Below are 1,153,433 nucleotides of genomic sequence, written 5' to 3' on the forward strand. Positions count from 1 at the left end.
ACTGTCCTCCTCACAGTTTACAATTCTCTGAAGTTTTGTGTCATTTGCAAACTTTGAAATTGTCCCCTGCACACCAAAATCTAGAATATATCAGGAAAAGCAAGGGTCCCAATACCTGACCCTTGGGGAACTCCACTACAAACCTCCTTCCAGCCTGAAAAATACCCATTAACCATTACTCTCTGTTTCCTATCCCTCAGCCAATTTTGTACCCATGTTGCTACTGTCCCTTTTATTCCATGACCTATAGCTTTCCTCACAGGTCTGTTATGTGGCATTGTATCGAACGTCTTTTGGAAGTCCGTATACACCACATCAACGGCCTTACCCTCATCAACCATCTCTTCAAAAACTCCAGCAAGTTAGTTAGACATGATTTTCCTTTAACAAATCCATGCTGACTTTTCCGAATCAATCCACATTTTTCCATGTGACTATTAATTCTATCCTGAATAATTGTTTCTAAAAGTTTCCCCACCACCGAAGTTAAACTGACTGGTCTGTAATTGCAGGGCAGATCTTTACAACCTTTTGCAATTCTCTAGTCCTCTGGTACCTCCCCCGAATCTAGCGAACATTGAAAGATTATGGCCAGTGTTTCTGCAATTTCCACTCTCACTTCCTTCAATATTCTTGGATGCATCTCATCTAGTCCCGGTGCCTTATTAACTTATTACCGACAGCTTATCCAATACCTCAGGCTGGATTTTGCCGTCGGTGAGCTGGGGGCGGGGCCTGCTCGCCAATGTGCAAAATGATGCGGGATGATGTTGGGGGGAACCTCCGACATCATCCCGCCCCATTTTAATTTTCAGGAAGGCGGGGGCACAGCGAGATCAGCTGTCCGCCTGCCGACCTGTCAATGGCCAATTGAGGCCATTGACAGGATAATTAAAACAATTAAAGGACCTGCCCGTCCAACCTTAAGGTTGGTGGGCAGGCCAGGAGCCCAGGCGGGCTTCAGAAAAAACATGAAATCTTATCCACCGGCGGGATGAGGTTTCATGTAGGGTTTAAAAAACTTTAATAAAGTTTTAGTGAAATTTATTAATATGTCCCATCTCATGTGACATTGTCACATGAGGGGGACACGTTAAGGATTTTTTTATTTTTCTGTTTTTAATGTTTGAACAAGTGCAGGCGATCTCCCTGAGACAGCACTTAGCCTCAGGGAGATGTGCGCTCTATTATGTGTATGCGTGAAAGAGCGCACTCTCGCATTTGGGGAATCCCCTCCCCCCCCTGCCCGCACGGAGAGCGCATAACGCTTCCCGCCAGACGTCACGCTTAAAATGGCGGCGGGGCCCGCTTCTCCGGCGAGGATCGGCTCCCTACCTGCCGGAGATTGGGTCGGGCCCGCCCGACAGGCAGAAAATTCTGCCCCTCCTCCTTATCAATTTTAAACCCTTATGTTAGCTGCCAGTCTTTTTTCATATCCCTCTTTGTTTCTCGTATTTGCTTTCTCACATCCCTTCTGAGCCTTCCGTATTCAGCTTGGTTCTCAATTGTATTTGCTACCTGACACCTGTCGTAAGCGCACTTTTTCTTCTTTAACTTAATTTCTACCTCCTTTGTCATCCAGGGAGCTCTGGATTTGTTTGTCCTACTTTTCCCTTTTGAGGGAACATACCTTAACTGCGCCCAAACCATCTCCTCTTTGAAGGTAGCCCATTCTTCAGCTATTGTTTTTCCCAACCTTTGGTTCCAGTCTATCCGGCCCAGCTCCGTCCTTGCCCCATTGAAGTTCGCTCTCCACAGTTGATTATTCTTACTCTGGGTTGACCAGTGTCATTTTCCACTATCATCCTAAACCTTATGATACAACGATCATTGTCCCCTAAATGTTCCCCCCATTGTCACTTGATCTACTTGGCCCACCTCATTCCCAAGAGCCAGGTCTAGCAGTGCCTCCTTTCTTGTTGGACTGGGCACATACTGCTGTAGGAAATTCTCCTGAACACAATCTAGGAACGCTTGTCCCTCACTGCCCCTTACACGACCACTATCCCGGTCTATACATGGGTAATTAAAATCCCCCATAATAACTAATCTACAATGTTTACGCCTCTCTGTAATTTCCTTGCAGATTTGTTCCTCTATATCCTTCCCACTAGCTGATGGGTCTATGCATTATACTGAGCAATATAATTGCACCCTTCTTATTCCTTAGCTCTAGCCAAATCGATTCTGTCCTTGAATCCCCTGACACATCCTCTTTCTCCAGTACTGCAATACTCTCCTTAACACTTTCCCTTTCTTATCTTTTCTGAACACCTTGTAACCAGGAATATTCAACACCCAGATCCGTCCTTCCTTCAGACAGCTCTCCACTATTGTCACAACATCATAATCCATAACTCCCTGCAGATGGCGCTGTGTGTGTGTGTGTGTGTGTGTGTAGGGGAGGCTCCCGGTGAGATACCGCTGGCGCCCTGCTGGTGGCGCTGTTTGGGGAAGACTTCGGATGTGGTGGTGGTGGGGGGGGGGGTGAGGTACCGCTCCTGTCCTGCTGGTGGCGCTGTTTGGGGAAGACTTCGGATGTGGTGGTGGTGTTGGGGGGTGAGGTACCGCTCATGGCCTGCTGGTGGCGCTGCCGGGGGAAGGTTTTCCCCCCAGGTATGAAGTACTGTTCCTGTCGTGCAGGTGGCGCTGTCGAGAGAGACACCCACCCCCCCTCCCAGCCCCTCCCCTCTCTCTCTCTCCCCTGGGTGAAGTGCCGCTCTTGGCTCTGCTCTGCGCCTCCTCGCTGCCGGTTGGTGGGGGGAATTCACGGAGCTCGGGAGGGTGGGAACCGGTGCCGCTGCCCTGGTCGGTCGGTCGGAGCCATGTTTTCCTATGAGTATGTCACAGAGGAGCAGCTGGCCGGGTTCGACAAGTACAAGGTAACCAAGGCGAGGGTCAGCCACGTTTCTGCCGGCTCAAGCCTCTTGACCAGGAGGGAGGGAGTGGCTGGAGCCGCTTCAGCCCCTCACCGCCCGCGCGCGCCGAGTCACAGCGGCACAGCTGCACCCCAGTGGTGTGGCCTGGGGGGGGGGCCGGTCCCGGTCCCGGTCCCGGTCCCGGTCCCGGGGTCGGGTGGCTTGTTTCTGCCTCGGTGCTCAGACCGGCCAAGTGATGCCCCGAGGGTCGGTCCCCTCAGTGTGGGCGAGACCTGAGCCTGAGCCCGTTCTTCAGTGAAACCAGGGTTAATAGTTTTGCCGCTGGTACTTACAGGAGGAAACCGTCACATTGTCAAGTCTTTACCTCATTGAAACGGGCCATTCGGCCAGTGCCCAATGTTCATGCTCCACCCTGCTTCACCTCAGCCCATCAGCATCTCTCCTTCCCTCCCTCAAGTTAGTGACCTGACCCAGCATCTCCTTAAGTGCATCTTATGTTATTCGCCTGAACTGTCCTGTCCTGTCCTGGTACCAAACAGTTCCACATCCTCACTGCCCTGAGCCAAGAAGCTCCTCCTGAATTCCCTGGTGGATTTATTAGTGACCACCTTGTAGAGTGGTGGCTCCTGAGTTTTGGATTTCTCCCACCAAGGGAAACACCCACCCCATTGAACTGCCTCAATTTTTAAATTTAATATCGCTATCAGGTCACGCCTTTATCTTTATGGTCTGGAGAAGATGTTGGCTTATGCGGTTGTCATTGTTAGTTGGCCCCCTCTCAGTTCTGAGATCGTTGCTGTAATTCTTTTTGGTCCTTTCGCCAGTGCTTCTAGTCATTTTTTAAATGTAATACGGAAGCCAAAACTGACTCGGTACTCCCAAAGTCTGATACAAGTTTAATACAACTTCTCTGCTTTTGAATTCTATTCAACTCCTGAGACGAACTCCAGTGCTTTTCCCACTTTTTATGATTTTGATAACCAGCGTAACTTTTAACGAGCTGTGAATCTGTACCCAGAGATCTCTGTGCCACGACCCAATTTCGACAATTTTCCAAGCACATGCCCTCCTTAGTCGTCTTAACAGCATGCACCATCTCGCAGTTATCTGTATTGAAATTCCTTTGCTGTTTAATGACCGTTCTTAACATTTAATTTAATTTTCCTTTCATCTTTAGTTTTCCGTGTGTTTAATGAAAGGCCCATTTCCTCACTTGTTTCAGGGAAGTCGACAGTGACCTCAGTTTGAGTGAGTACGTGCACAAACGTCATCTGCATACTGAAACTCTATGACTGAGGCTGGAGTCGTTTAGGTTGAACAGTTTCCCATCTGTTCTATAAACATACTAAATAGGAGAAGAGTAGGCCATTTGGCCCTTCGAGCTTGCTCTGCTATTTGATAAAATCACGGCTGAACTCTACTTTCTTGTCTACCTCCTATGACCTTTGATTCCCTTGTCAATCAGCCTTAAAAATATTCAGTGATCCAGCCTCCACTTCTCTCTGGGGAAGAGAATTCCACAGACTAATGACCCTTTGAGAGGAAAAATGTCTTCTCATCACCATTTTAAATGGGAGACCCTTATTTTTAAACTGTGCCCCCTAGTTCTAGACTCTCCCACAAGGGAAACACCCTCTCAGCATCCACCCTGTCAAGTCCCCTCAGGATCTTATGTTTCAATAAGATCAACCCTCAATCTTCTAAACTCCAATGGATACAGGCCCAACCTGTCCAGCCTTCCTCGTAAGATAACCCCCCCTCATCCCAGAAATCAGTCAAGTGAATCTTGTCTGAACTGCTAATGCATTTATACCCTTTCTTAAGTAGGGAGACCAAAACTGTACACAGTAATCCAGATGTGGTCTCACCAAAGCCTTGTGTAACTGAAGCAAAACTTTCCTACTTTTATATTCCATTCCCCTTGTAATAACGATAATATTCCATTTGCCTTCCTAATCACTTGCTTAACCTGCATACTAACTTTGTGATTCATGTACCAGGGCACCCAGATCCCTCTGAAATCTCTCTCCATTTAAATAGTATACAGCTTTTCTATTTTTCCTGCTAAAGTAGACAATTTCACATTTTCCTACATTATACTCTATATGCCAAATTTTTGTTCATTCACAACCTATCTATATCTCACTGCAGACTCCTTATGTCCTCTGCAACTTACTCTCCTAACTATTTTTGTGTCATCAGCAAATTTAGATTCTGCAGATTTCTCCATGCCTGTGGGTAATTTGCTGGAGATGAGATTCTGTATTGCAGCAAGGAAAATGGGGAAGAGAGTTGGTTCAATGACACAGAACACTAAGGTCCTCTTCCAACCAGCTCCCACAGCAAAACACCTTCCCCCGTTGATTAAGCTCAGTGGTGAGACCCTGGAACATGTGGACCACTTTCTGTATCTTGGGAGCCTCCTTGTGCCGAAAGCTGACATAGGGCATCCAATTCTTCTTCACCTTCAGTATACCAGCTCAGCCTTTGGCCGACTGAGGAAATGAATATTTGAGGACCAGGATCTCAACCCTGAGAGTAAGGTCATGGTTTACCAGGCAGCAGTGATCCTCGTGCTCCTATAAGTTTCCGAGACTTGGACAACCTACAGCAGGCACCTCGAAAGTATTGGAGAAGTACCACCAATGGTATCTTTGCATGACCCTCCAAACTCGGTGGTAGGAAAGGCTGTCCAACAACTGCGTTCTCATCCAAGCCAACTTGCCCAGCATCGAGGTGCTGATCACTCAAAAAAAAAAGCTCCACTGAGCAGGACATGTTGTGCGCGAGCCTGACACCAGATCCTCAAAGCAGCTGCTTCACTCACAACTCAGTCGCGGCAGGAGACTCCCAGAGGAGAGCTGAAATGCTTTAGGTTATTCTCAAAGGATTCCTGAAGAGATTAGACGTCCCCACTGACCCATTGGAGACCCTGGCTTGTGACTGACTAAAATGGAGAAGGCTCATCCAGGAAGGCACTGAACACATCGAGAGAATGTCAGGAATGTACAGAGATGAAGTTGGGGCATCAGAAGGAGCCATCCCAACAACCCATCTGCCTAACCCTTCAAACACCACCTGCCCTGCATGTGGCAGAATTTGCAGATCATGCATTGGACTTATCATCCATCTAAGAACCCCTTGAACGCAAGTGGAAGGAAGTCATCCTCTGGCCTGAGGGACTTCATAAGAGTAATGTCTTCAATATTAGCTATAGCCCCCAAGTTGTCTGCAAATTATCCTCCTTTGACACCTGGATGGAGTCAGAGGACTAGAAAGCACCACAAGTTACACCTTTGTTCAAAAAAGGTGCATGGATAAGCTCAGTAACTTACAGGCCAGTCAGTTTAACCTTATTGGTGGGGAAACTTTTAGAAACAATCTGAGACAAAATTTGCAGCCTCTTTGGACAAATGTGGATTAATTAAGAAAAGCACTAGTATTTCACTGGTTATTGCTGGGATCAAATGGACTTTTCAATAGCAGGCCAATTATGTAACTTACAGTAAACCTTGATTTTATTCCATTTTACCTCATGTCTTTTTGATTGTAGCCATAGCATCTCCAGCACTTCCTTCTCTTTTTGTCCCTTGGTGACATCCTCCCAGCCTCTGTGATATCAGACTGCTTGTCCAGCATCCAATCTTGGATAAGGCGCGCTTTCTCAACATTGGTAATACCAGAGTGTCATCTTGAACCTCCAGCACAAACTTCACTCCATCGCTACCGATTTTATCCCCCCTTCCTGACCACTGCCCCGGATTGGTTGCAACTTCAATGTCCTATTGAACCTTGAGTTGAGTTTCCCACCCCATTTCCTCTACATCTCAAAGATACCCTCCTTCCTTCTGTTTAACATCATCCGTTTCCATTTGCTGCTGAAACCCTCATCTGTGATCTCGTCACCTTCAGAGACGACTAACCCAGTGATCTGCTGGCCAATCTCCTGTCGTCCTCCCCCTGTAAACTCAGTTTATTCAAAATTCTCCTCTGCATATCCAGTCCCACATCAAGCACTGTTTATCTATCTATATCTCCTTGCTGACCTGCAGTGGTTCTCAGCCCACCAGTGGCTGCAATTTAAAACTCTCGATGCTAAGCCCCTTCATGCCACTGCACAGGCTTATATCCATAACCTCTGCAGTTCTACAGCACCCCACCCTAAACTCTTTGTTCTGCTGACTGTTTGCAGCCCAGAGCCTCATATTTGACAGATGAGATTTCAACAACATATCGGCGTAACTAAGAACCACCTATTTCATAACATCACCAGACTCCACCCCTGCCTCAGCTCGTCGACTGCAGAAATCCGCATTCATGCCTTTGTCTTCAGATGACTCTTCTGATGTATCCCAGATGGCCCCTCACATTCTACCATTCGTAAACTTGAGGCCATGCAAAGCACTGCTACCTCTCACCAAGATAAAAGCAAAAAAAACCGCGGATGCTGGAAATCCAAAATAAAAATACCTGGAAAAACTCAGCGGGTCTGGCAGCATCACCAAGTCCCGTTCAACCACCATGACTATGTCTGCTGCCCTACACTGGCTCCTGTTTAAGCACACCTTGGTTTTAAAATTCTCGCTCTCGTTTTCAAATCCCCCCTTAGCCTGCCACCCCCACCCCTCCCCACAACCTCTGTAATCTTCCCCAGTCTTATAAGCCTCCCAACATATCTGTGGTTCTCTAATTCTGGCCTCTTGCACATTCCTGAATTTAATTGTTCCACCAGTTGCCTAAGCCCTAAGCCCTAAGCTCTGGAATTCGTTTCCTAAATCTCTGCACACCTCTACCTTGTTCCTTTAAGACACACCTTAAAACTCTTTGACCAAATATAAGTTGTTTACAACTGCTTAGACCACACATACATAAGCAGGGAATCCCAAAGTAAGCCCTTCACCTCTATGCCTTTTAAAGCCTTCTGTAAAATTCAAGCTTTTAGTTGCACCTCCCTAATAGCTCCTCCTATGGCTTATTTATCTGTGAAGTAGCTTGGAACTACATAAATATTGTTCTTGTAATTTGCAGTGGATTTTTTGTCTTCAGTTTGTTAGTTTGCCAGTTTGAGTGTATTGACTTGGAGATGTAACACAGTACGAGAAGACTTTGGTTTCCTCAGCGTGACCTGGCTCTGGCATTTAAGGACATAATTAAACAAGGGATGGTGTAATTTTTATCAAGGTTTTATGTGTCCTGATAGTGAAGCTGTTTATGCGAATTGGCAGACTTCCATAATTATGACCAAATGGCTTAAGAATACCAGGCCGATGGTTTCTATTGTTTTCTTCACAATTATAGATTTGAAAACTTGTGCATCCCTGAAAACTTTATGTACAGTAGCTGAATATTTTGTTACACGTATGGAAAACAAACTTTTCGGAACTATCTGAACTATTACTGTGACTTCACTGTTAAATTTTACTCGATTTTCTACTCGACTGTAGTCCTGCAGTGATTTATTTGCATAAAGCTTTATTGCTTAGAAGAATTGAAGTCGGTGCAGAAGAATGTACATTTCTTCCTTGGTACAATACATATATTTAAATCATTAATATATGACATGTCCTGCATCATTGTGGAATATTTTCAGCGCCTATTCAAAAAAAAACTTGCATTTATTTGGCCGCTTGTAATTTTATTTGTAGAGCAGTGGCAGTGAAGTCCTGGAATAAAACAACATGGTTTACTCCGGGCTTTGCTGATTCACCAAAGGAAGTTACTTCAAAGTAATTTTAGCATTGTTGCAACCTCGGCTACCTAGTGTGATTTGGATGTGAATCCACCTGATTTGTTTTTAGGCATTTGAACTGGGACCATGTGGGCAAGGTAATCACACTCCACCTTAGCAATCGTGCAGCATAATGTTGTTCTCAGGATGTGGGTTTCGCTGGCAAGGCTGGCCTTTATTACATGGCCGGGGTTGCCCTGAGGAGATGGTAGCCGAGTGGTTTGTCAGGCTGTTTCAGGTATCAGTTAAAAGTCAACCACCTTGGTGTGGGATTTGAGTCACATGGGGGCCAGACTGGATAAGGACGATGGGTTTTCTTCCCTGAAGGACATGAGTGAGGCAGTTTGGTTTTTACATCATTCTGGAAGCTTTATGCAACTTTTAGTGGAATCAAATTTTTATTTCTTTTAAAAAAAAATGCCCACTTTGCGCACTCAAACTGCTGCAGTGGATTGTCAATTCAAGCCTCTCTTATTAGCGTCACAGTATCATTAACAGAAAACTGCCATGACAGTAAGCTAACAAAGACTCGAATTCAACCACCTTTGGGGTGCTGCTGAGCAGCGCTCTGTGCAGGCATGTAAGTAAGTGCGCACATGGCAGCAGTTAATTTTACTGAGCTGGAAGCAACATGGAGCAAACAGTGTAGCTCTGGTTTCTTGGCTCTCGACAGTTACTTATCTCGAACCAGTTCTTTGAAGAAGTAACATGCTCTAGATAAAGGGGAGCCTGTGGATGTACTGTACTTGGGTTTCCAGAAGGTGTTTGACAAGGTGCCACATCAAAGGTTATTGTGGAAAATAAAAGCTCGTGGTGTAGTAGGTAACATATTAGCATGGATAGAAGATTGCCTGGCTGGCAGAAAACAGAGAGTATGTATAAATGGGTCTTTTTCTAATTAGGACTGACGAGTGGAGCCCCATCGGGATGTGTCGGGGCCTCAACTTTTTCCAATTTATATCAATGACTTAGATGAGGGGAGTGAAGACATGGCAGCTAAATTTGCAGATGACAGAAAGATAGGTAGGAAAGTATGTTAAGAGGACATAAGGAAGGTACAGACATATAGATAGGTTGAATGAGTGGGCAAAAATCTGGCAGGTGGAGTATACTGTGGGAAGATGTGAGGTTGTTCACTTTATCAGGAAGATTAAAAAAGCAGAGTATTACTTAATCGGAGAATGACTGCAGAATTCCGAGGTGCAGAGGGATTTAGGTGTTTTCGTGCATGAGTCACAGGAAGTTAGTATACAGGTATAGCAAGTAATTAAGGCTAAATGGAATGCTATCCTTTACTACGAGAGGAATTGAGCATAAAAGTAAGGATGTTATGCTTCAGTTATACAGGGCATTGGTGGGACCACACCTCAAATACTGTGTGCAGCTTTGGTCTCCTGGAATGAATGGGTTGTCTTATGAGGAAAGATTAGACAGACTGGACTCATTTCCGCTGGAGTTTGGAAGAGTGAATGGTGACTTGATTGAAGTATATAATATTCTGAATGGTATTGACAAAGGTGGATGTGGAAAGAATGTTTCCTCTTGTGGGTGAGTCCAGAACTAGGGAACACAGTTTTAAAATTAGGGGTCACCATTTTAGGACGGAGATGAGGAGAATTGTTTTTTTTTGAGGGTCGTGCGACTTTGGAACTCTCTGCCCCAGAAGGTGGTGGAGGCAGAGTCATTGAATATTTTTAAGACAGAGGTCAATTCTTGTTAGCCAAGGGAATCAAAGGTTGTCGGAGATGGATGGGAATGTGGAATTCAAATCACAAACAGGTCAGCTATGATCTTATTGAATGGCAGAGCAGGCTCGAGGGGTTGAATGGCCTACTTCTCCTATTTCGTATGTTTGTAACTAATATTTCCACTGTAAAAACTCCTGTGATATATTTAAATAGATTTGAAGGCATAACTGTAAATAACAATTATATGATGCAGTTTTAGTTAGATGTTTAAAATATAGCACAGTTACATTCGTTTCTAGTCAGGGCAATAATAAATGTTGTCATTTTGTGTAGTGATAGAAGTACTTCAGTGGTGTTCGTATACTTCTGAAAAGAAAGACTTGACTTTATAGTGTGTGTTCTGAAAAGGCTATAGCCAAAATCATTGATTTGGGGATTGGGCAAAAAATGTGTAGAATTACATAATTATGTTCCCAAAATGCTTGTTGAAAAGCCAAGGCCCTCATAATAAAAAAGAATTAGCCGTTCAATCTTTGTAATTTGGTGGCCCATACTCTAGCTGACTGGGTGAAATTCAGTGTCTTAGTAAATGTTTAAAGTAATGTTTACCTTAGCCAGATAAAATGATTGAAATGTTTTCTAATTTTGCAGAAGTTTAATTTTGGTCAAAATATCCTTTTTTTTTAACCAGGATAAAACATTTGCTACATTTCAGCCGCTGATGAATAAATAGACAGAGATGGGAAAATAATTGTTGCAACAGAAGCTCCTTGAAGCACTTGCTTCTGATAGCTCCAACAGCAAGTACAATGCCTGGGTAGCTGCCAGTTTGAGTAAATTTGCCAACTCCACTATTGGTATTATAAGTGGAAATTTGATATTATGTATTCTTACAAAAAGTGAAGATTCTTAAAGGAGTAACACAAAAATCACCTAATGTTATCAGTATGTTATCACCTAATGTTATCAGTAGTAAAAGTTGAGAGTCCAGATTTCCCTAGCTAAATTCATCCAAGTTGTTGCCATTAAGTCTGCACCCCCATGTGCCGCCGTGCACCCCCCCCCCCCCCCCCGGCCCAACTTGCTTTCTTTGTCCGTTGTTGCCAGTTGGTGACATTATCTACTATAGAGTCTACTTTTGTATGGAACACAATGATACCACTACTCTGCCCCTCAATTACATTAATGGTGTTATTTTTTTTTGTATACCATAAATACTTCATTTTTGAACAGAGTCAATTTTTCCAGTGAAAGTGAGCAATTGGTCAGGAATACCCTTGGTACATCTTTAGAAATGATCCCCTCCATATACCACCACTCATTTGTTGTTGACAATTCATGTTCCTCATTGACAATTCATGTTCATGGTTGCCTCATGTATAAATAAGATTCGACGCCACAAATGGAGGAACAATCCGGAACACTTGAACCTTAAGTCGCCTCCATGTATTGGGAATGCCTTTTGAGAAATAATTTGCAAAAGCCAAAGGGAGAGATGGTGTAGGTGACGATGTGCCGTAATTTGATCAAGTTTCTGAAGTGGCGACCCGTTTTGCTGCCACGAAATCCAAAGTTCTTGCCATCCCCTTGGCTCCGACTCTAATGGTGGCGACTCCTTGAGTCCTTAATTTAATGTTTTCCCAGTAATTGGGGCGGAAGTTGTTTCTGTTTAAACAAGTACAGAACCTCTCCATCTGCCTCCGGTTTGTTGGTTGCTGAGACTTTACCCACACACCTCTTTTGGATAAATGCTGTGAGTAGTCAAATTAAGGTTTTTATTTCCAACCTCAAAGGAAAAAAAAAAACAGAATGATTGCCCATTTGGGTACAGAACATAAGGCACAGTAATCTGGTTACAAATGTATTTATGGGGATTTCTTCAGTTATATCTACCCATTGTGGGTGCATATCAACTTGCAAACCACAGTTCTATTAGGCGGACAAGTTAAGGCAAGTTAGGCATATTAAGACAACTTTAATATTCACATCTTTTATAGATTTAGATGTGTGAAAAAATAGCTCAGAACCTATATTGACTACTTATAGCATGTTTAAAGATATCCCGATGCATAACAATTTTGTGTGCATGTTAAGATCTTCCATTTTCAACATACTTATTGATCTCTTTGCTACAGTCTTTCTCAGCTGTCTTTCTAATGAGCGCTGATCTCAATTCCCCACTCCATTTTCTTCCCCTGGTGTTAGGCTCAAATTCACACATTCTAAGAGCAGTTTGCTTATTATGAGCTGTCATTGGGGTTTATTTAATGCTACTGTTAATTTTATTGCTCATCAATAAATTTTGAGTGTGGGTTTGTGCACTGTGTAGTATTATGCACAAAATAAATAACTAGCCCTTTTCAAAGGCAGTTACAATGCTCTTTTATTTTAGTATTTTAGACGTTATGCATTTCCTTCATTTAAAAGGGTATTATTTATATTTGAAATCTCACTTAATAAAAGTGAAGGAGGATGTGTCTGTAGTTTGCTCAAACAATGTTATCATGAAGTTTTGATGCAATTAAGCCATTTTTCCATTCTATTTACACCAAAAGTCTCTGGCAGACTTATTAATGTACTCCAGAAAGCAAAAACAAGTGTAAACAAGAAGAAATCGGTGTAAACAAGCAGGGCCTGAAGAAAGTGTGGAACTCATACTATACATTTAACTATGAAATTTAAGTTTCAAGACATGTAGTTATTATTCATGCCTGTTAAGCGCAGCATGTGATGTTGATGCATAGCATGTTGTGTGGAACTGGATGCCAGGACCTGCAATTGTAGAACTTCCATACTTATTCGACAGAACTGAGTGAGGACACTTGCTGGGCAGAATAACACTATTAGCTCAGCATTATCCGAATTTATTCGACCAACTTTTGTTCCTTGGGGGAATACCTTGTACATGCATAAGAAATAGGAGTAGGATTCGGCCATATGGCCCTGCGTACCTGCTTTGCCATTCAGTAAGATCATGGCTGCACTTCTACATCAACACACGTTTCCATCCCATCCCTATAGTGCCCAAAAATCTACCAATCTCAGTCTTGGATCTACTCAAACACTGAGCATCCGCAGTCCTCTGGGGCAGAGAATTCCAAAGATTCAAAATCCAATGATTGAAGAAATATCGTCTCATCTCAGTACTATATTGTCAACTCCTTACCCTGATGCCTAGTTTTAGACTCTCCAGCATCTACACAGTCAAGCCCTCGAAGAATTTTATACGTTTCAGTGAGATCACCTGTCATTCTTCTAAACTCTGGAGAATTTAGAAACAAAATACTGCAGATGGTGGAAATCTGAAATAAAAACACATTCTGGAAACGCTCAGCAGGCCTGGTAGCACTGTGGAGAGAGGAACAGTTTTAAGGCCTCAGGTTGATAACCTGTCTAGTTCTCTTAATCCCTTGAGAAAGTTGTGGTTGGTCATCTCCTTGAACTGCTCCAGTCCTTGTGCTGCAGATACGGTGTTGTTCATTAGGGAGTTCCAGGTTTTTGACTTGGTGAAGTGAAGGAACAGTATTGTCAGGTCAGGGTGGTGTGTCAGTTTGAGGGGAGCTTGCAGCAGGTGATGTTCCCATGTGCTAATTGCCCGTATTCTCCTAGGCAGTAGAGTTTGCCAGTTTGGAAGATTCTGTCGCAGAAGCCTTGGCAAGTTGCTGCAGTGCATCTTGTAGATGGTACACATGGGCAGCCATGGTGTGCCGGTGGTAGAGAGCGTGAATGTTGAAGATGGTGGATGGGGTGCAAATCAAGTGGGTTGCTTTGCATTGGATGGCATCGAACCTCTTGAGTGATGTTGGAGCTACACTCTTCCATGCAAGTGGAGAGTATCCCATCACACTCCTGACTTGTGCCTTGTAGATGGTGGAAAGGCTGTGGGGAGTCAGGAGGTGATTTACTCACCACAGAATTCACAGCCTTTGACCTGCCCTTGTAGCCACAGCATTTATGTAACCAGCCCAGTTGAGTTTCTGGTCAATGTTTACCTCCAGGATGTTGATGATGGGGGTGATTCAGCGATGGTCAATACTGTTGAATGTCAAGGGGAGATAGTCATTTCACAGCACTTGTGTGGTGTGAATGTTACTTGTCACTTATCAGCCTACTACTTATGAGGAGTTGGGAAAGTAACTGAACACTGCAATATTCAGCGAACATCCCCACTTCTGACTTATGCAGGGAAGGTCATTGATGCAGCTGAAGATGTTTGAGGCCAGGGTACTGCTCTGAGGAACTCCAGTGATATACTCAGGGTTTATTTTCCCACATAGCTTTGCATCATCACAAACTTGGATATACTACACTCGGTCACCTCATTAACGTAAGTTGTAAGTAGCTGAGGCCCAAACACTGACCCTTGTAGCGCTCCACTAGATCCACCTTGTCACTCTGATAATGATCAGTTTATTCCTACTTTGTTTTCTGTCCATTAGCCAATCCTCACTCCAGTGCTATATATTACCCCCAATCCCATGCGACCACATCCTATGTAACATCCGCTTTTGTGGTACCTAATTGAACGTCATCTAAAAATTCAAATATACTGCATCCATTTTTATCTTCATCCTTATCTACCCTTCTCGTTACACCCTCAAAAAAAATAGATTTGTTGAACACAATCATAAAACTATGACTTGATCAGTAAGGCCCATTCAATGCACTTGACGCACTGATATATGGATGCTTACCCATTCAGTATGTTTGAAGTGGTCATACTGGACCTTAACATATATTCTTTGCAGTTTGTGGGAATAGCTAGCAGGTGAGATATAAAGGGATTGCAAGACACCTGTGCAGCAATATTAACAGATATATACCTTAGAAATGTGTCAGTTGTCCCAATGGGTTAAGGAAGATCAAAGAAGCAAAATGGGCTGATCTTTCCTCGTATAATGAGCACTCATCTTTGCGTGTACTTCCAATAGAAACAAATTGATACTGTAGGCCCAATGAATTGGTCTTACTAATGGGTACAGTGCTTCTAAAAGCAGATAAATTGTGAAAATTGCTTCAAGCCTATTTATTGTTTAATATGAAAGTAGATATGGAGGACACTGCAGTTGGTGGATTCATTATGGCAGAATGCATACATTTTAACAATGTAGGGCTTTAATTTTGTTTGCCTATTAACTAAACCAGCAAAAAGAGATTCCTTGAGAGGTTGATGTGTGCATTTTGTTCTTGGAATTGGTGCTTTGCTTTACGTGGTGTTGAGTTGATTAAAAGGTGCAGAGTGAATTCTGTATTTATTATGTGTGTGACCCATAGGATGCTCCATCCTTTCAGTGATTCGAAGTAAAACAAAGGGTTTTCATTGATTCTAAGTTATTTTGGGAAAGTGCAATTATGTTACATTTTGCTGTACTTAACATACAGCACATTGACAACGTATATCTCAAAATAGAAAATGTTCAAGTATGCAACCGATTAGTTAACATCTGAAAATGCTTAGGATTAGTTCCTTAACATTCATACAAAAAAATCCCACCTGAAGTATTAACTTGTGCTTCTGCTCTTAAGTGACCAACAAAATTGCCTACATCAAATTGAGATCCTCAAGATTCTTAAGAATGAGAAAAACAGTCTGGAACACAACACCCCACCGTTTAACTAAAACTGTCAGTATTGTAATATTTGTTTTGTTGAGTAGAATCCTAACTCAGCACCTGGGTCATCTTCACTTTCTTCAAGTGAGCTTCCAAATATTAACAATGCATCCTTTCAAGGAACTCTAATGATACAGCAAAAGCTGCTAAATGGAAGGGCGCTTGAGAATGTACTAGGTCACAGTTCATTGTAGAAAAGGCAATATATCTCACTGTTTGTAGCAATATTCTTACGGGAGCCTCTCTCAAGGTATGGGATTTACTTTAAACCTGTTTAAATGTGCTGACACATCAGGTCGACACTGGAACAATGGACACAGGCGTAATTATACTTTGACCTGTGCTACTTCTATTTAAGTGCACTAAAATATCACTATTTGATGCTTAGGATAGGTCTGAACAGATGGTGTTAATTTTATTGCTGGAGATACCATTTTGGAGTTGAAACGTGAGCCAAGTTATTCCAATTAATTGTTTGAAGTACCACAGTAGATTGTATTTTTAATACTTTGTATATTAAGTTGTGTGTGGGTATACATGTCATTGATTAACTTAAATAGCTATGCTATCATTTATTCCAGTAGGTGACACTAATAAATATACTCGCAGACACTTCCTCCTACCTCTCCCTGGACCATGACCCCACCGCTGAACATCAAGCCATTGTTTCCAGCACTGTTACTGACCTCATCTCCTCTGGAGATCTTCCTTCCACAGCTTTCAACCTGATAGTCTCCCAACCTCGGATGGCCCACTTCTACCTCCTACCCAAAATCCACAAACAGGACTGTCCCGGCAGACCGATCATGTCAGCCTGTTCCTGCCCCCACGGAACTCATTTCTTGCTATCTTGACTCCATTCTCTCTCCCCTTGTCCAGTCCCTTCCCACCTACATCTGTGATTCCTCTGACACCCTACATCATATCAACAATTTCCAGTTCCCTGGCCCCAATCGCCTCCTCTTCACCATGGACGTCCAATCCCTCTACACCTCCATCCCCCACCGGGATGGTCTGATGGCTCTCCGCTTCTTCCTCGAACAGAGGCCCAAACAATCCCCATCCACCACTACTCTCCTCCGTCTGGCTGAACTTGTTCTCACACTGAATAATTTCTCCTTAAAGTCCTCTCACTTCCTCCAAATAAAAGGTGTGGCTATGGGTACCCGCATAGGCCCCAGCTATGCCTGTCTCTTTATGGGGTATGTGGAACATTCCTTGTTTCAGTCTTACTCCGGCCCCCTCCCACAACCCTTTCTCCGGTACATCGATGATTACTTCGGTGCTGCTTCATGCTCTCGTCTGGACCTGGAAAAATTTATTAATTTTGCTACCGATTTCCACCCCTCCATCATTTTCACATGGTCCATCTCTGACACTTCCCTTCCCTTCCTTGACCTCTCTGTCTCAATTTCTGGTGATAGACTGTCCACCAATATCCATTACAAGCCTACCGACTCCCACAGCTACCTCGACTACAGCTCCTCACACCCCGCTTCCTGTAAGGACTCCATCCCATTCTCTCAGTTCTTTCGCCTCCGTCGCATCTGTTCTGATGATGCTACCTTCAAAAACAGTTCCTCTGACATGTCCTCCTTCTTCCTTAACCGAGGTTTTCCACCCACGGTGGTTGACAGGGCCCTCAACCGTGTCCGGCCCATCTCCCACGCATCTGCCCTCACACCTTCTTCTCCCTCCCAGAAACATGATAGGGTCCCCCTTGTTCTCACTTATTACCTCACCAGCCTCCGCATTCAAAGGATTATCCTCCGCCATTTCCGCCAACTCCAGCATGATGCCACCACCAAACACATCTTCCCTTCACCCCCCTGGCGGCATTCCACAGGGATCGTTCCCTCCGAGACACCCTGGTCCACTCCTCCATCACTCCCTACGCCTCAACCCCTCCCACGGCACCTTCCCATGCAACCACAGAAGGTGCAACACCTGCCTCTTCACTTCCCCTCTCCTCACTGTCCAAGAGCCCAAACACTCCTTTCAAGTGAAGCAGCATTTCACTTGCACTTCCCTCAACTTAGTCTATTACATTCGTTGCTCCCAATGTGGTTTCCTCACATTGGAGAGACCAAATGCAGACTGGGTGACCGCTTTGCAGAACACCTTCGGTCTGTCTGCAAGCATTACCCAGACCTCCCTGTCGCTTGCCATTTCAACACTCCACCCTGCTCTCATGCCCACATGTCCGTCCTTGGCTTGCTGCATTGTTCCAGTGAAGCTCAACGCAAACTGGAGGAACAGCACCTCATCTTCCGACTAGGCACTTTACAGCCTTCCGTACTGAATATTGAGTTCAACAATTTTAGATCATGAACTCTCCCCTCCATCCCCACCCCCTTTCCGATTTCCCCCCTCCTTTTTGTTTTTTCCAATAATTTATATAGATTTTTCTTTTCCCACCTACTTCCATTATTTTTAAGTGTATTTCCATCCATTGTTTTATCTCTACCTTTTAGCCTATTTCGATCCCTTCCCCCCCACCCCCACTAGGGCTATCTGTACCTTGCTCGTCTTGCTTTCTACCCTTAATTAACACATTCCTTTAGATAATATCACCACCTTCAACACCTCTTTGTCCTTTTGTATGTGACATCTTTTGGTTATCTCCACCTATCACTGGCCCTCTATCCAGCTCTTGTTGTCCCAACCCCCCCGCCCCCCAACCAACTTATATTTCACCTCTTTTCTATTTTTACTTAGTTCTGTCGAAGGGTCATTCGGACTCGAAATGTTAACTGTGTTCCTCTCTGCAGATGTTGCCAGACCTGCTGAGTTTTTCCAGGTATTTTTGTTTTTGTTTCTAATAAATATACTGCTTGTGTTGATGGTGTTGCGCTGTGAGACACAACAGTTGCCATTATGGATTTCAGGTATATGCCACAATTTGATGAAACAACCTGATTTCATGAATTGAAATGTATAACGTCCAAAGTATTTCGCAAGATGATTAAATTTATCACCTGCAGAGAAAATACTTGGATTTGAAACCCTCAAAACTAGAATGGAGATTATTGCCGGTTGCTTGCCTTCTCTTTGATTTCATCATTTGTTTTAAGAGAAGCAAAATATTACCTGTATGTTGCCAGCTGTTGGAATTAACATTTTAAACTTTGATTAAAGTACACCCAGAAATTCTGGCCATGAACTAATCTGATTTGCACAGTTAAGTGTTGCTGTAATTTTATGTTAAATATCCAAGTAAAGCTTGTTATATGCCAAGCCAGTAGAAATACATTGAAGTCTATTTTCCTTGTAAGAATCTATTGCCGTGATTGCTGTAGAACATGTATAGTCCTCAACACTCAACTAACATCTGAATTTTGTGTTCTGTGCCATTTTGCTCAAATGTCTGCTCTTAGATTGGAAAAATTTCCGTTCCCACCTGTGAGTGTTTTCTAGTTAGTCCACATATTAAACATAATGATGTAATTGCACTGTAATTTCTGTTGATTCTGTTTCACTTCTTGAACTATTTATCAATTGATCTCTTATGATGGTTTTCTGTTGAAAAATGTGAGCTAAGGTTTTGCTTCTGATGATGCTTATGCTTGATTGTGAGAGTACTGGCATTTTGGGTGCTGTCAGGCCATATTCTTAACATCGTTGCAAAGTGGTTCCTACTTTCAACCATGTTTAACATGGTGTGCAAATGTCAGCTGGTAAATTGAATTATTTCTAGACCTGACTTTCTGTCCTGAGGACCTGTTGGGTTTGGAGCAGAACTGCAGATTTCAGGCTGAAGAGTAAATGTGGTCTGCTACAGTTCAAACCTCGAAGGGAATTTTATTTGGGCAACAGAAAATAAAGCTATTTTGCCAAAGAAAGAGTCCCCAAATTGTTTGTCATTCCTGGGGGTAAATTAATGAGTCTAAAGCAAATGAAATGTTTAGTGTCAGTACATTGTGACAATACCACTTCCAACACTAATTCCTGTGAGCTGCGATTGGATTTTGGTGACCTTGTAGTATGCTTCAGAGCAATTCACTGCACTTCATTGATGGGAGCATGAATCCATTCTTAATAGAGCAGAATGTGAATTTGTCTCCCACAAGTAAAACTTATTTTCTGAATATGTGGCCTCATCTCTTCAACTTTTTACACTGTTCACCCATTTTCAATGAAATTGTACAATACATTGGGATCCATACATATTTTGTTTGGGAACTGAGTTTTGTACTTGTCCCAGAGTTATAGAAGAATTAATCTTTATGGTGCATGTTACTCTTAGTTCGAAATCTTCGTACTTGTTGAGGCAAGAAATGTCCGTACTGGGAATAAAATGTTTTCCTCCTCTTTTGGATTTTACAGTCTGTTCTAGACATGATCAGCTATAGTCCATACTAGATCGAGTGTCCAGGCCTTTTTTTCTTTTTGGACTGTATAGTGTATTAAGTTCTATATATCTCAAGCTGCAGCTACTAAGTAATCTTGGTGTTCTTATTTAGGAGTTATTCAACATTGACGCAACAGTGCTCAAAGCCCTTTTCAAACCTCCAAGCCCATTTAATTTAAATGGGGAAAGTAGCAAATTTAAGTGAGTTGTCTGAATTTCAGATGATTTATTTTCAGTGCTAGGGAGATGCAGGGTCAAATGTGGCACAAGGCCTTACAGTATAGTTTTTTTATTCACATGGGGATGCTTCCTGGGCCCATCTCTAATTGCCCTTGAGAACTGAGTGGCTTTCTAGGCCATTTCGGAGGGCATTTAAGAGTCAACCACATTGCTGTGGATCTGGAGTCACACGTAGGCCAGACCAGGTAAGGACGGCAGATTTCCTTCCCATTAGGGATGCATTGGTGAACCAAGTGGGTTTTTACAACAATCGACAATGGTTTCATGGTCATCATTAGACTTTTAATTCCATATTTTTTATTGAATTCAAATTTCACCATCTGCCGGTCCCCAGTGCATTACCCTGGGTATCTGGTGAACTAGTCCAGTGACAATACCACTACGCCACTGCCACCCCATAGTCACAATTATGCTAAGTAAATACACAATTAGAATCTAGCTACCAAAATTAAAAAAAATACTATATATCCACTGGTCCCATCCATCTCCATTTACAGATATTTAATATCCATAACTGCAACAACAATTTGCATTTAAGAAAGAACTTGCATTTATATAGCACCTTTCACAACTTCAGGAGATTCCCCAAGTGCTTTGAATTGTAGTTACTATTGTACCTTAGGAAAGGCAAAAGCCAATTTCCCCGCAGCAAGGCCCCAAGAACAGTAATATAGTGATCAAATAATCTATTTTAGTAATGTTGGTTGAGACAGAAGTATTGGCCTTGCTGTTTTTCAAATCGTGCCGAGGGATCTTTGGCGCCCGGCTGAGCGGCCTCACCCAAATAATGGCATCTATGATAGTGCAACTCTCCCTCAGTACTGAACAGCAGTGTCAGCCTAGATTATGGCCCAGATCTTCTGGTCAGCATTGGAGAGGGAACATCCAACATTGACTCCGATTTAAACTGCCTACTTACCATTTTACTATGGGGTGGCAGTGGCGTAGTGGTATTGTCACTGGACTAGTTCGCCAGATACCCAGGGTAATGCACCAGGGTTCAAATCTCACCACTGCAGATGGTGAAATTTGAATTCAATAAAAAATATGGAATTAAAAGTCTAATGGTGACCATGAAACCATTGTTGATTGTCGTAAAAACCCACCTGGTTCACTAATGTGTCCCTAAAGGGAAGGAAATCTGCCGTCCTTACCTGGTCTGGCCTATATGTGACTCCAGATTCACAGCAATGTGGTTGACTCTTAAATGCCCTCTGAAATGGCCTTCTGAAGCCAGCTGCAGCAGGGATGCAGGGGCGAACACAGTTGGGAGGCAAGATGTCAGATGTCGTTCCAATGCAGCCACTCCCCCTTTTCTCATCATGAACTGAAGACACGCCTCTTAAGGTCTGTAACAAAAACAGAAAGTGCTTCAAAAACTCAGTTCTGGCAGCATCTGTGGAGCGAGAAACAGTCAACGTTTCGAGTCCAATATGACTTCTTCTGAGCTCTGTCTTCAGTTCATTGACATACATTGTTTTAAAAGGAGCTGTCAACCTCTGAAATTGTGTAGCTTCATCCCACTGAATGCTAACCCCTATCACTCCCCCTGACAATGTTTAACCCCCTCTCCCACTCCCGAACAAGTGTTCACCCCTTAGCAATGTTGCTGGGTTGTGGGTGGGGGGAGGGGGGGTGCTGTGAACATTGCTGTGGGCTATAGAGTGCTCTGACACTCCAGCTGAGAGTTCTGCTGGTTTTATACCTGCTATGAATAGCTCTAAGTAAATCCATGCAAAATCCAGGGTAAGTATAGTGCAAACAGCCAAGTCTCCATGGTTTGTGCCATCTGATTCCACTGTCATTGGAATCACAGAGCAGTTCAGGCAGGGTAAAACCAGCAATCAGAACTTTAAACTTCCTATGTAAACACCTTGGATGTGCGCATGCCTGGATTTCCTCAGGCCTGAGGTGCATTAGTGATCTATGTTAAGTTGGAGGCCTCTCCCCACATTGGAAGATTTGGGCCGATCTGTTCTAAACTCTCGAATGGAACTTGAAACCACAATCTTCTGACACAGAGGTGAAAGTGCTACCAACTGAGCCACGGCTTAACCTTTGATGTAGAAAAACATCCTAAAGAGCTTTAGAGGCATAATCCAAAGCATTCTGAGCCAAAGGAAGAGAAAATAAGATGATCCTGAACAGGGCTAGGCTTTAGTAAGGGCCTAGCAGAAGAGTTGAGTGATGGAATTCCAAAGCAGTGGATGTGTTGGGGTGGAGATGAGGTGGCTAAAGTCACGATGGAATGGAAGTAGTGATTTTCAGGAGTGTTGGAGGAGGGAGGACTGTAGGACTAGTGGAAGTTAAGGGACAGGAATGAGTGAAACCACAAAGGGATTTAAACATGCATGATTTTTCACTTGCCAGCCAGGGTCAGATGAAAACCAAAACAAAAATAAAAATACCTGGAAAAACTCAGCAGGTCTGGCAGCATCTGCGGACAGGAACACAGTTAACGTTTCGAGTCCGTATGACTCTTCAACAGATGAAAACCAGTTGCAATACCTCTACTGCTAATCCTGCACCCTGTGGGCAATCTGTATGAGTCACTGCATATTTCCGTTAAGAGCTGAACAGTTTTTAAGTTAAACACATTGTTTATACGGCTGGTCATTCCTCCAAAAGCCACTTCAATTGCCGTACTAGCTGGATACAGTTGGTTGGAGCTGACTTTTTTTTTGAACACTAATGCATTGTGTTTTACTGGAAATCACTGTCAAAGTTAATTATGCTGTATTTTAATTTTGGAGTGATATTGAAGTGGGAGCCAAATATTGAGATCGTCAAGCTCCTGATTATTCAGCCTTTATTGCACAGATGGTATAAGTGTATCCCAACGTCCATTTAAAATAATTTTCTACACCAGCATAAATTGCGCACACCGCTCCTCATAGTTGCAGCCCTTGTAGTAAATTATAGCAATAATGATGTCTAACATCATTTAGGAACTAGCTTAAGAATGAAAGAATTTGTACGATGTTTACTGCCACCAGAGATATTTCTTCTTCGGCTGATCTGAATTCAGGTTCTTGAAGTGAAGGAACTGGTTTCTCATGTACGATGACAGCTGGTTCTCTGTTATTTATGCTTCCTCATTTTTCAAGCCCTTTTTAAAATAGATAATTTAGCTACGTATAATGTACAGTAAGTTATTTGGTCTTCAGTTTCAATTAATGTGCAGTTTTATGTGGTTATACAAGTGGATTTGATATAGCTGATGGATTTCTATGTGCATGGTTTTATCCCTGCCCTACTGAAAAGAAATCGGATTCCTGAGAGCTGGACAACAACTGGAAGCCAGGCTTGGATTTGTGAAGATGTGGTGGGGTAGGGTAACTCTGGGCAGGGAGAGATGAACTGGGCCTTTTGTTCTGATGCTAGGAGATCAGAGGGGGAGTAGGGCAATGAATGGGGTTGTTATCCAGAGCCACGCTCAGAGGGAGTGGACGACTGATCTTGCCAAATTAAACTGAAGTTAAAATCTTTTGTGCAACATTTGAAAGCTGGCAGCCCTCAGTTCCATTAATTCAATTGAGCCGTGAGGTCTTTGGTCACATTTAAGCGATGGCCTGCCTTTTGCAGCATGTTAGTGGGTGGCCAGTGAAAATCTGAAACATTTTGTGCACTTTGAGTAAATCCTCACAAACCCAGCTAACTTGACATCATGACAATCAGCATTAATGTTCAGTAATGGAGATTCACTTTGTGGGCAATTAGAGGTTGGGAGCAAAAAAGCCCTAGTGATGTTTTTGGTAACACATAGCAAGAACAAAAATGTTGGAGAAACACAACTGAACATTTAGTGCTAAGATAAAAGCAAAATACTGCGGATGCTGGAAATCTGAAACAAAAACAAAAGTAGCTGGAAAAGCTCAGCAGGCCTGACAGCATCTGCAGAGAGGACATTTAGTGGCTGTGGACAGTAGGGACGTGATAATGTTTTGGGCTACAGCCCATCATTGGAAGTAGAAAAATTAACAAGCTTTTAATTAACATCAGAACAACGGGGAGGGAAGGGAAATGAATCATCAGGATGCCAAGAGCAGCTTGTATTTATATAGCATCTTTAATCTAAGAAAATGTCTAAAGGCACTTAACAGGAGAAAAATTTGACATGAGATTTTAGAACAGAACAAAACTTGGTCAAAGAGGCAGGTTTTAAAAAAAATGGCTTAAAGGACAAAAGAGAACTGGAGAGATTTAGAGAGTGAATTCCAGAGCCTAGGACCTTGGCATCTGTAGGCACAGCCACCAATGGTGGACTGATTTAAAACCAGGGATGCTCAAGAGGTCTAAATTGGAGGAGTGCTGATATCCTGGAGGGCTCTGGGGCTGGGAGAGGTCAGAGATATGGTGGCCATGTAAGATACAGGCTCCTCTGTGGGGATACATGGCAAAGGAGACTTGTACTTGGGTATGCAGAACCCATTTTAAAATTGTACACTCTGTCCTTATTTTTATATTGTCATTATAAATTCCAGTGACCACATTACTTAGGTACTTGCCTTTATAAAACTCGTTGTGCTATAATTACACTATTCTGCCAGAAATTCATCTGTAGTGAATAATCTTCGATTGTTTTATAAAAACTAAGATCTCACTCTAAATGGGTAGATGTATTTTCGATACTGAGGGAAGAGGTTGCTTGATTAGTCAGGTTTTATTTATTTTTGTGCATGACACTGATTGTTGTCTTCCTTTCGCCCCTGGCTTGCCTCCCTTCACTGGAATTGAGAATTTTGTGTTTGTAACGAATTTGCATTTATGTAGCATCTTATGCCCTTGGCTCTTTACATTATATGTTTTTTTTTTATTTTGTTGAATACAGCAGCCAATTTAAGCAAACAAGATTAATAACCAGTTAATCAGTTGTTGGTGGTGCTGTGGCACATTCCCCTATCTACGTGCAGAGCTTGGTTCCTGACCACTACCTTTAAATATCATGAGAGCTCCAGCGGGCGAGTCCACATCTTGAATCTATTTAAAGAGCTTTGCATCCAAGCTCACAGGGAACCCCTGAGAATCTTATTAACCTTGATGGATAGTGTTGCAGCTTTATACTTGATACACTGTTAAAGCTAAATCATGTGGCAACACATCTGGGGCTTCGCCTTTCTGATGTCAGATTAAGGGGCATGTAACAAAAGCATTCTAGCCACCTATTCGTTTTGCTGGCATACTGTTTCTGTGTGTTACACAAGCAAAATACTGCTAATGCTGGAAATCTGAAATAAAAACTGGAAATGCTTAGTTAGGCAGCACATATGAGGAGCGAAACAGCATTAATACTTTAGGTCAATGACCTTTCATGCATTTTTTTTTCAGAAAACTAACCGGAAGACTCCTTGCCTTTTTAATGTATATATTTCAATTATTTTATCTTTGCTATTTTCAGTATATGTTAAATGTGTAATATATGCTGTCAACTCTCAAGGATCCACTTGGAAAAAATGCCTGTTGAAATTAACATGTTATTCTGTGTGGTTACAGACCTACGCAATGAGCCAACTACCTACTTACGCAATTATATCTGGGGATTTCAAAGATATTCAAATTTTTTATGCAATCATGGGATGTGGGCATAACATTTATTACCCATCCCTAACTGAGTAGCTCGATAGGGCAGTTAAGAGTTGAGCATGTTGCTGTGGGTCAGGGGTCCCATGTGAGGGCAGGAGATTTCTTTCCTTAAAGGACATTTGTGAGCCAGATGAGTTTTTACGTCATGCTGTTAGTTACATAGTCACCATTACTGATAAAGCTTTGTATTCCAGATTTATTTATAGCTGAATTTAAATTCAACAGTTGGTATGGTGGGATTTGAACTCTGGGCTTCAGATCACTGGCCCATGTCTTTGGATACCAGTCCAGTGACATAACCACTGCGCTACCATCCCACAAAACTGAATGTTGTTTCAATGGTGATAACTTGTGTTTCTATAGCATCTTTAATGTAATCGCATCTCAAGGTGCTTCATAGCCTTATTATAAAACAAAATAATGCACTGAACCACATACAGTAATACCAACGCACTACCAATCCAAACACAATTACATAAGGGTTACAGGAAATTAGTGTGAGCAAACATTTAGATCAATTTAAAGAGGTATCCATTGAGCAAACCAAAAAGTATTGACGCAGCTTGGATGACTCACTTGGTAAATATTCTGCTGTTTTGCCTAAAAAAAAGTATTAGTCCCTAATAGCCGTTCCAAACTAACAAGAACGTTAAGGCCCCAGATGACTTAATGGCCTCAGGATGGAGGGATGGTTAAAGGGCAACAGTTGTCCACAGAACCCAGAGGTTATGTAGCTTTCTGTTCCTCATTACTAGTCAGTGACACCTATTGGAAGTGCAAATGTCTGAGTGTTGACCAAGGACAGGATTAGACCTGGCTGATCAGTTCCTCTCACTGCAACTCCTTTAACGTAGAAAATGTTCCAAGCCGTTTCACAGAGGAGGAATGAATAGTGAGGATAAGCAGGACATATAACGTAGACAAATGTAGCTGGTACAACACTCAAACTGCCTTGTTTTCGTTAAGCAGCAAGACCTAGGGCTGGTGAGAGTTGGTGTTGCAAAATTGGGATGGGATAAGAAAGCAACCATTGTTTTGGAAAAGTTTCCATTTAAAAATTGCAGCTCAGGAGAAACAAATCTGCTGTGTTCCCTCAAGATGATAGGATTGTGTTGATATGGGAGTGCTCTGGATCCTTTGGTCAGTCCATACCAGTCCATTCTAGTGACCCTCATAAAATCATCACCCATTTTAACTTTTTTAAAAAAAAAGACATCTCTGTTTCTCTTGTCCTTTTTTTTGTAATATGAAACCCATTCTAAGTGACTTCAGTAGAATTTGAGAAAACAGGGTGCAGCCCACCTTACACCCAAATGCCACAGGCTGCTGAAGTTTAAGCAGAATCCAACCAAGGGGGTTGCGTTCGCTGTGTGTGTCACAGCAAGGCGTTGACATTTTATATTATTTTCAGTATAACTAGCCAAGGAGGGGCATTTGATCGGAAATGGGCGTCTTTTCTAAGAGTAAAGATAAAAACTAAACCGTCATTTGGTACATTGTCTATCATTGCCAGATTTTCAGGCTGATTGTGACCCATTGGCCCTCACAGATCAGCCACAAAGAAGCCCTACATTTTTCATTTGAACCAACCCAAAAGTATCTTCTGACAAACTTATGGTGCCCCATTTCCTCTTCCTTGATGTTCCACAGACAGTAGGTTCATATTGACAGGGCTCAGTTAGTGAGTGCCATATGGCCTCATTGCTGCTCCCAATTCATTTGTGCTGTCGTCGTTTTGTGATGTCAATAAAGTATTGCAGAAACATTACGCTTTTATATACCAGCCACTTCCAAAGTGCAAGTCAACCTCTCTGCTGAACAGTTCAGCTTGCTGACTTGTTTTATTTTGCTGATCATGGCCTTTCTGTTTGGCTCTCATGTACTGTGCTCGCTGCATGGGTTTGTGATGCTGACAGTGCCTGTGCCTGTGCTTGTAGCTGAGACTGTGCTGAATGCAGACCAAAGGGGTGGAATTTTCTGTGGGATAGATTTGGGAAATGACACCGGGAATTAAACTAATTTGTGCACCCATTTTGTTATCGATTTGCACCCAGATTTCCTGCCAATATTGTTAATATACATGGGAAAGTAAAATTGGAGGTAAATAAACAGAAATCAGAATAAAATTTGGAGCCATAGGAATGTGCCAAGTATTCAACATATACCGTGTCTTTAAGCATAAGGATTGGGGTTGCAAGCCACCCATCATTCATACACATTTGGGGTATGTTTAAGAACATGGAATTGTGCATGCTTTTCAGTTTTTAATGTGACTTATACTTGTGCTATAAAAATGTATTCTGAGAAGCAAAGCATACAGTGCAATCTCAATGAGGTTATATTGCAAAAAAAGCTCAAAGCACCAAGAAAATGACTATTTCCTGCCAAACCTAAAATTCTGGGCTTAATTTTGCATCTGTTTTGAACTAGTGAAATTGGAGGAAGTGCACATCTTGCCTTGCCCGAAGCAGAGCCTATGTAATGAGCTGAGATGCCTTCAGGCACTTGGATCATTTGATGCATAAAATAGAGTGGAAATTTGGGTGTCATGTAACTAATGTGCGTAACACACACATCCTGCTTATTGCGTTCTAAGTATAGGTGAACAGGAGCTTAACACAAAATGATCCACAGCAACTGGAGTGCAAAAACAGCGGAAAAGTTGGCAGGGAGGAACTGGACACCTGTGGGTAATGTCCTGCAATGGCTTCTGTAGAGAATTGATGATTTCTGGGGCCCTGCATATAACAAACTCCCTCTGCTAGGTTGCCATTTATTCGTTTCAAAGTTGACACTATCTTAACCTGGTTAGATAACAAATATTGCAAGGAAAATGGCACTTGTTCGGTGGAGGCACAATTCATTAACTGCATGAACTTTTTTCTTGTGGCTTTTGACACTATCTCAACTCTTTTGAGTTCCAACATACCCAAGACTCGTGTGTTTTAGTGGAGCAACAGGTTTGTTAAGTAAACTATATGCACAGTAGTGCAAGAGATGGTGTATTTAAATGCACTGTTAATATTGTAACATAAATATCTGTTTTAAAAGAAACTTAAGTGGTATTTAGGCTGGTTTGAAATACTTTTAAAGATTTGTTACAAAATAGTTTCCTGATATTTCAGCTAAAATCAATCTCTGCGTATTGCCTATAGCAAAGATCAGTGTCCGTGCTTCAGATATTTTTAATGTGATATTAAATTCTGTTGGAATTATCCAGACTTTCTTGTTCAACTTGAGATTTTTTTTTTTGCAAATTATTAGGTTTATTCTCTTAAGTCATCTTAGGCAGTCCCTTGGGATCGAAATACCCTGGTTCGATGGGTTTTGAGATGACTGATAAGTCCAATGTGCGATTTGTGGAAGACTCTGCCAGGTGGTGCTTGGAGGGTTAGGTAGATGAGTTGTTGGGAGATCTGTATGCTCTCCCTGACTTCACCTCTGCATTTTCCCAACGAAGTTTGCCTATCAGTTTGGTGTCTTCCCGAATGGACATGCCCCATTTTGGTCGATCACAAACCAGGGGCTCCCATGAGTTTGCAGGTGTGTTTGACCTCTCCCGGGATGCCTTGAGTTCATTTCTAGAATATTTCCACTGTTCTGGGAGCCTCCTGTTAAGACCAAGTTCCAAGTAGAGCAGTTTCATCGGGAGTTTGGTGTTGGGCATACAAATGACATGTACTGCCCAGCAGGTCTGGCTTCAGGTGATTAGTACCTTGATGCTGGGCATGTTGGCTGTACGGAGGAGTCTCCCTGATGCCTGCCACAGGGAAGATTATTGTAAGGATCCCTCTCAATTGCCTGCTCCCAGTGATTGAAGAATTCCTTCCAGAGTCTTCCAGCAGTGCAGTTTTCGCCCATCGAGAGGCACCACAGACATGATCTTCACTGTGCAGCAACTCCAAACAAAAATACAATGAACAGCACCAACTTTTGTACATGGCCTTTCTCGACCTCTCAAAAACCTTGGACTCTGTTAGCCATGAAGGCTTATGGGGTATCCTCCTCAAAATTGACTGCCCTCAGAAATTTATCACCATCCTCCACCTAATTCGTGATGACTTACAAGGCGTAATCCTCACCAATAGAACCACCACCTAGTCTCAATAAAGACTGAGATCAAGCAAGGTTGTGTCATCACACCAACCCTTACATCTTCTCGCTCCAATACTGCATCACCTCCAGCAAATTACCCACAGGCTTGTAGATAATTTACAAAATGGGAAACTGTTCAATCTATGTTACCTTCAATCCAAAACCAAAATTACTCCAACTTAAGTCATTGAGCTCCAATATGCAGAAGACGCTTGTGTTTGCGCTAACTCAGAAACTGAGCTCAAGGTCACTGTCGACGACTCCTCTGAAGCATTTGGAAAAATGGGCCTTTCACTAAACATCTGGAAAGTCCTGGTCCTCTCCCAACCAGCTCCCACAGCACAACCCCTCCTCTCATCGATCAAAATCAATGACAAGTTCCTGGAAAAAGTATACCACTTTCCATATCTTGAGTGGCTCCTCTTGATGAAGGAAGACATAGACAACCAAATTCATCATGCCCTTCAATGTGCCAGCCCAGCTTTTGGCAGATGGAGAAAAAGAGTATTTTGGGGACCAGGATCTCAAACACCAGACTAAGGTCATGGTTTACCAAGCAACAGTGATCCCTGTGCTCCTAATGCTTCGGAGACTTGGGCAACGTACAGCAGGCACCTCAAAGAATTGGAGAAATACCACCAGCGGTGCCTTCACAAGATTCCATTAGCCAATCCTTCAGGAGCATCTTTCTAACCTTGTTTTTTTTTACAACTGCTGTTAGGAATTCTCACATATACTGGTAATCAGTAACCATTCTCTTATGGTTTTGTGACCATTTAAAGACAATAAATTGTGCAAATTTCGAAAATTTAGAAAATTCTAGAAATACACAGTAGGTTAGACAATAATAATAAAGATTTTAACCCTTTGTCAAAAGCAGAAACTGAAAGATAAAGAAGCTCATTTTTGTGGGACTAGAAGTGAATAGGGGTGTGAAGAATAACAAGTTCCATCATTAATGGTTTTGAAATTGAGGTTAGCTTGAGCTTTAATGCGTAATTACTTTTGTTCTTTCCCTGCCCCAACACCCCATTTTCTGGTTTAGTATTTATTACACTAAGGAATTTTCAATCATCTGCAAACAGCATGCATACAAACTCCAGCCCAAATAATTCCTGTTCTGCCAGCTTTTTGGGGTGTGCTGTATTTCATGAGAGTTAGTGCAAGAATCACTTTCAGTTTGGTTTGAAGCTTATTTTCAGGATATTTCCATTGGCCTGTCATCTGTTCAACAGCTGATGACCGATCCTTTAGGCAGTTTACAAGCTGTTCGTTCCATCACCAGCACTTCCCAATTCTGATGACAGATCTCTAAGTATACTTTAAAAGAAAAATACTGTGGATGCAGTAAATTTGAAATGAAGCCAAATAATGCTGTAAACTCTCGACAGCCTGAATCTGTTCCTCTCTTTCCACAGATGCTGCCTGACCAGCTTAGTGTTTCCAGCATTTTGTGGTCTTATTTTTAAGTGCAGTTGTTGGCAATCTTGGACCAGGACTTTTCGCAATTAAAAGTAGTAACCAGGTTCACTTGATTCAATTGCTGAGGAACCAGTAGTTGACACTGACTATAAATCTGTTAGCTGTTTAGCATGATCCTTTTGACTACGTGACCAGAGGTACAAGCTCTGGGAGTTACCTATCCTTGATCCCACCTGCTGCAGATGGGGTAAATTTCAGCAGGCTTGTCTGGGTGCAACATTATTTGATTTGCTATTGGTGAAGGAAAAGTAGATACGATATTTAACTCCCTCCCCCATAAGAGTACAGTAGTCATTGGCTGGGCACTTCACTGCCATTTGCAGTGTTCACAGTAGCCAGTGTATCCCTTCACTCTCATCTGAAGCACTGATATTTAGTTAAATATGCAATAGGAGAAAAATCCAGCAACACAGTTTAGTTATGAAAAGGCCTTATTTTGCGCACAATGCAATAGTTACATTTTTTTGTCATTTTAAAAAGCTTAAATTTGCAAATGCTAAGAGTCAGATTTTAAATAAATGTATACATGAGTTTTGTCATCTTATTTCCTTTGCAGTATAGTGCAGTGGACACCAATCCGTTGTCTGTATATGTTATGCACCCATTTTGGAACTCTGTAGTTAAGGTAAGAGCATATTACTACAAACTTTCTGTGTTACTGGATCCTTGTGTGGTTTCTTTATTTTCAAGCACAGCATTAGATATTTGAAATAAATTTGGCAGAAATATTTTTACCAGAATAAGAAAGAAATTGTACCAGATTTCCTTGTAAAATATTACTTTCTTTGAAGAGAAGTCATGGGCTTTCTGCCACATCAGAGATAATCTCCTGACTTTGAACGATATTCTAAAATAAGACTACAGGTATAGCAAAGTGCCAGCAGCTTTATGATCCATGGGATAGGGTGAAAGGGCATATTAGGAACAGTGAAATTGGGTATTACTGATATTGAGATATTTGCTGAAGACCCAGATGGTGAGAATGACCAGCAACAATCTTGGGTCTTCATTCATTGCTAAAAAATGATCCACTGTAAGGATATGCTACTTTAAAATAAAGAAAAGTAGTGGACAGCCGACCTGGCCTGGCATATTCAGTATTAGGTTTTTAATTTTTTAAATTAAGTATAAAGAATAGTTAACCTACAGTGGAGAATTTCTGGTCCCCCTACTTATCAACCTTTCTTTTTGCTTTTATAGATTTTACCTACATGGTTGGCACCAAATCTGTTGACGTTCTCTGGTTTCATGCTACTTGTGCTTAATTTTTTTATGTTGGCCTATTTTGACTATGATTTTTATGCTTCAGGTAAGAGCTTGGTTTCTATGTGTGTTTAAAAAATATAGTGGAAGCTACTTAAAGGTAACACATTCTGTAGCCCCGCCTCATTTACTTCACAGGGTTCCCGCTGACAACAAGGTAAGCCTATAGTGTAACTCAACCAGCTCACTTGCCACCTATTTTCAGTGGATGGCAGACAGTTTTTCTGGCACTGGCAATTACATTGCATTTATTATGATAATCGTAACTGCAGATCCCCATACAAAAGCACGTTGCTGGCTTGCTGCTGCTGGCCTGTATGAGTTATATGCATAATTAATTGAATCACGCATTCATAACAGTGAGCACATTGCATTGGCACCTGCCCAAGGAGCACACTACTTCTGCACCTGGTGCCTCCTACTCCTTACATTAAACACATTGCCGTGCATTATGTTGTGGGGTATCCGTGAGCAATTTGGAGGGCCCAGAATTGTTGTGAAGCCCCCTCTAACTGCACTGTCATGCAGCCTTACCTCAATAGATGCTCCTGGGCTCTATCATATACAAAGGGCAGCCTTACCTAATGAATGGCTCCCCTGCCCTCAACCTGGCAGCTTACGACAAAGCCTTTCTTGCCTCTCCCTTGCACAGACAAGATTAATACGTTTCAAGATTTTTGACTCTTTTCTTCCCCTCATGGAAAAGGTTTTGGGATCGATGAATGTTTATTGTGTTTTAAAGCAACGTGAGTTTGCCCCTTTGTTTATTTAAAAACAAACTGACCACAAGCATTGAAGATATACAGTAAAACCAGGTTGGTCATTTTATAGAATGATGCAGCTGATTATTGAGTATCAGTTGTCTTCTCCAAGACACATTAGTCTCCGTTCATTTTGGTTGTAATGGATGTTTTCCATACAATTACCCCCTTCAAAAAAGGAGAGGTTGTTGATTGGCCGCCTTCCAAATTACTAATAGGGGGCAGGACAACATCTCAACCTTCCCCATGGCAGGGAGAATGGAATGAATAGACATGGATAGTCAGGTTTTAAACAAGAGATTGTGAGATGTATGTCTGACGCTTGGAGTTGGAATCATAAGTGCAGGAAGTGAGGTTAGTGGTAGTCTGAAAGAACATTGCTCTTCACATGTTGGTAGCTATGAAAGAGCAGCCAATATCTCATGGCCCCTTTGTGTGGGTGTGGGTGGTGTACACCATTTACAATGAGTAAAAATAAGGAGTTAACCACCTACATCAGTTTTCACCACAGATGGCCATCACCTACCTCACAAAGTGTCTCTGTTTGCATCCCAGAATATTTTATGAGACGAGCAGTGATTTGTCATGTGATCTACCTCTCCATTTTTGACTTTATTGTTTCTCGATCTGTGCTTGATAACTCCCACTGGCCTTGACCAGGCAGGTTGAGCAGCTAGGTCGTTGAGTGGTTTATCTGTGGGACAGCTTGAGGCACCTGCTCTCCCACCTGTGCATTGGCTGACCTTTGCTTGTGGGATCATAAGATGATTAGTGCATGTTCATAGCTATGACACTTTTACTTATTCTCCTGTTGAAGAAAAATCAGATTCTTAAAGCTTCGGCAACTTTAGTCAGAAATCAGTCCCTTAGCATTAAATGAGTAAGACCTTCATATCCATACTGCCATTGTTTTCCAATTACATTTGCCATAATAACCATTTCTTTGTAAATACTGAACATCTCTCCTTAGCTTCTTGCATTTTGCCCGTATGCTGCAGGTGTTCAACTATAAGCATCAAGGCAAGCACATCTTACAATATTATCATCAATGCCACTGACTGATATGTGAAAACACCATGATCACCTTTCCATTTAATGAAGTATCAGTAGTAATTGTTGAATGAATTTAGCTGACTTGATAGAAGTGGCCATTTTCTGTTACCTCACTTTCTGGACTCCTTGCTGATGCATGTTTCTCTGGTACATGAGCTACTTTCGATGGCCTCGTATAGTCACTTCTGCTTAAGCTGATGTAATTTTTCCTTCCTAATAGCCTCGAAGTTGAATTACTCTCTCATTGGGCAACTTGCTTCTGCCTATATCCCTCATGTTCTTGTTCAAGCTGAAGCAATTCTCTGAAACCTGAATTTCTTTCTCTCCTTTCCACTTTGCACTTGGTCTTGTCTCTCCCTCCCCAGCCCCCACCTCCCCTGCCCTCCAGCTCCCTCTTGTGTCCCCCAACCACCCCCCAGCTCTCGGGCTTTTTCTCTCGCACTCCCCCTCCCCCTCCCCTGCCCTTGGGCTCTCTTGCCTGCCTTACCCCTTTCCCTGCCCCTGGGCTCTCTCGCCCGCCCCCCTCCCCTGCCCCCGGGCTCTCTCGCCCGCCCCCCTCCCCTGCCCTCGGGCTCTCTCGCCCGCCCCCTTCCCCTGCCCTTGGGCTCTCTTGCCTGCCTTACCCCTTCCCCTGCCCTTGGGCTCTCTTGCCTGCCTTACCCCTTCCCCTGCCCCCGGGCTCTCTCGCCCGCCCCCCTCTTCCCTGCCCCTGGGCTCTCTCGCCCTCCCCTGCCCCCGGGCTCTCTCGCCCGCCCCCCTCCCCTGCCCCCGGGCTCTCTCGCCCGCCCCTCTTCCCTGCCCTCGGGCTCTCTCGCCCACCTCCTTCACGACCGCCCCATCCCTCTCGGTCCCTTCGCCCTTTTCCATGCTGCCCTGCTTATTTCAGCTCTATTTCTAACTCTTATATATTATTGCATCATCAGTAAATTAAAACATTGTTACCTCTGTGCCCTATTTGAATCATTAATTTTCTGAAGAACAACGCCCCCATTGCAGATCCCTCCACGGCACTAGTCTCCATATGGAGCTCCTTCCATTAATTACCACCCTCTGGCTATGGTATTTCAATCAATTTGATATCCAGCGACCGATCTGTTCACTAGTCGCACATGCCAAGTACCTTAACAGCCTCCTAAGCATTAAAGGCTCCCGGAAAATTGAGATACTTTGCCTGGCTACGTGGCTACGATTATCCATCAACTTTGTTTCTTTGTTAGATGTAACAATCTCTTATCTCTTAAGGATGATGTAAGTTTTTAGTACTGATTATTTTATTTCCTTTGGACTTGGGCTTGACAAATCTCTTGGATTTTAATTGCAATGTTGTTGCTCACGATTAAAGCTTTCATATGTTTATAAAGTTATGGGATAAGAATGATGTTCCTGAAATACTTTCAACAGTTAGTTACTTCGTATCAAGTTTTCAAGAGCAACATACTCTGTTGCTTTTACACTTTGCTAATATTTCAGTTAGCTTTCCAGTTCTTGAGAATTAAGTGCTTGCATAAATCTTTTACTGTTTCTGCTTCATGACTGGAATTGTATTTTTATCATCTTGAAATAGAAATTAAATATTATAAATAGTTGAATACTCTTTAGACCATGCATTAAAAAAAAATGATCAGATAGTTGTAAATTGGTGCAAGCCTCTGAATCTTTTCTGAGCGTTACTTGGAATCTGGAAATCTGAAATTAAAGCTGAGAATGCTGGAAAAACTCAGCAGGCCTGGCAGCATCTATGGCGAGGGAAGCAGAGTTAACGTTTTAAGTCCGTATGGCGACTCTTGAGAGCGAAGGAGAAGTAGAAATGTGATGGATATTATGCTGTTTATGAGGGGGGGTGGAGCAAAAATGGAAGCTCAGGGATAGGTGGGAGCTAAGGAGAGGTTGACGAAGATGTCATGGACACGTGACAAAAGGAGTATTAATGGTGGTGGTAAAGACCAAAAAAGGTGCTGATAGTGGCATGAAGGTGAGATAGTAGAATGTGTTAGTAGCAGAACAAGGGTCAGCGCTCTGTGAAAGCACAACATAGAAACAAGTGACAGATGGCCCTGTGGGGGCGGTGGTTGGGGAAAAAGATTTTAGAAAATGAATAAATAAATTTTTAAAAAAAAATAATTTTTTAAAAATGGATTAAAAAACTGGTAAAGATGGAGGAGAGAGTTCATGGTCTGAAGTTGTTGAACTTGATGTTAAGTCCGGAAGGCTGTAAAGTGCCTAATCGCAAGATGAGGTGCTGTTCCTCCAGTTTGCATCGGGCTTCACTGGAACATTGCAGCAGGCCAAGGATGGACATGTGGTCATGAGAGCAGGATGGTGTGTTGAAATGGCTAGCGACAGGAAGGTCTGGGTCATGCTTGTGGACAGACCAGAGGTGTTCCGCAAAGCGATCACCCAGTCTGTGTTTGATCTCCACAGTGTAGAGGAGACCACATTGGGAGCAGTGAATACAGTAGACCAAACTGAAGGAGGTGCAAGTGAAGCAGCTTCACTGAAGGCAATGTTAGGGGCCATGGATGGTGAGAAGGTAAAGGGGCAGGTGTTGCACCTTCTGTGATTGCATGGGAAGGTGCTGTGGGAAGGGGATGAGGATTTGGGGGTGATGGAGGAGGGGACCAGGGTATCACAGAATCTCACAGTGCAGAAGAGGCACTTAGGCCCATCGAGTCTGCACCAACACGTGAGAAATGCCTGACCTACCTACTTAATCCCATTTACCAGCACTTGGCCCATAGCCTTGAATGTTATGACGTGCCAAGTGCTCATCCAGGTACTTTTTAAAGGATGTGAGGCAACCAGCCTCCACCACCCTCCCAGGTAGCGCATTCCAGACCGTCACGACCCTCTGGGTAAAAAAAAGTTTTTCCTCTCATCCCCCCTAAATCTCTTGCCCCTCACCTTGAACTTGTGTCCCCTTGTGACTGACCCTTCAACTAAGGGGAACAGCTGCTCCCTATCTACCCTGTCCATGCCCCTCATAATCTTGTACACCTCGATCAGGTCGCCCCTGAGTCTTCTCTGCTCCAACGAAAACAACCCAAGTCTATCCAACATCTCTTCATAACTTAAATGTTTCATCCCAGGCAACATCCTGGTGAATCTCCTCTGCACCCCCTCCAATGCAGTCACATCCTTCCTATAATGTGGCGACCAGAACTGCACACAGTACTCCAGCTGTGGCCTCACCAAGTTTCTATACAACTCCAACATGACCTCCCTACTTTTGTAATCTATGCCTCGATTGATAAAGGCAAGTGTCCCATATGCCTTTTTCACCACCCCACTAATATGCCCCTCTGCCTTCAGAGATCTATGGACACACACGCCAAGGTCCCTTTGTTCCTCAGAACTTCCTAGTGTCATGCCGTTCATTGAATACTTGTCAAATTACTCCTTCCAAAATGTATCACCTCACACTTTTCAGGGTTAAATTCCATCTGCCACTTATCTGCCCATTTGACCACCCCGTCTATATCTTCCTGTAGCCCAAGACTCTCAACCTCACTGTTAACCACCCGGCCAATCTTTGTGTCATCCGCAAACTTACTAATCCTACCCCCCATATAGTCATCTATGTCGTTTATATAAATGACGAATAATAGGGGACCCAGCATAGATCTCTGTGGTACGCCACAGGACACTGGCTTCCAGTCACTGAAGCATCCTCCTGTCATCATCCTCTGTCTCCTACAACTAAGCTAATTTTGAATCCACCTTATCAAATTACCCTGTATCCCATTTGCATTTGCCGCCTTTATAAATCTCTCATGTGGGACCTTGTCAAAGGCTTTGCTGAAATCCATATAAACTACATCAACTGCACTACCCTCATCTACACACCTGGTCACCACCTCAAAAAATTCAATCAAATTTGTTAGGCATGACCTCCCTCTGACAAAACCATGCTGACTATCCCTGATTAAACCTTGCCTCTCTAAGTGGAGATAAATTTTCTCCAATAGATTCCCTATCACTGACGTGAGACTCATTGGCCTGTAGTTCCCTGGCTTATCTCTACAGCCCTTCTTAAATAGCGGAACCACATTAGCTGTTCTCCAGTCCTCTGGCACCTCCCCCGTGGCCAGAGAGGAATTAAAAATTTGGGTCAGAGCCCCTGTGATCTCCTCCCTTGCCTCCCTCAGCAGTCTGGGACACAAATCATCCGGACCTGCAGATTTGTCCAATTTTAAGCCTGCCAACACCTCTAATACCCTGTCAATCCCTATATCAATTTGTTCAAGAACCTCGCAGTCTCTTTCCCCGAGTTCCATACCTTCATCCTCATTCTCTTGGGTGAAGACAGGTGTGAAGTATTTGTTCAACACTCTACTGATGTCCTCTGGCTCCACCCATTGAGTGCCCCCTTGGTCCCTAATGGGCCCTACTCTTTCCCTGGTTATCCTCTTCCCATTGATATACTTATAGAAAATCTTGGGATTTTCCCTACTTTTACCAGCCAGAGCTTTCTCATATCCCCTCTTTGCTCTCCGAATTGCTTTCTTAAGCTCCACCCTGCACTTTCTGTACTCCATTAATGCCTCCGCTGATTTGCTCCCCTTGTACCTGCTAAAAGACTCTCTTTTCCTTCTCATTGTATCTTGAATATCTCTGGTCATCCATGGTTCTCTGGGCTTGTTACTCCTTCCTATCAACCTAGAGGGAACATGTTGAGCCTGTACCCTCCCCATTTCCTTTTTGAACACCCCCCACTGCTCTTCTGTAGATTTCCCCACAAGTAGCTGTTCCCAGTCTACCTTGGCCAGATCCTGCCTTATTTTACTAAAATCCGCTCTCCCCCAATCCAAAACATTTTTTGCAACTTGTCTATTTCTTTGTCCATAACAAGCTTAAATTGTACCATGTTGTGGTCGCTATCACTAAAATGCTCCCCCACCACCACCTCAGCCACCTGTCTGGCTTCATTCCCCAGAATTAGGTCCAGCACTGCACTGTCCCTTGTTGGACCCTCTACATATTGACCTAAAAAGTTCTCCTGTACACATTTCAAGAAATCCACTCCATCCAAGCCCTTAACACTATGTCTATCCCAATTAATGTTGGGAAGTTGAAATCACCTAATATAATTACCCTATTATTGTTTTTACACACCTCCGCAAATTGTGCACATATTTGCTGCTCAATTTCCCGCTGACTATCTGGGGGTCTATAATAACACCTAACAATGTGGCTGCCCCTTTTTTATACCTAAACTCCACCCACAAAGCTTCATTCGATGCCCCCTCCAAGATATCACCTCTCCTTACTGCAGTAACTGACTCCTTAACTAATAGTGCAATGCCTCCTCCTCTTTTACCCCCTCCCTTGTCTTGCCTGAAGATTCTATATCCCAGAATGTTGAGCTGCCAATCCTGCTCCTCCCTCAACCACATCTCTGTGATGGCTATTGTATCACAATTTCACGTGTCAATCCTCACCCTTAACTCATCCGTTTTACCTGTAATACTCCTGGCATTAAAGTAGAGGCCATCCAGCCTTGTCTTTCTCCCTTGAAACTTAATGCAGCTGTACTCCCTCTGACTTGATTGTTTTACTGTCTTATGATGTGTCCCTATTCTGCTAACATTCTGTGTCCCCTCCCCCTGCCGAATTAGTTTAAATTCCTCACAACAGCATTAGCAAACCCACCCGCAAGGATGTTAGTCCCTCTCTGGTTCATATGTAGACCGTCCCACTTGTACAGGTCCCAGTGGTCCAGGAATCTAAAACGCTCCCTCCTGCACCAACTCTTAAGCCACGTATTCATCTGTGCTATTCTCCTATTTCTAGGCTCGCTAGCACGTGGCACTTGGAGTAATCCAGAGATTACAACCCGAGAGGTCCTGGTTTTTAGTCTACTGCTTAACTCCCTGAATTCTTGATGCAAGACCTCATCCCTCTTTCTACCTATGTCACTGGTACCAACATGTACCATGACCTCTGCCTTATCACCTTCCCCCTTCAGGATGCCCTGCAGCCGTTCAGTAACATCCCGGACCCTGGCAAAAGGAAGGCAACACACCATCCTGGAGTCACGTTGACGGCCACAGTTGCATCTATCTGTTCCCCTGACCATAGAATCCCCTATTACTATGGCTCTTCCTCTCTTCCTCCCCTCCTGTACAGACAGGCTGCTTGTGGCGCCGGAAGCTTGGCTCTGGCTGCACTCCTTGGAGGAACCAGCGCCCTCATCAGCCTCCAAAATGGAATACCGATTTGTGAGCAGGACCCCAGGGGACTCCTGAACGACCTGCCTGTGTCGCCGAGGGAACGGTCCCTACGGAATGCTGATGGGGGTGAGGGAAAATTTATATGGTAGTGGCATCATACTGGAGTTAGTGGAAATGGCGGAGGACGATTCTTTGAATGCGGAGGCTGGTGTGGTGAAAAGTGAGGGCGTGGGGGGGACCCTTATCATGGTCCTAGGAGGGTGGGGAAGGTGTGAGGGCAGAGGCGCGGGGGATGGGTCAGACATGGTTGAGGGCCCTGTCAGCCACAGTGTGGGGGGGGAAGACCTCAGTTAAGGAAAAAGGAGACCTGTCAGAAACGCCATTTTGGTAGGTAGCATCATCGGAACAGATGCACCGGAGGCGGAGGGACTGAAAGAATGGGATGGAGTACAGGAAGCAGTGTTTGAGGAGCTGTAGTCGAGGCAGTTGTAGGATTGGTGGGCTTTAATGAATATTGGTGGACAGTCTATCACCAGAAATGGAGACAGAGAGGCCAAGGAAGGGAAGGGAAGTGTTGGAAATGGACCATGTGAAGGTGATAGAGGGGTGGAAATTGGAAGCAAAATTGATAAATCTTTCCAGGTCCAGACAAAGACATGAAGCAGCACCGATTAAGTCATCGATGTACAGAAAAAAGGATCTGTGGGAGTTGGCCTGAGTAGGACTGGAACAAGGAATGTCCACATACCCCCAAAAAAGATAGGCATAACTGGGGCCCATGCGAGAACCCATAACCACACTTTTGATTTGGAGGAAGTGAGATGAGTTAAAGGAGATATTGTTCAGTGAGAGAACAAGTTCAGCCAGGGGAGGAGAGTGGTGGTGGATGGGGACTGTTCGAGTCTCTGTTCAAGGAAGAAGCGGAGAGCCCTCAGACTGTCCTGGTGGGGGATGGAGGTGTAGAGGGTCTGGGCACCCATAGTAAAGAGGAGGCGGTTAGGGCCAGGAAACTGGAGATTGTTGATATGACATAGGGCATCAGACGAATTGTGAATGTAGGTGGGAAGAGACTAGATAAGGGGAGAGAGAATGGAGTCAAGATGGAAAGAAATGAGTTCTGTGAAACAGCAACAGACTGACATGATGGGTCTATCAGGGCAATCCGATTTGTCGATTTTGGGAAGGAGGTAGAAGTGGACTGTGTGGAGTTGGGAGACTGAAGTTGGAAAATGTGGAGGGAAGATTTCTAGAGGTGATAAGGTCAGTGACAGTCCTGGAAACAATGGCTTGATGCTCAGTGGTAGGGTTATGGTTCAGGGGGAGGTAAGAAGAAGTAGCCATCACATTTCTACATCTCTTTAGCTGTGAAGAAGAGTCATACGGACTCAAAACATTAACTCTGTTTCTCGCTCCACAGATGCTGCCAGCATTTTCTGTTTTAACTTTGAATCCATAGTTGCTTTAGTGCCCAGTGCAACCTGTCAACTGAGTAATTTCCGTTTGTATTATGATTGTAATTGTGGCGACTGAGATCACATAAAATGTCTTCCCAACTCCCTATTAAATTTGACAAAAAAGGAGGCAGTTGAATTCTTCTATTTCAAATAAAATGCAGGTATTGATTTCTGGTAACTTAAAAAGGAAAACTTTGTTCTGTGACACGTTTTGTTGAGCAAATGCTTAGAGAATCTTGATCTCTTATTGGAGAGTGAGCACATTTTTCCCCCTCTTTCTGTTACAGGTGCAGGTTATGTGCATGTTCCCAGTTGGGTATGGATTGCTGCTGGTTTCCTAAACTTCACAGCATATACGCTAGGTCAGTGGTTCTCAAATCTTTTGTTGAAGGACCCCTTTTCGAATGGATTAATTATCATGGAACCCTCATCTAAATTATAATACTGTATAACACTCATAATGTGAAAGTGTCCCATGTAAATAGTCTTTTAATAATGTTTTTTAAGAAAACAAATATTTACCGACCAATATCAGTGAGATGGGGTATGTCTGCTTACTGCAGAGTCTGTATATCATTGGCAGGAGACCAGAGAGAAGCAAAAGTCTGCAGAGAACAGAGCACCGAGAAAGCACTAGGGGAGCAGAGGGAGTTTAGAAATGCTGAGGAAGCAAAGCACAGAGAAGGAAGGAGCCCAGGGTGGGACAGCACTAGCAGAGCACAGGAAGCACAGGAGCATTGTGGGAGCAGAGCACATCTCTGGCTGCAACTCACTTACTTACTCTTGACCACGGCGCCCTGGGCTATTGTCCATGTTGCCCATCTGTAAGGCCCCCTGAAGGTGTCTGGGTTCCACGGTCCCAATTTGAGAACCTTTGTGTCAGGTGATACTGCATTCTATTTAGATTGCTAACTTATTTAATACCATGATGGTATTATGAACATATACTTGGAATTGTAATTGAGTTGTGATTGTGGTCATCCTGGATTGTGAAGATAACATGCTTCTTTTCTTCACTGCCAACCACATCTTAAAACTCCTCCCCCCTCGACTCCTTCCATTCTCACCTCCAACAAGTGTGAGGAGCTCAAGGACTTCGATGTCACTTAAGATAGAGACCATGGGGTTAGCTGCCCATGCAGCATCCCTCTTCCACTTGCCAACCAAGCCAAACAGTCTCCTTCCCTAGCCCAAAGCTCACTTTTTTTTTTCCAGTTTCTCTTCCATGTACCGCCATACACTCTCCGAGCTTATCTTATCTCTGAGATGGTGGTTTCTCTGGACCTTAGTCCTGCCAAGCTGCTGATCACTCACCTTCCCTTCCTGGCCTCCATCATGTTTTTGACCATTATAGACCATATTATTCTAGTTTCACACCAATCTTGAATCTTAACTGCCATATGAAGTCCATTCGGTAGTTTTGAACTACTGCAAATTAATTCAAGAAGGCCTTTCAGTATTTCAAGAGCAATAAATGCCAGCGATGCACGCTTTCCAATTGTTGAGAGATAGAGAAGAGAATGGAGGAGGAAAATGTAAGACCCTGGATAGTCTAGTAGTCCCTTGAACTTGTAGTTTAAGAAGTGATCTAGTGTGGCATCAAGGAGCCCTAGCAAAACAGAAGTCAGTGGTAATCAGGGGGAAATGTTTGAACTGGTTGCAGTCATACCTAGCACAAAGGAAAATGATTGTAGTTATTGGAGGTCAATCATTTCAGTCCCAGGGCATCGCTGCAGGAGTTCCTCAGGATAGTGCCCTAGATCCAACCATCTGCAACTGTTTCATCAATGACCTTCCCTCCATCATAAGGTCAGATATGGGGATGTCCACTCTGCAATGTTCAGTACCATTTGTGACGCCTCAGATACTGAAGTAGTCCATGCTTGCATGTAGCAAGACCTGCCTCTTCAAGCTTGAGCTGATAAGTGGCAAGTGACATTTGAGCCACACAATGATCATCTCCAACAAGAGAGAGACTAAAGATAGGTAGGATTGAGCAGAGTCAAAAGGATTAAAGGGAAATCATGTTTGACAAAAGTGTTAGAGTTTTTTGAGTATGTAACTCGCAGAAAAGATAAGGGTGAATCATTGGATGTGGTGTATTTGGATTTTCAGAAGGTTGTTGATAAGGTCTCAAGCAAGAGGTTAAGTAAGCAAAATTAGAGCACATGGGAGTAGGGGTAATATACTATACTGGCATGGATTGAGAATTGGTTAACGGACAGAAAACAGAGTAGGAATAAGCCGGTCATTCTCAGATTGGCAGGCTGTGATTAGTAGGCTGCCACAAGAATTAGTTATTAGTCTCCAGGCATCCACAATCTATTAATGCTTTGGATGTGGGGATCAATTGTAATATTTCCAAGTTTGCTGATGGCACAAAACTAAGTGGGAAGGTGAGTTATGAGGAGGATGCAAAAAGGCATAGAGTAGATTTGGACAGCCTTATCGAGTGGGCAAGAACATGGCAGATGGATTATAAGGTGGAAAAATGTGAAATTAACCACTTTGGTAGGAAAAGCAGAAATGTAAGTATTTCTTAAATGGTGAGAGATTGGGAAATGTTGAAGTCCAAAGGGACCTGGGAGGCATTGTTCATCAGTCACTGAAAGCTAATATGTACAGCAAGTAATTAGGAATGTAAATGTTATGTTGGCCTTTATTGCAAGAGGATGTAAGTGTAGGAGTAAAGAGGTCTTGCTGCAATTGTATAGAACCTTGGTGAGACCATACCTGGAGTATTGTATACAGTTTTGGTCCTTTTTTTATTCATTCATGCGATGTGGGCTTCGCTGGCTGGGTCATCATTTATTGCCCATCCCTAGTTGCCCTTGAGAAGGTGGTGGTGAGTTGCCTTCTTGAACCGCTGCAGTCCATGTGGTGTGGGTACACCCACAGTACTATTAGGAAGGGAGTTCCAGGATTCTGACCCAGCGACAGTGAAGGGACAGCGATATATTTCCAAGTCGGGATGGTGAGTGACTTGGAGGGGAACTGCTAGGTGGTGGTGTCCCCATCTATCTGCTGCCCTTGTCCTCCTAGATGGTAGTGGTCGTAGGTTTGGAAGTTGCTGTTGAACGAGCTTTGGTGAATTCCTGCAGTGCATCTTGTAGGTGGGTCACACTGCTGCTACTGTGCATTGGTGGTGGAGGCAGTGAATGTTTGTGGATGTGGTGCCAATCAAGCGGGCTGCTTTGTCCTTGATGGTGTCAAGCTTCTTGGGTGTTGTAGGAGCTGCACTTATCCAGGTAAATGGGGAGTATTCCATAACACTCCTGACTTGTGCCTTGTAGATGGTGGACAGGCTTTGGGGAGTCAGGAGGTGAGTTACTCGTCACACTATTCCTAGCCCCTGACCTGCTTTTGTAGCCACAGTGTTTATATGGCTAGTCCAGTTCAGTTTCTGGTCAATGGTAGCCCCCAGGATGTTGATAGTGGGGGATTCAGTGATGGTAATGCCATTGAACATCAAGGGGCGATGGTTAGATTCTCTCTTGTTGGAGATGGTCATTGCCTGACACTTATGTGGTGTGAATGTTACTTGCCACTTGTCACCCCAAGCCTGGATGTTGTCCAGGCCTTGCTGCATTTAGACATAGACTGCTTCAGTATCTGAGGAGTCACGCTGAGAATGGTGCTGGACATTTTGCAATTATCAGCGAACATCCACACTTCTGACCTTATGATGGAAGGAAGGTCACTGATGAAGCAGCTGAAGATGATTTGGCCGAGGACACTACCCTGAGGAACTTCTGCAGTGATGTCCTGGAGCTGAGATGACTGAGCTCCAACAACCACAACCATCTTCCTTTGTGCTAGGTATGACTCCAACCAGTGGAGAGTTTTCCCCCTAAGGAAGGATATACTTGCCATAGAGAGAGTGCAGTGAAGGTTCACCAGACTGATTCCTGGGATTGGCAGCATTGTCCTATGAGGAGAGATTGGGCCCGCATTGTCCAGCTTGGAAGAATGATGGGAGCTGACCTCATTCGAGCATACAAAATTCTTGCAGTGCTCAATTGGATAGATACAGGAAGGATGTTTCCCTGGCTGGGGAGTCCAGAATCAGGGGACATTGTCTCAGAATAAGGGCCTTTAGGAATGAGATGAGGAGGAATTCCTTCACTTGGAGGGTGATGAATCTTTGCAATCCTCTATCCAGAGGGCTGTGGAGGCTTAGTCATTGGGTATGTTCAAGACAGGGGTCAACAGATTTTTAAATATTAAAGGTAATGAGGGATATGAGGATAGTGCGGGAAAATGGCATTGAAGTAGATCAGCCATGATCTCGTTGAATGGCAGAGCAGGCACGAGGGACTGAATAACCTACTTCTATTTCCTACACAAAAACAAAATGCTGGAAAAACTCAGCAGGTCTGACAGCATCTGTGGAGAGAAAGACAGAGTTAACGTTTTGAGTCCATATGACTTTTCAAAGCTAAAGGGAAGTAGAAAAGTAGAAACATTTCTACTTCCCTTTAGCTCTGAAGAAGAGTCATACGGACTCGAAACGTTAACTCTGTCTTTCTCTCCACAGATGCTGTCAGACCTCCTGAGTTTTTCCAGCATTTTGTTTTTGTTTCAGATTTCCAGCATCTGCAGTATTTTGCCTTTATTTTCTATTTCCTATGTTCCTAACTAGTCCCCCTCAACATTCAATGGCATTACTGTAGCTGAATCCCCCACCATCAACCTCATGGGGACTACCATTGACCAGAAGCTGAACTGGACCAGCCATATAAATACTGTGGCTACAAGAGCAGGAGAGAGGCTGGGGATTCTGCGGTCAGTAATTCACTTTCTGACTCACCCAAAGCCTGTCTACTATCTACAAGTCACAAGTCAGGAGTGTGTTGGAATTCTCTCCATTTGCCTGGATGAGTGCAACTCCAACAACGCTCAAGAAGCTTGACACCATTCAGGACAAAGAAGCTCGCTTGATTGGCACCCCATCCACCACCTAAAACATTCACTCTCTCCACCATCGATGCATAGTGGTTGCAGCGTGTGCCATTTACAAAATGTACTGCAGAAATTTGGCAAACCTCCTTCAACTACGCCTTCCAAACCTGTGACCTCTACCACCTAGAAAGAAAAGGGTAGCAGATGGATGGGAACACCACCACTTGCAAGTTTCTCTCCAAGCCACTCTCCAAGCCACTCACCATCCTGACTTGGAACTAGATCGTTCCTTCATTGTTGGTGGGTCAAAATCCTGGAACTCCCTCCCTCCTGTACCTATGCCACATGGACTGCAGCAGTCCTAGGAGGAAGTTCACCACCATCACCTCAAGGGCAATTGGGGATGGGCAACAAATGCTAGCTTAGCCAACGACACCTATATCCCATGAAAGAAATTTTTAAAAAAAAAGTTGAGATGCTTAAGATGATCAGAGAAATTAATATGGAAGGTAGAGAGGAATAACTTTCTCTCGTGAGGCAAGTCCAGAACTTGGCGGTATAACCTTAAAGTTAGAGCTAAGCTATTGTGGGGTGATATCAGAAAGCACTCCTTCATAAAAAAAATTGTGGAAATCTGAAACATACTCCTCCAAAAAAATTCTTGAGGTTAGGTCAGTTGAAAACTTCAAAACTGAGATTGATATATTTTTGTTTGGCAAGGGTTTTAAGGATTTCAGTGGTGGGTTGATGGAGTCGATACAGATCAGCTATTATCTAATTAAATGGTGAGACTGATTTGAGGGGCTGAATGGCTTGCTCCTGTTCCAACGCATTTAAGATGAATACAATAGGAACTTTATTTTTCTTGCTAATCAACATTGGCTTCCAGTTAAGTTACACTTCGATTTTAAAATTCTCATCCTTGTTTTCACACCCCTCCATGGTCTCGCCACTGTAAGCTGTTCCAACCTTCAAAGTTATCTGCGCTGCTCCAACTCAGGCCTCTTTGAGTATCCCCAGTTTTAATCGCTGTACTGTTGGTAGCCTTGCCTTCAGCTGCCAGCTCTGGAATTCCTACCCCCCCCCCACCCCCCACCCCCAAAATCTCTCTGCCCTCTCTTTCCTCCTTTAAGAGATGCCTTAAAACCTACCCCATTGACCAAGCATTTGGTCATCTGCTCTAATAACTTCTTAGATGACTTGGTGTCAAATTTTGTTTTATCATCCTCCTGTGCAACACCTTAGGTGTTTTACTATGTTAAAGATGCTGTATAAATACAAATTGTTGTTCAGAGATGTACAGTCAATGTGTCATGATTTCCTTTTCCTAACCAGATATTTGCATAACCCAATGAAGAAAAAAGAGGAAGATGTAACAATGTTTTTATACCTGGATATGTGGAATATACATACTTGGTTATAAAACCAAGATTGTTTCTTTTGGGAAACACTGTGGTGACTCTAACACTGAGTTTATCTCTTTATCAATTTCTGACAGATGGGGTTGATGGGAAGCAAGCTCGGCGGACCAGCTCCAGCACTCCACTTGGAGAACTGTTTGACCATGGCTTGGACAGCTGGGCGTGTATATTTTTTGTAGTCACTGTCTATTCCATCTTTGGACGTGGGGATGCAGGTGTCAGTGTTCTTACCCTTTTCTTCATTCTGTGGGTGGTGCTGTTTTCCTTCATACTTTCCCACTGGGAGAAGTACAATACAGGAGTCCTTTTCCTTCCTTGGGGATATGACATTAGTCAAGTGGTAAGTGACTTCAAAAATAAAAATATTTTGATTTAAGTAGCAGTTTGTGAAATGTCACAAAGTGCTTCACATAGTTTTGATGTGCAGTGATCGTGTAAGACAAAACATAGCCCTACCTACTGTGTACATGTGTTTAGTTGTCAATTGAAGTCCATTGATTTTTGACACTTTTTTTTTGAAACTGGCACAAAATCTATTGAATGAAAGAAAAATAGCATCCATTAGCACAAGTGATGAATAGAACATCGAGTGTAGGGCTTAGAAACTGGCCATTTGGCCCAACTAGTCTAAGCTGCATTTATGTTCTATACAAGTCTCCTCCCACTTTACTTCATCTAACCCTATAAGTGTGTCCTTCTAATCCATTCTCTTCATGTATTTATCTAGCCAGCCTTTAAATGCACCTGTACTATTTTCCTCAACTACTCCTTGTTACACATTACACATTCTTGCCATACTTTGATTAGAGAGGTTTCTCCTGAATTCATTATTGGATTTATTAGAGTACCTTATATTTTTACGACTTCTGGTTTTAAGACTCCCCTGCAAGTGGAAATTTTTTTTTGTTTTAAAGATCTCCATCAGAACTGGTTCAGCTTTCCTGATAAGCATACGCTCTTGGTTCTGGCACTATCCTTGTGATCATTTTTGCACCTTCTGCAATACTTGTGTATCCTTTTCATAATATGGAGGCCAGAACTGTGCATGGTACTCCCAAGTGTGGTCGAACCAAGGTTCTACACAAGTTTAACTTATCTGCTCTTCAAGCCGATCCCTTTAGAAATGAACTCCAGTGCTTGACTTGCTTTTTGTTTATGGCATTATGAACCTGCAAGGCTACTTTTAGTGATTTGTGTATCCGTACTCCTAAATTCTTTTGCTCTTCTAACCTATTCAGACACTTATTTTTCAAGAAGCACTTGGCCTCCTATTCTTTCTAACCAAATGCACCACCTCACGCTTGGCTATATTGAAATATATTTTCTAAATACTTTTCCATTCTGCAAGCTTTTTAATGTCTTGTATTTTGTCACATTCTTTGTGTTAACTGCATCTCCCAATTTGGTGTCTTCTGCAAATTTTGAAATTCTGCTTCTGATTTCGGAGTCCAAATTATTGATGTTAAATGTGAGCAACTGTGGTTCCAGCACCGATCCCCATTTGCTGATCTGACCATCTACTCTTAACCCCTACTCTCGGTTTAAAACGGCCCGGAATTTGGAAGGCTTTTGAGACAAACTCTCAGCATTTGCTGCCTTATTCCCTCTGACTCTGACCACCACTTCAGGATTTAGTGCAAGTTGACATGGAAATCTGAAGTTGCAGTCTGTCACTTACTGCACTGCCACAGGCTACACTCTGGATCCCCACCCCATCCCGACAATCAGTAAAATCAATTGATTTGGTTAGAATTTCCCCTTTTCTGCTCTCCTATTACTGTTAGAAGCCCCGTAAAAAGTTAAACCCAGCTACACCACAAGGCTTATCATGGTGACCTGAGTAATGTATGACTAAAAAACTGATCTGGCCCTAAAAAGAAAATTTTATATTTGTGGAATGTTAAATGTCTTCATTATGATGAATTACTATTTTTTAAAGTTTGCTCATATTTTGGCTTCAGCTTATACCCCGTGTGTAAGTCCCAAACTTTAATTTGTTCCGAATAAAAATTTTTTAGAAGTGACTTGATTCATGCTTTCCACTTCCTGGTTGACTGTCTGTTAATGACTGACTGACTGTCAATGCGACTGGCTGCCTGGACAGCTTGATGACATCAATGCAGCTCAACCCTGGAATCCTCATTAAACTACGCTGCAACCAATTGCACGTTGAAAGGTGACGTTCTTGCCATAGAGGTGGTTATATCTCTGAGCGAAAGCTTTCTTTGAGGTCAGCAGTGAGTGCCCTCACTTCAATGTTGACTGCAAAATCCAGGCCACGAGAACCATTTTGTGTTGATCCTTGTTTACCTCAACTTCTTCCCTTCAGTTCCAAAAAGGGTGATCTTTAGGCTTGATACTTTGCTCAAAATAGATGAATGCTCATAATGAGATGTTGACTTTGAAGGGCACTGTGTATGGATTCAACCATATTCTTCTGAAACAGTTCAGTAAATATTAGTCTGTTCTTTTAAAATTAAAATATTTTAATGCCGACCAAACTGCAGCATCTCGAGGATATTAGTTTATTTTTATTCTATAAAATGACAATTTTTAAAAAAAAATGTGCGAAGATCCGCTTAAATCCTGTCTGCTGTAATCCTAATGTCTGCAGTGTGGAAAGTGTAAGAATTTTATATACTCAAGATGCAACTTGAATATGTCAGTTAATGGTATTTATTGTTATGATTACCTTGTTAAATGGAAGATTCCAGATGGTGAACATTTCTATACAATTAATTAATTGGCTTAGACTTGCCACCTTCTCACTACAGTGTTTAAGATAATTATTTACAACACTTCTTCTTCATAGAGATGGTTAAGCATGTTAAACTAAATATGAAATGATTTAGATGTTGTAAATCTGTTGCAGATAGCCACTAACAAATGCAGAGCACTGCAGTAAGGCAGGCCGCAAAGAGAAGCCTCAAAAAGCTTAGACCTCTTAATTCTCTTCCAGACTATTTCAATTGTATACATCATAACTGCTATAGTTGGCGTTGAAGCTTGGTATGGACCCATCTTCCTTAATTTCCAGTACAGAGACCTCTTCAGTGTCATGATTCTGGGTATGTAGCTTTAGTTAAATATGGCAAGAGTTATCAGTGTGAAAAACAGTATTAAAAATTCATTAAGCATGGTGAAAATATAGACTCCGAAGTTGTGCCTCTGTGCTTCACATAGGATGTAGGTTCCCATCTGCGGGGGGTGAGCTTTTGATCTCAGCCCCACTGTCAAAGGACAGTCATTTGTATCCCTTCAGTCCGAGTGGGAGAATGTTACTATCTTGTCCTTCTGACTCGGGAGTGTTGCATAGACCTGTAAAAGGAGTACATTTAAACAAAATCATGAAATTAGATTCTGAATCAAAGATTAATTTTATTGTAAATAAAAACACAAAATGCTGAAAATGCTCAGGTCAGGCAGCATCTGTGGAGAGAGAACCAGTGTCATGACAGTGGATTACAGTCCCAAATTACTTACGGGCATATTGCATTTTTTAAGGAAGACGTCTTTTTTTTTTTAAAAGACATACAAGCAAAGACACCGATCAAAAGATGGCTGAGAATGTAAAGTAACCACTTTCTGGAAAATTCCTCTGTGGGTTATAGTTGACCGACTGGTCCAGAGAGAACATGGGATGTCGCACCTAAAAAGTTTTCAAGGCCAACTTCAGACAGAGACACTTGAAAGGAAGAAATAAAATGCAAAAGACTGAACTTTAATCTCCTGTGGTTGCAGAGACGATGGAGACTGCCACATCTCAGTAGACATCCAAAACCTATCTCCTGTTGAGTTATATTTCAGAGTGTAGAAATGGTCTGAGTTGAAAGAAAACGGACTATGGGCAAAAGACATGTTTGATTTTTTTCCCTTCCAGGAAATAGGTTAAAAAGCTAGCTGCAGAGCTGATCTGCATGTGCTAGTGTTCTAGTGTGCTGTGATAGTCACAGCAGAAGATCATCAGCTAGGCATCCTTGCAGCTTGCAGGCAAAAGTCAGTCTCTCTCTCGCTCTTTCTTTTCTCTCTCTCTCTCTCTTTATTTTCTCTCCCTCTCTCTCTCTCTCTCTCTTTCCTTTCTCTCTCTCTCTCTCTCTCTTTTCTCTCTCTCTCTCTCTCTCTCTCTCTCTTTTCTCTCTCACTTTTCTCTCTCTCTCTCTCTCTTTCTTTTCTCTCTCTCTCTCTCTGTCTTTCTTTTCTCTCTCTCACTCAAAAAGGAAATAGGACAGCTTCTTTGGCCAACCTGCAGAACCAAGTGTCTCCAAACCAAATGCTAAACTGCCAAAGTCAGCTCCCCCGGAATCACCCAACTTAACGCAGCAATGTTCCGCCATCTATGCCTCACGGACAAGCCAAAGACTGATTTGTATAACTTTTAAAATTTTTATTTGGACTCGACTTCCCATTCCTGATCTGTGTATATGTGTTTTGCGTTTTTATTATTTTTTTTCTCAGGTTTTCAGTAACTGATAAACTTACTCTTTCTTTGACTCAACAAAGCCTGGTTAAATTGTCTCCTTAAACATAAATACATTTGGACTGGGAAAAGGTATCCACGGGAGGAAGGGATCCCTTTTAAATTAACCTTGTCCAGACCTCTTCCATCCATGTATCTATCTAATTTATTCTTAAAACTTAAGAGTGAGCCCGCATTTACCACGTCAGATGGTAGCTCGTTCCACACTCTCACCATTTTCTGAGTGAAGAAGTTCCCCCTAAACCTTTCCCCTTTCACCCTAAAGCATTTTGGCTTTGTATTACTCATTTTGCCATATTGTTTTTTTTACTGGCAACTTATGCTTAAGAGAAGTTCTGAGCACAAGTGTGACATACAGTTAGGAGAAAAAGAATTGCATTTTTTGTGGGGCGCGCAGGAAGGTTCCAAATTAATGTTTCCTTAAATCTCTACACAGATTTGAATATCCCATTTTTCTGTTTAGCTTGTAGGTCATGTGTGAGGTAGTGTTTTTAAAACTCACTTTAGACTGCTTTCACATTTCAAGTGTTAGCCCAAACATCATGTCCAAGTTTGGCCTGGTTGTGTTGTTGAAGCAATCAGGTCAAATTCTGCATTCTTATTTTTGGGACAAGTCTTCAGGCAATTATAGACTGAATTTTGCTTAAACGGGTCCAGGTTGCACATTAACACCATGAAGAGTTTGGAACTCAAAAATAGAGTCGGTGTTATTGGAATTTAAATATAAAACCAGGATAAAATACATGTTAAAAGATGCCATGTAGGTAAAATAAAAGTTGAGATGTAAATGTAGGTGATAGACAATGCCAAAAATACAAGCAGGCAGAAATAAAACTGTGGCTGGATTTTACCACCAATGGCGAAGCAACTGTGCTCCCTGCTGACTTTGAAGAATGTTGCCCACAAAGATCTAGCGATCTCTATGGCATTGCTTTTTGCTTTCTCAGTGGCAGTTTTTATCTGGCGCCAAGTTAAGTGGATTTCTTGCAGTGCAACAGCAGTGTTGTCAGCAAGCAAAGTAGGCAGTTAATCACATTGAAGTATTCTCACAAACAATAAACCAGAAAGTTCATGCCCTCCACTTTTTTAACTTAATTCCAGTTACAACAAGATGTAACTTTGGGGAGTTACATTGAGGCCAACAGCATAAGATTTCATTAATTCAGTAGATTTTCTGTTGATTGTAGTCCGGGGTGCGTCAACAGGAACAGCGTAGAATTGCCTAAAGCAACTTTCGGATTTCCATGTTATTCCATGCATGTGTGGACTCCAGAGGTTGCTGTCAGTTTCTGAAGAGTAAGGATAGTGAATGCTGACAATTTTGCTGTCATCACTACCACAAAGTCCAGACCTTTAAACTCTCTAAATTAGGATTGACCAAACTGTTTGACTCTGTGAGCCATGTAAATGCATGCCATGGAGCCCCATGGACTATTTATGATGTTTAAGACAATATTCTCATTAATTTTCCTATATGTAAAGCTAGTGATGCTAACCTATTTTGGTGTTCTGATTTAGGAATTATTACTAATGAGGCATAAGAAATTCAAACAGGATAAAGCAGATGTGAGACATCTAATATGAATAAGACTATGACCTGAGCTTCCTGGGCTAGATTACCAGGACATGAATGTCAGAACTAGTCCATGGGCCATAGTTTGGGTCCTATGGTCACTATGCTTCAATGATCTAACTGTTACAGCACCAGAAATTTTTGACATCTCCTGACTGTAATACTTGGTTTTTCAACATCACATTAGTGAATTGAAATCTAACCAGGTGGGAAGACATTGGGCATTAATTAACTTTATTTGTCTTAAAACTTCTAAAATGTGGGGCAATGGTATTACATTTATGACTGAGCACCAGAAATATTGAAGCATTGTTCCCATCTTGAACATACCATTTTCCTTAATTGGGTGGTTTGGATGTGGAGATTTTCTCAGCCTGCCATTGCAAATTTATTGAAAATGTTGGTCACCTAGTCTGATGGACATATACTGTTGCTTATGAATTGACAATTAATTCATTTGTTTTCTAGGTTGTGCCTTTATCGTCACATTTCCTGTGAGTTTGTATAATGTTTTCAAGTAAGTACCTGCTTTAGATAAATTCAAATTGCTTCCATGTTTGTGAAGTTTTGTCAAGTGTTAATGTTATCATTTGAAAATTTTCTTTTAAAAATGTATTTTAAAAGCTAATGATTGCTATTTTGAATAACCTTATTGAATGCTTGGTGTTCTTAACCTCAATCACAAATTTAGTCTATATAGCAGCCTCATTTACTCTTTATTCCAATATTCTTTGAAATGAATTTGGAGACATAATATCCTTCATGTTTACCTGTTCATTGGGCCTGGGATTCTAAATGCTTTTGAGATTAGCTATGAAGATATAATATATATTGTGCTTGGATGATGTATAGCATCTGTGAACTTTAGGGCAAATTATTAAGTACATTCAAGGAAAGAAATGCCTTGGAAACCCAAGTTTTGCAAAGTAATGTACAATAGTATAGAGAGTAAAACCTTGCAGCGGGGGTGGTATCATTTTGGGGGGTCTATTTTAAGCTCAAAGTTTGAATTTTTGAGGAGTTATTTGCGCTGTACTGCATGGTAAAGCATTTTATTATAAACATAGCATTATAAATATTTTGGCCTAGGAAATTTGCATAACTGAGGTAGAGTTTGACTATTTTGACTAACTGTGCTCTCAATTCCCAGAGCATATAGGTCTAACACCCTGAAGCACCATTCCTTTTATGAAGCCATGCTGCCGTTCATCTCACCAGTATTGCTTTTTGGTCTTTGCACGTTCTGGGTCTGTACATCACCATACGATGTTATAGGGAAACATCCAAGAATAGTATACTTTTTGGTTGGCACAGCATTTTCTAATATCACGGTAAGATCCACTCATACAAATTATTTGTAGGATTTCGCACGATTAAGAGGAAAATAGCCTGCTTGTTGCTCTTAAGTTGGTTGCTAAGTGATGCATGAACTGTGGCACTGCTGGGTTAGCAGTTAATAGACGTAGACCATTCAGTGGCACTGTATATTTTACAACATCACTGGGCATTTTGAAGGGGCAATAAACCTTCTGAAACCCTGAATGTGTTGTTGTCATGTATTTCCCTAATGGTACATCAAAGGAAAATGTTACATTTCTATTTCAGTATTACTTCTGATGATGTACTTACAGCATGTTTGTCTATGGCAGCAGCCCATCTATCGATGCATCATTTACAGACCTATTCCTATTTGGATCAGTGGTTGATCAGTTTTTTTAAACGTTTCTCATCAATTAATCATATTTAGAGCCAAAGCAGGTTTGTGTTCTTAACTGTCAATTGGATAGATCTTTGGGAATAGTCTCACAACCATGCTTATTCATTTTCTGCTTTAAGCTGTGCTGTCTCTCTTTGAGATTGAAAAATAACTCAAAAGCATTGTCTGAAAGCTGTGGGACTGATGGCAACCATCTTTTTGATGCCCAGTGAAAATTTCTCTGAACTTCCTTGGTGCCTCAATCAGTTTCCAGTTGAGAATAATTTGAGTAGCCCATGCTAACATGGTGGACACCAGAACCCGGCAGTGAAGTACAATCTTGACGACTGATTTTTGCATTGGTTAACATTTTTTTGGGAGGCTGCGAACTCACTTGCATGATTTGTTGAAATGTGGCATATTCATGCAGCGGTGTGCAACTTAAAGCAGTATATCTAATGGACTTTCAGAATGCTGTTCCATAACCAACAGGTGTGGCTCTCTTTTAGAGTCGTTCCTTTGTGTTAACGGGGAGAGATTTGTTTACTATTATCTTACAATCTTTGCTGATTGACAATTGTTAAATATTGATTACTCGGTACTTTTGGATACTTCATTCACTTGTTTTAGAACTGTTTGACAATAGGAAGAATTATCAAAGCTCACGAGATGGGTAGTCTGGAATGCTTGTACTACTTAATTGTTGGATGCTCTTTTAATGAACAGCAAATTCACAAATGTTCTTAGTTTCTGTAGTAAAAATGGTGATAGTTTCAAGAAAACCTTCCACCAATAAGGTCCTTGATGGAAAAAGTCAAGATTTTTGAATTTTATTAGCCTTTATGAACCTTCAGTTTGAAAACATGCAAGCTCCTGAGTGAGTAACCCTTTCTCGCCAAATCATGAAAGAAGTCAGGCAGCAAATTATACATTGTCATCTATTGCTTACCCTCAAATGCAATTAGCAGTACTTAAATATCGAGGAAGGAAACAATTTGTAGGTGAGAGTTTATTGGCAAAATAAATGAGGTTATTAAGGTTATAAAGGCAGTTCACATATTTCACAGTAATTCAATCATTACCATAAGACATAGGAGCAGAAGTAGGCCATTCGGCCCCGTGACTCTGCTCTGCCATTCAATTAGATCATGGCTGATCTGAATCCTCAATTCCACTTTCCTACCTTTTCCCAATTACCCTTGATTCCCTTATAGATTAAAAATCTGTCCATCTCCGCCTTGAATATACTTAACGACCCAGTTTCTACAGCCCTCTGCGGTAAAGAATTCCACAGATTAACTACCCCCTGAGAGAATAAATTCCTCCTCATCTCTGTTTTAAATGGGTGACCCCTTACTCTGAGATTATGCCCTCTGGTCCTAGACTCTCCCACAAGGGGAAACAACCTCTCAGCATCTACCCTATCAAGCCCCCTAAGAATCTTTTCTGTTTCAATAAGGTCACCTCTCATTCTCCTAAACGCCAATGAGTACAGGCCCAACCTACTCAATCTTTCCTTATAAGAAAATCCCTCCATACCCGGAATCAACCTAGTGAACGTTCTCTGGACTGCCTCCAATGCCAGTATTTCTTTCCTTAGATAAGGGGACCAATAATGTTCACAGTATTCTAGGTGTGGTCTAACTGGTCCCTTGTATAGTTTTAGCAAGACTTCCCTATTTTTATACTCCATTCCCTTTGAAATAAAGGCCAACATTCCACTTGCCTTCTCTATTACCTGTTGAACTTGTATGTTGACTTTTTGGGATTCATGCACAAGGACTCCCAAATCCCTCTGTGCTTCAGCCTTCTGCAGTCTTTCTCCATTTAAATAATATTCAGCTCCTCTATTCTTCCTGCCAAAGTGCATAACCTCACATTTTCCCAAATGATATTCCATTTGCCACTTTTTTGCCCACTCAATTAACCTGTCTATATCTCTCTGTAGACTCCTTGTGTCATCCTCACCACTTGCCTTCCCACCTATTTTTGTGTCATCTGCAAACATTCATTTCCCTCATCCAAGTCATTAATATATACTGTAAATAATTGAGGCCTCAGCACTGATCCGTGTGGCACTCCACTAATTACAGGTTGCCATCCTGAAAATGCCCCCCTTATCCCAACTCTCTGTCTTCTATTAGTTAGCCAATCCTCTGTCCATGCTAATATACTACCCCCAACACCATGGGCTCTTATTGAGTAGCCTTACGTGCAGTACCTTATTGAATGCCTTTTGGAAATCCAAGTATATTACATCTACTGGTTCCACTTTATCTATCCTGCTTGTTACCTCCTCAAAGAATTCTAATAAATTTGTCAAAAGAATTCTAATAAATTTGTCAGGCATGATTTCCCCTTCATGAAGCCATGCTGACCTAACTATTAAGATCAGTGTTTGAGATTGATATAAATTGCGAATAAATGCTGGCAAATTAATATTGGACAGCTAGTTGATTAAATGGGTGTAATACATTTGATGTCATTAGAACAATAATAATCTTTCCCAATCATTTTCAACTTGAACTAATTCATGTGACCCTTTGCTGCTGCTGTCACTCAACATGACATTTGAAACAAGCCATGAACCTAACAACAAATATATGGAATATACTTGGGGCTTCTTGTTTAAGCATGGCAGCGCACAGGGATTCATGTGCTATCTTTTATTGAAGTTACTGCACTTTTCAAAATTTGTAATGTTTTTTACTTAAATGTTGTAGAAATTATAATCTTAGTATATAACTATAGCAGGAAATTGCTTTGAGTGGTCGGGTTGCCAACTGTGATTAAATGTATTTCTGGAGGTTTCATCACATGACTTGCCCCTATGCTCCAGCCATTAGTCAGCCAACATGTGCATCCTTGTGACGTACTGCCTTCCTATGCTAATTGGAAAGCAAAAAGAATCATTATCCAATTGGCCGATGCTTGGCTGTGAGCCAACCAGGCGTTTTTCACCATTTTCAATATTTTTATATCTGGTAAAGAGAGATGTTCAAAGAAAATCACAAAAAAACCCAATCTTTTTTCATGTTCCAGTGATTCCAGGATTTGACACAGCAATGTCCTGGAGATTGATCTTCAATTCCTGGAGACTCCAAGAGTAGCCTAATCATCACACAACAGAGATTGCATACATTTCAGTTATTGTCTTTACTGTGTCCAAGAAGTAAACACAATATTCTAAAAACTATAAGAAAATTGCATTTATACAGTGCCTTAACATTTTTGAAGCGCAGTCATGACTGTGGGAATTTGTGCCAAATTGTCTGCTGGATTTGTATACACAAAGTGCAAAGCCCCAAAACAGTAACTGGAATGAACTGGATAAACTATAGAACTTGGCTAGTTCATCAGGAGCATTCCCTGTCCACTTTTTGGAAATGTTGATTTTTTTTGGATTATCAAGAAACATGCTTGTCCTTTTATTTGTATAACTGTGAGTAACTGCTTGTTTTCTTCTACTCTGCAGTGTAAACTCATAGTTTGCCAGATGAGTAACACTCGCTGTCAACCCCTCAGTTGGCTTCTTCTGCCGTTGGCTGCAGGTGTGATCTTTGTGATCTCTGGTATCCTACAAGACAAAGAATATCATCTTCTCATTGTTCTGACAACAGTAATAACCCTCGCACATATTCACTATGGAGTGTGTGTGGTGAGTAGATTGCGTATTTTGCCACTTTTTGTATTTCTAGTTATGCGGTAGTTAAATAATCGCTGTTAATTGCATTACATAGGACACAATAGCTTTAAAAGACAATACCGTTGAAGAGTAAAGACCAAAAACCTCTTTACCAATAATGATTGTATGCTGTGTTTTCAGCATTTCCATTTTAATTTTAGAATAGATGCTGGATGGCTCAGTGAATTAACATACACTTCTGGAGCTTAGAAAGTGGTCCAGGCTGATGAGATAAAAACGTTCTCTGTTTGCTGCTGTTTGGTGTTGTTTCTGACTAACATCTCCCTTATTGAGAAGTTGTTACAATTTTTATTTTGATTTATGTCAGTTTTATCAGATGTTTTCATTGCATTGTGTTGCATCAAGTATTTGGAGCTGCTTTGTCTTTGAGTTAGCCAAAATTTTAAAGAAAATGATTTAAGAGTATTGAAGTGATTTTCATAGCTGAGCTTTTGTTCTTGTGACTGTCTGAGTTTTGTCTCTATATCATTGGTTCTTGTGATGGCTGTGGCCATGTACATAGTGAACTAGAAAAAAACATGTACTTATCCCTAGGATAAAATACTTTTCAAATGGGTGAACTGACAAACAGGTGCAACAAGATTGCGATGAAGGGACACCGATAAGGGAAACATTCCAGGCGTGAGTGACCAAGAATTGAATGAATATAAATTGCATAATAAGGGTGAATGTGTAAAGAGCTCCAGGCAGTTTCAGAACAGTTCATAAGAAAAGAAAAATACCATAAATAACCCGATCCCCCTTTCAATTGAAAATGGATACAGGAATTAGGTAAGTGTCATTTTCTAGGAACTGAAAAATAACCTTTTTTTTAAAGCATAGTTAACGTTTCGAGTCCGAATGACCCTTCAACAGAACTAAGTAAAAATAGAAGAGAGGTGAAATATAAGCTAGTTCAAGGTGGGGTGGGACAAGTAGAGCTGGATAGAGGGCCAGTGATAGGTGGAGATAACCAAAAGATGTCACAGACAAAAGGACAAAGAGGTGTTGAAGGTGGTGATATTATCTGAGGAATGTGCTAATTAAGGGTAGAAAGCAGGGCAAGCAAGGTACAGATAGCCCTAGTGGGGGCGGGGTGGGGTGAAGGAATCAAAAAAAAGCTAAAAGGTAGAGATAAAACAATGGATGGAAATACATTTAAAAATGATGGAAGTAGGTGGGAAAAGAAAAATCTATATAAATTATTGGGAAAAAAAAGGGGGGGAATCGGAAAGGGGGTGGGGATGGAGGAGAGAGTTCATGATCTAAAATTGTTGAACTCAATATTCAGTCCGGAAGGTTGTAAAGTGCCTAGTCGGAAGATGAGGTGCTGTTCCTCCAGTTTGCGTTGAGCTTCACTGGAACAATGCAGCAAGCCAAGGCCGGACATGTGGGCATGAGAGCAGGGTGGAGTGTTGAAATGGCAAGCGACAGGGAGGTCTGGGTAATGCTTGCGGACAGACCGAAGGTGTTCTGCAAAGCGGTCACCCAGTCTGCGTTTGGTCTCTCCAATGTAGAGGAAACCGCATTGGGAGCAACGAATGCAGTAGACTAAATTGAGGGAAGTGCAAGTGAAATGCTGCTTCACTTGAAAGGAGTGTTTGGGCCCTTGGACGGTGAGGAGAGGGGAAGTAAAGGGACAGGTGTTGCACCTTCTGCGGTTGCATAGGAAGGTGCCGTGGGAGGGGGTTGCCCATCACCCCCTACACCTCAACCCCCTCCCACGGCACCTTCCCATGCAACCGCAGAAGGTGCAACACCTGCCCCTTTACTTGCCCCCTCCTCACCGTCCAAGGGCCCAAACACTCCTTTCAAGTGAAGCAGCATTTCCCTCAATTTAGTCTACTGCATTCGTTGCTCCCAATGCGGTTTCCTCTACATCGGAGAGACCAAACGCAGACTGGGTGACCGCTTTGCAGAACACCTTCGGTCTGTCCGCAAGCATTACCCAGACCTCCCAGTCGCTTGCCATTTCAACACTCCACCCTGCTCTCATGCCCACATGTCCGTCCTTGGCTTGCTGCATTGTTCCAGTGAAGCTCAACGCAAACTGGAGGAACAGCACCTCATCTTCTGACTAGGCACTCTACAGCCTTCCGGACTGAATATTGAGTTCAACAATTTTAGATCATGAACTCTGTCCTCCATCCCCACCCCCTTTCCGATTCTCCCCCTCCCTACCCCTTTTTTTTCCCAATAATTTATATAGATTTATTTTTCCCACCTACTTCCATCATTTTTTAAAGTATTTCCATCCATTGTTTTATCTCTACCTTTTAGCCTTTTTTTGATTCCTTCACCCCACCCCACCCCCCACTAGAGCTATCTGTACCTTGCTTGCCCTGCTTTCTACCCTTAATTAGCACATTCCTCAGATAATATCACCACCTTCAACACCTCTTTGTCCTTTTGACTGTGATATATTTTGGTTATCTCCACCTATCACTGGCCCTCTATCCAGCTCTACCTGTCCCCCCCCCCCCAAACCAGCTTATATTTCACCTCTCTTCTATTTTTACTTAGTTCTGTTGAAGGGTCATTCGGACTCGAAACGTTAACTGTGCTCCTCTCTGCAGATGCTGCCAGACCTGCTGGGTTTCTCCAGGTATTTTTGTTTTTGTTTTGGATTTCCAGCATCCGCCGTGTTTTTTGTTTTTAACCTTTTTTTAAACTTTGGGGTACAGTATTTTTATTCTATCTTACACAGGTGAATCAGCTGAGCAAACATTTTAACATTTACGTCTTCTCACTGAAGAAACCGAATACGGAATGACTAGAGGAGGAACAGAAAATTGGCTTGCAGGCTCCTGAAGTATTGTAAAGAATGACCGCCCCAGTAGCCTGTGAATGCTTCAACCATCACTGCAAACTGTGCCCACCACCGCCATCACCAACAGTAGAAAACAGAAGGTTCAGATGGTCCTCTATAAGTATTAAAATATTGTTTTGTAAGAAATTGACTGATAATAAAGGTTTAATAACTTAATTAAGTATGTAAATATACATTAACTGTGCACAAGCAAAGTTTGTGTGCAATTAGCTGGCACTGGATTTTTTTCTTTGATGTGATGCTCCTTTCAGTAAAGTTCTATTATACCATTGGGGTCTTCAGTAAAGTAGATGGTAACTTGTATCCAAGAAAACAGGCAAGAAATATTTCAGCAGACTTTCATTTTACAGATTCATAACCTAGTCCGTGGGCAACGTGATTATGCTTTTGTAAGTTGCACATTGGGAGCTCTGTCCACATCTTTATTTCAACATTTGTGTTCTAAAGGACAATTCCACCAAACTTATAATACTGGAAACTGAATGTTCACTTGCCTTTATAGCCCAATTGAGCAATACTGCTGATTTTGGAAATTGCAGGTTTTTAAAAAAAACTGGAATAGTAATAGAGCTTAGTATTGTAGGAGTTTGCCACAATCCTTATTAAAAGCATGTGTTTAAAAGCTTTTTTGAATGAGTAAGTTATAACGTTTATGAAGAGAATTGAATGAAAATGTAAAGTAATTTTGAAACTGTTGATTATCAGAAACAAATCAAAACCTTGAATTGCTGTTTTCACTTTTATTTCAAGTATTCAGTTTTGTGGTGGTGATTGCATGCCGATTTTCTACTCTTAATGATAGTTTTCTTCAATGGAGAGAATTGTGCTTGAATGAAGAGTATACTAAAAGTCTCAGAGCAAGGTATACTTGGAAGGAACAAGCATGACTAGCATTAATTGTGTTTAGTTTACAAAACACAATTTACAAAACCAGAGGTTTTGTACCTAAACTCTGTTTAGGAAAGGCAATGAATATATTGTGTGTATTTTCATATTTTGTCAATTACTGTCAGTCGGGGAGGTGGGTGGGTGGGGAAGGGTGGGGAAATGTTCAGACAGTCGTGCTTCATGGTGTAAGAATTCATACTTTTGTTAATCCAATTTGATGGATCCTTGTGTTAAGTACAATTTCATCAATGGACTCTTTTCCATAGAGGTACTGTATATCTTACTGGTGAAGCTTGTCATAATAAAACATTGCAATATTCATTTTCATATTACATCAGTGTAATTTCTGTTCAAAATATAGTTTGGCCCAGTAGAATAGCATCAGCTCTAATATTTTATTTACTATTTCATGCTATTTTGAACTGGCTTCAGTTTGTTTAAAGCAATTCAACTGGCCCAAATTAATTTATTGTAAAGATAGAAATTTAATTTAGTTATATTACACCTTGCATGCAATACTTAGAAAACTAAATAGTGCATCAATTTCATTTACAATTCAAAGCTGTATTATAGCTGCACACCACAATTGTATCAATAGTTTGTCTCCAAACATGGAACTACTGATTAAACTCTTGTACTAACATTATGACAAAACATCAAATCCTTTTGTTTAATATTTCACCTGTGGTTTGCATATGTTTATTTCTAATATTTTATATATATGTCAGTATTCTTAGGGGTGAGTACTTAAGTTTCAGCTTTGATGTAATTCAGTCAATTTGAAGCTGAAGTTCAGATTATAAGAAAATAAAAGTGCTCAATTCGACCATCCAATTTTCAATCAAAACACATATTTCAAATCCCACTTATGGTTTGTATTCAGTGTTCGAAGGAGACCACGACAAATAGTTTGACAATAGACTAGGCTATTTTATATCTCTGAAGGGTTCAACTCTTCATTCAAATATTTTTCTTAATCTTCAGCTTTGGTTTTCTGTGCACCTAACTTATCCCTTTTTGAACTTGTAGAAGAGATTATTAGACCCTCAGTGCATTAATTCAAATCAGAATGGAGACATTGATCTGGCTGATCTAGCAATAGTTTGGAAACCATCTCTTGCCTGTATACTGTAGATGTAGGATAACTGGGCTGCGAGACCTTTGTAAGAAGCTTTCAGTATCTAATTTGAAAAGGAACTATTAGAAATGCAAGCAGTTGTATAATGCAAGCAGTTGTATAAGCATATCCTATGCCATTTCCAGTAAGGTTTCAAACATCAACTGAGTAATTCATACAGAAAGTAGCAATTATAAATTGCTGCTTACATAATTACATAATTAGAGACATCACTATCTGTTTGCTACGATAAGGTCACTTGTCATATAGCTGTTTACAATTCGTTTTACTTTCCTCTCCATCTTCCATCTTCATTGCAGAAGTGCGATTGTGTCCAGTGGAACATTGGTTAATAATTGTTTAGTGTGAAGCATTGATGTGTGAACCATCTCACTATGGCTTTCGGTCATTATGGGTGCATGTTCTATGAATCATTCCCTACCAGCCATCATTTCATACAAAAATATGCAGGACACAGTTTCCATTCTTGCTGTTAACTAAAAATGGAACTGTTGTCCTACTGATATGAATGAATCTGTGGTTAAGGAGGCTATTTTAAATTACGCCGAGTCCATGATATTAGAAGTACAACTACAAATTCTGACTCACAAAATACAAAATTACTGGAGAATGTGCATATTCTGGTGGTGTAAATGGTTTTTTCCGTTGCACACTGTACTCAAATTTTCAGGCATTGAGTAAGGGGGTGAGGTGTCCGCAGAGCTTGTGTGCCTCTAGGTATCACAGGATTTTGCTATATTTTTATATTAAAGTCACAGTAGTAACCTGCAAAAAGTACAATTTTCCCCTAAATTATAAGCTTGAAATAAAAGTTTGATTAACCAGATGCCGTCTGGATAAAATGGTGAATGTTCTTGCATTCTCACGAGTAACTTGTGGAACTGACTTCTGTTTATGAAAGAAAAATTTAATATTGGACATTTCCCAAGCACAAAAGTCTTTTTTTTCTCTAGAATAGATAATTCAGTGGGTGCAGTTTTTATCTTGGGCTTTGATATTTCTTGCAGGACTGCAGTATTCTTCTAAGCCTTTTTGTTTTGTTTTAAACTATGAAATACATAGCAGAAAAAAAACAGAAAAGCTTATCAACCTTGCCTCCATTTTTTTTTACAGTGGCAGTCTAAATTTTCTAGAAAACTTCAAATGTTGGCTATGAAGGGCTGATTTTTGACTTTGTTTACATCCCTATTTATTAGCACAATTAGCTCAACTGTTATTTAGCACTGAGGTCTATAAACATTTTTATATGTAATTATGAAATGGATGCAGTAACTTTTGCCTTTGGTGGTTTTGGGTGCAAAGGTACATGGTTGTTTCCATATATCCTAAGTACCAGAGGTCCTGTACAGTCAGAATATTAAATTATTTCCACATGCTACGCTTTAGTCTTTCTATAATATTGACCCTTGAAGGATGTATACTGGATTCTGATGTGCTTTTCAAGCATGACATTCCAGTACATAGTGGAACAGTTCAATTTCCACACTGATTTTGAAATGTTTGCAAGCTAGTGAATTAGGATTCAACTATATCGAGATCTGTCTTCTATCTTTTGAAAGCAGATTTTATTCATATAGCTAATAAAACATTTTGCTGCTCACTTAAAATACTGACTTTTTAAATCTGTGTATAATTGTTTAACTGGTTTTATACTTTATGTGCATGCTCTATAATTTAAGAAGCCCAATTACAGTTGAACATTCACTGAAGTTATTCAATTATTGTTGATACTCAACCTTTTATCCATATAATTAACTTAAAACTGTACATTGATATTCAGATTATCTTGTTTAGATGTGTTCAGTAATATCTTACTGCCCTGATCTTTTGCTGAGATTATGAATGTTTGGGACTGCTCATTTTCTGTGTCTTCTCACTCCCACGTTTTCACAAGTTCCTAATGGTTTACTCGGGAACAAGGGAGCATGAAAAGTCAAGATGCACATGCTCAAATATAAAACTTTAAAAAAACTTATAAAACTTTAACTTATAAAAAAGTATAAAAACACATTAAGAAGTTCAGGATCTGTCTGGATTTATAAAATCATTTATCTGATGAATTTTTCCCTTTGTATCACTAACATAATGTATGATTAATGTGGATAAGATTTAATATGTTTTCACCTTGAGAAAGGAGTAATATTTTTTAAAAAAATATCCAGGCACTCAATAAAGTTATGAATTTTCTTTCCTGAAAATCTAAAATGATACAATATTGAGGTCTGCAGTCGCTATTTTTTCTTGGACAGAAATTGTTTTATGAGGGGGCTTCACAAAATGGCACATAATTTAAACACTTGTGAACACCTTACATTTTGACAACCCCTTCTGTTAAATGGAAAGATTAAGCAACAACGGTGAAATGAATTTGTTAACTGGTTGCAAATTAATTTTAATGCAGCTTTCCAGTCACCTTGTAAACAATGTTGAATATACGTTTTGTCAGAATTAATTCAAATTCTTTCTAAAGCCCTTTATGACTTTTGTACTCTTTTAACTCAAAGGCTTTCAATTAGGTGACAATTTAAAAGTCGCAAAGCAATGTTTTGCAAACCTTTTGTGTTTTAAGTTTCAAGTGTTTTAATTAACACTTGAACATTTATTTTGATAAATGTGCGAATCATTGGAAGGAATTTCATTTAAAGTTTCTTGTCATGCTTGGCTTTAGCATTCCTAATTGGCATACACACGCTCTGCATTGTCACAAAGTTATTTTGTATTTTCTTTGGCACTTTGATTCTTAATCTCTGATTATTAACTGATTTAATTATTTGCACACAAATCAGAGATTTCAGAGAAACCTGATTATTGCAGGTAGCCTTCTTGAGTAAAGAATGTTTAAAAATAGTTAATTAGCATGACATTTTACCTGATATTGAATGCTAACTCTAAAGCAAGAACATGCTTAGACTTTGAGAAAAAATGGGATGCGTACAGAAAAAATTGCCAGAAAAGTCTTAGTTATGAAACATCAGTAAAACAAACTGTCTTAATGTTTTTTAAGTTTAAGAGAAATATTTTCCCCCATACATTGGCATTTTGTTGTAACTCAGTCCATGTTTTACCCAAGTGCAGAGGTTTCATTGATTAGGTAACTATGATAAGAGGAAAAGCACTATTTGCAAATAGGATAGAGCAAGCATCATTTTACTGAATGAGATAAAAGGCACAAGAAGAAAAGATAGATAACTGCTGCACCTGCTAATTAGGGGCTCCTGAAGAAAGGTCTGCCTTTATTATGATGGATGTCTGCTTTTTTAAAACCAGTAACAGTTTATTCTTGAGAGCAAGAAGCTTTTTGACAATGCAAAATTTGCTCTTATAGCCTTAAATCATATTTTCAATGAGTTCAGTTCATCTTCTTGCAATATTTAATCTTGAAACTGATTTTTTAATTGACTTATCATAGTGCATACATTTGTAAGAGTTATCTGTCAGCCTTGGGAGAGAATTTTGAAAGAACCAAGATTGCACTTCAAAATGATGTGGTCATGTTCTTGGTGGTAAATTTGCAGTGGATTACCTTGAGTGACTGGTGTTAATTATCTTATTGTAATGGGACCATGTCAAATTGAGATGCAATTGAAGAATTAAATAATCATTCTGTTCAATTAAGATTGTCTGTTATGAATGTGTGCTATTCATTTGATTACACTATCAATTGCCAACTTGAGATTATTCTTATGTATAAAATACATCACACTAAAACCAACTACTTAATTTATTATTATTTCACGAGGATTGAATGTCTGACCTGCCTTTGTTTCTGACTCCATCTTAATGTTTATGAACAGTTATTTTGAAGAGCAAGTTATTAAGGAAACCCTTGCTGCCTTTGCTTGAAATACCCATTCTACCTCGTTAGCATTTATTAGCAATAGAATAACTGACTGATATCAGTCTAAGTGGTATTGCTACCCTAACTGGTACTAATATCTTCTTTAGAGATCATTATTATTACAATGCTCTCTCTCCTGCAAATCATTACTTTATTTCTATACAAAAATAACATCTAAACCAGAAAGCATACAGTATAAGCTGCATGCACTTATTTATAAACTCTGTGTATGCAGATGCTGAGGAACCTGTACAAATTTGAAACTGTAAACTAAGTATATGCTGATTCAGACTTGCATTGCATGAAGAGACACCTTGGTGGTACACATTCTATTGCTCATTGAATTTGCTGTCAAGCAGTGTCAAAAAATATAAGGCAGTATCTTGTCACATTGTCAGGGTTTTGTATTCCACAATTAGTGCATTCATGCTCAAATTCTGATGTACTTATAGTTCAAAACCAGAGCAAAATATGATCCATTGTCTTTGTATGGTACAGCAATTCCTTGATAATTGTTCTTTTGGTCTATGTTTTCAAGTCATTAAAAGAAACACATTTTAGGTGATTGCTTTCTCCACTTGAAGTAATGATCTACATTGTAATAAATAAGGAATTCACAGTAATGTTGCATACGGCCAAACCTATCATGCTCTCAAAGTACATATTGCATAGGTATGGCTTGTTTGAAAATGTATCTGAGGTCATTCAACTTTTATGTCATGTAGATAGATATATTACAACTTTCTTCCTGAATATTTTCCATATGCCACCTCTTCAAAATTCACGTGTTCAGTTAGTCGCATTACTTCCACACTGCTAACCTGCCTTTCATTTTTAACTGAACTTGGCTGGGAACTTCACATTGCATACAGAATGTGTCACATTCAGTGGTCATTGTGCACTGCTTCAGCAGAAGTAAAGTACATCACTGTTGTGGAACCCCACTCTCCTGTGACCATCAGAAAAAAATGTATGTCTGCTGTTGAATAAGGTCTATGGTAGCTTTATTTTAGTTTGTAAAATGCTACTACGTTATTTATTTATTGTAAAGACTAACATTGTGAAAGTTTAATAAAGCTGGAAAACAATAGCATTTTGATTTGTCTTCTCTCATAAGATACTTTAATATGATAATTACCTGAATATAGCTAAGTAATGCCAATTAGATATCACACTTTACTAAAAATGCCCTTCATACAAATCTTGTGCCCATGTTCCTTAACTGCAAAGTATGTTAAAGGGATATTGACTTCATAGAAAAACATCCTGAAAGCTTATGCTTAAATTCTGACAAAATGATGCACAACTTACGCATTCCAAAACAATAGCAAACTTTGCCAACACATTTTCATGAATTGTAATTGTTTCTATAACTTGAGCTTGGATTTTTTGATGTACCAGATCATAGCCGAACTTTCCTTTTCCTATTCGTGCAACTGGCCATGCTGATTAAACGCAAAGGTTTTTGGACTTTAAAATTGTTCTATTTTCTTCAGTACCACGTCCCTCATGGAAGACCAGAAAATATCTTCATGCTGAAATAATTTGGTGACGGTCTGGTCAAGGCAAAGGTCAATCTATGTTCCTATAACACAAATAGACTATTTAGCCCCTTGAGCATTTTTTTGTTGCCTTTCAATGAGATCATGGCTCATCTATGACTAAATCCCATATCTCTTAGGTAACTTTGGATGACAAAAATCTATCAATCCCAGCATTAATTGCCATTTGTGGAAGAGAGTTTCAAACTTCTAAAATCTAGAAATGCTAGAATCTATTATAAAGGATTTGATAACTGGGCACTTAGAAAATAATGGTAGGATTGGACAGAGCCAACATGGATTTACGAAAGGAAAATCTTGTTTGACAAACCTGTTGGAACTTTTTGAGGATGTGACCAGCAGGAAAGATAAGGGGAGCCAGTGGAAGTGATATATTTGGAATCTCAGAAGGCTTTTGATAAGGCCCCACACAAAAGTTAGTAAGCAAAATTAGAGCACATGGGATTGGGGTAATATATTGGCATGGATTGAGGATTGGTCCATGGACAGAAAGCAGAGTAGTGATAAACTGGTCATTTTCAGGTTGGCAGGCTGTTACTAGTGGGGTACCGCAAGGATCAGTGCTTGGGCCCCCAGCTATTCCCAATTTTATCAATGATTTGTGTGTAGGAACCAAATGGGATACTTCTATGTTTGCTGATGGCAGAACTTGGTGCGAATCTGAGTTGTGAGAAGGATGCAAAGAGGCTTCAAGGGGATTTAGATAGGCTGAGAGTGGACAAGAATATGGCAGATGGAAATGTGTCAAAATGTTATCCACTTTGATAGGAAAAACAAATGCAGAGTATTTCTTAAATGGAAAGAGATTGGGAAGTGTTGATGTCCAAAGGGATTTGGATGTTTTTGTACATAAATCACTGAAAGTTAACATGCAGGTGCAACAAGCAATTAGGAAAGCAAATGGGATGTTAGCCTTTATTGCAAGGGGATTTGAGTACAGGAGTAAGGAAGTCTTGCTGCTGCACAGACCCTTCGTGAGACCACACCTGGAGCATTTTGTGCAGTTTTAGTCTCCTTACCTAAGGAAGGTTATACTGGCCATTGAGGGAGTGCAACAAAGGGTAATCCCTGGGATGGTGGGATTGTCCTTTGAGGAGAGATTGAGGAGACTGGGCCTGTAATCTCTAGAGTTTAGAAGAATGAGAGGTTATCTCATTCAAACGTACAAAATTCTTACAGGGCTTGACAGGGGAGATGCAGGGAAGGTTGTTTCCCCTGATTGGGGATGTCTCAAACCAGGGGACACGGTCTCAGAATATGAGGTAGGTCATTTAGAACTGAGATTAGGAGGAATCTCTTCAGAGGGTGGTGAATCTTTGGAATTCTCTACCCCAGAGGGCTGTGGAGACTCAGTCGTTTAAGTATGTTCAAAGCATAGGTTGATAGATTTCTAGATATCAATGACGTCAAGGGATGCAGGGATAGTGTGGGAAGATGGTGTTGAAGTAGAAGATCACCCATGGTCTTGTTAAATGGCAGAGCAGGCTAGAGGGGCTGAATGGCCTCCTCCTGTTCCTATGTTCGACCATTCTGTGTGTAGACGTGTTTTCTAATTTTACTTCTGAAAGATCTGGCTCTAATTTTCAGACCACACCCTATAGTCCAAGACTCCCCAAACAGTGAGAATAGTTTCTATCTACCCCATCTATTCCCCTTAATATCTTGAAAACTTTGATCAAATTGCCCCTTAACCTTCTAAATTATGGGAGTGCAATCTTGGTTGTTTAATCCCTCTCAGGAATTTAACCCTTTGGTATTATTCTGGTAAATCTATGTTGCACTCCTTCCAAGGCTAATATGTCATTCCTAAGGTGTGATGCCCACAGACATGCTCACAGTACTCCAGATGTGGTATAACCAGGCCATTGATTAACTGAAGCATGTCTTCTACTCCCTTGTGTTCTAGCCTCATAGACGTTTACAGCACAGGAGGAGGCCATTCAGCCCATCATGTCACACTGGTCAACAAAGATCTGACTACTCTAATCCCATTTTCTAGCGCTTGGCCCACAGCCCTGGAGGCTATGGCAACACAAGTGAATATCTAAATGCTTCTTAAATGTTGAGAGTTTCTGACTCAACCACCCTTTCAGGCAGTGAGCTCCAGGCTCCCACCACCCTCTGGGTGAAAGAATTTCTCCTCAACTCCCCGCTTAGCCTTCTATCTCTTACTTTAAATCTATGCCACCTGGTTGGCTATTGATCCCTCTACTAATAGAAAAAGTGCCTTCCTATCTGCCCTATCTATGCCTCTCATAATCTATACACTCTATCAGGTCCCCTCTCAACCTTCACTGATCCAAGGGAAACAACCCCAGCCTATCCAATCTTTCCTCATAGCTCAGATCCTCCAGCCCAGGCACCATCCTGGTAAATCTCCACTGCACCCTCTCTAGTGCAATCACATCCTTCCTATAATGCGGATTCCAGAACTGCATGCAGTACTCCAGTTGTGGCCTAATCAGCATTTTATATAGTTCCAGCATAACCTCCCTGCTCTTGTATCCTATGCCTTGGCTAATAAAGGCAAGTATGCCATATGCCTTAACCATCTTGTCTACATGCCCTGCTACCCTCAGAGATCTGGATATGCACACCAAGGTCCCTCTGATCTTCAGTATTTTCCAGGGTCCTACCATTCATCATGTAATCCCCTGCCTTGGTAGCCCTCCCCAGGTGCCTTACCTCTCACTTTTCTGGATTGAATTCAATTTGCCACTGCTCTGCCTACCTGACCAGTCCATAGATATCCTCCTACAGTTTACGGCTATCCTTCTCACTATTTACCACTCTACCAATTTTTGTGTCATCTGCGAACATTTTGATCATACCCCCTACATTTTAGTCCAAATCATTTATGTACACCACAAACAGCAAGAGCCCCAGCACCGAGCCCTGTGGAACGCCACTGGAAACAGATTTCCAGTCACAGAAACATCCCTCTATCATCACCCTCTGTTTCCTGCTGCTCAGCCAATTTTGGATCCAGCATGTCACTTTGCCTTGGATCCCATGGGCTCTTACTTTCTTGCCCAGTCTGCCATGATGGACCTTCTCAAAAGCCTTGCTAAATTCCATGTAGACCACATCAAATGCATTATCCTCATCAACACTCCTGGTTACCTCCTCAAAAAATTCAATCAAATTTGTCAAACACGACCTTCCTTTAACAAATCCATTCTGACTACCCTTGATTAATCTGTCTCTCTCCAAGTGCAGATATATTCAGTCTGTCAGAATTCTTTCTCGTAACTTCCCCACCACAGAGATTAGACTGACTGGCCTATAATTTCCTGGTTTATTCCTTCCTCCCTTTTTTAATAATGGGACAATGTTAGCAGTCCTCTGGCACCGCACCTGTGGCCAGAGAAGATTTGATATTTACTGCCAGAGCCGCTGATACCTCTTCCCTTGCGTCCCTCAACAGCCTGGCATACATCTCATTTGGGCCTACGGATCTACCCACTTTTAAAGCCGCTAAAACCTCCTCTCCCTGTTAATTTCCTCTAATATTTCCCAGCCCTCTACCCTGATGTCTATACCTGCGTCGTCCTTTTCCATTGTGAAGACTAATGCAAAGTATTCATTGAGGACTGTACCCATGTCTCCTGGGTCCAAACACAGGTTATCTCTATGGTCCCTAATTGGCCATACTCTTTCCCTAGTTATTTTCTTGCTCTTTATATATTTTTAAAAAAGCCCTTTGGGTTTTCCTTTATTCTACCCACCAATGCTTTCTCATGCATTCTCATAGCTTTATTAATTTCCTTTTTAAGTTTTCCCCCCCTGCACTTTTTGCACTCCTCTAGGGACTCTGCCATATTGAGCCCTCAGTATTTGCCATAAGCTCTTTTTAAAAAAAATTCTAACCTTTATGTCCCTTGACATCCAGTGTTCTCCAGACTTGGACCCCCCACCTTGTCTTTACGGTAACATATTTGCCCTGTACTCTTGCTATTTCTTCCTTGAATGCCTCCCTCTGCTCTGACACAGTTTTATCTCCAAGTAGCTGCTCCCGGTTCACTTGGGCCAAATCCTATTCTCACTTTGGTAAAATTAGCCTTTCCCCAGTTTAGAACTTTTATTCCAGGCCCAACCTTCTCCTTTTTCATAACTATGCTAAATCTAACTGACTTATGGTCACTATCTCCAAAATGCTCCCATGCTGATACGCCGTCCACCTGCCCGGGCTCATTTCCAAATATTAGGTCCAGAACAGTCCCCTCCCTTGTTGGGCTTTCTACGTACTGGCTAAAAAATTTATCCTGGATGCAACTTAAGAATTTGGCTCCCTCCCTACCTTGCACACTAAAACTATCCCAGTTAATATTTGGGTAGTTAAAATCCCCTACGAATACTGCCTTACAATCCTCTGAAATTTGAATACATATTTGATCCTCTATCTCTCTCTCTGACTGTTTGGGAGCCTATAGTACACACCCAACAGCGTGTTTGCCTCTTTAGTGTTTTTTACTTCTACTCACATGGCCTCATTTGATGATCCTTCCAAGATGTCATCCCTCTTCACTGCTATAATTGATTCCTTGATCAATATTGAGACCCCCCCCCTCTTCTATCCCCCTCTCTATCTCGCCTGAGTACCCCATAACCAGGAATGTTGAGCTGCCAATCCTGTCCTTTTAGCCAAGTCTTGATTGTAGCTATGATATCATACTCCCACGTGCCTTTCTGTGCCCTCAGCTCATCTGTCTTATTCCTCAGGCTCCTTGCATTAAAATATATTCCATTTAGTCTTGCTAAATTCATTTCTTTCTTATCTAGCCTATGTTTCCTCTGCCTTCTAGACTCGCTTATTAGTATTTTAACTTCTAACTCCATCTCAGCTTCTCTCCCCTCTGAACTACTTTTCAGGATCCCATCCCCCTGCCAATTTAGTTTGAATTCGCCCCAACAGCTTTGGCAAACCTCCTCGTGAGGAGGTTGGTCTTTTTACTGTTCAGATGTAACCCATCCAACTTGTACAGGTCCCATCTCACCCAGAAATGGTCCCAATGCCCCAGGAATCTAAAGCCCTCCCTCCTGCACCATCTCTCCAGCCACACATTCATTTATTCTATCCTTCTGTTCCTATACTCACTACTGCGTGGCACCGTAGTTTATGTCTAGTCCTCTAGATGTAAAGTCCTCTAGCTGTTTTGATTATTTTCTGTACCTATTCATGACATTTTAATAACCTATTAAATCGATAGATCTCTGGAGACTAATGACATCCAGGGAAATGGAGATAGTGTGGGAAAGTGGTGTTGAGGTAGATGATCAGCCATAACCGAATTGAATGGTGGAGCAGGCTTGATGGACTGAATGGCTGACTCTTGTTCCTTTGTTCCTATGTACCTGGACCCCAAGTCTCTTTGGACTTCCAAAGAGTTTTGAGCTTTTCACCATTCTTTTTAGGTTTAAAGTGAATGACCTCTTTACCTACATTGAAAATGTGCGTGGAATGAATTGATAAGTGTGCCATAAGATTGCAATTATCTTTTTTGGGCATGGGATGCCCACCTTACTCTTCTTGTTGCTCCAATAGATGGGAAAGCACCATGCCTTTCATGATACACTAGAAATTTAATGCAAGAGGTAAATTTATACACAAGTAAAGTAAACCTTAAAGTAAAGTAGCTACAGAGAAGTTAAAATTCATCATAGCTGTCTGGATTGTGGCTCAGTTAATAGCACTCTTGCCTCAAAAGGTTGTGGGGTCGATTTAGCACCGGACTTGAGCACAGCAGTGATCGATGGATATTTTTGCGAACGGAAAGCAGTTTCCAGTTGTGTTCCACAGGGCTCAGTGTTGAGTCCCTTGCTGTTTGTTGTATATATTAATGATTTGAACTTAAATGTGGGAGGCATGGTTGGGAAATTTGCAGATGACACAAAAGTTGGCCATGTAGTTGATTGTGAAAGGGATAGCTGTTGACTCTAGAATTATATCAATGGTTCGGTTGAGTAGGTGGAAAAGTGGCAAATAGAATTCAATCCAGAGAAGTGTGAGGTAATGCATCTGGGGAGGGCAAACAAAGCTCAGAAATACACAATAAATGGGAAGATATTGAGAGAGGTAGAGGAAGTGAGAGACCTTAGAGTGCATGCCCACAGGCCCTGAAGGTGGCAAGACAGATGGATAAGGCGGTAAAGAAAGCATATGGAATGCTATCCTTTATTGGGGAAGGTACAGAATACAAAAACAGGGATGTAATGCTGGAACCGTATAAAATGCTGGTTAGGCCACAGCTGGAATTTTGTGTACAGTTCTGGTCATCACATTACAGGAAGGACATAATTGCTCTGGAGGGAGTACAGAAGAGATTTACAAGAATGTTGCCAGGGCTTGAAAATTGCAGCTATGAGGAGAGATTGGATAGGCTAGAGTTGTTTTCCTTAGAACAGAGGAGGCTGAGGGGTGACCTAATTGAGGCATGCAAAGTTTTGAGGGGCCAAGATAGAGTAGGCAGGAAAGACTTGTTCCCCTGAGTGGAGGGGTCAGTTACTGGGGGCACAGATCTAAGGTGATTGGTAGGAGGATTAGAGTGGACATGAGGAAAAACCTTTGCACTCAGCGGGTGATGGGTGCCTGGAATTTGCTGTCTGGTTTGGTCATGGAGGCAGAAACCTTAAGTCTTTTAAAAGGTAACTGGATCTGCACCTGAAGTGCTTTAACCTGCAAGGCTATGGACCAATGCTGGAACATGGGATTAGAATGGACGGCTAGTTTTTTATTTTTTCGGCTGGCGCAGACATGATAGGCTGAATGGCTTCTTTGGTTCTAACAATTGAGGCTGAGACTTGTCACAACTCACTGGGGATAGTGCACTGCAATATCAAGCCCCACTGTTCCTCGAACCGTGACTAATGTGAAAAAGTTTGATCGAACCACCAGATTGCCCCAATTCTATCTAACTGTTTAATTTAGGTTAACAGGATGCGAGCACCAGGTTTGTAAGTAAATAATTGTTTATTGAACAAACTGTCATTAACCAGTGGCAAAAGAAAGAAATATGAACTGTTAATTTCTAACTCTATAACTTAAACTCTCCCCCTTCTTAAAATCCCATACAGGACACATAAGACTCTCAAAAATGTGGAATTTAAGGGTGGGGTAATACAGTTCAATAGCTCCAATCCTGGAGTACTGGATTCAATGGATTGCTTTTGATCAATGTCTTCCAAATTCCTTTCAGTTCTTGATGACACGAGGTGGTCTTCCAGTACTTAGTTCACTGGTTGAGCACTTGCCTTTCACTGTCTCTAACGGTGATTTTTCCCTTTGCCTCTTGACAGGGATTTTCAGAGAGGGCAAGTTATAGAGATATGAGGAATAAAAACAGCTTGCTATTTTTGTGGAATTACTGGAATCTTCCACACACAGTAGAAGAGGTTTTAGTTTTTGTCCTTTCAGGCTAGGAGCTATTCTGCTGCTCTGCTCGTCACACAAAACTTTGGTCATCTGGTCAGGAGCCAATTAAAATGCTGTTGTCAGGCAGTTCCCTTGGCCCAGGGCTCCTTTCCGGCATCATCCTATCTTTCATGGCACACTCTGTTCCAGGACTGCGATATTGTATATATCTCTCATCCTGTTCCAGTGGGCATGTCTTTCAACCTACAGCCATTGTAATTCTAATCTACAGATACAACAGAAATAAAAAGATATGTTCCTTACAGACTCCGCTGTAATACTGAGGAATTGCTGCACTGCCAGAGGTGCTGTCTTTTTCATGAGATATTAAAGTGAGGCTGTCCAGTGGACATTAAAGATCACATGGCACTACTTAAAGAAGAGAGAGGGAATCATCCCCAGTATTCTGGCTAATATTTATCCCTCAATAAACATTACAAAAGCAAAATATCTGCTCAATAGTTTGCTGTCTGTATCTTGGATTCATGCAGTGTGTGTCCTTCAGCTCCGTGGAGTTCCACTTTGCTGGCATGGTGTAAATGGTTTGACTAAATGAACAATATTATGCAAAGTCAAAATATCTGGTCTTGGCTGCTTTTTAAAAATTGATTTATGGGATGTGGGCATCACTGGCTAGGCCAGCATTTATTGCCCATCCCTAACTGCCCTTCAGAAGGTTGTGGCAAGCTGCCTTTTTATACTGCTGCAGTCTATATGGTGTAGGTACATCCATGGCACTGTTTGGCAGGGAGTTCCAGGATTTTGTCCCAGTGACAATAAAGGAACGACAATATATTTCCAAGTCAGGATGGTGAGTGGCTTGGAGGGGTGCTCCCATGTGCCTGCTGCCCTTGTCCTTCTAGATGGTAGTGGTTGTGGGTTTGGAAGGTGCTGTCTAAGGAAGTTTGGTGATTCCTGCAGTGCATCTTGTAGATGGAACACACTGCTGCTACTGTGCATCGGTGGTGGAGGGAGTGAATGTTTGTGAATGGGGTGCCTTGTAGATGGTGGACAAGCTTTAGGGAGTCAGGAGGTGAGTTACTCACCACAGGATTCCTAGCCTCCTGTTCTTGTAGCCACAGTATTTATATGGCTCATCCAATTCAGTTTCTGGTCAATGGTAACCCCCAGGATGTTGATAGTTAGGGATTCGCAATGGTAATGCTATTGAATGTCAAGGGGTGATGGTTGGATTCCCTCTTGTTGGAGATAGTCATTGCCTGGCACTTGTGTGGTGTGAATGTTACTTGCCGCTTGTCAGCCCAAACCTGGATATTTCCCAGGCCTTACTGCATTGGGACATGGACTACTTTAGTATCTGAGGAGTTGCAAATGGTACTGAACATTTTGCAATCATCAGCAACCATCCCCCTTCTGACTTTATGATGGAAGGAAGGTCATTGATGAAGCAGCTGAAGATGGTTGGGCCTAGGACACTACCCTGAGGAATTCATACAATTAAAATATTTATTATCAAAATAAAAGATTTCAAGCATATGCATAAGACTACAATTACTACTTTAATAACTTCTAACATTCCTAATAAACCTGACCCCAGTTACACCCCCTTTAAGGCAACTGTCCAAAATAGATTTTCGATTTAAAACAAACTTAGCAAGTTAACATAATACCCTGGACAGCGGCCTTCCAAATGGCTTTTCTTCAACTTCAACTTTGTTAGATAGCAGAATTGTGCACAAATGCTGGAGGTTTCATTAAGGCTATTTCACACACTCCTGTTAGATCTTACATGGCCTTCTGAGACATAGCCTTTCATTCTTCTTTAAATATGTTTCTCTCTTTTTAATATGTAAATTCTATTCCTATGTCTTTGAAACTGTATCTTTCATGTTGTCACTATATATTGACAGTAACTTTGGGAAATAAGCACATTCCTTAGCCTTGCTTATCTGGCAAGTTGTAAATAGACTGAGACCCTTTTGAAATCCAACTATCCCTTCATTTATCTAAAAATGCAAATTCCCTTCACACCTTACATGCTAAGCCAACATCCATGTTACACATTAGCACGTCAAGCACCTAGCTTCTTTTGAAGATTTAAACTTGCAGTCTACTTGACTCCAAATGTAATTAAATTGCACACAGACAGACCCAACTATACGTATCCCTATAACCTACTTCACAATAAACCAGAAAAATATTATGACAATTATTATACTTTCATGACAATCATTTTTTGTGATACACACATTAACAAGCCATCAAATGTCACCAGACCAATTTCTGTTCTACTAACTCCAGTTTGAATTGCAAATATGTTTTATCTGGAGAGTGTTAAATTTTTCTTCGTCCTTTTAATGAAGTCATGGTTTCTGCTTTTAAAAGCTTAAGGCCATGGCTACCTACAAATTGGATGAAAGCATGTACTGCGCAAATGTTAACATAATGCAGGACAGAGCATGTGTTGGACACAGGTGGATTCACTGAAGTTTGCCTATGATGACATTCTTTGTTTTTGAGGTATATCAAAAATTACCTCTCCAAGTGGTGTCAAATGTGCAAGTTTCAGGATCGCTTACAGTTTCATTCTGATGAAGGGTACATGCCCAAAATGGAACAGCATCTCATTTAAATATACTGAGTGACCTGCTGTGTATTTATATTAATATTTTGTTAACATTAAAATATGCATTTTTCATCATCTCGTCTACCAGAAGATCAAGATTTTAGCTGGTTCACTACAGTCATTGTTTTAATGTAGTTGCTTCTGTTTCAAAGTCTACTGAGAATATTTTATGTTTCCCTTTGCCTTCATAGGACTTGTGTATCTACAATAGGTAGTACAATAAACTTGGACCAAATATCAACATTTTAACCATTTCAACCAGGAATAAGAGAAATGAATTATCCAGCACTTATTATCTTTAATTATTTTGGCATGGAACCATAATTCCTTTACTCATTGCTGATTCAAGAATGATTCAATTATCTTTACAATGTTGCTCAACAGAAATATTCAAAAGAAGCAAGTCATTTCAATCGATATTTTCGATTGAACCATTCCCCAAATACCAAATATTCACCGGAAAGGACCATAAGCAATTCCAATGTCCCAGGTGCACTTCCACAATGCCTAATCAGTCTTGACTGGATCTGAGGAGATGTTCTTGAGCCCCCAACATATTCAGATACATCTTCCAAAATGAAAGTTCTTCCTTTATAGAATCATACTACCATGGAAGGGTTACATTCGGCCTGCCCTGTACATGCTGGCTTTCTGCAAGAGCAACCCTTGCCCTTTTCCTGTAGCCATAGAACCGTAGAAAGGTTACAGCGTGGAAAGAGGCCATTCAGCCCATCATGCCTGTGCCGGCCAGAGAAAAAGAAACTAGCTACTATTCATAATCCCACTTTCCAGCACCTTTTAAATCCCACTTTCCAGGGAGCTTTTAAATGAGTTGAGCATTTCAACCTCAACCACCAATTTAGACAGTGAATTCCAGACACCCACCACCCTTTGGTGCGTAAGTGTTTCCTCATGTTCCCTCTAATCCGTCTACCAATCACCTTAAACCTATCCCTCTTGGTAATTGACCCCTCAGGTAGGGGAAATGTGTGTGTCCTGCCAACCCTATTTAGACCCCTCATAATTTTGTACACCTCAATTATGTCATGCCTTAGCCTCCTCTGTTCTAGGGAAAACAACCCTAGCCTATCCAGTCTTTCCTCATAGCTGCAGCCAGGAACCAGCCCTGGCAACATGCTTGTAAATCTCTGCAGCATCTCCAGAACAATTATGTCTTTCCTGTAATGTGATGACTAGAACTGTGCACAAAATTCCAGTTGTGGCTTAACCAGCATTTTGTACAGTTCCAGCATTAAACCCCTGCTTTTGTAGTCAATACCTCATCCAATAAAGGAAAGCATAAGGCGGTAGCCTTATCCACCTCAGACTTAAGAAAAAAACATACAACTCCGCAAAGATGAGTGGTAGGACAGATGATTGGGCAGAATATAAAGAATGGCAGAGAATGACAGAAGGTTAATCGGGAGAAAGAAATTAGATTATGATAGGAAGCTAGCTAGAAACGTAAAAATGGACAGCAAGAGTTTTTACAGGTATTTAAAAAGGTAAAGAGTAAGTAAAGTGAGGTTTGGTCTTCTGAGTGACAGTGGGGAGTTAATAGTAGATAATAAGGAAATTGCGGAAGAAATTAACAAATATTTTGTTTCTGTGTTCACCATAGAGGATACAAAAAACATTCCAGTAATAGCTACAAATCAGGAGGCAAACAGGAGAAAGGAACTTGGTGAAAGTGAAATCACTAGGGAAACAGTACTGAGCAAATTGATGGAGCTGAGGGCTGGCAAGTCTCCTGGTCCCGATGGACTATATCCTTGGGCCTTAGAAAAGATGGCTAATGAGGTAGTCGATGCGCTGGTGTTAATTTTCCAAAATTCACTAGGTTCCATCAAATTGGAAAGTAGCAAATATGACCCCCCTATTCCAGAAGGGAAGGAGGCAGAAAACAGGAAACTATAGGCCAGTTAGCTTGACGTCTGTCGTGGAGAAGTTATTAGAATCGATCATTAAGGAGCTGGGCACTTAGAAGAGCTCAAGGCAATTGGGAAGAGTCAGCATGGTTTTGTGAAAGGAAAATTTATTGGAGTTTTTTGAAGGAGTAGCATGTGTAGTGGATAAAGGAGAGCCTGTAGACGTACTGTACTTGGATTGCCAGAAGGCATTTGATAAGGTGCCACATCAAAGTTTAATAAAGAAAATAAAAGTGCATGGTGGAGGAGGTAACGTATTAGCATGGATAGAAGATTGGCTGGCTGGCAAAAAGCAGAGAGTACACATAAATGGGTCTTATTCAGATAGGCAGGATATGACGAGTGGAATCCCACAGGGGTCTGTACTGGGGCCTCAACTTTTACATCATTGACTTATATGAGGGGAGAGGAGACATGGTAGCTAAATTTGCAGATGACGCAAAGATAGGTAGGAATGTTTGTTGTGAAGAGGACATGAGGAGGTTGCAGATGGATATAGATAGGTTGAGTGAGTGGACAAAGATTTGGCAAGAACAAAAAGCAGACTATGACTTAAATGGATAACAGCTGCATAATTCTGAGGTGCAGAGGGATCTAGCTGTTCTAGTACACGAGTCACAAAACGTTAGTGTGCAGGTACAGCAAATAATTGAGAAGGCTAATAGAATCCTATCTTTTATTACGAGAGGGATTGAACATAAAAGTAAGGATGTTGTGCTTCAGTTATACAGGGCATTGGTGAGACCGCACCTCGAATACTGTATGCAGTTTTGGTCTCCTTTATTTAAGAAAGGATGTAAATGCATTGGAGGTGGTTCAAAGGAGGTTTACTAGATTGATACCCGGAATGAATGGGTTTTCTTATGAGAAAAGGTTGGACTGACTGGGCTTGTTTCCACTGTAGTTTAGAAGAGTGAAGGATGATTTGATTGAAGTATACAAGATCCTGAACGGCCTTGACAAGGTGGATGTCAAAGGATGTTTCCTCTTGCGGGTGAGTCCAGAACTAGGGGGCACTGTTTAAAAATTATGGGCCGCATTTTTAGGACAGAGATGAGGAGAAATTTTTTCTCTCAGAGGGTTGTGGAACTTTAGAATTCTCTGCCTCAGAAGGTGGCGGAGGCGGGGTCATTGAATATTTTTAAGGCAGAGGTAGATTGATTCTTGTTAGGCCAAGGAATCAAAGGTTATCAGGGTTAGCTGGGAATGTGGAAATCGAAACACGAGAAGATCAGCCATAATCTTATTGAATGGCGGAGCAGGCTCAAAGGGCCGAATGGTCTTCTCTTGTTCCTATTTCTTGTGTTCTTAAGTTCACCTGTCCTGCCATCTTTAGGGACCTGTGGACATGCATTCTAAGGTCTCTCACTTCCTCAACTCCTCACTATCCTCCCATTTATTGAGTATTCCCTTGCTTTATTTGCCCTCCCCAAATGCATCACCTCGTACTTTTCCGGATTGAATTCCATTTGCCACTTCTCTTACTACTCAACTAAACCATTGATGTCATTCTGGAGACAACAGGTATCCTCTACATGATCAACTACATGGCCAATTTTTGTGTCATCTGCAAATTTCCAAATCATGCCTCTCACACTGAATTCCAAATCATGCATATATTCAACAAACAGCAATGGCCCATTAAGCCCTGTGGAACGCCACTGAAAACTGCTTTCCATTCGCAAAAACACCCATCGACCATTATACTTTGGATCCAAAATTGACTCAGTGACAGGAAACAATGCGCCACCTCCCCCCGTATCCCATAAAATCTCACATTTCTGACCAGTCTGTCACGTGGCACCTTGTTAAGTGCCTTACTAAAATCCATGTAGATAACATTCACTGCACTACCCTCATCAATCCTCCTTGTTACTTCCTCAAAAAATTTGATTAAGTTAGTAAGACACGATTTTCCCCTAACAAAACCATGTTGACTATCCCTGATTAATCCGTGGCTTTTCTAAGTGACAGTTTTCCTTTCTCAGAATTGATTCCAATAATTTGCCCCACCACCTAAGTCAGACTGATGGGCCTATAATTTTCTGGGCTATCCCTCACACTCTTTTTAAATATTGGTACAATGTTCGCAGACCTTCAAGCCTCGTCTGAATCTAGTGAATATTGGAAAATGATCTTCAGAGCATCTGTTATTTCCTCCCTGGCTCCCTTTAACAACCTGGGATACAATCCATCCGGCCCTGGTGATTTGTCCACCTTCAAGGATGCCAGTCCCTCCAGTACTTCCTATCTCATTCCGCTTATTGTATCTAACATTTCACACTCCTCCTCCTTAACTAGAATGTCTGCATGAACCCTCTTCTTAGTGAAGATGGAGACATTAAAGCTCTGAAATTTTTTTTGTTCTTTGGGTGCTGATCCAATTTGCTTTTGAATGCCCTGATTAATGCATTCTAGATCCTAATCACTCACTGTGTGAAAAGGCTTTTCATGTCACCCTTGGTTCTGCCAACCACCTTAAATCGGTGTCCTCTGGTTCTCAGCTTTTCCACCAATGGGAAAAGTTTCTCTCTATCTACTCTGTCTGGATTTGAAACACTTCCATTAATCTCCTCACACCCTTCCCTTCTCTAAGGAGAACAACCCCAGCTTCTTCAATCTATCCACATAACTGAAGTCCCTCATCCCTGAAACCATTCTCATATATCTTTTCTGCACCCTCTCTGAAACCTTCACCTCATTTAGTGGATGGTGACTGACAATTAACTGCCAAGCATTGTGGTGTATGAATATCAGTGCCAGTGTGGTGCTAGGTATGTAGACTGTACATCCCAAAGACTGGCTGATCATATCAAATGGCATGTCCCTTCCATTGTTTGCAAAGGGCAAGCTACAGACTGTACCCAACCAGCCTGGGCTTGGAAAACTCAAAACACAGTGTCCAACATTAAATATGATTCCATAATTGGACAACATTTACCAAATAATCCTCAGTGTGCTAAGAATTACCCTGACAACCAATGTGAGATTGTCAGTTGGGCTCGCAGTGTGGCACATTTGTGTGTACTGGAAGCTATGTATATTAATACACAGGGCCCTGTTCTTTGCAGGCAGAAAGAACATTACACAAATTGTGCCTGTTTCAGCTAAACAAAATACATGACAGCCATTCGCTGGTTCATTCTCCAGGGCAATGCCTTGACCAGAGTCAAGCTGCCTGGTTTAAATCTCAAACAGTGCTTGGAAATTAACTGGCAGTCACCATCCACTGGTGCATTCTCCATGGCAATCAATCAGAATCCACTTGCCAACCAATCAGCACTCTCTTCTCATACAGTATAAATATGCTGTTCCCCCTCTACATTGGTATTTTCTTGCAATTTGTCCTGATGAGTGCATGGCGAAAAGCTTTGACAAAAAAGTCTATTTTTTTCAGCAATACTCAAGTTCTGTACTACCAAAGGGCTATCTGTAATCCGTGTTTGTACAAGTGATTATTATTACTGTCCCAGATTAATATTTCTCAAAGCTTTCCCACTGCTGATGTTAAACTGATTGGCCTATAGTTGCTGTGTTTATCCTTACACCCTTATTTGAACAAGAGTATAATGTGTAATTCTCCAGTCATTTGGCACCCCTGAAACAGAGGAAGATTGGAACATGCCAGTGCAATTTCCACTCTCATTTCTATCAGCATCCTTGGATGCATCCCATTAGTCCTGGTGACTTATGAACTAAGAACAGCCAGCCTTTCTAATATCTCCTCTTTATCAATTTTTAGCCCACCCAGTATCTCATCTACCTCATTTTACACTATGATTTGCCAGCATCATTTTCCTTAGTAAAGACAGGTGCAAAGTACTCATTTAGTACCTCTGCCTCCGTGTTTCAATTCTCAGATCTCCTCACTTTTAAAAGAATATTTATATGCTTACAGATGACTTTTGGGTTCCCTTAGCTGCCAGTCTCATCTCATACTTTCTCTGCCTTTCTGATTTTCTTTTTCATATTCCCCTTTGAACTTTCCATATTCAGTTTGGTTCTCACTTTTATTATCAACCTGATATCAGTCATGTGTGCCCTTTATCTGCACTATTTTGCTCTTTATCTCTCGTGTTATCTAGGGACTTCTGATTGTACCCAAACCAGCTCCTCTTTATAGGCAGCCCATTCTTCACTTACAGTTTTGCCTGAATATCGTTCATTTCGATTTACCTGGGACAAACCTGTTCTCATTGTGCTGAAACTGGCCGTCCCCCAAGAAGTAGTTTTGCTCGAGATTGCTGCTTGTCCTTTTCCACGATTAACCTTATGTTACTATGATCACTGTTCCCTAAAAGTTCCCAACCAAACCTTGAGGGTGTTGGAAGCAGAAATGATTAATGATTTCAAAAGGAAATCGGATGGGCACCAAGGGGAATGGGACTGACTGGATTGCTCTACAGAGAGCCAGCATAGAATCAGGCCGAATGGCCACATTCTCTGTCATAATGACTCCGAGGGGGACTTGAATCTAAAACCTTCTGGCTTAGAGCTAAGAGTGTGACCTCTGAGCCAATGCCTCATTACATGACAAGAAAGACACAGACCCTATTTGCATAATTATGTTTTAGTAGACCATAATATGTAGGAGCAGAAGTAGGCCATTCGGCCCATCAAGCCTGCTCCGCCATTCAATGAGATCATGGCTGATCTAATAATCCTCAACTCCACTTTCCTGCCTTTTCCCCAAAACCTTTGATTCTCTTACTGATAAAAACTCTGTCTATCTCAGCTTTGAATATACTTAACGACCCAGCCTCTACAGTCCTCTGTGGTAAAGAATTTCACAGGTTGACTATCATCTGAGAGAAGAAATTCCTCCTCATCTCTGTTTTAAATGGGCACCTATTTACTCTGAGATCATGCCATCTGGCCCTAGACTCTCCCACAAGGGGAAACAGCCTCTCAGCATCTACCCTGTCAAGCCCCCTAAGAATCTTATATGTTTCAATAAGGTTGCCTCTCATTCTTCTAAACGCCAATGAGTACAGGCCCAACCTACTCAACCTCTCCTCATAAGAAAATCCCTTCATCCCCGGGATCAACCTAGTGAACCTTCTCTGGACTGCATCCAATGCCAATATATCTTTCCTTAGATAAAGGGACCAAAACTGTTCACAGTATTCTAGGTATGGTCTAACTTGTGCCTTGTATAGTTTTAGCAAGACTTTCGTATTTTCATACTCCATTCCCTTTGAAATAAAGGCTAACATTCCATTTGCCTTCCTTATTACCTGCTGAACTTGTATGCTAGCTTTTTGGGATCCAAGGAGAGGTGATGGCTTAGTGGTATTATTGCTGGCCTATTAATCCAGAGACCTAGGGTAATGCTCTGGAGACCCATGATTGAATCCCGCCATGACAGATGTGGAATTTAATTCAATAAAAATCTGGAATTAAAAGTCTAATAATGACGAGGAAACCAATGTCGATTGTTGTGAAAACCACATCTGGTTTATTAATGTCCTTTAGAGAACGAAATCTGCTGTCCTTATCTGGTCTGGCCCATATGTAACTCCAGACCCACGGACCACATCAATATGGTTGACTCTTAAATGCCCTCTGAACAAGGCCAATAAATGCTGGCATAGTCAGTGACACCCACATCACATGAATATATTTTAAAAATGCACGAGGACCTCCAAATCCCTCTGTGATGCAGCTTTCTTCAGTCTTTCTCCATATAAATAATATTCAGCTCCTCTATTCTTCCTGCCAAAGTGCATGGCCTCACATTTTCCCACATTATATTCCATCTACCACTATTTTTCCCACTCACTTAACCTGTCTATATCCCTCTGAAGACTCTTTGTGTCATCCTCACCACTTGCCTTCCCACCTATTTTTGTGTCATCTGCAAACTTGGCGATAGTACATTAATTTCCCTTGTCTCAGTCATTAATATATATTGTAAATAATTGTGGCCCTGGCACTGATCTCTGTGGCACTCCACTAGTTACAGGTTGCCATCCTGAAAATGCCCCCCATATCCCGACTCTCTATCTTCCATTAGTTAGCCAGTCCTCTATCCACGCTAACATACTAGCTCCAACACCTTATTAAGTAGCCTTATCGAAGGCCTTTTGGAAATCCAAATATATTGCATCTACTGGTTCCCCTTTATCTATCTTGCTTGTTACCTCCTCAAAGAATTCTAATAAATTTGTCAGGCATGATTTCCCCTTCATTAAGCCATGCTGACTGTGTTTGATTAGATTATGTATTTCTAAATGCTCTGCTATTACATCCTTTATAATAGACTCCAATATTTTCCCAGTGGCAGGTGTTAAGCTAACTGGTCTATAGTTACCTGTTTTTGGTCTCCCTCCCTTTTTGAATAAGGATGTTACATAAGCAGTTTTTCCAATCCTCTGGGACTTTTCCAGAATCTAAGGACTCTTGGAAGATTACTACCGGTGCATCCACCATCTCTGCAACTATATCCTTTATTATCCCAGGATGCAACCCGTCAGGTCCAGGTGACTTATTGGCCTTTAGCCCCATTAGCTTCCCTAGTACTTTTTCTCTAGTGATAGTTATTGTATTTATTTCCTCCCTCCCTTTTGCCCCATGATTATTTAGTAATTTTGGAATGCTATTAGTGTCTTCTATCGTGAAGACTGATGCAAAGTATTTATTCAACTCCTCTGCCATTTCCTAGTTCCCCATTATTATTTCCCCAGCCTCATTCTCTAAGGGGCCTATATTGACTTTGGCCTCTCTCTTCCTTTTTATATATTTAAAGAAGCTCTTATTATTTTTATATTACTTGCAAATTTACCCTCAAAGTTTATTTTGCCCCTCATTATATATTTTGTGGTCATAAGACCATAAGACATAGGAGCAGAAATTAGGCCATTCGGCCTATCGAGTCTGCTCCGCCATTCAATCATGGCTGATAAGTTTCTCAACCCCATTCTCCCACCTTCTCCTTGTAACCTTTGATTCCCTTACCAATCAAGAACCTATCTATCTCGGTCTTAAATACACTCAAAGACCTGGCCTCCACAGCCCTCTGTGGCAATGAATTCCATAGATTCACCACTCTCTGGCTAAAGAAGTTTCTCCTCATCTCTGTTCTAAAAGGTCTTCCCTTTACTCTGAAGCTGTGCCCTCGGGTCCTAGTCTCTCCTACTAATGGAAACATCTTACCCACGTCCACTCTATCCAGGCCTTTCAGTATTCTGTAAATTTCAATCAGATCCCCCCTCATCCTTCTAAACTCCATCGAGTATAGACCCAGAGTCCTCAAACGTTTCTCATATGTTAAACCTTTCATTCCTGGGATCGTTCTTGTGAACCTCCTCTGGACCCTCTCCAGGGCCAGCACATCCTTCCTGAGATACGGGGCCCAAAATTGCTCACAATATTCTAAATGTGGTCTGACCAGAGCCTTATAAAGCCTCAGCAGCACATCCCTGCTTTTATATTCTAGTCCTCTCGAAATAAATGCCAACATTGCATTTGCCTTCCTAACTACCGACTCAACCTGCAAGTTAACCTTAAGAGAATCCTGGACTAGGACTCCCAAGTCCCTTTGCACTCCAGATTTCTGAACTTTCTCCCCATTTAGAAAATAGTCTATGCCTCTATTCTTCCTACCAAAGTGCATGACTTCATCTTCTGTTGGTGTTTAAAACTTTCCCAATCCTCTGACTTACCACTAATCTTTGCCACATTGTATGTTTTTTCTTTCATTTTCATACTATCCTTAACTTCCTTGGTTAATCATGGCTGGTTTATCCCCTTCCTTGAATCCTTCTTCCTCACTGGCATATATCTTTGTTATGAGTCATGAACTATTTTCTTAAACCTCTGCCATTGTTCATCAACTGTCTTTTCTGCTAAACTCCTTTCCCAGTCCACTCTAGCCAACTTTGCCCTCATTCCTTTGTAACTACCCTTATTTAAGTTTAGCACAGATGTTTCCGACCTAAGGTTCTCACCCTCAAGCTGAATGCTAAATTCCACCATATTATGGTCACTATTTCCTAGGGGATTATTTACTCTGAGATCATTTATTTAACCTGCCTCATTACACATTACCAGATCCAAAATAGCCTGATCCCTGGTTGGATCCACAACATATTGTTCTGAGAAATTCTCCTGAATACACTCTATGAATTCTTGCTCGTGGCTACCTCTGCCAATTTGATTTTCCTAATCTACATGGAGATTAGTCACCCATGATTAATATACTGCCTTTTTTACATGCTCTCATTATTTCCTGATTTGTTCTCTGTCCGACAGCATAGCTACTTTTAGGTGGCCTATAGGCTATTCCCACCAGTGTCTTCTTCCCCTTGTTATTTCTTACCTTCACCCATATGGATTCCACATCTTCTGATTCAAGATCATTTCTTGCTATTGTACTTATCCCATCTTGTATTAACAAAGCTACCCCACCACCCTTTCCTTCCTGCCTGTCCTTTCGAAAATTCACATACCCCTGAATATTTAGTTCCCAGCTTTGATCTGCTTGTAACCATGTCTCTGTAATGGCTATAAGATCATACCCATTAATCTCTATTGGTGCCATTAATTCATTTTTGTTCCGAATACTACATGCATTTAAGTAAAGAGTCATTAATTTTGTCTTTTTACCATCTTTTCCCCCTTTAACCCTATTTGTTGCTTTTTTTAATGTTTGTACACTCTGTCCCTTCCTGTTACACTCTGGGTATCATTACCTAAGTAGCTGCCCTGCAATGCCGCCATATCCTTTTGCTTTGTAAGCCTACTTATCCCCTCTCCAGAACCCAACCCCCCCATCTATTTAGTTTAAAGCCCTCTCTAGAGTCCTAGTTATTCGATTCACTAGGACACTAGTCCCAGCATGGTTCAAGTGAGTTTTGTCAGTTGTGGAACTTGAAGGAATTTGTGTAATAGCATAGTTATAATGTTATACCATTTCCAAAAGCTTCTGATATCAGAATTTACATTATGGACAGTTTCCATCAGTAAGCACTGCACACCATAGCTATCTATAAAAAATAATGCTTTTACTTAGACACTTGTGTGTGTGGGGAAAAATGATTTTGATTTTTTTGAAGTCAAACTTGGGGCACCCTATTTCCATTATATAAGTTTAGGAACCTGTGACCTAAGAAACAGTGATAACCAGGGTCCTTCATTCTGTTTAAGGTAGACTGATAAACATTTTAGACTGATTTTTTTTTTTTGGAAAATATACTTTATTCATAAAATACCTGAAAGAATATTACAAAACATTTCAAAATGGCCATCACAAAAAGTGCAATCATATTCAAGTTTTCCACATAGATCATGAGGTGCTTCACTGTGATCAATGAACATTACAGACATTTCAACATGGTCATTACAGACAGTCAGTGCAATGGTATTCAAGTTATATACATAGATCATGTTGTACTCTGAGGTGCTTCAATACAATTGTGACACATGTAGTTTTCACTGCATACATTCAATATGAGTCATACAGCCAGAGGGGTCTATACAATTCCCAGCCCCTCGGTGCACTATGGCAGAAAGGTGTTAGATAGCGACCTTTCCCCATTGCGCCTTTGTGGTGGCTGTTCCAAGCTTTAGTGCGTCCCTCAGCACGTAGTTCTGGACCTTGGAATGTGCCAGTCTGCAACACTCGGTCGGGGACAACTCTTTGCACTGGAAGACCAACAAGTTTCTGCCAGACCCAAGAGCGTCTTTCACTGAGTTGAAGATCCTCCAGCTGCGGTTGATGTTTGTCTCGGTGTGTGTCCCTGGGAACAGCCCGTAGAGCACAGAGTCCTGTTTGACAGAACTGGGATGAACCTCGACAAAAACCACTGCATCTCTTCCCAGACCTTCTTTGCAAAGGCACATTCCGCAAGGAGGTGAACAATGGTCTCGTCCCCACCACAGCCACCAATGTGCAGAGGGGGTGGGACTCCTGGCGTGTCGGAAGGATCTGACGGGGAGGGCCTTTCTCACCACTAGCTAAGCTGCATCTTGGTACTTGTTGGAAAGTTCTGGCTATGAGGCGTTTTGCTAAATGGCTTTGGCAGTCTGCTTGGGGAACCATCCGACAGTATCCACCATCTCCTTTTCCTACAGGGCCTCTAGGATGTTACATGCCGACCACTGCCTGCTGGACTTGTGTTTAAAAGTGTTTTTCTGCATAAATTGTTCCACGAGGGACAGGTGGTAAGACACGGTCCAACTACTGAGAGCGTTCCGCAGCAGCGTGGCCAGACCCATCCTTCGCAACACCAGGGACAGGTAGAACCTCAGCACTTAGTGACACTTGGTGTTTGTGTACTGAGGGTCTACGCACAGCTTGATGCAGCCACACGCAAAAGTGGCCATCAGGATGAGGGCAATGTTGAGCATGTTTTTTCCCCCCTTATCTAGAAGCTTGTACATCGTGTCCCTGCGAACACGATTCATTTTTGACCTCCAGATAAAGCGAAAGACGTGAAAAGGGTGATCGCCACCTTGCACAAGTGAGGAATAGGCCAGACCTGTACCACGTACAACAACAAAGAGTGCCTCGCACCTGATGACCAGGTTCTTACCAGCAATGGAGAGGGAGCATTGCTCCCACATGCCCAGTTTTCTCTCTACCATAGCCACTCGCTCCTTCCAGTGTCTAATGCATGCCCTGGTCCCTCTGAACCATATCCCCAGCACCTTCAGACAGTCTGAACTGACGGCGAAGGGGACAAAGGATCGGTCAGCCCAGTTCCCAAAGAACATGGTCGTGCTCTTGCCACGATTTACCGTGGCTCCTGAGGCTAGTTCGAACTGGTTGCAGATGTTGTTCAGTCTGCGCACCAACAGCAGATCCGAGCAGAAGAAGGTGACATTGTCCATGTACAGACAGGCTTTGACCTGAGTGCCTCCACTGCCTGGGATCGTCACTCCTCTTATGCCCGGATCCTTCCTGATGGACTCAGCAAAGGGTTCTATGCAACACACAAACAGGACAGGGGAGAGAGGGCAGCCCTGTCTGACTCCAGATTTAATTGGAAAACTTTCTGATTCCTGCCCATTGATTGAAACTGCGCTACAGATGTTGGTGTAGAGCAGTTGGATCCAGTTGCGGATTCTCTCCCCAAACCCCATGGGTTGGAGAGCAATACTCTGTCAAAGGTCTTCTCCTGGTCCAGGCTGATGAGGCAGGTGTCCGCACCCCTGTCCCTTAGTAGCGCAAGGCTGTCAGAAATCTTCCTGCTGGGCACAGCGCAGGTCTGGTCAGGGTGGTTCACCAACTCCAGAGCAGACTTGACCCAATTGGCGATGACCTTGGACAGAATCTTGTATTCCACTTTCAACAGTGAAATAGGTTGCCAATTTCTAATTTCCTCCCTTTCCCCCTTCTGCTTGTAGATGAGGGTGATGATGCCTTTCCTCGTGGATTCTGACATGCTGCTGTCCAGAAGCATACTCTTGTACACTTCTAGTAGGTCTGGGCCGATCCAGTCCCACAGAGCCAAATACAACTCAGCCGGTAAGCCGTCACTTCCGGAGTCTTACTCTTCTCGAAGGACTCAAGGGCCTTAGTCAGTTCATCAGGAGTTAGCGGTTTGTCCAGGCTCTCCTGTGTACCGTCATCTAAGACCTCCGTGATAGAGGACAGGAAGGACTGGGAGGCTGTGCTGTCTGTGGGCTTCACGTCATACAATCTGGCATAAAAAGATTTGCTGATAATCAAAATGTCGCAGCGCGACGACTTCACCGAGCCGTCTCCTTCCTTCAGGCTGCTGATCGCAGATAAAAAGAGATAAAAACAAAAAACTGCGGATGCTGGAAATCCAAACCAAAACCGGAAACAGAAATACCTGGAAAAACTGAGCAGGTCTGGCAGCATCGGCGGAGAAGAGTACAGTTGATGTTTCGAGTCCTCAGGACCCTTCAACAGAACTAAGTGAAAATAGGACAAGGTTGAAATATAAGCTGGTTTCTTCCTCCAAATAAAAGGTGTGGCTATGGGTACCCGCATGGGCCCCAGCTATACCTGTTTCTGTATGGGGTATGTGGAACATTCCTTGTTCCAGTCCTACTCCGGCCCCCTCCCACAACTCTTTCTCCGGTACATCGATGATTACTTCGGTGCTGCTTCATGCTCTCGTCGGGACCTGGAAAAATTTATTAATTTTGCTACCAATCTCCACCCCTCCATCATTTTCACATGGTCCATCTCTGACACTTCCCTTCCCTTCCTTGACCTCTCTGTCTCAATTTCTGGTGATAGACTGTCCACCAATATCCATTACAAGCCTACCGACTCCCACAGCTACCTCGACTACAGCTCCTCACACCCCGCTTCCTGTAAGGACTCCATCCCATTCTCTCAGTTCCTTTGCCTCCGTCATATCTGTTCTGATGATGCTACCTTCAAAAACAGTTCCTCTGACATGTCCTCCTTCTTCCTTAACCGAGGTTTTCCAACCACAGTAGTTGACAGGGCCCTCAACCGTGTCCGGCCCATCTCCCATGCATCTGCCCTCACGCCTTCTCCTCCCTCCCAGAAACATGATAGGGTCCCCCTTGTCCTCACTTATCACCCCACCAGCCTCCGCATTCAAAGGATCATCCTCCGCCATTTCCGCCAACTCCAGCATGATGCCACCACCAAACACATCTTCCCTTCACCCCCCCTGGCGGCATTCCGTAGGGATCGTTCCCTCCGTGACACCCTGGTCCACTCCTCCATCACCCCCTACTCCTCAACCCTCTCCTATGGCACCTCCCCATGCGAACGCAAGATATGCAACACCTGCCCCTTCACTTCCTCTCTCCTCACCTTCCAAGGGCCCAAACACTCCTTTCAAGTGAAGCAGCACTTCACTTACACTTCCCTCAACTTCGTCTACTGCATTTGTTGCTCCCAATACGGTTTCCTCACATTGGAGAGACCAAACGCAGACTGGGTGACCGCTTTGCAGAACACCTTCGGTCTGTCCGCAAGCATCACCCAGACCTCCCTGTCGCTTGCCATTTTAACACTCCACCCTGCTCTCTTGCCCACATGTCTATCCTTGGCTTGCTGCATTGTTCCAGTGAAGCTCAACGCAAACTGGAGGAACAGCACCTCATCTTCCGACTAGGCACTTTACAGCCTTCCGGACTGAATATTGAGTTCAACAACTTTAGATCTTGAACTCCCTCCTCCGTCCCCACCCCCCTTTCCGTTTCTTCCCCCTCCTTTTTGTTTTTTCCAATAATTTATATAGATTTTTCTTTTCCCACCTATTTCCATTATTTTTATAAGGTATTCCATCCATCATTTATCTATACCTTTTATGCCCTTTTGGTCTTATTTCACCCCACCCCCACTAGAGCTATCTGTACCTTGCTTGTCCTGCTATCCATTCTTAATTAGCACATTCTTTTAGATAATATCACCACCTTCAACACCTCTTTGTCCTTTTGTCTGTGACATCTTTTGGCAATCTCCACCTATCACTGCTTGCTTGTCCCTACAACTACCCTTCCACCACCCCCCCCGCCCCCTTAAACCAGCTTATATTTCACCCCTTTCCTATTTTTACTGAGTTCTGTTGAAGGGTCATGAGGACTCGAAACGTCAACTGTGTTCCTCTCCGCCGATGCTGCCAGACCTGCTGAGTTTTTGCAGGTATTTCTGTTTCTGTTTTTGCTGATCGCGGAGCTCTCTCCGTGTACCTTTTGGAAGGCGCCATGTGGACATGTCTCACCCTGCTCCATGGAGAGTGGACTCTGGAACAGGAGATGATCTTGGAGGGCTCCAAGGCCAAGGGCGAGTCTTGCTGGCTCTTCACCTCTTGGGAGTTCCTCCTTGACCTTGACATCCCCCCACCACCCACCCACCCAGGTCCCTCTGCTCCTTTCTAGGCTTCTGGGCCTCTTTGAGGATGAAGCGCTCCTTGATGTTCTCCTGGCTCGCTTCCCAGCCAGCGTGCCGGGGTCTCGGACGTGTCCACTTGGGTGTTGGCCTCTGTCGCAGCTGCTTTTGTGATCGGATGGACCGAGGAGGGAACTGGAAACCCCCTTTAACGTTCAGCTCCCCGCCCTGAGGCCCCGCCCCCTCAAAGCTCCCGGGCCAATCAGCGGGCTCCAGCCAAGGAGATGACCGCGCGTCCTAGCAACCGCGGTCCCCTAGCAACGGGAGCAACCGACTCCGGTCCGGCTCCTGGTTGAAGGATAAAGGTCCTGGTGAGGCCCAGCCCGAGCCCCAGGCCCAGGCCCAGCCCCAGCCCGAGTCCCAGCCCGAGGCCCAGCCCCAGCCCCAGGCCCAGCCCAAGCCTCAGCCCAGGCCGCCCGCCCAAGCCCAGCCATCATGTCTGAGATATTTGTACCGCAGGCTGAGGTGGAGCAGGCCCTCAGCGTGAACTCGGATGTCCCCGAGGAGAGGATCGCCGCCCGCCGGAAACGAATCGCCGAGCGGCTGGAGGAGAAGAAACGGTGAGAGCGGCAGGTGGATCCCGTCCGGCCACCGGGGAGGGAGGAGGATGGGGAGGTGGGGGGGGGGGGGGGGAAGATGGAGGGAGAGCGAGGGGGAGGGAGGAGGGAGGATGGATGGATGGAGGGTGGGAGGATGGAGGGAGGGAGGATGGATGGAGGGAGGAGGGAGGATGGAGGGAGGGTGGAGGGAGGGAGGAAGGATGGAGGGATGGAAGGGGAGGGAGGATGGAGGGGAGGGAGGATGGAGGGGAGGGAGGGAGGATGGAGGGGAGGGAGGGGGAGGGGAGGGAGGGAGGATGGAGGGAGGTGGGAGGGAGGAGGGAGGGAGGGGAGGGAGGGGGGAGGATGGAGAGAGAGGGAGGGGGAGGATGGAGGGTGGGGGAGAGGAGAGGTTTTTCATCCTCAAAGGCACCCAGAAAGCTAGAAAGGAAATGTCCCGACTCCAGAAAAACATGCCTTCTCAGCCCTTTCGTGCTGTCAGCCTCTCAGTTTTTCAGTTGGATTGGTTAAGAAGTTGTGCAGGTGCTTGTCCTGTTTCCACACCTGCATCTTTATCAGTTCGCCCTTTCAGCAACTCGCCCTGAGACAAATTAAACCCCACCCCCACTAGGGCTACCTGTACCTTGCTCGTCCTGCTTTCTACCCTTAATGTCACCTATTAGCACATTCCTTAGATAATATCACCACCGTCAACACCTCTTTGTCCTTTTGTCTGTGACATCTTTTGGTTATCTCCACCCATCACTGGCCCTCTATCCAGCTCTACTTGTCCCACACCCCCGCCCCCCCCCCCTTAAATCAGCTTATATTTCACCTCTCTTCTATTTTTCCTTAGTTCTGTTGAAGAGTCATACGGACTCGAAACGTTAACTGTGTTCCTCTCCGCAGATGCTGTCAGACCTGCTGAGTTTTTGCAGGTATTTTTATTTTTGTTTTTGTTTTGGATTTCCAGCATCCACAGTTTTTTGCTTTCATTTTAAATTAAAAATCTAAACGTGCAAAGGTAAAGCCCAACTGAGGACCAACTGCTGTTGGTTTCACTGATGGAGCAAATTTGTGGCCCATTTCAGAGGATTAGCAAATGAAAGGCACGCCAGTTTTAACAAATTCTAAATTCTAAAATAGGAATAAAATCCAGTTCAGGTAATTTTAAAGCAGAAATCCTTAAAACACGAGCAGGGATTGGTAATAAAGTATTGTGAAGAAACTCAAATAACTAAAACAAAAACAGAAACAGAAATACCTGGAAAAACTCAGCAGGTCTGGCAGCATCGGCGGAGAAGAGCACACTTGACGTTTTGAGTCCTTATGACCCTTCAACAGAACTAAGTAAAAATAGGAAAGGGGTGAAATATATGCTGATTTAAGGGAGGGTGTTGGGGGGGGGGGGGTGGTTGTTGGGACAAGAAGCCAGTAATAGGTGGAGATAACCAAAAGATGTCACAGACAAAAGGACAAAGAGGTGTTGAAGGTGGTGATATTATCTAAAGGAATGTGCTAATTAAGAGTAGAAAGCAGGACAAACAAGGTACAGATAGACCTAGTGGGGGTGGGGTGGGGGGAAGGAATACTAAAAAGGCTAAAAGGTAGAGATAAACGAATGCAGTAGACTAAGTTGAGGGAAGTGCAAGTGAAATTTGAAAGGAGTGTTTGGGCCCTTGGACGGTGAGGAGAGAGGAAGTGAAGGGGCAGGTGTTGCATCTTCTGCGGTTGCATGGGAAGGTGCCGTGGGAGGGGCTAGAGGAGTAGGGGGTGATGGAGGAGTGGACCAGGGTGTCACGGAGGGAACGATCCCTATGGAATGCCGCCGGGGGGGTGAAGGGAAGATGTGTTTGGTGGTGGCATCATGCTGGAGTTGGCAGAAATGGCGGAGGATGATCCTTTGAATGTGGAGGCTGGTGGGATGATAAATGAGGACAAGGGGGACCTTATCATGTTTCTGGGAGGGAGAGAAGGCGTGAGGGCGGATGCGCGGGAGATGGGCCGGACACGGTTGAGGGCCCTGTCAACCACCGTGGGTGGAAAACCTCGGTTAAGGAAGAAGGGGGACATGTCAGAGGAACTGTTTTTGAAAGTGGTATCATCAGAACAGATGTGACGGAGGCGAAGGAACTGAGAGAATGGGATGGAGTCCTTATAGGAAGCGGGGTGTGAGGAGCTGTAGTCGAGGTAGCTGTGGGAGTCAGTAGGCTTGTAATGGATATTGGTGGACGGTCTATCACCAAAAATTGAGACAGAAAGGTCAAGGAAGGGAAGGGAAGTGTCAGAGATGGACCATGTGAAAATGATGGAGGGGTGGAGATTGGTAGCAAAATTAATAAATTTTTCCAAGTCCCGACGAGAGCATGAAGCAGCACCGAAGTAATCATCGATGTACCGGATAAAGAGTTGTGGGAGGGGGCCGGGTAGGAATGTTCCACATACCCCATAAAGAGACAGGCATAGCTGGGGCCCATGTGGGTACCCATAGCCACACCTTTTATTTGGAGGGAATGAGAGGAGTTTAAGGAGAAATTGTTCAGTGTGAGAACAAGTTCAGCCAGACGGAGGAGAGTAGTGGTGGATGGGGATTGTTCGGGCCTCTGTTCGAGGAAGAAGCAGAGAGCCACCAGACCATCCCCGTGGGGGATGGAGGTATTGAGGGATTGGATGTCCATGGTGAAGAGGAGGCGATTGGGGCCAGGGAACTGGAAATTGTTGATGTGACCTAAGGTGTCAAAGGAATCACAGATGTAGGTGGGAAGGGACTGGACAAGGGGAGAGACTTTTAATTGCAGATTTTTAGTGGATTCAAATTCCACCATCTGCCGTGGTGGGATTCAAACGTGGGTCCCTGGAGCATTACACTGGGTCTCTGGGTTACTAGTCCGGCAACAATACCACTACGCCATTGCCTCTCTGTAATTCTCTTGACTTTCAGAAGGGATTTCAAAATATTCTATATGCTAAACATTAAATATATTCTATATAAAATATGTACACAATAAAGGACGATACATGAGCGTTGATGTAAAATATTTTAAAATTATTTATCATTGAAAATTTCCAGATAGCATGCTACTATTATCAACACAATTAAACACTAAAATGCACCTTCAATGTATTTGACTGTAAGGCAAAACAAATTATTCTAACCATGTGTAGATCAGTGGCAACTCCTGTGTGTATCTCTGACCACTTAAGAGCATTAACTCCTAGAAACAGGTTAGTTCCAAGCACTTTTATATTTAGATGGTTCACAGTGAGTGATCAGCATGTGTTGCATTTACAAGATGGCAGTGCCGATGAGTAGTAATATCCTGTTTGTTTTAAATGCTTGTATGTGTTGTAATTGGATTACTTTTCATTTTATTTTTCAACATCATTTTCTAGTATGTGTGAGTGTAGTTGTTGCTTGATTATGCTTTCGAGGCGCTAACTGATACCGGTTTAAATTTTCTGGGGTAGAATTTCTGCTTTGGGCACAACCAGGAAATTGCAGGAAAAACACGCTCAAAATTATGTTGGTTTGGCTGCAGTTCAAGTTTCTGCTAAAATATATTTGCATAACAAACATAAAATTTTTCATAAAGCATTGCAATCAGGCTTTGTAATAGAATATAGCTGCTTAATGCCTTTCCATTAAAAAGTATTCCTTGGTGCATTTAGGAGTGGGTAACCTATTGCTGTTCAGTTCAGCTGAAAATAGGTTTATCACCAAAAATAAGCATTTGTAATAAGGGTATCTAGTCCTGCATCCATGAGTAACATGATTGATTGGTGTATAGTAAACTAAATGACCCATATTTTGCAATCTGAAGGGTTCTCAAAATTCCTACATTTTTCATATCATCAACAAGGATATGACTTTTAGACCTTTATGGCAGAGGACACAACTGCTGAGTTAAGTGTAGAACCCTGCAGACAGGAGGCAGCCCATGAAGGCCTGGGACAGGACATGCCTGGGCTTGTTGAGTGCAGTGTGGATTGTTGCCTGTAACCAGACAACGAGAGGAGACAGAATACGCTTTCTTCCCTTTGAAACAATCAACCCAGAGAAAGACTTCATCTTACACGAAACTAAAGCCCATCAAAATCTTGCCTAAATAATTGCTACTAGGCAGGAAGGAACAATCAATGCAATTATGCTAACCCATCAATACTCCACATATACAATGGCTTTCAGTTCAAAACTAGTTATGGGGCAGGAAGACAATGATAAACATCATCCGAGCCCATTAAAAACAACGAGACAACAATCACCTGAAGAAGCCCAAATCAGACAAAGAACTAACCTTGATTTGGTTTCAGATAAGAAATTTGAAAAAAACAGTATATCTGGGCCACCAGTTACAAAGGGAAGGCTGACACAGGAGGGGGAAGTTTTTGGGCAGTGAGCAGTTTGGAGTGATTGTAGCTGAGCCAAGCGGAGGGAGGAGATCTGGAGGTTTGCAGGCCTGCAGGCAACATCACGGCGAGGGGTACGGGGTGGCAGGCTCAACCGCAGCCCTCCACGAAGATCGACCACCCACAACCGTGCCCTCCACCCAACTGAAGAACCTTCGCAGATTCCACAGACCAGGACCACGTGGGGATGGCAGGCCCCGGAGGACACAAAGAGCGTACCCCAAAAACTGCAACCGGCTCACCTGGCTGGATTTCGAGCTGTCAAGGAACCCTGGTTGGTGAGCATGATCCCTGACCTCTCCTAGTTCAATTTAGTTAGGTTTTGGGGGTGGGACAAGGGTAAGGGGATTAGTAGCGTGATTTTCCCTCGTTATGCCATGTGTTCCCCATTCTTAACTAAGTGTACTTTGTAGGTCTGTAGGATTACACTGAGATTATAATGTTATAAATTCATTTGTGACTTCAATAAACCCAGTTTTTTCTTGCACCAAAACCAGTTGTCTGCTGCACTTTGTCACAACCTCCAAATAAGTCCAAGGTCTAGAACCCAGGGACCCAGGGAGTGGGAGCAATTCGGACCGCTCAGAAGTCAGAGGTGAAGCTGACACGCACCACCACCCCCTACAAATCAGTGGTGAAACAGTTGTGCCCATTGCTGACCTTGAAGAAAGCTGTCCACAATGACCTAGTGATTTTTGTGGCACAGACTTTCCCTTCCTTGATGTCAGTTTAATTCTGGCACTAACTCATTGGGATCTCTGGGCGTGCTGACAATGATGTCAGCAAGCAGGGTAAGCAGCCAGTCACATTAAAATATTCTCACAGACAACAAACCAGGAAGTCAAAAGGACTGAATCTTTTTAAATTCAAAAATAGGTGGTGAGGAAAATGATTATGATTAGATTAAGATAGAAACTAAAATAAATGTAAATGTGGAATTTTCTTATCATTGTGGAGAAATTTTGACAAATATATCAGTTTTTCAAGAGCAGTGAGGATGTTTAACAGCAATTATAAAGTTAGGGTGCTGTTAAAAACCCAGGTACACCTCAATGTTTTCAAGGGTTCTTACATTGAGACTAACAGCGTAAAAGTAGAAGTTCTTGACAGTTCATCCCACTGATTGCAGTCTGGGGCTGCCTCAACAGTGCCACAATCTCTGGAGAAGAGTAGAATCATTGACAGCAGTTTAAGGATTTCTGTGATCACCTGCACATGTGCTGACTCCTGAGATGGCTGTCAGTTTCAGTGGAGTAATGGTGTGGAACGCCGAAAGTTTCAACATCGTTGCCACTGCAAAATCTGGGTCAGTATATCTTGACATGAAGAAACTTTTAAGATGTGCATGTGTGCCTAAGTAAATGTGCACAATTTCAAGAGTCTTCACAAACAAATATACAATTGATAAAATCTTGCAATTTTGACCTGGGGCAATGGCCAGTTTGTACAATTGGGTGAATTAAATCTTGAACTGGCGTGTAAGTTTGCGGAAAACACAAATACAAGCAGCTTTTGATGTAGCTCATTTAAAATTCCCAATCTTCTCTGCTGGTTTGACTGTGCTGATAATACTAGCATAAACAAAGTGAATGTCTACCCCTACATAGTTTTGATTTTTTTGATGAAATTTTGCACTCATCAAGTTGGGAATATCTGTACTGGTAAACAGGTTACTTGTCTATTTTTGATACTTATTGTCACCATCAAACACTCTCAAATCAGATATAACATTGGAGAAAAAAAGACAGAGTAATGGGTGTCTCTACTTCCCATTGTATTCCCATGTTTTAGGAATGTTCTCTTCCCACAGCGTGAGAGCATTCTTTCCATTTCCTACATAAACCATTCGTATGGAATGAGATTAACAAGATTAGTGCATTTTAACATTGAGCTGAACCCACTACAAAGTGAAATAAAACAGCCCATGATTATTCCAACTAGGACCAGTAAAGCCTTTAATCTCAGCAGTCTGGCTAGAATTTTTTTTTTGGAAAAATATACTTTATTCATAAAATATCCGAAAGAACATTACAAAACATTTCTAAAGGCCATCACAAAAAGTGCAATCATATCAACTTTTCCACATAGATCATGAGGTGCTTCAATACAATCAATGAACATTACAGACATTTCAACATGGTCATTACAGGCAGTCAGACAGTGCAATGGTATTTAAGTTATCGACATAGATCATGTTGCGCTCTTAGCTGCTTCAATACAATTATGATACATTTAATTTTCACTACATACATTCCTTGTGAGTCATACAGCCCGAGGGGTCCATACAATTCCCAGTCCCTCGGTGCACAAGAATATAATCCAAGTACCTGAGATGATGGTTTGTGAATGCTTTGGTTTTAACATTTAATGTTTCTTTCTGGGGGGAGTTGGAAATCTCATTTTTAGGTGAGACTGCCCACCTGTGCACCTGCTGCAGTTTGACTTTTGTATGACAGTTCATGTACAATAATTTTGCCCTCTCAAGCTTAATGATGTGATATATATATTTGATAATGTAATCTGCAATAGAAGTAAATGCTAATATCACCTTTGGTCAATGTATAGATCTGCATATTGGAATTTTCAGTTTTCAGCTTCAATAATAATCAGCTGAGATTGAATGAATCAAAAGTACCTTCAGTTTTCAATCAAAATTTGGAAGCAGAAAGTGCTGATAATTTCACTTACTTTTATTGTAGTAATCTATTCTCTGAACAGTAGCATAGATTTAATTTGTAGGGAGAATTCCTGTGCCCCCTGCCCACTGCCTCAACCAGGTTACATGTCCCTGACATGTGACTAAATCCCCTGGATTACACATCCCTGACATGTAGCTGTATCCCCTGGGTTACATGTTCCTGACGTGTGGCTGTATCCCCTGGGTTACATGTCCCTGACGTGTGGCTGTATCCCCTGAGTTACATGTCCCTGACGTGTGGCTGTATCCCCTGGGTTACATGTCCCTGACGTGTGGCTGTATCCCCTGGGTTACATGTCCCTGATGTGCAGCTCTTCAATTCCCCCTTTTTAGTTCTTAAACACTAGAATTACAAGATGAGATGCCAACACCATAATTTGATTGTAAACCTGTTCTCAATGCTCTTTACTGGGTAAAACTACAACAGACAAAATTAACTTGGTGTTCAGTTATACTCACTAGCACCCACCCGGTTGGTCTTCCGTCGGTGAAGAGGGTTTTGTGGAGCCGGTGACCAGCCAAACTCCTCATCCTATGTTTGTTTGCAGATCAGCTGTCTTATTTCCTCTTCCTTTCTTCTCCTGTTTTTCTCCTTCTCTGGCTTAAAGCTGATGGGTTTTTACACTCTCCTTTGCTGCAGGGTTCTTTTCTTAATGTAAGCAGGATTTCGAGTGACCACAGTGATCTAGTCAGTTTATGAGAATGGTTTCATGGATGAGACACTTCAGAAAGATTGGAGAAGTTGGGACTGTTTTCTTGGGAGAAGGCTAAGAGGAGACTTCATAGAAGTTTTCAAAATCATGAATCGTGAATGTAGGAGGGTTGATCAGTAAGTTCGCGGATGACATGAAAATTGGTGGGGCGGTAAATAGTGAGGAGGATAGCCTTAGATTACAGGAGGATATAGACGGTCTGGTTAGTTGGGCTGATCAGTGGCAAATGGAATTTAATCCAGATAAGTATGAGGTGATGCACTTGGGCAGGACAAACAAGGCACGGGAATATGCAATGAATGGTAGGACCCTAGGAAGTACCGAGGATCAGAGGGACCTTGGTGTGCATGTCCACCGGTCCCTTAAGGTAGCGGGACAGGTAGATAAGGTGGTTAAGAAGGCATATGAGATACTTGCCTTTATTAGCTGAGGCTAATATAAGAGCAGGGAGGTTATGCTGGAACTGTATAAAATGCTAGTTAGGCCACAGCTAGAGTATTGCTTGCAGTTCTGGAATCCGCATTATAGGAAGGATGTGTTTGCACTAGAGAGAGTGCAGAGGAGATTTACTAGGGTGTTGCCTGGGCTGGAGAGTTTTAGTTATGAGGAGAGATTGGATAGACTGGGGTTATTTTCCCTGGAGCAGAGGAGATTGAAGGGACATGATTGAGGTGTATAAAGTTATGAGGGACATAGATAGGGTAGACATGAAGGAACATTTCCCCTTGGTGGAGGGATCAATAATCACGATTTAAGGTAAGGGACAGGAGGTTTAGAGGGGATGTGAGGAAGAATTTTTTCACCCAGAGGGTGGTGGGAATCTGGAACTCACTGCCTGAAAGAGTGGTGGAGGCAGAAACCCTCATAACATTTAAGAAGTATTTGGATGTGCACTTGTGATGCCATGGCATACAAGGCTATGGGCCTAGTGCTGGAAAATGGGATTAGAATAGTTAGGTACTTGTTTGACTGGCGCAGACTCAATGGGCCGAAGGGCCTTTTTCTGTGCTATAGACCTCTAAGACTCTATGAAGGGCCTGGAAAGAGTAGATAAGGAAGAACTGTTCCTGCTCGTAAGCGGATTGAGAACCAGAGGGCACAGTTTTAAAGTGTTTTGCAAAAGAAGCAAATGTGAGATGAGAAAGAACTTTTTCACACAGCGAGTAGTCAGGGTTTGGAATGTCCTACCTAGAAGTGTGGTGGAGGCAGGTTCGATTGAGGCATTCAAGAGGACATTGGATGATTATTTAAACAGAAACAATGTGCAGGGTTACGGGGAAAAGGCAGGAGATTGGCACTAAGTCAAAATGCTCAGAGAGCCGGTGCAGACACGATGGGCCGAACGGCCTCCTTCTGCACCGTAACAATTCCGTGATTCTGTGGTGGGTGACCTCGTCCATTGTGGCCACAAATCACTGTGATCTAATTAGTTCAATACTTCAGCAACTTATGCCCTGGCCATTGTATTTAGATAGAATTGATTATTAATTATAATAGGGCACAGTAATGGCTGAAATGTTACAAATGTCAATGTTTGATAATGCTAAATGGTTTAGCAATGCTCTTTTTTCAGGGTTAAAGTACCTTCTGAAGTTTGCTGAGGCCAGCTAAATTGTCCCCAGATTTAAATTGTTCATAAATGTAGGTATAAGCCCGTTGAAAATACAATGGCCTCTTACAAATTTCACATTTGGAACCAAACGTCCAATGAACTGAAATGAAATGGAAAATGTACAGTTGAATATGGTTTATGTTATGTTGTTTGTTCTTGTACGTAAAAGCATAATAATTCCCATAATATTATTGTGACTTATTGTTAAGGTAGGTTAATAGTGGGGTTTGGATCATTTGTAATGTGTGTGTGTGTGTATGCCTGTATGTGTGTTTTAATTGAACTGGAGACAGCTGGTCTGGAGGCTTTGACTCATCAAAAGCAGCTAGGTTTGAAATGCTAAATGTGTAAACATGGCTGAAGTCTTAGAATGTGAGGTGAGGAGAATTTGCATTTTTAGATAAATCAGGGTAGTTTGAACTTTAAAGAAATGGTAGGATGTTGCACCTAGCCAGAGAAGCTAGGCCAAGCAGTGTGCTTACTTTTCCCAAAAGTTACTGATAATATTAGCACCTTGAAAAGATTTATATTATGAGCAAGGTAAAGTTCCAAAGACATATGGGAACAATGGGATTTACATTAAAAGGGAGAAACATGTATAAAGGAGAATGAGTGATGTATTAGGGAAGACATTGTAAGTTCTAACACAAGCATGAGAAGCCTCCAGTATTTGTGTATTACACAATTGCTGTCTACAGAAACTGAAGCTGGGAAAAGTCATTTTGAATTCTACTCTCCAGGGTATTGTGGTAACTTGCTGGCATCTGTTTAAAATCTATTTTTTTTACCGTTGCCTTAGCTGGGTGTAACTGGAAGCCAGATTAATTAGGGGTTTTAGGAGTTATTATGGTAGTAATTTGTAGACCTATGTATGTGTTTGAAATCTTTTCTTTTGTTAATAAATGTTTAATTTAGTTTTCGAAAAATCTCAAGTCTTGGTATACTTATTAATTCTGAATGCTGCCGCTCACTCACCTGAATTCCCCCAAAGTGAAGGCTGCCAAGTGCATGTCACCTGCGTGCTGTTGCGAAACACGTCAACGTGCTTTCCCACCAGCTTGGATGGACGATCGGCAGGGTTCCAAGAGCCTGGCAGGATGACCTTTTAATTATATGTTAATGTATTAGCTCCCCGCCGACTGATGGAAGGAAACGCGGCTCGCCATCGGCAGGCTGAGCGGAAGATTGTAACCTGCCTTCACACTATCGTGAAATGGGTCCCACCATATTTTCCACGCACACCACCTATCATGCCCACCGCCAGTGAGCTCAGAAAATTCCGCCCATCGACTTTTGTGATGCCAGATGGACTATATCAGTTTAAAGTCATGCCATTTGGTATGAAAAATGCACCTGTAACATTTCAAAGACTGGCAAACAAAGTAATTGCAGGACCGAGCAATTGTGCTGCTTATATTGACGACTTAATAGTTTTCAGTCAAACATGGGAGGAGCATTTACAACATCTGGAAGAATTATTTAGTTGACTACAAGGAGCTAATTTGGTGATGAACTTGGCTAAAGTGTGTGTGTGTGTGTGCATGCGTGCGCGCGAATACGTGCGGGTGGGGGGCGGGGGAGAGCGTGGCTGAAGCCTATGTGAGTACATACAGTAATAACATTTCTACAAACTACTGTAAAACATAGAGTGTCTTATTGATATGATTTCTCATTACGGACAAATGTTGGCCTATAATATGCAAACTTTCATAATAACATACGAATGTTACTATGCTGTTTTATTATCGCTGGTGCTTGGGATCATGGTAGGTTTCAAGAGTCATTTTTTTCCTATATATTCATTCATGGAATGTGGGCATCACTGGCAAGGCCAGACTTTGTTGCCCAAACCTAATTGCCCTTGAGAAGGTGATGGTGAGTTAAAGTGCGGTCACATTGGAAAATACTTCTTGAAGTACTGCTGCGGCCCTTTTCATCTCTTCTCATTGCATGTGCTAACTGCATTGCATGCTGAAATGCTGAGTTCACTTTGGTGATTTTATACAAATGCATTTCTCCACAATCTTGATAGTAAAAGATAGTAAACAAATCACTCATTTGATGTGGCCTAGAAGTATTTGCATTTCAATACAGATCATAAAAAGGGCTGTAATTACATGATTCCCTGTCAAAATATTTTCAGACTATTTTGTCTTCGGCCTCTCTCACCACTGAAGAAGTAATAGCAGGATGGGGAGAGGGATGTGGGTGAAGAGTGATACAAGCAAGTGACAAGAAATGGCCTTATCAATGTTTTTGTCTGTCATATTTGAAAGAGCTACATAATAAATGAAGGGTGCTTCAAATCATTTTCCAGGGAAGCGATGGAGAGAATTTATGGCATTGAAGAGGAGGTTAAGGAGGATCTAGGTAAAGGCTGCAAGCAAGTTGTAGACTCACATCAGGTCAGTCATTTAATGTTAACATACATCTGTCCATGTTCACCCTCCAGCCCTTACTTATCTTTAGCTTGATATTGCACATCCATCACTCACAGCAAAATCAATGTGATATGACTGATATGGTATAGGAAAAGTAAAAGAATGTGTATTCTGTTTCGTGATGGATTGCAATTTTCTCCCCATTGCCTTTGAATCTGTGGCACCGTATTGTCTCTAAAGATACATTGCTTTCTTAAATAATTTTGCTTTAGTAGTGAAGTGGGCATTAGCTCCTCGCTCAGTCCATTCTAAACATGCGTAATGTTGGGGAAATTCCATTAAACTTGACAGACATGAGCAGTGCAGTTGCAGTAAGAATTTATAATGTTACTGCACGGCTTCTGAAACCTTCATCCATGCCTTTGTTACAGTAATAGTGTAATAGCACCCTCTTGTGGCCATTTGTATGTACATATAGTCAAACCAGAATAAACTAGTTTCAGTTGGTACTTGACTTGAGTAAGCAGAAGGCCCTAACGACAGGTTAGTAGTAGCAGAGATACTGAACAGTCCTATTACCAGTGCTTAGACAAACATTGGGCACAGAATTGTCCATTTGTGAAGTCCGAGTACTAGAGCTGCAAGAAGAAGGGTCATCTTGTTACGGCATGTCAAAAGAATGTAAACAGTGAAAATGTTGGCTGAAGGAGATGGCAGTCACTGCATACAGTCGCCGAACAGCACCAGGTCAATGATCGGTCGGATGAGACTCATACAATCCGCAGTACATGGATGACCAGTGGAAATTTGCAGGGCATTGTAGCTCAAGTAACGTTGGATAGAGTTCCAGTAAATATGGGGGTTGACATGGGGGCATCAGTTAGTGTGGATCCTAAATCGCTACACTGTCAAAAGTTAAGTCAAAACCAGCTGGAGAAATCACGCATTGAATAATGAAGTTATGAAGGTGAGAAAATTCCCATAATGGGAATTGTGTTGGTTCCCATCATATTCAAGAAGCAATGTACAAAATTTTCCATCATTGTAGTGAAGGGTGAAAAACTAGCCTTGTTAGGAAGGAACTGATTAACAGCACGTAAGATCAATTGGGATGAGCTTTTACACGTAGATACGCAATTCACAAGATGACATGATCACCAAGTTCCTTCGTGTGCAAACCGATTCAAATTTATACACCCAAAGTACGATTTGAGAGAAACACAAGACCAGTTTTTTGCAGGCCTCATCCAGTGCCCTGTGCTCTAAAAGAGTAAGTAAATCAAGAACTGAAAAGACTGAGACTTTTTTTGGGTTTAGTGAATTACTACGGTAAACTCATACCAAATTTGGCAACTTTATTGCATCCATTGAATGTACTCTTGAGGAAGGGTGTTTCGTGGAATTGGACAAGGGAGTGTGACAAAGCATTCCAGTTGTGTAAAAATAAATTGGTAGATGGTACAATGCTTGTACATTATGATGTGTCCAAAAAGGATAAGCTAACATGTGATGCCTCTCCATACGGAGTAAGTGCTGTGATCTCTCATGTGTTGTGAGAAGAGACCATTTGCATTTGCCTCATACACTCAGTGCCAGTGAGCAGAATTATGCCCAGATAGAACATAAAGGATTGTCTTTGATTTTTTTCGGGGTAAGAAAATTTCATAAATACTTGGATGGTAATATTTTCACGATCAAAACTGATCATAAGCTACTGATGGCTATTTTGCTTCCAAATTCTGCAATACCCACTTTAGCTGCAGCCTGAATGCAGAGATGGGCTTTGATTCTGTCTGTTTGTCAGTGCAGATGATTGGAAGATCATTGCAATGCTGATGTGGTTTTTAGATTACCGTCCCTCTCAGAAGGAGAGCCCAACAGGGAGAATGAATTTTTCTTTTCACATGTAGATGAGTTGCCAGTCACAGCAGATGACATCGGTAGAAGAATCGTAGGGACCGTGTATTGGCAAGGGTAGACAACTACATCACAAATCAATGGCCAACACAGATGCTGGATTTGGAAGTCAGGCTATTTTTTTATGCGTAAGAATGAGTTGTCCTTTGATAAAGGTTGTGTTATGTGGGGAGCCTCTGTTGTAATTCCTGAAAGGTACAGATGACAGTTGCTGTGTGTTCTTCATGAGCTTGATGAAGAGCCTAGCACAAAGCTTTCTTTAGTGGCCAGGGTTAGATAAGGACATAGAAGACACAGTGAAACGGTGTAGAACATGTTAAGCAGTGGAAAAGAAGCTGTCAATGGTACTTTACATCCATGGAAATGGCCAGCCAGGACAGCAACAGCTAATCATTGTGATAGATAGCCATTCAAGTGGGTTGAGGGGTTTCTGATGAATCGAACAACAACTAGCAAAACTCTAGATACTTTACGTAGTTTGTTTGTTGCTTATGGGTTCCCAGAGGAAATTGTGCCCAACAAGGGACCTCAGTTTTGTTCAGAAGAGTTTGTAAAATTTATGAGAATGAAAGTGGTAAAACATACTAGAGTTCTACCATATCACCCTGCTTCAAATGGAGCTGCAGAGTGCACAGTACAAATTATGGAGCATGCTGTTGCTTAGACAAATGTTAGATACACATGGGAAGAAATGTCAGTTGTCAAGGAATCATAAGCTGGTGAATTTTTTGTTTATTTATCTTAGCACACCTCAGACTACTACCAGCAGAACGCCAGCTGAATTGTTTCTCAGAAGATAGCCTGGAGCAAGTTTTTCATTGCTGAAGCCACATTTAGCATAGTCAGTAGAAGAGAAACAAAGCAGGCAGAAAGAGAGTAATGGTAGTGGTAAGTGAGAGAAAGAAGTCTGAAGTTGAACCAGAAGATGAATGAACATCATCATAAGTGGTTGAAGTGGTTACCAGGAAGGGTTGTGAAAATATGTGGTCCTCGCACATATTTGGTCAAGATGTTTGATAATGGAAAAGTTAGGTTTGTACATATAGACCGCGTTTTACCTTCAGAAGTTCATGAAGAAGAAGGGAGCTGGGAAGAATGAGTCTGATGAATTGGATAGCTGGGATACGAGCAGAGTACCATTAGTTACTCCAACACAAGTTGTGCCTGAACCTAGTTCAGATCAAGTCAGAGTCAGACAAACACGCCTGATGAAGTGGAAATTTCAACTGAAGGTCAAGGACAAAATCAATCTTTTTTGAAGAAAACTTCTCCTCAGACTCAGGCAGAGTTGGGTCCAGGCCCTTCTCCAAGTTCTGGAAGTTTGGGTCAAGAAAGGAGGTATTCTCTTATGAATAGGAATCCACTGGTTAAGTTGATTTTGTAAAAGAAAAACAAAAAATGTATAGAAGTTGTGTAGAATTTGAACATTGTGTAACTTTCTCTTTAAAGAGGGAGGGGTGTAATATTGTAATAGTACCCTCTTGTGGCCATTTGTATATGTATATATAGTCAAGCTGGAATAAACTAATTTCAGTCGGTAACATGTGGCACACTGTTGCTTTTCTGTCCTGCAAAGATATCACAGTTACCTCTTGACTATTCCAACACACTCTCAGTTGACCTTCCAACATCTACTGTCCATAAATTTGGGCTCATTTGTACTTGAACTTGCACCTAGCCCCCTACACCTATCATCCCTATGCTCGCTGACCTACAATGAGGCTAACTGGCTTCTGGTCCAACGGTTTTAAAACTTTCATCCTTGCATCCCTGTTTTCAAATTGCTCTATCGCCTTGTCCCTCTGTTATCTCCCTCTAGCACTGCAACTCTCTGAGATCACTGCACTCCCCTGAGGTTGGCCTTTTGCACATTCCAGTGTTGCTCAATCCACCATTAGCAGCCATGCTTTCAGCTGCCTGGGCCATAAGCTCTGGAATTCCCTCTTATATCTCTCTTTCTCTCCTTCTTTAAGACACTCCTTAAAACCCACCTCTTTGATGAAGGAGCTGGTCATACATCTTAATATTTCCTTATGTGGCTTGGTGTTAAATTTTATTTGATAAAACGCCTGTGAAATGCTTTGCAATGTTTCACTACCATAAGTTTCCGGGATTTTGAGGTATAAAGGCCTTTTACTTAAAATACCTAAGTCCTGAATTCTTAATTTGTAACAATGGGGACTCTGTTGTGTCTGACCTAAGAAAATACAAATAACTAGTATTTATGAATCAAGTAAAATTTATTAAGCAAGATTACATATTACAGTACTTCAACACTAAGATAAAAGCAAAATACTACAGATGCTGGAAATCTGAAATAAAAACAGAAAATGCTGGAAAAACTCAGCAGGTCTAACAGCATCTGTGGAAAGAGAAACAGAGTTAACCTTTCGAGTCCGTTTCGGGTCTGTATGACCCTTCTTCAGAGCTCTGAAGAAGGGTCATACTGACTCAAAACGTTAACTTTGTTTCTCTCTCCACAGATGCTGCTAGACCTGCTGAGTTTTCCCAACATATTCTGTTTTTGTTACAGTATTTCAACTGTGGTCTCATTAATGTCTTGTATAGTTTCATTATTATGTCTCAGCTTTTCTCTTATCTCTTCTTGTGATAAAATCCAGAATTCCATTTGCATTTTACGGCTTATCAACTTTATGTCATATAACTTGTACCTTGACATCCCTTTACTTTCAGCACCAAGCCTCCTTTCATTCAGACTATAATTACTGCTGTTTTTTTGCCAAATTCACCACAGACTTTACTGACACTGAATTCTGACTGTTACTTTTTATCCCAATCCCCCATCTCATTAATATCTTATTGCAGCTTTTGGCCTTCTATACAAAATAACTTTATTAAATAGCTTTTAATTTTGATGTAATTTGCCAATTTTGATACCACACTTTCTAGGATCAGATTGAAGTCTCTGCTTTATTCAGTAAACAGAAGTGCTCCAGAACTGAATCTTGTAGGACATCACTATCTACTTCCAATCACTCTGAAATACTGGTCTTTACCCATTATCCATTTTCTCCCCTCTCATCAATTTTCATTTTAGTTTGCTATCCTCCTCCTAATCCCAGTTTGTGGGTATCTGCACAGCCTTCTATCCTACAATATTTTTTGAAAAGAGAAAGCAAAATATTTGTAACATAAAAATACACAGAAACATTCATACTGTGGTCTGGGTAATATTTTATCAACGGCTTTCTTAAATGGCATATACTCGGTGTAGAAACACGCTCTGGGAGGCTTAGTCAAACAAAACAAACTTTATTTACACAAGAGCTTTTGCGGCTGCTTGTATCTAGCCAGCCGCTCTAACAACCATTTCCTAGGAAACTCCTCCCCTAGAATTTATTCCCCCGCGCTAGCTACACATTGGTTGAACAAATCACATGATCCCTACTCAGTCAGACTGATCTCAAAATGACAGTCATCACACCTGGCATCCACTGTTTTCCCAGAACTACCGTGACTGTTACCTCCTCAAAGAATTCTGAGTTTTTCAAGCATGGCTGTGAAATCCAACCTGGTTACTTCTAATTATTTTTGCTTTTCTTCACAATTTCATTGTCATCATTTGCGTTCATTTAGCTTACTCTTTCTGGGAGGCAAATCTCTCTCTAAAATGGTGTTTACAATACCACAAAACCATATTTTGGCATGCTTATGTTTTCTATTATTTTAAACTGCTCATTCTAATTTCATCCTTCATTAGGTGCCCAAAACTTGTATATATCACAGATATTAAACTAACTGGAGCATAATTACCTGGATTAGTTCTGTCTCCCTTTATAAAGATCAATACTATAACGGCTAGTCTCCTGTCCTCCGGCACACATCTTATTCAGTAAATAAATGTAAATTTTAGGGCCTCAGTAATGGCCAGAATTTTATGTCCCACGGGGGGGCGTGCGCCCGACCTGAATGGGTGTAAAATTGCACGAGGTGTCATCGGGCAAGCAACCCGACGTCATAGCACACTTGCACGATATTTCATTCAGTGGGTTCGCACCAAAGTCGGAAGAGCGCCCATCGACAATTAAGCAGGCAATTAAGCTCACTAATGGCCCAATTGTAAGCAACTTTCCGTGGCCCGTCCCACCTTACGGCTGGTGGACGGGCCAATCAGCCAGGCGGGCTTGACATTTTTTATGAAACCTCATCCAAGGGCCGGATGAAATCTCCGTTCGGACATAAAATAAAAAGAAATATCTGGGGACAGCATTTTTATGAGGTATGCTTTCAGGTGCTTGATTGTGCTGCAAGGACATTTTTTGCAGCGTTTTTCTGCTTTCTTTTATTATTTGGAGGTCTGCGGCTCCCTGAGGCATCTGTCTGCCTTCAGGGAGCTCAGTGGAAGCTCTCACCAGAACCAGCAGTGATGTCGGCGTCCATTCTCTTCCCGCCCCACTGGCAGTGCTGAACCTTTCTTCAGGACGTGTTTCACGCTGGCTGGCCGTTAATTGCCCAGCCAGCATGGAATCGCGGTCGGGGCACTGTTTCCCGTCTGCTCCTGGTCCCACTAATCACGCACGCATGACGAGCTCAAAATTCAGGCCAATATTTTTATCTTAATCTGTTTCAGCTTTACCTCTGTGGAGCTTCTTCCTCTACTCCGCCATTTTGCTACTTCCCTCCCTTTAAAAGATGCATCAAAACTAGCTCTTAACCATGCATTGTCATATCTCTTAACTCTTCACTACTGTTTTGTATCTGCATCTCCTTTGTAAAGCTTCTTGGGATGTTTGCTACCTTAAAGGTGCTTATAAATGAAAGTTGTTCTCATGATAGTTGTGGGAGATGGTGTTAGGCACTTTAGTTTGGAACCATAAGTGATTGATAGTTTGTTTTCGTTTTTCAAGCGACTGATTAAGCTGCAAAGAGATGGGACATCATTGGTCACAAACGTGCAAGTTGCTGAAGACTCGAGGGAGATGCAGCGAAGAAACACAGAAAATGAAGTTCAAAAGCATAGGTGAGTCAGTTAGACTGTCTTTATACTTTGCCATTTGTGCCAGCACTAAACTGATGTTTTGGAATTGTTCGTGGGGAAAAAAAATTTCCTTCTGACTTCTACCCTTTGGTGACATTTGGGATATAATTCCACAAGAAAAAGTGGGCTTGAAATTTGTTGGCGTAGTGGCACATTGAGCTCATCTGTTCCAGCTCTGGTTCCTTGATAGCATCTAATAATAGCTGGCTGGTTATTTTCTCCTTCTAGCCCTGGATGCTAAGACAAGCCTACAACTACTCCCTAGTTTTTTGATATTGATTGGCACAACAGATTAGTGATTGAATCCCTTATTGTCCAGGAGGCACAATGCAGTGCTTTGAACCCTTTGGGTTTTTTCTGGTAGTAGCAATGACCCGAACCTTTTTGAAGATTCCTACTCCTCTCTCAGCTTTTACAGTTCTGTTGGTCACTTGCTTCATATTATGTCAAGCTAAGGAACTGGATGCTTTTTAACAAAGAGGATGTTTAACTGGGTTGGGTTGGATGGGCAAATCGCCATCTCTTTTCAACAAAGGGTTTTACTTGGTTTGCTTTATGATGAAGATAAGAGACCATTTCACAACCCATTATCCAGTACACTCGGTGTATAGTTGTGATTCTATTGTTGCTCATCTTTTAGGTGAAGAGTTGATTACTCTACAGAGACTTCAGACCATGTAGCAAATGCAAAAGCATCACTTTTACTGACATCACTAATGAAGCGAGAAAGTGGTGTATACCAAGTACACATCTCTGGAAATCCAGATTGGCAATGAGGAAGGGAGACAGATACCCAGTATACATATCATACTTGATGTTTATGTCTTCTGAATAAATCTTTTCCCGATGCAGCAAATCAAGGAGCAATGCACACGGGAAAATTTGTGAATGAACATGGTCTGCTATGTGTGTTGAATATTCTAAAGATGTTATGGGATTTTGCTCTAGCTTCATACTGAGCATCAAGGTTTGCTATAATTACAGAATTAACTTAAAGTTTCAGAAGATTAGAAACTACAATAGTTCAATTTCCTTCCACCTTCCTCCCTGCACAGTGTAGTATGTGGAGCTGATGCCTGGAAAAAGCAGTTAATGCTAAATTGATTTTTTACTTTAAGAAAACAACATTTTTTTTCCTTTTAAACTTCCTTTTTTTTAACATATTTGCAATAATCCAGTTCACTGAGGGTTCATGTACAGAAATTGTAGCCAATCATCTAACCCTAGCAGGAAATTCAGGAGTGGTAGTGATCCAGATTCTTGGAAGAAAGCTAGAAAATTCACCTGTATGACTAAGTAACATCTAACTGGGACTTGAATCTTTCTTGCACTCCTCAGAGCTTTCTGAAACTTCCTCAATATGTTGTTCTTTAGCCGTGACCTGGCATCAAAAGCTGAGGCTGGTTCCACTTATCCTGACTACAATGGTGCCTGATATGTTCATGATTTCTGCTGACAGTATCTGCAAGGTAAAAGCTTGTGGGTATCTGCACAGCCTTCTATTCCACAATATTTTTGAAAAGAGAAAGCAAAATATTTGTAATGTAAAAATACACAGAAACATTCACACTGTGGTCTGGTAGTGGTTTGAATGTCAGATTGCTGTCAAGCTATTCATGAATTCACTTGACAAGATTTTTGTACTTAAATGTAATTGTCTTGGTTAGGTATGAAAAAAAATCGCATATATAACAGAGAAAACAATAAGGAAACCTCCAAGGTTTATGTTGACATTGTCATAATAATGAAATAAAAAAAACTATATTTACATTGGTTGAAGCTATTTCCAGTTTACAAAATGCTGGATTTTTAAAATTTATTTTGGTGTTTGAAGGACTGCGAAGCTGGAGAATGAAGCAACATTGAGTGAGGAAAAATTTGAAGTCATCACAAAGAAATGGCTGACAGCAAAGGCCCGTAAGATTCCACAGGATCTGCGTGACATTCTTATCAAACAGCAACAGTTCTGTGCTGATTTAATTGAAGGGAAAAACAAGCTGATTAACACTTTGCAGAAGGTAAATTGTCACACACTAGGAAGTATGATGTTGAATAGCTTAACTTTAAAATACGCATTTTTTTGTTGCAGTTTGGGAACACAGTAGTTATAATGCTGCTTCAAACCAGATTATACATTGTGATTACTGTTAGGAATATAGGAACATAGGACTTAGGAGTAGGAGTTGGCCATTTGGCCCTTCGAACCTGCTTGCCATTCAGTAGAATCATGGCTGATCTGGTTGTGGTCTTAACTCTGCTTTCTTGTCTGCCCTTCATAACCCTTGACTCCCTTGTCTATCAAAATCTGTCTAACTCTGCCTTGAATAAATTCAATGCCCCAGCCTCCATTGCTTTCTGGAGAAGAGAATTCCACAGATTAATGACCCCCTGAGAGAAAAAATTTCTCCTTATTTCTGTCCTAAATGAGAGACCTCATATTCTTAAACTGTGCCCTCTAGTTCTAGTCTCCCCCATAAGAGGAAACATCCTCTTGGTATCCACTCTTTCAAGTCCCCTCCGGTTCTTATATGTTTCAAAATGATCACCTCTCATTCTTCTAAACTCCAATGGGTGTAGGCCCAACCTGTTCAACCTTTCTTCATAAGATAGCCCTTCATCCCAGGAATGAATCGGGTGAACTTTCTCTGAATTACTTCCAATGCGGTTTTATCTTTTTTAAGATAAGGAAACCAAAGCTGTGCACAGTGCTCCAGGTGTGGTCTCACCAAGGTCCTGTACGGCTACAATAAAACTTATCTAATTTTTATTCCATTCCCCTTTAAAAGATACCAGCATTCCATTTGCCTTCTTAATCTCTTGCTGTATCTGCATACTAACTTTTTTTGTGGTTTGTGTACTAGGACACCTGGATCCCTCTACGCCACTGAGTTTTGCAATTTCTCTCCATTTAAATAGTTTGCTGCTTTTCTGTTTTTGCTGCCAAAGTGATAATTCTTTGATGATAAGAAAGTTCCTTAATTCTGAACTTTCCTGGGTGACCCAGTAGTCTAAATTTTACCATGGATGTTGGGACTTTCATGTAGGGGCGAAAAGTGGGTCCCAAAACCACACTTGATGACAGCAGGATCGCCTCAGCAATTTTACAAAAATCAGCCTCCTAATTGGTCACCAGTGGACCTGTTGCCCAATTAAGGATGGCTGGCAGGCTCTTTGTGTTACAAGCCCAATCAGAGGGCTGCCAACTTTGAAGCCTCAGCGGCACCATTGGGAGAGGTGGTCGCTCTGAGATATGCAAGAGACCTCGGGAGCTCAGACAGGTCATGGCTGGGATTTTCCGTGCCCACTGGCGTCAGGTGTGTTCGGTGGCAGGAGCAGACAATGTGGCGAGAAAGTCAAAAATTCGTGAAACCAGTTTGCGATCGTCTACTCCACCCGCTGATGGCGGGCCGCGTTCCCTGCCATTGGACATCAGGAACCTCATTGTAATATATCAGCACATCATTGTTAGCCCAGCCTGCCAGACTCATTCCCCCTCTGCCCGCACTGGATCGTCTGCCCACGTCGGCAGGAAAACACCCGGGTGCAGAATACGTCTTGACACCTGTGACATGCAGAAGTCGGGACTTACCGCCAGGGCCTTGCTCACATCGCGGACATCCGAGGAGCAAAGGATGTTGGAGCCTGACAGCAACAGGATCCTGGAGGAATGTCCATCACATGCTGTGTGGATTCTCATGGACATGGCTCTGCTGCAAAGCAGCTCACGGAAGGTGGAAAGTCACCGTTAATGCTCACAACAGATGACAGTCGAGGGGGTCGGGGAGGAAGAGGTGTCGGGGGGGTGAGGCTGGTGGGGAGAGTGAAGGTGTCGGGGGGGGGGAATGAATGTGTTGGGGGGCTGAGGTTGGGATGGGAGGAATTAAGGTGTCATGGGGGTGAGGTTGGGAGGGGACAGAGTACAGCGGGAGGAGGGTGTAAGAGGGGAGAAGCTGGCAACTGGGGAGACGGGCGTAAGGGGGGGGTGGGCGGTGTAAGGGAAGGAATTCAGAGGGGGGAAGGAGTGCAGAGAGGGGAGGGAGTTCAGAGGGAGGAAGGAATGCGGAGAGGGGAGGGAGTAAAGGTTGAGGAAGAAGTAAGGGTGGAGGAAGGAGTCGGGAAGGGGGAAGGAGTGAAGTAGAGGAAGAAGTAAGGGAGTCTGAGTGAGTCAGGAAGGAGGAGGGAGTCCGGGGACGGGGGATGGTGGGAGAGCTAGAGTGGGGGGAAGGGGTTCTGTAGGGAAGGGGTCCGGAGGGGGAAAAAGGTTCTGGGGAGGAAGGGGCCTGGAGGGGGGAATGTATTCGGAGTTGGGGGGGTGGAGGGTGGTAGGGGATGGGGTCCGGAGTGGGGAAGCGGTTCCGGGGGGAAGGTGTCCGGAGGGGGGAAGGGTTCCTCGACTGCCTCCAGGGGAACGGACTGAGGGTGGGCATGATATGAGGGAATGGTGAGACTGACTGAGGGCAGAGTGAGGCGGGAGGGTGAGGGTTCAATGGTATTGGTGGGGTGATAAGGATGGTTGGTGGGTACTCAGAGGTGGACACAGACCCTGGGGGTGGGAAGGAGGAGGTCGAGGAGGTGAATGTGGATGGGGGTGGGATTTTCCGGAAGGAAGGGAACGTGCACGTTCACCTGGACATCCCTGAAGGATAAGGGTTGTGGCTGGTAGGGGAGATGGAAGGTGATGCCATGGGGGCCAACTGTGATGGCGGAAATGAAATGGGTGACTAGGGGAGGGGAAAAAGATGGGGGAGCGAAAGTAAAACCGAATTAGCACCATGCTGTCCAAATTGAAAGTGAAACGAGAGTTGTGGTGGGTGAGATCAGGTGCTGCATGGGACTGTGATCATTGGGTGGGTGGAGATGCAGGTCAGCTCAGATGGACAACTGAAAGCGAACCCCAGCAGGCAGCATTGAAAATGCTCGGGACATTGAGGTGAGTATGATACGTGAAAGATCTGCTTGCATGGGAGAGTACTTGCATGAGGCTCCGAAACCCTTCAGAATCACTTGTTGGCCAGCTGCTCCCTCTATGGTGACAGAGAGGAGGTTTAAGGAGCTCACAGGCAAAGGGTATTCAGAGAGAGAGAGGACGGCCTCTCAGATTCCTGAGTGGATGACCCAGGGGTGGCCAGCTGCCACTCTTCCTCCCTTCGGGTGTCCTGGAGACCCAGTCTGACTCCTTGCGGGGAAGGAGCACCTGGATGGATATCGAGGTGCCCCGTTTCTCTCTCATGTCGCCACTGCAGGAACTCATCCATGGATCCTGCAATGGAGTGCAGGTCTGCACACATCTCAGCGTTCTGCTGGACCAGGGTCTCCATTGCAGCCGCCATCCTCCTCATGGAGACCTCCATACATGCACATGTGGGCACCGCTTCATCAGAGAGCATGTGGACGCACTCCTCTGACTCGCATGCCACTCTGTTAAGGGTTTCCAACAGCTCTACGTGATTTTCCCACGCCTTCTGCTGACTCTCCAGGATGAGTTGGAAGGCCAAATCTAGAGGCTCGTCATCTGACTCGGGCCTCACAGATGCCTGTTCCCCAGCAATCCTCCGAGAGCTGGGGGTTCGCATGAACCTGCCTCCTGCTGCTGTGGACATGTGTCCATCGTGGTGACCACCAGATTATGAACCCGAGCCTGCTCTAGATCTAGGTCCCATTGAGGTGTGTGTATCTGCGTTGGTGGAGAGTGTGGATAAGTGCTGTGACAGGTCTTCCAGGCTGCTTATTTCCAGTTCTTCAATGGAGGAGGTGTCCTCTTGGCTGGAGATGAGGATGTGGATGGAGCTGAGGGACTGGCTGGCTGAGGGTGTTGATCGCTTGGCAGAGCTCCCTGTGAACCAAAGTAGAGATAAGTAGTGCATGGCAGCAGATTCAAAAGCAGGAGAGAGAGCACTCACAGTTACATTGAGAGAGGGATGATGTGGTGCAGGATCCTCATGTGGGTGTTCGCCGCTGACCTCACTGTCACCACATGCACAGCCCACATCCTCACCAGTCAGTGCAATGGCACAGTCCTCAAAGTGAGTGATGGGCCTAATGTGGACCACTCCACCACTCCACCACCCCCCCCGCCCCGGTCTGGGACCTCTCCCTGCTGATGTGATCGGGCTTCTCCTGCATGAAAACAGATAGAGATAGCGTGAGCAGGACACATGGCACTGTGTGGAATGTTTGTGTGGTGAACGGAGCCATGGACAGGATGAGGATGTGAGCTCAAGAGGGTATGAGTTTGAGAGTGTGTTTGACAGTTAATGGTGTTGCCCTTGAGGTGTGAGATCCCTGTGGATGTGTGATGGGTTTGTGAGTGGTGTGAGTTGAGAGTGATGAGAAGAGTGAATTACCTTGGTGGAACGGATGAGACCATTCACCCTGTAGCGGCACTGGGTCGTCCTCTTCTGCAGGGCATTGGCACTGGCCACTGCTGCCACCGCCTCTCAAGCTGGATTAATGAGGTTGCTGCTCATCCTGCGGCCAGAGCAGGGGTAGAGGACATCACGGCGAGCCTCCACTGTGTCCAAAAGGCGCCTGATGGACACATCATTGAACCTGGGGGCTGCAGTCCTTTTGTCTTTCAAGGTCGTGTATTCTTTGCAACGGTCGTGAGCTGGAAGCACTGAGAGGTGTGTGTGCAGCTGGACTTTAAGTATGGCGCCCGGCGCGATGAAGCGGCGAGGTGATGGCATGACGGGTGAATGAGAGCCCGCTTGCCATGAAACGGCATGTTTCCCAGGAATGCATAATTAATGTGGTGGGCTTGGGATGATACAGCGTGAAAAGCCGCCATTGCGGCTGGTGAGTAAAACGATGTTTTACCCACCTGCTACTGCACTTAGTGCAAATCTTGGACGATTCTGCCCAAGGTTCAAAAAAATTCAAAAATTCAGGGGGTTGAGAATCAGAGGGGAATCTCCTCCAGGGAGATGATAGGGTCCATGGGGACTGCCTTCCTGCTCACAGCTTCCTCATTGGATCCTGTAAGACTAACTCTTCTGTCATTCAATCTCTCTTGTCTTCCACCTTGCCACACACCTTCCCTTTGTCCTTGTCCTACTGACCCCTTGCTCAAAATCTATTGTATCTCTAACTTTTCACAGCTCTGATGAAAGGCCATTTACCTGAAATATTAGCTCTGTTTCTCTCTCTACAGGTGTCGCCCGACTCGCTGAGTATTTCCAGCATTTTCTGTTTTTATTTTAGATTTCCAGCATCTGCAGTATACTGCTTTTTAATTATGCTAACCAGTTGCCTGCCCCTTTAGAGTGCTCAGCTGCTCCACATCCGGCCCCGCTGCTGGTAGATGTTCCGGCTGTGGGACTCCATCAACGAACCATCCCAAAGCGGCCTCCTGCAATTTTATTGGCCCCTTCGTTGCAGCCTGCTATCCAGGGGCCTGTAAAATTCTGCCCAATGGATTAAAATACTGAAATAAAGACAGGAAGTGCCAGAAATACTCAGCAGGTCCGGCACCATCTATGGAGAGAGAGAAAGTTATATTTCAGGTCGATGACCTTTTAACCGTAGTGGTTTAACACTGTTGTTTTGCTTCTGGCAAATTAATCCAAACTAATGCAATGTAAGTATATTGTCCAACTGTAAGGTTCCATGGGGAAATGCGTTTGGACAATAGTGGAGGCAGAACTCTCTCTTGTTTCAAACTATAAAATTTTTCTATTGCATATGAATTCATACATAGGTCTATATAATGCAAATTTAAAATGGGTTTCATTAGCTGTGTTCTCAAGTGTTCCTTTGTACGTGTGAGGGAAGTAACATAGCACACAAATTGTTCTAGAGATAGTTGTTAATTTCAGTGGAGGTGGCCAGCCAAAGTCTAGTACTGAAGTACACAGATTCATAGAAACTCTCAGCACAGAAGGAGGCCACTTGGACTGTTGAAAAGGCAGCTGTGCTTTTTGCTCATAACCCAGTATGTTCCCCATCCTCAAATACCTGTCCAAGTCTTCTAAAATTATTTACGGAATCAGTTTTTACCACCTTTTCAGGTGGAGCATTCCAGACCCTGACATCTCTCTAAGCGAAAAAGATTCTCCTAATCTCCCCTCTAGATCGTCAGTCAATGATTTTAAATGTATGAGCTCTAGTTATTGACACTCAGAAATATTTTTTTTCTCCTCTAATGAAACCTTTCATCATCTTGAAAACTTCTATTAGGTCACCTCTGAACCTCCTCTGTTTTAAGGAGAACAGTTCTGACGTATCCAACTCTCCTCATAACTGAAGTCCTTTGTTACTGGTAACATCCTGGTAAATTTCCATACCCTTTCTAAGGTTGTTGAACTTTCTTGCAGTGTCAGGCACTTGCATTCACTCACAAATTAATTGTACCAGCAATTCTCTTCTGTCTTTCAAATATTAAATGAATGTTAAACTTTCAGGGACCTATTTACAATTTTCGGGTCACTCTTGATAAGCAAATCAGATAACAAAGCAATCAACTCAACAAGAATGCCCAGAATCTGAGATCTACTTTTACCGTAAAGTTGATCAATAATAAGTTTCTTTACCTAATCAGTAAGAACTGGTTTAATTTAAGGTATCGTAACCTGTTTGGTTTTCCCAATTCCCCAATTCCCTGTTTTACTTGCCTGTATCAATCACATCAATCACGTATGGAGTGACTCCCTGGACTGGAACTATCCACACTTTATTCAACAAAGGCTCAAGGTTTCTGAAGAAGGCAGTAAAACCTTTGACATTATTTTCGGCACACTTTAAAGCATATGTGTTGATTTGCTGAATGATTTTGTTTCTCCATAACTATAATCCTTGTGATTATATTTGTTCATTAGTTTTAGCCTGAATATTAGTGTCTTCTGTGGTGACTTCTATTTGGACAGGAGCTCATGGGTAGACAATTCAAGCGAGTCCCAGTGCTAACATGACAGAAAATGGTTATTGCTATCCTTGCAGCCTGCTGTCCTGTACACAATGTTCATCATGCTGAAAATTTCATATAATGGCAGAAGAAGGTCTGTTTATAGGAATTATCTTTTTGCCGTGGACTCAAGTAAACAGTTTAAGTATAAAACTTAAACTTGAATACAAACTCAATTTGTCCCCTGCTGAGCATAAAACCAATGTCACAGCAAGAAATTACATATAATTTGACACTGAATTTGGAGCCTGAATGAGAGACCACAAAGATGTTTGGTATGAAAAATAAAAACATCGCAGTTGTATAACAGGGGATATTGTTCGAAAGTTGAGGTTACTGGCTGTGACAAATTGAAGGCAACTTTTTTTATTCATGGGATGTAGGTGCCATGGCAAAGCCAGCATTTATTGCCAATCACTAATTGCTGTTGAGAAGGTGGTGCTGAACTGCCTTCTTGTTTCTTAGAGCAATATGTTGCAGAACCTACCCAGAAACAGGCTATTTTGGATCTAGTAATGTGTAATGGCAGGATTAATAAGAGATATCATAATTAAGGATTCTGTAGGTAGTAGCGATCACAACATGGTAGAATTTCAAATTCAGTTTGAGGGCGAGCAACTCAGGTCTCAAACCAGTGTCCTCAACTTAAATAAGGACAATTACAGAGGTATGAAGAAAGAGTTGTCTAAGCGGGCTGGGAAAATGGACTAAGGGGACATTCGTTTAAAATTGAGATGCAAAAGAATTTCTTCTCAGAGGGTACTGAATGTCTGGAATTCTCTACCCCAGAAAGTTGTGGAGGCTAGATCACTGAAAGTATTTAAAGAGGAGGTAGATAGACTTTTGAAATATCAGGGAGTTGAGGGCTATGAGGCACTGGCATGAAAGAACAGTTGAGGCCTAGGGCAGATCAGCCATAATCTTATCGAATGGCGGGGCAGGCTTGAGGGGCCAAACGGCCTACTCCTCCTATTTCTTATGCTTTTGAGCTGCTGCAGTCTGTGTGGTGTAGGTAAAGCCAGGAGGTTCCAAGAATTTGTCCCAGCACCAGTGAAAGAGGGGCGATATATTTCTAAGACAGGATGGTTGTGACATGGAGGGGAACTTGCAGGTGACGGTGTTTCCATGCACTTGCTCCTATTGTTCATCTAGGTGGCAGAGGCCACAGGTTTGAAAGGTGCAGATTTCTGACATTGGCGTTTTGGAAATTTGCCATTTTAGATATATGTTCCGATCTTCGGGACTGGCATGGGGCTTAAAAAATTGCAGCTCTGCAGTCAGTGAGAGCGAGAACTGACTGTAGACATGTGATTGGTGGGGCAGCGAGCACATGAGAGACATAATCTGTGAGGAGCTGCTGCTCTCATCACAGATTCTGTCTCTCCCATGCTTGTTGCCCCAGTTCCTCCCTCCCACTATTGCTGCTTCTCCATAGATAGAGTCTATGCTTGGAGGAGCAGCCAAGGCAGAAGGGAGGGAACCTGTGATTGGAGGAGTTGTAGCAGTTATTCTGGCCGGTCCCGCTGCCGCCATGCAGGAGACTTTCGGCTGTGCCGTCACTTTTGTTCGGCATCTTCTGGGAGGCCAAGGAGAAGAATGCAAAAGCATAAGAAGCAGAGGGAGCGTGCGAGGCCGGAGCGGGAGTTGTTTGTTCTGAACTCTGCTCCGAACCTACTACCAAAATCCCAAACCTGGCTGACTTCCCACGTCAGACTGAATATAGCACTGGCTTGGCCTTTATTGCTGTTTTGTTTTTGCTGGCATCTGGGGTCACCGTAAATTTTCAAGAGTTATTTTTTATATGTATTTGTTCACGGGATGAGGGCATCGCTGGCAAGGCCAGCCTTTATTGCCCATCCCTAATTGCCCTTGAGAATGTGGTGGTGATTTAAAATGGGGTCACACTGGAAATAGTTTGCGAAGCACTGCTGCAGTCCTTTGCTTCTCTTCTCATCTACATAATCCAGTAACGTCATGTTCTGTTGTTAGTATGGACTTCATCCTGTACTACATGCACTAACTGCACTGAATGCTGAAATGCTGAGGTCACTTTGGTGATTTTATACAAATGCATTGGTCCACAGTCTTGATGGTAATACACAGTAAACAAAGGGAAAACTAATGTTTCTACCCACTTACGTGTAAAATTTCCACATATTTGAAGTGACCTAGAAGTATTTGCATTTCACTACGGATCATAAAAAGTGCTACAATCACATGATTCCTTGTCAGAAAAAAATTTCAGACCTTTTTGCTTTCAGCCACTAATTTTCAGACCTTTTTGCCTTCGGCCAGTCTCACCCCCGAGTAAAGGCTTTTATTGGCACTCCACAATGATAGTCCTGTCAAGTTGTTTGTACATTACTTTTTATGGGTTGTGTATCTTTAAAGCAAGATATAATTTTGCAGCTGTTAATATGGCAATTGTTTTATCATTCTTGCAGGCAAGCTTAGAAAAAATCAGTTAAATAACCCACAAATCCTATATGTATTACTCAATGCGTTTGAATTATATTTGCAGGAGCTAAAGTTGAGTGACGACCAGTATGTGAAAGACCTGAAGAAAGCAGCTGCAGACATTGACCTGTTGTTGGAACGGATGGAAGAACAAATAAAAACCTTAACTAGATCCTATAGAGAGGAAATCATGCAGATAGAGGTGAAGCCAGTTTTTATTTTCTCCCACAAAACCTGGTTTAGCTGGAAGAGCTCTGCAACACGTGGGAATTTGTGGAATGTATTGCAGTTTCAGACAACATATAGCTCAGTTGCTGAGCTGGAGTATGAGTTGCAGACATTGTGGTCATCAGAAAGGAGGAGAGTTACGCGGACATGCGTAACTGAAGGAGGCAGTCACATATCTTAGATTAAGTAGAACTTTAGAGTTGATCAATGGTTAGGGATAGGAGGGTGTGACTGTGAGTCAGCCAGGTATGTATGCAGCATATAGTGATGGAAGAGCCTCAGCCCTTGATTTTGACCAACAGGCCTGAGGTACTTGCTATGTGGATGAGAACAAGGGCTGCAAGGGTTGAGTAAACTGACCATGGCACCATGGTGCAGGAAGCTATTCAAGTAGGGGAAACAAAAAGGAATGTGGTGGTGATAGGGGACAGTATAGTCATGGGGATAAATACAGTAACATCTTTATTATCCATCATGCATGGGGAATGAGCGATGCTGGTTAATCAAAAATGCCAGTTAATGGAGAGCTCCATTTGGCAATAGAATGTTAAATCCAATAATTATATATTGAGGAAAGAATGAGTCTGAAGCCAGCCTATCCCTTAAGACAGGTTTGTTTCCAAGCCTGTAGAGTAAAGACATTGGCCAGAATTTTTCCATTGGCGAGTTGGGGCGGGGCCCGCTTGCCGACGCGAAAATGACGTGGGATGACATCCCGCCCCATTTAAATATTCAGGAAGGCGGGCAGACAGCGAAATCAGCTGTCCGCCCGCTGACCTGTCAATGGACAATTGAGGCCATTGACAGGGTAGTTAACCCAATTAAAGGCCCTGTCTGTCCAACCTTAAAGTTGGTGGGCAGGCCAGGAGCCCCAGCGGGCTTCTGAAAAAACATGAAACCTCATCCATTGGCAGGATGAGGTTTCATGACTGTTTTTAAAAAATTTAATAAAGTTTTTGTGCTTTTTATTAACATGCCCCATCTCATGTGACATTATCACATGAAGGGGACATGTTAATAATTTTTTAATTTTTCTATTTTTGATGTTTATAAAGCTTTCACCGATCTCCCTGAGACAGCACTTTGACAGTTGGGGAATCCATCTCCATTTCATAAGCCAAGCCTGGCCAACCAGAGCTGAGTTGTCTGTTAGGACAAAGGATCCTGCAACCTGCCTTTCAAATTTTTAATGGTTGCAACATTAACGATCTCAGGAACCCAGACAAAGGAATATACACCCTTTGTCAAAGCCAAAGTGGAGAGGTGGGAGTCATGTGACATGACTGCCTCTAGCTGGGAGAACCAGTTATACTGTCTTGCTGCACTGCAAATCAGCCTGCCATCTTCTATCTAAAAACAGCTGCTCAGAAAAGGGGCTCGGTCCATGTTTGAATGCCTACCCCCATCTACTTCTATACCATTGCCTACAATACTAATTCATTTCTGCATGCCTATCTCATTGTGGAAGTAATCTCTACTGGAAAAGTGAATTACTCAACGTCAATTTTCAATCTGCTACCCTCTGAAGGAATATACCATTGGACTTTGATTCTTGAACGTGGACTCATGTGAAACAATAATTCTTTATTCTGTGATCTTTGCCCTGTAAATCTTTCTTTCCCTACCTTTCGTTATTGTATGAATGCACAGGGGCTACATAATGACAACCCCTCCTCTGTTTTGAGTGTGTGTGAATAAACTAACCCTCTGAGTTCACCCTACCTTAAGTTTGCTGTGGGGTTATTAATAGAAATTGGATCACACCAAAACTGAGGGGTTGGGAAATACGCTACCACTTATGAAGGGGGAAATCAAAATCAAAACACCTTTCTGTTTACAGACGGTGGGAGGAGAAATCAGGGCTATTTAAATTAAATCCTCTCCTGTTCGTAACAACTAATACTCAGGTAAGTACTCAGGAAGTAAAGAACAGTATTCATTTTCCTCCTAATCTTCAATAGCACATTAAAACATAAATTAAAGTATCAAATAGTACAGTATATAGGCAGAGGTTCTGGATAACTATGTAATTGCTTCTGATTAGTGAAGTGAGGATTCTGATTAGAGGATCATCAGAAATTTTGGTTAATAGAGAATCCCAGTTGGTAGAGTGCTGGGTAACACAAATTTTTCTGTACTGTTCTCTGCAGCTATGACCAGATGTTCCAAAGGTTGTGTTACCTAACTGGTGCCAGAGTTAAGGATATTTCTTTGCAGCTAGAGATGAACTTGGAGTGAGAGGGGTAGGATCCAGTTGTGGTGTTCCATTTAGGAATCAATGACAAAGGTACAAGTAGGAATAATGTCATGTTGAGATAATTAGGGTCCAAATTAAAATATAGGCCCTCAAAGCTAATTACCTCTTACTGTTACCTTCATGCCAATTAGCATAGGGTCAAGAAGATTAGAGAATTAAACATGCAGCTCAAAGACTGGTGAGGGAAGAAGGGGTTTTGATTCATGAGACACTGGCACCATTACCCTGGAAAGAGGGAGCAGATCTGTTGGGATGGGTTCCACTTGAACCAGGCCGGGATCAGTGCCCTGGTGAATTGTATAACTAGAGCTGTGGATAGGCTTTGAAGCAACAAGGAGTGGGGAGGGTTCTGGTGAAGGGAGATTTAGAAATCTAAAGAAAAAAGTCGAGACAAAATAACAGTGTAGCGATTTGGGTAAAGGCAAGCAGACTGGGACAGAGTGTTTAATGATAATAGTCCATCAGCGAAAAAGGTCCATGCAAAGAATCATATTTAAAAAAATGACAAGGTTCTTTATCTGAATGTGCGAAGCATTCGCAATAAGATAGATGAACCAGTGGCACAAACAGAGATAAATGGTTTTGTTCTAATCATCACTATAGAGGCATGGTTACAATGTGACCAAAGTTGGAAAATAAATATCCAGGGTACGCAACCTTTTGAAAGGACAGTCAAAATGGAAAAGGAGAAGCAGTATCCTGATAGTAAAGGATGACATAAGGACAGTCATAAGAAAGGATTCAAAATTCCCTAGGTTCTGGAACAGTAACAGCGGATTGGAAGTGAGCAAATGTAACTTCACGATTCAAGCAAGAAGGGAGAGAGAAAGCAGGGAAATTATAGGCTAGTTAGCCTGACATTGATCGTCAGGAAAGTGCTGGATTCTATGATTAAGGAACTCTTAACAATGCACTTAGAAAATCATAGTATGATCGGATAAATTAAACATGGTTTTACGAAAGGGAAATTGTGTTTGCCAAATTTACTGAATGCTTTGAGGATGTAACTAGTAAGGTAGATAAAGGGGATCCAATAATCTAGCATATCTGGATTTCCAGAATGTGCTTGATAAAATGCAACACAAAAGATCAATCGGCAAGATTAGGGTTCGTGGAGTCGGGTGCAATATATTAGCATGGATAGAGGAATAGTTAACTGGCAGGAAGCAAAGAATATGGATAAATGGGGTATTTTCAAGTTGGCAGGCTGTGACTATTGGAGTGCCGCAAGAATCAATGCTGGGACCTCAGCTATTTACAATCGACATGAATGACTTAGATGAAGAAGTAGAGAGTAATATATCTAAGTTTACTGATGATACAAAGCTAGGTGGGGATGGATGCAAGCTATGAGGAGGACACATAGCGGCTGCAAAGCAATATAGGCAGGTTAAGTGAGTGGACAACAAGATGGCTGATGGAGTATATTGTGGGGAAGTGTGAGGTTATTCACTTTAGTGGTAAGAATAGAAAAGCAGAATGTTATTTAAATGGAGAGAGACCACAGAATGCTGTAGGACAGAGGGATCTGAGTGTCCTTGTATATGAATCACAGAAAGTTAGCATGCAGGAAGGCAAATGCCATGTTGGCCTTTATTGCAAGGGTACTGGAGTACAAGAATAAATAAGTTTTGCTACATTCGCACAGGGTTTTAGTGAGGCAACACCTAGTACTGTGTGCAATTTTGGTTTCTATTCCTAAGGAAAAATATACTCACCTTAGAATCAATAAAGCGAAGGTTCACTAGATTGGATCCTGGGATGAGAGGGTTGTCCTATGATGACAAGTTGAGTAAATTGGGCCTATACTGTTAGGAGTTTAGAAGAATGAGAGGTGATCTAATTGAAACATGAAAGATTCTGAAAGGGCTTGACAGGGTGGACACTGGGTAGTTGTTTCCCCTAGATGGGGAATCTAGAACATGGGGGCACAGTCTAAGCATAAGGGGCCGATCATTTAGGACTGAGATGAGGGGAAATTTCTTCATTCAAAGGATTGTGAATTTTTGGAATTTTGCACTCCAGATGGTTGTGGATGCTCCAGCATTGAATATATTTGAACTGAGATAGACAGATTTTTGGAAATCAAGGGATATGAGGAGAGGGCAGGAAAGTGGAGCTAAGGCCGAAGATCAGCCATGATAGCATTGAATGGCGGAGAAGGCTCAACAGGCTATATGGTCTAGTCCTGCTCTTATTTTTTTTGTTCTTATGTTGTTTGAACATTACTCCATGATTGCTGCAAAATCCATTTCAATAAGCTGTCAAGGTCTGTTTATGGTGGTGAGAAAGATTGTTTTTCTATCAACCTAAACCCAAGCAGTATTTAATAACAAGATGCCTCATCAAATGATAGATCATTGACTTAAGATATCTAATTCTACTATGGCAGGTAAGGCTGAAATGCAATATGGGAATCTGTAAGCATCTGGTGGATCAGTTAGCTGATCTCAACTGGGATAGCAATAGAAACACCACAATTTCTTTCAGCACCATTGTACTAGGAAGAATTTTAAAAATGCAGTGGGATTCTCACTCCAAATCATAAGTGAGTGACCCTCTACTTAAAAGGTATACATTTGGACATTATCTAAGCTTCATTATCTAAGTGTTGGTTATGATGGCTTCCACATTCTAAAAGCTCACTAAAACTCACTCAATGAAAAACAGACATTTGCATAAGTTCTGAGCGCCACACTATAGGAAGGATGTGAATGCATTGAACAGAGTGCAGAAGAGGTTTAAGAGAATGGTTCCAGGTATGAGACACTTCAGTTATGAGGAATGATTTGAGAAGTTGGGACTGTTTTCCTTGGAGAGGAGAAGGCTAAGAAGTTTTCAAAATCATGAGGGGTCTGGATAGAGAAGTTAGGGAGAAAATGTTCCCACTCGTAAACGGATTGAGAACCAGAGGGCACACTTTTAAAGTATTTTCCAAAAGAAACAAATGTGAGGTGAGAAAAAGCTTTTTCACACAGCGAGTAGTTTGGGTTTGGAATGCACTGCCTGGAGGTGGGTTCAATTGAGGCATTCAAGGGAGCATTGGATAATTATTTAAATAGAAATAATGTACAAGGTTACGGGGAAAAGGCAGGAGATTGGCAGTAAGTTAAAATGCTCAGAGAGCCAGTGCAGACGCGATGGGCCGATTGGCCTCCTTCTACACCATAACAATTCTGTGATTCTACTGAAGGACCCTTGATGTCTGGTCGACGTCAGCATCGACAGATTTTCCATTCTTTTTCTGTTCACGATTTAAAAAAATTTCCATGATATTCCCCCTGCAGTCCTCACCACTGAGAAAAGAATATTTCTTTAGCCATTTTTGATAATTTGTTGAAGAGATTCAATTGATTCGTTGAATGATTTAAAGCACTATGGTGATGGATCATACAAATTTAAATTCACATTTAAAATCTGTTTGACACTGGGTTATTTATCTATTTTTATTTTGCTGTGTTTACCAGAAAGCTTTTCAGCTGGAACGACATGAGCTAATGAAAAGTAACCTTTCGATTTGGGAAAAAAAAATGCAGATGCGAAGAGACAAAGAGGTAAATAAATGTCACTTCTGGAAGGGTTGCATGTTTTAAAGTGTGCTGAACAAAACAAGCTATCAAAAATATCTTAACCTCTTGGAAAATATGAACATAAACAATGCTCTGTTTTCAAACTTGATGTAGGTGATTTGTTTGACCTGGTTAAGCTCTGTGCACTGCCTGAGCTAAATACTCAAAGCAGTTTCAACAGTAATTACCCTTATTCATCTGATGTGGATTTAAAAACTTATGTATGCACCTTGTTCCCTGTGCGACAGTTTGTTATGACATTTCCAGTTCAAACTCCAAGCTTAATTCTCCCGATTGGCCTTTAAAGAGAAAGCTTTTGGAACATGGTTTTTAATTAATCAGAGATTGATTTAAGATTAGTAGACTAAAACCAGACCAAAAATGAGAGCATAGAGGAGATCGGGGAAACCAACAGGAGACCTGTTTAAACTTAAAACATGTAAGTAAAAACTACAATTGCCTGAAAGTTGTCAAGGTGACTTACTGATGGCGGAAGCAGCTAAGTTCCATTGCAGTGTTGTGGTAATGCTCCAACTGGTTACTACTTTTGCTCATTTTTCTCATGTGCATGAAGCTTTAAACATTTGATTTATAATCAAATGTGAAGCAAAGAATACTCTAAGACAATTAGTAACTGATTAACACAAACTAATTCCAAAAAAGGAAGATAATTTTGATTTCTGGAAATCTATCTGAATTTATTTTGATTTTTATCAGATACCTACATTTTACTTCCATATAGCTAAACAGTGCAATTTCACTTTTTTTGTACGCAGTAAATGGAAAAATATAGAAACTTGCATTTATATACTTCTCCTTAATATCACATCACAACAAATCAATAACTTTTGAAATCTAGTTATTGTTACATAGACATGCATGATAGCCCCAGTGCTCCTCAAAAATATATTTTTAAAATTTCTGCTTGCTTGACTGATTCAGATCTTTTCGTATTGACAAATTGCTTTAAAAACTTATGAAATCCCTGAATTTTTTTATTGTAGAATTGGCACCATTCAAGTATGATATTTAAACACCCTTTTAATCATAGTTCCACGGAGCCCGAGTTTTCCTTTTCGAGTATACATTTGTTCTTCATCATTTGTCATTGTAGACTTAAGATGCTACATTTCAATGATAGTTGATTCCCATCATGAGGACCAATCTCTTGTCTTATGCTAAAGAAAACCACAGTTTGTAGGAAGAATCTCTGATTCTACTTGCCAGTCCTCTAAATAAGAAGAAGATAGCCAAAGAATATGCTTATTTTCACAACTTTGTGTTCACAGAAAGCACTAAATGTTATAATGAGTTTATTTTTTTCAGATTGAATATCTGATAGTCCGAATGGAGAAAGTGGAGCATTATGAGAATCAGCTTCAGCAGTTGAGAGTTCAAGATGCAGAGGAATACAATATGATCAAAATTAAGTTGGAGACTGATGTAGAGGTATTCTTAAAGAATTGTGTCATTCTGTTCACAGAAGTCAACCCCCATTGTGCTGTTTCAATTTTCTGATTCTGGTGATTATGAACCTAAGAGGGCATGGAATGAGAAAAGGCTCACCAAACCTGCTCCTTCCACAAACCATTAACTAATTTTTTAGGTTCCATCAGGAGCAGAATGTAGACGGGCAAGGCCATGAAAATACCAGCACTGGCTGAAAAGCTGGTTCCCTGTTACCATTCCCGCTGCCAGCGAGTTTCATCGGGGTGGGTGGAGAACAGTCCTGGGAACATGCCCAAATCATTAATTATTGCAATTGAGGTCATTAAGGAGCTCATTAAGAGCATATTGAGGGCTATACTGAGATTTTGGTGGTGATTCATGGGCTGCACTCTCCAGCTATCAAAGTCACTGTGACCATGAACTTCTTTGCTTTTGGCTCCTTCCAAGGATAAGCAGACCTTGCTGGTTTCTTGCAAGTGGCTTCACACCACTCCATCTTGCAGGTCATTGGTGCCCTTTTTGTGAGAGCTCGACTGTATTAAATTCCAGATAGGTGGGCCTTGCAGAAGCAAAGGACAATGAGCTTTGCCTCCTGGTGCAGGACATCATCGACTGCACCCACGTGGCCATCAAGGCACAGTAACATTCATCAACAGGAAGGGCTTCCAGTCCCTCAGCATTCAGCTAGTGTGTGACCACAACAAGAGCTTCCACAATGCGCTCACTTTTCTGGCAGCTGCCATGACTCCTTCATCCTCCAGCAGTCCAGCCTACCATAGCTCTTCATTCCATCCCCAAAACCATGAAGATGAATTCTAAGGGACGAGGGATATCCCTTGAAAAGATGGCTACTCACTCCTCTACGAAAAGCTGAGACGGAGGCATATAGGTGCTCCAATCAAAGTTATTTGCTCACTAGGACCACCATCGAGCAGGCCAACTGTCTTCCGACTATGCAGTTCCAGTGCCTGGATCAGTCGGTTAGGGCCTTGCAGCAGCCTCAAACAAGTGTCTCATGCATTGTGGTGGTCTGCTGTACTCTCCATAACATGGAGAGGTGTGGACCGTGAAAGTAATGTACTAGATGGACACAACTCATTGGAGGAAGTGGAGAAGCAGGAGATGGAAGATGAGAAGGAAGAGGAGAAAAATGCACAGCACAGGGCTCCCTGGCTGCACAGGGAGGTGGCTTGAGGGTTTCATCAGGATGTCATCAAAGTCAGGGATCATCTGATCCAGACATGTTTCAGCTGAGCCCTTCTAGCCTAGGATGAATAGCATGGTATGGAACTCACCTTAAGGTGCCCACAAGAACAATTGCATTGAAGACCCGCCCTGGAATAGCTCAACTCTTACTACCAGTGAAGGACACGCATCTGTCCAGAGGTTTCACTGTCAACATTCAGGGACCCTTACTCCACTTCATCACATAACCCCTCTTTTCCTGTGCCACCTTTAATTAAAAAGAGGATCACACATCTGGCTTTATATGTTATTATTTACATGGTGCTTAAAAAGTGCACATTAGAGGTCATATACACCCTGATGACCTATTTGGCCTCCAATTTGAGGCTACTTCTATACAGTGCTCCCCTTGTGGTATTGGATGAGGCAGAGGTAGCCTGCTCACTTTTCTCAGCTTGCATATGTGACGGTCATCCTCCTTATGGAGCTGCTGGTGGAAGGCTGCTGCACCTGTATCATTGCAGGGGCAGCCTCCATCACTGGGCCTTGCTGCACAGATATTCCCTCAGTCAGAGACACCAAAGAAGCCACTGATTGTGATGATGATGATGCCCTGTGATGGGTGGCACCCTCATCCTCCTTGGTGACTGCCTCAGCTCTTAGCTGCTGCTCCACATGACTGGAGAGGAGCGTCAGCTGGGGTGCAACTGGAATCCCTTCCACACATCTCTGTGCCATCAGTACCACTGAATGGTCAAGGTTACATATTGTGGTCTGCATCCTGTGAAAGACAATGTGCAGTTCCTGTATGCACTCAGAATACTGTTGCATGTGGCTGTCCATGAGGTTGGCTACTCGCTGAATGAAAGAGTTCATGTATTCAAAGCCTGAGTCATGATGAGCTATCTGGACTCCATTCTCTGCCTATGATCTTGCACTGCCTCAGGGAATTCTGACATGTGGGAGTACATTTGTTGCTGCTGGTCTAAGTAGAACCCCCTTTCCTGTGATGACTGAGGCCCTGCATTAGTGTTCAGCAGAGAAAGGGGACTGCTGACAGCTGCCTCTGACTCAATCTGTTACCTCTTCTGCACACTTGCGATGTGCTTATCACTCAGCCCTATCTAATTGGCATACAAGGACCCTTTGAAGTGACTGTATCTTGTGCTATTGGAGGGTGCGCTTATAAGGTGTGATGGTCTTGCTCTGAGGTCTGTTCTGGCAGTGCTCGCCTGGCGATGGTACAGGAATTGGACTCTTGCGCCTTGGCATTTTCAATTTTGGGAGACACAAGAAGAAATCATGAGGACTAACCTTGGAGAGTAGAAGCCTCTGCCATGCTGAGGCTTCCCCATGCAGCTCAGTTTTCAGCACACTGTTGAATGGGCTGGAGCGTAATGCACCTCCTTAATGTACACATACCTGTTTCTATTCACCCTCTCCAACAGGGATGGCCATCTCGCCTTCCCCAACTTTCTTGAGGTCAGTGACCCTGGTGATCTCCATGGTTCCCTCTTCCCTTGTGGTGATGATGTGTGGGAAGGGAACCCCACCTCCTATGGGGCCCCTTGGAGGGCATCATGTGCCTGTTTCTCATGAAAGGACAGAAAAGAGAGATAAGACACTCCTGGCCTTGATGGCCAATGCCATTGAGGTATATCCATAAGAGGCTGCATGTATCATCACTGGCAGATCCTCAGGAACACCCTCAGAAATTAAGCCTTTCTGAGCGGTCAGTGAGAACCTCTTCCTGCACCAGACCCAGTTCCTGGGGGCCACACTAGGTTTGCTCACTGTCTCGTTGTCCTTTACCCAGGCCTGCTTGGTCTGGAAAGTTTGGCCTTCTCCTGCCATCCTCTGGAAAGAGGACTCACCCCCCTCCCCCCTCTCTTCCTCACTGAATTGAGGTGGACCTCCAGTTCAGCATTGACAAAGTGAGGAGCAGTCCTGCCCTAGGCCATAATCCTCTGCCTCTCCTGCTCCATCGCTAACAGTACCACAGCAGATGATTCAGTGAAACAGCATCCATAGTAATGGCAGCAGTTGGTGGGTTAAATTGGGCCCACTGTCTTTCTGTCCTGCTTCCATTCCCACTCTTTTGGCCAATAATTGGCTGCCCAATCTGCCCTCTAGCCAATTAACAGTCCAGCCCGCTCCCCCACCCCCTCCTCCCTATCGTGAAACTCAAGGGCTGCGACTGCTTCCTCACAGAGGCGGGATTAGGACTGGGAAACAGTCTTGACATCTGTTTTCTGCCCTGGAAGGAAAATCCTGCTTCATACAGAGTCTATTTTATTGCTTACTCTATAATAATTTAATGCTTCAGAGGATGGTTCTGCAAAAGGTTTCCCTGATCCCCAAAGTTATTCCTGTAGGACTCCAGAATGTGTGCAGTTATTGACTTCCATATCAATACTAAAGAAGAGCAAAACAGCATAGGAAATATCGTGAACAAACATGAAATACTGTAGATGTTGGAAATATGAAACAAAAGTGGGAATGACTGAAAACACTCAGCAGTCTGGTAACGTTTTTGGGGAATACAGGCAAGTTAAAGCTAGAGAGTCTTTATCAGAATGGGACGATATTACAGATGAATGGTATTCTAAAAGGAGCGAAACACGAAGAAGAAGAAAGAAATGCAGGTATATGCATAAGAAAGTAAACAGAATGACCTCTAAAGAGCTCAAGTGGGAATCAGGAGATTGCGAATTGACCTAAGTGCTATTAGAATGAGACAATAGGATGAGAATGAGAAAAACCAAAGAAGTAGCGATGGCGCTGTCAAATTTCCTGTTGGTCAAGAAGAAATACCTCGGGTCTTTCTCATAACTACATGATAGGGAAAGAAGTTCAAACGTGCAAGAAGAGGAAGATAGAAGATGAAACATACAGGAAGAGAGAGTGTTGAAACTCAAAAAGAAATTGGACACACTAAGAGGAAGGGAATTGTTCAGACACAAGGAAATACAAAGAGAAACTCTGACATGAATACAGAGATAGAGAGAAGCACAGAGGCATACACAGGGAGGAGAAATGGCTAATAGAGATATAGAATGAGTTTCGGCCAGGGCACTAGCAGAATCCATGAGGGAGAACAGCAGGTTTGTACTCCATGGAGCAACTGCCATTACCCTAGGGTGATGCCTGAACAATCTTAGTAACCTATTGCAGGACAGATTTCTGGGCAGCTGTGACACGCTGCAATCCCATTTGCACACTGTAACCTACAGCCAGAATGGCAGCAGTCTGAGCTTCCAATATAGCACTCAGCAGTAGCTGCTGCTTGTACCATCAAATGCTGCATCATATTAGGGTTCACAAGTATGCGAATCGAACTGGGAATGATTTGCATACTGGAAATGATTGGCTTCAAGCTCTGGGCAAAGCCCTGTGTCAGATTCCTCTATGTTCCTTGTCATTGACTGTATGCTTTCTGACAGGCTTGCCAATGCTCCAAGCTTTTGAGTGTGCATACCCATCAGCGTTCATCTGTAGGCTGCCCATCAAAGTTTGCATCTGAGTCCTCATGCAGCAAACTCTTGTGCTGGTGGCTGCATGTGTGAACCCAAGTGCCTGTACTTTATCTTCTTTAGTGTGTTCCTCCATCATCTGGCCAGGTTGCACGTCTTGAGTGTCTGAAAGGACAAAGGCACAAGGGTAAAGTGGTGCAGGGAGGGAGGAAAGTAAGAGGTGCATAGTTACGCCATCTTCAGCTCGCAAATCAGAAGACAATGTTAGATGAGGAGAAAGTGGGATGTAAGAAAGAGGATTAGATATGAAGAAATTGTCATCTCCAACAGTTTCAGCCATTGGCCTCAGTTTCTGTTAGGGACATCCCAATCATGGCAAGCGCTGTCTCCTCCATGGAGGTTAGGACATCCATGCACTCCTATTGCCTTCTGGTTAGCTGCTGCTATCTCCAGTTGTGCATCACCTTATCCTGCAAGAGAGATTGAAATGTGTGAGTGAGTGTTGTGCAATTTGTTGGCTGATGTTGCTGTTATGGTTGAATAGCAGACAGTGTGTGCATGCTGTGAGATGTAGGTGGCGGGCTTGCAGCAGTGCTAAGTGGGTGAAAGTGACATGAAGCATATGAATTTTAGGTATAAATTCTGAATGACAGGGATTATTAGTGGGAGGGGGGTTGAGCGGTTTCTCAGGCCAGTGGTGCAATTCATAGGACATGGTACTTGGAGGTACATTCACTGACACTGACTGTGTGAGGTCGTTGAACTTTTTTTGGCACTGTATCTATGCCCTTGGGGCCAGATTCCTGGCATTGACTTCTGTGGCTATCTGCTCCCACTGTCTTTTGAATGTATGCCTGGGGGGCCTCCTGGTTCCCTGTGGATGAAGGACATCTCTCCTCCTCTACCTCCTCCATCAAAGTCTCTAGTGTGGCATCCGAAAACCTTGAAGTCCATTTTCTCCCATGTAGTGCCGTTCTTCCTAGAACAGATTCACTTCCTGCAGAATTGCTAGCATCTGCTCCAGCCACACGGCAGCTACCCTTCAAGAGGTATAGGCTAGCTTTAAGCAATGGAAGCTAGCTTTAGGTGATGTTAGGAAGTTGCGATTGTGGGACCATTGCTGATATATGCAGAATGTGAACAGGGCCATATGTGATGGCTGTATGATAAATTCTGGGAACCGTGCTTTAGGAAAGGTGTCAAGATCTCTGACAGAGTGCGGAGGAGATTTACTAGAATGCTCCCAGATTAGTGGGACTTCAGTTACCTAGCAAGATTACAGAAACCTGGGGTTGTTCTCCTTACAGCAGAGAAGGTTAAGGGAAGATTTGATAAAGGTGTTCAAAATCATGAAGGGTTTTGATGAATAAATAAGGAGAAATTGATTCCTAAGGCAGAAAGGTTAGTAACCATAGGGCACATCTTTCAGGTAAAAGAACCAGAGGCAATTCATAGGATATGGTATTTGAAGAGGCATTCACTGAAGTTGCCCATTTGTGTGAGATCATTGAACTTTTTCTGCTACTGTATCTAGGCCACTGGGGCCAGACCCATGGCATTGAACTCTGTGGCTATCTGCTCCCGCTTCTTTTGAACATATGATTGAAGGGCCTCCTGGCCCCCTGTAGATACAGGACATCTCTCATATTTTCCACCTCCTCTACCAAGGCCTCTAGCATGACATGTGAAAATTTTGGAGCCCACTTTCTCTCAGAGTACAAAAAGTACTCAGTGAGTTGTTATGATTTGGAATGCACTGCCTGAAAGGGTGGCATAACCAGATCCAATAAATTTCAAAAGGGAATTGAATAAATACTTCAGTGGAAAGATTTGCAAGGCTATGGGGGAAGACCAAGAGCGTGGGATTAATTGGATAGCTCTTTCAAAGAATTGCCAAAGGCTTGATGAGCCGAATGGCCTCCTTCTGTGCTGCAACATTCTATGACTCCATGACCTTTTTGTTGTTTCATTTTGTTTGGCATTATTTTTGGGTATCACCTTTTCTCTGGTTATTGTCCTATTGATAAAATACTGGAAGAATTTGTTACTGTTACGTTTTGCATTATCAGGCATGTCTTCTTTCCAGGTCTCCCTCTCTCTCTATGATCACACTTTTAATATGTTTCTGCATGTTCTTGCATTATTGGCAGTGAGTCTTTCTCCTTGTAGGATTTGTGGAGGGTTTTTTTTACTTTATTTCACTTGATGAATTTGTTAATTCATTTAGGATTGTGTTTTTTCAGTCTTGTGTGTGCATTTATCCTGCATGCTCACCCATGCTTTTAAATGTATTCTACTTGTTGAAGTTTTGTTGAATGACACTTCTCTCATCCTAGTCAATTTGCTTAGACATTTCCCTGAAGTTGGCTCTTTTAAAATTACATATTTGGCTCATGTTATATCTGAGTTTCAGATCATTTGCATCTTGATAATGACATGGTTGCTATTGCACAGTACCATTTCCTCTGTGCAACCTGGATCAGTAACAACTTGCAATTATATAGTGCCTTTAACATAGCAAAATGCCCCAGACTCTTTATAGGGTACAAATGGACAAAAATTGAGTCAAAAAGGAGACTTTAGCACAGGTGACCAAAAATGCGGACAAACTAATGGTTTGTAAAGGGGATCTTAAAAGAGTAGAGAGAAGTAGAATGGTGACATCGGTTAGGATGGGTAGTAGAGAGCTTAGGGCCAAGGTGGCTACAAGCATGGCTGCCAGTGGTTGAGGAAAGGAAGTGGGGAATGTTCAAAAGATTGGAGGAATACAGGGGTCTTGGAGGTTATAGGGCTGGAGATAGTAATAGTTGTAGGGCTGAAGGTGGTGATAGATATTGGACTGGGCAAAATAAGTCATAAGTTGGGAAGAACCACACAGGTGGTTGTACCTTACACAAAACAACTAAGTTAGTTTATACATATTTTCAAGGAGAGGAAAGACACAATCCATTAAATGATTACAGCAAATACAATTATTGTTCTAAAAACTCTGAAATGTGCAGTTATGGATTCCCCTCTTCTAATCTTGGCTTGTTCCTGGAGTGAAGTGTGCATGGTTTTCTCTCATAAGGTACTGATACTAAATATGTCAGTGACAACATTATGAGCAATGAATGACATGAAACCCACATGGGAGAAGTTGTGTTTTTTATATTAAATAAACACATAAAGTGGCGCCATTTAAGACCTTTATTATTTATTCAGATTCTAGAGCAACAGCTGGAGCAGATGAAAGCTATATACCAACTAAACCAAGAAAAGCTTGAATACAACTTCCAGGTGTTGAAGAAACGTGATGAAGAGAACACAGTCACAAAATCACAACAAAAAAGGAAGATTACCAGGTTACATAAATTACATAGAATTTTACAGCACAGAAACATGCCATTTGGCCCAGCAGGTGTTTACTCTCCACATGAGGCTTACTTCATCTCACCCTATCAATATGTTCTATTCCTTTCTCCTTCGTGTCCTTATCTAGCTTTCCCTTAAATGTGTCGATGCTATTCGCTTCAACCAATTCAATATGGTAGCAGATTCCACATTCTCACCATTCTCTGAGTAAAGATGTTTCTCTTGAATTCTACTGGATTTGCTGCCTTATGTTTATAGGAACATAGGAAAAATGCCTACAAGAAAGAGAGAATAGCAAATATTAAAGCAAAGCAAATTTTAAGTAAAATGATTATTCTAGATCAGTTTGCAGTAAACAATTGTCTCCTTAATTCGGGAATTTGGTGCCTTAGAATAAAAGGATACATTATGAATATAAGATGTTGCTTCCTTCTTTCTTTAAGTAGAATAATTTAAAATGCCCAAACTTGTGAAAGGTCTCACTAAGATCTTCTAGAAAAGTTAAATATTTCATTAAAATAGTGATATAGCTGACATTTTCTATCAGTCCTAAGCAACATACATGATTGATGTCAGCTGCTTATTATTTAAGTGCAGTAAGGACATTGCATTCAAAGTACTGTTTTAATAAAAAATTGTATAACTTTCCCTGAAGTGAGTGAAATAATTACTCATTAGAATCCATGAAGTGAGAGCATTGCCACTGAGACAAGGTGGCACTGAAGTTAGTTAAATGATAAAAAAGGGGCTGCAAATAATTGCTGGTCTGATCTGCTGGGTTTCAGGGATGCCAAGGACCCTGAGGTAGAAAGAGTTATTGGTGTGCGTAAGATGACCCAACAAACTTGCACTAATGTACTCTTAAGATGACTGCTCTAATTAAAATGTGTCTCATGTGAATTGTTTCACAGGCAACATGATATTCTGAACAAACTGATCAAAAGATTGGCTAAACAAGAGAAAATGTATCAAGAAGAGAATCAGAACTTAACTGAACAATACAAGAGGACTGTGGATCTATACAAGGACCTGCAGAAGAAAATTAGGTTTTGAATCCTATTTGAAAACATATCTGTTGTACATATCATCAATAAGGCTATCTCTCAGTACTGCCTCATATTCTTCATCAGCCAAATTCACTTTCTTCAACATTCTTCAATATCACTTCCTCCCGCATATGTCTCTGTAGAAGAGAAAAGCAGATCTCCAAGACTTTTACAAATATATTCTTGACCTCTGTACTGTCTGGCCTTTGGCCTTCTATTCACTACGGTTCCTCTGTAGGAGTTGATATGTCCAACCACTCTCTTGTCATCACCTTTGATGCCCTGTCTCCCAGCAAAGTACTGCATTTATTTTTTCTCTCTCTGGGATGGCCCCTGTCTTTGCTTTTTCAGGTCCAAGATGTGGATGTGCCTAGCACACAAGTGCCTTGGCTATGCAAAGTCAGATCTGGCTTAATCATGTCAAGCTTAACCAGGCCTCTCCTCTATTGGCAAAATGGTCCACTACTCTGGATTCACCTTGAAGGGCAAAGGTTGCCCCAATTCCTTTTCTATCAATCACTTCCTTAAACTCTTCTCCCCAGCCTCATCTCTAATAATAAGTAAGGAGATAATTGAATTTTTCATCTGCTATGAAGGAGGTCATCTATTTAGCTACCTTTGTTACTTTCCCATTTTCTTTTGCCCAAAAAGTTCCATTCCCAGCGGAGCCCTAAATCATTGGGCTGAATTTTGCCCTTGACGGGTGGGCAGGCCTGACCGACTCGGCGGTGGGCGGGTAGCCAATTACCGCCACCGAAACGGGCCTTGCCGCCATTTTACATGGGCGGGCCAATTAAGGCCCGCCCAGTGTGATGCCCGATGGGAAGTGCTATGCGCTCCCTGTGTGGGTGGAGGGGGGATTCTCCAAAAGAGCGCACAACTCCCTGAGGCTAAGTGCTGCCTCAGGGAGATCGCTGAAATGTTGTCAAAGTTTCAAAATAGAAAAATAAAAAAATCATTAACATGTCCCCTCATGTGACAATGTCACACGAGATGGGACATGTCACTAAAGTGCGCAAAAACTTTATTAAACTTTTTAAAAACCGACATGAAACCTCATCCCACCGGTGGATGAGGTTTCATGTTTTTCCTATTCCCCGCTGGGGCTCCTGGCCTGCCTGCCAACCTTAAGGTTGGACGGGCAGGGCCTTTAATTGCTTTAACTATCCTGTCAATGGCCTCAATTGGCCATTGACAGGCCGGCGGGCGGACAGCTGATTGTGCTGTCCCTCCGCCTTCCTGAATATTTAAATGGGGCGGGATGATGTCGGAGGTTCCGCCCGACGTCTTCCCGCGTCATTTTCGCCTTGGTGAGCGGGCCCCGCCCCCTGCTCGCCGACGGAAAAATTCAGCCCATTGTCTGTCTCTTTCTCTCTTTTCTCCCCCATCTCCCCCTTGCCCTCTCCAAACATATCTCATCCATGGGGCTCAGCTTCTGCTCCCAACCGCATTTTCACTGAACTTTTGGTTACCTAATGCCATTCCTAGTCTTCATTTTAGCTGGTATTGTAAATATTTTCCTCTCCTTAGGTGTTGTCCTTCATTTGAAAAATGCTATCATATCTCCTTTTTTGAATACCCACCCACTGTTCTCACTAAAGATTTGTATTTATTTTGCATTTTTCATGACCTCGGAATGTCCCAAAGCACTTTACAGCCAATGATGCACTTTTGAAGTGTAGCTGCTGTTGTAATTAAGGAAATACAGCATCTTAAAGTGTCACCCAAAAGACGGCATCCCCGACAGCGCCGCAATCTCTTAGTAGTGCACTGGAGTGTAAGCCTAGAGATTGTACACAAGTTTCTGGAGTGAAAACTATTGCCCCATTTCCAACCTGTAATTTTATGTTTGAATCAAGTTTCCATCCCTTCCACAGCTCCAAACCAGTAAAATCATTGTAAACATTCATTACGTCTATAGTGCCTTATCCAGTATTCAGTACTACTGCTCCAAAGGTGTACCTTCTCCCCTGCAGCCTGCAGCATGGAATCACCAACTTTCAGCTGCCTTCTTCAATCACCGGAGCTTCTCCTGAGCTCCTCTTTGATCACCAGGGCTTCTCCCGAGCCCTCTTTGATCACTAGGGCTTCTCCTGAGCCCTCGCTACTTAAATTCTGCCAACTGCAGTCCTTTTACCCCTGGGAGTCTCTTTCTATGTTCCTCTCTGTCTTCTTAGCTGGAACCTCTCACTGTCTGGGACTCTTATTTTGAAAATGGTGCCCTGCTTCTGGGTCACATGATCCTATTTTTGCACCATTTCCTTTTTGCGCAGGCGTACTGGGCTTGTCCTCACCCTGAAGAATTACAGAAATGCCAGATTGCTTCATGTGCCACCCTCTCCCGGCCCGCACATGCGCAAAACTCCTGAGGCCTGTTGGGATCTGGAGTTCCCGGTCCCAGCTCCACGAGAAGATAAGTTGGATCTCGTAACAATGTGCTGTCTGAGTTTCCATTTGTATATTGATAACACTCTTCAGCTCTTCCTCTTGACCACTTTTCTGAACTGTTCCACTGCTCGTGTGCCATTACACTGTTTGCCCTGTTATTCAATCTTGTAAGAGCCATTACTTCTGCACTACGAAAAACCAAAGCTATTGTGTTTGGCCGCCGATACTGCCTTTGTATCCGTGCCACAGACTCTATTCCCCCCTCTCTATCTACAGTTTAGGCTGAATTAGACAATCACATCCTGTCAACTCTGAGATGAACTACCTTTCTCATGTTCTCTCTATCACAAAGACTGCCTATGTAACTTTCTTAACTTCACCCACTTTCATTTCTGACTTTATCCATCTGTTGTTAAAACTATCATTTATGATGTTATCATTTGCAAAAAATTACCAACCCCCCACCCCCCGGAGGCGGGGCCTGCTCGCCGATGTGTAAAATGACGCGTGGTGATGTCGGGGGGGATCTTCCGACGTTGCTGCGCCCCATTTAAATTTTCAGGAAGGCGGGGGCGAAATCAGCTGTGTGCCCGCTGACCTGTCAATGGTCAATTGAGGCAATTAAGTAATTAAAGGACCTGCCCATCCAACCTTAAGGTTGGTGCGCAGGCCAGGAGCCCCAGTGCGAATTAGAAAAAGCATGAAACCTCATTGGGATGAGGTTTCATGTAGGTTTTTAAAACTTTCAATAAAGTTTTTGTGAAAATTATGGACATGTCCCAACTCATGTGACACGGAGGGACATGTTAGGGAAATTTTATTTTTCTATTTTTAGGTTTTTTACATTTACAGCCGATCTGCCTGAGGCTACACTTAGTCTCAGGGAGATGAGTGCGCTCTTTCGTGCGAATGCTTCCATGCGGATGTCATGCTGGGCAGGCCTTAATTGGCCCGCCCATGTAAAATGGCACTGCGCCCCCAATTGGGGGTGTTGATCAAAAACGCGCCTGTGTGCGCCCGCCATTCAACTTTGCCCCCGACGGGGGGAATAATTCAACCCATAATCTTCAACTCAACCAATACGATTTTGCTGTATCTGTCCCACATCATGTCTTGCTTGCACATCACACCTGTCTGTGTTGATCTACATCGGCCCTAGTCCAATAAATGTCTCAAATTTAATATTCTCATTTGTGTGTCTCAATCTCTTCATAGTCCTGCATCTTTTTCTCTCTGTAACCTCTTATAGCCCTACATACCTTTCTGTACTCTTCATTCCTCTGAGTCTGGCCTCTAGTCTTTGTAACTACAAGTCTTTCATTCTTTGCTCCCTCCCTTCACCTCACCATGGGTGTCTATATCTCCAGCCACCTTGTCCCATTCTTTGGAACTTCTTGCTTATATCCCTCTGTTTCAATACCACCACCTCATAAAATCCTTCTCTGTTTGGCCAAGATTTTTAGTTAACCCTCCAATCTCCTACTTTTTCACAGCATCTGTTTCCCTTATGTGTCTTTGAGGCACTTTGAGATACCTTTCTATTTTAGAAGTGGTATATAAATTCCAGTTAGAATTATATTATTTCATTGGTTGATACCAACGCTACACTGACACTGAAATTGAAGTATATTCATATTACTTGCAGCATACATTATATTATATACATGGACTATCGATACTTAATGGTAAATTAGGTAGGTTAGCATTCCATTCAATAAATATGTTTTGACTTTTACATTCCAGCATTGCCAAGTGATTCACAAGATAAGGTAGTCTTTTTTCTGTTTCCTTTGGTATTACTTCACCGAAGACAACTCTTTTATCCTGCAAGTGTTATAACCATTCAGACTGGAGGCTGTAGTTATAGCTAGATGAAGGTTTGCAACTTATGTTAATGGAACAATCCATGCTTCCTAAAATATTTACCACCGTGTATACTCATCATAAATTCTGCTACTGTACCAATCATTTGGAGTGCATAGTACTCACATTCTGCTGAACTGATTTTAGCATGAGGACTCCCAATTCCAGAATTACGAGCCCAATATGTCCTTATAATTTTTAAAACTGTAGATGGTGGAATGGGATTAGGAGGAGGTGGAATTGTCACATGATGAACATACCATACGAAGAAACCATTTCTTCTTAACATGTAGATCTTGATTGTGATCATCAGCCATTTTTCTGAATGCATCCAGTTATTGTCAAGTTCTTATTAGCAAAACTAATCATGTGAGGGGAGCACATCTTAAGGGCATTTGATTATAATACTTAGGTCAATAGCTGAACCATTTTTGAAGTAATATGTGTAATCCTAGGTATCCAAATTTCATGAGGCATCCAAGGGTCATTAATCTATCAGAGAAGCTTGAGGGAAGAGTGACATGGATGATTTTATGACTTTGACATCTAGGTTATGAAGAGTGGCTTACAGACCTGATTTGGTATTATTGGGGTAAAGAACATTGAGAGCAGGGAATGATCCGTGTCTATAAAATGCAAACAAGCATAGATATGTGAAACAAATAGGTCCTGTAATTTTTCATATGAACACAATTATGCAAGTTTAAAATTAACAGATCTCAAATAAGACTAGAGATTGGAAGGATTATTTTCTTTGCAAGTCTCCTAGACTATGAAGCAGTCCACGCTGTTGTAACTCATTTCTAAAAAAAAACTTGATAAATGTTTGATTAGAATGTTGTAAAAATCAGTACTTTATCTTTTCGTTTATCAGACGTTTTGCTGCAATTGATGCAAAGAAATTTGAAGGCATTTGGTTAATGAATGAGAAAGAGGCAAAGGATCTAGTCAGAAAGGCCCTCGATGTTGACCAAATAATTCATGAGCAACAGCTGGGTTTGAGTTGGACAAGTCCAGATCTGTGTTTTATGAATAATGTTGGACCTATAGTATGCAATACCAAGAAGAAAAAAACAGCTGCTCAGCTGGCAGAAGAAGTTATTCTAGGAGGTAAGGATTCTTTAATGTGTGTAAGTGTTGTATAGGAAATTAAAAGTGGGCATGGGATTAGTAGTAACCTTTAAATGGTAACTGGTCAGTTGTAAATAACCAAGATAATTTTCAAGTATATTGATCAGTTGATAACTTAAAATGAAATAACTTAATTGGGTGCTTTATGTATCACATATGTCGTATTATGATTTTTTTCCATTTGATTTGGTGTGTTCTACTATGTGAAAACTGATGACAGTGATAAATAAGTTTTTTATTCATTCTTGGAAGGTGAGCATCGCTGGCAATCATTTATTGCCCATCCCTAATTGCCTCTGAGTGGCTTGCTAGGCCATTTCAGAAGGCAGTTAAGAGTCAACCACATTGCTGTGGGTCTGGAGTCATGTATAGGCCAGACCAGGTAAGGACAGCATGTTTCCTCCCCAGAAGAGCATTAAGGCTTTTTCTGACAATCTGGTGGTTTTATGATCATTATTAATGGACTAATGTTTATTCCCGATTTATTAATTAATTGAATTGGGTCGGGATTTTCCAGCTCTGTCATGGCGGCACCCTTCTTGGGAAATTCGGCGGCCTAGCCAAAAGCCCATTGAAAGTCCCGCCCTTGGGATTTGAACTAATTTCTCCAGAAAATATGTTTGCATTTCTGGGTTACTAGTCCAGTAACATTACCACTATGCTACCGTTTGTAATGAAAAATAATGAAAAAAGTAATGAAAATAGTAATGAAAAAAGAAAATCCTCCAGCTTATCAGTCCCACTCTAGACTGGCGGCTGTCCTAAGATGTTTGGGTATGAGAAGCTATGAAGAAATCAAGCCCATTTTCAGCCCATCTCAGTGAAGGATCATAATTGGGCCTAGTCAGCAATGGCTGAGATTTTATTTTCATGTTAAGATTATGTTTTCTGACATTTCTTGGGTTGTCCTTTTCTATGGGGAGGATTTTCCCCTCGTCGGGCAGGCGTGGTGAGCTGGCCCGGGAGCTGCTGCGCAACGGACTGCCGCCCGTGATCGGGCCCCGACTGCGATTTCACGCTGGCTGGCCAATTAACAGCCAGCCAGTGTGAATCACACACAGAAACGCTTAGCGCTGCCTGGGTCGGGGGGTGGGGGGGGGAGGGCGAGCACGGAAATCAGCGCGTGGGCGCGCTCACAGGAAAAGTCCCTGAAGACACTGAGCTGCCTCAGGGGGCTGCAGATTTTTAACCTTACAAATAAAAATGGTGAAATTAAGGAAAACATGTCCCCTCATGTGACTTCACATGAGCAGGGACACGTTAGAAATGAGATTTAAATATTTTTATTTTATTCTTAATTAACATTGGAAACCTCATCCTGCCAGTGAATGACATTTCCTCAAAAATCCAAAGGCCACTTGGCCTTTTCGCCCACCCGCCAACCATAATGTTGGATGGGCAGGGCAAAATTCCATTTAATTAATGAATTAATGGGCTTAACAGCCCTCTTAATTGTTGGCGGATGCGCTGCCAACCGAAATATCGCACAGATGCGCGATGACGCTGGGACGCTCGCCTGACGTCATCGCGCCCTATTTCACACTCGTGCATGTTGGGTGCGTGCCCGCACTGTGAGCTGAAAATTCAGCTCTATGTGCATCTTGAAAATCAGAGAGTGGAATGGCCAGCCTGCTCCAAAATTTCTGCATCATTATTGCTCTGCCTGGTTTTCTACCCTCTTCTTTCCAGGAGGCCACGGTTCAGCAGTCATATCCCTGCAATATTATTCCTGACATCAGGAAATCGGAATAATGGGCGTATCAAACCTGGATCTCACCATTTTATAGTTTTGTAACTTGGTGCTCCAATGTACTTCATCATTGCACCAAATGAATAGGTTTTGAAATTAGTAAAATGTGGACTTCAACAAAGTTCAAACTTGTTTTGACAGAAAGAAGGGAAAGGGATTTGGAGGAAGGAACAGAAAAAAGCCAGAAACCACCGCTGTGGAATGCCATTTTCCAAAACATTTGTTATTCAGCTAGTGAGGAGAAGGCATTGCAATTATGTGGTGGGGAACCTGGAAATATCTCATTGTCAACAGTCAAGACATTGCTAGAAGTCTTGTGCGATGAGTCTGTGAGTATTTTTGTTGATCCTTGAATGCAGAATTTCATTTGATAAGACGTAATTGTTTCATGTAGTGGGTAAAAATGGCTCCTGCTTCAATCCTTTAATCACAAAGGAATGACATTAGAGGTCACATGACTCAGATCATATGACAATGGCAAGCCACAGTACACAGCAAGCAACTGTGCCAAAAGGAATTTCTCCAAACATCCCCCACTTTTCATATAAAGAAAAAAAAATACATTGCATGCACTATCATTTGTAGTAGCAAGTTACCCACATACATGGTCCATAAAGAAAGTCATCACGTGTGAACAGGAAACAGTTCATTCTAGCCTGCCTCACTTCCATCTCTCTCTACATACCATTGCACACATAGGGCAGAATTTTGCCCTTGGCGGGGGTGCCCGGTGGGAGCGGGCGGCGGCGGGCTGCCCGTGATTGACACCGCACCCTGATTTTACGCGGGTGGGCTAATTAAGGTCCCCCAGCGTGGAACGTGAGTGGCAGTGCTCAGCGCTGCCGGTGTGGGCGGGGATAGGAGGGTGAATGGGCCTCCCGGAGCTGCCTCAGGGAGATGAAGCGCTGTTTAAAAAAACTAATGAAGAAAATAAAAATGTCATACGAGTCACATGAGGGGACATGTTTTTAATTCCAATGTAAAACTTTTGCTTTATTTTTATTTGCTTTAGGAAACCTTATCCCGCCCGTGGATGAGATTTCCTAAAAAGTGCAAAGGCCGCTTGGCATTTTCGCCTGCCCGCCAACTGTAAGGCAGTGTAAATTTGAATTAAATGACCTTTTTAATGGCCTTAATAGGCCTTTTAATTGTTGGCGGGCATGCTGCTGACTCCGGCGCTTGCCTGCTGAGCGAAATATCGCGAGACTACGCGATGATGTTGTGCGAGCGTCCTGACGTCATTGTAATTCATTTTACCCCCGGCCGGGTCAGGTGCGTGCCCGTCCGCCGAGCTCAATATTCTGCCCATACTCTTTAAAGCATTCAGGTCTTCTTATGATCTGCACGTGGGTTGTTATTGATTGTTACTCTAGTGTCTGCTGGTTTCTGGGGTGACTTTACCTCTCCAGGGAATGTCGTTGCTGTGGCAAGTGTTGCGTTTGTTGGGGAACAATTGACCTTTGGGACTGATGGTTGTTCTGTTCTTTGTTCAGTTGGTGAAATCAACTCTTCCACACCAGCTGTCTGCTGTGAAGGAACAGCTTCTCTGGTTGCATGTATGTGTTTGCGTTTGCAACAATATATCTGGTTGTTCATTTTCACTGTGTACAATCGAGGTGACAACTGATTTACACAGGTTCCAAGTTGCCAAGTAGGCTAACTTTTGGTGAGACCGTTGAATGTTTGCTCTTGGACCGGCTCTCCAACTCTCAGCTTTCTCAAAGTGAAATTTGGCTTTCTGTTGTTTCACTTTGATTTTGTCACTCACTCCCTCTTATTGCTCCTGGCTTCAGTAGTTTTTTTTTAGCTATTGGAAGAATAGTTTGGCTGCATTGTGACATTAGTCACTGGACTGGGCTACTTCCCATACCTTCAGTAGGTGTGTTTCTCCACTCTAAAATTGCCTTGTACACATCTGTGCTGGATCTACTTGATTTTTTGATGATCCCTTTGGCAATTTTCACCACTGCCTCAAGACTTTCCATTTGACCGAGGATAGAGTAAGATGTGTAGTGTTGAATTTCCCAATCTTTCGTGAAATGCCAGATTCTTCACTTGTAACCTGAGAGCCATCGTCCATCAACACAATTTTAGGAATGCCATGACGACTGAAGTGTGAGTTCAGGCATTCTACGATCTCACTGGTAGTCGTTGGCATCAGCTTGCCTAACTCCCAGTAGTCTGAATAGTAGTCGATGGTGACGAAATAGTTCCAAAGAGAGTGAAGAGGTCAACTCCAGGCTTCATCTCTTCATCAATGGTCTTCCTGGGATGTCATGAGTTATAAGCAACTCTTTAGCTTGCTTAGCTTGATGTTCATTACAAGCACTGCACTGGCTGATATGGTCCTTGATCTCATTGCTCATGTTTGGCCAGTACTTAGAGCACTTCTCTTGCCTCCCTCAGATTAGAGTCAATTCTTGATGGCTTGCTGGGATGTTCTTCAGCATCTTTTTCCTCATCTCTTTAGGGATGATGACTCTAGTTTATTTGTACAAGTTGCCATCTTGGGCAATCACTTCATCCCTGTATGCCCAACATTCTCTTATAGCAATAGGTGTTAAGTGTGTCCTTTATGGTTTCAGGCCATCCTTTCATCTCTACTTCCTGCAGCACTAGGAGAGTTGCATCTCATTGTATAGCTTGCTTGATCTGAGCAAGACGTTTGTCTGTTAGATTCAATGTCTCTTCTGGGTTGATGACTTCCAGGCCTTTGCTTCTCATTGAATCTGGAAAATTTCACACACTGTCCTAGTATCATCAACTTCCTTCAAAGCGATTGCAGCTCTTGGGAGCATGTCAAATATGTACATCTGCTTCTCTTGCTTGTACTTAATTTCCAAATGATTTCTCTGCAAACAAAGGAACATCCTTTGCAGACAGTTTGGAGCAAATAGAAGTGGTTTGAGAAAGGTGCTTTGAAGTGGCTTGTGGTCAGACTCCACCATTACTTTGTCTCTCCCAGTCAGGTACTGATTAAAATGCTCACAAGCAAACACAATAGCCAGGCACTGTTTCTCAATCCGTGTGTAGCATTGTTCAGTTTGTGGTAATGCTCTGGATGCAAACACAACTGTCCTTGCTGCATGAGGGTTGCTCCAAGTTCTGTTTCGCTGGCATCACAGTACCTCAGCACTGATGTCATCACAAATTGTTTGATGCAAGTGAAGGCTGCATCTTATTCTGTAACCCAATACTACTGAACATCTTTTGCAATAAGCTTGCGTAGAAATGACAAATTGGGCAAGAACTTTGCTAGATAGTTCACAAATCCAACAAATTATTGCACCGCCTTCACATCAGTTACTTGCTGCATTTCTGCTTCAGCTCCCACCTTATCAGGATCAGAGCAAAATTCCTTTTGCTGTTAGTACATGACCTATGTACTTGACTTCCGTCATCTTCATTTGCAGTTTTTCTTGTTCCGCTTCAGGTTCACCAGGCAAGCTCTCTCTTGCAGTCTCACTAGATTTGGATCATGATCTGCGATGGCTTCTTCCATCCTATCTCCACATCCATTGACTATCAGATCATCCACGATCGCTTCCACTCCTGGAAGATAATTATTTACTGTCTCACACTGTCGGCATTGGTGCTCTAGAAATGCCAAACGGCATGTGCAACAACTGTACCTCCCAAATAGCGTCCAGAACATAGCCAAAAAACTGCTGCTTTCATCCAGCTTCACTTTCCAGTATCCACCCTTCACATCCAGGGTGGTAAAGACCTTTGCCTTGGAAGTTGTGGCAAAATTTCTTCAATAGTTGGCATGGGGTAGTGAGATCTGTTCAAAGCTTTATTGAGGTCTCATGGATCTAGGTACACTCTCTTTTCCAGTTTTTTTTTATGGCTATCATGCTGCTAATCCAGTCTGTCGGAGTTGTCACTTTCTTGATTACTCCCATCTTTTCAAGCTCCTCTCTCTTGTCTTTCAGGCTGGACTTGAGGGCAGCTGGAACTCAATTTGGAAGATGCTGAGTTGGTCTCACGCTCTTATCTATTTCATGATGATATTCACCAGGAAGACGTCCAAGACCTGTGAAAACATCTTTTGTACGTAGAGGGTTACCAGTCCAAGCTTTTGACTTGTTTTAGCTGAGATGAGGGGGCTTTGCTTAGTGTCTACTCTTTGGAATTGCAGATCTTCTTTCTTCCCCATTTCATTGGGCTCTCAGCTTAGTTTTTCCTTTTGGGGTGAGCATTGTTCCACCATCTAACCTCAACTTTACCTTCAATTACTTTCATTTTCAAGTCACCATCTTGAGAAACTTCACACAGGTCTGTGAAGCTCATGATGTTGCACACAGCACTAATGTCTATCTGACATTCATATTAGCCTGATGCTCTCCTTCTGCAGTTGTCATTCCAATAGTCAAAAACAGTTTCTTACCCTGATGGTGCCAGCCTGTTCTAGGGCGTAGAGTGATTTGTCAGAATCATTGTCCGACATCTCTCCAGCACCCAACTTTATGGACTTGCTTTTCTTCTTGCCAGCAAAACACTTGCTTGCAAAGTGATTCAGCTTCTTTCAACACCTTTCCCCTTGCCTAATGGCCTACTCCTGCTCCTATTTCTTATGACCTTATGATCTTATCTTTTTTTTTGTGTGGTGCCCTGCACAATATTTACATCCAGTACCCTGGCCTTGATCTTTCTGCCGGCCCTTTTGTAAATAATTCTTCCTTTTCTCCATTGTCTTGTGCTTGTAAGGCCTGAACTGTCTTTTTCAGCACAGTGCAAAACTTCATCAGTTCTTCCATCAATATTCTTCAGCTGATGACTGACCACTTCAGAACTTCTGTACATGTCGATAGCTTTCTTGAGATTAAATTTCTTTTCTCTCAGCTACTTTGCTCTCACGGCAGGATATTTCATTTTTAATCTCTGATCAGATCATCCTTCAGTTGCTCGAACTCACAAGATTCAGCTGGATGTCTCAATGCAGTCACATACTGATCAATATTCTCTCCCACTTTCTGAGCTCTGGTGTTGAACACATAGATTCATAATTAACATTAGTAGAGACTTCAAAGTGGGTCTCTAAGGCCTCCAAAATTTCACAAGACTGATTTTTCTGCTCCTCAGTGAGGTCTAGGGTACGGTACAGCTTGTAACACACTTTCCCCAGCACTAATAACAGAGTTGCTATTCTTATTTGTTCAGGTTTCTTATTTAACTCTGTGGCAATTTCATGGTTCTGCCATTGAAACTGGAAGAATTTCCAATTCATTTTCAAATCTCCCTTCATCTCCATAGGAGATGGTATCAATGCCATACTGACTCACCCAGCAGTCAATGTCCTGTATACAATTGAAGACTGGAGTTTTAATTATCCTCTACTATTTCTTTCAGCAGCTGGCTCTCTTACAGCTATCAAAATTCACTCAAATTCAACTGCATACTCCTGAGACCATGCTTCATGTAATGGGTAAAAATGGCTTCTGTCTCAATCCTTTGCTCACAAAGGAATGTCATCAGAGCTCACATGACTCTGAGGTCACACGACTATGACAAGGCACAGTACACAACAGGCAACCATGCACAAAGGCATTTCTCCAAACAATAATTGCGCCGTACAATCTCTTTGCTCAGGTTATAAAATTTCCTTGACTCTACTCAGTAGAATGTGCTCCCAATATCCTGTATTGGATAATTAATAAAGCTCTTGTATGAATTGAACTGTTTCCACAAGGTAACCCATGCATGTGATATGTATACAACATAATGGGGTGGAGTTTCAGCCAGGGTGTGTTGATGTTCCCAGTGCAGCTCACCCAAAATCAGCCAAACCACTGGGAAAAATTGAGGAATTTTGAGTGCAAGTTATGTTCGGCACAAATCGTGTTTCCACTATCTTTGGTGCTAGCTTAAAAGACATCATACTGAAACCTGACCATGCCCACGAAACTGGTCACACTCAAGGTCAAATTAATCACCATGCCTTGTTTCTGCTAATTATGTCTATTAGTGGGCCTCGAGGAATTTGTTAAAATTGAGCTTTTTAGGCACAAAAGCACCAATAGACACTTTTGAAAAGATTTTAAACTTAATAAAAAAAAATTACTGTACACCAATGAAACTAGTAAATGATTCTGTATGGTTTTTTAAAATGTATTTTCAATTATTTAAAATTCAGATTCTCAGGCGATTAACTATTTACTCTTACATATATTGAGGAATATTTTTTAATGCAAAAAAAGTTACATCTGTAACACTGCCTGATTTTGCTGTTTCATGGACAATTTAATGTTTGTTATTATACAAATAGCTTTGAGCAGAAATTTGAACCATAAAACCAATTTAGACCGATGTTTTCCCCAATTGCTGACTGCACCCAAAATGAATTTTTTTTTTTTTTACAGTGCAATACACTGAATCAAATTCAAAAAAAAAAATCAGTAAGTCCCATTTAGGCAGGTGAGATGTCAATCATTCACGTAATTGAATGTTTGCCACTTTCCTATAGAAAAGGCTCATGATGGCAAAGATTAAATCTTGTGAAAGGCGATGAGGTGTGGTCAAAAGGGAAGGGTCAAAGAAATTTAATTCTCAGTTGAATATGAAGTACATGTGACAAGTCAATGGTAGGTCATAAAGAACTTTGATGAAGAGTAGGATAAAGTTTGGAATTTTCAATCATTAGCATCATTCTGTGGGTACAATACTTCAGTAAGAAAATAAAGAAATGAGATGCAGATCCACACCAGTTACAAGGCAATGTGTAAAGAATTCATTTCCAAAGAATTCTCCTCTGTATTGCTATATTTAGAACATAAAGAAACATTTTCTTCTTTTGACAGGGTTTCCTGATTGAAAGCAAGCTGCTTAAAATCCTTGCTCCCCTCAAGAAAGATGAACGATATCTAATAAAACTGGATGCCATATTTGCAGTAAGAGCTACAGATTTTCATGAGGACATTTCCATGCAGCCTTTAGATTTTCTATCTGATTTTGATAAACACCTTTTTTAGTCTTTTACTTTACTAAGATGGCCTAGTGCTTCATGAAATTGATAGTGTAAATTCAATGGGTACCTTAAAGTAGTAGCCTTGTTTAATTAGAGTGGTATTACTGTACAAAATGTGTACTTAGAAAAGAAAGATAATTGCATGGCCAGGTACTATTGCTGACAGGTACAATATTCATACAATTCTTCAATGCTGTTAATATTCTTCACTTAATATTTCAATTGAGTTATTTGTGAGCCCTCACCTGACTATTAACTAATACCCCAACCATCCACTGCACATGCTTGGATGTTGTTATAATTTGATGAATTAATTTTGGTAGGAAAAATGAGGAGAGGCAATATTAATTAAATGGTGTAATTTTAAAGGGGGTGCAGAAACAGAGGGACCTGGTGTGTATGTACACAAATCTTTGAAGCGGCAGGATAAATTGAGAAAGCTGTTACAAAGTACAGGATCCTTTGCTTTATAAATAGAAGCATAGAATAATAAAGGAAGTAGTAACCTGGTTAGGTTCCAGCTGGAGTATTGTGGCCAATTCTGGGTATTATACTTTAGAAAGCATGTCAAGGTCTTGGAAAGGGTATAGAGGATATTTACTAGAATGGCACCAGAATGATTGACCAATTACTTTGAGAGACTGAAGAAACTGTGGTCATTTTTCTTCGAGCAGAAAGGTTAAAGGGAAATGTGTGCAAAATCACAAAGGGTTTTAATAAAGTAAATAAGGATAAATTGTTTCCAGTTACAAAGGGTTGTGCAACCGAGGACACAGATTTAAGGTAATTGGCAAAAGAAGCAGAGGTGACAAGAGAAAACATTTTTTTAATTCAGCAAGTTGTCATGACCTGGAATGCATTGCCTGTAAGGTTGGTGGAGGCCAATTAAATAATAAGTTTCAAAAAAGAATTTGATAAATAATTGGAAAGAAACATTTAGCAGGACTATGGAGAAAGAGCAAGGGAATGGCTCTAATTGTATAGTCTTTCAAAGAATCAACAAAGGCCTGATGGGTCGGTTGACCTTCTTCTGTGCTGTATAATTCTCTGAATACTAAAATAGAAAAAGTAAATTTTCCTCCTCATGTCTTGTCAAACACCTTGCCAGAAAATTGGCACAACTTGCTGCATTTGCTGTGACAGTATTGATTAGTGCGATTCTAGCAATGTAAAGCAAGTATCTTAAGGGTTTAATTACTGGACTGTTAAAGCTCTACAACGTGTAGCAACTCTCAGGCAGCCTTGCTAAGGGCATAATCTATCATTTTAAGAATACTGATAGGAGGTTTCTAATGTTGTACTTTTTTGGGCCTTTATCTGCGTAAATTATAAAACACTTATTTCTAAATTATAGGCTACAGCAGTTGGTCAGATCACTGTGAACATTGAGACTTGGAAATGAATAGCACAAACATTACAATATCCTAATACCATCAAGGCAGATCGGATCTTCAATTGTGGGAAGATAATAACGCTGAGGTAGATTGAAAACACGTTTAAATTAAAACAGAGGCTGGGATTTTCCGGCCCCGTCATGGGCGGGACCTGCAGCAGGCGAGGCGCCCCAGCCAGAAGCCCATCGACTTGCGGGCGGACTAGAAGATGCCGGCGGCGGGCGGGTGCGGAAAATCCCACCCAGCATTTTTTTTTTTTACACACTGAATCAAATTCCAAAAAGAAAGGAAAAGACGAGCAAATTCCAATTTGGTAGTTGAGATGTCACTTATTCACGTAATGGAATGTTAGCCACTTTCCGATAGAAAAGGCTCCTGACGGCAAAGATTAAATCTCATGAAAGGCCATGAGGTGTGGTCAAAAGGGAAGGATCAAAGAAATTTAATTTATAAATTGGTAATTTTGAGAATTATCAACTCAAAAAACTCCCTTTCTATTCGCAAGTATATTGTTCACAAATGTCTGACCATAATTCTATAATTTACTCAGCAAGAGGTTCCCAGACATATGTACTTTGGAGTTATTACCCTCTAAATTATACTTATTGTGATTGCTGCACAGAATCAATTACATCTGATATAAAAAGCAACTATTGGCAAGTCCATGAACAATAGAAATATGAAAAGCATATATTACCATCACAGGCCAAAAACAAAAGGAAAATTCAAATTTATAAACGCAGTTTATTTTTCTTAATACATTTTCTGTGCTTTTAATTATAATTTGGTTGCCTGCTTCCAACTGAGATGTGATCTTCAACATTTGAATATTCCCCGAATATCACAAGCGCATTTAGCATCCTGGAAATGCTTAGCCAAGGAATGAGGTCCTAATTTTAATCTGAAAACAGGTATGGATTTCTCCAAGCCTATGAAGCCATATGACAGATTTTTAAAAATCATATGTGAAGATATGGGACCATACCTTTTTGTCATTTTCTACCCATTCCAAAAAGCTTTTTTTCAAATATTGAAGCTCTGTTAGATCAAAGGGTGGTACAAAAGTAGGGTACAGTGGTACCTTTGTCATGTTAGATTTGAAATATCAATGGGGAGGACAGCAACATACTGTTGGAAGCTTGGCAGAAATAGTTCCACTAACAATACTTAGTTCCCCAACTCTATATAATTCAAAATTTTGGGAAGGCAAACAGACATTTTTCTTCTCTTGTCTCATCAAGTTGTCTGGTTGAAAAGTGGCACAATTTAAATTCATGGATCTCTAGCAAGCCCAAATAAAGGGAAAGGGAATGAATCAGTTAATAGAACACCATGGCTTTGGTCTTCATCGGCGTCATCACATGTAAATAAAGTGATTTGGGGTACAGGAGGAAGTGAAAGCCTGACAGACTTAGTCCTTACTAAATTTAAATAGTGCTTTCTTAAGACTATCTGACCGTCATCATAAGGGAACTACTTTACCTGAGAGAAAGAAATTTGGTGCATTTATTATGGGATACATCTAATTGAAAGATTAAAAAGGAAATTCTGATTAATTTCTCATTTAATGCAGGCTTTAGGAATAGAGAATGAAGATGATATAATCAAACTGACAGAGTTCTTCATAAAGCATTGTAAGATGTCTAAACCTGAATCGGATAAGGTAAGAAAGCAGTAACTTCAGAAACAAATCCGAGTGCACTTTCGATTTATGTTCGTAATTGTTCTTTGAAAGGAGTGCATTGGAATTCCATTTGCTGGGGATTTTCTTTTAGAAATTTTTGAATAAACCATTTATTTTTAATTTATGCTTGTATGTTAATGTGCAGAGTTCCCTGTTGCAGAAAATTTAAATTTATGTAGAAAAGTGTGAAACTTTGTGATTGATTGGATGGATGGTGTGATCAACTGCAGATTTGTTAACTTGATATATAAACAGATATACTATATGCATAGATTCAAGATAGATTACGAATAGGAGGCTGACATGGCGCCTCTTCAAAGTAAGTATAATTTCAACTTAAATTGGATAATTGGCTGGCAAAATTTGTCAGTTATCCACTTAAATTTGAATGACTATTGGCCAAGATTTTCTGCCCGCCCAGCACCAGTGGGGCAGAGTGTCCCTTGGCTCTGCCTGTATTTCACACTCTGGGATCATTTGAAAATGTGAGGTAGGCACCCTTGGCTCAGTAATAACACTCCCGTCCCCGAATCAGACGGCCATGGATTCGAGACCCACTCTTGAGACTTAGTCTTGAGAAATTGCTATACTGCCAGAGATCCCATCTTTCAAATGAGATGTTAAATCAAGATGTCTGCCCTCTCAAATGGACCTAAGATTGCATGTTAAAATTCAAAGAAGAGCAGGGGAGTTCCCTCAATGTCAAGGCCTGGCCAATATTTACCCCTCAACTGACACCAAAAAACAGATTACCTGGTCTTCAACTCATTGCTGTTTGTAAGACCTTGGACAAAATTTAATGGGTGGTGGGGTTTCCCCGACCCACCACTGAAGGGGAATGCATCCCAGGTGATACCAGCTGCCCCTCAGTCAATTAATGCTCTGTGGAGTGTTAATTGGCTGGATGCAAGACTTCTGCCCCTCACGCAGGCAAGCCCTGCCTCAGAGCAGCTTTGATGGGATTACAATTAGTCTCCAGATTCTACATCCTGGAGTCCAGGACCAGGCAAATGTGAGGAGTCTCATGGCTAGGAGGGGAGGTGTGGCCCGGAGGGGATGGGGAGAGGAGTCTAGATGGAGAGGCCGGGGCTGGAGTGGGGGTCGAGGAGAGCCTGTTGTGGAAATGGGGGCCTTGAGGGAGGCGCCTCCGCCTTTTGCCACCCAAAGCCCGAGCAGGGTCACCTACCAGTGCCTCCCCTCCCTGCCCCTGACCTCCCCTCTCTAGCCTAAAAATTCAGGCCAGGCAGAAAGTGGCCCTTAAGTGGCCATTAACTGGGACGAGGGCAGGCAGGCTGCCCTAGGCCTTGCCGCTTCCCGCAAAATTGAGGATAGGTTGGGGACATGCAGGCTGGATGGTGGCAGGAAGGCCACCTGGTTAATTTGGATCCATTGTGTCACTGATGACAGTGCTATGGAAGCTGATCACCTTCCTAGGAGTACACACTCTACTGCCAGCCACTTCTGATGTGGCCTGTGCAGTGCACCATCTAGAGTAGGGCACTCGTGCAGGTGTCCTCTGCATGCACCAGAAGCTTCTGAACTTGGCCTATTATGATATTACACAACCTTATTGGTTGCTGTGATGCCCAAATGTTAAATTCAGACTATTGGATGAATTTGCTTTGTCACTTAACAAAGATCAAGCATTCAGCTGCAAGAGAGGCTCAGCATTAGCAATACTTAAGGGGCCAGGCATCCACTTTGCAGATGAGATAATTTTGAGTAACCTTCTGCTACTGCAAAGTGTCTGGAGTATTTTTTGAATATGTTGTGGTGAATTCCTGGATTTAGAGAAGGGAGTTTTGCTGTATCTGCACAGGGAAGGCAGAGAAGCAAGTGACCTGTCCATACAAAGGCACCAACAGGTATGGGAGTTACAGTGGTACTACCTTTCTGTCTGCAGGACAACAGGGAGATAGAGTGGAGGCTGTGAAGAAGGCAAACTGTGCACAATGCTCTCTGCCAAGTCAGAGCTGGACTCTTCCACGATCCTTGACAATAGGAAGCCATCTGGCAGGTCAGCCAGTTCTCCTGGCAATTCAAGGCAGAACTTTCCCAGATTTGCACTAAGCGCGACAGCAGGCGGGTAAAATGACATTTTACCCACCAGCTGAGATGGCAGGATTTCACACCGTATCGTCCCAAACCCGCCACATCATTTATGCACTCCCGGGAAACATGCTGTTTCCATGGCGGGCGGGCTCTCATTTGCCCACGGGCCACCACCCCGCCATGGCATCACGCCGGACGCCATGTTTAAAGTCCAGCTGCAAGCACAGCACTTATTACTTCCAGCTCACCCCTGCTGCCTGGGAGACATGGCCAGCAAAGTAAAAAAGATGCTTTAATGTCGGGTCCCCCGAGCGACTGCAGGATGCCATGGAGGCCACCGGGATATCCAGTACCCCCGCTCTGACCACAGGATGGGCAGCAACGTGTCCAATCCAGCTTGGGAGGCAGTGGCAGCAGTGGTCAGCCCTTCAGAAGAGGACAGTCACTCAGTGCCGCAAGTGGATGAATGATCCCCTCTGTTCCCGTCAGGGTAAGTCACTCTACTCATCACTCTCAACTCACACACTCAAACTCATCGCACGTCTGCAGGGCCCTCACTCACTGCCAGCTCAAGGGACTTCACCATTCACTCTCTCACACTCACCATCATTGTCCTCATCCCGCCCATGGGACCACTCACCACCCACACAGGCCTGGCAGGCATCTTTCTTACTCGTCCTCCATCTCTATCCATACAGGACAAGCTAGTACACAACAAGAGAGAGAGGTTGCTGACTGTTGGAGGAATGCTTGAAATCAAGGTTCTCATTGATTTTGAAAACAGAGCTATCCAGCTGGCCGGCCACGATCTGGACCGGTCCTGTGCTGATGGTGAGGTCAGCACTGCTCTGCCCAGTGAGGATCCAGCAGTGCAACATCCATCAGACAACCATGCTGTGAGTGATGTGTCCTGTTTCACAGGCCACTGCCATGCACTAATTATCTCTCCTTGCTTTTGCAGGCACATCTGCCAAACAGCCAACAGAATCCACGACCTAGGGCCTCCAATCAAGCCCTGAAGAAACCACTGGAGAGGAATCTGGAGGCACCCTCTCTGAAGTCCCGTCACAGTGCTCACCCACACCCTCCACCAGCGCAGAGACACACACCTCGGTGCGACCAAGCTTTAGAGTAGAGACCACAATTTGGGGAGCACATTTGATCCACAGCAGGCGACGGCAGGGACTTCCCGGGTGTCTGGCACTTGGAGGACTGATGGAGGCCAGAAATTTGCTGAGTCCGAGTCAGATGACAAGCCCCTGGACTGGGTCATGTCACGGTTGCTGGAGCTGCAAAGGCAAGTTCAGGAACATCAGGATGGGATGTCCGCTGTACTCCTCAGATTGCAAGGCATAATGGAAGACTCTGTTCGTCTTCAGGCTGAGGTAATAGCGCCGGCATGCCAAGGCACTGAGATGAACACTGGTAGGGTGGCGGCCGCCATGGACACCTTGGTCCTGCACTGCTGCGCAGGCTCAACTCCATCGCTGATGCCATAGTTGGCCTCCAACAATGTGTACGTGAGAGGGATGCTGGGCAGCTCGATCTCATTCCAGCTGTCCCTGCTCCTCAAGGAATCAGCCTGGGGTCCCCAGTCACCCACAGGGAGGAGGATCAGCAGGTGCACACTCCCAGTCCATCTATCCAGGTGACTCTGAGAGTGTCCAGCCAATCCGACTTCCCTCTTCCTGTGACCTCAGCAGCTCCAGCTTCACAGGCCAAGGAAGGTGCCACTGCCACACAGCAGGATCCCAAAAGCAGGCCAGGGCCCACCAAGTCTTGGCCCTCCAGAGGACGCCAGCCAAAGTCATCACAGACAGGGCATCGCAGTCACCCGGCCGCCTCCACCTCCGCTGTGGATGTCCGGGGAGCACCAAGGTATAGCAGCAGGGTTAGGAAAGTTAAGGATAATTTGTTGCACAGCCTAGGCACGGTTGTTAATCACTTGTACATACTGTTCACCGTTGCCAATAAACTCTCAAGAATGTCTCCCTGCCTATGGCTCCTTGTTCTGATGAGCAGTGTTCTTGTCATTCAGATGTGAAACCTTTCTGCACAAGATAAAGGCAGGTGTCTCAGTCCAGGGCCTCTTCCCTGTGCTCTGTGCAGCCTTCAGTGCGTAGTGATCGTCCAGCCTCACAATCCCTGGAAACATTACAGATGCCTGCACCTTGACGGTGCTGGTTATTGCTGCCAGTATGTAGTGGGTAGGCGCCACAAAGTTCTCACATTCTCTCAATGTGCTCTCAGCACCTTTAAGGAGGGGCTGTCCCCCATCTCTTCAGCACCTGTGATCACTGATGCTGTGCTCCAGTTCCTGAGGGCACAGGTGCTGAAGGCAGACAAAGCATCAGAACTTCTAAAGTTTCATGGCTGCGTCTCTACGTTATGACCCTGATCATGCAGCGCCAGTGAGCTGTCCTCGGCCAGACAGGAGTCAGACATTCTCAGAGGCTACGTGAAGATTTTATGGAGTGTCCTCACTGCATGTTGTCATCATCCTCCTGCGATTCAGTGACTATTAGGTTGTCCTCCACTGCATCTCCATGACAGGAGCATTCTCACAGAGCGTATTTGCACTGCCATAAGCCAAACTGGAGTCAAACGTTCACAAATGCGATGTGAGGATCTATGGGGCCACCTCACTGCATGTCATCATCGTCCTCCACAAACCTAGCAGCTATGAGGGCCTCCTGAGCGTGCCTGCCTTGTCTGACCGGTGCGAGGGCCTCATCCCCATCATCATCACCTCCGAGGACCTCCTCAGCCTCATTCCCGTTAGTGTACTCCTCATCAGAGGAGATGTGCAGCTCCTCCATATCCTCCTCAGCTGGCTCGTCTCCCTGTTGCAGCACCAGGTTGTAAATGGCGCAGCAGACGACGACGATGTGTGACACCCTCTGCGGACTGTATTCTCAACACTGGTTCTCGGTCATCTGCACGAATGACAGGTGGCGTCTATAGACCCTGGGTGTCATTAGTCACTGACCAGCCACAGCTTGCTGTCGCTCCTAGGCATTGTGTGTGGGAACCTCTGCTGCCCCTTCTTCCTGAGGTTGCTGCTCCTGCCTTTGCATGGCCAGAAGCCTCAGTCGCTCTCTCCTCCGTCTTCTCCACTCTCTAGGCCATCAGGCATACAGCTAGGTCACAAGGCTCCAAGCTCCTGATGTGGTCCCTCTGCAGCCAAGTGCACATCGCCTGTGTGCTGTCGTGAAACATGTTGACACAGATGGGTGATCCAGTGGAGGTGCAAGAGCCTGGCGGGATGGCCTTTTAATGATATGCCAGTGTATTACAATGAGCTCCCCGATGACCATTGGTGGGAAATGCAGCCTGCCGTTGGCGGGCTGAGCAAGCAATTGCCTTCCCACCATCGTGAAACCAATCGCGCCATATTGTTCGCGTATGCCACCTATCATGCCCGCTGCCAGCGGTCACGGAAAATTCCGTCCTCAGTATACATGCACATCAGCATTTTCCTGTATGCCGTTCCAATCAAGGTCCTCATCTAAATGCTCTGCTGCAGAACTTGTCTGCCACCTCTCCTGCCATGTACTGGCACACATCCTTTACCTCTGGTGTGGCTGCACCCTACCCGTGTCAGGTGATTTATTGCATTCTGAACCCAACCCTTTACTAACCTTTAAAGCATGTGCAGTGTCAGTATCTGAGTTGGTGACTATGAATGTCAGATCAAATGACGGGGCCTCCTCAAAAGTGCTTTGCTGTTGCTCTCTCTCCTCCTCTTGGGGCTTCTGTGGCTGGACAAGCGGCAGGTTGTTCTCGGGTGTCTGAAATCAGAAAATCAGAAAGGGGAAAATTGAGCTGAAGGAAAGGGAATGGGGTGGTAAGTAAGAGAACCATGGTGCAACTATCTGCAACTTGCTCATTATCCCAGTTAGCAGGGTGAGGGTGAACTGGGAGTTCAGAAGGGGAAAAGGGCAGAAACATACTGTTGTCCTGAATGTGTTGAACAATACTGGATGCCATGGACTTTAGTTGCAGTTAACCCAATATGTGGAAAACCATCTCCTATGTAGGGCTTAGGAGATGCAGGCATCCTTGTCCTTTACTAGCTCTGCTCTGCTCCCTTTAATTTGTGCCACCTTGCCCTGAAAGAAAGGGAAAATGTCAGTGATTGTGTTGCACTGTGTTTGGGTGCTGTGCCTACCATAGCTGAGTAGCTAGAGGTCTGCAGAGGCAGTGAGAGGTGGGTGTGAGGCTGGCAACATTGGTAGGTGCAGGAGGGTGAGGTGAGCTATCTGGACGTTGTACATGCTGCTGGGTGAGTGTTGGGGGTGTGGTGCATTGAGCAACATTAGAGACTAGTTGTGATGAGTAGGAAATGTCATAAGAAAATGCATTCCCTGATCTTGACCATCCATGTGAAGCCCTTACAGAACCATGGAGTCCCTCCTCCTGTCCCTGCTCCTCTCCTTCACTAATGCTTCCAGTGTACCATCTGTGCCCTTGAAGCCCTCTCTGTTCTGGTGTTCCATTTTCCTTGTATGGCATTAAGCAGTAGCCTCCTGTAATTCAGTGCATCTTCCCTCTTAAGAGGGGCAGGCTGCCTTTAAGGACAGAAGTCTGACTGCATCACAAGCTATTTGTACATGCTGCTTGGCTCCTTGCTGCCTGCTGAGGCAGCCAGCAGCGCAGCAGGTGTGAGCCCTATTCTACTATGAGATAAATGAGGTGGCAGCCCCAAGTTTGTGTGCTGCCTACCTCCGTTGGAACCGATGCGGATAAGTTGTGAATCGTAACCCCTGCACCTGAATAACAATGCTGGCATATTTTTAGCCCTGCTTTCTTTATTTGTTTGTCTTTTCTGGTTGGTTTCCCAGCAGAACTGACCACAGGAGGCAGGCGGAAATCCGCGGTCTCTGAAGAAGAGCCATACGGACTCGAAACGTTAACTCTGTCTTTCTCTCCACAGATGCTGTCAGATTTGCTGAGTTTTTCCAGCAATTTTTGTTTTTGATCCGAGCTCTCTAAGTCTACGGTGTAGTGATGCAGGGATCAAAGGTGATGGCTTTAGCCTTCTCAATGTTTAAAGTAGAAGAACAGCCCAAAGTATTTTACAGAGAGGGTGGGGAAAGAATTTCAGGCAGTGATGAGAGATCCAGCAGAGATAAGGAAAAGTGTAGCTGGAAAGGTGGGTATTAAGTGGCCTTTTAAATACAAACAAGAGAGGATTGAGGCAGAAGACTACGAGAGAGATTCCCAGAAAGTACTGTTGAGGCAGCTGTTGGAAAAAATGATGCACAGGATGCCATAGTGGGAAGACTTAAGGATATGGAGGGATTTTTAAGGTTAAGGGCAAGGAAGTAGAGGAATTTGAAGATGAGTATGATGGGTGATGGGTGATGGGTGAGTGAGACACAGTGTGGCAAACTATACAGATGTCAAAGTTTTGGATGAGTTGAAGTTTATGCAGAATGGAGGATGTGACTTGGAGGAAATTGGAGAAATTGATTCTTGAGGTTACTGAATTATGGTTAGAGATTTTCACAGCAGTGGGAGTGAAATGGAGATAGGGGCATAGATGGGCAATGATGTGGAAGTGGATGCAAGCAGTTTTGCTGACTGATGAGATCAAATGTAAATATGAAATTTTAGTGGTACAACATAAACAGGAAGTTACAGCCATCAAACCTGCATGAAAGGTCATACCTTGTTTTTTTACTATCTAGATCTGGAATATATTCCCTTATGAATATATTATATAGTCAACACTACTGTGCAAATGAGTTTTATGCGGCCATGACCAAGTCTTAGTGGTATCACTACTGAAGCACAGAGCGCATCATGTTTGATTTTTCCACCGCCATCCACATGGTTAATCTTTCTACTATACTTACTAGGCCAAAGAGAATATTTTTTAAAAACAAAAAGCTAAGAGAATATTTTTTACATTATTTACAGTGTCAATGAATCTGAGCTTTGAATTTAAACTAGTTTATGATTTAAAAAATATTATGTTACCAATATCTAATTTTATGATTCATATGGAATATAACTTTTAGTTTGGGGATTAAAAATTTTAAATGTAAGATAAATGAAAACACCTGGTTTGAAAAGCTGGTAAACAAACCTAAAATAATTGCAAATCAAAGGGTGGCCTATGTTTATTTAATAAGGTCAGAGTTGGAAGTGGGAAGACACTAAACAGTGGGTGACCACTCTCTGAGCTTCCTTGTGAAGACCGGATGTCTAAAGCTATCTCAATAAAGAGTTCAAGTTTTCGAAGTTTTGATGAAGAGTCATACGGACTCGAAACGTTAACTGTGCTCCTCTCCGCAGATTCGGTCAGACCTGCTGAGTTTTTCCAGCTATTTTTGTTTTTGTTTCAAATTATTCATGTGGTTTCTCTGAATATAGAGAAGGCTTAGAAATTGGGGTTGATTAGTTTAAACCTCTATCTGGGACATCCCAGGCATGCAACATTGCCGTGGGGATAGATTGCAGCAAGGTTTTTTTGGTTTTGTGTTTTATCTATGTGATTTTTTTCAGAAACAGGCAGCAAGCCTGTGAGCAGCTTTGAGACAGGCAGAGAGAGAATTTGCCAGGAGCGTAAAGCATCTGAGAAATCAGTAGCAGAGGGCTATTATAAACCAGGCATGTTTCTGATTTGGAGTCACTGAGCAAGATTGCAGTGAGGTCCATGTTTGAGCTCGGGAGTCCATGAGCGTGAGCTTTTGGAGAGTTGGAGGGTTTGTCTAGCTTGATGCTGGTGGAAGGATCCCCAAGAAATCTCATACCTTGGAGAATAGTGGGAACACTGAGGATAATCAAAGTGAATTCCTGAGAGCTGTGGCACACTTCATTTCTTCCCAGGAGAAGTGAATGAACCCTCACGATCTTGTAAAGTATAGTGGAACACTTGGGTGGAAATAAAAGTAGAATGGGGAGTTTTCTGTTGAGGTTTTTGGGTTTAAAGTATGTGTTTACGAAATATGGTAAGTTAGTAGTATTTGCTTTGTTTAACTCTTGTGCGGTAAAAATTTTGTGTTTAAAACGTGAAATATTGTGGCATAATTCTTTCAGCTAACAATTTGGAGTTTGAATTTCTTTTTAAAAGTTACAGGGCTTTACGAGATCGCAACAATTAAAATACTATTTTCAGAGTTATAACAGAAGAAAGTCTCTCCAACCACAAAGGATGAAGTAATCCCATAAACAGATGGCTGGGTAACAGAAGTTGTTATACAATCTGTAATACACAGCATCTTAGCTAATGGAAATGTCACAGTAGCATAAAGTATACTCAGATTCAGAATATATATAGGTAATAGCATGCTGTGAGCAAAGGTGATTTTTCTAGTCGTATCTAATGTGCTGGAGTTGCTCATGGGACATTAGGACTGGGAAATTGAAAGATTTTTATGTTTTTACACTTTACGCTTGCCTCTCAAGAGTGGCCAGTATGTAATCTCCATGATGTTTGAAGCTTTTCCACTAGAATATCCATCTACATCTGCTGCTCTGGGCCAGACACTTATCATTTTACAGCCAGAGTGCTTGAGAAAAACAGTGGAGCCATTTATAGCCAGAGCGCTTGAGAAAAGCAGCGGGGCCGTTTACAGCAAGAGAGTGTGAGAGAAGCAATGGGGCCATTAACAATGAGAGAGTGAGAGGAGAGTAACCTTTAACAGTGAGCGAGTGAGAGGAGCGTGGCCTTTAAAGTGAGAGTGAGAAGAGTGTGGCTTTTAACAGTGAAAGGAGAGTGGCCTTTAACAGTGAGGGAGTGTGAGAGAAGAGTGACCTTTAACAGTAAGAGAGTGAGAGAAGCAGTGGGGCCTTTAATAGTGAGAGAGTGCGAGAGGAGAATGAGCTTTAACAGTGAGAGAGTGAGAAGAGCAGCGGGGCCATTAACAGTGAGAGAGTGAGAGGAGTGTGGCCTTTAACAGTGAGAGGAGTGCGGCCTTTAACAGTGAAAGGAGCGTGGCCTTTAATAATGAGAGAGTGCGAGAGGAGATTGGCCTTTAACAGTGAGAGAGTGAGAGGAGCGTGGCCTTTAACAGTGAGAGGAGAGTGGCCTTTAACAGTGAGGGAGTGTGATAGGAGAGTGACCTTTAACAATGAGAGAGTGAAAGGAGCAGCGGGGCCATTAACAGTGAAAGGAGTGTGGCCTTTAACAGTGAGAGGAGTGTAGCCTTTAATAATGAGAGAGTGCGAGAAGAGAGTGACTTTTAACAGTGAGAGAGTGAGAGGAGAGTGACTTTTAACAGTGAGAGAGTGAGAGGAGAGTGACTTTTAACAGTGAGAGAGTGAGAGGAGAGTGACTGTTAACAGTGAGAGAGTGAGAGGAGAGTGACTTTTAACAGTGAGAGTGAGAGGAGTGTGACTTTTAACAGTGAGAGAGTGAGAGGAGTGTGACTTCTAACAGTGAGAGAGTGAGAGGAGAGTGACCTTTAACAGTGACAGAGTGAGAGGAGTGTGACCTTTAACAGTGAGAGAGTGAGAGACCATTAAAGAGCACAAGAGGGAAAAGAGCGCGGAGAGCAGCTGATTGGTGAGTAGGATTAGTGAGTATTTCTAGTCTTTAAAGTAAAACTAAAGTCTTTAGTTTGTGTTTAGGTCTCTAGTCTTTTTTTCTCTCTCTTATAGATAGCTTGTTAAGTATAAGATTAATACTGGCGTGTATAAAAATAATTATAATAAAGTGTAAAGAGGGGTTACTAGGGTAATTAATTAATAATTTGAATAAAATACGATAGTGATGGCAGGATGGGCGATGTGTGGCTGCTGCAGCATGTGGGAGCTGCTAGACACCAAGGTGATCCAGAGTGAACACATCTGTACCAGGTGTTTGCAGCTCAAAGAACTTCGGATCCAAGTTAAGGAACTAGAGTCCGAGCTGCAGACATTGTGCCACATCAGGGAGGGGGAAAGTTACCTGGACACTTTGCTCCAGGAGGTGGTCACACCTCTCAGATTAGGTAATTCAAATTTGGTCTGTGATTAGGGACAGGAGGGTGTGACTGCAGGTGAGGCAGGTATGGGGGCCTGGGGGTAGCGTTTGAGGAGCCTTGGCCCCTGCAACTGTCCAACAGTTATGAGATTCTTGCAAGCTGTGTGGACAAGAGCGGGGACTGCAGAGAGGATGAGCAAACTGACCACGGCACCATGGCACAGGGAACCATTCAAGTGGGGGGAGGAAATAGGAATGTAGTAGTGTTAGGGGACAGTATAATTAGGGGGATGGATACAGCTCTCTGCATCCATGAGCGTGAGTCCCAAATCCTGTGTTGCCTGCCCGGTGCCAGGGTTAAGGACATATCCTCAGGGCTGGAGAGGACTTGAAGTGGGAGGGGAGGGATCCAGTTGTCGTTGTCCATGTTGGTACCAACAACACTGATAGGACTGGAACGGAGGTTCTGCTGAAAGAATTTGAACAGTTAGGAGCTAAATTAAAAACCAGAACCTCTAAAGTAATGTTGGGATTACTACCTGAGCCACGTGCAAACTTCACAGGGTAAATAAAGTCAAGGAGTTGAATGCATGGATCAAAGATTGGTGTGGGAGGAATGGGTTTCAGTTCATGGGGCACTGGCAGCAGTGCTGGGGTAGAAGGGAGCTGTTCCGGTGGGACGGGCTTCACTTGAACCGTGCTGGGACCAATGTTCTGGCAAAGCGAATAACTAGGGCTGTAGAGAAGGCTTTAAATTAAATAAAGGGGTCTCTGGAAAGGGGATACGTAGGCTTACAAAGCAAAAGGATATGGCAGCTTTGCAGGGCAGCTATTTAGGTAATGATACCCAGAGTGTGACAGGAAGAGACAGAGTGTACAAACATAAAAAAAACAGCAGCAAATAGAGTCAAAAGAGGAAAAAATGGCAAAAAGGCAAAATAATGGCTGTTTACTTAAATACACGTAGTATTTGGAACAAAATAAACAAATTAACGGTACAAATAGAGGTTAATGGGTATGATATAGCTATTACAGAGACGTGGTTACCAGGAAATCAAAGCTGGGAACTAAATATTCAGGAGTATGTGACTTTTTGAAAGGATAGGCAGGAAGGGAAGGGTGGTGGGGTAGCTTTGTTGGTATGAGATGGAATAAGTACGATAGCAAAAAAGGATCTTGGATCGGAAGATGTAGAATCCATATGGATGGAGGTAAGAAATAACAGGAGGAAGAAGATGCTGGTCAGAGTAGTGTATAGGCCACCGAACAGTGACTATACTATAGGACAGAGAATAAATTAGGAGATAATGAGAGCATGTAAAAATGGCAGTACATTAATCATGGCTAACTTTAATCTTCATATAGATTGGGAAAATCAAATTGGCAGAAGTAGTCACGGGCAAGAATTCATAGAGTGTATTCTGGGCAGTTTCCTAGAATAATGTGTTGTAGATCCAACCAGCGATCAGGCTATTTTGGATCTGGTAATGTGTAATGAGGCAGGTTCAATAAATTCTCTCAGAGTAAAAGATACCCTAGGAAACAGTAACCATAATATCGTAGAATTTAACATTCAGTTTGAGAGTGAGAAACTCGGGGTGGAAACAACTGTACTAAACTTAATTAAGGGTAGTTACAAAGGAATGAAGGTAGAGTTGGCTGGAGTGGACTGGGATAGGATTTTAGCTGAAAAAACGGTTGCTGAACAATGGCAGACATTTAAGAAAATAGTTCATGACTCACAACAAAGATATATATATATATAAAGAAGGATTCAAGGAAGGGGATAAACCAACTATGATTAACCAAGGAAGTTAAGGATTGTGTAAAAATAAACGAAAAGAGATACAATGTGGCAAAGATTAGTGGTAAGCCAGAGGATTGGGAAAGTTTTAAAAACCAACAAAAGATGACCAAAAAATAATGAAGAGGGAGAAAATAAGCTTTGAGGGTAAACTAGCAAGTAATATAAAAATGGACAGTAAGAGCTTCTTTAAATATATAAAGAGGAAGAGAGAGACCAAAGTGAACATAGGCTCCTTAGAGAATGAGGCTGGGGAAATAATAATGGGGAACCAGGAAATGACAAAGGAGTTGAATAACTACTTTGCATCAGTCTTCACGGTAGAAGACACTAATAGCGTTCTAATACTAAATAATCAAGGGGCAAAATACAATAACTATCACTAGAGAAAAGGTACTAGGGAAACTAATGGGGCTGATAGGTTTCCTGGACCTGATGGGTTGTATCGTAGGATGTTAAAGGAAGTAGCTACAGAGATAGTGGATGCACTGCTAATAATCTTCCAAAAATCCTTTGAATCTGGAAAAATCCCAGAAGATTGGAAACTGCGAATGTGACACCCTTATTCAAACAGGAAACAACAAATAGGCCAATTAGCTTAACATCTGTCATTGGGAATATGTTTGGGTCTATTATAAAGAATGCAGTAGCAGAGCATTTAGAATTCCATAATCTAATCAAGCAGAGTCAGCATGGCTTCATGAAGGGGAAATCATGCCTGACACATTTATTGGAATTCTTTGAGGAGGTAACTAGCAGGATAGTTAAAGGGGAACCAGTAGATGTAATATATTTGGATTTCCGAAAGGCGTTCGATAAGGTACTGCACGTAAGTCTACTTAATAAGATAAGAGCCCATCTTGGTGTTGGGGCTAGTATATTAGCATGGATAGAGGATTGGCTAACTAATAGAAGACAGAGATTTGGGATACGGGGGGCATTTTCAGGATGGCAACCTGTAACTAGTGGAGTGTCACAGGGATCAGTGCTCAATCAGTGCCTCAATTATTTACAATATTTATTAATGACTTAGATGAGGGAAGTGAATGTACTGTTGCCAAATTTGTAGATGGTACAAAAATAGGTGGGAAGGCAAGTGGTGAGGATGACACAAAGAGCCTACAGAGGGATATAGACAGGTTAAGTGAGTGGGAAAATGTGAGGTTATGCACTTTGGCAGGAAGAATAGAGGAGCTGAATATTATTTAAATGGAGAAAGAGTGCAGAAGGCTGCAGTACAGAGGGATTTGGGAGTCCTTGTATGTTAGCTTTTGGAATTCATTCACAAGTTCAATAGGTAATAGGGAAGGCAAATGGAATGTTGGCCTTTATTTCAAAGAGAATGGAGTCTAAAAATAGGGAAGTCTTGCTAAAACTATACAAGGCACTAGTTAGACCATACCTAGAATACTGTGAACAGTTTTGGTCCCCTTATCTAAGGAAAGATATACTGGCATTGGTGGCAGCCCAGAGAAGGTTCTCTAGGTTGATCCCCGGTATGGAGGGATTTTCTTATGAGGAGAGGTTGAGCAGGTTGGGTCTGCACTCATTGGAGTTTAGAAGAATGAGAGGTGACCTTATTGAAACATACAAGATTCTTAGGGGGCTTGACAGGGTAGATGCTGAGAGGTTGTTTCCCCTTGTGGGAGAGTCTAGGGCCAGAGGGCATAATCTCAGAGTAAGGGGTCTCCCATTTGAAACAGAGATGAGGAGAAATTTCTTCTCTCAGAGGGTAGTGAATCTGTGGAATTCTTTATCGCAGAGGGCTGTAGAAGCTGGGTCATTAAGTATATTCAAGGCGGAGGTAGACCGACTTTTAATCAGTAAGGGAATCAAGGGTCACAATAAAAACAGAAAATGCTGGAAAAACTCAGCAGATCTAGCAGCATCTGTGGAGAGAGAAATAGAGTTAATGTTTCGAGTCCATTTGACCCTTCTTCAGAGCTTCATTTTCTGTTTTTGTTTCAGATTTCCAGCATCCGCAGTATTTTGCTTCTATCTAAGGGAATCCAGGGTTATGGGGAAAAGGCAGGAAAGTGGAGTTGAGGATTATCAGATCAGCCATGATCTCATTGAATGGTGGAGCAGGCTTGATGGGCCGAATGGCCTACTTCTGCTCCTATGCCTCATGGGCCAGGATTTTACAGTCGGTGTGCGGGGGCGGGCCCGACATGCCAGCATGTAAAATGACATGCGATGACGTCGGGCGTGTGTCCCGACATCATCGTGCTGTCTCGCGATGTTTCGTTTGCTGGGTGCATGGTGGAGTCGGCTGCCTGCCTGCCGATAATCAAAAGGCCTATTAAGACCATTAAGGAATGAATTAATTTCACATTTAAGCTGTCCGCCCAACCTTCTGGTTGGCGGGCAGGTGAAAAGGCCAAGCGGCCTTTACAGTTTTTAGGAAACCTCACCCACGAGTGGGATGAGGTTTCCTAAAGCGTTTATGAATTAAATTTAAAAATTTTCTGAAAAATAAAAACACGTCCCATCAGGACCCGACTCTCCCTCCTCCCCCCGCCCGCACAAGTAGTGCTCAGCGCGACCGCTCGCGTATTACACTGGGCGGGCCTTCATTGGCCCACCCGCGTAAAATGGTGTTGCGGAGCCGATCGCGGGCAGTGGTCGGCTTTGCAACTGCCCCCGCCCACTCCCGCTGAGCTCACTCAAAGTGGGAAAAATTCAGGCCATGGTCTTATCGTTGTGATTTCATAAAGAAGAAAAGCTTTTAAAAATTTCATCAATCACTTTCTTCTGTTTTGTAATCAAGAGAAAGTAAGGCTGGAATTTTCTGCTCCCATTGGCGGCGGGCGTGTTTGGCGGCGTGAGCGGACAATATGGTGAGAGGGCAAAAGATTGATCTCACGTCACTGTAAAATCAGTTTGTGATCGCCCGCTCCAGCCATCAATGGCAGGCCATGTTTCCCGCCGTCGCATGCTGGGAACCTAATTTCAATACTTTGGCATCTCATTATAATCCCTGGTCGCCATAACCATACCCCCACACTGGATCATCCGTTTGTTTCACAACTGTACATCAGTGACATGCACCTGGCACGCTGCACTTCGCTCGGGACTTTGAGGTTTGTTTGCCTACCTTGCTTCAGGCAGCACTCGCAGTCATCAACACCAGGCTTCGCAGGAGGCACCACATCACTTTTAGTGAAGCTCATGGACAGGTCTCTACTGACCAGACCAGCTGTAAGGTAGGGGTGGTTTTTCGATGGCTGTAGGGCTTGGGGTTTCTTTGGGAAGGGGGAGAAGTGGCCTCAGGCAAGAGAAGAGGCTTCAGGGCTAGGGCTGTACTGGGGCAGGGAGGTATCTCATGGTGCAAGTGGGGGCACATGTTGACCAATGCATGTGGCCTCAAGATGGTGAGGGCTGAGGAAGCAGCCTCCAGAGGAGATGAGGCCAGATGGAGATGTGAGGGTGTGTGTGAGAGAGTGAGTAATGATGTCCCTTGAGCTGGCAGTGAGTGAGATGCCAGTGAATGTGTGATGGGCTTTGTGAATATATGAGTTTAGAGTGATGAGATCATTGCCTTACATCGTTTTTCACACCCGCTGATGCACTTAGTGCAATTCTGGGACGATTCCACCCACAGAAAACCTTAGTGTGTAATGGAATATTTTTATTTTTGATGTGGTGCCTATTTCCAAGCGTACAGCACTTTTGATAAACTGACAATACTGGAAACCTGAATTAAAGATATGAAATGCTGGAAATATCAGCACGTCTCGCGGCATCTATGGAGAGAGAAACAGCAGTGAATGGTCATCAATCTGAAATGTTAACTTTGTTTCTCTCTCTATAGAAGCTGCTAGACCTGCTGAGTATTTCCAGCATTTTCTGTTTTTATTGACGTTTGAGAAGATATTGGCATTTCAAGATAAGAGCAATGGCTTTCTCCATTCTGTAAATATGTGTATTGGTTGCTTTTAGGAGACGGAAGAATTGTTGCGGATGCTTGATGTAGAAGTAAAGGAAGAGTTCCAAAGTAATGCAGAGAAGCAAGAAGATGGTATGGAACCAACAGATGAGGAAGAAGTTTGTATAACTGAAGCTGATGAGCAAGAGGCCGCTGCTTGCGCAGATCTGCTCAACAAGCAGCATTTAGAACTTGTTCACCCTAATGACATCCTCAAAACTCTAAGACTTTTCCTCGAAGACAACCAGCAATCAAGGTGTGTAATTGTTTTTATGAAACCTTTACAATTCATAACTCTATACCATCCTTTGTCCCCCCAAAAAATTTCCCACTTTTTTTCTATCTTTGCCTTCTGGCAGCAGTACCCTATGCCGGGCTTCAGTGTGTGGGCCCTGGCAGCCCTTTAAAACTTCATTCAAGCGGCTGTTGTTTCTGTATTACCCAATATGATAAGTCTTGGCACAGAAGTGGGGAACAAAGATAATCATAGAGAAGACTGATGCAATTTTCACATTCACATGGACTTTCTGGAATGACTCACTACAGAGGGTTGCATCTTCCGGTTGGCGAGTGGGGAGCGGGGCCCGCTTGCCGATGCGTAAAATGACCCGAGGTGATGTCGGGTGCGCGTCCCGACGTCACCCCACGTCATTTAGGCTTTCAGTTCGATGGGCACGTAGCCTATTAGGGCCATTAAAAAAGTAATTAAAATGATTAATAGACCTGCCCGTCCATCCTTAAGGTTGGCGGGCAGGCGAAAAGCCCAGATAGCCTTCAGTAAAATCATGAAACCGCGATGAGGTTTCATGAGGGTATTAAAATTTTTATGAAAGGTTTAAATAAAATAAATTGACATGTCCCAGTTCATGTGACAGTGTCACATGAGGGGACATGGCAGGAAAACTTATTCTACACTTCAAAAAATTTTCACAACCTCCACCAATCTCCCTGAGGCAGCGCTTTGCTTCAGGAAGACCTGTGCGCTCTTTCACACACCAGAGGTCCCCAGCATCACAGATGCCAGTCTTCAGCCAATTCGACTCTCTCCACGTGATATCAAGAAATGGCTGAAGGCATTGGATACTGCAAAGGCTATGGGCCCTGACAATATTCCAGCAATAGTACTGAAGACTTGGGCTCCAGAACTTGCCGCGCCCCTAGCCAAACTGTTCCAGTACAGCTCCAACACTGGCATCTACCCGGCTATGTGGAAAATTGCCCAGGTATATCCCCCACACAAAAAGCAGGACAGATCCAACCCAGCCAATTACAGTCCCATCAGTCTACTCTCGATGACCAGTAAAGTGATGGAAGGAGACATCAACAGCGCTATCAAGTGGCACGTGCTTAACAATAGCCTGCTCACTGACACTCAGATTGAGTTCCGCCAGGGTCACTCAGCCTCTGACCTCACTACAGCCTTGATTCAAACATGGAAAAAAGAGCTGAGCTCCAGAGGTGAGGTGAGAGTGATTGCCCTTGACATCAAGGCAGCATTTGACCGAGTATGATATCAAGGAGCCCTAACAAAACTGGAGTCAATGGGAATGGGGGGAAAACTCTCCACTGGCTGGAGTCATACCTAGCACAAAGGAAGATAGATGGTTGTGGTTATTGGAAGTCAATCATCTCAGCTCCAGGACATCACTGCAGGAGTTCCTCAGGGTTGTGTCCTCGGCCCAACCATCTTCAGCTGCTTCATTAATGACCTTCCTTCCATCATAAGGTCAGAAGTGAAAATGTTCGCTGAAGATTGCATAATGTTCAGCACCATTCATGACTTCTCAGATACTGAAGCAGTCCATGTCCAAATGCAGCAAGATCTTGCCAAAATCCAGACTTGGGTTGACAAGTGGCAAGTAACATCCATGCCACACAAATGTCAGGTAATGACCATCTCCAACAAGAGAGAATCCAACCATCATCCTTTGACAGTCAATGGCATTACCATCACTGAATCCCTCACTAACAACGTCCTGGGGGTTACCATTGACCAGAAACTGAACTGGACTAGCCATATAAGTACTGTGGCTACAAGAGCTGGTTAGAGGCTGGGAATCCTGTGACGAGTAACTCACCTCCTGACTCCCCACAGCCTGTCCACAATCTACAAGGCACAAGTCAGGAGTTTGATAGAATACTCCCCACTTGCCTCGATGAGTGCAGCTCCCACAACACTCAAGAAGCTTGACACCATACAGGACAAAGTTGCCCGCTTGATTGGCACCACATCCACAAACATTCACTCCCTTCACCACTGACGCACAGTAGCAGCAGTGTGTACCATCTACAAGATGCACTGCAGGAATTCACCAAAGCTCCTTAGACAGCACCTTTCAAATCCACAACCACTATGATCTAGAAGGACAAGGGCAGCAGATAGATGGGAACACCACCACCTGGAAGTTCCCCTCCAAGTCATTCACCATCCTTGACTTGGAAATATATCGCCAAAAATCCTGAAACTCCCTTCCTAATAGGACTGTAGGTGTTACCTGCACCACATGGACTGCAACAGTTCAAGAAGGCAGCTCACCACCACCTTCTCAAGGGTAACTAGGGATGGGCAATAAATGCTGGCCTAGCCAGCAAAGCCCGTATCCCGTGAATGAATAAAAAAAAACTTAGCATACATAACCATATGGCTCAGTACTGCACTATTATGTTATTTGCCTAAATAAGCTATTAAGGGCTGTATTTTAAAATATGATGATCGCGTCAACTTTCAAAAATGTTGGCTGATGATACCAATTTCAGCAGAGAAATAAGCCTTTGTTAATTTCTACTTGCTATTTTGAAGGCTGGTGGCCAGGAATATTACATATGTGTGTGTGATCAACATTGGAAAGAAAGTGAAGTATATATGAAAATGCCAATAGAAGCTGCAAGTAGAGACATGAGTTAACAAAAAAATCAAAACAAACGCCCATCGGCATTGCTGCAGCTTAATCTGTGAAGAAGTAAAATGAATCAAGATGCTGTATCTTTGTATTTTAAGATGAGATTTGTAATATTATTTGCAGCTAAGTTTGGATACATATGAAGTTTGAATAGCCAAAGATTTTTACCATTTCAACATATTTTGCCATGCAGCATAAAGTATCCCTCTTCCTGAATGCTCTTACCATGTCAGATGCCAATAAAAAAGTTGAAAGAATAAAAGCAAAAAAAAAAATCACTGACAATGTCGTTACATGGGGGAGAATACTGAAATTGTGTGTTGTTGCAGAAAAGCTGTAAGATTCATCAATTAGGCCTTGTAAGGGAAAAATCCTTAAGATCATAAGAAATAGGAACTTGAATAGACCATTTAGCCCATTGAACCCACTCTGCCATTCAATAGGATCATGGCTGATCTGATTGTAGCCTTAATTCCACTTTCCAGCCAGTTCCTCATAATCCTTGCATCCCTTGTCAATCAAAATTCTATCTAACGCAGCCTTGAATGTAGTCAATGACCCAACTTCCACTGTTCTCTGTGCAAGAAAATTCTAAAGACGAACGATCCTCTGAGAGAAGAAATTCCTTCTCTTCTCCATCTTAAATGGATCATCCTTTATTTTTAAACTGCGCCCCCTAGTTCTAGATTCCCCATGAGGGGAAACATCCTCTCGGCACCGACCCTGTCAAGTACCCTCAGAATCTTAAAAGTTTCAATAAGACCACATCTCATTATTCTGAACGCCAATGAATATAAGCCCAACCTGCTGAACCTTTCTTCATAAGACAACCCTTCGCCCTTGGGAATCAGCCTAATTAACCTTCGCTGAACTGGTTCCAATGCAAGTATATCATCGTTAAGTAAGGAGACCAAAACTGTACACCGTACTTTAGGTGTGGTCTCTCAATGTGATACACAGTTGTAGCAAGACTTCCCTACTTTTATGCTCCCATCATGCTTGCAAGTAAGGCCAACATTCCAGTTGTGTTCGTAATTACTTTCTGTACCTGTGTGCTAACTTTTTATGGTCCCTTTGTACAGTAGCATTCTGCAGTCACTCTCCATTTAAATAATATTCTGCTTTTCTATTCTTCCTGCCAAAGTGGACAACCTCATATTTTCCCACATTATACTCCATCTGCTAAATTTTTGCCCACTCACTTAACCTATCTATTTCCCTTTTTCAGACTTTTTATCCTCTTTAAAACTTGCTTTCCTACCTATTTTTGTATCATCAGCAACTTTAACTACAGTATAATCAGTCTGTACATCCAAGCCATTGATGTAGATCATAAATAGTTGAGGCCCCAGCACTGATCCCTGTGGCACTCCACTTGTTACAGTTTGCCAACCTGAAAATGATCCATTTATCCCAACTCTGTTTTCTGTTAGTTAACCAATACTCTATCCATGCATAGTTCATCCACAACACCAAGAACTCTTATCTTGTGCAGTAACCTTTTATGTAATATCTTACTGAATGCCTTTTGGAAATCCAAATAAAACACATCTACTGGTTTCCCTTTATCCACCCTGCTTGTTACATCTTCAAAGAACTCTAATAATGAGGTCTAATAATAATTAATGAGGTCATTAATTAATCCTGCCTCATTACACATTGCCAGGTCTAAAATAACCTGTTCTCTGGTTGGTTCCAGAACATATTGTTCTAAGAACTGTCCTGAATGTGCTCTATGAACTCATCCTCCAGGCTACCTTTGCCAATTTGATTTGTCCAATCTAAATAAAGATTAAAATCTCCCACGATTATTGCAGTGCCTTTCTTACAAGCTCCCATTATTGCTTGATTTATACTCTGTCCTACAATGCAGCTACTGTCAGTGGCCTATAAATTATTCCCATCAATTATTTCTTTCCATACCCAACCAGCCCGTGCTTGCAAAACTCAAAACACAGTGTCCAACATTAGATGTGATTCCATGATTGGACAACGTTTGCTAAATAATCCTCAGTGTTCTAAGAATTACACTGAGAATCAATTTAAGATTATCAGCTGGGCTCGCTGTGTGGGACATATGTATGTATTGGAAAATACATATATTAATACACATGGCCCAGTTCTTTGCAGACGGAACGAACATGTACAGACATTGCGCCTTTTTCAGCTAAACAAAATTAAGTGACAGCCATTCCCTGACTCATTCCTCAGGGCAATGCCTTGACCAATCAGGGTCAAGCTGCCTGGTTTAAATTTCAAACAATGTTTGGCAGTTAACTGTCAGTCACCATCAATTGGTGCATTCTCCATGGCAACACCTCTACCAATCAGAGTCCACTTGCTAACCAATCAGCACTCTCTTCTCATTCAGCATAAATTGTTGTTTTTCCCTTATATTGGTATTCTTGCAAAGTGTCCTGATGAGTGCAAGATGAAAAGCTTTGACATGTCTCTTTTTTCAGCAATACTCATGTTCTGCACTATCAAATGACCATTTTCCTTTATTTCTGCCCTTCCAAAATGTTAGATGTCCTCGAATGTTCAGGCCCCAGCCATGGTCACTCTGTAACCATGGCTGGGACTTTCTGTGCCCGCTGGCGTCGGGTGTGTTCAGTGGCGTGAACGGATGATATGGTAAGAAGGCCATCAATTGGTTTTATGATGTCGCGAAATCAGTTTGCGATCAACTGCTTGGCCTGCCGATGGCGGGCCACATTTCCTGCCATCGGGCGTTGGGAACCTCATTGTAATAAATCTGCATATCATTATAAGCCCAGCCTGCCGGAATCGTCCCCCCCACCGCTGGATTGTCTGCCTGACACCGACGTGCTTCACAACAGCAAATAAAATGCGTACACTTGGCGGGCTGCACTTTGAGGGGAACTCTGAGGTGAGGTAATGTTGCAGAGCGCTCGCTTGGGTCGCCTGTTGGACTTCAAGGTTGAGGCGCGTTGTGGGAAGGGGGAGGGGGAGGGGGCGGGGTGCGAGTGGGCAAGAGCTGCCCTGCAGTTGAAGGTAGCGCATAAGCATGTGCAGGATGGGGGGGTGGGGCGGGTGGGTGAGGGAAGCGGCCACGCATTAGAGAAACCTTGTATGAAGTGACTATTCCTCTGTAGCTGAGACAGTTCAGGCGCAGCCACATTGATATGATTGGAGTCGGGCCTCTAGCTTCTCTGCCCATTCAAGCAACGCAGAGGCATCAAAGTGCCAGGAAGTGCTCCAGAGCTTTTCACCCCTTGGGCACAGACTGTAAACTAATGAGTGTTTTAGTGGACTGCGGAACAGTTGGATGACTGGGCACGTTGTACAATCTCCTTGCTAAAGCTGGCCATGGAGCAGTCACAGGTGGCGACGCTCACAGCCCCTTGCAATGTCATCATCCTGGTTTGGACCAGTCTCCCCCATGGTTCAAGCTAACAATGCAGCCTTGCAGCGCAGGTCAGGAGAATGCCTTCGCCTGAGCTGAGAGCACAGCATGCAGTTCAATGGGCAAAGTTGCTGGTAATCGGTGGGGTGGACTGGGACGGAGGTAGGTTGAGTTTCAGGCATCCATGCAGTGTACTAATCTCTGGCCATCCAAGTGGTGGCTAGCACTTTCTGGGATGCATTAAGGGGCCTTCAGATTTAAACAAGACAGGTCCTTAGTACACTCATGCTAACCCAATCATCTCTCTCTTTCACTTTGCAGGAGGAGCACATCAGGACCATGGATCTATATGCTTCGTGGCTTACAGAGAGCAAAGATGACAGAGAAGAGAGTGGCTGAGGCGCCTGGCTGTGCAGAGGGAGGAGCAGAACCTTCTGGAAGAAGGGGTGGCTGGGGCTCCCACACACGCTGCCGAAGAGCCACAGCAAGCCATTACTGATTGGCACCTAGCTAGACCCAGGGCCTATAGATGCCGCCTTTCATTCCTACAGATGACCGAGAACCAGTGTTGCCAAAGACTACGCATGTCTGGGAACTGGTTGGTCACATCTGCCAGCTACTGCAGGATTTGACGCCGTGGGGACATGGAGGGCATCCAGTGGCTCCTTTAGGACACAGGTGACCTCTGTGGGCTATCACAAGCATGCACCACAAATGCATTCATGAGGTCATGGATGCCATCTTCACGAGGGCACACAACTTTGTGCATTTCGCCCGAAACCAAGACAGCCAGGATGCAAGAGCAATTGGATTTGCCCAGATCTTGGGTTTCCCACAGGTGCAGGGTGCTATCAACTGTACTCACGTGGCACGCAGCCCTTCGTCGCAACACATGGTCAACTATGTCAACCGCAAGGTCATTCGCTGAACATGCAGCTGGTGTGTGACCGCTACAAATGCATCCTGCAGTTCGGCACACGGTTTCCAGGGAGTGTGCATGACTCCTACATTTTCAGTCAGTCACAGATCCTTGAGGTCTCCCAGGGTCTACCGAAGTTGCAGGGATGGCTCCTTGGGGACAAGGGCTACCCACAGAGGACATGGCTGATGACACTCGTGCCACAGCCTCAGGCTGCAGCAGAGAGTGAAGCTCATGCTGCAACTCGCAACTTGGTGGAGCAAACCATCGGGATGCTGAAAATGAGGTTCCGGTGCCTGGACCGGTCTGGTGGAGCCCTGCAATACAATCCACAGAGGGTGTCACACATCATCGGCATCTGCTGTGCCCTTTACAACCTGGCACTGCAACGGGGAGAAGAGCTGGCTGAGGAGCAGATGCAGGAGCTGGAGGTCCCTTCCGATGAGAGGACTCCGACGGGATGAGGGTGAGGAGGTCCTCGAAGGCGACGATGACAGGGATGAGGCCCTCGCACTGGCCAGACGAGGTAGCCACGCTTGGGAGGCCCTCATAGCTGTTAGATTTGTGGAGGGTGATGATGACACGAAGTGAGGAGACCACCATAAAACCTCACATTGCATCTATGAACATTTGATTCCAGACTGGCTGATGGCAGTGCACCTACCCTCTGTCATGGAGACGCAGTGGTGACCCTAATGGTCGCTTGATTGCACGAGGATGATGACGACATGCAGTGAGGACACTCCATAGATCTTCACACAGCCTCTGACTCCTGTCTGGCCGAAGGCAGCACGTTTGTGCTCTGTGATCAGGGTCATATCATAGAGAAGCAGCCATGAAACTTTAAAGGCATTTGATCCTTCAGCACTTGACCCCTCCAGGAGCACAGCATCAGTGGTCAAAGATGCTGAAGAGATGGTGGACAGCCCCACCTTAAAGGCGCTGAGAGCACACTGAGAGAATGATGGAACTCTGTGATGCCTGCTCACTACATTCTGGCAGCAATGACAAGCACCACCGGGGTGCAGGCATCAGTAATGTGTCCGGGGAATGTGAGGCCCGACCATCACTTTGGTCTGCAGGCTGCAGAAAGCACAGGGAAGAGGCCCTGGACTGAGAAACCTGCCTTTATCTTGTGCAGAAAAGTTTTACATCTGAGTTTCATGAACACTGATCATCAGAACCAGGAGCCATAGGCAGGGAGACATTCTTGGGAGTTTGTTGACAATAGTGAACAGTATGTATAAGTGATTAACATCCGTGCAAAGGCTGCGCAATTGCATCTTCTTAACTCGACCTCTTTAATCACATTTTGATTTAATGTTGGTAAGTTTCCTTTGCATTTTGTCTTTTGTTTTTGAAGTTTCCCTTTAAGGGGCTGCCTTTTACTTTGTCCCTGATTTTGTTAATTTAGTTTAATTGTTTTGACTCAAAAGAGTTACATCTCCTTAACTTTCCTAACCCTATCGCTACGTCTTGGTGCTCTCCGGCCATCCACAGCGGAGATGGAGGCAGCCTGCTGACTATGACGCCCTGTCTATGATGACCTTGATGGGCGTCCTCTGGAGGGCTGAGACCTAGAGGGCCACAGCCTGTTTTTGGGTTCCTGCTGTGTGGCAGTGGCTCCCCCCTTGGCCAGTGGAGCTGGAGCTGCTGAGGTCATGGCAGTAGGGGATTCAGATGGGCCGGACACTATCGGAGTCACCTGGATGGATGGCCCCAGGAGGGTACATCTGCTGATCCTCCTCCCTAGGGGTGCTAAGGGCCCCTGGCTGATTCCTTGAGGAGAAAGGGTAGCTGGAGTGAGATCAAGCTGCCCCGCACGCCTCTCACATACACACTGTTGGAGGCCAAATATGGTGTCAGCGATGAACTTGAGCCCGTGCAGCAGTGCAGGAGCAATGTCCTGGACTAAGATCTCCATGGAGGCTGCGATCCTACCAGTGTTGACCTTGGTGCGTTTGCATGCCGGAACTATCACCTCAGCCTGAAGGTGGACGGACTCCTCCATTGTGCCTTACAATCTGAGGAGTGCAGCGAACATCCCTTGCTGATGTTCCTGAGCCTGCCTTTGCAGCTCCAGCAACTGTGACATGACCAAGTCCAGAGGCTCGGACGTAGCAAATTTCTGGCCTCCGTCAGTCCTCCGTGTGCTTGAAACCTGGGAAATCCCTGCTACTGCCTGCTGTGGATCAGACAATGCGATGTGCTCACCAGAGGCTACTGTAAAGCTAGGTCCTACCGAGGTGTGTGTCTCTGCACCGGTGGAGGATGAACACTGTGACGGGACCTCATGGAGGGTGCCTTAAGGTCCCTCTTCAGAGGTTTCTTTGGGGCTTGATTGGAGGCCCTGTGTCGTGGACTCCATCGGCTGTTTGGCAGATGTGCCTGTGGAAGCAAGGGGAAACAATTAGTGCATGGCAGTGGCATGTGAAACAGGACACATCAGTCACAGCATGGTTGCCTGATGGATGTTGCACTGCCGGATCCTCACTCGGTAGAGCACTGCCGATCTCACCGTCGGCAAATGAACGATCCAGATTGTGGCCGGCCAGCTGGATGGCTCTGTTTCCAAAGTCAGTGAGGACCTTCATTGCAGGCAGTCCTCCACCAGCCTGCAACCTCTCCCTCTTGTTGTCGTCTTGATGCCAGCTTGTCCTGCATGAATAGAGATGGAGCGAGTGTAGGCAGAATGCCTGCTAGGCCGGATGATATGTATGCTTGGCATGTGTGGGTGGTGAGTGGTCCCATGGATGGGATGAAGACAATGAAGGTGTTTGAGAGGGTGAATGGTGATGTCCCTTGAACTGGCAGTGAGTGAGGGCGCTATAAATGTGTGATGGGTTTGTGAGTGCCTGAGTTGAGAGCGATGAGAAGAGTGACTTACCCTGGCGGAATGGAGGAAATCATTCGTCCTGTTGTGGCACGGGGTGGCTGTTCTGTTTTAAGGGGCCACAGCTGCCACCATCTCCCAAGCCAAACTAGTGATGTTGCTGCCCATCCTGCGGCCAGACCACGGGTAAGGGACATCATGGTGAGCCTCCTCTGTGTCCCAGAAGGTGCTCGAGGGATGGGTTATTGAACCTGGGGGCTGCAATCTTTTTGCCTTTCAGGGCCATGTCATCTTTGCAACGCTCGTGAGCTGGAAGCACTGAGATGTGAGCGCGCAGCGGGACTTTAAATATGGCATCCGGCGTGATGAAGCGGCGAGGTGATGGCATGGTGGGCGAATGAGAGCCTGCCCGCGATGGAAACGACGTGTTTCCCTGGAATACATAATTAATGCAGTGGGTTTGGGATGATATGGCGTGAAAAGCTGCCATTGCGGCCAGCGGGTAAGATGTCATTTTATCCGCCCGCTACCATAGTACAAATCTGGGTCGATTCTACCCCACATCTCTGTAATGGCTACCATATCATACTCATTTATTTCTATTTGTGCTTTCAATTGATCCATCTTCTTGTGAATGTTCTGAGCATGCAGATAAAGAGGTTTTCTTTCTGTCTTTTTACAATTTTTCCCTACTTTGACCCTATTTGCTCCTGTACTCATATGTTTGTGCTCTCTGTCCCTTCCTTTCAGACTCTAGTTATCATTACCTTTATTGCTACCATGCACTATTGCCCCGTCCTTCCTCTTCAACTTTCTAAATCTCCCCTCGCATGAACCCTCCCAGTTTAAAGTCCTCTCAACAGCTTCAGTTATACAATTTGCCAGGATACTGGTCACAGCAAGCCTCAGGTGAAGGCCATCACTCTTTTCCCAGCACTGGTGGCAGTTCCCCATGAATTAAAACCCATTTCTCTCATGCCAATCTTTGGGCCACGCATTCAGCTCTCTAATCTTTATTTGCCCTCTGCCATTTTGCCCGTGACTCAGGTATTAATACAGAGATTATTGCCTTTGTGGTTCTGCTTCTTTTATTTAGCCTCTAGCTGCTGTAACCCCTTCAGATGAACTTCTTTCTTCGTCCTACTTATGTCATTGGTGCCCACATGAACCACGACAAGTGGGCCCTTCCCCCTTCCACTCCAAGTTCCAATTCAGCCCTGGGGAGATGCCTTTAACCCTGGCGCCAGGCAGGTAATATAGCCTTCGGGACTCATGTTCTTGGCTGTAAAGAACAGTATCTATCCCCCGAACTATACAGTTCCCACTACAACTACATTCCTTTTTACTCTCCCCTACTTGAATGGCCACCTGCACTACTGTGCTGTGGTCAGTTTGCTTGTCCTCCCTGCAACCCCTGCTCTCTTCTACACAAGCTGCTAGTACATCAAATCTGTTGGAAAATTGCAAGGGCTAAGGTTCCTCCATTACCTTCTGGATCCCCATACTTGTTTCTCTTGCAGTCACACCCTCCTGTTCTTGACCACAGATGAAATCTGAAGTATCTAGCCTAAGGGGTGTGACTGCCTCCTGGAACAAAGTGTCCTGGTAACTCCCCTCCAGCCCCCCTGCACCCCCCCCAGCCCCCCATGATGCATCGCAGTGCCGAAGCCCAGACTTCGGCTCATCAACACTGAGCCAACGTTCCTTGAGCTGCAGACACAGTAGGTGTGGTTTCTGTAGATCACAGAGGTGTCCCACCAGCACCCACATGGTACAGCTGCAACACATCATCTGCCCTGCCATCTTTATTTCACTCTCAGAAGCTTCATATGAATTGGTTTTAAGATCATGACTTTTTTTTTAGCCTTTTTACAAGCATTTCCGTTTGGCTTTTCTGTTTGAGCACTAGTCACAGTTTTTAATAGAGCCTTTGATCTGATGCCTCGCTTCCTTGTCATCATATACGTTTACTTTCTTCCAAATACTGATCTCACACAAGCATTTCACACAAGATATTCCTGTATTCCTGGCCACTAGCATTCAAAATAGCAAGTAGAAAATAAACAAAGTTTATTTCTCCCCTGAAATTGGTATAATCAACCAATAGCATTGAAAGTTAATGCAGTCGCTAGTTCTCTCATTTATAGCCATTCATAAATAACCATTTTTTCGGATTAATCTGCATTATTATTAAGGGAAAACTTCAGACTTGATTTTTTATTTTCGGTAGTATCATCATCTTTTTAATAAATACAAGTTAGTACATCAACGTAGTTTTAATTATGTTTACAATGCTTTTCCCAAGCACTTCAAAATGATCAGAGAAAAAAATCAAAATATTTTGCAAACAGCAGAAGATCTTGTCAGCTATTTCTTGTCAGTGATTTTACAATTTGATCATGACCAATGCTGAAAGACATGAATACAATATGGCATAATTTCCCAACAAGATTTTATTAGGTTTGTTTTCTTCAGGGAAAATTCACAGCCCAAAGCGGCTGCTGTGAAAGAGAGAGATAGCTCTGAGGATAGTGCTTACTGGAATGCCATGGCAAACATCATACCTGAACATAAATTGAAGACCTGGAGTTGCCTGGAAGATGCACTGGAAAAATATTAGTAAGTATATCGCACACAGAATGGTCGTGAAATGTTATATTTAACATACAGCATTATTTTTAAAATTTGGTTCTCAGAAACTAAACAGCAGCATACAATTGTTATCTTTTCTGCCACTGAGGCTCTCATTTTCAAAATTTGCATCTACTTTCCTCACTTTTGCAAAACTGATCCTGTGTTTTTTAAAAGTCTGAATGTTATAGAATAAATGTTGTCATTTTTTTAAACTCCATCTTTAAATGAACCCTAATGCAACACACAGCTCTGCAACCAAGGGTTGCACAAGAAGAATTACTACTAGCCCTGTCTGAGTAAAAGATACGCAGTAAGAGTGTTTCAGCTCTTTGTGGGGAAGCACTTGACTTTAGCTTTGGTGCTTTCCCATGACAGAACACTTGATATTGGGAACTTACAGGTATGACTCCTCATCCTTGAACCATCAGTGCGTTGTAATTTCCTAAATCTTAGTATTATTAAATTTTAAATGCAGTCTTTTAATCATATTTTATTATAGTGTCAAAATGCTAAACCATTATTAAAGAAAATCTAGGTCACAAATTATTTAATGCAGTTTTACATTATAGAACTACTTGGGTTAATAGTTCTACTTAGAATTCATGTCAGTACTGCATAGAAAATCTTAAGGTGATATTTTTGTTATTTAAAAATGCCTTATATATCATCTTCACTTACCTGCCCTTCCCAAAGAAACATTGAACAACCTACTTTGATAAATTTTCCATACTTGCTACCTCTCTTTCATAATATAACTTCACAGTGGAATTTCACTACTTTACATACTTGCATATTTCTACATCTGCATTTTCCTTCCCTGGTGCAAATTGTGCATGTCAGCATATCCTGCAATTGATTTAGATTTGGGATACATAGTTCATCTGGGGAGAAGGGAGGAAACAAGCTGGGGGCTTAAAAAATTAATTTTGCTCTGCATCCATGTTGCTGTTTATGTAAGTGACCTGGTGGGGCTTGAACTAACTGGCAAGGCATGGTAATAGTGTGAGAGCAGCGTAACAGAAATTAGGTTTTGGTTTAGCAGTTGTTTCTTTAATGCCAGTCACAATACATAAGCAGTTCAAATCCATCTGCAGGCTTGCGAACATGCGGAAAAGGAGCATAAGTAGGCCATTCAGCTCCTTGAGTCTGCTCTGCCATTCAACAAGATCATGGCTGATCTGCTTGTGTTTCAAATTCCGCATTTCCATCTACCCTCGATAACCTTTTATTCTCTTGCCTAACAAGAATTTATTTACCTCTGCCTTAAAACTATTCAATGACCCTGCTTCTGCTGCCTTCTGAGGCAGAGAGTTCCAAACTCGCACAACCCTCTGAAAGAAAAAAAAATCTCCTCACCTCTGCCCTAAAAGGACGACCCCTAATTTTAAAACTGTGACCCCAGTTCTGGACTCACCCACAGGAGGAAACATCTTTTCCATGTCCACCCTGTCAAGACTGTTCAGGCTCTTGTATACTTCAGTCAAGTAACCACTCACTCTTCTAAACTCCAGTGGAAACAAGCCCAGCCTGCCCAATCATTCCAGGCATTAATTTAGTAAACCGCCTCTAAACTGCCTCCAACGTATTTGCATCCTTCCTTAAAAAACTGCAAACAGTTTTCGAGTTGGGTCTCACGAATGCCCTGTATAACTGAAGCATTACATCCTTACTTTTATGTTCCATTCTTCTCGTAATCAAGGATAGCATTCCATTAGCCTTCTTAATTAATTGCTGTACCTGCATACTAACTTTTTGTGACTCATGCACGAAAACACCTAGATCCCTCTACGCCTCAGAATTCTGCAGTCGTTCTCCATTTAAGTAATGCACTGCTTTTTTTAATTCTTTCTGCCAAAGTGAACAACTTCATTATTTCCCACATTATACGCCATCTGCCAGATTTGCCCACTCACTCAACCTATCTATCTATAGCTGTCTGCAACCTTCTTATGCCCTCTTCACAGCATACTTTCCCACCTATCTCTGTGTCAGCTACAAATTTAGCTACTCACTCCCCTCATCTAAGTCATTGATATAAATTGTAAAAATTTGAGGCCCGGCACAGACCCATGCGGGACTCCGCTTGTCACATCCTGCCAATCAGAAAAAGACCCATTTATGCATACTCTCTGTTTTCTGCTGGCCAGACAATCTTCTACCCATGCTAATATGTTATCCCCTACACCATGAGCTATTATTTTCCACAATAGTCTTAGATGTAGCACCTTATCAAATGCCTTTTGGAAGACCAAGTGCAGTATTTCTACAGGCTCCCCTTTATCCACAGCACATTACTTTTTCAAAAAACTCCAATAAATTGATTAAGCATGACTCTTCCCAATTACCTTGAGTTTTTCAAAGTGCCCAGCTATAACCTCCTTAATGATCGATTCTAACACCTTCCCTATAGTGTACTGTTTTCTGCCTCCCTCTCTTCTTGAATTCAGAGGTTATATTTGCTACTTTCCAGTCTGATGGGACCTTTCCAGAATCAAGCGAATTTTGGAAAAGTAGCACCAATGCATCTACTACCTCAGCAGCCACCTCTTTTAAGTCCCGAGGATGAAGTTCACCAGGACCCGGAGACTTGTCAGCCCACTGCTCCATCAGTTTGCTCAGTACCGCCTCCCTAGTGATTGTAATTTCACCAAGTTCTTCTCTCCCTTCCACCTCCTGATTTACAGCTATTACTGGAATGGTTTTTGTATCCTCTATAATGAAGACAGAAGCAAAATATTTGTTTATTTCATCTACCATTTCCTTATTGTCTATTAACTCTCCACTGTCAGTCTCTAGAGGACCAACAACCACTTTACTTACCCTTTTCCTTTTTAAATATCTGTAGAAACTCTTGCTATCCATTTTTACGTTTCTAGCTAGCTTCTTCTCATATTCTAATTTCTTTTTCCTGATTAACCTTTTAGTCATTCTCTGCCTTTCTTTATATTCTGACCAATCATCTGACCTGCCAATTGTTGCACAGTTACATGCTTTTCCCTTAAATTTGATGCTTTCCTTAACTTCTTTATGGATGGTGGGTCCTCCCCATAGAATTTTTCTTTGTAGTAGGAATATACTTATTCTGAATATTCTGAAATATCTCCTTAAATGTCTGCCGTTGCTTCTCTATTGATCCACTCTCTAGTTTAATGTCCCAGTTCACCTCAGCCAGTTCAGCTTTCATGCTAACATATTTGCCCTTATTTAAGTTTAAAATACTGTCTTAGACCCATTCTTCTCCCTTTCAAGCTAGATGTAAAATTCAATCATATTGTGGTCGCTGCTACATAGGGGTGCCTTTACTCTGAGGTCATTAATTAACCCTGTCACATTACACAATACTAAGTCTACTATAACCTGCTCTCTGGTTAGCCCCAGAACGTGCTGCTCTCTGGTTGGTTCCAGAATGTGCTGCTCTAAGAAACTATCTCAAAAGAATTCTAGGAGCTCCTCATCCAGGCTAATACTGCCAATCTGATTTTTCCAGTTTATACGTAGATTAAAGTCACCCATTACTATTGCCATCCCTTTATCACAAGCACCCGATATTGCTTCTTGTATACTTTGACTTACATTGTAGTTACTGTTAGGGGGCCTGTAGACCACTCCCACTAGTGACTTTTTTCTCCCACTATTCTTCATCTCCACCCAAACCCAAATGCTTGTTTGATCCAATGTTAAAGCTTTATCAGTTACAGACTAGAAATAAAAATAACTCAAATGCTGTGTGATTGAGGGTTAGTTTCCATATGACAGACAGTTCCCTGTTATCTTTAAGTGATGGGATGCTTGAAATCGAGGAAGTCTAGATAATTCCTCTGGGACCCAAAAGGCTGATTACCTGCTGAATCGGAGGAGCCAATTTGAAACTTCTGAAAGAGAAAAATTCAATTTGCATTTATGATAAACAGTCTGGATTAATTAGGCTCCCAAAATGGTAAGAAATTCAAGGAAAAGGAGCACAATTATTCAATTAAAAGCAGACAGGTATGCAAAAATGACAGCCAGGAAAAGACCAACTGGTCATCCAGCCATTTACACAAAGGCTGAGCTTAGTTCTTAGGGTTCCATTCTTTTAATATTTCCCCCCCTCTGAGTAAGATGTCTAAGCTAAGTATGGAGCTATATTATAGGCATTAGCTATTTGGTTGTTCATCTTTTAAAACAATAAATTGATATGCTTCTCTAATGTTTCTGAAGATGAAACAAGAGTTCCAGGAGGCATAGGCTAAGTTCAACAGCTAAATGCAATTGCCAGATAGTTTGCTGCTCATTTCTTATACATGCTACCAAACGATTATTTAGATTTCAAGATAAGCATAAATATTCCTAGAGTTATGGCAAGCTGTGACGCACCTGAGAATGATCTAAGACATGAGAGCTTAAATAGAGTATGAAAGTAAGCAAAAACCCAAAAATGTAGCCAGCAATGTTGACAGTTCATGAAATTTCATTAGTGCTATAGGCCAAGATGTTTCCCTCGCTGGGGGGGCTCAGCGGGGGCGGGCGCGAGCAGTTGGGAAGCCGACTGCCATCCGCAATCGGGGTCGGACCGTGATTTCACGCTGGCAGGCCATTTAAGGCCCGCCCAGCGTGAAACGCGTACTTCAGCGCTCAGCGCTGCCTGTGTTGGAGAGGGGGGAGGCGTGCAAGAGCGCAAGTTCGCGTATGCATGCGGGTGCGTGCTGGAAAAGCCCCTTGAGGCACAAAGCTGCTTCAGGGAGATGAAGAGTTTGGAAAATTAAAAATAAAGATTTTTAAAATGTTAAAAAACATGTCCCATCATGTGGCTCTGGTCACGTGAGCAGGGACATATTAGAAATTAGGATGACATTTTAAAATTCGTTTTTTAATTCCGCCCATGGATGAGGTTTCACAAAAAATGCAAAGGCTGCTTGGCCTTTTCGCTTGCCCACCATCCGTAAGGTTGGACGGGCAGCAAAAAAAAAAATTCAAATACATTTTTAATGGCCTTAATAAGCCTTTAATTGTTGGTGGGCGCGCTGCTGCTGACCGAAATATTTTGTGAGTGCGTAATGACGCTGGGACGCTCACCCGATGTCATCGTGCATCACTATATGCTCGAGCAGGTCGGGCGTGCCCCTGCCTGCTCAGTGAAAAATCCTGCCCATAGTGTTGTTAACACTACTGTAACTTCATACTGAGACAGAGTTTGCAAGTATAAACAAATTATACCAGTATTCCTGAATTTAAAGATTTTTTTTCCTCGCGCTAAGAAAGAACTTGCCTATTGTGACATCTTAACACATCTTAAAGATTCCAAAACCTTTCACAGTTACTGAAATACTTTTGAAGGGTCACTGTTGTGTAGACAAATGCAGCGGTTGATTTATGCACATCAAATTTTCTGCAATTGATAAATGAAATAAATAACCAGTTATATTTTTTTGGTGGTATTGGCTAAGTTAGAGAAGTTGTCTTGGATACCACTTTGACGAGTGCAATGGAATCTTTTATATGCATTGAGTATGCAGAAAGCTCCTCAGTTTACTATATAATTCAAAAGATGGTGGTTCTGACAAAGTGACACTCACTGAAGTATCAGCCTATGTCCTGGACCAATGTTATGCGCTTATGCATATTATTCCTTTCCATTAAGCTTTATTTGTAGAGGATTATTAGGATAATATTTGGATATTTGAGTAAATGGTTATAATTTTTACCATTTGGACATAGTAACAACTTAACTGATGCTGTTGACTGACCTGTTTTGGATTTAAGTAATGCCTTTGTTTTAAAAATTCTCATCCTTTTTTTCAGTTCCCTCCATGGTATCGCAACCCCCTATGCCTGTAACCTCCTCCAGCCCACCAACCCTCAGAGATATCTGTGCTTTCCCCCAATGACCTCTTGGCCATTCCAGATTTTAATCTCTCCTCCATTGGCGGCTGTGCATTCAGCTGCTGAGGTACTGGGCTCTAGAATTCCTTCCCTGTCCCTCTCCAGCTATTGCCCTTTTCCCCATTAAGATGCTCCTTGACCAAGTTTTTGGACATCTTCCTTGACATATCTCATTATGTTGTTCAGTGTCAAATTTTGTTTGGTAATGATCTCGATAATCCTCACTGATATTAGCTCAAGATGGCTTTTGTGTTTAATAAAGTTCAACATCTCTTTTGCAGCAAAGTCTTGGTCAAAAGAACAAACTTAAATGCTGATAGGTGTAGCCTTGCTCAACAAAATTCAGAGTTCAGGTCATTACTTCAGCAGTATATGCATGCCAGGGTAAGTGATTTATAATGCACACATTTTCTTTTCTACCTTTTCCCTCTTCTTGAAGACAGTGAAATGACTCCTTTACTAAAGTTACAGTTCCATAGATAACACATGCCCTTCAATGTCTTTTCCAAGCCACCATTATTTATATGATCCTTCAGCAGGCTGTCTGACTATGGGGCATGAAACCAGTCTGTTGATCACACATGGACATATCCAACATTGCTTCCTGTAAAACAATCAGAAACTTTGCTCCACTTTCACCCAGTTTGAATTGTGACTCTTTTGTAAACTGAAAATATCCAGATGTTAATGTAATCGGTAACAAGTAATAGTTTAGAGATGTATTATATTTCTGCTTTTAGGGCAATAATATGTATCAAATGGACAGGTAAATGTTTCAGTGCCTGTTTGGCAGTTCTCACCTCTGTTTCATTAATTTTCTCTTGTATCCTGGTTCCAATCTCAGTATGTCTGTCGTGTTTGCTAAAGGTTTTATAATGTGTTTTTATCTTTTCAAACTCTTATTTTACGACACAAAGGAGAAATATTATAAAGGAAAAAGTCCCTTGGCTATATTCAAAGATATGCAAGTCCCAAGGTGGCTGAGAGTTTAAATTGTTTATATCTTAAACTGAAAAAGTCTGGGACAACAAAAGCTGTGCTTCAGTTTTAGAATCGCACAATGATTCAAATGATATTATTGCAAAGACCCCTTTTGATTTATTGTGGGAATTCATCAACACAGCACAGCTGTCTACCACCCACCACCACCTGCCCTCCTCAAGCTCTTCAGTCATGCTCTTGGTTTGCTGCTGATAATGTTAAGAGTTAGGAAAGCTGTAGTTTAGATGCAGATCAATAATAATGGGCAGAATTTTCAGTTTGACGTGCGGGGGCGAGCCCTGCACGTCCGTGGGTAAAATGACACGCGGTGACGTTGGGCGAGCGTCCCCACATCACCGTGCGCCATCGCGATATTTCACTGGGCAGGCGCACAATGAAGTTTGACGCGTGCCCTCCATTAATTAATGGGCTAGTTAAGGCCTTTTTGGAGACAGTGAACTATACCTGTCAGATGCTTGGGCCTAAGATCTCCCCTAACTGTGTGGGTAGACACCCCATGCCATTGGCTCTGAAGGTCACAGTTGCCCTCAATTTCTATGCCTCTGGCTCCTTTCAGGGCTCGGTGGGTGATCTTTGCGGTGTCTCCCAATCAGCTGTCCACACTTGTGTCAAGCAGGTCACAGACGCTCTGTTCAGGTGTGCATTGACCTTCATCCACTTCTGCTGGAACCAGGCAAGCCAGACACAGTGAGCCAGAGGCTTTGTGGCCATTGCTGGCTTCCCCCGCGTCCAGGGTGCAATCGACTGGACACGTGGCCATCAAGGCGCCAGCGGGTGAGCCCGGTGCCTTCGTCAACAGTAAGAGTTTCCACCCTATCAACATGCAGATGTTGTGTGACCACAGGAAGCTGATTCTACAAGTCTGCGCAAGATACCCAGGCAGCTCCCACAATGCCTAAATCCTTAGATACTCCCAGGTGCCGGGTCTCTTCAGTGCTCCGGCTTGGCTGGATGGATGGCTGCTGGGTGACAAGGGCTATCCCCTCAGAAGGTGGCTCATGATGCCTCTCTGCCATCCAAGAACAGAGGCTGAGCAGCGGTACAATAGGAGCCACGCCTCCACAAGGGCCGTGGTGGAGAGAACCATCGGTCTTCTCAAGATGCGCTTCTGATGCCTGGATCGTTCAGGGGGCGCACTCCAGTACCCCCCAGATTGTGTGTCAGTGATAGTGGTTGCATGCTGCGCTCTACACAATCTTGCGCTGGAAAGGGGGGAAGCAGTGGACGATGAAGACGTTGACGCAGTGTCTGAGACTGCACACAATGAGTCCAGCACTGATTCTGAGGATGAGCAAGCACAGGGGAATGATGAGGGCTACACCAAGGAGGCAGGGACAGCCGGGAGGCTTTAATCTGACGAACCTTCAGCTAGCTCAACACAAATGGATCAGCAGGACCAGCCTTGCCTGGCGCTTCCATACTCAGCACCTAAGTGCAAAATTTACCAGGTCATCAGCAGGAACTATGTACTGGTGCCTTGTACATAAATTTGAATGTCCAAACAAACACTATGACATTTTTCTTAAACATACACATGCAGAACAAACGAGCCACCATCAGCTATGGTCACACATCTGAATTTTGATGTTAACATCAGATGTTCTCCCAATTGCAAAACAATACTGTAAGCAAGCAAAAATCAATTCTAAGGACCTAATCTTGGGCCAACACAAAAGCACCAGTGAGAAATCCGTGGTGTGCCTAATGTGCTTTACGTTTCCATTTGCGGGTGCTACGTCTTGGTGCTCCATCGCTCGGAGTGGCATCTGAGCCAGCCTGCTGACCCTGCCATCCTGTTGGCCTCGATGACCTTGGCGGTCGTCCTCTGGCCCATGGAGCCTGTGCTGGGCCCGCCTGGGAGGGATCTGCCAGTTTCACAGCTGGCATCTCCCCAGTCATTGCAGTCTCACTGGATGATACAGTCACTGGGAGAGGGGTGGAGGAGCTGGTGCCCTCATCCGGAGCGCCGTGAGAGGAGCCCGCAGATACGACAGGTAGCTGCTGCGCCGACATGAGGTTGCTTCGGACCTCCCTGCTCCGCTTCAGACCTCGCTGCTCACCGTGGATGGATGGGCAATGAGCCCATGCTGTGGCCAATGCCGCTGTGAGGGCTTGCAGGTCCGAGCACAACCCCAGGAGGACCTGATTGTTCTCCTGGAAGCCCCTCTCTATGAGAGCCGCCACTCTCTCCATGGAGGAAGAATGGCGCTCAGCCATGAGGCTCATTGCATCAGTGATGCTCCGCGTGGACTCCTCCACCACGGACACCAAGAGAAGCACAGCCTCATGTATCACATCCAGATGCTCCCACACACCCAGTCACATTTCCTGCAGCTGCTGCATCGCAGATGACTCCAGAGGCACATCATCAGGCACCGATTGAGCATGTGCCTGGTCCCCTGCAGCCCTATGACTGCTGGCGCCATGGGCACTCTCTCTCTGCCAGCTCCTCCAGCGGCTGTGAAGTGCCCTCTCCACTGTGCCCCGGGACACTAGCCGATGTTGCAATGCCCACCGAGGTGCTAGTGTCTGCGCTGGTGCCTGCCTCACAGAAATGGTGTGACGCAGGTGACACTTGAGGGCCCTCAGATGTGAGAGGGGGCATCTGCAGCTCCTCCTGGCGGCCATGCTCTGATGATGCTGAAATGAACAACAAGGACAGTGGATCAGTTAGCGTGCAGACAGTGACACACTTCGTCCCTTTCCCCCTTGGCTCATTATGCGCTCAACCTTCCAGAACCAATGGACACGATCATTGGTGGGGTGGTAAATAGTGAGGAGGATAGCCTTACATTACAGGAGGATATAGATAGGCTGGTCAGATGGGCTGATGAATGCCAAATGGAATTTAATGTGGATAAGTGTGAGGTGATGCACTTGGGCAGGACAAACAAGGCACGGGAATACACGATGAATGGTAGGGCTGTGGGAAGTAACAAGGATCAGAGGTACCGTGGTGTGCATCCCTTAAGGTAGTGGGACAGGTACATAAGTTGTTTAAGAAGGCAAATGCCATATTTGCCTTTATTAGCTGAGGCATAGAACATAGGAGCAGGGAGGTAATGTTCCAACTGTAGAAAACGCTGCTTACGCCACAGCTATAGTTCTGTGTGCAGTTCTGGAATGCGCTTTATGGGAGGGATGTGATTGCAGTGGAGAGAGTGCAGAGGACGTTTACCAGGATGCTACCTGGCCTGGAGAGTTTGACTTATGAGGAGAAATTGCATAGACTGGGGTTATTTCCCCTGGAGCAGAGGAGATTGAGGGGGAACATGATTGAGGTGTATAAACTTATGAGGGGCATAGATAGGGTCGACAGAAAGGTACTTTTCCCCTTGGCGGGGGGATCAGTAACCAGGTGATATAGATTTAAGGTAAGGGGCATGAGGTTTACAGGGGATGTGATGAGCAACTTTTGCACACAGAGGGTGGTGGGAATCTGGAACGCACTGCCTGAAAGGGTGGTAGATGCAGAAACCCTCATAACATGTAATAAGTATTTGGATGTGCACTTGCGATGCCATGACATACAAGGCTATGGGCCTAGTGCTGGAAAATGGGATTAGAATACTTAGGTATGTGTTTGACCCACGCATCCTCGAATGGCTGAAGGGCCTTTTTCTGTGCTCCACACCTCTGACCGAAAATAAAAATGTTTGGACAGAATTTTCATCAGCCAGATGTTCAGGTGACTGATCCCAATGTGTGGGCATTTTTGTTTTGACATTTCAAAATCTATAGCTTTTGAATTCTTTAGCTCCCTAAGGCAGCTCTCTGCTTTCATTCCGTACTCCCCAGTGCCCGCGCTGACATCAGTGCTCGCCCTCCTCCTGCCCCCACCCCTGCCCGTTAATTGGCAGCCAGCGTGAAATGGTGGTTCGGGGCTGATCGCGGGCGGCGGCCTGTTTCGCGGCTGCTCCTGGACCCGCCGACAGCGCCCGCATGCTGAACTCAAAATCCTGCCCAACGTTATAAATTGGGGAAGTACAGCTTTTTAAATTGTATTCATCCACATTACATTGTGATTCGTTTATTTCCACTCAGCGCTTATAAATATTTGGAAAATGACACATCATACTTCTTTCTACACAATATATGTTTCAGCATGCTTATTACTTGACTGACTCATTCAGCTTCGAGTGTCTGAAGTGGTGGATTAGAAAAGACAGTTTGGCCCATCAGCTTTTTCCTACAGACCATCGAAAATCCTCTCTATTCCGGACTCAAGTTTATTTAGTCACCCAATGGCATGTTCCATAAATGATAATCAATCAAAACTTTTAGAATATCTCTCCATCTCCCATATCCACAATTAACCCCTGGCTCGGTACGTCCTGCAGTTGAAATTTTCTCGGTTTAGGCAGTAGTTTAGTATCTTTGTCCAGATTTGTTTTAACTTTCAGAGAAATACCTAGAAGTTATCTCCCAAGCATTTGGGTTCAAATTATTTTGGGTGGACTATCTCACCCTGCAACTTTAGCGATATCCATTCTTTAAAAGGAAACAGTCGATGTGTCCCAGTAAGATTGGGTCAAGCCACAATATCATTAGCCAAAAAGGTAAGATCCCTCTGTGTTACGTTTGAGACACTTGAAGCATCCAATATGGTGGTCTATCTAAAATAGGAATCCTTTTGTCATGCATGAACAATGGTTTGTGACAGTCTGTGGTGTTTACTAGCATTACTGGATGTTTTCCATGACTGCTGTGCATTGCATGGAATTTAGTTTTGGTTGGCCTCATTTCACCACTTTGATTTTTTTTTAGTTATTTGTGCTTAAAGCTACTATGAGTGGATTAGGTTGTCCATTTAATAGTTAATGCTGTTGCTCTTATAAGGAAGGCATTTATCACCTCTTGATTAGGGTGAGCTTTGCCCAACCCCAGAAACAACTGACTACAAATAGAACCTCGTGCTTTCACCCTGATCAACTGGCATTATTTTTGGCCAGAGGTATTCTGGATACCGCTGAGCTTCCATTGGAAAGAAAGCCTATAGCAGTCCACTTCTCACACAAAAGAGTTCTGGGAAATGTGATAGAGTGGGTATGTGGCACAGAATTTCATATAGAGCCATGAGCAGCAACAACATTGTGAATAGGTGCAACACCAAGAACTGAGCAACTGTTAAAGGGGCAGTCAAAACCTGGGACCTTATTGTGGGTAAACAGTGAAATATTGGACAGAATCTTGACAAGACAAAGTTTGCATGACAGATGGGGTGATTTCTGGGTGCGGAACCTATGCCATCCCACATATCCTCCATGGTCCCTCATACCCTTATTGCCAACCTATGCCCCCCCACCCATGCCCATGGCCCCTCATACCCTCAGTGCCAACCCATAGCCCCCACTCATCCCCTTTATAGCCCATATGCCAACTTAGTGCCAACATAGTGCCAAACGGAGTGCAGATTGCAAGCAGAGTGAGCTGATATGAGCTTAGTGCGTGGGGAGTTTTAATTATCAATATCTTTTGAAAAATCTGGTCTGCAGTTAGCATTTAACTGGTATTTACTTGAAGTAAGTTGATAAACTAAAATAAAGTTTCTTCCAGCCTTAAGGGATAAACAAGCTACTGGAGAGCAGCTGACTAGTTATTTGGCTAACTAGTCCAATTTAGTTGTAGTCCCGGTAGAGAGGAGAGGAGTTGCTCTTATTTTTCTACTCTTCTTATTTTGGTGCAGTGGAAGGAGCTGGTTGATGAATAACTTATAAGCCAATTAGGAATTTAAAAATGTACAACTCTTAGCTGAAGGTGGTACTAGCATTTAATAAGTACAGTAAATTGTAACGTACATATGAGTTATTCTAAGTTAATTAAGGAAGTGATTACATTAAATTAACTAAATAACATAAATAACAATGGCAGAACAGGTGTTGTGTTGCAGCTGTGGTATGTGGGATCTCCTGGATGCCAACACAATACAGGATAAACACATCTAAAGAAAGTGTAAGCAGCTAGAGGAATTCCAGATTAGAATTATTGATCTGGAAGCTAAACTGCAGACATTGCACCACATCAGGGAGGAGGAGAAATACCTGGACACTTTGTACCAGAAGATGGTCACATCTCTTAGAATAGGGTCACCTGTTTTGGCCAGTGGTGGGAGACAGGAGGGTGTGACTGTGAGTAAGGCAGGTAAAGGGATCGAGCAGACAGTAATGGAGGAACCTCAGACTTTGCAATTGTCAAACAGGTTTGAGGTGCTTGCAACCTGTGTGGACCAAAGTGAGGTTTGCAGGGTGGATAAATAGACAGACCATGGTGCCATAGTACAGAAAGGCAGTACAGGAAAGCGGGGGGAGCAAAAAGGAATGTAGTGCTAGTAGGGGACAGTATTCTCAGGGATGGGGGGGGGGGGAGTGGGGGTGGTGGGGGGGGGGGGGGGGGGGTGCGGGGGGGGGGGTGGTGGATATAGACACTGTTCTCTGTAGCCAAGAGCAAGAATCCAGAAGGCTGTGTTGTCTGCCCAGTGCCAGGGTTCGGGATATCTGCTCAGGGCTGGAGAAGAACTTGAAGTGGGAGGGGGAGGATCCAGTCATCCTGGTCCATGCAAGTACCAATGACATAGGTAGAACTAGGCAAGAGGTTCTGAATGTAGAGTATGAGGAGCTAAGCACTAAATTAAAAAGCAGAACCTCAAAGTTAATAATCTCTATTATTAGCTGAGCCATGGGCAAATTGGTATAGGGTAAATATCATTAGAGAGATGAATGTGTAGTTCAGACTGCTGTGGGAGAAGTGGGTCCTGGTTTGTGGGGCATTGGCATCAGTACTGGGGAAAGTAGGGGCTGTACCGTTGGGACAGGATCTACACCTGAACCGTGCTGGGATCAGTGTTCTAGTAAGCCACATAACTAGGGAAGTAGAGTGGGTTTTAACCTAAATAGTGGGGGGGGGAAGGGGAAGGGATCAAATTTGGGAAGATGTGGTAAATTAAAGAGTAGAGACAAGGCAAGAGACAAAGGTGTTAATATGGGAAATGATAAACAGACCATGCCAGGAAGGGAAAGAGAGTGCAAAGCTAAGAGTACATCAGCAGGTAAGGCTAGAAATTACAGAAAAACAAAAGGACAAAACTAAGGGCTCTGTATCTGATTGCACATAGCATTCGTAACAAAACAGATGAACTGAGGGCACAAATAAAAATAAATAAGTACAATCTGAAAGCCATCACAGAGACATGGCTGCAGGATGACATGGATTGAGACCTGAATATTGAAGGGTTCATGATATTTAGGAAGGACAGGAAGCTAGGAAAAGGTGGAGGGGTGGCTCTGTTAATTAATGATGGTATTAACACAGTAGGGAGGGATGACCTAAGCTCAGGAAACCAAAATGGAGAAGTGGTTTGGGTAGGGATGAGAAATGATAAAGGCAAGAAGTCACTTGTGGGAGTGGTGTACAGACCCCTAACAGTAACCACATGGTAGGATGGAGTATAAAGGAAGAAATAATGGGAGCTTGTCAGAAAGGTACGGTGATAATCATGGGGGCTTTTAACCTACATATAGACGGGAAAAACCAGGTGGACAAAGGTAGCTTAGATGAGGAGTTCAAAGATAGTTTCTTAGAACAGCACATTCTGCCGCCAATCAGACAGCTGGCTATAATAGACCAGGTATTGCACAGTGAGATAGGATTAATTAATCACCTCATCGTGAGGGTGTCCTAGGTTGCAGTGATCATACTATGAATTTTACATTCAGTTTGAGGGAGAGAAAAGTGGGTCCAAGACTAGTATTTAGAATATAAAAAACAGCAAAGAATGACAGAACGATTAATAAGGAGGTAAAAATGAGAGAAAGCTAGCTAGCAAAATAAAGACAGATAGTAAGAGTTTCTACAAATATTTGAAGAAGAGAAGAGTTAATTAAGTGAGCATTAATCCTATCGAAAGTGAATCTGGGGAACTAATAATGGAAAGTAAGGAGATGGCAGATGAATTGAACAAGTATTTTTGCATCAGCCTTCACTATAGAGGATACACGAAACATCTCAGAAAAAGCTGTAAATCAGGAAATGGGAGGGAGGGAGGAACTGAAGAACATTACAATCAAGAGGGAAGTGGTACTGAGCAAATTGTTGGAGCTGTGGGCTGACAAGTCCCTGGATCCTGATGGACTTCATCCTAGGGTCTTAAAAGAAGTGGCTAATGAGATAGTTAATACGTTGGTTTTAATTTTCCAAAATTCCCTAGATTCGGGGAAGGTTCCATTAGTTTGGAAAGTGGAGAATGTGAGCCCTTTATTCAAAATGGGAGGGAGACAGGAAGCAGGAAACTATAGATCAGTTAGTTAACATCTGTCATAGAACAAAGAGAACAAAGAACAAAGAAAAGTACAGCACAGGAACAGGCCCTTCGGCCCTCCAAGCCTGCGCCGATCATATTGCCCGTCAACTAAAACATTTTGCACTTCCGGGGTCTGTATCCCTCTATTCCCATCCTATTCATGTATTTGTCAAGCTGCCTCTTAAACACCACTATCGTACCTGCTTCCACCACCTCCTCTGGCAGCGAATTCCAGACACTCACTACCCTCTGCGTAAAAAAACTTGCCCTGCATATCTCCTCTATAGTTTTCTCCTCTCACCTTAAATCTATGTCCCCTAGTAATTGACTCTTCCGTCCTGGGAAAAAGCTTCTGACTATCTACTCTGTCCATGCCACTCATAATTTTGTAAACTTCTATCAAGTCGCCCCTCAATCTCCGTTGCTCTAGTGAGAACAATCTGAGTTTCTCCAACCTCTCCTCATAACTAATAACCTCCAGACCAGGCAGCATTCTGGTAAACCTCCTCTGCACCCTCTCCAACGCCTCCATATCCTTCTGGTAATGTGGCGACCAGAATTGCACGCAATATTCCAAGTGTGGCCTAACCAAGGTTCTATACAGCTGCAGCATGACTTCCCAGCTTTTATACTCATTACCCTTGCCAATTAAGGCAAGCATGCCATATGCCTTCCTGACTACCTTATCCACCTGCGTTGCCACTTTCAGTGACCTGTGGACCTGTACACCCAGATCCCTCTGCCCGTCAATGCACTTAAGGGTTCTGCCATAGGGAAAATGTTCGAAGCTATTATTAAAGATGTTATGGCAGGGAACTTAGAAAAATTCAAGGTAATCAAGCAGAGTCAGCATGATTTTGAGAGTGGGAAATCATGTTGAACCAATGTATTGGCGTTCTTTGAAGAAGTCACATGTGCTGTGGATAAAGGGAAACTAGTGAATGTACTGTACTTAGATTTTCAGAAGGCATTTGATAAGATGCCACATCAAAGGTTATTGTGGAAAATAAAAGCTCATGGTATAGCGGGTAACATATTGGCATGGATAGAAGATTGGCTAGTTGACAGGAAACAGAGAGTAGGTCATTTTTTGGTTGGCAAGATGTAATGAATGGCATGCTAAGGGATCAGTGCTGGGGCCTCAACTTTTTACAATTTACTTAAATGACTTGGATGACAGAACCAAGGGTATGGTTGCTAAATTTGCTGATGACACAAGGATCGGTAGGAAAGTAAGTTGTGATGAGGACATAAGGAGGCTACAAAGCAGTATGGATAGATTAAGTGAGTGGGCAAAGATCTGGCAAATGAAGTATTATGTGGAAAAATGTGAGATTGTCCATTTTGGCAGGAAGAATAAAAAAGCATCTAATCTAAATGGTGAGAGATTTCAGAGCTCTGAGATACAAAGGGATCTGAGTGTCCTTGTGCATGAATCACAAAAGGTTAGTATGCGGATACAACAAGTTATTAGGAAAGCTGATAGAAAGTTATCATTTATTGCAAGGGGAACTGAATACAAAAGTAGGGAAGTTATGCTTCAGTTATACAGGGCATTGATGAGACCACATCTGGAGTACTGTGTACAGTATTGGTCTCCTTATTTAAGGAAAGTTGTAAATGCATTGGAAGCAGTCCAGAGAAGGTTTACTAGACTAATATCTGGAATAAGCAGATTATTTTATGAGGAAAGTTTGGACTTATATCCGCTGGAGTTTAGAAGCGTAAGAGGCAACTTGATTGAAACATATAAGATCCTGAAGGGATTTGATCAGGTGGATGTGGAAAGGATATTTCCTCTTGTGGGAGAATCTAGCACCAGGCATCACTGTTTAAAGATAAAAGGTCATCCATTTAAGATGGAGATGAAAAGACATTTTTTCTGCCAGCGGGTCATGAATCTTTGCAACTCTCTTCCTCAAAAGATGGTAGAAGCAGAATCTTTGAATATTTTAAGGCAGAAGTAGATATATTCTTGATAAGCAAGGGGGTGAAAGATTATTAGGGGTAGGCGGAAATCTGGATTTGAGGTTCCAATAAAATCAGCTATGATCTTATTGAATGGTGGATCAGGCTAGAGGGGCTGAGTGGCCTACTTCTGCTCCTACTTCGTATGTTCCCGCACCCACCCACCACCCATTGCCTTTACACTCTCTATGACAACTCACCCAGTATCCACCATGGCAGATCTCAGAAGCCATGGTGAGATAAAATAAACTAAAATTCTAAGTATCTATTGTAGACTTAACTATATAAAAAACACATTCTCATTGATAATATTTAAACCCCTTCAAGTACTTAATCCCTTATTAAAATAAACATATCATTCAAGTATTTAATCCCGTATGAAAACATATATTTGGATTTTTGGCCCCACATCAAAGATAGCTTATCTCTTTATAGCCATTTGGAGCTGTCAATTAAACTTTGAACTTGCAGGCCCTGCAGTGTAATGAAAGGTTGTGGAAGCAATCAAGCAGCATTAATCCTATAATAATAACCTCAGGCTTATGTCAACAAACAGTGAAAGAGCAAGCACTGTTTTTTTTCAACTGCAGGCTGGATGTTTTTTTTCAAAAATTTGAAGGGCCTGGGGATTTAAATGACTTGACATCTTGATAATTCCACAGAGCTTATCCACTTTATATGCACATTCATGTTTACTCTTGACAATCCCAAAGGGGCACCTGACTTCTCCCAAAGGGGTACCTTACCTTTCCAAAAGGGTACCTTACCTAGCCAAATAACTCAAGCAGCTTTAGAACTTTTCCTCAAATGCCTAAATCCCACGAAATGTGTTTTGGACATCCCAGTGACGAAAATTGCTTCTATTTGACAGCAGCTGCACTTTTACACATGCAGCAGCCTCCGTGAACTACTACAGATGTGCAAAGTACAACCTGCCCCCACTCACCACCCCAGCCCCCCAACCCTCGGCGAAAATAGTGGGTGCCGGGTTCGGGCAAGGAACTTCCAGAATAGGGGCTCCGGTGCCAGTTTGGCTAAGGCATAGAGCCCTCCCATCTTTATGAAAATTCAGGTCCAAGTGTTAATAGGTGTTTTATATGTATTTTATTATATGTTTTATTAATATATTGCGGAATACCGTATTTAGTTGCATTAGTTACCTGTCACTGTCTATAGTGGGTTTTCAGACAATGCTATAATTGAAATCCCTTGCTCGTTATGAAAAAAATGCCAAGTGTAACTCTGAACACGCTGGGAAGGGGATTTAATTGTTAATCTGAAAATGTTGTTCTTTCTCTTAGGTAAACAATGAACTTGAGATTCCACCAACACAATGGATGCAGTTTAATATTGAACAAACATAAGACACCAACTTGAAGAATTTCCGGCTTTCATGATTAAACCTTGTGAAAAGGAATTAATGATATTTAATTTGTTGTGGACTTTGAGAGTTTATTGTGGAATGCTTTTGATTGCACTCCAAGTTAAATAGCTTTTCCTACATGAGGACAAGGTGCAGCTCTTTTGTGTGTATTCTAATACTTGAGATCTAATCTTTAATTACATTGGTAATCATAAAATAAATAAATATTGCTTTGAAAACATTATGCAGTGCAAGTATGATTCCTTCATATTGTTGATAGTTTATTTTATTACTGCTGTCAGTTCATTCCTGAGCAACACTTTTTCTGTGTGGCTATATGATTAGATAAGTCAGTGCTCTTGGCACTGTGATGGAATTCGTAAAATATACTAAATTTAATTTGTTTATAAAATGTGCAGTGGTTAATTGATACCTGGTAGTGATTACAAGGCAACAATCTTATCGTGGGACAGGAACCCATAACATGAAAATGCCCCACCTACCTAAGCCCTGGAAATCAAGCCTGCAATGCCAGGTACCTTTAACCTATTTGCTCTTATTTTGTCGCCTTGGAGGTTTGCAAAGAGCTGTCTTTCATACTGTTGACATACTGTTTGCATTACAATCAAAATTAGAATTAGTTGCCTTCAGCAAACTTGAGATATGTACAGATTATTTTGAACATGGACTTAACTTTTATAGGTGGCTGTCAACACTTCCCGGGTGCCATTTTGCAGCCCACAATGACAACAGGTTGGACTCTTCTACCATAAACCAACTTGGCACTCCTAGTCAAGATCCCAGTGCCTTAACATTGTGGCTTTTGGTTGCCCATAAAAATAATTTTCTGACTGCTCCTGTTCTGGACCATTTGATGTTACGCTCACAGCTTTGACGATGAATTATGTAATTAGTTCTTAGAATGATACAGCACAGAATAACTCTTCAATTATTTTGCATTTCTGAAATAAAAACAGGAAACACTGGAAAGTGTCAGTAGGCGAGGCAGCATCTGTGGAGGAAGGCGCAAGGCTAGGTTGACCTTTCTGTTGAAGGGCCACAGACCGGAAACATTAACTCAGCGTGTTTCCTTTCTCCATAGATGCTGCCCAATCAGTGGCATGTTTCCCACATTTTTCTTGTTATTGCAGATTTCCAGCATTGGCAGTATCTTAATTTTTATTTTGTATTTGTACCTGGCTTATGTGACACAATACGAACTTGTTTATATTTGTTCATGGGATGTGGGCGATGCTGGCAAGGCCAGCATTTATTTTCCATATCTAAGTGCCCTTGATAAGGTGGTGGTGAGCCATCATATATTGTGTTTTGTTGTCAAGTAATCAAAGAACCTTGTCATTACTCCTTCCATGTGTGGAGGATAGAAACTTTACAAGGTAGATACACTGAATCAGTGAAGTATGCTCCATTAATTAATGCAATTATCTTGACTGTAAGTTGATTGCCTTCCATTAGCTAGGTATTTCCAGTGAAACCAATGTCCAAGTTTGATGTGTTTTTTAATACTTTATTTCAAATTTTAATAGTTCATTTCTTTGGATTGTTTTCACAACAGGAACCAGAAGTTAGTTACACAAAACGATCCATACAAAGAGTAACACAAAATAGAACATGACAGATTTTTGTGGACATACAATCATATTTTCATGGATGTACACAATGAGAAATGTATTACAAAGAGAGACAATTACCAATTACAAAGCAAATAGAACATTGTTATCTGGGGCATACAGTTTGCCATTTCCCACAGTGCAATCATGCCTTGTAAAGTGCTACTTTATTAGTCATGAAAATTACATTGAAACTAGAGCTGGTCTGATAGAAAAATAAGGGGTTATCTGTATGTGTGGCCTTAGACAAATGTGCTCTCAGCTATTCAAATTAGTGTTTCTTAGATGTACATTAGTTAATTTTTTGCTTCCCCTGAAGTGCTGATTCCAGCTGGTTGCCTGGCAATTGGAGTGCCATTCGCATGCTCCAGCACCACTTCAGTCCTGCATTGGGGTAGTGGCAGGAGCATGGTAAGCCTCTCTGGATCTGATGATATGGAATGCTTCCTCTCATCTGTTTTTTTTTCTTTGACTTTCTACGGCAAGTGATTTGAAGTGGGAAATACCTGCAACAAATCTCACAAATATCTCCATTTGCACCATATAGTGCAATTTGTTGTTCAAGTAAAGTTTTGCTTAAAAGCCTTGGAAGTAATAAATGTGCCAATTTCCAATCAAATTACTTAATAGTGGGCCGGAATTGAACCTCGTTCTCAACAAATCACTCTGTATGTTGTACCTATCGCCATAAAGTAACAAGCAAACAATTTTCATGAATGCATAATCCAGGTGGCTGTAAAATGCCATGCTTGTTTTAGAACTTCTAATTTATGGGAATAAATAAAATGCATTGTTGTTCAACTGGTCCTTGAATTTTGTCCTTATACTTTTATGCATCCATCACTCAACGCCTAGATGATTCCAGTATCTGCCCATTAGTTATTGACACTTCATGATGACATTAATTCCTGGCTTACACCAGATGAATTGCTTTCCCTCCCCAAAAATAACTTATTCTAAAGCAAGATTAATTTTTGACAAGAGCATAACTCATAAAATCACCTTCCAGCATTGAAGATTTTTTCACTTATTTGATGGGGGATGCTGAAGATTATCAAGGCCACAAACAGTAAAAGGAATAGCCCTGCCAGGAATCCAATGATGTAACATTTGTAGTTTCTCCAGATCAGAAGATAGGCAATGCGCATTGGGTTCAGCCACCAGGACAAACTGGTATTTGGACGGCTAGTGAAACAAGTCATTTTTAATATGAATGAAAGAAAATTGTAGGAAAAATACACAGCACAAATGATAGAGTTACAAATTCTTTTGTTATAAATTCCAAAGCTTAAAACAGTTCAAACAAAGTTTACTTGGTAATGAGAGCAAAAAAAATAAATTACTTTTAACTACAGTTCAAACAGAGTAGTTCTGGAGAACTGCACACTGCAAGCCAAAATAATGATGCATTGTTAAAGTGTAACTCCAAATTTTCCAAAATGATCCCCAACCACTGTCACATCCCCTTTCCTTTCTCCTATATTAATTTAGACACGCAGGAAGATGTTTAACTAAAGGTATTAGCAGTTAGTTGGATGGATGATGGTGATTCATGCACCAAGTAGTTTCTTTACCATATAACCAGGCATGCTGTAAAGGAAAAGGCCTATCATGATCAACAGCAACAAAGCCAGCACAATCTTCACAATAAGCCACTTATATCTGTTGCAGATGAGGTATTTGATGGATTTGAGTGGATTGAGGAACCAGATAAAAGAGGTGTCTGGCCGACTGTCCAAGGCAGCATTAGAGAAACCGGGAAGAAAAAAAACAATGATTAGTGATGAATGATTTTTTAAAAAAGATTCACAGGTAGGCGTGAATGATACCACCTCGATGAAGGGATAATTGGTTTCCCTTCATCTCTCACCGTTGTTAGCGAATGCAAGAATTATTAGTTCAGAGAACAGCCAAAGTAAAAGTGTACAAATGGCTTCTAAAAATGTCAATCTTAGGAAGTTTCCATCATACGCCAGGAGTTTGATTCTGAAGCCAGTACTCTAAATGGGGAAAATGGGCAATGAAAGAATTTTAAAGCGGAGTATCCTTAGATCAATTTTGTGATACTTTGTGACTTCTTCCTTTATTCATTAGCAGCAGAATTCTTAAGTAATTTTAACTAGAGTTCAATGCCTTTCTTTAAATCATTGCATATTTACACTCTTCTATTCATTTAACAATGCCTCCTAATCCCAGCCTCAGATGAACACCGTCCACTGCAACAATATGACAATTTTCATTCCCATAACAGCAACCTGTACAAACTAAAGCTATCAAGCTGGTGCCGTTTACATGCCAATTCAAGGCAGTTTTAAGTTCTGGGCTCTGACATACTAGGAACTTAGCTGAAACTGCTCTTGCACCCCCACGAGAAGGGAAGACTTTCATCCCATGGATCTGGACCTCGGAGGTGAAAGTGGCTAGCCCAACATCACCAATTGCTGCTGGAACACGCTATCGGCGGGATCTTCTGGCCCCGCCAGTGGCTGACATCGCCGTGGGTGGGGCGGGAAAATTTGGAGAGCAGCCAAGAGTTAATTGACCTTTGGTTGCTCTCCAAATTGTCCCGTCCAGCCTGTGACGATGGCCGCCACTGGCGAGACTAGAAAATCCCAGCCTGTATGTGTTTGATTGAAATGATGGGACCTGAACTCTATAACAGTGTAAATATCAGTATGCCCATTTGGCTCAGTTGCTAGCACTCTCTCCAAAAGATCAAGGCTAACAGTCCAGTACAGCACTGAGGAAGAGCTGTACTTTTACAGACAACATCTTTCATATGAGATGTTAAACTGAGACCCCGACTGCCCTCCCAGGGGGATGTAAAAGATTTCATGGCATTATTTCGAAGAAGAGCATGGGAGTTATCTCCAGTGTCCTGGCCAGTATTTATCTCTCAGTCAACATCACAAAAAGAGTTTATCTGGTTATCATGTTGATTTGTGTTAGCTTGCTGTGCACAGATTGGCTGCTGCACTTCCTACATGACAATCGTGACTTCACTTCAAAAGCACTCCCATCGCTGTAAAGCGCTTTCGGATACCCTGAGGTGGTAAAAGGTGCTATAAATGCAAGTCTTTCCTTTTACCTAGCCTGCAGATATAGGCTTGATTCTGCATTCTGTTCAAGTGACTGATCTGCATCATGGAATATAGTGTGGCTTGCCCAGAACTGAAGAATTTCCTTATTCTGCATGTCATTGAAATATGGTGTCTGACCTTATTCTGGAGCAGAGATGAAATAAAAAGCGACTGCCTTCATTATTCTGCGAGCATACTACATAGGTTTAGTTGTAAGAGCTGCTATAGTATTAGGTATGCTGTGACACCTGTTATTTGATTCATCCAGTTTATCACAGTTTATGCAAAATGCAGGAAAACGAAAGCTATCTTTGTGTCTGCAGGGAGGGAGTGGCCCCAGCACAAGTATTGTGGTCTGTTTGGGTTTGGAGAAAGGAGGCATTATTTTGAATTTTTTTTTAAAACCATGCAACATGTGGTGATCCTAAAATTTATATGATGATACATTTCTTCGTGTAGCTATAGTGAGAGAAATGGAACTTCAGTGTGATATCTTTCTTAAACTGTATCACGTCCACTCAATTCTATATTTAAGTTTCATACTGCATTAATCCTAGGAATCCCTATAATCTTCCCCAGCCCCACAACAACAACTTATATTTATATAATGTCTTTAACACAATGCTATGTCCCAAGGCGCTTCACAGAACATGATAAAACAGTGTGACACTGAAACACATCAGGAGATATTAGGATAAAAGCAAAATACTGCGGATGCTGGAAATCTGAAACAGAAACAAAAATAGCTTTGAGATATCTGCGCTCCTCCAACTTATCTCTTCTCTTAAACCCACTTTTCTTTTTCTCTCTTTATTGTGCTTTCTGTACATGATTCCACATTAAATTAACTGTTGCAACTTACAATTTCTGGTTCATACTCTGTTCGCCTTGGTAAGAATTCTTCAATCTGATTGGTCAAGGAGACACACTATTGCTTGGCCTGCTTGCACAGTCACCAGATGTCCTCTAGAAGGCTCTGTACCACAGTGGCTTTCGGGGTCACCCCGGGTTCCAGTGCAAAGACCCAGAGAAAGGATGTGGGAAATATAAGAGAAGTGAACAGCTGGTCCCATTCATTCCCTGCTGACTGCAAAACCCAAGCCATTGGGCAGAATGCTTACCTCGATGGGCGGGCGGGCAGCTGACCCCCACCACCGAAACGGGCCCGCCGCCATTTTGAGTGGGCGGGCCAATTACGGCCCACCCAGTGGGCCACCCAACGGGAAGTGCTATGTGCTTCCTGTTCTGGGGGGGGCGGAGGGAATCCCAACTGTCAAAGTGCACTCTTTCGCGCACTGCTCCCTGAGGCAAAGTCCTGTCTCAGGGAGATTCGTGAGAGGTAAGTAAACTCTAAAAATAGATAAATATTAAAATTATTAACATGTGCCCCTCACGTGACAATGTCACACGAGATGGGACATGTTAATAATAAGCACATAAAATTTATTACGTTTTTAAAAAACGGACATGAAACTGCATCCCGCCAGTGGATGAAGTTTCATGAATAACCTGCAGCCCGCTGGGGCTCCTGGCCTGTCCGCCAGCCTTAAGGTTGGTCGGGCAGGGTGTTTAACAAGGTTAATTAGCCTGTCATTAGCCTCAATTGGCCATTGACAGGTCGGCGGGCGGACAGCTGATTTCGCTGTCCGCCCGCCTTCGTGAATACTTAAAGGGACCGGGATGACGTCGGGGGTTCCTCCCGATGTCATCCCGCGTCATTTTCCCCTTGGCGAGCGGGCCCCGCCCCCAAATCGCCGAGGGGAAAATCTTGGCCATTGTGTTTTTCCAAATAATTAGTTTTTTTTTGCTTTTATTGTTTTATTTAGCAGCACAAATTTATGCTTTTCATATTAGTGTAACTTGATCCAGCTGACTTAATAGAAACAATTTACAGTTGATTCTATTACCCATCACCCCATGTGCTTTATTAGGCAGTGCATTATAACTAAGGTTAGCAGATGCAATTAAAATAATAAACAAAACATAACTGACTGAAACTCCAATAAGGATTCCCCGCTCTGAAACAAAAGTTGATTAAATAAAAGGAATGCACAGGGCACATGAAATATGAGAAAAAAGCGGCTACCATTTTAAGGCCATTAGGCTCCAAGAATCTTCTTGACCAGGTAACCAGGAGTGGAGTAAAGGAAGAGCCCGAGCAGGAGGAGAAGGAGCACAATTGCGAGGATCTTCAAAATCAGCCAACGATAGTTGTGCCAGATGAAGTATCTGATGGACTTTAGAGGGTTCATAAACCAGATAAAGCTGGTGTCAGGGCGACTGCAGATTGGAGGACAGCAAGACGTGAGGGGATCAAGAAAGGAAAGAGTGCGGAAGAGGAAGGGAGCAAGGGTAGATGAAATGGAAAGAAGCAAAGAGATTATAATTAGACGAGTTACAGTTTAACATCAAACGGAGACTGAAGATGTTCCACTTAGTGGATACGTAACATATGATTGATCCTAATAATTTTGTTGCCTCTGTGAACTTATTCTCAGGTTTTGAAAATCAGTATCGGGCGGGGGGGGGAATGATGATTAAACATTATCCCTGATATAAAATGAAAAAGAAGCTGAAAGAAAATAAACTGCAATATACATCATGGGATGGCATTAATATTTTTATTTAGTGATATAAACTGAGGGGTGTCTCATGGTTAATCTCGCAGGATTCTCTTGTAAAGACTGCAAGTTAATTCATAATGCTCACCCCTCTTCTGTAGTAAGCATAGGAATTAAAGGGAATGTTTCGTGGCAGAAAAGGTACTAATAATGTTACTTTCAAATGAGTTGTCTTATTGTTGCTCTTATTTGGGAAAGAATTAAGCAGATCAATATGGAACCATAGAGTGATACAGCACAGAAGGAGATCATTCAGCTCATCGCGCCTGCATTGGCTCTTTGCTAGAGTTATACAGACTCACTGTCCTGTTAAGATAGGGGTATTGGCACTAAGATATGAAGGTGCCATTAAAATGTATTTTCTGGTGGTGCAGAATGAACAAAGCAATGTGTTTCCTTCAATATGCCATGTTATGATTTTTCAATAGTAGGTTAGTTCCCGGTTCATCATATTACCCTGGATGCGGAGCCCAGATTTCTGCTGAATCGGGACGACTCAGGAAACCTTTAAAAATGGTGGGCGCGACCTGGAAGCAGAAGTCCCGCCTCCATTTCTGGCAGATCCCATTTTTGCCAGCAGGGGGAAAGAGGCGGAGCCTGAATCAGACAGGCGGGAAACCTGAACTGAACATGGCATTTGACGTGACTGCTGAGTACAAAGATACCCAATTTTCGTCGCTTCGATGGCCTTACCCACAATATTACGGAGGAGGCATAAATGCTTGTGAAGGGTGGATTTAAGGTCTATTTAAATGTCATGATCTGAAGTGAATTAAATACTCATCCCTTTAAATTGGTAAAAAGCAGCCTGCAGCTTTCACTTAGAGAAAAAAGCAGACATCCACTGCTGGAGTGCACTGATTGTCAGACAATCTGGTATAGCTTAGAAAAAAACATTAGCTATCTGTTTTTGCAATTTTAATAGACTCCATTGTTTAGATTTCCCAAGTTTATTATTATGACTGAGCCTATTATGAATGCTTGGGAACATCGGAACACAGGACTTAGGAACAGGAGTAGGCCATTCGACCCTTTGAGCCTGCTCCACCATTCAATAGATCATGGCTGATCTGGCTGTGGTCTCAGCTCCACTCTCCTGTCTGCACCCCATAGCCTTTGCTGGGTCAATTTCAAAAAGTCTAGAACTACTTATCTCAGCAGGGGGCTGACATTTTGATTGACAGTTTTAAGAGGTTATTAAAGGATTAGCTGTCTTTGATGTAGTTAGTGAAATAGATGTTTGTTTTTTTTACAACAGATTGACCACTTGAGAGGATTTACATGAATAAGAGTTTTTTCAGTTTCAAGTGTGTTTGAGTGAGAACTTTACTAGATTGTTTGAAGTTTAATTTTATATCTCCACATGGCTCCTGAGCTCTGTCTATAGTGGATACTGGGTGATTGGAGGATACGTGGGGAGGATGGAGGGGCATGGGGGATATGAGGGGGCATGGAGGTGCCATGGGGGTGTGAGGGCCATGGAGGATCATTGGATATGGAGGAAGCATGGGGTATATGAAGGAACATTGGGGTGGGTGGTGAGGAGGGGGGTGGAGGTGTTGTGAGCGATGAGGCCCAGGGGGCCTAATAGCCTTTAATACAACTGGGCCGAAGTCCCAGAGAACCGAGGTGGCCTTTCTCACCAGCCTGCCTGGGCACTCACCCGCTTCCGTGGTCACTGTAGCAGGGGCCCTTTTAAAAGTCATGCGTTTGCCAAGTTGGGAAGTTTCTTAACTCGACATTCCCGCCTCCTTCTTCACAAAAATTGGGCCCTGGGTGTCAACTCCCCAGACAGTGGGTAGAGAGCCTGGTTCATGACCAATTGTTCTCAATTTAACTAGCCATCAGAATTCACTAGGTAGAACACAGGAGTGACTCGCACTTCTGTTCTTTCCTCCTCGTATTGGGGAGATGTTTAAAGCCACCAAACTGGCTCATCTGGAGAACTGGGTGGAACGGAACTGAACAATTCTTCTTCCCACTTTGTGACTTAATTCGCTTTCCTATTTAATATATACTGAAAAATTAGAAACTTCTTGAACATCACCAAGGGAATAGAAAACTGACTGAAATAAGGTATAATACCTAGGCTGGGGTTATTTGGCTCTGTTGTGATGGGACCCCCCGTGGGAGATTCGTCGGCCCAGCCAAAAGTACATTGACTTTCGGCAGGACCGGGCAATCCCACCCCTAATGTCCAGTACGTCATCGAAAAAAAATTCTACTTTAGTAACATATCTGTTCTGGGCATGTTCTTCCACCAGTGTCAGGATTATGAGTTACATTATGTTTTGAGCTCACACCTAATGAGGCAAACAGTTCGTTTTTGATGAGATCTATAGACAATAGGGAAAGAAGACCTCATCAAGCTGGGCAGGATTTCGATTCACGTCAGTTGAGGTAAGGAAACAAAGGAGCACATGCTGCAATTCCTCATTTCGCTCAAAATAAATATTAAACATTTCTCATGACAAAATTGAGTTATATCAATTTCATTGAGAAAAACCGACCCTCATTTCCAAATGAAATCAATTTTCAGCCTCTTGGATATTATAGATGCCTCGAATTTTACTTAAAGGAATTATTTTCCGATGTGCATCAGAGCTACGACTGTTACATTATTGTTCTTTTACAGCCAAATAATTCAGCAATAATGTGACTTTAGGGAATATTATTGTAATTATTGCCCCGGCCACCAACTCCATAGCCACGGATTCATTCCCATTCCCAGCCACTGTCTCAGACTGAAGCAGACCGTTCGGAACCTTGCCATCCTTTCTGACCCTGAGATGAGCTTCCAACCCCATATCTGCTCCATTACAAGGCCCTGCCCCTCTTCAGCTCATCTGCTGCTGGAACACTCAACCATGCCTTTGTCACTTCCAGATTCAACAAATCCAATGCTCTCTTGGCTGGCCTCTCAGGTTCCATCCTCCATAACTTGAGCTCATCCAAAGCTCTGTTGTCCATATCCAAATTGCACCAGATCTCGTTCATTCTTTACCCCTGTGCATGCTGGCCTACATTGCTACTGGTCCATATATTTTTAAAACCTCCATAGCCTTGGCCTTGCCCAAACTCCCCATGCCTGTGTAGCCCTCTGAGAACTACATGTTCCTCCAATTCTGGCCTCTCATGCAACCATGACTTCAAACCATCAGCGGTCGTGCCCAGCTGTCTATGCCCTAAGTTCCGAAATTCTGTCCCTAGATCTCTCTGTGCCCCCTTCCCCCTTTAAGACGCTCTTTAAACCTACTTCTCGAGCCACATTTCCATCTTTGGCTTGGTGCCAATGTTTTGTCTGAGAAAAAAACTGTGAAGCAGCTTGGGATGTTTTACTATGTTGAAGGTGCTATATAAACATTGTCATAAAATATCTTAGTAATAAATGAACAACATGGAAAAAGTCATGGGCTGGTTGAGGCCTAGTGGCCATTTCCTATTCCGATAGTTCTTAAAACTGATCATCTGGTGTTTAAGCATTTGTTTTTTTGTTTGTGGGATGTGGGCGTCGCTGGCTAGACCAGCATTTATTGCCCATCCCTAATTGCCCTTGTTCAGAGGGCATTTAAGAGTCAACCACATTGCTGTGGGTCTGGAGTCACATGTAGGCCAGACCTTCCCTAAAGGACATTAGTGAACCAGATGGGGTTTTTATGACAATTGGCAATGGTTCCATCATCAGATTTTTAATTCCAGATTTTTTATTGAACTCACATTCCACCATCTGTCATGATAGGGTTTGAACCTAGGACCCAGAGCATTTCCCTAGGTCACTGGGTTACTAGTCTACTGACATTACCGCTACGCCCATGGACGAGGTTTCATGCTTTTTCTGAAGCCCGCCAGGGCTCCCGGCCTGTCCACCAACCTTAAGGTTGGATGGGCAGGTCCATTAATTACTTGAATTAGTTTTTAAATGGCCTCAATTGGCCATTGACAGGTCGGCGGGCGTAAAGCTGATTCGGCTGCGCCCCCGCCGACCTGAAAATTGAAATGACGCGGGGTGACGTTGGGAGTTCCGCCCGACATCATCCTGCGTTAGCGAGCGGGCCCCACCCCCCGCTCGCCGACCTCAATATCCTGACCAAAGTGCATCAGGCTCACCATGATTTTAACTGGGGGTGAGAGACAAGTCTGAGGACAAGAGCCAAGTTCAATCCAGTTTGTTGATGTTAGGCCCGGGCTCTTGGGCCTCATTTAAATACATCAGGTCCAATGCCCGAACCTGGTGTCAATGATGTTAGGTGAATGTGGCAGGAGGATGTGGCAGGGGGAATCTGCAGGAATTGCCCCAGGCAGTCGGACAACCGATGATTGGAAGGCAATCATGAGCAGGGAAAGAAACAGGGATCCAGGTATTCTTCTGAGGCCCAGAGGAACGATCCTGCTCCTGGACCAGAAGGAAACCTTCTCTGAACTGCTTCAAATGCATGGATATCCCCCCAAAAGTATATGCAGTCCACCAGGTACGCTATTATTGAGTGGATGAGTGAATGGGTGAGCGGGTAAGTGAGTAAGGGAGTGGGTGGAGGGATGTAAGTGGGTGGGGGGGGGTGGTGAATGAGCGAGTGAGTGGGTGGGTGAGTGAGTGAGTGCATGAGTGAGGGGGGGGTTGAGTAGGTGAGTGAGTGGGCAGGCAGTCTGGTCAGGGGGTAGTCGGGTGAGGGAGGGTAGTCGGGTCGGGGGTTATTCGGGTTGGGGGTGATGGTGGGAGAGAGAGTCAGGTCGGGTCAGGTCACTGAGGTGGGTCAGTTGTGATGCTCAATTCAGTTATGCTGGCTAATATCGGAGTTAGACCAGATATTAACCAGCATAACATTTCCAGGGTGTGTTTTCAGGTAAGTCCTGCGCATCCTGCCCAAGTCTCCCACCCTTTCGTGGAGGGTCCCTGGCAGTGCAAATCAGCCCACTGGAAGTTTAAACATCCAGGGCAATTACAATGCATGTGTCCATGTCAGGACTTCCACAGGTTCCCAACGTACAACACAGACTTAGGCCAGGATTTTTCCTATGGCGGGCGAGCTGGGTGGGAACGGGTGGGGGGCGAGGGTGAAGCCAATTAAGGCCCGCCCAGCGTAATACGCGGCCGGTAGCGCTCAGCACTGCCTGTGCGGGCGGGGGGGAGGAGGGAGAGTTGGAGCCAGCGCTCTTTTTGCACATGCGTGTGTAAGAGCTCAGCAACCTCACTGAGGCACGGAGCTGCCTCAGGGAGATTAAAGGGATATTAAAATAATTAAAGAATTGATTAAAAAATTTATTTAAACATGTCCCCTCACGTGACTGTGTCACATGAGTGGGGACATGTTTTTATGTTTATGAAAATTATTTAATTAACTTAATAAAAGCTTCAGGAAACCTCATCCTGCTCGTGGATGAGGTTTAATGAAAAACGCAAAGGCCGCTTGGGCTCTTCGCCTGCCGCCAACACTAAGATTGGACGGGCAGCGTTCACAAGTGGTTCAATTAATTTCTTAATGGCCTTAACAGGCCGTTTATATTTCAAACGAAATATCGCAATGGTACGCGATGACGTCGGGACGCACGCCCGATGTCATCGTCCGTCATTTTACGCGTCGGCGTGTCGGGCCCCGCCCCCCGCACGCCGACCGGAAAATTCTGCCCTTAGTTACGGACTTCACTGCACTGGACTTGGAACAGTTTGGGACAATATTCTGTGTGTCTGCTCTTCCTGCCAAAGTGGACAACATCATATTTTCCCTCAAACTACATTTGCCAAATTTTTGCCCACTCACTTAACCTATCTCAAACCCTTTTCAGGCTCTTTGTATCCTCCTCACAGCTTGCTTTCCCACCTATCTTCATATCGTCAGCAAGTTTGGCTACAAATTTGGTCCCTTCATCCAAGTCATTAATGTAGATCGTAAATATATTTCATATCAATAAATATTTAATATTCAGGTGAATGGAAGCTGGAGACTTATGATTAGGGTGCTTGGATGTTGGAGGAGCTAGAATGCTGAGAACCTTGTTTGGAGGTGTATTACATGCAGAAGGAATCACCTTCAGGCTTCATGAGCCAATTTATCCCTCGATGACTGCCGCTGGTTTACAAGTATCTTATTAATTGCCTGAAAGCCATCTGCCTGAGAATATCAAGATTAGAAACCATATGGCAAAAGGCTGCACAATGACTTCTGTAAATGAACGATTCAGCCGTTAATTTGAACATCGATATTGTAATGATACTTTAGAGACGCTGAAGTTATTTTCAAAGGTATAAGAAGTTTTGAGGATGCTGTTTTTATCCCGCTCCTCCAACTTTTTCTTTTTAACTACTTATATAAAGTATAAGGTAATAAAACAGATTAGAAAAGTTAAATTAGAATTGTTTTTTTTAAATACTTTGTTTCTGCAAGATACTCCCTAATATTATTAGGCCAAGAGTTGTATTTTTGGCATTTTCTTTAAATGGCTGAGTAGATGCATGGTGACGTCACTGAGACACGAACTGTAATGAAATGAAGAAGATACACTTACTTTGGCTTCTCCAGTGGCTCGGGCTCATTTCGAGCCAGGCCCGCAGGGGTCTTCTCAGCTTCTTCTGCTGTCAGCAGGTGTAGCTCGGCCTCCACTTTACCCTGAACACAGAACACACACGGTGAGTGGGTTTGAAGTTTGAAGTGATGGACACTTCACGTGGCTTCGCTTCAGGTGCTGGTGGTACCACGTCTGCAGTGACCTCGGGGACTAAAGCAGGAATCACAGTGCAAAGAGCAGTGCTGATATCAAGCTATCAAAAAGGTGTCCTCTTGTCTGGATAGGAAAAAAACTTATTATGGGGTGAAGTAAAAATACTGTGTTCAAGTTTGCCGTCATTTATTAGGTGGCATTCTTATCTTCTGAAATTATGATTTGCAATTCTTTTTTGGGTTGCACTGTGCTCAATGTAATGAAAGAGTAACACAGTAGTTGTGGTGTAATTGTGGAGAGCATGTCACAATTTCCACCTGGCCACCCACACGACACCACCCACCATTTTACCCCAACTCCTCTTTTCCCTTTTGTAAAGGTATTGAGAGCTCATGAACAAGGTCACCATTCTTTGTGTGAGATTGGACAATATCAGTGAGTTACTTGACCTCTGAGCAGTCAGTGCCATAGCTGAATGCAAACCTACCCTCTATGAATCTGGCTGGATTTACTGAAATCAATAAAGAAGCCATCAGTAAGAATAAGCCCAGGGGGGGCCACTAGACCAAAATTTCTGCTCTCCCAGCAGACAAGGTACAGGTTAGGAATATTAAAGTGGAAAATTAATGTGGAGGGCGGCTGGACAAAAGGCCAGCCTGAGTGACCCAGCACTTTTTCCCAGTTGCAAAAAACCCCCGCAAAAAAATCCCTCTAGCCCTCACCCCCCTTACATCCCCTCACACTCACTATACCCCATCTATGCCAACCCATGCCAACATATGCCCCCCCCCTTGGCTCCTCATATCCTCCATGTCAACCTATGCTCCTCTACCAACCCCCATGGCTTTTTGCAGCCCCTATGCCAACTTATTGCCAACTCATGCCAATCCATGCGCTCCTCCCACCATCCTTTGCCTTTATACCCTCCATGCTAACTGACCCAGTATCCACCATGGGCAGACCTCAGGACCCATGATGAGAGGAAATAAAACAAATTTCTAAGTGTCTATTGATGAATTCACTATTTACAAAAAAAAAACTCTCATTGATAAAAGCCCATTTACTACATTTAATTTCCTTCAAGCACTTAATCCCTTATAACAACATGTATTTGCATTTGAAGCCTAACATCAAAGACTCAAACATTTGGAGCCTCCAATTAAACTGTGAACTGAAAGCACCCAACTGTGATAATGATAGGTTGTGAAATCAGTCATGCAACACAAGTCCTATCATGATATCCCTCAGTCCTATGTCAACAGACAGAGTGAAATAGCAAGCACTAATATTTTTTTCAATTTAAAGACCAGGAGATTTAAACCCCCTGACAGCTTGTCAGTTCCAATGAGTTTTGACAGTTCTCTTGACAGTTCCCTTGACAGCTAGACAGCTTGATAGTTCCAATGAGTTTATGCACTTTTTATGCAGATTCATGTTTAATTTTAACAATCCCAATGGGGACCTGACCTCTCCCAAAGGGCACCTTACCTCTCCCAAAGGGCACCTTACCTCTCTCTAAGGTGTCCCTGGGCTTATCCAAAAGGGTACCTTATATCCCCAAAGAACTCTGCTAACTTTAGACTTTCTCCTGATCGGTCTAACATGCACAAGTCAAGTTTTGGACATACCACTATCTGACTGAAGGAAGCTGGACTTTAACATATGCAGCTAACTCCCTGAATCATGGATGTGTAAAGTACAACCCGCATCCATTTTTGCTCTCACCCCGCCACCACCACCGCCTCCCCCCTCCCCCCCCCTACCTCCCCCCCCCAGCGAAAATGGTAGATGCTGAGTTTGGGGGCAGGACTTCTGGAACCAGGCCCCTGGCACCTTTTTGGAGGAGCTGAAGACCCTCTCCATCATTGTAAAAATTCTGTCCCAAGTACATTAAAATATATATATATATTTTAAATTTCTTTATTATATTTTAGCTTCCACCTTAATCCTATGGTGTTTGAACCAAACATTTTTTTCACTAAAATTAGAAGTGAAGGGATTCAGTGGTTTTTACTTAATGGTTTGCTGTAATACTTCAATGTGATTGGCTGCTTACCCTGCTTGATGGCATTACTGCCGCTTGATTCTGGCATTTCCCCCCTCGATGGAACTGATGTCAGGAAAGGGGAAGCCCATGCCACAGCCTTTCTTTGAGGTAAGGGAGGATGTAAATGCGTTGGAAGCAGATCAGAGAAGGTATATTAGACTAATACCTGGAATGGGAGGGTTGTATTATGAAAAAATGTTGAACAGACTAGGCTTGGATATGCTGGAGTTTAGAAGAGTAAGAGGCAGCTTGATTGAAACATATAAGATCCTGAGGGGTTTTGACAGGGTGAATGTGGAGAGAATGTTTCCTCTTGTGGGAGAATCTGGAACTAGGGAGAGGGTCACTGTTTCAAAATAGGGGGTTGCCCATTTAAGACAGAGATGAGGAGAAATATTTTCTCTCAGAGGGTCTTGAGTCCTTGGAACTCTTCCTCAAAAGGTGGTGGAAGCAGAGTCTTTGAATATTTTTAAGGCAAAGCTGGATAGATTCTTAATAAGCAAGGGGATGAAAAGTTATTGGGGGTGTGCGGAAATATGGAGTTGAGGTAACAGTCAGATCAGCCACGATCTTATTGAATGGCGGAGCAGGCTCGAGGGGTCGAGGGGCCTACTCCTGCTCCTAACCTGTATGTTCATATGTCGGTAGGTCAGTGGTGAGCACTGGCGTTTTTCCACTGATCACAATGTCCTGCCTGATCATTTTTGTTTTACCTACCTGAGATTTTGACTGTTTGTCGAAAGCAACTTGTTTCCAACCTTTATTGTGGTAAAGTTTGTCTTGTATAAACCTTCACGGGTTTCCACGCTTCAGCAACTAGTATTAGTACGAGAGGGGTGGAAGTCCCCCTGTCCTGCATTATCAAATCTCTCCACAGATAATCTGCTGAGTATTAACCAGCATTTTCCATTGTTGTTTCAGATTTCCAGCATCTGCAACTTTTAAACTTTCTCTTTAAGCAAAACATAAGGAACCTTCTTTAGAACAACCTGACTGGAAGCCCCTTATTCTGTGGAACAAGGTCAGGGCTATGGGTTTAGGCATTAGAAAAGACATACATCTCCATTAATAATGTGTGACTGGGACTGACCCTTATAAATTATAAAACAAAATGATTGCTGAGGGAGACTTCAGCGTGTAAATTAATGCTGTTACAGTAAAATGTTATTTCCTTCATTTTCAGCACAGTGGCGGGCTTCCACTCAGAGGTGAAAACATATCGAATTTCACACAATTTTAGTCAATTTTGAATCTTTAGTGTCGAAATCTGTCGAAAACTTTAAAGCAAAAAAAACCCTTCTTACTGTAAGCTCCATTTCATCGTTTTCATTTCTGGCCACAAAGGGCCACCAGCCCTTCACCCTCTTCTGTTTAAAAATAGACACTATGGGGAAAGCAGTTTCGTCTGTAGCCATTTCGATTGTGCATAGCTTGGCCGTTTTCGCTCCACGTGTGAATCTGTTCAGATCCAGTTCAATCGCACCTGCCAGGAAAGCGAACAACGAAAAAAGTAACAGCCTCGCTAATGAAATGCCTCTTTTTTAAATGGTGTGGAACTGACATTTGTTAAATGACTTTGGACAACTTGGTGCTGTCTTATAGAACATTACCAGGTCTCTAGTGGGCCAAGACTGTCGTCAACTTGGAAAAAAAGTTCTGAAAGGCTGAGTCCTTTCTGTTGCCGGTTGGCCACAGATATGAGGCACCAGCTCGCCAAAAAATAAAGGGATTCAGTGAAAGGAGCCAAGCAGTGGCTGTCACCACAGCAGCAGTGTGGTCGGTCACGAGGAACACTTGGCAAGTGCAGGACTATTCTAGAAATGAACTTCTTCACGCTGGCTGCTGGGGAAAGCTTTGCAATGCCAACTGATTTTTTCGAGTGTTGAGAAACCTGGTAAGATATCTGCAGGCACCAGTGTTTTTGCATGGTCAGCAACTAATGTTTCCCACTCTGGCTGCACGTATTCCTGGAGGTTTCATGGCATCCAGGCTCCAATCACCCCACCCAGTCACACAGGCAGGTTTTTTTCCATCCCCAACATTTTCTGAACTAAAAAGTGTTCAATTAAAATGAAAACATAAACTATTTCCTTTTTGGTGATTTTTCAGGATATTCTTGGAGGGTTGGCAACCCTGTCAATCGTGTTATGGTTTGAGGATGTGGTATTCCTTGATTAATCCCTACCCCTCCAAGTGTAGATTAATTCTGTCCTTCAGAATTGCTTCCAATAGTTCTCCCACCACTGAGGTTAGACTGACTGGCCTGTAGTTCCCTGGTTTATCCCTTCCTCCCTTCTTGAATAACGGCACCACATTGGCCGTCCTCCAGTCCTCACACTTATCCAGATTAAATTCCATTTGCCACTGATCAGCCCATCTGACCAGCCCATCTATATCCTCCTGTAATCTAAGGCTATCCTCCTCACTATTTACCACCCCACCAATTTTTGTGTCATCCGCGAACTTACTGATCGACCCTCCTACATTCAAGTCTAAATCGTTTATATATACAACAAACAGCAAGGCACCCAACACCGATCCCTGTGGAATCTCACTGGACACAGGCATCCAGTCACAAAAAACATCCCTCAACCATCATCCTCTGCTTCCTGCCACTCAGCCAATTCTGGATCCAATTTGCCAAGTTGCCTTGGATCCCATGGGCTCTTACCTTCGTTATCAGTCTCCCATGCGGGACCTTATCAAAACCCTTGCTGAAGTCCAAGTAGACTATGTCAAATGCATTGCCCTCATCTACACACCTGGTCACTTCTTTGAAAAATTCAATCAAATTGGTCAGACATGACCTCCCCTTAACAAAACCATGCTGACTGTCCTTGATTAATCCCTACCCCTCCAAGTGTAGATTAATTCTGTCCCTCAGAATTGCTTCCAATAGTTTTCCCACCACTGAGGTTAGACTGACTGACCTGTAGTCCTCTGGTTTATCCCTTCCTCCCTTCTTGAATAACGGTACCACATTGACTGTCCTCCAGTCCTCTGGCACCTCTCCTGTGGCTAGAGAGGTATTGAAAGTTGTTGCCAGTGCCCCTGCTATCTCCTCCCTTGCCTCACTCAACAGCCTGGGAGACATTTCATCCGGGCCTGGAGATTTATCTACTTTTAAGCCTGCCAGACCACTTAGAACCTCCTCCCTTTCTATGCTAATTCCTTTAATAATATCACAGTCCTTCTGCCTGATTTTCATACCCATGTCGTCCCTCTCACTTGTGAACACCGACACAAAGTATTCATTTAGAACCCTACCTATGTCTTCTGGCTCCACACACAAATTACCACTATGGTCCTTAATGGGCCCTACTCTTTCCCTAGTTATCCTCTTACTCTTAATGGACTTGTAAAATAACTTTGGATTTTCCTTTATTTTACCTGCCAATGTTTTTTCATGCCCCCTTTTTGCTCTCCTAATTTCCTTTTTAAGTTCCCCCCCTACACATTCTATACTCCTCTAGGGTTTCCGCTGTTTTGAGCCTTCGGTATCTGTCATAAGCCTCCCCTTTTTCTCTTTATCCAATCCTGTATATCCCTCGACATCCAGGGTTCCCTGGATTTTTTGGTCACACCCTTTGTCTTTTCTGGAATATGTTGGCCCTGTACTCTCTCTATTTCCTTCTTGAATGAGTCCCACTGCTCTGATGCAGATTTACCTAAAAGTAGCTGCTCCCAGTCCACTCTGGCCAAATCATATCTGATCTTATTAAAATCGGCCTTCCCCAATTTAGAACTCTATTTTCTGGTCCATCCTTGTCCTTTTCCATAACAACCTTGAATCTAACGGAGTTATGATCACTATCTGCAAAATGCTCCCCCACTGATAACTCTACCACTTGCCTGGCTTCATTCCCTAAAATTAAGTCCGGGACCGCCCCCTCTCTTTTAGGACCCTCTATGCACTGGCTTAAAAAGCTCTCCTGGGTGTATTTTAAGAATGCCACTCCCTCTAAACCTATCACACTATGACTAACCCAATTAATGTTGGGGAAGTTGAAATCCCCCACTATTACTACCCTATTATTTTTACACCTCTGAAATTTGCCTACATATCTGCCCTTCTATTTCTCTCTGACTGTTTGGGAGCCTATAGTACACTCCCAGCAATGTGATTGCTCCTTTTTTGTTTTTAAGTTCTACCCATATGGCTTCATTTGAGGAGCCTTCTAAGATGTCATCCCTCCTTACTGCTGTAATTGATTCCTTGATCAATATTGCGATATCCCCTCCTCCTTTACCTCCTTCCCTGTCTCGCCTGAAGGGCCTGTATTATGAAATATTGAGCTGCCAATCCTGCCCCTCTCTCAACCATGTCTCTGTGACCACAATGACATCATACTTCCATGTGTTAATTTGTGCCCTCAACTCATCTGCCTTATTCGTCAGACTCCTTGCATTAAGATAAATACCATCCAACCTTGCCAAACTCCCTTGTGCCTTAACTGGCCTATAATTTCTTTGCCTTCCAGACTCACTTGCTCTCTCTTCTAATTTTGGCTGTGCATCTCCCCCTGCTGAACCTCCTCTCAGGATTACCATTCCCCTGCCAAGTTAGTTTAAACCCTCCCCAACAGCACTAGCAAACCTCCCCGCAAGGATGTTGGTCCCATTCCGGTTTAGGTGCAACCCGTCCGCCTTGTACAGGTCCCACTGCCCCCAGAAACGGTCCCAATGTCCCCGCCTACATTTGCTCCTTCCTGTTCCTGATATTAAGATTCTGCTCAAGCACTGTAAAATGCTACCATGATCAGGACTTCGGAGTAAACCTACTACTGTACTTCTGTTCTCCATCAACAGGGAAAAACTACAATAAACAGTGCATAATGTGGGAAAACTCTGCACAGACTGGAGATCAACACTGGGCGATTCAAGACCTGTGCAGTTCAATACCACACCGCATGCAGCATTTTGTTTTGTTAAGAAACCTAACCGAAGGACGAGAACCCAATTTGCAAAGCATGGTCTCCAAGTTCAAAAGAATATGACAAAATAAGAAGCAGTGTTGACACGGCACAAAGTTGAGCTTTAAAAGCCTGATAATTGTAGGAAGAAGGGAAGCGAAGACAAGACTAAACAAGGTACAAGTTCCATAGTTTTGAAGTCCTGAGAAAGAATGAAATAAAATGATTGATGGTGTGATAAATATTAACTTCAACACTGGAAATGCAGGGCAGGGGAAATAACCATGTAGAACAGAACTTGAAGCTCAAGAGGAACAAGATCAAAGTTTAAAAGTAATGAACTTCACAACATCAAGAAAATAAAGGAAAGTGTTTTGAAAAGTTAGATATGAAAGGATTATCAGACTTATTCCTGTATTTTGTGTGATTTAGGCACAGAATTATCAGAAGAATTCTAAATGTTCTTGTATTTGGCACTTTAGTGTAAGTATACAATGACTCCTTAGTGATACATTTTACATTTTCATTGATTCACCCTGGGCTTGTCCAGCTGCCTAGCTGTGGACATTCTACAACGTCTGTCAGCGTTAAGGGTGGTAAAATGTTCTCAAGTGCACCTCAAAGTCAGAATATTCCTGTACACTACATATTTTCTTGCGTTATCCCTGTAGCATCTAGAATTCTTCGGGTTCATAAGTGAGGAGAAATTGTAAATGTGTTTGTGATGACTTCCTGAGTTTTGTGTTTCTTGCAAACTCACAAACACCAGTTCTAAACGAGCATGCTTACTATTTCACAGGGAATACTGAACAGAGGATTCCTGTCACTGCACATAGCAACCAGAGGAAAGGTTAACAAACACTTGTGGTTGGTTCTCACTTGGGTGCCGACATGGGAAAAAATATATTTATTGATTTAATGCTCCCAGATCAGTCATATTTTCTACAGGCTATATATTTTTTGATTGTCCTTGTCACTCCTCCCCCTTTTCTAATGTTGAATCAGGTTACCAACTTCCTGGGTGTAAAATTCCACCGGATTTCACCTATTCATCCCACCAACAGCAAAAGAGCCTAGAAACCTCCGGGAAAAAATGGCATAAAATAAGTGATCAAAATTCCAGTCTTGCAGTTAGGACAGTCAAGTGGGAGAAGTCCTGTGGAACTTCATCTGCACCACACCCACTGCACTGTCTTTGAATCAAATAGATTGAAAAAAATTGGACCGTAATCTTGAATCTCAAGTTACACCATTGCTTTTAAGTTCTGGTTCAATTCAACTTTAAAACTTTTTGAAGCAAACCAGACTCAATGTATAGAGAAATCTGAAAAAAAGGCCAGTTTTATCATCCAACAAGTGCCATTGACATAGAAAAACAGCTTGAAATTATTTTACTGAGAAGCACGGGGCAAAAAACAGATGCTGAACCAAAGGGGGTAATGAGAGCTTGGTTGAAAAAGTGTGCTTTTTTCCCAAAGAGGAGAAAGATGAAGAAAGGCAGAAGTGTTTCGGGAGGATGGGATCCTGGTGGCTGTCACTGGTGAATCAAAGAGCGGGAATGAGCAGAGAATTCAGGGAGATTTATAAGACCATAAGACTGTAAGACATAGGGGCAGAAATTAGGCCATTCGGCCCATTGAGTCTGCTCTGCCATTCAATCATGGCTGATAAGTTTCTCAACCCCATTCTCCCACCTTCTCCCCCTAACCTTTGATCCCCTTACCAATCAAGAACCTATCTATCTCGGTCTTAAATATACTCAATGACCTGGCCTCCACAGCCTTCTGTGGCAATGAATTCCATAGATTCACCACTCTCTGGCTAAATAAGTTTCTCCTCATCTCTGTTCTAAAAGATCTTCCCTTTACTCTGAGGCTGTGCCCTCGGGTCCTAGTCTTTCCTACTAATGGAAACATCTTCCCCACGTCCACTCTATCCAGGTCTTTCAGTATTCTGTAAGTTTCAATCAGATCCCCCCTCATCCTTCTAAACTCCAACGAGTATAGACCCAGAGTCCTCAAATGTTCCTGATATGTTAAACCTTTCATTCCTGGGATCATTCTCGTGAACCTCCTCTGGACCCTCTCCAGAGCCAGCACATCATTCCTGAGATAAGGAGCCCAAAATTGCTCACAATATTCTAAATGTGGTCTGACCAGAGCCTCATAAAGCCTCAGCAGCACATCCCTGCTTTTATATTCTAGTCCTCTCGAAATAAATGCTAACATTGCATTTGCCTTCCTAACTACCGACTCAACCTGCAAGTTAACCTTAAGAGAATCCTGGACTAGGACTCCCAAGTCCCTTTGCACTCTAGATTTCTGAATTCTCTCCCCATTTAGAAAATAGTTTATGCCTCTATTCTTCCTACTAAAGTGCATGACCTCACACTTCCCCACGTTGTATTCCACCTGCCAGTTCTTTGCCCATTCTCCTAACCTGTCTAAAACCTTCTGTAGCCTCCCCACCTCCTCAATACTACCTGTCCCTCCATCTATCTTTGTATCATCTGCAAACTTAACCAGGATGCCCTCAGTTCCTTCATCTAGATCATTAACGTATAAAGTGAAAAGTTGTGGCCCCAACACTGACCCTTGCGGAATTCATTAGTCACCAGCTGCCATCCCGAGAAGGACCCCTTTATCCCCACTCTCTGCCTCCTGCCAGACAGCCAATCTTCTATCCATGCTAGTACCTTGCCTCTAACACCATGGGCTCTTATCTTACTGAGCAGCCTCCTGTGCGGCACCTTGTCAAAAGCCTTCTGGAAGTCCAGTTAGATAACATGCATTGGCTCTCCTTTGTCTAACCTGCTCGTTATCTCCTCAAAGAATTCTAACAGATTTGTTAGGCATGACCTTCCCTTGATGAAACCATGCTGACTTTGCCCTATTTTACCATGCACTTCTAAGTATTCTGAAATCTCATCCTTAATAATGGACTCTAAAATCTTACCAACGACCGAGGTCAGGCTAATCGGCCTGTAATTTCCCATCTTTTGCCTCACTCCCTTCTTAAACAGGGGGGTTACATTAGTGATTTTCCAGTCCCTTGGGACCCTCCCTGATTCCAGTGATTCCTGAAAGATCACCACTAACGCCTCCACTATCTCTTCAGCTATCTCCTTCAGAACTCTGGGGTGTAATCCATCTGGTCTAGGTGATTTATCCACCTTCAGACCTTTCAGTTTTCCTAGCACCTTCTCCTTGGTAATGGCCACCATACTCGCCTCTGCCCCCCGACTCTCTTGAATTTTGGAACTGTTACTCGTGTCTTCCTCCCTGAAGACTGACGCAAAGTACCTATTCAGTTCATCCGCCATATCTTTGTTCCCCATTATTACTTCTCCAGCATCATTTTCCAATGGCCCAATGTCCACTTTTGCCTCTCTCTTACCCTTTATATCTCTAAAAAAAACTCTTGCAATCTTCTTTTATATTACTGGCTAGTTTACCCTCATATTTAATCTTCTCCCTCCTTATTTCTTTTTTAGTTGTCCTCTGTTGGTCTTTGTAGGCTTCCCAATCCCCTGGCTTTCTACTGCTCTTCGCCGCATTGTATGCTTAAGGCTGGAAGAAGCTACAGAGATAGGAAGGGGCAAGGCCATGAAGGTATTTAAATGCAAGGGTGAGAATTTTAATTTAGAGACTTTGGAGGACCAGGAGTCAACATAGATCAATGAGGGCAGGAGTGATGGGTGATCACGATTTAGCGCACAATAGGGTACAGGAAACAAAGTTTTGCATGGGCCGAAGTTAGAGAGGGTGGCGGAGGGGATGTATATCTAATTTGAAATTGTTTAGTGTATCCTGATGGATTATAGGTGGATATCATTGATGTCAATTACATATCCTAAAATTCCCCATACTTACCAGGTCAGGATAGGAGGCCAATTGGCTATTTTCCCTCATCCTGAGGATAAAGCCATTTCACAGGAGAAAAAGTATTCTTAATGATAAGCGTACATTCAGATTGGCCATCCAAAGAAAGTCCTGAATTTTAAAACCCTGCATTTAACGCCTCAATAGGATGGGACAAAGAAATGAGACTAAAACATACCGAGGAAATCATCAGCTGAGAAGTGGTCAGCATCCCACACTTGCAGAGTTAGACGAGCGGGGATCTTGTACTCTGTTTCATCCCAGGAAAACATGGACTCCTTCTTGGAGATGACAATCTTTTCCTCAGCCATCAAATAGTCGAAGGGGAAGATAAACCGCCAGTTGAAATTGCCTTCACCAGTCAGTGAGTGATAATGTACATCAGTGTCCTGCTTGTCCTCCTGCTGCCCTTTCAGCCAGCTACAAGAAAGACCCAAATAATCACAACTCAACAATAACTCTTTACTAACACACGTAAATGGGGAAATTATTTAATTAATTCTCCTTGGAACAAAAGAAACTTGTTGTCTGCAATTGTCCTTCAGGAGATTTGGCATTTTCACTGTTTGGTGAAAAGAATGGTCCAAATTATGCCCAGGTCCTAATTGAAGTAACTTGTTCACGTTTTGTACATGGATGTGCATGGGAACGTTTATCCACCCTGAATCCTGGATGAGGAGATTTTTTAAAAATGCACTGTGATGATTGCAAGTTAGGTTTTGATTAAAGCTTGTGACTTGGAGGGGAAATTGGACATGATGTTGCTTCCATCCACCCTGTTGCACTTTTCCTTCTAAGTAGTGGAGGTCTGGGAGATGCTATAGTAAACCCTACATCTAGCATTTCAGCCCATGTGATCTCATCCCTCCAGAATATCATTATACCATCAAGCAGTTTCATAGATGACTCTCAAGCTATGCACAAGAATAGAATCTAGAATATATTAGTCAACCACAGTGATACTGTGAGCCTACATCAACTTCAGTAAGGTATTTAAACCAACACTGTATTTAGGCTGTTGACACCATCACTAGCTCTGTAAATGATTAAATTGTCGGCTATCATTATTTGTACTTTGTGCTCCTGAGAGTGCTCTGGCGAGAAGTGAAAATAACATCTGCTTCATAAGCAGGCATTGCTGGGTTTATGTTCTAAGATTCCTTGCAACTTCACCAGCTACAACGCTAATCTTCAAAGTAGAACAGAAGATGTAATGATTTTACCCACAGAAATCACATTTCCTATTGCCAGATAGGAAGGTTGTTAAGACGTTTATATCACTCTGCACGCTTGGCTTACGAAGTGTCGGTTCTACATATAATGGACAGAGCAGCTAAAGCAGCCAAATGCCTGCTTCTCAAGTAGAATGTTGTACCTTGGTAACCCAATCCTGCCCATCACTCACTCCCTTGGTTCATTTACGTGAGATATGGCAGCTCCCAGCTAGCTTCTGAGATACAAAAAAATATGATAGTGCAAGGACCTTGTGAAGTGGAAAACTGACCCTTCCAGCCAGCTGACTTATTAGCACCAATTGTGGCTTGGGGTCATTAATTATCATTTATCTTAATGTGCATAAACTGAAAATTCTATGGGCGGAGTTTTCCGCGCTCGCTGGCGTTGGGTGTGATCTGTGGTGTGAGTGGACAATATGGCGCGATCTGTTTTACGATGGCGGGAAACCAGGTCGTAATCGTCCGCCCAGTCCCCCGGCATCAGGCGCCATCGGATGTCGGGAACCTCATTGTAATACCATCAGCATATCATTATTGTGCCAGCCCGCTGGAATCATCCCCCTGGGCTGGAATATCCGTCCATGTCGGTGGGAAAGCACGCTGACGTGTTTCACAACAGCACATAAAAGGCGTGCACTGGGCGGTCTTCACTGTGAGGGGAGCTCGGAGGTGAGTGCACAGTAACATTGTGCAGTACTCGCCAGGGTCGCCTGTTGCACTTCAAGCTTCAGGGGCATTGGGGGGTCGGGGTTAAGGGCAGCCTTGCCGTTGAGGTGACTCATGGTTGGGGCAGTTGGGGGTGGGGGTGGGGGTTAAGGGCAGCCCTGCTGTTGGATATAGCGCAAAAGCATTTGGGGTGGGTGTACGGTGGACGAGGTAAGTGGCCACGCATTAGGGAAACCTGGACAAAGTGACCATTCCTCTGCAACTGAGGTAGTTCAGGCGCAGCCACATTGTTATGTTTAGGGTCGGGCTCCTAGCTTATCTGCCCACTCAAGCAATGCAGAAGCGCTCCACCAAGTGCTCCAAAGCTTTTCACCCCCACCCCCCGGCACGGACTGCAAATTCATGAGCATTTTAGTGGACTGCAGAACAGTTGGATGACTGCACATGTTGTACAATCTTCTCACCAAACCTGACCATGGAGCAGTCACTGGAGGAGGGGCTCACAGCCCCTTGCAATGTCATCATCCTGGTTTGGACCAGTCTACCCCAATGGTTCAAGCTAACAGGGCAGCCTTGCAGCGCACTAATCTCTGGCCATCCAAGTAGTGACCAGCACTCTCCAGGAAGTGTTAAGGGGCCATCATACTTAACCAGGACAGGTTAGTACACCCATGCTAACCACGTGTCTCTCTCTTTCATCCTGCAGGTGGAGTACATCAGGATCATGGAGCCTGGTGAACTAGCTGTATGCCTGATGGCCTACAGAGCATGAAGCATGAAGGAGGAGGGAGCGACTGAAGCTCCTGGCTGTGCAGAGGCAGGAGCAGCAAATCTAGGAAGAAGGGGCGGCTGGGGATCCCACACATGCCACCCAAGAGCCACAGCGAGCTGTCGCTGGTCGACGCCTAGCTATACCCAGGGTCTACAGGCGCCGCCTTTCATTCCTGCAGATGACCGAGAACCAGTGTCGCTGAAGACTGCACATGTCTAGGGAACTGGTCGGTCACATCTGCCAGCTGCTGCAGGATTTGGATCCATGGGGATATGGAGGGCATCCACTGTCAGTGGCCATCAAAGTGACTGCGGTGTTCAATTTCTATGCCAATGGCTCCTTCCTGGGTTCCACAGGTGACCTCTGTGGGATTTCACAAGCCTCCGCCCACAAATGCATCCATGAGATCACGGATGCCTAATTTGTGAGGGCAACACAACTTTGTGCATTTTGCTCGGGACCAGGACAGCCAGGATGCAAGAGCGATTGGATTCACCCAGACCTCAGGTTTCTCACAGGTTCAGGGTCCAATCCACTGCACTCACATGGTGCTCAGATCTCTGTCGCAATGCACTGTGAACTACAGCAATGAATGTGCAGCTGGTGTGCGGCCACCAGAAACTCATCCTGCTGGTTTCTAGGGAATGTGCACAACTCCTACATCCTCAGTCGGTCACAGATCCCCGAAGTCTTCTAGGGTCCACAGAAGCTGCAGGGTTGGCTCCTCGGGGACAAGGGCTACCTGCAGAGGCCGTGGCTGATGATACCCGTGCAGCGGCCTCAGACTGCAGCAGAGTGAAGGTATAACGAGGCTCATGCAGCAACTCGCAACTTGGTGGAGCAGACCATCAGGATGCTGAAGATGAGGTTCTGGTGCCTGGACCGGTCTGGTGGAGCCCTGCAATACAGTCCGCATTGCCATCGTCTGCTGCGCCCTTTATAACCTGGTGCTCGAACAGGGAGATGAGCTGGTTGAGGAGGAGATGGAAGAGCTGCATGTCTCCTCTTTTGAGGAGGACACTGACGGGGATGAGGGTGAGGAGGTCCTCAGAGGGATGATAATGGGGATGAGGCCTTGCACTGGGTAGACGAGGCAGGCACGCTCGGGAGGCCCTCATAGCTGCTAGATTTGTGGAGGATGATGACGACATGCAGTGAGGTGACCCCACAGATCCTCACATTGCATCTATGAACGTTTGACTCCAGCCTTGCTTATGGCAGTGCGAATACCCTCTGTGAGAATGCTCCTGTCATGGAGAAGCAGTGGAGGCCCTAATAGTCACTCGATTGCAGGAGGATGATAACGCCATGCAGTAAGGACGCTCCATAAATCCTCAGATAGCCTCTGAGAATTTCTGATTCCTGTCTGGCCGAGGGCAGCTCGCTTGCGCTCTGTCATTAGGGTCACATCATAGAGACGCAGCCATGAAACCTTAGAAGCATCTGATCCTTTTGTCTGCCTTCAGCATCAGTGGTCACAGATGCTGAAGAGATGGGGGTCAGCCCCTCCTTGAAAGTGCTGAGAGGATACCGAGACTATGAGAGAACTCTGTGGTGCCTGCCCATAACATTCTGGCAGCAATGACCAGAACCGCTGAGGTATAGGCACAGTGAGTGCGAGGCTGGATCATCGCTGTGGCCTGAAGGCACAGAGCACAGGGAAGAGGCCCTGGACTGAGACACCTGCCTTTATCTTGTGCAGAAAGTTTTAATATCTGAGTGACAAGAACACTGCTCATCAGAACAAGGAGCCATAGACAGGTAGACATTCTTGGGAGTTTATTGACAAAAGAGAACATTATGTACAAGTGATTAACACCCCTGCCCAGGCTGTGCAACTAATTCTCCTTAACTTTCCTAACTCTGCTGCTACGTCTTGGTGCTCCCCGGACATCCACAGAGGAGGTGGGGGCAGCCTGCTGACAGCTATGCCCTGTCTGTGATGACCTTGGCCGGGGTCCTATGAAGGGCTGAGACTTGCAGGGCCCCAGCCTGCTTTTGGGGTCCTGCTGTGTGGCAGCGACACCCTCCCTAGCCTGTGAAGCTGGAGCTGTGTAGGTCACAGAAAAAGGGATTCAGATGGGCCAGACACTCCCAGATTCACCTGAATGGATGGCCCCAGAGTGTGCACCTGCTGATCCTCCTCCCTATGGGGGCCCCAGGCTTTCTCCTTCAGGAGTAGGTGTACTGGAGTGTGATCAAGCTGCCCGGCACCCATTTGTGTACACACTGTTGAGGGGGCCACTGATGGCTTCAGCGATGGAGTTAAGCCCACGCAGCAGCACAAGAGCGACATCCTGGACCAAGGTCTCCATGGCAACCGTAATGCTACCAGTGTTGACCTCGGTGAGTTGGCATGCCAGCGCTGTCACCTCAGCCTGAAGACGGACGGACTCCTCCATCGTGCCCTGCAATCTGAGGAATGCAGCGGACATCCCTTCCTGATGTTCCTGAGTTTGCCTTTGCAGCTCCAGCAACTGTGACATGACCCAGTCCAGAGGCTCATCATCTGACCGGATGCAGCAAATTCCTGGCCTCCATCAGTCCTCCGAGTGCCAGGAACCTGGGAAGTCCCTGCCGTCGCCTGCTGTGTATCAGACAGTGCGATGTGCTCAGCAGATTGTGATCCCAGGGCTACTGTAAAGCTAGGACCCACCGAGGTGTGTGTCTCTGCGCTGGTGGAGGGTGTGGGTGAGCGCTGTGACAGGACTTCAGGGAAGGTGCCTTCAGATTCCTCGCCAGAGGTTTCTTCAGGGCTTGATTGGAGGCCCTGGGTCTTGGACTCTGTTGGCTGTCTGGCAGATGTGCCTGTGAAAGCAAGGGGAGATAATTAGTGCAGGGCAGTGGCCTGTGAAACAGGACACATCACTCACAGCATAGTTGTCTGATGGATGTTGCACTGCTGGATCCTCACTTGGTAGAGCAGCGCCGACCTCACCGTCAGCACAGGACCGGTCCCAGTCATCGCCGGCCAGCTGGATGGCTCTGTTTTCAAAGTCTGTGAGGACCTTGATTTCAGACATTCCTCCACCGGTCTGCGACCTCTCCCTCTTGTTGTGTGTCAGCTTGTCCTGCATGGATAGAGATGGAGAGAGTGTAAGCAGGACGCCTGCCAGGCCAGATGATAAGTATGCCTGGCATGTGAGGGCGGTGAGTGGTGCCATGCACGGGATGAGGACAATGAAGGTGTGTGTGAGAGAGTGAATGGTGATGTCCCTTGAGCTGGCAGTGAGTGAGGGCCCTGTGGATGTGTGATGGGTTTGTGAGTGTGTGAGTTGAGAGCGATGAGAAGAGTGACTTACCCTGGCAGAACGGAGGAGATCATTCATTCTCTTGCAGCGCTGGGTGGCTGTCCTCTTTTGAAGAGCATTGGTGCTGACCACTGCCACTGCCTCCCAAGCAGGGTTAGCGCTGTTGCTGCCCATCCTGCGGCCAGAGCGGGGGGGTAGAGGACATCCCGTCAGGCCTCCGCGGAATCGAAAAGGCGCTTGAGGCACGCGTCGCTGAACCTTGCAGTTATAGCCTTCTTCAGTTTCAGGGCCTTGCCTTCCGTACAGCAGCGGTGAGCTGGAAGCGCTGAGATGTGCGCTTACTGCTGGACTTTAAATATGGTGCCCGGTGTGATGCAGCAGCTGGGTGATCACGGGTGGGAGAATGAGAGCCATGGAAATGGCGTGTTTCCCGGGAGTGCATAATTAACGTGGCAGGTTTATGACGTACAGCGTGAAAACCCGCCATTGCAGCTGTCGTTTTACCCACCCGCTACCTCACTTAGTGCAAATCTGGGATGATTCTGCCTTATGTCTAATTCTTCTAAAAATTATTCCAGAGATTTGGGCGTTCCTGCCAAGGCCAGCATTTATTGCCTGTCCCCAGTTGCCATTGAGGGGACGGTGGTGAGCCTATTTTTTTGAACCGCTACAGTCTATGTGGTGAAAGTAATCCCTCAGTGCAATTAGGGAGGAGTTTCCAGGATTTTGGCTCAACAATGATGAAGAAACAGCAATATATATCTCTCTAAGAATGGCGTGTGATTTGGAGGGGAAATTGGACATGATGGTGTTCCCATGCATCTGTTGCTTTTGTCCTTCTACGTAGTTGGAGACCTGAAAGATGCCATCATAATATTTACTTCTAGCATTCTGTTTAGTCATTCTGAGAATTTATCAGTCTTGTAAAATTGATTTTCCATACCCTGTTGGCAAGACTCATTAAGTGCTCAAATTCAAATTGATGAACTGAAATAAAGATTTCACAGCAGTAGCTTTATCTACAATCCAATCTTTATGTTTAGGCCCATTCGTCGAGAACTCAACAGCTATTGCTCTTTAAGAATCTTCTCCCCCTATACTCCTGTCCCAAAAGTGAGCGTAATGACCATCTTGATGATTCAAAAACCTCATGATGCCTGGGAGAAAAAATGGCTGAAAGGCTATGATCAAGTGTTTTATGATCTTGTCATTTGGAAAGGACTAGGTCTCTTTCTCAACCTTGACAGTCAGCAATGATATACATTTTCATTCAGTCATGCATACCCCAAAAACATGCAGCAAGCATTTTGCCCCCAAGCAACGTAAACTTAATATCTAACTGCACTGCAACATCTAACACCACCATTACAGCAAGTCCCTGTTATGAGGTATGTTTTCTGTCAAACACAAGAAACTCCATTTTATGTTGTATTTTATGATGTAATTATTTTAAAATAAACCAGGCAGATTTTTACTGCTTATTTTTCCAGTTATCAACAACATCCATTAAAGTGATTTCAGCCAGACACTGACTTGTCCAGTGAGGATTATGAATTTGACGATGTGTTTGATGTGGACCAGGTAATTTGTTCTGGTATGAAACCAGCAGTATTTGTGTTTGAATCGGGCTATGCTTTTCAAGCAGTATTTCAAAGCAGTTGTATTGAACTGCACATTATGGATTTTAGTGGATTTCTCAGTCAGTCAGTGTCTCTCTGTTTAAAAATACGCATAAGCTCAAAAAACATACCTCTTAACACAGTAAGGCTGCTGTTAGAGTAACAGTAAATAAACTAACAGAATATAATCATTGTTTGACATGGCCCATGCCAAAAGATAATATTCCTGTGATTCTAAGAAACAAACTATTGATCTACAAACGTTAAAAATGACCACTTTTCATGGAAAGAGGAAATAACATTAAAAAAAATCCCATGGACTTCATTTCATTTAACCCTTTGAGTACTGATCCTAACATGTCGCGTGGTCTGCTCGATTTGTTTACGCTGCTATTGGAACAGTCTGAAATAGCTAGATTGTTTCCAACCAAATTATCTTTTTAATATTACCCTTTGTTGTAACAAAGGGCCAAGCGGCGATACTGCTCATCAGGAGTTTCAGCAGCTTCCAAAACCATGAGCTAGCAGTCATCGGTACCATTAGAGACATTTTCCCTTCTGCTGTATTCATGGAGTAAAATGAAGAAGTTTTCTTTTAATTAGATATAAAATACCTAGCACTCCTCAAAGGGTTAAATGCCTTTAGACAATTTAAAGTTAATTATTGACAGGACTGATCTGTTTCACATCTCAATCCATATCAAAGTTGCCCACCGAATGAAGCCTGTGGTGCTTTGATGGTTTGTTCTCACCAGCCTAGGAGGGCCTCTTTAAATGCTTCACAACAGGATTTTGCTACAATCAGCTTTCTGCATCGATATGATACAATCCCATTCATTAGTAAAATATTGGTGAAAGTACCAGAGAAAGTTTACAATTAGAACCCCTGCACATGGGTGTTTAAAATATGGCAATAGAACACAAGGTAATTGCACGGAATATTGCCTTTGAACTGATTCTAATTTCCACTAACTCAACCTCCCCTCTTTGCAGATGGTACTCTTGGGTAATGCGTTGCACATAATCATGCATGACTAGAACTGGTTGCAAGCAACATGGCAATTTTCATTGCATAAACATGTCGTCCAGTTAGGTGTTAAACATGTTTATATGACAGCAACAGCTGAAACAAACACAAAAGCATTGATAAATTAGAATTTCTCCAATTTTGCTAGCTCTCTTTTCATCTGACATGTTAATGTGAACCAATAGCCTACAATTTGTTAAAACAATTCTTTTTGGTTCCACGTTTCTTCGTTCTTTCCATGGGGTTTTATCTCTGTGCAAATTCTGACATAGCCGGCGGAGCGATCAGTGGGGGGAGGGGGTTCCAAATACTTCCAAGGTTGGGATGTTGAGAATGCTCTGTACTTCGCTGATGGGAGGTATAGTTAATGTGGGTAAAATGAAAAATATTGCTTTTTTTGCTCTAATGCAGAGGTTCTCAAACTGGGGTCCACAAAATCCAGGGGTTCGTGACCTGTGCCAACCCACAGATGGGCGACTGGCCAGGGCGTTGTGGCCATGAAATGAGTGAGCGGTGGGTGGAGGCGTGTTCTGCTCCCCATATACTCCTGATTCTCCCCCTGCTCCTCGGGTGCACTTTTAATGCTCCTGTTCCCCCAACACTCCTGCTCTCTGTGCTCATGCTTTCTCCAGGCTCCCTCCCTCCGCAGGTTCCTGCTCCCTCCAGACTCTTGCTTTCCTACTCTCCCCAAGCATCTGGCTTCTCCGGTCTCTGCTCTTCGCATGTTTCTGGTCTCACTGTGCTCTCCTCTTGCTCCTGTTCTCCACCCCCCCTCGCCCCTGGGGCTTTCTCTGTGTTCTGCTCTCCCTGGACTCTTGCAAAGGTAGACAGACTCTGCAGCAAGAAGCAATCACACCCACCTTACTGATCTTGATAAGTAAATACCTGTTTTATTAGAAGTATTATTAAAGCATATTTTCTATGTAGCACTGTCATATTATGGGTATTATATTAAATTAAGTTTATTTGGGGGCTCCATGATTACTAATTCAGTTGAAAAGGGGTCCTCCAACCAACCAAAAAGGTTTGAGAACCATTGCTGTAGAGGTGCAGCCTACCCAGCCTAAGTACAGGCCATGATAATCAACTTAAATGGATGCCTTCAATGTCATGCTACCTTGCCTTCTGAAAACTATTCACATGCTCCTCCAAGTGGATAAGTTACAGAGACGGCAGATATCTGAAAATGGGTCACCACCCACTCTCACAGGGGGGGTAATGGTGTGGGGGTTTCAAGGAGGTAGGGGTGGCAGGAAGTTGAATTCTGAAAGAAGGGAGGAAAGTAACTAATGAAGGTTCAATGTTCACTTTCTTCTTTGCAATTAGCCGGTTCAATTGATCATCTTGTAACTTTTAAATTTTAAATTTAAAAAAGCCAATTTTAAAAAATTGATTTAATTGCTTTATTTAAAATAATTCTGTTTTAATGTATGCTATTGGCTACCTTTATGAATGATAAAATACTCATTGTTATTATTAGGAAAATATGTTACACCCAAAGGAATTCGAACAGATGACTGTTTGGTATAATCCATCTTCATGAGCTGTATGAAATTTGCCCTATATTGAGAATGTGCACTCTCTTTACCAATCTGAGTGTTTAGAGGCAGTATTGCACCAAAAAGTACTACAATGAGTGGTTACTGAGAGTCAAACCAAGAGTTTCCAGTATGATTTAATGGCCCCAACTTAAGTTTTAAGATATTACAGTCCACAAGCAAATATTTTGGTTACTTTGTTGCATGCTCTTTACAACAAAGACCCTGCAGATTTCATCCAAAGTTAATTTAAGCACCGGTCATGCATGGGAATATGTACAGTCATGCCAGAAGAAAACATAATTTAATCCCGCTCTCTCTGGAAAAAAAACATTAAATAATAATGCATATTATAATGCTGTTACCACAGATACCATACCAATCATATTTGTAGCTCTTTTCGGTTACGCCTTGCCATATTTTACACTCTTTACTTGTATCATATCGCTGAATTATTGACTGATCTTCAATAACGAAGATCAGTTCAGATTAATGATATGAATTCACGAGGAGTTATTAGTCTTTGCCCTGGATTTGTAGACTGAAGCTTGCAAGTTATACTGTGGTGATTATTTAATGCCTCTGTTAAAATAGTGGACAAAGATATTTCATACAAACTAATATCGGGGAATAAATGATCTAAGGTTATATTTCCAGCTGAAGATGCTGGAGAGGAATGTCTTTCATTCAGAGCAACAGTCTGAGGAAACAAAAATCCAACAAACTAACACATTGAAATGTAGGTATACTGCCACTGGTGAACCAGACAAATGTAGGTATACTGCCACTGGTGAACCAGACAAATGTAGGTATATTGCCACTGGTGAACCAGACTCATGGATTGGCGTTTATATCAAACTATAAGTGCTAACATTGTTTTTGATTCATCAATCTCTAAAGTTAGTAGTTTTTTTGTTGATCAGCTTTCAAGATTTGTGCAGTCTGCCTTTGTGCTTAAGTCCACTGATTTGAGTTAGCTGAGTGTCAATCATTTAGGTTTCAGCCCTGTTCATTCCAATGTTTTATTCATGATGTTATTTACACACTGAAGATTATCTCTGATATGGTTATGAATGGAGACATCTTCACTGAGGCCACGAGGGGATCTGTGTCAATTGAGAATGTCTGATAACCCATTATGACACCTTAAGTCTTCCAACATCAAGCAAAATGTAATAAAAGCCCCATCAAGGGCAGGGGATCAATCAGGAGATCAATCTGGACTTGTAGGATTCTACAGTTACAGGCCCAGAGAATGCTCCAGAGAACGATACATAAAGCATACTATTAGAGCACTAGCTGAAACAAATTTATACTCAGCTCATTTAGTACCTTCTATACAACTTGATGCCTGCTGTGCAAGTCAGATAATGAACAGTAAGGTAGGGTGAGGAGAGAATTTTGAAACTGAACCACATTCAAAGACTGTGGAAGGCTACTTTGATAGGAATTAAACATTCTTCTCAAATGATAATTTGCATACATGAATAGGCATACACAAATGCATTTAAAAAAAGTTCATTTATGGGATGTGGGCATTGCCGGCCAGGCCAGCACTTATTGCCCACCCCTAGTTGCCCTTGAGAAGGTGGTAGTGAGCTGCCTTCTGCAGGCCCTGTGGTATAGGTACACCCACTGTGCTGTTAAGGAAGGAGTTCCAGGATTTTGACCCAGCGACAGTGAATGAATGGCGATATATTTCCAAGTCAGGGTGGTGAGTTGCTTGGAGGGGAACTTCCAGGTGGTGGTGTTCCCATGTGTCTGCTGCCCTTGTCCTTCTAGATGGTAGCGGTCGTGGGTTTGAAAGGTGCTGCCTAAGGAGTCTTGGTGAATTCCTGCAACGTATCTTGTAGGTAGTACACACTGCTGCCATTATTCGTTGGTGGTGGAGGGAGTGAATGTTTGTGGATGGGGTGCCAATCAAGTGAGCTGCTTCGTCCTGGATGGTGTCAAGCTTCTTGAGTGTTGTGGGAGCTGAACTCATCCAGGCAAGTGGGGAGTATTCCATCACACTCCTGACTTGTGCCTTGTAGATGGTGGACAGGCTTTGGCGAGTCAGGAGGTGAGGATTGCAAGATTGCCAGATACTTGTCGTAGGATTCCTCACCCCTTATCTGCACTTGTAGCCACAGTATTTATATGGCTTGTTTCTGGTCAATGGTAAGCCCCAGGATGTTAATAGTGGGGGATTCAGCGATGGTAATGTAATTGAATGTCAAGGGTCGATGGTTAGATTCTCTCTTGTTGGAGATGGTCATTGCCTGGCACTTGTGTGGCACGAATGTTACTTGCCACTTGTCAGCCCAAGCCTGGATATTGTCCAAGTCTTGCTGCATTTGGACATGGATTGTTTCAGTATCTGAGGAGTAGTGAATGGTGCTGAACATTGTGCAATCATCAGCGAACATCCACACTTCTGACCTTATGATGGAAGGAAGTCATTGATGAAGCAGCTGAAGATGTTTGGGCCTAGTACACTGCCCTGAGGAACTCCTGCAGTGATGTCCTGGAACTAAGATGATTGACCTCCAACAACCACAACCATCTTCCTTTGTGCTAGGTATGACTCCGACCAGCGGAAATTCTTCCCCCTGATTCCCATTGACTCCAGTTTTACTTGGGCTCCTTGATACCACATTCAGTTAAGTGCAACCTTGATCTCAAAAGCAGTCACTCTCACCTCATTTCTGAAGTTCAGCTCTTTTGTCCATGTTTGAACCAAGGCTATAATTAAGTCAGGAGTTGAGTGGCCCTGGCAGAACCCAAACTGGGCACCGGTGAGCAGGTTATTGCTAAGCAAGTACCACTTGATAGCACTGTTGATTTACTCCTTCCATCGCTTTACTTCTGATCAAGAGTAGACTGATGGGGTGGTAATTGGCCGGGTTGGATTTGTCCTGCTTTGTGTGTACAGGACACACCCAGACAATTTTCCACATTGCTGCGTAGATGTGTTGTAGCTGTACTGGAACAGCTTGGCCACTGGCGCGGCAAGTTCGAGAGTACAAGTCTTCAGTACAATTGCTGAAATATTGTCAGGGCCCATAGCCTTTGCAGTACCCAGTGCCTTCAGCCATTTCTTGATATCAGGTGGAGTGAATCGAACTGGCTGAAGACTGGCATCTGTGATGCTGGGGACCTCAAGAGGAGGCCGAGATGGATCATCCACTCGGCACTTCTGGCTGAAGATTGTTGCAAATGCTTCAGCCTTGTCTTTTGCACTGATGTGCTGGGCTCCCCCATCATTGAGGATGTGGATATTTGTGGAACCTCCTCCTCAAGTGAGTTGTTTAATTGTCCACCACCATTCATGACTGGATGTGGCAGGACTGCAGAGCTTAGATCTGATCCGTTGGTTGTGGAATAGCTTAGCTCTGTCTAACAATTGCTGCTTATAGTGTTTTGCACATAACATCCTGTGTTGTAGCTTCACCAGGTTGACAACTAATTTTTAGGTATGCCTGGTGCTGCTCCTGGCATGCCCTCCTGCACTCTTCATTGAACCAGGGTTGATCCCGTGGCTTGATGGTAATAGTAGAGTGGGGGATTTGGGGGAATGATAGAGACCATGAGGTTACAGATTGTGGTTGAGTACAATTCTGCTGCTGCTGATGGCCCACAGCGCCGCATGGATGCCCAGTCTTGAGTTGCTAGATCTGTTTGAAATCTATCCCATTTAGCACAGTGGTAGTGCCACACAACACGATGGAGGGTATCCTCAATGTGAAGTTGGAACTTTGTCTCCACAAGGACTATGCTGCAGTCACTCCCACCGATGCTGTCATGGACAGATGCATATGCGTTAGGCAGGTTGGTGAGGATGAGGTCAAGTATGATTTTCCCTCTTGGTAGTTCCCTCACCACCTGCTGCAGACCCAGTCTAGCAGTTATGTCCTTTAGGAGTCGGCCAGCGGTGGTACTACCGAGCTATTCTTGATGATGGACATTGAAGTCCTCCACCCAGAGTACACTCTGCACCCTTGCTGCCCTCAGTGCTTCCTCCAAATGGTGGAGTACTGATTCAGCAGCTGGGGCGGGGGGAAGGGGGGTTTGGTATGTGGTAATCAGAAGGGCATTCCCTTGTCCATGTTTGACCTGATGCCATGAGACTTCATGGGGTCCAGAGTCAATGTTGAGGACTCCCAGGGCAACTCCCTCCCGACTGTAAACCACTGTGTCGCCACCTCTGCTGGGTCTGCCCTGCCAGGGGGACAGGACCTACTCAGGGTTGGTGATGGTGGTGTCTGGGACATTATCTGTAAAGTATGATTCCGTGAGGATGACTACGTCATGCTGGTGCTTGACTAGTCTGTGGGACAGCTCTCCCAATTTTGGCACTACCCCCCAGTGTTGGTAAGGAGGACTTTCCAGGATCGACAGTGCTGGATTTGCCATTGTCGTTTCTGGTGCCTAGGTCAGTACTGGATAGTTCTTCTGGTTTCATTCCTTTTTGTGACTTTGTTGGATACAATGGCTTGCTAGGCAATTTCAGAGGGCATTTAAGAGTCAACCACATTGCTGTGGGTCAGAGCAGGTAATGCCCCTCATGGTCATCATTAGACTTTTAATTCCAGATTTTTATTGAATTCAAATTCCACCATCTGTTGTGGTGGGATTTGAACCCAGATCCCCAGACCATTACCTTGGATCTCTGGATTACTAGTCCAGTGACAATACCAGTACACTACCGCCTCCCATCGGAAGATGGGAGGTCTCCATTTGATAAGGTGCATTATAGGAAACCTATAATAAAAAAATAAAGTACAAGAGTAAATATTGTGACATGAATAGAAAGTTGACAGGAAACAAAGGACTGGTGAAAGGTTGGAAATAATGACCGAAATTTTCCGGCCCCATTGGCGTTGGGCGTCATGGCCGGTTGTAATGGGGGAGGTGACAACGTGCCGAGAAGGTCAAAAATCGGCTTCACACCGGAGTGAAAGAACAGCGGATCATCCGATGGTGTCCACCATGGCGGAATGCCAATCCCATTGGATCCAAAGTAGGGCTCGACTGGAATTGTCCCCCCACACCAGACTTACCATTTTGCCGGCAGGAAAACTCGCCGACCCACAACACAACTGGCAAGTGTGGCATGCAGGAGTAGGGGACATACCGTTAGGGCCCTGCTCAGATTGCAGACATCCGAGGAGCAGGAGATGCTGGAGCCCAGAGCTGCCGGACCTGGAGGAACACATGCATCGCATGCTGGGTTCATTCCCATGGACATGGCTTCACCATGAGGTGGGAGGCCTCTATTGATGACTCAGGTCTGCTTCGGAACATCACGGTCTTGGACATGGGCTGCTAAGGATGACTGGTGAAGTGGGGAGGGGCGAAGAAGGTCTAGTTGTGAGTGGGAGAGGAAGGTATACCTGGGGGTGGTTGTTGGGACTCGGAGGCAGACATGGACCTTGGGATTGGGAGGAGTTCAGGGAGGTCAATGTGGATGGGGGTGGGGTTCTCAGGAATGTAGGGAATGTACACGTGCACCTGGACATCCTGGAAAGAAAAAGGTTCTGGTTGGAAGGTGACAGAGGGAAGGTGGAAGGTGATGTTGCGGGGGGGTGTGGTCAACAGGGATGGGAGAAGGACATAGGTGACTGGGGGAGGGGGAAGCTGAACAGAAACGTGACGACTGCAGTTTCCCTTAAATTGGGAGTGGGCAGAGCCTCGTGTTGGGCAGGCACAGGTGCTGCATGGGAGTGTGATCAGTGGGCGGGTGGAAATGCAGGTCAGGCTCAGATAGACAACTGAAAGAGAACCCCAGCAGGCAACATTGAAAATGCTCGGGACATTGGGATGAGTGTGTGATGGAGGAAGGCTCTGCGCATGTGGGAGAGAGCTTGCACGAGGCTCCGAAAGGCCCTGACACACACACCTCTCTCTCCAGAATCACTCTTGGTCCAGCTGCATGCAGCTAAACTGCTAGTGCGGGGGTCGGGGAGGGGAGGATGCAGGTGGAGGACTCACGAAGCCTGTCAATGAAGCTGAAAGACACCATTACACATTATTCAGTGAAAGTGAATATATTTTCAGATTATAAAGTGACAAAATGTGTTCACCCGTGCAACCACTTGTGATCAGAAATTCTTAACTTTTCTAGGTCTACCACTTCTTCTAGGTGCTGCCCTGACATCTGCATGAGGTTTGGAGACAGCCTGTGCAATGGCTCTGATGACTTTGGCGTGGGTCCTTTGGAGAGCAGAGGCCTTGAGGTCCCTGGCTTGCTTTGGCTGTCCTCCTGTGAGCCAGCTGCTCTGTCTGCGGTGACTAGAGGACAAGGTTGAGGGGCTCAGAGGCAAAGGGGACTCGGAGGGAGAGGACAGCCTCAGATTCCTGAATGGGTGACCCAGGGGTGACCAGCTGCCGCTCCTCCTCCCTTTGTGTGCCCAAGGGCCGGGGAAGGAGCATTGGAGGGACGTCTGGGTGCCCTGTTTCCCTTTCACGTTGCCACTGCAGGAACTCATCCCTGGCTACCAGGATGGAGTGCAGGTCTGCGCGCATCTCTGCGTTCTGCTGGGCCAGGGTCTCCTTGGCGTCCACCATCTTTCCCAGGGAGACCTCCATGCACCCACATATGGATATCACTTCATCAGAAAGCATGCAGACGCACTCCTCCGACTCATATGCCACTCTGTTCAGGGATTCCAACAGCTCTACATGATGTTCCCCCGCCTTCTGCTGACTCTCCAGGATGAGTTGGAAGGCTGAATCCAGAGGCTCGTCATCTGACTCAGACCTCACAGATTCCTCTTCCCCAGCAGTCCTCCAAGCGCTGGGGAGCTCGGCTGAACCTGCCTCCTCCTGCTGCGGACACATGTCCGTGTGGTGACGACCAGGCTGTGAACTCAAGCCTGCTCTAGATCCAGGTCCCACCGATGTGTGTGTCTCTGCGTTGGTGGAGAGTGTGGGTAAGCACTGTGACGGGTCTTCCAGGCTGCTTATTTCCAGCTCTTCAATGGAGGAGGTGCCCTTTGGCTGCAGGTGAGGACGTGGATGGAGCTGAGGGACTGAGGGTGTTGGTCACTCGGCAGAGCTCCCTGTGAACCAAAGTAGAGAGAAGTAGTGCATGGCAGCAGAGTCAAAAGCAGGAGAGAGAGACTCACAGTTGCGTTGAGAGAGGGATGATGTGGTGCAGGATCCTCAGGTGGGTGTTCACCACCGACCTCACTGTCACCACAGGCACAGTCCACATCCTCGCCAGTCAGCACGATCACACACTCCTCAAAATGAGTGAGGAGCCTAATGTAGGCCACTCAACCGTGATCTGGGACCTCTCCCTGCTGATGTGAGCCAGCTTCTCCTGCATGGAAACAGATGCAGAGAGTGTGAGCAGGACACATGGCACTGTGCGGAATGTTTGTGTGGTGAGCAGAGCCATGGACAGGATGAGGACTTGAGCTCCAGAGGATATGAGCCTGATGGAGATGTGAGGGTGTGTGTGAGAGTTAGTGGTGTTGTCCCTTGAGCAGTGAGATCCCTGTAGATGTGTGATGGGTTTGTGAGTGTGAGAGTTGAGAGGGGTGAGGTGGTTGACTTACCCTGGTGGAATGGATGAGACCATGCGTCTTCTTCCTGCACTGCATGGCTGACCTCCTCTGTGCACTGGTGGCACTGACCACCACTGCCACTGCCTCCCAGGCCAGGTTTGTGACTTTTGTGGACCCCCTGCGGCCAGAGTGGGAGTAGAGGGCATTGCGGCGACCTTCCACTGCACCCAGCGGGCGCCCCAGAGAGGCGTCACTGAATTTGGGGGCTGCCGCCTTCTTTGCTTTCGGGGCCGTCTTGTCACCTGGAGCAGTCCTGGTCTGAAGACATGGAGTAGGCTGCGCTCCAGTGTGCTTTAAATATGGTGCCCGGAGCGTGGAAGTGTTGGGGTCATCGCATGGCGGGCAAATCCAAGCTTGCCTGCCAGCAATCTGGCTTGTTCCCCGTGACTGCATAATTAATGAGGCAGGACGTGCCGGGAATGGGACAACACAGTGCGAAAAGCTGCTATTGTGGCTACTGGGTAAAACGTCCTTTTCCCGCCCGCTACCGCACTTATTGCAGATCTAGGATGATTCCGCCCAATGTAGTCCAGCATCAGTGCTAGATCCACTTTTGTTCCAGGTACATATAGATGAGTGAGCACAGTTTTGGGGTACTAGAACAAGGGGTCACAGTCTCAGGATATGGGGTAGGCCATTTGGTACTGAAATGAGGAGAAACCTCTTCACTCAGAGGGTGGTGAACCTGTGGAATTCTGTACCACAGGAGGCTGTGGAGGTCAAGTCACTGGATACATTTAAGAATGAAATAGATTTCTAGACTCTAAAGGCGTCAAGGGGTATGGGGAGAGAGCAGGAGTATGGTGTTGAGATAGAGGATCAGACATGATCATACTGAATGGCGGAGCAGGCTTGGTGGGCCCGAATGACCTCCTCCTGCTCCTATTTTCTGTTTCGGCGTTTGCTGATGACACAAAACGAGAGAGTTTCACAAACAATGAGGAGGATTGTAAAACACCTCATGAGAATTTGTATAGTGGGCAGACAGGTGATGGATGGAATTTAATGCAAGGTGTGCTGTGATGCAATTTGGCAGGAGAAACAAGGGCCTGAAGTTTCCCTTGTCGGGCGTGAGCGATCGGCAGACCCGGGAGGAGTCAGGAAACGGGCCCCTGACCGCGATTGGCCCCCCACGGTGATTTCACGCTGGCCGGCCAATTAACAGTTAGCGAGCATGAAACGTGCGCTGAAAAGCTCAGCGTTCCTGGGGTGGGGGCAGGGAGAGGGCGGGCGATGACATCATCACGGGTGTGGGTGGGTGTGCGCTTTGAGAGAGCTCCCTAAAAGGCAGACGGCTGCCTCAGGGAGCTCCAGACCTCCAAATAATAAAATAAAGCACAAAGAAGCTGCAAAAAATGTCCACACAGTACCATCAAGCACCCGAAAACATACCTCAAAAGAACAGTCCCTAGATATTTCTTTTTATTTCACCTCCTAACGGAGATTTCATCCCGCCCTCGGATGAGGTTTCATCCAAAATGTAAAGGCCGCCTGGCCGATTGGCCCATCCGCCAACCGTAAGGTTGGACGGGCCATGAATAATCGCGGTCAATTGCGCCGTTAATGGGCTTAATTACTCGCTTAATTGTCAGCGGGCGCGCTTCCGGCTGCTGCGGGCGCCTGCTGAGTGAAATATCCCGCGAGTGCGCGATGACGTCGGGAGCCAAATTCCTCCCAAGGGATGGGATAAACTCAGAGGAGAGACCTTGCACTGCATGTGTGAATGCAGCACGGTGAAGCCAATTACATTTATAAATGGGGGACCCAGAGTTCAATGCTAAAGAGCCAAAGAGTCAGGCCAGAGTTAGAGCACTGTGTGCCTTTTAGAGCTCCTTACAGAGCCAACGTTATAGCCTTGGGCTATATAGAGCACCAGTACGTTACCAGAGATGAGCAGCTTTAATTATGAGGAGAGACTTGTGGGGCTGGGACCACTGAATTACAGGAAATTTAATGGGGTTAAGGGGTTTCTTTTAAATTATGAAATTTTTGATAGAGAGAATAGGGAAAGACTAGTTCCTTCGCTTGAGGAGTCAATGACAAGGGGTCATCAATTTAAAATTGTCACCAGACAGTGCAAGAGAAATTGGGAGCAATTTCTTCGATTTCTTGACATCTAGCAATTTCATTTTGTATTTTAATCAGGCAAACAGTTTCTAAGTTCACATTTGCTGTCATATTTTATCATTAAACACAGTTGGTAGTTAGGAAAGAATCCTTTTGTTGTATTTATTATAGGAAGTAGTTGAAGTAGAGCCTTCATCTTTTAAAATAAACATTTGAAATAGTGGATGATACAGAGCTACGAGTAAAAAGCAAAGCAGTGATTTGTTTTAGGTTATCCTAACAAAGCGCTGACATGAGTATAAAGAACTTAATGGTCTTCTTCTATATTGTAAACCTCTACGATTCTAAGGGAATTTAGAGAAACCATTTCACCCATGGTATATCATCACCCTCGGAAGTCTAAATACATAGGATAGAATCCACGACAGTCGTCTGCAAATTTAATGAGCCAAATAATGCTTCTTACTCCACATTTTTCACGTTTAATGTTCTTGGGTTGGAGCTGTGGCTGGTTGGTCATGCATCAGACCTGATCCTCAACTCTAAGCCAATTACTCAATCAAAAAGCTAGAACTATTCAGATGGTTGCAGGGTTTTACAAGAATGATTTCCAAACAAAAAGACATTTTTGGTTTTAAGGGGCTATTTCATAATTTTTCTTCATGCAGGATATTGCATTGCACTTCAAAAAAAATTGTGCAAGGAACCAGAAATATGTTTGGTATGGATTTGAAATGCAGTTAAATGCAATTGCTAATAGCTATGTTACAGAAATGTAAGATGAGATATGAATGATTGCTCAGCATAGAGGGGAATGAGCCGTGCAATGGTATCATTACCCCCTGACATAGATGTCTGACATCTTCTCTCCTGTCATGAAAGCATCATCTTCAAGAACAACGTCATCAGTGTTCCAAATAATAACACGCAGTTCATAACTGGTTAACAACAAACAAAGAGGAATTAGAAAAAAAAACACTTCACAACCCCAACACAGGTCACACAGTTGTACATACCCCCTGACAAAAATGTCACTAGATTTCTCTCCAGTGAAGTAATCATCGTCTTCCAAGATAACCTCATCTGTATTCCAAACTATCACTCTAAGCTCATATCTGGCAAGGAGGAAGGAAGACAAGGTGAGATGCTGAGGCACAAATAATACTGAATGCATAACACACCTTTTGCATTCTCTCCAGTCAGTGTTAACTTGGCACACGCAACAGAGATTCTATTGTTTTCATTGCAAATAAAAACTATGGATGGATTTCTTGCAGGGAAGTAGCCAAAGGAACAAAGAACAAATTTTGAAACTGAAATAGGGTGTGCTACAAAAACATTATCAAAGTGCCTCTAAAGTGTACTTGTTATCAATTTCTTGTAACCACTTTCTTACAGTACTGAACTACTCTACTTATTGGGCTCCACAACAACAGAAAAAACTTAAACATGAAAGCACAGGAAACAGGCAATAACAGTAAAATTGATCATTTGTTTCATTGGTACTTTTACAGTTACATCAACATTAAAGCATCAACGTTAAACTTTAATATTTTAGTTACTTTGTTGTTCAGCAGTTACCAGAACACACCAATCAATACATAGGAAAGTTGAGTTCCCAATCTAGTTTTATTGAACGCGGTGGGTGAGGCTTTGATAAAATAAAGGAAGTCATATTTAAAGCAATAAAGTATCAGTGAAGAATTAAAGAGCAGAGATTATCTATACTGCTTGAAAAATAGTCTTGACGCTACTCCAATACTTGGAAATTTGAAATATTTTAGTGTTTTTTCGTCTTTTTGTTAGAAACAATATGCAAGTAAATGTCTCCACACTGCAACTACAAATTAAACCATAGAAAAGTGATTGGTGGAGCTACAGATTGAAAGTTCCTCATATAAAATATATTAGTAATGATTGAGTGTGACACTGACTGAATATGGATTGATACCAGCACCCAGGTACTGAACACTCAATTACCATAAACTGATTTTTCTTGAACTTCGATTGCTAGGAATGGATGATTGTCCATTCTTGAGGTGGAGTTGAACTTCACTCTCTAGAAGTGCAAAGTGGTCTTTTAAACCAGCTCAGAATGTAAGGAAAGATCCAGAGGACATGGGTGCTCATTGAAGTTCATCAATCCTAGTGGAGAACAAACATTTCCCAGTTTCTGGAAAGTCAATGTTCCAGGTAGTCGAAAACACATTATAGAAATGGATGTAAATTGAATGCTATAATGGATTATAATTCATTTCCTTCCTCTCTAACAGCTATATCAGAATGTACACTTATCCGCATTTCCCCTTCAACCCCCTCACCCACCCCCAAATGAGAGTCCTTAAAATGAAGATAGCACACCAACAGGATCATTCTCTAAGTTCATTTGCTTATGATTCCTTCAAGCAAAATCAGTCCTGGAGACACAGACAATATTTTACCGTATATTTAGGTCCAGTGGATAGATGGTTTCACAGAATCATAGAATTTTAATGGCACAGAAGGAGGCCATTCGGCCCATCATGTCTGCACCAGCTCTCCAAATGAGCATTATTACCTAGTCCCATTGCCCTGCCTTTTCCCTGTATCCTTGCACATTGTTTCTATTCAAATAATCATCTAATGCCCTCTTGAATGCCTCAATTGAATCTGCCTCCACCACACTTCCAGGAAGTGCGTTCCAGACCTGAACTGCTTGTTGTGTGAAAAAGTTTTTTCTCACCTCACATTTGTTTCTTTTGCCAATCACTTTAAATCTGTGCCCTCTTGTTCTTGATCTTTTTACAAGCAGGAACAGCTTCTCCCTATCTACTCTGTCCAGCCCCCTCATGATTTTGAACAACTCTATCAAATCTCCTCTTAGCCTTCTTCTCTCCAAGGAGAACAGTCCCAACCTCTCCAATCTATCCTCATAGCTGAAGTTTCTCATCCCTGGAACCATTCTTGTTAACCTCTTCTGCGCTATCTTCAGTGTGTTCACATTTTTTTAATAATGTGGTGCCCAGAACTGTACACAATACTCCAGCTGAGGTCTAACGAGTGTCTTATATAAATTCAGCATAGCCTCCCTGCTCTTGTACTCTATGCCCCTATTAATAAAGCCCAGGATATATGCTTTATTAACTGCTCTCTCTGCTTGTCCTGCCACCTTCAATGATCTATGCACATATACACCCAAGTCTTTCTGCTGCTGCACCCCCTACAAAATTTCACCCCTTATTTTATATTATCTGTCCATGTTCTTCCTACCAAAATGCGTCACTATACACTTCTCTGCATTGGACTTCATCTGCCACCTATCTGCTCACTCCACCAACTTGTCTACGTCCTCTTGAAGTTCCACACCGTTCTCCTCACAGTTCACAACACTCCTAAGCTTCTTTTCATCTGAAAATTTTGAAATTGTCCCCTGTGCACCAAGATCTAGATCATTAATATATATCAGGAAAAGCAAGGGTCCCAATACCGACCCCTGGGGAACTCCACTACAAACCTTCCTCTAGCCCGAAAAATATCCATTGACCATTATTCTCTGCTTCCTATTTTTCAGCCAATTTTATATCCACGTTGCTACTGTCCTTTTTATTCCATGAGCAATAACTTTTCTCACAAGTCTGTTGTGTGGCACTGTGTCAAATGCCTTTTGAAAGTCCATGTACACCACATCAATGGCATTACCCTCATCAACCTTTTCTGTTACCTCTTCAAAAAACTCCAGCACTTTAATTAAACACAATTTCCCCTTTAGAAATCCATGCTGGCTTTTTGCTATCAACCGATATTTTTCCATATGACTGCTAATTCTATCTCAAATAATTGTTTCTAGAATCTTGCCCACCACTGAAGTTAAACTGACTGGTCTGTAGTTGCTGGGCTTATCCTTACAACCTGTTTTGAACAATGGCGAAATGTTTGCAATTCTCCAGTCCTCTGGCACCTCCCCTAAGTCTAGGGAAGACTGAAAGATGATGGTTTGTACCCCTGAAATTTCTACTCTCACTTCCTTCAATATCCTTGGATGCATCTCATCTGGTCCTGGTGTCTTGTCAACTTTAAGTAACGACAGTCTATTCATCACTTCTCCTTGTCAATTCTGAACCCTTCTAGAGACAGAGTTTCCTTGTCTGTCACCATGGTCTGGGTAGCATCTACCTTCTTGCTAAAGACGGATGCATAGTGTTCATTTAATACCTCAGCCATGGCCCCTTCGTCCATGTGTAAATTCCTTTTAGGTCCCTAATCGGCCCTAGTCCTCCTTTTACCACCTATAAACATATAAATAGTAAAAGGAAGACTTTGGGATTCCCCTTTATGTTAGCTGCCAGTCTTTTCTCATAATCCCTCTTTGCATCTCTAATATGCTTTTTCACCTCCCCTCTGAACCTTCTGTATTCCTCTTGGTTCCCAATTGTATTTTCTACCGGACATAAGTGCACTTTTTCTTCTTTATTTTAATTTTAATCTCCTTTTTCATCCAGGGAGCTCTGGATTTGTTAGTCCTGCCTTTCCTTTTCGATGGAATATATCTTGACTGTACCCGAACCAATTATTTTTTGAAGGTGGCCCATTTTTCAGCTACAGTTTTTCCTGCCAATCCTTTGTTCCAGTCTATCCGGCCCAGCTACATTCTTGCCCCATTGAAATCGGCTCTTGTCCAGTTAATTAATCTTACTCTGGATTGCCTATCGTCCTTTTCTATCATCATCTTAAAACATACAGTACAATGATCACTGTCTCCTAAATGTACCCCCACTGACACTTGATCTACTTGGCCCACCTCATTTCCAAAAACCAAACAGAGTGAGTCTTTGCTTGTTGGATTGGACACATGCTGCTGTAGAAAATTCTGCTGAGCACAATCTAGGAACTTTTTCCTCTCTCCGCCCTTTACACTACCGCTGTCCCAGTCTACATTGGGGTAATTAAAGCCCCCCCACTATAACTACTCTATAGTGCCTGCATCTCTTGTGTAATTTCCCTGCAGATTTGTTCGTCTATTCCTTCTCACTAGTTGGCAGTCTATAGACTACACTGAGCAATGTAATTGCATCCTTTTTGCTCTTTAACTTGAGCCAAATTGATTCTATCCTTGAACACCCTGGGACACCCCCTTTCTCCATCTGCAATGCTCTCCTTAACCAATATCGCCACCCCTCCTCCTTTCCTATCTTTTCTGAACACCTTGTACTGGGGACATTTAACACCCAGTTCTGCCCTTCCTTGAGACAGGTCTCTGTTATCGCCACAACATCATATTTCCACATGGCAATCTGCGCCTGTAACTCCCCAATCTTATTTACTATACTTTGTGCATTCACATACATGCATAGTAATGCAGATTTAGATTTTGTCACTTTCTCCCTTGCTCCGACTTTACCTATTAACCTACTATTCTCTATACTAGTGCTATCTGTCCCTCCCAATATTTTGTGTACCCTGGTATTCCTCTCTAATATTTTTTCTTGGGTCTGACACCCTACCAAGGCAGTTCAAAGCCCTCCCAACAGCATTAGCAAAATTTCCCACAAGGAACTCAGTCCTGGCTCTGTTCAGGTGCAACCCATCTAGCTTGTACAGGTGCCATCTCCCCCAGAGCCAGTCCCAGTGCCCCAGGAATCTAAAACCCTCCCTCCTGCACCATCTTTCCAGGCACGCAGTCATACCCCTTATCCTCCTATTTCTGTACTCACTGGCACGTGGCACTGGGAGCAATCTGGAGATTACTACTTTTGAGATCCTGCTGGCTAATTTTCTACCTAGCTCCCTAAATTCTGATTTCAGGGCTACATCCCCCTTCCTACTTAAGTCATTGATATCAATGTAGACCATGACCTCTGGCTGATCCCGCTCCCCATAAAGAATGTCTTGCAGCCACTCTGTGGCATCTTTAACCCTGGCACCAGGGAGGCAACATCCTGGAGTCACGTCTATGGCCACAGAAATGCCTGTCTGCTCTCCTAACCAATGAGTCCCCTATAACTACAGCTCTTCCTTTCTTCTTCCTCCCTTCATGTACAGCCGAGCAGCTCGTGGTGCCACAAACTTGGCTCTGACTGCACTCCTCTGAGGAACTAGCACTCTCACCAGCTGCCAAAACGGAGAGCTGATTTGTGAGTGGGACCCCCTGGGGACTCCTGCACTGCCTGCATACTTCTCTTGGACTGCCTGATGGTCACCCATTCCCTCCCTGTCTCCAGGCCCTTAAGCTGCAGTGTGACCACCTCTCTGAACGTGCTATCCATGTAGCTCTCAGCCTTGCTTTGCACCACAGTGACTCCAGCTGCTGCTCAAGCTCTGAAACCCGGAGCTCAAGTTTCTGCAGTTGACAGCACCTCCTGTATATGTGGGCAGCTAGGACACCGGTAGCGTCCATGACTTCCCACATATTACAGGACACGCATTCCGCTTGACTGAGCTGCCCTGCCATGTCTTAACCCTGCTTCCCTTATGTTAACTTTATTCTACTTTGGATTATTTATATTACTTTATTATATTGATCCTAAATTTCCCTTATTCCTGGTGCTTCTGCAGTTAAATCCAAGTATAGCAACTTGTTTAAAAATACTACACTTTTCTAATTTACTCACCAGGTTCTGAGCTGCCGCTCTTCTTTCTGAGGAAAGGTAGAAAAAGAAAGGAGTGCCTCCTCCCTCCTCACCGAACTCCTTCAGTCACCAAACCCCAACTGAAGCACTCTAATGCAGCCAAAAACAGCACCCCAGGGCAGACAAAGTCAGCACTATAAGATAGTCTACTTTTATACTCTCTGAACTTAGCCTCTGGAAACCTGATTAAGCCAGTTATCTAATTAACTAGTTGCAGCTTTAAGCAGAGCCTGTGTGAGCCCTGTTTTAAGGCTGGACTAAAACTCACCTTCTTCCAACCTTAACAACAACTTTTAGTTAATTGCTAAATTAAAGAAAGACTAGACATTAGATAGAATTTAACCATTGACTTAAATCTTAAACTCTCTTAGTCACCAAACTCCAACTGAAACATTCGACTGCATCCAAAAACAGCACTCCAGTTTAATTAACTTAAGATGTTTAACTGGGAATTAAACATTTGGAATTTGGCGTCACTGTGTATAAATTCAGGCAGCTAAAGCTGAAGCAATATATGGCAACACATAAATTTCTACCCTTACCTAACTAGATAATCAGGATTGCTTATATATACGATCCCCCAGACCATCTTGATAACAGATATCTCCTTCTTGCACTGGATCATCAGGAAATGGAATTGTAACATTTTTCTGTGTATTTTTTGACATCCACAACCTTTGTTGCTACGGATACAGCTCTCTGATATCTTATCTGCCCTGCAAAAATATCAGAGACTGGCAATGAGGCGGGATTGTGGATGGAACAAATTTGGTTGGAGAGGCTTTCTGCAAATCAGTATAAGAGTTGTGAGTTTTTTTATTTGCTAAGAAATAGTTTTAAAAATCCAGTCTTAGTGAAAAGACTGTACATGTGGGTGGACTGACCTTTGAAGATGGCTGAATCCACAGGTATTATCGGGTGACTGGGAGAGTATAGTCCTGATTGAGAGTTTTCCTGTGCGTATGTGGACTGGCTATAGATATCTTTCACTGCTAATAATATCCTCCATGTTGCTGATAACCTGGCTGTTAATTAGGCAGTGGGGAAAAGGAAAAGGGTGATCTTTTTGATGGAAGCAGGCCCAGGAATGTATGAAACACTCAAGAATTTGCTCACCTCACTAACGCCAAAAGGCTTGCTACTGGCACACATTCTGTGTAAGCCTGAGCAGTACTGCAGTGACAAGCTGTTAGAGATTGCTGTAGGCTGTTGGTTTGGAACAATGAATCAGTTGTCCGGCGAGGACACTGGCGACCTTATTATAGCTTTGAAAAAGCTGTCCATTCATAGTAATCTTGGAGAATTCCAAGAGAGCACCGTGGGTCAGATTGCGGGACAAAGTACTCTCAGGTATTTAGTGAAACTAGCAAACTGATTCAAGGATATAATGTGCGCATTGAGAGCAACACAGGGCCAGTTTATTGCAGGCGTTGTCCAGTGCCCTATGCTCTAAAAGAGAAAGTAGAGCAAGAACTGAGCCTGAGGACTTGGGGCCGAATCTTCCGAGAGGTAGCAATCACTGTCGGATTGCCATTCAGCTCCTATTCTCTTAGATTGCACTGGAGCTCCACGTTTCTCGCCCAGCCTTCTGAACCAGTCCTCCTCAGGATTGCAGAGGGTACTTGTCCGGGAGTCCTTCCTTTGGTAATGCAGCAGTGTCGGGGAAGCGAGCCACAACCCCTTTTTCTGGCACTAGCTGCCATATTCTGCTAAGTTTAAATGTCCCAAAGCCACTTAGACAAGCTATGGAGAGAAAGTAAGTGTGTAAGGTAAGTGGTGAGGGGATAGGGCGAGTTGGGGAGGTGGGGCTGGGGAGTAGTGGGTCTGGGGTTAGTTGAGAGGTCAGAGGGGGTAGTAGAGGTTCAGGGGGTAGTTGAGGTGTCGGGGGGTAGTTGTGTGGTTGGCGGGTGTCAGGTCAGGAGGTGCAGTCCAGTCGGGGGGGGGGCATAGTCTGGGGTCAGGGGGTAATCTGGGGGTCAGTGCAGATAGTGGGTCAGGGGTGGTTGGGTTGGGGGAGGGGGTCATAGGGTAGTTGGAGGGGGTCAGGGTGATAGTGGATTGGGCGGGTAGGTGGGCTGGGCGGGTAGTCGGGGGTGGTCCGGAGGGGGTGCGGTGGTAGGTGGTCAGGGAGGTCCAATCGGGGAGTTGGGTCCAATGGGGAGTTGGAGGAAGTGTTTTAGCAGTATAGTTACCCAGGAGTTCGAACTGGTTTTAATTCTACCTGACTTTTCCTGGGTAACTATTCTGATAAGTGAGTTTGAACCATCCAAAGTCTCCAACTTTAACTCAGGGTTTTCGATGGTTCTAGATGCAGGGTAATTGCCCATTAGGGGCTCAAACTTCCTGGGCAATTCCCTCGTAGTCAGTGAATGGGGACTTCAGAGGGGTCCCCCAACGTATCTTGGAGGTACTTCCGGAGTACGATCATGCAGAGATCTGAAGTTCTGGGCTATTATCTTTAAAGTAGAACAGAGTAATTGAGCTACTCCTATAGTGGTAGTACATGGATCTATTTCAGTTTCATCGTCTGCCGCTGGTGCTTCTTCAGCCCCTGGAATTTTTCAAGGGGTAATAAACTAAATCTTGCAAGGAACTCAGGGAGCAGTGTGCCATTTGGATGACATATGTATCTCAGCTCCAAACAGGCAGGCCCATGATGACAGGCTGAAAAGGGTGCTCCAACATTTGGAAAAGTATAGAGTTCAGGTGAAGGCACATAAATGCGAAATGTTTCAAAACTCTGTAGAACATTAGGTTACAGGGCAGACAAAGATGGGTTACATCCAACCAAGAGTAAGGTTCAAGCAATAAGAAATGCTTCACACCCTCAGAATATCTCTGAGCTCAGACCTTTTTGGGTTTGGTGAATTACTGTGGTAAATTCATTCCAAATTTGGCAACCTTATTGCACCCATTGAATGAACTCTTGAGGAAGGGTGTTCCATGGAACTGGACAAGGCAGTATGACAGAGCATTCTGGTTGTGAGAAAGTAAATTGGTAGATGGTACAATGCTTGTACATTCCTAACTATGCAAAAAGATTAGGCTAGCATGTGATGCCTCTCCGTACAGAGTAGGTGGTTTGATCTCACAAGTGTTGTATAATGGTGAGGAGAGACCGACTGCATTTGCCTTGTGCACCACCCTCAGTGCCAGTGAGCAGAATTATGCCCAGATAGAACTTGAAGCATTGTCTTTGATTTTTGGAGTGAGAAGGTTTCATAAATACATAGATGGTCATTGTTTCACAATCAAAATTGATCGTAAGCCACTGATGGCTATTTTGTATCCTGAAGTATCCAGTATCCACTTCAACTGCAACCTGAATGCAGAGAAGGGCTTTGATTCTGTCTGTTTATCAATACGACATCCAGTACAAACAAGGGGAAGATCATTGTAATGTTGATCTGATTTTTAGATTACCATCCTCCTCAGAGGTAAAGAGCCAGAGCCCAACAGGGAAAATGTATTTTTTTTTCACTTGTAGATGAGTTGCCAGTCATAACAGATGACATCGGTCAAAGAATTGTAGGGACCCTGTATTGGTAAAGGTAGATAACTACATCACAAACCGACGGCCAACACAGAGACTGGGGTGAGAAATCAAACCATTTTTTATCATTTGTCCATTGATAAAGGTTGTGTTATGCGGGGAGCTAGAGTTGTATCTCCTGAAAGATACAGATCACAGTTGCTGTATGAGCTTCATGATCAACCCCTCAGGGTGAACTTGACAAAGAGTCCAGCAAGAAGCCATCCTTGGTGGCCAGAGTTAGATAAGAACATGGAAGACAGAGTGAAACGGTGAGAGTATGTCAGGCTATAGAAAAGAAGCCACCATTGGTACCTTTGCAACCATGGAAATGGTCAGCTAGCGTGTGGCAGAGGCTGCACATAGATTTTGCAGAATTTGAAGGGTAACTGCTATTCATTGTGATAGATAGTCATTCAAAGTGGGTCCAGAGGTTTCTGATGAATTGAACAACAACCAGCAAAACTCTAGATATTTTGTGTAGTTTGTTTGCTGCTTATGGTTTTCCAGAGGGAATTGTATCCAACAACGCACCTCAGTTTTGCTCAGAAGAGTTTGTAAATTTCATGAGAATGAATGGGGTAAAACACATTCAAGTTCCACTGTATCACCCTGTTTCAAATGGAGCAGCAGAGCACATAGTACAAACTATTAAGTATGTTCTTGTTAAGCAAATGTTAGATGCAAATTGGAAGAAATGTCAGTGGTCTTTGAATCACAAACTGGCAAATGTTTTATTCATTTATCATGACAAACCTCACAATATTATTGGCAGAACACGAGCTGAATTGTTTCTTAGAAGACATCCTAGGATGAGGTTTTTATTGCCGAAGCCACAGTTAGCACAGTCAATAGAAGAGAAACAAACCAGGCAGAAATAGAGTCATAAAAGCAAAAAACTGTGGATGCTGGAAATCCAAAACAAAAACAGAAAAAGAAATACCTGGAAAAACTCAGCAGGTCTGGCAGCATTGGCGGAGGAGAGCACAGTTGACGTTTCGAGTCCTCATGACCCTTCAACAGAACTCTGTTGAAGGGTCATGAGGACTCGAAATGTCAACTGTGCTCTCCTCCGCCGATGCTGCCAGACCTGCTGAGTTTTTCCAGAAATAGAGTCATGATAGGGGTAGATTGAGAGAAAGAAGTCTGAACCAGAAGTTGAATGAACATCATCACAAGTGGTTGAAGTAGTTACCATTAAGAGTCATGAAAATATGTGGTCCTCGCACCTATTTGGTCAAGGCACCTGCTAGTGGAAAAGTTAGGTTTGTACATATAGATTATGTTTTACCTTTAGAGGTTCATGAAGAAGAAGGGAGTTGGGAAGAATGAGTCTGATGAATTGGATAGCTGGGATATGTGTAGAGTACCAATAGTTACTCCAACACAAGTTGTATCTGAACCTAGTTTGGATCTGAGTCAGAGTCAGACAGACATGTCTGATAAAGTGGAAATTTCAATTGAAGGTCAAGGGAAAAATCAGTCTTTGTTGGAGAAAACCTCCTCAGACTCAGGCACAGATGGATCCAAGTATGAAAATCAAAATAAAAACCAAAAAATGTACATAAGTTGTATAGAATTTAAACATTGTGTAATTTTCTCATTAAATGAATGGAGTAATAGTGTAATAGCACCCTCTTGTGACTATTTGTGTATGTATATATATATAGTCAAACCAGAATAAACTAGTTTTAGTTGGCACTTGATTTTACATGCGGCACACTGTCTCTTTCCTGTCCTGCAAAGATATCACAAGCTCTAGACGGCAGGATACACAAGATACTTATAAATGCACATTGTTCAGAACAAAATATTCCGTAGTTTATGGGAATCTATTCTGCAGATTCAGAGATTTTTAAATCAAGTGCATTGTCATTTACAAAAAAATGAACAGGGGCAACCATAGCCAAAGTATCAGAGCTGGACTGATTGCAGATCTGTTTGAATAGATCCAAAGTTAGTTAATTTTTGTTAGAATGGGTGGGGAATATGCTCATCCCTATTCCAAACCAAGGTGTGGGAAATGAAGAGATAGTAGTCGGGAGGATACTAGCTACCAAACAAAAACAAAAGCTGTTGTCATTTGACAAGCTTGTGAAACCAATATCCAAATGAAAGAGAAGGGAGACATTTATCTCAACAGAAAAGGCAAACTGGATGAAATCCATCCCAGTTTAAAGCCCTTGGTTGCAATCACCGTAGGAACATATTAGAAAAAATAAACAGTGTTGTCCTTATGACAATTACTGAGCTCCCTTTCTATGGGGAGGAAATGACCTATATCTGTCATTGTCTGTGGTGTCGATTCTACTCCAAGACTCTCTTACTCTCTTGCTTATCTCTCTCAAATTGAAAAACTATATGCTTAGACCTGGATTCCAGGGAATTAAATAACCTTATTAACGATTAGAAATTAAAACAAACAAGAATTTATTCTGTTCAAGTTGAGCCTGAAGTATAATGCGCTGAACAGCCATTACACCAGATTATTGATGTCAATCGACTTCCTTTTCAAGTGACTTTTATGAACTCCTGGAGATAAATGTGTTATTGCAGAAACAGCAACAAAAGAAGAATATTGTAAAGATGCGATCAAATATGCATTAAAAGAGCAGTTGTACTGAGTTAAATTCGTTATAGTGTATGAGAAATACTTTACTTCTTTGGTTTCCGTGGTGATATGTCAATTGGTGCTCCTGGTGCAGGCATATCCTTTGGAAACATGTCAACGAACAATTCAATGCGACCCTGAAAATTGTGCAAAAAGTAAATTTCAGATTAATTATTTGTAATTTGTAAACTGCAAAAATTCTCCATGAAATCTCCAGTGTTGGGGCTGGCTTTGCATTAGGAAAGTGGGGCCCCTGGTGGTGAAGGACTAAGCTTTCCTTGTGGGGCATGGCTGAGTGCTCCTACTTCTCCTGAGCCCACCAGCAAACTAACAGATTATGGCCCAAATTTCACATTTGGCGTGCGCGCCAAGTTGGCGGGCCCGAAAGCGGACGCTGAGTGCACTTCCAGCTGTGATCCAATTTCATGCTGGTTGACCATTCATTGGCCAGCCGGTGTAAAACGCGCGCTGAAAAAGCCTCAGCGCTGCCAAGGGGTAGGAACAGGGCAGGTGCTGACAAAAGTGAGGGTGCGGGTGCAGGTGGGCACTTCTAGCGGGCTCCCTGAAGGCAGACACCTGCTGCGGAGTTGCCTCGGGGAGCTGCAGACCTGGACAAATTAAAATGAGATGAAAAAAAGTGCAACGAATTGTGTCTATGCGGCACGTTCAAGCGCCTGACGGCAGAACTCAAAAAGCATCAGTCCCCAGATATCATTTCTTTTATCGTATTTCACCCCGGACGTCTCATCCCACCTTGGATGAGGTTTTGTTAAAAACGGGTTGCCCGCCTGCCTGTTTTGCCCATGCGATGAGCGCGAAATCGCACGGGCAGCTTAAAATTGTGGACAATAGGGGTTTTTAAAGGCCTTAATTGGCCTTTTAATTGTCGGCGGACGCTGCTCCGACTCCTCTGCGCGCCAGCCGACCTCAATATTGCTTGCGTGCGTGCTGATGTCGGGACGCGCGCCCGGCGTCATTTTGCACAATTTCACATATGCGTTTGGGTCGGACACAGGCCAGCACAGTCAAGGTAAGATTCCGGCCTATCTGCTTGAATCTCTTTCGGCTTCAAGTTCCTCTTCCCATTGCCTTCACCTGACAGGAAAGCTGCAGTGGCTTTCCTGCTCAGGCCAGCAGTAAGAATTGTAGTTGGAAGCTGACATACGTATATAAAGCAGGGCTCCACCAGCTTTGCGCTGCTGCCTGCTTTGTAGAGTTTTAAGTTTTATACAAGTAAAATCAGCAGGCTCTAGAGATTAATTAGAATTTCATATCTATTTTTAAATTTATTCTTGGTTTGTGGGCATCCCTGGCTAGGGCAGCGTTTATTGCCTATCCCTCATTCAGAGGGCATTTAAGAGTCAACCACATTGCTGTGGGTCTGGAATCACACGTGTAGGCCAGACCAGGTAAGGGTGGTAGGTTTCCTTCCCTAAGGGGGCATTAGTGAACCAGGTGGGTTTTTACAACAATCCTTTCATCAGACTTTTAATTCCAGATTTATATTGAATTCGAATTTCACCATCCACCATGGCAGGATTCAGACCCAGGTCCCCAGAGCATTACTCTGGGTCTCTGGAATACTAGACCAGTGACAATACCGCTATGCCACCGCCTCCCCTGTTTAGTTATTGGTCCATTGCTTATCAATGCAGATTAGTCCTCAGCTGAAGGCCACGCCCCCACCCCTGACATTTGCCAAGGTAACAACAGTCACGTCAAAGTGCACAAACTTCACTGATGTCACATGAGTGATTCTTCACGATTGTGACCACTAACTGGCACTGTTTGTTCTTCCCGTAGGGATGTGAACAAAACATTGCTGTTCCGTCTTTAGTCTGAAGGTTGTGGCGCTCTTTCCATGGAGTTATTTTGGACATTTAATTCACAATATCAATTGGTATCAATCATAGGCTTTATTCATGGATTCTTTGAAAGCCACAGCTCCCTGCTAGAAATCTGACCCAAAGCACAGAGCTGAATCAGGTTGGGTTTAGATTCCTGATTAACAAAACTAAAATTTCCCCTAAATAGGAATCAAACTTCAAACTCCGCTCTGTTATCTATGGTCCTGATGGGGAGTTTTGGCTGCTGAGAGCGTGCGATTGAAATTTGAGTGGATGCTGTTCACAAATTTCCAACCCATTCTGATTAGAAAATCGTAGGGGAGAATTTTCTCCCCCGTCGGGCGGGCTGGGCGGGAGTGGGTGCCCCGCCGCCATTTTACGTGGGCGGGCTAATTAAGGCCCGCCCAGCGTGACGCACACCCGGAAGCGCTCAAGGCTACCTGTGCGGGCGGGTGGGGGGGTGGTGGGTGGAGGAGGGAGAGTCGGGGCCTGCGCTCCTTTGGGCAAAAATCTCCCAAAAGAATGAAAGAGCGCAGAAATCTCACCCAGGCACGGAGCTGCCTCAGGGAGATTAACTTGATTGTGAAAAATTGAGAAAAAGAATAAAATAAATTATTCAGACATGTCCCCTCATGTGACAGTGTTGCATGAGCTGGGGCATGTCTATGAATTTTAATAAAAATTTTTGTTAAGGTTATAAACCCTTCATGAAACCTCATCCCGCCCGTGGATGAGGTTCTATGAAAAATGCGAAGGCCGCCTGGGCTCTTCGCCTGCCCCCCCGCCCACCATAAGGTTGGACGGGCAGCCCTGATGAGTACTTCAATTAGTTGATAAATGGCCTTAACAGGCCTTTGACAGATCGGCAGGCGCACAGCCGACTCTGGTGCGTGCCCGCCGAACTGAAGATCCGAATGACGCGCGGTGACGTTGGGACACGCGCCCGACATCACCACGCGTCATATTATGTGTCGGCGAGCGGGGCCCACCCCTGCACACCGTATCAGAAGATTCTGTCCGTAGTCTATGGCTTTCCAATTTTTGATATGCACTCTAGGTAGGCAAGGCTGGGAGCACGCTTATAAAATTATCCCGCACAGTTTTTTCCCCAACACCTTCTTCACGCCTCATTTTCTGTACCTGCTCGATGCCTGGTTTCTCAGGGTTTAGCAGAGGCCTGGTTTCCACATGTTCAGGAACCAACTCGCAGCCGACCCGTGGCACATCCCCCCAGTGGTGTAGAACAATTAGGGATAAATGCTCGTCGGTCTCTTTCTTTGCCCCTGATTAGGAGAAATGAAAAAGGTCAGTCAAGTTACACTGACTACACTTCCAAATGTCGGTTCTAAATATTCTTCGGGGGTAAATTGATGAGGCTGCAGTGCTGCTGAAGGCCCACAGCTGGCCGCTGCGCATATTGGGGGAACTGAACACATGTCGGTCTATATTTAAAAAAAAATAAAACATTAACACTTCCAGAATGAGAACATTGTTACGTGTACAAAACAGGAAAAATTCCACAATCCAGGACTTCTACACCCTTCCATCCTCATGGCTGCCACACGCTTACACCAATAATTCAGAATAATCTATATTACAACCTGAAATAAAATCCCATACAATACTCATGGGCTAGTGAATTAGAATGAATCCAGAACCAAAATGGATTACTCAAGCTTCAAACTTCATAGCGCTGAAATGAAACACAACAGGACGAGAGTGTGAATATTCACTGTAATGGCAAGAAGTTCCTTCCTTCATTATTTTAGTAGAGGTGCAAAGACTATTTAAATATAAATAAACACCTCTGCTGAAGCAGCAGGATGAGACATTCAGAATAATGCCCTAAACATTCATACCCTAGTGACCCATGGCACAAATTCAGAAGTTATATCTTAAACATTATGTTATATATGAGACATATCATCTCAATTATCAAAATACAAAAAGCATAATACTGCAGATGTTGGAAACCCCGCATAAAAACAGAAAATGCTGGCACGCTCGGTAGGTCAGGTAGCATCTGCGGAGGGAGAAACAGAGTTAACGGGCTGAATTTTACTGGCCCCAGGAGGCTGGGAGGGAGGTTGGGTGGGGTGGGGGGGAGGTTGGGTGGGGTGGGGGGGAGGTTGGGTGGGGTGGGAGGGAGGTTGGGCGGGGTGGGGGGGAGGTTGGGCGGGGTGGGGGGGAGGTTGGGTGGGGTGGGGGGGAGGTTGGGTGGGGTGGGAGGGAGGTTGGGTGGGATGGGAGGGAGGTTGGGCGGGATGGGGGGGAGGTTGGGCGGGTTGGGGGGGAGGGTTGGGGGGAGGTTGGGCAGGGTGGGGGGGGAGGGAGGTTGGGCGGGATGGGGGGGTGGTTGGGCAGGGTTGGGTGGGGTTTGAGGGAGGTTGGGCAGGGTGGGGGGAGGCTGGGCGGGGTGGCGGGGAGGTTGGGCAGTGTGGGGGGGAGGTTGGGCAGGGTGGGGGGGAGGTTGGGCGGGGTGGGGGGGGGAGGGTTGGTAAAATCATGGGTAGCTGTCAGATGGGCTCCCCAGCCATATCCTGCCACTGGGGAATTTTAAGAATGGCGGGACAGAAACCGGACAGACTGACCGCCCCTAGGAGGTGAACAGCTGATTTACACTTGAAAAGGTTCCATTAAAAGCCATATTAACAAGCTGTCGGCAACCCCCCCCACTGTGTGAGGAAGCCCCCAGCCAAATGGAAGCGGCCTCCCAGCGGCGGCTGCAGGGGTTGGGGGTTGGGGGTTGGGTGGAGGGCGGTGGTGGAAAGGTTTGTCAAAGCAAAGACGCGGCCACATGCAAGGAAGGCAGTCCCCTCGAGGCCCCAGCGATTTCGTGGGAGAGGTTTCTTCCCCAGTGCTCGGCCCATCAAAGGTTTTAATTTGTTTTCCCCTATCTGCCTCGGTAATAACCACTGGTGGTGCTCCTGAACCTTCGGCCCTCTGAATAATTAGCTGCTGCCCATAAAGTTCGGGGGGGAGGTCCTGACACAGCCTGTGCATGCCGGGGTCATGCACTCCCGTCTGACTTCGGGCTGTCCGCCCAACCGGTGGAGATCTGCCCAATGTTTCGGGTCGATGACATTTCATCTAAACTGGAAAACGCTAGAGGCGAACAGCTTTTAAAACAACGGCAGAACCTGGGGGAAGCAGGGGAGGGATAGGGCAAAAGGGTCTTTGGTAGGGCACGAGTGGTCAAATGACAAAACTGTTATTTTCATACCATTTTCATCCTCAATCTCTGTGGGTCCTGTAAAGATTCTATTAGCAAGCTTCACTCTTCCTCCTGGTCCGAAGTGAGGTCCATCTACTTTCCCTTCTTTACAAAGTTTGGTCAGCAACTGTGAAGGTTTCACAGGATCTCTCCACATGTTGTATCCGTGACTGTGTACAGAAAGAATACATCAGTAAACATCACCAGCCTAATGCCCAAAAGTTATAGAATGTAACCAACTGTCCCTGTTCTGATCTCACTAAGCTGATGGTGTATTTTATTAGTCGTTTAGAGGACTCCTATTGTTCATAATGTGTTCCTTAGGTTGGGCTTATTTAACATCGGTATGAGACCGTCTCCCTGTGGGGGTCTTACACTTCAGTGTTCCTTCTGCTCTCTCAACCCTATTCCCACCAAACCTTTGATGACCCTTCTTCTCTTCCTGGCTCCCATGTTAACTGGTATTGTTAGTGGCTATCTCTCTTCAGGTTCTGTAGCCCTCTCCCTCAAATCTGTCATCATCGCCCCTCTCAAAAAAAATAAACTCTTGACCCCCTATCCTTAAAAACTGCTGGCCCATCTCTAACCTCCCTTTTCTCTCCAAAATCCTTGAACATGCCGTCGCCTCCCAAATCCAAAGCCAAACTCACCTTTCCTGGAACTCCATGGGCTGCAGCTTGCCCTATGTCGGACGGGCTGGGCGCTGCCATTTTACGTGGGCGGGCCAATTAATGCCCGCCCAGTGTGACGCACGGCCGGTAGCGCTCAGCGCTACCTGTGTGGGCGGGGTGGGGGGGGGCTGGTGGGGAGGAGGGAGAGTCGGGGCCTTGTGCTCTTTTGTGCACACCCGCAGAAACCTCACTGAGCTGCCTCAGGGAGATTACGTTGATAGTTAAACTTTTTAACAAAGGAAGAAGAAAATTATGTAAACATATCCCATCGTGTGACAGTGTGCGAAATGTAATTCATTATTTTATAAAGCCTGTGGATGAGGTTTCCTGAAAGACGCGAAGGCTGCTTGGGCTCTTCACCTGCGTGGCTAACAAGTTTCATTAGTTTTTTTAATGGCCTTAATAGGATGTTGACAGTTCGGCGGGTGTGAAGCTGCCTCCGGCGAGCGCCCACCGAACAAAATATTTAGATGATGCTCGATGACATCGGGACGCACGCCCGATGTCATCGTGCATCATTTTACGCATCGGCGTGTTGGGCCGCCCCCGCACGCCGACAGCAATATTCTGGCCCATGTTTGAATCCCTCCAATCAGGTTTCTGCCCCTACCACAATACAGAAACAGCTCTTATCAACGTCACAATTTACATCCTGTATGGCCCCTGACAAAATGCAAACTATCCCCTCTCATCCTTCTCAACCTGTCTGCTGCCTTTGATGTGGCTGACTACATCACCTTCCAATGTGCATGATAGCTTAATGATAATGTTATTGGACTAATAATCCAGAGACTTGCACTAACAACCTGGAGACAAGTGTTCAAATGTTAAATTTTCATTCTCATGTCCATGGCTTTGCCTCTCCGCATCTCTGAAACCCCCTCAAGCCTCAACACTTCAAGGTATCTGCTCTCAGATGCTGACCTCTTAAGCATCTCCAATTTTAATCACTCCGCTAATGGCGACAGTGTCTTCAGCTGCTAGGGCCTAAACTCTGGAATTCCCTTTCTAAACATCTCCTCCTCTCTACCTCTCTTTGGTTCTTTGAGACACTCATTCAAGCCTTTCTCTTTGACCAAGCTTTTGGTCATCTGTTCAAGTGTCTTCTTAAGTGACTTGGTGCCAAAATTTGCTTTATAACGCTCCTGTGAAACCTTAGAGGTTTCCTTAGGTACTTCTATATTTCAGCAGTGCTACAGGGTTCCCTAACTGGATCTCTTGCTGTTAGCCATTGGCCTAAGGTACAACTGCCGGGACTCACTAAAACCAATGGTCTAGAAAACTTGCTAACAATGCAACCATTCTTACTGAGTCACTACTATAGGGTTCCTATGTCATGAAAAGAAATCCACCACTGTACGTATCAAAACTGTATTCTTTTTGCTATCTTAAAAATAGACTTCCTGCTGAACAAAAAAAAAAATGGCTGTTACAAGCCACATGACTACAGGATTGTCCCTTTGTTCTGGAAGCTACCAACAGCAATTACAAGAACAAAAGAATTCCTCACACCTCATTGTACAGGCCCCTTGTAATCATGAAACCAGAAGATTTGCACATCGAAACACATTATGTCTGCAGAGTTATTAACAAACTCATTTCACACCTGGGGCTGTCCAGGTCCATTTCAAAAGATGACCATTGAGGGGCAAAGAGGCATCATTTGCATCTGATAAGCTTACCCCTCTAGCAGAGCCAGAGGGTGTGCCTAGACAATGGCTTCCTGACACAAGACCCTCAATATAGATTGAAATTCTTTCAAAAACTAATGGCTGGGACGTTATCACTCCTGAAATCAAAGCCAGTTCCAGATGTTGGATAAATACCCCTTTTGAAACCAGTGTGGAGAAAGAAGGTCAGATGGCTTGAGTGACCATTTTGAAACCTCTATGTTCCTTTTGAACATACAAACATACGAATTAGAAGCAGGAGTGGGCCATTCGGCCACTCAAGCCTGCGCTGCCATTCAATAAGACCATGGCTGATCTGATTGTAACCTCAACCCCACATTCCTGCCCACCCCTGATAACTTTATAATAGATTCTAACAGTTTCCCTACTGTTGACGTCAATCTAATAGGCCTGTAAACTAGATAGACTTGAGTTTAGCTTTCAATTCCAGGTTTTATTATTTGTGGTTAAAGTCCACCAACTATCACGGTAGAATTTGAACTTGTGTTTCCAGAGCATTAGCCTGGGACTTTTGATTATCAGCCCAGAAAAGATTACTGCTAAGCTGCCGTCTCCAACCGAGAACTGAGAGTTCCTCAGACTGCTGTTTTAACATTAACAGGAAAGGGCTCTGGCAGCCTGGCTGAGCAAGCAGTCCATTACCATCTCTCAACTCCATGAAGCCTGCTTGATTTTAAGTCTCTGATGAATGCCTGCCAAGCGGTCAAAGCACAGAAACCCTATTGTGTTGCAGTGTCATTTGTTTCAAGGATTTTCGTATTGTCATCTCCGACCAGGAGCTCGCTGGTACTGAACTCCACCACAAAGGAAACACCCTCTGGCCTCTGACTTCTCGGACTCTGGAAATCATGTGAATCAATATCCATTTCTGGGGTTCTTGCGCTGTTACTATTCATATTTGTAAAACACCTTTCTCTTCCCCCCCTCTCACTGTGTGTATGCAGTGGAGTGGGAAGTTGCGAACACTTTCTCCCCTGGGTTTTGAATGTGGAATGAACTAACCTTCTGAGTTGATCATAACATGAGTTGGCTGTGAACCATTAGTAAATTGGATCACACAAACTGAGGTTTTGGAAAAACGCACCACCACATACTTTAAAAATAATTCAAAACACCTTCTGCTTACAGGCAGTTGGTGAGAGGAAAGAAGAACAATGTGCCTGTCTCTCTCCTGTCTGTAACACTACATAGAAATATATATAGAAAATATATAAATGCAACAACACAAACAGTCCATGCCAATGTTTACACTTTATGTAAGCAAATAGTTTAATCACATTTACCTACTCTGCTCCCATATCCCTTCATCTTCTTTTCCTTCATCCACCTATTTAATCCAAACTTTAATGTTGACAGACAGAGGGTGGAATTGTCTGTGCCCACTGGCGTCGGGCGTGTTTGGTGGTGTGAGCAGACAATATGGTGAGAAGGTCAAAGAAAGTTTCACAACGTCGTGAAACCCAGTTTGCAATCGTCTGCACTGCCCGTCAATGGCGTGCTGTGTTTCCTGCCTTCGGATGCCGGGAACTTCATTGTAATACATCTGCATATCGTTATAAGCCCAGTTAACTGAATCATCCCCTCCAAGCTGGACCATCCGAGCACGGCGGAATGTTTCACAACTGTACAGAAGTGATGCTCACCTGGTGAGCTACACTTCGCTTGGGACTTTGTGGTTTGTTTTCCTACCTTGCTTTGGGCAGCACTCGCAGTCATCAGCGCGAGGCTTTGCAGGAGGCACCACATCACTTTTAGGGGGCTCATAGGCAGGTCTCCACCTACCAGACCAGCCCTAAGGCTTTTTGACGGCTAGGGCTTGCTTGGGGAAGGGGGAGAAGTGGCCTCAGGCAAGGGAAGAGGCTGCAGGGCGAGGGCTGTACTGGCGAAGAGGGGTATCCCAGGGTGTGTGTGGGGACACATTGTTCTGTGTAAGATGGTGAGGGCTAAGGGGGCAGTCTCCAGAGGAGATTAGGCCAGATGGAGATGTGAGGGTGTGAGAGAGAGTCAGTGGTGATGTCCCTTGAGCTGGCAGTGATTGAGGTGCCTGTGGATGTGTGATGGGCTTGTGAGTGTGTGAGTTTAGAGTGATGAGATGGTTGCCCTATCCTGGTGGCACGGATGAGATCATTTACCCACATTCTGCATTGAATGGCCAACCTCTTCTGTGCAGCACTGGTACTGATCACCACTGCCATCGCCTCCCAAGCCGGAGTGGTGAGATTGCTGGACCTCCTGCGGCCAGAGCAGGAGTAGAGGACATCGGGGTGGGCATTCGTGCGCCCAAAAGACGTTCCAGGGACGCATCACTGAATCAGGGGCTGCAGTCTTCTTGCCTTTTGGGGCCATGTCTTCTGTGCAGAGAGGTGTTCGCATGGCTACACTTTAAATATGGCACTTGCCGTGAGGGAGCGGCGAGGTGACAGCATGGTGGGCAAACGAGAGCCTGCCTGCCACCGAAAGGGCGTGTTTCCCCGGAATGCATGATTAACGAGGTGGGATTGGGATGACACAGCGTGAAAAGCTGTTATTGTGGTTGGCGGGTAAAACGTTCTGTTACCTGCCAGCACTACGGCACTTAGTGCAAACCTGTGACAATTCAGCCCATAGTTCCAGCTTCAACCACTAACCCTGGAAATTACTTTCGCAGCTGTTACAATTCTCTGTAGAAAAAAGTTACTCCTACTGACTATTCTAAACTTCTTACCTTTAATCTTGTTTAGATGACCACTTGTTCTTGACTCTGCAACAACGGGGAAGCAGTCTGCTTCATGCTACTCGATCCCTTGACTTCATAACTTTAAACACTTCTATTACATTCCCCCACACTGTTCTAACGAAAAACTGCCACCCCCAGTACCCATTTGGAATGGCCACTGAGGGAGTCCATAGTTCATAAATTAAAACACGTACATACAAACATACAAATTAGGAGCAGGAGTAGGCCATTCAGCCCCTCGAGCCTGCTCTGCCATTCATTCTGCCACTCAATGCCACTTTCCTGCCTACCCACTATAACTTTTGACTCCCTTGTTAGTCAAGAATCTATCCACCTCTGCCTTAAAAATATTCAATGACCCTGCCTCTACTGCTCTCTGGGAAAGAGAGTTTCACGACCCTATGAGAGAAAAAATTCTCCTCATTTCCATCTTAAATGGGAGACCCCTTATTTTTAAACTGTGTCTCTCCCACAAGGGGAAACATCGTCTCAGCATCCACCCTCTCAAGTCCCCTCGTGATCTCATATGTTTCAATAAGATCAACTCTCATTTTTCTAAACTCCAAAGGATACAGGCCCAACCTATCCTCATAAGATAACCCCCCTCATCCCAGGAATCAGTGGAGTGAACCTTCTCTGAGCTGTTTCTAATGCAATTAAGTCTTTTCTTGAATAAGGAGACCAAAACTGTACATAGTACTCCAGGTGTGGTCTCACCAATGCCCTGCACAACAGTAGCAAATCATCCCTACTTTTATATTCCATTCCCCTTGCAATAAATGACAATATTCCATTTGCCTTCCTAATCACTTGCTGTATTTGAATACTAACTTTTGGTGATTCATGAACCAGGCCACCCAGATCCCTCTGTAACTCAGAGTTCTGGAATCTCTCTTCATTTAGATAATTTGGTGCTTTTCTATTCTTCCTGCCAAAGTGGACACATTTACCCACAGCATATTCCATTTGCCAAATTTTTGCCCAACCATTTAACTGATCTATACCTGTTTGCAGACTCCTTATGTCCTCTCCACAATGTACTTGACTACCTATCTCTATGTCATCAGCAACTTTAACAACTATACATTCAGTCTGTTCATCTGAGTCATTAATATAGATTGCAAATACTTGAGGCTCCGCACTGATCTCTGTGACACTCCACTCGTTACATTCCGCCAACCTGAAAATGACCCATTTATGCCTGCTCTCTGTTTCCTGTAGCTAAACAATCCTCTATTCATGCTAATACATTATCCCCCACACCACGAGTTCTTATTTAGTGTAGTAGCTTCTAATGTGGAACCTTGTCAACTGCCTTCTGGAAATCTAAGTGCACCACATCCACAGCTTCCCCTTTATTGATGTTGATTGTTACTTCTTCAAAGAACTCTAATTAATTAGTCCAACACCATTTCCCTTTCACAAAACCATATTGACTCTGCCTGATTGCATTGAGAGTTTCTAAATGCCTGGCTATAACTTTTTTAAATAGTAGATTCTAACATTTTCCCTATGACAGATGTTAAGCTAGCTGACCTGTAGTTTCCTGCTTTCAGTTTCCCTTTTTCTTGAATAGAGGAGCCACATTCACTATTTTCCAATCTGATTTGACCTTTCCAGGGAATTTTGGAAAATCAAAACCAGTGCATCTTCCATCTCAGCAGCCACTTCGTTTAAGACTCTTGGATGAAGTCCATCAGGACATGGGGACTTGTCAGCTTTTAGTTCTAACAATTTTCTCAGTACCTTTTCCTGGTGATTGTAATTGTTTTAAGTTCCTCCCTTCATTTCACCTCTTGATTCACAATTATTTCTGGGATGTTATTTGTATCCACGATAGTGAAGATAGACGCAATGCTTCCGCCATTCCCTTATTTCCCTTTTTTAATTCTCCGGACTCTCTCTCTACAGGACCCATGCTCACCTTAGTTATTCTTTCCCTTTTTAAATACTTGTAGAAGCCCTTAATACCTGTTTTTATATTTCTAGCTAGCTTTCTCTCATACTCTAATTTCTCCCTCATTATTCTTTTAGCCATTTTTTGCTGTTTTTATATTCTGTCCAATCTTCTGACCTGCTATTAATCTTTGTGGAATTGTTCTTTTCTTTCAGTTTGATGGGCTGAACTTTCCCCCCGTTGGGGGGACTTGTGTGGGGGGATGGGCGGAAGTGCTGAGCGCTCCCTGGGCGGGCGGTGGGGTGGATTCCCTGAGTCCAGGCCTGAGCTCTTTCGCGCATGCATGCGAAAGAGCGCAGAAATCTGTGCCTCAGGGAGATTTGTTGAATTTTTAAACATATGAATAAAGTAATTAAAAACTTCTAAAACATGTTCCCTCATGTGACACTGTCACATGAGCTGGGACATGTCAATGAATTTTTAAAATAATTTTTATTGAATTTTTAAACACTTCATGAAACCTCATCCCGCCCGTGGATGAGGTTTCATGAAAAATGCGAAGGCCGCCTGGGCTCTTCGCCTGCCCCCCCGCCAACCTTAAGGTTAGACGGGCAGTTCATTTAACTATTTCAATTAGTTTTTAACAGGCCTTAATAGGCCTTTGACAGTTTGGCGGGCACGCAGCTGACTCAGCTGCGCGCCTGCCGAAATGAAAATCTAAATGACATGCGGTGATGTCGGGACGCCTGCCCGATGTCACTGCGCGTCATTTTATGACCCTGCTCGCCGACCGGAAATTTCTTCCCGATATTAACTTTAACTTCCTTAGTTAGCCACATATGCTGCTTCCTTCCCGAGAGTCTTCCATTCTCACTGGAATGTATCTTTGCTGAGAAATATCTCCTTAAATGCCTGCCACTAAACTATCCCTTAGCCTAATTTCCCAGTTCGCTTTAGCCAGTTCAGCCTCCATACTCTCATAATTTCCCTTATTTAAGTTTAAAACACTAGTCTTACACCTACTCTGCTCTCCCTCAGACTGAATGCAAAATTCAATCATGTTATGATCACCGCTACCTAAGGGTGCTTTTACTATTAGGTCATTAATTAATCCTGTCTTCTTGCACATTACCAGGTTTAGCCTGCTCTCCGATTGGCTGTAGAATGTGCTGCTCTAAGAAACTGTCCCGAAAACACTTTATGAACTCATCTTCCTGTCTACTTTTGCCAATCTGATTTTTCCACTCTATATGTAGATTAAAATCACCCATGAGCCCACCCCCCACTCCACCTTTTCCTAGCTTCCTGTCCTTCCGAAATGTCATGTACCCTTGATAAATCAGGTCCCAGTCTTTGCCATCTTGTAGCCATGTCTCTGTAATGACGATCAGATCATACATATTTATTTCTATTTGAGCTCTTAATTCATCCGTTTTGCTGTGAATGCTACAGGAATTTAGATACAAAGCCTTTAGTTCTGCCCTTTTACTATTTTTGCAACCTCTAGTCTTATTTGCTGGCTCACTCTTAAGTTTGTACTCTCTGTCCTTTTCTGCCACACTCTGATTATCTTCCCCCTTATTGCTAACTTGCTTTCTTGCCTTGTTCTCTCATCTTCCCTCACTTGATCCTTTTTGCTAATATTTAGTTTAAAGCCCTCTCTATCGCCCTAGTTACACAACTTTCCAGAACACTCATCCCAGCACAGTTTGGGTAAAGACCATCCCAACGGTACACCTCCCATTTTCCCCAGTACTGGTGCCAATGCCCCATGAAAACCCATTACTCCCATCTTTGAGCCATGCATTTAACTCTCTAATCTTATTTAATCTGTGCCAATTCTCTGTCACTCCTGGGCATTGTGGGCGCTATCACACTGCCACCCATCTCATTCCACCTCTTCATCTGCTGTCCCTTTTCCCTCCCCATCTCATGCAAGAACATCCTGGCCTGGCTTCATCACTTCCAGCCTATTGTGTGCACTGGGATTACCGTCCAAGTACTATCCTTGTTTCATCCTTATTTTCAAATCACTCCATGGCCTTGCCCCTCTCAGAATCTGTAATCTCCCCCAGCCCAACAACCCTCCAGGTATCTGCGTTCCTCTAATTTGGGCTCTTGTGCATCCCTGATTTTAACTGCTCCATATTGGTGGCCGAGCCTTTGGTTACCTAGGCCTTGTTGATGTTGTTGTTGTTGTTCTTCTTGTTCTTATTGTTGTTGGACTGCTCTCATTCCTCTGCAGGTGTGCTGAGCATCTACGCAGTGCAACCCCGCACAGGGACTACATTATTGTCCCTCAATTTTTGAATCAGATTCGGAGAAGTTGAAATTATGATAATAATGGACGGAGACGATTGCTATGAAACTGGGTGAAATTAGAGTTAAAGACTAAGCTAAAATTCTCCTTTTGGTTTCAATAAATAAAGGGAATCATTATCCTATGTTTCCACTGTATATAACTTTACACAACAGAACCCAGCAATTGTCTAAAAAATAAAATGAAGTCTCCCTCAGTAGACAGCAACATTAACACCCATTTGAGCAAAGGTAAGTTAAAATATGTTAATTAAGTTAAAGGAAACTTTAAATTACTCACAGAGAATATTGCTGTGCAATGCCACACGTTGCTCTGTGTTTGCTGTAGTAGCGGTTTTCTAAATCTAGTTTGGTTTCTCCAATTAGATCATCTGTACCCACTAAATCCCAGTCAAATATAGCCACTGTCAGCATAGACTCCATTGGAAACATGACTTCAATGTCGAAAGACCTGTTTGAGCAGATAAAATCGTATGATGCAACTGATTGAAGTAACAAGTGATTATTAGAGTTCCAATGTTTGGATGCTAACTGCTTGGTACAAAGCAAATTCCCTTAAGCAAATGATACCACACTCCATAATATCGATTCAGAGATCCTAGGGTGCAAATTCTGCGATGTTGCTGTTGGAAGTACGGTAGGGTAGAACTTTGTCCTACTGCTTAGCTTTGGCCAGGGCCCCATCCCAAGTCCCTGGGGACTGAGTCAATTCCACACTGGGGAAAAGCTTCCATCTCTTTAGTGATACCAGTGTGAAGGCTAGAAACTTGGAGTGGCATTCTGCAGGCGTGTCAAGAGGGGGAGCCAGAGTTATGTCCTGGCCAATGATTAACAGAGTTTACTTATTTTCTCTTGACCTGAAGTTAGGTTTCAAGTGGAGGGACTCAGTTTGCACCCTGAGTTGATTACAAAACTTATGCTTGATTTCGACAGATGTCGGTGTCTCTGGGGCTATCAAGGTGGTATTCACGGACTAGCCCAGGAATATTCCTCAGATGCCCCCAAAACTGTCACCATGTTGTAATAAATTAACAGAAATAACCCCACCCCACCCTCATGATTGGGATTTCCAATGTATTGATTAGCACGATGGAAATTGGCTGATCTGGGGTCATTGCTTTCTCTAAGAAAGCTGTAGCTTTAGTGGTGGGATTAATGCCACAGGATCTCCCAGCACAGGAACAGGCTACTTGGTCCATTGTCTCTCTGCTGGCTCCTTGACAGAACAATCCAAAGCATCCCACTCAAATGTCAATGGTTTCTTAATGCAGTGACAGCAGAGGGTGCTATGTGTGTGACAAAATCATAAAACTGCTTAAGAATGGGTTTATGGTCTTGTTACTTAGAACACAGAAAATCTTCCTCCTTATTTGGTGGACTCATCAACAGGACTTACTTGCCAAAGACAGGATTGAGTTGTTTGGAGATATAATTCTCCTTGTCTCTGATTTCTGTCTTGCCTAGTTTAATGACAATGTATGGATCTGCTTTGCCATTGATGTCGGCTGGATGCAGCTCTGTGGCCTAGATGGATAGGTAAAACAAAAAAGAAACCAAGAATCAACAGGTCAGCCGGCTGAAATTTGATGAGTGACCAAGAATTAAAACAAACGACCGCTAGCACTGTAACTCAAACATAGGAAATGAGAAATGAGGGCTATCGAGTTGGTGATTCTACTGCAACTATAGGTGCTCATTAACTCAATTTTAGATGACGAAATGGTATTTCGTATTTAACCAAGTTCTGCCATACAATTAGACTGATAGCCTATAGTTGTAAAATATTTTCTGTCTGAAATGGCCACAGGGCTTCTCCCAATTGCCCATTGTAGCTTAGGGTGGAAACCTGAAAAAAAAAAATTGTGTATATAACCGGTCCGGCAGAGATTTTGCTGATCTTCCTCATCACTTCACTTTACAACGTTTTGTGGTTGGAGCTCGGAAAATAAAGATCTGGGGTTCAGTGTGGGATCCATTGTAAATATCTCCTTGTATCATGTTATAATTCACTTAGCAGTCAGACTATGTCCAATTGTCCTGACTGAGACACCAGGATCCCTGGAATTCAAATTGTTGTGTTACTGGGCCACTATTACAGTTCAGGGTAAAAACACCATGTGAACTATATCTCCCGACCTACAATGTTTAGATAAGATGGGATTCAGGTTGGCGCTTGGGGTTGGAGCAAGAATTTCTGTAGAATCCACAAATCCACCGATGTAGTGAGTTTTGCATGGTTGTTATCGATTTCACAACAGTCTGTTTAATACCAGTTAATTTGATTCAATGAATCAATGAAATAAAGATAAAATACTGAATAGATTTTGAAAGAAATAATTACCATTTTGGATGATAAGCAGAACATGTTCAAATTTTATGGCAATAACAAATACCCACAAAAATGAAACCCAGTACCATCTTTCCCATGACTTGATTGGTAACCACTTACCCTTACTACATACACTCTGACCAAAACATTGACAAGATCATTGTTTGGAATTCCTTGGAACATTCCAAATGTAGGTTCATAACCTGCTTCTCGAGCGACATCATCTGGTAGAGGTACTTTGTACACACAGATGGAGCCCTGCATTGTATTTTTGAAAACAAGAGATTTCATAAGACAACACAATACTAAAAAGAATTAATAGTCATACAAGTGAGTGAATATATATAAATCTATATCAACTTCATCATTCGAGGTAATATAAGTCTAGTTACTTGATGCTGGATTCTGTTAAGCTATTTTATTTGCAGAAGCTGACCAAAATGATAATCTTAGTTATTTTTATTCAAAATATGGTGTATTCTACTTAGCTATTGAATAATCTTAAATGTTATAAAGGGAGAATATCTCTATGCATCTTACAGTCCAGAGCTTTCTCTGGTGTGAAATCAAAATACCCCAATAAAAATGGTGTCACATTAGTGAATGACCTACACTCTTTTTCCAATTTCTTATTTTCCTTTGAACTAACTAAGCAACTAGCTATTGAAGCATATTGCACATGACAATTAAAAAAAAAATTCTTTCACAGGATGTGGGCATTGTTGGCTAGACCAGTGACCCATAACTACCCTTGAGAAGGTGGCGGTCAGTCCGATGTACCTGTTAGGGAAGGATTTCCAGGACTTTGACCCAGCGACAGTGAAGGAACGGCAGTATGGTTCCAAGTGAGGATGGTGTGTGGCTTGGAGGGGAACCTGCAGCTGGTGGTGTTCCCATGTATCCGCTGCCCTTGTCCTTCTAGATGGTGGAGGTCGTGGTTAGGAAGGTGCTGTCAAAGTTGCTGTGGCACATTTTGAAGATGGTACACACTGCTGCCACTGTGTGTCGCTGGTGGAGCGAGTGAATGTTTGTGGATGGGGCGCCAATCAAGCGGGCTGCTTTGCCCTGGATGGTGTCGTGCTTCTTGAGTGTTGTTGGAGCTGCACTCATCCAGGCAAGTGGAGAGTACTCCATCTTAATCCTGACTTGTACCTTGTAGATGGTGGACAGGCTTTGGGGAGTCAGGAGGTGAGTTACTCAGTGCAGAATTCCCAGCCTCTGACCTCCTCTTGTAGCCACAGTATTTATATGGCTAGTGCAGTTCAATTTCTAGTCAATGGTAACCCCCAGTGATGGTGATAGTGGGCGATTCAGCGATGGATGTGGCAGTACTGCAGAGCTAAGCTGATCTGTTGGTTGTGGGATTGCTTAGCTATCTATCGCACAGTGATTGCACTGCTTGGCATGCAAGTAGTGCTGTGCTGTAGCTTGACTAGGTTGATACCTCAAATTTAGATATGCCCGGTTCTGCTCCTGGGGTGTGGAACTGGGAGGTAATATTAGAGGGAAACCAAAGTGAACAGAGAACTAGGAGAGTAAAAATAGCATTAGTGTAGTAAAAAGGGAGGTATTAGGTGGGGTCAGAGTAAGAGGGAATATAATATGGGAGGGAATTTTCCATTTTGTAGACTAAGTGAAGTGGCAGGCAGGAAAGTCTTGTCTTCCCTGCTGGGCGGTGGAATGGCTGAACACGAGTGATCTTCTGCTTTTCAGCTCATCGGTTGTGCATCAGCAAGGAGCTCGGCGAATCTCATGGCCGGGTGGGCAGGACTTTGCCCACCCTACTGTTACCTCATGGAGTCGAAGGTCCTGACGCCCTACTTAAACCCCACCCAGACGGACATTCACTCACTGCAGGCCAGGGGTCCTGTTGCACAGGGAATCCATGGCGCTGAGGAGAACAAAACCATCAGCACCACCTTTCAGCAAAGCCTCCCTGGGGATTCTCCTCCAGGCCATCTAGGAAAGGTGGGGGGAGTTCTCTTTCCTGGGGTGGGGAGCAGGAGGCCCTCCCACCTGACCACCCGGCCTGGGACGAGGCTGCCGCGAAGGTTAGCATCTGCGGCGAACAAAAAAATGACCTCCCTGCAGTGCCGCAGAAGGACGAATGATTTCTCCGTTCCGCCAGGGTAAGTGAAACTTCTACTCACTCCAAAATTACACTCTCATTAGGGCATCAGGCATTCTAAGGGTTAGAGTCCACAGCGATGTCACACACGGCCATCAGATGGGACATCAGCGCTGGTTGTTTGCCAGCCACTTTAAGCTCACCATCTCGTGTAAGACCCTGCAATAACAGCCCTTACTGTGGGCAACCCCACAACACAACAGGCATGTCTCTTTCTGAAGTGCTCTTTCATCCACAGTGCTCACAATCAATCCCTCGGTCTTTATGCAGGACAAGGTCTCCCATAACAAAAAGGAGAGCGTCATGACTGGCGGGGGGAAGCCCGAAGTTGAGGACACTCTCGCCATTCGAGGAACAGGCCGCTGAGCTGGCTGGTGAGGATAGGGATCGATCCTGCACAGAAGATGAGATTGGCCTCCCCCAACAAGCTACTGAGGGTGTATCCAGCACACATCAGTAACATGCAGACAGATATGAGCGATCTTTAGTGTACAAGCCAGACTAGTCAATCACTATTTCTCTCTTCTCTTTATCCTAGGTATCAGCAAGGAAAGAGGGAGGATGCCCTCCTCCAAATAACTCAGCCCCAGGCTACGTCTGTGGAGGAAGCAGGCCTGCCCTCTGATGAAGAACCATCACTGCGTTCACCTGCACCCTCCATCAGCACAGAAACAAACAACACGGTGGGACCTAGTTTTAGAGTAGGTCAGGTTCACAGTCTGGTGATCACCTCATAGACATGGGTCCACAGCAGGTGGAGGCAGTGGCAGCCAAGGTCTCTGACACTCAGAGGACTGCTGGAGGCCAGGCCCCTGCTGACACCCAGTCCAATGATAAGCTCCTGAAATCGGCCTTAAGAGACATGTTGGAGATGCAGGGACAGGCAGGGGAACATCAGGCAGCGTTGTCAGAGGCTGTCAGCAGACTGGAAAGAAGGATGGAGGAGTCGGTCCATGTCCTGTCTGACGTCGTAGCTTTGGTTATGCGAGCGCATCGACGTTTCCATGGGAAGGGTGGTGACCGCCTTGGAGATCCAGGTCGAGCAGTTTCTGCCGGATTTGAGCTTTGACCTGCACTCCATCATTCTAGCCATAGGTATGTTCCAGCAGTGGCTGGGCAAGAGGGAGATGGGACACCTTGACATCCCTCCAGGTACCCCTTCTCCTCAAGGAGTCAGGGAGGGGCCCATCAGGCACCCAAAGGGAGGAGCAGCATTAGCCAGGCATTCCAGGGTCTTCAACCCAGGTGCTCCTAGGGTGTCCTGCGGCTCCAACTCCCCTCCGCCAGTGACCCCATCAACTCCAACAGGTCAGGCCGAGTAGGGTGCACTTGCCCCAGAGCAGGAGACCCTTATCAATCCGGGGCCCTCAAGGCCTCGGGCCAACAGAGGATGCCTGCCGAAGTAATCTCAGACAACAGGGCATAGCAGTCAGCGGGCAGCCTCTGCCTCTGGTGTGGATGTCACCTAGGCATAGTGGAAAGGTGAGAAAAATTAAAATGTTTTGATTTCAAACTGTTGGCATAGGTGTTCACTTATTGTATATGCCAGTCACTTGTGTAAATATGTTTTGCATTATCTTACTGCAAGTCTCATGGATTCAATGGATATTCAATGTGCTCATTCAAGAGTCAAACATGTATCCCACCCCCCCCATCCCCCATGAACTCCCACCTGGATCCTCAGTTGCATTAATTCTCACACAATCTCACCAAAGCCTTTACTTCCACATCTGTGGCATCAGAAAAGACACATTATATGTGACAACGATGGCTGGCCAATACACCTGTCAGCTTTAGATGTCAGGCAGACATTATTTGTGCTCAGGAGAATTGCTCCTCCAGGTTAGTGATTATTCTACTGCTGTCACACTGATGTCTGCTTTTTGTGGGCCACCCAATTATCTGTCGCAACTAACATTATAATCGTTTCTCCAAAGTGTATTCTGCAATGGCGTTTACTTTATGAGAGTGAGTATTTGGAAAAAGTAGTATCAAATGTTGAATACCATAGGCTTCCAAACCTCTCTTGTCTTCACGCTTAAGGCTGAACATTACTCCATTCTTAGTTCCCATTCTCCCCAGGCATGATGCTGAACTAGGGAACTAAAGATCAATTGAGAAAATTACAAACGTCTGCCAGAGGGGCAAGCGTGTGATGTCAGTGTGTGCTCATCTTGTCTCCTGACCTGTGAGGATCTTACCTTGCTCCTGGAATGGCTGTTTAGGGGTGCTTCATGTGATCCTTGTGTAAAGACACAGCACACGCTCTATAGGGAATTCATTGCATGACAGTGCACTAACTGGCTTAGGGTATATAGAAAGGATTGGCCTTTGTGAGCTGGACAATGTTGAGGATTGCCATGCCCTGAGAGCAATGCTTTTGCACATCTCCTAAGTCCTCAGCAGGATCTGTGAAGGGAAGAAGTTGTCATTTGCTGCTGTGTCAATATCGACTGGGTCACGTTTCTCCCTAAAGCAAAGGCTTCTGATGATTGTGGGGTCCTGAGTATTTGTAGCTAATCAAACCATGGTTCTGGTGAGGCACTGTCTGAGGACAATGCAAACAAACCTCACAGCTTTGAGTGTATGACGTAGAGATACAGGTCATTGCTTCCTGATGTGCAAAGGGCTATTAGGGTTGATGCCTCAGTATTATGCATCCATGAGAGCTGGCAATGGGAGAAATGGAGTTCTCTGGATGTTGCTCCCTCTTGAGATGTCCAAACCCAAACCATTGAAGAATGTTGTTTTTTTGGTTCAGACTGCCTTACTAAGTTGGTGTCACACTGACATGAATGTATCCATGTGTGAATTGGCTTTTCAGCTGCTTGAAAGCTGCCATGCCCACTACCTTGGTTGAAAGGACTGTACTATGTGGCGTTGCTTAAGGACGTGTGCTAAAGGGGCGCTAATCATATCCCACGGTGGCCACATGTTGCCAAGGCTACTGCGTCTTCCAAGGATGACCCCATTGTTAGGGCATAAGGTGACATATGCTGCTCCTGTGAGCATTGTGAGATTCCTGACCTTTCCTGAGATGTTCATGCTGAGATCGAAGGTGTTGCATCCCCTGCATCGAAGGCTGAAGAGAACGTTGAATATGAAAACTTGTCTTCACCTCATTCCTCCTGGGGCTTGGTAGTTATGAGGCTGTCACGGGCACATATGCTGCATTGTGCCTGGCAATGGCATCCTCATGTACATCGTCTGAATCCTCACCCCGTTCAGAGTCATCCCCTTCCATGTCCTCCTCATCTGAAGAGATGTCTAGTTCCTCAATATCTCCCTCTGGCAACACAACCCCCCTCAGCTGAGTGCTGGACTCGAGAGTCTGATGCACAATGAATGAGCTTTTCCCCTTTACTAATGGTGCACATTCAGGTGAGAATCCATGAGGTTTTGGTGCTGCAGTGCAGTTAGGCTTAATGGCCACCTGATCCTCACAGAGACATGTGAAACAAATCAAACAAGCAAGGGCCATTGAAAGGGCATCCTATTAATTTTCACATTCAGAGGGGAAGTGAAAAAACAAATAAGAGAAACAAGGAGAAAGCATGAGAAGAGACTGGCAGCTAATATAAAAGGGAATGCCAGAGTCTTCTATAGGCATATAAATACTAAAAAGGTGGTAAAAGGAGGAGTGGGCCACTTATGGACCAAAAAGGGAATTTATGCACTGAGGCGAAAGGCATGGCTGAGTTACTAAATGCATCAGCCTTGAGCAAGGAAGAAGGAAGCAGATACTGCTGAAGTCATAGTGAAAGAGAAGGTAGTTGACACATTTAGTGGGCTAAAGAAGGGACTGGCTGTACTTAAAGTTGATAAGTCACAAAGACCGGGTTAGATGTATTCAAGGTTAGAGGGGCTGGCAATGGCAGCAAGGAGCATGTACTTGTTGGCCTGTCACAGGTTGACAGCATTCACCACCTCATCACTAACGCTCCACCAGTGCCCACTGAATTGAGAATCAAGGGCATGCCCATGCCCTTGCCCATGCCAAGATAATTCAGTCCAGAGCTAGGACTTGTAGGCTCAGAGCTGCATGAGGCCATCCTGCAAGTCCACCTGCAGTCGGCCCCACCAAACGTCAGCAGCCTTCTACCTGTAATGCTACAGCCACTGGGGTGGCACTGTGTAGGAGCACTAGGACAGGCAAAGGTACAGGGAAGATAGGCATTAAGGGAATGTACAAGAGTTGTCTTTTGTATGGAATATTAGATGGTTTTATTTATAGATTGATTTATGCTTTGGAATGTTTGTTTTGTGATGGCCCATATTTCAGGATTTTGGGCAAGTGAACACTATGATGATCAGGGACAGAGAGAAGGCAAGGTGTGAGACTGTTAACTGGTGATTGGGGATTGAGTTTGCATTCACTGCGACACTGTCAGATGAGCCAATGACGGACAGCCTGGTCAGAAAGGGATTATATTGGTTGTTCGTCCCTTCCTCCATCTCCACCTCTTCCTCCTCCTGCACATGCTCCTCCTCAACTCACCATTTACCTGGTGGCAAGGGCTATGCCTCAGGATCATGAGGTTGTGTAGGACGCAGCAGACAACTACAAACTGTGACAAATGTGCTGGAGGTAACTACAGGGCTCCTCCAGGGTGGTCCAGGCAGTGGAAGCTTTGCTTCAGGACCCAAATGGTCTGCTTGATTATATTTTGTGGCACAGTATGGCTTTAATTCTATGCATTCTGCCTATTTGCACACCAAAATCACGAGCCAGGTATTCAGCAGATAGCCCTTGCCACCCAGTAGCCATTCTCTGCTTTCTCGTGGTGGATCAAATGCTGATGATACAGTGATCTGATGCAGAATAAAGGCAGCTTGGCCCTTGCCAGGATGCCAGGCATTGGCCTGTGTGATGCACTGTGTATGGTTGCGTACCAGCTGGACAGAGAGAGTGGTAGAACTCACACTCAGCATGTAGAACCGGCGACATGTGCACAACCAATAGCCCACAGCATGGAACCGTTTCATATTTGTGCTATCCGCTTCTCTCTGGAAAGAGAGAAGGCAATACATTCCCTGTCTTTGCAGACAGAGCATCAGTGACCTCTCTTATAATGGAGTAGATGGTGAACCGCAAATGCTGCAGATACTCCTGTTCCAGTCTGGAAGGAGCCCGACACAAAGAGGTTCATGGCCAAGGTCACCTTTACAGCCACTGACCAGGCCATATTCACTCCGCTGAGGCTGCAGGTCTGCATGCACCAGGTGGCAGGCATCAGTCAGCACCTCCCTTGTGAAACAGGAGTGTCACACACGCTGCTCCTCATGAGCTAGAATCATTCCCTGAAGACCCTCGTTGAATATGCACTCCTGTTGAGAGCCCTTCTGCTCCTCCTCCTCTTCCCACTCCGAACAGTTTGTTCTCCTCAGAGACAGCTTTGCTCATTCTCCCTGTCATGCTGCAAGTCAAGGGATAGAGAAACTACAACAAGTGCCCTGAGCAGAACCATTGAATTGAGAATCAAGGCTTTCACCATGTGCCACATCACCCCCTCCAGACATCCCCAACTTAAAGTAGCAGTACAAACCTCAAAGCACATCTTCTAACTCAGCAACAATCATTAGGGATCAATCAGCAACTAACCTGAAAGTAGTTATTGACCCCTTTAAATAAAGCTGGTGTGGGGAGGAGTCCATCTTGCTGCTGAGTGCACATTCAGCTGTATAAGGTTAAGAGCAGGAGCATTGAGGTCGAAAATAGCACTCTTTGAATCAAATCAGCATCACATGCTGACTGATGTCACAATCTGCCCAACCGCAAAAGTCTGGTGCACAGTCCTAGCACCTGCACTAATGATCTACCCAAAATAGCATTTGGCTCAGTCCCAGCCAGAAATGTGGATGCCATGTTGGACCTGAAATGGTGCATGTAATGCTGGAAGCACGTGTGCTATACAACTAAACTTTGAGACCTGGATTTCCCAATGATACATTGCAAGGAAAACTGTAAATTTAATGTAATACTTTGTCAAACATTATGGTTTCTTTTTACTAAGTTAAAACACATTTCACCAACTAATGGCCGAATAATCTGCTCCCATTGGCGGCGGGCGTGTTTGGTGGCGTGATTGGGCAATATGGCAGGAAGGCCAAAAATTGGTTTTACGCCATCGTAAAACCAGTTGTGATCGTCCACTCCACCCGTCAATGGTGGACTGCGTTTCCCGTCAATGGTAGACCGCATTTCCCGTCAATGGTGGACCGTGTTTCCCGTCAATGGTGGACCGCATTTCCCGCCACCACCCTTTGGGAACCTAGTTTCAATACTTTAGCATCTCATTATAAGCTCTGCTCACCGGAATCATCCCACCACGCTGGATCATTTGGGCATGTTGGTGTGATTCTACGCCGACGTGTTTCACAACTGTACATAAGTGACATGCACCTGGCAAGTTACACTTCACTTAAGACTTCATGGTTACTTTGCCTACCTTGCTTTGGTCAGCACTCGTGGTCATCAGCTCCAGGCTTTGCAGACAGCACTACATCACTTTTAGGGGGACTCATGGGCAGGTCTCTGCCTACCAAACCAGCCATAAGGCAGGAGTGGCTTTTCAATGACTGCAAGGCTAGGGCTTGCTTGGGAAAGGGGGAGAAGTAGCCTCAGGCAAGCGAAGAGGCTGCAGGGCGAGGGCTGTTCTGGGAAATGGGTGTATCCCGGAGTGTGGGTATGTGGGGGCACATGTTGAACTGTGCAAGTGGCCTCAAGATAGTGAGGGCTGAGGAGGCAGTCTCCAGAGGAGATGAGGCCAGATGGAGATGTGAGGGTGTGGGTGAGAGAGTGAGTGGTGATGTCCCTTGAGCTGGCAGTGAGTGAGATGCCAGTGAATGTGTGATGGGCTTGTGAGTGTGAGTTTTGATGAGATGGTGGCCTTACCCTGGCAGCATGGATGAGATCATTCATCCTCTTTCTGCACTGGATGGCCAACCCCTTCTGTGTAGCATTGGCACTGACAACTACTGCCACCGTCTCCCAAGCCGGAGTGGTGAGATTGTTGGACCTCCTGCAGCCAGAGCGGGGTAGAGGACATCACATTGGGCCTCTGAAAGGCATTCCAGTGATGGGCTACTGAACTCCTCCTGGCTTTCAGGGCCATGTCTTCACTGGAGCAGTCCTGGGCTGCAAACATTGAGAACTGTGTGCACGGCTGCAGTTTAGATATGGCACCCGGAGTGAGGAAACAGTGAGGTAACAGCATGGCGGGTGATTCAGAGGCTGCCCGCCAGCGAGATGGCGCGTTTCCTGTGGCTGCACACGATATGGCGTGAAAACCCGCCATTGCGGCCGGCAGGTAAAATGTTGTTTTTCACGCCCACTAGCGCACTTGGTGCAATCCTGGGACGATTCCACCCTAAGCACTTTTTGTCAATTTCTCCACATCTAACGTTAAAACAAACTTGAGGCAATAGTTGAAATTAAATATCATAAAGTGCACTGCTTTTGAATTCTATTCATGTTCCTATAATAATTGCCATAGACCGGGGTGTATAAGTTGATCTTTGAAGCTTCCAAAAATCCTTCCAAAAATAGGGATCAACTTATACACTGAATATAAAGTGTGAACTGCCAGTGTGGGTGAGGATGCCTGGCATTTTGAAATGTGAAAAAAACCCATTGATAATTCATATTAAATTAATGTGGCTTGGTTTATTGAATAAATTGAATGTACAAAGATGCCTTTAGCCGCATTGAAAGCTTTGTAAAACCATGAAATTCATTATCTTCGGCATCTGATGGATTTGTTCGAATTCATTCTGAGTCACTTTGGCTATGGCGTCATCATAGGGATCCCACTCTGATTTTGTGCTTTCTCTTTCAGAACCAACCCTCCGCAACAAATTGCCTTCCTCTCCATCCACTGAATTGGATAATCTGCACTTGTTGAACTATCTGATGACACCTGGTGCACTAACAGCATCCCACAATTTGATAATGAAACCGCACAAAACATCAAGTGGAGCATTGTGCATATTTCCACACGGTGAAGGATTCTTCTCTGTCAACCACCCACCTATTCCAGTCAGTGCAAACATGATCCTTGAATTGCTTTTGGAAGCACACAAGGTTGAACTATGAATGTTAGACCCCCTGATATAACTGCAATGTGGGCATTGTTTCTTTACAGGTGCCTCGTGATCTCATTGGTTATATGGGATCTGAACATGTTCCACACTAATAAGCTGTATTCCTTGTGTAGGCCACCGGGGTGCCTATTCTGCATATTATCGATCCACAACCACGCTCCATTCTCATCCATCCAACTGTTGTTACAGACGTGCACATAAACTCCTGCAGGGAACTTGATGTTTGGCATGGTTTTACCTATAGGCTTTAATCATGCAGCCCATTCTGCATTTTGTCTTCTTAAGCCCTGTTGTTTTCACTAAAACTATTTTCAAACCTTTCCACTGCACAGTTTGGCTGCTGGGGATATTGACATTCATGGGCACTTCATCCAAGTGGCTGATGTGACTATTTATGCTGCTTTCTGATGATGAACCTGGTCATTTTGGTAACAAGGTATCTGAACAATCTTGGTCTTCTGTTGCAACATTAGATTGTTCCATTCCATAAAGTGGCGACACCAATTAGCTGTTGGTCTGAAATCTTTCCTGAGCTGAGTTTGATTTGGCTTTGACTAAAGTGCACGTATAGACATTGCATTTCTGGTGATGCCGATACACGCTCCTCACAATCAAGCCCATGGCAGGTCCTTGTTCTCATGGTGCACTTGGTCTTGGGCATCTTCTTACACCATTCTTGCACGAGTTTTTCCACTAACACTGAATTCCCTCACTGCAGGACATTATTCAATGAGCAGCAAATATTACAAGTTTTAGCTTGAAAGCAGCTTCGTACTTCATCCTTTTCGCTGGAAGATCCATTTATATTCATCGTTTGCCATGCCATGCACGGTCTGCTCTCTGTGGGTATGCCTTAAACTCCCGCACATCGTCTTCGCAACACAACCTGCTTGATCCCACACACACTTCTGAGACGAAAAATTGAGGCCGATTACTAATGCGAATGTAGCATTTTGTAGCTGAAAAGGGGGGCTGACTTATACACTGAGTATCTGCAAAAGCATGAGTTTTGACACTAAAAAATGGTATTGTCTTATATGCTGGGTTGACTTATAGGCAGAGATCTATGGTAATGTAAACCATTTTTTAAAATTCCAGCTTTTTTTAAAGATAACCTTGACATTGAATAGACCTATACTTTATGGATTCTGGCTTCCAATAGCTGAAAAAAATGTTCAATTTTTGATGGTCCAAATTTCAGCTGGGTGGACCTGATACAGTCAAAAAAGCATGAAGTTCAGATTTGAATTTGAACTTAGGCCATCTGAATTATAGTTGAATACTTAGCACTGCTCAAGTATCTTGATGTTTCCTTTGCTGTCATTTTTCTAATAAACTGCTTTGATCAGTACATTAGGACAATCAATTAGGACAAACATCTTTTTAAAAGAACGTTTAAACTGAAGGCCTTCAACAATGAAGCACTCACTTTAAATCTCCCAGCAATTCTTTCTTCATCTGCAGAGCTGTCATCATCATCTCCAATTTTGCCTCGATAAAGATTAAAAGTATGGAGCCAGTCTTCAAAGTTTCCAAACTCAGCTTCTAATTCCTTGTCATAAACCTGTGCATTGAAATAGAATGGTTAACCACAAAAGGCCTTATCCAAGTCTTTTTTTTCCCACTTCTCATCCTTCCTTGTGGTATGTCTGTTGTGGGCTTTTCTAAAGTTTCCAACAGCCCTGTCTATAACATGAGATGTTTGAGGGATGTGCATAATACCTAACAGGTTACTTACTATTTTCATACCATTGATGCATTTTGGTATTTTTCTAACTTCAATATTCAGGAGTTATTCACCTTTTCCATTCAAATAAGTTCAAAAGTTCCATTAAAAATAAATATTTCAGCAACTTTTGACATGAGCTGCTTACACACAGAATGAGAAATCCTTCAATATTATACTGTTGGAAAGTCTGTAGAAGTGAGTTGAAAAAATTATCTTCAATGTTAATAACTCTAGAAATGCATGGCATTTAGATCACTTTAACAGACAAATAGCCTATTTTAATTTGAGGTGCATATTGGACAATTGGCAGGTGGGGTGTACCCATCACTCACCTGCTTTGAGGCCTGAACAATTTTAAAGTGCCCATGAACGGACTATTCTACAAAGGCTTGTTATTTGTCCATTGGAGAATCACAAATGAGTGCAATCTTGTCATGACCCAATGTCCATACACTGGAACTATCCAGTAGTGGGAATTCAGGTTCTTTAGCCTAAGGGTACAGAGGGCATTTATAAAACCTTGCCCATTCTGGCTGAAATCCACCAGCAACACATAGAGTGCAAATCAAATCTAGGTTCTCTCTGGTATACATGGCTTAGTTCAATACTGCACTTATCAGTTGGGCTATTGATTAATCTGGGCCTTGTAATAGATCAGATAGAGTAGGATTCATCGTTCCATTCCTTGCATGAAGACAATAACTGCATGTGCAACTTCTAGGAAAAGGATGATGGTTTTCTTTCAGTCATTCAAAATTTTCAGAGCAACAATTTGAACTGAACATATTTCAATAACTTTTACACCCACTTACCTGTAGTTCATCAATTTTCAGCTTCTCCTTCTTTTCAACCATTTCAAGCTGCTTTTTCTTCTTTTCTTTCTCATGTGCTTTGGCCTTGTCTTTACTCTTGGACTGCTTTGTGCCTTTCATAGGAGAGTCATCAATTTTGAGATCTGAATGTAGAGGAGGGAGGGTGGACACAAAACACTCAAACATGAAAGGCATGAAAGTTGACACCTTGATTTTCGCTAGACTAGGAAGGAAACTACCATAGAGGGAGCTACATTCTAAAGCAAACTACTGATTCTAAAATGACAAACAGATCATAATGAAAAACTACTGATCCTAAAAGGACAAACAGATCATAATGAAAAACTACTGATCCTAAAATGACAAACAGACTCTAATGATATGGAACGTACAAAGAACAAGCAAACCATAGAAGGAAACAACGAGCCTTTGAAGAGGCTGGGAATTCTGCAATAACTAACTCACCTCCTGTCTCCCCAGAGCCTATCTATTATCTACAAGGCACAAATCAGGAGTGTGATGGAATACCCTACTTGCTTGGATGAGAGTAGCTCCAACAACACTCAAGAAGCTCGTCACCAACTACTACAAAGCGGCCCATTTGATTTGGCGTCCCATCTGACACCTGAAACATTCACTCCCTCCACCACCGATGCGCAGTGGCAACAGTGTATAACATCTGCAAGATGCACTGCAGCAACTCACGAAGGCTCCTTCAATAACACCTTCCAAATCCGCAACCTCTACTACCTGAAATAAACAACAGCATGGGAACACCACGACCTCAAATTCCCCTCCAAGTTTCACACCACCCTGATTCGGGAATATATCACCATTTCTTCACTGTCACTGGGTCAAAATCCTGGAACACCCTTCCTGACAGCGCTGTGGGTGTACATCAGATGGACTGCAGCGGTTCACCACCACCTTCTCAAGGTCAATTAAGGATAGGCCATAAATAGCCTTGCCAAGTGATGCAAAAATTTAAAAAAAAGCAAAGGAATGCCTAAATAAAACAAGGCAATGCCTTAACTATCTTGTTACAGATCCATACAACAAAAAGCTAATCAGTTTTCAGCAATTTCTTTCATAACTACTTTGCGAGCTGAGGCTTCAAAGAGAAACGGAGTGCCAGTGACTGTAAGAATGGGTCTAAATACCTCCTTCTAAATCTGGCTGCTTCTCTTCTAGTCACAAACACAGCCTAAGCCTTAGCACCACCTTTTCTCTGCATGTTCTGTTCTCATAGATAACAGCTTAAGCCTTGTCAGTGCCAACTTTCATGATGGTTCAGTAATGAGATGAGTGACAGATTCTGTCATGATAAAAATGGATAGAGAATGGGCAAAGCAAAGCACTCACAGTAAGCAGAAGTTTGGAGTTTTCAACAGTAGATGAGATTGACACACTCCCAGGCCAAACATATTGTTGAACACAGATGATCCTTATTAAAATATCCTATAAGTTCCTCCGTTAAAAATCCTACCACATCCAAAGAGGATTCTTATAGATGTTAGCACAATTTCAAAGACACACGGGAAAACAAAGAATGAATCCAACAGGATTTTTACAATGTCCGATATAAGACAATGTAAACTTATAGGATGATTTAATAAGGGACAACATGAATAAACGCATGAACACAATCCCAGCCTCTCAATAATATACTCTCATTTGTTAACATGGTCCCATCTGTAACATGTTCTTATCCATCACCGCATTCCCAGCTGATAACATATTTCTAGCCATTAACACACCATCAGCTGTTAACGCACTCCCATCAATTAACATGTCCCCAGTCTTGAGCATCCTGCTCCAGACCCTTTGCAATGTTCCCAACCCTGAGCATGCTCTTCACCCTTAACATCTTGCTCCTTAGCAAGCTCAAAGCCCTTAGCCTGCTCCCCAACCTTAACATCCTGTTCCCAGCACTCCACATGCTCTCCACCCTTAACATCCTGCTCCCAGCACTTTGCATGCTTCCCCACCACCTTAACATCCAGTTCCCAGCTCTTAACACGCTCCCAGCCCTTAGCATGCTCACTGCCCTTAACAGGCTCCCAGTCAATGTTGATTATCTACAGTACATTACATTTTCAGTGAAATAGCATACATATGTCACACACATGCACATATATGTCTGGGATAGCCGGTTTGTGGCTAACACCTTTGTTCAATTTCCATAAAGTGTAGGTGTAAATTTTTCCGGACCTAATTTACCCTCCGCTGCTATTTCCATGTCCTCCTTCTCCTCTGCCTCAGCTGCAGCTGCTTCCTGCTGTCGGAGACGCTAAAACGGAAGTTGCAAATCACATTGAATTTGAAGAAATGAACAACTATTGAAAGCATAAAAGTTAAATACTTTATATTTCTTGTCATTCACATTTTATGGTTATATGGTGGGGTTTGAGGAGGATATGGTTAAAACACTGGATACTGGTCGAACGCCACCTCCCTTCATGAAGGGGCTGTAAAAAACTCAAAACTGTACCCCCGTGAACTGGCTCCCAATCTCAGTCATGCTGCAATGGGGAGGCACAGAAAGGGGATTCCTACAGGGAGGAAGGCCTAGCGGACAGACACCTGGATTACTTAGAAATGCTATTTTCAGCAGTTTGTTTTAGAGCGTCTTTAAGGGAGAGCATGGAGCAGCTTGGCCGTCTTTCTTCAGTTAAAAATGGTGTGACATGAGCAAAAAAAAAAGTTACCAGTTACTTGTAATGACACAAATTTGATCCAAATTTGAAACATTGGGACATTCTGCAAGGTCCTATTGCATTCATTTTATCCACGATTAACATACGCAAAGGGGTCAGTAATGCAGCCCTTGTGCTGCAGGGTGAGAGAATTGAGATCTTTTAGATAATATATTAAACCAAGATTCCATCTGCTTGTTCAGGTGGATATAAAAGATCCCAAGGCACTGTTTGAAGAAGAGCAGAGTATGGGAGGGGGCTCTCTACCTGCATAATGGTTGGACCCCTGATTTGCAGGAAATGTGGATCCTTACTGAACCATGCGCTTCAGCTGTTATATTTTCTAGTTCCCATAAGTAAGAAATAATCACACTTTAGACTCAAAATGCTTCATTGGGTGTATTTCTTTCAGCTCTCCATTTGGCTGCAGAGTGGACTGATATATTGTTACTCAGCACATGTGTGACATTGAATGTGCCCCCTAGGGTATATATTCACATAACAATTAGTTTCTAGCTCTTTACGAGTAATACGGCAATATAACATAGACTATACGCATCAGAACACTAGTCTGTGCACCACTGTATTGTCATGAGCAACGCAATTCTGGAGTGCACCACGACTCAGGATGTTTTACATTACGTAATTGACACACGAATGTATTCTACAAATTTTCTTATTACACCACGTTGTACAATAATGTAACAAGCAAACTTCTAAATCAGTGCATACCTCCATGAGAGTTTCAATGGAGGCAAAATATTTTGACCACCAGTCCAGCATGCTTTCGTCAGGCTCCTCGTCTTCTATTTCCTCTCCCTTCTTTTTCTTCTTCTTTTTCACTTTCTCATCCTCGTTCTAGAGACAAGGAACACCACAGTTTGAGAAAGCTCACAATCAGTTGGACCAATGGAAGTTTTCCATCGTCAGCTCTCTGGTTTTCAGTGTTCATTCTTGATGGGATTATAATTATCTGTTGGTGGGGACATAAATCTCTTTGGCTGCCATTTTGTTTTCAGCAATGAAATTTAATAACACTATTCTGTCACTGAAATAGTTTGTAGAAAATAAAACTTGCCTAGCAAAAGGTTTGGACAATTGGTTGAATCATGGTGAATTTGATATTTTTTTTTTGTCCATTTCGAAATTTGAAATGCATATTTTGATTGTGTATTAAGTTGGTCTTTTTTTTTTATTCGCCCAGATATTTTCCATACAACCTCCCATCAGGTTTGGTTCTTTACTCAATAAAATGTTTAGTTGGGCCAGGGAGAGAGAGTTTCTTCTTCTGCTGACACGTGCAACAATTATTTGTCAGTGCGCTACAGATCTGGTGACCCTTTTTGTAAAAGAAACATTTAAGAAAAATTTAATGTTAAACCATGGCAAACTTTGCTATTTTATGCTTCATTATCACCATGAGTATAGGAGTTGGGATGTTATGGTGAGGTTGTATAAGACATTGGTGAGGCCAACTTTGGAGTATTGTGTGCAGTTCTGGTCGCCTAACTACAGGAAGGATACCAGTAAGATTGAAAGAGTGCAGAGAAGATTTACTAGGATGTTGCCAGGTCTTAAGGAGTTGAGTTACAGGGAAAGATTAAACAGGTTAGGACTTTATTCCTTGGAGCGTAGAAGGATGAGGGGAGATTTGATAGAAGTTTACAAAATTGCGAGGGGTATAGACAGAGTAAATGCGAGTAGGCTCTTTCCACTTAGATTAGGAGAGATAAACACGAGAGGACATGGCTTTAGGGTGAAAGGAGAAAGGTTTAGGGGGAACATTAGGGGGAACTTCTTCACTCAGAGAGTGGTGAGAGTGTGGAACGAGCTGCCATGTGACGTGGTAAATGCGGGCTCACTCTTAAGTTTTAAGAATAAATTGGATAGATACATGGATGGGAGAGGTCTGGAGGGTTATGGACTGGGTGCAGGTCAATGGGACTGGCGGAATAATATTTCGGCACAGACTAGAAGGGCCGAATGGCCTGTTTTCTGTGCTGTAGTGTTCTATGGTTCTGTTTCATTGTACAGGTACACCACTCCTAAGTGGGAGCAGTAACTTCTCATTGCATGCATTGATGGGATCCTGGATAAAGCCCTGAATCTCTGTTCATATGAGCCTGGCCGCAGTGTGTCTCCCCCCACCCCGGCCATTGTGGCAAGCCATTTAAATCTCCATTCAGTTTGGTGGGACCATAATATCCCACTGGGCTGCAGGGGCCTTAAAATAGTGAAAACAAAAATTGCTGCTCAGGCAATGAAGGGAAGAAATTTCTGTTGGATGACAAGTCCTGTATCTTTTATAGAAGTGCATAAAAGATGTGAGAACAACCTTCCCAGATACGGGAGCAGTATTCATTTCTTAAGATAAACTTGTGTGTTGTAGAGAGTTAAGAGTTATTAAAGGGAAAAGAGTGTTTGCTTCTCCCATTACAGTGGCCGGACATGCAATGACTTATCACTGCTGCAGTACTTCAACTTACCGTGTCAACCTTAACAACAGCATCGGAGTTCTGTCATCAAATGGAAACAAACAAAATAAGATGATGTCAGCACCACAAAATTAATAACACAAATATCATGAAACACTGTCCCCATCTTGATCAGAAAATGGAGCAAGAAAATAAGGAAACACAGATCCAAGTGGATAATAAAATATTTTTATACGTTTGGAAAACAAAAGCACTCACAAAAAGACGCTAAATTAAATTAAATTAAAGTGAGAATTCACACAAACGTGCTTTTGAGTATGAAGTATTGCTAGAGCCTGGTATTCTAAAACACAGTAAACCCACTGTCTGAAAACATTGTTAGAAGGGGGTCTGACATGTTGCTGCAGACCCTATGAACACCACAGAACTAAAACTCATAGACCAATGGACGGGTTCAGTTGGAGAGTTTTTACAGCAAAGTGCTAGGGTTCATCATGTTGGATGGAGCACATAATAGATGTGCCAACATTCCCATTTCACCTCACTGCTGACGACCAAAATTGATACTTTTATAATCCCGATCCTTTTTTACAGGTGCAAACACACTGGCCTTGTTGCTGGTCAGCAATCCCATCCATCACAGAGACAACATTAGCGTGTGATCTGCTTCTGGGCTTCTGCAAATGCCAGAGAATTAATCAGAGGGGGATGTGTGTGATTATCTTTCTGATTTTGACTTCGGACCCGACGTGTTTGCCAATACCAGGCCAGCAGATTTTGGGATTGCATGCACAGACCCCCTGCCCCTGTTCCACAAGTTCCCACTTAACCGCAACCATCCTTTACTTCTGAGCCAAGACAGTGAAAGCCGCTGTGGAGTTTGAAACACATCCTCATCTGACATATTCCACCAGCACAAGTCAACGGGACCAGCAGCAGAAGCAACTTGTCTGTTTTGTTTCCTTTCTTTTCTCTGGGAGGGTGAATACAGTGGCCTCACTGTTAGCCTGGCAGAGGCCAGGGTGATCCTGCAAGCTTTGAACCTGAGAAATTCCTGACCTGTAGGCCTAAAGACCAAGGCACGCAAATGGACTTAACCTGCCAGATGGAGCGAGAGCAGATTTGCTATGGCTACTGGTAGATCCCTCACGAGTGTGAGGGCCTCAGGGTTAGAGAGCCAACAACCAAAGGAGAGATGCTGAAGTGTTCTTTGAGGAGCCCGGAGAGTGTTCCCGCTCCTCCTGACCCACAAGGGTTGCTGAAACTAGGGGAGTTGGCAGATCCTGCCTCCATTTCACTGCTGAGTTTCCCGGCCCCTGGAATCCTGCACAGCAGCACTAAACTTTAAGTTGGGTTTTTCAATTGCATTGAAGGAGCCTGATTTAAATATTTTAAAAGGGTCTTGCCTTTCCACGGACGGAGAGTCAGACCCCTTAATATCCGTCGCTGTAAAGATAATGGCGGGTGCAGGGCATCGCACGCATTTTGCTTTGCAACGCCCATCCCCTTCTGGCCCCCACCCCGAACAATCTCCTGTCCCCATTGTGGGAGGGTTTCGTACTGAGGTCATACTTACAGCATCCAGCTTGACCACAGTCTCAATTTTCTTGACTGGAATCTCTGTTTCCATGTTGATGTTGATATCACCTGCAGGGCGAAAGAACGAGCCTCCGTTTGCCAATGCCTGGTATCCATTCATTAGCTTAGCTGAAGGGAAACCAGTGGAAATCCGGAAGACAGAGACAGACAGAAAAAAAGGACAAGGACAGAACAAGGAGAGAAAGGTTATCAGAACGTGGACGGAAATGATTCCAGAGGTCAGAGGTGAGACAAAAGTAAATCGCAAGCATCATGTGGGACGAGGTTCCCACTGAGATGTGACAAAATATGTGCCAGTCGAGAGGGATGCACTATCATTGGTAACAGTTTAATAATAGTCATGTAATCCTTTGAGAACTAATAATAAATGGTTCTTTATTTCGCTGCAGATGAGTGGAACTTCATGTTTAGAGACGCAATAACAAAAGTGCTCCTTTGCTTTACAATACAGGAGGCACTTAAGAGACCAAAGGGTGCTCCCCCGCTGCCCCCCAGACCACCATCCCACCTTATTCGAGGCAAGGTTCATATATTTCCAGGGATAAAAACAAAAAACCTGCGGATGCTGGAAATCCAAAACAAAAACAGAATTACCTGGAAAAACTCAGCAGGTCTGGCAGCATCGGCGGAGAAGAAAAGAGTTGACCTTTCGAGTCCTCATGACCCTTCTAAGGGCCTCAGAACAGAGCTGATGTTTCGAGTCCCCATGACCCTTAGAAGGGTCATGAGGACTCGAAACGTCAGCTTTGTTCTTCTCCGCCGATGCCGCCAGACCTGCTGAGTTTTTCCAGGTAATTCTGTTTTTGTTTCATATATTTCCTTGTGTGTTAAGTTGGTGTGTTACGTTTCAGCGTACGCTAATGAGCCTAGTTGGCAGTCATGCAGAGCTTTCACTTCTTTAGTCCAGTATGAGAAAGGATTGCAGTTTTACCGTTGATTTTTTGCAGTGTATATAGAAATGTCGGGGCAGGATTTTAAGTTGGGTGTGCAGGTGTGGTCGGCGGGGCCCCGGAGCGGCCGGGAAACAGGCCTCTGCCCTGCGATCGGGCCCCCCTGGCCGCGATTTCATGCTGGCTGACCAATCGACGGCCAGCCAGCGTGAAAGGCCGCGCTAAGAAAGGCTGGGCGCTGCCAAGGTGGGGGCAGGAGGAGGGTGAGCACTGAAGTCAGCACGAGCGTGAGGGAGCCCCACCACGGGGAAAGCTCCCTGAAGGCAGAGAGTTGTCCGGGGTGGGGGGGTGGGGGGAGGGGGCGCTGAAGAATTCAAATCCAACAATAACAGATATTAAAGTACGGAAAAAAAACGCACATACGTCAGAAACAGTCACCTGAACGTATGCAACATCAAAATGCTGTGCAAACGTTTTTATCTTTTAAAAATTAATATGGGAAACCTCATCCCGCCCTTGGATGAAGTTTCCTGAGAAAAGGAAAAGGCTGCCTGGCCGACTCGCCCGTCCGCCAACTGGACGGGCAGCGAAACATCGTGGTTGGTTAATATGTTAATGGCTTTTATAGGCCTCTTAATTGTTGGTGGGCGCACTGCCGACTCTTGCACGTGCCTACCGACCAAAATATCGCGCAAGTGCGCGATGACACCGGGACGCTCGCCCGACATCATCAGGCGCTATTTTGCGCTCGAGCATGTGGGGCGAAGAATTCTGCCCATGACGATGGTTAAAGTGCCCTGAGAACGCTTGGACACATCTAAAGGTTTTTTTTTTAGGAAAGATGCCTCATGGGTAAACTTCCTTTCAAAATGATGTTGGCTCCGAATTAGTTACCTCTGACAAGGGGTGAAGCGGGCCGCGGGAATTGGGTGATGTAACTCGAAAAGAAAATTTGAAGGTTTCTGGGGAAAGAGTGGGTCTTTCAAAGGGCTGACACAAGCATGATTTTCCAAATGGCCTCCTGTAAGATTCTCCGGCTGGAATTTTGTGCTCTCCCTTGGAGCTGACTGGCAAGCGGGGTGGGGGGGTGTGTGTACATAAAATGGGTTAGAATGGTGGAGGGGGGGCCATTTGCATCACCTACCCACCTCCGCTGGAAATTTACCCGCAACAGGGGAGGTGTTGGCAGCCACCTCCGGCACGCGCCCACCAAACGAAGGATGGGAATGACGCGCGATGACATCGGGACACACGCCCGACGTCACCGCGCGTTATTTGACATGTCAGTGGGCTGGGACTGCCCCCACACGCTGATGTGAAAATTCTCCCCTTGCTGTCGTGTAACAAGCTACAGAGATAAAGAAAACTTTTAATTTGTTTCTTACAAAGTGCACCTCAGTAATCGATTATAAAAACAGAAAATGCTGCAAAACCCCAGCAGGTCTGGCAGCATCTGCGGAGAGAGAAACAGAGTTAGCGTTTCGAGTCCGTATGACTCTTCTTCAGAGCTGGAGAGAGGTAGAAATGTGATGGATTTTATACTGTTTAAGAGGGGGTGGAGCAGGTGGAGCAAAATAGAAGGTCAGGGATAGGCGGGAGCTCAGGAGAGATTTGACAAAGATGTCATGGACCCAAGACAAAGGGAGTGTTAATGGTAGTGTTAAAGGCTAAAGATGGTGCTGATAGTGGCATAAAGGTAAGATAGCAGAATGTCTTAATAGCAGAACAAGGGTCAGCGCTGTGTGAAAGCACAACATAAATACAAGTGACAGATGGTGGGGGTGGGCAGGAGGGTGGGGGGAGGGTGCAGTTGGGGAAAAAGGATGAAATAAATAAATGAATAAATAAATAAAAATTAAAAAAATTAATTGGGTTAAAAAAGGGGTAGAGATGGAGGAGTCTGAAGTTGTTGAACTCAATGTTAAGTCTGGAAGGCTGTAAAGTGCCTAGTTGGAAGATGAGGTGCTGTTCCTCCAGTTTGCGTTGAGCTTCACTGGAACATTGCAGCAGGCCAAGGATGGACATGTGGGCATGAGAGCAGGGTGGAGTGTTGAATTGGCAAGCGACAGGAATGTCTGGGTCAAGCTTATGGACTGAATGAAGGTGTTCTGCAAAGCGGTCACCCAGTCTGCGTTTGGTCTCCCCATTATAGAGGAGACCACATTGGGAACAGCAAATACAGTAAACCAAATTGAAGAAGGTGCAAGTGAAGCACTGCTTCACTTGAAAGGAGTGTCTGGGGTTTTGAACAGTGAGGAGGGAGGAGGTAAATGGGCAGGGGTTACATCTTCTGCGATTGCATGGGAAGGTGCCGTGGGAAGGGGATGAGGAGTTGGGGGTGATGGAAGAGTGGACCAGGGTGTCCCAGAGGGAACGGTCCCTATGGAATGCTAATGTGGAGGTGAGGGGAAGATATGTTTGGTTGTGGTACCATGCTGGAGTTGGTAGAAATGGCAGAGAATGATCCTTTGCGTGCGGAGGCTGGTGGGTTAGAGTAATTGATTACTCTAATGTTTAAGGCCTCCCTTGCTGTCATAGCAAGCTTAGACCCCAGAATATATTGTGTTGCTATGGCAGTAATGACGGGATATGCCACATTTCCATTCCAGATCGACCTGAAATTGGATAGAGTGGGAATGGAAAATCCTACCCATAAGGACTGAAACTGTTTCATATTTTAACTCCAGAAAATCATAACCAGGATGCTGAGAAACTGAAGTAGGACTACATTAAACAACATGGAAGGTTACAGGGTTTCTATCCTGTCTTCCTATGCTAAATAAACAGACGTGATTGTGACTTTGTATATTACAAGTTTGGGGTTTTGGAAATCTGAGTGTTGTTGTATACAGGCAAGGTACTAGCGTTGATAGAAGATTGGCTGTCTGGCAGGAGGCAGAGAGTGGGGATAAGGGGGTCCTTCTCAGGATGGTGGCCGGTGACTAGTGGAGTTCCGCAGGGGTCAGTGTTGGGACCACAACTTTTCACTTTATACACTAATGATCTAGATGAAGGAACTGAGGGCATTCTGGCTAAGTTTGCAGATGATACAAAGATAGGTGGAGGGACAGGTAGTATTGAGGAGGCGGGGAGGCTGCAGAAGGATTTAGACAGGTTAGGAGAATGGGCAAAGAAGTGGCAGATGGAATACAACGTGGGGAAGTGTGAGGTCATGCACTTTGGTAGGAAGAATAGAGGCATAAACTATTTTCTAAATGGGGAGAGAATTCAGAAATCTGGAGTGCAAAGGGACTTGGGAGTCCTAGTCCAGGATTCTTTCAAGGTTAACTTGCAGGTTGAGTCAGTAGTTAGGAAGGCAAATGCAATGTTGGCATTTATTTCGAGAGGACTAGAATATAAAAGCAGGGATGTGCTGCTGAGGCTTTATAAGACTCTGGTCAGACCACATTTAGAATATTGTGAGAAATTTTGAGCCCCGTATCTCAGGAAGGATGTGCTGGCCCTGGAGAGGGTCCAGAGGAGGTTCACGAGAATGATCCCAGGAATGAAAGGCTTAACATATCAGGAACATTTGACTGGGACTATACTCGATGGAGTTTAGAAGTATGAGGGGGGGATCTGATTGAAACTTACAGAATACTGAAAGGCCTGGATAGAGTGGACGTGGGGAAGGTGTTTTCATTAGTAGGAGAGATTAGGACCCGAGGGCACAGCTTCAGAGTAAAGGGAAGACCTTTTAGAACAGAGATGAGGAGAAATTTCTTTAGCCAGAGAGTGGTGAATCTATGGAATTCATTGCCACAGAAGGCTGTGGAGGCCAGGTCATTGAGTGTATTTAAGACCGAGATAGATAGTTTCTTGATTGGTATGGGGATCAAAGGTTACGGGGAGAAGGCGGGAGAATGGGGTTGAGAAACTTATCAGCCATGATTGAATGGCAGAGCAGACTCGATGGGCCGAATGGCCTAATTTCTGCTCCTATGGTCTATGGTCTTATGTGAGACAGGTACCAGTTCTTTACATTCAGAGCACTGTCACACCTTGAGTCAGTGGCTTGTTGGCATTTATGTAAAGAAGGCAATAAAGGGCTCCTTTTTCTCAAAGATAGAAATGTAGTAGTGGGGAACATTCAAAAATACAATGAAAAACTACTAACATAGAAGGGCTGATTTTACTTATTTTCAATGGCTCCCACATTGTCAAAATTGCAACGAGCATGTTAATTGCTCCAACTTTTTTAGTGTGGCTTCCTGCCAGGTGTTCAAGATTGGTGAAGTTAACATTTACATCTCTTATTGTACTCATGTATAATCCCATTTATATCTAAACAAGTGTCAAAAATAGACCCCTTATCCCTGTATTAAACGTAATGATATATCTCATAGGTAGGGTTTTTCTGCATGAAGTTATAATTGTTTAAAGAGTATATGGATAAGAGAGGTACAGTGCATATCTATAGACAGTGAAAATGTAGTCAATTGTTCAGATCAATTTAGGAATTCTATACTAGGAGATAGGAATCCTGGTTACAGCTAAAACATGGAGCTTTGGACTTCAAAAATGAACACCCTGAGATCAAGAAATGAGACGCACTTCCAGCTAAATTCTTAAAAGTTAACATGGAACATATAGAATAAAGTAAAAATAACCTACAGTTACACAAAATCAAAGGCAGATTGAATACAAAATGTTTAACAATAACATTTAGCAATTAATAACCAAAATCAGACAGCTTGTGAAATTCTTCTGATAAACTAACTTTGCTGTTGAAATGGGAAGAGATACATTTACCAAGGCACTTATAAACCAAGTGAAATAGGACAGGGTTTGCACAGGGCATCTCAGGATGAACGGCCTGGAGTTGACTACTTATGCTAGTTCTGATTTTTTTCATGCAGGACAAGTCTGGAAAGTTTCTCCTGTGTTCCATGTTTCAAGCTGAGGTTAGCATCTCCTCCTGTGATGGAGATCATTTTTCATTTCCCATGCTAGTTTTTTTTTCTTAATTTTTATTTTGAAAATTGGGGTAGCAAAGCAACGCAATCAGAAGCAGACACAAGATGTACCCTGAAGGCGGTCTTGGTGGTATTTGCGAAGAAAGACTTGGGGAAATGACGATGTCAGCCCAGAGGGGCTTCCTGTAGCCCCATGGTCCAGCAAACCTGTTTTCCTGAGTGATCTTAACTACATGTATGTGCAAGGGATAAACTTCCAGGTGATGACACTCGGAAAAAGTGAGCATGCACATGAAAAATTCCTCGGTTTTAACATACCTGCATTTATCCACTTCTGAACTTTGTTGTCTGGTGGCCTGTAGATGAACTTCCTCAGGGATCCGACAGCGTGTGAACCGACCAGTGTGTATCTGCCAAAAGCTCGGCAGTCCACCACACGAATATTAAGAGGAGGGTGAAGAAGTTCATTCTCTGGTAGATCCTATTAGAATCATAAAAATGTTAATAGAAACAGCATGCTTGCCATACCAGAGAATAAGGTGAAGTTATCACACAACTGTAGTCATTATGATGCTCATTTCCCAGTTCTACATTGAGATTGGGCAGGACCATGTGCGATGGATTTCACCAAACCTCAGTTTGGCTGCTAGCTGGGGCAGCAGTAGCAACTTTCTTGGGAAAGAATGATAACTTCCACATGTAGCCAGCAGCACCAGGTCAATAGTCGGAAGTGCTCCACAGGGAGGAGAATGAGAGACTAGGGTCAGTGAGGATTGGTGTGAGAATACCTAGGTGCCCCTTGATATAAAATTCTCGATACCTTTCTGTACCATAGCCAAACAATAGTCTCGCTTTATTCTGACATCAAGGATCTTAATTCAGATCTTATTATTGCGTCTGTTTCGTAGGTTGGAGCTCTTAAAGGCATTCTTAACTAGAGTTCCTGTGGCCCTGTGATCTATCTCTACAAGGACAATTTTAATCCATTCTGAGATTATTGGCAATTAACTTGGATGCAGGGCCTCCCTTTATCTGGTGAAAAACGGGTTGGATTTGGTGTGGGGGAGGCTAATGTCAATTTCAGTGTCATTTATGAAATTGGTTCCTGACAAAACTTCTCAGGTGAAAAGCAATCAAATCAGCTGTATTTAAAGGGACTGTTGGAGGCTGCAGGCAAAAACATAAGTGCAAAATATCTGTATGTGGAGCCAGGAGGAAAGGGACCGTCTAACCATCTTAAATCTGCAAGCTGCTGCTGGCTCAGGCTTGCTCCCCAGCCAAATGTCCCCCACTGCTTATGATATACCATTGGCGAACTCCCCACCCAGCCAATCCTGCTACCCCAGCAACCAGGGCTTTTCCTCGGGGGTTGCGACTGCTGTCCACAGCTCACCTGCATTGAGGGCAGCAGACCAATTCTCCGTGGTCTTTAAGCATGTGCAGCAGCACATTACCCAATTTCTAAGTCACTACCTGTGACTGGCTTAATATGGAATTTTCTGCCCATCATCATAGTTATTCTTCAGGTGTCTTTTTGAGCATGACATCAAGGGCTCTGGTCAACTGATAGGGCAATTCATAAACAGTCCACTGGTGCATAAACATCAATATAAGGTATGTATGTTCTAAACATTATTTTTTGGGTTGAAAGTGACTGAATTTTTCAATTTTGTTGTAGGCTTTAGAATTCTACTGAAAGGGTTTTTCAATCAATAGCTTGTATCCTAACGGATCAATAAACATTTATCTGAAAAACAAACTAATCAATATACACTCCAACTGCACACTTGGTGAATTTATCACATCTCAGTCATGGATCGCTGTTGATCTTTGCGCCTTAGAAATAAATAGATAGGAAAAGTGCTGGCAGCCCGTTTGCCTGCTGATTTGGTGATTGGTTAAATTGCTTGAGTGGTTAACTTTTATGACAGTGAACCTTAAGAATATTTCCAGCATGTCCACGAAATCATGAGGCAACATTTCCCAGGGCTGAGTGTCGTTGACGGAAAATAGATGGAAAGTTGCAGACAGTGCGCCAGTGATTTCTTGATAAGTTGCAAGCACTAGTGGTGCATCATAGATTGCCTGAGGGACTGGGGAGAAATTTCCCAGAGATTTTCCTGCCACAGGTTTTTCTCTCCTTTCTGTTTTTGCTTCCACGGGGATTACCGACTGTTGAGAAAGGAGCTGCGCCATCATAGGACCTGCACTGATGCATCTGATAGCCTTCCCATCCTTCTTCATATGTTAATAGTAAAGTGTGCAGTCATGGGCATGAACACCAACTCTAATCACTAGCTTTTTGCTTCATATTCAAAATATGATGGATAACCATTCTCTGCTGTGTTAAATAATTATTCTTCGAATCAGGAAAACAATATGCTGAACTGGTTAAAAGCAGATTTGTTGGCAGAAAATGCTATCTGGCATAAAGCATAGGCCACGTGACTTAAATGTCCCACAGTTATATGTAAATTATAGACAATTGCAGTATTCAGTTCTCACCACTTCAAAATACTTGACCAAAGTGCTGAAATTTGGATTTTTCTTGTAGCTCTGAATGACCGCAGACTGCACACCCTTTCCAGCACATTCGATGTCAACTCGCGGTCTATCAACCTGTGCTAGATTCACACGCTTGAGATCCCTGAGACCCCAGAAGAGAATCTGTAAGTAGTAAAAAGAAGAAAATGCTTTTATGTACACCCATATCAACACAAACTAACATTTACAAGTCACGCCTTGCAGTTTGTGTATATTTTGTCCTGTCGTTCAGGATCAGAGTTTTTGCTGCCTTGAATCATGACACTGTTTCATGTATTGTAGTAATCGGACTTCAGACTTCTGTTTGAATCACACGTGAGCTCTTCATTCAGTCCAAAAGAAAGGTCAAATAAGCCTTTTAACATTTGATGAACATTAGTGCAGAACAAAGTTAAGCAGCTTTTTTTTGCCTTCAATGCTTCTATACTCATATCTATTTTTTTTCCTTTGGAGATTAGACAGACAATGCTGTTCTTAAGTCTGTCAGGAGAGGAGAAGGCCGCGCAGTCTAAGTCACTTGCCTCTTCTTTCCTCTGATATAGTGCCCCATATCTGCTTGGTGTGTTTCTTGAACAGCCTACCTGAGCTTGGGGCTTTAATTGTGGGAACAAACTCACATTCTACCGCTTTATGGCCCAATACCCCAATATTCCAACGTGCCATACCATTGGACTAGCCCAGTTTACAGCTTATTTTCACACAGCCCCTCCCCAACATCTCCACCCTCACCACTGACTACATCACCTCAGAAAGAGCATCTCCCTCTGTCTGACTTTCGCAATGAAAGCTGCCAGATTGTTGCAACAACCCAACCAGCACATTAACGTCCTTCAGAACCATTCAAGCGTCCCGTGTGATTGACTCCTAGTGCAATCAGGTCAAATAGAGATGAGCTGTAAATACTCAACAAATGTTAACCTGTGATTTTTCTATTGAATTATTTTCTGAAGTTTGTGGCTGTAATGATGGGGAGGCTGCCAGCACTCACCGGTATTACTCTGTCAAACTGACAGCAGCTTTTGGAAACTGAAGATGCGAAGCTGAATACAAAAATCCTGCAGTTGCTATCAACGATACCCTGCTGCTCAACAGGGTGAACTTGCAGATGTAATCAATACAGAATCAGTAATTTATTGTGTACTACAAGCTTCTCACTATGTGGCTCAGTTCATAGCACCCTCGCCTTTGAATCAGAGGGTTGTGGGTTCGTGTCCCACTCCCGGAAACCAAGAACTGTGATTGTACTTGGAAGAGTTGCAATCTGTGACTGTTGATAACTCGAAAGAGCTTCCTTTTTTAGAGGTGTCAGCTGTGGCTCAGTCCATAGCACCCTTGCCTTTGAATCAGAAGGTTGTGGGTTCATGTACCACTCCCGGAAACCAAGAACTGTGATTGTACTCAAAAGAGTTGCAATCTGTGACTGTTGATAACTAGAAAAGAGTATAAAAGCTATCTGAAATGTTAAGCCTTGTTTGATCAGGCATAACTCATTTTTAACAGTGTACAGCAAGGTCCTGAAAAGTTGACTTTTTACAAGTATGGGGTTTCATTCTCTCAGAGGAACAATTGAAATGGGCATGATTTTTAAACTAATGAAAATTACTTTTCTTTTTCTTTTTTAAAAGTTGTTTTTGTGATATTTCATCTTCTACCTTAATCCCAAGTGCATGCCCCCATCTTTATTTTGCTTTCTGCATAATGATTAAACTGTGGTGAGTTATCTCTTTTTTTTTAATTTCCTGCTCTGCAGCCTATGAGAGTTCTTCAACGTGATTGGCTGATCAGCCTGCCTGCTGCCTGCGCTGTTGCTAGATACCAGAGATGGTGCCAATCTCAAAATCATGTTGCAACAGAGGAAATCCATGTTTGAGAACCCACTAAATCTTTGCAGACAGCTTTTATCAAGATCGGTCAGATGTGTGTGTGTGTGTAGTGTCCCTTTGCTGCTGACGGGAAAATCCAGGTCTAGGTATTATTTTGAGTATGACAATGTTCTAAGGGTTGCCTACCTCAATCCTGTACTTGCTCAACACAGGCCGGATCCCTTTAGGAACAGGGAGAATAGGACCACGTTCAGAGTCTGTTGGGCCATCAATTGGAGGCAGATTGTGCTTTCCTGAGGGAGGAATCTGTATTGAATGAACAAAACAGTGTGTAAATAACTTTTAAAGGGGAGACCTGAGATCCCCCACCTCCTGGAGTATGAAGATAAAATGCAGGAGCTGCAGTTCCCACATAAACTATTGGATTAACAAAAATCAATGAATGATTTATATTGTCTTTTAATGGTTCATGATACATTCATTTTCCCCACCTCAAATACATGAGGTAATAACAGAACTTGTTCCAAAAGGCGTTACTTTGTCACATGTATATAATGTCATTAGGATGTAAATGAAACATAGCTCTTCTATTACCCTAAACAACAAAAAGTTTGACAAACACTTTAAAATAACACTGGATCTTACAAGTGTGAACTTCTGTGCATTGGTTCACCTCTCAAAACCTTGACCTCCATTCTCCCGAAGTGCAACAATAGGAAGTCCTTGGGAAACACCATCACCCTGAAGTTTCTCTCCAAGTCACACACCATCTAGACTTGGGTATATATCATTTCAGCAACCAATAGATTTTTGGGGATGGGGGGACAAGGGACAACCCAAGCAGATGGCGGCGAACCCTATGGGGTATTTATATGTGTATTTATATTCCAAAAAACATTTGATATGTTCCACATGAAAGGCTATTAGTTAAATTCAAAGCTGGGGAGTTTCAAAGTCAAACATAGGAATGGGCGAGAAACTGAAAGATAGAGAAGAATGAATACTTGTTTGAAGTGTCAGATTGAGCGATGAGCTTAATGTAGGACTTCCTGCTGTTTCTAATTTGCGTTGTTTCATTGCACTGTTTCAAATTTTCAGATAATAGTACGCTAGGGGGGGATAGTAGAATATAAACAGGTGGCCCAGAACTAATGGAAGGCGCTGAACAAAATAAGCGCAGGAAAAACAATGGCAGACAGAAGTAAAGGAGAACTGAGCGTCACATGAACGATTTTCAAAAATACTAAAATCAAATTCAAAGCTGCCCATGTATCATGCTTACTGTGTCCAACCAATGCAGAAAGGTAATCCAGAAAATTAATAGAATGACAAGCTGCATAGTCAAAACAGTGTAACTTGGGGGATTTTAAACCCTCCCCCTCCACATCCCCATGGGCAGAATTTTGCCCTTGGCGGGTGGGCTTGGTGGGGGGTGGGCAGGGCCAGTCGGGAAGCTGACCGCCACCCGCGATTGGCACCGGACAGCGATTTCACGCTGGGCGGGCCAATTAAGGCCCACCCAGCATGGAACGCGAGCGGCAGGGTACTGAGTGCTGCCTGTGCGGGCGTGGGGGGGGAGGGGGGAGGATGGCGAGTGGGCTGAACGTGAACTTCACGTGTGTGTGCGAATTGAGTGCTTCATCATCTCCCTGAGGCACAGAGCTGCCTGCTAGGTTGGACGGGTAGCGAAACATGTAAGTTAATTGATTACTTAACGGCCATAACCAGGCCTTTTGATTGTCGGCGGGCGTGCTGCTGGCTCTGGTGCGCGCCCGCCGACCAAACCATCGCGCGACGGCGCATTGACATCAGCATGCTTAGCCGACATCGACGCGCGTCATTTCGCACTCGAGTGGATTGGCCGCGTGCCCGCCTGCCGAGCAAAAGTTTCTGCCCCATGACATGCAGGAGAGGATTGGGTTGGGGGCCCACAGTCCCTGGGTGTGGTCTTCTACCAATAACCTTCCTGTTGGCAGCTGACTGGCTACTCAATCTGGTTGGCTATCAGGCTATCAGGAAACAGGTAACATTTGACAATGAGCTCTTGTTAAATTTGGTTTATCTTGAAGAAGCGTGTTCAAATTCTCGAAGATCCCTATTTAATGCAGCAGTGGGGTCTCTGTCATTATCTTGTCGTCCACAGCTGCCTCCATCTGTTGCTGTTAGATCTGAGAGTTCCATATGGGCAGGGAAACAATCTGTGTAAGGGACTGAGATGCAAAACTAGTTAACAAGCTCAAATGGCAATAATAATTAATTTTCTAATCTTTCTCCTTAATGGAAGCAAAATTCCTCGAGTAGAACAATTTTACCTCTCGTAAAGAGTGTGGGTAGGTATGAACATCAGCGCGCACAGCTCCCTAGTCAAAATGTCAGGGATCTGATGCGTGATTTCCAAAATAACCTGGTGCCTCTCCTTCCCATTGAACTGAGGTGATTAAAAGTGTATCAAATTTTAAAATGTACGACTGTTGCAGGTTCATTCTGCACCAGTAATGACTTTCAAAAGATCAAATAAAGAAATTATTGCAGGATTATAAGATGTTCCTGTCTTATTTCAAAAGAATTTTATTGCAGACAGGGAAAAGACAGAATTCACAATACTGTTGTGTTTTTGCATTCCATGAATTTTTAAACTTTATTCTGTCATAGAATGTGGGTTTCGCTGGCTAGGCCAGATTTATTGCCCCCACCCCCCTAATTGTCTGTGAGAAGGTGGTGGTGAGCTGCCTTCTTATTTCCAAGAAGGAGTAAACGCTCTTTGATACTGTGGCTCCTGCTACTCTTCATCAACAGGTAGATGAGTCACATGATGCAAAACTGAGCCATGCAGGTCATAAGGATTCCAGGTACATTTCCTGGTCTGTGCTGAATTATCTGATCTTAGCTGTGAAGGCATTGGATGCTGTAACTAGCTTCCATGTCCTCATTCAGGAGGGAGATGATTAAAAAAAAACACTGGCAATGGTATCCACTCAGCATCTGTTGACATTTCAAGTCGTTGACCCTTCATCAGAACATCAGGAAAGCCATTGACCTGAAACATTTTTAACTCTGGCCCAGATTTTCACCACAGCAGAGAGGCTCTCCCATATGGCGAAAATCCTGGAAATCGCCAAAACTTCTAATTCCCACCCCTGAACCCGGAATTTCGCATTTTCACGGGGGTGGGACTGGAGTCTTGCCAGGGTTCGCACATGCATGATTCATGGAGCCAGCTGGCCATTTAAATCACCAACTGCCTCCACTGACTTCCAATTTTTGCACCCCCTTGCATGAATCCTGGAGTGTGCAGAGCAGACCAGGTCAGGGGAGAGCTGAACTTGATGGATTCATTTGGATAACCAGGGTACCAATTTCAGATGATTGTAAATCAAGTTTCTGAGGTGCTCTTATACGGTGAGAGCAGCGTAGCTCTACCACTGGAGGTTCCTGAACGGGATCGACAGGATCTGGAACTGCGGTAATGAGACACATCATCAGAACGTGGCAGTTCAGGATTTGGCGACTCTTCAGAGACATTTGGTGTGTCTATTCTAGGTCGGTCAGACACCTCAGGAATTGACAGTTCAACATTGACCACAGGTGGATCAGTAGATTGTTGGAATGTCTCTCGGGCACGAATATGATCTTCGTGCTTTCGGAGTATTCTATCTTCCACTTGTACTCGGTAAATAGTCTCTGAGACAATGGCTCCAAGAGCCCAACAGGGTCCATTGCTGAAATTCTGTACGTATCCCAGGTCATCTACACTGAAAGTGTGAGCTTTAAACTTCTGATTACTCTGGTTCTGCGCCACCTTCCCCTTTAAACACAAGATGTAGGCGTGTACGTAGATGGCGTTTCATTAATAGCTCCGACCGTGTTGAACCTGTAATCGAATGTGGCATTGACGATAAGTGAAAAGAAACCGGGAAAGTCGAGATTCCAGAGTGCCTTCCGATAGCTTTTTCGTAGCAGACTTAAAAGTTTGTACTGCCTTCTAGGCTAGGTCATTCATTAAGGAATGGTAAGGGGCTGTTTTAATATGTCGGATTTACATTTTCCAATCTTATTTCTGTCTTTTCTTTCTCTGTCTGCAGCAGAGCTTATCCTTGTCCTTCACTTTGGTTTCACTGTTGGTCAGGTCTCTCTCCTGTGAATTCTTAGCTTGCTTCAGTTCTGTAATTGTGTTACTCATGGTTTCATTATCTACTCACATCTTGGAAAGTTCCATGACTTTTCCTTTTAAGCCCTCTTTTGTTTCATTCAGCTGGTTCTTCAGCGTCTTTCATGTATCTCTTAACCTCTTTTTGGACTAATGAACATTGCCAAGTCTTCTCTGCCAACTGTTTCTTCAATTTGTTCAGAGTGGTATTAAAGTCATCTTGCTTCTCTTCATAATTTCCCAGAGGAACATGCTTAGACCTGGGAGATCCTTGTCAGGTGAAAGTCCTTGCGTTTTACTAACTCACCCCGAGAACCCATGTTGTATTTTCTTGGAAGTTCTGGAGTTTCATCTGGTTTTAGATGAAATATCTCAGAGCAGTTGAGTTTGATCTTCTGTAGCCAGTCTTGGTCTGAAAGACTGGGTCCTCACATTATATACGGAGTAAACGTCAGGAGCAGCAGCTTCAGCCGTTGTTGTGCCCGTTATTTCTATCATGTTTATTTGCTGTTTTTCAGACTGCTCCAACTTTGTCTGGCATTGCCTAACCACGTGACCCTTCTTATGACATTCTGCCTCTTTGAATTTACAGGTACCTGCTCCGTGGTCACCCCCAGATCTATAGCAGCTTTGTTTTGAAGTTGCTGCTGAAGTGTTTCTGCTAGGCTTTTTAATGTTTCTCACAGCGGACATTGGATTGCGCTTCGACTCTGCAGGTCTGGCCTTTGCCCCACGCTCGGCGGCAGGTTCCCGCCCAACATGAAGTGCGGCGCCATTTTCCATGTGTTGCAAAGCCTGCGAGTCTCTCGCAGCACTTTCCATGGCGAGGGAGGTTTCTAGGGCGCGCTTAAAGTCGATGTTGACCTCAGTGAGTGAACTGCGCTGAGTGGCGTCGTCCTTAATCCACAAACCAATCGTTCCCACAGCAAATGGTTCAATGTGTCCCCGAAGTCACAGTGTTCTGTTAACTGCTTGAGGTTCATGACATAGGTCGTGATGGACTCTCCCAGGGCCCTAATTTCTGAATGAAATTTAAAACGCTGCATTATTATGGATGGCTTTGGCTGGAAGTGTGTTTTCACGAGGTTCAGAATCGAAGAACCTGAAGAATGGAAGAATCGATGCGCAATGCCGCTGTGAGAAACATTAAAAAGCCTAGCAGAAACACTTCAGCAGCGACTTCAAAACAAAGTTGCTATAGGACTTGGCATTGGGCAGGCTTAGGGCTGTCAGGTTACGAATGAGGTTGGTATGTTTCACTGCCACATACACTCAAGAGGATCGCTTTCTGCTTTTCTTCCGCGGTAATCTCGTTTGCTACGATGTAAAATCCGAGGCGCTCTGAATACTGTCTCCAGTCTTCCATAGTTGCATCATATGGATCAAACCTGCCAAAGAGTGGCGTGACTGGTGTGCAGCTTTTAAAAAAAAAATTCAATGTACTCACAGCAACAGGTCGCGGTGCAGAGTCGGAGCTGATCCCATTCTCATCGCCAATTGTGATGACTCGATGGAGTAGACAGGTTTCATCAAGTAACAGTTAACTTTATTACAGAGAGATTTACAGATACTTTCGTGCTCAACCAGGACTCTCGTTAGTAAGCTCCGCCCCCCCAAATTGCCTATGTTAAAAGCTCATTGGTCGGAGCCCCCGCAGTACATCACGTGACCCCCAACTGATAGAAGGGAGGGACTATACCCCCAGTTACCATGCACTAAGTTGCCATAGGGAGTATGAGGGGCAATGGTGGTGGGGCGCATGGGTTGGCATAGGTTGGCATGGATGGGGCATAGGGGGTGTGTGGGTCAGTAAGGGTCTGAGCCGGAGGGTTGCTTTTGTTCTATTCTTTTTAAAATGTATTTAAACACAGAGCCAGATCTTTCCACCCAGCCTACCTCCACATCCAGACCCCTCTGCAATTATTCCGGGGACACCTGCTCCGACTCCTATTTCTGCCTGCCCCCCCACCCCCCCACCACCCCCCCCACCCCCCCGGTTGAAAATCCAATCTGCAGGGGGACATTTTTAAAGGTCGGGTATGCAGGGGTGGGAAATCTCCCGTCTCGGCACACTGGACCTGGGGACGGAAACCTGGGCCTCTGTTTTATCCCCCTCTGCAGGTGCTGCTTGGCTTGCTGAGTATTTCCAGCAGTTCTGTTTTTATTTCAGATTTCCAATATCCGCAAGCATTTTGCTTGCATCTTGTGGTGATGGCATCCACTTGTGCTTGCTTCTCAGTGACTGCTGCAGCAAGGTAGGTTTGTGGAGATCGCCAATGAGCATAGAATTAGGCTTGAGACATTCAGTGAATGAGTTGACGAATGAAGAGTGGCTGCCGCCTTTGTTGAGGTTGCTGGGGACCACACTGGCGATGGAACCCCAGCATTCGCCACTATCTTTAGGTAAGGAGGAGTAAGAGAAGAAGGGGCCGAGAATAAATTTGAGCCATTTATCTTACAACCATGGATGCAAAAATAAGAACAACAGCTTGTGTGTTCTGTGGGGCATTTCATCTCTCCTGTGTGGCTGCATTTTTTAAAAAATGGGGCACATGCATCTTATAAACTTGCAATAATATTTTTATTCAATCACTTGATTTTCCTAACATTAATTAACCAACTACAAATAGAATAACGTTTTTTTGTCAATAGATCTGAAGAAGAATTCCAAGAACCTTGAATCTGGCCATCCCAGGTTTGGCTTTGGCCAATAAAGAACTCCAATGACGTTGCCATCATGTGACTCCCACAGACCAATGAAAAGAGGCAGACAGAATGAGGTAGAATACATGTACTCAAGAGTTATTTCCATTTGCACAGCGTTACCTGAAGGAGCTCAAAAGCGGCCAGCAAGTCTCCAGCAGTCGTATTCCCCCGGTAGATCTGATAATACTCGAGTTGTGGAGGAAAACGAGGAGGGCCATACTCCTCCTCTGCCATCTTCACCACGGGCTTTGAAAATGTTCGGCCAATATACTCTGCTTTTCCCTGCAAGTGGAGAATTGTCAGCAACTACCTAACACAACTGAAGTAAAAAGAAACACCCGTAGCCACATATAGAGTTTCCCAGATGTTCTTAGGACTTGAATAGTTAATGCTCAATATCAAGCTACGTGAATTTGACAAGGCCTTCTCAAAACAGAATTGAGTAATATTTCTGAATGGGCTGCAACATGATCCAATACTAATCAAATGCTACACTCTACTTACTGAATCAATAAGATTGCAGGTTTTGATTTGCTGTTCAAATTTTAATGTTTTTGCTGTTCAATTTTTATTGTTCAATCTGGGAATCCCTGCATTTAACACCTGAGTTATTGAAGAAATGTTTCTATTGACTGTAGCTTCTACTCCTCCACAGTCTGACTATAATTCTATTGAGATCATCAGATTTTAGTTTCAAAATTGTTCTTACCGGATCCATGTCAAACTTTGACGGCTGTTTTGTTTGACGTAATATTGTGTTCATAAGATGAGACAGTTAGTGACAAGGTTAATCAAAGCCATAACTTTCTGTAAAATGATCTGTATCTACTAACTCACTAAGATCCTTTTCTAAGAACAGAACACCCAGAATTTTCCCAAAGAGAATTCTTCCATTGGCTTACTTTTAGCAAATTACCTTCATAAATTAACGTTTGACGATTTGGTTCCTGGCTTCATTGGTGCCTATTTTATTTTGGGAGATTTGTCAAAGTAATAGCCTAGCCTTGACGTTCGAATTTTCAGCATAAACTGCAGATCAGATGCATATTGGGTGCTCAATCTGCTTCCTCTAATAAAACTAAAATAATTGGACTTCACACAAAAATTGACTTGAAGGATATGATGCACCATGTAGTCAATATGGAATTTTCAATTCACATTGAGTTCCTAGGATTTTTGCCACAAGTAATAAAAAGTCCAGGATTTTAAGTATTTTCTAAAAACAGTAATTTTACAGCATTGTAAGTCACAATGGAATATTCTATTTGAGAGCTTCAAAAGAGGTATACTTATGGCATGCAAAACAGAAAATAAAGCAATATTTGATAGATGATTAATTTCAAACTATGCCTGGGATTGCTATCGACAATATTCTTTAACATACTCATGTAAGAGGCTTGAACTAGCCTTTAACATGATACTCTCAAAGAAAATAAATATGATTTCTTTGTTTTCCTCCTTTTTCCACAAATCTTTCTCTGCTCCTCGTTTCCTGAAAACATTGAATCTCTGCTAGAGCAGAAAGCACTCTCTGGTAACTTATCCAAGCAGTTATTATGTGTGCTCAGGTGAATAAATGTTGGTTGGCAACTTGGCTGAAGGGAGTATCACAATTGCGCTTGATAGAATCATTGAATTGTTACAGCACAGGAGGCCATTCAACCTGTTGAATGCATGTCGATTCTCTGCAAGAGCATTTTAGCTAGTCTCATTCTCCTGCCCTTTCAACATAGCTGTAGCCCTGCAATTCTTTCTCTTCAGGTGTTAATCCAATTCCCTTTCAAAAACCATGATTGAATCTACCTCCTCTACCCTCTCAGGTTGTGCACTCCAGATTCTAATCACACGCTGCATACAGAAAAATTTTCCTTGTGGCACCTTTGGTTCTTTTGCCAATCACCTCAAATCGGTGTCTTCTGCTTCTTGACACTTCTGCCAAAGGGAACAATTTCTCTCTATCTACTCTGTCGAGAACCCTCATGTTTTTGAACAACTCTATCAAATTTCTACTCAACCTCTCTTCTCCAAGGAGATTCTCCAATATGTTCACATAACTGAAGTTCCTCATCCCTGGAACCATTCTCATAAATCTTTTCTACACCCTCTCATCAGCCTTCACATTCTACCTAAAGTGTGGTGCCCAGAATTGGACGCAATATTGCAGCTGAGGTCAAGGCAGTGTTTTATAAAGGTTCATCATAACTTCTATGCATTTGGACTCTATGCCTTTATTTATAAAGCCCAGGATCCCATTTGCCTTTGCAGCTGGTTTCTTAACCTGCCCTGTCACCTTCAGTGATTTGTGCACATGTTCTCCAGGTGTTTCTGTTCCTGCAACCTCTTTAGAATTACACCATTTAGCTTATATTGTCTCTCCTCATTCTTCCTACCAAAATATATCATTTCATAATTCTCATTAAATTCCATCTGCCATGCATCTGTCCATTCCACCAGGCTGTCCATGTCCTCTGGAAGTCTATCATTATCCTCTCCACAGGTCACAATACTTCCAAGTTTTGTGTCATCATCAAGTTTGTGATTATGCCCTGTACACCCAAGCTGAGGTCATTAATGTATGCGAAGAAAAGCAGTGTTCCTAGTGCTAAGCCCTGGGAAATCCCTTTGTATGCCTTCCTCCAGCCTGAAAAACAAACATTCACCACCGCTCTCTGTTTCCTGTCACTCAGCCAACTTTGTATTCATGCTACCACTGTCCATGGACTTTAACTTTGCTAGCAAGCTTGTCTTAAGGCCTTTTGGAAATCCATAAAGACCACATCACCAATATGACCCTCAACAAATCTCTCTGTTTCCTCTCTGTCAATCAAGTTAGTCAAACACAATTTGCCTTTAGCTTTTGCTGATTTTCCTTAATTAACCTACACTTGTCCAAGTGACTTAATTTCATCACAGATTATCATCTCTAAAAGCTTTCCCACCAAGGGGTTAAACTGACTGGTGTGTGGCTGCTGGATGCATCCTTACACATCTTTCTGAACAAGGATGTAACATTTGCAACTCTTCAGTCCTCTGGCACCATCCCCACATCTAAGGTGGACTAGGAGATCATGGCCAGTACCTCTGCAATTTCCACCCCTACTTCATTTAGCATTGTCAGATACATCTCAACCAATCCTAGTGTGACTTATCAAGTTTAAGTACAGCCAGCCTGTCTAATGCCCACTCTTAATCAATTTTTAGCCCATCTAGTATCTCAAGTGCCTCCTCTTGCACTATGACTTTGGCTGCATCTCCTTTCTTGAGATAGATGCAAAGTTTTCATTTCATACGTCAGTCATGCGCTCTTTTTGTTCCCTAATTAGCCCCACTCTTCCTGTTACCACCCTTTCATTATTTATATGCCTGTAGATGGCTTTTGTGTTAACTGCCATTCTCTTCTCTGTCTCTCTTTGTCTCTTATTTTCATTTTCACCTCCTCTCTATACTTTTTATATTCAGCCTGCTCCTCACTTATAATATTAACCTGGCATCTGTTTTTCTGTTTCATCTTATTCCCCATCTCTTTTGTCATCCAGGGCGCTCTGGCTTTATTTGCTCTACTTTTCCCCCCTCTTAGAAACGTACCTTGACTCTGCCTGAGGCACTTTATAAGGTTGGCCATTGTTCCTTTACAGTATTGCTTGCCAATTTTTCATTCCAATTTACTCAAGGCAGTTCCATTCTCAACCCACTTAAACTGGCCCTCCTCCAATTAAAGACTTTTGCTCTGTTTTTTAAAAAGATTCTTTATTGTTCCTTGTCCTTTTCTATAGCTAATCTAACCCTAATGACACCCTGATCACTGTTCCCTAAATGTTCCCCTACTGACACTTGATCCACCTCATTCCCCAGAACCAGATCCAGCAATGCCTCCTTCCTTGTTGGGCTAGAAACATATTGGTCAAGAAAATTCTCCTGAAAACACTTCAGAAACTGTTCTCGCTCTCTGCCCTTTACACTATTATTACCCCAGGCTATCATTAGGATAATTAAACTCCCCTCTTATCACTACTCTAAAGTTATTGGATCTCTTTGTAATTTTCTTGCAAATTTGCTCCTCTATATCTTTCCCACTAGTTGGTGGCCCATAGAATATACTCAGTAGTGTAATAGCTTCTTGGTTATTTCTTAACTCTAACCAAATAGATTCTGTCCTTGACTCCTGTAGGATATACTTTCTCTCTAGCACTGTAATATTCTCCTTAACCAATACTCCCATCCTCCTCCTTTCTGTTCTTCTCTATCTTTCCTGAACACCTTGTATCCAGGAATATTTAGACAATATTTGAGCCAAGTCTCTGTTATTGCCACAACATAAGAGCATAAAAAATAGGAACAGGGATAGAATGGCTCCACTGTTCAATAGGATCATGGCTGATCTTCTTGTGTTTTGATTTCCACATTCCCATCTAACCCCAATAACTTTTGATTCCCTTGCCTAACAAGAATCTATCCACCTCTGCCTTAAAAATATTCAATTACCCCACTTCCACCACCTTCTGCGGCAGAGAATTCCAAAGTTGCACAGCCCTCTTAGAGAAAGAATTTCTCCTCATCTCTGTCCTAGAAGGGTGACACATAATTTTAAAACAGTGCCTCTGATTTCTGGACTCACCCACAAGAGGAAACATCCTTTCGATGTCCACCTTGTCAAGGCTGTTCAGGATCTTGTATACTTCAATCAAATCACCCCTCACTCTTCTAAACTCCAGTGGAAACAAGCCCAGTCTGTCCAACCTTTCCTCATAAGACAACCCACTCATTCCAGGCATCAATCTAGTAAACTTTCTTTGAACCACCTCCAATGCATTTACATCCTTCCTTAAAAAAGGAGGCCAAAACTGTACACAGTATTCGAGGTGTGGCCCCACCAATGCCCTGTATAACTGAAACATAACATCCTTACTTTTATGTTCAATCTCTTGCATAATAAAGGATAGCATTCCATTAGCCTTCTTAATTATTTGCTGTACCTGCATACTAACTTTTTGTGACTCATGTACTAGAACACGTAGATCCCTCTGCACTTCAGAATTATGCATCCGTTCTCCATTTAAGTAATACTCTGCTTTTTTGTTCTTCCTGCCAAAGTGAACAACTTCACATTTTCCCACATTAACTCCATTTGCCAGATCTTTGCCCACTCACTCAACTTATCTATATCCATCTGCAACCTCCTCATGTCCTCTTCACAACATACTTTCCTACCTATCTTTCTGTCATCTGAAAATTTAGCTACCATGTCTCCTCTCCTTTCATCTAAGTCATTGATGTAAATTGTAAAAAGTTCAGGCCCCAGTACAGACCCCTGTGGGACTCCACTCGTCACATCCTGCCAATCAAGAACAGACCCATTTATGCATACTCTCTGCTTTCTGCCAGCCAGCCAATCTTCTACCCATGCTAATATGTTACTCCCTACATCATGCGCTTTTATTTCCTGTAATAATCTTTGATGTGGCACCTTATCAAATGCCTTCTGGAAATCCAAGTACAGCACATCTACAGGCTCCCCTTTATCCACTGCACATGTTGTTCCTTCAAAAAACTCTAATAAATTGGTTAAACATGATTTTCCTTTCACAAAACCATGCTGACTCTTCCCAATTGCCTTGAGCTCTTCTAAGTGCCCAACTATAACCTCCCTTGTGATTGATTCTGATAACTTCCCCACGACAGACGTCAAGCTAACTGGCCTATAGTTTCCTGTTTTCTGCCTCTCTCCCTTCTTGAATAGAATATTTGCTTCTTTCCAATCTGATGGAACCTTTCCAGAATCTAGTGAATTTTGGAAAATTAACACCAGTGCATTGACTACCTCATTAGCCACCTCTTTTGAGACCCTAGGATGTAGTCCATCGGGACCCGGAGACTTGCCAGCCCTCAGCTCCATCAATTTGCTCAGTACCATTTCCCTAGTGATTTCACTTTCACCAATTTCCTTTCTCCCATTCACCTCCTGGTTTGCAGTTATTACTGGAGTGTTTTTTGTATCCTCCATGATGAACACAGAGCAAAATATTTGTTCATTTCTTCTGCCATTTCTTTATTATCTACTATTAACTCCCCACTGTCACATCATACTCCCATGTGCCTACTTGTGCCAGCAGCTCACTAACATTACTTACCACACTTTATGTGTTTACATGCATGTACAAACTTGAATTAGACCTTACTCTATTCCCTCTTGGCCTGACTCCAATGTAATACCTTACTATTTCTTACTCGAGTGCCAGTTGTCCCTCTGAAACCTTTGTGTACCTTTTGCCTTCTTCCTGATGTTATATTCTGGTTCCCAGGCTCTTGCAGATTATTTTAAATCTTCTCCCACAGCACTAGGAAACTAAAGACATTGTTTGCCAACCCTGCTGAGGTGCAACTTTTCATTCTGTACAGTACCCACATCGCCCCAGAACTGGTTCCAATGCCCCAGGAATCTCCCTCCTGCACCATCTCTCTGGCCACATATTTAGATGCACCATCCATCCTCCTATTTCTAAATTCACTAAGGAATAATCAGGAGGTCCCGCTTATTGATCTTTTTCCTAAAATCTGCCTGCAGGACAGACTCTGCCTCCATGTGATGTGGCTCTTGGCAGTCACTTCTATACTTGGACTAGGGTTGGTTTCCTGGCTTGATGGTGATGGAGGAGTAAGGGGCGTGTTGGACTGAGAGTTTATAGATTATGCTGGTATATAATTCTGCTTCTACTGATAGTCCACAGTATTCACGGATGCTGGATTTTTGGCTGTTAGATCTGTTCTGTGCTAGATCAGTTCCAGAGAGCACAGTGGGAGCAATGGAACATCAGTCGAAACAAACAAGAACCAGTGCTGGGTTTTGGAAATTGGAGGGAAAAGAAACAGAAACTGTATGTAAGGGTTATCGTTTTAAAGGGGCAAGTGAAAGCTGAAGCATTTACTTAGTTCCAGTGTACAGAACTATCCGTGACTACGCACAACACACGGCAGTGGACTTCAAGATGCAACACAGATTTCATTTGAATTATGATCTGAAAATAATGGGTAAACATTTTTGTTGTTGCATCTTTTATAGTGAGCTGCCTAATCTACTGAAATTCTGCTCTCAAGCTACTCAAATCACAACTAGTGTGAACAATGAAAACTCTACTTAGCCCACCATACACAAGGCATCCAGCAACAGAGGAAAGTTAGAGGAAATAAAGCAGAAACACACAGTCAGCCTTTACTTAACATCCAATTTATTCATAGTTGGGTGCTTAATGTTATGTTAATTGTATTGTTAAGTTTAAGGAGAAACAGGTGGGGGGTATTGATTAAGTGTCTTAAGCACATATAAAAAGGAACTGCTGGGACACTGGGGTGTTGTTAGGAAGGAGGCTGAGATATGTAATGCACGTTCTGTGAATAAAGCTACTTACAAAAAAAGGATCTGTTTCTAGTTTCATACTTCACTATCTGATTGGGATCCATTTAACATGGGGGAAAGTGAAACTTAAAAGGGATAAAGATTGAAACTTATAAGGAGCAAAGGCTGAAACACAGGTGTCTTAAAATACAACATTGTCAGCTCTAGAAGCAAACAGGCATCAGCTTCCCAATCCTAAGGTGTCTGTCTTATATATCTGTCCAACATGGTGAATTTGATCAGAGTTGTCAGCTGAATCATTATACTATATCGTCACACTGTATTCTATTGCTGAATAGATTGGGGTGAGGGAGACAGGCGGTGCGAGGCTGCTACTGTCTATGTCTCTGTTGATGTAATGCTTATCCTGTTAATTGTTTTTAAAGAGACCTTGGTGCTCTTTATGACAGAGTCCATGACTTTCACACATTCCTCGTTTCTCAGCTGAACATAGTTGTATGAAGGGGAGAAATCTTTCAAAAGGGGTAGCAGTAAAATAAATTGAAAGTAGATGCTGTGTCTATCAGTTTCAAGGATATTTCAATTGTAACATTTACCAGCCAAACATTATAATGTTTGCTGCTGATACTAAACAAAATGGCCAGGCACTCAATATAAAAAAGAGAAGGGCTGATTTTAACTTTCAGTGGTGGTAGTAGCAAATTGTCTGTCCATTGTATGCCCCATCTAATTTCCATGGAAAGAAAGGTCAGACACAGTGTATAATGACACAAAACAAAAACAGAATTACCTGGAAAAACTCAGCAGGTCTGGCAGCATCAGTGGAGAAGAAAAGAGTCGACGTTTCGGGTCCACACGACCTTTCAAGTGTGGACCCGAAACGTCGACTCTTTTCTTCTCCACCGATGCTGCCAGACCTGCTGAGTTTTTCCAGGTAATTCTGTTTTTGTTTTGGATTTCCAGCATCCGCAGTAGTTTTTTGTTTTTATCACAGTGTATAACGGATGGCTAACCCAGTACTACCTGCTTCCTTCACCTCTAAAAGCCAAAGTCAGCCCTAAGCTGATAGTAACAGAACCTGAATCAATTCAATGGATGGTTTAAGAGATAGCAGATCTATTTGAAGGTAAATAAATTGAACCCCCTGGATATTAAAACAGGAAACATAAACATGTGTACATAAGCATATGTACAGAAACATCCACTGATAAAGATGGAAAAGGAAACAAACAGTATCCAATCAGTGAGACTGTGTAAGAAATATCTGTGTTTTTCCCATCAAAGCCATCCCTTGAGTTCATTAACTTTCCCACGTGAAGAGGTCAACTTGAATAGGCAATGTTACGTTAAGGGGGCATAGAAGGAACTTGTAAGGTGAAAGTGGTCTTTGGCAATAGTGCATATTGCATTGTAAATCAGTAGCCCATTTTACTCCCAGTCCAATTTTCTTTCCTTGAATTGATTTTGAATATAATGTGGTATCATCTGTTTGATACTACTGCAAAAGTTGCATTTCATTTAATACCATAAAAAAACGGCTGACTACCTAGTTGGGGCAGGATTGAGGACTATAAGGATGCAGAGTAGAAACAGGGCTGTCTGAATTCTATTGCAGCTCTTGCATTACTGAGACCATGAAAATCATATATCAAGGAACACAACTGATCAAGGGTGTAGGATGTTAGATTAGATATTCTGGAGTTTTAATTTTGGGTGTTGGGTAGAATTTAACATAGAATATATTGGACATTAAAATATATTCTTGTGAACCATCAGAGACCATTTTGTGCATGCCCATTTAATTAAGTATATGTATTAAATTACACTTCCAGTAAACCACAATATTTTACAACTTAATTTTTATATTGCAGTTTATAATATTAATACACAAATTGAAATGGAACTGGAATTTCTAACTGTTTGGCTGAAAAATACAGTTAATTAGGACTCCTTACCACAGTATCCTGGTCATAAATTTCAATGACCACAATGGGAGGGTCATCTCTAAGTTCCTGTGCTTCACCATATAGCTCGATGTTATCAAACACCAGCAACTGGTCCCAGGTAGGACATAGAGTCTCCTGTAAAACCTGTGGATGACAGATTAATAAAACTGAAATCAGAAACCCAAGACTACACTATTTCCATGTTAATTCCCTATCAACATCTTGGGGGTTATCAATGACCAGGAACTGAACTGGATCAGCCATACAAATACTACGGCTACAAGGTCAGAGTCTAGGAATTTTGCAGCACGTAACTGACCCTCTGACTCCCCAAAACCTGTCTCCCATCTATAAGGCACAAGATGCAATACTCTACACTTGTCTAGATGAGTGCAGTTCCAACAACACTCAAGAAGCCCAACATGATCCAGAAATAGGCAGCCTGCTTGATTGGCTTCCCATCCACCAACTTAAACATTCACTCCCTCCACGACTAATGCACAGTGGCAACAGTGTGCACCATCTACAAGATGCACTGCAGGAACTCACCGAGGCTCCTTTGACAGCAGCATCCAAACCTATGACCTCTACCACCTAGGTGCAAGGGCAGCAGATGAATGGGAACACCACCACCTGCAGGTTTCCCTCCAACCATGCACCACACTGACTTGGAACTATATTCCTTCACTGTTGCTGGGACAAAATCTTAGAACTCCCTCCCTTAAAGCGCTGTGGACTGCAGTGGTTCAAGAAGGCAGCTCACCACCACCTTCTCAAGGGCATTTAGGGATGGGCAATAAATGCCAGCCTAGCCAGCGACACCCACATCCTGTGAAAGAATAAAAAAAATTCCATAGTTCTCTCCAATCCTGCCACCCCATTTAGCTGAGCTTAAAGCCTACAGGGCATCTCAAATATTTTACTCTCATAGGTGCCTGGTAAAATCATGAAGGAATGATGGAAAGGAAACTGAAGCAACACAGTCTGTAGGAAAAGTTAGTGGGTGATGTTTGTTTTCAGCATCACAAATTCATAAAATTGCACCTTAAATCACTTATTTAAGATTCACAATTGTTCCTACTAACCATTCATATTAATCTTGATTTCTAACCCTATATCTTGTAAGAAGCTACGCTTCATTGTGAATCCCCATTGAGGTAAAGCCACAGAAGATTAGTTTATGTTTTTAAAGTAAACAAATAGGATACCAGTCACCGTTCATATTATTGTTCAATTAAAATGGCAGGCTGATGACAGGCTTACCTACAAATGCTGATCTTGAGCTGATATGGACGGTGTACTCAGTCCTTTAGGTACAGAGCTCACTTACCTAGACATGGAGAACATCAGCATAGATTGAAAGAAACCCAGGCTTTTGCTCCCCTCACCCCCCACCTGCCTTACCCCTACCCCCCACCTCGGCACCTCCCCCCCCACCAAGGTTTTGTGAAGGATTACCGCTCAAATTTAATCATTTAAAACCAGGCTGTTTCCTGGTAATGCCTTCCAGCCAATGCCTCCTAAGCTGCAACATTTCCACATGAAATATTTGATGGACATCTTCGCTTGTGGTGGTGGAAAAGCCAATGCAAGGCAGCTTGCAAGCGTCACAATCATTGCCAATGACTGAATCCTGATACCAGGTTAAAAAAAAGCTTTGGCAAAGCGGCACATTAGCGACGAAGCTGAACCTTCCTCGAGGTGATTTGAAAAGTTCTTTCTTGGGACGTGAGTGCCACTGGCTAGGCCAGCATTTATTGCCCATCGCTAAGTGCCCTCGAGAAGGTCACCTTCTTAAACCCCTGCACTCCATATGGTGTAGGTACATACACAGTGCTGTTAGGAATGGAGTTCCAGCTTTTGCTGGGTGGTAACTTACTATGGGCCTTTCTTTCCTGCAACTGTTTTCTCTTTTGGTTCTTCAAATACTCCCAGTAGCTTTGTCCAGGACTTCCTTTGTGGGAGGACCCTGCCTGTGCTTGGTAACTACCCCCAGTGACATGTCAACAGTGACAGCTGCAATAGGGTACTCACTTGGTAACTACTCACTTGGTAACTACCCCCAGTGACATGTCAATAGCTGCAATAGGGTACTCACTCGGTCGGAGTTGCTTGATAATTTTCATCTACTGGTGTTAACAATGGAACATGTGTTAGGTAGGGGCATTTCTTTGATAGAAACAGGTCCCATTTGGACTGTACTGTAATTACCTCGGTGCATTGGCTTTGTGTGGAGAAGAAGACACGGGCGAATGGGTCCGAGAGGCCACTGCTGTCTGCAGCGCACAGGCTACGTGCTTGGTACATGTGAACTCTTAGCTGGAAAAGCTGCTTCTCTGTTTTGGCAAAAAAAAAAATCCCACTCAGAATTAAAACTTCACTCAAGGCAGGTAAATTAAATTCTAGCATTTTCACTGACTAAACATTCAAACGTATTATGGACAGTCTATTTTTAAAAATAATGTCTTCCCTCTTTTAAGGAATTTCATGCCTTGGAAGAAGCAATGATGCTTTTTCTAACTTGCAAAATTGAGTAGCCTTTTACACACAACATAACTTTATGTAACTCTTTACTTCCTTTCCTCCAACTAACCATTCAATATAGACATTAGGATCTGAATACTCACTGGTTAATTATTTGTTTTCAAAATTAGTACTTACTGATGTAGGTCAGACTTATAGGAGGGAAGGATTCCAATCCCTGACCCTTTACTGCTTTGTTCTCTTCATATCCACTGGGCAGGCCGCTCAGGAAATCCTTCCGTTGCTTATTTAACCCCAACCAAAAGTAAACCTCTATTTTAGATTGAACTGTCCAACCTGTGGTTCCAAAGCCTCGCTTTCCAGGGAGCTGCAAACAAGGTAACTACAATTTGACTCAATTTAGACAAAGGTAAAAACTATTCATAAGCGTTGCACAGTAGTGGCTTTGGGAAGGAATATACATTCTTGAAATATGCTTCTTGAAATTAGCCGCTTAAACATTCTTGTTGGATAACATTAATCACCTTTGTCAGGCATTCTTACACACTCATTGAACACTGTCCTATTTACAAAGAGCGTACTTACGTTTCAGTTATCACCAACATGACAGAAATGGAATGGTAACAGCACGATGAGGATAAGCAAAGCATTTATAATTGTACAGTGCCCTTGTATTACTGAAAAAGTATCACTGTTGCCGAGTGCAGTAAATAGAAGCACAAAGTTCCCAATGAGAAACTGGGTATCCATTTCTGAATCTGGCAATTCTTTCCGCAGGCTACCTTCGCATTGCTTACAAATTGCTCTCGTAGAATATGAAAGTGAACAAGAGGTTATCGTTCTAAGGTGGATTGACACAGGAAAGAAAATGTGCATTAATAAATCAGTTTTAGGAGCAATTTTGCACTCAGAGAGTGGTGAGAGTGTGGAACGAGCTACCATCTGACGTGGTAAATGCGGGCTCACTCTTAAGTTTTAAGAATAAATTAGATAGATACATGGATGGGAGAGGTCTGGAGGGTTATGGACTAGGTGCAGGTCAATGGGACTAGCGGAATAATATTTCGGCACAGACTAGAAAGGTCGAATGGCCTGTTTTTCTGTGCTGTAGTGTTCTATGGTCCTATGGTTCTAATAGTATAGTACAGCACAGCAAGAGGCCATGCAACTCATTGCTTCTATGCCCGCTCTGGGGAAGATTGGTCTATTCAGTCCCATTTACCCACCATTTTCTTTTTCAATTATTTATCCTCTTAAATGTGGTGATAATATGTTCCAAGGGGAGAAGATTATCATGTGTCTATTTACCCTAGACCTTGTCCTATATCCACCTAGAATACTATGAAGGCTATAATATTGTGAGTACTGGCCACAGTAGAGTGATGGGTATAGTAAAGAAAGAAAGAAGAAAGAACGTGCATTTACACAGCACATTTCACAACTTCAGAACATCCCAACGCACTTCAGTCAATGTTCAAAGTGCAATCACTGTTGTAGTGTAAGGAAATGCAGCAGGCAATTTGCACACAATAAGGCCCCACAAACAGCAGTGGGATTCATGGCCAGATAATCTGTTTTAGTGATGCTGCTTGAGTAATAAATATTTGCCAGGGCACAAGAACTCTCCTGCTAGTGTGAACAATGGCTATAGTAGTGTAAGTAATGTCTACATAAGTGTCATAGCTACAATAGTGTAATGTCTATAGTTGTGCAATACCTGACAGTGTTAAGGTTATAGTAGTGCGAGTAATGGTTACAGTAGTGTATTGGCTACAGTCAGGTAACAGCGACAATTGCAGAATGGCTACAGTTGTGTGAATAGTGCCTACTGTAGTGCAGCGGCTACAGAAGTGCAATGCATTCCAAGCAGAGAAATGTAGTTCTCTTTGGGATGGTTAAATTGATCTCAAAGAAGCCGTGTTTCTCTTTTTTTTCTTTAAAATCACAGTGATTGAGTTTATACCTCCTGTGCATACAATTAATCCTACGTTTCAGGATTTGATCCACCTATTCTTGCATTTTTTTTTGTTCTGCAGCCAATTCAATCACTGTAACTTTTGATTTCGAATCTACCAGCACTTGAGGACTAAATGGTTCAATTTTATCTGTATCCATTCTAGTGTTTACAATCAGAATCAGAAAATCCTTGTTTTTAAACTTTCTTGATGGTGACAGCCCATAAATTGCTCTGATTGTAGGTCCTATGACTTAATAAAACAAGGAATTAGACTGAAACAGCAGCAGGACACAAGCGTTTTAAATTTATGCATATGATGTGAATGATGCTGGTGGTGCTGCATTTATTGTCCGTTCCTAGTTGTGTTGATATGATGTGGTTGGTTTTCTCCTTGCAGTCCTTCTGCATTGCGACTGAGTTTGCAATCCTGTTGCATTCTTTCTGAGTTTGTGATCCTGAAGTCCTAATGCTGGACTTCTGACCATCTAAGAGAGGAATTTTACCCCGCTCTGCCTGCTGTGCTGATTGCTCCTAAAGGCTCCACCAGGCAAGTCTTGGCCTCTGCTCCCCTGGGATACCTCACCACCCCAACCATTAAATGGGCCCCCTTCTGCAATTTGACAGTGCTTTTTGGGTGGCCTCTGGGCCCTGCAAAATTAGGTGGGCAACTGGGTAGTGGGAAGTAAATGAGGCCCAGCCATTATGATTGGTCAAAGTCTCCCATGGAGCCACATGTTTTGGAAGGCCAGCAACTCTCCTGAATTGCCCATCCAGGAGTTCAAATCCACCCTATTATCCTTGCAATGGAATGGCGGCTGTATAAGGTTCACCAAGCGAGATCATATTACCTTCAGAAAGACAGTCTTAACTTTGCCACAATCTTTGCCTGTTTCTTCATCCACTATTGAGTAGAGAATATCTTTGGATTGAATTCGAGCGTATGCAATCCTCTTGTTGTTGCTCAACATCCAGATGAAAATTTCGGGGATACTGTGCTGAGGCTGCAATGAGAATCCAGTATATTAGTAAAGACATTGAAAGAAGCTATATCGTCTGTAATGATAGGGGCTTGAGGGTTGATGCATTCAGGTAGAAACAAAATTAAAATCGATGAGAAAGCCATATGGGGCTTATTGGTGTGATAAAATAGTTGCTTGATAGTACAGAACTTGGGTATTGCTGAAAAGTGAAACATGCTGTCAAAGCTTTAAGTCTTAGACTCATCAGGGCAGACGCAAGAATGTCAAATTTCAAAGGGAACAACAACTTACACTGCATGGGAAAAGGGTACTGATTGGCTGGCAAGTTGACTCTAATTGGTCAAGGTAATTGCTGAACAATCCCGAGTGTGCTAAGAATTACACTAGCAACCAATCTGCATTATCGGTTGGGCTTGCAGCATCGCTTACTTTCACTTGCTAGAAGCTACATATATTCACAAACTAGGACCTCTGCAGGCAAAAGGAGCATGTCCAGGCATTGCGCCCTTTTTTTGAATTAAACACAAGCATGGGGTACAGTAGTTCCCCGGTGCACTCTCCTTGGCATTACCTCGACTAATCAGATTCAACTTGCCAGCCAATCAGCCATGGGCACCACTTTTCCTACCTGCAGCCCCCTTTCTGGGCTATGAAGCCTCTGGCTCTGATGGCCTCCCCCCAGGCTGCCGAAGGGAGGCCACCTCCACGGACCTGGCTGCCTCCCCTCACAGGGAGTGTTAGCCATCTTCGACAAAATGCTGGCGCCTGATAAATTGGCTCTTACAGGGCCTTTAATTATCCACATTGGCTGCCCATCTCTATGGAATGGGCAGACGATCCACTTCGCAGCCTGGTGAGTGGAAACTACCCAGTGGGTGGGAGCTGTGTCAGGGAGCCCTCTCGCTGCAACTCCTACTTATATTTCCAGCGCCCCACCTCTGTTCCTGCCACCTGCAGGCCAGTAAAATTCAGCCATATATTGAACGTTCTATTCAGCGTGGTTATGTGCCAGAGGACTGGAGAGTGGCAGATGCAATATCCATTTTGTAAAAGGGATAGTGCTAAAGGGGGTAATTATGCTAGTTAGTCTAACATGGGGCAGCTTTTTTCGGTCGGCGAGCAATTTTCAGTTCAGGTTCAGGTTCGCCCGATTGGGTTCGCGCTCATCCCCACCCGCCCCCGCACAACCCCCCGCGACAGGGGGAAATTTCTGCCCATAGGGTAGATCGAAGCCGACTAAATATGCGAGACTAAGGACACTTTATGATCAGACATGCAACACAGTTTGGTAAACTGTGGTCCTCCTACTCCATGCCTAATAAGTTGGGTTGGACATCATCACACCATCAAATTTTAATACTAGTACCTTATATTCTATCTAATATCCAATTAATATCTAATATATGAATTTCAGCTGGAAGGCAGTTGTCTATTTTAGCAGGATACTGAGGTGGGGTTGGGGAAAATTGCCTTGTGCAAGCAGCACTATGGAGGCCCTCAGTCACTCTACCTGCCTGAACTGCACTGCACCACTTCCCGTGTGGCTCACACAGTTTTGCTGGATAAGAGGGACGCATGCAGGCGTATTCCCTGCATGCACCGGAAAACCTCGAATGAACGCTACGCTAATGTCACACAGCTCAACAGGTTGATGTCACTCGAGGGTTTCAAGTTTGATCAATGGATATTGTAGACAACATTTTCAGTTGTTCACTCTGTAAACAGCAAGTGTGAAGCTGCAGGATGGGCCCTGAACTAGCGATTTTTAAAGGACCAGCATCCAACTTGCAACAGGTTTTTTTGGAATTTTTTTCCATTGCAAAGTGTATGGAAGTGCTCTGGAGTGTTTTTGGAAGTGTTTTGGTGAGCTCCTAGATTTTCCAGAGTGTGTTGTCACATCCTTATAGGGTCACAGGAGCATATGAATTGGGAGCAGGGGTAAGCAATTTGGCCCCTTGATCCTGCTCTGTCATTTGATAAGATCGTGGTCGATCTGATCGTGGCCTCAACACCACTATCCCCATACCCTTTGTCAGTCAAGAATCTATCTAACTCTGCCTTAAAAATATTCAATGACCTGCCTCTACCGCTCTCTGTGGATGAGAATTCCACAGGCTCACAACCCTCTGAGAAAAAAAAATTCTCCTCATCTCCGTCTCAAATGAGAGGCGCCTTATTTTTAAACTGAGTCCCCTTGTCCTAGTCTCTCACACAAGGGGAAACATCCTCTCAGCATCCACCCTGTCAAGTCCCTTCAGGATCTTATATGTTTCAATAAGGTCACCTCTCATTCATCTAAACTCCAATGGATACAGGACCAACCTTCCACACAAAGGTTGCAACATGTATGGGGGCAGCAGTGATAGTGCCTCTGATTCTGCAGGAAAGCAGAGAGTTGGAGCAGAGACTATAAAGAGGGCAAGCTCTGTGTCAACCATCCTGCCAATTTGGAGCTGGGTCTCCATGCTCTTTGACAGGGACAGGAGGTTGTCTGCAAGAACAGCTAATGCGCCCAGTGTCTTGATGTGCATTGTCCTGTATGCCCGACTGAGGTCCTCATCTGAGTTCTTTGCAGTAGAGCTCATTTGCCACCTCGCCCTGTGCTAGGCTGGCACACAAACCACCTTTTCCCTAACCTGGCTGCAGGTCACATGCCTAGGTGACTCAACATGTTCTGATCCCAATTCTATAGTAGACGCCAAAGCACATGCAGTGCCAATATCTGAGCTGGTGACTGTGAGTATCAGATCAAGTGAAGTGACCTCTTCATCAGTGCTCTGCTGTGGCTATCTTTTCCCCTACTGGAGCTCCTGTGGCTGTTCTTGGGTGTCTGTAAGCAGGAAATCAGGAGGGGAAGGTTATTGTGAGGGAAGGGAGTTGGGGTGGGAAGCAAAGGTCTGTGGTCACACCATTAATATGCCAGATAAAAGGTTAAGGGTGAGCTGGGGGTTGAGAAGGGCGTAAGGCAGGAAGATGCCATCCACCTCAATGTTTCTTAGTGATGTTGGATGCTGTGGGCCCTGTCACAGCCAGCACCTTGATGCTAAGACCATTTCCTCCATCAGTCTCAGGAGATGAAGGCATTGTTGACCTCCACTCACTGTGCTTGGCTCCCTTCTATTGTGTGCCACCTTGTTCTGCAAGAGAGAGGGCAGAATGTGACTCATTGTGTTGCATTGTATTTGGGCAATGTGTCTGCCATAGCTAGAGGGATGTGGAGGCAGCAAGAGGTGAGCATGAGAGAGGCAGCATTGGTAGATTTGTGAGGATGAGGCGGAGTGCCTGGATGTTAGGCATGAGTCCTGAGTACCAGGGAGTGCTGAAGGGTGAGTGATAGGGGTGTGGTGCATTGAGAAGTGAGAGATTGGCGGCGTGGTGGGTATGTGGTGTCATGTGAAGAGTCATTCTCTGGCATGAGGTCACTAGACCTCTTGTAGCACTGCTGCCATGTCCTCATGGGCAGATTCTGTTAGTTGACTTTCCTGATTACCAGCTCCCACTCCCCTCTGAGGGTGGTTCTTGAGGGCTTCCTAATCCTCCTGCGGATCTTTGGATTCTCTCCTTTTGCCCACTACACTACTGTCTTCAGTGCTGCATCCCTCCCTGTGGAACCCTCTCTCTGCCCTGGGCTTCACTTTGCAATAATTTGCATTGCAGCAATATGTTTCGGCAGTTTCCCTTTAATAGGGACAGCCTGCTTTTAAGAAGAGCAGGCTGGCTGTACCACGTGGTCTACAAACAATGCTGCCAGCCCCCATGCTGAGTGCTGAGGCTGTAGGCAGTTTGGTGGTGTGGCCAGTCTCTCCAGCCAATACTCCAGTCATTCAGATATGGTGGATATACCAAATTTGCGTATTACACACCTTGGTCTTCACAGGTGCAGACAGTTGTAAATTACGATGGTAATTATGACCATGTTCAAAAGCCCCTGACATCTGGGGCTCTCATGACAGATCAGTAAGTTAACAAACTGAGTAGCTCAGGCACACAGGATTGCAAGGAATCAAGTTCACCCCTTGGCCTATGCTGGGCCATTGGGTGTTCGCTGAGACAAAAGTAGGGATCAACAATTGGCAACAATGATAAAAGCAAAAAATTGCGGATGCTGGAAATCCAAAACATAAACAAAAATAAAAATAACCTGGAAAAACTCAGCAGGTCTGACAGCATCTGCGGAGAGGAACACAGTTAACGTTTCGAGTCCGTATGACTCTTCAACAGAACTAAGGAAAAATAGAAGAGAGGTGAAATATAAGCTGGTTTAAGGGGGGGTGGGACAAGTAAAGCTGGATAGAGGGCCAGTGATAGGTGGAGATAACCAAAAGATGTCACAGACAAAAGAACAAAGGGGTGTTGACAGTGGTGATATTAGCTAAGGAATGTGCTAATAGGTGACATTAAGGGTAGAAAGCAGGATGAGCAAGGTACAGATAGCCCTAGTGGGGGTGGGGTGGGGGAAGGGATCGAAATAGGCTAAAAGGTAGAGATAAAACAATGGATGGTAATACATTTAAAAACAATGGAAATAGGTGGGAAAAGAAAAATCTATATAAATTATTGGAAAAAAGGGGGATCGGAAAGGGGGTGGGGATGGAGGAGAGAGTTCATGATCTAAAATTGTTGAACTCAATGTTCAGTCCGGAAGGCTGTAAAGTGCCTAGTCGGAAGATGAGGTGCTGTTCCTCCAGTTTGCGTTGAGCTTCACTGGAACATTGCAGCAGGCCAAGGACAGACATGTGGGCACGAGAACAGGGTGGAGTGTTGAAATGGCAAGCGACAGGGAGGTCTGGGTCATGCTTGCGGACAGACTGATGGTGTTCCACAAAGCGGTCACTCAGTCTGCGCTTGGTCTCTCCAATGTAGAGGAAACCGCATTGGGAGCAGCGAATGCAGTAGACTAAATTGACAGAAGTGCAAGTGAAATGCTGCTTCACTTGAAAGGAGTGTTTGGGCCCTTGGACGGTGAGGAGAGGGGAAGTAAAGGGGCAACAATGCCTTTGTGTTAGGGATGAGAATAAGTTTACATCCTGGATTACTATCCAGTGATTATTCCTGCTGGAAAATCTTGGAATGCATGTCAGAATAGGATATGGTTGTGCTTAACTGTGACGACCTGCCACAGTAGAGACAGTGAGGGACTGGGACTTGTGCTGTGGAACTGCACCTTTGAAAAGAATCAATACCGTGAAATTAAGAAAAGAGAAATGGGGAAGAAAGAGGAGGACAGGAAGAGAGGGGGAATGCGGGAAATAAGGGAATGGGAGGTGAGAAGGTTGGTAAGAAAAGATATATAAAAGCTACCTTTGCACTTATTCTCTACATACATTCATTCCTTAACAAATTTACTAGTAATCAATTTCTCCAGAGAAAATTCTACTGTATTGCTCCATGTTCTATGCAAAGTAGATTATATTTTGTCCATTCTGCATGTAGGTAAACCTCTTACCTCATCAGTCATAAAGCGGATTTTATGCAGGAAGACGTGGACCTGTTTCAGTTTGTCCTTTAGTGTGTTTTTCTTCACCTGGGTCCTCATTGTCTTCGCTTGCTGTGCCATATTCTCCTGCAGTTAGACATATGTGCAAGAGTTTAACAGAAAGATGACAGTGGACATTTTGTAATATTCTTTGTCTCCAGAAAGGGGATTTACCATCTCAGATTTACAGCCCTTACCTTGCTTATTACATTTGTTTCTGTCTCTGGTTCTAATACTACAAATTTCATAGAAGAAGTTCTAGTGCTTTAGTCATTGAAAACTATTATTTGTGAATAGCAGGAACACTTATTTGACAAAGCACCTGTATCATTAAAGCAAGTTATTCTACAATGAATGATTTTGAAGAATATCATTCACTTTCCAGGAGCCAAATGCAAATGGTGCAGCTATCTGACACTGTTATATAATGTGACGTTTGATAGGGCTGGGAGGGGACGCTTTTAAAATGATCTTAAATTGAAGCATGGGGCTGGACATGGCAGTTAGTAAGAGCTAAGAGCTGAAGGAAAACCATAAATGCTAAATTCATTGACTACAGGCAACCACCTGATTTTTGCTGCAAATAATTTGCTGTGTCTTAGATCCACTCAGAAACTATTGTTCTCACTGCCAGTGGGGCTGTTTGTGCAAAATTGGTGCCTTTGGATCATAGGAACAGTTGGCCATTCAGCCCCTCAAGCTTGCTCTACAAATCAGCAGCAAATCATAGACGTTCACAAAATTTGCCACCTTACATGGTAAGTCACCCCCAACTACATTAATGGGCTGGTTTCAAGCTAGAATAGGGATAAAATGAATGAAAGCTACCAAAGCTGGAAATCTAAAATTAACAATACAAAATGCTGCAAATACACGACAGGTCTATTAGCATCAGAAACATGAAAAGATCGATGATTTTTCAGAGTTGAGACATTTTGACAGAATCTTACTTCCTACAAATTTGGAAACTTCATGCCTTTTGAGTCTTCCAACTTTTCTGAATAGAATGTTTTAATTAGACTCCTCAACTCCTTCAGAATAATTTAACAAGATGTTGCATACCAAACAAGCTGTAACAGCAGTGTGAGGATCTCGTGTAGCCTTTGAAGGAATACCTGAGTCGTTATGAAAGTTTCTCATTAAGGTTCCTTGTTATAACTGATTTGTAATAAATTAGGCACATTTAACATACCAGTTCTCTTATGCAGGACTTAAGCCTCTCCCTGTCCAGTTTAGTCCTCCCTGGTGCATGTTCATCTTTATTTGCCAGTGACACAAACCGGCTGTAGGGAGAATATAAAGAGATAAGTGTTCAGGTACACAGTTGATTTCTTTTAAAAGTGGTTTGGATTAATAACAAAAAAAAAAGCTCAAAGACATTACCTAATCCTTTGAATTTATGACTACCTTCTGTCTCATTTATAAACATGTCATCAGGTCTCAGGAATGTCTCAAAGCACTTCACGGACAATAAATTACTTTGGAGAGCAGTGGCCATTGTCATTGAGGCAATCTATTGTGCGTAGCAAGATTCCACAAACAGCTATGATATGAATGACTAATTAATCTGTCATGGTGGTATCGATTGAGGAAGGAATTTTGGCTGGAAAACTGTTTGTTCCCCTTCCAACGGCATGGGATCTGTAATATACACCTGGATTAGGAAAACCTGACTTCAATTTAACATTTCGGGAGAAGGCCATAGCCTGTGGCAATACAGCAGCCCCTCGGTGCTGATCTAGAGTCAAACCCACACCTTTTGTTCCAGAGGTGAGAATGTTACCAGCTGAATCAGGCTAACATGGAGGATGTTACATGGGTGCAGGTATAATGAGGAATAGTGATTCCTCATTGCAACACATTGCTGTAATGAACAAAGACACTGTTGAAAGAAACCCAGAATTAAAATTACAATGGGAACAGAGGGTAAAATAAAAAGGAGACTATTACAGGTATTATGGTATGTTGCTTCTTTAAGGTGGTAGCTGAAGTGTTTTCAACATGAGACTAATAAACCATCCTGCAATACCTTACCAGGAAGGCACTTGTTTGGTGATGAATTAAAGAGTGATTCAGGATTGGTAAATTTGACCAAATTGACTAAAGAGGCATAGTAATCATTACAGAAGTAGGTGACATAGTTGGTTAAAGAGCTCCTCTCTATTTGTACCCACTGGCATCCACTGCTCAACTCCTCCAAGACACCTCGGAGCCGTCGCTCTGGATGTGGCTTTTCTGTCTTCAGGATCTCCTGAACATCATTCAGGCCTTCCTCCTATTGTCAAGAATTAGAGGATATTAAATCATTACTGCTGAAGTGACAACAGAGAAGGAGACTAGCAATATGTTGACATCTGTATCAGGATATAACTCTTTACTGTGACCACCTCCTAAACATATAAACAGAATCACAGAACTGTTACAGCTCAGAAGGAGGCCATTCGGCCCATCGTGTCTCCAAAAGAGCAATTCTCTTAGTACCATTCTCCTGCCTTCTCCCCATTACCCTGCATTTACTTCCTTTTCAGATAACAGCCTAATTCCCTTTTGAATGCTTTGATTGAACCTGCCTCTACCACACTCTCATGCAGTATATTCTAGGTCTTAACCACTCGCTGGGTAAAAATGTTTTCCCTCATGTTGTTTTTGCTTCTTTTGCCAATTGCTTTAAATTTGTGGCCTCTGGTTCTCGATCCTTTCTTGAGTGGGAACAGTTTCTCCCTATCTACTCTGTCCAGATCCCTCATGATTTTGAATATCCCTATCAAATCTCCTCTCAGCCTTCTTTTCTCTAAGGAAAACAGACCCAACTTCTCCAATCGATCTTTATAACTGAAGTAAGCAGGAGCATCTTAATAATTACAGAAAAACTGGATTTTTAAGGATGTTAAAAATGAATTCGTTTGCCCTCGAAGGAAGAATAGGTTATCCACTCTATAAAAAACTTGTGTCAGTAGATGATGCCCTATTTGATACATATAATGTGTACCAGCTACACCATGCAGATTGGATATATACAGGCCCGAAATTTTGTCTTTGAGATGGGGGGAGGGCTGGAATCTGGAAATTTCCCAATTTGGCAGACCAGCCTTGGTAGAAAGGATGGAATCAAGCTCCCACCCTGGGAAGTAGATTGGGAGTGGCCGAGTGCCAAGGTTAAAAGGCCTCCTTTGATTCTCTGGGACTGTGTCCCAGTTGTTTGCTATATTTTAGGTCCTCTAACCCTCACCCCCTACAACTCCTCACACCCTACCCACTCCCCATTCCACTTCCATGTCAATTTATGCTAATTCATGTACCCCCACCCCCCCCCCAAATGCCCCCTCATATGCTCCATGCTAACTCATGGCACTGTCCATTTATCTAGTATACACTCTGTATAGAACCAATGAGCTGTCTAATAACAATGGCATATGTGGAACTGCTTAAAAAATCACCCATTCATAATTCTCTTAAAAGAAACTGCTGTTGCTACAACACGATAAAAGTGTAAGACTACCAAACCTTTAAAGTTTCAATAACAGAAGGTATAAGCATGTGACGCCTCTTTATCTTGTGCAAATGAACATTGAGCCATTGGCAAAACAGATCACTGAAAAAATAGTTTATTATAACACTGTAAAGCTGCCAGTCAGGCAAAGTGCTCCCTTCTCCCAAGCTGTGTCAACAAAGTAAAACATTTTATGGGAGTCTTGGCTCTCAGCCAAGCAACATGGAGGGGGAGTGATTCCTCTGAGGAGCTCTGAACCATGAGTCATGGCTGGCTGAACTCCATAACAACTGCAGGGGGCTAGGGGATGCTTACCGCTGTAATGGAGCTGGCCTAGTCAGGAGTCCGGGATCGGAGACATGAAAATCTGGGCCACATCCACCTTCCTGTGGTATTCAGAACACCGCATGGAGTGTACAAACACGTGAATGACCCACATGACAGTGTGAACCTGGCAGTGCATTAATTGCGGCCTCAGTCTAAGGGACAACTGGTTGTCTCTCAATAAAAGCTCAGAGTATTTTTGGGGAGAATTTTTGCGAGGAGCAGGGGTGTGGCCCACTGCTGACCAATGCTTAACTCGTTTTGGATTGGCTTCCACCCCAACACGACCTTTCGGCCCAGCCTGCCAGTCAGCTCAGTGTGGAAGTTGGCTGATGTTGCACTGTCGCACCTTGGGCTGCAGTGGGACTTCGGTTTGCTGCCCTCAGCTTGTTTGTGGTTTGAGCCACCCCAGTTTTGGCTGCAGGTGAACATTCACTTGACTTTGGGCTCACTGAAGGCAGACATTTAATTGTACCCGCCTCCCTCCCTCAAACAAAAAAATACGTTTAACAAGCAGTTTAAAAGTGGACATTTTTGATATACAGGAAAAATGTAATGTTTATATTCTTTTTTGAAATAACCTGTAATCCAAGTGTGAACATTTTAGATTCAACGAATCAAGTTTTATTTACCGCTTAGCAGGTGGAGTGTGCTGCAAACTGTCGCTACTGAACACTCGTTTAAAAACCAGTGACAAATTAAAATTCTAGTTCAAAATACTTAATTATTTTTAATTGATATTGGAAACTACATTGCGATTTCAACAACAATGTTGGTAACACAGTCCATAGCTAGGAATTTACTGCTTTAAAATAATATTTTTTAATATTTCCCTATTTCATTTACTTTTCTCTTCTCATTTAAACGCCGTGCATTAGACACACTAGACCGAGATTCCTTAAGTGTTGTTCCTCACCTGACCATTAGGGGGTGTTTGAAGGCGGTCGAGCCACTTGATGAAGCGACAGCTGAAACCAATAGCTGAACATCCAGGGAATCATATGTGCAAATCACAGCCCTAATATTGAATGTTTACACACAGGGCGCATTGGAGCATCAACATGTCAAACTCCCAAGCTCCCCTGTGGTACCGCAATCCCTTACAGTAAGTAGCTTTCCAAGACTATAATAGCCTTTCTCAGGACTTCTAAGCAGAACCAGCCTGTTCTGAATAACTACGATACCATAAGACCATAAGACGTAGGAGCAGAAATTAGGCCATTCGGCCCATCGAGTCTGCTCCGCCATTCAATCATGGCTGATAAGTTTCTCAACCCCATCCTCCCGCCTTCTCCCCGTAACCTTTGATCCCCTTACCAATCAAGAACCTATCTATCTCGGTCTTAAATACACCTGGATACGCTGGACTTAGTGCTTTCATGGTGTAGAAGAGATTTTGAATATAATTTCAGAACAGTTAAGGTATTTCACACATGCCTTCATCACTGGCTTTATCAGGTACATTTTTTTTCTCAAATAAAAACTCAAATGAAAAGTTTTGAGTAAAAAATTGTAAGCATTAGATCATGTCAAGAGATGAGATTGTATCAACGTTGTGTTAATCACGTCCATTCTTTGTACATATAGTGCCTTGTAACATGCTCCACCTTCATGACCAGTCTTTTGCCAGCAATATTTTGAGACATTTAACCTTGTACAAATATTTTGACGAACAGAACAACACACAGCTGCTCTGAAAGAAACATGGAAAGATTTATGGCACAGAAGGAGGCCATTTAGTTCACTTTGTCCGACAAATAGGTCAGAAACCGAGCCCAATTGCTGGACTACTCATCAGGCAGATACCATACCATATGAAACTCTTTTTAGATCCGGATCCTGAAGAGAGAAAAATAAATCATTCTGAAATACTAACCAGTTTATCGGCAATCTTGTCCATGATGTTTGCATTGTAGAGACGCCTTCGTTGGTCTTGCCACCAGCTTTTGATATATATACAAGGTTTCTTTTCAAAGTATGGCAAGTGGAAGTAGTTTCTGAAAGGAAACAAGAAGTTAGGTCAATAGACCTTTTCCATAATGGATACTGCTTTCCTCTGAAGCATTCACAACTACAGTGTTGCAGAAAAATACCCCCAATTACACAAAACTAATACCATCTTTCACTTCTTTTAAAATACTAAATATTATTCATCGTACTCCAACAGTTTTATTTTCACAGGCCTAGCCATGTTATTTCATACTAAAAATACCTGGCAATACACATGGACAAATGGCACTCTCCAGTATTGTTACCTTCTATGTGCTGCTCTCTGACAGGCATCATAAGAGTGTCACCCACAGGATTGAATATTCTTTCATGGACTGACATACTTGAATTCTAATTTTTTATGTGAATCACCAATGCCGGTCTCATTAAACACTAAAATGGCTTAATCTGTGACACATTGCTGATGATACAAAGTTAGGTGGAAAAAAATAAGCAGTGAGGAGGGTGCAGAGAGGTTGCATGGGGATACAGGGAAGTTGGACAAGTCAGCACGAACATGGAATATCATGTGGCAAATTGTGAACTTATACACTTCAGTCGGAAAAATAAAAAAAAAACCCAGAATATTTATTGAATGTTGAGAGACTGGGAAATGTTTATATTTAGAGGGACACGGGAGTTACAGAAATTTAACACGCAGGTACAGCAAACAATCAGAAAGGCAAATGGTATGCTAGCATTTGTTACAAAGCAATTGTGGTGTCTAAGAGTCAATAAGACTTACGACAATTATATAGGGCATTCATTGGTGGACCACGCATGGGGTACTGTGGGCAGTTTTGGTCTTCTCACCTAAGGAAGGAGATACTTGCCCTAGAGGGAGCGCAACAAAGGTTCACTAAACTGTTTCCTGGGATGAGGAGATTGTCCGATGGGGAGAGATTTAGTAGACTGGGTCTATATTCCCTGGAGTTTAGAAGAATGAGGGGTGACATATGGGGCTGAAATCTCCGGCGGGCGAGTGGGGGCAGGGCCCTCTCGACGATGCGTAAAATAACGCGCGGTGACATCGGGCAGGCGTCCCGACATCACCACACGTCATTTAGATTTTCAGTTCGGCAGGCGTGTAGCCAACTCGGCTGTGCACCCACTGAACTGTCAAAGGCCTCTTAAGGCCTGTTAAAAACTAATTTAAACAATTAAATGAGCTGCCCGTCCAAGTGTAAGGTTGGCGGGCAGGCGAAGAGCCCAGGCGGCCTTCACATTTTCCATGGAACCTCATCCACGGGCGGGACGAGGTTTCATGAAGTGTTTAAAAAGTCAATAAAAATTTTTTAAAAAATCATTGGTATGTCTCAGCTCATGTGACACTGTCACATGAGGGGACACGTTTTAAAACTTTTCAAATACTTTATTTAGACATTTTAAACTTAAACAAATCTCCCTGAGGCACCCCTGCACCCCAGGGAGATTTCTGCGCTCTTTCGTGCGCATGCGAGGGTCACACTGGGAGGGCCTTAATTGGCCCGCCCACATAAAATGGCGGCGCGCACCCAATCGGGGGCGCCGATCGGGTTCGCGCTCGCTCCCACCTGCCCCCGCACAACCCCGCACTCCCCACCCCAAAATTTAGCCCATACAATTCTTAAGGGGCTTGCTGGATAGGTGCATAGAAAGTGTTTCACCTGTCAGGGGAATCCAGAATACAGGATCAAAGTCACAGAATAAGAACCGGGATTCTCACTTCTAGGTTGGGAATTAGTTGCTGGTTCAGTGCTGGGTCCTGACCCCGCATGGCACTTTCAGACACGCTCACTAGGACTTTTAACAGACCAGGCCAATTAATGGTAGAGAATGGTCTTGCCAGCCAATTAAGGATGGCGCACGGGCTACCAAAGCTGGAGGGCCAATGGGACCCGTCCGGCCCCACAGGCTGAGGCAGAGCTGTATTGGAGAGATAAAGAGTGTCTCAGTAGGGTGGTGTCCTCTGAAGTACAGGTCAGTCTTCTTTAAACTTAAAACAGCCACAGCTACCTGGCCATTATCGTGAAGGGATAACCCCTCCACAGGATGGCCAGCAGCCAAAGCTGCGATCCGGCAACTATGAGTTGGATGGAACCCTCGTGTGATCCGTTGTCACCGCCCTCACCTCCCCGTAACTTCCTGCCCTGAGCTCACTGAAAAACTCAGTCCGTGAGGAGACAGGGCCTATAATTAACATTCATTTGCCTGAAGTGATTGCCCACTGGGAAGTGGGCAGCAGCTGATCTGACCCCAAGCCGCGCTCGAGCGAAATGGCTCGGGGGTCAAGATGGTGGTGGGTGAACCAGCACAGGTGCTGGCGGCGTGAAATTGCACCTCTGCCTGCCTCCGACCTCGGCACTGAACCCATTGGAAAATCCGGCCCAAGGTGTCGACTGTTCAGGACTGAGGCGAGGGGAAATTTCTTAATTCAAACAATGGTGAATCTTTGGAATTTTCTGTGGTAAAAGGGTGTTTGGGTTAGAAATGTGGAACTTGGGGAAACAGTACCACCCACATTATAATGTGGAGAGTCACATAATGGTAGACTGTGTGTAGAGTGAGATTGAGAGAAGTCAGCATGCAGATGGCACCTAGTTGGGCAATACCTTGATGATATGTATATAGAACCATAGAACCATAGAACACTACAGCACAGAAAACAGGCCATTCGGCCCTTCTAATCTGTGCTGAAATATTATTCCGCTAGTCCCATTGACCTGCACCTAGTCCATAGCCCTCCAGGCCTCTCCCATATATATATAGTTGTGCATTAACAATAAAACAGTTGATTTTCAACCACACAAGCCTCCAGGCCTCTTAGTGAGCCACCAAGCAACTTTACAATATGGCGGCAGCTAATGAGCGAACCCTTAACCTTAAAGAAGATGGAGAAGGACGTCAGAATCTCAAGGCACGAAGAACGAAAGAAACCGAAGTTCTGACCTGAGCGAAGTAGACCTGAATTGAAGACACAGTTGGAGATTCCTGAAGAATTGTTAAGTTTTAAAGACGCCTCCAAGATTGCAACGGGAGCTCGCTGAAACCCAACAAGTGTGGGAAGAAGAGAGAAAACGGTTACTGCAGTGACATCTTGAAAAAAAAAATCAAAAGCAGTACTCCCCTGTTATGGAATGCAGACATGGGTAGTAAATTATAACAACGGGACCAATTTGAGCTCATGCACAGGCCAAATCAGATGCAGAATTGGGCATCATGGAAAAGAAAATTCTTAGATTACAAGAGTACATCAGGATTAAGTTGTAAATCATAGGAAATACAAGTTAATACATTCTTATACTTGTTTGAGGTATTTGCCGATGAAGTAATCCTAATACAAGACATTGTTGAATCCTCAGACAGCTTTGGTGAGGTATCAAAAGCCTTTGACAAGTATTGTAAAATTTAAAACTCTGTGGAGAGCGCAGACCTTAAAAAACGTTCAGAATACGTCATTAAAGCACCGAGAGGGCAAGGAGACACCAGGGTGAGGGAGACAATACCCAAGCAAAATACAAGTGGTCATAGACCGTGTTAGTGCAATGAAGTGCATGAGCCAAAGAGTTGAATGGAGAGGAAAGAAGAGGCTGAGAAGCAGGCTTAAAAGTAGTGCTTTTTGAAAATGCCGACACATTACCCAAACTGTAACAGCAGGTGGCAGTGTGGAGCAAGCAGGTGGCTGTGAATGAAGGAAAGCTATTTTATGTAACCCAAAAGAAACAAAGCTACAAAAAAGAAAATGAATCTATTACACAGGAAAATGTTTGTATCAAAGCTGAGTTGGGAAGAACTGAAACCTGAAGTACAGCCAGGCACAATAGCAGGTAGAAGGCACTCAAAGAAGTCGCTGACCTGGAAGACTCTTTGAAGCATCATTAGATGCCCCTGGAAAAACATGAGGATTTAAAAAAAGATGTTGAATATTACTTCAGAAAGAGCTGTATTGGAACTATCAGTAGCAACAAAGCAATGCACCAAATGCAGCATTTTGGCAAGAGGTCAACAAGAAAATAAATATTATTTTTTATTTATTCATGGGATGTGGGCTTCACTGGCTAAGCCAGCATTTATTGCCCATCCCTAATTGCCCTTGAGAAGGTGGTGGTGAGCTGCCTTCTTGAACCGCTGCAGTCTCTGTGGTATAGGTACACCCACAGTGCTTTTAGGGAGGGAGTTCCAGGATTCTGATCCAGCGACAGTGAAGGAACGGTGATATATTCCCAAGTCAGGATGGTGAGTGACTTGGAGGGGAGCTTCCAGGTGTTGGTGTTCCCATCTATCTGCTGCCCTTGTCCTTCTAGGTGGTTGTGGTCGTGGGTTTGGAAGGTGCTGTCTAAGGATGCTTGGTGAATTTCTGCAGTGCATCTTGTAGATGGTACACACTGCTGCCACTGTGAGTCCATGGTGGAGGGAGTGAATATTTGAGGAAGGGGTGCCAATCAAGTGGCTGCTTTTTCCTAATGATGTCAAGCTTCTTGAGTGTTGTTGGAGCTGCACTCATCCAGGCAAGTGGAGAGTATTCCATCACACTCCTGACATTTGTGCCTTGTAAATGGTGGGCAGGATGTAAATGTGTTGGAAGCAGTCCAGATAAGGTTTACTAGACTAATACCTGGAATGGGTGGGTTGTCTTATGAGGAAATGTTGGACGGAAGAGGCTTGTATCTGCTGGAGTATAGAAGAGTAAGAGGCGACTTGATTGAAACATATAAGACCCTGAGGGGTCTTGACAGGGAGGATGTGGAGAGGATGTTTCCTCTTGTGGGAGAATCTAGAACTAGGGGTCACTGTTTAAAAATATGGGGTGTGTAGTAATTATGGATATATTTAGTGTGTAATGTACCCTTAAGAATAATACTTGTTAAAAAAGATCACATGATCTGTAGTAACCAATAGGAGGGTAGCAGGGGCTACCTCAGAGTCAGTATAGAGATGGAGCGGGAGTTGAGAGCACACGTGTAGTTGAGAGCACACTTGTATGTTGTAAATAAACTTAAAGAGCAGAATTTTGCCATCGTCGGGTGGGTGTGGCGGGTGAGCCCGGGAGTGGCTGTGAAGCCAACCGCCGCCCGCAATCAGGCCCCAATATGGATTTCACGCTGGCTGGCCAATTAACGCTGCTGGGGTGGGGGCGAGAGGCGCGTGAGAGTGGAAGTGTGTGTGTGCGCAGGGGTGCGCGCAGTAAAAGCTCGCTGAGGCACAGAGCTGCCTCAGGAAGCTGAAGAATTTTGAAAATAAAAAATAAAGAATTTAAAAATGTCGATAACATGTTCCCTCATGTGACTCTGTCACATGAGCAGGGATATGTTAGGAATTAGTTTTGTCTTTTTTAAACCACTGATTGAAACCTCATCCCGCCCGTGGATGAGGCTTCACAAAAAATCCAAAGCCTGCTTGGCCTTTTCACCTGCCTTTTGGTGGGCATCGAAAAATTTCATTTAACTAGAACTTTAATGGCCTTAATAGGCCTGTTAGTTGTCGGTGGGCACACTGCTGACTCCCGTGTGCACCCACTGACAGAAATGTCATGTGACTGCGTGATGACGTTGGGACGCTTGCCCGATGTCAACGTGCACCATTTTAGGCTGGTTCTGGTTGGGCGCGCGCCTGCCCGATAGTGCAATATTCTGCCCAAAGGTTCCACCCAAGAAGTGCCTGCAGATCAACTCTATCATTAACAGCACAACTTGGTCACCCCACAACAAACTGGTGATGAGGATAAAACAGGACTGAACAGAAGAAATCAAGTTTAAAAGAAATTGGCACTGTATCTTGCCCAGTAATTGTAAGTAGCAAACTCCGTTAGAATTGGAGAAGTTATCCTTTCTCCAAATGCTACAATTTGGGAGCATTGTTCCTTTTTAGCCAGCCACAGATGATTGGTCTCAATACATAGAATGCCTCATGTCCTTTTCTCAAGCAAATAAGATTAAGGGGAAAGAGAAGAGGCGAGCGATCCTATTGAGGGCTTGTGGGAACAAAACCTACAGCTTGATTCAAAGTTTTGCTGCACCTGTTGCCCCAGATTCGAAGAATTTCGATGAATTGGTGGACCTCGTGAAGTGTCACTTTCAACCAAAGCCCTAAGTCACGATGCAGGGGTTTAGGTTTAATTCACGAAATAGAGCCCCGGGTGAGACAATTGCATGCTACATGGCAAATTTGAAGCAGCTGACGGAACATTGTGAGTTTGGGACGACTCTAAACGACATGCTCAGAGATTGTTTAGTGTATGGTGTGAAAGAGGATTCTTTACTATTCAGAGAAAATTATTGTCCAAAGTGAATCTGGATTTCAAGAAGGCACTAGAGATAGTGTTGGCCATGGAAAGTGCAGTAAGAGATTCAAAAGCAATACAGGATGTGCAAAATGGCGCCATCCTCCACATCAGGTGGGAAACCTCAACTGAAAGAGGTGCAAAAAAGTGAGACTCCGCCGAGAAACAGGAAACTAGTTGAAGAATAAAGAAAAATAACTTAACAGCAAAATTGAAGAATAATTTTAATAGAGGTGGAAAAAATCAGTCTTTTATCAATTAGCAGTTTAAAAAAATCAAATGCTCCTATTGTCACAGAAATGGACATATGATGAGGCAGTGCAAGGATAGGTTCAAACAGGCTTGTAAACAAAAGAAGAAGCCCAATGAAATCTACAATGTAGAAGAACCTGAAACAACAAATTCAGACATTTACTCATTGTTTAACCTGAAAGTTGGAAAGACAGAACCAATATTTGTCACAGTGAAAGTAAATGGCAAACTTGTTAGAATGGAAGTGGACACAGGAACTTCCACTACAGTAATTGGGGAACATACCTTCAGATATTTGAATAATGATGAACATCAATTAAGTTTAGAAGAAACAGCTGCCAAGCTAAAAACATATACAGGTGAAGACATTCAAGTAAAAGGCAGAAGCAGATTAACTATCCATTATGGAAGCCAATCGGCAAAGCTACCTGTGATGGTGGTAACAGGTGAAGGGCCAAGTCTCCTGGGGTGAAATTGGTTAAAGGAAATTAAGTTAGAATGGGCTGAAATTTCCCCGTTGGGAGCAAGTGGGCTACCACAGCTACTTAGAATGTACACCACCGTCTTTAAGGATGAGCTGGGGAAAATCCAGGGCCTGCAGGCCAAGATTCATGTGGATCCAGAAGCAACACCTCGCTTCATGAAGGCCAGACCGATACCATATGCCCTGTGAGAAAAAGTCGACATTGAACTGAACAGGCTAGAGAAATATGACCAGTTCAGTTTTCAGAATGGGCAGCACCCATAGTCCCCATCCTTAAACATGACCAAAGCATCTGAATTTGTGGGGACTACAAACTGACAGTTAATAAAGTAGCCAAGGTACACAGGCACCCCCTTCCAAAAATCGAAGACCTGTTTGCCAAGGTGGCAGGAGGGATAACGTACACAAAGCTTATCAACAATTAGAGTTGGATAATGCCTCCAGGGAATTTGTCACAATTAATACCCAAAAAGGGTTGCATCTATATACACGATTGCCTTTCGGTGTCTCCTCCGCTTGTGCCATCTTTCAGAGAACAATGGAAAGCTTACTGCAGGGACTGCCCCAGGTTGTAATCTATTTAGATGATGTATTGGTGACAGGATTCACTGAAAAAGAGCATTTGGCAAACTTAGAAGAAGTCTTAAAACGTTTCTTGCAACTGGAGTGCATTTAAAAAATGAAAAGTGCATGTTCTAAGCGAGGGAGGTAATCTATTTGGATCACCGGGTAGATTCCACCTGGCTGTAGAGAAAGTGAGAGCCATAAGAGAGGCACCTACACCAAAGAACACCTCAGAGCTCAAATCATTCCTAGGAATGATCAACTATTATGGGTGGTTCTTACACAATTTATCTACAGTGCTGGCCCCCCCTGCATTCTCTACTCAAAAATAACCAATGTTGGTCTTGGGAGGTGCCCCAGAAAGAAGCTTTCATAAAGGTGAAACAATTGTTGCACTTGTCCAATCTATTAGTGCATTACGACCAGATGAAAGAATTGGTGCTGACATGAGACGCATCTCCCTATGGGGTGGGAGCAGTGCTCTCTCATCAGATGGACAATGGCACGGAACGGCCAATAGATGACGTAACAAGAACGCTCCCCACAGCAAAAATGGGTTACTCACAGATAGAAAAAGAAGGGCTGTCCATCATCTTTGGTGTCAAGAAATTTCACCAGTATGTACACGGCTGCCATTTTACAATCATTTCAGACCACAAACCATTGCTAGGATTGTTTTTTCTGTGCTGTAGACCTCTATGACTCTATGACTCTATGACAAGGCTATACTACCCATAGCCTCAGCAAGAATACAATGATGGGCTTTAATTCTGGCAGCGTATGAATACACTTTCGTATATAGCTCTGGCAATCCAATTACAAATGCCAACGCCCTTAGCTGTTTGCCTTTACAAGAAAATGATGAGCTCGTCCCAGTTCCACAGGAACTTGTTTTACTGTTAAATTTCTTAGATTCCTCGCTGGTATGTGCTCAACAGCTCAGAGACTGGACAAGTCAGGACCCAGTCCTATCTCAGGTACGAGAACAAGTGCTACATGGTTGGTCATAGGAGCCCGTATCTGATTAAATGAAACCGTACTTCAACAGAAGACCAGCCAAGATGGCATCTTATTGTGGAAAGCACGAGTGATAGTTCCTCCAAAGGGAAGGGAGCCACTTTTAATTGAACTACACAGTGCCCATGCAGGAATTTCCCTAATGAAGTACAGAGCACGCAGCTATCTATGGTGGCCTGGTATGGATAGAGAGTTTAGTAAGGCACTGTGTGTAATGTCAGCAACTGCAAAAGTTGCCAGTGACAGCTCCATTACACCCATGGGAGTGGCCAGGTAGACCCTGGGTGTGGTTACACATTGACTACGTTGGACCTTTCCTGGGAAGAATGTTTCTGCTCATTGTCGATGCTCATTCAAAATGGTTGAATGTCTATGAGGTGAAGTCACCAATGTCGGCCACTACAATTGAGAAACTACGTCAGAGTTTTGCCATTCACGGACTACCAGAAGTGGTTGATTCCGATAACGGCACGGTATTTACGAGTGCTGAGTTTCAATGGTTTATCAGCCTCAACGGTATCACTCATGTGAACACTACACCATACTACCCTTCCTCAAGGGTGAAAAAGTGGTTCAAACATTGAAGACAGGCAAGAAAAAGCTAACTGATGGATCCTTGGCAACCAAGCTAGTACGCTTTCTTTTTCATTACAGGACTACCAATCATACAACAACAGGCATCACACCTGCAGAGTTATCGTTGAAACGCTATTTCAGGACGAGATTGAGCTTAATAATGCTGAATTTAGAGGGGAAGGTGGAAAGGAAACAGGGGAGCCAGAAAAATAGACACGACTGGCATAGCTGGGAGAGGAAATTTACCGTGGGAAAGGCGGTATATGTGAAAACTTTGGGGAAGGACCAAAGTGGTTTCCAGGTGAAATAAGTGCAGTGACTGGACCTCGATCTTACCACGTGGTGGTGGAAAGCCAAATCATCTGTAAACATGTGGACCATTTAAGGAAGAGAGAGACAAATCATCAAGATATAGTTCCACCAGTGATCATGACCGGGTCTGCGTTTCCTGTTAAGGACACTCAACCCAGGACTGACATGTCTGATGTTCCTGTAAGAGTTGAGGACACAGAACTGCGAGTGCCCATCCAAGCACCTGATATTCAGGCAACTCCAGAAGAAGAGGCTCCTGACAATGAAAATGCAGTTGTGGAGCTGCGATACTCCACACGTATCAGGAAACCACCTGAATGACTGAACTGGTAAATTCCTTACCCAGTGTAAATATCATGTTTTGAAAGATATGTACTTGTAAACATCATGGGCAGAATTTTTCCTATGGCGATTTGGGGGTGGGGCCCGCTCGCCGATGTGAAAATGACGTGGGAATGACATCCCGCCCCATTTAAATATTGAGGAAGGCGGGTGGACAGCGCGATCAGCTGTCCGCCCGCCGACTTGTCAATGGCCAATTGAGGCCATTGACAGGATAATTAAAACAATTAAAGGCCCTGCCCGTCCAACCTTATGGCTGGTGGGCAGGCCAGGTGCCCCGGCGGGGAATAGAAAATACATGAAACCTCATCCACTGTTGGGATGAGGTTTCATGTCGGTTTTAAAAACCTTTAATAAAGTTTTTGTGATATTTATTAACATGTCTCATCTCGTGTGACATTTTCACATGATGGGGACATGTTAATAATTTTTTATTTTCTCTATTTTTAATGTTTTAGTGCCTTTCAGCGATTACCCTGAGGCAGCACTTTGCCTCAGGGAGATGTGCGCTCTTTCACGCGCATGTGCGAAAGAGCACACTCTCGCATTTGGGGAATCCCCCCCCCCCCGCCCACACAGGGAGCACATAACGCTTCCCGTCAGGTGGCCCGCTGGGCCTTAATCGGCCCGCCCACTTAAAATGGCGGCGGGGCCCGTTTTGGCAGCGACGATTGGCTGCCTGCCCACCGTCGAGCCGGTGGGGCCTGCCCGCCCATCAAGGGCAAAATTCTGCCCCATATGTGTAGCTGAGTTAAAGGGGAAGGAATGTAGTAACTATGGTTTTATTTAGTGTGTAATGTACCTTTAAGAATAATACTCGTTAGGTGAGATCACATGATCTGTAGTAACCAATAGAAGAGTAGCCCGGGCTACTTCAGCAGTCAGTGTAGACATGGAGTTGGAGTTGAAAACACGTGTACAGTTGGCACTGAGTGCATTGTAAATAAACTTAATGTTTCCACCCAAGGAGTGTCTGCAAATCAACTCTATCATTAACAGCACAACTCAGCCACCCTACAACAGGGTCACCCAATTCAAACAGAGATTAGGTAAAATTTTTTTACTCAGAGGGTTGTGAGTCTTTGGACCTCTCTTCCCGAAATGGTGGTGGAAGCAGAATCATTGAATATTTTTACGGCAGAAGTGGATAGATTCTTGGTAAACAAGGAGGTGATAGGTTATCGGCGGTAGGCGGGATACAGATTTCAGGTTACTATCAGATCAGCCACGATCTTATTAAATGGCAGGGTAGGCTCGAGGGGCTGAATGGCCTACTCCTGCTCCTTGTTCGTATGTGCATATATACTTTTAACAGACTTTGGGAAGTCAGGAGGTGACTTACTCACCACAGGATTCCCAGCCTCTGACCTGCTCTTGTAGCTACAGTATTTATATGTCTGGTCCAGTTTAGTCTCTGGTCAATGGTGACCCCCAGAATGTTGATAATGGGGGATTCAGTGATGGTAATGCCATTGAATGTAAAGGGGTAATGGTTAGATTCTCTCTTGTTGGAGATGGTCATTGCCTGGCACTTGTGTGGCATGAATGTTACTTGCCATGTGTCAGCCCAAGCCTGGATATTGTCTAGATTTTGCTGTATTTGGACATGGACTGCTTCAGTATCTGAGGAGTCATGAATGGTGCTGAACATTGTGCAATCATCAGTGAACATCCCACTTCTGACCTTATGACGGGAGGAAGGTCATTGATGAAGCAGCTGAACATGATTGGGCCTAGGACACTATCCCGAGGAACTCCTGCAGTGATATCCTGGAACTGAGATGGTTGACCTTCCTTTGCGTTAGGTATGACTCCAACCAGTGGAGAGTTTTCCTCCTGATTCCCATTGTCTCCAGTTTTGCCAGGGCACCTTGCTGCCACACTCGGTCAAATGCGGCCTTGATGTCAAGGGCAGTCACTCTCACCTCACCTCGGGTGTTCAGCTCTTTTGTCCATGTTTGAATCAAGGCTGTAGTGAGGTCAGAGGCTGAGTGACCCTGGCGGAACCCAAACAGAGTGTCAGTGAGCAGGTTATTGCTAAGCAAGTGCTACTTGATAGCACTGTTGATGACCCCTTCCATCAGTTGAAAGAATAGCTAATCATCCTTCAAGATCAAATGTAAAAGGAGTTCATAACCCTTCAGTAGCATGAAGAAATGAAGACTGTCTAGAACAGCAGAATGGAAGAACAGCAATCAAAAGTCAAGAAGACTCTGTTGAATTACAGGAAAACTCAAGATGAAGCAATTAAGCTTTGGAATGAAAAGGAAAACCTGTCTAAGGAATTTCACATGCTACAACGGTCCCTCAGGTCAGAGTTTGTTTCTCTGGAAAATTAAGAAGAGAAGAAAAACAAATTTAATGTCACTCTGAATAAACTGAAGGACCAGTTCGCAGAGAAGACTCTACAATATTCAATATTCTAGGAGGAAACTAAGAGGCATAAGAAAGAGACTGCAGAGCTGAAGAAAACGATTGCACATCTGGAATAACTTTACATTTCCAAAGATAAATATAAAGAAATGGAAAGCAAGTTTGTTAATGCTATCTGCGAAAAGGATAAGCACATGGAAAATGGGATGAGGAAATATGCAGAGGTCGAACTGCAAAGTGAAATACCGCAGGAGGAAAAGGAAAAAAAATGAAGAATTCTTGTATGCAGGAGCAACAAGAAGTCGAAAACTTACAGCCCCAATTTGACAGTCAGAGAAAGAGTTCTCTATCACTTTTGCAACATGCCCAATTAAAAGTGAAGATGAACGTGACTATTGTTAAGCTGAAGAACCAATTGGATGGAAAAGAGGAATTGAAAGGAAAAGCCATAAAACTTTCCAAGCTGTGAACAGATACTGAAGCCATGGGCAGCACGACTACAGAACTGAAACAAGTTAGGACTTCACCGGAGACAGACCTGCCAACAGTGAAACCAAAATGTAGGACAAGGACAAAGCCCTGAAGCAGATGGTGAAGCAAAAGACAGAAATAGGATTGCAAAATATAAATCCGACAACAAAGTTCAAGGAACTAGAAGACTCAAATTTACTGAGAACCATGAATTGTTGAAAAATGAAATGAAAATCAAGAACCTAGAATGTCAAGAAAAAGTTGAGTAGTTGCAAGCGAAAGTGCAAATTCTCACAAAGGAACAAGAAGAGTCTCAGAAACAACTAGCAGAAGGAAAATTAAAGAAGGTGAGCTTGAAGGATAGCACACAGGAATTAGGCTCTGCTAAGGAAAATCTGTTCAGTGTAGTGAGTCAACGGAAGATGAGTTTGCGAATGAAAAATTAAAACTTGAGGAACTTCAAGGGAAGAATTTCCCCCCCCCCGTCGGGGGTGTTTTGCAGGGGCGGGTGGGAACCCGATCGGGTCCGCAATGTCATTTTACGTGGGCAGGCCTATTAAGACCCACCCAGCACGACGCACACCCGGAAGCGCTGTGCGGGTGGTGGGGGGAATTCCCTGAGTCGGGGCCTGCGCTGTTTCACGCATGCGCGCAAAAGAGAGCAGAAATCTCCCTGGGGCACGGAGGTCAGTTCAAGTTCAGAAAAATTTAATAAAGGAAAAAAAAATACTTAAGGACATGTCCCCTCATGTGAAACTGTCACATGAGCTGGAAAATGTTCATTCAGTTTTTCAAACATTTTTATTTAAGTTATAAACCCTTCATGAAACCTCGTCCCGCCGGTGGATGAGGTTCCATGAAAAATGCGAAGGCCGCCTGGGCTCTTCGCCTGCCCCCCCCACTCCCCCGCCAACCTTAACTTTGGACGGGCAGCTTTCTTAACAACTTTAATTACTTGCTTAATGGCCTTAACGGGCCTTTGACAGTTCGGCGGCTGCGCACCCGCCGAACTGACAAATCTAAATGCGGCGCGGTGATGTTGGGACGCACGCCCGACGTCAACCCCCGCATCATTTTACGCCCCCGCTCACCGACCGGGAAATTCTGCTGCAAGTATCAGAAGTATCTGTTAGGTATCGTGAGAAATGCCTGGAACAGGAAAAGGGGTTGCTGTTGAATCAGAACAGTTGGACGAATGCAGAATGAACGACCAAAGTTGATGAAAATTCTTGAACTTTGATGCAATCTGAAGAACATGAACAAAGAGGTGCGCAGTACGGAAGAGCAAACCCCGGACTGTAAAAGCAGAGAAAGGAAATTCTAAGAGACTGCTTGAGGATCTAACCGGTGAATTGAATGAGTCTGAGGAGCAGCCAGTGACCATGGGAGAAAGATTCCAAAAGGAGCTGGATGCCCAGATGAAGTTGTTAAGCTTGTGTAAGGGGGAGAAGAGCACAGTTGACGTTTCGAGTCCTCATGACCCTTCAACAGAACTGAGTTCTGTTGAAGGGTCATGAGAACTCGAAACGTCAACTGTGTTCTTCTCGGCCGATGTTGCCAGACCTGCTGAGTTTTTCCAGGTATTTCTGTTTCTGTTTTTGTTTTGGATTTCCAGCATCTGCAGTTTTTTCCTTTTATAAGCTTGTATAAGGGTTCCACAGGTAACTCTGAAACAAAAGGACTCACCAGAGTAGTTTCTGAGCTGAGTGCAGAGATTCAGAAGCTTGAGAAAGGACTGGAAAATAAAAAAGGTGAAACAAGTGGAAATGAATTTTCCACTTTGAAAAAGTCAACTTCCAGAAAGAATGTGGCGGAACCCACAGAATAGAAAGCCCGAGCCCACAAACTCATGGGGCAGAAATTTGCGCTCGGTGGGGTGGGCGCGTGCCCGGCTTGCTCGAGCGTGAAATGACGCGCGTTAACGTCGGCCGAGTGTGCCCACGTCAACGCGCAGTTGCGCAATAGCTCGGCCGGAGTGGGCAGCACACCCCCCGAGACAATTAAAAGGCCTGTTAAGGCCGTTAAGTAATCAATTAAATTAAAATTCTCGCTGCCCGTCCAACCTAACGTCTGGTGGGTAGGTGAAAAGGTCTGGAAACCTCATCTACGGACAGGATGAGGTTTCCAAAAGCAAATAAAAATAAAAAACTTTAACTTTTCATTAATAATGTCCCTGCTCAGGTGACAGAGTCACATGAGGGGACATGTTTCATGACATTTTTATTTATTTTATTTACTTTTCATCTGTCTTCATCTCCCTGAGGCAGCTCAGTGCCCCCTGGGAGATTACGAAGTTGCTCACTCGCGTGCATGCGTGAGGTTTGCGCTTGGCCCGCTCGTCCTCCTCCACCTCCCAAGCGCAGGCAGCGCTGCAGCTCGCGTTTCATGCCGGGCGGGCCTTAGTTGGCCTCCAGCAGCGTGAAATCGCGGTCTGGTGCCGATCGCGGGCGGTGGTCGGCTTCCTGACCGCCCCCTGCCGAGCACCCCCGCCAAAGGCAAAATTCTGCCCACGGCGTCCGAACAAAACAGATGGGTCGTTGATAAAGAGAAACTCAACTCTAAGGGGAGAATCTTTGGCTTGGCGAGTGGGGGTGGGGCCCACTCGCCGACGTGTAAGAAGACGCGTGGTGACCTCGGGCGTGCGTCCTGACGTCACCGCGCGTCATTCAGATCTCCACTTGGGTGGGCGCGCACCGGAGTGGGCTGCACACCCGCCGAACTGTCAAAGGCCTATTAAGGCCATTTAAATATCAATTAAAAGAATTAACAGGGCAGCCTGTCCAACCTTAAGGTTGGGGGGGGGGTGCAGGTGAAGAGCCCAGGCGGCCTTCGCATTTATCATGAAACCTCATCCACGGGCGGGACGCGGTTTCATGAAAGTTTTTAAACTTTAATAAAAATTTTTCATAAAACTCATAGACATGTCACAGCTCATGTCACATGTGACACTGTCACATGAGGGGACATTTCCGGATAATTTAAAAAAATCTTTTATTGGCTTTTCGACAATGAGATTAAACTCCCTGAGGCAGCTCTGTGCCTCAGGGAGATTCCCCGACTCAGCCTTCTCCCCCCCACCCCCCACTGCCTGCTCAGCGCCTCCGGCTGCGCGTCACGCTGGGTGGGCATTAATTGGCCCGCCCACGTAAAATGGTGGCGCGTAGCCGATCGCGGGCAGTGGTGGGCTGCGCACCCGCCTGCACCAACCCCCCGCTCAGCACCCCCCTCCCCACAACGGGGGGAAAATTCTCCCCGCCAAGTCCTGGCTTTCAACTCTGAACGAATAATATCTGCCCAAAGCAACTGAGGCTACCACTCCTCCCGTGAACATAATGAGATCTGGAAGAATCATAAAGCCTCCAGGCCGCCTGAATTTGTAAAGTCCGATACTTGAGAGAGAGAGAAGGGGTAGCTTGCAAATAAAGATTGTATTGTAAAGTGTTTAGGTAAAGACTTGGGAAAGGTGTAGTATAAGAGTGTTCAGGTTAGTTAGGGTTAATGTGGGACTGGGGAAACAGTACTAGCCACATTATGATGTAGAGTCACATGATGATAGAGAAAGTGTGTGTGGAGAGAGTCTGAGAGAAATCGGCATGAAGATAATATCTAGCTAGTGCTATACCTTGGAGACATGGGGCTGAACATCACACGCACGCCGGGCGCCATATTTCAAGTCCAGCTGTGCGCACACATCTCAGTGCTTCCAGCCCATTACTACTGCAGGGAAGATGTCCACAAAAGGGAAAAAGACTGCAGCCCCCAAATTTAATGACGTGTCACTGGAATGTCATTAGGACGCTGTGGAGGCCCCACCGTGAAGTTCTCTACCCCTGCCAAGGCTGCAGGATGGACAGCGGCATCACCAATCCAGCATGGCAGGTGGTGGCAGCGGTGGTTAGTGCCAATGCTGCACGGAAGAGGTTGGCCATCCAATGCAGATAGAGGATGAATGATCTCATCTGTGCAGCCAGGGTAAGGCAACCATCTCATCGCTCTAAACTCACACACTCAAACCCATCACACATTCACTGACATCTCACTCACTGCCAGCACAAGGGACACCACCACTCACTCTCTCACACACACTGTCACATGTCCATCTGGCCTCATCTCCTCTGGAGACTGCCCCCTCTGCCAACACCATCCTGAGGTCACTTGCACAGATCAACATGTGTCCCCCACACACACCCTGGGATACCCTCCTTCCCTGGTACAGCTCTTGCCCTGCAGCCTCTCCCCTTGCCTGAGGCCATGTTTCCCCCTTCCCCATGCAAGCCCTAGCCCTGCAGCTATTGAAAAGCCACCCACATATGGCTGATCTGGTAGGTAGAGACCTACCTGTGAGCTCCCCTAAAAGTGATGTGGTTCTGTCTGTGAAGCCAGGAGCTGATGACTGAGAGTGCTGCCCGAAGCAAGGCAGGCAAACAAACCTCGGAGCCCCGAGTGAAGTGCAGCCTGTCAGGCGCATGTTGTTTACGTGTTGTTGTGAAACACGTCGGCGTGTTTCCCCACCAATGAGGGTGGACGATCTAGCGGGGGGGTGGGGGGATGAGTCTGGTGGACTGGCCTTATAATGATATGCTGAGGTGATATGCTGAGATGTTACAACAAGGTTCCCGACGTCCGATGGCGGCAAATACCGCGGACAATCGCAATCTGCTTTCACAACATCGTGAAACTGATTTTTGGTCTGCTCACGCCTCCAAACACACCCTCTGCCGGGGTGGTGGGGGGGGGCACGAAAAATCTCAGCCATGTATATAATTGTGTGTTAACAATAAAACAGTTTATATTCAACCACACAAGCCTCCAGACTTCTTAGTAAGACACCAAATAACCTTAAACATTCTCTACTCTAAAGAGCTGTGGATGCTGTGTCGTTGAGTGTATTGAAGAATGGGGTCGGTAGATTTTTGGGTACTAAGGGAATCAGGGTGTATAAGGATAGAAAAGGAAGGTGGAGTTGAGGTAGTAAACCAGCCGTGCACTTACTGAATGGCAGTGAAGACCCAAGGGACCGAATTACCTCCTTCTGCCTATTTCTTATGTTCCCATCGTTTAAAATGCTCAAATAATTTCTGATCCATCTTTTGCAAATGTTAGCATGAACATAACATAAAATAATGTCCCATTAGTGGCACGTTGCTGACTTCATCATCTTAATGTGTACTTGTCAGTAATAGACCTTCTTTCACATTCACGCAGGAAGCACAAACATATACAAGCACTTCTGTTTTTAAATTGTTTTTGTGGGCCTGGGGTACTAATATCAGAGCTTCCTTGGGAAATAACGAGATAAAACAAGTCGATTTTTTAATTCATTCATACGACGTGGGCATTGCTGGCAACCCTTGAAGGTTTGGCTGAGCGGCCTTCCGAAAACCGCGTGGTTTGCTCAGCCATTTCAGAGGACAATTAAAAGTCAACCACATTTCTGACCACTATTCCTGATACTAGCTTTTTAGTACTAGTCTTTCTTTTAATCACAGATTTATTTATCTAACTGAATTTAAATTCCCCCAGCTGCTATGTGGGATTTGAATTAATGTCTCTGGACTGTTAGCCGATGTTCATTCAAGATAGACCCAATTTAAAATAATAAAAATCATTCAATCCACTCCGGAGTTAATCTCCCAAGCAGGTTTTCAGGACATGGGAGGGTCCCAGGCAGCCATTTGGTCATTCGGATTTAAACCAATTTCCAATCAATTCTGAAGTACCCTTTCTGAAGTAACATAATGAAGTGTGTAAGGAAACTTAATGCAATCCAGTTTTATTTTCATTTATTGAAGCATCCTGAGAAAAGCCAGGGTGTTGAGGAGGGAAAAGCATCCTGAATTGTGGTGCTTAAATAGAACCAATAGCGGAAGGCCTGGAGTATATCTTCTAATAACATTATTCAAAATTAGCAGAGTGGTAAACATAAGAACCTTTGCACAATGTAACTAGATTAGAAAAATTTACTGGAGAGATAAATCCAATCTCGTCAGATTGATGGTTCAAATGATACATTCTTGCTGGTACTTCATCGTCTGATTTTTCATTTTTTGACCCCCTTCAACACCTCAATGTTCTCTGGTTCCACAATGTCAATGTAAATCAGACGGGCTTCTGTCTGCCTGTTTGTCACCACACCCTATGCTAGGGTGTCATTGAAATATTTAAGCATATGCTCATGCTATTCATGGTGGGGATGGGGGACAGCCTCAGGCAAGGGGGGAATGGAAGAAATTGATGGGAGTGCAAGTGGGCTCAAGGTGGACCCAAAGAATTACAAAAAAGTGACTCATTTTTAAATGTTGCTGCACTGCCGTTTAAATGTTCAATCTGCCTCAAGACCCTCAGCAATCCTAGACACTTGATGTACATTCCTTTTTGATCGTGTTGCTATAGTGCAATTGCAACAAAATACATTTACCTCAATTGCAGGGACCATGATAACCCCACTCACCTGTGGGTCTATATATACTGCATCCACCCCAATAAGAACTAAAGCCCTGTGGGATGGAAAAGAGGGAGGGGACCTGGCATAACATAGTTCCACATCAATTTTTGCCTTAATCCACTTAGATTATGTTCCAGAGGAACTTCAGGGCAATAAGGTTTATGATTTAATTACAGTCAATAGAGACAGTTTCTATGTTTGGGCCAGTAATTTTATGGGTCAATTACATTATTAGTTTTTCATTACTATGAAATAGTCTCAGATCCACAATACAAAGCAGTAATAGAACTTTGTGAGCTGACTGTGGAGTGCATTGTGATAAAAAAAAATCAGAACTCAAATATAAAAACAAAAAGCTAAAAGCTACTGCGGATGCTGGAAATCCAAAACAAAAACAGAATTACCTGGAAAAACTCAGCAGGTCTGGCAGCATCGGTGGAGAAGAAAACAGTTGACGTTTCGAGTCCTCATGACCCTATGGCACCTCCCCATGCCCACGCAGAAGATGCAACACCTGCCCCTTCACTTCCTCTCTCCTCGCCGTCCAAGGGCCCAAACACTCCTTTCAAGTGAAGCAGCATTTCACTTGCATTTCCCCTAACTTAGTCTACTGCATTCGTTGCTCCCAATGCGGTCTCCTCTACATTGGAGAGACCAAACGCAAACTGGGCGACCGCTTTGCAGAACACCTGCGGTCTGTCCGCAAGAAAGACCCAAACCTCCCTGTCGCTTGCCATTTTAACACTCCACCCTGTTCTCTTGCCCACATGTCTGTCCTTGGCTTGCTGCATTGTTCCAGTGAAGCCCAACGCAAACTGGAGGAACAACACCTCATCTTCCGGCTAGTCACTTTACAGCCTTCCGGGCTGAATATTGAATTCAACAACTTTAGATCTTAAACTCCCCCTCCCCCCATCCCCACCCCGTTTCTTCCCCCTCCCTTTTTTTCAATAATTTATATAGATTCTTCTTTTCCCACCTATTTCCATTATTTTTAAATCTACAACTAATACTTTGTTAGTCTTTCCACCCCACCCCCACTAGAGCTGTACCTTGAGTATCCTGCCTTCCATTCTTAATTAGCACTTTTCTTAGATAATATCACCACCTTCAACACCTCTTTGATCCTTTTGTCTGTGACATCTTTTGATTATCTGCTCCTATCACTGCTTGCTTGTCCCCACAACCACCCCACCCTCAACTGCTCTCTCCCCCCGCCCCCCACCTTAGACCAGCTTATATTTCACCCCTCTCCTAACTATACTCAGTTCTGCCGAAGGGTCATGAGGACTCGAAACATCAACTTTTTTCTTCTCCACCGATGCTGCCAGACCTGCTGAGTTTTTCCAGGTAATTCTGTTAAAATCAGAACTCAGTTTGAAAAGGTGGTAATTCTATTTTTGGTTTCACACCTAGTACATCACAACTGCAATATGAAGCCAAATTCTCCTGTTGGCTCTCTTCTAACATTAAGGTTCAGCTGCTACTCAGATGCCAGTGAGTAAGCTCTGCTCACATGTACATGCTCAGAGCTTCGTTGTCCCTGAGCAGAGAGTAGTACATGGACAGAAATCCAGAGTGCCACTCAGGTGTGGTAGCTTTATTTTGCACTCTCTCTGTGAAGGGGTAGTTGAGTGAATAGTTCAGTGAAAACTCTGTTTACGTATGGAGTACAGACCTGTCAGTGATAACGGGTTTCATTGCTGGAGTGCAGGAGACAGGCACAAGGTCTCCATCGTCGTCTGCTTCATCTTCACTTGAGTTCTGAAGAAGCTCTGACTCCTCCTCATCACCATCCCCTCCACCTCTTTTCTTTCGAACAGCTGGCTTGCTTACTCCATCGATTTGGTTCCCATAGTTACCTAGACAGAAGGAGAATAATTGTGTTTCCTTGCCTTGGATGAAAAAGAAACTGTAAGATGACAACAACAACTTATATTTATTATAGCGCATTTATTGTAATGAAACATTCCAAGGCACTTCACAGCAGCATTATAAAACAAAGTATGACACCGAATCACACATGGAGGTATTAGGTCAGATAACCAAAAGCTTGGTCACTGAGGGAGGTGTCTTAAAGGAGGAAAGTGAGGTGGAGAGGCGGAGATGTGTAGGAAGGGCATTCGAGAGCTTGGGGCCTAGACAAATGAAAGCACGACCACCAATGGTGGAGCAATTATAATTGGGAACACACAACAGGCCAGAATTAGAGGAGCGCAGAGATCTTGGAGGGCTATGGGGCTGGAGGAGATGGCAGACTTAGGGAGGTACAAGGCCATGGAGGGATTTGAAAACAAAGAGGAGAATTTTAAAATCAAGATGCTGCTTGACCAGTAGCCACTGTAGGTTGGTGAGCACAGGGGTGGTAAGGGAACAGAGTTTAGAGCAAGTTAAGCCACGGGCAGGTCGGTTTTAGATGACCTCAAGTTTCCGGAGGTTAGAATTTGGGAGACCAGCCAGGAGTCCACTGAAATAGTCAAGACCAGAGGTAACAAAGGAACGAATGAGTGCTTCAGCAGATGAGCTGAGGCAGGGGTGAAGTCGGGTGACGTTACAGAGGTGGAAATAGGTGGTCTTCTATGACTTTATTAGTGCTAGAAAATGGGATTAGAATAGTTAGGTACTTGTTTGACCGGCACAGACTCAATGGGCTGAAGGGCCTTTTTCTGTGCTGTAGACCTCTATGATTCTCTGACTCTAGTGATGGTACAAATATGAGGTCGGAAGCTCAACTCAAGATAAAATGTGACATCATGGTTGTGAACAGCCTGGCTTAATTTCAGACTGTTGCCAGGGAGAGGGGTGGAGTTGACAGCTAGGGAACAGAGTTTGCAATGGGAACTGAAAGCAATGGTGCAAGTTTTACCAATATTTAATCGGAGGAAATTTCTGCTTATCCAGCACTGGATATTGGATAAGCAGTCTGATAATTTAGCAACAGTGGGAGAATCGAGAGTGGCGGTGGTGAGGTAGAGCTGGGTGGCATCAGCATACATGTGAAAACTGATGCCGTGCCTTCAGATGATGCTGCCAAGGGGCAGCGAAGAGATGAACAATAGGAGGAGGCCGAGGATAGATTCTTGGGGCACACCAGAGGTGGGAGCAGGAAGAGAAGCCATTGCAAGTGATTCTCTGGCTATGATTAGATAGGTAAGAATGGAATCAGGTGAGAGCGGTCCCAGCTGGAAGACAGACATATTGGAGGAGGAGATGCGGTCAACTGAGTCAAAGGCTGCAGACTGGTTGAGAAGTGCTAGGAGGAAAAGTTTACCTTTGTCACAGTGAAAGGATATCATCTGTGGCTTTGATAAGAGCTGTTTCGATACTGTGGTGGTTGCGAAAAGCTGATTAGATATATTCAAACATGGAGTTCCGGGAAAGATGGGAATGGACCCGGGAGGTGGCAACGTGTTCAAGGACTTTGGAGAGGAAAGGGAGGTTGGAAATAGAATTCACAAGGGCGATAGAGTCAATGGTTTGTTTTTTGAGGAGAGGGCGGATTTAAAGGAGAGAGGGGCAACACCTGACGAGGGAGGACTGTTTACAATATCACCTCACATGGGGGCCAGGAGTGGAATTCGGACGATCAGTTTAGTGGGAATAGGATTGAGGGAGCAGGTGGTGGACAAGGTGGGCTTAGAAAAGGCATGAGCTGAGAGAGGGGAGAAACTAGAGAAAGATGTGAGTGCCGGTCTAAGGCAGGGGGAGCTTTAAAGGAAGTCTGGCTTGGGGGGGCTTGTTGAAGGGAAGGGCATGTCAGAAGCAGCTGATCAGATTATCTTGATTTTAGTGACAAATAAACCCATGAGCTGCCGCAATAATTGGTGGAGGTGAGGGTTGGAAGGGCGAGAGAAAAGGGTTTAAGAAGACAATTTGCAGTCAAGAAATGAAGCTGTGGGTTATTTTTGCATTCCAGGATGATCCTGGAATGGTGAACAGCTTTAGCAGATGAAAGCAGGACCCAATATTGTTTTAAGTGGTCCAGCCAGGTCTGGCGATGGATGGCTAAACCAGTTGACATTTCAAGTCTGTGTCCCCTGGACTTAAGGGAGAGGAAATGAGAGCCATACCAGGGGTAATGGACAGGGTGAGAGAGAGTAATAGTTTTATTGGGGTTCAGGACATCAAGGGTGGAGCTGAGGGTGTGGTTGAGTAAATCAATAGTTTCAGAAATGCTGTGGTGAACTGAGGGCCAGAGGCTAGATGGTAGGGATTTTGAAAATGACTTGGGGGAATTTTTTTCAGGGACAGATAAGGAAGGAGGTAGGGTTGAGGACCATAGAAGGGGATGTGGGTTGTGTGTGATGCAAGAAAGTGATCAGAGATGGTCTTATTTGTTATTGATACAATGGAACTAACAAGATCTTGTGAGATGGGAAGGTCAAGGAGGTGGCTGTGAATATGAGTTGGCGAATTTACATGAAGGGAGAGGTTTAGGGAGGATAAGAGGGCAGTGAACTCAGAGGAGAGAGAACATGAGGAGATGAGATGGAGTTTGAAATCACCGAGGGTGAGAAGCATTTAGTGCAGAGGCTGAGGGAGGAGAGCATTGAAGATATTTTTGTTGCAAAATTTTTATCATACCTTGGGGGGGGGCAGTACAGAATAATGACTTTGGAAGAGAGGTGAGAGGGGTGGAACAGGTGAGATGCTCACAGGAGGAGAGAGTGCTGGAGGAGTACCGGGTCAGGCCAAGATCTGATTTTGTGACAAGTGCCACACCACCACCGTGCTGGTCATGATAGGGTGATTGTTGGCAGATGTAGCCAGGTTGGGAGGATTCATTAAGGGGGAAGGTGTTATCACCCTTCAGCAGGTCTTTGTTAAGGTCATACCTAGTAGTGTGGATGTCCATCAACTTTGTAGTGAAGTAATACAACTGTTTATACAAACTGGACTTGTACAAGTTGCTGCCTGTGATTGTAGTTTAAAATATAATATGTAATGTAAATGTAATGTAAAAAAGGGAACAAGAGCACAATTCTTCAATGAAGAATCTTTATCGAACACTTTTCTTCGAGCCATATCTATAGGCCCAAGTCCATAAGGTACATTTTTGTTATAATCTAAGAAGTGAGGTAACAATTATTTATGTCTTGCTTGAAATCATTGGAAAGATGACCTGACATGACATATAGCTGATCATTATGTTTGGTCCAATCTATGAATTATTCAAATATTTTAGTACGGTAAGATGCAATTTGTTTACACAATGTTTAAGTTGTCAAAATTTACAAAATACGGTGAAAACATTCCTGCTTAGCTTAGAATGTCCTTTAAAATGGAATTGAATAAGTATTTATAAAGGCAAAGCATTTATAAAGATACAGAGAAAGAGTATGGAATTCAGAGTCAGCAGCTCCACTTGACAAGCACCCAGCTTAGGTGTGATAGGCCGAATGGCCATCTTCCGTAGAATGAATTCAAGAATTTAATAGCCAAGTAAATTGTGGAGCTACCTAATATTTATGCACAACATAGAAGAGGAGAATATTTCCCTGGTAGTGATTGCCAACATTCCTCCCACCGCCTATACCATCACAAGCCAGTCACTTCACTGTGAGAAATAGATAAGCACAATTTGGCTGTCACGTTGGCTGCATATTACTAAATACACTTCAAAAATAGTTAATTAGATGCCCAGAAGGCATCTAAAATGCTTTATAAATGTTTTTATTTTGCAATATGGAGTTACTTGTGGTGATTTAGGAGGCTTTAGATCCCAGAGCTTTTTTGGCTAGCTCTTCCAGTTAGGTGGCAATGACATGGCGGTTCCCTCTGACTTTGGTTAAAAGTACGGCTTTACCTCTTTTTGCCCTTCCAGCCGGGACTCCCTGTCCTGGAGCAAAGCACCATTGCAGGGATCCATGTAGAGGATTGACAAGGGGAAGGAGCATCAAAGCCATGTCCCCTTTTGCTACCGTCAACTCAAGTTACTCCCCTTAAGGTCACAAGTGAGATTTCTAAAGTCCTTAATTTTTTTTCAAACTAATTCTCATGTTTAAGACTTTTAATTGCTGTTATGAGTTTATGCTGGGGTGTGTGGTGGAGGGTGGGTGTGGGAGCAAGCATCGCTAGGGTACAGGTGGTGGGAGTGGTGAGTATTGTCATTGGTGCTGGGGGTGATCATTATTGGGAGGATGGGGTGGGGGGAGCAATGTTGGGGTGTGGGGCATGAGCATTATTGGGGATGGTATGGGGGAAGTGAGCATTATCGGGGATAGTGAGTGAGCATTATCGGTGGGTGTGGGAGGGGTGGTGAACATTAGTGGGAGCATGGGGCGAGGGTGAGCATCGTCAGGAGGGGTGGGTGGAGGGTGATGAACATTGTTGGGAGTGTGGGGGACGGGGCTCAGCAATGCCAGGGGCGCAGTGGGATTTTTAAAGGCCTTTCCTATACCTGAGATTAAAAGCGGGAGGAGGATGGGATAAATATCTGGGTAAGTGCATCAAGTCCAAGTCTCTGACACTGCCCATCATAATTTTGCCTATCGGAAGTTTAAACTTCCAGGATAAATACTGTGCTGTGCATGTGCACGTGGCGGGACCTCCTTAAGCTCCTGAGGCACAACAATGATGAACATCTCAACATTCATTGCTGTTGCTATTGGAAGATCCGGGTTATTATTATATTCTTACATTTAGAGATACTGTTGGTTTAATGTTTAGTTGATTGTTTCTTCCTTTAGCGAACCAGAACTCGACCTTAATGAAACATAATTACATTAATATGAAACCTGACCATGTAGTAAATTTGATGACAATTTGAAAAATTGGGATCGCTATGCTATTATCCTAGTAGTTGAAGTTTCATAGTTTTATATATCCTCACAAATGAAATCTTTTAGCCTCTTTACATGTTTTGAATTTGTCTCAATCACGGGATTAGTTTCACTTATAATTCTTCCTTATTATGCATTATCTATGAAAAGGTAACTGTGATATTCACTCTGAAACATTGGGGTAAATTCTTGACCTATGAACTCAGTATGCATGCTGGGAGTGCATATTCTGAAATTGCTCACTCCAAGATGGAAGCAATAGAAATCCGGGGTTAGGCACATTCAATTTCATGTCGTATATTTGAGGCAATTATGGTTTTATTTAACGTGTAATGTACCTTTAAGAATAATACTGATTGAGGAAGGTCACATGATCTGTAGCAACCAATAGGAGAGTAGCAGGGGCTACCTCAGAGTCAGTGTAGAGATAGAGTAGGAGTCGAAAGTACTCGTGTAGTTGCTGCTGAGTATATTGCAAATAAACTTAATGTTTCCACCCAAGAAGTGTCTGCTGATCAACTCTATCATTAATAGCACAACTCAGCCACCCTACAACAAACTGGCAATGAGGATGAAACAGGATTGAACAGAGCAAATCAAGTTAGAAAGGAATTGGCACTGTACCTCGCCCAGTGATTATAAGTAACAAGCTCCGTTAAAATTGAAGACGTTATCCTCTCTCAAAATGTCACAATTTGGGAGAATTGACCCTTTTGAACTAGCCACAGATGATTGGTCTCAAGACAGAGAACACCTCACGTTCTTTTTTCTAGCAAACAAGGTTACAGGAGAAGAGGCGAGCAGTCCTCTAGAGTACTTGTGGGAGCATAGCCTACAGCTTGATTCAAAGTTTGATGGCACCTGGTGCCCCAGATTCGAAGAATTTGGATGAATTGGTGGACCTCGTGAAGGGTCATTTTCGACCAAAGCCCTCAGTCACGATGCAGAGGTTCAGGTGTAATTCACGAAATAGAGCCCCGGGTGAGACAATTGCATGTTACATGGCAAATCTGAAGCAGCTTACGGAACATTGTGAGTTTGGTACGACTCTAAGTGACATGCTCAGAGATCGTTTAGTGTGTGGTGAGAGAGAGGGCACTATTCAGGAAAGATTATTGTCCAAAGTGAGTCTGGATTTCGAGAAAGGGGGTAGAGATAGTGCTGGCCAATGAGAGTGCAGTAAGAGATTCAAAAGCAATACAAGGTGCGTAAAATGGTGCCGTCCTCCACATCGGGTGGGAAATCTCAATCGAAAGAGGCGCGAAAAAAGTGAGACTCCGCCGAGAAGCAGGAAACAGTCCCCGCTAGCCAAAGAATAAAGAAAAATAACTTCACAGCGAAATTGAAGAATAATTTTAATAGAGGTGGAAACAATCAGTCTTTAAGCGATTGGCAGTAAAAAAAAATCAAATGTTACTATTGGCATAGAAATGGTCATATGCTTTGGCTGTGCAAGGAAAGGTTCAAACAGACTTGTAAACAAAAGAAGCCCAATGAAATCGACAATGTAGAAGAGCCTGAAACAACAAATTCAGACATTTACTCATTGTTTAATCTGAAAGTTGAAAAGACAGAACCAATATTTGTCACAGTGAAAGTAAATGGCAAACCTGTTAGAATGGAAGTGGACACAGGAACTTCCACTACAGTAATTGGGGAACATACCTTCGGATATTTGAATAATGTTGAACATCAATTAAGTTTAGAAGAAACAGCTGCCAAGCTAAAAACATATACAGGTGAAGACATTCAAGTAAAAGGCAGAAGCAGACTAACTGTCCATTATGGAAGCCAATCGGCAAAGATACCCTTGATGGTGGTAGCAGGTGAAGGTCCAAGCCTCCTGGGACAAAATTGGTTAAAGGAGATTAAGTTAGAATGGGTTGAAAATTTCCGGTTGAGAGCAAGTGGCTTACTACTTAGAAAGTACACCACCATCTTTGAGGACAAACTGGGGAAAATCCAGGGCCTGCAGGCCAAGATTCATGTGGATCCAGAAGCAACTCCTCACTTCATGAAGGCAACACTGGTACCATATGCCCTGTGAGAAAAACTCAACATTGAACTGAATAGACTGGAGAAACTGGGCATTATACAACCAGTTCAGTTCTCAGAGATTGTGTAGCACCCATCGTCCCTGTCTGTAAATCCAACCAAAGCATCCGACTATAAACTGATGGTGAATAAAGTAGCTAAACTAGACAGGCACCCCATTCCAAAAATCAAAGACCTGTATGCCAAGCTGGCAGGAGGGACAATGTACACAAAGGTTGACATGATTCATGCTTGTCAACAATTAGAATTGGATAATGCCTCCTGAGAATTTGTCACAATTAATACCCACTAAGGGTTGTACCAATCTACGTGATTGCCTTTCTGTGTGTCCTCCGCTTGTGCCATCTTTCAGGGAACAATGGAAAACTTACTGCAGGGACTGCCCCAGGTTGTAATCTATTTAGATGATGTATTGATGACAGGATTCACTGAAAAAGAGCATTTGGCAAATTTAGAAGAAATCTTAAAACGTTTCTTGCAAGCTGGAGTGCATTTAAAAAAAGAAAATTGCATGTTCCAAGCGAGGGAGGTAATCTATTTAGGTCACCAGGCAGATTCACAGGACCTCCATCCTGTTGAGGAGAAAGTGAGGGCCATAAGAGAGGCACCTGCGCCAAAGAACGTCTCAGAGCTCAAATCATTCCGAGGAATGATCAACTATTATGGGTGGTTCTTATCCAATTTGTCTACAGTGCTGGCCCCCCCTGCATTCTCTACTCAAAAGGAACCAATGTTAGTCTTGGGAGGCGCCCCAGAAAGAAGCTTCCATAAAGGTGAAACAATTGTTGCACTCGCCCAATCAATTAGTGCATTTTGACTAGACAAAAGAATTGGCGCTGACATGTGATGCATCTCCCTATGGAGTGGGTGCAGTGCTCTCTCATCGGATGGACGACAGCACGGAACAGCCAATAGATTACGTATCAAGAATGCTGCTCACAGCGGAAAAGGGATAGTCACAGATAGAAAAAGAAGGCCTGTCCATCAGCTTTGGTGTCAAGAAATTTCACCAGTATGTACACGGCCGTCATTTTACAATTGTTTCAGACCACAAACCATTCAGAAACAAGTGGATTGTTGAGTGAGGACAAGGCTATACCACCCATAGCCTCAGCAAGAATACAATGATGGGCTTTAATTCTGGCAACATACAAATACACTTTTGTATCATAGGCCTGGCAATCGAATTGCAAACATCGATGCCCTCAGTCGTTTGCCTTTGCAAGAAAATGATGATCATGCCCCAGTTCCTCAGGAACTTATTTTACTGTTAAATTTCTTAGATTCCTCGCTGGTATGTGCTGGACAGATCAGAGATTGGACAAGTCGGGATCCAGTCCTATCGCATGTACGAGAACAAGTGCTACATGGTTGGTGACAGGAGCCCGTATCTGACGAAATGAAACCGTACTTCAATGGAAGACATGAAATAACCAGCCAGGATGGCATCTTGTTGTGGGGAGCATGAGTGATAATTCCTCCAAAGGGAAGGGAGCCACTTTTAATTGAACTACACAGTGCCCATCCAGGAATTTCCCGAATGAAGACCATAGCACACAGCTATCTATGGTGGCCTGGGATGGATGGCAAAATAGAGAGTTTACTAAAGCACTGTGTGTAATGTCAGCAACTGCAAAAGTTGCCAGTGACAGCTCCATTACACCCATGGGAGTGGCCAGGTAGACCCTGGGTGTGGTTACACATTGACTACGTTGGAGCTTTCCTGGGAACAATGTTTATGCTCATCGTCGACGCCAATTCAAAATGGTTGGGCGTCTATGAGGTGAAGTCACCAACATCGACCACTACAATTGAGAAACTACATTAGAGTTTTGCCTTTCGTGGACTACCAGAAGTAATTGTTTCCGATAATGGCACGGCATTAATGAGCGCTGAGTTTCAACAGTTTATCAGCCTCAACGGTATCCCTCATGTGAAAACTGCACTGTATCACCCTTCCTCAAACAGACTGGCCGAAAGTACAGTTCAAACACTCAAGGCAGGCATGAGAAAACTAACTGGTGATTCCTTGGTAACCAAGCTAGCACGCTTTAGTTTTCATTACAGGACCACCCCTCACACAACAACAGGTGTCACACCTGCGGAGTTATTGTTGAAACGCCATCACAGGACGAGATCGAGCTTAATAATGCCGAATTTAGAGGAAAAGGTGGAAAGGAGTCAGGGAAGCCAGAAATATAGATATGACTGGCATAGTCGCGAGAGAAAATTTCCCATGGGAGAGCCGGTATACATGAAAAACTTCGGGGAAGGACCCAAGTGGTTAGTGGGTGAAATAAGTGCGGTGACTGGACCTCTATCTTACCACGTGGAGGTGGAAGACTGGATCATCCGTAAACATGTGGACCATTTAAGGAAGAGAGAGACAAATCATCAAGATATGGTTCCACCAGTGACCATGACCAGGTCTGTGTTTCCGGTTGAGGATACTCAACCCAGGACTGACATGTCCGATGATCCTGTAAGAGTTGAGGATACAGAACTGCAAGTGCCCACCGAAGCACCTGATGTTCCGGCAACTCCAGAAAAGGAGGTTCCGGACAAAGAATCTGAAGTTGTGGAGCTGCGACATTCCACACGTACCAGGAAACCACCCGAAAGACTGAACTTGTAAATTCCTTATCCAGTGGAAATATTATGTTGTCTTGAGAAATATGTGCTTGTAAATATATGTATAGCTGAGTTAAAGGGGGAGGAATGTAGTAATTATGATTTTATTTAGTGTGTAATGTACCTTTAAGAATAATACTTGTTAAGGGAGATCACATGATCTGTAGTAACCAATGGGAGAGTAGCAAGGGCTACCTCAGAGTCAGTGTAGAGATAGAGTTGGAGTTGAAAGCACACGTGTAGTTGCTGCTGAGCATATTGCAAATAAATTTAATGTTTCCACCCAAGAAGTGTCTGCAGATCAACTCTATCATTAACAGCACAACTCAGCCACCCTGCAACAACATTCCAACGGAGCATAGAAACAGAAGATGCTACTATTACTCACTCCATTGAGACCCTGAGGGTTGTACGCTTACCTATTGTAACTTCAAAATTGACTGGTTTATCTCCAATTCTCCTGTCAAGCATTGTTGCTTCCAAGAAGGCGCTAAAGAGAAAAAATTCTTCCAATTTTCCTGTCGAAAGCTGAAATTAAAAAATAAAACTTATTAATACTATTTAGGAATTATTCTGCCGTGCAAAATATTTGGTTTGGAATCTTCAGGTAAACATAAAAATTACCTGCTGACAAAACTAATACATTCTGAAACCTGAATTAATGTGCACAACGATGGGAAGCAAATTTCCTTTCATCATCGACTTTCAAAGAGGAATTCCTGGACCTCAGAGTATCTGCAAGGGATCCCCGGGAGTTTGTGGCATTCGTCTCTGTCTGCTGTCATCAACTTTCTCAGTTTGTCTGTTTCTAGTGACTTATCAGCACATCATTTCATAAAATGTTTACAATATTAGCTGTTTTCATTGGGTTCATTTTATTGATATTTATAACAGGTTTCCACACAGAACAACTTGAAAAATCACTGCTTTTTATTGGCCAGTAAGATTTAGCAACAAACTATTGCTTCACGTTCTCAGTCCTGAGATTTAAGGGTGCAGAGTTTGCAGACACAACAGTCCATTATGGAGGGAACCCATGTCATCCACCTGGCAGTTTAGGAACAATTATTGTGAAACGCATTGAGCAAACCACTGAGAACATCTTTCTGGCCTCGTTTGTAGCACTGAAAAGATTACTTCACAACTAGACCAATGCTTATCCACCAACTTTAACCTGTGCCCAATAGCACAGAGGTAGAAATTAGTTTTGATTGTGCTATTGGGTAGAATCTTCTGATCCCATTGTTGGTGAGTTTGGAGGCAGTAAGGGAATGTAATTAGGTGAGATGGTGACACACTGGAACCCCGCTGCCTTCCCGTCTCTGCCAGGATTAAGTTCTAGGCAGGAAGGCCCATGGTCGACTTCCTGCCCTAATGACCACTTAAGGGCCTCATCCTGCCGCTGCTGGAATTAACCCAGTGGCGGGTGGGCATGTCACCATGTGGCATGCATGGCAGCTAAAACCGTGTCGCCAACTTGTCACTCCTGGAAGGAGAGGTCCTTCGATCAAAGGCACTCAGTGTCTGATCAAGGGATTGGACATCAGGAAGGGGATGGGGAGGCCTGTTGAGAGCCTCCCCCCTACCCTTGCTGCCAACACCCCCTGCAGCCCTCTCCTCTGACCCCCACCTTGTGAGACCACTCCCCACGTTACTGTTCTATGGCCTGGGTTGCTCCACGATCCTGGTGCCTGTCCTTCCGGCAGCAGCCACGGACTCCCCAGTGACACTGTTAAGCACAGGAGCTACCGGCCTTTGAGTAATAGGCAAGACTTCTGATCCCCGGGGTCCTTATTCCAGGGGGAGGCCTGCCGCTGGCCTTGCCGCTGCCTGATTGGCTTATGGTTGAGCGGGCCTTCCTGAAAAGAGGTAGTGCAGGTCTTTCGCCAGCTCTCCAACTGGCAGGCAAGACCCCCGTCACCTCAACACGACTCCACCCATCGTATGAATAACAAAAAGAACTATGCATATATAGTGCCTTCAACATAATAAAATGCCCCAAGGTGCTTCACAGCAGCATTATAAAGCAAAATTAGACACCAAGCCAATTAAGGTGATATTAGGACAGAGGACCATAAACTTCATCAAAGAGGTATGTTTTAAGGAGTGTCCTGCAGCACAAAGGTGAGGTAGAGTCTGAGAGGTTTAAGGAGGGAATACCAGAGCTTAGGGTTTAAACAGCTGAAAGCATGGCCTCCTGTTAAAATTGGAATGCTCAAGAGGCCAGAATTAGATGAGTGCAGATATCTCAGATGGTTATGGGGTTGGAGGAGATTACAGAGATCGGGTCGGCCAAGGCCAGGGAGGCTATTGAAAACAAGAATGAGAATTTTCAAATCAAGGCAATGCTTGACCAAGAGCCAAGGTAGGTCAGTGAACACATGAATGGGACATGGTGCGAGTTAGGACATGAGCAACAGAGCATCGAATTCTTAGCATGCCCTGAACAAATCCTTCAACACTATCTTAATGAAGGCATTAGTCAGGTTATTTAAAAAAAAATTTTTTTTAATTCATTTGTGGGATGTGGGCGTCGCTGGCTAGGCCCACATTTATTGCCCATCCCTAATTGCCCTTGTTCAGGGGGCACTTTTAAGTGGCTGTGGGTCTGGAGTCACATGTAGGCCGGACCAGGTGAGGACAGCAGATTTCCTTCCCTAAAGGACATTAGTGAACCAGGTGGGTTTTTATGACAATTGTTTCATGGTCATCATTAGACTTTTAATTCCAGATTTTTTAATTGAATTCTAATTCCACCATCTGCTGTGGCAGGATTCAAACCCAGGTGCTAACATTACCCTGGGTCTCTGGATTACAAGTCCAATGACAATGCCACTATGCCAACGCCTCCACTAATGAGGAGAGAGAGAGAGCACCTTTATAAATGCATATTAAACATTTGTACAACTATTTAGTGGACAGTATTTTCCAAGTTACAGCGATCTCAACGCTTGACAATGTGATATTTACAAATCCGACTTCTTCCTTGTGAGCTAGAAAAATAGGATGAAATAAAAATTCCCATTTAATTTCCAGAGATGATACTACTTACATCTGATATCTGTTGTATTGATTCCACTTGAACATCAGTGGAGTTCATTATCTCTGTTGAGGCTGTGTCTAAGATTTCCATACCAATATTAATAAGTAATCGGGCTCGGAAGGAAACGCCCTCACCAAGTCCCTCATTTAAATCCTGATGTTCATCCATTAAGGTGTAGTTACGAGTGGAGCCATACATATTCACCCAGGAAGGACCAAAACTGGGCAGAAAGCCTATAAAGAGGACACATGTGTTGATGATATCCACTGAACAGCCAACATTGTATAAAATATTTATAAATTCTAACGGAGGAGACCTTTAGACCCTGCTGTAGGACAATCAAGAAAAGCTGACAGACGGAAGCCACGGGTTTACCTTTATCTCCATCATTTGAAATCTTTCTCAGGTCAACAAAATGAGTTCCTATAGCAACTTCATTCACTTTGTCTGAATCACGGATCTGGATTTTTATTCGTGTGCAGAGTGGTGGAAACATTTCAGTAAATATGATTTGCTCATTCCATGTTGGTTCATATGTGCTTTTTTGGACACTGGTTTTTCCCTAGCAGAAGAAGAAAAGGCTGGTTATTGTGGGCTTCAATTATTAGGGTGAAAAAGGATAACCAGTTAGTGTTATGATTATGAAGAATGATAATTAACTGTAAGCTGAATTGCATTTATGGTCAGTGAGAACGAGGCAGCTTACAGAACTACACAGAACAAAGTAAACCACATTTTGAAGCCAAAAATGAGTGACTAAGACTCCTAATAAGTGATGCTTGGCAGATCTATAATGTCATCACACTTTCATGTGGAACATGCAGGTGGAACATGCATGAGATGTTTATTTCCAGTTGTGAATTTCTTTTCAAGACCCAGTCATTTGCATCAATTGAGTGTGTAGGTGAGGGACTCATTGGGACTGTGCCTGAGGCTTAGTCTAGCGCAGAACAAGCAAGAAAACTATACTGTCTTCAGCCTACACTACAAATCCTTACTGTGAAAAATAAATAAAACTCTGATTAAAATTCTTCCCATATCACCATAAACAAGTTTTAGAATATTCAAAACATACATGTAAATTCTGACTAAAAGAGTTAACTGAGCCAACACCTCAAGAGTGGCCAATGACATCTGAAAACAAATAATTCCATAGATTTTGTAACTTAAGTTAAGCAACAGAAAACTAACTCTGGTAGGAGCCATAAGTGCAGCTTTATATGAGACTGGATGTGTTCTTGCGTATCTTAGCTTCGGTACAGACAGGAATTGGAAAATTGCCTTAACTTCTGACTTATAGTAGGTCTTACGTAAAAAAAAATCTTTAGCTACTTTGCATGGACTTAAAAGTTGTATAACTGATGAATAAGAGGAAGGAGCTAATGGTTTTCCCTCCCTTTTCAGGGGAATTGTGCCACACCTATTCCCCCACAACACAACTGAAGAAAGACTGGGAGCTCATCATTTCATTTCAAATTTTGTTTGTTGCTCCTTTGACTATAAAAAAAAATCTGATCATGCATTTCAAATCACGAGAACTCACCCTTAGATAGCACTTCCAAATTAGGAAACAGCAGATGAATACAATGGGGTAGAGTTTCTGCCGCTGGTGCCCAATAACATCATGGGAAACCACCACAAAGAAAAGCTGTAAATCTACCTTCTAGACCATTTCTCTGACGATTCCACCAATCTTCCACTAATTGTAAATTACCGATGAACACATTCAGGTAACGTTCGTCTTTCTGCTACTTTAATCAAGCTGTTAAATTGCTTAAAAATGAGGCCAATTAACTTATTTATAATAAATGGTTCGCACTGTAGTCATTATGTTTTAAAATTTGCTTGTCTCCTGATAACTTTCATGACTCAAGGGTGCATTTGAAAGAATGGGCTGTTGTTTCTTATTTCTGACTTCATTCCGATAGCTTATAAAGGAATTATTTGGCAACATTGGGAAATAGACAAAGCAAAGAATTAAAGATCCAGTTACACTTGTAGCATATGCGTATTTGTTATATATGCAGCTAGTAATAGTGTGGACCATAAATGTTTATCACTGTACCTTTTGTCCTGCAAATGATACTTGAACATAAGGATCGACTAAATCTTTGTTTTCTCCAATGAATGCCTTCTTCATATTAGCCATTATGCTGGTATTCATCTTTGGAAGCCCCTCTGCTCGGTAGATCTTGACATAATACCGGGCCCACTGCCTCTCTGAGGGTACTCCTTCAGGAAGCAATAGGTTCCTATTGATAAAACATAAGCAAATTATAAAACCCCTAAATACCTGGGGTTAATACTGGTTACCCAGAGGGTAAAAAACAGTTCAGGCCAGTACTCTTATTTCCTAGTTTTTACTGCTTTCTCGTTCATATATACGAAGAATGTAATTTAACTTTATTGTAAGATCTGTAGATTGAAGAAATACAAAGTTTCACTTCCAAGGTCTAGGTTCTGGACTGACATTCGAATTGAAAATGCTGAGCACCTATGTTGGTAATTTCCATAAGGCTTCTCTTGATTTTCTGCTGTTATTTCAGCAGAAGATCAGTGGATACCTTGAAAAATGATGAAAGCTCTAGGGTTTCTGCTTGTCTCCCTCTGAAGATACAGTGAGAGATTAGGAAAATCCCAGTGGAAATTCTTCCCCATGGACGCTATGCTTGGAACAAAAATTAGATTGTAAGACTTTGGAGGTTGTTGAGAGACATGTTTTCACAAAAATGACATTTGGGAAGGCAGAAGAGCCATGTGTCAATTCATGACAGGAAAATCACCTACACGTGGTGTAACGATGCATGTGAGCACAATTTACTCTTGTTGCACCATGTATTTGACAACAAACTAAAGGGGGGTATAGCAAGCACTTTTTTCACGAAGAACTTCAATTTTATTTAAGCATTTGTAAACAAATACTGTGTTCAAATTTGTTTACAAAATTTTGTACAGCATGACATTTGCTAAATGGCATTAAATTAGGAATGGCAAACAATTGTTTAGTATTCTGCTTTGTCTTATACCAAAGCAATTACTGTCACAAAGAACTTTCTGCCACCCTATTCTATAATTGCATTCTTGACAACATCATCTAAATATAAATCTTTGTCTGTCATAAATTCTTCTTCACAAGCAGAAGAAAAATTATGCGGCCATAGCAGAATTCCATTTTCCTTTAATCAGGACAAGCTTTAGGGAAGGATTCATATATATGCACGGATCGTGGTGTACTGGAGAGCATCATAGTGAGAAGATGCGGCACATCTAAAAAAGACTTTCTACTTCAGGTAATCTTGAGTGTAAGCACTGAAAATCTTTGAGATCCTTCAGTAAGAATGTAACTCCTCACCCTTCTATGTCATCCTCATCGGTCTCATTAGACTTGTGTGGTGTCTTGATGTTATCTCCCTTCCCAACAACAGCTATGTCACACTTTACGTAACCTTTCACCCCAGCAGTGATGTCACCAGGGTCGCAAATTATTGCCCATTTGTGGTAGAATTGATGCTCTGTTAAAACAATGAGGAAAGTATAGAAAGGTTATGAAATTGGAGATTCAAATTGTGAACATTTTAAAGGATAAATGCCAGTTAGTATCTGTAACGATTGTAGGTACAACCTTTTCTACTGCCTTTGGGGGTTGGGGGGTCATGTGATTGTACTGACGAATGAGCCCTAAGCGCGTGTAATCTTAGGGGCAGAGCTTTTCTAGTTGTTGAACCGGGTTCAAACATGTAGCTTCTAAAAGAGCTCTGTAATAAAGTTATGTGTTTCCAGTAAGAAACCTGTCCCGGTACATCAAGTTAATTACATTTGGCGACAAGTATAAATAGCTCCAGCGCTGCACCTCACCTTATGACTGTGAGTACATCAATTCTTAAGGAAAGAAAGAAAAATATACTCACCACTCATGCCACTTTTCGACAGAATCAACCCTTATGACTCGTCCATGGAAGACTGGAGCCAGTACATAGAGTGTCTAGGTTTTTATTTCGTGACGAATGAAATTAAGTGGAGGAGAAGCAGAAAACAATTCTTTTAAGTGCCTGTGGTAGCAAGGCATATAACCTCATCCATAGTTCGATGGCCCTGAATGCGCCCAATTCTAAATCTTTTAATGAATTGATAGACCTCATGAAGGTGCATTTTCGGCCAAAGCCATCAGTAATTATGCAGAGGTTTAAGTTCAACTCCAGGGTAAGGGTCCCGGGAGAGTCCATCACAATTTATATAGCAAAGCTGAAGCAGTTGGCTGAGCACTGCCACTTTGAGATACACTCAATGACATGTTGCGGGACCGGTTGGTTTGTGGTGTTCATGATGACACCACTCAGCACTGTTTACTTGCACAAGTTAATATTGATCTGAAGCGTGCCATGGAAATAGCGCTAGCAATGGAGAGTGCTGAGAGGGACTCACAGGCTTTACAGGGTGTGCAATATGGTGTCATTCTTCAGTTGGGGCAGGAACCTACCACCAGACGTGGCGCGAAAACCAGAGAGACAACCGCGAAGCCAGAGAAAGTCTCTGCTGCTCGGAAAATGAAAAGGCCTAGTGGAAGCATCTCAGCAGAGATTCAGAAGTCAATCTTTTACAGATGTGGGGGTAACCATGTACTGGAAACCTGCAGATTTAAGGAGGCAGAATGCCATTACTGTCACAAATTAGGGCATGTAATAAAGCATTGCAGGGCAAAATTGAGACAGCCAATCAGGACAGCAGACCATGTTGACTGAAGTGCACAATTTAACAGAACCAGAAGCTGCTGATACTGATATCTACTCCCTATACAATGTCAAAGCAGTAAAAGCTGAACCAATAACTGCCACCCTTCAAGTGAATGGGAAACCACTAATCATGGAGGTAGACACGGGAGCCTCGACCACAGTGGTGGGAGAACACACATATAAATACCTAAATGAAGGTATCCAGCCACTGAATATGGAGCAAAACATGGTTCAACTGAAGACATACACTGAAGAGTCAATACAGATAAAGGGTATCACCACAATACCTGTGTCCTGTAGGCAACAGACAGCCCAGCTTCCAGTGATCATTGTAACAGGTGAAGGATATAATCGTGGACTGGTTACAAAAAAATTAAGCTCAACTGGTCAGAAATATTTCAAGTGAGAACAGGAAGAGCTCCCGAGTTGATACGGGAATATGACTGTGTATTTTGGAATAGGTTAGGAGAATCGAAGGACCTTCACAGGATGCAAGGATCCCTCAGGTCAGAAATGGTTCCATTGGAAAATCATGAAAAGAAACAAAACAAATATGGTGCCCCTCTGAACAAACTGAACAAACAGTTGGCAGAAAAGACTCAACAATGTTCAAGGTTCCAGGAGGAAGCCAAAAGAGACAAGAAGGAGACAGAAGAGCTGAAGAATCAGCTGAGTGAAACAAAAGAGGCATTAGCAGGAAAAGTCACGGAACTTTCCAGGGTGCAAGTGAGTAACGAAGCCTTGGGTAGCTCAAACATCGAACTGAACCAAGTTAAGATTTCACCAGAGAGAAATTTGGCCGACTGTGAAATCAAAATGAAGGACAAGGCAAAACTATGCATCAAATAAGAAAGACCAATAGGCTGCGTCTCCAGAACCCTCTCTGCAGCCGAGAAGGGCTAATCACAACTTGAAATGGAAAGTTTACCAGTAATATTTGGAGTGAAGAAATTCCAATAGCATCTGTATGGATGACAATTCACCATAGTGTCGGACCATAAACCGTTAATGGGTTTATTCAGTGAGGATAACGCCATTTTGCCAATAGCCTCAGCAAGAATTCAACGTTGGGCTTTGATTTTATCGCCATTTGAGTATACCTTTATGGACTGTCCTGGTGTGCAGATTAAAAATGTGGGCGCACTCAATCCTCTTCCATTACAGATAGCATTGTGATGCTCCAGTGCCACAAGAAGTTGTGCTTCTGTTGAATTTCTTGGACTCTTTGCCGACCTGTGCAAAGCAAATAAGGAAGTAGACAAATAGGGATCCAATTTTGTCAAAGGTCTGAGACCAGGTACTGCAAGGATGGTCGAATTCACCAGTGTCTGAAGAGATAAGACAATTCTATGCCTGCAAAACAGAGTTAAGTTGTCAAGATGGAGTTTGTTGTGGGGATCAAGAGCTGTTGTCCCTTCACAAGGAAGAGAACCACTCTTGACAGAGCTTCACAGAGCGCATCCAGGCATATCGAAGATGAAAATGCTTGTGCGAAGCTATGTCTGATGGCCAGGCGTAGACAGAGATATTGAATGCATGGTCAAGCACTGTCTCCATTGTCAGCAATAACAGAAGTTGCCCGTTTCATGGACGGAGCTGAGGGACTGGCTGGCTGAGGATGCCGGTCGCTTGGCAGAGATCCCCGTGAACCAAAGTAGAGATAATTAGTGCATGGCAGCAGAGTCAAAAGCCAGGAGAGAGAGCACTCACAGTTGTGTTGAGAGGGATGATGTGGTGTAGGATCCTCACGAGGGTGTTCGCCGCCGACCTCATCGTTACCGCAGGCAGGGTCCACATCCTCACCAGTCAGTGCGATGGCACACTCCTCAAAGTGAGTGAGGGGCAACTCTGCCGCCCGCCTGTTGATGTGAGCAGGCTTCTCGTGCATAGGAACAGATGGAGAGTGTGTGAGCAGGGCGCATGGCACTGTGTGGAATGTTTGTGTGGTGAGCGGAGCCATGGACGGGATGAGGACGTGAGCTCAAGAGGATATGAGCCTGATGGAGATGTGAAGGCTTGTGTGAGAGTTAGTGGTGTTGTCCCTTGAGGTGTGAGATGCCTGTAGGGTTTGAAGGGTTTGTGAGTCTGTGAGTTGAGAGTGATGAGAAGAGTGACTTACCCTGGCGGAACAGGTGAGACCATTCGCCCTGTAGTGGCACTGGGTGGCTGTCCTCTTTTGCATGGCATTGGCACTGACCACCACTGCCACCACCTCCCAAGCCTGGTTGGTCAAGCCGCTGCCTATCCTGCAGTCAGAGGGGGAGGGTAGGAGACATCGCGACGGGCCTCCACCACATCCGAGAGGCGTTCCAGTGACGTGTCATTGAACCTGGGGACTGCAGTCCTATTGCCTTTCATGGACACTGTCCCTGCAGTAGTCATGGCCTGGAAGCACTGGGATGTGTGCGCACGGCTGCACTTTAAATATGGCGCCTGGCGTGATGAGGCAGCGAGGTGATGGCGGGCAGGCGAACGAGAGCCTGGCTGCCATGGAAATGGTGTGTTTCCCAGGAATGTATAAATAATGTGATGGGTTTGGGGGCGATACGGCGCGAACAGCTGCCTGCTACCGCACTTCAGGCAAACCTGGGACAATTCGGATAATGTTGCTGTCTTCACTAGTACAGAATTTCAGAGGTTCATGAGTTTAAATGGGATTAAACATATTAAAACAGCCCCATATCACCCCGCATCCAATGGGTTAGCTGAAAGAGCAGTGCAAACTTTCAAATCTGGGATGAAGAGGTTTTTCCGAAGGCACTTTAGAAACATCGGCTTTCACGTTTTCTTCTCAATTATCGTATGACTCCTGATGCGACTATGGGTTCAACACCATCTGAATTACTGGTGAAATGTCGCCTTCGTACAAGGCTAGGTCTGGTGTTTCCAAACTTAGAGGGGAAGGTAGAGAAGAATCAGTGTAGTCAGAAATGGAATCATGATATTCATAGCAAAACTCCGGGATTTACTCCGGGAGATACAGCCAGGATTTTACATTGGTCGGGCGGACTTGGCGGGAGTGGGCGAGGGTGGTCACGGAGCTGCACCCCAATTTCCCATGGGCGGGCCGATTAAGGCCCACCCAGTATGGATCGCGAGTGGTAGCGCTCAGTGCGGGCAGAGGGAGGAGGGAGAGTCGGGTCCAGCGCTCTTGGAATGGAAGAATGTGGGGCTGGTGGGTGGAACTTGTTTGGAGTATAAACTCAAATGGAGACCAGTTGGGCTGATGACCAGCTTCTGCACTGTAGATTCAATGTAATTCTAAGTGATTACCTGGCTGTGAGTAGATAGTTCCTATATCTAGCTTGAACATGCCCACCAATGTCCCACTGCGCAGGAGGTTTTTGGAATGGATTACCTGCAATAGAATAGAGGTAAATCATTTTGATGGACTTTCTTTGTTCTAGCAGGAATTAAACCTCCCTCATAATTTCAAGAGCAAGGTCAATATGCCATCCTTCAGATGAGACAACCAATCAAAGCCCTGTCTGCCCTGTTCATATGGATGTAAAAGATCTCATGGCGCTATTTCAAAGAAGAGAAGAGGATGTATCTCTTATATCCTGGCCCATATTCATCCCTCTTTCAAAATCACAAAAACAGCTTTTAAGATCATTACCACATTGCTGTTTGTGGGAGCTTGCTGTGTGCAAATTGGCTGCTGCATTTCCTATGTTACTACAGTGACTACACTTCAAAAGCACTCCATTGATTGTAAAGTGCTTTGAGATATCCAGTGGTGGTGTAAAGCGCTATATAAATGCAAGTTTTTCTTTCTACGTGCATGAAAGAATGCACCGATAGGAAAACAGTTCAATATGGTCCAAATGTATTACAACATCTATAGTTTACATTAAGTTATGCTCATCTGCTTTTTCACTCTTCTTGTTTCTCCTTTATCTTTGATTTTCTCCAAGCCCATGGATGCCACCGCAACCCATGACTTTTCCCCATCCCCTATCAGAGCAGCTTCTTCCTTCCTCTTTGTCTCGAAGTGATTGACTTCCACCTACCACCTTCTCTTAAGGACATAGCTAGGATTATCAGTTAACTCACTAAGCAGGGAACTGTTGTAATGCACTTGCACAATAGCTCTTCAGACTACAGCAATAATTAAATCTGAAGTGGAACAATGCACAGGAAACCTCGAGCCAAGAAAGAACATTTTGTGGGAGTATATTTTATGTATAATTGTCTCGATACTTGCATTTTATTGAGGATTTATTATTCTGCTATGTTTTATTAGGCTTAGCTTTTAAAAATATTTTCTTTCCATTCTTTCATCTCAATGTCTTAATTTTTCTATCAAATTCTTTTCAAAACATGCAACACTGTTAAATACGAATATGTAAATGTTCTCACCGAGAGCTTGACTATTTTATCAAACATGACATCCGGAGATAGATGAAAATCAAAGACGAAGTACTGGAGACAAAAAATGGAAAACAGATATTTTAATAACTCCAATTAGCATTCACTGAACATCCAGAAGGTCTTATCTATTCTGTATTATCTACATAAAAGTGCATCAAGGGACATTAAACGATAATGATGTCAAAGCCGCAATATTTAGGTCCGATGTGAGAAACTGAATCATCAAAAATTAGCAAAAATTGTTAAACTGCAATATATTTATTGAGTTAACACCTCCTAAAACTCTATTCCAGATTAATCTCATCCAAAAAAAGTGTACTTTCCAATAAAATTTTAAGTACCTCTGGAATACAATCAATTAACTTAGAAAATAGCCCAGATTTTCTCACAAGCATTATTTTAACGTCAGTTTTAGCCATTTATTGTTAATAGGTTATCATTAACATTAAAATAACAGTGATTGGAAGATCCAGGTCAGGGAATCATTTATTTTTTATTTCTAGATAGACCAATGAAAGGGTACAATAAGAGAACGAATAATGTAAATAGTAATGCCTTTCATTTTTATTTGGCATATGTGATCTTTAACAGTTGAATGCACTGATGATCGTTATTATATTCCAGTGATAGAGGCACTGGTTTTATTTGCCAAAGGGAATTGTTTGAGGTATTTTGTTAGACCTTGAAGCTTTTTCATGTGAAATGTCCACATAAAAAGTGAAACTTTTAAAGAGGTACTATTCCCTTGAAATTGTACTTCAAACCACATTTTTCTTTCGGAAGGAATGAATCATCATCTATAATTCTTTTCATAATATCGTGCCTTAGCTTTACCAAATACTTAATGGAGATTTATTTCTTTAGTAGGAAGATTGACTTGGAATCAAGTTCCTGGAAGAGGCAGCAGTTAGTGATTAGCTTGAACGAAGCGATTTACGAGGGTATGTGACTGAGGAAGGGGATGACAAGTGCATAAATACTTCACCTCATTGTAGTAGGGGCAGTTTGTTGATTCCTTCATACTTGTATATTTCTTGTCATCTCCAATTTCAACACAAACAACTGGGTCCATGTTCAATCCCACGAGCTGTCTTGCTTCAATGATTGTGATACTCACCTTGAGTAGAAAGAAATAGAGAAGAAAATCAGCCTGTGCACCTCATGTTACTTCATGTGATCATTAGGCAAACTGCTGTAGAAGTATAGGATTAACTCTGCACGTGGCTGAAAACATAATTGTCTAAAATGACATCAAAATGATCTTGTACAGTTGTCAGATGATATTTTTTATTTTGTTTCCAATTTGTAAAATATTCTTCTATATTCTATTATGTGTATCCTGCGCTATAAAACTTCCTCTACCCAGGATTGTAGGGAGGTCTTTATTAATGTTATCACAGAGCATACTGGGGCCCAAATCCCTCAGCTGTGCTGCCAGTCTCCAGCTGTAACTTTGGGAGAAGACCTTGAGAGACCGCTGGGAATTGGATAAGACCCAGACATGTTGGATTTTCACTGAATCTGGGAGAAAGGCAGGATCTCCACTCACGCCCATGCAAAGTACATCAAACCACTGTTGCAGTGACTCAGGTGAAACCTGGAGCAGCTGTGATGGTTGCTACATCTGAAGTAACAAAGCCCTGCACGGACCAGAGGTCAAAAATGTCATGAATCCTTCAACGCCCCCATCTGCAGATGCTCATGAGATGCTTGCATGCTCTTGGCAGGAGCATCAGACACCCAACCGACCTGAAGATTGAGCAGGGCCTTAAGTAAGTGCGAACATGGTAGAACTGATTTTTTTATCCCCAGTATCTTGTTGCCTTCCAAAAGCAGGGCAGTAATAAATTAAAAATCATCTCCAATGCTTTAGCCTGCTTCAGCACTCAGTCCCTAGGTTGACGTTCTCTCCAATGTTTTTCCAAGTAAATGACTAGACTCTCCAATCACTCCTCCCATCTGGTTCAACTGAGACTCAGAAAATCTTGGCATCAAACCCACTTACTGCATGCAGTGCTGCATGACTTGTTTTCCAATAAACCAAGGCCATTGACCATAATTCATAAAGGATATCTTGATGGCAGGTTTATTGAAATAGAAGCTTTTGAAAGTATTTATTTGATGATGAGATCATAAGCTCATGAGAAATAGGAGCAGGAGTGGGCCATTTGGCCCATTGAGCTTGCTCCGGCACTCTTTAAGATCATGGCTGGTGTGATTGTGACCTTAACTACACTTTCCTGCCTGTCCCCCCATTACCCTCAAAAATTGATCTAACTCAACCTTGAATATATTCAATGACCCAGCCTCCACTGCTCTGTGTGGAAGAGAATTCCAAAGATTAATGGCCCTCAGAAAAGAAATTCCTCCTCATCCCCGTCTTACATAGGAGGCTCCTAATTTTTAAACTATGCCCTGTAGTTCTAGATTATCACGCAAAAGGAAACATGCTCTCAGCACATGCCCTCTTTAAGACCCTTCAGAATCTTATATGTTTCAATAAGCTCACCTCTCATTCTTCTAAACTTCAATAAATATAGGCCCAATCTGCTCAACCTTTCCTCATAAGACAATGCTTAATCCCAGGAATCAGCCTAATGAACCTCTTCTGAACTGCTTCCAATGCAAGTTTGGGCTGACTCTTAGTGGGTGCTGTATCCATTCCCTCCAGGCTGAAAACTCAGTTGATAGCCCACATACAAAAATGTTGTATGCCCCTACTCCGCGGGGCATTAATTGGCTCACGGCGAGACTACCGCCCTCTTCTGGGGAGGAAGTCCCTCCTTAGAGAGCAGCTGGCCAAAACAATTGGCTGGCAGTTCTTTGGTCCCAGCAGTGCCAGGTTCAAGTGGTGGCCACTGCGAGGGGTACAGGAAGTCCCTGGTGAAGAGGAACGAATGGAGGCGGGACTTCAGGTAAGCCCTGGGCATTGGTGGGGCCTGGCTGGCAGGATGAGGCACTTAAGAGGCCACTAGTTGGCCACTTAAGGGCCTTAATTGGCCCAAGGGTCGGCGGGCCACCCGACCCCTCCACCTCCCCTTGTGAAATGAGAGGCAGGTCAGGGCGGGCGGGAAGGTGACAGTAGGCCATGTGCTGCATTTTATGAGCCCCCAGCCTTCAAACACACAGCTGAGGGCCATAAAATCCAGCCCTAAAGGAGAGATATAGGGCTGGATTTTATGGCCCTCGGCACCTTGTTTGTTACTTCCTCAAAGAACTCAAATAAATTTGTCAAACACTATTTCCCTTTCACAAAACCATGTTGACTCTGCCTGGTTCTAGCGTGATTTTCCAAATGCCCTACTACCACCTCTTTAATAATGGATTCTAGCATTTTCCCAATGACAGATGTTAGACTAACTGGCCTATAGTTTCCTGCTTTCTTGAACAGAGATGGTACATTTTCGGCTTTCAAATTCACTGGGATCTTTCCAGAATCCAGTGAATTTTGGAAGATTAAAACCAATACATCCACTATCTCAATACAGCCACTTCTTTTAAGACCCTTGGATGCAGGCCATCAGGCCCAGGGGACTTGTCAGCCTTTAGTCCCATTAGTTTTCCTCCTACTTTTTCTTTAGTGATTGTGAATATTTTTAATTCCTCTCTCCCTTTTGCCCCCCGCTTTTCTCCTATTCTTGGGATGCTTTTTGTATCTTTTACCGTGAAGACAGACACAAAAATTACTTATTCAAGGTGTCTTCCATTTCCTTGTTTCCCACTTTTAATTCCCTAGTCTCACCCTCTCAGGGAGCAATGTTCATTTCAGCTGCTCCTTTCCTTTTTATATACTTGTAGAAGCTTTTACTGTCTATTTTTATATTTTTTGCTAATGTTACAATCCCCATAGAGAAACCAAATTACTGAATAACCCCCCCAAATGAAGAAATTACCAATAAGACTTTTGTAACTTTTACTTTAACATGAATCAGAACCAACATGAATTAAATATGAATTAATAGGCTAGTGATGTTTCAAATAAAAATGTACATTTCACTTTAAATAGTTGATGCAGCAAAGATACATCATACAAACCACAAATACCCACATCACTCCCCGTATACATGTGGCACCAATGTAGCTACTCAGTTCATTCCTCATTCACTCAGGGTAGGTCAGGAGTCCTATCTCACAACAGTTTTCATTTCCAAGTTTCATGGGTATGATTATCATCAGCAAGGCACACTTCTGCAAATCCTCTCTCCCTTGGGTCACAACAGTCCTGATGGTGTAGTTTTCCAGAGTTCCTTTTCAACTGACCAACCAATAACACATGGTTCACAATCTGGTTCTCTGATGCAATTCACATGCCTGAGCTCTTCACACCACTTTTTTGGATTCTGTCCCTTTTAGCTTGTTTGTAGGGTGGTAAATGGGTAGGGTGGGCGAGGTGCGTTGGTGGGTGAGTGGGTAGGTGGGTTGCGAGGGGTAGTCAGTCCGGGGGCTAGTCAGGTCGGATCAGGGGATAGCCGTGTGACGAGGGTTAGTCAGGTCTGGAAGTAGTTAAGTAGTTAGGTGGTCGGAGGTTAGCGTGGTTAGTGTGTAAGGTAAGTGGGTAAGGTGGTGGGGCGGCAGGTAATTGGGTGAGGGGGGGTAGGGTGGCAGGTGGCTGGGTGAGAGTGTAGAGTGGCAGGTAATTGGGTGAGGGGGTAGGGTGGCAGGTGGGTGGGTGAGGGGGTGCAGGTACATGGGTGATAGGGTAGGATGGCAGGTAGGTGGGCGAATGGGTAAAATGGCAGGTGGGTGGGTGAGGGGGTAGGGTGCAGGTAAGTGGGTGAGGGGTTAGGGTGGCATTTTGTTCCCAGCTAAAACATCCATTTACTAACAAAGTTTTTAATTAAATGTTATCAAATATTTGTTTCCCAAGATTATCCAATACATAAGGTCAAATGTCCAGATCACAATGAAGCTCATACCTCTGGCATCTCTCATTGCTATGTACCATAGTACCCTGCATGAGCTTTTTTACAGTATCTGATTTTAATATCCTTTAGACTAGTGTATGCTTCTGACCTCTGGGTCTACTAGTCTTCCTTATTTTAAATCAATACCATTGATTTATTTGATCTAGGCTATTTAATATTTGATGTAATTTATTAAGTTCCTCCTCAAACACCTTCCTTCTGGACTGTAGGAACTGATCCTTTATAACCTTTCCGGAGTGCTCAGCACCTTCTGCACCTCCCTGCATTTCACTTGGAATTATTCTCCTTTCTCTTCTCTTCATCATTGCTTCTACACCTCCTTTGAACTAAAGCAAACAGAACGACATATTGTTGTCCAAATATGGTCTAACCATTTCACTGGACAGCATAACTGGCTTAAGAAGAAAGTCATATCTTTTTAATTCAGCTACGGGTGAAGAAATTAATGTTGCCTTGCCAATAATACCAATACCTTGAGAAATGAAAACTATTTCACCATTCACGTTATGTATCATAACATTTTATGATTGTTTTTTAATTGCCTCACCATATTGTGTAAACCATTATTCCCAAGTAACTTTGTGAGCCTCAATTCACCAATATTTTATCATTTATTTTGTACTTTTGTTGAAGATTATTTTACCCAATGTGCAATATTTTACAGTTATCAGTAGCCTTGGCTTTCTCTATTTTATCATCTGCATCATCTGTCAGTTTCAAGTATGATAAATTGTACAAGATATTAGTCATACTGACAGAAGCAGTGCCTCAGGATATCAGAATGTTTTGTTCCAAGAATGAGGAGAACTAAAAATGCCTATCTTGCCTTATTGTCGCTGTACCCACTGTCAGTTGCAATTAATGATGTTCAAGAAATCCTCAATCTTACAACTAAATAAAGCTGTGAAAATCCATGTAACCACACGACGAAAAAGGCTAGACAGAAAATGACAATTAAAACTATAACTGAATGACCACTCTCTCCTTTGGTAAATGCACAGGAATGGCAAGCAGTGAAATCCATAACGCTCAGATCGGAGGGATATTGAATAAGGACAAGAAAACTGGAGTAAGACCACGATGAGGACATAAATTTCCCAACCAAGTAGTCACTGGTTTGACAAAAAGGCCACCTACCTCTTCAGTTAATAGACTGCAATTGCTGGAGTCCCAACAATTCAATAGTAGGGAGAAGTTTTTAAGGAAGTTTGAGTTTGGTTTTACTGGAAGTGATAACTTAGTTATCTTGTTTCACTATAATTGATCCTTCAGTAGGAGACTTACATCTCAGGTCAACATTCCCCTCTGGAAAAAGTTGGAGTTTGTTCTGAACAATGCAAGTAGAACCTTATGCACTTATTAAAAATAGGTACAGGTCATAGATTATTGCTGAGGTAAGGAAAGATGTTTTGGCATGATTGACAGATACATTAAATCAGGTGAGACCACATTTCACAATAAGCGGACCCAATTACATAACACATAATTGTCTAATGATCTGCATGAGAACAGAGAAATGTTCGGCCAGAGCACTTTTCAGAAATAATTCCAAATATTCGCCAGATGTGGTCTGGATTTGGCTGGATTCTAAATTTCTTACAGAAAGTTCATTTATGATAGAATGAGCTTAAATTATCTATTGTCTCTAGCTTAAGTGAAAGGAATTCATGTTTATATACCTTCCATCCAGTCACAACCAGTTCAATGTTTTAGCCTTGTAAAGAAATCCTCTGTAACTTACTTGGTAATCCTGAGGTCTGCCTGCGCTGGGTTCCATTTTGATATCAGGCTTTGACCTGTGAATAAATGCAGAATAATTGAATCTTCATAATGAGATGAAGCATAATAAGGCTCATTGGTGTGCTTTTCAATAAAATTCAAAGTGGTTCTCTACAAGTTCAACTGGGATCAACTATTTCTTCTTTTGCACATTGTAGCATTTCTTTGATAGGAAGCTGGGGTATGAATTGTTTCAATGATGCCACTTCACTACTGATTGACATGTGGAATTCCTTGTAAGGGCGTACGATTTTCCACAACTCTCCTCTGTTTAACTATGTTTCTTCTTACCCTTAACTACTTAGAATCAAATAGTTACAATACTTACAATCCTTCACCTTTCCACATAGCCCTGCAAAGGCCCTCTTCAGGTACTTATGCAATTCCCTTTTGAAAGCCACGATTGAATCTGCCTGCACCATGCTCTCAGGCAGTTCTCTTAACTCCAAGCTCTTTTACTGGGTAAAAGGTCACATTGGCTCCAGGTATGACAGTCAAGTTCAGAAAATGTCAAACATTCCGTGCTCAATTTGGCTCAGACCTTCTCATTAAACTCTTTCTCAATTATATTCATTATTGTGTTGATGCTGTTTCCTCTTTTTATGCCAATCTGGGTATATCTGGATAAATATTTTCATTTTCACCCATCCTTCAACTTCACATGGCACACCTTTAACTCTTTCATCCTTTTCCTGGACTTTTCTCCCTGTAGGCTTTCCACACAGATCTACAAGCACTAAGCTACTTGGATTTATTTTTCCTGCTCTCTGCTAGGAAATACTTCACCTCTTTCTCTTGGTTTCTCCATCGCCATGATATCTGCTCTGGAAACACTACATTCTTTACCACTGTTCAGAAATGTCCTTTTCCCTCAAAATATTCTCTTGCCTACAGAGGATAGGCTCCTTGATCACATCTGCCCCATTTCCATGGCTGCCACTCTTATCCCCTCCCCCTCTTCTCAGACCAGTGACAGTTTCCCTTTTACCTTTATCTTCGATCTTCCACATCTCTCAGATCACCTGGTGCCATTTCCGCCATCAACATACTCCTCTTTCCTGCCCTCCCCACTTTCTGAGGGCTAATTCATTCTGAGGTGCCCCTGTTTACTCTTCAAAGACCCCACTTCTAGTTTTTTTCCCTCTTGCACTTTTCCATGCAACTGTACCAGATACAATACCTTCCCAGTTGTCTCTTGCAGCACCATTGTTTAAAGTCCCAAACACTCTTTCCATGTAAGAAGAAGCCAACATGTACTTCAGTATTGCCGTAAAATAAGACCTGTCTAAGATTTTCATCTTTATACTGTATGTGAAGAGGGTGCTGATTGGTTGGCAAGTGGTGTTGCCATGAAGAGTGCACCACTGATGGTGACTGATAGTTAATTGCCAAGCATTGTTTGATATTTAAACCAGGGAGCTTGACCCTGATTGGTCAAGGCATTGCCCTAAGGAATGAGGCAATTCGCCAGTCTTTGGGATGTATGGCCTACATACCTACCATCACACTGGCACTGAAATTCATATACCACATTACTTAATTGTGGGATAGGCAGAATGTCTTTTTGGCTTGATGGCAGCATCCTGTTAGTGGTGAATACCACTCATGTTTCTACTGCATCGTAGCAGCGTGAAACAGCTAGCTTCACCTGTTGCTCAAATTTTTGAGATACCTTGTCCTCCCAGGGTAATCTGAGGTAGTTCGCATCAAACATCATGTCCCAGCCGCTGATTGCAATGGGCAGGGTACAGACCTTACCTAACCTGCCCCTGCTTGCTAAACTCAAAACACAGTGTCCAACATTAGATATGATTCCGCGATTGGACAACATTTGTTAAATAATCAGTGTGCTAAGAGTTACACTGACAACCAATTTAAGCTTGTCAGTTGGACTCGCAGTGTGGCACATTTGCATGTACTCGAAGTTACATATATTAATACACGGGGTCCTGTTCGTTGCAGACAGAAAGAACATGTACACACATTGCACCTGTGTCAGATAAACAAAATAAGTGACAGCCATTTGCTGACTCATTCCTCAGGGCAATGCCTTGACCAATCAGGGCACTTACCAACTTGCCAATCATTTGCCAACCAATCAGCACTCTCTTCACATACAGTACAAATTGTTGTTTTCTCCCTTATATTGGTATTCTTGTGAGTGTCCTGATGAGTGCAAGACGAAAAGCTTAGACATGTCTCTTTTTTCAGCAATACTCAAGTTCTTTACAACAACATGTACTTCCACATATTAATATAATGCATCCATTGGTCACTGTCTGATCTTCACAAGAGAGGGAAGACCAAATACACATTAAGTGACCACGTTGCTGACTCTTTTTGTTCTGTTTTGAAGCACAATCCTTAAGTTCCCAGAGGCTTGCTACTTCAACACCATCTCCTAATCTCAACCTGACATCTGCACATAAGTGCAATGGGTTTTGTCAGCTCTCCAGGGTTATGCTCCAGTCTCCAGGAATTGAAAGACTCCTGGACATCTCTGCAAGCAATTCAGGGAAAAACATCATTGGGACGTTAACATAATTAAATAAATAAAGTGTTACTTTCATTTTCTTTGAACATTTTCACATTAGTTATAAAAATATTGGAGATGGAAATAGCTGGTTGACTGGCGGGCATAGCGGTAGGTGGAGACGGGAGAAACTTCCAGTAATATGTTCACCGTGAACTCAACATTGACTTATGCTTCTTAGCACTGCGTAACCTTTTGGTGAGAACGTTGGCTTGATGAACTTCAGACCTTACCTAATGTCTCCATTTCCTGTCTGCTTCTCTCATTCACTTTCCCCTTCAGTTCCTTTCATTTTCAGAGCTTTTGTTACCTATTTTTGTATTTTTAATGCATATTTACCAGTTAGTTAAGCGGCTTTTGTCTTGTCTTTTAGAGTTCTTTGACTGCTTGGGTTTAGCTGTTTTAAGTTCACCGTGTCTCGCCAATGCATTTTCATTAGCAGACTGAAATCATCTTCGTGGATCATCCAATGCTACAATGCCTCTTCCCATTGTTTTTAAGGAATCCATCCGCAGGCTGTTAAACTCATTCATTGCATATTTGTGATAATAATGATTGTATATGATTCTTAATTTTTATCTGTTAGCATCCTTCTCATTTATTTGTTCATCGCTATAAAGGGACTTGGTCATTTATCAGTTTTAATTTCCAACATAGGGTCTGCTGAACGTTAATGTGAATGTTAACCTGCCTTTCCTCTTTCTGGATGTTGACAAACCTGCTATGTGTTTCTAAAATTCTGTTTTTGTTATTTCAGATTTCCAGCATTTGCAGTTCTTTTTGCTCCTAAATTGAATGATGCCAGTTTTTAATCCAGCGAGATATTACCGTGACCCATCTAATGTTGACGTACCGATATCTGCATCCTCTGGTTTGTGGTGTTTTAGTATTGTCCGTCCACTGCTTTTAACTGAGGAGGACTTTATAGAACTGACAATACGGTACAGATTCAACCTGTAGAACAGTGAGCGGATCTTGTGCTATAATGTAAGCTCAGCTCACTGATATATCTGGCCAAATTTTGCCATCGAAATAACTGTGAGGCCGATGGTGCTTGCTGTCATTTATAAGTAAATTATAGAGCAACTTCAGATGAGTCATAGAGTCATAGTCATAGAGTTCTACAGCACAGAAAAAGGCCCTTTGGCTCATTGAGTCTGCACTGGTCAAACAAGTACTGAACTATTCCAATCCTATTTTCCAGCACTAGGCCCATAGCCTTGTATGCCATGGCATCGCAAGTGCACATCCAAATACTTCTCAAATGTTATGAGGGTTTCTGCCTCTACCACCCTTTCAGGCAGTGAGTTCCAGATTCCCACCACCCTCTGGGTGAAAAAATCCTTCCTCACATCCCCTCTAAACCTCCTGCCCCTTACTTTAAATCTATGCCACCTGGTTATTGATCCCTCCACCAAAGGGAAAAGTTCCTTCCTCTCTACCCTATCTATGCCCCTCATAATTTTATACACCTCAGACATGTCCCCCCTCAATCTCCTCTGCTCCAGGGAAAATAACCCCAGTCTATCCAATCTCCCCTCATAACTAAAACTCTCCAGCCCAGGCAACATCCTGGTAAATCTCCTCTGCACTCTCTCTAGTGCAATCACATCCTTCCTATAATGCGGATTCCAGAACTGCACGCAGTACTCTAGCTGTGGCCTAACCAGCGTTTTATACAGTTCCAGCATAACCTCCCTGCTCTTATATTCTATGTCTTGGCTAATAAAGGCACATGCCTTCTTCAGGAAGGAGCAGAAGCACGATTAAATGTCAATAATCAAAAGCTTCTGTCCGAAGTGTGCCACTCTGCCATTAGCTGTGCAAAAATAGCACTTTGCTGGCTGTCTCACTACTGACATTTTGGGCACTTATGTCACCTGTTGGAGCTTGGCTTAAGACCTTTGCTGAGTATCAGGCTTGTTGTACAGACTATTTTTAAGGATCTTGGGCAGAGTAATCTGCCTCTGGTTACTCCTTCCCGTCTTCTCCTGTTTGCTCCTTGGCTCTATCAAGTTGTTTAAAGCGTAGCAGAGAAAAATGACTTTTAACACCTTGCTCAATCGCTCATATAATATTCTCCTTGATCGGTTTAAGGCATCTGAATTTGTGTTTTAGTATCCTGATGGTCTGCTCCACCAAAACTTAAAATAGCTTTAAGCACTTCTCTAGGTCTTGATTTTTGGAGCTTTAATGAGATAAGGAACCAAGATCCCAGCAGCTGTCGGCAACAGCCAGGAACAAAGCATTAACCTGGAAGATTCTGTAGCTAGGATGATAGATCAACTACAAAATGGTAGACTGGGAATGATTCCTGACTGTGAAGGAATAGGCACTGGGAATCGAGGCTCTCTCTTGTGCTGCTGTCTGTTTTCCATGAGGGGCTTGATGAATTTAGCTCCCCAGATGAAAAAGGCACCTGCAATTTGTATGATGTAACTCTGCACAATAGATTGGATGATGCGGCAAGTGTCTAGTTGTTGCTTATAAGACTTCAGTGGCATAAGTGTTCACTGTAGCAGTTGCCTTCACAGATGCTGACTAAACTGCTTCTGTCCGGAAATTCTTTTGCTCTGGCCAAACAGCAACATTTTGAGACTGTCTCATTGTGGAATCATGGGGGCTGATTTATTTATTTTTTTGCCCCCTGGGAACACCTATTCTCTGGGCACAAACGTGAGCAAAAAAGTGAACAGAGACCCATAATGTTCAGAACCTGTCTCCCTTACATGGCCCTGAGGTTTCTCAGGCTCCCTCCAAAAGGGTGGAACAAGGTCTGTGCCCCTTGAAAGGAATGGAAGTCAGTGTTCCCTGCCCTCCTGCCTTAACTTCCCCTGGTTGCACAGCATAGGGGGAATCACCAGAAATGGGGAATGGGCCTTAGGCCTGTAACTCTTCAGGTCAGAGGCAGTCAGGCAGCAAAGCTTGTGTCTGCGATTCTGTGCTGCACTGTGGGTGCAATCAGGCCACGTTCATGGTCATCAAACTCAGTGCGGCCGTGCCTGTCGGGAGCCCACATAGAGAGGACCAGGAAAACTGGTTCTACTCTATCCACATTCAGATTTCTTTGCCTATGTTCAAGCATGGCCTGCCTTGGCCCTGCATGTACAGGTAGAAGTGTAAGGTTGCCTTGCATCCTCCTCTCTCTCCAGAATCTGTAAATAGATTGGAACGCCAAAAGAGATAGCTCCTCTGTCGACAGGACACAACAACAGTTACGTGGCAATGAGGCTATAGCATCTGGGGGAAGGAAACACTTTGTATATCATGTTTGAAAAAAAAGGGAAGAGACAATTTGGAGTGAATGGGCCCAACTTGGCAACTGTGCTCCCAGGCAGCATCGATTTAAGTGGACACTGACTGGCTGGAATACTTTTCCGGTGCCCTGATTGGATTTTAGGTTCTCTGGGCCTTGCAAGCAGTAGGCAACTTATGGAGAGATTGAAGATTATAGCTACATTGCACTGCTTGTGACACCCTGCTGATGCTGTGAGGCTGTGGAACATTTCACTATCATGTCTTATTTTAACAAGAGCAGTATGTGTAAATCATTACTGGAACAAACACAACTCTAAATTAACCTTTAATCTGACACAAAGATATGCGGTTAAATTACCTCTTGTTTGAGACATTGGTGGTGACTGCAGTGACAGACGCCAGTGAGATGGTGTCAGGGTCCAAGCCCCCACCAAACCGCATAGCTTTCCTGTCCAGGTCTTCTGTTTCCAGAACAGCGGGTTCATCTGGAAGAATCGAAACAATTTCTGTTAGATCAGATGGATCCATAGCTCCTCACCTTTCCCTACATCCTTTCCCCCAATCTAGAGTATTCTCCCAAATGATACATTCTTTAAAAAATCAGCGCTCAAATATATTGGCCAGGTTTTGCTGTCAAAGTAACGATGAGGCTTACAAGTGCTCCTTGTCATTTGTGGGTAAATGATACAGCGACTTCAGACGAGGAGCAGATGAATGGCTCAATTCCAATATCTCAAAGCTGTTGTCGAGGTTGTGCCATTTCTCCTTTAGCTTTGTGTGGTAACTAGGGGTATAGTCTCTCCCTTCTGTCCAGCGGGGGTCATGTGATGTTCCGCGGGGGGCTCCGACCAGTGAGCTTTGAGTGTGGGAAATCTGGGGGCGGGGGTGGGGCTTCCTGATGAGAGTCCTGGTTGAGCGTAAAGGCATCTGTAAATCTCTCTGTAGTAAAGTTAACTGTTTCTTGATGAAACCTGTCTGCTCCGTTGAGTCATCACAACTGGCGACGAGAGTAAAATCAGCCCCGACTCTGCACCTCACCCCGTTAATTTGAGTACATCGAATTTTTTTTAAAAAAAGCTACTCACCAGTCATGCCACTCTCTTTGGCAGATTTGATCTATATGATGTGACTATGGAAGACTGAAGCCAGTATCTAGAGCACCCTCAGATTTTACTTTGTATCAAACGAGATTACCGCGGAAGAAAAGCAGAAAGTGATCCTCTTGAGTATATGTGGCAGTGAAACATACCAACCTCATTCGTAACCTGACAGCCCCACGCGTGCCCAATGCCAAGTCTTATAATGAATTAGTGGGCCTTGTGAAAAAACACACTTCTAGTCGAAGCCATCCGTAATAATAAGACCATAAGACCAATAAGACGTAGGAGCAGAAGTAGGCCATTCAGCCCATCGAGTCTGCTCCACCATTCAATGAGATCATGGCTGATCAGATAATCCTCAACTCCACTTTCCTGCCTTTTCCCCATACCCTTGATTCTCTCACTGATTAACAATCTGTCTATATCAGCCTTGAATATACTTAATGACCCAACTTCTACAGCCCTCTGTGATAAAGAATTCCACAGATTCACTGCCCTTTGAGAGAAGAAATTCCTCCTCATTTCTGTCTTAAATGGACTCCCCCTTACTCTGAGATCATGCCCTCTGGTCCTAGAGTCTCCCACAAGGGGAAACAACCTCTCAGCATCTACCCTATCAAGCCCCTAAGAATCTTTTTTGTTTCTATAGTGCAGCTTTTGAAATTTAATTCAGGAACTAGGGCCCTGGGGGAGTCCATCACGAACTATGTCATGAACCTCAAGCAGTTAACAGAACACTGTGACTTTGGGGACACATTGAACCATTTGCTGTGGGAACGATTGGTTTGTGGATTAAGGACGACGCCACTCAGCGCAGTTCACTCGCTGAGGTCAACATCGACTTTAAGCACCCCCTAGAAACCTCCCTCGCCATGGAAAGTGCTGCGAGAGACTCACAGGCTTTGCAACACATGGAAAATGGAGCCGCACTTCATGTTGGGCGGGAACCTGCCGCCAAGCGTGGGGCAAAGGCCAGACCTGCAGAATCAAAGCGCAATTCAATGTCCGCTGTGAGAAACATTAAAAAGCCTAGCAGAAACACTTCAGCAGCTACTTCAAAACAAAGCTGCTATAGATCTGGGGGTGACCACGGAGCAGATACCTGTAAATTCAAAGAGGCAGAATGCCATTACTGTCATAAGAAGGGTCATGTGGTTAGGCAATGCCAGACAAAGTTGGAGCAGTCTGAGAAACAGCAAATAAACATGATAGAAATAATGGGCACAACAACGGCTGAAGCTGCTGCTTCTGACATTTACTCCTTATATAATGTGAGGACCCAGTCTTTTAGACCAAGACTGGCTACAGAAGATCAAACTCAACTGCTCTGAGATATTTCACCTAAAACCAGATGGAGTTGCAGAACTTCTAAGAAAATACAACATGGTTTTTCGGGATGAACTAGGGAGGTTAAAAGGCAGGCAGGCCAAGGTACATGTGGATTCACAGGCGACACCTCGTTCCTTTAAGGCAAGACCTGTGCCTCATGCATTGAAAGAAAAGGTTGATGTGGAGCTGTGCTGGTTAGAAAAGCCGGGCATTATCCAACCTGTTCAATTCTCAGAATGGGCTGCACCCATAGTTCCAGTCGCTAAGCCTGGCCGCACCATATGTATCTGTGGAGACTATAAATTGACCAAAAACAAACTAGACAAGTACCCTATCCCAAGGATAGATGACTTATATGCCAAACTGGCTGGAGGCAAGTCCTATACAAAATTGGATATGAGCCATGCTTACCAGCAACTAGTGCTGGATAGCACATTGAGGGAGTACGTAACCATTAACACACACACAAGGTCTCTATCAGTACACCCATCTACCCTTCGGGGTCTTTTTGATGTGCGTTATCTTCCAGAGAACAACCTTTTGCAAGGACTCCCACGAGTAATTGTATATCTAGATGATGTCCTCATCACGGGGTTAACCAAGACGGAACACTTGGCCAACCTGGAGGAGGTGCTAAGGAGGTTCATGGAAGCCGGTGTACAGTTAAAGAGAGAAAAGTGCACATTTCAGGCACCAGAAGTGACTTGTCTAGGCCACAGGCTGGATACCATGGGACTGCACCTGGTAGAAGATAAAGTTCAGGTAATAAAAGATGCGTCATCACCATCCAATGTAACAGAACTCAAGCCCTTCCTGGGCATGATCAACTATCATAACCACTTCTTACCAAACCTATCAACTGTGTTGGCACCGTTACACTTGTTACTTAAAAAGAACCACCGTTGGTCTTGGGCGTCACAACAGGAAGAAGCCTTCATGAAAGCAAAGAAATTGTTGCATTTGTCGTGTCTATTGGCACAATACGACCCGTTGAAAGAGCTGGTATTGATATGTAATGCCTCTCTCTATGGGGTGGGAGCTGTTTTATCACATAGAACGGAAAATGGGTCTGAAAGGCTATGTCTCGGGGACCCTCTCCACAGCCGAGACAGACTATTCCCAGCTAGAAAGTGAAGGTTTATTGGTGGTATTCAGGGGGAAAAAAATTTCCACCAGTACCTGCATGGTCGCCATTTCACCATTGTGTCGGACCATAAACCATTAATGAGTTTATTCAGTGAGGACAAGGCCATCCCACCAATAGCATCAGCAAGGATACAACACTGGGCTCCGACATTACCTGCGTACGAGTATAATTTTATGTGCCGTCCTGGCCTACACGTGCGGACACACTCAGTCGTCTCCCATTGCCAGACAGTATTGTGCATACAGGAAGTCGTGCTATTATTGAATTTCTTAGATGCTTCGGCTGTGCGTGTGGACAAATTCGAAACTAGAAGAGCAGAGATCCAACGTTATCGAAAGTCAGAGATTTTGTCTTACAAGGGTGGCCAAACACACCTGTATCTGAAGAATTGAAACCAGATGGAATTGAGCTGCCAAGGCAGGATTTTGCTGTGGGGGTCAAGAATGGTGGTCCCACCACAAGGCAGAGAGCTGCTCTTGACAGAACTCCATAGTGCCCATCCGGGCATATCAAAAATGAAAATACTTGCGCGAAGCTATGTATGGTGGCCACACATTGATGGAGATATTGAAAGCTTGGTCAAGCACTGTCTCCCCTGTCAGCAACAACAGAAGTTGCCTGTTCCCACTCCCCCGCATCCTTGGGAGTGGCCTGGGTTCAATTACATATTGATCATGTAGCACCATTCCTGGGTACCATGTTCTTGTTAATTGTAGATGCACATTCCAAATGGATGGATGTAGATGAAGTCAAGTCGCCAACGTCAAATGCAATTATCGAGAAGCTACGTCACAGTTTCAGCATATGTGGCCCACCACATGTCGTTTCAAATAATGACACCGCTTTTACCAGCACAGAGTTTCAGTAACTTATGGATCTGAATGGAATCCGGTATATTGAAACAGCCCCTTGGCATCCCTCATCGACTGGCGTAGCCAAGAGGGCTAAGTCTGCTATGAAAAAGCTATTGGAAGGCACTCTGGAATCTCGACTTTCCTGGTTGCTTTTCAGTTATCGTCAATGCCACATTTGACCACAGGTTCAACACCGTCTGAGTTATTCACGGAATCACAGAATTGTTATGATGTAGAAGAAGACCATTTGGCCCATCGTGTCTGCATGGGTTCTCTGAGCATTTTAACTTAGTGCCAATCGCCTGCCTTTTCCCCCATAACCCTGCACATTGTTTCTATTGAAATAATCATCCAATGCCCCCTTGAGTGTCTCAATTAAACCCACCTCCAGGCAATGCATTCCAAACCCTAACTACTCGCTGTGTGAAAAAGTTTTTTCTCACCTCGCATTTGCTTCTTTTGCAAAACACTTTAAAACTGTGCCCTTTGGTTCTCGATCTGTTTATGAGTGGGAACAGTTTCTCCCTATCTACTCTGTCTAGACCCCTCATGATTTTGAAAACTTCTATCAAGTCTCCTCTTAGCCTTCTCTCCAAGGAAAACAGTCCCAACTTCTCCAATCTTTCCTCATAACTGAAGTGTCTCATCCCAGGAACCATTCTCGTGAACCTCTTCTGCACTCTCTCCAATGCGTTCACATCCTTCCTATAGTGTGGCACCCAGAACTGTACACAATACTCCAGCTGAGCTCTAATCAGTGTCTTATATAAGTTCATCATAATCTCCCTACTCTTGTGCTCTATGCCCTATTATTGACGCCTAGAATACTGTATGCTTTAGAAACAGCTCTCTCTACCTGTCCTGCCACCTTTAATGACTTATGTACATATACACCCAGGTGTCTCTGCTTCTACACACCCTTTAGAATAGTACCCTTTATTATATACTGTCTCAGTTCTTTGTAACAAAGTGTTAATCAACTCATTAATCAACTCATTGAAGTAATTGTCAGGGCTGCCTGTCCAACCTTAAGGTTGGCAGGGGGGCAGGTGAAGAGCCCAGACTGCCTTCGCATTTTTCATAGAACCTCATCCACTGGCGGGACGAGGTTTCATGAAGGGTTTTTAACTGTAATAATATTTTTTATTAAAGTTCATTGACGTGTCCAAGCTCATGTGACACTGTCCAAAAAATGATATAGATAGGTTGGTGGAGTGGGCGGTAAAGTGGTAGATGGATTTTAACATAGAGAAGTGTGAGGTCATACATTTAGGGAGGTCAAACAGTTACTGGGATTACATAATAAATGGGAATATACTAAGAGGGGTAGATGAAGTGAGAGATCTTGGCGTACAAGTTCACAGGTCCCTGAAGGCAGCAGTTCAAGTAGACAAGGTTGTAAAGAAAGCATTTGGAATGCTCTCCTTCACTGGCAGAGGTATAGAATATAAAAGTAAGGATATAATGTTGGAATTGTATAAAACACTGGTGAGGCCACAACTGGAGTATTGTGTGCAGTTCTGGTCACCACATTACAGGAAGGATGTAATAGCTCTGGAGAAGAGTGCAGAGGAGATTTACAAGAATGTTGCCAGGGTTAGAAAAGAGTAGCTATGAGGAGAGATTGGATAGGTTTGGGTTATTTTCCCTGGAACAAAGAAGGCTGAGAGGTGACTTGATTGAGGTGTACAAAATTATGAGGGGAATAGATAGAGTGGACAGGATAAAATTGTTTCCCTTGGTGGAGAATTCTAGAGCCAGGGGACATATATTCAAGATAAGTGGTAGAAGGTGTAGGGGGGACATGAAGAAGAACTTTTTTACGCAGAGGGTAGTGGGTGTCTGGAATTCGCTGCCCAAGTTGGTGGTAGAGGCAGAAACTTTAAACTCTTTTAAAAAGTACCTGGATCTGCACCTTAAGTTCTGTAAACTGCAGGGCTGTGGGCCGGGTGCAGGAAGGTGGGATTAGAAAGGGCACCTGGGTGTCCTTGGGCTGGCATGGACAAGATGGGCCGAATGGACTCCTTCTGTGCTGTAACTTTTCTATGGTTCTATGGTTCTATGGTCTGAATAATTTTTTTAATTCTTTTTTTCAAGTTTTCATAATCAAATTAATCTCCCTGAGGCAGCTCTGTGTCTCAGGGGGATTTCTGCAGGCCCCGACTCTCCCTTCTCCCCCTCCGGCTGCACAGGTAGCGCTGAGCGCTTCCGGGTGCGTGTCACTCTGGGTTGGCCCACCCAAGTAAAATGGCGGCCCGCAGCCGATCTCGGGCGGCGATTGGCTCTGCGCCCGCCCACTCCCACCCAGCCCGCCCGATGGGGAGAAAGTTCTCCCCAAGGTGTTTCTGAGTGTAGTCAAAAATACTTTGCCTTAGAATTCAGGCACACTGGCACATCTTGTCTTGTCAAACTGAAATGGGCTGTTGTGTGTCCCTTTAATGTGGTATGACCCATTGAATTTCTTGTACTTTGCTCATACTTTGGTTTTCCCATGGGTGGGATTTTACAGCCCCTCCCACCCCGGGGATATTCTGTTCCCGATGAAGTCAAAGGACTTTTGAATGGCTCGTCGCATCTTCTGGCTCCTACTGCGACAGGGCCATAAAGTTACTTCTAACTTTGAAGGTAGAATGTAAAACAAGTGACTGAAGGTTTGCGGCCTGAGGACCGCTGGCTAAAATTTGAACCACAAACTACTGAGCAGCATTCAGGTTGAAGAAATTCAGAAGGCCCGATTGTGACTGTGCAAGTGGGTGGGTTTGGAATGAGTTAAATTTTTTTTGGAAAAAAGTGCTATTGCTGGATTCCAAAGTGTGGATAGCAGAACATTAATCAACTCAGCTTTTCTATGATCCTCTTTTAAAAAGGCATGAAATGCTATTTCAATTAAACGTTAATATTGGATTTACTCAGGTATTGAACAAGAAGGCATTGAGTTAATTGGAAAATTTATTTTCATTAACTTAAAGATATATTCTCATTAATTTTCAGTGTTATGTACATTGAAACATGTATTTGGCACTCATTATAACAAAAACAGATTTGTCATTGGTCAGTATATCCTTTGATATTACAGTGTTTGGGGGTGGGTAGGGGGTTTTGAATTGAAAAGTTTAAACACGTGTTTTGTTTGCAGTGGCTACAACAGATTCTGTGGCCTAGATTTCGCTATAAGCGACAATGCCAGTGATTAAATAATGCCAATTGGAAAATCTACATTTCATCTTATTGTGCTGTCTCAATGGAGAAGCTTAAGTGCCAGGGAGGACTCTCTTAGAAAGTGGACATAGCAAAGATTCCTTGTAATAATTACTTCACGACAGGCATTTGTTCTGTATTATTAAAAGGCCAATTGTACATAATAGCCCAGAAATTGTTTTGTTTTGGAGAGTACATTTTGGTTGGGTGGGTGGGCTTTCTCCATTGTCCGCCCCATGGTCACCGTAAGGCATGGACCATTTTGACGGTGCAGCAAAATACTAAAGGGAAAAAGAATCAAGGTATCAACCAAATGGATCCCAGTGATCTAAATTATAGTGGGTGACAGTAGTCCTTTTAAGCAGTGGTCAACCTGATGGAAGCAGTTAGTATTGTTCCTTTAAAAGGAAAAATTAGTTAGATTTCTTTCAGAAAATAACATTTGGGATCTCGTACGTGAATAATATGAGACAGGGTTTTGTCAGTAGATCATGATTATAAGGAAGAAGTGACTTTGGACCTATGGTTCCTCAAGCTTTCCATCACTGGGATTTTTCTCATGTCATGCCTGGATCTGTTGTAGACTAATTGACTGAGATTGATCCCTTTGATTAGTCAGCAACTTCATTACTGTTGTATCAAGCGACCATCAGGCTGGTGGTAGACAAACTCGATTTCTTTCTTATTTAGTAATCCCATTATTCCTGTGCAGTCTAAAGGCTAACTTTGACCAGTTCCTGAAAGATTAGTTTGCTTTGGAACTTAGGTAAGCTGATTGACATGAACAGTTGGTGCTTTATAAAGTCTTATTCAAAGCTGTATTTTTTTAATGTAATCACTGCAAGGTTACTTTAATCTGTTCTTCACTAATACATACCAAGCAGTACAATACACCGTGGGATTTCATACTGTTCTATATGATTAAATGAAGTACATTTTATAGAAATTGTTCATTGCTTACAGGCATGATGATAGCTAGACTAAAAAAAGAGCCTTAAACAAATAGGTTCACAGTGATTTGTTTACATTGTTACATTTTGTTTCATATTTTTCAATGTTTCCTGATATGAGTCACCATCTTAATCATTGTTACTAGTTTGCAAACAGTTTACTGCAGTGCATCCTTAAGAGCTCATCTCTTTTATTAAAGCAATAAAGTCTGGACTTAATTGTCTGATGGAATTTTGTCAATTCGGTTATGAAAGAGTAATTCAAGTTTAGATTGGCCTTACCTCCATGACTCTTCTTGTGGTCATCTTTACCATGACGTGTCTTTCCCAGCTTCATCCCTGAGAAAACTCCTTTGCCAGTTGTTCTGTAAAAGAAGCAGTTATAATGTGAATTCTAATCACAATAACAGGATGGTATGGTTGTGATGTATCTATCCTGGCCTAGAGTTTCCATTTCATTGCGCTGGTTTCTTCGGCGCAATTCAGTCAAAGTCATTATAACTGGCACAGACGATCACAGAATTTTAAGCAGAATTTACATTCAGTGCAATTTGACTTTCTACAATATTTTGTGCAGCTCAGACACCTGTTCCCCTCTTTTTAAGCTTGAACAGATGGCTGAGCTCCTTTAATATTTTTAAATTATTCATTCATGGGATGTGGGCTTCGCTGGCTGGGCCAGCATTTATTGCCTACCCTTAGTTGCCCTTGAGAAGGTGGTGGTGAGCTGCCTTCTTGAACCACTGCAGTCCATGTGGTGCAGGTACATTCACAGTGCTGTTAGGAAGGGAGTTCCAGGATTTTGACCCTGTGACAGAGAAGGAATGGTGATATATTTCCAAGTCAGGATGGTGAGGGACTAGGAGGGGAACTTCCAGGTGGTGGTGTTCCCATCTATCTGCTGCCTGTGTCCTTCTAGGTGGTAGTGATCATAGGTTTGGAAGGTGCTGTTGAAGGAGCCTTGGTGAATTCCTGCAGTGCATCTTGTAGATGGTACACACTGCTGATACTGTGCGTCGGTGGGGGAGGGAGTGAATGTTTGTGGATGTGGTGCCAATCAAGCAGACTGCTTTGTCCTGGACGGTGTCCATCTTCTTTAGTGTTGTAGGAGCTGCACTCATCCAGGCAAGTGGGGAGTATTCCATCACACTCCTGACTTGTGCCTTAAAGATGGTGGACAAGCTTTGAGGAGTCAGGAGGTGAGTTACTCGTTGCATGATTCCTAGCCTCTGACCTGCTCTTTTAGCCACAGTATTTATATGGCTAGTCCAGTTCAGTTTCTAGTCAATGGTAACCCCCAGGATGCTGATAGTGGGGGATTCAGTGATGGTAATGCCATTGAACATCAAGGGGCGATGGTTGGATTCCCTCTTGTTGGAGATGATCATTGCCTGACACTTGTGTGACGCGAATATTACTTGCCACTTGTCAGCCCAAGCCTGGATATTGTTCAGGTCTTGCTACATTTGGACATGGACATGAATGCTTCACTAAATTCTAAACTGCACTAATGGATTTAACTCAGCTGATACAGTCATTTAATCCAATCTCATTATGCATGTTTGGCTGAGTTCCAATCCCGACTAATGGATTCAACTCAGCAGGGGTTATTGCCACAGCTGTTAAGGAGGCTGTGAGTTTGTTTAGCTTGATTTTCTTATGACCACTTAATAGGGTAATGGCTTTTACGAAGTGGCTTTTGAATGAGGCTGTTCATTTTGACAGTTTCATGAGCACCTCGAGGAGTTCTGAACATTATTGTAGGGCTGAAGAATTCAGTATATAGTGGATATGGGGGGAGTGGCATGGGGGTGAGGGCATATGGTGATGAGTGAGTGGGCATGGATGTACGAGGGTATGGGGGTATGGAGGAGGCATGGGGGTTAGTGAGTGGGTATGAGAGTACGTATGCATGGAGGGTGTAAGATTGGGGGCGATGAGGGGTTGGGGGCCTTGGACTCATTTACTGAAATTTAACACACTAAGATCGACTGCCACCCAAACCAATATTAATGCCACCAGGGCTGCGGCAAGAGCCGGAAAGCTCACAATCAGGATCCTGGGGCAGTCAGGGAGGTGAGGCTGGATGTGGTGGTGGGATGCAATCGCAGACGGGGAGGGATGGTCGGGTCATTAGTGGAAATGCCCCTCGAGGCTGCTGTTCTGACATGCCAGGATTCTCTGGTGAGCCTGGCAATAGAGCTCCAAGCGCATAACACAAAGTTAAAATAGCCATCAGAATCTGATTGACATCATCAGGCCCCCCAACATTTTCATCTTCAAAGGCTCTCAATTGCCTGTGACAAGCACCCTAACTGCACCCAAAACCTGGGCCAGAATTTTACGCGCCCCACTGGTGGGATTTTAGGCTGGGTGGCTGGGGGGGAGCGTGAAATTGAAGGGACGGGATTCCCTCCAGGTTCCAGCCTGCCCCGACCACACAGCGATTTTACGTTGGGGCGGGCAAGGCCTGGGACAGGAAGCCCCGCTCTTGCCTCAATTATTATTGGCCACTTAAGGGCCATTTCCTGCTCAGCCTCAGTTTTTAGGCTGGCAGTAGGATCGAAGTTGCTTTGGGGAAGCCCGAAAATCAACCGAGTTACATCTCCGACGGGAAGTTTGGGTGGGGGGTTGCTGTCATCAGAAGCCTCCTTCTGAAGTCTGGTGCCCCCTCCCCTTAAGGCCTGGTGGCTTGTGGACCTCCCTACCCCGCCCCGCCCCGGCCTCTCTCCTGAGACCTTTTCGCCAGCCTTAGGCCTTCCCTAAACCCTTGAACTTAACTGGGCCTCTGGTGCCCGGACTTAGGCGCCAACGTCCTCCTGCATTTCTTCTTCTGTCCACTGGAGCGCTGTTGCTGCAGGGACTGGAGAGCTGTCGGTCAATTGTTCCAAACTTACCTTCGGTAAACTCACCTTTGGTAAATCGTCTTTATGTGTTTAGGATCACATATAATTTGCTTCTAATAGTACAGTAACTTATTCTTAACAAACATCAAAAATATCCTTAATGGATAAATAAAGGCACCATATAAACCAACTACAAATGAAACACAATAGTGGCCAGTGACAGGAAAGCTTTTCAGAATCTCATTTCTGTCGCTATCTCAATTCCAACAATTTGTTTTGCTAAAAAGGCATCTTTGCAACTCGTCTATGCAGTGCATTATGGATCAAAATCACATAAAACAATCTTCCAAAGTGTTAAATGGCAGAAATAAAAAGCTAAAATTAATCAAAAAGAATTGTCGGTTAGAAAACCTTTCATGTTGGGACTCCTGGTGTAGGATACACATTTCAGCATCACAGAATCTGCCAAATTATCGTATTTTAAATAAACTGGTGCTGCCTTCTTAGACCTTAACTTTTTCTTGAATCTTTTATCTTTTGAGTTTCCTTACTTTTTGAAACAAAACAATCCATCCCACTACTAACTGCAACAAATGAACAAAATGTTTCTATTTTCCCAGATAATAGAATATAATGCTTTTCTGTAAACCAATACTGAAAGGAAAATTGTCAAACTATATTACTAATAGCTTTTAGACAATTATTTCGGAGGAGATAGTCTTCTGTGTTACGATTCTGGGAAATTTCTTGCAGCTAGAAGATTAACTTTTTTCTATTGATGAAGTTAGTCATCCCTATTCATTAGGTTTATCACTTTTAAGTAACTAACACTTTCATTGTTTAATTTACCTACCATTTTTTGTGCTTATGTGAAGCCATCAAAACTGTCACTCACAATTTTCATTTGAAGCCATTGTATTATCTGAATACATCAAATGAATGCCACAATGTATTAAAAATATAGATTATAATAATTAAAAGCCATTCACTCAAAACAATGCTTAATGACAACAAATCCATCAGTGCCAGATCAAATTAGAACAGTAGTAAAATAAATTCCTCATAACATTGATTTTGCTCCAAGTCCTTCCACTAAGTTCTTTGATAAATCCAGCTTAATGTGGACCTGATGGCACTTATATTAGTTATTTGAACTTGGTTCACGAATGAGGTCTGAACTTTTCCTTACATCAATATTAGATCGGAACCATTAGTCTCAAATGCAAATTGTAGCTTATTGTTAAAAAAAAAGTACCAAAATATTCAACAATGCACACCTCAGGCACATTGACTCAACAGCGTGACCTTTTAGGTTTGGAAATACACACAGACTTTCTCATTGTCAGAAAGACAGGTACACAACAAAAACATTTTAATTCCTATCTTTTGTTGAGCAAAGTCTACATATGTGCTGTTTTGTTAGATTCATCACCTCAAGTATTAAATGTTACTACTGCCTAAAAAAAGTTAAATAGCCTAATTCTAATTATAGAAATATATTTTCTGGATAGAATGCTGTAAGATGATTTTAGATATTGGTGTCTACTTTCCGAAATGCATGAATGTTACATACCGTATAAAACTGTTGCTTCTTCAGTTTGAATTTCTTGCACCAGACAAGATTTTCCAATGGAAAGAGCAAAAATAAAGAAATTCCTCAGAATATATTGGTCTTCTTATTAATTTTCAAACCCAGCTTGGTGGTGATATTGATGATACTCAAAAAGGAGAACGCGACAAATGGAAAATGTTTAAAAAAAAATTCCTTTAATTGGGACAGAGGCAAGGGACTGTGCTGCTGTGAGAGGACACCTAATGAATGTTGCATAAGATGGAGAGAACCTGAGACTCTGAAAACAATGCTGAGGTCACGTATTCACATTGGCACCATCCTCCATTTCAAAAGCAGCAGTGACTCATACAATCTTACAGCCATAATCATCCATGAAATCAAATGAAACAATGCCAAAGTCACTTTTCTCTGTAAAACTTCAGCATGTGATGAAATCCCGCCATTTCTGCTTACTGGTCATTATCAAACATTAAACGTTTTGCATTTAATATTGTAATATATGATGAGACAATAAAAATGCCTGTCAAATAATCTCTTGCCTTCTATCTGCCCCCTATCCCCATTTATTCTTATTTCTTTAATATAAATTGCTTAATATTATACACTTTAAGACACTTTTTCCTGAAATGCTGTTTTAGATGACCCTGGATTTTTATTTCTATTTATTTATTATTTATTGAATCCTGGCTGCATTCTTAATTGGTGGCTGATTGTAAATAATTAAAGCCAGTCGGATATAGATTTCCCTGAGTTCAATGCGCTTGGTGAAACGCATTGAATTTTGTAACTACTAGAAGTATGTGTTAATTATTGTTTGTATTTTGACTTAATTTAATGGTGAATGTTCATATACATGAAGGATTATTGATGCAAAGCATTTCCCCACTTGCTGGACACCTATGGACTCCTCTTTTCAAAACCGAATCCTATCTGTGAAGAGTAATCGTGGACTGAACAAATGGCTGAAGCCATCAAAAGACTTGTAGAAAGAATGGGTGTTGTGGAGTGATACTTCTGCTGGGTTTGCTGGGTTCAGTGGAGGGTGGCTTGGTGTTGCATTTCTATGGTGCTGATTGAGACCCACCTTTCACTTATAAACCAGTGCTGCAAAAGCTGCATTGGTCTTGGTTGAGCATTACAAACTTAAATGTGACCCCTAATATGCACGGAGAGGGAAAACCTACATAAACTCAACTGCTCACAATGTAATCCATCAGTGACCAAATCAGGCCCCCTCCCTCGCCCACCCCCGCCGTCTACATTCATTAACTTCCCTTTGCAAAATAATCAAGGCATACAATGTCATTGGATGTTATGATTAAATATTCTATAGAATACGACAGGTCTCTGCTACTGGAGTTCAGGGAGGAATATTACCTGAGATGGGCAGCAGGCCTGAATTGAATAGCTGAGAGGTGAAGATGGATGAATATTCAGAAGTTTTCTTTGATTAAATTTGGGGATCAGGAAATGTTTATGCATGTCTTCGTTGACAAATTTGATAGGGGCTGAAATTGGATACTACTGCATCGTTTCGTTGAATGCAGATCAAGGGCAAAAAAGCACGAGTTTCTGGGCACAGTTTTTACATCAACCCAGCACACCTGAAATCTGTCCACAGCTACACTGAGCTGGGCAAAATTTAGGTGTCGAAGTGGATACTTAAAACAGATTTTAGGTGTCAATTAATATGTTATTGAAAGGGCTGCCACTTGTTTCAGGTATCCTACAAATTGGTTAGCAAGTTTAGCCTATTGGTTAGCTTATTCCAGCCTCACTCCCACTTTTCTCTCCCAATGAGTCAAACTGGTGAGCTGCCTCAGGGTACTGCCTACTGGAAATATGCTGCTTAGGCCGGATGCCAACTTTGGCATGAACTCAGGCCTCCAGTTTTTGACATGTTCAACTATTCCAGGCCCCAAAAAGACCCTAAACCAATTTCTACCCCGTGGCATCCAAGATGGATGAATGGGGCTGAGTTTTACCAACCTTTTAGGAATGGGCTGGGAGGTGGGGGGCTTCTGTAAAATGGCAAGGAAAGGCTGGGGCCCTCGGGCACCTGATGGGAGGAGGAGCGGCAGCTGAACACCCTTGAGTCATCCACTCAGGAATCTCAGAGGCTGTTCTCTCCCTCCGAGCCCCCTTTCCCTGTGACCCCCTCAACCTCACCCTCTGTCACTGCAGAGGGAGCAGCTGGCCCAAAGGAGTGCAGCCAAAGCAAGCCGGGCCCCTCATGGCCTCGGCTCTCTAGAAGGTGCGTGTCAAAGGCATCAGAGGCAACAGGGCCAACCATTGCACAGGCTGTCTCCACCCCTGCTGTGGATGTCAGGGCAGCACCTAGAGGAAGTGGTAGGCCTAGAAAAGTTAAGAAATTCTGATCACATGTGGTTGCACGGGTGAACACATTTTGTCACCTTATAATCTGAAAATATATTCGCTTTCACTGAATAATGTGTAATGGTGTCTTTCAGCTTCATTGACAGGCTTTGTGAGTCCTCCCCCTGCATTTCACTGCCCCCACTCCGCCCCACTAGCAGTTAAGTTGCATGCAGCAGTCCCATGAGTGATCCTGGAGGGACATGTATGTGGCAGAGCACTTTCCCATGCACCCAGAGGCTTTCTCCATCTCACTCATCTCACTGTCCCGAGCATTTTCAATACTGCCTGCTGGGGTTCTCTTTCAGTTGTCCATCTGAGCCTGACCTGCCTCTCCGCCCACCCAATGATCACACTCCCATGCAGCACTTGTACCCGCCCAACACGAGGCTCCGCTCACTTTCAATTTTGACAAACATGGCTGTGGTCAAGTATATCGTCAGCTCCCCCACCCTCTCCCCTCCTCTAGTCACCCATGTCCTTTCCCCCATCACTTTCAACCCCCCGGCATCACCTTCCACCTCCACACCGTCACCTACCAACCCAAACCCTTGCTGTTCCTGGTTGTCCAGGTGAACGTACACATTCCCTACTTTCCTCAGAATCCCACCCACATCCACAATGACCTCCCCAACTTCCTCCTTCTCACCCACAGGGTCTGTGTCTGCCTCTGAGGCTCCACCAACCACTCTCGCCATTCCTTCTCCCGCTACCGATGCACCCTCACCCTCCGACCCTACTGGCTCCATCTGCCTCCCATCACGGTCATCGTTCTCTCCTACCATGCCTACCCTCAGTTCGGTCCTCAGGAGGTGGTCATTAGCCCCACGACCCCTGCCTTGCATGTTCACCTGGACATTACCCCGCACTCTTATTCCCTCCTCCACACTTACTCCCTCCTCCACCCTTACTTCCTTCTCCTCCTAGGCTCCTTCCCCCCCTCTAAACTCCCTCCTCTCCTAGACACCTTCTCCTCTCCAAGCTCCTTCTCACATACCTTCCTCCCCTTTACACCTACTTCTCCACTTGCTGCATTCTCGCCCGTTATACCCTCCTATTCCCGTACTCCCGTCTCCCCTCTCCCAACCTGACCCCCCAACATCTTTTGTTCCCCCCTCCCAACCTCACCCCCCACCCCCACCCCCCCCCCCAACACTGACATCTTCATTTCCGCTCCCCCAATCCCAGCCTCACCCCTCACCCCACCCCCGGTACACCTTCCTCTCCCAGTCACGCCTGGACCCTCCTCTACCAGCCCCCCACCACCCCCCACCTGCTTCAAAGAGCTTATAACCACTTGGAGCTGTCAATCAAATTGTGAACTGGCAGGCATCCTACTGTGATAATGCCAGGCTGAGAAATCAGTCATGCGGCACTAATCCTGTAATAACAACCCTCATTAAGCTTATGTCAACAGACAGAGTAAAATAACAGGCAATGATTCTTTATTAACATTGCAGGCAGTTTCTTCTATTTCTATTTAAAGGGCAGGGAATTTTAATGCCTTGACAGCTGGACAATTCTTCTGACAGCTCTATTGACACTTCTTTTGAAATTCTCTTGAGAGATCTCTTGGCAATTCCAATGAGTTTATGCGCTTTTATGCATATTCACATCTACTTTCAACAATCCCAAAGGGCACCTGACCTCTCCCAAAGGGCACCTGACCTCTCCCAAAGGGCACCTTACCTCTCCCAAAGGGCACCTTACCTCTCCCAAAGGGCACCTGACCTCTCCCAAAGGGCACCTGACCTCACCCAAAGGTGTTCCTGGGCCATATCCAAAAGGGTACCCTACCTTTCCAAAGAACTCCGGCAGCTTTAAAACATTTCCTAACAGGTCTAACATGTACAAAGTGCATTTTGGACATCCCAGAGCCAAAATCAGATCTGACTGAGGCAGCTGCACTTTTACATGTGCAATTGCCTCTGTGAGCTATGGATGTGCACATTAGAACCCACCTCCAATTCCCCCCCCTGTGGAAATGGCGGAGGCCGGCTTTGGGGACAGGAATTACATAAGAACATAAGAACGTAAGAAATAGGAACAGGAGTAGACCATTTGTATGTGAGCCTGCTCCGCCATTCAATAGGATCATTGCTGATCTTCTTGTTTTTCGATTTCCACATCCCCATCAACCCCCGATAACCTTTGATTCCCTTGCCTAACAAGAATCTATCTACCTCTGCCTTACAAATATTCAATGACCCCACCTCCACCACCTTTTGAGGTAGAGAATTCCAAAGTTGCACAACCCTCTGGCAGAAAAAATTCACCTAATCTCTGTTCTAAAAGGGCAACCCCTAATTTTAAAACAGTGCCCCCTACTTCTGGACTCACCCACAAGAGGAAACATCCTTTCCACATCCATCTTGTCAAGGCCGTTCAGGATCTTGTATACTTCAATCAAATCACCCCTCATTCTTCTAAACTCCAGTGGAAACAAACCCAGTCTGTCCAAACTTTCCTCATAAGACAACCCACTCATTCCAGGTAGCAATCCAATAAACCTCCTTCGAACCACCTCCAATGCATTTACATCCTTCCTTAAATAAGGAGACCAAAACTGCACACAGTATTCGAGGTGCGGTCTCACCAATGCCCTGTATAACTGAAGCACAACATCCTTATTTTTTATGTTCAATCCCTCTTGGAATAAAGGATAGCACGCCATCAGCATAAAGGATAGCATTCGTCATTTTCGCTAAGGTGGAGAGCCTCTCTGTCTGCACAAAAATTCTGGCCAGTGTTAAAAATTCACTCATGTCGTTAATTCAGGATCCTCAAGGTCCACCTTCAGAAGGGATTGAGAACAGATGACTGGGGGGTTAATTCCTGATGCCTGGACATGAGGATCCGGCAGTAGTTTCACAAAGAGTCTAATGACCTCACATGACTGGTCAAGATCAGAGAATATGCATTTCGTATGATATCTCCTCCCCACCACACAACCAACCTCTCATGCTGCTCAATGGGCCACACCCAATCACTCACTCAGCACCATTCCCTGGCATTCAGGACTCAGGTCTAACATCCAGATACTGCATTTCACTCTCACACAACTACCAATGCCTGACTCACACCCACCTCTAGCTGCCTCCCCATACCTCCAGCTATTTAGCTACGGCAGGCACATTACCCAGAAAGAGTGCAAGAGAATCACTGACCTTCTACCCTCTCTCTTGCAGAACAAGGTGTCCCATAATAAAAGAGAGTAGAACAGAGCAAAACGGACATGGATGCCTGCACTGCCCTACGAAGGTGACAGCTCTCCTTAACATGAGGCTGTGACAGAATCCTTGCCATCTGGCTTCACTGAGAAATTGAGGATGATGGCATATCCCCGCCTTATGCCCCTTTTCAGCGTCCAGCTCACCCTCATCCTGGCATGATGGACAAGCTGCCTTCTGACACCCAGGAACTATGGCCTGCCCAGCCTAAGTAAACCCAGGAGTAGGAGAGAGGGCAACGACACACCACTGATGAAGAGGCCCCTCACTTGATCTAACACGTGCAACCACCAGATACTGGCACAGCCATGTACCTTGGAGATAGTATGTATAGGGCTGGGATCTGCACTTGGTGAATCACTGGGCATGAGTGGGTTGCAGTCAGAACAGGAGCAAGGATAGTTTAAGTGCCAGCTCACTGGAGGATGAGGTAATCGCCGAGCTCTGCTGCAAAGGACTTAGATGAGGATCTTGATGGGACAGCTTACAGGAGAACACTAAAAAGGTGGTGCTCACCAAGGTGCTGGGCTCATTGGCTAGCCTGCCAGGCCGCCTCCTGCCACAGTCAAAGAGCAAGGATGAGTCCAGATCCAAATTGCCCGAGGGGGATTAGGTGGAGCTTGCCCTCTCCACAGGCATCATTCCATCTCCCTATTGTCCTGCAGACCCAGAGGAAATGCAACTGCAGCCCCCGTGCCTGTTTGAGCCTTTGTGCGAACAGGCCTTGCCTGTGAGGATGACTATGTCCAGCAACTTACCTCTACATGACCAGAAACACTCTGAGTGCTTTCAGACACTTTGCAATAGCAGAAATTCTTCAAAATCACTTTGCCTGCAAGCCAGGTGCCTGATCCTTTAAAATAGCACACACCCAGGGCCCAACTTGCAGTTCAACACCAGGAGAGTGACATGTAAATTTCTTTAATGACCTGTGTGATCCAAAGTAGTAAGTCAGTGATGTCCATGTGAGTGCCCTTCTGAAGAGGGGCCAGATGCAGCTGGTGGCACAGTGCACGCTGACAGGTGGATGCATTTAGTGCCACTGGAGGAAACCCAATTCACACCCATACCTTTTTGACATTGTGCAATGTGACAAGCATTTTATTTGAGCCCATAGCACAAAATAATGCTTTTCTTCAAATGCTGTGGACAGGATTTTGAGTTCGGGATGTGGTGCGCGGTCAGTGGGTCCGGGAGCGGCCGGGAAACGGGCTGCCACCTGCGATCGGCCCTCGAGCGGGATTTCACTCAGCGCTGTGGGAGTGGGGGGTGGGGGGGGCAGGAGGAGGGCAAGCGCTGAAGTCAGCGTGGGTGCGGGGGAGCACGCACAGAAAGCTCTCTGGAGGCAGAGAGCTGCCTCCGGGAACTGAAGAATTCATAAGCCACAAATAAAGGTTTTAAAATGCCAAATGAGTCACCTAAACATATGGATGCTGAAAATTCTGTCCAAACATTTTTATCTTTTTTAAAATTAATATCGGAAACCTTGTCCCGCCCTTGGATGAGGTTTCCTCAAAAAGGGCAAAGGCCGCCTGGCCGATTTGGCCGCCCGCCAACCGTAACATTGGACGGGCAACGAAACATCCCCGGTAATTGCAACGTTAACGGCCTTAATAGGCCTCTTAATTGTTAGCGAACTGACTCTCACATGTGCCTGCGGACTGAAATATCACACAAGCGCGCGATGGCGTCAGGATGCTCGCTCGACGTCATCACTCAGTATTTCACGCTCGATTTTGCCGGTGTTATAAAACGGCTAACGGCTGGTGAGGACTGAGGAGAGGAAAGGGTACTGTTAAGCTCAGATAAATCCAAGTGGCTCTGTTTTAACATATATTAAAGGAGCAGTACACATTCGATGGAATGAAAGATGCGTAAGGGAAACCTGCCACTGTCCCACGGACATCTTTTGAATCTGGGTCAAGCTAAAGGCTGTTGCAGATGTGCCACCTGTTTCACCTCCTCCCCGAAAAGGGGGGTGCAGCAGGGTAAAAATTAGCAGACACTTCATTAAACATACATTTTTTTATATTCATAATTGCATATTTTCATTGGCAGGTTCAATATTAGTTATTGTCCAGCCTAACATCGATAGAGGAGTACTACTCCTGAAATTATTTGATGAGATTAACTTGCTTTGTCAGCATTCCACTTTGTGTTTCGTCACCATTCCATTGCTCTGGATATTCCTGATTGCACTTATTAAATTTATACACAAAATTTACTGATACCTACTTTTCTTTGCTTTCTTTTTTTCCCTTGCCCTCCTTAGGCTTGTCAACGTCCTTTCCTGTGCTAAATGGCAAATAGACCACAGGGTGCAGAAAAAAAATTCAAAAATGAGCAATCGCAACAGGATGCAAACAATGAACTGAGGCTTATAGTTACAAATGCAGTATCTGACTCTTTTCTGTATTTCATCCCATTAGGTACTTGAAGAGATAGAATGTTGACAACAGCACATACCCATCTGTTTTGTGTTAGGTATTCTATAGATGTTATGAGATGACAAAAATATAGAATTGTTACCTGGCAGCTGTAGCGTTCCAGACCATTATAATAATTTAAAAACAGTAAAACAGAATCATTTACTATCCTTTGTAAAGCCACTGGCAGCCCAATTCAGTTCCTACCTACTTCATTCACAAAGGAAAATCTACCTAAAAATCCATTTCCCAGGACCCCCATCAAAATATTGGGGAGAATTTTCGACTTACCGAGTGGGGGCGCTCGCCGAGGCGTAAAATGACGCGGGGTGATGTCGGGCGTGCATCCCGACGCCACTGCGCGTCATTTAGATTTTCAGTTCGGTGGGTGCACAGCCGAACTGTCAACGGCCTGTTAAGGCCATTAATTAACTAATTAACCCTGTCGAGAAAGCTGTCTGTCCAACCTTAAGGTTGGCGAGGGAGGGGAGGCGAAGAGCCCAGGCGGCCTTTGCATTTTTCATGGAACCTCATCCACGGGCGGGATGAGTTTCATGAAGAGTTTATTAATTAAATAAATTTTTTCATTAAAGTTCATTGACATGTCCCAGCTCCTGTGACACTGTCACACAAGGGGACATGTCCTAAATTTTTTTTTTTCCCTTCACTGAAAATTTTCAAACTTAAAACTTATCTCCCTGAGGCATCTCTGGGCCTTAATTGGCTCGCCTACGTAAAATGGCGGTGCAGGCCCCATCGGGGGCACCAATCGGGTCCATACCCGCCCGCGCCCACCGCCTCACAACCCCCCTGGATGGTGGGGAGGGGAACATTGTCTCCATGATTTTACTGGGAAATTCCGATTGGATAATTTCACATAAGTAAATCCCTCAGTATTTGCTTCCTCCTTTGATCCACAGTTTTAAAAGCCATGCTTTAATCAACTAATTACCGCTTCTTGATTTATCTCCTGGCTTTTTCAAACTTGGTGGTGGTTTGCATGGTGAACCTTGCTTGTTTCGCGAAACAAAAATGTAAAAGTGCACTTCATCATTCAAATGAGCATTTTTAAAATACGATGCATGTGCCAGTAAGATATTTTCCTCTTAAGACAGTTATGTGAATGGATTAAAATGTAGAACTTGCCTAAGTACAAGGGGCTGAATTTTATGGCTGATGCGCAGGTGGTGGAACCCGCATGTCAGCGCTTAAAACGTCACGCACTGATGTCACGTGAGCGTCCCGACGTCAGCGCGCGGCATCGTGATATTTAGGTCGGCGGGCGCTATGCAGAGCGACGCGTGCCCGCCATTAATTAAAGGCTTTGTTAAGGCCCTTAAGTCGGCAATTGACGCCGATTTTGAGGAGCCCGTGCGAACTTCGGCTCGGTGCACGGGCCCAACGGGCAGGCGGGTAAGTGATTTTATAACAAACCTCATCCACCGGCGGGATGAAGTTTAATTTTGGCTTTAAAAAAGTTTAATAAAGTTTTTGTGCACTTTATTAACATGTCCCATCTCGTGTGACATTTTCACATGAGGGGGACGTGTTAATGATTTTTTTTATTTTTCTATTTTTAAACATTCACAAACTGTCAGCGATCGCCCTGAGGCAGCACTTAGCCTCAGGGAGATGTGAGCTGTTTTGTGCGCATGTGTGAAAGAGCGCACTCTCGCAGTTGGAGAATCCCCCTCCGCCCACACAGGGAGCGCATAGCGCTTCCCATCGGGCGGCACGCTGGGCGGACCTTAATTGGCCCGCCCACGTAAAATGGCGGCGGGGCCTGTTTTGGCGGCGGTGATCGGCTCCCCGCCCGCCGCTGAGTCGGTTGGGCCCACCTGCCCTTCAAGGGCAAAATCAGCCCAAGGAACTGTGGGATTTTACATCATTCTCCAATTAGACTAACAGACTGACCTTATCTTTGGTATGAAAATGTATTGCCACCCTCAACGTTTTAACTAAACGATTGGTGAATTCACCGTGCATCATTCTAAACGAATGATAGTGACAAACAGAGAAAAGTCATCGTAGCCTGAATTTTACCTTTGGCGGGCGCACCCGGTCAGCAGGCCTGGGAGCGATCGGGAAACGGACCGTCGCCTGCGATCGGCCCCTGACTGCGATTCCAGTTAACGGGCAGCCAGCGCGAAACGGGCACTGGAAAGCTCAGCGCTGCCGGGGTGGCGGGGACGGGAAGAGGACGTTGCCGGGGTGGTGATGGGTTCTGTAGGCACGGGCGAGCGGCGGGAGGAAGCTCCCTGAAGGTAGAGAGCTGCCCCAGGGAGCCGGAGACCCGAGAAAGCTCAAATAAAGGTCTTAAAAGCCGAAAAAATGTCCACGCATCACAGTCGATCACCTGAAAACATAGCTGATAAAAGTGCTGCCCGCAGGTGTTTATTTTAATTTTATTTCATCATAGAAATTTCATTCCATCCTTGGACGAAGTTTGATGAAAAATGCAAAGGCCGCCTGGTCGATTTGCCCGGCCGCCAATCATAAGGTTGGACGGGCAATGAAAAATCGGAGACAACTGCGCCATTAATATGTCTAAAGTATCTCATGAAGATTGGTGGGATAAATATTTATATTCATAAATATTTATTTTTTGCAAATAAATTGACTGTTCCTCACCAGGCTGAAGGATTGTAAAATGGGATAAACCCTTTGATAATATCAGTGCTTTATTGTAATATTAAATATGGAAATGTAGGCTGGTGACTCAGTGATCCTGGTTCATGCCAGGAGTGCATACCAGAAAATTTCACCCACCACCCCCCGCACTCGACCTCCCCATGATTTTAGACCATTAGTATTAGAAAAGTAGAGAACCATGGGCGAGGGGTGCAGTATTTTGCTTTTAAATATCTGTACGGGTTGTTTTAGGGTAGTTTTGTGAAAAGGGGAAAAATAGCTAGACAGATATTCTGCCTCATGAGAAAGACTAAACGATTTTCTTTTATTAAAACTGTTTCTGTCATTGTTCTTTTCTTCTCTGCTCTCTTAAGTTAGGTTAAGATTCCACAGGCACTGATTTCCTGGGTGACCAATATGTGAGCCTTGTAACAGAAGGACATCATGTTATTCTGCCAAGGGTTGCTCGATAGGGAGCAGCAGCAGAAGCCCTGAAAAAAATTCTCCACATTTAACATGAAGAGCTGAGGCCAAACGGAATAACCTTACCATTATCCTGAATGGGATCAGTACAATCTGGAGATCAAACCTAGGGCTTTTTGACCTCTGTAGTTAAGCTACTCACTAGCTAAATCCCACTGAGCCATTAGAGACATCTATGTTTTTACTTTGCATTTTCTTACATAAAACCATAGAACCATAGATCACTACAGCACAGAAAACAGGCCATTTGGCCCTTCTAGTCTGTGCCGAAATATTATTCCGCTAGTCCCTTTGACCTGCACCTAGTCCATAACCCTCCAGACCTCACCCATCCATGTATCTATCTAATTTATTCTTAAAACTTAAGAGTGAGCCCGCATTTACCACGTCAGATGGTAGCTCGTTCCACACTCTCACCACTCTCTGAGTGAAGAAGTTCCCCCTAATGTTCCCCCTAAACCTTTACCCTTTCACCCTAAAGCCACGTCCTCTCGTGTTTATTTTTCCTAATCTAAGTGGAAAGAGCCTACTCGCATTTACTCTGTCTATACCCCTCACAATTTTGTAAACTTCTATCAAATCTCCTCTCATTCTTCTACGCTCCAAGGAATAAAGTCCTAACCTGTTTAATCTTTCCCTGTAACGCAACTCCTTAAGACCCGGCAACATCCTAGTAAATCTTCTCTGCACTCTCTCAATCCTACTGATATCCTTCCTGGAGTTAGGCGACCAGAACTGCACACAATACTCCAAAGCTGGCCTCACCAATGTCTTATACAGTGTTGGTTTGGCTCAGGTAGTGGCATTCTATCTCTCAAAAGTATGTGGGCCCAAGGCCCTCTCCTGGATTTGAGCATATAATCTAGAATCAGAGCATGGTTCCAGCACAGGGGGAGGACATGGCCCATTGTGTTGTGCTGGATCTCTGCAAGAGCAACTCAGCTAGTCTCACTCCAAAGCTCTTTCCCCATAGCCTTGCAAATCATTTCTTTTCAGGTGCTAAGCCAATTCCGTTTTGAAAGCAATGATTGAACCTGCCTCTGCCACATTTTCAGGCAGTGCATTCCAGTGCCTAACAACTTCCTGCCTGCTCTCTTTTTCCCTCAGGTCGTCTCATGTTTGCTCTTTTGCCAATCACCTTATATCACTGTGCTTTAGCTCACGACCCTTCCACTAATGAGAACAGTCTCTCTCTATCTACTCTGACTAGACTCTTCATGATTTTGAACACCTCTAACAAATCTCCTCTCATTCTCCTTCCAATCTATGCAGGCAACTGAAGTTGCTCATCCCTGGAACCGTTCTCATTAATCTTTTCTGCACCCTCTCTAAACACTTCACATCCTTCTTAAAGTGTGGTGCTCAGAATTGGACATAATGGGCAGAATTTAGCCCTCGATGGGCGGGTGGGCCCCACCGGCTCTGCGGCGGGCAGACAGCCGACCCCCACCACCGAAAAGGGGCCCGCCGCCATTTTGAGTGGGCGGGCCAATTAAGGCCTGCCCAGCGGCCTGCCCGATGGGGAGTGCCATGTGCTTCCTGTGCGGAGTGGGGAGAGGGAGGGAATCCCCAGCTGTCAAAGTGCGCTCTTTCAAGCATGCGCGCGAAACAGCGCACAGCTCCCTGAGGCAAAGTGGTGTGACAATGTCTCACGAGATGGGACATGTTAATAATAAACACATAAAATGTATTAAATGTTTAAAAAACGGACATGAAACTTCATCCCACCAGTGGGTGAAGTTTCATGAATAATCTGGAGCCCGCTGGGGCTCCTGGCCTGTCCGCCAGCCTTAAGCTTGGCCGGGCAGGGTCTTTAACATGGTTAATTAGCCTGTCAATGGCCTTAATTGGCCATTGACAGGTCGGCGGGCGGACAGCCGATTTTGCTGCCCGCCCGCTTTCCTAAAAATTTAAATGGACCGGGATGACGTCGGGGATTCCTCCCGACCTCATCCCGCGTCATTTTCCCCTCGGCCACCAGGCCCCGCCCCCAAATCGCCGAGGGGAAAATCCTGGCCAATGCTGCAGCTTAGGGCGAAGCAGTATTTTATAAAGGTTCATCAAAACCTGCGAAGAACTTTTGGGTTCCGAGGAAAAGTCATATTCAACTCAAAATGTTGATCCTGTTTCTTTCTCCACAAGTGCCGCTGCACCAGCTCAGTAGTTTCAGCACTTCCTGTTTCATTTCATCACGTCTTGCTTGCTCTAAGCCTCCATATTTATGAAACCCAGGATCCCGAATGCTTTTTAATTGCTTTCTCAACCTGCCTTGACACCTTCAACAATTTGTGCACATGTACTCCCAGATCTCTGCTTTTGCACCCACTTCAGGGCTGTACCCTTTACTTTTCATTGCCTCTCTTCATCCTTCCAACCAAAATGTACCACAACTGCGCTGCGTTAAATATGATTAGCAACATGTCTGCCTTTTCCACCAGCCTGTCTGTGCCCCCTTGAAGTCAATCACCATCCTCCTCACAGTTCACAATACTTCCAAGTTTTGTGTCATCTCCAAATTTTGAACTGGTGCCTTGTTTACCCAAATCTAGGCCTGTGATTTTTCAGCCCTGCCTGCCTCGGGACCAAAAATTCCTGCCTGACATCAACGGATCTTTGGCTGGTCCATCGAATTTTCCATCCCGCCCACAATGATTCCTGCCGCGCGGGGGACAGGAAGATCCTAGCCTAGGTCATAAATATATGCCCAAAAAATTCCTGGTAGCAAGCCCTGGGGAACTGTCTTCCTCCAGTCTGAAAAACAAAGGTTCACCACTGCCTGTATAATAAAAGCAAAATCTGAAATAGAAACAGAAAATGCTGAAAGAAACTCAGCAGCTCTGGCAGCATCTATGGAGGGAGAAACAATGCTTTGAGTCCAATATGGCTCTTCTTTGTATAGTTCCGAAGAAGAGTCGTATTGGACTTGAAACGATCTGCTGAGTTTTTCCACATGTTTTTAGTTCATCACTACTTTATGTTGCATGTCGCTCAACCAACTTTGTACCACTGACCCTTTTGATACCTGAGCTTCTACTGCTGGCAGTTATCAAACACGTTTTGGAAGTCCAAGTACACTACATTAACCACATTACCCTTATTCATCCTCTTTATCACCTCTTCAGAAAACTCCGGAAACTTGGTCAAACATGGTTTGCCTTTAACAAATCCATGCTGGATTTACATACAAACACATGAACACATGAATTAGGAGTAGGAGTAGGCCACTCGGCACCTCGAGCCTGCTGTGCCATTCAATAAATTCATCGCTGATCTGATTGTAACCTCAACTCTACATTCCCACCTACCCCAGATAACTTGTCACCTCCTTGCTTATCAAGAATCTATCCACCTCTGCCTTGAAAATATTCAATGACTCTGCTTTGACCACCTTTTGAGGAAAAGAGTTCCAAAGACTCAAGACCCTCTGAGAAAAAAAAATTCTCCTCACCTCTGTCTTAAATGGGTGACCTCTTATTTTTAAACAGTGACCCCTAGTTCTAGATTTTCCCACAAGAGGAAATATCCTTTCCACATGCTCCTTGTCAAGACCCCATAGGATCTTACATGTTTCAGTCAAGTCACCTCTTACTCTTGTTAATTCCAGTGGATACGATCCTAGCCTGTCCAAACCTTACTTGTAAGACAAACTGCCTATTCCAGGTATTAGTCTAGTAAACCTTATCTGAACTTCTTCCAACACATTTACAGCCTTCCTTAAATAAGGATAACAATACTGTACACAGTATTCCAGATGTGGTCTCACCAATGCCCTCTATAACTGAAGCATAACCTCCCTACATTTGTATTCAATTCCACCCCCTGATAACATTCTGTTAGCTTTCCTAATTACCTGCTGTACCTGCAAAGTAACCTTTTGCGATTCATGCACTAGGACACCCAGATCCCTCTGCATCTCAGAGCTCTGCAACCTCTCACCACTTAGATAATATGCTTCTTTTTTATTTTTCCTGCCAAAATGGACAATTTCACATTTTCACACTTTATACTCCATTTGCCAGGTCTTTGCCCACTCACCTAACCTATCTACATCCCTTGTAGCCTCCTTTATCCTCGTCACAGCTGACTTGCCTACCTATCTTGTGTCACCAGCAACTTTAGCAACCGTACCTTTGGTCCCTTCATCCAAGTTATTTATATAAATTGTAAAAAGTTTGGGCCCCAGCATTGATCCCTGTGGGTCACTACTCATTACATCTGGCCAACCCAAAAAATGACCCATTTATGTGTCCTGTTAGCTAGCCAATCTTCCATTGCCACATATTTGAGATCACTGTGTGGGTGACATAATAGATATTAGGTGGTGTACCCCCATATGCAATTATTTCTACAGCCAAGATGAAGCTGTTAAACGAGGCCATTGATCCTAGCGTTTAAAGAGCACGAGAGGACATCGAGGCAGGTTTTCTTTTGGCAATAGTATCTGTTAGAAAGCAGGGGAGGGGGAACAGCCTCAGATCTATTTGTATTCTTGGCCCTTAACACTGCACAGGAATATTGTGGGTGCTGCCGGTGGCAATACAGTAGAAGCATAATTATGACAATTTGTACATTTATAAGACATTGCCTGCCAGATAAATTTACATGGGCAATAACTCAGTGATGAAAAGTACACCAAAATGCCATGATGTTGTCAACATTCAATTTACTAAAATGTAATTTTCCCCCCTCGTTCTTGCTGTTCCTGCTCAGCTTCATTTTGGTTTTATGTTTCTTTTGGTATCCTACTCTAATGCTCATTTTTTCTAAATGCGGATAGTTGAGTGTGAACAGGTTATTCATCTGTGGGGTCATTGATCCTGTTCTCACTTTATAATGTGTATGTGCCTTTCTCGCTGGTACCACTGGATAACAATTTGGAGCAAGCAAAACCCGATTGATTTTTTTTCCCCCTGGAGCAGGGGTACCTGTCTGGGATCAGCTAACTCATTACCAATGAAACCTCAGGACATCCTGTCTGTACTGCTCAATGCTACTGCCTCCACCCACTGAACTGAGCACTTTAAGGATGGATTTTAAACTGAGTCCCAAATATCTTGCCATAATAACAAAGAGTAAGAAAGATGGTCAGTTTTCATGCACAAAGAAAGCTGAATTTGCACTTAGTTTTCCGCTTTACTCTCCGAACTCAAAGTCTACACTGCTAAATAAGCAAGATCTCCACACTAATTATAACGATTGATTTTATTAAGTATTTAAAGGATGGAACCTAGCAAAAGTCAGATACCACATTTTCAATCAATATGCTCCTGATACAAGTTCATACCTGCCACCTTTATTGTTAACTCTCAAGAACTTCTGTAGCATTAAAAGAATAAATGAATCTAACGCAAAATGCTTTTTTATACTCCAATCATTTTATCAGTTGGAGGAAAGACACATTCAGATCGAATTTGATTCCAGAAGCAGTTTTCAGGGATCAATCAACAAGTTAATACCATTGGCACGGGAACGTTTACTATAAAGGTTGGCAAAAAAGCATTTATATTTCAATGTCTATGTGTGATTTATTTATGAAAGAATAGATGCACAAAAGTAATTAAAAAAATTAACCATAACACTGAAACATATAAGCACCAAGTTATTAAATATAAATCCTCAACAAAAATGATTGACAAAAGTGCAATTTACCATAATTTTAATGTGGGGTAAGATTTTTTTTCTGTGTACCTGATGTAACAAACTCATAAACATGTTAGTTATAGGAGATGGGCAAAGTTTTCACCATCATGCCACATGAACAAAAATAGTTTTGTTTTTTATGTTGCTTCTTGCTCCACAAAAGTAAGTAATTTATCAATGCTAAAATAAATCAACAAATTTAAAATGATCACTAATATTAGTCGACTGGTCTTTATTTGTTCACTTAAAATTTTTGATCCTTTTGAATGCATTGCTGGCATTACATTTCTTTCTTCATTTAGGAAACATCATTCAAATTACTTATTCATATAGGACCCAATCAAAGGTACTCAGTGCCTGATCGAGGGACTGGGCATTGGGAAGGGGGTGGGACCGCTGACAGCAACCAGCCTGCCCTTGCTGCTGAACCCCGCCCCGACCCCCCTGCATCCCTTCCACTGCAACTCCCATCCCATGAGCTGCTTCTCCCCACGTTACTTATCTGTGGCTTGAGTTGCTCCGCGATCCTGAGACTCTGGTGCCTGTCTTATCGGCAGTGGCCACCGCTTTCCCAGTGGCACTGCTGAGTACAAGAGCAGCTGTCTTCTGATTGGCCAGCTGCTCTCGAGACCTCTGCCTCCTGGGGTCTTGATTCCAGGGGAAGCTAGCCTTGCCTCTTCCTGATTGGCTTGTGGTCCAGTGGGCCTTCCCGAAAAGAGGCAGTGGGTGGGGGGTCTCCCACCGGCTCTCCAGCCAGCAGGCGAGACCCCCAATGCCTCCACAAGATTCCAGCAGTTAACCCTGTTTCTCTCTCCATGGTTGCTGCTGAGTATTTCCAGAATTTTCTGTTTTTATTTCAGATTTCCAGCATCCAACAGTATTCTGCTCTTGGATGACTTTTTGGAAGTTAGGGTTTGGACTCACATTCTACCGCTTCATGGCATAGCACCTGGGGGTTCCACCCATTTTCACATGAAAATATAAATGGGGGACCTAGCATTTTGATTCAATCTTGCCCACTATTTAGACATAGGAATCTGTGGTGTGTTTGTAGCAGGAAGGAGCATGATGTAATATGTCTGCAATATATTCATTTGCATTATAACTGTTTAGGCTGCTTTATTCTGTTGCTATAAAGATGCTATTTTCAAAATACCCCTAATACCAAATAAAGTGTTTCAGTTGATCCAAATAATCTCTTAACAAGCAATGAAGATTATAGTAACACTGAAGTGAAGTGGTAACTAACGGAGAAGCTTTTCATTGTTCTAAGATATATCTTGAGACTCCTTTATTTATAATTTCCAGTTAAATGCTGAAGTTCCTCCAGAATTCTCAAATGCCTATTTCAGTTCCAGTATTGATAGATAGCATTAGCCGATCTAACAATCTAATACTTGATAAGAATATGTTTCTAATTCTCGTTGGAATCAAGTGGGTTTTAGGAATAAGTTCCAATGGAGCTCTTGGCTCACATAGCATTTAGAAATGAAAATATTGCACTGCTTTTCACTAAGGGGTACTTTTAGCCTAACTTATTAGATGAAAAATACATGTGATGGGTTGTAAAGCCGGTTGTACACCCATTATTACTCTTCATTGGTTTCAGTAGAGAGTAAAATTAGGCAGCACATAAAACCAACATTGCATCCAATCCCGACAAGTTTCCTGAAGAGTTGGTTATGTTAAAACTACCCCATGACCCTCAGTAGACAAAGAGCTTTGTGTCTTTGGTTAGGATTTCAATATAAAACTATTCATTCGTGAGCGACATCGACTGCAAATGTCACATTTTCCATTTTTTTTTATAGTGCAGTCTACAGTTCATCAATAAAGTGAATAAATTAATAGAAATGAATCTTTTACTTCAATCTTTACCACAACTGCAGCAAGGGACTGGTCAAGTGGCACAATACCAAAACAGTCAGGTTAAATCGTGACTGCAACACCATTGGGTAGATTTGCTAAATTTGAACTCCTAATATTAAGCTTTGTGTGCCAGAGAGCATTTTTATTTAATTTCTCAAAATGTGCTCTTGGTGCACAAATCTCAACAATGGAACAGTGATAACACTTACACAATCTACCATTATGTCTTTCAAAGTTTTAAGATAATGAGTTTGTGCCAAATATGTGGGGCAATGCTTTTCTGTGAACTTCAAATTTATTTGACCTGTGGGGAAGCCTGCCATATCTATTCTTATATTCTGACCTTAGGTGGTTGTAAACCTATGTTTGGTAAGTGATGGGGAGTTGCTCTCTACTGCTGATCTTACTTCCTTAACACTTGCATCATTTAGTTTTTCATTTGGATCTCAGCTGCTCCTATATTGTGTACATTGGTTGCCTACTGATGTAAAACATCCAGAATTCATAGCTCCTATGAATCCTAACAGGCTTTAATAGGCAGGGAACAACCCCCTTCACTCAATTCCATCTGATTTGATATGACCTGGGTAATTTGATTCCAGTTTTAAAAGCTTTAGCTGAAGCAACTGTAAGGATGGAGTGAACACAGAGATTTTCATCTCAGTTTTCTTTGACGAATAGCTCACAGATATCATATTAAGCTCCGTATGAATCATTGTTGTGGTTTCAGAGATGCAGCTCAGTACCTGAATGGTATAATGCTTGGCTCTTTGTTACCCTTACTTCTGCAATCACAAAATCATTCATATCAATTATATGTTCATGGTGACCATGACATGTTTACACAGCAAAAAAAAATTCCAAAGCAGCTACGACAAATAATCAATACAGAATAAAATGAATGTCCTAGAGAAAGCAATACTATAAATTCTAGCTCTAGAGGTCATTTACAAAAAAGCCACACAGTGTAGAGATGCCAGAGTTAACTAATCACACAGCAACCACCATACAGTTAAAATCTGTATACTCTGGCATATCTGCACCTTATCCTATAAATACACTAAAAGGGCAATGGCTTCATTGAAAGTGTTTGAAAAACCTATTTTCTGTTTGGTAAGGAGAGGATTAAAAAGAGCCATGACATCACTTGTAAGTGACATGATGATGCATTTCAATACCATTCACATTAAGTCGCATATTTATAAATAAACAAGAAAATGTTTTTCAAACACTTTTCATAAGCTGATATGCCCCTTTAAAATATACCCCTATGTGCTAAGTTCCTAGTATGCAAATAAACTCAGTGCCTCACTACTTTATAAATATAAAACAACTTGTATCTCTCTTTCCTCGGTTATACCTGAGCAAAATAACATTGTCTTCCTTATGATACAGATAACACTGATGCTATTAGCTATCTGTAGCAATGGAGCATGAGCAAGATGCTTCAAGGTATTCCTGTTCATGTGTATTGCTGATATTTCCATTAACAATGCTAGCAGTCTTGCCTACTGAGTCAGAGCATCGGTGGTTCAAGCCCTACTTATAAGGCTTGAAAACACACCCTTGAAGTCAGTGCTGGATGAGGTTGCCTTTTAGGTATGATATGAAAGCATGGTGGGTGGTGGAGGAGGATATTGTGCTTTGCCTTTTCTTCAGTGGATGCCAAAGATCCTGTAGAACATTTTTTGATGAAGAGCAGGGATTTCTCCAGGTGTCCTTCATGTCATAAACCGAGTCACCCCATTAAGCCAAGTCAACAGGTCATCCATCGTTTTGCCATTTGTGGGAACTTCCCATTGCTATATTTTTCCACAAAACAACATGGATTGCACTTTGAAAATAATTAATTGGGAGGAATTTTGGGATAGCCTGCGGATACAAATGTATCTATATAAATGCAAATTCATATTTTCTTTCTTAGTTTCGCAGTATTAATGCCGCCAGCATATGCTGTCTAGTGCAACATTAATGAGCGGCAGCACAACACAGTCCAACAAGGCTACATAGAATTTCCATGTCACTTTCTGCTTTCTTTTTTATTAGTCTCAAGCGAAATAAAATGCACCTTCAGATCTGCATCTAATTAGAAATAAGAGCCCTTTGATGAAAACGTCCCTGTGCACCATGTCCCAAAAAACATGCTTTATATCAAATAATGCTGTTTGGAACCCATCAGCTGGAAACCTGAATTGAACTTTTCAAGAAGAGAGAATAGAAACGACGTTTCAGTGACTTAAGCTCACATTCACAGATGGCTACACAATTTGCATCACTATACCATCTACATTGCAGCCGCATTATGTTGAGACCCCATTTCTGCCAAAACCCATCAAAGACGATGACCTCAGGGTTGTGAGTGAACAGCATTTCCTGTCCCATAAGCAGAACATCAAGATGATCACCTGGGATACTCAGCTGGGTGGAGACAAACCATTAAACTTAATCACTTGGACAATGAGACCCTGGCTAAGAGAGGGTTTCCCAGACATAGCTCTGAACTTTACCCCTGGGCAGGCACACGTGACCAGTGGGCCTGCGACCAGTTGGGAAATGGGCCACCTCCTGCGATCGGCCACTGACTGCAATTTCATGCTGGCTGGCCAATAAACGGCCAGCTGGTGTGAAACGCATGCTGAGAAGCTCAGTCCTGCCGGGGTGGGGGTGGGAAGAGGGCGGGCAATGATGTTTCATTGGGCGTGGGTGAGCGCTGCGAGAAAGCTCCCAGCAGGCAGACAGCTGCCTCAGGGAGCTGCAGAGCTGAAAATGCTGAAATAAAGTTTTAGAAGCTAAAGAAGTGCCCATGCATCATAATCAATCACCTGAAAATATAGCTGCTAAAAACACTGTTCAAAAAATTTGTTTTTATTTTATTTCGTCACGGAAATTTCATCCCACCCTTGGTTGAGGTTGGATGAAAAATGCAAAGGCCGCCTGGCCGATTTGCCCTTCCGCCAACCGTAAGGTTGGATGGGTGATGAAAGATTGGAGCCCATTGCACCGTGAACGGGCTTAATTTCCCTCTTAATTGTCGGCGGGCGGGCTTCTGACTTTTGCACGTGGGCACCGAGCAAAATATCGCAAGTGCGCGATGACGTCGGGACGCTTGCCCGACGTCTTGTCGTGCAATTTTACTCCCGATTGGATTGGGCGTGCGCCTGCCCGCAGGATGTAAAATTCCGCCCATGGTCTGCTCAAGTTACAATTGAAATACATTGGCCATGACCGTGTTTAAATTACTGGTCAGTTGAAGAGGGACAGTTATGTGAACCTACTTGTGTGTTTTAACCCGTGCTTTCTCTGAGTACAGGACAGGCACATGGGATGGAAGAAGACCCAAGTGGGGTCCTCCTCCTCTCTCTCTCTCTCTCTCTCTCATCTCTCTCTTTCGCTCCAAACCAATTTGCAAGCTCTAGAACCATGTTTGCTGATTGTAGATATCCAGGTGCTGCGGACAGAGATTTCTTCAAAGAATTCAACTCAGCATTAGTGTCTTCAGGAGAACAGACATATTATCTGTCTACATCTTTAAATCACTGGAAACATCTCAGGGCCACCAGATTCAGCCTGAGGATAGCAAAGTCACCAACTTCCACAAACCGCATACCCCTTTAATTTTTACTGGACTCTAACTTGCTTAATCTATCCTTCCCCACTGTGTAATCTATTTTTAGAGTCATAGAGTCATAGACGTCTACAGCACAGAAAAAGGCCCTTCGGTCCATCAAGTCTGCACCGGTCAAACAAGTACCTAACTATTCTAATCCCATTTTCCAGCACTAGGCCCATAGCCTTGTATGCCAAGCATCGCAAGTGCACATCCAAATACTTCTTTGTGTGGGTGTACATTGAGCGAGTGCGTGTGTACGAAAGTCAGAGTACTTTATTTTATTTGATTATTTTAGTTAGACCAGGTTATGTACACTAAAAGCTATCCTCTTTTCTTTGTTAAAACTCAAGAAAACCTGTCTGATTGTGCATTTTATGATCACAGCGTGTAAACAGTTAAACACTCACAGAATTAGCAAGTATATCCTTTTTTTAAAAACCTGTTGCGGTCAAACAAGGAGAGGAAAATGAGGGGAGCCAACCTACCCCACCTCACCTGATCATGACAGCCACATCTGCTAGGAGTGTATATCAAAAAATTGAACTCTCCCTGGCCACTGTTTCTAGGCCATTAAAGTGAATGGGTCCAAACTGACAGGCTAGGAAGTCCACAATTTTGTTTTGACATGCATTTCCAGTTTGTGCAAAGTGCAGCAGAACATTCAGCCCTTTGATAACAGTGAAATATTGAAGCAAAAGGCAACCCCATAGTATCTTTGCTACATTGCCAAGCCAATAGTTTTAATGTCAGTCTTGAACAAAAGGCTATGCAAAGGCAATATTAAAATAATTCTAGTGTTGCTTTTCATATAAAAACATAATTATTTTATTTTCCATTTTCCACAGGTAAGATAGAACATTTTGGATCTTCAGTAATAATTGGAGGATAAATGCTTAACTCCCTATGATGTAACACAGCAATAAATCCAATAAAAACACAAATTCTGTGAAAGCATGGAGCAGATTTCACTCTGGTTCTCTTATCGCAGAGCTTTAGCTGGTGTTTCAGCACAGATTTATTTCCATATGCTGGTCTACGAAGGAGGAACAGGCTTCAATGCCAAATAAACTGTGCACAACCCCAGAAATATTTGTTGTTGTACTTGTTAAGTGGATCAGAATTCACACTATCAATCTACTTAAAAGAGGTGTTAGGAAATAGAGGCAGTTTAAGTAAGTAATATGTTGTGGTTGTTAGGAATGAGTTTTAGCTTTAAAGTTTAAGTTTGATTTGTATTTCTGTATTCGTGTGTTAAGAAAGGTCAAACTGAGTTTTAGTTTCACTTTAAAAGGTGCTTGCATTCCAAATGAGAATTTTATGACTGTGAACTCAGCAAACAAGAAAGTGCTGTTGCCTAGCAACAGGGGTCCAGAGTGGCAGGTCCCTCCCACAGGCACACACAGAAGAAGATAAATAGCAATTTGATTTTGGAAGCTGTTTTGAGTTCAGTTGGTTTTAAAAGTAGCTGCCAGAGAGAGACTGGAGCAAAGCGGACAGATAGCCAGTCCCAAGCTAAAGGAAAGACCCCAAAATTTAGGGGAGTGGACCAGGGGAAAGTCCCAAGTAGACCTTCTAGTCCAAGGGAGGACAGGAACCTGGAAAAAGGTCCTGTTAATGAAGTTAAGAGTGAGGGGCAGAGAGGAAGGCTCCAAGCTTCAGATTTAAAGAGACAAAAGCTGAAGAAAGCAGATTTATAGCGAGAACAACTTGCATGAGGCAAGAAGGTCCAAAGAGACAACTGAAGGTCTGTAACATTTTGTTATGGGCATGTGAAGCAGTGGTGTACTGTTGACAGCTCAGTCAGTGAGAGAGAGTGCATAGAAGACACCTTGAATGCATGTGGTGACCTGGGTAGAGAAACATCGGAAGGAGAGTTCGAAACCTTGGAGGTGAACCCTTGCGGAAGGCGTCTGAGAGGAAGCATTGGTTTGGGAGAAGATTCCAAGGCGAGTTCTTGGAAAGTGGAGATTGGAAACCCTCGTGTGGAATATTGAGTTCAGTGACACCAGTTGGCTCATGGTGTAATAAGCGTCTGGGGGTGGGGGGAGTGGGGGGATGGGTTGTTGAGGAGAGATTCATAGCATCTGTTTGAGGTGGTGTCTATCACTTGGTTTCAGAGTGTGGTGTGTCTGACCACAGGGTTCCTATTGGCACATGGACTGTGCACTTACTGTGAACATTAAAGTATAAGATAGCTTCTGTAACTTGTGTTATCCTTACAAATCTGTATACATCTGTAAACATATAGTTGTGGGTGAAGGAGTATTGTGATATAGTTCATCTTTCCTTGTTGAATAAATGTTTTATTCTTCCATTATAAGTTCATCAGCTGACTCCTGTGACTGTGCAATAGCTATTCTCCATCTATCTAAACAAACGAATAAAAATTAGAATCTATCAAGCTGGACCAGGCTTCTCCAGGGGTAATCTCAGCTGGGGATCATAAGAGAGGTGAAAAAGTTATCACTTGAATTTTTAAATCTACAACTTTTTCTCATCCTTTTCTAGTTGTCATTAAATCACCCCAGTGCAATGGCCTCCAACATGAATTCAGCACATTATGATTATTGTTAAATTAATGCCAACTATGTTCTGGCACGTAGATGAAGAGAAAATTACAGATGAGATGAGAAGAGAATTACAGTCTCCTCTTCTGTAAACTTGTTCTGTGGAATTAACTATCCAAACAAATCACTGGAAAAGTTAATATATCCACTCTTCAAATACCTGGGATCTTCATATTCCTCGCCAGCATACAACATAAAAAAGAATATAATTTACAATACACAGAATAAAGGCATATTCTAAAAGTATAATCAGAAAAATCCAGTGTATGGTAAATCTGCATGAAATAAGGCAAGGCATAAAAACAGGGTCACAGGACATTTGCCAGTTTCATTACTTTCACTGTGTGAATCTCTTTAAGAGGCTTTCTATAGTCAACATTTCAAGATGGTATAATCCCTCCACTAAGGCCACTGAGTGTCAGCTTGTTCCAACTACCTTAGCCATTTGGGAATCTGGAGTACTATTTGATTCAAAAAAGTGAAGATTCCAAAGCCAAATATTTGTCCAAATTGGGATGACAGAGGATACACCCATCCGCTTGTGCACTGAGATGAGCTCAGATGGCAACAGCTTGGATCTTGGTGGATCTAGGATTTAAAGAAACTTCCCTACAGCCAAGTTCAGTAAGAATTGACACTCACGAAATTCACTTTGATGCTCATTTGGCTGATGCCCATGATTATCCAATGTGAGGATTATTTGTTCTACACGGAGATGAATAGTGTCAGTTCCCCCCTTCCTCACAATAGAATGACAGCTGCTTTTTCCTTCGCTGCCAGTCTGAAAACTGCCGAATTTGAGGCTGTACTGTGATTTCTTTAAAATCATTACTAAGACTCTGATTACATGGAATCATTTATAGTTTTGAGCCCTTTATCAAACTAACAAAATTGACATTCAGTTTACTTCATGTCTTGAACTTGTGATGTCTGGGTTTAAAAAGTGTCGCACCATCAGAACAGATAACTTCAAATCGTTTACGCGTCTTCTGTTAAGTTTACAATGCTTTTTACAGCATTTTAGTTTAAGCAGTGAGTTCAGATATGATGATTTGTGGAACTGGTTTGGATGAGTTACTGGTCCCATTCGGACTTGTTTAAAATACATCAAATAAGTCAACAAAGACAGACAGATTTCTGCCACTGCAATTATATTAAAGTTACATCCAACTATTTGCAATCCACTAACTTTTAAAAGAGATTCTCTCCATAAGTGAAAGTTCCTCTGCTACACTGCCACAATTTTCTGCATTCGTCAGCCAAATTGCTAAAGTATAAATAGTTTCTTAAAATCCTACGTCAAGGAGAAACACAGGGAACATCTATAGATTCTGCTGATACCTGGGCACAGTTTGATATCTGTCGCTGAGCTGGTTTCTAATATCAGAAAGTTTTCTGAATTGGAATGCGTAACAAAAATGAAACCGCTTCTGAGGACTGGTTGTAAAAAAAAAGGTGGAGTTGGATAAGCCTCTCAAACGTACATGAACACACACAGAAAATGTTTTGTCATGACATATATATAAAATAACATCCATCAGCATTGGAGCTCTCATTTTTCATTATATTGATCTGGTGCATTGCTAAGCTGATTACTAGCTGATGTACATTAATTAGAATAAAAATAAATCAGACTACATGATATTATTAAAAGGATAAAGAATATTAGCATCAGAAAAACATTTGATTCTAAGCATAACCAAAAATTTTAAAAAAATTGATATGGACAATACCTGATTTGGGATCAATTTTCTTTTATTGAATAAATGATTCTAAATTTGAATAAGTGAAAATAAAATAATAAATTTTTAGATGACAATGTCTGATAGCAGACACTGCTCACAAGTGCAAAGACATTTTGTTCAACATTGTACGAAGAAGTAATTCTGAATTAATCACTAGAGAAGCACTGTTAGTGTCATTTATTTATTCAGAGTATTAGTCAGATAGCAATTGAAACATTTCAGAATGTGTTGTACGGTATTATTTCAGTCTCCAGGTAAGTCTAACACCTGAAGTTTCTGACTTAGTTGAAGAAAATTGACCTTTTAGTTTATCAACAATAACTAGAGAAGAACAATTCTATTTGGAGAAGATAAAGGGGGAGATTGTTCCGTGATATTTCTCGCTGCGTATCTGCGGTGCACGGCACTGATTGATGGTGTTAAGGGGTAGGGGTTGGGGAGGAAATGGCACTAAGATTTCCAGATCTGGGCCACTTGCATGACCTTGCTGCACTCATGGTGCAGGCACTTCCCACGCTGGGATTAAAACCAGAGAGCAGGGCAAGAAACAGGAGCAGAGCTGCAAGCATTGGAAACATGACATGCAGCCAAAAGATCATCCTGGGAGGAGAGGGAAAGAGCTGCTAAATATCTTCAATGTCACTTCTTGTTTGTTGCACTGCCACTTGGGTCCTTTCAAGGAGTCTAAGTATTAAGCCCATTAACAAGTTTCTTCAGGTAGCCTTTCACAGCGATGCCTAAGGAGGGGCATAAGCAGGAGAACAGGAATATCTTTTCTTGACTTATTAGCAGTGCATCCACTACACCTGGTTTATTGTAGTGTAACTGATGGAGATGCATTGCTATGATTAGATGATTAGTCAACAATTCCTCCATTATTATTATATCCTGCAACTACCAAGATGGTAGAAGACATGTTAGCTTTTCTTCATTTATCATTTCAATTGTTCCTACACTCCAGGCAAAAGTCCAATGATGCATCTTTAGAAAGTCCCCAGGAAATTCTGAGGCAATGCAATGGGGTTAAGGGTCTGATGGAATAGGTTTCTGCTCCTTTTCTTTCTTTGCTGTACCTGGGAACTAAATGCAGGATTTTATGTCCTGCGAGGGTTCATGTCTCCCACTGGTGTAGACATCAACAGTGAACTTGCCCCCGTTCCATTAGGCGCACCGTACCCATTTAATGCTCAGAGGAACATTAGGTGGCTCAGGGCGAGACTTCCACACCCGTTTGAGGAAGAAGACCTGCCTCCCGGAGCTGCCAGCCAATCAAATGGCTGGCAGCTCTGCGGTCCCAGGAGTGCCACTGGGAGTGGTGGCCACTCCTCATCCAATCCCTAAGGAAGAACGTCATTGGAGCTGGATGGAGAGATAAATTGGGGGTTCTCGGTGGGGCAGGCTAGGAGACCTCATTGTGCGAGGTGAGAGGGCCAGGGCAGAGAGGAGAGGAAACCTGGGGGACCAGAACTTGGTGAGGGCTTTTGATGGAACAGTGGGTCAGTAAAGGAAGAACCTCCACTTTCCGGCCAGTTTCCCCGCTTAACTCCAGTTGAAGAAATAATGGGGGAGGAAGGCATCCTTAAGTGGAGATTAATTGGGTGATGGGCTGTGCACACCTCCACCACTGCGTGTAAAACCATGGTAGGGTGGGGGGTGGGCTGGTCAGCGCCTGTGCCTGTGACATCATGCCCAATTTTACGCTCCCCGCCCACCTCCCCAACCACCCCCCGGGGGAGTGTAAAATTCGGCCTAAGCATTCTCTTGGTGCAAAGGAACGGAAAAAATTAGCGTCTTCAACTGGAGTCAAGAACATTGACATTTGAGATTCTCACAGTTCTGAGAAATAACTCTTCAAAGCCTTTCTGTTCACTTTGAAAATTTTGCTAGCCTCGAAACCTTTAACCTTTTCCCTCCAGCGATGAATTTTTTATAAAAAAAAACTTTTAATGTAATTCTCATCTCAATGGAGTCCCATCTGTGTGTTGCAAGGTCAGAAATGCAGAACTCACTCTAGCGGATATTTTCCTGTGCTTGTGTTATTTGTAATGCCTTCAATTAAAAAAAAAAACATATTTCTTGATTGATGGGTCAGTGGATGCTTAAAGTAAAAGTCTCTATAACTATTGGCTTCTGCTTACCTGCTTCTACTTTGCAAACGTTTTAAAGAATGACTATTTGAGTCCTTTACACAAGTGACTGTTTTGATACAGCTGACCATTCAGATTGACTGGCTTTGTTAAAGAGCCGTTGGCTGTTGAGTCATCATGTGGAATATATCAATAATTCACTGGAGTCTGACTGCGTATTGCCGCATGTTGTTCTATGGTGAGTATTAAAGTTTTATGTTAATGATCTATCAAGAGGTATCATGTTTGGACTAGTTAGCTCTGGCTGTTGGCCTAGGATTAGTTAGTCACCAGCAGGAAGGTTGGGAAGAGGGGGAGAGAGGCATGGGGGAAGCAAACCATCCTTTTCTCAATTAACCATGGTCAAATGCAATTCTTGCTGCTTGTAATGGAACAAATTAATTATGTATGTTATGCTGCTGTTATCTCACCGTAGATTATCAGCCTGGACATTTTCCCTTTCTGTTCCAATTTAGCTCATTAACTACATGACACAATTATCTTTCTCGTTATATTATGTTAATAGTTTAAAAACTGAATGCTTGTTGTAGCCTTTTTCCGATATTGTTTTTTCACATTTTCCCAGAAAAGTATGGATTATTTCAAAAGATTATCCGCTCTGAAGAAAAATTGAACCAGTTAAATCCTGTGTCAAGGAATTGGCAAAAGGAGAGTTGTACTATCACATTCATGAAATGATTAAGGTGAGACAATGAACAATTGTTTCCCTCAAGTTAAAACCTGTTTCTTTTTACCCATTTTTTTTTCATTCTAAGATTTCTACCTGCATTATCATTGCAAATTTGCTAAGGGAGGGGTCTTCAGTTTTTTAGTTGGCAGTAGGATGTCTATTGGACCACCTGTGTCTTTTGGTTGAATTTTAAAGGCCTTTGCTGTAGGATGACCTTTACAGGTATTCCCATGAGATATAGTATGAGAATGAAAATAAACTCTAAGCCATCCTAGCTATTTTTGAAGTGTAAATGTCTTTCCTCATTATTTCCCTTTAACCTGTATTTTTTCCTTTGGAAATGATTTTATGTATATTTTTGACTGTAATTTCCCTTCTTTCATTTTGCTGGTTATTGTACATTTATATAACCTTGCTTTTTAGCATCGTAGGTTCAGTTTTTCCTTCTTCATTTTTTTCTCCCTTTTTATCCTAATTGTAACTACGAAGGAGGCAGTAGATTAAGGTGGGCCTGAAGTTTTAGGATGGCGGGGGCCAAAGAGTGGAGGGGGGGCACATCCTGGCTGACTCCGGCTGCCCCGCAGCCATTTTACATTCAAATTAGCATTGATTGGCAGGAGGTGGGGACTTCCACCCTCACTTGCGAGCCTTGAAGAGCTGCCGGCCAATCTGATTGGCCCGCAGCTCCCGAGTTCCCTGAAGCAACAGTGCTGCGGTGGCCGGAAGAGGAACTGCACGGAGTTGCCTGAGACCAAGTCCCGTGAACTGGAGACCCAGGTAAGTGTCAGGGCTCCGAGGGCGGGGACGGAGGGAAGGCTTGGGGGATTGCAAGGGGGTGCGATCGGGGTCTCGGGGGGATAGGTCAGGGTTGGGGGGAGGGAGGTCCGGAGGTCACCGAGCCTTAAGGGAAGGGCACCCCCAGTCCAAAGGGGCTTCAGATAGAGGTGCCCCCTCCCCTTCCCGCCTGAGATCTAACTTTCCTTATTTTCGGGTTTCCCCCATGGAGCTTCAATCCACCCGCCAGCCTAAAAATTGAGGCTGGGCGGGAAATGGTCCTCAAGTAGCCATTAATCCAGGGTATTGCATTGATTTGCCTAGATCTGTTTAAAATCTATTTTTTTTTACTGTTGCCTTAACAGGGATGTACCTGGAAGCCAGATTAATTAGGGGTTTTAGGAGTTATTATAGTAGTAATGTGTAGACCTATGTATGTGCTTGAAATCTTTTCTTTTGTTAATAAATGTTTAATTTAGTTTTTTAAAAAATCCCTGAAGTCTGTGTGGGCTTATTACTACGGAATTCAGGGCTCGCATCTCGAAATAAAATGCAAATTGCAAAACCGCTCTGATAGCGTGATCAGGTTTTCCTCATGGATTTGATCCACCTGGCATACATCATCTGCCACGTCATAACAGCCCTCTTTTATATTCCGTTAGCCACTGTCCTTAATTGTGATATTGTGATGGCGGCCCCAGGAACGAGACCACTTAAATCATCACTGCCCAGGTCGCCAGGCTTCCCAGGTCCCGCTGCTTGTGTTGTCTCCTGTTTGTGGCCTCAGAGACGGAGCTTCAGCTATCATGGATAATTCAGCACCTTAAGTTACTGTCCAAAATCTTCACAGAATTGTAACGGTGTGGAAGGAGGCTATTGGGCCCATTGTGTCTGCACTGGCTCTCTGAGCAGTTTAACTTAGTGCCAATCTCCTCCTTTTCCCCGTAAACCTGCACATTGTTTCTGTTTAAATAAAAATCCAATGCCCTCTTGAATGCCTCAATTGAACCTGCCTCCACCACACTTCCAGGCAGTGCATTCCAAACCCTAACTACTTGCTATGTGAAAAAGTTTTTTCTCACCTCGTGTTTGCTTCTTTTGCAAAGCACTTTAAAATTGTGCCCTCTGGTTCTCGATCCATTTATAAGCGGGGACAGTTTCTCCCTATCTACTCTGTCCAGACCCCTCATGATTTTGAAAACTTCTATCAAGTCTCCTCTTAGCCTTCTCCTCTCCAAGGAAAATAGTTCCAACTTCTCCAATCATTCCTCATAACTGAAGTGTCTCATCCCTGGAACCATTCTTGTAAATCTCTTCTGCACTCTTTCCAATGCATTCACATCCTTCCCATAGTGTGGCGCCCAGAACTGCAATACTCCAGTTGAGGTCTTATATAAGTTCATCATAACCTCCCTGCTCTTGTACCCTATGCCCCTGTTAATGAAGCCTAGAATACTGTATGCTTTAGAAACAGCTCTCTCTGTCCTGCCACCTTTAATGCCTTATGTACATATACACCCAGGTCTCTCTGCTTCTGCACACCCTTTAGAATAGTATCCTTTATTTTGTACTGTCTCTCCACGTTCTTTGTACCAAAGTCTATCACCTCACACTTCTCCACATTGAACTTTATCTGCCACTTATCTGCCCACTCCATCAATGTGTCAATGTCCTTTTGAAGTTCTACACTGTCCTCCTCACAGTTTACAATTCTCCCAAGTTTTGTGTCATCTGCAAAATTGTCCCATGCATACCAAGATCTAGATCATTTATATATATATCAGGAAAAGTAAGGGTCCCAATATCGACCCCTGGGGAACTCCACTACAAACCTTCTTCCAGTCCGAAAAATATCCATTAACCATTACTCTCTGTTTCCTATCCCTCAGCCAATTTTGTATCCACATGGCTACTGTCCCTTTTATTCCATGACCTATAACTTTCCTCACAAGTCTGTTATGTGGCACTGTATCGAACATCTTTTGGAAGTCCATGTACACCACATCAACGGCCTTGCCCTCATCAACCACCTCTGTTACCTCTTCAAAAAACTCCAGCAAGTTAGTTGGAGATGATTTTCCTTTAACAAATCTGTGCTGACTCTTCCGAATCAATCCACATTTTTCCATGTGACTATTAATCCTATCCCAAATGATTGTTTCTAGTTAAATGTTTGTGGCCAGCTGTAACTGTGATGGGTGGCGAGCACCATTCCTTTGCCACTGACCACATGATCCAATAATAATGTACTTGGTTTGGATGGTAGCCCCATAGTATGTGATATAGCAACTACTTTAGGGTTTTTTCTAGCTTTCTATATACTTAGAACAAGTAAATCTTAAGAATCACAATCCTTATGATCTATAATATCTTTGTTGCAAAATAAATCCTGGAATAGAGGAAATAAACAATTCAGGAATAAAACTGGAGTTGAAATTTTGCCTTTTATATGATGCCTTTTGTTAAACCATCTAACAAATCAGAAAAGATTTACTGTATGGGAAAATCATAAGCTCTTATGCCTGCTGGCTGAGTTATTTATCCTCACAAATGTGCTTCTTGGGAACTAAATCTGTATCTATTTGCTGTTCCTAAAAAATTCATGTTTCCTGTGTGTATTTCTGACGGTAGGAAATATAATCTTGCAATAAGCTAACTCAGCAAACACTTGGTGCCTGGTTGTGGATTGGAAGTGTTCTGGACTATGGGGAGAACAATAATGCAGAATACCCCTGAATACAATTCTTGAGACAACAAAAAAACAAGTATTGCACGATGATTGAGTGGCATTTCAAACATCATCTCTTGATTGGATTTGGTTACTATTGGCTAGGATAGTGACATCAGAAAAATACGTTTGAAAGTAAACCTTTAGGCTGGGTATTCCGAGAAACAAAGAAATTGCCTGGTCTAAAATGAGTTAAGAAGCTGATTAAAGAAATCCCTGCAAAAAGCTGTAAGCTGAAGAGACATTTGGGAAGGAATGCATTTCCAGCCAGAAGTTAAATGGCAGTCTATGGCAGAGCCCGGAGGCTAAAGAGAATTGCAATTCCTCTCTACTAATTTTGGACAGCATTTCTTAGTCCTTTCTGTACAAGTTATTAATACAGACTAGTTACAGTCTTGGGTCTAAGAAAACTTCATTGTAAATCTTCTGTGCAGTGTGGAGGTAAACTGCCTTTAATATAAATAATTTTCAATCCACTAAAAAAATTGCAAATTCATCAGACATTCCACAGGAAGGCAACTTGGCAAGAAGGCTGGAATGCCATATTTAAGCCAATGCTCCAGCACTGTCAGCTAGCTCTTATTGTGAACCATCAGCAGGGAAATGCTCAATTTCTGGCCTGTAAGATTAAAAATCTTTTTACCAATTAATTCTTTGTTCTGGAGCCAAGCTGACCGGCTGAGGGAAATTGTTTCAACTCCTGTTAACGGAAGATAATTTTGATGCAACAAATAAAAATGCGCCCACAACCTCCAAAACATACAAAGCAAAAATCAACCCAATGTACAATCTCACAAGAAACAGTGGGCGGATTCATTCTAGATTTGCATTAAGTGCGGTAGTTGAGCGGGAAAAAGAACATTTTTACCTGTTGGCCGCAATGGCAGCTTCTCACGTCATACGGTCCCAATCCCGCCTCATTAATCATGCATTCCCGGGAAACATGCCATTTCGATGGTGTGGCGGGTTCCAATTTGCCCTCCGTGCTGTCACCTCACTGCTTCATCACGCCAGGCATCACATTTAAAGTGCAGCCGCACACACACCTCTCAGTGCTACCAGCCCAGGACTGCTCCAAAGAAGACATGCAAGAAAGGCAAAAAGATTGCAGCCTCTGGTTTAGTAACTCAACCCTTGAGTGCCTTTTGGATGCCGTGGTGGCCCACCGTGATGTCCTCTAACCCAGCTCTGGCTGTAGGAGGGGCAGCAGCATTACCACCCCGGCTAGGTAGGCGATGGCAGTGGTGATCATTGCCAATGCTGCACAGAAGAGGTTGGCCATCCAATGCAGAAAGAGGATGAATGATCTCATCCATGCTTCCAGGGTAAGGCAACCATCTCATCACTCTAAATTCACACACTCACAAGCCCACCAAGCATTCATTGGCATCTCACTCACTGCCTGCTCATGCATCATGAATATCATGCAACTCCTCCCAAGGATGGGTGGAATAGTCACATTCACCCACCCTCAGTTATGTATTCATGGATGGTTTCAGATTGACAGTGATGGAGGAGTAAGAATTGTTCACTCAGCTATTTTTCAGACTGAGGATAGTATGAGATACTGGGGAGAAAAAGAAAGGGAAAAAATAAAATGAAATGAGCATTGAATTTTCAGTTGCAATGGAAGGCTCTTTCAGCAGTGTTAGAGTGGGTAGGTCAAGGAAAGGCATATGCACTTCCCCAAGCAATCCGAATCCGAATCTAGGCCAAAGCCAAGTGACCTGTCCAGTTTTAAGTTGTGATCTGGTTAGGGACCAGTAACTTGTTTTGTTAATTAGACAAAATTTGAAATCCTAGTTAGTTGCTAAGAACATAAAACCACAAGATTCCCTGGTTTTAAACAAACATAAGAAATTTTACTATATAAGAGTCAGCAAAATAACACTAAATACTACCTATCTTTTACTCTAACATCCAGAATTAACATGAGGTAAACATGAATTAACAGGCAAACTGTGGTCATACACACCTCAAGTTGCACATTAAATGGCAAATACAACCAAGACATGACCCACAGGTTTCTCAGCAACCCACCTAGACATCAGTGATCATTTTGAGTCACAAAAAACCTGTAAACTCTGCCTTCCTCATGAGGGATTTCAGCTCCTCTCCTTTGAGGATTTAGCCTCTGATTTCCCTCAACAGCAACTCTAACTCAGCATGGAGACTCTCTTGCTGCTTTTGTCTGCAATGAATTGTCAGGCAACCGGACTCCAGCTCAGGCTGCCCCAATGACTGCTTACCCCTGAGCTGCTCATTTGCTTTGTCTGAGACTGCATCCCATTGGATTGGCCAGGCTGCACCCCGACATCTTACACACAGAGTAAAGATCCCTCTACACTGTCCCATCAAACGCTCCCAACAGGGAAGGAGGAATTACTGGATCTGGTTCTGGGGAAAAGGTGGGTCAAGAGATCAAGTATCTGCAGGGCAACATGATCATAATATCATAAGTTTTGAGATTTGCTATTGAAAAAGAAAATGAGAAATCCAAAGTAAAAATACTTAATTGGAAGAGGGCCAATTTCAGTGGGTTAAGAATAGATGTGCCCCAGGTAAGTTGGTACGAAAGGCTGGCAGGCAAAACTGTAACAGAACAATGGGCTGCTTTTAAATAGGAGATGGTTCAGGTACAGTCGAGGTACATTCCCATGAGAGAAAAAGGTTGAGCAAATGAAGCTAGAGCTGTCTGGAATATAATTAGTAAAAAGGCAGCTAAAGGAGGGGTGGACTCTATTAGGCTCCAAAAAAGGGGATCTGTGCATGTTGGCAGAAGGCACAATTGGGTACTAAATAAGTATTTTACATCTGCCTTTATCAAGGAAGAAGATACTGCTAAAGTCATAGTAAAGGGGTAGGTCACTGAGATACTGGATGGGCTAAAAATTGTTAAAGAGGAAATATTAGAACTTGATAAGTCAAGAGGGCCAGATGGAATGCATTTGACGAAGCAGATGGAAGGGTGGAAATTGCAGAGATGCTGGCTATAATCTTTGAACCATCCTTAAATACAAGGCTGTGCCAGAGGGTTGGAGATTTGCAAATGTTACACTGAAAAAAAGACACATATTGTCGAAGCTTTTTGTCTTGTACTCATCCGGACAATTTTCAAGAATACCAAAATTTAAGGGAACAACAATTTATAGTGCATGAGAAAATTTAATGTAGACAAATGTGAAGTAATACATTTTGGAAGAATGAGGAGAGGCAATTAAAACTAAAGGGTGCAATTCTAAAAGGGGTGCAGGAGCAGAGGGACCTGGGGATTGAGTGCACAATCATTGAATGCGGCAGCTCAGGTTAAGAAAGCACTTAAAAAGGCAAATGAGATCCTGGGCTTTATAAACAGAAGCATAGAGATGGAAAGCAAAGAAGTTATGATGAACCTATATAAAAAAATAAACTGATTTACCCTCAATTGGAGCATTGTGTCCAATTCTGGGCATTGCACTTTAGGAAAGATGTGAAGGCTATGGAGTGAGAGCAAAAATAGTTTACGAGAATGCTTCCAGGGATGAAGGACTTCACGTCAAAGGGTAGACTGGAGAAGCTGGTGCTGTTCTCTTTAGAGAAGACAGGGTTGAGAGGAGTTTTGACAGATCTGTTCAAAATCATGAGGGGTCTGGACAGAGTAGATAGAAACTGTTCCCATGGGGGGAAGAACCAGAGGACATTGATTTAAGATGATTAGTAAAAGAACCAAAGGCAACATGAGGACATTTATTTTACATAGTGAGTGGTTAGGACCTGGAATGCACTGCCTGAGAGTCAGACATAATTGTAACTTTTAAAAGGGAATTGGATAAGCAACTGGAGATAAAAAAAATTGCAGTGTTAAGGGGAATGTGCGGGTAGTGGTGTTGTATATTATGTATTGTGTTATACGGAGATACAAATTAAGACAGGAGTAGGTCACTCAGGCCCTCGAGTCTGCTCTGCAATTTAATAAGATCATGGCTGATCTGATTGTAACCTTAAATCCATATTCCCACCTACCTCCTATAACCTTTCACCCTCTTGCTTATCAAGAATCTATCTACCTCTGCCTTAAAAATATTCAAAGACTCTGCTTCCACCGCTTTTTGAGGAAGACAACAGTTGGTCTCACCAAGAGGGTCTAAACATTAACTGTTTACTGATAACACATAACTATATACATATGTACAGGATATAGCCCAAACCATGAGCTAACTCCATGCTTGTTTCTACACAGGTTTCTGCCCAGTCCACAACTGACCCTAGTCTCTAGTCTCAGGTCACATGTCTCTTTACAACACACTGTGGATGGTACTGTTTCCCTGTCCCATATTAACCCTTGCTATGGCAGATTCCCTTATACTACAAATGGGACTAGTTGAATTGCACTTGAAGAGAGCAAGTGTGGACTATGTCAGCCAAATGGCCTGTTTCTGTGTTATACCTGTTCTATGATTCTCACGAGTGCCAGGCAATGACCAACTCCACCAATATAGAGTCTGATAACCTGCCCTTGACATTCAACACATGGCCATTACTGAAATACCCACCAACAATATCCTGGCAGTCATCGTTGACAAGCGCTGGGGGGAGATGGTGGTGTGCTGGTAACGTCACTGGGCTAGTAATCTAGGCTAATTCTCCAGGGAGATGAGTTCAAATCCCACCACAGCAACTGGTGCAATTTCAATTTAATTAATTAGTAGAAATCTTTTTGAAATTGAATGCCATGAAATGATCATCGATTATCATAAAGACCCACCTGGTTCACGGATACCCTTTAGGGAAGGAAATCTGCCATCCATACCTGATATGGCCTACATGTGACACCAGACCCACAGCAACGTGGTTGACTCTTAGCTGCCCTCTGAAATGGTACAGCAAGCCACTGAGTTCGAGACAACAAATGCTGGCCTTGCCAGTGATGTGTCTCATGAAAATATTTTAAAAATAGTAACTTAATTGGACCAGCCAAAAAAAAAAGATGTATTGTGGCACAGTGGTAGCATCTCTACCCCTGGGCCAGATGCTCCAGGTTTGAGTCCCATGCCAGGACCTGTTGATCATGGAAGGAGTGTTCATGATGAAATTCAATGGGCTGATCCTTCCACCACCTCTCCACCATCCTCCAAAGGGGAAAAACATGTGTCTTAAGATGCACTAAAAAATTGTTTGCAGTCATACAAACAAATAAGTAATGTGCTCACAAGAGATATTCTGTGGTGAGGAACTCTCTGTCTGCTTCCAGCTCCGCAACCTCGCAAAGCCTGTTCACCATACACCAGGTACAAGTCAGGGGTGTGATGGAATACTCTCCAGTTGCCTGGATGTTTGCAACTCCAATAACGCACATCCAGAACAAAGGAGCTTGATCAGCACTCATTCCATCCAGCATCTTAAACATTCATTCCTTTCACCAATGGTGCATAGTGGCTTCGTCTATGGAACACAATGCAACAACTCAACAAAGTTCCTACGACAGCACCTTCTAAACCTGCAACCTTGGTTGCCTATGAGAACAAAGGCAGAACATGCATGGGAACACCAACACCTTCAAGTTTCCTTCCAAGATACACACCATCCTGTCTTGGAAATAAAATACCATTCCTTCATTGTTGCTGGATAAAGGTCCTAGAAGTCCCTATCTTCACCACGTGAATTGTAGAGAGTCAAAAGGTGGCTCATCACCACCTTCTCAAGGGCAGTTTTGGATAGGCAATAAATTCTGGTCTTTCCAGCAATGTCTACATCCCATGAATGAATAAAAAATATTAAGAAGTGAAACTCCATCTTAAGCTGTTACTCTTAGTTATACATTACACTGGACAGAATCGTCTGTGCCGCTGGTGTCGGGCGTGTTCGGTGGCATGGGTAACAATATGGTGAGAAGGCCAAAAATTGGTTTCATGATGTCGTGAAACCAGTTTGCGATTGTCCGCACACACGCTGATGGCAGCCCATGTTTCCCGCCATCGGGCATCAGGAACCTCATTGTAATACGTCTGCATATCATTATAAGCCCAGCCCACCGGAATCATCCTCCCGCCGCTGGATTGTCTGCTGATGTGTTTCACAAGAGCACATAAAATGTGTGCATTTGGTGGGCTGCAATTTGAGGGGAACTCAGAGGTGAGTGCTCGCCTGGGTCGCCTGTTGGACCTCAAGGTTGAAGTGCGTTGTTGGGGGCGGAGAAGGGCTGCCCTGCGCTTGAGGCAACTTGGGGGCAGGGCAAGGGCTGCCCTGAGGTTGAAGGTAGCACACAAGCGGGGTGGGAAGTGTTGTGGGGCGAGAGAAGCGGCCACGCATCAGGGAAACCTTGTATAAAGTGATGATACCTCTGCAACTGAGATAGTTCAGGCGCAGCCACATTGATATGACTGCAGCCAGGTCTCTAGCTTCTCTGTCCACTCAAGCAACGCAGAGGCATCAAAGTGCCACCAAGTGCTCCAGAGCTTTTCACCCCTCGGGCACAGACTGCAAACTAATGAGTATTTTAGTGGACTGCAGAACAGTTGGAAGACTGGGTACATTGTACAATCTCCTCGCTAAAGCTGGGCACGGAGCAGTCACTGGTGGAGGTGCTCACAGCCCCTTACAATGTCATCATTCCCAGTTTGGACCAGTCTCCCCTCATGGTTCAAGCTAACAGTGCAGCCTTGCAGCATGGGTTAGGAGAATGTCTGTACCTGAGCTGAGAATCAGGTGGAGTGGGGTGGAGGTGGTTGGGGTTTCGGGCAACCATGCAGCACACTAATCCCTGGCCATCAAATTGATGGTCAGCACTCTCCGGGATGCGTTAAGGGGCCTTCAGACTTAACCAAGAGAGGTTCTTAGTACATCCATGTTAACCCACACGTCTCTCTCTTTCATCCTGCAGGAGGAGTGCATCAGGATTATGGAAACTGGTGATCTGGCTGTCTGCTGTATGCCTCGTGGCTTACAGAGAACAAAGACAACGGAGAAGAGAGCAACTGAGGTTCCTGGCTGCACAGAGGGAGGAGCAGCACCCTCAAGAAGAAGAGGCGGCTGGGGCTCCCACACAGGCTGCCAAAGAGCCACAATGAGCTGTCGCTGGTCGGCACCTAGCTAGTCCCAGGGTCTATAGGCTCCGCCTTTTATTCCTGCAGATGACCGAGAACCAGTGTCGCTGAAGACTCCACAAGTCTTGGGAACTGATCAGTCACATCTGCCAGCAACTACAGGATTTGGCGCCAAGTGGGTATGCAGGGCATCCACTGCCCGTGGCTGTGAAAGTGACTGCGACACTTAATTTCTATGCCAGTGGCTCCTTTCAGGTGATCTCTGTGGGATTTCACAAGCCTCCACCCACAAATGCAGCCATGAGGTCATGGATGCCATCTTCACGAGGACACACAATTTTGTGCATTTTTCCTGGGACCAGGACAGCCAGGGTGTAAGTGCGATTGGATTCGCCCAGATCTTGGGTTTCCGACAGGTGCAGGGTGCGATCAACTGCACTCATGTGGCGCTCAGATCTCCGTCGCAACATGCGGTCAACTATGTTAACTGCAAGGGATTCCATTCGCTGAATGTGCAGCTGGTGTGCGACCACCACAAATGCATCCTGCAGGTCTGTGCACACTTTCCAGGGAGCGTCTATGACTCCTACATTCTCAGTTGGTCACAGATCCCTGATATATTCCAGGATCCACAGATGCTGCAGGGATGGCTCCTCAGGGACAAGGGCTACCCGTAGAGACTGTGACTGATGACACCCGTGCAGCGGCCTCAGACTGCAGCAGAACGAAGGTATAACGAGGCTCATTCTGCAACTCGCACCTTGGTGGAGCAAACCATCGGGATGCTGAAGATGAGGTTCCGGTGCCTGAACCGGCCTGGTGGAGCCCTGCAATACAGTCCACAGAGGGTGTCATGCACCATTGTCGTCCACTGTGCCCTTTACAACCTGGTGCTGCAACAGGGAGAGGAGCTGGCTGAGGAGATGCAGGAGCTGGAGGTCAAAGAAGAGGACACCGATGGGGATGAGGGTGAGGAGGTCCTCGAAGGCAACGATGAGGCCCTCGCACTGGCATGAGGCCCTCGCACTGGCCAGACACGGCAGGCTTGCTTGGGAGGCTTGATTTGCGAAGGATGATGACGACATGCAGTGAAGACACTCCATAGATCTTCACATAGCCTCTGACTCCTGTCTGGCCGAAGGCAGCACGTTTGTGCCCTGTGATCAGGGTCAATTCATAGAGAAGCGGCCATGAAACTTTAAAAGCATCTGATCCTTTGTCCGCCTTCAGCACTTGACCCCTTCAGGAGTCACAGATGCTGAAGAGATGGGAGCCAGCCTCACCTTAAAGGCGCTGGGAGCACACAGAGAGAATGAGGGAACTCTGTGATTCCTGCCCACAACATTGTGGCAGCAATGACCAGCACCATCGAGGTGCAGGCATCAGTAATGTGTCCAGGGAATGAGGCTGGACCATCACTTTGGTCTGAAGGCTGCACAAAGCACAGGGAAGAGGCCCTGGACTGAGACACCTGCCTTTATCTTGTGCAGAAACCAAGGTTTCACATCTGAGTGACACCCGTGTGATCGGAATGACAGGAAGACATTGTTGAAAGTGTATTGACAATAGTGAACAGTATGTACAAGTGATTAACACCCGTTCCCAGGCTGTGCATCTACATCTTCTTAACTTTCCTAACCCTGCCACTACATCTTGGTGCTTCCCTGACATTCACAGCGGAGGTGGAGGCAGCCTGCTGACTGTTACACCCTGTCTGTGATGACCTTGGCGGGCGTCCTCTGGAGGGCCGAGACCTGGAGGGCCCCGGCCTGCTTTTGGGATCCTGCTGTGTGGCAGTAGCACCCTCCTCGGCCTGTGGAGCTGGAGCTCTGAGGTCACAGAAAGAGGGGATTTGGATGGGCCGGACAGTCCCGGAATCACCTGGGTGGATGGCCCCGGGAGCTGATCCTCCTCCCTATGGGTGCCCGAGGGCCCCTGGCTGCCTCCTTGAGGAGAAAGGTTAGCTGGAGTGAGATCGAGCTGCCCTGCACCCCTCTCGTATTGCAGGCCAACTACGGCATCAGCGCTGGAGTCTAGCCCACGCACAGTGCAGGAGCAACATCCTGGACCAAGGTCTCCATGGCGGCCGCCAACCTATCAGTGTTGACCTCAGTGCGTTTGCATGTCGGCGCTATCACCTCAGCCTGAAGGCGGACGGACTCCTCCATCATGCCTTGCAATCTGAGGAGTGCAGCGGACATCCCTTCCTGATGTTCCTGAGTTTGTCTTTGCAGCTCCAGCAACTGTGAAATGACCGAGTCCAGAGGCTCATCATCTGACGCAGACTCAGCAACGTTCTGGCCTCCATCAGTCCTCCGAGTGCCGGGAACCCGGGAAGTCCCTGCCTCCACCTGCTGTGAGTCAGAAAGTGCGATATTCTCACCAGATTGTGATCCTGAGGCTACTCTAAAGCTAGGTTCCTCTGAGGTGTGTGTCTCTGCTCTGGTGGAGGGTGTGGGTGAGCGCTATGATGGGACTTCAAGGAGGGTGCCTCCAGATTCCCCTTCGGAGGTTTCTTCTGGGCTTGACTGAAGGCCCTGGGTCGTGGACTCTGTCGGCTGTTTGGCAGATGTGCCTGTGAAAGCAAGGAGAGATAATTAGTGCATGGCAGTGGCCTGTGAAACAGGACACATCACTCACAGCATGGTTGTCTGATGGATGTTGCACTGCTGGATTCTCACTTGGTAGAGAACTGCTGATCTCACCGTCAGCACAGGAACGGTCCCAGTCATCGCCAGCCAGCTGGATGGCTTTGTTTTCAAAGCCCGCGAGGGCCTTGATTTCAGGCATTCCTCCACTGGTCTGCGACCTCTCCCTCTTGTTGTGTGTCAGTTTGTCCTGCATGAATAGAGATGGAGAGAGTGTAAGCAGAACACCTGCCAGGCCAGATGATAAGAATGCCTGGCAATTGTGGGTGGTGAGTGGTCCCATGGATGGGATGAGGAGGATGAAGGTCTGTGTGAGAGAGTGAGTGGTGATGTCCCTTGAACTGGCAGTGAGTGAGGTCCCCGTGGATGTGTAATGGGTTTGTGAGTATGTGAGTTGAGAGCGATGAGGAGAGTGACTTACCCTGGCTGAACGGAGGAGATCATTCATCCACTTGTGGCTCTGGGAGGCTGCCCTCTTTTGAAGGGTGTTGGCACTCATCACCGCTGCCACTGCCTCTCAAGGCAAATTATTGAGTTTGCTGCCTATCCTTTGGTCAGAGTGGGGTTAGAGGACATCATGGCAAGCCTCCACTGGGTCCTAAATCTCCTCGAGGGACACGTCACTGAACTTGGGGGCTGCAGTCTTTTTGCCTTTCAGGTCGAAGAATACCCAGAATCAACAGAATGTTATGGAAAGCAATTTGTGAATCTTTTTCATTCAACGCTTTCTCCGAATCACCGAAAAATTGGCCTGGATTTTGCCTTCAGAATAATAATGAGGCTGCCTGTGCTCATGGTTATTAAGGAGTAAATTGAGCATCAACTTCCACATCTGCACAAGGGCACAGTTAAACAAGAAATCCATATGTGGCTGCTCCACAACATTCCACTGCACTGGTAACTTGCACGGAGTCGGCATTCAAATACTTCAAGAGTGCGATATTCCAATGCTGGATACTCACTAAGAATAATGGATAAAGTTTGGCCATGTCCAACTGTTATGTGAATTTTTAAAGGCGTGAACAGTCATAATTACTGCCAAACAACCTCTCTGGTACTAAACATTAACTTCTGAATGTGTGGAGTTGCATTCCTTCGGACTTTAATCATTGTTGGTAATTTTAAAAACCTAACAAACTAAAATAAAAACTGTTCAAAACTTTTCATTTCTACATCTCATTTTCTTCTCTTAACCCCAATTTCCTTTTCCTCTCCTTGGCTGGAGTTTAATGCCCCCACCCCCCCTCTGCTCCCGACCCCAGGAGGCGAGTTCCAAGGCAAGGGGCCATTTGATTGGGTGGGAATGTGGGAGGGAGGTGAGGACTTGGGATATTTTTCTTTCAGCTCTACCCAATGTGTTTTAAGCCATCTCATAAGAACACACATTCCAACTGCATCAGTGTGAAATGTTTCTACTTTTCACACCAGATTTGTTCCGAATGTCTCTACAACTGCTGCATTTACACTGAAATTCAAATCCTTTTGACTGGTTTCCATCCCCATCAACATGACCGGGGTTTACATTCAGAGTAAAGAACAGTGTTTAACCACTGCATCATCCAGGCCACAGCTGATACTTCTCTTGTCTATAGGGATCAATATACTAAAATGGTAGAAATATATTGATTCCTGTAGACACACTCCAGACATTTATGAAAATACCACAATGTTTCTTAAATGGCATGAATATTCAATACAATCTTTTATCGATAAAGGAACAGTGCTGCAAGGTTTTTACATTATATCATGAGTAAAGCTACACAGGGGTTTTATAGTCAAGTAGATATATTTTAATACTTCACTATTAGCTCTTCCATTCCCCTTTGGTGTGTTCCTGCTTGTTAGGCAAATGGATTATTTATTACAGAATCACTAAATGTCCACATATCTACTGTACATCTACCAACATCTGCATACTTTTGCACAGTGGTGTACTAAGGTCAGTTAAAATCTCACTAAGGAGAACTGAACTGCTTGAAAGTGGCATTCTCCGACTGTTGCAAAGCATCGGTACTTGTGCAATCTTCTCAAACTTATTCCTGTGCTCTAAGGGAATGCAAAATGTTGGGTACCCCTTTTTCATATTTCCCCATGTATTTGTGTTTTATATTTGCATCCTTCTTTCCTTTGTATGGCAGAACAGAAACTTGGCTTTATTTCTTCCATCTATTATCTTATTTCCTCCACTGTCAAAATCTTCTATGTTTTTTGTAATCCTAGTTCACGTCTCATTTAAATTTAATGGGCAGGCTGTCAGCTTGAATCCTGCTTGAGTTCATTGGGGTGGGGGGGTGGCAGGGGGTGGGGAGGGGTGGGTGAGGCCTGGTAACATTTCTTGGTGGCCTGCACCTCTTAAAGGGGAGATGGAGAGCTCATTGTGGGGCTGCACTGACAGCTACTTGCGTGCATGAAGTCAACAAACGCGTGGCTAGATTCCTCGATAATGCCCTTAAAACTTTAGTGAAGGAAATAGGGAGAAGGAAGAATATTGTATTCTCATCAGATGGGAGAAGAATGACCCACCACACAGCTGGGGAAGGAAAATTCAAGGTAATTGAGTGTATGATTGCCACAAAGGCTCTTTCAGCCACAATGACGCGACGAGCACCAAACCCATTGAAATCAATCAGAGGTTTGCCAGAAGCCCTTGGACAAACTCCCTCTGCTCAGTCTCCAAATTACTGTCACAAATCATTACTGTCAGTTCCACACAGTCAAAATACAACAAGAGCTCTGGAGCAGCACACAAGCAGCCCAAACAATCGAACCAGTCATTTTCCTGAAAGCATTCGATGGTCCTTTAAATATCAGGAGAAAAAGTATTCTCCAGGTCATTCATGATTTCCATGACTAATTTAGGTTTGGTGAACAGGAGACCAGGGCTGTTGTAAGGAACGTTAGGGTGCTCAGGCAAGTCCAGGTTATTAATTAGCGTGTTTAAATAAGTGGTTGCTGATTTCCAGTGGACATACTGGATGTTTAAATGAAGTCCCAATTCATAATTGACAAGCAGGTTTCGTCCGCCATATGGGCATGAATGATCGCAACCAGAATTTCATTGCTTTAGTCCTCATTGTTTGAAGGTATTGCAAGAGTTCCCGAGCGTTGAATGCTCCCCCTCTATCTTAGAGAGCAAAGAAAATCTGCTAAGTCTAGTCCTGGTCTACAGAAGCTTAACACTTAGGTAATTCACGTTGACACCTATAAAAAAAGACTCCTGTTTTGTCCATGTTAACTTTATGGTTTAAGGTTTATGTACTACTGGTAAATTAAAGTAAGGGAATCTGAAGGACTAATTTTGATTGAAAAATTTATCCTAGCAAGTTTGCCAAATAGGAGAACATTTGATTTCCATCCCTCCTTCCATTCTTCTCACCATACCTCTCAATCTCTTTTTCTAGAAGTGTATCTAACTGGTTCTTGAATCCATTTGAATGCAATTTATTTGACTTTTAAATCAATTTTGCATCAGTTGCCTCCCTTGACAACATATTTCAAACAGCTATTCCATGTCTTCTTCTGAGTTCTTAATTATAAATTTATGCCCCTTGTTGTTTTTACCCCTTCCTAAACGTGAACAATTTGTCTGCGTTAAATTTTTCATTCCATGTCTTCTAAAAGAAACGTTCACTAAATCAGGTCAAAATCTTCTTTCTTCAAAGAACAAGCCCAATTTTCTTAACTTCTCCTCGCATTTCTGGAGACCAGCATTATTATTGCTGCCCAATGCCAAAGGCAGAAAGGGAAAGAGCTGTGATATGAGGAATGGATGAAGTAAGAAAGCAGGGGAACAATAAAGAAGGTGGAAACTGGGAGTTGCATTCCATGTTACTCCCCTGCCTTTCTCACCTCTAGACTTGACTACTCCAATGCTCCCCTGGCAAGCCATCCAATTTCCACTCTACAGACGCTTGAGTTCATCCAAAATTCCAAAACCCATTCCATCAGGTCCCATTCTCTCATCAACACTGGACTCAATGACTTATATTGGCTGCTGCTCTGGCAATGCCTCAATTTCAAACTATCATACTTGTTTTCAAATCCCTCAGTAGCCTTCTCTCTCTCTATTTCAGAGCCACCTCTAGCCTTACAAGCTTTAGAGATCTCTACACTTTCCCAATTCTGGCCTTTTGCATATTCCCAATTATAATTGCATCATCATTAGTGGCTGCACCTTCCATTGTCCAGGTCCTAAGTCATGGAATTCCCTCCTTAAACATTTATACCTCTCCACCTCTCACCCCTCCTGTCGCATGGGCCAGGATTTTGTCAGGTCAATGGGATCTTGCCCACTGGTTGAGGCTGCCAGCCTGTTGTTGCCACCAGTGCCAGCAGGAGGCAAGGGCACGACTCCCCACTGCTGGCCCAGGGCACAGAGTACCAGGCTACCAGGGACCCACCCCATGAGGCCGCTGGCAAACCCAACAGGATTTGCTGGATAGCATTCTGATGACGCAGGAAAGCCATAGCCACTAAATTGTAACTCTTTCGAGTACATTCACAGTTCTTGGTTTCCGGGAGTGGGACATGAACCCACAACCTTCTGATTCAAAGGCGAGGGTGCTATGGACTGAGCCACAGCTGACACCTCGCCACTAAATTGTAGTGGGCCCAGGGATAATGGGTGTTAATGGTCAATAATGATCGTAATTGATAAACCTCTGACAGCAGCTGGGAATCTCGCATTAGCCCCTTCTGCCCTCTGACTTAATTGGGGGAGGTTTTGATGCTGCCGGGAGACTGACATGTGGCCTCTCCCATGATTAAGTGGGCCAGCCATGGCCGTTGGAATATGCCTCTAAGGGATGGCAGCGACCCCTCACTCGAAGGGGAATATGTCATGTGATCGAGCCTTAGTTTCATTTGGGCCTGTGAGCAGATCACAGCAGACACAGCCCTGCTGCTGACGTCTTCTAGCTTTCTCTCCATGTATATATGTGCTCATGTGTCTAGTTAAAATAAGTGAACTCACAAGATGTTTACTTAATCCCTTATGGGTAATTGGTGCCTTTATATCATTATAAAAACACGACAATGACAGGCTGCATTAAATCCAGCCCATGGTCTTTCAAACCTTCCTCCTTGCCCAAGGTTTTGGTCCTGACGTCTTCTTATGTGATTCGGTGTGAGATTTTGTTTGACAACATTCCTGTGAAGTGCTTGAGGCATTGGGCTCACTCTGTTAAAGACACTATACAGAACTACAAATTGTTATCGTTGTTGTTGAGCAATTCCGTTGTTTTCCAACTCAACTAAGTTAAAAAGAAACTATTCTTTCTGAATGACATTTTCCAGTCACGAGTCTGACTCCATCAACTAAGACCAAATAATGACGTTTAAATGAAAACGCATTGAAGTTTTGAACTTTTGCCTCCTGTTTGTTTGAGTATACAAACTCCAGCACAGTTGGAAACATGAAACTGTCACCTAAAAATTGTGAGGGATTTTGTCATTTCTCATCCAGATCTTAGATAGAAAATCTAATTTTAATTGAAAAGAATGGAAATGAAATCGAATCACTGGCCCAAATCTTCCGATCAACATCGAAACCGTTGCATCCGACGCTGATCAGGCATTTATCTGGAAATGTTTAAAAAGGCCAAACCTCTGATGCAGGATCCAAGGGAACTCCCCTCAGCGCAGGAATCCATGGAAATACCTGCAAAGAGGATCAGCGCAGAAAACGTGCCCCCTTTTCACCACATCACCTGATGTATTCAGGTAAGTATTTAAAGGCCCCACAGGTTTTCAGTGTGTTAGTGATCGAGTGTGTGAGTGTTTGAGTGTATGGGTGAATGGGTGAGTGGGTGAATGGGCAGGTGGGTGAGTGGATAGTCAGGTGGTTGGGGGTAGTAGGGTGATGGGGGTAGTGGGGTGGGTAGTCAGGTGGTTGGGGGCTATTCGGGTGGTCGGGCGGTAGTCGGGTTGTATCGGTAGAGTAACCAGGTGAACGGCGGTTGATGGCGGGGGTGTTCAGTTGTGGAGTTACCCAGCTGTTGGACCAGGTTTTAAACTGTCTAACATATCCTGGGTAACCAGCAAGGTGGCAATCTGTCCCAAGCCTCTGAATCTAGCTCAAAGTCATAAACATTCATGCAGGGTCCCGGGCGGTGAGGAAATCATCCATCAGAAGTTTAAACTTTACAGGCAATTCCCAAGTAGTTCCGCATGTCAGGACTTCTGAAGGGTCATGACACACATCTTTCATCGTGTGCCCAGTCTCCGAATATCCGGAGACTGGAAGACTTGGGCCACCATCTCCACGTTCCCTTCCAAGTCACGCATCATCCTGACTTGGAACTATATTGTTGTTCCTTCATTGTTACTTGGCCAAAATCCTGGAACTCCCTCCCTACCAGCTCTGTGGGAGGACCGAGGCCACTTCATGCAAGAAGGTCATCCACTGCCACCTTCTTAAGGGCAATTAAGGATGAACAATAAATGCTGGTCTTGCCAGTGATGCCCCCATCCTAGGGATGGATATAAAGAAGATGGAAAGAAGTAGTATGGAAATAAAACATTGAAAACACATTGTGGGAAAGGGGAGGAGGCAATCTTAAAAATGTAAAAATCTAATGAAACACCTGACTCTTTTTCATGTTGAATCTCTTTCTGAATAGACCAACACAATATTTTGCAAAGTTGGCTGGTTCTTTTGGAACGTCAATGTGCAACATGAAGAGTTACAAACATTCAGTTTTATTTATCATCATTAATGATATACCAGCTCAGATAAAAATGGGGATATAAATGGGCTGAGCAGCACGTCTAATATTACTATTGACCTGGCTCCTAGAAAGGGCTGTCTGGTATCAATGTCCTATGCAGGTCCCAGTCCTGCACTGTTTGGGGTACAGTCACCCAGCAGTGATTTTCCCTGAATTGACCAATTAATGGCTAAAGGCATGCTAGCTGTCCAATTAAGGATGGTGGGCAGGCTTTTGAAGCTGGTGGGTTAATAGGAGGCTTTCCAGCATGGAAGAACCTGCAGCCTGCTGTTTCAGGTAAGAGAGAGAGAGGGCTGCCTTCATCTTGAGGCACCCTCTCTGCGACTTTTAAAGTTTTTAGATAAAAACAAAAACACAGCAGCTAGGTCATGGGGTGGTCTGCAGGCAGGTTGGGAGGGCCTCAAAGCCTGCCAGGAGTGCTGGATTCCCCCATCTATTGTCGGGAGGCCACCACCAGGCAGCTGGCCTAGCTCCTGATGCACAGGAACTAGATACAGGCTGCTGGGAAATTCCAGTTGGCCGCTATTGATTGGCCTTAATTGGGATTTTACCTATCTTAAGTGGCTACCCGCCACAAATGGGTATGAACTTATGTGTCTGTCCACCACCATATGGGGGTGGGGGAAAAATTCTGTCCATAGTTTCCAATAATGATAGCAGAAACTGTAATTATTGATCATCCGTTTGGATTTTAGTTATTCAGTTGTGTCTCGCATCATCACACTCTAGTTTCATTCATGTCACCGCTTGATACCAGCAGCTAGGTACAACCATTGGTGCCAATAAGGGAGTGGCCAGCTATGAATACATTGCTGCCTCCAACTCCTAAATGTGGCATATCTGACACTGGAATAGTACTTAGAATAAGTTTGTTGGGAATTGAATATTAGATGGTAGTTAAAGTGGCGGGGGTCTTGCCCAGAAACTGGAGCCCGTGTCACCTCTTTTAGGGAAGGCACACTTAATTAAGTGGCACTCAAACACTTAACTAGAAAGTGGCAGGCCTACCCCAGGAAGGACTCTGGGTGCAGAAGCCTTGCCCGCCCAGGGCTACCATCTAGCTAGAGGCTGAAAGCTCTATTGATCAGCAGTGCTACCTAAGAGGAGGTGGCTGCTGCTGGTATGACATCCACCTGAGACCTAGTATCGCCTCTGGATTCCAGGCCACGGGTGAATGATGGCAGCAAGGTGGGGGCTCACAGGGTGGGGATCACAGGGAGGGGGGTCAACAGCAGGGAGGTGGCTCTCAGAGGGCCCCCCCTTCCGAATGTCAGATCCCTCAATCAGACACTGCGTGGCCTTGAATGAGGGACAACCCCTGGAGCCCACAAGCAATCCCGCAGGCCATTAATTGTCCACTTAAGGCCCTCAGTTGGCACGAGGTCCACTGAACTCAATAAAATGGAAAATAGAATAACATTCTGAGTGGCTGATATGATATTGCTCAACTTTACACCTGCTGATGTTGAAAATTCTGTCCAATAAACTCAGATTCATGGCAGCAGTAGAAATGCTGCTAATAGTTTATCCAGCTGATAGATAACCCACTCATCAGGTGATATGATCTTATCAAACTATTATGCTTTTTTTTTTGCATTTATTTGCCGCATTACTAAGTGACTTGAGTGATCACATTCCACAATTTTAATATTGCTTATTCTCTTGCATGTTAACGTAACCACTAGCAATATTCTTCCCAAGATTTATCAATCTAAAAGATAACATTGGCTCTTCTGATTACAAATAAATTCAAATTTGTCGTAGAATTTTCATATTCTGTCGCACAGGAACGCGAGCTTTCAAATTTCTGTCTGAAATGGTCTGCATTAGGTTTTTCCAGAGTGAAAGCCAATAGTTACAGGTATTCAACTTCCATTCAACTATCAGCACACAAACCAGCAGAAAGAAAGTAAAACCACTACATTCAAGAAAACACACATTTTCAAATCACAGCAATTTTGTTAGAAAATAGTTTAGAGTTGCATGACCAGACATTTTATTAATGAACTATCTGTGAGGCCGTAAAAGGAATGCAGACTTAAAGGGAAACTGCAGTCATGGTGTATTTTCTTTGTGGGTTTCTATAAGTTCAAAGGTTACGGAGAGAAGGTGGGAGAATGGGGTTGAGATACTTATCAGCCATGATTGAATGGCAGAGTAGACTCGATGGGCCGAATGGTCTAATTTCTGCTCCAATGTCTTATGGTCTAGTTCCTTTAAAAGGGAAAGGAATAGAGGAATGTACCATTTAGAATATTGTCCTTTGACTTCTGGGCCCTCAGCAAATGCCTACAGAAATGTTGTATGAAGTCAAAAAGGGCCGAAGTTGGATCGCTTGTGTGGCCTGAATTAGCTGGTCTTAGCTGTGGTGGTGCTAGTGCCCCCAAGTCAAGGAGCTTGTGTTCTCATGTCTTAATGCAGTTCAGCAAACCCTACTGCCAATTATGGATGCTTGTTGAGGACAGAATTAAGATTGGCTTTGATGAGCCCATTGGTCAAACGTCCTGTCTTGACTAACTCTAAAAGTTCATATCTGAAGAACGGTTACTTGGCTGAGGTACAGAGGCCTGATGACACCCAGGGACCAAACCCCAGAGAAGGGGGGAAAAAAATAAAGAGAAAAATTAGGTACAGCAGTAATATATTCAAAGCTGTGGGATTTGCATGTCTGTTGCCCTGCCTTCTTGGACAGAGGTCAAACTGAAAAAGATAAAAAGGAAAGGGCATGGGGGTCAACAAAAAGGATCAAAGTAGCTTGGAATATCGAAAGAAAATAACTACGGTAAAATTTTAACATTTGTTTTTTGGATCTGACACATTTTCCACTATGAAGACAGGATTGATATGCATTTTACCAGTGCTTGATATGGTTGGTCGATTGGCCATGAAACCCATTTAAACTATTCCTACAAAACACACACTCAGAAGGGCCAGACTCATCAGCTCAAAGGTGAGGTTGGCCCTGTACTACCTTAAGTTTGTATCTCCCTCTTCCTCACTATTGTAATCACCGCCATCAGTCCTGAGACCAATCAGAGTATCAATCAGTGTTGGAGACACAATTGGAAACTAATAATAGAGCCAAGCCTTTGAAAAAGAAATTCAGTAAAATCACCATTTCCTGGAGATCCATTCATTTTAAAGTTAATGTTTTTAAAATCCTTTATACAATTGAATCTTACTATCATCTAACTTTCTTATTTTGATAAAATTCAACAGTACTTTTATTAGCTGTACTGTTATAACATACCATTGAACATTTAACTAACATTTTGAAAAAAAATTCACTATTTTGACAGAAGCTTAAATAAATCCGACCTCTAAGGTAAATCTAGCATCTAGGTAACACATCTTGTAAGGAGAGCTGTCATTCACTGAACTACCATATCCTAAACAAAAACAGAATTACCAGGAAAAACTCAGCAGGTCTGGCAGCATCGGTGGAGAAGAAAAGAGTTGACGTTTCGAGTCCACATGACCCTTCAACAGAACTGAGTGTAGTTAGGAGAGGGGTGAAATATAAGCTGGTTTAAGGTGGGGGGCGAGGGGAGAGAAGTTGAGGGTGGGGTGGTTGTAGGGACAAGCAAGCAGTGATAGGAGCAGATAATCAAAAGATGTCACAGACAAAAGGATCAAAGAGGTGTTGAAGGTGGTGATATTGTCTAAGAAAAGTGCTAATTAAGAATGGGTGGCAGGACACTCAAGGTACAGCTCTAGTGGGGGTGGGGTGGAAAGACTGACAAGGTATTAGTTGTAGATTTAAAAATAATGGAAATAGGTGGGAAAAGAAAAATCTATATAAATTATTGAAAAAAAAAAGGGAGGGGGAAGAAACGGGGTGGGGATGGGGGGAGGGAGTTTAAGATCTAAAGTTGTTGAATTCAATATTCAGCCCAGAAGGCTGTAAAGTGCCTAGTCGGAAGATGAGGTGCTGTTCCTCCAGTTTGCGTTGGGCTTCACTGGAACAATGCAGCAAGCCAAGGACAGACATGTGGGCAAGAGAACAGGGTGGAGTGTTAAAATGGCAAGCGACAGGGAGGTTTGGGTCTTTCTTGCGGACAGACCGCAGGTGTTCTGCAAAGCGGTCGCCCAGTTTGCGTTTGGTCTCTCCAATGTAGAGGAGACCGCATTGGGAGCAACGAATGCAGTAGACTAAGTTAGGGGAAATGCAAGTGAAATGCTGCTTCACTTGAAAGGAGTGTTTGGGCCCTTGGACGGTGAGGAGAGAGGAAGTGAAGGGGCAGGTGTTGCATCTTCTGCGTGGGCATGGGGAGGTGCCATAGGTGGGGGTTGAGGAGTAGGGGGTGATGGAGGAGTGGACCAGGGTGTCCCGGAGGGAACGATCCCTACGGAATGCCGCCAGGGGGGGTGAAGGGAAGATGTGTTTGGTGGTGGCATCATGCAGGAGTTGGCGGAAATGGCGGAGGATGATCCTTTGAATGCGGAGGCTGGTGGGGTGATAAGTGAGGACAAGGGGGACCCTATCATGTTTCTGGGAGGGAGGAGAAGGCGTGAGGGCGGATGCGCGGGAGATGGGCCGGACACGGTTGAGGGCCCTGTCAACGACCGTGGGTGGAAAACCTCGGTTAAAGAAGAAGGAGGACATGTCAGAGGAACTGTTTTTGAAGGTAGCGTCATCAGAACAGATGTGACGGAGGCGAAGGAACTGAGAGAATGGGATGGAGTCCTTACAGGAAGCGGGGTGTGAGGAGCTGTAGTCGAGGTAGCTGTGGGAGTCGGTAGGCTTGTAATGGATATTGGTGGACAGTCTATCATCAGAAATTGAGACAGAGAGGTCAAGGAAGGGAAGAGAAGTGTCAGAGATGGGCCATGTGAAAATGATGGAGGGGTGGAGATTGGAAGCAAAATTAATAAATTTTTCCAGATCCCGATGAGAGCATGAAGCAGCACCGAAGTAATCATCGATGTACTGGAGAAAGAGTTGTGGGAGGGGGCCGGAGTAGGACTGGAACAAGGAATGTTCCACATACCCCATAAAGAGACAGGCATAGCTGGGGCCCATGCGGGTACCCATAGCCACACCTTTTATTTGGAGGAAGTGAGAGGAGTTAAAGGAGAAATTGTTCAGCGTGAGAACAAGTTCAGCCAGACGGAGGAGAGTAGTGGTAGATGGGGATTGTTCGGGCCTCTGTTCAAGGAAGAAGCTAAGGGCCCTCAGACCATCCTGGTGGGGGATGGAGGTGTAGAGGGATTGGACATCCATGGTGAAGAGGAAGCGGTTGGGGCCAGGGAACTGGAAATTGTTGATGTGACTTAAGATGTCAGAGGAATCACGGATGTAGGTGGGAAGGGACTGGACAAGGGGAGAGAGAAGGGAGTCAAGATAACGAGAAATGAGTTCCGTGGGGCAGGAACAGGCTGACACGATCGGTCTGCCAGGACAGTTCTGTTTGTGGATTTTGGGTAGGAGGTAGAAGCGGGCCGTCCGAGGTTGGGCGACTATCAGGTTGGAAGCTGTGGGAGGAAGATCTCCAGAGGAGATGATGTCAGTGACAGTCCTGGAAACAATGGCTTGATGTTCCGTGGTGAGGTCATGGTCCAGGGAGAGGTAGGAGGAAGTGTCTGCGAGTTGACGCTCAGCCTCCGCGAGGTAGAGGTCAGTGCGCCAGACAACCATATCCAACACAGGCTTGTAACAGAGCATATGAAAGTATGTAAATAAGGCATAAATCTGATGAGACTTTTATCATTGCAGCTTATATAATTAAGGAAAGATAAAAAGTGTAATGTTTACAGGAAGATCTTGAATCCTTGCAGTCAGTAAAATGCACTTGGACATACTTGTTTAAGGATCTTATCGCTGCTGATGTCTTAATTTTAAAGGTTTGTGGGATTTGGTTTAATCAGTACCACGTATGTGATGAAATAAAAATTGTGATAATGGCAGAATTTTCATAATACCAGCAATATACATTAAATACAATTATAGCATGTTTGTAATACCACACCAAGAAGTGAGACCTTTTATAATAGTCTTAGGAGTAGAAAATTATCTTGGTTCAAAATGGGTAATATTGTATCAGCATGTGTTACTTATCATCTAAAAATTATGTTCATTTCAATAGAACTGAATTTAAAGCAATGGCCCATTTGCTAATATTTCATTATTATTACCATCCAAGACAAACTTCTACTCATTAATTCGTCAGTATATTTAACCAAGTTCTACTTTATTGTTGTGCGGAAAGTGATTAATAATAGCCCTTGTGCCTAAATTCTCTTTGCCTGTCACAAAACACAACCTCCAAGTAGACTTATCGCAGTTTCTCATTTCACTGGCTACATTGTTATTCTTGAATAAAAAATAAAACTTCTGGTGTGGAAAATACTATTTATTAATATTTCTTGTCAGCTTAGTTCTAACAAGCCGTCTTAGTATTCTGTCTGATAACCTAAGTTAATAAACAGCATTTTCATTACCACATTTTTCCTGCTTCTCAAACTCATTTGGATCCTTGGTGCTCATTTGAACCCTCTCACAAGCTGACAATTGTCACATCGCTCATGGTGAATTTCTCTTCACTCAACTTGTGCCCTTACACAAGTTCAGTATGTTCCAAACACCCCAGGCTGAGGCCCTTCACAGAATTCATGGCAATGCTTCCACAAGCAAAAGTCAACCCCTCAATGGGCACAAGTTCATCAGGGTAGCACCCTGGGCCCAACCATTTTCAACTGCTTCATCAATGACTTTCCCGCCATCACAAGGTCAGAAGTGGGGATGTTCACTGATGATTGCACAATGCTCAGCATCATTCACGACTCCTCAGGTACTGAAGCAGTCCATGCCTATATGCAGCAAGACCTGGACAACATTCAGGCTTGGGTTGATGAGTGGTAAGTAACATTCGTGTCACACAAGTGCCAGGCAATGACCACCTCCAACAAGAGAGATCTAACCATCGCCCCTTGACATTCAATGGCATTTCCATTGCTGAATCCCCCACTACCAACATCCTGAGGGTTACCATTGACTAGAAACTGAACTGTACTAGCCATATGAATACTATGGCTACAAGAGCAGGTCAAAGGCTGGGAATTCTGCTGCAAGTAACTCACCTCCTGACTCCCCAAAGCCTGACCACCATCTACAAGGCACAAGTCAGGAGTTATGATGGAATACTCTCCACTTGCCTGGATGGGTGCAGCTTCATCAATACTCAAGAAGCTTGACAGCATCCAGGACAAAGCAGCCCACTTGATTGGCACCCCATCCACCACCTTCACCATCCACTCCCTCCACCACTGATACACAGTGGCAGCAGTGTATACCAGCTACAAGATGCTTTGCAGCAACTCACCCAGGCTCTTTCGACAGCACCATCAAAACCCACGACCTCTACCACCTAGAAGGATAAAGGCAGCAGATACATGGGAGCACTACCATCTGCAAGTTCTCCTCCAAGCCACTCACCATCCTGACTTGGAAATATATCGCCGTTCCTTCACTGTACTGAGTGAAAATCCTGGAACTCCGTCCCTAACAGCACTGTCGGTGTACCTACAACACACACTTCAAGAAGGCGGCTCAAGGGCAGTTAGAGCTGGGCAATAAAAATGCTGGCCTAGTCAACAACACCCACATCCCGTGAAAGACTAAACAAAAAAGATTTGGCTATTTGATACCAGGTGCTTCAAGGCTACTGGAGTCATTTTGCATGCAAAATGGCGTCTGTAGTGCACAAATACTTCTGGTGTGTAACATTTGTGTAAAGCTGATTTTAGAGCTCAACATTCCAAGTAATGTAGGATGGACCCCATTCCCACCACTGCCCATTTCAGGTTAATTCCTGGTTGATTTCTACTGGTTTTTGCTGCACTTGTAGAAGTATTTGGTGGCTTAGAAAGTTTTTAAAGTTGCTAAACTAAACTGGGAGAGTTAAAGCTTTTACTACAGGACTTTATCCTTATTTCACAGACTCTGCACAGATCATTTACTCCCAGAAATGAGTGCTGCAGTAGTATACATCACCTTTGAGCTGCAGCATTGTAGAGGTGACAAAGAGGAAGTCAAGCTGCTGGAAGAGGGAAAAGGAAGAGGGGGGGCAAAGAGCTCTCAGGAGGAGGCCAGATCTACCAGAGTGTTCAGGGAGCTATTATCTTACCTCAACCTTTACAAGAAACATTACATCAGATGCCCATGTGCATCTGTATATGCGAGCTAGCGGTGTGTAAGTGGGTACATGCGAGTAGAGCAGGTGAGTGTATGTATGAGCGAGAAGTTGGTGTGTGTACAGCTGGAGTAATACAATAGCATAGAAAGTAATTTTAGATGAGCATAGATATCAGTGCATAGAACAATAACTAAACCACCAATGCAACATCAGCATCAGAAAGTTTATGTTTGTTTAATTAAATTTTACATGGATATGAGTTATGCCGATGAGCATTTATTATCCATCTCTTGTTCCCCGAGGGGCTGTTGCTGGCTCTGACTCTCGATCTGCTGCAGATCTTGTGGGAGCCCCATCACCAAAAAGACTGTAACAGCTTAAGGCTCATCACCACTTTATCAGGGCAACGAACGTGGCCTTGCAGATGCTGCTTGCATCTTGAGAAATTAAAAATGACATACTTCTGATGGGGGGGGAGCTACAATTTTTAATTTTTGAGTGGTTTCATTTTTTTGTGTACATTCACATAACATTCCTTTATGTACTATTTAAATGTAGCCATCAAGACATATATTTTCAATATATTAAAATAGAACACAAGGGAATTTTATGTGAACTTATGTAGTGCACCAGAGAAAATTAAATCCTAAAGTATTTTAAATACAAAGTAATGCTATAAAGAATGACATGCAAACTCAGCAACTTACAAGCTAGCCCCTAAATAATTAACAACAAAACAAAAACAGAATTACCTGGAAAAACTCAGCAGGTCTGGCAGCATCGGCGGAGAAGAAAAGAGTTGACGTTTCGAGTCCTCATGACCCTTCAATAGGGCTGACAGTGACGCGTACACATAATAAGCAAAACAGTTATCTACCTGGCAGTTCTGTTTGATTGCATACATTTTCTGAACTGCATCACATAATCGGAAGTTTATTTCAGAGGCTCCAGTTTTAAGTAAAGTGCAATTCTGAACTGGAAAAATAAAATTCACAGAGAACCTAGAGATCTATTTGTAAAGTTACACAACAGTACAAGTTATGGAGTTACAGAAGAACATAAGGAGCATTCCTCTTTGAAAATAAACAGCAAATGCTGATGACATTATCAACAGGAAGCAGCTTTGAGAAATTGCTGAACTCAATGGTGTGTGGAAACTGGTGTGAACATGATACAATTACTGAAGCGTTCAGGGTTAATGATTATTTCCTTTGATGCTCACTTGGATCTCTCCCACTATTAAGCTCATTAAACCCACCAGTGCTGTTTCCCTGCTGATTTTATTGTTTAAGCAATAGTAATGTTGTAAATCTAGCAAGAACCGGAAAATCTGCAAAAGAATGACTGCAATTTTTTCACTCCAATGTTTTCCTCTAATCTCAAGATGCTTGCTTCTGTTGGAATCTGTTTCCACACCCACCACTCAATCTCCAGTACTGTGACCAAGAAACCATTTCTCATGCATATGAGTCAGGCTAATGGGTGTCAGTAAGCTTTTCTAACATAAGCAAACCTGATCCTTTTCTCACCCAATGTCCACTCATTTCCAGCAGGGGTAACTGGGTCCAGCTCAACAAGAAACAAGTATAATTTTTTTACCCCGGATCTGGAGCACTGAGTTAGTTGTAACAGTCTAACCTTCTGACTTAAATCAGCTAATTCAGCAGAGTGAGGTTTTCACCTGGGATATTCTACATTGTACGAAGTTGAGACTCTCTGCCTCCATCAGGGCTAAATTAAGCACTGTATTCATGTTGCTGGGAATACTGCAGTTCCAACTTGGGATAAGAAATGTTTTCATGCTTGAATGTAAAGGAAAGTATAATAGGGTGCTTAACAGGCTGCTGATCCCATCCTTCTGTTTAACATCACTGCTGAAGTCAAAATACCCTCTTGGTTTCTTTCCCCCTAATTTGCGTCTAACGCCACCCTCTCCCGCTTCCACCTTTTCCAAGGCTGAGAATCAGATCAAACATTTTTTTTTCACCTTTCCATAGGCTTTAAATTGCCCTTAGCTACCCACATGATTTGAGGTTTCGCCTGCGCAATTCTCTGGCCCCACTAGGAGGCTACCTTACATTACATGCCCCAAATCTTCACTTGGAACAGTGAATAATTTGAGAGTGGGCTGACTCCTGGAACACTGAATTTTATTGGCATGTTCCCATTCTGTTGAAATTTCCATCAGGTCCTAAGCACGTGGAACAGAGTTGCATCATTATGTGAAAATCAGTCCCAAAATCTAAACCTTTTGCCTTGAATGAAATACATTCAACAAATAACTCGGAAATTTTCTGCAAGGAGATACAGAGGATGTGTCACAATACAGTAAAGGTGACAACATGTGCTTGAAATGACACAGAATATAAAGATCACACCTCCACTAGGGACCCTTGCTGTGTTTGAAACCATATTTGTTTGGCAGGGATTGGCTGTGAATTTGGATCTGCAAAAATGATCAATAAACTATACACATATAACTAATGCAAAAATGTTGTCAAATATATCTGCCTTTATCTTTGACTCTCAGTAAAGAAACAAAGAACACCCATAATACAGTTCTTTTTGCAAATATCATGTACTATTTGTTATTTTGGCAAAGCAAATCTGACAAAACTCTTCAAAGAAAAATCTCTTTGCAATGTTATGCAATTCTATGGGTAGGATTCTCGTTCTTACATAGATAAGCAGCTTACTTACTTCTTCCTTTCTCCCAAGAGATTTTGGTGGGATCTGCCTGGAGAGGCCCCTGATCCCTGACTGTGTCCACTGCCGGATAGTAAACTGTCTGTCTCAAAGTGAAGGGTCTCATGCTCTGCTCTTTGGTTTGGATTTTCTAAGAATTCACTTTCATTCCAGGCTCCAACAGTACCATCCATTGCCTGGTATTTTATACCAATGGAGACACAGGTCTAGATAAAAAGAAAGAAATGGAAAAATTAACAGTAAAAAAAAAATGTAATGTCTACTACATACAGGCTAGGCAAAGGCTTACAACTTTCTCTCTCCAATCATTGATTTAGGTTTTAAGGAAAATAAGTTTGGGTAACAAACCTGAATATGGTTTTGTGTAGACACGTTGTCGGAGATAGTCATTGCCTGGCACTTGTGTGGCGTGAATGTAACTTGCCACATTGTTAACCCTGCTTGTATATTGTCCAGGTCTTGCTGCATTTGGACATGGACTGTTTCAGTATCTGAGGAGTCCTGACCACTTAATCCCTTGCAACAACAAGCATTTGTATTCACAGCCTCACATCAAAGACTTTATAACCACTTGGAGCTTGTCAATCAAACTGTGAGTTGACAGGCACCCCACTGTGATAATGATAGGTTGCGAAATCTGTCATGCAGCACAAATCCTATAATGATAACTCTCAGGTTTATTTCAACAGACAGGGTGAAATAGCAAGAGCTTTTTTTTTTAAGCGTTCAGAATTTTTTTTAAATTTAAAGGCCGGGAGATTTAAATCCCTTGACAGCTTGACAGTCCTGATGAGCCTTGACAGTTCCCTTGACAGCTCCCCTGACAGTTCCCAAGATAGCTTGAGAGTTCCAATTAGCTTGACAGTTCCAATGAGCTTGTCCACTTTTTACACACATTTATGCTACTGTTAACAATCCCAAAGGGCAATTTACCTCTCCCAAAGTGAAACCTACCTCCTCCAAAGGGCACCTAACCTCTCCCTGTACCTATCTAAAAGGGTAATCTACCTCTCCACAGAAACCTGCTACCTTTAGACTTTCGCCTGATAGGTCTAAAGTGCATAAATCATGTTTTTGACATTCTACTAGCAAAAATTGGATCTGACCAAAGGCGGCTGCACTTTAACATGTGCAGTTGCCTCCATGAACCATGGAAACACAACCTGCCCCTGTTCCCTGTGCCCCCCCAAAACCAGCGAAAATGGCAGCTGCTTGCTTTGAGGGAAGAACCTCGGAAATTGGGCCTTCAGTGCCATTTTGGCTAAGCTGAAAACCCTCTCCATCATTGCAAAAATCGAGGTCTCAGCTTCCGCAAGGTAGAGTCGGTTTGCCAAACAACAGCGCTCACCCCTGTCGGCAGATGTAATGACAATTTTAGGGTTGAACTGAAGAGATAAGTGTGTTGTTGGAAGTTCGGTGGGAAGTGGATCAGACTGGGTGAGCACTGCAGAAAAACTGAGACGGATGATGTCACCCTGCCTGGCAGTTCACATTGAAAATATCTAGAGAGAGTTAGAAGCCAGACGGAAGGACCCAGATGGAACAAAAATGCTGAACATGGGAGAAAGGGCCCCACGTTCTTGGGCGAGGACTCCTGGCCAAAGCCGTTTTTGCAGAGGCGATGGAAAGAGAAGAAAAGTTCAGCGTCATGCCAAGCTCAAAATAGTTGAGGTAGGGGGGCATTAAGGGGTGACACTGAGGTCTTTGAAGTAAACATTCTACCTTTGTTCTCCTGGTGTGTTCCAGGCTCATGGTTTTTCATTCACTAATTTTTACAGATGGAAAATCAAAGGCTGGGAATGTACAATTTTAGTGATATACACTGTCATTTTTGGGGTACAGGAATTGTTTCTTTAGCATTTGACAATTTAGTTTTGTGTACATCAATGGTTTGTTGCTATTAGTTTTTTCCACCTGTCCATACTTGAATGAATTAGCATGGTGTCCTTAATGCAGAGCAGTTATTTGAGTTAATTAGGTGTAAATGCGACATATACCTTAATCAGGCTCCTTAGGCAGCACCTTCCAAACCCATGACCACTACCATCAAGAAGGACAAGGGCAGCAGATGGGAACACCACCACCTACAAGTTCCCCTCCAAGCCACTCAGCATCCTGATTTGGAAATATATTGCCGTCCCTTCACTGTCGCTGAGTCAAAATCCTGGAACTCCCTCCCTAACAGCACAATGGGTGCACCTACACCACACGGACTGCAGCGGCTCAAGAAGGCAGCTCACCACCACCTTCTCAAAGGCAATTAGGAATGGGCAATAAATGCTGGCCAAGCCAGTGACACCCACATCCCATAAATGAATAAATTTTAAAAATCTAACGTACATTTTATAAGCATGACAAGCATGGTCTAAATACAATGCTTATATAGGCAGATATTATGATGTTGTGGAGCTAAGACCTCACACTATGTTTTTGTGAAACATATATATATCAACATGGCTACGTCCTAAAAAATGTTTTAAAACTGGACAAACACTTTAAAAAGGCTGAAGCTATGTCAGCCTGTAACTCTAAACAATAGGAACTAATCAAGCAGTATCGAAAAAATTTGCACCTCGTCATCTCCAGAGATGTTACTGACTCTGTGGACTGCAGAGACCAAATTCAAAGGGCATTACACAAAGGCCATATACATTTCATAAGCCTGGGCTGGCAAAGGGAGACTAAGGGCAGAATCACCTGGTCCCATTGGCGGTGGGCACCATGGTGGACATGAGCAGACAATATGGAGAGAAGGCCAAAAGTCGGTTTGATGCCATCAGAAGACAAGATTGCGATAGTCTGCTCCACCCGTCAGCGGGAACCTAATTTCAATCCTTTCGCATCTCATTATAAGCCCTACTCGCCGGAATCATTCCCCCATGCTGGATCAGAACTGGGGAGCTGCACTTCACTCGGGACTTCGAGGTTGGTTTACTTACCTTGCTTTGGGCAGCACAACATTACTTTTTGGGGGGCTGATGGGTAGGTCTCTGCCTACCAAACAAGCCGTAAGGCGGGGGTGGCTTTTCAATGGCTGCAGGCCTAGGGCTTGCTTGGGGAAAAGGGAAAAGTGGCCTCAGGCAAGGGATGAGGCTCCAGGGCGAGGGCTGTACATAGGAAAGGGGGTAACCCAGGGTGTGTGTGCGGGGGCCACATGTTGATCTGTGCAAGTAACCTCAATATGGTGATGGCAGAGGCGGTGAGGCCAGATGGGGATGTGAGGGTGTGTGTGAGAGAGTGAGTGGTGATGTCCCTTGAGCTGGCAGTGAGTGAGATGCCAGTGAATGTGTGATGGGCCTGTGAGTGGGTGAGTTGAGATTGATGAGATGGCCAACTTACCTTGGCGGCACGAATGGGATCATCCATGCATTTTCTGCACTGGATGGCCAACCTCTTGTGGCACTGACCACCTCCGCCTCCGCCCTCCCACCCCTAAGACAGAGTGGTGAGACTGATGGGTCTCCTGCAGCCGGAGCGGGGGGGTAGAGGACATCGTGGTGGGTCTCCATGGTGTCTAGAAGGTGTCCGAGGGATGTGTCACTGAATCAGGGGGGTGGGGTGGGGGGGGGCTGCACTCTTCTTGACTTTTGGGGCCATGTCTTCACCGGAGCAGTCCTGGGCTGCAAACATTGAGAAGTGTGCGCGCGGCTGCAATTTACATATGGTGAGGAAGCAGTGAAGTAATGGCATGGCAGGAAAACTGGAGGCCACCCACCAGCGGGACGGTTCCCTGAGGCTGCATCGTTAATGAGGTGGGAAGGGGATGATATGGCGTGAAAACTTGCCATTGCAGCCGGTGAGTAAAATGTCTTTCATCGTGCCCACTCCTGCACTTAGCGTAAATCTGGGATGATTCCGCCCTACCAGCAAGCTAGGACAAAGGACCCTGCACCTTTACTTTCACATTCTTAATGGTTGAAGCATGAACAATCTCAAGAACCCAGACAAATGAATATACATCCTGTGTCAAAGCCAAAGTGGATGGGTGGGAGTCATGTGACATGACCCCTATCTGGAAGAACCTGTAACACTGTCTTGCTGTGTTGCCACTCAGTCTGCCATTTCTCCATCAAGCAAGCAGTAGCTCAGACAAAGGACTCTGTCCAGGATTGAATACCTGCCCCACCTGCACCCCACCACCCATCTACACTGTTTCTACTGGAACTTCAGTGCCAATGCCTACAAGGTTAATTCATCTCTATGGGCAGAATTTTGCCCTTGGTGTGCGGGCACGGTGGGGGGGTAGAAGCTGACTGCTGCCCGCGATCAGGCCCAGAAGGAAATTTCATGCTGGTGGGCCAATTAGGGCCTGCCCAGTGTGAAACGCGAGTGGCAGCGCTGAGCGGTGCCTGTGCGGGCGGGTGGAGGAGTGCGAGCCGGGCAAGGGCAATCTTCAGGCCTGTGTGCAAGTGCGCGCTACCTCAGAGAGATGAAGGTATGTGAAAAATACGTTTTTAAAAAATGTAATGGAACACGCCCTGTCATGTGACTCTGTCACATGAGCAGGGACGTGTTATGAATGAAAAATTAAAGTTTTTATTTGATTTGTTTTTGCTTTTGGAAACCACATCCTGCCCATGGATGAGGTTTCCAAAAAAGTGCAAAGGCCACTTGGCCTTTTCGCCTGCCCCGCCAGCCGTAAGGTTGGACAGGCAACGAAAAATTGACATAATTACCTTTTTAATGGCCTTAACAGACCTTTTAATTGTCGGCGCGCGCGCTGTCGACTCCAGTGTGCACCCGCTGACCGGAATATCGCGCGATGACGTTGGGATGCACGCCTGATGTCATCGCGCGTCATTTTACGCTCGGTTGGTTTAAGCATGTGCCCGCACGCCGAACTAAAAATTTTACCCTATGTGTCTATCCTACTTGTGGCAGTCATCTCTACTGGAAAAGTGAATTATCCAGCATCAGTCTTCAGTTTGCTGACTCTGTGAAGGAATTCACCATTGGACTTTGATTCTGGACTCTGGACTCATGTGAAACAGTAATTCTATAATCTGTGGTCTTTGCCCTGTGAATCCTTCTTTGCCTATCCCTCTTTTATTGCATGAATGCGCCAGGGGCTACTTAGTGACACCCCTCTCCCGTGTTTTGAGTGCTGCAAATAAACTAACCCTCTGAGTTTACCCTATCTCGAGTTTGCTGTGGGGTTATTAACTGAAATTGGATCACACCAAAACTGAAATGCCACCATTGAAATGGGGAAATCAAAATCAGAACACCTTTCTGTTTACAGATAGGTGGTGAGAGGAGAAACCAGGGCTGTTTAAATTAAGCCCCTTCCTGTCATAACAATACTAATACCGACTATTGTACACTGTGGTTGGAATTTTCCATGCCTGTTAGCCGTGGGCATGTTTGGTGGAGTGAATGGGCAATATGGCGAGAAGGCCAAAAATGGGTTTCATGATGTCGTGAGACCAGTTTGCAATTGTCTGCTCTGCCTGTCAATGGTGGGCTGCATTTCCCACTGCCGCACGTCAGGAACTTCATTGTAATACACCTGCATTTCATTATAAACCCAGCTCACCAGAATCATCCCCTCGCACCCTGGACCATCCAGGCACTCACACCGAAGTGTTTCACAGCTGAACATAAACGATGTGCGCTTGGCGAGCTGCACTTAGCTCGGGACTTCAAGGCTTGTTTGCCTACCTTGCTTTGGGCAGCATTCATGGTCATCAGCAGCTTCACAAGCAGCACCACGTCACTTTTAGGGGGGCTCACGGGCAGGTCTCTACCTACCAGACCAGCCGTAAGGCGGGGGTGGCTTTTCAATGGCTGCAGGGCTAGGACTTGCTTGGGGAAGGCAAGTGGCCTCTGTGGAGGCCTCTCCTTGTGGAGAAGTGGCCTCAGACAAGGGAAGAGGCTGCAGGGCGAGGGCTGTACTGGGGAAGGAGGGTAACCCAGGGTGTGTGTGGGGGACACATATTGATCTGTGTAAGTGGCCTGAAGATGGTGAGGGCTGAGGAGGCAGCCTCCAGAGGAGATGAGGCCAGATGGACATGCGATGGTGTGTGTGAGAGAGTGAGTGGTGATGTCCCTTGAGCTGGCAGTGAGTGAGATGCCAGTGAGTGTGTGATGGGCTTGTGAGTGTGTGAGTTTAGAGTGATGAGATGGTTGCCTTACCCTGGAGGCACTGATGAGATCATTCATCCGTTTTCTGCGCTGGATGGCCAACCTCTTCTGTGCAGCGTTGGCACTGACCACCTCTGCCACCATGTCCCAAGCTGGAGTGGTGACACTGATTGGCGTCCTATGGCCAGAGCGGGGTAGAGGACATCGCGGCATGCTCCCATGGTGTCCAGAAGGCATCCCAGCGATGCGTGACTGAATCGGGGGGGCTGCACTCTACTTTCCTTTGGGGTCCATATCTTCTGTGCAGCAGCCCTGGGCTGGAAGCACTGAGAGGTGCGTGTGTGTGGCTGCACTTTACGTATGGCGCCCGGCGTGAGGACGCGGCGAGGTGATAGTGTGGCAGGCGAATCGGAGGCCGCCCGCCAGTCAAACGGTGTGTTTCCCGGGAATTCATGATTAATGAGGCGGGATTGGGATGTGGAAAGCCACCATTGTCGGCCAGTGGATAAAATGTTCGTTTTCCCCACCTTGCTACCCCATTTATTGCAAATCTGGGACGATTCTCCCGCATGGTTCTATGAAAGCTATTGAAGCTATTGTCAACCTATAGCACCCAAAACCCCTAATTTAGTTTTGCTTTAGCAACACTTAATACCCTGGCAACTTCCTCCTCCTGCAGCAGAGTTGCTATGGCAACATACTTGCTGTTATCTTTGTGAGCACTGTATGTGTTCCCAGAGGATTACATTTAATGTGGGATACATCTACATAGCTAAGCATAATAGCAAATTAATATGATGTACTTATATATGTATTCTGTATTTATTTCCCAGGTTGATTGATATGGTTGCAAAGTAGTGATACATACCAAATAATTCGACTTGTGCCTGAACATTTGCACATATATTTCAACCACCCTGTCTGTGTGCTCATTATTCATGGTATATTTCAATATGCGAGAAAATGCAAATCTAAATCTAGGGCACAAGCTTAACAATAATTAGAAAACGCAACGTCTTGAGGTGTAACATACGGACAAGATAACCAAGGAACTTGACCATTTGTTTTCATCTCCTACATTGTATCAACTACAGCTTTTCACAATATTAGCCACTTGATTCTTTGTTGAGAATTAGCCAGTGTAAAGACCCAAGGGAGTTAATGGCGTCCAACAGTAATGGAGCAGCGTGTTTTAAAAATGGAGGTTTTTGCTTTACCATCCTGTCCACACTGGAGTCCAGCTGGGCACCGTTTTAATTGCTCACTGCAGTTAGGTAAATGAGGTGCCCACTGGAATAGCAAAAGCCTCATGCAAATTGGGGTGCCATAACATCATCGGGGGAGACAGTGGGGTAGTGGTCATGTCATTGGTCAAGTAATTCAGAGGTTCAGAATAAGCTCTGGGACATGGGCTCAAATCACACCACAGCAGCTGGTAGAATTTAATTTTAATCAATAAATCTTCAATATAAAACTAGTTTCAGTGATGGTGATCATGAAACTATCATTAATTGTTGTAAAAACCCATCTGGTTCACTAATGTCCTTTAAGGGAAGGAAATCTGACATCCTTATCCAGGATGTGACTCTACATGTGACTCCAGACCCACAGCAACGTGGTTGACTCTTCACTGCCTAGCAGTTAAATGGCCTAGCAAGCCGCTCAGTTCAAGGGCAATTAGGGATGGGCAACAAATGCTGGCCTTGCCAGTGATACCCATGTTCCATGAAAGAATAAAAAAAAATCCCTGATTGCACTTTAACTTGGGCCCTGAGCAGTCAAGGCAGAGCAGCAGCAGTTCTGAGGCTGGAGGTCCCCCAGGGCAGGTGCAGACCTTTCCTTTGTGAGGCCAAGAGGAATCCCACAAGGAAAGCTGTGGCTGATCTGGGCCTGGGATCTCCCACATACCCTCACTTGAGAGCCTCTTGAAATCCTCTCTTTGTGATTTACCCATTTGTTGGTGAGCCCTCATTTTGTGCAGGCCAGTGACCATTGATCTCACCCATTTGCCAGGCAGCTGATCAGCAGTATACAGAGATGAAACATTAAAAACTCTGGGCCTCAAACTTAGACCTGTTGTGCCTCACCCTACCACGTATCCAAAACCGATGGGTGTAAAAATCAGCCTCATTAATAAGGGGCTATCAACATTGAACCATTTATCTAAAATGGCAAGTTCTTAGAATTTCCTTTTAGCCTGTGTTGAAAAATGAATATGATCGTATTAAGTTGTAATATGAAATAAACATAAGATTACAAACAGGTGAAAACCAACCTGTCCATCTAACCTGTTCCATATAGTTTCAGTACTTCACACTTCCAACCCCCAGGTACTTGGACAAAGGGAAGCATTATATTAGAGAATGTGCAATAAACAGGAGAATTTTGAAGAATTTCCTTGGTCTTCTTCAAAATAATGCCACTGGATCTTTTACACTCACCTGTCAGGGCAAGAGCCTGCATTAAAGTGTCAGCTTAGATTTTTGTGCCCAAGTTTTGGAGTCAGTCTTATGACTGACTTAACCTTATGACTTGGAGACGAAAGTGCTATCAACTGGATGACACCTGACACAGAGTTCTCAAACATTATAGAAACATAGAAACATAGACACTGGGAGCAGGAGTAGGCCATTCGGCCCTTTGAGCCTGCTCCGCCATTCAATATGATCATGGCTGATCCTGTATCTCAACTCCATATTCCCGCTTTCTCTCCATGCCCCTTGATGTCCCTAATATCCAAAAAATTATCAATTTCTTTCTTGAATATACTCAGTGACCCAGTCTCCGGAGTCTTCTGTGTTAGAGAATTGCACAGGTTGACCACCCTCTCAGTGAAAAAATATTTCCTCATCTCAGTCCTAAATGGCCTGCCCTGTATCCTGAGACTGTGGCCCCTGGTTCTAGACTCCCCAACCAGGGGAAACATCCCCCCTGCATCCAGTCCGTCTAACCCTGTTAGAATTTTATACATTTCAATCAGATCCCCTCTCATTCTTCTGAACTCTAGTGAATACAAGTCCAGTTGAACCAATTTCTCCTCATACAACAGTCCTGCCATCCCCGGTATCAGCCTAGTGAACCTTCACTGCACTCCCTCTATGGCCAGTATATCCTTTTTTAGGTAGGGAGAGCTAAACTGTATGCAATACTCCAGGTGTGGTCTCACCAAGGCCTTGTGTAACTGCAGTAAGACATCCCTACTTCTGAACTCAAATCCTCTTGCAATGAAGGCCAACATACCATTTGCCTTCCTAATTGCTTGCTGCACCTGCCTGTTTACTTTCACTGGCTAGTGTACAAGGACATCCAGATCCCTCTGTACATCTACATTTCCCAATATATCACCATTTAAATAATACTCTGCCTTTCTGTTTTCACACTGAAGCATAAACTTCACATTTATCCACATTATATTGCATCTGCCATGTGTTTGCCACACACACAACTTGTCTAAATTGGCTTGAAACCTCCTTGCATCCTCTTCCCAACCTTGCCCAGGTCTGTGTCATCAGCAAACTTGAAAATATTGCATTTTGGTTTCCTCATCCAAGTCATTTCTACATATTGTGAGTAGATGGGGTCCAAGCACTAATCCCTGTGGTCACACTACTAGTCACCACCTGCCATCCGGAAAAAGACCCATTTATTCCCATTCTCTGTTTCCGGTCTGTCAACCAATTCTCAATCCATGCCAGTATAATATCCCTGACCCCATGTGCTTTAATTTTGTCCACTAGCCTCTTATGTGGGACCTTATCAAAAGCCTTCTTGAAATCCAAATACACCACATCCACTGGTTCTCCCTTACCTATTCTACTAGTTACATCCTTAAAAAACTCCAGTGGATTAGTTAAGCATGAGTTCCCTTTCATAAACCCATGGTGACTTTGTCTAATCCCGTTAATGCTTTCCAAGTATTCTATTACCACGTCTTTTATAATAGACTCTAGCATTTTCCCCACTACTGTTGTTAGGCTAATTGGTCTGTAATTCTCTGCTTTTTCTCTACCTCCTTTTTAAAATAGTGGGGTTACATTTGCCACTCTCCAATCTGTAGGAACTGCTCCAGAGTCTATAGGATTTTGGAAGATGACCACCAATGGATCCAATATTTCCAGGGCCTCTTCCTTTAGTACTCTGTGATTTAGATTATCAGGCCCTGGGGATTTTTCAGCCTTTAACCCCATTAATGTCTCTAGCACCATTTTTTTAAACTAATGCTGATTTTTTTCAATTCCTCCCTCTCACCTTGGTTCCCTAACATTTCTAGAAAATTACTTGTGTTCTCTTTGGTGAACACAGAACCAAAATATGTGTTCAATTCTTCTGCGACTTTTTTTGTTCCCCATTATAATTTCCCCCATTTCTGACAGTAAGGGGCCTATATTTGTCTTTGCTAATCTTTTTCTCTTCACATATTTATAGGAGCTTTTACAGTCAGTTTTTATGTTCCCTGCAAGTTTACTCTCGTACTCCATTTCCCCCATTATCTCCAACCTTTGGGCTATGAGCTGACTAAAGCTTTGCGGAAAATATTCTTGATGTGTTCTAAATACGTATTCCAAACCTAAGTATTGACTGAAGCTGAGAAATATTTTAATAATCATAATAGGATCAACAAACTGAACAGCTCATCAGACAGGGGAGTTTTCCAAATGAAACAATTATAGTTAACGATTATGGTCTTAATAGTCCATTAGAGAAGCTGCGTGAACAGTAGTCTTAAACACAGCAAAGGTAAAGCAACTAATTTAAAGTTCATACACACATCAGGTAATCCATGACTCTTGTCTGGTCTAGCATCTTAAACTCAAGCATTGTCACTGACACATGGCGCAGAATTTTTTGACCTACGGGCGGGCGCCCGACCCAAACAGGAGTAAAATAGTGCGTGATGATGTCGGGCAAGCGTCCCGATGTCACGCACACTCGCATGATATTTCACTCAGTGGGCACGAGTGGGCGCCGGAGTGGTGCCCACCATTAATTAAGCGGCCATTAAGGCCCTAAACAGTCCAATCGACTGTGACTTACCCTTGCCCATGCGATTTCCTGATCGTGGCATGGGCAAAACGGGCAGACGGCCAGCCGACATTTCCTCAAACCTCATCCAAGGGCCGGATAAAAAGGGTCAGCAACATTGCCAGTGGGAGTAGTGAGGAGTTTCGGAGATAGTTTGCAGCTGGTTGCTTATTGGTACTTAGCATTGGTATCTCTGCTGGGGGCTTCATTCTTAGCATTTCCAGGCCTCGCTTCAGGACTCATTGCTGTCTGCCAGGCCTCTGGGGGATTCAGACAGTGTGGACCCTTCCAGGTATCAGGCAGCCTTGCCTGACCTGGTGATGGGGATTGTGGTCTCCACTGGAGGCACCTCCTCCTCTGAGGAAGAGAGGGGCAGAAGGGAGAGGAGGCCAGGTGTCCCAGTACAGCTTCCAGGGGAGGGGCCTGTGGGAGGAGAGGCCCAGGCACAAGGGGTGCAGGGCCAACAGGTAGTCCAAGGTGGAAGGGGCCGCAGAAGACGCCACTATCCCGCTGCCAGGGTTCACAGGCGGTGATGCAGCTACCTTAATAAGTCTGAGGTGCGATGCTGAAAGAGGCTCCGCCTCTCAAGGGAGAGCGTGATACCCATTTTCCAGGTGATTGGGCCAGAGATCAGCTCTGACTGTGTGGGTGGACACCCCATGCCAGTGGCTCTGAAGGTCACAGTGGCCCTCAGCTTCTATGCCTCCAGCTCTTTCCAGGGGCTCAGTGGGGGATCTGTGTGGAGTTTCCCAATCAGCTGTCCACAGTTGCGTCGAGCTGGTGACAGAAGCTCTGTCCAGGCAGGTTCTGACCTTTATTCATTACCATAAGGACGAGGCCAGCCAGACACAGTGAGCCAGAGGCTTCACGGCCATTGCTGGCTTCCCCCGCGTCCAGGGTGCAATACACTGTACACATGTGGCCACCAAGGCGCCAGCAGGTGAGCCCGGTGCCTTCGTCAACAGGAAGGGCTTCCACTTCATGAATGTGCAGATAGTGTGTGATCACAGGATGCTGATTCTACAAGTCTGTGCAAGGTACCCAGGCAGCTCCCACAACACCTACATCCTCAGACACTCCCAGGTGCCGAGGCTCTTCAGTGCTCCAGCCCGGCTGGATGGATGGCTGCTGGGTGACAAGGGCTATCCCCTCAGAAGGTGACTCATGATGCCTCTCCGCCATCCAAGGACAGGGGCAGAGCAACGGTACAATATGAGCCATGCCTCCACAAGGGTGGTGGTAGAGAGGATCATAGGTCTTCTCAAGATGCGTTTCTGATGCCTGGACCATTCAGGGGGAGCACTACAATACGCCAGAATGGGTGTTACTGCCCATGCTGTGTTCTCCGCAATCTGGCAAGGGGACCCACTGGAGGAAGGGGATCTTGACACAGCTGCACAGGCCACAGATCACGAGTCCAGTGGTGTGTCCAAAGAGCAGCATGATGAGGAGAACACTGAGGGTGTGGAGGCAGACCTCAGTAACCTCCAGGGAGGCAGGGACACCAGAGGCACCTTGATCCAACGGTCCTTCAGCTAGGCGACCAAAGATCAGCTTCAGTCACATGCCAGGGCTGCCGCCTCCATCCTGGATGTCTGAAAGGACCCTTTCATTTGAACACAAAGAACACTCATAGCCTGTGCAATAAAGTTCAGAGCCACTTATGGCCAGCATTACATACTGGCGTTCCCCGCACCAATGAAATAAAAAGGTGAAGCATACCCAGGCCATGATGCCTGAAACACAATTTATGTGATTCTGACAGGTCAATAATCTTAACAGAAATGTTTCTGGTATTCAACATCAGACCAGTGTACATAAAGTAAACAAAAATGAACATAAAATCACCCCTGACCTGTCCCTCTTGTGCTCATGGTGCCTTTAACTTACTCTTGCGAGTGCTACGTCCAGTTGCTCCCCCCTCGCTGGCACCGGCATTGGAGACAGCCGGCTAACCCTGCTGTCCTGTTGGCCTTGAGGACCTTGGCGGTCATTCTCTGGCCAGTGAAGCCTCTGCTGGACCTACCTTGGAGGGAGCATCCAGTGCTGCAGCTGGCATCTCCCCAGTCGCCGCAGCCTGGTCAGATGCCATGGTCACTGGCAGAGCATGGAGGGGCTTTTGCCGTCATCCAGATCGCCCTGAGAGGAGCTTGCAGAGATGATGGCACGAACGTGAGGTCGCTCTGGACCTCCCTGCTCACCATTGACGGACAGGCACCCAGCTGGGATACTGGGTGCCTCATCCATCTCCCACACTGACACTGACCACCTGAGGTCAGTGCCTGTGTGAGGGCTTGCAGGTCCAAGCGCAACCCCAGGAACCCCTCATTCTGTCCCTGGAGCTACCTCTCCATGAGAGTCACCACTCTCAATGGTGAGGCACTGCCTCTCGGCTATGATGGTCAATGCAGTGCTCACGTTCCACATGGGCTCCTCCACGACAGAGACAATGGTACGCACACCCTCATGGACCTCCGGCAGATCCTCCTGCACATCTCGCTGGACATCCGCTTAATAGATGACTCCAGAGGCTCATCATCAGCCTTTGACTGAGCATCATCCTGGCCTCCAGCAGTCCTCCAACTGTCGGCGCCCTGGGCATTTTCTGCCTCCGCCTGCACCTCAAATGATTGTGAAGTGCCCTCACTAATGTGCACTGAGATACTAACCACCACTCTAGTGCCCACCGAGGTGATGGTATCTGTGCTGGTGCCTGCTTCAGAGAGCGGGTGTGACGCAGGTGCCCGGTGGTTCTCTGGTGTCAGGGGTGGCCCTTTGGGGTCCGGAGAGTGAGTATGTGCTGGCCAACCTAAAAGGGAGAAGAAGGACATGTCATTAGTTTAAGTCATCACACTGTCACTGTGCATGCCAGGCACCCTGGTGAGACAATAGAGATCTGCATCATGGTGCCCTCGTCTTTCAATGATCAATGGGGACTCCAGGTTCGAGGCTCCCATCAATGAGAGACTACATTAGAATGGTTGCACAATCCAAAATTCTCACCTCTGTGCACCGCACTCTTACCTTCGCCTGGCACCCCACCTCTCCACGCCCGGTTGCATGTGGGGCATGCTGGCTCTTGAGCTCTAGGGCATCTTGCTCATACCTCGAGAGGATTAGGAGGCTAGCAGGGCCTCCACCAGTCTGCGGCCTTTCTATATTATCGTGGGCCGTCTTCTCCTGAATCAACAGAGAAGCACTGTTGACTCTCTGTCCACTCTGTACCTGTAGCGCCATTGCAGCCTGGCCAACCCCAGCTGAGGAGCACCTGGCAGGGGACGTCCAAGTCACGGCCCGGGAGCCGCAAGGCCCTCAGTCCCAGCAGCCAGGGTTCACTCCCTTGGCCAGCTCCGGCGTCATTGACAGTTGGCACTCAGACTCTAACGCCCATCAGGTCCATGGGGCGGGAAGGCCAGACCTTAACACATCTGCACACTGCCCCACGCCAACACGGTACTCACCCTTCCTGAGCGCAGCAGGTCATTGAACCTCTTCCGGCACTGCGCCCAGGAGCGTCGCACCATCTCATGGCCGCTGACCAGCGCCGCCACCTCCTCCCATGACCTCTTGGTGAGGTGTGGTGGCCTCCTCCTCCTATCCCTGGGGACAAGGGTGTCCCTCCGGGCAGCCACCTCCTCCAGGAGGACGGCGAGGCACCCATCAGAGAAGTGAGGCGGGGGGCGGGGTGGGGGGGGGGTGGGGGGCGGGGTGGCGAGTGCCAACCCGACCTGCCCTCCCGCCTGGCCGTTGGCCGTGCCCAGCTTCACTCGGGGCCTATCGCGCCAGCTCAGGGAGCGTCCTCCGTGGCTGCTTTTGGACCGGCTGCCGGGTTGCCAAGGGACATGGCGGCCGACAGGCCCCTGCTTCCCCCTCACCGCTCGCCCTTCCCAGCCAGCGCGGAGCCACGTTTCACGCTGGGCGGGCCTCAATTGGCCGGTCAGTGTGAAATTGCAGTCGGGGCCGGATCGCGGGTGGCGATCTTGTTTCGTGGCCGCTCCCTGGGTCGCTTGCCACGCCCGCCTGAGGGAGGGCAAATCCTGCCCGTGGTGCTTCAGATCCTCTAGATTAGTATTAAAAAAAGCAAAATAGCATCATCAGCATGCAAACAAGCTCTGCTCTGAATCCCTTCTGGATTGGTTCCCTGCTGTTGTTAAGACAACACCGAAACTTATTATACTCAACTGCATGCATTGTGTACATATTCCTCCGCCCAAAATGTACTGAAAGATGTGCTCTTTTCACTGATCATCATTATTACAATAAAGATGCCTGCAAATTATGGATCTCATTATGCAAGGAAGCTGAAAAGACTGAACAGTGTTATAAATGGCAGCTTTATAGATGTACCAGTACATCATGAAGTGAAACTTTGTGTATAAAGCAATAAACGCTTACAGCATGTAAGGGGGTCATGCAGCCCCAGTCTGCACTGATTCTTTCTTTGACCTCTCCAAAATTAATTCCCCTGCCCTTCTCTCTCTCTCACAACCCGCCATTTTTCTTGAATTCAAATATTTATCCCGATTTCTCTTTTAAGGTGAAATGGTCTCTACTTCAATTATCTTCTCTGGTAAAACATTGCAACTTTCAACAACACAATACCCTGCATTAAAAAAAAGTCCCTGAACTCTCTCCTCATTCTCAAGGACAAACTTAACTTGGTATCACTGACTTACCAAACAGAGAAATAGAACTTCTCCATTTATTTCAGCAAAACCCTTCATAATATTAAAAACCTTCATTAAATCTCTGCTTAGCCTACTCTGGTGCTATGGAAGTAATCCCTTTATCTCTAGTTTATCTTCATAATGATAGTTCCCAATCCCTGTACAATCCTGGTGAATCTACACTGTGCACCTTTTATGACTTTCATTCCTTTTTTTATAGTGTTACAATCTCTGTAGCAACCATTAGATTTTAAAAAAGAAATTTGAAACACCAGTTGATTGTTGAAAGGATAACATGACAAGATTTCATGTTTTAAGTCTTTTACTGTAACAATCAAATTAAAAGCGCTATTAACTAAACACTATTTTTGCAGGTAACTTATACTTTAAACAACAGAACAGAACTTTCCCCTTTTATTGTTAACACAGCTTAAAAACCCACTTCACAGACATATTTTACACTGTCCTTAAGTAGTCATTTGATTTTCCCAGACCCAGCCCAAAGTGTTTCTTAGCTCCCAAGGGTTTACTTCTGTTCCTTTCCTGTTCCAGCCTGGTAACTTTTAACTCCAAAGCTGTCTTTCACTGCAAGGGATTTTCCTGATGATCCTCCTTTGAGCGCAAGCTCTAAACCTCATGTATTTGGTCTTTTCGAACCAGGCATGAGCTCGCACCTGAATTGCTACTTGGTGGACCTTGAAGGCTTTCAGCCTCCAGCTGCTTTATCTCTCCCAGATCCCGGCAGACTACCTGTGCCTGTGAGTTTTCAGTATTATCTTAGAAACCCTTCCACTCTTAAGGCCCATCTCCATGGCAATGAGAAGCACATGGCCATGGCATCCCAGCAGAAATGATGATTAGCTATCCTTGAGACCCCAACTGTCTTTTATCTTGGAAGTAAATCAATAGTTTAAAGCATTAATGTTTACAACCCGACATTCTCAACACCTTCCTGGGACCTTGGAGACTACCTGTTTAACCACTGTACACACAGATGTTGCTGTCTTTGTCTCCAAGTGTGAACACCGTACACCTTCTTCCCAGCAAAACAATCCGAGCCTTCCTTTAATCTTTAACAGTCTCCTCACCTCGGTCTGTTGTCAGAGAGACTTCAGAACAGGTCACATGACGCCCTTCATTTTACACTACACGAAAGACACAGTCCCAAAACATAACAATCTTATAAACCTCATAATTATAACAATGGTATGGCTTCCAAGAACAGATACAACTGAGGCTGAATCAATGTTTCATACAGATTTATTACTCCTTTACACTTGTATTCTAAGCTTCTAGTTTTACAACTTAAAATGTCATAGGCTTTTCTTATGGCTTTATTTACATGTATCTGCACTTGCAGGGAATCATGTATTTGAACCCTGTAATCTCTCTTTTTGTCCACACACTTCAGCATCTTTCCATTGAATGCATACTCTCATTCCTTGTTGTTCCTTACAAAAAGTACCACCTCACATTTATACACATTACATTGTACCTGCAGCTGTCTGCCTATTCCAACAAACTACTTTCATCTTTCTGAAGTCTCTTACAGTTGTCATCAGTGGCCATCCCTTGATTCGATGATGATGTAGATTCAGGGTCATGAGTTTCTGCCATGGGTCTTCGAACTGGCCAATTCTCAACCCACGGATCTTTGAGTACTTGGGGCAGGATGTCCCGTGAGGTAGTGGGATCCAGGGTGCAGGATTTGCTTCCTTGTCTTTTCTTTCCTGCCGCTGCTCTGCCTCATCATTAAGACGTTGTGACTCAGAGCCTGATGGATGTGTTGTCGCCATGTTGAACAATTGATTGCAAGCTCCTCTCCGTCATTAATGTCAATGCTGCTGCACTTCAAGGAGAGCTTCAGGGTGTCTTTGAAGTGTTTCCTTGTCCTGTGGAACACTGGCCATTTGAGCGTTGAGAAAACAGGACCTGATGGGGGAGACATTTTTTAGCCTTCCGGAAACAATGCCTGGTCGATCAAAGTTAGTTTTGCAGGAGTTTTACCAGATTGCTTGTTGAACTTGCTTCAACAAGGGCACTAGTGTTTGTTCAATGATCCTCCCATTGAATCCTCTGAATACGGCAGAGGCATTGCTAATGTAATTTGTCTAGCGCTCTTATGTGTCACTGGTATACAGTCTAGGTCTCACTGGACTGGAGTGTGGTGACGACAAGTGCTCTGCACATTAGAACTTCTGTTGACTTGTGGAGATCTTTGTTGTCAAACTCTCACTGCCATAGTTTGTAGAAGGCTAAGCTGATGCAACTGCTCAGGTGTTGGATCTCCTCATCAGTGATGGCCTTTTGAGAGTGGCACCAAGTTATGGGCAGTGCTGAACCTATTTCAGAGCCTCTCCTTCAACATATATGGCAGGTGCAATCTTTGGCTGACCAGGTGTGGGTTGAGATATGGGTTTTGTTTTGCCAATATTCAAGGACAGGCTGAGTGTCTTTGATGCAGAGTGGAAGAGATCGAGAGTGGCCTGCAGTTCTGGTGCAGTGTGAGCAACAACACTGCAGTCATCTGCAAACTGTAGATCATCTATGTCTATGGGGGTCAGCTTAGTCATGGCATGGAGGCAACTGAGGTTAGAGAATTTCCCATTTAGGTGATATTTGATACTGACACTAGAAGGCAGGTGATCTTTGATGAGGTGAATAGTCACTGTCAGGTAGATTGTAAATAGTATGGAGGCTTTGCTTGGCACAACAACCTGTTGCTGAAGAGTCATACAGACTTGAAACGTTAACTCTGTCTTCCTCGCCACAGATGCTGTCAGACCTGCTGAGTTTTTCCAGCTTTTTTGTTTTTGTTTCAGATTTCCAGCATCCGCAGTATTTTGCTTTTATCCAAACGTATCGACGTGGCTGTGCCTGCACTGTCTCAGCTGCAGAGCAATGGTCACTTTATACAGCTTCCCTTAATGGGTGGCCGCTTCCCTCACCCGCCCCACCCTGCATGTACTTGTGCATTACCTTCAACAGCAGGGCACCCTTTGCACCGCCCTAACAGGCGACCTGGGTGAGCATTCCGCAACGTTACTGTGCAGTCATCTCCAAGTTCCCCATAAAGTGCAGCTCACCCAGTGCACGCCTTTTATCAGCTGTTTTGAAATAGCCCAGTGGTGGGGGATGAGTTCGGTGGTCTAGCCTTATAATGATTTGCAGATGTATTACAATGAGGTTCCTGACGTCCGATGGCGGGAAACGCGGCCCGCCATCAATGGAATGAGCGGACGATCACAAACTGTTTTCACTACATCGTGAAACCGATTGTTGGCCTTTTCGCCATACTGTCCGCTCACGCCACCAAATACACCCGACGCCAGCGGGCACAGACTATTCCGCCCTGTGGCTACAATAATCTAGGATACATGCATTCGGGACCTGGTGACTTATTCAGCTTCACTTTTGCTATTTGCTCTCTGAGTGCCAATGTTTTAGTTAACTCGAATATTGTTACATAACATCCTGTCCTACAGCTGCAGCCTTACTTCCACCATCATTTGGAAAAAAATATGCAAAGTATTTATTTAAATCTAACAGGATAACCTGCGTTCCATTCAGTCCCAAGTGACGAGTGGTTTCTGGTGGATAGTTAAATGTTGAATTCATCATTGTCTTGAATACCTGCTTTACATGCACTGTGACAATGAGTTATTACCTCTGTGATTTTTCATTATTTTTTTAAGTGCCCATTTATCCTCTTAAGATTAACACATCCAAACTGCCTGCAGTCCTAATATTTTACTTTCTACCTAATAGGTCCATTCTTAAATTTCAAACTAGTCATAAAGCTCTCTTCCTATTAACGTTGGAGCGGCTTTCACACATTTGAAACAGAAAAGCCCTTAGGTTTGACCTAGAACAGAATCCTGTTCGCATTGTTAGTCAATGAACATTTTCTGCTGTCGTCATCATCTTGAATCCACTTAAACCTAATTGACCTAGAAACTGGATCATGCAGTGCCCATTTTGTCCGGCAAAAAGTAGGTGCTAAGTGGTCTATGTGGCGTGTGGTGTGTGCAGCAGGAGAGTTTCACATACTAGGTTTGTTACAATGCCCCAGGGTTGTCCAGAACACATACCCGAAACTAGTGTCAGGCTCATTTCCCATGCAGATCTAAGACTTAACGCTGGTTTCAGTCCCCTTTCTCAAACTGGATCGCGACTCATTGCAGCTGCAATTATTTTTCTCGGTCGTAGCTAAAGCAGCAGAAAGGGACTGCTGGGGGCTGTGTCAAAAATTTAGATTAAGGAGAAAAATGCACACTGGAACAAACTGTGGTTTACTGTTAGCCACCCCACCCTTCCATCCACTCACAATTGCCACCACCCCCCACCTTCCCAGACTCACAGTTGGCCTGTTGCCAATGTCCCAATTGCAAAACTTTATCCCCTCCAGCACTGGTGTACTGCCTCCAGGGATGTGACTGTCCACTCTTCTCCTGTCCCTGGGAAAACACAAAGGGTTTCTCATTGGGAACTTCTATGCATCATTATTTTTTGGAAATAGGAGAAGCTACAGAGCATTCTCCAGAAGCACTGGAAGAACATGATGCACAGCCACCAGCTCCACACAGACAGAGCTGCTCCTACATGCACTTGTCTTATTAATGTTTGCAGGGGCTGTTCTTCATAAAAGAAGCCATGAGTGAGTTGTGCTACATTTTGAGTCCACCTACACCATACACATTCCACTGCTGATGTCTGTCAAAATCATATCTGCCCTGAACTTTGTCTTATAGGATCATTCCAGGTTGCCACTGGGAACATCATGATCAGGAGTCAGTCAGTTTTTAAGATGCATTAAGCAACAAATGCATTGTTTCCTACAGGAAGCCATTTGTCATGGATGACCAGTGACAGCACAGGGCACACAATTTTACAGAGTGGTAGGATATTTCAATCTTCAAGGAGTCACAGAGGGAAGTTGCACAGATAGAAAAATACCTATAGTGAGACCCTAAGTTTACTGTTATTATGTCAGTTCCACAGGTTTAGTGAAAGACAAATCATAGAATCATAGAATGCTTACAGCACAGAAGAAAGCCATCCTGTTGTGCCTGTGCTGGCTGTCCGCAAGGACAAATCAGTTAGTCCCACTCCCCAGCCCATTCCCCACAGACTGCATGTTATTTTTTATTTTTGGGTGCTTATCCAGTTCACATGCAGATCCTGAACGGAAGTAATGAACTGAAGAAAGATCAAATACCCAATGCATGGAAACAAAATGTTCCTTCCTAGCATTTAAATAACTACACTTGAATATGAAAGTGGGCAGGGATAATGTAGTCTTGAATATTTCATTATGTCAATGTATTTCCCTCCAATTGTAAATATTTAATGAAAGGTTGGAAACTTTTAGCATTAAATACAATTTTAAAATAGATTTGTATAGAGTTTAACTCCCTCTATGAATGAGCTTTAAAACTAGATCTTGAATTGGGATTAGGTTTGCCCGAGTTTTGTTTTCAAATTTGCCCAGTTACGATCGATTTGTATTTGAGGAACCCCAGGCCTCTTCCCCCCCCACCGCCTTTCTCCAGGTAAGGTATTATTTTTTAAAAAGTCCAAATCTAAGAATTATGGTCTTGTGGATCTAAGACGCATTCGCTTGGGCCTCCTTGAACTCAGTTCTGAGCATCGTTGGTGGGCTCCTGCGAATGGGCCACGTTACCTAGTGACGCAGTGTGACCCGACAGGATGGGGGAGAAAATAGGAGGATTTCACAAGCCCGCAAACAAAATAAGAGAATATGCTAACTGATCGGGGCCGATTAGAGTTTGTTCGCGATTAATGTTTTGAATTGTTTTCTTTTATATCTTTGCCTTAATGATTTTCTGTGTTATCGATACATTGAATTGTAGACTGAAAAACCATCTGAACCGCTCAAATCTATTGCTACGAATCTATTGCTAATGGAGTTTACACATGAATTATTGATCGTATAGAAAGCTGATGTAACCCGCAAGGAAGATGATTTCTGATGATTTGAACGCATTTAAACTGGAAGCACTTTGCTGGGACAGGATTTGAGCGCGGCACAGACTTTGGGTGCTTGAAAGGAACCTGGTTCTGTCGAGTTATTTCTGCCACTTTAACTCAGGCAAGTTCTCTTTGGGGGTGGGGGGGGAGATGGGCTTTGCATTTCCCCCATTTACCCCCCACTGTCCTGCCTAAATTTGGGGGCATATCTGGTGGAACTCCCAAACTCCCTCGACTCAACTATACTCAGACCAGCAGAAAACAGGGTTCATTCTAGGCCATGGATGGGCCCCAGCAAGAAGGAACTGAATGATGGGCCTGCCAGAATGGGAGCAAAACTACTAAATATAAGGGCAGCTGAAATGATCAGTCTGTGGCTCCCCTTTCAATAGCAGTGGCTGTAGTTAATTAAAGTTGTAACTACTTTTTTTACTTACAAACGTACAAATTAGGAGCAGGAGAAGGCCACTCGGCCCCTCAAGCCTGCTCCGCCATTTAATAATATCATGGCTAGTCTGATTGCAACCTCAACTCCACATTCCCACCTACCCCCACTATGACTTTTCATGGGGCCTGAATGTTGGTGTCAAGACCAGTGATGGTTGCCAATCCCTAGTTGCCCTTGAGAAGGAAGAAAATTTTCTGGGAGTGTACTTTAAATACCCGCAGCACTATTGGAAAAGAATTTTCTGAAGTCCTAGTCCAGCTTGAGGCCTTATAAATATTGTATTCATGCCCATTAGCCTGAAATTACAATTTATTATTCATGCCCCCCCCCACCCCTGTTGCTTTAAACATGTGGGCCAGGATTTTCAGCCTGGCGTGCAGGCGTGTGCCTGACTAGGCCGAGCGTGAAATAGCGTGTGATGACATTGGGCGAGCGTCCCCGACATCATCGCCCGCTTGCCTATTAAGGCCCATGAGCAGCTAATTAAGTAGAATTTTTTTGCTGCCCGCCCAACCTTGTGGTTATCGGGGCGGGCGAATAGGCCGGGCGGCCTTTGCGTTTTTTGCGAAGCCTCATCCACGGGCGGGATGAGGTTTCCAACAGTGAGTAAGAAAAATAACATTTTTTTCAACTCATTTTTAACATGTCCCTCTTCATGTCGCTGAGTCACACGGGGGGGTGGGGGCATTTTTATATTAATTGTAGATTCTTCATTTTTCATTTGGAAAATCTCCAGCTCCCTGGGGCAGCTCTGTGCCTTCAGGGAGCTTTCGGTGAGCGCTCCCCCTGTGCGTGTGCGCAAACTCCGCTGCTCGTGCTCCCCCCACCCCCCCTACCCCGGCAGTGCTGAGCCTTTCAGCGTGTGTTTCACGCTGGCTGCCTGCCCGTTCGTTGGCCAGCCGGTGTAAAATCGCGGTTGGGGCCCGATCGCGGGCGGTGGACCGTTTCACGGCCGCTCCCGGTCCCAACGCGCCCGCCCGATGAGGGGAACCTCCTGCCCGATGAATCTGGTCCTCGGTCAGTTCTCTTTGATCCCATAAGAACAAAAGTTTTGTTCTTGAGTATTTACGCTTAACCGAGATCCCAAGTCATTGCAGGATTAGATTCTGTGTTGCGAGTTAGGATTATTGATTGTGCATCAAACGAGCAATGACCTGCAGCATAGAGCCCGATAATGGAACGAGTTTAAACAGTGTTGGTGGTGAGAAGCACATCAGGGCGGCGGGGAGTGTCTGAGAGCCAGGAGAGGGCTGACTCAAAGGAAGTGTGTCTCTATAAATTGGAGAGTAGAGCATAGCAGGATACCCATGCCTGTGAAGTGAGGGGAGTTGTGAAGTTTATAAACAATGCTTAAAATTAGCCAGGATGCACCTTCCTTAATGTAAAAATCTCAACATTCTTCAGGAGGCCAGGCTCCCTCATCCTGTAGAAATGCATCAGCAAAAGGAGTGTGGTGGAAGGAGTGAGCAGGGGACTGTTTCAGACTGGCGACAGTTCTAACTTGGCTCTCGCCACTGGGGGGAATTCTTATGGGTGAATTTTACACCCCACTCCCCTGCCCCCCACCCCGCCTCATTTGAAAAGTCTATTGGCACCACGCCAACTTTAAACCTGCCTGCCCCGCAGTGATAATAGACCGGGGCAGCGCCCTAATGAAGTAAGATTGGGACCTGCTGCCCCTCAAGGTGAGGAAGTCCCGCCCGTGAGCGCTTCCGGCCAATCTGATTGGCTGACAGCTCCAGTAGGGCCAGAAGCAAGTAGCCCCAGGAAGGGAGAGCATGCATACCAGACTTCTGGGAATCCGGGGATTTTGGTCAGGAAGGCTTTGGAATCGACAACGAGGTGCGGGAGGGTGGGGGTGGATCTGGTTTTACAGGCGCTCGGGGTTGGTGGCACAAATAGAGGGGTAACATCTTCTGGGGGAGGAGGGGGGCCCCTGATGGGCACAGGGGACCCCCAAAAGAGGTAGCCCCAAATCCTTCCCACCTTTACCCATGCAGCGAAAGCTGCTGGACTGGTTGCCTTCCTTCTGCACTTCCCCGGCCACACCTATTATCGCGGTGGGGTTGCAATGAGGTCTTCAAGTCGCCATTAATTGGCCACCTAAGGGCCTCAATAGGCCTAAGAGCGGGCAGGCTGGCTGGCTCATACCTTACCAGCCCTCGGTGAAATGAGGGACAGGCTGGGGGCTGGGCGACCTGCTTTATTTTATGTACCACCCAACTTCAAATATCCCAGCAGGTGGGGGGCCATAAAACTCCCCCATTTTCTCAGTCCGGAGGCTGAATTTTAAATTTTACGCGTGCCCGACCCAACTGGGCGTGAAATTGCGCGAGATGGTCTCGGGTGAGCGCCCCGACGCCATCCCATACTTGTGCGATATTACGCTCAGCGGGCACACGCAAATCCCGGAAGGGCGAGCGCCGACAATTAGGAGGGTAATTGAGCCCATTAACCGTCTGTTATTTTTTGTAGCCTGTCAAACCTAACGGTCGGTGGATCGGCCAGGTGGACTTTACATTTTTCATCAAACCCCATCCAAGGGCGGGACGAGGTTTCTGTTATTAAATAAAATAAAAGTAAAAATCTGTGGGCAGCGTTTTCTATCATCCGTATGTTTAGGTGCCTCACTGGGATGCTTGGACATTTTTTTTTCTGATTTTCAAAACTTTATTTCATGGGTTTTCGGGTCTGCAGCTCCCTGAGGCAGCTCTCCACCTTCAGGAAGCTTTCTCTCAGCGCTTCACCCGCAACCCACCTCATCACCCGCCCTCCTCCCGCAACCCCCCGCCCCACCCCGCCCCCACCCCAGCAGCGTTGAGCTTTTCAGTGCGCGCTTCACGCTGGCTGCCCGTTAATTGGCCAACCAGCGTGAAATGCCGATCGAGGGGTGCTGATTGTGGTCAGCGGCCTGTTTCCCGGCCGATCCCAGGCCTGCCGAACGCGCTCGCTCGCCGAGCCGATAATTCAGGCCTGGGTGTTTAAAAGATCCCCTCTTCCTTTGCACGGGACAGTTTTCGTTCTGTTTGTCTTCTCTTGTTGAATGATAGGTGGGAGGACAGGAAGGGAGAAAAGCATTCGTAAAGGGGAAAAAAGTTCAAAACTCTTACCCTGATTGAGCTGTTGTTGTCATCTATTAATGTGTCTGAAATTTCCAGCTGCCCTTCTTCCACTACTTTCTGTAATACCATCCCGAACGTCCCAATTAACCTGAGAGGAACACAGAATGCAACATCAGCTCCCGCACCTCTTGAATTTGTTGGAAATGGTGCCAAATGATAAAACCCACATTATATTACATGCTATCATCATAACATTTTAGAAAAAGAAACACATTTATCGTCAATTCTACATGTACTATTTAACAGCATTGCGTGGAGAAAGCATTTATTAGTCCTCATTTCACTAAGAAATTAAATTATGTAGGCAGACTTGCACCAGCATCTAGAAAACATTACCAAATTTTGTTTAATTAATAGAAAATTGTGTTTCAAGCTGCAATGCTCAACAATGTATCCCATAGCAATGTTTTGGGCAGGAAAAAACCATTGACCATTGTAGTTTACCCTTTAAAATCGCTGAATGGTTTCCACACTGTGATTCCGGATTGAATAGTCCGCATCCACTTTCGTAATAGGACTTCATCCAGATCTTATTTAAAACTCACATGGATTCTACCGACCATGTTGGCTCCACAACGCGATACTCTCTCCCTTATATTCCTTTGTCAACTCGTGTGTTTCCCCACCTTTTCATATTATAGAAAAATCACAAAATATGATTTAGTAATTGTCATCTTCCCAGCTTTCACTGTCACTGGTAAATGATCCAATATCCCACTGTTCCCTTTACTCGCTCTTGGTATAGCTAAACAATGGATTGCTATTGTCCTTTATATTCTCTGCTTTACAGCTATCCCTCATTTAGCACCTGCTGTGTTCCTAAAAAATGGCTTGCTAAACGAAAATCACTTTTCCATAAGAAAAATGTAATAAGGGGTGGGTTACATTCCTGACCTTTTTGCACAAAAACCCTATTGGCTGTCCTTGATCCTAATGGGCCCAAAAATCCTCTTACTAACTTACGCTTCCTAACGACCTCCTGCTTGCCGCTTTCTGCCTGGCGCCTCTCTCGACCCTCCCGCTCATGCTTTCCTCTTCCCTCCCTCGCTCTCTCTCCCGAGCTCGTGCTCGCCATTTCCCTCCCCCAACCCTCCCGCTTGCCGTGGGGAGGTCAGGGGAAGTGAGCAGCAAGTGAGGGGCTCGGGGGAGGGAAGAGGTGAACGGGAGGGTTGGGAGAAGGGAGCAGCGATCGGGTTGGGAGAGGGAAGAGGCGAGCGGGAGGGAGCAATGGGGTCCGCGGAGGAGACGAGTGAATTGGCTGCTTATTTTAAAAAAGGCTGAACGTGTGCAGTGACTGAGCTGAAACGAAAATGTAGGCAGTGCTTTGAGGTCCTAAAATGAAAATGTGCTATTAGAACACACTTTAAACAGAGAATACCTGTATTTCCCTGATGGTTACTAAGTGCAACCTGTAAGTTCCTTGTCCTTCCTCTGCTTGGTTTTATATTTCTGCCTAAGCTGTTCATTCCCAGTATATTTTAAAGCTTCCTATGTTGTTTCTTTTTCCCTAATGCCTTCCATAACTTTTCTTTCAGCCATTGCACTCGACCCACTTCTGGGACAAACTGCCTCTGAATTATAAGATGCATTTGCTTAAAATATTCCAATTTCCTTTCACCTCCTTTTCTTTAAATAGCGATGTCCATTTTCGATACAGTCTTTCAACCCCTCAGCATCTTTTCCTTTGAAACCCAATTTCTTAGAATCACACAGGACAGAAGTATATATCCAGTTTGCTCCAATTCTTGTTTCTCTCACCTTTTTATACAAAGATCCTTGAGTTCTTTCAATAAATGCTGTCGAGTATGTGGATTATCTCCACTCTTAAGTCCTAGCCTAAAACTTTAATCTTTATTTTGATCTTCAACACTTGAAAAAAATAACTTCAACTTAAAAAGAAAACTGCATTCGCTTCAGGTTTGGTTTGTTGAATTTGTTTATTTCTTGCTACACCTATCACAGAATCACAGAATTTTAATGGCACAGAAGGAGGCCATTTGGCCCATCATGTCTGCACTGGCTCTCCAAAGGAGCATTATGACCTAGTGCCATCGCCCTGCCTTTTCCCCTTGCATCAGTTAACCATGCTGACAAACGGAGGATACCAGGTGTAGTCTTGCCATAGCCACCTAATTGATAAAGTACGTAAAGTATTTCTATATCTCATGAAGTAAAGATGATGTTTTTTACATTCATTTTAGAAAATATTTTTCAGCTAAATAGCTGTTGTAGCTTTACCTCTGGTCCCATGGCAGTTGCTTTAGGATATAATCTAATTAGCTTCAGCTTTTCAACAATTGTTCAATGAAATCCAAGCAACCTTTTCACCTTGCCAAGCTGTGAAATGAAAATATTTCCCTTAACTATCTTAATTCTTTACTTTAGGTTTAAATAAAGAGCTCAATCATTAAAATTCCTTGTTCAACACGCTTTATTCATTCCATCAGTGATTCAAACTTTGGTGACTATATTTGTCATTCTTTATTGTTTTATTCTTTACAAGTTTGTAATTATGATTTATTTCATCTACAATTATAAAATCAAAGTTTTTAATTGCTTTTTGAAACGGGTGCACAAATTGGGCTAAATTTTGTCAGCTGTTTACAAAGTTATTATAGTGCAGATAATCCTCAAGTTTACAGCTCACAATTGATTTCATTATTATACATGTCGCTGCTTTGTCCACCCTGTTTGGACATAGAACCATAGAACCATAGAACACTGCAGCACAGAAAAACAGGCCATTTGGCCCTTCTAGTCTGTGCCGAAATATTATTCCGCTAGTCCCATTGACCTGCACCCAGTCCATAACCCTCCAGACCTCTCCCATCCATGTATCTATCTAATTTATTCTTAAAGCTTAAGAGTGAGCCCGCATTTACCACGTCAGATGGTAGCTCATTCCACACTCCCACCACTCTCTGAGTGAAGAAGTTCCCCCTAATGTTCCCGCTAAACCTTTCCCCTTTCACCCTAAAGCCATGTCCTCTTGTGTTTATCTCTCCTAATCTAAGTGGAAAGAGCCTACTCGCATTTACTCTGTCTATACCCCTCATAATTTTGTAAACTTCTATCAAATCTCCCCTCATTCTTCTACGCTCCAAGGAATAAAGTCCTAACCTTTTTAATCTTTCACTGTAACTCAACTCCTGAAGACCCGGCAACATCCTAGTAAATCTTCTCTGCACTCTCTTAATCTTACTGATATCCTTCCTGTAGTTAGGCGACCAGAACTGCACACAATACTCCAAAGTTGGCTTCACCAATGTCTTATACAACCTCACCATAACATCCCAACTCCTATACTCAATACTTTGATTTATGAAGGCCAGTATACCAAAAGCGTTCTTTACAACCCTGTCTACCTGTGACGCCACTTTCAGGGAATTATGTATCTGAACTCCCAGATCCCTTTGTTCCTCCGCACTCCTCAGTGCCCTACCATTTACTGTGTATGTCCTACCTTGGTTTGTCCTTCCAAAATGCAACACCTCACAATTCTCTGCATTAAATTCCATCTGCCATTTTCTGGCCCATTTTTGACCCATGATGACCCGCATGGGTGTGACATTGGCTTGAATCCAGTCTACATTTATTGACTCCCTCATAATGACTGCTAACGTCTCTTAAATTTCCTCTTTAGTTTAGGATAAATATCATCTATTCCTGGGAACTTATTTATTTTTGAGCCCATTTTAGTCTGCCTATAAGACTAATTTATATAAGTCTAATTTATGTTAATGTTATTAATTCCACTGATGCAACTGCTCAGTTTCCCAGAAATAATTGAAACCATTTTTCATCTTACACACGGGCCTGAATTTTACGCTTGGCATGGGAGCACAATCGGCCGGCCCGGAAGCGGATGTGATATGGACCGGGAGCTCCCTGAAGGTGGCCAAGAGGTGGTTAGAAGCCTCAGGGAGCTTTGTGTGAGCCTGTCAGTGCCCGGAAGGATATTTTCTGTTGGAGCAGTTATTATGGCCTCAGGGTCTGCATCCCATACCAGGAAGGAAGGCAATGCCCGTGGGCACCTGCTCCCCATTTCACCGATGAATGTCGATATGTTCTTCTGGAGGCAGCGGGTGCCTGGCAGGATATACTGACCCACGGGATGGCAAGAAGTAGTCACCTCACCAAACCAAGAAGGCGTGGACAGAGGTGGCTGCCCAGGTGAGTGGCCATGATGTTGTGCACCGCACTTGGCTCTAGTGCAGGAAAGGTTCAATGACTGCGCTCTGCCAGGGTGAATTGTGAATCCGCTTGGAACTGTGTATAGATATCTGAGTAGGTGGCAGGACTTGTTGTCACTCACGAGTGTGAAATGTGGATTGCCAAATGGCACATATCCCTGTGCCTTGAGAGACTGAAAAATGTGCCTGGTTGGCTTGGGTGTATACAAGGGTGAGGTGTGCCAATGTGATGGGCACCTGCACCTGTGTTTCTTGGGGGGCCAGGGGGGTTGTGGGGGACTTGTATGGTCTGGCATGTAGAGGGGGGACTCACAAAAGCATCCTGACAGGAGAAGAGTCATAATGCTCAGGAGTGAGGATGACCAGGTGGAGGTGTGCCCAACTTCCTGATTCTGATGCAGGCAAAGGAGGGAGCTCTGGAGATGGCCTGCAAACATAGAGCCAGGTCCACAGGTCACAGAGAGGCAGGGGTCTTGGAGGAAGGTGAGAGTTCAGTGGACAGGGAAGAGACCAGTGGAGGGTATAAGAGATGTAGGGCAGTGGCATTTGGAATGAGGTGTTTCAATCAATATGCCTGTTGCTTGTCCATTCACAATGCCTCTGTCAGGCAGTTGTCCATTGTGAGAAACTGCCAGAGTGCATGCACTGTGACCTCGTAATGATGTTTGCTACTGACATTTTCTCTTCCTCCCTCAGATGCAACGTCTTCATGACACCAGGCAGACCTCCCGAGGAGGAGACGCTCAGAGATGCACCCATGTCACATCCCCCCTCTTCAGCAAGCACCAGCGTAGACACAGGCATGTCAGTGGGCATTAGTGTGCAGGATCAGATGGTAATGTACAGTGGTGAGGGCACATCACACTTGCCTAAGGAGCTGGCGAAGGCAGAGAGTCCCCATGGCACCAGCAGCCAGAGGATCGCTGGAGACCAGGACGGTGCTGATGATGAGCAGATGGCAGATGCTGGATGCCCAGCGGGATGCGTGGGGAGATCTGGTGGAGATCCCTGAGAGTCTGCGTGCCATGGCCTCTATCTTGGAGGAGTCCATGCAGAGCGTGAGCCGGAGCTCTGAATGTACAGCCTTCTCCATTGAGAGACTGGTGACTCTCATGGAGAGGCAGGTCCAGGAACTCAGTCAGGGGTTTCTGGGGTTGCATTCAGACCTGCAAGCCCACACACTGCCACTGACCTCAGCAGGTGATATATGGATGAGGCACCTAGTGACTCTGCCAGCTGCCTGTCCATCGATGGAGAGCAGGGAGGTTCAAATCAACCTCATGTTGGCAGATGAGCTGCAGCTCGCATCTGCAGTCCCCTCGCAGGGCGATGCTGATGATGGTGGCAGCTCCTCTGCTCCTCTGCCAGTGGCCGTTGCATCTGATGAGGCCATGATGACTGAGGAGTGCCCTGTGGGTCCTGCACAGGCTCTGCCAGCCAGAGGACATCTGCCAAGGTCATCAAGGCCGAGAGAGCATCAGAGTCAGGAGGCTGCCTTCAAACCAGCTGCCAGCGAGGGCGGGGGTGGGGCATCAAAGCGTAGCACTCGCAAACGGAAGCCTAAGCCACTATGATCAGAAAAGGGGTCGTCACGGGTGATTTATGTGTGCACCAGTTCATTTGTATATGTGACTTCATTATAAAAATGTCTCATGATGCGTAATGGCATTAGTGTGCTTCATGCTTTGGAAAGGGAATAGGCCTGGGAGTGCGTGTGACACAGAGGAAGAGATGCAAACCTTATTTCAGAGGTTGGACCTGGACTTAAGGGTGGCAGGATTGTGTGATCAGGAAAGGTCATTAAGGTGCCACTATCCTCGCCTTTGCCTTGAACCCTTGCAATGGGTGCCTCTCTGAAAGTTCTCAGAGTCAAGGCCTCCCTGGTCTCCCCACCTCCCATAGGGATCCTCACATCGGCCTCTGTCTCCTCACCCGGGGGCTCCTCTGGCTCCTCCTCAGACCTAACACTTGAGTTGTCCTCTGTGGCATGTGGGGCAGGACCGCTGTCTCCCTCCTCCAATTGTTCCTCTCTTGATAGATCCAGATTGTGCTGAGCGTAGCACACAATGACAACAAGCGAGTCACGCTCTGGAGGATATTGAAGTGCTCCCCCTGAACGGTCCCGGCTGTGGAACCTCATCTTCAGCAGCCCAATGGTCCTTTCAAATACTGCCCTTGTAGAGGCATGACTTCTATTGTACCTCTCCTCTGCTTCTGGCCTTGGGTATTAGAGTGGTGTCATGAGCCACATTTTCAGGGGATAACCTTTGTCCCCCAGGAGCCAACCATCCACCCGAGCTGGAGCGATGAAGAGCCTCGGCACCTGGGAGTGTGGCAGGATGTAGGCATCATGGGAGCTGCCCGGGTACCTGGCGCAGACCTGCAATATCTGAGTCTTGTGATCGTAAACAAGCTGGACGTTCAGGGAGTGGAAGCCCTTTCAGTTGACGAAGGCACCCGGCTCACCCGCTGGCGCCTTGATGGCCAGAGGAGTGCAATCTATGGCACCTTGGATGGGGGGGGGAACGGCAGCAATTGCAGCGATGCCTCTGGCTCGCTCAGCCTGGCTGGCCTCATCTGTCCAGAAATGAATGAAGTTACTAGCCCACCACAAGTGAGCGTCAGTGACCAGCTTGACGCAGCTGGGGGCAGCTGGTTGGGAAACATGGCATAGATCTCCCACTGAGCCCTGGAAAGAACCAGAGGCGAAAAAGTTCAGGGCCACTGTCACCTTTAGAGCCACTGGCATTGGGTGGTCATCTACACAGACTGAGGCGATCTCTGGGACAATCATCTGGCAAATGGCGATCACAGTGTCCCTAGAGAGGTGGAGCTTCCTTCAGCACTGGACCCCCGACATGTCCAAGTGGCAAGGGCGCTGCCTGTAAACTCTGGCTGCAGGATAATGGCGTCTTCTAGGGTCCCTTCAGCCTTGCACTTCCTTCTGGCCCTGCGCCCCCCCTCTGGCTGTGCCTCTCTTCCCACGGGTCAAACTCCGGGACACTGCCTAGCCTCCTTTCCCTTCTGGCTCTCTCCTCCTTTTCTGAGGAGGTCCCTCCAAAAGAGCAGACAATCCCCATTTGCTGAAAAGCAGGTTGCGCGGTACGGTGCACTGAAGGGAGCTCTGGGCTGAAAGCCTGTGAAAATGCTGGTAAGCTAAACAGTCCTGCAGAACACAGGGAAAATGCAATGAGCTGTCTGAAAACCACCTCCAACCAACTCACACCCAAACTCCTACCTACTCAACTTGCCAAGATCCTGTTCACCTTTTATTCTGCCCTGGATCGAGTTTCAATTAAAAACGTGCTGTCTGCCTAGCCGAGCGTGAAATTGCACAGGCCACGTAAAATCCTGGTGAATGGCCTTTTTAATTGGCCTAATTTCCCCATTAATTGTCGGCGGGCACACTTCTGAGATCAGCATGCGCTTGGCAACTGTAATATTGCGGGATGCACCCCCCTCTCACCCCCCGACATCTTCTTGCATGATTTTACACGAGATCGGGCCCAACGCTTCAGCACCATGAAACTCAGGCCATGGGATTATTTGTACAAAGGAACCAGTCACTTTACCACAGTTGGCAAATCTATCTGATCGTAAAACATTTGTAGGAGAGAATGCATTTTATTTGGAAAATCCCTGACTGACACCGTTAATACTTTTCAGAAGCAATGCCGATATCTGTAACCCCCTCACATGACACTCAAGCAGCTCAGACACCTCCGTTCTTTACAATACATGTTTTTAGTTGCACCTTTGTCATTTGACTGAGCTCTAGACCAGTGATTGCTCAGGTGTTCATTCAAACAAAATGATGGGTCGTTGTCTGAAATTCTGAGAATAATTAAAAGCAAATGTCCTCAGTGAAACAAGATTTTGCAGGGTAAGTGAAGTATCTGTCAAATGTTATGGCTAGATGAACTGGAGTTCCATTCCTGTTACACTGAAGAGGAAATGATATGGTGCTTTACCTATATGGAGTGGAAAAGATTCTCCTTAGATGCGTGCCAATATCTCTATCATAAATGAACTTCACTGGTTGCCTTCCGTCACTATTAATATCATACAAATTATGATTCACAAGTTACTGAAATAGGTCCTATAATTGTACTAGTCATTAAGAAATAGTCTGCTGGAAAATGGAATCTGGTTTAATCTCTCGCTGATGCATCTTTGTCATGAAGTGACATTACTGGATACACGCTTACTAACAGATTGGCAATCTCCATATTTCTATTTTGTGCCATTTATTGAATTTATGCTCAGAGATGATGGAAGATGAAAGTGATACTAGATTGAACACATTAAAGAAATTGCCTTGAATAGACTAAAATTAGCATATATTTTTTATTTATAACATGTCCCCGTTTCTCTTCCCTTTGAACAGTGAACAAGTTTGACTTTTATATAAACTTGTTTTATATGAATCTCAAACTTAATGATGAACCAACAAGAAATTTCATAAGTACAGTAGATTTAAATAAATGTTTGAATTCATGAAATGGTTCTTCAGAATCTTAGAAAACCCCTAAAGAATCTAAAAATTCAGATACAGCAATTCACCAATTTGAGTACACATACAAAGAAATAGGTATTTGCAGGCATTTATTTTTCTGTTGGTTTGTTTTCTTTATTTCAGTATAAATCCAAAATGGAGGCATGTCTTCACTGGCCCAAGATTACCTTTCTGAATGCCCTGATTATTGTACTGCCTTCTCCATGTTGCTGACATTCCTGTTTTCATACTATACCCATCACCATTTCTGTCACTTCAATTCTCTCTTTACCAGACCTCTGAGTCTTTCAGCTTTTTTGAGTCAAACTCTGTCTGTCAGCCTACATCTTTGATCCCTTGACTTGGGTTGAGTGTCCATTACTGCACTTGCTAATACACCGGTACTTATTGAGGCAAGCCTGTTTCCACGTGGTAATGTCGATCTTTTGAAAGATAAAAATTATTTCAATTGTCTCAATTCTCTTAAATTTCAATCTTACAACCACATTAAGTGTCATAACAGTCAATTAAGTTTTGCTGTGATTAACAGAAAAATAAAGCAAGATTATGTCAGGCTAAAAAAATCTACTCGTTATTCGCACTTGTGGGTTTTACAACTAACGAAACTTAATATGTTATCCAGGACATCATTCCTCAGGATTAGTTGGTTTGGTATACAATTTCGAGTCAGTGAGAGCAATTTGTTTTTGAAAAACAAATATCAGGCATTCACAATCGAGTACTTAATATTTTCAATGATGGAATGTAATAGTTTATCTCTTCACTATTGTTTAGCCAGCAGCTAATAAACTGTGTGTCCTGATGCTTGGTCATGTCGGGGATATTTTACTGGACTTGTGCATTTTAGAAACAGTAATAATCAATGTTTAACTAAATAACTATTCGGGACGTTTTAGTTGCAGCAAAGTGAGATGGCAAGATGAGGGATTCAGGCTTCTAGTCCATGACTGGAAATCCATTGTGTTGAAATGGCCAGTGGCAGAGGACGGTATATCAAAGAATTCCAATCCGTCCATTTCAAAAAAAAAATATTCACAGCTTATTAAAAAACTGAGGGTGGAATTGTCCCAGATTTGCACTAAGTGTGGTAGCGGGCGGGAAAAAGGGCATTTTACCCGCTGGCCACAATGGCGGCTTTTCGTGCTGTCTCGTCCTCTTCTTGGCGCATCCCACCTCAATAATTCTGCATTCATGGGGAAACACACCAGCTCACTGGCGGGCAGCCTTGGATTTGTGCGCTATGCTGTGACCTCGCTGGTTACTCGCTCTGGATGCCATATTTAAAATGCTCCAGAGCTCATGTCTACTTCATGTCTTCAGACAAGGGCTGGTCCAGGCGACAGATTGAAAGCAAAGAAGACAGCAGCTCCCAAAATTTAGTGATGCCTCTTTGGGGCACCTGGTGGATGCAATGGGGGTCTTCTACCCCCCGCTCTGGCCACAGGAGGTCCACAAGCGTCACCAATCTGGCCTGGGAGGCAGTGGCAGTGGTGGTCAGTATCACCGGAGCACAGAGGAGGTCAACCATCCAGTGCAGGAAGAGGATGAATGATCTCATCCATTCCACCAGGGTAAGTCAACCACCGCATCACTCTCAACTCTTACACTCACAAACCCATCACACACCCACAGGGATTTCACACCTCAAGGGGCAACACCACTAACTCTCACACACACCTTCACATCTCCATCAGGCTCATATCCTCTGGATCTCGTGTCCTCATCCTGTCCATGGCTCCGCTCACCACACAAACATTCCACACAGTGCCATGTGTTTTTCTCACACTCTCTCCATCTGTTTCCATGCTTTGGGGCGGAACCATGTCTATGAGATTCCACCCAGCATGTCATGGACGTTCCTCCAGTGTGCCGCTGGTGTCGGGCTCCATCATATTCTGCTCCTCGGATGTCCGTGATGTGAGCAAGGCCCTGGTGGTAAGTCCTGACTTCTGCACGTCACACTTGCTCAGACGTGTTCTGGGCTGGCGTGTTTCCTGCCAGCGTGACGGTAAACATGGCATGGGGGGGGGGGACGATTCCGGTCGGGCCTTACTCCTGCAATGAGGGTTCACACCAGCCTCTAGCGGGATTGGCGTTCCACAATGGTAGACACCATTGGATGATCCTGTTCGGCTTTCATGCCAGGGTGAGACCTTCCCGCCATATTGTCCCTCCTCCTGCCCACCATGACGTTCGACATCAGCAGGAGTGGAAAATTCCAGCCTGAGTCTTTCAAAATTAAAACAAGCTATCCCCTTCCCCTCTTTAAAGTTTTATAATGAACTGAATTCGAGCCTTCTTGGTAATTATGAACCGTTTTTAAAAAAATGGTAGAGAGAAAAAAAACTGACTGGAAAAATGACCTGTGAGCATTGGAGTTAAGCAAAATAACTGTTCAACGTTATATTCATTCACGGTATCCAGAGAAAATGTGTGTTGTTCCAAAATCATATTTCTTGAGCCCAGCAAAAGTAAGGGATTCCAAATTGGAAAGTTGTGCATCCAATGCTAACTCGAACTGCTGTTACCAACAAATGATCTCCAATGACACTGTTCCTTATTTTTGTCTGATCTGTGGCCTGGATAGGTCCTAGCGTGGAAACTGAGTGTTGGGTTTGAGAGCAGGGGCAGGTGGTAGCACAAGAGAAGATGGAAAACTACACGACAGGTGAGCTGATCACAGAACGCCGCTCTTACCGGTTGCCCGATAAGCCTGACTCAGGTTCTGAGCGACTCCTAACTTAAAAAAAACGGAGGGCAAGAGAAAAGGTTAAAGAGAGAGCTGCGCTCAAATGTTAGGTTTGTAATAATAATCACACCAGCATTAGCTTTGATCTTGCTTTTACAACTTGTTTTAAATTGATAGCCTTTTTAATGAGATGCCGCTTACCATAATGTGTTTGGTGAACTGGATATTGCAATTTAGAGTTAACATCCTTCCCTGTTGCTGGTAGGAATGAAAATTTCTCCTCTCATTAACGCTGAACAATAAACATAGAAAAAAGTTGCTATCCTTGTGCTTGTTGGGCTGCAAGGAAATAGCCTGTCGTTTAAGGGATACGTATGTCAGCACATTTACAGGAGCATTGAGAGCTAGGTCTGGCAATGTTTGTTCTTGTATCTATATCCTGATTAAAGGCTGTGGCAAACATCCATCTCGAAGGATGTAATGGAAACATAGCAGTCAGTTTTAACTCCACCTCCTCAGTAGAAACCCAGGTGGGGTCAGGGGTGTGGGGTGGGTGATATGGGACAGTTAAAACGTAGAGGGGATCTTACCCTCTCTGTTCTTACTCCATTTTGGCTAACTGCAATTTAAAATTTTGACTGTTGCTGTTTGAATTTTGTTTTGTGATGTTTGGTTATTTTTATGTTTTTGGTTATCGGGTTCGCTTTGTCTGGTGAACACTAGCTGCGCCCTTGATATTAACACATTAGTTGGTGCTTGAAACAAGATAGGCAGAGAGACCGATTAACTGAACAAGCACTGGTGGTTTATTGGAACTAAGGACAGGGCATTAACACCAGGGCCAGGATTTTCCTGTCGGTAAGCGGAGGGCGGGGCCCACTCGCCGATGGGTAAAATGATGTGCGGTGACGTCGGGCGGAACTCCCGACATCACCGCGCCCGATTTAAATTTTCAGGTAGGCAGGGGCGCAGCAAAATCAGCTGTCCATGGGCGGGATGAGGTTTCATGTAGGTTTTTAAAAAATTAATTAAAGTGTTTTTGAAAGCTATGGACATGTCCCAACTCATGTGACATTTTGTTTTTTCTAGTTTTAATATTTTTTAATGTACAGCTGATCTCCCTGAGGCTGCACTTAGCCTCAGGGAGATGAGTCGCTCTTTCGTGCACATACGTGAAAGAGCACGCTCTCGGGTTTAGAGATTCCCCCCCCCCGCCCGCAAAGGGAGCGCACAGCGCTTCCGTGCAGATGTCACGCTGGGCGGGCCTTAATTGGCCCGCCCACGTAAAATGGTGACGCGCCCCCAATCGGGGGGGACGACAATCGGAGGCGCGCCTCCATGCGCCCGCTCTTCAATCTCCCCCTGAAGGGGGGAAAATTCTGCCCCTTGTGTGCTTCTTCAATCAGCTCCAGCTCTGGACCGACAGTTACCCAAGAAATTCGTGCTGTGTAGCAATTGGTCAATACAGTCACATGGTCAACTAACTACATTCTCTTAAAGGTACACAGCACTCCACTTTACCACATCCCTCCCCCTTTAGTTGAAAGTACAATTGACAAGCATCACAACATCTCAATTATTTACATGAATAACTATTTACAAGTCAAGTCTCTCAGGAGGCTTCCTCAGACATGTCCAGCATTGTAACTCAACAGCCTCGGCTGGTTTTTCCGAGACCCCCTTCTCAGGGGCTAACCGTCCACCAGGCTCTTCGGTGGAAGTGGGCAAGTTTGTGTCTTCGAACCTCTCGGGTCCAACAGGCCCCACCGGTACTTCCAAATCGTGTGGCATTTCTTCCACGTGCGTGCGGTGCAGGCTCAAACGCAAATGATGACGGCGTTCCTTCTTGTGGGATCGTCTCTCTCTTTCCCGGAGATGATCTATGTGTCGTCCGATTATTTGGCTGTTTACCGATACATTACAGGAGAGAGGCCCTGTCACAGCACTCACTTCGCCTAATAGCCAATTGGGCCAATCTCCAAAGTTCTTTGCGAGAACCGTGTCTCCCATCATGAAATTTCTTTCATGTTTATGGCCATCATGTCTAGCCTTCTGGGCCTCTTGGCCTCTCTCCCCCTGCCCCCTAAGTTCGGCCTGATAAGAGTGAGACGGGTGCGGAAACGTCTCTTCATTAGTAATTCTGCGGGGCCAATGCCGGTGGTCGTGTGTGGCATTGTCCGGTATGCGAACAGGAACCATGACAATCTGGTGCTGATAGAAACCCAATCCAGCTTTTTCATCCTGGACTTAATAGTTCAGACTGCCCGCCCAGCCAAACCAATAGAGGCGGGATGGTAAGGTAATGTTTTTTTATGAGTTATTCCGTTGAGGGTTGTAAACCTGTGGAACTCCCTGCTGGTAAATGCAGTCCTGTTGTCTGACACAAGCACCTTTAGTAACCTGTGCACTGCAAGACTCTGTTGCAAACGGTCTATAGTGGCAGCAGACATGGGTGACTGGACTTTGTGGACATTCATCCACATGGAGTGGGCTTCTATTAATAAAAGGCACATCGTATCCAAGAAGGACCTCTGGAGGCACATCCATGGCCGCCCCAGCCATTCCCAGGGTGCAATGAAGCTAAGGTGGGTAGCTTTTGTACTTGTTGGCATTGAAGACAACTTTTGATTAGGGTTTTGATGTCTGTCCATCCCTGGCCACCACAAGTAGCTGCGCGCGAGCAAATTCATCCTACTAATGCCAGGGTGGGCACTATGTAATTCGGCCAGTAATAGTCTTCACCCTCTTGGGGGCACGATAACCCTTGCCCCCCAGAGCAATATGCTGCCCTGGCAGGTGAGCTCATATCTGCGGTTGAAATAGGGCTTCATGTCATCAGACTTTGGTTTGCCTGACCATCCATTCAAGACCTGCTCCCCGGACATGAGATAAAAGTGGATCTCGGCTTCTCCACTCACGGGTTTGTTTGGCCTAAACAGGGGAGGAATCCAAAAAATTTAGCACTAAGACAAGTTCCTGGGGAATTGGAACCTTCACGTTGTTATCTGGCTGGGGGAGGCGGTTCAGAGTGTCAGCTTGTGCGATCTGGCCTCCCGATCAGTGAATAAAAGTGTATTCATAAGCTGCCAATATCAGTGCCCACCTCTAGATGTGAGCAGATGCAATGGGGGGGGTATCACCTTATCCTCTCCAAATAATCCCAGCAGAGGCTTGTGGTTGGATATAATGTGAAAATGGCGACCGTGGAGGTATTGATGGGATTTCCGAACACTTAACACAACAGACAAGCCTCCTTCTCAATCTGAGAATATCGTCACTCTGCAGCACTGAGAATGCGAGATGTATAACCAATGGGTCGTTAGGAGACATCCACCATCCGATGTGAAAGTACAGCCCCTACTCCATAAGGGGATGCCTCACAAGTTAAAATTAATGTTTTCTTTGGGTCAAAGTGGACCAGTGGGGCCAATGATCTTAACAATTGTTTTACCTTCAGACATGCATCCTGGTGTGGAACTTGCCAAATTCATTTCCGGTTTTTCTTGAGCAATGTGTATAAAGGAGCCAGTATGGTTGATAGATTTGGGAGAAATCACCCATAGTAGTTTATCATGCCTAAGAAGCCTTTAGTTCTGTAGTGTTTCTAGGTGCAGGTGCCTCGTGAATAGCCTTGACACTTTATTCCCATGAGAGGCAGGCCCTGCACCTCGAACTTAAGGCCCAAGTAAACTCCCTTTGGCTTGGAAAAGACATTTTTCTTGCTTCAAGCGCATCCCCGCTTGTAGGAAGCATTTCAGCACCTCCTCCAAATTAGCTAAATGTTCTTTGTCAGTTCGTCCAGTGACTAAGACATCATCCAGATAAACAACACTTTGATCTGGCTTCAGTATGGGTACTAAGGGTGCTGGCCACTTGGAAAACTGCACCAGTTGTAAGATATCCAACTTTTCCAGCCTGTTTATTTCGGTCTCAACCTTGTCCTGTCAGGCATAAAGAGCTGGTCTGGCTCTGATATATCTGGAGGTTGTGTTAGGGTCTCCGTCGATTTTGGCTTCGCATCCTTCCTAGCTCGTCACTGAAAATGGAAGTGTACTTTTGTAACAATTCCTGTAAGTTTCTCGTTCTGATTTGAAAACTCTCGGCCCATTGCAATTTAATCTTTCTGAGCCAGTTGCGATCAATTAAACTGGGGCCGGCCCCAGCTACTACTATAAGGGGTAAATTTGCAGACTGATTCCCATACTGCACCAGGACTTGACATATCCCTTTCACTCTTATTTCTTCACCCATATATGTTTTTAATTTAGTGTCCGATTGTTCCAAACTAAAAGGATGGACTCCTTTATTCAAATGTCTGAATATATGTTCTCCTATGACAGACATTGATGCCCCAGTATTGACCTCCATCTTGATGGTTTATTCATTGACTCTAATGACTACCTGGATTGGCTCAGTCCTACCCACTTTCAGGTTGTATAATGAATAGATGTCAGATTCTGCTTCCTCTGGCTCTCAAACGAGACAGGTTTCACGATTTCTACCCTTGTTTTAAAATGCTGTCTCAGCCGACCTTGACAGTGTCGCATTATGTGACCATTGCAGTGGCAGGAAAAACATGCGATATTTCTAAACTCTTAGTTGCTTGCAGGCTGCCTGGGTGCATTTCTCTCATTAATGTTGTGGGTTTTCACTGTAGTACTGCTGTTCTTCAATGGTCTGTACATAGTGGGCGTTTCCCTGCCTTTCTGTGGAGTCTGACGTTTGCGCACCTTTTATTACCGGCCCTTCCCGCCCTACAAGATGGACGGCGCCATTTTGTGTATCTCTTACTGACCCCAAGTCTCTAACAGTGCTCTCCATGGCTGTTGCCAATTCTAATGCCTTTTTGAAATCTAGATCAGTTTCAGATGGCAATCGCTTTTGAATAGCATCGTCCCCGATTCTGAATATCAATCAGTCTCTCAACATGTCATTAATTAAAGTTCCAAACTCACAATATTCCATTAATTCCTTTAAAGCAGCTACATAGCCAGCGATTGTCTCTCCTGGAAGCCTATTTCTCGAATTGAATTTAAAATGCTGCATAGTGACTGACGGCTTTGGCTTCAGGTGGTTTTTTTAAACAATGTTTACTAACTCATTGAAAGTCATCGGAAACGGGGTCGAATGGTTCAAGATGCCCAAACCACAACATATTCGATAACTAAGGAGACTGCGCTTTCAAACAGCTTTCAAGGTAGTGGCGAAGTAACGTAACTGGCCCACTTTGGCTTTCTTGATTGTCGTCAGTTGACCCAGTTTTTATCCTCGTTGCCAGTTTTATGTTTTCAGTTATCAGGTTCATTTTGTCCGGTGAACACTAGCTGAGCCATTGATATTAACACATTAGTTGGTGCTTGAAACAATATAGGCAGAGAGACCGATTAACTGAACAAACACTGGTAGTTTATTGGAACTAAGAACAGGGCACTAACACCATGTGTGCTTCTTCAATCACCTCCAACTCTAGACTTACGGTTACCCAAGAAACTCACGTTGTGTAGCGATTGGTCAATACAGTCACATGGTTAACTAATTACATTCTTTTAACGGTACATTGCACTCCATTTTACCACAGTTATATTTTCCTTCATCATCGTGACTAGTAAAAAAGGCATTGAGAATATAAAAGAGAAGTCTAATTTCTGCTCATACAAACTTTCTTATTTACATCAATAACAGCAGGAAATGTATCTTGCTCGAATAATGAATAACATCATCATTTGCTAGAGGGGTCACAAGGCCTGAATGTAGGAGAGGTGAGAATGAACATCAGTAGATATACCCAGTAATCTAGGGCATCTTATCATTTCTTATCATTTCAACCAAATACATCAGTTTATTTCCCTCGTATCATCCAATTTCATGACTCGTCTACACAAACACTGTACTCTCAGCCTCCCCACCCCGCCCACCAACCCCACCCCCTCGACCCAATTTTAGGCCCAACATTCATTCCAATTACATTTTTCTAAACAGATAGAAACAGGTGACCATAATAAAGTTATGTTATAAGAATTTGAAAAATTGTTCTTTCCAGAGTTGATTGTAGGTTTTCTATTGTAGCTGCTTTGGGATGCCTGACAGGCATAATGTGGAATGCTGTGTCAGTGAGAAGTGACAGCATGGTTTAGGAGTTGAGAGGACTCTAGGCACAGGTTTGTGTCCTGGCTAGGCCATGAACTTCAAAATTGGGCAGGAAATTTGAGTAGCATTGAGATTGGGAGACATCAAATCAGCAACCAGAAGGCCCCAGCTGGCTCTAAATGTCTCTGAGAGGCAGTAACATTTTAAAGAACCTTGCTTTCTGTTTCATGTTTAAAGATAGCAGTGCTTCTTCAATGCTTTCTCACAGTAAGTTTTTATAGCAGAGGTCACCTGACTATGGCAAGCCAGATAGGACATGTATAACTGTTTGCATTTCAAACTCGAACATCTCCCTGTTCATACTGAACAAAGACACAAACATCCTCCTTTTCCTGGTGAACAAAAGACAAATTTGCATCCATGATCATGTGTAACTGTGAGTTACCCAAGTTACCCACTATACACTGACTGTTCTCACGCATTAACAACTGCTTGTTCTACTAGCCGATTTCTGCTGGGTTGATGACTTCCAGATCATGTTGGTAGCTATATATTGATTCTTCAAAGAATCGTTCAGAGTTGCAACTTTTTTGCGTGCCTTTTCTGCCTGCCATTTTGCCTGGATGTACACCTGGTTGAGTTTTTTCAACTCTCACTTTTCTTTGCCAACTGAATTGAGGGTGGTTACTTCCTCCTGAAATCTTTGTGTCACCTCTGAAATTTGTTTGTTCAGATCTCGCACAGCTTGGTTCGTTGAAGACTTCAGTTTATCGTATGTTTTCAATGGTATATACTCAGCTTGAATCTTGCACTTCAAATCTTCCAGTTCAGCTTTGATGTGAACATTTTCCTGCAAAACTGCCTCATCTACCTTCAGCCCGTGCATTTCATTGCACTGACGTGGTCAGCAATCATCTTGTGGTTTGCTTGAATATTATCTCCCTCTCCCTGAGGTCTTCTGTTTTCCTCTCTCTGGGGTTTTCTGTTGCCCTCCCTCTGGGGTCTTTTGTTGGCCACCCTCTAGGGTATTTTGCTGCTCTTTCTCTATTGGCTCATTCAGGGTTACCAGTCCAAGTTTTAGACTTGCTTCAGCTGAGATGAGTGACCGTTGCATCCCATCTATCATCTGGAATGCTTGATTTTCCTTCTTGCCGTTGCTCTCAGACTAATTTGTCCTCTCGGTATGAGTATTGTACCTTCATATAGCCTCAGACTTACTTTCGAGGGTTTAATTTTTGGATTGTCATGTTGTGCCAATTCGCACAACTCCGTGAATGTTGTTGTGTTGCATGACACACCAGTGTCTAACTGGCACTTCTTCTTCACTTGATACTCTCCTTCTGCAATCGTCACTGTAACAGTCACAAACCATTCTCACCTATAGACTTGACAGAACCAACCTGTTGCATCGTGTACAGTTCTTCATCAGACTCTTCTGCTGATATCTCTCCAGTGGCCATCTGTACAGACTGGTTTTGCTTTTTTCACACCAAACACTTGTGTGCAAAATGATTCTGCTTTTTTAAAGTTAAAATACTGTTTTTCCACACTGGGCAATCCTTTTTTTCCTTTGTATGATGTCCTCTGCAGTACTTGCAAGTTGCCCTTTTTCTGTGATTGTTCTGCTCTTTCGGCCTGAAGTGTCTCTCTGTATAATGTATCTCCTGGTCTGCTCTGCCGAACATGTTCTCTAACTGATGTTTTACAACTCCCGCACCTCTACACACATCTATCGCTTTCTTGTGCATCAGTTTCTCATCTTTCAGTAGGCTTGCTCTCACTGAGGGGTCTTTAATGCCTAAGACTAATCTATCTTTAATCAAATCACTTTTTAGCTGTCTGTATTCACATGATTCAACAAGCAGTGTTACTGCAGTCACACACTGTTCAATGGTTTCCTGTTCACCTTGAGCTCATGTTGAATACATATCATTCATATATAATGTTCACTCGCAGTTCAAAGCATTCATTCAAGGCTTTCAAAATCGCTGCCATCTTTTTTCTTTGTTTGTTGGTTAGATTTAGAGTGGTATACACTTTGTATCAGTTCCTCCCCAGCAGTGTTAGAAGTGTGGCTACATTTCTCGGTTCTGGCTTGTTAATTAAATCTGTTGCTAGTTCGAAGTTTTGCCATCGCAAGTGGGAAAACTGCCAATTCTTCCACATATCACCTTTCATTTCGACAGGGGCTGGGAGCGATAGGTTTTAAAGCAGCCATGCTACTCACTAAACATTTTACTTGCAGTCTTTGCTACGTGTTTTCCCTTGTCCATTTTCAGCAGCTTTTAGCAGAGCTGAAAATTTCTGTGGCCTGTCTGAGGTGTGTCTTCTCTGCAGCATTTCCAGGACTTTTAAAATTCTGTTTTATCTCCACTTCCTCTCACCGTGGGCAGGATTTTTTGGTCAGCGGGCAGGCATGACGGTGGGCCTGGGAACGGCCGGGGAACGCAATCGGCCCCCGACCGCGATTTCAAGCTGCCGACTCCCGCACGCGCCTGGCAACAATTAACAGGCCTTTGAGGCCATTAAAAATCTAATTGAATTAAATTTTTCACTGCCGTCCAACCTTACGGTTGGCAGGCAGATGAAAAGTCCAAGCGGCGTTTGGATTTTTGGCAAAACCTCATGCACAGGCGAGATGAGGTTTCGATCCGTTATTAAAAAATAAAATTTCAAACTAATTTCTAACATGTCCCCTCATGTGACAAAGTCATATGAGGGGACTTTTTAAAAACATTTTTAAAATCCTTTATTTTTAATTTTCAAAAAGCTTTTCCAGCGCGCGTGCGCAAAGTTCCTTATTGAAAACAATTTCATATTCACCCATAAATAACCATATGTGAAATGTTGCAACCAACGACCCTTCACTATATACACAATCGGTTTACATTTATACATGCAAAAATTATCTTCAATTCCATTTAAATCTATTCAGCTAATTGTAAGGTTGCATCTAATCTAAGGTTCAAATAATGTGAAAGGACATGTGAGAATTTTTAAAAGAATTTGAAGACCAGAAATTAGATCACAGCATTGAACTCACTTTTAGGTAATGGTTGTTTATTCCAATAGATTTTGTTTAACGTTGTGACCTTTAGCAGTTAGTGATTGATTGGCACATTTTGTCATTGACAAATAATAACACAAACTAAATTATGTGAATGACTAGTGACACATCAACATGGTTATTAATGGGTTTTATTTCACAATTGACCAGCATCATACATTGTCTCAATATATCAACTAAAGATTCACAATGCCTCAATACTGATATAGCAATAATTTGTATTGCATTGAAAGACCACATAGAATTATAAAATCATAGAATGACAAGGTCCTGTGCCAGCTAGTTGAGCTGTCCAGCTATTCCCATTCGCTGCTCTCAAAGCACTGAAATTATTTCTTTTTTAGGCATATATCCCATTCCATTTTGAAAGTTGCTATTGGATCTGCATTCCCCACCCTTTCAGGCCATGCATTTCAGTTCATAACGACTCACCCCATCAAAAAAATTCTCATCTCTCCCTGGTTCTTTTACCAATGACCTTATGGCGGAGTTTCTTATGGTGACTCTTCTCAAATACATAAAATATTAGAAGCAAGCATTTGGCTTAATTCAGACTTCAGATTACTCAAAGGCAGACATCTGAAATAATTCTAGCTTAGACCTAAAGTCCAGAAATAAAGATACTTTTGTGTGATCACTTAAAGACATTTCTCCACCTCCCTACACCCAAGAAATTTGAAACTCGTATCAGGAGAGTTCAAAGAGTTCCTGAACCTCTGGGCAATACCAGTCTATCTAGAAACCTATTACCTATGTTGTGTCACTGGAATTTGGCTGTTAAACATTTTCATGAATCGTTTGTCATTGCCTTGTATATCTCTGAGTTCTTTGATAGAGTCTGGCATAATGTTCTTTCAGACAAGTTGCCATCACATGACCTCCCACTAACTATTGTTTGTGGCTATCTGGTTTCCTCGCAAATTGTTCTATTTGGGCTTTAGCTGATGGCTCACCCTCTAATTATTTCCATTAAATCAGGAGTTCCAAAGGAGTTCCAATGATATCTCTCCTGCTCTGTCCTTTTTTCTCATATCAATCACATCCTCTGCCGATTACCTCATCTCCCCTCAAGCACTCTCTGAGCTCGTCTTGTCTATGAGGTGTCCACCCCTGCTCCCTCGCCCCTCTATCCACTAAAACTGCTGAGCACCCAACTTCAATTACTGGCTCCCATGTTAGCTGATATTGTTTATGGTTCCCTCTCTGCAGGTACTGACTCCTCCCATTCAATCTTCCATCATCTCTCCTCTCAAAAAACCCACCTTTATCCTTGAAAACTATCACCCCATCTCCAACATCCCTCTCCTCTCCAAAGTCCTTATATCATCGCCTCCTAAATCCATGTCCATTTTTCTCACAGTTCCATGTTTGAACCCCTCCTACCAGGTTTCCACCCCTGCCACTGTACCAAAACAGACCTTATCAAAGTCACAAATTACATAGTATGTAAAATATCCCCTTTCATCCTGCTTTGGCTGCAGACTTTGTCACGGTTTACCACCACATTCTTCTCCATCACCTCTCCTTTGTCATTCAGCTAGCTGGGACTGTATTCACCTGGTTCCATTCAAGTTTGTTCAGTCATAGCCAGACAATCATCTGCAATGGCTTCTTTTCCCACCCTTGCACTGTTACCTCTGGAGTCCTCCAAGTGTCTATACATGGCCCCCTCCTATATCACATCTATGGGCTGCCCATTGGTGATACCATCTGAAAACATCACAGCAGGCTCCACATGTACAATGACAATACCCTCATGACCACCTTGCTCTTGAATCCTTCACATCCTCTGATTTGCCATGTTGCCTGTTTGACTGGATAAGCAGAAATTTACACCAACAAATATTTTGAAGATGGAAGCTATTTCTGATCCATCCCTCTCCCCGGTCACTGTCTGAGGTTGAACCAGGCCACTTGCAACCTTGACCCTGAATTGAGCTTCACGCATCGTATCTGCTCCATCACCAAGACCACCTACATCCAACTTTGTAACATTGCTCGTCTCCAATCTTACCTCTGAAACTCTCAACGTGCCTTAGGTTTGATTATCCCAATACTCACCTGGCCAGCCTCCCATCTTCCATCATCCGGGAGCTTTAGTTTATTCAAAACTCTGCTCCCTGCATCCCAACTCATACCATGTCCTGTTCACCCATCACCACTAGCTTACTGATCTACACTGACTCCCAGTCTGGCAACGCCTCGATTATAAAATTCTTATTTTTGCTTCCAAATTCCTCCCTGTAACATTTTCCGACCCTACAGCCCTCTGAGAAATAGCCATTCATCCAATTCTAACTTTTGTGCATCCCTGATTTTAATTGTTCCACTATTAAAAACCATGCTTTGTTGTCTTGGTCCTGAACTCTGGAATTTCCTCTCTGAATTTGTCTGTCTCTCTAGCTCTTTCTCCTCTTTTCTCCTGCTGCTTAAAACCTGTCCTAATATCTCATGTGGTTCAGTGTCAAAACTTTCTTTGATGAAGCTCCTGTGAAGTGTCTTGTGACGTTTTACTGTATGTATGCGTTATATCAATGCAAGCTGCTGGCTATTGCTGCTGTATCCAACTCTACCTATTTTATTCCTGTGAACTCGTTAAATTCTTTGTACACAAGATTCATTCCTACTGTAGTGTAAGGCTGAATCACCACATTTTACCCTCAAAATGTTGTTCTGGGGGATTAGAACGCATGGAGGTGGAATAATGATTGGTGGGGGAGGGTGGGAATGTGAGTCAGAATCCAGGTTAACTAGGTTTCCATTCCATTTAGGTGAAGGAAAAATCTGACTGGTTGAAAGAAAGCGAGAAAGCTTGCATTTTTATACACCATCTTTTACAAACTCAGGATGCTTTAAAGCATTTTACAGACAATTAAGTACTTTTGAAGTATTCACTGTTATAACATAGGAAGCACAACAGTCATTTGTACATACAAGGCCCCACAGACAATAACATGATAATGACCAGGTAATCCTTCTTTTTAGTAATGTTAGTTGAGGGTCAAAACAACATCTCTGACAAAACAATGCACCCTCAGTCCTGCTCTGGAGCGCATGTCCGAACATTGTGCTCACGTCTCAGGAGTAGGACTCGAATCCACCAACTTTTGATTCATGAGTGAGAGTGTTACCTGTGGGACAAAGCTGACACTTCTTCTGTATGCATTTTCCATTTCCTGGTAGCATCCTGGAGGCTTATCTGTGGTATTCATGGGCTACCCTGCTAATGCTGCCCGGCATACTATTGTTTTATACGATGATTGACATGCCTGCTGACAGCATGTACGGGTTGTGCTCTGAGCCTCCTAGAAGCCTTAAAAATGAAGAACTGAAATGTCATTGAACCTAGAAGAATTGATTACTTTCAACATTTTGCCATTTTAGTCCACACATACGGACACAAAGACGAGCATACGGATCAGGAGCAGGAGTGAGGCCACTCAGCCCCTCGAGCCTGCTCTGCCATTCAATAAAATCATGGCTGATCTGACTGTAACCTCAACTCCACATTCCCGCCTACCCCTCGATAACCTTTCACCCCCTGGTTTATCAAGAATCTATCGTGCTCTGCCTTAAAAAGTACTGGAAGACTCTGCTTCCACCACCTTTTCAGGGAGAGAGTCCAAAGAGTCATGGCCCTCTGAGAGAAAAAAAAAATCTCTTCAACTCAGTCATCTCTCACACAGGCTTGACAGATTTTTTTAATGTTTTCCATTTGACCCAGAAAGGAACTTTTAGGATGGGATCATGATGAGGCTAAAGTGATGAACTTAACTCTTGTTCTCGAGTACTTTCATCGCCCTAAATGTTCTCGTGGAAATTATCATCTTTTGATGTGGTCGTGAAAATCTTCGAATCTTGAAGAACATGATTTCTCCATGTCTTTCTAGCCCCATCAACACTGATCAACTCTCGCTTTTGATTGCGCTGCCTTTATTCTTCAGCTATTCACATTCCTGGTTTCCCTATCTCCATTGACTTCACATTATTGCATTGCTACAAATACTTGCAACAATCTTGAGGGGAAAGGTCTGTTCTGGCAGCGCCACCCCAAGCAGCGCCAAGCAAAATTATATTTTTTCCCCAGGGCCAGACAGCACTGGTGGTTGCTAACTGTATGGCCTATGGGGGTTTCTTCAATCATGTCTTTTTCATTGTTATAGCTGTCTGCTCCTGGGGAACCGACATAGTCTACATAGTGCTGCCATGTGCCAGGACCACCCCTGAGTTTTTTTTTGTGTTGAACATTTTTTTCTCATTCAAAGCTTTATATAAAGCTTAAATTTATCTGTGACTGGAATACTTCTTCCAAACTTGAGGAAACTCTAATATGTTTCTCAAATCTGACCTCCAGTCTCTTGTGTCTGCTGCAACCTGACTTATCTCTTCCGACATTACTGCGATTGAGCTCCATCCATTCCTCCTCTGAACTTCCCTCTCTTTGTCTTCCCGAAATGCAAACAAACCATTAATTATTGGCTCTGGTCTAGCACTAACCTTTATAAAAATTCTATTGTGAGACATTGCGTTTTCAAACCTCATTGATGCATTGAATGATTCACCACGTTACAGCAGCTCAGAACAGCAAAGTTCCTGTAACCTTGCTCAATGCTGCATTGGCAAACAATGCTTGATTGGGATAAAGTTAATTATTTTGACCTTCGTTGAGGTGAGTTAAAAAAAACTCCATTGGTTGAAGATGTCTTTTGGAAGATTTCCACAGCATTGGCATTACCTTCCAAAAACACTCAGTCCTTTGGTCTTAAGGCATCCTGTGGAAATCATCCATTGGCTCTGCATCATTGTAGTATGGCTGAAAGTTTGTGAGAAATGTCGGCTTTAATGGGTCTATGAACTTAGTGTATGAATCAATCATCCAACGGTAGCAACTGTCATTTTAAAATATATAAATAATCTCCTCATTAATGTTCTCCCAGTGTTTACCAGAAACATGACCAAGCTTGTTGTAAGGACAAGTTAGAAAACCCATCCAAATAATAATTGCCTCTAGGTTTCAAAGTTGGCATTCATTTTGGCTCATCCTGTTTATTCCAGGTAAGCATTTAAATGAGGACAGGAATTCAGCCATATGTGAGAAGGAATACACTTAAGAAGCATAATCATTTTTTCAGTATATTGTTAAGGCATACTGATATTTGATTATATGTCTACGACTCTACTTTTAAAAAAAGTAGAGTACCTCAGTGCAGCATCTCACCTGAAAGCCACCGCCTCTGACTAGTGCAGCATTCCTTCAGTACTGCACTGAAGTAACAGACTCGATTGGATGCTGAAATCTCTGGAATGAGACTTGACTCCATGCTCTTCTGACCCAGGGACAAAAGCTATTTATCACTAATCCATGGCTGTCAACGGATGGGGAAAAGTGCCCTCTAATCTGAAGGAAGGAAGTATAGTTTATTTGAACTAGGGGAGGGAAGGATAGAGTGTCAGCTTAATTGGATGGGGAGAAAAATGTCATTTTGGTCTTGTGCAGAGTACTCATTTAAATTGGGGGATTGAAAGAAAAGGAGGCTAGGGGAAATTTGTTTACACAGAGAGTGGTTAAAATGTGGAATTCTTTAACAAAACTAGTGTTGAATGGAGTCCTCAAAAAGAGAATTGCATAGGTGCCTGAAAAAAGGTGTATAAAGGTTTACGGAAAATAAACAAGAATGTGATTCTGAAGAAGAGTCATATGGACTCAAAACGTTAACTCTGCCTTTCTCTCCACAGATGCTGTTAGACCTGCCGAGTTTTTACAGCATTTTCTGTTTTTGTTTCAGATTTCCAGCATCTGCAGTTTTTTGCTTTTATAAGAGTGGGATTAGCCCTGATGGTTCATGAAGATAAATAACAGGACGCACTTGTTGGTCTAAAGCACTTGTCCCCGTACTGAAACAATATGGATTCACCACTGAATAATAACTGATCATCAGAACCTAGCTCCACAGGGTCTGAAAGGTCAGGCAATGTCTCAACTGATGATTGAGGCCCTGAGGCTAACAAACTAATAGATTCCCAAAGAACCTAAGCTAATTGTTGTGTGGTATAGAGTTTTTCCTTTTGGTTGCATCTGCTTTAGTATGTTTTTTACATCTTGTCTGTATATGCTTCTCAGACACTTTGTCTTAGCTGTTTAGCTTTACTCTTTGCTTCCCCATTCTTTGACTCATTCATTAATTTCTCATCCGGATCACTTTTCTGTTATACCTCCTCTACTTTCTTTGTTTTCTCTCAGTTCTCTTAGTTCACCCTCTATTAATCCTCACTTTTTCCTACTCAACGATTTTTGGCTTTTTTTCCTTGCATCCCATTGAATGCTTAAAGGGTAGAAAAAAAAGCTATGATAAGCAATGACTGCATTGGCTGCAGGAAATCTGGCACAAAACGTTACTGAATTTGTGGCAAATATGCATGGCAGGGAGGGTCAGGTAAAAGGCCTCAACTCTGGAATGGAACAGAGCCTGAATGAGCCTACACCACATGGGCTGCAGCGGTTCAAGAAGGCAGCTCACCACCACCTTCCAAGGGCAATTAGGGATGGGCAATAAATGCTGCCCTAGCCAGTGACATGCACATCCCAAGAATGAATAAACAAAAGGTGCATTTTGATGAATATAGATAGCTCATGTAGCTCACTGGTGTTTGTGATTTTGAAGAGATCTGTTGAGCATTGATCCACTAGATTCAATAGACACTATTCTATGAGAAGGATTAATCATTTCACTGCTCACTGAGCCGATAGATCACATAGAAAGAGTAATAACAGTAATAGACATGATAATTGCAATTTCAAGCAAAGATCATCCTCCACAATACAATAAACCAGATGTTCTCAGAAGTTATCATGAGTTTCAGACATTTCATTTTACTTGTCCAAGATCCTGTTAACTTCTTCCACAGCGGTGAAACTTTTTCACTCATGAAATGGCTCTGGTGACATAGGCTTGCATTTTCCCGCAGAAGGAGAATCTCTCAGTCATAGCAAAACTGGAGAACTGAACCTTGAAGTTCTGCCCTTGAGCTCGGCCCCCAATATTTCAAGGAGGGTGGGGGGTGGGGGGGTGGGGGTGGTAGGGTGATGGGGGTGGGTTGTACTTTGCACATCCGTGGGTTGTGGAGGCTGGTGTAATGTGACTTTAGGGGATATCAGCGTGACATCACTAGAAGAGAAATGTATCATGCAACCCAGTCTTAGTTTCATTTTGCTTTGAGCAGAGCACACACATGGCTCTGATGCCTTCAAACTTTATACCTATATATAACCATTCTCATGTGCCTAGTTGTGGTAACTGTGGGTATAGCCTCTCCCGCTGCCTATAATATGTCACGTGATGTTCTGGGAGGCTCTGGCCAATGAGCCCTGAGCGCAGGCAACCAGGGGGATGGGGCTTCCCGACAAGAGTCCTGATCGAGCATGTAGCAGCTGAAAAGCTCTCTGTAATAAAGTTTATCTGTTTCTTGTTGAAATCATCTGCTCCATCAAGTCATTACATTCGGCAATGAGGGTCAAATAGCTCCGACGCTGCACTTCGCTTGGTACATCGAGTCTTAAGAAAATGAAAAGACTACTCACCAGTCGTGCCACTCTTCAGCAGAATCGATCCTTATGATATGACTATGGAAGACTGGAACTGGTGTGTATAGCACCTTGGCTTTTATTTTGTAGCGAATGAAATTACCGCATAGGAAAAGCAGATAGCCAGCCTTTTGCGTGTATGTGGCAGTAAGACATACAATCTCATTCGCAACCTGATGGCCCCAAGTGCGCCTAATTCTAAGCGCTATAATGAGTTGGTGGACCTCATGAAAACGCACTTCCAGCCAAAGCCATCCATAATAATGCAGTGTTTTAAGTTTAATTTCAGAGTTAGGGCCCCAGGAGAGTCCATCGCAACCTATGTAGTGAACCTAAAGCAGTTGACAGAACACTGCGACTTCGAGGTCACATTAAATGATACCCCGTGGGACCGATTAGTTTGTGGAGTTCAGGATGATGCCACACAGCGCCATTTATTTGCCGAGCTCGACATCGACTTGAAGCGCACCCTAGAAATCTCCCTCGCCATGGAAAGCGCTGTGAGAGACTCACAGGCTTTGCAACACATACAACATGGCGCTGTCCTTCATGTGGGGCAGGAACCTACCACCGGGCGTGATGTGAAAACCAGACCCACAGCAGCGAAGTGAGATGCAATGCCCACTGTTAGATACATGAAAAGGCCAAGTGGAAACACTTCAGCAGCAACTCCAAGATTTAGTTGTTGTTGATGCGGAGGTGACCATGGATCGGACACCTGTAAATTTAAGGAGGCAGAATGCCATTTCTGTCAAAAGAAAGGCTACGGAGTAAGGCGACGCAGGGCAAAGTTGAAACAGCCCGTAAAGCAGCAACCAACATGATTGAATTAAAGAATACAGTGAACCTGAAGCTGCTGACACCGATATTTATTCCTTGTATAACTTAGCCGCTGTAAAAACTGAACCTATCACTGTCACAATCCAAGTTAATGAGAAGCCACTAATCATGGAGGTGGATACGGGTGCCTCAACTACAGTAGTGCGAGAGCACACTTAACAAAGGTAGACAGCCAATAAACCTGGAGCAGACAACTGCTAAATCAAAGACATACACTGGCTAATCTATTCAGGTAAAGGGCATCGCCACAGTACCCGTGCCTTATAGGCAACAGACAGCCCAGCTGCCTGTGATAATAGTGAAAGGTGAAGGACCCAGTCTTTTAGGGCGATACTGGTTACAGAAGATCAAGACTGACTGGTCTGAGATATTTCACCTGAAAACAGGAAGAGTTCCTGAACTACTAAGGAAATATGACGTGGTATTTTGGGATGAATTAGGGAAGTTAAAAGGTGTGCAGGCCAAGATATATCTGGATCCCCAGGCGACACCACGTTTCTTTAAGGCCAGGCCTGTGCTTTATGCATTGAAGGAGAAGATGGATGCAGAACTGTGCTGGTTAGAAAAGCTGGGCATCATCCAACCTGTCCAATTCTCGGAATGAGCAGCACCCATAGTTCCAGTGGTTAAGCCTGACCAAACCATATGCATTTGTGTGGACTATAAATTGACCATGAATAAGGCAGCAAAACTAGACTTGTACCCATACCAAGGATAGGTGACTTATATGCATCGTTGGCTGGAGGCAAGTCCTATACAAAATTGGACATGAGCCACGCCTACCAACAATTAGAACTGGATAGCACGTCAACAGAACACATGACTATAAACACACACAAGGGTTTTTATCAGTACTCTCGCTTACCCTTTGGAGTACTGTCTGCATGTGCTATTTTCCAGAGAAAAAATCCTTTTGCAAGGACTTCCCCAAGTGGTAGTATACCTAGATGATGTTCTGTCACAGGGTCAACCGAGACTGAACACTTGGCCAACCTGGAGGAGGTGCTAAGAAGGTTCATGGAAGTTAGCGTACGATTGAAGAAGCAAAAATGCACATTTTAAGCACCAGAAGTTACTTACCTGGGTCACAGGGTGGATGCCATGGGTTTACATCCGGTAGAAGAGAAAGTTCGGGCAATAAAAGTTGCCCAGCCAATGTAACTGAACTCAAGTCCTTTCTGGGTATGCTCAACTACTATAGCTGCTTCTTGCCCAACTTATCAACTGTGTTGGCACCATTACAGTTGTTAAAAAATAATCACATTTGGTCATGGAATTCACAACAGGAAGAAGCCTTTGTGAAAGTAACGAAATTGTTGCATTCGTTGTGTTTATTGGTACACTAAGACCCATCAAAAGAGTTGGTATTAACATGTGATGCCTCGCCTTATGATGTAGGAGCAGTGTTATCACATAGAATGGAAAATGGATCAGAAAGCCTCATTGGCTATGTATCGAGAACCCTCTCCACATCCGAGAAGGGTTATTCCCAGCTAGAAAAGGAAGGTTTATCGGTGGTATTGGGAGTGAAGAAATTCCACCAGTACCTACATGGATGACATTTCACCATCATGTCAGACTATAAACCATTAATGGGTTTATTCAGTGAGAATAAATGCCATTCTGCCAATAGCATCAGCAAGAATACAGCATTGGGCTCTGATATTATCTGCATATGGGTATACTTTTATGGGCCATCCTGGCTTACATATTGTAAATGCAGATGCATTCAGTCATCTCCCGTTCCCAGATAGCATTGTACACGCTCCTGCTCCACAAGATGCTGTGTTATTGCTGAATTTCCTGCATTCTTCGCCTGTGTGCGCGAAGCAAATTAAAAATTGGATGAACAGAGATCCAATATCGTCGAAAGTCGGAGGCTTTGTTTCTCGAGGATGGTATTCGCCTGTATCTGAAGATTTGAGGCCACTCCATGTCAGAAACGCAGGGTAGAATTTTCTGCTTGGTGTGCGGGTGTGCGCCCGACATGCTCGAGCGTGAAATAGCGCGCGATGACGTCAGGCGAGTGTCCCGACGTTACTGCGCACTCGTGTGATATTTCGGTCGGCAGACACGCGTGAGAGTTGGCTGTGCGCCCGCTGACAATTAAAAGGCCTGTTAAGGTCATTAAAGTAGCAATTGACGGCGATTTTTCACTGCCCGTCCAATGTTACGGTCGGTGGGTGGGCGAATTGGCCTGTCAGCCTTTGCATTTTTGAGGAATCCTCATCCGAGGGTGGGGTGAGGTTTCCGTGATTAATTTATAAAAGCATTAAAATGTTTTGAAAAAATTTTCACCATCCATATGCTGAGGTCTCATTCTGACGCGTGGACATTTTTCTTGATTTTACATTCTGCTTTTATTGATTTTAAGTTTGTCAGCTCCCTGAGGCAGCTCTCTGCTCCCCCGTGCCCATGCTGACTTCAGCGCTCACCCTCTTCCTGCTCCCAATCCGGCAGTGCTGAGCCTATCAATGCGTGTTTCATGCTGGCTGGCCATTAATTGGCTGGCCAGTGTGAAATGGCGGTCGGGGGCCGATTGTGATCAGCCCCCAATTGTGATACCCAGCTGCCTCCCAGGCCCACCGACTCAAAGATTCTGCCCACAGAGTTAAGCTGTCAAGGTGGGATTTTGTTGTGGGGATCAAGAGTTGTTGTCCCATCACAAGGTAGAGAACCACTCGTGACAGAGCTTCACAACGCACATCCAGGCATATCAAAGGTGAAAATGCTTGTGCAAAGCTCTGTCTGGCATCCAAGCATTGGCAGTGACATTGAAAGAATGGCCAAGCACTGTCTCCATTGTCAGCAACCAACAGAAGTTGCCTGTTTCAGCTCCGCTGCATCTGTGGGAGTGGTCTGGACGACCCTGGGTTAGACTACATATCCATTATGTAGGATCGATCTTAGGTACCATGTCTTTGTTGATCGTAGGTGCACATTTTAAATGGACGGATGTCAGAATCAAATTGCCAACATCGAGCTCAACTATCGCGAAGCTGCCTCACTGTTTTAGTATACATGGCCTACCTGAAATTGTCATTTCTGATAACAGTACAGCCTTTACCAGCACAGAGTGTCAGAAATTCATGAATCTGAATAGAATCAGATATATTAAAACAGCCCCTTACCATTTCTCATCGAATGGTTTCGCCGAGAGACAGCTGTACAAACTTTCAAATCTGGTATGAAGAGGTTATCAGAAGGTTCTCTAGAAACTCGACTTTCCCACTTTCTTCTCAGTTACCGTACACCACATTCAACTGCGGGTTCAACAGCGTCTGAATTATTGATGAAACGCTGCCTACGTATACGTGTAAGCCTGATGTTTCCAAATATAGAGGGGAAGGTAGAACAGAATCAGAGTAACCAAAAATTGAATCATGATATGCACAGCAAGACTCGTATATTCGGTGTACGTGACACAGTATTCGTGCGAAATTTCGGAAGTGGACTTTGTTGGGTTCCTGGAACCACTGTCTCAGAGACTGGTCCATTATCATTCCAAGTACAAGTGGAAGATAGAATCGTCCGTAAGCACGTAGATCATATTCATGTTAGAGAGACATTCCAACAACCAACTGTTCCACCTGTAATTAATGCTGAACCATCAATTTCTGAGTTGACAGAACAACCGAGTGTAACCATGCTCGATGTCTCTGTAGAGTTGCCAAACACTGGTGATCGGTGGTGACAAGACAGGTCGCAGCAAGATTAAGTACAGGTACGACACGGCGAACAGCCTTAGATTGTGCTACAAGGCATGAGAAGACCCTTGACATTTTGGTGGGAATGCAACACGGGGTAATGGTGTCTTTCTCTTTTATTCAATTTACTGTTCAGCAACTCTGGAAGCTGTCCATAATCGCAACCTTCTCTGGCTCAATTTTTATGATTTTTTTTGTCTTGATTCTTCTTTTCTACCTATCAATCCGGCCCATACCCTGGTCACACGCCTTTTCCGACTGAGCTAACGTGGTGCTGGTCCTCTCGATGCATTGTCCCATTCACTGACTGACAGGGTCTGCGCTGCAATCTCACTATGAGGGATCCATCTGCTTACCAGCTTTTTACTAGCTCAACGCCGTGTCTTCAAAGCTTCTCTTCACTGTCGCAGTGTTGAGGTACGTTGAAAATGCAGCATGCTGACCGTGGACCACGTAGCTCAGTCGGGAAAGGCGTGTGACCAGGGTGTGGGCCGGATTGATAGGTAGAAAGGGAGAGTCAAGACAAAAAAATCATAAAAATTGAGCCAGAGAAGGTTGCGATTATGGACAGCTTCTAGAGTTGCTGAATAGTAAATTGAATAAAAGAGAAAGACACCATTACCCCGTGGTGCATTCCCACCACAACTCATCTTTGTAGGTGGAACTTTGGAAAAGCCCATGAGAGTGACTCCAGCAAAACTCATCCCAAATACTACAGAAGAAGGAAGGTCAAAGGGATATTGTAAGAATGTCCACAAATGTCCCAGTTTGAATTGGGATCCAGCTGACCTACCATCCAAATTCAAAATGTTTAAGCAGCGTACAGAGCTATGGCTTCTTGATTCAGGTGTATCTGAACTAGATAAGCAAGCCATAAAAATTCATAAAGCCATTGGGAACCGAAGTCTACACAGGCTGAACATGTCAGGATTAACAAAAGAGGAGTTAAAGGACCCCCAAAAGATATGGACATCTTTGGAAGACCGGTTCAGAATCAAGTTAAACTTCCGTATTCATCGACCAGAGTTCATGTTATTTTGGCAACAGCCTACAGAATCCATAGACCACTTCATTAACATATACAGAGACAAGGGTACCTACTGTGAGTTTTCAAATGCAGACAGAATTGTTGAGTTGGTGATCACATCCACTTCCATGAAAGAATTCCAGACAGATCTGCTAGACACGCCCAAAACATATAGCATTGAAGAGGTACTCAAGGATGGGACGTAAGTACGAAGTGATCCTTGCAATTTGACAAGCTGCCTCTTGAATCTCTGCAGTCCCTGTGGTGTAGGTACACCCACAGTGCTGTTAGGGAGGGGGTTCCAGCATTTTGACCCAGCGACAGTGAAGTTACAGCGATAAATTTCCAAGTCAGGATGGTGAGTGGCTTGGAGGGCAACTTACAGGTGGTGGTGTTCCCATCCATCTGCTGCCCTTGTCCTTCTCGATGGTGGTGGTCGTGGGTTTGGAAGGTGCTGCCTAAGAAGACTTGGTGAGTTTCTGCAGTGCATTTTGTAGATGGTACACACTGCTGCTACTGCTTGTAAATGTTTATGGAAGGGGTGCCAATCAAGCGGGCTGCTTTGTCCTGGATGGTATCAAGCTTCTTGAGTGTTATGGGAGCTGCACTCATCCAGGCAAGTGGGGAATATTCCATCACAGTCCTGACTTGTGCCATGTAGATGGTGGACAGGCTTTGGGGCATCAGGAGGTGAGTTATTCGTCACACGATTTCTAGTCTCTGACCTGTTCTTGTATCAACAATATTTATATGGCTAGTCCAGTTCAGTTTCTGGTGAATGGTAACCCCCAGGATGTTGATAGTGATGGTAATGCCATTAATATGTCAAGGGACAAAGGTTTGATTCTTTCTTGTTGGAGATGGTCATTGTCTGGCATTTGTGTGGCTCGAATGTCACTTGCCACTTGTCAGCCTGTCATGATAATGAAAGACAAATACCGAATTGCGCCCGGAAATAGTGGACTTTAAAACTAAGACCTGAGTTTTTAAAAATGCGCACAAGCCCCTGGCTGGAATGCTGCAAGTTGACTTCCTAAGAGGTAATGGAACCCCACCCTGTTGCCAGACACGGTACTTCTAAACACATCCAGAAATTAATTGCTCCCTCCAGTGGAGACAATGGGACATAATGGGAGATGAAAATCATCTCACCAAGAAATCCTGTGAGCAATCCAAGGCAGATTTGTGAACTTGTTTTTGAACTTGGAATATACAGAGGAGTGATTAAAAATGAGCTGAAATGTTGCCCCGGTGTCTGTCTGTAGTTGGTGTCAGAGAGAGAGCAAGTGCTAGATGTTTGACTCAGAAATAACAGCCACACTCAGTACCCCTGCAAATCGCCATTTGCAGGTAACCCGATCTCTCTCTCTCTCTCTCTACCGAATTCAACTCTACTGGAACCTCGAATCTAACTATTTGTCTACCGGAGTTAATTCTACTGGAATCTTGAATTGCAATGGTCGCAGCGCTCAATCACCCACTCCCCATGAGTCAAGGACTGTTCCGTACACCCTTTTATATATATGTGTATTTTCACTTACTTCAAGCTAAATTATTACTTCTGACCTGTATGACCGTATATGCATGCGTTTTACCCTTTGCTGCCTTTAGTCGTTAATAAACTTACTCTTACCTTTAACTCAAGAAAGTCTGATCAAATTGGCTCCTTCAAAACCCGAACGACTGAGTCTGGGAAAAAGATATCCATGAAGGGGATCCTTTTTAGACTAAATCTTGTTGCAACCAACAGAAGGTGAGAGAGGGTGGGGGGTGGTTGCTGAGTAATGACAGGGAGCCAGTTCATCCCCCCTCACCTGGGGCACAACAATTTGGGGGTGTCCCAGCCAGACAGTGACAAACTGAGAGACCTCGTCTGGATCAACAACTTTGGGGATGCACATCTGGAGTGGGTTGTAACACAGCCCAAGCCTGGATATTGTCCAGGTCTTTCTGCATTTGGACATGGACTGCTTCAGTTTCTGAGGAGTTGCGAATGGTGCTGAACATTGTGCAATCATCAGCGAACATCCCCACTTCTGACCTTATGATGGAAGGAAGGTCATTGATGAAGCAGCTGAAGATGGTTGGGCTGAGGATACTACCCTGAGGAACTCCTGCAGTGATGTCCTGGAGCTGAGATGACTGACCTCTAACAACCACAACCATCTTCCTTTGTGCTAGGTATGACTCCAACCAGTGGAGAGTTTTCCCCCTGATTCCCATTGACCCTAGAAAAACTGGAGTCAACTCCAGTTTACAACTTGATATTCTTCACTTCTTCACTCACACATGGGCGTAGATTGGATGAGAAGACTTGCAAGAGAGACAGTCTCTTGACTGGGAATGAACAATGACATTGAAGTCGTCATCAAGAAGTGAGAGGAATGTCAAGAGCATATTCCAAGTCAGCACAAAGCACCACTGGTTCCACATGAAGTTCCTACCTTGTCTTGGTCCAAAATTGCACCTGACCTCTTTCACATCCACGGCGCTGACTTCATTGTCATCATTGACTGCTTTACCAAGTAACCCATTATTTGACAATTGCACAATATGTCAAGCACAACTGTCGCGCACACTCTAAGTGCTATTTGCAGTTTATATGGTGTGCCTAGAGACATCATTATGGATAACGGTCCACAATTTATTGGTAAGCCATATCAGGATATGTGTGAGAAATGGAATATCAATCACACTACTTCTTCATCTCATTCGCTATATCTAACGGCATAGCTGAATGAATGAATGATTCGCACAGTGAAATCCCTAATTCTCAGATGTTGACAGACCAAGCAAGGTCTACACATTGCAATGCTACACTGAGAGTGACGCCTTTAATTGCAACTATTCCATCACTGACAGTTGACTGACCAGTGCGTACCAACTTACTTACTCTTACCCATTCCACTCTCTTACAAACTAGAGAGCAACTTTTAAAACTACAAGAGAAGATGACCAAGGTGCATGATAAAAATGGAGGTACAGAATTGCCAAGTATAGAGTTGGGACAAGTTAACATCCAGGCTCCCACAGAAGGTACTTGGCAACCAGTCGAGGTGACAACGATTTGTTCAGAACCAAAGTCCTATGCACACAAAGACATAACCAAGGACACATCAGGTCCATTCTAACTCCTCAACCACCATACAGTCCTATTGCATCTAGGACAAAATCCCAAATACAGACAGGAACAACCTCCTAGAATGACAATCCCACAGGTCACTGTGAACAATTAAAGAAACATACAGGCAATGTTACCAACACAAGATCTGGGCATCCCAGCAGATAACCTTTACACTTTAGAGCAGGCCTGTCGAACCTGTATCCATGCGGGGCCACATTTCCATTTTTTTCTCACTCAAGGGGCCATGAGAAAATTTCAGAATGATAATTGAATTTCAAAAAAATGAGTTGAGTATGAAGAAAAGAAAAAACCTGTTTAGCAAAAATAAAGCAACATCAAAGCAATAAATTGATCATTTAAAAAAGCATAATTAATAAAGATGACCATTAGAGTATGACAGGGTCAGAGTGTGTGTGTCCCTTACTCCCAGTCTCAGAGTACTCACTCACTCACCCTCGTGGGTGAGTGTGAATATCTGTTGGTATGTGAGGATGAGGGGAAGTGAGAATTCTGAGACTGGAAGTGAGCCAGACACACACTCACAAACACACTCTCTCACACTCTCATTCTCATGCACACTCTTTCTCTCTCTCTCACACATATTCTCTCTCACTCTCACTCTCTCTCTCTCTCTCACTCTCACATATTCTCTCTCACTCTCACTCTCTCTCTCTCTCTCTCACTCTCACATATTCTCTCTCACTCTCACACTCTCTCTCTCTCTCCCTCACTTATCTCAGCAGGAACAAGTGCTGGGTCACTGAGGATGGCCTTTTCCCCTACCTGTCTCTTCTGCACCCCTGTGCTGCCTCCAAACCATTTCTGGGGGTGGTAGGCCTGACTCCCATAACACTCCCCACCTCCCCTGCCCAGAATGAGACATCATTTCCTGGGGTAGTCTTTCAGGGGCTGGGTCTGCGAGGTGGGAGTTCTCCCGCCACGGCTCCCCCTGGAAGTGAAATTTCAGGCCATAGTTTGATGACCTCTATATGTTTTAATTTAAGATCCTTCTCTGAAAAGGGTGGATCTTTCCACTTGCAGGACCATTTTCGTCAGTTTACATCCTGACATGTAGGAACCAGAAACAATATAGACAGAGTTCAGTTCAAGTACAACACACGCATAAAACAGCCACCCTGGAAATTCTGACCATCCCCACCCGACAGTCAATGTGCTTCCAGTGGGAGGCCTAATCAATGCTGGAAACTTAGGAACATGGGAAAAAGAGTAGGCCATTTTGGCCCTTGAGCCTGTTCTCCCATCCAATGAGATCATGGTTGATCTGCAACCTAACTCCACTTACTTATCTTTGCCCCACATCCCTTAATACCTTTGGTTAACAATAATCTATCAATCTCAGATTTAAAATTAACAACTGATCTCGCATCAAATGCATTTGCAGTTGATAGTTCCAAACTTCTATCACCATCTGTGTACAAGTGTTTTCCAAGTTCACTTATGAAAGGGACAGCTCTGTATTTTAAACTATGCCCCCTGGTCCCAGATGTTATATGCCAGTCAGGGACTAGGACTCCTGCAGTGAGTAACTTACCTCCTGACCCCCCAAATCCTGTCCACCATCTACAAGGCAGAAGTCAGGTGTGTGATGGAATACTCTCCACTTGCCTGGATGAGTACAGCTCCTACAAACAGTCAAAAAGCTTAACACCATCCTGGACAAAGCAGCCCACTTGATTGACACCCCATCCACAACATTCACTGCCTCCACCACCAACGCACAGTAGCAGCAGTGTGTACCATCTACAAGATGCATTGCAGGAATTCACCAAGTCTCCTTCGACAGCACCTTCCAAACTCACGATCACTACCATCTAAAAGGACAAGGGCAGCAGATAGATAGGAACTCTATCACTGGAAGTTCCTCTCCAAGTTACTCACCATCCTGACTTGGAAATATATCGCCGTTCCTTCACTGTCGCTGGGTCAAAATCCTGGAACTCCCTTCCTAACAGCACTGTGGGTGTACCTACAGCAGTTCAACAAGGCAGCTCACCACCACCTTCTCAAGGGCAACTAGGGATGGGCAATAAATACTGGCCCAGCCAGCGAAGCCCACATACCATGAATGAATAAAAAAAAAAGCCAAGTGGTGAAGGACAGAAAGGAAGCTCATCTTTACGCACTTTAACAGGCATTTATTTGCAAAGCTACCATTATAAACATGCACCTCTTCACCCAACAGCACATTTTCAATGTTTCTTTTCATAGGGGCTCAAGTGAATCCTCAGTTAGTGCACATCATCTGGATACAATTCAGTGCAATTAACATATTATCAATGCCAGACTCCCCAAACAGCAGAAAAAGTTTCTCTTTATCTACCCTACTTGTTGCCCTTAATATCTTAAAAACTCTGATCAAATCTCCCCGTAATCTTATAAATTCCAGGGAATACAATCCTAGTTTGTATAACCTGCCCTCGTAATTTAACCCCTGATGTCCAGGTACCATTCTGGTAAGTTTACGCTGCACTCACTCCTTGGTCAATATTTCATTCCTAAGGTGTGGTGCCCAGAACAGTGCACAGTATTCCAGGTGTGGCCCAAGCAGACGTTTGTATAGCTCTATCGTAGCTTGCAGAGAATATTCAATTAGGCCAAAATGATAACTTCTGGCAGATCAGAAATGGGTACAAAATCTGATGCAGAACATTCCAGTTGAAAAAGAAATCAGCAGCAGTAATGTACCCATAGTAATGTACCCATAGTGTAATCCTGTAGGATTCAATTTGAGAAAGTGGCTGCAACATTTTTTGAAGTGGGGTTGCATTTTTAGCACAGAAACACTGAAAAAGTAAACATGTTGTCCACATTGCTCTCTGATAGAGCTGGCAACACCAAAGTGAGTGAATTATTGAAATATCAGTGTATCATGTTTTGGCCAATAAGCAGATACAGAAAGACTGGCATAAAATATTCAGCACCAGTCTGCACCAGTTTCCTCTCAAGTGCTTTATAATTCACAAGCTCTCAGTTTTCAACAAAGTTTACCTTTCTGGGGTCACCAATGACCTCACAATGGATCTGGAAGATCTCACATTACATATCATTAAAAGCAATTGTATTTGATATTACAATGCACACACCAGCCTTGCAGATGCACCTTTGAAGACATGTATTGTGAATGCAATACCATTAAGCCTCTTTTAAATAATTTTTTGGTCATTATGTGTCAGGAGTGCCAATTCTATCAGTACCATAAATAAAATGATTTCTGGAAAACACAAAGCTTTCTCTTTATGCGCTGTTCGTCTTTCATAACTGCTTTAAATTACTAACGGGGATTACAATGAGGTGATGTTTTAATGCTGGTACAATCTGTTTAATAGCTAGGACCAATAGTCCGTACCTCTCAATACAGATGCTGCTTGAGACCAATCTTGCTGAAAATTTCTGGTGTGGTTACATAGTAATACATTTGTTTTTAACATGTGCATTTTGTTATAATATACAGTTATAAAGTTGGAATGATTTGGAGGACTTCTACATTATATTTTTACGTAACTGCATATACAGGCTAGATGGATTTTAGAAATAATCAGAGTTAAGACAAAAGTTCGCTCTAATGTTTCAGAATGGAGACTGGATCCCAGCAGTCTGCAAAACACAGGCCGAAGCTTTGATCTATTGATTCAAGCAGGAGTTATCACACCCCTGGCCAGCCTTCATCTTTCCACCTTCCATCAACTTAAACTCATCCAAAACCCTCCTTTAAAACATTCCTTAAACCGAGCTCCTTGACCAAGCTTTTGGTCAACTGCCTTAAAATCTCATTCTTTGGCTCGGTATCAATAATGCTACTGTTACGCACCTTGGATGTTTCACTATGTTAAAGGCACTGTATAAATATGTGTTGTTGTAATAAATATATGATGATTGCAAGAACACCTGTTCAAGTTATTTTATGCATAGGATGCTCCACTGAGCCTTTGATCTTGATTGACTGACAGCACTTTACCCATGAGCTTCATGTTGCAGCCTATCTTCAATATATTTGTTCGGCTTAGTTTGGGATTGGGATTGGATTTTTCTCTGGCAAGCTGCCTGACCCTAGAAATGCAGCAGGCAAGAAAACGTGGCTGAGAGGCCCATTGCTGAAGCCCTTCTCTTAAATCAGCCTCCAGCCCATTGCAGTAAAGTGTTGGTGAGAGGGGGCGGGCTTGAGAGATTGGGTCAGTTTACCTCTATTTCTGCTTATCTATAGCAAGAGCAGAACAGGTTGGAATAGAGGGCCGGGGTAAAGAAGATGACGTTGAAATGTTTGTAACCACCTTCAACAAAAAGTGACAAGTGGACATTTGTGCTCAGCCTCCGCTGAAGGTCCCCAGTATCACAGATTTCAATATCCAACCAATTCAGCTCATTCTACATGACATTAGGAAATGCTGAATACAGTGAGCGCAGGTATAGAGCCTAACAACATCTTGCTATAGCACTGAGTGCGTGACATAACTACCCAATGCAAGCTACTCCATTGGGATATGGCTCCGGCATCTACCCAGTATCAGTAATATGATGTAAGGAGTCAATTGGTAGTGACACCTATTCCCCTAATAACCTGCTCACTGAAGCTTAGTGTGGGCCCAAAGCCCTCAGCTCTTGACCTCATCACAGATTTAATCAAGACATGGAAGTAAAAGTTGAGTATCAGAGGAGAGGTATAAATAGCTGCCTCAATATCAAGTCAGTAATTAAATAAGTCTGGTACAAAGGAGCCCCAATGAAACAGCAACAATATACATGCCAGAGCCATTGACAGTCCCTTGAAACAATTAAGACATTTTCCAGGCTTCAGAACTTGTGTTCTCCAGGTGTCTGAGCAGGCCAATCCTGGAGACACAGGTCTTCGGGCAGATAGGACAAGAGCTGCCCTGAGGAAGGGGGGCGGTTTCTCAAGCCAGGGTTCTGCTTTCTCTCCTTTTGCTATCGTGGCTTCTCTGCAGCAAAGTTCATGCAGCCAGTTTCTGGGCAGAACTTTATGTCCCCCTGGCGGGTGCACACTCAACCCGATTGGTCATAAAATCGCACGAGAAGACGTTGGGCAAGTGTCCCGACGTCATTGCGCACCTGCACGGTATTTCGCTCGGTGGGCGCGCGCAAAAGTCGGAAGCGCCCACCGAAAGTTAAGAGGGCAACTAAGCCCATTAATGGCGCAACTGTCTCCGATTTTTCGGGGCCCGTCCAACCCTATGGTTGGCGGACGGGCGAATCGGCCAAGAGGACTTTGCATTCTTCATCAAACCTCATCCAAGGGCGGGATGATATTTCCGTTATGAAATAAAACAAAAATAAATATCTGTGGACAGCCTTTTTATCAGTTATATTTTTGGGTGATTGATTGTGATGCATGGGCATTTTTTTTCAGCTTTGTAACCTTTATTTGATCTTCAGGTCTGTAGCTCCCCGAGGCAACTGTCTGCCTTCAGGGAGCTTTCTCGCAGCGCTCACTCACGCATGCCCACCCTCTTCCCACTCCCACCCCGGCAGTGCTGAGCATTTTACCGCGCGTTTCACACTGGCTGGCCGTGAATTGGCCAGCCAGTGTGAAATCGTGGTTGAGGGCCGATCATGTCGGCAGTCCATTTCCTGACCGCTTCCGGACCCGCCAAAGGTAAAATTCAGGCCCCTGACTCTGTTGGGGCTTGTTGGATGAGGCACCACCATGTGGCACAATTTGCAGCAAGCTCCTCCCACACAACAACATCAATTTATCCCGCTTTTCAATGAAGCCTTCAGAGTGTCCTTTAAACGGTTTCTCTGTCCTCCTCGAGATTGGGTGCCATCCTTACTGCAAAAAGAGAGTTTGCTTTGGAGGCTGGTTATTTGGCATTTGAATGCAGTGTCCAGGCCACTGGAGCTGATTTTGCAGGACCATGGTTGGGATACTGGAGAAATTGGCTGCGGTGAGAATGCTGGGCTTTGTTCACCTGTTCTCCCACTTGATTTTGAGTACTCTATAGAGACACCATTGGTGGAAATTCTCCAGCGTCTGGAGGTGTCTTCAGTAGGTGAACCAAATCTCACTGCCATATAGAATGGTGGTGACAGCAAGAACATTGTAGAGTAAAGCCTTTGTCCTTTTATAGAGATCTCTGTTGTCGAAGAGCTGGTTAAGCAATTTTTGGAATGCTGCACTAGCACAGTTGTTTCTGTGCTGGATCTCCCCTTTGATAGTGACCTTTTGAGAAAGGTAGCTGCTGAGATATGGGAAGTGTTCAATGACTTCTAAAGCCTCCCCATAAATAACAATAGCTGGAAATGTAGGTGCTTGCCTGAGGTGGTGGGAATGTTGGTCTTGCTGATGGTGAGTGAGAGACCGACCCTTTCGTATGCGGAGTTGAAAAGGTTGAGGCCGGTCTGAATGTCACTTGGAGTGTGGGTCACAGCTACACAGTCGTCAGCATATTGTAAATCGTGGATATGCTGGAGGGTCACCTTAGTCTTGGCCCTCAGCCTGTTGAGGGTGAAGAGCTTCCCATCAAGTCAAAACTCAATCCTTGTGGAAGTCGGTCGTGTGTAAGTTCCATGACCAGGTTGAGGTTGATCGTGGTGAGAGCTGATGCACTAACAGTCTTGCCTGACAGCTGTCCACATATGAAATTGCAATCCATTGCAAAGGACAGTTGTGTTCATACTGAATTGCTGGAGTCACAGGATAGTTTTGCTGGGCATCCAAGCCTCTGGAGGACTTTCCAAAGGGCTTTGTGGCTGATGGAGTCAAAGGCCTTTGGCAGATCAATGAAGTCCACGTGGGGCTCTTTGCATTGTTCCAGACACTTTTCTTGGATTTGTTGAGCAGCAAATATCATGTCTCTGGTTCCCCTGAATGGCTGGAAAGTGGAAGGATCTGTTCGCTGACGGGTAGGAGGTGGTTCTGGAGGAGCCATGTGAGAATCTTCCCCACAGTGGACAGAATGATATGCCTCTATAGTTTCCACAAATTGATTTACTACTGTAGTGTTCAATTGTTCAATTTTTCTGTTTGACAATGTGAGTCTGTTTACTATTGATGCTACTGCTTGATTAGTTAAGTCTGGGTGTGGACTCAGAGAAAAGTAAATGAACTGTAAAAGTTACTGGAAGCCAAGAGTTGTAAGCATGAAGTAGATATTTTTAAGCACTATAAATAAAGTTCCTACATACATAGAAACTGGTGTGTCACATCTGCATAACTCCGAGGCATAAAATATAACAATCACCCTTCCCGAAGAGTCAAACAATGGAAGAATTGCTGAAGTTGGGAGGTAGTACCTCTTCTTCCCAGATTTTTGTAAAAATGCCTGAGAGTTTGAGCAATGCCAACAAAACCAACAAAAACCAACACATTTGGGTAAATACCACTCACGTCGTTACTACGTAGTAGGAATGTGAAATGGCTAGCTTCAGCTGTTGCTCAAATCTTTGAGACAACCTACCTTTCCAGGGTAATCTGAGGTAGACTGCGCACTTTTCAAGACTGAAAGTGACGGCCTTAGGTCCATTCATGTGTTTGCGCGACATACAGCGAGCAATGTTCTGATCAGGGTAGCCATTATTCACAGGATGGCTTGCACATGACCAAATGGCTCGGGCTCTGTTTACGAAGTTGCTGATAAGCATTTGCTTCTCATGCAGTATAAATTGTTGTTCCCTTTACAATTGGTATCTTTGTGAACGGTGTCCTGGTGAGTGCAAGATGAAAAGCTTTGACAAGATGTCTCTTTTTTTCAGCAATACACTACTTTTCAACTTACTAAAGGTCAATGGAAAAGCCATGAATATTTCTAATTTTAAAGCGAGAGTTTCAATGGAAAATAGAATTAATAGGTCATATTGTTGGTAAATAGTTCCCACTGACAGTGTTTACCTAAGGAATAATCTTTTTAAATTTGCTTTAACTTGAGGGGTGCCTTAACCCTAATCATAAAATGAATTGAAAAGTGATGAAAATATTCCAAAAACAGTTTCAGAGCTTTGTGGAATTGAATATATATTGCCTGCTATATTCAAAAAGAATTGTCAGCCTAGACAAAACTTATAAACAAATCATGCAGTTGTTTGTGTTCGAATTGTGAAGTTTAAGCCTCCTTCAAGCTATCTGCTCATACCCTAAAAGTGACTGGTAGTCCTAACAGCATTGTATTGAGTTATGTTGAAACCTATTTCGAAATGTTGCTGTGGCTTAACCCTTGGTGATTGTGGAAGGAAAGAAAGGTTTAGTAGGTAAAGATGCCACAACTGGGTTGAGAGTGCAGGAGGCTATGGCATGTTGTATTTTCAACCGAGTGGGGTCTTTGGGATGAGGAAGAGTGTGCCAGATGACATATTGTAGCTTAGAAGGAACAAGAGAATGAAGTTGAGAGAAACAGTGGCAGGAAAAAAATATATAGAAAGTGAAGGAAGGCCCAATGAATAAAAGGCAGATCTCCTCACTGAACAGGTTTGTTTTGTTTGCCTGAGAGTTTGAGAGTTCATGATCAACAGCTTTACAGATCTCTGCAGGAATGTTGTCTGAACCAAATGCCTTGTTGGTGCCTTGGGTGAGGCGGTGGCATAGTGGTATTATTACTGGACTAGTATTAACGAGGCTCTGGGGACCTGTGTTTGAATCCCATCTTGGCAGAGGGTGAAATTTAAATTCAATAAATTATAAGTCTAATGATGACCATGAAACCATTGCTGATTGTTGTAAAAACCCATCTGGTTCACTAATGCCCTTTAGGGAAGGAAATCTACTTTCCTTACCTGGTCTGGCCAAATGTGACTACTGGTTGACTCTTAAATGGCCTCTGAACAAGGGCAATTTGGGATGGGCAATAAATGCTGGCAATGCCCACATCCCATGAACAAATATAAAAAATCTGTTGGATAGTCTTTTGTATCTCGGCAAGTGTTGACAGCATATCCAAAATTGATCTCTTAACCTGTTGAGAGCTTGTTTGATGGCTTTGCCTAATAATGTTGACTCCCGATTAAGAAGGTTCTGGTATTGCTCATTCCAATGGTCTCAGATAGCTGCATCGTCTTTGAGAAGGGTAATGCCACCTTCAGTTTGGATGGGAGAGTCACCATTTGATTTTGATCCATAGATGTTCTTGGTGACTTGAAAGATGCTGCACATAGCGTGCAGGTCTGTGTAGAATTGGATTTCATTGGCCTTCTGTACTCATATGATGACACATATCATTCTCTGAGATTTGGATTTGAGGAGTAAGTATTCTTGTTTTGCTGTGATGTAGAGTGATTTTGACGTGCAATGAAGACATGGCATTTCTGACTGAGGGTTTTGCATAATTCTTTCTTATTATCATCGAATCAGTCTTGGTGCCTGCAAGGCTCAAGTCCAATAATGTAGGTGCTGGTCTCTTGGATTACAGGTTTGACCTTGTCCCAGAGCCCTTCCACACTGGCATTATTGGAGCTTGGGAGAACAAGATGGGAAGAAAGTTACATCTGGAATTGTTTTCTTGTTTTTATATCCTGGAGAATGCAGATGTTAAATCTTGTCCTGAATTTCTTTGAGGATCTTTGGTGTTTCGGTGCCAGGTGTATGGTGGAACATATATATCTGTGGAATAGTCCAGCCCCTGGACTTCATTCGCTATAAGAGAAATCATGTCACCCACGCTTAGCATCAAATCATTGAATTCCCTCAAACTTTGTTTTATCCAAAGCCACATTGTGTATTGAGCTGTGTAAAAAATACATTCCAGCAAAGGTATTGGGATGGATTCCATCTTTATTATTTCCTAAGTATTTGTATCGATTCCTTGTTGTGTCTTGCTGTTTCCACATAATTATCTTATATGAAAAGAAATGCATTTGTCTTAGCCTTAGGATAACCACATGGTACTTACCACTTTTGGTAGAAATAGAGAATTTGCAAATAGTGCTTGGAAATAAACAGGCTGTCCAATTGATAGCATACATAAAGGCAAAGATTCAGGTTGAAAAGATACACGGGGAATGCAAATGCATAAAATCTGCTGGTGCCTTTTTGCCGTGAACATAAATTAAGTGTTAAGAACAATGCCCCAGCTTTAATATTCCACAAAGGAAGTGTATAGTTGTTGTTAACAACATCCTCTGCAGCCAGCACTCAGCTGCAGAACCTTTTCATCGGTTCATGCCTTCATCAGTGAACACACCATCCAGTGTGGAACCACTCTGAACCCTCTTTACAACTCCGGCTGGTAAGTGTGTGATTGTACATATGTGTACAAACAGATTTTAAAAAATTCATTCTTAGGATGTGTGTGTCAATGCTAGGCCAACATTTATTGTCCATCCCTAATTGCCCTTGAGAAAGTGGTGGAAAGCTGCGTTCTTGAACTGCTGCAGTCCACGTGGTGTAGGAACACCCACAGGGTGCTGTTAGCAAGGGAGTTCCAGGACTTTTGACCCAGCGACAGTGAAGGGACAGTGAAATAGCTCCTGTCAGGATGGTGTGTGGCTAGAAGGGGACCTTGTGGTGTTCCAATGTGTCAGCTTCTCTAGTTCTTCCAAGTAGTAGAAGTTGGAGATTTAGAAGATGCTGTTAAAGGAGCCTCTGCGAGTTGCTGCAGATGGAAAACACTGCTTCCACTGAATACCAGCGGTAAGGGGAATGAATGTTTAAATTGGTGGATGAGATGCTGATCAAATGGGCTGCTGTGCCATGGATGCTGTTGAGCTTCTTGAGTGTTGTTGGAGCTGCACTCATCCAGGCAAGTGGGGAGTATTCCATCACACTCCTGACTTGTGCCTTGTAGATGGTGGACACGCTTTGGGGAGTCAGGAGGTGAGTTACTCTCCGCAGACTTCCCAGCCTCTGGCCTGCTCTTGTAACCACAGTATTTACATGGCTGGTCTGGTTAAGCTACTGGTCAATGGTAACCCCCAGGATATTGATAGTGAGAGATTCAGCGATGATAATGCCATTAAATGTCAAGGAGAGATGTTTAGATTCTCCTAGGAGATGGTCATTGCCTGGCACTTGTGTGGCATGAATGTTACTTGCCACTTGTCAGCCCAAGCCTGGATATTGTCCAGGTCTTGCTGCATTCGGACATGGACTGCTTCAGTATCTGAGTAGTGAATGGTGCTTAACATAGTGGGATCATCCATGAACATACCCATTCTTGACCTTATGATGGAAGGAAGGTTATTGATGAAGCAGCTGAAGATGGTTGGGCCTAGGACACTACCCTGAGGAACTCCCGCAGCAACGTCCTGGGACTGAGATGATTGGCCTCCAACAACCACAACCACCTTCCTTTGTGCTAGGTGTGACTCCAACCGGTGAAATGTTTTCCACCCTTTTTCCCATTTGCTACGACCCCTTGTTGCCACACTCGGTCAAGAGCTGCTTTGATGCAAAGGGCAGTCACTCTCACTGCACCTCATACATGACCATCTGTGAGCTCATGCATGTGGATGTGTGTATGCCTTGGATAGCTCGTGTGTGTGTGTGTGTGTGTGTGTGTGTTGACTGAAGGCTCACTGTAGGCTCACCTTTGACACCATTATGGATGACTGCTTATTTATCTTGCACTCCATCATGGAAAGAGTCCATTATGCAATTGAAGCTTCTAACATGAATATTCAAATTGCTGCAGAAGACGACCATAGGATCGAACTTTCAAGCAGCCAAAACACAGAAGATTGTCTTTAAAAAAGAATCATGACTCCTGTCTGGAGATAGGTTTTCAGCTCCCACCTCAGAAATGGCATAACATTGAATCTAGAAGCCTGGAGGTCAGGTCAGAGTTCTGTGTCCCAACACTGCATGACATGTTGTCCACACGCCCACTCATATTTTTAAAGGGCCAGGTAAATTAATGTCAGGGAGTGGGATTGTTGTTCAGTTAAGGATGGTGGGCGGGCTCCCAAGGTTGGAGGGCCAATGGGATGCCCTCCATCACTGGCACATAGGCAGCCCCATGGCTGAGGTGAGAGAGAGAGATAGTGGGCACCTCAACATGGAGGCATCCTCTGAAGAAAAGTTCAGTTTGTTTTCTAAATTAAAATGGCCGCAGTTGCCTGGCCAGAATTGTGGCAGGACAATGCCTCCATGGGATGTCCAACAGTTGCAGCTGTAGCCCGGCAGTCATGACTGGTGCAGGTGGTCCTCGTGGGATTATTCACAACCCCTCTCTTCCAGCAATGAGCCCACCATGGTTGCCTGGCTGTGGTTGGGGCTGATTTCCCTTGTTTGCATTACTGACTGGAAACTCCGGATGCCAGCTAACAGCCAGTCCAACCCCAACCCGGCCTCTCCCAAAAATAGCTCGGGGTCGACATTGCGGCACTAAACTGGCTGGCAGTGTGAAATTTTGGGCCCACTAGACTCCAATGCCAACCATGACCTACTCCTAAAATCCATCCCCTGGTCTGTGTTGGATTAACCAGGGAAGCAATTTGGGTACCACAATTGGAATTAGTGCCTTTGCAATAACCCAGAGTTTGCACTCTGACTGCTATTCAGGAACACTTGTTGGAAAGTGCCTGTTTCTGTTTGTTGAGCAAGCCTTCTGCAATTTTTAAAAACTTTGTTCATTCTTGGAGTGTGGGCACTGCTGGCGGGGCCAGCATTTATTGTCCATCCTTAAGGAATTGATAATGGGCTTTCCTCTTAGTCTGTTGACATCAAGAGTGGCCAATTAGAACACAAGAACGCAAAAAATTGGAGCAGGAGTAGACCATATGGCCCATCAAGCCTGCTCCACCATTCAATACGATCATGACTGATCTTGGGCTTCAACTCCGCTTTCCTGCCCACTCCCCATTTCTCTTGATTCCCTGAGGGACCAGAAATCTGTCTAAATCTAGCCTTTAATGTATTCAATGTTGGAACATCCACAACACTCTGGGGTAAGAGAATTCCAAAGATTCACAACCTTTTGAATGACGCAATTTCTCCTCATCTCCATCCTAAATGATCAGCCCCTTACCCTTAGTCTTTCCCCTCGTGTTTTAGATTTACCGACCAGTGGAAACAATCTCTCAGCGTACACCCAAGAAAGCCCCTTCAGAATTTTGTATGTTTCAATGAGATCACCTCTCATTCTTCTAAACTGCAGAGAATATAGGCAAGATTTCCTCAGCCTCTCATCATAGAGCGACCCCCTCATCCCGGGGGGCAATTTATTGAACCTCTGCTGTACGGTCTCGAATGAAAGTATAGTCTTCCTTAAATATGGAGACCAAATCTGCACAAAGTATACTAGATGTGGTCTCACCAAAACCTTGTACAATTGTGGAAAGACTTCTTTATTCCTGTACTTCATTCCCCTTGCAATTAAGACCAACATTTTTAAAATTCATTCATGAGATGTGGGCTTCACTGGCTGGGCCAGCATTTATTGCCCATCCCTAGTTGCCCTTGAGAAGGTGGTGGTGAGCTGCCTTCTTGAACTGCTGCAGTCCATGTGGTGTAGGTACACCCACAGTGCTGTTAGGAAGGGAGTTCGAGGATTTCGATCCAGTGACATTGAAGAAATTGGAATATTTCCAAGTCAGGATGGTGAGTGATTTGGAGGGGAACTTCCAGGTGGTGGTGTTCCCATCTATCTTCTACCCTTGTCCTTTGAGATGATAGTGGTCATGGATTTGGAAGGTGCTATCTAAGGAACCTTTGTGAATTGCTGCAGTGCATCTTATAGATGTTACACACTGCTGCTATTGTGCGTTGGTGGTGGAGAGAGTGAATATTTGTGAATGTGGTGCCAATCAGCGGGCTGCTTTGTGCTGGATTATGTCAAGCTCCTTGAGTCTTGTGGGAGCTGCACTCACCCAGGCAAGTAGGGGGTATTCTATCACACTCCTGACCTGTGCCTTGTAGATGGTGGACAGGCTTTGGGAGTCAGGAGGTGAGTTACCTGTCACATGATTCCTAGCCTCTGACCTGCTGTTGTAGCCACAGTATTTATATGGCTAGTCCAGTTCAGTTTCTGGTCAATGGTAACACCCAGGATGTTGATAGTGGGGATTCAGTTTTGGTAATGGCATTGAATATCATGGGGTGATGGTTAGATTCTCTCTTGTTGGAGATGGTCATTGCCTGGCACTTGTGTGGCATGAATGTTACTTGCCACTTGTCAGCCCATGCCTGGATATTGTCCAGGTCTTGTTGCATTTGGACATGGACTGCTTCAGTATCTGAGGAGTCGTGAATGGTGCTGAACATTGCGCAATCATCAGTGAACATCCCCACTTCTGACCTTATGATGGAAGGAAGGTCATTGATGAAGCAGCTGAAGATGATTGGGCCGAGGACACTACCCTGAGGAGCTCCTGCAGTGATGTCCTGGAACTGAGATGGTTGACCTCCAATAACCACAACCACCTTCCTTTGTGCTAGGTATGACTCCAACCAGTGGAAAGTTTTTCCCCTTATTCCCACTGACTCCAGTTTTGCTAGGGCTCCTTGATACCACACTCAGTCAAATGCAGCCTTGATATTAAGGGCAGTCACTCTCACCGCACCTTGGGAGTTCAGCTCTTTTGTCCATGTTTGAACCAAAGCTGTCATGAGGTCAGGAGCAGAGTGGCCTTGGCGGAACTCAAACTGGGAATCAGTGAGCAGGTTATTGCTCAGCAAATGCCACTTGATAGCACTGTTGATGACCCCTTCCATTACTTTACTGATGATCGAGAGTAGACGGATGGGGCGGTAATTGGCCAGGTTGGATTTGTCCTGTGTTTTGTGGGCATGACATAGCTGGGCAATTTTCCACATACCGGGTAGATCCCAGATTTGTAGCTGTACAGGAACAGCTTTGCTAGAAGCACGGCAAGCTCTGGAGCACATGTCTTCAGTACTGTTGCCGGAATATGGTCAGGCCCCATAGCCTTTGTAGCATCCAGTGCCTTCAGCCGTTTCTTGATATCACGTGGAGTGAATTGAATTGGCTGAAGACTGGGATCTGTGATGCTGGGGTCCTCTGGAGGAGGCCGAGATGGATCATCCACTCGGCACTTCTGGCTGAAGATTGTAGCAAAAGCTTCAGCCTTATCTTTTGCACTGATGTGCTGGGCTCCCCCATCATTGAGGATGGGGATATTTGTGGAGCCTCCTCCCACAGTGAGTTGTTTAATTGTCCACCATCATTCACGACTGGATGAGGCAGGACTGCAGAGCTCAGATCTGATCTGTTGGTTGTGGAATCACTGAGCTCTGTCTATCACTTGCTGCTTATGCTGTTTGGCACGCAAGTAGTCCTGTGTTGTAGCTTTGTCTTCCTAATTGCTTACCTACATGCTAACTTTCTGCTTCCTTGCATGAATGCACCAAAGTCTCATTACCATCAACACTTACAACTTTCACACCCTTTAAAAAATATTCAGCTTTTCTATACTTATGACAGAAGTGAATACCTTCCCACTTGCCCACATTATACTCCATCCATCATCTTGTTGCCCACACCTTACTTGTCTATATCTCATTGCAGCCTCTTTGCCTCCTCCCCACAGCTTACCTTTCCACCTAGCTTTGTCTCATCAGCAAACGTAGATAGATTTGTTTCTGTCTCTTCATCGAAGTCACTAATATAGATTGTAAATAGCTGAGCCTTCAGCATTGACCCTTGTGGCACTCCATTAGTCACAGTCAACCAACTTGAAAATTCCACATTTATATCCGCTTTCTGTTTCCTATCCATTAACCAATCCTTTATCCATGCTAATATATTACACCAGCTCCTTGAGCCCTTATTTTGCCTATTAACCTTTTGTATGGGACCTTGCTGAATGCCTTTTGGAAATCCAGTTATACTACGTCTCCTGGTTCCCCTTTATCTACCCTACTACTAACATCCCCAAAAAATTAATAAATTTGTCAGACAGGATTTCCCTTTAGTTAAACCATGCTGGCTTGTTCTAATCATAATATGCTTTTCTAAGTGCATTGTTAAGTCTTCAGTGACTGATGTTAGGCTAACTGGCCTGTAGTTACCTGTTTTCTCCCTCCCTCCTTTCTTGAAAAGTGGCACTACATTCTCTGACTTCCAGTCTGATGAGACCATCCTGAATCTCAGGAATTTTGGGAAATCATAGCTAGTGCATCCACTATATCTGTAGCTAACTTTTAGAACCCTAGGGTGTAGGCCATCAGGTCCCAGGGATTTGTCAGGTTTTAGTTCCTTAAGTTTCTTCAATAATTTTTCTCTGCTGATATTAATTTCCTTAATTTTCTCACTCTTTTTAGTCCCTAGGTTACGCTCTATTACTGGTATGAAACTTATGTCTTCTACTATTTGTTCAATTCCTCTGCCATTTTCATACTCCCCATGATAATTTCTCCTGGCTCTGCTTCTAAGGGACCATCATTTACTTTAGCTACTCTCTTCCTTTTTATATACTTATCAAAGCTCTTACACTCTATTTTTTATGTTTCTAACCAGTTTGCTTTTATATTCTATTTTTTGGTTTTATGTCAACATTTTTGTGGCCCTTCCCTTTGCTGGTTTCTAGAACACTTCCAATCCTCAGACATGCTACTGTTCATTGCAACATTATAGGCCTATTCATTTAATCTAATACTATCCTTAACTTTCTGAGTGAGTCAAGGGATGTCTTTCTTGCTTAATTTTTAAATGGGATGTATTTTTGTTGATCATTTTGAATTGTCTTTAAATGTTTCCCTATATAATTACAGTAAGACTTCTTTATTCTTATACTTCAATCTCCTTCTAATAAAGTCTAACACACCATTTGCTTTCCTAATTGCTTGCTGTACCTGCATGTTAACTTTCTGCGATTTGTGTACAGACACCCAAGTTCTGAAAACCACATCTCAAAATTTTAAACATATTCTACTTTTCTATTTTTCCTGTGGATAATTGTGCATTTCTCCACTGAGGGGCTGAATGGCCTACTCCTGCTTCTCATTCTTATGTACAGATAGCTCAGTGGCCGTCAGAAATGATGGTATGCACCAGTAAGCACTTCTGCAGTTACATTTGCTCTGTTTCATATAGTTCTTGATTGTAAAATTTTTGCATAAGTTAATTAATTCTCCAGACACTTCTTCCTCCTTTTTTCAAAGAACAAAGAACAAAGAAAAAAAGAAAAGTACAGCAGAGGAACAGGCCCTTCGGCCCTCCAAGCCTGCGCCGATCATATTGCCCGTCAACTAAAACATTTTGCACTCCCGGGGTCCGTATTCCTCTATTCCCATCCTATTCATGTATTTGTCAAGCTGCCTCTTAAACACCACTATCGTACCTGCTTCCACCACCTCCTCTGGCAGTGAATTCCAGACATTCACTACCCCCTGCATAAAAAACTTGCACCGCACATCACCTCTATAGTTTTCTCCTTTCACCTTAAATCTATGCTGTTGGGAAGGGTGTAGTTGGGCAGTCACGTGCAGGTGGAAAGAGGTAGATGGGTCCTATGGGAGGGTACCGGAGGCTAGTCAGGATGTTCCATGGGGGGTTGGGAGAATCCTGTGGGGGGTGGGAGCGGTGCGGGGTGGGGTTGGGGTTGTGTTGGGAGGGCTGGGGGATAGTCTGGGGTCAAGGGGTGGTCAGTGCAATAGTTACCTAGAAGCTAGGATTGATTTTAATTCTTCTAACTTTTTCCTGTGTAACCATTGTGTAAGACAGTGCGAACCATCCAAAGTTTGCGATTTAAGTCACGTTCTCCGATGGTTCCCAGTGCAGGGCAATTGTCCATCGGAAGTTTGAACTTCCCGGGCAATTGCTGTGCAATCCTTACCTGGAAACCTCCAGGGGGGCTTTCCCCAGTGTATCTTTGGGGTACCAATGCTTTGGGTTTCCAATATTTTAGTGGATGGTCTGTGTATTCTCTATTTCATTGCACACTGTAGCAAAATAGCATTTTGAAGACAATTTATAGAAGCCGGGTTCACTCTGCAGAATTATTTTGAGTGCAGCATGTTCTTTGTGTTTTCCAGTTCTGAAAGCTTTTTGGTCCAGAAGTTTACAAGTTTAACTGAGGTGAATTTTCAGTTTTCATGGCATATTCTTTGTTTTGTTTGCAACAAACCACAAGGTCTAGCTACTATGGTAACAGGATTGAAACACTTAATAGTTATTGGAGAGGCAATCATTTTATCTGTTTAGGCTTGACCTAAAGTCATGCATTGGAGGTATGAAAGGACAACAATTCTAAGATTGTGTTTGTTAGAACATCCATTAAATTTGATTAGTAATCTTCCCCGCTGCACTAGAAATAAACATTACAATGGATCAACAATGAATGAAAAGCCAAAAACAAAATGGCCACAATACATTTTATTTTGCAGCTTTTGGATTTTGCTATTTTTTTTTCTGTTCAAGGACATCATCCATTTTAATGCCGTTTGTCTTTCTCAATCCTCATCGCACTATATTGCCCCACCTCCTCATGCATAGAATTATATTTCCTGTCGATACATGTTCCCGCAACTTGGCCAGAATTTTGCTGTTGGTGTGCGGGGGGTGGGCCCGACATGCTGACGCGCAAATTGACACGAGATGGCGTCGGGCGTCATTTAGATATTTCGCTCGGCGGGCGCGCGCAAGAGGTGGCTGTGCATCCGCCAAACTGTCAACGGCCAGTTAAGGCCACTAAAAAAGTAATCAAGTTTATTAACAATGCTGCCCGTCCAACCTTAAGGTCCAACGAAGAGCCCAAGCAATGTTTGCGTTTTTCAGGAAACCTCATCCACGGGCGGGGTGAGGTTTCCTGAAGATCTTATTAAATAAATAAAAAAATTCCCAAAACTATATAAACATGTCCCATCTCATGGGACACAGTCACATGAGGGGACATGTTTAAATAACTTTTTAAATGCTTTATTTAATTATTTTAATATCAACTTAATCGCCCTGAGGCAGCTCTGTGCCTCAGGGAGATTTGCCGTGCGCTTTCTTAAGCATGCATGAAAGAGCGCAGGCCCTGACTCTCCCTCCTCCCCCCCACCCGCATAGGTAGCGCTGAGCGCTACTAGCCACGCGTTACAATGGGCGGGTCTTGATTGGCCCACCCACATAAAATGGCGGCGCACAGCCGATCGCAAACGGTGATCGGCTCCGCGCCCGCTCCCGCCCACTCCTGCCCAGACCGCCTGACATAGGTAAGATGCTGCCCCTTGTGTTCATTCCATGATAACAATTAGATGAAGTGGCGTTTTTTATAAATTATTAGTGGGACCCATGTCTTTGATTTAGGAAAAAAACTACATCGGCCTGACTTTTTGCAAAGACGGAGAAGCTCACCGGCTTAACCAAAAACTGCGTGGAGGCCCAATTGCCGGAAGCCCTGCCCTGAGCCCAACACCTACCATTTTCTCCGGGGTCGGGGATGAACCGGGAGCAGATTATAGTTTGCACATTCATGGTTCACAGGGGGTGCTACACATGTTAAAGTATCAGTCAGATCCAATTTTCGCTAGTGGGATGCCCAGAACAAGGCATGTGCACTCTAGACATATCAGGAGAAAGTCTAAAGTTAGCAGAGTTCTTTGGAGAGGTAGGGCACCCTTTTGGATAGATCCAGCGACACCTTTGGAAGAGGTTAAATCCCCTTTGAGGGATTATTAAATGTAGACACAAGAGTGCATAAAACGTGCATGAGCCCATTGGAACTGTCAAACTCATTGGAACTGTCAAGCCCATTGGAACTGTCAAGCTGTCAAGGAATTTAAATTCCCTGCCCTTTAAATTAAAACAAAAGCAATCTGCAGGTTAAAAAAAGCTTGCTATTTCACTCTGTCTGTTGACATAAGCCTGAGCATTATCATTATAGGATTTGTGCTGCATGACTGATTTCACAACATATCATTATGTCAATGGGGTGCCTGTCAATTCACAGTTTGATCGATAGGTCCAAGTGGTTATAAAGTCTGATGTGGGAATGTGAATGCAAATGCTTGTTGTTAAGTGAAGAATTAAGTGACTGAAGGCATTTAAGTGCAGGTGAATGGGTTTTTATCAATGAGAGGGTATAGACATTTAGAACATTATTTTATTTCCTCTCAGCATGGGTCCTGAGGTCTGCCCATGGTAGTTGAGTTGGCATGGAGGGTGCAAAAGCAAAGAGTGATGGTGGCCCATGGGTTGACATGAGTTGGCACTATGTTAGCTTTGAGGCTATAAAGGGCCATTAGGGGTTGAAGCATGGAGCATAGCTTGGCATGGAGGGTATGAGGGGCTATGGGAGGTGGGTAGTGGGGGGGGTTATAAAATGACATGGGTTGGCAAGGATGGGGCATGGGGAGTGCTGGGGGGGTGAGGAGGTGTGAAGGGGTGAGGGCTGGAGGGCTTTTTTTTCCGTTCTATTATCCTTGAAGCTGGGACAAAGTGCAGGGTCACCAAGGATGGCTTTTCACCCAGCATGCCTCTGCACTCAGCAGCCCCTGCACTGCCTCTGAATTGTCTCTGGAGGCAGTGGGGCCCAACTCCCCTTCTCACGCGTCCTCCCAGAATGAAAATCCGACCGTCCAAGGCATTTTCTCCTGAGCCGGGTCTGTGGAGCCGGGAATTTTCCCTTCTTCGTTCCAACGCTAAACGTGTGGAGTGTAAATGCAATTCCTGGACTCAGTGAATGAAGGTCCCTTAATTCTGATGCCACAAAGGTCCTAAATTAGTGAATGTGGCAGTCTGAACCCATCTTCCCTCCAAGCTGCATAGGTGCAGAAACATGCAGCATCCCGGAAGCTCACCGCTGTGCAAAAAACATTTAACGATACCCACGGCCTGAGTTTTGCAGGCGGCGGGCGGGCTCAGCGGGAGCGGGCGGAGACGGTCGTGGAGCCGATCACTGCCCACAATCGGCTCCGTGCCGCCATTTTATTGGCCCGCCCAGCGTAAGACGCGGCCGGTGGCACTCAGTGTTTCCTGTGCGGGTGGGGGGGTGGGGGGGAGGAGGGAGAGTTGGCGGCCAGCGCCCTTTCGTACATGCGCGCGAAGGAGTGCGTTAATCTCCCTGAGGCACGGAGCTGCCTCAGGGAGACGTAATCGATATGGGAAAAATTTTAATAAAGGGGTCAAAAATTTATTTAAACATGTCCCCTCGTATGAGACTGCGTCACATGAAATGAGACTTGTTTTTATATGTATGAGAAAAGTTTTACTTATTAAATAAAAGCTTTAGGAAACCTCATCCCGCTCGTGGATGAGGTTTCCTAAAAAAACGCGAAGGCCGCTTGGCCTTTTCGCCAGCCCGCTGACCGTAAGGTACTTCAATTCATCTCTTAATGGCCTCAATAGGCCGTTTACATATGGACGGGCGCTCAGCCGACTCCGGCGTGCGCCCGCCAAACAAAATATCGCGGGACAGCGTGGTGACTTCGGGATGCACGCCCAACGTCATGACGCGTCATTTTACATGTCGGCCTGTCAGGCCTGCCGCCCCCGCACGCTGACTGAAAAATCCTGCCCCACGTGTTGAAATGACCATTGAAAGACCTGTCAGGCCACCGTAAGGCTCATGCAGCAGTTTACAAGGCATCAGTAACAGGCTCTCTGTGCACAGAGGCACGTACACCAGCCACAACTGAAGATTAAAGATGCCCCTGGGTCGAGTTTAGAGCAGAACACCTCAGTATTTATTACCCAAAATGTATAGTCATTCAGCCACAGGAGTATACAATTTAACACCCCACCCCAACGGGATCCTTCCAAATATTATGTGGCTGACTTTGAATGACAAGCAACAGGAACTTATGATACCTGTGTGCAGACACCCTGCGCTTTTTAGTACCTCCACTATTTTAATTTCAAATAACAGTGATCTGAAATATCTATAAAAGGTAAATGATACAGCCAGAACAATTCTAGTTTTCCCAAGGTATTAGCTGCGAATTTATGAGCCAGATTCAGCCAAAGCTAAACTCTTGTTTTGGATTCAGCTACAGCAGCAACACAGTTGTCTGATTTCAGGGAATGAGGATATCCATTAGTGTTATTATGAACATTAGTCAGTATCCCACTGTGCTTTGGGCCAATTGTGGACTCAATAAAAAGAGATAAATCAAATTCTTATGTCAAATGCAAAATATTTTTATTTTTACATAAGATAGCTTAACTAATTGTGTCCAGAGGCTACTGTAATAATTTTATTTTAGAAATATGACCATGGTTATTGCTTAGGAATACATAAGAACAGGAGTAGACTATTTAGCCTATGTTCTGTCATTCAGTTTGGTTATGGTTGATCTGTACCTCAACTCCATTTACTTATATTGTAATCCATACCCTTGATATCCTTACTGAACAAATATCTATTGATCAAAGCCTTGAAAATTTCAGTTTTCCGAGCATCTACAGCCTAGTGGGGGAAGAGAGTATCCCCGATAACCTGGGTCACAAGGTTACTTCCAATTCTGCGTCCTTTCATTTTTCATAAATTTTGGTGTGGACCCTAATCAGATGCTGTCATGAAGTCTGTGCAGACAACATGCATAGACTTTCCCATGTCCACCATGGTAGTTGCTTCTGCAAAAATTCAACTAAACTAGTCATACTTGACCTATCCTTCATAAATTCATGCTGATCCTCTTTGATCCGCTCATATTTGTCCAAGTGCTCAGTCACTCTAGGCACAATTTGATGTCCTCCTTCATGGTGAGTTTGGTGGTGGGGGGGTGGGTGGGGGACATTTAATTGGGCTGAAAGGGTGGCCTTCCTACCCACTGCCAATTGATGGCCTTCAGTAGGCAATTCACCCAGCATAGGCAAGGGATTCACCATGCAGGAAGCCCTTACCTTTTGAGGTTGCTTGTGGGCTTAGGGGTGTGGGAAGACGGTGGGGGGAGGGGTTGGGGGTGGGAGGTTGGAGGGGGTGATCAAGGGACCCGACATTGGCAAAGGGGGAACCAGCTGAAAGCCACTCCTGTGTCCTTGCTGCCAACCCCCTCCCTCGAGCCTCACCCCACGACCCCCATCCTACCATCACTCACTTTGCCTGGGTCCAGAGTGGGTGGTGTGCCGAGCATTGAAAAGCTGCTGGTCTCTGATTGGCTGGCAGCTCTTGGCAGGTGGGACTTCTGCTGCCCAGTTAAGTACCTGATTGGCATGTAATGTGGTGGATCTTCCAATTGCCCATATTAAATTTTGCCCTCTGCCTTCAACGATAGACTGCAGTATCTTTCCAACAACCAATGGTAAACTGACAGGCCAGCAGTTTGATTTCTTTCTCCTCCTCTTATAAATATTGGAGAGATATTTAACATCTTCCAATCCAAAGTCACATTTCTTGAATCTAAGAACTTTGGGAAATTGTACTCGCAGCAGTTGCTGAATTCCCCATTGTGGGATGGATTTTGTGCTTCCACTAGCAGTGGGAATCGTGGAGGGCTGGGGCACAACATTTGGAGGAATGTTGTCAAGAAAACAAGAAATTGTAATATTTTTCTTCTGGTAATAGCCCTGGTGTATTTTCTTATGTACTGGAAGTCAGGCTGTAATTGGATTAAGAGCTTGAGTGACTGCAAGGGCCTAAAGCCAACAGTGGTTTTGATATGTTAATGAATCAAGAGGAACTTCAGTCAGAGTTTTACATAAAGCAATAACAGGAATAGTTTGAATTGAAAACAAAAACAGAATTACCTGGAAAAACTCAGCAGGTCTGGCAGCATCGGTGGAGAAGAAGAGAGTCGACGTTTCGGGTCCATACGACCCTTCAACAGAACTGAAGTATAGTTAGGAGAGGGGTGAAATATAAGCTGGTTTAAGGTGGGGGGTGGGGGGAGAGAAGTTGAGGGTGGGGTGGTTGTAGGGAGAAGCAAGCAGTGATAGGAGCAGATAATCAAAAGATGTCACAGACAAAAGGATCAAAGAGGTGTTGAAGGTGGTGATATTATCTAAGAAAAGTGCTAATTAAGAATGGATGGCAGGACACTCAAGGTATAGCTCTAGTGGGGGTGGGGTGGAAAGATTGACAAGGTATTAGTTGTAGATTTAAAAATAATGGAAATAGGTGGGAAAAGAAAAATCTATTTAAATTATTGAAAAAAAAAAGAAAAAAACAAAACAAAAGGGAGGGGGAGGAAACGGGGTGGGGATGGGGGGAGGGGGAGTTTAAGATCTAAAGTTGTTGAGTTCAATATTCAGCCCGGAAGGCTGTAAAGTGCCTAGTCGGAAGATGAGGTGCTGTTCCTCCAGTTTGCGTTGGGCTTCACTGGAACAATGCAGCAAGCCCAGGACAGACATGTGGGCAAGAGAGCAGGGTGGTGTGTTAAAATGGCAAGCGACAGGGAGGTTTGGGTCTTTCTTGCAGACAGACCGCAGGTGTTCTGCAAAGCGGTCGCCCAGTTTGCGTTTGGTCTCTCCAATGTAGAGGAGACCGCAAGGAGGTACATGCAGGTTGTAAAAAGGTGTAAGGAAATAAGGTAAAGATAGGGTAAGTTTGTTTCTACAAGTCCAAGAGCTAAAGAACAATTTAATCATCCTGGGAAGAAAGAATTTCTGAAGAGACTGGTTGAGCTGATAGGGAGATCAAAGGGAAGGAACACATTTAAAGAAATACTGAAGCCTATACGAGGGGTAGCTGCTTAGATCTCCCAGAAGACAGAAGGGTCATTGGTTAGAATTCTCAGGAGGCAGTGTGAACAAGTCCAGACTGAAAGAAGAAGTTGTTGTCAGCCTTAGAGGACACCCCAAGGAAAGCGCACTGTGTGATAAAAATTACTGGACTTGTAAAACATATAAGGATAGTTGCTGAACAGAAAAGGGAAAGGTTAGCTCTGAGGGTAGTTAAGTTAGGATTTGTGGAACTGTTTTAAAATACCGTTTACTTTATGAAGCTACTCGTGTGTTTAAGTGTAATTGTGTTTTATTCGTTTTTCTCTACTCTTTTAATAAATATTTACTTTACTATAAAATCATCACAAGTAGTCCGGGACATCATTTCCTGATTTCAAAACCACTCCCCATGCTATACAAATTGCAAAAATTATTTTGGCAGCTGTTTCAAGTTTCCATCTGGGATTTGAGCAGCTTGTCATTTATCATCCACCGTGTGATAACAATGGGAAAAGCTCGTTTTCTGCCATTGGAAATTCAGTATGGAATTTTTTTCTCCTGACTTTGATGGCAGGTTAAAGGCGGGCTCAACTTGCCTGCTGATCTATGTCAGGAATTCATTTGTGTCTCATGAATACTCATTAAAAGCTCAACTTGCTGGAATTACATTCAGTCTCTGAATAAAATGCCCCACCAGGAGATAATTAGAACGGTCTATTTCACGATTGCACATAACAAGTGTTCACCTGGCAAGCTTCACTTTATCAATGACCTTGGGGGATGTAGATGCTGCTTTCACTTACATTTAAGAAGGTTGCAATTCAGCTGCTTCTATCACAGGCAGCTCCTAGGCTGGACAGGGGAGGCAGTCTTGCATGGGAAGGTTGCGGGGTGGGGGGTGGGGGGCAGGGGGTGGAGGGGGTGTTGGCTGGTGTCGGGAAGGTGTGTGTTGTGGTGGGGGGGGGGTTGGTGTCAGAAGAAGATGGGTGGGCTTTCTGGGGAAAGTGGCAGGGTGTCTGGAGAAGATGGGGAGTGGGTGTCCAGGGATGGTTGGAGGGGTGTTCGGGGAATGTAGGGTGGGAGTGTCTGGGGAAGGTTTAGAGTGCGTTGGAGGGCGGGGCCGGTGGAGTTGATGGTGGAATCCTGTGGAGCGAACTCAGGGTACTGGTGGTAGGAGGGAACAGTGACAGCCAGAGGGGGAATGGGATGCGGTTGGGTGGCAGATTCGGGGTGTGTGAAAGAATCATCAAGTGGGGCATGGAAGATGACCAGAAAGGTGGTTCAAGTAACGTGAGGAGGCAGGGTCAGGGTTGGGGCATGAGGACAGTAATGGGCGTTAGCTCTGAGAGGAGGAAGGGCATGTGGAGGTGGGATGGGTAATAGGGTCCAAGGTAATGGGGATGGTTCAGGAAGGGAGAGTAAAGGTGACGTTGGGTGGGTCAATGGTAATGGGTGGAAGTTGGTGGGTGGCCGGAGAGGGTAGAAGGTGGTGGAGCAAGTCTGGAAAGTGATGCGCACCATCTTTCCAGTTACAGAATGCAATGCATCGATGTAAAACTAGGAGGAGGGTCTTTTTGGGTGGGTGGAGTTCAAGGTCACCACAATTGGCCGATTAAAGGGACACTGTAATAATCATGAGGAAACTGCATGAAAGCAATGCTCAGTTGTGATCCTCACTCTATGGTGAAGCCTACACAGCAGCAGACTTGTTTCTGATTCATGGGTCTCATAACCTCGAGGTCTCAGCATGGTCTGGAGCTTCTATTCATTCTGTGCTATTTGCAATTGGCTGCAGTTAGAGACAGGGATGAAAGGAGGGAGGGAGGTGGAGTGTCTCCAAGGGGCACAGCTGGTGGGGGCAGCCAAACCTGCGACTTCAAACCTTCATCCTTCCTGGTGAATGGTCATGGATGACAAGGGATCATGCGGTTGGTCTTCAATGCCGCCAAGGCAACGGTCTCTCAATAGAGTTCCAAGGGTGGTGAGGATTTTCATTACCCTGGTCAAAAAGCATTGTCACCACACACATTCATGTATGAACGGGAGGAACATCTATCTGTGACCCTCCAGGATGTCCTTTACCTAGAAGGGATGGGGTGGGGTGCCATGTCTAGATGGAGGCCAGGTAAAAGGGCTTAGCACTGGCCTGCTGGCTTGGAGATGGAGGGAAACCTGTGAAGGACATGCCCAATAAATTTAACACTTCAATTTGTTCACACATCCACTGAGGCGTCGATGATGCAGGTGGCAGGCAACCCTGCCTTGGCAATGGCTCTCATCCAGATGAGGAGATGGAGGGCCCATCGCCGGTTGGCACAGGGCCATGAGGAGCACACGTTCATGTATGAATGGGAGGAACATCTATCTGTGATCCTCCAGGATGTCCTTTACCTGGAAGTGGTGGGGTGGGGTGCCATGTCTAGATGCAAGGGCCTGAGCAGCAAGAGGCAGCGGGGTCTCTATAAGGTCAACAGGTAGGCGCACATGGACCACTGCAATGGTGAGCGTTGGCCCGATCATGAGTCTATCGCCAGCTGTGATCTTGTTAAGAGATGGGCACAAGGCAATGCCGGAGGCGTCCTTGTATGTCCCAGGCTGTGGTTGTTCACATTTGCGAGCTGCTGCAGTACAAGCTGCAGCTGGAAGGAGACTGGAGGAGTAATATGGAGCTGTTGGCCTGCAATGAGTGAGTGTGTGTACCGGTGCCCTTTAGAAATGGCGCCAGCACCTTAGATGGTGGGGCGGGCGACTTCCTGCCTGCTCGCCACAAAACTTGCCGAGCTCCTCGCACATGCATAACCAATGAGCTGAAAAGCATAAGATGGCGCACGTTCATCCACCCTGCCACGCAGCGGGAATCATGCCAACTTTCCCACCCGCCACTGCACGTCGACTCCAGAATGGAAAATTCCACCCTATGTACTCCCCACCAACCTGCAGGTAACTCCAGGCTCAAATTATTTCCTTTCCAGGCCCCTGCATTCGTTTTCTCCTCAGTTCAACCTTTGTCCATTTTGCAGGCCCTCTCCAACAAGTTCAATTCCAACCTGGTAAACTTTCTCTCTCTTATTCCTGGATACCTTAGAGCTTATTAATAGTTAGATATTGAAGATAAAGCATGTAGGCATGAACTACTCAGAGGTAGACTGAGACAGAGAAAGACTCCATGAGCAAGATAAAACAATGAGTACAAGACTCAGTGATAACAGGCACCGAAATGAGAATAGTAATAATAATAAGTGAATAATGATAAAGAATAAAGAATAGGGAGCATTATAAAGACAAATCACATTGAAAGGAACACAGACCCTACAGGGAGACTAATGTAAGCTTTTGTAGCCACAGTATTTATATGGCTAGTCCAGTTCAATTTCTGGCCGATGGTAACACCCAGGATGTTGATAATGGGCGATTCAGTAATGGTAATGCTAAGGGGAGATGGTTGGATTCTCTCTTATTGGAGTTGGTCATTGCCTGGCACAAATGTGACTTGCCACTTATCAGTCCAAGCCTGAATGCTGTTCAGGTTTTGCTGCACATGGACATGGACATGGACTGCCATCTGAGGAGTCTGTGGTCATTCCTAGCACAAACTTTGATTTGTTTACCAAGATGTGTCTTGCACTAAATGTGGGCTAAACCAATGTGGCTGCTTTAAGACCTCACCTTAGATACTTTGGAGCTCTTTAGTGTCTAAGTTTTCCAAGGAAAATTACCCTCTAAAAGTAAACAATAGTGAAAATAGTGGAGAGAGAGAGAGAGCAAGACCATGAGTGCAAGAGTACCAGAATGAATGTGAGCTAGAGCGAGAGTGAGCAAGACTGTGAGAGCAAGAGCACAAGTGAACATCAGCATCTGTTCTGTTGTATTTGCACTTTCTGTAAACAATTATTTATAATTTCCTGGCACAAATGTTAACTTGTGTCTTCCAATCAATCTGCAATATTTTATCAGTTCATTCGTCCAATCAATATAAAAACAAGGTTAGGGGAGTTTTAACCTCCCTTGAGACAAGCGGAAGAAAGATGGGGTTAAATTGTTCGAAATGTGAAACTTGACCCAAATCTGCTGTGAGTGTACCTACTCATTGTTTAACCATGGCGGGTCTGATGTGGTCCGAGTGACCCACTCTGGAGAGGTGGGTCAGTCGTTATAGTCATTTAAAGGGACAGTGCTCCTCAGATTCTGGTAGCAATTTGACTTCAATGGCATCTGGCTTTAATTACCAGGGCTCAGGAAACCTACCAGTTAGAGGGAGTTAAGAGCTGCTCGAGAGTGCTTCCCCTGACCTCACAAGCAAACCTCATGCTGCAATCTCTCCCCTCCAGTCCCTCAAACTCTCCTTGAAGCCATTTTCCCAGCCCCTGATCTTCACCAATTGTCAGGAACCAACCCTGGCTGTGGCCTACAACTGCAGGCTTTCCAGTTGACTAGCCAGGCAGGCTATTAATCTGGCTGGCTGCCGGGTGAGGAACAGAGAGTAAAACAACTCAATGACCTTCATCTCTCTAGCGTTTCCAGGCCGTGGACTTGCTGTCCTGTTCCCTCCACTCTTCCCTGTAAACATGGGGGCCAATAATATTAAGAAGCGTAAGTTTGACATAGAATCTTTTATCAACTTATTTGGTGCTTCAGACAGGGAATCTAGGTGAGAGGCAGACAGATTTCTAATTAGAATAGTTGTTTATATTTGAGAATTCATTTACTAAAAGGTTGTTTACGCAACTCCAGTCAGTGTTATTTTCCAAACTCTTTCATTGGAAGTATATGTTCCCACCCCATTTCCACAAGGAAATAACAGAAAACACCAGGAACTTTCCCAGGGACTCTCCCAATCAGCAGCTCTAACCTCTGAGAAAGATTGCGCAAACTCCATTTAACGCTGTTTTATTCAGCCTAAAATATGACATCTGACTGGGTGAACCTCTAGGGAAAATACAGGAGTAAATTTTTATGTAGTAATTTTTGAAATAAGAACAAGAGAGGACATTTTTACTGTTTGGGGTGAGAATGTGTGTGCTTGCATGGCATACCCAACCAATGGGCAGAATTTTGCCGTTGGCGAGCAGGGGGCGGGGCCCACTTGCCGACGCGGGATGATGTCGGGTGGAACCCCCAACATCATCCCGCCCCATTTAAATTTTCAGGAAAGCGGGGGGGCGCAGCAAAATCAGTTGCACGCCCGCCGACCTGTCAATGGCCAATTGAGGCCATTGACAGGATCATTGAAACAATTAAAGGACCTGCCCATCCAACCTTAAGGTTGGCGGGTCGGCCAGGAGCCCCGGCGGGGAATAGAAAAAACACGAAATCTCATCCACCGGCGGGATGAGGTTTCATGCAGGGTTCTAAAAAGTTTAATAAAGTTTTACTGTAATTTATGAGCATGTCCCATCTCATGTGACATTGTCACATGAGGGGGACATGTTAGGGAATTTTTTTTTTCTATTTTTAATATTTTTCAAAGTGTAAGTGATCTCCCTGAGGCTGCACTTAGCCTCAGGGAGATGTGCGCTCTTTCGTGCGCATGTGCGAAAAAACGCACTCTCGCTTTTGGGGAATCCCCCCTCTGCCCACACAGGAAGTGCATAGCGCTTCCCGCCGGACATCACACTGGGTGGGACTTAATTGACCCGCCCACGTAAAATGATGGTGGGGCCCGCTTCTCCGGCGGGGATCGTCTCCCTGCCCGCCAGAGATTGGGTCGGGCCCAGCGGGCAGGAAATTCTGCCCAATGTCACCAGTGTGCAGCCAGATGGATTCTAACTGCTAGCCCTTGTTTACCTTTGACTGATAGGCTGCTATCTGGATAGCATTGAGAATAAGCAGCTTTCCCACCCACAGAGCAGGCCTTGGCTTCCAGGGGCTGATTGCTGTGTTATGCTGCTGCAAAGTGGTGATTGTGAGAAATGAGCCATAAGTAAATTCTCTGGATGTTCCCCCAAAGGTGCCAATGGGAAGAGATGAGGGCAACGAAGAGTGTTAACTTTCCAACAAACGGAAAGAAGATTTCAAAAGTCAATGGAAAACACGGTTGGCGGGAGTTGTCTGAGTTTATCATCCCAGGACGTGAGTTCAGTGCGGACAAAGGGCTGCATTTCTCCAGCCATTTGGGGGTGATTTGGGAGGCAGGAAGGCTGGCAAGATGGTGTGGGAATGTGGCAGCTGGTGTGCCCGCAACTTCCTGCCACCAGGCAATCTTGCCAGCAGTGAGAAAGATGACACATGGCCTGCCCATCCACAGCCCAATTGATCGCTTAAGTAGCCAATTAAAGGCCTCTTCCACCTCAGCTGACATTTAACCAGCAACGGTGGGGGAGACCCGCCTCGGCAATGGGAGACCCCCCAAGCTAACCCTGGTGGCCTCCCAGCAGTCTCTGGGAGGGAGCCCTCTATTTTGAGCACTCTTTGCTCCGTGGAGCTATAATGGCCACACCTGCGGTAATGGCGGGTTCCTCAGCAACAACCCCCCACCCACCCCCCCCACCCCACCCTACTGACTGACTGGCTCTGGTGGACACAGACACCACTTGTATGACTGTGGGGGGTGCACGGCCACCAATACACCCTCATCTGCCAGGTGCAACCACAGGAGTGGTCACTGCTCCCAGTGCTGCAGTCAGTCCTCTGATTGACCGGCAGCTCGTGGGGGCGGGCGGCCCTCCTTAATAGGAATGCCAGCCCCGGCAGCATTTACTTAATTGGCTGCTGTTGACAAGGTGCGGCCCCAAGTCCCTTTGACTGCCACAATAGGTTCACCCTCCTCTTGTGGGTCCATCGGTGGGACCCCTGCTGCCATCCTAGGGCCTCAATTATTTACTGTCCATATTAATGACTTGGAGGAGGGGGAAGGGTGTAATGTATCTAAATTTGCTGATGGTACAAAAATAGGTGGGAGGACATGTTGTGATGAGGGCCTAAGGAATCTGCAAGGGGATATGGATAGGTTGAGTGAGTGGGCAAAAACTTGGCAAATGGAGTTTAATGTGAGAAAGTGTGAGGTCATGCGCTTTGGTAGGAAGAACCAAAAGGCAGACTATTATTTATATAGAGAGAGGCTCCAAAAAAGTGCGGCACAGAGGGATCTGGGTGTTCTTGTGCATGAAACACAAAAGTTAGCATGCAGGTGTAGCAAGTAATTATGAAGACAAATGGAATTTTGGCCTGTGTTGCTGGAGGGTTGGAGTTTAAAAATAGGGAAGTCTTGTTACAACTGTACAGGGTGTTGGTGAGGCCGCACCTGGAGTACTGTGTACAGTTTTAGTCGCCATATTTAAGAAAGGATATACTGGCATTGGAGGCAGTTCAAAAGAGATTCACTAGGCTGATTCCTGGAATGAAGGGCTTGACTTATCAAGAACAGCTAAACAGGTTAGGCCTTTATTCATTAGAGTTTAGAAGAATGAGGGGTGATCTTATTGAAATATATAAGATTCTGAGAGGGCTTGACAGGGTAGATGTTGAGAAGATGTTTCCACTAGTGGGGGAATCTCGAACTGGGGACATAGTTATAGAATAAGAGGACACTCATTTAAAACTGAGATGGGAAGGGATTTCTTCTCTCAGAGGGTAGTGAATGTCTGGAATTCTCTACCCCAGAGAGTTGTGAATGTATTTAAAGAGAGGAGGTAGATAGATTTTTGAAATATTGGGGAGTTGAGGGCTATGAGGAGCTGGCACGAAAGAGGAGCTGAGGCCTGGGGCAGATCAGCCATGATCTTATTGAATGGCAGGTCAGGCTTGAGGGGCTGAATGGCCTATTCCTGCTTCTATTTCTTATGTTCTTATCACAAATCCAGTCCGGATATTCAATGGAGTGACCAGAGTAGCCAGTGTAACAGCCTTCACTTCTCCATCTCTTTGTATAATACCTGGCAAGAGCCCTTCCCAACACTAACCACCCCCTCCACCCTTCCCCACATATCACAAGACGATATTGCATCATCTCTCCTGCTTTCTTCACTCGGAGGGTTATGAGTCTTTGGAATCCTCTAACCCAGAAAACTGTCAATGCTCTGTTGTTGAATATATTCAAGATAGAGAGTGATAGACTAAGGGAGACAAGGGATATGAGGCTAGGGTATGAAAGTGGAGTTGAGGTTGATGAGCAGCCATGATCTTATTGGATGTAGAAGAAGCATCGAGGGGGCTATATGGCCCATTGTTACACCTATTTTTTATGTTCTTGTTTCAAACATACATTCACCTCTAATTTGCTGCCTTCATTGGGGGTATTAAGGGCATTCTGCTCTCACATGGTAGCAATGGTAGAACAAGAAGATCCTCTGATGACTCCTTCACATTTCACACTCCAGCTACTTTCTTTCCATTGGACACCTCCCCACCCTACGTGCAACTTGCTTCTTCTCACTCTCACCACATGTACTACATGAAGAAACCCTTTTCAACAACCACGCTTTCCCTCTCTCTATTCAGTAAAAAGGCTCACAACATATTGGAGAGGAGTGTGTTGGATACCCCTGATGAATCCTTCTTTGTCTCGTTGATCATATAGAGCATCTCTTACAATCTCTTCCAGCATCATACCTAGAGCTAAAGTTTAGGCTTATAATTCCCTGGTTGACTTACCATCTATTTGGAAAACTAGAACTGCATGGGTGTCCTTCCAGTCTGAGGTAACAGTCTCTATCACTAGCGAGCAGTTAAAAATCAGGCAAGGGTCTCACAAAACACATGTTCCTCTCTTTAACAGCTTTTGGGTGGATGCCATGTGGTTGACATCCTGATCTATCTTAAGGTTTCTAATTCTAAGATGGTCTGTTCGTCTATTTTGACATTTATAATTTTTCTGTTAACAGAGTAACTTCTTATCGGTAGCAGTGGTGACTTAGGTATTAAAGACTGATGCAAAGTAGCCATTTAATAGTTCTACAGTGGAGCCCTTTTGAGTCCCTGGCAATCATTCAATAGCCATGCGCAACCTGAATGGTTCTTGGACTCTTGACATTGTAGCCAAACGATCTTCCTTACTTAAGTATCTTATGAACTAACTTGCATAATGACATTAAATGTTAGAAGATCTTATACAAGCCATTATGCATGCTGCATTGGATTTCACTTACACATAAAGGGATAGGGACTGGCTGGATAGCTGATTAAAAATTGGCAGGGTCCTCAACCAACCTCTGAATTTCTTACAAGTATTTCCAGGAGAAGTCTGCTCATAGGCACACGGAACAAATGTGCAGGGGGCCACTACAGTTCAAAGGTCAGCCTGAATTGAGGTGATGGCCTTTGGTGCATCTTGCTTTGAATCAGTGGAAGGAGTAGGGGATTGGCGGGGGAGTGAGGTGGTGGGGGTGGGAGGTGTTCATGAGAGTGCTATAAGCACCCAACAGATACCCTCCATCTTCACTGTTACCCTTGGTCGTTTTCTCACTCAGCAACATGGACGCATGAATTGCACATCAGCACCAGGGCACAAAAGATATTGGCATCTTTATTTCTGTCACAAGGCATTATATCCTGAAACAATTGTCATTTCTCCCCTTATACGCTCTTCGCAAGACGAGGCAAAATCAGTTGGTGTCTGTCAGGAAAAGAGCAATGTTCACAACAAAACTCTCTAGCTTCTGCAAGCACTATGGCAGGTCTAAGCATAAGGAAGTATAGAAAGAAGTATGGTCATGTGAGGAGGAACAAATGGAGGTGGCAATGAGGAAATAAGATGCTGCTCATGCTTTCAGCCTGAGGCATTTCTGAGCTAAATGTGCAAATAACTGATAGCCTCTTGGGTATGTCATCAGAGGGCATTTTGATTGAAGATCAACAATTGATGCTAATGTCCTTTGTGGCAGTACTGAAGGTTCTGCAGGGGATGTTGGTGAATATGTAGGAGAGTCCCATCAACCTCTCAGCTGCAATGTGCAAAGTATTTTCATAATGGTGGTGTCCATGAGATAAACAGATTTTTTTTTCTCTCTCAGGATTGTTAGTCTGTGGAATTCCTTTCCCCAGAGAAAAGTAGAAGCTGTGTAATAAACTTGGAGAGTGCAGGATAGGTTCCTTATAAGAAACAGGAAACTTTATTAACAGACTTCAGAGGAAACTACACGCTTGTTCCAAGATCAAGGCTAAAAATCTCCACCCCTAAGCTTCCCCGCACTTAGGGCTGATTGGTCTATATAGTCAGATGATCCCCATAACAGTAAGAAATGGTTTAACTTACAATCATTACCTTCCTCCCCCTTTACTTTTGTTTTACCCTCTTATCTACAAAACAGTTTAACCCATATTATGTACAGTTCATGCCATTATAAATTTAGTCTTTGAGGAGGTTTTCGGATTCAGGTAGAGCGATGCAACTCTACAACTGGAGGTTCTTCCATTGGATTGACTTGCACAGGAACTGCAGCATCAGGGACATCCCTAGGCAATGGCAGTTCAGAATTATTTACTTCAGCAGAGACATCAGGTATGTCTATTCTTTGTCAACTTGGCATCTCAGGGGTTGAAGCTTCGACTTTGATTTCAGGTGGATTAACTGGTTGTTGGAGGGTTTCTCGGCTTCTGAGATGATCCACGTGTTTCCTAACAATCTTATTTTCCACTTCTACCTGATAAGATAAAGGTCCTGTTTCAGAGGCAGATGTGCCAGGGACCCATCTCGGTCCAGTTGCAAAATTTCGTACAAAAGCTGTCTCTCCCACAGTAAACACTTGACCTTTACTATAAACGTCATGGTTCACTTTCTGACTCTCCTGGTTTCTCTCCACCTTCCCCTCTAAATTAGGGAATGCGAGACTCAATCTCGTACAAAGTCGGCGCTTCATTAACAATTCTGAAGATGTTAAACCAGTGGTTGCATGGGGAGTTTTGCGATAGCTGAACAGGAATCTTGAAATTCATGTTTCTAATGTCCCCTTTGACAGCTTCTTCATGCCTGTTTTAGAGGTTTGTACTGCTCTTTCTGCTAACCCATTGGATGAGGGATGATACGGTGCTGTTCTGACGTGTTTAATCCCATTTAGGTTCACGAATCTTTGGAATTCAGTGCTAGTGAAAGCCGTACCATTGTCAGACACAATAACTCCAGGTAAACCATGAACACTGAAACTCTGGCGCAGTTTTTCAATGGTTGCAGATGAAGTAGGTGATCTCATTTCAAACACATCCGTCCATTTGGAATGTGTGTCGATAATCAGAAGAAACATGGTACCTAGAAATGGACTGACATAGTCTCCACGTAGTTTAACCCGGGGTCGGCCAGGCCACTCTCACAGATGCAGTGGAGCTGAAACGGGAAACTTCTGCTGCTGCTGACACTGGAGACAGGGCTTCACCATCTTTCCTATGGGCGGAATCATCCCAGATTTGCACTAAGCGCGGTAGTGGGTAGGTAAAACAATGTTTTACCCATCGGCCGCGATGGCTGGTTTTCATGCTGTATCACCCCAACTCCATCGCAATACTTATGCATTCCCGGGAAACACGCCATTTCCATGGCGGGTGGGCTCTCATTTGCCCGCCATGCCATCACCTCGCTGCTTCAGCACGCCGGGCGCCATATTTAATGTCCAGCCATATGCACACATCTCAGTGCTTCCAGCCCATGATTTCTGTAGGGAAGAAACAAAAGGGTCCAGGAAATTTAATGCAAGTACTACCTCATGAGGTACTGGAACATGTGTAATACTGTTGGGCAAAGGGAGACGACTCAGGGCGTATGCATTTGCTATATGCACACCTGGTCGGTGAATAAAAATGTACAGGTTTAACGGCGTGTCACTGGAATGCCATTTGGACACAGTGGAGGCCCGCCGTGATGTCCTCTACCCCCAACCCAGCATGCCAAGCAGTGGCAGGGGTGGTCAGTGCCAATGCTGCACTGAAGAGGTTGGTCATCCAATGCAGATAGAGGATGAATGATCCCATCCATGCAGCCAGGGCATGGAAACTATCTCATCACTCTAAATTCACACACTCAAGCCCATCACACATTCACTGGCATCTGACTCACTGTCAGCTCAAGGGACATCGCCACCCATTCTCACACACACATACTCTCACATGTCCATCTGGCCTCATCTCCTCTGGAGACTGCCTCCTCAGCCCTCACCATCTTGAGGTCACTTGCACAGATCAACATGTGTCCCCCACACACCCTGGGATACCCTCCTTCCCCAGTACAGCTTTTGTCTTGCAGCTTCTTCCATTGCCTGAAGCCACTTCTCCCCTTCCACAAGCAAGACCTTTCCCTGCAGCTGTTGAAAAGCCACCCATATATGGCTTATCTGGTAGATAGAGACCTACCCGTGAGCCCCCCCAAAAGTGATGTGGTGCTGTCTGTGAAGCCAGGAGCTGATGACTGCGAGTGCTGCCCGAAGCAAAGTAGGTAAACCAATTGCGCCATATTGTCCGCTCATTACACCAAACATGGCCAACGTCAGTGGGCATGGAAAATCCCGTCCTATATCACTGTCTATACTTGGCCACGAGATATAACTTTGTGCGAACATCTTCATTTTCGAAATACCAGGATGCACGCAATGAAGTTCTTCCAATAATGGTTCTCTTCCTTGGACAGGGATAACTACTCTTGCTCCCCATAATAAGATACCATCTTGACAATTCAGCTTGGATATACGTACAAAGAATGGTTTTAATTCTTCAGGAACTTGCGCATTTGACCATCCTTGTAATACTTGTTTGCCGACTCTTGCTAAAATTGAATCCCGATTCGTCCAATTCTTTATGTGTCTCGCACAGACTGGTGAGGAGTCCAGGAAATTTAATGCAAGTACTACCTCATGAGGTACTAGAACATGTGTAATACTGTTGGGCAAAGGGAGACGACTGAGGGCGTCTGCATTTGCTATATGCACACCCGGTCGGTGAATAAAAATGTACATATGCCGACAATATTAAAGCCCACCTTTGAATTCTAGCAGAAGCTATTGGTGAGATTGCCTTATTTTCACTAAGCAAACCTAACAGTGGTTTGTGATCTGACACTATGGTGAAGTGTCTACCGTCTAAATATTGATGAAATTCTTTACTCCAAATACAATAGATAAACCCTCTTTTTCAATTTGTGAGTATCCTTTCTCAGCTGCAGAAAGGGTTCTGGATACAGTCTTTCGGATCCATCTTCTAACTTACGTGGCAATACTGCTCCTACTCCATAGGGAGATGCATCCCAAGTGAGTATCAATTCCTTAAACGGGTTATAGTGCACTAGCAGACATGATGGGAGTAAAAGCTTCTTAACTCTAGAGAAGGTTTCCTCTTACTGTGCCTCCCAGGACCATCTGTGGTTCTTCTTCAATAATAAATGCAAAGGGGCTCACATTGTAGATAGATAAGGCAAAAATCGACTGTAATAGTTTACCATGCCTAAAAAAGACTTGAGCTCCGTGATGTTGGTAGGAGAGGGCGCTTTCTTGATTGCCCTGACTTTCTCCTCGAATGGATGCAACCCTTGGGCATCCACTCAATGACCCATGATCCTTTGTTCAGAAAGTGCACGTTTCTTTTTTTAAAATAAACGCCATCCTCTAAAAATCTCTTCAGAACCTCTTCCCGGTTTGCCACACGTTCTGCTTCTGTGGATCCTATGATTAGGACATCGTTCAGGTACACTACAACTCGGGGAAGTCCTTGTAGTAAACTTTCCATGGTTCTCTGGAAAATCGCACAGGCAGAGGATACCCCGAAAGGTAGGCGTGTATATTGGTACTGGCCCTCATGCGTGTTTATGGTGACATAACTTCTGATGTGTTGTCGAGCTCGAGCGGCTGATATGCATGACTCATGTCCAGTTTAGTATGGGATCTTCCTCCTGCAAGTTTAGTATACAGATCTTCAATCTCTGGGATTGGGTATTTTTCTAATTTTGCAGCCTTGTTTACCGTTAATTTATAATCCCCGCAAAAATGCGAATGGTTTGGTCTGATTTTAGCACAGGGTCTATGGGTGCTGCTCATTCTGAAGATCGGACTGCCTGTATCATTCCTAGTTTCTCCAAACGAGGCGGAGATACCTGGCTTGGCAAAGGGAGGAACACCTCCCTCAAGATGAAGGAGAGACAGGGCCTGCTGCGCGCGCAGCTGAAGATCCACAGTGAGCCGTCGCTCGGAGGCATTTCGCTAGACCCAGGGTCTGTAGACGGCGCTTGTCATTCCTGCAGGTGACTGAGAACCAGTGTCGCCTCAGACTGTGCATGTGTCGGGAACTGGTCGGTCACATATGCCACCTGCTGCAGGATTTGGTGCCACTGGGACATTGAGGGCATCCACTGCCAATGGCTGGGAAAGTGACAACGGCACTCAATTTTTATGCCACTGGCTCCTTCCAGGGCTCCACAGGTGACCTCTGCGGGATGACACAAGCCCCCACTCACAAGTGTATCCAGGAGGTCACGGACACCATCTTCGCGAAGGCACAGAACTTTGTGCATTTCAACCGGGATCAGGAAAACCAGGAAGCAAAAGCGCTGGGATTTGCGGCAATCTCTGGTTTTCCACAGGCGCAGGGTGCCATCTATTGCACTCACGTGGTGCTTAGATCTCCATGGCAACAAGCAGTCAACTACGTCAACCACAAGGGCTTCCACTCACTGAATGTTCAGCTGGTGTGCGACCACCACAAACGCATCCTACAGATCTGCGCATGATTCCCAGGGAGCATCTACCACTCCTACATCCTGGTCAGGTCTCAAATCCCTGACATCCTCCTGTGTCCACAGAGGCTGCAGGGTTGGCTCCTCGGGGACAAGGGCTACCCACCGAGGATGTGGCTGTTGACGCATGTGTGGTGGCCTCAGACTGCAGCAGAGCGAAGGTATAACGATAGTCATGCTGTGACCAGGATTTTGGTGGAGCAAACAATAGGCATTTTGAAAATGAGCTTCCGGTGTATTGACAGGTCCATTAGAGCACTGCAATACAGGCCCCAGAGGGTGTTGCATATCATAATAGCTTCCTGCGCGCTGCACAACCGGGCGCCACAATGCGTAGAGGGCCTGGCTGACAAGGAGATGGAGGAGCTGCACATCTCCTCCAATGAGGAGAACGTCGAAAGGGATGATGGTGATGAGGTCCTCAAAGGCGAGGATGCCGGCGATGAGGCCATTGCACTGGCCAGACAAGGCAGGCGTGCTCGGGAGACCCTCATAGCCACAAGATTGGTGGAGGATGATGATGAGCTGCAGTGAGGACAGTCCTGACATCCTCACCTTACATCTGTGAACATCTGACTCCTGTGTGTCTGCTGGTAGTGCACATACCCTCAGTGCTCAGGCTAATGGAGACGCAGCAGAGGCCCTAATAGTCGCTAGATTCCAGGAAGATGGTGATGACATGCAGTGAGGGCACTCCATAGATCTTCACATAGCCTCTGAGAATGTCTGACTCCTGTCTGGCTGAGGGCAGCTCACTTGCGCTCTGTGATCAGGGTCATATCATAGAGAGGTGGCCGTAAAACTTTAAATGCGCCTGATCCTTTGTCATCCTTCAGCACCTGACCCTTTCAGGAGCACAGTGTCACCGTACACAGATACTGAACAGATAAGGGCCCGCCACACATTAAAGGTGCTGAGAGCAACTCTGTGACACCTGCCCACAACATTCTGGCAGCAATGACCAGCACCATCGAGGTGCAGGCATCAGTAATGTGTCCAGTGAGTGTGAGGCCGGACCATCACTTTGGCCTGAAGGTTACGCACTGCACAGGGAAGAGGCCCTGGACTGAGACACCTGCCTTTATCTTGTACAGGGTCCAAGGTTTCACATCTGAGTGACACGAACACTGTTCATCAGAAAAAGGAGCCATAGGCAGGGAGACATTTTTGGGAGTTTATTTACAATAGTGAACATTATATACAAGTGATTAACACCTGTGCCCAAGCTCTGCAACTACATCTTCCTAACTTTCCTAACCCTGCCGCCATGTCCTTGTGCTCCCCCAACATCCACAGTGGAGGTGGAGGCAGCCTGCTGACTGCTACACTCAGTCTGTGATGACCTTGGTGGGAGCCCTCTGGAGGGCTGAGACGTGGAGGGCCCAGGCCCGCCTTGGGTGTCCTGCCATGGGCCAGTTGCATCCTCCTTGGCCCGTGGAGCTGGAGCTGTGGAGTTCACAGGAAGAGGGGATTTGAATTGGCTGGACATTCCCGGAGTCACCTGGGTGGATGGCCCCGGGGTGTTGAGCTGCTGATCCTCCCCCCTATGGGTGTTCGATGGCCCCTGGCTGACCCCTTGAGGAGAAGGGGAAGCTGGAGTGAGATCGAGCTGCCCCGTATCCCTCTCGCATTGACACTGTTGGGGGCCAACTATGGCGTCAGCGATGGAGTTCAGCCCACGCAGCAGTGCAGGACCAATGTCCTGGACCAAGGTTTCCATGGCGGCCACCATCCTGTCAGTGTTGACCTCGGTGCACCGGCATGCCGACACTATCACCTTGGAATGAAGGGTGATGGACTCCTCCATTGTCCCTTGCAATCTGAGGCGTGTACCAGACATCCCTTCCTGATGTTCCCGTGATTGTCTTTGCAGCTCCACCAACTGATTGAGGACCGAGTCCAGAGGCTCATCATCTGACTCGGACTCAGCAGGTTCCTTGCCTCCAGCAGTCCTCCGAATGCCGGAGACCAAGGATGTCCCTGCCTCTGCCTACTGTGGAACAGATTGTGTGCTGTGTTCCCAGGTTGTGATCCCAATGCAACTCTACATCCAGGTCCCATGGAGGTGTGTGTCACTGCGCTGGTGGAGTATGTGGGTGAGCGCCATTACAGGTCTTCAATGGTACTGGCCTCAGGGTCCTCATCTGAGGTGCTCTTGGCGCTGGGGTCAGGATCATGGTTGCCTGAGGGTGACGTGTCAGATGTGTCTAGGAGAGAAAGTGGAGATTATTAGGGCTGGGCAGCCATGTTCAACACAGAACAGTGGACTCAGAGTGGCGCTAGGAGAGGGATTATGTGGTGCAGGATCTTCACGAGGATGTTGGCTGCCGACCTCAGCGTCGCCATAGGAATGGTCGACGTCCTCTCTGGCCAGCTCCAATGCCTGACTCTCAAACGGACTGAGGAACTTGATGTCTGGCACTCTACCCCCGTCTTCAGCCTCTCCTGGTGATTGTGTGAGATCTGGTGCGGCATAAAGACAGATGGAGAGAGTGTGAGCAAGGCACGTGCCAGGCCAAATGAGAAGGATGCCAGTCATATGCGTGTGCTGAGTGGAGCCATGGGCAGGATGAGGAGGCAGTACCCAGAGGAGATGAAGCCAGATGGAGATGTGAGGGTGTATGTGAAAGAGTGAGCGGTGATGTCCTTTGAACTGGCAGTGAGTGAGATGCCAGTGAATGCATAGTGGGTTTGTGAGTTTGTGAGTTGGCGGCATGGATGAGATCATTTGTCCATTTTCTGCTCTGGATGGCCAACCTCTTGTGTGCAGCATTGGCATTGACCATCTCTGCCACCACCTCCCAAGTGGAGTGGTTACGCTGATAGGCTTCCTGCGGCCAGAGCGATGGTAGAGGACTTTGCGATGGGCCTCCAGGGCGTCCCGAAGGTGTCTCAGGCATGCATCACTAAATCAGGGCGCTGCAATCTTCCTGACTATTGGGGCCATGTCTTCCGTGGAGCAGTCCTGGGCTGCAAGCATTGAGAAGTGTGCACATGGCTGCATTTTAAATATGGTGCCCGGCGTGAGGAAGTGGCAAGGTAACAGTGTGGCGAGCTATTCAGAGGCCTACCACCAGCAATCTGGTGAGTTTCCCGTGACTGCGTCATTTATGAGGTGGGAAGGGGACGATATGGCATGAAAACCTGCCTTTGCGGCTGGAGGCTAAAATGTCTTTTTTCATACCCGCTACTGCAAATCTGGGACGATTCTGCCCTATGGAACTAAAGCGGGAGGGTACAAGCTGTGTCTGCACTTTGCTCAGATCATACCTTGTGTGTGCTATGGCCAGTGCCAATTGCCTTGACATAGGGTAGACATGAAAATACAGGATTACAGAATAAAGACATACATTATAATGAAAGACTAGGTAAATTTAGAACATAGGAACAGGAGTAGGCAATTCAGCCCATTAAGCCTGCTGCTATGATGTGGCAGATGATGTGTGCCAGGTGGGCCAAATCCACAAGGGAAACTTGGTCCCACTATCACAGTGGTTTTGCAATTTGTATTTATTACGAGAAGATGTGTGCACTGGTTTCAGAAGTAATGAGTCTACCAAGACCTTTAGAGATTTTAAAAATTAAATTCAAATATTTATTAATAAAATAAAAGATTTCAAGAGCACATACATAAGACTACAATTAGTTAATACTATAACAACTCCTAAAATTCCTACTTGACCTGACTCCCAGTTACACACCTCATTTGAGACAGCAGCCCAAAATAGATTTTAGGTTTAAAAACAAAACCAGCAAGTTAACACAGTGCCCACTTGACAGTGCAATTCCAAACGGTTATCTTCAACTTCAGTTGCTGGGCATAACCGACTTACGCACAAATGGCTGGAGGCTTCTTGAAGGCTGTTTCACAAACTCCTATTTGATCTTACATGGCCCTCACTTCACATAACCTTTCATTCTCCTTTATATATGTTTCTCTCTCTTTAATATGTAAATTCCATTGTTCCATTTGTCTTTGGAATGGTACCTTTCCCATAATATAAAAACTTTCATGTTGCCAATATTGTCAGTAACCTTTGGGAAAAAATAAACACACTTCTTACCCTGGCTTCTCTGGCTCATCGTAAACAGAATAACACCTCTTTGAAATCCAAACAATCCCTTCACTTATCTAAAAAAGCAAATTCCCTTCACGCCTTACATGCTAAGTCAGCAACCATGTTTACTCATTGGCATTTCAAACACATTTCTGCACCTAGCTTCTTTTGATGATTTCAAGCTTGCAGTCTACCTGACTCCAAATGTAATTAAATCGCACAGATGGAACCAATTATACTCACACCCATAAACCTACTTTACAATAAACCAGAAAAATCTCATGAAAACTATTATGCTTTTGTAACACTGCTCTGTCATTCAATTAGACCGTGCTTAATCAGTACCTCAACAGCACTTACCAACATTGTTCCATTTCTCTTAATGTCCTTGCCCAACAAAATTAAGATACCGTTATATAAGGAATTATGTGTGCTGCCAAAAGTATTTTGACTTCTTTAAAGAACTCAGATGGGTGCGAAATAAATAACAATTAATGAACAATAGCTTAGAAAGTATGTTAGTTGAATTGTAGCTTTAGCTGTAATCTTAAACCCGCATAATGAAGTTCCAATGTATGAACAATAACAATTGAGCACAAAAGCATTTTGGACAGCAAGCATTCTAATAACTATCTTGCTCAGTTGCTAGAACAGAGGGACTAGCTACACAAGTAATTAATCCCATGGTGATTGAAACCTAAAAGAGATGTTGACACATAGGATACTGAATCCAATCAGATTCAATAATTAAATGTGTGTCCATTTGATACTGTGTGTGTCCAGTGTCTGTTGTTCATTAAGATGAACAGTGCCTGTGCATTATTAATAGCTGTTACCTTTAGTTTCCCTGCCAGAAATTAAACTGGTTCTTAAATGGGTTGCCACATTTAGAAAAGAATGAGGTAGCCAAAAGAATAGACAATGGTGTCACTGCGTTAGATAGAAACAATGACAGGCGTGCACCATTTGCTTCATAGGCTGGAAAGGGTTTGTTCAAACAAGAAAGTCTCATTTCTAAGCATCATTTGTTGCCCATTACCCAAATAGTACACCAGTTAGCCTGATGTGTCACAACATGATAACAGCGTCCTGGTTACATCAGATGTCGAAAGAATAATTAATAAATAAGATAGAGCTATGGTTAGAGCTATGTTCCCTTTACACAAAGAGCTATGTTCTCTTTACATAACACTTTACTTAGTACCCAAAATGTTAGCTTCCGTGGGATTTTAGAAGGACAGATTCTGTGCAATTACATTTCCTGAATAATGGATGATTGTTTAAGTGCAATACCAGGAGGCATTTTACATTCATCTTTGAACTGGAATGATAAGAATGATGTACAATAACCATATGTCACAGCTCTGAAATCTTAGTCCTCTTTCCCTTCCCATATTTTTGGTCAGGCTGATTTGTTTTAAACTCATGAATCTACATCTTGTGCCAATCAATTTCAGTCGAATATGAATGTGCACCATGGGCAGAAACAATAAACCACTTTGATACGGGCAGTTGACAAAGCATTCAAATGAAAATTATGCCAGGAAACTCAAATCCTTGAGGCAATGTCAGAATAAGTAGAATGGCCTTCTGAAGCAGGTGGTAACTTTCTCTTCCTACAAGGAACCTGCCTTGTAGCTATGTGACATGATAAATTCTGCAGGAACTGGATAGAATTCTTATGCGTACTACCTTTTCTCACATGAAAGGGGACATAGCTTCTATGGGACTGAACTTCTGTGGATTGCCACTCTGCTCCTGCTTTCCATTTTAGCCTGACCTTCCGACACAGGCGGGCAAGAACTGTGTAGGGCAGTGCGCTCCTGAGGTCCGAGGTCTTCCATCAAGGGTTGCAGAGTCCCAGGTAAGGAAGCCACGCCCCTTTTTTACGGCACTAGCTGCTGTAAACCAGGTAAGTTTAAAGGTCCAGCCACTTTCAAACCAGGGAGAAGGTAGGTTTGGAAGGTAAGTGGGTAGGATTTGTTGGTGGTTGGGTAGCGGGGGGATGGGATGGGTTGTGTCAGGTGGTTGAGGGCGGTTGGGGGGGGATGTAGTCCAGGGTGGGTGCAGTAAGGGTGGTGCTGCCTGGAGTGTGTGCTGTCGGGGTGACCCATGTGGGTTGGGTGGGTTGTAGGGGTGTCCTGTGGGGATGTCAGGGGTAGTTAGGGGGGGAATGGGGGTCTAGTGGGGGAGTGGCGGTAGTCAGGGTGGCCCTTTGGGGTTAGGAGTGTATGGAGTGCCCTGTGGGGGGGGTCAGGGGGTGGGAAGGGAGTATCATGGGAGGCCAGGGGGTGTCCCATGGTGGGTAGGGGATGGTGTGGGGAGGTCCTGCTGGGAGTCAGGTGGGTGGGGGGAGTTCCGTGGGAATTCAGGGGGTATGGAAGGCCCGTGGGATCAGAGGGGTGTACTGGGGTTGGGGTAGTCAGGGCTCCTCTGGGGGGGTCAAGGGAAGTCAGTACAATAGTTACTCAAAAGCTAGAAGTAGTTTTAATTCTCCTAACATTTTCTGGGCAACTATTGCTGTAAGACAGTCGGAACCACCTGACGTTTACGGTTTAAATTGCGTTTTTGGATGGCTCCCAGTGCAGGGCAATTGCCCATCGGAAGTTTGAACTTCCCGGGCAATTGCCGTGCAATCCTTACCTGGGAACCTCTGGGGTTGGGGTTGGGGGTGGGGGTGGGGGGGTGGGTGGCGGAGGGGGGGTGTTGGCGGTAGGGGTGGTTGACCAGCTCATTTCTGGGGTATTCCCCAGATACACTGCCCTGGAACCCGGAAGTTATGGGCCATATATGTGTCTAATGAGGATGCTATTGCTTTGCTTGATGAACGTGTTAGTAAATCGGTGCATGGGAAGCTTTCACTCTTCTTTCTTGAGTCAGAATTAACAGAAAAAGAGAAGAAAACCCATGACCCATGGCATTCAGATTTTGAAAAATGAACTATACTCTTGGCCTAGAACTGAAAACAAACAATGGAGGAAATCTGGTCTAACAGTTAGGTCTCATCTAGAGTGAAAAACACCTGCAAACAAGTATGTTTGCCCATGGGAGGGTTCATTATCTTTTTTTCTAATTTTTTGAAAAACGAGTTTGATGAATTATGTAGAGTTTGCTTTGTTATTCTGCATGCTGACTTGATCTCCATGATATATAAAGTGGGTTGTGTGATTTCATTGTAACTGGCCTTGCCTCAAAAATGTTGCCAGAAAGACTGGAGAAAGACATAACAGGGTATGTGTGACAGAACCGTATCTAACTCAGATCACATTGTCATAGAAACCCTAAACTACCAAATCAAGTGCTCGACCCGCTTATTCAATCCCCAAACGGTAACAATGCAAACCTCAAGAATACTCATCCATGGTTACTTCCATCCGACTCATTTTTAAGGCTTTTCAATAATATTTTCAGGCGTTGACATAAAGACTGAGGCTTTGTACACGTTTATAGAAGTTTACTTGTTGGACTTGTTGTCAATGTTCTGCACACACTAAGGAAAGTGTCCAGAAAACAATTGGAACAATTTGAGTAACTCCATGATTAAGTACTCCCTGTGGTGTGCATTCCTTGCAGGGAGCAAAGCTTGGAAAATCTTAAGCATGCAGTCCATGATTTTCTGGCCATTAATAATAATGGAAAGAATTGTACCAACTACAGGTCTAAAATTTTCATGAGATACAGGATTCAAATGGGATGGTAGGGACACCTATCCTGATGCATTGACTAATAGTTCTTTGAGTTGTGATTATTGTCATTGCCTAGCTTCTGGTGAACAGGCACTGTTGATTTATTCCCAGATAGGGATGTGTCCATTGCATTCTCTTGAGAGGTTGTTTGGATCTTGGGTATAAGCTTGTATCAAGTGTGCCGCAGATAATGTATCCCAGAATGCATGTTACTGCCTCCATTCCAGGCAGACCCTAAGGATTACTTGCCCTGGTCAGGATATGTTGCATTGATTGTTCTCTTGCTCAACTGGTTCCAAATTCATTACTGAGCCTTATTATCACTCATTTAAATAGTTTGAATGCCATGCCAAACAAAATGTAGAGGGGTACATTGGAAATGGAGAAAATTCCTTACACGTAGACAGTGTGCAATCCTGATCTGCTGCTTTCCCTTCCTGGTATGCAACCTATATCACCCTGTTCAAGTACCGAATTAATTATGGTATGAAAGAGGTCATGGCATAAAGAATGCTTTCAATTTAGTGGACCTTTGAGGCCTTGAACACCTTGGGATAGGATTTTCCATGATCCGTGTCGTTTGTAGGAGCTCCATATTCTGTGCAGCATACAGGAGGATATATTCAGGTCATCGACATCTCATATTCTTCTTGCTCAAAGTTATCATTTTCAAAATGAATATGTTGCAGGATATTATTATGAAAAACTGTATCCTTTATACTGAGAGCTATTTTTCAAAAACATACTTGAATAGATACCCCACATTATATGCTAATGGTAAATCCCATTCAAGCACCTCTAGATTAATTGCCTTAAGGGAGTAACATTTGCATAACTCAGCTAAACCTCCATTGATATTGGCTTCAACTCTTAAACAAACATTCATGATGAAGATTGAGGAGAGATTAATCACTCATTTTTCCCTTTCCACTTGCAAATGAAAATATTTTTCTACAAATTCTATTTGTTTTAGTTTTACATATCTATAGAGAAGAATTTTGCCTATGACCATTTGGATATATTGTTTTGAATCATAAAAGATTCTCTGGCCTTGAAAAATCTGCCAAAGAGGCACACGTTAGAATATGTCACTGCCCTGCCTTAAGATAGGGATTCCAATTGGCTTGTTTGGAGCTGTGCCTACTCTAACTTTGTCAGTGGTGCTAGAGAAAGAACAGGCCTAGATTTGGGGGATGGTGGCTGGTAGCATGGAGGAGGGGAATTGGAAGTCTCTATAACAGGAGTCCCCACTTTCCTGTCCCTTAGTGGTACCCTGAGTAGAGATGGCAGTATTACTACTGGGCATGTCATGTCACTAAATGGCAGAAATGAGGCCCACCAGGTTAGTGGATTGACTAATGTGTTAATTCCAATTCATAGGCATGTTATATATAACATATTTAGGCTAATTGTAAAACTATTAGGTTAAAATGGCATATTCAATATTGGTAAGAAATGCATTGTTGTTCACTCTAAATAGACCAATATGGTTATTAAAGTAATAGGCAAAGCTATTTCATATAACGCATTAGTTATTAGTATCACAAAGCCTATTTCATCCATTAGCATAAAGCAGAGTTACAAGAGAGTGACATTTCATACCTGTCTTTTTAACCACAACTCAGCCAAAACTCCATTGGTATTGGCTTTAATTCTAAACAGACATTCATGGACGAAGATTGGGAAAATAATGCTGATCTAATTCAGCCACTGTGGCCACTATATAGGTAGAGTTAATTAGCTCGGTATTGTAATAAATGTGCCATCAACGTTCCTCCTCCATGTTCTTACACAGTGAAGGCTTTAACTATATTAAAAACTGCTTTTTTCAAAGCATTGCTGATATAGTTAGGTCATATTATTTGTGTGATATTTGACATGGAGATTATATCGAGCAAGGTTTGTCAGTTTTACCTTCAAATATATTTATTTCACTCGAGTATAAAATCAAAGCAGAAGTATGAAAAAAAGTTATTGGGGTTTCCTGCCAATTTGGGAAATATTTGCATATTTTGATTATTTATTGAACCTGGGTTTATATTATGGAATAATTATATAATTAAGGTACACTGGGGGTAATTAAAATAATAGGCAAAGCTATTTCATATAATGCATTAGTTATTAGTATCGCAAAGCCTATTTCTAATCCATTAGCATAAAGGGAACAAGGGACTGAATGCAATGCTGGTGTTACTCACTGGTAAAATCAATGAAGAATCGTTCTGGGTGGGATGTTCTCCCAACCTCTACAGTTTTCAATTCTTTCGTTCAGCAAATTAGATTAAAATGATCCCCGCTGTGTCATGCATACAGATTGTGGTCCATCATTCTTCTCAAACACTGCAGATTGTGATGAATACTCCTAGTACCCTGCAATTTATTCATTTTTCTATTCTCCTGTTACAATAAGCGCTTAAAAGATGACACACGAAAAAAGCTGAAATCATCTCAATTATATAAAGTCCAGCACGTCCTATATCCTCCCTATGATAGAACTTAGATATTTTATTAGCCAAATGAGCACAAATCCAAAGGATACTCTAGGAGAAGTCTCAGGCATTCATCTCCAAAAATATGCTCAAGCAGGCAAACAGTTGGTGTGTGAGCTTTTTCCTCAAAGGAAGTTGGGATGTGGGATTGCTTAACTAAATGCCATGTTGGATACTTTCTCAGAGCTTACCCAATCAAAAAAGGTCATGTTTTCAGTGCAGTTCAAGAAGGACACACCAAGGCGATGGACATCCAGGATACCCTGATTACATATAAATTGTGCTAGAATTGGCAAGCCTCACCTGGTTTATAGCTTTGCCTACATGGGATAAGGTCCTCACAGCCCTATGGGATATTTATCCAGATTAACGCTGCTACATAATTGCAAATTGTCGTTGCCCAACCCATTGCTTAATTGAGAGAAATAGGTCGTATGATATGTGGAATGAGGTAGATGGAGATAATTTAACTTCAGAACTGAAGGATTCAGTGTTAGAGGATACAGAATTAAGGTGATTGACATAAGAATTAGCAGTGACATAATAAAAACCTTTCTATGCAACAAGTGATTAGGATTTGGAATGCATTGACTGATAGGGTGAAGGGAACAGATTCAATGGTAACTTTCCAAAGGATTTTGGATAAATACCTGAAGAAGAAAAAATTGCAGGGATATGGGGAAGAATGGGACAAAATGGACTGCTCTTCGAAAGCACAAGCGCAGGCTTAATGGGCTGAATGGCCTCCTGTGCTGTATTATTCTATTATCCTAGGACACATAAAGATCTTAACATCAGGAAGTTAGCTATCTCCTTTTATTAATCATAACCTATAAATATTAAGTTACTCATTGTGTGTTTGTTTCACATACGTACTTGAGGCTCAAGTAATCTTAGAACCTTGTTCTGGGGTGTTGCTTCAAATAAGTTGCAAGCACGATGGTATAAATTTTACAGCATGCACAAGAACAAAAACACAACTTGTGCCAGGGTGAACAGTTAGAATTGCATTTATGGCGATATCAAGGGTAACTGCAGTGCTAGAAAACTACCCTTGAGAGGAAACACTCCAGCTAGGAACAGGACATCATATTCTAAATCCTGCTGTGTCTTTCCTTCATGGTTATGGATGACAACCTTCTTTGGGAAAGAGTTGTAAAAACAGGAAATCACCATGTGATACTTGAACAATGGTATTGTCCCAGAGTTTATTAAAAATTAATACTGAATGTTATGCAACTACTACAGTTCTCATGTTACTGACATGAGAAAGAGATCTGGCTTCAGTATTTGAAAATCTTGTGTTGCTCTTCCAAACTACAGTCTTGTTAATGAGTAATCTCAGTGCTATCTCTCTGAAGCTGGAGAGGATGAACACTGTAATGGAGAGAGCTTTTCCTGTCATGTTTAAAGGCATGCAAGGCTTTGAACTGCTCAGTGGTAAACTTTCATCTTTAGTACTCTCAGCACAGACTTTGTGTACTCAGGGGAATCTTTTTAGTGTTTTGGCATGTGAAATAAATGAATAGAAAACTCTGGACCCTTTTTCATCAGTGGAAATCAGATGTAATTATCATTACAATTTTATAAGCTCCCACTGTCTTTGACATCAAGGCCGCATTTGACCGAATGTGGCATCAAGGAGCCCTCACAAAACTGGAGTCATTGGGAATTAGGGGGAAATTCTCCACTGGCTGGAGTCATACCTAGCACAAAGGAAGATGGTTGTGGTTGTTGGAGATCAATCATCTCAGCTCCAGGATATCACTACAGGAGTTCCTCAGGGTAGTGTCCTAGACCCAACCATCTTCAGCTGCTTCATCAATGGCTTTCCCTCCATCATGAGGGGGAATGTTTGCTGATGATTGCACAATGTTCAGCACCATTCGCAACTCCTAAGATACTGAAGCAGTCCATGTCCAAATACAGCAAGTCCTGGACAACCTTCAAGCTTGGGTTGATAAATGGTAAGTAACATTCATGCCACACAAGTGCCAGGCAATGATCATTTCCAACAAGAGAGAGTCTAACTATCTCTACTTGCATTCAATGGCATTACCATCACTGAATCCCCCAATATAAACATCCTGAGGATTACCATTGACAAGAAACTGAGCTGGACCAGCCAAATAAATACTCTGGCTACAAGACCAGGTCAGAAGCTGGGAATTCTTCAGCGAGTAACGCAACTTCTGACTTCCCAAAACCTGTCTGCCATCTACTAGGCTCAAGTCAGGACTGTGATGGGATACTCTTAACTGGTCTGGATGAGTGCAGCTCCTACAACGCTAAACAAGCCCATCCACCACATTAAACATTCACTCCCTCCACCATTGACACACAGTGGTAACAGTGTGTATCACTTATAAGATGCACTGCAGCAACTCATCAAGCCTCCTTTGACAGCACCTTCCAAACCCACGATCTCTGCACCTAGAAGGAAAAGGGCAGCAGATGCATGGGAACACCACCACCTGCAAGTTCCCCTCCATACCACAAAACATCCTGACTTGGAACTATATCACTGTTCCTTCACTGTCACTGGGTCAAAATCGCGGAACTCCCTTCCTAACAGCACTGTGGATGTACCTACACCACATGGACTGCAGTACTTCTCAAGGACAATGAGGGATGGGTCACAAATGCTGGCTTAGCCAGTGATGTCCACATTCCATGAAATAATAAAACAAACTTGAATGTATGTTTCTATAATCCAATGTTTCTATAGACCCAAAATCAATAATTACCATTATGCTTTGTAAGTGTATAAATGGAAGTGCTAATGAAACATTGAACACATTCTGTAAATGTTTTATGTCATGAGCAAACATGCTTGATAATCCAGCCTACTGATTTGTCTGACAATTGATTTCCACTGAATGAAAGCAAAAGTGATCCAAATAATGTCAAGCCCTGTGAATTAATGTGGGTTAATAGAATGCACTGCCTCACCTATTCGTAAAGACTTTGCTGTAGTTGTAAACTTGAATCTCCAGCATCTCATTTCCATCAATGTTACTGGCAACAGGCCATCGAAAAGTCTGTAAATGAAACAAGAAGGGATTAAAATCAGCATGGCTTGTCAGAATATTTCCATTAACCTGGGTATGAAAGGAAAATGATGAACATTAGGTGACAGATAATTAAAACCCAACATCTTGATTAACTGAGGACAAGGTTGTAGCACACAATCAATGCCCAATCTGTCTCAGTTCCAAAAATGCTATAAAAATGCAGCCAGGATGAAAAAAGAGAAGATAAATTGGAAAGTAACCCACTCACTTTTTATAGCTAACTCTAATTAATATATTAATACCTTTGCCAATTTTAACATTCTGTGTTCACTTTGAATCTCTCAATACACTATTTCAAGTCTATATCCATCTACAAGGAACTCTGAAGAAGAGTCATACGGGCTCAAAACGTTAATTCTGTTTCTCTCTCCACCGATGCTGCCAGACCTGCTGAGTCTTTTTCTGCATTTCTGTTTTTATTTCAGGTTTCCAGCATCTGCAGTATTTTGCTTTCACATCTACATCTATATTTTCTCTGCAGCTGCTGCCTGACCTGCCGATCCAGAATTTTCTGTTTTTATTACGAATAGGCTGGATCACTTGAATTATGCAAGTGAGCAAGTGTAAGTTATATGTCAGAAATGGCACAGTGTTGTGCATCCGCCAATCTTTGGCAGGATCTTCTTGGCCCCACAAAGGGGGTTAGAAGGCGGGATTGGGAGAAAGCTTCACGTTAGTGTGTTGGGACTGTTACCTGATGCTACCTGCTTCTGAGAAATCTTGCTGGAAGCAGAGTCGATGAGGCTGAAGCTACCTGCCCAGCAGTGGTGGGGAACCCATGAGGCTGATTAAGTGGCTAATTGGGGGCATGGTTATGGTGCAGCTGGCATCTTGGCGAAAGTGGTTGGGCCCCCCACCCCGATCGGGCTGGAGCCCTGCAGGTCAATGGAGGTGTCCTCCCAATAGCAGAATGGTGGGCCTCATAATCCCCCCAGCATGGAATCACTGGGATGAGAGGGCCACAGCCACGATTACAAGCCATTCTATGGAGGGGATCCATACATTGAGGGCCTGACTATTTACATTTTTAGAATGTTGCAGAGAGCGCCTCCATTTTGAGATGCCTTCGCATTCACCTGCCTGCCTCTGCAGCACCCACCTCTCCAAGCGTGGCTGCTGACGGTATAGAGCTTTGAGCCAAAACAAAACAAAAACAGAATTACCTGGAAAAACTCAGCAAGTCTGGCAGCATCGGCGGAGAAGAAATCAGTTAACGTTTCGAGCCTTCATGGCCCTTCGGCAGAACTTTTAGCTTTTAGCTTTTTGTTTAGAGCTTTGAGCCCTTTGCTTGGGCCTCCTGCTTGAGATCCCACCTGTGATCCTTTAATGGATGGCAAATGCAGAAGCAGCCACTTAATCGGCCACCTCCAGTAAGTAAGTAAAACCTGGATGCTCTACGGCTACCTGACACCTTCGCGGCGGAGCATGCATTTGTAATCTGTAACGAGAGGGATTAATTAAAAAACCTCATAGTGAGGGTCCTTGAGGCAGGAATGATCATAACCTGTTAAAAATTCCATATTCAGCTTGAGAGTGAGAAATGTGGGTCAATAAGTAGGATTTAAATAAAGGTGTTTGCAAAGGCATATAAGCAAAATTGGCTGAAGTGGACTGGCTAAATAGGTTAAAAGGTAAGTTGGTAGATAAGCAGTGGCAGACATTTAAGTAGATATTTCATAACCCTCAGCATGGATATATTCCATCGAGGAAGAAAGACTCCAGGGAAAGGATGCACCATCTGTGGCTAACTAAGGAATTTAAGGATGGTATCAAATTGAAAGAAAAGGCATACAACGCTGCGAAGATTAGTGGGAGAAACTAGCAGAGGATGACTAAAAACTAATAAAGAGGGAGAAATTGGAGTATGAGAGAAAACTGGCAAGAAACATAATAACAGACAGTAAAAGCTTCTATAAGTGTATACAGGGAAAAAATAGCTAAAAGGAACAATGGTCCCTTCCAGTGTGAGACTGGGAAATTACTAATGGAAAACAAAGAAATGACAGAGGCTTTGAACAAATATTTTGAGTTTGTCTTCACCGTAGAAGACACAAAATGTGGCCCAGGAATAATAGAAAATCTCGAGGCAAAAAGGAGGGAGGGAGGAACTTAAAACAATCACGATCACTAGAGAAAAAAAATAATGAGAATACCAATGGAGCTTAAAGCTGACAATTTTCCCTGGACCTGATGGCCTGCATCCGAGGGCAGAATTTTCAGCTCGGCGGGAAGGGTCTGGGATCGGCCGGAGAATGGACCGCCAACTACAAATCGGCACTCAACCACGATTTCACTCTGGCAGGCCTATTCACAGCCAGCCAGCGTGAAGCGCGCGCTGAGAGGCTTAATGCTGCCAGGGTTGGGGGGGGTGGTGGGAGGAGGTGGGGGGGTGCTGACATAAGCACAGTGCGGGCAAGTGCGGAATGAAAGCTTCCTGAAGGCAGAGAGTTGCCTCAGGGAGCCTAAGAATTTAAAAGCAACGAAGAAAGATTTTAAAATCCAGAAAAAAAAATGCCTACACGTCAGAATCAGTCACCTGAACATATAAATGATGAAAATTCTGTCCATACGTTTTTATTTTTTAAAAATTTAATCACAGGAACCTCATCCCGCCCTTGGATGAGGTTTCATCAAAAATGCAAATCCACCTGGAAGATTTGCCCGTCCGCCAACCATAAGGTTGGACGGACCACGAAAACTCAGGGACAATTGGAACTTTAATGGGCTTAACTGCCCTCTTAAATGCCGTGCGGGACGCTTGCCCGGCGTCATCACGTGGTATTTTACGTTCGAGCAGGTTGGGTGTCCTCCCGCCCGCCGAGCTGAAAATTCTGCGCCAAGGGTCTTAAAAGAAGTGGTGGCAGGGATCATGGTTGCTTTGGTTGTCATTTTCCAAAATCCTCTAGATTCTGGAAAGGTCCCGACGAATTGGAAAACCACAAATGTAAAGCCTCTGTTCAAGAAAGAGACCAAAAAAGCAAGAAACTATAGGCCCATTAGCCTAAGGTCTGTCACTGGGAAAATGCTAGAACACATTATTAAAGAGATAGTATCATGGCATTTAGAAAATCATAATATAATCAGGCAGAGTCAAAGCGGTTTTGTGAAAGGGAGATTGTGTTTGATAAATTTATCAGAGTTCATTGGTGGTGTAGCAAACAGAGGTTAAAGGGGAGCCAGTCGATGTAGTGTATTTGGATTTCCAAAGGGCATTCAATATGGTGCCACATAAAAGGCTACTGCACAAGATAAGGGCTCGTGGTGCTGGGGTTGGTTAGTCAAGGAAAAAGTGGGACCTATCAGAGATGAAGATGGAAACTTGTGTGTAGATGCAGAGGCTGTGGGAAGGGTTTTGAATGAATATTTTGTCTCCGTGTTTACAAAGGAAAGGGAGGATGTAGATATAGCAGTCCAGGAGGAACACTGCGAGATATTGGACTGGATAGTCATAAAGAGAGAGGAAGTACGCGAAGGGTTGAAATCCTTGAAAGTTGATAAGTCACCAGGGCCAGATGGATTGTTTTCGAGGCTGCTGAAGGAAGTCAGGGAGGAGATAGCAGATGCTCTGAGGATGATTTTCCAATCCTCACTAGATACAGGGGAGGTACCGGAGGACTGGAGAAATGCAAACGTAGTTCCATTGTTTAAAAAGGGATCAAAGGAAATGCCAAACAATTATAGGCCAGTTAGTGATGAGCAAATTAGTAGAATCAATCCTGAGAGATAGGATTAACTGTCATGTGGAAAGGCATGGACTAGTCAGGGATGGTCAGCATGGATTTGTTAAAGGAAGGTCTTGCCTCACAAATTTGATTGAATTCTTTGAGGAAGTGACAAGAAGGGTTGATGAAAGTAGTGCAGTGGATGTTATGTACATGGATTTTAGCAAGGCATTTGACAAGGTCCCATATGGCAGATTGGTCAGGAAAGTAAAAGCCCATGGGATTTAGGGTAATGTGGCAAACTGGATAAAAGGTTGGCTTTGTAACAGGAAACAAAGGGTATTGGTCAATGGATGCCCTTGCGAATGGAAAGTTGTCTCAAGTGGTGTTCCACAGGGCTCGGTGTTGGGACCCTTGCTGTTTGTGTTATATATTAATGATTTGGACGTGAACATGGGGGGCACGATTGGGAAATTTGCAGGTGACACAAAGATTGGCCGAGTAGTGGATAGTGTAGAGGATAGCCATAATCTCCAAAACGATATAGATGGGTTGGTGGAGTGGGCGGTAAAGTGGCAGATGGATTTTAACATAGAGAAGTGTGAGGTCATACATTTAGGGAGGTCAAACAGTGACAGGAATTACACAATAAATGGGAACATATTAAGAGGGGTAGATGAAATGAGAGATCTTGACATACAAGTACACAGGTCCCTGAAGGCAGCAGTTCAAGTAGACAAGGTTATAAAGAAGGCATAGGGAATGCTTTCCTTCATTGGCAGAGGAATAGTATATAAAAGTAAGGATATAATGTTGGAATTGTATAAAACACTGGTGAGGCCACAACTGGAATATTGTGTGCAGTTCTGGTCACCACATTACAGGGAGGACGTAATAGCTCTGGAGAGAGTGCAGAGGAGGTTTACAAGAATGTTGCCAGGTTTAGAAAAGTGTAGCTACGAGGAGAGATTGGATAGGTTGGGGTTATTTTCTTTGAAACAAAGAGGCTGAGAGGTGACTTGATTGAGGCGTACAAAATTATGAGGGAAATAAATAGAGTGGACAGGATAAAATTGTTTCCCTTGGTGGAGAATTCTAGAACCAGGGGACATAGATTCACGATAAGTGGCAGAAGGTGTAGGGGGGACATGAGGAAGAACTTTTTTACGCAGAGGGTAGGAATTCGCTGCCCAAGTTGGTGGTAGAGGCAGAAACTTTAAACTCTTTTAAAAAGTGCCTAGATCTGCACCTTAAGTGCTGTAAGCTGCAGGGCTATGGGCTGGGTGCAGGAAGGTGGGATTAGAAAGGGCACCTGGGTGTCCTCGGGCTGGCATGGACAAGATGGGCTGAATGGCCTTCTTCTGTGCTGTAACATTTCTATGGTTCTATGGTTCTATGGGTTGTTATATTAGCATGTATAGCGGAATGGCTAATGAACAGGCAACAGAGATTCAGGGTAAATGGGTCATTTTCAGGATGGCAAACTCTATCTCGGGGAGTGCCACAGGGATCAGTGCTGGGGTGCCTCAACTATTTATCATCTATATTAATGACTTGGATGGAGGGACCAACTTTAGTGTAGCCACATTTGCTGATGATACAAAGATAGGTAGGAAAGCAAGTTGTGAGGAGGATGCAAAGAGTCTGCAAAGGGATATAGATAGGTTAAGTGAGTGGGTAAAAATTTGTCAGGTGGTGTATAATATGGAAAAATGTGAGGTTGTCCATTATGGAAGGAAGAATAGAAAAGCAAAATATTAAATGGGGAGTGACTTCAGAATGCTGCAGTGCAAAGGGACCTTGGTGTCTTTAGACATGAACCACAGGAAGTTAGCTTGCAGGTACAGCAAGCAATTGGGAAAGCAAACAGAATATTGGCCTTTCTTGCAAGGTATGGTGTGTAAAAGTAGGGGATTTTATTTATTCATGGGATGCGGACCAGCATTTATTGCCCATCCCTAATTGCCCTTGTTCAAAGGTCTTTTAGGAGTCAACCATGTTGTTGTGAGTCTGGAGTCACTTGTAGGCCAGGCCAGGTAAGGTCATGGTCATCATTAGACTTTTTATTTCCGGATTTTTATTGAATTCAAATTTCACCATCTGCCGTGGTGGGATTCAAACCCGGCTCCCCAGACCTTTTCCCTGGGTCTCTGGGATACTAGTCACGTTATAATACCCCAAGCCACTGCCCCCACTGCCTCATTGGTGCGATTACACCTAGAGTACTCTGTCTAGTTTTGGTCGCCCCCACACTTGTCACACATGAGCTGTCCTGGAAGGGTCAGTGGTGTGTGAATGATTCCTACAGCCTCTCCCTGATGTTATGGAAAGTGGGACTTGTTGGATGACTTTGTCCACTGGAATTCCTGCCTCTGGTGCTGCCAGAATACTGTAACAAGACAGATACAACCTACCTATGTTCAAAAGGTTGGTTCTCTCACAGCAAGCTGATGCAAAGATGTCATTTTCCTTCTTTCTTTGCATGAATCTGCTACGACTCTTCTCTTCAAGCCCAATAGGTGCCCCAGTTGTGCTCCTATTGGTTTGGGTGCCACTAACTTTATATAAACTCAGAAATTCCAATGGGTTCAGATCATAAGATCATAATAAATAGGAGCAGGAGTAGGCCATTTGGCCCATCGAGCCTACTCTGTGATTCAATGGGATCATGGCTGATCTGATTGTCGTCTTAACTCAACCTTCTTGCCTGCCCCATGATAACACATCATGATATCTTCCTGCTTTATGTCTCTGCACATATTCTGTTTCTCTCCCAGCAGACTAGCCCTTATCCTTTACTCCATCTGTTCCACCAGCCATTATACTCCTTCCCTCTGAAACTTCCTGCTCTCCCACCTCTCTCGCAGCTTTCAAAATGCCTTCTCAAAGCCTCCTTCTTCAACCGTGCCTTTGGCTCTTCATTCTAGTTTCTGCTTTGCTTCCCTGTATCCTTTCCTTATTGTAAAGAACGTTCAGGTGAGGTGTCATATAAATAGTTATTATTACACTGGGGCTTACATGTCCTGTGCATCCATTCAGCCAAAAGTTACATTCACGCATAGGACAGGAATTTTCTCTGGTTGGGCAGGCGTGCACCCGACCCGCTCGAGAGTAAAATAGCGTGCGATGACGTCGGGCGAGTGTCCTGATGCCGTCTCACGTCCTCGCGATATTTCGCTCGGCAGGCGAGCACGAGAGGCAGGAGTGTGCCCGCCGACAATTAAGAGGCCGATTAAGGCCCTTCGTCAATTCATTAAATCGGATTTTTCGCTGCCCGTCTAATTGTTCGGTTGGCGGGCGGGCGAAATGGCCAAGTGGCCTTTGGATTTTTTTATGGAACCTCATCCACGGGCGGAATGAGGTTTCCAACAGGAATTAAAAATAAAAAAAAAATGTTTAAATCTCGTTTATAACATGATCCCTGTTCATGTGACAGAGTCGCAGGAGGGGGCATGTTTTTAACATTCGTAAGTTTTTTAAATTTTAAATTTTAAAAACCTTCAGCTCCCTGAGGCAGCCCTGTGCCTCAGGGAATTTTCACTTGTGTTCGGTCTACCCCCCGGCCCCCAACCCTTGGCATCGCTTAGCGTCGTAGCACGCGTTTCGTGTTGGCTGGCCGTTAATTGGCCTGCTAGCGTTAAATTGACGTCAGGGCCCGATCGCGGGCGGAGGTCAGTTTTGTGACTGACCCTGGGCCCTCCCGCTGTGCCCGCCCGACGAGGTCAAAATTCAACCCATGGATTTCAGTTTGTGACAAGGAAATTGTCAATATCTATATTGGGGTAAATTTCATGTAGATACATAAAAAGGAGGTGGCTGTTTATCTACCTATTGAACTAATTTCTCCATGAAAACTAATAGCAGCGTGTAATTTCCTCTTGAATGATGCCAATGTTCTGTTGTGCCCCAGTACTTGTCCTGTCTGTGCTATCTGCCTTGGGCACTGAAATTTATGTAATTCTGCATCTGATCTGTTTTCTAGGTTTGTCTTTAAAATGTTCTGAAGTCCAAAACTCTGTTGTATATTAGTAGAGCTCCTTGCCATCTGTTATTATTGTACAAAATTGTCCCCCAGGCCAACCTTAATCAATCAGCCTTTGCGCTAGTGTTGACAGCATTCCCTGAGTTAAACGCATTAAACATCACTTAAGGAGATATTTACATGCCTCAATGTTAAGTTAAATAGCATGGAAAAAAATATTGAATGCTATCTTATCATTTCAGACCGCTAAGTGTTGATTATCTACCCTGAAATAATGCAACAGAAATAGTGAAAACAAGTGCAGCAGGCTTACATTCTGAAACATGATTTGGTGTTAATTGATTTAACTCGGATAAACCTTTTCAAATATGAACCAGAAATTTTTGGATTCAAGTCAATTTCCATTGAATTTTAATCCACGCAATACTGGCCTCATCAAGCACTGCTTCTTGGATGAGAAGCTAAACCAAGACTCTGTCCATCCTGTTTGGGTTAGCGGCAGAGAAATGGGGTGGATTTTCAATCATCGGTGGGGATGAGGTCAGGTGCAGGCGCACTTTGAAGACAGTGCACTCGGATAGCATGTCGGTCTTCTGCTGCCTCTGTGATGCACTGCAAAAGGAGGACAGTGGGGGTGTTGGAGTTAGGGTCGGGGTGGTGGTGGTGGCTGTAGTATAAGGGGTTAACAGAAGACATATGTTAATGTATGATGTAGATGATGATGTACTACTGACATCAGCCACTCATATGCCAGGCTTTCGAGAGGTTGAAATCATGCTGAGGAGCAGCTTGCCTATTCTGTAAGCTGTTTATATGTGGTACTAATAAACAAGTGTTAAGCAAATAGGAGAGTATGTCTACAGTCTGTCTAAGAACCAAGTGCCACACCGAGAGCCCAAGGTAGAAGGACCCAATCTAAGAACAGGGACTAACTAATGCACTCCCAGCGTTTGCCGTTGCACGGAGTGTAAGATGGGCCGTGATGACACTGGGCGTCATTTATGACGTCACCGCGTCGGTTTGTGATAATACCGAATGCGGGCAGGTCAAAAAGCTGGGAACCCACTCATGTTATCAAAATGGAAATTGAGAAGGCAATTAAGGTCATTAATGAGCCAACACACAGACCAGAGTCTCAGCTTTGCAGTTGACACTTCATTGACTGCAGGGACTGCCCATGTGAATGAGCAGAGGAATCTTTTGGAGATTATTTCATCAGGAGGACTCTCCTCTGTTTCAGAAAGCCCTTTTGATTGCTTTTTTTTCTTGTCCATTACCCAGGGGTGTAAAGTCTTTGAGACAGATGGGCATTGTGGTCTCACTTAGAAACACAAACTCCAGTGTGGAGGAGGGAAGGTTAGAAGGAGGAGGAGGAGAAGGGGAGGAGAAGGAAGGGAACACAGGAAGGCTCAGGATACTGTGATATTGCCAGGAGAGGACAGAGCAGTGCCAGGTTCCATGGGTTGGAAGGAACCTAGAGACCCTCATTGAAGGCACAGATGATCTTATGCTGTCCTCAAGAGTATACAGGCAGAGATTTAGTTACCTGCAACTGAGCAAGACTCGATGCAGGAGAAGACTCAGGCTTTCAAGAGCTGCTGTAACATCATTTTGTGAGATGCTCACAGGGGAGATCGCATCCAACTGTGTTAGGGGCCGCCCGATGCTTTTCACATTGAAGGTCACAGTGGCACTGAACTCCTTCACAACAGGCTCATTCCAGGCAGCCTGTGGAGACCTTAGTGGGATAACACAGCCTGCTGCACACTATCGCATCAAGGTGTTCACAGATGCAATGTTCCAAAGGGCTGGGAATTACATCTCCTTCACACAGAATGTCCAGAGTCTAAAGGATAGAGCCTATGGATAGCTTATGCTCATGTGTCATAAGCTGGTCCTGCCAATCACCCAATGTATAACTAGACCATTGCTTGGAATGCACAGTGGCATGGTTTACGACAGCTGTGTCTTTGTGGTGTTATGACCGATGCAGTTGGTAAAGTGGAGATATTTAAAAATCCCAGAGGGAAACTTTAAACAACTGTCATAACCTATAATTTTAAATGTTATGTTTGAAATGCGACTCTAAATTCAGGAATTAGACCACCAGTTCTCGAGGTTTTACATTAAACTAAATGAAACATTTTATTAATTTACACAGGTTAAAATATATATACACATGGCTACAAATTACTACTATCATAACTGTTAACAAATTCCCAAACTAATCTCCATTATGGCAACAGCAACCAATAGATTTAACCAGACACCAGGCAAAGCATTTTCAGCTTATGAATTCAAAATGAGGTTCTTTTCACTTTGGTTCCTGTGGAGCCAGTTGGAGGCTTACAGCTGCCTTTTGATCTCACATTGCCTCTGCCCTGCACACCCGAAAACTACTGAGGTTATACCTACCACCACTGATTAAATGCAAATTCTCATTGTATCACCAGCCTCTTTGAACTCCACCTTTTAATAATGAAACCCCTTTCATAGTAACAATTTTATTAGCAACATAAACATATTGCTTGGTGGCTGCTAGAAAGGTGTCAGTTATCACCCCGCTTCTTGAATGCTCTGTTCACAGAAATGCAAATGCACGCTATCTCTCTTACATATCAAAACCAGTGCCTATCAAAGCACCCAGACTAGCTGTCTTTAATCCAATTATGACACACCCACAGACTAAACCTCTATTTTAAAGGAAAAATATTTTCCAAAATATTATATACATTAATAGTTGTATGACAGTGGGGTCATGCTACCTTTGATAACAGGACCTGTAGCACATTGGACCAAGATTACTCATACTGATGCCAGACTCACCCTGGCCGACCTCATGAGGTCATTGAGCCTATTGTGGCACTGGGACCAAATCCTTCTCACCACGCCCACATCGTTACCTCTTCGACCACCTCCTCCCATGCAGCACGAGTCTGGCTGTGCTTCCTCCTCTTGCCGGCGGTTGGTATGAGCTGGTCGTGTCAATCATAAACTGCACACAGAGTGGGGTGGCACCAAGGGCGGCCTCACTGAATCTAGGGGGGAGAATTTTCTGTTCGGCGTGCGAGGGCGGGCCCCGCACACTGATGTGTAAAATGACGTGCGATGAGGTCAGGCGTGCGTCCCGACGTCACCGCGCGTCATTCTGACCTTTCGGTCGGCGGGCGTGCACCGGAGTTGGCTGCGCACCTGCCGAATTGTCAAAGGCCTGTTAAGGCCATCAATAAACTAATTAAAGCAATGGTCAGGGCTGTCCGTCCGACCTTAAGGTTGGTGGCGGGGGGTGGGGGGGCGGGGGAGCCAGGCGAAGAGCCCAGGCGGCCTTCGCATTTTTCATGAAACCTCATCCACGGGCTGGATGAGGTTTCATGAAGAGTTTATTAATTAAATAAACATTTTTATGAAAATTTGTAAACATGTCCCAGCTCCGTGCCTCAGAGAGATTGCTGCGCTTTATCAACGCGCATGTGTGAAAGAGTGCAGGCCCTGTCTCCCCCTCCTCCCCCTGCCCGCACAGGTATCGCTGAGTGCTACCGGGCACGCGTCACGCTGGGCGGGCCTTAATCGGTCTGCCCGCGTAAAATGGCAGCGTGCAGCCGATCGCGGGTGGCAATCGGCTCTGCGCCCGCCTTGTGCCTGCTCCCGACCGGCCCATCCAACGGGGAGAAAATTCTTCCCTAGGGGTTGGTTTGGTCCTTCTAGAACTCCTCTCCCCTTGCGCTGATGGTGCAGACGTCTCTATGTGAAACAAATGGACAACTCCTCAATGCTAAAAGACTTGCTGATTTCTATAATTAACCAGACATCCCACCCTCCAGCATCCATCGGGTGGGATAAAGGACTGTAACTTGCTCTTGCCACTAATTTGTGGCAATATGCCCATTATTGGGCGCACCCTGATGGTGGGCTCAGAAGTTGGAACACTGTTGCCTTCTGGGTGTGGGGCGCAACCATAATAATATTCAGCTCCAGGGGTGAGATCCAGCAATCTGCATTCCTCCAATTAACTGGCTGGCAAACTTGTTGAAGAGCTTGTGGGTAGGCTGGAAAGGGACAGATTCAAATTCCTAAAGTTAAGAGCCAGAAGAGTGAACAGCCTGGGGCCTATTAGTGCACAGATGTCAGAAGCACACTGGGGAGTCGTTACTTATTGTTGCTGTTGATTTAAAGCCTGGAAACTAAAGGGAAAATCAATGGAAAAAAAAATGCCTTCATTCGAGCAGAATGGATTAATTACCTGATAAATGAGGGTTTGGGCTCTTGTTTGGACCCATGAGGCTGCTGGCCCTCTGCTCTCCTGCCTGTTCCATTCCATAAGGCAACAGCAAGCTCAGGCATCGCTATTGTCTGCCTTTGAAAATCGCCCTTCAGAGCCAGTTTCCACCTCCAGGCGGCACTGGGCACCCACTGAATGGGTGTTGAACATGCCTCCTTCCCAATTAGGGTCTTTGTGTATCAAACTAGGGTCACGTCAGTGACTCTAACGCGGCACAAGGCCCAGGACCCAGAAATCACCCCGGTGTCGGGTTTCCAACCCCAGATTGCGAATCCAGCCAATGACACTAAATGTTGTCAGTAATGAGGCTATCATGATGCTTTGGCTTCCTCGCCCAAGATCACAGCTGTGAATATAAACAATCTGGTAGTTCCTTTACAGTGCGGCTAATTGTAGAATATAACGAATGCCGGGAAGGATAATTGAGGATTGAGTTAAGACTAGAAATTGAAAGGGTTGTGGCAAGTATCAAATTTCACTCTGATCAAACTAAACTGCAGTAATGACAGCCTATAGCCTTTCAGGTTCTTATGGCAAGAAACAACAAACGAGGTCCCAGGGAACTCTCATCGCTCTCGGTGAATGGTGTGAGGAAAACAGTATGCAGTTAAATGCTACTAAATGTAATGCCATGTGAGTAGACTTTGGTAGACTTGAGCACAGGCCCCTTGACATAAAGTTAGGCAATTACACACTGGCTGGGGTGAAAACCTTGAAAATCTTGGGTGTAGACATTCCAACTTGAAGTGGGATGGTGAAGTGGGCAGTATGCATAAAGAAACAATAAATGGATGTTCATTCTTAGATCCTTCATCCCTTCCAGAACTCCCTGTCCATGAGCTGTTATTGATCTACACTGGTTACATCCATCCCTTGATCGAATTTGCTGGCTTCACACAGTCACAAACTGCCCAGATCAAAAGAATGCGGAAGTGTGTGCTAGGCTTGAACTTAGATCCTCAGAATCAGTTGCATGACAATGCCTTTCATGTCAAAAACCTTGAAACTCTACAAATAAGAAGAGTTAATATTTGTATCAAGTTCGGAAAATCCCTTATGCAATTGACCAAATTTCGGATCTGATGACCACCACCGCACCCAGAGCAATCAAGGCAACCCAGCGGCTCGACTAAATTCAACCCCATAAGATGGATGGTTCAGGTCCTCAGTGAAGTATTTAAGTGATGAAGTCTATGGGCTGAGTTTTTCTCCCATCAGGCAGGCGGGCGCCCGAACTGAATGGGCGTAAAATGGTGCGCGGTGGTGTCGGGCGATCACCCCGATGTCATCGCACACTCGCGCGATATTTCGGTTGGTGGGCGCACGTGTGGAAGTTGGCGGTGCGCCCGCCGACAATTAAGCGGCCTATTAAGGCCTTTAATAAATTAATGGATTTGAAGTTTTCCCTGCCCGTCCAATCGTTCGATTGGCAAGGCAGGCGAAAAGGCCAAGCGGCCTTTGCATTTCTGCCACGGGCGGGATGAGGTTTCGCCCGGTTATTAAGAAAAATAAGAACTTATTAACGCTCCTATTTAACATATCTCTGCTCACGTGACAGAGTGACATGAGGGGACATGTTTACATTGTTTTCAATATCTTTGGGCAGAATTTTCACCTCGGTGGGCGGGCACGGGCCCAACCCACTTGAGCGTGAAATGATGCACGATGACGTCGGGCGAACATCCAGACGTCAACCCGCAGTTGCGCGATATTTCGGTCAATGGGCGTGCGTGGGAATCAGCAGCCTGCCCGCCAACGATTAGAAGGCCTATTAAGGCCCAGCGGCCTTTGCGCATTTTAGGAAACCTCATCCATGGGCGGGATGAGGTTTCCAACAGCAAAGAAAAAGAAAATAAAAAAATTTTGCAATTCATTCATCAACATGTCCCTGCTCATGCGGCAGAGTCACATGAGGAAACATGTTTTTTAACATTTAAAAACTCTTTATTTTTGTTTTTCAGAACTCGTCATCTCCCCCGAGGCAGCTCTGGGCTTTTCCTGGAGCTTTTCCAGCGCGCGCCTGCCCATGTGGCACAAAGTTTCCCGCTTGCCCTCCCCGCCCTCCCACCCCACCACACAGGCAGCGCTGAGCGCCGCAGCACGTGTTTCACGCCGGGTGGGCATTAATTGGCCCACCAGCATGAAATCGCGGTCTGGCCCCAATCGCGGGCGGCGGTCGGCTTCCCAGCTGCCAGTGGGGGCAAAGGAGGGATTGAGAAAGATGCCATGAACAAAAGGATAAAAGGGGTGTTAATGATAGTGGTAAGGGCTAAAGGAGGTGCTGATGGTGGCATTAAGGTAAGAAAATAGAATGTGATACTAGCAGGACAATGGTAAGCACTCTGGAAAGAACAACATGAACAAGTGACAGATAGCCCTTGTGGGGCTGGGGTGGGGGGAGGGGACGGTGGTGGGAAAATAGATCGAAAATAGGATAAAAGGTGGGGATAAAACAACGAATCAAAATGAAAATAAATAAAAATAAAAACGTGGATTTTAAAAAAATTAGAAATAAAATAAATATTGAAAAAAGGAATAAAAAAGGGGTGAGGATGGAGGAGAGAATTTAAGATCTGAAGTTGTTGAACTCAATATTCAGTCCGGAAGGCTGTAAAGTGCCTAGTCGGAAGATGAGGTGCTGTTCCTCCAGTTTGTGTTGAACTTCACTGGAACATTGCAGCAAGCCAAGGACAGACATGTGGGCATGAGAGCAGGGTGGAGTGTTGAAGTGGCAAGCGACAGGGAGGTCTGGGTCATGCTTGCGGACAGGCCAGAGGTGTTCTGCAAAGCGGTCACCCAGTCTGTGTTTGGTCTCTCCAATGTAGAGGCGACCGCATTGGGAGCAGCGAATGCAGTAGACTAAATTGAAGGAAGTGCAAGTGAAATGCTGCTTCACCTGAAAAGAGTGTTTTGGCCCTTGGATGGTGAGGAGGAGGGAAGTAAAGGGGCAGGTGTTCCACCTTCTGCGGTTGCATGGGAAGGTGCCATGGGAGGGGGTTGAGGTGTTGGGGGTGATGGAGGAGTGACCAGGGTGTCCCGGAGGGAACAGTCCCTATGGAATGCTGACAGGGGGCAGTGAAAGGACGATGTGTTTGGTGGTGGCATCATGCTGGAGTTAGCGGAAATGGAGGAGGACGATGCTTTGAGTGCGGATGCTGATGAGGTGAAAAGTGAGGACGAGGGGGACCCTATCATGGTCCCCTGGCATGGATACAAGCTGGCTTGTTCTCCTTAGAGCAGAGAAGGTGAGGGGAGATTTGATAGAGGTGTTCAAAATCATTATCGATTTTGATAGGGCAATCAAGAAGTAAGTGTTTTCAGCGTCTTGAAGGTTGGTAATGAGAAGACACAAATTTAAGGTAATGGTTGCAAGACCCAGAGGCAGCATGAGGAAAACATTTAAGCAGCACGTTGCTGTGATCTGGGATGTATTGCCTGAAAGGGTGATGGAAGCATATTCTATGACAGCTTTCAAAAGGGAATTGGATTAATACTTGGAAGTGGAAACATTTGCAAGGCTATGGGAAGGAGCAGGGGAGTTGAACTAATTGTATAACTCTTTCAATGAGCCACCATGGGCATAATAAACCAAATGCTCTCTTTTGGTGCTGTATCATTCTATGGGCAGAAATTTTATCTCAGCAGGCGGGCACGCACCTGATCGGATGCAAAATCAAGTGTGACGATGTTGAGCGAGTATCCCTATGTCATCCCGCGCTGGCGCGATATTTCGGTGGGTGGGCATACGCAAAAGTCAGAAGCGGACCCGCCAACAATTAAAAGGCCAATTAAGGCAATTAAAGGTGCAATTGTCACCAATATTTCGTGGTCCGTCCAATTGGCGGAAGGGTGAACCCGCCAGGCGGGCTTTGCATTTTTCATGAAACCTCATCCAAGGGCGGGATGAGGTTTCCGTTATTAAATGAAAGAAAAATAAAGATCCATGGGTGGCATTTTTAACATCACAAGCGCTGATTGTGATGCTTGTACTTTTTATTTTCCTGATTTTAAGAAATTTATTTCATGCTTTTCAGGTCGTCAGCTCCCTGAGGCAGCTCTCTGCCTTCAGGGAACTTCCTGTCGCCCACGCTGGCGCCAGTGCCTGCCCTCTTCCCACCCCCACCCCGGCAGCGCTGGTTGGGGGATGATCACGGTGGGTGGTCCCTTCCCCGGCCGCTCCCAGGCCCGCCAATCGCGCCAACCCGCCAACCTAAAGATTCTGCCCCATGATTTCTAACTGTTCACTAATGTAGGCATAAAGATGCTGCCTGGCAATTTTTTAATTGTTTAAGCCACTTTATTGCAAACTCCTAAGGGTTTGATAACAGGAGGTTTTGTGTTCCTCACAGGTTTGGAAGCTAAATGTGTTCCGGTGCCAAAATAGAAACGACTGCCCCTGTTTCTCACTGAGAGAGCCTCAGGGCACCAACTGCTCTAAATGGAGACTGAAGATGTTGCAGGAATTGATCCTAGAGCTGAGCAGTTATTTAAGTGATATTGCCACCTTCCTGCTAACTGACCAACTAAAAATCAATGATTACGACAATAGCTTGCATTAATACAATGCCTTTCACATAGATGCAAGTCCCAAAATGTTTCATCGTGGTATAATGGAAAAAATAGGTGCTGAGCCAAAGAACAAAGTATTATGAGGAGTGACCAAAAAGAAGCGGTCAAAGAGTTGGGGTTTTTAGGAGGGTCTTAAAAGAAAAGACGGCTATGGAGGGGATTAGGGAGGGATTTCCCGAGCACTAGGGTGTTGATAACGTGGCTGCCAGTTGTGACGTGATCGGTGGAAGGAAGGTACAATAGACCAGAGTCAGAAGAATGGAAAGTTTGGAGCGGAGGTTTGGAGCACATGAGAAGATGACTTAGATAAGTCGATGCAGAACCATGAAGGGATTTAAAAATAAGGGCACGATAACGTTGAATTCAAAGCTTTGGAGGACAGCAGAGGTAGAGGTGATGGACAATTGGGATTTAGTGCAGAATAGGATGCAAACAGCTAAATTTTGCTTTGTCATATGCAGGTCCAAAAAAAGTTAGTCTTATTCTGCAGCAAAATACAATTTTCAAAATATGTAGAACGCTGTGTGTGATTTTGATCACCACGTTTCCAAAGGTTCATGTGAATTAGGAATGATTCTCAGAGTAAAGAGGAAGGGGAAATATTAGAGAGTTTCAAGGTCATGAAAGATTAAGGAAAATTAAAAACGGCCAATGTGACTTGCAAGGCTAAAGGACATAAACTTAATATTCGCGATAAGCAAATTTAAAACAAACTTTAGAAAAAAAGAAACACAGAAGGTTAGTAAATGTTTGGAATTACCGAACAGGTTTTATAGTGGAATCAAAGACATTAGAGAGGTTTAAGATTCAGTTGGATGCCACGCTGTCTGAGCTGAAATATTAGAGACATGAGCTCAATGGGTAGAATGACCTTTCCTCACCCTTGTTTTTATCTTATGTTCTTATGAATTATAAGCTCATGGGGTGAAGTTTTTTTTCCAAGCCATATTTGCGAAGCCAAATTTGTCAGCGAACACATGAAAAGATACAGCACAGAAATAAGCCATTTGAATAGGTACTTGGAAGCATTAGCCTCTTTCAAAGAATAAAAGTCTGTCAAAGCTCCCAAACTCACATTCCCCAGGACAACTGAATAAACAAACTCTGCACTTCAGAACCTTTTAGTGCTCTTGAGGGAAGCCAAGCCATCACTCTCACATTCCCTATGACAGCTTAATAAACAAACTCTGCAATTCAGAAGCCATTAGTACTTTAGAAGACAGCCTAAAGTTCATCCATCTAACAAAGCTTTCAAACAGCCAAATGGATGGCTGAGCTGAATGAACGTTCATGCATTTGTCAAATCTTTGAAATGGTTAAACAGATGACTGAGCTGATCTGCAAAGAATGAATGAAAGCAATGGGAAGAGTTTGAACAATTAACTCTGGATTTCACACTTGGCTAGCCTTTAGATATTGTGCAATGCAGAATAGCACTTTATCCAGTGGATAATCTATTCTGATGCATCTGAAGACTTTTTCACTTCTACAGTGCTGTTCCTTCACTTGATAGCTTCTCAGTTCACAGGACTAAAAATCTGGCAACCACGTTATTTAATGGTCACTTACACTTTCTAATCACTGCACTGTCATCACTCACTTTAATAACTCAGGCTATAGCATTTCATGATGAACTTTAAAGGAGGCAACACCATTTTTACTCACCTTTTATACTTGTCCCGCCTCCGATCCATGGTTCATGCCTCCAATCCGCAGACATGATTTAGGAGGACTTCCAAAATGCAGCTGCTCACTTCTAGGATGGTGCTGGAACCTCCTGAGTAGCAGCTTGCGGGGGTCTGGACCTGCCCCTTTTCCCGCACTGTTGAAAATAGTCGGAGATGGAAATGGAAGCAGGACTTCCACTTTCACATTTCGGTGGCCAGGCTTTTACAAAACAGACTCTGAGTGGTCCCGTTTCAGGACCGCAAAATCCTGGCCACTTTTTGCCCTGCTTTGGGTTCTCAGGTTGGTAAAACTGCAGCTTAAAATAAAAAAAATCTATCAATCAATCCACTTTGTGCCAATATGGAAATATGTCCTATATAATCATGATCCCTTTTATTAACTTTTTACGGTGAAATTGAATTTCCCATCGAGTCAGGTAACATTCAGCTGCCAGAGTAATAACCTGTCTGTTACTGTGAATGACTTGGGTAGGAAAAGATATGAACAACTGTACTAAAGATGGTTAAAAATGTGAAGAGGGATCATCATATAAGCGAGTTTGCATGTACTGGGCCAGTTTATATGCAAGCTGCTTGCTTTGTAGCAACGATGTTTAATCCTTCTTTATAATAAGTGACCAGAATAATAGATAATATCATTGGGCTGGAAGTTCGTCCACTAGATTCCACTAGCTTAGCTTGTAGCAGTGAGTTATCAGCTATTGTTTAACATTTATGTCACACTCTTTTTTTGACTTGGAGGATTTCAATTTGTGTTCTGCCCACATCTGTTTCTATTCAGGCCGTCAACATGAAGACGTTAAACTTCCTCCTTATTTCCATGATTTCTGCGTGCGGCCCAGTGCAACCTGTGCTGCTGACTGGCTGCTAGCACAACAGGGGCACTAACAGTGTGTAAGACTAGTACATGATCCAGCTGACCTTCAACTCTGGAAGGACTCTGTCCCTCATAAAGGGAAACCGCACTCAATAAAATGAGGCTGCTGGTGACTGCCAGTGTTGCACTAGAAATGAATGAAATGGAACACTGGGGCAGAGAGAGAGGGCTCAGTTGTTCACAGATGTGGCACTGAAGGCTTCGTCATGGAGGTTGACAGAAGGAGAGATGTATCTTTCTGTGGGGGGGGCCAGGAGGCCCTCAAGAATTATCCTCCAAAGACAGCCAGGTAGGTCAATGAAAGAGGTCTGGTCTCAAGGACCCGTGGGAACAATATAAGACGTTTAGTGACTTAACGTACGTGACTAAGGTCAGTGAATTCATCCTCATATGATATCTCATGCCCACCACATCAACCTCTCATATTGCTCAATGCACCACGCTCCCATCACTCACTCAGCACTCAGGGTTCCGGCCTAACATCCAGATACTCCACCTCAGCCTCACAACCCTACAATGAAGTCAGCCTCTTACCTGAATGCTTCTACATACCTCCAGCCATTCAGCTATGACAGGCATATGGCCTAAACACAGTTCGACAATAATCACACATTCATTCCTCTTTCTTGGGTGACAAAGTGTTGTGGAATGGAAGGGATCAGCACCGAATTGGTGGCTCCCAGTTCTCATCCCAAGCTCGATGAAGCAGATTGTCGCCACGTTAACTAATCCAATGTCCTTGTTCTTCCTTTCAGCATCAGCGGAGCAGGGTCGGGAGGAGGAGCAGCAGAGGCCCCCTCTCACACCTGAGGGCCCGGAAGTCTCACCAGCGTCACACTATCTCTACCAGGCAGGAACCAGCGCAGATACTAGCACCTCGGTGGGAGTTCGAACAACGGCCAGTGTCCCGGGGCACAGCGGTGAGGGCACTTCACAGTTGCTGGAGGAGCTGGCAGAGACAGAGAGTGCCCATGGCGCCAGCAGTTGAAGGACTGCAGGGGACCAGGCACATGCTCAGTTGGTGCCTGATGATGTGCCTCTGGAGTTGTCCTCGACGCAGCAGCTGCAGGAAATGCGGCCGGGTGTGAGGGAGCATCTGGTGGAGATACATGAGGCTATGCTTGACTTGGTCTCCGTGGTGGAGGGGTCTATGCAGACGCTCACTGAAGCAATGAGCCACATGTCCAAGTGCCATGCATCCTCCATGGAGAGAGTGGTGACTCTCGTGGAGAGGCTCCTCCAGGAGACAAATCAGGGCTTCCTGGGGATGCACTTGAACCAGCAACACTCACAGCGGCATTGACCTCAGCTGGTCAGTGCCAATGTGGGAGATGGTGTGGGCATCAAGTTTCCCAGCTCGGTGCCCATCCATCCATGGTGAGCAAAGAGGTCCGAAGCGACCTCACATCAGCGCAGCTACTGCCTGTTGTCTCTGCGGGTACCTCTCAGGGCGCTCCGGATGAGGGCGGCAGTTCCTCCGCCCCGCTCCCAGTGACTGTAGCATCCGGTGAGGCTGCGATGACTGGGGAGATGCCAGCTGTGGAACTGGTAGCTCCCTCCCAGGCGGGGCCAGCACAGGCTGCAGGGGCCAGAGGACAATCGCCAAGGTCATCGAGGCCAACGGGACAGCAGAGTCAGCAGGCTGGCTCACAAGCCACTCCCACTGATGGGGCAGCACCTAGACATAGCACCCAGAAACGTAAACATAAGGCACCTTAGGCACACACGGGTTTATCACTGGTGGTTTTGTGTTGGCCCGAGATGAGGTCTTTATGATTTGTTTCGATTTGTAACACTATTGTCTTTTTTTTGTAATAAGCTGCTTTGTTTCACACATTAACTTCAGATATGTCACCAAGGCTGAGGGTGCCTCTTTGCTTCTGCATGTGTACGGTTTCCAAAACTGTAATGAGTGCTTTTTTGGACATTCAGCTTTATTAACAATGCCCTTAGTAACTGTTGCTAACCTGGCAGATTTTGCACTTAGGTGTTGAGCCGACAGCCTAGGATTGTCCTGGGAGGTCCATCTGTGGTGCATTAGCTGAAGGTTCGTTGGATTAAAACCTCCCGGGTGTCCCTGCCTCCCTGGAGTATGCCCGGGTCAGCATCTACCCCCTCAGCATTTCCCTGTGTGTGCTCATCCTCGGACTCACTGCTGGACTCATCGTGTGCAGCCCCAGCCACTGCGTCGATGTCTTCACCATCCACTGTGTCCCCCCTTTCCAACGCCAGATTGTGTAGAGTGCAGCATGCAACCACTTTCACCGACACACGATCTGGGGGGTACTGGAATGCGCCCCCTGAACGATCCAGGCATCGGAAGTGCATCTTGAGAAGACTGATGGCTCTCTCCACCACAGCCCTTGTGGAGGCGTGGCTCCTATTGTACCGCTGCTCAGCTTCTGTTCTTGGATGGCGGAGAGGCGTCATGAGCCACCTTCTGAGGGGATAGCCCTTGTCACCCAGCAGCCATCCATCCAGCCGGGCTGGAGCACTGAAGAGCCCCGGCACCTGGGAGTGTCTGAGGATGTAGGCGTCGTGGGAGCTGCCTGGGTACCTTGCACAGACTTGTAGAATCAGCATCCTGTGATCACACACTATCTGCATGTTCATGGAGTGGAAGCCCTTCCTGTTGACGAAGGCACCCGGCTCACCTGCTGGCACCTTGATGGCCACATGTGTACAGTCTATAGCACCCTGGACACAGGGGAAGCCAGCAATGGCTGCAAAGCCTCTGACTCAAAGTGTCTAGCTTGCCTGGTCACAGCGGAAGTGGATGAAAGTCAATGCACACCTGAACAGAGCGTCTGTGACCTGCTTGACACAAGTGGGGACAGCTGATTGGGAGACACCGCAAAGATCACCCACCGAGCCCTGGAAGGAGCCAGAGGCATAGAAGTTGAGGGCAACTGTGACCTTGGCATGGGGTGTCCACCCACACAGATAGGGGGGATCTCAGGGCCAATCATCTGACAGATATAGTTGGCTGTCTCCCTTGAGAGGCGGAGCCTCCTTTGGCACTGCACCTCAGACATATTGAGGTAGCTGCTTCACCGCCTGTAAACCCTGGCAGCAGGATAGAGGCATCTTCTGCGGCCCCTTCCACCTTGGACTACCCTCTTTGCCCTGCAGCCCTTGTGCCTGCGCCTCTCCTCCCAAAGATGGCTCCCCGGGAGGCTGAATGTCCACTCCTGGCCTCCTCCCCCTTCTAGCCCTCCCTTCCTCCTCAGAGGAGCTGCCTCCAGTGGAGAGTTCAGCTCCCATTCCCAGGCTAAGGGAAGGCTTCCTGAAACCTGCAGGCTCAAAAATGATCACTCACTGAAGAGTGCAGACCTGAAGGTTACGGGTCCAGAAAAAGCAGCTGGGATGCGTTTTGAAGTACTGCAGATCACACAGGCAAGTTTGTAAAACTTTCAAAAATAAATATTTGACTGTGAACATTCACGACCCCGGTCAGCACTCTTATGCCGCCCGTGGATGAGGTTAATACAAATGTGTCCTACCTGCCTGCCCGTTGCGCCGACCTGAAGTTTGCACGGGCGCAGAAAATTTGGCATTGATTGAACACTCAAGGGCCTTAAGTGGCCAGTTAATTAATGGCGGGCGCCCATCGGACATCATCGTGTGCCCGCCCAGCCAAATATCGCGATGGCGCATGGTGACGTCGGGATGCTCGCCTGACATCACCACGCGTCGTTTTACACGCTGACGTGTGGGGTCCATCCCCCGCACGCCAACGGGAAAATTCTGCCCAGTGCGATCATGAACCTCTTGCTTTACACCCCAGTCCCCTCTCACCAAGCTCTCCCTTCTGATTTCCTGCTTTGAGACACCCAAAGATTGCTGCCTGTTCGCCCAGCCACAACAGCTACAGGAGGGAGAAACAGACCAACACCACAAAACTAATGAAAAGGTCCCATCGCTTTACCTGACGCTCACAGCCACCAGCTCAAATACCGACACTGGATTTACCTTCATGGCTGGGACTGGGTTGAGATCTGCATGTGATGAGCCATTGGACACGCGTGTGCTGCAGCCTGACCAGGGGCATAGGATAGTAAGTCCAAAGCAACTCACCTGCAAGTTGGGACACCTGACCCTTTAAGTAATGCTAGTTGGAGGCCCCTCATGAAACTCTTTCGAGTTATCAACAGTCACAGATTGCAACTCTTTTGAGTACAATCACAGTTCTTGGTTTCCGGGAGTGGGACATGAACCCACAACCCTCTGATTCAAAGGCGAGGGTGCTATGAACTGAGCCACAGCTGACACCTCAAAAGCTGAAGGCATGTCTAGATGAGAGTAATTAGCACAAATGTTCATTGGACATGTGCAGATCAAGCTTGTGAAAGGTGTCAAATCAGATCTCTCCTCGTGCTGCTGGTGCAATTGTGGCACAGCCATGGTATCACCATTCCTATCAAAGAGAGCCACGCGAGATGTGCTGGAAGTGGTCAGCAATGAGGCCCATTCCATTTTATCTTCAAATTCACAGCCTATATGTTTTAATCAAGTAGTTTCCAATAAAGATGCAAGCCGGAATAAAGTAAAATGTTTGATTGCATGCAAGAAAGTCCAAGTGTAATAATACTATCAACTATAGTACAATAGCAATCACATACTTCCAATGACTAATTCACATTGCAATCAAAAACGACCGTTTGAACACAGGACCAAATCTTGCTGGATTGAGGCATCTTGTGGTGTATGCCATTAGTTAAATTTCTTTTTCTGCATATTTCAGCTCAAATTGTTTTGCTGGGAGTGTGAAACGCAGTGTGGGAAACAGGTCATTGGGATCCTTAGTGAACAGCGAGACCAATAATGGGATCTCGTTAAACAATGAAATTTAAGCATTGAGAAAGAGCGGGGGAGAAATGGAAAAAGAGGGTGAACTGGAGTCAAATCAGGTGCAGAAAGGCAAATATTTTGAGAGAAGTAAAAATTCAATTAAGAGAGAAAAGAAAAAAGTCAGAAAGGAAAAGAAAGACAGAACATAAAAATTTAAATTTGATATTTTTTAAAACTCTATCAACAATTTATTACAAACAGGAATGAGATTGTATGCTTTCAATAGTTTCCTTCCTGAGCCAGAACTTTTGATGGGTATTGTATTAACAATTATCATGTTGTTAAATTCCAGCCCTAACCACATGACCCATATGTTTCATAGACAATCAATCAATATGCAAATTCGGCAAAGCTGCTAATAGTAATGGAAAGGCTAAGGACACAATTCCATTTGTGTGAAGCGAAGGACAGATCATTGTACATCAACTGACAAGCTCTGGAGATTCACAACTCAAAGCAAATCTCACAGTCCTCTGAACTTGCTGGCTGATCTGAGCATTAACATGGGTTGTTAGGACACTCTGATTTTCCAGCCAGATTCCACCCATTTTGGCCATATATTAATCAGAAACACAAATATACACAACTCAAAAATGCATTGAAGTTCATAATTTAATCGTCAACTGCAATTTGATCAATTGGCACCATCTTACTGTAAGTGTCAAGCACAAAGGGTATAGAAAGCAACAAATAATTTTAAATAGATTTTCATAAATCGCTGGAGAGAAGGATCAAACTATTTCTATAATGGCTACCTGAACCACAACACCAGTTTTACACTCCAGCAATGAGTTGAAAATTACCCCCATTGACAGAAATGAATAAGAAAACATCGAAGAGAGACACACTTGACGAAATTTGTTGAATCTCCAAGATACAGCCAGTGAAACTCCAGAACATCTATCCATCATTACAATCCACAGTATTTATCCATAATTCGAGATGGAAAATATAGGGCAGAATCTTCTGTTCGGCGAGCGGGAGGCGGGGCTCGCTCGCTGACGCATAAAATGACGCGGGGATACGTTGGGCGTGCGTCCCCATGTCACCCCTGCATCATTTAGATTTTCAGTTCGGCGGGGCACACAGCCAAATCGGCTGCCCGCCCACCAAACTGTCAGAGGCCTATTAAGGCCATTAAAAGAGTAATTAACATGATTAATGGACCTGCCCGTCCAACTTTAACATTGGCGGGCAGGCCGGGAGCCCAGGCGGGCTTCTGAAAAAACATGAAACCTCATCCACGGGCGGGATGAGGTTTCATGAGGGTATTGAAATTTTAATAAAATGTTTAAATATAAGAAATTGATATGTCCCAGCTCATGTGACAGTGGCACATGATTGGACATGTCGGTAATTTTCTTCCCTTTCTTTATTGAAACTTTCAAACCTGAGCCGATCTCCCTGAGGCTGCACTTAGCCTCAGGGAGATGAGTGCACTCTCTCCTGCGCGTGTGCAAAAGAGCGCACTCTCGATTTTGGGATACTGCACCCCCTGCCCGCACAGTGAGCGCTCAGCGCTTCCTGGCGGACGTTACGCTGGGCAGGCCTTAATTGGCTCGCCCATGTAAAATGGCGGAATGCCCCATCGCCAATCGCCAATCGGGAACCCACCCGCTCGCGCCTGCTCCCGCACAACCCTCCCCAACGGGGGGAAAGATCCTGCCCATAGAATTGCAGTCAATAATATAACCTGCAAATGATTGGGGACAATGTTATTATATGAATGCTTAATGTACTTGCATCAAATTAACCTCCGCTACTTTATGGAAGTGTTTAATTGTTCGTTTTAAATAAGTCGATGCTAATGTTCAATGCCAGAAAGAGATAACCCATATGAGGATGTTAGGTGTTTGTTTTTAAGTGCCATTAAAAACTCCATAGGACATGTTAAGAATGCAAGTGCCTTTGGATGTTTTACAATGTTAAAGGTGGTATACAAATGCAAGTTACTATTGATGTTGGTGTTGTTAAATAGGACAAGTGGACGATTCCAGCAAAAAAATCTGGATTCGTTGGGTTTATCTCTGCACACATTATCACAGTTTGTTCCTACAAGATTGCAATTATTCTTCTAGGATACTCTACTGCAATGCAGTTTTGACCCAGATAATTTGTGAATGGATTTTACAGCTATTATCGCAAGGTGCAGTGCAGCTGCTTTTCTTGGTTCTTATGTTGAAGCATAAAAGCCCTAACTGCAAGTCCCCTGGGGAAATTTCAACAACAGTGTGGAACCTCGTCAATGTAGAATCCACTTCAAAGGTTAGAATCGATCATCGGGATTTACCGCTACTCTTCAAAAATTAAAATTTACCTATCGACAAAACAAAGGAAAATGCCCCAGTGCAGGGTCACCGCTGCCACACAAGAGGCGAAGATCCAATTTCATATCACTTCAACTCTGTTTGATATGTGAACTAAGATTAATAGTAAATGAGGTACAGGAGAAACAAAGAGCAAATATAAATCAGCTACAAAGGTGACCAGACTAAACATCAATAAGTTGACACATAAAGCACAACCATTCTTCAAGTCCCCACATTCAGTCCAATGATTCAGACTGATTTAAAAATGTAAGAACATTACAGAAATGCCATGTGCGTGTGAATGCTTATTTGGCAACGGGCTTGAAATAAAAAAATCATTTATTTATTTCCAATGAGCAAAACAGAACTGGTTCAAAAGCTACAGAATTATTTTCGATAAAGCGAGGACCCCAGAGCAGGCTGTGACAAGATTCTTGTTGCATCCATTTTATATACTGAATTTAATTTTCGGACTGAGATGTTAGATTGCTGACATTTTCAGTACCAGAAAGGACATGTTATAAGGAACGTGTTTCAAGTCAGAGGGCTTTTGGGAGCACCGCCTGTGTGTTTGCCCCAGGGAGTAACTGAGTCAAAGACCAGGAAATCATAGAATTGTCGGATGGTTTCAGCACAGGAGGCCCACGGAGTTGTGTCGGCTCACGGAGACCATCCCAGCTGGTCCCACTCCCCCATCTTTTCCCTGTAACCCTGTAAATCTTTTCTCGTCAGATAATGATCCAATTCCCTTTTGAAAGCTATGATTGTATCTGCCTCCACCACAATCTCAGGCGGCGCTATCCTGATCCTAATCAATCACTGCATAAAAAAAGATTTCCTCATGTTGCCTCTGGTTCTTCTTCTGCCAATTGCCTTCAATCAGGTGACTTCCAGTTCTCAACACTTCTGCCAATGTGAACAGTTTCTCCCTATCAACTTTCCAAACTCCTCGTGATTTTGAACACCTCTATCAAATCTCCTCTCAACCTTCTCTTCTCCAAGGAGAACAGTCCCAGCTTCACCTATTTATCCAATCTGATTCACTGAAGTAGTCCCAGCCAATGGTCTTGTCCAGCATTGAATGGCACCATGAAAGGGATGAGGCAGTCAAAGATGCTGTTGAAGGAGGGGTCTCCCCTCAGGGGCACCAGCGTCATAATCATCTCTTGGTCCTTCCAACTGAGAAACCATCCATGCCTCAAGGCCCTGTGACACAAGCTGCTCCTGCAATAACACAGGCACAGCAACCTGTGGTGGAGCCCTCATTAGCACCTCTTAGATGAGGATGGAAGCCAGCGGCATCTCAGCTGGATGCAAATACAATAGAGGAGGTTAGCTCCACCCCATCCTCATGCACAGGGGGAGCATCTCATAGAGGTGGACATGAGCGCAAGTTGCCATGATGTTAGTTCCACTGAATGGGTCACCGGGGTGAAGTTATCTCTGTTTCTTTTCTCATTTGATTTATATTGTTACAATAATACGGCTTGATGATATTGATCAGTCTTCTGTCTGTTAATGGGGTTGTGGTGAGGACTGTAAAGAAGGCTGAGGAGGAGGGAGGGTGCTGGGTAGATGGGGGGTGTGAGCGCTGGGAATGGGCCATGGCCTTGTTGTGGGTCCCTGGTCTGTGAAGTGTGTCGTATGATGGTGGTTATGGAAACTCCATGCTTCATGTCTTTGTGTCGCAATGGGATTATCCAGATGTGTGTGCTTGCTGGATAATTTATCTCTGACGGAAGTTGAGTTTTGCAGTCACCGGCCCTGGTCCTGGAAGCCCCTCAGTTGAAACACTGCTGAATTAGCGTAGCCCTTGCGACCATGCCAGCCTGACAATGACGTGAAGTCTGGAACGGCCTCGACGGTTTCCCTGTAATGAGCAACCGCCAGGCTCCTTTGCAGTGCCCCCTTCACCCTCCTCTCCTTCCTTGTCTCCCTCTGTGGAAGAGTGGTGTGCCATTCCCTCCACTTCAATCAGCTCCAGTCCTCCTTGTAGTATCTTGTTGTGGAGTGTGCAGCAGATGACTACAATTTGAGACACTGGCTGGCTCTTACTGGAGGGCAACAGCTCCAGTATGGTTAAGGCATCTTCAAGACGCCATTGTCTTCTCAATGCAAATTCATGTTATAGAGTCATAGAGTCAGAGAGGTCTACAGCATAGAAAAAGGCCCTTCGGCTCATTGAGTCTGCGCCGGTCAAACAAGTACCTAACTATTCTAATCCCATTTTCCAGCACTAGGCCCATAGCCTTGTATGCCATGGCATCGCAAGTGCACATCCAAATACTTCTTAAATGTTATGAGGGTTTCTGCCTCTACCACCCTTTCAGGCAGTGAGTTCCAGATTCCCACCACCCTCTGAGTGAAAACATTCTTCCTCACATCCCCTCTAAATCTCCTGCCCCTTTAGATCCATGCCCCCTGGTTACTGATCCCTCCACTAAGGGAAAAGTTCCTTCCTGTCTACCCTATCTATGCCCCTCATAAGTTTATACACCTCAATCATGTCCCCCCTCAATCCCCTCTGCTCCAAGGAAAATAACCCCAGTCTATCCAATCTCACCTCATAACTAAAACTCTCCAGCCCAGGCAACATCCTGGTAAATCTCCTCTGCACTCTCTCTAGTGCAATCATATCCTCTCTAGTGCAATCACATCCTTCCTATAATGCGGATTCCAGAACTGCACTCAATACTCTAGCTGTGGCCTAACCAGCATTTTATACAGTTCCAGCATAACCTCCCTGCTCTTATATTCTATGCCTCGGCTAATAAAGGCAAGTATCCCATATGCCTTCTTAACCATCTTATCTACCTGTCCCGCTACCTTAAGTGACCGGTGGACATGCACACTAAGGTCCCTCTGATCCTCAGCACTTCCCAGGGCCCTACCATTCATTGTATATTCCCGTGCCTTGTTTGTCTTGCTCAAGTGCATCACCTCACACTTATCCAGATTAAATTCCATTTGCCACTGATCAGCCTATATGATCAGCCCATCTATATCCTCCTGTAATCTAAGGCTATTCTCCTCACTATTTACCAACCCACCAATTTTCGTGTTATCCGCAAACTTACTGATCAACATTCAAGTCTAAATCATTTATATATACCACAAACAGCAAGGCACCCAACAACAATCCCTGTGGAACCCCACTGGACACAGGCATCCAGTCACAAAAACACCCCTCGACCATCACCCTCTGCTTCCTGCCACTCAGCCAATTCTAGATCCAATTTGCCTTGGATCCCATGGGCTCTTACCTTTGTTATCAGTCTCCCATGCGGGACCTTATCAAAAGCCTTGCTGAAGTCCAAGTAGATTACGTCAACTGAATGGCCCTCATCTACACACCTGGTCACCTCTTCGAAAAATTCAATCAATTTGGTCAGACATGACCTCCCCTTAACAAAACCATGCTGACTGTCCTTGATTAATCCCTGCCTCTCCAAGTGTAGGTTAATTCTGTCTCTCAGAATTGCTTCCAATAGTTTCCCCACCACTGAGGTTAGACTGACTGGCCTGTAGTTCCCTGGTTTATCCCTTCCTCCCTTCTTGAATAACGGTACCACATTGGCTGTCCTCCAGTCCTCTGGCACCTCTCCTGTGGCCAGAGAGGCATTGAAAATTATTGCCAGCGCCCCTGCTATCTCCTCCCTTGCCTCACTCAACAGCCTGGGATTTCATCCAGGCCTGGAGATTTATCTACTTTTAAGCCTGCCAGACCACTTAGAACTTCTTCCCTTTCTATGCTAATTCCTTTAATTATATCATAGTCCTTCTGCCTGATTTCCATACCCACATACCCTCTCACTAGTAAACACCGACACAAAGTATTCATTTAGAACCCTCCCTACGTCTTCCGGCTCCACACACAAATTACCGCTATGGTCCTTAATGGGCCCTACTCTTTCCCCAGTTATCCTCTTACTCTTAATGTACTTGTAAAATAACTTTGAATTTTCCTTTATTTTACCTGCCAATGTTTATTCATGCCCCCTTTTTGCTCCCCTAATTTCTTTTTTAAGTTCTCCCCTACACATTCTATACTCCTCTAGGGCTTCCGCTGTTTTGAGCCCTTGGTATCTGCCATAAGCCTCTCTTTTTCTCTTTATCCAATCCTGTATATCCCTCGACATCCAGGGTTCCCTGGATTTGTTGGTCCTGACCTTTATCTTTACTGGAATATGTTGGCTCTGTACTCTCCCTATTTCCTTCTTGAATGATCCCAACTGCTCTGATGCAGATTTACCTAAAAGTAACTGCTCCCAGTCCACTCTGGCCAAATCATATCTGATCTTATCAGCCTTCCCCCAATTTAGAACTCTGATTTCTGGCACATCCTTCTGCTTTTCCACAACAACCTTGAATCTAATGGAGTTATGATCACTATCTGCAAAATGCTCCCCGCTGATACCTCTACCACTTGCCTGGCTTCATTCCCTAAAATTAAGTCCAGGACTGCCCCCTCTCTTGTAGGACCTTCTACGCACTGGCTTAAAAAGCTCTCCTGGATGCATTTTAAGAATTCGGCTCCCTCTACCAGGTGGCTTTTGTTGTAACGCCGCTCTCCATCTGTGTCTTTGGTTACTGGACTGGTGGCAACAACCCATCTCTTCAGAGAATCATCCTTACCTAGAGCCACCCAAGAAGTCTGGATGTTGGCTTGAAGGGGTACCACACCTGGGATCCTTGAAGGATAAAGTCATCATCACTGCTGCCTGGGAATCAAGCGCAAACCTGCAGGATGTGATTCCTGTGGTCACAGAACAGGGGCGCATTCAGTGAGCGGAAGCCTTTTCTGTTGATGAATCTGGCTGGCTGCTCTGTTAGTGCCTTCATGGCTACATGAGTGCAATCGATGACCCACTGAACCTGGAGAAATCCATCGATGGCAGCATGATGAGCCCATCTCCCGTCTCCAGTAGCTGAGGTGCTAGCGGTTTGTGCAGTGGGGTTTTCTCTGCTCACCTCTGCTCATCAGGTGATGCCAGCTGCCTAATACTCCTCTCAGGGCTTCCACCTCTCACTGTTGAGAAATACAAGGCTGAATTTGATGGCCCCCTGGGGGGTGGGTTAGCAGGTGGAAGTTGGGGGGTGTAAAATTTGGTGCAGTGCCAGCAGTGCCGTTCCTGGCACCTACCTGCCCACCCCCATCCAGCTGCAATTTTAGCAGCGGTGGGAGAGGCGCCAGGTGATCTGCTCACCTGTGGGACAATTGAGGCCTTTAAATGGCCAATTAATCGCCACTAAGAGCCTCCTCTTGCCACCGCTGGGATTTTATCCATGGCGGAGGAGGCTGGTGCTTCATCCGATTCCTGATTCCCAGCCTGATTCTCCCCTGATGGCCTGAGGCTCATTACACTATCTCCAGAACCTCTAGGCCTCCCCGTTCAGTAAAGCCATGTGGGGTGAGTTGTGAATCCAGGCCTCCCCCAAGGACCATAAACAGTCACAGCCCAACTTCTAGGCCTCAGACTTTCACTCAGCCTGGCTTCCCTACTGAAGGGAAAATACACGGGAATAATAGACTCTAACGAAAAAAGGACAAAACCTGAATAGTTGGGAATACTGAAAGAAGGATGACCTTCTATCAGATTTGCTCCCCCTGAACATTCAATTCCACTCCCATTAATTTCTCGCTTATTTTCTTCCAAAAAATGCTTTAACATTCAACACACTGACCTACCCAAATATTATATCGACAGCAGAGATTGCTGTGACAGATATTTTTATTTGAGTGTTATTCAAATTGATCGGTGGCCCAAAAAAATGTTGGTCCTAAGATTAAGATTTCCAGCAGATATTTTCAACGGTTAGTCAATTGTTAGTACCTTGTCCTCAATTAGCTATTGTCGTTGGTCAATGATCAGCTGCAGGGGATCTCAATCTTTTATGCAAAATTAAAACCTCCCTAAAGTGCTTCCATCTTCATGCACATTTTGATAGCGGGTCTTGTCTAATCCTCAACTTTAATTCAATATAATTTGCAGCTATAAAGACAAAATATTGTACTTAAAAAGAATAAGATATTTGCTTTGTAAAAAAAATGTTTCTATGGCATCCAGCAACTTGTTGAAAGTGCTTCTATTTTACACGGCAAAAACATGAGGGCACTTTAACACCAGTTTCACAGTATGTTGCATAATCGAGTCAGGGGAAGCCTAAAGGTAATGAAATTACTTATCGTTTTCAGTTCTCCTGTGATCCGACATCTAGCTGCTCATTGAATTACACAACCACCAAGTAACTCACCAGTGTCGCGAGATGAATAATGCACTGCATCCTACCCAATCTGTAACATTATGTATACAAACGCAGCGGCTTGATAAAATTTTCATCCTACTGCTCGAAAGTCCTTGGTGAGCTTTATATTGCTAGCGTTGGAGCTGAGGTGGGCTTTAATTACAGCTCGTCCCCTGGAGACAAGCTATTCTTCTGGGTGAAGAAATAAGCTTCTAATATGCAGCACTGAAAATAGTTGTCATTATTTGCTTTGGACAGATGCATGGTAGAAGTGGGTGTTGGCGCCAAGCTAACTGCAGTTATCTTACAATCTTATACTGTTCCTCCTTCCTGTGCTCTACCTGAGTGCAACTAAAGAATCATCATACCCGTCTCCTGCGCAAATGCATTCTTTTGCAAACTGCGGAACTCTCCCTCCACCAGACCTTCCTATTTCCAGCACTTTGTAAGCTGTTAAAATCCAAACTTGGACTCATCTAACCACAGCTCCACTTTTAAACCCAAGCCGGGGGCTGATTGTGAGCCCCTGCAGGGGCCGGGGGTCTGGGTTGGCAGGCGCTAAAAATGCATTCCCGGCTGGCAGGCTGGTTCCTTGGCTCCATCCCACTTCTGGGCAATTTTCCGGGGAGGTGGGATGGGGCAGTGGCAGGGCTACCTGCCCGCGGGAATTGGGTAGCTCATCCAACTGATTAAGGGCCAGCGAAAGCCAATTGACTGAGAATTTCCAGTCAACCTTCAGGTTCTGGGAGGTGACAGTGGTGGCCCACCTGCCCAGGTCATTTTTTTATTTAAACTTCCAAAAAGCTGGAGAGGGGGCACCTCTATTTTGAAATGCCCCATCTGTCACTTTTTATTTGTTCAAGGGGCGTGTGTGTGTCTCCAGCTAGGCCAGCAATTATTGCCCATCCTGAATTGCCCTTGTTCAGAGGGCATTTGAAGAGCCAATTGCTATGGGTCTGGAGTCACATGCAGGCCAGACCAGGTAATGACAGCAAATTTCCTTCCCTAAAGGGCATTAGTGAACCAGATGGGGTTTTTTTTACAACAATTGGCAATGGTTTCGTGGTCATTATCAGACTTTTGATTCCATATTTTTATTGAATTCAAATTCCACCGTCTGCTACAGTGGGATATGAAGTCAAATCCCCAGGGCATTATCCTGGGTTTCTGGAATACGAGTGACAATGCCACTATGCCACCACCTCACCCACTTATCAGCCATGGCATCCTGCCCCTGCTTCCAAGTTGGAAAGCCTCTGATCAACCGTCTAGTTTTGCCATCCTGCTCGCTATTCTTAGTTGGACGGTGAGCCCACCGTCTGGACATTAATTCGCTGCTCTGGGGCAAATCACAATGAGTGGCTTTTCCTGCACACTGAAGGCGTCTGACCCAACCCCCCACTTCAAGCCTGACAGCATTGGTTTGGAAGCCCACAGGGAAAATTCTGCCCTATGAATCACCTAAGCGTGGCTAAGATTGCGGTGGGTGGGGGACAAGGTGGGTGGCGGCAGGGAGGGTATAGGGGTGAATGGGGAGATTGCAGTTGGGGGGGGGGGACCCCTTGGAGGATGTGTGGGATGGGGTGGACATCAGGAGGCCATCAAACTGGAGCGAGGGGTTGGGGAGTGGGGAATGTAGCATGGCGGGTCAGGGAGAAGCACTCCCGCTCCTCCTGGTCCACAAGCCGTTCTGGAAAGGCACTTAACTTTTCTGGGCAGCAGGCCTCATCTCCTTTCAGCGACTGGGTTTCCAGAGGCCTGTTTGAACCTGTCTCAACAACTTCAAAGCTGGAACAGAGTTTTAGCTAGATTTTTGTGGAGTTGCGCTGACTCCAGAAGTTTGAAAAATTAGTGGGCAGGACCCCAATGTGGAAGTCCTGTCCCCATTTACAGCAAATCCCATTTTTGCTGGCCAAGGGAAGAAGGCTGGACATAAATCAAATGGACAGGAAACCCAAGCTTTGCAGGGCCATTTGAAATTAGTACTGAGTTCAAACAAATCCCATTTTCACTGTTCCAAGGGCATGAACCCGCAATGTGGGAGTAATAAATTTATGGAGGAGGTGTAAACATTTTTGAAGCGCAGATAAAGTCTGTTTAAACATGATGCTATGAATTTAGTTAATACCAGCCCTCTAAAAATAAAGAAAAAATACATGCTCCAGGTTTCAGTTGGAGTAAAACACGAAGACACCTGTTGCTGGAATGCATTGATTGACAGACCATTCGGTGTAACTTCAAAAAAAACCCATTAGTTATCTCTAACTACAGTTTCAATAGACTTCATTGTTGATATTTCCCAAGGGCTGCTATTATAGCTGAATGCTTATGAATGTTTGGCTGAGGTTCAAAAGCTACAAACCCACCTAATTCAGCATGGGGCTGAGTTCACATTTTGGTTAACAGTTTTAAGAGGCTGTTAGAGGATTATCTGTCTTTGATGTGGCTAGTGAATAAAAAGTTTATTTTTATAAAGGGCTGACCACTTGAGGGGATTTAAAATCTTTGAATAGCTTCATGAAGGAAAGTTTTTTCAGTATCAAGTATGTATGAATTAAAGCTTTCTTAGATTGTTAGAAGTTTATTTTTTTAACCTTCACATGGCTCTTGAGGTCTTCCCATAGCGGATACTGGGTGAGTGGCAATGGAGGTGGCACACAGGCATGAGGGGGCATGTTAGGTGAGGCGTGAGGGCTAGAAGGCATAACAGCCTTTTATACAAATAGGCCAAAGTTTCAGAGAACCGAGCTGGATCATCTAACCATCCTGTCTCTGCACCTGCCTTCGAACTGCCTTAGTCACTAAGAAATTCATATCTCTTTTCAAAGGTTATCAGTCTCTACGGGGATTCTAATAAGCCATTGAACCTTATTCCAAATACAGACTTATTTGCACATTTATAATGATTAGACTATAATAATCAGACAGGAATAATGTTTGAATTTAATTGCTGCTCTGCTGTGATGAGGCCATAAAATCCCTCCCCATATTTTTGTTAACCTTAGTCGCAGGATTATGCACTATTCAATTTGTTACCTGTATTCACCCAACAGCAATTCTGTTAATGATGAAATTTGAGAATTGAGAAAGAGCAATACTTTCATGTTATAAATAAAATGAATCAATCAAAGAACAATGGTACCAAGTAGATTTTATGAATCTTCATCGACGGTGAAGAACCTCATCTGTTGCCAACGGACATTGGAAAATCAGCATAATTCCCTGTGATTTTCTGACATGTACTAGCATCAGGTAAGTTAACTCATTGCAAGCGAGGTCATCAAATGTTAATCCTTGCCTTTCTTTGTTGTTTTCCATATGTTAATAATTTAGATATAGAGAGCAATTGTCCGAGTGAACAATGACAATGGTGAATCTTGGCTGCTGCCAGTGCAAACTGAGTGGGCTGCCCACCATTGTACGTCTGTTGAATTCCCGCCACTAGACAGAAAGCATCATAGGGGGACCGGGGAGCGTACATATGGCACGGGTGACAGAAGACATTGCAAAACAATCATTGAGTGAAAAAATAAACGAGTGACCTCACAACCAAGGAGCAGGAGATGAGCCCAAGGTAGCTAAGATCGTGATTGAGAATAAGTGTAGAGGTAGAAAAATAATGAACTAGAATCATTAAAACTGGTTTAAAAATTGTCAGGTTTTAAGTTTTTAAGTCTTATTTCTGATAAGTTTATTTATTTTTATATTTATTTTTTTCATGGGATGAGGGAGTCGCAAGCAAGACCAGCCTATTTGTTGCCTATCCCTAATTGCCCTTGAACAGAGTGGCTTGCTCGGCCATTTCAGAGGGCAATTAAGAGTCAACCACCTTACTGTGGATCTGGAGTCACATGTAGGCCAGACCAAGTAAGGATGACCGTTTCCTTCCTTAAAGGACATTAGTGAACCAAATGAGTTTTGACGACAATCAATGATAGATTCCTGGTCACCATTATACTGAGACTAGCTTTCAATTCCAGATTTTATTTACTGAATTCAAATTCCACCAGCTGCGGTGGGGGTGAGTATTAGCCTGGCCTTCTGAAGTACTCATCCGTTGACATACCACTACACCACCATCTCCTCTTAAGGCTTAGTTAGTTGTCTAAAAAATAGAAGCATGGCAGGATATTTCAGTCCCGTCAAATGCACATCCTGTGCCATGTGGGAACTTCAGAATGCTTCTTGAGTCCTGGACAAACACATCTGCAGAAAGTGTTATCAGAAGGAGATCCAGCTCTGAGTCTCGGAGCTTGAATAGAAGCTGGTGTCACTGTGGTGCATCTGTGATATTGAGGACGACATGCATTGCACATTTCAGGAGGTGGTCACAGTTCAAGTGTGTGCAGGCAGACAGGGAACGGGTGACTGCCAGACAATCAAGGAGGAGCAGCTAGGTAGTGCAGGAGTCCCCTGAGTGCATCTTGCTCTCCAGCCGATACTCTGAATACTGGTGAGGGTGATAATTCCTCTGGGGAGTATAGGCAGAGCCAAGTCCACAGCACTATGGGTGGATCAGCTTTACAGGGGAGATTGGGAATGCAAAAGTGATTGGTGATTCGATAGTCAAGATAAAAGACCTATGTTTTTGTAGCTGTAGATGCGATTCCAGGATGGTATGTTTTCTCCTTGGTGCCAGGCTCCAGGAAGTCACTGAGCGGCTGCAGAACATTCTGAAGGGGAGAGTGTGTGAACAGCCAGTGGTCATGGTCGATATTGTACCAGTAACATGCGTAGAAAGAGGGACAAAGTCCTGCAGTCAGATTTTAGGGAGCTCGGAGTGATCAATAAGCAGGAGCTCAAAGGTAGCAACTGCCAGATTATGCCTGGTGCCAAGTGTTAATACAGAAATAGGAGGACAAAGCAAATGAACATTTGGCTGGAGAGATGGTGCAGGAGCGAAGGCCAATTCTTATGAATTATAAATCACACTTTCTCCTGAAGAAGTGGATTGTAATATATTACATGTGAAAGAATAAGGATTGTCTCAGTCCTCTGATAAAGCAGCTGGATTAGATCAGATCATTTGGCTAAGTAGCTACTGCAAGAGTTCAGATCAGCAAATCATTTCCAAAGGAACATTTTCATTCGCAGTATTTCAGCTTAACAATCAGCATCTCCTGTACTTTTTCTGTATTATCAGCTATATTTATGAGCAGAAGAACACCACGCATGGTAATCGTATGATTCCCAGCTTTCCCAAGAGATCGCAGCTAGGAATAAAGAATCAAGTAACTGATTGGCCACTGCAGTATTTCGAAGCAAACTTGTAAGACTTGTGTATTTAGTTGAGCATTTATAGCAATTGTCTTAAATTGGCTCTAAAAACCAGTTCAAAAATAATTTTCATGTCACAAAACCAAATGAACTGACCTTGCGACAGCCAACAGTGTGAAAATAAATGATGAATATAATAAGAATAAGAAGAAATAATAATGAGGTGCATCGCATCTAGTTTTTACACCAAAAATTACATTGACATAAGTGAGTCTGGCCTCATTATTTGCAAGGTAGTGTTATGGTTTCCTCCTGAGTAGATGTCAGTTTCAGGTCATGATCCATTAACGCCACTTTTAACAAAAAAAGATTAAATAGTCAATTTTGCAACCTGAGAAAGTGTGTTGAAGCTCCTTTGCACTGTGCAGTCATTCTGTATCCAGGCAGGTAGTTGCTTCATCAAGTTCATGAGAGGGGTTAATCAATGAGGTCAAGAAAATATGTAATTACATTTTGTGAACTCTATTGTATTATCCTAATAAAACACAGGTGGCTGATTTTCAATTCCAATAGAGTTGTCATGTGTTTGGTTTGGAACACAGACCTTGAGCTAACAGAAACCTAAGCCAAAACCAACTCTACATTAGTTTATTGTGACAATCAAGTAATTATGGTGATAACTCCAGTTTTATAATCATTTGGGAGCATTTTGTACCAAAAATGGAGAATCTCCATTTGGGACTTAATCAACTGCATTAATTTCCAGGATTGAATTTTTTTGTTCAAGTTTCCGGTCAAACTCAGAGCATTTGGACAGTGGTTGAGAAAATAATTGTTTATTTTTGCTTACTCGCATTAAAACATATTCCTTATGGCATTTAAACGAATAACCTGGTGTCATTTTATTAATGCTGCTGAAAATGGATTTTTACTTTTTATTCTTCCAAACAATCTTCTAGAATGATGAAGGTATTGGAAAAGCATTAATTTAAGAAGTTTACTAATAATAGTGTTGGACTTCACCTACACGTGTAAGGTTGAAAAAGTGGTAACAGAAGTTGTCTGTGTGTGCATTTGTAAGTGACGGTTTACATGAATTGTTGTCCTCTTCTTGTTCCATCCACTGCAAAGGCCATAATGCAGCTGAGCGTGTGGAATCCATAGTGAACAACATTTTTTGTCTGCAACCACCAAACAGTACCCACTTGGAAAGGATAGTTCTCATTTTGCTACAAAACAGCCCTACATCCCTCCAAGATATCTGCCCTGTAGGGATATGGGAACATTAATGTATGTTTCCTTCCTAAGCTGAAAGGCTGTTTAATTAGTCATGAGAAATAGAAGAAAGAAAATTTGGACGGAGCATAACAGTGGGAAGCTTATTGGGAGATCACTGGTGCAGTGCCTGTGATTTTCCAGCCATTAATGTCAATGGACAAAAAAAAATTGCACGCAAAGCACCTCTGCTTTTGGGAAGTCACCTTGCTGCATGTGAGGGGCCCAGCCAGTGATTTGGGCCTCAGAAGATTTTGACTGCTCTGTTTTAAATTTTCTTCAAGTACATATTGCGATAAAAGTAGGGATAATTTGTCTTTGGAATTATATCATTTTAAAAACAAGGAGCTGGTACTCAAATGGAGGCCACACTGTACAAAATGGAACACAGCAACATTCCATCTGTGAGAAATAGATAGCTGATTAAAAGACTCCCTTTGATCATGTTTAAAACACTAATTAACAGAACAATTGGCGCAAAATGTAATCTACTGTCAAAACAAGCAGGCGTTTTTCCAATTAATGATAACAGCTTGCCTACTGCAAAAAACTTGTTTGAACTTCAACTGAAAAGCAGAAAAAGTGATTGTTTTTCACACTGCCTTTCTATCTCAGGATATTAGCAGCCCAGAATGATAAGATGAAAGTCTTTGCTGTATGTGGGAACAACCAGTTTTGCTGATTAGATTTTTATTTCACCGGATAGATTTTTTATTTTATCATTAGTAATGGCAACTACCAGGCTTAAGTTTATCGCACATTAAATGTATATTTGATGTTCTAGGCACAAATCTGAGAAAGTCACAGGGTATGCAGCCGGTTAGTCAAATCTTAGACAGATTGGTGTTCAAACTCCTACCTAGAACTGTTATAAGTTGTCCCATTTATAAAAGTGCTTTGCAATGTGTCCGCACACTCATCCAATGGAAAATGTGATAGGCATGTGATGAGCAAGCACTTATGCACTGGCCTCCATTATCTTTTCACCTAAACAGCCAAAGGGGTTAGGGATGGTGGTAAGAAACAGGGTTGGGGCGTTTTGGAAAGGAAGCATTTTCAATTTTTAACAAGAATGTGTGATGGAAATTTCTCAACAGTATAATTTTCCTGTAAGAGAAAGAAATGGGGTTTTAGAATTTAGTGAGAAATTTTCGGATTTATGTGAAGTATAAAATGCAACAACTTCAATAGAGATTCAGAATGAGAATCACTATAGCGAGTAAAGACTGACCATGTTCTATAAAATACAGAATGGACTGCTGGGAATTGACAGAAGCAAATACCTGGTATCCTCCGGCAATGACAAAACACAAGGTAGCCCATCCACACCATCAGTAAAGGGCGCAAGGTCAGGAGACCATGCCTGAGTGAGACAGAGACTGAATGAGTAGCGGATTAGGTTCACTTGGGAATTCGGTGCACGGGGGAAAAAGGTGCTTTAAGTAAAGTATGTTAGGTATTAGTTGGATTTATCAGTACTAGTAAGGTTTATCAATAGTTGTAAGGTTTATTAAGTTAAGGCCAAGTAAAATAAAATTAATATAAGTAAACCAAAGTAAAATTAAGTTAACCTAAGTGAAGTAAAGTTAAAGTGAAGTAAAGCTCGGTCACGTGGAATGCGTGTTCTGTAGTACGTGGGAAGTTGTGGATGCTGCCAGATGGCCACGTGCAGGAAGTTTCACCAGCTGCAGAAACATGGGGCAGGATTTTGCCCTTGGCGGGGGTGTGCTCGGCGTGGGAGGGTGGGGGCAGCCGTGAAGCCACGTGCAGCCGCTCACGATCGGCAGTGCACCCCGATTTTACGCAAGTGGGCCAATTAAGGCCCACACAGCGTAAGACGAGGCTGTAGAATGAGTGCAAAGGGGCGGGCAGGGGCACGTGCTCAATGTCTGCCTGGTGCAATGGCAACCCGGCAGCCAATTCAAATGCAGCCCTTGGAAGGCTACCACCGAAGGACGCGGGAATCGATGATGGACAGTGTTGTGGGTGGACACGGCAGGCAGGAGGGCAGGTCAGCGGGGCAGCCAGCCCTGCATTTCTCAGACGAGTGCCTCGCTGCCCTCCTGGAGGAGGTGGCAGCTGGGAGAGAAACCCTTGTCCCCAGGGACAGGAGGAGAAGGCCCGCCCCACCTCACCAAATAGGCCTGGGAGGAGGTGGCATCCAGGGTCAGCAACCATGATGTTGTGAGACACACATGGGTCCAGTGCCGGAAGCGCTTCAACGATCTCCTGCGATCGGAAAGGGTGAGTACCGGGTTGGCATGGATCACTTTGCAGAACAGTTAAGAGCTGCCCATCCCACCCATGAACCTCCGACGTGTTAGAGTGTAAGTGGCAAATGTCAATGAGGCAACATCTGGCCAAGGGGGTGAGCCCTGGCTGCTTGGGCTGAGTGCCTTGCGGCTCCAGAGTCATGAATCGGCTGCGCCCTGTGAGCTGTTCCTCAGGTGGGGTTGGCCAGGCTGCAATGGCGCTGCAGGAAGAGTGTGGACTCATCAATGCTCCTCTGTCCATTCAGGAGAAAACATCCCATTACAATACAGAGAGGTTATGGACTGGTGGGGACCGCCATACCCCTTCATTCTCACTCGTTATGAGCAGGAGACCCTGGGGCTGGAGAGGCACCATGTATCTCGGTCAAGCGGCCGCGGAGAGATGCCACAGGGAGGTACGAGTGTAGAGCGCTGAGGTGACAATGTTGGTAATTGCAACTATTCCACTGTACTCCCTATATTGATGTGAGCCTCAAACCTGGAATCCCCATTGATAATGGAAAGACAGAGGGTACCCTGATGCACCCTGATCTCTGTCTCATGAGGCTGCCAGTAATGCACAGTAACAGTGTGATGACTTCAACTAATGACATGTCCTTGTTGTTCCTTTCAGGCTCACCACCAGCCCCTCGGGATGAGAAGCCTGAAGGCCCACCCCTGACCCCTGAGGACAACACTGATCAGAATGCACCTGTGTCATACCCGCTCTCTCAAGCAGGCACCAGCGCAGGTACCAGCACCTCGGTGGGCATTAGAACGCCGGCTACTATCTTGGTGCACATTGGTGAGGGCACTTCACATTCGCTTGAGGTGCAGATGGAGGCAAAGAGTGCCCAGGGCACCGGCAGATGGAGGACGGCTGGGGACCAGGAACATGCTCAGTCGATGGCTGATGATGAACCTCTGGAGTCGTCCCTGAGGCAGCAGATGCTGGAAGTCCAGCAGGGTGTGCGGGAGGATCTGGCGGAGATACATGAGGGAATGTGTGCCATGGTCTCCATTGTGGAGGAGTCCATGCAGAAAATGAGCAATACATTGACCCTCATGGCCCAGCCATCCATCCAGCCGGGCTGGAGCACTGAAGAGCCTCGGCACCTGGGAGTGTCTGAGGATGTAGGCGTTGTGGGAGCTGCCTGGGTACCTTGCACAGACTTGTAGAATCTGCATCCTGTGATCACACACTATCTACACGTTCATGGAGTGGAAGCCCTTCCTGTTGACGAAGGGACCGGGCTCACCTGCTGGCGCCTTGATGGCCACATGTGTACAGTCTATAGCACCCTGGACACGGGGGAACCCAGCAATTGCTGCAAAGCCTCTGGCTCACTCAGCCTGCCTGGCCTCGTCCATATGGTAGTGAATGAAAGTCAATGTACGCCTGACCAGAGTGTCTGTCACCAGCTTGACGCGACTGTGGACAGCTGATTGGGAGACTCCACACAGATTCCCCACTGAGCCCTTGGAAGGAGCCGGAGGTATAGAAGTTGAGAGTCACCGTGACCTTCAGTGCAACTTGCATGGGGTGTCCACCCACACAGTTGGAGCTGATCTTAGGGCCGATCCTCTGACAAATAGAGGTCACTGTGTCCCTTGAGAGCCTGGCCTCCTTCGGCAATGCACCTCAGACATATTGGGGTAGCTGCATCGCTGCCTGGCAGCGGGATAGTGGTGTCTTCTGCGGCCCCTTCCACCTTGGACTTCCTGTTGGCCCTGCGCCCCTTGTGCCTGCGCCTCTCCTCCCACAGGTTACTCCCCTGGAAGCTGAATAGGGACACCTGGTCTCCTCCCCCTTCTGCCCCTCTCTTTCTCCTCAGAGGAGGTGCCTCCAGCAGAGACCACAATCCCCATTCCCAGGGTGAGGGAAAGCTGTCTGATACCTGGAAGGCTCCAAGTGGTAAGAATCCTCCGGGAGCCTGGAAAACAACACTGAGTCCTGAACTGAAGCGTCTTATTTCTGTCAATGAAGCTGTGAAGCAAAATGAAGATGTCCTGTTGACACAAGCAAGCAGCAACAAGTTACATCCCAAACTACAAACTACTCGCATTTACAAGCCCACTGACCCCTCTTATCCCGCCCATGGATGAGGTTTTTGAAATCGTGGCCTACCCGTCTGCCTGTTTAGCCCGTGCGACGGCCTAAAAATTGCACAGGCTGCATAAACACCCAGACATTCGGTGTCTCAGGGACCTTAACTGGCCACTTAATTAATGGCGGGCGTGCCTCTGTCTTCATCACGCACCCGTCTAGCGAAAAATCGTGTGAGTGCGCGTTGCTGGCTGCAGGACATTTTTCTGGGGGAGGGTGAACAGCCGGAAGTCATGGTCTATGTCGGTACCAAGGACTTAGGTAGGAAGAGGGGGTATGAGGTCCTGAAAGCAGATTTCAGGGAGCTAGCAAGGAGATTGAAAAGCGGGATCGCTAAAGCGGTAATCCCAGGATTACTTCCAGTCACACGTGCCAGTGAGCATAGAATTGGGAGAACTGAATGATTGAACACGTGGTTGGAGAACTGGTGTAGGAGGGAGAGCATCAGACTTCTGAGACATCTCTGAGACACCAGCTCCGAGGCACGTGGGACCTATACAAGATGGATGGGCTGCATCTTGATGGGACCGGGACTAACATCCTTGCAGGGAGATTTGCCAATGCTGTTGGGGAAGGTTTAAACTAGATTGGCAGGGGATGGGAACCTGAGAGGGAGCTCAGATTTGAGGGAAACAAAAACAGGTAAATGAAATAAAAAAGTAGAAGGCAATAACAAATGACAGACAAAGCATAGACAAGCATCAAGTAGGATCAGAAAAGAGAATAATTGCGCTCTATTTGAATGCACTGTGAGGGACTAAGACCTCACACCGCATATCTTCATAAAATATATGTAGGTATCCTCATGGCTACTTCTAAAATTTTAAAAAACTGAACAGGGATTCTTAAAATGGCTGAATCTATGTCTGTATGTGACTGCACCCCACCCCCCCAAAAAAGGAGCTACCTGGCAGTATCGGGCTAACTCATGCATCATTAGCGCTGGGGAGCCACTAATGAACCCCTTTGGGTGATGCAGGCCAAATTCAAAGAGAACTATACAAAGGCCATCTGCATTTCATCACATAGTCTGGCCAACTGGAGGCTGGTCTTCTGCTCAGACAAAGGGCCCCACAACCTTCCTTTCAATTCTTAATGGTTGAGACATTTAACAATCTCAGGGACTCAGACAAGGGATACACATCCTTTGTCCATGACAGTGTGAAGATGTGGGAATCATGTGACATGGGCCACTGGCTTGTGAAATTAGTAATATTGCCTTGTTGAACTGAAAAGCTCAGTCTGCTGTTTACCATCTAAGTGGCAGCCTCTCAGAAAAGGAGCTCTGCCCTGTTTGAACACCTGGCACCATCTACACTGCTTCTGATGGAACTTCTATTACCAGCACTTACAAGACTGTTTAATCTCTGCTAGCCTATCTCATTGTGTGAAGTCAACACCACTGGAAAAGTGTATTCTATGACATTAGGTTTCAGTCCACCACCCTCATTGGACTTTGATTCTGGACTCTGGACCACATGTGAACCAATATTTATTTTTTCTATGGTCTCCGTACTGTAAATCCTTCTTTTCTCTATCCCTCTCTTCACTGCCTGAGTGTGGAGATGATGTTGCGACCCTCCTCCTATGTTTTGAGTGTATGCAAATAAGCTAACCCTTTGAGTTCATCCTATCATGAGTTTGCTGTGGAGTTATTACTAGAAAATTAGGTCACACAAAAACTGAAGTGTTGGGAAATATGCCAGCACTTATGAAGAGGGCAACAAATCAAAACAGATTTCTGTTTATGGACGGATGGTGAGAGGAGAACTTAGTGCTGTTTAAATTAACTCCCTTCCTGTCCGTAACAGCACAAAGCATTTGCAAAAAGAGCGATGAGTGCACAAATTGGGGTAAATGGGAATGATTTAGTTACCATTATGTAGACGTGGCTCCATGGTGACCTGATCTTAGAATCTGGGGAAGTGATGCAGGTAGCACGCAAATTTTGGGCTGCGCACTTGCCTCCATGATTGTGGGCTGCAGCCCAATGCTAAGCGCTGCTGAAGGTTGTCCATTTAACAAGGGGCCCAACTTAGCTAGCACCGATAAAAGCTGACCTGCACTTCTTAAAGCCAGGCTGCATCACTTAAAGAGGAGGTGCATTCTGGCTGCAGTAGAATAGTGCAGCACTGAAGGAGGTTATTCGGCCCATTGAACCTTCATTTCTTCTTTATGAAAAGTCTTCTGATCCTCGGCTGACCTTGGGTCATGGGGGAAGATCGGTTAGGGACCAATAACGTTTTGTTTGAAGTAGATAGAGTTTGAGGATCGAGATGCTTACTAAGTAAATAAAGCCACAAGCTTCCACGGGTTTGACACAAACAAAAATAAACTTTTCTATAGAAGTTCAGAAATATAAAACAATTTAAAATATCTATCTTATACTCCAGGTATAATTCAAGGTAAGTATGAGGTACATGTGAATTAACAGGTGAAGTGTGGTCAGACACACCACACTACAGAATAAATGACAGATGTGGCCAAAACAGATTCAATGGATTTCTCAACAACCCAGATGTTTGTCACGTTGTGAGCCAACCAATCTCACTGAAACTTTGACTTTCTCACAAGGGTTTCGAATCTCCTAATTTCAAGATTTCACCTTGGAATTCTCTCCAAAAGTCACTCCCACTTGGACGGCTTCAAGGACAACCCACCTCACAGCATTTCAATCTTGCCTTCCAAGATTCTTTTCCCTTGGATTTCTGCGTACACTCAAGCATCCTCTTCCAAGCACAATTTCAGATCTTTGGCTGTGCCAAGCAGAACACCACTGATCCAAAGGGGTACCTTTGTCCCAGTGGCCCACAGCATGGAGTCACCAGCCTTTGGTTGCCTTCTTGGATCTTCAAGTCTTCTCTTGGCCCACTTCACTTAAAGTCTGCTTCCTGCTGTTCTTTCTTTAACTTGGAGCCATGTCTCTACTCTTTTCTTTTAACTTAAATTAATGGGACCTTTTGTGTCCCCTGTCTTTGTCCCTTACCTGGGACGCCCTTCAGGGACCTTTCCCTGTCCCCATCCCTGGTTTGGGACCTCACCCTGCCCCCTCCCATGTTCCACTCCCTGGGACACTCAATGGCACTCCATTCCAGGAGAGTGCAAGAGGAGGACCCTAGGACGGGTAGTCAGCAGCACCTAGAGGAGAGTGCGAAAGGAGGACCCTGGGACAGGCAGTCAGCAGCACCTAGAGGAGAGTATGAGAGGAGGACTCTGGGACTGGCAGTCAGCAGCACCTAGAGGAGAGTGCGAGAGGAGGACTCTGAGACTGGCAGTCAGCAGCACCTAGAGGAGAGTGTGAGAGGAGGACCCTGAGCCAGGAAGTCAGCAGCATCTAGAGATGAGCAGAAGAGCTATAAAAATAGCGCGAGAAGCGGCAAGAGTTCGAGAGCAGAGGTGACCGAGGGGGTTCGGTGAGGAGAGAGGAGTTGCTCCTTTACTTTTCTACCTTTCCTCAGAAAGAAGACCGGCGGCCTTGGTAAGTAGGATCTGGTGAGTAAATTAGAAAAGTGTAATACTTTTAAACAAGTTGCTATACTTGGATTTAACTGCAGGAGCACGAGGAATAAGGGAAATTTAGGGCGAATAATAATAAAGTAATATAAATAATCCAAAATAGGATAAAGTTAACATAAGGGAAGTAGGGTTAAGACATGACAGGGTAGCTCAGTCGAGTGGAATGCGTGTCCTGTAATATGTGGGAAGTCATGGACGCTACCAGTGTCCTGGACGACCACATGTGCAGGAAGAGCTGCCAGCTGCAGAAGCTGGAGCTCCAGGTTTCAGAGCTCGAGTGGCGGCTGGAGTCACTGTGGCGCATCCGTAAGGTTGACAGCTGCATGGATGGCATGTTCAGAGAGGTGGTCACACCACAGATTAAGGGCCTGGAGTCAGAGAGGGAATCGGTGACCACTAGGCAGCCCAGGAGAAGTAGGCAGGTAGTGCCAGAGTCCCCTGTGGACCTGCTCACAAATTGGCTTTCCGTTTGGAAGCTGGTGAGGGTGATGGCTCTTCAGAGAAATGCAGTCAGGTTTATGGCACCACAAATGGCTCAGTTGTACAGGTGTGGAAGAAGAAGAAAGAAAGAACAATAGTGATAGGGGATTCATTGGTTAGGGGAGCAGCCAGGCATTTCTGTGGCCATAGGCATGACTCTAGGATGGTATGTTGCCTCCCTGATGCCAGGGTCAAGGATGTTACAGAGCAGCTGTAGGACATTCTCCCGGGGGATGGGTGAGTTGCCAGAGATCGTGGTGAACATTGGTACCAATGGCTTAGGTAGGAAGGGGGATGTAGTCCTGCAATCAGAATGTAGGGAGCTAGGTAAAAACCTAGCAAGCAGGACCTCAAATGTAGTAATTTCCAGATTACTTCCAGCGCCACGTGCCAGTGAGTACAGAAATAGGAGGATAAGGCAGATGAATGCATGGCTGGAAAGATGGTGCAGGAAGGAGGGCTTTAGATTCCTGGGACACTGGGACTGGCTCTGGGGGAGATGGCACCTGTACAAGCAGGGCAGGTTGCATCTGAACAGAGCTGGGACTGAGTCCCTTGCTAGTGCTGTTGGGAGTTCTTTAAACTAGCTCAGCAGGGGTGTGGAAACCAAGAACAAATATTAGAGAGGAATACCAGGGTGCACAAAATACTGGGAGGGACAGATAGCACTAGTATAGAGAATACTAAGTTAATAGGTGAAGTTGGGGTAAGGGAGAAAGTAACAAAATCTAAAGCAAGGTTACTATGCATGTATTTGAATGCACAGAGTATAGTAAATAAGATTGGGGAGTTACAGGTACAAATTGTCATGTGAAAATATGATATTGTGGTGATAACAGGTACCTGGCTCAAGGAAGGGCAGAACTGGGTGTTAAATATTCCTGGGTACGAGATGCTCAAAAAAAAAGGAAGATAAGGAGGAGGGGTGGCGGTATTGGTTAAGGAGAGCATTGCAGTGCTGGACAAAGAGGGTGTCCCAGAAGGTTCAAGGACAGAATCAATTTGGCTCAAACTAAGGAACAAAAAGGATGCAATTACGTTGCTCAGTGTAGTCTACAGACTGCTAACCAGTGAGAAGAATGTAGAAGAACAAACTTGCAGGGAAATTACAGAGAGATGCAAGCATTATAGAGTAGTTATAATGGGGGACTTTAATTACCCGAATGTAGACTGGGACAGTGATAGTGTATAGGGCGGAGAGGGGCAAAAGTTCCTAGTTTGTGTTCAGGAGAATTTTCTACAGGAGCATGTGTCCAATCTAACAAGAGAAAGATGCACTGTTCGACCTGGTTCTTGGAAATGAGGGTGACCAAGTAGATCAACTGTCAGTGGGGGAGCATTTAGGAGACAGTGATCATTGTATTGTACATTTTAGAATGATGATAGAAAAGGACAATAGGCAATCCAGAGTAAGAATAATTAGATGGACGAGAGCTGACTTCGATGGGGCAAGAACGGAACTGGGCCGGATGGACTTGAACGAAAGATTGGCAGGGAAAACTGTGGCCGAACAATGGACTACCTTCAAAAAGAATTGGTTCGGGTACAGTCAAGGTATATTCCATCGAAAGGGAAAGGTAGGGCAACCAAATCCAGAGCTCCTTGGATGAAAAAGGAGATTGAAATTAAGATGAAAAAGAAAAAGTGCACTTATGACAGGTGTCCGGTAGAAAATACAATTGAGAATCAAGAGGGATACAGAAGGTTCTGAGGGGAGGTGAGAAAGCATATTAGAGAAGCGAAGAGGGATTATGAGAAAAGACTGGCAGCCAACATAAAGGGGAATCCAAAAGTCATCTATAGGCATATAAGTAGTAAAAGGGTTGTAAAAGGAGGAGTAGGGTCAATTAGGGACCTAAAAAGGAATTTAAACATGGACAAAGGGGCCATGGCTGAGGTATTAAATGAACACTTTGCATCCGTCTTTACCAAGGAGGTAGATGCTACCCAGGCCTTGGTGACAGACAAGGAAACTCTGTCACTAGAAGGGTTCAAAATTGATAAGGAGGAAGTGTTGAATAGACTGTCAGTACATAAAATTGACAAATGACTGGTACCGGATGAGATGTATCCAAGGATATTGAAAGAAGTGAGAGTAGAAATTGCAGGGGTACTGACCATCTTTGCTAGACTCAGGGGAGATGCCAGAGGACTGGAGAATTGCAAACATTACACCCTTGTTCAAAAAAGCTTGCAAGGATAAACCAAGCAATTACAGACCAGTCAGTTCAACTTCAGTGGTGAGCAGGATTCTAGAAACAATTATTCGGGATAGAAGTAGTAGTCACATGGAAAAATATGGGTTGATAAGGAAGAGCCAGCATGGATTTCTAAAGGGAAATTGTGTTTAAATAACCTGCTGGAGTTTTTTGAAGAGGTAACAGAAAAGGTTGATGAGGGTAATGCTGTTGATGTGGTGTACATGGACTTTCAAAAGGCATTTGATCCGTGCCACACAACAGACTTGTGAGAAAAGTTATTGCTCATGGAATAAAAGGGATAGTATCAACGTGGATACAAATTGGCTGAAAAATAGGAAGCAGAGAGTAATGGTCAATGGATATCTTTTGGTCTGGAGGAAGGTTTGGAGTGGAGTTCCCCAGGGGTCAGTATTGGGACCCTTGCTTTTCCTGATATTCATGAATGATCTAGATCTTGGTGCACAAGGGACAATTTCAAAGTTTGCAGATGATACAAAGCTTGGGAGTGTTGTAAACTGTGAGAAGGACAGTGTAGAATTTCAAAAGGACATAGACAAGTTGGTGGAGTGGGCAGATAGGTGGCTGATGAAGTTCAATGTGGAGAAGTGTGAGGTGATGCATTTTGGTAGGAAGAACATGGAAAGACAATATAAAATAAGGGGTGAAATTTTGAAAGCAGTGCAGGAGCAGAAAGACCTGGATGTATATGTGCATAGATCATTGAAGGTGGCAGGACAGGTGGGGAGAGCAGTTAATAAAGCATACAGTATCCTGGGCTTTATTAATAGGGGCATAGAGTACAAGAGCAGGGAGCTTATGCTGAATTTATATAAGACTCTCATTAGGCCTCAGCTGGAATATTGTGTACAGTTCTGTGCAGCATACTATAGGAAGGATGTGAACACATTGGAGAGAGTGCAGAAGAGGTTTACAACAATGGTTCCAGGGATGAGAAACTTCAGTTATGAAGAAAGATTGGAGAGGTTGGGACTGTTCTCTTTGAAGAGAAGAAGGCTAAGAGGAGATTTGATCGAGATGTTCAAAATTATGAGGGGGCTGGACAAAGTAGATAGGGTGAAGCTATTCCCGCAAACTATGACTTGGAGGAGGGGCAGAGTGTAATGTATCCAAATTTGCTGATGATACAAAAATAGGTGGGAGGGCATGTTGTACTGAGGGCATAAAAAATCTGCAAGGGGATATGGACAGGTTGAGTGAGGGGGCAAAAACTTGGCAGATGGAGTTAAATGTACGAAAGTGTGAGATCATGCACTTTGGTAGGAAAATTCAAAAGCAGATTATTATTTAAATGGAGAGAGACTCCAAAAAAGTGCAGCACAGAGGGATCTGGGTGTTCTTGTGCATAAAACACAAAAATTTAGCATGCAGGTGCAGCAAGTAATTAAGAAGGCAAATGGAATTTTGGCCTGTATCGCGAGGGGGTTGGAATTTAAAAATAGGGAAGGCTTGTTACAACTGTACAGGGTGTAGGTGAGGCCGCCTCTGGAGCACTGTGTACAGTTTTGGTCCCTGTATTTAAGAAAAGATATACTGGCATTGGAGGCAGTTCAAAAGAGATTCACTAGGCTGATTCCTGGGATAAAGGGGTTGACTTATCAAGAACGGCTAAACGGGCTAGGCCTTTATTTATTAGAGTTTAGAAGAATGAGGGGTGATCTTATTGAAACACACAAGATTCTGAGAGGGCTTGACAGGGTAGATGTTGAGAAGATGTTTCCACTAGTGGGGGAAGGGTTACGGGGAAAAGGCAGGGCAATGGCACTAGGCCATAATGCTCGTTTGGAGAGCCGGTGCAGACACGATGGGCCAAATGGCCTCCTTTTGTGCCGTTACCATTGTGTGATTCTGTGATTCTGTGATCTGACCTCTCCTTTCATGCCATTCTCCTTTCCTTCTTCTGCACAGGCGCACGGGACCAGTTCTCAGGGTCAGTCTTTGAAGAAGGTAAAATAACCGAACTGCACACGTGCGGCCAGTTTCCGGCCGGCACATGCGCGAAAAGCCTGAGGTTAGTCAGGAATCGGAGTTTCTGACCTCCGAACTCAGCAAGGCAAGTATAGGTTTCATCTCAAAAGCCATCTAATTAGTCACATTCCCAAGCTCTTTCCCCCATCCCTGCATTTTTTTTCTCCTTCAAGTATTCATCCAATTCCCTTTTGAAAGCTGGTTCTGAATCTGGTTCCACCTCGTTAAACATCCCCCTCCCCTACAATCACCCCGGATTCCCTTAAATATCTTTAATTTCTTGTTATGTTTCCTATTCTTTAATTTTAATATAACAACTGCTATTTAATAATCTCCATTGCTTTCCACTTAAGGCGTTTTCATTTTACTTCCTCTTTTTGGTGGGGGTCTTTTTCCCTTCCTCCATCTCTTTGTTTATAAAATGCTGTCAATATTTATTCCCGGTTACGATGAAGGGCAGAAGACTGAAAAAAATTAACTTATCGGTTCTCTCCACATAGGCTGACTGACCTGCTTAGTAAAGGTGCCGGAAATGGCCGGGAAAGACATTCTGAGCAGAACAAAACTGGATTAACAGAGCAGCAGGCCAGAGAGAGGCCTCTCAGTTCTCAGATGCAGCACTGGGAGCCTCAGTGCAGGAGGTGGAAAAGAGGAGAGAGGAGGCTGTCTTGACATACATTATAAAAGCATTTGGAACAGGTAGCCATGGAGGTCTCCATGGTCCTAGACACAATGTCAAAAAAAGTTCAATGACCTCCCATGAGTGGTAAAGGTTAGTATTTTCAAATACCAAGTCCCATCGATAGCTTTACACAGTGCTCAGTGCACCACAGCCCCCATCATTCGCTCATCACCAATCCCTAGCCAGCAGGGTTCCTACCTAACATTCATATGCTCTAATGCGCCCTCACACACACACCACTGCTGCAAGTCTTACACTCTGATAATACACATAATTCCAGTCATTCAGTTATGACCGGCTCAACACCCAAGCACATTTCAACGCATGTCCCCACAGTCTGCCCTCTCTCTCTCAGGACAAAGTGGCAGATAACATGAGGGAGCAACAACGCACACGGCTGCATGTTCTCACCCCCTAGGAGGAGACATTTTCTGGCATTATTGGTGCATGCATCACTGAGGCCATGGTGACCAGAATTGCTGAAGCCATCCAGGATGATGTTATGCCCCTGCCTTATGCAACTTCCCAAATTCCACTTCAACTTCATCCCACAATCTGGAATGGGCACAAGTTACAGATGGCTTAACCACGCATCTCTTCATTTCTATCCGCACACCTGGCACTGTGGCGGGGAAGGCAGCAGGTGGTCCGCATGCCTGTGAGCCAATTGGAGTGGCTGGGATTTAACCCATGGGCAGGGGAGGTTTACACCAGGTCTCCAAGCTGGTCTGGCAAAAGCTGTCAGCCTGGTGGACAGGCTGAGGTGGGGGTGTGCCTCCTGGTTGGCAAACACCTCCACCCAAGGTGAGGACTTCCCCTCCCCTGCGTTTCCCCCTCCTTGACCTGTCACTCCTGCCCCCCAACTTCCTCGTACCCTTTGCTGGGGCCTACCAGCCTGGCCTCAGCGAGACCCTGGGCTCAACTCACAGCCTAAGCTCCCTCATGAAACATCTTCCTCAGGGGCTGGTGCAGTCTTAGCAGTGGGTACCGCTCCCAGTGACACTGCCGGGACAAGACAGCTGTCATCCAATTGATTGGCCGACAGCTCTCCGAGGTGGGGCTTCCTCATTGACCAAAAGTTCAAACCAAGTCTGGAGAAATGCCCTCAGAATATAGCAATAAATATTCTTATAGGTGTCATTATCTGCATTGCCACAGCCCTACAACAATCTCTCGCAACCTGAACATATATTTGATGTGGGCAGGTTCGTCACTTATTGTCAATCTGCTGCAAATCATAGAAAATTGCACATGGACATAACACCCTTGGAGCTTCATTTAAACATTGGAACTGGGAAAGTAGCAGAGGCATTTGACACATCCTTTCATTCATTTCAGTGCAATGAAAATCGGCTGGGCTCTGTGAAGGGTATCTGATCCATCCTGCATGATTGCTGCCAAGTCAGGGACAACAATGATCAACCCAATTTGTACTTATGCAAATGTTGTAAAATTGTGTGCATCTATTATAAGAGACATGTATCTTCACTAAAACCTTAATAAAATCCTACACAAGACAATAAAAATGTGCCCTCTGGTCCCAAGCATAATGGAAACTGAAATTCTGAGACCGAATCTTCTGAATGTCAGGTTAGTTTAGAAATATGACAGCTATTACAATAATTTCTCATTACGCATATATGGGTACTGGACAGTCCTTAAAATTTGTCGACAAAAATATAATGCAAATATGTCCTTGAAAATTAATTCAAATAACAAGGTTATAATGCTATTTTCCTTCGACATCTGATTGAGTCTTGACTTTGCATTAACTCTCTGAGATTGAGCCTGACACATGCAGCAGGTTTGCATGCTCCTATTGATAGTGTAATAGTTTTTGACGTAACTGGTTCTTGCTACTGTTGAACAGATTTTACACCAGTCACTTGCTCTTTTGTTAAAAACGGTTGCTCACCTCCTATAACTGTGAGAGAATTGAGCAATCTAGGGTGCAGGTATCCATGAGTAATTCCACTCTAATCCATTAGCAGGAAGTGTCTTTGCAACAACATTAATCAGGCTACATACGTTCTCTCATTTTTGTTGCCAGACCTGTCACCAAAGAGTTCGATTGCAGCCTTCTTGAATTTGACGAGAAGATGTTCTTTGCTCCTGAATCATGAAGCAAACACCTCTACTTGGGGCAATTGCAGAACGATGTGGAACAAAATAAATAATTTCATATCTCCTCACTTTTATGCAAAACAAATACAATTATCTGGGTCTCCTTGTTATCCGCGTGAAAACAAAGTTCCATTCTATATATGTATGTTCCATAGATATATGAAATGGCATAAGCTTGTAATGCTATGGCATCAGTCATTGTTCTTCCTACACAAACAATCAAATATATGTGCAGCCGCCAGTTAAGATCAACACCATATTTATGGGGTAATATGATATCTATGAATGGTTAACCTTTTAAAAATAATCAAACTTTATTATACCAATGGTCGATTATAAGTGATGAATTTAGATATTTCAAGTTGAATATAAATTTATTTCTGTTTGATAGCTGCCAATAAAACAAAACCTTGGCATAAGTAAGCTCTCCTTCCAGGAATAAATATGGCCTTTCTATGTATTCTGTGATTGCTTAACCTCAATTATTGTGACACAGTACATAACAGAGCCCAACAAACCTCTCATTAGGTATAATTACCAACAGCCACTACTATGAAACCTTTCCAAGCCTACATAATTAAACAAACTCCAGCAGTTACTTCAACTCAATTTAGCAAAGAGTTGTTCAGAAACACTTTAACAAGCTTTTTCATAATAAAGAAAGGGGTCCAGCATTATTTAAGTGGCTGCAGTGTTATAACTTATTCTAATAAAAAATATGCTAAATACAGATGACCTCTGGATAAAATTATTTGAAATTCATGTGTACACAGTGTGAGGAATTGAACCGAGTGTATATGAATCCGATGTCAACCAGGACATGTGTTTTTTTTCTAACTTTAATGCGGTTTGAATAATTTACAAGAAACGTAAAGTAATCCTACCTCATCAAACTGTGCTTCATCTTCACAGTTTTCCAGCACTCTTGTATAAAACGAGAGCCCTTGAAATTTCATAAAAAAACAAGTCAGTCAAGAAAGAAAATTAGAACATAATTAAATGACATATTACAAACTAAATTCAATTATATTTATAGCTACAATTTAGAATGAACATTAATCTACTTAAACCACCCAAAGTGACTCTTAATTGGGCCTTGTTGGTTTAACTAATGAATTCTATGCATTATAAACAAATTTTGCTTGCTTATTCTCAGTGAGTCTGACAAAACTCAGGGTTCCTGAGTCCTAGTTTATGTTTTGCGCATGCGTGACTGACGAATGGTTACCTCCTTAGTATTAGTTTGAACACTCTAGCGTTAGTTTTAATTCATAAAGGCAGGTTATGACTTTTGAGTATGAAGAAGGGAAAGAATAGATTGATTTGAAGAAGCCATGAGAAAATTATTTCATTGATGAAACATTAGTCAACTAATTTCTGAAATATTGCATCTTGGAATCTGTTAGAGAAATGGTGGGACAGACACATGTAATCAGAATTAGAAAAAAAATACTCAATGGGACTCGCTTTTCAAGGTGCTGTATTCTTATTTTCTTGGCAGTGGAATAATGTGGAAGTTACATATTCTCGGTATAAATTCAATTGTTTGGTTATTTTGATTCCAGCTGAATTTAATGACTGAGATTAGCCTGGAATACTCATTCCAAATAATATAACAACTGGTGCATCACCGCCAATTCTTAAAACGATTTGTAACCATCACAGGGAATTCCTTGGAACTCACATTTAGCAAGACTTTAGTAGAGATTAATGATTTCTGCCAGTGATTATAGCAGGTGAGGCTTGTCACCCTTCTCCATTCACTATATTGGTAAGTAAACGGATTAAAAAAAAGAAAGACTTGGATTTATATAGTGCTTTTCATGATCAGTGGATGTCTCAAAGCACTTCAATGAAATACTTTTGAAGTGTAGTCACTGTTGCAATGTACGAAACACAGAACCCAATATCTGCACAGCACACTCCCAGAAACAGCAATGTCGTAATGGCCAGATAATCTGTTTCTGTGATGTTGGTTGAGAAAAAAATATTGGCCAGGACACTGGGGTAACTGCCCTCCTCTTCTTTGAAATAGTGCCAAGGGATCTTTAATATCTGCGGCATGGGCAGGCAGATGGGGCCTCGGTTTAACGTCTCATCCAAAAGACACCTCATCGGAGAGTTCAGCTCTCCCTCAGTACTGCGCGGGAGTGTTAGCCTTGATTTTTGTTCTCAAGCCCTGGAGCACTTGAATGGGAACTCACTATAGCTCAGAGACAAGAGCACTACCAACTGAACCACAGCTGACAAACACATAGTTAATAGTTTCATTAAAATAGCAGACAGAGGAATACCATTCAAATCTGCTAATTCTTCAACTGCTATTACAGTCAATGTTTTCAAATAGACAGTTAAAGTAGTGAGAGCAATTTTATACATTCAAAATAGACTCAGAATTACAGTTTGTTTTCTCAGTTGTCTGTTTGGCCCTAGGGAATATCGATAGGACACTTGGCTGCCATAAGAAAAAAAATAACTTTGGAATTCAGCTATCAGGGACCACGACAAAGCCAGGTGCAATCAAAATCTAAATGAAAAACCTGAGTTCCTTCTTAAAAATTGTCTAATATTTTAGAACAATGGAAGTACCGCACAGAAGAAGGCATCTGGTCCATTTTGCTTGTTTTTGGTCTTTGTTAGAGCAACCAAAAATTAATTCCAGTCCCTTACATTCTCTCCATAGCCCTTCAATGTTGGACTTTCAACAAATCACCAAATGTGACAAAAAAAACATAATTTTCTATTAAAGGGCATGCCAGCAGGAGTCTGACTGGATAATTCTTATGAGGCCTGTTCGCAATTTCAGTAGAAGAGCATTGAATGTATTTGAATGGCCTGCTAATGGCTACTTCATTCACTTTAAATGGATCAAAGATTTCAGAAAATATTGGACAGTGCTATTACATATGCACTGTGCACTATTAAAGCCAACAGTCATTCCTAGTGTATTATGGTTCTTCAGAGATAGCGCTGTTCTATATTCAAAATCTACAGCCAAAAACATAATGAACTGAGCAGTTCCTAGTTAGGTCTTGACTCAGGTATCACAGTCAATTATGTTATCTCAGTATATTGTCAGCACATCTATTAACTCATGTAGAACACAGGGATGTAATTGATGATGTGAGAATCCAGGAAGCATTCATGGATGGGCCAAATGGCCTACTCCGGCTCCCGTTTCTTGTGTTCTTGTGAGGGGAAAAACAAAAATGCTTGGAAAAGTGATCTTTAAAGGATCCATTTTCAATTTCAAAGTAAGATTTTGGCATGAGTCCATAATTCGCTTGGCATTTCCTCAGTAGCTCATCAACAGTAGGAAAATGGTTTTACCTGGTGGACACCGTTCCTACCAGGGAAACTCATCCAAGAATCAGCTTATATCCTTACCAGGTGGAAAATCCAGCTACCTGTATTTTGAATTAACATTGGGCAAAACTTGCTGTTAAAGTAATTAATGGTGTCTAAATGGATTATGCTGTTCCTAATGTATAAATCGCCCATGACGCTTCACCTATAGTTCAACTGTAACCAATATGCTATCATCATCAGTGCTTATGCCCCGAACCTTGACTCCAATGAAGATGTTAAGGCAAAGTTTTATTCTGACCTTGATGAAGTCCTCACTGCCATCTAGAAGAAAACGCCATCTTTCTTGGGGACTTTAACACCAGGATTGGCCGTGACTCCAATGTCTGGAGCAGAACCATTAGGAAAACAGGGTGGGAAAGTCATTGCAAATGGCATCGTCCTGTAAGGCCTCATTATTAAAAAAAAGCCCTTTTTCGCCAGAAGGACAAACACAAAACTACGCGGAGGCATCCGAGATCAAAGTATTAGCACCTGCTGGATTATAGCATTGTTCAGGTCAAACATTGAAGTGATGTCTGTATCATTCGATCCATTCATGGGACTGATATCTGCTGGACAGATCACTGACTTGTTCAATCGGTGATGAACATCCACGTATAGCACCAAGACATCGTACGGCCCAGAATTCCAAGAGGAAGACGATCAATGTCCAGCCCTAAAACAGCTCAACCAAAGGGAGGAATTCCAAGTGCAGCTCACAACCATTCTGGAAAATCTTCACACATCCAACTCAATTCCAGAACATGGGATCAAATAAAGTCAGCTGTACTAGACCCCTGTGCCCAGACCATTGAGTTCAAGTATTGTTGTCACCAGGACTGGTTTGATGAAAACAATGCTGAAATGTGTGATCTCCTGGAACAAAAACGAGCAGCTTTCATTGCCTGGCCGAACAACCCAAGGTCATACATCAAGAAGGAAACAAGGCAGCCTCAAGGCTGATGCCCAAAGACAAATCCGGAAGATAAACGACATTTGGTAGAAAGAGAAAGCTTGAGAGATCCAACAGTATTCTGACCATCATGACATGCAAAGCTTTTTTTGAAGCCACCAGGTCTAAAGACCAAGGCCTTGACTTGGAAATATATCGCCGTTCCTTCACTGTCTCTGGGTCAAAATCCTGGAGCTCCCTCCCTAACAGCACTGTGGGTGTACCTACACCACATGGACTGCAGCGGTTCAAGAAGGCAGCCGACCACCACCTTCTCAAGGGCAAATAGGGATGGGTAATAAGTACTGGCCTAGCCAGTGAAACCCACATCCCGCGAATGAATAAAAAAAAAAGACAAAACCCCCTTCGCTCACAAGGTGGTGTTTCTCTTGTTAAGGATGACACCGGAAATTCAACACTAGAAACAACATTTTCAACAACTCCTCAACCATGAATCCACAATGGCAACTGATATTCTCCAGGCACTCCCCCAGTATCCTGTGGTGGAATCGATTAGTGAACCACCATCAATGGGAGGTGCAACAAGCCATCAAGTGGATGATAAAACAACAAAGCCTACAGCCCTGATGGAGTTCCAGCTGAGCTCTTCAACCCTGGGGGCTTTTCCCGACGTCAAGGCTCCATGCACTCATCCTATGGATTTGGGGAAAAGAATTCCAAAATTCCCTAGATTCAGGGAAGCTTCCATTAGATTGAAAAATAGCATATGTAACTCCTTGATTCAAAAAGGGAGGGAGACAGAAATCAGGAAACGACAGGCCAGTTAGCCTAATGTCTGTCAGAGGGAAAATGTTCGAAGCTATTATTAAAGATATTATAGCAGGGCACTTAGAAAATTCAAGGCAGTCAGGAAGAGTCAACATGATTTTGTAGAAGGGAAATCATGTTTAACCAATTTATTGGAGTTCTTTGAAAGAGTCACATGTGCTGTGGATAAAGGGGAACCAGTGGATGTACTTTTAAAAAATTTATTCATGGGATGTGGGCTTCGTTGGCTGGGCCAGCATTTGTTGCCCAACCCTAGTAGCCTTTGAAAAGGTGGTGGTGAGCTGCCTTCTTGAATTGTTGCAGTCCATGTGGTGTGGGTACACCCACAGTGCTGTTAGGAAGGGAGTTCCAGGATTTTGACCCAGTGACAGTGAAGGAACAGCGATATATTTCCAAGTCAGGATGGTGAGTGACTTGGAGGGGAGCTTCCAGGTGGTGGTGTTCCCACCTATCTGCTGCCCTTGTCTTTCTAGGTGGTAGTGGTCATGGATTCCAATGGTACTGTCTAAGGGGCCTTGGTGAATTCCTGCAGTGCAACTTGTAGATGGTACACATTGCTGTTTCTGTGCGTCAGTGGTGGAGGGAGTGAATGTTTGTGGATGTGATGACAATAAAGCGGACTGCTTTGTCCTGGACAGTGTCCAGCTTCTTCAGTTGTGGGAGCTGCACTCATCCAGGGAAGTAGGGAGTATTCCATCACACTCCTGACTTGTGCTTTGTAGATGGTGGACAGGCCTTGGGAATTCAGGAGTTGAGTTACTCATCACACAATTCCTAGCTTCTGACCTGATCTTCTAGCCACAGTATTTATATGGCTAGTCCAGTTCAGTTTCTGGTCAATGGTAACCCCCAGGATGTTGATAGTGGGGGATTCAGTGATGGTAATGCCATTGAACATTAAGGGGCAATGGTTAGATTCTCTCTTGTTGGAGATGGTCATTGCCTGGCACTTGTGTCACACAAAAGTTACTTGCCACTTGTCAGTCCAAGCCTGGATATTGTCCAGGTCTTGTTGCATTTGGACATGGACTGATTCAGTATCTGAGGAGTCGAGAATGGTGCTGAACATTGTGCAATCATCGGTGAACATCCCCACTTCTGACCATATGATGGAAGGAAGGTCCTTGATGAAGCAGATGAAGATGGTTGGGCTGAGGAGACTACCATGAGGAACTCCTGCAGTGATGTCCTGGAGCTGTGATAACTGAGCTCCAACAACCATAACCATCTTCCTTTGTGCTAGGTATGGCTCCAACCAGTGGAGAGTTTTCCCCCTGATACCCATTGACTCCAGTTTTGCTAGGGCTCCTTGATACCATACTCAAATGGTGCTTTTATGCCACTCTCACCTCACCTCAGGAGTTCAGCTCTTTTGTCCATGTTTGAACCAAGGCTGTAATGAGGTCAGGAGCTGAGTGGCCCTGGTGGAACCCAAACTGGGCATCAGTGAGCAGGTTTATGCTAAGCAAGTGCCGCTTGATAGCACTGTTGATGACCCCTTCCATTACTTTATTGATGATCAAGAGTAGACTGATGAGGCAGTAATTGGTCAGGTTGGATTTGTCCTGCATTTTGTGGACATGACATAGCTGGGCAATTTTCCACATAGCCAGGTAAATGCCAGTGTTGTAGCTGTACTGGAGCAGCTTAGCTAGGGGCACGGCAAGTTCTGGAGCACAAGTCTTCAGCACTATTGCCGGAATATTGTCAAGGCCGATAGTTTTTGCAGTATCCAGTGCCTTCAACCTTTTCTTGATATCACATGGAGTGAATCAAATTGGCTGAAGACTGGCATTTGTGATGCTGGGGACCTCCAGAGGAGGTCGAGATGGATCATCCACTCGGCACTTCTGGCTGAAGATTGTTGCAAATACTTCAGCCTTATCTTTTGCACTGATGTGCTGGGCTCATCCCTCATTGAGGATGGGGATATTTGTGCAGCCACCTCCTCCAGTGAGCTGTTAATTGTCCACCACCATTCATGACGAGATGTGGCAGGACTTCAGAGCTTAGATCAGAGCCGTTGGTTGTGGGATTGCTTATCCCTGTCTATTACTTGCTGCTTATGCTGTTTGGCACACAAGTAGTCCTGTACTATAGCTTCACCAGGTTGACATCTCATTTTTAGGTATGCCTGGTGCTGCTCCTGGCATGCCCTCCTGTACTCTTCATTGAAACAGGGTTGATCCCCTGGCTTGATCGTAATGGTAGAGTGGGGGATATGCCAGGCCATGAGGTTACAGGTTGTGTTCAAGTGCAATTCTGCTGCTGCTGCTGATGGCCCACAGCACCTCATGGACGCCCAGTCTTGAGTTGCTAGATCTGTTCGAAATCTATCCCATTTAGCATGGTGGTAGTGCCACACAACATGAGGTATCCTCAATGTGAAGGTGGGACTTCGTCTCCACAATGACTGTGGAGTTCACTCCCGATACTGTCATGGGCAAATGTATCTGCGGCAGACAGCTTGGTGAGGATGAGGTCGAGTATGCTTTTCCATCTTGTTGGCTCCCTCACCACCTGCTGCAGACCCAGTAGGGCAGCCATGTCCTTTTTGTCTCCAGGGAGCAGACCTGGAGGGAGGAGCACTGGAGCGGTGACCTCGGTGCACAGAGTAACTGAAGCCAAAACTGAAAAAGTGACATCACAGGAAAGCTGTGACCTGATTGGTTGGTAGGAAATCTGCACCAAATTTGAAAAAAAAAATGCTGCAAAGCTAATTAATAAATTAATTATCTAAGTCAAGATGGCTGGGCAGGTGATGTGCTGTAGCTGTATGATGTGGGAGCTGGCAGATCCCATTGCGAGCCGCAGTGACAACATCTGCAGGAAGTGTTGGTTGCTGGAGGAACTCCGGCTCAGAATTGACGAGCTGGAGTCCGAGCTCCAGACACTGTGGCATATCTGGGAGGGGGAGAGTTACCTGGACGCTTTGTTTCAGGAGGCGGTCACACCCGGTAGATTAAGTACCTCAAGTTCGGTCAGTGGTCAGGGTCAGCAGGATGTGACTGCAAGTGAGGCAGGTAGAGGGATCCTGTGTTCAGAAACAGAGGAGCTTCAGCTCTTGACCTTGTCCAACAGGTACGAGGTACTTGCTCCCAGTGTGGATGAGGAACAGGGTTGTAGGGAGAATGAGGTTTCATGAAGGGTTTATAAATGTAACAAAGATTTTTAGTAAAATTCATTGACATGTCCCAGCTCATGTGACACTGTCACATGAGGTGGACATGTCTGAATAATTTTTTAAATACTTTTTTTGCAAAGCTTTATTATGAGATGAATCTCCCTGAGGCAATTCCGTGCCTCAGGGAGATTTCTGCGCTCTTTCGCGTGCGTGCACAAAGGAGTTCAGGACTGGACTCTCTCTCCTTCCCCCACCCACACAGGGAGTGCTCAGCGCTTCTGGGTGTGTGTCATGCAAGCCTTAATTGTCCTGCCCATGCAAAATGGCGGCACGCAGTCAATGGCGGGCGGCAATCGGCTACGCGCCCGGCCACGCCTGCGCCCGTTCCCGAACTGCTCACCTGATGGGGGAAAATTCTCCCCAGAGAGTCAGCATAAATAATTTCAGTGCTGGGGCCTGAAATTTTTACAATTTATATAAATGACTTGGATGAAGGGACCAAAGGAATGGTTGCTCAATTTGCTGATGACACAAAGGTAGGTAGGAAAAAAAATTGTGAAGAGGAAATAAGAAGGCTCCAAAGTGCCATAGATAGCTTAAGTGAGTGGGCAGAGATCTGGAAATGGAGTATAATGTGGGCAAATGCGAAATTGTTCATTTTGGCAGGAAGAGTAAAAAATAAGCTTATTATGTAAATGGTGACAGGTTGCAGAGCTCTGAGATTCAGAAATATCTGGGTGTTCCAGTGCATGAATCACAAAAGGCTAATACGCAGGTACAGCTAGTAATTAGGAAAGCTAATAGAGTGTTATCGTTTATTGTGAGGAGAATTGATTGCAAAAGTAGCAAGGTTATGCTTCAGTTGTACAGGGCACTGGTGAGATCACATCTGGGGTATTGTGTACAGTACTGGTCTCCTTATTTAAGGAAAGATGTAAATGTGTTAGAAGCAGTTCAGAAGAGGATTACTAGACTAATACTAGGAATGAGTGGGTTATGAGGAAAGGTTGGACAGGTTAGGCTTGTATCCACTGGAATTTAGAAGAGTAAGAAGTGACTTAATTGAAACGTTTAAGATCCTGAGGGGTCTTGACAGGGTGGATGTGGAGAGGGTGTTTCCTCTTGTGGGAGAATCTAGAACAAGGAGTCACTGTTTAAAAATAAGGGGTTGCTCATTTAAGAGACAGATGATGAGAAATTTTTTCTCTCAGAGGGTAGTGAGTCTTTGGAACTCTCTTTCTCAAAAGGCAGTGGAAGCAGAGTCTTTGAACATTTTTAAGGCCGAGCTGGATAGGTTCTTGATTAACAAGGGGATGAAAGGTTATTGGTGGTAGGCAGAAATGTGGGGCTGAGGTGACAATCTTGATCTTATCCACGATCTTATTGAATGGCGGAGCAGGCTCGAGAGGCCGAGTGGGCCTACTCCTGCTCCTAATTCATATGTTCGTATAAAAGGTAGGGCATGCCATGAAGTTCCCTACTGCAGCAAAATCTGGGGCAGTGGGAAGAGGTTTGGGTGGGGCTTAAACACCAGCATAGACTGGTTGGGCTGAATGGCCTGTTTCTGTGATATAAATCCTATGTAATCCAATGTAATATTTTAACATTTAACATTCTGTAAATACATGTCACTCTCAGCACTTAATAATACCTTGCATAGGACTAAAATTATAAATGTGCATGTTCAATGGAGAGCCTTGCTCACTGGCAGCTTGCATTAGGAAACTGTTGGCATGGCCCCCTTGATTTTTCATCTATTTGGTTAAATTCCACTTCCTTTATCTTTTCATTCTCTGCATCACGGGGGGATTTGCTTCCTTGGAGAATGGTGCAGAGCTTTTGACTGGAGCTGCTTTGATCTTTTTATTTACTTTTGGAAACAGAGATGCAGAATTTCTGTATCAGCTTCTATTTTTTACCATCTTGCGAGGATAATAAACTGCTGACTAAGTTAAAGAGGAGTCCCATTATTTTGAGATTTGCAGGCATTCCAATATTCAATTTGAACGCACAGCATGAAGCAATTAACAGAAGGGAAAAAAAGATTAACTTAAACATGGGATTCAAGGTATTAACCTATTCTTAAAGGGGGATTGCAATACAATGTTTTGATTAAAGTATCTGTTTATTTGTGAAACATTGTCAACATTACAGCTCCAATTATGGTGGCCCTATTGTAACAAATGGAAACAAATTAATGCTAGCAATTAAATAAAAAAACATAATTAACAGCTTACCTTATATCAATTAGCTATTAAATATAGTGTGCAGGAAATGAGAAACAAAGTAAATTCACATTTTGAAAACTGTTCTGAACTACTTTTCTGTAAAAGGTGTTTTAAGTCACTTTCTGTTGTCACTTTTAAAATATTGGCCTGGTTCAAAACTCCCATTGTTGATTAATTTACAATAGTTTTTCCCTGTACAGACCGAAGGCAGTTTGCATAAGGGAAATAGATTTTTAATTTTTAACATATTGTGCAACCTATTTTGCAAATGATCGTAGCATCAAAATTTTTATTAGGTTCTGTACTTACCAAGGATTACATTGGAGATACAGCACAACACATGCCATTCAGCCCAACCAGTCCATGCCAGTGTTTCAAACCTCCTCCCATCATTCTTCATCTAAATCTACCAACATAATCCTCAATTCTCTCTCCCTTATGTAAGTCGTCTAGCTTTCCATGAAATACTATTTCCTCCAACCACTCCCTGTGGCAGCGAGTTCCATTCTCACTATATGAGTGATGAAGTTTCTACTGAATTCTCTATTAGATTTTGTTGTGATTATCTTAGATTGATGGCCTCTAATTATGCTCTTCCCTACAAATGAAAACATTCTCTTTGTATCCACTCTGTCAAACCATTTTATTATTTTAAAGATCTCGATTAGGTCACCCCTCAGCCTTCTTTTCCAAGAGAAAAGAGACCCAACCTGTTTGTCCTTTCCTGATATGCATTCCCTCGCATTTCTGGTATCATCCTTGTAAATCTTCTCTGCACCCTACTATGTATGGGGCAATGTTATCACAGACCTTTTGGAAATCCAGATAAATTATATTTACTACATTACCATTATCTACTCTCTCTGTTACCTCCTCAAAAAAACTCAAGAGATTTGGTGAAACAAATTTTTCCCTTTTGACATTCATGCTGATTAATCGTTATTACATTTTTAGTTTGCAGATGTTCTACTTTTCTCTCTGAGTTTGATTAGTTCAGTTAATACACCCCCCTTCCTTTAATTAAAATGCGCTTATTGCATTAATCATCTCATCATCCAATGTCATGTCCACCTGATTATATCCCTGGTAAATACCGAAGCAAAACATTTATTCTGATATTTCTGCCATGTCCTAATAATACCTGTGGTGTAATCCTATCAATCCCTTAATGGTCCTATTCCCTTCACAGCCTTCCATCTTTATTGATGCACCTGAAAAATATTTTACTATTTTCTTTTATCTTCCGTGATAATTTAATTTCATAGTTCCTCTTTGACTTGTTAAATGTTTTTTTTTTAACTTCTCTCCTAATGTCTTTGTATTCTCTCTTACCCTGGACTCCCCTATCGTCTATGTACTATCACGCCTCTTTCCTAGCTCTCAGTTGTTCCCTTATGTCTTTATTCATTCATGGGGCAGAATCTTCTGTTAGTCGAGCGGGGGTGGGGCCCGCTCACCAACGTGTAAAATGATGCGGGGTGACATCGGGCGTGCGTCATGATGTCACCTTGCGTCATTTAGATTTTTAGGTCGGTGGGCGCGCAGCCGACTTGGCTGCCCACCCGCTGACCTGTCAACGGCCTATTAAGGCCACTAAAAAATGAATTGAAACCATTAATGGACCTGCCCGTCCAACCTTAAAGCTTGCGGGCAGGCCGGGAGCACTGGCAGGCTTCTGAAAAAGCATGAAACCTCATCCACGGGGGGTGGGGATGAGGTTTCATGAGTGATTATAAAATCTCAGGACATTTCAAAATAAAAGTAATGGACATGTCTCAACTCATGTGACAGTGTCACAAGAGGGGGTATGGCAACAAAACTTTTCTCTCGTCTTTATTTGAAGTTTCAAATTTGAGCCAACCTCTCTGAGGCTGCACTTTGCCTCAGGGAGATCAGTGCGCTCTTTCGTGCGCATGCGGTGAAAGAGCGTACTCCCAGCTGAGGGAATTCCCCCCCGCCCGCCCGCCCACACAGGGAGCGCATAGAGTAAAATGGCGGCGTGCCCCTGACCGGAGGGGGTGCCGATTGGGTACCCGCCCACCAGCACCCGCTCCCGCACATCCCCCCTGATGGGGGAAAATGTTGGCCATGGAGTCTAAGTAATTTTAGTTTGTTCTTTCCTTTTAGCAGAATATATCTTCTTGCACTCTGTTGAATGCTGTTTTAAATGTTTCCCATTTTTGCTCTACATCATTGCTTGCCAATATTGTTGCACATTTTATTTTCCCAAATTGTATTTCTGTCTCGTTGATAGCTGCGTCCTTTTCTTCAACTCACCTTCATAAGTATCGCTATTCCACCAGCTCCCCTTTGCCTCTCTCTTTCTTTTCTAAATATTGCTGTGATCTTGTTAGGGACTGTTAGCTTTTAAAGAGGAATCCAAACAACCAGCAATTAACTGGCAGAACTATGTGAACTCATGCTTTGGAACGCTGCTGTAACCCTCCCCATCTCCCTCTCTTCCTTTAGGACCCTCTTTTAAATCCATTAGCCAAGCCTTTGATCGTGCCTCCTGATTGGCTCACTGTTGATGTATTTTAATCAGACCTCTTGTGAAATGTCATGCTTTTGCTGCAGAGGTGGACAGCTAAACTATTTTCAATCAAGTGTAGGTTTTTCGAAAGACAAAGTACTCTGCTTTGTACATAGCATTAGCAATATATTCTGCCTTTGATGAAGATCAAGAGTGAAATGCTGTATTTGATCCTGCTGGACCAATAAATCTTGTAGGAAAAATTAGGTTATTTAGTGTAAATTAATGGTACTGGTTCCCCACCTCCTTGGAATATTAGCAAGTAACTTCAACTGCAGCCCTTTTAGGTAAAGAGAGAATTTATTTTACTTTGGGTTTTTCTAAAGAATATCTTTACACATATTCAAAAACACAATATTGTTTTTATTATACTTTTTTGATGATATCTTTGACTGAAGTAAGAGTTTTGGAGCTCTCAGTTATGAACCTTCAGTGCAGATATTTGTTGGGCCCACCAAGAGTTCTTGGTTAGTATTGAATAATGAAGTGGAAGACACAGCCCAAGACTAACAGGTTTCAATAATGCACCATAAACAATCAAAATTTATTTATTAGAAAATTCTTTGAAATCATTTCCAGGTAAACTTAATTGAAATCCTCAAAGGTTGTCCATTTTGATAATTTTGGTTGAATATGTTGCAGTTGATATGCATATCAGGAGATAACTGTGCCCTACAATACCAGGAACATTATGGGCAAAGGTGTACCAGATCTGGTATCTTAATCAATATACGAGATAGAAACCAACGCTAATGGATCCGTTTCATTGTGCACTACCACAATTTTGATTGTGCTTATTGATCCAGAAATAAGAATATTGGCAAGCTTGTGAAAAAAAAAAATCTACTGGTAAATCTATCCAGCTCAGGAGCTTTTTACAGGACAAGAAAGGAGTGAATAGTTGTTGCAACAGTTTTTCACCATGTTGAATTAATCAAGAATTTCATTAAAACTTGATTGGTTAAAGGGGGTGCATCATTAAAGCCTCTAACACTTCTCAATAGGGAAAGCCATCTGACAATTAATTATTTAGTTGGAGCATCAGAAGAATTTACAGGTTGACAATCAACCTGATTGGCCAAAACACAAATGCATCTGCCATGGTGTCCACTTCCAAAATTCTGCATGAATTCTGTGGCTCCTACAATAAATCGTCAAGCTTTGCTATGAATATCTTGATTCAATTACTCTGATTCTTCTCTACCTTCCCCTCTAAGTTTGGAAACACCAGACTTAACTTTGTACTGGACAGGTTTCAACTAGAAACAGATAACTTTATGACAGAGAGCTTTTCAGATGTTACATGCTTGAACCAGGTCCTCGACAAGAAAGCCCCACCCCACCGGATTACCCGCGCTTAGGGCTCATTGGTTGGAGCCTCCAAGGACAATCCCATGACCCCTGATAGGCAGTAGGAAAGGCTATACCTTCAGTTTCTACATTTCCTCCCCCTTTAGTTTTTTTTTACAGTTTCTATTGACAGAGATCATTTAAATATCCCACAACATATACATATATACAATTCAGGTAATTAAAGATTAAGGCAGGAATTTTACGGCCCTGTCATGGTGGGGTTGGGGCCATGAAATGCAGTGAGCCATTCTAAACTGCATTGGCTTCGGCAGGACCGTAAAATCCTGCTGTCGTAAAATTCCAAACTAAGTCTCTGAGGTGGTTTCTTTCTTCGGTTTGGGTGGCATAGCTCTACCTCTTGAGGTTCTTCCACTGGATCGACATGATCAAGAACTGCAACACCAGATACATAATTAGAAAGTGGCAGTTCAGGGTCTGTCTCTGGTCGAGCCACCTCGCGGATTGATGGTTCGACATTAATCACAGACGGAATAGCTGGTTGTTGGAATGTCTCTCTACTCCTAAGATGGCCCACATGTTTTTAAATGATTTGATCTTCCACTTCCACGTGGAAGGACGAGGGACCAGTTTCTGAGACAATTGTACCAGGAACCCAACACGGTCCACTTCCAAAATCCTGCATGAAATCTGTGTCTCCTACAATAAATCGTCAAGCTTTGCTATGAATATCTTGATTCAATTACTCTGATTCTTCTCTACCTTCCCCTCTAAGTTTGGAAACACCAGACTTAACCTTGTGCGTAGGTGACGTTTCATCATAATTCGGAAGGAGTTGAACCCGTAGTTGAATGAGGTATCGTAAGATAATTGAGAAAAAAGCAGGAAAGTCAATTTTCTAGAGTACCTTCTGATAACATCTTCATTCCAATTTGAAAGTTTGCACTGCTCTTTCAGCTTACCCACTTGATGAGGGATGATATGGTGCTGTTTTAATAAGTCTGATTCCATTTAACCTCATGAATCTCTGAAACTCTGTACTAGTAAAGACTGTACCGTTATCAGAAACAATGACTTCCGGTAGACCATGTATACTGAAACATTGGCACAGCTTTTCAATGGTTGCGCTCGATGTCAGTGATCTGACTTCATACACATCCATCCATTTAGAAAGCCCATCTACGATCAATAAAAACATGGTATCTAAGAATGGTCCTACAAACAGGTCCTCCTGTTTGATAGAGGTGTATAAGATTTTGAAGGGCATAGATAGGGTGGATAGGAAGGCACTTTTTCCATTAGTAGAGGGGTCAATAACCAGGGGGCATAGATTTAAGGTAAGAGGTAGAAGGCTAAGAGGGGAGTTGAGGAGAATTTTTTTCAGCCAGAGGGTGGTGAGAGTCTGGAACTCACTGCCTGAAAGACTGGTAGAGGCAGACACTCTCGTAACATTTAAGAGGTATTGAGATATTCACTTGCGTTGCTCTAGCCTTTAGGGCTATGGGCCAAATGCTGGAAAATGGGATTAGTGTAGTCAGATCTTTGTTGACTGGCATGGACATGATGGGTCGAACGGCCTCCTTCTGTGCTGTAGACGTCTATGAGTCTATAATCAATTTGTAGTCTAACCCAGGGTCAACCAGGCCACTCCCACAGATGCAGTGGAGCTGAAACAGGCAACTTCTATTGTCGCTGACAGTGGAGACAGTGCTTGACCATTCTTTGCCTGGCCACCAGACATAGCTTCACACAAGCATTTTCATCTTCGATATGCCTGGATGCGCTCTGTGAAGCTCTGTCAAGACTGGTTCTCTTACTTGTGAAGATCCCCATAACAAGGTTCCATCTTGACAACCCAACTCTGTTTTTTGGACATGGAGTGGATACATCTCTTCAGACACTGGTAAATTTGATCACCCTTGCAATATACGCTCTCTGACTTGCGATAAAATTGTATCTGTTTGTCCAGTTTCTAATTTGCTTCTCATGCACCGGCGAAGAGTTCAAGAAATTCAGTACAAGCACAACTTCTTGAGGCACTGGAGGATGTACAATGCTATCTGGTAACTAGAGACGACAGAGGGCGTCCGCATTTGCAATATATAAGCCAGGATGGTGCATAGAGGTATACTCATTCACAGATATTATCAAAGCCCAATGTTGAATTCTTGCTGATGCTATTGGTGGAATGGCTTTATCCTTACTTAATAAACCCAATAATGGTTTATGGCCCGGCAGAATGGGGAAATGTCATCCATGCAGATACTGGTGGAATTTTTTCACCCCGAATATCACCGATAAACCTTCCTTTTCTAGTTGGGGATAACCCTTCTTGGCTGTGGAGAGGGTTCTGGAGACATAGTCAATTGGCCTTTCTGATCCATCTTCCATCCTATGTGATAACACAGCTCTCACACCACAAGGAGATGCATCACATGTTAATACCAATTCTTTTGATGGGTCATAGTGTACCAATAAACATGATGAATGAAATAGCTCCTTAACTTTCACAAAGGCTTCTTCCTGTTGTGAATTCCACGACCAACGATGATTCCTTTTTAACAACAAGTGTAATGGTGCTAACACTGTTGCCAAGTTTGGCAAGAAGCGGCTATAAAAGTTGATCATGCCCAGAAAAGACTTGAGTTTGGTTACACTGGACAAAGAGGGCACATCTTTGATTGCCCTAACTTTCTCTTCTACCAGATGCAAACCCATGGCATCCACCCTGTGATCCAGGTAAGTAACTTCTGGCATTTGAAACACACATTCCTCTTTCTTTAATCGTACACCTGCTTCCAAGAATCTTCTTAAAACCTCTTCCAAGAGGCTAAGCGTTTGGTTCCATTTGACCCTGTGATCAGAGCATCATCTAGGTATACTCCTACTACCCAGGGAAGCCCGTGTAAAAGACTCTCCATTGTCCTTTGGCAGATTGCACATGCAGACAATACTCCAAAGAGTAGGCGAGTATATTGATACAGACCCATGTGCATGTTGATGGTTACATACCTTCCGGACGTGCTGTCCAACTCTAACTAGAGCCATAGAGGTCTACAGCACAGAAAAACACCCTTCGGCTCATCGAATCTGTGCCAGTCAAACAAGTACCTAACTATTCTAATCCCATTTTCCAGCACTAGGTCCATAGCCTTGTATGCCATGGCATCGCAAGTTCACATCCAAATATTTCTTAAATGTTATGAGGGTTTCTGACTCTATCGCCCTTTTAGGCAGTGAGTTCCAGATTCCCGCCACCCCCTGGGTGAAAAAATTCTTCCTCACATCCCCTCAAAATCTCCTGCCCTTACCTTAAATCTATGCCCCCTGGTTATTGATCCCTCCACCAAGGGGAAACGTTCCTTCCTGTCGACCCTATCTATGCTCCTCATAATTTTATACACCTCAATTATGTCCGCCTTCAATCTTGTCTGCTCCAGGGAACATAACCCCAGTCTATCCAATCTCTCCTCATAACTAAAACTCTCCAGCTCAGGCAACATCCTGGTAAATCTGCTCTGCACTCTCTCTAGCGCAATCACATCCTTCCTATAATGTGGATTCCAGAACTGCACACAATACTCTAGCTGTGGCCTAACCAGTGTTTTATACAGCTCCAGCATAGCCTCCCTGCTCTTATATTCTATGCCTCGGCTAATAAAGGCTGGTATCCCATATGCCTTCTTAACCACCTTATCCACCTGTCCCGCTACCTTAAGGGACTGGTGGACATGCACACCAAGGTCCCTCTGATTCTCAGTACTTCCCAGGGTCCTGCCATTCATCATGTATTCCCGTGCCTTGTTTGTCCTGCACAAGTGCATCACCTCACACTTATCCGGATTAAATTCCTTTTGCCACTCATCACCCCATCTGACCAGCCCCTCTATATCCTACTGTAATCTAAGGCTATCCTCCTCACTATTTACCACCCCACCAATTTTCATGTCATCTAGGAACTTACTGATCAACCCTCCTATATTCAAGCCTAAATTGTTTAAATATACCACAAACAGCAAGGGACCCAACACTGATCCCTCAGGAAACCCCACTGGACACAGGCATCCAGTCACCAAAACACTCCTTGACCATCACCCTCTGCTTCCTGCCATTCAGTCAATTCTGGATCAAATTTGCCAAATTGCCTTGGATCCCATGGGCTCTTACCTTCGTTATCAGCCTCCCATGCGGGACCTTATCAAAAGCCTTGCTGAAGTCCAAGTAGACCATGTCAAATGCATTGCCCTCATCTACACACCTGGTCACCTTTTCGAAAAATTCAATCAAATTGGTCAGACATGACCTCCCCTTAACAAAACCATGCTGACTGTCCTTGATTAATCCCTGCCTCTCCAAGTGTAGATTAATTCTGTCCCTCAGAATTGCTTCCAATAGTTTCCCCACCACTGAGGTTAGATTGACTGGCCTGTAGTTCCCTGGTTTATCCCTTCCTCCCTTCTTGAATAACGGTACCACATTGGCTGTCCTCCAGTCCTCTGGCAACTCTCCCGTGGCCGGAGAGGTATTGAAAATTATTGCCAGCACCCCTGCTATCTCCTCCCTTGCCTCACTCATCAGCCTGGAATACATTTCATCTGAGCCTGGAGATATATCTACTCTTAAACCTGCCAGACTACTTAGAACTCCTCCCTTTCTATGCTAATTCCTTTAATTATATCACAGTCCTTCTGCCTGATTTCCATACCCATGTCACCCCTCTCACTTGTGAACACTGACACAAAGTATTCATTTAGAACCCTCCCTACGTCTTCCAGCTCCACACACAAATTACCGCTATGGTCCTTAATGGTCCCTACTCGTTCCCTAGTTATCCTTTTACTCTTAATGTACTTGTAAAATAACTTTGGATTTTCCTTTAGTTTACCTGCCAAAGTTTATTCATGCCCCCTTTTTGCTCTCCTAATTTTCTTTTTAAGTTCCCCCCTACATGTTCTATATTCCTCTAGGGCTTCTGCTGTTTTGAGCCCTTGGTATCGGCCGTAAGCCTCCCTTTTTCTCTTTATCCAATCCTGTATATCCCTTGACCTCCAGGGTCCCACTCTTTATCTTTACTAGAATATGTTGGCCCTGTAATCTCCCTATTTCCTTCTTGAATGAGTCCCAGTGCTCTGACGCAGATTTACCTAAAAGTAGCTACTCCCAGTCCATTCTGGCCAAATCATATCTGACCTTATTTAAATCAGCCTTCCCCCAATTTAGAACTCTGATTTCTGGCCTGTCCTTGTCCTTTTCCATAACAACCTTGAATCTAACGGAGTTATGATCACTATCTGCAAAATGCTCCCCCATTGATACCTCTACCACTTGCCCGGCTTCATTCCCTAAAATTAAGTCCAAGACCGCCCCCTCTCTTGTAGGACCTTCTACATACTGGCTTAAAAAGCTCTCCTGGATGTATTTTAAATGTCCTGCTCCCTCTAAAACTATCACACTATGACTAACCCAGTTAATGTTGGGGAAGTTGAAATCCCCCACTATTACTACCCTATTATTATTACACTTCTCTGAAATTTGCCCACATATCTGCCCTTCTATTTCTCTCTGACTGTTTGGGCGCCTCCCAGCAATGTGATTGCTCCTTTTTTGTTTTTACGTTCTAGCCATATGGCTTCATTTGAGGAGCCTTCTGAGATGTCATCCCTCCTTACTGCTGTAATTGATTCCTTGATCAAAATTGCGATACCCCCTCCTCCTTTACCTCCTTCCCTGTCTTGCCAGAAGACCCTATATCCTGAAATATTGAGCTGCCAATCCTGCCCCTCTCTCAACCATGTCTCTGTGACAGCAATGACATCATACTTCCATGTGCTAATTTGTGCTCTCAACTCATCTGCCTTATTTGTCAGACCCTTTGCATTGAAATAAATACCATTCAACCTTGCCAAACTCCCTTGTGCCTTAACTGGGCTATAATTTGTATGCCTTCCAGACTCACTTGGTCTCTCTTCTAATTTTGGCTGTACATCTCCCCCTGCTGAACCTCCTCTCAGGATCCCATCCCCCTGCCAAGTTAGTTTAAACCCTCCCCAACAGCACAAGCAAACCTCCCCACGAGGATGTTGGTCCCATTCCGGTTCAAGTGCAACCTGTCCGCCTTGTTGTTGGTATGCATGGCTCATGTCCAGTTTTGTGTAGGATTTGCTCCTAGCTAGCTTTGCATATAAGTCATCTATCCTTGGGATAGGATATTTATCCAGTTTGCCTGCCTTGTTCATAGACAATTTATAGTCCCCACAAAGGCATATAATTTGGTCAGGTTTCACCGCTGGGACTATGGGCGCTGCCCATTCTGGAAATTGGACAGGTTGGATGATGCCCAGTTTTTCTAACCAGGACAGTTCTTCATCCACCTTCTCTTTTAAGGGATAAGGTGGCACAGGTCTGGCCTTAAAGAAATGGGGTGTCACCTGAGAATCCACATCCCTTGCAGCACTTTCCAAGGCTGGTACTATTTCCATGGCGTGCTTCAAATCCATGTTGATTTCTGCGAGTGAACAGCACTGAATGGCAGCGTCGTGAACTCCACAAACTAATTGGTCCCACAGCATATCATTGAGCGTGTCTCCTAAGTCGCAGTGTTCAGTCAACTGCCTCAACTTTGCTATATATATGTTGCGATTGTCTCTCCCAGGGCCCTTACTCTAAAATTAAACTCAAACATCTATATTATTACGGATGGCTTCAGCTGATTATGCGTTTTCATGAGTTCTACTATTTCATTAAAGGACTGTGAATTGGGTTTGTTCGGGGCTGTCAGGCTGCGGGTGAGACTGTATGTCTTGCTACCACACACACTCAAAAGGATTGCTTTCTGCTTCACCTCCGCAGTAATTTCATTCACTACAAAGTAAAAACTAAGGCGCTCCACATATTGGCTCCAGTCCTTCACAGTCGTGTGTAAGGATGGATTCTGCCACAGAGTGGCATGACTGGTGAGTATTCTTTTCTTATATCTTAAGATTTGATGTGCTCACGTACACAAAGTGAGGTGCAGCGTCAGAGCTATTTTACCCTTGTCGCCAAATGTAATGACTTGACATACCGGACAGGTTTCAACTAGAAACAGATAACTTTATTACAGGGGGTTTTTCAGGTGCTACATGCTTGAACCAGATCCTTGACACAAAAGCCCCACCCCTCTGGATTACCCACACTTAGGGCTCATTGGTTGGAGCCTCCAAGAACAATCATGTGACCCCCCCGATAGGCTTTTCTTTCAATTGCTACACATGGTTACCAAATCCTGGAGTGGGATTTGACCCCAGTGTTTCTAGCTCAGAGGTAGGGATGCGACCCGCTGTGTCACAAGACCTCCTGATTCTGAAGTTAACAACCCCGTTAGGAATGAATCCAATTTATTTTCAAAAACAATTATCAATGGTTTTCCATTGCACATTGATGGAATTGTAGAGGTGTCAGCTGTGGCTCAGTTCATAGCACCCTTGCCTTTGAATCAGAGGGTTGTGGGTTCATGTCCCACTCCCGGAAACCAAGAACTGTGATTGTACTTGAAAGAGTTGCAATCTGTGACTGTTGATAACTTGAAAGAGTTTGATGGAATTGTAGGATAGGTTATCACTCTCTTACTAAATCTTTTAATCTATATTTCGGATTTTTTTCTTATTCCTAACTTTAAAAATTGTCCCTTATTGGGCCTTAATTTCTGTGCCTGGCAGAAGAACTTTCCAGAATCCAGTTTCTACACAAAAGCTTTATTCTGCTAACAGCCACCAGATTAGGCAGCCTGTCCCTTCAAATAAGCAGTGTCCTGCCACACATTCATGGCATCCTTTCATTCCCAGGGTATTGTTTGTTCAACCACGTTATTTAATTTTCACAATGCTATGGAAACATTTTCTTTTGTAGGCCATGGGATTGTCGGTAGGGACCCAGATGACTACAGCGTTGTTGCCAAAGCTGGAAGTTTGTCCTTGCGATTTGTAAATTTGTGAGGGATGTGGTTACGTTCGTGAGTTGGAAATAAAAATTACAGGTTAGAAATTGTTCAGATTCATAATGACCAAAGTTTTTGGGGGCGTCAAAGGAAGCTGTTTAACATGGTTTTACTGATTCAGGTGGGTGTGCTGAAACATTTGCTTTCACACCCACACAGTGGGGAGTCACACGCATTAATGCAGAGGAGTGCTTGCTAAGTGCAATGATGAAGCCTTTGAACCACTGAAACAACACGAGAGCCATGCCACAGCAATTTGAAGAATGCAGCAATTAAAGCAAATGAAGACCAGATTCCTAGCCTTGAACAAAGGAACGAAGGAAGGGAATGGGACAAATATCTCTCTACACCTCCCCATAACCTCTCACAAACACATTTGCTGCAAACCTGGGAGCAAATCACATAGAAAAGCTCAACGCTATCCAATCTCCCTCGGGTCATAGAGTGCCTTACAAAGATATCAGATTAAAATCTGTTAAACTAACAACGCTATCATATATGACAAGCACCTGCCACATGTAGATATGAACATTTTCTCCGCTCATTCATTCTTTTGAACTACGGCATGTTAATCTCTAACAGGAGGCTATCCAGGTTCAGTCATGTCAATATAAGCGTGCTAGGGAATACTTGTATGAATAGGAACGCTTTACGTGTATGTTCTATTTACAATGATTAAGTATTTATGGCAAATAGTGTGCATATCAGCAGTTTTTAAAGGAACTTCACACGTAGAAGACAGCAGTCCTCTGGGGGTCAGGGGCCTTGGAAAGCTAGGGAGATAGGGGTGGGGTAACTCTGCCTTAGACATTTAGGGGACCCCCAGCCCCATTTTAGGTCCATCCAGCAACCAGTCAGTTGCCGTCAGAGATGCTGTCCTTTTAAAAGATGGTAGCTGGAAGAGGCACTTAATTGACCACTTAAGTAGCAAAATTTGCTTCTGTATGGGAGGGACATCCTCCACCTTCCGTGTTGCCGTTAAAATGCCATGGCAGTGGGGAGGGGGCAGGCACTCCACCTTCCCTCACCATTTTACACCCCCATTGCCTCACCTCCCAGTGTGTCCCTAGAGGGCTGGTAAGATCCAGCTCAGAATGTACATCTCCAAGTTCCCATGCAGCCCTTGGGGTTGTGCCACTGTGTGACATTGCCACTGTTTTTTTTTGTGCTTTCTCTGTACCATTCACCTGTTTGCATGACAAGGTGACACGTAGTTGGTTAGAGCAGATTCATACTGGTCAGGCCCAGCCTTGCACACCTTTGAGGAGGCCAGTCGGCAAGTCATAGGCTTGGAGAGCATCAAGGGAGCAAAGAACCATGAATCTGGAGGCATCCTTAGCATTCATGACTAATAGCATAATGTTGATGTCATTTATTAACTCTCAGACATGTATATACACACAACTTCAGTAACTTCACTGGAGAGTATTAAATGAATGTAGTGCTTGAAGGTGCCCAGGTTCCACCTGTATCAGAACTAAAGTAAATGCAAACAGAAGAATGGATGAATCCAGCAGCCAAATTGGCACAGTCATTGACGAATGGCTGTTTGCATTGCAGACTGAAGTGCTCACAATTCCTGCAGCATCTTTAGTGAAACATTCAGAGCTGTAGCCAAAGGCACAATGAAGGTATCTCTGAGAAAGATTCACACTGATGCTGTAGTGGCTGGGGATCCAATCTTAAAGATGCACTTTTGGTTGTGCTCAATATGCTGGGACATCACATCCTGGAGCCATGGAGTGAGAGACCCTAAATATGCCTTAATTCCCATCAAACACTGATCCGTGGTTATGTTGTGGGAGTGCCCAGCAACAGAGGGTTGACTATAATAGGACGATAAATATAGCAGCAACTTTCCTTCAAGGCAATGCCATACCTGATCCATCATCTGTACATTATAACAGATATAGAAGAAGGCAAGCACAACCTCAACAATAACAGCTAATGGCTAACTCAGATGGAGGACCATTATAATATGCGCTTGGTCGAGGGCCAGCGAGTCCTAACAGACTGCCAGCAAAATGCTGCAGCCAGCCGGCATGGTTCATTCTTCTGCAAACAGTAGTTGGTTAGGTGTCACATGTCCAAACGACAAAGGGAAATCCCCATGGAGAAACATGCCAACAACAGGCACAGAGGAGGCCACAGAATATGAAAAAAATTGGAGCTGCTGTCCCTTCCTCTGCAATTTTATCATACTCAGTGAAGTGCTTTTTCAAAGGAAACATAATTAGGAAAGCAAATATTGGACTTTATTGCAAGGGGATTGGACTACAAGAATAAAGATGTCTTACTACAGTTCTACATGCTTTGTTGAAACTGCACCTGGAGTACTGTGTGCAGTTTTGGTCGGCACATTTAAGAAAGAATATACCTGCATTGGAGGCAATGCAGCAAAGGCTGGCTAACTTAGTACCAGGGAAGAGTGGGTTGTCCTATGATGAGAGGCTGAGTAAATCGAGCTTATTTTCTCAGGAGTTTAGGAGAATGAGAGATACTCTCATTGCAATCTGCAAACCTCTGAGGAGGTTTAATAAGGTGGATGCTGAGGGATTGTTTCCATTGGTCAGGGAAGCTAAAACATGGGGCACAGTTGCAGAGTGAGGGGCCGATCATTTAGGGCTGAGGTACAGGGAAATTACTTCACTCAAAAGATTGTGAATCTTTGGAATTCTCTACCCTAGAGGGTTGCGGATCCTCATATTCAATTCCTCCCAAGTAAAACATATTCCAAAGAGGAAGAAAGATGGTAAGAGGGGGAAAAAGCATCCGTGGCTAAGCAAGGAGGTTAAAGATAACATAAAGGCAAAAACTAAGGCATACCAAATTGCAAAGGTCAGTGGCAGGCTGGAAGATTGGGAAACTTTTAAAGATCAACAAAGGGTTACTAAAAAAAAATAATAAAAAGAGCAAAGGCAAATTATGAAAGAAAATTGGACAAAATGTAAAAACTGATAGCAAAAGCTTCTACAAGTATATAAAAGGAAGGAGAGTAGCTAAAGTGAATGTTGGTCCCTTGGAGGATGAGACTGGGAGTTTAATAGTGGAAAACACAGAAATGGCAGAGACGATTAATCAATATTTTGCCTCAGTTTTCACAGTGGAGGACACTAGTACCACCCCAATAGTAACAGGTAGTGCAGAGGATATAGAGAAGGAGGAACTTAGAACAATCACCATCACTAGAGAGAAAGTACTGAGCCAACTATTGGGATTAAAGGGTGACAAGTCCCCAGGACTTGATGGCCTACACCCCAGGGTCTTAAAGGAAGTCGCAGCAGAGATAGTGGATGCATTGGCTATAATATTCCAAACTTCATTGGATTCTGGAAAGGTTCCAGTGGATTGGAAAAATGCTAATATAATGCCCTTATTCAAAAAAAGGGGGGGGAGGCAGAAAGTAGGAAACTATAGACCAGTTAGTTTAACGTCTGTCGTTGGGAAATTGTTGGAATCCATTATTAAGGAAGTAGTAATGGGGCATTTGGAAAGTCTAAGTGCAATCCATCAGAGTCAGCATGGTTTTATGAAGAGTAAATCATGTTGGACTAATTTGCTAGAGCTCTTTAAAGATGGGACAAGCAAGGTGGATAATGGGGATCCTGTAGGTGTAGCATATCTGGACTTCCAGAAGGCCTTTGATAAGGTGCCGCACAAAAGATTAATACACAAGATAAAATCACACGGAGTTAGGGTTGATATATTAGCTTGGATAGTGGATTAGCTAACCAACAGAAAGCAAAGTGTTGGGATAAATAGGTCTTTTTCTGGATGGCAAGCTGTAACTAGTGGGGTGCCACAGGGTTCGGCCCTTGGGCCCCAACTATTTACAATCTATATTAATGACTTGGATTCAGGGATAGAAGGTACTATAGCTAAATTTGCAGATGACACCAAAATAGGTGGGAAAGTAAGTTGCAATGAAGAAATAAGACATTTACAAATGGATATGGACAGGTTAGGTGAATGGGCCAAAATTTGGCAGATGGAGTTTAACGTGGATAAGTGTGAGGTTATCCATTTTGGTCGGATGAATAAAAAGGCGACTTATTATTTAAATGGAGAGAAACTTCAGAATGCTTCAGTGCAGAGGGATCTGGGTGTCCTCGTGCATGAATCACTGAAAGCTAGTATGCAGGTACAGCAGGTAATAAGGAAGGCAAATGGAATTTTGGTATTTATTGCTAAAGGAATAGAGTATAAAAATAAGGAAGTGTTGTTACAACTGTACAAGGCATTGGTGAGACCGCACCTGGAGTACTGTGCACAGTTTTGGTCCCCTTACTTGAGGAAGGATGTAGTTGCTTTGGAGGTGGTTCAGAGGAGGTTCACTAGATTGATTCCAGAGATGCGGGGCTTGTCTTATGAGGAGAGATTGCGCAGTTTAGGCCAATACTTGCTAGAACTTAAAAGGATGAGAGGAGATCTAATTGAGGTATATAAGATGCTAAAGGGGGTAGACAAAGTAGATGTGGAGCAGATGTTTCCCCTTGTGGGGCATTCTAGTATGAGAGGCCATAGTTTTAGGTTAAGGGGTGGTAGATTTAAATCAGAGATGAGGAGGAATTACTTTTCTCAAAGGGTTGTGAATCTGTGGATTTCACTACCTCAGAGTGCCGTGGATGCCGGGACGCTGAATAAATTTAAGGAGGAGAGATAGACAGATTTTTAATTAGTAACGGGTTGAAAGGTTATGGGAAGAAGACAGGAAATTGGAGCTGAGGCCGAAATGAGATGGTATTGAATGGCGGGGCAGGCTCGAGAGGCTGAACTGCCTACTCCTGCTCTTAGTACTTATGTTCTGATATTCATATCAATCAATACAGTAAAGTCCTACCATTCACAGGGGTTACGTTCCCACAATTTCTGCAAAGGGCGAAACTGTGAACGGCGAACGCACTTTATAATGGGAGCGAATTCAATAGGTTCCAGCCATGGCAAAATTACATTACCTGCTGTACATCTGAGCTTTGCTCTTCCAGATGTGAAAACCTCAGCAACTCTTTACTGATCTCTCCTGAGCAGTGACACCCCTCAAATTCACACCCCAGAACATAAACAAAAGCATGTCCTTGAGTGCAGTCAGCACAAACAAAAACTTCATTACCGCAACATGCTATTAGAGTCTTAGCTTTGCCCAGCATATAATTGCTCTGCAGTATCAGCATGTCATTTAGCAGCTCCCCTTTGAGCTTATTCACATTTAATAAAGAAGCTTGATGCACTTTCAACTCTTTCATCCAAGCAAATCCAATTTCTGTTTCAACAAATTAAAACCTGCAAAGCATTACCCTGTGATGTAGCTCACCAGCCGATTGCTGATTTTGTGCGAGTAAACAAGTTTGTGAAAGAATAGGTCACCAACGACATTTGAGGCTGAGGTAGACAGATATTTGGTCTCCTGGGAAATTAAGGGATAGGGGGAGCGGGCAGGAGAGCGGAGTTGAAGCCCTTGATCACATTGAATGGCGGAGCAGGCTCAACAAGCAGTATGGTCGACTCCTGATGCTATTTCTTATGGTTATTGAAGGATCATTGTGCAAGAATCAATGGATAGAACTTCCAGAGGGTTCTTCCGATCTTCTGCTGGGCCATCAGTGGGAACCTCAGAGGCACACAGAGGAATTTTAGAGGGGGGTGGGTGGGGCGCGAGGACAGCCTATTGCTCACCTCCACCCTCCCCCCCCCCAATTAGAAAAGTCAGTCCACAGCTTGCTGACTTTACAAAGGGCTACCCCGCAGTGTTAATGTACTGGAGGTGGCCTTAACAAGGCTCTTGAGAGCTGCCAGCCAATCTTACAGGCACAGAGCTGAGTAGTCCCAGCAGTGCCAGTACACGGTAGTGGCCACTGCTGGGACTACAAGCAGCCCAGAGGAGAAGATCCATGGATACCAGACCTACAGGTAAGCCTGTGGTTTTTGGTTTTGGAGGGATTGAGGATCCTAGGGAGGGGGTGGCGGGAGGGGGGGTGGAAGGAGAGGTTTTGGAGGCCAGGGGGGGAGCCACAAAGTTGGGTGCAATTTTGGGGGGACCCCCGCTGGGCACAGGGGACCCTCCCAAAGGAGGTACTCACCCCTTCCTCCCCACCTTTTAGTCCGAGTTGCAAAAGCAGTGGGTCGGTCCCCTTCATTCTATCTTTCCCAGCCGCACGTATTATTGCAGCAGAGGTGGAAACAGGCCCTTAAGTGGCCTTTAATTGGCAATTTAAGGGCCTCAATGGGTTTAAGGGTGGGTGGGCTGGCTGACAGCTTACCCACCCACCATAAGACGGTGGGGAGAGCTTAGGGGTAGGTGGGAAGGCAGCGAGCTAGCCGCCAATTTTATTCTACCTGACCCTGCCTTCAAATACGGGGAACCGTACAATTCTCCCCGCACTTTATATAACGGTCTATGCCATTTCTCTGGGGCTTCTGCTGACTGAGAGATCAGGAAAATCTCAACATAAACTCTACCCCAAAAAGTGCAAAGCAGTTGATTGAACATTGTGGCGAGTACTGATGCAAATTTACAGGAGCCATGCAAAAGATGCTAATTCATGGTAGTTGATAAAACGGGCAGGAAACTAGCTGAAAGGGGTCTGGGCAGTTTTATGATAGACGGGCACAAAAGATTTCAGAAAGGAGGCTGCTTGAATACTTATTAAATATATTGTGTGCCTGGGGCATCGTTTCTCCAGGCTGCAATGATGCTTCAGCAGCTACTTCTTGGGGATTACTGTTGCTCTCTTGCTTCTACAAAACTTAAGCATTCTACTGTACTTCATTTCACAGCAAAGCTGTACAGCAGATAATGATTCCTGTTCTTGATACTCTGGAAGAGATTTATTTCAGTGTCACAAAGACCCTAGAAGGGTCATACGGACTCGAAACATTTAACTCCGTTTCTCTCTCCACAGAAGCTGTCAGACCTGCTGAGTTTTTCCAGCATTTTCTGTTTTTGTTTCAGATTTCCAGCATCCGCAGTATTTTGCTTTGACCTTTGCATTTCAGTGTACCTGGATCTGTCCAAGATTTGCAGTGGTGCTTCAAGGTTCCAGCAGTATCCTCTCTGTTCATTCTGGTAGCAGAATGGGTCTAATTGCATCCATGTTTAGCTTCCATTCTCGGTTTTTGCAAGAGTATTATTCATCGTCACAGAGGGTTGCAATTGGTCTTGAAGAAGTTACCCTTCCACTCTGCCATTCCCTTTATTTAAAACCGGTATAGCCGATTTGGTTAAAAAATGCGGGGACTGTAAGGATGCGGCCAATGAGCGACGTGATTCTGTGCATCAACTGCATACTGAGAGTAACATTCCTTCTGGCTCATGGAACCACTGTACTGCACACAAAGACCTAACTGGACAGCACAGCTTCACAAAATGCTGCCCCGTATGAATAAACACAAAGATGTGGAAAGGCTTGGAAAAAATGTACTTCTTTTTCCTGAAAAGAGATTTATGGGATGATTTGATTTAGACTTTTCACTTCCTGAAGGGATGTTAAAAAGCAGTTAAAAACTGACTGCTTCCTGTGGTTGAGGGGTATATCCTGAGGACATATAAATACAAGATAAATGTAAGAGATTTAGGACAGGAAGCAAGAGTATTTTTCAGGGGACCCTTAGCAAGTACATGTGTTGACCTATGTACAGGTACTAATGTCATTCTCAGTGATATATTGTGAAATAATTGAGACAACACCACTTCCAACTACCACAGCCCCTCACACCTCACCTCCCCCCACCCCTACCACCTCCCCCCCCCAAACAAAGATACACGTGTAATTAAAGGAAAAATTTGTTAATAAGGACAGTGACTTAAAAAATAAAAATTCTTCACCACAAACATGTTGAAATACTGTCTATATGTTCTTCTAAAAGCAAATTGGCTAATTACTTCAAAGCAGATGAGTGAAATTAGACAAGGTGGTTCATGTAGAGGACACCACCAGTACAGGCTTTTTATTTATTCTTTCATGGGATGTGGGGATCACTGGATTATGGCTGCCCATCCATAACTGCCCTTAACTGCAGTATGGTTTGTTAGGCCATTTCAGATGGCTGTTAGACTCAACCACATTGCTGTGGGTCTGGAGTCACATGTAGGCCAGACCAGGTAAGGGCAGCAGACTTCCCTTCCTAAAGGACATTAGTGAACCAGATGGGTTTTCACCACAATTGGCCATGCTTTCATGGTCACTATTACTGAGACTAGCTTTTAATTCCAGATTTTATTAATTGAATTTAAATTCCGCCAACTGCCGTGGTGGGATTTGAACCCATGTCCCCAGACCCTTAGCCTGGGCCTCTGGGTTTACTATTCCAGTGACAATACCAGTGATCGAACAAATAGATTGGAACATTCTATCATTCCTTTTGTTGCCTGTGTGGCCAAGTCCCACTATAAATGGAACACCCTCAGTTAGATGAACCATCCAGACATTATTAGAAAAAAATTAAGGCCAAAGTACATTATTCCAGCGAGAATGGCCCTGTATTTTCATAAAGTACAATGTTTGTTGACATATTTTACATCAGGAGTGTTCATGCCTTTTCTCTTCATGCGCTGCTTGGCGGCATATCATAGAGCATCGTGAGCCACATTTAAAATCGACATCAAAGCTCCTGTAAACCTGCTTTCATTTCAAACCATGCGTTCTTGGTGTTCTGATTTGGAATAGCACTAAAAATAGCCCTTTCTAAATCCCCAGGCCCACGAGTGGAACCAGAGCAAATCAGAGAGTAAGCAGTATAGTATTGAATTGCTGGGTTCAGTGGGCTGGATTGTTAAGGTTTACCAGCCACAATTAGTGCATGAACTGCAGTATGGCCACTGTCTAAATAGTGTCTCAGTACATGAAACCCTCAAGAACAGATCTGGAAATTAAAATTGCTTGAATGACAGTGTGTAGAAAAAAAAATGACCAATACACTCTTTGTAAACATCACTGCAATAAGGGGTGGTTTTCAGAATGTGTACTACCAGTGGGGAGCCTCACCCACCATCTATTATAGCTACGCAGCTCATAATTTTCTACCATTAATTAATGGACAAAAATAGTGTGTCTGCACCAATAGTGCACATTTTGGGAAACTAGCCCCGCAGGCATTTTTATTTTGTACACTATTAAATGATTTTCACACAATTCACTTCAATTGAAAGGTCTGTGAGGTTCCTGTTGTTATCCTCCAAGATCAATTTAATAGTTTAATCAATTTTTTCTTCACCTTCTAACCTCAATAAAATAAAGTCAGTTCACACACACACAACACACGCACACACACAGAGCCTTTCTTTCCCAGTAACTATAATGCTTGTTGAAGAAAACATATCTCAGAATACAACCTGTTTCCCATCAGAATCTCACTTCAGCATATTCAATATTACATAGTAGCTGTGTAGAATTGAGAGATTGGAATCTTCCAATGTTTAAGTGCTGGGTATTTTCCTGTCTAGCCATTTAATTATGAATTGTCATGTCAAGCATAATATCACTTTAGACTTTTTTTTTCCCCTTGTTGATAACCAGCTGAGAAAATTTCCTGATTGAAGATTTCTTTGTATGGGAAAACACATTCATCTCATTTCCTATCATACCGACAAAGTTATACTGCAGCTTAATCACGCTAAACAGCCTTGGATTAATATGAAGAATTGTAGACGCAACAAACCCAAATAGCAATTCACGTGACCTGAAACTGAAGACAAAAGCTAAATAACAAGAAATGACACAGAATGAAGTGTCTTGAACCTCATTGTAACTATTCTGACTGTCGCACTGTTAGTTATTCATATCAAGGAAACCTATTGTGATAAAAGAAAAGGAATTTTGTCTTAGATCTATGTTTACATTGGTTCATTAATTTTGTTACAGTAAATAGACGATTAAAAAGCAACTTCATTCATAGAAGAATATTCCAGTTAGTTCAGTTGGAAGAATGAATCATGTGAGGACCCAAATATGATTTGTTCAAAGATTTGCTTAATTGGGAACTCTTCATGAACTTAACAGACAACTATTTAAATTCAAATGGCCCAAGTGACTATTTCAAAGCCTGCCTTTCAAACCAGTGAGCCTATTGGAAACCGTTGAAAAGGGATACTTGAGCTAGATCATGTCTGTAATCAGCGAGAAAAAGGAAAGAAAAGGAACTACTACCTATCCAGTGTAATTTTAAACTATCAGTTTCTATTATTCTATTTCTATTACAACAAAGAGTGGATGGATTTCAATGAAACTTGGTATACAGATTGGGTACGGCCCAGGGAAGAACTGATTAGCTTTTAGTGGAGATGCAGATCCAGATTCAGATCCTGGCATTTTTTTAAAGGATCTGTTAACATTGGGAGATAGGGTGAATTGACTTTTTTAAGAAAAGTGTTTTATTTAGAATGTTCTTTTTTTTAGAATGTTATGGATTTTCTCAGCTCCTGTTATTTAATTTGTCACAGCTGTCAAAGTGAGCAGAGTTCTCGGTGCAGGTTGTTGGATGTGAATTGGCCTGAAGCCTCCTCAGTGAGATGGAAGCTCTTAAGAAAAAATATTTACTTTTCTAACTTTGTAATTACAGAGCATCAACCTGGCAGGGAGAAGCCTCAAGGAAGAGCTGTGTCATTGTAATAACACCAAATTAATACAGCGTGGCAGAGGTATGCGCTCTACTGAGTGCCTCTTTTTGTCTTAAGCAATTGTTTGGAAGTTAAGCTGCAAAATTGGTCTATTGCATTGTGATTCTTCCCCCTGCTGAGAAAATAATGATCTGTTGAAGGCATGGTACAAAACCAGAAGTCCAGGCAATCTGAAGTGAGATTCTCTGTTCATTTCTTTGGGCGGTTACGCATTTTACCTTGTTACCAGAGCAAACAAAAATACCCTCCGGGACTTGGGGCCGCCTATGAAAATAGACTGAAACAGAGATGTAAAAAGGACAAAATTACAACCTCAAAACATAATGCCCATTGAAAATGAGCTTCTGTTACAAATTTATGGCAGTCCTGATAGGTAGAAAGAAAGACTTGCATTTAACACAGCCACGTTGCAATGGCTTCTCTTCCTGCTTCAGTACCATTACATCTGGTGTCCCCCAAGGATTGATCCTTGGCCCCTCCTACTTCTCATCTACATGCTGCCCCGTGGCAACAGCATCCAAAGACAGTGTTAGTTTTCACATGTACGCCGAGGACACCCAGTTCTACTTCGCCACTGCCTCCCTTGACTCCTCCAACGTTGCTAGATGAACATACGAACATACGAATTAGGAGCAGGAGTAGGCCACTTGGCCCCTCGAGCCTGCTCCACCATTCAATAAGATCATGGCTGATCTAAATGTAACCTCAACACCACATTCCCACCTACTCCCAGTAACCTTTCACCCCCTTGTTTATCAAGAACCTATCTAGTTCTGCCTTTAAAATATTCAAAGACTCTGCTTCCACCACCTTTTGAGGAAGACAATTCCGAAGACTTATAACCCTCTGAGAGAAAAAAATTCTCCTCATCTCTGTCTTAAGTGAGCGATGCCTTATTTTTAAACAGCGACTCCCAGTTCTAGATTCTCCCACAAAAGGAAATATCCTCTCCACATCCATCCTGTCAAGTCCCCTCAGGACCTTAAAGGTTTCAATTAAGTCGCCTCTTATTTTTCTAAATTCCAGTGGATACAAGCCTAACCTGTCCAACCTTTCCTCATAAGACCACCTATTCCAGGTATTAGTCTAGTAAACCTTCCCTGAACTGCTTCTAATGCATTTACATCTTTCCTTAAATAAGGAGACCAGAAATGTATACAATATTCCAGATGTGGTCTTACCAATAACGTGTACGACTGAAACATAACCTCCTTATTTTTGTACTTAATTCCCCTCACAATAAATAATAACATTTTATTAGCTTTCCTAATTACTTACTGTACCTGCATATTAGCCTTTTGTGGTTCATGTACTAAGAGACCCAGATTCCTCTGAATCTCAGAGCTCTGCAATTTCTCGCCATTTGGATAATAAGCTTGTTTTATTCTTCCTGCCAAAATCAATAATTTCATATTTGCTGACATTATATTCCATTTGCCAGATCTCTGCACCCTCACTTAATCTATGTCATGTATTCTCCTTACAACTTCTTCACAATTTACTTTCCTACCTATATTTGTCATCAGCAAATTCCTTCATCCAAGTAATTTACATAAATTGTAAAAAGTTGAGGCCCCAGCACTGATCCCTGTGGCACAGACAGATGATCAGACTGCTTATCTAGCATCCAGTACCGGATGAGCAGAAATTCCCTCCATTGAAATATTGGGAAGACTGAAGTCATTGTTTTCAGTCCCTGCTTCAAACTGCATTCCCTTGCTGCTAACTCCATTTCTCTCCCTGGCAACAGTCTGAGATGAAATTAGTCTGTTCACAAACTTGGTGTCACTTTTGATCCTGAGAAGAGCTTCCAGCCTCATATTAGCGCCATCACTGAGACTGCATATTTTCACCAATGTGACATTATTCGCTTTCAGCCCTGTCTCAACTCATCAGCTGCTGAAATCTCATCCATGTCTTTGTTACCTTTAGACCTGACAATTCCAAAGCACTCCTGGCTGGTCTTCCACATTCTACCGTCCATAAACTTGAGGCGATCCAAACCTCTGCAGCCCACGTCTTAACTTGTAGCAAGCCCCGTTCGCCTGTCACCCCTGTGTGCGCTGACCTACATTGGCTCCCGGTCAAGAACTGGCTTGATTTTAAGATTCTTATTCTTTTGTTTCAAATACTGCCATGATATTTCCCCTCCCTATCACTGTAATCTCCTACGGCCCCAAAACCCTCTGAGATATTTTCACTTCTCCAATCCTAGCCTCCTGTCTTTCCCCAGTTTTAGTCGCTCCACCAGTGGTTGCCATGCCTTCAGTTATCCGGGCTCCAAGCTCTGGAATTTTCTCCCTACACCTCTCCACATCTATATCTCATTTTCTCCTTTAAGACACTTCTTAAAATCCGCCTCTTTGGCCAAGCTTTTGGTCATCTGACCTAATATCTCCATATGTGGCTCTGTGTCATACCCTTTTTTTGTAATGCTCCTGTGAAGTGCCTTGGGACATTTCATTACATCAAAGGTGCTATATAAATATAAATTGTTGTTGCTGCATATTGCACCTTCCACAACTTCAGGGTGTCCCCAAAGCTGCTTACAGCCAATGAAACACTTTTGAAGTGTAGTCACTGTTGGAAGATAGATGGTAAGGTATGATAACTGCATCCTAATTATTTGTTCAGTTATGAACTGCACTATGTGAATTCACTAAATTAATAATACATCGCTGGCATTAAATGTGTGCATTGAACCTTTCTTTTCCTTCATTTTCAAGTTGCAGGCACCTTTGAAAAAGTCCAAGGTGACTAATTTTGTTCGATTTCCAGTGAATTGAAACTTCCATGTACTGCTTTTTAGGCATTTCATTGAAAATCTTTTATTCAGCTGTCAGATTGACTAAAAACCTTGGTGAAAAAGAACACTACACATTTTGATTCTCTTAGCCCTTATTTGTTCCTGTTTTAGATGCACGGAATTCAGTGGTGCCTCTACCACATAACTTACACTTAATTTACACATAATAACACCTAAAAGAATGAAACTGAGAGTCAGGAATAATCATACAGGTATTTCAAACTATATTTGGGTTGTTTTTGACTTAACCATAATATGAAGCGAACTTAGTAATGTGTCCGGATTTTAAAGCCTCGTTTATAATCTTTTAAACTGTTTCGAATGCTGTTTGATGTGAAAACAGCAGTGCAACCCACGAGTCAGGCTCTGATCTAATTCCCGAGTGTGCTAGAACTGATCAATGGTGAGACTCCCTCCAGAAGCCTGTCTGATACTGTCTAGGCTACAAAATGCATAGTGCACAATTGGGCTTAATGCAATACCAGAATTAAAAATGCTCAGGTATTCTGTTAGATCTTCTTGGTACTTTATAAATTTAGCACTGAATTTTTGTAGGTATCAGGCTGGGTAGCAAACTCATCTCTGAGTCAGAAGCCTTTACATTCAGTTCCCACTCCAGAGATTTGAGCATATAATCTAGGTTGACACTTCAGTGCAGAATTGAAGGAGTGCTGCACTGTTGGAGGTCTGACTTTCAGGGTGAGGTGTCAAGCTGAGGTCTTATCTACTCCCTTAGGTGGGCCTAAAAAAAGTGGCACAATTTGAATAAGAATACATGAGTTTTCCCAATTTCCTGGTCAACCTTTATCCCTCAGCCAGCATCAGAAAACCAAATTATCTGGTCATTTATCTCGCTGCTGTTGTGGGACATGCGTTTGGAATTTGGTGTTGCGTTTGCCTGTCCCCCAGTGTTACCACATTTCAAAAATACTTCATTAATTGTGAAGCTCTTTCGGATATCCAAGGACCATGAAATGTGCTATATAAATGCAAGTTCCTCTTAAGAGACTCAGCAATCTACTCTCTTCAATTAAAATATAGCTGCCGGATAAGTAGAGCTCTGGACGTGCATATAAGGATGCGTATGCAGAGCTGTCTACTTGCGGTCACAGTTTAAGGCATAAATCAGGTCTAGCAACTACTGACTAGGTGTGTAATATAATTTGAGGCTTAAAAGTGAGACGAAAACTTCTTTTTGCACAACCTCCAGTCTCACTAAAGTGACGTTGAACCATGCCTTAAATGGAATGTAATCTGATTATATAGTTCAAGCTAAATATCTGACGGCAAGAATAATGTAAACGTCAGTACGTTCCCTCTGAAGTCCTTTCTCACTACACTGTATGACATTTTTGAGAAAATATTCAGCAGTATTTCCATTGTGTATTGATGGGGAAACATGTTTTACAGTATATCCCTTTAGCAGTAACTTCCTGACAGTGAGATTGTACCTCTCCTGTTAAGTTACCAACTATTTAGTTATCAACAGAATGACGAGAAAAATAAATCGCGGATTTTCTGTGCATTGGTCACTAAGTTATATCGGTTAAAATATTATTGGCCATTTTGTGAACTAATGATTAATATAGTCAGGTACTATACTCTGTCCACTACTTCAATGGAAATGTTAAACCGTTCTGTTAAGGGGCTTTAAGAGGCTCCATTAATTGAATGGACTGAAGAGCCTCATCCCGTACAGTAAGCGTCTGTGCACTAATATCGCCAACACCAATTTCTATCCTTATATTCTTTTAACACAGTCTATTTAAAAAATAAATAAAGAAAAAGCTGAGTTATCACCGTGTGCGGAAGATTTTTTTTTTTAAAAATCACACAGGTTCCTAGATTTGAATGTTTTTCCTAAACCCATGGGGATGGGAGGAACCACCTAGGGATTTGCCCATCTAGGGATTTGCCCGTTGATTTCCCTCGCCGACCCTTTCCACCTCGCTTTCTTCTGACCTCCGGCATGAATTCCATGCTGGTTATTTGACCACTTGGTGACACATCGCCTTCCCATCAGACCCAACTTTCCACCCAGTTCTGAAGAAGAGTCATATTGGACTGGAAACGTAAACTCTGTTTCTCTCTCCACAGATGCTCCCAGACCTGCTGAGTATTCCCAGCACTTTCTGTCTTTATTTCAGATTTCCAGCATCCTCGGTGCTTTGCTTTTTGCTAACATGTGTCTCTCCTTTTTCCTCAGTCCGTCTCTAATCCGGAGTCCCAGAAGCCGGATAACAGCTTCTAAAACCTTAACGGGTGCCAATCAATCTCCAGAATTTGGCTTTAGCATAAGAAACGCCAAGATCCAATAATTTGAGAATTAAATGATCAATCAGACACTGAGCCACAGAGCTTTGCCCACTCTTGCCCAGTAAAATTGGAGACATTGAAATAAGTATCAGGCATAATCTGCTTCCCCCAGCTATGAGACAATGGTTACACAATTAAGAGAGATTTTAACTGAGGATTTGTCTGCACATCACCCGCATTAAACATAATTCAACTGTTCCTGAGACGAATAGTAATAGAACTAGAACTTGCATTTAGATGGTTTATTTACATACTATATGTACGCACATAAATTATAGCTGTACTTCAATACAGCATGGTCAGCATACCTAGTTAAATAGAATAACTACCATAATACCCCATAGTTAGCATAACTAGTTAACTCGGTTGGGCTGTTTACGCCGACTTTAAAACGCTCCCCAGGTCCCCGCGTATCATAACTTTCTTTGGTGCCAAAATTGGTTGGATTTCACCGGGGTCAGCCCGCATCTTGATACAACACAGTCAATCCACTCCGCCTGGCTGCACCTTGACTTGACACATGAGCGCCCTGTATACACCCGGCTACAAACACACCACTGCATCCAAAATGCGGCGCCTTGCCGGGTTTAAATGCACTCTGCGTATTCAAAAACAAAAACTCTCTCCATTTACCTCGAAACGCCACTTTGGCGACCCTGTCGCCTTTCCCTCGGAGATCGGTGACGGTTTTCAGGTGGACCACGAGAGCCATCCCGGCTGCTGAGTCTGGCCAGAGTTAGTGTCGCTCCCGGGGTGAGTATGCTGCGCCCTGACTGGCTTCTCTCGGCCAGTTAGACACACGGCGATGAGCAGTCACTGAGAGAACCAGCTTCTCCCTCCTCCCCTCAGTACAACTCACTGCAGCTCATCCCGTCTGTTGTTTAGGCATCCCCTAAATTATTTACAGGCTTCATCAACAAAGCGGGTTTCGTGTACCGGTGACACACATTGTATTTTTCAACTACCCTCCTGTCATATTGACTGTCATTCAATAGGCGCCAGTTGACTTAATCCAGCTGTTGGGGGCGTTGACTTGCGTTTTGAAACTGCAGCAGATGCATTTTCAATGTGTACACTGTTCCTCTTTGCGCCTATATCCTATAAACATAGGTGTTGAAGTGGGCTCCTGCTGTGTTGAGAGTTTTGATGAATCGTGACACATAATGAATTTTATTTCTGTCATATTCCTGCCTTCCTATTGCCCTAGGAAGCCCAAGGAACGGCATATGGAAGTAGTCTCCTACATTGTAGTGGCAGAAAGTGATATATTGGAAATTAATAATGTACATTCTGTAACATAATATGCCAGCTGCCCAACACAATAAGCCCAAGTCCAAGCATGATCAAGAGAGAAGGTATAAACCAGAGATGAAGACTGTCTTGGATAAGTTGAAGGTACAGGTGACAATGGCGTCAGGGTGTAAAAGGGAAGATGAGTGCTGTCTGGATAGGTTGGATTTACCTGTGAGGAAGGGAATTTGGCCTATTTGATTTATCCACCCAAAAGACCCATCCAACTCTAACGTCCAATGTTTGTTAAATGATTCCACAGTTTTACTTGCGCTCCTTTTTATCTGGAAACTCATTTCACGTACTGTTCATTTCTTGTTTTTAAGAAGGATTTCATGATACCTATCGCAAGAGTACTCTTTATCAATCTGTGAACCTGTGTGTATTCCTGCAGTGTATTCCTGCAGTTTAATCTAATGTAATATTCCAAGTTACATTTTTCTACACCCTCAATAATCTATACTGCTCTATAAGATCACTGTTCAGCTGGGTCATTTCACATCAGAAATCCAAGTTTCCTACAGTCTTTTTTCCATAACTCATTTGTCTGACACGCAAATTAGCCTTGTAACCAAAAGCTCTGCCTTCCAACATGTATTTTGAGATTGTTAAGCAAAGAAAATGTATAGTTCAGAAAATGAGTCTATGGCATTTTTTTTAACTGGGATGAGCAGAGGGCATTAATTATGTATGCAAAATCAATGTACAAGATTTCTTGGTTCATGACAAATTCATTACAACTTTCATTTGAAAAGTTAAACAAAACTTTCCCTAGCTAAGAAATGGTCAAGCCTTTTGCATCTATGAGTCATTTAATTACAGAGCAGTGGATGAATAAGGAATCAAATGCAGCAAATCTTGCACCTACTAGATTTGTGCACGCCTATAAGTCTGTCAAGTCTTCTAGGGTTCATTCTTCCTGTACCTCAGTTAGCTAGCCTGTGGTTCAGAATAATGCCAACAGCACAGGTTCGATTCCTGTTCCAGCTGAGGTAGCCTTGAGATTTGCCTCCTCATCATGCCCTTGAGGGTGGAAGGAAATGGTAGACCACCACTGACAAAAGCTACCAAGAAAAATGGCTCAGGGTGAAGCATTAGCAGACCAATGAGTCAAGGGCAGAGCACACATACACAGTGTGGAATATACTAGTCAGTGGGAGTTTGATGGTTGGGTGGCAGGATCAGATCAAAGCTCTGTCATATCCAGCCAAAAATGGTAGTGAACAATTAACATTAATAGAAGAGGAGGCTCCATGAACATCCCCTTTGCTGAAGCCCAGCTGATGAGTGCAAAAGACAAGGCTAAACCTTTCGTAACCAACTTCAGCCAGAAATGTTGAATGCATGATCCATCTTGCCTCCCTCTGAGGTTCCCATTATCACAGAAACCAATCTTCAGCCAATTCGATTCACTGCATTTAATATCAAGAAACAAATGTGCACACTGAATACAGCATATCAGCTGAAGTGCTGAAGGCTCATGACCCAGAACTATCTGTGCCTCTCGCTAAGCTGTTCAAGTGCAGCGGTAACATTGGCATCTACCTGTCAAAATACTGCCCTGCCCATAAAAAAGCAGGACAAACCCAATGTGGCCAATCATGATCTCACCAATCTACTCTCAATCATCAGGAACTTGATGAATGAGGTCAATGACAATGATAACAAGTGACACTTACTCACCTGCTCAGCAATGCATTGCAGCTCTAGGGCAAAGTAGCTTTTGACTGGTGGCATCTTGGTGGCCAGTAAAATTGAAATCACTAGCAATCAGGGAAACAGTCTCCACTGGTTGGAATCATATCTAGCACAAAGAAAGATAGCTGTGGTTCTTGGAGGCAATTCATCTCAGCCCCAGGGCATTGCTGCAGGAGTTCCTCAGGGTAGTGTCCTAGGCCCAACCATCTTCAGCTGCTTCATCAATGACCTTCCCTACATTATAAAGCGGAAGTGGTATGTTCATTGATGATTGCACAGTGTTCAGATCCATTCACAACTTCCCAGATAATGAAGCAATCTGTGTTTGCATGCAGCAGGAACTGGACAACATTCAGGCTTGGGCTGATAAGCGGCAAGTAACATTCATACTACAGAAGTGCCAGGAAATGATCATCTTCACCAAGAGAGAATCTAACAATTTCCCCTTTACATTCAATGACATTGTTATCACCAAAACCCAACTACCAACATCCTGGGGGCTCACTATTGACCTGAAATCTTGGCTGGAATTTTCCTTGCCTGCTGCTGTTGGGTGTGTTCAGTGGTGTGAGTGGACAATATGGTGTGATTTGTTTCACGATGGTGTGAAACCAGTTCGCAATCTTCCGCTCAGCCCGCCGATGGTGGGCCACATTCTCCACCATCGGACATCGAGAACCTCATTGTAACACATCAGCATATCATTATTAGGCCTGCCCACCGGAATCGTCACCCTTCTGCTGGATTGTCTGCCCAGGTCGGTGGGAAAACACGCCGGTGTAGAACACATCTTGACAAGTGTGACATGCGGAAGTTGGGACTTACCCACCAGGGCTTTGCTCACATCGCAGACGTCTGAGGGGCAGAAGATGCTGGAGCCGGACACCAACGGCACACTGGGGGAACGTCCATCGCACGCTGGCTGGATTCTCATAGACATGGCTCTGCTGTGAAGCAGCTCACGGAAGTTGGAAAGTCATCATTGATGCTCACAACGGATGATGGTTGAGGGGAGGTGGGAGAGGAAGAGGTGCCGGAGGGGGAAGAGGTTGGGAGGAGGGGAGTGAAGGTGTCAGAATGGGGTGAGGTTGGGAGGGGGGAATGAAGGTGTCGGTGGGGGAGGTTGGGAAGGGGGGAGGGTGAACGGGGTGAGGATGGGGTAACGGGGGAGAAGACGGCAACTGGGGAGGTAGGTTTAAGGAGGGGTGGAAGGTGCAAGGGAATGATTATGGAGAGGGGAGGGTGTCCAAGGGGAGGAAGGAGTGGCAAGGCGGTGGGGGGGGAGTAAGTCTGGGGGAAGAAATGAGGCTTGTGGAAAAGGAAAGGCTGGGGGAAAGAGTCAGGAAGGGGGAGTGAATAAGCGGGGTGGGGGAGGGTGAGTCGGGGAGAGGTGGGAGGACTGAGGGAAAGGGTTTCTGGCGGGGGGGGATGGGTTCCATGGGGCTAGGGGTTGTGAAGGGGGGAAAGGGTGCCGAGGGGAGATGTGCAGGTGAACATGCATGGGAGGAGTTGGCTAGGTCCATGTCTGCCTACTGGGGAGCATACTGAGGGTGGGCGTGGTATGGAGGAAGGGTGAGAATGATCGAGGGCAAAGTGAGGTTGTAGGGTGGGAGGGATGGTAGCAATAGAAGGGATGGTGAGGGTGGTTGGTGGAGACCTGGAGGCAGACACGGACCCTGGGGGTGGGAAGGAGGAGGTCTTGGAGGTGAATGTGGATGGGGGGGGTGGGATTTTTAGGAAGGAAGGGAACGTGCACGTTCACCTGGACATCCCTGAAGGAAAAGGGTTGTGGCTGGTAGGAAACAGAGGGGAGGTGGAAGGTGATGCCGGTGGGGGGGTGGGGGGTGGGTGGGGGGGGGCGTCAGCTGTGATGGGGGAGAGGAAATGGGTGACTGGGGGAGGGTAAAGAACTGGGGAGCAAAAGTAGAACCAAATTAGCACCATGCTGTCCAAATCGAAAGTGAAATGAGAGTCGTGGTGGGTGAGATCAGGTACTGCTTGGGAGTGTGATCATTGGGTGGGCGGAGATGCAGGTCAGCTCAGATAGACAACTGAAAGTGAACCCCAGCAGGCAGCATTGAAAATGCTCAGGACATTGAGATGAGTGTGAAATATGAAGGATCCGTGTGCTTGTATGGGCCTCCAAAAGGCCCTGCCACACACACACATTTCCCTCCAGAATCACTGGTGGGCCGGCTGCTTCCCCTGCAGTGATGGGTCTTCCAGGCTGCTTATTTCCACCTCTTCACTGGAGGAGGAGTCCTCTTGGCTGCAGATGAGGACATGGATGGAGCTGAGGGACTGGCTGGCTGAGGATGTTGGTCCCTTGGCAGAGCTCCCTGTGAAGTAGAGGTAATTAGTGCTTGGCAACAGAGTCAAAAGCAGGAGGGGGAGAGCACTCACAGTTGCGTTGAGAGATGGATGATGTGGTGCAGGATCTTCAGGTAGGTGCTCGCTGCCAACGTCACCATCACCGCTGGCACGGTCCACATCCTCACCAGTCAGCACGATGGTACGCTCCTCAAAGTGAATGAGGGGCCTAATGTGGGCCACTCCACCACCCCCCCCCCCCCACCCACACCTGGTCTGGGACCTCCCTGTTGATGTGAGCAGGTTTCTCTAGCATGGGAACAGATGGGGAGGGTGTGAGCAGGATGCATGGCACTGTGTGGAATGTCTGTGTGGTGAGTGGAGCCATGGACAGGGTGAGGACGTGAGCTCTAGAGGATATGAGCCTGATGGAGATGTGAGGGTGTGTGTGAGAGTTAGTGGTGTTATCCCTTGAGGTGTGAGATCCCTGTGGATGTGTGATGGGTTTGTGAGTGTGTGAGTTGAGAGTGATGAGAAGAGTGACTTAACCTGGTGGAACGGATGAGACCCTTCATCCTGTAGTGGCACTGGGTGGCTGTCCTCTTTTGCAGGACAATGGCGTGGACCATCACTGCCACCACCTCCCAAGCCTGGGTGGTCACATCACTGCCCATCCTGCAGCCAGAACAGGGGTAGAGGACATCGCAGCGGGCCTCCATGGCATTCCAGTGATGTATCGCTAGACCTGGGGGCTGCAGTCTTCTTGCCTTTTGTGGACATTTTCCCTGTAGTAGTCGTGGGCTGGAAGCGCTGAGATGTGTGCACACGGCTGGTCTTTAAATTTGGTGCCCGGTGCGATGAAGTGGCAAGGTGTTGGCAGGTGGGCAAATGAGAGCCCGCCCACCATGGAAACGCTGTGTTTCCCAGGAATGCATAAATAATGTGACTGTTTTGGGACGATACGGCGTGAAAAGCCGCCATCACGGCCGGCAGGTAGAACATCTTTTTACTCGCCCACTACCGCACTTAGTGCAAATCCGGGACGATCCCGCTCCTTGACTTTAACTGGATCAGCCATGTAAATATTATGAGCACATGAGCAGCTCAGAGGCTGGGAATTCTGCAGTGGGTGATTCACCTCCTGACTCTTCAAAAGACTTTCTACCACATACAAGGCACAATTAAGGAGTGAGATGTAACACTCTCCACTTGTTGAGATGAGTTCAGCTCCAACAATGCTCAAGAAGCTCAGCATCATCCAGGTCAAAGCAGCCCATTGATTTGCACCAAATCCACCACCCTAAATATTCACTCGGTCCAGCACTGGTGCACTGTGGCTGCAGTGTGTGTCATCTACCAGCAACACTTCAGCAACTTGCCCAGGCTTCTTCGACAGTGCCTCCCAAACCCCTGGCCTCTACCATGTATTCGACAGTAGCAGTAGTTGCTTGGGAACATCACCATCTACCGCCCCCAGCCCACTCCCTGCACTACTCACAGTCTCCTCCAAGTAATCCTGACTTGGAAATGTAGCACTGTTTCTTCATTGTCACGGGGTCCAAATCCTAGAACTCCCTCTCTAAGAACACAGTGGGAGTACCTTCACCTTACAGACTACAGCAATTCAAGAAGATGACTTAGCATTGCCTTCTCCAGGGTAACGAGGGATGGGAATAAAAGTCGGCCTTGCCAATGATGCCAGATCCCCTGATGAACAATAAGAAAGGATATCCAGTGTTGGTGCAGGGATTTAGAAGCATGAACCAATAGTTTAAAGAGCAAGGCTTCTTCCGTAGGTAAAACTTTGACCATAATACAAATCATTGCCACAATGGAGCAGAGGCATATATGAGTCCTCTAATTTGCCAATGCATCAATCCTTGTACTGCTAGGAGAAATTTGCCAACATTGGGTTGCCCTAGTACTACAGGGCATCACGCAAGTAGGCAAGCTGCAGAGAGTGCATGGGAAGATGCAACAGTCCCTGATTGCACTGTTTCCACTACACAAAAAAGCTGGTTACAAACTGGACAAGATAAGACTACTTACTACCTTATAGCAAGGAAACTGGCAATTATGTGTGCTACAAATATTTCTCTCTCACTCAGGCTACTTAACAACTCTTTAAATTCTCACCATGCCTACTTATTCTATACCATCTTGCCACACTAACATCCTGAAAGGGTTTTATTAAAAACAAAATACTTTGAACAAATATAGTTGTATTATTCATACGCATCGAATCACAGTCATGGTGGGCTGCAAAATGTGTGTGTAAAACTGATGTAAGGCTGCTTAAGTATATAAATTGAGGACTCATATCAATTGTAGGATACTGACTGCAAAATTCAGGTAAATAAGGAGACACTGGAGTTTTTCCAAAAACTGCCAGAAAATTCTGAGATATTACTTCTGTGAAGCAAGAGTTCTCCTGATGCCACAAAAATACTCTGGTCCACTAATGATCCATTCTAGCACCACTCCATGACTGTCTCTCTCTCCGCTCCACCAGACCTTCTGGCTGGCTAAGCATTTGAGCTGCCAATTTCTTGCCAACCCAGAAGCAGCGAACGGCAGGGAGGATGGTGTCTTGTTTTTTGTTTGAACGATGCACACAGGATGTCGACATTGTAGCTGAGCTAACTTTATTGATAGCACATTTTCCTAACATGAACACATATCTGCAGTAACTGAATTCTATCAAGAACTCAGGTTCCAACCTGTGCTATCTGACCTTCAACCCCCAGGTCAGGTGACCCCATATCTCCTGCAGAGTACCATATAGTGTCTAATACTGGAGTCCACTACCACAATGAACCATTATCATGACATTTCCCTTTGTAAAAAAAAAACTTCTATACAACTCAAGTACACAAAGCCTCTTATCTATTCTTTCTCACTCTGTTTTGATCAGTCGGTTTTGTCTTTTACTTGTCTCTGTATCTCTGTGGCTTTTTTCACAATTCTCACACTGGATGATCTGAATGGTGACAGAGGTGATTTTGAAGCACAAAGGGCCTTCTCCAGCTCTGTGTCACTATCACCCCGTGGATAGTTTTCAGGACTCTCAGGCTTTGTCTGGTTATCTGTTGCTTCACTGGTGCATTCTGGTTTTTGATCTTCAGCTACACTTTCTGGTTCAGAGAGGGTTGCATTCCATTTTTTTTCCCTAAGAATTCACGGTTTCTCCTGTGCTCTCGTCTGTCTGGAGTCTGCACTATGTAAGACCTTGGCTCTCCCGTGATTCCTGTGAGAACAGCAGGATTCCAGATCCCTTCATGCTGACTCCTCACTGTCTCTCCCATGTTCAGGTCAGGCAGACGCTGGGCGCCACGATCAAAGTATTGTTTCTGCTTCTGCTGTCTCAGTTTGGGCAAGTCCTGCATGCTGTAGCTCACTGGCTGTAGAAATAACAGTTGGAGCGCAGTTGGAAGCTTAGTTCTTCGTCTTCTCCCCATCAGGAGCTGTGCCCTCTAATGAAGTATTCCTGAAATCCAGCAGAGCCAGGTAGGGGTCTCTTCCATCCGCTTTTGCCTTCTTCAACAGGTATTTTAAGGCCTGCATGGTACGTTCCACCATTACGCTGGATTGTGGATATTTGAGGCTTGATGTAGTTTGGCAAAACTCCCAGTCCTGTGCAAATCTGCAAAACTCAGTGCCTGAGAATTGTGGCCTGTTATCTGAGATGAGCTCTTCAGGTCTGCCCTGAAACGTTGATTTTAAATGATTTATTACAGCGATGCTCTTACTATCATTTCTCAGCAGCACAGACTCAAAAAACTTTGAGTAATAATTTACTGCTAGTAGGTACTCCCCGTTGTCAAATGTGAACAAGTCCACTCCAATTTTCTGCCAGGGCCTCTCTGGAACATCGTGTGTTTGAAGTGGTTCTTATTGTTATGACTTACTACACTGCACAAACATTCATCATTTCCCCGATTTGTGCTCCCACTCCAGGCCCATACATTACATCTCAAACTCTTCTCCTGAATGTTTCTTATGCTGAGGTGACTTTCATGTAGGCACTGCAGCATTTCTTTTCCTCGATGCTGCAGGGAATATGATCTTTTCTCTCTTGAAAAGTATTCCTTCTGCGACATGAAGTTCCTCATGAAAGTTCCTGTGCTCTTGTACAGCAGAAGGGGCTCCGCTCCGATGTGTGGGCCAGCCAGTTTGCACAATCTGCTGCAGTTTTCTCAGGGTGAGGTCGTTCTTTGTCACTTCCCTGATCTCACCAAGTTTTGTCACAGCCACAGGTTAAGTTCTTTGTCAGCGTGTGAACCTGTGCTTCTGTTTCTTTAACCTCTTCCTCCGTGATGGGTAGGTCTGCATGTGACAGAGTGTCTGCGATGTACAATTCCTTGCCCAGTTTGTATTTAACTCTGACCTGTCGCTTCTGCAGATGCATCAGTAATCTTTGGATTCTTGGTGGTGCACATTTCAGGGGCTTTTTAAGTGTAGCTTCCAAAGGTTTATGATCAGACTCTACCTCCACGTCTTTGCTATAGACAAACTGGTTGAAGCATTTTAGGCCAAGCACAATTGCTAGCATTTCTTTCTCTATTTAGTAACACCACTGCTGTGTTTCGGCCATCGCCTTTGAAGCATATGCCATTGGTGCCTCATTTTACAAGAGGACAGCTCCCAGGCCAGTCTTTGAAGCGACCACTGAGACCTGGGCCGGTGATTGACATCGTAATACATTAGCACCAGTGCCTGGGTCAGCGTTCTCTTCAGACTGGTCAAAGCTTCCTGGTGACTTTGTTCCCAGTACCATTCCACATCATTTTGGAGAAGCCCTTTGAGAGGTGCTGTCAGGTCTGACATGTTCGGAATGAATTTCCAAAGATAGGTCACCATTCCCAAAAACCTCTCCAAGTCTTTCTCAGTTTCTGAGGGTGGCATGTTCACGACTGCTTCGATTTTACTCGGGTCCGGCTTCAGTCCCTCACTTATTAGTCACATGTCCCAAGTCCTTGATTTCATGAAGACCTATTTTGCGCTTTCCCTTCTTCAACTTGAGGTTCCTTTCTCTAGCTCTGGCCAGCACCTGCCTCAGTCCGTGGTCGTGCTCTTCTTGTGAGGCTCCCCAGACCAACACATTGTCGATATAGGTTTCCACGCCCACTAACCCTTCAAACAGCTGCTTCGCTGTTCTGTGGAACGTCTCTGGAGTTGAATTAATACCAAAAGGTAAGCATAAAAATCTCTATCGCCCATATGGTGTGTTGAAAGTACAGAGATAGGAGCTGCGTTCATCCAGCTTGACCTGTCAGGAGCCTTAACTCCCATCGAAGATGAATAGCATTTAACATCAGCTAGCTTACACGTGATCTACTTTACTATGGGCAGCTGGTAATGCTCTCTTTGAACTGCCTGGTTTAGGTCTCTGGGATCCAGACAGACTCGCAGATCCCCACCTGATTTTTCTACAATTACAATTGGATTAAGCCACTTTGTCGGTTCTTCAATTTTCTTGATGATGTGAAGTTTCTCCGTCCTGTCTAACTTCTGCTTTCAGCCGGTCTCTCAGCATTACTGGCATTTTCCTGAGCGGGTGTATTTTGGGTGTCACAGTTTCATCAATCTTGATGGTGTGTTCTCCTTTTCGACAGCCAATCCCCTAGAACACATCGTTATACTCACTCAGGATGTCATCAGTGGCGACAATCATTATTCTCTTGATTAGCTTCAGATTTGCACGAGCTTTGTTTCCAAGAATGGGTTTTGCATCAGTTTTCACCGCTATGAATGGAACTGATTGAGACTGTTTTTGTAGTTCTCTTTAAGTGTGCACTTGCCTTCTACTGCAATTTTTTTCACCTGTATAAGTAGACAGCTTCACTTTTGTTTTGGTTAGCTGTTTTTCTTTGCTTATCTTACAATGCAGGCTTGTGGGAACATCATTTGCTTGTGCACCTGTGTTAAGCTGGAAATTCACCATCATGATGACAATTTTAAAATCAACATCCATTTGTCTTCTTTGGAACTTGTTGTTACTGCACCAACGAAAAGTTCAGTTTCAGTGTCTGTGTCATCATCTGCAATTGTGTGCACTTTCTTTGATTTATACATCTTAGTGAAGTGATTTGGTTTATCACAATTCTTATTTGTGAATTGTGATAAACTAAATCCCTTCACTAAGATGTGTAAATCAAAGAAAGGCTGTGGAAAGGCTTTCTGGAAATGCTCTGCTCCATATTGGTTGCATTTAAATGTTTTAATAGTAGTTTATTCTTTTTACGTTCAGACTGTCTGTTCTTTTCCAGGGCTGTTTCTGTTTAACTTCGTCTAACTGCTTGACTGTGTGCGGCTTATCATCTTCTGTCACCTTTTAATCTGGCATTTCATTGCCTCTGCCACTCTGCAGATATTTATTGCTTTCTCCAACATGAGATCAACTTCTCTCAAAAGCCGTTCTCCAAGAGAGTCATTTGCGATCCTGCAAATTATTCTATCTCGCATGAGTGATTCATCAAGCTTTCCAAATTCACATGATTTAGCTCCTTTTCTCAGCTCAGTTACATACTGACTAATGTTGTCACTGCCTTGGGTGCAATTAAAAAACCGGTTATCTTTCATATGTCATGTTTTTCTTAGGGCTGCAGTAGGATTTGAATTTTTCCATTATTTCTTTCAAGTCGTTTCATTTCTCATCACTTTCAAAAGTGAATGTGTTATAGACTTCAAGGGCTTCTTCCCCTGCTACATGAAGAAAAACTGTAGCTGAGGGTCTTTTTCAATCACTGCCTATCGCTGTGAAGTACAGCTCAAATCGCTGCTGGAACCTCCTCCAGTTTTTGGCAAGATTGCCCTCCCCAAACTGAGCTCTGCTGGTGGTTTCAGAACCCCCATTGTTGCATTTAGTTTACTTCTGATACCATGTCTTGTTTTTTGTTTCAATGATGCACACAGGCCGTTGACGTTGTAGCTGAGCTAACTTTATTGATAACACATTTTCCTAACATGAACGCATACCTGCAGTAATTGAATTCTATCAAGGCAGGTTCCAACCTGTGCTATCTGACCTTCAGACCCCAGGTCAGGTGACCCCATGTCTAATACACAGCACCATACAGTATCTAACACTGGAGTCTGCTACCACAATCCACTATTATCATGGCAGATAGGGGTCATTCACCTGACACCTGCAACTTGCTGGCAACATTTATATTAGGCTCAAACCTGAATTTGGCTGAGGCTTCATGACTCCTCCACACCCCCCCACCACCCCCACCCCAGAACCAACAGGCAGAGTGGTTAGTCCATCATGGAGAAAGCACAGTGTACAATGCATTGAGTCCTTAGTGAAAATTAAATCGGGGCTCCCTTATATTTGCTTTGTCCAGAGAGTTTATTTCCCCTGTTGCATATTAAAGTGACAAAAAGTATCTTTGTTTTAGGACCTATGAAAAAGGGTCATATGGATTTTTTTTTTCTTTTATTGGTTGGATGTGGGTGTTGCTGGCTGGGCCAGCATTTATTGCCCATCCCTAATTGCCCTTGAGAAGGTGGTGGTGGTGGTGAGCTGTCTTCTTGAACAGCTGCAGTCCATGTGGTATAGGTACCTTGTTGACTTATTTTTAGCAGTTTTGATACAACTGATTGGCTTGCAAGGCCACTTCAGAGGGTATTTTAAGAGTCAACCACATCATCAGATTTCCTTCCCTAAAGGGCATTAGTGAACCGGGTGGGTTTTTTAAAAAAAACAACAATCGACATGGTTTCATGGTCATCATTAGACTCTTAATTCCAGATAATTTAGTGAATTCAGATTCCACCATTGCCATGGTGGGATGCGGAACCTGGGTTCCCAGAGCATTACCTTAGGTCCTTAGTGCCAATACCACTACACCACTGCCTCCAACCTTTTGAAACAGTAACTGTTAAGCTCTCCAAAGATGCTGCCAGACCTGCCGAGTATTTCCAGCATTTTCTGTTTTTATTTCAGATTTCCAGCATCCGCAGTATTTTGCTTTTATATCTATTTTACTGATTGCACTTTACACTTTTCACACATTACATTAACATAATAGTAACTTGCCAAAAAAGAATTTGAACTCTGGAGCTTCCAGTTTGTGCTCTGGTGCATGTTAAAGTGGAATGAACGTTGGGTCTGTGACTACCAGTTTACATATTGCCTCTTTTTAAAGGTCTTCCTATTCTGTTCAATTCTTGAAAGGGATTTTCTCACAGTGTTACCTTGAGAAGGCGACAATGACTGGGATTCTTACCTACAAGAAGAAATATTTCCTTTACCTTGTGATCGAAAACACAGAGGAAAATGTGTGCAAATTAACCTTAAGAGCTGTAGTGGAAAAATGCATATAAAATAATTTGCCTAAAAAAGCTTGTGTCCTTTTAAGTTGACTTTCCTGTGCAGCTTATTATTAATGCCTGGTCGGAATGGGTGCAAATAATGCTACACGGTAGTTCCGCCCAAAAATTAGCAAAGCGGGTGGGCCTTGTAGGGAAATTGACCAAAGCATTGTGCTACATGTATCCTCAAAATGGAATCAGTAGACTGAGTGAATAACATGAAAGAGTTAATGCTAATTACACAAAATCAAACAAAACACTCTTTATTTAAGATAGAAGATGGGCCTACAAGATCACAGGCCTGGAGATGGATTATTCAGGGGATATAAAGAAGTCTTAATTTAACTGGATCTGTGTGAGACCCTTTCTGTGGAGGAACCTGAGAAGCCAGGGGATAAATGCATGCCAGGGATGTAGTGGTGCCAGCATTTCGTTGATTTGGAGTGGGAAACTACAGCGTTGTATAACGTAATTGACACCAAAATTATTCTCACACCTCTCACTCAGATTGGTCAATAGGATTGAGGAAGTTTCTTTGGAAATTAAATATATAGAAGATGTTACTTTTGACAACAATGTCTCAGTCTTCACTTCTAGTTCTTAGTCTTAATGCATAGTATTTGCATAGTTTTGTAGTACGCGCATGAGTACTTTGTCTAATGAATGTACAAAAGGTTTCTATGCATAGTTGGGAAGAGCATCTCTAACAGAGAGAGAGAGACAAAGGTTGCAGAGCTTAAGAGCTGTAGTCATTGCTGAACTGAAAGGTTTGTTAACAATTTGTGCACAGAATGGGTTCACAAACAGTAATGGAATAAATAACCAGATATTCTATTTTTGCTTTGGTGATATTGAATGAGGGATACATATTGGCTAGCCCACCAGAAGAAGTCTCCTACTGTTCTTTGAAAAGTTCATGAAGCTGTTTACTTCTACCAGAGAGGCCTTAGTTTCAGCACCTGACAGTGCAGTGCTCCTCCTGTAATACACTGAAGTGTTAGCCCGGATTATGTGCTCAGGTTTCTGGAGTGGGAATTAAACCCATATCTACTCACTTAGAGGTAAGAGTGCTACCACTGGCTCAAGGCTGCCTCTTGTGTAGCTATAATGTAAAATATGCTCTCCTTAGAGCAGCGATGTTAAGGGAAGACCAAATTGAGGTATTCAAAATTATGACAGGTTTTCATAAGATCACAAGAAATAGGAGCAGGAGTAGGCCATTTGGCCCATCAAGCCTGCTCTGCATTTCAATAAGGTCATGGCTGATCTGATTGTGGCCTTAACTCCACTTTTCTGCCAGATCCCCTAACCTTGACCCTCTTGTAGATCAAAAATCTGTCTAACTTGCCTTGAATGTAATCAATGACCCAGACTCCACTACTCCCTGGGGAAAAGAATTCCAAACACTAACGACCTTCTGAGAGATTATATTTTTCTTCATTTTAGTCTTAAAAGGGAGGCTCTTTGTTTTTAAACTGTGCCTCTGATTCTAGATTCTTTCATGATGGGAAACATCATCTCAGCACCTACTATGTCAAACCTCTCAGAATCTTATATGTTGCAATAAGATTGCCTCTCATTCTTCTAAACTCCAATGAGTATCGGCCCAAACTGCTCATCCTTTCCTCATAAAACAACCCCCTACATCCTAAAAATCAGCCCAGTGAACCTTCTCTGAACTGCTTCCAATACAAGAATTTCCCTCCTTAAGAGACCAAAACTGTACACAGCAGGTGCAGGTTCACCAATACCCTGTACAGTTGTAGCAAGACTTCCCTACTTTTATACCCCATCCCCCTTGCAATAAAGGCCTCACTAATTACTTGCTGTGCCTGCATGCTTACCTTTTGTGATTCAAGTACAAGGACATCCAGATCCCTCTGTACTGCAGTATTCTGCATCTCTCTCCATTCAAGTAAGATTCTACCTTTCCACTCTTCCTGTCAAAGTGGACAATCTCACAGTTTCCTACATTATACTCCAAAATTTTGCCCACTCACTTAACCTATCCTATATCCCTTTGCAGACTCTTCGTATCCTCCTCACAACTTGCTTTCCTGCCTATGTTTGCATTTTCAGCAAATTTGGCTTCAATACAGTAGTCAGTCCGTACATCCAAGTCGTTTAGTCTTTTGGTAGTTTTCATGAAGCTATTGATGTATATAATATTTTGGAAAATATTTTTCTTTTAAAATAGAGGTTTAGTCTGCGGGTGTGTCTTAATTGGATTAAAGCCAGCTAGTCTGGGTGCTTTGATAGGCACTAGTTTTGATATGTCAGAGAGATAGCGTGCATTTGCATTTTTTGAATAGAGCATTCAAGAAGTGGGGTGGAAACTGATGCTTTTCTAGCAGCTACCAAGCCATATGTTTATATTACTAATAAAGTTGGTGCTGTGAAAGGGGTTTTATTATTAGAGAGGTTTAGTTCAGAGGTTGTTGACACAATGAGAATTAACATTCAATAGGGCTGGTAGGTATAACCTCAGTAGTTTCTGGGTGTGCAGGGCAGAGGCAATGTGAGATCAAAAGGCAGCTGCAAGCCTCCAACTGGCTCCAGAGGAACCAAAGTGAAAAGAACCACATTTTGAATTCATATGCTGAAAATGCTTTGCCTGGTGTCTGGTTAAGTCTATGGGTTGCTGTTGCCTTAATGGAGATTAGTTTGGGAATTTGTTAAAAGTTATAATAGTAGTAATTTAAAGCCATGCGTATATATATTTTAACCTGTGTAAATTAATAAAATGTTTCAATTAGTTTAATGTAAAGTCTTGAGAACTCGTGGTCTGATTCCTGAATTTAGAGTCGCATCTTGAACATAACACTTAAAATTACAGGTTATGACAGTTGTTTAAAGTTTCCTTCTGGGATTTTTAAATAACTCCGCTTTACCAACTGCATCGGTCATAACAGTAGTACAGAACTTGTGTATTGTTGAAAAAAGAGACGTCAAAGCTTTTCGTCTTGCACTGATCAGGACACTTCACAAGAATACCAATATAAGGGGAAAACAACAATTTATCCTGTATGAGGAGAGCGCTTATTGGTTGGCAAATGGACTCTGATTGGTAGAGGTAGTTCCATGGAGAATGCACCAATTGATGATGACTGACAGTTAACTGCTGAGCATTGTTTGAAATTTAAACCAGGTAGCTTGACCCTGATTGGTCAAGGCATTGCCCTGAGGAATGAATCAACGGAATGGCTATCACTTATTTTGTTTAGCTGGAACAGGCGCAATGTGCGTACATGTTCTTTCTGTCTGCAGAGAACAGGGCCCTGTGTATTAATATATGTAGCTTCTAATACATGAAAATGCACCATACTGTGAGCCCAACTGACAATCTTAAACTGGTTGTCAGCGTAATTCTTAGTGCACTGAAGATTATTTAGCAAATGTTGTCCAATTGTGGAATCACATCTAATGTTGGACACTGTATTCTGAGTTTTGTAAGCACAGGCTGGTTGGGTACGGTCTGTACCCTGCCCGTTGTGAACTATGGCTGGGACATGCCATTTGATGCCATCTGCTTGTCTTTGGGACATATGTCCTACATACCTAGCATCTCACTGGCACTAAAATTCATATACCACATTACTCATTTGTGTGATAGGCAGAACATCTTTTTGGCTTGAAGGCAGCATCCTGTTAGTGGCAAATATCACTCATGTTGCTACTGCATGGTAGCTGCATGAAACAGCTAGCTTCATCTGTTGCTCAAATGTTTGAGATACCTTGCCCTTCCAGGGTAATCTGAGGTAGACTGGGCACTTTTCAGGATGAAAAGTGACGGCTTTGGACCCATTCATGAGTTTGCATGATATACAATGCGAAATGATCTGATCAGGGTAGCCATTATCCTGCAGGATATCTTTGATGTGCCCTAGTTCAGCATCAAGTTTGCATGGCGAGCAAATGGCTCGGGCCCTACTTACAGGGTTGCCAGCCCTGTCTCTTCTCATACAGTATAAATTGTTATTTTCCCCTTATATTGGTATTCTTGTGAAGTGTCCTGATGAGTGCACAATGAAAAGATTCTACATGTTTCTTTTTTCAGCAATATCCAAGTCATTAATTTGGATTGTAAATAGTTGAGGTCCCAGAACTGTTTCATGTTGGAGTCCACTAGTTACAGTTTGCCAACCTGGAAATGACCCATTTATCCTGACTCTCTGTTTCCTGTTAGTTAACCAATCCTTTATCCATGCTAATATATCACCCCCAACACCGTGAGCTCTTATCTTGTGCAGTTACCTTTAATGTGGCACCTTACTGAATACCTTTCAGAAATCCAAACAAACTACATTTACTTATTCCTCTTTATCCACCTGCTTGTTTACATCATCACAGAACTGTAATACATTTGTCAAACATGATTTCCCTTTCACAAAAGCACATTGACTCTGCCTGACTGTGTAATGATTTTCTATGTATCCTGTTATTGTCGCGGAAATCGGAGTGAACACTCAGACCCAGGAGGTTTGTCGAGGAAGCCTTTATTAATCGTGATATCACGGAGAGCCCAGTAGCATACAAGGTAGCTAGCTGACACTCTGAGGAAGCATCAGAGCACACACGTATTTATAGTAGAAGTTGTACATATCAAAGACCTTGAAGGTGATAAGGCTGTCTAACTTTCAATGATCAATTACATTGAAAATCATTGTCACACAATTAGTCTATCCTAAGTTTATGACTATACAGGATATTGGGGGAAGCTCACGTAGTAATAAAAGTGAGACAGAGAATAGATGACCATTGCTTGATCCTGGGGGCAGACATCCCGTCTCAAGGACTCCAGGAAGCCTGCCCATGACACTCCCCTTTCTCCCCTCCTGCTCAATTAGCTGGCAGCTGTAGGTGTGCCTGCTAGAACAAAAGAGGGAACTGTGCTGTAGTATTCCACCATGGTGCTAACAAGGGAGGGTACTGTGCTGTAGTATTCCACCATGGTGCTAACGAGAGAGGGAACTAGTATTCCACCATGGTGCTAACTGTTTAACCCTTAGTTGACCTGTAGATGTATTTTATTCTTCCACAGTTATAATCTCTTTAATAATGGATTCTAGCATTTTCCCAATGTCAGATGTTAGACTAACTGGCCTATAGTTTCCTGCTTTCTGTCTCCCTCTTTTCTTGAACAGTGGTGTTACAATTGTAGTTGTCCAATTCACTGGCACCTTTCCTGAATCTAGGAAGCTTTGGAAGATTATAAGCAATGCATCCATTATCTTTGCAGCCACTTCCTTTAACACCCTTGGTTGAAGGCCATCAGATACAGGGGATTGTTAGCCTTTGGTCCCTTTAGCTTTTGATACAGCAACTAGGGTTTTATGTTTTAGGTTATCAGGTTCGCTTTGTCCAGCGAACGTGAGCTGGGCCCTTGATATTAACACATTAGATGGTGCTTGAAACAATATAGGCAGAGAGACCAATTAACTGAACAAACGCTGGTGGTTTATTGGAACAAACAACAGAACACTAACACCATGTGTGCTCTTCAATCACCTCCAGCTCTAGACTTCCAGTTTCCAAAGTAGCCCGCGCTGTATATCGATTGGTCGAAGCAGTCACGTGGTCAGTTAACTGCATTCTCTTGAAGGTACATAGCACTACACTTCAGCACACAGGGAAAAACTGATTCCTCTGGCAAGTGAGTCAGTAACCAGAGGGTTATCGAGGAGAAATTTCTTCACACCGAGGGTAGTTATGATCTGGAATGCTTTACCTGAAAGGTTAGTGGAGGCAGATTCCCATAAGAGCTTTGAAAACGCAATTGGACATGTACTTGAAGAGACTAATGTTCATGATAATGGGGAAAATTGGGCTGTGGGACTAAACTGGACAGCTCTTTTAATGAGCTGAAACAAGCATGATGAGCCAAATGGCCTCCTGTACTGAAATGTTCTATGATTCCATTCCAGGAAGATATAATTGCATCACTTAGATGTACAAGCTTCCCAGAGGTCATGGGAAGTGAGATTTAAGACAGCTATCTAGATACAACTAATAGCACAGAAGGTGAATTTGCCCTAGAGCAGAGGATCCAGGATGAATGGAAAGCAACTCTGCTGATGAAAGTTTATCATTGTGACACTTTAGACAACTAAAAAAAAAAAATTCCTTCCAGCAGGTGAGGCGGCCAGTTCATCATCGAGAGTTCATAAGGATGAGGTTGTATAAACTCTGGAAACATTGCTATCTACGAGCACACATCTGTTCAATAGGCTAGCTATCTAATGTTGTTAACTTGGAAGTTATCCAGGAGTCTATTCCAAAACTAATATCACCAATTTATAGCAACTTCATACATTTATCATGACTGTAAATTTATAATCAGAAAACAGTTAATGCCAAATTACTGTAACATAACTTAAATGCCTTTGTAAATTCTTATCTGTCTCATCAGTCAACTCCATTTACTAATTGTTTGCATGCTGTGGCCCAGGATTTCTGCTCGCTTGCCCTAATTTTATCAGTGCAATCTGGATGAAATCTGGCATACCCCCAGGTTGAAATAATGGGTATATTATTCAAGCGTTCAATTATTCGGTGTTTAAATTGCGTGCGTCTGTTAACTGTTCTGTGCGCGCTGTTAGTCCAGCCTGGGTGTGGTTAGAGAAACGGGAACTAAACTGAAAGCAGCGAGCAGGCATCTTATAAAGCACTTTGCACGTCGAACTCCCGTTCAGACATAGGCCGGGATTTTCCCGTGCCGCCTGTGGCGGGAATCGTCACGGGCGGGACTGGAAAACACCGGCCGTAGAAACTGGCGTATCTCCGAGGCTCGAAACACAGCAACTGGCCGATGAAGATGGAGCAACGGTTAAATTTACCGGCTCCTGCAACTTTCCTTCCTTCATCGGGCGATCCACACAGGCTTCTGCTTTCTGAACTTTTAGCTTCTCCCTTTTGCCTGTACTGCATACAACTCTGAGGTCGAGTGTCTAGCAGGTTCGTGCAACCCAGTAGCTGATATACTTGGCTGTGTCGCCATTGCAGACAGCGTTAGTGATCAACTCACACCATTGAAGACATAGTTGCTGTATTTTCACACGCAGCTATGAATCTTTTTACATGAGATGAGTTGGATGCAGAATCGTCGAGAGACAGCGTACTGCAGAAAGTAAACCCTTTCCCTGAAAACCGAGTGGCCTCGTGAAATAGAGAATGAACTGATTCCAGGCGACAGATTACACAATGAACTCGCGTTATTTGATGAATACTGTATCACACGCAAAGCTCGAGTGTTAATCCTGGAAGCGCTACAGCAACATGTATGGGATATCTGAGTGTTTTTTACGATGAAACAATGATCCCGTGACGGAGCCTGGCGGCCAGAGATAGGACACTGCGTAGAAGAGTTCATTAGAACAGTGGAGTTTGTGGAATCAGTGAAAAATCTGTTAAATCACGTCCTGCACCTCTACAACCCACCCCATGGCCAACGAAACCTTGGCAACAACTCCAAGGGCAGAATTTTTCATTCGGCGTGTGGGCACGCGCTTGGCACACTCGAGCGTAAAGTAGCACGCGATGACGTCGGGTAAGTGTCCTGACATCACCGCGCACTCATGCAATATTTCCCTTAGCAGGCGTCTGAGGGTGTCGGAGCCACAGCTGCCATTAATTAAGAGGCCGGTTAAGGCCATTAAAAAGTCAATCAATGCTGATTTTTTCATTGCCCGTGCAATTTTCGCGCTCGTCGCACGGGAAAAACCTCATCCACAGGCAGGATTAAAAAGGGTCAGCAGCATTGTCAGTGTGAGTAGTGAGAAGTTTGGTAGTTAGTTTGCTGCTGGCAGCTTATTGGTATATGGCAGCTTCATCTCTGTTCGGGGCTTCATTGTGAGCATTCCAAGGCTTCGTTTCAGGACTCCTTGGTATCTTCAAGGACCCCGGAGAACTGAGATAATGTGGACCCTTCCAGGTATCAGACAGGCTTCTGTTACCCTGGTAATGGGGATTGAGGTCTCCGCTGGAGGCACCTCCTCTGAGGGGGAAGAGGCGGGCAGAAGGGAGAGGAGGCCAAGTGTCACAATGCAGTTCCCATGGGAGGGACCTGTGGGAGGAGAGGTGCAGGCACAGGGGGCGCAGGGCCAAGAGGTAGTCCAAGGTGGAAAGGGCCGCAGAAGACGTCACTATCCTGCTGCCAGGGTTTACAGGTGGTGATGCAGCTACCTCAATATGTCTGAGGTGCAGTGCCAAAAGAGGCTCCACCTCTCAAGGGAGACAGTGACCTCCTTTTGTCAGATGATTGGGCCTGAGATCAGCTCCGGTTGTGTGGGTGGACACCCCATGCCAGTGGCTCTGAAGGTCACATTGGCCTCAGCTTCTATGCCTCCGCATCTTTCCAGGGCTCAGTGGGGGATCTGTGTGGAATCTCTCAATCACAGTTGTGTCAAGCTGGTGACAGAAGCTCTGTTCAGGTGGGTATTGACTTACATTCGTTACTATATAGATAAGGCCAGCCAGGCTGAGCGAGCCAGAGGCTTTGCAGCGATTGCCGGGTTCACCCGCGTCCAGAATGCAATCGACTGCACACATGTCACCATCAAGGCGCCAGCAGGTGAGCCCAGTGCCTTCATCAACAGGAAGGGCTTCCACTCCATGAATGTGCAGATAGTGTGTGACCACAGGATGCTGATTCTACAAGTCTGTGCAAGGTACCCAGGCAGCTCCCATGACGCCTACATCCTCAGACACTCCCAGGTGCCGAGGCTCTTCAGTGCTTCAACCCAAGTGGGTAAATTGCTTGTGGGTGACAAGGATTATCCCTTGAAAGGGTGGCTTATAACGCCTCTCCGCCATCCAAGAACAGAGGCAGAGCAGCGGTACAATAGGAGTCATACCTCCACAAGGACAGTGACAGAGAGAGCCATAAGTCTTCTGAAGACTCACTTCCGATGCCTGGACCACTCAGAGGAGCACTACAATACCCCACAGAGCGAGGGTCACTGATGGTGGTTGCATGCTGTGCTCTCTGCAAGGGGAGACCCTTGCACTGGCAAGGGGAGACCCACTGGAAGAAAAGAATCTTGACACAGCTGAACAGGCCACAGGTGGTGAGTCAGAAGAGGAGCACAGTGAGGAGAATGCTGAGGACGTGGAGACAGACCTCGGTAACCTCCAGGGAGGCAGGGACACTGGGTATGCCTTGATCCAATGCTCCTTCAGCTAGGCTGCCAAAGATCAGCTTCCACCTCATGCCAGGGCTGCTGCCTCCATTCCGGATGTCTGAAATGGCCCTTTTGTTTGATCCAAAAGTCCACTCAGTGCCTGTGCAATAAAGTTTCGAGCCACCTACACCCAGCATTACACACTGGCGTACCCTGCACCACAATAAATAAAAAAGGTGAAGCATACTCAGGCCATTCTGACAAAATAAAATTTATCTCATGTTGACAGTCAAAACAACTTAACAGAAGCTTCTCTGCTCTTCAACCCCAGACCAGTTAAAATAAACAAAACATTGCACAACAGAAGATCACCCATGACCAGTCCCTCTTGTGTTCACGGTGCCTTAAACTTGTGTTTGCCAGCGCTACGTTTTGGTGCTCCCCCCTTACTGGCACCGGCATTGGAGACAGCCTGCTGATTCTGCTGTCCTGTTGGCCTTGATGACCTTGGCAGTCGTCCTCTGGCCAGTGGAGCCTGTGCGGGGCCCGCCTGGGAGGGAGTGGGCAGTGTCACGCCTGGCATCTCCCCAGTCACCGCAGCCTCATCAGATGCCATGGCCACTGGTGGAGGGGCAGAGGAGCTGCTGCCATCATCCAGAGCACCCTGAGAGGAGCCCGCGAGACAACAGGTGGCTCGTGCACCAACCTGAGGTCACTCTGGACCTCCAAGCTCACCATTGATGGATGGGCACCGAGCTGGGTTACTGGGTGCCTCATCCATCCCCCACACTGACACTGACTACCTGAGGTCAGTGCCTGTGTGAGGGCTTGCTGGTCTGAGCGCAACCCCAGGAAGCCCTGATTCTGTCCCTGGAGCTGCCTCTATGTGAGAGTCACCACTCTCTCAATGGAGGGGGCAGTGCGCTCGGCAATGAGCACATGGACTCCACATGGACTCCCCCATAACGGAGACCATAGCACGCAACAAGGGAGAATCCAACGATCATCCCTTGATGTTCAATGGCATTAGCATCACTGAACCCCCCACTATCAACATCCTGGGGGTTACCATTGACCAGAAACTGAACTGGACTAGCCATATAAACACTGTGGCTACAAGAGCAGGTCAGAGGCTAGGAATCGTACGATGAGTAACTCACCCCCTGACTCCCCAAAGCCTGTCCACCATCTACAAGGCACAAGGCAGGAGTGTGATGGAATATTCCCCACTTGCCTGGATGAATGCAGCTCCCACAACACTCAAGAAGCTTGACACCATCCAGGACAAAGCAGCCCGCTTGATTGGCAGCACATCCACAAACATTCACTCCCTCCACCACCGCTGCACAGTAGCAGCAGTGTGTACCAGCTAAAAGATGCACTGTTGGAATTCATCAAGGCTCTTTAGACAGCACCTTCCAAACCCACAACCACTACCATCTAGAAGGACAAGGGCAGCAGATAGATGGGACCACCACCACTTGGACGTTCCCCTCCAAGTAATTTACCATCCTGACTTGGAAATATATCACCGTTCCTTCACTGTCGCTTGGTCAAAATCCTGGAACTCTCTTCCTAACAGCACTGTGGGTGTACCTACACCACATGGACTGCAGCAGTTCAAGAAGGCAGCTCACCACCACCTTCTCAAGGGCAACTAGGGATGGGCAATAAATGGTAGCCCAGCCAGCGAAGCCCACATCCCGTGAATGAATAAAAAAAAAAATCCTCATGGATCTCCACCAGATCCTCCCGCATAACTCGCTGGATATCCAGAATCTGCTGCCTAATGAACGACTTCAGAGGCCCATCATCTACCTTCAACTGAGCATTGTCTTGGTCTCCAGCAATCCTCCAACTGCCGGCATCTGGGCACTCTCTGCCTCCGCATGCACCTCAAGTGAAGAACCCTCACTACCGTGCACCGACATTCTAGCCGAAGATCTAATGCCCAGTGAGATGCTTGTATCTGCGCTGGTGCCTGGTTCAGAGAGCAGGTGTGATGCAGGTGCATCTGGAACCTGGTGGTCCTCTGGTGTCAGGGGTGGGTTGTCGGGGCTCTGCGATAGGGTGCATGGCGGCAAGCCTAAGGGGGAACAATGACATGTCATTAGTTTAAGTCATCACACTGTCACTGTGCATGCCAGGCACCATGGTGAGACAATAGAGATCAGCATCAAGGTGCCATCGTCTTTCAATGATTAATGGGGAATCCAGGTTTGAGGCTCCCATCAATGATGAGACTACACATGCATGTTTGCACCATCCAAAGCTCTTACCTCTGAGCACTGCACTCTTACCTTTGTCTAACACCCGAGCCTATCCACGGCCGGTTGACTGAGCTGCATGGCGCGTCTCCAGCTCCAAGGTACCCTGCTCGAACCTAGATAGGATAAAGAGGTTAGCGGGGCCTCCACCATTCATTATTGGCTGTCTTCTCCTGAAAGGACAGAGGACCATTGATTAGCCTACTCTGTACCTGCAGCGCCATTGCAGCCTGGCAAACCCCACCTGAGGAATACCTCGCAGGCCTCATCTGAGTCGTGGCCCTCGAGCCGCAAGGCCCTCAGTCCAAGCAGCCAGGGCTCACCCTCTGGGCCAGCTCCTGCCTCATTCACAGTTGGCACTCCGACTCTAGCACCCCTGAGCTCCATGGGGGGGCGGGGACAGCCATCCCTTAACACTTCAACACACAGGCCCACGCCAACATTGCACTCACCCTTCCTGAGCGCAGCGGGTCATTAAACCTCTTGCGGCACTGGACCCGGGTGCACTGCACAACATCACTGGCACTGACCAGCCCTGCCACCTCCTTCCAAACTCGTTTTGTACAGTGCGGTGTCCTCCTCCTTCCATCCCTGGGGACAAGGGTGGTCCCTCCTGGCAGCCACCTCCTCCAGGAGGACTGCGAGGCACTCACCAGAAAACCAGGGGTGGGGAGCGGACAAGTGCCCACCCAACCTGCCCTCCAGCCTGGCATCTGCAGCCACGTTGGAATCCATAAATTTTAATCTCCTGCTGGCTTCACTGAAGATGTCTTCCTCGCAGGCAGCCTTCCAGGGCCTGGCTGTGCCGCTTTTAAACCGGCCCCCGGGGCCACTATTGGACCTGGTGGCCGACAGGCCCCCTCCCCCCGCTCGCCCCTTCCCGACCTTTGGGGAGCCGCCTGGTATGGCCCACCAGTGTGAGATCACGGTCGGGGGTCCGATCGCGGGCGGCGGGCTGTTCCCCTCCTGCTCCCAGGCCCACCCGCCGAACTCAAAATTCTGGGCCAAGTAAGTAATTTTGGAGAAGTTCAAGCAGCCCCTAGCAATCATTGTTTTTTGGCTCATTGTTCATGATCTACAAAGCAAATGGTCAAAAATCACTACGTCTATTCGAAAACTACCATTTTGGCCATTGATATTTTAGAGATTTGTTTACAAAACGAGGTTTGCCAGGGGTTATCACTGCGGAGAATGGGCTGCAGTTGTTTTCAGTCAGCTCATGGAGTTCCCAACAAGCTACAGAATTCACCGCCATCTGACATGGCGATACAACCCACAATCACTTGGTAGCATTGAACAATTCAACAGGGTGATAAAGGGCCGTCTGAGAGCTAGTATGCTGGAAGGCAAAACATTTGGACGGTCCGTTCATATCTTACTTCACATATATCAATCCGCCCCACCCTCTCTGACCCGAACGACACTGGCCGACCTAGCGGCAGGTTGTAACTTTCACACGCCACTGATTCTTAAGCCGTCACTGCAATCCACTGAGAGCGTCAGAGTGAAAACAGAAGAAACCTCGAAGCAGCGAGGTAAAGCAGAAATGTACTTTGACAAGCGAAGATACGCAAGGAATCCACGATTTGACGTTGGAGATTGGATTCGCATCAAACAGTCAAATTGCAAACCACAAACTTGCATCAGGGTCATCAGGACCAAACCAGAGCAAGTGGTTGTTTGGTATCAATGATTATCAACACAAAGTGGAACACAAAATGCTTGATGGTGAGCGGAACAGGATATTTCGAGGACAGTCATTACGAGGATACATTTGCTTTCCAATGAGTGACAGTGATGTTGATGATCTGCCTCGTCGAGCCGATCACGCAGAATCACAACCTCGAGTGTGTGGACCTCGAGGCCTTCATCAGCAACCTTTATATCTCAAATAAAAAATTCGGTTCAGCAGAAAAGTCACGTGCGACTCAAAAGAGGAACTCTGCTTTCCTCTCTGCAGGCGCTGCCAGACTTGCTGAATATTTCCAGCGCTTTGTTTTTATTTCAGATTTCCAGCATCCACAGTATTTTGCTTTTATTCGTATCTCAAAGACTACTTCTGTGCTTAGAGAAGACGTTCGTGCTGAACTTTAAGAAATGACTTGATGCATATGTGTTTGTTGTTTAGGACGCTTTAATTTAAAATAAGGTCTTTTCGTTTTTGCAGGGGGCGTTACCATCCAGTTAGGGACCGTTGACATTTAAAGAAAAATCTGAACACCTTGTTTTAACCAATAGAGCTAAGCCACAAGGTTTTGTGATTTTAAACAAAAACAAACTTTATTATATAGAAAACAAGCACAATTAACTTAACAATAAGGGGCTGAATAATACGGTAGGTGGGGGTTGGTTGGTGGTGGCGATGGATGGCTGCCCCCACACCCCCGGAAGTAAAGTCAGTGTGGAGCTGATCTACTCCACGCCAGCCCGCGCTGCAGCCATTCCACTCCGCGGGCGGGCTTAACAAGGGCACTGTGGGACTTCTGCCCCTGACAGGGGAGGGAGTCCCCGCCCTCTGGAGCTGCTGGACAGTCAGACAAGCCACAACAATGGTGGAAGGCGAATTTCTACCAATTGTGCTGGTTGAGGAGGGCCATCAAATTGCATTAATGTTTTGCGGTGCAGATATTCCAGCAGGCCACCCATAGTCACGTGATTTCCTCCTTCCCGTAGTGACCAGCAATCATTTCAGCAAGGTACAGATCTGGTGATAGTGGTTGAGTTAAATTAAGCCATATACATCAGAGCTCCAGATGTTATATTGCTAATAGTTTCTGCTTTGATTATTTCTGTTGTTATAATTATGAATTTAAGATGGTGCGTTCCCCGACCCTCTCATCTTTGTAATTGTGGAGGAAGTGGAGTGCAGAGACTCAAAGTTCACAGACTTGAGGCTTAATGAGTGCAGTTGTACAAGCAGAACTCTCACCTTTTCCTTAATTGCTTCACTCTTGTTTGTAGGCTTCAGTTAATTTATGAGGAAATGCCAGAGGAGTGGGTCAGATCATGTACTGTCTGTGCTTCCCCAAGGTGGCAATGGTGAGTTCTCCGACTTACTTAGGGAGCACCTGAGCTCTTGACTGTTGATGAAGCTGACAACAGCTTTAAATTTCCACTGGAGTAGCTCATTCCAGCCATCGAACAGAGGCCAGAACAGCCCTGGGACAGTGAAGGTCAACATTCGGCAGGTGACTGATCATGTCCTTAGGGTGGGTGACTTCATTAAATTTGATTTAACACTCATGGTGTAACGGTAGAGGTCGTTAGAGTTTCATTGAATATTTGTATTTCTCAAGCGCTCAAGGCAATTGGTGGCACTCAAGGCATGGAATATCCCCATGAGAACTCTCAGAGCTACCTGAATAGGTTGTTCTCAGGTTGTGCCCAGAAGGAAAAAACAGTCCGGACCAGTATTCTTATTTCCCAGTTTTTACTGTTTTTTCCTTCTGGCTGTGTGGTGTTTGTCTGCGAATCCTGCATGCCAACCCAGTGAATGCAGAATGAACCACAATGTCTTCATTGTGAGGAAATCTGACATAACCTGCATATTTCGGGGAGGGTTGATTGGTTTGATGATTAGCTAATTGGAATAGGGCCTGCCTCTGCTGCTATGGCTGATGACACAATTGCAAAAGCACGCTGAGGGAGGTGAAGTTTAATGAAGCCCACATCACCAGGTCATGGAGCGTGTCACTGGGGGGTCTGGAGGAGTTGCTTCAGGTGCTTGAACAGATCTGGGGGAGTGCAGCCATGTTCCTGAGATAGATAGAGTGCATTGTTCGTTGCTTAATTTCACTCTTAATCAAGGTGTGTACATCCCAGGAGAGAAGCTGGATGAGCTTAAATGCTGTGCTTTGGGGTCAGTTTGACAGGGCAGGGCTGTCAGAACTCAGCTCTTCTAGCATTACCATTGTGCAATAACCATTACCTCGTGTGCAACAATGCCCACCTTACCCCAGTGAAGGGGTAGACATTTTGGACACTGATATTTTAAAAATCAAAAGAGTTTTATTACAATCTCCAAATGTTAAATGAATAGAATTTTGCAGTTCAAAATGTAGATAAATTTATTTCTTGTTCACCTTGCAGTAAATGTTTTATTTTCCTTTTATAGCCTATTGTATAAAAAACTATGTAACATGATGTAATCAACGAGAGTGGGTAGATTTATTCAAAAATATGCACATTGAAAATTATTCAGCATTGAGTAAATACAAAAATCTGCAGTTATTCAAATAGTGAGAACCGAAAACTGTTCATAAAATGTAACTTTAAGAAGTGCAAACAAATAACTAACAACATCAAACATTATAAATGCGCAAACAATGAAATTAAACAATGTCTCGAAAACTCTGTTAGCTTCTCCCCTAGGGCATCAAGAAGGAGAAAGTGGAGGCGGAAGAGATAGGCATTAAATTTCTAGGCAGCCATTTTGAAACAATTTTTTCAAGCTGAGCACAATCACCATGGTAGTGTAGCCCGCCAAAAACCAGCATGCGCAGGAAATCTCCCTGTCTCCAAGTGAATGACGATGCCATCTTGAAATTTAGAAAGCTTTTAAAGCAGAACCTACACTTTTAAAAATTGAACCCAGGATCAGAATTCCACTCATCCAGAAAAATTTGGACTTATCGAAGGGCCAAACCTAATGGAAAATTTGATGTCCTTGAGATCAGAATCTCTAAACTATTAGACTACATCTGGTTTAAGTAGAAATTCAGAAAAAAGTCCAGATCAATATCTTTTTATACTGGTTTTGTGAACTTGTGGAGGAAGTAATCCTTATACAAGGCATTGATGAATCCTCAACCTGCTTTCATGAAACATTAAAAGCCTTTGACAAATATTTTGATCTTCAAGTTGTGGAGTGCATAAAGCTTAACAAGAGCGATAGAAAAACCCCAGGAAGGCTATGAATGGGTAAAAGACATTACCTGAGCAGAACACACCAAAGGTGCTACAGAGACAAAGAACTTTCCATAAGTCCCAAAAATATATACTTTTTGAAACCCTAACACATTACCCAAACTGCAACAGTAGGTGGCAGTACAGAGTAAGCAGCTGACTGTGAATGAAGGAAAGCTATCTAATGAAGTCCAAAATACACAAACCCTGTCAAAGGAAAATGAAATATGGTTGGCAAATGTTTGCATCAAAGCTGAATTAGAAGATTTAAAACACAAAATTCAAGCTGAGTATATACCTTTGAAAATGCACAATAAACTAAAGTCTTCAATGAACCAAACTTTTTGAAATCTGAAGAAACAAATTTCTGAGGTGTTACAAAGGTACCAGGAGGAAATAACAATTCTGAATTCCATTGGCAAATAGAAGTGGGAATTGGGAAAATTCAATCAGATATAGCCAGGCACAACAGCAGGCAGAAAATGCACTCAAAGTTTTTACCTTGAAAGAACTGAAACACCAGTCGGCAAAGAAGACTCAGGAATGTTCTATATTCCAGGAGGAAGCCAAGAGAGGAACGACAGAGCTGAAGACAATGGTTGGACATTTGGAAGAAAACTTGGGAAAACATTACATTTCCAAAGATATATATGAAGAGATGAAAATTAAGAACCTAGAATGGCAAGAGCAAGTAGAACTTCTCACAGAAGAGTGTAAAGAGTCTCAGAAACAAGTGGCAGAAGTTCAATTACAGAACGTGAGCTTGAAGAAGAGCGCAGAGGAATTATGGTCTGCCACAGAAAAACTGATTAGCATGGCGAACCAACTTTCAACATACAAAAGGTGAGTTTGTAAAACAAAAATGAAAACTGATGAGAACACAGAAATGTCGCTCACAGGGAGTAGAACACTTGAAAGAGGACTTGAAATGCTGAAATTATGAACTTGTAGAAGCAAATTCAATGAAGATAGATCTTCAACTAAAACTTGAACATCAGCAGCCTCTAATAAGCATTGTACAAAATGCCTGGAACAGGAGAAACAATTGCTGATGCATCAGAACCATTGCTTGAAAGCAGAATTAACACCAAAACTGATGAACTTCAGTCCAATCTGGACAACATAAAGGTTGAGATACACGATATGGAAGAGCGAATCCAGACTTTGAAAGCAGATAAGAGAAACTCTGCGAAACAGATTTACGATCTAATGAGTGAACTGAAAGAGTCCAAGGAGCAGTCAGTGATGATGGAAGAAAGATTCTGAACAGAACTGAAAGCCCTGGTGAGGTTGTCAAACTTACATAAGAGTTCCACAGATAACTCTGGCACTAAGACAACACAACTCACCAGAGCAGTTACTGAGCTGAATGACAGATTCATAAGCTCGACAAACAACTGGAAAAAAAAGCAAGTACTCAAAAATTTGGATAAAATTATGTGACAGGTGGGAACGAGGGTTCCATTTTTTTGAAATGTAAACTTCCACATATGTCACGATGACCCACATGATGACGGACGAAGTGAAAAAAGGGACAAGGAGAAGAATATAATGTTCACCCATCCTGCAAGAAATGAGTTAGGGCAGCAAACTCCGACCAGAGCAACAGCTGAACCAACCAGGTGTGGTTCAGTACAAAAGAATGGATGAAAAGGATGAAAACACACCCAGATGCCAGAACAGCCTCCAAACCTACAGAAAGAACCAGCGCCGACAAAGCCTACCACTCCTCCGACAGTAGTGCGTGCGAGATATGGAAGTGTTATAAGGCTTTCAGACTGCCTGAACCTTTGAATTGAAGGACTTGAAGGGGGGAGATGGGGTAGTAGTGAAAATGTAAATGTACAATAGTAACAACAATGTAAGATATAAGGTGAGCTATAATCACTTAAAATATTGCTAAGAAATAGATATAGTTTAAGTAAGTTGTATGTGTATATGTGTGTGTTAAGAATAAGCTGTAGCTTTATGCTTAAGGTATATTTTTCCTATTTGTGGGTCAAAAAGGTGAAACCTGGGATCTAGTTTCATTTTTGAGTGGACACAGGTCTAAAGCTCTGTATACTGCATTTTTAATGAGTTTTATGACCATTGAAGTGGAGGTCTGTGTTATCAAGTGGGGTAGCGACTTAGGGGTGTTAAAACAAAGTTTAAAAAATACTGTGCTGTTGCCTAGCAACAGGGGTCCAGAGGGAGGCCCTGCAAACACACACGCACACAGACAGAGAAAACAAGAAAAGCAGCTTCAGTTCAGCTAAAGCCAGGATTCCAGAGAGTCTGGACAGCAAGGGGACAGATAGCAAGTCCCAAACTAAAGTTGAAGACAGCCTCCGGGAGAAGCTGGACACAGGAGAAGGAACTGCAGGAACATGTTCCAGAAACTAAAGGAGAAAGTGTCCAAATCCAGGGGAGGAACAGGAAAGGTCGCATGAGGACAGTTAGGTCAAAGGAAAAGGACAGGAACCTGGAAAAGGTCCTGTCAAATGAAGCTAAGATTGAGGGGCAGAGAGGAAAGCTCCAAGCTTCAAGGAGGAAAGCTGCAGGATGCAGATTTAAAGCGATATAGGCGTGTGAGATGCCAGAAGGTCCAAGGAGACAGCTGAAGGTTTGTAACCCTTTACTGTGGGTATGTGAAGCAGTGGTGTTCTGTTGGCATGGCTGAGTCAGTGAGAGAGTGTGTATGGAAGAAAGCTTGAATGCACGTGGCGATCCAGGGGAGAGGAACATCAGAAGGAGAGCTCAAAACCCTGGAGATGGGCCCTTGTGGGAGGCATCTGAGAGAAAGTGTTGTTTGGGAGAAGATTCCAGAGCGAGTTCTTTGAGAGTGGAGATTAGAAACCTTTGCATGGAAGACGGAGTTCAGTGAGACTGGTTGGCTCATGGTGTGACAAGAGTCTGCGGAGACTTGAGGAGAGACCCATAGCATCTGTTCGGAGTGGCTTCTGTCACTTGGTTTCAGGGGGTGGTGCCTGACCACAGGTCACCTATTGGTTTACGTGGACTGTGTACTTACTGTGAACATTAGAGCATAAGACAGCTTTTGCAACTTGTGTTTTCCTTCTGGATCTGTATATATCTGTAAAGGTGTAGTTAATGAAGAAGTAACGTAAAATAGCTCATCTTTTCTGGTTTAATAAATGTTTTATTCTGTTAGAATCATATCTCTCAAGAATGAAGTTTACTTTTACAAAATGGAAGGATTTGGCATGATCTGGACATGTGGATGCTAACCTGGGATTTCTTTTAAAAGGTCATAAGTTTACTTTGTAAGTGCAAATAAGCAGGCCTCTTCCAAGAAACCACCCGACCTATATGGTATTTGAAAAAGAAGTTATTTGTTTATCTTGAACTGCTAAAAACTTTACTTACTGAAAAGCTGGGAGACAAAAAAGGCAGCCAGATGGGAGAGAGGGAAAAAAACTTGTGAACCTAGTTATTTTGGAGGCAGTTTGGTTGGAGAACAAGCTGAGAAAGGAAGGATCCCTCTCTCTAGCTTGCCTAAAATTGTGTGTGGCTATCAAACGGTAGCCAGAAAACCCTCATTTGAGTGTGAGCTGTCTGCATTTGGACCTGCAAAGCTGCACTAGTTGGTGAGAATTTCCAGGCATCTACTGGGACCAGCAGCCCGTCTGCACACGAGAGAATTCCAGGTCGACAGCATTGAGATCCTGCGGACTCTATCCTTTATTTTATAACGCCCATCCTCCAAAGCCCATCTCTGCAGAGAAACTCTATCTGTGTGTCCTTTGTTTGTCTGTGTGTGTGTGCCGGGGGTATTTTTTAGGGAAAGATAGATAGTTATGCTTCCCGATTACAATTGTGTGTTAACCAGTACTTACAACTTGTTAAAAGTTTTGTTTTAAAAATAAATTAATCATTCTGAGTTTTTGAAAGAAACCTGATCAGAATCCTTTTTCTTCTGGGTACGAAAGGTATAGGAACACAATTGGCCCTTTTTTTGAGAAAATTAAATATTTAAATTAATGTTATGGCCTGCGGAGTAGTGGGGCTTGATATTTCACGCACTCCTCCCATTCCGGTCGTAACAATTCTTTTGTTAAAAGTTCATCAGCTGACTCACGTGACTCTGGTTAGTAGCCACTCTCCACGTATCTAAACAAAAAATAAAAGTTAGGATCTATCAAGCTAGATTCCACCCTGGGATCAGGTTTGTCCTGTAATAACATCAGCTGGAATCATAACAATACATTGGATGAAGACTTGTGGGGAGGTGTAATATAAGGGCCTGGTACATATAGGGTTAATGTGGGACTGAGTACAATACCGCCCACACAGTGATTTAAGAGAGCACATGACCCACACCCAGGGTTAATCTAGTGTTGGACAGAGCCGTGTGTACCAGCCAGCATGGAGACAGTTCCTAGCTTGTACCCGTTACTGCGTATTTGTGAATAGTTCTAAGAGCCAATAAAGACTTACAGTTAACTACAGATGACGATGAAGACTTCTTCAAGTCTACCAAACTGTAACCAACACCCTACAACATAGACCAGGGAACCCCACACCCTCTGGCCTCCATCACCGTGCCTCCTCATTTCATGCTCCTCTCGTTCACTGCTTCTTATCTGCCTACTGAGCGGTTTCACCAGAGAGGCTGGTACATCCTTCACCTCCTCCAAGTTTTTCACTATCACAGTGCTGCTCAGATGCCCGAGAGCTATCACAAAACAGCTGTCCTCTCTGAGCGTGGTCATGTGTGTCTGTACTGGTGCCAGGCTGAGGACACTCAGTTGACTACCTCAATTTTGGGGCTGCCTGAGGATTAATCCCAGGTAGGAGCTTTAGTGAGGTGTCTGGGCTTTCTATCGGTCCCTTACCACAAAGCACAAGTTATATTCTGAAGACAGGGCCCACTCCTTCTACCTTCCACTGGAGCTGCTTCACCTCATTTTCCCACAGGTTCCCCCACTCTCCACCACCTTCTCTTCTGAGTTGCTCCCCTCCAACTCCTCCAGCGCAACTGCCTTTGACCTTTTTAAATGAAATGCAGGAAGAAAACTAGATGATTAGAATGTGCATATTACTGGGAGGGAAATGCAAGCGAGTGGCAATACTCTCCTAACGTCCTGCACAGAAGTGTTGAAAGGCCAGAGTAGGTATTCACCAGTTGTTGCATTGTTGTCTTGCCTTATCTTGACTCTCAGCACAGCTACAACAGTACAATTCCCCAGCAGCCCCACCACTTTGTTCATGGTCTGTCAACACCCTGAGGCTTGGCATGCTGCAACACTCCTTGCCCCTTCCTACTCATTTTGCATATCCCTGACCTGCAAAGACAAGAAGCTATTGCTGTGTGTGTGTTAGGAGGGAAGCGTTGTCACCTCTGACAAATTGGTGGTCCTGTTGTCGCGCCTGAGTCTGCCAAATTGTCTTAAGGGCAATTAAGGATGGGCAATAAACGGTGGCCTAGGCAGTGATGCACACATCCCATAAATGAATAAAGAAAAAACATCCTTGACCATGCCATGTCACTGCATTCCTTCACCTCTGGTCCATCCCACTCAGCGCCTCTGCTACTTCCCTCCAGGCTCAGCTCCTCACTACCCATGAGGGCTGAATCCCAAATGAAGCTCCCTCGTTGCCCCTCAGTCTCATTGGGGGGGGATCTCTGGAGATTCTCATCCATGAAGTTTTATGCTCTTTTGCGACCAAAGTTAGAAATCTTTGAATCAGTCATTTGCAGAGAAGGAGAAATTGTCAAATTGAAACTACTCACCACTGTTATTGAAGCCTAGGCATGGTTAAATTAAAAATTAAGTTAAATCATACAGATCAGAATAATACATTCCTTAAATTCATTTGTATGCAGTTCCTATTTAAAACATTTACCGCCGCTTTAAGTTTTTTCCAATGATTTAAATGATAAAATTTATTACATTTAAATTAATAAGCTCAATCCAGTTCCTGAAATCAAATTGCACACTGTTCAGATTGAAATCATTCACTACCCCTATGTATTAAACCCATCAGTCAGAACAGTCAGATCACTTGGCATTTTTTCCAGAATGATTGGAACATCCCCTCACCTTTTACTCTTAAGTTCTACTCTGAAGGTAGAATTTTCAGACTGGCTTTTTATAGGACCCCTCCCTAGATACCCGAGTCTGACTGGCTTTATTCTCAGTCACTTGTTGATTATGCCTGTTCACCCTGATTCATTGTGTGGATTGATCTTGCATTTGGTGATGTGGTAACTTGTTTGGATGTAACCTTGAGCCATAACTTTGCTTTGGAAAAAGAATGCAATGTACAACCACTTTCCTGATTGTGTCCAAAATGGAAACTCTACCAATGTTTAAGTCAAGTGTCCATACCTATCTTTCTAAGCAAATATAAGTTCTTATTTAGTTATTACTAAACAATTATTAATTTGTGAATTTGTTGCCAAATTTCTTCTTTGAGGGTGAATTCAATCATTTAGTAATTTTGATGGATCCTGATGAATTTTTGCCTTATTGGTCATGAAAATGCCAATAAAATTTCGATTCATTGATGTAAAACAATTCGGGAAGGCAATTAAGATATTATTAATACCTGATCGTAAACTAGGTTGTAAACATCAGATAGCTCTTTGACAAAGAATTAAAGTGAAGGGTTAATGGTTCAACTGATGCCCTTGATGAATATGCTTGTCAGGGTATTGATCTCAGTGTTCTCATAGCCTACTAAAATCACAGCTCATATACACGCTAAATTAAACTTCTACACAAAATGAATGGAAGTAAATGACATGAGTGCAGAATCCCAATGAGAACTTGGTGAGATTATTTGTTGCTCAATTTTCTACTCACTATATATTCCAATCCTATTGTTGATACAAAAACTGCCAGTTGGAAATTCTGCTCTACCTTGGTGATTTGCAGGCTAAGCAGAAGTTTAAATCAAATTCTCGATAATTTGACTAGATCTTAAGTCGCTGATACCATTTGATTTCCTGTTTTAATTTGTATTCACTGCTGGGACGACAACCCCAAGAAAAGCTCATTCCAAAACCGTAGGCTCAGGTCAAACTTGGACAAACCAGAAGTAGGAAGTATCAGCACAATGAAAATGGCATTGCCTGGGCAGGCTTGCAGGCAGCACGTGTTTCACTAGGTCTAGTTTAGACACTTAAAAATCCTTGTCATTGGCATTATTGGTTGGAAGTGGTCTTTAGCCAACACCATTGTCAAGGTGTTAAACAATTCACCAATTTGGAAGGTGTACAGTTACTTAGGCTAGGTGTGGCAAAGGAATGGGATGAAGCCAGGTTACAATGGATTTGAAAAAAAGGAAAGAATTGCATTTATATAGCACCTTTCATGACCACTGGATGTCTCAAAGTTCTTTACAGCCAATGAAGTACTTTTGAAGTATAGTCACTGTTGTAATCCAGGTAATGCAGCAGCCAATGCTGCACACAGCAAACTCCTACAAGCAGCAATGTGATAATGACCCGATAACCTGCTTTTTTTCCTTCTTCTGTAGATTCAGGGATAGATATTGGCCAGGATAATACGGATAGCTCCAATGCTCTTCTTCAAAACAGTGGCATGGGATCTTTTACATCCGCCTGGGAGGGCAGATAGCCTTGGTTTAATGTTCCATCCAAAAAATGGCACCTCTGCCAACACAGCACTCACGCAGTACTGCACTGGGTTTCCAGCCTTGATTTTTGCTCTTAATTCCTGGATTGGGACTTGAATCTGGAACTTTGTGACTCAGAAGCAAGAGTACTACCAGCTGAGCTGACCCCCAACTAGTGCCATTCACACCTTAATGTGCACTTTACATCCAGGGTCTCACAGCCTTGTTTATAAGCATAGTAACTTGCCATAAAATAAACCCATTCCATTCAGTTAAACAAGCTAATATGTCCAAACCTCTAACTGCCACCAGACAGCTATTACTGTGAATGAAAAGCTACATCTATAAATTTTTAAAAAATGAGCAAATTAGCTACTAACAAAATTAAAAAATTAAAAGGTTCACATATTTTCCAAAAGTGTCAGTGTGGAACAGACAACTACAAAATGAACCAATTAAATCACTTAATCAATTTATTCTGCCCAGATCTTCCAGTCTCGAATCATTGGAGACCAGGCATATGACCCAAGATGTTAGTCAGGACCCCACGGAAATCCTGATGCGCTGACCTTTGATCCAGGAGATTTGAACTTCTGACTGATGATTCCCCTGCTCCCCAGGCCCCCCTGCAAACATCTCCAACTCGGAGCTAGAGTTGAAGACTTTGGACTGTTACGTGAGACTTATCTGAGTAGTTATCCAGGAAACGTCAGGCAGAAAGGTCCTAGTCTAACTCCTGGGTAATTATAGAATTGAACTCCTCAGTCACACACTGACCCCACCCACCACCCTCCCCCGCCCCTTCCCCCCAACCCGGACTCGCCCTTCAGGCCCTTGACTCACCAACTCCCCACCTAACCCCCTAACTTCTTCCCAATCTAACTTGACTAACTCCCCCAACCACTGATCCGACCTGACTACCCCACACCACCTGACTACCCCTGAACTGACTTGACCAGGCCCCAACCTAACTATTCCTTTTGACCTGACTACCCCCGACCCACCTACCACAACCCCCACCTGCCACCTCATCCACCTGCTACTCTACCCACCTGCCACCCTATCACCCTTCCACCTCACCCACATGCCACCTACCCACCTGCCACCTCACCCACATGCCACCTTGCCCACCTATCGCCCCACCCACCCATCACCTCAGCCACTTGCAATCCTACCCATCTGCTACCCTACTCACCTCCCACCCCACCCACCTGCCACCCTAACCACCTACCACCTCACCCACCTGCTACTCTACCCACCTGCCACCCTATCACCCTTCCACCTCACCCACATGCCACCTATCCACCTGCCACCTTGCCACCTGCCACCTCACCCACCTGCCACCTACTCACCTGCCACCTCACCCACATGCCACCTATCCACCTGCCACCTTGCCAACTGCCACCTTGCCACCTGCCACCTCACCCACCTGCCACCTCACCCACCTGCCACCTCACCCACCTATCACCTCAGCCACTTGCAATCCTATCCATCTGCCACCCTACTCACCTCCCGCCCCACCCACCTGCCACCCTAACCACCTACCACCTCACCCAACTGCTACTCTACCCACCTGCCACCCTATCACTCTGCCACCTCACCCACATGACGCCTACTCACCTGCCACCTTGCCACCTGCCACCTCGCCCAGCTGCCACCTACCCACCTGCCACCTTGCCCACCTACCACCTCACCCACGTGCCACCTACCCACTTGCCACCTCACCACCCGCTATTCTACCTAGTTGCCCACTTACCTCACCCACCTACCCACGCTAGCACCCTATCCATTCACACATTCATCCATTCACTAACATTCACACTGGACATTTAAACCTAAACTTACCATACAGCAGCTAGTGCCTTAAAAAGGGGGCGTGTCTTGTCTTCCCACCTGATGCTGCAATGGAGTTTTCCGAAGAATGCTGGGTTCTGTATTTCTGGAGATGCCGACCATGGAAGACCTGGCAATAAATGGGGAGCAGTGTTGAGCGGTGGAAAGGTTCGAGTGGAGTGGCAATCCGATGATGATTGCCGCTCCGTGGAAGATCCGGGCCAACGTCATCTTTAAATAGTCACGTTTTTTCCTCAGGAACAATATATGACTAAGAAAATGATGCTATAAGCACAGAAACATTTAAATAATTCATAAAGCAATTTTCAAACTTATTCACAGAGTGACCAATATCCTATTGTTAAACTCTTTGAATATTTTTGACTCCATGTACCATTACTCAATAGTGTAGAATTGGGTGTTAACTCCCTTCTAGAGCTTCCCTCTTGCTGTGTTTTGAGCCTCCATCCATGTGTAGCATTTGAATTTTAATGTGTGCGTAACCTGAGTGCCCAGACCTTTCCCGCTCCTTCATTGGAATTTTTGTAAATGTATTGTTTTCAAGTTTCCTGGCTTAGTGAACCTATCCCGTCGCTTTAAGGCTTCCTTAAACAGCCATCCTTAACCCAACCTAATGGCCTTCCCAACATCACCCGGCCTTATATACTTTCTGCCTTCTCTCTCCTGATTGGTCTGGCCAACCCAACCTGGTATATTTTCTGGCCCAACCAATTCAAAACTTCTAAGTTAGACCTGAAAAGCTCTAAGCCAGCTCACCATTCCCATCTTTGCCAGCAGCCCAGCTTCTTCTCTCACCCGCTATGCAAATCTTCCATCAGTGCTCCAGCTCTAACCCTGGCTGATGCCTACCCTCATCATGGAAGAGGCACCAGTATTTTCTAAAACTAGTAAAGAAATCTCCTGCGCTACATCTCACCATGGATCGGGTAAAATATTTAGATCATGCAACATCATTTTTCTAGAAAACTAGAACAGAATGAAAAAGGTAATTATCTCTTTTAAATCGGCCCTGCAGAATCTCTCACTACACACGTCTTAGTGGTCTTCCAAATCCTAGCAAAGCTGAAAAGAGAAACAGAAAATTCTGGAAAAGCTCAGTAGCTCTGGCAGCATCTGTGGAGGGAGAAACAGAGGTAACGTTTAAGTTACTCAATTCTGATGAAGAGTCATTAATCTGAAACATTGGGGAGAATTTTCTTTTCGGCGAGTGGGGGTGGGTCCCACACGCCAATAAGTAAAATGACACGCGGTGACATCGGGTGTGCATCCTGATCTCACCGTGCGTCATTCCAATCTTCCGTTCGGCGGGCATGCACCAGAGTTGACTGCGCACCCGTCTAACTGTCAAAGGCCTGTTAAGGCCATTAATCAACCAGTTAAACAAATTGACAGGGCTGCCCGTTTAACCTTAATGTTGGCGGGCAGGCGAAGAGCCCAGGCAACCTTTGGGTTTTGCATGAAACCTCATCCACGGGCGGGATGAGGTTTCATGAAGGATTTATTAATTAAATAAAATTTTTAATTCAAATTCATAAACAAGTCCCAGCTCATGTGACACCATCACATGAGGGGACATGTCTGAATAATTTTCTTTTTTCTTTTTTTTCCAACATTACAACTGCAGCCAGGCAAGTGGTAGAGGTATCAGCAGGGGAGCATTTTGCCAATAGTGATCATAACTCAGTAGCTCTGGCAGCACACTTTATTGCGCTTTAAAATCCTAAAATTATAAAGTGGCAGAAATGAAAAAGAAAATAAATACTTGCATTTTTATTGCACCTTACCGTGGGTGTCAGAAACGTTCCAAAGAAGTTCTTGTGAAATGATTACTTTAAAGAATAGTGCAGAGATAGACTGTTAACAGAAAGGATGCCGCCTGGGATATTCTGGTCTCTTGCAATATCAATATTGCACTGAAGTATCTTCCTGGTTTGTCTGCTCCAGTTCTGGACAGTATGTTAACCAGCATCTGAAAGAGAAAGATTATTTAATCTATTCTGTTGGATCCTTTATCAGAACAGGCCAGTTGTGATAAGGGGAACATTAACTATTCTTCCTATTCAGATTGCTTCATTTGTTGTGTATTTTGTGTTTTAAAATAAGATTTCCAGCATTCACCATTTTTCATTATCACTCTGTAGTCATTTCCTTTTCTATTGAATAAAATATCATACATAAAGGAAGCTTTAATCCATTCCTGGGCACTAACAAATAATGCCGAGGGCATTGGGAATAGCCATGGAAAATGTTAAGATCTCTGGGCAGATTTTCAACAGTCTCAATAAACCCTTCTCTGAAGGGATCTACTTAGTGGCAATCCAGAAAATCATGAGGATCTTCAGCTACCACCAATAAGCTAATGTAGCCATCAGACTTTTAATTCCAGACTTTTATTGAATTCAAATTTCACCATCTGCTATGGTGGGATTTTAACCTGGGTCCCCAGGGCATTACCTTGGGTTTCTGGAATACTAGTCCAGCAACAATACCACTACGCCCCAATTAAACAACTCATTGGAGGAGCAGGCTCAATGATGTAAAAGACAAGGTTGAAGCATTTTGTACAATCTTCAGCCAGAAGTGCCAAGTGGATGATCCATCTCGGCCTCCTTCAGAGGACCCCAGCATCACAGATGCCAGTCTTCAGCCAATTCGATTCATTCATGATATCAAGAAACGGCTGAAGGCACTGGATACTGCAAAGGCTATGGGTCCTGACAATATTCCGGCAATAGCAGAACTTGCCGTGCCCCTAGCCAAGCTGTTCCAGTACAGCTACAACACTGGCATCTACCCGGCTATGTGGAAAATTGCCCAGGTATGTCCTGTATATAAAAAGCAGGACAAATCCAACCCAGCCAATTATCGCCCCATCGAACTACTCTCGATCATCAGTAAAGTAATGGAAGGAGTCATCAACAGTGCTATCAAGCGGCACTTGCTTAGCAATTACCTGCTCACTGATGGCCAGTTTGAGTTCCGACAGGGCCACTCTGCTCCTGATCTCGTTACAGCCTTGGTTCAAACATGGACAAAAGAGCTGAACTCCCAAGGTGAGGTGAGAGTGACTCTGCCCTTGACATCAAGGTTGCATTTGACCGAGTGTGGCATCAAGGAGCCCTAGCAAAACTGAATCAATGGGAATCAGGGAGAAAACTCTCCACTGGTTGGAGCCATACCTAGCACAAAGGAAGATGGTTGTGGTTGTTGGAGGTCAGTCATCTCAGCTCCAGGACATCACTGCAGGGGTTCCTCAGGGTAGTGTCCTAGGCCCAACCATCTTCAGATGCTTCATCAATGACCTTCCTTCCATCATAAGGTCAAAAGTGGGGTTGGTCGCTGATGATTGTACAATATTCAGCACCATTCGCGACTCCTCAGATACTGAGGCAGCCCATGTCCAAGTGCAGTAAGGCTGGACAATATCCAGGCTTGGGCTGACAAGTGGCAAGTAACACTCATGCCATGCAAGTGTCAGGCAATGACCATCTCCAACAAGAGAGAATCCAACCAGCACCCCTTGATGTTCAATAGCATTACCATCACTGATCCCCCACCGTCAACATCCTGGAGGTTACCATTGACCATAAACTGAACTGGACTAACCATATAAATACTGTGGCTACAAGAGCAAGTCAGACACTAGGAATAGTGCGACAAGTAACTCAACTCCTGACTCCCCAAAGCCTGTTCACCATCTATAAGGCACAAGTCAGGAGTGTGATGGAATACTCCCCACTTGCCTGGGTGAGTGCAGCTCCTACACATTCAAGAAGCTTGACACCATCCAGGACAAAGCAGCCCGCTTGATTGGCACCACATCCACAAGCATTCTCTCCCTCCACCACTGACACACAGTAGCAGCAGTGTGTACCATCTACAAAATACACTGCAGAAATTCACCAAGGCTCCCCAGACAGCACCTTCTAAACCCACAGCCACTACCATCCAGAAGGACAAGGACAGCAGATGGATGGGAACACCGCCACCTGCAAGTTCTCTCCAAGTCACTCCTCATCCTGACCTGGAAATATATCATCATTACTTCACTGTTGCTGGGTCAAAATCCTCGAACTCCCTCCCTGACAGCGCTGTGGGTGTACCTCCACTACATGGACTGCAGCGGTTCAAGGAGGCAGCTCACCACCACCTTCTCAAGGGCAACTAGGGGTGGGCAATAAATGCTGGCCCAGCCAGCGAAGCCCACATCCCATGAATGAATAAAAACAATTTGCAAAATTTGTATTGACAACAGACATATTGCGGGATGAATTTGCAAAGCAGTCACCATGGCAGCATTTGAGCTGTGTTTTCACTACAGCTGCTCTAAGAACTTAGCATGTGCAAAACACTGCCAGTTGTGGCCATAATCACCTCATTTTGATATCATTTTGATGAAAACATGTTCGATCACTATTTCATTTCACTGGAAATATATGAAGCAAAATAAATTGGACTCGACATCCAAGGAAGAGTCATATTCCACTTGAAAAATATCTCTCCACAGATGCTTCCAGACCCGCAGTTTTATTTTTATCCATCCGTGGGATCGGGGTGTCGCTGGCAAGGTGGGCATTCATTGCCCGCCATGCCCGATTGTCCTTGATTAGGTGGCGGTGAGCCAGTTTCTTGACTACAACTGAATGGCTTGTTGGGCCATTTCAGAGGAACAGTTCCAAGTCTACCACATTACTTTGGGTCTTGGAGTCACATATAGGACCAGCTAAAGAAAGGAGAGCAGGTTAAAGGAAGGATGTTAGTGAACCAGATGGACGGTTGCAACCACCTTGTAGTTTCATGGTCACCACTACTTTATTCCAGACAGCTGTAACTAGCTTAATTTAAATTCCCCAGCTAGTGTGGTGGAATTTGAACTCACGTCTCTGGATGACCAGTCTAATCCCATGGCCACCGTTTTGTTTTATTCATTCGTGGGCTGTGGGCTTCGCTGGCATTTATTGCCCCATGCCTAATTGTCCTTGAGAAGGCTGCTTGAATGGCTGTAGTCCATGTGGTGTTGGACACACCCGCAGTGCTGTGAGGGGAGTCAATGCTATTGCAGCGAAAGGAAACCAGGAAATGTGTGGCTATTGGAAGGGAATGAAATGTTCGAAGTGGATTGGAATCAGTATAAGGCACACTTTCTAAACTCGAGCTTGGGGGGTGGGGTGGGGGATTCTACTGGACAGTATTCAGCTCAGTGCCGGTCCCAGCTAAAAGCACAAGGCAGCCTTTGAACTGACCGCCACTCCCCGTTATAGGGGATGCGACCGGGGCAGGCGGCGTTGTTGCCTGGGTAACAGTTTGTTACACAAGGGACAGCGGCGCCTGACGGCTACAGCTCAAGAGGACACGGTGGGGTGGGTGGGGGAAAATCTTATGTGCAAGAAAAAGAAACCAGAGCAGATAAGTTTTAATTACGTCTTGTTGGACCTTGTGGAATTATGGCTTCCCGTAGTGCTGGGACACTCATAACTAACTACAATGCGACATACATCCCTCCTGCCTTAATGCCAGGGTAAGATTAATGGTGCATTGATAATGTTAGATGTCAGAATTTGTGTTAGGCTGTTAATGACTGTTCAGTGTTATTGTTCAGTCCCAGGAACCCAGTGTTGTTTGGAAACTGCACAACTTGGAGACGTGTGATTACATTTTTTTTTCCAGATTTGTTCTAAAATCTTACATTTTTTTTATTGTTCAGTTTTCCATATTAAATTCCTAAACATCTCTTGTCCAGTTCATTATCATACAGAAGCCACAGCCGCCCTGAGATTTCCGGGGCCGTTCAGTCATTCCAAAACTCGTTCCCAAAACTCATCCGGACTTGCTTTGAAATAGAGTCAAAAAGATAGTCACACAAAGGTAAAATAAATCGCCCTGCACCGTCCCTCCACATTATAAACAAATTCAGAGAGTTACTGATTCAGAATGTCTATATAAAACATACATTGATGGTGCACCACCAGGAACTGTTTAAGATTTATATTTGAAGTTGGCAGTTAGGTCATGTTAACTACATATTATAACTTTATAACATTATAACTTCCAAGGTGGAATAGATAGAGTGGACAGGGCAAAATTGTTTCCCTCGGTGGAGAATTCTAGAACCAGGGGACATAGATTCAAGATAAGTGGCAGAAGGTGTAGGGGGGACATGAGGAAGAACTTTTTTAAGCAGAGGGTAGTGGGTATCTGGAATTCGTTGCCCAAGTCGGTGGTAGAGGCAGAAACTCTAAACTCTTTTTAAAAAGTACCTGGATCTGCACCTAAAGTGCTGTAAGCTGCAGGGCTATGGGCCGGGTGCAGGAAGGTGGGATTAGAAAGGGCACCTGGGTGTCCTCGGGCTGGCATGGTCAAGATGGGCCAAATGGCCTCCTCCTGTGCTGTAACTTTTCTATGGTTCTATGTTCTCCCTTGTCACTCGTAGCCCTGGTCATATGTCTTGGTGTCCAGTGAATAATTGGCAAACTGATTAGGCAACCTAAAATGGGCTCAAAGTGTTGAATCATGGAATAGTACAGCCCAGTACAGTACAGACCATCGTGCTTGTGCCTGCTATTTTGGTGAGCAATCCAGGGCAGACCCCTTCCCTGCCTCTTTCCCTTTTTCCTGCCTTTATCAAATTCCCTTTCGATGGACATTACTAAGTTTGTTTCTACCAGCCTATCAAACAGTGCACTCCAAATCCTAACCGCACATTGCGTAAAAAGGATTTTCTTCACACCTTAAGCCTGTGCCCTTTGGTTATTGAGCCTTTGGTCATTAGTAATAGAGTAAATAAAGAAAAACCATCTAAACCCCTTTATGATTTTACACACCTGGAAGAAATTTCCTCTCAGCATTGTCAGTTCTAAGGAGAACAACCCCAGCTTGTGCAATCTATCCATGTAACTGCAATCCCTCAGCCCTGGAACCATTCCAGTAAATCTGTACCTTTGACAAAGCCTTCACATTCTTCCTAAAGTACAGTCACCAGAATTGGATACAATGGGTTAGATTTTAGGAACATCTGCCCCCCTCTCACTGGCGAGTTTGAAGGTGGGGGGACTCATAATTACACACATGGCCTTTTCACTGCCTTCCTGCCTGTCCCAGATCTGTCCCCCATTTATGGCGGGGTGGGGGGGAGGTGGTGGTAAGCATCAGGCAGCCTGCCTGCCCTTGGGCCTAATGAGGTCCTTAAGTGGCCAATTAATGACCACTTAAATGCCTAATTCCACCTTCACTGCAGTTTTACCTAATGCAGGGTGAGGTCTATGCCAGGTGGGTAGCCCGGCAGCTTTTAATACCCGGGTTGGTATCGAGCAAGGAGTGGCACCTCCCTTGGCAGTCCCCTGTGCCCACCCAAGGCCAGACACCCCCCTTTAACCCTCCACCTGGCCTCTCAAACCTGGTCTGCCACCTCCTCACCCACCTCACTGGGATCTTCCAACCAGCCCCCACTGATACTCTGGATTTACTTTGAAGTCCGGCTCCATAACCCTCTCTTGTTCGGGGCCTGCCTGTAAGCTCGTCAGTGGCCATCACTTGAACTTAGTGCTACTGGGATTCAGAGCTGCTGGCCAATCAGATTGGCCGGCAACTCTCTAAGGCAGGACTTCCTCCCCAGATAAGTGCGGAAGTTTTGACATTAGGCAATTAACGCTGCCTCCAGTGTAAAATGGCTATGGGTCAGCTAGCTTTTTGATGGACAGGATCCCAACCAACATTTTAGCTGGGGGGGATAGGAAACACGGCGCCCTGTAAAATCCAGCCCAAAATTCCAGTCGGAGCTGAACTAGTGTTTATGTAGGTTTAACATAACTTCCTGGCTTGTGTGCTTTATGCCTCTACTTAGATCCTTAACGCTTTATTAACTGCTTTGTTAACCTGTTCTACCACCATCAAAAATACGGGCAAAAACACCTTCAGATCTCCCTGTTAATGCACCACCTATAAAATTGTACCATTTCGCCTGTATTGTTCATGCATCCCCTTAAAGTTGTACCTGTTGTGAGATCACTTTAAGAGAATAGGCAAATGATTAAAGAACTAGGATGTGTGCAGCAGCAGTAGTGTGTGTGTGAGTGGTTGTAGCTGTTGCTATGGATAATGATGGTTGCTAAATTCCTAGAGTAGGTCTGTCGGTTGTGTTATCCTGTAATAGTCTTCAAATAAATCAAACCTACTTATGGTTTACCTGTCCTGTGTGTTAGTTCGGTGCATTTGCACAAAGGGGGCAGAAATGCAACATGCCGCCCAGCTTGTATTGTTTCTCCTCATTTTTGCACCTGAAATGCACCGTTTCATTTTTCTGCATTGAATTTCATCTGCCATGTGTCGGCCCATTCCACCAGCCTGTCTATGTCTTCTTGATGCCTGTTGTTATCTTCCTCACTGTTTACTGCGCTTCCAATGTTTGTACCAGCTGCAAATTTCAAATGGTGCCCTGTGTTCCCAAGTCATTAATGTAGATCAGAAGTGGCAATGGCCCAGTCGGCAAGTCCTAGAACCCTTGGGAACAGCTCTCTACCTCCCTCTGGTTTGACAAACAGCTGCTCACCACAATAGTCCGTTTTCTATCCCTTAAGCAGTTAGTTTGAAATTGAAATGTTTATCAAACATCAAAGGTATAAAGCTTGATGTGGTATTAGAGGAAACTAAAATACTAAGTAATCCACAGTTAAAATATGTGATGTTTGAGGTTCCTTACTCATTTTTGAAAATAAAGCTCCCTTATGATTCTGGTTACTGAAATGGCTTTCAGTTCCTTTTAATGTGACATCTCAATAGTGTCAGCCTGTCATTATAACCACAGTTACCATGCTGAATACTGGATACAACAAAATGCTGAATGTTCTGTCAATCACCTAATGTATCACATTAGACGGCTCTTTGAATATATCTTTTGCAACTACAGCTATTATGTAGACTGTTAAGAAGTAGAGAAGGTAAAGGGGAGATTTAACAGAGCTGTTTAAAATCGTGAAATGTTTTGATAGAGTAAATAAGGAGACACTGCTTCCAGCGACAGAAGGGTCAGCAACTAGAGGACACAGATTTAGCAAAGTGTGATGACCTGGAATGCATTGACTGGATGCAGGTTCAATAACAATTTTTTCAAAAGGGAATTGAAAAAAAAAAAGCAGGGCTATGGGGAAAGGGTAGGGAAATAAGACGAGTTGGATGGCTCTTTTGAAGAATAGTCACAAGTTATCGGGAGTCGATGGCGTAGTGGTATTGTCGCTGGACGAGTAATCCAGTAGACCCATGGTGGAATTTGAATTCAATAAAAATCTGGAATTAAAGTTCTAACGACGACCATGAAACCATTGTTGATTGTTGTAAAAACCCATCTGGTTCATTAATGTACTTTAGGGAAGGAAATCTTCTGTCCTTACCTGGTCTGGCCTATATGTGACTCTTAAATGCCTTCCGAAATGGTCAAGTCACTTGGTTATATCAAACTGCTACAAAGTCTCAAAAAAGGAATGAAACTGTTCGGACCATGGGAATTGACCTAGCCACCGGAAATGTCAATGGCAAACTCAGCCCTGTCGACCCTGCAAAGTCCCCCTTACTAGCATCTAGGGGCTAGTGCCAAAATTGGGAGGACTGTCTGACAGACTAGTCAAGCAACAGCCTGACATAGTCATCCTCACAGATTCATAGTGTCCCAGACTCTACCATGACCATCCCTGCAGAGGTGATGGCACAGTGGTATACAGTCGGGAGGGAGTTTCCCTGGGAATCCTCAACATCAACTCCAGACCCCATGAAGTGTCATGGCGCCAGGTCAAACATGGGCAAGGGAACCTCCTGCTGATTGTCACGTACCGCCCTCTCTCAGCTGATAAATCAGTGCTCTTCCATGTTGAACACCACTTGGAGGAAGCACTGAGACTGGCAAGGGTGCAGAATGTACTCTGGGTGGGGGACTTTAATGTCCATCACCAAGAGTAGCTCGGTAGCACATCACAACCGAGCTGGCCGAGTCCTAAAGGACATAGCTGCTAGACTGAGTCTGCGGCAGATGCTGAGGGAACCAACAAGAGAGAAAAACTTACTTGGCTTCATCCTCACCAACCTGCCTGCCACAGATGCATCCGTCCATGACAGGTTCAGTAGGAGTGACCACCACACAGTCATCCTGGAGGCAAAGTCCCGCCTTCACATTGAGGATACCCTCCATCGTGTTGTGTGGCACTACCACCATGCTAAATGGGTTAGATTTCGAAAAGATCTAGCAACTCAAAACTGGGCATCCATGAGGTGCTGTGGGCCATCAGCAGCAGCAGAATTGTATTCAAACACAATCTCATGAACCGGCATATCCCCCACTCTATGATTATCATCAAGCCAGGGGATCAACCCTGGTTCAATGAAGAGTGCAGGAGGGCATGCCAAGAGTAGCATCAGGCATACCTGAAAATGAGGTGTCAACCTGGTGAAGCTAATACACAGGACTGCTTGCGTGACAAACAGCATAAGCAGCAAGTGATAGACAGAGCTTAGCGATCCCACAACCAACGGATCAAATCTAAGTTCTGCAGTCCTGCCACACCCAGTCATGAATGGTGGTGGACAATTAAACAACTCACTGGAGGAGAAGGCTCCACAAATATCCCCATCCTCAATGGTGGTGGAGCCCAGCACATCAGTGCAAAAGATAAGGCTGAAGAATTTGCTACAATCTTCAGCCAGAATTGCCGAGTGGATGATCCATCTCGGCCTCCTCCGGAGGTCCCCAGCATCACAGATGCCAGTCTTCAGCCAGTTCCAATTCACTCCACCCGATATCAAGCAATGGCTGAAGGCACTGGATACTGCAAAGTCAGGAGTGTGAAGGAATACTCCCCACTTGCCTGGATGAGTGCAGCTCCTACAACACTCAAGAAGCTTGACACCATCCAGGGCAAAGCAGCCTGCTTGATTGGCACCCCATCCACAAACATTCACTCCCTCCACCACTGATGCACAGTAGCAGCAGTGTGTACCATCTACAAGATGCACTGCAGGAATTCACCAAGGCTCCTTAGACAGCACCTTCCAAACCCATGAACACTATCATCCAGGCGGACAAGGGCAGCAGATGGATGGGAGCACCACCACCTGGAAGTTCCCCTCCAAGTCACACACCATCCTGACTTGGAAATATATCGCAGTTCCTTCACTGTCATTGGGTCAAAATCCTGGAACTCCTGATCAGCCAGATTCCTCACTGGGACCACAAAATTTGCATGTCCAATTGTTACCAATTTGCCAACCAGTAGAGACAAACTTTTGCTATTTACCCCATCAACGCATTCAGATTTTATAAAACCTCTATTAGAACACTCTTTCAACTCCTGGTGAAAAATCATCCAATTTTGTGAGCCTTTATTCAAAACTGCAATTTTCACCCCTGTTATCAGTCTTGTGAAGTTTCACAACACTTTCTCCAATGGCTGGAATATTCCTCGTTATTCTGGGATACTTAGCATTAAGAGGACTTCTTCAATTTCTTATTTTAATACAGTTCCCTCTTCCGCATTTTCTTTAAGGGTTTCTATCATCCCGATTTCATCATCTCTTTTTTGAAAACTGAAGCAAAATGCATAATATTAATCTTCATTTATTCCCTCATTAAATACAACGGCAATGGTCACTTCTAACTGGTCCCTCTACTGGTTTTACTGACCGTTTACGTATGTTGAGAGTGAGGTGGAAAAGTTGGATACACATTGTATTACATCATTAGCACCAGAGGGATATTTTGTGTTCAACCCTCCACAAACGTTTAGTCCTTTGAAAGGTGGAGAATGCAGGGAGCTCAGGCTATCGGTGTAAACCATGGCTGTTGTGAGGATTGGATGTTAATCCACTTTCTCAGTCTAATATTAAAGTCTATTTCTCTTGACTATTGCCAAAGGGAATTTCCAGTCCATCAACCTGTCTATTTTTTCTGCAACCAGGTAGAACACCAAGGAAAAGGTGTTAGTACTATAAGTGTTTCACGATGCTGAAAAACCAATCTGTTTTTTCTCAAGTGGCAATGCTGTGGAAGATTTTATCTGATGCCTGTGAAATACTCCAGGAGAAATGGCACCTAACCTGAAAGCCTGGACTTTGACTAATATTTTATTGTTATTGTTGAGGGGGCACAACTCAACAATTATTATAATAACCAGGCAGCCCATCCCTCCAGCAGAGGGAGGCACCATTGTGGGGAGCCAGAGAGACCTTCAGGATCATTATAGTTGTGGCTAAGAGTTGCGAACCCAGAGGAAATAAAATAAAGCAAACACAGGAGACATTGAATGAAGAACATTGAATAAGCCCAGCCACAGACAGGCAGGGTGGATAAAACAGATGCTATAAACCTCCTCTGGTATACCAGACCTAAATACCATGAGTAGAGCAAAAAGCTGGGGTGGTACCTCACCTATGTGCTGTGTGAAGCAGAATTGTTGCAGTAGGTGTGAAAACTAACAGTAATTGTGTTTCTCGAAATATTGAGATTAATAGGTAATTTACAAATGATCATACCTCACTCCACAACTGAGTCTCAGACCATACAATAATAAACTACACAATGCTGACTGAGCCAATCTTGTCCTTTGCCAGCTCTCCAGGAGAGTGCACAAATGCTTAATTCCCTAAACACAGGCTGCGATGCTGGCTGTAAAAAGCCCCATTGACCAATGGCTTCCTGCCTAAATTCTGCAAGCTGCTGCCCAACAGCTGATTCTTCTTCTAAAGCTTCTCCACTACATACAGGGAAGAGTAGTATGCCATTCTACAACTTTTGAAACCTCAGCTTGACAATGTGAATGTAATGGAATATCTGACCAGATCACCATTTTATTATTACCGTTTAATCATTGAAGAATCATTGAGACAGCATACTATCAGTGAGATGTTTTGTGGGCTGAATTAAACTCTTGTTACTTTTTATATTCTTGTTTCCAGGTACCGTGGCTATGTCCCTACTGTAAATTTTACATATGGTGATACCTACGGAAACACCACCAGGAAGTACTTCCAAGATTTCCGCCTGTCAGCTCTGAATACGAGTCAGAGTCCTTATAGTAAAGGAGGGCAATTCCCAACCATTTATTCCAACGATCCCTCTCTTGTAATAACAGATAGGTCCCACAACCGGAATAGATGGCTATATGCTCCACAATGGTCCAGATATGACATGGATTTTGACAGGAATGAAGAACTGAAAAAGTTTGACAAGGTAAGGCCAAGATTTTTTTAACCGGAGGTGATTGGAGCCCACGTTCTTGGTGGTTTCACATTGTCCCTTGCCATACAAAGCAGACGCTATCTGATATTCTACTACAGGCTTATAGCTGGGCAATATTTGAAAGTTTTGGAATGGATGGCCATTGTCTTCAGAGCTCAGAATCATGGGGCTCAATTCAGCTGTTTGAACAGTGTGTGAAATTTCGAGCTTACAAAGGAGCCATGGACCAGCCAGTTCCTTGCCAACAACAAACAATTTTAAATTCAAGATCAAAAACTCTGCAGGTGATACAGTTGGCATCATAAGGATCTTTTACAGTTTGCATTGCGCAGTTTTCAATTCTCCTGCAGCTGATAAAGTGGCCTCACATTGTTGATCAATGGGCAGAATTTTCTGGATGATGTGCAGGTGGCGGGCCCCACACGTCAGCGCTTAAAATGGTGGGCGCTGATGTCGGGCGAGCGTCCCGATGTCACCGCGTGGCCATCGCGATATTTAGTTGGGCGGGCGCGCGATGAAGTGCGATGTGTGCCCGCCATTAATTAAAGGGCTAGTTAAGGCCCTTAACTCGGCAATCGACGCCGATTTTGAGGCGCTCGTGTGATCTTCGGCTCGGCGCACGGGCACAATGTGCAGGTGGGTAAGTGACTTTTTAATAAAACTCATCCACAGACGAGATATGTGGGCTCAGTGGGGTTGTCAATGTTTTATCTGAAGTATTTAATGCAGAAAGTGTTTTAAACTTGCCTGTGTGATTGTTAACAGTTCAGATCAATTTCCAACAGCTTTCTCTGTACTTTGAAGCTTCAGCTCAGCACTCTGCAGTCAGGAATCTTTATCGGGCCTGCAGCTTTCCAGAGGCCTCCATTTAGCCTGGGCATGGGTTCTGACATCTCCACTGGAGGCAGCTCCTCTGAGGAGGAAGGGAGGGATAGAATGAGGAGGAGGCCAGGACGGGACCTCCAGGGGAGCCACCTTTGGGAGGACAGGCGCAGGCACAAGGGGCGCTGGGCCGAGAGGTAGTTCAAGATGGAAGGGGCCGCAGAAGATGCCACTATCCTGCTGCCAGGGTTTACAGGCGGCGAAGCAGCTACCTCAGTATGTCTGAGGTGCGGTGCCGAAGGAGTCTCTGACTGTCAAGGGAAACAGTCAACTGTATCTGTCAGATGATAGGCCCTGAGATCTCTCCTAACTGTGTGGGTGGACACCCCATGCCAACAGCTCTGAAGGTCACAGTTGCCCTCCATTTCTATGCATCTGGATCCTTCCAGGGCTCAGTGGGTGATCTTTGTGGTGTCTCCCAATCAGCTGTCCACACTTGTGTCAAGCAGGTTATAGACGCTCTGTTCAGACGTGCATTGACCTTCATCCGCTACCGCTGGGACCAGGCCAGCCAGACACAGTGAGCCAGAGGCTTCGCGGCCATTGCTGGCTTCCCCCGTGTCCAGGGTGCTATAGATTGTACACATGTGGCCATCAAGGCGCCAGCAGGTGAGTCTGGTGCCATCGTCAACAGGAAGGGCTTCCACTCCATGAACGTGCAGATAGTGTGTGACCACAGGATGCTGATTCTACAAGTCTGTGCAAGGTACCCAGGCAGCTCCCACGATGCCTACATCCTCAGACACTCCCAGGTGCCTGGGCTCTTCAGTGCTCCAGCCCGGCTGGATGGATGGCTGCTGGGTGACAAGGGCTATCCCCCCAGAAGGTGGCTCATGCCACCTCTCCGCCATCCAAGAACAGAGGCTGAGCAGCGGTGCAATAGGAGCCACGTCTCCACAAGGGCTGTGGGGGAGAGAGCCATCGGTCTTCTCAAGATGCGCTTCCGATGCCTGGACCGCTCAGGGGGCGCACTCCAGTACCCCCCAGATCGTGTGTCAGTGATAGTGGTTGCATGCTGCGCTCTCCACAATCTTGCGTTGGAAAGGGGGGATGCAGTTGACGATGAAGACGTTGACACAGTGGATGTGGCTGTACACGATGAATCTAGCACTGATTCTGAGGATGAGGAAGCAGAGGGGAATGATGAGTGGCTGAACATTGACCCAGCACTACACCAAGGAGGCAGGGACACCTGGGGGACTTTCATCCAATGAACCTTCAGCTAGCTCCACACAAATGGATCTGCAGGACCAGCATTGCCTGGTGTTTCCATACACGGCACTTAGGTGCTACATCTTCCACTTCATCAGCTGTAACTAAGGGCTGAGCACAGAAACATCAATGTCCACTCAAACACTCATGATATGTCTGTGAAACAGACAAATGCAGCACAAAGGAGACACCCTCAGCCATGGTCACAAATGTGGACTTTATTCCCGTCCATCAGATGGTGTCACCAAAAACTAACCAAAACGTTGCTCTGACGTTCACAAAAATAAATTCCCTAATCACACAAAATCACCAGTGACAAACCCGTCAAGTGCCTAACGTGCCTTATGCTCACGTTTTCGGGTGCTACGTCTTGGTGTCGCCCCATCGCTCGGAGTGGCTTGTGAGACAGCCTGCTCACTCTGCTGTCCTGTTGGCCTCGATGACCTTGGTGGCCGTCCTCTGGTCCGTGGAGCCTGTGCTGGCCCCGCCTGGGAGAGAGCGGCCAGTTCCAGAACTGGCATCTCCCCAGTTGTCACAACCTCATCGGATACAACGGTCACTGGCAGAGGGGTGGAGGAGCTGCTGCCCTCATCTGGAGCGCCCTGAGAGGAGCTCGCAGAGACAACAGGCAGCTGCTGCGCTGACATGAGGTCACATTGGACTTCCCTGCTCGCCGCAGATAGATGAGCACCAAGCGGCAACACTTGGTGCCCAGAACATCTCCCACATTGCGAATGACCACCTGTGGCCATTAGCGCTGTGAGGGTTTGCAGGTCCGAGCGTAACCCAATCAGATGCTGATCAATCTGATTGAAGCCCCTCTCCATGAGAGTTGCCAGTCTCTCAATGGAGGAAGCCTGGAGCTCTGCCCTGAGGTTCACACCATCACTGACACTCTGCCTGGATTCCTCCACCACAGAGACCAAGTGAAGCACACCCTCATGCAACCCTGCCAGATGCTCCCGCGCACCCTGCCACTTGTCCTGCAGCTGCTGCATTGGTGACATCTCCAGAGGCACATCATCACTGCCCAACTCAGCATGTGCCAGGTCCCCTGCAGTCCTCCGGCTGCTGGCGCCATCGGCACTCTCTGTCCATGCCATCTCCTCCAGCGATTGTGAAGTGCCCTCTCCACTGTGCCCCGGGACACTAGCTGACGTTATATTCCCCACCGATGTGGTAGTCGCTGCGCTGGTGCCTGGCTCACTGAAATGATGTGACGCTCGTGCCAATTGATGCCCCTCAGGTGTGGAAGGGGGACTCTGAATGTCCTCCTGGCGGCCATGCGATGGTGATGCTGAAATTAACAACAAGGACAGTGCATCAGTTAGCGTTCAGTCAGTAACACAATTCATCCCTTCCCCCCCAGGCTCATAATGCGCTCAAACTTCAAGAGCCTAAGGAGACCAACATGGTGGGGTGGTAAATAGTCAACAGGAGGCCCAAACATTACACGCGCAGACAGACAGGCTGGTCAGATGGCCTATGGAATGCCACATGGAATGTTATATGGATAAGTGTGAGGTTATGCACTTGGACAAGACAAACAAGGTACAGGAATACACGAGAAATGGTAGGACCGTGGAAAGTAAGGACGATTACAGGGACCTTGCTGGGCAGACCCGTTAAGGTAGCAGAACAGGAACATAAGGCGTTTAACAAGGTCAAAGCCAGACTTGCTTTTATTAGCCAAGGAATAGAACGTAGGGAAAGGGAGGTCTTGTTGCAAGTGCAGGAAACGCTGTTGAGGCCACATCTACACTTCTGCGTTCAGTTGTGACCCGCACTTCATGGGAGGGATGGCATTGGAGTGGAGAGAGTGCAGAGGTTCCTGACCTGGATGCATGCTGGCCTAGGGAGTTGGAGTGATGAGGGAACATTGCAAACACTTGCAACATTTACCGTGGAGCACAGGAGATTGACAGGTCACATTATTGACCTTCATCCCGTTATGAGGGGTATAGAACGGGTGGACAGAAGGCAACATTTCCCCTTGGCACAGGGATGACTAAGGTGGTGGCATTTATTTAAGTTGAGTGCCATGAGGTTGACAGGTGAGGTCCTGAGCACCTTTTGGACAGAGTAATGTGGGAGGCACTGGCTGAAAGGGTGGTGGAGATACAAACCCTCCTTAGATGCAATAAGTATTTGGATGTGCAGCAGCGATGCCATGGCATGTTAGGCCATGGGGAGAGTGGTCAGAAATGGGATAAGGTGACTTTGGAAGGTGCTAGAGACGCGCATCCTCAAGGGGCTGAGGGACCTTTGTGTATGACCCACACGTCTGACTGTATCAGTCTGTGAATGAGCAGTGTTGCTGCATTAATGATTGCAGCAATCATCAGTGCTTTGGATGGTGGGAAGACAGAGTGGATGGGACTGTGGGTCTCAAATACCTGCACCGCAGCCTCACCGACACCTGCCGACCTGGCCACTTGGCTTCTTCCCAGCTCCAGGGCCTGTTCTTCAAAGTGGGTCAGTGTGTGCAGCATGGCCTGGCCACCACCAGTGTGCAACCACTCTTGGATGTTGTGTTCTGTTTTTGCCTGCAGAACAGAGAAGGGGATTTATTGGGGCTGATCACTCATGTACCCTGCATGCGCACGCCGCACCCCAGCCACAGTGGCCCATCTGAGGCCTCCAGTGGCTCCTGTCCACACTACTGGTGATCAGTCCCCAGAAGATAGTACAGATGCTCTCAACCCCCTCCCCCAACACCCACCTTGGACACATTCGGCCTCCATCACTTTGAATAACACACGGGTCTTATCTCCCACGGCAAGGAGGCACAACTAGGTGTGGCGCCGAGGCCAGCAGATGGCTCTTGGCCACGACACCTTGAGGCTCCCCTTCCACCATATCATCACCATCAATAAGACATGTGTTGGAGTTCTGAGTATGTGTCTAGCTGCCTCCCCTGCAGGTTGCCCCCAGACTACTCAAATGCGACAAACACCAACATATGCTGCGGGGAGAACCCATCTTCTCCTCAACCACTAAGGCTGATGTAAGCATGGTCACTATCTGTTTGCCTACCCAGCGTGAGCCAAATGCCCAACATTGGTCAATGCAGTAACGACACTAAGACGTGGGGGGGGCGCCCGTGGGGGAGGGGGGGGCTCAAAGGCTAAGGCTGCCTGCTGGGTAAAATGGCCAAGGCCAACATGATCCTCACCCTTCCAGAGCGCAACGAATCATTGAAGTGCTTGTGGCCCTGGGTCCATGATCGCCGCACAGCATCATGGGAGCTGACCATCTCCGCCACCTCCTGCCAGGCCCACTTCATTACATGGGGGGCCCTCCTCCTCCCATCCTGGGGAAACAGGACCTCTCGTCGTGCTGCCACCTCCTCGAGAAGGGCAGCAAGGCAGGCGTCAGAGAAGCGAGGGGCACATTGGCCCCCCCACTGGCCTACCCTGCAGCCTGCCCTCCTCCTCTGGCCTACCCTCCTCCTCTGGCCTGCCCTCCTCCTCTGGCCTGCCCTCCTCCTCTGGCCTGCCCTCCTCCCCTGGCCTGCCCTCCTCCCCTGGCCTGCCCTCCTCCTCTGGCCTGCCCTCCTCCCCTGGCCTCCCTCCTCCTCTGGCCTACCCTCCTCCTCTGGCCTGCCCTCCTCCTCTGGCCTGCCCTCCACTGGAACCCGCTGTGCAGACCCCCTGCACCTGTCTCTGGCCACGGCGATCAGCCTAAAGGAGGCTGCCTGGCCTTTCTTTATACAGACTGTCGCTTCCCCATTGAAACCGGCGGTCTGTACACACCCGCTGCAATTTTTAAAATCCCGCTCACCACGGGAGTGTGAAATGCACTAGGCGGGCCTTAATTGGGCCCGCCCGCACAACATGGCGGCGCGGCCCGCGATTGGGCCAGCTCCGCCCGCCCGACGAAGGGAAAATTCAGCCCAATCTTCCTGGTTTCGTTGCCCAGTTTCAGAAATGCCAACCTCGCCACCTGATAAATCAAGAGACAAACTGTTAAAAAAAAAACTGAGTTCGTATAAAAATCATGAGTTGCTTTTTTTTCATCAAACCTCATAGCAATGCATAGACTGACAGTTGGTGCATAAACCTCACTGGTGGCTTATGTAACCTCTAACAGGTCAGAGCACTTTACAAAAACGATGGGCAGCATTTCACCCACGTCGGGCAGGCTTGGCAGGAGCGGGCGGCGGGGGGGCCAATGAAGGCCCCGCCCAGCGTGATACGCGAGCTTTAGTGCTCAGCGCTACCTGTGCAGGTGGAGGGGAGAGTGCGAGCGAGGTGAGCGCAAACTTCACCCACGTGTGTGAGCGCCGTTTGCAAATCTCTCTGAGGCGCAAAGCTGGACAGATTTTAAAAAAAAGGTTTTATAAACGTAATAAAACAAGTCCCCCTCACACGACTCTGTCACATGAGCAGGGACATGTTATTAATGAAAAATCAAAGTTTTTATTTTATTCTTATTTGCTTTCGGAAACCTCATCCCGCCCGTGGCTGAGGTTTCCAATGAAGTGCAAAGGCCGCTTGGCCTTTTCGCCTGCCCCCCCCACCCCCCAACCGTAAGTTTGGACGGGCAGTGCAAAGTGTCTTTTAATCAACTTTTTGTTGACCTTAATTGGCCTTTTAATCGTTGGCGGGCGCGCTGCTGACTCCAGCACGTGTCCGCTGACCGAAATATCGTGCGAGTGCGCGGTAACGTTGGGACGCTCGCCCGACGTGTCACTTTACGCTTGGTTGGGGCTGGCGAGTGCCCGCCCAACTTGCTAAAAATCGTACCCTATGTTACTGCGGCTGAAAATGCTTCACAAAAAAACTTTTACAAAATCCTACCTGTTATCAGTTGTGCATTTTGTCTCAACTGACAGAGGATCTTTTTTCTTTATCAGCCTAATATTTCGGGCTTGTGGAGTTGAATGAGACAAGTTTCTGGGGGCTATTCTATTTTGATTGACAGTTCTGTAGCCAAAAACACTTCCTAAAACTGGATATGATATGTTTTTGCTAGATTACCAAATCTCTTCTCACAGTACTGCTACAGGCTTATTAACGCCCTCTAGGGAAGGGAACCATCCCTGTCTCCCCTACAAGTGACTCCAGTCTCCAATTCAACACTACATGGTTGATTCTTATGGTCATTAGGACAGCTAGGTCTGGAGAATAAATACTGACAAAAATAATTTACTCATTAATACTACTGCTTTGTGATAGAGTTTTTTTGCAATTAAGCAGCATGTGTGAAATGTAAAGCCAAAGGAGATGGCAGACAATGTTCAGTACCAAGCAAGTTATTTTTTTCCCAGTAACTTTTCCTTATTTCGGCCCAGAATGGAAATACTTTCTTTGTTGCTACTGTTATTACTTAATTAAACTTGGTGAGTTTCTCTAACTGAATACATGTTAAAACAATACTAAGAACAATGTACTTTGATATACACATTTCAGAAATGCAATGAATGATTTTAACAAATGTTTGAAAATGTCAAGAGTACTATGTAATATTTACATCACAGGATCTTGGTTGCCATTATTAACTGGAATTGATTAGAGCTCATAGTGTCCTCTCAACATTCCAGTGTTGAAATTCCTGTCCTTGGTTTCAAATCAGTTCATGTCCCATTGGCCCCGCCCTACCCTGGTGATTCTGAACACACCTTCTGACCCTCTTAGCAATTTCTCATTCCTTGCCTTCTCTGTTCTATCACCAGTAGTTGCTTGTTTAATCCCCTGGAAATCTCTACCCTGTTCCTTCCTCCTTGCTACAACCAGTCCTACTGTAAGAAACCTGCTCAAAAGCCTCCTCCTCCAGTGTACTTTTGGAGCCCTCAATGTAATTTATCTATTACTTTCCCAATGCCCCACATGCTGTGGCGCTCCCTATCCTTTTCCTTCTGCTTGTAATGCATTCTGGTCGCTAACTAAATAAGGCTCCATTGAAAATTCTAGGTCAAACGCTGCACAATATTTTTGATGTAACCCACAACTCCAGAATGAAAACAAATCACCTCAGCGCACTGAGAAGACCCTCCCCGGCTACCCAAACTGAGTAACGCATGCGCTTGATGGAGAGAATCAAGTCGTTGCTGAGATCAGGGCCGGAAGTGGTGGTCTCTTGGCAGATGGGCCAGGCTGTACAGGTTTGGGTTGGCTTGCCAGTTTCAGCAGCTTCAGGCCCTGATGGTGCAGTGGGGACCATTAGCCGTGGTGCTATTAGTTTATATGTAGCCATTAGCATGATCCATTGGGAGGAGGAGGAAGGTGTAGCAGCCTGCGAAAGGCACACCTACAAGAATGTCTGCAAAAAAAAAAGCCCTGAGATTTCAGAGGTCCTATTGCGAGCTCGTGAGTGAGACTTAATTTTACTTAGAAACCACATCTCTCCCAATAGATTTGCGAGAGCTGGAATGTCTGCAGTTATCTGCACAGAGCTGAAATCACTTTGCATTGCCACACAAGGTGAAGCAAATGGGATGCAACACTTACTGCTGTGTCAAAACATGTGGGTCAGTGGAGCGAACTGGCCTGATAGCGAATGGATCTCCTGTTTTCACCACATTGGATTTTCATTTCATTAACTTCAACAGAAAAGAAGATGGGCTGTGTTGAAAAACTGGCAGCCCATTCATCATGAGCCTACTGGTACAGTCCAATTTCATGCCTGGTTTAACTAGCACTACCCACATAACTGTTGGCAGAATATGGGTATTAGCTGTAAGGCAGAAGCAACACCATATTTACTATCGTGAAAAACACACCTCAGCCTAGATTTTTCAATCATCACCACCAGAAAAATGACAATTTGGGCATAACCGATTGAAATGCAGGTGGAACAGTCAGATTGGTTTTCCGTCAATTTTGAGACCCATGCAATTTCCTTCTGGCCCCTTGGGAGTTTTTCGGTTTCAATATGTAAATGAGTCTTGATTGGCAGGTTACCATCCTTCAGACAGTTTCCTTGGAATTATGTTGAATTATCACTGATTCATCCACCCACGTACATACATTGGATCTATGGTTGCTAGGCTGTTGAGTGAATTGCTTTTAAGGAGCCCTGCATGAACACTGCGAGGGTTATCTATACCTTCATTTTTTTTTTCCTGTTTTATCTTTTAACTCCGAAAAGTCCTTGTAAGATATTGTCACCTCGCAAATCCATGCCTATCTTTCCCGGAGCTCCGTGTTCGAATCTCTCCAGTCAAACTTCTGTCTCTGCACAGTACTGAAATGGCTCTTATCAAAGTCAAAAATGACATACGATTGTGATAAAGGTGAACTATCCCACCTCAACCAATCTGCAGCCTTTGACAAAGTTGACCACACCATCCTCCTCTAACACTTCTCCACTGTCATCCAGCTGGTTGGGACTGCTCTTAGCAGGTTCCATTTTAATCTATCTAATCATTGCCAGAAAATCTCATGCAATGGTTCCTCTTCCTTCTTCTGCACCATTACCACTATTGTCCCCACAAGGGTCAATCCTTGGCACTTCCTATTTCTCAGCGATGTACTGCCCCTTGATGCCATCACCCAAAAGCACAGTATTAGTTTTCATGTATGTTGACAACTCCCAGCAGTACATTATCACCACCTCTCTCAATTCCTCCACTGTTCCTAGATTATCAGGTTGCTCATCTGATACCCAGTACCGGATGAACAGAAATTTCCTCCAATTCAATATTGGAAAGACTAAAGCCATTGTTTTCAGTCCCCGCTTCAAACTCCATACCCTGGCTACCAATCCCACCCCTCCCTCTGGCATCAGTCTGAGACAAAACCAAAACAAAAATACCCGGAAAAACTCAGCAGGTCTGACAGCATCTGCGGAGAGGAATACAGTTGATGTTTCGAGTCTGAATGACTCTTCATCAGAACTAAGGAAATAGAGAAATGAGGTGAAGTATAAGCTGGTAGAGGGGGGTGGGACAGGTAGAGTTGGATAGGGGGCCAATGATAGGTGGAGGCAAAGAAGAGATTGCCAAAGATGTCATAGACAAAAGGACAAAGGGGTGTTAACGGTGGTGATATTATCTAAGGAATGTGCTAATGGGGACTTCAAGGGTAGCAAGCAGGACAAGCTAGTGGCAGATGGCCCTAGTGGGGGTGGGGTGGGGGGAAGGGATCAAAATGGGCTGAAAGGTGAAGATAAAACAATAGATCGAAATAAATTTAAAAATAGGTGGGAAAAGAAAAATGTTTTTTTTTAAATTATAAATTATTGGAAAAAAGGGGGATCGGAAAGAGGGTGGGGATGGAGGAGAGAGTTCATGATCTGAAATTGTTGAACTCAATATTAAGTCCGGAAGGCTGTAAAGTGCCTAGTCGGAAGATGAGGTGCTGTTCCTCCAGTTTGCGTTGAGCTTCACTGGAACATTGCAGCAGGCCAAGGACGGACATGTGGGCATGAGAGCAGGGTGGAGTGTTGAAATGGCAAGCGACAGGGAGGTCTGGGTCATGCTTGCGGACAGACCGAAGGTGTTCTGCAAGGCGGTCACCCAGTCTGCGTTTGGTCTCTCCAGTGCAGAGGAGACTGCACCACTAAACCATTCTGTTTGCAACGTTGGTGACCCCAAGATGAACTTTTGGCCATCTATTCGCACCATCACTAAGACTGCCTATTTCCACCCACGTGACATTACCTTGCCTTGTCTCAACTCATCTGCTGCTGAAACCCCATTCATATCTTTGTTATCTCTAAATTTGACTATTCCTGTGCACTCCTGGCTGCTCTTCCACATTCTATGCTCCGTAAACTTGACTCACACCAAGTTCTGTTTCCCATTCCCCTATCATCCCTGTTCCCGTTGGTGTACTTTGGCTCCCAGTCAAGCATTTTAAAATTCTCATCCTTGTTTTCAAATTCCTCCATAGCCCCGCCCCTCCATATTTTTGCAATCCCTCCCAGCCCCACAACTCTCCAAGACACCTGCACTCAATCTAATTCTCTGGAGCTTCCCCGATTATAATCGCTCCATCATTGGTGACCATGCCTTCAATTGGCTAGGAGCCAAGCTCTTGGACTACTCTCCCTAAACCTCACTTTCCTACCTCTTTGACCAAACCATTGGTTATCTGACCAGTATTTCCTGATATGGCTCAGTGTCATATTTTGTTTTATAATCTCTCCGTGATGCGCCTTTGGAAGTTTTATTTCATGAAAGGTGCTATCAGTTGTTGTTGTTAGTGCTTGAGGTAAACTTGTAGCAACTCTTTGGCCATTGTTATTTTTACTCCAATCTCATTACCAGCACGATGGATTTTTCCATAGGAATTCCCTTATACTTTTGTATTTTTTAGGACGAAGAGAAGGGGGACCAGTGGAAAAAGCAAGGCAGGTGCAGCTGCATCACCAGCGCTTTGTGTCTGCTTCTTACACATATTAATACAGTGAACGACACTTAAGTATCGGAGGGACAGTGCTTGCAAAACCTACTATTCACATGCGAGGATGTGCCTGATTTCTGCCACATGCTACAGAGAGACTTGCAGCCAAAGACTTGGACCTACCAGCAACTTGTTTTCTAGGTCCTGGATTATTTCCAGATGCCACAGATGGCATCAACCATACATTTGTCCTCTGCAGTACAGAGATAGAGATGAAGTGACTGGTGGAAGCTTTGTTTGCTCAGGCATGCAACTTCATCATCTTTTCTATGAACAACCAGCAAAGCATGAAAGGTCTATGGAATTTTGGACAACAGCAGGATTTCTGAAGACCTGGGTGGCTATAGATTGTACCCAATGCAGCCTCTGCTTCATTGCACTGTGCCAATACTCACATGAATCTTGCAGGATTCCACTCTGAGTGTTCAGCTTGTTTATGATCACCATCACAAGGTTATACACATGGATGTTCAATTCCTTCGCAGTGATCCTGGTGCTGGCGCCAGTGACAAGAATTCAATCTTTAATTCTAAATGCAGTATTTTATTTTCCTACTGGCTCCTTCCCATTTATTCTGGATCATATAGTAGGTAGAAAAAATATTGGCTTGCTGTACTGGATTCTCACTGTCACGTACTGGATGTTTCTCCATGCATATCCGCGGTGAAAGTATTTGCTGGAAATATTTTAAATCAAAATTCAAGCCCAGAAGAGAACATTTCTGCAAACGGTGCTGAAACTTTAATCAACATCTTTAATTTATAAAACTGAGCCATATTTTTGCTCCACATCTAACGCCAAGAGCACATTTTCTCATCTCCAGAACATTGTCTCCTGCATAAAGAACCAAACTCCACTGACTTCTTGACTGACATTACATTAATTTTTAAAGAACATTGTTCTTCAGTACAAAAGCAGAATTACCTGGAAAAACTCAGCAGGTCTGGCAGAATCGGTGGAGAAGAAATCAATTAACGTTTCGAGTCTTCATGACCCTTCGGCAGAACTGAGTATAGTTAGGAGAAAAGTGAAATATTCTTCAGTGTTTGTTTCACTCACTCTTCTGAACTATCCTCCCTCCCCACAGTTGTGTCCCAGGCAGCATCCATGCATTCCTGTGACTCTGGATTATGACTTAGTTCCTGCACGTTCTGCTCCACCGCCAGAGGCCAGTCTTTCAATTATCATACCCCATTTCTCGGAAATCCTGTTCCCAAATGGCTATTGTATTACTGACCCACTCCTTGTTTTTCAAGGCCTATTAAAAACGAATTTCTCTCACTACATCTGAATTATTTTCCTCACTCCAAATTCTTTATTTTTTTTGCTCGGACGCCGATTTTTCTGTTAAAATTAACACTTGACAAGAAATGCCACAGAATTGCAAGTTGCTGTTGTAAGATACTGAAGGACTTTTTTTTCTGCTACTGGTCTACAATCGCTCCATTTTTGAACATCAGCATAATGTTATCCGTCTGAATTTAAACCCTTTAAGTTTATGGTATGAACACAGCAAGTGCATCTTAAGATACTATGGACAGAATTTAATAAGGGTGATGGGTGATGCCTGACGTCCACCTGCAAAACTGATGACTCCCCCGGTGACCCAATCTCTGGCAGCCCCCATGGGAAATAAGTTCCTAATTGGCGGCTGGAACTCTGCCGCTGGGGGTACCCAGCTCCACAGGGGGGGCATTTAATTGCAAGACTCCTCCCGGTAAGGCAGAAATTCCTCCCCAGAGAGCTGCTGGCTTATCAGAAGCCGACAGCTCTCCATTACCAGCAGCAAATGCCAACAGCTGCCGGTTATTCACCTGGGCCTTCATCAGGAATCAGCATCAGATCCCCGGAGGAAGGAGTGGCTTTCTGTGGGCCCTCTCCCCTTCCCAATGTCAGGTCCCCCGATTGGGCACTGAGCGGCTTTAAACGAGGGACCCCTTACCCCACCCCCCCCACCCCCCAAAAGAAGACCAGAACCCTAACCCTGTTTTGCTTGTAGGTTTCTCCATATGGCAAGCCTCCCGCTCACTGTTGGTTGAAAAATGCCAATGGCGGAGGGATGAGGCCTGTAAGTGGGCACTAATTGCCCATTTAAGAGCCTCAGTTGGCATCTGGGCAGGAACATCGTCTGCAAGCATTCCCATCTTGGACTTAATCGGGGGACGACGGTGGGTGGGGTGGGGGGTGGTGTTGGTGGGGGGCGGGGGTTGTAGGTGATGAAGCAACAGGGTCCTAACCTTGCAGTCTCTCGCCCAATCAAATGGCCCTTCCTACCTTGGAAATCGCCTCCCCCGCCCCTGCCCCCCCAAATACCCCCCCACCCCCCCACCCACCGTCCACCTGGGGATACATTAAATTCCACCCTATCTGTTAAATTTGTGCAGCATACATGACAAAGCTTCATATTTCATTTCTCCTGCTTGCAACACTCCTTTCCAGACATTACCATTGCCTAGATTCTATCCTTTGTACTGAGAAATTCAGTACACAGGGAGTTAACATTACCGCACGGTAACACAAAAGACCTGGAGAATTTAAGTACCAGGGTCCCATTTTCATTCGATTTTTGTTCTGGTTGTACTCGGTTATTATGGGCCAATTATAAACAAGCAAAGGCATCTTCACATCTGAAAAATAATCTCAATTCCTCTAAATTATTCAGTTTTAATTTGTTTTCCTGGTGAGAAAACACTGATTAAAAATGTTTATACAATGGCATTACAATGCCAGACAGAAAAGAATGACACGGCCCAGATTTTGCAGGGGGTGGGGTGGGGGCAGGTGTTGACCATGAGCTGCTAACATTGCCCCTTTGAACCTGACCACAAGCTCAGGGTATTGAGGATGTGCAGAGTGGTGTGGAAATCCTGGGGTAGAATATTCGGGTCGGCAGGTGGCTTGCGATTGGCTGGCACGGGAGCGGCCAGGGAACAAGCCGTCGCCCGTGATTGGCCCCCGCCCCCCCTGACATCACGCTGGCTGGCCAATTAAACGGCCGTCCAGCGTGAAAGGCCTACCGAAAGGCCCAGCGCTGTGGGGAGGAGGGTGTGAGCGCTGAAGTCAGCACGGGCTCGGGGGGAGTGTGGGCGCAAAGCTCCCTGAAGGTCAGAGAGCTGCCTCAGGGAGCCGACGCATTTAAAATCGGTAAAGACAGAACTTAAAATCCGGAAAAAAAAATGTCCACGCGTCAGAATGAATCACCTGCCCGTGGACCTTATAAAAATTCTGCGCATGGATTTTTAAATTCTTTTTCTATTTAATTGACGGAAACCTCGACCCCGCCTTGGATGAGGTTTCCTGAAAAATGCAAAGGCCGCCTGGCCGATTCGCCCGCCCGCCAACTGTAAGGTTGGACGGGCAGCGAAAAAAAAAAACCCCGTTAATTGACACTTGAATGGGGCTCAATAGAGCGGGCACACTGCCGACTCTCGCGTGTGCCCGCCGACTGAAGTACAGGACGCTTTGCCCAACGTCATCGAGCTCTACTTCACGCTCGAGCGTGTCGGGTGCGCGCCCGCACGCCAAGTGGCAAACTCTGCCCCTGAAGTTGTGGCCTGTCCCTCAGCGCTCTGACACAAGCTGCACTACGGAGCCCCCTCCCAGAGGTGGCAATCACTGAAATCAGTGAGAACTTCGGTTTTCCTGTCCCCAGGTCACTGAGAAACCCCATAAAATGTTACACCTTGTTCCCTCGGGTGTGACAACTTGCCCTGAATGAGAATGTTGTAATCACGGAGTGCTGTACAATGACCAATTCGCAGATTTCTAAGCCAAATTTAGTTTTAATAATTTTTTTTACATGTATTTCGGAATATTTTGGCTTCTACCATCACCCCATGTGTACGGTCCAATCTTTAATCTGCTTGATGTAAAAAAAAACTATTTTATTGTCGTGCTTTTAGTTTCTTGTCTTTTAGAATCCTTTATAGCGATTGGCTGCTTGGAGAATATGATGATGTCGCTGCTCCTCCAGGCTGGGAATGCCCACTAAAGAGCACTGCAATCCGTTGCAATGTCACTGCATGGTGATTGAGCTGAAATTCTCACCAGGCAGCTCGCTTGACCTCTCAGCAAGACTTGCTTCGTGGCCAGCGGCGAATGCCACTGCTTCACTGCTAAATGCAAAACTGGGGCCTGTCATATCGCTGAGCTGAAGTAGCAAAGGAAAGGTTGATTTTCACCATGTTGCCGAAGAAAACTATGAAATTGTAATTGCTAGGAGGGTTCAGACATTCTACTTATGCATAAGCAAACTGGGAACAATGAATTACACTAGACAATTCTTTGTTATTTCTTTATTTGTTTTAAAAAAATTCACTACAGCTCGCGCAACAGCACCGGGAGAACTACAAGGATAAGACAGGCACGATACCCAGAGTGGACCATTTTGTGTTGGCTGGAACAGAGGAGGACACATTCCCTCGTTTACCGAATATGTGAGTATGAGAAGGTGGAGTTAATTCAACGTGAATTATGATGGTATCATTTAAGCAGATAATTAATTTAGCAAAATAGCGTTAAGAAACCTCTTAATGTCTGGAGTCATTTGGGAAGGAAGGAAAACCAGAAAGTCAGATTTTATTTTCTTCTGCGCAACGGTAGGTTTCAGTGCGCTTTACACACTAGCATGTACCAATTAACAAGTGACACAAAGATTTTCCAAATACGTTTCCCAAGTGCCACTGATGAGATATATTTTCCATGCATACAAGAGAGCCTCCTTAATGTGTAACAGGTTTATACAGGAACATGGGCAGTGCAGTTGGTACATTGGAAAATCTCAACTCAAATTATGATCAGATGACAGTCCCATGTGACTGTATACCACTGCAGTTTTATCATGGGTTGTCGCCGACAGGTCCATCTCACTTTCTTCATAACTACTGAATCATGTAGCTGTTTAGAGCTCGGTAGCTCGCTAGGGCAGTTTAGAGGGCATTAAAAGAGTTGTGTACGGCTGGAGTCACATATAGGCCAGACTAGGGGCTGCATTTTCCGGTCGGCGAGCGGGGGTGGGGCCCACTCGTCGACGTGTAAAATGACGCGGGGTGACATCGGGCGGGCCTCCCGCCGTCACCCTGCGCCATTTAGGTTTTCAGTTCGGCGGGGTGGGGTGGGGCATAGCCGAATCGGCTGTGCGTCCGCCAAACTGTCTAAGGCCAGTTAACGAGCAATTAAAACAATCAACTGAGCTGTCCGTCCAACCTGAAGGCTGGCAGGGGCAGGCGAAGAGCCCAGGTGGCCTTCAGGGAAAAACATGAAACCTCATCCATGGGCGGGATGAGGTTTCATGAGGGTTTTAAAATTTGTATAAAATGTTTAAAAATAAAAGAAATTGTCAGTGTCACATGGGGGAACGCGTCAGGAATTTTTGTTCTGCCTTTGATGAACTTTTGAATCTTGAGCTGATCTCCCTGAGGCAGCACTTTGCCTCAGGGAGACCTGTGCGCTCTTTCCTGCGCATGCTTCTGGGCGGACATCACGCTGGGGGGGCCTTAACTGGCCCACCCACTTAAAATGGCAGCGCGCCCCCGCCCGCTCCTGCGCAACCCCCCACTGGGGGAGAAAATCCTGCCCTAGGTAAAGTTTTCATGGCTCTTCACATGAAAGACTTTCGTGGATCACTTCAGGTTTTAGCTGGAAGATGGAAGTTATCGGGGTTACTTTTTAAACCAGATTTATCGAATTTAATTTCACAAGTTGCTATGATAGGATTTCAATCTCCAGGTTAAGGAGGGATGGAAAAATGATCCATTCCTGATCAGTTGGCGAAGGAGTACGGAGAGATCTAGCAGATAGGACTCTCCAAGATTTGAAAATGCAAGGCTGTCATCTGGTCTGACAATATTTTAAAGCGATTTTACTGTAGTCCTATTAGTACACAAATATTGCAAAAGGAGCATTTTATAATTTGCGCTAGCAAACTGGAGAAAAATATTTCAAGTAGTTAAGCTTCAGATAACAATAGCTACCAATCACCAGATCTACTTCATTACCTCTTCACTCTGTTATGCCCCAAGTTTGGAAAAGGTCACTTCCATTCTTTAGCCCACTCTGAAAGCCCAGACGTTAAACCCCATTTTATACTTTGTACCCTACAATAGCTCTGATTGCCAAAAAAAAAAATACATCTGTTACCTTCTCAAATTTTATTACCTGGCCAGCCTCCCAGGCTGATCACCATAACTGTTGGTGAAGAATTTGCAACTTAGGTGTATTCACCTTTTATCATCTAAGCTTGAATAAATGTCCCTTCTCTTAGAGCTATTGGCTAGAATTTATGTGCCCTCCACCCGCACCCACCGCCCCTCCCCCCCCCCCCCCCCCCCACCCCCACACTCCCCCCCCGAGAGGGGGTTGGCAGGGTGGAATTTTATTAGCATTGTGGTCACTACCAGGCAACGTTGTACCTGCTGTTGGGCCAATTGCTGGGCCACTAAGGGCTTCCTCCCATCGCTGTTGGAATTTTACCATTGGCAGTGGTGGTGAGGTGGGGTGGGGATGTGCTCATGCCATGTGGCGATGTCGCCAGATGCCCAGCCCTGCCCCCAGTGGTGACTGCAACTCCTACCTGTTTCCACCTTCCTCCCACCCAGCTAGCCTCCCGATCGTGACCTCCCACCCCCTCGCCAGTGACTGGCTCCAGTGAAACCGCCCCACTTGCCTCCCAGCCCGGCCTCCACGCTGCCCTTCATGGGGGGGAATTGGCTGCAGTCCCAGCAGTGGTCACCACCCCAGGTGGCGCTGCTTGGGACTGGAGAGCTGCTGGTCAACGGATTGATCGGAAGATCTCGGAGGTGGGGGGGGTATTCTCCCAGGTGGGGGGCGGAAGCAACGACCTGAGCCACTTAACCAGATGGCCATAAAATCAAGCTGTGGCTCCTTGGCCCTGTGGAGGTGGACTTGTTCCTGACTTTTCAGCTGGTGGGTGGGGGTAGGTCGGGGCCACTGTTTTTGGCGAAAAATTCCAGCCAATATTAATAATTGTCTGGAATCAAGTTTTATCTGTACATATAATATGCTGTAATATATTAATGTTGTGTTGCATTTAAAACATGGGAGCTTGAATTACATCAAAACTAAAGTTAATGTCAGGAAAACTACAATATTGTAAGTACTGAATTCTGTTAGCAAAAACAAGGTGATTTATGTCCCATTGTATTTAGATATTACCAAAGGACGTTCCATCCTCACAGTGGCTACAAACCTCATCAGGCAAAGTTTAGGGGTTCATGCTATGCTTTGAATATTAATTTTATTCAGGACCCTTTATGAAGGGTTGCTCCCAAAATTGTCCAACTACTTGTGGATTAATTGTACATTCTTTGCCCTTATAAGGCTCCGTGGACAAAATATTCCAGTCTTCTATTGATGGGGGATCAGTAGACTTCCATTTACTTAAAATAATTACATTTGGTGGAAATGAATAATACCAAAAACCCTATGAGCGGAATTTTCCATTTTTGAAACGGAGTGCCGTGGTGGGTGGGTTCCACGGAGTGTGTCCCGCTGGTTGGCGTGGCGAGAATTCATGCCCGATTCCATGCTCGGAAGCTAATTAATTATGAGTAGGCGAGTTGCTCTCCGAATCACACGGTGGGTCAGGAACTGATTCGCCCGCCCCGCCATCAGCTAATGGGGTCCACCTGCTGAGTCTTGAGTCGGACGATAAGCCTCTGCCAGTGGCCGTCAGAAGAAGTGCTGGAGATGCAGCGGCAGGTGGGGGGAACATCAGACAGAGTCGTGAGAGGCAGTCAACAGACTAGAGCAAAGGATGGACTGGTCCATCCATGTTCTGGCTGATATCGTGGCTCCACCATGCGAGTGCTTCGAGGTCGCCATGGGAAGGGTGGTGGCCACCTTGATCCAGCAGGTTATTCTGGAGATGCACTCGGACTTGCACTCCATTGCTATAGGCATTGGTGGGGCCCATCAATGGCTAGGCAAGAGGGATTGGGGCACCTTGACCTTCCTCCAGGTACCCCTGCTCTGCAAGGAGTCAGGGAGGGGCTCTTGGGCACCCACGGGGTTGGGGGGGTGGTTGAGCGTCTGCTGGATACCCTGGGGCCTCCACACAGGACACTCCAAGGGTGTCCAGCTGTGCTGAATGCCCTCTGCCCATGAGCCCGTCAATTTCAGCTGGTCAGGCCAAGGAGGGGGCAACTGCCCTGAGCAGGAGACCCTTATCAGGCCAGAGCCCTCGAGTCCTCGGGCCTCCAGAGGACGTCCGCCAAGGTAATTTCAGACAGCAGGACATAGCAGCCAACAAGCTGCCTCCACCTCTGGCCCCGGATGTCGGGGATGTCAGGGCTGCACCAAGACGCAGCGGTAGGGTTCGAAAAAGTGCGAAATTTTGACATCACTCTGGGTGACGGGGTGTTTGAATTGCTGTAGGTATCATGCGCATTTGTAAATGCATTTGCTGTTCATGAGAGTGGTCTCGTCATTCGAAGGTGTCACCCATCTATGTGCCCTCTTATTGCGAGGGTGAGTCACATTCCCACTGAGTGACCGCCTCCCTTGTGAGCCTCACATTCATGTGATGTGTAGTTGAGTCATGATAGTTACTCACCCCTTGTATTATCTCAGGGACATGTCTTAAAATCTTTATTGGAATTGTGTGCACGATGCGCTCGTGACCTTTACTGTTTACAGGATAGCATGGAGGGAGGCCTGCTCAATAGCTTTGGAGGGTTAGCTGCAATTGGACCTCTTCATTGGTAGTGCCAAAGCACAAGACCTGCAGCCATGATAGTCTGTTCAACCATGCGCACATCTCATTGTCCGCTGAAGTTTCTCATTAAGGTAGCGGCAACTGCATCAAGTCCTTTAGCGCAGCATTTGCACTGCTTTCTCTTCCCTGAGTGCATGGATACAGGGTTTGCCACTGACCCTTCCAAAGATTAAGGCATGGTGAATCATGAGGGTTGAAAGTGCAAATCCAGCTGCACTAGCTCTCGATGTAACTGGTTGTAAATCACTTTCAGTGCACTAGCATGGCATCAGGGGACAGAAGGAATGTGGCTGTGTCCCCTAGCCTGCACCTTACTCCTCCTGGAATCTTGTGACTATCAGTGTGGGATGGGCACACCTTCCGCATTGTGCTTCTTCCATTCCATTCTCATGTGGAAGCTGACCCTCATCGCCTTCTTCAGCTCCTTGCCCTTCTTGCTCTTCATCGTCCGAGGAGCTCTCAGCCTTCGCCATGCCTCCGTCTAGCAAGGGATCCCCCACTTAGAAGCTCCAGGTTGTGAAGGGCGGAACAAACCATTATTATGCAGGACAGCCTCAGTGGAGAGTACTGCAGAGCCCACCTGCGTGGCCTAAACATCGGAAGCTCATCTTCAGGATGCCAATGGTCTTCTCGATGATGGATCTTGTGGAGCTATGTGCCGCGTTGTATCTCTCCTCCGAGGCACTCCGAGGACAATGCACAGGTGTCATGAGCCATTGTTTGAGCGGGTAGTCCTTATCCCCAAGCAGCCAGCTCTGTATTCACTGAGGCCCTTTGAGTATGTGAGGCACCTGTGAGTGAGTCAGGATGTATGAGTCATGGGAACTCCCAGGGTACCTGGCACAAACGTACATGATGTGCTTCTGATGATCACACACCAGTTGAACGTTGAGGGAGTGGAACCCTTTCCTGTTAATGAACATCAGGGGCTGATGCTATGGAGCTCTCAATGTCACATGTGTGCAATTGACTCAACCCTGTACTCTAGGGAAGCCTGAGATAGCTGCAAACCCCAGGAATCAGCAGCCTGGCTAGTGTCACCGAGTGTGAACTTCACATTATTGTGAGCCTTACCGTAGAGGGCATCTGTCAGCTCCTTGATACATGTATATATGGAGGACTGTGCGATGCCGCGTAGGTCCCCTATTTCGGTTGGCGGGTGCACGCAAGAATCGGCAGCGTGTCCGCCAACAATTCAGAGGCCTATTAAGGCCCTTAAACAGCTAATGAAGTAGAATTTTTCACTGCCCATCCAAACTTACAGTGGGCGGGTGGGCGAATAGGCCAGGCAGCCTTTGCATTTTTTGCGAAACCTCATCCACGGGCGGGATGAGGTTTCCAACAATGAATAAAAAAAAATCAATAAATTTTTTAAAGCTTATTTTTAACATGTCCCTCTTCCTGTGACTGAGTCACATGTGGGGGGCATTTTTAGATTCATTGTGAAATCTTCATTTTTCATTTGGAAAATCTCCAGCTCCCTGGGGCAGCTCTGTGCCTTCAGGGAGCTTTCGGTGAGCGCTCCCCCTGCGTGTGCGCAAACTCCGCTGCTCGTGCTCCCCCCACCCCCTCACACCCCAGTAGCACTGAGGCTCTTAATGCGCATTTCACGCTGGCTGACTGGCAGTTAATTGGCCAGCCGGTGTGACATCGCGGTTGGGGCCTGATCGCGGGTGGTGGACCGTCTCACGGTCGCTCCCGGGCCCACTCACCATGTCCGCCTGACGCGGGGAAAATCCTCCCCGATGTATAATTCTAACTTTGTTATTTTTGGCAGGTTAGTTGACATCAGGTGGTTGGGGTGTAATCAAGAGGTTACACTTAATTATACCCATTCGTGTGGCAATTTGGCCAATGTCCATTTACGCCAAACATCCTTCTTTTTATTCATTCACGGGATGTGGGCTTCGCTGGCTGGGATTTATTGCCCATCCCTAGTTCCCCTTGAGAAGGTGGTGGAGAGCTGCCTTCTTGGACTGCTACAGTCCATGTGGTGTAGGTACACCCACAGTGCTGTTAGGAAGGGAGTTCCAGGATTTTGACCCAGTGACAGTGAAGGAACGGCGATATATTTCCAAGTCAGGATGGTGAGTGACTTGGCCACATCACCAATCTGGCTTGGGAGGCGGTGGCAGCGGTGGTCAGCGCCAATGCTGTACAAAAAAGGACAGCCACCCAGTGCCGAAATTGGATGGGTGATCTCTGTTCTGCCAGGGTAAGTCACTCTTCTCATCACTATCAGTTCACACACTCACAAACCCATTACACATCCTCACTTGCTGCCAGTTCAAGGGACATCACTCATTCACTCTCTCACACTCACTGTCATTGTCCTCATCCCGTCCATGGGACCACTCACCACCCACACATGCCAGTCATACTTGTCAGCTGGCCTGGCAGGCATCCCGCTTACACTCTCCCATATAGGGCACATCTGGGAAACTGTCAAGGGAGTCCACGACTCAGGGCCTCCAATCAAGCCCCAAAGAAACCTCTGAAGAGGAATCTGAAGGCACCTTCATTGAAGACCCATCACAGAGCCCACCCACACTCTCCACCAGCGCAGAGACACACACCTTGGTGGGATCTAATTCTAGAGTATACTCGGGGTCACTATCTGTTGAGCACATTGCACTGTCTGATCCACAGAAGGTAGGGGCAGGGACAACCCAGGTGTCCAGCACTGGGGTGCAGAAATTTTCTGCGTCCGAGTCAGATGATGAGCCTCTGGACTTGGTCATGTCACAGTTGCTGGAGCTGCAAAGGCAAGCTCGGGAACATCGGGGAGGGATGTCCGCTGCACTCCTCAGATTGCAAGGCACGATGAGGAGTCCATCCGCCTTTAGGCTGAGGTGATGGCACCAATATACCAACACACCGAGGTCAAAACTGGTAGGATGGCGGCCGCCATGGAGACCTTGGTCCAGGACTTCGGTCCTGCACTGCTGCACGGGCTAAACTCCATCACTGACACCATAGTTGGCCTCCAGCAGCGTGTACACGAGAGGGGTGTGGGACAGCTCAATCTCACTCCAGCTACCCCTCCTCCTCAAGGAGTCAGACAGGGGCGGGCATGCACCCATAAGGAGGAGGACCAGCAAGTGCACATCAGGGTCATTCACCCAGGTGAATCCCCTGTCCCTGTGACCCTAGCAACTCCAGCTCCACAGGCCGAGGAGGGTGCCGCTGCCACACAGCAGGACCCCGAAAGCAGGCTGGGGCCCTCCAGGTCTCGACCCTCCACAGGACGTCCATCAAGGCCATCACAGACAGGGTGTAGCAGTCAGCAGGCTGCCTCCACCTCCACTGTGGATGTTGGGGGAGCACCAAGAGATAGCGGCAGGGTTAGGAAGGTTAAGAAGATGTTATTGCACAGCCTGGGCACCGGTGTTAATCACTTGTACATAATGTTCACTATTGTTAATAAACTTTCAACAACGTCTCCTTGCCTTTGACTCCTTGTTCTGATGAGCAGTGCTCGTGTCACTCAGATGTGAAACCTTGTTTCCTGCATAAGATAAAGGCAGGTGTCTTAACCCAGGGCCTCTTCCCTGTGCTTTGTGAGGCCTTCAGACCGAAGTGATGGTCCTTGGGGGCCCTGGCACCAGTACTGAGGTAGAAGGGAGCTGTTCCGGTGGGTCGGGCTTCACTTGGACTGTGCTGGGACCAGTGTCCAGGTGAATCGAATAACTAGGGCTGTAGAGAGGGCTTTAAACTAAATAGAGCAGGGGGAGGGTTCTGGAGAGGGGTACAAAGGCTTAAAAAGCAAAAGGACTTGGCAGCCTTTCAGGGCAGCTATTTAGGTTATGATACCCAGAGTGTGACAGGGAGGGACAGAGTGTACAAACAAAAATAAAACAGCAGCAAATAGGGTCAAAGGGGGAAAAATGGTTAAAAAGGTAAAATTAATGGCTGTTTATTTAAATGCACATAGTATTCGGAGCAAAATAAATGAATTAACAGCACAAATAGAGGTTAATGGGTATGATCTTGTAGCCATTACAGAAACATGGTTACAAGGAGATCAAACCTGGGATCTAAATATTTAGGGGTATGTGACTTTTCGAAAGGACAGGCAGGAAGGAAAGGGTGGTGGGGTAGCTTTGTTAGAATGAGATGAAATAAGTACAATAGCAAGAAAGGATCTTGGATCGGAAGGTGTATAAACCATATGGGTGGAGGTAAGAAATAACAAGGGGAAGAAGACACTGGTGGGAGTAGTCTATAGGCCCCTGAACAGTAGCTATACTGTAGGACAGAGAATAAATCAGGAGATAATGAGGGCATGTAAAAAAGGCAGCACATTAATTATGGGTGACTGTGATCTTCATGTAGATTGGGAAAATCAAATTGGCAGGGGTTGACATGAGCAAGAATTCATAGAGTTTATAGAGTGTATCTGGGACAGTTTCCTAGAACAATATGTTGTGGGTCCAACCAGGGATCAGGCTATTTTGGATCTGGTAATGTGTAATGAGGCAGGTTTAATAAATGATACCCTAGGAAACAGTGACCATAATATGGTAATTTAGCATTCAGTTTGAGAGTGAGAAACTTGGGTCAGAAACAACCGTGCCAAACTTAAATAAGGATAATTACAAAGGAATGAGGGCAGAGTTGGCTGGGGTGGGCTGGGATAGGATTTTAGTAGAAAAAACGGTTGATGAACAATGACAGAGGTTTAAGAAAATAGTTCATGACTCAAAACAACAATATATCCCAGTGAGGAAGAAGGATTCAAGGAAGTGGATAAACTAACCATGGTTAACCAAGGAAGCGAAGGATAGTGTCAAATTAAATTAAAAGAGATACAATGTGACAAAGATTAGTGGTAAGCCAGAGGATTGGGAACATTTTAAAAACCAACAAAAGATGACCAAAAAAATAACGAAGAGGGAGAAGACAAACTTTGAGGGTAAACTAGCAAGTAATATAAAAACGGGTAGTAAGAGCTTCTTTAAATTTATAAAAAGGAAGAGAGAGACCAAAGTGAACATAGGCCCCTTACAAACTGAGACTGGGGAAATAATAATGGGGAACCAGGAAATGGCAGAGGAGTTGAATAAACACTTTGCTTCAGTCTTCACAATAGAAGACACTAATAGCATTCCAATACTAAAAGAGGAGGAGGAAATAAATACAATAACTATCACTAGAGAAAAAGTACTAGGAAAACTAAAGGCCAATAGGTCCCCTGGACCTGATGGGTTGCATCCTAGGATATTAAAGGAACTAGCTACACAAATAGTAGATGCACTGGTAGTAATCTTCCAAGAACCTTAGATTCTGGAAAAGTCCCAAAGGATGGGAAAACTGCCAATGTAATGCCCTTATTCAAAAAGGGAGGGAGACAAGAAACAGGTAACTATAGGCCAGTTAGCTTAATATCTATCATTGGGAAAATGTTAGAGTCTATTATAAAGGCTGTTATAATAGAGTCAGCATGGCTTCATGAAGGGGAAATCATGCCTGACAAATTTATTAGAATTCTTTGAGGAGGTAACAAGCAGGATAGATAAAGGGGAACCAGTGGATGTAATATATTTGGATTTCCAAAAGGCGTTTGATAAGGTACTGCACATAAGTCTACTTCATAAGATAAGAGCCCATGGTGTTGGGGTTTATGAGTGGCTACTAATAGAAGACAGAGTTGGGATACGAGGGGCATTTTCAGGATGGCAACCTGTAACTAATGGAATGCCACAGGGATCAGTGCTGGGGCCTCAATTATTTTCAATATATTTTAATAACTTAAATGAGGAAAGTGTATGTATTATCACCAAATTTGTGAATGATACAAAAATAGGTGGGAAGGCAAGTGGTGAGAATGACGCAAAGAGTCTACAGAGGGAGATAAACGGGTTAAGTGAGTGGGCAAAGAAATGGCAGATGGAATATAATGTGGGAAAATGTGAGGTTATGCACTTTGACAGGAAGAATAGAGGAGCTGAATATTATTTAAATGGAGAAAACTGCAGAAGGCTGCAGTACAGAGGGTTTTGGGAGTCCTCGTGCATGAATTCCAAAATGCTAACATACAAGTTCAACAGGTAATAGGGAAGGCAAATGGAATGTTGGCCTCTATTTCAAAGGGAATGGAGTATAAAAATAGGGAAGTCTTGCTAAATCTATAGAAGGCACTAGTTAGACCACACCTAGAATACTGTGAACAGTTTTGGTCCCCTTATCTAAGGAAAGATGTACTGGCATTGGAGGCAGCCCAGAGAAGGTTCACTAGGTTGATCCCATGGATGGAGGATTTTCTTATGAGGAGAGGTTGAGCAGGTTGGGCCTGTACTCATTGGTGTTTAGAAGAATGAGAGGCGACCTTATTGAAACATATAAGATTCTTAGGGAGCTTGACAGGGTAGATGCTGGGAGGTTGTTTCCCCTTGTGGGAGAGTCTAGGACCAGAGGGCATAATCTCAGAATAAGGGGTCACCCATTTAAAACAGAGACGAGGAGGGATTTCTTTTCTCAGAGGGTAGTGAATCTGTGAAATTCTTTACCGCAGAGGGCTGTAGAAATTGGGTCGTTAAGTATATTCAAGGTGGAGATGGACAGATTTTTAATCAGTAAGGGAATCAAGGGTTATGGGGAAAAGGCAGGAAAGTGGACTTGAGGATTATCAGATCAGCCATGATCTCATTGAATGGTGGAGCAGACTCGATGGGCCAAATGGCCTACTTCTGCTCCTACGTCTTATGGTCTTACAGTCTTGCCTGTGCCCTCGCCTGAATGCGCGGTGCCAAAACCTTGCGGTCCAACAGGCGACCCTCCCGAGCGCTGGGCAACGTTACTGTGCACTCACCTCCGAGTTCCCCTCGAAATGCAGCCCACCAGCTGCCCGCCTTATATGTGCTGTGCTCGGATGATCCAGTGTTGCGGGGGTGAGGGGGACGATTCCGGCGAGCTGGGCTTATAATGGATATGCAGATGTATTGCAATGAATTTCCTGACATCCGATAGCAGGAAACGCAGCCCCGCCACTGACAGGCAGAGCAGATGATTGCACGCTGGTTTCACCACGGCGTGAAACCCGATTTTTGGCCTTCTCGCCCTATCGCCTGCTCGTGCTGTCAAAACTTGCCCAGCACCAGCGGGCACAGACGATTCTGCCCAACAGAATGCCGCAGGAAGTAATCAATGGGTTCATCAGCTGAACAGAAACGGGGCAAGTGGAATTCAACCCAGAGAAGTGTGAGGGGATGCAGCTGGGAGGTCAAAAAGGCAAAGGAATAAATGGGAGAATACTGAGAGAGTAGAATACGTGAGGGACTTCTGAGTGAAAGTCCATAGATTCCTGAAGGTAGCAGGACTGGGTGATAAGGTAGTAAAGAAGGCAAACGGAATCCTTTCATTTATTAGCTGTGGTATAGAATATAAAAACAGGGAACTATATAAAACATCAGGCCACAACTTGACCACTGTGTGCATTCTGGTCACCCCATTACAGAAAGGATGTATTTGCACTAAGGGGATAGAGAGGAGATTTACGAGGGTGTTTCCAGGACTGGGAAATTGCAGCTGTGAGGAAAGATTGGAGAGGCTGGGGTTGTTCTCCTTGGAAGAGAGGAGGCTGAGGGGAGGTTTTATTGAGATGTACAAAATTGTGAGGGGCCTGGATAGAGTGGATGGGAAGGGCCTATTTACTTCAGCAGAGAAGTTAGTGGCTAGGGGGCATAGATTTAAAGTGATTGGTAGAAGGATTACGGGGGGGAGAGGTGGAAAAACCTTTTTCACCCAAAGGGTTGTAGGGGTCTGGAACTCACTGCCTGAAAGGTTGGCAGAGGTAGAAAGCCTCAACTCATTTAAAAGGCGCTTGGAGATGTAACCTGCAGGGCTACGGTCCAAATACTGGAAAGCAGGATTCGACTGGGTGGCTCCTTTCATGGCCAGCACAGACACAATGGGCCAAGTGGCCTCTTTCTGTGCCATACATTTCTACGATTCTATTCTATATTACAATAATGCAGGACTTATTAGCCTGACTATACATTTATGTGAAAAAGAAACTTAAAGACACAATGAGCTGCCTAGAACATATGAAAATGTAATACCAGCACACACAGGCGTTACACTTTGTTACAGGTGCAGCAAAATTTGAAAATATTGTATCCTTCTGATCTGTGCTTTTAACCTCAGGGTTGAACGGACAACAGTACAATTTAAATCTGCAAGGTTTACCGATCAAAACAACAATTAAACTGAGTTGAACTCGCGTTGTGTTAACTTGTGGCAGTTGCTGGCCTCAAGGTGAGAGGCTGAAAATAACAACAACTTTAGCTGAACTATACATTGTAAATTTCAAACACCATGCAAAATAACACTATGGGAGATCTGTTTTCCACCCACGGACGTTGACAGGGCCCTCAACCGTGACCGGCCCATCTCCCGCGCATCCGCCCTCACGCCTTCTCCTCCCTCCCAGAAACATGATAGGGTCCCCCTTGTCCTCAATTTTCACCCCACCAGCCTCCGCATTCAAAGGATCATCCTCCGCCATTTCCGCCAACTCCAGCATGATGCCACCACCAAGCACATCTTCCCTTCACCTCCACTCCGGGACACCCTGCTCCACTCCTCCATCACCCCCTACTCCTCAACCCCCACCTATGGCACCTCCCCATGCCCACGCAGAAGATGCAACACCTGCCCCTTCACTTCCTCTCTCCTTACCGTCCAAGGGCCCAAACACTCCTTTCAAGTGAAGCAGCATTTCACTTGCATTTCCCCTAACTTAGTCTACTGCATTCGTTGCTCCCAATGCGGTCTCCTCTACATTGGAGAGACCAAACGTAAACTGGGTGACCACTTTGCAGAACACCTGCGGTCTGTCCGCAAGCATTACCCAGACCTCCCTGTCGCTTGCCATTTTAACATTCCACCCTGCTCTCTTGCCCACATGTCTGTCCTTGGCTTGCTGCATTGTTCCAGTGAAGCCCAACGCAAACTGGAGGAACAGCACCTCATCTTCTGACTAGGCACTTTACAGCCTTCCGGACTGAATATTGAATTCAACAACTTTAGATCTTGAACTCCCTCCTCCATCCCCACCCCCTTTCCTTTTTTTCCCCCTCCCTTTTGCTTTTTCCAATAATTTATATAGATTTTTCTTTTCCCACCTATTTCTATTATTTTTAAATCTATACCTGTAATGCCCTGTTAGTCTTTCCACCCCACCCCCACTAGAGCTGTACCTTGAGTGTCCTGCCATCCATTCTTAATTAGCACATTCTCTTAGATAATATCACCTCCTTTTACACATCTTTGTTCCTTTGTCTGTGACATCTTTTGATTATCTGCTCCTATCACTGCTTGCTTGTCCCTACAACCACCACCCCCCAACTTCTCTCCCCCAACCTTAAACCAGCTTATATTTCACCCCTCTCCTATTTTTACTTAGTTCTGTTGAAGGGTCATGAGGACTCGAAATGTCAACTCTTTTCTTCTCCGCCGATGCTGCCAGACCTGCTGAGTTTTTCAAGGTAATTCTGTTTTTGTTTTGGATTTCCAGCATCCGCAGTAGTTTTTTGTTTTTAACTATGGGAGATCTACTCATTATAAAATGGCACCTCGTAAGCAGGAAATAACATGTAGCTTTACAATAGCACTGTAGCTTTAAATTGTGGCATATCTAACCAGAAGATTATACACCCCCCTCCGATTAATCAGCTTTCTGCAAGCATATTGCACTCTCTGGGACTGCGTTCTCTCAACAACTGCAGCAACTTGAATTTGTATTATCGCACTTTTAACATAGTTAAAAAGGGCCCAAGGCACTGCATATGAACCTTAGATAACATTTCACACTGTACCATTTAAGAGATATTAGAATGTGTGACTGAAACTTTGATTAAGGTGGTATGTTTTAAGAAGCAATTTAAAGAAAGAGAGGGAGGTAGAGAGACAGGAAGCTTTCATGATGAAATTCCTGACTTTAGTGCCTAGAGATGGTTTTTAATGGTTGAGTGATGAAAAACACACAGATGTGTAAGAAGCTTGAATTCTCTCATTAATTTTTCACTGCAGTCAAAAACTTACCATATTTGTAAATTATTGTGAACTGAATACTTCCATCCTGTACATAAAACAGGTCTGATCAACTAGTCCGATGCTGCCAGACCTGCTGAGTTTTTCCAGGTATTTTTTATTTTTGTTTTGGATTTCCAGCATCCGCAGTTTTTTGGCTTTTATCTGATAAACTAATTACTTAGAGGGCAAAAATTGGCTGAAAAATGTGGTTTAATGATTTGTCAGCACCATCTAGTGATCAGAAAAAACCCTATGAATAAAATACACCATCCAAGTCAATAAAGGAAAAACAACCTGTTGGTTCAAGAATCCTTCGTCAGAACTTTGATCTTTTATGTATCCTGAACATCTTCAGATTTTTCTGTTACTGATATCCAATTTTATTTTTATACAGTTGTCAGGCCCAGCGAAGGCATGACATGTTTATAACTTTACACATGTATTGAGCTTGTATGAAAGTTTCTGGAGCTGATTTTTATTTGTTTAAAACAGACACTGATGAACTGTTAAGGTGGCTGCCAAGGGGGCCAGGTGACCTTTGCTTATTCAACACAAACTATCAAACTTCTAGGAAGTTCTGAATCGAGTGACCCTGGTTGGGGCCTCCCCCTGGAATGGACACATCCAGACAGTACCCCTCTGTGGAATTCATACCCACCATTGTTTGAAGCTGGTGAGGTCAGCTATCCACAAGTGTGAAGCACCACCATCTATCTCATATTGTATTTCAATGGCCTTTTAGCTGCAAGCCATTCTGGGCGGATAATGGCCGTTGACCACGTGACTGAAACTGGCTTCTGATATGGGGATCCTTTATCCAGTCCTGAATCCAGATCTTTCATCAAGATCCAGAAGAGATCCGGGCAGATGGCAGAAGAACATGGACAAGACAACAGCTAGGAAGAAAGCCTGTGCCATCTTTACCTTCAAGCCATCAAGCAGTCAAAGTACTTGTTCCAGTTTCAAAGTTCACCTGAGAACCAGCATCTTAGACATTTGACTGCAAGAAACTTCACAACCTGCTGTGAACCTTTCGCTTTGCAAAACCCTCACTTCAACTTTAAATCATCAAATCATCACCTGCAACATGGGAGGGTGGAAATTGTAAATCAGAGGCTGAATTAACTGAAATCTGTAGAAGTGCACTAACTTTATCTGTATCCTGTGTGTGTGTGTGCGTGTGTGCGCGCGCATGCGTGTGTGAGACTGGGTACGTAGCATTGCAATAATTAGGGGTAAGGGTGTGCGAATAAATACCGTTCTTCATTTTTTAACTCACAGAAGCTTGCTACTGAATTATTTGATTGGAATAGACACTCCAAGGGTAATATAAGACACAGCTCTTTCCATACAAAGCATACTGATTATGGGCAGTAAGAAAGCAAATTCATTCTGTCTGATATAATATATAAAACGCTGTTTGACTGATTAGCTGCTTAACAGTGGCTGACTCACAGAAACAGCAAATTGTTTTAGCTGCTGAATGCTGCAACTATAAGGCCTAGTAAATTGCAATTGATGATTTATTTAATTGAATTAATAGTCTGCTGCAATAGATAGTTTGTAACCAAACATTGTTTTAGATTTCTTGAGGCTTGATTCACATTTAATAACTAAGGCCACTGTTGCTAGTATTTTTCACTAAAAGGACTTCCTGGGGATTTTTTGAATGTCACCTATTCAATCCAACATAATTTGCTTTCTATTGCACGTACATGAATCAATTCCAATTAGCTTATGTTATTCTTCCATGCCCATGGTGTCAAAGGAAGAAATAATTAAAAACTTCAGTGAACAAATGACTGCTGAATGAAAACCAAACTAATCCTTGTGCTAAATTATTTCCAAACAGCCAGAGAAACAAAGATGTGTGCCCTTCCCCCAACTATATAGCCTGGCGACGTGAATACTTGGAAAGACTGTGCAAAGATAATTTGGAAGCTGCTCTGTGCACCTCCCCAAAAGGACATTCAGAGGATGCACCACCGTGAGTGAAAATACCTGCACTAGTCAAGAAGTAGAATAATGTGTTTCATTTTAATATCCAGGAAGCCTCTGCTTTGGAATAAGATAGGCTAACATTTCTCACTTTAGAAACAAGTAATCCTAGGACTATCTGGTGTGACCTCCATAAAGCAGGTAGGCATATCAAAGCAGCAGAATTTCTGTATAAACTAAATTGAAGGAGATGATATACAAATGGTGATGGAAGTGAAAAGAATGACTGGTCCAGTTGGACCATCACAACCATGATGTCTTGTGCTTCACATTATGTTCACTCTTCACCCCACCCGAAATTCATGTCATCGCTTGGAGGATTTGAAAAACCAGATAATCACTCAGCTGAACTGGAGAAAAATGGGAAAATACCTCCCAGACCCCTTTAGGATCAAAGTTAGTACAGGGAATAATTCTGACCCTATTAATGTTATACAGAACTTGCCTTTTATATGGCTTCTCTCTTTGGCTGCATTATTAAGCTTACTAGACTAAGTGCCAATGAAGAATGTGCAGTATTTAAAAGGTAATATTGTACTCTGATAATAATAATCAGGCTTGATGCCCACTGGAAGCTCAGGGTTCAAGGGATTTGAAACTATCCATCTCAAATCAAAACTATCAAGAAGGAAGGAAGTGAGCTTACAAACAAGGTTGCAAAGTATTGACAGCACAGAAACATGCCAACTGACCAGACAGGCCCATGCTGGTACTTATTAACCACAGGTCAGCATTTATTTCCCATCCCTAGTTGCCCTTGAGAAGGTGGTGGTGAGCTGCCTTCTTGAACCACTGCAGTCCAAGCATTGTAGGTACACCCACAGTGCTGTTAGGGAGGGAGTTTCAGGATTTTGACCCAGCGACAGCGAAGGAACAGCCAATATATTTCCAAGTCAGGATGGCAAGTAGCTTGGAGGGGAACTTCCAGGTGGTGGTGTTCCCATCTATCTGCTGCCCTTACCCTTCTAGATGGTAGTGATCGTGGGTTTGGAAGGTGCTGTCGAAGGAGCCTTGGAGAGTTCCTGCAGTGCATCTTGTAGATAGTGCACACTGCTGCTACTGTGCGTTGGTGGTGGAGGGAGTGAATGTTTATGGATGTGGTGCCAATCAAGCAGGCTGCTTTGCCCTGGGTGGTGTCAAGCTTCTTGAGTGTTGTTAGAGCTGCACTGCTTCCTCATGTATTTAGTTAGCTTTCCTTAAAATACAATAATGTTATTCACCTCAACCATAGGTGTGAATCCCATACTTGAACTGCTCTCTGAGTAAATAAAATTCTGCTGAACTCCGTATTGGATTTATTGGTTACTCTCTTACATTTATGCCCCCTCGTCCTGATCTCTCTTCAAAGTGCAAACATAGATCCACACAATTTGTTTAATGTTGTTATGCTTGTTACCAGTTTGCTAATTAATTACCACTGTGCAAAAACCTACTGAACCATACCTTAAGCAGATCCATGAGAAAGAAGCAAATAAGAGTTGTTAGGCTGAACTGCAGAAACTAGGCTGTCTCTTCATCGTTGCTGCAGGGCAATACACTTATCAGAAGAAAAAATACTTGCAGAATTCTGATGTGTACTAAAAGAAATCAATAATAAATGTTTATAGTATATTAATTACATTTAACTGTACGCAGGTGGTAGGTCTTAACTGGGGATTCACTTGTAACCCTACAAATAGGAAGAGACCGAGACTGTGATTGTTGGATAAATAAGTGCTCATAAAAATACGTAAAGTTTGGCTTCAGTTCTATCCTTCACCACCTGGGTTTCTAGAATAGAATGAATGATATAGGATTTAATTCTGAGAATTCATAATAAACAAGTATAACCCAGCTATGCAAACTCCACACACCCTACAGCGCAAATATTATTGAAAGCGCAGGGAGGATTTAAAGACCGACTATTTCCTAAACTAGTTTTCATTCCTCCCAGTTTTCTGCATTGTCCAAGGCTGGATGGCGGGATCCTGTTTGGTGCTCATGGGCCAACATCACAACTGCGGTGCATTCCTCAAAGAATTACTGACTACCAGGCAGGATACGATCAAAAAATATATTTTTGTGAGGACCAATAAATCACTATCCACAAAAAAAATTGTTGTTACGAAACTGTTGATTAAATTGAAATAAAGCATTTTCTCTTTCCAGTTAGTGTCAGTATTTCTCTCTGCTCCATAATGAATGGGTGCCTCGCTGGGGTAGAGTTTTACCAACATTGGTGATCCTAGACGGTGAGGGTCAACAGACAATTCAACTGGGTGACGGGTGGTGAAGATTGAAAAGTTGGCATCAGAGCCAGCCCAGATTTGTCTCGGACAGTGATCAGGGGCTGGATTTTACCTGCCCCTGGCAGGCCTGTTTCCTGGCAGGAGGGGAAGGGGGGGTGGGGGGAGCATGTAAAATAGGGCGGGCTCCCATCTCACCACTTTCCTGCCCATCCCCGAGCTGTCCCCCATAATACGGGATGGAGGAGGGAGGGGGTGGGTGTTGGTGGTTGTTGTCAAGCCCGTTGACCACGATAATGCTCTGCCCGCGCCATAGAACGTTTGCCGTTTTCGGCCGGGCGTGAGTGTGAAGCCCGATTTTTTAACTCAGATGCTTAAAGGGTTGGGGGGGAAGGTTGGGGGGTGGGGCGGGGGGGGGGTGAGGCGACACTCTTTGGGAACTGCCTCTTGCCGACCACGGGGCGGCCCCGCCTTAGGTCGAACCCGTCCTTTTCTACCCGCTCCCTTCCCTTTAACCCCCTCCCTCACCCCGGCCCTCTTTTCAATCCACCCTTACCCTCTCGGCTCAAGATCTCGGACTTAACCGCCCGGGCCTTGATCATCTTATTCTTCTTCTTCTCATAGAAACATCGGCCAGAGTTTTGCCCTCATCGGGCAGGCTCGGCGGGAATCGCCGCCCGTGATTGGCTCCACTCCGTGATTTCACACGGGCGGGTCAGTTAAGGCCGGCCCTGTGGATCGCGAGCGGCGGCACTGCCTGTGCAGGCGGTGGGTGGTGGGGGGGAGGAGGGAGAGCGGGCCTGGTGCGCACGAAAGAGCGATTCAGTCTCCCTGAGACACGGAGCTGCCTCAGCGGGGGGTTGAAGCGCTTTTTAAAAAAAGATCGATGAAGGCAGTAGAAATTTAAAAAAAACACATCCCCTCCCGTGACTCTGTCACACGGGCCGGGAGAGATTTTTAATTCAAAAGTAAAGTTTTTATTTAATGTTTATTTGCTTTAGGAAAGCTCGTCCCGCTCGTAATTTGAGGTTTCCTAAAAAATGTAAAGGCCGCTTGGCCTTTTCGCCTGCCCGCCAACCATAACGTAAGGTTGGACGGGCAGTGTAAATTTGATTTTAAGGAGCTTGTTAATAAGCCTTTATAGGCTTTTCGATTAACAGCGGGCGCGCAGCCAACTCTGTCACGCGTCCGCCGAACGAAATATTGCGCGAGCGCGCGATGATGTCGGGACACACGCCCGATGTCGTTGCGCGTCATATTACACTCGGGCATCTGCCATGTACTTGCCCACTCACTCAACCTGTCTAAATCGCCTTGAAGCTGCTTAACATCCTCCTCACCACTCGCATTCCCACCAAGTTTCGCATCGTCAGCAAACTTGCAAATATTACATTTGGTTCCCTCATCCAAATCATTGATATATATTGTCAATAGCTGGGACCCAAGCACTGATCCCTGCAGTACCCCAGTAGTCACTGCCTGCCACTCCAAAAAGATCCATTTATTCTTACTTTCTGTTTCCTGTCTGCTGACCAATTCTCAATCCATGCCAATATATTACCCCCATCCCATGTGTTTTAATTTTACACACTAACCTTTTATGTGGGACTTTATGAAAAGCTTTCTGAAAATCCAAATGTACCACATCCACTTGTTCTCCCTCATCTATTCTGCTATTTATGTTCTCAAAATCTCCAGTAGGGTTATCAAACATGATTTCCCTTTTGTAAATCCATGTTGACTTTGCCTAATCTCATTGATATTTTCTAACTGTCCTGTTATCACATGCTTTATAATAGACTCTAGCATTTTCTCAACTACTGAGGTTAGGCTAACCAGTCTGTAATTCGCTATTTTCTTCCTCCCTCTTTTTAAATAGTGGGGTTACATTTGCCACCCTCCAATCTGTCTGAACTGTTCTAGAATTTCCAGAATTTTGGAATATGAGAACCAATGCATCCACTATTTACTTGGCCACCTCCTTTAGTGCCCTGGGATGTAGATTATCAGGCCCTGAGGATTTATTGGCTTTCAGTCCCATTAATTTTTCCAGCACTATTTTTTTTAGTAATACTAATTTCCTTCGATTCCTTCCTCTCACTAGCCCTTTGGCTCCCTGGTATTTCTGGGAAGTTAGCTGTGTCTTTCTCCATGAAGACAGAACTAAAGTAGTTGTTTAATTGCTCTGCCATTTCCTTGCTCTCTATCATAAATTCTGCTGCTTTGGACTGTAAGGGACCTACATTTGTCTTCACTAATCTTTTTCTTTTTACACACTTATAGAAGCTTTTACAATCTGCTTTGATGTTCCTTGCAAGTCATACTCTGTTTTTCTCCCCTTAATCAATCTCTTGGTCCTCCTTTGCTGAATTCTAAGCTGCTCCCATTCCTCAGGCTTGCTACTTTTTCTAGCAACTTTATGACTGCTTTTTGGACCTAATACTGTCCTTAATTTTGTTTTGTTAGCCATTGCTGGGCCGCTTTTCCTGTTGTGTTTTTGCTCCAGTGAGGAGTGTATAGCCGTTGCAATGCATACATTCATTCCTTAAATATTAGCCATTGTCTATTCTCTGTCATGCCTTTTAATGAAGTTCCTCAATCTATCTTAGCCAACTCGTGCTTCATACCTTCATAGTTTCCTTTGTTTAGATTTAGGACCCTGTAGTCTGGGCAGCTGTCACTGACGCCTTCCTGGCGCTCCCAGGACTGATGGACCTGCTGGCCAATCCAATTGGCCGGCAGCTTCAGTGGGTGGGACTTGCACCTCAATGAGGGTGGAAGTCCTAATCAGCCCTCATTCTTTTGCCCGGCAGTGCTTAATGGCTGCAGGGTGGGTCAGCATGGAACGTGTCAGCTCCACCTCGACATTGGGCCCTAATTTCCGACTGGCGTTGGAAAGAGGGAGCCCGATGCAATTAAAAGGAATAAATAGATTCTTGCCTGTCCTGGAAATTTATGTTTACTCTTCCAATTGCGGGAGCTGCTTGGGGCCTGTATGGAACGACTCCTCACAGGCACCAACAAAGGGTAACTCCATCGAGGCCATGCCCCCAATGACACAACCGGACCTGGGAATGCCCCACAAGGGCAGCCCTTGACAGTCTATTCTTTATACACAGCAAGGTGAAGTCCTGAGGATTAACCACAATTTTAAAAGCCTTTCACAGCTTTTTTTTTAGAACAGCTTTCTTTTAAACAGTTAACGCTGTTGTTTTTGACTCCTTTTAAGTGTTTTTTCTGTATTCCTTTTATTGATTGAATATAATTGTTGGTCAATATTTATAAGTGAACTTCGTTTTTCTTGTCCATTTTAAATCTGTAGTGTTATTAAATGAGTTCAAGTGAAGCGTGCTGAAAAGTACACAATGTTATGGCACAGCGGATGGTAAATGCTGAGCTGCTCAAATCCCAGAGGGAAATTTGAAACAGCTGCCACAACTGTTTTGCAATTTGTATACATTTTGAGATGCGTGCCTTGAATTCAGTAGTAAGAAGACCACCAAGTCTTATAGGTTTCTTACAAAACTAAATTAAACCTTTATTAACAGAAGAAATGATTTCAAATACATACAAATTACTACTATGATAACTTCTAAACCCCTAATTAATCTGACTCCCAGTCACACCTCCATTAAGGCAACAGTAAAACACACAGGCCAGGATTTTCCCCTCGGCGATTTGGGGGCGGGGCCCGGTCGCCGAGGAGAAAATGACGCGGGATGAAGTTGGGAGGAATCCCCAACGTCATCCCGGGCCATTTAAATTTTTAAGAAGGCGGGCGGACAGTGAAATCAGCTGTCCACCCGCCGACCTGTCAATGGCCAATTGAGGCCATTGTCAGGCTATTTAAAGTAATTAAAGACCTGCCCGTCCAAGCTTAAGGCTGGCGGGCAGGCCAGGAGCCCCAGCGGGCTCCATATTATTGATGAAACTTCATCCACTGGCGGGGTGAAGTTTCATGTCCGTTTTGTTAAAAATTTAATAAAGTGTATGTGTTCTTTATCAACATGTCCCATCTCGTATGACATTGTCACATGAGGGGGACATGGTAATAATTTTTTAATGTTTCTATTTTTAAAGTTTTTTCCACTGTCAGTATTCTCCCTGAGACAGGACTTTGCCTCAGGGAGAAATGTGCGAAAGAGTGCATTTTGACAGATGGGGATTCCCTCCCCCTGCTCCCGAACAGGAAGTGTATAGCTGGGGATACCGCTGGGTGGGCCTTAATTGGCCCATCCACTCAAAATGTCGGCTGGCCTGTTTAGCGGCTTGGGACAGGTAGAGCTGGATAGAGGGCCATTGATAGGTGGAGGAAAAGGAGAGATTGCCAAAGATGTCATAGACAAAAGGACAAAGAGGTGTTGACGGTGGTGATATTAGCTAAAGGATGTGTTAATGGTGACATTAAGGGTAGAAAGCAGGACAAGCAAGTGACAGATGGCCCTAGTGGGGGTGGAGTGGGGGGAAAGGATCGAAATAGGCTAAAAGGTGGAGATAAAACAATGGATGGAAATAAATTTCAAAATAATAATAGAAATAGGTGGGAAAAGAAAAATATATTAAAAAAAAATAATAATTATTAGAAAAAAGGGGGTCGGAAAGAGGGTGGGGATGGAGGAGAGAGTTCATGATCTAAAATTGTTGAACTCAATATTCAGTCCGGAAGGCTGTAAAGTGCCTAGTCGGAAGATGAGGTGCTGTTCCTCCAGTTTGCGTTGAGCTTCACTGGAACAATGCAGCAGGCCAAGGACGGACATGTGGGCCTGAGAGCAGGGTGGAGTGTTGAAATGGCAAACGACAGGGAGGTCTGGGTCATTGAATTCAAAGTGAGTTTAACTTCAATTCTTTGTAGACAGCAGCTTGAGGTGTAGATGCTGAAGGCGTTTCACACTTGTTAGATCTCAGAATGCCTCCCCTAGCACACAACCTTCGTTCCTTTATACGTATTTTCCCCTTTGAATGCAAATTCCCGTTGTTTCACTGGGCGGAATTTCCCCGTCGGTGCGTGCGGTGGGGGGGGCGGGCGTAAAATGTCCACACGTAAAATGACGCGTGGTGATGTCGGGCGTGTGTCCCGAAGTTACCGTGCGCCATTGCGATATTTCATTGGGCGGGTGCGCGATGATATCCGCTGCGTGCCCGCCATTAATTAACAGGGCCACATAAGGACTTTGACTCACCAATCGTTGCCGATTTTTTGGTGCCCGTGCGATCTTCGGGTCGACGCACGGGTGCCCTGGCTGGTCGGCGCCTAGCGATACCCGGTGGAGACTCGTTGGGCCGAAGGGCCTTTTTCTGTCCTGTAGACCTCTATGACTCTATGACTTAATCTTGTGGAATGTGAGGGAACCTTCCTTCATCCTCACAGGGGACATGTCAAAATGAATAAATTCTGAAGACCTACAAAAAATTGCCTCAGTGACCTGGTGAATGCAGGACCTGGTGTATGCAGGACCTGGTGTATGCAGGACCTGGTGTATGCAGCACCTGGTGAATGCAGGACCTGGTGTATGCAGGACCTGGTGAATGCAGGACCTGGTGAATGCAGGACCTGGTGAATGCAGGACCTGGTGTATGCAGGACCTGGTGTATGCAGCACCTGGTGAATGCAGGACCTGGTGTGTGCAGCACCTGGTGAATGCAGGACCTGGTGAATGCAGGACCTGGTGAATGCAGGACCTGGTGTATGCAGGACCTGGTGAATGCAGGACCTGGTGAATGCAGGACCTGGTGAATGCAGGACCTGGTGTATGCAGGCCCTGGTGTATGCAGGCCCTGGTGAGTGCAGGACCTGGTGTATGCAGGCCCTGGTGAACGCAGGCCCTGGTGTATGCAGGCCCTGGTGAACGCAGGCCCTGGTGTATGCAGGACCTGGTGTATGCAGGCCCTGGTGAACGCAGGCCCTGGTGTATGCAGGACCTGGTGAGTGCAGGACCTGGTGCGTGCAGGCCCTGGTGTATGCAGGACCTGGTGGATGCAGGACCTGGTGGATGCAGGCCCTGGTGTGTGCAGGCCCTGGTGTACGCAGGCCCTGGTGTATGCAGGACCTGGTGAGTGCAGGACCTGGTGTGTGCAGGCCCTGGTGTGTGCAGGCCCTGGTGTGTGCAGGCCCTGGTGTATGCAGGCCCTGGTGTATGCAGGCCCTGGTGTATGCAGGCCCTGGTGAGTGCAGGACCTGGTGTATGCAGGCCCTGGTGAACGCAGGCCCTGGTGTATGCAGGCCCTGGTGAACGCAGGCCCTGGTGTATGCAGGACCTGGTGTATGCAGGCCCTGGTGAACGCAGGCCCTGGTGTATGCAGGACCTGGTGAGTGCAGGACCTGGTGCGTGCAGGCCCTGGTGTATGCAGGACCTGGTGGATGCAGGACCTGGTGGATGCAGGCCCTGGTGTGTGCAGGCCCTGGTGTACGCAGGCCCTGGTGAACGCAGGCCCTGGTGTATGCAGGCCCTGGTGTATGCAGGCCCTGGTGAGTGCAGGACCTGGTGTATGCAGGCCCTGGTGAATGCAGGCCCTCGCAGCATTCTGCAGAAGTTTACACATGTCACGAATGCCATGTTGAAACGACACACGTGCAAAGAAATTCAGAGCTGCCGTGAGTTTCACCTCCACTGTTAAGGCAGCGCGGCATTTTGAGTTTGGCTTCAGGTCCTCCTTCAACATTTCACAGAGGTGTCCCATCGGTCCCTTGCTGAAGTGCAGTCCCCTGACACACAACTCCTCTGACATCGTTGTGTATGACATCCTCTGCCTGTACACGCTCTGGGGTGGGTAACTGATCTTCTTGCTCCGCAAGTGGACATGTTGCCTGACTCTGCTCTCATGGTCCCTGCACCTACGCCGAGCCCCCATCTTAAAAAAGAACGGTTCCAATAAGCAGAGCAGAAATTGTTCTGTGTCAGGGGTTCAATATGACTCCAGGTCAAGTTTGGGTTCCACACTGGACTCTGGAATCCCTGTTAGAGAGATAGTTCATTCAGCTTACAGGAGGCTTGCATATGTCGTTTTAAACATTACACTTTTATAAAGCATTTAAAATAGCCATATGACTTAAACAGACTTGCAAAAGTAAATGCAGAACTCCTTATCACATGTCTCAAATTTACTACTTAAGAAGCTTCTAAAGATCAACATTGCATTAAGGAGACAATGAAAACTGGAGTTCACCATGCTGCAATAAAATCCTATGTAAACACACATTTCACTAAGTAACTTTAACTGAAGCTTATTATAGACACCTTTAAAATTTAAACCCATCTTGCTACATATGGAAGTACTTTTTAAAGGAATTAACAGCAGAATTCATGACAATGGGGTAAAATGATTAAAATTCTATCTTCTTACACTTTCTGCACATTACATGTACTTAGAACATCCATTAAACATAAAAAAAAATTCACTCACCTAAAGAATCTCTCCGAAATGTCTGCTGCCTCCCTTCGCTGCTGTTAGACCAAGGATGAAAGGGTGTAACAAAATCCAAGGGCAGAATATTACGCTCTGTGTGTGAGCGTAGGCCCGACATGCCCGAGCGTAAAATGATGCACAATATTTCGTTAGGTGGGCACGCACTGAGTTGGCTGCACGCCTGCCGACAGTTAAAAGCCCATTGAGGTCATTAAGAAGCTATTTAAACTCAGGTTTGCCTAACGGTTGGTGGGCAGGTGAAAAGCCTTTACATTTCTTAGGAAACCTCATCCACGGGCGGGATGAGGTTTCCAAAAGCAAATAAGCATCAAATAAAAATGTTATTTTTGAATTAAAAACATGTCCCAGCTCATGTGATAGAGTGACATGAGGGGACATGTTTTATGGCAATTTTATTTCCTTTTTTTTAAAACAGCGCTTCAGTTCCCTGAGGCACGGAGCTACCTCAGGGAGATTGAAGCGCTCTTTTGCCCGCATGTGCAAAGATCGCGCTAGGCCCGCCCACACTTATCAGAACTTCCTCTGTCAAAGATTGCCTAAATCCACCTCCAAAACATTACTGCCTTCACCACTACCTCAACCTATTATTTTTATTCATTCACAGATTGTGAAACGCCGGCTGGGCCCAGCATTTATTGCCCATCCCTAATTGCCCTTGAGAAGGTGGTGGTGAGCTGCCTTCTTGAACCGCTGCAGTCCATGTGTTGTAGGTACACCCACAGTGCTGTTAGGGAGGGAGTTCCAGGATTTTGACCCAGGCACAGTGAAGGAACGGCGATATATTTCCAAGTCAGGATAGTGAGTGGCTTGGAGTGGGACTTCCAGGTGGTGGTGTTGTCATGTGTCTTCTGCCCTTGAAACATTTCTTCATGCCTTTGTCACCTATGGCCTTGATCACCCCAGTGGTCGCCTGGTCAACCTCCCATCCATTTCCCTCCAGGGACTGTAACTTATCCTGAACTCTACGCCTGCACCTTATCCTGCATCAAGTCCCATTCACCCGTCATGTCAATCCTTGTCGTCTTGCATTGGCCCTCAGCCTCAATAATGCCTAAAAAATAAAATTCTCATCCTATTTAAATCCCTACTTGGCCACACCCATCTATGTAAATTCCTCCAACCCACATCACCAAAGCCCTTCATTCCCCTCACTCCGGCCTCTTGTGCAGCCCCGTTCTATTTGGCCCACCATTAGCAGTTACGCATTCAGCCACCTAAATCGCACTTTCTGAAATTCTTCCCCGAGCCCTCTGTCCCCTTTCTACAGAGCTGTTCTCTAAAACCCACCTCTTTGATAAGGTTTCATAACTTGGTTCAAGGTTGTTTTGATAACTGGTTGAAACTGCTGGCATAACCCAACATTATTCACAATATGACAATAACTGCTAATCCGAAGGATGGAACGAAGGACTTTCAGGCTTTTAGTGGACTTGAAAATTACTTTCCTATACCACAAATATTATACTAGGCATCGGTCCGTCTCGGGAGATGATGGACTGCACCCAGGCTGTATGTCCACCGACTGCATTGACCATCATCCGTTGTGGCTGTAGAGACCGATTCATGAGTGGAAATCCCTTCCTCAGATGGCACAGTTTGATGGCGTAGGCCTGAGGTCAGCAGGTTTTTTTTTCCCTTCCAGTGGGCTCTCTTTTCCTCTACCTGGTCACTCCTTTGGTCCTCTGCTTTCTCCACAGCTTTCTGACTGCTCGTCTCCAGACACTCAGGACAGGGGCAAGGTCTTCCCATGCATTGACACCGATCCTGGTCAAGCTGAAGCCTTGCTTGCAGGAATCTTTGTATTGTAGGCGTGGATGACCTGTTGGTCTTGTGCCAGTAGCAAACTCACCATAGAGCATGTCTTTGGGGGGGTGTGGCATCCATTTTGACTCACATGACCCAACCAATGGAGTTACTGCTGACTCAAGAGGGCAAGTGCAAACATGCTGGGGATCCCTGGATGCTGGTGCACTTCCACATGCAGTACATCCATACTCAGCACACTGTCTTGCCAGGAGATGCCTAATATTCATCTGAAGTAGCAGAGGTGGAAGCTGTTCAGCCACTTTTCTCGACTTGCCTCGCTCTTGTAAAGGGGGCTGAGAATACAAGCCTGGTGCTCAAGGAACATAATCCCGCATTTGCATGAAAATAACTTAATCTCCATGACAATAAAAACCTGGCATCGGTGTCCCATTTCCTGCCTGCAGCTTTTAATTTTGTTATCACACCTTTGTGTGAACCGTCGCCATTATAAATTCCTCTGACAATGTTTGTAATGGAAACTGCCTCAGTGAAACTGCCTGCACCCTGTCAGCCGTGGTGGCAGTGCGAGTCCCTGGGTTTTACTCCTCAGCCCCTACAGCAGCGAAAGCTAATGCTCCAAAATACTCTACGTTTCTGCTTACCAAGTTGCTTATTGTTTTGTTATTTAACTAAAACCAAAAATATGTCTATGTTTAAAATGGAAACGTAATAACCTCCCACCGCGTAACCCTGATTCGCCTAAAAACTCGAGTCAATCCTGCGTGCAATGCTGTAGAAGGTTAATTAGCATTAAATTAAAATTCTTCCAACTGAGCAGAATTGTTGCTTTCACCTTCACCTGCCGCATCATATTTTTGACTTGCCTATTGCACCAGTATTGCCGCACTTTTTTGTACTTGCTATAGGTGGCGGTGTTGTACCTCAAAATGTCCATCCTCCAGCTACATCCTGCTGCAAAGGCATTTTATCGTTCGAATGGCTTTAAAAATTAATGGCCTGGGTTTTTGTAGCAGTGAATGGTTGCAGCGTTTGCTGTGATTGCTCCTTGGAAGCCGGCAGCTGCTTTCGGAGTCTGCACACGCGCAGCTAAGTGTGGAAATCCAGATGTTGCTGTCAGTGATCCCTGTGCTTCTCCAAAAGGTGCGCTGTTGAGGTTCCCCCCCCACTCCCCCCACCCCCGCCGAATGCAATCAGGTACAAATCATTTGAGCCAAAAAAGAACTTCCAATCTTAGGGCCGGATTCTCGCTACCGAGGTGGGTAAAGTTTCCCGACCCACCGGACTGGCTTAGGTAGGAAGGGCCCTGAATGTCGTTCCGGGGAGGGATGGAGGGAGGATGGGGGGCGGGGGGTGAGGTGGGGGAGGGGAGGGGGAGGGGAGGGGAGGCAGCCAGGCCGGTTCTGAGCCTGGAGGTAGAGCGTAGGCGGCTGGTTGCTGAGGTGGCCCAGATAGAAGGCCAGCCTCAGTTCTCTGGGAATCCACCCCAGTTGCATTAAAGGGCGTTAGCTCCTCTAACCCTCGCCCTTCATACCCCTTCATTTCTCCGCCAACCCCTCAGAATCTCTCAGGCCCTCCATGCCAAAATCATGGCCCGTCCACACGCTCCTGTGGCCCCCCCCTATAGCCCTATTTCCAATATGAGGGGGGTTGGAGGAGATAGGGAGGGGGGAAAGGCCTTAGAGGGATTTGAAAACAAGAATGGGAATTTTAAAGTCAAGATGTTGGTTGACTGGGAGCGAACGTGGGTCAGGAACCTCGGGGGTGAAAGAGAAACAGGACTTGCTGTGAATCGAGACACAGGCAGCAAGAGTTTTGGATGACCTCAAGTTTAAAGAGGGTGGAAAGTGGGAGAGCAGCCAGGCGTGCTTTGGAATAATCAAGCCTTAGCAGCAATGAAGGTGTGAATGAGAGTTTCATCAGCAGGTGAGCTGAGACAGGGAGAAGTCGAGCCATGTCACAGAGGTGGAAACAGCTGCCTTGGCGATGGGGCAGATATGAGGTCAGAAGCGCGCCTTGGGAATCAGATGTGACACCAAGGTTGTGAACGGGCTGACTTAATCTCAGACTGTTACCGGCGGGAGGGATGGAGTTGGTAGCTAGGAAATGGAGTTCAGAGCAGGAACTGAAAACAATGGCTTCAGTCTTACCAATATTTAAATTTCCGTGGTTCACAACTTTCAGTTTCTTCCTTACTGTGTGTTAATGTGTCACAGTGAATAATGTGTATAGTTTTATCCACAGATTAAATATAAATACCTTGCTTACACAGGGTATCACATACAGCTTAGTGAAATTCAGCCCCATTTGCCCTGAAGCACCACAGGATCAAATTCAGAGACAATTTCAATTCAACTGTACACATGAGCTTTAAATATATATTCAGCTGAATTAACTGACTGAAGGGAATAAGCATTTTTTCTTGGAACATTGACAAGAGGGAATAAGTTTACAATGTGTGCATGATGTAACTTAAATAAAATCATCATTTGGCGCAGCTCAAAGTCCTTTCAATGTATGGTTAACAAATGCTAGATGGACGGGGTCAACTATTAGGGTTATGGTGTCCCTGCCCCTTTTGGAAATCTAGCAGCCATAGTGAATTTCAAAATATCTTTTTTCTTGTTTTCTGTGACTAAGTAAATTTAACTGGATTGATCCTGCTGTAATTAGCCTCGAATCATTAACACACTCCATGCATTGTGAATACTGGTACTTTTGAACCTGTTAGGATTACACCCCTGCTCAAGCTGGTACATGCAAACAGTCTGTTAGTTACCATACCATTACACTTTAATTGGTTTAAGAACAACATTCAAATCTCACAATTTATGACAGATTAGCTTTCCTCTACTCAACTGGGTTAAGCTTTTGTAGTAGTTAATTGTTTACTAGACCATTGCAATTAACCTTGCAATCTAAATGTTTTAATGTAAGTGCGTGTCAAGTAGTTCTATGCAAAATCTTTAAATAATAGAGTAATTTATACAGTTTGATCTTTAATCAGTATTTAGCTGATGATGGGATGGGACCACATAAGTTAGAAAGGTCCATTATATGCATGAAGTGCAACTGGCATTAAATTGTTGGAAATGTAAGCCTATTATTGCTGTTTGTGATGTTAGTGCACAAACAATCTTAATGACATTCTTCTGTTCACAATTTTAATGGAGATGTTAACTCGTCTATTTTTAATGTTAGCATTTAATCACGAAAATTGGCGTCGGTAATTTCTACGCTGGTGCGCTCTATGTCTACTGACCTGTGCTCGTTCTCATTTAGTTTTTGTAGTTGGTTTTTTTATATTTTCCATTTGTGGGAGATCCAGGAGGAACAAATCCTGCGGAGGGAATTGTACGGAGATTTGACAGTCATGATGTTTGATGTTTGTATGGAGGGAATTGTACGGAGATTTGACAGTCACGATGTTTGAAGTAAGTCGAGGGGAACTGGTTTCGTCGAAAGGTTTTGGTGCAATCGCTTCATGTGGAGAATCGGGGCAACAGGAGAAACAGGATGTTGGTTAAGTTCGAAGAAACAGGGTGAACGTTGATAACACAAGAAAACAGAGTTGTTTGGTTTGATACATAAAATCAGGACAGCAATTTGGTAGAAAGAAATGGGAAGTCTTTTTAGTACCGAGAAACAGGGCCATGGTCAGAATTAGACCATAAGACCATAAGACATAAGTGCAGAAATTAGGCCATTCGGCCCATCGAGTCTGCTCCGCCATTCAATCATGGCTGATAAGTTTCTCAACCCCATTCTCCCGCCTTCTCCCTGTAACCTTTGATCCCCTTACCAATCAAGAACCTATCTATCTCGGTCTCAAATAGACTCAATGACCTGGCCTCCACAGCCTTCTGTGGGCAATGAGAATTAGGGAAATTGCTGGCCTGGCAGAAGAAAGAAGATAAAATCAAGACATGCCTTGGATGCAGAGTTCCTGAAAGAGGAACAGTGAAATGGCAATTTAGTGATTTGACGTAATGATGCCATAGAAATGCTACATGAGGGGAAGTGAGATCATGGAGGCAAGGGGAGCAATTGAAGCTTTTTTTGGGTGGGACAGAGGCTTAGATTTCCTAATAGGGACCAGGGCAGTGAGGAGAGGGTGGATTGTTATAGGGCGTTCTAGACCACTTGTTTGTTGGGACAGTTAATGACCACTGTAACCCAGGTTACAATGTTGTCAACATGTATACCAATTATTACTTTATCCATCCTTAAAAAAAAAGGTAACATTGCTGACCATTTTATAGCTGCACGTGTATTCTATGTGCACAAGTATCCAAATTTCCACTTAGATGTCCAGAACTGAATGAATAAATTACACAGAAATGATCAGCGAGAGTTTTCTGTGGTTATTTTTCACATTAAACATGGGTGGGAAATTACCGAAAGGTATCATTAATAATCATCCATGATACTTGAACTTGATAGGAGATACACAGCACAGTTTCAGAAAACAAACCTGATTCATTTTTTTTTAGAAATTCAACAAGTTTTTGGTAAAGTGCCACACTTGTGCTGAGCTACACAGGGCAGAATTTTTCTGTCCACGAGTTGGGGGTGGGGCCCGCTCGCCGAGGGGAAAGTGACGCGGGATGATGTTGGGGGGAACCCCCAATGTCACCCTGCCCCATTTAAATATTCAGGAAGGCGGAGGGACAGCGCCATCAGCTGTCCGCCCGCCGACCTGTCAATGGCCAATTGAGGCCATTAACAGGATCATTAAGCCAAGTAAAGGCCCTGCCCGTCCAACTTGAAGGTTGGCAGGTCGGCCAGGAGCCCCGGCGGGGAATAGAAAAAACATGAAACCTCATCCACCGGCGGGATGAGGTTTCATGTCTGTTTTAAAAAAAGTTTAATAAAGTTTTCGTGCACTTTAGTGACATGTCCCATCTCGTGTGACATTGTCACATGAGGGGGACATGTTAATAATTTTTTAATTATTCTATTTTTGAAGTTTGAAACGCTGGCAGCGATCTCCCTGAGGCAGCACTTAGTCTCGGGGGCAGTGCACACTCTGACATTTGGGGAATCCCTCCCCCACCCCCCCGCACAGGGACCGCATAGCGCTTCCCGTCGGGCAGCCCGCTGGGTGGGCCTTAATTGGCCCGCCCACTCAAAATGGTGGTGGGGCCCGTTTCGGCGGCGGCGATTGGTTGCCCGCCCGCCCGCTTACTGATCACTTTTAGCTCCTTTCGTTTTGTCAAGGATATGCCAAGTATCTCTCCTATGGACTGAGCTGCCAATCCAAACACAAGTCCGATTAGTATGAACCGGACCCGGCTCAGGGCCGGGTCTTATGGGTTTCACAAACACATGCCGGCAAAACCAGCAATGGACAACACCCATCACCTCTGCTTCCCAGTGCCGCACTGGCAAAGTTAAAAGAATTACCTGCACATGCACGGAAAAATAAGAGAGAACCCATGGTTGCACCTAACAATATTACAAACAACTTCATTCAATTCATTCATACCCGAGCCAGAAAAAAACCAGAAAACAACATTCACTTTTGATAATCGCATCAAATTCTATTTGCAGTATTTATGAACAATAACATTTGCTGCATGTCTGAAGCTGGTGAAATGAGAACTCTTTCATCTTTCATGTGGAAAGATTTATGACCACAGATGTTGCCAGTGAGAATGATGAGGCATGATGCTGGTTAATCTTGGATGGCTGTGTTCAACGCTCTATGACACGACACTGATAAATGTTATTACATCATAAATCAATCGATAGTTCTTCAGATGAACGTGATTCATTAATTCCCGCAATAACTAAGCAAAATTAACTTTCAACTGTTGCCACGCATTATTGGCGTTTAGAAGTTATGCAGAGTTTGTTTTTTTAAAAAGCAAGCATTGCGAGATCAAGCTAAACTGACTTTTAGAACTTTATTTCATCATGAGTAATATTTTTTAAGTCATTAACAAGTAACTTTTTAACTGTTAAGTTTGTCACCTTCATTCCTGTTTAAAGCCTCTATTCCAATGAGGCAGGATTTTACGGCCCGTGGGTGGGTTGCGCGCCTGACCCGATCGGGCCTAAAATCGCACAAGAAGACGTTGGGCGATTGTTCCGACATCATCCCCGACTCGCGCGATGTTTCACTTGGCGGGCGACGCAACAGTCAGAAGCGGGCCCGCTGACAATTAAGAGGGCAATTAAGCTCATTAACGACGCAATTTTATTAAAGGTCTCTGACTTTTCGTGACCCATCCAACCTTGTGGTCGGCGGACGGGCGAATCTTTGGCGGACGGCCTGCTTTGCATTTTTCAGGAAACCTCATCCAAGGGAGGGATGAGGTTTCCGCGACTAAACAAAATAAAGATAAAAATCCGTGGACAACATTGACGTTACACGTTCATGCGCCTGATGGTGGCGCTTGGACGTTCCTTCCCCTGATTTTCAAAACTTGATTTCACGGTATTCGGGTCTGCGGCTCCCTGAGTCTAGCTCTCTGCCTTCAGGGAGCTTTCCCTCAGCCCTCCCTCCAGCACCCCTGATGACATCATCACCCGCCCTTCTCCCCCCACCCCCCAGCGCGCGTTTCACGCTGGCTGCCCATTAATTGGCCAGCCGGTGTGAAATCGCGGCCCGGGGACCAATCGCGGTCAGTGGTCTGTTTCCCGACCTCTCCCAGGCCCTCTGATGGCGCCTGCCCCTGGTACCAGAAGCACAATCCCAAGTTAGCCAAGTAAGTGATAATAAACTGATGCTGATCTCTTATCTACATTAGAAATAATGTTTACTGAGTCTTTCAACTGACAAAAACACTATGTTTTATGCGGTAATTTCCGGCAAATTCTTCTGATACAGAATAAACTAATAACGTTTAATACATTGTGTAATTTCTGCCTCCAGCTGCCAAAAAGTAAGGGGTCTTGTTGGTTTCCGCTTCACTGAGAAACATTTGGATGCAAGATAGTCCTTCGGAAAGAACTTCTTCATTTATAAATTGGGTATACAGGCTCAAAAATACTCAACGTCCTTTGTGAATTTCTTTCCTTTGCAGGGCACATTGGGGAGAATTTTCTCCCCGTCGGGGGTTGGAGAGGGTGTTGGGCGGGTGCAGGCCGATCACCGCCCGTGGTCAGCTGCGCACCGCCATTTTATGTGGGCGGGCCAATTAAGGCCCGCCCAGCGTGACGCGCACCCGGGGGGGCACTGAATGCTCCCTGGGTGGGCGGAGGGGGGGAGTAGGCTGAGTCGGGGCCTGCGAAAAAAATGTTAAGACGTCCCCTCATGTGACAGTGTCGATGAATTTTATTAAAAATTTTTATTAAAGTTTAAGAACCTTCGTGAAACCTCATCCCGCCCGTGGATGAGGTTTCATGATAAATGCGAAGGCCGCCTGGGCTCTTCGCCCCCCACTCGCTGACCCAAAGATTCTGGCCATTGTATTTGACAGACTTGAGATTCAGCAATTTCATACCAGGATATTTGAAACATATATAAACAATTTTGTGTGAATACTCCTCAAAAATGGATATAGAAACAAGTGGAATCTGATGTTGAAAACTTAACATTCTTGATATTAATCCTAATTACATGAAAATGATGATGAATTGTATAAATATTGAAGGTATTAATAAATAAATCAAGGAGAGTTTTGATGCCAATTGATTATTTCAAGAAGGAAAAGCATCCCAAAATGGTATATATTGTGTTAGGTTATGTATCTTTGTTAGTAAATGTACACAATTTATTTTGAAATACTGTCCTCCACACAAAACAAGGTTTAATAATTTTGATGATGCAGAAGTAATGATTGCATTGTCACTCTGCTCCACAAGTTGCTAGCATGCAAAGTAGTGATGCCAAGTTCTTAAAGTGTGTGTGTATTTCAGAGAGAATAATCCTTTGAATTCATACCCATGATCATAAATCTAACAAACACTATGAAAGAAAAGCATTACCCAGACCTCCCTGTCGCTTGCCATTTCAACACTCCACCCTGCTCTCATGCCCACATGTCCGTCCTTGGCCTGCTGCATTGTTCCAGTGAAGCTCAACGCAAACTGGAGGAACAGCACCTCATCTTCCGACTAGGCACTTTACAGCCTTCCGGACTGAATATTGAGTTCAACAATTTTAGATCATGAACTCTCTCCTCCATCCCCACCCCCTTTCCGATCCCCCTTTTTTCCAATAATTTATATAGATTTTTCTTTTCCCACCTATTTCCATTATTTTTAAGTGTATTTCCATCCATTGTTTTATCTCTACCTTTTAGCCTATTTCAATCCCTTCCCCCACCCCACCCCTGCTAGGGCTATCTGTACCTTGCTCGTCCTGCTTTCTACCCTTAATTAGCACATTCCTTAGATAATGTCACCACCTTCAACACCTCTTTGTCCTTTAGTCTGTGACATCTTTTGGTTATCTCCACCTATCACTGGACCTCTATCCAGCTCTACACCCCGCCCCCCGGCCTTAAACCAGCTTATATTTCACCTCTCTTCTATGTTTCCTTAGTTCTGTTGAAGAGTCATACGGACTCGAAACGTTAACTGTGTTCCTCTCCGCCGATGCTGCCAGACCTGCTGAGTTTTTCCAGGTAATTCTGTTTTTGTTTAAAAATACCAGAACATTTCAGTGATATTAGAGATTTTTCTAAGTCAAAGATGCCAGTAAATACAGCATAGAAGTGAGAACGAGAGAGAAAAGCTGAGAATGTAGAGGTTCACTAAAACCTCCTGTAGAATTCCAAGTTTTCTTCGGCTTACAGCCAAAGTGTCAGATGGTCACCAAAATCCCGACTCCACCTCGTTCATTTCTAAACATCCCAGCTTATTGGCACAAAGGGGTAATGATCTTGTAACAGGAGCAAATGGACTAAATGATATGGTTTTTGCCCTAAGTCTGTGAATAATGTTACCAACTCAAATATGCAGGGATTTTGAGGCCTCCCACCCACTGGAAAGAGGCCTGTAGCATCCCAAAAATGGTAGGTAATGAATCACTGCCCCATTCCCACTGACATCATGGCTAATGCTATCTTCAAAGATGTGTCCACTTGAGTTAGGAGGTCGGTCCTGGCAATATGCAAATCAGAGATCAGCACGTAGAATCCTGATTGCCATTTTAGTAATTAACTGAGCAGAGCATGCACATGCAGTTTTGACTGATCGTCTGGACAAAAGGAGCCTAAAAAGTACATTTTAATTTACTTTTGTGGGGTCAGGAGAAGCTTTCATAAAATGAAAAGTTAACCACCCTTTAACCTGATAAAAGTAAAATACTGCGGATGCTGGAAATCTGAAACAAAAACGGAAAATGCTGGAAAAACTCAGCAGGTCTAACAGCATCTGTGGAGAGAAAAACAGAGTCAATGTTTCGAGTCCGTATGACTCTTCTTCAGAGCTGAGGAAGAGTCGTACGGACTCGAAACATTGGCCTGAATTTTCCCCTCGGCGATTTGGGGGCGGGGCCCGCTCGCCGACGGGAAAATGACGCAGGGGGAGGTCGGGAGGAACCCCCGACGTCATCCCGGTCCCTTTAAATTTTAAGGAAGACGGGCGGGCAGCGAAATCAGCTGTCCACAATCAGGATTCTACGTGCTGATCTCTGGTTTGCATATTGCCAGGACCGACCTCCTAACTCAAGTGGACACATCTTTGAAGATAGCATTAGCCATGATGTCAGTGGGAATGGGGCAGTGATTCATTACCTACCATTTTTGGGATGCTACAGGCCTCTTTCCAGTGGGTGGGAGGCCTCAAAATCCCTGCATATTTGAGTTGGTAATATTAGCGAAACATATAGCGAAATCAGCTGTCTGCCCGCCGACCTGTCAATGGCCAATTGAGGCTAATTAAGATCATTAAAGACCTGCCCGTCCAATCTTAAGGTTGGTGGGCAGGCCAGGAGCCCCAGCGGGCTTCTGATAATACACGAAACCTCATCCACCGGTGGGATGAGGTTTCATGTCCGTTTTTAAAAAGTCTAATAAAGCTTATGTCCATTTTATTAACATGTCCCTTCTCGTGTGACATTGTCACATGAGGGAGACATGTTAATCATATTTTAATTTTTCTATTTTTTGACTTTTCTTACCTGTCACTAATCTCCCTGAGGTAGGACTTTGCCTCAGGGAGCAGAGAGCTCTTTGATAGCTGGGGAATCCCTCCCCACCCCCGGACAGGAAGTGCATAGCACTTCCCATCGGGTAGGCCGCTGGACGGGCCTTAATCGGCCCACCCACTCAAAATGGCGGCGGGCCCCGTTTTGGTGGTGGGGGTCGGCTGCCCGCCCGCCCGTCATCCAAGGACAACATTCTGCCTATTAACTCTGTTTCTCTCTCCACAGATGCTGTTAGACCTGCTGAGTTTTCCCGGCCTTTTCTGTTTCTGTTTCACCCTTTAATTTTCATCACCTTCTTTAAGAAAAATAGCCAAGCAAAAGAATAATTCTGAAGCAGCTAAGGTTTGTATCACAGGTTTGTGCCTTACCTGACTAACTGGCCTCTTATTGTCCCTGTGTTATTAAAACAACATCATTTAAATTCAGAAAGAATGTCGGGAAATTGGAAAAAAAATCAGTGGCCTGATCTGGGGGTAGATAGAACACACCCAAGCTGAGACTGGCCGTGTCAGAGCTGAGACTGGCCGTGTCAGAGCTGAGACTCTCCGTGTCAGAGCTGAGACTGGCCGTGTCAGAGCTGAGACTGGCCGTGTCAGAGCTGAGACTCGCCGTGTCAGAGCTGAGACTGGCCGTGTCAGAGCTGAGACTCGCCGTGTCAGAGCTGAGACTGGCCGTGTCAGAGCCGAGACTGGCCGTGTCAGAGCTGAGACTCGCCGTGTCAGAGCTGAGACTGGCCGTGTCAGAGCTGAGACTCTCCTTCACTCCAGTTGTGTCACTCCAAGTGGAGGAACACCTATTTGAGAGTAGGGTTCTGACTTTGCAGTCACCTGCAAGACAATTTAGAGTAGCTGACCCCATAGGACGTCATGTCAGTTTGTTTATGTGGCCTATAGAGAAAAACAAAAGTGCTGAGCAAGATTTCAATATATAGATTAGAATATCTTGAAATATATTATCAATCAAGAATCAGAGGAGCATTTACTTGCTTTTTCCATGTTTTGCAGTCCTTTCATTTTAAATATTTTATTTGTTAGAATCAAAACTGGGAAAATCGCTTTACTTCAAAGGAATGTTAAAAAAAATCCCAGGAAATTAAAACAATTAGAAGTGATAATGGAAAGACAAATACATACTTCGTTTAATAGACTTATTAAGATCGGCAAGCCCGGTATAAACTTTTGGTGGACTGAACAACGTGGCTTTGATTGAGGCTCTGCAAGTAACCTGTATTACAAATCCATGTGTTACCTTTCTGGTGAGTTTCTTCCTTTCTTTTATCTCCTGAACGCAATGACTTTAGCTGGAATTTGGTTCCATATTTAACCCCCTGGTACCTCTCCCAACTATGTCTAGCAGCAAATGCCATTCAACTGTGAGACATACGGCTCTGACTGGTCCTGTCTGTATTGAACATTGTGTGCACATTTTTCAGCATGACTCCTGCTCTGTAGTAATCAGAAGTGGCACATTAATAGCAGCGAAGAACTACAAGAGGACCATCTGAGTCCAAATCCTGGAAGGGCCTCCTCACCAGCTCTCTGGGTTTACCTGCACCCATACGGACTGCTGCAGTTCAAGAAGGTGACTCACCTCTATCTTCTTAAAGGCAATTAAAGATGTTCAATAAAGCTGCCCAATGCCCATATCCCAAGGCCAATTTTTTTTTTAATTTGAAAGGTATGTGGAGGTGGACAGGGCAGCGCTCCCATGTTTTTAGATACATTGGTCGATGCGCATCTTTCTAAAATATGGAAAAACTTTGCGATCTGTGTAAAAGAGGGTTTGTAAGAATGTTGTACAGGCGGAGGGAGGTGCAGAGGCAGTCATACAACTTCCATCAACCTATACAGTGCCAGTAGAGACTTATAATGAGCTTGGAGGTTGGCCAAGGTAAATGTAGGCCTAAATTTCCAGGTACCTCCTGTAAAAATGATGATGGCTTGGCCACATAAATTTTTGGGCGCCTTGTTTGCCTTTAAGTTTTCCCCACTACATGTCCTGAAAATGCATGAGTTTTACATTCTGTCAAACATTATATATTAATGTTGATCAGCAGAACAATAGCGATACTTCTGCATTTAAACAACGTCTCATATAGTTGGCTGGACAAAGCGTGAATGATCAACCATCACAGGCAATTTGAAGAACTCAGGGTAAATCAATCACTTGTAGATGATTGACGTCCGGGGTTAGTTTAGAATGACAGTTATGTTTGGGGTTAAGACGTGGGATGAATAAGGATGCCAGTATCATTTTAAATAGCCTATTTTAGCCTTAAAATTTAAAAGCCCTCCATCAATTGTGTTTTGTCTAATGAAAGCTCTGTTGGCTTTTCTTTATAACTTAAAAGCTCAGACTCTTGATCATCCTTGCCCTTCTTCTCTGAATCCTCTCTAATCTATCAGTGTCATTTAGGTGGCAGAGGCTCATATTGAACATGATCTTTCAAACATTGTCTCATCTGTACCGGATTAAAATAATTTGTTCTGATTTATAATCAAATTCCCCAGAGATACATCCCAGTACTAGGTTTAATTTTAATGATAACAGCTTCACATTGACCAGATACTCAGATTAACTTGAATGATCAAAAGCCTTTCGATTTTTATTATTCTGCACCTTTATGACATGTTGATGGTCCATGTTCCAATATCTATTACATTACGTTGTCCACCTTAAATACCATCTGGTATTAATTACTAAGTTCATTTAGTTGATCCAGATCCCTTTGTGCATACTATTAGTCTTGCTTGTATTAGTCACCTGACCACATAGCTTGTTAGTAGCTAATTCTAAAATATTTGTGGAAGAACACCATGTATAAGGCACTATGAGCAGCAGGAGATGTTGTTTAACATCGCAAGCCATCCCACAGTGAAAGGTTTATTTCCTTCACATTTGTCATCACCAATTTATCTAGCAGGCATCACATTGATTCCTTTAACGTAACATTACACCAGACAGGAAACTCCAGGCAAACTTAATTACGAACTGCGCCATTTTTATTATAAACTGATAATTAAGATTTGATCCATCATCTCGTAGGAAAGGAGATCTGGGTGATGTTTAGTTAAGATGGAGCATTTAACCAGGGTGGGTAATGTGTAAATTCAGCGGCCAGCTATTCTCTTTAGGAAAATAGACCCATTCCAATGACAGTTGTTAACCTCTCAATGGAGGAGGCTGCACTGACGGCTGAGAGGGAAATGGCAGCACTCCTGACCAGGATGAACTCTTCCACAGCCCAGCCCAGGGCACAGATATACCCTGGAAGCTTTGACAGATCTGCTGCCCCTTAGGCTGAACTTGCAGCAACTGCTGCCTCACTGCCACTCCATGGGCCTAGCATCTCACACTCACCTGAGTGTCAGCGGCCTCCACTGTCCAAGTGTCCAACAGCTGGCCAGATGCGCGTGTGATACTTTCACCAGGATGTGATCCCGAAGGGGGACACAATCCTGGTGAGCCAACAGTATTTGCACTGGTGAGGGTGCAGGGGAATGACCTGGTGCTGCACCTCCTGAAGTCCCCTCCTCCTCTTGGAAGAGGGACGAGGGTCCCAGTTTCCCTGGAGACGGCAGCTCTCTGTTCTTGTGGATGATCTGAGAGGTGGAGCAGAATGACAGGAGCCCGCAGAGTCGGCGACACCTCACTCCGATGCCTGCACACTGGGGGAGACTTGGACACCATACCTCATTCTTGCCTGAGGCTTCCCTTGGGCCTGGTGATGAAGCTACTCACCTTCCAGTGACTAAACCATCCATGATGCAGTGGACACCATGATGCCCTGCCAGTTCTAGAACCTCCTTCTCCATGGGCATGAGGATGGTGATGATTGTGACTCTGCCATTATTTTGTGTCCTCTCCCTGGTTTTCTGGGATCTTGCCACTTGAAGAAACACAGGAGAATAATGGCAGTGGCCACACTAGAGCAAACACAAGACCTAATTGCTTTGCACGTTTGCTGCATCGTCTATGGCCAATGGCATTGGGTCACTCTAAACCCACAATGTGAGAATTGGCAGTGCCAGTCTCGTGTCCATTTCCAAGGAATGACGGCAGTCTCTGCCCATTGTCACTGACATGGTGGATTCTCCCTTTCCCAGCATCTCTACCCTTTCATTTATTCATTTGCTGCCTACAAAGTGAACCAATGTTTGTCACTCAGCTTGGCAGAACGGAGAAAGTCACTCACCTGTATGTGGCATTGCAGCCATTTCCTTTCCTCACAGCTGATGATCTCACTGCAATCTCTATCCAGCCTTCCTTCATTAGGCAGAGAGGTCTCCTCATCCTGCCCCTCAGCAAGAGGACCTTCCGCTTTGCCTGAGTGGACTAGAGAACATGCAGGGACTTGTCGTTGAACTATGGAGCTAACAGGTACCTTCTTTCTCCAAAACCTACGAATGCTTTTCTCCTGCAGACTCCTCCTGAGGATTTGGTGGGCTCACTGGATGCTGGAGAGGTCACTGGTATCTGGAGGGGGTCACTGCTAACTGGAGAGGTCACTGGTAGCTGGATGCTGTAGCGGTCACTGGTAGCTGGATGCTGGAGGGGTCACCGGTAGCTGGATGCTGGATGGGTCACTGGTAGCTGGATGCTGGATGGGTCACCGGTAGCTGGATGCTGGAGAGGTCACTGGTAGCTGGATGCTGGAGAGGTCACTGGTAGCTGGATGCTGGAGAGGTCACTGGTAGCTGGATGCTGGAGAGATCACTGGTAGCTGGATGCTGGAGGGGTCACTGGTAGCTGGATGCTGGGGGGGGTCACCGGTAGATGGATGCTGGAGGGTTCACTGGTAGCTGGATGCTGGAGAGGTCACCGGTAGCTGGATGCTGGAGGGGTCACTGGTAGCTAGATGTTGAAGGGGTCCCTGGTAGCTGGATGCTGGAGGGGTCACTGGCAGTTGGATGCTGGAGAGGTCACCGGTAGCTGGATGCTGGAGGGGTCACTGGTAGCTGGATGCTGGAGAGGTCACTGGTAGCTGGATGCTGGAGAGGTCACTGGTAGCTGGATGCTGGAGAGGTCACCGGTAGCTGGATGCTGGAGAGGTCACCGGTAGCTGGATGCTGGAGGGGTCACTGGTAGCTGGATGCTGGAGAGGTCACTGGTAGCTGGATGCTGGAGAGGTCATCGGTAGCTGGATGCTGGAGAGGTCACTGGTAGCTGGATGCTGGAGAGGTCACTGGTAGCTCGATGCTGGAGAGGTCACTGGTAGCTGGATGCTAGATGGGTCACTGGTAGCTGGATGCTGGGGGGGTCACTGGTAGCTGGATGCTGGATGGGTCACTGGTAGCTGGATGCTGGATGAGTCACTGGTAGCTGGATGCTGGATGGGTCACTGGTAGCTGGATGCTGGGGGGGTCACTGGTAGCTGGATGCTGGAGGGGTCACTGATAGCTGGATGCTGGAGGGGTCACTGGTAGCTGGATGCTGGAGGGGTCATTGGTAGCTGGATGCTGGAGGGGTCACTGGTAGCTGGATGCTGGAGAGGTCACTGGTAGCTGGATGCTGGAGGGGTCACTGGTACTGGATGCTGGAGAGGTCACTGGTAGCTGGATGCTGGAGGGGTCACTGGTAGCTGGATGCTGGAGGGGTCACTGGTAGCTGGATGCTGGAGAGGTCACTGGTAGCTGGATGCTGGAGGGGTCACTGGTACTGGATGCTGGAGAGGTCACTGGTTGCTGGATGCTGGAGGGGTCACTGGTAGCTGGATGCTGGAGGGGTCACTGGTAGCTGGATGCTGGGGAGACTCCTTCAGGCCTGAGTCTTCACTGGATGGTCACTGGGAGAGTTGCTGCATCAAAGTTGGATCTTATCAGAGCTGAGGTGCTGGCAGCTTTTTAAACATATCAGCTCGTGCCGCCATCGCCTGAAATCCAGCCTCTAACCTTTGAGTTGTCTGCCATCCTGCCCCACTGTCAGCTGTTAATTTGCTGCCTGGCACGAGATTCCACCTCCTTTTCCCTGCTGCATCCCATGAAATCCTGGTCGATGTCTCTGGATGTTTACAAATCTGGCTGTTATTTCTGATTAGCTATTTTCAAATTGCCAATAAGACAGGGTGAATATTCGTCGGCTCTCTAACTTTTGCCAATTGCTGCGTCTTCCCTATTCTGCATCAGGCATTTAATAAATCCTGCACCAACTTCCACTGTCTAATTCTCCCCTTTAATCTGGTGAGCTGCTCTGCTGGGCCATCCTTACTCACACTATGGAGCAGGTCTGTGAATCCACATCACGAGTTGGTGGAAGTTCCACTCAAATTTCATTCTGATCACCCAATGTTTCAAAGGAATAGTTTTGTGCTTTAAAATGCTAAAAATTTATTTTGCTTCTAATAACAGTGAGGGAAAAAATATCAACCAAAAGTCAGGTTATTCCTTTTGCTATAGAGACTGTGGGGGAAATATTACATTGCAGCACATTTGGGTTTAATGGACTTGGCTGTCTGGAACCACAGGGCACGATTTTATGCATCAGCAATTGGGGGTGGGGCCCGCTCGCCGATGCGTAAAATGACACGCGGTGATGTCAGGCGGAACTCCCGATGTCACCGCGCCCCATTTAAATTTTCAGGAAGGTGGGGGGGCGCAGCAAAATCAGCTGTGGGCCCGCTGACCTGTCATTGGCCAATTGAGGCCATTGACAGAGCAATTAAGTAATTAAAGGACCTGCCCGTCCAACCTTAAGGTTGGCGGGCAGGCCAGGAGCCCCAGCGGGGAATAGAAAAATCGTGAAACCTCATCCATGGGTGGTATGAGGTTTCATGTAGGTTTTAAAAAATTTTAATAAAGTTTTTGTAGAAATTATGGACATGTCCCAACTTATGTGACAGTGTCACATGAGGGGAGACATCAGGGAAATTTTATTTTTCTATTTTTAGCTTTTTTACATTTAGAGCCGATCTCCCTGAGGCTGCACTGAGCCTCAGGGAGATGAGTCGCTCTTTTGTGCGCATGTGTGAAAGAGCACACTCTCGATTTTGGGATTCCCCGCCTGCCCGCACAGGGAGTGCATAGCGCTTCTGTGTGGAAGTCACGCTGGGCGGGCCTTAATTGGCCCACCCATGTAAAATGGCGCCGCGCCTCCGATCGGGGTCACCGATCGGAAGCGTGCCTGTGCGCGCCTGCCCTTCAACTTCACCCCCCGACGGAGGGGGGAGAATCCTGCCTATATAAACCGAGTGCCTCCCCCAAAACGTCTTCCATTTTAAGTATTAAAGCAGAAAAAGGGAAGGTCCCTAGACAAATTTATAAAAATAAGCGTCACCAAAGTAAAACAACAGAAAATAGTTGAAAGTATTTTCACCAAGAGATGTGCCACCTTCAGTAACACAGTTTTCTATGTTTGATAGGGTTAATGACAAGCTGTTGTTGCAGTCTGCATTTCTCTTTTTTTCTAGCATTGTTAACAGCTAATAACTTCTGAGGCTAAGGGAAGCAAGTGAACAAAGCTCCAATTCTACCCAACTGCAACATTCTTGACTTCTTGGGCATTGCCACTGGTGAGAAAAGATTGGAACTTGGCTAAATCTTGGCTCCTGTGCAGTTTACACTTTATTTATTACGTCGGTAAAAGGTTCTTCAAGTAGCAGTCGCATTTCCACTGATACAACTGATGGTAAACCCAATATTGCCCATCCTAAGAAAATCACGACATATAAGTCTAAATGAAATCGCTGGTGAAGGCTGCATTAACATATCTTTATCCATCGAGATAGAGATACACTGTGGTGCTGTTTGATAAAATTAGAGAATATTAGATAAATAAAAATACTCCCAAAAGAAAGAAGCAAGCAATCTTACTGAAAGAAGCAAACGATCTTATCCCTTACTTAAAAATAGATTTATATGGGAGTGGATCTGAAATCCATTAAAATATAAAACTTTTCACCCTTTAGATGGCAGCAGACGCCCGTTCTATTCATGCACCAGAATAAACTTCAGCCATGATTGAACCTTTGGACTGTCGCTGTACTTCATGGCTTAGCTAATAAAACAGTTTATGAATGTGTAATGGCTACACAGCAACATTTGAACTGATTGTCATGAATATTAATTTATTAACATGTCATACCTACTAGGCGTAGAATTTCCTGGAAACCAATTGTAGCTTATTTCTCAGTAAATCTATAGCAATTACATCATAGTCGTTAATCCTCCTGCTAGAATGTCTTTCTGAATCTTGGACACGAATGTTCCACCAGCTGGCACTCACACTTGCAGTCCTTGCCAGTGTGACAACAAAATAAAATTCCACATCAAATTGAAACAGTGACTATCATAAACAAACCCAGATAGAAATTAATAGTTTAAGCTCTATTTAAAATTTGGGGTCCAAATGATGGATATAAACTGCTTAAATGTTGCTCTTGTGCCTAATGATATCATCTGAAGCCACTAATTAGATTACTGCCTGAAAATCATTCAAACATTTTCATTCACTGTTCATTAATCTTCATACGTGAATTCTCATGCATCATGGGCCCGAAACAAGTCTGTATGAGTCCAAAACAAAAGCCATAATCATAGGGTGGTGTGTGAGACATGCAAGACTGACTAAATAGCCCTTTATTACTGTTATGTTTTCATACTTTTTTTTTGTTGTTTTGGACTGGTTATATGCAAAAACCATGAATCCAGAAAACAGGAGTACTGCACAATTACCTCGAGACTTGAACACAATTTTGTTCCAACCCAATGACTGAGCATTAATGGTTCACTGATTATGAATATTACTAATCCATTGTGTTGTACTGTATGCCCCCTTTTTCTCTGTCCAATTTTCCTCTTGATTGTCCTTCTCGCTGCTTCCTGAAGAAACGTGGCTTGTTGAGGAGTAAGATCCCACAAGGAGTGGAAAGCTTCCAAAAGCTCACCCAAGTTGCTGTTCTTTTGTAACTGTAATGCAGGGTGCATTTGTGAGTCATGCAGATTACTAAAGACTCAGGGTGAATCTATGGTTCATGCTGAATTTTTTTTTTCATCAGCCATGTAACCGACCAGGAAGACACATCACCATGTTTCTGAGTCTCTGATGGAGAAATGGAATGTTGTCACGTATTGTAAACGGAAAGGGATGTAAAAGCAAGGATGTTCTGCTATAGTTGTACAGGACATTGGCATGACTACACCTGGAGGACAGTGTACAGTTTTGGTCTCCTTATTTAAGAAAGGAAATGCATGCATTAGAAGCAGTTCGGAGAAGGTTCACTCAACCAATACCAGGGATGGGAGTTTATCTTATGAGGAAAGATTGGACAGGTTGTGCCTGTATCCATTGGAGTTTAGAAGATTGAGAGGTGACCTTATTGAAACATTTAAGATCCTGAGGGGACTTGACAGGGTGGATGCTGAAAGGATGTTCCCCCTTGTGGGTGAGTCTAGAACTAAGGGACACCATTTAAAAATAAGGCCTGCAGATTTAAGATGGAGATGAGGGGAATTTTTTTCTCTGATAGGGTTGAGTCTTTGGAACTCTCTTCCCAGAGGGCAGTGGAGGCAGAGTCATTGAATATTTTTAAGGCCGAGGTAAGTAGATTCTTGACTCACAAGGGAGTCAAAGGTTATTGGGGGTAGGTGGAAATGTGGAGTTGAGGCCACAATCAGGTCAGCCATGATCTTATTGAATGGTACAGCAGGCCTGAGGGGCTGAATGGCCTACTCCTGCTCCTAATTCATATATTCATGTGAATCAAGCTGCTGAATAATATACAGCTATACAGTTTCTATTTCTCTGGCATGGTGATGCATATTTGGTCTTCATAGATGCAGGCAGTTTAGGTGCTGGTTGGCAGAGTCATGGCTGAAGGATGCCCATGTATGTGCAAAGGTACTCTTGGAATTATATCAGGCAAAAGCTACACAGTTTACCAGTACTGAGCACTAGTAAATCTCCTGCCGTTGATCCAGCCGTGACCATCCCACTCTTTAGCAAGGTTTACAGGATTATCTAGAACTAAGTGGGAAAAAAATTCAGCCCCCAGTGTAGCTCTAGTCCTCTCAGTTCTATTAGTAGGCCAAGGCAACTCCTGGCCTTCAAAATTTGACCCTGTAGTTCCATTGGTGTCGGTACCAGGGGAGCTTGGAACCTCAAAAATGACAGCCGGCCTACTCCCACCCACCTCCAGTATCTTCTGTGCAGCACACCATGCTGTGGATATGGAAGCATGCAGAGTGGTCAGATTGTGACATCACCTAGTGTCTAATGATGATTTGAGCTCAACCTGCCATTTTTGGACCTTAACCCACCTTGACCCAGATGTGGGGTAATCATGCATCATGTTCAACGGCAAGCAGCCATTGCTGAACCAGCTTTGTTCACACTCCCCAACAGAGAGGGCAGCAGTGAGGCAGCTGCAATATACCACACACCAAAGGTCGCTCGAAAATTGCAATGCAAAGTGGAACCTGGGGCAGAATTTTACGTCCTCCCCGCTTAAAAAAAAAACAATGTATACATGAAAATGTAAAATGGTACATGTACATCGTTTTCCAGAATACAACATGACTAACCAATATCAACAACACCTGAAATTCAACAGGATGGGTTGCATAATTATTTTTACTGTTGCTGTATCCCTGTGACATGAAAAGAAATCCAACACTGTACATGTGAATGAGGGGCAGGAGTCGGCCACTCAGCCCCTCGAGCCTGCTCCACCATTCAATAAGATCACGGCTGATCTGAATGTAACCTCAACCCCACATTTCTGCCTACCCCTGATAAACTTTCGTTGCCATGTTAATCAAAAATCTATAGCTCTGCTTTAAAAATGTTCAAAGAAATATTTCAAAAAATATTCAAACTTTATTCTGCTGAGGCAAAAAAATGGTTGCTACAAGTCACATGATCACAGGATTGGCCCTTTTTTTCTGGAAACTACCAGCAGGAGTTACAAGAACAAAATAGTTCCTCTCTCAGCCTGTGGAATCTCATACCTCATTGTATGGATCCCTTGTAACCAACAAAAGCAGAGGAAGTGCAGACGAACTATAACAAAAGGGAGAGATTGAAACTCATTACACTGGAGGAGATATTAATAGCCACTTTGTCTCTCTCCTAATAGGGAACAAGGGATTCTGGCCAGAAACACAGAAACTGGCTGTTAAGCTGCAATTAACCTATTAATGGGCCATGTCACATGACCCAAGCCTCTGGCCTTTTGGACAGTTTTAACATTACATCTTTGGCCTCACAGGCAGTCTGCTGTTTAACATCCAACTAAGAAGCGGAACACCAGGCTGAATAACATACTGCTCCTCAAAGCTTGTCTCTGCTGGAAGATTTCTTACCATCGCCTGCAGAGCTGAGCCAGTCTCTGTGTACCAACTTCATCTTGTGGTATCAGCACCCATTGTGAAGAGAACTTTACAGCTCCAATCTTCAGTCAGCTGAACCCAAGCTCCTACATGAAAGAACTCATCATTAAGCTCTAACTCTGGACTCTGGAAAGCATGTGAACTAATATTCATTTCTGTGGTTCTTGTACTGTTACTATCTATAGTTGTAAAACTCTTTTTTCTACCCCCTCGTTACTGTGTGTGTTTGTGTGTGTGTGTGTGTAGTGGAGTGGGAAGTTGTGAACACTCCTCCCCCGAGTATTGAATGTGAAATAAACTAACCTTCTAAGTTAATCATAACAAGAGTTTACCGTGAGTTATCAGTAATTTGAATCATAACAAACTGACATTTGGGAAAAACATGCCATAGCAGACTTTAAAAATAATTCAAAACACCTGCTGCTTACAGAAAGTTGGTGAGCATAAAGAAGTACAGTTTGCCTGTCTCTCTCCTGTCCATAATACTGTAATCACAATCAAGTTATATAGGACTGACACTGTAGGAGTAATTTACATGTTAAAAAATATTTTTTTTCTTAACACCAGTGTGTCTTTAATAAAAAATATTATCAGTTGGCATGACATAATGAAAAGAACAACTTTTTTCTTTTTCCTTCCTCCATACTTTCAATTTACCTGCCTGGTTTCATTCTCTTCCTACTTGGGTATCTTCTTCCATTTCCATTCACTTGACTCTGCTGTCTTAACATCTCTGACTGTACCAAATCTGAACTTTGACTTTGACTACCAAATCCACTTAATAGTTGGGACTGTGGCATTGATTGATCTGTCTTAATCACGGATCTTGACCTACTTTGCTCTACTGGTAGATTCTATGACGCTGGCAAGCTTTTAGTTTCTTTCTGACATTCACTTTAGGATATCAGAGGATTTTGGACTATAGAAGGATTATCATGTTCTTCTTTCATTTTATTCCCTCTTTCAAGCAAATGATCTACATGACACTGATGGAATCTCTCTCCAAGCACACACTTCTCCTCATCACCTCAGTGGTTTTCCACCATGGCCTCCTGACTAGCACTGAACTCCCTAAGTTTCATGCCCAGTGTGTCATGACTCATCTTCACTTTGTCTTGCTTTTCTCTTATTTTGCTATTGACGTCAGGCTTAAGCAACTAAACCTTGTCCTAGGGGCGTGTTTAAATACTAACGTGTAAGGCGAGAAACTTATTGTAGATTGTGGTTTATTATATAAGAGGACAGAAAATTGACTAGCCTCTGTTGAAGGGAAACATGGGAATTACTGCCTAGTTTTTCACCTAATAAATACTTCTGCAAAGACCTCTTCACCATTGGTACACTTCCTTCTGCAACACCATTTGAAGCTGGGTGATTTGGAGATACTCGAGTGTGTTTGACTACATTCTTACTCAGGAATATGTCAAACTCTTCTGACGTAAACTGTAGACCATTATCTGACACAAACACTTCTGGCAACCCATAATTGCAAACCAACTTCTCAGAACCTTAATAATTTTGGCACTGGTGGTATTGTGCACAGACTCAATTTTTATGAACTTGCTTTGGCTATCGACCAAAACAAGGTACTCTTTCCCTTCTACTTCAAAGAAATAAACATGCAATTGTTCCCATTGTTTTCTTGTTTTGACCATGGAATAAAAGGAGTCTTGGTTGGATCATTTCTTATTCTGAGATACACTTCACAATTTTTCACCAACTCTTCGATATCCCTATCTATCTTCGGATACCAAAAATAGCTTCTCCCACTGCTTTCATATAGATTATCCCTGTTTGCTCTGGATGAAGTTCCTCTAACAATCTCTCTCTAAACCTTGGTGAAATACTCCTCTAATTTCTCATCATCACACTGTTTAGGCCAGCCATTCATGACATAATTGAGCACTTTACTGAGCACCACTCCTTTGCAAGTTTCTTCATTAATTTTTCTGGCAGACATTGGCATGTCATTTGTGTATCTTAAGTCATTCACAGGCAACTCAGTGGCAAAGAATGAATCAGTCTTCACAGGAAATTTCGAAAGAATGTCCACATTAACTTATTCTGCTGATTTACGGTGCTTAATCTCAATGTTGGGTTATTAAAATCAACACCCACCTCTGAAGCCATGCTGCCATGTGGGATAACACTCCCTTCTTTGAACCAAATATGAATGTAAGGGCTCGGTGGTTAGTTAACAAAATGAACTTCATACTGTACAGGTGTTTGTGGAACTTTGTAACATCATATCTGTTCACTAATGCCTCTTTCTCAACTTGTGAATGACTTTGCATTTACTTTGTTATAGTATGTGAAGCATATGTTCCAGGCTTCGCAACACTGTCTTTAATTATTTGAGTTAACACCACACCTAACCCCTGTGACATATTGCACACTAAAATCAATTGTTTCTTGGGAGTACAATGGGTCAAAACAACATTACTCATCAGTATTTTCTTCAGTTCTTCAAATGCTTTGTGGCACTCCAAAGGCCATTTCCAAGCTAGTCCATTTTTGAGTAGTTGATACAGTGGAGAAAACTTATTAGCTAAGTCAGGGATGAACACAGAGTATTAGACAACAACTCCTATGAATGTTTTAAGTTTTCCTTTGTTCTTTGGTTTCTTTGCTTTCAAAATCCCCCAACCTTCTGCTGCATTGCGTGGATACCTTCATTGTCTATTTAGTGACCCAGGTATATTATACTTGACACCATGAAGCAACAATTGTGCTTTTTAACTTTGATTCCATATTCTTGAAATCAACCTAAGAGTTTGTTCAACTGTAGAATTTGCCCTTATTCTCTCTTACTAATTAGAATGTCATCTAAGAAGCAGCACAAACTTTTCATCCCACTGAAGCAGTCCATGTCCACGTGCAGCAAGACTTGGACAATATCCAGGCTTGGGCTGACAAGCGGCAAGTGACATTCACATCACAAAAGTGTCAGGCAATGACCATTTCCAACAAGAGCGAGTCCAACCATCGCACCTTGATGTTCAATGGCATTACCATCACTGAATCCCCCACTATCAACATCCTGGGGTTTACCATTGACCAGAAACTGAACTGGACTAGCCATATAAATACGGCGGCTACAAGAGCAGGTCAGAGGCTGGGAATCCTGCGATGAGTAACTCAACTCCTGACTCCCCAAAGCCTGTCCACCATCTATAAGGCACAAGTCAGGAGTGTGATGGAATACTCCCGCTTGACTGAATGAGTGCAGCTCCCACAACACTCAAGAAGCTTGACACCATTCAGGACAAAGCAGGCACTTGGTTGGCACCCCATCCACAAACATTCACTCCCTCCACCACTGATGCACAGTGGTAACAGTGTGTGCCATCTACAAGATGCATTGTAAGAACTCACCAAGGCTCCTAAGACAGCACCTTCCAAACCCACGACCACTCTCATCTAGAAGGACAAGGGCAGCAGACACATGGGAACACCACCACCTGGAAGTTCCCCTCCAAGCCATTCACCATCCTGACTTGGAAATATATCGCCGTTCCTTCGCTGTCGCTGGGTCAAAATCCTGGAACTCCATAACAGCAGTGTGGGTGTACCTACATCACATGGATTGCAGCAGTTCAAGAAGGCGGATCACCACCACCTTCTCAAAAGCAGTTAGAGATGGGCAATAAATGCTGGCCTAGCCAGCGATACCCATATCCCATGAATGAATAAAAGAAATCTTAGTACCTGACCCATGATGCTCTGGAACACTGCAGGAGTAGTGGACACCTCAAATGGTAACCTTTCATAATTAGTACATGTCTGTATGAATGATAAGCAATTCCTTGCTGTTGTGAGTTAATTCCAATTGCAAATATACATTTGGCAAATCCACCTGATAGTCGTTTGGTGGTCCAGAACTTGAGTATTGCTGAAAAAATAGACATGCTGTCGAAGCGTTTTGTCTTGCACTCATCAGGACAGATTCACAAGAATATCACATTTCAAAGGGAACAACAATTTACACTGCATAAGAAGAGTGTGCTGATTAGTTGGCAAGTGGACTCTGACTGGTGGAGGCATTGCCATGGACAATGCACCATGGAACAATTAACTGCCAAGCTTTTGCTTTCTGTCCTGATATGTGCAGATTCAACAGCATGTCTCTTTTTTTCAGCAATAAATCTATCTTACTGAACACTGTTCCATTGGCTGAATTAGAAAACAAATCTTCACCAGTAGGTACTGGGTGAGTATAATTCTCAATCGCCTTATTTACCATTTGCTTATAATCTCCACAAATCTTAATGGACCACGTCTGCTTTTTGAATGACCACAATGGGTGTGGCCCAATCAGTGCTCTTCACCTTCTTAATTGCCCCTGTTCTTGTTAATATAAACAGCTGTTTACTTACTGATTTTAACTGTGCATAAAGCACTGGCCTCGACTTGCAAAATATCGGCTGTACGTTATCATTTATCTTGACTTAAGTCTTGTGATGCCGACTATAACCATTTGGCCCTCCTTGCTCAAAGACCACTTTGTGATCTCAACACTTTCTCAATGTCAGACATATTCTTACCGATCCCTTCTGTAAAAAACTCAGTACCTTCTGAAGCAAATTTCTTCCCATCAAGGAAACCTTGCTCTCTCATTACTGCTATTAATGACAAGTAATAGAATGTATCATCATTTCCCCTTAACACTAACTTGACCTATCACTGAATTACTGTCATTGGAAGAACTGGTCGGTCTCACACCAGTTTTATGTAAGGAAATATGACTTAGAGAGGGACCTGGGACTTCTTGTACTCTCCTTCTGAGGTAACACACACTGCTGCAGCTGCATTAATGGTGAAAGTAAGATGTGAATCTCTGACTTTCATTTCTACTCTGGCCCACAGAATTATATCTTCAACTCCATTACTGTCATCTTCCGTGTGTTGTTTATCTTGCTCTCTGACTGAGTACAACTCTTGATCTTCCTGCTCGATAACACAAACTTCTGTTTCCATATCTATCATATGTGCATTTGAGGATTTCCAGGTTCATGAACTGGCGTTTGATCTACCGCAACCTCAGCCTGGTACATGGCTGCGACCTGGTGCTTATCTGTGACTTGGATAATTACTGTTTCCTCTACTCCTGAAAATGGGGCAATTTAGATGGTTGATGGCTACCATGGCAATGGTAACATTTGAGATTCTGATTCAGAGACAGTGAACTTGGCTGCCATGGCCTGGTTCCTGATGAATTCAGGTGGACCTCCCCTGCCAGCTCAGGAAAAATAACTCCCTTGAAATTTGCAACTATTCCATTCTGCCATTTCCATGACCATGGCCTCATCACGGGTCTACCTTCCACACAGCTTACTGCCTTTACTTAACAGCTCGACCTAGGATTTTTGTTCTTTAGGCCTCTTACAAATATGTCTGTAAGGTTGATTTCTAAGGGTGCGCCATACCTACAGTGGCGAGAGAGTTTCTTTAACTCGAGAATGTCATTGTCGGCTGTCCCTCGATTCTTGGACAGCGTCTACGCAGGGTTGAGAATTGAGAAAACAGGAGCTGGCAGGGGAGATATTTTCCGGCCACCTGGACACAATGTTCAGTCTATCAAAGTTGATTTTTCAAGAATTTTGTCTGAAGGCTTATGCAGCTGTCTTCAAGAAGGGTGCTAGCATTTATTTGACAGCCCTCCCATTGAATCTGAGGCTGCGGCAGAGGCATTGCTGAAGGAATTTCTCTAGCGCTCTTATGGGTCACTGATTCACAGTCCATGCCTCACTGCAGCATAAGTGTGTGGTGACGAGTGTGGTGCCCTGAACATTGGGACTTTTGTTGTCTTTGCTGTCAAACATTTGCTGCCCTAATCTGTAGAAGGCTGAGCTGGCACAGCTGATCCAGGGTTGGATCTCTTTGTCAATGGTGGCCTTTTGAGAAAGGTGACTGCCGAGGTATGGGGAGTGCTCAATGTATTCGAGAGTCTCTTCTTCAACAACTATGGGAGGTGAAATATTCGGCTGACCAGGTGTGGGTTGATACATGAATTATGTTTTGGCAACGTTCTAGGACAGGCTGCCTTTTATGAATGTGGAATTGAAGCAATAGAAAGAGGCTTGCAGATCTAGAGCAGAGTGAGCTACAACACTGCAGTAATCTGCAAACTGTAGATCATGTATGTCTACGGTGATCATGTTAGTTCTGGCATGGTGGCAACTGAGGTTAAAGAGTTTTCTATCTATGCGGCAATTAATACTGACACCAGAGGCAGTTAGCTTTGGTGAAGTGAATGGCCACTGTCAGGTAGATTGAAATAGCATGGACGCTATCACATAGCCTTGCTTGATCGTGGTCTGGATTCTGATCTCTATTAGATCTCTCACTCAAGATATTTGCATTCATATCATCATGAAGCAGTTGCAGGATTATGCTGAAGTTTCTTGGACATCCAAATCTTTGAGCACAATCCACAGAGCCTCTCAATTTCCTGAGTCAAATGCTTTGGTCAGGTCGTTGTTGCAATGAAGAGTTTCAGGTGTTGTTCTCAACATTTTTCTTGGCGATTGCTTCCTTTCGATGAATACAACTCTCGGTGCAATTTCATTCTTGGTCATGCTATAAAATAAGCCCAGAATCTCATTAATTTCAGCATGTTCCATAGTACTGGGGTCTTGTGGACAATACTAGTTGGACACTATATCGAAAGCATCTGACCCCGTCATGGTGAAGAAAACGTTTCCTTGTTTTCTCATTTCCTATTTTATTTGCTTTCAGCCAAATGTGAAACCATCATATGCAATTTCACTAGTCTTCTTTGTTAGGGTAGAAATCCCGCATTGCCCCAAACATGCCTTTTGTGCCTTTTCTTTTCATTCAGTTACATACCACGCTAACCCATCGAGTTGTACAGGAACACAATGTGCACATGGAGCAATCTTTCAAACTGCTCAACTTCCTCAAAGCCAACTTTAATAGTTCCAAAAGCGTGTCGCAATATTCTTCAGTCCTTGATTTCTCAAAAGAAATGTGGAAAAAGTATTCCATCCCACCTTCAGCGCTATCTTTCTGTTTTGTACTGCACTGAGAAAAGATGACAGATGCTCAACAGCAAGCAGCCATTGCTGAACTAATGTTATTTATGCTTCCTAACAGAGAGGGCAGCAGTGAGGCAGCCGTAATATACCACACCCCCTGGCAAAAGGTTGCTCGAAAAGGGGCAAGCAATGACATTTCCATGGGTGTGGGTGAGCTCTGCGAGAAACCTCCCTGAAGGCAGACAGCAGCCTCAGGGAGCTGGAGACCTGAAAAAAGCTAAAATAAAGGTTTTAAAAGCTGAAAAAAAATGCCCATGCATCACCATCAATCACCTGAAAATCTAGCTGGTAAAAACATTGCCCGCAGAAATTCATTTTCATTTTGTTTCATCACGGGGAATTTCATCCCGCCCTTGGATGAAGTTTGGATGAAAACGCGAAAAAGGCCAATTCGCCCGCCTGTCAATCGAAAGGTCGGATGGGCCATGAAAAATCGGAGCCAATTGCACCGCTAATGGGCTTAATTGTCTCCTTAATTGTCGGCGGGACGCATTCCCGGCTTATGCGCGCGCCCTCCCCGAGCGGAATATCCCGCGGGCGCGCAATGACGTTGGGGGTGCTCGCTCGACGTCTTCTTGCGCGATTTGACGCCTGCTTAGCTTGGGCGCGCGCCCGTCCGCGGGGGGAGGGGGGTGGGGGGTGTAAAATTCTGCTCCAGGTGATCGATTGTGATGCACGGACACTGTTTTTCAGTTTTTAAAACCTTAATTTTAGCTTTTTCGGGCGTCCAGCTCCCTGAGGCGGCTCTCTGCCTTCAGCCAGATTCCTCGCGGCGCTCTCCCGCGCCCGCAGAAACATCAGCGCCCGCCCTCCCCCTGCAACCCCCACCACCCCGGCAGCCAGTGTGAAATCGCGGCCGGGGGCCGATTGCGGCCGACAGTCCATTTCCCGACCACGCCAGGGCTCGCCAATTGGGCGCGCCCGCCAAAGGTTAATTTAACGGCTCTGGTGTTTCAGGATCCGACGGCGTCATTGGCCCCCAAACTAAATTTTGACGAGTTGGCTTGAGTAGGAATTGCCAAATTTCCTACCAGGCCTACCCGGTAAGGAACCTTTTTGGCACCAGGAAAGGCCCCAAAAGGTAAATTCAATTTAAAAATCAAAATCCTTGTGATACCAGGAGGAGATAGAGTGCCTCCACAAAAATCATAGGCTCATCCTGCCACGACCATGTCACCACTCCTGCAGCTCGTAAGGATTTCCACAGGACAGCCTGGCAGCTGATCCTACAGACTAACCTGCTGTGGGCGGGCAACCCCTGCTTCATGCAGATCTGGGGCTTTTCTTACCAACTTTCTACCCTGAAGAGGAGGGAAATTGCCGGGTGGCAATTAAATGAGGCTCAGGAGTTCAAATAGCCCAGGCCTTATTTTTTTCTGGAACCGGCAAGTTTTGAGCTGAGATCAAAGCTCACTTGCTAAGTAGCCCCCGGCTAGAATCGAGGCCTGAGATCGGGACTGGTAGACATTTGAACATCAAAAACCCAGAATCAATCATTTTCTTCAGTTCTTGCAAGCACCTTGCTGTCGTTTGACACCCTTCTCTTCAATTTTCTTTACATTTACTGCCCCATTTCTTGAGCTACAGTATATTTTCTTCACAATATTAGTAGCAAACCATGGAAGAAACATTAGCTCCTTTGCTGTGAGTGAGGATCTGTAAATAATGATTTGATCCAACAAGTCCAACACAGTTTATGAGCAATAGACCTCTTATTTTCTCTTCCTACTTCATTAAGAATCTGTAACCCACGAGCAATTGTGTTTGTTCCTTCAGGTTTCCAGTGCGTGACTGAGCAGGACCAGTGGCTTTTTGATGTCATCCTGACCATGCCTTTATATCTGGTCATTACCAGTATTGTGTTGGTTGATTAATTGTCTGAATATCATGGCAGGGCACTGAACCCTCATCCACAGTCTTGTGAATTTGGACGTTGTAAATGGGAGATCACGACATGCTGCACTCGCCTGTCATCACGCCTCGTGGCTTCAACAGAAACAAAGATCAGAAGAGATGCTTAACAGGCAACTGAATAAACATGGCTTAATTGAAACCATTGCCTAAAGTCAAAATGATTCCCCACTGCCCCTCTCCATAGCAGGGCGGCAATGGACCCGCCGGTTGGACAGCAATTTGGAGGCAATCCACCTTAGCTGGTCGTAAAAGTCCTGGCTGGATTTTAACAATTGCCTCCAGCTGAAGGTTCCTGCCTCTTTAAGCCATTATATCCCGTTCCCTCCGTCCCAAGAGCTGCTGGCCAATTGGAGGGCCTGCAGACCTTTAGTCCCAGCAGTGTCACTGAGAGTGGTGGCGACTGGAGGTACTGCTGCAGGCCTGGGTCACAAGGAGATCCTGGAATTAAAGTGAGTTTGTGGGGCTCACTGGTGTGAGGTGGGGGGGGGCGGGTGGTGGGGTGGGGGGGGGGAAGTGTAAGGCAGGCACCGGAAAGGGAGGTGCATTGTGAGGGCAGGAGGTGTCTTTCAGCAGGGACGACTCTTGTCTCCGTGGACCACGTGGTGTCTAATCGGGAAGTCCTCCCCACCTCCAAGCCTGCAAGGAGGCTGTCAGGGTATAAGGTGAAGTGCCCACCTGCTGCTGGTAAAATACCAGTGGTGATAGGAAGAGCGCCTTAAGTGTCCCTGAACTGAATGCGTCACCCTCCACCCTCCCATCCGATTTTATGCTCCCCACCTCCCAGCATGCTCCCTGCGGCCCCTTAGAATCCCAGCCAATGTCTGCACTCATGGGCCATGGAGGATCCCCTCCTTTGACTGAAAGAACATTCCCCTCGACTCTCATGACCGACTCCCAAATATTGGCTAACGCCTGCCTCCATGTCCCCGTGGCACCAAACCCTGCAGCAGCTGACATATGTGACCGACCAGTTTCCTAGACATGCGCAGTCTTCAGTAACACTGGTTCTCAGTCATCTGCATGAGTGACAAGTGCCACCTACAGACCCTGGGTCTAGTGAAATGCCTACGAGCAACTGCTCTCCGTGGATCTTCAGCTGCATGTGCAGCAGTCCCTGCCACCCCTTCATCTTGAGGGAGGTGCTCCTCCCTTTGCTGAGCCAGGCACCTCCACTGCTCTCTTCCTTTTCTTCTCTGCTCCCTGTAAGCTAAATCACCAGGCTCCATGATCCTGATGTTCTCCTCCTGCAGGATCAAAGAGAGAGATGCATGGGTTAGCATGGGTGTCCTAGGAACCTCTTTTGGTTAAGTCTGAAGGTCCCTTCACACATGTAGGAGAGTGCTGGCCACCACTTGGATGGCCAGTGTGTAGTGCGCTGCATTGCTGTCCGAAACCCCACCTAACTCTGCCCCACTCCGCTTGACCGATTGTCAACTGGACTGCATGCTGTGCTCTCAGCTCAGGCTCAGGCATTCTCCTAACCCGCACTGCGAGGCTGCACTGTTAGCTGGAACCACAATGGATACTGGTCCATACCTTAATAAAGACATTGCAAGGGGCTGTGAGCACCTCCACCAGTGACTGCACCATGGCCGCCTTTCACAAGGGGATTGTACAACTTGCCCAGTTGTTCTGCTGCCCCCAAAAACGCACATTAATTTGCAGCCTGTGCCCGAGGGGTGAAATGTTCTGGAACATTTTGTGTTACTTTCATGCTTTTGCAATGCTTGAGTGGGCAGAAAAGCGTTTATACCCACCCCCCCACCCACCCTCTGTGTAGTTCCTTCAGTCTGTGCAGCCTTGCCCCCACACCAACCCCACCCCCACACCAAACCCCGCACCGGCCTTGCCTGCACTAGGGCCCTTGCCCCGGCACTGCACTGAAAGCCAGCTGGGAGAAAGTGACTTGCCCTGTGCCCTCCCTCCCTCCGAATGCGCCACACTCACGAGAACTGCACAAGCTTGTGTGCACTCGCTTTTGAGTTCCCCTCGGAGTTCAGCTCGCCAGGCGCACGCCTTTTAAAGTCAGTCGGGAAGCACGCTGTTCTGAAGTCCCGTTGACGATAAATTTGATGTGGCGGGGGGGTGGGGGGGTGGCGGGGTATGATTCCGGTGAGCAGGGCTTATAATTAGATTTAAAGTATTGAAACTAGGTTCTCGACGTGCGGCAGTGGAAATCATGGCCCATCATCGACGGGTGGAGTGGACGATCGCAAACTGGCTTCACGGCAGCGTGAAACCGATTTTTGGCCTTCCCACCGTGTTGCCTGCTCGAGCCCACCATGACCCCCACCCCCAATCAGGACTGGGCGACTTCGCCCACAGGGAGGTTACTTGATTTTGGGCCCCCATGCCATGTGCTTGCAAATAAAAGAAGTGGCATTTTGACAAACAATTTAATATGAAACTTAGTGGATTTACTGTGGCATTGTTCTGAGCATTTACATTGCTTGAAAAAGAAATTAGCACAGAAAGGGAGGAGGTTCTAAGTGGTCTGGCAGGCTTAAAAGTAGATAAATCTCCAGACCCGGATGAAATGTCTCCCAGGCTGTTGAATGAGGCAAGGGAGGAGATAGCAGGGGCACTGGCAATAATTTTCAATACCTCTCTAGCCACAGGAGAGGTGCCAGAGGAATAGAGGACAGTCAATGTGGTACCGTTATTCAAGAAGGGAGGAAGGGATAAACCAGGGAACTACAGGCCAGTCAGTCTAACCTCAGTGGTGGGGAAACTATTGGAAGCAATTCTGAGGGACAGAATTAATCGACACTTGGAGAGGTAGGGATTAATCAAGGACAGTCAGCGTGGTTTTGTTAAGGGGAGGTCATGTCTGACTAATTTGATTGAATTTTTTGAAGAGGTGACCAGGTGTGTAGATGAGGGCAATGCATTTGACAAAGGACTTCAGCAAGGCCTTTGATAAGGTCCCGCATGGGAGACTGATAATGAAGGTAAGCCCATGGGATCCAAGGCAATTTGGCAAATTGGATCCAGAATTGGCTGAGTGGTAGGAAGCAGAGGGTGATGGTCGAGGGGTGTTTTTGTGACTGGATGCCTGTGTCCAGTGGGGTTCCACAGGGATCGGTGTTGGGTCCCTTGCTGTTTGTGGTATATATAAACGACTTAGACTTGAATGTAGGAGGGTTGATCAGTAAGTTTGCGGATGACACGAAAATTGGTGGGGTGCTAAATAGTGAGGAGGATAGCCTTAGATTACAGGAGGATACAGATGTGCTGGTCAGATGGGCTGATCAGTGGCAAATGGAATTTAATCCGGATAAGTGTGAGGTGATGCACTTGGGCAAGACAAACAAAACACGGGAATACAAGATGAATGGTAGGACCCTGGGAAGTACTGAGGATCAGAGGGACTTTGGTGTACATGTCCACCGGTCCCTCAAGGTAGCGGGACAGGTAGATAAGGTGGTTAAGAAGGCATATGGGATACTTGCCTTTATTAGCCGAGGCATAGAATATAAGAGCAGGGAGGTTATGCTGGAACAGTAAAAAACGCTGGTTAGGCCACAGCTAGACGCTTGCGTGCAGTTCTGGAATCCGCATTATAGGAAGGATGTGATTTCACTAGAGAGAGTGCAGAGGAGATTTACCAGGATGTTGCCTGGGCTGGAGAGCTTTAGTTATGAGGAGAGATTGGATAGACTGGGGTTATTTTCCCTGGAGCAGAGGAGATTGAGGAGGGACATGATTGAGGTGTATAAAATCATGAGGGGCATAGATAGGGTAGACAGGAAGGAACTTTTCCCCTTGGTGGAGGGATCAATAACCAGAGGGCATAGATTTAAGGTAAAGTGCAGGAGGTTTAGAGGGGATATGAGGAAGAATTCTTTCACTCAGAGGGTGGCGGGAATCTGGAACTCACTGCCTGAAAGGGTGGTAGAGGCAGAAACTCTCATAATATTTAAGAAATATTTGGATGTGCACTTACGATGCCATGGCATACAAGGCTATGGGCCTGATGCTGGAAAATGGGGTTAGAATAGTTAGGTTCTTGTTTGACCAGCGCAGACTCGATGGGCTGAAGGGCCTTTTTCTGTGCTGTCGACCTCTGTGATTCTATGACTATGACGCTAAATTGACAGAACAATCATACCATGTAACACACAATTGAATTTATGATATTAATATGGAGTTGTCTTTAACCAAACCTGTATCTAAGACTAAATAAAATGGGCAACCAGGATATCTAGGTGCTGCTGAACAGCCAGATGTCAGAAGGTTTTCTGAATATCTGAATTTTTATTTAAGCATTATCAACAGTGACTCCCTCCCACCATGCAACGTGAAAATATCTGTTCATAACTTATGGAGTGAATATCTGACTTGCCGATTTTAAAATCCTTTAAGGAACATCCAGGTGGTAACTGGCCACAGTGTTTGGAGAGAGCAAAAATTTCCACAAAAGTGAATATTGGCAGATCAACTGGGTTAGCTGCTGACCCACCAGGTGTCCACTGACAGGACCGTTGGTGATTACCTCGGCTACATGTACATGTGGATAGGAGGGCGGGGCTCAGTTACATCCCAGTTTCCTCCCCCACCTCTCTTACCACTGTTCCTTAATACCACCTGGTGGAAGGTGCCAGGAGGCTCAGACAGTCGGGGGTACATCAGCCCAGGTGCCCACAAATGGAGGAAGAGGCTTTCATAAATTACTCAGGCATCTTTGTCTCTGCAGCTTCTACCATATTAGTGGCTTTTATTCCTCTGCAAGGTCTCTTTCCACCTCCTGATGGGTTGCAGTGGGGGTCCTCATACAGAACATGCTCCTTGGTTGCACTGGTGGGGCCACTCCATGGTGACTCACCCTGCTAGAACACCACCTCAAAGAGGGGAAATCCAGTGCCCTGGCTGGAAGGTTTAGGTCAAATTAAATGAAAGCCCTTCTGCATCTCAACCTACATATCTTGTGACACGATAGAGGGGATTCTGCACTAACCTGACACTTCCTGTGGGGAACAGAGCACACAGGCAACACATTTTGTAAAATCAGTGTTTTGCTGCATACGATGTGCCTGGGGCCTTGCTTGGGCTTTTGGATTGTGGATTCATCACCATTAGTTACTTAGTTTAACCAACCCTCGGAAGTGTTCACGTGGAGCCAGAGAAAATAGTTGAGATGTTGGTACACCTCATGGTCAAAAAGAGAAGATTTCATTCGTATGACACCAGACTAAAATGACAATGTATTATAATGCAGTTTGGTAAGAATTACCTACTGGCAGATTTCGCAGGATTTTCTGAAAAAAATGATGCTCCTAATTTATGTTCAATATCTTCACATGTTTTTTTTCCCTTTGGGGAATAGTGGGGAAGTGTTGGAAGGAATTACGAGGCTAATTATCAGCCTACGGAACTGCATCATGAATGCTCCAAGAAGACCTGGAGTGGAACTTGAGCCCAGAGCTTCTGGCTCAGAAGCAAGGGCACAGCCTACTGAAACACGAGACCTCCCATCATTTATGCGAAAGAATGCAACAAGAATAACAACAACAACTTGTATTTATATAGCACCATTAACATCATAACAACTAAGGAGGTGAAACTGGGAATACACGGGAGGCCTGAACGAGGAGTGCAGGTGCCTTGGAGGTTGTGGCGTTGAGGGAGATTACAGAGATAAGGAGGATTTGAAAACGAGGATGGGAGTTTTAACATTTTGAACAGGAGCCAGTGTAGGTCAGTGAGCACAGCTGGACTGACCGTGAGTTAAGACATGGGCAGCGGAGTTGTGGATGACCTCAAGTTTATGAAGGGTGGAATAGCGGACTATTGAAATCGATACGTCCAAAGGTAATAAAGGCAAGGCTGAGGGTTTTAGCAGCGGATGAGCTGAGACGGTGGCAAAGGCAGCGCTGTTTCCGGGCCCCAAACCTGCCCCAGCTGGGAGGAAACAGTCACTCATTGTGCTTTTGCTGGGGTGGCCAATTAATGGCCAGAGGGCAGGTTTGCCTTCCAATTATGCACGCCGGGTGGACTCTCGAAACCAGGAGGCCAATCAGAGGCCTTTCAGCTTGAAGGGAGCTTCAGCCAGCAATAGAAGAAAGGTAAGAGGGAGAGAGAGTGTGCTTCAAGATGGAACATTTTAAAACATTTTAAATCCTCAATTAAAAACAGATTCAACAGCCAGGTCGCCATTGTGTAGGGGTGTGTGTTGGTGGGTGGGGGAGGGGGTGGCAGTGGAGGAAGCCCCTTTAGAGAGCAACCTGTGGCTGCCTCTACACCCAGATTGGCCGGGAAGGCCTCTAGACCTGCCTGGGGCCTTGGCCCACCCCAGTCTGCGTCCAGGTGTCCACCTCCAGGCACCTAAACTGGTTCCCACTGCCTGTGGGAATATGGAGGCCAACTAGAAAATTCCAATCGACCTCTTTTAATTGGCCTCAATGAAGCTCTAATGAGCTTGATTAGCTACCCTCCACAGCCCTGGTGCCCGATGCCACCTCCACAAAAACGGCTCAGAGGTGGGGTGGTACCAAGGAACTGGCACACCTGCTGATGGGGCTAATCTTAGGTTCCGCCAGCTGCGAATCTAGCCCATAGTCTCAAACGCAAAATGTGCGGAATAAATATATTTTATTACCCTAGGTGCTGCACTAACCTGAATCCAAGTTTCACTGCGTGACCTGTGGCCCGATATTCATCTGTGATCCTGCCCAAAATCAGGTAACAGCAGAGAAGTGGATGGTGAACCCCATCCACCCCACACCAGGGGACCTGCATGGCTTTCTTGATCAGGGCCACTGCAGGCTGCTTCTTCCCCACCCAGCACATGGAATAATCCCTGGAAATTCACCCACTGTGTAAATGAAAGCTGTTACTGTTGTACGAAACAAGAGTAAACGTGATGTGTGAGGGAAGATAAATCTGCCTTTGTACTTTACCATTGATGATTAGAGAATATTATGGGCTCGAACCATACAGGAGTTCTCCAATCTCCCGCAAAGACCTCCAGTAGAAAGCCTGGAGAAACAGGGTAAACGGCTATTTATGCCATTTCTCCAGGGTTTCTGCTGATCTTCTGAGGGCAATTGGTTGAACTAGCACATGTAATTCCTAGCATATGGAAAGGTAAGTAGCGGAAATTTTCCTGGGTCTGCACCAAGGTGCGCTGTCTTGCTTGGCCACATACTTCTCTAAGTATCGGATAATTAAGTTAAGGAGGAAAAGGGTTTGGATTCCTTCAACAAAACTGTGCTCTGACCTGCCCAATTTGCCCATAATTGCTGTGCCCAGGTGACCCAGTGCACTACACATCCTGGAAAACCTCCCCTCAGTTGTACATAGTTAAACAGCTGCCTTTTATTACAAAGAACAAACCACAAGGTCTGTTGTTCAATGAAAGCGAACAAAACATAAATAATGAGGCCTCATACTTTTCTTTTCTCCAAGAACTGAGGCATTACGTAGAGATGCCATAGGCCTGATAAAGTGAATTTCGCTAGACCACTGGATTATCAGATTTCATAACTGAAAAAAATAATAATGATTAAATGTGGTTAACTCTTTTGTTAGCTTTATTTTTCAAGAACATGAGCTGCTGTGGGAGCTGCAGTAATGGTTTAGCACAAATGATTTGTAAGTCACGCATACTGCATGTGCTTGATCTAACTGATAGTACATGTCTGTTATCTCTGCTTATTTGCTTAGCGGTTTTTATAACTAGGCCTCCGATATGAATCTTTCAACTGCTTACACCTTTTAGACATCACTGTCAGAGCCCAATCTCCGCTACAGTAGAGAAAGAAAGAATTCAATACAATGTGCTGATAACATCACTGGCAACAATTTCTGGGCTCATTATGTTCTCATTTTTATGACATAGAAATAACTGTTGAATCGTATTTCCAAAGGTGGCACACCAAAGCGTTAAAAGTGTTGAAGTGATCAAGTTTTAATTCACTGTTCTGCATGACACAAATAACAAAATTGGTCACTGAAGTATTTTCTTTTCCAAATTACTAACATAATAGCGGCAGATGGGACTACCGGTCAGGACTGCCACATCTGAAATAAGACCGACATATATGTAGTAACTTTCACACCCTCAGGCCATCCAAAAGTGTTTTACAGCCAATGAGGTCATTGATGACATGTCGTCACTGTTATAATTTAGTAAATCAACTCCATCAATCAGCGCATAGCAAGGTCACACATACAGTGTCAGGCATGAGATTAAGGTCAGATAATTTGATTTAGTAATGTTGGCTGAGGGATAAACATAGGCCAGGACACTGGAGGAACTTGCCTGCTTTTCTTCATATGGTGCCAAATGGATGCTTTACTTCTGTCTGAAGGGACAGATGGAGTTACAGTTTAACAACTCATCTGAAAGACAGCAGCGCTGACAGTGCAGCGTTCCCTCAGTGCTGCACTAGACCGTCAGCCTAGATTATGTGTTCAACTCCCGAGGATAGGACTTGAACGCACAGTCTTCTGACTCAGAGATGAGAGTGCTCTCATTGAGGCATGCTGGCACTATTAATCACCCTAATAGCCCATCATTCACTTTCAGTAATGGTCAGAGTTCAGTCTGTATTGTGATTCAAATTCATTTACCATGATCTAAATAATGTGACAGATTGTATCATTCAAATTTACTCTGGTGCACCCTCTGTCACAAAGCAATGCATACCATAGAAGGTGGTGTGGAGCTGGAACCCAGTGATACAAAAGCAAAACACTGCACATAATGGAAATCCAAAGCAAAAACAAAAACACAATTAAAAATACCTGGAAAAACTCAGCGGGTCTGACAGCATCTGCGGAGAGGGACACAGTTAACGTTTCGACTCCGTATGACTCTTCAACAGAACCAAGGAAAAATAGAAGAGAGGTGAAATATAAGCTGGTTTAAGGGGGGTGGGACAGGTAGAGCTGGATAGAGGGCCAGTGATAGGTGGAGATAACCAAAAGATGTCATAGACAAAAGACCAAAGAGGTGTTGACAGTGGTGATATTAGCTGAGAAATGTGCTAATAAGTGACATTAAGGATAGAAAGCAGGACGAGCAAGGTACAGATAGCCCTAGTGGGGGTGGGGTGGGGGGAAGGGATCGAAATAGGCTAAATGGTAGAGATAAAACAATGGATGGAAATGCATTTAAAAATAATGGAAATAGGTGGGAAAAGAAAAATCTATATAAATTATTGGAAAAAAGGGGGATCGGAAAGGGGGCGGGGATGGAGGAGAGAGTTCATGATCTAAAGTTGTTGAACTCAATATTCAGTCCAGAAGGCTGTAAAGTGCCTAGTCGGAAGATGAGGTGCTGTTCCTCCAGTTTGTGTTGAGCTTCACTGGAACAATGCAGTAAGCCAAGGATAGACATGTGGGCACGAGAGCAGGGTGGAGTGTTAAAATGGCAAGCGACAGGGAGGTCTGGGTCATGCTTGCGGACAGACCGAAGGTGTTCCGCAAAGTGGTCAACAGTTTGCGTTTGGTCTCTCCAATGTAGAGGAAACCGCATTGGGAGCAGCGAATGCAGTAGACTAAATTGAGGGAAGTGCAAGTGAAATGCTGCTTCACTTGAAAGGAGTGTTTGGGCCCTTGGACGGTGAGGTGAGGGGAAGTAAAGGGGCGGGTGTTGCACCTTCTGCAGTTGCATAGGAAGGTGCCGTGGGAGGGGGTTGAGGTGTAGGGGGTGATGGAGAAGTGGACCAGGGAATCCCGGAGGGAACGATCCCTGCAGAATGCTGCCAGGTGGGTTAAAGGGAAGATGTGTTTGGTGGTGGCATCATGCTGGATTTGGCGGAAATGGCGGAGGATGATCCTTTGAATGCGGAGGCTGGTGGGGTGATAAATGAGGACAAGGGGTCCCTATCACGGTTCTGGGAGGAAGAGGAAGGTGTGAGGGCGGATGTGCGGGAGATGGGCCGGACAACCACTGTGGATGGAAAACCTCGGTTAAGGAAAAAGGAGGACATGTCAGAGGAACTGTTTTTGAAAGTGGCATCATCAGAACAGATGCGATGGAGGTGAAGGAACTGAGAGAATGGGATGGAGTCCTTACAGGAAGCGGGATGTGAGGAGCTGTAGTCGAGGTAGCTGTGGGAGTCGGTAGGCTTGTAATGAATATTGGTGGACAGTCTATCATCAAAAATTGAGACAGAGAAGTCAAGGAAGGGAAGGGAAGTGTCAGAGATGGACCATGTGAAAATGATGGAGGGGTGGAGATTGGAAGCAAAATTAATAAATTTTTCCAGGTCCAGACGAGAGCATGAAGCAGCACCGAAGCAGTCATCGATGTACCGGAGAAAGAGTTGTGGGAGGGGGCCGGAGTAGGACTGGAACAAGGAATGTTCCACATACCCCATAAAGAGACAGGCATAACAGGGGCCCATGCGGGTACCCATAACCACACCTTTTATTTGGAGGAAGTGAGAGGAGTTTAAGGAGAAATTGTTCAGTGAGAGAACAAGTTCAGCCAGACGGAGAAGAGTAGTGGTGGATGGGGATTGTTCGGGCCCCTGTTCGAGGAAGAAGCAGAGAGCCATCAGACCATCCTGGTGGGGGATGGAGGTGTAGAGGGATTGGACGTCCATGGTGAAGAGGAGGCGGTTGGGGCCAGGGAACTGGAAATTGTTGATATGATGTAGGGTGTCAGAGGAATCGCGGATGTAGATGGGAAGGGACTGGACAAGGGGAGAGAGAATGGAGTCAAGATAGCAAGAAATGAGTTCCGTGGGGCAGGAACAGGCTGACACAATCGGTCTGCCGGGACAGTCCTGTTTGTGGATTTTGGGTAGGAGGTAGAAGCGGGCCATCCGAGGTTGGGAGACTATGAGGTTGGAAGCTGTGGAAGGAAGATCTCCAGAGGAGATGAGGTCAGTGACAGTCCTGGAAACAATGGCTTGATGTTCAGTGGTGGGGTCATGGTCCAGGGAGAGGTAGGAGGAAGTGTCTGCGAGTTGACACTCAGCCTCCGTGAGGTAGAAGTCAGTGCGCCAGACAACAACAGCATCACTCTTGTCAGCGGGTTTGATGACAATGTCAGGGTTGGACCTGAGAGAACGGAGTGTAGCAAGTTGATAGAGAGACAGGTTAGAGTGGGTGAGAGGAGCAGAGAAATTGAGACGGCTGATGTCACGCCGACAGTTCTCAATGAAAAGATCAAGAGAAGGTAAGAATCCAGAGGCAGGGGTCCAGGTGGAGGGAGAATATTGGAGGCGGGTAAAAGGATCCGTTGAACAGGGAGAGGACTCCTGCCCAGTGATATACATTGATTCATTAAGTTTTAAAGTAAAGCAGCTTCAGGAACCAGTCAACTGCACAATACACCCTAGAGAAGTAAGCAAATGACAGCATTTATGCCCTTGTAAAATGCATTCATTTTGATAATAAAAACAAATCTAAATATTTCAGTTGAATTCCTTTGTCAATCAGATAGATAATTTTGAGTGCTGATGAAAGGTTCTTGATCTGAAATGTTTACTCGGTCTCTCTCCCTCTCTTCACAAATGCTGCCTGACCTGTGTTTTCTGTTTCTATTTCAGGTTTCCAGCATCGACAGTATATTGTTTTTGTGGATAATTTTGTGGTTAGAATACCATTTGATTGCTCCACATTGCTTGTGGAGAGTGCACTAATACATTAGGTTTCTGGGCATGGCTATTAACATGTTGAGGGCAATGTGTTTTTAAGGTTTGAAGCAGCTGATTTGGACTTAGTGCCTGGAATTCAGTTGGTCTGGGAGAAACGAAAGGTTCTGTTCAACTATTGGTCCTGTTGATTTGGGGCCGCTGTTCTGGACTGGCTTTAGGCCAGTTGCTCTTGTTGGCTTACTTCCCCTCCTGTGTTGGTTGCTGTTTGCTCCTCAAAGGTGTTTTCTTTAAACGTGATTTCCTTTCTCTGTTGGTACAGAAATGGGCTCAGCATTTAAACGGCACCAGACTATACCATTGCTGCCATAACAACCCCCCCAGAATGCCGGAGATTTGGATAAGATTAAAATAAATAAATTACCATTGATTCACTGGCACAAAGACTGTCTCTCACTCACAAAGAAACAATGCCTTGAGGCAAGATGCATTAGCTGGCACATTAATGAACTCCTCAAAGCTAATTCTGCTAAGAATATTATTAACTCTGCAGCTGTGACCATCACCACCAACATTACACCATTTAGAACTCGAATCTGACAATACAATGAACCTAACGTGTTTTCTTCACCCTTATGTCACTGGGGGTTTTAAAGAAAATAGTGCCAGTTAATTTAATATCATTGGATGAGATATTTTAAGAGAAGTCCAACAATGTGAGGGAGTGAAATTAACCTCAGTTAATAGCCATTGCTAAAGCAGGCGGCTACAGTCATCCTGTACTGCACCGTCATGCTGTCTGGCTCTATAGCTCCTCAATGCGAATTCAATTTTTGTCATCAGTGTTTATTGTTTAATCAATAAAAGTTCCCCATCAACAAAATTAATTAAAAATATTATCAATAGTTGGGATTTTGAGCATTATTTTTTTAAAAGGAACATTGATGGTGAGATTCTTTACAGTTTAAGCAGAAAATAATATTTGGAAAGGTAACCAAAGGTTTGGTTAAAGAGGTGCAGTTCAAGAAGGACCTTAAAGGAGAGACTTGGGGATAGAGCTCTAAAATGTACATCTAAAGGTTTGGTTAGCAATAATGGGATAACCTGTCTCTCTCTGAACTTGCTGCACTCCGTTCTTTCAGGTCCAACCCTGACATTGTCATCAAACCCGCTGACAAGGATGGTGCTGTTGTGGTCTGGCGCACTGACCTCTACCTCGCAGAGGCTGAGCGTCAACTCGCAGACACTTCCTCCTACCTCCCCCTGGACCATGACCCCACCACTGAACAAAAGGTACCAGTTGGAGGAAAGGAGATTTTTGGAGGGCTATAGTGCTGGAGGAGTTTAGAAAGATAGGAAAGAATAATGCCGCAAAGGGATTTAAACGTGAAGATGAGAATTTTAAATGGAAGGTATTGGGAGGCCAGGAGCCAATGTAGGCCAGCAACAGCAGGGATGATGGGCAATGGGACTCGGTGTAGGATTAGAGTTCTGAATGAGATAACGTTGATAGAACATGGAGGCTGGGAAGACAGTTTGCAGAATATTTAAATCATTGAGTCTGCAAGTGAGAAAAGCATTACTGGGGTTGAGGTGGGTGGTGAGTTAGGTGAAAGTAGATGTTGTAGTGTATAAAAAATTGCATTTTATGCATTTTGCATTTGTCCAATGTGCACTTTGTCCACTTAAGACTACCATAGACACAAATACCAACAGAGGGAGTCTAGGAGGAGAAGAAAGGAATCCATATTTTAACAGCTCATTTACCAGCAGTTCTGATTCTGAATGCTTCTTACTGAATCTTACTGTTTCTTCCCAACAACTTCCCAATGGAGATGAAGATGGTGAGACATAGAAAACATTGCTTTCAGGTATGAAACTTTTTGGAAGGTCTTTGTCTTTTTTCTGCAGACATAATTTTAAGTTTGAGACTTAGAGAACACATTGCAGCTGGAGCCTGTTGATAGACTCACACGGAAGCATTCCAGCTCGGGATTAGCAAAAGTAAGATCTGCACACTGTACACACCACACACTGATCACGCAAAAATAGCCATCCAATCAAAACAAAAAATTAACCTCGGATCATTAGAGAGGTTTTATCTTTGGAAGGAGCGTGATGCCGAATCCTTGATCACACAGTATCGCTGTGTTGCTGATCAAAATGGTGCTGTCTATGCCCAATCTACACATATGATCTGCATTCGGCACCACCTATTATATATTGCCACATTGGCAAAAAGTGGCTGCAATGTTTCAAAGGTACATTGGCAAGTATTACAATCACAGATCACAAAAGGGAAAAGGGCTTACTCTCCACTATGGAGGTGAAAGATGGAAGATATTCTTTGAGACACTTTCACCTGAGCAAAATGACTATAACTCAGCTCACAATGTACTAACAACCTATTTCGTGCACAAGTAAAATACAATATATGAAACAATTGTCTTCTGATGTACTAAACAAGGAGCAAATGAGACAATTGACCAATATTGCATGCAGTTGTGGAAACTGGCAGCCAAATGTGACTGTGTTGATGTTGAATGTGTCGAACAGGAAATGAAACACAAATAATCGAAGGTTGTGTCTCTAGTCAACGACACCGAAAAGCACTCGAGAGAGACAAAAAACTGTCAAAGCTGCTGGAGTTAGCAAGATAGCTATCGCTCTCAGAGTCCAGGGCTGAGTTGAGGCGGCCAACAGTAACTATCACACTCCAACTCTGTTCATTGCTCACGTGCCAGGAAACCACCTGCAAAGCAACAACAGCAGTCTCCCAGACAGAGTTGCAACTTGTTGAAAGAATGTTTCCACTGTGATGGTGCTTATTCACTCCAGACAGAGTGTCCTGCTCCTGGCAAACAGTGTAAAGCCCACGGAAAACTCAACCACTTTGCTTGCTGCTGTGTTCTTGCTGTCTTTTGGTTCCCAGATGTTGTTAATAATCACACTTGTACGTTTGTACAGATCAGAAACTCTTTACGTTTAATTTTGCCATGCTGTCTGGTTCAAAAGAAAAACCAGATTGAACTGGTTATGTACACATTATTTCAGTCTCTACTGCATCTGTGAAATGTGGCCTCCTGGAACACATAACACATTAGTTCCTAGCTAAGTAGTTCCTAGCTATTTACACATATTTACAGATAAGACAACAATATATATCCCCCTGTTGTAGGGTGGCCAAGTTGTGCTATTAATGATAGAGTTGATCTGCGGACTCTTCTTGGGTGGAAACATTAAGCTTCTTTACAATATACTCAGCAGCAACTACACGTGTGCTTTCAACTCCAACTCTATCTCTACACTGACTGCTGAGGCAGCCCACGCCACTCTCCTATTGGTTACTACATCATGTGATCTTGCCTAACAAGTATTATTCTTAAAGGCACATTACGTACGAAATAAAACCATAATTACTACATTCCTCCCCCTTTAACTCAGCTATACATATTATATTTACAAGTACATATTTTTTAAGACAACATTAATATTTACAGCAGGTAAGGAATTTACAAGTTCAGTCTTTCAGGTGGTTTCCTGGTACATGTGGATCGTCGCAGCTCCACAACTTCAGATCCTTTGTTAGGAACCTTTTTTTCCGGAGTTGCCTGAACATCAGGTGCTTCGATGGGCATTCGCAGTTCTGTATCCTCAACTCTTACAGGAACATCAGACATGTCACCTCGGGAAGGTGATGGCGTAGTGGTATTGTCACTGGACTAGTAATCCAGAGACCCAGGGTAATGCTCTGGGGACCTGGGTTTAAATCCTGTCACAGCAGATGGTAGAGTTTGAGTTCAATAAAAAATCTGGAAATAAAAGGCTAATGATGATCATGAATCGATTGTTGTAAAAACCCATCTGATTTGCTCATGCTCCTTAGGGAAGGAAATCTGCTGTCCTTACCTGGTCTGGCCTACATGTGACTCCAGGCCCACAGCAATGTGGTTGACTCTTAAATGCCCTCTGAACAAGGGCAGTTAAGGATGGGCAATAAATGCTGGCCTAGGCAGTGATGCCCACATCCCATGAATGAATTAAAAACAATGTCAGTCCCAGGTTGAATATTCTCAACAGGAAACACAGACCCGGTCATGATCACTGGTGGATCTTGATGATTTGTCTCTCTCTTCTTTAAATGGTCCACATGTTTACAGATGGTCCGGCCTTCCACCTCCACGTGGAAGTCCAATCACTGTTCTTATTTCATCCGGTAACCACTTTGGTCCTTCCTTGAAGTTTTTCACGTATATCTGCTCTCCCACAGTAAATTTCCTCTTATGACTATACCAGTCATGTCTAGTTTTCTGGTTTCTCTGACTACTTTCCACCTTCCCCTCTAAATTCGGCATTATTAAGCTCAATCTCGTCCTTTGAAAGCATTTCAACAATAACTCTGCAGGTGTGGCACCTGTTGTTGTGTGAGGGGTAGTCCTGTAATGGAAAAGAAAGCGTGCTAGCTTGGTTGCCAAGGAATCACCAGTTAGCTTTCTCATGCCTGCCTTCAATGTTTGAACCGCCCTTTCGGCCAGTCTATTTGAGGAGGGGTAGTATGGTACAGTTTTCACATGAGTCATACTGTTGAGGTTGATAGACCATTGAAACTCAGCGCTCGTAAATGCTCTGCCACTATTGGAAATGACTACTTCTGGTAGTCCGTGAATGGCAAAACACTGACGTAGTTTCTCAATTGTAGCGCCCGACGTTGGTGACTTCACCCTATATACGCCCAACCATTTTGAATGGGCATCGACAATGAGCAGAGACATTGTTACCAGGAAAGGCCCAATGTAGTCAATGTGTAACCGCTCCCAGGGTCTACCTGACCACTCCCCATAGGTGTAATGGAGCTGTCACTGGCAACTTTTGCAGTTACTAACATTACACACAGTGCTTTACTAAACTCTCTCTTTCGCCACCATAGATAGCTGCATGCTATGGTCTTCATTCAGGAAATTCCTGGATGGGCACTGTATAGTTCAATTAAAAGTGGTTCCCCTCCTTTTGGAGGAACTGTCACTCGTGCTCCCCACAATAAGATGCCATCTTGGCTGGTTATTTCTTGACTTCTATTAAAGCATGGTTTCCTTTCATCAGACATGGGCTCCTGTGACCAACTATGTAGCACTTGTCCTCATACCTGAGTTAGGGCTGGGTCCCAACTTGTCCAGTCTCTGATCTGTCGAGCACATACCAGCAAGGAATCTAAGAAACCTAACAGCAAAACAAGTTCCTGTGGAACTGGGACGTGCTCATCATTTTCTTGCAAAGGCAAATGACTAAGGACATCGGTGTTTGCGATTTGATTGCCAGACCCAGGTACAAAGGTGTATTCGTATGCTGCTAGAATTAAGGCCCATCGTTGTATTCTTGCTGAGGCTATGGGTGGTATAGCCTTGTCCTAACTAAACAATCCTAGCAATGGCTTGTGGTCTGAAGCAATTTAAAATGACAGCCGTGTACATACTGATGAAATTTCTTGACACCAAAGATGATTTCTGCCTTCCATGCCTTCTTTTTCCATGTGCGAGAACCCCTTTTCTACTATGGTGAGCGTTCTTGATAGGTAACCTATTGGCCATTATTATGATCCACAGAGTGAGGTTACCCCTGGACAAGAGTGGATCCCAGAGTGGAACCCAGCTTGATAGATCCTAACTTTTGTTTTGTTTGTTTAGACATGTGAAGAGTAGCTACTTAATCGAGGCACAGGAGTTAGCTGATGAACTTTTAACACAAAAATAAAACATTTATTCAACAAGAAAAGATGAACTATATTACAATGCCCCTTCACCCACAACTATACCTTTACAGAAGGTACAGATTTGGAAGGATAACACAAGTTACAAAAGCTATCTTATACTCTATGTCCACAGTAAGTACACAGTCAATGTAAACCTATGGCACCCTATGGTCAGACGCAACACACTCTAAAACCAAGTGACAGATGCCACCTCAACGAAATGCTATGGATCTCTCCACAGATCCCCCCAGACGCTTGTCACACCCTGAACCAACCAGTCTCCCTGAACTCCGTTCTTTACGTGAGGGATTCCAATCTTCACTCTCCAGGACCTCGCCTTGGAATCTTCTCCCAATATGATTTTTATGCTCAGACACCTTCCACAAGGGTTAACCTCCAGGTTTTCAAACTCTCCTTCTGATGTTCCCCTTTCCTGGGTCACCACATGCACTCAAGCTGCCTTCCATGTATCCTCTCTCACCAACTCAGCCTTAACAGTACACCACTGCTTCACATGTCCATAGCAAAGAATTAGAGACCTTCAGATATCTTTTTGAACCTTCTTGCTTCTTGCAAGCTGTTCTCACTTTAAATCTGAAGCTTGGAGCCTTTGTTTCTGCCCCTCACTCTTAACTTCGCTTTACAGGACCTTTTCCCAGGTTCCAGTCCTTCCTTTAATTAGAAGGTCGTCTTTGGACTTTCTCTTCTTCCACTCCCCTAGACTTTTGGGGTTTTTCTTAGCTTGGGTCTTGCTACCTGTCCGGTTTTAGGTTGCTCCTGCTTCACAGCTGCCTAAAAACCAACTGAACTCAAACAGATTCCAAAACAAACTGCTGCCTTTCTTCTTCTGTGTGTGTGTCTGTGAGAGGAACCTGCCTCTCTGGCCCCCTGTTGCTAGGCAACTGCACTGTTCTTTCTACTCTTGTGTGTTTACTTTGACTTTATAGGGGTCGTAAACATCTCATTAGAAATGCAAGCAGCCTTTTAAAGTGAAACTAAAACTCCATTTGACCTTTCTTAACACACAGACACAGAAATACAAATCAGACTTAAACTTTAAAGCTAAAACTCATTCCTAACACCCACAAATATAAATATAACTTACTTAAGCTATCTCTGTTTCCCAACTCTTTTTGAGTAGAGAATGCAAAGTGTTGGGGGGGTGGGTGCAGCAATGTGGACAATTGGGTAAGAACCACCCATAATAGTTGATAATTCCTAGGAATGATTTGAGCTCTGAGGCATTCTTTGGCACAGGTGCCTCTCTTTTTTCCCAATCATTCATGGGATGTGGGCATCACTGGCTAGGCCAGCATTCATTGCCCATCCCTAATTGCCCTGGTTCAGAGGAAATTTAAGAGCCAACCACATTGCTGTGGGTCTGGAGTCACACATAGACCAGATTAGCTAAGGACAGTAGATTTCCTTCCCTAAAGGGCATTAGTGAACCAGATGGGTTTTTATAACAATCAGCAATGGTTTCATGGGCACGTTCAGACTTTTAATTCCAGATTTTACCATCTGCCGTGGTGGGATTCGAACCCAGGTCCCCAGAGCATTACCCTGAGTCTCTGGATTACTAGTTCAGCGATATTACCACGCCGCCTCGCTGCAGAAGTTTTTCATTGGCTATAAGCTGCTGTGGACATCCTGTGGCTGTGAAAGGCTCTATGTAAATGTAAAATATTTTTAGTAAAGAAAACGTACTAGAGAAATTAATAAGACTAAAAGCTGACAAATCCCTTGGCCCATATTCTAGCATTTTAAAAGGGGAAGTGGCCCAGAAATTGTGGATGTATTGGTTGGCCAGACAAGGACAGCAGGTTTCCTTCCCTAAAGGACATTAGTAGACCAGGTGGGCTTTTAACAACAATTTCATGGTCATCAATTCCAGATTTTTATCAAATTCCACCATGGTGGGATTTGAACTCAGGTTCCCCCAAGACTCCTTATTAATAGTCCAGTGATAATGTCACTACACCATCACCTCCCTTATGCCTCGCACTGTTTCTTCAGCTGGGTGGAAGCCCTGTGAATCTACCCAGTGACCCAAATAGATTACCTCCCTCGCTTGGAATGTGCCATTTTCTTTTTCTAAATGCACTCCAGTTGCAAAAAACGTTTTAAGACTTCTTCTAAGTTTGCCAAATGCTCTTTTTCAGTGAACCCTATCACCAATACATCATCAAAATAGACTGGAGCCTGGTGCAGTCCCTGCAGTAAGCTTTCCATTGTTCTCTGAAAGATGGCACAAGCGGAGGACACACAGAAAGGCAATCGTGTTTATTGGTACAACCCTTAGTGGGTATTAATTGTGACAAATTCCTGGAAGGCATTATCCAACTCTAATTGTTGATAAGCATGAATCATGTCAAGCTTTGTGTACATTGTTCCTCCTGCCAGCTTGACATACAGGTCTTCAATTTTTGGAATGGGTGCCTGTCTAGCTTAGCTACTTTATTAACCATCAGTTTATAGTCTCCACAAATTCAGATGCTTTCATTGAGTTTAAGGATGGGGACTATGTGTGTTGCCCATTCTGAAAACTGAATAGGTTGTATAAAGCCCAATTTCTCTAGTCTGTTCAGTTCAGTGTCGACTTTTTCTCACAGAGCATATGGTATCGGTCTCGCCTTCATGAAGTGAGGAGTTGCTTCTGATTCCACATGAATCTTGGCCTGCAGGCCCTGGATTTTCCCCAGTTCACCCTTAAAGACAGTGGTGTACTTTCTAAGTAGCTCTGGTAGCCCACTTGCTCTCAACTGGAAATTTTCAACCCATTCTAACTTCATCTCCTTTAACCAATTTTGCCCCCAGGAGTCTCGGCCCTTCACCTGCAACCGTCATCAAGGGTAGCTTTGCCGATTGGCTTCCGTAATGGACAGTTACCCTGCTTATGCCTTTCACTTGAATGTCTTCACCTGTACATGTTTCTAGCTTGGCATCTGTGTTTTCTAAGCTTAACTGATGTTCACCATTATTCAAGTATCCGAAGGTATGTTCCCCAGTTGCTGTAGTGGAAACTCCTGTGTCGACTTCCATTCTAACAGGTTTGCCATTTACTTTCACTGTGACAAATATTGGTTCTGTCTTTCCAGCTTTCAGATTAAACGATGAGTAAATGTCTGAATTTGTTGTTTCAGGCTCCTCTACATTGTAGATTTCATTGGGCTTCTTCTTTTGTTTACAAGCCTGCTTGAATCTTTCCTTGCACTGCCTCATTTCTGTGACAATAGTAGCATTTGATTTTTTTGAACTGCCAATCGCTAAAAGACTGATTGTTTCCACCTATGTCAGGAGTTGTGCTTGCTGTTGCTAATGTTGTCTCATTTTCTGGTGATGTTTTTAATGTTATCTCCCTGAATATTGATGTTTCCGGTGTTGTGGCTGGTCTGTTCTGTTTTTCCAGCTCAGGTGTAGGTCGAATATGGACTCGGTTTCTTCTCATTCGCTGACTGGTTTGGGTCTCAGTTATGTATGGACCTCGGTGTGTCGGCTTCAGCAACAGCTGTTGCTGGACTCCTGGTTTTTGTGATTGGATCCTATACATGTACACTTTGCCCTTTCAACAGATCAGTTAGGGATTTAGCATGTTTGTTGAAGTGCTGATCTCCTCTTTCCTGTCCTTCAGTGAGTTGCTGTCTCACTCCCTCCTGGTCACTTGGAGGGTGTATTTTGCTTGGCAGAATCACCTTAGATTTTCTTCCATTCAGCAACTCTGCAGGAGATTTCATGTCAGCCTTGGGAGGTGTGGATTGGAGTGACAATAAGGCAAGGTTTGGGCCTTCCTTTGTTTCTTGGCATTTCGCAAGGGTTCTTTTGACCATCTGGACATGTCTTTCTTTAAACCCATGTTCTTGAGGATAATGCGGTGATGTGGTGATGATGTTGAACCCATACCGTTCAGCCAATTCCTTAACATCCCTGCAAGTGAAGTGGGTGCCATTGTCATGTATTAATCTTTCAGGTATCCCTTGCTCAGCAGACAGGACTCGTACTGCTGAGATGATTGTTGTGGCTCTCAAGTCTTTCATCTTCTGTATAAAAGGAAACTTTGAGTTTCCTTTGAGCCTGTGCTTAACCTGATCCCAGTTTTCCTTGTTCTCTCCATGGCTTGATGCTATGCCGATTGCTCCTTTGCATCCTCTACTCATCAACTTAAGGCCAAAAGGTAGATGCAGGAATTTGGTACTGTCCAAAAGTTGTGTTGAATGTCATTAACAGCAAAGCTTCTTCATTGTTCTTCACATTGTAGTGGCCATTTTTGGCATCAAGTTTGCTGAAAACATCTGTCCTGCCAGGACAGATGTGATCTCTCCTAGTGTAGGAGTAGGGTAATGATTCCTCTTTATTGCCTGATTAAGGTCTTTCGGATCCTGGCAGATTCTTAGCCATCCATTTGGCTTCTTGCTCACCATGATGGAATTTACGCACTCTGTAGGCTCTGCAGGCAGAATCGTCCCAGCTTTGCACTAAGTGCGGTAGCGGGCGGGTAAAATGGCATTTTACCCACCGCCCTCAATGGGTGAGGGTCCTCCCTCTCCAGCTGGAGTTGTGTCCTCTCCCCTCTGGCTCTCTCCAGACTCCCACTCCCAGGCTCTTCAGGCCTTGCGAGGCCCCACCCTGCAGCAGCAGCAGGTTGTAGGGGTCCCCAGAAAGGAAAAGTCCAACTCCCTGAATTCCTTTTCTCCTCCGCATGAGCAGTGGTCTTCTTCTTCCAGCTGAAGGTGAGCAAACAGAAACTCCAAGGCAGTAACAGCAGCAACACAGGAAAGCATTAGCCAGAGCAGTAGCAGCAGCCACAGCCAGCACACAGCAACAGCTCCCAGTCAGGCAGGGATAAGCTGCACCTGAGCCCAGTCAGGAAGCACAGCCTGGCCACGGGTGTTAACCACTTGTACATAATGTTCACTATTGTAAATAAACTCCCAAGAACGTCTCCCTGCCTATGGCTCCTTGTTCTGATGAGCAGTGTTCGTGTCACTCAGATGTGAAACCTTTCTGCACAAGATAAAGGCAGGTGTCTCAGTCCAGGGCCTCTTCCCTGTGCTTTGTGCAGCCTTCAGACCAAAGTGATAGCCCGGCCTCCCACTCCCTAGAAACATTACTGATGCCTGCACCTCGGCAGTGCTGGTCATTGCTGTCAGAGTGTAGTGGGCAGGCACCACAGAGTTCTCTCATTCTCTCTGTGTGCTCTCAGCACCTTTAAGGTGGGGCTGTCCCCCATCTCTTCAGCAACTGTGATCGGTGAAGCTGTGCTCCTGAAGGGGACAGGTACTGAAGGCGGACAAAGGATCAGGCGCATTTAAAGTTTCGCGGCTGCATCTCCATAATATGACCCTGATCACAGAGCACAAGTGAGCTGACAGATAGGGGTCAGACATTTTCAAAGGCAATGTGAAGATCTATGGAGTGTCCTCACTGCATGTTGTCATCATCCTCCTGCAATCAAGCAACTATTAGAGCCTCCATTGCGTCTCCATGACAGGAGCATTATCACAGAATGTTTGCTGCCATAAGCCAGACTGGAGTCAAACGTTCATAGATACAATGTGAGGATCTATAGTGTCTCCTCACTGCACGTCATCATCATGGAGCTCTCTTTCAAGCTTTGCTTTTAGTTTTATTGGTATCTGTTTTAGGGATGGAGAATATACAATTAACATCTTTGCCTTTGTGTGTCCCTCTGGTTTGGGTTGTTCCCAGCTGTTGAATCTCAGTTCCCCTGTATGTTGTTAACATGACATACCCAGTTTCAGAACACATGTTTTTAGGTAACCATTTTCTTCCAAATTTTCAGGAAAGATCTCCTGCTATAGCCTGAGTGGGATGATGTTACCCTGCACTCCAGTATCATTCTTTACCTTCAGATTTATTGTCCTGGGCTTTTCTCTCACCCTCTTCCTGATCTGAATGGTGGTGTTAATTTCTTTTCTCTGGGATTGTTGCATCGAGCCATTTCATGTAGTAGTGTAGTTCCTATGGGGTCTATCGTCTTCTCAGGGTATGAATGTTCTGGTTACTTCTCCTGTCCATTTGCCCTGTTTCTCTGGCCCTGGTGCCTCGTCTACTGCTTTCTCCTTTTCTTCGGCACATTTTTTCCCCACTGATTGGTGTTACAGACAGGAGGGGGTCAGTTCAAACAGCACTGATTTTTTTTCTCTTAACACCTGTCTGTAAACAGAAGCTATTTTGAATTGTTCTTTTTTAGAACAATCGGTGGCATATTTCCCAACCTCTCGGTTTTTGTGTGACCTGATTTCTACAAATAACCCCACAACAAACTTGGATTAAGATTAACACAGGAGGTTAGTTTATTGCACAATCCACATTGCAAATCATCCAGTTGAAGACAGCATTGGATACTCAAACTATAAGAACATGAGTGCCATGTTAAATATCAGCCAGATACACTCAATCCATTTTTCGCAATATCCATTGCAGTCTGTCTGTCCGGCTAGTCATGGAGAAAAGGTTGCCAAACTACATAAACCTAAATGCAGTGCCAGAATCACTAAAATTAGCTGACATCAAAGCGGCAACAAAACAAGACTGTAACTATGTATGATGGCTATGGAATCGCAAAACTGGAAAGTCATGATTGAGAGAGGGTCTAAAAATGAAAATGCTCACACACGACAAGGTCTTCACAATGTTCGAAATGAGCTCATCGTTACAACCACATCTGATCTTGTGTTACACAACTCCACAGTCATTGAGGGAACGTGTTGTTGATATGAAAATCACCAAGGAATTCTCAAAACCCAACAACTCCTTAGGGAAAAAGGGTATCCTTCCCAGGAATTGACTATATGGAGGAGCACAAAATCAATCAGTGATAAAAACAGAAAATTTTGGAAAAGCTCAGCAGGTCTGGCAGCATCTGTGGAGAGAGAAACAGAGTTAACGTTTTAAGCCCAATTCTTTGGAACTAAAGAGAGGTGGGAATGTGCTGGGTTTTATGCTTCTGAAAAAGGGGGAAGTGGCAGGTGGAGCAAAAGAGAAGGTCAGGTTTAGGTTAGAGGACGGGGGAGATTAAATGACAAAGATGTCCTGGGGCACAAGACAAAGGGAGTGATAATAATAGTATTAAAGGCACAAAACATTGGGCAGAATTTTGCCCTTGGCGGGGGTGCTGGGCGGGGGCAGGCGGGGGCTGTCGGGAAGCCGACTGCCGCCCACGATCATCTCCGCACCGCGATTTTACGCGGGCGGGACAAGTAAGGCCCCCCCCAGCGTGGAATGCGGGCGGCAGCGCTGCCTGTGTGGGCGGAGGGGGGGGGAGGGGGTGGGGAGCGGGCCTAGTGCGGACTTCGTGCATGTGCGCGAGTGAGCGCTTCATAATTTCCCTGAGGCACGGAGCTTCCTCAGGGGGATGAAGCGCTGTTTAAAAGAAACAATGAAGAAAATAAAAAATGTCATAACACATGTCCCCTCATGTGACTCTATCACATGAGCAGGGACGTGTTTTTAATTCAAGTGTGAAATTTTTCCCTAAAAAGTTCAAAGGACGCTTGGCGTTTCCGGGCAGTGTAAATTTGAAATTAATCGTCTTGGTGATGGCCTTAACAGGCCTTTTAATTGTCGGCGGGCGCACTGCCGATTCCGGCACGTGCCCACCGAATGGAACATCGCGGGACTACGTGATGACGTCGGGTCGCTGGCCCGACATCATCGTGCGCCATTTTACACTCGGCCAGGTTGGCCGCGCACCCGCCCGCCGAGCCCATTGGTCCAGAATAGGTGTTGACAGCAGAATAAAGGCGAGTGCTGTCTGAAGGCGAAATAGCAGGATGTGTTAATAGCAGAATTAAGGTCAGTGCTGTCTGAAGGCGAAATAGCAGAATGTGTTAATAGCAGAATTAAGGTCAGCACTGTCTGAAGGCGAAATAGCAGAATGTGTTAATAGCAGAATTAATGTCAGCGCTGTCTGAAGGCGAAATAGCATGAGAACTAGATATAGACTGGCACTTGAGGAAAAAAATCAAAATGGAGGACAGAGTTCATGCCGTGAAGCTGTTGAACTCAGGGTTGAGCCCAGAAGGCTTTTATAAGTGCCTAATCGGAAGATGAGATGCTGTTCCTCCAGCTTGTGTTGGCCTTCACGAGAACGTTGCAGCAGGCCAAGGACCAGAAATGTGAACATGAGAGCAAGATGGCGAATTGAAACGGCAAGTGACAGGAAGTCATGTTCGTGGACTGAACATTTAGCTGGAGGAATTGATGGCTGATCTGAGGCTAGGCGCCAGTCATGGTACGAAACTAATCTCCCACTGGAAATAGGCATTCTTTTACTTTAGTCACTTAAGTAGATTTGGTAGGCTAAGAAGTGCAAATGTAAATCAATATGCAAAGAAAGTTATACCCTTTAATACAAAAGAACAAAAACAACTCCAAATTAAAGAAAGTCAATCAACATCTGTAAAGAGGAAAAAAGTTCGTATTTTACATGCAAGTAAGCAGTACTGTTATTTTCACTGTAATATTTCAGCCTGTGGTGAGGCCAAGAAGCCATTTAAATGTTATATAATTGTTACTCCTGGGATATTAGGAATCTGGGATATTTGAGCTTTCAGTATAAGGAGTAATTTGAATAATCTCTACTTGGAAAGTGTTGTATGCTGTTGCTCAGATAGGTGCTCGGGGAACCTGTAACCCTGCTCCAGTTTTGCATTTCACCAAGCGGCGTGGCGTGTGGTGGGGGTTTGTTACAGATCACTCAGGGCATTTGAGTTTCTGTGGCTACATGTGCTTTTACATGCATGATGTAGCGTGGAGCTGTGGACGGTGATGATAGAGATGGCATGGCATGTACTTTGCTGCAATGTTTGCTAGCCTTTATTGGTCGCTGGTTTAACACCTTTGAAGACGCTTCTCAATGCAACGATTGCTGATTTTGCATTTTTCCTGGCATGGCTGTTTGCATTCCAAGGAAACCTTTCAATGATAACAGGTAATATAGGTAATTTTTAAAATTCATTTATGGTATGTGAGTGTCACTGGCTAGGCCAACATTCATTGCCCATCCCTAATTGCTAATCCCTAATCATTGCTTTGATAAAAGGAGCATGCCTTCTATTGTACAGGCGCTGCACTCTTGGGGAGGTCGCCACTCTGAAAAAGTGACAAGCTCTCTCTTGCTGCTGGTTGTGCCTGACAGCATATTGGTAGAGGTGTGGATGGTAGATGCAATGAATTGGGTGAAAGTTGAGAAGGTGTGGGCACTGGAAAGGCTGGCTATGTTTGGAGTGGTGAAATCGCCTAGCCTGGATGGCTTGCATCCAAGGTGGCGAAAGGAAGTGGGGGTGGAGGTAGCAATCTTCCCTAGACACAGGGGAGTGGCCAAGGGACTGGAGAGTGGCAAATGTGACACCCTTATTCAAGAAAGGGTGTAAGGACTGTCCTAGCAACTATAGGCCAGTTAGTTTAACATCAGTCATGTTACAAATACGGAACTTTGCCTCCTTTCTAGTTAGGCTGAGAACATACAGTTTAAAGAGGGTCTCCTGAACACATTTCAGAAATTCCTACCCCTCCTCACCCTTTACCCTAGCGATATCCCAACTGATATTTGGGTAATTAAGGCCCTCAAATATTACCACTCTACAGTTTTTGTGCATCTCTGTGATTCCCCCACAGATTTGCTCCTCTTTAATTATTAATAATGGCATTTTGTTCAAGAAACATGATCACAGCCCAAAAGCTGAATTACAGTGTAACTTATGTCAGAAAATTCATATAACGGCTAAGAAACCAGGTTCAAAACATACAAACATATAACAACCATGTAACAACAAAGGTAGACCAACAAATTCAGCAGGTTAAAAGGGTGAAATTGAATTAAAACCATATTAAAATTACAAACGAATACTCCATTCCGATATTACATGGCTATTGGCTTGTGGAGTATTGCCAGTAGCATGATCTATCCTTATTATTTCTCAACTCTAACCAAATGGATCCTGTCCTTGCTAGTCAAGGATATCCTCTCCTTCCAACACTACAGAGTCTTCCCAATAAGTTCTGCCATTCCTCCTCCCTTTTCCCTTCTTTTACTCTTCTGAGCACTTATCTTGAATTTCAAGTGCTCAGACATGACTATTTTTCAGCCACATTTTCTGCTATTAACATTAACTACACCAGGAGGACTACAGTGGTTCAAGAAGTTGGCTCACCACTGGCTTCTCAGGAGCAATTAGGAATGGCCAACAAATGCTGGCCTTCTCAGAGGTAACAACATCCATGAAAGAATAAAGAGAAAGTCGTATTCTCACACGGCTATTTGTGTTTGTAGTTCACCGACCTTATTCATCTCACATTGTGCGTATACTTACATTCGTTGTAAATCTTTGCATTCTTCATCGACTTTCATTTCCATTTTTATATAATATTGCATGACTCCATTCTCTAGTACTGTCCAACACTCTCACTTTATTCCTCTTTTCTGCTTCTACGTGCTGGTGCTCATTCCCCTGCCAATTTAGTTTAAATCCTCCCCACCCACGCTAGTCAACCTTGCCATGAGGACATTGGTCCCAACCCTGTTGCGGTGCAACGCATCCTTCTTGAATAAGTGCCTTCTGCCCCAGAACCAATCTCAATACCCCAATAATCTGAAACCCTCCCTCCTGCACCATGCCTTAAGCCACACAGTGATCATCCCTATTCTGCTCTTTCCATCTTGCTAGTGCATGGCACTGGGATTAATCCAGACACCTTTACTTTTCAATATTTTGGTGAAAAAGAAATGAGAGAGAACTAACAGCAATTAGCTTGTTTAATGAGAAGGAAAAGCAAAATAAAGATGTTATTGTCAACTAAATCTCAAACTGGCACAACATTCAGTTTGTAATGCATCCAACATAGCTTGGACAAGTTGCTGCATTGTTTCTTCCTTTACTTACTTGCATTTAAAGTTGGCATGCAATAATTGTTAATTTTGTAAACATAATTTATTCAGATTGTATTAAATACAAACAATAGAAACCTACATTCAATGCAGTAAGTCTTTATTTATGATTTATTTATTGTACCGTACAATTTGAGCTTCTGTGCCAAGAATTCCAAGGATTCCATCTTATGATTGCTCAGTTTGTTATGCTTGTTAACAGTACTGAAATGGGTCATGGAGGACTTTACGAACCAAAGGAATTATGTACCACAATGTCACTTGGTGGCTCAGGTCTCACACAAGGATTCAGTGCCAACTGCTGCTGGTGGATGGATGTGTGGCATTGTCAATATACAGCCCAAATGTGGCCCTGTCATATTCGCCTTGCGATCATCAGAACTGTGCATCATTGATAACAAGTATTGCATGTGGCAAATCAACGGTCAACCTTCTGATTTTTATGGCATTGTTTGTTCTAGAACCTTGGTCCAAATATCAGGCAGAAATCACCTTCAAGCAAATAAGTTAAAACAAAACACTGAAAATCAGAAAAAATTGGCTTTGATTTGATTTAAGCAGCAAAACAAGTGTTGAAATAGCAAATATGCAAATCTTTAAATAAATAATATTGTCTTCAGAAAGTAGCCAAGGGTCTCCCAAATCAGAAATGGTCTGCTGGTCTTAGTAACAATGCTCTGCTATTACTTATATGGACCATGCATGACCTGCAGCTATTTATGACTGTCAGAGAATTGTCTGATATACATACTATAGGATGAAGTTCACTTTGCGGGTCAATAGGCAATGGCAATAGCGAATTGGCAACCTATAGCAAATGTCAATGGGAAAGAAAGTTGGGCATAATGGGCTGCTGATTCATTAGCAGATATTTTGTGCTACCACCCAAATTGAATTTCCCCACCCTGCCTACGCTTCTAAACCTCAAAGAAACCATCCAACATCAATCACTGCCTCCTTTTATTGACACTGCCGAAGCCTGATTGTTGGATACCTTTCAATGGAGAGCTCTACATCAGACACTGGAGCGACCACAGCATTTAAATTGATGCCGGGTTTTCATGTCACCATGGTTTTCACTGCAGACACTTCTTGGGGTCCTGTTTCTTCCATGGTAAACTTGAGTGATGTCAGCTATTACTGCAGCAAAGAATGGATATTGGAGATGGAGCTAATGATGTAGAACTTCAGCTTTACCAAGTATGCAAACGGTATCTCTCACTAACTGCCCAAAGTGCACAGTTAGCTCCCAGAATTTCCTCAAGGGTTCCTCCAAACAGCTGCTGTAACTTCAACTCAGAGCAGAGTGGTATAAAGAGTAAGGGTCAGAGCAGAATGATGGAAAAGATGTGTCTTACAGTGTAGTGGTATAAGAGTCAGGCTCAGGCTGGTATAAAGAGTGAGGCTTTTTTTTATTCTTTCATGGGACGTGGGCATTTGTCACCTATCCCTAATTGCCCTTGAACTGAGTGGGTTGCAAGGCAATTATGAGTCAACCACATTATCATGGACCCGGAGTCACATGTAGGCCAGACCAGGTAAGGCTGGTAGATTTCCCAGAGGAACATTAATGAAACAGATGGGTTTTTGCAACAATTAATGATAGCTTCATGGTCACCATGACAGAGAGCAACTTTCAATCCCAGACTATATTATTCAAATTTTAATTCCACCAGCTGCCATGTTGGGATTTGAACCCATATTTCTGAACCTGGACCTTTGGATTACTAGTCCAGTGATATTGTCACTGCACCAACATCGAGCGAGGCTCAGACTGGCACAACGAGCGAGGCTCAGACTGGCACAACGAGCGAGGCTCAGACTGGCACAACGAGCGAGGCTCAGACTGGCACAACGAGCGAGGCTCAGACTGGCACAACGAGCGAGGCTCAGACTGGCACAACGAGCGAGGCTCAGACTGGCACAACGAGCGAGGCTCAGACTGGCACAACGAGCGAGGCTCAGACTGGCACAACGAGCGAGGCTCAGACTGGCACAACGAGCGAGGCTCAGACTGGCACAACGAGCGAGGCTCAGACTGGCACAACGAGCGAGGCTCAGACTGGCACAACGAGCGAGGCTCAGACTGGCACAACGAGCGAGGCTCAGACTGGCACAACGAGCGAGGCTCAGACTGGCACAACGAGCGAGGCTCAGACTGGCACAACGAGCGAGGCTCAGACTGGCACAACGAGCGAGGCTCAGACTGGCACAACGAGCGAGGCTCAGACTGGCACAACGAGCGAGGCTCAGACTGGCACAACGAGCGAGGCTCAGACTGGCACAACGAGCGAGGCTCAGACTGGCACAACGAGCGAGGCTCAGACTGGCACAACGAGCGAGGCTCAGACTGGCACAACGAGCGAGGCTCAGACTGGCACAACGAGCGAGGCTCAGACTGGCACAACGAGCGAGGCTCAGACTGGCACAACGAGCGAGGCTCAGACTGGCACAACGAGCGAGGCTCAGACTGGCACAACGAGCGAGGCTCAGACTGGCACAACGAGCGAGGCTCAGACTGGCACAACGAGCGAGGCTCAGACTGGCACAACGAGCGAGGCTCAGACTGGCACAACGAGCGAGGCTCAGACTGGCACAACGAGCGAGGCTCAGACTGGCACAACGAGCGAGGCTCAGACTGGCACAACGAGCGAGGCTCAGACTGGCACAACGAGCGAGGCTCAGACTGGCACAACGAGCGAGGCTCAGACTGGCACAACGAGCGAGGCTCAGACTGGCACAACGAGCGAGGCTCAGACTGGCACAACGAGCGAGGCTCAGACTGGCACAACGAGCGAGGCTCAGACTGGCACAACGAGCGAGGCTCAGACTGGCACAACGAGCGAGGCTCAGACTGGCACAACGAGCGAGGCTCAGACTGGCACAACGAGCGAGGCTCAGACTGGCACAACGAGCGAGGCTCAGACTGGCACAACGAGCGAGGCTCAGACTGGCACAACGAGCGAGGCTCAGACTGGCACAACGAGCGAGGCTCAGACTGGCACAACGAGCGAGGCTCAGACTGGCACAACGAGCGAGGCTCAGACTGGCACAACGAGCGAGGCTCAGACTGGCACAACGAGCGAGGCTCAGACTGGCACAACGAGCGAGGCTCAGACTGGCACAACGAGCGAGGCTCAGACTGGCACAACGAGCGAGGCTCAGACTGGCACAACGAGCGAGGCTCAGACTGGCACAACGAGCGAGGCTCAGACTGGCACAACGAGCGAGGCTCAGACTGGCACAACGAGCGAGGCTCAGACTGGCACAACGAGCGAGGCTCAGACTGGCACAACGAGCGAGGCTCAGACTGGCACAACGAGCGAGGCTCAGACTGGCACAACGAGCGAGGCTCAGACTGGCACAACGAGCGAGGCTCAGACTGGCACAACGAGCGAGGCTCAGACTGGCACAACGAGCGAGGCTCAGACTGGCACAACGAGCGAGGCTCAGACTGGCACAACGAGCGAGGCTCAGACTGGCACAACGAGCGAGGCTCAGACTGGCACAACGAGCGAGGCTCAGACTGGCACAACGAGCGAGGCTCAGACTGGCACAACGAGCGAGGCTCAGACTGGCACAACGAGCGAGGCTCAGACTGGCACAACGAGCGAGGCTCAGACTGGCACAACGAGCGAGGCTCAGACTGGCACAACGAGCGAGGCTCAGACTGGCACAACGAGCGAGGCTCAGACTGGCACAACGAGCGAGGCTCAGACTGGCACAACGAGCGAGGCTCAGACTGGCACAACGAGCGAGGCTCAGACTGGCACAACGAGCGAGGCTCAGACTGGCACAACGAGCGAGGCTCAGACTGGCACAACGAGCGAGGCTCAGACTGGCACAACGAGCGAGGCTCAGACTGGCACAACGAGCGAGGCTCAGACTGGCACAACGAGCGAGGCTCAGACTGGCACAACGAGCGAGGCTCAGACTGGCACAACGAGCGAGGCTCAGACTGGCACAACGAGCGAGGCTCAGACTGGCACAACGAGCGAGGCTCAGACTGGCACAACGAGCGAGGCTCAGACTGGCACAACGAGCGAGGCTCAGACTGGCACAACGAGCGAGGCTCAGACTGGCACAACGAGCGAGGCTCAGACTGGCACAACGAGCGAGGCTCAGACTGGCACAACGAGCGAGGCTCAGACTGGCACAACGAGCGAGGCTCAGACTGGCACAACGAGCGAGGCTCAGACTGGCACAACGAGCGAGGCTCAGACTGGCACAACGAGCGAGGCTCAGACTGGCACAACGAGCGAGGCTCAGACTGGCACAACGAGCGAGGCTCAGACTGGCACAACGAGCGAGGCTCAGACTGGCACAACGAGCGAGGCTCAGACTGGCACAACGAGCGAGGCTCAGACTGGCACAACGAGCGAGGCTCAGACTGGCACAACGAGCGAGGCTCAGACTGGCACAACGAGCGAGGCTCAGACTGGCACAACGAGCGAGGCTCAGACTGGCACAACGAGCGAGGCTCAGACTGGCACAACGAGCGAGGCTCAGACTGGCACAACGAGCGAGGCTCAGACTGGCACAACGAGCGAGGCTCAGACTGGCACAACGAGCGAGGCTCAGACTGGCACAACGAGCGAGGCTCAGACTGGCACAACGAGCGAGGCTCAGACTGGCACAACGAGCGAGGCTCAGACTGGCACAACGAGCGAGGCTCAGACTGGCACAACGAGCGAGGCTCAGACTGGCACAACGAGCGAGGCTTACTGTGAGTCTGTGAATGGCACAGGAAGAAAACAGCATATAGTGATGTCACCACACAAGAAGGTGCGCAGTTGCCATCTTCTCCCCTGTTACCCCCTCCTCCCCTTGTTTTCCCTCCCCCCATCTCAACCTCCCCCCGCACCTTCATAGCCTCCCTCCCCAACCTTACCCCATCCTGACACCTTAATTCCCCTCCTCCCAACCTCACCCCTCCCGAAACCTCTTCCTCTCCCAGCTGATCCTATCCCTTCCTTTCCCACCTCCCCGACCACCATCCGTTGTGAGCATCAACAGTGACTTTCCAACTTCTGTGAGCTGCTTCACAGCAGAGCCATGTCCATGAGAATCCAGCCAGTGTGTCATGGATGTTCCTCCAGTGTGCCGTTGCTGTCGGGCTCCAGCATCTTCTGCCCCTCGGACGTCCGTGATGTGAGCAAAGCCCCGGTGGGTAAGTCCCGACTTCTGCATGTCACACTTGTCAAGATGTGTTCTACACCGGTGTGTTTTCCCACCGACCTGGGCAGACAATCCAGCGGAAGGGCGACGATTCCGGTGGGCAGGCCTAATAATGATATGCTGATGTGTTACAATGAGGTTCTCGATGTCCGATGGTGGAGAACACTGCCTGCTATCGGTGGGCTGAGTGGACGATCGCGAACTGGTTTCACACCGCCGTGAAACCAATTGTGCCATATTGTCCGCTCACGCCACTGAACACACCTGATGCTGATGGGCACAGAAAATCCAGGCCTTTGTACCCTCCTCACAACTTGCTTTCCTACTTATCTTTGTATTGTCAGTAAATTTGCCTACAATACGGTCCATCCCATCATCCAACTCAATATAGACCGTAAATGGTTAAGGTCTTCAGCACTGACCCACGTGGCACTCTGCTAGTTACAATTTGCCAACCTGAAAATGACCCATTTATCTTGACTCTCTTTTCCCTGTTAGTTAACCAATTTTGGTAGGAAGATTAATGAAAGGCAATATAAATTCAAGGGTACAATTCTAAGAGGGTTGGACAACCAGAGAGTCATTTGGGTATATACACAAAAATTATTGAAAGTGGCAGGGCAGGTTGAGAAAGTGGTTAAAAAGACCTACTGGATCCTGGGCTTTATAAATAGTGGTACAGTGCACAAAAGCAAGGAAGCTATGATGAACCTTTATGAAACACTGGTTGGTTTCAGCTGAGCATTGTGTTCAGTTCCGGACAGCACACTTTAGGAAAGATGTGAAAGCTTTAGAGAGGGTGCAGAAAAGATTCACGAGAATGGTTTCCAGGACTGAGATCTTTAGCTCCGTGAATAGGCTGGAGAAGCTGAGGTTGTTCTCCTTAGAAAAGAGAAGGCTGGGATGAGATTTAATTGAGGTGTTCGACCTCATAAAGGGTCGAGACAGAGCAGAGAGAGAGAGAGAGAGAAAAACTGTTCCCGTCAGTGGAAATGTTGAGAACCAAATGATTGGCAATAGAACCAGGAGGAGAAATGTTTTTATGCAGTGAGTGGTTAGTAGCTGGAATGCGCTACCTGAGTATGTGATGGAGGCAGATTAGGTTGTGGCTTCCAAAAGAGAATTAAATAAGCACCAACAGAGAAAAAAAATATGCAGGCATGAGGAAAGGCAGAGGTTGGGGTCAGAGTGGAACCAGCACTGACATGACAGGCCAAATGGTCTCTTCTGTACAGTAATCATTCGATGATTCTATAAATAGAATTACATTGAGCTTCAGCCGACCTCCTCTTATAGCTGGGCTGGCTGACTGGGGGATCCCTGTGGGAATTTCTGATGTAAGTGTACAAAGAAACTCAACAGCAAAGTTTGAAATGGATAAATATTACACTCACCAACACTAGCAAACATTTTCCTGACCTACACAAAATTACACAAAATCAAAAAAAATTGCTTCATAAAATATTTTGATTTGCAGTCTTAGTTTACTGCTGGAAAGAAATGACTATAAAATGTTACTAATGATTTTCTAATGGTTGGGTGGTAACTATGCATAATTACCACTCAACTACCCTGAATGCCTGCAGAACAGGCAATTATATCCAGAGATCTTAGGAAATCGGTGATACATTCATTTCTCATGTGCATATCTGTGACAATTTGTTGGCAGGGCACTTACTGCTGAATTTTACTGAAAAATAAACATGTGTGAATGACGCATTATTAATGCAAAAGTTGGCTGACCATGTGTTGTGACGATAGTTCATGAGCTGGAAATTACATAAGTTGGTGGCCGATATTCGCTGCTTTGCCATTGGCTTCATAAAAACGGCATCTTGTGCTTAAGCTTTTAGTGATTTTCATGAAGTTGCCAAATTTATACAATAATTTCCCATTAAAACTCTCTACAAAATAATTAAGTCCAGTAGTTAACAGTGTGAGTACCTTTTTACAGCCTGTTCATAACTATCATTCAACCTGTCTTGCTCATAAAGTGTGGAGTCTCATTCCTTCAGGGTTGAATCCATTTAGAAGATTTTAAAAATGAATATGAATGCAATTTTTAAAAACCTTAACATGCACAAGCAAGCTGCAAGATGCCCTGTCCCAGCAAAATCTGGCCCATTGCTTTCTGTAGCCTACTGTAAAAGATGCAACATTAAGAAAGGTTCTTGGAGAACTAGGGAAGGTTTGAAAAATAGAAACTAAGGCAATTCAAGGACCGTTAATCTAATACCAAAGCTAACTCAACCTAATTTTTCTTGGAGAATTAACATGTTTGTTATTACAAGTCAGGTGTTTAGCATATGTCTGTAATACTGCACTTTTCAAAGTCCCCACATCTGAAAGTGTGGTCTCAGAAGTGTTAGACTTCAAAAATGTCACACCTTAAAGTATCAAAGATTCACAAATGTTAGGACAAAAAAAAAGTGATAGGTTCAAACAATGATATTTTCTGACAAATTACCAAATATCCAATTGATCAAGAATGAAAGAATCAAATTATATGAACTAGGCTAATTAAATCAAATAAACTGCAGAAAGTTAGGCAACGTAAATTGTCAACTCCTTTTTAAAGCTACCATTCATAAAACAATAGCTACTATAAAGCTATCCAGCCTGCACTGGAGTGCTGTTTTTGGCTGCATTAGAATGCTTCAGTTGGAGTTTGGTGACTGAGGGAGTTCGGTGAGAAAGGAGGAGGTGGTCCTTTCTTTTTTCTACCTTTCTTCAGAAAAGAAGAGCAGCAGACCTTGGTAAGTAGGACCTGCTGAGTAAATTGGAAAAGTGTAATATTTTTAAATAAGTGGCTATACTTGGGCTTAACTGAGAAGCACCAGGAATAAGATAAATTTAGTGCCAATATAGTAAAGTAATATAAATAATCCAAAGTAGAATAAAGTGAACGTAAGGGAAGTAGAGTTAGAGATGGCAGGGCAGCTTAGTCGAGTGGATTGCGTGTCCTGTAACATGTGTGAAGTCATGGACGCTACAGATGTCCTAGCTGACTACATGTGCAGGAAGTGCTGTCAGCTACAGAAACTTGAGCTCCGGGTTTCAGAGGTTGAGTGGCGGCTGGAGTCACTGTGGTACATCCGCAAGGCTGAGAGCTACGTGGATAGCACGTTCAGAGAGGTGGGCACACCGTAACTGCAAGGCCTGGAGGCAGAGAGGGAATGGGTGACCACCAGGCAGTCCAAGAGAAGCAGGCAGGTAGTGCAGGAGTCCCCTAGGGTCCCACTCGCAAATTGGTTTTCCATTTTGGAAGCTGGTGAGGGAATTGGTTCCTGGAGCTCCTCAGAGGAGTGCAGTCAGAGCCAAGTTTGTGGCACCATGAGCTGCTCGGCTGTACAGGAGGGGAGGAAGAAGAAAGGAAGAGCTATAGTGATAGGGGATTCATTGGTTGGGGGAACAGACAGGCGTTTCTGTGGCCATAGATGTGACTCCAGGATGGTATGTTGCCTCCCTGGTGCCAGGGTCAAGGATGCCACAGAGCAGCTGCAGGAAATTCTGAGGGAGGGTGATCAGCCAGAGGTTGTGGTCCACATTGGTACCAATGACGTAGGTAGGAAGGGGGATGTGATCCTGCAGTCAGAGTTTAGGGAGCTAGGTAGAAAATTAGCAAGCAGGACCTCAAATGTAGTAATCTCCAGATTACTCCCAGTGCCACCTGCCAATGAGTACAGAAATAGGAGGATAAGGCAGATGAATGCCTGGCTGGAAAGGTGGTGCAGGAGGGAGGGCTTTCAATTCCTGGGACTGGCTCTGGGGGAAATGGCATCTGTACAAACTGAGCAGGTTGCACCTGAACAGAGTTGGGACTGAGTTCTTTGCTAGTGCTGTTGGGAGAGTTTTAAACTAACTCGGCAGAGGTGTGGGCACCAAGAGAAAATATTAGAGAGGAATACCAGGGTGCACAAAATATTGGGAGGGACAGATAGCACTAGTATAGAGAATAATAGGTTAATAGGTAAAATTGGGGTAAGGGAGAGAGTAACAAAATCTAAATCAGGGTTACTATGCATGTATGTGAATGCACAAAGTATACTAAATAAGATTGGGGAGTTACAGGCACAGATTGCCAAGTGGAAATATGATGTTGTGGCGATAACAGAGACCTGTCTGAAGGAAGGGCAGAACTGGGTATTAAATATTCCTGGGTACAAGGCGTTCAGAAGAGATAGGAAAGGAGGATGGGTGGTGGTATTGGCTAAGGAGAGCATTGCAGTACTGGAGAAAGAGGATGTCCCAGAGGGTTCGAGGACAGAATCAATTTGGCTTGAGCTAAGGAACAAAAGGGGCACAGTTACATTGCTTGACATAGTCTATAGACTGCCAACTAGCGAGAAGGACGTAGAAGAACAAATCTGCAGGGAAATTACAGAGAGATGCAGGCACTATAGAGTAGTTATAATGGGGGACTTTAATTACCTGAATGTAAACTGGGACAGTGGTAGTGTAAGGGGCGGGGAGGGGCAAAAGTTCCTAGACTGTGTTCAGGAGAATTTTCTACAGCAGTATGTGTCCAATCCAACAAGGAAAGACCTGGTTTTTGGAAATGAGGTGGGCCAAGTAGATCAAGTGCCATTGGGGGTACATTTAGGAGACAGTGATCATTGTACTGTATGTTTTAAGATGATGATAGAAAAGGACGATAGGGAATCCAGAGTAAGAATAATTAACTGGACAAGAGCCGATTTCAATGGGGCAAGAACAGAGCTGGGCCGGATAGACTGGAATGAAAGATTGGCAGGAAAAACTGTAGCTGAACAATGGGCTACCTTCAATAAAGAATTGGTTCGGGTACAGTCAAGGTATATTCCATCGAAAGGGAAAGGTAGGGCAAACAAAACCAGAGCTCCCTGGATGAAAAAGGAGATTGAAATTAAAATAAAGAAGAAAAAGTGCACTTATGTCAGGTAGAAAATACAACTGAGAACCAAGAGGAATACAGAAGGTTCAGAGATGAGGTGAAAAAGCATATTAGAGAGGCAAAGAGGGATTATGAGAAAAGACTGGCAGCCAACATTAAGTGGAATCCCAAAGTCTTCTATAGACGTATAAATAATAAAAGGTGGTGAAAAGAGGAGTTGGGCCGATTAGGGACCTAAAAGTGAATTTACACAAGGACGAAAGGGCCATGGCTGAGGTATTAAATGAATACTTTACATCCATCTTTACCAAGGAGGTAGATGTTACCCAGGCCATGGTGACAGATGAGGAAATTCTGTCACTACAAAGGTTCAAAATAGATAAGGAGGAAGTGTTGAATAGACTGTCATACTTAAAGTTGACAAAGCACCAGGACCGGATGAGATGCATCCAAGGATATTGAAGGAAGTGAGAGTAGAACTTGCAGGGGCACTGGCCATAATCTTTCAGTCTTCCCTAGACTCAGGGGAGGTGCCAGAGCACTGGAGAATTGCAAACATTATGCCCTTGTTCAAAAGAGGTTGTAAGGATAAGCCCAGCAATTACAGACCAGTAAGTTTAACTTCAGTGGTGGGCAATATTCTAGAAACAATTATTTGAGATGGAATTAGTAGCCACAAGGAAAAATATGGGTTGGTAAGGAAGAGCCAGCATGGATTTCTAAAGGGGAAATTGTGTTTGACTAACTTGCTTTCTGAAGAGGTAACAGAAGAGGTCGATGAGGGTAATGCTGTTGATGTGGTGTACATGGGCTTTCAAAAGGCATTTCACACAATGCCACAAAACAGACTTATGAGAAAAGTTATTGCTTATGGAATAAAAGGGACAGTAGCAAAGTGGATACAAAACTGGCTTAAAAAAAATAGGAAGCAGAGAGTAATGGTCAATGGATATTTTTCAGGCTAGAGGAAGGTTTGTAGTGGAGTTCCCTAGGGGTTAGTATTGGGCCCCTTGCTTTTCCTGATATATATTAATGATCTAGATCTTGGTGTGCAGGGGACAATTTCAAAGTTTTCAGATGATACAAAGCTTGGGAGTGTTGTGAACTGCAAGGAGGACAGTGTGGGGCTTCAAGAGGACAAAGACAAGTTGGTGGAGTGAGCACATAAAGGTGGCAGATCAAGTTCAATGTGGAGAAGTGTGAGGTGATGCATTTTGGTAGGAAGAACATGAACAGGCAATATAAAATAAGGGGTGGGTGCAGAAGCAGAAAGACTTGGGTGTATATATGCATAGATCATTGAAGGTGGCAGGACAGGTGGAGAGAGCAGGTAATAAAGCATAAATCCTGGACGTCATTAATGGGGGCATGGAGTACAAGAGCAGGGAGGTTATGCTGAATTTATATAAGACACTCATTAGACCTCAGCTGGAATATTGTGTACAATTCTGGGTGTCATTTTATAGGAAGGATGTGAACACATTAGAGAGAGTGTAGAAGAGGTTTACAAGAATGGTTCCAGGGATGAGAAACTTCAGCTATGAGGATAGATTGGAGAGGTTGGGACTGTTCTTCTTGGGGAGAAGACGGCTAAGAGGAGATTTGATAGAGATGTTCAAAACCGTGAGGTGGCTGGACAGAGTAGATAGGGAGAAGCTGTTCCTGCTTGTAAAAAGATCAAGAACAAGAGGGCACAGATTTAAAGTGATTGGCAAAAGAAACAAATGTGAGGTGAGAAAAAACTTTTTCACACAACAAGTGGTTTGGGTCTGGACTGTATTGCCTGGAAGTGTGGTGGAGGCAGATTCAATCAAGGCATTCAAGAGGGCATTAGATGACTATCTGAATAGAAACAATGTGCAAGGATAGAGGGAAAAGGCAGGGCAATGGGACTAGGTACTGATGCTCATTTGGAGAGCTGGTGCAGACATGATGGGCCAAATGGCCTCCCTCTGTGCCATCAAAATCCAATGATTTTGCGATTCTGTGAAATTACTCAAATTATTATTTCACAGTTTTCAGTCATCAATCTTTTTTCACTCAGGCTGGTTTGAACATTTGGAATTATCAGTTGAACAGATAAACATAAACTGTACAATTCTGGAAAGAAAACACATTCATATGCTTATACACAGTGGCATAGACTTGGAAGGCTGAATGTCCTTGTCCTTGGTGCTACCGTGAGCAATGGATGCTGCTGGTGCTATAGCAAGGCTTTCACCAGAGATCATCATGAGATCCCTGGAGGTAGGTGAATGGGGTGGGTTGGGTGTCATGAGGGGAGGGTCACCAGAGATAGGACAAGGGGTTCAAATGCAAGGGCAGGGGGTGTGGTACTCAGCAGGCACCACCCCCCTCCTCCCCCACCGATGCTGGGTCACTTGGTCAGGCACTACGAACAGACAAACATACAAAATAGGAGCAGGAGTGGGCTATTTGGGCCCTCGAGACTGCTCCACCATTCAATACCATGGCTGCCCTGTTTGTGTTTCGAGTTCCACATTCCTACGCACCCTCGATAACCTTTGATTCCCTTGCCTAACCAGAATCTATCTACCTCTGCCTTAAAAATATTCCGTGACCCTGCTTCCACTGCGCTCCGAGGCAGAGAGTTCCAAGGTCGCACAACCCTCAGAGAAAAAAATATCACCTAATCACTGTCCTCTAAGGGCGACCTCTAATTTTAAAATAGTGCCTTCCAGTTCCGGACTTACCCGCAAAGGGAAGCAACCTTTCCACATCCACCTTGTCAAGACTATTCAGGATCTTAAATACTTCAATCAAATCATCCCTCACTCGTCTAAACTCCAGTGGAAACAAGCCCAGCCTATCCAATCTACCCTCGTAAGACAACCTGCTCAATCCAGGTATCATTCTAGTAAACAAAAACAAAGAATGCTGGAAAAACTCAGCTGGTCTGACAGCCTTTGTGGAGAGAAAGACAGAGTTAGCATTTTGAGTCCACATGGCTCTTCTTCAGAGCTAAAGAGAAGTATAAATGTGGTGAAATATATAATGCTTAAGTGGGATGGGACAGGTGGAGCTGGATAGAAGGCCAGTGATAGGTGGAGGCAAAGGAGAGGTTGCAAAACATGTCATAAACCAAAGGTCAAATGGGGTGTTAGTGCTGGTGATACTGGCTAAAGGAGGTGCTAATGGTGACATTAAGAGTAGAAAGCAGGATGAGCAAGTGACAGATGGCCCTAAGGGACGGTGGTAGGAAAAAATATAGAAAATAGGCTAAAAGGTGGGGATAAAACAATGAATAAAAATGGCAATAAATTTTTTAAAAATAATAAACATAAGTGAAAAAAAATTAATAAATAAAAATTGAAAAATAAAAATGAATATTGATAAAAGGAGATCAAAAAGGAGTGAAGATGGAGGAGAGAGTTCATGATCTGGAGTTGTTGAACTCAATATTCAGTCCGGAAGGCTGTAAAATGCCTAATCGGAAGATGAGGTGCTGTTCCCCCAGTTTGAGTTGAGTTTCACTGGAACATTGCAGCAGGCCAAGGACGGACATGAGAGCAGGATGGTGTGTTGAAATGGCAAGCGACAGGAAGATCTGGGTCATGCTTGCGGACAGACTGAAGGTGTTCCGCAAAGCGATCACCCAATCTGCGTTTGGTCTCTCCAATGTAGAGGAGACCGCATTGGGAGCAGCGAATGCAGTAGACTAAATTGAGGGAAGTGCATGTGAAATGCTGCTTCACTTGGAGTATTTGGGCCCTTGGACAGTGAGGAGGGGGGAAGTAAAGGGACAGGTGTTGCATCTTCTGCGATTGCATGGGAAAGTGCCATGAGAAGGGGATGCAGTGTAGGGGGTGATGGAGGAGTGGATCAGGGTGTCCCGGAGGGAACAGTCTCTATGGGATGCCGATGGAGGGGGGGGGTGAAGGGAAGATGTGTTTGGTGGTGGCATCATGTTGGAGTTGACGGAAATGACGGAGGATGATCCTTTGAATGCGGAGGCTGGTCAGGTGAAAAGTGAGGACAAGAGGGACCCTATGATGGTTCTGGGAGGGAGCAGAAGGTGTGAGGGCATAGGCACGGGAGATGAGTCGGATATGGTTGAGGGCCCTATCAACTAACGTGGGTGGGAAACCTCGGTTAAGAAAGAAGGAAGACGTGTTAGAAGCACTGTTTTGAAAAGTGGCAAGATTGGAACAGGTGAGATGGAGGTGAAGGAACTGAGAGAATGGGATGGAGTCCTTACAGGAAGCAGGGTGTGAGGAGCTGTCATCGAGGAAGCTGTGGGAATCGGTGGACTTGCAATGAATATTGGTTGACAGTCTATCACCAGAAATTGAGACAGAGAGGTCAAGGAAGGGAAGGGAAGTGTCAGAGATGGACCATGTGAAAGTGGTGAAGGGGTGGAAATTGGAAGCAAAATTGATAAATGTTTCAAGGTGGGTGGGGGCCTGAGGAAGACTGGAACAAGGAATGTTCCACATACCCCATAAAGAGACAGACATAACTGGGGCCCATGTGGGTACCCATAGCCACACCTTTTATTTGGAGGGAGTGAGACAAGTGCAAGGAGAAATTGTTAAGTGAGAGCGTGTTAAGTTGAGCCAGGCGGAGGAGAGTAGTGGTGGATGGGGATTGCTTTTCTCATTCTAGTAAACCTCCTCTGAACCACCTCCAACACATTTACATCCTTCCTTAAATAAGGTGTCCAAAACTGCATGCAGTATTTGAGATGCAGTCTCACCAATGCCCTGTCTAACTGAAGCATAACATCCTTACTTTTATGTTCAATTCCTCTCATAATAAAGGATAACAATCCATTAGCCTTCTTGGCTACATTGAGTACCTGCATACTAAATTTTTGTGACTCATGCACAAGAACACCTAGATTCCTCTGCACCTCAGGATTCTGCAGTCATTCTCCGTTTAAGTAATACTCTGCTTTTTTTATTATTCCTGCCAAAGTGAATACTTTCTCTTTTTCTCACATTATACTCCATCTTCCAGAATTTTGCCCACTCACTCAACGTATCTATATCCATCTGCAAACTGATGTCTTCTTCACAACATACTTTCCTACCGATCTTTGTGTTGTTTGCAAATTTTGCTACCATGGGGAGAATTTTCTCCCCGTTGGGCAGGCCGGTTGGGAGTGGGTGCAGGCGGACGCGGAGCCTATCGCCACCAATGATCGGCTGTGGGCCGCCATTTTACGTGGGTGGGCAAAAGAGCGCAGGAATCTTGCTGAGGCACAGTGCTGCCTCAGGGAGATTAAGTTCAGTTTCAAAATTCAAAATCAATAAAGGTAAAAATCGTTTACACATGTCCCCTCATATGACAGCATCACATGAGCTGGGACATGCTTGTCAAATGTTTAAAAAATATTTATTAATTTAATAAACCCTTCATGAAACCTTATCCCGTCCGTGGATGAGGTTTCATGAAAAATGCGAAGGCCGCCTGGGCTCTTCGCCTGCCCCCCCCGCCAACATTAAGGTTGGCCGGGTAGCCCTGTCCAATTGCTTCATTGGCTTATTAATGGCCTTAACAGGCCTTTGACAGTTTGGCAGGCACGCAGCCCACTCCAGTGCGTGGCCGCCAAATGAAAGATCAGAATGATGCACTGTGATATCGGGACACATGCCTAATATCACCGCGAGCCATTCGATGGCGTCAGTGTGTGGGGCTCATCCCTGCATGCCGAACAGGAAATCCTGACCCATGTCTTCGCTCTCCTCATCTAAGTCATTGATATAATGTGGGACTGCACTAGTCACATCCTGCCAATCAGACAAAGACCTGTATCTGCCTGTGCTGTTTTCTGCCAGCCAGCCAATCTTCTATCCAGGCTAATATGTTACCCCCTACACCATGAACTTTTATTTTCTGCAATAATTTTTGATGTGGCACCTTATCAAATGCCTTCTGGAAATCCAAGTACAGCATGCCTACTTTATCCACAGCACATGTTGCTCCTTCAAACAACTCTAATAAATTGGGTAAACATGGTTTTCCTTTCAGGAAACCATGCTGACTCTTCCCGATTACCTTTTTTTTTTCTGAATGCCCAGCTATGACTTCTAATGATCAACTTTAATACCTCCCCCACAACAGACTAACTGGCTAACTGGCCTATAATTTCCTGTTTTCTGCCTCCCTCCCTTCTCGAATAGAGGGGTTACATTTGCCACTTTCTAGTCTGATGGAACATTTCCAGAATCTAGGGAATTTTGGAAAATTAACACCAACGCATCTACTACCACATTAGCCACCTTTTTTAGGATGCTAGGATGAAGTCCATCTGGGCCCGGAGACAGCTATAATTCGTTTGCTCAGTACCGCCTCCCTAGTGATTGTAATTTCACCAAGTTTCTCTCTCCCCTCTGCCTCCTGATTTCCAGCTATGGAATGTTTTTTCTATCTTCCATAGTGAAGACAGAAGCAAAATATTTAGTCATTTCATCCAACATTTCCTTATTATCCTTATTATTTTGCTTTTATCCTTATTATCTACTATTAACTTCCCATTCTCACTCTCGAGAGGACCAACACTCACTTTACCTATTCTTTTCCTTTATAAATTTCCTGTAGAAACTCCTGCTTTCCATTATTACATTTCCAGCTAGCTTCCCCTCATACACTAATTTCTTTCTCCTGATTAACCTTTCAATCTCAGCCGTTCTTTATATTCTGACTAATCATCTGACCTGTGTCTCAACTTTGCGCACTTATATGCTTTTCCCTTAAGTTTAATGCTTTCCCTAACTTCTTTCGTTCACCACAGATGGTGGGTCCTCCCTTAAGAATTTTTCTTTATAGTAGGAATATACTTATTCTGAAATATCCCCTTAAATGTCTGCCACTGCTTCTCTATTGAGCTATCTCCTAGCCTAGTACCCCAGTTCACCTCAGCTGTCATGTCCACATAGTTGCCCTTATTTAAGTTTAAAATACTAATCTTAGGCCCACTCTCCTCCCTTTCAAACTGAATGTAAAATTCAATCATATTGTGGTCGCTGCTACTTTACTCTGAGGTCATTGATTAATCCTGTTACATTACACAATACCAAGTCTAATATAACCTGCTCTCGGGTTGGTTCCAGAACGTGCTGCTCTAAGAAACTATTTCAAAAGGATTCTATGAAGTCGTCATCCAGGCTACTACTGCCAATCTGATTTTTCCAGTTTATATGTAAATTAAAGTCACCCATGATTATTACCATCCCTTTATCATAAGCGCCCAATATGTCTTCTTGTATACTGTGTCCTACATTGTGGTTACTGTTAGGAGGCCTGCAGACCACTCCCACTAGCGACTTCTTTCCTGTCCAACTCCTCATTACCACCCAAATTGATTCTGCATCCTGATCTCCTAAACCAAGGTCATCTCTAACTATTGCACAAATGCCATCCCTGATTAACAGTGCTACCCCTCCACCTTTACATAGCATACTATTTTTCTTGAAGGTCATATCAGAACAAAGCAGACAAACCCAACCTGGCCAATTACTGCCCCATCAGTCTACTCTTGATTTTCAGGAAAGTAATGGAAGGGATCATCAACATGCTGAGGTGAGAGTGACTGCCCTTGGCATCAAGGCCGCATTTAACATAATGTGGCATCAAGGAGCCCTAGCAAAAGTGGAATCAATGGGAATCAGGGGGAAAACTCTCCACTGGTTGGAGTCATGCCTAGCACAAAGGAAGATGATTGTGGTTGTTGGAGGTCAGTCATCTCAGCTCCAGGACAACACTGCAGGAGTTCCTCAGGGTAGTGTCCCAGGCCCAACCATCTTCAGCTGCTTCATCAATGACCTTCCTTCTATCATAAAGTCAGAACTGAGGATGTTTACTGATGATTGCACAATGTTCAGCACCATTCGAGACTCTTCAGATACTGAAGCAGTCTATGTCCAAATACAGCAAGGCCTGGACAATAACGTTTGCGCCACACAAGTGCCAGGCATTGACCATCTCCAACAAGAGAGAATTTAACCATTGCCCCTTGACATTCAATGGCATTACCATCACGGAATCTCCCACTATCAACATCCTGGCGGGTTACAATTGACCAGAAACTGAACTGGGCTAGCCATATAAATACTGTGGCTACAAGACCAGGTCAGAGGCTAGGAATCCTGCAAAGAGTAACTCACCTCCCGGCTCCCCAAAACCGCCATCTACAAGGCACAAGTCAGGAGTGTGATGGAATACTCCCCACTTGTCTGGATGAGTGCAGCTCCCACAACACTCAAGAAGCTTGACACCATCCAGGACAAAGCAACCTGCTTGATTGGCACCCCATCCACAAACATTTACTTCCTCCACCACCAACACAGAAGCAGCAGCGTGTAATATCTACAAGATGCACTGCAGGAATTCACCAAGGCTCCTTAGCCAGCACCTTCCAAACCAACTACCACTACCACTACCACCTAGAAGGACAAGGGCAGCGAATAGATGGGAACACCACCGCCTGGAAGTTCCCCTCCAAGTCACTCACCATCCTGACTTAGAGATACATCGCCGTCCCTTCACTGTCGCTGGGTCAAAATCCTGGAACTCCCTTCCTAACAGCACTGTGGATATACCTACACCTCATGGACTGTAGCGGTTCAATAAGGCAGCTCTCTGTCCCATCCTGCCATCTTCTGACCCTCATTTCTCATATTACTATTTTCATCTCTTACCTTACCTCTACTCATTGATATACCACATCTTTTCACATTTGTCTCTTGCCCACACTAACTACTTTAAAATCCTCTCCACTTCCCTAGTTATGCGATTTGCAAGAACACTGGTCCCAGCAAGATTCAGATGTAGACTGTCCCAATGGTAGAGCCTCCACTTTCCCCAATACTGGTTCCAGTGCCCCACAAACTGGAAGCCACTTATCCCACACCAGTCTTTGTGCCACATGTTTATCTCTCTAGTTTTATGTACTCTCTGCCAATTTGCATGTGGCTCAGATAATAATCCAGAGATTATAATCTTTGAGGTTCTGCTTTTCAATTTAGTGCCTAGCTTCTCATACTCTCTATGCAGAACCTCTTTCCTACTTCTGCCTATGTCATTGGTTCCTGCATGGACTACGACAACTGGATCCTTCCCCTCCCACTGCATTTCCTCTCCAGCCCTGAGCAGATGTACTAAACCCTGGCACTGGGCAGGCAACATAGCTGTCTGGACTCTCACTCTTTGCTGCAGGGAGCAGTGTCAATCCCCCTCACTATACTGCCCCCTAATACCACTACATTCCTTTTAGCTCCCCACACTTGGATGGCTTCCTGTACCACGGTGCCATGGTCAGTTTGCTCATCCACCCAGCAGCCCCCACTCTCATCCAAACAAGTTGAGAGAGCATCAAACCTGTTGGGCAATTGCAGAGTCTCACACTCCTGCACTCCTGCCCTCTGGGTCCCCTTATCTGCCTCACTCACAGTCACAGCCTCCTGTCCCTGACCACTGACCAAATCAGAAGACCCTATCCTAAAGGTTGTGACTTCCTCCTGACACAAAGCATCCAGGTAATGTCCCTGCTCTTACCTCATACTCACCAAACAGCTAGCTCCCTTCCCTGTAGTAGATCAAGAACCAATTCCTACAGGGTGAGAAAGATAGAAAAAGGAAATGAACATTGTGTGGTTTGAAAAGGCTGTCTCTTTTATAGACCCTCTGATGAGTCACGAGCTAGTTTAGCTTCCTGCTACAGTAATTAACACCACTGGAACCAACTGCTTTCAGGTGATTGACAGTTAACTGCCACTCCAGGCAGCTCTCTATTTAACAAGCTAGCTTAATTTACTTATGTCAGACCTTGATTCTTAATCTATAGTTAAACCTGAAAAGGGCTTACCATAATTTACCATGTGAGCCTAATTTGCTGCTCACTTGGTCTCTGTCTCACTCCGGCATAATTGCCTGACTCCTTGCGTGCCCCTTACTGACTCACTGACTAAGTGCCTTTGAAAGAAGACCCTCTCAGGGAAGACACTGGCAAACCCTACAGGCCTTCTGGAGGTACGCGGAACCCATGCGAGTTTGGGAGAATTCCTGAGATCCTAGTAAATCCTCGTGGGGTCAGGGAAAATGATCTTTAAGTGACTCATAATGAGCCCAATTAGCCAGAAGGTAGGCTTTCTGCATCAGTCCATTCCCACCTGGGGTGATCTCCATTAAATCCAGCCCATGACTCATCACAAAATGTCAATAAGAAGGCTTAAGTTAAAAATTGCGCCTGAGCACTGGGTGCTGGAGATTAGCACTGTCTACAGTGTGTCAGAGAAACTCATCCCCCTCCTGTAGAGTTACAATACCCAGAGAATACCATGACAGCCACTGTCAAAAGGCAATTGGAGAGGATATTTATAGATAATAACTCAGCAGCAGAATCCATTCCCAACAAAAATAAAATGGTTTAGCTTTTGCCATTAAACAATTCACTGGAGGAGGAGGTTCCACAAATATCCCCATCCTCAATGATGGGGGAGCCTAGCACATTAGTGCAAAAGATAAGGCTGAAGCATTTGCAACAATATTCAGCCAGAAGTGTCACGTGGATGATCCATCTCAGCCTCCTCCGGAGGTCCCCAGCATCACGTATGCCAGTTCAGCCAATTCGATTCACTTCACATGATATTGAGATAAGGTTGAAGGCATTGGGTACTGCAATAGACTGTACTGCAATGGACCCTGACTACATTCTGGCAGTAGTACTGAAGACTTGTGTTCCAGAGCTTGCTGTAATCCTAGCCAAGCTGTTCCAGTACAGCTACAATACTGGCATCAACCCAGCAATGTGGAAAATTACCCTGGTATGTCCTGTACACAAAAAGCAGGACAACTCCAACCCACCAATTACCACCCCATCAGTATACTCGCCATCACCAGAAAAGTGATGGAAGGGGTCATCAAGCGGGACGTGCTTAGCAATAACCTGCTCACTGATGCTCAGTTTGGGTTCCACCAGGGCCACTCAGCATCGGACCTCTTTACAATCTTGATTCAAACATGGACAAAAGAGCTGAACTCTAGAGGTGAGGTGAGAGTGACTGCCCCTGACATCAAGGTAGCATTTGATTGAGCGCGGAATTTTTCACGCCCATTGGCAGCGGCCGTGTTTGGTGATGTGAGCGGACAATATGGCGGAAAGGCCAGAAATTGGTTTCATGACGTCGTGAAACCAGTTTGCAATCTTCCGCTCTGCCCGTCAATGGCGGGCCGTGATTCCCACTGTCAGATGTCAGGAACTTCATTGTAATGCATTTGCATATCATCATAAGCCCAGCTCACCAGAATCATCCCCTCCATGCTGGATCATCTGAGCATGTTGGCATGATTGCCCGCCGACGTGTTTCACAACTGTACATAAGCGACATGCAACTGGCGAGCTGCACTTCACTCGGGACTTCGAGGTTTTGTTTGCCCACCTTGCTTCGGGCAGCATTTGCGGTCATCAGCGCCAGGCTTCGCAGGCAGCACCACAGCACTTTTAGGGGGTGCTCACAGATAGGTCTCTAACTACCAGACCAGCCGTAAGGCGGGGGTGGCTTTTCAATGGCTGCAGGGCTAGGGCTTGCTTGGGGAAGGGGGAGAAGTGGCCTCAGGCAAGAGAAGAGGCTGCAGGGCGAGGGCTGCACTGGGGAAGGTGGGTAACCCAGGGTGTGTTTGGGTGCACAAGTTGATCTGTGCAAGTGGCCTCTAGATGGTGAGGGCTGAGGAGGCAGTCTCCAGAGGAGGTGAGGCCAGATGGAGATGTGAGGGTGTGTGTGTGAGAGAGTGAGTGGTGATGTTCCTCGAGCTGGCAGTGAGTGAGATGCCAGTGAATGTGTGATGGGCTTGTGAATCTGTGAGTTTAGAGTGATGAGATCATTGCCTTACCCTAGTGACACGGATGAGATCGTTCATCCTCTTTATGCACTGCATGGCCAACCTCTTCTATGCAGCATTGGCACTGATCACCCCCACCATCACCTACCAAGCTGGAGTGGTGCAATTGCTGGACCTCCTGTGGCCAGAGTGGGGATAGAGGATATCACAGTGGGCCTCAACGGCATCCAAAAGGCAATCCAGGGATGAGTCACTGAGTTGCGGGGCTACTGTCTTCTTGCCTTTTGGGGCCATGCCTTCTGTGCAGCAGTCCTGGGCTGGAAGCCCTGAGAGGTGTGCACGCGGCTGCACTTTAAATATGGCACCAGGCATGAGGAAGCAGCGAGGTGACAGTGTATCAGGCAAATGAGAGCCCGTCAGCTATCGAAACGGTGTATTTCCCAGGAATGTATGATTGTTGAGGTGGGATTGGGATGAGATGGTGTGAAAAGCCACCATTGTGGCTGACGGGTGAAACATTCTTTTGCCCACACGCTACTGCACTTAGTACAAATCTGTGACGATTCTGCCCTATGTGTAGCATCAAGGAGCCCTAGGAAAATTGGAGCCAATGGGAATTGGGGGAAAACTCACCACTGGTTGGGGTCATACCTAGCACAAAGGAAGATGGTTGTGGTTATTGGAGGTCAGTCATCACAGTTCCAGGCCATCACTGCAGGAGTTCCTCAGGCTAGTGTCCTCGGCCCAACTATCTTCAGCTGCTTCATCCTTCCATCATAAGGTCAGAAATGGGGATGTTCGCTGATGATTGCACAATGTTCATGGCTCCTCAGATACTGAAACAATCCATGTCGAAATGCAGCAAGGCCTGGACAAAATCCAGGCTTGGGCTGACAAATAGCAAGTAACATTCGCACTACACAAGTGCCAGGTGATGATCATCTCCAACAAGAAAGATTCTAACCATCATCCCTTGTCATTCAATGGCATTGCCATTGCTGAATCCCCCACTATCAATATCCTGGGGGTTACCATTGACCAGAAACTGAACTAGACTAACCATATAAATACAGTGACTACAAAAGCAGGTCAGGGGCTAGGAATCCTGCGATGAGTAACTCATCTCCCTCCCCAAAACCTGTCCGCCATCTACAAGGCACAAGTCAGGAGTGTGATGGAACACTCTCCAATTGCCTGGATGAGTGCTGCTCCAGCAACACTCAAGAAGCTTGACACCACCCAGGACAAAGCAGCCTGCTTTATTGGCACCATTTGCACCTAACCCTAACCCTCCACCACTGATGCACAGTAGCAGCAGTCTGTACCATCTACAAGATGCACTGCAGGCACCTTCCAAACTCATGACCACTACCATCTAGAAGGACAAGGGCAGCAGATAGATGGGAACACCACCACCTGGAAGTTCCCCTTCAAACCACTCACCATCCTGGATTGGAAATATATCATTGTCCCTTCACTGTCGCTGGGTCAAAATCCTGGAACTCCCTTCCTAACAGCATCGTGGGTGTACCTACTCCTCATGGACTACAGTGGTTCAAGAAGGCAGCTCACCACCACCTTCACAAGGGAAACTAGGGATGGGCTTTAAATGCTGGCCCAGCCAGCGACGCCCACACTCTGCGAATGATTTTTTTAAGTAGCAGTGTCTTAGCAAAGACTAGTAGCTCAAGGGCTCCTCCCGCCACTCAACCAAAATCACTTCCTATGTCTGACACCAATTAATTTGTTCAGATTTCAAACCCCAATACCAAAATTGTCAGAATCAGAATGAAACAACAGGATCGTGGCATGGCTATGAGGAGAAGGGGATAGTGGGACTAAATGGACAGTTCTTCCAAAGAGCAAGTGCAGGCACAATAAGCTGAATGGACTCTTTCTGTACTAATGGGTCAATGAAATTTTAACATTTTGATGGCTAGTCCCAATTTGTTGAAGTGATTTAATTCCCTCAAAACATATTGGAATGGGAAGTATACAGGGCTTGAAAACAGGCATGGAGATTGCGATACAGAATTAACACAAACCTATTGTTTCCAGTGCAGGCAGCGTACCAACTTCTTGCTGCTTGCTAATTTAAATGATTGCAGTGAGCAGCTTGCGCTTAACCATGCATGATGATCCCTACCTGCTGCTTAACACGTAGCCAGCTGTGTGTGCTTAAAAGAGGGTGTTAGCTGTAGTGTTGAGCTCCAAAATGACAGCACTGTCACTAGATTCAGGAAGAAAGTTGACTGATGTCACAAAATGCCTACTCTTCATACTTCTGGCTGACACTCAGTGCGTGTGTCAACACACTCACAGAAATGGCGTCCAGTGTGGCTCACACCAGAAGTGTGCACATGCTCTTTGGATGCCATTCTGGTGGCAAAATGGCATTCCTGGTGCCAGAAAACTAGGTGCTGGGGAGCCAAATATCACAATCTTTTAGTTTAACATATCAGTTGTATCTGAGTCTCTATATGAACTAGTAGAAATACAACAGCCTTGTTGAGCCTGCTCTTGGCACTCTTGCATTCTCCTGGGCTAGGGGGTAGGTAATCTAATGGTTTGACTAGCATCACTAATGAGGCCTGGAAAGCTGCAGTTAAAATATTTCATGGACTGCAGTAAATAACATTCTAAGACGTATTCATTACAAATTAACAACACAGTGCAGGTAGTGTTACCACTAATGCAAAGAGTTAGTGGGAAAATCTTTTACTAAGATAAATCATAATACAATTACAGTGTGTCCCAAGAAGCTGAATAGAATGCATAATTTTTTTAATGGACTATATATTTGTGCCAAAGTGCTAAGGAGAAATTTGGGCACAATGTTCTTCAATGCAGTGTTTATTTTGATTTAAAATGACATTTTATATAAAAATAGCTTTATGTACCATGGTTTGGATTTTAATGCATAGCCTGCATATTTACATCCAAATTGATTAGTACATTATGCATGCTGCTGGGAGGGATGGAGTGCAGTGTACTGTTAGGGCCAGGTCAACCTGCTTTATCAAAACATCTATGTGACTTCCCATAAAAATTATTGGATCCAATGCTACAGCCATTTTACAAGTTTTTAATTATTTAAAAACATATCTCGCAGGTTAATCTGCCAATCTTAAAGCAATGGGAGTAATTTATAGATTCTAGTCAGAACATGCATATAAGCTTCAGCTTGGTCTTGATGAGGTTTTAGCGATACTTTATTTGAACATTAAGCATGACTGGAAGAAACAAACAACATCTACAAAATTAAGTGAGTTGTTTCCAGCATGCGTCCATTCCATTATACGTTTCATAGATGTCATCCTTTAAAGTCTGACTCAGAGTTGTCACGCCTCAACGCGTCACATTTCAGGGGTATCGCAATTCTGTGTATCACAAGGCAAAGTATAGTGGCCTAAAAATCGGCTATGGCCTGTTTTCAGCTGCAGGAAACAGTCACGGCCTGCCCACGCCCATTGCCCCGGAGACAGGCAGCACACAAACTTAGCGCTGCCCCCTCATTTATCTGATTATAGCATTGGTCTGAGCGAGACCCCGTGTTGATGACTGCCTGAGCACCCAGCAAGGGGGTACCGAGCAGCATGTGCTGATAACTCTGTTCTCCTGTGTGCTTATCGCAAACATACCAACCACACGACAAGTATTGATAAACAACAATGTTTGAAAACTATACAGCGATAATGTTAACTAGGAGGCCATGTAGACATATAATGTCGACATATAATATTGCTGTTGTGTTCGGTCTACAAATTCATGGGATTATACATCATATTCTGCCTCATAGTGGGTAGTGACGGACAGCAGTTTAAGATATGCTCCCTTAAATGTACATGTACATCGTGTCACCATATCCCCCATTTTCCAAATTAAAGTTTTATCCTCAAAAAATAAAAAATGATTTACAAGACATTGTCATGACAGCGGATCACAACCCAAATTACTTATATTGAACTTTTTTGACGAAGACATGTGTCTTTTCAAAAAGTATGTACAAGCAAGCAGGCTGAGACTGTAAAGCAACCACTTTCTGGAAAGTTCCTATGTGGATTATACTTGACCGTCTAGTCCAGTGAGGCCCTGGAATGTCACACCTAAAAAGGTGTCAAAGCCTATTTCAGGCAGAGACACTTGGAAGGGAGAGATGCGATGGAAAAGACTGAACTTTAATTTCCTGTGGTTGCAGAAACAATGGAGTCTGATTACAGCAGAAACCAGCTCCTGTTGAGTTATACCTTGCAATATGGAAATGGTCTGAGTTGAAAGAAAGCTGATTCTAGATGAAAGACATGTTTGTTTTTCCCTTCCTGGGATACACAAGGGAATGGGTTAAAAAAACAAGTTGCAAACCTGATCTGTGTGTTCTAGTTCTGGTGTGCTAGTGTGTGCTGTAAAGGTCACAGCAGAAGAACAGCAACTAGACATCCTTGCAGCTTGCAGGTAAAAGTTTCTATCTCTCTCTCTCTCTGGCTGGAGGCAAGTCAGCAAAGCCACAACCAAAAAGGAAACAGGCCAACTCCTTCAACTAACCTGCAGAATCAAGTGTCTCCAAACCAACTGCTCAACTGCCAAAGCCAGCTCTCCCTGATCACCCAGCTTAAAGGCCGCAATTTTTCGTCATCTACTCCTCACGGGCAAGCCAAAGACTAATTTGTATATCTTTCTCAGCTTTTGTTTTTGGACTCAACTTCTCATTTCTGACCTGTGTGTATATGTGTTGCGGTTTTATTATTTTTTCTCGGATTTGTTAGTAACTAATAAACTTACTCTTTCTTTGACTCAAGAAAGCCTGGTTAAATTGGCTCCATTTAAAACATAAATTACATTTGGACTAGGAATAGGTATCCATGAGGGAAGGGATCCCTTTTAAATTAAACCTTGCTGCAACCAACTGAGGGGGTTGAATAAAGAAGGGGAGCCAGCTCCTGCCTCCCCACCCGGGAGCATAACAACATTGGGGTACCGTTCGGGGAGTTAACAATTTGCCGTATCTCATTTGGGATCATAACAAATTGGGGGACCTCGCCCAGGGACTCGTCCTAACAACAGCAACAAAATGTTGCGTTTGAATTTACTTTTATACAAAGCAATGAACTTTTAAGTCCCTGAAACATATTGGCAGTTTACTTATACGCCCAGACTTAGTCATGGTGATAAAAGTTATGGTGATTTTGGTTTGAGACTGTCATATGTGTTCACAATCTAGGTGTTGATTGGGCTGCTTCTTAGGCCATGTTCTACTAGCAATAGGGCCAATGGTTTCTGGTTGTGGTATTGGTCTGATTTGGCATCTGTTTCATCGCACTGTCATGCCATTTGGTGTTCGTACTTGATTCAATCTTTGCTGTGGGAAAATGCTGGTGACTTTCTCTGGATTCTATATGCCATCGGCTGGGTGTTGTATTCAAAGCTTCTCGGTTGGGTAATTCATTGCCTACATGCCAGTTGTGGGCATCTTTCACCTTCCCAGTTTTTTGACTAAGGCATTTCGTACTCCTGAGAGTATTGGCGAGTGATGGCTAGGAAGGTTCGTTTGCGCTTATCTGTTGAATAGTAATTCCACAGTAAGATGAAGCGTATAAGTTTGGAATAGGAATACTTATTCACACTGTGCCAAGAAGCCTGTCAGTTAATGATCCACATTGCAGAGTTAGGTGGTCTTCTCCTGGTGTGAGCATGGGGTGTCCAATGGCACTCTCTGTGGCCTGTGGTCCTCATCATTGTCTTCCTGATGCCATGAATGGTGACCAAGGACCTGCCCCTGCACACCTGTAGCCCTGGAATCACTGGACCTGTGGTATCCACTATATAAAATATCGGGTGATCAGGGTGTGTTGTTGTAGTGACGCTCAAGTTTAATGGATCCCTGGCACAGAATCTCTGAACCATTGTGTGCAGTGAGTTTGCCAGTGATTGATCGAGCCATCACTTGCCACTTCTGTGAATATGTACATTTCATTATGCAAAGTGATGTGGTGTATTCCAATTTTAGATTATTATTTGAAATTTTTCCCCTCAACTTCAGTTAGAGGGAGCAGACCCAAAGACATATAACTGGGTTCTCTGAGTCTGACTCAAACCCCCAGCTAAAGGAGTGAAACCAGACAGAATTATTATCTTGTTCCCGACAAATGTATTTACAACTAGTTTTTAGCTGGATTGTAATTTTCCTGGAAATTATAAGAGTCTCAATGAATCTCCTCACTAAATATTCCCCACCATGATGGAACAGGAGTCAGGTTCATGTGTCTTTGAAAGAGAAGACTAATTGAGACAACTTAAGTTTGAAGTACACTCAAATTTATTATAATAAGAAATGGAATTTGGTGGTTATATGAAAAGCATAAAACGAAAGACTAAATAAATCCTGAAAAGAAAAGATTGCTAGCTCTTATTTCTATAAGAGAATTCAAGTTTAGACTTTACTTGTTACAGAAATAAGGTTTTTTTAAAAAAGTAAGTAAGGGTATGGATATTCATCAAATATTAAGATTACCTTAATCCCCGAGGTGTGAGGCTCATCAGGTTCAAAATGGATCTGAAGCTAGATCTAAACAGTCAAATGAGTCTGAAATTATTTGAGTTTGGGTTGAGATATAATGATTTTTGGGGTTGTAAAATGAAAGGCTATGCAGAAGATGTTCACTTGATCAATAAGAGACCACATCTAAGTAATATCCCACATTTGGTGAAAGGACCACCTATTATAATTAGGGTGCTCGTTCAATTTCTAAGAAATGTTATTTTGAAATTATTCCTGAAAACTAGTCTTTAGGTAACAGTCACGTTGGTCAATTTGTCTTGGTCAAGGTGCAGTGTCCAGCAAGGTAATAAGACTTGAGGCCTAGGCCAGAATTCTCTCGTCAGCGTGTGGGGACCACCCATGCCCCTGCACGCCGACACGTAAAATGATGCGCGGTGATGTCGGGTGAGTGTCCCGACGTCACCGTGTGCCATTGCGATACTTAGGTGGGCGGGCACGCAATGTTCTCCAACGCACACCCGCCATCAATTAATCGTCTACTAAAGGCCCTTAAGACAGCAATTGTCTGTTATTTTTCGGGGCCCGTGTGATCTTCAGGGTGTCGCACGGGCGCAACGGGCAGGCGGGCAGGAGACATTTGTATAAACGTATCCACGGGCGGGATGAGAGGGGTGAGTGGGGTCGCGAGTGGTATTTGTCAAATATTTAATTGTGAAAGTTGCTGATACTTGCCTGTGTGAGCAGGAATACTTGAAAATTCTTCACAGCTGCTTGGACAGGAGTAACAGCCTTCTGGTCAGGACACTACAGTAAAGATCATTTCTGGGCCTGCAGGTTTCAGGAAGCCTTCCCTTAGCCTGGGAATGAGAGTTGTGCTACCCACTGGAGTCACCTCCTCTGAGGAGGAAGGGAGGGCCAGAAGGGGGAGGAGGCCAGGAGTCCACATTCAGCCTCCAGGGGAGTCACCTTTGGGAGGAGAGGCGCAGGCACAAGGGGCGCAGAGCCAACAGGAAGTCTAAGGCGGAAGGGGCTGCAGAAGGGGCCACCATCCTGCTGCCAGGGTTTACAGGCAGTGAAGTAGCTACCTCAATATGTCCGAGGTGCAGAGCCAAAGGAGGCTCCATCTCTGAAGGTAGACAGTCACCTCCATCTGTCAGATGATAGGGCCCTGAGCTCTCTGTCAACTGTGTGGGTGGGCACCCCGTGCCAGTGGCGCTGAAGGTCACGGCTGCCCTCAACTTCTATGCCTCTGGCTCTTTCCAGGGCTCGGTGGGTGATCTTTGCAGAGTCTCCCATGCAGCCGCACACTCACACCAAGAAGCTAGGGCTGACCCTCCCCTGCCCACATGCTGCCTCCTTCACATTCGGTACCGCGCGGTCTAACTTTGCTAAGCAAGGAGGCACAAGCACGTGGAACACCAAGACCAGCAGATGGATTGGTGCCCTGCCAACTGGAAGCTCCCCTCCCAGCATGTTAGCAGCCTGACTTTGACATGCTTCCCAGTTCCAGCTCTCTGCCTCGGTGCAGATCCTTAAGTTTGCCCCTGAAACTATGCTCTGGGTGTCAGTGTCACACATGTTGCGGGTGCAGAACCCATCTCAGCACAACCCTCTCAGGGTGAACTTGGCATGGGCAATATCTGCTGGCCCACCCAGCAAGGGAAACATGCCGTGAAGGATTCGATGCTGTAACTGCACTCAGAGTTGTTTGGTGGGGGGGTGCCTTTGGGGGGAAATACACACACCTAAAATACGGTAATCTATGGTTCTTGCTATTACACAAGCATAGTTGCATACAATGCTACCCCTGAACATTAAAATTGCAATCAGATAAAAGTATAGCAGGGGGAGAATTTCCCCCATGTCGGGCAGGCTGAGCGGGAGTGGGCGGGCGGCGACGGGAGTGCACTGACCTCCGGGTCCAGTGGCGACCCGGCGGCCTGTTTAAATGAAGCACTGGCAGCCTTGAAAAGGCTGCTCACAATGGCCAGTAGAAGGGCTCACCAGAGGGCTTCTGGAGAGCAGGCCAGTCCAGAGGGTAGGCCAGTGGAGCACCGGTATCCTGTTTGGTATATAATTTGTCCTGTCCATGCATCTGTGGGGGCATGTCATATGGATGGTGGCAAAGGCTCTGTTGATAACACTTCGCTAATACATTCTTCGATGTTCACAATATGGAACGTCGGCTCTCTTCGTCATCTGGGTGTATAGCATTGCTAGTCACTTCATGGATCTTGTTTTGGCAATGTTTGGTACACGTCTTGGTTGGTTGGAATTCTGTACCTGTCTGGCCCCTGATTGTGGCTTCTTATGATGTTGAACCACTTGTTCTAGCCTTTGCTCTCTGCATTGGCACTTCCAGTGCCCTCTGGTGCCACATGCCTTGTATACATCGTGGAAAGCTGGGCAATTCCTGACTGCATGTGTGAAGCCGCCCTGCCTGCATTGCTTAATAAGCTTGGCTCTGTTGGCTATTTTGCCAATGGTGGACAGACTACACATCGCCTCCAGACTCTATCCACCCTGCAATGTCTCTTCATACTTTGTAGTAGTGCTTCCATGCTGTAATCTTTGGGTTGGTTCAGGAGGTCTATTTGGATTGCCTCAATGGGGGTAGATGCTATTACGAGCTTGATTATTCTATCGGCTAGTCCTCCAGCTGTAAAGTCACAATCACACCCCTTGTCTCTGCATCTGCGTATAATTTATTTTAATCATTCATGGGATGTGCACAAACAAAGTGTATGAACAAAGTAAACTCAGAGAGGAGGTCTGTTGGAAATGTTGTGGTCATCCTGCGGCTTGTTCCAGGATTAGTAGGGACACCTGTAACAGGGACGAAAGTTCAATGTTCCAGCGGTCCTTCAGGACTTGATTTCTTGTGGCCCCCTGACTTGCAGTACCTGAACTGACCACAGCCTGTTGCTTGACTGCAATGGTGGTGCTGTTGAGCTGTTGCTGCCTTCCCAGGCTATTTGGAAGCTATTGTTTTGCCACAAAATGGACTGCAGGCTTGAAAAGGACAATTTAACAGTGAAAAAAATGGATTTTGTGGTCTTCTACAAACTGTTGGAGCTATTGCTAGATGGACTCTTCTTTCTTGGTCTAGTCATGAGGGTTCAATCTCTTCCTCCACAACCTCCTTAAGAGATGGCCTGCAACTGCAATGGATTCTCCTGTCTTTGGAGCTCTGCCTAGCTCTACACCCCCCTCCCCCACTGGAGTCAGCTATCTATGGCTGCTCCTGCACAAACCTTTGCAGGCTATTCACACTCTCCTATGGTCAGCAATCTACAGAGAGCGTGGCCTTAATTCAAGGGTTCTGCACAAACCACTTGGTCCCAGACAAGGGTGCAGCCATATGCATCCCTCTTGGACTAACAGCATGACAGGGATGATGAGCAGAGGTGACAAAGTAAAGGACAAGTTGCTGGAAGAAGGAGGAGGAGGAGGGGGAGACGGGCTCTTTCCAGGAGACCATAATCTGCCTAGAGTGTTGAGGGAATAATTACCATACCTGAACCTCAATAAGGTACAGTGTGTCAGATGTCTGCACTACAGTAAGGAGGTCCTCACTGAAATATTCTACCTGCTGCAGCCACAATGGCAACCTCAGAGCAGGACAAGTACAAGGTGACCATGGCTGCGAACGTTAAGACATCTTCTCCTTCCACACTGGAGCAGGTGATAGTTACAATATTTCCCAGTTTGTCATCCACTAAGGTCTGTATTCCAAAATAGTTGAGTACATTTCATTCTCTATTGCCAAAGAGAAGCAGGCAGAGTTAGTAAATGGCTTTGCGAGGATTGCAGGATTCCCCCCATAGTGCAGAGTGCCATTGACTGTACAAATGTTATTTTGCAGCTGTCACAAGATGTGCTGCACCCAGAAGGGATTCCACACCCTCAATGTCCAGCTGGTGAGTGACCATTCACATTGAATCATGCAGGTCAATGCACGGTGTCCTGGTAGCGGTCTTGATGCCTTCATTCTGTGCCAATCGCTGTGCCGTCTGCATTTGAGCCACCATGACAAAACAGAAGGTGCCTGCTGGGCAACATAGGCTTTCAGCTGATGACATGGCTAATGTCTTGGCAGAGGGGTACAAATATTTGTGGTTACTCACTTCTTGCTGCTCAACCTCATCATCATAAGGACACAGCCCTTGCCATCAGAAATTTGCCAACCAGCTGAGGGAGGAGGAAGGGAAGAAAACCACCACAGTCCCTTTCTGAAACAAAACCAGAAAATGCTGGAATAGCTCAGCAGGTCTGGCAGCATCTGTGGAGAGAGAAACAGAGTTAACGTTTCTTGTCCGAATGACCCTTCTTCAGAGCCTTCGGTCCCTTTCTGGTTGGGCTGACAGTGATTGACTAATCCAACTGCGATGCCAATAAACTCAACCCCAAGTCCCCATTAACCAATGGTCCTACACCTTATCTTCTCTCTGTTATTGGCCATCAAAGCATCTGCTTGGCCACAGTACAAAAATAAAAGCCAAGGAAAAAAATTAATATTCCAAACTAAATTTATAAATCAAACCATGCCACATTGCACATTATTGTAAACTAATCACTGTATATTCCCTTAATGCTTGTCTTCCATGTGCCTTTGCCTGGCCTAGTGACTATCTGTTGTCCCAGTTGCTGTAGCAGGGCTGGTAAAGGGCTGCTGACTTTCAGTGGAGGGGACTGCAGATAACATTCAGGATGTTCTCAAGCATCTCTGGCCTTAGAATGGATTCTCCTGTCCATGGAGCTCTGCCTAGCATTACACCCCCTCAACTTTGGGTTGTACTATCTTGGCATGTATGGCAGCACCCTGGGCTGGCTGGCTGACCAACAACAGGAAGGGTACTGGTGAGGTGGCAGTGGGGGGGAGAACAAATGCAGTTGTGCTGTGAGAGGATAGCAGATTTGTGCTTCATGAAGCCAGTGTCAATCCCCCAGGATGGTGCCTCAGCAATCCCAGTAACCTAGGAGGACAGATTGTTGGGCTGCTGCGACATGCTGCAAGGCTCCTTCGAACATTGGTATCCACAGCCATGTTGGCAGCAGTCTGATCGTGCATGGCATCAGTCTGAACTTCCCTGGCATTACCCAAAAGCTGAGTTCTTCTGCTTCTGCTGCAATGAAAGCAGAAACATCGGCCATTAGACACAGCATCATTGTTGGCTCCGCAAATGTGTTAATGGAGTTGATCACCACTTCCACACTGGAAAGGATGGACTCCAGGTCTGTGCAAAGCCCTGTGCCAAAATAGTGTTGTTTCCTCCAAGCTCCTTGATGTTGCATGCAGGCTTTCTGGCAGGCCTCCCAATACACCAGACATTTTAATGTACATAGCCATCAGCTTTCTTCTGTGCTCCTTCAATGTGCTCATCTGATTTCTCTGCAGAAGAACTTGTGTGCAACCTTGCCGTCCAGTGAGCTGACATCTCTGCTACCCTTGTTCCCTTTCCCTGGCTGCAGGTCACTCATGCCCAGTGTCTCAACATATCCAGGTGCTGCATCTAAGCTATGCTCTGAATTGTACACAGTTCCCCTACCTGAGCTTGTAGCTTCAAGTGTGAGAGTGAGCGACAGTATTTCTTCTTCATCAGTGTCTTCCTGCTGTTCCACATCTGCCTGGCCAAGCTACAGCTCTTGGATATTTGAAATGAGAAAGAAACAAGGGAAGTGTTGTCATGCAGTTTAAGTCATGTCTAAAGTCCAGCCAATGGGGCATGTACAGCCCTCTCTCAGCAGTGCAGGCAATTCATTTCTATTTGTCCTGATATTTCTTGTCTTTTTCATTTGTTTGAATTTTGTGGGCCTATTTGCAAAAAGCGGTTCCTAGCACGGTTTCCTCATTGACAGGTGAAACCTTGATCAGAACATTAAGATCTGTTAGTATCAACAACTTAAAGAAAGTGATGGGCATATGATATCATTAGGTTTAGGTTAGTAATGGAGAAAAGCAAGGAAGAGGGCTCATTTCAATGCAATGTGAAGGGATCTAGCCAGAACCAAAGACTTATGTTACAATTCCTGTAAAGGCTGATAACTATTAAAAAGAGATATGAATTGTCCAGCAACTGATGGAAAGAGCTGCACAATGGAATTTCACATTTTAAGACTTTTACTGTAACAAACAAATTAAAATCAACATTGTATAGGCATTGCTTAACATACAACTAACATACCAAATTACAAAAATGGTACTGATCTCACCATCCCTCGTTTAAGGACAACCAGTTTTAACTTAAATTTTTAAAAAGTTTAAAACGTAACCATCTTGTAAAATTCTGCATTCATAACACTGACAGGAATAAATGTAACGGAATAATGGGTGAAAGGTAGGGGAACCCAAAACAGAGCTCTTTGATGATGAGGGAGATGGAGATTGTGATGAAACAAAAAACAAAAGTAGAGGGTGTACGATGCATTTGCCAAGTGAATTCTTCAAGTGAGAACCAGGTCAAATACAATAGGTTGAGAGGGGAGGTGAAGAGGAAAATAACACTGGCAAGGAGAGAATATGAGAATAGAATGGGACTCAAAACTCCTCTACTGACGTAAACGGTAAGTGGGCAGTAAGAGGTGGAGTGGGTGCATTTGGGACAAAGAAGGTGATATATGCTTAGAGGTGCAGGGCAAGGCTGGAATACTGAATGAGTGCTTTGTACCGGTGTTTCCAAAGGAGAAGAAATCTAAGAAAATGTAGGTTGAAGTGGAGATAGTAGAAGCAATGGATAGGGTGAAAATTGAGAAGACAGGTACTGGAAAGGCTGGCTATGCTAAGGGTTGATAAATCACCTGGCCCAGATGGCCTGCATGCCAGATTGCTGAGGGAGGTGGGGGCAGAGATAATGGAAAGGATTATCATAATCTTCCCTAGATATCAGGAGGTGTCAGAGGATTGGAGAGCGGCAAATGTGACACCCTTGTTCAAGAAAGGGTGTAAGGACAGTCTGAGCACTTACAGGCTAATTAGTTTAACACCAATGGTGGGTAGGGTTTTAGAAACAGTAATGAGGGAAAAAACCAACAGGAACTTGGAGTGGTTTGATTTAATTAAGGATAGCAAGATTTATAAAAGGCAGATCATGCTTAACTAATCTAATTGATTTCTTTGATGAAGTAACTTTGATGAAAGGAATGCAGTGATATTGTCTATTTGGATGTTATGAAACCATTTGACAAAGTACCGCAAAAAAGGCTGATTAACAATCTTGAGGCTTATGGAGTAGGAGGGTCAGTGCCCAATTGGGTAAAAACTTGGCTTAAGGACAGAAAGCCTCGAGCCACGGTGTTTGGTTATTTTTCAGACTGGAGGATAGTAGACAGTGGTGTTCCCCACTGGTCACTGCCAGGACACTGTTTTTTTGCTACATATAAATGATTTGGATCTTGGAATACAGAATAGAATTTCAAAATTTGACGATGATAACAAACTTAGAGGAATGGCAACCAATGAGGATGATATGAATCACCTGCAACAGGGCATAGATAGGCCAACAGACAAGTGGCAGATAGAATTTAATGTGGAGAAGTGTGAGGGATAGGAAGAGCCAATAGAGCCTTAGGCACAGATCTTTACTCCTAAGGTGGGTGCGCAGAGTCAGGAAAGTTTCCTACTTTCCAAACCCAACTCAGGAGAAACTGCCCTGAATGGTCATATTTTCCTACTAGAGGAGTGGTAGGGTTGGGGTGGTGGGCAAGTGTGCACTGGAGTGGGGCCCACTGCCCCCAGAAACAGTTTGGAAGTAGCCACAGCAGTTGCTAAGTGCCAAGGTGGACTGGTTAAAGGGCTTCCTAGCCCTCACCCTTCATTCCCTCTCATCCCCCACCCATTCCCCATGCTCCATTCATGTAAGTCATGTCAACCTATGCCCCACCCGCCCTTAATGGCCCTTCAAATCCTCCATGCCAACACATGCCCCTCTACCCACTCCCTCATAGCCCCTTACAGTTCCTATACCAACTTAGTGCCAACTCATGACACCACATGACCCCCATATCCCCATGGCCCCTTATCGCCCCATGCCAACTTAGTGCCAGATATGCCAATCCATGCCCCCACCTTTTTCCCTTACACCCTCAATACCAACTCACCCAGCATCCACCATGGGTCGACCTAAGGAGCCATAGGAGGAGACGAAATAAAATCAAGTTCTAAGTATCTATCACAGACTTTACTTTATATAAAAAACTCATTGATAAAATCCCGACAAGTAATTAATCCCTTATAAAAACAAACCCCACATCAAAGACAGCTAATCCCTTAATAACCTCTTGGAGTTGTAAATCAAATTGTTTAATTACATCCCCAAAACTGTGATAATGATAAGTTGTGAAAGCCGACAAGCAGAATAATATTTTAACGGTAGTCTTTAGTGTATGTCAATAAACAGCTACTGAAACAGAAAACACCATTTTTTTCAACTTAGAGGCAGAACAGTTTTTTTCAAAATTTAAAGGGCAGGGGATTTAAATAGCTTGACAGTTCCACAGGACTTTTCTGCCTTTTATGAGCATTCACATCTACTCTTAAAAATCGTAAGTCACACACTGCAGGAAACAAACCTCACTCCAGTGGAATGCAGCACTGAGTTCAAATGTCCCAGCTGGTTTCCCCCCATGTAAGAATCACATCCCACCCACTTTCCCCTTCTGGTGAAAGTAGGGCCTGTTGAAAATGGGGGAGGGAACTTCCAGGTCTGACATCCTGGTGCCATTTTAGATAAAGCACGGAGTCTCTGTGACTCCACAAAAATCCGGGTCTGAATGTCAAAGTTCGAAAGGGCAAAATTTGATGGCCCCTTTGTGACGGGGACAGGCAGGGCCGTAAAACATGGTAAGCCATTCAGAATTCCATTGACTTCGGTGGGCCTGGAAATCCCTGCTGGCGGGAGGGGCTGTAAAATTCTGCTCAAAGAGTGTACAGGAACAGAGGGACCCGGGATACATAGGGCTACATCTTCCGGTTGGTGAATGGGGGGGGTGGGGGGGGGTGTGGGGGGGGTGGGGGGGGTGTGGGGGGGGTGGGGCCCGCCAGCCGACACGTAAAATGACGCGAGGTGATGTTGGGCGGACGTCCCAACGTCACCCCGCGTCATTTAGATTTTCAGTTCGGTGACCTGTCAATGGCCTATTAAGGCCATCAAAAAAGTAATTAAAGTGATTAGCGGACCTGCCCGTCCAACCTTAAGGCTGGCGGGCAGGCTGGGAGCCCTGGCGGGGTTCTGAAAAAAACATGAAACCTCATCCACGGGCGGAATGAGGTTTCTCGAGGTTACTGAAATTTATATGTAATGTCTAAATAAAAGAAATTGACATGTCCCGCCTCATGTGACAGTGGCACACGAGGGGACATGTCAGTCATTTTTTTCTCATCTTTATTTAATGTTTCGAACCTGAGCCGATCTCCCTGAGGCAGCACTTAGCCTCAGGGAGGTGAGTGCGCTCGTTCGTGCGCGTGCGCGAAAGAGCGCACTCCCGGCTCAGGGAACCTCCCCCTGCCCGCACAGGGAGCGCATAGCGCTTCCTGGTGCACATCACACTGTCTGTCAATTTTCTTCCCTTCTTCTCTTGGCGACAATATTTCCTCGCTTGGGTCTGCTTCCATGGGTACCTGTCATCCTCTTTTAGCTTGTCCAAGTGACCATTCTTCATAGTTGAGCTGAGACAGTCAATGACAGCTGGATATTTGATCGCATCTCATAGTTTTCTAGTGCATAGACTTTCGCTCGATCGTTTACTTGCTGTGAACATTTTCTTCACTTGGCTTTAACTTTATGGTTCCACTTCCTCCATATATAAATATAAGAACCCACAAATATATGGAAGGAAAGAAAAGACCATTTGACCGGTATAGCCCACTCCTCCTTACAATTATTGTACTATTTACAGCATCAAACATTCTCACTAATTTATTTAAACCCCTGAAAGGAATAGTCATCAGTAACAGTTTCAAAAAGAGGAAACAGTAAAATGCTTCCCTAATGCTGGCAAGCTATTGAGTGGAAAATTCATTATTAGTCCAAATTATTCAACCTTCACTGCATTCCACAATCAACATTTTCATAACCCATTAGGAATCCAGCAATCTTTCTCCATAATATCTGTGCCAACTCTTCCTCTATAGTAATCATGCTTTTGTGATGAGATGTTCATCAGTTCCTCTTTAAAAGTGAAAAAAAGTCACTTTTGATGGGGTTCTAATACCCATTTCACTACTTTCTGGTAAAAAAAAAATTCTTCTAAATTGTCTTCTGACTGAGGCTGGGTTAAGTAACCTAAAACTTTGTGAACTCATTTTCTGGAATAAGATGTCATTGGCAAGGTTGGCAGAAATTGCCCATCCCCATTGTCCTTGGAAAAGTGATGGTGGGTCTTCATGATTGCTATGTTTTGAAGGTGCTCCGATATTGTGTTTTTAAAAATCTATTCTTTCAAGTGATGTAGCCGTCGCTGGCTAGGCCAACATTTATTGCCCATCCTTAACTGTCTTTGAGAAGGTTGTGGCCCTTTTTGAACCACTGCAGTCCGTGTGGTGTAGGTACATTCACAATGCTGTTAGGGAGGGAGCTTCAGGATTTTAACCCAGCAGCAGTGAAGGAACAGTGATGTAGTTCCAAGTTGGGATGGTGTGTGACTTGGAGGGGAACACACAGGTGGTTGTATTCTCATGCATCGCTGCCCTTGTCCTTCTAGGTGGAAGAGGTCATGGGTTTGGAAGGTGCTATTAAAGGAGCTTTGGTAGGTTGCTGCAATGCATTTTGTAGATGGTAGACACTGCACGTCAGTGTTGGAGAGAGTTTGTTTTTATTTGTTCATGGGATGTGGGCATCACTGGCTAGGCCAGCATTCATTGGCTATCCTAATTGCCCTTGCTCAGAGGGCATTTAAGAGTCAACCACATTGTTGTGGGTCTGGAGACACATGTGGGCCAGGCCAAACCAGGAAAGGATGGCAGATTTCCTTCCCTAAACAGCATCAGTGAACCAGGTGGGTTTTACAACAATTGTTAATGGTTTCATGGTCATCATCAGACTTTTAATTCCAGATTATTATTGACTTCAAATGTCACCATCTGCTGTGGTGGGATTCAAACCTGGGTCTCTGGATTACTAGTCCAGTGACAATACCACTATGCCACCACCTCCCACAGTGAATGGGGTGGCAATCAAGCAGGCTGCTTTGTCCTGGATGGCGTCAAGTTTTTTGAGTGTTGTTGGAGCTGCACTCAATCAGGCAAGTGGAGATTATTTACAGAATTGCTGTTAGCCAGAGCAATCTGTGTATAAGTCAGGATTGTGTCTGACTTGGATGGGGACATGGAGAAAAACATGAAGCTGTTCATGTTCTCATGCGCTTGCAGCTCTTGTCCTTCTAAGTGGTAGAGTTTGTGGTTTTGGGGAAGCAGTCGAAGAAGCCTTGGCAAGTTTCTGCCAGGCGCCCCATAGATCTTGCACCCCACAGCCACAGCAGTTCAGGGGGTTGATGTTAAAGCTAGTGAATCCAATCAAGTGGATTACTTTGTCCTTGAGTGTTGTTTTAGAGACCCAAAATTGTATTTGGTAGTACAAAAGTGGCTCTAACAATGAGTTATTCATGTATAATTGTCACATAAGAGCTGCAACCTAAGTATGCCCAGCTGGCATGCTTGGCATAATTTGTGATGCTTGGAAAACAATTTGGAAAAGGTGATCCTAGAACAAGCAATGTACATTGCGTTGCATTATTATTGCAGCTGTTATGCAGTAGGCATTGAAATTCTAGCATTAAAGGCTGTTGTACCTTTCATTTTCAATAATGGAAAAAAAAACCTGAATATCCAATCAGTGGACACGAAGAAAAGGGTAGGATTGCGAATATTCAAAAAGGGCAAGCATAAAGCGTTCAAAGAAACTGAAATAAAACATGGGCCTGGATATTTTTTGCCAGGTTACACTATTTTATTCCGTGCAATTTTACCAAAGTCAGCCAGACAGCACACAACAGGATCAAGGAATTTAAGCACATTCAGTTACATTCAGCACAAACTGAGTTTCCACAATCTTTTGCACTGGTTTAAAACAAAACATCCCCCGGAACCTGACCCAACCCACAAAACTGGCCATGTCCCCAGGACGAATGAATCACCGTGGCGCATTTCCATTGATTGCGCCTGTTTACAGGCCTTCGAGGAGGCTTCAAAAATTTAGCTTTATTTTAGGTGCAAGGGCACCAACAGGCATTTTTTTAAAAAAGCTTTCAATTTAAAAAAATAATAATTTACTAAGAAACTGACTATTTGATATACCAATGGAAGGTAGGAAATGGTTCTGCATAAATATTCAATTTATTTTCAACTGTTCAAAAATGGGCTCATCGTAGGTGGTGACCCAGAAACTCCGCTTAAAAATAGGGGTTTTTTTTCACGATAAATCCCTATTTATCAAACCACAGCAGCATCCGCTTTTAAATATATCAAGGAATATTTTTAATGCAATTTTTAAAACATCACATTCTACCCTGCGGCCCAGATGTTACGCTGGACAATATAAAATTGAGTGGAAGATAGAGCAAAAAGAAATCGCTTCTGAAACCTGGAGCAATTTTGAGTGTTACTTGTGCCCTAGTTACCTATAATGCACCCAAAGTGGAAACTCTACCCTATAAGGCTTTAAACAATCCCGACAAGGGGAGCTTTATTATTTTTAAATCAATTGCCCCGAATAGAAACGTTCAATTTGTTAAAATTGAAAGTGTGTTGCATTAATACAGTAGCCCTGCTCAGAAGCAAACTAATCTTTTCCATTTTTTAATGTCCGGGCTCCATCCACCATTCCTTCGCACTTTTGCTTTGAGTGATAAGATACACAGAGTTATTGGTTTTACAATCCCAATCAAAATAGAAATCAAAATACAATAATATTTTTCAAAATTTGTCTGGGGAGATGCAATTGTAATGTATGGAAAGAATTTCCAATAATAATTGAAATCTTATAAGAAAACAAACTGAGTAACAAAAATGGGGCCTATTCAAATAAAAATTCTGCATAGTTTCCCACTATCCTAAGTGGTTGTTTTAATGATATCACAATGAAGCAGTGCCAAGTATTCAACAAATTGTGTGAAGTGGACTGTTCTGGATTTAGGAATGCCATGTACTTATTGAGATGTAATCATTAATGTGTTTTTTTTTGTACCAAATCATCTCAAATAAAGCCATTTAAAACAAACTATTTTTCCCTTTGCATTTATTAGGAATTATGCCGTAAGTACAATTCATTAGTACAATTGAAGTCACTGGAACTAAAACTTGGGAGAGATGTAAAGGGCTCATTGTCAGCCGTCCACCTATCGCACAAAGATCTAGCCCAGTGATCCTTGGATTTTTTTTTTTTTCCACGATAGGAGCCTCGATTTAATAACAGTTCCTCAGAAGCTTCAAATTGACTTTTGTCTTTCAAGAATCTCAATCTGACCAGGCCTTTCTCTCAGATATTCTCGGATGGTATTTTTCTATTCTAACAGGATTGATCTTTTTTATATTGCGGAAAAGATTATCAGGACTTGCTGCATTATGAATATCCTATCATAGACTAAGCCAATCACACATAGGCCAGAATTTTCGACCAGGTGAGCGGGGGCGGGCCGAAGCAGAAAATGACACGGGGTGACGTCGGGCACGTGTCCCAACGTCACTGCGCGTCATTTAGCTTTTCAATTCGGCGGACTCAGCTGCGCACCCACTGAACTGTCAAAAGGCCTATTAAGGCCATTTAAAAGCTAATTAGACTAATAAACTGAGCTGCCCGTCCAACCTTAAGGTTGGCGGGGGGGGGGGGCAGGCAAAGAGCCCAAGCGGCCTTCGCATTTTTCATGGAACCTCATCCACGGGCGGGGCGAGGTTTTACGACGTGTGTATCAATTGAATAAAATGTGTTCAAAAAATTAATTGACATGTCGCAGCTCATGTTACACTGTCGCATGAGGGGCCATGTCTTAAAATTATTTCTTCTCTTTATTTAAATTTTTAAAACTTAAAGCTAATCTCCCTGAGGCACCTCTGCGCCTCAGGGAGATTTCCGCGCTCTTTCACGTGCTTGCTCGAAAGAGGACAGGCCCTGACTCAGGAACCACTCCCCCCCTCCTGCCCGCGCAGGGAGTGCTCAGCGCTTCCGGGCATGCGTCACGCTGGGCGGGCCTGAAATTGGCTCGCCCACGTAAAATGGCGGCGCGGACCCGATTGGGTCCACACCCGCCCCCGCACAACCCCCCCTACCCCCCGAAGGGGGGAAATTCTCCCCATAATGTTTCCCCTTTGAACTATTCTGCTTATCAGCCTGTACCTTTGAAATTCACCATATTGTATTGATACTTGTTCGAGAATCGAAACTGCAGTTATTTTAAAAAGCTATTTATGACAGGATGTAGAACAAAAGGTATCAAACCACAAATGGGCAGAAATACTTAGATTTTTGATACAGCTGCAGTTTGGCCCATTTTATTTGTGTTATAGGTTATGGTTTTTTTTTCCCTAATAATCACTGCTAATGGAAAATACTTTTTAATGTGATTAGAGTGTAGAACTTGCAATAGGTGAAATCCACAAACAAATGTTTGACTGTGCTCATGCTACATTCCTGTGTGTTTTATATAAGCATTAACAGGTTTATATATGAGCATGACTGATCAGAAGTCCTATGCTAATAAATCAGGATTTCAAAGAGAACACATGTTATTTGGGTTCAAGTCCAATATTGTTCTACATGCTCAAGTGTTTCTGTAGATATGTGGGTTTTAACGGAGCAAAGGTTTTACAGCTCCAATGTGTGATAAAAGCAGGATTGTTTTACCATTTACATGGTATGGTCTACCAGCCTGTGTAAAATGAAGGCTTAGCGCCACAGTAAATTAGCATCTTATCCCTTCATCTTTGGTTGGAGTTTGCATGCAGCCTGGGATGATACAGTGAACCTTTCCTCTCTCTGTCAGCCATAAATATTTGACTGGTTAAATAATATTGAGACTGCCTCAGCAATGATTCATAGGACAGAAGTGACCAGACTTTGGTACTAAACTGATAATGACACTTAAAGAGGCTGCATGTTTGAGAAATAGAAATGCTACTCTGCTATTGAAGGGAGCTAAGACTCATCGTAAGTGACCTACCTTCTAGCTCTATCCCTCAGCTGGAAAGGTTTCACACAGGGCAGAACTTGACCCTTGGCGTGCGGGCGCATGTCCGAAATGCCCGAGTGTAAAATGACGCCCGATGACGTCGGGGGAGGGTCCTGCACCATCGCGTAGTCCAGCGATGGTGAGGTCGGCGGGCGTGCATCGATTAAGGCTATTAAGTTAACAATTGTTCTGAATTTTTCGCTGCCCCGTTCAACGTAATGGTGGGCGGGGCAGGCGAAAAGGCCAAGTGGCCTTTTGCATTTTTTAGGAAACCTCATCCACGGTTGGGATGAGTGGGTCCCCTAAAGCAAATAAAAATAAGATAAAAATTTTTCAATTTAATTGATAATATGTCCCTGCCCGTGTGACAGAGTCGCATGAGGGGACACATTTTATGATATTTTTATTTTGTGCATTAGTTTTTTTTAAACAGCGCTTCATCTCCGTGAGGCAGCCCCGTGCCTCAGGGAGGCAGAAGCGCTCTTTCGCGCGCACGCCCGAAGATCGCGCTAGGCCCCCTCGCCCTCCTCCCATCCCCCCCGTCCGCACAGGCAGCGCTGAGTGCTGCCGCTCGCATTCCACGCTGGGCAGGCCTTCATTGGCCTGCCCGCGTAAAATCGCGGTGCGGTGCAGTGCTGATCGCGGGCAGCAGGTTGGCTTCCCGACCACCCCTCCCACCCTGCCCAGCGCCCCCGCCAAGGGCAAAATTCTGCCCCTAGGCTTGAAAAGTAGAAGAAAATTGCCAAATGCGTGTAGGATGATTTGAGGCTTGAGCAATTGTTCCCATTGAATAGATTCTTTTTATTCTCAGAGTGCGCGTTACAACTTGGGTCTTAAAAGCATTGTATTCCTTTCCACTTGTTTCAGAGAGATTTAAGTAGATGGGTCTCATAATCCAGATGCTATCTTGTCACATGTTCTGCCTTTGCTGAGATTGTGACTCATGATTAATAATTACTCTAATTGCAGTAAATTTTATGTATATGCATCCAACAAATTCAGCTTTTTCATGCTTGTTTCTGATAGAAATTACAATCAGAATATCACCACACAGATCAAAGCATTTACAGGTTAGATTCATTATTGGATTTTTTACAATTCAACAAGCTGTTATGACCAGGTGAGAAGCAATGAATTGTCTCCCCTGTATTTCAGCCTCCTCGGTTTATCACAACAAAAAGGGTTAGATTTCCTTTTTAAGAGGATATACCTTTTTCAAATCCAAATGCCTTTATTATTTATGCAATGAGCAATAAGGAGCCAATCAAACAAGGTTTTCTTGACTTAAAGAAAGAGCAAATTTATTAGCCACTAAACCCAAGAGAAAAAATAATAAAAACGCGACATTACACACACATACACAGGTATCAGAAATAAGGGAAGTTAGAGTCCAATAAAAAAAAGCGAAAGGTTATATGGTTAAGGGTCCTTTGACCATCCCTGAGGCATAGATTGTTAAACGTTGCAGCCGATTTAGGTTAGCTGGTTTCTTGGATGCAGTCAGACGTAGAAGATGTTGCAATTCTTATGAGATCTCAGTTCGTTGGTAGATTTCTGGTAGTGAACTTCTCAAATCGGTCAATTCACTTGTACCAAAGGAGAGTGAGCGAGAGAGAGCGAGAGCTCTTCAGCCTTTTTCTACTGCTGAAGTCTCTTGCAAAAATCTTTGCTTTGATGGCCTGCCTCTGGCTTGGTAAACCAGTTCTTAAAGTCCTTCTGGCTGTATATTCCAGAGGTATTTGATTACCATGTCTGGTATAGTCATTGTGTTGCAGAACAAGTAATAATATTTTTGATCTCAGAAACTTTTGACAAGTTTCAAGACAGTGAAAGCCAACAGGAGATGGGGTCTTTCACACTCCTCGAGGTGTGTGTGTGTTGGGGGTGGGGGAGCGTAATGGTTGGTTTGAGTGTGTTCCTGCTTGGGTGGAGTGCAAGTTGTATTCTAGCTGGTTAGCAGACCCCATTGTCTTTGCATTTTAATATCTCTTCCTTAGACAGTGATGAGTTTCGATGGATCTGTAAATTACCGGAAATGCCCTTCTCTTCACATCCCTTTGCGGGGGTGCCTTGTTTGCTTTTCTCACCTTCACCTTGGAAGATGGCCTTCATTTTTAAATAGTTTGTTCTGTCTCATTTCAAATTGCAAAATTTCCAGTCAATTGAAAGTTTGAAAACCAAATTTTCAAAACTAAAGGGGTGTAGCTTCATGGTGGAGCATGCAGGCTCTTTAAGGTTACAGTGATTATTGAACCAGATAGGTAGGGTATTTGATGAGCAGATAATTTCTTGATAAAATCTGCTCTTGAAGAATTTTGATGAAATTAAGTAGTGTTATGAACATTGATGCATTCAGGGAAAAGGCTGAAATCCCTCAGCTGCAGGACAAATCAGTTCCTGAACTCACTTGTGCCCTTTTCTATAAGGAGTTTTAACAGTTGTTTGATGTATGGATGAGGACATGCACTAAGGGTGGGACTCATCGATTATTTTAATGCATTGTAATAGTTTATAATACATATTTTAATTGAAGTTAGATCTCTGTGAAAGGTTAATTTTCTTCTTTTATTATTATTCATTAGCATGTAATTTTTTTCACCTATGAACAAGTAGCCAAAATGAATTTCTGTATGGACAATAAAGCGAAATTGAATTGAATTGGAATTCAATTGAAATTGAAGGTGCATAAGAAACAGGATAAAGATTAGACAAATGCTAAAAAGATTAACGGTCAAACAAACAGGGGCTAGTTTACTCTCTGCACACAATCTGCTGCAGCAGAACCAGTTAATGTTCTTTGCCACTTTGAATTTCAAATAACCTGCCAGACCTTCTTACAACAATATCTTCCTTTTTGTGGAAGCTGTTCTTTAATGGGAATTGCAAGGCCTCCCAGTTCAACCCTTTTGTAATAAAATCCCCATCTTAGAAGGTAAGTTTCTTTTTGATCTCCACAGTTAAGATGATGCCTGAAGAACAGCTGAACAATTGTCTTTACTACATAATAATTCAGAATGAAGCAGGCTTACGTTCATTTAGGTAGTACACGCAAATAGCAAAACCATGCCGCTTTTTATCACATACTAACAGCCATGGAGCTCACATTAAGTATATAACAGTTGAATATGGAGAACAATATTGGACTTGGACATGAACAAGGACAGAAATTGCACTGTCGTATTCCAAAAATGTAACAATGGGAATTTTAGAGATGGTTAATCATCATTATAATAATTGTTAAAACCAGTTTGAAGAAATTCAAAGGGAAAATTGTTTTTTTTTTTGTTTGGTTCACATCTTATTGTCATTTTTTAAGTTTAATTGCTTCCACTGGCCAAAAGAAAATCACTCGAATGCTAAGGTTGCAAGAGTAGGAATGAAATTGCATGATATAGTGATGGCATTGCATTCTAACTGCCCAGCATTGGACCCCCCTGTGTGATACGGCACCCCCAAATGGGTGGTAAAAGGGGTGGTAATGCAGTAGATTCAAGTTCACCACAATTTCTTCCCCTGAAAACCTATAAGGTGACATTATTTTGTCATGACAGCGGATCATAGCCCTGAGTTACTTACGGACATATTGAACTTTTAAGGAAGACGTGTTTTTTTTTAAAAAGGGCCGACAAACAAAAGTTGGCTGAGACTGTAAAGTAACCACTTGCTGGAAAATTCCTATATGGATTACACATGACCAACTAGTCCAGAGAGAATGGAATGTGGCATCTAAAAATGTGTCAAAGCCTACTTCACACAGAGACACTTCAAAGGAAGAGATGCAATGCATAAACTGAACTGTGGTTCCCGTGGTTCTCCTGTGGTTGTGGAGGTAATGGAAAACTGATTACCATCTCAACAAAAGCCACCTCCAGTTGAGTTATATCCCAGACTGTGGACATGGTCTGAGTTGAAAGAAAGCAGTTCCTGAGCGAATGACATGTTTGTTTTTCCCTTCCAGGAATACACAAGAAAGGGGATTAAAAGCCAACTGCAACCCTGGTCCCTGTGTGCTGGCCTAGTATTCTGTTCTGGTGCTACTGTGTGCTGTGAAGGTCAGAGCTCAAGAACATCAACTAGGCATCCCAGCGCGTGCAGGTAAAAAGTCTCTCTCCAACTGCGGGAGGCAAGTCACAAGTCATCAAAGCCACAGTCAAAAAAGAAACAGGACAACTCCTTTCAGCTGACCAGCCGAACCAAGAATCTCCAATCCAACTGCACAACTGCTCAAAGTCAGCTCTACCGGAATCACCCAACCTAACGGCCGCAATGTTTCACCATCTACTCCTCACAGACAAGCCAAAGACTGATTTGTATATCTTTTAAAAAACTTTTATTTCTGGACTCACTTCTCATTTCTAATCTTTGTGTATGTGTGTTGTGTTTTTATTATCGTTCTCATGCTTTAGTAATGAATAAAACTCATTCTTTCTTTAACTCAAGAAAGCCTGGTTAAGTTGGATCCTTCTAAAACATAAATAAATTTGGGCTGGGGAAAGGTATCCACGAGGGAAGGGATCCTTTTTAAATTAACCTTGTTGTGACCAACCAAGGGGGCTGAATAAAGAAGGGGAGCCAGTTTATCCCTCCTCACCCAGGAGCGTAACAATTTGGGTTATCTCGTCCAGGATCATAACTAACTGAGGGACCTCACCTGGGACCCGGCCGTAACAATATTTAAAAACTGCGTGGATTGTTTTGAATCAAATATCAGTCAGCGCTTTCAGGCTGCCTCAAATGGCAAGGATCAATTTTCATTATTTTAGTATCAGCGAGAATTGACTTATATGGAGAGCCCTATTTTCACTGGCCAGAGAGTGATACGGAATAGGCAATTTACCTCAGGCTGGCCAACTCTGCATTGCTGTGAGCATGTCTCAAACTGGTACCAAAAGTTTAATTGCACCCTTATATGAATATTATTCATGCTTTAGATGAATGATGCCAAATGTCAGTCAAAGAAAAATTACTACACTTCCACACAGTCTTCCCTTGCCAGTTGCTAAAAGTTAATAAAACTCACTTCACCCTGAAACCAGAGAGTTGAGATTTCTCACTGCCCAAAGCAAATAAGCAGAACACCTAGGCTGTAATTCTGTGAGTTAGCTGACAAACTCCTCTGTTTGTCTTGGATTAAATTTGATATCTGGTAAACATTGCTCTGGCCTTATGTAAACAGTCAACTGGAAAACGTCCAAAAACAAGTTCTGTCTAGTAAGCTTCTTTGCAGTGATCTTATGGGAATATTGATGTCAAGCAACAACTATTCCGGAATTGTGAAATAAAATTATGCTGCTGTACATCAGAAAAAATGTATAGCACAATTATGTTGATCCAATAGTAACAGGCAGCAATTTATATGGTTTTAAATGTTGGTCTTGCCAATAACTGCAGGGATATTAGTGAACAAAGGCTGAATGGGCCCCTTAATTACAATGGAATGGGGCTTTAATGGGACGAGGCCAAATTCTGTATTAGTTTGTTCTGTTTATTTTGCACTGACCTGTGGAGCCATTGTCTGGTATATGTTGTTATGTTACAATTTAATCAGTTTATTGAGGTTTAGCTTTTCAAAATGACACTTTTCAGGCAGTTGTAGATGCCAAACTTGGGAAAACTAACTGAGTTTACTTTTACCTGACCTCTGATCCAAGTTCACTGCGCATAACAAATGCTTCTTATGGAGAATAAAGTATAAAACTCGAGTAAATGCCCTAAGATGAATGCTACAAGATTTATGCTTCAGATATTTTCTAGTAAAATCTTACTGTGTTCCAACACTGTCACCTAATTATCCCTGTTATTTCATGTTCATTGTAATCATTGCCCTGTATAAATAAATGCTGCCATCCTTAGGGGAATGTACCACAGAGTGTTAGAAGTGTCTTTTCATCTCAGGAACTCAAGTTTGAATGCAGACTAAACTAAAGGGATAAAGGTCTAATCTCTTATGGCAGTTTTTGATTCCTGAGCAGAATTCACAGTCTAGTTCCTAATGTGTACAAGTTCACAGTATAAAATCACCTTCCCAATGTGGTACGAACTTGGGAGGAAAATAATAAAAACTTCCATTTATATAAGGCCTTTCTCGGTCTCAGGCCACCACTCAGTGCATTCCTGCCAATGAAGTACTTTTTGGATTGTAGTCACTGTTGCAATGAAGGAAACATATTTTAATTTTGGAGCCTTATTTATAATCCCCACAAGAATAATAAACAGGCTGAACACATCATGATTAACAGAAGAAGAGCTAAAGGAAGACCGGTTCAGAATCAAACCAAACTTCCATATTCATCGGCTAGAGTTCATGTCATTTTGATGGCAGCCGGCAGAATCCATAGACCACTTTGTCAGCAGGTGCAGAGTAAAGGGTACATAACGGTAAAAGGTGTGATTTTTCAAATGCAGAGCTAGCAGGCAGAATCGTTGAGTTGGTAATTGTATCCACTCTATGGAAACATTCCAGAAAGATCTGCTAGACAAGCCCAAAACGTTTGGCCTCAAAGAGCTACACAAGGATGACATAAGTACAAAGTGATCCTCTCAGGTCGGCAAAGCTTACGGGTCTTAAATATAACCCCAATTGTTAACGCACTCACTAGAACACCCAAACCTATCAAGGTATGTGGAAGGTGTGGACCTCTGCACACACCAAGGAAATGCCCAGCATTTCACCAATTCTGCAAGGCATGGGGCAGAAAGGGACATTGGCAGAGGCAGTGCATTCAAACAAAGGCTGATGCAGCTACAAAGAGCCGTGCACTGAGACAAATAGACTGCACACAACAGGTACCTGCAAGCAATAAGAATGACCTGCCATCATCCTGCCAGAAACATGGACATGAGGTGACTGACAAATAAAAAAATGACGATGATGTGCACCACGAGATGAAGAGCGGTGAACACATGTTTCACACCGTCAATCTCATGGAAAACATAGGTGCCATCGCACTGTCCGGAGTGTTTGCCAAGATTTGAATTGTCTGCTCTAAGAAAGTTGGTAACTAGTTGTTATTGACCAAGATTGACACAGGGGCAAGTGCCAACATACTATCTCAGTGAATTCTAAAAGGCATCTATCCACAGATGTGGAAGGCCATGGCAAAACCTAATGCTTTGAAACTTTCAGTGTACAACAGCTCACCAATTCCATGCACAGGTTCCATAGTCCTGGAGTGCCAGTCCAATCAATCTTCCTGGGTGTCACAGATGTTCTACATCATGGAAACTAAAGGCCCAGCAATTGAAGATCTTCTGGCATGTCATGACCTCACACTAGAAACAATCCATGGAATCAGTCAGACATCACAAGGCAGATAAACCTCACAAACTACTCTTATCATCTCAGTTCTTAATGTCAAAATATCCAGAATGTTTTGACAAAATTGTCAGTTTCAAGTGAGCTACAGCAAAACACTGGCAGGAGAATGCAAGTCAATCAATTGATCGACCATGTAACTGCAGTATCCATATACAAGACATGTTGAAGGGCGAACTGGACAAAGTGGAGAAAGACGGAATCATGAGAAGAGTACATGAACCCATTGATTGGTGTAGTTCAATTACATGGCCAAAATGTTCAGGTCAGTGTGTGGGGGAGGGCTCCACTCGCCAATGTGTAAAATAACATGCGGTGACGTCGGGTATGTGTCCCAATGTCATCATGCGTCGTTCCGATTTTCAGTTCGGTGGGCGCGCACCGGAGTCCACAGGCGGGATGAGGTTTCATGAAGGATTTATAAATCCAATAAATTTTTATAATAAAATTCATTGACATGTCCCAGCTCATGTGACATATCTAAAAAAAAAATTCTCTTTATTTTAATGTTTCATAATGAAATGAATCTCCCTGAGGCAGCTCTGTGCCTCAGGGAGATTTCTGCGCTCTATCATGCGCATGCGTGAAAGAGCGCAGGCCCCGACTCAGCCTACTGTCCCCCGCCCACACAGGGAGCGTTCAGTGCTTCCGGGTGCGTGTCACACTGAGCGGGCCTTAATTGGCCCGCCCACATAAAATGGTGGGGCGCAGCAGATCGCGGGTGGTGATGGGCTGCGCGCCCGCTCCCGCTCAGTGTCATTAAAAAAAGATGGACCATTGAGAGATTAGAACAGAAAATGTGGGAAAATCTCAGCAGGTCTGTGGAGAGAGAAACAGAGTTAACATTTCAGATCGTTGAGAGTATGCCTAAATTCATGACGTTTAAAGGCAGCTTTGAAACGTTGTCCTTACAAAATATCCACATTAGAAGAATTACATCCAAGATTTGTAGGTGCAAATTTCTTCTCAAAGCTTCATGCTAAGCATAGTTAATGGAGAGTATATCTTGAGGAGAAGTCCCAAGAGCTTACTACACATTGTACCCCATTTGGACGATAATGAAGGGTTGGTGTTCAACAGTCTGAACACCAGCATGAAATGTGATATCAACAGCAGCAGATAAATTTCTTCAGTTCCATTTATTCCAGTGCTGGTGCATGTCCTGATCCAAGTGAAATAGAGGATATTAAAGCCGTGCCAACACCTTGAGATAAGGACGATCTTTGAAGATGTCTAGGTCTTTTTAATTTCTTGTTTTCACGCATACATATTTTCTTTCAAAATATTCATCACCACGGGAATTATTGAGAATGGATGTGCCTTCCCTGTGACACAAAGGCCACCAATACCTCTTCGAAGAACTGAAACAGAAGCATCGACATTACCATTTTACAATCCTAGGGAGACAACTCTCTGGAGATAGAAGCCTCACTGAAACATCTGGGAACATGCATACTACAAGAAGACAAACCAATTGCATTTAAAATCTCTTTCTGTAACGTAAGCCAACTACTCCAACATCAAGCGGGAAACATTAGCTTTAGTGTTTGGAATCATGCATTATCATACCTATCTCTTTGGGAAAAGACTTGTGGTAGCCATTGGAGATGATTTGGTGAAAACATTGACCAGTGTACCACCAAGATTGCAATGTCTCTTGATAATGATTCAAGGTTACGACTGTGAGATCAGTTACGAGCCAGGTAACTTGATGATCATATTCTTAGCTGATTGCTTAACCCAGCAATAACAGAAAATATGTCCATAGATTTACAAGTTGAGTTCAATGACATTGAACTTGAAGATGATCTCCAATTGATCTGGTACATCTTGCACAATGCAAATGCCAGCAGCTACAGGAAAAAAAAGCTGAAAGATTCCACACTGCAGAAACTGTGGCAAACCATCATTGACGGATGGCCTGATTCAATTCAGCATGTCCACAAGCACATGAGACCATTTTGGCCTTATCAGGATGAGCTAGGCATCTCCTGGAGTGTTATTTTTAAAGGCAGGGAGGTCATCATACTGGAATGTTTGCAACCTGATATTCTTCAACAACTTCATCACTCACACATGGGCATAGGTCAGATGAGAAGACTCGCAAGAAAGACGGTCTACTGGCCAGGTATGGCCAGGTACTACTTGTTCTCCTCATTACCCTAGATCTAATGGCCTAGCTGAACAAATGGTCCACACGGTGAAACCCATGACTCTCAAATGTAGACAGACCAAGTAAAATCTACACATTGCAATGTTACATCAGAGAGTGACGCCTTTAAGTGCAACTAATCCATCACTGGCAGAGCTCATGTTTGGCAGACTAGTGCATACTAATTTACCTACTCTTACCCATTATACTCTCTCAGAAACTAGAGACCAACTTTTAAAGCTACAAGAGAAGATGACCAACATGCACAATAAAAACATCCAGGCAAAGTTTCTACTTCAAGGTCTGAGCGTACCAGCAGATTACCTTTACTCTTTACAGGCTCATAGATTAATCAGTCCTATGCAGTTATGTAATAGTAATTAAATATGAACATGTATTGTAAATAGTTAGACTTCTATGGAAGGGGAGGACATAAATTTTAAAAGAAAGGGGATGTTGTAATTTGTACTTAAGGGATATCAGCATGACATCACTGGATGGAAATGTGTCCTGTGATCCAGTCTTAGTTTCACTTTTGCTTTGAGCAGAGCACAGACATACATCTCTGATGTCTTCAGGCTTTATACCTGTGTATAACTGTTCTCAGGTGCCTGGTCTAAATAAATGAACCCACAAGGTATTTACCAAATCTCTTATGAGCAATTGGTGCCTTGTGCAGTAAATAATCCCACAGTGTTATAGCATTATAATAACACAACAGCATGCTTCTGGCTACTTCCCACTCCTCTTTTAATCTACTGTTTCTTACACCCCACCACCTTACCGCCCACACCCTTGTTGAAGTACCTATGGCCATTTTGCTACAATAGGGGTGCTTTGTAAGTGCAATTTACTGTTGAAAGGATAATTTGCACTGAAAAATAAAACTACTGCTTTCCTTTGGGTAGTTGGACATCGTCATTTGGAAGAAGGGCAGGGCACACAGGGGTCAATATCTACATTGAAGCCTCATTTAGAATCTTTTAGAAATTATTGGGATAGAGAGCCGGGAAACAGAAGTGGCGATTAAACAAATTCTTCATGTTAGCCTTCACAAATGAATTCCACTTGTCCAGCCATGTTGACCCAGGAAACACTAGCACAAGTGAACACTGATCACACACATATTATGAAGAAACACAAATAATTAAATATCTAAAAGGCATCTAAACCCAGTGTAAATCACCTTACAATCCTTCTGGAAATGAAAGAAATAGGTGAGTTCCACGTAGGGAGCTGTAACAGAGTGTTCAGAATCTTTTCATCTCAGGAATTTAGGTTTCAATGCAGTGCAGCAATAGTTCATATTTTCCAGAGCTTTATAAATTTGGATGCTGTACCTGAAGCCAACAGGATAAAACATGGAATATTTGGATTTTATCCGCATCACCTGAGCCTAAGGGGATCTGTGGATGACGGTAACATTCCTGCTTCCGACTCAGAAAGTGCAAATGTTAAACTCTCCTCTAAACATTCCTGGAATTCCAGTTCTAAATTCTGAATTGACATCAGCTGTATCCTCATGTTCAGCAGATAACGTTGACCCCCTGTCTTGCCCACCTTCATTCTATCAGATGCGGGAGACCGTTAAACCCTCCTGCTGTACAGGACTAAGAACCCTTGCAGCCAATATGAAAGGTGGTTGTACTCAACATTTTTTTAATGCAGTGAGCGATTATGATCGGGGATGCAGTGCCTGAAATGGCGGTGAAGGTGGAGTCAATCATGGGCAGAATCACCTGTGCCCATTGGCATCGGTCGTGCTTGGCGGTGTGAGCGGACAAGATGGCGAGAAGGCCAGAAATTGGTTTCGCAACGTCGTGAAAACAGTTTGCGATCGTCCCCTCAACCCGCCCTTTCCCGCCATTGGATGCCGGGAACCTCATTATAATATATCTGCATATCAATATAAGGCCAGCCCGCTGGAATCGTCCTCCGCCCCTCCCCCCGCCTGTTGGGTCGCCCGCCCACGTTGGCATGATTGCACGCTGACGTGTTTCACAACAGCACATAAAAGGCATGCACTTGGCGGGCTGCACTTTGAGGCGAGCTCCAAGGTGAGTACACAGTAACGTTGAGCAGCACTTGCCTGGGTTGCCTGTTGGGCTTCAAAGCTGAGGTGAGTTGGAGGCGTGTGGGCAAGGGCTGTCCTGTGGTTGAGGTGACTTGGGGGTGGAGCAAGGGCTGCCCTGTGGTTGAGGTGACTTGAGGGTGGGGCAAGGGCTGTCCTGTGGTTGAGGTGACTGAGGCGTGGGGCAAGGGCTGCCCTGCAGTTGAAGGGAGTGCACAAGCACATATGGGGTGTGGGGGAGGGAAGCGGCCATGCATTAGGGAAACCTTGTATAAAGTGACTATTCCTCTGCAGCTGAGACAGTTTAGGTACAGCCGCATTGACATGCGTGGAGTCGGGCCTCTAGCTTCTCTGTCCACTCAAGCAACGCAGAGGCATCAAAGCTCCACCAAGTGCTCCAAAGCTTTTCACCCCTTGGGCACAGACTGTAAACTAATGAGCATTTTGGTGCATTGCAGAGCAGTTGGACGACTGGGCACGTTGTACAATCTCCTTGCTAAAGCTGGCCATGGAGCAGTCACTGGTGGAGGTGCTCACAGACCCTTGCAATGTCATAATCCCGGTTTGGACCAGTTTCCCCCATGGCACACACTAACAGTGCAGCCTTGCAGTGCGGGTTAGGAGAATGCCTGTGCCTGAGCTGAGAGCAAAGCCTGCAGTCCAATGGGCAAAGCTGCCGTCTATTGGTCAGGTGGAGCAGGGCGGAGGTGGGTGGGGTTTCAGGCAGTCATGCAGCGCACTGATCTCTGGACATCCAAGTGGTGGCCAGCACTCTCCGGGATGCGTTAAGGAGTCTTCACACTTGACCAAGAGAGGTTCTTAGTACACCCATGCTAACCCATGCATCTCTCTTTCATCCTGCAGGAGTACAACATCAGGGTCATGGAGCCTGGTGACCTTGCTGTAAGCCTCATACAGAGAGTGGAGACAACAGAGAAGAGAGTAATGGAGGTGCCTGGCTGCGCAGAGGGAGGAGCAGCACCCTCAGGAAGAAGGGGCAGCTGGGGCTCCCACACATGATGCTGAAGAGCCACAATGAGCCATAGTTTGTCGGCGCCTAGCTAGACTCGGGGTCTATAGATGCTACCTTTCATTCCTGCAGATGACCGAGGACCAGTGCCACCGAAGACTGCGCTTGTTGGGAACTGGTTGGTCATGTCTGCCATCTGTTGCAGGATTTGGTGCCACGGGGACATGGAGGGCATCCACTGCCAGCGGCTGTGAAAGTAACCTCAGTGCTCAATTTTTGTGCCAATGGCTTCTTTCAGGGCTCCACAGGTGACCTCTGTGGGATATCACAAGCCTCCACCCACAAATGCATCCATGAGGTCACGGATGCCATCTTTACGAGGGCACACAACTTTGTGCATTTCGCCCGGGACCAAGAGAGCCAGGATGCAAGAGTGATTGGATTTGCCCAGATCTCGGGTTTCCCACAGGTGCAGGGTGTGATCGACTGCACTCACGTGGCGCTCAGATCTCCATCACAACATGAGGTAAACTATGTTAACTGCAAAGGGTTCCATTCGCTGAATGTGCAACTGGTGTGCGACAACCACAAATGCACCCTGCAGGCCTGTGCATGGTTTCCAAGTAGTGTCCATGGCTCCTACATTCTCAGTTGCTCACAGATCCCTGAAGTTTTCCAGGGTCCACAGAAACTGCAGTATTGGCTCCTAAGGAACAAGAGCTACCCGCAGAGGATGTGTGGTGGCCTCAGACTCCAGAAGAGCAATGGTATAATGAGGCTAATGCTGCAACTCACAACTTTGTGGAGAAAACCATCATGAAGCTGAAAATTAGGTTCCGGTGCCTGGGTTGGTCTGGTGGAGCCCTGCAATACAGTCCACAGAGGGTGTCACGCATCATCAACACCTGCTGTGCCCTTTACAACCTGGTGCTGCAACAGGGAGGACAAGATGGAGGAGCTGGAGGTCTCCTCTGATGAGGAAGACGTTGATGGTGATGAGGGTGAGGAGGTCCTCGAAGGAAATGATGACGGCAATGAGGCCCTTACACTAGCCAGTTGAAACAAGTGCACTCGGGAGGCCCTCATAGCTGCTAGATTTGAGGAGGATGATGAAGCCATGCAGTGAGGAGACACCAGATATTCTCACATTGCATCTGTGAACGTTTGACTCCAGTGTGGCTTACGGCAGTGCACATACCCTCTGTGATAAGGCTTCTGTCATAGAGATGCATTGGAGGCCCTAATATTCGCTCGATTGCAGGGGGATGATGATGACATGCAGTGAGGACACTCCATAGATCTTCACATGGCTTCTGAGAATGTCTGGCTCCTGTCTGGCCCAGCACACAGGGAGAATGAGGGAATCCTGTGATTCCTGCCCACAACATTCTGGCAGCAATGACCAGCATCATCGAGGTGCAGGCATCAGTAATGTGTCCAGGGGGTGTGAGGCCAGACCATAACTTTGGTCTGAAGGTTACACACTGCACAGGGAAGAGGCCCTGGACTGAGACACCTGCCTTTATCTTGTGCAGAAAGGTTTCACAACTGAGTGACACGAACACTGCTCATCATAACAAGGAGCCATAGGCAGGGAGACATTCTTGGGAGTTTCTTTACAACAGAGAACATTATGTACAAGTGATTAACACCCATGTTCAGGCTGTGTAACTACATCTTCTTAACCTTCCTAACCCTGCCACTATGTCTTGATGCTCTCCTGACATCCACAGCGGAGGTGGAGGCAGCCTGCTGACTGCTACACCCTGTCTGTGATGACCTTGGTGGGCGTCCTCTGGAGGGGTGAGATCTGCCTGTTTTCGGGGTCCTGCTATGTGACAGTGGCACCTTCCTTGTCCTGTGGAGCTGGAGTTGCTGAGGTCACAGAAAAAGGGGATTTGGTTGGACCGGACACTCCTGGCATCATCTGGGTGGATGGCCCCAGGAGGTGCACCTACTTATTCTACTCCCTAAGAGTGCCCGCCGGTCCCCTGGCTGACTCCTTCAGAAGGGATAGCTGGACTGAGATTGAGCTGACCTACACATCTCTCACGTACACATCATTGGAGGCCAACTATCGCATTGGCAATGGAGTTCAGGAGCAGTGCAGGAGCGACGTCCTGGACCAAGGTCTCTATGGCGGCTGCCATCCTACCAGTGTTGACCTGGGTGCGTTGGCATGACGGCGCTATCACCTCAGCCTGAAGGCAGACAGACTCCTCCATCGTACCTTTTGATCTGAGGAGTGCAGTGGACATCCCTCCCTGATGTTCCTGAACTTGCCTTTGCAGCTCCTGCAACTGTGACATGACCCAGTCCAGAGTCTCCTCATTTGACTCGGACTCAGCAAATTTCTGGCCTCCAGCAGGCCTCCTGGGAAGTCCCTGCTGTCGCCTGCTGTGGATCAGACAGTGAGATGTGTTCACCAGGTTGTGATCCCGAGGCTACTCTAAAGCTGCATCCTACTGAGGTGTGTGTCTCTGCACTGGAGGAGGGTGTGGGTGAGCGCTGTGATGGGACTTCAGTGAGGGTTTAAACAGATTCCTCTTCTGAGTTTCATTCGGGGCTTGACTGGAGGCCCTGGGTCGTTTACTCCCTTGGCTGTTTGGTAGATGTGCCTGTGAAAGTAAGGAGAGATAATTAGTGCATGGCAGTGGCCTGTGAAACAGGACACATCACTCACAGCATGGTTGTCTGATGGATGTTGGACTGCTGGACCCTCACTTGGTGGGGCAGCACCGACCTCACCGTCAGCACAGGACCGATCCAGATCCTCGCCGGCCAGCTGGATGGCTCTGTTTTCAAAATCAGTGAGTACCTTGATGTCAGGCATTCTGCCACCAGTCTGCGACCTCTCCCCCTTGTTGTGTGCTAGCTAGTCCTGCATGAATAGAGATGGAGAGAATGTAAGCAGGAGACCTACTGGGCTGGATGATAAGTTTGCCTGGCATGTGTGGGTGGTGAGTGTCCCACGGACTGGATGAGGACAGTGAAGGTCTCTGTGAGAGAGTGAATGGTCCCTTCAACTGGCAGTGAGTGAGGGCCCTGTGGATGTGTGATGGGTTTGTGAGTGTGTGAGTTGAGAGTGATGAGAAGAGTCACTTACCCTGGCAGAACGGAAGGGATCATTCATCCCCTTGCAGCACTGGGTGGCTGTCCTCTTTTGCAGAGCTGTTGGCACTGACCACCGCTGCCACCGCCTCCCAAACCAGATTGGTGATGTTGCTGCCCATCCTGCGGGCAGAGCGGGAGGTGGGGAACATCACGGCGAGCCTCCACTGCGCCCAAAATGGTGCTCGAGGGACGAATGAGAGCCCGCCTGCTGTGGGAACAGCATGCTCCCCGGGAATGCATAAATAACGTGGCGAGTTTGGGGGGATACAGCGTGAAAAGCCGCCATTGTGGCTGGCGGGCAAAACATTATTTCCAACCCCCCCCTCCTGCCCCCGCTACCACATTTAGTGCAGATGATTCCGCCCCACGTCTTTCAAAAGGGATTGGCTAAACACCTTGAGAAGACAAGAAGGGGGAAAGGGTCCAGCTGGATTGTCCTCGCAGAGAACTGGCATGGACTTGGTGTATCAAATGGCTTCTTTCTGTGCTGTTACCAATCTATGATTTATTCTATGATTAATGGAAAGAGCCTGTTGGACTGTTAATCAGTCTGGAAATTCTTCTGTTACCTTACACCCATCTCCGCGGGAAGAGTGTGAGGTTACAACAAAAAAAAAATGGACAATAATTGAGCAAAGTTTTTTCAATTTATTATATCATTTATGGGTGAAACAGAGGCCTGAGTTTTGTGCCCCAGCCAGTGGTGGCATTCGTGGTGGGCGGTGGCAGAGAATACGACAGGATGAGAAAGATCAGGTTCCCGACGATGGGAAATGAGTACCCGGCTAGAATTCTCCTCCCGTGGCACATCAGCCAGCAGGAGTTCACACCGGCCCAAAACACAACTGGACCAAACTGGAGTTTGGATGGTGAGGTCTCACTGGTAAGGCGCAGTCAGGACTACTCAGTGGAAGGCGCGCAATGAGTGGGGAGGGGGGGTTCGCTGGAACACGAGGGGTGGGTGAAAGCTTGGGGGGGAAGGTAAGAGAGGGGTAAATGAAAACTTGGAGCCTTGTATAGCGCATGGGAGGGAAGGGACTGGGGAGTGGTGCAGGGGCAGTGGGAAAGGAGGGGATAGTGATAGTGGTGGGGGGGGGGAAGGTTCACAGGAAGGTGTTGATGGAGGGATCTTGGGGGGGAAAACTGAGAGTACTGGCGGTGGGAGGGCACAGTAACTTTTAGAGGGGGCGGTGGGATGCGGTAGGGTGGGAGAGTGAGCATCCATCTGCTGCAGGTGCAGGGCTACTTTGGGTGGTTGGAGGGGACACGGAGGTGTACACAGATCCTAGGAGTGGACAGGATAAGGGTTTACATGGAGACTGTGACAGGCATGGGACTTATTGGGGAGAGAAGGCATGTGAAGGATTATGGTGATGGGCTGCAGGGTGCAGGGGCACATTCAAGGGTCACAGATGGGCAAGTGAAGGTCACGCTGGGGTGTGTAAATGGTGATGTGAAGAAGGGTGAGGCTTGCAAGAGGAGGTTGAAGGTATTGGAAATGGTCTGACAGCTCTCGCGCACTATCCTGATGCTGAGGCACGGCATTCGTCCCACACCCCTGATGTCCAGCTCGAGATATGCTGGTTGGGAGGAGGGTCATCGGGTAGGTGGACCTGATGGTCAGCTCAACTGGACAACTGAAGGGGAACCATAATAAGCTGTCCTAACCAGGAAAAAGTCTTTCTATCGACTCAGGAAGGCAGTGGAGGGAACAGTGCAGTGGAGGTTTCTTGCATATAGCTCTCGAGGACCTTGGCAGGATGGTGATGCATCCATGTGCAGGCACGATTCAGGGGGATGGACCCAACTTGGCTCATTCCCTTGAAAGTGGGTGGGGGGTGGGGGGTGCACACAGCCATTAACTCAAGCAGCGGCAAGAAAAAGCCAGCAGATCTCCGTAAAGTGCAATGAATCATATAATTACAACAGTGTAATAACCATTTACAATGCCTGTACACCTATGCTACCAGAATGAACTTAGAGCTTCATAATTTTCCTTACTCCTCCACTACGTCTAGGTACTTCCCCGACATCTGCAGCAGGGATGGAGGCAGCTTGCTGACCACTATGTCTTGTTGTCTCTGATGACTTTGGCGGGCGTCCTCTGGAGGCCTGAGGCCTGGAGGGCCCCAGCCTGCTTTGGGTCTCCTGCTCTCTGGCAGGTGCACACTCAGAGATCCCAGAGGCTGGGGCTGTTGGGGCCACAGTTAGAAGGAACTCGGAATGCCTGGACACATTTGGAGAGTCCTGGGTGGAGACCCCAGGGGTGTCATACTGATGCTGCTCCTCCCTTTGGGTGCCCAAGGGACCCTCCCCTGACTCCTTGAGGAAAAGGTGCCCCATCCCCCTCTCGCATAGCCACTGCGAAAGCTCACCCATGGCTACAGCGATGGAGTGCAGGTCTGAGCGCATGTCCGTCATAAACTGGGCGTTCTACTGGACCAGGATCTCTATGGCGTCTGCCATTCTCTTCATGGACACCTGAATGCGCTCACATGTCGATGCCACAACATCAGAGAGCAGGTGGACAAACTCCTCCGCCTCATGTGCCACTTTGTTGAGGGTCTCTGACACCTATGCCTCATGCTCCCTCGCATCTCACTGCATCTCCAGCATCTTGTCCATGATGCTCCCAGAGGCTCATCGTCAGACTCAGGCTTAGCAGAGTCTCCAGCAGTCCTCTGAGTGCTGGAGAGCTTGGCTGTCATTGCCTCCTCCTGCTGTGGACACGTATCTGTGAGGTGACTACCAGAGTGACTTAGGTCCAGCCTAAACTCGATCCCTGACCCATCGAGGTGAGTGTCTCTGGGCTGGAGGAGGATGGAGGTGAATGTTGTGATTTCTGTACAGGTGCGAATTCATTGTCCTGGCCCTCGTCCTGCCTCACAGCATGCAGGATAACGCTCGCTGCTTGATTGACACCCCACCCAGCACTTTCAACATTGAGTCCCTCCCGCTACTGACCCATTGGCAACTGTGTGCACCATCTGAAAGATGCACTGCTGCTAGTCCCCAAGGGGACTTGGGCAGCACCTGCCCAGGCCCACAAGCTCTGTCAGCTAGAAGGAAAGGACAACAGAGGCATGGAATCGGCACCATCTGCAAATTACCCTCTACGCCAAACAATTTATGCCTTCAGTGTGGCTGGGTCAGCAACCCACAGTTGCCTCCCTTCCCTGCATAGACTGCAGTGGGGCTATGAAGCAGCATACCAGCACCTTGTGCAGGGCATTCATGCATGGGCTGCACAGATGCTGGGTTTGCCTTTGAAGCTCATGTCCCAGTACACATTCAGTGAGGTGAATACCGGGGAGTAGAGGATTCACTTACCCTGGTGTCGTGGATTAGGTCATTCATTTGCTCCCTGCGCTGCAGGGTGGTCCTCCTCTGTACAGATGTGGCATTGACCACCCTAGCAACCTCCCCCCAGTCAGGTGTGGTGAGGTAGATGGGCCTCCTCCTCCAAATCTCTGGGAAAGAGGACGCCCCCTCCTGTCCTCCACAGCCCTCAGTATAGTCTCCAGTGAGGCGTCACTGAAGCCACTTCCGGCTGCTTCCTGGGTGCCATGTCTGTCTTGTAGAGTCCTTGCCTGGTGCATGAACGAATGCCTAGGTGCCTTTTAAACATGGCGCCCTGATATGACAGTGGATTGCATGGCTTCCTGCCTGCCCTGCCACGCAATTTGGCACCAAATGCCTGGCTGCGTATTTAATGAGCTCAATATCATGCGATTTGGCATGAGTAAGTGGTGGGAGTGCCCCCGCCTTTCCACCCCGCCACGGGACATCGGCCTGGAACGGTAAATCCCGGCCAAAGTCTTTTGAATCATTGTTTAAACCCATCAAGCATGAATCTAGATTATTACTAAATATGAAACAAAAGGAAATCATTAGCTTCACATCATGGAAGTAGAATGATTCTGATGTGGGAACAATCATCAAACGCCTGACTTGTGATTGTGACTGTAGCTTCTAACCAATGGGGTTCAGTCAGCGAAAAGTCATATCATTAAAGACATCGGGGTGAATTACCCCCCTGTTTGGTGGGGGGGGGGGGGGGGGAGAGTTGTGCGGGGGTAGGCGGGAGCAGGCGTGAACCTGATCGGTGCCCGCGGTTGGGTCCGGGCCGCTATTTTATGTGGGTGGGCTAATTAAGGCCCGCCCAGCGTGATGCGCACCCGGAAGCGCTGAGCGCTCCCTGTGCGAGCTGGGGGAGTGGGGGAGGGCGGGATTCCCTGAGTCGGGAGTGCGCTCTCTCGCACATGCGCACAAAAGAGCACAGAAATGTTCCTCGGGGAGATTAGTTTCAGTTTTAAACATCTAAATAAAGAAATTAGAAACTTTTCAAACATGTCCCGTCATGTGACAGTGTCACATGAGCTGGGACATGCCAATGAATTAAAAAAAAAATATTATTCAATTTTTAAACCCTTCATGAAACCTCATCCCGCCTGTGGATGAGGTTCCATGAAAAATGCGAAGGCCACCTGGGCTCTTTGCCTGGCCGCCAACCTTAAGGTTGGACGGGCAGCTCATTTTATTGGTTCGATTAGTTTTTAACAGGCCTTAACAGGCCTTTGACAGTTCGGCAGGCATGCAGCCTGCCTAAATGACGCGCGGTGACATCGGGGCGCACGTCCGACATCACCCCACGTTATTCTATGCCTCGGCAAGTGGGCCCCGCCCCCGCTTGCCAAGCCGAAAATTCTGGACATACTTTCAGTCATTGATGGTCTCTTTTGTTTTCAGTCAGATAGGGTGGAACACCCACATGGGTTAAATAAATCAGGAAAGTCTTTTTATCGTATATTTTTTAAAAATGCATTTATGAGATATAGATGTCAATGGCAAGGCCAACATTTATTGGCCATATCCAATTGTTCTTGAGAAGTGGTGGTGAACCTTCTTGAACCGTTGCACTCCCACAATGCTGTTAGTAAGGGAGTTCCAGAACTTTGACCCAACGACACTGAAGGAATGGTGATGTATTTCCAAGTCGGAATAGTATATAACTTGAAGAGAAACTTGGAAGTGGTGGTGATCCCATGTGACTGCTATCCTTGTCCTTCTATGTGGTAGAGGTTGTGAGTTTGGGAAGACCTGCAGCAAAAGCCTTGTGAGTTGCTGCAGTGCATCGTGTAGGTGGTACACACTGCAGCTGGTTGTGGAGGGGGTACACGTCCATTGATGGGATGCTGCTCTAGTGGACTCCTTTGTCTTGGATGGCGTAGAAATTCTTGAGTGTTGTTGCAGCTGCAGTCATCCTAGAAAGTGGATTACATTTAATCACACTCTTGACTTGTGCCTTTAAGATGGTAGAAAGGCTTTCTGGATTCAGGAATTGAGTCACTTGCCACAGAATACTCAACCTCTGCGAAAACAAAAATACCTGGAAAAACTCAGCAGGTCTGGCAGCATCTGCGGAGAAGAACACAGTTAACGTTTCGAGTCCGAATGACCTTCAACAGAACTAAGTAAAAATTGAAGAGAGGTGAAATATAAGCTGGTTTAAGGGGTAGGGGTGGGACAAGTAGAGCTGGATAGAGGGCCAGTAATAGGTGGAGATAACCAAAAGATGTCACAGACAAAAGAACAAAGAGGTGTTGAAGGTGGTGATATTATCTAAGGAATGTGATAATTAAGGGTAGAAAGGAGGACAAGCAAGGTACAGATAGCCCTAGTGGGGGTGGGGTGGGGGGAAGGGATCGAAATAGGCTAAAAGGTAGAGATAAAACAATGGATGGAAATACATTTAAAAATAATGGAAATAGGTGGGAAAAGAAAAAGCTATATAAATTATTGAAAAAAAGGGGGATCGGAAAGGGGGTGGGGATGGAGGAGAGAGTTCATGATCTAAAATTGTTGAACTCAATATTCAGTCCGGAAGGCTGTAAAGTGCCTAGTCGGAAGATGAGGCGCTGTTCCTCCAGTTTGCTTTGAGCTTCACTGGAACAATGCAGCAGGCCAAAGACAGACATGTGGGCACGGGAGCAGGGTGGAGTGTTGAAATGGCAAGCGACAGGGAGGTCTGGGTCATGCTTGCGGACAGACCGAAGGTGTTCTGCAAAGCGGTCACCCAGTCTGCGCTTGGTCTTTCCAATGTAGAGGAAACCGCATTGGGAGCAGCGAATGCAGTAGACTAAATTGAGGGAAGTGCAAGTGAAATGCTGCTCCACTTGAAAGGAGTGTATATCCATTTATAAAGAGCACGAAACTAGAAAATGAGCATAAAATAGCATGAAATGTAAAAACAGATTGTAAGAGCTTCTATAACTATGGAAAATGATCCATCAAAGGGAGAGACGGGGAAATTATGATAGGCAATGGGGAAATGGCAGAGACATGAAACAAATACTTTGTAACTCTGTTCAAGGTGGAAGATATAAAACATCTTCTGGAAATATTACGGAACCAATTGTCTAATAAGTGAGGAACTTAAAGTACTTAATATATTATAAAGCAAAAGTACTAGGGAAATTAATTGGACTAAAAACTAAGAAAACCCTTAGATCTCAAGGCTCACGTGGGTTTTGACAGACGTGACTGCAGAGATAGTAGATCTTACAGAATTCCCGAGAATTAAAGGACAGTCCCAGTGGATTGGAAGGTGGAAAAAGTAAAACTTCTACTTAAGAAAGGAGGGAAAGAGATAACAGCAAACCTTTGGTCAGTGAACCTGGCACCAGCAGTAGACAAAATGTCAGCAGCATTTTTTTTAGGGACTTATCAACAAAGCTAAGTGGCAACATGAACTATAGGGAGAATGCAAAGAACCTGCAAAGAGAATATGGACAGGTTAAGGTGATTGGGCAAGAAGGTGACAGCTGACATATAACATGGGAAACTGAAATTATTCACTGCTGGAAGGTAGGCTTCTTTCCACAGTGGATGCGTGACACCAGAGTCATCTCACCAGACAAAAACGGGCATGACAGAGGAGAATACAACTACATCTCACTCCTTCGTGTCATTGGGAAGGCCTTTGCTAGGGTCATACTTAAAAGATTCCATCTACATGCACAGTGCCCCTTTTCGTGCTGCAAGATCTAAAGTGGATATGATTTTCTCCATATGCCAGCTACAAGAGATGTGTAGGAAATAGAGTGTATCCCTTTTTTACCTTACTTTCGTAGATCTCAATAAGGCATTCAACGGCATCAGCAGAGCACCTGCCATCAGGAGACAGGAAACATATCAGGTACAGGCTGAGTGCACAGGGGCAGGGTACAGGTGGGAAGTGCTTTCAATGGAGATTCCACTTTCATATTCCTTGTCACCATTATTCCTCTCCTTCTCCACAGCCATATTACTCATCACTTTGCAGCAGACCAGCTAGATGGAGGTCAGCAATGCATTGTAAAGCCATTAGAACAAAAGAACATAAGAAATAGGAGCAGGAGTAGGCCATATGGCCCCTCAAGCCTGCCCCGCCATTCAATAAGATCATGGCTGATCTGTTCCAGGGTTCAACTCCTCTTTCATGCCAGCTCCTCATAGCCCTCAACTCTCCGATATTTCAAAAATCTCTCTAAAATCTATCTATCTCTTCTTCAAATACTTTCAGTGATCTAGCCTCCACCCATCTCTGGGGTAGAGAATTCCAGACATTCCCTACTCTATGAGAGAAGAAATTGCTTTGTATCTCAGTTTTAAATTAATGTCCCCTTATTCTGTAAATATTTCCCCTAGTTCGAGAATCCCCCACTAGTGGAAACATCTTCTCATCTACCCTGTCAAGCCCCTTCAGAATCTTGTACGTTTCAATAAGATCACCCCTCATTCTTCTAAACTCTAATGAATAAAGGCCTAACCTGTTTAGCCATTCTTGATAAGTCAATCCCTTCATCCCAGGAATCAGCCTAGTGAATTTCTTTTGAACTGCCTCCAATGCTAGTATATCCTTTCTTAAATACAGGGACCAAAACTGTACACAGTTCTCCAGGTGCAGCCTCACCAACACCCTGTACAGTTGTAACAAGACTTACCTATTTATAAATTCCAACCCCCTAGCAACACAGGCCAAAATTCCATTTGTCTTCATAATTACTTGCTACACCTGCATGCTAACTTTTTGTGTTTCATGCACAAGAACACCCAGATCCCTCTATGTTGCACTTTTTTGGGGTCTCTCTCCATTTAAATAATAGTCTGTCTTTTGATTCTTCCTACCAAAGTGCATGACTTCACACTTTCCTACATTAAACTCCACCTGCTCAGTTTTCGCCCACTCACTCAACCTATCTGCATCCCCTTGCAGATTCCCTATGTCCTCATCACAACATGCCCTCCCACCTATTTTTGTATCATCAGCAAATTTGGATACATTACACTCTGCCCCCTCCTCCAAGTCATTAATATAGATAGTAAATAATTGAGGCCCTAGGACTGATCCTTGTGGCACCCCATTAGCCACGTCTTTCCAACCTGAAAAAGGCCCATTAAACCCGATTCTCTGTCTTCTGTGTGTTAACCAATCCTCAATCCATGCTGATACATTACCCCCAATACCATGAGCTCCTATCTTGTGCAATAACTTTTCATGTGGCACCTTATCGAATTATAAGGATTTTAAAAATCTTGTTTAAGGCAGCAGACATGGCCTGCATGGACTTATTTGAGAGCTGTTCTTGAATCTCCTCGAAGGTGACCACTGTCTCCATGGCAAATATTACCAGAATTCCCGGCAAACCAATCCACTAGCAATTGAGTGGGGCAGCGTATTAAAACCCAACTACTTGTTCAATTGAACCCAGTACACTGTGAGGAGTTGTACCTGCCAAAGGTCCGGTAACCATGGACCCTCAGAAGGAATGAGGTTCTCTGAGGAATCATTGTCAAGGATGTCCTGTGAGACTTGCTGTACACAAAGAAGATAAAAGAAAGTGAGAAGCTTTAGTCATGGCAAAGTCACAGCCTTGATAATCATTCTTAGTGCTTTCATAGTTCAGTCAGTGATGGAATAAAGTCAGCAGACGTGTATCAGGGATACTTACAATTTTCCCTTAAGCTACCTGCAAACTCCCTGTCACTCCATCTCCAACCGAGAGGGATGTTGGCGTGTCACTTCCCTCTAGGGCCTTCTGCTCTGTATCTGTGAGCTGTATTGGTGGTGAGTTACCTCCAGCATCTCCATCTTTCTTACATTTTGTGTTCTCTTCTGCAAGAGGTGAGAAAACAGACCTGAGAGAGTGAGTGAAGGTCGGATATTCATGAGATAGATGCATCACATCGCATAAGGATTGGGATAGTGCCAATGGTGGATGGATAAATAGGGAGGTGATGAAGTGCATAGAAAGTGAAAGCTGGACGTTTGATGATTTACATGGCAAGATCTCAAGCGTTGGCATGAACGAAATTCCACATTACATTTTTGTGTTGTAAGGCATTACCACCTTGATATATGGGAAAAATTCAAAACAGATCTAGCAGCTCAAAGCTGGGCATCTATGCGGCAGTGTGGGCCATCGGGAGCAGATTTATATTTAATCACAATCTGTAACCTCATGAACTGGCATACCCCTCAATCTACCATAACCATCAAGCTGGGGGATTCCTGTGCTGACGGTGAGGTTGGCACTGTCAATGTCCTCCTCATCGGAGGAGGCCTCCAGCTCCTGCATCTCATCCTCAGCCAGCTCCTCTCACGTTGCAGGACCAGTTTGCAATGGGCGCAGCAGCCGACGATGATTCGTGACACTCTCTGCGGAGTATATTGCAGGGCTCCACCAGACCAGTCCAGGCACCAGGACCTCATTTTCCACATCCCAATGGTTTGCTCCACTAAGTTGCAGCATGGGCCTCGTTATACCTTCGCTCTGCTGCAACCTGAGGCTGTTGCACGGGTGTCATCAGCCACGTCCTCTGCTCGTCACCTAGAAGCCATCCCTGCAGCCTCTATGGACCCTGGAAGGTGTCAGGGATCTGTGACTAACTGAGAAGGTAGGAGTTATGGACATTCCCTGGAAATTGTGTGCAGACCTGCACGATATGTTTGTGGTGGTCGCACACCAGCTGCACATTCAGCGAATGGAAGCCATTGGAAGCCATTGCAGTTGATATATTGGACTCCTTGTTTTTTTATTCATTCTTGGGATGTGGGCTTCACTGGCTGGGCCAGCATTCGTGCCCATCCCTAATTGCCCTTGAGAAGGTGGTGGTGAGCTGCCTTCTTGAACCACTGCAGTCCATGTGGTATCGGTACACCCACAGTGCTGTTAGAAAGGGAGTTCCAGGATTTTGACCCAGCAACAGTGAAGGAACGGCAATATATTTCCAAGTCAGGATGGTGAGTGACTTGGAGGGGAACTTCCAGGTGATGGTGTTCCCATGTGTCTGTTGCCCTTGTCCTTCTGGGTATGTAGTGGTTGTGGGTTTGGAAGGTGCTGTCTAAGGAGCCTTGGTGGGTTCCTGCAGTGAATCTTGTAGATGGTACACACTGCTGCTTCCGTGTGTCAGTGGTGGAGGGAGTGAATGTTTGTGGATGGGGTGTCAATCAAGTGGGCTGCTTTGTCCTGGATGGTGTCAGGCTTCTTCAGTGTTGTGGGAGCTGGACTCATCCAGGCAAGTGGAGAATATTCCATCACACTCTTGACTTGTGCCTTGTAGATGGTGGACAGGCTTTGGGGAGTCAGGGAGTGAGTACTCATAAAATGATTCCTAGCCTCTGACCTGCTCTTGTAGCCGCAGTATTTATATGGCTAGTCCAGTTCAGTTTCTGGTCAATGGTAAACCCCAGGATGTTGATAGTGGGGGATTCAGTGATGGTAATGCCATTGAACATCAAGGGGCGATGGTTAGATTCTCTCTTGTTGGGAATGATCATTGCCTGATACTTGTGTGGCACGAATGTTACTTGCCACTTGTTAGCCCAAGCCTGGCTATTGTCCAGGTCTTGCTGCATTTGGACATGGACTGCTTCGGTATCTGAGGAGTCGTGAATGGTGCTGAACAATGTGCAATCATCAGCGAACATCCCCACTTCTGACCTTATGATGGAAGGAAGGTCATTGATGAAGCAGCTGAAGATGGTTGAGCTGAGGACACTACCCTGAGGAACCCCTGCAGTGATGTCCTGGGGCTGAGATGACTGACCTCTAACAACCACAACCATCTTCCTTTGTGCTAGGTATGACTCCAACCAGCGGAGAGTTTTCCCCCTGATTTCCAATGACTCCCGTTTTACTAGGGCTCCTTGATGCCACACTCGGCCAAAGGCAACCTTGATGTCAAGGGCAGAGTCACTCTCACCTCACCTTGGGAGTTCAGCTTTTTTGTCCATGTTTGAACCAAGGCTGTAATGAGGTCAGGAGCTGAGTGGCCCTGGCAAAACCCAAATTGGGCATCAGTGAGCAGGTTATTGCTAAGGAAGTGCTGCTTGACAGCACTGTTGATGACCCCTTCCATTACTTTACTAACGATTGAGAGTAGACTGATGGGGCGGTAATTGGCTGGGTTGGATTTGTCCTGCTTTTTGTATACAGGACATACCTGGGCAATTTTCCACACAGCTGGGTAGATGCCAGTGTTGTAGCTGCACTGGAACAGCTTGGCTAGGCATGCGGCAAGTTCCAGTGCAAGTCTTCAGTACTATTGCCGGAATATTGTCAGGGCCCATAGCCTTTGCAGTATCCAGTGCCTTCAGCCGTTTCTTGATATCACGTGGAGTGAATCGAATTAGCTGAAGACTGGCATCTGTGGTGCTGGGGACCTCTGGAGGAGGCCGAGATGGATCATCCACTCGGCACTTCTGGCTGAAGACTGTTGCGAATACTTTAGCCTTATCTTTTACACTGCTGTGCTGGGCTCCCTCATCGTTAAAGGATGGGGATATTTGTGGAGCCTCCTCCTCCAGTGAGTTGTTTAATTGTCCACCACCATTCATGACTAGGTGTGGCAGGATTGTAGAGTTTAGTTCTGATCTGTTGGTTGTGGGATTGCTTAGCTCTATCATTTGCTGCTTATGCTGTTTGGCACGCAGGTAGTCCTGTGTTATAGCTTCACCAGGTTGACACCTCATTTTTAGGTTTGCCTGGTGCTGCTCCTCGCATGCCCTCCTGTACTCTTCATTGAACCAGGGTTGATCTCCTGGCTTGATGGTAATGGTAGAGAGGGGGATATGCTGGGCCATGGGGTTACAGATTGTGTTTGAGTACAATTCTGCTGTTGTTGATGGCCCACAGTACCTCATGGATGCCCAGTCTTGAGTTGCCAGATCTGTTCAAAATCTATCCCATTTAGCACGGTGGTAGTGCCACACAACACAATGGAAGGTATTCCCAATGTGAAGTCGGGACTTCGTCTCCGCAACGATTGTGCGATGGTCACTCCTACCGATACTGTCATGGACAGATGCATCTGCGGAAGGCAGCTTGGTGAGGGTGAGGTGAAGTATGTTTTCCCTCCTGTTGGTTCCCTCACCACCTGCCGCAGACCCAGTCTAGCAGCTATGTCATTTAGGACTCGGCCAGCTCGGTCAGTAGTGCTGCTACCAAGCCACTCTTGGTGATGGACATTGAAGTCCCCCGCCCAACTTGCCCAGTGATCCAACTGTTCTGCAGTCCACTAAAATGCTTATTAGTTTGCAGTCCATCCCCGGGGGGGCGAAAAGCTCTAGAGCACTTGGTAGCACTTGCATTACTCTGCATTGCTTGAATGGGCAGATAAGCTAGAGGCTTGACTCCACACTCGTCAATGTGGCTGCATCTGAACTGTCTCAGCTGCAGAGGATTGGTCACTTCATACAAGTTTTCCCTGATGTGAGGCCGCTTCCCTCCCCCCACCCCCCATGTGCTTTTTCACTACCTCGAACCGCAGGACAGCCCTTGCCCCTCCCTCCCACATGCCTCAACCGCTTATTGTCCGCTCATGCCGCCGAGCACGCCTGACGCCAGCGGATGTGGAAGATTCCACCCTTAGCCTTACACAGTGCGATACAGAACAATCCTCACTGAATCCCCCAACATCAGCATCCTGGGTGGTTACAATTAACCAGATCCTGAACTGGACTAGCCATATTAATACCATGGCTACAAGAGCCGGTCATCGGCTGAAAATTCTGCGGTTAGTAACTCACCACCTGACTTCCCAAAGTCTGTCCAAGGCATACATCAGGAATGTGATGGAATATTCTCCACTTGCCTGGATGAGTGCAGCTCCCACAACACTCAAGGAGTTTGACACCATCCAAGACAAAGCAGCTCACTTGATTGGCACCCCACTCACCACCTTGAAAATTCACTCTCTCCACCACCAGAACACAATGGCAGCACCTTCAAGACACACTGCAGCAACTTGCCAAGGCTCCTTCAAAAGCACCTTCCAAACCTGTGACCCCTACCACCTAGAAGGAAAAGGGCAACAGATGCATTGGAACACCACCTCCTTCAAGTTCTCTCCAATCCTACACGTCATTCTGATTTCTTCATCGATGCTCGATCAAAATCGTGGAAGTCCTTCCCTAACACATGGACTGCAGTGGTTCAAGAAGACATGTTACCACCGTCTTCTGTTGGGCACTTAGGGATGGATAATAAATTCTGGTCTTTTCAGTGATGTTTGCATTGCATAAACGAATAATAACTTAAAAAATTACAATGGTAGGGAATAGTATCAATGTTTCTCCTCAATTACAGTTCTGTTTGAAGTTTGGGAGTAATCTCCATTTATATGTATGATGTAAAATGAACTTAAACTGATAAATTACTTACAATGATATTCAGCTTGAGGGTTGCTTAACTCAGTTGAATACCTCAGTTCGATCAGTGAGGGGTGATAGTTCCACCTGCAGTGATGTCATAATGTAACGTTTTTAACCTCAAGAAGTTCTGTAAATTTAAATCAGAAAATTAAACTATGAAAAGATTGCAAGAATCAGATGTTTTCCTCTTGATAATCATAGCAGTATTTCATAATACTTTGAATTTTGAAGGCAATGGCCTGAATCTGGAAGTCCCGCCATTTTCGTAGGGGGTGAATGGGGGACGGGTTCCAAATTGCACATTGGTGGTTCATAGAGGCAGCTACCTGAACATAACCGCAGCTGCCTCCACTTGTGTGATTTTGGTGGGGTAGGTGCCTGAAACCTGGGACTGGATTTTTACCAACTAGGAAGTTGGTCGGACACAACGAGAAAAAGGTCCACCCCGCACTGATAATACACTGTGGGTGGCAACAACAAGGAAAGTGTGGGGCTTTCACCCCTGCCCTTGGGAACTTCTGGCCAACCCGACTGGCCAGCAGCTCTTGCAGTCCTGGCAGTACCAGAGCTCAGTTGTGGGCACTGCTGGGACCCCAAGAAGGCTCAGGACAAAGGCCCCAATGGCTCATGGACTCAGGTAAGTCGGCGTATTGGGTGGGGAGGGATTGGACACCTTAGGGATGGGGATGGGGTTGTGGGTTTTGCGGTGCAGGTGGAGAGGAAGGAAGCTGGGTGCTATCTTCAGGGCTGGTGCCACCGGTGTGCAAAAGGCCCCCTTAAAGGTAGCACACCCCACCCCCCCTTTCCCGACCCACACTTATAAGATAAAAGCAAAAAACTGCGGATGCTGGAAATCCAAAACAAAAACAAAAATACCTGGAAAAACTCAGCAGGTCTGGCAGCATCTGCGGAGAGGAGCACAGTTAACGTTTCAAGTCCGATTGACTCTTCAACAGAACTAAGTAAAAATAAAAGAGAGGTGAAATATAAGCTGGTTTAAGGGGCGGGGGGGGGGACAAGTAGAGCTGGATAGAGGGCCAGTGATAGGTGGAGATAACCAAAAGATGTCACAGACAAAAGAACAAAGAGGTGTTGAAGGTGGTGATATTATCTAAGGAATGTGCTAATTAAGGGTAGAAAGCAGGACGAGCAAGGTACAGATGGCCCTAGTGGGGGTGGGGTGGGGTGAAGGAATCGAAAAAGGCTAAAAGGTAGAAATAAAACAATGGATGGAAATACATTTAAAAATAATGGAAATAGATGGGAAAAGAAAAATCTATATAAATTATTGGAAAAAAAGGGGAAAAAGGGGGGGTTCGGAAAGGGGGTGGGGATGGAGGAGAGAGTTCATGATCTAAAATTGTTGAACTCAATATTCAGTCCGGAAGGCTGTAAAGTGCCTAGTTAGAACATTTTTTAAAGAATGGGTTGCCCAGTTCTGTCTGCCTGCCAATCCCAGCGTGTTATGGTGTGGGCTGCATAATATTGGAGTCAATTGGCCTGTAAACAAGCTCAATGTCCCCTTTATTATTTATTTACATTTGATAGTTCGGCTGCTGATTTTGGCACCCCTTGTATTATGGGGATAGCTCAGAAGTGGATGAGAAGGTGGTGGGATAGCACCCCTCATATTTTATGTGCCCCTCTGCTGAAGACACACCTGGTGAGGGCTGTAAAATCCAGGCCCCAAAGTGTGCAGATTAGACCTGGCAGGAACCTGAACCTTGTAGATTTGTTTGTATAGCCTTTTGGAGAGGTAGGGTATCCCTTTGGATATGGTCCCAAGATATCTTTGGGAGAGGTCAGGTGCCCTTTGGTGGAGGCAAGGTACACTTTGGGAGAGGTAAGGTGCCCTTTGGGATCATTAAAAGCAGACATGAATGTGTGTAAAAAGTGTATAAACTCATTGGAGCCTTTAAAGCTGTCAAAGAGCTGTCAAGATGTCAAAGAACTCTCAAGCTGTCAAAGAACTTACAAAGCTGTCAAGACAATTAACTCTTCTGGGCTTTAAATTTAAAGATATATGTGAAGTTTTAAAGAAAATCAGTGTGGGTTATTTCACGTTGTGTGTTGACATAAACCTGCAGGCTATCTTTATAGGATTTGTGCTGCATGACTGATTTTACAACTTAGCATTATCACAGTGCTATACCTGTAAACAGTATGATTGACAGCTCCAACTGGTTATATAAATAGGGATGTTTATTTTCATAAGAGATTAAGTACTTAAGTGAAATGTTTGTTTTCATAACAGATTAGTTAAAGGGATTTCAATGTATTGAATGTTTTTTTAATCAATGATAGTGTTTTTATTTTAAATAGCGAAGTCATCAATAAACACATTATTTTATGCCATCATGGCTCCCGAGGTTTTCCCATGGTGGATACTGGGTGAGTCGGCATGGAAGGGGTAAGGGAAAAGGGTGGAGGGTGGGGGCATGGGTTGGCATGAGTTGCCACCAAGTTGGCAAAGGAACTATAAAGGGCCAAGGTGATGAATGTGGGACATGGGTTAGCATTGGGGTATGAGGGGCCGTGGGATGCAGGGGGGAAGGGCATAGGGTGTCCTAGGGGTTATGAGGGGCACGGGGTGTGGATACAGGGGAGTAGGTTGGCATGGAGACTGTGATGATGCATGGGGGGGCTGCGTACAGGGACATAGGTTGGTATGGGGCATATGGGTGCCTATGAAGTGTATAGGGGTATAGGTTGGCATGGTAGATGTGGGGTCTATGTAGGGTAGATGAGGGCATGAGAGGGCATGGATTGGCATAGAAGGGGTATGTGGAAGGGATGAGGACTGGAGGGGTGTTTTCTGTCCTATTGCTTTATTTTCAATCTTTCACATCGTTCCGGAGAACAGAGGCAGACTTTCCGGCCAGCCTGCCTCCACACCTGGCAACCTCTGCACTCGTTCTGGGGAGTGGCTGGCCCAACTTCTAATCCAGCCCTGTCACCCCACATACCGAGAATGGTAACTTCCGGGCCTCTTTCTCCCAGGTTGGGTACACGGTGCCTGGGAATGTCCCAACTCTGCGTACCCAAACCAGAAGCGAAAATCCATGCCAACGAATTAGAAGCGTTAAGAGTTATATCTTGCCCTGTCTGTATACACAACAGGTTGAGGCAAATTCACTTGGATGTGGATGTCTGTTTTTGAAGCCTCACACAACAAAACTCACGGGATTAAGTGCGTGTGGATCATATTGCCCTGATTTAGGAACTGCCCTGACTTTTAAACATCTTGAAGTTGAAAGAAGTGGAACTTGGACTGTGCAGGAAAGTGGGTATCACATTTCAAGAAAGGCTTTTATTCTGTGTTTTGAAAGAAGTTTCTAACAGGCAGATGCAAGGAACATGTATGATAAAGCATTCTAATAAGCGACAGAGTGGAAAAGCGACATAAGCATCGGTAAACAAGCTTAGTTTCACACGTTTGAAACTATCAAACTAACACTGGTTGCATAGGCTACCCAGAGCGTGTCTTATACAATTCAAAGCTTGTGCTTCAGTTACACAAGACCAGTGCTAAAACTGCAGCACACCATTTGTACAGTAGCAAAACTGGCTGGCTTTCAAAGTCAAGAGGTTTTACTGTCAGGAAATTAGCAATGTTGCAGCTTTTGATGATAACATTTACAAAATAATGCTGGATCCAGGGCCTTTATGTACACATCAGGAAATGATCAGACACTGGTTGATATTATTTGAAAAGTACCCATTCTACACTGTAAAAGGAAGCAAAAATTCTAGGTGAAACTTCAGATAAAGTATTTGAGAAAATAGTTTATCTATCCTAATTTCAAGCAGATGTGTGCAATGTTGATCTCCAGTGTTTTCCTTGTAGTTTTGACATACATGTTCAATTGCATTACACACGCATGTGTGAATACTGAAATATTTCAGTTAATTGATTTTAATGGACAACATATGCCCCCTCCCCACCCCCACTTTTCTCCAACATTCCTGTTTCTGGAACCATTCTACAGGAGCCAACAACACCCTGGCACCTTGCCTAAGTGGTCATTCTTCAGGTGAGCTCGGGAAGTCAATGCTAGTGCTCACTCGATGATGGAGGACACCACAGCTGAGCCTGGTCCTTGTTCTCACTCAATGGGTGGAATCATCCCAGATTTGTACAAAGTGGGGTAGCAGACGCGTAGAACGGCTTTTTACCCACTAGCCACGACGGCGGGTTTTCGCGCCGTATCATCCCAAACCAACCACATTATTTATCCATTCCCAGGAAACACGCCATTTCCACGGCAGGCAGGCAGGCTGGCACCGATTGGCCTACCATGCCATCATCTCGCCACTTCATCATGCCAGGCACCGCTTTTAAAGCACAGCCGCGCTCAGTGCTTCCAGCCCAGGACTGCAGCAAAGAAAGGCGAGAAGGCTGCAGCCCCCGAGTGCCTTTTGGACCCTGTGGAAGCCCACTGTGATGTCCTCCCTCCCTGCTCTGGCCGTAGGAGGGGCAGCAACATTATCACTCCAGCTTGGTAGATGATGGCAGTGGTGGTCAGCGCCAATGTTGCACAAAAGAGGTTGGCTATCCACCGCAGATAGAGGATGAATGATCTCATCTGTGCAGCCAGAGTATGACAATCGTCTCATCACCCTGACCTCACACACTCAAGCCCATCACATATTCACTGGCATCTCACTCACTGCCAGCTCAAGGGACATCACCACTCACTCTCTCTCACACACACCCTCACATCTCCATCTGGCCTCATCTCCTCTGGAGACTGTGTCCTCAGCCCTCACCATCTTGAGGCCACTTGCACAGATCAACATGTGCCCCCCCAACACACCCTGGGATACCCTCCTTCCCCGGTACAGCCATCGCCCTGCAGCATCTTCCCTTGCCTGAGGCCACTTCTCCCCCTTCACCAAGCAAACCCTAGCCCTGCAGCTATTGAAAAGCCACCCACATATGGCTGATCTGGTAGGTAGAGACCTACCCGTGAGCCCCCCTAAAAGTGAAGTGCCTGTGAAGCCTGGCACTGATGGCTGCGAGTGCTGACCGAAGCAAGGTAGGAAAACAAACCTTGATGTCTGAGTGAAGCGCAGCTCGCCAGGTGCACGCCGCTTATGTGCTGTTGTGAAACACGTTGACATGTTTTCCCACCGACGTGGACGGATGATCCAGCGGTGGGGGACGATTCCGGTGGGCAGGCCTAATGATAATATACTGATGTATTACAATGAGGGTCCCGACATCCCATGGCAGGGATGTGGCCCGCCGTTGGCAGGTGGAGTGGAACATTGCAAACTGGTTTCACGCCATCATGAAACCGATTGTGCCATATTGTCCGCTCATGCCACCAAACACGCCTGACGCTGGTGGGCATGGAAAATCCAGAGACCTAGGGTAATGTTCTGGGGACCGGTGTTCGAATCCCACCACAGCAGGTGGTGAAATTTGAATTCAATAAAAAATCTGGAATTTAAAGTCTAACGATGACCACGAAACCATTGTCGATTGTCATTAAAACTCACCTGGTTCACTAATGTCCTTTAGGGAAGGAAATCTGCTGTCCTTACCTGGTCTGGCCTACATGTGACTCCAGACCCACAACAATGGGGTTGGCTTTTTAATGCCCTCTGATATGGCCCAGCTAGCCTCTTAGTTCTCAAGGGTAATTAGGGATGGGCAATAAATGCTGGTGTTGCCAGCAATGCCCCCATCCCATGAACAAATAAAAACAATTATTGCATTTAAAATTCTGAAAAAAATGCAACTTATCAAAAGTTTCCCTGAAAAATGATTTAGCCATACTTGAGGGCTAATGGTATTTTTTTTTTTTCTTAATTACTTTGTTCAAACATCATGGGGCTGCTATTCCTGCCCCAGGCCCAAAGGCCTAATCTGCATGATATCACCCTGGTAACTGAAGCACATTCCCAGAACACTGGGGGACTCACCTATTTGGCATCACATTAAAACAGAAGCAAAATATGGCCATTTCATTTCATGGCAGTTCTGGGCTTTGGGTGCATTGTGAACTCCCATGATAAACCCCCTCAGCTTCCTCAAGTGAACAAGTTACCAGTAACTGAATGTCCAGGTTCTGTGTGATTGCATAGGTAGAATTCTGCGCATCAATGTAAGATTTGTTGTACGTTGTCACATGGTTTCAGAATGCAGCCCTTCCAGAACCTTCCGGAAGGACAATGATGTGAACAGAATGGCCTGGACATGACAAAACTGACCAAACGTTTAAAGGTTGCAACACACCTGCAGAGAATCTCTAAAAATGAGCTGCTTGTTTTTACCAGAGTGGTCACTGACAGAACTATCAGGGTTTTATGAGGGTGCTTCTCAGTGTCTAGACAGGTCAGGTCAGAAAGCATCCTGCAAGTAGTCTAGATCATGCATCCTACATTGCTCTAACCTACTGTTCCCTCTACAGCTTTACAAAAGGGCCTGGACTTGAGCATTCCTGGGGAGGTGGCCCTAGGTGCTTTGCAGGCAGTGTAAGATGGAGGAGAGCATTATGATGGTAGTCGGTCCATGGGTTACTCAGTGTTGTAGGGTGGCTGAGTTGTACTTTTAGTGATAGTTGAACTGCAGATACTTCTTAGGTGGAAACATTAAGTTTATTTACAATATACTCAGCAGCAACTGCATGTGTGCTTTCAACTCTAACTCTATCTCTACACTGATTCCTGAGGTGGCCCGCGCTACTCTCCTAATGGCTACTACAGATCATGTGATCTTTCCTAACAAGAATTATTCTTAAAGGTACATCACACACTAAATAAAACCATAATTACTGCACTCCTCCCCCTTTAACTTGGCTATACATATGATATTTACAAGTATATATTTTTCAAGACAACATAATATTTATACTGAGTAAGGAATTTACAAGTTCAGTCTTTCAGGTGGTTTCCTGGTATGTGTGGAACATCGCAGCTCCACAACTTCAGATTCTTTGTCAGGTACCTCCTATTTCAGAGTTGCTTGGACATCAGGTGCTTCGATGGGCACTTGCAGTTCTGTATCCTCAACTCTTACAGGGACATCAGACATGTCAATCCTGGGTTGAGTGTCCTTAACAGGAAATGCAACCAGGTCATGATCACTGGTGGAACCATATCTTGATGATTTGTCTCTCTCTTCCTTAAATGGTCCACATATTTATGAATGTTCCGGCCTCCCACCTCCATGTGGTAAGATAGAGGTCCAGTCACCACACTTATTTCACCCGCTAACCACTTTGGTTTTCCCCCGAAATTCTTCACGTATACCGACTCTCCCATGGTAAACTCCCTCTCATGACTATACAAGTCGTGTCCAGATTTCTGGCTTCCCTGGCTCCTTTCAACCTTTTCCTCTAAATTCGGCATTATTAAGCTCAATCTCACCTTGAGACGGCGTTTCAACAATAACTCCGCAGGTGTGACACCTGTTGTTGTGTGAGGGGTAGTCCTGTAATGAAAAAAAAAGCGTGTAGCTTGGTTGCCAAGGAATCACCGGTTAGCCTTTTCATGCCTGCCTTGAACGTTTGAACTGCCCTTTCGGCCAGTCCATTTGAGGAAGGGTGATATGGTGCAGTTTTCACATGAGTGATACCGTTGAGTTTGATGAACTGTTGAAACTCAGCACTCGTAAATGCTGCGCTGTTATCAGAAATAACTACTTCTGGTCGTCTGTGAAAACTCTGAGGTAGTTTCTCAATTATAGTGGCCGACATTGGTGACTTCACCTCATATACGCCCAACCATTTTGAATGGGCATCGACAATGTGCAGAGACATTTTTTCCAGGACAGGTCCAATGTAGTCAATGTGTAACCACTCCCAGGGTCTACCTGGCCACATCCATGGGTGTAACGGAGCTGTCACTGGCAACATTTGCAGTTGCTGACATTGCACACAGTGCTTTACTAAACTCTCTATTTCACCACCATAGATAGCTGCGTGCTCTGGTCTTCCTGGATGGGCACTGTGTAGTTCAATTAAAAGTGGCTTCCTTCCCTTTGGAGGAACTATCACTCATGCTCCCCACAATAAGATGCCATCTGACTGGTTATTTCATGTCTTCTGTTGAAGTACAGTGTCATTTAATCAGATATGGGCTCCTGTGATCAACTATGTAGCACTTGTTCTCGTACCTGAGATAGGACTGGGTCCCGACTAGTCCAGTCTCTGATCTGTCGAGCACATACTGACCAGGAATCTAAGAAATTTAACAGTAAAACAAATTCCTGTGAAACTGGGACATGCTCATCAATTTCTTGTAAAGGCAAACGACTAAGGGCATCAGTATTTGTGATTTGATTGCCAGTCCTATGTACAAAAGTGTATTCGTATGCTGCCAGAAGTAAAGTTGTTTTCTTGTAAAATGGCGTCCGTGTACGTACTAGTGAAATTTCTTGACACCAAAGCTGATGGACAGGCCTTTTTTTTCTATCTGCATGCATTCCTTTTCTGCTGTGGTGAGTGTTCTCGATATGTAACCTATTGGCCGTTCCATGCCGTTGTCCATCCGATGAGAGAGCTCTGCTCCCACTCCATAGGGAGATGTGTCACATGTCAGCACCAATTCTTTCGTCTGGTCATAATGCACTAATAGATTGGATGAGTGCAACAATTGTTACACCTTTATGAAAGCTTCGTCCTGGGCCGCCTCCCAAGTCCAACATTGGTTCTTCTTGAGTAGAGAATGCAGGGGGACCAGCACTGTAGATAAATCGGGTAAGAACCACCCATAATAGTTGATCATTCCTAAGAATGATTTGAGCTCTGGGGTGTTCTTTGGTGCAGGTGCCTCTCTTATGGCCCTCACTTTCTCCTCAACCGGGTGGAGGCCCTGTGAATCTACCCAGTGACCCAAATAGATTACCTCCCTCACTTGGAATGTGCACTTCTCTTTTTTTAAATGCACTCCAGCTTGCAAGAAATGGTTTTAAGATTTCTTCTGAGTTTGCCAAATGCTCTTTTTCAGTGAATCCTGTCACCAATATATCGTCTGAATAGACTACAACCTGGGGCAGTCCCTGCAGTAAGTTTTCCATTGCTCTCTGAAAGATGGTACAAGCTGAGGAGACATCGAAAGGCAAATGTATATTGATACAACCCTTAGTGGGTATTAATTGTGACAATTTCCCAGGAGGCATTATCCAATTTTAGTTGCTGATAGGCATGGCTCATGTCAAGCTTTGTGTACATTGCCTCTCCTGCCAGCTTGGCATACAGGTCTTCGATTTTTGGAACGGGGTGCCTGTCTAGCTTAGCTACTTTATTCACCGTCAGTTTGTAGTCTCCGCAAATTCGGACGTTTTGGTCAGGTTTAAAGAACACAATGTATAGTTGCTAACTTTACTGATTACACAAAGATAGGTCAGAAAGTAAGTTGAAGAGGACAAGTGAGGACAAGAGGTTAAGTGAGTGGACAAATATTTGACAAATAGAGTATAATGTGGGAAAATGTGAACTTGTCCAATTTGGCAGGAAGAATAGAAAAGCAGCAAATTATTTAATGGAGAGAGATAGCAGAAATATTTTTTTTATTAATTCATGGGATGTGGGCATCGCTGGCTGTGCCAGCAATTACTACCCATCCCTAGTTGCCTTTGAGAAGGTGGTGGTGAGCTGCCTTCTTGAACTGCTGCAGTCCATGTGCTGTAGGTACACCCACAGTGCTGTTAGGAAGGGTGTTCCAGGATTTTGACCCAGCGACAGTGAAGGAACGGTGATATATTTCCAAGTCAGGATGGTGATTGGCTAGGAGCGGAACTTCCAGGTGGTGGCATTTCCATCTATCTGCTGCCCTTGTCCTTCCAGATGGTAGTGGGTTTCGAAGGTGCTGTCCAAGGAGCCTTGGTGAATTCCTCCAGGGCATCTTGTAGATGGTACACACTGCTGCCACTGTGCGTCAGTGGTGGAGGGAGTGAATATTTGTGGATGGGGTGCCAATCAAGCAGGCTACTTTATCGTGCCTCTTTCGGCTAAGGTTTCCTGCTCGATGTGGAGGACGGCGCCATTTTGTGCACTCTTACTTGAATCTCTTACTGTGCTTTTCATGGCCAGTGCTATCTCTAGTGCCTTCCTGAAATTCAGATTAAGAACTATGGGTGCCCATTCTGAGAACTGAAGAGGTTGTATAACACGCAGTTTCTCTAGTCTGTTCAATTCAATTTTTACTTTTTCTCGCAGGGCATATGGTACTGGTCTCATCTTCATGAAGCGGGGCGTTGCTTCTGGATCCACATGAATCTTGGCCTGCAGGCCATGGATTTTCTGCAGTTTGCCCTTAAAGATAATGGTGTACTTTCTAAGTAGCTCTGGTAGCCCACTTGCTCTCAAATGGAAAATTTCAGCCCATTCTAACTTAATCTCCTTTAACCAATTTCACCCCAGGAGACTTGACCCTTCACCTGCTACCACCATCAAGGGTAGCTTTGCCTATTGGCTTCCATAATGGACAGTTAATCTGCTTCTGCCTTTTACTTGAATGTCTTCACCTCTATATGTTTTTAGCTTGGTAGCTGTTTCTTCTAAACTTAATTAATGTTCAACATTATTCAAATATCTGAAGGTATGTTCCCCAATTACTGTAGTGGAAACTCCTGTGTCCACTTCCATTCTAACAGGTTTGTCATTTACTTTCACTGTGACAAATATTGGTTCTGTCTTTCCAACTTTCAGATTAAACAATGAGTAAATGTCTGAATTTATTGTTTCAGGCTCTTCTACATTGTAGATTTCATTGGGATTCTTTTGTTTACAAGCCTGTTTGAATCTTTCCCTGCACAGCCTCATCATGTGTCCATTTCTATGCCAATAGTAACATTCAATTTTTTTAAACTGCCAATTGCTAAAAGACTGATTGTTTCCATCTCCATTAAAATTATTCTTTGATTTTGCTGCTAAGTTATTTTTCTTTATTCTTTGGCTAGCGGGGGCTGTTTCCCACTTCTCGGCAGAGTCTCACTTTTTAGCACCTGTTTCAGTTGAGGTTTCCCGCCCGATGTGGAGGACGGTGCCATTTTGTGCACCCTGTATTGCTTTTGAATCTCTTACTGCACTTTCCATGGCCAGTGCTATCTCTAGTGCCTTCTTGAAATCCAGATTCACTTTGGACAATAATCTTTTCTGAATACTGTCCTCTTTCACACCACACACTAAATGATCTCTGAGCATGTCATTCAGAGTCGTACCCAAACTCGCAATGTTCCATTAGCTGCTTCAAATTTTCCACGTAACATGCAATTGCCTTACCCGGGGCTCTATTTCGCGAATTAAACCTGAACCTCTGCATCGTGACTGAGGGCTTTGGTTGAAAGTGGCCCTTCACGAGGTCCACCAATTCATCCAAATTCTTCGACTCTGGGGCACTAGGTGCCATCAAACCTCAAATCAAGCTATAGGTTTTGCTCCCACAAGTATTCAAGAAGATTGCTTGCCTCTTCTCTTCCCCATAATCTCATTTGCTTGAAAAAAGAACGTGAGGTGTTCTATGTATTGAGACCAATCACCTGTGGCTGGTTCAAAAGGGTCAATTCTCCCAAATTGTGACATTTTGAAAAGGGATAACTTCTTTAATACTAACGGAGCTTGCCACTTACAATCACCAGGGGAAGTACAGTGCTGATTTCTGTTTAACATGGCTTCTTCTGTTAATTCCTGTTTTATCCTCATCGCCAGTTTGTGGTAGGGTGGCCAAGTTGTACTATTAATTGATTCTTGAGTTGATCAGCAGAAACTTCTTGGGTGGAAACATTAAGTTTATTTACAATATAGTCAGCAGCAACTCCATTTGTGCTTTCAACTCCACTCCTATCTCTACATAGACTGCTGCGGCATCCCGTGCTACTCTCCTATTGGTTACTACAGGTCATGTGATCTTGCCTAACCAATATTATTCTTAAAGGTACATTACACACTAAATAAAACCATAATTACTACATTCAGTGACTGCTAAAAAGGGCATCAGAACATTGATGTGTTCTCATCTCTCTAATGGTCTATATTTGTCAGCGCTGTCATAACTCTCCTCTCCTGTCTTCAAACAAATGACAAATCCTTCAAACTATCCTAGAGCATCATAACACACTAAGCATCCTTGGCCCTTGTTGATCATGCAAAAAATAATCATCTGATTCAATAAATTTGAGCAAAGTAACTGCACCCTTTTGTAACTATGATATTAATAAACATAAAGGCATAATATAAATGCATAATATAACAAAGTCCAAAGTTATGAACAATGTGTAATTTTTAAGTTGAATATATATATTTGTGTGTTAAGAAAGGTAAAATGGTTTCTGTTTCATTTAGGTTTATTGTCTGAACCTTGGTGGTGGGAAGTGTGGATAGACTCCTGACTAAAGGTCAGATCTTTTGGGCTTGTTTGTATAGATACATTTTAAATGAAGTTTTAAAACCCCTGAAGATAAAGAGATGGGTTAAAAGTTTAGTGATTGTGAGGAGGAGAACAAATAGCAGAAAAAAAACTTTACTCTTGCCTATCGACAGTACCCCGGGGACAGACATGGAGAAAAGATAGAGGAGAAAGTTCAGTGTGTGGCAGAGAGTGAAGATACAGATCTTCAGCTCTCTGAAAAGGAAACATCACAAGGCTATTGGGGACAGTAGCTGACTGAATAGTCAGTTATAGAACTCAGTAAAGTAATCAGTTTAGCAGAGCTGCTACTGGAAGACTGAGTTTAGAATGCAGTTTTTGGGTGTCTCAGGGAGAGATGTGAGTTGGATGAATGCTCAGGAATTCACTGGAAGAAAACCATTTGTAATTGTGCCAGTTCCAAATAAAAAGCTTCTGTGTCAAGCTAGTGGTAACTCTTCACTGGTTTACGTGTCTATAAAGCTATTGCTGGGGTAAACGAATAATGTGAATTTGAGCCATCCTTTTGTGTTTATATTGAGGTCTTTCCGACTTTGTGTCTGGTGTAACTGATTTAATGAGTTCATTTTTCTTGTTCAATAAATGTTTTTGTTCTTTGTCTTAAAAAATTCATCAGCAGAATCCTGTGAATTTGTTCAGTAGCTTTCCTCCATGGTTTCTAAAAAAAAGTTAGGATACATCAAGTCAGGTTTCCCATGCTGGGATTTGACTTGTCCAGTATTAACAGCAGCTGGGACCATAACACTTCTCATGGGTGCTTGACATGCCTTTCTTTCTCCTAGTACTTCTCCTGGGTGCTGTCTGAGGACCAGTATCACTTGGTGATTGACCGTTTCTCTGCTACAAAAGGATTATAGGGCTTAGGTGACACTCTACTCGCAACGGATTGCTCCCGGGAGGGAACTACTTCTGGCACGTTCGCTGGAGTTTGTGTCAAAGCAAGCCTAGTGTTGCCTTGCAGGTGCCATTGCTAGAAGCTCTGAGTGGTGAGCCAGATGCCTTGTGTGTGCTGCTGCACTGAGCACCAGCCAACTCAATCAGTTGCCATCATTCAACTGAAAACCCTGAGAGACCATGACCTGTATTCTGGGCCCCAGGGTCTGGAAGCCAATAAATAATGTGTCCTCACATCTGTAGTGGAGGAAAAATCTGTAGAGGAAAAGATAGTGATTATTCCTAGAGCACTTAGTGAATGGAGGCAGTGGGGTGGGGGAAGCTGATTCTACTGGGCAACGAGTCAGGATAGGACAGGGCTATTCACCCCTACAATTATTTCCCTTTGTGTTAGAATGCCGTGCCACAATCTAAATAACCTTTCTTTTACCCCCATTCACTCCCTCTTGCCACAATGGGAACATTTAGGGTCTCGATGTCTGTCATTTTGTAGCAGATGCTCCAATCCAACTGGATTTCTCTCCCTATTCTTTTACTTTGTTACACTAATGGTTGTATTAAATGGAACTTTGGCCTTTATTGCAAGAGGGGTGGAATATAAAAGTAGCCTTGCTGCAACTACAGGGCATTAGTGAGACCACACCTGCAGTACTGTGTACAGTTTTGGTCTCCTTATTTAAGGAGGGATATACTCACATTGGAAGCAGCTCAGGGAAGGTTCACTAGGCTGATTCCTGGGATGATTGGGTTGTCTTATGAGGAAATGTTCAGTGAGTTGGGCCGCATTGCAGTTCAGAAGAATGAGAGGTGACCTTACTGAAACATGTAAGATTCTGAGGGGGTTTGACAGGGTGAAAGCTGAGAGGATGTTTCCTCTTGTGGGGGAATCTAGAACTAGAGGTCACAGTTTAAAAGTAAGAGTCCCATTTATGACTGAGATGAGGGAAATTTCTTCACTCAGAGGGTTATTAATCTTTGGAATACTCCTCTGCAGAGAACAGTGGAGGCTGGGTCATTAATGTATTCAAAGCTGAGTTCGACCAATTTTAGATCAACAAGGGAGTCAAGGTTTATAAGGTGAGGTGGGGGAGTAGAGGGGTGAGGCAGGGTGAGGTTGGGCAGTCAGGAAAGTGGCATTAAGGTCACAATCAGATCAGCCATGATCTTATTGAATGGTGGAGTAGGCTCAAGGAGTCACATGGTCCACTGCTGTTTTTATTTGTTATGATCTTATGAATTTATGAATTCCTGATCTTTCTTTATCCTGAGGATTTCATTTCCCATGCATCCAAATTTCTTGCAATGTTATTCTTCCAAACACGTTTTATTGCCTCACTGGGATGACTCTTTCTTCCACTGTTCTTTATTCATTTCTTTCCATTAATTATTGAATCCTCTCAGTAACAGGAATCAACTTTCTTGACCCTTTATTGTTACCAGTTTCCCTCTCCCCTCAATTTGTTCAGTCCCATTAAAGTGCTTTATTTTCTTCCACTTTCCAGTTCTGTCAAAGAATCTCTGTTCTAAACATTAACCTTTTTTTTAAACCTATTTCCAGCATATTTTGTTTTGGTTTGCAAATGAAAAATGATCTGTGCGATTGTGGGAGATGCACTGCAGCTTACGCAGCACTTAACAGACAAGATCATTAGATTTCACCAGAGGGTGTTCCAAAGCCTCCCATGCAACATCTGGCCTACCAAAATGAACTATTACTGAAAAAATGCTAAGCAGCAACCCAGAAAGAACCTCACAGAGCAGGCCACCAGAGGGGATGCAGCAGCAGTTCACATAGTAAAATAGTGGATCTTACCTGGTGAGTTCAAACACGCAATGTTAGTTTTGGCTTAGATAATAAGTTAGAAATGCTGTGCTAGCTATGTTGAACCAAAGGATACATGGGGATGGTTGACCGATGCCTCAATAGCAAGCACCACAGCTGTAAAATAACATGTGTAAACACTTGTCAATTGTGAGGCCAGAACTATAAACTTTGATGGGAGCTTAAACAAGTGATACTGGATTAGAAGTCTGTTATATACCCCACCCGAGTGAGGCTGGGAGCACAACAGGTGGCTCAACTGCTCTTACTGACATTGAATGTTCTTCTCAGATGTTTCACAAATCTGTGCCACTGGTTTTTCCCAGGTAAGGAGGCTCATTTCTCTGTTTTAGATTCTATGGTTATAATAATACTAAGAATAATGATAATACTAATAATAATAATAATAGCTGTGCCATGGCTTGTGTCCTGTTCTTGTAAGGAAGTAGGTGATTCATGGTGGAACTTTCTGGTCCTGCTAACAACAGTTTCCATGGCGGGCGGGAGCAGGACATTTGGAGAAAGGCCAGAAGTTGGAATCCTGCCAGCAGGAAATCAAGTCGGGATTTTCCCTTCGCCACTTTCCTGGTGGGCTGATGGCGGGTTGGGTTTCCCGCTGATTTATGTTGGGAATGCCATATGCATGCATTACTATATCAGAAATAATCACTAAAAACGCTACTCGCCGGAATCACCTTCCCCCTCCCAATTATGTGCCAGGTCACCAGTCTAAGTCACAGCTGGATATTAAGTGGCATGCACCTCACTTCACTCATGACTTCAAGGCGAGTGCAACGTTCAAAGCCTACCCGCAACAGCCCTGCTGCGGTCTTTCAGCAATGCCAGTGTTACACCATACTGGTGGGGGTGTAGGATTGGTCTGCTCATGGTGGGTGCCTCTGTGCTCTGGGACGACAGCACTCAGCGTGTGCTATTGGTCTCAGGCAGGGCTGCACTCTGAAACTGAGAACAGCATTGTGACTGTGGGTGTTGGGGGGGAAGGAAGGATGACAGGTACATGGGAATCAATGGGGCATGGTGGGGTTGGAGGTGAGGGTGAACGATGGCAGGCAGAGGGGAGACCGAGCGTGGGGAAGCTGGAGCCCGATATGGAAGACTGGAACATGGACACAGAAGGGGGTGGATGGGAATCAAACTGTATTAATGGGAGGGGATACACGCAGACCCTGGAATGGGAGTTGGGGGAGGGTTGTGTTCAGGTGTCAAAAGAGGGATGGGTTGCACAGGGACTCATGGAGCATGAGGGGATGGGGTGGTGGGGTAGAAGGGAGACTGTGTTGTGATCAGTCATGAAGGAACGGGACAGTTCATTGAAAGACAGTCAAAGTCCCTGATCTGGGGTCAAGAGGTCAGGATGAGAGATTAAGGGCAGTCCTGGGGCTTTGTGCACCTCATAGTCAGGGTGGGAGATTAAAGGCAGTCCTGGAGCTTTGCTGGCTATATATGGCCATAGTCCCACTCCAGCGAGGAGCAAGCCAGTATGCTCAATTGGGATAAGGCACAGCTTGGTATGCAGGGCGTATTCATTGTCTTACAGTTGGTGGCGATGGGGTTGTCTGGCTCGGTATTGGGCTGCAGATGGGATGGTCACAGTTTGGAGAGTTCAGAGAGGCATTTGAAGCCTGTAAATGGGGAAAAGGTAATTAAGGGGAGGTATTCGAAACTCCCCTGGGAGGGTTCTCTCCTGTATGTCACTCTGCACACAGCATTGAGATGGGAGAGGTGAGGTCCACATGGGGCATGGGGACATCAACAGTGATGGATTTGGAGGGAGGGCAGGAATGTCCATCACAATGACAGTGGGATCCAGGGCTACTTGGGGAGGGTGGAGAATAACCGGAGGGAGGTCTACCTGCACCATCGGGATGTTCCAGGAAGATTGGAGGGTCCCAAAGACTGACAGGGGGAGGGTCGAAGCTGGTCTCAAGTAGAAACCCTCTTGAAGCCCCAAAGTTATTGCGCAGTTTAAAATCAAAACTGGAAAAGAATCTGCACGGGAGGGGTCTGAGGCAAAGTGGGAGGAGCCCATGGCTGGACTAAGGGGTCCTTTCAGGGGGCACCCTCAAACTGCTAAGAGACACAACATTGAAACAGAGTCAGAGCTGAGAGAAAAGGGGAAGAATTCTGTGAGAAGGTACAATTGGAGCCAGTGCCTTTTGGTGCGCTTTAAAGAGAGACTGCGGGGGTCATTGTCTTCACAATACACTTGCTCCATTTGAGCATTAACAGAGAGGTAAGTGAGAATGGAAAATGCAGGGCAACCATTAAAGAAGCACAGCTGCTGCACATCTGCCAGATCATCAATGAAAGCCTCCAGTGTGCTTTCTCCAATTGTCATGGATAACGGGCCAAGGGGCATCCAGTCAGTACTCATGTGCAAGTTGAGCTAAGTCAGTATACCAGGTCAGAGATTGCAGAAGTACCTTTGGTAAGGTGGCACATTTCATGAACGTGTCCAAACCTCTTTCAGTCTCTGTGGGATTGAGATGTCAAGTATTAGGGTTGGAATCTTGGTCACCTAGATCTGTGTGTTTGGGCCTCAGCTACAAGGCTGTATCAATAAAAAGCTAAGATAAAAGCAAAAAAACTGTGGATACTGGAAATCCAAAACAAAAATTAAAATACCTGGAAAAACTCAGCAGGTCTGGCAGTATCTGCAGAGAGGAACACAGTTAACGTTTCGAGTCCGTATGACTCTTCAACAGAACTAAGTAAAAATTAGCTCTGTTGAAGAGTCATATGGACTCGAAACGTTAACAGTGTTCCTCTCTGCAGATACTGCCAGACCTGCTGAGTTTTTCCAGGTATTTTAATTTTTGTTTTCAATAAAAAGCTAGTTGTGCAGACACGACTCCAGGGCAGGACAGTGGCTTTCTGTTAGCGAGCGGGAGCTTTACTATATTTGCCCAGTGTTCATTAATCTGTTGCATCTATCAGTCCATAGGGAGAAGGAGGATTGAAAAATGAAGCCTGCACTCAATGCTGCCTTCTTGACGGCAGTGATCCCATTGAGGCGTCGCTTAGCGCAGCTTCGAGAGGAAGCCCGGCCTGGTCCTGGGGAGCACCAGCAAGACCCAGCCGATAAGGAGGTTAGATCCATCCCATAGAGGTGACTCGCATAACCAAGGGTCTACCGAAGAAGACCTTCCTATCTGGAGATGAGTGAAAGAGGAGGGAGGATCTAATGTCCTGTGGACTGAGAGGGTAACCCCTGCCAGTGCCCCTGACAGTCACCGCCGCGCTCAATTTTTTTGCCTGAGGATTATTCAGATCCACAGGAGACCTATGCAGCATCTCACAGTCCTCAACACATAAATGTATCCAGGAGGTGACAGATGCCCTCTACAGCAAGGCTCATCATTATGTGAAGGTCACACTCGATGAAGCTAGCCAGGCTGCTGATTCCTGGGGTTTGCAGCTATCTCAGGCTTCCCTACAGTACAGGGTGTGATCGGTTGCACACATGTGGCTTTGAGAGCTCCATGGCAGTAGCCATAAGACCCATAAGACGTAGGAGCAGAAGTAGGCCATTCAGCCCATTGAATCTGCTCTCCCATTCAATGAGATCATGGCTGATCTGATAATCTTCAACTCCACTTTCCTACCTTTTCCCTATAACCTTTGATTCCCTCACTGATTAAAAATCTGTCTATCTCAGCCTTGAATATGCTATACAACCCAGCCTCTACAGCCCTCTGCGGTAAAGAATTCCACAGGTTAACTACCCTCTGAGAGAAGAAATTCCCCCTCATCTTCTTGCCAAAGTGCATAACCTCACATTTTCTCACATTATATTCCATCTGCCAAGTTTTTTCCCACTCACTTAGCCTGTCTATAACCCCCTGATACTCATTAACAGGAAAGGGTTCCACTCCCTGAACATTCATCAGAAGCACATCATGCACATTTGTGCCAGGTACCCTGGGAGTTCCCATGACTCAAACATCCTGAGTCACTCCCAAGTGCCTCATGTATTCAAAGGACTGGCTGCTTGGGGATAAGAGGTGCCCGTTCAGATGATGGCTCATGACACCCATGCGTCATCCTCAGAGTGCCTCGGAGGAGAGATACACCTTGGTGAATAGCTCCACACGAATCATCATAGAGCACACCATTGGCATCCTGAAGGTGTGCTTCCGATGTTTGGACTGCTCAGGTGGGGCTCTCCACAGAGGGTGTCCTGCATAATGGTGGTCTGTTGCGCCCTTCACAACCTTGTGCTTCAAAGAGGGGATTCCTTGCCAGAGGGAGACATGGAGGAGGCTGAGAGCTCTTCGGACAATGAAGAGCAGGAAGGGCAGGCACCTTCTGTACTGGTTTGATGGGAGAGGCCGACCTTTCCCACAGGAGAGATCTTTGTCTTCACCTGCCAGCTCAGTGGCATCCTCCTCAAACTGGGACAGTTCCAGGACGTCTGCCGTCCTCCTCCTGTCTGGGATATCGCTCTCCGGTTGTGGGCGAGCTTGGCCAGCATGAAGATAAATGGAATGGAATGTGACGAGAAGGGATGGAGGAGAGGTTGGGAAACATACATGACTGCTGTGTGTGCTGAGCCCTCCTCAGTGAGGGCTGAGGATGGAGCTTGTGCAGCATGATAAGATGAGATGCAGGTGATGTTAAAGTGTCCCTGAGACAGTCAGTGCTGATGCCTCACCTGCTAATATTGTGTGAGATCCCTGACCAGTGGAACCCTCTGAGTGCATGAAGCCATTATGAGAGTGCGAAATTGGAGTGAGCTGAAGGCTGGCTTACCCTGGCGGAGCGGATGAGATCATTCAGCCTCTTCCTGCACTGGTTGGCATTTCTCGGGTGGTTGCTTGATGAGGTGACCTCCCTTGCAACCGCTCCCCCAGCCTGGCGAGGTGAGGCTGAAAGGGTCTCCTGGAGCCATCCCTCAGATAGAGGACATCCCGATGCCGGCGGGCTCCACGGACGAGGGTCTCGAGGGAGTCATTGCTGAACCTGGGAGGAGATTTTTCTCTTTGGTGGAGCCATATCAAGAAGGTTCCTGCACACACCTGCCCTGCTGAGAGTAATGTGCGGATGAATCGGTGCCCGCTCCGCCATGTGATTCGGAGAGCTACTCGCTAAGCGTAATTAATAATCTTCCGAGTGTGAAATCGGGTTTGATGTCCCACCCCATTGCTCAGTGGGAAACGCGCCGTGAAACCCGCCCACCACTGCACTTTGTCTCCAGAATGGAAAATTCCACCCTCCGTGCTTCAACATAGCATCACCTGGGCCAACCTTCAGTTACAGAGTTTGTGAAAGTAATCAAAGTGATCGGATGCAATGAAAACAGTATTATGATTTGTAACTAGTAATGGGGAGGAAAGCCCTTAGGATTAGAAGCACTCTGCTGTAGCCATTAGCTGACCATATTAATTGCTTTAGGGGAGAAAAGGTTGAATGGAGCTGTCACTATAGAGATAGGGAGCTGGATTATCAAATGTATGTAAATAAGCACAGAAACAGTGAAGCCCTGTTGGGGGAAATAACTGAGGATTGATTGCACATACTCGAATATAATGTAACAATAAATTTGTGGAAAAGCAGTTTATCTTTGGATTCATTAAGATGGAAATATATGAGAGGTGGCAGGGTAGTTAGTGCATGCAGCAGACCTTTATCTAAGTATATACAAAGTGTACACTGTGTGTTAGAACTCTCCTATATTGATCTTGCCTTTATTCTGCTTGTTATAGGGCAAGTGCTGGAATGGGTGGCACAATATGTTATGACCAGGTTTGAAGGTATGAACTGACTCCCCTTTATTCAACCACTTTGGTTGGTCACAACAAAGGTTTAATTTTATTTTTCACGGGATATGCCTTTTCCAAATCAGAATGTATGTAACTATTTACTATGAAGGAGCCAATCAAACAAGGTTTTCTTGGGCTAAAGTAAGAGCAAATTTATTAACCACTGAACCCAAGAGAAAAAAAATGTATTGCCACACATACATAGATATCAGAAATAAGGGAAGTTAGAGTCCAATAAAAAGGTTAAAAGAGTATATGGGTAAATGTCCTTTGAACGTCCTTGAGGCGTAGACTTTAAAACATTGTGGCTGATTTGGATTAGCTGGTTTCATGGACGCGGTCATATGTAGTCAGAGCCAGGGAGAGAAATCATGGGGCTTCTCCTGTTCCCAGACCCTCAGGTGTGTCTGTGCAACAGAACTCTTAAGAGTCCAAGAACAAAGGCTGAATGGTTCACCATTGTATCTGGTTCGTGATCAGCAAGTCTGAAGACTCTGTTGATCGCTGCTTCTCGCTATAGTATATTTTCAATACCTAATCAGCAACACAACTTCATCACGATATTTCAATACCTCAGATATCTCATAAAAACACCAAGATAGAGCAGGATAATAGGTTAAGTAGACAAAAGGACAAGATTAAAGTCAATGGAAAAGACTCTTGAGAATCACGTGCAGTGTAAAACAGGTTATGTTTTACATATGAGCTCATTATGCACTCCTGTTCTGGCAATCTCCCCCTAGAAATCCCACTCACTGTAAATTTCAATTAGCAACAAAATAAACAGGACTCCAGCCATGATTCCACCCTCTGTTCACAAGATAATTACGAATGAAAAAGTCCATCGAGCCCAGTTCATCCTATCCATCCCAGAATGACATACAGACATACATATTAGGAGCAGGGATAGGCCATTTGGCCCCTTGAACCTTGAAATGGCCCCTGTACCACTTAATAACATTGCCTACATTATACCAGTGACTACAACTCAAAATTACTTAATTGGCTGTGAAGCTATATGGAACATCATGAAAGGTACTATATAAGTGTATGTTTTGTCTTTTTTTCATTACATTTGCATGCAGTAGGCAGGGTGACTGTGGCAATGGTGAAATTGGAGGCCCAATGCTGAGTCTCTGAGGATAATTAACCCCAGGGCAATCAACTAATGTTAGGAAAGTGGCTGCAAAGAAATCACTACATTTACAAAACAGTTGAACTCTGTAGCTAATCTCCCCCCAAACCCCTCTTCAACCACCTCTCAACCTCTCCACAACCCCCTCCCAACCTCCTGCCAACTGCTTCTCTAACGTCTCCTGGACCCAACCTCCAACCTCCCCCAAGTCTCCCCACCAACCTTTCCCACAGCTGCAGCTCCAAACATCCTCCCAACCTCCCCCAACAACCCCCCACCCGCCAACCTTCCCCACAATGCCCCCCATTCCAACCTCCACCCCCAACCGCATGCACACGCAGCATCCAATTGGTTATAAAATCACAGGGATTTGAGTATTCTTCAAGCAGGAATATTCTCAGTTGCTGCTGCTGCTGCTTCTCACCTTTGGGCAGCTTCATGGGTTTCAGGCAGGCTTTTTAAAAAAGAGTCGGAATTGCGAAGTTGTCCCAAGGCAGGAAACAGCAGCTCGTGAAATTGACCTGACGCTGACACACTGGCTTTAAAAATATCGCAGCTCTCAGCCTGGTAGATCCGTTTTATTTTAAGCCGGCCTTTCAGGTCGGCAGCTCTGGCTGCTCAGCGTGGGCGATGAGAATCTGTTTGAAACACCGAGGCTGGGGCCTCCTCCAGACCCTGGGCCCCAGTGTTTGGTACCGTCTGCACCCACCTGTCCCGGCCCTGGATGTAGAAGATATTGTGATTATTACGAGGTCTTGGATTGCTGGTAGATTTCTAGTAGAGTGGACTTCCGAAACGGCTAACATACACTTGTTCCGAAAGAGAGAGAGAGAGAGAGAGAGTCCAGCTTTCAGCCTGTCGCTTCTGTTGAAAACTTTCTTGCCATCTCTCTGCAGTAGCTGCAGCCTTGGCCTGTTATATTTCACCCATTGTGTATTTCCAAAGGGTTTTGGGTGGGTCTGTCTGTGGCAGCCATTGTTTCAATATCCAGTACTTTACATTTTAATGTCCCTTCCTTAGAAATTGATGAGTGGTCAGGGCCGCTAAATGATAGGAAATTCCCCTCTCTTCACACTCCCCTGAGGGTGACTTGTTTGTTTTTCACCTTCACCTTGGAAGGTGGCCTTGCGTTTTTGAGTAGTTTGTTCCAACTCATTTCAAATGGTAAAATTTCCAGTCAGTTGAAAGTTTAAATCATATTTTCCAAAATTAAAGGGATGTAGCCTTGTGACACAGACCATTTATAAGGACCGCTCCAAACACCAGGGCTGCGGGGTTCCACGTAGACTGTGCTCCTTTTCGGTCCCTGTGCAATAAATATTGTACTAACATTTGTAAAGGGCACATATTCTATAAAATAGGGCACCAGTTGCTGTACTGCTATAATTTACAATCCAGCTTAACTGGCAGACAGACAGTGATGGGAGTGACAATAGAAACCACTCCTGATGGAAGCAACTGCAAAACCTGTATTATTCAAAAAATTAAGCTTCAATGATCAAAGCAAGTTTGTTGAAGATTTCTGCTCCAGTTTTAGTGGAATACTCCATTTCCTTTCAGCAACAGCAGTTGTTGCTAAAGCAGATTCCATCGTTCTCTGCAAAATTTAGACCAATACCAGTGATTCGGAACCCAGAACTGGAGCAGAGAACAACAGGGCCCCCAGTGTGACTATGAAGCAAAGAAATCAGCAATGATCATGTGCAGTAGTCACTCCTTAGATTACCTGTGCATCCTGGCTTACTTTGCACTTAATCCTGTTATTGCCATTTCTATATTTCTTAGTTCTGATGAAGAGTCATACGGACTCGAAATGTTAACTGTGCCCCTCTCCGCAGATGCTGTCAGACCTGCTGAGATTTTCCAGGTACTTTTGTTTTTGTTCTAGATTTCCAGCATCCGCAGTATTTTGCTTTTATCTTAAGGGATATATACCTTGGGACTACTGATTCTAATGTGGCCTATACTCAGCACATTTCTATTCGACAACCTTTAATATATTACAAAAATGCAGAAAGGAATGTTGCAAATATTTCAGCTTTCGTCGAGCGGGGGCGGAATCGTCCCAGATTTGCACAAAGTGCGGTAGCGGGTGTGAAGAAAGTCATTTTACCCACCGGACGCAAGGGCGGGTTTTCACGCTGTATTTCTCCTTCCCTTTGTGTCCCGCCTCATTAATAATGCATTCACGGGAAAGGCGCTGGATCGCTGGTGGGACAGCCTCTGATTCACCTGCCCCGCCCTCACCTCAGGCCTTCAATAACCCGGGCGCCATATTTAAAGGGCACCCCTGCAAAAAGCTCGCTCTCTCTCAGGGACGGAAAGCTGCTGGAGAGTCTTGGCTGCCAAAGGAAGAAAACATGTTGCCCCCAAATTTAGCGACGCCTCCCTTGGGCGCCTACTGGACGCTGTGAAGGCCCACTGTGAAGTCCTCTACCCCTGTTCTGGGTGAAGACCAGCAAACTAGGTGACAAATCCAGCATGGGAGGCGGTGGCAGTGGTGGTCAGTGCCAATGCCCTGCAAAAGAGGACAGCCACCCAGTGTCAAAAGAGGACGAATGATCTCCACCATTCCACTCTTCTCATCACTCTCAACTCACACACTCACAAACCAAAAGCACATCCACAGGGACCTCACTCGTTGCCAGTTCAAGGACATCACTATTCACTCTCTCACACACACACCTACATCTGCCCTGTGGATCACATCCTTATCCCACCCATGGCATCACTCACCACCCGCACATTCCAGGCATCGTTTTTACCTGGCCTGGCAGGCATCCTGCTTACACTCTCTCCATCTGTATTCATGCACCACAGCTGGTACACAACAAAACAGAGAGGTCACAGACCTGTGGAGGAATGCACAACATCAAGGTCCTCACAGATTTTGAAGATAGAGCCATCCAGTTGGCCCACTACAATCTGGACTGTTCCTGTGCTGACGGTGAGGTCAGCACTGCTCTACAAGGTGTGGATCCAGCAGTGCAACATCCATCAGACAACCATGCTGTGAGTGAGTTCCTCTGTTCCACAGTCCCCTGCCATGCACTAATTATATTCCCTTGCTTTCGCAGGCACATCTGGGAAGGAGCTGAGGGGATCCACAAGCCTGATTCCCGACTCAAGCCCCAAAGACACCTCGGAAGAAGAATCTGATGACACCCTAATTCATGACCTGTCACAGCATCACCCACACCCTCCGCCAGCGCAGAGACACACACCTCGGTGGGACCTCATTCCAGAGTAGCCTTGGGGGTCACAATCTGGTGAGCCGATGTGTGATCCACAGAAGGCAGAGGCATGGACTTCCCTGATTTCTGGCACTCAGAGGATGACTGGAGGCCAGAAATCTGCTGAGCCCGAGTCAGATGAGGAGCCTCTGGATTCGGTCATACCTCAGTTGCTGGAACTGCAAAGGCAAGCTCGGGAACATCAGGAAGGGATGCCCGCTGCACTCCTCAGATTGCAAGGCTGCCTTCAGTCTGAGGTGATGGTGCTGGGATGCCAATGCACCGAGGTCAATACTGGTAGGATGGCGGCTGTCAGGGAGACCTTGGTCCAGGACATTGTCCCTGCACTGCTGCAGGAGCTGCACACCATCACTGAGGCACTTACAGGCATCCATCAGTGTCAACGTGAGAGGGGGTAGGGGCATCTTGGGCTCACTCCAGCTACCCCTTCCTCTCAACGAGGCAGCCAGGGGCCCTCAGGCACCTGTAGGGAGGAGGATCAGCTGGTGCACATCCTGAGGCCATCCATGCAGGTGACTCCTCTTCATTTGACCCCAGAAGCTCCAGATCCACAGGCCGAAGAGGCTGCACCTGCCCTACAGAATGATACCCCAAACAGCCGGGGCCCTACAGGTCTTGGCTCTCCAGAGATCGCCTACCAAGGTCATCATAGACAAGGCGTAGTAGTCAGCAGGCTGCCTCCACCTCCATCATGTATGACCTAGACACAGAGGATTCAGCTGCACAACATGGGCACGGGTGTTCATCACTTGTACTTAATGTTGACCATTGTAAATACACTCCCAAGATTGTCTCCTTGTATTTTTTTTATTAATTCACGGGATACAGACTCTACTGGCTGGGCCAGCATTTATTGCCCATCCTTATTTTCCCTTGAGAAGATGGTGGTGAGCTGCCTTCTTGAACTGCTTCAGGCCCTGCAGTGTAGGTAAACCCACAGTGCTGTTGGGAAGGGAGTTCCAGGATCTTGACCCAGCGACAGTGAAGGAACGGTGATATATTTCCAAGTCAGGATGGTGAGTGACTTGGAGGGGAACTTCCAGGTGATGGTGTTCCCATGTATCTACTGCCCTTGTCCTTCTAGATTGTAGTGGTCGTGGGTTTGGAAGGTGCTGTCTAAGGAGCCTTGGTGAGTTCCTGCAGTCCATCTTGTAGATGGTACACACTGCTGCTACTGTGCATCAGTGGTGGAGGGAGTGAATGTTTGTGGATGTGGTGCCAATCAAGCGGGCTGCTTTGTCCTGGACGGCGACAAGCTTCTTGTGTGTTGTGGGAGCTGCATTCATCCAGGCAAGTGGGGAGTTTTCCATCACACTCCTGATTTATGTCTTGTAGATGGTGGACAGGCTTTGGGGGGTCAGGAGGTCAACCACTCATCACACTATTCTGAGCCTCTGACCTGCTCTTGTAGGCACAATATTTATTATGGCTGGTCCAGCTCAGTTTCTGGTCAATGGTAACCCCCAGGGTGTTGGTCTTGGGGGATTCAGGGATGTTAATGCCATTGAAAGCCAAGGAGCAATGGTTAGACTCTCCCTTGTCGGAGATACTCATTGCCTGGCACTTGTGTGGTGTGAATATTACTTGCCACTTGCCAGCCAAGCCTGGATATTGTCCAGGTCTTGCTGCATTTGGACATGGGCTGCTTCGGCATCTGAGAAGCCGTGAATGACACTGAACACTGTGCAATCATCAGTGAACATCCCCACTTCTGACCTTATGACGGAAGGAAGGTCATTGATGAAGCAGCTGGGCTGAGGACACTACCCTGAGGAACTCCTGCAGTGATGTCCTGAAGCTGAGATGACTGACCTCCAACAACCACAACCATCTTCCTTTGTGCTAGGTATGACTCCAGCCAGTGGAGAGTTTTCCCCCTGATTCCCATTGATTCCACTTTTGCTAGGGCTCCTTGATGCTACACTCAGTCAAATTTGGCCTTGATGTCAAGGGCAGAGTCACTCTCACCTCATCTTGGGGGTTCAGCTCTTTTGTCCATGTTTGAACCAAGGCTGTAATGAGATCAGGAGCTGAGTGGCCCTGGCGGAATCAAAACTGGGCATCCGTGAGCAGGTTATTGCTAAGCAAGTGCTGCTTGATAGCACTGTTGATGAGCCTTCTGTTACTTTACTGATGATCGAGTAGACTGATGGGACAGTAATTGGCCGGGTTGGATTTGTCCTGCTTTTTGTGTACAGGACATAACTGGGCAATTTTCCACATAGCCAGCAGATGCCAGCGTTTACTGGAACAGCTTGTCTAAGGGCGCGGCAAGTTCTGGAGCACAAGTCTTCAGTACTATTGTTGGAACATTGTCAGGGCCCATAGTCTTTGCAGTGTCCACTGCCATCAGCTGTTTGTTCATGTCATGCGGAGTGAATCGAATTGGCTGAAGTCTGGCATCTATGATGCTGGGAACCTGCGGAGGAGGCCGAGATGGATCATCTACTCGGCACTTCTAGCTGAAGATTGTAGCAAATACTTCAGCCTTATCTTTTGCACTGATGTGCTGGGTTCCTCCATCATTGAGGATGGGGGTATTTATGGACCCTCCTCTTCCAGTGAGTTGCTTAATCATCCACCAGCATTCACGACTAGATGTGGCAGGACTGCAGAGCTTAGATCTGATCCATTGGTTGTGGGATCGCTTAGCTCTGTCTACCACTTGTTGCTTATGCTTTTTGGCCTGCAAGTAGTCCTGTGTTATAGCTTTACCAGGTTGACACCTCATTATTAAGTATGCTTGGTGCTGCTCCTGGCATGCCCTCCTGCACTCTTCGTTGAACCAGGGTTGATCCCCTGGCTTGATGGTAATGGTAGAGTGGGGGATATGCCAGGCTATGAGATTACGGATTGTGATTGAGTGAAATTCTGCTGCTGCTGATGGCCTACAGCGTCTCATGGATGCCCAGTCTAGAGTTGCTAGCTTTGTTCGAAATCTATCCCATTTAGCACAGTGTTAGTGCCACCCAACACGATGGAGGGTATCTTCAATGTGAAGGCAGGACTTCGTCTCCGCAACGACTGTGCAGTGGTCACTCCTATCGATACTCCTACAGATGCATCTGCGGCAGGCAGGTTGGTGAGAATGAGGTCAAGTATGTTTTTTTTTCATCTTGTTCGTTCCCTCACCACCTACCGCAGAACCATTCTAGCAGCTATGTCCTTTAGGACTTAGCTAGCTCGGCTGGTAGTGGTGCTACTGAGCCACTCTTGGTGAAGTCCCCCACCCAGAGTACATTCTGCACCCTTGCCACCCTCAGTGCTTCCTCCAAGTGGTGTTCAACATGGAGGAGCTGAGGGAGGGGCGGTATGTGGTAAGCAGCAGGGGGTTTCCTTGCCCATGTTTGATCTGATGCCATGAGACTTCATGGGGTCTGGAGTCGATGCTGAAGACTCCCAGGGCAATTCCCTCCCGACTATATACCACTGTGCTGCCAACTGGTAACTGGTGATGGTGGTGTCTGGGCCATTATCTGTAACATATGACTCCATGAGGATGACCATGTTATGAGACAGCACTAGTGCCCAGATGTTATTAAGGAAGTCTTTGCAGGGTTGACAGGGCTGAGTTTGCCATTGCCATTTCTGGTGCCTAGGTCAATGACAGGTTGTCCACCTGGTTTCATTCTTTTTTGAGGCTTATAGTGGTTTGGTATAACTGAGTTTGATATAACTGAGTTTGATATAACTGAGTGGCTTGCTAGGTCATTTTAGAGTCAACCAACATTGCTGTGGATCTGGAATCACATGTAGGCAGATTTCCTTCCCCAAAGGACATTAGTGCACCAAATGGGTTTTTACAACAATCGACAATGGCTTCATGGTCATCATTAGACTTTTAATTCCAGATTTTTATTGAATTCAGATTCCACCATCTGCCCTATAGGGATTCAAACCCGGTCCCCAGATCATTACCCTGGGTCTCTGGAATACTAAGTCCAGCGACAATACCATTACGCCATCACCTCCCCCATTGTCTATGACTCCGTGTTATGTTGAACAGTGTCTGTGTCATTCAGGTGCAAAAACTTGGATCCTGCACAAGATAAAGGTCCTCTTCCCTGTGCAGTGTGTCACCTTCAGACCAAAGTGATTGTTGTAGAGTGGCTGGGCTGTGCTATTAATGTTGGAGTTGACCTGCAGACATTTCTTGGGTGGGAACTTTAAGTTTATTTACAATATACTCTGCAGCAAATACATGTGTGCTTTCAACTCTAACTCTATCTCTACACTGCTTCCTGAGGTACCCCGCACTACTCTCCTAATGGTTACTATGGATCATGTGATTTTGCTTAACATGTATCATTCTTAAAGATACATTACACATTAAATAAAACCATAATTATTATATTCCTTCCCCTTTACCTTGGCTATACATATTATATTTACAAGTACATGTTTCTCAAGACAATATAATATTTACACTGGGTAAGGAATTTACAAATTCAGTCTTTCAAGTGGTTTCCTGGTACGTGTGGAATGTTGCAGCTCTACAACTTCAGATTCTTTGTCAGGAACCTCCTATTTTGGAGTTGCCGGAACATCAGGTGTTTCGGTGGCACTTGCAGTTCTGTATCCTCAACTCTTACAGAACATCAGACATGTCAGTCCTGGGCTGAGTATCCTCAACAGGAAACGCAGACCCGGTCATGATCACTGGTGGAACCATATCATAAGACCATAAGACATAGGAGCAGAAATTAGGCCCTTCGGCCCATCGAGTCTGCTCCGCCATTCAATCATGGCTGATAAATTTCTCAACCCCATTCTCCCGCCTTCTCCCCGTAACCTTTGATACCCTTACCAATCAAGAACCTATCTATCTCGGTCTTAAATACACTCAATGACCTGGCCTCCACAGCCTTCTGTGGCAATGAATTCCATAGATTCACCACTCTCTGGCTAAAGAAGTTTCTCCTCATCTCTGTTCTAAAAGGTCTTCCCTTTACTCTGAGGCTGTGCCCTCAGGTCCTAGTCTCTCCTACTAATGGAAACATCTTCCCCACATCCACTCTATCCAGGCCTTTCAGTATTCTGTAAGTTTCAATCAGATCCCACCTCATCCTTCTAAACTCCATCGAGTATAGACCCAGAGTCATCAAACATTCCTCATATGTTAAGCCTTTCATTCCTGAGATCGTTCTCGTGAACCTCCTCTGGACCCTCTCCAGGGTCAGCACATCCTTCCGGTGATACGGGGTCGAAAATTGCTCACAATATTCTAAATGTGGTCTGACCAGATCCTTGTAAAGCCTCAGCAGCACATCCCTGCTTTTATATTCTAGTCCTCTCGAAATAAAAGCCAACATTGCATTTGCCTTCCTAACTACCGACTCAACCTGCAAGTTAACCTTAAGAGAATCCTGGACTAGGACTCCCAAGTCCCTTTGCACTCCAGATTTCTGAATTCTCTCCCCATTTAGAAAATAGTCTATGCCTCTATTCTTCCTACCAAAGTGCATGAGCTCACACTTCCCCACGTTGTATTCCATCTGCCACTTCTTTGCCCATTCTCCTAACCTGTCCAAATCCTTCTGCAGCCTCCCCGCTTCCTCAATACTACTAATGATAGAGTTTATCTGCAAACACTTCTTGGGTGGAAACTTTAAGTTTATTTACAATGTACTCAGCAGCAATTACACGTGCTTTCAACTCCAACTCTATCTCTACACTGACTCCTGGGGTAGCCCGCATTACTCTCCTATTGGTTGTCCTTGTTGCCACGGAGACCTAAGCACCATGCGAGTGCAGTTGATGGCACTCTGCACCTGTGGAAAGCCAGAGATCTGTGCAAATCCCAGCGTTCTTGCTTCCTGGCTTTTCTCACCCTGGTCGAAATGCACAAAGTTCTGTACCTTCACGAAGATGGCGTCCATGACCTCCTGGATACACTTGCGAGTGGAGGCTAGTGTCATCTTGCACAGGTCACCTGTGGAGCCCTGGAAGGAGCCAGTGGCATAAAAATTGAGCGCCGTTGTCACCTTCATGGCCACTGGCAGTGGATGTCCTCCATGTCCCCATGGCGCCAAATCCTGCAGCAGGTGGCATAAGTGACCAACCATTTCCCTGGACAAGCACAGTCTTCGGCCACACTGGTTCTCAGTCATCTGCAGGAATGACAGGTGCCATCAATAGACCCTGTGTCTAGCGAGGTACCTCTGAGTGACGGCTCACTGTGGATCTTCAGCTGCATGTACAGCAGGCCCTGTCACCCCTTTATCTTAATGGGGGTGCTCCTCCCTTTAACGAGCCAGGCGCCCCCACCGCTCTCTTCTTCTTCTCTGCTCCCTGTAAGCCATGAGGCATACCGCTAAATCACCGGGCTCCATGATCCTGATGCTCTCCTCCTGCAGGATCAAACAGAGAGACGTGTGGGCTCGCATTTGTGTCCTAAGACCCTTTCTTGGTTAAGTCTGAAGGCCCCTTCATACATGTAGGTGAGTGCTGGCCACTGCTTTCTTGGCCAGTGTGTAGTGCGCTCATTGGCTGTCTGAAACTCCACCCACCTCCGCCCCACTCCACTTGACCAATTGGAGGCAGCTTCAGCCACTGGACTGCAGGCTGTGCTCTCAGCTCAGGCGCAGACATTCTCCTAACCCACACTGTCAGGCTGCACTGTTAGTTTGAACCATGGAGGATACTAGTCCACACCTTAATAAAGATATTGCAAGGGGTTGTGAGCACCTCCACCAGTGACTGTGCAATGGCCACCTTTCACAAGGGGATTGTACAACTTGCCCAGTTGGCCACTTGCTCTGCTTCCCCTTAAAACACACATTATTAATAAGGAATTAAAAGTCTGATGATGACCACGAAACCATTGCCAATTGTTGTAAAAACCCATCTGGTTCGTTAATGTCCTTTAGGGAAGGTAATCTCCTGTCCTTACCTGGCCTGGCCTACATGTGACTCCAGACCCACAGCAATGTGGTTGACAATTAGGGATGGACAGTAAATGTTGGCCTAGCCAGCGACGCCCATGTCCCATGAACAAAAAATAAAATAAATAATTTGCAGTCTGCACCTGAGGGGTGAAAAGTTCTGGAGCATTTTGTGTTACTTTCATGCTTTTGTGTTGCTTGAGTGGGCAGAAAAGTTTCAGATGCCCAACCCCAAGCCTGTCAATGGAGCTCCCGCTGAACGGTCTCAGCTGCAGAAAAATGCTCACTTTCGACAAGTTTTTCCAAACGTGTGGCTGCTTCCCTAGCCCTTCGCTCCTCCCTCCCTCCTTCCGACATTGCGCTCGTGTACTTCCTTCAGTCTGTGCTGCCTTGCCCCGGCCCGGCTTGACCCATACTGGAGTCCTTGCCCTGGTGCGGCACTGAAAGTCGGCTGGGGAGAAAGCAACTTGCCTACGCCCCCACTGAATGCAACCGTGTCTCTTCCTTGTTGGTCTATGGCCAACGCTCCCGAGTGCTGCACAGGCTCACGCGCACTCACCTCCGAGTTCCCCTCGAGGTTCAGGTGGCCAGGTGCGCGCCGTTCTGAAGTGACGCTGGCGTGGGCGGTGATGTGGGGGGGATGATTCCTGCGAGCAGAGCTCAGAATAAGATGCTAATGAAGTATTGAAACTAGGTTCCCGACGTGTGGCTGCAGGAAACACAACCCGCCATTGACGGGCGGAACGGACGATCGCAAACTGGTTTCACGACGGCACGAAACCGGCTTTTGGCCTTCCCGCCATGTTGTCATTTCCCCGTCCGCCATGACGCCAACAGGACCGGATGAGTCCATCCCAGGTTTCTGGGATTGGAATGAATTATCCTGCACAGGTATCAACACCTTCCCTTGATTTCAACATATCGCATCTCGAGTGTAATTCTACCAGCCCTTTTTAAAAAAAATTCATTCACGGGATGTGGGCGTCGCTGGCTGGGCCAACATTTATTGCCCATCCCCTAATTGCCCTTGAGAAGGTGGTGGTGAGATGCCTTCTTGAATCGCTGCAGTCCATGTGGTGTGGGTACACCCACAGTGCTGTTAGGAAGGGAGTTCCAGGATTTTCCCCCAGCGACAGTGAAGCTGATGACATAGATTTTATTTTTTTATTGATTCATTCTTGGGATGAGAGCATTGCTGATGAGGCCAACATTTCTCTCCCATCCCTAATTACCCTTGAGAAGGTAGTGGCAAGCTGCCTACTTGAACTGCTGCAGTCCAGATGCTGGAGGTATACGATCACAGTGCTATTTGACTTTTCTGTAGTGTTTTGATACAGCTGAGTTTTGCTTGCTAGGCCATTTCAGAGGGCAGTTAAGAGTCAACTACTTTGGTGTGGGTCAGGAATCGCAGGTAGACCAGACCAGATAGTGCAGCAGATGTTCTTCCCTAAAGGACAATGAACAAGACGGGTTTCTGAAACAACCCTGTAGTTTCATGATCGTTATTAATGAAGCCCGTGTTTTATCCCAAAATTATTAATTGATTGAATTTAAATTCCCCCGGTTGCTGCGGTGGAATTTGAACTCATATTGCTACAGAACTAGATTGGCCCCAGGGTTACTAGTCCAGTAACAATACCCCTTTGATACTATTATCTCCTTTCCTGGTTCAATTTCTCACACCTTTTCTCCAGTACTGAAATGAAACTCCCCAAACATCAGAATAACAATCAGTACAAAAATAACTTCATTAAAACTTATTTTTCATACCATAAACCCAGAAATTTCTGTTCATATGCGATTCGGTGCTAAACTGTGGGTTACCAAAGGTTTTTGGGAGTATAATCTCCTCCAGCCTTACACCCTTCAAGACATGTGCACTCCTCTCATTCTCATTTCTTGCCTATCTCCTATTTTTATTATTCCACCAATTCACAGCAGTACCTTCAGCCGCTTGTGCTCTGATCTTTCGAATGCCCTCCCTGAACCTCCTTGCCTCTCTATTTCTGTCTCCACCCCCCCCTTAAGATGCAATTGTATATTTTATATATCTCACAGTACAGATGCGCTTTAAAGTTTAAAGCATTTGATCACCTCCCTGACATTGCATTAGGTGACTTGGTGTCGCATTTTCATGGCAATCGCTGAAGCACCTTTGAGTGTTTTGCTATTAGAACTGATATATAAATGCAAGTTGTTGTAGGAGCAATAGTTTGGCTAGCTTTCTTTACGAGCATACCTTTTCAGTCCATATTTTAAGATGTCGTTTATATCCGCTGCAAGTGAAATAGCCAATGGAACAATGAAACATTCGTCCTTGCACTCAGCTGTGGACTGCAATCACTTCCGATTAAACGTCTGACATGGTCTCAGGAAGGCAGAGCCAGGTATTTACTAAGTATTTACAAAACTGCAGTGCAATTGGGAATTTCAGAGTGAGGAAAGGTAACTTCACAAACAAGACCCTTCAAATCCTTTGGCAAAGCATAGAGGCACACTATTTGTGGACTAACCTGATAAGTAATATAATTAATGAATAATAAATAACTGATCAATTGCTAACTCCAAGTGGCAGCTAGTGTACTAGGCATGGGAGGAACTAACTGAAAATCAGAAGTGTCAGTGAAATCTCATCCTGGGCGTGGCTGGTTCACATATGGCTCTTTAAATTCTCAACCCAAAGAGGTCCAGGGCTACCAGAATCCCCGCAGGCTATCATGGCAACCTTCAAACCAGTCAGCACAATGCAGACCGGAACCACTTGGCAAGGCTTTAAGCCACCTGCCACAGCAAAAAAATACATATTCGGTACTATTTATTTTTAGTAAGTTGAAATATAGTAGGGGAAACCCCAACTCAGTGGTAGCATTCCCACATTCGATCCCATGGTTTGAATAATTCTCAACATCCAGTGGGGATGTCTGAATCGGATTGGTAGCTCCCCATCGTCTATTGTCAAGGGGTCAGCCCAGTTAGGACAAGGAACTTGGAAGGTAAAAGTCATCGGGCGGAATCGTCCCAGATTTGCACAAAGCGCTGTTGCAGAGTGGAGAAGTGATATTTATCAGCCGGCTGCAATGGTGGCTTTTCACGCTGTATCGTCCCAAACCCACCGCATTAATTATGCCTTCCCAGGAAACATGCTGTTTCGGTGGTGGGCAGGCTCTCATTTGCCCACCACGCCATCACCTCGCTGCTTCAATGCGCCGGGTGCCGTATTTGCAGCCCATCACACACCTCTCAGTGCTTCCAGCGCAGGACTGCTGCACAGAAGGCATGGCCCAAAAGGCAAGAAGACTGCAGCACCTCCCCAAGCCCTGGTTTAATGACATGTCCCTCGAGCACCTTTTGGACGCAGTGCAGGCCCACTATGGTGTTCTCTACTCCTGCTCTGGTCGCAGGATGGGCAGCAGTATCACTAATCCAGCATGGGAGGTGGTGGTAGTGGTAGTGCCCTGCAGAAGAGCACAGCCACCCAGTGCCACTACAGCATGAATGGTCTCATCGGTTCCACCAGGGTAAGTCACTCTTTTCATCACTCTCAACTCACACACTCACAAACCCATCACACATCCACAGGGATCTCACACCTTAGGGGACAACACCACTAACTCTCTCACACACCCTCACATCTCCATCAGGCTCATATCCTCTGGAGTTCACGTCCTCATCCCGTCCATGGCTCCGCTCACCACACAAACATTCGACGCAGTGCCCCATGTGTCCTGCTCACACTCTCTCCATCTGTTTTCATGCAGGAGAAGCCTGCTCACATCAGCAGGGAGAGTCCCAGGCTGGGGGTGGAGTGGTCCACATTAGGCCCCTCACTCACTTTGAGGAGTGTGTGATCGCGCTGACCGGTGAAGATGTGGACTGTGCCTGTGGTGACGGTGAGGTCGCTGGTGAACACCCACATGAGGATCCCGCACCACATCATCCCTCTCTCAACGCAAATGTGAGTGTCTCTCTCTCCTGCTTTTGACTCTGCTGCCCTGCACTAATTATCTCTACTTTGGTTCACAGGGAGCTCTGCCAAGCGACTGACACCCTCAGCCAGCGAGTTCCTCAGCTCCATCCACATCCTCACCTCCAACCAAAAGGATGCTTCCTCCATTGAACAGCTGGAAATAAGCAGCCTGGAAGACCCATCACAACACTTACCCACACCCTCCACCAGCACAGAGACACACACCTCGGTGGGACCTAGGTTTAGAACAGGCTCGGATTCACAATCCGTTGGTCACCGCATGAACACCTGTCTACAGCAGGAGGCAGGTTCAACAAACCTTCCCAGCACTCGGAGGCCTGCTGGGGAATAGGCATCTGTCAGGCCCGAGTCTGTTGACAAACCTTTGGGTTTGGCCTTCCAACTCATCTTGGAGAGTCAGCAGGAGGCGGGGAAACATCATGCAAAACTGTTGGAAGCCCTCAACAGAGTGGCACGCGAGTTGGAGGAGAGCATCTGCTTGCTGTCTGACGAAGTGGTGCCCACATGTGTGCGTATGGGGGTCCCCATGGGGAGAATGGCAGATGCCTTGGAAACCCTGGTCCAGCGGAATGCAGAGATGTACAGAGACCTGCACTCTATCGCAGTAGCCATGTTTGAGGTCCTGCAGTGGCAACGCGAGAGGGAAAAGGGGCACCTCGACGTACCCTCAGATACTCCATCCCCTCAAGGAATCAGGCCAGGGCCCTGGAGCACATGGAGGGAGGAGGAGCGGCAACTGGATACCCCCCTGGGTCAGCCATTCAGGAAACTCAAAAGCTGTCTGCTCTCTCTGAGTCCCCTTTGCCTCTGACATCCTTAACCTCATCCCTTGTCACCACAGATGGAGCAGCTGGCCCACAAGAGGACAGCCTAAGCGAGCCAGGCCCCTCAAGGCCTCAGCTCCCCAGAGGCCCCACGCTGAAGTCATCAGAGGCAACAGGGCCAACCATTGAACAGGCTGTCTCCACCCCTCCTGCAGATGTCAGGGCAGCACCTAGAAGTCTAAGGAAAAGTTAAGAAATTCTGATCAGTTGGTTGCATGGGTGAACACACTTTCTCATTTTACAGTTTGGAAATATATTCTTTAACTGAATAATGTGTAATGGTGTCTTTCAGCTTCATTGGCAGGCTTCACAGGTCCTCCCACTGCATCCCCCTCACCCCCCACCCCATCCACGCACTCTCTCACACGCACAGATTATTCCCGTATCACACTCATCTCAATATCCTGAGTATTTTCAATGCTGCTGGCTGGGGTTCACTTTCAGTTGACCATTTGAGCTGACCTACATCTCCGCCCACCACTGATCACACTCCTATACAATACCTATTCTCAACCAAAACAACTCTTGTTTCACTTTCGATTTAGCAAGCCTGGCAGTGCTACAGTTTTTCTTTCACTCCCCCATTCTTTCCCCTCCCCCAGTCACCCATTTCCTCTCCCCCATCACTGTTGACCCCCCAGCATCACCTTCCTCCTCCCCCCCATGACCTACCAGCCACAATCCTTTTCTTTCGGGGATGACAATGTGAATGTGCACATTCCCTTCCTTCCCAAAAATCCCACCCCCATCCACATTAACCTCCCTGACCTCCTCCTTCCCACCCCCAGGGTCCATGTCTGCCTCCGAGGCCCCACCAACCACCTTCGCCATCCCTTCTATCGATACCGTTGTACCCTCACCTTCCCACCCTATCGCCTCACTCTGCCCTTGATAATTCTCACCATTCCCTTGTACCATGCCTACCCTCAGTTCGCTCCCCAGGATGCAGTCATGGACCCATCAGAGCCCTCCCTTGCACGTTCATCTGAATATCACCCCCTCCGGACTCCTCCCTCCCTTGGAAATCCTTCCCCCCTGGACTTCTTCCCACCCCTGGATTTCCCCACTTAGTCCTTCACCACCACCACCACCTCCCCCATGTTCTTGCCCCTTCCTGACTCCTTCAGACACCCTTACTACTTCCACCACCCTTACTCCTTCCCCTTTCTGGACTCCTTCCTCCACCCTTACTCCCTTCCCTCTCCACTCTCCTTCCTCCCGCTGGACTTCTTCCTCCCCTTGGACTCTTTCCCCTCTCCGCACTTCCTCCCCCCTCTGATTTCCTTTCCTTACACCTTCCACCCCCTTGCACCTACCTTCCCAATTGCTGTCTTCTCTCCCATTACACCCTCCTCCATTGTAGTCCCTTCCCCCTCCCAACACACCCCCCCGACCCCTTTGTTCCCCCCCAACACCTCCTCCTTTCCTAGTTAATCCTAGAACTCCCTCTCCCATCCACCAGTACATCTCCCTCTCCCAAACACAGATGGACCTTCCTCTCCACCCCCTCGACCATCATCTGTTATGAGCAGACCCTCAACGGTGACTTTCCAACTTCCGTGAGCTGCTTTACAGCAGAGCCATGTCCATGAGAATCCACCCAGCATGTCATGGATGTTCCTCCAGTGTGCCGTTGGAGTCGCGCTCCAGCATCTTCTGCTGCTCGGGTGTCTGTGATGTGAGCAAGGCCCTGGTGGTAAGTCCTGACTTCTGCACGTCACACTTGTCAAGGTCTGTTCTACACCGGTGTGTTTTCCCACCGACCTGGGTGGATGATCCAGCGGTGGGGGGGATGAATCTGGCGGGCAGGCCTTATAAGGTTTTGGCAGATGTATTACAATGAGGTTCCTGGCGTCCGATGGTGGGAAATGCGGCCCGCCATTGACAGGCGGAGTGGACGATTGCAAACTGGTTTCGCGACATTGTGAAACTGATTTTTGGCTTTTTTGCCGTAACATCCGCGCACGCTGCCGAACATGCCCGACACAAGTGGGCACGGAAAATTCTGCCCATAATCTGTGAAAATTCAATGGGAAATAATCATGGTTATGCACCCCTAATAAGTTGTTCAAGAATCTCATGCGCGATACTTGATTCAAGACCTGCCCTAGTGCAGAACGCAACAGCTGGAAAGAGAAATAGAGCAGGGTCCCCATGAATTAAATGGCAAAAGCCAGTGTTTGACAAACTAAACAGGAAAATGTAATGTAGAACGAGGTAGAAGAGTCAGTTAGTTTTCAGGCCTGCCTGCTTTTTTGAGAAATGGGGCAGCTGTAACACTTCTTGGAGGAACTGGAGTCAGTGGCTGGCACACCAGCCTTCCTTGCTACTTCACTGGCACCATTAGCAATTCTTCATTGGCATTCTCACCTTCTTATTCTGACACAGGTTGGCTAACATCGTGACTTGCCTGCTGAGGCTTCTTCCTCAGAGCAAAGTTATGGAGCGTTCCTGGGGATATGGGCAGTGAGGCTGCTCAGTTTTTCCAGACATGTGCTACACAAAAAAACAAAAATGCATTTGATCATTCTGGTATGCTGCACCCACTCTATTCTGCCTGTGACAGTGCAGAGGTGTCATGAGCCATGGTTGCGCACAATAGAATTTGTCACGCCTGAGAAATTTCATTTTTCAACGAAGGACAGCACAGATGATTGTTTCAACATAAAGACATTGTGAGAGCTTCTGAAGACGCAGGCATGTAGCTGTACAATTCTGCATTAATTGGTGCTTATTGGCTGCATACAAAAGCATGCACTCATTGATTTCAGCTGCAGGGAGTAGATATCGAGAAAATGTGGGTGAACATGCCACAATCCTCCCTGCTGGTAGCCCTATTAAATCCTGACTGGGATAATAAAATCTCTATTGAGTCATGCAGAACATGGCATTGTGCATGGAGTCCTGAATAATAATGTTGATTAGGAGAGTCAACATTACTGTTCCACCATCTCCCATTGTTGCTTCTTATCAGTGGCAAACTGAAAATCCTGGCATCAGGCTAGTGGTCAGGTTAGATAATATGGAGGGGTACAGGGTTTGGAGTAGAAAGGAGCGATATCAGGGTGGTGGTAGCCTACACTTCCTTTGTCAGACCCAGCGCACTTCTGCTCCTCCTGGCCTGACAATGCTAAGTTTTACACCCAGCTTACTGGACCTCTCCTAGGTCTCTTACCCATCAGGTAGAGTGAATTAAATGAAATGGGTTATAAACCCCTCTTTGGAACTATTCCAGGACAGGCCTAATCCTCAGATAATCACACTCACTTAAACTTGCAGAAAACAGGCCTCATAGACACTTAAATGGGTCTGATGAACTGATCTAACTCTCCCCAAAGGAAAGGGGCCACCAGAGAATGTTACCGTCCTTTAGATAGCCTTTTTAACAAGTTTCAGCTAGATTATAACAACCCGGATATTATAAGGATCTGGGCATCCCTCCTCAATAATGTCCTCTCCACTGAAGAGTGTACGGAGATGGGTTTTTCAGCTTAGATATAGAAGAATATATGAGATAATATATTTGCTAAATTATGTAAGAGTTTATTAAAGAACTGAGCATGCAATTTATTTTTGATGGAGAAGTATATTATTAACGTTACAGAGAGATATTTAAGATATCCATCAATATTTAAAGTAGTATTTACCTTATATCCCTGAGTAAAAAGCTACTTAGTCTAGCAAGATACCTCTATCCCAATTAAGGAGAGAACTATCATCATTACATTACAGCAGCTACCTTTACCCTGTGAGACACTTGACTGAACCTAACAAATCTAAAAATCCTACTATGTAGTTCCAATATTTATACCCCAAAAGAACTAACCCAGCAGGAAGCATGTACAGCACTCATGCTGGACAACATCCTTTGCTTTTTTTGTCAACATCCTTCAATCAACCAGGATACTGAGAGGCACAGACAAGGGGCACGTCCTTGCAACACTCAGTTTCCAGGATTTAATTAACATGTTGGTAAGAGTCATCTTTAAGGTTGCCCATTGTTAGTTTGTAGCATCTTTCAATTTATTAATACCTTGCTGAGGTGATGTAAAGGCCAGTTCCTGTTTTTTTCACAGCTGTATTGTGTTGGAGGATATGCTATGTTCTATGCTACGGAATGTTGTTGTCCTTGAGCACATTATTATGCATTGGCATGTTTATAAACTTTTCAAGGTTTTTCCAGGAGATAACTCTGCTTTTAATTTTTAACCCCTATTTCATAGGAAAATCACTATTTTAATCTAATACTCCTTATTTATAGCTGGATTCTCTTTTAACTTCATATTTATAGCTGCATTCCTTCACATAAAGTCCCCCCCTCAAGTTTTATGCCAACAGTAATTCTAAGCAGTATCAAAGTGATAGGGCCCTCTTTTACAAATATTTATGAAGCACGCTTCTGACTTTTCAATGGGCAGAGCGGGTTAATCAAATTTATGCAGACCATCATCCGTTTTTGTGTACTTTTCAATGGGTATTACTAGATGATGAACAGAAATTGAAACCCTAGCTGATTTTACCTTTCTCTAGCGGAGAAACACTCAGGTCAATTCCTGTCTGAATGGGGGCCCAGTTGAACTCAGCCATGTCAGTACAGATGCGGGTTTTTAGTTAAGACACCTCCCTGATCTACTTGACTCATTATCACATGGGATGGTGCATTCACTTAAAATTTTGTTGGGCAGACTGGGATGACCCCCTGTTATTGTTCACAGTCACTGTTCCTTCTCTTTAGCTTAGAAAGCCAAAAGTGACAAGAACAGAGCTCCACCATATTGACTGTACAGCCATTGTTATTATTTTAAAATGTTAATGTCACAAACGTTGGATAAATCCTACTGCATTACTGGCAAATTACATCATTACTACTAATCAATAACAGAGCCGTCAGTTTGATTGTTGCTTAAACTTGGCAAAAGCTCATATTGCTCTGGTTCTTAGAACAGATGGAAAATACTTGTTCAGAGGAGAATCATGCCCCCCTCCGCCCACCTTTAATTCCACTAGTAAACAAATGCTCCCCAATGACCTTCTATGGTAAGTTTGATGTAAAATGATCGCATATTTTATATTTTATATTTTCATTAGGGAATTGAATCTGCCTTTACATCCAATGACGATACTATAGAACATAATGGATGTTGATATTCTGGTAAACGAGGTTGCTACAAGGATGGAAATTGGTTTACACCCACAATTTCATAAGTCTGATCTTAAGGCTGGCTGCACAGTCAGGGGACTTTCTGTATAGAAGCTAGTCTGCAGAGATGGGAGGAAAATGGGTGGACAACTCATGCAGTGCACCTCTGGCAACTTCTAAGTCTTGCCTTTAAGAATGGAATAGTCAAAAATCTGGGAGCAGGTTGCCTGCAGACGCACAATATAACTGTTAATAGTTTTCTGCAACATCTGTCAAGCAGACCCAAGATTATACTGAGATTCAAAAATATTCTTTAAAGAGGCATCGCATTGAAGCACTTTATTATAAAAATATATCATCATGGTGAAAAGGATATATAGCCTGAGTTTCCAAAACAAGACAAGAATCTAATGCAGCACCCCAGCATTCTTTAAATGTTCCAACTGAACCTTTTCTATTTTTGATAAGACTGGAGATAAACCTCTTGGATGTTACAAGGCAGTAATGCATTTTGGAAATATATTTGTTATCAAAAACAGCGGACCGGATTTTCTACCGATATTCAGTCTTTCATCTGATGTGACAGCTAAAAAGTGAAGAAAATTGTCTCTGCGTAAGAAAGTTAAGTAAGAAAAAACAAGTTAAGAGAATAATGAAACAGTTGAGCCTAGTGGGGTGAGGAAAATAAGCAAGGGAGTCACTGGAGGCATATTTGATCAATCATCTCAGCCTTGGTCTATATGGCTGGTTTATTAATGTAATTAGGAAGGAGGAGGCTTAATGGAGAAGCCAATGTACCTCTGCACATAATTAGGCCTTTATGTTTTTGACTTTGAGCATTGCATTAATTGTAATATATTTTAATTTGTTATGGGTTGTTAATGCATCTGTTTCAGATCCAGTAGTTCTAAATTTCTATGTGGTTTGGAGTTAAGACATCTGCACATAAAAATTTTCCTTTCTACTAAATGCAAAACTAAGTTACAAAATGCATCTGCTCATCTGATTCCGATGTGCCATAAGGCAATGATTAATGGTCTCTGAGTTAGTAACTATTTTCACATTTAACCTGTTTTCCTTAGTGCCCTTTGGTTTGTGTTAATGAAAGGGAATGTACTGTTGAACCCATATGTGGCAATCCCACAAAAAGAGCTTTAATCAGTGCTGACTAGTGAATGGGATCATTCTTGAAAATATGTACTTTTAATTATGTAAAAGTATTTCATCATCCACAATAAAACACTTCATTTTCCCTCAATGTCTCATGATTAATTGTATTTGATGTGTCCCTAAAAAGGAATGCAAAACTTCTATTCTTATAAAAATATCACATCAATCACTTCAACTGAAAAAAAACTACCACGGTAATGCTGCCCTTATTGCATTCTGAACTTTGTTTTATCATTTGGTTCCTTTTCGATTCACATATGCTTTTTTATTTACACGTTCGCCAAAGCCAAGAAAGCTAGATGCTATAAATGTGCCTTAATTAAGCCCTTTTTTAACTGAAGTAATAGCTTCCAAGCAGCAGAATCTATTTTTTTTACAACTTTGAATAAAAATAGATTGCCATGATACCACACCAAATTTTGACAGTACAGTACTGTTAGCGTTCTGAGTTGAAAACATTAGGTCAAAAGATATATACTTTTAAACAGAAATACTTCAGTAAAGCTTGCTCAGACTGAATACAGCCATCCAATTATTAGATTTTTAATCATTTCAATTACGGAAGATATTTACTAAAAGTGACTTAAATCTGGAGAATAGACACAGATAAGAAAGATAATTTTAGTTCATCTATTTAGAAGGAATCAGCACCTTTTAAATCACATCAGTGTTTTTGCCTCCAATTCTTTCCTTTAAAGTCCATTGCGAGAGAATGGGCTGTTTTCATTTTTAATGTTTTTAGTCAGTAGCTGTTTCCTGCTCCTGGATTTACAGCTTGCGAATTCCTCCCATTCATTTTAATCAACAGGAATATCGTGCACTTGTGAAGCAGGAGCAAGCAGACACCCTGGCACTTGTGTTTGTTTCCAACCTTTTTCAGGCATTCTGGTAACTAAAATTAATCACCGAACGCCCAAACAGAAGGTAGCCTCATGGCCACTTTCCACTTGAATTTGAGAACCTCAGTTTGAGTGTTCACTGTTAGCGATGTTGAGCATGACTTGGCTATACCGGTCTTCAGCTGAGGGAGAAAGAAAAATTGACATTGTGTAATATTCCCCTTTCCATATGTGTCACATTTCCCGTCTGTAGATCACTTTTTGATGCTGAAGGAAATGTCAAAGTATTGTTATGTCTATTCAACTGCTGGACAAGATATGCGTGTAGATGGTAGCAATCATAATTCCATTGGAAAAGAAAGGGTGACAGAGAAGCATATAATGGTTACAAGACAGAAGGGTAACATTCAGTTCATTGAGTTTTCACCAGCACTCAGCAAGAGCCACTCAGCTAGTCCGACTCCCCTGCCCTGCAATTTTCTTTCTCTTCGGTTGCTTATTCAATTCCTTTCTGAAAGCCACGATTGAATCTGCTTCCAGACCTACTCGGGCAGTGCAGCCCAGGTCTTACCCACTCGTTGCCTAAAAAAGTTTATCCTCATGTCACCTTTGGTTCTTTTGCCATTTACCTGAAATCCGGGTTCTTTGGTTCTAAACCCTTCCTCCAGTGGGAACAGCTTCTCTCTATCTACTCTGCTTAGATTCCTCATGATTTTGAATGCTTTGATCAAATGTACCCCCGCCCAGGCTTCTCCAATATATCCAAATCCCTGAAACCATTCTTGTGAGTCTTTTCTGCACCCTTTCTAAAGTCTTCGCATCCTTCCTAAAGTGTGGTGCCTAGAATTGGACACAATACTCCAGTTGAGGCTGAATCTGTCTTTTATAAAGATTCATGATAACTTCCTTCCTTTTGTACTCTATGCCTCTATTTATGAAGCACAAGGTCCCATATGCCTGTTTAACCACTTTCTCAACCCATCCTACCACGTTCAACAATTTGTGCACATGTCTCCCAAAGCTCTCTGTTCCTGCATTCCCTATGGAATTACAGCCTTTATTTTATCTTGCCTCTCCTTGTTCTTCCTTGCAAATTGTAACACTTCACACTTCTCTGCATTAAATTTCATCTGCCACATGACCATCTATCCACCAGCCTGTCACAATCCCTCTAACAGTTCACAATACTTCCAAGTTCTGTGATATCCACAAATTTTGAAGTTGTACCTAATCAGCCCATGTTTGTCTGTCTCTCTACCTCTTGACCTATCTTTCTATCAATATGTGTATCCATCTATGTATCATTCTTCCACCATGCTATTTTTCCAGCATTCTTCCACTGTTGCACCACTTTCCACTTTCAATCCTAGACATTAAAAAAAAAAGATGCTTTTATAATTCCAGTCAGTGAACAAGCCTTTCACAGCAATGAATGAAGTATTCACAGGCCTGTCTAGTTTCAAATTCTGGAAATGATGTTGTGTCTTGTGTGCTGTCATGCTGGAGACATGCTGTTATAGCATCCGCCCCAATTACATTGCAAAGTAATTCCATCATGTCCTCGGAATCAGAGAAACAATGGTTCATGCAAACAAACCTTTACAAGCACAAAAAATTCATACCAAGACAACAAAAAATGAATAAACCGATAGTCATTGAAACTAAAATCAGAACAAACTAAATCTGCATGAGTTTCAATAAAACCATACCAGTAATAACATGAATATTTTATATGAAACACAATGTACCATGGTATCCTAAATTGGCTAAGAATGAAGGAATAATATTTCAACTTTGCACTTCCAGCAGGGAGACTCGACCACCAGCACACACAATAAGCATAGGCTTGCACTGCACAGAAAATTATGTCCAATGCATACCCCAATTTCCAATACGGGCTGTTGGTGGGTGAGACTCCACGCCAGTGTTGCTCTGTTAAAAAACTCTCCAGCAACAAGATTCGTAGAGCGGAGGTCTTGGCCCCAGATGCACAGAACACTTCGCTAATTCCCAGCACCAACACAATTTGACACTCCATCCACACAGTGAAGCAAGAAACATTTCAGTTTGAGCATTTTCTTATCCATAAACATCTTAGCCAGATCACCACATTATACTGCCTGTTGCTGAGTGGAGTTACGTTAGAATCAGTGCCCTAAGTTTGCTTTCTCTTTGTTGTTTGCAATGTGGCTATTAAATTATAGAGGCCTGTATTTTTCTTGGGATGTAAAGTTGAACAAAAATTAAAAATGTGAGTAAAATAATGCCCTGAATCATAAACAGACTCAGCATGTCCCATTGATGTTGACATTTGTATATAACTGTCAACTGCAGAAAAAAAAAACAGCGGCCTGATGAAAATGTTGTCTTCACCATCTGACAGAGTGAGTTTCCCACTCACTGCAGAAGCTGCCCAATTTTCATCCCATTGCAGAGGTGGTACAGTGACAATGTAATTTCACATTTCATGGAATCATGAAGCTTTGCAACACAGAGAGACACCATTCCATTATTTACTTTCATTCCCCTGCGCTGCTCCCGTCTATTTTCCTTTGTCAAACATTTGTTCACCTCCCTTTGAAAATCCATTCCATGTCCAAACAACTGTAAAAGTCTCCTTGCACTATTTTTAGTTACTGGCTTAGCAACTAGTCAAACAAGCATTCCCTATAGACCCTATTAAACCCCCTCATAATTGTGAACTCTGTCAGAGCTTCTCTTAATTTTTGATGTTCTAATGAAAATTTGCCAGCATTTCTAGTTTCTCCTCGCAATTAAGATCTCATCTGTGGTACCGTTTTAGTCATTCTCTGCTGCAACATGCTCCTGACCTTGGCATCCTTCCTAAAATAGATGCCCAAAACGATTCACAACATTCTAATGGGGGGTACGCCAGCAATTTATATTGGTTTAGCAATGCCTGTTTGTTGCTGTATTCAATGTCCCAACATATAAAGAATTAGGATCCAATTGCTTCTTTCATGCAACTTTACCTACTTGTACTTCCATATGTAAAGATTTATGCATCTTTACCTCTATTTTCTCTTCTCTTTTATTCCTTTTAAAGCTTTACCATTCAGTATATGTTTGCACTTCTTAGTCTGCATTTTTCATTCAGCATCAATTTTCAATTTACAACAACTTCCATTATATAGCACCTTTCATTTAAAGATATGTTCCAAAGTGCTTTGGAAATAGGAAAAAGAAAACACATGCCGACCTAGAAGACAGACATCAGGAGGTAACAAAAACTTGTTTTAAAAACTGTGTTTTGAGATTGTTTTTGACAGTGGTGTAGTTCCTTGAGGGTGTTCTATAGAGGAGGGCTGAGAGCCCTTTCACCATTGGTAGACGGAAGAGAAAGGGGTGCATTGAAGGGATAGTGAGTGGAATGGACTGTTCATGGGGAATATAGGACTTATAGGAAAGAGGAAAAGATTTTAAAGTTCCTGGGTTGGTGACTGGGAGTGAATATTCATTAGTTAAGGTGGGGCAATGGGCAATGGGGAGGCAATGGTGTCGTGGCATTGTTGCTGGACTAGATAATTCAGAAACCCAGGGTAATACCCAGGGGACCCAAGTTCAAATCCTGCAAGGCAGATGGTGGAATTTGAATTCAATACAAATCTGGAATTAAAAGTCTAACGATGATCATGAAACCATTGTCAATTGTTGTAGAAACCCACCTGGTTCACTAATGTCCTTTAGGGAAGGAAATCTGCTGTCCTTACCTGGTCTGGCCAACATGTGACTCCAGACTCACAGCAATGTGGTTGACTCTTAAATACCCTCTGAACAAGGGCAATTAGGGATGGGCAATAAATGTTGGCCTAGCCAGCGACACCCACATCCCACGAATGAATTAAAAAAAAGTGGCATTTCATGCAGGAGAGAAGATCTGATAGTTTTGGACAAATTGCTATTAATGGAGGGAGGAGGACAGGATGAAAGCAAGGAAAGTATTAGTGTAAACAAGTCTGGAGGTGCTTAAAGCGTGGACATGGGTATGGAGGGGTTGAAGTAGAATAGATGAGCAAAGTTCTGGAAGTGAAAGTAAATGCTCTTGGTGATTGATAGGATTTGGAGTTTAAAGTTTATAGCATTCTCCTACATTTGTGAAGAACACAGAACAGAGGGGATTAGATAGGCACATTTCCCCACTTGGCCAAGGTGCCCTTAAATTTTGCACAGAAATATATATTTTACATTATGTCCACAAGGGAGGTAATTGTATGAAATTAGTACGTATCAATGGATCTGTGTCTATATCCATAATTTTCCGTGCGGAAACTTTTCTGAGAATTCAGGGTGACTTTCTGCTGATGTTGAACAGGCAGAGAGCTAAATTGGATAGACTCCGTAAATGGGCATCACGATGCCCCCTGATATTCAATGACTTTGTGTGGCCCGCTTTTTGAATGAACAGCACTGAACAGCACAGTTGGTGCTGGCTGCACATGTAACCAGGGGGCCCAAAATCATATACCCCAAGCACCACTTAAAACTAACCAGCACAGCTTAAAACTAGCCTGCACCCCTGAAAGGGGAGATGCATTGTGGGCAGAGCAGAAACTCAAATGAATACCCCCCACACAGATACTGCGGCTACAAGAACAAGTCAGAGGATGTGAATTCTGCATGAATAATTCACCTCCTGACTCCACAAAACCTTTCCACCATCTCCAAGGCATAAGTCAGGAGTAACTTGCCTGGATGAGCGCAGCTACCACAACACCATTCAGGACAATGTAACCTACTTGACTGGCACCCCATTAACCAACCCAAATATTCACTCACTCCACCATCCAGGCACAGTGGCAGCAGTGTGTACCACCTACCACATGCACTGCAGAAATTCGTGAATATTTTGACAGCACCTTTCAAACCTGAAGCCTCTGCCACTTGGAAGGTCAAAGGCAACAGGCATATGGGAACAGCACCAGCTGCAAGTTCCCATTCTAACTTTGAAATATATCATCATTCCTTCACCATCAAGATTCTGGAACTCCGTGCACAGCAAAACTGTGCATGTACCTATACCACACAGACAGAAGCAGTTCCAGAAGGTGGGCAATAAATTCTGGCCTTACCATGCAGCGACTTTCAAATCCCATGAATGAATTTTAAAAAAACAGGTGCTGAGAGTTGTGCAGGAAATGAATCTGTCGTGCGAAAAGTTAAGGAATGGCACAACATAGGAGAGACCAGGGGTGGCATTTTCCATTCTGGAGGCTAAGCCCGGTGGTGGGCAGCAAAATTGGTATGATTCATGTTGGGTGGCGAGACGAGTGAACATGTGTGATCTTCCGCTTTTCAGCTCAGTAATTATGCATTATCGAGGAACTCGCCAAATCTCGTGGTGTGGCGGGCAGCAGTCATTGCTGCCACAGCTCATACCGGAGAAGCTTACCGGTGTGAGCAATCACATCCCAGGATGCACAAAAACTCCTCGGGCATTTCCTTTTACTCAAATCTAGACAAGAACATAGGTGGCGATACACACATGGTCGAACCAATGCTTGCCATTGCAGTGTTCCATATTTATCAGCTTCTTGACCTCCCAGAGGTCCCGCTGCCTCTTGCTGACAAGGCCCTTGCTCCTCATGGCCCTGTGCCAAACAGCGATGGGCCCTCTTTCTCCTCATCTGGATGAGAGCCATTGCCAAGGCAGGGTTGGCTGCACCAGCATCACCGATGCCTCAGTGGATGTGTGAACCACTTGAAGTGATATATTAAGTAAGCATGTCCTTTACAGGTTCCCCTCCATCTCAAAGCCAGCAGGCAAGTGCTGAGCCCTTTACCTGGCCTCCGTCTAGACTTGGCACCCCACCCCATCCCTTCCTGGTAAAGGGCACCCTGGAGGGCCAAAGATGGGTGTTCCTCCCATTTATACTTAAATGCATATGGAGACATTGTTCTTTGACCCAGGGTGATGAGAGCCATGAGCAAGAAGCCTCATAGCAGACACTTTTCCGCTTGTGTCCACTACCCTTGAGACTCTCTATAGGGAGATCATTACCTTGGCAGCATAGGAAGACTAACCACATGATCCTTGTCAGTCATGACCATTAACCCAGGAGAATGGAGGTTTGGAGCCGTGTGTTGGCTACCCTCCACCAGCCATGCCCCTTGGAGACATTTCATCTCCCTCGCTCCCTTCATCCCTGCCTTTGCCTGTAGCCAATGACAAATGGCACAGAATGGAGGGCAGCTCCACACCTTGCTGGGGTCTCGATGTTATGAGACCCATGGGTCAGGAACAAACCTGCTGCCGTGTGGAATTAACCATAGAGAGAACATTAGTGAGCATTGTTAACATCCAATTGCCTCACAATTATTACGGTGTCCCTTTAGTCGGTCATTTCTGCTGACCTTGAACTCGACGCACCCAACAAGGTCCTTCTCTCACCTTGAGGGATCTCCCTAACTCGGTTTGGAAAAATGGTGTTTTTCCAACACCACCTTCTACTCCTCCCCTTTCATCCACCAACTTCCCCCATTGCCATAGACCCACCCAATATCACCCTTCTTCCCCCCTCTGTCACCCTTGAATTTCCCCATGTTACCCTGGACCCTATCACGATCCACTTCCGTATGCCTTTCCTCCCCTCGGAGCCGACACCCATTACCATCCCCATGCCTACCCAGACCCTGCCCCCTCCAGTATTCCCAGCCACTTGTCTTGTCTCCTTCCATGACCCATCTGATGAGACCTTCGCCTGCCAGATTCTCACCCTGGTCCTGCACATCCTACCGCATCCCACTCCCCTCTCTGATTGTGACTGTTGACAGTGACCCTGTGACAGTGCCCAGAGTTCACTCTCCAGAACCCCACTGTCAGCACCACCGACCCACCCTCTAAGACACTCACCCCCCTCTTCCCCGGACACTCCCCGCCCTTTCCCGGACACTCTCCTCCTTCGTTCCCCAGACATTATCTCACCCCACCCCCCACCCTCAAATTCTGCGGATGATCTCTCCGCCCTTTCCCCATAAGCCTGCCTCCTCTGTTCAGCCTTCATTCCACCCTTACATCCTATCCAGCTCCACCCTTCCAGCCTTCACCTGCCTGCCCTGTCCAGCCTTGGCACAGTGTTGACTAACAGCACTCAAGTGAAGTTATGCGAGGTCCCCAAGAAGGAGAAAGCAACTTCTACGGACCTCAAAGTCTTTAAAGAACTGAAGCTTGCCAGGTGCATGCCATTTTTAAAAATTCATTCATGAGATGTGGGCTTCTCTGGCTGGGCCAGCACTTATTGCCCATCCCTAGTTGCCCTTGAGGAGGTGATGGTGAGCTGCCTTCTTGAACTGCTGCAGGGCTTGTGGTGTAGGTACACCCACAGTGCTGTTAGGAAGGGAGTTCCAGGATTTCGACCCGGCAACAGTGAAGGAACGGTGATATATTTCCAAGTCAGGATAGTGAGTGATTTGGAGAGGAACTTCCTGGTGGTGGTGTTCCCATCTATCTGCTGCCCTTGTCCTCCTAGGTGGTAGTGGTCATGGGTTTGGAAGGTGCTGTCAATATAGTCGGGAAACAGACCATTCTGTGATCTCGCTCACAGGGCACTTAATTTGGAAGGGGAACATTATTCTGGTGAGTTGGCCTTTTAATGAGCATTCATGAGATGCAAATGAATGCAAATGTGGCTCCCAACAACGTTAAGCAGAAAACTAGACCCACCTTTAACCCACCATCAAAGTTGGGAGAACAAAATTTCAAACCAATTTCTCCTTGGCAGGAAACATCTAATTTAGTACCCCTGCCTGGCGCAATTCCTGCTGTTGGTGGGAGCTGAAGATTCTACTCCAGGTTTGAAGATTTTTGGATGTTGCGCTGGAGGTCATGGTGGAAGAGGTGGAAAGATGTTCTGCACCCAAAGGAGGCAGCAGGAGGCTCTCCAGACGCATGATCAAAAATATGGGAGCAGGTGCGTGGAGGTCAATGGCAGGAGTCAAGCCCTGAGGATCTGGATGAGCGCCACAAGAAGTTCAATGACCTAACACGAGTGGTCAATACCAGTGAATGCATCTTCAAATGCCATATCCTGCCAACTGCACCACTGTACAATTTACCCCTGCCAATGAACAATCCCTGTCAATCAAAACTCATACCTAGCATGTAGCTTCACCTCACACTCATGCACTTAGCACTGTGCAAGCCTCACACCCACACCTTCCAGCTTGTACACTCTGCAAGCTTTAAAGCCATGTGAGCTGCATCAGCCAAACACATTGCATAACATCCATTGACACATTCTCACGTTTGCAGGACAAGGCGGTGTACAGTTGAAGGCAGCAGGATACCCATAGGGGGATAGACACATCGGCATCTCCTTACCCCATGAAGAAGATGGTGCTGGTCATTACTGGGATGGCTGAGGCCATGGCCATTAAAGATGATGCTATCCTAACAGCTAATCCTCCTGCATGTCCCACTTCCCCTCATCACACACTTTCTTCTGATTTACAAGTTGAAGATGTTGTAAGCATGCACCCCTTACTTTCCCCACCTCCCCACACCACAACCTTACTCTGTACCACTCTCTTTACAAATTTCCAAGGTATGCCTTGGTTCCAAGGCAGTGGAGGAACAGCAACAAGAGAGTGATGATCAAAATAAGGCACCATCACCGACACTGTGTGTATCTTAGAGGACAGTTTAGAGGCTGGATCTGCGTGTGGTGAGAAACTGAGACTGAGCGCCAGGGCAGGGTCAAAGGTAGCACAGGTGCCAGTTCATGGGGCGACAAGGTTGCATAAAATATTTGCTGCAGAGGAGTCCGATGAGGCCATCGATCAAGCAACCTACAGAACATAAGAACATAACATAAGAACTAGGAGCAGGAGTAGGCAATTCAGCCCCTCGAGCCTGCCCCGCCATTCAATACGATCATGGCTGATCTCATTTCGGCCTCAACTCCAATTTCCCGCCCTCTCTCCATAACCTTTCAACCCGTTACTAATTAAAAATCAGTCTATCTCCTCCTTAAATGTATTTAGCATCCCGGCAGCCACTGCTCTCTGAGGCAGTGAATTCCACAGATTCACAACCCTTTGAGAAAAGTAATTACTCCTCATCTCTGATTTAGACCTACCAGCCCGTAGCCTAAAACTATGGCCTCTCATTCCAGAATGCCCCACAAGGGGAAGCATCTGCTCCGTGTCTACTTTGTCCATCCCCTTTAGCATCTTATATGCCTCAATTAGATCTCCCCTCATGCTTCTAAACTCTAGTGAGCATAGGCCTAAACTGCTCAATCTCTCCTCATAAGACAGGCCCCGCGTTTCTGGAATCAATCTAGTGAACCTCCTCTGAACCGCCTCCAATGCAATTACATCCTTCCTCAAGTAAGGGGACCAAAACTGTGCACAGTACTCCAGGTGCGGTCTCACCAATGCCTGTACAGTTGAAATAACACTTCCCTATTTTTATATTCTATTCCTTTAGCAATAAATGCCAAAATTCCATTTGCCTTCCTTATTACCTGCTGTACCTGCATACTGGCTTTCAGTGATTCATGCATGAGGACACCAAGATCCCTCTGCACTGAAGCATTCTGAAGTTTCTCTCAATTTAAATAATAAGTCACCTTTTTATTCTTCCGACCAAAATGGATAATCTCACACTTAGCCACGTTAAACCCCATCTGCCAAATTTTGGCCCATTCACCTAACCTGTCCAAATCCATTTGTAAATTTCTTATTTCTTCATTACAACTTACTTTCCCACCTATTTTGGTGTCATCTGCAAATTTAACTATAGTACCTTCTATCCCTGAATCCAAGTCATTAATATAGATTGTAAATAGTTGGGGCCCAAGGATCGAACCCTGTGGCACCCCACTAGTTACAGCTTGCCACCCAGAAAAAGACCCATTTATCCCGACTCTGTTTTCTGTTGGTTAGCCAATCCTCTATCCAAGCTAATATATTACCCCTAACTCCATGTGATTTTATCTTGTGTATTAATCTTTTGTTCAGCACCTTATCAAAGGCCTTCTGGAAGTCCAGATATGCTACATCTACAGGATCCCCATTATCCACTTTGCTTGTCACATCTTCAAAGAACTCTAGCAAATTAGTCAAACATGATTGACTCTTCATAAAACCATGCTGACTCTGATGGATTGCATTTTGACTTTCCAAATGCCCCATTACTACTTCCTTAATAATGGATTCCAACAATTTCCCAATGACAGACGTTAAACTAACTGGTCTATAGTTTCCTACTTTCTGCCTCCCCCACTTTTTGAATAGGGGCGTTATATTAGCATTTTTCCAATCCACTGGAACCTTTCCAGAATCCAGCGAAGTTTGGAATATTACAGCCAATGCATCCACTATCCCCACTGCCACATTTTTTTAGGAATCTGGGGTGTAGGCCATCAGTTCCTGGGGACTTGTCACCCTTTAATCCCAATAGTTGGCTCAGTACTTTTTCTCTAGTGATGGTGATTGTTCTAACTTCCTCCTTCTCTATACCCCCTGCACTACCTGTTACTATTAGGGTGGTACTAGTGTCCTCCACTGTGAAAACTGAGGCAAAATATTGATTAAGCATCTCTGCCATTTCTGCATTCCCCACTATTAACTCCCCAGTCTCATCCTCCAAGGGACCAACATTCACTTTAGCTAGTCTCTTTCCTTTTATATACTTGTAGAAGCTTTTGCTATCAGTTTTTACATTTTGCGCTAGTCTTCATTCATAATTTACCTTTGCTCTTTTTATTATTTTTTAGTAACCCTTTGTTGATCTTTAAAAGTTTCCCAATCTTCCAGCCTGCCACTGACCTTTGCAATTTGGTATGCCTTAGTTTTTGCCTTTATGTTATCTTTAGCTTCCTTGCTTAGCCATGGATGCTTTTTCCCCCCTCTTACCATCTTTCTTTCTCTTTGGAATATATTTTACTTGGGAGGAATTGAATATCCGCTTAAATATCTGCCACTGTTCATCAACTGTCCCACCTTGTAGTCTTCCTGCCTAGTCCACTAGGGCCAAATCTGCCCTCATGCCTATTAGTTACCTTTGTTTAACTCCAGAACACTAATGTGGGGCTCAAGTTTCTTGGTCTCAAACTGAACTTGACATTCTATCATGCTATGATCACTCTTCCCTAGAGGATCCTTTACAATGAGTTCATTAATTATTCCCATTTCATTGCACAAAACCAAATCCAGAATAGCCTGCTCTCTGGTTGGTTCCACAACAACAACACTGACGAGTAAGCACAATGAAATGCTTGGTGCATTAGGAAACCTCTAGAGAGCCTGCATTCAATATCAAGGATCATGGAGGAGTCTAGTACCAACTTGGCCTAGGGATTTCTGCAGAGCTTGGATGGCATCCTTTCCAGCATGCAAATGATGGCCAACACCATTTGCACACTTGTCAAACCAACCATGTTGTAGCACCAGGTGATTGATGCTGGAGCTTGCATTGCATCACCAGCAGAAGCTAGCCAGTGTCTAAGTGGTGCAGTGGAAGCTTAGACTGATGTCATACAAGTTCGACTTGTTGCTTTCAAGCTCAGACTGTGGCTATCCCTGTTGTCAATACCCAGTGCAAGAAGAGGGGGCTTGTAGAGTGTCACAGCAGTCCAGCAATATGTCCTCTAACTGATTACAAGGATTGCTGGGGTGCCACCCAGGGGTGGCTCCATGTGAACCTGCTGTCTTCCCACAGGCTGAGAGCCTTCATCCACCCACCCCTGCCACTTCATCAGTGCCCTTGCTGCAGCCCAGACCATGCCGAGATGGTGCAGTCTGCACTGAGACTTTTTGATGACTCAAGGCCAGCAGTCTCCTCCAATGAAAGGCAGCAGCCTTCCACCAGCAATGCTGCTCTCTCTGTGGGGGGGGCACTGCATTGGAGTGCTGGAACAGGCAAAGGCACACAGAAAACAAACACTGACAGAATGCGCAGGATTGATTAGTTGACGGTTGTATGCAATATGTCAACTCTTCATTTATAAGTTTGGTTTGGAATGTTTACTTTGTGCTGGTTTTGGTTTGCGCATTATGGCCAAACACATGCTGTGATTATCAGTGAGAAAGGGAAGGTAAGGTGTGTTACTTGTGCGGTTACTGGTAGCACTCAAGTAGCTCTTCACATTTATGTGAAGAGAACCCAGGCATAATGGGCATATCTAGGTTGCCTATTGCCTTCTTCTACTTTTTCCTCCTTCTCCTCATGCTCATGGTCCTCGGTTCCTCATCATGTAGCTGGTGGCAAGGGCTGTATCCTCACGATGTTGAGGTTGTGTAGCACAACCTTGACTCCCTCTCTATTGAATGTTGTCGGGATTCTTCAGAGCCACTCTTTGAGTAGAGCAATGAGGTTCTTTTCTACCCACAAGAGTAAAGACATAGGTCATCAATTTATCATCTCATTGTGTCTTTGGCAATGTGGCCCCTGTGACACTGTGTAGCGCCAATGTGGATTAACTTTACAATGGAAATTGAATCCACAGCTCTCAGACTCAGATATGAAAGTGTTACCAATGGAGTCAAGTAGGATACAATTGCTACAAAAATATTAATGGGCATTACAAATTTTGGATAAGTTACATAAAATATGCCTGATAAAAAAAATCTAACTCTTGTAATATTTTTTATTTGATAATTAAGAAAGACTGCAGTTCTTCTTCTTATGGTGTCCACGGACAGTCTATACATGGCCCAGCCAGAACTGGACACATTTTTGCACCTTGTTGTTCAATTCGGCAAGATCTGCAACAGTGCAGAGTTCCTCTAGCGATAGGCATTGCAGGGGATGTTGCATAGTCTGTGGCTCAGTTCCACATTCACAAGTTGTCGGGCAGGTTGTATATCCCTATTTGCTTAGTGGCACCTTTGAACGACCTACACCAGTCCTAAGTCTGTTAAGGCACTTCCAGGTTGCTCAGTTGCAATTAGCTCCTGGGGGAAGGCTTTCATCCGGTAGAATTTCCATCGCTGGGGGTTGTTCGAGACTGGCAAGCCAGTCTTTCCACAAGGCGATGTGGGCTTCAGATGGGGTTGATTGTAATGGAACAACACTGTTCATGAAGCTCTTCCTTGACTTTAGGCAGCTGGGTGTAGGTGTATGACCATGTAGAGGGTGCCTCTCATCTGATGTTTGACGGAGTCGCTCTTTCTTGCTGGCTACCGTTCTTCTTATATCAGGGGGAGCGATACCTGCCAGGATATATAGGCTGTTGGTGTTTGTTGGTTTTAAACAACCTGTGATAAGTCAGCAGCTTGCATTCAGAGCGGCATCCATCTTCTTAGCACGAGTAGATCTTTCCCATGCAGGGCAGGCGTATTCAGCAGTGGAATAGCAAAGAGCAAGTGCACTGGTTCGCATGTTTTCGAGCTTGCTCCCCATTTTGTGTTAGTGAGCTAATTCAGGATGTTGTTTCATGCGCTCACTTTTGCCTTTGTCTTTTCGATGTGAGTTCTTGAAGGCGAGGCATCTGTCAAGGGTGACTCCTAAGTGATAGGGTGCTCGCAATGCGTCAGTGTTGCTCCACACCAGGTTACTTTAAGCTGGCGTTTGGCTTCACGGTTTCTGAGGTGGAATGCACAAACTTGCGTCTTTGATGGGTTTGCGCGAAGGTGGTTTTCTTCATAGTAGGATGTTAGTCCGTCCAAGGCCTCAGAAAGCGTTTTCTCCACGGTGTTAAAATCGGTGCTTTGGGCAGTGACACATAAGTCATCAGCATATATAAAACGGCGTGTGACACCGTCTATAGGTTGGGCATACGTGTAGATGTTGTACAGCAGCGGTGCAAGCACGCTTCCCTGAGGAAGACCATTCTTCTGAATATGCCACCTGCTGCACTTCCCACCTAGTTCAACATAGAACCGGTGATTCTGAAGCATGCTTTCTAACAGCTCTGTTAAGTGAATATCTTTTGTCATCTCTAGGATCTTGCAGAGGAGACATCTATGGTCTGCAGTTGATAGAATTCATAATTCCATTGTGTATTTTGCCCAGCTGAAATTATAAAAGTGCATGAGAGCTATGTAATGAAGGAATATTTGAAATAATGAATAAATGTCTTTAAAGCAAGAGCAGAAAAGTATTTGGATCAGACACAATTTACATGGAATTTTATTTTTCGTTCTTCCATGTGATGTGGGTGTCGCTGGTAAGTCCAGCTTTTGTTGCCCATCCCTACCTAATTGCCCTTGAGAAGGTGGTGGTGAGCTGCCTTCTTGAACCACTGCAGTCCATGTGGTGCAAGTACACCCACAGTGTGTTAGGATGGGAGTTCCAGGATTTTGATGCCATGACAGTGAAGGAATGCCAATATAGTTCCAAGTCAGGATTGTGTTTAGCGAGGAAGGGAACTTGCGCATAGTGGTGTTCCCATGTGTCTGTTGCCATTGCCCTTCTAGAGGCCACAACTTTGGAAGGTGCTGTTGTAAGAACCTTGGTGAGTTGCTGCAGTACATCTTGTATATGATAGTCACTGCTGTCACTGTGCAATGGTGGCAGAGGGACTGAATGTTTAAGTTGGTGGGTGGGGTGCCAATCAAGCAGGCTGCTTTGTCCTGGATCGTGTTGAGCTTCTTGATTGTTGCTGGAGTCCCACTCATCCCGAAAAGTGGAGAGTATTGCATCATATTTCTGACTAGTGCATTATAGATGGTGGACAGGCTATGGGGAGTCAGGAGGTGAGTTACTCTTCCTAGAATTCCCATCCTCTGACCTGCTTTTGTAGCCACATTTATATGACTGGTCCAGTTCCGTTTATGGAAATGGTAACCCTGAGGGTGTTGATAGTGGAGTATTCAGTTACAGTTATGCTATTGAATGTCAAGAGAGACTTGTTAGATCATTTCTTGTTTGAGATGGTCATTGCCTAGCACTTGTGTGGCATGGGCATTAGTTGCCACTTATCAGCCCAAGCCTGAATGTTGTCCAGGTCTTGCTGCATATGGACAAGGGCTGCTTCAGTATCTGAGGAGTTGTGAATAGTGCTGAACATCCCCACATTGGACTTAATAATGGAGATAAGGTCATTGAGGAAGCAGCTGAAGATGGTTGGGGCTAGAATACTACTCTGTGGAATTCCTGCAGCAATGTCCTGGGATAGATGATTGATCTCCAACAATGACAACCTTTGTGCTCAGTATGACTCCAATCAGTGAAGAGTCTCCCCCCAATTCCTATTGACTTCAATTTTGCTAGGTCTTCTTGATACCACATTTGGCCAAACGCTGCTTTGATGTCAAGGGCAGTCACTCCCACCTCACCTCTTCAATTCAGCTCCTTTGTCCATGTTTTGACCGAGGCTATAATGAGGTCAGGAGCTGAGTAACTCTAGCAGAACCTAACGAAGCATCACTGAGCTGGTTTCAAAGCAAAACACTGCGGATGCTGGAAATCTGAAACAAAAACAGAAAATGCTGGAAAAAAACTCAGCAGGTCTGGCAGCACATATGGAGAGAGAAACAAAGTTAATCTTTTGAGTCTAGTGTGACTTTTCTTGTAAACTGGAGAGAGGTAGAAATGTGATGTGTTTAATGCTGTTGAAAGAGGGGGGAGGGGCAGATGGAGAAAATATAGTTGGTCAGGGATAGGCTGGAGGGAAGGAGAGATTAAATGACAAAGATGTCATGGAACACAAGGCAAAGGGAGTGGTGATGACAGTATTAAAGACTAAAGCTTTGGTCCAGAGTAGGTTTCAATAGCAGAATAAAGGTTAGCATTGTCTGAAAGCAAAATAGCAGAATGTGTTAATAGCAGGAAAAGGTTGACACTGTCCGAAAGCACAAACGTGAGGACATGATACAGACTGGCACTTGGGGGAAATAAAATCCAAAATGGGGGACAGAGTTTGTGGTCTGAAGTTGTTGAGTCCCGAAGGCTGTAAAGTGCCCAACTGGAAGATGAGATGCTGTTCCTTCAGCTTGCATTGGGCTTCATTGGAACATTGTAGCAGGCTGAGGACAGAAATGTGAGCATGAGAGCAAGATGGTGAATTGAAATGGCAAGCGTCAGGAAGGTTGGGGGTTGCAGGTTCAACCCTGCTTGCGGGTTGAAATAAGCTGTTTCGCAAAGCGGTCACCCAGTCTGTATTTAGTCTCCCAATGTAGAGCAGACCACAATGTAAGCAGCATATATGGTAGACTAAGTTGAAAGAAGAGCAAGTAAATCATTGCTTCATCTGGAAGGAGGAGCAGTGATCATGATATCTTTGTCATGAATCTTTCCTGCCATATCACTGACCTTCTGTTTTGTTCCAACTGCTCCTCCTGCCTTTTTCATCAGTGAGTAGATGCTGTGCAAGTTAAAAAAAACACACTAGAGTTCAGCGTGGGACCAGTTAAGACAGCGAGAGTTCAGCATGGGACCAGCTAAGGCAGTTAGCCAGCTGTATACGGTCTGTGAGTTCACAGCTGCATTGAGAAAGAAAAATCAAGGTGTGATGCCACAGCGAAACAGGTAAGTGATTGGCTGGTGAGTATTTTGCTCACTTATCTTTCAAAGCTAATGTAATTTAAGAGTAATTGTAAGGTTTTATCAATATTAGTAAACTTTACTGGTGGTAATAAAGCTTATTGGGAATAGTAGGCCTTATGAATTCTAAATTAATTAAGAAATGTAATTATAAATTAATGAACACATAATAAAGAGGATTGGGCAGTGATGTGTTGCGACTGCAGAATGTGGGAGATCCTGGACACCAGGGTGATCCAGGGCCAACATGTCTGTAGTACGTGACTGTGGCTTGAGGCGATTTGGTTCAGAGTCAATGAGCTGTGATGCATCAAGGCGAGATAAAGTTACCTGAGCACTTTGCTCCAGGAGGCATTCACACCTATTAGGATAGAGTCTTCTGATTTGGTCAGTGATCAGAGACACAGGAGGGTGTGACTGCAAGTTAGGTAGGTCTGGGGATCAAGGGGATAGAAGCATTTGCAATTGTCTGACAGGTTCGAAGTTCTTGCAACTGCATGAATGGAAGTGGAGGCTGCAGGATGGATGAGCCAACTGACCATGGCGCCATGGTACAGGATGCCATTTCAGGTGGAGGAGTTAATAGGAATATAATGGTAGTCGGGGACAATATAGTCAGGTGAGTAGACACAATTCTCTGCGGCTGACAGTGAGATGGCTGTGTTGCCTGCCCGGTGCCAGGGTTTGGGACATCTGGGCTGGAGAGAAACTTACAGTGAGAGGGGTTTCTATAGGTTCCAAGGACATAGGTGGAATTAGGAAAGGGGTTCTGCTGAGGGAATATAAGCAGCCAGGGGCTAAATTATAAAGCAGAACCACAAAGGTAATAATCTCTGGATTACTACCTGAGCCACAAGCAAAGCGGCGAATGGTAAATAAGCGTAGAGAGTTAAATGCATGGCTGAAAGGTTGGTGTGGGAGAAATAAGTTTCGATTTATGGGGCACTGGCACCAGTGCTGGGGAAAGTAGGAGCTGAACCTTTGTGAGGAACTTCACCTGAACTGTGCTGGGACCAGTGTAACTCGGGCAGACATGTTTGATAAATTTGCTAGAGTTCTTTGAGGATAAAACAAATAGAGTTGATAAAGGGGAACCGGTAGATGTAGCGTATTTGTATTTCCAGAAGGCATTCGATAAGGTGCCACATATAAGGTTACTGCACAACATAGGAGCTCACGGTATTGGGGGTAATGTATTAGCATGGATTGAGGATTGGTTAACACACAGAAGACAGAGAGTTGGGATTACTGAGTCTTTTTCAGGTTGGAAAGATGTAACTAGTGGAGTGCCACAAGGATCGGTCCTAGGGCCTCAATTATTTACTATCTATATTAATGGCTTGGAGGAGGGGGCAGAGTGTAATTATCCACATTTGCTGTCAATACAAAAATAGGTGGGAGGGCATGTTGTGATGAGGACATAAGGAATCTGTAAGGGGATGCAGATAGGTTGAGTGAGTGGGCAAAAACTTGGCAGATGGAGTTTAATGTAGGAAAGTGTGAGGTCGTGCAGTTTGGTAGGAAAATCAAAAGACAGACTATTATTTAAATGGAGAGACACTCCAAAAAAGTGCAGCACAGAGGGATCTGGGTGTCCTTGTGCATGAAATGCAAAAGGTTAGCATGCAGGTGCAGCAGGTAATTAAGAAGGCAAATGCAGTTTTGGCCAAATTGCAAGGGGTTGGTGTTTATAAATAGGGAAGTCTTGTTACAACTGTACAGGGTGTTGGTGAGGCCACACCTGGAGTAGTGTGTACAGTTCTGGTCCCCGTATTTAAGAAAGGATATACTGGCATTGGAGGCAGTTCAAAAGAGATTCACTAGGCTGATTCCTGGGATGAAGGGGCTGACTTATCAAGAACGGCTAAACAGGTTAGGCCTTTATTCATTAGAGTTTAGAAGAATGAGGGGTGATCTTATTGGAACGTACAAGATTCTAAGGGGGCTTGACAGGTTAGATGTTGAGAAGATGTTTCCACTAGTGGGGGAATCTCGAACTAGGGGACATAGTTACAGAATAAGAGGACACTCATTTAAAACTGAGATGTGAAGGAATTTCTTCTCTCAGAGGGTAGTGAATGTCTGGAGTTCTCTGCCCCAGAGATGTGTGGAGGCTAGATCGCTGAAAGTATTTAAAGAGGAGATAGATAGATTTTTGAAATATCGGGGAGTTGTGGGCTATGAGGAGTTGGTACGAAAGAGGAGTTGAGGCCTGGGGCAGATCAGCCATGACCTTATTGAATGGCGGGGCAGGCTTGAGGGGCCGAATGGCCTATTCCTGCTCCTATTTATTATGTTGGAGGACTATAAATTAAACTGTGGAATGAAAGATCAAGGTTGGGAATATGTGACCAATTAAATAGAGAGGACAAGGCAAGAGAGCAAGGTATCGATAAGGGAAATGATGATCAGAGGGTGACAGGAAGGGACAGAAAGTACAAGTCTAAGAGTGCAGCAGCAGATAAGGACAGAGGTTAAAAAATAGTGAAAAAAAACAGAACAAAAGGCTTTGTATCTGTACGCTACTTGCATCCATAACAAAACAGATGAATTGACGGCGCAAATAGAAATAAGTATGTATGATCTGTTAGCCATTACAGAGACATGACTGCAGGATGACAAAGAATATTGAAGGGTGCATGACATTTAGGAAGGACAGGAAGTAAGAAAAAGGTGGAGGAGTATCTCTGTTAATTAGGGATGACATTGGTGCAACAGAGAGAGATGACCCTAGTTTTAGAGATCGAGGTGTAGAATCAGTTTGGGTAGGGATGAGAAATAGTGAAAAGTAAGCAGCCACTTCTGGTAGTGGTTTATAGGCTCCCTAACAGTAACCACACTGGAGAATGGGGTGTACAGGAAGAATAATGGGGGCTTGTGAGAAAGGTACAGCGATAATCATGGGTGATTTTAATCTGCATATAGACAGGACAAATCAGACTGGCAAAGGTAGCCTGGATGATGAGGTATTGAGTTTTTTTGGTACAGTTTCTTAGAGCAGCATGTTTTGGAGCCAACCAGAGAGTAGGCTATGCTAGATCTGGTAATGTGCCATGAGACAGGATTAATTAATGACCTCATGGTGGAGGCACCCTTCAGTAGCAGTAATCATAATATGATTGAATTTCACATTCAGCTTCGGGGAGAGGAAAGTGGATTTAAGACTATTGTTTTAAATTAAATAAGGGCAATTATGAGGGCATGAAGACAGAGCTGGCTAAAGTGAACAGTGAAATTAGGTTAAGGGATAGGTCAGTAGGGATGCAGCGGGAGGCATTTAAGGAAATTTGGATTTTTGGTCTCCTTATTTTAGAAAGGATTGACATAGAAGCAGTTCAGAGAAGGTTCACTTTACTGATTCCTGGGGGTTACCTTACAAGGAAAGGTTGGACAGGTTGGGCCTGCATTCATGGGAGTTTAGAAAATTGAGAGGTGATCTTGTTGAAACATATAAAATCCTGAAGGGCCTTGTCAGGCTGAATGGTGAAAGGATGTTTCCCCTTGTAGGAGAGACTAGAACTAGAGGACACAGTTTATAAATAAGGGCTCTCCCATTTAAGACGGAGATGAGAAGAACATTTTTTCTGTCAGAGGGTCATGAATCTTTGGAACTCTCTTCCCCAGGGAATGATGGAGGCAGGGTCGATGAATATTTTTAAGGCAGAGGTAGATAGATTCTTGACTAACAAGGGAGACAAAAGTTATTGGGGGGTAGGCAGAACATGGAGTTGAGGCCACAATCAGATCAGCCATGATTTTATTGAATGGTGGAGCAGGCTTGAGGGGTTGCATGGATTACTCCTGCTCCTAATTTATATGTTCGTAGGTATATTCGATTGAGATATTTCGGGATACTCAGCAAAGGTACATTCCAGTGAGAAATGGAAGACCCACCATTTGTGGCTAACTAAGGAAGTTAATGATATAATCAAAATTGAAAGAAAAAGCATATAATTCTGCAAAGATGAGTGGCAGGTCAGAAGTCTGGACAGAATATAAAGAATAGCAAAGAGTAACTAATAAGGAGGGAGAAATTAGAGTATTAGAAAAGGGTAGTTAGAAATATAAGAACAGATAGTAAGAGTTTCTGCAGGTGTTTATAAAGGAAAAGAGTAAGTAAAGTGAGCGTCCGCCCTCTAGAGAGCGAGTCTGGGGAATTACTACTGGAAAATAAGGAAATGGTAGATGAATTGAATAGATATTTTGCATCTATCTTCACTATAGAAGATATAAATAACATCTCAGAAATAACTGTGAATCACGATGTGAAAGGGAAGGAGTGCAAAGGGATATAGGTATGTTAAGTGAGTGCTCAAAAAATTGGCAGATGATGAAAAATATGGGAAAATGTGAACTTGTCCACTTTGGCAGGAAGAATAGAAAAGAATAGAAAAATAGGAACACCATCACCTGGAAGTTCGCCTCCAAGTCACACACTATCCTGACTTGGAAATATATCGCCATTCATTCATTGTCGCTGGGACAAAATCCTGGAACTCCCTCCCTAACAACACTGTGGGTGTACCTACACCCATGGACTGCAGCAGTTTCAAGAAGGCAGCTCACCACCACCTTCTCAAGGGCAATTAAGGATGGGTAATAAATGCTGACCCAGCCAGCGATGCCCACATCCCATGAATGAGTTAAAAAAAAAGAAAAGCAGCATATTATTTAAATGGAGAGAGAGGGCAGAATCCTGAGGTACAGGGGGATCTGGGTGTCCTGGTACATGAATCAGGAAAAGTTAGTATGCAGGCACAGGTATATATATATATATATATATACATATAGATCGGTTGGAGACTTGGGCGGAGAAATGGCAGATGGAGTTTAATCCAGACAAATGTGAAGTAAAAACAAAAAACTACTGCGGATGCTGGAAATACAAAACAAAAACAAAATTACCTGGAAAAACTCAGCAGGTCTGGTGACCTGTGAGGTAAATGCGAGGTAATGCATTTTGGAAGGTCTAATACAGGTAGGAATTATACAGTAAATGGCAGAACCCTTAAGTGCATTGACGGGCAGAGGGATCTGGGTGTACAGGTCCACAGGTCAATAAAAGTGGCAAAGCAGGTGGATAAGGTAGTCAGGAAGGCATATGGCATGCTTGCCTTCATTGGCAGGGGTATTGAGTATAAAAGCTGGGAAGTCATGCTGCAGCTGTATAGAACCTTGGTTAGGCCACACTTGGAATATTGCGTGCAATTCTGGTCACCATATTACCAGAAGGATAGAGAGGCGTTGGAGAGGGTGTAGAGGAGGTTTACCAGGATGCTGCCTGGTCTGGAGTTTATTAGCTATGAGGAGAGGTTGGAGAAACTCAGATTGTTCTCACTAGAGCGACGGAGATTGAGGGGCAACTTGATAGAAGTTTACAAAATTATGAGTGGCATGGACAGAGTAGATAGTCAGAAGCTTTTTCCCAGGGTGGAAGAGTCAATTACTAGGGGAACAAGATTTAAGGTGAGAGGAGAAAACTTTAGGGGAGATGTGCGGGGCAAGTTTTTTACGCAGAGGGTAGTGAGTGTCTGGAATTCGCTGCCAGAGGAGGTGGTGGAAGCAGGTACGATAGTGGTGTTTAAGAGGCAGCTTGACAAATACACGATTAGGATGGGAATAGAGGGATACGGAAGTGCAAAATGTTTTAGTTTAACAGTCAATATGATCGGCTTGGAGGGCCGAAGGGCCTGTTCCAGTGCTGTACTTTCTTTGTTCTTTGTTCTTTGTTCTACAGCAAGTGATTAGGAAGACAAATGGAATTTGGCGCTTATTGCAAGGGGAATGGAAAATAAAAGTAGAGATGTTTTGCTGCAATTGTTGGTGGGACCACATCTGGAGTACTGTGTACAGTTTTGGTTTCCTTATTTAACAAAGGATATAAATGCCTTAGAAGCAGTTCAGAGAAGGTTCGCCCAACTGATACCTGGGATAGCGGTTAGCTTATGAGGAAAAATTGGTCAGGCTGGGTCTGTATCCATTTGAGTTTAGAAGATTGTGAGGTGATCTTATTGAAACATATGCAGGGTGAATGCTGAAAGGATGTTTCCCCTTGTGGGAGAGACTAGGACTAGGGGACACAGTTTAAAATAAGAGGTCTCCCATTTAAGATGGAGACGAGGAGAACTTTTTTCTCTCACAGGATCGTGGATCTTTGGAACCCTCTTCCCCAGAAAGCGTTGGAGGCAGCATCATTGAATATTTTTAAGGCGGAGTTAGCTGGATTCTTGACTAACAAGGGAATAGGCGGGAATGTGGAGTTTGGGCCATGATCAGATCAGCCACGATCGAGAGGCCAAACAGGGCCTAATTTGTATGTTTGTATGTTCGTATGTATGCTGCTTAATAGTACTGTTAATGACGCCTTCCCTCACTTTGCTGATGATTGAGAGTGGAATGATGGGGTGGTAATTGGCTAAGTTGGATTTGTCCTGCTTCTTGTGGACAGGACGTACCTGGGCAATTTCTACACTGCTGGTAGATGCCGGGTGGTGTAGTTGCACTGGAACAAATTGATTAGGGGATGTCTAGTTCTGGAGCACAAGTACTATTGCCAGGATGCTGTCAGGGACCATAGTTTTTGCAGTATCCAGTGTCTTCAGCCATTTCTTGATATCGTGTGGAGTTAATTGAATTGGCTGAAGACTGGCATCTGTTATGCCGGGGATCTCAGGAGGAGGCTGAGATGGATCATCTGCTCAGCATCTCTGGCTGAAGATGGTTGCAAATTATTGAGCCTTGTCTTTTGCACTGATGTGCTGGGTTCCTCCATCATTAAGGATGGTGATATTTGTGGAGCCTCTTCCTTCAGTTAGTTGATTAACCACCATTCGCAACTGGACGTCTGCAGAGCTTTAATCTGATCCAGTGGATGTGGGATCCCTTAGGTTCAACACATGCTGCTGCCACTGTTTGGCATGCATGTAGTCCGGTGTTGTAGCCTCACCATGTTGACGCCTCATTTTTAGGTATGTCAAGTGCTGCTCCTGTCATGCTCTCCAGCACTCTTCATTAAATCAGGGTTGATCTCTTGGCTTGATGGTAATGGTAGAATGGAGGATATGCTGGGCCATGAGGTTACAGATAGTGGTTGACAATTGGACCTGGGCAATAGATTTACGGGTTGTAGTATAGGCAGAAAAGTTGGCATAAATGCTGAACGCTCTGTACAGGGTACAGGAGCGCAGTGTGGAGTATTTCTGATCACAATTTGGATCAGCATCCAAGAATAGAATTTTGGTGTTAGGCATTGAGCATTGTCAAATGAGTATTAATGAGAACAGGCAGACTGGTGCTGCTTCACTCATTTGTGATGTTCATTTGCCAGTAATGGCAGCCTGAATCCACCAGGTTGCAAACGAGAAATTGTCATTATTTTCTTTGTTTTCTGCTTGGTACATAGATGTTTTTGCATAAGGTCTTCACTTCACAGATTCTGCATTCTGCACTGAGTAAAAGATACAGCAGTGCTGACTGCGGGAGCTCCTGATACACCAACGCAATCAGCATACTCTTCTACATAACTAGGGAACTAATATCTGAACTGGAGGGAGAGATCATTGCAACCAATGCTGCAAAACAAGGTTGGTGCCTACCTGTCTGTAAACATTAATGCTTACCAACAGCTTTGTGCTTATGTGTTCAATATAAAGGTTAGTGTCGCTGATCTCATGATGGGGTCTATTGAAGAATTGCATTTTACTTCTATGGCAATATAATTTATGATCCGGTTCACTAATGTCCTTTAAGGAAGGAAATCTGATTGTGTCATGTGACTCCAGACCTACAGCAATGTGGTTAACTCTTAAATGCCCTCTGACAAGGGCAATTAGGGATAGGCAATAAATGCTATCACTAGCCAGTGATGCCCATGTCCCATGAATGAATAAAAAACTTTCATGAAGGCATCTTCTTGGGGTGACTTCCAAACCCAATGCTGGTTTTTCTTTAGCAGTGAAAGTAGAGCGGCTAGAGCCATTGATAAATTTGGTAGAAGTCGCCCATAATAATTTACCATCCCTAAAAATGATTTAAGTTCAGAGACGTTCTTAGGTGCAGGTGCCTCTCTGATTGCTTTAGCCTTCTCGTTAACAGGATGTAACCCTTGGGCATCTACCCGGTGGTCCAAATAAATGACTTTGTTTGCCTGAAAAGTGTATTTTTCTTTCTTTAGGTGCACTCCTGCTTCTAAAAATCACTTCAGGACTTCCTCTAGATCAGCCAAGTGTTCGTTTTCCAAGAATCTGGTTATTAGTACATCGCCCAGCTAGACCACAACTTGAGGTAGTCCTTGTAGCAGGCTCTCCATCATCCTTTGAAAAATGGCACATGCCAAAGAAACACCGAAGGGCAGGCGTGTGTATTGATATAATCCTTTGTGGGTGTTTATGGTCACAAATTCTCAGGAGGCATCATCCCGCTCCAGTTGCTGATTTGAGTGACTCACGACAAGCTTTGTATACGTTGTCCCTTCTTATAGTTTGGCAAAGAGGTCTTCAACCTTGGTAATAGGGTACCTGTCCAGTTTAGCTGCTTTGTTAGACTGTTAGTTTATAGTCCCCACAGATCAGCACGATCTGGTCTAGTTTAAGGACAGGGACTATGGGTGCTGCCCGCTCTGAGAATTGAACCACTTTTATGACACCCAGCCTCTCTATCTGGTTCAACTCAGTGTCAACCTTCTCTCTCAGGGCATATGGCACCGGTCTTGCTTGTAAGAAGCGAGGAGTTGCTTCTGAGTCCATGTAAATCTTGGCCTGTAGGCTTTGGGTTTTTCCCAGTTCACCCTTGAAGACGATGTCATTTTTTTTAGTTCTCCTGCTCGCAACTGGAAGATTTCAGACCAGTTTAATTTAATCTCTTTCAACCAATCACACCCGAGAAGGCTTGGTCCTTCACCTTCTACCACCATCACCGGTAGTTGCGCTGTTTGGTGTCTATAATGAACAATTACTCTGGTGATAAAAGCCTTTTACCTGGATTTCTTCACCTGTGTACGTTTTCAACTTGGCAGAAGTTTGTTCCAAATTTAATTGTTGAGCACTTTTATTTAAATATCTGAAAGTGTGTTCTCCTATTACAATGGGAGAAGCACCCATGTATACTACCATTTTTAAGAGTTTACCATTCACTTGCAATGTGACAGTGATTAGCTCTGTCTTTCCAACTTTCATGTTGAATAAGGAATAAATGTCAGAATTGGTTGTTTCTGGCTCTTCCACACAATGTCCTTCGTTGGACTTTGTTTGTTGCCTGGAAGCCTATTTTAATCTTGCTTTGCAATGTTTCAGTATGTGTCCACTTTTGTGACACCAAAAACACTCAACCTGTTTAAGTTGCCAATCGTTAGGAGTATGATTGTTTCTGCGTCGATAAAAATTCGTTTTCGGATTTGCTGCTCAGCTGTTTCCTCTAAGTTTTCGGTTAGTGGGGGCTGTTTCCCGCTTTGTGGCGGAGTCCCGGCTTTTAGCGCAAATTTCCGCTGACCGTTCCCGCCCAACTAGGAAAACGGCGCCATTTGCACCCTTTGAATTGCTTGTGAATCCCTTACAGCACTTTCCATCGCCAGCGCTATTTCTAGCGCTTCCTTAAAATCAAGATCCACTGCAGTCAGCAATCTTCACTGAATAGCATCCTCTTGCACACCACAGAGCAAACGCCCCCTGAGCATGTCATTCAGGGTTCCACCGAAATCACAATATTCTGTCAGTTGTTTTAATTTCGCCACGTGAGTAGCAATGGTCTCCCCTGAAGCTCTGTTCCGTGAATTGAACCTGAACCTCTGCATTGTGACTGAGGGCATGGGTTGGAAATGTCCCTTAATGAGGGCTACTAATTCTTTGAAAGTCTTCAAACCAGGGGTACCAGGGGCCATCAAGCTTTGAATTAAACTGTAGGTTTTGCTCCCATAAATACTCAGGAGAATCGCTCTCCTCTTTTCCTCGGCTGTGATTGTGTTGGCTTGAAAGTAGAACACATGATGTTCTATATAGACCAGTTGTCTGTCACTGGTTCAAAGGGATTGATTCTGCCAAACTGTGGCAACTCAGATGAGTATATCTTCCTTTTTAAAATTATCTTAGATACTCACAATTGCTGGTCAAGGGACAGTACCAAATCTGATTTATCCTCGTCGCCTGTTTGTTATAGAGTTGATTTTTCAGGCAATGTTTCTTGGTGGAAACAGTAAACTTTAAGTACAAGACAGTAGCAGTAACTACACATGTGCATCAAACTCCGTTACTAAAGAAGGACTCTCTCTCCTAGAGACTCCCCGGGCTGCTAACCCATTGGTTTACACAGATCGTGCAATCTTACAACACAGGATTATTCTTAAAGCTACAGTCCTATGCTTATCAAAAATATAAATACTATAATGAATTAGAAGCTTGGGACTGTTTAGAAGATTATGATGCCAGGATGAAGCGAGCAACATTGACAGATTCTAGAGCCGTGAATTACATGTTGCACCACTTAGCAAATCCCCTTGAATATGGTTTAGCCACCATGGCTTCAGGTGTATGGTGCCACTAGGATGTCTAATAAAATTAGGTAAGTCTGCATCATGGTAATGAATGCTGACAGATGGGGGTTACTGTCCCTTGAATTAAGATCTCATCTTCATTAACATAAAGTTATTTGTCTTTGTTTTCCATTCAGCGCGACAGCATGTGTTTTTTATTTGCATGTATTATATCCTTGCTCAACATGCCTTTCAAGTAATTCCTGTTACTACATAGTTGCTTTTACAGCAGAATTAATCCTGTTTTAATTGGCCCTTTGTGAACCTACGTGTAATATGTTAGTGTATGCTACACGAAACATGATGGAAGAATGAACAAATCAGTGGCAAAATCTACTGAGATTTGCTTCATTACAAGTACAATTGTTCCCACATTTGAAATTACACACATACACTGCCTTCCAGGTGCACGAGGAGGAGAAACATTCCAAGGTCAGCCAAATCCACCTTCTCTTAAACTCACAAATTTGTTTTCTTTCTGAACAATGCATTTGCGGGATTAGGGCCTACAAAGATTACTGTTCAAACATGGTCTGATAGACTCAACAACTTTTGTGAAATGTGTAGAGATATGCAAATATTGAAAAAGTAGGAAATGCTTGTGGATCTATTTCAGGCTTGTTTATCTGCATTCTACTTGGGTAGGGTGATTGTTTGGATTACTACTATCAATACATTTTTCTCTTACATGCATTCTGCTTAGTCCAAGTTACTCTGTGCTGCCTTTAGCACTCTGTTGCACAATGCAATTTTCTGGTTTTGACTGTGGTCCTTTGTTTGTTGACTGAGAGCAGAATTTTCCGTGCCCGTTGGCGTCGGGCGTCTTAGCGGGCGTGAGTGGACAATATGGTGGGAAGGCCAAAAATCGGCTTAACGATGTTGTGAACCAGATGGAATCATCCGCTCTGCCCGTTAAGGGTGGGCCACACTTCCTAATGCTGCATGTTGGCCACTTCATTGTTATGCATCTGCATATCATTATAAGCCCAGCTCGCTGGAATCATCCCCCCCGCCATGCTGAACCATTTGGGCACGCCGATGTGTTTCACCGCAGTATTTGAAAGGCGTGCACCTGGCGAGCCACACTTTGAGGGGAACTCGAAGGTGAGTGCACAGTAACATTGCGCAGCAGTCGTGAGGGTTGCCCATTCGACTTCAAGGTTGAGGCGCCGCACATTCAGGCGAGGACACAGGCAAGTAGCTTTTTCCAGACAGGCTCACAGTGCAGTGCTGGGGCAAGGGGTGCACCACAGTTGGAACGAGTTGTGGGAGATGGTGGGGGACAAGGCTTGGACTGCGGTTGGAGTGAGTTGGGGGGGCGGAAAGGCTGCACTGTAGTTGATGGTGGCACACAAGTATGTGCAGAGAGTGGGGGCGGGGGAAGTGGTGAAGTACCAGGGAAACCTTGTATAAAGTTCTCTGTAGCTGAGACAGTTCGGGCGCAGTCACATTGATATGATTGGAGTCGGGCCTTCGGCTTCTCTGCCCACTCAAGCAACGCAGAGGCATCAAAGCTCCACCAAGTGCTCCAGAGATTTTCTGAGCACAGACTGCAAACTAATGAGCGTTTTAGTGGACTGCAGAACAGTTGGACGACTGGGCACGTTGTACAATCTCCTTGCTAAAACTGGCCGTGGAGCAGTCACTGGTGGAGGTGCTCACAGCTCCTTGCAATGTCATCATCCCAGTTTGGACCAGTCTCCCCCACGGTTCAAGCTAACAGCGCAGCCTTGCAGCGCAGGTCAGGAGAATGTCTGTACCTGAGCTGAGAGCAGAGCCTGCAGTCCAATGGGCAAAGCTGCTGCCAATCGGTCAGGTGGAGTGGGGCGGAGGTGGGTGGGGTTTCGGGCAGCCATGCAGCGCACTAAATTCTGGCCATCCATGTAGTGGCCAGCACTCTCTGGGATGTGTTAAGAGGCCTTCAGACTTAACCAAGAGAGGTTCTTAGTACACCCTTGCAATGGCTTAGTGGTTTGTAGCTGGGCTAATAATTCAGAGGATAATGCTCTGGGGACCTGGGTTCGAATCCCACCACTGGCAAATGGTGGATTTGAATTCAATAAAAAATCTGGAATTAAAAATCTAATGATGACCATGAAACCATTGCCAATGGTTGTAAAAACTCATCTGGTTCACTAATGCCCTTTAGGTAAGGAAATCTACTGTCCTTACCTGGTCTGGCCTACATGTGACTCCAAGCCCAGGGCAATTAGGGATAGGCAATAAATGCCCACATCCAATGAATTAAAAAAAAATCCTCAGGTTTCCTGTGGCACTCTCCATTGCAACATGTGGTCAACTATGTCAGCCACAAGGGTGGTTGAATATTCAGCTGGTGTGCAACTACCATGGCTCCTTCTTTCTCAGTCGATCTCAGATTCCTGACATCTTCCAGGATCCACAGAGGCTGCAGGGTTAGCTCCTCAGGGACAAGGGCTACCTGCAGAAGTAGATTACAGTGCGGTTAGCCTTTGTCCCTGAGCCAAGGTATAACGAAGCTTATGCTGCAACTCGAACTTTGGTGGAGCAAACTATGGGAATGTTGAAAATGAGGTTCCAGGCTCTGGTGGAGCCGTGCAATACAGTCCACAGAGGGTCATCATCATCGCCTGCTGTACCTTTCACAACCTGGTACTGCAATGGGGAGAGGGGCTGGTTGAGGAGGAGTTGGAGGAACTGCACACCTCCTCCAATGAGGAGGACGTTGACAGGGATGAGGGTGAGGATGATGACGATGAGGCCATCGCACTGGCCAGATGCTGCAGGTGCACTCGGAGGCCCTCATAGCTGCTAGATTTGTGGAGGATGATGACGACATGCAGTGAGGAGACACCATAGATCCTCACATTGCATCTGTGAACATTTGACTCCTGTCTGGCTCATGGCAGCGCACATACCCTCTGTGATAAGGCGCCTGTGATGGAGACGCAGCAGATGCTCAGAGTCGCTCCATTCCAGGAGGATGGTGACAACATGCAGTGGAGATACTCCATAAATCCTCATATAGCTTATGTGAATGTCTGGCTGACGGCAGGTCGCTTTGAGCTCTGTGAACAGAGTCATATCGTGGAGATGCAGTGGGGAAACTTTAACTTACCTTGATCCTGTGGTATCCTGCGTGAGCTGAACCCTTCAGGAACACACTGTCACCGGACACAGATGCTGAAGAGATGGAGGGAGGGGGGTGGGGCCAGCCACAGCTCAAGTGGGTTGAGAGCTCCCAGAGAGAATGACGGAACCCTGTGCCTCCGGCCCAGGACATTCTGACAGCAATACTAATCCCCAACGAGGTGCAGGCATGACTGATGTGACCAGTGACAGTGAAGGTGCACCATCAGTGTGCGGGGAGGTTACACAAAGCACAGGGAAGAGGCCCTGGACTGAGACACCTGCCTATATCTTGTGCAGGAACCAAGGTTTCACATCTGAGTGACATGAACACTGCTCATCAGAACAAGGAGCCATCGGCAGGGAGACATTCTTGGGAGATCACTAACAAGATGAACATTCTGTACAAGTGATTAACACTCGTGCCCAGGCTGTGCAACTACACCTTCTTAACTTTCCTAACCCTGCCGCTTTGTCTTGCTGCTCCCCGTAAATCCACAGTGGAGGTGGAGGCAGCCTGCTGACTACCACACCCTGCCTGTGATGACCTTGACAGATGTCCACTGGAGGGCTGAGACCTGGAGGGCCCCAGCCTGCTTTCAGGGTCCTGCTGTGTGGCAGTAGCACCCTCCTCGGCCTGTGGTGCTGGAGCTGCTGGGGTCACAGGAAGAGGAGCTTTGGATGGGCCCGACACTCCCTGAGTCACCTGGGTGGATGGCCCCGGGGTGTACACCTGCTGATCCTCCTCCCGAGGGCCCCTGTCTGACTCCTTGAGGAGAAGGGGAAGCTGGAGTGAGATCGAGCTGCCCAGAACCCCTCTCACGTACACACTGTTGGAGGCCAACTCTGGCATCAGCGATGGAGTTCAGCCCACGCAGCAGTGCAGGGCAGGTGTCCTGGACCAAGTTTACCATGGCAGCTGCCATCCTACCAGTGTTGACCTCAGTGCATTGGCATGCCAGCACTATCTCCTTGGCCTGAAGGCAGATGGATCCTCCATTGTGCTCTGCTATCTGAAGAGTGCAGCGGGCATCCCTTCCTGATGTTCCCGAGCTTGCCTTTGCAGCTCCAGCAACTGAGGTATGACTGAGCCCAGAGGCTCATCATCTGATTTGGAGTTAGCAGATTTCTGGTCTCCAGCAGTCCTCTGAGTGACAGGGAAGTCTCTGCTGCTACCTGCTGTGGATCAGGCAGTGTGATGGGCTCACCAAATTATGACCCTAAGGCTATTTTAAAGTTTGTTCCTACTGAGGCGTGTGTCTCTGCGCTGGTGGAGGGTGTGGGTGAGCGCTGTGACGGGACTTCAGGGACTGTTTCAGCAGATTCCTCTTCTGAAGTGTCTTCAGGACATGAGTCGATGACCTGGGTTATGGACTCCATCGGCTGTTTCCCAGATGTGCCTGCAAAAGCAAGGGGAGATAATTAGTGCATGGCAGTGGCCTGTGAAACAGGACACATCACTCACAGCATGGTTGTCTGATGGATGTTGCACAGCTGGATCCTCACTTGGTTGAGCAGCGCTGACCTTACCATCAGCACAGGAATGGTCCACTGGCAGCTATATGACATTCTTGTCAAAATCCATGAGGGCCTTGATGTTGAGCATTCCTCCACCAGTCTGCGACCTCTCCCTTTTGTTGTGTGCTAGCTTGTCCTGCGTGAAGATAGATGGAGAGACTATAAGCAGGAGCAGGACGCCTGGCATGTGTGGGTGGTGAGTGGTGCCATGGACAGGATGAGGACAATGAAGGTGTGTGTGATGGAGTGAACGGTGATGTCCTTTGAACCAGCAGTGAGTGAGATCCCTGTGGACGTGCGATGGGTTTGTGAGTGTGTGAGTTGAGCGTGATGAGAAGAGTCACTTACCCTGGCGGAATGGAGGGGATCATTCATCCTCTTTCGGCACTGAGTGGCTGTCTTCTTTTGCAGGGCTGTTGGCACTGACCACCGCTGCCACCGCCTCCCAAGCTGGATTGGTGATGTTGCTGCCCATCCTGCAGCCAGAGGGGGGTGGTAGAGGACATCACAGTGTTCAAAAGGCATTCCAGGGATGTGTCATTGAATCGGGGGGCTGCAGTCTTCTTGCCTTTTGGGGCCAAGTCTTGTGTGCAGCAGTCCTGGGCTGGAAGCACTGAGAGGTGTGCACGCGGCTGCACCTTAAACATGGCGCCCGGCGTGAGGAAGTGACGAGGCGAAGGCGCCAGCCAGCGAAACAGCATGTTTCCTGGGAATGCATGATTCAGGAGGCGGGATAGGGACTATATGGTGTGAAAAGCCGCCATTGTGGCCGGCAGGAGAAACGCTCTTTCTCCTGCCCGCTGCCACACTTAGTGCAAATCTGGGATGATTCCGCCCTGTGACTGGGATCAAAATTTAAAGGCATTTGTACCTTTTCCCTTTAATATTTAAAGTCCTGCAGGCTACCTGTTTATCACATGTCCAGCATGTACAGTTGTAATGAATAGAAACGCACCAGCTCATTTGAATCTGAAAGTGGCTCAAATATTTGACTGGGTTGGTGATCATGTAATTTTTTTTTAAATTTCAAGCAAAATACTTAATACAATAGGGGAGATTTTTCTGGGCCGTTGTCTGGGTGCACTGGATTTCAGTGAATAATGGGAGCTCAGGCATTTCAGAGCACATGCCTGTAAAGAAACTCTTGGTTTCTTCTCTGTTTAAATAACGGGAGGGAAATCAGCCAGGTGCTCTAACCCGTCTATATTCCCTGTGTCAAGGCAAAGTCCCAGGAAAATCTGCCCTAGCGTGGTGATACAAGTGGTGTCGAGGAATGCCAAAGTAACAAAACATTTGCTGCTATTTTTATGTCTCTTCTGATTTAATTTGATGCTGAGTTTGGCCACATTGTTCACTCTGCCATTAATGAGGCTCCATGGGCACTCTTCTGAAATCGATGGAAAAGTCAGGATAAGAGCAAATGAAACCTGAAACGTTAGGGGTAAAAGCCCAAATCACAAAGCTGTAAGCAGCAAAGAAGAAGCAGTAACTTGCAGTGAATTAGGAGTAGTAGCTACAAGTGACAGGTTCTGATAGAGGATCTGTCATATATTATTATTAGGTATTAAGCCATCTTTTTTCTTTGCAGTTAGGCGTTGCTGCGCATTTCAAACTTCATCTGTTTTTATGTCAAATTTCCAGTGTAAACATTTTTCTTTTTATTTCTGTTGAAGGTGAAATTTGGCTCTGATCTTCATGATTCCCAACTGTTTTCATACTTAAAGATTTGAAGTACTTCCCTGAAATTGATAAACAGCCTAAGTCAAATATTCCAGGGCCAGAAATTTCCCCCCTGTCGGGGTGGTTGTGCGGGGGGCGGGTGTGAACCTGATTGGCGCCCCCAATCGGGGCTGCGCCGCCATTTTACATGGGCAGGCCAATTAAGGCCCTCCCATCGTGACGCATGCCCAGAAGCGCTGAGCGCCCCCTGTGTGGTCGGAGGGGGGATTGCCTGAGTGGTTCCCTGCGCTCTTTCGTAGAGGTGCCTCAGGGAGATTTGTTTCAGTCTTAAACTTTTAAATAAAAGATTTTTAAACTTTTAAAACATGTCCCCTCATGTGACACTATCACATGAGCTGGGACATGTCAAAGAATAAATGTATAAATTTTTTATTAGATTTTAAAACACTTCATGAAACCTCGTCCCACCCGTGGATGAGGTTTCGTGAAAAATGCGAAGGCCGCCTGGGCTCTTCGCCTGCCCCCCCGCCAACCTTAAACTTGGACGGGCAGCTCAGCTAATTGAGTTAATTAGTTTTTAACAGGCCTTTGACAGTTAGTCGGCTGTGCGCCTGCCGAACTGACAATCTAAATGATGCGCGGTGACGTCGGGACGCCTGCCCAATGTCACCGCGCGTCATTTTAAGCGTCGGTGAGTGGGCCCCACCCCCTGCTCACCAACGGGAAAATGCTGCCCCAGACCTCTGAACCTGAGACAGTACAAGGGAAAGACTGGAGATGCAAGATAGAGTTTTATTGATGCAATAAATATAATTTAATTCAAAACTGTAGTAACTTGAGACATAATATACCTTTAAGACAAGTATTGTAATGTAAGGTCACATGATCATATTGTCCAATAGCAGAGTAGCGCAGGCTACCTCTATGTGAGAGAGCCTTGGGTTAGTCACTGAGGAGTGAAGACAGAGTTTTTATGTTGTGAGCGCACGAGTATAGTTGTAGAGTTAGTTTGTAAATAAACAGCATGTGTTTATTCTAACAACAACCACCTGATGTTTTCTGTCTCTGTACCGACTCAGTCACCCCAAACAAAGCGTGCAACCTGGATCCTTTAGCCCCAACAAACCAAGAGCACTGGATCCACCAAAAACCCACAATGGATAGCTGCTAGGGTAATAATGCGGGATTAAATAAATTCTAGAGCTAATCCTCAAGAAAAGTGCAATTGGCATCTTGGGGTGCTTTCCACTTCAATATTCATATTAAGATATTTTACAAACCTGTTGCACTTTTTTTTTTAACACCATCCATTCCCTGGACTGCGTAAGTTCTGGGAAGTATTGTTACACCTTTCGGTTACATTTGTGAAATTTATCTTAAAAATGAAAACAGTGTAGGGAGTTGAAAAAAGCTGGAAATACACTGGGATGCAGTAATCACACGAACATTAACCTCCCTATTCTTTTACAAATGCTGATAAACATGTTGGCCAGGATTTTATGGCTCTGCCATGGTGTGTCTCCCCCTGGTGGATGCGGTGAGCCATTTAAACCTCCATTCAGTTTGGCGGGACGCTAATATCCCGCTGGGCGGGAGGTGCTGTAACATCCTGATCATTGTGTATTTCCAGCATCTCTGCTTTTATTTCAGGATTTTAAAATGCATTTCAAACACTGATTATACCAAGGCCCTAAAAGTTTATCTAATATTTATGCACTGGGCTCAACAGTTCATATGCTATTAAATTCCTTCATGATTTCAAAGATCTCTATCAGATCTCCTCTTCGTTTTCTCTTTTCTAGAGACAAGAACACCAGTATTCTCAATCTTTCCTGACAGTTGCATCTTCTTAAATCTAGTAGCAGCCATGTAATAACAAGATGAAATGCTGGAAATACTTAGCAGGTCAGGCAGCATTTGCGGAGAGAGAAATAATAGATACTTCAGCTCCCTAACGTTTGACAAAACTTGAAAAAGTTAGAGATGTAACAGGCAAGTACAGAGATAGGGAAAGTGGGAGGGAAAGGGCAAAAGAACAAAAATGAAGATCTGTCATAGGGTGGAAAGCAGTAGAGATAAATTGACAAAAGCACGTGAGGAAAAGGGGTGATAATGGGACAAGTAAAGAAAAACAAGATGGATCTAGAGGAGGTGAAAGTGGGAAAGGCAAAAAAACACATTACCAACAGTTGCTGTCCTAAAAATTGGGGACAGAAGATATGATCTAAAATGATCAAACTCAATGTTGAGTCCAGAAGACAGTAAAGCGCCTGATCAAAAGAACATAAGACCATAAGAACTAGGAGCAGGAGTAGGCAATTCAGCCCCTCAAGCCTGCCCCGCCATTCATTACGGTCATGGCTGATCTCATTTTGGCCTCAACTCCAATGTCCTGCCCTCTCCCCATAACCTTTCAACCCATTACGAATTAAAAATCTGTGGTGCTGCTCCTTGAGCTTCTGTTAAGCTTCATTGGAACACTGAAGGAAGCCAAAGGTCAGAGTTGGAGAAAGGTGGACAATTAAAATGACAGGCCAATGGAAGCTTGGGGTCATGCTTGCAGACTGAACAGATGTGTTCCGCAAAGCGGCTGCCTAATCTGTGTTTCCTCCAATTTTGGTCTTTATTGCTGAATTTCTTTGCATCACAATTGGTGGTCATACCTTCAGCTGCATAGGCCATAAGCTCCTTTAAGACATTCTTTAAAACCTAGCTCTTTGACCAAATAGTTTTAACACCTTCCTTTGTGGGCCAGTATCATATTTTGTTTGGTAATATTTCTGTGAAGTGACTTGAGATGTTTTAATATGTTAAAGGTGCTATATAAATGCAAGCTATTGTTGTTATTGTATGAAATTTGAAAACTGAAGTATTTTCCTCATAATCTAGATAGCTAACAGATCAATATGGAAATATTTTTGCTCACATAATATATCGGTTAAGGTGGTTTCTCTCTAACCGGGTACTGTACATCTCTGCCAATTGTGAAGGGAAATTGTAAATGAACCCAGAAGATTTAGTCACTGACAGAATAGCATCAGGAGAAGTGAGTGCTACCATAAGCAGCTCCCCAAATATTCAAACACAAACAGCACCAACTATGCAACTTAGTAAAGGAGATACTATTCGTAATTAACTCTGAGTTTGATCTTTCAAAAAGCCCTTAAAATATGAATCAGAATGCCAGCTTCTGTAAATAATGTTGCCAGTTCTATGTTCTTGCATTGAATCAAAGTGAATTCTAAATAAAATGGAACATATACGAATTACACTAAAAATACTGTATATAAAACAAAAATACGAGTGAAAAATATTACCTGATGATAACCATAACCACCTTACTACCAGATGTATGATTAGCATGTGTGTGTGCCTTTCAATTACATTCTGAATCCACAGCCCCAATATTTACTCAGGCTGGGAATAGGGTGATGGGGTTGGGGTGGGGCGAGGATTTTAAGGTGGGAAACTCAGAAGCATGGCACATCCTGTCGCTTTTAATGGCAGGACATCTTTTATAGTTTTCAACAGGCACTGGAGCGCTAGTCTCGATTTTTGAGCTCAAGGTTCAAGTGAGAGATGAATCCACAACCTTCAGGCCTAAAGGTGAAACCAACAGATCTGACAATTATTGCCCTCATTTATATGCAAATAGAAGGAGGGCAGTGTTTAATTCTAAAGGTCAGAAGGGTGCAAGAAAAATCTTATAACTCACATTATTCATTATTATTCTGTTTTGATTCTTTCTACAATTCAAAGTCAAGAGCCTACTTCCATTAATCAATCAGGGTCTCTGACATGCGTGCATTGGTAGTGCTCAGTACAATGATTTGTAGACCATCAATTTTTGGGGCAACTTCCCAAAAGACTACAAGTCATTGAAATAAAACATTAACAAAAAGGAAACAACTCTGCTTCAGCACAAATTTTATATTAGATTGTCAGGTATCAAATGTCCCTAAAAACAACTTGAATTTATGTAGGGCCTTTAATAAAATAAAATGTCCCCAAGGCTCTTCACTGGAGCCTTACCAATCAAAATTTGACACCGAGCCATTTAAGAAAATATTAGGGAAAATGACCAAAAGCTTGGTCAAGGTTTAAGCTTAATATTTAAGCATTGTACTAAAGGAAAAAGTGAGGTAGAGAGGTAGGGAGAAGTTTAGTGAGGAAACTCCAGAGCTTAGAACCCAAGAATGCACATAGCATTCGGAATAAAACTAATAAGTTAACAGCACAAATAGACATAAATAGGTGATTTAGTGGCGATTACTGAGACGCGGTTACAGGGAGAACAGGTTTGGGAGTTGAATATCCAAGGGTACTCAGTGTTTCGGAAGGATAGGCAGGAAAGAAAAGGAGGTGGTGTAGCTTTATTAGTAAAGGAAGAGATCAGTGCTATAGTGAGGAATGATAGAGGCACTGGAGAGCAAGATGTAGAGTCAGTCTGGGTAGAAATAAGAAATAGCAAGGGAAAGAAGTCCCTGGTGGGAGTAATCTATAGGCCCCCAAACAGTAGATCAGCAGTAGGGCACAGTATAAACCAGGAAATACTGGGAGCATGTAAGAAAGGCACGGCAATAATCATGGGTGATTTTAATATGCATATAGACTGGACTAATCAAATTAGCAAGGGTAGCCTTGAGGGAGAGTTCATAGAGTGTATTAGAGATTGTTTCTTGGAGCAATATGTTGTGGAACCAACCAGGAAGCAGCCTATTCTGGACTTGGTTTTGTGTAATGAGATGGAATTAATTAATGATCTCATAGTAAAGGACCCCCTAGGGAAGAGTGATCATAGCATGATAGAATTTCAAGTTCAGTTTGAGAGCGAGAAACTTGAATCCCATACTAGTGTTCTGGAATTAAACAAAGGTAACTACATAGGTATGAGTGCAGATTTGGCACTAGTGGGCTGGGCAGGAAGACTAGAAGGTAGGACAGTTGGTGAACAGTGGCAGATATTTAAGGAGATATTCAATTCCTCCCAACGAGGAAGAAAGATGGTAAGGGGGGAAAAAGCATCCATGGCTAAGCAAGGAAGCTAAAGATAACTTAAAGGCAAAAACTAAGGCACACCAAATTGCAAAGGTCAGTGGCAGGTTGGAAGATTGGGAAACTTTTAAAGATCAACAATGGGTTACTAAAAAAATAATAAAAAGAGCAAAGGTAAATTATGAAAGAAAACTAGCGCAAAATGTAAAAACTGATAGCAAAAGCTTCTACAAGTATATATAAGGAAAGAGAGTAGCTAAAGTGAATGTTGGTCCCTTGGAGGACGAGACTGGGGGGTTAATAGTGGGGAATGCAGAAATGGCAGAGATGCTTAATCAATATTTTGCCTCAGTTTTCACAGTGTAGGACACTAGTACCACCCCAATAGTAACAGGTAGTGCAGAGAGTATAGAGAAGGAGTAACTTAGAACAATCACCATCACTAGAGAAAAAGTACTGAGCAAACTATTGGGATTGAAGGGTGACAAGTACCCAGGACCTGATAGCCTACATCCCAGGGTCTTAAAGGAAGTGGCAGCGGAGATAGTGGATGCATTGGCTATAATATTCCAAAATTCCCTGGATTCTGGAAAGGTTCCAGTAGATTGGAAAAATGCTAATATAACACCCTTATTCAAAAAGGGGGGGAGGCAGAAAGTAGAAAACTATAGACCAGTTAGTTTTTGGAACTTGTTGGAATCCATTATTAAGGAAGTAGTAATGGGGCATTTGGAAAATCAAAATGCAATCCATCAGAGTCAGCATGGTTTTATGAAGAGTAAATCATGTTTGACTAATTTGCTAGAGTTCTTTGAAGATGTGACAAGCAAAGTGGATAATGGGGATCCTGTCGATGTAGTATATCTGGACTTCCAGAAGGCCTTTGATAAGGTGCCGCACAAAAGATTAATACACAAGATAAGATCACACGGAGTTAGGGGTAATATATTAGCTTGGATAGAGGATTGGCTAACCAACAGAAAGCAGAGAGTCAGGATAAATGGGTATTTTTCTGGATGGCAAGCTGTAACTAGTGGGGTGCCACAGGGTTCGATCGTTGGGCCCCAACTATTTATAATCTATATTAATGACTTGGATTCAGGGATAGAAGGTACTATAGTTAAATTTGCAGATGACACCAAAACAGGTGGGAAAGTAAGTTGCAATGAAGGAATAAGAAATTTACAATTGGATGTGGACGGGTTAGGTGAATGGGCCAAAATTTGGCAGATGGAGTTTAACATGGCTAAGTGTGAGATTATCCATTTTGGTCAGAAGAATAAAAAGGTGACTTATTACTTAAATGGAGAGAAACTTCAGAATGCTTCAGTGCAGAGGGATCTGGGTGTCCTTGTGCATGAATCACTGAAAGCTAGTATGCAGGTACAGCAGGTAATAAGGAAGGCAAATGGAATTTTGGCATTTATTGCTAATGGAATAGTGTATAAAAATAGGGAAGTGTTGTTGCAACTGTACAAGGCATTGGTGAGACCGCACCTGGAGTACTGTGCACAGTTTTGGTCCCCTTACTTGAGGAAGGATGTAGTTGAACTGGAGGCAGTTCAGAGGAGGTTCACTAGATTGATTCCAGAGATGCGGGGCTTGTCTTAAGAGGAGAGATTGAACAGTTTAGGCCTATACTCGCTAGAGTTTAGAATAATGAGAGGAGATCTAATTGAGGTATATAAGATGCTAAAGGGGATGGACAAAGTAAACGTGGAGCAGATGTTTCCTCTTCTGGGGCATTCTTGAATGCGAGGCCATAGTTTTAGGCAAAGGGGTGGCAGATTTAAATCAGAGATGAGGAGAAATTACTTTTCTCAAAGGGTCGTGAATCTGTGGAATTCGCTACCTCAAAGTGCAGTGGATGCCGGGACGTTCAATAAATTTAAGGAGATGGACAGATTTTTAATTAGTAATGGGTTGAAATGTTATAGGGAGAGGGCGGGAAATTGGAGTTGAGGCCGAAATGAGATCAGCCATGATTGTAACGAATGGCGGGGCAGGCTCGAGGGGCTGAATTGCCTACTCCTGCTCTTAATTCTTATGTTCTAAGAAGCTGAATGTGCAGCAGCCAATGGTGGATTGGTTAAAATCAGTAATACTCATGAGGTTAGAATTGTAGGAGCACAAATATTGCAGAGGATTGTAGTGCTAGAGGAGATGACTGGGATAAGGAGGGGTGAGGCCATGGAGGGATTCCAAAAACAAGGATAGGAATTTTAAAATCGAGGCATGTCCTAACTGGGAATTGATATAGCGATAGATGAACCAGATGGTACGAGTAAAGACACAAGCAGCAGAGTTTTGGATGACCTCAAATTCAGGGCAGAAAATGAAAGATCCACCAAGAATGCATTGGAATAGTCAAGTTTGGAGCTAACCAAGACTTTGGTCAGGGGTTCAGCAGAAGATGAGCTGAGACAGCGGTGTGGTCGGACAATGTTACAGAAGTGGAAATAGACAGTCTTAGCGTTGGCACCAATTTGAGGCCGGAAGCTCATCTCGGGATCAAATATAACACCACAGCTGAGAACTGTCCGCTTTAGCCTCAGACAGTTACCAGAGAGAGAGGGATCGAATCGGTGGCTCGGGAATAGTGCTGGTGGCAGTGACCAAAGGCAATGGAGAGAACTGGCCCCCAGGACATGGAGTCACAGGGTGGGGGTGTTTTGTGGGGGGTTGGAGAATGCAGGCAATAAAATTCTGGGGAGCAGCATCAGAATTTTACCAATGCTGGGTCAGGCTTCTGACAGGCTTCCTGTCACAAGGAGGCGGGATGAAAATTTAACATTGAAATATCCTACTCGAGGCCATTTTATCGAGCTGCCTGCAAAATGCTGAAGACGGATCAACCCCTTACCAGATGGGGAAGCTGCCGGCTTAATGCAGGGGCGTCCATGGGTGGGATTTGTGCGAGGAAGCACTTTTTTAATTGAAGAGGGGGCTGGAGGCAAGAAAGGCGGCCTTAGAGATTAAGTTCAGAGGAGTTTCCCCTCGATCAATCTCATTTTTATATTTTCGAATAGTTTCATCGGCCGACCTGACGTAGGCAGCAGTGCCGACCGTTCCTGCTGGTGCTGCTAAGGCTGCGGAACCCTCTGACTGGACCGGTGGGCTCTAGAACGTAGGCAGCTGACCTGCACAGAATGACAAACCCGGTGGCAGCTCAGTCAGGAGCTGCCGTCCGTAAATTTAAAGGGGAAGTGTGCCGGCCGACCACGCCTGGTCGCTGCGGCAAGGGCTCTGACCGTTTTTGAAAAGATTTCTGCCCAATGGCTTCAGCTTTCCCCAAATTTAATTGGGGGGGGGGACATTTCTGCATCTTCTGTACTGGATGTTGGCCACCAAGCATTTTGACAACTTAGAGACAGCAAAAAAGCATTGAGAGAGGTGGTGTGCTACAGATATGTGTGTTCCCAGCATACTTGTGGAAATTGGCCTGAATCTTCTGGTCGGCGTGCTGGGGGCAGGGCCCCCGCTCGCCGATGTGTAAAATGACGCGCGGTGATGCCGGGTGTGCGTCCCGATGTCACCGCGCGTCATTCCGACCTTCAGTTCGGTGGGCGCGCACCGGAGCCGGCTGCTCACCTGCCGAACTGTCAAAGGCCTATTAAGGTCATTTAAAAACTAATTAACGTAACTAACAGGTCTGCCCGTCCGACCTTAAGGCTGCCGGGCAGGCGAAGAGCCCAGGCGGCCTTCGTATTTACCACGAAACCTCATCCACGGGCGGGCTGAGGTTTCACGAAGGCTTTATAAATTAAATGAACATTTTTATTAAAATTCGTTGACGTGTCTCAGCTCATACGACACTGTCACATGGGGGGACATGTCTGAATATATTTTTTTTCTTTATTTCAATTCATAATAATCAAAGTGGTCTCGCTGAGGCAGCTCCGTGCCTCAGGGAGATTTCTGCGCATGACAGAGCTCAGGCCCTGACTCTCTCCTCCTCCTCCCCACCCACCCCCACCCCCCCACTACCTCCCCGCACAGGGAGCGCTCAGCACTTCCGGGAGCATGTCACGCTGGTCGGGTCTTAATTGGCCCCGCCCACATAAAACAGCGGTGCGCAGCCAATCGCAGGCAATGATCGGCTGTGCACCCACCCACTCCCGCTCCCGCTCAGGACCCCCAATGGGGAGAAAATTCTCGCCTATGTTTTCGGATGATGTCACCAAAGCAGGAAGAGAAGCCATTGCAGGTGATTCCCTATTTATGGCTTGGATAGAAAGATTGGAACCTGGCGAGAGCAGGTCCCATGCACTGGGTAACAGCAGAGAAGAGTTGAAGGAGTATTGTATGGTCAACTATCTCAAGGGTTGCTGACAGGTCAAGAAGGACAAGGATGGTGTACCTTTGTCACAGGCTGTAACTTGTGACTTTGATAAGGGCCGTTTGGTACTGTGGCAGGGCCGGAAGCTTGATTGCAGCGATTCAAATTTGGGGTTCCAGGAAAGTTGGGCATAGGTTTGGGAAGTGACAACACATTCAGGGACTTTGGAGAAGAAAGGGAGGTTGGAGATGGGGTGGTAGTTTGCAAGGCTAGAAAAAATCAAGGGTTGTTTCTTTAAAGAGAGGCATGGTAATTGTTGATGGCAGATTTACAGAAGAATGGACAGGACCTGAGGAGAGAGAGCCATTAATATTGTCATCTACCATGGAAACCAAGAACTACAGTGCAGGCATGAAATGCTCAGTCGGAAATGTTATTACAAATAAAGGCTTGAATAATTGGGGCATGAAAATCAAGAAGTGGAAGGGAGGAAAGAACTTAAAACAATCACCAGCACCAGGGAAAAAGTACTGGGAAAACAATTAGTCCTAAAGGCTGACAAGCTCCAGGACTTAATGGCCTGTACCCTAGAGTCTTAAAAGAAGTGGCGGCAGAGATAATAGAGGTAATGGTTATAATTTTCCAAAATTCTTTAGATTTTCAAAAGGCCCTAGTGGATTGGAAAATAGCCAATGTAACACCTTTATTTAAGGAAGGAGGGAGACAGAAAGCAGGAAACTATAGGCCAGTTAACCTGATATCTGTCATAGAGAAATTTCAAGATTCCATTATTAAGGACATTATAGCAGGAGACTTAGAAAATCATAATGGGATCAGGCAGGGTCAACATGGCTTTGTGAAAGTGAAATCATTTTAACTAATTTATTAGAATTCTTTGAGGAAGTAACAATCAAGGTGGATAAAGGGGAACTTGTAGATGTGGTGTACTTGGATTTCCAAAAGGCATTTGATAAGCTTCCACATCAAAGGCTACTACATAAAATAAGAGCTCATGGTGTAAGGGAGGTTATCTTAGCATGGATACAGGATTGACTAGCTAACAGGGACCAGACAGCAGGGATAGCTTGATCTTTTTCAGGTTGACAAGCTGTAACTAGTGGAGTGCCACAGGGTCAGTGTTGGGGCCTTAACTATTTATTATAGCAATGACTTGGATGAGGGGACCACATGTGTGGCAGCTAAATTTTCTGATCACACCAAGATAGGTAGGAAATTAAGTTGTGAAGATGAGGTAATGGGTTTATAAATGGATATAGCTAGGTTAAATGAATGGGAAAAAAGTTTGGCAGATGGAGTATAATGTGGGAAAATGTGAAATTGCCCTGTTTGAATGGGAGAATAGAAAAGCAGTATACTATTTAAATGAAAAGAGATTGCAGAACTCAGTGGTACTAAGAGATCTAGTATCCTGGTACCTGAATCACAAGAAGTTAGAATGCAGGTACAGCAAGTAACTAAGAAGGCAAATTAAGTGTTGGTGTTTATTGGAAGGGGAATGGAATATAAAAGTAGGGAAGTTTTACTGCAACTGTACAGGGCCTTGGTGAGATCACATCTGGAGGACTGTGTATAGTTTTGGTCTCTTTATTTGAAAAATGACATAATTGCATGAGAAGCAGTTCAGAGAAGGTTCACTCGACTCATTCCAGGGATGTAGAGCTTATCTTATGAAGAAAGTTTGAGCAGGTAGGGCCTATACCTGTTGGAGTTTAGAAGAATGAGAGGTGATCTTATTTAAACATATAAGATCCTGAGGGGACTTGATAGGGCGGATGCCAAGTGGATACTTCCTCCTATGGGGGAAAAGACAATTAAGGGACGCAGTTTAAAAACAAGAGGCCTGCCTTTTAAGATGGTCATTAGTCTGGAATTCTCCTTTTTGTATTCTTTCACAGGATGTGGGCATCGCTGGCTAGGCCAGCATTTGTTGTCAATCCCTAATTGCCCTTGAGAAGGTGGTGGTGAGCTGCCTCCTTGAACTGCTGCAGCCCATGAGGCATAGGTCCACCCACTGTGCTGTTAGGGAGGGGGCCAGTGACAGTGAAGGAACAGTGATATAGTTTGAAGTCAGGATGGTGTGTGGCTTGGCGGGTGCTGTCCTCATGCGTCTGCTACATTTATCTTTCTAGGTATTCCATGTCATGGGTTTGGAAGGTACTGTCGAAGGAACCTTAGGGGTTGCTGCTGTGTATCTTGTAGATGTCAAGAGAAGATGGTCAGCTTCTCTCATATTGGAGATGGTCATTGCCTGGAACTTATATGGCGCGAATATTACTTGCCACTTATCAGCCCAAGCCTGAATGTTGTCCAGGTCTTGCTGCCTATGGGCATGGACTGCTTCAGTATCTGAGGAGTTGTTAATGGTGCTGAATATTGTGCGATCATCTCTTGCAATCTTCCCCAGAAAGCAATGGAGCCTGGATTATTGAATATATTCAAGACTGAATTCGGTAGATTTTTGATAGACAAGGGAGTCAAGGGTTATGGGGGGGCAGACAGGAAGGTGGAGCTGAGACCACAATCAGTTCAGCCATTATCCTATTGAATGGCAGAGCAGACTTAAAGGGCTGAATGGCGTACTCCTGCTCCTGTATTCCTATGTTCCTGAGTGGTTGCAGGAGAGGGAAATTAAGGCGTTTGAGAACAGAACAAACGTATGAGGTTAAGATTGGTGCTTATGTGGAGGATCAACACCAATATGGACTTGTTGAGCCTAATGTACTGTTACTCTGCTGTATTTTCAATGCAATTCAATGGGCAGGGTTTTCCGGCCCCATTGTGGTGGGACCTGCTGCAGGGGGTGTGACAGTCCAGCCAAAAGTCAAGGTCCAGAAAGTCCCGGCCATTGTAACATCACCAATTTAAATAACTTAAACACCCACCTTCTAGCCATAGGCTCCAATTGCTTTATACTATTGGCAATTATGGCATGGAGCAAATAGCAGGTGACAGAAGATGACATTATTTACAAATGAACAGCATGTCTGTGTCAATTTTTAAATGAAGTGAAAACACATCAGAATCTAAAGTGAATGAAATTGAGCTAAGTTAAGAAACTCATAAATAAATTTGACCATCCGCTTTATGTCACAGTTGGTAATGCATTTGGTTTGACATTCAATTCGAAAGAGTACAGGTTGTCTGCATTATCCACATCCAGAAGATGACATATTTATATTCCACTTGATGTACTCATATAACACATTTATAACTTGCATGTATTGTTGAACTGCAGGAAATATCACCGCGCTGTGGTGAACTGGATAGTTTGTTATTTATCTCAGTCCCTGCTTGCACAGCTCCTGCTGGAAGTTAAAAGTAGATCCTTTAGTAGCTCCTCGTACTTACATTGGAGGATGAGTCTGCATACCTGATGAAAACATAACTGATAACAATTAATTCTCATGATACACAGCATTTCTGTTAAAAGCAGCATCAGCAACTACATTCGAAATTTCTACTTTTAGCGTTGGTGGTTAATTCCTGTGGTAATCTGAGGTGTAATACCCCTTTAAGAGACTATGAGCAGATTGACCACGTGACTGTAAGACCCAATAGCTGTGTAGTGCGGGCTACCATCTAAATACAAGTCTAGGGTAGCGTCTGGCTGGAGAAGCATAAATCATGTTAATGCTCTGTTTGTTGTTTGTGTAAATAAATAGTTTGCGCTTCATTTCATATTGGTCTCTGTGTCTGCCGTATATTGCAATTGACTCGCCTGCTGACAAATAAGTGTGTAACTGGTTCGCGAGCAAAGCGACCCATAGTCAAAACATAACAATTCCTAATAAAAAAGTCATCTCTAAAATGTCCATTTCCAATGCAACATTATTTTAATTGCTGTGCACGAGCGTATGGTTTCATCAAATAAATTGTGGTGGTCAACATACAGTGAGTTTGCTGAAGAAGGTTCCCTAGTTATTCATATTTCTACATTTTTTCAACATGAAGTAAAAACAAATAAAAATAGCACAAACCACAAAGCTAATTCATCTAGTTCCCAGTTGTGGAAAACAATAAACTTGACACAAAATTGTGAATATGGCCATCAAACTTTATGAAATCTACTGTTAAAACAGCTGCATTTTAATCAGTCAAAGCAAGGTTCTTAATTCATTGTTAGATTTACAGAAGTAAATATGTCATCAGCTGCTTGAATATATTTGGTTCTATCCAAAGACATCCCTGCTCTGTTGCACTCAATTGTATATGTCAAATGGAAGGCAAGCACTGAACCATGCCATGACCTCATTCTCCAATGGGAGTATGGGAATGTGTGCAAACAAAGTGGCACAAATTCAACTACTGCCACAAACTGCCTATTAAAAGAGTTGACACTGAAATCTTGCTTTATGTTTGTTGTTCTTGGTATTCTTTTCCTATTAACATACTGTGAGGAGTGATTCAAGTAGAATGTCTCCAGTCAAACACAATTTACTATAAATGAACAAATTGGTTAAAAAAAAATCCTCCGACAATATCTTGAATGGTTTAGTTTTGATTAACATTGCTTATACATCTGAGGACACAACAGCTCTCCTCCTCTCTGAAATGCAGCTTAACCAATTTCCCAATGAGAAAAAACAGTGCAATCCATTGTATTTCAAGTCAAAACATTCAAATGGGATGCCAGGTTATAAGTACTACAGGCTCAAGAGGGCTGCAGAAAATCATTTGTTGACAGCCCACTGCCAAACTTCACCAGATTCTCCTGGAAATTGCTGGTAAGAAGAACAGTCAGAAACTGGACCCCGCCTCACTGTCATTCGTCACCCCACTGGCATTTGCGTCTGGTGACTGGGAAAGGGACACCCAGCAGCAGTCCATGGGGAGGCAGGGAAGAAAAATTCAGGCCAATTTGTCCTGACTACAAACGTCAAATAACTTCGCGATCCAGAAGTTATTGAGCCACAGCTTAACATGACTCTCCTACATTACAACAGTGATGACGCTTTAAACGTGCTTCATAGAATATTATTATTTCAGTAGTGACCAGGGACATTTCTATTACCTTTATTTGGAAATCCAGAACCCAGGTATTTACTAAAAGATTGAAGACACAAAGTTTCCTGTTTAAAGCAGAAGAAATTTGCTCCACAAAAATCGAAGAACATGAATACTAATAACTCTACTCAATGGCCTGAATTTTTTAGGATGACATACACATCCCTGCCAACTCCTACAGCCCCTTGGCATTTTCTGCTCTAATGAGCATTGATTGGCATAAGGCAGGACTTCCGCCCCTCACTCGGGAGGATGTCCCGCCTCGGGGAGCTGCCAGCCAATCTGATTGGCTGGCAGCTCTCCAGTCCTTCCAAGAACAGCGCTGCAGTGGCCGGAAGAGGCACTGCACAAAGTTTCCTGAACCTAAGTCCCAGGTACTGGAGAAAAGGAAGTGTCAGGGGTCCGGACAGGGAGGATAGGGAAGGCCTCGGGGTCTGGAAGTGGTGGGGGGGAGGAGGTGCGATCAGGGTCTTGGGGGAATAGGCCGGGGGGGACAGGGAGTTCTGGAGGTCACAGGGCCTTATGGGGAGGGCACCCCCAGTCACAATGGGCCTTCTGATGGAGGCACCCCTCCCCCCAGCCCCAACCCCCCACCTCCGCCCCCCCAACATTCCCACTCGAGATCTAACTCGTTTCATTTATGGGCTCCCCTTCTGAGCTGTCATCCACCCGCCAGCCTAAAAATTGAGGCTGGGTGGGAAACAACCCTTAAGTGGCCATTAAGTAGCGACTTAAGGGCCTTAATTGGGGCAAGTGGGCAAAGATAGGCTTCCTGTCCGAGGCCCTGTCCTCCCCAGTGTAAAATTGCTGCGAGGTTGGGGCGGGCAGGAACCCTACATGCTCCCCACTCCGGGGGGTGGGGAAGCATATAATTCTGCCCTATCTTAAATAGACAGTTATGTTAAGGATATTAAAAGTACAATGAACACAGTTACTTATACTCTAAACTGAACTTCTTAACACAAATTTCCTTCTACACCCTTTTAACTTACACCTCAAAAAACTCAGGTCAGATACTTGTCAGAAATTGGAACATTAACCACTTGGTCTGAGTGATGTTTCAAACGTTTGTATAAGGATTGATAATTCTTGTGTATTTATCTTACTTCCATTAAGATTGTCCGTTAGTTTTCTTCCAGCTGTCCCAAAGTTGTAGACTCCCAGTACAATATAAGCATTGCTAACATCTTAAGCATAGCCACCCCAGGTCAGAGCTCCCGTGGTTCTAATGTTCTTTAACTCTGGAGTCTTACACCCAGGAACTCTCTCTTTTCTCAGTTTGGCTATCCCAGGAGGCCAATTCACTGTTAGTAGAGTCCTTCAGTTATCAAGGGTTATAATTCCTTCCAGCCAGCACACAGGATGTCAACTGAATTCTGCTTGAACAAAATGTTTCCTGCCGCCAGCTTTTTCTACTACTTGAAAACAGAAGCACACGCAACAAACTGCTCCTCACTGTAATTAACTTATTATTTACCCCTTTGCTTTACTATTGTTTAATCTCCCAGGCAACTTGGTCACATGATCAGTTACTGGAAGCAAGTTGCTTTGACAAGAAATCACCTTTTACATGGACCACCACCACAACATAAAATATTGGCACAGTGTCTCAAAACAAGTAACTTTGGGGCAGAGGCCATGACAGATTTCAAATCTTGCCAGATTTTGGGTCGGGCGGTATGTGCCGTGGGCAGTTCAAGTCAGGCCGGGTCAGGAAGGGTCTTGGGTTGCTCAGAGCGTGGGAATAGGTCAGGGTGCAACTGGTGAAGGGGATAACTCATCAGGCACCGCAGTGCCTAGCCAGATTGCCCAGGTAAATTTTTCTTTCATTTTACTCGACTAAAAGTGATGCATGGCACACTCTAAAAATGTGCGGCTTTCAGACAACTCCGGTTTTGGGCAGCCCTATCTGAGACACTGTGCTTTATAGAATTTTCCCCAAAAGCACCTGGGCTACAACAATATAAAATGCTTTGAGACGTCCCAATGTCATGAAAGATCCTAGATAAATGCGAGATAGTTAGTTTATTTCCCTCTTTGATTCAACTGAGATTACCATTTATAGTTGCCTTCAATTAGTGTACAAACAATTCTTGTTATGTGATAAACAGTAACTTTTACACAGTGCCCAATGATATAGATGATATCTGAACTGTACTGAGTGGATTTTGAACAGCAGCTTTTGCAAACACACAATTGCTTATGCAGACTAATTAGAGACAAAGGAGCTAAACAGAACAAAGAATGGCAGGGTCAGCTTTGGAGGTGAGTAAATAATCACATAAATACTCTTTTCAGCATTCTGAGTTGTAAAATGAAGGGTGGTGCATGTACTGGAAAATCCAAGCAATTACAAGGAGGGGTAGGATCAGAAACTCTATGATTAAGCAATCTTACAAGTAAGGGCAAGAAAGTTGACTAAATGGAAATTAATTCACCCAAAACATCATAAACTGCCTTTACTCTTTGCAGATGTTAACAGATCTGCATTTCCAGAATTTTTTTTAATTTCATTCCAGATTTCCAACATTTTAAATTTTTCCTTTTTATTTTAATGTGCTAAAATTAGGAGGTGTGCCCAGATCAATGCCAACTGGCAGAATCCTTAATATCCCAGTTTCTACTGATATATGAGATCACCCTGAAGGATGTCGGCACCATGATGGCAGGTAGCTGGCCAACAAGGTTGAATACAATTCCTAGTCGTTGCGAGGCTCAAATGATCTCAAACTAAATGTGAATAAAATCAGGAAAAATAACTGAAAACAATTGTTAATGCAAAAACACAAAGAGCAGAAAACAACCACGCAGTAAATCCTGCCTGTTCTCCTGTTTCAACACCGAATCGCTTTTCACCATGATGTATTTGTTGAGACTTAAGGTCATACCCCAAAGATTTTGGATTCTCCTTTGGGAAAATTTTCCGAATTAGGACGTTCTGGGAGACAAGATTTTCCACTGGCAATGTGATATCAGAAAATGAGTCATCAGGTTACAACAATCATCGGCGCAATATCATGGGAAAGGTCCTCAGCTTGAACCGCGAGTGAAACTTGGCTTGGAAACTGAAAGGGGACTGTGGAGGCATAACTTTTAAAATGCCATCTAAAGTTCCATCTTATCCCACTGTAGAAAACCCATTTCCTTGATTGGTGCCAAAGTAACTCATTTAGTAAACAGGACCGTAAGAAACCTCAGCCACTTGCAAAAAGCTACGAACGTTTATTGTTACCATAAACTAACCATCAAATAGCTCAGCTACTGTTCTCCTTTACAGATCAGTTCAGATAACAATCAGCTTGGCAGCAAAACATTTTCTAAAACAAATGGTTTCTGTTTCACTGCAAGATAGCATTAAGAATTCTGGGGTAATTAGAACACAGTGAAGCTTTTGTTTGCCAATATTTTGTGCATGCTACTGTAAAATTAAAATTATCTAAATTTTTCATGGAATTTGAGATCACAAAATGCTGACTTAAAATGCTTTTACAGAGAATTAACGCCACTTATACTGCTATATCACCGAAATATCCAACTAAGCATATCAGCAAAATACGTTTGAGGCAGAGTGTAGATTTTATTCCTGGACTTGATATATATTTTCTGGATGACTGACAAAGTTCCATTTCCCTATATTTAATGGTGAAGGAAGTCCATGTGGGACTTTTGGTGGTTGAGATCACAGGGCTGATATACATCTGCACTGGGTGCATTTACATCGACATGTGGGGCATAATACAGAAGAAAAAGGGGTGGAACCCCTTTATGCTTCACATGCTCTTCCAATCATGGGATGGGCATGGGCTGTTTGATTGGACCTTAATTTAAATGTGAATTTAATGAAGGAGAAACAATGTGATTGTGAGTCGGGTTCCAGCTTCTTCTGTTTCTGCTGATCACGACATTCCAAACGCTTAAAAATTTAAAGCAAGGGTAAGAAATTGGAGTAGACAACAAGGTATTGGTCTTTATCTGCCGATGTGGGAAGACATTTAAAGTTTGGCGCTTTTGAAGTAGGATTGCACTGTACACAGAATCCTAGGCTGTTTGAGGCTATCATTATTAACCTGAAGCACAGTTTGGTATTTCTTTATAATTGTGTTGTTCAGAAGGAGAAACGTACTTGGATGCCAAGAAAGTCAGATGTCATTGTAGAAAGAGAGTAGCTATCTATTAGCTTCCACCCCATATATCAGATCAGGAAGGAATTGTGTGGCCTCTCAAAGCAGCGAGGCCTTCGGCGGGTTTCAATTTCCAAGTGAGCTCATGAGAATTATTCAGCATGCTGCGAAAGGACTTGCAGCCCAACTATAGGGTGGGCACATCATTAACTTTGTCATTCAAAATGACAGCTATCTTGAACTTTGGAGATGAAAAGTTCCTGCCAAAGAGCCAGCAGGAAGATCAGCAGCGTCAGTAAACCTGCTGTGTATCATGATATAACACAGATGACAAATTCTTTGGTTGCCAGAACAAATGATGACACATTTTCCACACAGATGCCAGGGAGCAACAGACCTTGAGTTTCAACCGTAAGGGAAGTTTTCCAAAGGTCCAGAGTGTCGCTGATGGTACTCATATGGTCCTTCACGCTTCATGCTTCTACACAATTAGCGTCCACAAAGTGTGTGGCCGTCTCCGTTGGATATACACTGAAGCATTAGATCGCTTCAAGATTTCTGGGATTTAATCTGCATGGATTAGTGAGAAATAACAATCTCAAAGAATCAAGGCACAAGTCAGGAGTGTGATGGAATGTGCCTGGATGAGTGCAGCTCCAACAACACTCAAGAAGCTTGACACCATCCAGGACAAAGCAGCTCGCTTGATGGCTCCACATCCTTCATGTTAAACACTCACTCTCACCACCACCAATGCACAGTGGCAGTAGAGTGTACCATCTACAAGATGTACTGCAGCAACTCACCAAGGCTCCTTCAGCAGCACCTTCCAAACCAGCAACCCATATCACCTTGAGGGACAAGGACACCAGATGCATGGGAACACCACCACCTATAAGTTCCCCTCCAAGCCACATACCATTCTGACTTGGATCTATCACAGATGCTGGCTCAAAACCCTGGAGCTCCCTGCCTAACAGGACTGTGGGTGCACCTACACAATATGGCCTGCAGTGGTTCAAGAAGGTGAAAGAATGGAAAGCAGTATTCCATTTAAAAGGAGAGATATTGCAGAACTTGGTGGTACAGAGGGATCAGGGTGTCCTGTCACATGAGTCACAAAAAGTTAGTATGCAGGTACAGTAAACAATGTAATGAATGTTCTTTCTACCTAAATTCAACACTTCACACTTCCCTGCTTTAATTTCGTCCATCAAGGGTCTGTCCTTTTCCCCAGTCTGCCTATGGCCAGGGTTTTCCGTGCCCGCTGGCAACGGGCGTGTTGGGTAATGTGAGTGGACAATATGGCAAGAAGGCCAAAAGTCAGTTTCATGACGTTGTGAAAACAGCGTGCGATTGTCCTCTCCGCCCGCTAATGGGAGGCCGTGTTTCCCGCCATCGGTCATCAGGAACCTCATTATAATGCATCAGCAAATCATTATAAGGCCAGGCCACTGGAATCAACACCCGCTGTCGGATCGTCTGCCCACATTGGCAATGATTGCAAGCTGACATGTTTCACAACTGCACTTGGTGGGCTGAATTTTGAGGGGAACTCGGAGGTGAGTACACAGTAACGTTGTGGAGTGTTCACCCAGGTCGCCTATTTGACTTCAAGGTTGAGGTGCACTGGAGAGGGTGGGGGGGTGGGGCAAGTGTTACCCTGCAGTTGAGGTGACTTGGGAATGGCAGGGTTGGGGGTGGGGGGGGTGGGGGGTGCAATGGCTGCCCTGAAATTGAGGTGACTTGGGGAGGGGGTGGGGCAACAGCTGCCCTGTGGTTGAGGTGACTTGGGAGGGGCAAGGGTTGCCCTGCAGTTCAAGGTAGCACACAAGCACATGTAGGTTGGGAGGGGGTTGGGCGAGGGAAGCGGCAACGCATTAGGGAAACGTTGTATAAAGTGACCATTCCTCTGCAGCTGAGACAGTTCAGGCGCAGCCACATTCACATGATTGGAGTCGGGCTTCTAGCTTATCTTCCCACTCAAGTAACACTGAGGCATCAAAGTGCCACCAAATGTTCCAGTGCTTTTCACCCCTCGGGCACAGGCTGCAAACTAATGAGCATTTTAGTGGACTGCAGAACAGTTGGACGACTGGGCACATTGTACAATCTCCTTGCTAAATCTGGGCATGGAGCAGTCACTGGTGGAGGTGCTCACAGCCCCTTGCAATGTCATCATCCCAGTTTAGACCAGTATCCCCCATGGATCAAGCTAACAGTGCAGCCTTGCAGTGCGGGTTAGGAGAATGCCTGCACCTGAGCTGAGAGCACAGAATACAGTCCAATGGGCAAAGCTGCTGCCAATCAGTCCGATGGAGTGGGGTGGAGGTGGGTGGGGTTTCGGGCAGCCATGCAGCGCACTAAACTCTGGCCATCGAAGTGATTGCCAGCGCTCTCCTGGCTGTGTTAAGGAGCTTTCAGACTTAACCAAGACAGGTTCTTAGCACACCCAAGCTAAACCAGGCACCTTTCATCCTGAGGAGGAGTACATCAGGATCATGGAGCCTGGTGACCTAGCTGTATGCCTTGTGGGATAAAGAGAGCGAAGATGGTGGAGAAGAGAGCGACTGAGGTCCCTGGTTGTGCAGAGGGAGGAGGAAGGGGCAGCTGGGGCTCTGGCACACACCGCTGAAGAGCCACAGTGAGCCTTCGCTGGTCAGCGCCTAGCTAGACTCAGGGTCTATAGACGCCGTCTTTCATTCCTGCAGATGACCGAGAACCAGTGTCGCCAAAGACTGCACATGTCTAGGAAACTGGTCAGTCACATCTGCCAGCTGCTGCAGGATTTGGCGCCACGGGGACATGGAGGGCATCCGCTGCCAGTGGCTGTGAAAGTGGCCACGGCACTCAATTTCTAAGCCGGTGGCTCCTTTCAGGGCTCCACAGGTGACCTCTGTGGGATCTCACAAGTCTCCACCCACAAAATTATCCATGAGGTCACAGATGCCATATTCGCGAGGGCACACAACTTTTTGCATTTCGCCTAGGACCAGGAGAGCCAGGATGTAAGAGCAATTGGATTTGCCCAGATCTCAAGTTTTCCACAGGTGCAGGGTGCCATCGACTGCACTCATGTGGCGCTCAGATCTCCGTCACAACACGAGGTCAACTATGTCAACCACAAGGCATTCCATTCGCTGAATGTGCAGCTGGTGTGTGACCACCACAAACGGATCCTGCAGGTCTGTGCACTGTTTCCAGGGAGTGTTCATGACTCCTACATTCGCAGTTGGTTACAGATCCCTGACAACTTCCAGGGTCCACAAGGGCTACCCGCAGAGGATGTGGCTGATGACACCCGTGCGGCGGCCTCAGGCTGCAGCAGAGCGAAGGTATTATGAGGCTCATGCTGCAACTCACAACTTGGTGGAGCAGACCATCGGGATGCTGAAGTTGTGGTTCTGGTGCCTGGACCGGTCTGGTGGAGCCCTGAAATACAGTTTGCAGAGGGTGTCACGCAGGATTGTCGTCTGCTGTGCCCTTTATAACCTGGCGCTCCAATGGGGAGGGGAGCTGGCTGAGGAAGAGATGGAGGAGCTGCATGTCTCCTCTGATGAGGAGGACGCTGACGTGCTTGAGGGTGAGGAGGTCCTGGAAGTTAATGATTACAGGGATGAGGCCCTCGCACTGGATAGACAAGGTAGGAGCGCTCAGGAGGCCCTCATAGCTGCTAGATTCATGGAGGAGGATGATGACATGCAGTGAGGAGACACCATAGATCCTCACATTGCATCTGTGAATGTTTGACTTCAGTCTGGCTAATGGCAATGCACTTACCCTCTGTGATAAGGCTCCTGTCATAGAGACGAAGTAGAGGCCCTAATAGTTGCTTGATTGCAGGAGGATGAATGACAACATGCAGTGAGGACAATCCACAGATCTCCACATGGCCTCTGTGAATGTCTGACTCCTGTCTGGCTGAGGGCAACTCGCTTGCGCTCTGTGATCAGGGTCATATCATGGAGACGCAGCCATGAAACTTTAAAACCATCTGATCCGTTGTCCAACTTCAGCACCTGACCCCTTCAGGAGCACAGCATCACTAGTCACAGATGCTGAAGAGATGGGGGCCAGACCCACTTTAAAGATGCTGAGAGCACACAGAGAGAATGACGGAACTCTGTGACGCCTGCCCACAACATTCTGGCAGCAATGACCAGCACCATCGAGGTGCAGGCATCAGTAATGTGTCCAGGGAGTGTGAGGCTGGACCATCACTTTGGTCTGAAGGCTGCACAAAGCACAGGGAAGAGGCCCTGGACTGAGACACCTGCCTTTATCTTGTGCAGAAAGGTTTCACATCTGAGTGACACGAGCACTGCTCATCAGAACAAGGAGCCATAGGCAGGGAGAAATTCTTGCGAGGTTATTGACAATAATGCATAGTATGTACAAGTGATTAACACCCATGCCCAGGCAGTGCAACTACATCTTTTAACTTTCCTATCCCTGCCACTACGTCTTGGTACTCCCCCATCATCCAGAGCGGAGTTGGAGGCAGCCTGCTGACTGCTACGCTCTCTGTGTGATGACCTTGGCGGGCGTCCTCTGGAGGTCTAAGATCTGGAGGGCTCCGGCCTGCTTTCGGGGTCCTGCTGTGTCACTGTGGCAGCCTCCTCGGCCTGTGGAGCTGGAGCAGCTGAGGTCACAGGAAGAAGGGATTCAGATGGGCCGGACATTCCCGGAATCACCTGGGTGGATGGCCCCGGGGTGTGCACCTGCTGATCCTCCTCCCTATGGGTGCCCAAGGGCCCCTGGCTGACTCCTTGAGGAGAAAGGGTAGCTGGAGTGAGATCAAGCTGCCCAGCACCCCTCTCGCATACACTCTGCTGGAGGCCAGCTATGGTATCAGCGATGGGGTTGAGCCCATGCAGCAGTGCAGGAGCGACATCCTGGGCCAAGCTCTCCACAGCGACTGCCATCCTACCAGTGTTGACTTCAGTGCATTAACATTATCACCTCAGACTGAAGGCGAATAAACCCCTCCATCGTGCCTTGTAATCTGAGGAGTGCAGCGGACATCCCTTCCTGATGTTCCTGAGCTTGCCTTTGCAGCTCCAGCAACTGTGAAATGACCCAGTCCAGAGACTCATCATCTGACTCGGGCTCAGCAAATTTCTGGCCTCCAGCTGTCCTCCGAGTGCTGGGTCCTGGGAAGTCCCTGCTGCTGCACATTGTAGATCAGGCAGCGCGATGTGTTCATCAGATTGTGATTCTGAGGCTACTGTAAATCTAGGTCCCACCGAGATGTGTGTCTCTGCGCTGGTGGAGGGTGTGGGTGAGCTGTGACGGAACTTCAGGGAGGGTGCTCCATATTCCTTTTCAGTGGTTTCTTCGGGCTTGATTGGAGGCCCTGGGTCATGGACTCTGTTGGCTGTTTGGCAGATGTGCCTGCGAAAGCAAGGGGAGATAATTAGTGCATGGCAGTGGCCTGTGAAACAGGACACATCACTCACAGCATGGTTATCTGATGGATTTTGCACTTGGTAGAGCAGCGCTGACCTCACCATCAGCACAGGACTAGTCCAGATCATCGCCGCCTAGCTGGATGGCTCTGTTTTCAAAGTCTATGAGGACCTTGATTTCAAGCATTCCTCCACCAGTCTGCGACCCCTCCCTCTTGTCGTGTGCCAGCTTGTCCTGCATGAATACAGATGGAGAGAGTGTAAGCAGCAGACCTGTCAGGCCAGATGATAAGTATGCCTGGCATGTGTGGGTGGTGAGTGGTCCCATGGCTGGAATGAGGGCAATGAAGGTGTGTATGAGAGAGTGAATGGTGATGTCACAGAATTACAGAATCACAGAATCACACAGTGCAGAAAAGGCCCTTCGGCCCCTTGGGTCTGCACCGACATGTGAGAAACACCTGACCTACCTACCTAATCCCATTTACCAGCACTTGGCCCATAGCCTTGAATGTTATGACGTGCCAAGTGCTCCTCCAGGTACTTTTTAAAGGATGTGAGGCAACCCATCTCCACCACCCTCCCAACGCATTCCAGACCGTCACCACCCTCTAGGTAAAAAAAGTTTTTCCTCATATCCCCTCTAAACCTCCTGCCCCTCACCTTGAACTTATGTCCCTTGAAGCAGCAGTGAGTGAAGGCCCTGTGGATGTGCGCTGGGTTTGTGAGTGCGTGAGTTCAGAGTGATGAGAAGAGTGAATTACCCTGGTGGAAAAGAGGAGATCATTCATCCTCTTTCGGCACTGGGTGTCTGTCCTCTTCTGAAGGGCGTTGGTGCTGACCACTGCTGCCACCCCTCCCAAGCATGGTTGGTCACGCAACTGCCCATCCTGCTGCCAGATCGGAGGTAGAGGACATCGTGGCGGGCCTCCACGGCATCCAAAAGGCGTTCCAGTGACGTGTCATTAAACCTGGGGGCTGCAGTCTTTTTGCGTTTCGTGGACACTTTCCCTGCAGTAGTCGTGGTCTGGAAACGCTGAGATGTGTGTGCGCGGCTGGACTTTAAATATGGCGCCCAGCCGTGATGAAGTGGTGAGGTGATGGCGTGGCGGGCAAATGAGAGCCCGCCCGCCAATGGAAACGGTGAGTTTCCCGGGAATGCATAATTAATGTGGCGGGTTTGTGACGATGAAAATCAACCATTACGGCCAGCAGGTGAAACGTTGTTTTACCCACCCATTACCGCACCCCATTCCCGGACTTAATGTAAATCCGGGGCAATTGCGCCCTATGTCCTTTCAAAGCCTGATTCTACCCTCCTCATTGTTTACCACATTTTCATGGATTGTATCATCTTCAAGTCTCGAAACTATGACCTGCATATCCAAGCCTAGGCTGTTAACATGTATCAAACAGAGCAGTAACCCTAACGAATGTTTCCTTTGAACCGAGGGGCAGTGCAGCGGCTTGAAAGTCCCCCTGCAGCCCATGCATAAGTCAATTCCTTTAAGTTACCCCATGTGCAAGGCTGTGCAAAAAAATTGAAAGGGATCACACATTTAAAATAACCTCTGCCCTCCAAGAAACAAATTAGAGTCCCTAATACTACCCCTGGGACACACTACTGCATATCCTTTCAGTCTCCAGTCGACTAACCACTACTTTTTGCATGTCTATCTCTTAACCAATTCTGTATCCAGGCTGCCACTGTCCTTTTAATCCCATGGGCTTTAATTTTGCTAACAAATCTATTATACGGTACTCCTGTCTTTTGAAAATCAATGTTTGCGCAACATCAACCACTCAATCAATCCCCTCTCGATTACCTCATCAAAAGCTTGAATCAAGTTAGTCAAATAGATTTGTTTTTTTAACAAATCTGTGTTGACTTTCATTCAGTAGCCCAGGCTTTTTGAAATGCCGATTCATTTCGTTGCCAATGTTTGGCTGCAAGTTTGGGTGTGTTGAATGCTGTTGTAGAGCCAAAATGGAGTCCATGCAAATTCTGTTCACTTCCTGTTTGGCCAAGCTGAATGGCATTTTGTTGACGGTATTAACAGGGCATTAGGACTGCGCACCAGACATTTGCAGTATAGGCAGGCAGGTGACATCAAAGTCTCCCGCTGATTTGGTGCCAGTTCTGACCTTTGGCGATCGAGTTAATACGCTCTCTTAAACGTGCACAATTGCACTCATGTTCAGCAGCATCAAGAATCCCTTATCAGCAAACTTAAATAATCATCAGCAACTTGCAGGTTAGTTGCTGATGACGTTCTACTGGCTCTGTTTGAGTTTGTGGAGGCCCTGCGTGTTTTGATTAGTTGCTTTTAGTTGGTTGTTGCTGCAAGGGACCTGGACGCACCAATTTCTCCAAGTCATGGTGCCATAGGAGGAGTCTTGGTCTGCAGCATGAGAGGGAGATGGTGCAGAGACAGCAAGTAAGAAGACAAGCTGTTTACAGCGGGAAGAGGAGTGGGGGAAGAAGGGGGTGAAGAAAGGAGCTCAGTTGAAGTTCTTACCCACTTAGTGTTCCAGGAGCACTTTCCTTACCTCCAGCTAAACCAGGAGCAATGCGTTTGTTGCCTGTGATTCACGAAGGAAGTGCTCACAGAACTCTGTTACCTCTTGGAACCAGAGAAGGGTGAGGACGCTGCTGTTAATGGCCATGAAGATGACCATGGCCATGAGTTTCTTAGCATTGGGATCATTCCAGATGGAGCAGATAACATTATCTAAATTCTCCCAGTTTTCCATTCAAAGCTGCATCAGAGAGATGACAGAGGCTCTTTATGCCAGGAGAGGGGACTTCATTGTGCTCCCTCTGAATAGGGAGAAGCAGGTGGAGAGTGAATGTGGCTTTGCCAGGCCTCCCCACGGTGCAGAATGCCATCAATAATACACATGTGGCTTTGCAAGTGCCACATCTCAAGGGTGAGATGTACCGAAACCATAAGGATTGCCACTCAATGAATGTGCAATTGGTGTGCGGCCACACTCAGCACGTCATGCTGGTGAAAGCCTGCTATCCCGGCAGCAGCCAATGATGCATTCATTCTGCATCAGTCTGCTATTCCGTCAAACTATTAGCCACCACATCAAACTAGAGTGTGAATTCGAGGCAACAAGGGCTATTGTTTTACAGTGAGCTAATGACTCCTCTGCAAACATGGCCATCATCCATACAATGAGAGTCATGCTGCCACCAGAAATACCATCAAGCACATGGCAACGAGTTGTACTACCGAGAGGCTTCTTTAGTTGAACAACAAACTTTATTTACAGAGCTGCTGGATTAGCTGCAGGCCTCCAGCAAGGCTACAATACACACTCTAGACTAGGAAAGCTCTGCCACTTATAAGCCTCCCCATGCTCGGTGTTGATCGGCTGTTCTGACCACGTGACCCTTACTCAGTAAGGCTGGCCTTAAAGCAACAATCAATGCAGGGATGCTGAAGCAATGGCTCCACTCCCTCGACTGCGCTGGAGGAGCCTCCCGGTAACTCGCTAGAGCGACTGTCCTGATTTGTGGTGGTCTGCTGCATCCTCATCAACCTGTCTGTCATGTGGGCACAACGTCTGCTACCAGGGATTCTGGGATCAGCTCAGGAGGAGAAGGGGGGAGAGAGGAGACAGCTGGCACATCCACTTTCTGGACGAGCTGTTTGTTATCATCTAATTTGACTCCAGTTCCCCTGAATGCAACCTCAAAGTTCTCATCTGAGTCCCCTGCAGCAGAGGTCATGCATACGATCAGGTGAGGTCCCCTCTTTTTTGACTCCTTGTTTGACCACAACAGGTTTTTTTTAAAGGATGTGCTCGCCAATTCAGTGAATGTTTAACTGTTTACGTGCTGTGACTCAAAGGCAGAAACAGACAGTTTCCTTGATTTTTTTTAAAAGGGGAAAGCAGATAGTGTTTATTGTACTTAGCTGGGTCTAAATAGAATAATAAAAACGCTTCTGCTTTCACATACACACACACTCAGGTTCACACTTGTGAAAATAGATTACAAACTGGGAAGATAGACTAAGTGATCATTTTAAAGTCCAATACAGATTAAAGTGATACGGTTCTCGTGGATTGAAGATTTGGGTGGATCCAGGCTGGGCTCTGTGGTCCTTCTGGTTTCAGCATTGAGGTGATTTAAAGATGTAAACGGACAATCTATCTGTTCTCCAGGAGACAGCAGGCATGGAGTTGAGTTTTTAAAAAAATATCTCTGCCTGGTCACTTGGATTGTCAGAAAAAAATAACATGCAGGGCTGAGTTTGTAAAAATAAGTGGAGAGAGAGAGAGAGAGTGGCCTACACGGGGGTCTTCAACGCTGTTTGCTTCCAGAGAGCCTTGTTTTTCCCTGGTTCTTGGAATAAATAAAACTTGTTATTTGAAGTCAGCTTTGGTCATGTGATGATCTGATCAATACTTCCGTTGCCCGCATAAATGATTCAAAGTTGGAAGCCATTGCTACACAATGGGGGATGAATGGTGGCTGTTCACATCTACTTATGATGAACTAGTTCCTCTGTAGCTTTCTTTGTTAAGTGTCACTCAGAGACATGGAACCTGGACTTTGAGTTTTGGGTAAGTGCCCAGCTATAAAAGGAGATGTGAATTCCATAACTGGTTTTGTCCATTCAAGGGAGAACACCTCACCCAGGGTCATTTAATTAAGAATTTCCCAGAGACTTGAGATAATTCTGACTCAGTGCAGGAATTACAAAAGTCGCCTGACCCTCAGTGGCCATGTTGACAGCTTGCTCTTTTAATCCTTTTAAAACTTAGTCAGTGATTGTTCATCCAGAATACATAAAGTAATTTTTATAAAGCATAGCTTCGTAACAATGGCCTTGGCCTCTGGGGAGCTGGCACTGAAACAATCCTTTCCTCCAAGCCTGGCTGCAGCCCACTCATGCCTATAATCCATTGGGGATAATTTAATTGATTCACGGGAGTGACCTGGAAGCGGGAGGGTTGGAGTGTCTCTCACCTTCCAGGTGTCCCCAACTAAGCCAGGAGGTTGAGGATGGTCTTCATGCCCAGAGGCCAATTGAAGGCCTTAGGTGGTCAATTAGCCACCCTGTTGCTGGGTGGGATGTTACACCACATGGGTAGACCACCTAGTAAAAACTGGTGGTCTTCTTGCAGACTGATGGAAGTCTTCCTGCCCCAGCAGAAAGGGCCACATCCTCTGAAAGAAATCCCACCCCCCACCGCTGCCCTTACTATTGATGTCTACCCTCAGGTCTGCCTGAGTCGCCTTGGTGAGTCCAGCCCCATTTCCTTCATTCCAGGACGTCCTCCATGGCTTCTGCTCTGGGTCTCCTAAAGTCCAAGCACTGGCCACCACTCCTGGTAGCACAGCTTGGACTGAAGAACGCTCGGCCCTCCCATTCGCTGGCCGAACTTCGAGGCTGGCTCCTCACTTTTGAAGACACGGGAACGTCAACGATAGGCGGTTAATTCTGTCCGGCCATCCAAAAGTGGCGATGGTGGGGTGGCCCCCAGCTTTCCGACCAGTGGACAGTGTCACTGCTGTGGCCATGAGGTTTAACTCATTACATACAAATCTCACCTTTATACCACTGTCTAAAGTACATGGAGCACAAATATCTAAACTGGTGACTGCAAGTGGCAGATCGATTGATGGTATTTTTTTTCTTACCTGTCTGTTCTTCCTCTTGGACTTCAGCCTCCCACGCCACTGGCTGGCGACAGTTCTTGGGTATCTGAAAACATAAAGATGCAAGGGCAAGGGTTGGAAAGTGGGATGCACTCAGGGGACTCTGCACTACCTGCCCGTTTCCCCTTGCATGCTGGCAACCCATTCCCTCTCTCCCTGCGTAGCCTTAATTTGCAGGGTGATCGCATGTTTAAATGCGTTACTCACAAGGCTCGCAACCTCACAGATGCACTGCAGTGATGCCAGCTGCTGTGCAAGCTCTGAAACCCAGATGTTGAGTTGCTGCAACTGACAATACTTCCTACAGATGTGGTTATCCAGGACACAGGAAGTGTCCTAGTATTCCAACAGGTTGGAGCAGCTGTGTCATTCCTCTATGCACTAGATAATGAACCTTGTTCCTAATAACAAACCTTACTAATACTAATAAATCTCCCTCATACTAACATGGGGAGAGGGTGGCATAGTGGTCATGTCATTGGACCCAGGCTAATGCTCTGGGAGCACAGGTTCAAATCCCATCATGACAGCTGGTGGAATTTAAATTAAATTAATTAATAATGCTGGAGTTGAAAACTAGATTCAGTCATAGTGACCATGAAGCTATCATTAGTTGTCATTAAAATTCATCTGTTTCACTCATTCCCTTTAGGGAAGGAAATCTGCCACCCTTACCAGGTCTGGCTCCAGACTCCAGACTCACAGCAATGTGGTTGACTCTTAACTGCCCTCTGAAATAGCCAAACATGGCACTCAGTTCAAGGGCTATTCTGGATGGTCAATAAATGCTGGCCATCCCATGATAGAATAAATTGAATTAAGCCTCACTACTTAAAAATAAAAGTAAAAGTAAGAAATTGGCATACCAGCTACTCTTCTGTTGCCATCAATTAATTATCGAGAAGCTAACTGAAATGCTTTACTCAAATTTTCATGCTTTTAATTTCCAGCTGCTTAGATTCAATCCCTAACTTTGGCAAAAGGGAAAACTCAGCAGAGTAATATGGATTGAGGATTGGTCAATGGACAGAAAACAGAAAGAAGGAATACTAGGGCCATTTTCAGAAAGACTGGCTATAACTCGATGTACTGCAAGGGTCAATGCTCGGGACTCAGCTATTTACAATCTATAGCAATAACTTAGATGAGGGGACTGAACCTAGGTTTGCTGATGACATAAACTGAGATGGGAACAGAAGCTGTGAGGGGAACATAAAGAGGCTGCAAAGGGTTATAGACTGGCTAATTAAGTGGACAAGAAGGTGTCAGATGGAATATAATGTGGAGAAATGTGAAATAATCCACCATGGAGGGAAAAATAGCAAAGCAAAATCATTTTTTTTTTTGAAAAGGGAGAAAGTAAATGTTGATATTCAGTGGCATTTGAGTGCCCTTGTCTACAAGTCAGAGGAAGTTAATATACAGGTAAATCAAGTAATTAGGAAGGCAAATTGTATGCTAGCCTTTATTACAAAGGGATTTGAGTATAAGAGTAAGGAAATATTTCTACAATTAAATATGGTCTTGGTAAGGCCACAACTGAGGTATTGTGTACAATTTTGGTCTCCTTACCTAAGGAAGGATTAGTTTGTCTTAGAGGGAGTGCAATGTAGGTTCACTAGACTGATTCGTGGGATGAGAGGATTATCCTATGAGGTGAGATTGAGTAAACTGGACATATGTTCGCTGGAGTTTAAAAGAATAAGAACTGAAACATTTAAAGCTCTAAAGGGGTTTGACATGGTAGATACTGAGAGGCTGTTTTCCCTAACTGGGGAATCTAGAACACAGGGTCACAGTCTCATAATAAGAATTCAGCCACTCAGGACTGAGATGAGGAGAAATTTCTTCAATCAACGGGTTGTGAATCTTTGGAATGCTCTAACCAGAGAGCTTTGGATGCTCAGTCATTGAGTATATTCGAGATGAGATTGATAGACTTTTGGGGATGAAGGGAATCAAGAGGTATGGGCATAATGCAATGAAGTGGCATTGTGGTAGAAGATCAGCCATGATCTTATTGAATTACAGAGCAGGCTGAAAAGGCCAAATGGAACGCTCCTGCTCCTGCTTCTTATGTTCTTAAACCAGCTGAGATCAGATATGGACTTACTGGAAATCTGAGTGAAGGAAAGTTAAACCCTGCAGGGCTACTCATTTTCTAAATGACCATAAAGACTGGATGACTGGAACTGGGATCCTATAGCCTGGGTACTTAAGGGGGTTCTGATATAATGGATTTGCTCGGAATGGAGCCTTAAACTCCCATGATGTTGGCCTCATATTTCCTGGCACTCTAAAGCAGTGCATAGTGCCAACTCCAAACATTAGAGACATATACAAAACAAAACATCTAGTGAACTTTCTATCAACTCAGCACAGTGCACAGGAAATGACAATGATGACATTTTGTTCCTGATGAGCTCTTGTACAGAAAATTAAGAGAAAAATTGTTATTCGTTGTACAGGCAGAATTTTTAAATTATCTTTTTCTTCTGATTTTTTTCCTTTTCTCTTTCCTCCCAGATAACAATCCACTTCTAATGTACAGTGAACAGTCAATGCTCTTAATCCATGATCTTGGTCGAAGAAACAAAGAACAAACTTGCATTTGTATAGCACTGATCATCAACTCAGGGTGTCCCAAAGGTCAATTGTGTGGTTTTTTTTAAACTATTGTTGCAATGTAGGGAAATGTGGCAGTCAACGTGTGCACAGCAAGGTTCTACATACAGTACTAAGATAAATGACCAAGCAATGGCAGGGAAATTCCTCAGGGTTACTCTGGCTTCACCAGTTCTAATTCCCTGGAAGTGCAGTGGAAACACTGGTTGTACTTTTGCTGAAGGAAGGCTGGTCAAATTCCTTCAAGGAATTCCTTAGTCCATCCTTTCATTTAGTGGTGCTATTGAGTGATAAATATTGGCCTGGCTATCAGGAGAAATCCACTGTGATTCTTTGGATAGTGGCAAGGGACCTTTCACATCAACCTTAGAGAGCAGATGGGGCCTCTGTTGAACCTCTGAACCAAAAGGCAGCACCCAAAGCACTGCATCATTCCTTCAGCCTGGATCATGTGCTCAAGTCATGGATGAAGGATTTAACCCCCAGTCTTCTAACTCAGAGACAAGAGTATAAACATTGAGTCAAGGTTGGACCTCTGCAAGCAAATTCTTAAAGGGTTTGACATGGTAGATACAGAGAGGCTGTTTTCCCTAACTGGGGAATCTAGAACACAGGGTCACAGTCTCATAATAAGAATTCAGCCACTTAGGACTGAGATGAGGAGAAATTTGTTCACTCAGCGGGTTGTGAATCTTTGGAATTCCCTATCCCAGAGTGCTTTGGATGCTCAGTCATTGAGCGTATTCAAGACGAGGTCGATAGACATTTGGAGATGATTCTCTGGAAGTGCAAGATGTGAAAAATCGACCTAATGTGACTCACCAAGTTTTTTTCTCCCTCCCTGGAGTGAAGTAGCTAATGACTTCCCTTAATACTGTAACTAGGCCAAGTCACAAATATGTTTGTAGAGAATGAAAGCCGCAAGTTTACACTTTATTAAGGTCAGATTTTCAACAAGTTTTATTTTATGAAAACACTCAGTTTGCCTTCCACTGGTCTTTAACGTTTTAGATAAAGAATGTTTGCTTTACTTTTCATGATGGGGTTTGGCATTTGGTAAAACACTGGAGCTTCTCCAAGGAGTGCCATGGAAAAACTGAGTAAAGTTCATCTTGTCGTGCAAGGCTGGATGGTCCTGCAATTTGCATTTATTTTTATTTATTCATTCTTAGGGTGCAACCATTGCTGGCAAGGCCGGCATTTATTGCCCATCCCTAATTTCCCTTGAGTGGTGAGCCACCATCTTGAATCGCTGCAGTCCATGTGGTGTAGATACATCCACAGTGTTGTTAAGAAGGGACTTCCAGAATATTGACCCAACGATGGTGAAGGAACAGTGATATGGTCCTAAATCAGGACCGTGTGTGACTTATTGGGGAACTTGCAGGTGGTGGTGTTACCATGCATTTGCCATCCTTGCCCTTCTAGATGGTAGAGGGCATGGGTTTGGAAGGTGCTGATGGAGCATTGGTGAGTTGCTGCAGAGCATCTTGTAGATACACACTTTTTCCACTGTGCGCCCCTGGTGGTTCAAGTGAATGTTTAAAGTGTTGGATGGGGTGCCGATCAAGTGGGCTGCTTTATTCAGGATGGGGATGAGCTTCTTGATTGTTGTTGGTGTTGCAATCATGCAGGCAACTGGAGAGTATTCCATCACACTCCTGACACGTGGGGAGTCAGGAGGTGAATTCATTGCTGAATTCCCAGCATCTCACCTGCTCTTGTATCCACAGTATTTATTTGGCTGGTCCAGTTCAGCTTCTGGTTGATGGTAACCCTCCTGATATTGATAGTTGGGGGTTCAGTGTTGGCATTGCTGTTGAATGTAAGATGGTCAGATTCTCTTGTTGAGCATTGCCTGGCACCTGTTATGAAAGTCAACTTACCTTAATGTTGAGAGCGGAGTTCGGAACTTCAACTCTCAACACTCTTCAGAGTTTTCACACATGCGCAGACTGGGAGGAGGCCGCACGTGTATAGATCTGCATTTTTATGATTTTTGGGCCCAGTGCACCAGCACATAAGGGAAAATGGTGTGAAAACTGGGATCATGTGACCTGGAGCAGAGCACCATGGGAGAATAGTGTCCCAGGCAGGGGGCAGGGAGAGGGGAAAGAGAGGGGTCCCAAATGGAAGTCCCAAGTAGGGGACAGAGACAGAGAACAGAGACAGACCCCCATTAAGGTTAAAAAAAAGAGAGGAGCGGAGAGACAGATTCCAAACAGGAAAAGGAGTGTGGGTAGGAGAACTTAAGTGAAGGGGGCTCCGGGGAAGCCCTGGTAATTGAAGAGGGCTCAGAAGAAGCTCTAAAGATCCAAGGAGGCTGCCGAAGGTTAGCGACCCCATACTGCAGGGTTTGGGGCAAAGATACCACTTTGGAGTAGTAGTGTTCTGCTCGGCGCAGCTGAAGATCTGAATTTGTGCTTGCAAGTTGGTGCTCGAGTGCATATTCAGGAATCCAGGGGAACGGAATCTTGGGCAACAAGATTGAAACCCTGTGAGGGGGACCATCGTTTATGCCGCCAGAGTCTGGTAATCGAAGAGGGCTCAGGAGAAGCCCCAAAGATCATGGAAGGCAGCCAAAGGTTGGTGATTCCGTGCTGTGGGCTGCTGGGGAAAGGTACCCCTTTGGAGCAGTAGTGTTCTGCACAGCGCTGCCGAAGAGCTGAAGTTGTGCTGGTGAGTTGGTGCTTGAGTGCATACTAGGGAATTGAGGGGAAGGAAATCACGGGAGACAAGATTAAAACCCTATGAGATAGGCCATTGTTGATGCTGTCCAAGTTGGAGCGACTTTTGGAGACAATTCCCAGATTAGACCTTCAAATGTGAGGTCTGGAATCCCTCATGATAGAGTTTTAGTTAGATTGGTTGACTCACAGTGATACTGACATCTGGGTGGGTTGCTGAGAAATCCATGGACTCTGCCTTGGTCACATCTGCCATTTATTGTCTAGTGTGGCGTATTTAACCACAGTTTGCTTGTCAACTCACATATACCTCATATTTACCCTGAATGTTAGAGTATAAGATAGAAATTGCAAAGTAGTTTATCTTTCTGACCTTGTATGGTAAAGTTTATTTTTTTTGTTCAAAACCTGTGGAATCTTCTGTCTTTACCCTACTGGCAAGTGTCTTGGATCTCAAATTTTGTCTACTTGAAACAAAACATTATTTGTCCCTAACCAGATCTTACCATGTACTTGGGGGCCCGGTCTAGGATCATAACATGCTGGTGTGACACAATTGTCACGTCCACTTATCAGCTTAAGCCTGAATGTTGCCCAAGTTTCGCTGCATGCAAGCAAGGAGTGTTTCAGTATCTGATGAGTTGTGAATGGTACAATGCACAATCATCAGTGAACATCCCTACTTTTGACCTTATATTGGACAAGGTCATTGATGAAGCAGTTGAAAATGTTTGGGCCTAGGACACTACACTAAGAAACTTATGCAGCGATATCCTGGGACTAAGATGATAGGCTTCCAACAACTACAACCATCTTCCTTTGTGCTGGGTTTGATTCTAACCGGTGGAGAGTTTTCTCCCTGATTCCTATTGACTTCAATTTTGCCAGGGTTCCTTGGTGCCATATTCGGTCAAATGCTGCTTTGATGTCAAGGACAATCACTCTCATCTCACCTTTTGAATTCAGTTACTTTGCCCACGTTTGGACCAAGGCTGTAATGAGGTATGGAAGGGAGTGACCCTGACAAAACCCAACCTGAGCGTCGGTGAGCAGCTTATTGCTGTGCAAGCGCTGCTTGATGGCACAATCAACGACGCTTTCTATTACTTTGCCGATGATTAAGAGGAGACTGATGGGGCAGTGATTGGCCAGGTTGGATTTGCCTTACATTTTGTGAACAGGCATTGCTCCCAAGCAATTTTCCACGCTCTTGGGTAGATGTCTGGGTTGTATCCGTACCGGAAAAAGCTTGGCTAGGTGTGCAGCTTCTTCTGGAGCACATGCTGTCGGTACTGCTGCAGTAATGTTGTCAGGGCCCATAGCTATTGTTGTATCCAATGCCTTCAACTGTTTCTTGATATCATGTGAAGTGAATCGAAATGACTGAAGACTGGCATCTGTGATGCTGGGGGCATCAGGAGAAGGATCATCAATTGGTAAAGAAATTAGGAGAAGATTACATCTAGAATAAAGCCATTATACTAAGAACTAGATGTAACGGCATAGAGATACATGCTAAAAACAAAAAGCTAAAAGCTACTGCGGATGCTGGAAATCCAAAACTAAAACAGAATTACCTGGAAAAACTCAGCAGGTCTGGCAGCATCGGTGGAGAAGAAATCAGTTAACGTTTCGAGTCTTCATGACCCTTCGGCAGAACTGAAGCATAGTTAGGAGAAAGGTGAAATATAAGCTGGTTTAAGGTTGGGGGGCGGGGGGAGAGAGAAGTTGAGGGTGTGGTGATTGTGGAGATAAGCAAGCAGTGATAGGAGCAGATAATCAAAAGATGTCACAGACAAAAGGATCAAAGAGGTGTTGAAGGTAGTGATATTGTCTAAGAAAAGTGCTAATTAAGAATGGAAGACAGGACACTCAAGGTACAGCTCTAGTGGGGGTGGGGTGGAAAGACTAACAAAGTTTTAGTTTTAGATTTAAAAATAATGGAAATAAGTGGGAAAAGAAGAATCTATATAAATTATTGAAAAAAAAAGGGGAGGGGGGAGAAACGGGGTGGGGATGGGGGGATGGGGAGTTTAAGATCTAAAGTTGTTAAATTCAATATTCAGCCTGGAAGGCTGTAAAGTGCCTAGTCGGAAGATGAGGTGCTGTTCCTCCAGTTTGCGTTGGGCTTCACTGGAACAATGCAGCAAGCCAAGGACAGACATGTGGGCAAGAGAACAGGGTGGAGTGTAAAAGTGGCAAGCGACAGGGAGGTTTGGGTCTTTCTTGCGGACAGACCGCAGGTGTTCTGCAAAACGGTCACCCAGTTTGCGTTTGGGCTCTCCAATGTAGAGGAGACCGCATTGGGAGCAATGAATGCAGTAGACTAAGTTAGGGGAAATGCAAGTGAAATGCTGCTTCACTTGAAAGGAGTGTTTGGGACCTTGGACGGTGAGGAGAGAGGAAGTGAAGGGGCAGGTGTTGCATTTTCTGCGTGGGCATGGGGAGGTGCCATAGGTGGGGGTTGAGGAGTAGGGGGTGATGGAGGAGTGGACCAGGGTGTCCCGGAGGGAACGATCCCTACGGAATGCCGTCAGGGGGGGTGAAGGGAAGATGTGTTTGGTGGTGGCATCACAATCCTTTTTACATGCCAGCCTTAAAATAGATCAGGGACACTTTTGTTCATCGTTCTGCCCAGTTACCTAATCTACATGTGGAAATTTGCAGTTTTCTGCTTTCTCCACAGGATTCACAATAACCAATGTGCTGTTATCTGCAAAGTTGGATACACTTCTCTCGTCTCTCAAACCCAGGGAATTTATATTTAAAATGAGACTCCATTTGTCATTGCCTATCAATTCAAGCCTATCCCTTTTGTCTCATTTCTTTGCCTTGTACCTCCTGACAAATGGCCTATTAGGCGTTTTGCGGGAATATTCAAGGGTGTACGTTCAGCTTATATAAACACCAGCCTGATTCAGTTTGTAGAATCTTGCCTCTCCATTTGGAAAGTTTAGCTTCAAGCTCCACTGCTAAACACTAAGGGTAAATTTTCATATTAAATGCCCAAATTGTAATGCAACATCTGCACTTTGGAGAAATTGCCCAATCTTTTATCTGATTGAAGTCAGATGGATTTTACAACACATGGGGGCAATCCACTCCATCACCCAAGTACTGAGGGTGAAAATGATCCCCTAGAATTTAGTCTTAGAGGTGAGTTTCTCCTTGAAACGTTAAACTCAGGGTCTATCTGCTTTGCTTCTGTCACTTATGTGGATCTTAAAACTTTCACTGCGCCATTTGTAGCGTTGCAGTTGTAGCCAACATTCGTCCTTCACCACTACCACTAAAAACAGATTAACAGATCATTCATCTCGCTTTTGTTTGCAAAATCTTGCTGTGTGCAAAATGGTTGCCATATTTGCCTGTGAAACAACAGTCAGCATAATTCATTACAAGCAAAGCAAAGTGCTCCAGCATGTTTCTGAGAAACAAACCAAGGCCCTTTAGAAACGTGTGTCCCTTATGATCACGACTTTCGACGATACGATATTTTCAAAGCATGCATTAGCAAGGACGGTTTGCAAAAGCATCAGCTTAGAAACCTGACACATCTGAAAATGGGTGGGCAGAGGGTGGGGAGTACACTCCACATGCCAGTTAGTGCACAAGCAGACATTATACAAAACTTTGCTGCCTGTACATCTTAAGGATGCTGGTGTGCAGCCCACACTATCCACACTGCCCCTCTTTATCTGCACACCTTATGAGGGGCAGGAGGTGGCCTGGCAGGAGGTGGGAGGTGGGGTGGATGTGACTACCGGATGTTCATGCTGCCGTTTAAAAAACAGCCCGTACCCCTTAAAGGGGAGATGTTCTCTGTTTGCAGACACTAAGGAAGAGGTCATTGAATAAATGGCTGAAGGAAGGAAGAAGCTGACACAAGATTCACCAATGCTGCATTGAGAGGCCTTGGTGCAGGCAATGGAGAGGAAGAGGACTAGCCTCTTCCCCTCAGGAGACAGGAGGCCTCCAGGCATCTTCTTCATGGGCAATGGGAGTAAAATGCTGAGTATATCAATGCCAGGAGCATTGCACCAAGAATATAGTTATGGAGAATATAATGTTATAAAAATGCAACCCAGCACAAAGGAACAGTTAAAAACTGGGAAATAAGATTACTGGTCTGAACTGGCCTTGTATACCTTAAAATGGAACACCAATAAAAACTGGGAAATATGGGTACTGGTCTGAACTGTTTTTTCCTTCTGGGAATGATCTAAGCACAGAAATCCCATTGTGCTGAAGTGTCATTTGTTTCAAGGATTTTCATGTTGCTGTCTCCAACCCAGGAACTCATCTGGACTGAACTTTGCCACAAAGGAAACACCTTCCGGACTTTGACTTCTCAGACTCTGGAAATCATGGGAAGAATTTTGCCCCACGTCAAGGGAGAAGTGCAGGAGCGGGAGCGGGCAGGCGATCGGTGCTCTCGATCAGAGGTGCGCCGCCATTTTACGTGGATGGGCCAATTAAAGCCCGCCCAGTGTGACGTCCGCCAGGAAGCGCATGCACACGAAAGAGCGCGCTCATCTCCCTGAGGCTAAGTGTTGCCTCAGGGAGATCGGCGCCAAATTTAAAAATGGTAACGGTACAAAAGCAAAATTTCCCTGACATGACCCCTGGTATGACACTGTCACATGAGTTGGGACATGTCCATCGCTCTAAATCAAACATTTATTGAATTTTTAAAAACCCTCATGAAACCTCATCCCACCCGTGGATGAGGTTTGATGCTTTTTCTGAAGCCCGCCAGTGCTCCCGGCCTGCCCGCCAACCTTAAGGTTGGACGGGCAGGTCCATTAATGAGGTTAATGGCTTTGTCAATGGCCTCAATAGGCCATTGACAGGTCAGCGGGTGCACAGCTGACTCGGCTGCGCCCCCGCCGACCTGAAAATGGAGATGACGCGGGGTGACGTCGGGGGTTTCGCCCGACATCATCCCGCGTCATTTTACACGTCGGCGAGTGGGCCCCGTCCCCCATTCACCGACATAAAGATCCTGCCCCATGTCAACTAATATTCATTTCTGACGTTCTTTTTACTGTTATTGCCGATAGTTATAAATCTTCCTCTTTTCTATCCCCCCTTACTGTATATGAATGCGTATTTGTGTGTGAGAGGTTACAAGTAATACCAATCCCCTTCCCCAAAATCACAAATGGCATACTTTATGACTGTGATCATGGTACTTTATCCCTCCTCATCCTCCTTCATCCTTCTGTAGCCTTTGAAATAGTTGGCCTCTTTCTCTAATACCTTTCTTCCATTGGCCAGCCCTGTTCCTAGGCAGAGCATCTTAAGTAATGGCTTCGAATTCTGTCCCCATTTGGTTACCTCAGGGGTTCCCTAGGGGTTTGTTCTTGTTTCCTTCTTCTTCCTCATCTATGTGCTGCCCCTTGGAGACATCATCATCACCAGACATGGGGACAATTCATCGAGTAATTTGACATCATCAAGTTCTACCTGCCCACCACCTATTACAACCCCTCCACTACCTCTGTGTTATCGTGCTGTTTGTCCAACATTCAGCTTTAGCTACAGAGCCTTCCAAATAAACATTTGGGAAGGCCAAGCCTATGTGTTAAACCTGCACCACAAACTCCATACCTTTGCCACCAATCCCATTCCCACCTACAGTCATTGTCTTAGCCATCATATTTGACAAGGAAAGGAGCTTCTGACCATATATTATCTCCATCGCACAGATGGCCCAATAACACCTTCATACCAATTGCCCATCTTCATTCCTGCCTCAGCCCAGCTGCTGCCTTTGTCATCTCCAAGCTTAACTATTGCAATATATCCCTGGCCGGCTTGCAATTCTCAACCCTTCATACATTTCTGTTCATCCTGTCTGTATCTTACCCTGCACAAAATCTCACTTACTCATCACATTGTCCTTGCTGACCAATGTAGGTTCCCAAGTCCCCAGGGCCTCCAGTTGAAACCTCTCACCTTCATGTTTAAATCTCTTCATGACTTTACCCGTTTATGCTCTTCTGTCTTAATTCTTTGTTTCTAGCAGACATCACATTTTTTTACTGGTGCTGTGGTAAAACTAGGTAGATTGGATGTGTGGTGCAATTAAATCAAATGATGAAATCCACTTGTTGCATTAATATTTTAGTCCTGTGGCACACAGAGTTACTTGCCATTAAAATATTAAAATAAATCATTAATTTGCCACCTGTCAGAAACTTGTCAATTGGATGTAATGTTCCTGGAGCTGCCATAATGATATTGCTGATGGGGACAAGCTGTCTACACTGGAGTAGCTACACCTATTTTAACGTGGGCCTCAATTTGGAAATGGTTTGGGCTCCAAAGTGGTGCCATCCAACCCTAGTAAAACACCCTGGCTGCTTGGTACATTCTCTTTCACCAAAGAAATTACAGTGGGATGAATGAAGTTGTCAAATCTAGGGTTGTAGGTAAATAAAATCTCTTCAGTAACTACCGGGAAACCCGCAAGGTAAGGACGCCTAAGGGACAAGCACCAGCTGTCCTTTTATTGCAGGTGTCCTGTTGTAACCCAGGAAGAAGCACACTGCATTTATGAAGATTCCAGTTCAGTGACTCTTTATTCCACTGACAGCAAACATGTAGAGTAAAAAAATCGGGGTGTTGAGAGCTCAATGCCCTGATCCAGCAACCATGACAGCTGGCCTGCCATCTGCTCACGCCTTCAGCCCCTGTGATCCTGCCGAATCTGCTCCTGAATCCCGAGGGAACTCAGGCACAATAAAGTCCACTCATCCCGCACTCTCCACCTCTACTCCCACCAGCAGGTGGGGGGAGGGGGGCCTGCACTGGACTCACCTGACAGTCACCATGGCAACAACAGGGCCCAGCATCCAGGTCCACTTCCACAATCTCACCCGCCAAGTAGGCAGGGAGACAGCATGGCCTTCCCCTCTACACTTACTTTAAAAAGAGTCACTTTTCATGCTCTAAAAATCTTGCCAACTGTTTTGAGGTTTCAGTTAAGATTATGATCAGGACCTAATCAGCTTCAACAGTGCTCAGAACTTCCATTTAGAAGCAGATTTTGCATCAAATCAGATGTGCCAAGTACAGCACCCGCACAATGGAACCAATTCTGAATGAGACTTTTTCTAAAATTATTCATTCGTGGGATATGGGCTTTGCTGGCTGGGCCAGCATTTATTGCCCATCCCTAGTTGCCCTTGAAAAGGTGGTGGTGAGCTGCCTTCTTGAACCGCTGCAGTCCATGTGGTGTAGGTACACCCACAGTGCTTTTAGGAAGGGAGTTCCATAATCTTGACTGATAAATGACAGGACAATAGTACTGTGTGGGGTTGGTTTTGTGCACATCACCTGGGTCCACATGAAGTTCCCAGAAGGAAAAAAACAGCAAAAACTAGGAAATCAGAGTACTGGTCTGAACTGGTCTTGTATACCTTAAAATGGAGCACCAGTGAAAACTGGGAAATAAGAGTACTGGTCCGAACTGTTTTTTCCTTCTGGGTTGGGTGCGTACATATCTTCCAGTGTACATTGTGAGCAACATTGCTTGCAGGGACAGCAGCTGCAGAAGGATTCAAACCCCAGGATCCAGCAACTAGGAACAGCAGCTCAGGGAAGATTCAAACATCGGGGACCAACAGGGACAAAAAAGGCTGCAGCAACAATCCATTGTTCATCCGGATCTGTCCCTATCAGACTCAGATAGAGTACGCAGTTCGAACATTTTAAAATGCGATACCAGGATGTGTCCAACGGTTTAACATGTAAAAAGGCCCGATCATTTGCAAGCTGTTCGTATTTCGCAATTTGTGAGTGTCCATGGTTTCAGAATGTTTTGTGTTTCTTTTACAATGTAAGTTATTGGGACTGTTAATAGGGGTCCATTTTTTTGCAGGTTTTTTTGGGAGTGTCCTTTTACAGAAAATGTCATTGTATTGTCTAAAAAAAACTCAGTATAATACTCATCCTTAAGTTTGCTGTGATTTGTTACACTCTTATTTTACTCACTGCTTCCTATACATTAAGTATAGATTGTGGCAGACACCATTTTGGCAACATGTTACATTTTGCACACCACTTGCAACCTCTGTTAGATGCCCAGCTATGACTGCATTACTAATATCTTTACAATGTATTGAGCTTGCCAGGGGATGGCAACCATCCCAACATGTTGCTTTCATTTCCCTCTGCCATCTTTATTTATAAAGAAAACTACTGCTTTCTATATGTACCTATGCATGCGTCCAGAACACTTCTGCTAAAATCATAAGTACATGATATGAATTCCAGCTGATTTAAAATCAATTCTTTAAAGACGTCAGTCCACGATGACACACATCTGGTTTGGACTTGGATGAAACTTTGCTGCTCAAGCTCATGCCAACAATGTTCTATGCACTTTAAAATGTAGCACAATGTGCAAAAATCAGTGATACTCATAAAGATATTATTTAGGAGTCAGTACAAAAATAACAAACCCGGAGAGCTGCTGAATGCAGCATTTGTGTGTAATGTGTGTTTGTATATCTAAAAGCTGAACTCTTGGCCAATGTTGTCCTAATAGGAGAAATTGTATGACATTTTTATAGTACATATGCTTCACAAATGGAAATTTTAATTATATTTTTCTACACTTCAGGAATGTCACGATGTTTTTTTTGAAAATTAAATTGCAGGAAGGTGTATGTAACATGCCAGGGAGACATTGGCATATATTTCTCTTGGAAGGTTCTAATCAGCCTTCTGGTGGAAATTAAAGATGCGGCAATTTGTAGTTGATTAAACGTGACTAGAGTGCTATAACTAATTGGCTGGTCAAAAAACAATTGGGGATGGGGCTGTAATGAGAACACTGGACTTGCACCAGGCAGTTACAAGTGGTAATGGCAGGGAAACGGAGCCGTGTTATGGTGTTATATTTATGTGTTTGAATCATTAATGTGGAACAGTTACTTAGGCAACTTAAACGAAAACCCAAGTTCTCCATATTAATTCATCAATCACGGAATGCTGTTCACCAGGCGAAATTAGGGAGAACAGAACTACAGTAATACCACTAAAATACCTTATTAGTTGAGATTGTTTTAATTTTTGTTCAGTGAAGCAAAATGAACCGTGATCATGAAAGGAGACAAAAAATGGTCTTTTATTGATACCATGTTGAGAGAAAATAAAGAGATTAAGTAATTATTACTGAATATACTGCCAGAGTAAGGCTTATGGCATTAAAAATGTAACAGTGGCAATATCTGTTTAAACGGTTTGGACTGTCAACTCATTTTTTTTTTAACAAATGTTACCAAGATGCTGAATATGGTTGAAAACATGCGTTAAAGTATTGCACACAGCCATTACTGCCTCAGAATGGAAACAAGCCTGGTCCGTGTATCTTTGGGAGTCTTCTGTTCTGACTTGCCACCTTCTTCACTTTGCACATTCTTATAAGGCGAAAGTGATGCAGGCTGGCAACATTTTAAAGTTCGTTTTACACCGATAACAGTGGGACTGAAGCTGGCGTGAAGCCATAGTGATGGAAGTCTAACTTGTTGAGGTGTGAGATGTTATTTGGCTAAAATTAATCTTGGCAACTCCAGTCCCAAGTCATATTGGGCCACGGTAATGCAAAGCTGAAACTACACTAGGGCCAGAATTTTCGGATCGGCGAGCGGGGGTAAAATGACGCGGGGTGAAGTCGTTTAGACTTTTAGTTCAGCGGGCGTGCAGCTGATTGGACTGCGCACTCGCCGAACTTGCAAGGGCCTATTAAGGCCATTTAAATATCAATTAAAGTAATAAACTGGGCTACCCGTCCAACCTTAAGGCTGGTGGGGGGGGCGCAGGCGAAGAGCCCAGGCGGCCTTCGCATTTTTCATAGAACCTCATCCACGGGCGGGATGAGGTTTCATGAAGGGTTTATAAATTAAATACGTTTTTTTCATTAATGTTCCTTGACATGTCCCAGCTCATGTGACACTGTCACATGAGGGGACGCGTTTTAAAATATTTTCTTTTCTTTTATTTAAATTTTTAAACCCTAACCTAATTAGAGGTGCCTCAGGGAGATTTCTGCTCTCTTTCGCGCACATGCATGAAAGAGCGTAGGCCCTGGCTCAGAGAACCCCTCCCCATGCCAGCACAGGGGAGCACACAGCACTCTTAATTGGCCCGCACATGTAAAATGGTGGCGCGGACCCGATCGGGGGCGCCAATTGGGTTTCGCACCCGCTGCCGCCCGGCCCTGCACAATCCCCCTGACAGGGGGAAATTCTCCCCTAGGAAACCAGCGTGTACTTCCCACAAATGATTGTATAGATTTACCATATAGCAACCAGCACTGGTAAAAATAACTGCCACAGCATTTGGTTAGTTGTCTCCATCTTGATGGTATTATAGATGTTATTTTGCTGCAAAAATGTTGCTTGCAATCCTGGGGCTTGCTATGCAGACACCATTTTGAGTAGATTGGTAGCGCAATTGTTGGTACAGTACACTGAAATAGGCAGAGTACTCAGATCTTGATGTCAGTCAGTGGATAATGCTGATTTGATACCAGTGGTGTCATGTTTGACCCCAACACTCCAGATAACACCCTTTCTTTGACTCACAGTGCTGAACATATTTCAGTAGTAGGAAGGATGCCCCATTAGCACTATTTAAAGGGAGCATCAACTACTTTCAGGGTACTTGCTGATTGATTGCTAACTGGCTGTGACTGAGTTATTAACAATGTTTAGTGCAATGAGATTTAAAGTTGTTGAAGTTTACAGAGAGTGCTGTGGTGAAGGCCCTGGTTTTGACTTCAAGGGTTCTGTTCAGACCACTTGTTCCCAGATATGGGTGCAAGAGTTTGTATCCCCCTTGGCCTGCAGAATGGCAGGGAAAATGCACAGAGGTGACGCAGACAAGGACAAGCTGCTTGAAGAAAGAGGAGGAGGAGAAGGACTTTCATGGGCTATCTGCTTTTGGGGGCAAAAACTTTATAGTTTATGTTGGGGTGGTGGTCCCTTTAAGGAATATGTCTCTCTGGAAGAGGATTTCTTGTAAAAAGAATTTTGTTTCAGTAACTGATGATGTGACCAAGCTGCCTGGGAGATAAACAATAGTAAAGCAAAGGGGTGAACAGTAAGTTGATTGCAAGGGGAGTCAATTCCTGTATGTGGTTCTGGTTGCCAAGCAGTTTAGTTTAGAACAAGCTGGCTGCAGGGAACATCTCGTTCAAGCAGAATTCAATTGAAATTCTGTGTGCTAGCAAAAAGGGTTTAAAGACTCTGCTAAGAGTGAGTTAGACTTCTGGGATAGTCAAGCTGAGAGAGAGAGAAAGAGAGAGAGAAAGAGAGAGAGAGAGTTCATAGATGCAGGACTCCAGAATTAAAGAACATTAGAACCACGAGAGGTCTGCCCCAAGATTTAAGACACTAGCGACACTTACATTGAACTGGGAGTCTACAACTCTGTGGCTGTTGGAGGAGATTTAAAGGGGCAATCTTACCGGAAGTAAGCGGAAGGCCCAATAAATCTCAACCATTACTTGGGTTTTCAGATTTCCAAACAAAATAAATAAAAATGTCACTGGTCTCTACCGAGATCATAACAACTGGGGGATCCAATGTGTTCATAAATGATGGATGTGCTGAGGTTTGCTCCAGTTTTGCCTAACAGGATTCACGATGAATTTTACTGTACTAAGTGAACAGCAGGATGGCTGTGTTAGTTGTCGAGACTCTTCTGGGGAGGGAAGATTTATCCCTGGGAGTTTTGCAACAATTAACCAAAGTTAAATGAATAGAATTAGCAGGAGAATTGAAGTTAAAGATGAAAGCAGGGGCTAAAAAAAGCAGAAATATTTGAGGCGACGGCACAGCATTTGGGATTGGAAGAAGAGAAGCTTGAGCCAGGTAGAACACAGCTTGAGGTGGCTAGGAGTCAGTTGCAAGTGAAACAACTTGAATTGGAATTCCTAAAATAAAAAAAAGAAAAAGAAAAACTTGACTGGGGAAGGGAAGAAAAAGGAATAGATAGAGAAATGAAAAAAACTGGAACTCGGAAGAGAAGGAAAAGCGAAGGAAAGAAAAATGCGAAAGCTTGAAATTGAACTTCAGAGAGAAAAGGCCAACCGGGGGGGAAGAGACAGAGACAAAGACAGAGTGCTTCAAAGAGAGAATGAAGTCAGACAGTATTACCTGGGTAAAGAAAGACTTCATTTACATGGTGAAGGAAGAGCTGTGGTTCAGACGGTGGTTCGAATCCAGCTCCAAGCTTTGATTTGGCAAAGGATATTTGCCTGGTGCTTAAATTTATTGAAGATGGGGTTGAAAGATATTTTACCTCATTTGGGAAGGCCACTACACAGTTACAATGGCCCAAGGAGACTTGGAGTTCGATTTTGCAAAGTGCTTTGGTAGGAAAAACAATGGATATTTATTCGATTATTTCAGGAGAATAGTCTTCTCATTGTGAGACAGTTAGAAATGCAGTACTTAATGCATATGAGCTGGTTCATGAGGTGTATCAATTATGATTTCCGACTGTGAGGAAAAATATCGAACCAGGCATTTGGAGAATACGTTAGAGTGAAAGAGATGTTAGGGACCGATTCTGGCTTTAAAGGGAAGGCAAGGCTGTTATGGTTAATATGGATGATAATATTGAAGATAAAAGGGAAGCAAATTGTTGGAAGCTTAAAGGAAAACCAGTTGCAGGAGTATAAATGTCTAAAGAGTCTTCAAAAAAGACTGTATTAGTAAAAAGAATTGAGACATAAAAGCAAAGCAATAGTGCAGTTGCAAAGTGTTCCCTCAGAACCTACCATAATGGTGGATTTAATCGCTCAGGATAGTCAGGGAGATTCTGCCTTATGTTCTGAGGAATTGAGTCAGGTTATTGAAGGCTTTAAAGGTTTTGTTTCTAAGGGAGAAGCATTCCTTTATTTCTCAAGCAAAATAAGTAGACAAATTAATATTTTGAGAGATACTAGAGTGGCTCAATCATCGATGACGGCTGGTGAGACGATTTATCTTCCAGATGGTCTGGTGAAAGAAAAGATACCAATAGGGGGGCATTCATGATAGGCAAGTTACAAAGTGACTTAAGACATGGAGTTCCTACTGTAGGGGTTGTTCCTAGTTTGCCAATTGAAGGGGTAGATATTCTATGGGGAAATGATTTGACAGGTGATAGGGTATTAGCATCTCTAAGAGTTTCAAGAGAACCTGTTGAAGTGAGAGAGACTGAGATTTTGCAGGAGGAACATCCTGGATTGTTCAAAGGTTGCAGAGTAACTGCTGTAATATACCTTTAAGGGATAGCAGCATGACATCCACTAGAAAGGAAGTGTGTCATGCGATGCAGTTTTAATTTCATGTTTGCTTTCAGCAGAGCACACACACACAGCTTTGCAGCTCTGATATCTTCAAGCTTTCTGTCCATAGGTATCTCTTCACATGTGCTTAGAATTAATAAATGAGCCCACAATGAGGTTGCACAATCCCTTAGGAATGATTGGTGCCTTTATATCATTATAAAAATATGACAGAAATAGGCCTCAAGCCCCAAGACAAGATGAAGCAAAAGCAACTGAAAGGGAGGTCGATCCAGATGCTTGATTAGCCACGGCTAATTTCAGGAATTTGAATGTGGATAAATACTTTGGATGGAATGAGGCTGACTTATTTAGTCGGTCATCTTTTTTTGAAGCCCAGCGGCTAGATCCAGGTTTGCAGGGATTATCTAGACAGTCTATGGTGAGGAAGAACCAGAAAATGTTCCTGAATGTTATTACCCAAAAGTGATATGTTAGTGAGGAAATGGAGACCTCGTCAAAGACCAGCAGATGAGGAATGGATTGTAGTCCATCACATGGCTGTCCCTCTTGGTTACCGCAGGGAAATTTTAAGGATTGTACAAGGGTTTCTGATGGCACACCATTAAGGAATAAGAAAGGCTCAGGCTAAAATACTGAAATATTTTTACTGGCTGGGATAGCACAGGGATGTGGTTGAATTCTGCAAGACCTGTCACACATGTCAAATGGTTGGGAAACCCTATACCCGCTTTCGATGAACCGTTTAGTAGGGTTCTAGTAGAATGTGTAGGATCCTTACCTAAAACCAAGGCAGGGTATCAATATCCTTTAACTATCATGGATTTGTCTCCGAAGTTCCCAGAGGCCACTACAGTGAGAAAGATTACTGCAAAGATGGTAACTGAAGGGATAATCCAGTTTTTTCACGAGGTATGGATTGCCCAGGGATGTTCAATCTAACCAAGGGTCACATTTTATGTCAAGAAAATTCGAGGGAAATAAATCTGATTGGCCATCAGCTCTCTAATCCCAGCAGCACCAGAAGCTGCAGTGGACAGCATTGGGAATACAAGCATTCCCCAGAGTCTAAGAGTCGAACTGTCCCAGATTTGCACTAAGTGTGGTAGCGGGCGGGAAAAAAGACGTTTTATCCGCCGGCCGCGATGGCGAGCTCTGCGCCGTATCGCCCCCTTCCCGCCTTGCCGCTTCCTCATGCCGGGCACCATATTTAAAATGCAGCCGCACGCACACTTCTCAATGCTCACAGCCCAGGACTGCTCTGGTGAAGACATGGCCCCAAAAGCCAGGAAGATTGCAGCCCACCCCCCTGATTCAGTGACACATTCCTGGGATGCATCCTGGAGGCCGTGGAGGTCCACCACAAAGTCCTGTTCCCCCTGTCTGGCCACAGGAGGCCCATGAGTCTCACCACTCCGGCTTGGGAGGTGGCGGCAGAGGTGGTCAGCCAATGCTGCACACGAGGTCAGCCATCTAGTGCAGAAAATGGATGAATGATCTCATCCATGCTGCCAGGGTAAGTCAACCATCTCATCACTCTCAACTCACATACTCACAAGCCTGTTACATGTTCACTGGCATCTCACTCACTGCCAGATCCAAGGGGCATTGCCACTCACCCTCGCACAGACACCATCACATCTCCATCTGGCTTCATCTCCTCTGGAGGCTGCCTCCTCATCCTGCCCATGGTTGCAATCAGCACAGCTGGCATCCTTCTCATTTGGCCTGGCACGCGCCTTTCTCACACTCTCTCCATCTGTCTATATGCAGGACAAGGTCGTGTACAGTCAACGGGAGAGGTCCCAGACCGGGAGTGGCGTGCCGGACATCAAGGTCCTAACTCCATTCAAGAGTCGAGCTTTGGAGCTGGCTGGAGAGGTCATCGACCGTTCCTGCTGTGATGGTGAGGTTGGTGGGGAAAACCCACATGAGGATCCTGCATCACATCATCCCCCTCTCAATGCTACTCTGAGTCCACTCTTCTGTGCTCAAAGCAGCTGCCAAGCATATCTGACATGTCACCATCAGGCAACCTTGATCCTGATTCCAGCACCGAAAGCACCTAAGTTGAGGACCCTGAGGGCAGCACCACTGAAGATCCATCACGGCGCTCACCCACACCCTCCACCAGTGCAGTGACACACATCTCGGTGGGATCCAGATGTACAGCAGCCTCGGGCTCACAATATGGCGAGCACAGGACACAATCTGTTCCACAGCAGGTGGAGGCAGGGACATCCTTGGTCTCCGGCATTCGGAGGACTGCTGGAGGCAAGGAACCTGCTGAGTCCGAGTCAGATGATGAGCCTCTGGACTCGGTCCTCAATCAGTTGGTGAAGCTGCAAAGACAATCACAGGAACATCAGGAAGGGATGTCTGGCACACGCCTCAGATTGCAAGGGACAACGGAGGAGTCGTCTGCCTTCAGTCCGAGGTGATAGTGCCGGCATGCCGACGCATCGAGATCAACACTGGCAGAATGGCGGCCGCCATGGAGGCCTTGGTCCAGGACGTTGGTCCTGCACTGCTGCGTGGGCTGAACTGCATCACTGATGCTATAGTTGGCCTCCAAAAATGTCAATGCGAGAGGGGTGGGAGGCAGCTTGATCTCACTCCAGCTTCCCGTTCTCCTCAAGGAGTCAGCGAGAGGCCGTTGAGTACCCATAGGGAGGAGGGCCAGCAGCTCAACACCCCGGGGCCATCCACCCAGGTGACTCTGGGAATGTCCGGCCGATCCAATCCTCTCTTCCTGTGACCCCCGCAGCTCCAGCTCCACAGGCTGAGGAGATTGCAGCTAGTCCACAGCAGGACACCCAAAGCAGGCCGGGGCCCTCCAGGTCTCGGCCTTCCAGAGGACGCCCGCCAAGGTCATCACAGACGGGGTGTAGCAGTCAGCAGGCTGCCTCCACCTCCACTCTGGATGTTGGGGGAGCACCAAGATGTAGTGGCAGGGTTAGGAAGGTTAAGAAGATGTAGCTGCAGAGCCTGGGCATGGGAGTTAATCACTTGTACATAATGTTCACTATTGTCAATAAACTCCCAAGAATGTCTCCCTGCCTACGGCTCCTATTTATGATGAGCAGCTTCGTGTCACTCAGATGTGAAACCTTGTTTCTTGCACAAGATAAAGGCAGGTGTCTCAGTCCAGTGCTTCTTCCCTGTGCATTGTGCAGCCTTCAGACTAAAGTGATGGTCCCGCCTCACACTCACTGGACACATTACTGATGCCTGCACCTCGATGGTGCTTGTCATTACTGCCAGAATGTCGTGGGCAGGCATCACAGAGTTCCCTCATTCTCTCTGTGTGGTCCCAGCATCTTTGAGGTGGGGCTGGCTCCCCACACCAATCTTTTCAGAATCTGTGACCTGAAACAGATTCTGTGCTCCTGAAGGGGGCAGATGCTGAAGGCTGACAAAGGACCAGGTGCATTTAAAGTTTCATGGCTGCATCTCCATGATATGACCCTGATCACACAGCACGAGTGAGCTGCCCTCAGACTGACAGGAGTCAGACATTCACAGAGGCCATGTGAAAATCTACGGAGTGTCCCCACTGCATGTCGTCATCATCCTCCTGGAATCTAGGACAGAATTTTCCGGTTAGTGTGTGGGGGTGGGCCCCGCACGCACACGTGTAAAATGATGTGCGGTTACATCGGGCGAGCGTCCCAACGTCACAGCGCACCATCACGATATTTGGTTGGGTTGGCACATGATGATCTCCGTTGCACACCCACCATTAATTAACGGACCACTTAAGGCCCTTGAGGCGCCAATCGATGGCGATTTTTTGGTGCCCGTGCAATCTTCAGGTTGGCGCATGGGCACAAAGGGCAGGCGGGTAGGACACATTTGTATAAATCTCATCTACGGGCAGGATAAGAGGGCTCAGTGGGGTTGCGAGTGTGCTCTGTCAAATATTGATTTTTCAAAAGTTAATGGCATTTGCCTGTGTGATCTGCAATACTTCAAAACGCATACCAGCTGCTTGGTCTGGACTCACAACCTTCAGGTCAGCACTCTGCAGTGAGGAATCTTTTTTGGGCCTACAGGTTTCAGGAAGCCTTTCCTTAGCCTGAGAATGGGAGCTGAACTGTCCACTGGAGGCACCTCCTCTGCGGAAGAAGGGAGGGCCAGAAGGGGTGGTGGGGGAGGCTAGGAGTGCACATTCAGCCTCCAGGGGAGCCACCTTTGGGAGGACAAGCGCAGGCTCAAGGGGCGCTGGGTCAAGAGGTAGTCCAAGGTGGAAGGGGCCGCAGAAGACGCCACTGTCCTGCTGCCAGGGTTTACATGTGGAAAAGCAGCTACTTTAATATGTCTGAGGTGCAGTGCTGAAGGAGGCTCCATCTCTCGAGGGAGACAGTCAACTATACCTCTCAGATGATTGGCCCTGAGATCTCCACGAACTGTGTGGGTGGACACCCCATGCCAGTGGCTCTAAAGGTCACAGCTGCCCTCAACCTTTTTGTCTCTGGCTCCTTCCAGGGCTCGGTGGGTGATCTTTGTGGTGCCTCCCAATCAGTTGTCCACATTTGTGTCAAGCAGGTTACAGATGCTCTGTTCAGACGTGCATTGACCTTCATCCACTACCGCTGGGACCAGGCAAGTCAGACACAGTAAGCCAGAGGCTTCGCAGCCATTGCTGGCTTCTCCCGTGTCCAGGGTGCAATAGACTGCACACATTTGGCCATCAAGGCGCCAGCAGGTGAGCCCAGTGCCTTCATCAACAGGAAGGGCTTCCACTCCATGAACGTGCAGATAGTGTGTGATCACAGGATGCTGATTCTACAAGTCTGTGCAAGGTACCCAGGCAGCTCCCACGATGCCTACATCCTCAGACACTCCCAGGTGCCGAGGCTCTTCAGTGCTCCAGCCCGGCTGGATGGATGGCTGCTGGGTGACAAGGGCTATCCCCTCAGAAGGTGGCTCATGACGCCTCTCCGACATCCAAGAGCAGAAGCTGAGCAGCGGTACAATAGGAGCCACGGCACCACAAGGGCTGTGGTGGAGAGAACCATTGGTTTTCTCAAGATGCGCTTCTGATGCCTGGACTGCTCAGGGGGCGCACTCCAGTACCCCCCAGATCGTGTCTCAGTGATAGTGGTTGCATGCTGCGCTCTCCACAATCTTGCACTGGAAAGGGGGGACACAGTGGATGATGAAGACGTCGACGCAGTGGCTGCGGCTGCACACGATGAGTCCAGCAGTGAGTCCGAGGATGAGCACGCAGAGGGAAATGCTGAGGGGGTAGACGCTGACCCAGGCATAGTGCAGGGAGGCAGGGACACCCGGGAGGCTTTAATCCAACGAACCTTCAGCTAGCACACCACAGATGGACCTCCAGGACAAGCCTGGGCTGCAGGCTCCATACTCGACACCTAACTGCAAAATCTGCCTGGTTAGGAACAGTAACTAAGGTCCTTGTTAATAAAGCTGAATGTCCCACAAAGCACTCAGAACATTATTGGAAACCATCCACCTGCAGAAGAAAAGAGGCACCCTCAGCCATGGTGACATGTCTGAATTTAATATCACAGGCAAAGAAACTTAATGAAACAAAATGACAAAGGTGTTAAAAATCACACCAACTCATAAAGATCTCATCTCGGGCCAACACAAGCACCAGTGATAAACCCGTGGTGTGCCTAAGGTGCCTTATGTTTACGCTTTCGGGTGCTACGTCTTGGTGCTGCCCCATCGCTGGGAGTGGCACTGAGCCAGCCTGCTGACTGCTGTCCTGTTGGCCTCGATGACCTTGGCGGTCGTCCTCTGGCCCGTGGAGCCTGTGCTGGCCCCGCCTGGGAGGGAGCTGCCAGTTCCACAGCTGGTATCTCCCCAGTCATCGCAGCCTCACCGGATGCTACAGTCACTGGCAGAGGGGTGAAGGAGCTGCCGCCCTCATCCGGAGCGCCCTGAGAGGTGCCCGCAGAGACGACAGGCAGTTGCAGCGCCGATGTGAGGTCGCTTCGGACCTCCCTGCTCACCGTGGATGGATGGGCACCGAGCTCGGATACTTGGTGCCCAGACCATCTCCTACACTGGCAATGACCAGCTGAGGTCAATGCTGATGTGAGGGTTTGCTGGTCAGAGCGCGTCCTCAGGAAACCTTGACGGGTCTCCTGGAGGAGCCTCTCCACGAGAGTCACCGCTCTCTCCATGGAGGATGCATGGTGCTCGGACATCAGGCTCATTGTTTCAGCGATAGTCTGAGTAGACTCCTCCACCACCGACACCAAGGCAAGCACAGCCTCATGTATCTGCACCGGATGCTCCCGCACACCCGGCCGCATTTCCTGCGTTTGTTGCATTGCGGACGACTCCAGAGGCACATCATCAGGCACCAACTGAGCATGTGCCTGGTCCCCTGCAGTCCTCCGACTGTTGGCGCCATAGGCACTCTGTCTCTGCCAGCTCCTCCAGCGACTGTGAAGTGCCCTCACCGCTGTGCCTCGGGACATTAGCCGATGCTCTAATTCCCACCGAGGCGCTAGTATCTGCGCTGGTGCCTACCTGGCAGAGATGGTGTGACGCTGCTGAGGCTTCAGAGCCCTCAGGTGTGAGAGGGGGCCTCTGCTGCTCCTCCTCCCAGCCCTGCACCACTGATGCTGAAAGGAAGAACAAAGGCATTGGACCAGTTAACATGGAGACAATGACGAAGTGCATCCCTATCCCCTGGATCACTATGCACTCATCCTTCCATAAGCAACGATCAAGCCATGTTGCAAAATTAAATCACTTAGCATTCAGCACTGCCATGGCTGTTGGGAGAACAATGGTGATCTCACTGCTGGGCAAACATACCCGCCCGTGGCACCCCAGCCTCACTGACACTGGTGGACCTGGGCGCATGGCGCCTCTCCAAATCTAGGGCCTCCTGCTCGAAGCGGCTGAGAATCGCCAACTGTGCCGGGCCACTGCCAGTCCTCACCCGCTCGGCGGCATTATGTACATTCTTCTCCTGAAAAGGAGAGAAGTGCATTGATTAGTGCCACTTGTACCTGGACTCTCTTAGCGACTGGCCCACCCCAAGCAGTGTCGTTCTGCTGCAGTCTGACGCTGCCAGACAAGTGTCATCGCCACATCCTCTGTGGGTAGTCCTTGACCCGAGGAGCCAGCCATGCAGCCTCTCTGGATCCTGGAAGATGTCAGGGACCTGAAACCCGCTAAGGATGTAGGAGTCGTGGCCGCTTCTTGGGAATCGTGTGCAGACCTGCAGGATGCATTGGTGGTGGTCGCACAGCAGCTGAACATTCGGCGAGTGGAAGCCCTTGCAGTTGACATAGTTGGCTGCTTGTTGCCACACTGATCTAGGCGCCACATGAGTGCAGTCGATGGCACTGTGCACCTGTGGGAAACCAGAGATCTGCGCAAATGCTAGTGTTCTTGCTTCCTGGATTTCCTGCTCCTGGTCAAAATGCAGGAAGTTCTATGCTTTTGCGAAGATGGTGTCCGTGACCTCCTGGATATACCTCTGCCTGGGGGCTTGTGAGATCCTGCACAGGTCACTTGTGGAGGCCTGGAAGGAGTCACTGGGGTAAAAATTGAACGCCACAGTCGATTTCATGGCCACTGGCAATGGATGCCCTCCATGCCCCCGTGGCTCCAAATCCTGCAGCAGGTGACAGATATGACCGACCCGTTCCCTAGACATGCTCAGTCTCCAGCCACACTGGTTCTCAGTCACCTGCAGGAATGACAGGCACCATCTACAGACCCTGTGTCTAGAAAAATGCCTATGAGTGACGGCTCTCTGTGGATCTTTAGTTGTGTGCGCAGCAGGCCTGTCGCCCCTTCAGCTTGAGGGAGGTGCTCCTCCCTTTAACTAGCCCAGCGCCTCTGCTGCTCTCTTCTTCTTCACTGCTCCCTGTAAGCCAGGAGGCATACCGCTAAATCACCAGGCTCCATGGCCATGATGTTCTCCTCCTGTAGGATCAAAGAGAGAGATGCGTGGGTTAGCATATATGCCCTAAGAAACTCTCTTGGGTAAGTCTGAGGGACCCTTCATGCATGCAGGAGAGAGCTGGCCACCACTTGAGTGGTCAGTATGTAGTGTGCTTCATGGCTGTCTGAAGTCCCACCCGCCTCCACTCCACTCCTCTTGACCGATTGGCGGCAGTTTCAGCCACTGGACTGCGTGCTGTGCTCACAGCTCAGGTGCAGGCATTCTCCTAACCCACACTGCAATTCTGCGCTGTTTGCTTGAACCATAAGGGATACTAGTTCCAAACCTTAATAAAGACATTGCAAGGGGCTGTGAGCACCTCCACTAGTGACTACACCTTTCACAAGGGGATTCTACAACTTGCCCAGTCAGCCAATTGTTCTGCTGCCCCCTAATACACACATTAATCTGCAGCCTGTGCCCAAGGGGTGTAAAGTTCTGGAGCATTTGGTGGCACTTTCATGCTTTTGCATTGCTTGAGTGGGCAGAAAAGCTTCAGAGGCCCGACTCCAAGCCTGTCAATGGAGCTCCTGCTGAATGGTCTCAGCTGCGGAAGAACGATCACTTTTGCAAGCTTTTCCAAGTGCGTGGTCAGACTTTTGGGGCAGAGTGCCCGATGGTGAAAGGTGGTTGCTGATAGAGGGGCTTCCCCCACCGGGGACACCCACCCCCTTCCCTCCAAAGGCCAGAGCAGGGTCACTTTTCAGGCTCCCCCCCCTCCCAACTCCTGAACTCCTCCCAACAGCTTGAAAATTGAGGATGGCTGGGAAATGGCCCTTAAGTGGTCATTAATTGGCCATTTAAGGGCCTCAATTGGGGCAAGGGCGGCTAGGCTGGCCTAGGCCTCGCCTGTACATTTGTAAAATTGCAAAGACGTTGGGACAGGTGAAATCCCAGTCGGAAGGCCATCTGAAGAATTTTACAGCCACCCTCCATCTACAAACCTGACGGCAGGGGAACGTAAAATTCCAAGATGCATTGTTAATAAAAGCATGTGCAGTTTCTTCAGAACACCTTAAGGCTTTCCAACAGGTAATGAAAAAACAAGCAGATAAAATAGCTGAAGAATGCACTTTTAAACCTGGAATAAGATACTGATTGGGTTACCTATGCCAGGTGAACCACTGAAGGCTAGATTTAGTCGACCTTATTCGGTTAAAAAGAAACTTAATGAGGGAAACCATGTTGTTAGTACAGCAGGATAGAAGGAGGACTTAACGAGTCTGTCACATAAATATGCTGAAACGTTATTATGACAGGGAGGACAACCAACCACTAAGTGTGCTAAAAGCATATGAGTCACTGTATAGAGATATATGAGGACAAACTTCTTTAGCTATGCAAGATGTTGATGTGGGAAGCACTTTGCACATGAAACAGACTAAGCCCTGAGAAATTGGCTCAAGTCAGAGAAGAATTCATCTTCATTCACTGGACATTCTTCTGGGGGAGAATGAACAGCCAGAGGTCATGGTCCACGTTGGTACCAATGATTTAGGTAGGAAGGGGGATGTGGTCCTATAAATAGAATTTAGGGAGCTAGGAAGAAAATTAGCAAGCAGGACCTGAAAAGTAGTGATCTCCGGATTACTCCCAGTGCCACCTGCAAGTGAGTACAGAAATAGGAGGATAGGGCAGGTGAATGTGTGGCTGGAAAGATGGTGCAGGAGGGAGGGCTTTAAATTTCTGGGACTGGCTCTGGGGGAGATGGCACCTGTACAAGCCGGACGGGTTGCATCTGAACAGAGCTGGGACTGAGTTCCTTGCAGGGCATTTTGCTAGTGCTGTTGTAGGGTCTTTAAACTAACTCAGCAGGGGTGTGGGAACCAGGAGACAATATTAGAGAGGAATACCAGGGTGCACAAAATACTGGGAGAGACAGATAGCACTAGTATAGAGAATAGTAAGTTAATAGGTGGATTCGGAGTAAGGGAGGAAGTAATAAAGTCTATATCAGGTTTATACTGCATGTATGTGAATGCACGGAGTGTGGTAAATAAGCTTGGGGAGTTACAGGCACAGATTGCTTTGTGGGATTATGATGTTGTGGTGATAACAGAGGAAGGGCAAAACTGGGTGTTAAATATTCCTGGATACAAGGCATTCAGGAAGGATAGGGCAGGAAGAAAAGGAGGAGGCATGGCTGTATTGGTTATGGAGAGCGCTGCAGTGCCAGAGAAAGGATGTCCCACAGGGTTCAAGGACAGAATCAATTTGGTTCGAGCTAAGGAACAAAAAGTGTGCAAAACATTGCTTAGTGTAGTCTACAGGCCACCAACTAGTGGCAAGAATGTAGAGGGACAAATCTGCAGGGAAATTACAGAGAAGTGCAAACACTATAGAGTAGTTATAATGGGGGACTTTAATTACCTGAGTATAGACTGGGATAGTGGTACTGTAAAGGGCAGAGAGGGGCAAGAGTTCCTAGGTTGTGTTCAGGAGAATTTCCTACAGCAGTATGTGCCCAGTCCAACAAGGAAGGAGGCACTGCTAGACCTGGTTCTTGGAAATGAGGTCGGCCAAGTAGATCAAGTGTCAGTGGGGGGAACATTTAGGAGACAGTGATCATTGTATCATAAGGTTTAGGATGATGGTAGAAAAGGACAATGTGCAATCCAGAGTAAGAATAATTAACTGGGGAAGAGCCGACTTCAATGGGGCAAGAACGGAGCTGGGCCGGATAGACTGGAATCAAAGACTGGCGGGAAAAACTGTAGCTGAACAATGGGCTACTTTCAAAGAAGAAATGGTTCAGGCACAGTCACGGTATATTCCATCGAAAGGGAAAGAAGTAGCCAACATTAAGTCTCCTACAGGCATATAAATAGTAAAAAGGTGGTAAAGGAGGAGTAGGGCTGAATAGGAACCAAAAAAGGGATTTACGCATGGAGGCAGGGGGCATGGCTGAATACTTTTGAATACTTTGAATTTGCCTTTATCAAGGAAGTAGATGCAACCCAGGCCATGGTGACAGAGGAGGAATCTCTGTCACTAGCAGGGTTCAAAATAGGTAAGGAGGAGGCATTGGATAAACTGTCGACACTTAAAGTTGACAAGGCACCAGGACCAGATGAGATGCATCCAAGGATATTGAAGGAAGTGAGAGTAGAAATTGAAGGGGCACTGGCCATAATCTTTCAGTCTTCCCTACACTCAGGGGAGGTGCCAGAGCACTGGAGAATTGCAAACATTACGCACTTGTTCAAAAAAAGTTGTAAGGATAAACCAAGCAATTACAGACCAGTCAGCTTAACTTCAGTGGTGGGGAAGCTTCTAGAAACAATTATTCAGGATAGAATTAATAGTCACATGGAAAATGTGGGTAGGTAAGGAAGAGCCAGCATGGATTTCAAAAGGGAAAATTGTGTTTATTTGTAACTTGCTGGAGTTTTTTGAAGAGGTAACAGAGAGGGCTGATAATGGTAATGCTGTTGACATGGTGTACATATTCCAAAAGGCATCCGATACAGTGCCACACAACAGACTAGTGAGAATAGTGATAGGTCATGGAATAAAAGGGACAGTAGCAATGTGGATGCAAAATTGGCTGAATAATTGGAAATGGTGAGTAATGGTTAATGGATATTTTTTGGGTTAGAGTAAGGTTAGTAGTGGAGTTCCCCAGGGTCTGGTATTGGCACCCTTGCTTTTCCTGATATGTATTAATGAGCTAGATCAATGGTGTGCAGGGGACAATTTCAAAGTTTGCAGATGATGCAAAACTTGGAAGCATTGTAAACTATGAGAAGGACAGTGTAGGACTTCAAAAGAAGGTAGGCAAGTTGGTGGAGTGGGCAGATAGGTGGCAGATGAAGTTCAATGCGGAGAAGTGTGAGGTGGTGCATTTTGGTAGGAAGAACATGGAGAGACGATATAAAATAAGGGGTACAACTCTAAAGGGTGTGCAGGAGCAGAGGGGCCTTGGTGTATATGTGAATATGTCATTCAAAGTGGTAGGACAGGTGGAGAGAGCCGTTAATAAAGCATACAGCACCCTAGGTTTTATTAATAGGGGCATAGAGTACAAGAGCAAGGAGGTTATGCTGAACTTGTTTCAGACACTAGTTAGACTTTAGCTGGAGTATTGGGCGCCACACTTTAGGAAGGATGTGAATGCATTGGAGAGAGTGCAGAAGAGGTTTGCAAAAATGGTTACAGGGATGAGAAACTTCAGTTATGAAGATAGATTGAAGAAGTTGGAGCTGATCTCCTTGGGGAGGAGAAGGCAAAGAGGAGATTTTATAGAGGTGTTCAAAATTATGAGGGGGCTGGATAGAGTAGAGAGGGAGAAACTATTCCTGCTCGGAAAATGGGAGGGCACAGATTTAAAGTGATTTGCTAAAGAAGCAAACGCGATGTGAGAAAACAACTTTTTCACATGAGTGGTTCAGGAATGGCATGAGTGGCCGTGGAGTGCACTGCCTGGAAGTTTGGTGGAGGCAGGTTCATTCCAGGCATTCAAGAGGGGATTAGATGATTATTTAAACAGAAACAACATGCAGGGTTATGAGGAAAAGGCAGGAGAATGGCAGTGAGTCATAATGCTCATTCGGAGAGCTGGTGCAGACACGATGGGCTGAATGGCCTCCTTCTGCACTGTAACAATTCCGTGACTCTGTGATTCATGTTGGATAATGATATAACTGAACTGAGTCAAGGCAGTTGGAGTTCACCAACTGTATTAATACCAAAACCTAATGGAACCCAAAGATTTTGTATTGATCATTATATAAATTGAATGCCGGAATAAAAACTGATTCTTGTCCTATACCAGAAATTGAAGATTGCATTGATCAAGTTGGCAACTAGTTTGTCAGCTAGATTGACTTATTATAAGGATACTGGCAAATATCACCAACAGGTCAAGCCAAGGAAATCTATAGCCAGAATATTGCGGTTGGTGTGCAGGGACGGGCCTGACACCCCAACGCGCAAAGTGACGCGAGGTGACGTTGGGCGTGAGTCCCAATGTCATCGTGTGTCATTTAGACATTTTGTTCGGCGGGTGTGTGCCGGAGGCTGCTGCGTGCCCGCCAAACTGTCAACGGCCTATTAAGGCCATTTAAAAAAAAAATTTAACTTATTAACAATGCTACCCATCCAACCTTAAGGTTGGCGGGGGGGCAGGTAAAGAGCCCAAACGGCCTTCGCATTTTTCAGGAAACCTCATCCATGGGCGGGATGAGGTTCCCTGAAGGTTTCATAAAATAAACCTGCGCTCACAAACATGTCCCAGCTCATGTGACACTGTCACCATGAGGGGACATGTTTAAATAATTTTTTACTTTATTCATAACTAGTTTTTTTTATCCCCTTAACCTCCCTGAGGCTGCTCCATGCCTCAGGGAGATTGCTACGCACCTGCACCAAAGAGCACAGGCCCCGGATCTTCCTCCTCCCACCGCCTGCACAGGTAGTACTGAGAGCACTACTGGCCGCACATTATGCTGGGTGGGCCTTAATTGGCCCACCCACGTAAAATGGCAGCGCGCAACCGATCACGGGTGGCGATTGGCTCCACACCCGCCCCTGCCTGCTCCCGCCCAGGTGACCCAACATAGGTAAGATACAGCCCTATGCTTTTGTAACCCCAGAGGGCCTATGCTAATGTAAATTGATGCCAATTGGAATGAAGAATGTACCAGCTACTTTTCAAAGGCTGACAAATCAAGTTATTAATGGATCACCAAACTGTGTTGTCTATATCGATGATTTATTGGTCTACAGTGGCACTTGGGAAGACCATGTAAAACACTTCAGTGCACTATCTGAGAGACGACAAAATGCTGACTTAGTGACGAGTTTAGCGAAAAGTGAATTTGCCAAGGTCAAGGTCACTTATTTTGGGCATATCATGGGGCAAGGTCACGTGTTGCTGAGAGAAGCTAAAATTCAAGTGTTTATGGACTTTCCTGTTCCTAAAACCAAACGAGAGATATTGCAGCTCCTTGAATGCATGGATTTTAAAGGAAGATTGTCTTGAATTTCAGTACAGTAGCCACTCCATTAAAAAACTTATTGAAGAAGAAAGTCAAATATGGCTGGACAGAGCCTTGTCAGAATGCCTTCTAAGGCTGTCTTATTAAATGAGCCCATGTTGGCTGCTCCAAATTTCAACAAACCATTCAAGATAGCAATTGATGCCAGTGATGTTGGTGCGGGAGCCATATTGTTACAAGATGGTGACGCTAACTCGGGGCGCCCAGTCAGTGATTCCTCAAAAAAAAACGTAATCTTGTAAATGAGATAACTCCAGAGTTGAAAAAGAAGCATTAAGCTTTGTTTTGGCTCTTCAACAGTTTGAAATATACAAAATGCTGGAGAGACTGTGATCTACATGGACCATAATCCATTGGTGTTAATGGAGAAATTCCAGGCCAAAAATCTCCGCTTGTTTTTCACTGGAATCTGATGCTCTAACCATTCACCTGAAAAATTGTTCACGTTGCAGGAAGGAGCAACGTGATTACAGATGCTTTATCTGAAGTTTGCCTCATAACTGTATAAAAAGAGACTTATAAACTTTATTTACATGCCAAAAGCTTTAGCCATAACCTCCTGTAGAGTGGCAATCACTATTGGATTGCCACTCCGCTTCTACTTACTTACCTTGCACTGGAGCTCCATATTTCTCACCCAGACATCCAAACCTGGCCTCCTGAGAAATGTGCAGGGTACCTGGTTCCTGGAATCCCTACTTGGCAGAGCAGGAGAACCAGGAGAAGCCAAGCCATGCCCTCTTTTTACTGTACTAGTGGATGTATACTGGTAAGTTTAAATGGGCCAAAACCACTTTAACAAGCTACAGAGGGAAGCTAAGTGTGTAAGGCAAGTGGTTGAGGGAGTAGGATAGGTCAGGATGGGGGTGGTGGGGTGATCAAGGGGGTTTGGTAGTGCTCAGGGATTGGGGGGTCCAGGGGATGGGCGGGGCTAATCGGGGGGGGGGTGAGGGGGGTGTCAGGGGTGGGAGGTGGTTGGGTCGGGTGTGGTGGGGTGGGTGGTTTAGTCGGGGGTTGTTGGGTAGTCAGGGTGAGGGGTGGTATGGGGGAGATGGGGGTGGAGGTAGTCGAGATTGGGGTGGTTGTTGGGGGTGGGCTGATAGTTGGGGATGGTGTGGGGGGTAATCAGGGTATTGCAGGGTAGTCGGGGGGTGGGGTTGGGGAGATAGGGGGTAGTCGGTGGTGGGGGTTTGTTGTGGGCGGAGGAGTGGGGGATAGTCGGTGTGGGGGATAGATGGGTGGAGGGGTAGAAGGGGTGGGGGGTAGTTGTGATGGGTCTAGTCAGGGGGATGGGTGGTAATCGGGTGGGGGGTGGGTTGGCATTGTAGTCGAGGGTGGGGGTTTGTCGGTGGGTGTGGGGGTCTAGTTGGGTGTTTGGGGGGGGCTAGTCGAGTGGTTGGGGCATGGGGGGGTCGTCGGGGAGTCAAGAGGGTAGCCAGGGGTACAAGAGGGTAGCCTGGTGGTTGGGGGGTGGTGTCGGGCGAGGTAGTCGTGGGACCGGAGGGTTTAGTTGGGTGGTTGGGTGGTAGTCGGGTCAGGGAGGATAGTCGGGGTGTGGGGGTGTAGTTTGGTGGTCAGGGTGGATACATATGGAGAAGCCCTGCAAGAAGCATATCACAATTCATAGGAGGCTAATGCACCCTGCACAACCTTGACATCACGAGGGCATAACCTCTGCCTCTGGCCTGCAGATGAGGAGGAGGCTGAGGAGGAAATGAAAAACAGGAGGAGGAAGGAAGAGACAAACAATACATTCCCTTTGTAGCTGGGCTATCTGTGATCGGCTCAGCTGCCTGTAGTACTAGTGAACAAAACATTCACAAGTCCCACACCACTCTTTGATAGGGATTGTCATAGTGTCCTCTTGGCAGCAGCGTTGAAATAAAAGCCACCACAAAACTAATATTCCAAACCAACTTTATCAATCAATCATCTGCTCATCCCACCTCATGAAACCCCCTACCCCAAAACCACCATTCAGATAAAATTCTGGCCACCTTGTGCAGATCCCACCTTAAGCTATCCCCTAAGGTATAAACGGTGTCAGATTCTGAGCTGGTGGCTGAACGTGTGATAACGAGTGACAGTTCTACTTCATCTTCAGTGTTTCTTCCTTTTCCACTCATTGCTGCTGCACCACTGCCTGGCCAGGGTGCAATTCTTGGATATCTGATAGGAGAAGAGCATAACGAGTGGGGTGGGGTTGTAGTTAGAGGAAGGGTGGAAAGCAAGAGTTGCATGCTTTCAGCATCTGCATCTTGTAAGTGGGAGGGGGTTGACAATGAGGGGTACTGGGAGGTGAGGAGGAGGATTAGGTGTGAGCATGTCAACATCGTTAATGTTTACAGCCCCACCACTTGCCATGGCCTCAGACATGGTCTCTCCAATGATGGCTCCTTCAGGGTGTGGATATGCAGCCGTGTCTGTCCCCCACTGGTTAGCTGCTGCTACCTGTGGTGCCTGGTCAACATGTCCTGCAAGGCAGAGGGAAACGTATCAGTGAGTGGAGTGCAATCTCTTTAGGTAACGTGTTTGACATGGTTGAATAGCTGGCACTGTGTACAAGGTAGGAGATGTGGGTGTGTTGCTTGAAGCAGTGCTAAGTGTGTGGTGGTGAGGTGCGGCAGTGAATGTTCAGATATGTGTCCTGGTTGATAGAGGTTGTTGGTTGGTGAGTGATTAGGGCATGGTGAATTGTACAGTGTCTGAGGCGAGTGTAAGGATATGGCATTTGAAAATGCATTTACTGACCTTGACCACTTGTATGAGGCCATTGAACTTCTTAGAGCATTGCATCCAGGTCCTCGGGGCTACATTGCTGGCACTGCCTTTGCATTGCCTGTCTGGACATTCTCCTGCTCCCCTGTGGATTGGGGACCTCTCTCCTCCTGCATAGCTCCTGCCCCAAGGCATTCAGTGTTGCACTGGAGAACCTTGCAGAATGATTTCTACCCTGTTGCGCCATTAATGCATGCTCTTCCTACTCAGGCATACCACCCTAGCCACTTCCAGCATTGGCTGCAGCCAGAAAGTATTTCCCCTTTAAGTAACGCAGGTTAACTTTAAGTTGTGTTGCTTGACACAAGCTTGGCCCCCAAGTGAGGTGTCTAGCCACACGCAACAGCACTTCCAGCGCTGGGCTGTATTCTGCAGGCACGTAATGAGCAGGCAGCATGATGATTGTGTGCTGCCTGCATCCAAAGGAACAGGCATGGGTTAACTGTCTGTTGTCAGGAACTGTTAATTTTGCCCCCAGTGCTTTTTCAATTCCTGAACGGCTTGAGAGTTGGTTAAGAAAAATCTAATTGACCTCACCTATGAGACTGAAGACACCGTCGTATTAATAACCTCTTAGGCAAGGAGCATTTTTAGATTAATGCGGCAAAGTAAATGTCATTATTTGTAATGTTTTGAGCAAGCAGTTATGACTTTTCCAGCAGATGGCATTGCAGCATTCTCTAACATCCTCACCAAGTTTCAAACGTGCTGATCTGAACACACATTTGACAGCAAGCCCCAGGACCAGGCAACAGTAATTTAATTTCCCTTCAAAACGTTCGTTGACATAAAGGTATGGGAGTCATGCTCCTTGCATATTTTGCATAAAATAACAGAATGGATAATGTCCTAGACACCTTTGTAACAATTTGGCAAGTGCTTTTGCTTAACTCTCCTCATCTCTGTTGGGATGCAATTACTCTGGATCGCTATCAGAAAAAATAATCACTGGCCATAACATTTGGTCAAGTGAAATTGTTTCCTCTGTTTTGGCTTGTTTTTATAGATGTTTTTGACATAATATCATCGGATTTTTACTCCATGCATGACATACGTAACACACTTGGATTGCAGCTATGTCTATGACAACATGTATTTTCGAAGATTCTTATGGTTTTAATCACGAGTTGTGCCTGAAAAATAATTGACTGAACAAAAAGGCGTTGTCACCAAATCAGAGTGCGTGCTGTTATTGATAGGAAATTCAGCGCACAGCTCATGATGCAGGTCTGTCGGCCAGTTCAAGTTGCTGAGAGGTAGCGTCTCCACTGAAATCTTTACTTTGTCAGCTTTATTTTTTAATGAATGCTTCTTGAATTTACATAAGAACGTAAGGAGATAGGAACAGGAGAAGACCGTACAGCCCTTGGAGCCTGCTTTGTCATTCAGCCTGATCATGGCTGACCTTCAGCCTTACCTCCGCTTTCCCACTCACTCCCCATTGCTCTTTGAACCCTTGAGAAATCAAAAAAAATCTATTGATCTCAGTCTTAAATATACTCAACGATGGGGCCTCCACTCACTACCTTCTGGTCGATTCACTATCCTCTGAGTGATGAAAATTCTCCTCAGCTCAGTCCTAAAGCACTAACCCCTTATCCTGAGACTGTGGCCCTTGTTCTAGATTCTCAATGTCTCCCTGTCAAGTCCCACCGGAACCCTGTATGTTTCAATGAGATCACTTCTCATTCTTCTAAACTCCAGAGAGAATAGGCCCAATTTACACATTCTCGCACTATGGGGACCAATCTAGTGAAGCTTTGCTGCACCGCCTCCAAGCCAAGAACATTATTCCATAGATATGGAGACCAGAGCTGCAGACAATACCCCAGGGGAGTGATTTTGCCCTCGTCGGGCAGTTGTGGTGGGCAGGTGGGCCCGGGAATGGCCGCGAAATGGGCCATCGCCCGCGATCAGGCTCCGACTGCAATTTTGCGCCGGTAGGCCAATTAAGGCCCGCCCAACATGAAACGCGGCCCCGCACTGTCCGGGAAGGACCAAGCGGGGGCAGGGGCCTGTCGGCCACCGGGCCCCAATGGCAACCCGGCGGCCAGTTTAAAAGTGGCGCAGGCAGCCCCTGGGAGGCTGCCGTGATAGGCCCGAGTACGGCTGGATACGGCAGGTGGGAGGGCAGGTCGGGGGTGGGGTGGGGAGCGGGGGGGCGCAATCGGCCCCCCACTTTTCTGATGAGTGTCTCGCCGTCCTCCTGGAGGAGGGGGCTGCCCGGAGGGACACCCTTGTCCCCAGGGATGGGCGGAGGAGGCCACCACACCTCACCAAGAGGGCATGGGAGGAGGTGGCAGCAATGGTAAACAGCCATGTTGTGGTGTGGCGCACACGGGCGCAGTGCTGGAAGCACTTCACTGACCTGCTATGTTGAGGAAGGGTGAGTATCTTGTTGGCATGGGTCAGTGTGCAGATGTGTTAAGGTCTGGCCATCCCCCCAAGGACATGAGGGGTGCTAGAGTCTGAGTGCCAACTGTCAATCATGCCAGAGCTGGCCAAGGGGGTGAGCCCTGGCTGCTTGGACTGAGTGCCTTGCTGTTCGAGGGCCATGGCTCAGATGTGCCCTGCCAGGTGCTCCTCAGCTGGGGTTCACCAGGCTGCAATGGCGCTGCAGGTACAGAGCGGACTAATCAATGCTCCTCTGTTCTTTCAGGAGAAGACGGCCCACAATAATCTAGAGAGGTCGGGGATCAGCGGAGGCCCCGCTAGCCTCCTAATCCTCTCGAAATACAAGCAAGATGCCCTGGAGCTCGAGAGCCAGCACGCTCCACGTGCAACCAGGCATGGAGACAACAGGGGTGCCAAGCGAAGGTAAGAGTGTGGTGCACAGAGGTGAGAATTTCGGATTGTGCAACCATTCTAGCGCAGTCTCTTCATTGATGGGAGCCACGAACCTGGAGTCCCCATTGATCATTGGAAGATGAGGGCACCATGATGCAGATCCCCATTGTCTCACCAGGGTGCCTGGCATGCACAGTGACAGTGTGATGACTTTAACTAATGACATGTCCTTCTTCTCCCTTTTAGGTTTGCCAGCAGGCATTCGCTCTCCGGGCCCCGAAGGGCCACCCCTGAAACTGGAGGACCACCGGGCTTCATTGGCACCTGCGTCACACCTGCCCTCTGAAACTGGCACCAGCGCAGATACCAGCACCTCGGTGGGCACTAAAGTGGTGGCTAGTATCTGGGTGGACATTGGTGAGGGCACTTCACACTCGCTTGAGGAGCAGGCAGAGGCAGAGAGTGCCCAGGGCGCTGGCAGTTGGAGGACGGCTGGGGAACAGGACAATGCTCAGTCAAAGGCTGATGATGAGTCTCTGGAGTCATCCATTAGGCGGCAGGCACTGGATGTCCAGCAAGATGTGCAGGAGGATCTGGCGGAGATCCATGAGGGTATGTGTGCCATGGTCTCCGTGATGGAGGAGTCCATGCAGAGTGTGAGCACCATGTCGACCGTCATGGCTGAGCATACTGCCTCCTGCATTGAGAGAGTGGCGACTCTCATGGAGAGGCAGCTCCAGGGACAGAATGAGGGGTTCCTGGTGTTGCGCTCGGACCTGCAAGTCCTCACACAGGCAATGACCTCAGGTGGTCAGTGTCCATGTGGGAGATGGATGAGGCACCCAGTATCCCAGCTGGATGCCTGTCCACCAATGGTGAGCAGGGAGGTCCAGAGCGACCTCACATTGGCGTACCCCTGTTGCCTGTTGTCTCTGCGGGTTCCCCTCAGGACACTCTGGATGATGGCAGCAGCTCCTCCGTCCCTCTGCCAGTGACCGTGGCATCTGATGAGGCTGCGATGACTGGGGAGATGCCAGCTGTGGCACTGGCCGCTCCCTCCCAGTTGGGGCCAGCACTGGCTCCACTGGCCAGACGGCAACCGCCAAGGTCATCAAGACCAACAGGACAGCAGGGTCAGCAGGCTGGCTCCAATGCCGGTGCCAGCGAGGGGGGAGCACCTAGGCATAGCACTTGCCAGCCTAAGTTAAAGGACCATGAGAACAAGCGGGGCAGGTCATGGATGATTTTACATTCATTTATATTTATTTTACCAATACTGGCCTGGGGATGAAGGCCAGAGAAGTTTATGTAAATAGTTTGGAATTGTCAAAATGAGATAAATTTTGCTTTTGGCGTCACGGCCTGAGTATGTTTCACCTTTTTATTTTATTGGTGCAGGGTACGCCAGTATGTAATGCTGGATGTAAGTAACTCTAAACTTTATTGCACAGGTACTGAGTGTTTTTTGTGTTCAAATTTAAGACGTCCAGATGGAGGCGGCAGCCCTGGCATGTGGTTGAAGCTGATCTTTGGTAGCCTAGCTGAAGGAGCATTGGATCAAGGTGTCCCTGGTGTCCCTGCCTTCCTGGAGGTTACCGAGGTCTGTCTCCATGCCCTCAGCATTCTCCTCACCATGTTCATCTTCTGACTCACCACTGGATTCATCCTCTGTGGCCTGTGCAGCTGCGTCAAGGTCCTCTTCCTCCAGTGGGTCCCCCCCTTGCCAGTGCCAGATTGTGGAGAGCGCAGCATGCAACCACAATCGGTAACACCTGCTCTGGGGGGTATTGTAGTGCACCCCCTGAATGGTCCAGGCATCGGAAGCACATCTTGTGAAGGTCCTCTCTACCATCACCATTGTGGAGACATGAGTCATATTGTAACAATTCTCTGCCTCTGTTCTTGGGTGGTGGAGAGGCATAATGAACTAACTCTTCAACAGATAGCTCTTGTCACCCAGCAGCCATCCATCCAGCCGGGCTGGAGCACTGAAGAGCCTCGGCACCTGGGAGTGTCTGAGGATGTAGGTGTCGTGGGAGCTGCCTGGGTACCTTGCACAGACTTGTAGAATCAGCATCCTGTGATCACACACTATCTGCACGTTCATGGAGTGGAAGCCCTTCCTGTTGACGAAGGGACCGGGCTCAGCTGCTGGCGCCTTGATGGCCACATGTGTACAGTCTATTGCACCCTGGAAGCTAGGGAAATCAGCAATCACTGCAAGGCCTCTGGCTCACTCAGACAGGCTGGCATTGTCCGTACAGTAATAAATAAAGGTCAGTACCCACCTGAACAGAGCTTCTGTCACCAGCTTGACGCAACTGTGGACCGCTGATTGGGAGACTCCACACAGATCCCTCACTGAGCCCCTGGAAAGAGCTGGAGGCATAGAAGCTGAGGGCCACTGTGACCTTCAGAGCCACTGGCATGGGGTGTCCACCCACACAACCGGAGCTGATCTCAATCCCAATCATCTGGAAAATGGAGGTCACGCTCTCCCTTGAGAGGCAGAGCCCCGATCGGCATTGCACCTCGGACATATTGAGGTAGCTGCATTGCCACCTGTAAACCCTGGCAGCAGCATAGTGGCGTCTTCTGTGGTCCCTCCTCACAACATGCATCCTCACCTATCTTTGTATTATCAGCTAACTTGGATACAAGTCTGTTCATCAAAGTCATGCACATGAATTGAGAACATAAGGACATAAGCTTGAATATACTCAGTGGAGAATTCCAAATATTCACAACCTATTGAGCAAGGAATTTTTTTCTCATTTCAGTCCTAAATGATTAACTGATTATCCTGAGACTGGGATTTCTAGAGGGGCCTAACATGGATAGCTCTTGAAAACGGGCATGGGGATTCTGATGTGCCATTAGCCCATGCCCATTCAAGGTCATGCAGGCACCATGCCAACTCTACGTTGCCTGCCTATTTGCATGATTGCCGCATGCAGCCAATTATTAACTGCCCTGTCATTGGTGGCATGCATCAGCAGGGGAGCCAACATTGGGACTAGCGAGCACCAGGTAAAGCAAGACCGCGCTGCTTACAGTACATTGTGACTGGGGCATGTGTGGAAGTCATCCAGGAAGTGAAACTGTCCTGAGAAACAGTGAGGAATGGCACAAAATGGAAGAGAGCAGGTTCTAAGGTTTTCCAACACCAAGGGCAGGAGAGCTGGAGTGTAAAATGACAAGCGATATTAGGGTCGGCGAGCGCGCGCGTGGGATTCGGCAGCACGCCCGCCGACAATTAACAGGCCTATTGAGGCCATTAAAGTCACAATTCAATGCAATTTCTCGCTGCCCGTCCAACCTTACGGTTAGCGGGCAGGCAAATCGGCCACGTGGCCTTTGGGTTTTTTATGAAACCTCATCCATGGGCGGGATGAGGTTTCCCACAGGAATTAAAAATAAAATAAAAATGCTGAGGTATCATTTATAACGTGTCCCTACTCACGTGACAGGGTCGCATGAGGGGACTTGTTTTTAACATTTGTGAAATCTTTATTTGCATTTTCAATCACCTTCAGCTCCCTCAGGCAGCTCTGCGCCTCGGGGAGCTTTCAGCGCACCTGCCCACACGCTCGCGCAAACTTCCCCGCTCGCCCTCCTCCCGCCCCCACCCAGGCAGCGCTGAGCACTGCAGCCTGCCTTTCATGCTGGCTGGTTAATCGGCCAGCCAGTGTGAAATCGATGTCGGGGTCCGATTGCAGGCAGTGGTCGGCTTCACGACCACTCCCAGGCCCACCTGCCGAGCCCGCCCGATGAGGTAAAAATCCTGTCCTGAAAGGTAGAGAGATGTCCTGCACCCACCGTTGGCCAGAGGCCCTCCAGACACACAGTCTGGGAGCAGATAGCCCTGGTGGTCAATGCCAGGAATATGATCCTGGGGACCTGAAAGTAGTGTCGCAAGAAGTTCAATGACCTCACGTGAGTGGTCAAGGGCGGTGGATGCATCTTCTAATTACATATGCTACCAATGGCACCACTAAGCCACTGCTCAATGCACCATCCTCCCACCACTTACCTGCTAACAACCTTTAACCATCAGGGCTTCAAAGCAACATTCATAGTTTCATCTCATCGTCACGCACTTGGCATTGCTGCAAACCTCACATCTCTTCGTCACAGTTTGAACAAGCTACCTGTTATTTAACCACGACAGCCACATCAAACAAGGAGATTGCACGGACACTCACTGGCACACTTCCCTCTCTCTTGCAGGGCAACGTGGTGCAAAACAAGAGGCTGTAGGAGCTAACTGGATGGGACAGGCATTCCTGTATACTCTAACCCCGCCGGAAGACAGTGCCCGCCATTATTGGGATGTTCAGTGCCGAGGCCTAATTTAATTATTTTTTTATTGGATTTTTTTACGATAAAGCTTTACACAGACTGTAGAATTCTTCCCCAACATTGTTGGCCATAACTCTAAATATTTTTTGTTTCCTCCTCTATCTAAGAGAGTTCCAGATCATTTATGCTGATTGTGCCAAAACCTGACCCTCAAATCAGCCGGTAAATGTCCCAACTAAACTGCTTCATGCAGTTCGGGAAGTTTATCTGTGATATCAGGCATTAGGAGCCAGCACAGATGAGTCTCCTAGATGGCTTCCAAGAAATAAGATTTTGAAATCTGGTGATTTGGTTGCCACCTTCCCAAGAACACACCAATAACTTGCATTTAGATAGCATCTTTACTATAATAAAATGTCCCAAATGCTTCATGTGTGTTGTCAAACAACATTTGACACTGAGCCACATAAGGAGATATTAGGGTTAAGAGGTAGACTTTAAGGAGCATCCTAAAAGAGAAAAGGTAGAATAGGCAAGTGGGGAGGTTTAGGGCCTGAAGCATAGGGGCCTGGGCAGCTGAAGGCATGGCCGCCAATGGTGGAATGATTAAAATCGGGGATGCCTGAGAAGCCAGAATTATACGGCGATAGATATCGCAGGGGGTTATAGAGCTGGAGGAGATTACAGAGATAGGGAGGGATGAGGCCACAGAGGGATTTGAAAACCAGGATGAGAAATTTTAAATCAAAGCTTGGCTCAATAGGGAGCCAATGTGTGTCAGTCATTGCAACATTGATTGCAATTCACTGCCATCCTGTCAGGGGTCAGTTAATTTAGCCACAGACCGGGAAAGCAGCTGTAATCTTGCTGGTCTCATTGGCTCAGTACTACAATGCACAATTCTTTTACCAATTAAATCTTCAGCAAATTGCCAGAAGTTAATTTATGCAGATACTAAAGAACAGTTATATGTCAAACAGTATTGGTGGACCATGTGTTAGACAACACAAGGTTCTGAGCACCTCTTTACAATTCCTCTGGACCTTTTGTCCTCTAATATCAAGGATTCTATGTGTTGACCCTTACTGTGCCTTGTTGTAATGCCACCGCTATAATCCAACTTCCCACGACACTTGATAAGTGATGTAGGAATGCAGGAGCAGGGGTGTAGTAACTAGTTGTATTGTCCCTCCCTCCTGACAATCACTCATCATCTGATGTGATTACGGGGGCTTCAACCAATAAGCTTAATGCTGTGGGTGGGGCTTCCCACGGAGAGTTCGTGTCTAGTGTGCAAGCACCTTGACATGTCTCCTGAATAAAGTTTAGCCTTTTCATCACCAAACCTGTTGCTCTATCAAGTTATTACATTTGGCGATGAGGATAAAACCGACTTCTGCTGCATACTTTGCCCTGGTTGATGTGAGTAAAACAATGTTGAACAATCATGCCGCTGTTTGGATGAATTGATTCATACGATGCTAACAACAAAGATTGGAGTCAGTACGTTGAGCGACTCGGGTTCTATTTCATTGCGAACGAGATTACTGCTGAAGAAAGCGGTAAAGCTATCCTGCTGAGTGCATGTGGAAGCAACCTGACTGCCCCCACCACACCCAGCTCCAAGTCGTACAGTGAGTTAGTGGAATTCATGAAATCGCACTTTCAGCCCAAACCGCCTGTGATCGTGCAGCACTTCAAGTTTAATTCGAAAGCTCGTGCCCCGGGAGAGTCCATTGCTATGCTTGTGGCAAATCTGAATGAGTTAACTGAATACTGAGAGTTTGAGGATGCCTTGAATGATATGCGGCGGGACAGGCTTGTGTGGCGAGTCAAGGATGACGCCATACAGCGCCATACTTGCTTGCCGAATCCAACATTGATTTCCAGCGCACCCTGGAACTTTCTCTTGTTATGGAAAGTGCCGGAAAGACTTGCAGGCTTTGCAGGATGTGAATAATAGCGCTGTACTCCAGTTGAGCGCGGCGCGAAAAGCAGAACAGCAGATTATAAACGTGGTGCTATACCCACTACATGAAGACTTAGGAAGCCTAATGGTAACACGTCGTTTATGCATTTGCTACAGATGTGGAGGGAACCATGGAGCAGACATTTGTAGATTCAAAGAGGCAAAATACAATTATTGACACAGGAAAGGACACCTAGTTAGGCAGCACAGAACAAAACATAGGCAAACAGCAAAACCAGAAACAAATCTGATTGAGCCAACTGATACGGCAAAGGCTGAGGCTACTATTACTGATGTTTACTCTCTGTGTCATGCGACTGCTGTTAAATCTCAGCCCATTACAGTGACAGTGCAAGTGAACAGCAGGCGACCCCAGATGGAAGTGGATACTGGTGCTTCAACTACTGTTGTTGGGAAGCACATATTCAACTACCTCAGTGAAGGGAGTCAGCCATTCACATGGTAGCGGACTTTCGCCAAGCTGAGAACTCACACTGGAGAATCCATTCAGGTCAAAGGCATTGCTACTGTCCCAGTCTGCAACAAACAACAGACAGTCCAACTGCCTGTGATAATTGTAAAGGGGGAGGGGCCCAGTCTTTTGGGTCAAGATTGGCTGCAGAAAATAAAAGTTGACTGGCCTGAAATGTTCCATTTAAGGTCTGATGGAATTCCAGAGCTCTTGAAGAAATATGACACTGTTTTTCAAGACAAATTGGGAAAACTGAGGGACATGCAAACTAAAATGCATGTTGTTTCCAAGGCAATACCACGTTTCTTCAAGGCCAGACCAGTGCCTTACTCACTAAAAGGAAAAGTGGAAGCAGGGTTGAGCAGGTTGGAAAACTTGGGAATAATTCAGCCTGTCCAGTTTCTGAGTGGGCCACACCCATCGTCCCAGTTGTCAAGCCAGACCAGATTATACGTAAATGCAGTGACTACAAACTGACAGTCAACAAAGCAGCAAAGTTAGACAAGTACCCCATCCCTAGAATCAATGACTTGTATGCCAAGTTAGATATGAGTCATGCCTATCAATAATTGGAATTGGATAACACGTCAAGAGAATACATGACAATTAATACTCACAAAGACCTCTACCAGTACACCCGATTACTTTTCGGAGTTTCATCAGCATGCGCTATTTTTCAGTGAACCACGGACAGTCTCCTGCAGGGACTTCACATGTGATTGTGTACTTAGATGACATTCTCATCACTGGACTGACCGAAACTGAACATTTAGCCAACCTTGAGGAAGCGCTGGGAAGAGTTATGGGAGCAGGTGTGCGTTTGAAGCAAGAAAAATGCAGATTTCAAGCATCGGAGATAACCTACCTGGGTCACAGAGTAGAGGCTATGGGGCTGCACCCTGTTGAAGACAAGCTCCAAGCCATTAATAATACATCATCACCCTCTAATGTGACAGAGTTTAAATCTTTCCCAGGTATGATTAATCACTATAGCCATTTTTTACCTAATCTATCCACTGTACTGGCACCACTACATTTGTTGCTGAGAAAGAACCACCGCTGGTCATGGGGTTCACAGCAAGAAGCCTTTGTAAGAGCGAAGAAACTCATTCATCATGCTTGCTGGTACATTATGACTCAACTAAAGAGATAGTCTTGACGTGTGATGCTTCTCCTTATAGTGTAGGGGCTGTTCTATCACATCAAATGGAGGACGGATCAGAAATACCCATTGGCTATGTTTCAAAAACACTTTCCCAAGCTGAAAAGGACTACTCTCAGTTGGAAAAAGAAGGTTTGTCGGTTTTATTTGGTGTCAAGAAGTTTCACCAACACCTACACGGGTGACATTTTACAATTGTGTTTGACCATTAGCCGCTGACAGGTTTGTTCAGTGAAGGCAAAACTATTCCACCTATAGCTTCAGCGAGAATCCAACGTTGGGCTTTGATGCTCTCAGCTTACGAGTACACATTCATGACTACTGCCCTGGCTCGCATATAGCCAATGTAGATGCACTTAGTCGTCTTCCGTTACTAACTATAGTCTTGTCAATGCATCCATTCCACAAGAGTTGGTGCCATTGTTAAATTTCTTGGATTCATTACCTGTGTGCCAAACAGATCAAGAATTGGATGAACAGAGACCCAGTACTGTCAAAATTCAAAGACTTTGGCCTGAATTTTGCGCTCATTGGATGCGTGCGGAACTGGACACGAAATGCACTTCCACCTGTGATCGGCCCCTGACCACAATCTTACACCGGCTGGCCAATTAACGGGCAGCCAATGAGAAACATGCCCGGAGAAAGGCTCAGCACTGCCGGTGGGGGCAGGAAGAGAATGGGCGCCAACGTCACCGCGGGTGCTGGGTGAGCGCTTCCACTGAGCACCCTGAAGGCAGACAGCTGCCTTAGGGAGCTGCACACCTCCAAATAAGAAAATAAAGCCCAAAAATGCTGCAAAAAATGTCCATGCTGCACAATCAAGTGCCTGAAAGCATACCTCACATAAAATAAAAGTCCCCAGGTAATTCTTTTTATTTTAAATCCTAACGGAGATTTCATCCTGCCCTTGGATGAGGTTTAATCGAAAATGTAAAGAACACTTGTGCCTGATAACTCATGACCATTTTATTCCAGAAACACTGAACTGAGTTGTCAAGACGCAATTTTGCTGTGGGGTTCAAGAGTCAAGATCCCATCACAAGGGTCGAGAGTCACTCTTGGCAGAGCTCCACACCCAGGCATATCGAAGATGAAGATGCTGGTACATAACTACATCTGGTGGCCAGGAATAGACAGTGACAACGAGAGAATGGCTAAATTCCCTTTGCCAGCAACACCAGAAGCTACCTGTTTCCACTCCTCTTCACCCATGGAAATGGCTTGGTCGACCTTTGGTTAGACTACATATTGACAGTGTGAGACCGTTTCTAGTACCAAGTTCCTATTAATCATCAATACACATTCAAAATGGCTTCGTGTCTACAAAGTAAAAACGCCAACTTCAGCTACAACTATTGAAAGGCTGTGTCATTCCTTCTTCAGTCTATATGGTTTACCTGAGATTATTGTTTCTGATAATGGGACATCTTTCACCAGAGATTCATGGCCTTGAATGATATCTGGCACATAAAGACCGCACCCTGGCATCCTTCATCCAATGGTCCCGCTGAAAGAGCTGTCCGTACTTTTAAAGCTGGTATGAGGAAGTTGTCTGGAGGTGCTCTGGAGTCCCATCTTTCCAGATTTCCCCTAAGTTACAGTACAACAAGACGTACTACCACCAGCTCGACACCGGCAGAGTTACTGGTGAAACGTTGTTTGCTCATGGTGTTTCCAAATCCAGAGGGGAAGGTGACACAGAGCCAGAATAATCAAAAATTGAATCATGATTGTGGTAATCTGATGTGCAATATACCTTTAAGAAGAAAGTTATAATGGAAGATCACATGACCTTAGTATCCAATAGCAGAGTAGCACGGGCTACCTCAGTAGTCTATAGTGAGTAGTCCAGAGTTACAGTCCGTAATGTAGAGACAGGGTTTGAGTTGTAAACACACAAGTTTAGCTGTTGAGTTCCTTTGTAAATAAATAGAATGTGTTCTACATAAGAACTGTCTGTTGATCTGCTCTTCTATGGTACCAACTCAGCCCTCCCAAAACAAGCGCACGAGCCAGATCCATTATTCTAGCTAAACGAGTAACCAGGATCCAACAAACTGATGATGGGAAAGGAGCAAGAAAAAGCAACGAAGGATGAGAAAAAAAAACAAGAAAAAATGAGGAAGAAAATGAAGTGAGCTGCAATCAGGCCGTACCTCGCACAATAATTGTAAGTAGAATTTCCGTCCTAATTGTCGAAGCAGTCCCCTCAAAGCATGCCGCAGTTTGGAAGATCCAACCCTTTCGACCCAACTGTGGATAATTGGTCTCATTAAGTTGGATGCCTCGTGTTCCTTTTCCAAGCTAACGACATTGTGGGGAGGCGAAGAGGCGAGCGATCCTCTCATCCTCGTGTGGGAGTAAGACCTCTGGATTGATTCGAAGTTTGACGGCATCCAATGCCCCGGATTCAAAAAGTTTTGATGACTTAGTGAACCTTGTGAAGAGTTATTACCAGCCCAAGCCCTCAGTAACAATGCAACGGTTCACATTTAATTCAAGAAATAGAGCCCTAGGGGAGACAGTTGCTTGTTATGTGGCAAGTCTGAAACAGTTAACAGAATATTGCGAGTTTGGTACATCTATAAATGATATGCTTAGAGATTGTTTGGTGTGTGGTGTAAATGAAGATACGATTCAGATGAGATTACTGTCTGAAACAAATTTGGATTTTCAGAAAATTCTAGAAATAGCACTGGCCATGGACTCAAAAGCCATACAGGGAGTGCAAAATTGTTTAGTGAGAAGTGTCAGCAAGTGCAAAAGTTACCTCCAACAGGTAAGGGAGTGGCCAGGAAGGCCATGGGTGCGATTACATATTGACTATGTGGGAACTTTTATGAGAATAATGTTTCTGCTTATTGTTGATGCTCACTCAAAATGGATGAATATATAAGAGATGACGTCACCAACAATCTTCTATTACAATTGACAAGCTACATCAAAGTTTCACCATCAACGGACTACCAGAAGTGGTCGTATCAGATGACGGCACGGCATTTACGAGTGCTGACTTTCAAAGGTTTATCAGCCTCAACAGTGTCACTCGTGTAAAAACTTCACCATACCACCCTTCATCACACGGACTGGCTGAGAGAGCAGTTCAAACATTCAAAACTGGCAGGAAGGAATTAACTGGAGACTCCATAGCGACCAAGCCAGCACACTTTCTTTTCCATTATAGGACCACCCCTCACAACGACAACAGGTGTCACACCTGCGGAATTGTTGATGAAGCACCGTCTCAGGACGAGGTTGAGATTAATAATGCCAAATTTAGGGGGGAAGGTGGGGAAGGAGTCAGGAAGTCAGAAAACTGGACATGACTAGCATAGTCGTGACAGGACGTTTACAGTAGGAGAGACGGTATATATATGAACAATTTTGGAGAAGGACCCAAGTGGTTATCGGGTGAAATAAGTGCAGTGACTGGACCTCTTTCTTACCACGTGAAAGTGGAAGACTGAGTCATATGAAGACATATAGATCATATAAGGAGGACAGAAACAAAGTATCAGGAAATGATTCCTCCAGTGCTCATGACTGTGTCAACATCTCCTGTTGAAAGACTTCAACTGAGTACAGATGTGCCTGAAGGTTTGGCTGTACCTGCAAGAGTCGAGGAAACAGATTTGGAGGTGCCCACCGAAAAACCTGATGTTCGGACAATACCAGAAAAAGAGGTTCCTGACAAAGCATCTGAAGTTGTAGAGCTGAGACATTCTACATGCATAAGGAAACCCCCAGAAAGACTGAATTTGTAAATTATTTATCTGTGTAACTAATTTGATATTTTTGAGAAAATTGTAATTGTAACTGTAAAAAGTATTTCTGAGTAAAGGGGGAGGGATGTGGTAATCTGATGTTTAATATACCTTTAAGAAGAATGTTATAACGGAAGATCACATGATCTTAGTATCCAATAGCAGAGTAGTATTACCTTAGTAATCAGTAGTCTAGAGTTAGAGTCTAATGTAGAGACAGGGTTTGAGTTGTAAGCACTCAAGTGTAGCTGCTGAGTTCCTTTGTAAATAAATAGAATGTGTTCTACATAAGAACTGTCTGCTGATCTACTCTGTCTATGGTACTAACTCAGCCATCCTGAAACAAATGTGCAAACCTATCCATTATTCCAACTAAACTAGTGACCAGGGTCCAACAACGATCTACGTAGCAGGGCTTGTACATTCCATATAAGCGACCCTGTGTACATGCATAATTTTGGAAGTAAACCCTGTTGGACTCCATCATTTCAGAGACTGGTCCATTATCTTTTCAAATGCAAGTCGAAGATAGAATTGTATGTAAACACGTCGATAATATTACAGCTAGGTAAACATCCCAATGAATGCAAGATCAACCCGTGATTGATGTTTCACTGCCGACTTCTAAGGTGCGTGGTCATCCTAGAGCTGATATTGCAGGTGTATCTAACAAGTTGCCAAATAGAGAACTACCCAGTTCCGACGATGTATCTCCTAGTGTAGTTCCGGATCACGTTTATCCTGTTCAGGAACCTCCTTCCGTAGAACTACACCGCTCTAACCGTCTCGGCTGAGCTTTTCAGAGACTTGATTTGTAACCGCCAGAGACTGTAAAAATGTTTGCTGGTTTTTCTGACATGCTTTTTATTGTAAATGTAAGAAACTTAAAGGGGGAGGAAGTGTAGCAACTAGATGTATTGTCCCTCCCACCTGCCAATCACTCATCATGCGATGCGATTACGGGGGGGCTTCGACCAATAAACGTATTGCATGGGTAATCCTGTGGGAGCGGCTTCCGACAGAGAGATTGCGTCTAGCGTGCAAGCACCTCTACATGTCTCCTAAATAAAATGTAACCTTTTCTTCACTAAACCTGCTGCTCCATCAAGTTATCACAAGGAGGATGCCATTCAGACTATATAGTGTGACCTGCCATTCTATTGGATCATGGTTGATATGCACCTGAACTCCATTTATTTGCCTTTCTTCCATATCCCTTAATGTCCTTAGCTGATAAAAAAAATTGTTGGCTCAGGTCTTGAAACGTTTAACTGATGACCCAGCATCCAAAGGCTTTCCTGGAGAGAACTCAGGTTCCCATTACTTTGTGAAAAATTGCTTCCTAATTTCACTCCTGATTGGTCTAGCTTTATTTTAAGAGTGTGCCCCCTTGGTTTTGGAGTTCCCCATCAGAGCAAACAACTTATTTCTTTCTAACCTATTGAACTCCTTTATTATTTTAAACACCTCAATGGCTCCAGTGTCACGTCACATGCCTACAAATTTAAGTTTTGCTTCTGTCAATGAAAACATTGGAATTCATGCAGGCTTTTAGAAGCTTTGTTTATTCCATGGAGATCCATTATGCAATCCTCTGAACAGTTCATTGAATTCCTCTGAATAATTCCCTGCACAAGCCATCTGTACTTTGTGAACACAGCAAAATCATCAGGGTGGCTAAAAGTTCCTCGGTGAGAAGACAGCTTAACACCTGGGAGCACTCAAAATGGTGAAAAAAAAAAAGCCCAGAGTTGCTGGATGGACTCTCTTAGATAAGTGTTTAAACAATCGTACATGTGTTGAAGACGAGCTCAGCTTTATTACAAAAACAGCACATTTTATATTACTCATGAATGCAATTCCTTCCAAGTTTTTGAAACCTTTTTATTGCTGCATTTTGAGAGGAATCCAGCTCATGAGAGGGCACCTGGAGAGTTCCATTCCAGTTCCTCCCTCAACTGCATTCTGGTCGGGGTCATATCACAATGGTTTGACTGCAGTTCTGTTGCTTAACTTTGGACAGAAAAGGTGCCTTACAAAGTAAACATTCTTTTTTTCCAACTTAAGCAAAAGCCAATAATTTATCTGTTTTATGTAATTAAAATCTTATGTCTAGCACAAAAATATTAAATGTTTAGGATGGAACATGAAATCTGTCCAAAACAGGAAAAAAAAAGTTCAAATCGTACATTTTCCCTGAGTTAAAATAAGGAACTTAAGTTTTGCTAAGCTGCTGAAATTTAGGTCAGAAAATCAGCCAGTGCAAAGAAAACAATTTGCACAAATTACATTCCTCGATTCAATTATTTTGCAAATTGATTCCAATTGCCATCTTGGATTTCTGACCCTGCTGAATGTGTAACGGGTCAGATAAATAAATGTTTATAACCATATTTAGAACATTTTGCACTAAGCTCTCTAAGCACACCGGTAAAATTAATCCATTTATGGTAGAATTCACGCAAGAATTTCCCTGTACAGAAGTCATCTTGAGCTCCGCTTCATCCCGTGTAATGAAAACCTCATCTGAGGCCTGAGTGCTGGAGCTATCCAGCTCACATGGATAGTTTCTGTGAGTGCATATGGGAGCTTGTGAGCCCATGAGCAAATAAGAGATTTATGGAACTTGTAGTTGTCAGCCGTTTCCAATGGAACTGCAGTATCCTGGGTGCAGCATGAAAACCGCGTTACATGAATTTGGAGGAGAACAAGGAATTCAATCTGAGCCACTTGCAACTTCACCCACTGTCATGTGGTACCCACTTGCGTACACCTAGGAACTGTGTCTTCAGAGTTAGGAATACCTTCTTGGGGGTGTCTAAAGAGACCTTCCTTCACCATTTACGCTTTACACTTTACAAGGGAGGTCGACACAGAGTTTTATCATATTTTTGAGCCTACCTCCAGACAAGATCTATCAGAACAGGCTTATCCCTGGTAATCAAGGTGACCACGACATTACATTTATACATGATTATATCTTTATAAATTACTAAATGAAGGCTGCCACCAGGCAACTGAATGAGTCATACGGACTCGCAATGTTAACTGTGTTCCTCTCCGCAGATGCTGCCAGACCTGCTGAGTTTTTCCAGGTATTTTTATTTTTGTTTTGGATTTCCAGCATCCGCAGCTTTTTTTGCTTTTATTTACGTTGACCCGCATTATTGTGTCCCTAGTGACGGACTCTACCTTAACATCAATGGAATGAATTTTTTTTCTTTTCACATTTACCACTGGAGTTATTTTTAGGCATGGATGTGCCCATCAGGCCCCTGTCGGTGAGGCCCCATTTGTCTTTAATTTATTGATGCATAAAACAAGTGTCAGAAGCCTTCTGAGCCAGGGTAATCACTTCAATTGCTTTCCCCAATGGACAAGAGGTAACAGGAAAGAGGGCACAGCTTTTTTATAAGGTGGCTCCTACAATTCTGGGGCCAAGGCCTTTTAATTGCTTTCTGTTTGCCCTTTACAAACTCATTTTTTTCCCCTTTGTCTAACGGACTAGTTAATAATGCAAAAACAGCTTTCAGTATATTTATGTGTTACAAAATAGGTTCCAGGTGGGAGGTATTAGGCAAAGCACTTTGGTGCAAAATATCAGAAAAATGAAACATAATTTTTCTGCTATCTGCACAACTTGGCTAATAACTCCCAACGGAAAAAGCCTGGCAGGTTCATCTAGCCAGCTGATGGTATACGAATTCATAACACATCCACATTACATTGGTGAGAAGTACAAAACAAGCACAGTGTAACATTCTTGGTGACTTTACACAAAGCTACTACGATAAACCTGTTCTTCCCTGATGGTAAACATTTTCCACAATCATTTATGGCTGCAGGCTGATTGCTAGTTCCTGCACACTAAGCAAAATTCAGTGAAGCCGACTGAATTCAGTGCATTTCTACAGGCCCTTCCCCACCTATTCAAGGTCCTGTATGCAAAGCACAAGTCCAATTCTACCTAGAGCCCAAGTTTACGCATCAAGACATTAGGGGCCAGGAAACAGCCCACCGCCCGCGATTGGCCCCCCTGACTGCGATTTCACGCTGGTCAGGGAAGGCGGAGTGGGGCAGGGGTCCTGCCAGCTGCCAGGTCTAATGGCAACCAAGCGGCCACTTTAAACTTGGCCCCGGCAGCCCCAGGACGGCTGCCGCAGAAGCACGTCTGTTCCGCATTGTCAAAATTCAAGCGATGGAGCCGATTGCGGCTGGACACGGCAGTCAGGAGGGCGGGTCTGGTGGGCACCGGCTCCCGGCTTCGGAGGAGTGCCTCATGGCCCCCTGGAGGAGGCGTCTGCCAGGAGGGACACCCTTGACCCCAGGGGTGCGAGGAGGAGGTGGCCACTGCACCTCACAAAGAGGGCAAGGGAGGAGCTGGCATCCCGGGTGAGCAGCCATGACATGGTGCGGCGCTCCTGGGCGCAGTGCCGGAAGAGGTTCAGTGACCTGCTGCGCTCAGGAAGGGTGAGCTCCATGTTGGCATGGGTCAGTGTGCAGAAGTGTTAAGGTCTGGCCATCCACCCATGGACCTCATGGGTGTTGGAGTCTGAGTGCCAACTGTCAACGATGCCAGAGCTGGCCAATGAGGTGAGCCCTGGCTGCTCAGACTGAGTGCCTTTCAGCTTGAGGGCCATGACTCGGGTATGTCCTGCAAGGTTTTCCTCAGCTGGGGTTGGCCAGGCTGCAATGGCGCTGCAGATAGACAGTGGACTAATCAATTCTCCTCTGTCCTTTCAGGAGAAGACGAGCCATAACCAAGCAGAGAGAGTACCAATAGGCGGCGGGCCTGCCCAACCTGCTGCTGCCCACCAGGTTCGAGCAGGATGCCCTTGAGCTGGAGAGCCGGCACACTCCATGTGCAACAGGCTGTGGAGAGGCGGGTGTGCCAGATGAAGCTAAGAGCGCAGTGCACAGAGATGAGAGTTTCGGATTGTGCAACCATTCTAGTCTCTTCATTGATGGGAGCCTCAAACCTGGAGACCTATTTGATCATTGAAAGACAATGGCACCATGATGCAGATCTCCACCAGGGTGCCTGGCATGCACAGTGACTGTGTGATAACTCTAACTAATGACATGTCCTTGTTCTCCCTTTTAGATTCGCCAGCATGCACTCACTCTCCAGACCCCGAAGGGCCACTCCTGACACTGGAAGGCCACCGGGCTTCACTTGCACCTGCTTCACACCTCCTCTCTGAAGCAGGCGCCAGCGCAGATGCCAACACCTCGGTGGGCATTATACCGGCAATTAGAATGTAGGTGCACATTGGTGAGGGCACTTTGCACTTGCTTGGGGTGCAGGCGGAGGCAGAGAGTGCCCAGGGCACTGGCAGTCGGAGGACTGCTGGGGACCAGTACGATGCTGAGTCGAAGGCTCATGATGAGCCTCTGGAGTCATCCATTAAGTGGCAGATGCTGGATGTCCAGTGAGATGTGCAGGAGAATCTGGTGGAGATCCATGAGGGTCTGCGTGCCATGGTCTCTATGATGAAGGAGTCCATGCGGAGTGTGGGCACTGCATTGAACCTCTTGGCTGAGCATACTGCCTCCTCCATTGAGACAGTGGCAACTCTCATGGAGAGGCAGCTCCAGGGACAGAATCAGGGGTTCCTGGTGTTGCGCTCGGACCTGCAAGTCCTCACACAGGCATTGACCTCAGGTGGTCAGTGCCAATGTGGGAGATGGATGAGGCACCCAGTATCCCAGCTAGGTGCCCGTCCATCAATGGTGAGAAGGGAGGTCCAGAGCGACCTCACGTTGACGCACGAGCTGCTTGTCATCTCTGCGGGCACCCCTCAGGGCGCTCTGGACGATGGTAGCAGCTCCCCCATCCCTCTGCCAGTGACCATGGCATCTGATGAGGCTGCGATGACTGGGGACTTGCCAGCCATGGCACTGGCCGCTCCCTCCCAGGCGGGGCCAGCACAGGCTTCACTGGCCAGAGGGTGACCTCCAAGGTCATCAAGGCCAACAAGACAGCAGGGTCAGCAGTCTGGCTCCAATGCCGGTGCCAGCGAGGGGGGGTGGGGGGGGGCACCAAGATGTAGCTCTCGGAAACATTAGTTAACAGCACCATGAGCACAAGAGGGACAGTTAATGGGTGATTTTCTGTTCCTTTATGTTTGGTTTATATATCTGCTGGTGTGGACATCAACACCAGTAATGGTAATGTCATTATGCTTTCAGTGTGACAATACCTTTAAATTTACTTTGGTTCTGATGGCCTGAGAATGCTTCACCTTTTTTCTTTCTGGTGCAGGGTACTCCAGTGTGTAATGCTGGACGTGTGTAGCTCGATACTTTATTGCACAGGCACTGAGTGGACTTTGGGTGCAAATGAAAGGGTCATTTCAGACATCGGGATGGAGGCAGCAGCCCTGACATGAGGTGGAAGCTGATCTTTGGCAGCCTAGCTGAAGGAACGTTGGATCAAGATGTCCCTGGTGGTCCCTGCCTCCCTGGAGGTTACCAAGGTCTGCCTCCACGTCCTCAGCGCTCTCCTCACCGCGCTCCTCTTCTGACTCACTGCTGGATTCATCCTCTGTGGCCTGTGCAGCTGCGTCAAGATCCTCTTCCTCCAGTGAGTCCCCCCTTGCCTGTGTCAGATTGTGGAGAGCGCAACATGCAACCACTATCAGTGACACCCGCTCTGGAGGATACTGTAGTGCAGCCCTTGAATGATCCAGGTATCAGAAACACATCTTGAGAAGACCTACAGTCCTCTCTACCACCCCCCTTGTGGAGGCATGGCTCCTATTGTAACGCTGCTCTGCCCCTGTTCCTGGGTGGCAGAGAGGAGTCATGAGCCACCTTTTCAATGGCTAGCCCTTGTCACCCAGCAGCCATCGGTTGTAGGGTGGCCGAGTTGCTTATTCATAATGGAGTTGAACTGCAGACACTTCTTGAGTGGAAACATTAAGTTTATTTACAATAAACTCAGCAGCAACTACACATGTGCTTTCAACTCCAAATCTAACTATTCACTGACTGCGGAGGTAGCCTGCAGTCCTAATGGTTAATGCAGATCATGTGATCTTTCCTAACTAATATTATTCTTAAAGGGACTTTACACACTAAATAAAACTGTAATTACTTCATTCCTCCCCTTTAACTGGGCTATACGTATTACATTTACAAGCACATATTTTTCAAGATAACATAATATTTCCACTGGGTGTGGAATTTACAAGTTCAGTCTTTCAGGTGGTTTCCTGGTACATGTGGAACATTGCAGCTCCACAACCTCAGATTCTTTGTCAGGTACCCTCTCTTTAAAATTGCCTGAACATCAGTTGCTTCAGTGGGCACTTGCAGTTCTGTATCCTCGATTCTTACAGGAACATCGGACATGTCAGTCCTGGGTTGAGTGTCCTCAACAGGAAACGCAGACCCGGTCATGATCACTGGTGGAACCATATCTTGATGATTTGTCTCTCTCTTCCTTAAATGGTCCACATGTTTATGAATGATCTGGTCTTCCACCTCCATGTGGTAAGATAGAGGTCCAGTCACTGCACTTATTTCACCCGCTAACCACTTTGGCCCTTCCTGAAGTTTTTCACGTATACCGGCTCTCCCACGGTAAATTTCATCTCGTACTATGCCAGTCATTTCTAGTTTTCTGGCTTCCTGACTCCTTCCCACCTTCCCCTCTAACTCCGGCATTATTAATCTCAACCTCGTCTTAAGACGGCATTTCAACAATAACTCCACAGGTGTGGCACCTGTTGTTGTGTGAGGGGTAATCCTGTAATGAAAACTAAAGCGTGCTACCTTGGTTGCCAAAGAATCACCGGTTAGTTTTCTCATGCCTGCCTTCAATGTTTGAACCGCCCTTTTGGCCAGTCTGTTTGAGGAAGGGTGGTACGGTGCAGATTTCACATGAGTGATACCGTTGAGGCTGATGAACTGTTGAAACTCAGCGCTCGTAAATGCTCTGCCACTATTGGAAATGACAACTCCAGGTAGTCTGTGAATGGCAAAACTTTGATGTTGTTTTTCAATTGTAGCGCCCGACGTTGGTGATTTCACCTCATAGACGTCCAACCATTTTGAATGGGCATCGACAATGAGCAGAAACATTCTTCCCAGGAAAGGTCCAATGTGGTCAATGTGTAACCACACCCAGGGTCTACCTGGCCACTCCCATGGGTGTAACGGAGCTGTCACTGGCAACTTTTGCAATTTCTGATATTACACACAGTGCTTTACTAAACTCTCTATTTCACCATTCATCCCAGGCCACCATAGATAGCTGCATGCTATTGTCTTCATTCGGGAAATTCCTGGATGGGCACTGCGTAGTTCAACTAAAAGTGACTCCTTTCCTTTTGGAGGAACTATCACTCGTGCTTCCCACAATAAGATGCCATCCTGACTGGTTATTTCATGTCTTCTGTTAAAGTACAGTTTCATTTCATCAGATACGGACTCCTGAGACCAACCGTGTAGCACTTATTCTCGTGCTTGAGATAGGACTGGGTCCCGACTTGTCCAGTCTCTGATCTGTCGAGCACATACCGGCGAGGAATCTGAGAAATTTAACAGTAAAACAAGTTCCTGTGGAACTGGGACATGATCATCATTTTCTTGTAAAGGCAAATGACTAAGGACATTGGTGTTTGTGATTTGATTGCCAGGCCGATGTATGAAAGTGTATTTTGTGTGCTGCCAGGATTAAGCCCATCGTTGTATTCTTGCTGAGGCTATGGGTGGTATAGCCTTTTCCTCACTAAACCAAAGACGATGGACAGGCCTTCTCTTCCTACCTGCAAATATCCCTTTTCCGCTTTGGTGTGCATCCTTGACACAAAATGTGTTGACTGTTAGCGCAACACGATTGGCCATTTCGTGCCGTCGTCCATCCGATGAGAGAGCACTGCTTCTACGCCATAGGGAGATGTGCCACATGTCAGCACCAATTCTTTCACCTGGTCATAATGCACTAATAAATTGGACGAGCGCAACAATTGTTTCACCTCTGGGGCACCTCCCAAGACCAACGTCAGGGGGGCCAGCACTGTAGACAAATTGGGTAAAAGCCACCCACACAGTCGGAGCTGATCTCAGGCCTAATCATCTGACAAATGGAGGTCATGGTCTCTCTTGGGAGGTGGAGCCTCCTTCGGCATTGCACCTCAGTCATATTGAGGTAGCTGCATCACCGCCTATAAACCCAGATAGCAGGATAGTGGCGTCTTCTGCGGCCCCTTCCACCTTGGACTTCCTCTTGGCCCTGCGCCCCTTGTGCCTGCGCCTCTCCTCCCACAGGTCCCTCCCCTGGAAGCTGCATAGGGACACCTGGCCTCCTCTCCCTTCTGCCCATCTCTTTCTCCTCAGAGGAGGTGCCTCCAGCAGAGACCACAATCCCCATTACCAGGGTAAGGGAAGGCTGTCTGATACCTGGAAGGGTCCACATGATCTGAATCCTCCGGGGGCCCTGGAGACACCAAGAAGATCCGAAATGAGGCCTGGAAATGCTAAGAATGAAGGCCCAAGCAGAGATGAAGCTGCCAAGTAACAATAAGTAACCAGCAGTGAACTATCTATAGCAAATTCCTCACTACTCACACTGGCAATGCTGCTGACCTTTTCCATCCACCTGTGGATGAGGGTGTTGAAAATGTCGGCTGGCCGCCTGCCTGTTTTGCCCGTGCGACAAGCAACACAGGCAACGAAAAATCGCCATCAATCGACTTTTTAATGGCCTTAAGTGGCCTTTTAATTATTAGTGGGCGTGGCTACGGCAGCTGTGCTGACTGAAAGATTGCCCGAGTGCGCGGTGACATCGGGACGCTCACCCGATGTCATCATGCGCTATTTTACGCTCGAGCATGTCGGGCGTGCGCCGGAACGCTGAGCGAAACATTCTGCCCATAGAAACATAGAAAATAGGAGCAGGAGTAGGCCATTCGGCCCATCGAGCCTGCTTCACCTTTCAATATGATCATGGCTGATCCTCTATCTCAACGCCACACTCCCGCATTCTCCCCATACCCCTTGACATCTTTAGAGTCCAGAAATCTATCTATTTCCTTCTTAAGTATATTCAGCGACCTGGCCTCCACAGCCTTCCGTGGTAGAGAATTCCACAGGTTCACCACCCTCTGAAAAAAGTTTCTCCTCATCTCATTCCTAAATGTCCTACCCCGTATCTTGAGACTGTAACCCCTTGTTCTAGATCCCCCAGCCAGAGGAAATATCATCCTTGCATCCAGTCTGTCCAGCCCTGTCAGAACTTTATATGTTGCAATGGGATCCCCTCTCATTCCTCTAAACTCCAGTGAATACAGGCCAAGTCGGCCCAATCTTTCCTCGTATGACAATCCTGCCATCCCATGAATCAGCCTGGCAAACCTATGCTGCACGCTCTCTATGGCAAGTATATCCTTCCTTAGGTAAGGAGACCAAACTTGTGCACAATACTCCAGGCGTGGTCTCACCAAGGCCCTGTGCAGCTGCAGTAAGACATCCTTGCTCCTGTACTCAAGCCTTGTTGCAATGAAAGTCAACATACCATTTGCCTTCTTACTACTTGCTGCACCTGCATACTTGCTTTCAGTGACTGGTGTACAAGGACCCCCCTTTGTACATCAACATTTCCCAATCTATCACTATTTAAATAATACTCTGCCGTTCTGTTTTTCCTGCCAAAGTGGATAACTTCACACTTATCCACGTTATACTGCATCTGTCATGTATTTGCCCGCTTATTCAAGCTGCCTAAACCGACTTGAAGCCTCTTAACATCCTCCTCACCTCTCACATTCCCGCCCAGTTTTGTGTCATCAGCAAACTTGGAAATATTGCATTTGGTTTCCTCATCCAAGTCATTTATATACACCATGAATAGGTGGGGCCCAAGCACTGATCCCTGTGGTACCCCACTAGTCACTGCCTGCCACTCTGAAAAACACCTATTTATTCCCACTCTCTGTTTCCTGTCTGCTAACCAATTCTCAGTCCATGCCAATATATTACCCCCAATCCCATGTGCTTTAATTTTACACACTAAACTCTTATGTGGGACTTTATCAAAAGCTTTCTTAAAATCCAAATACACCACGTCTACTAGTTCTCCCTTATCTATTCTGCTGGTTACATCCTCAAAAATGTGGGCTTGTCAAACATGATTTCCCTTCCATAAATCCATGTTAACTTTGTCTAATCCTGTTGATATTTTCTAAGTGTCCTGCTGTCACATCCTTTATAATAGGCTCGAGTATTTTCCCTATTAATGCTGTTAGGCTAACCGGTCTGTAATTCTCTGTATTCTCTCTCCTTTTTTAAATAGTGTGATTACATTTGTCACCTTCCAATCTGCTGGGACTGTTCCAGAATCTACAGAATTTTGGAAGATGACAACAGATCCACTATTTCCTTGGTTATATCCTTTAGTTCCCTGGGATGTAGATTACTGGGCCCTGGGGATTTATCCACTTTTAGTCCCATTAATTTCTCCAGCACTATTGTTTTAGTAATCCTAATTTCCTTCAATTCCTTCTTCTCACTAGACCTTTGTATTTCTGGGAAGTTAATTGTGTCTTCCTCTGTGAAGACAGAGCTAAAGTAATTGTTTAATTGCTCTGCCCTTTCCTTGTTCTCTATTATAAATTCTTCTTTTTCAGACTGTAAGGGACCTACATTTGTCTTCACTAATCTTTTTCCCAGCCTTGGTTACCTTACCGTGTCTCTGTAATCGCAATCATATCGTACCTGTTTTCATCTATTTGCACTGTTAATTTGTCTGTGTGTTCAGATACGGTGCCTTCAGACATGTCTTTTTAACATTTTTACACATTTTATTTTGCACTATGGCCCTTTTTGCTGTTAGCCATTGTTTCCTCTTCCTTCAACTTTTGCTTTCTACTTTTATGTCTTTCATTCCTATCTTTGTTTTCCTCTCTTGTGCCTCCCAGGTTCCCATACCCCTGCCAATCTAGTTTAAACCCTCCCCCTCAGTACTAGCAAATACCCCTGCGAGGATACTGGGCCTGGTCCTGCTGGGGTGCAACCCGTCCAGCTTGTACAGGTCCCATCTTCCTCAGAATCGGTCCCAATGCCTCAGGAATCTAAATCCCTCCCTCCTACACCATCCCTTTAGCCACGCCTTCATCTGGTCTATTCTCCTATCCCTGATCTCGCTAGCACGTGGCACTAGGCTAATCCTAAAATTACTACCTTTGAGGTCCTGCTTTTTAATTTATTTCCTAGCTCCCTATATTCTGCTTTCAGGACTCATCCCTCTTTTCACCTATGTCGTTGGTACTGATATGGACCACGACATCTGGCTGTTCACCCTCCCCCTTCAGAAGGTCCTGTAGCTGTGCAGTGACACCCTTGACCCTGGCACCAGGGAGGCAACGTACTACCTGGTGTCACATCTGCGGCCGCAGAAACATCTATCTGTTCCCCTTACAATAGAATCCCCTATCACTATTGCTCTATCACTCTTTCACCCCCTCTGTGCAGCTGAGACACTCGTGGTGTCTTGGACTTGGCTTTTGCTGCATCCCCCTGAGAAACCATCTCCCCCAGCAGTATCCAAAAAGGAAAATCTGTTGGAGAGGGAGATGGACCCAGGGGCCTCCCGCACTACCTGCCCAGTGCTTTTACTCTATCTGGTGGTCACCCATTCCCTTTCTGCCAGTCCACTCTTTACCTGCAGTGTGACCACCTCACTGTATGTGCTATCCACGAAGATCTCATCCTTGCGGATGCTCCACAGTGACTCCGACCACAGCTCCAGCTCAAAAACATGGATTTCAGATAGCTGCAGCTGGAGACACTTCCTGCACACACAGTTACCCTGGACCCAGGAAGTGTCCCTGACTTCCCACAATGCACAGGAGGAGCATTCCACTTGGCCGAGCTACCCTGCAATGAATTACTCTTAAATTACTCCCTTTAGTTTTACTTTCTCTAGTTTAGAGGATATTAAGGACGGAAGAAGAAATGTTTACCAGGTCCTATTTACCAAGGCTGCCGTTCTTCTTACTGAGGAATGGTAGAAAATGAAATGATCACCTCCCTCCCTCTTCATCGATCTTCCTCTCTCACCAATCTCCAACTAAAGCACTCTAATGCAGCCCAAAGCAGCACTTCAGTGCAGATAAAAGCAACACTGTACATGGCTTATTGTCATCCTGTTTTAATCTAGCTTCTGAAAACCTGTTTAAGCCAGTTAACTAATTAACTACCTGCAGCTGCAAGCAGAGCCTATATAACCCCTGTTTTAAAGCTGAGCTAAAACTCACCTTCTCCCATCCCAAAGAGCAACTTATCCTTAATTGCTAAATTAAAGAAAGATTAGACTTTAGAGAGAAATTAATCCTTAAATGTCCCTCTCTCACCAAACTCCAGCTGAAGCACTCTAATGCAGCCCAAAGAAGCACTCCAGTTCTGACTTGTTTGAGCTTTGTGCAGATTCCTTTAGTTCAGACACCCTTCATAATGAGGCAGCAAATCTGTGGCCCGTCCAGAATTGTAACTTCGGTGGGACTGGATCAGAAGGAGTCAAAATTGGGCTGAGCTTTGGTGCTGGCCTTACAATGGGATTCCAGAATGGCATCTACTAGCCCCAAAGAGGACTGTCAGAGCAAGAGAAGGCGGGCCAGAGGCAGGGACGCCCTTTGTCAGAGTATCCCACATTAATGCCAAGAGATGGACAAGAGGTGGAGTTGACGGAAGCCGTCCTGCCGAGATGTGTACCATACCGGCAGATCTGGGACCAATGTGAGAGTCCAGGTGGATGAAGTGGTCTGAATTCCTGGAGCAAAGGTCAAAATTAAAGTTATATATATTTAAATGCATCACCTTCCAAAAGGGGTCACTGGGATCACTGCAAGGAGGCATCATCCAGCACACTCCTGCAAACTGGCAATTTGGGCCAGGCTTTCCTACTTTGGGGGTAACGTGGACGCTCTAGATGTAATGGGGGACATGGTGGTGTGGTGGTTATGTCACTAGACTAGTAATCCTGAGGCCTAGGCTAATTCTTTGGGCACATAAGATCAAATCTCACCGTGGCAGTTGGTGGAATTTAAATTCAATAAATAAAAAGTCTGGAATTGGAAAGCTCATCTCAGTAATGGTGACTATGAAGTCATCATTGGATTGTCATAAAAACCCATCTGGTTCACTAATGTTCTTCAGGGAAGGAAATCTTCCTGGTCTGGCCGACATGTGACTCCAGACGCACAGCAATGTGGTTGACTTTTAACTGCCCCTCTGAAATGGCCCAGCAAGTCACTCATTTCAAGGGCACTTAGCGATGGCAACAAATGCTGGCCTTGCCAGGGACATTCACATCCCATGAAAGGAATTTTTTAAAAAAACACCCCCTTGTGACCAGTTGTATATGTAGGTATAGAAGCAAACTGGAATAAACCCGTTTTAGTTGGGCGTTCGAACTCCATGTCTAAGCAGTAGTGCTTCTGTCCTGAAAAGATATCACAGCCTGTCAGTCAGGTGGGTTTGTGGATCTTCCCTAGCCGAACAAATTGGGGTTGGAGAAGCTTCCGGCAAACCAGCAGAGGAACTGTGAGGCGTTTCTTTCGCTGAGAAATAGGCTTAAAAATCCGGTCTTAGAGAAAAGGTTGTTTACACAGTGGATAGGCTGACCTTTGAAGACGGCTGCATCAGGCGGTATTATTGGGCAACTGGGAGAGTGTAGGCATGACTGAGAGCCTTTCGGCGCACATGTGGTGCAGCTAGAGACATATTTCACTGCTAATAATATCCTCAATGTTCCTGATAATCCAGCTGTTAATCAGGTAGTGGGGAGGGAAGGAACAGGGTGATCTTTTTCATAGAAGCAGGCCCAGAAGTTTATGGAATGCTCAAGAATTTGCTCGCCCTATAAAGCCAAAAGACACAACGCTGTAGAGCATTTTGTCTAAGCTTGAGCAGCACAACGGTCCCAAGCCAATGGAAATAGCTGAAAGCTATCGGTTTGGAACAAGCTATCAGTTGTGCAGCGGGGACATTGGAGATTTTATTCTGGCTTCGAAAGAGCTGTCCATCCATTGTGAATTTGGGGAATTTCAAGAGAGAGCATTGTGGGACAGATTTATGTGCAGTTTAAAAACTGAACACATTCACAGTAAGTTGCTGACATTGCCAAAGTTAACTTTCGACATAGCTTGCCAAACAACATTGCCCAATGACATGGCAGAATGGCTCGAGAGAAGTTGGAGTTAACAACTGCCGGCCATCTGATGAAGTAAATAAGCTGAAGCTGAGTAAGTCAAAAGCCCCAACAAAGGCAATTGCTAGTAGCAGTGGTACTACAAATTCCTGTTACTGGTGCTTAGGCCAAAATTGGGCACAGAATTGTCCATTTCTGAAGGCAGAGTGCTACAGCTGCAAGATGAAGAGTCATCTTGCGAAGGTATGTTGAAATATTGGCACCACATCCACAAACATTCACTCCCACCACCACTGTCGCACAGTGGCAGCAGTGTGTACCATCTGCAAGATGTACTGCAGGAATTCACCAAGGCTCCTTAGACAGCACATTCCAAACCCATGACCACTACCACCTAGAAGGACAACGGCAGCAGGTAGATGGGAACATCACCACCTGGAAGTTCTCCTCCAAGTCAGTCATCATCCTGACTTGGAAATATATTGCTGTTCCTTCACTGTTGCCAGGTCAAAATCCTGGAACTCCCTTCCTAACAGCACTGTGGGTGTATCTACACCACATGGACTGCAGCAGTTCAAGAAGGCAGCTTACCACCACTTTCTCAAGGGCAACTAGGGATGGGCAATAAATGCTGGCCCAGCCAGCAAAGCCCACATCCCGTGAATAAAAAAAAACCCAATGTGAATGGAAAACGCTGACTCAAGGAGATAACAGTCACTGCATACAGTTGTCAAACAGCACCAGGTCAATGAGGGCTGGTTGAGACCCATACGATCCACAGTCCAGTGTAAATTTGCAGAACATTGTAGCCCAAGCAGCATTGGATGGAGCTCCGGTAAACATGGAATTCGACACTGGGGCATCAGATAGCATAATTCCTGAACTGGTATACCATAAAAAGTTGAGTCAACATCAACTGGAAAAATCAGGCATGGAATTACGAAGTTACAGAGGAGAGAAAATCCTCATAATGGGAAGTGTGTCAGTTCCAGCCACATACAAGAAACACTGTGCAAAATTGCCCATCATTGTAGTGAAGGGTGAAAAACCAGATTTGTTAGGAAGGAACTGGTTAACAGCACTTAAGTTAAATTGGTGTGAGCTCTCTCACGGAGAACAAAATTCACAATGCAGGATGACACGATTGCCAAGAACTGAAAAGATTTGACACTGAGAACATTATCTATAAAGTAGAACAAAGTAATTGGACTACTCCCATAATGGTAGTACCAAAGCCAGATAGTATAAAAAAAAATGTGGTGATTATAAGGATATAAATCAAGTACTGGAATGTAATACACCCAATAGTTTGCCAAACGTGGAGGATCTGTTCACAATGTTGTCAGGAGGTCAGATTTTTTTTCAAAGTTAGACCTGACTAAATGCCTATCTGCAACTGGGGTTAGATGATAAGTGTAAGTCATAATTGACTATTAATACACACTTCGATCTATTGCCATTTGGTGCTTCTTCAGCCCCTGGAATTCTTCAAGGGGTAATAAACTAAATCTTGCAAGGAACTCAGGGAGCAGTGTGCCATTTGGGTGACATACGTATCTCAGCTCCAAACAGGCAGGCCCATGATGACAGGCTGAAAAGGGGTGCACCAACATTTGGAAAAGGATAGAATTCAGATGAAGGCACACGCATGTGAAATATTTCAAAACTCTGTAGAACATTAGGTTACAGGGCAGACAAAGATGGGTCACAGCCAACCAAGAGTAAGGTTCAAGCAATAAGAAATGCTTCACATCCTCAGAATATCTCTGAGCTCAGATATTTTGGGTTTGGTGAATTACTGTGGTAAATTCATTCCAAATTTGGCAACCTTACTGCACCCATTGAATGAACCCTTGAGAAGGGTGTTCCAGGAAATTGGACAAGGCAGTATGACAGAGCATTCTGGTTGTGTGAAAGTAAATTGGTAGATGGTACAATGCTTGTACATTCCAATCTATGCAAAGAAATTAAGCTAGCATGTGATGTCTCTCCGTACGGAGTAGGTCCTGTGATTTCTCATGTATTGTATAATGGCGATAAGAGACTAATTGCATTTGCCTCATGCACCTTCAGTGCCAGTGAGCAGAATTATGCCCAGATAGAACTTTAAGGATAGTTTTTGATTTTTGGAGTAAAAAGCTTTCATAAATACTTGTATGGATGTAGTTTCAAGATCAAAACTGATCATAAGCCACTGATAACTAGTTGAATCCAAAGTCTCCAGTACCCACTTTAGCTGCAGGCCATATTTGGAGATGGACTTTGATACTGTCTGCTCATCAGTGCAACCTTAAATACAGATGACTGGAATATCATTGTAATGCTGATATGATGTCTAGATTATCATCCTTCTCAGAGGTCTAGCCCAACAGGGAAAATGTATTTTTCTTTTCACTCGTAGATGAGTGCCAGTCACAGCAGGTGACATCGGTAGAAGAATTGTAGGGACCCTGTATTGGTAAAGGTAGACAACTACATCACAAACCGGCGGCCAACACAGAGACTGGGTTTAGAAATTAGACCCATTTTTTATGAGCTGTCCATCGATAAAGGTTGTGTTATGCAGGGAGCCAGAGTTGAATTTCCTGAAATGTACAGATCACAGTTGCTCTGTGAGCTTCATAATCAATACCTCGGGATGAGCTTGACAAAAAGTCCAGCGAGAAGCTATCTTTCGTGGCCAGAGTTAGATAAGGACATAGAAGGCACAATGAAACAAAATGAATTAGGAAAGGAGCCACCATCAGTACCTTTGCAACCATGGGCCAGCTAGAGTGTAGCAGAGGCTGCACATAGATTTTTCAGCATTTGAACAGCAACAGCTATTCATTGTGATAGATAGTCATTCAAAATGGATTGAGGGGTTTCCGATGCATTGAACAACAATGAGCAAAACCCTTGATAATGTGCATTGTTTGCTGCTTATTGGTTCCCAGAGCAAATTGTGTCCAACAATGGACCTCAGATTTGTTTAGAAGAGTTTGTAAAATTTGAGAATGAAAGGGGTTAAACTCACTAGAGTTCTACCATATCATCCTGCTTCAAATGGAGCAGCAGAGTGCACAGTACAAATTATGGACCATGCTCTTATTAAACAAATACTAGCTACAAATTTGAAGAAATGTCAGATGTCACTACTGGCAGAACTCCAGCTGAATTGGTTCTTGGAGGGCAACCTAGAACAAGGTTTTCATTGCTGAAGCCACATTTAGCACAGTCAGTAAAGGAGAAACAAAACAGGCAGAAAGACTCATGATAGGGGTAGGGTGAGAGAAAGAAGTCTGAAGTCGAAAGGAAAGGTTATAGTGAAAGAACATAATTATAAGTGGTTGAACTGGCTACCAGGAAGATGAGAAAGTATGTATTTGCTCAAGATGTTTGGTAGTGGAACAATTAGGTTTGTACATTATAGATCATGTTTTACCTTCAAAGGTTCAGGAGGAGGAAGGGAGTTGGTAAGAATCAGTACGGCTGATGAATTGGATAGTTGGGATATGTGTAGAGTACCAATAGTTACTCCAACACAAGTTGTATCTGAACCTAGTTCAAATCTGAGTCAGAGTCAGACAGACATGTCTGATAAAGTGGAAATTTCAATTGAAGGCTTCTTTCAGCTTGTTTGGATGAGAGTGGGGGGCTACAGAGTGAATGACCTGACTGACCATGTCACTGCGGTACAAGAAGCCATTCAAATAGGGGGAGCCTAGTAAGGGGGATTGACATTGTTCTCTGTAGCAAGGAGCAAGAGCCCAGATGGCTATCTTGTTTGCCTGGTGCCATAGTTCGGGGTATTTGCTCAGGGCTGGAGAGGAACTTGCAGAGGGAGAGGGAGGACCCAGTGCTCATGGTCCATGTACGTACCAATGAAATAGGCAGGACGTGGAAGGAGGTTCTGCATAGTCAGCATGAGGAGCTAGGCACCAAATTAAGAAGCAGAATCTCAAAGGCAATAGTTTCTGGATTATTACCTGATGTCGCATACAACTTGGCATAAGACAAATAAGATTAGACAAATGAATGCGTGGCTTAAAGACTGGTGTGGGAGAAGTGGGTTCCGGTTCATGGGGCACTGGCACCAGTATTGGGGAAAGTTGGGTCTGTACCATTGGGGCGGCCTACACCTGAACCCTGCTGGAGCTGGTGTCCTCGTGCGCAGCATAATTAGGGAGGTACAAAGGGTTTTACACCGAATAGTGGGGCAAATGATCAAATTTGGGAAGATGTGTAGAGTGTGTAGAGTGTAGAGACAAGGCAAGAGAGAAAGGTACTAATATGGGAAATGATAAACAGACTGTGACAGGAAGGGACAGAGAGTACAATTCTAACAGTAAATCAGTAGATAAGGCTAGACACTACAAAAAGAATAAAATGACAAAACTAAAGGCTTTGTATCTAAACACAAATATCATTTGAAACAAAACTGATGAACTGATAGCGCAAATAGAAATAAATAAGTATGATCTGATAACCATTACAGAGACATGGCTACAGGATGACATAGATTGGGAGCTGAATATTGAAGGGTACATAACATTTAGGAAGGACAGGAAGTTAGGAAAAGGTGTAAGGGTGGATCTGTTAATTTTTGATGGTATTAACACATTAGAGAGGAATGACCTACATTCAGGAAACCAGGATGTAGAAGAGGTTTGGGTTGAGTTGAGAATGATAAAGGCAAGAAATCACTTGTGGGAGTTGTGTACAGACCCTCTAATTGTAACTACACAGTAGGACAGAGTATAAAAGAGGAGATAATGGGACCTTGTCAGAAAGGTACAGCAATAATCATGGGGGATTTGCATCTACAGATAGATTGGAAAAATCAAATGAGCAAAGATGGCGTAGATTAGAAGTTCATGGAATGTTTTCGAGATAGTTTCTTAGAACACCATGCTCTGGAGCCAACCAGAGAGCAGGTTATGCTAGACCAGTTAACCTAACATCTGAGAGAGGGAAAATGTTAAAATCTATTGTTAAAGATGCTATATCAGGGCACTTACAAAAATTCAAGGCAATCAGACAGAGTCAACATGGTTTTGTGAAAGGGAAACCATGTTTAACCAATTTATTGGAGTTCTTTGAAGGAGTCACAAGTGCTTGGATAAAGGGGAACCAGTGGATGTACCTGTACTTAGATTTCCAGAAGACATTTGATAAGGTGGCACATCAAAGGTTATTGTGGAAAATAAAAGCTCATGGTGTAGTGGGTAACTCATGGTCATGCTGGCATGGATAGGCAATTGGCTAGCCAACAGGAAGCAGAGAGTTGGCATAAATGGGTCTTTTCTGGCTGGCAGGATATGACTTGTGCTGTGCCACGGGGATCAGTGCTGGGGCCTCAACTTTTTCCAATATATAAATGAGTTGGATGAAGGGATTGAAGGAATGATTGCTAAATTTGCTAAAGACACAATGATAAGTAGGAAGGTAAATTATGTAGAGGACAAAAGGAGGCTACAAAGAGACATAGGTTAAGTGAATGGGCAAAGATCTGGCAAATGGAGTATAATGTGGGCAAATGTGAAATTGTCCATTTTGGCAGGAAGAATAAAAAAAAGAAGCTTATTATCTAAATGGTGTGAGATTCAGAGGGATCTGGGTGTCCTAGTGCATGAATCACAAAAAGTTAGTATGCAGGTACAGCAAGTAATTTGGAAAGCTAATAGAATGTTATCATTTATTGTGAGGGGAATTGATTACAAAAGTAGGGAGGTTATGCTTCAGTTGTACAGGGTATTGGTGAGACCACATCTAGAGTATTATGTACAGTACTGGTCTCCTTATTTAAGGAAAGAGGTAAATGCGTTAGAAGCAGTTCAGAGAAGGTTTACTAGATTAATGCCAAGAATGGACGGGTTGTCTTATGAGGAGAGGTTGGACAGGTTAGTCTTGTATCCACTGGAGTTTAGAAGAGTAAGAAGTGACTTGATTGAAACCTTTAAGATCCTGAGGGGTCTTGACAGGGTGGATGTGGAGAGGATATTTCCTCTTATGGGAGAATCTAGAACCAGAGGGTCATTGTTTAAAAATAAGGGGCTGTTCATTTAAGACAGAGATGAGGAGAATTTTTTTTCTCTCACACCGCAGCTGAAGGGACTTGAGGAAGGAAGGGAATGGGTGACCACTAGGCAGTCCAAGAGAAACAGGCAGGTAGTTCAGGAGTCCCCTGGGGTCCTGCTCGCAAATCGGTATTCCATTTTGGAGGCTGATGAGGGCGCTGGATCCTCCAAGGAGTGCAGCCAGAGCCAAGCTTCCGGTGCCACAAGCAGCCTATCAGTACAGGAGGGGAGGAAGAGAGGAATAGCAATAGTAATAGGGGATTCTATAGTCAGGGGAACAGATAGACGCTACTGTGGCCATCAATGTGACTCCAGGATGGTATGTTGCCTCCCTGGTGCCAGGGTCCGGGATGTCACTGAATGGCTGCAGGGCACCCTGAAGGGGGAGGGTGATAAGGCAGAGGTCATGGTACATGTTGGTACCAATGACATAGAAAGAGGGATGAGGTCTTGCATCAAGAGTTCAGGGAGTTAGGCAATAGACTAAAAAGCAGGACGTCTCGGGTTGTAATCTTTGGGTTACTCCCAGTGCCACGTGCTAGCGAGCTCAGGAATAGGAGAACGGCGCAGATGAATATGTGGTTTAAGAGTTGGTGTAGGAGGGAGGGTTTTAGATTCCTGGATCACTGGGACTGTTTCTGGGGAAGGTGGGACCTGTACAAGCGGGATGGTCTACATATGAACCAGAGAGGGACTAACATCCTTGCGGGTGGGTTTGCTAGTGCTGTTGGGAGGAGTTTAAACTAATTCGGCAGGGGGAGGGGACACAGAATGTTAGCAGAATAGGGACACATCATAATACAGTAAAACAATCAGTTCAGAGGGAGTACAGCTGCATTAAGTTTCAAGGGAGTAAGACAAGGCTGGATGGCCTCTACTTTAATGCCAGGAGTATTACAGGTAAAACGGATGAGTTAAAGGTGAGGATTGACACGTGGAATTGTGATTGAGACGTGGTTGAGGGAGGGGCAGGATTGGCAGCTCAACAATCTTGGATATAAAATCTTCAGGCGAGACAGGGGAGGGGGTAAAAGAGGAGGCGGCGTTGCATTATTAGTTAAGGAGTCAGTTACTTCAGTAAGGAGACTTGATATCTTGGAGGGGGTATCGAATAAAGCTTTGTGGGTAGAGCTTAGGAATAAAAAAAGGGCAGCCACATTATTAGGCATTTATTATAGACCCCCAGATAGTCAGCAGGAAATTGAGGAGCAAATATGTGCACAATTTGTGGAGGTGTGTAAAAACAATAACAATAGGGTAATTATATTAGGTGATTTCAACTTTCCCAATATTAATTGGGATAAACATAGTGTTAAGGGCTTGGATGGAGTCGATTTCTTAAAATATGTACAGGATAACTTTTTAGGTCAATATGTAGAGGGCCCAACAAGGAACAGCGCAGTGCTGGACCTAATTCTGGGGAATAAAGCCGGACAGGTGGCTGAGGTGGTGGTGGGGGGAGCATTTTAGTGATAGCGACCACAACATGGTAAAATTTAAGCTTGTTATAGACAAAGAAATAGACAAGTTGCAAAAAAATGTTTTGGATTGGGGGAAGAGCAGGTTTTAGTAAAATAAGGCAGGATCTGGCCAAGGTAGACTGGGAACAGCTACTTGTGGGGAAATCTACAGAAGAACAGTGCGGGGGTGTTCAAAAAGGAAATGGGGAGGGTACAGGTTCAACATGTTCCCTCTAGGGTGATAGGAAGGAGTAACAAGCCCAGAGAACCATGGATGACCAGAGATATTCAGGTTACAATGAGAAGGAAAAGAGAGGCTTTTAGCAGGTACAAGGGGGGCAGATCAGCGGAGGCATTCGTGGTGTACAGACAGTGCAGGGTGGAGCTTAAGAAAGCAATTCGGAGAGCAAAGAGGGGATATGAGAAAGCTCTGGCTGGTAAAAGTAGGGAAAATCCCAAGATATTCTATAAGTATATCAATGGGAAGAGGATAACCAGGGAAAGAGTAGGGCCCATTAGAGACCAAGGGGGCACTCAATGGGTGGAGCCAGAGGACATCGGTAGAGTGTTGAAAGAATACTTCACACCCGTCTTCACCCAAGAGGATGAGGATGAAGGTATGGAACTTGGGGAGAGAGACTGCGAGGTTCTTGAGCAAATTGATATAGGGAATGACAAGGTATTGGAGGTGTTGGCAGACTTAAAAGTGGACAAATCTCCAGGTCCGGATGATTTGTGTCCCAGACTGCTGAGGGAGGCAAGGGAGGAGATCGCAGCGGCTCTGACCCAAATTTTTAATTCCTCTCTGGCCACGGTAGAGGTGTCAGAGGACTGAAGAACAGCTAATGTGGTTCTGCTATTTAAGAAGGGTTGTAGAAATAAGCCAGGGAACTACAGACCAGTGAGTCTCACGTCAGTGGTAGGGAAACTATTGGAGAAAATTCTGAAGGAGAGAATCTATCTCCACTTGGAGAGGCAAGGTTTGATCAGGGATAGTCAGCTTGGCTTTGTCAGAGGGAGGTCATGCCTAACAAATTTGATTGAATTTTTTGAAGAGATGGCCAGGTGTGTAGACGAGTGTCGTGTAGTTGATGTAGATTATGTGGATTTCAGCAAAGCCTTTGACAAGGTCCCACATGGGAGACTTATAAAGAAAGCAAATGCACATGGGATACAGGGTAATTTGATAAGGTGGATTCAAAATTGGCTTAGCTGTAGGAGACAAAGGCTGATGATAGAAGGATACTTTAGTGACTGGAAGCCAGTGTCCAGTGGCGTACCACAGGGATCTGTGCTGGGTCCCCTATTATTCGTCATTTATATAAACGACATAGATGGCTATGTGGGGAGTAGGATTAGTAAGTTTGCGGATAACACAAAAATTGGCCGGGTGGTTAACAGTGAGGCTGAGTGCCTTGGGCTACAGGAAGATATAGATGGGATGGTCAAATGGGCTGATAAGTGGCAGATGGAATTTAACTCTGTAAAGTGTGAGGTGATACACTTTGGAAGGAGTAATTTGACAAGGAAGTATTCAATGAATGGCATGACACTAGGAAGTTCTGAGGAACAAAGGGACCTTGGCGTGTGTGTCCATATATCTCTGAAGGCTGAGGGGGATGTTAGTGGGTGAGGAAAAAGGCAATTGGGACTTGCCTTTATCAATCGAGGCGTAGATTACAAAAGTAGGGAGGTCATGTTGGAGTTGTATAGAACCTTGGTGAGGCCACAGCTGGAGTACTGTGTGCAGTTCTGGTCGCCACATTATAGGAAGGATGTGATTGCACTGGAGGGGGTGCAGAGGAGATTCACTAGGATGTTGCCTAGGATGAAACATTTAAGTTATGAAGAGAGGTTGGATAGACTTGGGTTGTTTTCGTTGGATCAGAGAGGATTAAGAGGCGACCTGATCGAGGTGTACAAGATTACAAGGGGCATGGACAGGGTGGATAGGGAGCAGCTGTTCCGCTTAGTTGAAGGGTCAGTCATGAGGGGACATAAGTTCAAGGTGAGGGGCAGGAGGTTTAGGGGGTATGTGAGGAATAACTTTTTTACCCAGAGGGTAGTGACTGTCTGGAATGCACTGCCTGGGAGGGTGATGGAGGAAGGTTGCCTCACATCCTTTAAAAAGTACCTGGATGAGCACTTGGCATGTCATAACATTCAAGGCTATGGGCCAAGTGCTGTTAAATGGGATTAGGTAGGTAGCTCAGGTGTTTCTCACGTGTCGGTGCAGACTCAATGGGCCGAAGGGCCTCTTCTGAACTCTGTGATTCCGTGATTCCGGTATTGAGCCTTTGGTGCTCTTGTCCTCAAAAGGCGATGGAAGCAGAGTCTTCGAATATTTTTAAAGCAGAGCTAGATAGATTCTTGATTAAGAAGGGGGTGAATGTTTATCGGGGGTAGGCAGGAATTTGGGGTTGAGATTAGAATCAGATCAGCCATGATCTTATTGAATGTTGGAGCAGGTTCAAGGGGCCGAGTGGCCTACCCATGCTCCTAATTTGTATGTTCGTATGTCAAGGACAAAATCGGGCTTGTTGGAAAAAACGTATCCTCAGACTCAGGTCAAAAGGGGTCCAGGCCCTTCTCCAAATTCGGAAAGACAATAAATGAGTTATCATTTTAGGAATAGGGAATCAGTGGTTAAGTTGGATTTGTAAATAAATGATAAACGAGAAATGTACACAAGTTGCATGGAATTTGAAGTTTGTGTAACTTTTCATTAAGGAGTGATAAGTGCAGTAGCACCCTATTATGGCCTTTTCTGCATGAATGTATATATAATCAAACTGGAACAAACCAGTTTCAGTTGGGTATTAGCAAACCATGCATAAGCAGCAGTGTTTTGGCCTTGCAAAGATATCACGCTGGATGTACAGAACGCCAGAGGTCCCAGTTAGGGATCTGCCCCCTTACATTACGATGTGCTCCCCATGGAATTTTGCACCCTGAGGGGGTGAACTTTAGCTTTATCGGTAGTACCCAATCAGCAGCCCATTTATACACCCTAGATAATTTTGTTTCACTTGGAAAAGAAAATTAGCACAAGTGTAAAATGAGCTGGCGGTTCACAATTGTGAACATTCCGTGCTACAGGCAGAGTTTGATTTCACACGCAATGAGTACGAAAAAGATTAGGGACAAGCTGAATCGAATAAAATTGTTGCTATTTTCATTGGTTGGCTGCAAACCTGGGAGGGGGGATGGGAGGAAGGCAAGTGGTTGCGGTTTGCTTATTTTTCTTTTTTTTTGAAGTTGTTCAAATTGAGGAGGTCTCAGTAAGTGCTTTTGGAGTTACAATGCTGCAGCTGTTTGAACCTGGGAGATATGGTTTCAGACTTCCAAAACTCTTCTGAACTTAGCTTCAGGCACAAATGTTCCTTTCTTCTTCATGGCACATCTGGCCCACTTAAACATTATTCCTCCTGTATTTGGGTGCACCATCAGCATTTTGTGGCATTGCAATGACAGGTCCCTCTTGGTGACAGGGATTCGGATCCCACCCCACATTAAAAAAAATGATCCTTGACCCAGGATTGGCATTTTAGTGGGGTCACAGTGGCAGGCAGAAGTCCTGCCCCACTGTTACCCAACTTTGAGAGCAGATGGGCTGTTTGATACCAGCGTGGTTGGGTACAGTAGCTTTGTTCTAAGATTTTAACTTTAATTAATAGACCCATGAAGGACAGTAGTATTTTATTTATAGGTTGCAAACAAACATAAAAACAGCTTCAGTTGTGTCAAAAGCAAACAAACCCTCAGATGACCAAAAGACTACGGTTCACACTTAACCTGCTTAAATATCTGCGTTGCCTGATCATTGAGAAAAGTCTATTCAAATCAAACTGATCCAAAAATCAAAAACAAATGTACAATTGAACAGGGGTCCTGCCGTTCTCAACTTTGTTGATGCCTAAGATCAGCCATGATCATATTGAACAGAGGAGCAGGCTTGACAGTCTATACTGTCCGCTCCTGCTTCTATTTCTTGTGTTCTTAGTTCACAACTTTGAAATGCCCATTCCATATAACTGTACATGTGTGCAATACGGAGAGAGGCCATTGAATCAGTTATGTGGATTTTGAGAGACTCTGCCCTGTAGATATGTACTAAGTGTGTCAGGAATGGTGTGGGGGAATTGACCTTGCACTTCTTGCTGTTGCTCTGGCCAGTTCCATTTTGCCGAGTTTCTCTGCAAAGGTTCTTGCAGAAGGTTTGCAGTCGATTTAGATATTGAAATTAGGGTCCAATCGCATTAATCAGACCTTGATACTATTTTAGGACTGAAATATGGTGGAGGGGGCACTCTGCATACTTCGCCCAGTATCAACTGGCGGCTGTGCCATAAACGAGCCAGCAGCAAAGCTTCGTTTCGTTTTCGTGAGGCCGGTAGGAACAGGAGCGTTCTCACAAGCTGCAAAAAAAATCAGCTGTGGCTACTGCTGCTCTGGCTTCCCCTCCACGCCTCCAATCCCACTAACCTCAAGATCAAAGCCCCCCACAAGGATTCACTTTCTTAAAGTTTAGAGGTCGGCTCACAGGCTACCCCAGGGCGCTCCGTTTCTAATTGCGGCCTGCTGGGCCTGTCCTCAGAGAGCACCATCTCTCTCCTTGGGCCCATCAAGCAGGATTCTACTGGCCAGCTTCCCAAAGGGTGAAAACCTGCCTAGTTCGTTTGTTCCAGCTCTTTTTATTTTTAAAGCATAAACAAATCCCACTGCCTCACTCCTCTATGCCTATATCTTCCTCTGCTTCTAAATTTTACCTACCGCTCTCCTAAAAGATGTAACGCTCACCGCCTGAACGATTTCCTCTGTAAAGCAATCCATGCTCCAGCTTTCATCCATTTAAATAAATTTCTCCGAAGCTCTCGCTTAGCAACAACTCGTCGTTGACCCTTTTTCTGACCCAGGATTATTTTCTTGTTCCTATCAAAACCCTTTTAGTTTAAAAAAAACTTATTTCAATCTACTCTCAGCCTTCTCCACAGTTCAACTGGTCTCGCTGGGGCCAATTTTATACAAGCTGGGATTGGTACATGGGGGCCTGAAATGGATGATGCACCCAAGAAGTCTGACGGCTTATAAAGTTTCAATTGATAGGCAGTCGGGAAGGGAGTCGGTCCCAGTCTAAGGTAAGTGATGGAGGGGGACTGGATATTATATTCCGGGAACGCTGTCCACCACGCCACAATCGGCAGCCTGCCCGCCATTTTGAAACCTTTGATTAACAAGCTATTAATAATAACCCAATTGTCCACAATTTTTCGTTTCCCGCTGCACTTTTCAGGCATTGGATGTTAAAAATTTTGGGAGCCTTTTAACATCAGCTAAAATGTGGTGGCACAAGAGCCGCCAGAAAAGGTCTGCCACTGGCTTGGCTGAATGCGCCCGCAGATTCTGCTCAGGGAGGTTCCAAAGTCCGTATGATTTTTAATTATACTTTTTAAAAACATGCCTTGCACCTTCAGTGAATGATAAATCTTGGCCTTCAACGCCGATTCTCAGAAGTTATGTATTCGCCCCAAAGAGTCATTCACATTCCACTGTGAGTTCAGCTGCAACGAAAAAAATCATGGGCAGGATTTTGCCCTTGGCGGGGGTGCTCGGCAGGGGTAGGTGTGGGCGGGTGGGGGTGGGCGGGGGAGGCCGGGAAGCTACCCGTCGCCCACGACTGGCACCGGACCGCGAATTTTGTGCTGGGGGGACAGTTAAGCCCCTGCCCAGTGTGAAACGCGAGCGGCAGCGCTGAGCGCTGAGCGGTGGGGGGAGGGGGAGGGGGCGGGGGGGGAGAAGGGCGAGTGGGCCGAGCTTCGCACATGCGCGCGAGCGAGCGCTTCATAATCTCCCCGAGGCACCGAGCTGCCTCAGGGAGATGAAGAGATATGGAAAAAAATTATTATTTTTTTAAATGTAATGAAACACGACCCATCATGTGACTCTGTCCCATCATGTGACTCTGTCCCATCATGTGACTTTGTCCCATCACGTGACTCTGTCACATGAGCAGGGACAATGTTATTAACGAAACATTCAAGTTTTAATTTAATTTTTTATTTGCTTTTGGAAACCTCATCCCGCCCGTGGACGAGGTTTCTAAAAAAATTGCGAAGGCCGCTTGGCCTTTTCGTCTGCCCGCCAGCCATTAGGTTGGACGGGCAGTGAAAATTTTAATTTAATTGATTACTTAATGGCCTTAACAGGCCTTTTAATTGTCGGCGGGCACGCTGGCCGCCGACTGAGCTAAGGCACGACTGCGGGTTGACGCCGGCACGTTCGGCCGATGTCACCTTGCGTCATTTCACGCTCGAGCAGGCTGGGCACGCGCCCACCCCGCCTAGCGAACATTTCTGCCCCATCAATATTATTTTTTATATTAGTTCAAAATTGCAAGAGCCTACTATGTAATGGCATCTAAAAACAGGCTGAAGAAACTGGCCCTGATCATAACCGTAAGGTTGAATGGAGCAATGGGAAGGATTTGTGGCCTGGGAGCAAGCTTTCTATAGTTGGCCTCCTTCCCGGGCAGCCACTAATTGGCCATCCGATGCTAGACTGGACACGCAGGTATAATGGGGCAGGAGCCCCTCGGTTTCCCTTCGGCCTTCTTCACCTCGCCGAGAAACGGAAAATCCAGCCCAGGTTTTCAAAAAAGCCATCAGTACAGGGAACGCTAGGGCAGGGGAGTACATATTCTATCAGAGCCTGGAACCAGAATTCTGCTCCTCATTCAGCGAGTCCTGTCAAAGAATTAAACTATTAACAAACCGTGGAATTTCTGGTCACTCTACATACAAACATTCAAAATAGGAAGAGAAGTAGGCCATTTGGCCCCTGGAACCTGCTCCGCCATTCAATAAGATCATGGACGGTTGGTTTGCGTTTTGAATTCCACATTCCCATCTACCCCCTGATAACCTTTGATTCCCTTGCCTATCAAGAATCTATCTACCTCTGCCTTAAAAATCTTCAATGACCCCGCCTCCACTGCCATTGGAGCCAAAGTTCCACAACCTTCAGAGAAAAAAATTCTCCTCATCTCTGTCCTAAAAGGGCGACCCCTAATTTTAAAAGAATGCTCCCTCGTGGACTCGCCCACCAAAGGAAACATCCTTTCCATCTTCACCTTGTCAATACCAACCAGGATTTTATATACTTCAATCAAGTGATCTCTCACTCTTCCAAACTCCAGTGGAAACAAGTCCAGTCTGTCCAACCTTTCCTCATAAGACAACCTGCTCATTCCAGTTATCAAGCTAGTCAACCTCCTCTGAACTGCCTCCAACGCATTTATATCCTTCCCTAAATAAGGAGACCAAAACTGCACACAATATTTGAGATGTGGTTTCACTATATAACTGAAGCATAACATCCTTACTTTTATGGTCAATTCCTCTTGTAATAAAGGGTAGCATTCCACTAGCCTTCCTAATTACTTGCTGTGCCTGTATACTAACTTATTGTGACTTATGCACTCGAACACCTAGATCCCTCTGCACGTTGGAATTCTGTAGCCCATTCTCGGTTTAAGGAATGCTCTGCTTTTTTATTCTACCTGCCAAAGTGAGAACTTAATTTTCCTACATTATACCCCATCTGCCAGATTTTTGCCCACTTACTCAACCTATCTATACCCGTCTGCAACCTCCTTACATCCTCTTCTCAACATACTTTCCCACCGAACTTTGTGTTATCTGCAAGTTCTGCTACTGTGCCTTCACTCCCCTCATCTAAGTCATTGTTATAAATTGTAGAAAGTCGAGGCCCCACTCGTCACATCCTGCCAATCAGAAACAGACCCATTTATGCACACTCTCTGTTTTCTGCCAGCCAGCCAATCTTCTACCCAGGTTACCCCGACACTATGAACTTTCATTTTCTGCAGTAACCTTTGGTGTGACATCTTATCAAATGCCTTATGGAAATCCAAGTTCAGCACATCTATAAGCTCCCCTTTATCCACGGCACATGTTATTCTTTGAAAGCACTCCAATAGGTTTGTTAAACATGATTTCCTTTTCACAAAACCATGCTGACTCTTCCTGATTACCTTGATTTTCTCTAAGGTTCCAGCTATAACCTTCTTAATGATCGACTCTAACACCTTCCCCACAACAGATGTCAAGCTAACTGGCCTATAGTTTCCTGTTTTCTGCCTCCCTCCCTTCTTGAATAGAGGGGTTATATTTGCTACTTTCCAATCTGATGGAAATTTTCCAGAATCTAACAAATTTTGGAAAATTAACACCAGCGCATCCAGTACCTCATTAGCCAGCTCTTTTAAGACCCCATAATGAAGCCCATCTATTGCATTCCCGCAGGTTAATTGGTTTTGACACCACCATGCTCTCCTCCAGATCTTTCTGGAAATGATGTGGCAGCCCTGATGATACCATCAGACCATGAATGTCAGATTTAAATTAGGCCCCCATCTATTTGCAGTGGGAACCTTGGCTGATTTTAAAATTGGTAAGAACAGAATGCTGCCAGTAGGAAACTTTGCAGCTGACAAGTGGGCTTGTCTGATTTTAAACTTCCCAGCGTCCCATTCCCGTCAGGATGGCAGGAGTGAAAATTAATCCCAGTATCTGAAGCCTCTCTTCACGATTCGTTTCTTACCTCTGGCATCTCTGAGCTGTCGTTGGGGTGGCATTCCTGCCTCTGAGACGGAAGTGTTGGGTTCGAAATCTGCTCCACACAGCTTCAGCTGTGAATTCTGAGCTAACATCCAGCAGGATATTCATGACCAATGGGTGTGGGTGGCATCCCCTCATGGCATGGGTAGTGGGTGCCCATTAGGACTATCACCTTCTCGCCACTTTAAAGGTGATTACAGTCATAGAAGGGGTGTTCATGTCACGTATGGCCTATCAGACTTAATCATCCTCTGAATCCTTCCATTACTTTATACGGTTTTCAAGGACATGTTGCCGTTTGATGGCATCATCTACAAACACTCACGTTTTCAAGGATATATGTATTTGAGGGCCTATAGGTTTCTCTGTTCTTCCACAGAGTTTAGCTCCTTTCCATTACGTGTAAAATTCCATCTCTTATTGCTCTCCCAATATTCGTCGCCTTATATTTCTCATGAAATTGCATCTGCAATCTATACGTCAATTTCTCTAATCTACCGATATCCTCCTGGTGTGTTTTACTGTCCTCCCCATTGTTTGCCACACCTATGCTTGTGTTGGCAGCAAACTTTGATATCATGCTCCCCATGCCCAGGTCATTCTTTATATAACATCACAAATGGATGCAGCACTTTACCTGGGTTACACTGTCAACAGCGCTGCAAGCACCACTCTTTACTCCCTGGGTGTTATCCTTTCTCATTTCCATGCTGCCGTTCCTCTTATATCATAGTCTGATTTTTTTGTAAACGGTGTCACATGAGCGGGGACATGTCTATGAATCTTACTAAAACTTTTTATTAAAAAGTTATAAAACTTTCATGAAACCTCATGCCGCCCGTGGAGGAGGTTCCATGAAAAACGCGAAGGCCGCCTGGGCTCTTCGCCTGCCCCCCCGCCAACCTTAAGGTTGGACGGGCAGCCCTGAGAAGCAGTTTAGTTAGTTAATTAATGGCCTTTATAGGCCTTTGACAGTTTGACGGGCGCACAGCCGACTCCTCTGCGTGCCCGCTGAACTGAGGAACAGAATGACGCGCGGTGACGTCGGGGATGCATGCGTGACATCACCGCGCATCATTTTACACGTCAGCGAGCGGGACCTGCCCCCACACACCGACCAGAAGATTCAGGCCCATGTTTCCAATTACTTATTAGTCATGAAAGCAGTGCTTCTGCACCCGTCAGTAAATGCATAATTACCAAAGTCTCACAAAAAATACCATCTCCATCTGTTATGTTGTACACCTTCACACTTTTAAACCTCATGGTGTAGTTATCAAAGTACTTTTAGCTTCATTTTTTTCTGAACAAAAGACATCTGGACTTTACTCAAAGCCTGACTTTCACCCTTCTTCTATTTTAAAACTGAACCAGTATAGGATATAAACGTTTTATTAAAACAGAAAATGCTCGATAAACTCAATAGGCCTGGTAGTATCTGTGGAGAGAGAAAGAGAGTTTATGTTTCCAGTCTATATGACTCTTCTCTTTTATATACTGTTAAAAATCTTGCGCAGTTCAAATATTTCCTCTCCATGAGCCTTACTTTATTTGTCTTGATTTTTGGTCAGAAACTTTCTGTCAATATTTAAGGTTTGAAATTATTATGTTGACATTATCCATTCAGTTTTACCATTTAAATGATAGGCTCTGGCCATTAGATGTTTTTGTGAAGTATGTTTATGAAATTTGTCTCACAATTATATGACCGTCAACACCCATGGGTAATCTACGAGCATAAAATATAATTGGGTGACGAGATTTCCTTTTCATTCATGCCAGTTGCAAAAAGGGTTGGAAAATGAGGCAGGAAGCTGTTACACTGCTGCTCCAAACAATGTGACGAGTGATTATCCACCAGAAGTGATTTTTGAGGCAATAAACGTTTGACCAAGTACTGACGCCCATAGGCAAACAAGATAAAAGTGTTGCCCACCCCTGCCAAGTCCACCACTTTCCGATAGCATCCTGCAACTGCACCACCATTGGCAAGAGGGTGTAATTACAGCACAATAAGTTTACATTGAAATTTATAATGGCAATACAAAAATAAGGACTGAAGATATGGCAATGAAATAGGGCATGAATTATGCCTTTCTTTGCCCGAAGGCTGCACTTGGTTTGGGCTCCCAGGTGGAATGCCACAGGAGGTGAACTACTAATGTGTTGAAAATGTACTTCTGCATACAATTACTGTTAATTTTTTTTATATAGTATAAATTCCTGTCCACAAACTAATAATGGAAACTACCAATGTAAATTTGTCACATTAGAATGTCACCTTCCACCAAAGGCTTAATGGCTCTTTAATCCATAAAATTACAATTGGTTTCACCTTGCCAGCCTAGAAAATTGGTTTACACCTAATATGGTTGCAAATTTAGCAGCAACACTGATCATTGCATCAAAATTACAATGAAATGGAAATGGACCAAGGGAGCGCTGAGGACACTAGCCGTACTCCAGGAGGCAGTGTGCTGGTTTCAAAGAGGAGGAGTGTTGATCAATGGGGATACCAGCACTGGGCCTACATTAAGCCTGGAAGCAGAGGAGAAATTCAGGAGAGGAGAAGCAAAGGCCAGTAGTGGCCTGCATTTTCAGTGTAGAATCTGTAGGAACAGTCTTGCTCTTCCTGGATTCACATTCAGAGGAGTAAAAAATGTTTCCAGTGAATTTTCTGGTGGCAGCTGCCAGCAGCCCCCTTAAGCATAACTGGTTTGGTCTGAGGCTGTTGTGACCTATTTTTTCCAAGGAACCTTAAGCAGATATTAATCCCACAATTTACATAGATAATTGTTGTGAACAAGTGGCCTCAGGTGAGGGAAGAGGCTGCAGGGTTAGGGCATTACTGGGGGAGCGCAGCATCCCGGGTTGTGTGTGGGGACAGATCTTGATCTGTGCAAGTGGCCTCAAGAGGGTGAGGGCTGAGGAGGCAGTGTTCGATGGGGGTGAGCCCAGATGGAGATGTGAGGGTGTGTGTGAGAGAGTGAGTGGTGATGTCCCTTGAGCTGGCAGTGAGAGAGATGCCAGTGAATGCATGGTGGGCTTGTGAGCGTGTGAGTTTAGAGTGATGAGACAGTTGCTTTACCCTGGTAGCACAGATGAGATCATTCATCCTCTTTCTGTGCTGGATGGCCAACCACTTCTGTGCAGTGTTGGCACTGACCACCACTGCCACCACTCCCCCCACCAAGCTGAAGCGGTGAGGGTGCTGGACCTTTTGTGGCAAGAACCGGGGTACAGGAAATCACGGCAGGCTCCAACAGTGTCCAGAAGGTGTTCCAGGGACGTGTCACTGAATCAGGGGGGTTGCAGTCTTCTTGCCTTTTGGGACCATGTCTTCTGTGCAGCAGTACTGGGGCTGGAAGCACTGAGAGGTGTGCGTGCGGCTGCACTTTAAACATGGCGCCTGGCGTGAGGAAGTGGCGAGGTGATGGCGTGGCGGCTGAATTGGAGGCCACCCGCCAGCGAAGCGGCGTGTTTCCTGGGAATGCATGATTAATGAGGCAGGATTGGGATGATATGACATGAAAACCCACCATTGCGGCCAGCGGGTAAAACATCATTTTTCCTGTCCGCTACTGCACTTAGTTCCAATCAGGGATGATTCCGCCCAGAATTAATGTTTGAGTCTCTTCTTAAGCTGTAAATCAGGAATTTGAAGGGAGGGAGGGACTCAAGAAAATTATAATAACCAGGGAAGTGGTACTTAGCAAATTGTAGGAACTGAGGGTTGACAAGTCCTCAGGGTCCTGATGGATTTCATCCTAGGGTCTTAAAAGAAGTGGCGAGTGAGATAGTTGATGAGTTGGTTTGAATTTTCCAAAATTCACTAGATTCAGGGAAGGTTCCATTGGATTGGAAAATAGCAAATGTAACTCCTTTATTAAAAAAAGGGAGGGAGATATGTAAGCCTTTCCCTCCCCTGGCTTAGCTACTTAACCCTTGTGGTTCAGAGATTTACTCTGGATATCAATGACTCAATGTACACTTTACTTGCATTATAAGCAACACTTTTATTAACCTAAATCCCTAAGCAAATAAATCGATATCAATGTAAAAATGCTGATACAAATATCCGCTAATGTTTACTCACAATCCAGCCACTTTGTTCCTTGAGAGACAGACAAGGTTAGGTGGCTGAACCATTCTGTTCTGTACCTTATGTTGATCGCTGACCAGGCTATCCTCTCTTCCAACTGCAGCCACGAGTCTCTTACACATCCGATTCTTATACCCTTCTGTCGGACCTGCATACTACATTTGCAGTGATGTCACTTTCTCATTAGCACAGTGCTTTTAGTCTCAGTTACCCCTCAGTGAGATAATGTGACCGTAAGACATAGGAGCAGAAATTAGGCCATTCGGCCCATCGAGTCTGCTCTGTCATTCAATCATGGCTGATAAGTTTCTCAACCCCATTCTCCCGCCTTCTCCCCGTAACCTTTGATCCCCTTACCAATCAAGAACCTATCTATCTCGGTCTTAAATACACTCAATGGCCTGGCCTCCACAGCCTTCTGTGGCAATGAATTCCATAGATTCACCACTCTCTGGCTAAAGAAGTTCCTCCTCATCTCTGTTCTAAAAGGTCTTCCCTTTACTCTGAGGCTGTGCCCTCGGGTCCTAGTCTCTCCTACTAATGGAAACATCTTCCCCACGTCCACTCTATCCAGGCCTTTCAGTATTCTGTAAGTTTCAGTGTCCTTGGGGACATCACAACTGCTCATATCCTGACCGCAGCATTCAAACCATTCCAGGGCTCTATGTTTGCAGATGCAGTTTGACTCATTTCTGCCTACATGTCTGGGCATATTGTCTCTCTTCTGGTCCTTGTCTGGGCATGTTCTCTTTTTTCTGGTCATTGTCTGTCCACAACCTAACCCTCTTCCCATCAGCTCTCAGTCCACCAAGCAACCATTTTGTGTTACACTAAAAATGCATTGTTCAATCTCTAATACTACATTTGATATGACCTCTACAAAGAAAACCAGTGCATAAATCATTTCAAAAATGTGGATCAAAGAAACAAACTACGAAAATATCAATATCAAAATATCAACATCTGTAATAGCAAATGGTGTGCGAGTTCCATTCTGACAATTTCATCGCAATCTTGTTCTATCTCTATAATGTAAAAGTCAGTGGTTAAGTTACAGATGTTATTCTCTTCATTTAATGACAACAAAACCACACTAACTGTTGTTTAACAACAATGCATTGGCTGCTGTTGCCAGGCTTATTAACACTTCCATGCCCACAGATAGAAAGCAGGAAACTATAGGTCAATTTAACATCTGTTGTAGAGAAAATGTTCGAAGCTATTATTAAAGATGTTATAGCGGGGCACTTAGATAAATTCAAGGTAATCAGGCAGAGTCAGATAGTTTTGTGAAAGGGAAATCATGTTTAACCAACTTACTGGAGTTCTTTGAAGAAGTAACATGTGCTGTGGATAAAGTGGATGTATTGTACTTGGATTTGCAGAAGGTATTTGATGAGGTGCCACATCAAAGGTTATTGCAAAAAATAAAAGCTCATGGCGTAGAGGGTAACATATTGGCATGGATAGAAGATTGATTAGATAACAGGAAACAGAGAGTAGGCATAAATGGGTCATTTTCTGGTTGGCAAGATGTAACGAGTGGTGTGCCACAGGGATCAGTGCTGGGGCCTCAACTGTTTGTAACTTATGTAAATGAATTGGATGAAGGGATCGAAGGTATGGTTGCTAAATTTGCCGAAGACACAAAGATAGGTAGGAAAGTAAGTTGTGAAAAATGACTTAAGGTGGCTACAAAAGGATATAGATAGGTTAAGTGAGTGGGCAAAGATCAGGCAAATGGAGTATAATGTGGGAAAATGTGAAATTGTCCATTTTGCCAGGAAGAATAAAAAGAAGCATATTATCTAAATGCTGAGAGATTGCAGAGCTCTGAGATGCAGAGGGATCTGGGTGTCCTCATGCATGAATCACAAAAGGCTAGTATGCAGATATAGTAAGTAATTAGGAAAGCAAACAGAATGTTATCGTTTATTGCAAGGGGAATTGAATGCAAGGGTAGGGAGGTTATGCTTCAGTTATGCAGGGCATTGGTCAGACCACATCTGGAATACTGTGTATAGTATTGGTTCCTTATTTAAGTGAGGGTGTAAATGCATTGGAAGCAGTTCAGAGAAGGTTTACCAGATTAAACCTGGAATGGGTGGGTTGTCTTATGAAGAAAGGTTAGACAGGCTAGGCCTGTATCTGCTGGGGTTTAGAACAGCAAGAGGCGACTTGATTGAAACATATAAGATCCTGAGGGGACTTGACAGGGTGGATGCGGAAAGGATATTTTCTCTTGTGGGAGAATCTAGAACTAGAGGTCACTGTTTAAAAATAAGGGTCACTCATTTAAGTCAGAGATGATGAGAATTTTTTTCTCTCAGAGGTCTTGAGTCTTTGGAACTCTCTTCCTCAAAAGGTGGTGGAGGCAGAATCTTCGAATAAATTTAAGGCAGAAGTAGATAGATTCTTGATAAGCAGGGGTGTGAAAGGTCATCAAGGGTAGGCAGGAACGTGGAGCTAGGTTAAAATCAGATCAACCATAATCTTGTTGAATGGCGGAACAGGCTCGTGGGGCTGAGTGGCCTACTCCTGCTCCTAATTCATATGTTCCCAGGTAATGATGCAGTACAGGTGGCTGAAAAAGACAGGGGCTAGATCCAGAAACTGAGAATAAGCAAAGAAACCACTGCAGCTGACTCTGCTGTTTGAAGATAACATTGGTGGGCAGCCATCTAGACCGTCATAACCAGAATTAAGGAGGTCTGCAGATGTGTTCCACATTTGGTGAAGACCATGTCCATGGAACTTGGGTTGGTTGTATGCTGCTATTGGTTCAGGATCAGGGTAACTCTTAGAAGGAGAGAAGCTGCAATTCTTCATAAGGAAGACAGAGTTTTGAAGGACTTTATCATCATAGTTTGATGGCCTATACGCTGAGTGGACTGCTGAGCTAATTCATAAAATCTGTTTTAGTTGTATCTGCTATTTAATGTGTAGTTAATTATTTATAATCAACTGCAATTTGCCTGTTAATTCACGTTTAACTTTTGTTAAGCCTGGGTTTTAGGGTATAGGAGAGAACCTAAGATAGTATTTAGTGTTCGCTTTGTTTGACTCTTGAATAAATTCTTCTGTTTTAAGTAACCCTGTGACTTCATTCTTTCAATAAATACCCGGGGTAGAATTTTCCATTCGGTGTGCGGGCGTGGGCCCAACATGCCAGAACGTTAAATGATAAGTGATGACGTCGGATGTGCGATATTTCATTCGGCGGGCTCGCTCAAGAGCTGGCCGTGCGCCCGCCAATAATCGATAGTCCTGTTAAGACCATTAACCAGGTAATTCATCTGAATTTTATGCTACCCATCCAACCTTACGGTAGGCGGGGCAGGCGAAAAGGCCAAGTGGCCTTTACATTTTTTAGGAAACCTCATCCACGAGCGGGATGAGGTTTCCTAAAGCTTTTACAAATCGAATAAAAACTCTTTTTGAAAAGTAAAAACATGTCCCACCTATGAGGGGACACCTTTCATTAAATGTTTATTGTATTTATTTATTTTTTTAAAAAGCGCTTCAATCTCCCTGAGGCAGCTCCGTGCCTCAGGGAGATTGAAGCGCTCTTTCGCGCGCACGCGTGGCGCTGGACCCAACTGTCCCTTCTCCTCCCGCCCGCACAGGTAGTGGTCAGCGCTACCGCTCGTGATCCACGCAGGGCGGGCCTTAATTGGCCCGCTCGCGTGAAATTGCGGTGCGAAGACGATAACGGGTGGCGGTCGGCTCCAACGCCGCCCCCGCCCGCTCCAGCCAGATGAATGGAAAATCCTGGCTCTGGGATTTCAGATCCCTTTTTGGAAAAGTTACTGGTGCCTAAGCAAGATTGTAACGCAATGTGCTTAACGACCATTACAGGCAATGTGAACTGGTCAACTCTAGTGTGCCCTAACCAATAGGCAGCGCCATGCTCTCTTGGTGTGGATTCACCACACGCCACATTGAATCCTTCAACGCCTGGTTTTCACTTAATCCAGTTTCTGTTTTCCCATTTACAGTGGTACTGGGGTCTACAAATATTTGTGTGTGTATGTATATATCATTCCTAAAGCTACTATGCAATTTCGCTCACCCATTACCACTCCACTGAACACACGTTACAATGGAATGATTGGTCCTCTTTGCCAATAGTAATCGAAGGGTGGAATCTTCTGGCCCCGCTTGCCTGTGGGATTTATTGGCGGCGCTGTCAATGGACTTCTGGCTGGCTTGCTGCATCTGCTGTGGCAGGACTGGAAAATCCTGGCCTAAGTCACTGTAAATCCAATTTGCAGGCTTTACATTTTACATTCAATAAAGAGGAGAATGACCTGTAATCAGCTAGGCTATATTTTCAGAATTAATTAAGTAATCAACAAAACCCAATAAAAGTAGACCTGTAGCAAGATTTTTAAATTTCGTGCCTGAATTGATTCAAGAAAAATCTCGAATGTATAGAACACTTTTTGCATCCTCAGGATATCCAAATTTGCTTTGAAGCCAAATAATCATATTTAGTTTATAGCTCAGATATTTTGTAGGCAAACACAGAAACACATTTATGCATGATCCTGTAAACAGCAATATGACCAGGATAATCTGTTTTTGAAGGTGTTGGTTGAGAGCTGATTGTTGGCCAGGGCACCAGCACACTCTAAGCTGTTGTTCAAAAAATTGCCATGGCGTTTTTTTTGTAAACCCCCAAGTAGACATTATCTCCACTTAATACATCATCCAAAAGACAACTCCTCTGACAATACAGCACTTCTGCAGCACTGCACTACAGACCTACCCTAAAATAAATGCTCAAATTCTGGTGTGGTGCTCAAATCCGCAACAAGATTTCAATTTACATAATGCTGTTCACAACCTCCAGATGTCCCAAAGTGCCTTACAGCCAATGAACTACTTTTGAACGGTAGTCACTGTTGCAATGTCGGAAACTAAGCAGCCAATCAACATTCAGCAAGAATTCCAACCAGCAATGTGATAATGGCCAGAGAGTTTTTTTTTTAATTGATGTGGTTGAGGAATAAATATTGACTAACACTGAGGCAGGAATATTACCATTAGCCATGGATGACAGCATAAACAATGCAGTAATAGTGACACAATGGGACATAAGGTCACCACTGACTTGGTACCTAGTTTCAGGGAGTGGCAAGAGTCCAAGAGAATGATTCCATAGTTTAATGTCTTAATGTTGAGTAACTGTTGAGTGAACCTATCTAAAATCTGTTTTGCAAATGTTATTAGATCAAGCTGAAGGCCAGCTGCTTTGTTAATTGACTTTGCTTTTAGAGTTTTTGTTCTAGTATGTTCACATAAATTTGGTCTCTGATGATGAAATTACTGTTGCCTTTATATATGGAGATGTTATAATAGAAAAGTAATTTTAAACAATACATGTCCAGTTATATGATGTCTAGACAAGACATGTAAAGCCACTTATGATAATGTTATACTTGATAATGGACATTCGAAATATTCAGCAACTTTGCAAGTTCCATTTTGCTTTATATTAACAGTATGTTATTTCATGAGTTTGCTGTACATTAACTGCACATTATTTAATGAGTTGCATCCATAGCTACAATTCTACTTCTGCCAACTCAAAGGTAATTTTAGCATTCTGGAAAGTTTCTGTAAAGAGAAAAAGAACAAGTGATTTCTGTTTTAATTTCTCCCCCTCTCTCCCCAAAAATTGATGCCAGGTTATAATGTCCTGTGGTCAGTGGAATCCATGGCAGCTTCACAGATGCTTTCAATGTCATTTTTTTGTAGACCCCTTAAAGAAAGAAAGACTTGCATTTTATATAGTGTCTTTCACAACCTCAGAATATCCCTAAGTGCTTTACAGCCAATGAAGTACTTTTGAAATGTAGTCGCTTGTTGTAATGTAGGAAATGTAGCAGCCTATAACTGCATGGCAAGGCATTGTGATGATAACTAATTTTTGGGATGCCAGCTGAGAGATAAATATTGACGAATGCCATCTGGGATCTTTTACATCCACCTGAGCTGGTAGGTGGGGCCTCGGTTTAATATCTCAGATAAAGATGGCACTTCTGAGAGTGCAACACTCCCGCAGTATTGCACCGAATTATCAGCCTAGACTCAAGTCTTCAAGTGATACTTGAATCCACAGCCTCCTGAGTAGGAGGTGAGACTGTGACCCACTGAGTCACGGCTGACACTTGGAAGTGCACTTGAGAAGCAGGATGGACAAGGTGAAGTTGGAATGGTACAGAGTAAAATGTAGTTTTTCCCATCCCCATTCAGACCAGTCAGTTTTCTACTCTATCCCGTTGACCTGTTTAAGTTTGGCAAACCTCACCCTCCAGGAAGTAAGCCGAAGTATGATTCTCAGTCAGAATAAGAATTGCAGCTTTATGGTAAGTTTCTATGAAAACAAACATAAGCATTAGGGTTTCCCAGTGAGGACTCGAAAAGTTGAATATTACAGCTACCAGGTTGCTTGCCCCTTATAGTCAAATCGCTAAATGGATAATGATCATGCTTGATCCATTTAGTTTACTTAAGCATACCAACAAACCAACTTCACTCCCCCTAAAACAAAAATCAGAAACTTAATAATACATTCATTTGGAAACAACATAATCTAATTATTAATATAGTGTGGAACGCAGAGGGGTTTTTTTTTTACAGTTTAGTGAACCCATGTGTGGTGGTTTTTGGCCAGCAAAATAAAAAAGTCAGAACCACAAAGTGAAAACAGTTCCTTCTTTCCACTCTATGGAGTTGGGGGGGGTGGGATTTTTTCCAATAAATATTGGAAACAGATGTGTCTCAATATCCGGACTCAATATGTTTGCAACTACTGAAAAACTGCTTGGAAACAGAAGGGCGCTGATAGAATATCTTTCGCCCACCAGTAATTATCCCCTCCCCAATTGAATGCTGTTTACCGTCCAACAATAATTCTTCCCCCTCCCAGAGAGCAGCACAGGTAAAGTCACACTCATTAATTTCCATTTCACGAATGCTCAAATTTTCAGCTACACTTTTTTTAAAGGGAGGCTATTGTTCTTTGACTCCAGAGCACTTCACCTGCTGTTTGCAGGTTTCAGTCATTGGCCAACTATCTTTGAAAACCAAGGGCCTATTTTTATACTTCCAAATAATGCAGGCTGAAATCACCTATTAGTTTTAATTTGTGGAGAGTGTTGTATTTTATCTATGATGGAGAAGAAAAACAACTGTTTTAAAACCGAACCATTGCTTACTGACATGTTTCAGCTTACTTTTCTAAAATGGTTCATGTACAACAGATTTTGATTTATTTGCAGTAAGCACTGTAATGCAATATATGTTTCTTATCTATCGAATCATAGCCAGGGAATCACTTACAATAGTTTCTCATCTTGCTCCTGCACTTTTAATTCTGGTTCCCCTCACCCCCCGAGGAAATACCTTTGGTCTCTTCCTATATGTCATCTACACATGCCTCTCAAGGACAACACCGGAAAGCACAGTGTTAGTTTTCACACGTATGCTGACAACACTCAGCTCTACCTCAACATCACCTCTCTCAACTCCCTCATTGTCGATTAATTATTGGACTGCTTACCCAACATCCAGTACCGGATGAGCAGGAATTTCCTTCAATTAAATACGAGAAAGACTGAAGCCATTGTTTTCAATTGTCACTCCAAGGTCATTCCCTAGCTACCGACTCCATCGCTCACCCTGGCAACAGTCAGATTATGCCAGTCTGTTCACAATGTTGGTGTCACATTTGACCCCGAGATAAGTTTCCAATCTCATATTCCTAAGACAGCCTATCTCCACCTCCATTACACCCCTCGACTTTGCCCTGTCTCAGCTCATTGAAACCCTCCTTAATGCCTTTGTTACTTCTAGACTTAACTATTTCAACGCACTCCTGGCTTCTCACATGTTCTACCCTCCATAAACTTGAGGTCATCCAAAACGCTGCTGCTCTTGTATTCACCGACTGACATAAATTGGTTCGCTATCCAACAACATCTTGATTTTAACATTTCCATCCGTGTTTTCAAACCCCCTCCATGGCCTTGCCACTCCCTACCTCTATAATCTCCTACAGCCCCACAACCCTCCAAGATATCTGCACTCTTTTAATCCTGGGCTCTTGTTCATCCTTAAATTTAATCACTCCACCGTTTGTCTCTGTACCTTCCATTGCCCAGGCCCAAAGCTTTGGAATACCCTCCCCACACCTCTCCCCCTCTCTAACTCCCTTTCTTCCATTAAGATACTCCTTAAAACCTATCTCTTTGACTAAGCCTTTGGCCACCTGACCTCATATCTTCTTATGTGGTTTTGTGTCATAATTTGTTTTGCAATCCTCCTATGAAGTGCCTTGGGACATTTCCTTATATTAAGGGTGCTATAAAACTACAAAGGAAGATGGCTGTGGCTGTTGGAGGTCAGTCATCTCAGTTCTAGGACATAACTGCAGGTGTTCCTCAGGGTAGTGTCCGCGGCCCAACCATCTTCAGCTGCTTCATCAATGACCTTCCTTCCATCATAAGGTCAGAAGTGGAGATGTTCGCTGATGAGACACAATGTTCAGCACCATTCGCGACTCCGCAGATACTGAAGCAGTCCGTGTCCAAATGCAGCAAGACCTGGACAATATCCAGGCTTGACAAGTGGCAAATAACATTCACGCCACACAAGTGCCAGGCAATGGCCATCTCCAACAAGAGAGAATCTAACCATCGCCCCTTGATGTTCAATGTCATTGCCATCACTGAATCCCCCATTATCAACATCCTGGGGGGTTACCATTGACCAGAAACTGAACTGGACTAGCCACATAAATACTATGGCTACAAGAGCAGGTCAGAGGCTGGGAATCCTGCGGTGGGTAACTTACCTCCTGACTCCCCAAAGCCTGTCCACCATCTACAAGACACAAGTCAGGAGACAAAAGTCACAAGTTTTCCCTAATGTGTGGCTGCTTCCCTCCTCCTACCCCCCACGTGCTTGTGCACTACCTTGAACCGCAGGGCAGCCCTTGCCCCTCCCTCCTACATGCTTCAACCGCATATTGTCCACTCATGCCGCCGAGCACGCCTGACGCCTGCGGACGTGGATGATTCCACCCTTAGCCTTACACAGTGCGATACAGAACAATCCTCACTGAATCCCCCAACATCAGCATCCTGGGTGGTTACAATTAACCGGATCCTGAACTGGACTAGCTATATAAATACCATGGCTACAAGAGCCGGTCATCGGTTGGGAATTCTGCGGTAAGTAACTCACCACCTGACTTCCCAAAGTCTGTCCAATATGTACAAGGCATACGTCAGGAGTGTGATGGAATACTCCCCACTTTCCTGGATGAGTGCAGCTCTAACAACACTCAAGAAGCTTGACACCATCCAGGACAAAGCAGCTCACTTGATTGGCACCCCATCCACAAACATTCACTCCCTCCACCACCAACACACATTAGCAGCAGTGTGTACCATCTGCAAGATGCACTGCAGGAACTCACCAGGCTTCCTTAGACAGCACCTTCCAAACCCACGACCACTACCATCTAGAAGGACAAGGGCAGCAGACACATGGGAACACCACCACCTGGAAGTTCCCCTCCAAGGCACTCACCATCCTGACTTGGAAATATATCGCCGTTCCTTCACTGTCGCTGGGTCAAAATCCTGGAACTCCCTCCCTAACAGCACTGTGGGTGTACCTACACCACATGGGCAGCAGTGGTTCAAGAAGGCAGCTCGCCACCACCTTCTCAAGGGCAATTAGGGATGGGCAATAAATACTGGCCTAGCCAGCGACACTCGCATCCCGTGAATGAATAAAAAAATACTATAAGTTGTTGTTGTTTCCACAAATAAGAATTAGAGTTCAGTTCTTTGATAGCGCTGTCATCATCTTTAACTAAATTTATTTCAGGTACACCGAGTGTCATGACAGAACCTGGATATGCTCTGAATCATAGCATTGCGGCTAATCAGCTGTGCACTGAGGTAACAGAAGAAGAATTGACCCTTTATTTATTGGTTTTTACATTGACATTCTCTATGGTGTGCATTCAATAGGAGAATTTGTGCTGGGCCAACAATTTGTTTTTGTTATTTTTATGAATGTAACTTGTGCCAGCAACATTGTAAATCTCCCTGCCACAGGTTAAGGGCATAATGACAAAGGCAGGGTTTCTTCAAATTTGCTTATAAATACTTGCATATGAATATTATAAATCCATGGAATGAGTGGCATTACCACAGCAACATGGAATAATGTTTCTCATGCCTCTTGTCTCTAAATGGGCTGGGGTTCAAAAATTCATCAACTATTACTTAAGACGTTAAAACAACGCGGTATGAAATCAGTTAATCCAGGATGGAGGGAACTGATCCCTGTGGCAAATTCCTTCTGCGTTCCTGATCAAAAAAAAACCCAGGGAGCAATGAGGATCCCAAAATAAATATCACAATTTCCATGCAGCCTTTGCGTAGCCTAGTGTGTTGCCACATAAATTGGAGATACTGGAGACTGGTTTAGAACACTGCTCTAGGGCCTGGCTTCAAATCTGCCCCATCTGCTGAGATATAAATCTCCTCATTCTGAAGGGCAGCCGGGCCATAAATGAAACTTGGTCTGCAAAACAACAGTGCTCATAATTTGGCACTAATTGGCAGTAGGCTAAATGGATCACTCAGATTGCAATAAGAATGGCTGGCATAGAAACTGGAAAAAAAAAATTCTCCCAGATGGTATCTAGCCAATGGCATATATACCTTGCAGTTTTATTCTTGCTCTCAGGCAAGAGAAGCCCTGGAGTAGCCATGGAGAATTCTATTAACTGAACAGTACCAGCTGAAAAAGTGAATGGTTTGAACCTGGAAAGAACATGATAGTGTCCATGGGGGGTGTGAAAACTCAAATTTCTCTTTAAATGAATCACCAAGATAAAGGTAAGAGCGAATAAGGCATCAATTTATCTCAATACAGGATCTTCTAGTGATGTACCAGAACTGAGAGCATTGACTAAACTCCAAGTGGAAATGTGTGTCATGATCCATGCCCTCGACATATTTTTAAATTTGTTCCTTCAATGTGGGAAAAAAAACCAGCACTCAAGTGTTAATTGCCTATCCCTAGTTAATCTGATGAAATAAAGAGTCAACCGCTTAGTGTGGGGAACAGAGTCACGTGCAGGAACAACCAGAAAGCAGCAGTGAGCCCTATCCCTAAAAGGAAGGCTGGATTTTAAGAACATGAATTCACTTTCATAACTTATCACTGTGGAATTTGAACTCACAATCTCTGGGTTATTAATCCAGTCCAAAACTATGAGGGTACTGTACCTTTGCATAATTGAAAACGTAACATTTTAATATATCTATTTGGCTTAATTATTTTATAATGTGCGTAATACACTTTAGTATATACAATCTCTTTATATAACTGTGTAAGGGATGCCAAGGATAAAAATTGAGAAGATGCTCAAAATCTGAAATCAGAACAGGAAATCCTTGATATACACAGTATATCGTCTGAAAAGACAAAGGATCAGATTAGCTATCAGGTCGAGTTAGGATCATTATGATGAAAAAATAGTCTATTTAGCCGACTTGACCTCATTCTTTCAGCACACCAACTATATTATCTTCTCTTGACCGAATCTAGGGGCAGAATCATCTCAGATTTGCACTAAATTCGGTAGTGGGCCGGGAAAGCAACCTGCTGGCTGCAATGGCTGCTTCTCAAAACGTATTTATTGCCCCCAAACCTGCCACATTAGTTATGCATTCCCGGGAAACGCGCTGTTTCGATGGTGGGCCGGACCTCATGTCATCACCTCGCCGTTTCATCATGCCGGGCGCCACATTTAAAGTGCAGATCCGTGCACACCTCTCACTGCTTCCAGCCAGGACTGCTGCACAGAAGACAGGATGGCTCAAAAAGGCAAAAGGACTGCAGCCCCCCACCCTCCGGTTTAGTGATGCGTCCCTCGAGTGCCTTTTGGATACCATGGAGGCCCTTTGTAATGTCCTCTACCCCCGCTCTTGCTGTAGGAGAGGCAGTGGCATCGCCAATCCAGCGTGGGGGTCAGTGGCAGTGGTGGTCAGTGCCAATGCCCTGCAAAAGAGGACAGCCACCCAGTGCCACAACAGGATGAATGGCCTCATCCGTTCCACCAGGGTAAGTCACTCTTCTCATCACTCTCAACTCACACACTCACAAACCCATCACACATCCACAGGGATCTCACACCTCAAGGGGCAACACCACCAACTCTCTCACACACCCTCACATCTCCATCAGGCTCATATCCTCTCGAGCTCATGTCCTCATCCTGTCCATGGCTCCGCTCACCACACAAATATTCCACACAGTGCCATGTGTCCTGCTCACACTCTCTCCGTCTGTTTTCATGCAGGAGAAGCCTGCTCACATCAGTCGGAAGTGGTCCCAGACCGGGGGTGGAGTGGCCCACATTAGGCCCCTCACTCACGTTGAGGAGTGTGCCATCGCGCTGACTGGTGAGGATGTGGACCCTGCCTGCGGTGACGGTGAGGTTGGTGGCGAACACCCTCCTGAGGATCCTGCACCAGATCATCCCTCTCTTAACACAACTGTGAGTGCTCTCTCTCCTGCTTTTGACTCTGCTGCCATACACTAATTATCTCTACGTTGGTTCACAGGGAGCTCTGTCAAGCGACCAACACCCTCAGCCAGCCAGTCCCTCAGCTCCATCCACGTCCTCACCTCCAGCCAAAGGGTCCCCTCCTCCAGTGAAGAGGTGGAATTCAGTAGACTGGAAGACCCGTCACAGCGCTTACCCACACCCTCCACCAGCGCAGAGACACACACCTCAGTGGGACCTGGATCTAGAGCAGGTTCAGGTTCACAATCTGGTGGTCAGTGCACGGACACGTGTCCACAGCAGGAGGAGGCAGGTTCACCCAAACTCCCCGGCTCTCGGAGGGCTGCTGGGGATCAGGCATCCATGAGGTCCGAGTCAGACGGCAAACCTCTAGATCTGGCCTTCCAACTCATCCTGGAGAGTCAGCAGAAGGGAACATCTCACAGAGCTGTTGGAAGCCCTCAACAGAGTGGCTCACGAGTCAGAGGAGTGCGTCTGCCTGCTCTCTGATGAAGTGGTGCCCACATCACGGGAGCCATGGGTGAATTCCTGCAGTGACAACACGAGAAGGAAACAGGGCACCTCAACGTCCCTCCAGGTGCGCCTTCCCCTCAAGGAGTCAGGTCGGGGCCCCCGGGCACCCGATGGGAGGAGGGGCGGCAGCTGGACACCCCTGGGTCACCCACTCAGGAATCTCAGAGGCTGTCCTCCCTCTCCAAATCCACTTTCCCTGTGAGCCCCTCAACCTCACCATCTGTCAACGCAGAGGGAGCAGCTGGCCCATGAGTGACTCTGGAGGGAGAAGCGCATGTGTAGCAGGGCCTTTTAGACCCTTGTCCAACATACGCAGATCCTTCACATATCTCACTCACCTCAATGTCCTGAGCATTTTGAATGCCGCCTGCTGGGATTTGCTTTCAGTTGTCCACCTGAGCTGACCTGTATCTCCATCCACCCACTGACCACCCTCCCATGACCACCCACCATGACTGTCATTTCACTTTCGACTTAGACAGCATGTTGGTGATTCAGTTCTTCATTCGCACCATCATTTCTCCTCCCCCAGTCACCCATTTCCTTTCCCCATCACTGCTGACCCCGCCCCCAGCATCACCTTCCACCAAACCTCTGTGACCTACCAGTCACAACCCCTTTCTTTCGGGGTTGTCAAGGTGAACATGCACATTCCCTTCCTTCCCGAAAATCCCGCCCCCATCCACATTAACCTCCTTGACCTCCTCCTTCACACCCCCAGGGTCCATGTCTACCTCCTCCCCACCAATCACCCCCGCCTTCCCTTCTGCCGCTACCGTTGAACCCTCACCCTCCCACTCTACATCTTCACTCTGCCCTCGGTCATTCTCACCACTCCCTCATACCCACCCTCAGTTCGCTCCCCAGGAGCCGGTCATGGGCTCATCAGAACCCTCCTTGGCATGTTCACCTGGACATCTACCTGGGCCCCTTCCCCCTTTGGAACCCCTTCTTCCCTGGAACCCATTCAACCCTTGGAACCCATTCCCAACCTGGACTCCCTCCCTTAGTCCTCCCCCCCCCGCATAAACAGGACTCCCCACCTCACTTTGTCCTTCCCCTTCCTGACTGCTTCAGACACCCTTACTTCTTCCTCCAGCCTTACACCTTCCCAACTCCTTTCTCCACACTTACTTCTTTTCCACCCTTACTCTCTCCCCTCTCCACACTCCTTCCTCTCCCTGGACTCCCCCCCCTCTCTGCACTCCTTCCCCCCTCCAAATTCCTACCCTTACACTTTCCACTCCCCATAACATCTACCTCCCCAGTTGCTGTCTCCTCCCCCGTACTCCCTCCCAACCTCCCCCTGACACCTTTGTTACCCCCTTCCAACCTCACTCCCCGACACCTTTGTTCTCCTCCTCCCAACCTCACCCCCCAACACCTTCATTCCCCCCTCCCAACCTCACCTCCCCTGATACCTTTGTTCCCCCACTCCCAACCTCACCCCTTAGAGGGAACCTTTGTTTCCCTTCCCCCCAACCTCACCCCCAATCCCGAACACCTTTCCCTCTCCCAGTTGATCCTAGACCTTCCTCTCCCACCCACCGGCACATCTCCCTCTCCCAAACACAGCTGGACCTTCCTCTTCACCCCCTCGACCAACATCTGATGTGAGCAGACCCTCAACGGTGACTTTCCAACTTCCGTGAGCTGCTTCACAGCAGAGCCATGTCCATGAGTATCCACCCAGCATGCCATGGACGTTCCTCCAGTGTGCCGTTGCTGTTGGGCTCCAGCATCTTCTGCTGCTCGGATGTCCGCGATGTGAGCAAGGCCCTGACGGTAAATCCCGACTTCTACACGTCACACTTGTCAAGATTTGTTCTGCACCACCATGTTTTCCCACCGACGTGGGCAGACGATCGAGCGGTGGGGAACGATTCGGACGGGTTGGCATATAAAGATATGCTGATGTATTACAATGAGGTTCCCAACATCCAATGGTGGGAAATGCGGCCCACCATCGACGGGCAAAGCGGACAATCGCAAACTGGTTTCGCGATTTCGTGAAACCAATTTTTGGCCTTCTCGCCATATTGCCTGCTCACGCCACTGAACATGCCCGACTCCAGCGGGAAATTCTGCCCTAGATGTTTCTTAACTGAGTCCTGTGTCCTGGTCCCAATCATCCTTTTCAACAAGCCTTGCAGGTGATGAGTATCCTTTTCGTGAATAGACTCTCTGCCTTCTATCCTAAGCTTGCTTTTGGAATTCCCAGGCTCTATCTGAAACATGGACCTGTCTTAATTTTCCTGTTGCTTATGCATCGGCCATGAATTTCCAATATTTTCTGTGTTTTTTTTCGTGTGAAACAATGTTAATTTCTCTCTAGAGTTGCTTAGCTTCCATGTTGAAAATATCCTTAACAAGTAACAAAATTCAGATATGAAATAAATCTATAAAAATATCTCCTCTAAATCATTAATTGCTTAACATTTCCTCTAGTTTTTTGCTGATTGGCAATCACAAGATTAAAAATATGTCATGGCACTGTGTCTGTACAGATGGTCTTCCTCTGCCACTCTGTTGTTGTTTCACAACCAGTGCAACCACTGTCACTCATTCTAAATTGGCAAAGATTCATAGTTAGCCTCAGAGACCAGTCAGAGAGTTACATCTTGGTAATAGAATTATCAGCCATTTTTCATTTGCCAATATTCACTTATATGTGTCAGTGCCAAAACCATAAAAACAAAATTAGTTAACTAAAGAACTGACATTCAGCTGAATTTGTGCATATTTTCAAGAATGACTTTGGATAGTTTCACTAAAAGTTAAAAAACATCCTTTCCTCATAACAGTGGTATTCCAACTATCAGAGAGTCACGTCCATCAACTGATTTAGGTATGGAGCAATTTTCTTGTTTATGTGCCATACTGAAACCTATCACCAAGATCTTAATGATCTTAATATAGTGTTATTATTAGTGTCCCGTGCTAATGGTGTTTGGCCAGATTTTGCAGTAAAAATAATTGTGAGGTGAATGGCATTCATTGTTATTTAACATAGAAACTAGGAGCAGGAGTAGGCCATTGGGCCCTTCGAGCCTGCTCCACCATTCAATATGATCATGACTGATCCTCTATCTCAACACCATATTCCTGCTTTCTCTCCATACCCCTTGATGCCCCTAATATCCAAAAAATCATTAATTTCTTCCTTCAATATACTCAGTGTCCCGGCCTCCACTGCCTTCTGTGTTAGAGAATTCCACAGATTGACCACCCTCTGAGTGACAAAATGTTTCCTCATCTCAGTCCTAATTGGCCTACCCCATACCCTGAGACTGTGTCCCTTGGTTCTAGACTCCCCAACCAGGGGAAACATCCCCCCTGCATCTAGTCGGCCTAGCCCTGTTAGAATTTTATGCATTTCAATCAGATCCCCTCTCACTCTTCTAAACTCCAGTGAATACAGGTCCAGTCGAACCAATCTCTCCTCATACGACAGTCCTGCCATCCCCGGTATCAGCCTTTGCTGCACTCCCTCTATGATAAGTTTATTATTTCTTAGGTAGGGAGACCAAAATTGCACACAATACTCCAGGTGTGGTCCCACCAAGCCCTTTTATAACTGCAGCAAGATATCCCTACTTCTGAACTCAAATCCTCTTGCAATGAAGGCCAACATACCATTTGCCTTCCTAATTGCTTGCTGCACCTGCCTATTTACTTCCATTGACTGGTGTACAGGGACACCCAGATCCCTTTGTACATCCGCATTTCCCAATATATCACCATTTAAATATTACTCTGCCTTTCTGTTTTTCACACAGAAACATATAACTTCACATTTATCCACGTTATATTGCATCTGCCATGTGTTTGTCCACACACACAACTTATCTAAATCATCCTGAAGCCTCCTCACAATTCACAACCCTGCCCAGTTTCGTATCATCAGCAAACTTGGAAATAATGCATTTGGTTTCCTCATCCAAGTCATTTATATATATCGTGAATAGCTGGGGTCCAAGCACTGATCCCTGTGGTACATCATTAGTCACCGCCTGCCATCTGGAAAAAGCCCCATTTATTCCCACTCTCTGTTCCTGGTCTGTCAAACAATTCTCATTCCATGCCTGTATATTACCCGTGATCCCATGTGCTTTAATTTTGCCTACTGGCCTCTTAGGTGGGACCTTATCAAAAGCCTTCTTGAAATCCAAGTACACCACATCCACTGGTTCTTCCTTATCTATTCCACTAGTTACATCCTTTAAAAACTCCAGTGGATTAGTTAAGCATGAGTTCCCTTTCATAAACCCATGCTGACTTTGTTCAACCCCGTTAATGCTTTCCAAGTGTTCTATTACCACGTCTTATATAATAGACACTAGCATTTACCCCACTACTGATGTTCAGCTAACTGGGCTGTAATTCTCTGTCTTTTCCTCCCCCTCCTTTTTTAAATAGTGGGGTTACATTTGCCACCCTCCAATCTGTAGGAACTGCTCCAGAGTCTATAAAAGTTTGGAGGATGACCACCAATGCATCCAATATTTCCAGGGCCACTTCCTTTAGTACCCTGGGATGTAGATTATCAGGCCCTGGGGATTTTTCAGCGCTTAACCCCATTAATTTCTCTAGCACCATTTTTTTACTAATACTAATTTTCTTCAATTCCTCCCTTTCACTAGACCCTTGGTTCCCTAAATTTCTGGGAAATTATTTGTGTCCTCTTTTGTGAAGACAGAACCAAAATATGTGTTCAATTATTTGCCATTTACCTGTTCCCCATTATAATTTCCCCTGTTTCTGACTGTAAGGGACCTGCATTTGTCTTTGCTAATCTTTTTCTCTCCACATATTTATAGAAGCTTTTACAGTCAATTTTTATGTTCCCTGCAAATTTATTCTCATACTCCATTTTCCCCTGCTTAATCAATCTTTTTGTCCACTTTGCTGAATTCTGAAGGGCTCCTAATCCTCAGGGTTGCTGCTTTTTCTGGCAATTTTATATGTCTCCTCTTTGGATCTGATAATACCTCTAATTTGTTTTGTAATCCATGGTTGCACCACCTTTCCTGTTTTATTTTTACGCCAGACAGGAATGAATAATTGTTGTAATTCATGCATACATTCCTTAAATATTAGCCATTGCCTATCCGCTGTCAATCCTTTTAATAAGGTTGCCCAATCCATCATTGCCAACTCGTGCCTCATACCCTCACATTTACCTTTATTTAGATTCAGAACTCTAGTTTCGGATTCAACTTCTTCACTCTCCATCTTAATGAACAATTCTATCATTTTATGGTCGCTCTTCCCCAAGCGATCCCGCACAACAAGATTCTTAATTAACCCTTTTTCATTGCACAATACCCAGCCTAGGATAGCCTGCTCTCTAGTTGGTTCCTCAACGTATTGGTATAAAAAAACCATCACATACACACTCCAGGAAATCCTCCTCCACAGTATTATTGCAAGTTTGGTTTGTCCAATCTATATGCAGATTAAAATCACCCATGATTACAGTTGTACCCTTATTGCATGTGTCTCTACTTTCCTGTTTAATACCTTCCCTTACATCTCCATTACTGTTTGGGGGCCTATAGACAACCCCCACCAATGTTTTATGCCCCTTGGTGATTCTTATCTCCACCTAAACAGATTCCACATCATGAGTTTTGGAGCCAATATCCTTCCTCACTATTGCATTGATTTCCTCCTTTACTAACAGTGCTACCCCACCTCCTTTCCCTATTTGTCTGTCCTTCCTAAATATTGAATACCCCTGGATGTTCAGCTCCTTCCTTGGTCACCTTGCAGCCATGTCTCCGTAATTTCAACTATATCATAACCATTTATATCTACTTGCGCTGTTAATTCATCTACCTTATTGCGAATGCTCCACGCATTAAGATACAATGTCTTTAGACTTGTCTATTTAACCTTAGCTTTATTCTGCACTATGACCCCATTCGTTTTTCACCCTTGTTTTTTCTGTCTTCCACTTTTGCTTCTTACTTTCCTGTCTTTCGTTTCTATCCTTGTTTCCCCCTCCCCTGTCTCCCTGCTCAGGTTCCCATTCTCCTGCCATTCTAGTTTAAACCCTCCCCGACCGCACTAGCAAACACCCCCCTGAGGACATTGGTCCCGGTCCTGCCCAGATGCAACCCGTCCTGTTTGTACTGGTCCCATCTTCCCCAGAGCAGGTCCCAATGTCCCAGGAATCTGAATCCCTCCCCTCTACACCGTTTCTTCAGCCACGTATTCATCCAATATATCCTGTTATTTCTACTCTTGCTAGCACGTGGCACTGGCAGTAATCCTGAGATCACTACCTTTGAGGTCTTACTTTTTAATTTATGTCCTAACTCCATATATTCAGCTTGTAAGATCTCATCCTTTTTTTTACCTATGTCGTTGGCACCAACATGTACCACGATCAGTGGCTGTTTGCCCTCCCCCTTCAGAGTGCCCTGCAGCCTCTCTCTTGACCCTGGCATCAGGGAGGCAACATACCATCCTGAAGGCTCTTTTACAGCCAGAGAAACACCTGTCTGTTCCCTTTACTATTGAATCCCCTATCACTATAGTCCTGCCACCCTTCTTCCTCCCCTCTTGTGCAGCAGAGCCACCCGTGGTGCCATGGACTTGGCTCCTGCTGCTTTCCCCTGAGAAGTCGTCTCCCCCAACAGTATCCACAGTGGTACATCTGTTAGAGAGGGGGACGGCCACAGAGGACTCCTGGACTACCTGCCTTCCTCCAGTCTGCCTGGTGGTCACCTATCCCCTTTCTACCTGTTCAGTCTTTACCTGCAGTGTGACCACCTCACTGAACGTGCTGCCCATGAGAATCTCAGCATCGCGGAGTCTCCGCAGTGAATCCACCCGCAGCTCCAGCTTTGAAATGCGGTTAGCCAGTAGCTGCAGCTGGACACACTTCATGCGCACATGGTCGCCAGGGACACTGAAAATGCCCATGACTTCCCACATAGCGCAGGTATGGGTAAGTGTTAGAATAACGTCAGGTGAGGAGTAGATGAGCAAGTAAACGCCAGTATCAAACAGTTGCTGTCCAATTTGTGCCACTTGCTGTTCGCTTTGAGAAAATGGTATCTCGTTGTCTGCCTCACCATTGACATAACGTTAGGAAGTTGCTGTATTTATACAGTAGATATGAACTAAGCTCACTGCAGTGAGCCACGACTTATTAGCCTTTTAACAAGGTGATGAGTGCTAAATATTGCCAATCAGCAGCTCTGGAACTGAAAATTAACTATTACAAGTGTGGAGTTTGACTCAGTAGAGCAGCAGTTAAGTGTTTCATGAAGCAGGCTAATAATTTAAGAAGTGTTTACATATGCAAGACCATCTTAAAAATGTAAGCCCAAAATACCATGAGGGTTGCCGCATCAGTGGCAGACAGGACCCTAAGTTCACCTGAGCAAACACATCCAAATCATGTCCCCCAGGCCCAGGGTAGGGTAACCACCTTGGATGAGGCGGACCAACAGTACATTTTAAGAGCCCACCAGTGTCACCAGCCCTATTATTACCCCAGGAAATAGAAGTTGCACCATGCACAATCACCAGGTACATTTTTCTAATCTCGTTGGAGCTGTTCTTTTTAGAAAGATAATTAATGCCCTCTGGGGATCATGTAAAAAAGATGGTTTGTTTATTAATCTTCCTCCCATCCCAAGTCACAGACACGCACTCCCCTATCTCCACAAGAGCAATGACAGTCTTCTCCTTCATCCTTCAATTTTCTATGAGGAATCATCCTTTTCTCACCCACACAAGGGCCCATCTCCTTCTTGACTTCCCTTCTCTCCATCAGTTCACACTGGCACTCTTCACCCTTTTTCCCAGTTTACTTTCTCTTCACTTTGGCATTCACCGGCTTTCCACATTCCTGCTGCACCTGCGTTTTTTTGAAGGATTTGGGCTATATTACTGGAGCGGGGGAATTCCTAACTTCACAAGTCACAAATCCAGTAATTCTTTCCTCCACAAGTTTTGTAGATTTGTGCTTTCTAGTCCCCTAACTCATGAGCAGGGACCTGCATGGCTCAGAGGTGAACAGAAAACCATGAATACTCCGGTGGAAATATGAAACGAAAGCAGTAAATGCCAGAAACGCGCTGGTAGCTCAAAGAAGATAGTTAATGTTTTGGGTGGGACTTTTCATCAGAACTGTCTGAGGCAAATTAGAGCTATCTCCTTTATAGGACTGACAAGGATAAATCATGGTGTGCCCAACAGGAAAAATAGAAACGAGAGAGATCAATAATTCAAGCATGTTCTCCCTAGGGCTTGGGTTTGGTCATTGGCTGTTAAGTAACCTTTGTGTCACTCATGGGCCAAGCAATGACCATCGCTAACAAGTGTAAGGCCAAAAAATGTGAGGAACATCATCACCTCCTGACTTTGACAGATTAGGAATTCCAGAATGTTGAGGCCCTGATTAAAAAAAAGATTTAGAGTAAGAGAAATGTAAGTTGAAGTTTCCTTAACTTTAAATCATCGCCATCTCGCTGAATCAGCACTTGGAATTCCATATCCAAGTGATGTATTCTTTTAGGAAATGAAATTCCATTGAGTGCTATTTTTAGCACACTGGTTAATTCGGTCATGTGAAATTTCAATGTGCACTATTTAAATTCAAATGTTAACTCAATTATTCAAGGCAAAATATTCAAAATACACATAGATATTTGACATAAGAGTATGAAAAACAGCAGAGCCAAATTGCACATAATTAATGACTTAAGACTTTGTGCAGAATTGTCCAAAATTTGCACTAAGTGCGGTAGTGGGCAGGAAAAAGAACGATTTACCCGCTGGCCGCATTGGTGACTTTTCACGCCATAACATCCCAAACCTGCCTCATCAATTAGCATTCCCAGGAAACACACCATTTCGTTGGCAGGCGGGCTCCCCTACGCCCGCCACATCATCACCTCGCTGCTTCCTAATGCCAGGTGCCATATTAATGTGCAGCCGCGTGCACACCTCTCAGGACTTCCAGCCAAGGACCACTGCACAGAAGACATGGCCCAGAAAGGCAAGAAGACTGCCGCCCCCTCGATTCAGTGATGAGTCCCTGGAATGCCTTTTGGAGGTCATGGAGGCCCACCATGATGTCCTGTACCCACACCTTGGCAGCAAGGGGGGCAGCAACATTAGCAGTCTAGCTTGGGAGGCAATGGCGACGGTGTTCAGCACCAATGCACTGCAAAAGAGGACAGCCACCCAGTGCCACAAGAGGATGAATGATCTCCTCTGTTCCACCAGGGTAAGTCACTCTTCTCATCACTCTCAACTCACACACTCACAAGCCCATCACACATCCACAGGGTCTGCACTAACTGCCAGTTCAAGGAACATCACCATTCACTCTCTCACACACACCTTCATTGTCCTCATCCCGTAAATGGGACCACTCACCACCCACACTTGCCAGGCATACCTATCATCTGGCCTGGCAGGCGTCCTGCTTACACTCTCTCCGTCTCTATCCATGCAGGACAAGCTGGCACACAATAAGAGGGAGAGGTCGCAGACCGGTGGAGGAATGCCTGAAATCAAGGTCCTCATAGACTTTGAAAACAGAGCCATCCAGCTGGCCGGTGATGACCGGGATCGGTCCTGTGCTGACGGTGAGGTCAGCGCTGCTCTACCAAGTGAGGATCCAGCAGTGCAACATCCATCAGACAACCATGCTGTGAGTGATGTGTCCTGTTTCACAGGCCACTGCCATGCACTAATTATCTCTCCTTGCTGTTGCAGGCACATCTGGGAAGCAGCTGAGGGGGTCTATGACCCAGGTCCTCGACTCAACCCCCAAAGAAACCTCAGAAAAAGAATCTGATGACACCTTCATTGAAGACCAGTCACAGCGCTCACCCACACCCTCCACCAGCGCAGAGACACAGCTCAGTGGAACCTAGTTCTAGGTTAGCCTTGGGGTCTCAATCTGGTGAACGCTTCGCACTGTTGGATCCACAGCAGGCGGTGGCAGGGACTTCCCAGGTTCCCGGCACTGGGAGGCCTACAGGAGGCCAGAAATCTGCTGGGTTCGAGTCAGATGACGAGCCTCTGGACTCAGTCATACCTCTGTTGCTGGAGCTGCAAAGGCAAGCTCGGGAACATTAGGAAGGGATGTCCGCTGCACTCCTTAGATTACAAGGCACGATGGAGGATTCTGTCCACCTTCAGGCTGAGGTGATAGCTCCGGCATGCCAACGCACTGAGGTCAACACTGGTAAGATGGCAGTCGCCATGGAGACCTTGGTCCTGGACTTCACTCCTGCACTGTGCGCGGGCTAAAATCACCGATGCCATAGTTGGCCTCCAGCAGTGTCAGTGTGAGCGGGGAGCGGGGCAGCTCGATCTCACTCCAGCTTCCCCTTGTCCTCAAGGATTCATTCAGGGACCCTGGGGCCATCCACCCAGGTGACTCCGGGATCCTAACCCACTCCTCCTGTGACCCCAGCAGCTCCAGTTCCACAGGTTGAGGAGGGTGCCACTGCCACACAGCAGGACCCCGAAAATAGGCCGGGGCCCTCCATGTCTTGGCCCTCCAGAGGACACCCGCCAAAGTCATCACAAACAAGGTGTAGCAGTCAGCAGGCTGCCTCCACCTCCACTGTGGATGTCAGGGAGCACCAAGACAGGGTTAGGAAGGTTAAGAAGACATAGTTGAACAACCTGGTGTTAATCACGTGTACATAATGTTCACTATTGTAAATAAACTCCCAAAAATGTCTCCTTGCCTATGGATCCTTGTTCTGATGAGCAGTGTTCGTGTCACTCAGATGTGAAACCTTGGTTCTGCACAAGATAAAGGCAGGTGTCTCAGTCCAGGGCCTCTTCCCTGTTCTTTGTGCAGCCTTCAGACCAAAGTGATGGTCCAGCCTCACGCTCCCTGGACACATTACTGATGTCTGCACCTCGATGGTGCTGGTCTTTGCTGCCAGAATGTCATGGGCAGGCGTCACAGAGTTCCCTCATTCTCTCTGTGCTCTCAGCACCTTTAAGGAGGGGCTGGCCCTCCATCACTTCAGAATCTGTGACTGGTGACACTGTGCTCCTGAAGGGGTCAGATGCTGAAGGCTGACAAAGGGTCAGATGCATTTGAAGTTTCCCGTCTGCGTCCCCCTGATATGACCCTGATCTCAGAGCACAAGCGAGCTGCCTTCAGCCAGACAGGAGTCAGACATACACAGAGGCCATGTGAGGATCTAAGGAGTGTCCTCACTGCATGTCGTCATCATCCTCCTGGAATCGAGCGACTATTAGGGCCTCTACTGCGTTTCCATGACAAGAGCAAAATCACAGAGGGTATATGCGCTGCCATCAGCCAGACTGGAGTCAAATGTTCACAGATGCAATGTAAGGATCTATGGTGTCTCCTCACTGCATGTCGTCATCATCCTCCATGAATCTAACAGCCCTGAGGGCCTCCCGAGCACACCTGCCTCATCTGGCCAGTGCGATGGCCTCATCGGCAGCATCCTCACCTTCGAGGACCTCCTTACCCTCATCCCCATCAATGTCCTCCTCATCGGAGGAGACGTGCAGCTCCTGTATCATCTCCTCAGCCAGCTCCTCTCCCTGTATTGGCACCAGGTTATAAGGGGCGCAGCAGGCGACGCTGATGTGTGACACCTTCTGTGGGCTATATTGCAGGGCACCACCAGACCAGTCCAGGCACCGGAACCTCATTTGCAACCTCACAATTGTTTGTTCCACCAAGGCACAAGTTGCAGCATGAGCCTTGTTGTACCTTCTCTCTGCTGCACTCTGAGAACGTCACAGGGGTGTCATCAGCCATGTCCTCTGCGGGTAGCCTTTGTCCCCGAGGAGCCAACCCTGCAGCTTCTCTGGACCCTGGAAGACGTCAGGGATCTGAGCCCTGCTAAGGAAGAAGGAGTCGTGGAAACTCGCTGAGAATCGTGCGCAGTCCTGCAGGATGTGTTTGTGGTGGTCATACACCAGCTGCACATTCAGCGAGTGGAAGTCCTTATGGTTGACATAGTTGGCCGCTTGTTGTGATGGAGATCTGAGCGCCACGTGAGTGCAGTCGATGGCATCCTGCACCTGTGGGAAACCCGAGATCTGGGCAAATCCCAGCACTCTTGCTTTACTGGCCCTGGGCAAATTGCACAAAGTTGTGTTGCCTTCGTGAAGGTGGCATCCTTGACCTCATGGATGCATTTGTGGGTGGAGGCTTGTGATATCCCACAGAGGTCACCTGTGGAGCCCTAAAAGAAGCCACAGGTGTAGAAATTGAGCACAGCAGTCACTTTCCCGGCCACTGGCATAGATTCCCTCCATGCCCGCATGGCGCCAAATCCCGTAGCAGGTGGCATATGTGGCCGATCAGTTCCCCAGACATGTGCAGTCTTCATCAACACTGGTTCTCAGTCATCTGCAGGAATGAAAGGTGGCGTCTATAGACCCTGGGTCTAGCGAGGCAACGACCAGCGACGGCTCACTGTGGCTCTTCAGCAGAGTTCCTTAGCCAGAGCCCCAGCTGCCCCTTCTTCCTGAAGGTGCTGCTCCTCCCTCTGCACAGCCAGGTGCCTCAGTCACTCTCTTCTCCTTTGTTTCTGCTCTCTGTAAGACATTAGGCACACAGCTAGGTCACCAGGCTCCATGCTCCTGATGTACTCCTCCTGCAGGATGATAGGGAGAGATGCGTGGGTTAGCATGGGTGTTCTAAGAACCTCTCTTGGATAAATATGAAGGGCCATAAACGCATCCCGGAGAGTGCTGGCCAACACTTTGATGTCCAGAGATTAGTGCGCTGCATGGTTGCCCGAAACCCCACCTACCTCCGCCCCACTCCATCTGCCCGATTGGCGGTAGCTTTGCCCATTGGACTGCATGCTGTGCTCTCAGCTCAGGCGCAGGCATTCTCCTAACCCACACTGCAAGGCTGCACTGTTAGCTTGAACCATGGGGGAGACTGGTCTAAACCGGGATGATGACATTGCAAAGGACAGTGAGCACCTCCAGCAGTGACTGCTTCATGGCCAGCTTTAGCAAGGAGATTGTACAACATGCCCTGTTACCCAATTGCTCTGCTGTCCACTAAAATGCTCATTAGTTTTCAGTCTGTGCCTGAGAGGTGAAAAGCTCTGGAGTATTTGGTGGTACTTCCAGGCCTCAGTTGCAGAGGAATGGTCATTTTGTACAAGGTTTCCCTAATGCGTGGCCCCTTCCCTCTCCTCCTCACCTGCATGTCCTTGTGCACCACCATCAACTGCAGGGCAGCCCTTGCTCCCACCCCAACTCACCTGAAACGCAGAGCAACCCTTGCCTCAGCACTGCACTATCAGCCAGCTGGAAATAAACAACGTGCCTGTGCCCTCACCTCAATGCCTCAACCGTGAGGTCCAACAGGCGACTGACATGAACATTGCCCAACGTTATGGTGCACTCTCCTCCTATCTCCCCTTGAAATGATGGTTGCCAGCTGCACACCTTATATATGCTGCTGTGATGTCACGCCAATGTGCTCGGATGATCCCGTGTTGGGGGCATGTTTCCGGCGAGCTGGGTTTCTGATGATATGCAGGTGTATTGCAATGAAGGTCTCGGTGTCTGGTGGTGGGGAATGTGGCCTGCCATTGATTGGGGCAGAGTGGACGTTTGCAAATGTGTTTCACCACGGCGTGAAACTGGTTTTTGGCCTTCCTGCCATATTGTCTGCTCATGCCTGCTATGATGCCCGACGCCAGTGGGCACAGAAAATTCTGCCCCTTATGTAATGTTCCTCCCAATATGTGAACAAAATTGTTTTCAAATTTATATATATCCTTTTCTTTTTGAAGTGCAAAAGCGATTTGCACAGAAAAACTATTTTTAAAAATGTAATAAATTCTATGTAGATCTTCTTTTTGTGCTTGTGCAGAAGACCATGAAATTATATTGACATCAAACACACGTGGGCATCATTTTTGTCTTGCAGCGCAACCAATGAAAGAAGAGCAGATCAAGAGCAAAAGCCCTCTGGATCAGTCAACACAGGATCCACACCAGTTTTCTGGTCTCCCCATTTGAATAGTTTAAGTGAGCTGACAACACAACATCGTCAGTTCACCAGTTAGGAGGTTAGAAATCAGGTCCTGTTGTATGTTCTTAAGGGCAGTAGCTTAAAGGAGAGGTTCTCTTGTCTGTGGCCAAAATAGGGAAAAAAAAACCTTTCGTGAGCTGCAATGTCTGGATCAAGCAGGTTTTCAGATAGCCATGGAAATACTGGTAGAGCAAGTTCTAGGTTAGAAGGAAGCCCTCATTTTCCTAAGGTAGCATACGAACAGAGGGAGAAAACCCAACTTCAGATATACCTATATGAAAGAAAGGTACACTGCAGTCAAAATGGAGGAGATGGAGGCCTGTGCAGGAAGTGTTGCCATTTCCCCTTCCTCTTCTGTTTCTATTTACTTCATTCAGTCACACAATCACATGTTGAGCATTATGTTGCCACTGTTCTGTCAGTGGTTACCTCCACAATTGCATCCTAACCCTTTTCCCTCCCCCATTTAGTCAGTTAAGTAACTCAGTCAGTGTGTCAGCCATGGCTCAGCTGGTAGCACTCTTGTCTCTGAGGTAGATATAAAAAATTCCACGGTGACCAATATTTATCTCTCAACCAATGTCAATAAAACGGATTACTTAGTCATTTTCACATTGTTATTTGTGAGATTTTGATGTGCATAAATGGCTGTCACATCTCCTACATTACAACAATGACTACACTTCAAAAATGCATTTATTTGGCTGTAAAAATCACTTGGGGAAGCCTGAGCTTGTGAAAATATATAAATGCAAACCTTTTTTTCTTTTAGTGCCAAGCAGAGGGAGCTCTGGTAACAACGCATTTTCATTTGCATTTAGCCTACCTGGCAATTATACAGAAATGGGCTTCCCCTATGACTTAACAAGCATGAGGAGATTACACTGGAGGTTTCACTGAGCACAAATGATCAGGAATGTGTGGAAGAAGCAGCCAAAAGCCAATGGAGCAGCTAGGTTCAGGGCCAGCACATGTTCTAACTGTGTTGACGAGGAAAGATCTTCTAGAGTTTGCTTCTCCACAGATCACTTGGGACACTGAGCTCCAATATGGTAGCGGGTTCAGTCATGCAACAGGAGTGGAACAAGATGCCATCTCATGATGAAACTTCTGTACCCTCATGATCCCTGAAGCAATACCCACATTGGTGTCAGAAAGGAAGTTGGCCCAGAGTTTCCCTTCTTCAGGGAAGCCGTTGTTATAGTTTGCAGCTGGACCCATTCAGGCCCACACTCCCGCAGATTGCTGTCCATGAACATCTGTTGAAGCTTTGAATGAACCGCAATAGTCTCCCATCTCCTATGTTGCAGCCGCCTGTGGGGGCAACCATTACGTTAGAGGCAAGGGAGCACTTCAAACAGACTAGGGTCTCACAATGGGGTGGGAAAAAACATTTGTAGGCCCTTTTTTAAACCAGTAAACAACAAACGTGTTTGAAACTTTGTGCACAGAAAGTACTCCTGTAGTAACTGATGCTCCTGCAATGTCAGTTGATATGAATATTTTTAGGCATTTGCTGTTGCTTACATGCCTATTAAAGCAGAGGTGTGGATTGTTCAGCATAAGCTGAAATAACTCTTGCTGCAGGCAACTCCTGGGATTCTCTGCTTCCTGTCATCCTCTTGTCACCTGCTTCTTCTCCCCTATGCTGAAGGTCCTCATCCAACAATGGCTCTGTATGTTTTTCTCCATTTCACAGTAAAGATAAACAAACCACAGCCACTCGAACACTCCTTTTCAACCATTTTTCTGGATGACGTATGAGCTGACGATCCAGGCATCTGAATTATTGTTTGAGGGCTTCCAAAGGTATTTTTGGCAAGAGCTCGACTTGACCCATGCATCTGGCTGTTGTGGAGTTCTGCAGCTGTGTATGGGTTTCCAAGTGGAGTCTGAATTGAAATGTGCAGGGATGGCCCCTGTCTCCAAGCTGTGCAGGGAGTAACAGCGGGGGATAGATGATTGAGTGAACAGAGAAACACTATGGCAGTTGACAAAGAAGCAAGCACAAAAGTGCATGATGCCAGTTACACATAAATAGAGGGAAACCCTTGCAACTCATGATGGCTGGAACGATGCATGGAGGAGCACACAGGATGACATGAGTGCAGTCAATAGCACCCTGGACTTTGGGGTATCTTGCAATCTGTGCAAGCCCCACAGTCTTATTCTTCTGCTCCCCGATATCCATGGAGAAATTGGTGAACGCCTTTGATGTTGCATCTAAGGTATCACTCTTCTGTTTAATATAAGGGTGGGTTGTAGATGACTAATATTGCTGACACCCATTGTGATAGCCTGGAAGGAACCAGAGGCAAAGGTGTTTGGAGCTGAGAAAGCCTCACTGCAATGGGCAATGCTGTCCAAGCAGTAGGCTGTAGGTCAATACGACATGATACGGGACACTACTCTGTCATTCCCTCTTTAGAAAATCAAATCCTCCTTATGCACTGCTCCTCAGAGAACTGGAAGTATACTTTTCTGAGCTTATAAACACTGTTAGGATGGCCAGGATGTCTCCGAGCATGCCTCTTTCTATTTGTTCTTCCTGCAGCAGCAGCTTTGTTCATTCCTTCCTCATGTTCCTCCTCTTCCTTCTCCCAGAATGGGATACCTAAAAGGGCCCTCATTAAGGAACAACTGCAATGTGAGAAGTCCCCTTAACAGTTCAGAATCTCTAATAGCGACAAGTACTTCCTAATCCTTTAAAGTAAAAAAACCCACCAGCTACTGCAAAAAAAGCAGTTTAGGTTTAGCTGATGATCCCTTTAAAAAACGCCTCAAGACTTGTGCTACCATCAGTGGTGGGTGAAAGAGAAAATAGCATGAAACAAGTGGTAGGTCTGTCGTTGTAATATCACTGAGCCCTAATTTAAATGCATATTCATGAGACTTTCACCTGTTTCAGGCAGAAACTCTGACCACCAAGACTGATGTCCACACAGAACAAGGCCAGTTGTTAAAGTAGCAATAAGTGAGCAAGAGGACCAGTGTTATTTTACACTCACCACTTGTTTTTTTGAGGACAGCTAGTGCAGAAAGGAAATGAAATTTATACAAATGTGCAGCCAGTGGAAATACTATTAAGAAACTGAAGGAAATATTTGTTCCATTTCAGTATGTCATTGTTATAGCGTGCACTATGTGCAACATGCACTGCAGCAGCTTATCAAGGTCCCTCCAACGGCACCTTCCAAACCCATGACCCCTGCCACCTAGAAGGACAAGGGCAGCAAGCGCATGGGAACACCAGCACCTGCAAGTTCCCCTTCAAGCCACACACTATCCTGGCTTGGAACTACATTACTGTGTTCCTTCACTGTCAGGGGATGAAAATCATGGAGCTCCTGTCCTAGGAGCACTGTGGGAGTGCCTGCACCAGACTGCAGTAGTTGAAGAAGGCAGCTCACCACCACATTAGAGTGGTGAATCTATGGAATTCATTGCCACAGAAGGCTGTGGAGGCCAGGTCATTGAGTGTATTTAAGACTGAGATAGATAGGTTCTTGATTGGTAAGGGGATCAAAGGTTACGGGGAGAAGGCGGGAGAATGGGGTTGAGAAACTGATCAGCCATGATTGAATGGCGGAGCAGACTCGATGGGCCGAATGGCCTAATTTCTGCTCCTATGCCTTATGGTCTTATGGTCTTCTCAAGGGCAATTAAGGATGGGCAACAAATGAAGGCTAGTGGCACTCACATTCCATGATAGAAACCCTGCAATTACCAATTTGCTTTTGTGTTTTAAATACACAATATTTAAAACAGTTTTCCGGCTTTTTATTACATCATGTCTAACTATAGGGAATTAACTTTTCTCCAGATTGTCATCTTCTACAGATTACCAATGTCCCAATGGACCTTATACTAATTATTGATTGTATTTCTCTGCCAGTGTGCTTTGAAATACTGACACTTTCAAAAAATCACGGCTATCCCATTAAAATGTTACTCTAAAGCCATCCTAGTAAATTTGATTTTAGCTTTAGAATATATGGATGGACAGGTTTTTGTGACATAGGTTCACCATTTCCACATCTTTTTAGTGTGTTTAAAAAACTAACCAGCTGGTTTTAATCCGAACTCTCTTCTTTGTGACCCACTACTTTAGTTCTCCATCAGTGAAAAATGAATTTGATATAGAGAAGCATGCTGTCACACTCAGTTTGTATCACACGTAGAATTTTTCTAAATGACAGAAACATTTTTGCTGATTTGTAGACAGCACATTTGGGCAAATCATAAGACCATAAGACGTAGGAGCAGAAGTAGGTCAATCAGCCCATCGAGTCTGCTCCACCATTCAATGAGATCATGGCTGAACTGATAATCCTCAACTCCACGTTCCTGCCATTTCCCCACAACCCTTTATTCCCTTCCTGATTAAAAATCTGTTTATCTCAGCCTTGGATTTACTTAACGACCTAGTCTCTACAGCCCTCTGCGGTAAAGAATTCCACAGAGTGACTACCCTCTGAGAGAAGAAATTCCTCCTCATCTCTGTCTTAAATGGTTGTTTATTGTTTTTTTTAAATAAACTATATGGGTGGAAATCACTTCAGGCCTGGTTTCTGGCCTGAAATAAGCACCGGATACAGAGCCCATTCCCCAACCAGGGGGCCTAAGGCTGGCCTAAAATTAGGCCTCAGGTCTCAATAGTTGGAGAAGTTCCTGACACCTGTTGCTCCTCCGCAGGCAGCTTGCCCATTTGAAAAGGATAAATTCCAGGCCACTTGCCACATTGGCTATGTTATGAAGTTAAGTCCCAGGAGGAGGGTGGAGGTGGGGGGCGAGTCAGGATACTGTGCTCCAGCGCCTACTGGTTTCACAGGAACATTTAAAATTAAATGTTTTACAGCTCATCTTTTGCTGGTGGTTTCTTCAGCGGCCACTGAAAAATTCAGGGTGTAACAGGCTTAGCTACTGCCACTGCTCTGCCCTGCAATGCCCAATTTGCCAGAAGGGACAGAAGCCATTTACAGATGTAAGATGGCTGCCACAGAGCCCGAAAAATGGCCTAACCCAAGTTGGAGGTCTTTCTTGCGTCCTTTACACTTGGGACTTTGGTCCTGGAAATTGACCCTCATGGTGTCCATTTTACACCATATGGATGACATCAGATTACGTGGGATATATGGCACAGAAACGGGCTATTTGGCCCACCCAGACCATGCCAGCATTTATACTGTCCTCAAGGCTCTTTCCATCTATTCTCACCTAAATCTGTCATCTTAACCCTCTATTCTCTTCTCCCTTAAATGCTTGTCTGGCTTCCTAAATGCATCTATACACTTCAACCGCTCCCTGTGGTACCGAGTTCCGCATTCTCACTACTCTTTGGGTAAAGGGCTTCTTCCGAATTCCCTGTTGGATTTCTTGGTGACTATATTATATTCATGGCCTCATGCCACGCTCTTCCACACAAGTGAAAACATTTGGCTGAATTTAATGGCTGTGGCTACAGCCCCATCCACCGGCCAGGAAGCCGGAGGGAGGGGGATGGGGGGGGTGGGGTGGGAGGGTGGGGGCAGCAGTGGGGGTCAATGGCTTTTCCATGGACCTGACAGGATTAAATGTCGATCAGGCCGTCGGGGATTCCATGCCATTGAGAGGGGTTACCCCACCTCCGAGTTCTGCTGGTCAATTGGGGGGGGAAGTGTGGAGGGGGGGGAGAGGGAAGATGGGGGTGGGGGGGTTGCGAGAGGGAATGGAGAGGCCCCTCCACGGACCACAGGTGGACTTGATATGACCATGTGAGGAGGGGTGAAATGACTCCCCTATTCTCCCACCCCAGGTCTGACCGTCACAGGGTTTTCTTAGTGAATTTAGGGAGGATGTGATTTGCTAATTCTGTAGGTGTCCCATTATTTACGCTTTCAGGTAGTAAAGAATTAGTCAGGCAGGTTTTCTAAGGTTAAACAAAGAACAAGATAAGTTTATTGAAGCTGTTTCCCAAATTAAAACAGCAGAGCTGGGATTTTCCGGCCCCATCGTGGTGGGACCCGCCGTGGGGGATTCAGCGGCCTAGCCAAAAGCCCATTAACTTTCGGCAGGACCGGATGATCCTAGTGGCAGGTAGGCCGGAAAATCCTCCCCCCCCCCACCTCGAGGTAAATCGCAACCATCATTTCTGGGCAGGGTTTTGCCCTTGGTGGGGGTTGTAGGGAAGCCGACCTCCGCCTGCAATCGGCGCCACAATGCGATTTGACGCGGGCGGTGCCAATTAAGGCCGGTCCAGCGAGGAACGCAATTGGCAGCGCTGAACGCTACCTGTGCAGGCAGTGGGGGCGAGGAGGGGGGCGAGCGGGCCTAGCGCGAACTCCGGGCATGTGCGGGGCTGCCTCAGGGAGATGAAGCGCTCTTTGAAAAAACTTGACGTACAAAATAAAAATCTCATAAACCATGTCCCCTCATGCGGCTCTGTCACGTGAGCAGGGACCTGTTTTTAATTCAAGTGTGAAATTTTAATTTTGTTTTTATTTGCTTTAGGGAACCTCATCCCGCCCGTGGATGAGGTTTCCTAAAAAGTGCAAAGGCCGCTGGGCCTGTTCTCCTGCCCCGCCAATCGTCGGGATGGACGGGCGGCGTGAATTTGACGTTAATTGCCTTTCTAATGGCCTTCATAGGCCTTTTTATTTATCTAATAACAGCTGACTCGGTGTGCGCCTGCCGGACAAAATATCGCGGGACTACGCGATGATGTCAGGACGCTCGCCTAACGTAATCGTGCGTCATTTTACGCTTGGCTGGGTCGGACGCTCTGTCCGGCCTCTGAGCTCAATATTCTGCACCATATGTCACACATTTTTGTCTGGGCCCACACACACACACACACCAGTACAGATAGCAGAATAAAAGGATAGGCTTAAGCATTTTTTACAGTTTGTGAAGAAGATACAACAAAGGATTATGCGGTTAGCTGTTCCTTGGCTGGTATCGATGCGGTGATTCTACATTGTACCACTTTGTGCAGTTGTCTCCCAGGGTATAGTTGTATGGGAGCAGATTTCTATGTTTTATTCCCAAAAGAACGCGGTAGATTTCTCTTCTTAGAATGGTTACTTTGCACACCTGGGCACAATGCTTCTGAGAGAGAGAGAGAGGGAGAGAGAAAGAGAGGGCACACCTTCAGCATGTTTTTAGTGCAGCGTTGTCTTTTGCTCTCCCTCTCCTGCTTGGTAAGCAATCCCTTAAAGTAAAATAAAAGCAAAACACTGCGGATGCTGGAAATCTGAAACATAAACAAAAATAGCTGGAAAAACTCAGCAGGTCTGACAGCATCTGCGGAGAGGAACACACAGTTAACGTTTCGAGTCCGTATGACTCTTCATCAGAACTAAAGAGAAATAGAAATGAGGTGAAATATAAGCTGTTTAAGGGGGGGTGGGACAGGTGGAGCTGGGCCAGTGATAGGTGGAGGCAAAGGAGAGATTGCCAAAGATGTCATAGACAAAAGGACAAAAGGGTGTTGACGCTAGTGATATTAACTAAAGGATGTACTAATGGTGACATTAAGGGTAGAAAGCAGAACGAGCAAGGTACAGATAGCCCTAGTGGGGGTGGGGTCGGGGGAAGGGATCGAAATAGGTTAAAAGATGGAGATAAAACAATGGATGGAAATAAATTTAAAATAATAATAGAAATAGGTGGGAAAAGAAAAATATCTTTTAAAAATATAAAAATTATTAGAAAAAAGGAGGATCGGAAAGGGGGTGGGGATGGAGGAGAGAGTTCATGGTCTGAAGTAAAAACAGAAATACCTGGAAAAACTCAGCAGGTCTGGCAGCATCGGCGGAGAAGAGCAAAGTTGACGTTTCGAGTCCTCATGACCCTTCAACAGAACTAAGTAAAAATAGGAAAGGGGTGAAATATAAGCTGGTTTAAGGGCTGAGTTTTTCCAGGTATTTCTGTTCTTGTTTTGGATTTCCAGCATCCGCAGTTTTTTGTTTTTATCTCATGGTCTGAAGTTGTTGAACTCAATGTTAAGTCCGGAAGGCTGTGAAATGCCTAAAGTACTTAAAGTACCCTGTCCCTTAAAGTACTCTGCCGGCTGTATATTCCAGAGAAATTCCATTAGTCCATGACTGTTGCGGTTATCGCTTCAGAACAGGGAATTGCATTGTGATGTCTCATCTCACAATCAGTTGAAGTGTCTCAGGATAGTGTGAAGCCAGCAGAAGAGGGGGGTCTTTCACACTCCCCAGGGAGTTGAGTGTCTGGATTTCCCATCCCATTTGATGAAATGCGACAGTGTATGGTAGAAGTCCGGGAGGTTCCCGTTGTCTTTAGGGATTTCCAATTTCATTTAAAATCCAGCCGGAAAAAGAAAAAAACTAGAAATTGTATCTTTAAAAAAAAAAATCCTGGTCGCAAACTTGTGAATGCCGTTCCGGGTAATTACCCTTTACCCTCAACTCTGCTTCCTGTCTTGAATTCAGCTAGCCATCCGGTCTGCCATTTGTCCCTGATTCCACATTCTCTGACTTTATTCATTAGCCACTTATGGGACACCTTATCAAAGGTCTTCGAAATAGGCACAATAGACCTTAAAAGAGGCACAATAGGCCCAAACTCTAGCCCCACAATAATTGCAGCAAATAAATCAATAAACATTTGAATCATGCTTAAGTTTCAAAACTATAATAGTTATTCATACAACAATATGTATTTATATAGCATATTTAAAGTAAAAAAAATCTCGAAGTGCTTCATAGAGATATTATCCAACAATACATGATACCAAACCACATAGGGAGATGTTAAGACTGATGACCAAAAGCTTGACCAAAGAGGTAGGCTTTACAAAGCATCTTAAAGGAGGAGAGGCAGAGAGGTTTAGGGAGGGAATCCAGAGTTTAGGGCTTAGGCAGCATGAAGGCATGACTACCAGTGGTGGAGCGATTAAAATCAGGGATCCTCGATAGGCCATTAGAGGGTGCAGATATCTTGGAATGTTAAAGGCCAAATACTGCGGATGCTGGAAATCTGAAACAAAAACAGAAAATGCTGGAAAAACTCAACAGGTCTAGCAGCATCCGTAGAGAGAGAAACAGATTTAACGTTTCGAGTCCGTGTAACCCCTCTGAAGAAGAGTCATACGGACTCGAAACGTTAACTCTGTTTCTCTCTCCACAGCTGCTGCCAGCCCTGCTGAGTTTTTCCAGTATTTTCTACCTTGGAAGGTTGTCGGGCTGAAGGAGATTACGGAGATACAGAGGGCCATGGCAGGATTCGAAAACAAGGATGAGAATTTTAAAATTGAAGCATTGCTAATGGGATCTAACGTAGGTCAGCAGGCAAAGGGGTGATAGGTGAAAGGGATTGGTGCGAGTTAGGACATGAGCAATAGAGTTTTGGATGACCTCAGGAAAGTAGAAAGTGGGAGGCCAGCCCAAAATTTGTTCGAATAGATACCTCGGGTAACATAGGCATGGGTGAGCTTTTCAGCAACAGGACAGCTGAGGCAGGGGTGGAGTTACGGAGGTGGATTACACAGTCTTAGTGCTACTGTGGATATGTGGTAGGAGGCTTACCTTGGGATTGAATATGACACCAAGCTTGCAAACAGTTTAGTTCAGCCTCAAATCATTGTCATCGAGAGGGATGGAGTCAAAATCCATTTTTCTCCAGACTAAACTCACAATCTCCTCTCGCCTCCAAAACCTCAGCCCAAATCAAAACCAGTGCAATTGTAAGTCTGACGGAGCTCTGTGAAATCACACGGCAAATTACCTTGCTCATTATAATAGGCTGCAAATGGCCTACAATATTATGACATAAATCATAACAACAGGTTAACATCTCTACTAAAACAGTGGGCAGAGGAATATGTCACAGATATGATAAGCTTTTCAATAATAATATTGCATAGTAATTCCTAGGCTGATGTCTTCAGTGCATGATAACCATGTCTCTCCTCATAAAAAGCGGAAAATAAAGGATGATTTTAATCTGACTGAAATAAACAAAGCACAAGCAAAATGGTTAACATGAAAAAGACATTCCTAATTAATATTGTCATTCTGTGAGTGGAGGAGACTGTAGGTCTGGGACATTTCTCCTAGGAGCCCAATTTGTTCATTAGCTGTCACCCCGCACCCCCCCACCCCGCCCGACCCTCTCAGATACTATCTACTTAATGCTGCAGGCAATAAAAAGTGTACATAATGCCAATATCAGTAAAGATTGTTTCAAATACTTTCAGGATTGATATGAAAATACTGCACAAAGACAGTTCTAGCTCGGTTGCTGTGTTGGCTCTGCTACCTGATTGTGTGTGTGCTGCAGGCCACCAGCATCATATACTGCCAGCTTCCTGTGCTTATTGTACAGGTTTGTGAGGCTCTGCACTTGTGTATTTTGAACTTGCTCAGCAGGAAAGCTGGTGATTTGTTTCCTAAGTTAGTAAAAAGCTGCCTGACCCATTGACTACATTTGAAAAAGTATTTCATTAGCAATAAAGTGCTCTGGGAACACCTGAGATCATGAAAGCCACTACATAAAAACACAAGTTTTTTTTCTCCATACAATGATGCAAGACTAGATATCATAACTAATCCCCCTTCCCTGTTCTATCTCAATTTGCAGACTTAATACTTTGCTTCATCTGGGATACAGGGCAGAATCGTCCCAGATTTGCACTAAGTGCGGTAGTGGGCGTGAAAAAAGTTGTGTTACCTGTCGGCCGTAATGGTCGGTTTTCGCACCGTTTCATCCCCTACCCCACCTCATAAATGATGTAGTCACAGGCAACATGCCAGATGGCTGGTGGGTGGCCTCCGATTGGCCCACCACTCCGTTTCCTCATCGCTTCCTCATTCCAGGCTCCATATTTCAAACGCAGCCACGGGCACTGTTCTCAATGCTTGCAGCCCAGGACTGCTCCAGTCACGACATGGCCCCAAAAAGCCAGGAAGACTGCAGTCCCATGATTCAGTGACACATCCCTGTGATACCTTCTGGATGCTGTGGAGGCCCAATGCGATGTCCTCTACCCCTGCGCAGGCCGTCAGAGGCCCATCAGTCTGACCACTCCGGCTCGGAAGGAGGTGGCAGAGGTGGTCAGTGCTAATGTTGCACACAAGAGGTCGGCCATCCAGAGCAGAAAAGGGATGAATGACCTCATCCGTGCTGCCAGGGTAAGGCAACCATCTTATCTCTCTAAACTCACACACCCACTGGCATCTCACTCACTGCCAGCACTCTCTCATACACACCCTGACATCTCCACCTGGCCTCATCTTCTCTGGAGACTGACTCCTCACCCCATCCATGGCTCCACTCAGTACACATGCATGCCTGCCATCCTTCTCTTTTCACCTGGCACCCGCCTTGCTCACACTCTCTCCATCTGTCTTTATGCAGGACGAGATTGTGCACAATCGCCGGGAGAGGTCCCAGACCGGGAGTGGTGTGTTAGAACATCAAGATCCTCACTCCATTCGTGAGTCAGGCCTTGGAACTGGCCAGAGAGGACGCCGACCATTCCTGTGGCGATGGTGAAGTCGGCGGCGAACATCCATATGAGGATCCTGCACTACATGATCCTTCTCTCAACGCTACTCTGAGTCCACTCCTCTGTGTTCAACATAGCTGCCATTCACTAATAATCTCCACTTTCTCTCCTGGACACATCTGACACATCACCTAAAGGCAATCATGACCCTGACCCCAGCGCTGAGTGCTCCTCGGATGAGGACACTGAGGGCAGCATCATTGAAGACCTGTCACAGCGCTTACCCACACCCTCCACCAGCGCAGCAACACACACTTTGTCGGAATCTAGATGTAGAGTAGCCTCGGGATCGCAATCTGGTGAGCACACCACACAATCTGTTCCACAGCAGGTGGGGGCAAAGACACCCCAAGTTGCTGGCACTCGGAGGACTGCTGGAGGCAAGGAATCTGCTGAGTCCGAGTCAGATGATGAGCCTCTGGACTCAGTCCCCAGTCAGTTGGTGGAGCTGCAAAGACAATCACAGGAACATCAGGAAGGGATGTCTGGTACACGCCTCAGATTAAAGGACACAATGGAGGAGTTGGTCTGCCTTCAGTCTGAGGTGATAGCGTCGGCATGCCGACGCACCGAGGTCAACACTGGTAGGATGGTGGCCGCTATGGAGGCCTTGGTCCAGGACATTGGTCCTGCACTGCTGCGCGGGCTGGACTCCATCGCTGATGCCATAGTTGGCCTCCAACAGTGTCAACATGAGAGGGGTGTGGGGCAGGTCAATCTCACTCCAGCTTCCCGTTCTCCTCAAGGAGTCAGCGAGAGGCCGTTGAGTACCCATAGGGAGGAGGGCCAGCAGCTCGACACCCCGGGGCCATCCACCCAGGTGACTCTGGGAATGTCCAGCCAATCCAATCCTCTCTTCCTCTGATCTCCATCATCTCCAGCTCCACAGGCTGAGGAGGTTGCAGCTGGCCCAAAATCGGACACCCAAAGCAGGCTGGGGCCCTCCAGGTCTCAGCCCTCCAGAGGACGCTCGCCAAGGTCATCACAGGCAGGGCGTAGCAGTCAGCAGGCTGCCTCCACCTCCACCGTGGATGTTGGGGGAGCACCAAGAGATAGCGGTAGGGTTAGGAAGGTTGAGAAGATGTAGTTGCGCAACCTGGGCATGGGTGTTAATCACATGTGCATAATGTTCACTATTGTAAATAAACTCCCAAGAATGTCTCCTTGTTCTGATGAGCAGTGCTCGTGTCACTCAGATGTGAAACCTTTCTGCACAAGGTAAAGGCAGGTGTCTCAGTCCAGGGCCTCTTCCCTGTGCTTTGTGCAGCCTTCAGACCAAAGTGATAGTCCGGCCTCACACTCCCTGGACACATTACTGATGCCTGCACCTTGGTGCTTGTCATTGCTGCCAGAATGTTGTGGGCAGGTATCACAGAGTTCCCTCATTCTCTCTGTGTGCTCTCAGCATATTTGAGGTGGGACTGGCCCCCATCCCTTCAGCATTTGTGCTGGTGATGCTGTGCTCCTGAAGGGGCCAGATGCTGAAGGCTGATAAAGGATAAGATGCTTTTAAAGTTTCATGGCCACCTCTCCGTGATATGACCCTAATCACAGAGCACAAGCGAGTTGCCCTCATCCACAGAGGAGTCAGACATTCACAGAGGCCATGTGAAGATCTATAGAGTGTCCCCACTGCATGTCGTCATCATCCTCCTGGAATCAAGGGACCATTAGGGCCTCTGCTGCGACTCCATGACATTAGCCTGAGCACTGAGGGTATGTGCGCTGCCATCAGCCACACAGGAGTCAAAGCGTTCACAGATGCAAGGTGAGGATGTCAGGACTGTCCTCACTGCAGCTCGTCATCATCCTCCTCGAATCTTGCGGCGATAAGGGCCTCCCGATTGCCTGCCTCGTCTGGCCAGTGCGATGGCCTCATCACTGGCATTTTCATCTTTGGGGATCCCATCAGCGTCATTACCTCCAGCTTTCTCCTCAGCGGAGAGACGTGCAGCTCTTCCATCTCCTCGCCAGCCAGCTCCTCTCCCCGTTGCAGCACCAGGTTGCGGAGAGCGCAGCAAGCTACGATAATGTGCGACACCCTCTGGGGACTGGGTATTGCAGTGGCTTCACCGGACCTGTCGAGGTGCCAGAACCTCATTTTCAAGATGCCTGTCGTTTGCTTCACCAAGGTCCGGGTCACGGCCTGAGCCTCGTTATACCGTCGCTCTGCTGCAGTCTGAGGCCGCCGCACAGGCATCATCAGCCACATCCTCTGCGGGTGGCCCTTGTCCCCGAGGAACCAACCCTGAAGCCAGTGTGGATCCTGGAAGATATCAGGGATCTGGGACCTGCTAAGAATGTAGGAGTTATGGACACTCCCTGGGAATCGTGTGCAGACCTGTAGGATATGTTTATGGAGGTCACACACTGGCTGAACATTCAACTAGTGGAAGCCCTTGCTGCTGATGTAGTTGACTGCTTGTTGCCACGGAGATCTAAGCGCCACATGAGTGCAGTCGATGGCACCCTGCACCTGTGGAAAACCAGAGATCTGCGCAAATCCCAGTGCTCTTGCCCCCTGGCTTTCTTGATCCTGACCAAAATGCACAAAGTTCTGTACCTTCGCAAAGATGGCATCTGTGACCTCCTGGATACACTTATGCGTCAAGGCTTGTGCCATCCCGCCCAGGTCTCCTGTGGAGCCTTGGAAGGAGCCACTGGCTTTAAAATTGAGCGCCGTGGTCACTTTCACAGCCACTGGCAGTGGATGCCCTCCATGTCCCCGTGGTGTCAAATCCTGCACCAGGTGGCATATGTGCCCGACCAGTTCCCTAGGCATGCGCGGTCTTCAGCGACACTGGTTCTCAGTCATCTGTACCAATGACAAACGCCATCAATAGATCCTTGGTGGACTTTGCAACATGAATGCTTCAGTTTGAATATCAATCTTCTGATTAAGAACTGGCGAGGGGGGGGCGATATTTAAATGTCATTTTCTGTGGAGCTGGAGGGAGCAAAAGTTCCAGCTCCACAAAAACACTGTGAGGAACCATCACCTCAGCCCCACCTCGCTTCAGCACCCTGTCCCTCCCTGCTCTGTGCACTGACCCGTCACCACTGCCGGGGTTCCAGCTGGCTGACATTCCTGAGGTTCAGGCGGCGGACAAGCCGCCTCGGGGCTGTCGCTTGGTCAATTCAGATGAGACCAGGTCCTTAAAATTGTGGTAGCTTTGCACTGCTGGGTAGTTGCGAACTCTTGTCTGTTGGCTCCCACAGTCAAACTCAACCCCAACATTAAATGCTTTGGCTGGGAATCATTTCCCACACGTTCAACCCTTCTTGAGAAAAATGTTTTATTTTTCTTTTAACCTTTACTAGTTTCAGCAGGTGCTTTTAATTCCATCCTGTGTTTGCAGGTTTCACCCCCACAGAAGAAATGGAAAAACTTCCTCACATTTAAACTGCCTCCACATCTCTGTATTTCCAAGACCTGCACTTTGTCTCCTTTCTCTTTTCTCACTGAACATGTTCAGTTCAGTGTGCTCATTGCTTCAAAAAAGACATGAGATCATCCTTTCTACTTGTCTCCAAGACCCACTCTCAAGCATCATGTCATTTTGAAAACAAAAACAGAATTACCTGGAAAAACTCAGCAGGTCTGGCAGCATCGGCGGAGAAGAAAAGAGTTGACGTTTTGAGTCCTCATGACCCTTCAGCAGAACTCAGTTCTGCTGAAGGGTCATGAGGACTCGAAACGTCAACTCTTTTCTTCTCCGCCGATGATGCCAGACCTGCTGAGTTTTTCCAGGTAATTCTGTTTTTGTTTTGGATTTCCAGCATCCGCAGTAGTTTTTTGTTTTTATGTCATTTTGAAGGTTGGTGGTCCAAGGCTGCATGGAATATTTTAAATGTTGCCTATCCAGAGTTGTGTGCAAAGTATAAAGCTTATTTTGACTTGCACTACAAGGCCTCCAACATAGTCCAGTGTTCAACTTGGCTGGCAGCAGCTTCATTGTGATTGAAAATATACAGAGAACGATCAATAATCACAACCAGGTCCTCCCTCCTCTTCGAACCTTTCTGGAACATAAGAGTGGAAGTGCACATGCCGGGAGACATAACGGATCATTAAAAAACTTCAATAAGCCGCGCAGTCAAATCCAAAATGATCCAATAATATTTAAGTTTTGGGCGTTGTATAGCTCTTTTACTTCTGGGACCAAGACCTAAACACAACATAAGTTGATGGAATTCAAATAACATTTTGCTGCCAGATGCAAGAGTATTATTTTTTTCGGTAGTACAAAACTTGAGTTTTGGTGAAAAGAAGAGACATTTTGTCGAAGTGTTTTGTCTTTCACTCAACGGGACAATTCGCAAGTATACAATGTAAAGGAAAGCAACAAATTTATACTGTATGAGAAGAAAGTGCTGACTGGTTGGCAAGTGGACTCTGATTGGTAGATGTATTGCCATGGAAGTGCACCAGTTGATGACGACTGACAGTTAACTGCCAAGCATTGTTTGAAGTTTAAATCAGGCAACTTTACTCTGACTGGGCAAGGCATCACCCTGAGGAATGAACCAGCCAATGGCTATCACTTATTTTGTCTAGCTGAAACAGGCACAACATGTGTACATGTTCTTTCTGTCTGAAAAGAACAGCCTTGCGCTTTTCACACCGTTCACACAATGGTGGTGGGGTCTAGGTCACCATGATATAATGCTGCAGCACAAATATCTATGGCTTCCTTAGGTGGAATATTGGTGAATAGGCTAGCAATGTAAAACGAGCACGTGGACACCGCATTGCTATCAATGCGCAAGTCCTGCACTGTCTTCGCAAATATGAAGGAATCCTTCACCATGTACGTGGAAAGCTTGCTCAAGACTGGTTGTAACAATTTGCCGAACCATTTGTCCAATTCATGTTGTGCACAGCCAGTCATAGTTAAGATTGAGCGTAAAGGGACATCACTTTTGTGTGTCTTGGGCAGCCCATACATATGCGGATACAGCGAGCTGTGAGGAAGAACCCTGCCATATAGATGACATGGCAGCTCATTGGTCTTACATTAGACCAGCAAATGTGTTTTTTAGCTTACTTTCAAGCAAGGCTTTCCGGTCATGTTAAGCAGCAGGCCTAATGGATACATAATCGGACCTGCCATTAAGAATGGCATGCATTTAGTTGATATAATCATGCTTGTTAAGAATGACTATTCCCGTCCCTTTGTCAGGTTAACTGACGTGTATGCCTGGGTTAGTCTTAAGGCTGTAAGACATTCGCGTTGCACGTAAAAATCAGGCAGGTCATTCGGAATCCTGCAATATGCGTGTGCTAGATCGACTTAGCACGGTTTCAAGGATTCAGCATCTTCAGTGGAAGCTGGTTTGTGGCGGGATAGTTGAGCGTAGAGGAGTTAGAACTCAGTAAACAACTCTTACAGTTTGATTTGGGATGAAGGCACACCAGAATTGAAACCATGTGCAAGAACAAACGCCGCGCGTTCTGAGAGTACAAGCGTCTACTGCAAACCTACCTTCACTGGTCAATATACGCATTAGGATTCTTAAAGTTTCACACACCATGGGCAGAATTTTCTGCCTGTTGGACGGGTGGGCCTGACCCAATCTCCGGCGGGCGGGGAGCTGATCCCCGCCAGCAAAGCGGGCCACACTGCCATTTTACGTGGGCGAGCCAATTAAGGCCCGCCCAGCGTGACATCTGACGAGAAGCACTATGCGCTCCCTGTGTGGGCAGGGGGGATTCCCTAAAAGTGGGAGTGCACTCTTTTGTGCATGTGCACGATAGAGCGCACATCTCCCTGAGGCTAAGTGCAGCCTCAGGGAGATCTCCTGGACTTTGAAAAATATTAAAAATAGAGAAAAAAAAATCCCTCACATCCCTCATTTGACAGTGTCACATGAGTTGGGACATGTTCATAATCTATAGAATGACTTTATTAAAATTTTTAAAACCCTGCGTGAAACCTCATCCCGCCGCTGGATGAGGTTTCGTGTTTTATCTATTTGCCGCCGGGGCTCCTGGCCTACCCACCAATCTTAAGGTTGGACGGGCAGGTCCTTTAGTTGGTTAATTGATCCTGTCAATGGCCTCAATTGGCCATTGACAGGTCGGCGGGCACACAGCTGATTTTGCTGCGCCCCCACCTTCCTGAAAATTTAAATGGGGCGCGGTGACATCAGGGGTTCCGCCCGACATCATCCCGCGTCATTTTACGTGTCGGCGAGCGGGACCCGACCCCTGCTCACTGACGGCAAAATTCTGCCCTATGAGATTGGTCTTAGCGACAACCTCATAAATAAGGCCTGAGCCATTGGTTCATTATGCAAGCTTGATGCTGACACGGGGCACATTAAAGATATCCTGCAGGATAATGGCTATCCCATTCAGATCATTTCGTGCTGTATTTTCTTTTATTAGTTCATGTGATGTGGGCGTCACTGGCTAGGCCAGCATTTATTGCCCATCCCTAATTGCCCATGTTCAGAGGGCATTTAAGAGTCAACCACATTGCTGTGGGTTTGGAGTCACATGTAGGCCAGACCAGGTAAGGACAGCAGATTTCCTTCCTTAAAGGAAGATATTCTAGCTCATACACACATGTTACATTAAAGAAAAACTCTTATTCATGAAACCCCTTTTAAATCCCCTCAAGTAGTCAATCTGTTATAAAAACAAACTTCTATTCAGTAACTGCATCAAAGGCAGCTAATCCTTTAATAGCCCTTTTTAAATGCGCAATCAAATGCAAATTCAGACCCCACCCCACAGCACCCCACCCTACCACCCACGGAGATAAGTGCCTTTGGAGCTTTTTTGCAATTTAGCCAAGCATTCATAATGACCTCAGCTGCAATAATGACCCTTGGGAAATGTCAACAATGAACTCATTGAAACTGCAGGAACAAATGCTAATTTTTTTCTAAGCTGCACGAGATGGCCTGACAATGAAAACAATCTAGCAGCTGATGTTTTTTTATAAAATTCTAATTAACAGCTGCAGCCCGTTTCATTCATGTGTAAAGGTCTGAGGATTTAAATAAATTCAGATCATGTTGTATTTTCTGGGGTTTCAGATTAATACAAACATAGTCAATCGGCCACAAGGCTGGCATGGAGGTCACAGAGCCAGGATTTTCCCCCTGGCGATTTGGGGGTGGGGCCCGTGCGCCGAGGGGAAAATGATGTGGGATGATGTCGGGGAGAAACCTCAGACATCATCCTGCCCCATTTAAATATTCAGGAAGGCGGAGGGACAGCGCGATCAGCTGTCCGCCCACCGACCTGTCAATGGCCAATTGAGGCCATTGACAGGATAATTAACCCAATTAAAGGACCTGCCCGTCCAACCTTAAGAGCCCCAGCGGGCAGTAGAAAAAACATGAAACCTCATCCACTGGCGGGATGAGCTTTCATGTCCATTTTAAAAATCTGTATTAAACGTTATGTCATATTTATTAACATGTCCCATCTTGTGTGACATTGTCATATGAGGGGTTCATGTTAATAATTTTTTCTTTTTCTATTTTTGAGATTTTTTAAACTGTCACCAATCTCCCTGAGACAGCGCTTAGTCTCAGGGAGCAGTGCGCTCTTTCGTGCGCATGCGTGAAACAGTGCACTGTGACATTTGGGGATTCCCTCCCCCCCCCCCGGAACAGGAAGCGCATAGCGCTTCCCGTCGGGCAGCCCGCCCACTCAAAATGGCGGTGGGGCCCGTTTCGGTGGCAGAGTTCGGCTGCCTGCCTGCTGCCGAGCCGGTGGGGCCTACCCGCCCATTGAGGGCTAAATTCTGACCAGAGTTGCTTCTGCTTCTGCATACAAGACTGATTAAAACATATGATATGACATCACTTCCTGTGATGATGTATACATTTACCTAAACATATATTCAAATGATTATACCAATTTTATCCTACATGTTATCTTAACACACTAGCCATTATACTAGCACAGTATTGCCCTTCCCTTAAATGAAAAATCCATATCATTCAACACTAATATGTATATGAATACTTGAAATGCTACTCCTCAAGGTGTTGTCTAGGTTTGGAAATGTATTAATCATTGGCTGACTTGACCAGATATTGTAACAACTACAAATCATGGCACTTAAGTAGACTTTATTCACCCCTCAAGAGCATTTACATCTCCTCCATGAATCCAGGACTTCACACTACAAGTTAATGCCCTTGAGACAGTGCAAGTGTGGTCATTTTGAACTCAGCACTAATTTCAAGTGGCCCTGTTGAGTTTGGTTTTCCCACCTGCGTGATTCATGCCTCACACCCTTCCCCCTAACGGCAAAAATGGGATCCGTTGGAAATGGGGGCAGGACCTCCACCTCCAGATCTCGCCCACCATTTTTAAAGGTCTTCCAGTGTCAGCACAACGCCACAAAAATCTGGCCCTTTGTGTCAAAATTCTAAGAAACAGCAGCCTTCAGTTTGATGAATCAAAATTTCAACACAAAATATAAATAAATAAAAACACAATCATAAACAACTATTTACCAGTGAATCCAAAGTGACTCAGTTCATTGTAATTTTAGATGCTGTGATTGATGTTTAAATGGGAATTTCAACTTTCTGGTCATTGGCAGAAGGGATGTGAAGGCTGATTGAGTTGGTACAAGAAGCTCACTTTATTTTGATGACTGGGCCTCTTCAGAAGGGTTTCGGCAAGCTGGCCAGTTGAAAAGGGCATCCAGGAGGAGCCAGCTGGGTTGCGTTCCAGAAATAGCCAGAGGGACGACCTGACAGTCAGGCAATCAGAGAGAGCCCAGAGGACAGGGAAGTCCAAACTTGCTTTGGGTGCCCAGAGCAGAACACACGCTCCTCCTGCACAAAAACAGAAACAGAAATACCTGGAAAAACTCAGCAGGTCTGGCGGCATCGGCGGAGAAGAACACAGTTGACGTTTCGAGTCCTCATGACCCTTCAACAGAACTAAGTAAAATTAGGAAAGGGGTGAAATATAAGCTGGTTTGTTGGGACAAGCAGCCAGTGATAGGTGGAGATAACCAAAAGCTGTCACAGACAAAAGAACAAAGAGGTGTTGAAGGTGGTGATATTATCTAAAGGAATGTGCTAATTAAGAGTATAAGACAGGACAGATAAGGTACAGATAGACCTAGTGGGGGTGGGGGAATACTAAAAGGTAGAAATAAACAATGGTGGAAATACATTTAAAATTAGTGGAAATAGGTGGGAAAAGAAAAAATCTATATAAATTATTGGAAAAAACAAAAAGGAGGGGGAAGAAACGGGAAGGGGGTGGGGATGGAGGAGAGAGCTCAAGATCTAAAATTGTTGAACTCAATATTCAGTCCGGAAGGCTGTAAAGTGCCTAGTCAGAAGATGAGGTGCTGTTCCTCCAGTTTGCGTTAAGCTTCACTGGAACAATGCAGCAAGCCAAGGATGGACATGTGGACAAGAGAGCAGGGTGGAGTGTTGAAATGGCAAGTGACAGGGAGGTCTGGGTCATTCTTGCGGACAGACCGAAGGTGTTCTGCAAAGCGGTCACCCAGTCTGCGTTTGGTCTCTCCGATGTAGAGGAAACCGCATTGGGAGCAGCGAATGCAGTAGAAAATATAACTTGCTCCTCCTGGCCTCACAAGGACAAGTTTTGAATGTGCCCTTAGGGGCCTCTTCTTCTGCACTGAATATTGGTCAGTGCTGAAATCCTGAAAAGTGCACTTTGAAACAGAACTGCAATTTTATTCAGTTCTTATAATTTTCTCTTTAACCATGCTTTGAATTTCTGAAACAGCAAACATCGGGGTGTTAGAAACTGCAAGATAAAGAACGATTCTAAGGATAAGGCTCTACCCAAAACAATCACCGTTAATAGCTAGGATCATGACGTATGCCTGGTAAAAATGATCAGAGTTGTTCCGAAGCTCCACCTGGCCTGGAGTTACTGTAAAGTCCACATCTGATGGTTTGCTTGTGTTTTCCCAGCAGCAAAGACATCACTTCAGCCGAAGCATCAATGATAGCCAACGTCGATCTTGTGCTGTGACTCTGGTAGGTTTCTTATGACAGGAAATGTAAAAGGACGCTCTGAGCCGTTATCTATAATCAGAGGCTTCTCACAAAACAAAGAGCAAACAGCCCATGTGTAAATGGAGCCAATCCTGTTCCTGATATGGACTAGAACTGGAGTGAAATGAAATGGCCCCGCACATCCAAATCTCTGAAAAAAAACAGCTGTCTGAGAGGTGAAGCTGAGCGAGCTCTTTGTAAAGATCAGATTCATATTTGTCTTTGTCACTCAAAAGTGGCAGAAATTCATCCAGAACGTAACACATTGGAGGTTCCAAAGCTGATCAAAGCAAACTTTTTTAACACACCCAGTCATCCGAATCATTCTCCAAATCATTTGCTCAGACTGTGAATGTAGAAAGAGAGGCCTCTTTCGGGAGAATCAATGTATAACTCCCATCTCTTGACCCTTTTTTAAAAAATTAAAATACCCCTCTTCTTAAGCAAATTAAAACAACAAGCTGTGGTTATATCTAAACACTTCCTTAAAAACAAATGAAATTTTGCACACCTTTTTTATGTAATAAATAAATACGTGACTGTTGTGCAGATCAGTATTATTCAGTTAAATGTATTGTGAAGTAAATACTTGCCTTCAAAATCAAGCACCACCATTACTCCTGACCAGGAGTGCCCAAATCTGTTAGAATGGGATTAAACCAAAGCGACATTGTGGTTTGGTGGCGGGGAGAGGGGAGGTAGTGGAGGGGGCAGGGTGCGGTAGCGGGGTGGAGGAGGGGGTTGAGGTTGGAATTTGTCTGCCGGCAGCAACAAGTAAATGACACTTTTCTCTGCATGCAGGAACTTATGTGGCATATGGCAGCATGGCCACCATCAGCACCAGTTGGACCCAGGAACTCTCCTCACCATCTTCAAATGCCTGGAAATTCCAATTTCACAGCGCTGCCCCAAAGGATACAGGAACTGATGGCACTCTGACCAGTAAATTTGTCAGAGCATGTAGATCTTTCATGTTGACATTGACGAAGGAAAAGTACAGAGACAGGAAAAAAATAGAGAGTGCGGACGTTTGTTTTTGATTAACTGGCAGTGGTTTTATAGGCGGATCTAAAGTGGAATTTCCAGAATTTATGTCTGCTTTAACTACTAAAGCAGTAACATTTAAGGTTAATTTGCTCACCCATTGGGGGCCACATGCTGAAGTGGCATGTCAGATTTTGGATGGGGCCCAAACACAATACAAGGCCCAAAGCAATTTGTATTGGACCATTTCTAGTTTATTTGGAAAAGTAGCGATCACTTCAAATAGCAGGAAAATCTTGACAGAAAAGGTCCCGTTATTTATATTACTTCATTAAATGTGTCCTGCTTCTATGCCATGGTGATTAGAAGGCTATATATAATTTCACACCTACAGCTGGAACTCCAAACAACAAATATTATCCTTCTACTGTGAAAGGAAGACCATTATTTCAAATTAATGCTGGGGAACTATCGGAACTTGGAGAAATCTGCTTTTCACACTTTTGTTTGGTTTAATGGGAATAGATTTATTTTCCTTCATGATTCCTGAAGGGTTAGTATTCAGGGAAATATCTTTACCTGAGTCATAATGGCATAATCATTTGGCAACAATATTTCTGTTGCTGTGTTTTTATTGGAAAGATGGAATATAGAAGCATAAGAATTGGAGTCCCTTGGAGACAGCACTACATACACCCTGCCAATTTCAGTGCATTATCCTTTCTCTGTCTCCTACTTTCTAAGCAATTCCTTGTGCAAGCCAACAGAGTGCCTCAGATTCCATGCATTCAAATTCTAATTACTTTTTGTTAACAGTCTCTTATGTGGAACTTAGGCAATTGCCTTCTGGAAATCTATGTAAATAGCATCCACAGACATTATCCTTTCTACCATGTTAACTAATTCCTAACAAAACTCAACTAGGTTTTTTTGATATGACTTAGCCTCTACACACTGATACTGGCTTTCTTTAGTTCAATTCAGATTCAGACAAATACTCAACCATTTTGTCCCCAATAACAAATTCTAGTAACTCTCCAACAATTAACATTAGATTAATGGCGTATAATTTCCCAGTTTATCTCTCTCACCATTCTGAAGTAATGGAGTGACACTGGCAATTTTCTTATCCAAGAGGCCAGTTCCCAAATTGAGAGTGTTTTAGAAAATTACAACTGATGTACCAAAAATGTTCTTCACCTGCTTATTTTAATACCCTGAGGTGGATGCCATTGGATCCTGGAGATTTGCCTATCTTTTATAACAATTTTTCTATCACCATATTTTGACTTACGTTAAATCTAGTTAGTTCCTCTCCTTGGTTTATTTTTAGTTTTGCTTGTATCACTGGCATTTAATCCTCATCTTCTGCCATGAAGATTGATACAAAGCAACTACTTAGTAAATCTGCCAGTTCAGATTTCCAATTATAATGCGCTGGATTTTACAGCCCCCTGCCAGGTGTGTTTCTGGTCGGGGGGGTACCTATAAAATATGACGAGGGGGATGGTGCGGGGAGCCCACCCCTGACCTGGTCCCCATAATATGGGGGGTGGGTAAGGCACCCACAAGCCCAACTGCCCTTAGGCCTGTTGAGGTCCTTAATTGGCTAATTAATGGTCATTTAAGGACCTCAATATGCCTCTACTGCCATAAAATGCTGGGCAGTGGAAGGTGGGTAAGAGTGAGAAAGCAGGTTGTTCACCAAAGTTGGTGAAAAGGGGGGGGGAAGGGGGAATTAAATCCTTAAGGGGTACTGGTGTGCTTCAGGGGCATGCCCTAAGATCATACCCTCCCTTTGTGCCTCCTTGCCTGGCATCCAAAACCCATCCTTCCCCCCTGCCCTTAGCCCCCTTGCCACCCTGTCCCTAGGGTGCCCAATCCCTCCCTACCCAAAAAATCCCAGGATTTAACTGTGCATGGGCACCATCAGTCTTCTTCATGGGGCTGTATGTAGTCCTAGCAGTGCCCACTACTTTCTTCTGCGCTGCTGGGACTGCAAAAGCTGCTGGCCAATCAGATTAGCTGGCAGCTCTCGAGAGTGGGACTTCCTTCTACTGAGGGTCGGAAGTCTGACCCTCAGCTTGTTAGCCACCCACAGTGTATTGTCACTGTGGGGCGGCGCTTTTTTTAAAAAAGTCCATCGATTTGTAACTGTAGCAATTATAGTTTTGGGAAATGTTGATACTGTAGCTTTAAAAATAACCCTGTATTGTAAGATCACATGATCTGTGTAAACCAATGTGTTAACAGCACGGGGAACCTCCACAGGAGACTTCTTCTTTCGTTATGGAGTTTTGACGCACACGTGTATTTGCTGCTGCTATCCTGAAAATAAAGTTAAACTTTTCCACTAAGAAAAGTTGTCTGAAGATCAACTGTATAGCTCCGTGCCTCAGGGAGATTGAATGGATACGATAAAAATTAAAGAATTGAATTAAACATTTATTCCCCTCTTGTGACTGTGTCACATGAGTTGGGACATGTTTGTAGAGGTGGGAAAATGGATTTATTTATTTTATAAGAGCTTCAGGAAACCCCATCCCGCCTATGGATGAGGTTTCCTGAAAAACGCAAAGGCCGCTTATGCTTTTCACCGGCCCCCCCGCCAACCTTAAGGTTGGACGGGCAGCGTTCTTTACTGCTTTAATTCATTTCTTATTGGCCTTAACAGGCCGTTGACATTTCGGCGGGCACACAGCCGACTCCAGCGTGCGCCCGCCGAATGAAATGTCGTGATGGCGCGTCCTTTTACATGCCGGTGTGTCGGGCCAGTCCCAGCATGCCGACCAGAAAATTCAGCGCATAAAGAGGGAAATTGTGAGGTTATGCACTTTGGCAGGAAGAATAGAGGAGCTGAATATTATTTAAATAGAGAAAGAGTGCAGAAAGCTGCAGCGCAGAGGGATTTGGAAGTCCTTGTTCGTGAATCACAAAAAGCTAACCTATAACTTCAGCAAGTAATAGGGAAGGCAATTAGAATAAAAGCAAAAACCTGCGGATGCTGGAAATCCAAAACAAAAATAAAAATACCTGGAAAAACTCAGCAGGTCTGACAGCATCTGCGGAGAGGAACACGGTTAACGTTTCGGGTCCGTATGGCTCTTCAACAGAACTAAGTAAAAATAGAAGAGAGGTGAAATATAAGCTGGTTTCAGGGGGGGGGTGGGACAAGTAGAGCTGGATAGAGGGCCAGTGATAGGTGGAGATAACCAAAAGATGTCACAGACAAAAGAACAAAGAGGTGTTGAAGGTGGTGATATTATCTAAGGAATGTGCTAATTAAGGGTAGAAAGCAGGACGAGCAAGGTACAGATAGCCCTAGTGGGGGTGGGGTGGGGGGAAGGGATCGAAATAGGCTAAAAGGTAGAGATAAAACAATGGATGGAAATACATTTAAAAATAATGGAAATAGGTGGGAAAAGAAAAATCTATATAAATTATTGGAAAAAAAGAGGCGGATTGGAAAGGGGGTGGGGATGGAGGAGAGAATTCATGATCTAAAATTGTTGAACTCAATATTCAGTCCGGAAGGCTGTAAAGTGCCTAGTCGGAAGATGAGGTGCTGTTCCTCCAGTTTGTGTTGAGCTTCACTGGAACAATGCAGCAAGCCAAGGCCGGACATGTGGGCATGAGAGCAGGGTGGAGTGTTGAAATGGCGAGCGACAGGGAGGTCTGGGTAATGCTTGCGGACAGACCGAAGGTGTTCTGCAAAGCGGTCACCCAGTCTGCATTTGGCCTCTCCAATGTAGAGGAAACCGCATTGGGAGCAACGAATGCAGTAGACTAAATTGAGGGAAGTGCAAGTGAAATGCTGCTTCACTTGAAAGGAGTGTTTGGGCCCTTGGATGACAAGGCAATTAGAACATTGGCCTTTATTTCAAAGGGAATGGAGTATAAAAATAGGGAAGTTTTGCTGAAACTATACAAGGCACTAGTTAGACCACACCTAGAA

The 1,153,433-nt window shown here is 44.7% G+C and overlaps 4 protein-coding genes and 1 long non-coding RNA gene across 9 annotated transcripts; 4 read left to right on the top strand and 1 right to left on the bottom strand.

The window, feature by feature from the left end:
• Positions 1-2,707: 2,707 nt before the first annotated feature.
• selenoi (selenoprotein I) lies at positions 2,708-69,895 on the top strand. The gene is made up of 10 exons (XM_078541504.1): positions 2,708-2,882; positions 32,215-32,283; positions 32,859-32,967; positions 42,647-42,721; positions 48,760-49,022; positions 51,642-51,750; positions 55,201-55,249; positions 55,883-56,063; positions 59,904-60,086; positions 62,821-69,895. The coding sequence occupies exons 1-10, from the start codon at positions 2,826-2,828 to the stop codon at positions 62,884-62,886; spliced, it is 1,161 nt and encodes a 386-aa protein (XP_078397630.1). The 5' UTR covers positions 2,708-2,825; the 3' UTR covers positions 62,887-69,895.
• Positions 69,896-96,321: 26,426 nt separating this feature from the next.
• On the top strand, positions 96,322-208,584 carry drc1 (dynein regulatory complex subunit 1 homolog (Chlamydomonas)). Of its 2 annotated transcripts, none has more exons than XM_078541510.1 (17): positions 96,322-96,701; positions 108,428-108,515; positions 115,277-115,389; positions 117,242-117,425; positions 126,828-126,965; positions 132,716-132,802; positions 134,144-134,266; positions 142,129-142,268; positions 143,190-143,324; positions 148,450-148,685; positions 150,598-150,785; positions 157,257-157,346; positions 160,391-160,480; positions 177,214-177,455; positions 189,694-189,837; positions 195,996-196,098; positions 208,282-208,584. In XM_078541510.1, exons 1-17 carry the CDS (start codon positions 96,577-96,579, stop codon positions 208,342-208,344), a joined length of 2,289 nt encoding a protein of 762 aa, XP_078397636.1. In that variant the 5' UTR covers positions 96,322-96,576; the 3' UTR covers positions 208,345-208,584. The 2 variants fall into 2 exon arrangements, with proteins under 2 accessions (XP_078397636.1, XP_078397637.1); XM_078541511.1 differs by lacking the exon at positions 96,322-96,701 and adding an exon at positions 100,870-101,365.
• A 1,271-nt stretch (positions 208,585-209,855) lies between these two features.
• otofa (otoferlin a) lies at positions 209,856-680,764 on the bottom strand. Of its 4 annotated transcripts, XM_078541508.1 has the most exons (49): positions 680,686-680,764; positions 642,943-643,001; positions 587,634-587,722; positions 498,515-498,614; positions 473,248-473,398; positions 430,362-430,385; positions 426,695-426,733; positions 409,706-409,732; positions 408,921-408,986; positions 400,419-400,545; positions 394,232-394,286; positions 388,551-388,682; positions 387,554-387,616; positions 386,465-386,549; positions 381,814-381,973; positions 380,527-380,713; positions 378,837-379,023; positions 378,471-378,694; positions 375,838-375,946; positions 365,629-365,812; positions 344,743-344,863; positions 341,227-341,327; positions 340,245-340,335; positions 339,023-339,139; positions 333,445-333,597; positions 330,817-331,006; positions 330,367-330,491; positions 328,165-328,299; positions 318,979-319,140; positions 312,192-312,311; positions 310,144-310,305; positions 307,957-308,119; positions 301,810-301,880; positions 300,285-300,314; positions 298,531-298,656; positions 297,323-297,392; positions 295,103-295,215; positions 293,991-294,125; positions 282,451-282,588; positions 281,398-281,525; positions 280,282-280,452; positions 270,717-270,877; positions 268,634-268,776; positions 265,695-265,783; positions 253,915-254,013; positions 233,349-233,590; positions 225,681-225,859; positions 222,177-222,277; positions 209,856-211,705 (listed from the first exon to the last, which is right to left on the bottom strand). In XM_078541508.1, exons 1-49 carry the CDS (start codon positions 680,762-680,764, stop codon positions 211,525-211,527), a joined length of 5,964 nt encoding a protein of 1,987 aa, XP_078397634.1. In that variant the 3' UTR covers positions 209,856-211,524. The 4 variants fall into 4 exon arrangements, with proteins under 4 accessions (XP_078397634.1, XP_078397635.1, XP_078397632.1 ...); XM_078541509.1 differs by lacking the exons at positions 209,856-211,705; positions 409,706-409,732; positions 426,695-426,733 and adding an exon at positions 215,154-215,334 and having other exon boundaries at positions 408,921-409,009; positions 430,361-430,385; XM_078541506.1 differs by lacking the exons at positions 209,856-211,705; positions 409,706-409,732; positions 426,695-426,733 and adding an exon at positions 215,154-215,334 and having other exon boundaries at positions 301,810-301,940; positions 408,921-409,009; positions 430,361-430,385.
• Positions 303,637-312,066, top strand: LOC144680488 (uncharacterized). Its single transcript, XR_013576566.1, has 3 exons — positions 303,637-303,745; positions 310,193-310,307; positions 311,933-312,066. It is a non-coding gene; the product is annotated as an uncharacterized LOC144680488 (long non-coding RNA).
• Positions 680,765-724,845: 44,081 nt separating the features above from the next.
• Positions 724,846-766,903, top strand: cimip2c (ciliary microtubule inner protein 2C). Its single transcript, XM_078541394.1, has 4 exons — positions 724,846-724,919; positions 732,335-732,608; positions 748,385-748,497; positions 766,762-766,903. Exons 1-4 carry the CDS (start codon positions 724,846-724,848, stop codon positions 766,901-766,903), a joined length of 603 nt encoding a protein of 200 aa, XP_078397520.1.
• Positions 766,904-1,153,433: the final 386,530 nt, after the last annotated feature.

This window comes from Cetorhinus maximus, chromosome 5 (genome assembly GCF_964194155.1).
Source record: "Cetorhinus maximus chromosome 5, sCetMax3.hap1.1, whole genome shotgun sequence".
NCBI lineage: Eukaryota > Metazoa > Chordata > Chondrichthyes > Lamniformes > Cetorhinidae > Cetorhinus > Cetorhinus maximus.

What these genes read in the sequence shown, in the direction of transcription:
- selenoi (XM_078541504.1), top strand. Translation starts at nt 2,826, where the DNA reads ATGTTTTCCTATGAGTATGTCACAGAGGAGCAGCTGGCCGGGTTCGAC. An exon ending in CTATGATTTTTATGCTTCAG is followed by an intron (nt 32,968 to 42,646) that starts GTAAGAGCTTGG and finishes TTTCTGTTACAG; the next exon opens with GTGCAGGTTATGTGCATGTT. An exon ending in TTCACTATGGAGTGTGTGTG is followed by an intron (nt 60,087 to 62,820) that starts GTGAGTAGATTG and finishes TATCTTACACAG; the next exon opens with GTGAATCAGCTGAGCAAACA.
- otofa (XM_078541505.1), bottom strand. Translation starts at nt 680,764, where the DNA reads ATGGCTCTCGTGGTCCACCTGAAAACCGTCACCGATCTCCGAGGGAAA. An exon ending in ATAAAATAGTCAAGCTCTCG is followed by an intron (nt 386,550 to 387,553) that starts GTGAGAACATTT and finishes ATTCTATTGCAG; the next exon opens with GTAATCCATTCCAAAAACCT. An exon ending in AAACCCGTTATCACTGACAG is followed by an intron (nt 344,864 to 365,628) that starts GTCTGTACTCCA and finishes GTTTCCTTTCAG; the next exon opens with AAACTACTTCCACTTGCCAT.
- drc1 (XM_078541510.1), top strand. Translation starts at nt 96,577, where the DNA reads ATGTCTGAGATATTTGTACCGCAGGCTGAGGTGGAGCAGGCCCTCAGC. An exon ending in TGATTAACACTTTGCAGAAG is followed by an intron (nt 117,426 to 126,827) that starts GTAAATTGTCAC and finishes TTATATTTGCAG; the next exon opens with GAGCTAAAGTTGAGTGACGA. An exon ending in GACCTGCAGAAGAAAATTAG is followed by an intron (nt 143,325 to 148,449) that starts GTTTTGAATCCT and finishes TTCGTTTATCAG; the next exon opens with ACGTTTTGCTGCAATTGATG.
- cimip2c (XM_078541394.1), top strand. Translation starts at nt 724,846, where the DNA reads ATGGCTTCCCGTAGTGCTGGGACACTCATAACTAACTACAATGCGACA. An exon ending in CCTCCTGCCTTAATGCCAGG is followed by an intron (nt 724,920 to 732,334) that starts GTAAGATTAATG and finishes TCTTGTTTCCAG; the next exon opens with GTACCGTGGCTATGTCCCTA. An exon ending in TTCCCTCGTTTACCGAATAT is followed by an intron (nt 748,498 to 766,761) that starts GTGAGTATGAGA and finishes CATTCCTCCCAG; the next exon opens with TTTTCTGCATTGTCCAAGGC.